At 37.5% G+C, this 1,153,433-nt stretch overlaps 33 protein-coding genes, 5 long non-coding RNA genes and 1 other non-coding gene across 55 annotated transcripts; 18 read left to right on the top strand and 21 right to left on the bottom strand.

The window, feature by feature from the left end:
• The first annotated feature begins 30,085 nt into the window (after positions 1 to 30,085).
• Positions 30,086 to 282,559, top strand: LOC134668317 (Kv channel-interacting protein 1-like). Its single transcript, XM_063525798.1, has 6 exons — positions 30,086 to 30,093; positions 30,675 to 30,850; positions 254,378 to 254,572; positions 281,288 to 281,361; positions 281,790 to 282,002; positions 282,358 to 282,559. The coding sequence occupies exons 1-6, from the start codon at positions 30,086 to 30,088 to the stop codon at positions 282,466 to 282,468; spliced, it is 777 nt and encodes a 258-aa protein (XP_063381868.1). The 3' UTR covers positions 282,469 to 282,559.
• LOC134668436 (uncharacterized) lies at positions 67,298 to 70,753 on the top strand. Its single transcript, XM_063525918.1, has 2 exons — positions 67,298 to 67,783; positions 68,280 to 70,753. The coding sequence occupies exons 1-2, from the start codon at positions 67,322 to 67,324 to the stop codon at positions 68,409 to 68,411; spliced, it is 594 nt and encodes a 197-aa protein (XP_063381988.1). The 5' UTR covers positions 67,298 to 67,321; the 3' UTR covers positions 68,412 to 70,753.
• On the bottom strand, positions 227,849 to 229,222 carry LOC134668435 (uncharacterized). Its single transcript, XR_010098774.1, has 2 exons — positions 228,984 to 229,222; positions 227,849 to 228,674 (listed from the first exon to the last, which is right to left on the bottom strand). It is a non-coding gene; the product is annotated as an uncharacterized LOC134668435 (long non-coding RNA).
• Positions 276,855 to 279,158, top strand: LOC134668150 (small ubiquitin-related modifier 3). The gene is made up of 3 exons (XM_063525668.1): positions 276,855 to 277,022; positions 277,185 to 277,301; positions 278,637 to 279,158. The coding sequence occupies exons 1-3, from the start codon at positions 277,005 to 277,007 to the stop codon at positions 278,772 to 278,774; spliced, it is 273 nt and encodes a 90-aa protein (XP_063381738.1). The 5' UTR covers positions 276,855 to 277,004; the 3' UTR covers positions 278,775 to 279,158.
• Positions 282,560 to 287,946: 5,387 nt separating the features above from the next.
• Positions 287,947 to 292,345, bottom strand: LOC134668077 (delta(14)-sterol reductase TM7SF2). Its single transcript, XM_063525553.1, has 3 exons — positions 290,659 to 292,345; positions 290,057 to 290,483; positions 287,947 to 289,654 (listed from the first exon to the last, which is right to left on the bottom strand). Exons 1-3 carry the CDS (start codon positions 291,919 to 291,921, stop codon positions 289,368 to 289,370), a joined length of 1,977 nt encoding a protein of 658 aa, XP_063381623.1. The 5' UTR covers positions 291,922 to 292,345; the 3' UTR covers positions 287,947 to 289,367.
• Positions 292,346 to 295,926: 3,581 nt separating this feature from the next.
• Positions 295,927 to 296,815, bottom strand: LOC134668168 (uncharacterized). Its single transcript, XR_010098719.1, has 2 exons — positions 296,494 to 296,815; positions 295,927 to 296,246 (listed from the first exon to the last, which is right to left on the bottom strand). It is a non-coding gene; the product is annotated as an uncharacterized LOC134668168 (long non-coding RNA).
• Positions 296,816 to 299,959: 3,144 nt separating this feature from the next.
• On the bottom strand, positions 299,960 to 310,079 carry LOC134668134 (uncharacterized). Its single transcript, XM_063525645.1, has 4 exons — positions 309,944 to 310,079; positions 309,531 to 309,736; positions 307,848 to 308,011; positions 299,960 to 301,161 (listed from the first exon to the last, which is right to left on the bottom strand). The coding sequence occupies exons 1-4, from the start codon at positions 310,030 to 310,032 to the stop codon at positions 301,018 to 301,020; spliced, it is 603 nt and encodes a 200-aa protein (XP_063381715.1). The 5' UTR covers positions 310,033 to 310,079; the 3' UTR covers positions 299,960 to 301,017.
• Positions 310,080 to 310,616: 537 nt separating this feature from the next.
• LOC134668142 (iron-sulfur cluster assembly scaffold protein IscU) lies at positions 310,617 to 311,591 on the top strand. Its single transcript, XM_063525657.1, has 3 exons — positions 310,617 to 310,811; positions 310,894 to 311,197; positions 311,301 to 311,591. Exons 1-3 carry the CDS (start codon positions 310,710 to 310,712, stop codon positions 311,366 to 311,368), a joined length of 474 nt encoding a protein of 157 aa, XP_063381727.1. The 5' UTR covers positions 310,617 to 310,709; the 3' UTR covers positions 311,369 to 311,591.
• A 1,036-nt stretch (positions 311,592 to 312,627) lies between these two features.
• Positions 312,628 to 336,637, bottom strand: LOC134668071 (protein Son). Of its 5 annotated transcripts, none has more exons than XM_063525540.1 (14): positions 335,744 to 336,637; positions 335,257 to 335,352; positions 334,205 to 334,390; positions 333,654 to 333,817; positions 332,952 to 333,127; positions 332,281 to 332,427; positions 331,678 to 331,754; positions 330,974 to 331,062; positions 330,559 to 330,641; positions 329,877 to 329,957; positions 329,111 to 329,227; positions 323,905 to 324,096; positions 319,182 to 319,355; positions 312,628 to 313,611 (listed from the first exon to the last, which is right to left on the bottom strand). In XM_063525540.1, the coding sequence occupies exons 1-14, from the start codon at positions 336,580 to 336,582 to the stop codon at positions 313,498 to 313,500; spliced, it is 2,535 nt and encodes an 844-aa protein (XP_063381610.1). In that variant the 5' UTR covers positions 336,583 to 336,637; the 3' UTR covers positions 312,628 to 313,497. The 5 variants fall into 5 exon arrangements, with proteins under 5 accessions (XP_063381610.1, XP_063381612.1, XP_063381611.1 ...); XM_063525542.1 differs by having other exon boundaries at positions 323,929 to 324,096; XM_063525541.1 differs by having other exon boundaries at positions 329,111 to 329,212.
• A 1,210-nt stretch (positions 336,638 to 337,847) lies between these two features.
• Positions 337,848 to 344,798, top strand: LOC134668170 (uncharacterized). 2 transcript variants are annotated; one of them, XR_010098722.1, is made up of 3 exons: positions 337,848 to 338,337; positions 340,652 to 340,840; positions 343,066 to 343,306. It is a non-coding gene; the product is annotated as an uncharacterized LOC134668170 (long non-coding RNA). The 2 variants fall into 2 exon arrangements; XR_010098721.1 differs by lacking the exon at positions 343,066 to 343,306 and adding an exon at positions 343,691 to 344,798 and having other exon boundaries at positions 337,849 to 338,337.
• Positions 344,799 to 360,394: 15,596 nt separating this feature from the next.
• LOC134668138 (prefoldin subunit 3) lies at positions 360,395 to 364,111 on the top strand. The gene is made up of 4 exons (XM_063525648.1): positions 360,395 to 360,634; positions 360,918 to 361,160; positions 361,522 to 361,676; positions 363,408 to 364,111. Exons 1-4 carry the CDS (start codon positions 360,566 to 360,568, stop codon positions 363,493 to 363,495), a joined length of 555 nt encoding a protein of 184 aa, XP_063381718.1. The 5' UTR covers positions 360,395 to 360,565; the 3' UTR covers positions 363,496 to 364,111.
• Positions 364,112 to 364,345: 234 nt separating this feature from the next.
• LOC134668073 (E3 UFM1-protein ligase 1 homolog) lies at positions 364,346 to 368,026 on the bottom strand. 2 transcript variants are annotated; one of them, XM_063525547.1, is made up of 7 exons: positions 367,902 to 368,026; positions 367,699 to 367,797; positions 366,595 to 367,580; positions 366,029 to 366,470; positions 365,428 to 365,886; positions 365,138 to 365,349; positions 364,346 to 364,520 (listed from the first exon to the last, which is right to left on the bottom strand). In XM_063525547.1, exons 2-7 carry the CDS (start codon positions 367,779 to 367,781, stop codon positions 364,402 to 364,404), a joined length of 2,301 nt encoding a protein of 766 aa, XP_063381617.1. In that variant the 5' UTR covers positions 367,782 to 367,797; positions 367,902 to 368,026; the 3' UTR covers positions 364,346 to 364,401. The 2 variants fall into 2 exon arrangements, with proteins under 2 accessions (XP_063381617.1, XP_063381616.1); XM_063525546.1 differs by having other exon boundaries at positions 367,699 to 367,935.
• A 251-nt stretch (positions 368,027 to 368,277) lies between these two features.
• LOC134668095 (monocarboxylate transporter 10) lies at positions 368,278 to 380,082 on the top strand. The gene is made up of 5 exons (XM_063525579.1): positions 368,278 to 368,879; positions 372,536 to 373,660; positions 373,742 to 374,188; positions 374,448 to 377,020; positions 377,771 to 380,082. Exons 1-3 carry the CDS (start codon positions 368,591 to 368,593, stop codon positions 373,813 to 373,815), a joined length of 1,488 nt encoding a protein of 495 aa, XP_063381649.1. The 5' UTR covers positions 368,278 to 368,590; the 3' UTR covers positions 373,816 to 374,188; positions 374,448 to 377,020; positions 377,771 to 380,082.
• A 4,031-nt stretch (positions 380,083 to 384,113) lies between these two features.
• Positions 384,114 to 388,791, bottom strand: LOC134668210 (solute carrier family 22 member 4-like). Of its 2 annotated transcripts, none has more exons than XM_063525714.1 (8): positions 388,386 to 388,791; positions 388,142 to 388,245; positions 387,843 to 387,997; positions 387,046 to 387,214; positions 386,593 to 386,728; positions 386,188 to 386,496; positions 385,077 to 385,390; positions 384,114 to 384,321 (listed from the first exon to the last, which is right to left on the bottom strand). In XM_063525714.1, exons 1-8 carry the CDS (start codon positions 388,584 to 388,586, stop codon positions 384,120 to 384,122), a joined length of 1,590 nt encoding a protein of 529 aa, XP_063381784.1. In that variant the 5' UTR covers positions 388,587 to 388,791; the 3' UTR covers positions 384,114 to 384,119. The 2 variants fall into 2 exon arrangements, with proteins under 2 accessions (XP_063381784.1, XP_063381785.1); XM_063525715.1 differs by having other exon boundaries at positions 386,194 to 386,496; positions 388,386 to 388,790.
• Positions 388,792 to 400,381: 11,590 nt separating this feature from the next.
• Positions 400,382 to 402,478, bottom strand: LOC134668316 (uncharacterized). Its single transcript, XM_063525797.1, has one exon. The coding sequence runs from the start codon at positions 402,476 to 402,478 to the stop codon at positions 400,382 to 400,384; it is 2,097 nt and encodes a 698-aa protein (XP_063381867.1).
• A 10,294-nt stretch (positions 402,479 to 412,772) lies between these two features.
• LOC134668434 (organic cation transporter protein) lies at positions 412,773 to 435,467 on the top strand. 2 transcript variants are annotated; one of them, XM_063525917.1, is made up of 3 exons: positions 412,773 to 413,231; positions 423,402 to 423,513; positions 426,502 to 430,063. In XM_063525917.1, exons 1-3 carry the CDS (start codon positions 413,189 to 413,191, stop codon positions 427,976 to 427,978), a joined length of 1,632 nt encoding a protein of 543 aa, XP_063381987.1. In that variant the 5' UTR covers positions 412,773 to 413,188; the 3' UTR covers positions 427,979 to 430,063. The 2 variants fall into 2 exon arrangements, with proteins under 2 accessions (XP_063381987.1, XP_063381986.1); XM_063525916.1 differs by lacking the exon at positions 426,502 to 430,063 and adding an exon at positions 432,763 to 435,467 and having other exon boundaries at positions 412,950 to 413,231.
• A 618-nt stretch (positions 435,468 to 436,085) lies between these two features.
• Positions 436,086 to 437,770, bottom strand: LOC134668173 (uncharacterized). The gene is made up of 2 exons (XR_010098725.1): positions 436,709 to 437,770; positions 436,086 to 436,594 (listed from the first exon to the last, which is right to left on the bottom strand). It is a non-coding gene; the product is annotated as an uncharacterized LOC134668173 (long non-coding RNA).
• A 34-nt stretch (positions 437,771 to 437,804) lies between these two features.
• LOC134668130 (protein sarah) lies at positions 437,805 to 440,288 on the bottom strand. The gene has a single exon (XM_063525638.1). The coding sequence runs from the start codon at positions 440,119 to 440,121 to the stop codon at positions 439,453 to 439,455; it is 669 nt and encodes a 222-aa protein (XP_063381708.1). The 5' UTR covers positions 440,122 to 440,288; the 3' UTR covers positions 437,805 to 439,452.
• A 522-nt stretch (positions 440,289 to 440,810) lies between these two features.
• Positions 440,811 to 441,603, top strand: LOC134668433 (histone deacetylase complex subunit SAP18). The gene is made up of 2 exons (XM_063525915.1): positions 440,811 to 440,998; positions 441,092 to 441,603. Exons 1-2 carry the CDS (start codon positions 440,936 to 440,938, stop codon positions 441,494 to 441,496), a joined length of 468 nt encoding a protein of 155 aa, XP_063381985.1. The 5' UTR covers positions 440,811 to 440,935; the 3' UTR covers positions 441,497 to 441,603.
• A 1,912-nt stretch (positions 441,604 to 443,515) lies between these two features.
• On the bottom strand, positions 443,516 to 454,935 carry LOC134668432 (uncharacterized). Its single transcript, XM_063525914.1, has 2 exons — positions 454,814 to 454,935; positions 443,516 to 444,781 (listed from the first exon to the last, which is right to left on the bottom strand). Exons 1-2 carry the CDS (start codon positions 454,826 to 454,828, stop codon positions 443,720 to 443,722), a joined length of 1,077 nt encoding a protein of 358 aa, XP_063381984.1. The 5' UTR covers positions 454,829 to 454,935; the 3' UTR covers positions 443,516 to 443,719.
• A 14,098-nt stretch (positions 454,936 to 469,033) lies between these two features.
• On the bottom strand, positions 469,034 to 538,776 carry LOC134668086 (organic cation transporter protein-like). 2 transcript variants are annotated; one of them, XM_063525565.1, is made up of 7 exons: positions 538,298 to 538,776; positions 478,013 to 478,173; positions 476,625 to 476,962; positions 474,411 to 474,731; positions 472,811 to 473,441; positions 470,460 to 470,581; positions 469,034 to 470,004 (listed from the first exon to the last, which is right to left on the bottom strand). In XM_063525565.1, exons 1-7 carry the CDS (start codon positions 538,398 to 538,400, stop codon positions 469,938 to 469,940), a joined length of 1,743 nt encoding a protein of 580 aa, XP_063381635.1. In that variant the 5' UTR covers positions 538,401 to 538,776; the 3' UTR covers positions 469,034 to 469,937. The 2 variants fall into 2 exon arrangements, with proteins under 2 accessions (XP_063381635.1, XP_063381637.1); XM_063525567.1 differs by lacking the exon at positions 538,298 to 538,776 and adding an exon at positions 500,784 to 501,212.
• Positions 538,777 to 549,445: 10,669 nt separating this feature from the next.
• LOC134668209 (uncharacterized) lies at positions 549,446 to 552,216 on the top strand. Its single transcript, XR_010098736.1, has 2 exons — positions 549,446 to 549,839; positions 550,458 to 552,216. It is a non-coding gene; the product is annotated as an uncharacterized LOC134668209 (long non-coding RNA).
• A 4,872-nt stretch (positions 552,217 to 557,088) lies between these two features.
• LOC134668431 (ribosome production factor 2 homolog) lies at positions 557,089 to 561,238 on the bottom strand. The gene is made up of 5 exons (XM_063525913.1): positions 561,145 to 561,238; positions 560,844 to 561,059; positions 559,703 to 559,976; positions 558,054 to 558,195; positions 557,089 to 557,405 (listed from the first exon to the last, which is right to left on the bottom strand). Exons 1-5 carry the CDS (start codon positions 561,165 to 561,167, stop codon positions 557,116 to 557,118), a joined length of 945 nt encoding a protein of 314 aa, XP_063381983.1. The 5' UTR covers positions 561,168 to 561,238; the 3' UTR covers positions 557,089 to 557,115.
• An 8,892-nt stretch (positions 561,239 to 570,130) lies between these two features.
• LOC134668314 (uncharacterized) lies at positions 570,131 to 576,079 on the bottom strand. The gene has a single exon (XM_063525796.1). The coding sequence runs from the start codon at positions 576,077 to 576,079 to the stop codon at positions 570,131 to 570,133; it is 5,949 nt and encodes a 1,982-aa protein (XP_063381866.1).
• Positions 576,080 to 583,781: 7,702 nt separating this feature from the next.
• Positions 583,782 to 609,352, top strand: LOC134668091 (organic cation transporter protein-like). 2 transcript variants are annotated; one of them, XM_063525573.1, is made up of 5 exons: positions 583,782 to 583,882; positions 600,657 to 601,041; positions 603,288 to 603,695; positions 604,056 to 604,293; positions 608,560 to 609,352. In XM_063525573.1, coding segments are annotated over exons 1-5 (1,461 nt in total). In that variant the 5' UTR covers positions 583,782 to 583,881; the 3' UTR covers positions 608,989 to 609,352. The 2 variants fall into 2 exon arrangements, with proteins under 2 accessions (XP_063381643.1, XP_063381642.1); XM_063525572.1 differs by lacking the exon at positions 583,782 to 583,882 and adding an exon at positions 599,045 to 599,199.
• A 10,613-nt stretch (positions 609,353 to 619,965) lies between these two features.
• Positions 619,966 to 623,722, top strand: LOC134668093 (organic cation transporter protein-like). 3 transcript variants are annotated; one of them, XM_063525575.1, is made up of 4 exons: positions 619,966 to 620,093; positions 620,635 to 620,991; positions 622,018 to 622,425; positions 622,508 to 623,722. In XM_063525575.1, the coding sequence occupies exons 2-4, from the start codon at positions 620,642 to 620,644 to the stop codon at positions 623,247 to 623,249; spliced, it is 1,500 nt and encodes a 499-aa protein (XP_063381645.1). In that variant the 5' UTR covers positions 619,966 to 620,093; positions 620,635 to 620,641; the 3' UTR covers positions 623,250 to 623,722. The 3 variants fall into 3 exon arrangements, with proteins under 3 accessions (XP_063381645.1, XP_063381644.1, XP_063381646.1); XM_063525574.1 differs by lacking the exon at positions 619,966 to 620,093 and adding an exon at positions 620,141 to 620,367; XM_063525576.1 differs by lacking the exon at positions 619,966 to 620,093 and adding an exon at positions 620,450 to 620,558.
• Positions 623,723 to 623,748: 26 nt separating this feature from the next.
• Positions 623,749 to 658,942, bottom strand: LOC134668104 (lysocardiolipin acyltransferase 1-like). 3 transcript variants are annotated; one of them, XM_063525598.1, is made up of 7 exons: positions 658,236 to 658,942; positions 657,513 to 657,619; positions 657,158 to 657,431; positions 656,325 to 656,521; positions 655,644 to 655,822; positions 629,930 to 630,033; positions 623,749 to 624,006 (listed from the first exon to the last, which is right to left on the bottom strand). In XM_063525598.1, exons 1-7 carry the CDS (start codon positions 658,333 to 658,335, stop codon positions 623,762 to 623,764), a joined length of 1,206 nt encoding a protein of 401 aa, XP_063381668.1. In that variant the 5' UTR covers positions 658,336 to 658,942; the 3' UTR covers positions 623,749 to 623,761. The 3 variants fall into 3 exon arrangements, with proteins under 3 accessions (XP_063381668.1, XP_063381669.1, XP_063381670.1); XM_063525599.1 differs by having other exon boundaries at positions 657,508 to 657,619; positions 658,236 to 658,337; XM_063525600.1 differs by lacking the exon at positions 657,513 to 657,619 and having other exon boundaries at positions 658,236 to 658,340.
• On the top strand, positions 640,729 to 703,016 carry LOC134668121 (aminoacyl tRNA synthase complex-interacting multifunctional protein 1). 2 transcript variants are annotated; one of them, XM_063525622.1, is made up of 4 exons: positions 640,729 to 640,734; positions 701,867 to 701,973; positions 702,095 to 702,583; positions 702,666 to 703,016. In XM_063525622.1, the coding sequence occupies exons 2-4, from the start codon at positions 701,869 to 701,871 to the stop codon at positions 702,951 to 702,953; spliced, it is 882 nt and encodes a 293-aa protein (XP_063381692.1). In that variant the 5' UTR covers positions 640,729 to 640,734; positions 701,867 to 701,868; the 3' UTR covers positions 702,954 to 703,016. The 2 variants fall into 2 exon arrangements, with proteins under 2 accessions (XP_063381692.1, XP_063381691.1); XM_063525621.1 differs by lacking the exon at positions 640,729 to 640,734 and having other exon boundaries at positions 701,800 to 701,973.
• On the bottom strand, positions 659,043 to 683,661 carry LOC134668155 (organic cation transporter protein-like). Its single transcript, XM_063525674.1, has 7 exons — positions 683,421 to 683,661; positions 678,225 to 678,582; positions 677,334 to 677,741; positions 677,064 to 677,199; positions 661,128 to 661,456; positions 660,456 to 660,863; positions 659,043 to 659,791 (listed from the first exon to the last, which is right to left on the bottom strand). The coding sequence occupies exons 1-7, from the start codon at positions 683,449 to 683,451 to the stop codon at positions 659,083 to 659,085; spliced, it is 2,379 nt and encodes a 792-aa protein (XP_063381744.1). The 5' UTR covers positions 683,452 to 683,661; the 3' UTR covers positions 659,043 to 659,082.
• LOC134668430 (polycomb protein Scm) lies at positions 688,240 to 695,826 on the bottom strand. 2 transcript variants are annotated; one of them, XR_010098773.1, is made up of 6 exons: positions 694,582 to 695,826; positions 693,999 to 694,293; positions 691,884 to 692,096; positions 691,097 to 691,312; positions 689,110 to 690,317; positions 688,240 to 688,968 (listed from the first exon to the last, which is right to left on the bottom strand). XR_010098773.1 is itself a non-coding variant. In XM_063525911.1 (5 exons), the coding sequence occupies exons 1-5, from the start codon at positions 695,631 to 695,633 to the stop codon at positions 690,183 to 690,185; spliced, it is 1,911 nt and encodes a 636-aa protein (XP_063381981.1). In that variant the 5' UTR covers positions 695,634 to 695,826; the 3' UTR covers positions 688,240 to 690,182. The 2 variants fall into 2 exon arrangements, 1 of the variants encoding a protein (XP_063381981.1); XM_063525911.1 differs by having other exon boundaries at positions 688,240 to 690,317.
• A 458-nt stretch (positions 703,017 to 703,474) lies between the features above and the next one.
• LOC134668153 (ribosomal protein S6 kinase 2 beta) lies at positions 703,475 to 724,967 on the bottom strand. Its single transcript, XM_063525671.1, has 14 exons — positions 724,770 to 724,967; positions 724,226 to 724,498; positions 723,553 to 723,738; positions 722,685 to 722,969; positions 721,905 to 722,059; positions 720,349 to 720,436; positions 719,549 to 719,679; positions 716,839 to 716,994; positions 714,850 to 714,987; positions 714,254 to 714,460; positions 712,110 to 712,309; positions 711,016 to 711,113; positions 709,227 to 709,451; positions 703,475 to 707,536 (listed from the first exon to the last, which is right to left on the bottom strand). Exons 1-14 carry the CDS (start codon positions 724,821 to 724,823, stop codon positions 707,426 to 707,428), a joined length of 2,307 nt encoding a protein of 768 aa, XP_063381741.1. The 5' UTR covers positions 724,824 to 724,967; the 3' UTR covers positions 703,475 to 707,425.
• Positions 724,968 to 738,388: 13,421 nt separating this feature from the next.
• On the top strand, positions 738,389 to 740,345 carry LOC134668208 (solute carrier family 22 member 13-like). Its single transcript, XM_063525713.1, has 3 exons — positions 738,389 to 738,607; positions 739,258 to 739,477; positions 740,142 to 740,345. Exons 1-3 carry the CDS (start codon positions 738,467 to 738,469, stop codon positions 740,312 to 740,314), a joined length of 534 nt encoding a protein of 177 aa, XP_063381783.1. The 5' UTR covers positions 738,389 to 738,466; the 3' UTR covers positions 740,315 to 740,345.
• Positions 740,346 to 740,940: 595 nt separating this feature from the next.
• LOC134668313 (solute carrier family 22 member 6-like) lies at positions 740,941 to 742,905 on the top strand. The gene is made up of 3 exons (XM_063525795.1): positions 740,941 to 740,947; positions 741,833 to 742,206; positions 742,552 to 742,905. Exons 1-3 carry the CDS (start codon positions 740,941 to 740,943, stop codon positions 742,903 to 742,905), a joined length of 735 nt encoding a protein of 244 aa, XP_063381865.1.
• Positions 742,906 to 756,446: 13,541 nt separating this feature from the next.
• On the bottom strand, positions 756,447 to 759,896 carry LOC134668429 (CAAX prenyl protease 1 homolog). Its single transcript, XM_063525910.1, has 2 exons — positions 759,702 to 759,896; positions 756,447 to 759,581 (listed from the first exon to the last, which is right to left on the bottom strand). Exons 1-2 carry the CDS (start codon positions 759,789 to 759,791, stop codon positions 758,340 to 758,342), a joined length of 1,332 nt encoding a protein of 443 aa, XP_063381980.1. The 5' UTR covers positions 759,792 to 759,896; the 3' UTR covers positions 756,447 to 758,339.
• Positions 759,897 to 761,017: 1,121 nt separating this feature from the next.
• On the bottom strand, positions 761,018 to 763,524 carry LOC134668207 (partner of bursicon). The gene is made up of 3 exons (XM_063525711.1): positions 763,310 to 763,524; positions 761,755 to 761,879; positions 761,018 to 761,340 (listed from the first exon to the last, which is right to left on the bottom strand). Exons 1-3 carry the CDS (start codon positions 763,431 to 763,433, stop codon positions 761,170 to 761,172), a joined length of 420 nt encoding a protein of 139 aa, XP_063381781.1. The 5' UTR covers positions 763,434 to 763,524; the 3' UTR covers positions 761,018 to 761,169.
• A 977-nt stretch (positions 763,525 to 764,501) lies between these two features.
• LOC134668141 (bursicon) lies at positions 764,502 to 767,514 on the top strand. The gene is made up of 4 exons (XM_063525656.1): positions 764,502 to 764,821; positions 765,224 to 765,333; positions 766,862 to 766,987; positions 767,290 to 767,514. The coding sequence occupies exons 1-4, from the start codon at positions 764,716 to 764,718 to the stop codon at positions 767,422 to 767,424; spliced, it is 477 nt and encodes a 158-aa protein (XP_063381726.1). The 5' UTR covers positions 764,502 to 764,715; the 3' UTR covers positions 767,425 to 767,514.
• A 2,658-nt stretch (positions 767,515 to 770,172) lies between these two features.
• On the top strand, positions 770,173 to 1,139,497 carry LOC134668312 (lysine-specific histone demethylase 1A). The gene is made up of 18 exons (XM_063525794.1): positions 770,173 to 770,305; positions 770,390 to 770,625; positions 771,036 to 771,225; positions 771,711 to 771,864; positions 772,436 to 772,564; positions 773,141 to 773,283; positions 774,394 to 774,543; positions 775,763 to 775,821; positions 776,211 to 776,435; positions 776,888 to 777,056; positions 777,167 to 777,340; positions 777,385 to 777,472; positions 1,130,867 to 1,131,019; positions 1,133,575 to 1,133,687; positions 1,134,143 to 1,134,266; positions 1,136,012 to 1,136,195; positions 1,136,631 to 1,136,761; positions 1,137,136 to 1,139,497. The coding sequence occupies exons 1-18, from the start codon at positions 770,282 to 770,284 to the stop codon at positions 1,137,288 to 1,137,290; spliced, it is 2,601 nt and encodes an 866-aa protein (XP_063381864.1). The 5' UTR covers positions 770,173 to 770,281; the 3' UTR covers positions 1,137,291 to 1,139,497.
• LOC134668428 (toll-like receptor Tollo) lies at positions 955,933 to 960,954 on the bottom strand. Its single transcript, XM_063525909.1, has one exon. It carries the CDS (start codon positions 960,332 to 960,334, stop codon positions 956,495 to 956,497), a length of 3,840 nt encoding a protein of 1,279 aa, XP_063381979.1. The 5' UTR covers positions 960,335 to 960,954; the 3' UTR covers positions 955,933 to 956,494.
• Trnak-cuu (transfer RNA lysine (anticodon CUU)) lies at positions 1,026,994 to 1,027,066 on the top strand. The gene has a single exon. It is a non-coding gene; the product is annotated as a tRNA-Lys (tRNA).
• Positions 1,139,498 to 1,153,433: the final 13,936 nt, after the last annotated feature.

Below are 1,153,433 nucleotides of genomic sequence, written 5' to 3'. Positions count from 1 at the left end.
TCTACCAAATGCGGAATTTTATTTCAACTTGGAGACATGCATTATGGATAGCCAAATATGTGGCGCTTTAAGCTAATGCGAGACATTTATTAAAAGGAATATGTTGGCTCGATGTTTAGGTACTTTTATGTAAGGAAATGTTTTGCGAAATTCTTTGACTGTTCATCTACATTTATTAAAAGATTACTATATGATAGGAAATAATATAATTGCGTGAATTACAAAAGCCAGTTTAACCTGAGGCCATGCAAACGTAAAGTTTTGGTAATTATGTATCAGTATATTTCGCGTGTGTCAGTCATCATCACCTCAGCCATAAGACGTCCACTGCTGAACATAGGCCTCCCCCTTGGATCTCCATACGTGCCGGTTGGAAGCGACCCGCATCCAGCGTCTTCCGGCGACCTTAACAAGGTCGTCTGTCCATCTTGTGGGTGGACGTCCTACGCTGCGCTTGCTAGTCCGTGTCAGTGTCATGTGTCAGTAGGTCAATTATTTTATAACCAAATGTGGTTACAAATACAACTATTATACCTACAGGTATTACTTGCACATTACACAATAAGACACATTGCCCATCTTCCAAAGATATCGATTAAAACCTTTCAAATAATCGAAAACCAATATTCAATCTTCCTTATTCGAAACTTCCACAGAGTTTATAAAGTTAAATTGAAAGTGAACAACTACGCCTCCAGCCTCCATTCCAGGACTTGTGCAAACACGACATGTGAAAGCGTTAGTGTTGTCCCCCACTATCAGTGAAGAGATGTGAGGGACGGGTTGTATCTCGAGGCGAGATTCGACGGGTGTCGAGTGTAAATGGAGGGGTAGGACGTCGATTGATGACCGGGCCATTCGAGAGGTGGCATTCGAATTGCTCACAGGGAACGGGCAAGTCGAAGGGCCTGGTGTAACCAGTGTAAGTGCGCTCTCTGACTACGCATATTTCCTACGGATCTCGAAGTCACGATATACTGGTGCTAACCAAAAATGGACTCGCTCGCACTCGCGCAGCCTACAAAACTACATATACAGCCAGTTTGCACTTCAGTACCTACTCCGTTCACACGTGCCGGAGGCAGTTAGATAGAAGTTCGTTTATCGATAGATTGGAAACTACTGGAACTGGTCAAACAGCATTCATGCATACCTCGAATTTTGTGAAGGCAATTTAGAAACTATTTATTTACAGACGGCTAACAGAAACTAAACTTAACAAAATAACTTACTTTTCAAATACAATATTTAGCATTGATGTGAGTCCCGAACTTACATTAGAGACTTTTTACTGTTTTAGTTTTTACGTCTTAGAAGTATAATTTCATTAAACTCTCTCAATTTTCAGTATTATGAACAAGTATTTAATAATTTTATATAGAATTTTTCTAAATAAATTTACAATTTAGCAGGAAATAAATTCAAACTGATGGCTGGTAAGCTGCCTGCCATCAGCGTATTTATTTAATAGCGTCACTTTTGTAGGAAATAATAAAATTAAATGGCCCATAAATAGCCTTACAAACATAAAAATTCTGAGGTTTTTTATAAGAATTCGTGACAATAGGTTAATTTCATCAGCCATTTGTAGCATTTTATAATTAACTACTTTCGGTGGCGTTAAAAATAGTATCAAATTTCTTTTTTTTTGTACAACTGACGTTCTTCAATGAGAAAGCACTAAAGAGACACAAACAGCAGACTTGTGTTGTTTATAACCTTGAAATGTCTAAGAAGAAAAATAAGAAAGCAAAGTATAGAAAATAATAGTAGTGCTTTGTCAGTTGTCAGCAATATTTACGGCGTACAAAAATAGGTTTAAGGTGACATCAAATGTAACTATTAAGTTTGGACGCATAGTTTCATCCACTACCAGCGATGCTGACAATACATAGGTACTGTGGGATATTTCCGGGTTGATGAAGAAAACTGATACTTGTATCGATATTTTTAACTTTATTCATTTGGTACTTGAAATATTGCCTTTATTTAAAATGTCAGGAGAATAGACAATATCTAATGCAATTCAACTAACCTGACATTCAATAAGCAAGCACATCCATATTCCTGTGACATTACGACTGTTTATTTAACAAGCGCCTAAATTCAAGTCACATATGTTTCTGAAAAGGAAACTTAACCCCCAGCACTTAAAGTTTATATTTCAACCTTCAGCAAATGGAAGATATGATGTTTAGAAAGTAAACAATCGTTTATGTGTTTGAACTCGTATTCCTATTTACACAGACATCGCGGCTCGCTGGAAATACATTGAACAGCTGCACTCAAGTGCATTGGCTGTTGAAATAGCAATCGTACAAGCTTAAGAATGAAGTCGTTTGTTATTTGCACTTATATACGAAGAATTGTAAATAAGCTAGGTATGTGATATTTTTCTAGAAATAATTGTGTTAGGAAAAGTATGAATTCGCAGTACACAGAAAGCTACATTAAAATTAACCCTGTGTTCATCATCATCATCTTCATCTCAGCCATAAGACGTCCACTGCTGAACATAGGCCTCCCCCTTTTGGGGGGTGAATGCCATAATCGCCACGCTTGGCAGGCGGGTTGGCGATCGCAGTCGAGTACACCGAATTTGAGGGACGCTGCTGCCCGTCCACCGGTGGTCTAACCCTATGTTAAACAACGAAAATTGTAACTAGTTTCATTTCGTGTCAGACTAAACATGTTCGTATTTTAACACACGCTTACTACATAGGTATATATGCGTACATTCTAATAACCAAGTTAAGAAGGCCACCTCAGGCAAACTCCATCAAGCGGTGAGGGCTACGGGAGATCGTGACCGATGATCGCAATTCACAGGACCTGCAAAACCAAGTCACGATCCTCAGTAATGAGAGACCGACAAAGAAGGGCCATTCTAATAAACTCACACAACCTGTGATGTTTATTGCGATTTTTGTGACTGTTTCTGATGTATCTCCTTAATAAATAAACAATAATGTAAACCAGTTTTCACTTGTATGAAATTTATAAAACAACTGGTTATATCCGGTTTTTCCATTTTCGGTTATAATTAAAAACCACATTTATAATTAAAAACCATATTTACATTCCCTAATAAATAAATAGATAAAATTCTGAAGGAATACACGTGTGCATTAGCAGCTGCCATGAGAACAACATAACCCAATAAATATTTTTATAATTCTTTTATCATCTTTAATTGGTAATAAAACAGTCAAGATAATAAATAATAATATAGTAATATATAGTCTTTTATAAAGTCCTTTATCTAGGAAGCCATATTTCGATCTGCAGGTATTTTCTTAGATTAGTTTAAAAGTTTGATAGTGTCAAATTAAAATCTGCATCCTAACATTTTCGAAGGCATGTTTCTTCAATTATTTATAATTACTTACACGCCACGGTAATTTAGATTCCACTAATGCCTTGAGATCCCATCCATCTCCAGATCCTTGCAATATTCAAATACTAAACACAGACTTTGCCGCCACATAGCCTAGTCCTGAATAACAAAGCGGACTAATTTGAACCTTCGGAACCAATTAGCACTAATAAATGGGCAGTGTTACTCGGCTAAACAACCGCCTTAATTAGAACCAGTGTGTCTGAAGTTCCATACAATCTAGGGCTCAATATACGTTGGTCGGATTGACACAGGTTTGAGAATATTCTAAATCCAGACACTAGAAAATTAAAGGACCCCGTATCTCAGGCGGTTATAAAAGAAGTTTGCCGGTAATTTACTAGTAGACAATAGCTTAGTTTTAGCCAATACTAGTTTAATTACATTACCTAGTGATGATGATGATGCATTCCTGTTATCCCTCATTAGGGACATAGGGCTCGCAGAAGAATCCTCCATTTGTCACGATCTTGAGCGGCTACTTCCAGCTCTTTCCAGCCGAGTCCAGTTGAGCCAGCCTCTTTCTCAACTGATCGCCTCCATGTAGTACAAGGCCTCCCCGACCGTCTACTGCCGGCCGCATGCCAGCGGAAACCCTGCTTTTTACCTAGTTTATTTATTTATACCTATGAGCCTAGAGTGTCCCACTGCTGGGCAAACGCCTCCCTCTTCCCTTTCCACGTATCCCGGTTTTTACCCGTCTCCCACCAGTTCCTATCAAAGGCGTCAAGGTCATCTCGCCAAGTTTTTACCTAGTACTTAACATAAAACAAATCAACTTCATGTAGCATCATCATTGGCATATCATCTGTTGTAGATGCTTGATGCGGTACTTGTGGGTTTATGGGGTCCCGCATCGTCGTTGACGGCTATAAAGTCCTCTATATCAGCGCGGCATTTCTTGCCACATCGATGTCCGTAGGAGGTGGTAGAGCCAAGCCTTCGAATCCTTCTATCAGTCCGTAGCTGACTAAAAAAATTTTATAATCAGCCTCAGTTAAACGCTAAACCTATAATAGTTCTATCATACTAAGTTAAGTTTTTCTCAGCTGTTGTAGTTAACGCCAGTATTATATTGTTGTGTTGTATTTAGGAATAAAAGCGCAACATCAACTGGAAGCCCGCTATTATAAAGTTTTGTAGCCTTCTTTAAGCTCCACAATAAAATTGGAACACGTGACTCTGTTTGCAGATTAACAATCTTTAATATTGACTGGTCTCTGGTTAAGCTATGCCTTGGTCGGTAGTTAGGCGGTCGGTTGATTCTGAAGTGTTGGTTAATGCAAAACTTAGTGTGTCCTGATTATATTTAGTTAGTCAAGAGGTCCAAATTTGATATATTTGTTTATTTGATTAATATACGAAGATAAGGAGTGAGTTTTAAATGAAACAATTTATGTTACAATTGTGGTTACAATATACATTCAGCGCTATTCACAACACATTGTCGTTACGTCTCTACGAAACATTTTGTATACTGAGAACACTATACTAAGTCGCGCTACGAGCGTAGCTTGGCTGCGGATTATGTTAAGAGAGGGCTAACACAAAATTATAGTTTTCAAATCTTTACGAGTACATCTAACCACTTACCTACTTATTACTTTTTTTCTTGTTTTTTTCCACTTTTAAATTTATTCTAAGCTTAATAGGATCGTTCGCAGACGTTTCTAAAAAAATTCAAACTTAACACGTTTTAATCCCTCCCGCATTTAAAAACCAGCGCGGTGACCATATTCCATCGCAAGTTTATATCTTTTGTTTCCTTCTAATTTCCTGTTTTTACACCCCTCTTAACTTTAACCACCAAGGGACTGTAATATAAAAAGCAATGCGTTTATTTTCACAAGACTCGTAAATAATTAAAGAGCACATTTGAAATAATCATTATTTCAGGGCGAGTAATTAAATCCCTACCTTCATTAAGAACGGAACATATACTTTTATGTTTAGTGTACGATTATTCTGTACGCACCTACTATATCTCTAGTGTTTGTAAATTAATACTTAGTGGTTGCTTTGGTAGAAATTAGATTTAGTAATAAATCGGAACCTTAAACGCAACATTTCATGAAAATAAAATGTAATTCACTCATTTTCTGTGTATTCATTCAATATCTGTGTATTCATTCAATACCTACGGCTCGACACAATGCGGCCATTGAGTATGAGGCGTTTAAAGTCTTGAGGAAACACCACATTTTGACTTTTATTTCTGACTTCTTATCACTAGTAAAGTTGGTCCCACATAGATATTCAATCCAGACAGAAATTATGAATAATCACACTACGTACCCTTTGAAGACTTTCACTTTCATTTAAGACACTGAGCTATCTTATAAAATCCATTGTGTACGATCACAAGTCGAGTGTACCATATATCACCGCTGGGGTTTGATACCGAATAAATATCATCACAAGCATAGCAACTGATGGTACGCCATCGCGTTCCATTAAAATATTTATGGAAATATTTGCTGAAGATTTTCCTTGTTCGATTTATTGTAACGATATTTTGTAAACAGAAACCACGTACACAAATATTGATCTTGGAATACAACTTAAAGATAACATCTCACCCAATATTTGCACCGTTTTTAGGGTTCCGTACCCAAAGGGTAAAACGGGACCCTATTACTAAGACTTCGCTGTCCGTCCGTCCGTCCGTCCGTCCGTCCGTCCGTCCGTCTGTCACCAGGCTGTATCTCACGAACCGTGATAGCTAGAGAGTTGAAATTTTCACAGATGATGTATTTCTGTTGCCGCTATAACAACAAATACTAAAAACAGAATAAAATAAAGATTTAAATGAGGCTCCCATACAACAAACGTGATTTTTGACCAAAGTTAAGCAACGTCGGGAGAGGTCAGTACTTGGATGGGTGACCGTTTTTTTTTGCTCTTTTTTGTTTTTTTTTTGCATTATGGTACGGAACCCTTCGTGCGCGAGTCCGACTCGCACTTGCCCGGTTTTTGATTATTTCTTCTTGTGCTGATAACAAATAATTTTGTGTACGAAATAAAAACGTAAAATTATCTGATTGAGATACTAAATCTGACGACTTTAATAAAAAATGCTAAGAATAAAATTGTAGCATAGATAATAATAGAGGCAGATCTCCGTGAGCTCAGCGTTGGCGAAAGCTGGCGTGCTCTTGTGTTATGGCTCCTCTACACGATGGGCCAACGCCGGCCACTCCAAGGGACGCGTTTATGCGTTAGAGGGAGCAAGTGATATCATTCTACCGCATGGCTGCGTCCCTTGGAGTGGCCGGCGTTGGCCCATCGTGTAGATGAGCCATTAGAGGCCAAGACTCATTTTGGGTCATCGCGCCAACCAGGTAAGGAAGTAAGTATAGATAATTTAAGACTGGAAAGCATGAAGGTACCAGGAGAATAATTTGGCAACAGCCTAACAACTTCCAAAAGTTTATCAAGAAAGTTGAGAAGTTGAAACACGAGTTCCGTATAAATAAAAGGCAAATCACCTCTCAGAACCGCCTTCTGGCAGCCTTCAAGTATTATGTTTTAATTTAAGACTTTAAGGGGGTGAAATAAAGGTATTTATTGGGTTAGTAAAGTCATGTTAAAGAAATAGCAAACAGAGAGCGAACCTCGAGTAGACAGACCCAAATATCCACATTTTTGGTATAGTGAGATCGCTTCAACATTGCTTACTTATTACGAGCAACTTGCGCTCTTACCTTTTGTTTGAAAACAAACTGCTCTGGATTCCTGGTACGGGTTTTGGTATAGTCGCGGACAGTCTAGTAGAACGCAAAATGACTACTGTAATATTTTGCCTATATCCCTTTTAGTCTACATCACGAATGATCTAGAACGCAAAATGACCACTTTTTTATATCACTAGGGTAGGTTAGGTTCGTTAGTTATTTTCAAATGGCCGAAGACCAAACGGCACAGAATAGGAGCTCCGCGACAGCGGCGCTCCGTCGACATCGTTGACGTAAAGATAAAACGACGAAAATGCGTTTTGCGTTCTGGACCGTTCGCGATGTAGACTAAAAGTGATATAGGCAAAATATTACACTAGTCATTTTGCGTTCTAGACTGTCTGCGAATAACCCCGGGTTTTAAATAATATTTTGTAGGAACCCGGTACGGTGAGCGGTTGTTTCCGCAGGGTAATTGGCGCGGGCCTCGAGAGGCGAAGACGCTTGACACAAATCCGACTCTGCGCGAAATATGCCCAAAGCCGAGAAATTCAAACACTAAAGGCCAGGTTTCGAGCCTCTAGAGCATAGCACGCGTATTCGGGAAACGAGACAATCACAAGATCTAGAGACGATTTAGAGATCAACTAGATCTACATTAGATATCGACTAGATGTGACTTGGATATCTAAGTCATAACTTGTCGAAATCGTTCAAGAGGACCTCCAGAATCGCGGAAACGTCAAATTTGACATATCTATCTTACAAATATCTTTAAATTATCTATATCGTAACTTGTTGAAGTCTAGTAGAAATCTAATTCATTTTCCGAATCGAGCCGTAGGTTGTAAATTTGGGTACAGATTACTTAAAAAATATCAGATATTTTCACCTTGTAAATAAACATTTTTTTAATCGTTAGCGTCAAATTAACTTTTGAATGAAAAGAAGAGTCTTTTCATTCAAGAGTTAATTTGACGCTAACGATTAAACGCCGAGAGCGGCGCGATTCGGGAAATGACTTAGAGATTCACTAGATATGAAATAGTAAAGATATGTGACGTTCCACGGCAAAACCTACCATTGCCCCGGAAAAATATTGGATCGGCGTTAATAATAGCGTATAAATAAGCGCCAGCCACCATTAGGTACCTTTGCCGTGAAACGTCAAATATCTTTACTATTTTATATCTAGTGAATCATTTCCCGAATCGCGCCGATTGTTATTCATTCTTCATTTAAACCTTTCAGTTTTACAGAATAAGTTCTCTCAATTCAACCACATTCTAACTAAAAATTAAAACGAAAGAGGTATGTCACCCGAAAGAGGTTTGACGACCGGTCTGGCCTAGTGGGTAGTGACCCTGCCTGCGAAGCCGATGGTCCTGGGTTCGAATCCCAGTAAGGGCATTTATTTGTATGATGATACAGATATTTGTTCCTGAGTCATGGGTGTTTTCTATGTATTTAAGTATGTATTTGTATATTATATATATCGTTGTCTGAGTACCCACAACACAAGCCTTCTTGAGCTTACTGTGGGACTTAGTCAATCTGTGTAAGAATGTCCTAAAATATTTATTTATTTATTTATTTATTTATGTCAAGATCGTAGCAAGTGGAAATCCGTGGTCTCTGCCTACCCCTCCAGGAAATAGGCGTGATTATATGTATGTATATTAAACACAGTACACAGATACGATTCAAAAATTCTTCAGTAGGCCACCAAACAAAGGAAAAACAGGGGAAATAACATTTGTATTGTATAAGCGTATGTTGGCATAGTTACGAATAACCGCTGTGACTCTTACCGACAAATCAATCACAAATATATGTATATTTTATCAATATTGTGCCCTCGATATAAGTTATTGCTTGTTTGAATTGTGAAGACCGTAACGACCCATTTAGCTAAGTGGTTTCTATTTATAATACTATCCAAATACATAACCTGACACATTTATATTTCTTAGATTATTTTGTTTTTGCGTACATTTTACTTACACCTAGATTTAGCGCTGACCAAGTATTATCCCAGTTTTAGATTAATTTTGGCTGTTTTGCGCTCTTTACATAATAGAAAGCAAATCAAATACGAATAACTGTGGTTATTAAATAAATAGCCGATTGTGTACTCATTTGGCGTGTCATGATTCACTTTAAACATGCTGTATTTCCATGTATTTCCTACTCATCCATGGTTCCGTGACCGTTACTCAATTGTGTTGTTATTGCAAAGTGGCACGAGCCTTCTTGACAAGAAATACTGACTCCTTTTGATCTCTTGTTCCTTGGATTTTTCGCTCGATTCTTGGTGGAAACAATTAACTTCCTGACTCAGTATGTTTTTACGTTCAACTTCTTTTATTTTTTAAATATGCTTTTTTCCCGGCTATATATTAATTATTCTTTTTTGTTTCAGATCTTAAAAATAAGAATCTCAAATGAGCTTCAGGTATCTCGAGTGTAAGTATTAAAACTTATACCCATATTCATTTAGATTTTTAAAATATTACATAGATTCCTAGAAACTCATTTAAGTACCTACATGTAAAAGTTTTTAAACTAAATTATTTTTCAAGAAGATAATATATAATTTACAAAATAAAACCCTTGAAAAGAAAAACTTGTTTAGCAACGAAGAGTTAATTTGTCAACGCGAGCGAAAAACTCTCACTGGCGGCCATTTTTCTTTATTTGCAGAATTAAACTAATACCTACACGTTTCAATGTTCCCGTGCTGCTATATTAATACAGTAAAATTATACATTTTGCGTTTGCGTCAAATCCGGTAGTTCTGATTTTTTGCAGGCATGTTTATGATGTTGGCCCAATGAATAATCCAAGTTTGTGACCTCGAGCGCCGAACGCAACTTTGTCAAAAATCGAATAAACCGCATTTTTTTTAGATTTGGGCGATTATAACCCTAAAGTACTAGTTTTTGATACTAACTTCCTAGGGCGTTTTTAAAGTAGACTAAATTTGCTAAGGCTTCATCTCGGAAAACATTAAATGTACAGAGACAATTCTAGTGTCTTAATGTAGCAAATTTAGTCTACTTTAAAAACGCCCTAGGAAGTTACTATCAAAAACTAGTACTTTAGGGTTATAATCGGCCAAATCTAAAAAAAATTGCGGTTTACTCGATTTTTGACAAAGTTGCGTTCGGCGCTCGAGGTCACAAACTTGGATTATTCATTGGGCCAACATCATAAACATGCCTGCAAAAAATCAGAACTACCGGATTTGACGCTAAAGAGCCAGGTTACAAAATTCGACAAAGTTACTGGATTATATTATTTTTACAACAAAAACCTTTTTAATTTTTAGACCTGATTTTAGGTTTGTTACGAGTTATGTGTATTGATCTATTTAAGAGTTCCCAGCAAGCTCGGTTCTACATACAAACGTATGCTACAGAGTCTTCATGACTACATAATAATTTACTTTGACATCCCGCCTCGATACACCACACCCCTACACACACACCCTCTTTCCTACACTCTTTGATAGCAGCAATGCCAAACAAAACCTTAACATAGAACTTCAAAAACATTACATTACACATTAAATACCGGTCTATCGAAGTACGTTTGGAGCCCTGATATAGGATCCAATTGGGACACCATGCGACTTAGAGGGCGTGTATAGAATAAGTTAAATATAATACATTAGATTTGTGTCAGTTTCCTATCAATATTCATTTCTGAATAAATACGGGTCCATTAAATTGTCAGAGCTGGTTTACCTCAATGGCAATGCTTTCAGCTGGGATCTGACCAGATAAGTGATGGATGATCACGATCAGTGGATTCTTCTATACAGTCGCCATCAGATATATCGGAGCGGCCAAAGTGCTCACAAATATCTGAACACGCCTCTATTGTCAAGGCTTTAGAGTGCGTGTTCAGATATTGTGAACACCGTGGCCGCTCCGATATATCTGATGGCGACTGTACATATATGAATAGAAATTTTGGATTTGACAATATAAAACTTGTCTAAAATGTAATAAATATACGAATAAGAATAGTAGTAAACTTTTCGTACGTATGCGCAATAACAATCAGTCCAAATATACAGGTTGGCCAAAAAAAGTGCCACTTTTACTAAGGGACCAACCCCGAAATCGCAAAAAAATATATATATGGGCGGGTAATTGTTTTATTCGCGTTTTTGGGGTTGGTAAAAGTCCCATAGTAAAAGTTGCTCAGTATAATCCCAAAATCTCCCTGACAACGGGAATGCACTTATTATTAGGCCACCGTGTATAATTGAACTAACACCATCATGGCTCTAGATAAAATAATTAACTACAGCGTTGACATTTACAGTTCATTTAAGTCTTAGTAGGCATTTGGTCAAGAAATACTTGAACAGTGTTATCTTCCCTTAGATTTATGACACGCCACTTTTCATGGGCATCCGGTGTGGCAAGATAAATTGAGCATTACCTATCTGTGCGTACCCTCGCCATACCGCATACGAGTATATCACTCCTTTATTAATGTGACGATTACACAATAAACAGTACGACGCAACTACCCGCTAGCTTCACTCGGTGGAGAAGTGTCATGGCGAGCGGGTGGCTGGCGGAGTGCACGAGTGATAACAGTTGTTTCATTTAATCACCCAGTACACAACGGAGCCTGGACGTTACAGATGGCGACGAGGGTAAAATATTACAAAAATTACGGAAAGGAAAGGTAACGGTGGCGAAAAAAAAAAAGAAGAAACAAACCCAAGGTATGGAAATCCAAACCTAATAGCTACCGTATTTGTCCATTTCCTCCCGAGCTGCCGATTGTATTCAGGTAATACAAAATTTTGGGCGAGGTGATATTCAGTGTAATGAGTGACGTACGGTTGTACATAATACGAAAATATTAAAACTGCAACGATTTTGTTAGGCGGTACTTACGTAAGTAGGTTATGAAATTCCAAACTCACGTAAGAGGAGTATTAAAGGAACTAATGCAGAATTTAAATATTACTATAAAAACGTAGATCTAGTACCTATACCTAATTTTATAGCTTTGTTTACAATCAATGTTAATAAAAACAATTATGTATATGCACAGTTGATTTTGTCAACTGTTTTACATAAGAACAGTGGTTAACTTTACAACTATTATTGAGTAAATAATTGATGGTACGTAGCTCGGGAGGAATGTTTACTAAGCAAAGAAGAAATATACGCGTGCTTATTACACTCTTTGACAATGGGTACTGTGCGTGAGCCTGGTTACCAAATGTAAATCCAAAAGTGTAATCAATGCAAGATAGATCAATAATTGGGGTCACTAAAAAAATAAATAATGTAGGTACTCATTTTACATTATTCCTATGATGTGGCACCGATGTATTTATTAGCCATGAATTTTTCCATGAAATGACAGCTACGAATATGCTGATAGTTTGCCTGTTACAAATACAGATGGTACATTGTTTATTTTCTGACTCAAAATTGTATATTAGAATTCATATGATATAAAGCAGTGGTTCTTAACCTTTTCAGTCCGGTCACCCCTATGACTAACTAGGGAACCTGATTTTACCCCTCCTCCCAATGGTAATAAAAAATAAAACGTGTACGTTTGTTGTATTGTTATATTAGGTTTGCTTATTACCCCCGTAAAATACCAGTTTTACCCCCACGGGGGTAATTACCCCCAGGTTAAGAACCACTGATATAAAGGGTAAATAATCAAACTACATTCGCGGAAATCACGATTATTATGAGTTGTGTATTTACCGTTCATACTTAAAATATACCGACCTACTTAGTCGTTTAATTAAGTACTACGATATTTTTACATGAGGGAACGTATAGAGAAACCAGCATATTAAGTCGGTATAGTTGTATACTTTTTATGGACCTTATGTCCTAAAAGAAATAGTGTTCGGTTAAAATAACCAGTTATAATCAATTGAAATGCTATTTATAGCACGATATGGGTATGAATCGATGTTAACTTGGTGTCGACTTAACATGTATTTTTATATACATAGGTATGTGCTGATTATGATAATAAACAATGCTAGCAGGTAACGGACCAGTTAAATTTTCAAGGACCGTTACGATGTCAAGTAAGTCAAGAACTATAGATAGCGTACTTAGACTGATGAATGCCGAGGGCTTTGTCATTGTTTTACTGTAGGAGTAGACACGTAAACTCAGCATCAAATGAATTGAGTAGTAAGTCGGAGTCGGACTAACAAGGAAAATAAATTGCAAGAAGTAAACTGTACATTACATCTATGCTGCAGTTGGTATAAGTAATAATTAGTAGGTTGAAACGTTCAACCGGTACTAGCAAAACAAATAATTAGTAGGTTGGAAAGTTCAACCGGTACTAGCACAACAAATAATTAGTAGGTTGAAACTTTCAACTGGTACTAGCTAAACAAAAATTAGTAGGTTGAAATCTTCAACTGGTACTAGCAAAACAAATAATTAGTAGGTTGAAACTTTCAACTGGTACTAGCAAAACAAATAATTAGTAGGTTGAAACTTTCAACTGGTACTAGCAAAACAAATAATTAGTAGGTTGAAACTTTCAACTGGTACTAGCAAACCAAAATAATTAGTAGGTTGGAACTTTCAACTGGTACTAGCAAACCAAATCATTGGTAGGTTGAAATGTTCAACTGGTACTAGCAAAATAAAGAGTAGTAGGTTGAATGTTCAACTAGTACTAGAAGAACAAAAGAAATGATAAGCGAAATCATAACACTTATTTGCGATACAAACAGAGAATAATTAGTAAGTTGAATGTTCAACTGGTACTAACAAACCTAAGAGTCAAATGTACCTACCTAGTAACTAGTCTAGTAGACGCGATAGTGGTGGTTGGTACTAACAATAGGACCTTATGTTATAGTTCGTCCAAATTAGTACTTAATAGTAAACTGACGCGATATAGTGTTGGTTGGTACTAACGACAGGATCCTGGGTTAGGTCGATTAGACGGATTCTTTAGCCGCCAAAACTTAATAGGGAGGCAAAATAGTCATAAACTGACATTATGTCAGTATAGAGTGACCTCCTATTATGTAATGTATTCATTGAATTCGGAATTATATACTAAGCAGTAAAGTTTAGTGCCTCTGCCTACTGTCCCAGTTAACTTAAGGCGTAGGTATAGATGTATGGCCTCGGGAATAGGCATATCAGATCTACTAATGTAGATTCAGGGTAAATTTTCAATTAAAAAAAAATAATAATAATAATAACTACGCCAGTTGGAAAATATTTTCTGTACCTAAAGTATTACAATTTAACCTTCTTCTAACTTATACCCGTATCATAAATTTACTGCATTTTACAGATGTTCGTATGGGTAAGAACTTGATGTATCAGCTTAAATAAAAAACGAACAAAGTCAACAAAGTCGTATAATATATTACAATATATTATACGACGACTTAGAGGGTATTCCGGTAAAAGATTTTTGTAGCAATCCTGTTGGAACAGTTAGAAGACAGGTTAAAATAAATTATAGTTTATGAGAAACAAGCAGGTGACCAGGATAATAGTAATAATGCATGATGCGTAGGTAGCCGTGGAAATTGTGGAACACAGAGGCATGCCTAAACTGCCCAAATAAAACCTATAAATAGATGAGGATATACAATTCTTCAAAATCGTATATGACCCAGATTTCATATAATAAATCCCAATCCCAATCTATTTTAGACCCGGAATACATGATTCTATAGAATAATAATCAGGACAAAGCTCAATTACAAACCCAAGTACAACAGGTACGTAAATAGACGCTGGACCTGTCATAATACATCATGTCATGTAGTGCCTAAAGTCAATGCTGTAAAAACGAAGTGGCGATGCGGGGAGCCTTACACGGTGAGGAAGCACTGCTTACTTAACTAAACTACGAAACTATAGCTACCCAAGGCAACCATGACTTAGGTACTAACAGCAAAACTCTAGTGGTCAGCGGTTAACCTAATGTCTTGTAAATAGACATACGACTTTTGTCGGTGAACAGTATAGATGACGAAGTCAATTTTTAACTACCTAGGTAGTAGGTACACCTACTCAGATGAAGATGAGTAACGTGTGTGATGTGATGACTAATTATAGGTATAATTAAGTGTAATTTAAAAGGCACTTTACCGGAAAATATTATATTTCCTTATTTCTGTCACATGCATAAACTTACAATAACTAAGGATGCTAAAACGCTTAGGTATGCGGTTGAGACAATACATACATGGAAATCATACATAGTCTCAGAACCGATACATTAAAACAAAGCAGAAACAATCTAATAAGTAAATACTGTGTGTAGGTGTAACCTACACATTATAAAATAAAAACAATAAGTATTCGAACTAACCGTGATTTTGGTCGCTCTCAATGACAGTTTGCCTGATTGATGTTTAATTTGTTGAGGCTAACTAATTAAGTAAAACTAGTAGATTAAAGTTGTAGCTTGAACCACTTCATTAATCTACCCAAGAGTACACATTTATTGTACTAATTAAGCGCTAAGACTCAAAAGACAAAAAAAAAACCTAGGTCTTATCATTTAGAAACGTTAACCGTAACGATAAAATGGTAAAGTACCTGCCGGCCTAGCCAGGGTTATAATAATCACTATCGCTTCGACAACGAAAAGCTTTATGTCTCTCTATCACTCTTCCAAATTAGTGCGACAGTGACAGTTGCGTTTCGATCGCTACGGAGCGTGAGCGATTGGCATCTTGGCTACGCGGCCTGAACATTCGAAGTATACTCTGGTGTACTCATAGTATTTCATGGGATCATGGTTAGAATAATGCAATTCCATTGGTTCGTTGGAAGATGTTTATTAAAGTTAAATGACATACTTACCAATGGCAGGATATAGAAAGCAGACATACAAGGTGTATACCTATGTTTCAGGTTTATAAAATTTGTTGCAAGTTGTTGAAATAAACCGAAGAAAAAGTGTATAAGTACAAATAATAATATTTATGTGACAGTCTGACAGTAATTATTGTGGAAATAATAATACAATACTTACTGGTCACAATTCAATTGAAAAATCAGCTTTCAATTAGTAAGGTGTTACGTTATTTTCATAACATAAATTGTAATCATGATTCTTCTCATAAGTAAGTTGCTAGAATAATATTACATCCGATATTATATTTGCTGTGTTACTTTTTGAGCAATAAAATGAATAAAATAAATATTTGGATTAATTGATGTCAAGATTATATTATTCAAGTATTATAGTTAAAGAACGATAGTTAGATATGTAGGTATGCAATGCAATAAGTAATAATAATGGTCAAATAGGCAGGTGAATCTTAGTAGGTACCTAACAAATTAATAATATATAAATCTATTTATATAGATTATTGTTTGCTTAACCTATTCACAAGTAAAACTAATCATACTTGTCGTGGTACCTCTACAACGAATGTAACATTCCTACTTTATTTGACCTTGGATTATCTACAAGTATTTTAAATTGCATTATACATATTAACATCATACAAGACAAGTAAAACTGAGTCAATCAGTTATTGCCAATAAGTAACTAATGTAACGCTTGGCAAGTTTACAATGTTATTGTACCTAAATTATGAAATAGGTATTAATTAGTAAAATATTATATTGTATGCTAATGGAAATACCTGGAAATGTGTAAGCATCAAAAGGAAAATGCAGTAATTAAGGCGTTTAAAGTAAATCTTTGAGTTATAAGCAATTGAATAAAAAAACTCAAAACTGCAAATAGGAGAAGGAGAGGGACTGACACCTAAGAAGAAATTGTAAAAGTAAAATAATAGTTTTACAGATTTAAAGGCTTGCTAGTGTTGAAAAATATTTATTATTTAACTGTTGTAAAATGAATACATCCACACCTCGCCGAGTTTCTTACGCCGGTTCTTCTCGGGTCTGAGGTTAACCTTTCCGAACCGGTTGTAGTATACCTAGATTGGAAAAATAAATTAACCTAGCGAGTATAAAATAATAAGATAAACTGAACTACTGTTGCATGATAAATATATACAGTATAATAAATAAATCATTATAAAAAGGGAGAGATGTGACGATTACACAATAAACAGTACGACGCAACTACCCGCTAGCTTCACTCGGTGGAGAAGTGTCATGGCGAGCGGGTGGCTGGCGGAGTGCACGAGTGATAACAGTTGTTTCATTTAATCACCCAGTACACAACGGAGCCTGGACGTTACAATTAACAATCGGAAATTTTGTCTATTATTTATGTTATAATCTCACAATACGCATGATTTTTATAATAATTTGTGACAACATGGAAATAGTGACAAAAAAGACATTGCACACATCAAAACATAGATAAAAATTGTTAAGTACTAAGAGCGGTATTTGGATATTATAATTTGTTAAAAATTTGATATTGTTATGATATGACTTTGACACTACTCGCAGTGCATCAATATACGCAAGCAAACGTATAATGTCAATATCAAAACGTAATTATGTTAATAATCAAAATACCTCTAAATTGATTTGTGTCGCATGATAGAAGTTGAGCACATGTGCTAACCATGTGACGGCAATAATAAAGGCGTAAACCTCCAACATATGCGTTTACTATTCTCGACAAGATTTCCGCAGAATTTTTAATTTTGAAATACACTTTACTCGTGGAACTTGTCTCATGTTGTTTAATGATAGGAATATTTTAGCTATTATTTTTAAATTTCTGCGAGGAAAGTATTGCTCAGGGAATTGTTTGAAATAACTGAACATTGTCCTATGATATTACTTCAGAGGCACATTTGAACCAAGTAGCGATTTGCTTGGTAATGTTTATAATATTTTCTAAGAGATCCCGGTCTCGACGGTTTTCGTCTGTAACAATTTTATTTTTCGTGACACATAATAATTATGACATGTTTTATAACTTTTATTATTTCCAAGAGCGGAACTATTATACAGTTTGCCGATAACATCTCCAACTTGCTACCACAAAATGTGCTTTTCGGCAATTGGGTAGGTAAAGTTTTTTGAAGATAGACAAATTATATTTTTTTCCGATAGTATTTATTATAGCGATCACGGAAATGCAGCTCTTTTATTTTTATTTCATTTTATTGATTAAATATAATTTTTTAAATGATCGATATGACGTTTGTGAGATGGAATGGCAGATCTGAGTAATTCCTTTGCACGTAGTAAATGGGACGAGATAGAAAAAAAAACGATGTCAACTGTCAGTGTCACTTAGCTCTCATTCCCGAAAAATAACGGACAAGCCTCATGTTACCTTGCGAATTGCTATTAATGTTATCATTGAGATTTTCGACGACCTCAGCACGACCCACGGACTTCTGATTCCCCACGACATCTGCGCGTATTTGGACAAAGATTGAATTTACTTTCGATAACTTGGCACTGCATAATTATTGGACAACGTTTTCTTCCACACCCCTACACGACGGCCCCTGCGCTGACCCTTGGACAGAGTTTTGCAAGAAAAATAAGCGAGTTCATACGAGATTGCGAGCAGATTCTACAAATTTGAAATTATTATCATAACAGTGATAAGCACAATGCCGTTGAATTAGAGGAGCAATGGCCGTACAGGAGTATCCGTGAAATACATAGGTACATAAAACTTTCTTCACTTGTGTTTTGATTTTTATTATTAAATTGCCATGAGCTGTTAAGTTCGTAAACAAGAAATCGGTCTAATTTTTTCTAACAATTTCAACCATCTGTTAGTTTTGTGTGGTTATCCTCATTTTATGAATGTTGTTCTTATTTTCAGGTGGATGTAAACATTCATTGGCGGTATTATACTGATGGCTTATTAGAACCATTGAGCCATGACATACTTCCTTGCAGTGTTATTCGGCTAAGCCTCGAGCATCCTGTGAATCTGAAGAATATAATTATTTCCATAAAAAAGAGCAATCGAATTAGGACCAAGATATCCCGAGAATCTAAAGACATTTTATAAAAAATGCAATAAAATGAAAATGGGAGACTCTCTTATTTTAACAATGTTACAAGATCATGACAATGTTATGGTCTATACTTATTAAAATTTTAAAACCAACATGTCTTTATCTTTGACTTGAAAATGTACAAATGATTTGGGTTAAGTTTTATGAAATGCAACTTATGCTATAATAAAAATCTATTATTATTATATGTCAAATTATCGTGAACTCGATGCTGCTTAAGGCGTATCCAGATTAGTCAATTTTTCGCCAATCTGATTAAATTGCCCGATCGAATCGGGACGTACGGACGCAAACGCCAATTTGGCTCGCCGAATTCAACCGCCGATAATGACCGATAAAATGAGGTGCGGACACAAGAACACCAATTTGTGAGGCTAGTATTTTCGTTATGGGACATTTTTTCAATTTAAATGGCTCTAATATCACCATAAATCTAAAATTGGAGATTGACGCCAATTTCATTTCTGATCAAATCGACCGATTTGATCAGTCCCGTCTGGATACCGCTTTAGCACCGCGAAAGGGCGCTGCGCGGTGCGCGCGGATTGACGCATGCGCGTACCGTATGCTTAGTATCTATGGTAATATAATTTTAAAAAAATATGCAAATAAAAGGCGGCAAAGGTTATTCGTTGTGCAATACTCAATAAGTTACCGCTTGTTATTTTAATACTCGTAATAAACAAAATGAGTTCAAGTGACGAAAACGACCTGGAATAGACGGCACACCGCCTCATTTGAAAGCAGAAGCAAACTTAATAATGAATAACTAGCTTCCTGCTAAGTCCAGGGACGAATACAACAGGACTTACGACATGCTCATGCTGTGGAAGGACACAAGAAGGACAGCCAAAACGCAAGAAACACCTACTCTGAAAGTGGTTTTTAGCGTATTTCTGTGACCAAGTGAAAACTAAAAAGCCATCTACATTTAATATAAACTAAGAATATGCGTTGTTTTTTTAATTGTATTCGCGTCACTTTACCCCTATTAAATACGCTTTACTAAATTGGATTTGTTTTATTTCCTCACATAATTTGAGAATAGTGCTTACTATGTATACCTCAATGGAAGCAAAAATGTAGTATTTTTGCGAGTTGATACACTTGCTACTTGTGTATAGTGGCAAATGTATTAAACCCGCAATCAACACTAATCAATATGTAAACAGGCCCCAACGTGAAGCACATTTACCCTACAGACATACTTATCCATATTGACCAAATTTGAACCTCTCAACTCTCTTCAAGGGCACGCCACACAGCGTGATTCTATATACTGTGTTGTAATGTTAATGCTTAAGGATAATAATTTGTGGATTTATAAAATAAAACGAAACGAAATTTACTGGATTTATATTGTATTATTTTGGATTTATATTATAAGTTTTCTAAAGTACAGTCGCCATCAGATATATTGGTGCAGCGAGGGTGCTCATAAATATCTGAACACGCCTCTATTATCAGGGCGTGCGTGTTCAGATATTGTGAACACCTTGCCGAGCCCATAACGACCTAGTTATAAGACTATTACAATCTTAATCATTATGTATGTATAATACAACAATCACGTTTATATAGTCCTCACAAACGTATAAGTTACCATTTTGGCCAATATATCTTCAAAGCTTGGCACCGAATCGCTGTTAACACATTCATTACCACTAAGTGCTACGGGTTACGCTCGTAGCGCGTAGCCACGGGTTCGCCGTATGTAGCGCGTAGTCGCTACGAACAGTGTACCCGACAGTCGGGTTCTTGGTGTTGAATGTGTTAAAGACTTTGGTGTGCTCAAATACGCTGAATTTGGAAAGTAACGTCTGTACTTCCTACAAGACGGTACGACGCACTTTGAGTTCATCTCTGTAATATTCTATTTCCATTCGAACGTTTCCGGGATCGTCTCCATCTATTGTGTTGATACTGAGATCCAAAATGACTCGTGTAGCAGTCCAAGAGTCGTGGTGAAGGCGTTAATGAAAATGTTCTCCAAGAAGCAGTGCCAAGTACTCGAAAGCAATCGTTATCATTATCAAAATATCCGTGTTGATCGTGCTAGGGACGTTAAAAATACTTATTCTAGAAATCACACCGACATCCAATTACAAGAAAACACAAATGTTTCGTCCGACCATTATTTTCCAATTATTTGCAAGTTATTTTCCAAGAATGACACTGACAGTTGACATCGATTTTTTTTCTATCTCGTCCCATTTACTACGCACAAAGGAATTAATTACTCGAATCTGCCATTTCACCTCACAAACGTCATATCGATCATTTAAAAAATTATATTTAATCAATAAAATGATATAAAAATAAAAGAGCTGCATTTCCGTGATCGCTATAATGAATACTATCGGGAAAAAATATAATTTGCCTATCTTCAAAAAACTTTACCTACCCAATTATTTGTACAGACTTTGTATTTATTAGGTTTGTGTTGGTGTCATTTGTTAGTTACAGTCAACTAACTAATTTGCTAACTAGTATAATTTTACTATTCTAAAGCATTTTATGCAGACTACCTGCATGCTGTTTGTTTCTCAAATATATCAAGAAACTTCTCTAAATAGTGGCCAAATAATGAGTCTACCATCACAATTCGTCAAAAAACAAAATGGAAAACCACTCCAGCATGTAATACAGCAAGCGAAATTAAAATCCGAAGCTATCTCGCCGCTCATCGTACTGCGCTAGTTTTCCCGTGTTCTTTATTTACCAAGTCGGAATCGGTGTTCGTTTGCCTTGCTACCACCTCGATTACCATAGAGAACGGCCAAGTCTGCTTCTCGATTCTTGAGCTGTCTTGTACGATATCCTTTAGAATTGGAAATGCGCAGGAAATTCGACGTCGACTTTAAGAGTCCGCAGCAAACACGGCCGAATTTCACCTTCCTATAAAAACGGAGTTTCGTTCTCATTTTAAAACCACGTGTTGGATTGTAATGAAACTTTTCACATGCAATGACATGGGCTATATCTATGTCTGTAATTAGTTTATTAGCTCTAGCTTATAAAGCAAATGATATAGACCAAAACAAATTTTGTATGAAAAACTTAAATTCGCTGTCTTTTTTTAACTATGGTATCTGAAGCTCCATATACTAATTACTGGCATAGGCTAGGATATACCTTATCCTGTAATTCAGCGCGATCTAGCTAGTCGTTTTAAAATGAGCGTAACTCCGTTTGTATGGAGAATAGAGCTTGCTGCGGACTCTTAAAGCAACTCATTTTAATATTCGAACTGCTACCGCTGGGGCTAACATAGATTGTTATACTTTAGTCTTATGTTTGCTCGGTGATTTTTTTAAGTATAATATTCGCAGAAATAAATTGATTATCTTTACTTTAGAAGAGTCGTGGATTGTATTGGGCCCCATACATTCCACGACTCATCGCTTTCCGCACAGACTCTATTTGACAAATTTTACAGGTGTCTCACGTGCAAAAACGTCCCGTGTGTCACAAAATCTCAAATACTTTACTTATAATAAAACACATAATAGCGTTTTAACATTCAATCAGCACAAATCAAATTACTAATTTTATAACAAAAATATAAAATTATCGAGTACTTGAAACTCTATTATAGTAAATATTTTCCAATAAGTAGCCATATTGTTATCATACTATTATTTCACATTGTTAATAATTTATTTAGTTATCAAATAAAACACACTAGAACCCCAACACGCACGCATCGCTCCAGCTGCCTTTAAACTGCCATCTATTATCATACCTTAAACATTAACGTGCCAATGAATCGTTTTATTGCGACAAATTAAATTAAATTTATCTCATTTCGATGAATTTGCACCGGCAAGTCTACTCATGGAAGCTATCTTGGGCTCCGAACCATGACTTTACGAGCCTACTTTGAGAAATTGCCTGGAAAGGGAAATGCGTAGTACTTTTCACACTGAAAATTGAGACGTAAAGGGCTACGAAAGGGTTTACTTAGCATAGACGTAAAGTTGTCATACAATAACCATAATGTTATTTTGTTAACATAATATATGTGATATTTCATAAGATTTCAAGAATAAATTATAATTATTTTGCGTGAGTTATGTTAAACTTATGGCATTCAGTGGGTAGTGATTAAAAATGTGATTTGTGTTTACCCGAATATTTGTTAATTAATCTGTGGGTAGTCGCGAAAATGACCCTTCTCTCCTACCCGCCAATTCTAATGAGGGAAAAGTATAAAATGTAACTTACCATGGGATGGAGGGATCATTCTCGCTTGGCGCTTGAACCAGTAACATGTAGCACGAAGGTTACGGCTTGTTAACTAAATATTGTCAAAGAGTGTTGAAGTAAGAAGTTGGAGTAAAATAAAAGTAATTGATTGTACGAAGGACTTTGATTCATCATATATATATAGCATCAATATGATAAGCTAATATACAGAACCAGTGACTTCACACCTGACATACATAGATATCTAAGTAAGCTTAGAGTGTTCACCCCATACATCAGTTTGCTTACTTAATAATTATTATTTGTATGGGAGATATGGAAAAAGGTATTATGTATTGTTAAGATTGTAACTCGCTGAAAAGTTATTTTATTATTACGGCTCGATTCGGGAAACGAATTAGAGATTAACTAGATATGAAATAGTAAAGATAGGCGACGTTCACGGCAAAAGGTACCTTATGTCGGCTGGCAGTTACGTCGCATAGCGCCGCAACAATATTGGAGCGGCGTTAATAATAGCGTAAGCGCCAACCGCCATAAGATACCTTTACTCGTGGGACGTCACATATCTTTACTATATCGTATCTAGTTCCCTTCATTTCCCGAATCGCGCCGTAAGGTTTTAATCTCATTCGCCGTACCATCAAACATTTCACACATGATCGTTGTCAGTTCATTTTTCAGGTTATTGCGATGTCCTTTTCTTCTCGCTACGCTCTGACAGTGACGCATGGTCTAATTTACGAGACTGCAATGTTGTCGATGCATTGCGAAACGGCTTTATGACTTCAGCATAAGGTTCACTCACCAGCCATTAGGCTGTACGTGCTAAGTTTGTTGAAGCGCGTATGGCACTCTTGACGGGCACATTGTCGCCTTGGAAATAAAACTGTAACACACTCCAGAGTTTACCGGCGATTTATCTATTAAGCATAAGGATTTGGTTTTAAAAGGTTTCATAACTGTATTTCTGTTTTGTTGAGATTTCACTTGGTTTCAATTTTATACATTGTACGCCTGCGATATACTGCCGTATTCGAATTCAAGATATTCACAAGAAACGACACGTACTAGATACGTTGTAGTTTAGATATCAACTAGTTCTCTTTTGCAGCGCAATTCGGGCAACCAATGTCACTTTTACGTATAAGATAGAGTAAGATATCTATTAGATGTGAATTGGATCTCTAAGTCATATCCTGTGGAAATCGTTCAAGAGTATCTCCAGAATCGCGCAAATGTCAAATTAGACAGGCTAGATCTTAAACATATCGTTATCGTATCTTGGTGATATCTAAAAGATATCTAATATTTAGATGTCTATTTCCAAATCCGAATCGGGCCCAAGTACCTACAGCGTACATACTAATGCATAAATCTATCTCTTCAAACAAGAAGTTTAAAAGTTTAAGTCTTGACACCTGTTGTAGAACAAGACACAATTCAACGAGTAGGTATTAATAAATATTTTTTTTACTATAAAATGTATTGAAAATGTAACGCAGGAATGATTTTGAAAGTATATCGTATTTCAAAGAAATAAAAAATACACAGTATTTACGTCACTTGTTTGTAGGTGAGCAATAGGTACGGTGTCGCTTTCCATAAACCAAAGGTTACATTCAGATTGCGAGCAACGTTACTGAACTGATTCAGCGTTGCACCAGAAGGAAATGAGTGATGTCATTGTCAATTCCCTTGATAAATTATGTTGCTCTCGATGCCACTTTGCTATCGCCATTAGAACGTTCAATTCGTCACTCTTATCAAGAATATTGACAGTGACATCGCCCGTTTATCACTGTTCTAAAGCGAGATTGATAGCATAATACGCAGTGCAAGTGTTATTTAATACGTCATAATTTCATAGAAGTTTGACGTTTAAAATAACACTTGCACTACGTATGCTATCAAAATCGTTTCAGACTTTTCTTGGTCTAACTCTAGCAAGAGCTTCCATGCCATTTTCATTACATTACGGTATCTAATCAAACTTTTCAATGCAGTTTACCTTAGTAGTCGGCAATGTAACGTAAATTGCATGCAAATCTTGCTAGTCTAGGCCTTGCTTAACAATACATTAAAGGTCTCTGCCCACTACTACACCAAATCATATCATGGCCGTAGTATGAACGTGTCAGGCACGGAATGTAAAACGGCACGGACTACTTTGTCCACTAGAACGTATCCACATCGTTTCATATCCGTGCATAACGAGTTTAGTGATGACCAATGTATCCACGTAACTTCCCCGTAGCATTTGCGTTTCATGCTGCTACAGTCGCGTTCAGAAGTAACCTTAAGAGTACAAATAAGAATATGTGTATTAGGTACGTCGAGGCGCTCTCAGCGGTTTATGAGTTGCTCGATGGTTTACGACTGGCGAAGCGTGTTTGCATGCACTATAGCGCCCGTAAAACTTACATCACCGAGAATCGGAGAAAACAGGGCGAAAAAGGTTAAGGCTAGGAAATATCGATACCTCCTATACTGTGGCAAGTGACAATTTTACGATTTTGGGTCTTTAACATCATTAAAATTTTTCGTGATGTAATTCATATTTAATGATAAGAAAGTGACTTATATGGAACTAACATCATTTGAATGAAATCATTTATTTACATACAACATATACAGGGTGAAATCTGGGTCGTGTAGCAAGAAAGAAAAATAAGACTTGCCACTTAATTAGGAACACAACACTGTAGATTAGAGTGCATTAATTTGTATTTTTTTTGCACATACAAAAATAAAATACAAAATAATTTCTTATTTAGGGTCATGGTCACCCTACAACTTGACAAGACAAACATCTAGAATCTCGAAAAGAAAGTAGTGGTAACTTACGATAATTAACTGATAACACTTATCTTCGGTTTTACATTCAGTGTAAAAGCAATTTAAAAGTTTAAAAATAATTTAAAAACTTTATTCAAATTATTTACAAGCACTGGGACGGAGACTCCACAAGCTTTTAACAAATACGATCACAACTTAAACATACTTCAGGAGCTGCTCAAAGTGTGATCCGTTTTGCTGTCGACACAATTCGGCTCGTCCTCTTAGGTTATCTTTTAATCTGCCGAGAGCAAAGTGATCCATTTTCACACTTTCAAATGCTCCAATATCTCGCTGACAAACCTCTTCGATGGTACACCAATCTTTTGATTTCGCCCCAGAGAAAAAAATCCAAGGGCGTCAGGTCGGGACTATGAGGAGGCCTTGCCACGGGTCCGCCGCCGCCTCGGCCAATCCAACGTCCCGGGGAACTGTTCATCGAGGTAATTGCGTACTCGGTGTTCAAAATGAGCCGGAGCACCACCGTGTTGATAGTGTAGGTTATGCAAGTAATGTTCCGGCACTTCTCACAGTAATTCAGGCACCACTTTTCTCAACATATCAATCGATAACGTAGGTGAAATAAATCCCGAGCAGTGGTAGCACGACGTGCTTGGTAATAAAACATTACCATGTCAGACCGCTCAACATTTGAAAACGGATATGCCGCGGGCATCTTTCTGCTTAATTATCTTTAAAATTACCAGAATTAATGAACTCAATGTACAATCTTTGAATGATTTTATTTATTTTAAAGTTTTGACTTTGTCATAACAGTGACGGTTGACATTTCTTACTCATCTAATCAGTTGTTTATTAAATAGGTTTTAACAGTAATTGTAAGGTAACCATAATTTGTGTTTTTAACTGGGATACTTAAATTGTTGATTAATTAATGAATAGCTGCAATTATTTAAAAATTAACTTTATACCTAACATCGCGTTAATTTACCGAGTTAAGTACAATAGGTTTGAATCACGACCCAGATTTCGCCCTGTATACAGTGGTACAACTAAACGAAATTTTATAAACCGGAAATTTGTATTGTATACAGTGGCAAGTCACTTACACCAGTTACACCACAAGTAAGAGCCTGTCGACGCATGTTGATAGTTACAATAAAAAAGGGACTTTAATTGAAAGTGTTTTATTGCATGAAACACATTAATTAAACATAAAACATTAAATAAGCTTAAAAATAATAATATAAACTATCTAAAAAATCTTAATTAATGATTAGTGATTACACTGATAAACTCTATGTCTGGTTTAATTTATCGCCCATATTGGATTTAGTTGCTAGATTCGTTAGTCAAATAATAGCAAGCCAAATAACCAAACGGCAGGCAAATGGCGAATGTAATTCAAGACCAAACTACGAATTAAACTCCCCTAAGATTACATTGAGAAGTTTTCACTTCGCCCTTTGAATAGTATTAAACTAGAAACTTCAATCTTGCGAGTTAAACCTTTAATATGAAGGACACTGCTGTTGAATTTACAAACACGTTTCGGTTCTAGAGATTTCAAGCCCTAAGTGTATTTTTCATTCGATAACATGACGTGACGTACGCGTTTGCGTTACCTAAGTCTTAGTAGTAGTTAGTAGTAGTGTATGGGATTTTGACCAGCGACCCAAGCGGGACGTCCTGGTAACTCAAAATTGGTAACTATAAGGGCCACCCCACGTCTATGTAAGTTTGTAACGCTTATTTGATAGAGCGGGTGTATATGTAATTGTAATAGATTAAATGCTACGCAGTTACAGGAATCAATGCAATGCAAAGCATTATCCCTCAGCCAGAACGTTTAGGTATATATCGTTTTTTAGACCTTCAATGGTTCCTAAATCTACATATAGCGTCAAGTATCGAAATACACAACTGTCACGCATAACAATGGCGCTCGGGAACCTTTTCCATGATAACGTTACGAATAAATCACACCCCGCCCAAAGGGTCGTAGCTACCACCGATAACCCAATAATCTCGATTGTATAATATTGATCGTTTACTCAAGAATTATTCAACTCGATGCATTGCAAAAACCATGATAACATGAGACAATTTACGATAGCATTTATACGACTTAATTTTATGTAACTCGACAGTATTAAGACGAAAGTGGAGGACCCATACGAAATCGCCTATTCAAACAAACGTAGTCCTAATTTTCTTCTCTGGATATTGATATTATTGAAAATATTTTGAACTTTGTTGCAGGTAGGTATATCAACCACAGCTAAGCCTCTACTTTCGAATGTTTTGATTGTTGTAAATTTAGGAGCGAAAAACAGTTTTCATACAAATTATTAAAAAAAAATCCATAATGTCAATGTGGGGACTAGGTGTGTACGGAAAAGCTTTCCTCTTAAATATACCATACCATACCTTTACCAGGCCATTAAAAATTGTACACCATTTACAATAAATACATGATTATAACCGGAGATATTTACTTTGCCTCAAAACTTGTAATATTTCAAAAACCTTGAAGGTCAAGAATGCTAACGAAGGACACTTGATAGGTCGTCCTTTGAAAGTAAAACAACGTTCCTAGTGGTGAACAAGCGACTAGATTCTATACCCATCGGATCGGCAATAACTAACCTTTTATGTAGAATTATTTTTTCCTTCCCAAAGAAAGAACTCTATTGACAAATAATAAAACAAGACAGAGAACCTTAATTAAGTGGATTATTCTTGTAACTGGTTGTGTTAAGCGTAAGCTTTAGTGCTCTTAACAAGAAACTAACTGCCTGCCACTAACAGCGCTAACAGAGTGTCGTCTCTTTGTTCACAGATCTCGACGACAGCACGCCTGCGACTAACCAAGAAAACAGTGTACCTACTAACAAGAAACAGGACCTTTATCGATCCATTAAAACTTAGTAGAAGCCGTTAGTTTAGAAATGTCATAAATAATTCAAAATACGTCAAAGGCTGGAAGTTAATATTTGATTCGACAAAGTTTCTGTTTCCAAGTGCGGCCCTTGGACTAACTGAGTGAATATTAATATAGTGCTTTAACTTGTGATGCGTGGATCATGCGCGGGAGTGTATGTGTCGTGTTTGTGGTGAGTACCTCGAACCTCGATAGGTTGAAGTCCTCGTTAATAGGAAAAAAAAAACATTCCCTAATCGGCCTACCTACTTCATCGTTACATGTGTAGCGCATGATTATTTTCCATCGTATTTTCACGGAAACGTACGGTACGGTCTCGGTACTTACAAAAACTTCTGAGGTTGACTGCAGTAGCATGACAAATACGAACGCTTCCGAGAAAATAACATGGAAAATAATTAAATATGCACTATATCTGCAAGAAAAGTGTGCAAAAGTAGGTATGCGCATAAGCATTATGCAATGCTCATTTCACACCCATGAACATATATTTCCTGATAATCCTAACAAAATAGTACCTAGGCATACTTTACCTCTTGCATACTTTCTTTCGACGACCGGTCTGGCCTAGTGGGTAGTGACCCTGCCTACGAAGCCGATGGTCCCGGGTTCGAATCCTGGTAAGGGCATTTTATTTGTATGATGATACAGATATTTGTTCCTGAGTCATGGTTGTTTTCTATGTATTTAAGTATTTGTATATTATATATATCGTTGTCTAAGTACCCACAACACAAGCCTTCTTGAGCTTACCGTGTGGCTTGGTCAATTTGTGTAAAAATGTCCTATAATATTTATTTATTTATTTATTTATACTTACTTTTTAATTAGTTGCACGTTGCATATAATGTAACTACTTATAGTGGCCGTCTTAGGAGTTCTACTCAGTCTACACAAATATCAATTCCTTTTAATATTGTCTAGTAAGTTTGTGCCATGTGCACGCCTTTTTTCGTTTCTAACAAAAATAAGTTATCCACTATAACTTTGTTTCGTAACTTTTTTGATGATCAAAACGTGTTGATGGTTAGTTCCACAACGCTGCCTACAGAACGGTCGGCTAAAATAGACATTTAAAATCTATGAGCAGGTATCATTCAACATAAGTTGGGGATTGACATTTAACATTTTTTTTTAGGTTTCGCGTGTCGTCAAGTAAAAACTAGTTTACCCCGAAATAAATTTTTGAACAAATTGTCACTATTAGTTTGCCAAGGACTTTTCAAAAACTAGTTTGGACGGAAAACCCCTAGTTTAATCCTAGTAGTTTTCCAAGTGAAAAACCGTTTTCACTGATGCGATACGGAAAACTAGTTTTAACTAGAGAAAACGCTGAAGAAAACGCGTTTTTACTAAAAACGGGTTTTACGGCAACGTATGTGGTATCTTCATGGTATTAAGACCAAATTTATCCTTTAGCCGCCCATACGTTAAACCTTGCCAAGCAAAATGAAATTTTATTTTGACAACAGAAAGTTCAAATTAGAATGGAACGGGAGACCTTTTTATAGGTCTCTGGGCGGCTAGAGGTTATCAAACTACCACACTTCCCAGTTATTTAGACCAATCAAATACAACACCGATCAAAAGGCGGCCACACGTAACAACCAAACTAACACCTGTCGTTTCTAAGGGTGCGGTTTCGTTGAGCGAGCGAGCGGTCGAGTAAAGCTGGGTGCGCAACGCCACGGCGTCGTCGGTGGAGGGACGCGGGGCGGGGGAGGCGGAGCCCGCGCCCTCGCCCGCGCCCGACGCGGAGGCGCCGCGCCGCCGCCGCCACCGCCCGCTCTACCGCCGGCTCTTCCACTACGTCCGGACCGCTTGGACCGGCGTCAAGTTTGCTCTAGGTAATTTGCTTGCTTGTTTGTATAGTGTAAATAGTATCATCCAACATCAATAGAAACTAATCTCATGCATTATCTTAAGATCCCTTCATCCATGTAAATATTAATGGTCTAAACCATAAGGTACAACGTTTTGTCCCTAAGTGAAAAGGTATTTCTTTAAAATGCATAAGTATGTTAATGAAAATTTAAGGTACCTAAACGTTCGAGTGCTCGTCACTGTCCCGTTGCATCATCTTTGAACTTAACTCACTGTCAGTAGAGGTGAGGTATCAGAGAATAGCATACGTTTGACGCTGTTCGTACTGTACTTAAGTTATAAATAATCGATATCCACATACGTAGCAAACGGCGGTCCGCTGCCCGCTACGCGTATAACTGTAGCCGCACCACATAAGCCTGAGGCTAGTAGATTTAGGGCTGACTGATGTATTTCGTACTCGTATTTCAATCGCAACCATTTTATTGAACGTAATGGTAAAGCATTAAACGCAGTGTAAAAATATGTGTGATATTTCTCTTTTCAAATAAATAAATAAGCGCAATTTTATTACAGGTTACTTTAGTTATACATACGTATATTAGACCACGTATTTCTACTATTTAGGAAATTTAAAATTGTTTTTGGCCTCAAGCGTGTGCCACTTGCCGTCGCCTATAATCCCTGTGTTGCTGGTATCCATGGCCGGATTTCTTCGTGTAAGCTATTTATATTTATTATTACGAGCTGGTTTCAATTTTAACATAAAGTGACCAAGGCACACGCCTGAGGTAAAAAAACGATCTTAAATAAAAGCTTGTAATATCCTACATAAGTAGTAGAAATTTCAGCACAAGTCAGTAAACCAATTATTCGTCTACGCATCTAACCTACTCCCTGCTTTACCGCAAATAACAAAGCAATATTAACTTTAGATTACATCCCATTTGAATGTTTGTTTGATTCGCAAACACTGCCATAAGAAACGGGAGCTATTTGATCTTGGAAATGAGTAGACGGGCCCGGGGGCCGAAGGCTTCAGATTGAGCACACAGAGATTCTTTGAAGTTAAGATCTAACAACTGGAATTAGTCAGTGGTAACCGACTGACGTTAAGCGGATAATTTTCTGGCAGGTAATACAGGTACTACCTACCTGGGAGCCGATTTTTGAATTTCGACCGCTCGAGTTCGTCACACGAAATCGAACGATACGAATCCAAAAATCAGCCCACTCTCTGAAAATTAAATTAACGCTTAAAAGCTGAACTCAATGAGAATGAAAATAGGCGTCATTGTTGGCAAGTCCTTTTTATATTTATCTATGGTATTGTTCTATCCTTGAATTATATTACCATGGGAACGAGAATGATTAATACTTCACATGTACTACCTAAATATGTCTTGTGCTTTTATCTTTAATATAATGATTGTGACTATACAAGATGGCTTTACTTTTCTTCGCCTCAACTGAACCAGCAACTCCACCTCACTGCTCATGTAACAGTCATGAAATCGAAATCGGCGGGCACGACATAGTACGGAAATCATTTGAGTTTCGTCATAAATGTGTGAAGTTCCATAGGACCGTTAAATATATTTTGATGTAACGCAACGTGATAAGAGTCTGTGCGGAAAGAGAAGAGGTGTGGTGTTATTATTTGCTTGAAATTAATAAGGACTTATTACTTGGCACAGTACACCGGCATTTTGAACTTTGCGACATCGCGTTGCTAACCGAACTAAAATTCTGTCAAATTATAGACAATCTGTTGCCGCGCGTGAGGCAATCTTGTTCGGAGCAGGGTGGAGCGTGTCCGCTTTGTGTGAAATATTATTACTTATTCTGTGACCTAGCGCTCTTATAAGTACTATCTAGAAAAACAGCCAAGTCAAAAGTTTTACATTTATGCTACAGTATCCGCTGCACTGATCAATTGGATTTTTATTGCCACGACCTGGCAACACAACACAGTTCCGAAACACAATTTGAGTTACCTATGTTTAACCAATAAATTATAGAGTAGTTGCAGTTTAATTTCAATTTAGTAGGCCTTGTGACTGGCCATATGCCTATTACATAGTATTAAGCTTAATTATCAATATAAAACTTACATTTTAGCGGTGAAGAAAAGCTTTCGGGAGTTTTCTTGCCGGTCGTGTGTTTACGTTCGCGATTTTAATTGAACTTCTAAACAAAGGTAACTAAAAGCACTTGATTTCATAGTATAGTCCTTATCTCATATATCCACAATTAAATTAATTGCTAATTGACTTAGTAAAAACAAAATAACGACAAGGATTTGTTTACGAAAACATTTGACAGTAAGAGAGGTCCAATTGACATTGACGGGTGTTGGCGCGGTGACGTCTAGGTATCGTTTTAAACCGCAAAATTCAAAAAGCGTGAGGTAGATAACAAGTTACAATAATTAACTTCTATTATATGCTTAATACATTATTATAAAAATAAACATGAAATATTTCGGTACGGACGCATTATTTGGAATCGTAAAGGGAAAAATGTTAACTCAAACATACTTTTGGTTGTTTATTATTGAGAATGTGTGCGTAGGTATCGTTGAAAAATAACTTCATCAGCATTAATCGATTATGAGCGATAATATGTAGGACATACGGCTTAAGTAAACAAAATAGGAATTAAAATCTTTCTCGTATGGGTTCAGTCGCCATTTTTATGATCTTATTGTTCGGGAACGGTTCCGTTGGGTTTGGCAGATTATAAGCTTTAATGAGTAGGACATATAGCTTATTAAACAAACAAGGATTTAAGATCTTTACTTCCAAGAGGATCATGTCGCTACTTTTATGACTGCGTTATTAGCCTTAACCTTGCTAGCATTAAACGATTATGAGTATTAATATGCAGGGAATAAGCATTTTCGGATAGTAAACAAACGGGGATATATGACTTTTCTACTTGAATCTTTGAAACGTTTGTCGCCATTTGGATATTATATAAGGCCGAGCGGGCGTTGCTAGAGGACTTATTCATTCTCCGATCTTGGGCTAACAGTGTCTCTGGCTTTGGGTGTACTTAATACGGTTTTCTATACTGTGTTTCTGGGTTCAGCTTTGGGGGTAAAAGACCGTTACAAAGCATGGATTCAGAATGGCAGTTGTTTGAGGGAATTTCATATTTTGCGTGGGGTTCTTTTTGTAAAAGTAAACTTAGATATTCTCATACCTTTCTAAAAGAGTCTTTTTGCTATTTTTAAAGCCAGATCATTGCTTGGACTGACAGTTTGTCCGACTAATCGCTCTCCACCTTGCGGTGTTAAAGGGGAACGGTTAGGAGTCGTTTTGTTACCAAGATAAGGGTTAACTTGGCACTATCTTTTTAACAACATAGATAGTGAAAATATCTCTCCCTTCCTGGCCTCCAATGCCCAACTGCTAGACTAGAATGAGGGCGTCACGTGCGCGCCATTGAGGGTAACCTCTGCTCATTTGAAACCTACAGTATTTGGAGACCTTGTATATTAAATATATTTATTTATACCATTCATAGACACTATAGGGACCTGTGTTATCCATGTTGCCACCCTGCCTTTGTGCAAATCGCCATGGAGGGACACAATCACACCGGCCTGTAGGTTGCCTTCTCGGTTTCGCCTGCCGAATGATCACAGATTATCGTAGGGTCACACACTCGTGTATATTACAAAGCATTAGGTCAATGGTAAGTGCGATCTGTGCTTTGAATATACTAGATTAGGGTCAATGTGTAGGTATAGGGTAGAATCACACACTAAAATTTAGGGTTTCTTTTAGGTTGGTATATATTTCTCTTTTAAGGGCTTCAAATATGGTATCGATATTTTAAATCATGCGGTATAAGGTGGTTAATAATCTAAATCTCCTACTTATTTGGGTAAAAGGTATTATTTTAATTTTATCTATCACAATTCTGGTCTTCTGGAGTAGAAATGAAGTACTGGGCATTGTAATCAAGGTTCTAAGGTATATACAAATCAAATTCTTTAATATCAAGCAGGGTTTAGGAACACAGACTTTTCTGAGATAGAAAATCGAAGAATGGTTTGTTTTAGGGAACCTCTGGCAGGCAGAAGTAATCCAGAGAGTATTTCGAGCTAAATATACTTACTCGTCTTGATATTCTTAGTCTTATAAGCTTAATTTTTAACAAATAAACTTAGTACTTCGTTTATACCTCTAAAAATCAGATTTACTATTTATACTCTTAGCTCTGGGAAATGGGGTTATTAAAGGATTCGTATCCTTAGCTTTTGAATGTAAAAAAAATTAACTTTGATGACTGATGGATACTTTGACACTTCTTTTCATCATCATCTAGGTGCGCTTAGGTTGCGGAAGTGTTGGTCATAGCCCTTCCGGCTAAAATGGTAGGCTAGGTGATTCGATTGATTTTGTAATCGGACTAAGAGCTTTCCGACCTGCATCGGCCGATTGGAAGCAGCACGTGTGATTAATCACACATCGTTTAGAAGATGATAGTTAATTTTTATTAACCTTGAAATGCTAGGGTGTAAATGAGCTTAACTCAGGAGTGCTGCTCCGACGTTATCCCGAAAGCTTAATAGGCGTAGCAGGATTTTATCAACAATTATTTTTTATATTTATTTTATCATATATGCGGCATTCTTCAATATCGTTTTAGTTTTGGTTTTATTAATGACACTTACATTACGCTATAAAACTGGTAGAATTTTCTATTTTTATAATAAAATAAAATGGTTACAATTATTCCTTAGTTACGTAATAAATTATTTTAGTATTTTAGATATTCTTTCAATAAAATCTAGATAGGTCATTATAACGATTAAAACCAGTCTCCCAAAATTAGCATCATTCATTAAAGGATCTAGGTTTCCGCGGTCCACTTCGAGGGGTCCTAACTGTTAGCTAGACGATCACGAGGCCAAATTTTAGGGGTAGTTATTAAGGGGATTTATTTAGTTATTAAGGGGGATATATATAGGGGGAGGGTACAGCCTTCAATCAAAACGGTGGCTATTCTAGACATAGATAGCCGTACGTTTCTTTATAAAAAAACCTCCTTTAAGCAGTTATAAGTTATTGAAATAACTCGCCATATAGCCCGAGCTTGACTATCATTGTTCCATTAGGTCCTCATAACCGTAAAACGGTACGAAAATAGGGTGACCAACTTACGTGAAAAGAATACCTACAGTTAAGAAAGTTTCGCATTTTCACCATCACACTAAGGTTACCGGAACCTCACACAAATACAACATTAAAATAGATTGGAGGACGTTTAATAAATACCTATAGTTTCAATTTTTAGCTTACTAAATAGGTCTTATATTTTATGTTGACTTTTTAAACCATGTTTGGATATTTACTGTAAGTATTTAAGTATCTTAATTTATGAATATTCTTTATTGAAATAAATTTTATAAAATTTTATTGATCTTAGTCAGCACTAAGACATACTAAATTCAAGGTTTAAGACATTGATGCAACCACTTAATAAGAATAAATATTTTATTTAGCTATAATAATGTGCAGATCCCTGAAATAATTATTTCAGGGATCTGCTCAACTGTCAAGCGGTCCAACATATTTCCATAGAAGCAGAAAGTAACGACGAACCAGTCGCGCCTCCATCCTTTGATGAGGTCTGCAAGGCGATCATGAGGCTGAAAAACCACAAGGCCCCAGGTATCGACGGACTGCCTAGTGAAATATGGAAATATGGTGGTGTAGCGATTAAGAACAGGATCTTTGAGGTCATCCAACTGATCTGGGCGGAGGAGCGTCAACCTGATGAGTGGAACACTGGAGTCATATGCCCACTTCATAAGAAAGACAGAAAAAGGTGCGCAAACTACAGGGGCATTGCCTTACTTCCCACGGCATACAAAATTCTATCGTATGTCCTACTGTCGCGGCTTGAACCCTACGCCGAAGAAACCATAGGGGATTACCAGTGCGGGTTCCGTAGAAACAGGAGCACAGTAGACCAGATATTCCTTCTTAAACAGATAATGGAAAAGAGGTGGGAATATGCCCAGAGCTGTCATATTCTCTTCGTTGATTTCAAGAAGGCATATGACAGTATTGATCGTGAGTCGCTGTACTGCATTCTGCAATCGTTTAAAATACCCAATAAGCTGGTGAGGATGCTGAGAGTCGCTACTTCAACGAGCAAAATGACGGTGAAAACGGGAGTCGGCCTAACAGACCAGTTTGATGTCGGTACGGGTCTCAAGCAAGGGGATGCGCTCTCTCCCATACTTTTCAACTTGGTGCTCGAATATGTCACCAAGAAAGTTATAGCCTCTGGTGGCGGAGTAGAGTTGAACGGTAGACACCGAATTATTGGGTATGCAGACGACCTAGCCCTCCTGGGAGAAAACGAGGCGGATGTCCGTAGGGCTGCTCAGAGCCTAGAGGAAGAGGCAGTGAAGGTTGGCCTACGAATTAGTCAGGAGAAAACTGAGTACCTTCATATGAAGCGATACAGAAATAACACTATTCGTAGGAAAAATCTCACTATAGGATAAACCTCTTACAAAGGTGTAGAGAAATTTAAATATCTTGGGTGTATCGTCACAGACAGCAATCGGAGGGAAGAGGAGATCCAAACCCGAATTCAGAACGCTCTCCGGTGCACAGCTGCTCTTCACAAAGTGTTGGTGTCCAGGCTAATGACCAGAAAGACGAAACTCCGTATATACAAAACTATAATCAGACCGATCTTGATGTACGGATGCGAAGCCTGGACCCTAACACAAAAAGAGGAATACGCACTGCTGGTGGCTGAACGGAGGATCTACCGGAAGATACAGGGACCCACTCGCGGAGAAGATGGCTCGTGGAGGATACGCAGGAACCAGGAAATCGAAGATCTAGTGGCCGAGCCCAATATAGTAGGAGAAACGAAAGCCTCAAGACTCCGATGGCTCGGGCACGTGGTCCGTATGGGTGAAGATCGAGCGGTTTGGAGAGCGTACTCGGGCCGTCCGGATGGCCGACGACCGGTTGGGCGTCCTAGGTATCGCTGGTGCGATGAGGTCGTGAAAGATCTGAACGAGCTCGGTGCCATCGATTGGACAGAAACGGCGCTAGACAGAGAAGCATGGCGTTCCTTAGTGTCAGAGGCCAAGATCCACTTCGGGTCGCTGCGCCACGGCAGTATAATAATGTGCGATCGTGTTCAACAAATTTGACGCATGGATAACTTAACTACCTATATCGTATTGTATTTTTAGAGTATTATAGTTAATTTTATTGTTGCTGTGGCCTTTTGTATTGGGAAGTCCTATGTTTATTTACCAACCCTCTAGTCCAGTGCACGTATGATGGACGCGGTAATAACAGGATAAAACGTCCCCCACTGTCTATCGAGCATTGTCAAGGTGACTTTGTTCTATCGTACATCACGTCGACAACCGCGTCTATCATATGCCAGCTGCTACGTTTTACTCGTACTTTCGACAAAACACAGTGTCGCGCAACCGGTTTATACTTATGATTGCTATCTTGAACGCTATAATATATTATGAGATATATTATGAGACACGTGTAGAGGTACCTAATATCGCAAATCTTTGTCAAGTTGTCATTCAAGGTGAAAGTTAATTCCGAGATTAGCTCCTACCGTTTTAACAGTTACGTTTTATTAATGTTCAGTCGGGTCATATCCTAATAATCGTTTACTTTTGGTGTCCCTACTTCCAGGTGAAAATAGCAGTTAAGTCGGCTCAATCTCGCAGAATACGCTCATAACCTGCTGTTATGAATGTTATGATTATAACGTCTTATTATGCCATAGTTAAATTATGACCGCAACTATTTCAGGCTTGCAGAACTTTAGTTTATGGCGAGAGCTGTTTAGTAGTTTTAAAAGGAGTGACGTAGGTATATTTTGCATAAAATTATTTTTGTAACGAATTCTTTTATCATCTTCTTACTGTGGGTAATTTGTTAACCCAAGAAAAATAAATCATATTTCTATTCTATTCAGAGCCCAATGTGTCCCACTGCTGGGCAAAGGCCTCCCCCCTCTTCCTCCGCTCGTCTCTATTTAGTGCAATATCTGGCCAGCCTCTCAAGAAGGAGTCTAAGTTATCCCGCCATCGCCGACGAGGCCTAGCGACTCCCCGGTTAGACTCGTGGGGCTCCCACTCTGTGCTTAACTTGGCCCACAAGTCGTATTTCTGAGTAGCAAATATTTTAATTGTAGCTTATAAACGTATATTCGTATGGACAAAAGAGTTTCGGTACCTACGATAAATGCGAAAATGACTCTATCTGTCTGTTACATCTCAAAACATAAACCGCTGAACCCGTAGTTTGAGTCTCGGTAATGGACAATGGATAGTTTTATCGCAGATTAGAGGGATAACTTAAAGTTCCCCTTTATACTAAAGTATGCTTGCTGCTTTGTTATTTTCCCATTGCTTTCGTTTATTGTTTTAATTGCTTTAATTGTTATGGATCGAAAATATTTCTAATTTGTTTGTAGTGATATATATTTTTTATATATGCAGTTAATAAATAAACCTGACCTTGACTAGTTTATATAATAGCATAATAATAGTACTTATGTTAAAAGGTAATTTCGACATATTACAAGGCGTAGACACTATATTCCGATGTTACCTCATTAGCCCTCCAGGCTTCAATGCCAGTAAAAAGTAATTTTGCAACTTCTCAGTACAGTACTTTAACACCAATTTATCATAATATACAAGTATTACATGTAAACAAACATAACATAACAGCGGAAGTTGGTTTGCCGAACACAGTGCCTGTGACCGAGATAACAGAAAGTTTTGTTATTGTTGAGCTAAACATACCTGTAGATTCGATTGATAAAATTCTACATTTATGATATTGACGAACTTTCCAAGGAAAATGTACTTACATAACTTGAGCATTCTCTGAGTTCGGCCGGGAAATGATCGACAATAATACGAGTAGGAATTATGTTAACAGCGCAGCATTGTATTTTGAAAGATAATGGTTGAAAAAAAACGCATTCACACAAATTTCACACATTTTAAATTGTGTCTTTTCTTATGCTCCATTTCCTTAAGAAGGGTTCTCACTCTTAATGCTCTTAAGGACCCTTCTCTGATGAAAAGCCATAATTTATCATATACACTTTTTAAAAGTCATTAAGTAAACGAAAGACATACATTCATCCTTTAATAGCAATATTAATACTTAATAATCATTTTCTTCCAGGTATTGTGTCTCGATACCGATCATTATTATTATTCGTGGCAAACTAGCCAACTTAATTTACCAACTTCATTACGCTTCTGAAAAGTTTGGCAAAGTTGTGGTCAGTGATAAATTGCTAGTTGCGACGGCTAAGTGCCGCCTATTAAGGGGCCCACAGATTACCAGTTCGCCGGACGATATCAGCCTGTCAATTGTACGGGACTGTCGCCTTTTGCTTTTAACTCACAGGCTGATATCGTCCGGCGAAATGGTAAGTAATCTGTGGGCCCCTTTAATGATAATGGCAACAACACCGCGACAGCATTCTTCATCATTTAACGTGCAAATTTTTAGCAAAAACTTATGACACTTTAAACGATCGCCCTTTTGCTAGTTACAGGACTATTTTTTGTGGAATAATGTCCTATAATATTATTATTTCTTTATGATTATTATTTATTTATTTTGTATACAACAGCTTTCTCTCTGAATCACCAGATAGACCTTTTACAACAATCGTTATACACTTGCTAGTAATTTTCTAGTATTTGTTGCCTGTTACTTCGTTATCTACGTGCAGCCAAATTATTGTTTATTGACAAGGACATTGTCAAAAATATGTATCCACGAGCATCACATTCGGGATTAAATCATTAGTTTTCTTATTTTCATCTTAAATCCTTATCTGCGAATGTTTTCTTTCACGTCCAACCTATTCAACTACATAATACATACATTGATATTTTTTCTGAGAACTTTTGAAATAATCCGTCAGTTTCTAATAATATACATACTACTTATATTTATCTTCTTTTAATAGTACTATTTTGTTAATACAACTACCACAAAAATAGTAAAATAAAAAAGGTCCAAAAATTCTATATTTTTTTTTACTATTGTTGTTTTTACTCGCCAATTAATGCTTTTCGAATTCCCACGCTTCACCAGACGTCAAAGGCGGACTGAAATTAATACCACGCCATCAGACTTTCATCCAAATTTGTATGAAATGCAAATCCTTTACAAACAAAATGGCTGCTAGTTGACAATCAACACGGGATCTACGTTAATCTGGCTACTATAAACTCCAACGGAAAACAAGATAATGCCGTGTTCATTACTGGTTTTATACTTACAATTGTTTGAATAGTTGGTTTGTACCCAGCAACCTAATTTGAAAGATATATCGCGTCGCACTTTGTTGTGATTTGGGTTGATGCCACTGATTGAAAATTGTGTGTACATTCTGCAGCCATGGCATGTAATATCTCATATCACGTTCTATGCACGTTGCCAAATGATCTTCCTAATTATAGCCTTATATGCGTATTATTTTTGAGCTGATTTCTGTCATACTCCGGAAATGTTTTATGAAGATATGTGATGAGCATGGAAAGCATAATATTTTTCTTTACAATCGTGGGTAGAAAACTTTCAATTCATTTTCATTGACTCGTTATGATACGGTTTAGTTACATACCTATTGATGGAGTAGTAGCTCTTAATTTATTGTAGGTATTATTGTTTTAAGATTGTTGTAACACGTGACTGATATTTTAGAATAAAAAATAAAATTCTATAAGTAAAAAAAAAAATATTATACATACCTATATGTAACTGTGGTATTCTTTTTCAAATTTTCGTATGTCTAGGCTGTGTTACATATGTATTGAGTTGATCGTTGTCATTTAATTATATGACACGCAATGATTCTTACGTTTAGCATTGCTTGTCCGAAACTAGCGTTCTAATAAAATGTTGGCATGTAACCAAGTACATATCGTTACCTCGTTCGATAAAAAGGTACTTTAATTCAGTTCATAGCTATTGTGCATCATGTCTGGTTTATTTTTTGTACTTTTTTTGTAACAACGACTTCCATAAAGGCTTTGGTCGTAATACATGTTGTGACTAATCAAAGTTCTATAATTGAAACAAAGCCAAGTGTCGTCTAGACGTTTAGACGCGTTTAAAGTGACGGTAGTGCAACGAAAATACGTTTTATTATTGCTACAAACACATTTACATCTAGCAGTGTGACAGACCTTTGATTTAACATGGCAATAAATGGCAAAGAAGTGACGTATGTGCTCAAAATGAGTGTCTGAAAAATTGTGCGCGGCGATGAATGTGATTGTGAGAAAAACAACCGTTTCGGTTGAAAACGAGGTGAAAAGAAAGTCGAGTTTTAGAAGCAAGAGTTGTGAGAGGAGGAAAAAGAAGCGAGTGCGGTTCACAGACACCGCCGATTCCGACCCCGAGAGCACTCCTTTCTGGAGGCGGCTCGTTACTCTCCTCAGCGCTGTCTGGAAAAGCACGACTAGCTCCGTTAAAACTGTATTTAGTAAGTTTGAAAATATTTTTAACCGTAGGTTATTCCTGTTCTGACCTTTTAAGATTTAATTTTTACGCGAGAACGAATTACATTATTCACGCTTCATGGCTCAAAGTAAAATTTTCAATATTATGCTCCAACCTTTTTCTGCTGTTATTTTTGGGTGTTCGTGGTTTTAATTATTTTAATAGAACATAAAGCTTTTTTTACGTGAAAGGTACGCGTGGTCATTTCTTGCAGGTCGTTAGGGAAGTTTTAGTAGTATTGAAATAACTGTTGCACTGAAACTATACGAAATGATTATTTCCGGATCAATTTGGTAAACAATTTCGGACAACTTCGGCCCGCGAGCGACGCAACTTCGCCTGCAAACTTTACTCTTTGCGGAATTAATGAAATTTCCGAAGCGGGAACCTATACCGTCGCAGTTTGCCACAATTAATAGTTGTCAATCAATTTTCGTCAATCAATTAAGTATTTAAAGATTCATTGTTTAATTTGGTAGTTGTAAGTGGCAATGCAAAAACCCTTATGTCCCTAATAGTTGTCTTTGCTCAGAGCAAATAAAATAAATTAATTAAAAAATTAAAAACACGACTGCTGAATTTTAAAGCGAACTGAAAAGCTATTTTTCTTATTGAAAATTATTTTATTATCTTATTGAAAAGCTAAATTTCAATTACAGTCGGGGGACCTTCATTTACCTACTGCATTCTTTCATTCAAAAGGTCCCCCGACTGCAATCGAAACTAAATGCACACGTACCTACCTATAGTCACGGTCCTAAATGTGCATGAACCCTTATGTAACTAACATATTAACATTATTTTTAGCTTTTCAGTTCGCTTTAAAATTCAGCAGTCGTATTTTTAATTTTTTAATTAATTTATTTTATTTTACACATTTTAGTGACAAAACTAACTAAAAACTATTATTTATAAAGATTACCCGGGCATTTAGTTTATCCACAAAGTTCTCTTTATATGGATATTAGCTCCTGGGACTGGGACCTTATAATTAAACTCACCGTTCCGGAATCAGTGTTGCCAACTCAGATTTTGAAAAAATGCTAGATTAATGTCTAGATTATGCCAAAGTTTTTTGAAATACCTTTGTTAAAAAAATGCTAAAATATATCACTTGAAATTAGACACTTAAAACACATACATTTTTCAAATTTGTCGCCTTCTTCTACTGACAAGATCTGCTTGACCAACTTTATATAGTCCGTCGACGTCCTCGACGTCGTCGTCCATCCGTCCACTAAAGTCAAAATTCATATGAAAATATGAACCACATAAAGCGATGGCGCATATTGTTGCTGCCAAGTTGGTGCAAACTTGGCTTAGACTAAATTATACTAAAAAATATGCCAGATGCTGAATGGAAAATTTTGGTGCCAAAGCGAGTGAAAATATGCCAGATCTGGCATCATTTATGCCAAGTTGGCAACAATGTCCGGAATACCGGCGTCTTTTCTGTGGATAATATGTGGATTTGTTCACGATATTGGACATTTGACATTTTCCCATATAGCTTCTTAAAAAGAAGTAGAAGTTTGTAACATGTCCATGAGGGTTTGAAGGTCCACAGTAAAGACTCATAACTTTAACTCCCACTAAAAAGTTATTGACACAATTACCTTCGATGCGACTTTAGCAGGACGCACATGGCCCTAGGCTAAATAGCACGTTGTTAGCAACAAATCGAACAACAATCATATGCGTCAGATTGCCTTTCATTATTCAGTGTATGCGACGCTAACATCTTTATGTGGCAGTAATTACTACCTACTTGCAAATGTTGAATTCGCGAATATAGGTACGAGTAGGTAGCCCCGGCAGACTAGATGCTGAGGGTCGAGCTTTGCGTAGAGCCGAACGCCCAAAACGTTCAAGAGAAGCACGCTTCTATGCGAGGCTGAAAGCCATACTGCGGGACGTTAGCGGTGAAACACAGAACCATTGTACATGTGTCAAAATACGTAGACTGAAGACCGAGCTCTGCGTAATGCCCACGGGTGCAATTTCTTCAAATGTCTGACCGAGTTCCACGAGTACTAAACTCCCGCAGGTCGGTCTTCGGCGTCGCGTGGAATCGCGCCTTCCCAATTAAGATACTAGGGGAAATTAAGGATAGCGCATGTACCTGTCGGACGCTCCGGACCTTCGGCTGTACGCGGAGTTCGGTCTACGGGCTTCCCATTAGACACTTGTAAGATTGCATTGTTTTGTGTTTAAATACTAAAGGTACGCCTCTCTCGGACGCTTCGGGCATTCAGCCCTACGCGAGGTTCACGGCCTTCGGCCTTCGTATTTAGATACTTGTATTATTGTCTATATTATGGTATGTTGTTGTTGTTTGAATGCTAAAGACGCGCCTTTTTCGGACGATTCGGGCCATTGGTTTTTTTATTGCTATAAAAGGGGAGATTCCAGCTATACTAGGGGAAATTGCAATAAGTGAGTTCCACCTGTCAGACTATCCTGGCCTTCGACCCTACCTCAGCTCGGACTTTGGCCTGCGCATCTAGGCACTTGTTCTATTGGCCTGTGTTTGAACACAACACTCTTGCAGCTCGGCCTTTGGCCTTCACAATTAAGATATTAATTACTTAGGGGAAAGTTGCGAAAAGGGCGCGCTCTGGCCCACGGGCCCAAAGACCCTACGCGGAGCTCACATAAATTTCGGCTTTTAAATTTAGACAAATGTCTACTACTACTAGTTAGGTTAGGAAGAATAAAGGAAGGTTCGAAGCATTCGAGAAGGAAGGAAGAGACATAATATGTATAAACATTGTCACATAGATACTTCTTACAATAGGGAATATTACGCGAAACTCTGCGAAGGGGGCGCCACTACTACAATCCATCACAATCTCGGGCTCTACCGCGAAATAAGAAAATCGAAATTTCGCTATCACTCTTGCATATTCGGCTGAACATTGCAGTATCCCTATTATGAAAATTAGTTTAGTACCTACTAAAGTTAAGAAGAAATTATCGAAGTTGGTAGGTACCTACGCACGTGTTAAAACAAAACCATTTTTTTTTCGCAGGCGGGTTAAGTAGGTTTAGTAGGCAAGGATAATTTTATTCAGAAGAAATATATAAGAATCCAATAAGCCAGAAATTATTCGAAGCCCATCGCTTAAATACAAGTTCACCGTTTAGATTTCAATACCGCGATTTAGAACATGTTTGTGTTTAGTTCCTGTATTTACCTTAGGTATACCATATGATTTATATATATTTTTATGATCAGCGGTAAAAACCCTTTCATTTGATAGCTCACTAAATAAGATAGAAGGATTTATTTTTCTTAGCACATTTTGTGAATCCTTATTCTACCAAAATAAGACTTAAGATATTTTAAATCGTCTTTCAAAGCTCTTCATTTTGAGCTCCCATTCGATAGGTTTGCAAGATTTTTTTTTCTAAACATCACGCAATATCATGTATTATGTCCGCCATATTGATTTTATTATGACGTCACATAGCCTATGTTAGTCGGGATGACGTAAGGATTCTAATGATATATCATTTATCTAAATCGGTTAAGGAATTCAGAAGTTATGGTGGAATAAAGAAACTCACATACAAACATGAACCCTGAAAACAATACACTCTTTTTGTTTGGGCAGTCGTGTAAAAAAGGTCAACCACGGCGTTGCATGAACAAGAGATTTCCTTTAGCAGGATTGGTCCTTAGGACCCAAGGATGGATTTAAGAAGTGCAGCCACCCAGATTTTTCATGCAACGCCGTATATTAGCTCCAGCGCCATCCGCTATAATTCTTAATTCATGTGCCTAATTGTGTACTAGGTAACCCTAGCCATCTAGGGTAGTTGACTAGTTGTCGTAACAAACTGGAATCAATTTAAACCGGATATTTTTCTAACAAAATAAAGCCATTATTTACATTATATATAATTTTTGCTATTAATTTTAATGAATTAGTCATTAAAATGACGTGTGTCGTGAGTTACTTAGTCAAGTCTAGTCAATAAAAAGCATTTGCTATTAAGTTTAACCCGTGTCACGTTTGACCCGCACCAAACTCGTAAAGAAGGGCCAAGACGCTCTCAAGATTATTGCCATGATAGTTTCACTAACTTTTACTTTGACTATTGTTGGGAATTGGGACGATAAAAGATAAAGGAGCCAACTCATATAAATATCTACTTATCTGATTTGAAACTAAACAGTTTAACATTTTCGTTTCTTAATTAATTATTTTACTCTGTTTATTTAATCACGTTTTTACTTCATCAAATTGCTCCAAATATGGAACAGGATAAGTTTTCAAGTGAAAAAGAAAACCATTTAATACCCCGTTAGATCACACGTCACGCAGCGTGTTGTGGCGGCCGCATTCCGCCAGTGACAGTGGCGAGCGACAAATTTGTCAAATACCTATGTCAATGGCGATGTTGGTGAGACCGCTAGTTACGTTGATATAGAAAATGTTCAAGTCCAACGTGAATTATAAATAAGTTGTTAGAAAAAAAACATTTTTGGTAAGTACAAGCTTTTATCGCTGACTGTACTTTTCTTACGACAGACAACTAATATTCATCGAGACAGTTCTAAAACCCCTAACACAATTAGGTTGCGTTGTTTCATCACAGAGTTCCTATGGCCACCTCCTGTCTCCATCATCAGATCAGCTCGATGGTACCATAATATTGCATTGTCATCCGATTTATACATGCATGCAAAATTTCAGCTCAATCAGAAACCGGGAAGTGGATCAAATTTAACTTGCAAGATTTGATTACAGACAGACAGACAACAGTCAGGTGAAACTAAATAAAAGCTTTTAATAATTAACACAGATCTATAGAATAATTCGATATTAAGATTAAAATTAACTTTGTTAACTAAAATAATTATATCGATTGGACGCAATTAGCAAAGTAAAGGGTGGTTCGTTCCTTATGTCGATAAATTAAAGTTATTCTTTTTTTTACGTGATAACCATTTCATGTATTCTCTGCCACAAACCAACCGATGTGTTTTTTTTCAGGAAGATTGTTTATTTTCTAGTTACGCAACGAAGTCATGACTTTGCGATATTGTGATCCAAGTCAAGCGTTGTGACGTAAAAAAAATTAAGTAGGTAATAAGCAAATGTGAATGTTTCAAATCAAACGAATACATGATCCGTTCATGGGTCAGCTCTACGTCATTGCGTTGCGGACGGGTTCGGCCGGTGACAGCGGCGAATAACAAATTTGTCAATAGCGGATTAGACCGCTCAGGCCGCTGAATGATAAATGGTCACGGTAAAATTGGCCATCCGTGTGGTTTGGCTTGAATTAGATAATTGCAAAATGTGGTGACGAACGTCCATTTAGATTTTGTGCAATTATTATTACGAATAAAAAACTGACTGCTATTATAATTATACTACTGTTACTTGTAGATTACTTGGAGTTATAGATTTAAAAAAAATAGTTCTCGTCGTAAAGTCATTTAATCGTCAGGGACAGTTTGGTATTGGCATTGAATATGTGTTTGATGATTGCGGGTTTAGTTCGGTATCTCAATATGGGTATAATTAACTTGTAATTGGAGTATTAACCGATATTGATTAAATGATTATCATTGATTGCATCACGTTATGTAGGTAATATAAAATATTCAATCAGTGTCATTGATAATGACCATTGGCATTTAGTAATAATATTAGGAGCGAAGAACCTACCTTTAAACGAGCAATTCTTATCTTATTATTTTATATATGTACCTATATATTTCGGGGACCTCGGAAAGGGCTCTAACGATTTCGATGAAATTTTCTATATGGGGGTTTTCGGGGGGTGAAATCAATCAATTATTATTTATTTATTTATTATTTATAATTACATTGTGGGCTACTTTCCCACTTACACTTATACCTACACTTACACGTACACTTATACTTACACTACACTTAACTAATATTAATACTCTTATATAAAACGTGTATATTATTATTGTGTAAATGTAAATGGGCGATTTATGATTAGTTAAGTGTAGTGTAAGTATAAGTGTACGTGTAAGTGTAGGTATAAGTGTAAGTGGGAAAGTAGCCCACAACATTACACCTGGATGCGTATAGAAAAGTCATCAGACGTGCAAATTGCAATCGTAAAACAAATCAAATTGTACATACTGTGATGCGTTCATGACATTTGTTCTATCCTCTAACTAAAGAATAACAAATACACCATAGTAAACTATTTGTACCTACATAAAATTTAAATTAATTCAAGACTACCTATTAACTAGCATCTGTAGGTACTTACATTATTGGTATGTTAATATTTATTAACATTAAGAAGACGTAAGACTCACTAACTGGCAAAACATGTAGGATTTGATTACAGACTCATGTACAGCTAAAACTACATAAAAGTTAATAATAATCTAGTTTCCTCTTAAAATTTAAAACAGTCTTGCTGAAATTAAGCACGGCGCTTCGGTCTTGCTACCAGAGTCTAATTTGGCATGTAGGTCTGCTTTAGAGATAGTGTGACGGAATATTCATAGAAGCATTTGGACGGCACCGTACGGGCTACTCCAGCCGTGCATTTGATAAACAAAACGTGGATAAGATTGCTTTATGTGATCATAATTTAGTTTGGATCGTACCCAAGCTACATTGTTTTTTTAAATTGTCTTTAAAGATTCTAAGCTGACGTTCGCCGCCGCCATTATGACGTTCATTCCGTCAGCAGCAGCTGCTGCAGTTGAGATCCGGACGTCACCTTTAGGCAAGTCACGGGAGGCTTATTCTGATCCTAAGAACAGGTTATGAATTTGATCTGGATTTGTTTTTGATATGATCTGAGAGCTTCCAAAAGTGACATTTCTTGTCAAGGCCACGCGAAACGGCACGTCAAAATGCTGGCATGGCAACGCCAATTAACAGCATCCTTTCCGAGAATCGAGTGAAAAACAAACACATTCCACTGACGTGACGTTACTTCCGCACCATCACGAGTTTCATTCAAGAATAGACCAGCGGTGGAACAAAAATGGGTTTTGATAACATTAAAGTTTTTTCTTTTTTGATATGTTATTGTAAGCATGTTAAATAACGTTCATGTAAAAAGTTAGAAAATTTTAGGTGGAGCGTTCGGCCATATTTAAATATTTCAATTTTTGCTAAATAACTATGTAAATATAAAATTAAAGTTACAAAAAACTTTAACACATTCAATAACACTTTAATTTATTCACAATATTCGGTTTTTAGAAATCTGGAACAGCTGCTTTCTGGTGAACGTAAAAACACGAATTATTATGTAAATACAGAATTAGAGTAGCTGATATTGCAAAATTACGATATTACCTATCAACTTAGTATACATGTAAAAAGTTAGAAATGTAGACAATGTGCTTGTCTAGATATTGATTTCTGGTTAAGCAGTATAGCCAATATTGAATTAAAGTCTGTAGAGTTAATATTACACGGTCATAATAAAGATCTTACTTCTCACACAAAAGATTAGAAATATAAAATCACGGCGACACTAAATACTGATACGTAAGTATGCATTCCGAGCTTATATTTCAAACGCGCGGCGTTTTCGCGCGCCGCGCTGTGCGCCGGGGCAGGAGGCAGCGATCGACGGTCGCGGGCTAGCGGTTAGCGCGGTGACCTTAAAATACGCAAAGCGTTTATAAAATTATTATCAATGGTAAATAGTTATTTTACACAGTACACTAATGGAAACTTACCTTCCCTTATTTATTTCTATATGTACTAGGGATTGCCCGCGGTTTCGTTTACGTAGAATTCGTTATCGTGTTAAGTATAGAAATAATAGATACATTTGAAAATTATTTTAGGTGCATTGTCATACAGATAACTACCCTTGTTAAAGTATTCTTCAAATTCAATACACAGGTGTCATTTCAATATAATTTTGCGTAATTTGGCGCTTTTAGGTTATAAATGACTAGCGACATATATTTTTTTAAGATATCATAAAATCAATTTCAAACTAACGTTATTCAATATTTATAATTTTAAAGTCAATATTACCAACCAACTGATCCAATTTACCTACGGAAACAACTCAAAATTTGCATCAAATTAAATGCCACTTTTCTTATCCGTTTCGAAAAATCAAGAGGGCCTTTACGAGCTGATGTGATGAAAATTTTATTTAACCTTCGTCCCTCGAAACCTTCACTACGCTCAAGGTTCAATTTTACGAACCACTCGCTACGCTCGTGCTTCAATTTTAGAATGTTTGAATTTGTGAATGTACTTCCTGCCTCGCACAGCCAAACTGTGGAATGAACTGTCCGATACGACCTTCAAACCTTAAAAGACCCCCATCTTAAAGGTCGGCAACGCGCTTGCAACCCTTCTGGTGTTGCGGGTGTCCATGGGCGGCGGTAATCGCTAACCACCAGGTGATCCGTCTGCTCGTTTGCCTCCTATTTAATAAAAAAAATGTTTCGCTTGTTTGGGTATCAATATTAGCACGAGCGGTTAATCAACAACTTTTCCCCTTGTAAAACAAATAAGGTAGGTGAAGTGCAGGCATATCAGGCCCGGCGGGTAACAAGGCCCAGCATTCAAAAATAACAGTTGCTCCCTATTATTCCCAATTATTCTGAATTTGTACTTGTTGCTAAGAAGGCCCACTGTCAGTGCAGGTAAAAAGGTCCAGTCCCGGGCCTTATTGAACATATGAGATGAAATATTAGATTAAAATATTTTAAGATAATTTTGAATATTTTTAATCTCTTATTAATAAGGTCGATTTGAAGAAACTTCTATAAAATTATGACTTATAAATAACACTTGCACTGCGTGGGCTGTCAAAATTGCTGCAGACTTTTCTTGGTCTAACTCTAATCATTTATCACTTGCTTTATTGACCTAAAGACGTTTATAGATCAAAAAGTCTAATAACATTGCGGCACTTATACTTTTTAAAGGCAGTAACTATTTACAAGTGACTTTTTTTGTTAATACATAGGTAGGTATTTACGATAGAAGTGCGAAAAATAGATATTTTGCAACGAGTGACAAATTTTAACACACGGCCAAAGGGAGTGTTTTAATGTGCTTATTATAGCACCGGTGTCGTAATGTAGCACCAGATGTACTGTCAAAATTATGTTAATATAATACTTATTTGTTACGAATAAATATTAATACTGTAAAAAATTATCCCACCAAACACATTTTCATGTAAATTGTTGCTAAGACGAAACCATAAGACTCGCACTGTCAAAAAGTTGTCAGATCTCTTGTCGAGCCAAGCTTCAAACTCTACAAGCCCTAACTTCACTAACTCTACACCTTAGTCAAAATATGTGGCTTGGCTGTTTCGCTACCGCCACATGGGCATAAGGTGAAAAATTTATTAAATTCATTATTTTTAGGGTTCCGTACCTCAAAAGGAAAAATACTGAACCCTTATAGGATCACTCGTGTGTCTGGCTGTCTGTCTGTCACAGCCTATTTGCTCCGTAACTACTGCACCAATAAGTTGAAATTTGGTATACACATGTAAGTCTATAACCCAAGAACATACATGTAAAGTAAATAATAGAAATTCAAATGTGACGTTCCACGGGAAAAGGTACCTTATGAGGGTTTCTAGTTTCGGAGTTATGAAATGTTTTGTAAAGAGGTGAAAATATGCTCAATTTTTTTTTATTGTGTGATCTCAAACCTTAATGCGTAACGTTTGTTTACCTGTTTTTATTTTTGTTATAAGTTAGTTATAAGCCTAGTAACGTCGTCTCAGAGTTTAGTAAAAAGGTACCTTATGGAAAAAAGGTTGAAAATTTCCAAAAAAACTAGTCAATACGGGAAAAGAAGTTTGGTAGAGAACTGTATTAGCATTCTGCAAAACTAATTTGATAATTTCAGTTCTGGTTGGGGCGCCTAGCAAATATTATAACCGTACATCGACCGACATTATAAATCCAAGTAGCCTGCTATTATACTAAAGTTACTCTCGTCAAGTCTTTCTTAACTAGAATAATCTTCATTTGGTTTGGTCGCATGCAATAAATCAGCCATTGGTTTGCTGAAAAATGCCAATACCCGACGCATTACCTTATGGAATATCTAAGGTCATTGAACCTCAATGCCGCTTGTCTTCAATGGCAACCAAAATATATTATTGATAAGAAATAGACGATTTATAATATCTTTACCCCAAAATATTATTAGTTTATCCTAACTGTTCCATCATCATCATGCCTCATCATGTAACTTAACCACAAGGTACCTTTTCATTACATACAAATTATTGGTCTTTTTTAAGATTATTATGACGAAGAACCAATTAAATTTGTGGCAGTTTAATGTAAATTAATATTTTCTATTCATAAAAGATAAAAGCTTCAATGTGATTGATGTTTTGTAGTGATGTATTATTAGATTTATTTCCATAAGGTACCTTTTCGTAAATGTATGGAGCAAATACTGTTATTGTTATGTAAGTTTAAAGTGGCATAAGGGGTTAAATATAGTATTTAGTTGGGGTTTTAGGATTTATTTCATTTGAATGACAGAATTTCTTTCATATTATGTGCTCAGAAAAATTGATTGTGTGTTACATTAAAAGTAAAAATATTCAATTATCTGATTTTATATGAAAAAGTCAGAAAATACATTTTCACCTCTAAATCGGTATTGTTTTTTGCTTAAACTGTCTCTCAGTGTCGTTTTCTAATAGATAAAATTTAAATCTAGAGAGCTCATTGCAATAAATCGTGAAAATGTAATAAAACTTTATTTTCAAGAGACTGGTTAGTATACACATAAATCAGTCGATATCAAAGGTTTCTATTTGCATTACAGAACAAGTAGCAACATTTTTTAAATCTCAGATATATAAGGTATTATTATTTGTAGTCAACTATGTAACTTACTTCAAGAACATAGTTTTTTAGGCAGCTAAACTTAAAACTTCTGTATCGTAAAGTTGCTCATTTCACAACATTATTTTCAAAAAATCATATCTCTTTTGTATTATCGATAGCTTATTTATTGTAGATTACTGGGGTATGCATAACTCCATACCCACCATAAGGTACCTTTGACCGTGGGACGTCACAAATAAAGGGGTCACTTTTGAGATGAATGATAAATAGAAGAAAAAAACACTATATCTTGTTATATATCAAATTAAGGGGCTCATTGTGAGAACCTCAGATATATTTTTTCATAATTTTAAAATAAATACTTTAGAAGTTATTTAAGAAAATACGCAAAAAATGACCATTCCCCGCCCCCCCCTTATCTCCGAAACTACTGGGTCTACAATTATGAAAAAAATACACATATTAGCTCTTTTCCTATAGATGCCAGAAAAACCTATTAGAAATGTGCAGTCAAGCGTGAGTCGGACTTAAGTACCTAGTTTTCCGATCCCTACGGGTTTTTTAAAAACATTTTACTCACTTTTCTCTAAAAAAAATATATATTGTTAAAATTGTGTAATGTACGGAACCCTTGGAACGCGAGTCCGATTCGCATTTGGGCGGTTTTTGTATTATACTTACAGTAGTTCTTGTAGAAATGAAACGGCCAAGCCACATACTTTTGGTGTAGGGCTAGTAAAGTTAGAGGGCTTGTAGAGTTAGAAGCTTGGCAAGAGATCTGATAACTTTTTGACAGTGCGAGCCTTATGGTTTCGTTTGGGCAACATTTTACATCAAAATGTTTTTGGTGGGATTTCACTTCTTTTTGTAAGTTGCTTATGACAATCTTCCATGCCCTAATTTAAAGGGTTGGGGGTGATTTACTATTAAAAATCCTGAAATAAGTATCTGGGGGCATCTGTTACACAATGTACTTCTTACTGATTCCCCATATAAACCCTTCACCCCGTAAGGGTAAACTTTGGAGTTAAAATCTGCCTTCACCCCGTAAGGGTAAACTTTGAGGTTGAAATCTATTCTATATCCTTCCCCATAACAATACCTATCTACATACCAAATTTCAACTAAATCGGTTCAGCGATTATTGATTCCCCATACAAAATTAAACCCCATCTTCATCCCCTTAGGGATAAAATTTTTTTGAATTTATTTGTTGTTTGTGTACTAAAACTATCTTACATACCAAATTTCAGCTTCTTAGAGGACTTCAGGAAGTACCCGGTATTGATGATCATCAAGTGAGTGAGTCAGTGACGAAATCGAAGTTTTTAGATATGAATAAAATCTAAAGTATAAGAGCTATGCAATTGATATGCTTAATAAGTCCGAGAACTTTGTTTATCTGGTATAATCCAACCCCAAGTTATGAGGGTTCCAAAAAACGACGAAGCGCTTCGAGAAAAGGTAGATAGTGCCCTTGCGCTTTGCTCGTCTTGGCAGGGGCACTGCCGTGCCCCCAGATGTTAAAAGATGATACTACTATAACTAATAAAGATTTATGTTTAGTTACCTACTATTTTCGCGTAAACTAGACAATTTTTATATCTTTAGTTATTAAGGCCCAAAATAATTATTTTCACTTATTATAAATAAATCCTCCTGTTATGAAGTATCAAATATTGTTATTTGTATATGTATAACTCTTAAGTTAAAAACAATAAAATCTGTTATTACCTACTGTCAAAATGATTATTTTTTGCGGGATTAAGTAATACACTGCTAGTGTTCAATAAGGCCCATAATAGAACCGTTTTTCCCCCGAAGGGTAAAAAACGGATATTTAGGTTCCTGCCGAAGCTTGAACCACATTATGAGATAACACCCTTGTAACTCAGCCCTAATCAAGCGAATTCATCAACTAGTAGCGCCATCTATCGCGCCACTCAAGTACTAATGTCGCCCGGTTGCCAGCGCTCGGCTGCTTTCTCTTCAGTACCACATAAGCCGGCAAGGCCCTTAGGTGTGGTTCAAGCTTCGGCAGGAACCTAAATATCCGTTTTTTACCCTTCGGGGGAAAAACGGTTCTATTTAGGTGTCCGTGCCTTCGCTTGAACCACATTATGAGACGTGTTTAAACCTCTGCCGGCGCTGGTCCGGGCGTACTGTGACTGATAATATTTATTATTTATGCAAAAATCACATAATAAGAACGTGGTCTTGAAATTTATTCCATATAGATATACTAAAGGATTGTTTGCGTCAAACTAGATTTTCCTTATTTGAAATTACCGATAGATGAGACAATTGTTAGCACTGACTGGCAACATAAGTTATCCGTTGCGACTATAAAATTACTTAACTTTTTATATAAAACAAAACTGTGTAATTATTAGTTGAAAAACTGTCCCTAAAATCATAATTAAAGATATAAGAAGGTACTTGTAGGTCGTACAATTTTTAAGTGTAACCACTATCTGTAGTAGTAGCTCTGATGCATGTAACGTGAACCACATCGAGTGAGTTTTACATTAAACCCGTCCAAACTACCTCTGATGCTTTCCTTACAATAGCCCACTAGGTGATAAAAAGGTTTTGTTGTATGATGTAATGATATTACTACTAATTATCTACTGCTTACCACAAAAATAGCACTGTCGGCCCATCAACTGTTTAAAATTTGTAACTAATTGGAAAAGCTTGGGTCCTCTCTGATCTCTGATTTATCGTATTTTCCAACAATTTAATATAAATTGGTAAGTTGCATCATATGATAGGCCAGATGTAATGTTATATACGTCTATGTGGACAAATAACCAAATGTTCGTAAGTATAGGTACCCACTAGAATACGTCATTGTCATTATTTAGATATAAATAGTTATTGACTAGGTATACCAGGTTTATTTGTTAATGGGCTATCATTACATAAGGACAACATATTCCGTAAACAAATGAGTAAAACCAAAAAATTATAAACATTTATTTATTTATTTATTTATTTATTTATTAGTCAAATAAGTAACACAGCATTACAGTAAAACCAAGGCACTGCACAATGCTGCAACATGATGTACTTATTTGTGGAAGCCATTGAGATTTATTTCGAATCGAGTACTCCTCTGCCTGAAAGTAGCGTCAGAAAGTGAAGAAGAAAATACAACACTTCATGATTTAATGTATGCGTTACTAACTAGTAACAACTCTCAGCAGTAGTTTCAACTGAGCCGATAATACATCCTACCTTACTGATTAGTTTTAGGCGAGGGTTGCTTTAAAAACAACCATATTAATAGTAATTCATGAATAGATATTAATTCTTATATGAAAAGGCCTCCTAGTCCTCCTACCTATTTCAAGTGTCAATTATGAATCACAGATAACTGGAAACATGCCAATTAAGCTGGTGCCGGGTCAACCAAGCTTTTATATTATATGCTTGTCAGTCATGTATTTAACGAATGAACAAAATCACTGACACGCAGGTGACAATCGTATGAAGGCGATGATTATGAATTTAAAGTGATGCTGACAACTCCAGTTGTTGTGGATGACATCTCTCCATGATATTGTGCGTAGACTGAAGATCCGTCTACCAAGTAGAATATTTTAGAAGATTTTTTAATCTTTGAATAATTCCAATGCCTTCACCTATAATTTTTAGGCTAATTATAACATAGGCTTGTAATTGTAGGTTGTTTAAAGTTCACTCTTTCTGGTGGCAAGCTGATTCCCAAACTGAAGATTTTATGGTTCGCGCGCTGGTAATGGATTGTACGATGCTTTATTGTTAGACTTAGCACGATTTGTGAGTTTTTAATGCTTTTGTATACATACAATATTCTATAAGAGTGTAAAAACCCCTTGACTGATGATGGAAGACTCTTTGACTAAGAAAAGAGGAGGTGGACCTATCCACTTTAAATTGTAGTGCAACCTTTACAAACCAATTGCGAAACTTTCGTAACACCCAGACAAATTAAAACATTATTATTATTTGTATATGGTGAGAACCAATAAGTTCTTGGCATTATAGCATTGTAGTTGCACAAACCACGGGTGTCTCATGATATCATCTAATCTCAAGTGCAGCGCCAGCACCGGCGCGCGCGGGCGATGCTGTGGCACAATTCCTGTCAAACCTTAACATGTGTATACGCATTCATTACCAAATATTAATTTGATTACTTAATTTGTACTTTGAAGCCCCAATCCGCATTACGCCAGCATGGGGACCCTAGCCCAAGCCCTCTCGCGAGTGAAAAGAGGCCTGTGCCCCGTAGTGGGACGTATATAGGCTGAATTATTATTATTAATAATTTGTAGGTACTTTGGTTAGAAATTTAGCAATACAAGGACGTTGTATGTTGTTTATTGGCTTTCGTGCAATTAAGTTGTGTATCAATTGATTTTAGACTGTTTTTATTGTCGTGAGGGAACCCTAGGGTTAATTAGGCATCATGATGCCCACAAATAAACAATTATTTGATGATCTTGGCCTTTCTGCGACATATTATATTTATGTCACTACCTTGACGTAATCATAGAATAAATAATAGTATGTACTGTAGGTACAGAAGGTTCACTCTCTAACAAAACGCGTCTATTACGACAGATTATGACCGCAAGGTGGCGCAAACGCGAGCAGGTGTCCGTTACATAGCGGTGCGCGGCAACTACTAGTGCTAGACACCAAAATTGGTGTGGGCCGCATGTACTTGGAGCGACGCGACAAAATCGCGGAGTGAGCTACGCCTGACGTAACACTGATATATGTCTACAGATATCTTATATTCAATGATGTAAGCATATTATCATGAATATATGAATATATGAATTGTAGTTGTCTTCACAACTAATGCTGTAATTCTATTAGCAGCACATCTGCCCTATAACCAAGATACGATGATTTTGTAGGGTACTACACCTGGAACTCTAATTGATTGCATTGACGATGATGTTTCCAATTACATGCCCTACTAGACTTGTTACAACAGTATGCTGTAAACCCTGGAGTCCCTGGACTACTACCTTTCAGCTAAGCTTGTAGTACTTAGATCTGGCAATGCTGCAATGTCAGCAGAACTAGTGTTGATTTTTAGAGTAAATTGCAGGCTCTATTTAATCGGCGAACATATTTGTAGTCATGATTCACTACCAGGATCACATTTTGGTTAGATCTTGCATTTTGCCTGAACCACCGTATGTTGTTATTCTTTATAAAATCATGTGAGTACTTCCTTATCTGCCAAGGAAGCCTCTCATCTGGAAATCGAAAGAAGGATATTTCTGATCCGTGTTCTTTCAGAATCCGGTATCTGCTATCGGTGACTGCCTGCAAATATTTTCTACATATTACGGATAGTATGTACGTTTACGTACGTTGTACATTTGTATGTATATTGGCTTGCTCCTTTTTAATTTATCTATTTGGAAAAATTAAACAATCATAATTTAGATGAAGGTAAAGCCGTGGACCGTGGCTGTTGGTTCGACAGTTTAGTCCCTTAGTCGGCTTCACCTCTAATTCAATACGCGATTTTTCGAAACAGAATCAGTAACTCCACTCTAACTCAACTTACGAAAAATCTTTTCATAAATTCTTTATTTATTTACATAAGTAATTTGAAGGGGCGCTTCATCGTCTACATAGGCATAACAATTACCACTAAAGAAGCCGATGTTTCACCTCCTATTGAACAATCATGGGTAACTATGCGGATTGCCATACTAAATTAAAATTGTACTATATAGGGTCCTTTTAGACATTATGTAAAAGCACCTCCTACAAATGCCGTCTATTTCCGATAGTTATATCACCAGTAGTAGTTCATTTCCTTTGAAATTGAACTATGTAACGTTTACGGTCAACGTTTTATGATGCATGATTGTTATACCGACGGCGCAGGTTGATTCACAACCCGCTGCTTAGATACTCTTCCGAAGTGGAGCTTGTTGCTTACAGCATTAAAAATGCCTTTGTCAGTTCGGTCTCTTGGACGGAATGCGATCCTGCCCCTGTGTTTTCAAGATATTACTCTTAGTTCAGTGGTCTCAGTTTCACAGCTACATAGTAGACGATTTAACCTAAGTAAAATATTTATCTGTGACAGGTCGCAATTTTTTAGCTAATGGTCAATATTTAGAGATGCTTCAGTATTCCCAAAGACACTATTAAGTCTCATAGTCATTCATCATTTAAGAGAGGGATTTAGTGCGATGATTATACACTCATATATATCATTAACTCTTTATTTATTTTCAGGTTTAGAGCCGCAATAAAGAGATATCTTTTGTTAGCCTATGACAGAGCCGTTAATGAATTGGCATTATACGTGTATTGGTATTCCTATTTAGAAGAGAGAGTTTTAGTCTTCTTTCCTTCTTTAAAGCTAACGTCAATTTTTTCTTGCCTCCCCCTCTCTCTTTTTGGTATAGGATCTAGTTGGGCAAAGTATAACACACGGTTTTTCACTTTGTACTCTTCCCTTTTCACAGTTTCTTAACTGCTATTTTCCATGGCCAGTTAGTCATTCAGTTTAGGATCCTCAGAATGTATATTTTTGGTTTGTTTGGTATCTCACGGCAATTGAGATGGCAGTTATCGACCAAGACCAACATTTGTACACGACCAAGACGGAAACCGTCCTTTTTTTCCCGGCAGGTTGAAACAATTACTGTAACTACATTTCGTTATCAATTTCGCGCCAAACCCGCCAATAGAAATTCTGCTGCTCGTCGTTCTAAAAGGTGACACACCATTTGGTCGGCTACAATGATGATGACGTCTACTAACTGGGTCGCACATTGGTTCATGACCATGGAGATTTTAAATGCGAGTCCGGCCGTGCAGACATCGATCGATAAAGCGACCAATAAGTCGTCCACTACCGTGTTAGTGGTAGGCCATGAGACTGATGAGACAACGGTTTTTGTTTAACAAGATAACGTCATTTCAATGTCATTTCAGAGGACGATGCGATATCGTCTCATAGGACGACGCATTAATGTCTCACGATACGACAAAATGTAGTCTTATGGAACAACGCAATGTAGTCCCTTGGGACGCAATATCCTCTTACGGGACGATACCACAAGATGGCGCAATGTCTTCTCACATGATGACGTAATTCATCGCGATGCCTGTCGTATCACAGGATGACGCCTTATTGTTTACAGGACGACGCTTGATGTCCCACAGGGCGATGTCATGTCATCTCACGGGACTACGCTATGGCGTCTCACGCAACGACGCTTGTCGTCCAACGAGACGACGCCATGTGCCATTTATACCCGTATTCTGTTCAATGATGATGGCCATAGGAGCTCACTTAGTCTCATCGCTGGTCCACGGGCACTGAGCGAAATCTCACAAGGTCTTTTAACGAGTCGATGCTCGTTGTCTTACAAGACGCTGCCATGTCATCTGTCAGGACGATCACGGGACGACGCCATGTCGTCTCGCGGGACGACGCCTTGTAGTCTCGCGGGACGACGCCTTGTCGTCTCACGAGACGACGCCATGTTGTCTCACGGGACGACGCCATGTCGTCTCACGGGACGACGCCTTGTCGTCTCACGAGACACGAGACGACGCTTGTCGTCTCACGGGACGACGCCATGTCGTCTCACGGGACGACGCCCTGTCGTCTCACGGGACGACGCTTGTTGTCCCACAGGACAAGGCCATGAGGCGTAAGTACCCGTGTACTTTTTATGACGGTGCCTGTAGGAAGGTCACTGCGTCTCGTCGCTGGGCCATGGGCACCGAGCGGAATGTCACGAAGTCGGAGATTTACAAAATATTTTTTCGATTTAAATTTCTCGATCTTTTCAAACTTGCTTTGTAAACGTGTTGCTCGGCTGAGTTACAAAAGCGTACTGAAGAGAAAGCAGCCGAGCGCTGGCAACCGGGCGACATTAGTACTTGAGTGGCGCGATAGATGGCGCTACTAGTTGATGAATTCGCTTGATTAGGGCTGAGTTACAAGGGTGTTATCTCATAATGTGGTTCAAGCGAAGGCACGGACACCTAAATAGGACTTTTAAGGTATATTTTCCAAGAGTATCGTAATATTTTTATAACTATTTTGGTATAATGAAGAAACTTAAATAAATGAGAAACCTATTTGAGTGAGTTTTTCATACTTCATATCCTGTTTATTAAAAAAAACCATTTTAATTTAAGGTGGGCTGTATATAGGCATATACGGCCCACACGGAATATACAATAAGGTAAGTGGCCTCACTTACCTTATTGTATATTCAGGATGTATACCGTGTAATATTGAGCAGTTGGTTTATAATATACATATTATGATATTGACCTTGAATAGGACAGGACATGACAATAGGAACCAGAAATAGGTATAGTTGGTCAAACCATTTGTCAGTAAATAAAAACAAAAAACTATATTCATCCTTTTCTTTTGGGTGCTAGTACTAGTGTAAGTCAAAGATAGTATGATGATTCTCTCTGTCTATGTTTGAAATGAGACTTTGTTTTTACAAACTATGTATAGTAAAAAATAGTTGTGAATATCTTGTACATTTTTATTACAATATTAGTCAAGATAATGAAATATAGCTGGTCAAGCAAATCTTGTCACTAAAAAAAGGCGCGAAACACAAATTTTCTATGGGACGATATCCCTTCGCGCCTACATTTTTCAAATTTGCCGCCTCTTTCTACTGCCAAGATCTGATTGACCAGCTGTAGGTATTTTTACGTAATAAGATATTTTAATTTCACGTAATGTCCGCATCTAATTTATACATGTGCACGGTAAACAAACAAATGAATGATAAGAAAAGACAGACAGTGTTACTGAGCGGGAGGTGGGGCGAGGGGCGAAGTATAGGTAGGCTATGATAGGCTCTCGAGCGCCGCGCCGGCGACTGACGGACCAGCGCGGCGTATGTATGAATTTCGCGCCTTTTTAACTAGATTTTACTATTACAATGCAAGCTACACGCAGAAATTTCTTACTTTCCATAATATGGCTGCGTATATTATTTTATAGTAATAGACTTATTTTTACAGACTCTAATTCAATATTAGATCTTATAGGACAAAAAACGCATATTAATTCTAGAGCATATATCTTATTCTTCTAGCTTTTTAGCTTGCCTATTAACTTAAAAAATGCGATATGTTGTTGTGGATTTATTAAACTTTAATTCAATATCGACAAAATAATAAGCTAATTGTAGTTTGATAAAGAAGCACGTTAAAAAAATTTCTAATAATTTTACATTATAAAGCGTCATACATATTATAAACAATGGAACTTAAACATTGCACTTTAATTCAATATTAAAAAATCATTACTAAAAATATATAAATACCTAATTTATATCTAACGCTCGTTCTAACTTTTCATCATATATTGCAAATATGCTTAAAAATATGTCCCATATCAGATAAGTATCACTTTTTCAACTTTAGAATTATCAAAACTTATAGTGCAAAAATCCGGTCCCACTATTGAGCTAGAAGCCCCAGACGTGAGTTGTGTATTTGTTTAGAGCAAAGGCCGCCTTTGTTAATGAGCTCACCGGGAATAGCCGCATCAGAAGTGTTTACGTGAACTGCGCATCGCTACACCTTCATCCGTCAGATGATTGCCACGAGCTTGGAGTCGCTGTTCTAATCAAATATTTTTTACACGCCTTAACTAGATTGAAAATTTGGGAGGTAGTTAGTACAACTTTATCCCTCCCGTGGAAGTCCCCATGACGAGCCAAAAAATATCTGAATGAAGATAAAGGCCACACTAGTGTGATAGAGACGGGATATGTAATGTTACTTATAGCGTTAAAATCACACGCCGTTCAATACCAATATAATGTATATTTAATTTTAAAAGTTTGACGAAACCTGAGGTGGATGAGCTTTTTGTCTGATGACGAAGCCTGCGCTGTGGATCTGAAGGTGTTATTATTATGCTTTTTTATTCTTAAATAAATATATTATTTTAAAAGTCGATATACAATAAAACTTTTTTTGGTAATGGATAAATTACTTCTAAATATGTATGTTAAAAAATATTTTGCACATATGTATTTAGGAGTCATCCAGTATATCTAATATGCAAAATCCTAAAATTACGCAGAATCTCTAGTCGTGCGGCTATTCCTTATGATGTGTGAATAAGTTATCGTAATAACCAATTTCCACACCTGACCGGGAACGCGAATTTTACGCGCAGTGTATTCTGAGCTTTCCGAACAAATGGTTTCATGTTCTTGTATTTGTAGTTGAAATGTCAGTGAGCATCGATATGGAGAGGTTCCCGTCTCGTAAGAACTTTAGACGCCGGACTTTGAAAACCCTGAGATCGGCTGTAACGGCATTATCGCAGATCGCTAGTGAGTGTTTATCGAATTTTACATTATTTGTTTTTAAAAATGATGTATTGACTAAAGTGTCATTCTATGGAACTTGCTAACTATGTAAACAAACCGCAATATTGAAATTGTGTCTGAATGATTAATTTACTAGTGACTTTTGTTTACATAATTAGCGAGTTCCATAGAGTGAAATTTTAGAAAGAGTTATTAAGTGCATGAAAATAATGAAAATAAGCCCGTTATAGGTATATGCCCATTCTTAGGAAAGGCGTGATTTTACTAAATAAACTGTATATAGGCACTGCTATAATTTAAAGCTTGAGTCGTTTCTTTAAATATAGGAAACTTGTCAAAGTCGTTAGATGCCTCTTAACTTTTCTGAGAAGGATCGCAGTGCAGTTTTTTTAAAACTCGCCAAGGATAATTTCATGATGAAATGAAACTGTTTTTGATGAACCACGTCACATCATGCTTTTATGACGTGGAGACCGACAAATCTGTCTATATAGCCACTTTCAAGGCACACAACTAAACTTTATATTAACTACCTTTAATTAGCAAATACCGATAAAAGAAATAGCAACACACGATTGCTCTGGGGCGATTTATGATCTTGTGAGAACGTAAACAGTTTTATTATTTTCCGTTCATTCCAAAAAATAATACGTTGTAACCAGGAGTGGAGTGGTGTCGAGTGAAACGCAGACTAATTTTACTTTTTTATAATTGAAAGTAACTCAAATTACGGTACAGAATGTAACTAAGCCAACCACCAAACGATGGGTCGGGAGCCGATCGCATCGATTTAGGGGAAAGGCGGGAGTGTATAATAAGTGAGCCGGGTAACCGTCAGCACTTGTTATATTCGAAGAAACAAAGATAGCGTACAAAATTGGCAAGGGTTTCTTATGGATCCTACGTTGATCAAGCGTTCGCGAGATCTATTTCGACGCCAGCGCCATCTCTTGACATATGTTGGCCCTAATGACGTAGTTCCGCTATTCGTCACTGGATGTCGTTAGTAGTGGTGTTACATATTCTCCCCCTCTATCCACGAAGACGTCTCGGCGAGTAGGATGGACATTGATTCTTATATTCGTTAGTTGGTAGCTTTGGCGGTTGTCTTCCTAGGCCTTCCTCTCTTCCGTATAGGCTGTAGAGGTTCCGGTAAGGTTGGGCCATTCCCTCTAAATGGGGTTAGTGCTGAAGTATGGTAGGTTCCCACTTCCTTCTCGGGTTCGCTAGGGTTAACCAGTTTGTACGATGTCGCGCCTCGCTTAGATTGCACAACATAAGGTCCATCTCGGCGTGGCATCAACTTGTTACTCACTCCTTGGGCGGAACGGCTGGCCGCGTGGGTATCGGCAAGCACTAAGTCACCGGCTTTATATCCTGGGTCAGGCCGTCTTGCTTTGTCAGCTTGTTCCTTCCGAGTTTCTTCTTTGTCCTGTCGGAGTTGTCGGGCTCGCTTTAGCGTCTCAGCCAGTAATAAAAGTTTCGGAGTAATGACCGGCACAAAATTCTCAGATAACACAATTTGCTTTAGGTCGTGTGTGACATCGTCGGGGGATCGAAGTTCGCGGTCAAAAGTGAGATAGGCTGGTGTATGGCTTGTCGCTAGACTCACTGCTGTGTTCATAGCAAATCTTATGCACGCAAGCTTTTCAGACCACTCCCTGTGATTGTCTTGTTTTGGGTGTAGCCGCAGGTCCGCTTCCGGATTCCGCCAGCTTGGAGGTATTCGGCCGAACGTTGAGCGCCAGTTGTAACCAGGAGTGGAGTGGTGTCGAGTGAAACGCAGACTAATTTTACCTTTTTATAATTGAAAGTAACTCAAATTACGGTACAGAATGTAACTAAGCCAACCACCAAACGATGGGTCGGGAGCCGATCGCATCGATTTAGGGGAAAGGCGGGAGTGTATAATAAGTGAGCCGGGTAACCGTCAGCACTTGTTATATTCGAAGAAACAAAGATAGCGTACAAAATTGGCAAGGGTTTCTTATGGATCCTACGTTGATCAAGCGTTCGCGAGATCTATTTCGACGCCAGCGCCATCTCTTGACATATGTTGGCCCTAATGACGTAGTTCCGCTATTCGTCACTGGATGTCGTTAGTAGTGGTGTTACAACGTCTTAAATTACCTATAGGTATTTTAAAAACATGAACTGTATTTATGTGTAGAGAAAATTGATTTAACGATTTCTAAAAATGTTAACTCCACCATGGCTGCGTTAAAATGTCTTGTTTTTTCCTTAAGAGATCCTCCAAATGGCACAAACATTGTGCCATTGCTTCTCACATTTCGTTTCAAGTAAGTGTGTCTTAAATGGCTTCCATTAACTTTATTTTCGAGAATGTCATTGCTTTGTCTGCGGCGTTTTCGATTTGCAATAGCCATTTATTTTATTTTCCTTATTTCCTTTTACGGAAGTCTCTTCAATATATTGTTAATACATTTCAAATATATTCGCCCATATATGTTTTTATAATATTCAATTATTATTCACTCAATAAACAAATCACTCTGTATAGAATATATTCTCATTGGTCGTTTCTTTAATCATGTTTAAAAACAATATGCATATCCCAAGTTACCTTTACACACGCCCCGAGTACAAAAATGCTAAAAAGAGTATAAGTCTAGCACGCAAAAGTCCTTAAACAATTCAAATCCAATGATGCCGAAACCGTTGAGTGGGAACTCTTGAGTCCTACTCATAACACTCTCCGCGAACAATTCGTCGAGTATTTGCGAGACGTCAGCGGCGTAATGAAGGTGTCAACCAAGCTTTAGACATTGTGCTCCCACCGCCTTCAAGACATTAGAAGCGAGCCTTGTTTGTCAAACTCAGTGATCATTTGTTACTTAACTTGGAGTGAGTGAAGAGCTCTGAATTGACGCTCGAGTAAGCCTCCTTGAGAAATGTTGCGTTGTTTTTAATACAGTTTCAAGGTAAAGAAGGTCGAAACAATTTTCAACAAACTTAAAGGAGTTTTGGTATCCTGTAATTGTCAAGGTCCCATTGTTTTCGAGACAGAGATTTTGATGCTTAAAGTTTTAATGCTAGTCTTTTAATCACTGTAACATTTTATAGATAATATAACTTAACGGCGCAAATTGGAGCGAAACACATAATGTTCTGAAACCATTCTAAACAACAATGTCGGTGAATCGCGTCAGGTCGTTACAGCAGACACTTAACGGTAGATCGTCAAACCACTTTGTACATCCCATTTTGTTTGTTTCGAACTCCAAGCCAGTTAAACAAGAACGCATCAAATCTTGAAGTTAATTAATGAACGTGAACAAAACTCTATTGTGTCTCTCACGAACCATTGAATCCGTATTTTCATGGAAAGCGGGGCTGTTAGATAAAACTGCGAAATCAGGATGCGGTACAGATGAACAATTACACAGTACGATCGGAAATTCGGAACGTAACGATAGCTGGCGAATTTGGAAATTCGAAACGCTCATCGTTTCGGTTACAAAACAAATACTGTTAAGGGTGTATATGTAAATAGGTTTTGATACGTTTACACTATTATCTATGTCTAGTCTTAAGTTCTTTTTTAATTCCATATTTAAATTCTAATGTTATTTTGACTGTTTATATTTTTGTACGTCAGTTCGCTAATAAAATCCGTTGCATACAGTCGACTGCCTGGTTTATTGATTATTTTCCACTTTAGCTATCGAAATTCCCTCTTCTTTACTTGTCTGTCTTCTTTATTTTGGTCCTTCTTCCTCACTCATGATCTTGCGATCTAAAACCAAGCAGTCGGCTAAAAGCGCTAAAATGACGCGCTCGGAAACGGGTACCCCTGCCACGGGTAGGCTCGGCCAGTCCAAAAAGTTGGATCACGGTGCGGCCGACGCCACCGTACCACCCGCGGCTTCCGACCCGCAAATCCCCGGGACGTCTCGCGAGTGCCTCACAACCGGCACCAGCGCCGAACAAGTTAATGTTCCCCTCAGTTGCAGGTCTCGCGCTTCGGGCTCTACGCGATCATCGGCCACGATTAGGGCACGACGATTGACCGCGGAGGCCCACTTGGCCCGCAAAAGCATAGAAAGGGAACAAGAGCTCTTTCAACGCGAGCGCGAAAGCCTCGACAACCAACGGAAACTCCTTGAGCAGGTTAAACAGGTAGAACAGCTTGAACTTGAAGCGAAAATAGCCGCCTTAGAAGCCGAGGAGCGATCCAATCACACGGTTAGTAATGCATATTCTCGTACAGCATCTTGGGTTCGTGACGTAAATCAGGAAAGGCAACCCGTAGACACACGGGCCGAAGTGGGTGTAACTATTCCGCCCCATATAGCGGTAGTTACCTCCATGACTGCCGATCCCCCTATAAATTTACGGCCAGAACCTACTGTAGAGTGTAATGTAGTAAATAACCGTATTAATTCACCTTTATTGCGTGAAGACGTCAAACGTCAAAACGGCCACGATAATGCACTGATTGATTTTAACAATGATCATGTAAATGAAGAGTGCCGCCGTCAAGATCAAACCGAGCCAATAACCGGCTCTGCCACGCTTTTACAAGCTATTGCCGATACGGCTGCCGCAGCTAAAGCGCTCGCCGCACGAGACGTGCCAAGAAAAGCTAAAATTGAGCTTCCAACTTTCTATGGCAACTCGTCACAATGGCTTCAATTTAAGTACTTATTTGATAGTACTAAAACTTCTTATTCCCCCGCAGAAAATACGGCGCGTCTACATAACGCACTCCGCGGGCCCGCCCGGGAGGCCGTCGCCTCTTTACTCAACACCGCGGCAGCTTCCGAAGATATCATGGCAGCACTCGAACGTACATTTGCTTGTCCCGAAATGATTGTCTTCGGCGAAGTTCAGATTTTGAAAACGCTGCCTCGGCTCGGGCCTGACCTAAAAGAGATAGGTATTTTCGCTAATAAGGTACGCAATTCTTTGTCTACTATGAAATTACTCGGCCTACGAGAATATTTACAATCGCCGGAGCTGTTTCATAATATTCTAGGAAAATTTAACCCTTTAATGAAAATGAGATGGTCTGATTATGCGTCAGATTTGTCAGAAACGTCAAACCATCTCAAGTCAAAGTTAGAACTTTTATCTGACTTTCTAACACGCGAACACGAACGCTATATTAAATTCGCTTTATCGCCAGAAGTAGGGCTTTCTATGTCTATACCGCAACAATCACGAGTACATTTTCCAATGAATAAACCATTTAAACGTGAAAATATACATTCCGTCACTCATGACAAAAATAAAACGATTGGTAAGATAGAGTGTGTTTATTGTAAAAAATCCCACAATATTAAAAACTGTACTGAATTTATGTCGTTATCTGTTGACGATAGGTGGCGTTGGTTGCGTGAACACAAAGTTTGTTATAAATGTCTAAAAGACAACTCACACCTATGGAAATTATGCAAAAGCAACCCTTGCGGGGTCGATGGTTGTACTTTTCGACACAACCCTCTTTTGCACGGCAGGCAGGAAACGTTTACATCACCGCCTCCACCCGATACACGGATTAATAACATCATTTGCGTTCCTGCGGCTGAAAGTGGTACCCAGCATTCGTCGAGTTCCTCGCCAGCCGATAATAAGGTGTCAGACAATAATGTGACTGTGTCTAATATAGGTATATCGTGTAACCAACATAAAACGTCTAATGAAATATGTTCAAATATTACAATGTTGAAGGTTTTACCAGTGACACTGTCAGGGCCAAATGGCAGCTATGAAACCTTCGCGTTTCTCGATGATGGCAGTACTGCGACTATGATCGATTGTAAAGTGGCTGCTCGCATAGGTTTAATAGGGCCTGAAGAGATCATAACTGTCAATGGTATCATGGGTTTACAAACAACTACAAAGGTAAGGTACGTTGACTTTTACATAAGAGGTAAATATGAATCTGACATCCATTTGGTAAATCGTGCTAAGGCTGTACAATCGTTAGGCTTGAACGAACAAACTCTATCTAGAGAGACTATTGAATCTTATGCTCACTTAAAAGACCTAGCCGAATACTTGACATATGCTGACGCTACACCAACCGTACTTATTGGTGCTGAGCATTGGCATCTGTCAATATGTCGCGAGGTTTGTGAAGGCAGACGTAACGAGCCCGCCGCTTGTCGCACTTTGCTTGGGTGGACTTTGTATGGACCAACGAGTAGCAAAACCAAGCCAGTCGAGTTCGTCAACCATTGTCAGTTAGACCGCACTGAACCTTCTGAGAATGAACGCCTGGAGTCACTGATAAAGGAGCAATACAAACTCGACTCGCTCGGTATCTCTAAGCGCGAGACTCTATTTAGCAAGCTAGACTCCCGTGCCGTCGAGATTCTTGATGCTACCACCACACGCTTACCGACCGGTAGATATGAAGTAGGTCTTCCGTGGCGTGACAACATACAGTGTGTTCCCGATAGCTACCCGCAAGCTTTATCAAGATTTCTAAGCCTCGAAAGGCGAATGATTCGTGAGCCCGCCTTTGCTGACGCGTATAAAAAGTTTATTGATAACATGATTGCTAAAAATTATGCTGAGGAGTGCAATCCCGGCACTTATTATAATCATCTTATCACTAAAAGCGTCAACACCAGCATTGATCTCAAACGCGATACCAATTTAAGCGATTATTCAAATAAAATTCACACCTTATCTGATAACTTACAACCTAGTACAGTCAGTCCGAATAAAGCAGAAACAAATTTTGACATTGAGCTGTCAAGTGTGAATAACAATAAAAATAAATTAAAAACCGAATCTGAACCTAATAAAAGTGACATTAACGCAAGAATAAGGTGGTATTTGCCTCATTTTGGCGTGTACCATCCACAAAAACGTAAACTTCGTGTTGTCCACGACGCAGCCGCGACTAATCAGGGTGTTTCATTAAACTCGTTGCTGCTTCAAGGACCTGATCTTTTAGAAAATTTATTAGGTATTTTATTTCGGTTCAGAGAGGGCGCTGTTGCTATAACAGCTGATATTAAGGAAATGTTTCCTCAAATAAAAATCCGTGAACAAGATCGTGACGCACTACGTTTTTTATGGCGCGACGTTCAGTCAAGGAAAACAACGCCTCTAAAAGAATATCGGATGACAGCTGTCATTTTTGGAGCATCGTCCAGTCCTTTTACTGCGTTGTACATTAAACATAAAAACGCTATGTCTCACCAAGATTCCTATCCAGCGGCAGCCAACGCAAGTATCCATAGCTCCTACATGGACGATTTCCTGGATAGCCTGGACGATGTGGACGAAGCTGCACAGATGGCATCCGATGTTGTGACTATTCATCGTAACGCATGTTTCGAAATGTGTGGCTGGATTTCTAACGATCAAGGAGCATTGCGTCTTGTACCGACTGAACTGCGCGCCGCCCAGCCTAGTGAGATGTCACTTGGTAGTGAGTCAAGTAGCGTCAGAGCCTTAGGTGTTTCATGGGATCCTATATCAGACACTATCGGATTTAGGACCGGTTTAGAAGGTCTCATACTACAGGGCAGTTTTAATAAACGCAAAGTGTTGTCCCACCTCATGAAAGTATACGACCCACTAGGTTTGTTGGGCCCAATAGTGGTCAAAGGGCGTATACTACTTCAGGAGGCGTGGAGATCCAATATTGACTGGGACACACCATTTCCACCATCACAGATTTTAAAGTGGAACGAGTGGTTTAAGGAACTGTCTGACGTATCTACAATTAGGATTCCACGATGGTACGCCAAGCTGAATGGAGAACCTCTACACAGGGAGTTACACATTTTCGCGGACGCAAGCGAGCTTGCCTTTGCCACCGTCGCTTATTGGCGCTTATTGTATGCAGATGGTACAGTCAAGCTCGCACTCATCACCAGTAAGACGAGAGTCTCACCTTTGAAGCCCACTTCAATTCCTCGCCTAGAATTGCAGGGCGCTTTGATAGCTTCTCGCCTTGCTGTCACTATTAAGGAATTTCATAAGAAAAAACCTTTACGAACTTTCCTGTGGACAGATTCAAGAACTGTCCTCGGTTGGCTCAGAAGTGACGCACGAACGTACAAACCCTTTGTGGCCCATCGTGTAGGAGAAATTACAGAAAATACGCGCGTGCAAGATTGGAAATGGGTCCCAACTGATTTGAACGTTGCGGACGATGCCACTAGGATTAAGCCGCTTCATCTTAATCCAAACCACCGATGGTTTACAGGTCCCTCGTTCCTCCTCGATCCTCCGGAGAATTGGCCTGTTGAACCAGCTGGTCAGCCTATAGTCCAGGAAGAGCGGAAGCAGACTTCTGGACTTGTGGTTGGTCATCTGACAATTACCGCGGATTTCAGTCGTTTTAGTGACTGGCTACGATTACTTCGTGCTACTGCTCGCGTTTTGCAAGCTGCGTCTAAATTTCGCTCGGCTTTAGATCGCGTAGGTCGCGTTGCTCCTAGCACCGATGTTAGGCTTCGTCAACGTACGAATACACCTACGTCCACCACTCTAATCCCCCTGACAGCGGAACTTATGGAAGCCGCAGAAAGGCACGTCCTGAAGAAAGTACAGTCTGAATCATTTAGTGACGAAATCCCAATAATAGAACGTGGAGAATTGATACCAAAGAGTAGTCGCCTGGCCAAGCTTTCTCCCAGAATGGGGCCAGACAACTTGTTGCACCTAGCTGGCAGAATCGTTGCCGTACAAGACGTCGGTTCCGAGATCAAGTTTCCACTCATTCTAGATGGACGACACCCAGTAGTGCGCTTATTGGTCAATTTCTACCATCGCAAGGCTGGACATGCAAACAATGAAATGGTGGTCAATGAGGTTCGACAAAAATATTGGCTTCTTCATCTGCGCAGTACTGTTCGAAGCGTCACCAGCAAATGTTTGTTCTGTCGCATCAAAAGAGCAAAGCCAATGAATCCGATGACCGGTAACCTTCCTCCTCAGCGGCTTGCCCACCACCGCCGCCCATTCACGTACACTGGCTTGGATTATTTCGGCCCGTTAAATACCAAGATCGGTCGAAGACAAGAGAAACGTTATGTGGCCCTGTACACCTGCATGACATCCAGAGCCGTTCACCTGGAGCTTGTACATTCCCTTTCTGCTGACTCCGCAATAATGAGCCTGCGACGGTTTATTGCTAGAAGAGGCGCTCCCAATACTGTATATTCTGACAACGGTACATGTTTTGTTGGTGCAGACCGAATTCTACGCGAATTTTATCAGCACGAGGTCTACGATTTTGCTGCCAATAGAGGAATAAAGTGGAGCTTTATCCCTGCCGCTGCTCCTTTTTTCGGCGGATGCTGGGAGAGACTGATTCGCACCGTCAAAGTCGCGCTGAATGCCACATTACGAGAAAGAGAACCTAATCCCGAAGTCCTAGTAACTCTCCTTCTAGAAGCTGAGGCAATTGTAAATTCTCGACCTCTGACCCATGTCCCTGTTGGCCCTGAAGACCAGGAAACCCTAACGCCCTTCCACTTTCTAATTGGCTCATCTTCTAACCAGGTTCTGCCTGCAACCCTTGACGACCGAGACCTTTTAAGACGTGCTGACTGGAGGAAGGCGTTGAGATTGGCCGACCACTTTTGGAACCGATGGGTAAAAGAAATTCTGCCAACCATGCAACCTCGCCAGATAGCGGAGAACAGAGAGCTCGACTTGACTGTTGGCGACTTAGTCATCATTGTAGACCAGAACCTACCCCGAGGAACCTGGCCACGCGGCCGCGTCGTTGCTACATTCCCTGGCAGAGACGGAGTGGTCAGGGTGGTGGACGTAGCCACATCAGGTGGAATTCTTCGTCGACCTTCTAAAAAATTGGTCAGATTAGAGGCATAAAGTCTCAGTTTATATCTAGTCTGGCTAGTTTTGTGTGCTTTCGCACACAAGGGGGTGGGATGTTAAGGGTGTATATGTAAATAGGTTTTGATACGTTTACACTATTATCTATGTCTAGTCTTAAGTTCTTTTTTAATTCCATATTTAAATTCTAATGTTATTTTGACTGTTTATATTTTTGTACGTCAGTTCGCTAATAAAATCCGTTGCATACAGTCGACTGCCTGGTTTATTGATTATTTTCCACTTTAGCTATCGAAATTCCCTCTTCTTTACTTGTCTGTCTTCTTTAAATACAGTGCACAACGTTAGCAAATAAACAGTGTTATCAGCGTCCAATAATAGGACCACTCGGGAACGACTCGTTGGCTCATTGTTTATTACATTTCAAGCTCTGACAAAGGCCTCTTGGAGGCCATACAGACATTTTCATGCATTATGTAACTCAGCATTTCCCCAACTATGGGTCGCGATCCATTGGTAGGTCGCGAGCGAATATAGAGTGGGCCCTGAGCCTAGGGAATCTGAGTGTTACCAAGTATATTTTATGCCTCATTCTAATTAGACTCCTCTATTGTTCCGCAGGAAATCCTAACAAAGTTGTAACAATGAAGTAATACCTACATCAAACACAAACACAACGATGAATTGAGAATTTTGTTAAGCGTGTGTGAATCAAGTTTGTAACAACCGCAAGTGGTTAAACCATAGGCTACCTCCCAAAGACTCCGCATTTAGAACCGTTCTTACTGACTCGTGGTCACCACCATCTAGTATTACATACTAGGCAATACGGAACAAACGCGTTAAATCATAAAAATTCACCACATTGAGTGAGATGCGAACACGTGATATCCTGGTAAGGACATAACGACTCAACCACTCTTACCACTTAAACTATCGGAATATATCTAAAGTCGGCAAACGTTAAAATAATTTCCTTTATTGTTTAGTGTTTACGAGCAAGGCGATTAGCTTACCCATAAGGTAAAAGTAGAAGAAGGCGGCAAGCTTTCAACTGAGACCATACATTTTTCTCTAATGAAAAACAGTCTCGAATAGTCTTAAAGTGCTAAGTCGCAACGCAAGCCGCAAAACTAAGATAAACCCTGCACTATTTTATGTCACAATAGCTCAGTTTTACCACTGAAAATTCAATTTGAGTTCATAAACACAATAAACATGTTCGCAAACGAAACGGACAGTTGCGCTCTTATACTAAATTTATTGTTATTAGGATAGGACCATCAATGCAAGAAATAATGAAAAGTAATTTATTTACGGGCACAATTGTGTACATAAACATTAAAATGATGCAGTTGATTGTCAGCATGCTCCTTGTTGACAATTTAAATTAAATTAAATTAAATATCATGTATTATCAGGCAACTAAGGCCCATAGATACATACCTTACAAACTAACATACGTACATACTGTAGTAAAAATCTTACAAGCTAAAAAATATTTCTACGACACATTATTTGCTAACACGTGGTGACCGCAAGTCATCTTGTATGTTCCATCTGTAAATGATCTGTGAGGTAAACCTAGATGGCAGCTTGGCAGCGGGTGAGCCGCGTAAACTTTGCTCGGCAAATAAGTGGCGCCCAACGCGGGGCGCTTCTTGTAATGCAATTGCTAACACAAATTCCACGACCAAATTATAAGCAGAATCTAAATTATGAATTAATTTCCATATGTTTTCGCATTTGCAAAATCTTGGAATTCATAATCATGTTACTACGTTGTTTGATGACGAGTTTTGAAAGATTAATTTTGTTTGGCTTTAGTTTTTAAAGTACCTACATATATTTTTGCTACTAGTTGATGAATTCGCTTGATTAAGGCTGAGTTAAAAGGGTGTTATCTCATAATGTGGTTCAAGCGAAGGCACGGACACCTTATTTAGGTGCATTTTTAGAAAGCCTTAATTACAAAATTACTTGATTGTGATTTATATGAAAAACCTTGTTGAAGATTTACCGATATAAAGCTTAATTATTAATTATCGCCAGCTGATAATTAATAATCCTATCATAGATTCGCAATAGCAAAATGCCACAAGTGACTATAACGCCAGTAAAAATACGTCATTGTCTAACCGAGGCTCCATCATATTTCCGACCTTTAATTCATCCCTCGTACTACTCTTGGCCGAGTTTCCCCATTTCCTGGCAATACATTCACAGAGCCGGCCTTCCTTTATATTCGAGGGAAACGTTTTCTAACCGCGCTCCTTTCACCTTCGAGGTCAAACGATCTATCGTATAGAATCGTATTTAAACACCATTGTGTGGCCGACGCGAAATAATGAAATACGTAGACTTTTAGCACCGGCTTGACTTAGCTTAAAATGCCAAGATCTGTAAATATTGTCCAGCTTAACGAGACTCTGGTTACATAATACTGTCACTCGATAGCAAATGTCTATTACTTATTAGACTCGTGAGACCTTTAGTACATTATAATATACATTTTAATAATTCTTTGATCAATAGTAGGAGGGCCTTAATTGAAAAACGAAACTATAGCTTCTAAAATTCAGGAGGATAGTGTGAGAACCGCCCCGTCGAAATAACGTTTACAATTTAATTCTCAATAAGTAAAATTACGTTATATCTGAGAAGCTCATTGTTTGTAGTGGTCAATAAATTGAATGTCGTGCTCTTTTGAAGAAGCCTTATCAGACCCTTAATCATCTGTCACGAACACACCAGCCTAGCCGGAAGCAAGGAAAATAGTCAAGAAACTGTTTTGATCCATAAGTATGCGTATACGAGAAGGCACACAGTCCACACAGATGCCCGTCTTTGCAGCCTAGTGTTGGAAGTAATATCATATAAGTCATCGGAAGATCAGCACTGGAAGCCACCAGCAACATACTGAGATGGGGCCATTTCGTGGCACTTAACTAGCACTATATTATTTTGTGTTTTCTTTAATATAATGTATTGTACCGATTGTTTGTGCTTACGAATAAATCAATTCTATTCCATTCTATTCCATTCTATTCTATTCTATTCTATTTTTTAATATCCATTTTATGAAACAAATTTTGTTTCATAACACAGTACAAAAGCATTTTTTATTGCGACGTCTATCTATCTAGTCTAAACGTGTTTATTGACAGATATCAAAGTAATACCTATATAAGAGACTCACGAAAAAGGCTGTCTCAAAAAAGGCTGCCAGTTCATGATTAAAAAATCTTGTCCACAATTGAAAAAAAAAAATTGGTCCAGGTTACCTCATAAAGTGCGCAGATAAAATCTCTCCGATATGCGGGAACCACTGTAAAATGGCAACAATTCTCCAAAATTCATCAACAGTCCGCGTATAAATCGTAACGTTCTCGCCCCTGATGACCGTTACGGCCACAATTACCCAGACGTACTTTACACTTTTAATTTATACTCTAATGGGGGTTATTCTGAAACCTGACCCGTATAATTGCTGATCTGGAGGGCTATTATGTCGGACATGTAACATGAACAAGATTAAATCGATGCCGATTTGTTTGTTTCATGCTATCGCATTTCAACGTTGTGTTTTCTAAACAAATATAGAGGTTTCGGAATAGTCTATTAAATTTATTGTGAGTTATTCTTGTGTTATATTGATTTTATTAGCCATAATGGGCAGATATCTTTCGAAACATTGGCTCAATCGCAAATGAAATGGTATTTTTCTTACAACCGTTGATTCAAATCCAAACTCAAAATATATTTTGTGCTTGCTTTTCACAAGTTCAGAGAAGGTTTCGAGATTTTACCCTCTTCAATATTATTGTACTCTTATTTTAATCATTGAGCACATCGGTACCGAAAAATGTAGATATTAAAAGAAATGGTTCGGTTTCGTAACTTTTTTTAATGCATCGTTTTCTTTACAGTTATTAGAAAAATGGAGTAAAAAATACAAAAGATAAGCAATTTCTTGGATTCTAACCTCGGCTCGTAATCAACAAAATAACCTTTTGATTTGTACCAGTCGCTTTACGGTGAACAATAACAGCGGTAAGGGAAACCAATTGTAATCCTAATAAAGCAAAAAAAAACAGAAAAAACGAGTTAATTGATGATAATATAAATCTCATCTGGCTTCCCCCCTCCGGGATATTTTCAATTGTAACACGTATTCTAAAAAAGCGAAGTTATTCGTTAATTGTTGCGAGTTTTAGTTTGATCTGTGACCTAGAAGCTAGCTTCCAAAAGAGTTTCACATGCTATAATCTCATCTGGGTGGCTCAAAATCAATTAAAATCCGCCGACATCTTGCGCGTATTTTTCTTTTTAAACCGCCGCCTTTTCACATTCACACGGTTGTCGAACGTCAAGAATTTTAAGCTATTTTCGGATTGACCGGGCCGTCGCTTTAGACGCGATATATGCAACATTATAGTACCAGATTTATACACACTATTACGTTTACGTAAAATAAATAACGTCTTCTTCTTATAAATTATATTACCAGCGCTAGTCTCAATCTATAATTTGTGCGTTAAAATAACTTAAATTAAATTACTGTATAGTTATTGATAAACATAGTTATTCAACCCCGCCTTAACAGGGATTTGAATTTACACCGTCATTAATTAGGACTTCCAGTTGTGTGCGTAATATATGCGAGATTAACCTTTATAGCGTGTTGCGTTGTAACAAATCAAAGTTACTTTTACTCTAGACATCGTAAGGCAGCGAGCGAATGCCTCCATTAATTTCCATCCGCTTTGCCTAAATCTCAGCGAATGAAGGTTTATCTACGCGAGTCGAAAACCGGAGAGCCGGAAAAGCGTAAGAGGTGAGAAATGGTTATGCGCATACAGCTTTAAGTACGGTTACCATCAGTTTGTCACTGACATAAACGCCGTCGTGAACGTAATTTACTTTCTATACATCTCGCTCGCACTCGCATATTAGTGCAAACGGGATGTATAGAAAGTAAATTACGTTCTCGACGGCGTTTATGTCAGTGACAAACTGATGGTAACCGTACTGGGGAGGCTGCGCGTTTATTGTTTTAGATCGCGAACGTTAGCGTGACGCAAGCAATTGATACAGATTGTTTCATGAGACTTCGGTTCTGTGAATGAGATAACACATTGTTTTATTGGGTGCGGCTGCTCAGACACGCCAAAGCTCTAGCGTGGCTACGGTAGACGTTAATATTTCTCTATATATATTACTAAGATTTTATATAAGTAGGTAGTTAAATATAAAATACTAAACTTAGAGGTACGGGAGTTAATACTAATGCAGAATAACAGTTCCATGTAAGTAACTATTTACTGTACTAAGTAAGTTTACTGCATACTGTATTAAGTAAGTTTATATTTATTATATATATTCCCTAATTACAGAATACAGATATAGATTAAGCGACATAATTAGACTATTCAATCAGAGCTAATCTCGCAGGTTGCTAGTACCTATTATACATATATACACAGCACATATATTATAGTTTAGCATAGTTGTAATGCCAACAAGCGCACCATGAAACTGCATTACGGAGTTGCGAGAAATTCAATAACCGCCCTGTGGGACCAAAACTATGTCACCGGACTAGACTACGTCCCATAGACTCCGTGTTATGAACATACGTTATTTAAAGCCAATTGCCGCCTCTTTTATAGGTGCAATCCATGCCCTATTGTCTTTTATTTGAACTTACTCGCACGCCTATCTTAGTGTAAGGTTAGGTTAGGTTAGACTCGAGCGTGGTGAGTAAATACACGTTAGTAAAACGGTAAGATTATATAATGTGTCTATTTTTGCTGAACTATACTCAAAAACTTTTAATACATAAGCCAAATTTTCATTTTCTTAATAACCAGGCACTTTTTATTTACGTGTACACAGATTTTACGAGTAAGCGTAACGCAGCAACTGAACTTAACGTAAACGCAAATGAAAGAGCGGTAGCCGCTCTCATTCTAAGTTACACTTACGAGTACAAAACAGAAACTTTATTTTGGATTGTAGGATGCAAGCGCTAGTGCGTTATAGATTTAAGCCATTGTATAAACTACATCTGGTGAGTGTAATCTGTGCATTGAGCTGCTCATATCTCGACACGTGCCGGCCTGAGAGTCGTATCCGCGACTTCGCTCTACCAATAGTATTAATAATATCCGATATGGACTCGATGTTCGATCTAATATTACTAAAGTTCCTTGTGACAGATTTCTGATCAATATTTATTAGAAAAACGTAGGTATTGTAACAGTCTATTGCTTATTCGTCTTCATTATACGTACTTACGCATAGTAAATAAAGTTTACCCATTTAAAATCTACCCTTAAGTACCTACCTTCGAATAATTACTAACATAACTAAAATTATTATAATGTACATTATAAAAATAAATTAGGTTCACGATACTTTACTATATTTTCCTTTTGTAAACTTGTTAGAAGCTCTCTTAAGGTTCAAAAGTTGTTAGATAAAAAATACACGTTTAACCCCAGAAGAAGTAGTCCGGAAGTCGTTAAAGCGCGAAGAAAAGTTTGCAAGCTTAAGATCTTCGTTTTCTTTTGTTGTAAGAGCAAATCTAGTTGGAAACTTTTGCTTCGACGATAATCGATGACGGCAGATATATATAGCTTTTCTATATGTATAGGATTGTTTACCGGTAACACGGGAAAACCTTGTTCAGGCCTACGTTGTTGTTTTATCATACTCTTTTCGCGATGATTATTCAAGTAGGTGCTCATCTACTTATGTGGCTGGTCATCTGATGGTATATTTTGTAATGCATTATCATAAAAAGTTATTTAAAGTTTATCTTGTTGGTACGTAGGTTACTTACCATACCAACAAGATGCCATGCCTTTTTTTGTGTAAACCTTAGTGAATGTGTACCTTTTAAAACAAAATATATAAGTATCGAAATTGGTTGATTAACTTTCACATCAATCGACGGAAAAAGTAGCTGTTATTTAACGTATGTGTAATTTCATATACGGTGTATTCGGGTCATTTCGGAAATCGGGTAGTCCCGAAAGTCATTAAAAATCACTCGTATTCCGGTGTAATGAGAGTCACATTTTTAGTATTTTTTCCTTTCAGAATCACCCGAATACACCTTATGAGAATAATTATATATAATATACGTACGCATGCAACTCGGGTACCCCACACTAGAAAGCCATGAGCCATAAAACTTTATGCTACGTAACGCGTCAAAGATTTTTGTTGTTTACCGACACGAGACTGAGTGAGAGTTAAATTATGGTTTTTTTAGCTCGGGAACAAACTGGAAAATATTTCTGGCCTTGCGTATGTACAGAGTACTTTGACGTATACAACATTTTTACCGCCATTTTAATTTGGCGACAAATATGACTAATATGAAATTATTTTGTATAAATACGTTCAGCATCAGTAACATACTCGTACATTTTAATTAGTGTATCCAGCATTTTAAAATTACCCAGCAAAAGCTTAGAAGCCAAGAAAAGTTCAAGGAACGCATAACTTACTTTGACCGCTCGCTCAAGAGACTCCCCACATTCAAATGAGCCCGGAGAAGCCTTCAGCCTAACACGTCATCGCTTCTCGAGCCCCTCCCGATAGCGACTAAAGCACATTTACCAGTGTCGCTAAGAATTAGCTGACACAGCATTTAGCTGACGAAATTCATTAAGATGATCGAGTGCGAAAATGGCGAAGGGATTTCGCTTTAATTACGTTGAACACGCTTATTTTGGAATGTTACACTTTAGTACCTACAGCTAGGGGTGGTTTTAAATCTTCTTTTAAAACATCATTTGTAATATTAATGGTTTTAGGCATTACGTAATGTTTTATATATACAGCGACTGGTGATCTGTGCTCAGTAGTTAGAAGGAGTGCTGTCTTTTACAAAAGATAATATGTATATGAATGAAGCCGATGGTCCCGGGTTCGAATCCTGGTAAGGGCATTTATTTGTATGATGATATTTGTTCCTGAGTCATGGTTGTTTTCTATGTATTTAAGTATTTATATATTATATGTGTCGCTTAACTTCAAACTCGGGTAAATCCATTGGACCCCCCTCAGCAAATATCTACCCTATTACTCGGAGACCCTATTACGTTTTCTTAATACCAAAATCGCATAATCTGCTAGATGGATTTACCCGAGTTTGAAGTTAAGCGACTCATATGGACATGACTACCAGGGGGTCATAATGTATGTAAATAGTTACATGACTTTTAGTAGGTACCTAAATAGCATCTGCCTTTCAGCGTTTGTCGATGTGCGATTGTCATTTTGGCTAGGCCCCCAGGTTCTTACTATTACTTTACCTTTTTTTAGATTTTTTTTTTCAATATTCGCATTTGTTTGTATCACAACTTCAGGTGTCATGATTCATGGCACCATATTGCGAAGTGCGCACCGTAAAAGGGACACTAAAATGCGAACGGGTTTACTGCTACTGTTAAAGTTTACATTGTAACTGGCACTGGCATTAAACCTTTGTTCATGTTGATGGTAATAATAATAACGTTTGCTATTGTTGAGTTCAATAGTCAAAAGTTAAATCTAATGTAGGTACATTTCTAAGCTTCTATACCGCTACCACCCAGTTTAACGTATTCGCTAGCGTGAGCGTATGTTACTTTTTTAAATGCATCTCGCTAGTATGGGCTATTAGTGCGAGCGAGATCATCGTAATATATAGAAAGTAAAAGTTACGCAGACGTTAGTGAACATAGCAGTTTGACACTAATAAGCATACGAGTACATCGGGGTTTTTGGTGCGGTAATGTTGTATACTAGCCAAAAAATAAGTAAATACTGTAAAAACTGAGACTATTCAAACATTTCCACACATTTGGAGCTTATTTTACACACACACATACACACACACACACACACACATACACACACACACACACACACACACACACACACACACACACACACACACACAGTAATAAATACACGAAATCATTCCCGCACCAAAAAACCCCGGTGGATGCTGATAATATTCCATATAGGTAGTTTTCTCCTTATTCTTAGCGGTTGCTTACATTTTGTAAGTCACTTCGAAAAATACGTTTATTTTTATTCGAAATGTCAAAAAGAACAACCGTTGGTATATTTATACATAATTATTGCTAAGAAACACAAATTATACGAATTAATGTTAAAGAAATACAAATGATTCAGTAAATTTGTAATGCCAGTGACCCGCGCGGACCGGCCGTTTAATCACTTTCCCCATTAAAATAATTAACGTAGACTCAAATGGAAACTTTAATTACAATGAAGATTCTTACTTTATATAAAAGCTCTATTATACAATAACAATTTATTTTTCTTTTCGTTTCATCATTTATCAATCATAGTAATACCTCGTCCCTTATGTTAGTAGATATACCTAAATGCTAGGCGCGCATTAGGTGCAATAATAAGAAGTTTAGACGCCATATTGTATTGAAGCATGTGGTATAAATGTATTAAGACGTTTTCCCGTCTTCTCACCCGCAACGAACCCTTGAATGGAGCAAAAAGCCGCCTCCGAGCCTACGCAGCTCTTCAACTATACTCGGGTCGGGTTCATATTAGGCCCTATCGATTGGATCGTTTGTAAGGTTTTTAAAGGCCCCTTCAAAAAAGTAAAAGAGATATCATTCACGTAACAATGGGCCGGTCACGAACAGACTTTGGTGCAATTTAAAAGCTGAAACCTCATCAATTTTATCGAATACAAGTTTGAGCGATGATAGATCTGTTTTGAGTGACGAGTGACACGTCAGCGTCAGTGTGTTTATAGTATTATAGAAATAGAAATTTATTCAAATCAGAAAGTTTTTAATGTGTGTTGTGCGTTGTTAAACTATAAGCATGCTCATTGTCGATCGAATAGGTACATAATAATTATTATAATGATGAAGTTTTCATAAATATCGGTAAACTAGCCACCCGCCCCGGCTTCGTATTAAGGTCATAAAAAATTGAAATTCCTCACGCCGGTTTTCATGTCACCTGATGCGTGTTATTAAATACTTACTTGAAAATTGAGATAATACCCTCCATTAATCAGACACGCTTAAAAAAGATTTGAAAACTGGGTCAAATCGATTTCGGCGAAACAAAAACTGCTTTACCGCTCTAGAGCGTAGCCCAATATGCCAAAAACCTCCCTCTCGAATCTCTCAATGGTCCCTTTGAGCGAGGGTAACCAGATGTCAGGACTTTTTGCCATGTGATAAATTTTGAACATTTGTCAGTGATGATGAAATAGGAAACGAGGAACACAGAAATTATAGAATTTTGGTAGAAAACGTAATGCTTCAGATCTTCTAGGGATGGTACAAATCAACTTGTTTTAGCGACCGAACGTAAAATTAGGCAGATCATGAAATTCGTCGTGAATCGCAGAAATCATTGTCGCGTTCCTTGAGTCGAAGGAGGGTATTTCTGGTTAGGTTGCCTTTCGGGCATCTGAAGCAACCTAACGAACCTATTCTACCCATCTATTTGTTTACTGTGACTACCGTCAAAACATTACACAGGGACTTTACGATAGGCCTGATTTTACGATCGGTCGGCGACTTATCTACTATTTCCTGCCGAGTGGAGCATCTTTAACGAGCCGAAAGAAAAATGCCCGGTAAATGCTGCAATGTATAAAATGATTATTTCTTATCACTTTTTCTTTACTAAATACAAGTATGCTCCACTCGGCAGGCAATAGTAGATATGTGTAGTTTCGTTAAATTGAAAGTGGACACCTACTTTAAACGGCAAAGAATGTGGAAGGTCGTGAGTACAAGCCTCCTCGGAGCTCAATATTACTAGTGATTCTGTTTAAAAAAAAATGCAAAAAGACGAGCAAAGGTTATGTGACTCCTCTGTCCCGTTGCCAATTTAAGGGCTAGAACATAGATTTTCCCAGGAATTTACAAATTGTATGTGGTTGCCCTACTCGGCGCCGTGACTTATCACACCCGGCCTCCGCTAAACACATTTGCGTTTTCTTTGTTGGCCTGTGTCTTCTACAATATTTAAGGTAAATACGTTTCGATATTAGGAGAGCTTTTAGCTGTGATTTTGGATTTTTTCGCCGGAGATCTTTTGTGGATGTGACTTTCGGGGGCTGTATTTAATTAGACTTCGATATTACATAAGTTTAAAAAAAAACAACTACTAAGCACTATGTAACATAGGTACGAGTATAGTGCTAAAGTACAGTCTCAGTTTGAAATATTTATATTTAATTTCAATGTTCCAAGTTGCTTTACAAAGTTTTCATAAGAGTAAATCGTGTAAAAATACTTAATCAACGTAAGCTTGGAAAAAAATGCATATAAAGCGGTGATACTGGTTAGGGAATGCAAATCGGTTATTTTTTGTATGGAAATAATCGGTTATTAACCGAAACCGCGGTTATTTCCATACAAAAAATAACCGAAAATAACCGATTTGCATTCCCTAATACTGGTGCTCGACGCGGTCCCAGTACATGTCATCTTAAAACTTAAGTCATTGGCAATAGTGGTGGCAGCAGGGTGTCATCTATTGGGCATTAGCATGTCGAACACTAGTACCACCACCTTAGTATCCTTTATAATTTATGATTAATGTGCAGAAAACACATTTACATCATATATCATCATAATAATATATTGAAATCTAGAACAAAGATCACGTGGTATAAAATAACCGTACTAGTGCTCGACATGCTAATGCCCAATTGATGATGCCTTGCTGTCACCTCTATTGACAATGACTTAAGTTTCAAGAGTATTGTACTGGGACCGCGTCGAGCACCAGTACTTTTACCTTAATTGGGCGTTTTCTAAAATACCTAAATATTGAAAAGCTGATTCTTTCAAATCTGGACGTTCTTGGGCTCATTCTACTCAGAATCGACAACATTCTCCATGCCACCAATAAAAAAAGATGTCCCAAAATGTCCATTCCATTACGTCAAGTTTTAGTATGAAAAAAAAATTCACTTGTTATGTGCGATTGTGCGTGACGTAGTGGAACGTACAATTTTCATACAAATTTTTGGGACATTTTATTTTATCATCAGAATTGAATATGCTAGTGATTCTAAGTTGAAAGAACCCAAAAACACCAGGATCTGTGAGAATCAGGTTATCGATATTTATTTCAGAAAACGCTCAATTGTTTTTAGAAGTTTAGTACCACTTCCAGCCTTAATTGTAGGAAAATAAAGCCTATTCATCATGATGGAGCCCAAAATGTCGGCACACGCCACGGAGGCAAGTCAACAAGGCCCCTGCCCGCAGCACGTTTTCACGGGCCATGAAATTAGCGGGCCTTTTTTAATTAAGTTATCCTTTTTATTGCTGATGTGTATCTTTTAGATTGCGGAGACGTTGTGCAGATATAATTGTAGGTCTTGCATAATTATGTTGGCGGGATTACATTGATTATGTAAGGTTTAAGCTCTTATATCAGTATGTTCTTAGGTGATGAGAGGGGTAAAGGAGTATTTAAATGAAACACATGCGCTCTATCTAATTTCAACGATATTTTTCAGCTGTACTAAGCCATTTAGTTAGAATCGTAAATACGACTTTTTGGCTTTGGGGTGTAGTGTATAGTAGTTAAATAAAAATGTTTATTATCGCTACTAGTGGAAATACGATTACTTATGTGGGTAGTCTTTACTCGTGCCATTTTTGTTATATACTACATAAAACAATCAACACTGGAGGCCAATTCGATCTTACCTACATTCAGATAAAAATAAATAAGTAATTATGTCATCATTCTCGCGTGCATTTGTCTTGTACTTGTTCGTAATTTGCGCGAGAGAGTCGCACTAGCGTATGATAACAAATTGACATTGCTTCTTAATCCATTAATTTACATTCTATTTTGAAATATTATATACCTACGATTTATCCAGTTAGGTACCTATGTAAAATTCTTGATGTATTTACTCGTTGTAGGTACCTAAAACTGCGCCGTGGATGTCTTTGAATATTGTATTTTCTGATTTTTTTAATTGACACTTCTTATTGAAGGTATTTATACTGTATAATGCTTGCTCATGACATTTTTATGTGTTACGAGTCAAATCTGTCTTTCCCCTTACCTACGGTCTTTCCGAGTGTTTCCTATTTTCCTATTATTAATAATTGGTTGGTATATGCGCTAATTATTTACTACCTTCTAATATAGCTTATGAATTTATTCACAAGTAGATCAGTGACAACATTAACCGGTTAACTGCTCCAGCTTGCAGACGCCAGACTGTGGCGCCACGTGGTTTTATAATTACCACTACAAAGAGACAAGTGCGAAGTGAAGTGGTTGGCAAACACAATGATAAACGACTTGCTAAATATACATACAATGTCAGATTAACAAGGTTTTATGTACGAAGTAATATGCTTTTAGCGCATCATTTAATCTGGCCCATTTTTCGTAGGTATGTTGTTAGTTAGATACTCGTATTATTTCACTTAGGTATTTTTTCTAACATATAAGCAAATGTTATTAGTATTCGAGCCAGAGACGAAAAAAAAGCGTAGTGGATAGCCAACCGACTATATCACTACCTATTCTTATTTAAGGTGTCATCTAGTTTTAACATTTTAAAACCTCTTCTAAACGCTCTAAATGCTTTATATACACTTTAAATCTATTTATGTGATTATAACATTACTGCGGTCAGTAACTTTGCTTTGCTTTTACAAGCTTTGCAACAAAATTGGACTTTTTTGTTTCAAAGCTATCAATAGCAATAAATAGGGTCGTAGTTTACACAAATAAGTAGGTACCAAAAATGTTTTAAAATAATATTTAATGTCATCTGTCATCTACAACATTGAAGATTCCCGTGCGTTGTCTGTCTTTTTTGTTTACGAAACTCCGATGTTAAGGTAAAAATCGAGGTCTTTAAAACGTTTTCCCTAAAGTAACGAAAACCCAAAAAGACTTCTTTCAGCTACGCGTGTGTACGGAACAGGGTACGTTAATATTACGACCAAGGGCGTCAGTTGTGATTGATCACTTCGGTATTAGGTACATCAATATTTTTCTTATTCCATTGTTGCGTCCGCACTAGGCCGGTCATATATCACTGTTGTGCGGGTTGTGCCCACCGATACAGCGGTAATATTATTGCAGTATGATAGACTTTTATTTCTAATATACATACGTATTATGTAGTCGTTACTTTACACTGTAATTCGTTTTATTTTTTATCTTTGGACTGTCAAAATTTTACTGGCAGATAATTACAGTACAATTATCGGGTGCTTCAAAATATAAACGAATAAATAACAAAAGGTTAGGCCTAAAAGGCATTAAGTTAATTATGATTATGATTATACCCTCTTCACTTAATAAAGACTATGTGTTATTGCGGATACAATCAAACGGCAATGGGAAGAGATGCAAATAAGCATACCTGTAATGTCTTACTGGTTTGAAATATTGACTGTGCCTTAGCAAGCGTGTGATTTGAGTGATATTTAGAATCAATTTACGTTCTGTCATTTACTGCGATACAGGATTTTAGCGTAGAATAGAAAATTTATGTTTCCTGGGGGCCAATTCGAACGTACACTGTATACTTGACATGAAAACGATATCTGAATGATGTCAGTTAGTTATCATTCGCGCGTGCGTACCATTTGACGTATCTTTAAGTTCGAATCGGCCCGATATTTTAATGTAACCCATTTGAGGCGTAGCGCTACGATTCGTAGCACATACAAACACACTATTACCTACTGCGGCAGCATTTTTCCGCTCACAAATAAAATATAACACCGATTTATACTCGTAAAATGTATGATAACGAGGCCTTTTCATATTGTTATTTATTGTTATGAAACGTTCATAATCGTTGTCCATAACAAGATCACCAACATTGACTTTCACTAATATAGTAATCGTTCTGTATTTCCATGGTTCGTTTATTTGTTAATTAGTCTGTCAGCTTTCTTTATTTTATACGTTGTACAAAGTGTTCTCTACTTTTCAGAATGCTAACACTATTTATATCCTCATATTAATTGCATATAGAAGCCAGTGCAGGCAGTCAGCGATTTATCTAAGTAGAACATTAAACCGAAGTCTGTATTTTAGCGACAGCGTGTTGTTTGTCACAATCACTGGGGGTTTAGGCACGTTTAGTGTGTTCACGCGAGCGACGGACAAACATATCGCTCTCGGTGATACAGCAGCGTTTACAAACACAAATATATCGTCGGGTGACAAGCAATAGTCACTAACGAACATCATTGAAATTATTGGACAGTAAACCGTATCACAAGTGTAGTAAAGTGCATTGTTACTTTAATTTTTTGATAATACTTAGTAAGTTTTGCTTGTCACCCGGCGAAATATAGGTGGTATGTATTTAGGTTTCAACTGAGGCTCTTAATTTTAACAGGTTATTACACACTTACCAATCTAATGCCGCTTCAAACTTCTTCTTCGAATGCAAGCTGGCTATTGAGCTGATTTAGCTTCAGCGAGCTATTAAATTAATAACAATGGGGTAGTGTATCTTATAACACTTACTTTGTACTGTGTTACATACAATTGATATATGTAATTCATGTTCATAATTTGTACCATACATTCAACTGATGCCAATATACACAATATTAACCTACCTCCAACATTCTACATATCGAAAATCCCGCTGGAAACATCCTATAGATTTAAATCTTTATTAATCTGTTAATCCTTTTCATATAAGTATATTTTCCTTATTGCCAGACTGTAGTTTAAGAGTTTGAGATGTGAGTTTGAAGACTCGAATGTCGATCAACTCAAGCGCATTGGAAATATAAAGCAACTGACATTTCTTCAACTTTACCTTGCTTTAGGCGAAACAAAACTCACAAAGCTACGGTATGCGAGCTATGCCAAAGTTAACACATTATCATATCCGAGTAGCAGACACCACCTCCATTCCAACACCGTGTGCCCTATAGACTAACTTGATGCTATGTTCCCCAGGTCTCACAGAGCAGTCAGAGAGTAAGCTACTTACATACAAACTAAGCATGAAATTTGCACTAGCGTTTCAAAATACCCCTCACACCACGGAACCCTTGTGTTTATTACCCGCCAACATGCATGTAGTTTTTAATCAACTTGTAATATAAAAAAAAGTTGATTTTAAAAACCATATATAAGCCATTGCAATAACGTACCTACTCCCCGTTTCAAAATTGGGAATTTTATGTTCTTTCTACTCAGAGTCACCAGCTCATAATAGTACAATATACAGAATGTACACAAAAAAAGGAGTAAAAATCCATAAAATCTCAAAATATAGCTTTTGAGAAAATCCAACGTTAAATTTCCAATATTTCGAAAAATGGGGGAGGTATGTTTTATTTAGAACACTAATACCTTACGCCATTCCTATTAATTATTTTACTATTTAATTTGCTTAAAAATCATAACATGCATTATTAATTAGTTCACTAAATATTGAGTTTAAATTGTCAATAAACACAATTGGGTATCATTGGTGCGTAGCTCGTAGAGGGGGTCGTATTTACTTCATACCTACCTACATTAAACTTCACACATACTCATTTGCAAGTAAAAAAGTGTTATTATTCACCTATTCAGGCATAATTTAATTAATCTGTAGTTACCGCTCCTCAAATGCTTCGGGACGCAATACACTAAATTGATATTTTATAGTGTTCCTTTAGCATCGATAGATTAGATATCGATAGTTTTTAGGATGTTACCGCTACCTACCGTGAAAATGTACTGCATTTGAAATAGATATAAATATCTCGTATTAAATTACCTCGTAGATGAATTGCCGAGTAATAGCAGCCTTTTTTTAATTCCTTGGTTTTACTGTCATTACTTGCTTTTCTTTGTAGCAAAATACATAGCAATTTTTCGAAATTATTTATGTATTAGATTATTTTTGATTCTTGTTATTTGTGTCATATTTATTTATTTTCATAAAATAAAATTCGATAGGTATAAATAGATTGGTTATTTTTCCCCAAATTCTGGTGTCATAAACTTGCTAAATAATGAATAATGTTAACGAGAAAACATTCGACCTATTTAACTTTGATCAAGAACGATCGATAAACCTATCGATATTTTGGGAACACTAAAATCTAATACACTTAGTTGCAAATCGATTCAGCCGGATTATTTCTTTGCAACGCAAGCCGCTGAATGTGCGTCACTTCGTTTTATTAATGATGAAGACATTTTTTATTGTACTACACTGTAATAGTTTTAGACATTATCAAATTGATTGCAACTTAGTGTTAAAGCGAATTTTCAATTCACTTGACATTGATTAATGAAATTATATTACTAAGGGGTAGCTAACTAGTAAGATATTCATTGTCCTCTTGTTCTTTGGCATGACGTAGACTTTACACTTTCTAAATAGAAGTACATAGTATATATATGGCACAACAAGAAGGTGTAGTTCTACTTTATACCTACCATTTTAGAAATTCATACGTAGTTTACGAGTGACTGACACTCGTTTTATCTCATTTCTTATTCAAAACTTCATTGTAGTACGTTTCAGTAGACATTTAAAAAGCATAGTTACGTAAAACAAAATTACATACTACCTACTTACATATTTGTAAATAGTGCATTTTGAATAATAGATTTTTATAGTCTTTAGCAACTAGAACTCTGTTTACAGTCATACATACATCGTTGAGGCTGTGAATGGTAAGTCAATTTGATCTAATGTTTCACGAAAATCGTATATTCAACACAGATATTGATTTTATAATAGGACTGGCGCCCGATCTAATTTTTAATAAACGTCAAAAATTAGATCTGGATACGATATGAATCGGAAATGTCACTGTTAAAAGTGACTTTTTTGAAATAACATCACTTGTGACACAGATTCGATGCATATCGTATCAAGATCTAATTTTTCACTTTTATTAAAATTAGAACCAGGCCTTGGGTTTCTGCGACCCAAATTTAGAAATATTTCAGCACTGGCATTTCACATGCAGATTTTACATATAATACATTAGGATGAATAAGATATAATATTAGCTAGTGGGTAGTTATAGCAGCTGCCGGCTGCCGCGAACGCAAAAGACGCCGGTTCGGTCCCAGCCCCGGACCACCCTGGACTATGGAGCTGGGCTTTGGTCAATTTTTCTTTATTGTAATTTTAAATACAGAACAGGTTCAAAGACATTATATGTTTGGAATTGGAACCGGCCAATAAAAATAAGTTGTAGAAAAGTTTAAGAGTTTGAGATTCAAGTGGCGTTTCAGCTCGTTAGGTCAGCAATGCATCGGTGAGAGGTTGACCACTCTCCGCAAATGGACACTCGTCTTTGTTACAAAGAAATCTGAAACCTTTTGTTTAGTTTACGAGCTTGGTGAAATGTTATTGGAGTTTCGAAAGTTTAGCGTTCTTTTTAAAACATTAAAATAAATTATCTACTAAATTTCTAAAATAACACCAAGAAACTGGAGCAAGTTTTTAATGTATGCATTTTGTACGGCCTGGCCAGAAAAAACGTCGAGTTGATTATACACTATGTATACGAGTATATTATACAGGGTGGAAAGATGAGTCGGGCCCTGGAGGGAAACTACCTTAAATCCTTAAGCTGGCTCATTTTACTTAAAGGAAACATTCCTTTATTTTTAAAAAGAAACAAAACTGCATTCAAAGATTTTATCTTTTTTTCTTCAATTTCGCTTGTCTAAAAAAATCTTGAGTACTAAATATTAAATTTTATGGATATTTTGTACGACAGACGAGTGTAAGACCTAACGTTTCTTGGAGAAATGTTATCATTAACATTAACTGTATCGAATAGTACAATAAAATTGCGAGTTTTTATTTTTTGGAATTTTTAGTCGGTTCGAGTCCCGGGCGAGGCAAGCGAGTTTTAGAAAATCTTTGAATGCAGTTTTGTTTCTTTTTAAAAATAAAGGAATGTCTCCTTTAAGTAAAATGAGCCAGGTTAAGGATTTAAGGTAGTTTCCCTCCAGGGCCTGACTTATCTTTCCACACTGTATATTATGCTGTTATTTTGTACCTGGTCACAATATTTCACATATAACCTAGTATCTAGGGAGTATTTTCAATAAAAAAATTAAAAGACATTTACAAATTCCCAAATGTCATTGTCAAATACAATCTCAGCAAGAATTAAGACATAATTGAAACTTTTCAAAATCGCGCAACTTCCATAATACATCTATTCTCTTTCTTGTCGGTTTTTTCCGGTTTACATTCTTGCCAGGAACAGCGGAATAACCGCAAAAGTTCACCAAACAAATTTAACTTAAGAAAGTTTCATTGAATTAAGTCATTGTGTTTGAATCCCGGCTTTTCACTTTGATGACAGCATTAGGGAATTGCTTGGAGTTTAAAGAGCTAGCCTTCGGCAAACCTGGCCATTAATGTTGTGCGTTAGTGACAAGCTGTTATTTTAACGTATTTTCTAGAAAGATACATTTTTGAATACACAGTCAGTGAAAATCAAAGGAAGTTTTATTTATTTATGTGATATTTCATAAGATTTCAAGAACAAATTATAATTATTTTATGTGAGTTATGTTAAACTTATGGCATTCAGTGGGTAGTGATTAGAAATCTGATTTGTGTTTACCCGAATATTTGTTAATTAATCTGTCGGTAGTCGCGAAAATGACCCTTCTCTCCTACCCGCCAATTCAAATGATGAAAAAGTATAAATGTAACTTACCATGGGATGGAAGCTCGGAGTAATTAACAATGGAGCCGCCATTAACAGGCGTTCCCCTCTGTCGAAAATAGGCGGCCAATGGTCAACCTCCTGTCAACCATATGTATGGACTGACGTTTATCTGACATGACGTACCTATACATTTGATGTGCCCCTCCCCCGCAAAAAACGGCAGACTATTTTGTACCGAAAATTTTAGACATGGCGTCTCCGTTGGTTATATCCTCCAAGGATGGAAGGGGCATTCTCGCTCTGGCGCTTGAACCGGTAACATTGAGTAGGAAGGCTTACTGCTTGTTAAATTAAGAATGTCGAAAGTGTTTAAGTAAGAACTTAGAGTAAAATAAAGGTAATTTATTGTACGAAGGACTTTGATTCATCACATTTATCTATTTTATATCAGACATGCAATAATAGCATTATTGAATTAATATTTGGTAGTTGTATCAGTGCTGGACCATACCCAATGCCCGACATGTTTTTCTATTAACACATAAATGCAAAAAATATTATCATTATAAATATTATACCTACCTACATTTTTATTTTTTAGTTCATAAAGTCGTATTGCTTGCCGCTTGCGTGGGCTCATAGTGAAATTTTGTACAAATAATAGATAATTGTAATAGGGAAGTAGGAATTGGTTTACAAAAATGCTTTCAAAGAAGCCAAATGAAGCCACAAGAAACAAATAATACATAATCCGAGTTCTAATAATGAACTTTTAAAACCTTTTATCATAATAACATTAAGCGGGCGTTCTGAAACGGACCCGCCACTCGCAACTTTGTTATTAAGAAAAAAAAAACATTTTTTTGCATTTCTTTTCGAGTTTATTACGAGAATGTTGTATTGCTGGGATCCCGGGATACCAAGGCGCCGACGACGTCGAATTTTCATACTAACTGTTTATTAGGGAAATTCTTCCTGGATTGGCGCTGGACGAAAGTGGGGCAATTGCGTTGGAGAAAATAATAACTGAGGGTTTTTTATAGCCCTCTGGGTATAGATACGGACTGAGTATAGATGCTGATACGGGTGTAGATATCTGGCGAAGCAGTCCTTGGTTACAGACTTACTGAAGGACGAGGCGGAAAAATAAATAAGCAGAATTCTGAAAACTTGTGAAAATTAGTGCTTTCATATTTTATATCATATTTAACAATGTTTCTGCGATAGGGGGCGTGCATGAACTATAGGGGGCAGCATAGGAGCCGTCAGATTTTTGGCGCGCGGCGGAAATGATGGCAGAAGCTGTCTATTTTTTTTATTCGGTATACTAAAATGACATTTCATAATATGAACATAAAATAACATTCTATAATAAAAATTCCTTCTTTCATAACAGCAATATATTTCTTGATCACAATATTCCGTTACAGTTCAATCTCCAATCCTCTCACTTCACAATCGTCCTCCCTTCACCTCTGCCCGTAACCGAATGCCCCTTAACCGCCATGCCAGTCGTCTTTTATTCTTTCTTCCAACTACCTTCTATTTACAAAGGTCAACTATCAATCACGTTACTTTTAAATTTATTAAATTATAGATTACCAATGATTATTCAACTCTTTATTTCATTAAATCTGTTTCTAATAATTAGTAATTTTAATGAATCTTACACTCGCCCATCCTGACATTGTGCATGTCCTCATGCACAGTCATACTAATCGCGTCTGTCATCTAATCTTACACTCGGCATGTCAAATCATCGGGCATTCAGTAAGAAAATTATTAATGCTTTATTACCCATTTAATACAATTTCTTTGTCTGTCTATATACATTTTTCTTATTATTTATTGAATTAATCTATATCTTCGCATAATAATTTCAAATCCAATAAATCCATCTAAATATATAAGTTTCTATTCAATAATTATACAACAATATATCATATTTTTTTATGCATCAATACATATAAAGTACATTACTTAACATATTCGACTGCTATGTTTTTTTTTTTTTACTCATTATTTCTCGTGTTTTTTTTTTATTCCGTTTTTTTTCCACTCTCATGACACAAACGTGTCTCACAACATACCATTTTTTTAATCAAATTTTACGTGTAGCACATTATTTCTCTTGTTTTTTTTTTGATTCCATTTTTATTTTTTTAATGTGCTACTTACTGAATCACTCTCATGACACAAACGTGTCTCATCACAACATAACATCCTCTATTTCCGTCTTTTTTATCATTACCATATATCCGTGCCTCCATCCATAGCAAATAACTAATTCAATAATCTATTAATTCAAAAATTCAATAATCCAATAATTCTTTAATTCTTTAATTCAAAAATCCAATAATCCAATAATTTTTTAATTCTTTAATTCAATAATCCAATAATTCTTTAATTCTTTAATTCAATAATTCAATAATTCTTTAATTCTTTAATTCAATAATCAAATAATTCTTTAATTCTTTAATTAAATAATCAAATAATTCTTTAATTCTTTAATTCAATAATCAAATAATTCTTTAATTCTTTAATTCAATAATCCAATAATTATTTAATTCTTTAATTCAATAATCCAATAATTCTTTAATTCTTTAATTCAATAATCCAATAATTCTTTAATTCTTTAATTCAATAATCCAATAATTCTTTAATTCAATAATCCAATAATTCTTTAATTCAATAATCCATTAATTCTTTAATTCAATAAACCAATAATTCTTTAATTCAATAATCCAATAATTCTTTAATTCAATAATCCAATAATTCTTTAATTCAATAATCCAATAATTCTTTAATTCAATAATCCAATAATTCTTTAATTCAATAATCCAATAATTCTTTAATTCAAAAATCCAATAATCCAATAATTCTTTAATTCTTTAATTCAATAATCCAATAATTATTTAATTCAATAATCCAATAATTCTATAATTCAATAATCCAATAATTCTTTAATTCAATAATCCAATAATTCTTTAATTCAATAATCCAATAAATCTTTAATTCAATAATCCAATAATTCTTTAATTCAATAATCCAATAATTCTTTAATTCAATAATCCAATAATTCTTTAATTCAAAAATCCAATAATCCAATAATTCTTTAATTCAATAATCCAATAATTCTTTAATTCTCTAATTCAATAATCCAATAATTCTTTAATTCTTTAATTAAATAATCAAATAATTCTTTAATTCAATAATCCAATAATTCTTTAATTCTTTAATTCAATAATCCAATAATTCTTTAATTCTTTAATTCAATAATCCAATAATTCTTTAATTCTTTAATTCAATAATCCAATAATTCTTTAATTCAATAATCCAATAATTCTTTAACTCTTTAATTCAATAATCCAATAATTCTTTAACTCTTTAATTCAATAATCCAATAATTCTTTAACTCTTTAATTCAATAATCCAATAATTCTTTAACTCTTTAATTCAATAATCCAATAATTCTTTAACTCTTTAATTCAATAATCCAATAATTCTTTAACTCTTTAATTCAATAATCCAATAATTCTTTAATTCAATAATCCAATAATTCTTTAATTTAATAATCAAATAATTATTTAATTAAATAATCAAATAATTCTTTAATTAAATAATCCAATAATTCTTTAATTCTTTAATTCAATAATCCAATAATTCTTTAATTCTTTAATTCAATAATCCAATAATTCTTTAACTCTTTAATTCAATAATCCAATAATTCTTTAATTCAATAATCCAATAATTCTTTAATTCAATAATCTAATAATTCTTTAATTCAATAATCCAATAATTCTTTAATTCAATAATCCAATAATTCTTTAATTCAATAATCCAATAATTCTTTAATTCTTTAATTCTCTAATTCAATAATCCAATAATTCTTTAATTCTTTAATTAAATAATCAAATAATTCTTTAATTCAATAATCCAATAATTCTTTAATTCTTTAATTCTTTAATTCTTTAATTCTTTAATTCTTTAATTCTTTAATTCTTTAATTCTTTAATTCTTTAATTCTTTAATTCTTTAATTCTTTAATTCTTTAATTCTTTAATTCTTTAATTCTTTAATTCTTTAATTCTTTAATTCTTTAATTCTTTAATTCTTTAATTCTTTAATTCTTTAATTCTTTAATTCTTTAATTCTTTAATTCTTTAATTCTTTAATTCTTTAATTCTTTAATTCTTTAATTCTTTAATTCTTTAATTCTTTAATTCTTTAATTCTTTAATTCTTTAATTCTTTAATTCTTTAATTCTTTAATTCTTTAATTCTTTAATTCTTTAATTCTTTAATTCTTTAATTCTTTAATTCTTTAATTCTTTAATTATTTAATTCTTTAATTCAATAATTCAATAATTCAATAATTCAATAATTCAATAATTCAATAATTCAATAATTCAATAATTCAATAATTCAATAATTCAATAATTCAATAATTCAATAATTCAATATTTCAATATTTCAATAATTCAATAATTCAATAATTCAATAATTCAATAATTCAATAATTCAATAATTCAATAATTCAAGAATTCAATAATTCAATAATTCAATAATTCAATAATTCAATAATTCAATAATTCAATAATTCAATAATTCAATAATTCAATAATTCAATAATTCAATAATTCAATAATTCAATAATTCAATAATTCAATAATTCAATAATTCAATAATTCAATAATTCAATAATTCAATAATTCAATAATTCAATAATTCAATAATTCAATAATTCAATAATTCAATAATTCAATAATTCAATAATTCAATAATTCAATAATTCAATAATTCAATAATTCAATAATTCAATAATTAAATAATTCAATAATTCAATAATTCAATAATTCAATAATTCAATAATTCAATAATTCAATAATTCAATAATTCAATAATTCAATAATTCAATAATTCAATAATTCAATAATTCAATAATTCACTAATTCAATAATTCAATAATCCATTAATTCAATAATCCAATAATTCAATAATCCAAGAATTCAATAATCCAATAATCCAATGATCCAATGATCCAATGATCCAATGATCCAATGATCCAATGATCCAATGAACCAATGATCCAATGAACCAATGATCCAATGATCCAATGAACCAATAATCCAATGAACCAATGATCCAATGAACCAATAATCCAATAATCCAATAATCCAATAATCCAATAATCCAATAATCCAATAACCCAATAACTCAATAATCCAATAACTCAATAATCCAATAACTCAATAATCCAATAATTCAATAATCCAATAACTCAATAATCCAATAACTCAATAATCCAATAACTCAATAGTCCAATAACTCAATAATCCAATAACTCAATAATCACTAATTCAATAATTCAATAATTCAATAATTCAATAATTCAATAATTCAATAATTCAATAATTCAATAATTCAATAATTCAATAATTCAATAATTCAATAATTCAAAAATTCAATAATTCAATAATTCAATAATTCAATAATTCAATAATTCAATAATTCAATAATTCAATAATTCAATAATTCAATAATTCAATAATTCAATAATTCAATAATTCAATAATTCAATAATTCAATAATTCAATAATTCAATAATTCAATAATTCAATAATTCAATAATTCAATAATTCAATAATTCAATAATTCAATAATTCAATAATTCAATAATTCAATAATTCAATAATTCAATAATTCAATAATTCAATAATTCAATAATTCAATAATTCAATAATTCAATAATTCAATAATTCAATAATTCAATAATTCAATAATTCAATAATTCAATAATTCAATAATTCAATAATTCAATAATTCAATAATTCAATAATTCAATAATTAAATAATTCAATAATTCAATAATTCAATAATTCAATAATTCAATAATTCAATAATTCAATAATTCAATAATTCAATAATTCAATAATTCAATAATTCAATAATTCACTAATTCAATAATTCAATAATCCATTAATTCAATAATCCAATAATTCAATAATCCAAGAATTCAATAATCCAATAATCCAATGATCCAATGAACCAATAATCCAATAATCCAATAATCCAATAATCCAATAATCCAATAATCCAATAACCCAATAACTCAATAATCCAATAACTCAATAATCCAATAACTCAATAATCCAATAATTCAATAATCCAATAACTCAATAATCCAATAACTCAATAATCCAATAACTCAATAGTCCAATAACTCAATAATCCAATAACTCAATAATCACTAATTCAATAATTCAATAATTCAATAATTCAATAATTCAATAATTCAATAATTCAATAATTCAATAATTCAATAATTCAATAATTCAATAATTCAATAATTCAATAATTCAATAATTCAATAATTCAATAATTCAATAATTCAATAATTCAATAATTCAATAATTCAATAATTCAATAATTCAATAATTCAATAATGCAATAATGCAATGATCCAATGATCCAATGATCCAATGATCCAATGATCCAATGATCCAATGAACCAATGATCCAATGAACCAATAATCCAATAATCCAATAATCCAATAACCCAATAACCCAATAACTCAATAATCCAATAACTCAATAATCCAATAACTCAATAATCCAATAACTCAATAATCCAATAACTCAATAGTCCAATAATCCAATAACTCAACTAAATACTCCAATAACTCAACTAAATACTCTAATAACTCAACTAAATAATCCAATAGCTCAACTAAATAATCCTATACTCAAATCAATAATCAAATAACTCAACTAAATAATCCAATAACTCAACTAAATAATCCAATAACTCAACTGAATAATTCAATAACTCAACTGAATAAATCCAATAACTCAACTGAATAATCCAATAACTCAACTAGATAATCCAATAACTCAACTCAATAATCCAATAACTCAACTCAATAATCCAATAACTCAACTCAATAAAACTCAACTCAATAATCCAATAACTCAACTGAATAATCCAATAACTCGATAATCCAATAACTCTATAATCCATTAACTCTATAATCCATTAACTCTATAATCCATTAACTCTATAATCCATTAACTCTATAATCCATTAACTGCTTAATCCAGTAATCCAGTACCTGATTAATCCAGTAACTGATCAATCCAGTAACTGATCAATCCAGTAACTGATCAATCCAGTAACTGATCAATCCAGTAACTGATCAATCCAGTAACTCACTAATGCGTAACTCATTAGTCCGTAACTCATTAATCCGTAACTCATTAATCCGTAACTCACTAATCCGTAACTCATTAATCCGTAACTCATTACTCCGTAACTCATTAATCCGTAACTCATTAATCCGTAACTCATTAATCCGTAACTCATTAATCCGTAACTCATTAATCCGTAACTCATTAATCCGTAACTCATTAATTAAAATAATCCAGAAATTTTATAATTCGATAATATTATACTTATCATCATATGTAGGTATTTTCATCATATCGTTATTTACTTGCCACTTAAGCGTCAGTTGCACCAACCACAATTGACGAATTGATCAACAGCAATCAGCAGAGCTTTGCAACGAACTTCTTAAAACCAAGGATACTGTACCAAAATATTCGCAGTTTAAGCAATAAACGACATCTATTAAAATCTACAACTGAAGACGACAAAGATATACAAGCCATCCGTTCCTGTCCTGTGCGGCTTCCACGTGAAAGCGATCCTGGCCGTTGTCCTTCCGTGTTGATCTTCGAAGCCATCTCTCATTGCCTCGGCCGTGTCTGCCGCTGCTGCGGCTTCGCCGGTTGCGACTCCGCCTGTTGTTCCCTGCGACTTCGGCTTCGACGTTCTTGTCCATCATCAGATTTCGATTTTCGGTCACGCTCAGGAGTTTTCGTGCGCCGCCTGGATGTTTTTTTTTTTCCTCATGGTCCATAGTCTGGAACTCGAAAACAACACCAGCAATGGAAGAGTTCTAAATCTTTGGGTTGTTAATAGTAGACAAATATAAATTGTTCTTATTAAGCTAAATTCAACTGTTTTATTTATTTATTTACTGCTTCCGGGGTCTAAATGCGGGACGTTTAAAACAGATCCCTATCCCGGTACGGATCCGGAACACAGGCTTTTCGAAACGAGAAAATTCTAGAACTGGTACAGAAAAGGAATCTAGAACAAATTCGGGATCCGGCACTGATCCGATACCAATCCGGCACAGATCCGGTACCAATCCGGCACCAGTCCGGGACGGATCCGGTACGAATCCAGCATGGATCCGGAACTCATCCGGCACAAATCGGGTATGCATCCGGCACGGTTCCAGTATCCGGCACGGACCCAAATCCAGAAACGGGATCCGGAATACGAAACGGGCCGCGTAGCCAAGATGCCAATCGCTTACGCTCCGTAGCGAACGGAATGCAACTGTCACTGTCGCGCTAATATGGAAGAGTGATATAGAGACATAATGCTTTTCGTTGTCGAAGCGACAGCGATTGTAACCCCGGCCAGGTCGGCGGGTCGGTAACTACCAGTAAAAGTATCATTCCTACTTATTTACAGTCTGAGTAGTTTATAATTTCGAAAACACTTAACCCCGTTATATAATACTGACGTATTGATAAGTGATATATTGAAAATATGGTAAAAGTTGTAACCAAATAAGCGGTACATACATAGACTAAAAGAATTCGATCTACATCTGTAAATAATCATAAACGTATCCGAACTATTCAAAATAAAACGGTGTTCCAAAGGTTTCACGCTACCCGCGATGTAACGAATGCTTTAATTATATTATGGATAGGCATTACAGCAAACACTAAAAAAAACCTAACTGTTGGTCTTGAAGAGAAAACTTGCAGTATAATTGCTCTCGAGTGAACGAATATGCCGAAATGGGTTTACCCAATTATTTTGTTCTTGATAAAATTAACGGTGTCTTTGTTTCTAAGCGCCCGTTAAACATAAACTTCCTAACATAGGAAATATGAAATGATAATTAATTTCAACTAAACAACAACCAATATAAGTGTTACTAATATATGTATAGGTATATAATCATAATAATTTTACACCACTGTTACTATTGTAACAAATTAATTGGGTAATTAAGATTTAACTCAATCAGTTCTAATATTAATATCAGGAATACCATAGTGACTTGTAGGTACTTACCACTTCTGATGTATAATAAAAATTCCTTCTTTCATAACAGCAATATATTTCTTGATCACAATATTCCGTTACAGTTCAATCTCCAATCCTCTCACTTCACAATCGTCCTCCCTTCACCTCTGCCCGTAACCGAATGCCCCTTAACCGCCATGCCAGTCGTCTTTTATTCTTTCTTCCAACTACCTTCTATTTACAAAGGTCAACTATCAATCACGTTACTTTTAAATTTATTAAATTATAGATTACCAATGATTATTCAACTCTTTATTTCATTAAATCTGTTTCTAATAATTAGTAATTTTAATGAATCTTACAATTCCATAGTGTGGAATGTCATTTTAGTCTACGGAAAGAAAAAATAGATTTTACTATGCACAAGGAAACGTACCTACGAGAACGGTAGATGGTAGCACTTGTTTTGGCAATGTACATGTGTACAGCTTGGCAAAAAAGAGTAGAAATTAAAAACCGGGCAAGTGCGGGTCGGACTCGCGCACGAAGGGTTCCGTACCATAATGCAAAAAAAAAAACAAAAAAAAAGCAAAAAGAAAACGGTCACCCATCCAAGTACTGACCACTCCCGACGTTGCTTAACTTTGGTCAAAAATCACGTTTGTTGTATGGGAGCCCCATTTAAATCTTTATTTTATTCTGTTTTTAGTATTTGTTGTTATAGCGGCAACAGAAATACATCATCTGTGAAAATTTCAACTGTCTAGCTATCACGGTTCGTGAGATACAGCCTGGTGACAGACGGACGGACGGATGGACGGACGGACGGACGGACGGACGGACGGACAGCGAAGTCTTAGTAATAGGGTCCCGTTTTACCCTTTGGGTACGGAACCCTAAAAAGTAGCAACACTGTAGTGTCGTCCCTTTTCTTATATATATTGGTTTGAAAGGGACGATACTACAATGTTGCCACTTTTTAATTTCTACTCTTTTTTGCCAAGCTGTACATATGTTACCAATTCAGGCCAAAAGACGGCAGACCCTCTAACGCGCACGGTCCCTATAAGTATTTTTAAAATAGGTGATTCTATACAAGAAGAAAGAAAGTAAATTATGTCAGCGCTTTTTCAAAGTAATGCAATGTAAAAACTAAAACCAGACGATCCATTGGAACAATTTAAATTATAATAATATCTTTGATGCGGGTTCGTGGCCATCTTGAATCGAGTTAAGGCGGCTCAAAGGAGAGATGAATACTCCGTCCCCATGAAAAAGGACTTATTCGGTATTTAATTTGCAATGTACTTACGTCCTTTTTAACTTGAGACGTAGAATAGTTTTGCAGGGGAAAGGGAATTTGCTTCTTTGATCTAAGCTGTTATAGCTATTACTTACAGAGTTCACAGGTACGCTTTAACCAGTATGAAAGCGATCTCTAAGTATGCGTAATTCGTATAGATCTCAAAACCCTTAAAGTAGTTTGTCTAAAGTTATGTATTCAATAAAAAATAGCCATGTACTGTAGGAATGCTTAGCTTCAGCTAACTCCATACATATTTAGATACCTATGTATTAAATAGCTGAGCACCTAAATCTAAACCAAGACAGATAGTACATAGTTACTTTGGCCAATTCACTGAATCAGAAGTGACTCAGTTCAAAGGTCTTTATTTTTAGAGCTGGAGATCGTTTTACTCGTAATTTAGTAACATAAATTAATGTAATATCAGCTAGAATATAATCAGTTACAATCTTGAATGTTTACTTTTCAAATTTACTTTCTTTGATTCCCAATTGATTTACATAGGTACATACATACATACATACATACATACATACATAGGTACATACATACACACATACATACATACATACATCACTGGCTCAGGGACCCAAACAGGATCTTGGCCTCTGGCACAAGAGAGTGCCACTCTGCCCTATTCTGCGCCACTTCACGCCAATTTATTTATTTAGACAAAAGTTGAAATATAAAAATATGACTAACAAAGAATTTCTTTACAAAAAAAACAGACTGCGCAAGTTCGTTTTTATGGAAATGTTCAACAATAAGATCACAAAGTAATCTCAGTAGTAATAGAACTCCGCTAGGAACTCCGTTTTTCATCTATTTGAAGCAGAGCTAATAAAGTGTACTTGAAGTTCCCGTGCGCTGAGTCCTCTACTATTAACTAATTAAGCTCTCTAGAGCTGTAATTATTATTAGGCGCTACAAAGCAATCTCTCAATAGAAAATTCTTTATGCAACTTCCAGTTACAGCTTCAAGAGGTATAATATAATAAGTTCATTACGTACGTAAAATAATGTCGTAGGTTTTAATAAAAGCGATATCCATTCTAATTTGGTACATATACTTTTTACTTGACTTTCTGTGTATAAACTTAGACCGTTAGAAGTAGGTTACTCGTAAAGTTAAAATAAAACTTATAAGTAAACATAAGGTCACCCAAGGGAATAAACAAAAAGAAGACGACGGGGATCAAAGGGAGTTTTATTTATTTTTAGATAATAATATCATCCAGGTATTAACGCTTTTAGAACACTTTACACTGTAGTTAAATAATTGTATTATCAAGTAAATTAGATTAGGTTAATTATATATATGTACATAAACAAAACTATTGAATTATCTCATTTCAGGACAAACCGTAACGCTTTACCCATTAGGACCTACATACATATATGGATAACTCACTCTTATTTCTGTGGGATAACAGAACTCATGGGTCAATATACTCAATATAGACATATAGGTATTAACAAAGACATAGGTGTAAGTAATGGATTTCATGAACATATATACCTAATAGACGAATTAAATAATATCCCAACAATGGTACCTACTTAACAACGATGAAATCTTCCTTAAAGCCTCATGTAAATGCATATTCATTTTAATACTTATGAATTAATTAAAGTTTTAATGAGAACATTTTGCGACGCAAGGAAAATGCGAATAATTATGCGTCTTAACGTAAATAAAACTTAAATACGAGTATCTCCCGCGGACAGTTAAAAAGTAATTAAAATGTGATATCACTAGACGGGAATTTTGCCGCTGTATTTTTATATTCCACGCGGCTGTAATTAATCTAAGCTGGAACAAAGTTTATTCAGGTCAGATTTAAGCTGAAACTTTAACTATGGGGATGTAAATAACTGACAGTTTTTCAAATATTGATGAATTTATAATTTTGTATGTACATAAAACACTAAACAAAGTGAAATATATATATATTTATATATGCGAAGGCGAAATTATCCCTAAAAGGGATCTCATCTAACTAACCTTTGAGAAACTGCGAAAGGAACAAACACTACTTACTACTCCTTGACTCCTTGAGTTAAGCAACAAACCTTTTTTGTTTTGACTTATTTAGGGTCAGTTGCAACAAACTGTCTGGTTAAAACTGATTATATTTTATTGTATGGTAAATTTCATATTTCACTGCTGATTGAGGTTGATCAGTCCATCAAATTGACAGAGCACCAGGATATCAGAATATCACAGAAACTGGTGAACGGCAATCAGGCAAACAAAGCGTTTTTACACGACTGCCCAAACAAAAAGAGTGTATTGTTTTTTTCTTAACTGTTAACTACCTAACCACATCAGTGTTAAAAATGGCGGTGGCGATTGTCATTCCATAAAGAACTGCAAATTTTTGATACGAGCATTTTTTTACTAATGTAGACTTTGATAAACTTTGATTGTAATCATATGACTTCCTACTGAAACAAGTTTAATGCTGCTTCCTGTTTCTATAAAATAGCTGGGACCCCGTTGAAACCGATTACAGCGTCTCCTTGGCGATTATCGGGCGGTAGCTCTTACCGCTCTTAAATGGATTCCGACAAAGCAATTTGCTACAGAATCCCAATATATCCATGCAGCATTTATCACTCGAGTTGCTTTTGATTTTCTTTACAGCACATATCGTTGGATCGAGTGGACTATTTATTTGAAAATCGTTATTTTGATTTCAGCTAACGGCTCGATTCGGAAAATGAATTAGATATCTATTAGACATCAAGAAGTTACGATATGGATAATATAAAGATATTTGTAAGGTAAATATGTCAAATTTGACATTTCCGCGATTCTGGACGTCCTCTTGAACGATTTCCACAAGTTATGACATAGATATCCAAGTCACATCTAGTCGATATCTAATGTAGATCCCAAAAATCTCTAGTTCGTCTCTAATCTTGTAATTATCTCGTTACCCGAATACGCCTGTAAGTCACCATTATTACATCTTCAATTCAGTAAGCGAAAATTTACAGTATTTATTATTAAAGCTTAGCTTTTTCCTAAAATATGGGTTGAATTTACTACAGACTGGACCTGGAATATTTTATTAAATATTATGTATATAAGTCACATTCTATCCCCCTTATTCATAAACGCACGAGGTTTGTAACCTCAATTAATTAATAATCGTTTGTCTTTATCTGTCATTTTGACTTATGTATTTGTAAGAAAGGGATAAAACATAATTTAACTAAATCAGGCCCGTAAAGTTTTATGAATAAGGGGGTAATATGGTATGTACTTATCTCTATAGCTATCCATACAACCGGGGTATCATCACTTTTCAGCACAATTAAATAATTATTATAGGGCGGTAAACAAGCCCTTATAGCACAAAACTATTTTAATTTAAATTAATCCGTGCCATAATAATTTAGGGCGAGGATTTTAAGGGACCTTAATCCAGTAATTCCAGCTATTAAACCTCATACGTTTTAAACGTTTACTGATTGAAAATTAATTCATCCCATTTCTATGTACAAAAAACTAGGTTTTTAGAGGGACTAGAGTATTTTATGGTGTTCTTTAAAAATGGAGTACGTACACATATTTTTAATATATATAGGTATCAGACAATCAAAAATTGATTCACCTAAAATTTAAGTACCTATGCTCGATGTTCCTACTTTTAAATTACTTAAATAAATAAAATAAATAAATATTATAGGACATTTTTACACAAATAAGGATTACTTTATCTAAACATTCAATAACGGTCATTCAATGACCTAAGTTTATAGTAAAAAAAAGGATAAGTTTATAAACACCTGAGTTCTAGTATAACCTAATAGATGTCCTAGCTATTATACTATATTTTTCGCTCTTTCCTACTTGAGGTAGTCAAGATATATTTTGTTGCTCTACCGAATTAATTGCCCTATGAATGTCACAACAAGATGCTTATTATGATATAAGGACTGCAGTTTACATTGTGATTCAACATTGCAGTGTTTGTAGTTATCGTGCCCATTATATAGAAAGACAGGAAGTAAAGATACTTCTTTCTCTGCAAGATTGTTGTTTCTGAGAACCAGAAGTCCAATTAGAATTGTAAGGCCCTTGTAGCTCTTGTAGCTATTTACAATACATGTACTTACTTTGCACAAGAGTCTCATTTGATGGTAAGCTACGTTAGGTTACGGAAGTTGGATAAATATTTCGCATTCAATCCACGACGCAGAAAATAATTATGTAAAAAAACTCATATTCTGTCAAAAATAATGTTAAAGTTATATTAAGTATTTGTCTACACTAAATGACTTGACTCTTCCCAAATAATACAGATAAATTAAACAAATTATAATGTAGTTAAAAATAACTGTAAGTCACCCCTTGCCATTGTAAAAGAGTATTCACAAATAAAAACAATAACACACATGTCTTAAACAATAAACAAACCACACACTATCAACAAGTAGAGTTAATTTTTCAGTACTGCCAACCAGTTGAAATATTTGCGGCAACTTGGCTGCCGTCGGCAATAAATCTAATATGTTCCTGGCTCGCTATTCTGATATACGAGAAAAAGGTTAACAAGAACTGTTGCCTTTATACAGTGAATTGTATATTGCCTGTAATGTGTGGGACAAAATTAAATTAAATCTTGAAAGGTATAAATTATGTTTTAAAGATGTACATTACATTTTTTTAAGGTCTTATTATATACCTACCCCATTCATTCGTTAATTTAATTGTAGGTTAATTGTACAAAATAAATTAATAAAATGATTAATGGTTCATATCAGAATAAGGCTCCGTAACTTTTGAATTTCAGTGAAATTTGCTGGATAGTTGATGGAATTCACAAAGTTTAGCGCATTCATCTTACGAGTACGGCTCCAACTTTCCGTGTCGGTTAATGAAGCGAAGGAGAAGAATGATTCATATTCGGAAGAATTTTACCCTCTCGGCCAGTTTTAGATAAACTGCGTAAACAAACATGTTCTTGGCTATTTTTGGAATCGATGTAAACAGATACCTAGTAAATCATCCGGGGGATCTCAAGGTGAGACAACTCAAGGTGATTTGGTGTCTCTGATGTTCTCACGTGTATTACGGGTGATTGAAGTCCTAAACTTATTTTAGATCTTAAAAGAAAACATTAGTAGTGTGTTTGTACCGGTTTTGGACCAGAACTTTTCCGCCAGAGGGCGCCAGTATGTATGCGCAAGGTAGTGACAATTTAGTTCACCCTACTCCCCGCTAGATGGCGCCACTGTCTATGCGCAACGTTAGTTCCAAAGGTCGCCGCTAGATGGCGCCACTGGTTAGTTCACCCTACTCCCCGCTAGAGGCGCCACTGTCTATGCGCAACGTTAGTTCCGAAAATATCCGCCAGCCCCGCCGGAGGGCGACAGTATGTATGCGCCGCTGGTTAGTTCACTCTACTCCCCGCTAGAGGCGCCACTGTGTATGCGCAACGTTAGTTCCAAAAATCCCCACCAGCCCTGCCTGGGGGCGACAGTATGTATGCGTAAGGTTAGTTCTAAAAATCCCCACCAGCCCTGCCTGGGGGCGACAGTATGTATGCGCAAGGTTAGTTCCTAAAATCCCCACCAGCCCTGCCTGGGGGCGACAGTATGTATGCGTAACGTTAGTTCCAAAATTATCCGCCAGCCCTGCCTGGGGGCGACAGTATGTATGCGCAACGTTAGTTCTAAAATTCTCCCGCCAGAGGGCGACAGTATGTATGCGCAACGTTAGTTCCAAAAATCCTCACCAGCCCTGCCTGGGGGCGACAGTATGTATGCACAACGTTAGTTCCAAAAATCCCCGCCAGCCCTGCCTGAGGGCGACAGTATGTATGCGTAACGTTAGTTCCAAAATTATCCGCCAGCCCTGCCTGGGGGCGACAGTATGTATGCGCAACGTTAGTTCTAAAATTCTCCTGCCAGAGGGCGACAGTATGTATGCGCAACGTTAGTTCCAAAAATCCCCACCAGCCCTGCCTGGGGGCGACAGTATGTATGCGCAACGTTAGTTCCTAAAATTTCCGCCAGCCCCGCTGGAGGGCGACAGTATGTATGCGCAAGGTTAGTTCTAAAAAGCCCCCGCCAGAGGGCGACAGTATGTATGCGCAACGTTAGTTCCAAAAATCCCCACCAGCCCTGCCTGAGGGCGACAGTATGTATGCGCAACGTTAGTTCTAAAATTCTCCTGCCAGAGGGCGACAGTATGTATGCGCAACGTTAGTTTCAAAACCATCCGCTATGAAATGAATAGATGTCTCCACTTTGTATGTGAGTTGTTGAATCGCTTAAATGAATAGATATCCCTAGTGGCGCCTTCGTCGGTGGACACCGCTAGTTAGTTCCAAAAATCCCCGCCAGGCCCGCCAGAGGGCGACAGTATGTATGCGCAACGTTAGTTCCAAAAATCCCCGCTAGCCCCGCCTGAGGGCGACAGTATGTATGCGCAACGTTAGTTCTAAACTTTCCCCGCCAGAGGGCGACTGTATGTATGCGCAACGTTAGTTCTAAAACCATCCGCTATGATATGTATAGATGAGCAGCCGTCTGAGTATTTCTAAAAAAGTCCGCAGAGTCAGAGGGGGTTCATGGTAAGTTAATTAATCTTGGTCAAGCAAATCTAGTCAGTAGAAAAAGGCGGCAAATTTGAAAAATCGTGGGCTACCAACACTACGTTTGAATAGTTCGAAAATCGTGTGTCATTTATATCTTATCTGTGGAACTGTTTTGTTTACATTTCATCGCTGTTCGATGTACATTCCTGCCTTTTGTTCGTTTCCTAGGGTTACCATACTTTAGTTTGCTTTACATTGCTTCTGACATATCCGGCTTGACAGACTATCGATTCGCTTAACAATATAGATGTCGCTAGTGGCGCCTCGTCAGTGGACACCGCTAGTTAGTTCCAAAAACATCCGCTATGAAATTGCAAAAAGGCCCATCATGTTTGTTTTAAAATATGAGACATATATCGGCGTTTTTTGTTAATACCACGTCAGTGGCAAACAAGCAGACGACCCCGCCTGGCAGTAAGCAGTCACCGTAGCCTATGAACGCCTGCGAATTCTATAGTTTACACGGATGCACTTTTATTTGCGGTTGGTTTTGTCGCTTGTGCTTATCAAATGTATGGAGTTTGTAGTTTACCAATCGTAAAGGGGTTTTTCTTTTATTATACCACATTGGTGGCAAATAAGCATACAGTCCGTCTGATGGTAAGTTGTTACCGTAGCCTTTGGACGCCTGCAACTCCAGGGTGGATACAAGCGCGCTGCCGACTGCCCAAAGATTCAATAACTTTGTTTTAAAATATGAGGCTTATATCGGCGTTTTTTTTAATACCACGTCAGTGGCAAACAAGCAGACGACCCCGCCTGGCAGTAAGCAGTCACCGTAGCCTATGAACGCCTGCGAATTCTATAGTTTACACGGATGCACTTTTATTTGCGGTTGGTTTTGTCGCTTGTGCTTATCAAATGTATGGAGTTTGTAGTTTACCAACCGTAAAGGGGTTTTTCTTTTATTATACCACATTGGTGGCAAATAAGCATACAGTCCGTCTGATGGTAAGTTGTTACCGTAGCCTTTGGACGCCTGCAACTCCAGGGTGGATACAAGCGCGCTGCCGACTGCCCAAAGATTCAATAACTTTGTTTTAAAATATGAGGCTTATATCGGCGTTTTTTTTAATACCACGTCAGTGGCAAACAAGCAGACGACCCCACCTGACAGTAAGCAGTCACCGTAGCCCATGGACGCCTGCGAATTCTATTGTTACCACGGATGCATTTTTATTTGCGGTTGGTTTTGTCGCTTGTGCTTATCAAATGTATGGAGTTTGTAGTTTACCGACCGTAAAGGGGTTTTTCTTTTATTATACCACATTGGTGGCAAATAAGCATACAGTCCGTCTGATGGTAAGTTGTTACCGTAGCCTTTGGACGCCTGCAACTCCAGGGTGGATACAAGCGCGCTGCCGACTGCCCAAAGATTCAATAACTTTGTTTTAAAATATGAGGCTTATATCGGCGTTTTTTTTAATACCACGTCAGTGGCAAACAAGCAGACGACCCCACCTGACAGTAAGCAGTCACCGTAGCCCATGGACGCCTGCGAATTCTATTGTTACCACGGATGCATTTTTATTTGCGGTTGGTTTTGTCGCTTGTGCTTATCAAATGTATGGAGTTTGTAGTTTACCGACCGCAAAAAGATCCAGATTTTTTTTTTTTATATTCTACGTCGGTGGCAAACAAGCATCCGGCTCACCTGATGGTAAGCAGCCACCGTAGCCTTTGGACGCTTGCAAGTTCAGACTTTTGAAACCTATACATCATCATCATCATCATCATCATTATTATCATTAGACCCTCAGGAAAACCTCGACAGGGGACACCTCCGGCCCCCCTGCTCATGTAGTATTTAGGGTTTCTAGCACACTTATTTACGGTTGATTTTGTCTCTTTTGGTTATCAAATGTAGTTTGTAGTTTGCAGACTGCAAAAAGGCCCAGACTTTTTTTTTTTTTAATAATACGTTGGTGGCAAACAAGCATCCGGCTCACATGATGGTAAGCAGTCAACGTAGCCTATGGATGCCTGCAACTTTAGAGTTGTTACATGCGCGTTGCCGACTGCAAAAAGGTTCAATAAGTTTTTTCTTTTTTTATATACCACGTCGGTGGCAAACAAGCACACGGCCCGTCTGGTAGTGAGCAGTCACCGTAGCCTATGGACGCCTGCAATTTCGAGATGTTACATGCGCGTTGCCGATCGTTGAGATGTAGACCGTGACGTTCGAAAACAAAAAGTCGTATGTGACTGTAAACTTCCATTCACCGTAGAATTTGACAGATAGAGAGAGTTTGAATTAAGTATTGTAACCTTAGTCAGATAATGAAGCTTATTTGAAAGATTATTAACTCTAAGTACTAGAAATAAAGTAGATTTTACTAATGCTGTAATTCTGTAATGCGACATGGTCATGAAACTCATGCGATGTTGGGGGTATACTCTTCAATCTTTTCAATCGGAATGGTCAGAGGTCAGAGTTCAGAGGTCAGAAAGTCCGTGAGGGACAGAACATACGCAAAGTGACGAAATTGAAAACACGTTTTAATATACCTGACAACATATCAAGCATAACCTACGTAACTTGGTCGGGTTATTTGTTACCTAACATAAACCATACTAAATTCACTGTGGGGAATTAAAAAAAAATGTGAGAATGTGACAAGGACAAACAATAATAACGCTTTCTCTGCTACTCCTACTGAAAGATTACATAAGACTATCTCGTTTGGTCATTTCCCCCTCCCCCTCCCCCTCCCCCCACCAGTTCCAATTATAATATCATAAATGAGATCACAATACCTGCAACCTGTAACTGACGCATACGCTTTCTAAAATTAATTAAAAAATCAGAAAATAACAATGGAGTACGTCATTGAACTCGTTGCGAGGCTGTGGTTTAGTAACAAGGGGTTAGGGTACAATTATAAATGTGGAGATAGCGACGAAACAAATATTGCATTCATCTCATCAATCGAGGCGCTGGCACCTGACGTGGACATTTACAAGTGGGAGGCGGCCCGGATCGATCTCAAGAAGCTGATCAAAGAACTTCTGGAGGAGAGGAGCATCCTTCAGTTACACTCGGGATACCATGCGGAGGGGCTTTTGCTGGAGGTGCTAAGAAAACACAACATTAGATCATTCCTCTCCGTGCCTCTTAAACAGAAAACTTTAATCTGGAAAGACGCGGGGGTGTGGTTCGTAGAGGTGACCAACCCGAAAATCATCAAGAGAACTTATGTGTTTTTTGACTTCGAATAAGTGTACGTCTGTGTATGTCTGAAATAAAAAAATGTTTAAAAGTGAATGACTATTTATTTATTTACCAATCATTTAGGTATTTTATAATGTCCCAATGCGAGTACAAAAAAAAATGCAAAAGCTGGTTGTTCAAAATTCGTTGTTAATTTAATCCCTTAGTTTTCTAATGTTTTTGATGTGAGAACTTTTTTAGCGGCGCTGGGCACTTTCCGAGGTGGGGGAAAAAATGATAAACTCGAGACAGCGATCACGTGATCGTAACATTTAGATGGCCACTCAATTAGATGGCAATTAAATCAATAAAGAAAAACTCAATGACATTACATGAAAAAGGTTTTAATCTTGTACGTACTGAAATACGAGGATCTCACAGTTACATTCAAACTTTATGTCACTCAGATATAATTCAATAAAGCTACATTTTGATGAAATCGCTAATAAAAGTGAACTCTATGTACTGGTGAATAAAACTCAAAATATCATGATCAAATATATTTAGATGCGAGATCTGCAAGGTAACTTTACAATTGCTATTCGAATTTTAAAGAATTAACTGTACAAATTTGAATTTTAAACAAGCTCACTGACCAGCAATTTCGGACTAAAGTTTTTCAATAGAAAGGAGGATACATAGTGCTGCAGACATTTTGGCCTAGTCATTGAGTTTTCACTTCTGTCGGCACTCCCGGAGTGCAATCCGTTGTTTTTTTGTAGCTATAATAGCAACGACTTTTAGCAATATAGTATGCCATATTTACTTCAAAGTTCATTGTCTTCGAGATATTCGACATCAAGTTGAACAATTTTAGGCCAACAACCTGGTTTTCAGGCCATAGCTTTTGTGTTAATTATTTTAAAATTTACATCTCTGACCAGTTTTTAGAGACGTCAAAGACAAACCCAAATATGCAGATTTCGTACATGTAAGATCCTTCACAGCAATCCAGCTACGAAAAAAGTGTTATTTTTAGACAATGTTTAAAAAAATCATAAAAAAATAAGTATTCATTAGTTTCAAAATCCGGTAGACAAGAATGGAGATTAAAGATTGAAGAATCGGTAGCCATTTGTCTTATAATTCTATCTGAAGTGTAAATGTAGAAGTAACGGCTCAAACCTTGTCAAATATCGATGAAAACCGCGGGGAGCCCCTTAAGGTGAGGTTGTGTAGAGCAATGTTTCAGAGTTACTAAGCGTGTATCATCATCGTCGTTAAAAATATATCAAGTTCGATTTCAAACAAAAACAAGACCTAACCTAATCAAAGCAAGTGCTATACCATCTACATATTATGCATAGTAGGTTCTGCCATCTTGTGGGTCCCATTGGAAGTATAAACGTCACATTTACGTCTCGCGCCAAAAATCAGATGGCTCCTATGCTGTATAGTTCATGCATGCTCCCTATTGTCAGTTCAGTACGGTGGCGCTTAAGCAATGTCAATGTGAAAACAAATCCGTTTAAAATTACAAGGAGGGATTTCATATCATCGCTAAGTAGGCGAAAGTGTGTCTGTCTGTCTGTTTGTCTGTTACCTCTTCACGCTTAAGCCGCTGAACCGATTTAGTTGAAATTTAGTATAGAGATAGTTCGAGTCCTGGGGAAAATCAGGGATATCATTCCTGAAGAGAGTGCAAAGGCGGGTGGAATTGAAAGGGTTAATGGCATTGCCTAATAATTGAAGTAAGCAATGAGCATATTGAATGATTGCTATTAGCATTATCCAGGCGCTATACCTACTTTAGCTGCTGTCACTAATTCCACGCAGACGAAGTCGCGGGCAAAAGCTAGTATTTCAATATTTTCGCTAGGATTTTTTGATTGTTTAGTACAAAAATCAACTTTACTTAAATGTAATAAGGTTGACATCTGTTGCGGGGTAGCAGAACTTCTGTGATTGTAGCTCAACTATGCGACGCTAGATGGGCTACTCGTATCTTCAAAAATAAAAAATCGTAGATGCAATTTCGACATAATTTCCTTTACTGTAAAGTTCAAATTATTGTAATGGGCTAGGGCTCATAGGATAATCTCTTTCGAAATAAGAAAATATGGTCAATCATCCTTTAGATAGCGTTGCGTTTGTAGTAGTGTGCATGTTGACGACATAGGTTTCCAGACCGCAGGGAAGCATCATATATTTGTTAATGCCTGGAAGATTGAGGCCTGTCTGCCCATGCTAATGCTAGCTCTGAGCTTATTGAATTGCCTTTCTTGGAACTCTTCAACGTACTTTCGGTCATTGGTTCATTTGTCTTAGAGTTTGGTAAAATGACATTCGGTGTATATGTTCAGTGGGCATGCTAAGGGTTATATTTGCAAAAACCCAGGTGTTGAGTTTGGTTAATGCTTGAGAGCTCCATGTGCATTTGGCCTGTTTAGTGTCCATATTATGCAGACGCACTGCTTGCCACCATTTGAATATTGTCTTTAGAGCTCTTTGCATTAGGTTGGATATCGTGTGGAAGAAGAAGTTTTGGGTAGAAACGATGTTAGACTAATAATGGACTGACGGATATAGGCTGTCAGTAGTCCTTTTTCCCTGCTTTTGCTATGAAGTTTACCTTGACCCGAGTCCAATTATCTGGTACGATTCACCACGCGAAACTTGCTCTGAATATTATGGCCAGATGCAGATTGCTGTAAAAGCGCCGCTGATTTAAATCAAAAAGTTTGGTCTAAAGATGTTTCTTGCTATATTCCAGTCGATATTGCGTGCCACTGTGGATTCGAGGATTCCTATGGGCGCAAAGCTGTGTTTATTACTGGTTGAGTATGAACCGGGGAAGTGGGTGTCTCTGAGCAAGTTCCTCTTCCGTGTTCATAAATGTGCCATCTAGTGTTTAAGGAGACCGAGATAGTTGGTTGGTGTCTTGGAGAGTATTATGTAAGTTCATGCTCCTTTATGAGTTTGGGCAATATCAGGAGGCACCCCGTACGATTGCCCTGTCTAGACGGAACCACAGTATAAAAAGTAACAGTGAACCGACGCCTTTGATATATGCGTTAATGCAGACACCGCATAAGAACACAGTAGGGTTGTGACAGACTTTAACACAACTGCTCATAAGACAAAGAACATTTCAAATAAGACCCGCTAGCCCTGTAAGTGGTACCGAGCTACTAACAATGGCAATGTATGCAACTCGGGTGCGCGCGGCAACAGAACAAGTCACAACAGAACAGGTCACAACAGAACAGATCATAACAGATCAGGTTAGAACAGAACAGATCACAACAGAACAAATATGGGAGGCAAAAATAAGATAATGGAGAAGGTTCCGTCTAGACAGGGCAATCGTACGGGGTGCCTCCTGATATTGCCCAAACTCATAAAGGAGCATGAACTTACATAATACTCTCCAAGACACCAACCAACTATCTCGGTCTCCTTAAACACTAGATGGCACATTTATGAACACGGAAGAGGAACTTGCTCAGAGACACCCACTTCCCCGGTTCATACTCAACCAGTAATAAACACAGCTTTGCGCCCATAGGAATCCTCGAATCCACAGTGGCACGCAATATCGACTGGAATATAGCAAGAAACATCTTTAGACCAAACTTTTTGATTTAAATCAGCGGCGCTTTTACAGCAATCTGCATCTGGCCATAATATTCAGAGCAAGTTTCGCGTGGTGAATCGTACCAGATAATTGGACTCGGGTCAAGGTAAACTTCATAGCAAAAGCAGGGAAAAAGGACTACTGACAGCCTATATCCGTCAGTCCATTATTAGTCTAACATCGTTTCTACCCAAAACTTCTTCTTCCACACGATATCCAACCTAATGCAAAGAGCTCTAAAGACAATATTCAAATGGTGGCAAGCAGTGCGTCTGCATAATATGGACACTAAACAGGCCAAATGCACATGGAGCTCTCAAGCATTAACCAAACTCAACACCTGGGTTTTTGCAAATATAACCCTTAGCATGCCCACTGAACATATACACCGAATGTCATTTTACCAAACTCTAAGACAAATGAACCAATGACCGAAAGTACGTTGAAGAGTTCCAAGAAAGGCAATTCAATAAGCTCAGAGCTAGCATTAGCATGGGCAGACAGGCCTCAATCTTCCAGGCATTAACAAATATATGATGCTTCCCTGCGGTCTGGAAACCTATGTCGTCAACATGCACACTACTACAAACGCAACGCTATCTAAAGGATGATTGACCATATTTTCTTATTTCGAAAGAGATTATCCTATGAGCCCTAGCCCATTACAATAATTTGAACTTTACAGTAAAGGAAATTATGTCGAAATTGCATCTACGATTTTTTATTTTTGAAGATACGAGTAGCCCATCTAGCGTCGCATAGTTGAGCTACAATCACAGAAGTTCTGCTACCCCGCAACAGATGTCAACCTTATTACATTTAAGTAAAGTTGATTTTTGTACTAAACAATCAAAAAATCCTAGCGAAAATATTGAAATACTAGCTTTTGCCCGCGACTTCGTCTGCGTGGAATTAGTGACAGCAGCTAAAGTAGGTATAGCGCCTGGATAATGCTAATAGCAATCATTCAATATGCTCATTGCTTACTTCAATTATTAGGCAATGCCATTAACCCTTTCAATTCCACCCGCCTTTGCACTCTCTTCAGGAATGATATCCCTGATTTTCCCCAGGACTCGAACTATCTCTATACTAAATTTCAACTAAATCGGTTCAGCGGCTTAAGCGTGAAGAGGTAACAGACAAACAGACAGACAGACACACTTTCGCCTACTTAGCGATGATATGAAATCCCTCCTTGTAATTTTAAACGGATTTGTTTTCACATTGACATTGCTTAAGCGCCACCGTACTGAACTGACAATAGGGAGCATGCATGAACTATACAGCATAGGAGCCATCTGATTTTTGGCGCGAGACGTAAATGTGACGTTTATACTTCCAATGGGACCCACAAGATGGCAGAACCTACTATGCATAATATGTAGATGGTATAGCACTTGCTTTGATTAGGTTAGGTCTTGTTTTTGTTTGAAATCGAACTTGATATATTTTTAACGACGATGATGATACACGCTTAGTAACTCTGAAACATTGCTCTACACAACCTCACCTTAAGGGGCTCCCCGCGGTTTTCATCGATATTTGACAAGGTTTGAGCCGTTACTTCTACATTTACACTTCAGATAGAATTATAAGACAAATGGCTACCGATTCTTCAATCTTTAATCTCCATTCTTGTCTACCGGATTTTGAAACTAATGAATACTTATTTTTTTATGATTTTTTTAAACATTGTCTAAAAATAACACTTTTTTCGTAGCTGGATTGCTGTGAAGGATCTTACATGTACGAAATCTGCATATTTGGGTTTGTCTTTGACGTCTCTAAAAACTGGTCAGAGATGTAAATTTTAAAATAATTAACACAAAAGCTATGGCCTGAAAACCAGGTTGTTGGCCTAAAATTGTTCAACTTGATGTCGAATATCTCGAAGACAATGAACTTTGAAGTAAATATGGCATACTATATTGCTAAAAGTCGTTGCTATTATAGCTACAAAAAAACAACGGATTGCACTCCGGGAGTGCCGACAGAAGTGAAAACTCAATGACTAGGCCAAAATGTCTGCAGCACTATGTATCCTCCTTTCTATTGAAAAACTTTAGTCCGAAATTGCTGGTCAGTGAGCTTGTTTAAAATTCAAATTTGTACAGTTAATTCTTTAAAATTCGAATAGCAATTGTAAAGTTACCTTGCAGATCTCGCATCTAAATATATTTGATCATGATATTTTGAGTTTTATTCACCAGTACATAGAGTTCACTTTTATTAGCGATTTCATCAAAATGTAGCTTTATTGAATTATATCTGAGTGACATAAAGTTTGAATGTAACTGTGAGATCCTCGTATTTCAGTACGTACAAGATTAAAACCTTTTTCATGTAATGTCATTGAGTTTTTCTTTATTGATTTAATTGCCATCTAATTGAGTGGCCATCTAAATGTTACGATCACGTGATCGCTGTCTCGAGTTTATCATTTTTTCCCCCACCTCGGAAAGTGCCCAGCGCCGCTAAAAAAGTTCTCACATCAAAAACATTAGAAAACTAAGGGATTAAATTAACAACGAATTTTGAACAACCAGCTTTTGCATTTTTTTTTGTACTCGCATTGGGACATTATAAAATACCTAAATGATTGGTAAATAAATAAATAGTCATTCACTTTTAAACATTTTTTTATTTCAGACATACACAGACGTACACTTATTCGAAGTCAAAAAACACATAAGTTCTCTTGATGATTTTCGGGTTGGTCACCTCTACGAACCACACCCCCGCGTCTTTCCAGATTAAAGTTTTCTGTTTAAGAGGCACGGAGAGGAATGATCTAATGTTGTGTTTTCTTAGCACCTCCAGCAAAAGCCCCTCCGCATGGTATCCCGAGTGTAACTGAAGGATGCTCCTCTCCTCCAGAAGTTCTTTGATCAGCTTCTTGAGATCGATCCGGGCCGCCTCCCACTTGTAAATGTCCACGTCAGGTGCCAGCGCCTCGATTGATGAGATGAATGCAATATTTGTTTCGTCGCTATCTCCACATTTATAATTGTACCCTAACCCCTTGTTACTAAACCACAGCCTCGCAACGAGTTCAATGACGTACTCCATTGTTATTTTCTGATTTTTTAATTAATTTTAGAAAGCGTATGCGTCAGTTACAGGTTGCAGGTATTGTGATCTCATTTATGATATTATAATTGGAACTGGTGGGGGGAGGGGGAGGGGGAGGGGGAAATGACCAAACGAGATAGTCTTATGTAATCTTTCAGTAGGAGTAGCAGAGAAAGCGTTATTATTGTTTGTCCTTGTCACATTCTCACATTTTTTTTTAATTCCCCACAGTGAATTTAGTATGGTTTATGTTAGGTAACAAATAACCCGACCAAGTTACGTAGGTTATGCTTGATATGTTGTCAGGTATATTAAAACGTGTTTTCAATTTCGTCACTTTGCGTATGTTCTGTCCCTCACGGACTTTCTGACCTCTGAACTCTGACCTCTGACCATTCCGATTGAAAAGATTGAAGAGTATACCCCCAACATCGCATGAGTTTCATGACCATGTCGCATTACAGAATTACAGCATTAGTAAAATCTACTTTATTTCTAGTACTTAGAGTTAATAATCTTTCAAATAAGCTTCATTATCTGACTAAGGTTACAATACTTAATTCAAACTCTCTCTATCTGTCAAATTCTACGGTGAATGGAAGTTTACAGTCACATACGACTTTTTGTTTTCGAACGTCACGGTCTACATCTCAACGATCGGCAACGCGCATGTAACATCTCGAAATTGCAGGCGTCCATAGGCTACGGTGACTGCTCACTACCAGACGGGCCGTGTGCTTGTTTGCCACCGACGTGGTATATAAAAAAAGAAAAAACTTATTGAACCTTTTTGCAGTCGGCAACGCGCATGTAACAACTCTAAAGTTGCAGGCATCCATAGGCTACGTTGACTGCTTACCATCATGTGAGCCGGATGCTTGTTTGCCACCAACGTATTATTAAAAAAAAAAAAGTCTGGGCCTTTTTGCAGTCTGCAAACTACAAACTACATTTGATAACCAAAAGAGACAAAATCAACCGTAAATAAGTGTGCTAGAAACCCTAAATACTACATGAGCAGGGGGGCCGGAGGTGTCCCCTGTCGAGGTTTTCCTGAGGGTCTAATGATAATAATGATGATGATGATGATGATGATGTATAGGTTTCAAAAGTCTGAACTTGCAAGCGTCCAAAGGCTACGGTGGCTGCTTACCATCAGGTGAGCCGGATGCTTGTTTGCCACCGACGTAGAATATAAAAAAAAAAAATCTGGATCTTTTTGCGGTCGGTAAACTACAAACTCCATACATTTGATAAGCACAAGCGACAAAACCAACCGCAAATAAAAATGCATCCGTGGTAACAATAGAATTCGCAGGCGTCCATGGGCTACGGTGACTGCTTACTGTCAGCTGGGGTCGTCTGCTTGTTTGCCACTGACGTGGTATTAAAAAAAACGCCGATATAAGCCTCATATTTTAAAACAAAGTTATTGAATCTTTGGGCAGTCGGCAGCGCGCTTGTATCCACCCTGGAGTTGCAGGCGTCCAAAGGCTACGGTAACAACTTACCATCAGACGGACTGTATGCTTATTTGCCACCAATGTGGTATAATAAAAGAAAAACCCCTTTACGGTCGGTAAACTACAAACTCCATACATTTGATAAGCACAAGCGACAAAACCAACCGCAAATAAAAATGCATCCGTGGTAACAATAGAATTCGCAGGCGTCCATGGGCTACGGTGACTGCTTACTGTCAGGTGGGGTCGTCTGCTTGTTTGCCACTGACGTGGTATTAAAAAAAACGCCGATATAAGCCTCATATTTTAAAACAAAGTTATTGAATCTTTGGGCAGTCGGCAGCGCGCTTGTATCCACCCTGGAGTTGCAGGCGTCCAAAGGCTACGGTAACAACTTACCATCAGACGGACTGTATGCTTATTTACCACCAATGTGGTATAATAAAAGAAAAACCCCTTTACGGTTGGTAAACTACAAACTCCATACATTTGATAAGCACAAGCGACAAAACCAACCGCAAATAAAAGTGCATCCGTGTAAACTATAGAATTCGCAGGCGTTCATAGGCTACGGTGACTGCTTACTGCCAGGCGGGGTCGTCTGCTTGTTTGCCACTGACGTGGTATTAAAAAAAACGCCGATATAAGCCTCATATTTTAAAACAAAGTTATTGAATCTTTGGGCAGTCGGCAGCGCGCTTGTATCCACCCTGGAGTTGCAGGCGTCCAAAGGCTACGGTAACAACTTACCATCAGACGGACTGTATGCTTATTTGCCACCAATGTGGTATAATAAAAGAAAAACCCCTTTACGGTTGGTAAACTACAAACTCCATACATTTGATAAGCACAAGCGACAAAACCAACCGCAAATAAAAGTGCATCCGTGTAAACTATAGAATTCGCAGGCGTTCATAGGCTACGGTGACTGCTTACTGCCAGGCGGGGTCGTCTGCTTGTTTGCCACTGACGTGGTATTAACAAAAAACGCCGATATATGTCTCATATTTTAAAACAAACATGATGGGCCTTTTTGCAATTTCATAGCGGATGTTTTTGGAACTAACTAGCGGTGTCCACTGACGAGGCGCCACTAGCGACATCTATATTGTTAAGCGAATCGATAGTCTGTCAAGCCGGATATGTCAGAAGCAATGTAAAGCAAACTAAAGTATGGTAACCCTAGGAAACGAACAAAAGGCAGGAATGTACATCGAACAGCGATGAAATGTAAACAAAACAGTTCCACAGATAAGATATAAATGACACACGATTTTCGAACTATTCAAACGTAGTGTTGGTAGCCCACGATTTTTCAAATTTGCCGCCTTTTTCTACTGACTAGATTTGCTTGACCAAGATTAATTAACTTACCATGAACCCCCTCTGACTCTGCGGACTTTTTTAGAAATACTCAGACGGCTGCTCATCTATACATATCATAGCGGATGGTTTTAGAACTAACGTTGCGCATACATACAGTCGCCCTCTGGCGGGGAAAGTTTAGAACTAACGTTGCGCATACATACTGTCGCCCTCAGGCGGGGCTAGCGGGGATTTTTGGAACTAACGTTGCGCATACATACTGTCGCCCTCTGGCGGGCCTGGCGGGGATTTTTGGAACTAACTAGCGGTGTCCACCGACGAAGGCGCCACTAGGGATATCTATTCATTTAAGCGATTCAACAACTCACATACAAAGTGGAGACATCTATTCATTTCATAGCGGATGGTTTTGAAACTAACGTTGCGCATACATACTGTCGCCCTCTGGCAGGAGAATTTTAGAACTAACGTTGCGCATACATACTGTCGCCCTCAGGCAGGGCTGGTGGGGATTTTTGGAACTAACGTTGCGCATACATACTGTCGCCCTCTGGCGGGGGCTTTTTAGAACTAACCTTGCGCATACATACTGTCGCCCTCCAGCGGGGCTGGCGGAAATTTTAGGAACTAACGTTGCGCATACATACTGTCGCCCCCAGGCAGGGCTGGTGGGGATTTTTGGAACTAACGTTGCGCATACATACTGTCGCCCTCTGGCAGGAGAATTTTAGAACTAACGTTGCGCATACATACTGTCGCCCCCAGGCAGGGCTGGCGGATAATTTTGGAACTAACGTTACGCATACATACTGTCGCCCTCAGGCAGGGCTGGCGGGGATTTTTGGAACTAACGTTGTGCATACATACTGTCGCCCCCAGGCAGGGCTGGTGAGGATTTTTGGAACTAACGTTGCGCATACATACTGTCGCCCTCTGGCGGGAGAATTTTAGAACTAACGTTGCGCATACATACTGTCGCCCCCAGGCAGGGCTGGCGGATAATTTTGGAACTAACGTTACGCATACATACTGTCGCCCCCAGGCAGGGCTGGTGGGGATTTTAGGAACTAACCTTGCGCATACATACTGTCGCCCCCAGGCAGGGCTGGTGGGGATTTTTAGAACTAACCTTACGCATACATACTGTCGCCCCCAGGCAGGGCTGGTGGGGATTTTTGGAACTAACGTTGCGCATACACAGTGGCGCCTCTAGCGGGGAGTAGAGTGAACTAACCAGCGGCGCATACATACTGTCGCCCTCCGGCGGGGCTGGCGGATATTTTCGGAACTAACGTTGCGCATAGACAGTGGCGCCTCTAGCGGGGAGTAGGGTGAACTAACCAGTGGCGCCATCTAGCGGCGACCTTTGGAACTAACGTTGCGCATAGACAGTGGCGCCATCTAGCGGGGAGTAGGGTGAACTAAATTGTCACTACCTTGCGCATACATACTGGCGCCCTCTGGCGGAAAAGTTCTGGTCCAAAACCGGTACAAACACACTACTAACATTTTTTATTTATGATACTACATTTCATAATTAGTCTACAAACGTCTTGCTTGAAGAAATCTTAGTGCGCAAAATTACAACGTTTACAATCAAATTTCAAAACATTAGTAGCACGTGCAAAATAATACATCAGATGTGAGACTATAGCGAAGAATTTCTAAGCATCCACACTGGCCAGTTCGCTTTAGTAAACGCCTCTCAAGTCAATTCACTTAACCGATTTAGGTTCCACTTCTGCGGTGGAGCGCGTGAAGTGCGCTCCTAGAGTGCAGTCTTCAGTGGTCTGAGAGGCTGCTCTGTTGCCAGCTGACCTCGGTCTAAAGTCTAGCCTTAAAGGACTAGTGCTAGCACAGTACTAGTGACATATGTCCCGTGCAGAAACGGCTGCAATTCTCTTTCTAGTTGAAAAGTATAACGGTATGCACAGCTTAAGAAGTTAATATTGGTGCACTTTGAAACGTATTGTGGTCCTTTTAAGTCTTCGAGTATTCCGACAAGATTCACGATGGCGCGTATAGATAGGCATAACGTTCAAAGGGTTAAGGAGACTTTAATGTTTGCAATTTTATTCCAAAAATAACATTTGCATAAAAACGAATCTTTAACTTTGTTATCACTTCATATGAGCCGGTATCTGTCTGGTATCAGTTAACCACGAGAAGAACTATGGAACAAACGAAAATACGTCAGCAAGTGACATACTGTCTTCATTTCGGAATAAGTTTCAAGACTTCTTTCACAAGTTTGCGACGGACGGGTAAGCAAAACTATTTGAAGACGATTTGTGCTTACAAAACCAATAACTTTTCTACTAAATTCTGAACCTCTAACTTATTATGATACATCCAAATGTATTTGAGTGGCTAACTTTTAAAAGCATATGAATTTATAGTATTTTTTATTGCATATTTATTGATGAGTATCCTTACTAATACGTATTTTAAAAAATGGCACGTGATTCTATCTGTCAGTCTGGACATTTACACTGCAGAAAAAAAAAATTGTTTATTTTATCACGGAAATCTACCACATTCTACGCAGAGAGTACTGAATGAAAATTGTTAATTTTTATTTCAAAGGATTTCATTTATGGTAGCATACTACTCTGAACAAATCAGTTTTTTAAAGCTTTTTCTAAACAAAGCGTGACTCGTTAAAGGAAGCGTGTTAATCCTCTTATTCTTACCGTTGGCTGCAAGCAATTATGCTTTTTAAAGCGTTTCCACCTATTAGTTACCACTTAAGGCAAACTTTCTTCACTTAAGCGGAACTTAGTCCCTGAATACTCAACTTTAAGCAAACTAGCCAGCAATTAAGTAAATGGCTTTAGTGATTTAGTTGGACGTTAGCCACTTGAGCTGAGTTGGTTTAAAAAGTTGGCAGGTGGGTATATGTAGGATCTTCATTAGGGATAGTTATTGACTCGTTAGTAAAATCAGTGGAAAGTTAAATAGTTATAAGACGTAACAAAAAAGAGACTTCCACTTTATATTATAACGTTTTTTTTAATCAAAACAAATTCGGCATACCGTAAAACGGGGTGAGTAGGTTTCGCAGGGAGAGTTGGGTTATGAATGGGGAGAGAAGGTTTGAGAAGCGATTTTAAGGCTACTGCTACAAAAATAATGTATTCCAATTTAAAATGGGGCTATAGTAAATATAAAAAAATCGATCCAACAATCTTCCAAAATCACCTTTGTATAAAAAACCCTCTCACCCCAAATACGAGGCACTACGGGATGAGGTGGGTTTTCCTCTTTATCGTCAAAGCTATGAAATGGAACTACCCAAAATAAAATACAAACGTCCGAACCACTTATTATATACACCATTCAGTTTTCACATATAAAAATAAAATTTTATCGAGGTTTGAAAGTCAAATTTCACCCATCTCACCCCATTTTACGGTATATAATCAAAGTATACTATTCATTAAAGCAGACAGACAAATCGTATAAAAGATAACACACTAGTACAAATCCTAAAAGGATCCTTTTTTAATCAGACTAAAAATAAAAATAAAAACAGAGAAAGTATTACCATAACGCAATATTTATTGTTGGACATCTTTAACAGAAAGAAAACTGAGATGGAGAAAACTACATATGATCAAATTAAATAATGTTATTTTTTATGGGTCATTTATACACAGCAAATAGTATCGTGAAAAGTGAATAACTACATTAAATATGACTGCGCCGACATTTTAGTACAGCGCGTTCGTCCGGGGCGTTTCCGTTTCCGGTCCCCAAATTGGTCGCAATCTCTTTTCTCCCAACTCTCTGTAATTATTCATTTTCAGTGACAAATCACACTGAAAGTGTCGCCATTTATTCGCCACAATAAGGCATTTGCTTGGTACGACTGCAGGAAGGTTATGTTTTGTTTCGAGTTGCTCGTACCTAAGTAGGTAGGTATGACGCTTCCGGGTGAATAAATATCCATTGACAGCCTTTCAGAAAATCAAGGGCGCGGCAGATTGATAATTAGATTGCATTTACAATATTTATAGTACAATTGAGCTGAGAAAAGCGCTGTGTTGATGCCCTGGTATTATGAATATTGACTGTGTGGCATTCTTAGGACCATTTAATAGATAAGTTTAGCTACATTCTATGAAATAATTGAACCAAAAGCATTTCTTACCTAGCAACTTCAACTATAATTTCTCCTAAGAATAGGTCAGAAACAGAGCCAGCTAGCTAGTTATACTGCTACCACTAGTTTAATAGACACACTTAGTGCGAGCGAGATGTCTAGAAATAAGTTACGCAGAGGTTAGCGAATATGTCAGCTTCAGCTGCTAAGGCAGTCAAAGGCTCCTAGGGCCCGATTCGGATTTTGAAATAGAGATCTATTAGATATGTTTTAGACATCACCAAGATACGATAACGATATGTTTAAGTTCTAACCTGTCAAATTTAACATTTGCGCGATTCTGGAAAACTCTTGAACGATTTCCACAGGATATGACATAGAGATCCAATTCACATCTAATAGATATCTTACTCTATCTAACGTAAAAGTGACATTGGTTGCCCGAATTGCGCTGCAAAAGAGAACTAGTTGTTACCTAAACTATAACGTATCTAGAATGGATCTAGTACGTGTCGTCTCTTGTGAATATCTTGAAGTTCGAATACGGCAGCTAGTCCCTATTGCTATCCTTTTGTAAATACGCATTCTTGGAGAAAGAAAATAAACGCAGATCGCAGCTTAATTATTTCTCACAAATAATAATTAATATCCGCAGTGGGACAGGCGGACAGCTATGACCCTCTCATTAATAATGAGGAGGACTTTGCCAGTCCCAGGCATATTATGATTGTAATAACGTTATGAATTTGATCTGACTTTACTATGGATATGATCTTTCATTGTCAAAAGCGACATTTTGGTCACTTTTGACACAGAAAGATCATATTCAAAACAAATCCAAATCAAATTAAGTCCTAGATCATTTGTCTGGCAGAAGACGAAGCATGAGAAATAGTTATTTGTTTTACAAGGGGGCAAAGTTGTTGTTTAACCGCTCGTGCTAATATTGATACGCGAGCAAGCGAAAGATTCCAAAATTGAACCACGAGCGTAGCGAGTGGTTCGAAAATGGAATCTTGAGCGTTGCGAGGGTTTCAAAGCACGAGGGTTAAACAAAATTTGCCCCCGAGTGAAACACAAAATTTTTCACCACACCAACCCGAAGTAAATATTAAATGTAAAATATCAAACAAAATCAAACCAAATCAAATCCAAATTAATGTTATTAGATATTTATCATCCAAAATCATCATTTAAAAGTCAATTCTACCAGCAAACATAAGAAAACAACTCAAAATTTGCATTTGATTACTTTGCCTCACATGTGGATAAAATGCAACTTTGCTATTCGTTTTTGAAGTGCAAAGTAATTCTTTCCGAGCTGGTGTGGTGAAAAATATATTATTGATCCAGCTAGTGACGTCATTCTAGCGAGTTATTAAAGTTGCCCAACATAAGTTGACGTTGGCAACTTGCGACGTACTCGACTGCTGAGTCGGCCTCCGGGGAGCCGTGGCTAGGCGCAGAGTCATTACAAAATTGCTTCTTGCTGGTTTTACAACTTCCAGATATAAATATTGATCAAATATTACTACATATGATATATTAAGGAGGTTTCATGGAAGTGCGTCGTCGTCAGAACTGTTTAAATACGTCCTAACATTTCCATGGCACACTTGATGAAATGGAAGTGCCGCTAATCTATTAATGAACAGTAAAACTAATAAAAACAGAAATTATCCAACATGAAGGAATTAATACTTCTCAGAGCTAAACGCGACTTCTCAGAAACGTCTAATGGACTTTTACCGTATAGAGGACGCAGCTGCACAGAACATTAGCATTATAGATATATACGTTCCTGTCATATAGGTAAATGAAATAGGCAAGTAACGGCAAAGAGCTTAATGAAAAACCGAGATGGTCCAATTACTACAGGAATACAGAGCGTTAAAACAAAAATCCCTTTGTTCCCAAAACAATGAGGTCTCATTCATAGCGACGGTGGCGTAAGCCAATTACTTAAACAATAGCATTTTTATTTAATGTCTAGGTTTCGCTGAGCCCTAGTTAGTCTTATCTGGCGCATCCATATTTATCCAGATTTAGACGGCTTGCATTTTAACTAGATTCTGGGACATTTTTAAAGATTTAAACTGCTGGAGCAGTGTAAATGACGACGGTTTTTAAAGATTTACCCGGTTTTGTTAGTATTTTGTTTTGTATAATCCTATAATCGGATCTGCAGTAGACAAATTTAATACGACAGACATAACATCTTCGTTTCAACTTTCTTTTTTGTCATTCGTATCATACAAGCTACTAGCAGCACCCACGTACGTACGTACGTAGCAGCAAGCTACTAGTAGTAAACCAAACCAAACGCCAGGTGGTCAGATGAACTTCGTGACATAGATAAGGACTGGCCCAATACTGCACAAGACAGAAAAAGATGGCAAGAACTGGAGGAGGCCTTTACCCGTGAGGGGTCCTAACCTTCGAGCAACACCGGCTTCCGACACGTCGGAAGGGAGGGGCCCAAGCGATATCTCGCCGTACAAATCTTTCTGCCATTTTTCGCGGGGGGAAAGGTGCACACAGTCGCATTTCTCACACACTTACATACAAAATCCAATCTGTAATGACGACACAAATACATAGAAAATGACACACGTCAAAGACAAATCTTGCAAACCTCGATCTCTTTTTGTGTACGGACGAGTGACTAGTGTCACAACACGCACACTAACACATTTTCGTTGAAGTATGTCATTGTATTCTGAGAGATGAGAAGTCGGATTTGTCGCTCGACCGATCCGCAATTTGTACTGAGCGAGCAAAATCGATAAATCCAACAATTACTTGAGACTAAAATATACTAATTGTATTTAAATGTAATTTAACGTATGATATGTAAAAAAAATAGTACATGTGAAATGTAACACTTTCTTTTTGTAAATTTGATGTCCCCGACCTCTTTTTATAACAAAAAACCGAGCAAACAGGCATTTTTGTGCAGCAGTGTTCACGCGCGCGTCTGGACTCGGTCTAGTGAAAAATCCAAGTGCAACTAGTTTTATTACCCGCGCTAGATTAGATTGACGCGCTAATCTTGTACCTCGGCAGAGGGGAAATAGTGCGAATGCCGCCTCCCTTCCGTGTTGCTCGAAGGTCCTAACCAAATTATATAATTATAAAAATAAATAAATAAGTTTATGTGTACAAAAATATATAAAATATATATATATATATATAATAATAGATTTTAATTAATTAATTTTTGGTTATGGAATAAATGGGCTTTTTTTTTTTACTAGTAGCTGGGTTTTGTTTGCAGCATCAGCTACTGTTAGATTGTATTTCAATGATCCACTAATGGCATGTTTTTCTATATTTGTGTAAGTAGGTATAAAGGACGTAAATCTGTATTCCGTAGCTTTGATCCGGATGGCCCTGTACATGGAAACCGGCACATCACGAGGTTTGCACAGGACGGAACATTTCCGTGGCAGCCACTGACGCATGTTTTATTCACATGCAGAACACGGAGCTGACAAGTCGGGTCGAGCGCTCGTTGGAATAAGACTTACGTTTGGATTTTTTTACTGAGTTTCACTTAATACCACCACTAAGGCCGTGAGATTATTTCCGTAAATATTCCGTATAAGTCTTATAAACACCATACAAAATTATAAGCTTCAAAAGTTCGTTGTTACATAAATCGGGTTTAAATTTTGTGGACTTTTTCAACTGTGAGGAAACCAGTACCTAAATAAGAAATAGAAATAGAAATAGTTTATTCGTGGCATAAAAAATAGGTAACAGACAAAAGAGAAAAAAAAGAGACAAGGATAAAAGAAAAAAAAAGAAAGAAAGAGAAAAGGAAGAAAGAGATAAGGAGACTTAAACGTCAAAAAAACTCAAATCTTGTAATTATAATTTTTTTTAATAAATGCTCGGCCACAGGTTCGAGTTTGCTTAACTTCGATGGATCAAAAACTGAAGTGAGTCAACGTTTTAGAGACGCTCTCTATACAGTGCGCAATAGTTCAGATCCCAAACGATCTGCGGTCGTTAGTTTGCGGCGCTACACAGTATGCCGATCACGACAACGGCCCGGCCGTGGCACGCTACCAAATATCCAATTTCGGATTCCGTTAACAATTTCGACTGCAAATATTTCGGGTTCACGGCTGGTTTTGTTGTGTAAGATTTACGGAGCGGTGAAACGTATAACTCAGCTACCAATACCGACGAGTATGTTTCACGTATTAAGTAATTGCAAAACATGTTTCTAGAATTAATCTAACGAGCGTGCGGCAGTGCTGCTGCTGCATTCCTAAACCGAACTGCGCGAAATTGAAATAATTTTTGTAAGGCTTTGAAGAAGAAAACGGGCATTATTTATCTTTCTTAAGGTAGGGGTATGTTCAGGTTAGGTTAATATAGGTGAAGGACATTTTAACACTTTTTCGAATGTAGAAGAGCCTTTTTAGATATACGAACGTAAAACCGTCCGAAGGAAACTAACCACAGCCCAGTTTTCGTATTATGAAGCAAGCGAGCGAGCAAGCGCTAAACCGAGACAGGCGCTCAGCGATAAGCGACGCAATCCCGCCTAGATTAAGCCTCGTCGTGCGGCTGCCCCGTGGATAGCCGCCAAAAATAAATGCAAAATGCTTGCTGCGATTTTTGGGTCATTAAAGTTGAACTCGCTCCGATTTTTGATAATATGTTTGCTGAATTATTTCAATAGTCTACAGAAGCGCTTGATTGGTTTTGTACCTCTATTAAGCAGAAACGTCTACCAACGATACTACAATGCTTAGAAATAACCATGCCGAGACAGTGAGTATTGCCACTTGTAATTTATTTCTCAGTACAGAAGCGCTTGATTTTTTAAAAGTTAGCTACCAAAAGTGATAAATTACAGTTTGCATTTCCAGTCAATTAAAGAAATAAACAGAAAAGTTTAAATTTTTTCTGGTAATTAATATTCCTCCGAAACAGAATAAAAAAATCCGAATCAGTAATTTCCTTAGACCGAAATTGAGCCAAATGTCTACCGACCGCCTAAATTTCCTACGACCGAAAGCTTTGAATTGAATCCTTAAGACGACGCCCTGGTGCTCTATTCTCAGATCACGTTCAACCCGGGCCTAGGTTACCCATCCTTCCTTGATGTTATTCCTTGATGAAGCCGCTAAATTAAAAGGCACAAAATGAATAAACTCTTAAGTATTTTCATCTTTCAATACGGAATTCAAAGTTCAACTCATAAAAGGAATCAAACTTTCACAACGTTTGTTATATTTTGTTTAAATTTGAAAGATTTTATGAATCCTCCCTACCCACGAACCTTGCAATATTCATTAGCAAAATTAATATTGAAATTGTTGGAAAGATTTCTCGCGATTGATAAAAGTAACGGTAGGTAACTCCCGTTAAGTTTCAGTGTAAACGAGGATTGAAGCCGCAATCTTTATGGCATCGGAAACGCGACATTTAACCGTTATGGAAAATTAATTTTACTGCCTGTTATGTGCCCCATGATCCGATGAGTCCGAAGGAAATTTAAGTGTAATAGCACATAAAACTTCTAAATTATTCTAGCTAGCAGTATTAACTCGAAATATGTATCATGGCACGATTTATAGCTATACATAGAGAGCTTGAAGAAAAACCCTTTTCCTGCTTTATGATATTGTCCTCTTTTAAAATCCTATTAAGTCAATCACAATTAATAAGCGTACGTTTTTAGGCCATGTAACGTAATTTACTTTATTTTTTCCAAATTTAATTAGTATTGTGTTCAAACATTAAAGAGGTTCTCATAAGTCATAACTCATAAAGTGCTATCTATCGCAGTCAACAGTCTGTAATCTGGGAAAGCATTCCGCTTGAATCTGTTCCACTTAAGTCTAGTTCTTTCAATTCAATCTAATTCATTTAATTCTGATCATCAGTGTTTCGCACTCGCTTATATTCACTTATATGCGGGTGCGCAAGAACCAATGCGATTCAAATCTATTACCAATAGTTGCGACGAATTTTCATTTGGGAATGGATCCCCGATAATCCGCAATGGGGCGCAATCCTCTATTAATTACAAATGGCTCTCCGCGTCGATCGCGGAATTTTTGCGAATAACATGACCAACTGACCGACTTTGTCGTGCAGATATTTCAATTTATAGTACAAATAGTATTTAAAAATTTTCATTTGTTAAGAAAAACTATAATTGTTTTTCTAGTTTGTTTATTATGATTGATCAATGATCATGATTATTCGTTTCAGATACTTATTGCAGTTATTTCCATGAATTACATTCATAGACTTGTATTGAGGCATTAACATTTCTTTTAACTACTATAATCACACCAAAATTGTATAATGCGAAAAATTTCATATGATATTTATCTTATCAGTTACTCACGATGAAGGAAAACATGATATAAATTCGTATGTGAGTGAAATAAAGGTCCCGTTTGCATTGTGCCATTTGATGGTATTAGGTCCAATAGCACACACTGCTTAAATAATCGGAAGCATGTATAGTATTGTATTTTTGTATTATGCCTAGCGATGGAACGTTAACTCACAATATAGGGTAATCATAATGAACTCAATATACTCGTACATACGATCGTATGATCTGCTCACTTAAAATTTCGGTAATAGGGTATTTGACAATTTTTTATGAATGGTATCCATCGATTTGTTATTTTTTCCTATTTAGAATTTTTGAAATTTTGAGGTCTTGTATTTTTTTAATTTTTCCCATATAGTTTTTAAGTTTCCAATTTATTGTGATAAATTGCTCTATTTCTATCTATTTAATTAGATTATAACTAAATCTAATTAAATACATAGAAATAGAGCAATTCAACATGTGTCAACAAACATATTGTGTGCGAGAAAGCTGCGCTCATATTGGATATCAAATTATATGTTTTAAAGTTTGTAATAATTTATAAGGGTAGTCTATATACACATTGCCGTCTCCCTCACGCCCGGTAACTTTCCTCGAACTCCCTGATTCCGATAAACTACTTATTCTGTTACCCTGATTGTAGCTCTGCTAAATAAGTTTCCGAGGGTCTTAAAGAAACGCCTTTTCCGATTTACCTTTTTTATGGATGAATAACTTTTGCTCTTTAGTACTTTCTGACCGCTATGAGATGAATTCTTGAAAGGTGGAAGGGTCGACTGGGGTCGTTGAGTGTATATATTTTGATGTCTGTATTCTTTGACTCGTACAGTCTTCAGCAAAAATTTCTAAGCGGAAGAGGGGTTCAAAATGGTAAGATTAATAAAAATTTAAGATATATGATAGATATAGGTACCTATAAAGATGTAAAAATAAATATACCTATAAAAGCATAATTGCACAATCATTTTTGAAACATTTACTTTCTTACAATAGCATACTTATAGGTAAACAGATTGTATTTTACGCGCCTTCACCATCAAAATTATATGAAAGATTAGCAGAATCTCGTCTCATTTACTCTAAATTGGTATACCTCAAGTTGTTGATTCCGCTATGTCATTGATTTTGTTCGCCTGACTTGCGAAAAGGCACCACTGAGTTACTAAATGAAAGTGTTTATTTTCATGGTGCGTTGAATCTAAACCTTATTAATAAAGCTACAAAGTCGAAATCAGATGTTGAAGTTTTGAAGAAATTGGGCCTTCTGAAAGACATTCATTTATCTCAAGACTTGACTTTAAATGATTTATTACTCTTTACTAATGACGTCTTTAAGTTTATGCAGCATCTTAGAATGACGAAAACATCGTGTTTCGATAAGATACGTAGGCGATGCGTTACTAAGGGCGTACATTAAGTAAATGTATGTTTTGCTGACTTGCAAAAACTGAAGCCAAGTTGGAAATCGGCGAGTCAGCACGCAACATAACACAAGATACATAGACGGCGATGAAAAACAATTTCCTATTGAATTTTGGTCTGTTGGTTTTAAAATAGATGCTTATAATGGTAATATATTATGTAAGTAGATACAGAATATATTTTTTCCAATTAGTGTTTGTAAATCCTTTAACATATCATCTACCTACCATCATTGGCCTGTCACATCAATAAGATGATTGTTTAAACAGCGTCTATATTAAGAGTGCGGCACTTCCGCAAATGACTATTAAGCCCAATGCGAGAGCGGCAGCCGCGACCGCATAGCTGGCAGGTGAATGCCGTGCCCGGTGAGTCCGGTGACGAAGGTGGGAGAGCGGCGCGCTGGTGTCTCAGTTCTCGCCTAGTGTGAAGAAGGCTAAACCACGCTTTGTCGTGTACAACTACCCCTTCACCCAGGGTTTTCCTCTAGTGGTCGCGATCTTCAGCCTCCCTTTCCCAGTTGGTGGGAACGATCCGGAAGGACAACATGTCTCGCTTTGCGCTATCCTTAAAACGAAGCATTGGTCGCCCAACCGGTCGTTTAGCGTCACACACGACTACACGACTCTGAAAACGCTTTATGATGTTTACTAAATTGTATAAGATGTCTAGACAAATATTTCTTCTTAACCTAGTTCCCTTCGGTGTTAGACCATGATTCTAACCCAGATAGCGCACATGTTATATCTAAGAAATTGAAAGCTAAAGCACCTGGGGTAAATTAATATTTCACGACTCGACAGGCGAGAAAAACATTGTTCCGCTTTTCTGATTTTCCGTCCAATAAAACTGTTATGAGAATCATTATTGTTACATTTTGAAGTGCCGGGTTTACCGACTCGTAACTTTAGAGTCTTGGCGCTGGTCTCGGCGATTAATCAATATTTCAACAGTTGAGTTCCATGCATTATGGGCTTGGTTTACGAAAATTTAGATGCTCAGTGACTGAGGGCTGCGTACTATAAGATGTCATTTTATTTGTATTTTATAAAAATCATTACGAAAACCACTATTAGAAAAATCATTTTTGATACACTTTATCCTTGTTACCGTGTTAGTACTCAAAATACGAAACGCATATTAAATAGATGCCTAACCAGGTTATAATGTACTTCAACAGAACTAAAGGGTAAAGAAGATTAGGTAAATAACAAAAGATGTAAGTTCTAAAACTTTCTAGACATACCCGTAGCTTAAGGGGCATTAGGGAAATTTGGAGGCTTTAGGTGGGTTTCTATGCGGCCTTTGTTTTCTCTTGGCAAAGCTTGAAAAACAAAAATCCGTCGATGTCGCATACAACTAGGGATGTCAGATTTACATTGTAACATAATGCAGTGCTACACTACGCAGAGCTTATTTTTTACCCCCGATGTAAAATAGACGTCACACACATTTAGGTCGTGCATTTAAATAGGGTGAGAATCTGTTTGTTTGTGGGTGTGAATGTTCCCACTTATCACTGAAACGGCTTTGGTTATGATTTTTATTAAATAAATAAATATTAAAAGACTAATATTACACAAATTTACTAAGTCCCACAGTAAGCTCGTAAGGTCAAGGCTTGTATTGTGGGTACTTAGACAACGATATATATAATATATACATATATATCAATACTTAAATATATAGAAAACACCCATGACTCGGGAACAAATATCTGTGTTCAACACACAAATAAATGCCCTTACCGGGATTCGAACCCAGGACCATCGGCTTCACAGGCAGGGTCACTACCCACAAGGCCAGACAGGTCGTCAAGATACTGTCGTCGTCAAGTATTAATGACCTATATCTACTTATTAAATCATGCTCATGTCGTTCTCGACATAGATACCTACCTAAATCTCAGTAAACGCAAACCACCAGTTTTATTTTATCAAAGCTAGCTAGCTACTCTAGCTAGGCTAGCTGTATTCTTCATTTTATTTACAGCTTTCATAGATAGAAGATTTATTCTTACGGGGGTTGCGTGTAATGACAGGTTAGTATTTACACTATTTACCTATCTAATACAAAAGCTAGATTTTTCAGAGGTCATATGAAACTATCTATATCATACAGCATAGGCTGTACCTTTTGTTTACATATGTCTGTCTGCAGAATAAAAAACAACTTTTATTTTACCAACAATAATATGTAGTAGGTAAAAACAAAACAAAAACCAAACCAAATTTATAATCCATTCCATAAAAAAGCTACAGTATTTTATAATGAAATTAATCAACATTGATATAAAGCCCCCGAGGGTATTGTTTTTCTCAGCGGCGACAGCTGGCCGACCTACCTCACGTATCTACGTAAGGTTCAAAGAAACTCATAAACGGCATAAATAACAAGTGCGAGTCGGACTCGCGCACGAAGGGTTCCGTACCATAATGAAAAAAAACAAAAACAAAAAAAAGCAAAAAAAAAACGTACACCCATCAAAGTACTGACCCCTCCCGACGTTGCTTAACTTTGGTCAAAAATCACGTTTGTTGTATGGGAGCCCCATTTAAATCTTTATTTTATTCTGTTTTTAGTATTTGTTGTTATAGCGGCAACAGAAATACATCATCTGTGAAAATTTCAACTGTCTAGCTATCACGGTTCGTGAGATACAGCCTGGTGACAGACGGACGGACGGACGGACAGCGAAGTCTTAGTAATAGGGTCCCGTTTTACCCTTTGGGTACGGAACCCTAAAAACTGGATATTATACATATATATGTAGAGTTGAAACAAGATAAGTCTGCAACGATTTTGATATCCGCAATGAAAGTGTTATTTTAAACGTCAAACTTCTATGAAATTATGATCTATAAATAACACATCAACTGCGTGTGCTATCAAAATAGTTGCAGACTTATGTTGGTCTAACTCTATATTTTATTTTTGTGTACAGTAAAGTTCATTTACAAAGTAAACTTTCTATGGATGATAAATTTTTTTATCACTTTATATGTGATAAGGTAAACGGCCCCTGTTTCGGCAGGTTAAGGCTCTTGAGAGTGAGTTGAGAGTTTGTGTATTTTTTTAAATATTACTAAGCATATCAATACCTTGAAAGCTTTTGAATATGTTATATTAGTTCTTTGTTAATAATTTAATGTATAAACTGTAGGGTTTTAGTTGAAACTTTTTTTTATATGAATTTTTTCGTGAACCTCTTATTTGGCTCCCATTTCGTGATACAAATTTAGGTCAGCTCCTAAATTCGTGAATTCGTGTCCCCTGTTTCGGCATAAAGTTTTCTTAGAGTAATTGGTGATAAATTGATAATTTGCTGATAATCATTTTAAATATTTAACGGTCTTACCTACTTACGAATAATTGTAAGGTCAAATTAATAATAATAATTAAAAAAAAGTTAAATTGAGAGCTAGCTTAAAGTTTTTTGTACTCCTCGACTTTAATGGTTGAATTAAGACTTAGGTAAACCATATGGGTACTTTAATACTTGATTAAAAGTCAAACTATTTAATTTAAATAATTAAAAATAAAAAATTAAAAAAAATTAAAAATTATTAAAAATAAAAATTATTTACAAAAAATAATTTAAGTACTATCTTATACATTAAAAATAAACATACAAGAAAATAAATCAAATTTCAATAATAAATAAAATTGTGCTAGTAGTTAATATGAGAATATACGTGGAACATACCTTAAATTTTTTAACTCGGGTCACATTCAAACTGGTTTTATGAGAATTCTAGTGAAAAAAACATATACCGAATTTCGCTCATACGAAACTTCATGAAATACATTAATTGTTTTCTAATTATTTTTTTTAATTATCTTTGTTGTTATATTTAAAAACAAGCACTCAAAATGTATCTAGAAAATCCTTGATTCGTTAGTGGCACGAAATAGGAGACACACGAAAGATAAAATGACCGCTATTTCGTGAGTCGATTTATTGCAATTTTAACACGTTCGCGGACGCGGATTGCATAGCATCCGTTTTTGTACTCCTCCTGGTGACGCGCCTGCTATTGCATCCGTTATTCTTTTATTTAAATTTCTTCGTTGAAATGCTTATCAATCCGCTTAACCACAGTATAATATTATTCATCAACTTTTCCTCTACCAGTCACCAGAGTCAAATAATGCGTACTGCCATATTACATAGTTTTATCGAAGTTAAAAATTATCCTGTGACATCTCCAAATTGGCCCCCCTTTCTGTGACGCGGATGCTATAGCATTCGTCTTTGTATGGCAGCTCCCTTAGTAGCCCGGCAGGTGCGTCTGGGAGTGGACACATGTAATTTGGGTCAATTTCGTGCGCGATAGCGATTTTGACGTATTTTTATAAAATCGTAATTAATGTTTTTCTTACAATTTCTTTAAGTTTTTCATTGTGTTTTAATAAACAAACGTGTTTACTTGCTGTTAATTACACTACAGTAAAATTTTGATAACGATTAATGTGAAAAAGTGAGGCATGAATGTGTATACCTATTATTGAAATAATTACGTTACTAGTCATAGTTTTGGTCATATAATTGTGAATTATAGCCTGTTGGCGCTCGATGATCACCTCCCACAAGGTAAGCACCTTATGACACGCATTTTTGGTATCATTCTGTGTATATTTCATGCCTTGTATTTGGTGCAGATGCATCCGAAAAAGAATATAAAGTTGGGTGAATCATCGCTTGGCAGGAAAAGTGGTGGACGCTTTACGTCCAGAACTTAACGCGGCGGTGCGTTACAGGGAACTGAAAAAGTGTAATGCGGTACATATTGACACTTTTGAGAAGTAGTGTTGGCGTAAAATGCTGCGTATACCTTGGACAGCTAGAAGAACAAACCTCTCATTTTAAGAGAGCTCAACATTGCAACTCGGCTCTCTACAACATGCTATGAGACCCATGACTGGGCCTTTAGATTAGAGCCGGTCTCCAACGCATAATTTGTAGGTAGTATCACATAATTTGAGGTCGAATGAAGAGCGAACGTGCTTGGCATGGGGCATGTATGAGATGGACTCAATATTACAATGATAAGCAAAGAGGGAACAAAACAGAAGAAGAAAATTGTTTGAAAAGGTCAGCAAATGAGTCTTTAGAGCAAAAATCGCGCCCTTAGGAAGTCAGAAGTCTCAGCCATCAAGTCCATCGAGCACGATGTATGAATGCTATAACATGCGATGTCATATAAAATCCCATCTTGACTACGTCATGTGACAGACATGCTTATGCATCCGAATTGTATAGCATTTGTTGTCACATAGCGTATAAAAAATATACTTCATATTGACGCGGATTGCATAGCATTCGCCTTGCATAGCATTACGCGTCATATACAAACCTAAAAGATATATTTGTAGTGACAGGAATGCTATAACAGTCCCAATATTTCCATACAAAATTTAGGTGTCCAACTGGTGTGACTGAGCGTCCGCGAACGTGTTAAGTTATTTCTATGCATATATTCAATCTTTTTTCTTATCAAATCAATTACTAAGGAACCCACAGAAACACTCCCAAAAACTTTTATTCGAATGGGTTTAGCTTTTCCTTCCTATAAGCTTAACAAGTGAGAGCGCGCACCTTACGCCTAAAAAAAGTGCACGCATACAACACAGCTATTCGCGGCCGTCTAACAGTTTCGACCGTCGTATTACTCTTAGTTTAATCACTAAAATATTGGTTATCATTTTATTGAAGAGATTAAATAATACAGATTTGTTTCATATGTATAATTTGAATAAAAGATATTTGAATTCCTTATTATTTGCGCCAGAAAAAAAACTAACGAAATAACGTACTAACACGAACTTGGGGCCGTTTACCTTATGCGTAGGTATACTTGCCCAACCGCCTCTTACAAAATCGCTTCCATCCCGGATAGAACGAGGAAAATCATTTAGCTTATACAGCGAGTGCGCGACGAAAAAGTCCATCAAAAGAAACTCCAATATAAACGCTTGTCTCAATGGAAACGCAGTGTCGCACGACCCCGCTACTTCGCTAGTCGTCTTTAGTGAATACTTATCCTTACCACCAGTGCACACCAGATGCGTATGAAGCACAACTCCGTCTGAAGAAACACGCGCTTGTGGGTCTTGAGTTTGTAGGAGCTGCATGCGGACACGTGCTGCATATTCATCCAGTGTAGCCTGGCCTTAACTTCGCATCTGGCCAGTCAGAATCTAGAACAGAAATCACTCAGTGCATCTCCAATGCTAATTCACCAATTCGCACGAAGCGCTTTGCTTCTACTTTCCTTATGCGAACTGCCAAGGAATGGAATTCCCTGCCGGCGTCTATATTTCCGTGTTCTTATAACCCGGCAACCTTCAAATCAAGAGTGAACAGGCACCTTCTGGGCGAGCTCGCTCCATCGTAGGCCACGTCTACGCCTCGGCTAGTCTGTGGCCATGAGTAAGCCCATTCATAATAAAAAAAAAAAAAAAAAAAATTAAGGGGAGACCGTTGCTGATCTAATCTTCTTCATTATGCATGAGGCACTTGATCATTTGATAGGAGCCACTTTAACTGATCACTAGTATTACGCGTGATAAACTTACTAGCTTTTGCCCGCGACTTCCTCTGTGTGGAGTTAGTAATTTGGGTGGCTTATTTTTTATCCTATCTGCTTTTTATCAATTCCCCATACAAACTTCCACCCCCTTTTATACTGGAGTCAGTTATGTAACGCTGCCATACATGACCCAAAAATTTTTTATTAAGCTATGAGCTTCATCACATCTGATATTTGAGTAATTCTAAGCATTTCTAGCCTGGGAGGCAAAAAGAAGCGTGCGTCTAGTCGGGGAGGGTGGGGTCATCTTTAAAAAAAATCTATTCTGATCCTGGTGGCTGCTAGGGCAAGTTTGGTATCATTTTCGTATAAACCAAAGACGTAGAATTCATTGCTGATATTTTGTTTTTTTCAGTTTCATAGTAATTTTACAAGCAAAACGTAAAAAGGTGAAAATTTTGGTTGAAGATTTTTGCTACGCGGTGCCGAAACTACAAAAGATAGAAAGTTGAAATTTGCACACTAGATTACATTTATAAAGTGTATAAGAGATAAGAAGCGATTTTGAGAAATTCAACCCCTAAGGGGGTTAAAAAGGGGATGAAAGTTTGTATGGGGTTCAAGTTTTATTTTAAGCTAGGAATTTGAAACTTCGTAAAACGATATATTATTAAAATACAAGAAAACTAATTTCAGCGTTTTTGAAAATTCATCCCTTAAGGTGGTGAAAAAGGGGTTGAAAGTTTGTATGGATATCAAAAAAATTTTCGAACGCAGGACTTGAATCTTTGTATTTGAGGATATTAGTAAAAGACAGGAAAAGTAATTTCAGCGTTTTGTAAAATTCATCCCCTAACAGGGTTAAAAAGGGGTTGAAAATTTGAATCCATTACAAATCCGAGTAGACGCACATTTCTTATTGCTTCCCAGGCTTGAAATGCTTAGAATTACTCAAGGAATATATGTGATGAAGCTCATAGCTTAATAAAAAAATTTTGGGTCAACTTCATAACTGCTTCCGCTATTTAAGGGCGGGACTTAAAGGGTGATTTCTGTGATAAAAACTACTTTATGTCCTTCCTCGGGACTGAAACTATCTCCATACCAAATTTGAACTAAATCGGTTTAGCGGTTTAAGCGTGAAGAGGTAACAGACAGACAGACATAATTATAATATGGATTAACGACGACGCACTGTAAACTAGTTAAATACTTAGATGGCGTATATACAGTTTTAAATAAGCGATTGATCTATTTTATTTAGAAATTGTACTTATCCGTGAATGGTAAAATAGTTATTTGTACAACAAGAGATCAAAGTTTGATATTTCTTCGAGTGCTGATTGTGAGTCCCGTGCAAGCGAAAGATTCTATAATAATCTAATTTAGAATCTTGAGCGTAGTAAGGGATTCAAAAGCGCACGAGATGTAAATAACTTTGATCTCGTGTAGTACACAAAATTTTTCACCCTAAGCAGTGAGAACATACGTAGAGGGACAGAGATAATAGAACCCAAGTATATCGAACTTGTATTAGACCCCGCATGTTGAAATGACATTTGACTATAAAGGTCACTTGAATGACATTTTGTCTCACTCAGTGAGCAAAATGCGATTTTGTTCACTCATTTTGTCTCACTGAGGGAGCAAAATGCGATTTTGCTCACTGAGTGAGACAAAATGACTCAGTGAGCAAAATCGCATTTTGCTCACTGTTTTTAAGAAGCAAAGTACCCTTGTTCGAGCTGCTGAGGTGAAAAATAACAATGTCTCGTATTAATTTAGACGATTGCTCCGTCCCGCACCTGAGCCCTTGATGTAAGTATTGACTTTTCATTGCTTGTCCCTTGCCCTACTTCCGTTGTAAGTACGTCCGTTTTATATCGTTTCGTTTTCCCTAAGAGTATTTTCTTAATGAACATTTTAATACGAAACCTTTGGTTATATGTTTTGGCGAACTACATAATATACAATTGTACCTAAATGATACGAATAATGCGATTGATAAATCTAACCAAATTACTTGAGATGGCTTCTTTATTCGGAACGGATTTTTGACTAATGGCTCGATTCGGAAAATGAATTAGATTTCTACTAGACTTCAACAAGTTACGAAACGGATAATTTAAAGATATTTGTAAGATAGATATGTCAAATTTGATGTTTCCGCGATTCTGGAGGTCCTCTTGAACGATTTCGACAAGTTATGACTTAGGTATCCAAGTCACATCTAGTCGATATCTAATGTAGATCTAGTTGATCGCTAAATCTCTCAAGATCTTGTGATTATCTCGAAATCCGAATAGGCCTGTAAGTACGATTGTTGCGGCCCTTTCTTCTACTTTTAATCTCAAGATGCACCATGCTGTTTATATTAAGTACGTAAGTAAGATTTTTGCTCTAAGTAGAAGTTTTTCACTGAGTGGCTTGGTGAATCTGCCGGCCTAGCCAAGGTTACAATCGCTATCGCTTCGACAACGAAAAGCATTATGTCTCTCTATCACTCTTCCATATTAGTGCGACAGTGACAGTTGCGTTTCGATCGCTACGGAGCGTAAGCGATCGGCATCTTGGCTACGCAGCCTGGGCGGCTACCGCGAAAACCGAAATTCGCAAATTGCGGGGATCTTTCTCTTTTACTCCAATGAAGGCGTAATTAGAGTGACAGAGAAAAATCCCCGCAATTGACGATTTTCGGTATTGGCGGTAGCAGTGGCGTGCAGTGGAGATAAGACTTAAATCGGGCTCTAGAAGAGTCATTCTTGAAGGAATGTAACGCAAACTATAAAAATCGGCAACTTTTTTTTTGGTCATTTTGTATGGACTGCCTACCCTAGTGCCTACCTTTTTTTGTATGCACTGCACGCCACTGGGCGGTAGCCCTACTGCGCCATAGGACACGCAGTGGCACCCGTGCCGTGGCTTGTATTCATAGTTCGGTTCCGTGGACGAAGATCGGGATCGGGAACAATTATTTTTTATAACTCTAGTAGGTACCTACTTACCAGGTATCCGTTCAGTATATAAATATGTATACTACATATTTTTAGTGCTAAATTGTATTGATTATAAGAACCGATTAAGTTTTCATGCACCGCTAGTTAGCTGGTTCTACGTTCAAAATAAAATGGCAATCGTGCTAGCTAAGTGTCAATTACTGTCAATTTATTGGTCCGGGGTCCCAAAAAAAAAAACAAATTTATTTAGGAAGATTTTGAAAAGACTTCTGCCCTCGTGAAGGTCCTCAGCTCGCAGTCTTATTAAATGCGTTCTAACGCCTCTTTTTTTCTGCAAAACGTTAAGGAACCGTTTATCTACACGCATGGGTAACCGGGGCTATTATACCGCATTGCCGGGCATGTCACCTCAGCCATACCAACATAAGTGTAACCTCTGAATAGGCATAAATGTTACAATTTCAGAGGTCAAGCTATATTAGGAATCGCAGCCGATTCAAAATGTCTTGTGAATTAGGGACCAGAAGATATCGGCCCGTGAGCGCCCTCAGGGGAACACGGCGCACCTGAGTAAGCTCGTAATTTGATAATATCGACTCCAATATTATCACAGTGGGGAAAAATGGTTAAAGGTATTTCCGGCGAGAAGAGTTACCTACACATGAATGTGCGTAATCTTAAATTCGTAAAGAGGAAATGTAAGTACCTACATAAATTATATTTTAGTACCTATAGTCTGATTTCTTTAAATAAAAAGTAGAAGAAAATGTATATATGGCGTAGTACTTTATAGTAAAAAAAGCACTAGAAGAGTAAACTAGTTTTATCTTAAATATGTAAGTAGTCGCATAACATATTTGACTTTCATATTTGTACATTTTCTTCAATTTGCTAAAATGTATATACTTATTTTGCACCCTCTAGCATTTGTAGAAAACGATTTGTATTTTTTATAATAATTAACTTAAATAAGGAAGAAAAAATTTGGAATCACACATAACATATTGTGGATAAAAGCATATGCAATCAAAATTTGGCTCAATGTATAAAATCCGGTTAAAATTAAATTAAACTGAGGTGGCTTTTCACTATTATAATATTAAAATAAAATAATTTACTGAGCTTTATTAATTTGAGTGTAATTGTTTCTCACGCCACCTCTTTACCGCAAGCGAGCACTCAATAAAGGCACGTAGTTAATTAATAAAAACATGCCAATAAATGTATTAAGTTAACATGTCCCCTGGTATTTAAGGGTTAAACACTTTTTTAGTTTCAGTTAGTTAAGGTTATGCGTTTTCTTATGGGTGTCATAAAATGAATCGATATTAAAGCCTCACGAACACGTTCCCAAATAGTTAGCTGTCCACAGAAAAGACACGTTTTCCTAAACGTTTCAGACCCTTAAATATCACTTTTAATGTTCGAAGCCAGTCTGTTTAATACATTTATTTTCACCACACCAGCTCGGAAAGGCTTACTTTGCATTTCAAAAACCGATAGCAAAGTTGCATTTTATTCACATGTGAGGCAAAGTAATCAAATGCAAATTTTGAGTTGTTTTCTTATGTTTACTGGTAGAATTGACTTTTAAATGATGATTTTGGATGATAAATATTTAATAACATTCATTTGGATTTGATTTTGTTTGATATTTTACATTTAATATCTGCTTCGGGTTGGTGTGGTGAAAAATTTCGTGTTTCACTCGGGGGCAAATTTTGTTTAACCCTCTTGCTTTGAAACCCTCGCAACGCTCAAGATTCTATTTTTCGAACCACTCGCTGCGCTCGTGGTTCAATTTTGGAATCTTTCGCTTGCTCGGGTATCCATATTAGCACGAGCGGTTAAACAACAACTTTGCCCCCTTGTAAAACAAATAACTATTGTGGGCAGTAGCTAAATTCAAAGCTGGTTCATCGCAAAGGAAAAATAATTAGAAACCGTATGTCGAGTTTGAAAATTAAAAACAAAAACCAGCCGGCTACAACTGATGTCAAAGGGCTAGAAAAAAGTAAAAAGCCACATAGAGAGCAGCTTCGCAATTCCCAAACTTGGAACGTAATAAAAAACTGTGATCGTAATAGAAAAATGTTCGACATGCAAGCTTGTGCTCTTCGAAATAAAGTTCATAGTTCATATAGAATTGAACCTAGTCAAAAATATTTGGTACCTATTTCTAATGTCTGCTTAATCATTTTCCATTCAAAAAGAACGACATAAAAAATGCTCCTTGGCCACTTTTTAAGGAAAGAAGAATTACACTTTTTAATAAATTACACTTTTATTTTGTCTCAATTGATGAATTAAGTATCAATTAAATATCAATAGAGTTAGACCAAGAAGAGTCTGCAGAGATTTTGATAGCACACGCACTAGCACCAGTGTTACCTATTTATCACGTCATAATTTTATAGAAGTTTGACGTTTAAAATAACACCTGCACTGCGTATTCTGACAAAATCTCTGCAGATTTTTCTTGGTCTAACTCTAGTACTCATGTCATCAAGTCTATATAGGAAATTCTCTTAGTGTAGTCTTGAGAAATGCTCATTCGTAATATTTCGTAATCGATAGCAAATACGCGTCATACGCTCGAATCAACCGTCCATTTGGTTCATTAAAGTTCGTTAACGCCGCACTGGCTTGTAATCTCCGTCAATTGGGGTAATCTGCTTTAATACGATCAGATTCTGTTAATACGAGATCACTGTATCTTGGGACTAACATCAATAAATAAGGTAATTATGGGAACGGGCATGGCGAGTCATTGTATTACACAGAATGTTTGTTATTTGGGCTTGGATCCAAATAACATTCTTGAATTTGTTTTTGCTTAAGTATTAGTAGAATTAAATATGGGATTTGATGAGTGAGTTTTTGGTGTCATTGCATGCGAATTTTGTGTTCAAGGAAGATTGGAAAAGACTTTTAGAAGAGTTTAAACAACACTCTGGCAGTCTAGCATAAGTTGCGTTCTCGCGAGCGAGTCCATACTCCATACTTGAAGTCGCGCTTGATGTATGGAGTCGCGCGCCAGAACGTAAGTAACTCATGCTAGACCGTCTGACTAGACTTGTAAAAAACAGTAACCGCACGTATTTCGAGATTGCCGTGCGGACCCCAGTTTCCTTTGGCCGCTTTGTCAAAAAATTAAATGGCCCTTAAATTACACTGATCGTGCAAGTAAAACATTAATAAATTTAAAACTTCCTTAAGCCTCACGCCGCCCAAAATCCATTGCGCTAATATAAGTGAAAGTGATTGAATGCTGGGGTGATGGATGGAACACCCTTGTCACGCAGCGTATAATGACCTTTCAAGACATTTTTTGCTTACCAGACAGTTTAAAGCAAATCCTCAGGACGCCGTTAAGTGAGCACGGTACTTAAAGCTAAAGATCTTTGAAGCATCGGTATCAATTATTAGTCTGGCAAGCCAATTTTGTTAGTAAAAGAAACAAAAACTATACTAACTATTCCCTCTGTCTACTAGCATAAGGAAAATATAGTATGACTTCCTCTCTGCCTATGACAAGAAACTCTTACCAAACTATGTATATATATTTTCCAAGACTAAAGAGAATAAAATACGGAACCCTAAAAATACATACAAAACATCAATAAATATTTAGTATGTGGAGTATGTGAAATCCCCAATCCGCATTGGACTATAAGCCCAAGCCCTCTCGCGCTTAAGAGGAGGCCTGTGCCCAGCAGTGGGACGTAAATAGGCTGAAATATTATTATTATATTTTTATGTGGAAAAAGCCCATTTAATTAGATTCATAATTTCTTGAATATAATCAAGGTCATAATTAACCATCATTTTTAATTAAAAGTTATTGTAAACGCAATACGTAATTAGCTTTTAAGTATGTAATTTGTTTTTCTCCAATATGCTCGGAAATGTTCACCTTACTGTAGCAAAAATACTACGGGAAATTCTTCGTTAATGTCAAACTCTAATTAAAAAACATCAAACTATTGCTGTCCTGTTCTAGCGGACGGGAAGTAAAAAAACACTACAGTAATAACTTATTACTGTAGTGTTTTTTACTTTTTAATAATAAAAAACGCAAACGGCCAATTATTATTGCCGCGAGCCGCTTCTACACGACTCGATCAGCTATCATTTCACGTGTATGATCGTGCGAATACTGCTTAATAAAATCAAAGATTATTTTTATATTTTTTTTAAATCTCATCCGTGTTCATAAAGCTTATATAGTTTGTCAAAGGACTTTCTCATTTCAAACATAGACAAAGAGAATCATACTATCTTTGTCTTACACTAGTACTAGCACCCAAAAGAAAAGGATGGGTATAGTTTTCCTGGTTCTTACTGACTGAAAAGTTGGTTTGACCAACTATATTGCACAATTATATTGAATGAACGAATACTGAATGGCAGAATAAGTTTGTAACTTTAACTTTTAAAAATTAATTAAAGAGGGAAATTGTTTTTGACATTTTGGATGTGAAGGTTTGATTTGAGTGATGCTTGATGGTTAAATAATAATTATTTTAGCTTATTTCCTCGCATGTTTGGAGAAAAGCACTATATATGCCTCGGCAGGAATAGCAATTCGTGGATTCGTCTTCTTTGTCGGACTCCGCTTCGCGTCGTCCGACAAAATCGAAACTCATCCACGAATTGCCCTTTCCCGGCCTCTGCAATAATGTACTATTAGTCAGACATATTTAAGCGATATATTTTCAATTCATTAGAAATCACCCGCAGTTTCGTTTAGCAATAACCCTTATCATCCTATTCGCACATAAACCAAATAACGTAGTGATTAGGGTTTGCAATCCGGATCCGAAATGTATGAAATTATCCGGATCTGGATCCGGATCCACGGATCTTCCCATACATTTCGGATCCGTCGTGCAAACCCTAGTAGTGATAACTTTATGTAGCCTTTATTCACTGCCGTATTCGAACTTCAAGATATTCACAAGAGACACGTACTAGATCCATTCTAGATACGTTAATAGTTTAGAAATCAACTAGTTCTCTTTTGCAGCGCAATTCGGGCAACCAATGTCACTTTTACGTTAGATAGAGTAAGATATCTATTATAGATGTGAATTGGATCTCTAACAATAAGTCATATCCTGTGGAAATCGTTCAAGAGTATCTCCAGAATCGTGCAAATGTCAAATTTGACAGGTTAGATCTTAAACATATCGTGATCGTATCTTGGTGATGTCTAAAAGATATCTAATAAATGTCTATTTCCAAATCCGAATCGGGCCCTCAGTATTGATTAAACCCACATTCGACCAGCTGTGTAAAATTTGATCGCGATTGAGAATGCCCGTAAAAAACACATGAAAAAATATTCGGGTTGGGTCTAAGCACTCATTGTTTTATTCCACCCTAATCATAAAAAACGAGATCAAAATGACATAAATGAAAAGGGGTTTTGCGTCAATCATTCGAGTGAATGGCTCTAGAATAATAATTGAATAATCACATGTCCAACCGTCCTAACCTAACTAGCAACTGAGAGAGACCTAGAGAACACACACATTTTCAAATGATGTCACTGTCCAGTAGTTGTGTGATCTATGCCATTACCTACGTCTGGGTATGTAGGTATATCGTAAGAAGCAAAACCTATGCCGTGATGGGAAGAAAGCACCTTTAACTTGTGTTGTATGTTGACCATCTATGCAATATAATATTAAAACTCCTAAGGAAGTGGGAACTGACCCAAACCGTTATCCAAGCGGACAGAGCCGCGGGCACAAGTAGTACCTACCTACATAAAAGACGTAACTTTTGAACCAAATCTTAGATATTTAACCACAGCCTCCTTTTCCATACGTCATACGATGTTAATCCCTTTAGTTCGGGAGTCATGCGACTCACGTCGCATTTGGGCGAACGTGACCCGCCCAACACTTGAAAACAAACGAATGAAAACAGATAAAAGAACCCATCCGTACTAATATTACCAATACCTAATGCTAAATTAGCTCTCTTTTCTTGTTTTCGTGTATATCGTTTTAGTCCAATATAGTTCGTTTTTATTTAGCATTAGAAAGAACTCCACAGAAGCAAGCGTGCAGTTTTTATCAGGCTCTTTAATTGTTAATAATTATGGAATTATCTAATGTAAGATGGTCAATACATATAATATACTTCAAATTACTACCGGCACTACCGCTAAAAGTGATGGATTTGGAACCACACGCTTACTTCTGCGAAGTTCTTTCTAATGCTGAAAAAAACGGACTATAGTAGTTAAGGGATTTAGTTTTGCATTTTGTACGATATTAGTGTCTATTTTTTTGCTCATAAAAGCAATCCATTATGAGTGCGAAAGTATTTGAATATAAAATTAATAAACCCCTAAAAACTGCCTAAATCCTTAGCTCAATCATCAACCAACCACAATCAACCTTTGGGTTTTTCCATTTTTTTTCTGTTTAAAAACAAATATAACTTTTCTTTAAGTTAATTCTGCGCAACTTTAAATATAAAAGCGGAAAATGCATTAGTTTACTATCGGAATAATATATTTTATCTAGTTATGTTATGAATTAAATGTGCAGGCTTTACTCTGCACTATGCATTTAAGGATTAATTAAGTGACTGTATTTATTTATTTACTCATTTATTTAAACTTTATTGCACAATAAATGAAGAGTACAAATGGCGGACTTAATGCCAGAAGGCATCCTCTACCAGTCAACCATGGACTGTACCTCTACCTATTGATATACCGTCCCTATAAATATTAAAAGTGGCATAATACTTTATTCTGTAGTTTCAGAATATCCTTTGGCTGTACAAAATGTCATTATTATTGAATGGAATTCAACCGGAGAGTGCACTGTATTTGCTCAATGTACTACATGCATTAATCAACGATATGCATATTAGGTACTAGTTACAGTATACTGTCCACTGTATGTTTATTGTAAAGTGGACGACAAATAAATTAACAGTTTATGAACATATATAACTACTTCTATGGGTAACATTCGGGGATTTATAGTTTAAAGTACCAAAAAATGGACACTAATATCGTGATATGACAATGTAGCCAATGGTAAATCCGACATTTACCTATGGTATCTTATGATTGTATGAATATGTAGGAAACAAACCAAATTATTTTATGAAAATCAATCAATCAATCAAATTTAATTCAGGCATAAAATATACCCATTAATACAAAATATTAGAATTAAAATATTATCATATAAAAATAAAAATTAAAAATAAACTTAAAAATACATGTCAACAAAAAATACATTAAAATTAAATTAAAATCCACATATTATATTAAAATATTTTGATTTGATGTATTATTTAAACTATTACTTATATAAATAATAAACGGAAATAGATATCATATAGGTACGAAAGAAAAAGTGACCTAGTGTTCCAGTAGGTACCCAGGAATGGGATCGAATCGTCATCTGCACTCGACCACCTGAGTCAGGTATCTATTGCATTTTTTTTAATTTAAATATACATGAATAAAATCATACCCCCACAAGACTTTATACCGGGTGTGGCCTGTAATATGAGCAAAAAATTAAACTGTAGGCTGTACTCCTCATACTGACTAACATTTGTTCAGCGACTTTTAAAAATTAACTTGTGGTTTAATTTTTAATACACTTTAAAGTTTATTCTAAGACGCAATGTATTGCGAATTTTGTTTTGTTTAAGGCATGACAAGCAACGTCAATCACAATGATATGGCGTGGCGATGGCGTCCATTGAAGATAATATTTATTTTGTATGAAAAATAGGGAGTTTAAATAATTCATAATTTTTAAAAGTTGTAGAACAAAAGTGTCACCGTTTGTGGAGTGCAATCTATGTTTTAATTATTTGCTCATGTTACAGGCCACACCCGGTATACAATAATCTTTGTTCGCCCTCTCTGATGTGTAAATACTTGACATATGTATATCGATATAATTATTATTATTTCAATACCTGGGTTCATCATCATCATCATCATCTCAGCCATAAGACGTCCACTGCTGAACATAGGCCTCCCCCTTTTTTGGGGGGTGAATGCCATAATCGCCACGCTTGGCAGGCGGGTTGGCGATCGCAGTCGAGTACACCGAATTTGAGGGACGCTGCTGCCCGTCCACCGGTGGTCTTGGACGTGGTTTAAGGACATACCCGGGTCCAAACCTCTGATACCTGGGTTAAATACCATCTATAACCAAAACTATCTATAAATAAAGCAAACATTACCATCCATGGGTATTATTCGTAATAGGTTCCCAATAACGGGTCAATAATCTACAAATAGATACAGGGTAGTCCGCGCCGTGGAAAGGGTAAGAGGAATTCTGAAACAATAAACAAAATCGTGACCGTTATAAATAATGCTCGAGGGATTCGGCAGACCTTCGATACATCTACCTTTCCACACTCAAGGCGCTTCATACACAGAAAGAAATAATGTGAGGAAATTGTATCAATAACTGTTATGATTCTAAATAGTTTTGTATTATTGATAGACAACCGTGAGCGAAAATAAGTCAGCAATACGCGATTTATCGCATTCAGTTGAAATACTTTAAGAAACCGAACAAGTGAGAGTCGGACTCGCACACTGAGGGTTCCGTACCTTTTAGTATTTGTTATAGCGGCAACAGAAATACATCATCTGTAAAAATTTCAACAACATGAGATACCTACAGCCTGGTGACAGACAGACGAACAGATGGACAGTGGAGTCTTAGTAATAGGGTCTCGTTTCTTTGGGTACGGAAATAATTTAAACTTAATAAGAAGCTTGCCAAAAAATTTATTAAAACTTGTACTTAATTGCGAAGGCCAAATATAATATTGTCAAGGTACAAGTTGTACAACTACTGACAAAAACCTACCTAACTACGATCAAAGTTCAACGTACTCATCTTAAATACATCTAGACTTTGTCTGTAACACTACTTTGAAGCCTTTGCTTTGTCGAGGTTCAACTAATTTGAAAGTATCTCCGTGCACTTTGCTCCCGAATACCGGTTCAAAGCTGAACAAAGCCGGTCGACTTCTCAAGTTCTGTCTGCTTTTCACTTAGAATTTGTTGGTTTGAAGTTCATATTTGCTTCGGTGCTTCTGTAACTGATGTCGTTTAAGTTTTATTCTTCGAAACTATTCAAAATTCAAGAGGAATTTCGTAAAAACGATCGAATAACATGGAGTCTTAGCAAATGCCTTGGGATTTAATTTAAAAAAAGTGTCTACTAGGCCGATTTTAACTCTAAAATCTAGTTTTAATCAATCCTTTATCAGATTTTTTCCTATTATATTAAGGTTTTATTTACACTAACACTTGCGTTAGTCTGCCTTATGGAATAAAAATACAGATCCTGTGCTAAATTCAAATGATGGTTTTTGAGATATTGCCCACTGAGATACAGACTTGTCTTGGAATCCCCATATGCTGTATATGATCCGTTTTTATAGCTATTGACTGAAGTTGAAGGTACCTATTAATAGAAAGTTTAATTTGGTCAGGGGCCTCTACGTGTTGGATCTATATCCCCACGCAAGCCTATCAAAAGACCGGGATTTGTAGGCCCGTGAATTCCAAAATGGAGAAACATAATAATAATAGGCCTTTATCATCTGTGTCAGATGTTAAAGGCCTAGTTGGTCAGATTAAAGCACTGTAATTTATATTAGGGTGTTTCATTTTTCCGAATTTTCGATTTTCACCTGACTTTGCTCGAATTCTTGTTCTAACTGATAATAAAATATTATACGTTAAAAAAAATGAAAATCGGTCAACATTTAGAGGTTGCACAACATCAACAAAGATTTTTCAAATAACCAACGACTCTACATCGGAGGGTAGAAAATGGTCTAACCGGCTACCATCAAAGCGGAGAGTAGTGTGATACTGAACCTTCTACATATAAATAAATTATAAAATTAGTAGTAAACTTGGATTTTGGTTACTCCATACATGTTCTAATTAAGATTTTTCAGTTTTTCCACCTGTTTCCAAAGGAAAAGTGCTTTTATCGTGTTTTAGACGCAAAATTCAGTTTTCTCATTCGATTTCAGTATCAGATCAGTATATTTTGTGATTTTAGAACATAGTTCATTTTCACGTAATGTATGGGTTTCTCACTCTACCTTTTCAACATGTGCAACCTCTAAACGTTATTCGATTCTTTTGAAAATTGACATAGATAGTTTTTAGTCTGGGGAGACTCCATTGGTGAGCAAAGTCAGGAAAAATATCACAACTTTTTTTTCTCCATACAAAAGTGAATCACCCTAATTTATATGTTATAACTTATATACGTAATAACGTTTACATATTGTATTAAAATAGTAACGTCAATCATAGGTAGGTATCATAAGTAATTCTTCTTTCTGTTTCAGGTAAGTATGGACAGCAAATCTACAGTGTAAATTTGCCGATTATCAAATATACAAACGTAAGTAGGTACTTCTAAAAACTGCTTAGTAAAGTGAAATGTAATACATAACCTACATTTCCAAAAATGAAATATCAATATAATAACATTAATAACAGTACTTGTACCGTAGATTTTAATCAGTTATCGTAGTCAAGACCATAGCTAAGATCTATATGCGAAGATAAGAGGGATTTTAACATTTCATATTTGTATTAAAAGTTTTGTGTGTTATATGTGTCGTATATATGCGATATTTTGAAAAGAGGTGAAACAAGAACACAAATGTTTCTGAAAACAGGGCCATGTGTGTTGGCAGGATTAACATTAGCAAGTAACCTAAGGGTTAACAGGTTTTTTTTATACCTACCACTTAATTGTTTCGAAATTCCTGTACCAAAGCATATTAATCAATTCATACAAAGCTCTATTTGTTAGTCCCAAAAATATACAATTTGTTTGCCTTTAAAACTACGTAAAAATACCAGTAGGTACTAGGTGTATTGGATGTTTTTAATCAGGCAGCATTCCGGGTAGCATTTGTTACTGTGGTTACAATCGCATACCCAAATTATTATACAGAACTAGACGGGCCCGCAGCTCCGCTCGCGTAAATGAAATAAAGAGTTCGTCTTATGTTTAGTTAAATACCGACATTATTATGTATTAAACCCTGCCATGGTTTAAAACTGTGATAGGGATTTCTTATTTGTAGCCGTTATTTGGATAACTCAATTCGCAAATTTGTCAAAAAATGATGTGATTTGATAACAGGCAAGATTGTATTTTTTCATCTACACGTATTTATTTAAAACTTGTTTCAAGATAAAATTATTATTTGTTCTTATAAGCCTAGTTGCAAAAACCTTCAGATTAATTTTCGCCTTAAGACGAATATGGACGACCACCGCCCTTAAATCGCCTTTTCAAACAAACATAGGTAGTCTAGTCCTCTCGGTCTTGCGATAGCTCTCGCCAGTCGCCATGGCCGAGGTTGAGCAGGTCTTGCGCAACTACGTCGTTTCAGCGGTACCTAGGACGTCCACTTGGGCGTCTCCCATTTTGTTGTCCCAAGTACCTGCGCTCTCTTCATGGCACGATCCTCTCCCAGTCTCTCTAAGTGTCCGAGGCACCACTGAATTTAGCCGCTTTTGTCTCTCAATATTTCGCCACTATATCGGACCACATCCTTATTTCTATGACAACAAAATTATATTACGATATTTGGCTGACTGCTGACTGTATATTTGCTTATTTTTATCAGGTCGCTCAATAATATCTGAACATGCACTTTAATCTACCTACATAACTTACTATCAACTTTGTATTTTTGGCCCATCTCAGCATTCTTAGCCTGTTCCCCGGACGAATGGCAATGTTTGCCGAAGCCGTGAAAGTCAATCTGAATAATATAACTCAAAAATAAATTTAAAACAACAAAATACAAATTGATAACAATAATATAGTAACTATTTTGATTGATAAGAATGATATTAGTCATGTATGACATAAATCACTCGTATGGGCTCTATAGACTAAGGTTGAGGTTGACAGCACTTTTTATTTTACTTCGTGTAAAAAAACTCAGAAATATCTGTATACCAACATGACAAACATAATTTAGTTTACTTTAACTTACGGATTTTTTGGTCTAATCTGTAGCACCGCAGTAGAAAGTATTCGCCGTTTCTGGCCCCGCCTCTCAGTGGTCCCCGATCCTGACCCCAGGGCCGAGCCACCGCCCATGCTGAACCTAAAAAAAAAAAAAAAAAAAAAAAAAAAAAAAAAAAAAAAAAAAAAAAAACAAATAGCCCCCCATTTGAATTGATTGCGCTAGGTCCCAGCAGTGCCCGGCGCCTCCTTCAGGGACTTACGAAATACGCTAATTAAACAATACACCTTGTTCACCACGGTAACAATAGGCTCGTCGACCCTTTTCTATTGTTCGATCTCGACTCGGGCGCGCTATTGTGTTACCGAGCATACTACCTGCCTGGACCCTTTCCTTAACCCACCGACGTCTCCATTCATGCCTTCTTTATGTGTGTATACAGTAGGTGTTTGTGATAGGTATTAGAGATAGGTATTTTGCAATATGTATTAGCAATAGCTATTTGCAATAGGTATTAGCGATAGGTACTTATTTGTGATGCATAGGTACTCTAACTATCAACTCTAATAACCCGCATTGTCTTATTACCTCTTGGAGCTATTTCGATTTATAAGGAATACAGTTCTAACCTTCTTCTGACTAGAATTTACACTATTTAGACTTTGGCAGCCTAAACTAACCTTAACCTTTTACCAAACCTAACTTATTCTTCGAAAACCTTCTCATTTCAAACTAACCTGCTTTCACCTAGTCTTCCGATATAAAGTAAACTCGTAGTTACTTGTTTCTTTCTATTATTTAAAAAAATAACGAGGCGTGTGAGGCATTTCTTGTGCACTTGTTTTCATTGTTATAACAGCTTAATTGCTTTATTGATAGATGTCTATTATATTTTATGCTGACAATGGGTTTATTGTTTCCTATACCTATTTTTTTATAATTTTGGTTTGAGTAAAGAGAACGTCTGTTTAGATGAACTTGTTGAGACATGTTACTTTGAGTGATTTAAAAAAAAACGAGACGAGTCAACTGGTTTCAACATGATTTAGTCTAATACATCAACATTTCTTGTGCGTTGCTATTCATTGTTATAACAGCATAACTGCTTTATTGGTAGACATCTATTATATTTTATACTGACAATGGATTTATTGTTTCATATTATGCTTTTGAATTTGGATTTGAGTAACGAGAACGTCTGTTTAGATGAACTTGTTGAGTCATGTTACTTTGTGTGATTGAAAAAAAAGAACGAGACGTGTCAACTGGTTTCAACATGATTTAGTCTAATACGTCAACATTTTTGTACGTTGCTATTCATTGTTATAACAGCATAATTGCTTTATTGGTAGACATCTATTATATTTTATACTGACAATGGATTTATTGTTTCCTATTATGCTTTTGAATTTGGGTTTTAGTAAAGAGAGCGTGTATTAGATGAACTTGTTGAGACATGATTTTAACGGTACTGTACCTTGGTCATAGTGACACAGTATAAAAGCCGAAGAGAAATGAGTTTGAGTAAGTATTACCGTCGTGGCAGTCCTCTGTATCAGAGCTCCTTGTATCTATTGCAGTATATAGAAATATAGTGTTAATTCAACAGTGAAGTGTTTAAGTGTTTATAGAAAGACCCAACAATGGATGTAAGTATGTCTTTTATTACCGTAACTTACTTTGTTTTGTTTTCACTTGTGTTCTTTGTGTTTTAATTATCAAGATTGTAGACAGTGTGTAAATTATTGTTTTATATTGTTTCAGTTCACTGAAAATACTTTCAAGAACTATTACTACCCGGATAATAATAAAGACGAATCAAGCGATGAAGAGGGTACGCTTGGTTTCAAAGTTAAACAAGCCATCGCAAAGAAACGTTCAGGAAACAATATCGATAGTTTCTTTGAACGACCTAAAAAGCAACCCAAAATTGTGAAACGGTCTTCGAATGTGAGCAAAAGTTCACCAGACGGTGTTGCAAACTTATCATCCGGACAAGACGACGGGGCGTATGCATCACATTTGATTAAAATCGAGATATATGATATGCAAACAATTAAAAACGTCCCACCCATGGAACACTGGAAGCATGCGGACTTCAGATTGAAATATTTTGCGTTGGAAGACGATTTGGAGCTACAAAATACGCGAAATATTATTTATAACATAACAAAACAATTAGCTTCTAAGGACAGTAGTGTGAAATATTTTATAGATAATAAGAAACAGTGATAGTTATAATTATTAATGATAGTAGTAGCTTAATGATTGTGTTAACGTATTTCTCATTTTTTACCTCTTAAGTACATTTTCCATGTAACAGATTTTTTTGTGTCGTCTCGTTTTTAAGTAACAAGAATGTTAAGAAATATTTTGTAAATAATAAAATTTAAAAAAAAAAATGTATAGTTTAGAAAGGTATTTGTATTATATGAAAAAATAAAAAATCTTATTTAAGTACACGTATTATTTTATTTCACAAAAAAATGTTTTAAACATATTCCTTAATATAAGGTCATTACATACAGAATTATCAGAAAACAAACTTAGCATATCTTTCATAGTTTTTCCATGATATTTAAAATACAAATAAACTAAACAATATTCACCACAAACTGAAGTAAAATGGTTTTGAAGAGGTTTATTGTTATAAAACCACTGTCTGGTGTTTCTTTTTAAAAATAAGTTATGGTAACCTGAAGGCTTCCTTCCGAAGGAATCAAAATATTCTCCTATACCAGTAACATCAATGTGTATGGCAACCCAGTGGGAGCCTGGTTTCGTGTCAGGGTCCAAATTACTAACAATAAAGACAGGTAGATCGACCCAAATAGGTATTTTGTTGGCAGCAAAAACATTTGTTTCAAACAGTGGGTTTAATTTCTTCATACAAAATTGTATCTCATTAGTATCCATAATTACTTAATTAATAACAATTTATGTCTTGATGATGCTGCAAACAATGACTACAACAAAATAAAGTAAACGAAAGAAAACATTGTATTTATATAATTATGTTTATCAACTATTGTAATCTACAGATACATCACGGTTTTTGTTTATTTCAATAATGTTATCAAATTCTGCATAAACGATACAATTAATGGTGCTAGTTAGAGCCGAATCAAAGCGTACTTCTATCCGAACACTTCCATGTCTAACAAGATTCCAATGTGAAGTTGAACTAGCAGATAAATCTGGGGTTAAATCAAAACATAACAAACAATAACCTCCACCATAATCTGTTCTACTTATTCCATTACCTTCGTTGTGAAAATGAATACCAGTTCCGGAAAATAAGGTGTGATATGCCGCCGCTATTAAACCAGAACTAAATGACGGTTGTAATGTTTTAGAAGGAATTTCATGACCATCTACAAACAAACTAAATGAATTCATATTATAGTTTTGAAAATTAAATGGATTCAAAGCTAAATTTCCATTAAAACCTGAATTTGATACAAATCCAATAATACACCGTTTAGGAATTTGTCCGAGAAATATATTATCCAATGTTTTACCCTGGACCCCTGATGGTATTGTGAGAACCTTAACTTCTGCTCTCGTAATGGGGTACTTCGCAGTCGTTGTTGCCAATACTTTTTGATGGGCTAACAAAACGCTAGGATTTATTTTTGTTCTTCTAACAATGAGACTAGCATCTGTTATTTGTACTTTATATTTTTTATCTTGATGACAAATTAAATTAAACGATTCTTTTGATCGGACTAACTTAATACGCAATTCAACGCCATTTATCAAGAATTTCTCTTGGTTAAATATATCGCCATGCAAATGTCCAATCATTTCCACTTGCTTACTCTCTTTGATAAATTCTAGTCTTTTCTGAAATCCTTTGTTGTTGGCGTCAACGGTATCCATAAAATCTGGGGTATCCTCATACCATAAACCACAAGTAAGATGGGTTTTTTTGGCTGCCGGTCCATAGTTGAGAAGATTTTCCATATAAGCACGATAAGCATATGTATTGTTTGGGGGTGATATGAGTTTTTGATTTAAATATACATCAAGTTGGTTGAAAAGGGAATGTAGCCAGTTATTGGTGGGTCCAACTCCGGCATCTGCTTTTAATTTTGTCCCATCTTGATTCAACACTTTAGCAGTAATATGTAACATTGTGTGTGATAGATCAATGTAGTCATCTCCTGATCCAGGTACTTGAAATTCAATGGGACCATCATCACTTAAAGATGAAATTGGTTTGTAATGAATCCAATGTCCGCTTTCAATACTTGTTTGAGTTGATGGAAGGGCAAATATATCTAATTCTGATTTTGCACATTCACATGAATGACTGTGTAGAAATGACATTATTTAACTTGAAAATATATCGTTATTTTTATTATTATTTTTACTTCCTCTTCGTCGCGATGCTTTTCGAGTAATGAGCGGTTCTCTTCTTTTATTCGACATTTTATACCCAGATCCTGACATGAGAGAATCAATTTTTTCATCAGCCTTTCTTTTTAGGTTAGCGCTCGCTTCCTTAAATCGTGATCGAATGGAACTATCCATAGGACGAGAATTTACCATATCAGATAACAGACCAACCCCTGCCCCTAAGGTTTCTTTTCCAATGGTTTTTAAACCGCTAGATAACAAAGGGAGCACTGATCTAAATAGTCCACCCAAAAAACTGCCTATACCATGTCCTCGTTGGTATGGAACTCCCTTATAGACAATACCTATCCCAGAGCCGGCTTGGTGTGAATAATAATGTTCGTAAGGACAAGAGACTGACGATCTGTTGTAAATCATTTTACTCGTTGAAAGTGTAGCTTCACGCAAGAAGATCCAAATTGAAATGGTACTCTGACACCAGTCGTTGTTCTTATATCTATTTCAATTGTATCGAACTCTCTTCGTAAAACTGGTACATAATGAGCGGGTGAGAAGATGTGAGTTTTATAAGCTCCATAAATGAACTTAGTTGGATCTAAAGGTATTATTCTGAGTAATGAAGTAATAACATCTCCGACTACTTGTGGATGTATTATATCAGTATAAACAAATATTTGAGATGGTAAACCTAAATATAAATTTGCGGGGTTTTTTCCTAATGCATTTTGTTTTAAATTTGTTCTCGGTTTGAAACCCAATTGCAGACTTAGTATCGGAGTTGTTATGATAGATGTTATTTCTTTATTTGTTGTTGCTATTCCAACCAGTTTTGTTAATCCATCATATCGAAATTTTACGTTATTTTTTAACTGTGGGTTTTCATTAAACGCTTGAAGAAAATGATCTATATTATCATATGTAGTGGCTGGTATATGAGTTTTTATATCCACTATTTTTGTAGTTTTGTCGGTGGGTGATACCACCGTTTTCTTTAAATAAATGATGTTTTCGTGATCTTGAACATTATACATGGAACAAGGGTATTGAAATTCCACCAACCCAACTACCCATTCTCCATCCAATTTAATGGTCTTTGGTAATTTAGTTAAGAAATGTGCAGTCGTGTTATCCGTGTAGTAATCTGATGAACTATTACTTAACAAAGTTAGATAAAAACTATTTTCACTCATATTTTCTTTAAGTTTGATTCAGGTATCCAAGAATTAAATTTATTAGGATAACCTTGCCACTTAACTAGTATTTCCTTTCTGCCAGCAACTCGACGCGAGCGTATTATTTTATCAATTTTATACTCGTTGGAGGGGAGGTAAGTTACCTTTTGTAATTCTTTAGAATAAAATGTACCAATGATGGGTTCACCTTCTAAATCCTTTATTGTATAAACAACTCGTGGCGATCTGTTAATAATCGAATCAATAATAAATATTTCATCACTCCAATTACTTTCATAACCTTTTTGAAACACATGCTTATATTTAGTGATTCTAACATGATCACCTACATTTAGTTTTTTAGTTTCTGATGAAATTTGCCTATCTTTTTTGCGATCATATAAATTACACCAAACAGTCATAATATTATTAGAGCTAACATCAACTGGACGCATTTTAATGCTAGAATGATAGCTATGGTTGTAAGAATGTAAAAGATCTTGTAATATATTTGTGTAGTTATATGTATTCTTATGAGTGAAGTAACGCCACATTTTCATTTTAAGTGTTCTTTGAAACCTTTCTACTATACTTGCTTTAATGTCGGGGTTATTAGTGGTATAATAATTAATATTTTTGCTCTTAAAGTAATCTCTAACCGCCTTTGAAACAAATTCTGTACCTTTATCAGATTGGATGTGACGGGGAACAGAGTTGGCTTCAGTAAATATGCTTTCAAAACATTGTTTAACAGTTGCTGAATCCTTCTTCTTCATGGCTCTTGCAAAAGCATATTTACTGAATACATCAATAACACAAAGAATATATTTGTACCCATCATTATATTGACTATAAGTACTCATATCACTTAAATCGGCTTGCCAAAGTTCATTAAAGTTCGAGAGAATGTATTTATTTCTAGTAAATCGTCTATGAGTAGGTTTATGCAGCGTGTACGTATCTTGAGATTGTAACCATTTTTTCACTTCCTCTTTGTTCATTTGACCTTTCATTTCCTTTGATAAATTATTTAAACTGCTATAGCCAGCTGGATTAGAGACATCATAGTAGATTCTGTTAATGTCTAATAAGGAGTCCATCTTTCCCACTCTATTTTCTTTCCGGATCGCTTTTGCTCCCGTGTAGCAAGAGGTGTAGAAGTATTATTATCTTTATCTGTTGAGGCTCTCGTCTTCACAGATGTGGAGGGGGTAAAGGGTTCAATCAAAGGAGTACCATTAATAAATGCTAAATTTGTAGGATTACCTATGCATGACCTAGGCACTTCGATATCTTTTAAAAGTAAAGCAAACACTTCCCATCCAATTGGCTTAGGACGTTTAAGACATCTAACGGTGTCGCTTACCAAATCAGTAATATTACTATTTTGAATGGTTTGGTTATTTATAACAACTTCACCAGTCTGTTTCCACCAAATTTTCGGTTTACTTGAAACAATGTAATCTAACAACGTTCGAGCTTTTTTTTCATAAGATTTAGGTAATATGTTTATAATTTTTGATGGACTAATTGGCATTAGTTCTTGATTTATTTCACCAGGTGGTGTATTAAACGATGACGGTGTAGCTGCTTCAGTAACATTATCTGTAACTGACTCATTATTTTCGTTCTCCTCCTTTTTGTTCACTTTTGTTTTTATAATATCATTACTTTCGTTGATGACTTGATCTAGTCCCTCCATCACGATGGGTATTCTAAACGGTTTTCGATCTGTTTCAATAAAATGTAGAAATCTTTGTAATGCTTGAGAATATAACGTCCACTTTTCGCGATCATTCATTTTACTTTTAAGGATCTTTTGCATCTCTCCATCTAGCCGAGATGAGGAATTTTCGGGTGGACTCTCATTCCGTTTCAGTCTTTCAATAAAATCTGATTCTACTAATAACATTTTTTTTGTGTTTTCCATTTTGTTTATGATAAAGAGTTCACTAAAGCACTTAAAAGTGCACCTAAAATAATAGGTAGTAATGCACCTCCTTTTTGAACTATAACAGTTTTTCTTATTTTATGTTTCCCTTTCGAAACTAATTTTCTTAAAATATCTTTATATTTTTTTAGTTTCGTCTTTTCTTTTTTTTCCAATGGAATTTTCCCATTTAGGACGTTATAAATACACTCACAAATAATGTTGATCTCTTCATCGTCACAAGATTTAAGTAACGCAGTACGATATTTGGGTTTAAGCAACTGCAATGCTTCAAGTAAATGTTTATATGTGTTTACTCTTGCATGCATCATGTAGAACTGACTAAAATATGCTGATTTTTATCATATTTAAACCCCTTTTTAGGTACATACACTGTGCAATGCCCATCGAACGGAAATATTTTTGTTTTGAAACGGCATATGTCATTTGTATTTTGTTTCAGGTCAATCATGAGGTAACCATGAGCCTCCTTTGTAGCATCTTTGTAGGCTTCGTCCACAAACTTTGAGTTTTCTGGGTAAACTTGTCGTGACAGGTAGCGTATTTGAGTTTTATCCCTGGGATTTTTAAAAAATACAATGTAGCTTGTATTCAATGAAATATCACGTTGACCTCGACCTTGATGAAATATGTTTTGTGTAATATAAAAAACACTTAAGTTTCTATGATGACTACCTTTCGTAAAAATGTCAACGATTCGTCCATCTGATTCTCTCATCAAATCATCTATAATAAGAAGTTTAGGTTTCTTCCCATCAAAAATTGAAAAATCTGGTATTCCTTGACTATAATTTACATTTTCCAGATTGTAGAGAGGTTGCATTTCATCATAACACCAAATGATTTCATCAAATTCAACATTACATATCTCTTTGGAGTTATTCAAAAAGTTTGTGACAAATTGAGTTTTACCACAGCCACTAGGACCTGCGACAATGGTGGTGAAAGGATGATAAAAGTGAATCATTATTAAATATCGTAATCTATGTGTATGTGTGTGTGTGTGTGTGTTGGAGAGTGTTGATATGTTAACGGATGGACTTTAAATGGTAATATTCAGAAAGATGATTACTATTTAAACAACTCAGATATAGTAGAAAAAAACAAAAGGATTACGTAAAAAAAAATTTATTATATATGATCACACTTTTAACATCAATTTTTTTTGTTTCTTATTTACAAAACTACCTTAAAAGATACAATAAAATAAAATTCATACATTTTTTTTTTTTACATGTTATATATCTTAAAAATTACATTAATTTCATTACAAAAATTAATTACAAGTAATATCTTAAAAATATACAATGTACAAACAATAATTTGGAATTCGAATGTTCTGTGTGATTAAATTACAACTTTGAAACTTTTTAATTATTGCGGTATTTTATAATGACCCCACGCAAGAGTGTCAGAAGAGTTTTCTAATAAGAATCGTTTTGTATCTTCATGCGATAATGATATTTTATTTATTTTTTGAGTGAATATTATATGTTTTATAGACTTAAATCTTAACATTTGAGCGCGTTGCAAATTTTTATTAAATAAACACGTTTTGTAATTGTCAAGAGTAAATTTTTTTGTAACACATTTATTGACTCCTTTGGCTTTTGATAAAACACCGTATTTTTCAGTTTTCTCATCATTCTCGTCATATTTTTCAACATCTAAGGTATACATTTTAGACCTCAGACCTACGAATTCTTTTAAAATTCTACCATTATTTTCATCTTTGAAAAACCCTAATCGCTTTTTATTTATTAACGGAAAATCATATTTATTGTTAGGAGGATAGTCAGATGTATCAAAATATAAATTAAGGTCTGATTTTATATCTGCGTAATAATTTTCCGTGAAAATTTGATATACTAAGCTATCAGTATCTGTATAAAGAAGCTTAAGATTGTCTGGATATTTGGTTTTCATGTAGCTGTAGTGAAAGTCATACATCAAAGTTTTTGATATATCTAATATGCAAAATCCCAAATAAATCGGTTTATTATAAAATATTTTAGTTTTATTCAACTGAACGGCCACTAAATTCTCAGAGAATATGGATAAACTATGGAACTCGGGTTTCGCTATCAAAGATTGAACCCCCTGCGTTTTTCCTCGATTTTCCCAGTTATTTAATAATTTGACATTTACACGTTTTGCAACATTTTCCATGGTCTTACCGAACACTGAATTATTCATTAGTTTAAAGAAATCTTTTTCAAAATCAGATGATGCCTGTGATCGCATGTGGGTGTTCAAATCTATGTAACTTTTTAACCACATAGACTGTTGAAATTTAAGAATGCGATGGATTTTACTCAATTTCAAACCATTTTTTAAACACTGTTTTAGATTTCTATAGTGAATGACATAATTCGTTTTTTTATTTAAATTAGGAATTAATTTTTTTTCTTTGGAATTACCCAAACAAACGTTTTCAGGACAGAATGGCAAATCTGAATGAGAGTCATGCAACTCGTTAGGGTATTCGAGATCAACTTCTAAAATTAAACCATGATCAGCGTCATCAGATATATTAAAGTCAGTATCTGTATTTACCCATTCAAATTTACCGGTAGGAAGACATTGAGACATAGCCCACCCGTAAAGGTTATTTGCATCAAAGTACATAAGAAATGACGATTGGATATTATGATTATAATCTGACAAAAAAATATTATTAGCCTTCGCATATCTATTACTACATTGTGATATGCCACCTCGAATATTTTTCGCTATAAAAGCTATTTTATCGATATCAGTTAGGAGTTCTAGTTTTATTTTTGTAGTTCTTAACATTGCATCCCAACTTAATCCCGGAGCAGTATAATAATGAGCGGGGTCTAATCCATACGTCTTAAGACAAAGGTTTCTAAAATTTTCAAATATATCAGTTAGTAATAAAACATCAGTTTTTAAATATAAATCAGAATAATCACCCATATTTTTGCATTGAAAATGAGACCAAACATCTTTTGCGTGATCATAATCCTCCTCTGAGATTTGACTATCAGACAAGGAACTAAAGAAATCATCTTTAGAGGGAAGAGCTGTTAAGTTTAAAGAATCGTATGATGACATGTGTTCATAGGGATATACACCCTTTCGTAATAAGCGTTTAAAATCCTCCTCGCATGAAAAATTCAATTTTAATTCATTAAATTGTTCAGGCAACAAGTTTTTTGCCAATTTGTCAAGACTACTGGACATAAATTTAAGAGAATCAACAAATCTCAATTTAACTGTGCGATTATTTATTTGCAAGCTCTTAGAAAATGAAATGTATTTCTCTTTGTTCTCTGGAATCAGTTCAATGTCGCCTTCCACCAAACCAAGCCCATGCACTATAAAATGACTATCATAGTTACACAAATTATGGAAAAATACAGGTACAAAATTAGGTGCCCTGTATTTTTCGGAACAAAATTTATGTGCCACTCCTTCATAAAGACCGGTATGGTAATTATAGGAAATGAATGAATCCTCGTTTAAATTTTTATCACAAATATAACATGTACTACTCTGAGAAATATTCACATTATTTGCGTTAGATAAAGGCAATGGAGTTTTTACAAAAGTATTTCTCCTACAAATGGCCTTTAAGTCTTGTTCCATATACTTCATAAATTCCTGGGTGCAATTTTTGCCTTTATATGTTCTGTACACTGATAATTTATCATTATAAGAACATTTAATGTAGTATCCAAAACTATATACCTCATGTTTTTGTACATTTGTTGTTGAGGATGTAGTAGGATTAATTTTACCTGTTTGAATCGGGTTTAGAAAGGCCTCGAAATCAGCATAAATAACAAAAGGTACCCTTAATTTACGTTCATAATTATCGAAAGTAAGTATATTGCAGGAAACGTTTTCATTGAACCAGTTTTTCTTTTTATCCTGTTCTGAAGGTAAATGTGTACAAACATGGAAACAATCGTTTCTTTGATGATTCATTAAATTGTCGCGAGTTGTAAAGTTCGACAAACAACCATCACAAATATGTGCGGCATGCTGTGTATTTGATAATTGTTTAGATACTAACCTAGATAAATTTTTGATATAGCAATAATGCCCCTTACTGTCTTTGGATATGTACAATAAGTTCAAGTGGGTAGCTTTTTTGCACTTTGTTAAGTGTAATGGGCCTACTACGTCATGTATTTTACTTTTCGAATTGTATTCAAGACCAAAAACGTTTATACTTATATCATTCATTTTTTCAAATTTCTGAATATCTCCAACTTTAAGTGGGAAAGTTAAATTTCCAAAATTTAATTTATTTTTATGCGCTATATACGATTTCGTAGTGTTTGAACGATGACTTGTAGGTGGATACAAGCCTGACAATACAGCCCATTTAAAACATTCATGATCACTATTTTTTACATTAATAACTGCTTTTCTGTTCTGAATATCACGTGGTAATTCGATATAGGAAGAACCACGCATTGGATTAAATTTGTTTACATTAACATCTAGATAGTTAAATTTTACTAAACTCCATCCACTATCTTTTCTCTCAAAGTTAAATAATTTTGTTAATATATCTTTAACAACTGACTCGAAAATCTCATCTTTGTCGCTACTAACATCAACTACATTGTTACATAATTGGAAATCAAATGTATTATTTACTTGTTTGGTCTCTTGAGTAAAATCCGCATTTAAAATAAAGTTTACTTTTAAAGCATGGTGATCAGTGAGGGAACGATCCAATAATGCAAAGATTTTATCTTTATTTTCTAGTAATATAGATTCGGGAGTAAATGGTTGGTGAACATTTTCATTTAATAGTATTCTGTAAGTGGCCACCCTATTCTTAAAAGCATTTTCAATTAACTGAACATTAACCCATTCAATGTCAGCCCTTAAAACATTATTTTTGTGAAGATTACTATTTAAATGATTTTTAAAATATCTTTTAGAGACAAGCTTATTACACACAGAACATTCAATTTCATGATTATTATTTGTACTCACAATGACATCGGGAACTGGTTCGGATGATGTTGATGCGACAGGTTCAGCAGCTACTAGACGGTTTTTCTTCGACAAGAATTCTTCAGTCTCCAAAACTGCACCTGTTCTTTTTACTCCCCGTCCTATTTGAGAAGATCTATAACAATACAAAAAAAAAAAAACATAAATATCTTAATGTCAGATAAAATAAAAATAATTACTAAAATGGTCGGTTGTATATACTAACGTAAGTCTTTTCGACACTGCTGACAATAGGCCTGCATCATCAAAACTCCATCAATCACATCTGATGTCTCAGTATTCCCCTTGGAATTTTTGATGTGGCCATCACATGGTGTATAATAAGGTATAATATCAGAATCTTCCAGTAACGTGTGAGGTAATTTGTTTGAAATGTGCCACATCCTTATATTTCTATGAAAAACTTCTAAAATAAATTCTTTACTTAATTCCTCAATCTTATCACGAGGTAAAGTGAGACCAATATGATAGTAAGTAAACACCATTATGGAAAAGGATATCACAGTACAAGCACGGCACCAAAACACTGAATGATATGAACTCGAGATACCCCGCTTATATAACCAGTCCTCTCCCACCCCACGTTTATCCTAACAATAAGTGCAAGTCACAACAAGTTAGGAACCCATCCTTTGTTAAACAGGTACTGGTTAAGAGTTATAGACATGTATGAACAGGAATATTTTTACTTACGCCTCTCGATGAAGTTGGCTCACAAGACGGGCAGCCTCGCATAGATCTTCATTTTCTTCTATTTCTTCACAGAGTCTGATAAGTTCAAGATCGTAGACATCACAGCTCAAAGAGTCCATTATGAAATGAGAAATCATACAGTGCTTTCTTTCATTTAAATAGTTGACTACAGGTATAAGATTTCTAAGAGTGGGGACTGCAACCTTTACAAATGAGAATGTGATACAATAAAAATAATCTGTTACATGGAAAATGTACTTAAGAGGTAAAAAATGAGAAATACGTTAACACAATCATTAAGCTACTACTATCATTAATAATTATAACTATCACTGTTTCTTATTATCTATAAAATATTTCACACTACTGTCCTTAGAAGCTAATTGTTTTGTTATGTTATAAATAATATTTCGCGTATTTTGTAGCTCCAAATCGTCTTCCAACGCAAAATATTTCAATCTGAAGTCCGCATGCTTCCAGTGTTCCATGGGTGGGACGTTTTTAATTGTTTGCATATCATATATCTCGATTTTAATCAAATGTGATGCATACGCCCCGTCGTCTTGTCCGGATGATAAGTTTGCAACACCGTCTGGTGAACTTTTGCTCACATTCGAAGACCGTTTCACAATTTTGGGTTGCTTTTTAGGTCGTTCAAAGAAACTATCGATATTGTTTCCTGAACGTTTCTTTGCGATGGCTTGTTTAACTTTGAAACCAAGCGTACCCTCTTCATCGCTTGATTCGTCTTTATTATTATCCGGGTAGTAATAGTTCTTGAAAGTATTTTCAGTGAACTGAAACAATATAAAACAATAATTTACACACTGTCTACAATCTTGATAATTAAAACACAAAGAACACAAGTGAAAACAAAACAAAGTAAGTTACGGTAATAAAAGACATACTTACATCCATTGTTGGGTCTTTCTATAAACACTTAAACACTTCACTGTTGAATTAACACTATATTTCTATATACTGCAATAGATACAAGGAGCTCTGATACAGAGGACTGCCACGACGGTAATACTTACTCAAACTCATTTCTCTTCGGCTTTTATACTGTGTCACTATGACCAAGGTACAGTACCGTTAAAATCATGTCTCAACAAGTTCATCTAATACACGCTCTCTTTACTAAAACCCAAATTCAAAAGCATAATAGGAAACAATAAATCCATTGTCAGTATAAAATATAATAGATGTCTACCAATAAAGCAATTATGCTGTTATAACAATGAATAGCAACGTACAAAAATGTTGACGTATTAGACTAAATCATGTTGAAACCAGTTGACACGTCTCGTTCTTTTTTTTCAATCACACAAAGTAACATGACTCAACAAGTTCATCTAAACAGACGTTCTCGTTACTCAAATCCAAATTCAAAAGCATAATATGAAACAATAAATCCATTGTCAGTATAAAATATAATAGATGTCTACCAATAAAGCAGTTATGCTGTTATAACAATGAATAGCAACGCACAAGAAATGTTGATGTATTAGACTAAATCATGTTGAAACCAGTTGACTCGTCTCGTTTTTTTTTAAATCACTCAAAGTAACATGTCTCAACAAGTTCATCTAAACAGACGTTCTCTTTACTCAAACCAAAATTATAAAAAAATAGGTATAGGAAACAATAAACCCATTGTCAGCATAAAATATAATAGACATCTATCAATAAAGCAATTAAGCTGTTATAACAATGAAAACAAGTGCACAAGAAATGCCTCACACGCCTCGTTATTTTTTTAAATAATAGAAAGAAACAAGTAACTACGAGTTTACTTTATATCGGAAGACTAGGTGAAAGCAGGTTAGTTTGAAATGAGAAGGTTTTCGAAGAATAAGTTAGGTTTGGTAAAAGGTTAAGGTTAGTTTAGGCTGCCAAAGTCTAAATAGTGTAAATTCTAGTCAGAAGAAGGTTAGAACTGTATTCCTTATAAATCGAAATAGCTCCAAGAGGTAATAAGACAATGCGGGTTATTAGAGTTGATAGTTAGAGTACCTATGCATCACAAATAAGTACCTATCGCTAATACCTATTGCAAATAGCTATTGCTAATACATATTGCAAAATACCTATCTCTAATACCTATCACAAACACCTACTGTATACACACATAAAGAAGGCATGAATGGAGACGTCGGTGGGTTAAGGAAAGGGTCCAGGCAGGTAGTATGCTCGGTAACACAATAGCGCGCCCGAGTCGAGATCGAACAATAGAAAAGGGTCGACGAGCCTATTGTTACCGTGGTGAACAAGGTGTATTGTTTAATTAGCGTATTTCGTAAGTCCCTGAAGGAGGCGCCGGGCACTGCTGGGACCTAGCGCAATCAATTCAAATGGGGGGCTATTTGTTTTTTTTTTTTTTTTTTTTTTTTTTTTTTTTTTTTTTTTTTTTTTTTTTTAGGTTCAGCATGGGCGGTGGCTCGGCCCTGGGGTCAGGATCGGGGACCACTGAGAGGCGGGGCCAGAAACGGCGAATACTTTCTACTCACCGCCAAACGAAAGCAACCGAGAGTTGCCGAGAAATGGACGATGTCGTAAAATGAAGATTGTTATGAAAATTTCTTTTCCTTATTGTAAATTAAATACGCATCGGAAGCGATAGTTTTTATGCTCTAGTCCTATTCCCATGTGTAGATAATTGATTTGAACAGTTTTTTCTTATCATACGTGCGTCGTATTCGAGAAACGTGTCAAAAACTTTTTTAGAAATTTGTAAGGCGCCATCTCACTTCTTCCCTCGTTTTTTATCCCGTTCTGGTTTTTCAATTTTATATATATGATGGTTAAATTTAAATTTGAAAAGTTCAGATACTGCAACATTCACTCCAATAATCCTTTATTACGGTCCGCTCGGTCGGTCGTGTTTCAATGTTCATTCATTCGTTCTTTCGATCAGTTTGCAAGCTTCTTGATTTCGCTCCATTTCTCGTCATTATTTCATTATTCTTGCGGTGTCAGAATTTAAAGTTCATAAAATCCTTTCTATAACATTTGTATAAGATTTGGCATATCTTTTTACGATGGGCCGCCTGCCTTACATCTATCCTCCTTGGGAATTCTTTTCTTCGATAAGGAGAGATAGACAGGGGACGGGAAAAGGAAGGATAAGGTTGGGTTTGGGGTAGGTACTAGCACCACGGAGTCAGAGGGGTGTGTGACACTAGCACCTAGACCAGTCCGGGGCCGCGTACCCATTGGTAGTTTTGATAAATGAAAATCGCATTCCAATCCTAATCTTCTTTCCCCTGCCCTTATCCCACGTTATGTGGGGTCGGCACAACATGTTTTTCTCTTCCAGTCTCCTCTGTCTTTCGTGTCCTCAACACTCACTCCTTACACACCTAGTATGGTTACTCCTAATATGGTCTGGATTCATTTCTGCGTTGAAAGCTTAGATATGCGATTGCGACGATTCTTAGAATTAGTTTCCCTCTGGATTCTTTTAGCAGCTTACAAAGAGATGTCGTCTGCTCCTCTTAAGTCTACCAATTTTGCAAAAGCACCTCGCTTAGTAAAACTGTCTACCTATTTTGCAAAAGCTCTTACCATTCCTCAAAACACTAGAATAAATGTTATGCTAACTTGATTTTTATTACAAGTCCGTGCGTTTTAAGATTCTTCTAAAATTTCATTTTATTTAGAGCTTTTTCATAAATTCAAATATATCAGTTATTCACTTGTAATCCAGTCGTTTTACTTTTAGCGAATCGACCCCTAACGAGTATGTTTTGCATGCTTTTGATTCAAAAAATGTCCTCGCAATTTATAACTCGGAGAATGAATATTCATAGACAACGAATAAAGCTTTGCCTATGAATAAAGCCGAATTCCTTTTTGCCTATTTGCACGATCGACGCGAAACTGCTTTCGTCATTCTGGTGCAGTTTCTACTTTTGCTGTTACTAGAATATCTCACTGGAAATACGCTTACTGATTCGATGCTGTACACAGTCGATTTTTTTATCACGTTGGAGGCAAACAAATACATAGCCTACCATATGGTAGCCTACAATATATTTCATCATCATCATCTCAGCCATAAGACGTCCACTGCTGAACATAGGCCTCCCCCTTGGACCTCCATTCGTACCGGTTGGAAGCCACCCGCATCCAGCGTCTTCCGGCGGCTTTAACAAGGTCGTCCGTCCATCTTGTGGGTGGTCGTCCTACGCTGCGCTTGCTAGTCCGTGGTCTCCACTCGAGCACTTTTCGACCCCATCGGCCATCTTCTCTGCGTGCAATGTGGCCTGCCCATTGCCACTTCAGCTCGCTAATCCGGTGGGCTATGTCGGTGACTTTAGTTCGTCTACGGATCTCCTCATTTCTGATTCGATCACGCAGAGAAACTCCGAGCATAGCCCTCTCCATAGCTCGTTGAGCGACTTTGAATTTTGAGATGAGGCCGATAGTGAAAGACCACGTTTCGGAGCCGTAAGTCATCGCTGGTAACACACATTGATTAAAGACTTTCGTCTTGAGGCACTGAGGTATGTCGGACGAAAAGACATTACGTAGTTTCCCGAACGCTGCCCAACCGAGTTGGATTCGGCGGTTGACCTCCTTCTCGAAGTTGGACCTACCTAATTGGACTACTTGTCCTAGGTAGATGTACGAGTCAACAACTTCGAGTACCGAGTTCCCAACAGAGACTGGGATGGGCACAACATTGGCATTTGACATAAGTTTCGTCTTGTCCATGTTCATTTTCAAGCCCACCCGTTGTGAAACTCGGTTGAGGTCATCGAGCATCATGCTGAGTTCCTCCATCGACTTTGCCATGACTACGATATCGTCGGCAAACCGAAGGTGAGTGATGTATTCGCCGTTGATGTTGATGCCAAGTCCTTGCCATTCCAGGAGCTTGAAGGTGTCTTCCATTACGGCAGTAAACAGTTTCGGAGAGATAACGTCTCCCTGCCTTACGCCTCTTTGCAATGGAATCGCCTTCGTGCTCTGCTCCTGTACTCGGACCGACATGGTGGCGTTACTATACAAATACTTCAACACTTCGATGTACCGATAGTCAATATGGCATCGCTGAAGAGACTCAAGCACCGCCCATGTTTCCACCGAATCGAAGGCTTTCTCATAGTCCACAAACGCTAAGCATAATGGTAAGTTATACTCTTCGGTCTTCTGTATAACTTGCCGCAGCGTATGGATGTGGTCTATGGTACTATAGCCTTTTCGAAACCCGGCTTGTTCGGGAGGCTGGAAGTCATCAAGTCTGTGTTCGAGACGGTTCGTGATGACCCTTGAAAACAGCTTATAGACATGGCTCAGAAGCGTGATGGGTCTGTAGTTCTTCAATAGGCTGTTATCACCTTTTTTGAAAAACAGCACCACCTCGCCTCTATTCCATGTTTCAGGCGTTTTGCCCTCGCACAAGACGGAATTAAAGAGCTTCTGGAGGACTTTAAGTACCGGTGTTCCACCCGCTCTCAGAGGCTCTGAAGTGATTCCGTCTTTGCCCGGCGCCTTGTTGTTCTTAAGCTGCTTCAGGGCCATCCTAATCTCGTACAGACTGATGTCCGGGATATCTTCGGTATAATGTCGGGACAGCTTGGCTCTTGGATCTCCTACCAAGCTGTCGACGGGCTTTGCGATCGAAGTGTATAACTGTCCATAGAACCTCTCGATCTCGCCTAAAACCTCCGCTTTGCTCGACGCTATGCTGCCATCTTCCCGTTTCAGCTTCGTCAGCTGGCTTTGCCCAATAGACTTGTCCTTTGCGAACACTTTGGAGCCTTGGTTTCGCTCAATAGTCTCTTTAATACGGTTAGTATTAAAGAGACGCAGATCATGTCGCAAGGACTTAGATATACGTCTATTGTTGCCTATATGACTTCGCGTCATCGGGAGACTGCAACTTTAGCGAGCGTCGTTCAGCCATGAGGTTTAAGGTTTGCTCGGTCAATTTCTGAGGTCTATCTTTACGGCGGGGTCTAAAAAACTTAGACCCTACTGTGTGGACAGTTTCCACTAGCCCGTCGTTGATTTCGTCCACTGAAGCCAAGTTCTCTAGGCAAGCAAAGCGGTTAGAGAGCTCGAGTTGAAAGCTTTCGGGGTTTTGAACATGGGCTCGAGTAGGTCGGAGCGTAGACTTCATCAGGCTGGACCTTTCAAGTTTAATATTGATATTCAGTGAGCCTCTTACGATTCGGTGATCACTACCGGTCTTTACCCTGTTGATCACAGACACATCGCTGAATATCCATTTCCTGTGAGGCGGCTTCTGGAAGAAAGAGTTCATCACGAAGAGTTCCTCTCTCTCCAGAAAGTCGGCCAGCCTCTGACCCCTAGGGTTCCGTTGCCCATACCCAAATTGCCCCACTCTCAACTCATCACCGCTTCTCTTGCCCAACTTTGCGTTGAAGTCCCCCATAACAACAGTAAAGTAGGTTTTAGAAGTATGTATGGCCCTACTTACGTCCTCATACATAGCCTCTACTTCATCATCGGAGTGTGACGAGGTCGGTGCGTATACCTGAATGACCTTCAGCGAATATCTTTTGGATATTCTGAGTATTAGGTATACGACCCTGCTCGACACACTGTCGATGGTTATTATGTTGTTTATGAGGGACTTGTGAACGAGAAACCCGACACCACCTTGGGACTGTTGGTCGCCCTCCCGGTGGTAGAGCAAGTTACCAGACTTCAGGGTTGTCGTGTCCTCCCCCTCTCTACGGACTTCGCATAACCCTACAATATCCCAGTGTAACCTGCTCAGTTCCTCTTCCAGCTCGCAGATCTTTTCGTCAGTCCTCATAGTGCGTATGTTGTGTGTTACCAGGGCCAGTCTTCGTCGACAATATATTTACAGTAGCTTAATCAAAGACAATAGAGGTAACAACAGGCGGTCTTATCGCTTAAGAGCGATCTCTTCCAGACAACCTTTGGGTATAGTTTTGAAAACTTTAGGTGTTAAATAAATTTCTTGCCTGCAAGCAATTTCAACTTGGGCATGAGGTCGTTTGTGTAAACAGGTTTATTTAGCACGGCAGTAGCACAAAGTGTGCAGGGTTGATACTGTCGGTGCCCCAACTTAAGTATCCAAGTTGCGATTAGTTCCTGATTCACCGGATTCTTGTTTCGTCGGATTCCTGTTTCGCCGGATTTTCCTTAGGACTTCACAATTCATAATACGAGTATTATAGGAAAACAATAATCTGTTGCAGTTGTAGCGAACATTATTTAGGCTAAGATCATGACGGGAGCCTATTCGGCGAACATGATCTAGTGGACCATTCGAGGATAGACTTGAGCAGCTATTTATCGAACATAGGTGTTATTGTTTTAATAAATATTTAGCCAATTTACTTATTTGGCGAGTGAAATGTATTCCAAGTGTATTTATCTACTTAACAATAATTCTACCAAGTAGAACCTTTTCATAATGAAAACTTGCTAGTTGATTGCTAAAGTTAATCATCTGCGAAAAGTTGGTTGTCAAGCGAAATTCGGACAATAAAACTTCGACAACAGAACACCCATCAAAAACATTATTCTTAACTCGCATAGCGAATTCGTGGTGTGTATACTGAGGGCCTACCGCGAACCACGTTCGAAGTGTTGCCTCCCTGTCACACTTACGGACAAATTTACAAGTGCGATAGAGAGGCAACACGTCGAACGTGGTTCGCGGTAAGTCCTCTGCTCGCCGAGTCTTCGTTTCAATATTCATTTGCATTTTATATTCGAGCTCTTTCTACGCAAGACAATGCTCGCTCAACAATAGCCCAAAGCCAGCACAAGAACTACGCAAAAATTCAGAAAGAGCTACAAACAATTTCCTCCAATCCTTTATTCCACATCGGTAACAAACAAACTTTCAGCGAAACAGACCCTATAGATAGCCTTGCTGTATCCCTTGCCGACCCTAAAGCAAAAAGACTAGATAGTATAGAGGGGTCCTGTCATAGTAAATTTTGTAGTCACAGTAAATTTACTGCCATCTATCGACACACGAGTAAAACTCAAAATGAAAACGTATAAAATTATCAAAAAAATGTATATATATGGATAAATGATTTTATTATTTTTATATCATTTTCATCCATGTTCATTCACTGATATCTATGTGTTAAATTTGTTAAATATGAAACAGTGTCGTCACGCCATCTAGCCGAGAATAGGCTAAAGGTGTGTGCGGCATCTATTTGAGAATGACTTTTTCTTGATTTCCGAGGCACGTTTTTCCTTAGACTTTATTCGTTTTATACGAAGTTACATATGTCTTTGCCTAAAGATAACACAATACCGTAAAGGCTCCTCTTCACGTTGGGCCAACGCCAACGCCAACGAGGGACGCAGCCATGCGGTAGAATGAGATAGCAATATCACTTGCTCCTTCTAACGCATAAATGCGTCCCTCGTTGGTGTTGGCGTTGGCCCAACGTGAAGAGGAGCCTTAACACGTAACGATGGGATTATAAATCAAGTGCCATAACCATAATACATACCTAGGTGTCACTAATATTTAGTTGCTTACCTACCCGTTTAAGCAAACAATGTACTTACAACATTGAAAATATTAATTACCTAGGTTACCTAATCATGAAAGTACGATTATCTATAATGTGGTTTAATATTACAATTTTTTTTTTTTTGCTTTATTATGATTATACATAAATAGTTGGAGAACTAAAATCGATTCATGTTTTAGTCCCGACGTCAAAAGCACTCTGTATAAGTAATTTATAATTAAGATATTTTCGCTTCGCATTTTTAGGAGTTAATTATAAAAAGTTTAGAAAATGTTTATTATAACCGTGCATATTGTATAGCCGTTAAGAGGCAACTTTTAGAAGTTTGATTTATTAAGGGTTGTATAAACATGCAACTCTTAATTAATTACTATACTTTATTTATTAAATGTACCTCATTAAATGTATGTCATGTGATGTTTACCGTTGGTCAAGGAAAACATGGTGAGGAAATTTTCATTAGGGTGTATATGAACATTATTGATGTTGCAGACTGCATACGATGATAATATTTAATGTTGAAAATCTAATCCAACCCTCGCAAATATATACCTAATTTAAATCATCATTACCGAGCCTCACTTCAATGGTATGGTAACGAGTTGAATTCACCGCGATTCTCACTTGTTGAACGTGGGGCGTAATATGGCACATTTACATAGCTGATAGGCTGCGTAATAATCTAGTTTCACTCGGCAGTTTGTGCCAAATATTGTTGTGTCGCTTTAGTAGGTATGCGCCTTCCTGCAGTCATGACGGCCTTTTTTTCTTTATAATCATCTCAGCAAATATTACAGGTGTTTTGTATTTTTTTATGATTAGGCTGCTGTTTTCCACAATTGAAATTGCCCAAAACTTGGAAAAGGACGAGCTTTGATCGCCATTTTGATACCTGCCTTGACATTTTTCGACTTAATAAGAAACGACAAAGCGCGTTACTCCCTCAAACTACATACTCGTACCCTGTTCATGTAAGCCCATTGCTTGGAAGTCTTAGTATATTGAGTTCTCGTAGGACTAATGTATTAAAACCGTGATATCTGTTCGTAATCGGACAGCACTTGACTTGACAGCACGGTTCACCGTTGAATCGCCTTTACCCGATAATGGATTGTAATGACACCCCTGAGCCTCAGACTCAGTCATTAGATAATCAATAAGTTTCGTGCCCGGACGAGCCGATTTGCATTTCACTCGTCGGTACATTAGTTGATCTGCATAATGGCGCGCACATTTTGCGGGATTGCGGAATATTGTTATCACGGTTGTCCGCTCTCTATGAAAATTGCACAAATGAGAGCACTATCACTCTTATCATTTATCTCGTCCCATAATACATCCTTCGTGTTGTTATCATTTCCCAAACAGTCCGTCCTTCTTCTTGCAAGTACCTAGTCTACTTGTTTTGTTAAAGCCTTCAATATGAATACTTGAAAACCTTAGAGCAACAATAGGTATTATAGAATGAGATCTTATGGAACCTCCAGTAATAGTGGCAGAGAAGGCGCTATTATTACTTCATCCTTGTCATAATAAAATTTTTCTTTCTGCCTACGTCTAAAAAGGTCGAAGTATCACGTCTAAACAGAGACGTATTTTTGTTACCCACCAGTGCTTGGTGGGCAACAATGAACCCGACTGCTTTCAGTTTCGTCGCACTGTGTAAGCTCTGTCCCACACGGGTGCACTCATGCACCCCGCATGCATGTCAGATGTAGCCCACAAGATGGCAGAACCTACTATGCATAAGGAAACGTACCGACGAGAACGGTAGATGGTAGCACTTGCTTTGGCAATGTATATGTGCATATATATTTCCGATTCAGGCCACAAGATGGCAGACCCTCCAACGGTCCCTATAGTATACTTGCTTTGAGCTTAAATTAAAACCTTTCTTCGGAAAATAATATTAATGGCAATCTTGCAAATTATTCTATTCACAGTAGTTAATGCATAGACAATTTGAATGAGGTTACTATGGTTTATAAATTAAACATAGTACTTAACAGGCAGTTAACTGACTGAAACTTGTGCTAAGCACATTAGCTAAACACTCCAAGTAACTCGAGGCAAACCGAACTAACATTAGAATTGCGTTTGCAAACGCTTCGAGACGTGAACTCCGCGACAGAACGCGGGAAAAGTTATCTAGTTGGTTTATCTAATCTGTTACGTGAATTTTCGGGTGGAACTGATTCCATTAACTTTATTTTCATTAAAGAATGTAATTATTAATTAGACGCAAATTATGATGCCCCCGGGTCTTTGTATCAAATAGGGACATCTGTATTAAATTAAAAAAATATTTTAATATTAATTTACTTAAGTTACTTTGTTCCCTAGTCAGTTGATAAATGTTGCAGGTAGTGAGAATTGAGAAACAATAAAAAATAGTTCTTTCGAATTTGGAAACCTCTTCATTTGTGTGAACACAGTTAATTAAAACATGTTCATTTATATCCACAGTGGCATATGATATGCAAGTGACGAAAAACGTATTTAAATGTAATAAACCATTGGACGGATAAAACCGTCAGCGCCGCGTCCGCGGTAACACAATTAACCGCAGGCAGTAGACATGTGCCATATTCAGGCACAGTGGGATTTAGATTCAGAGGCATAACTAGCTACGTCCCTACACTTAGTTTTATGTGGGTATACAGGTTGACAAAAAAATAAGTACCTTTTTTTGTTTGCCATTATACTGAGCAACTTTTACACTGGGATCAACTTAGAAATCGCGAAAAAAAATTTGGCTGTTTCATACATTTTGGCTGGTCTATTTTTATGGGAGGGTAATTTTTTTCGCGATTTCGTAAAGTAAAATATAGTAAAAGTTGCTCAGTATAATCCCGAAACCTTCCTGACAATGGAAATGCACTTGTATTTTAGCCAACCTGTATATTTTAAATTGATTATAAATGCACTCATCGTCCTAACCCTAACGCTGCCCGGCCTTTTGCAATGGGCAAGCTTATTCTAAGAATTGGCTTGCCCATTGCATAAGCCTTTTAAAAAAGTCGCTGCCATCTGACTGGAAATAATTACTACAGTTAATCTGAAGACTGATTGTTTCTTGTTACCCAATATTTTTAAGGGAGATATCCTTCTGTTAACTTATTTACTATGTGACATGCTCCACTTCATCGCTCGCTTTCGACTCGTGATGTCATATGTCACCGCCGTGTGGCATAGCTTATAATAGGTACACCATTTCCTTTATAAATACCTTTTCAAGAATATTTGCTACTGTTTTTATATACTATGTGACAGCATTCCACTTGATCGGACGTTCTCGACTCATGACGTTACATCAGTTACATGTCACCGCTGTGCGACAAAGCTTATAATGCACCGGTCGGTTTATAAATACTTTGTAAGTGGCCCAGTTAAATTAAGGGTTTCACCTCGGAATGAGAGATAATAAGCTGGAAACTCGTATACACCTTAGTTATGACATTTTAAAGGTTCTCTTAAAAGTCGACGCATATATCGTGTGCGCGTCGGAAGTTATTCCAGGTCAAAGGTGGTTAAAACTGGTTATTCGCGGATATCAAGTTTCCTATAGCTCCAATTTTATTGACATGTAGGTAAGAATTGTAGGGCATACAATTTGCGACGAGTTAGGTATAAAACGTTTTTTCATGCCATTAGCCATTTTCAAGATATACGGCATAGAAGGCGCAGCGGCACGGGAAACGCACTATAACGCAAGGCGAGCTGGTAATCTGTGTGAATAATACGTTCTATAAAGTTTAGGAGCGCTGGTGGCCTAGCGGTAAGAGCGTGCGACTTGCAATCCGGAGGTCGCGGGTTCAAACCCCGGCTCGTACCAATGAGTTTTTCGGAACTTATGTACGAAATATCATTTGATATTTACCAGTCGCTTTTCGGTGAAGGAAAACATTGTGAGGAAACCTGCATACATCTGCGAAGAAATTCAAAGGTATATGTGAAGTCCCCAATCCGCATTGGGCTAGCGTGGGGACTATAGCCCAAGCCCTCTCGCGCTCGAGAGGAGGCCTGTGCCCAGCAGTGGGACGTATATAGGCTGAGATGATGATGATGATAAAGTTTATTAATCGTTAAAATGACACTTATGGATCACATATAGATTTTAAAACAAAAGTGGCCCCTCCTGTGGACAATAGCTAACAGCTTGTGTGTATGTATGTAATGCTTTTATGACATAGTTTACTACAAAAAGGGTACCCCTTCATTGAGGTTTAATCAGGAAATTAAGCTTTATAGCCTTTAACTTAAGGTATTTCTACAGGAAAGAGGTAGATTTTAAGTACTAATAATACATGAAAATGTTTTCACATGCTTTTGGTTTACTAACGAATGGGCCAAAATTGTTTCCCAAAGTATCACATCCCAAACTATGTTTCCCAAATTATCATTTCCCAAAAAAATGTTTGGCAAAACAACTTATCGCAAATTTTCAGTTAGCAATAGTCTTTTTTGGCAAGTTATTGTTTAGCAAATAATTACTTGGACAAGTTTCATTTTACCAAATATTATTTAGTCAAATGTATCATTAAGCATAACTTACATGTCCCAAAATATTGCATGGCATACAATTTACATACCAATAAAATGGAGGCTGCAGAATTTTATTTGTCTAGTATTTAACTGATCATTACATATACATAGTAAAATGTAACGTCAAAAAAAAACATTCTTACTGCCAAAAATATGTAGTAAATGATCACTAAAATTAAAACTCCATTTTAATGTAAAATGACAACCAAATTTGTTACATCTTGCTATACTATTAAAGCAAATAACACCACAGTAATCATTGTAACCCAAAAATAGTAAATAACCACCAATATTCAAACCACATTTTAGTTTAAAATGTTATGCAATTTTTTTACATCTCGTTATTCTATTAAATTAATTAATCCACTTCGATGACCTTTTTTTAGTGCATAGAATTTCGTTTCTGTAAGGACCGCAGTTCTAACCTAACCTAACCCACTTTTCTAATAGCATTTCGATTCTGTGAGGGTGACAGTTCTAACCTAACCTAACCCACTTTTCTGATAGCGGTTCCGTTTTGTGAGGATCGCAGTTCAAACCTAACCCAACCCACCCAAATTACGTAGACTTTAACGTACCTATTATAACATAACAAAAAGTACTTTAAATAGAGATGCCTATTTGTCAAATTTCGAAGTGACAATTTTGACCAAACATCTTTTTGGAATATAATATTAGACAATAAAAAACGTTTGCTAAATAAGTTTTTGTCCTAATAACATTTGACAAAGTAAAATCATGCCAAATGATAATTTGACCAAATAAATTATATGCGAAGTGTAACTTTGCTAAAGGTTCCTTTGGGAAATGAAACTATTGCGATAAGTTTGTTGGGAAGTGAAATTTGGCGAAATGTATTTGGCCGAAACGAAAGTACACCCATGCTTTTATTTAACTCCCGAAATCTCTATCTGTAGTTAAAATAGCGAGATGAAGTAGTTTTAAGTTCATTCTTATTCGTTTTCTTTGTTAGAAAGTACATTGTTTTAGTTCCAAAAATAGATTCCCCATCCATAATTTATCCGGAAATGATATATCACATGTCCTAATATGTATATATAGCTTTAGAGAAATGATGCTTCAATTGAAGCGCGGCAGCGTCGAACTTAACCCCCCTCCCCCCACTAAATGTGCCGTGGCTCCCGATGTCTACCGGTCAGAATCTACTCAGACCAGCTAAAAATCAACTGTGCCAAGTTTCAGCGCATAGTCACAAAATGTAAGGTCTCATTCACTATCAAACCAACTTATAGTACTTATGTCTGATCACTGCGCTTTCTGTGCCCTATATCTTGAAAACGGCTAATCTCATGAAAAAATGTTCGATGCTTAACGTGTCACAAATTTTATGCTCTACAATTCTTCCCTACATGTAAACAGCGGTGGAGTTATAGAAATCTTGATATTCGCAAAAAACCGATTTTCATGAACTTTGACCTTGATTAACTTGTGACGCGCACATGATATATGCGTCGACTTTTAAGAGAACCTTTAAAATGTCATAACGAAGGTGTATACGAGTTTCCAGCTTATTATCTCTCATTCCGAGGTTGACCCCCTTTTTAGGCTTAAGATGACTGGCCCAAAGGAATAATTCCTGATTTATATGTGACGTTCCACAGTAAAGATATCTATCTGCTCTTGCTGCTCCTACTGTAATCTTAAAATCCGGTCCGAACAAAGCGGTCCCACTTTGTTTAAATAAGTTGTTACGTTACCATTCAATACCGATCACTTTCTTTTTTTTTTATAACATGGAAATCTGAGTCGGCCGGAAAAATCCGGCCCTATCTCTCATTACCCTAAGATACCGATCACATATTTGACAGTTCTATATATACTTGGTCAAGCAGATCTTGTCAGTAGATAAAGGCGGCAAATTTGAAAAATGTAGGCGCGAAGGGATATCGTCCCATAGAAAATTTGAATTTCGCGCCTTTTTTTACTGACAAGATTTGCTTGACCAGCTATATATGTCACTGTAAAAGCCCGAAGTACGGCAAAACCTAGGATTTACCGGTAAAACCTAGGTTTTACCGATGCCGATCGGTAAAAGCCCGAAATGTAAAATCTTACTAGTTTACTTCGGGCTTTTACCAATACCGTTATGGTAAATCCTAGGTCTTACCACGGCAAACAGTAAAGTTTGAATCATGCACTGATTCTCAACCCCTCCCGCTCAAACCCCCGTACACCGCACAGCGTGCGCCGGTAAGTGGGTTAGGTTAGGTTTGAACTGCGATCCTCACAGAACCGAACAAAAGTAGGTTAGGTTAGAACTGCAAGCCTTACAGAAACGAAATGCTACTAGAAAAAAAAATAAAAAAAAACATACAACCGAATTGAGAACCTCCTTCTTTGAGATTTGGAAGTCGGTTAAAAAGTGGGTGGTTTTACCTCCTTTTCTACATAGTGCACCATCTACCATAATCTTTCATCGGGCCCCATAGAAGACAGTTTTTTTTCTTAAAAATTATCATCTAATAATCTCAAGAATCAGTGCATGGTTCAAACTTTACCGGTCGCCGTGGTAAGACCTAGGATTTACCATATCGGTGTTGGTAAAAGCCCGAAGTAAACTAGTAAGATTTAACATTTCGGGCTTTTACTGATCGGCATCGGTAAAAACTAGGATTTACCGGTAAAACCTAGGTTTTGCCGTACTTCGGGCTTTTCCAGTAACATATACATTCTATGATCATTTCAACTAGCGTTACCTATTTTGCGTTTGTAACAGCGCCATCTTTAATGAAGTTTGGACAACACACTAAATAACTCCATATCGGCTCGAACAGTACCTAGCGTAGCACCGCGTTATTATTGAAGCGACGTTAATAACGTAGATTTTTATTTTATTTATTATAACATCCTTGTACTTGATCACACGCTCTCGATTCGTGATGACATCTGACACCGCCACGTGACAAACAATTTAATTCATCGTTAAATTATTTTCATTGGCAAAACCGTACTAATTTACAGTATACCTACTCTTGCAATTAAATCTCACTTCAGCGGGCGCAGCACGGTTCCATTTTTATCGTTTATCACTATGCGCGTCCCTTTCGCACTAACATACTTGTTAGAACGTGACAGGCGTGGTGACAAGGGATAAAAACGCGACCGTGCTACGCCGCCTGGTTTACAGGTGTTGTCTATAAAATATAAATGAAATATAAACGGGTACTACAGGGGACATAATTTTAGTCACGTAAGAAAATACTATCTGAGAACAGAAAAAAAAGGTTTGAACATAAAATTTAATATTGTATTATAATATAATATATACATTTAAAGCCTAACAAGTTCCTTTTTAGCCCTCGCCACGTTGCGGATTTTCGATGGAACTAATTTATTTTAATGGCAATTATTTTGTTTGACATCCGACATTGAAAGTCATTGAATGTCACCGATGTAAACAAATCGAAAATGATTGTAAATATTTCAGGATAATAATAGATTTTGCAATCAAAATGCCCAAAAAAATTCACACCGATGCTAAACAAATAATTTTAAATACATTAAAATACTTGCGACAGAAAAAGGATACGGGATTCAGTAGCATTCCATTAAACAATGTTGTGAAATTATTTGTTGACATGACGGGTACTGATTTTCATAGTGAGTTTGTAATAAACTGGTTAGTTTTGTACTAAATATGAATATTAATTATTAAATTATTATTTTTCTCATTTAAGGCGTCTTTAGTGCTATAATCAAAAATATTTATTATAAGAATGAGCCATTACCACCACGAGTGACTGAATCTGGTAAATATATATACGGAGGTCGAATATTTAGAATCAAATTATGGCGGATAGGTAAATTATTCATACTTAATTATCAACTAAACATGCTCTTTCGATTGGGTTTCGATTGGGAAACATACTTCTACAACTCACATGTACATAATTGTATACCTCACTCGCTCTTGCACGATGCCAATACACACTGTCCCGACTATTCATGACGTACACGTATTGTTGCTATATGTAAGCTGTTTGTAGCGACATTATATCAGGGCTAAAAAAGAACTTGTCAGGCATAAAAATATATTGGTACTTAATATAATTTATACCTACATATTGTTATTATGTATGCTATCAATATCATGTTTCTATTAACACAGTTAAATATTTTATTAACACATACGAGTCCCATTCATCACCGGCTGTTTACAAACGCGGTCGGTATCGCCCTAAAAAAATAAAAAACCCCGCATCTCGACAAGTTTGACAAAATGACGAAAATATTCATGGCCACGCGCGGTGAATTTACATTCGCGCAAAATCCGCGCGCGTTCGCGTAAATTATCGTGTTTGCATTCAGATTTACAAGGTTGTGTATACTGTGTAATAAGGTAAGGTAGGCTATTTGGAATTCGTAGGACTATTTGGAATATTGAGAATGTATGGTATTGAATTGAGTCGAGTTACTCTTTGGTATCGGAATGGGCTATTTTGTATGTAATATTGACAAATGACAATGTCTGATAAAGTCATAAATATTAACAAAGTACGGCCCGCGACCACTTCGTTGACTGCTATGTGGCCCTTGGCTGCGACCGCTGTCCTAAGGCATTCTTCAATATTTACTGAAACGGTTAATAAATGAAAATAAGTTATTCGTAAAAATCTTGTTAGTTTATTTATACCAATCAATTCATTAACAGTTACTTTATTTTAAAGTCAAGCAAGACCTTTTTTCCATTCTTAATCAACCCCAATCCCGGCTCAAACTAATAATTGATCTACATTCGTTCACTCATTCAGCGAATGAATGGCGGTACTCAGCGAATGATTCCTGAGCTTGCAACTTTGCGGTCAAGTGGCGGCCGGATTCACAAGTTCCTTGTAATGCGAGACTTAAAAGAAGTTTAAAAAAAACAAGTGCCTATTCACAGCTCGATTAAATACAAAAGTTAACTTCGTAAAGTCGTGAGAGAAAATGTAGCCTCGCTCTGCATGTTCGCATGTTTAACGAGAAGTGCTCCGAGGAATTGTTTGGATTTGTCCCTGCCGCGTAATACTGGGATTTAGTTCATCTATTAGTTCGAGCGAGTGTGCCGTGTTGGCGGGATATGAAACCTTTTATTTACGAGTGCTAGATTCAGAATATTGTATTAAACTAATATTTTAAATGTTAAATTCCCTTTATTTACCTATTGTATAAAAATTGGTATACTGCCGTATTCGAACTTCAAGATATTCACAAGAGACGACACGTACTAGATCCATTCTAGATACGTTATAGTTTAGATATCAACTAGTTGTCTTTTGCAGCGCAATTCGGGCAACCAATGTCACTTTTAACGTTAGATAGAGTAAGACATCTATTAGATGTGAATTGGATCTCTAAGTCATATCCTGTGAAAATCGTTCAAGAGTATCTCCAGCATCGTGCAAATGTCAAATTTGACAGGTTAGATCTTAAACATATCGTTATCGTATCTTGGTGATGTCTAAAACATATCTAATAGATGTCTATTTCAAAATCCGAATCGGGTCCATAAGGTACTCTAAAAGAAGAATGAACATCTTTATCAAATAACATCAGACCAGCGAATCGTCAGTATTGCAATTTTATTTAAATTGAATTTGATTATCACTGTCTCTGTGCTATTTTACGTTTTATGGAAATGCTTCCCCGAAATTCTTTACTATTGAAAAGTTTCAGGGCTAACTGTTAACATCGAAAATGGAAATTTCTTTATCTGCTTCTCTATCGCCATTTGTATATTCGAGTGATTGAGAGGCAGATGGCAACATTTCGAAAACAAAAGCGGGAGGCGCATTCTCATTGTAATAACAGGTTATACATTGGATCTGGATTTGTTACGGATATGATGATCTGTCAAAGTAACGTTTCTGGTTAAATAACTTGTTATTACAATCAGAATATGCCTTTGGGTCTCTAGCGGTTTTTACTCGTACTATGCAATACTTCATGTGCTACGGCTACGGCGTAGTCATTTTTGCCCTAAGTTTTAGATATTATCTTTAGTTTGTGCTTGACAGTGGAGTTAGGTGGTTTTTATACAATTAATTTTCGACATTATTGTAAGTTCAATTACAATAAGCATCATACGACTGAACAATGAACAGTATGTTTAGAATATTGACTTTAAAGTTACCAATATCAATCGTTTGATTCTTGTATTTGACAGTTATATATGTATTTTCTACGATGAACTACCGTTACCTAGTTTGCGTTTGTCACAGCGCCATCTTTGGTGAAATTAGAACATCAAACTATATCGGCTCGAACACTTTACATTATTTACTCAAGTTAAGGTGTTAAGAAACACACCTGTACTACGAACGTTGTTCTTATTAGTCCCGCCCGCGGACACCGGACTCGCCAGGGGAGTCGGTAGCACTCAAAGTGCTAAACACATTACGTGCAGCGAAACTGAAACGTTCCATGAAAATGTATAACATTTTATAGTTCCAATTTCATTAAAAATGTACTGCACGGAAGGAAACAGTGCAACGTGAAATTGCTGTTTTTTTTTAACTTTATTGAAACATAAAAAATAAACTTACGATACTGGCAACCAATACACTGTAAAATTTTCAAACTGTACTCATTGTGGTTCATGAGATATAGCTCGCTGATAGACAGACAACGGGACAGCGAAAGCTTATTAATATGATACAGTTGACATCCTTCGGTCGGGTGAAGGAACGTTCTTAACTTTTAACCAACAAAATCTACCCTCAAATGGCTCCTTAAGCCAGTTTGTTTACTTTTATTTAAATACCTAAAGTACAGAGTATAATTTGGTGTGAGGCAATATACATATTATTATAAACAAGTCCAAATGGCAAGCGGAGCGAAGACAGCACGCACTATAGCCATGATAAAAACTTTCATAAATCTGAAACTTTCGTAATTAATGCTTGACGAATTTTAGCTGTAAACAACCAATGTAGGGTACCGCCGCCGCTGTCAGGTCCGTAAGGAATAGTTTGTCGGTCGTAAAGAGACTCCCAGCCGTATTCGAACAATGAGATACGTCAAATACTAGATATTGAACGATATGGATTGGATATGTCAGTGTCAAACAAGTGTCAAAAGTCACGTTTTTGTTTGAATAAACGTCAATTTTGACACTGACATATCTAGTCCATATCGTTTCGAGATCTATTAATTCACGTATCTTAAAGTTAGAATCGGGCCGTCCTTCTTAATGGTAAAAAGTTTTGGCCCTATAAATAACCTCGAAATTATTTTTATCTCCCGTTCCAACGTTGTCAAATCATACTGCCGTATTCGGACTTCAATACGGCATTCGAACAAGAGACGACACGTACTAGATACGTTATAGTTTAGACATCAACTAGTTCTCTTTTGCAGCGCAATTCGGGCAACCAATGTCACTTTTACGTTAGATAGAGTAAGATATCTATTAGATGTGACTGGATCTTTAAGTCATATCCTGTGCAAATCGTTCAAGAGTATCTCCAGAATCGCGCAAATGTCAAATTTGACAGGTTAGATCTTAAACATATCGTTATCGTATCTTGGTGATGTCTAAAAGATATATAATAGATGTCTATTTCAAACTCCGATTCGGGCCCATATTGGCACTTATGTATAAGGCAAATAGTTAAAAGCAACTCTACCATAAAACTAGTAGAGAATTCTTGCGTAGCGAGAAGTTCTACATTTTGTACCCGCGGCACGTCCTTGCTCCAATATCTGGCGTCGGTGAGCAAGTATCTGCTTGTTTATCATAGGATAGTGGTTGAATAAACGTCAAGATTGAATGCAACACACGTAGCGGGGGTACGCGACATCGCGAAGGTGTTTTCCAAAATAAATTAACAGACAGTTATACATAAGTAGGTACTTAGGTATATATAAACATAGGTATTTTAGTTCTTACTAGTTTTTGGGAGTTTGCTGCTCGAGTAGCGTTTTGGATTACTGAAAAAGGATAGGTATTTGAATCCACGTTGATTTTACTCTTGCGATAAAAGCTTGTACAAAAAATTACAAAACCTGTTTTATTATTTAAGTACCTACGTACCAAAGTTCAATAACATTATTTCGCGTCTGCCTGCTAAATACGATCGCAGTTCATGCCTTCTAATGTCAACTGTATTCTACGTATCTCATTTATATTAACCGCTAAGTGTTTATTAGAGTTCTCTTGTGTCTCTAATTTAGAAACACTGAGAGGTGTGCATTATAAATGTTTGGGTACGCATTTAAATATGCATATGGACGATTTAGTGTTACGAAAACATAGAGATATTGAAATAGATTTTTTTCAAATAAACGAACATTTAACTCTGTGTTTTATAAATTAACTTTATTGTTAAAGTACTCGTATTCGCAAAACATGCTTTGACGTTTAGACGACAACGGTTTCACTCACTTGAATTTTTAGTCGCTATTGGCGACATGTTTCGGGCCCTTCGGGGGTCCTTCCTCAGACTCGAGTGCTGTATGTCTCACGAAAGGTTAATATCGAATAATCATGATGACGATGAATGATGATTATTGTTAAAGTATTCACAAAACATGCTTTTATTTGTTAGTGGGATTTTTATTTCTTATCTTGGTAACATTATAATTTTTGAGTTTTGACAGTAACCAAGTCCATGTTTTAAGTCACCAGTTCTGTTACTGCTGCTACTTAGTCAACTACTTAGTCAAATATTATAATACAATATAGTAATTATGTATTGTACACCACCGAATACTATCCATGAACACTGCCATTCAGATCAGCAAGCAAAGTTACTATCGTTTAAAAAAATCGCCATCTATAGGTACATAACTAATTATGATCCCGATAGTTATGATTAGCATTATTATTTTAGGCATTTCGCTGGCCCAATATTACAGGCTTCTATGTTTCACTTTTATCGAACTGAAATTTGAACATTGTCACAGTGACATTAAGTCGAATTTCAACTATCTTGAAAATGTATTATTGTAATATTGGGCTAGCGATTTGTCGATAAACGATTATTCTCTTACCTCTCTCTCTCTCATGCAAGATACTTTGCGTAGTGTATCCATCTAGTCACTCCCTCTCCCTACTATGTTTCCATATGGAACACCATACGCTATAGGTACAGTCAAGGAATTTAAATTCCAACCCATTTCGTACTTTGTCACAGTGACAATCAATATGAAAGCCGCTAGAGACCTCATACGGTTGTCACTGTGACAAAGTACGAAATGGGTCGGAATTTAAATTCCTTGACTGTACTTCAAACTTCAAAATTTTTATTTGCCAAAAATGCACGTACATAATAGATGTTATCATACATATCATTCAGCCAGAAGGCATGCAAATCAGAAATATAAGGCATATTTACATAATCCAAACATATTTACAAAAAAAAATGCTTTCTGGTTTCCTATACCAAGTCCATCGACCGGACCACAACCTTCCAGAACTCCGGACTTTCCGCTCATAAATCCGGTTGTTACGAGCCGCAGATCGCCGCTTTAGAAGCGATGCCACTATAAAACCGATACCAATCACGCGTCTTCGCTTTAGTAGGCCTTAAAAACTCTTATGACGTCACGACTAAGCTCTTTCAGTTTATTTATAGACGTGGAATATTTGACACACTCAATGCCCACATTATCACAACACTAACACTGTAGATAGGACAAGTCTTAAGGGCATTTCATTATTTGGTAGCTCGTTTCGGAGATCCGGTCGCAAAGCGATGAGGTGTGTATGACTTTCAAACCTGAGGAGGTCGTTCGGTAGAACCGCGATACTCATAGGTACTTATGTCCCAAATACCTACTATTTTATATTTTCCGGAAGCTCTTCGATAAACGCTTATTTCAAAATTATTAATGGCATAAATTCTGTCGATCTTACATAGGAGCATTCCACGGGCTGTCCTGTACAAACGCATTGTATTTCCTGTGTTGCGACTTTTTTCTCGGCATTTAAAGCAGGCGATTATTTATCTGTGCATATTTTTGACCATTTGTCATAGAAAAGGAAACTCTTACACCTTTAAATCTTCAGAAACTTCGCGTTTGTACGGGACAACGGTAGACAATTTCATGGAATGCTCCCATATAACCGAGTAGATAATCATGTTACCAGGCTTTGTTACTAATTAAGAAACATTGACACAGCAAAGTTTATTCATTTTTATTTTACCCAGGAAATAAAGTTTAATTACAATTGCGATGAAAACAGTACTCAACACGACTCAAAAAACGAAACAAAATGCCAAAGAGTGTCACCGAGCGTGACAACAAATAAATAACAGCGATGAGACCCAAATATTTCCAGCCTAACTAAGTTAATCTGCCCACATTTTCCTACGCAAAACCATAAGGCCCTAACATCAAAAAAAGACTACCAGACATGTGTCCTTTCAAAAAGTTAGTATTAAAGAGCGTTTCATTTCAAGCGAGCAAACTTTACCCATACAACGGAGCCTCATATTGCGCCTAAACTATGCAATAAATATCTGCACCCTTTCACTTCAGCGACACTACTGACACTCCCCGGCAACATTTTATGACACTCGAAGCTTTGCTTCATGAGAGATGATGTCAATAGCCCGAGTCTTTATGCGGGGTTTAGTGTATTAAAATGGACTATGCCGGTTTTTCAGCTGAAGAGGTTGTTACGAAATATATTATTTTTTCGGATAGCAGCCCACTGGTTATTTTGAACTAAAAATAAACATGAACAAACTTATACCAGGGAAATAGATAGATACTGCCAATTTAGTCTAAAGTAACGAGTGAAGAGAACCTATTAGTATTGTACGTGAGAACTAACTATCTTCTAATTATTTGGTAACAACAGTTATAATTTATCGTTACCTTTTCTCCGCTCGCTGCTTCTTCTGCCACCCACTTGCACGCTCTGCTGCAAAAGTTCAAATAATCTTACACACCTTTAAACGAGCAATTCTTGTATATGTATTTATTTATATATATGTATCGGGGATCTCGGAAACGCCTCTAACGATTTCGACGAAATTTGCTAAATGGGGGTTTTCGAGGGCGAAAAATTGATCCAGCTAGGTCTTATCTCTGGGAAAACGCACATTTTTGAGTTTTTATAAATATGTTTTCCGAGCAAAGCTCGGTCTCCTAGATATTTATGATTAAAATAATAATAAAACACACAGTTCTAAGAAAATAAGTGCGAATATTTAACATTTCGTTCACTTAGTAAATTGTGCTACTTTCTAACAACCAAACCACAATACAATGAAACCCAGAAACTTCGCTGCCGCTGTCCGATTCATACATTACGCAATGTATGAACTATGAAGCCAATGGACGTATCCGTTCAGTAGGATTATCTCCAGAAGACAATCTCAAAACTAGTATCAAAATTATCTTTTACAACCAATCCACCCAAACGAGGCACAACCAATTTCCAATTCTATCCTCATAAGTACAATAAAGTAGAAGAATCGTGAAAATGCACATAATCTTGCACTAGAACATAGACCTTCTATCGATGATATAGAGACTCAAATTGTACACATATTATATGTTTTTATTTTATAGTCAAGGACCCACGCGATCGCGTGACCAGGATTAAACCGAGCGAAAACAAACAATCAGTCTCACCAAAGTAAATTGTGACTTTGAGATCCGTTAAAACTATTCAGAATAGGATGCACACTTATACTGGTTTTGCACTTGGTGAAAGATTACAATACAGGGTCAGGTGTGGCGTTGCGACACCAAAACGTCTAAAACTGTCTTCATGTTGTCACGTGTCACAGGTAGCGATATCTATGATAATGCTGTTTAGTGATTTCGCTCAAGGCTGTTAAAGGCACAGACCTGCAGACCAGTTAATCTTGCGTGGAGCAAGATATCACAGTAAGTTCCACACGAAACTTAAGTTTTTTTATTAAAATAAATAAATAAATAAATTATTTACCTTTTAATCCTAACTGATCCATTGTTGTATCTAAAGCGACAACGCCAGACATACCATTAACTGGTCTGCAGGTCAGTGCCTTTAACAGACAAATCTTCGCACTAATAGTTATTTGTTTTACAAGGGGGCAAAGTAGTTGTTTAACAGCTCGTGCTATTATTGATACCCGAGCAAGCGAAAGATTCCAAAATTGAACCATGAGCGTAGCGAGTGGTTCGAAAAATGGAATCTTGAGCATTGCGAGGGTTTCAAAGCACGAGGGTTAAACAAATTTGCCCCCGAGTGAAACACAAAATTTTTCACCACACCAACCCGAAGCAAATATTCAATGTAAAATATCAAACAAAATCAAACCAAATCAAATCCAAATGAATGTTATTAAATATTTATCATCCAAAATCATCATTTAAAAGTCAATTCTACCAGCAAACATAAGAAAACGACTCAAAATTTGCATTTAATTACTTTGCCTCACATGTGAATAAAATGCAATTTTGCTATCTGTTTTTGAAGTGCAAAGTAAGCCTTTCCAAGCTGGTGTGGTGAAAACATAATTGTTATGTATGTCATGTGGGTACAGTCATGTCTCCTGCAATAATATGCTACTTTTCGAAGGCCTGACACGAAAAATATCTGACACGATCTTATTTGTAGAGCCATAAGAGCGTGTCACATATTTTTGCGGCCTTTGAAGAGTAACGTATTATTGACTTGGACCATTGACGGTGTCAGCTAATATATTATGATAGCTGTCGTCGCGTCGATGTCGTGTCGCTTTCGCATGAAGGAAGACGGGTGTTGCCACTTGCAATTTTTCGGTTTTATTTATATTAATTGAGCACGGTTTTTATTAAGAGTTTTTTTTCATCGTGTAGCCAAATACTACTCTTTAAGCTATAAATATAAATTTACTCTTTTAAAAAAGGCAAGCCACCTTTTATATGCCGACTTCCCTGACGGATATTTATGAGTTTCATGACACGTATAAATGACATGATATGGCATTATAAATAAACGTAATAATCAGAAATGAGATGCAATTAATTTTACCTTTTCTGCTCCAAATTACCCAACCACACCCGTCTACCGGGCCCTTTGTTGGTATTGAAATAGGAGGCCATGCTGCGTTCGCATTTTGAATGAACACTCCTTATGCATATTCCTGAGGAGATTACATTAACATGCAAAGAAATTTGGTTTACTTTGAATATACTTCTCAGCGGCGGCGAGCGAATTCATTCCACGTCGTTGCTGTTACTCAACCAAAGTTATTTTGCTTGCTTCATAAAATGCATTATATGTAAATGCTGCCTTGGCGCAAGATTTTTATTGCACCTTTTGCACGTTTGGCCTTAAAGCTATTTATATTCTGATATTCTGAAACATCTAAACATTTTCTTTTTATTTTAAACGTGAAAGCAAAACATAAATACATACATAGCTATAGAAGTAGATGGGTCGTTTCAGTAATTACCTAATAAATAATGGTAATTTTATGGGCGTTTAAACTTGTACATATAAAATTAACCTCAAATTTTCCTAAAGCCGGTAATACCGCCGGTTAATACCGGTACACTTAAACACTTAGCATGCCTATAATATAACAGTTAAACGATCGAAAACAGTTAAATTCTACTTTCTGTTGTTGCCACTGATCCCATATTTGTTCCTAACATTGTATTGGATATTGGTAGCTTGAACATTTCACGTTTATATTATACCTATACAACTGTGAAAATGCTAATGTATCATTCTTATCGCCATCTTTGTGTGAAATTTATTATTTTATGAGTTTCTTTACTTTCATATATATTTATAGCATTGAACACATATTGAAATACTTGAAAATGCATGCCAGCACGCGAATATTGACATTCCTTGACAAATCATATAATTTTTGTTTTCAAACGCGTCGCAATGGCATTAGTTTATTGCCGACTCTAAGTAACTAATCAGTAAATATTTTACTAATCAGGCCAATATCTTATTCAACTACACGAAATATAGTCGTTATTTAACCATATCGACATTTTCTATGAAACTATTAATTTGAAAGGAACGTAGGGAGTCAAATCGTATATTAATGTCCTCTAATGAAGTCTAATGAAAACGAACGCATTTGTATGGTCTAACACAAACTTTGTCTAAACTAGTATTAATTGCCCACAGAGGCCTGCCACAAGCTTGGAAGGTTCAATAAATGGTATCCCACTCATAGTCGAGGGTGGAAGCCCTAAACAAAGGCGTTGCATGAACAAAAGATTTCCTTTAGCAGGATTGGTCCTTAGGACCCAAGGATTGATTTAAGAACTGGAGCCACCGAGATTTTTGATGTAAATTTTTAGGGGGGGGGCTCTCAACTTTGTCTTGATATCTGTATCATTTTAGTTACTAGGCCAAGTTTGGTATCGTTTTCGTATAAATCGGGGGTGCCGAATTAATTTGTGATATCATTCCGGCACCATTCCGAAGTAAAAACACATAAAATATGAAAAAAATACTTTTTTTCTTTATTCCTCTTCACGCTTAAACTGCTGAACCAATTTAGTTGAAATTTGGTATAGAGATAGTTTGAGTCCCAGGGAAGAATATAGGATACTTTTAATCTGAAAAATAATCCCTAAAGGGTGTAAAAAGGGAGGTGGAAATTTGTATGGGGATTCAATAACCGCTGAACCGATTTAGATAAAATTTGGTATGGAGATAGTTTGAGTCCCGGGGAAGAACATAGGATAGTTTTTATTCCAAAAAAAATCCCTTAAAAATGAAAGGTAAGGTGTATGGTATTGTATGGGAAATCAATAAACGATTTCGATGAAATCTATGTCTACATCTTTGATTTCGTTGAAAGTGATACTAAACTTGACTTAGAACCTAAACTTAAAGAATTATTAACCTCAGACGTCGCAGACGCTTAAGTTTGAGACGTTTAAGACGCTTGAAGTAACAAATTATGATCAGCATTTGAAATAAATATGGGCGACTTATTGTGCGACATGAAAGAGTAGTAATTAAATAAAATGGAACTAAAAGTTTTCCATACAAAATTATTGCCATGTTTAAGCATTTTACATCACAAGTGTGACAGTTACGAAGAAAGTGGCGCCCTCATTTAATTTCTACTATTTTACGTCGCACTGTATATAGTTTCACTTACTATACCTTTGTCAAAGGGCACAATTTATCTTATCGTAAAAGCTGACATTCCCGAGTGGCTTATCTACGCGGTAATAGAAAGATAACAGCGAGGTGCAAACTCGACCCGTTGGCAGCCTTTCAAGACACTAAGCAGTAAGCAAAACTTTGCACGCCACGAGAATTTCTAACGTGAAATCAAGTTTTTATTCATACCTGTACTTTTATGCATCTATGAATCGTTTAACGAGAAATATTTAAGTACGTGATTGAAGACCTAACCATTACTGTTGCAGCGTCGTTATTGCCGTCCGTCTGTCAATTTCATTGATAAAATGAGTGAAGGAATAAATGCCATAATCGCTGCAGTAATGCCGCGGTGAATATCACACATTTTAACTAGGAAATTGACAGACGCCGTGGCGGTAACAAGAACGCCGCAACAGTAAAGGATGACCACGCTAGACCGGACCGGGGCCAGTCCGGAGCTTCCGGCGCTTCGTTTTTTATGGAAAGTACCACGTGATCATCGATCAGATGTAATAGAAAATGACAAGTCAGACGCCTCGGCCCGGTCTAGCGGTTAACGAAATTCACCTTTACATATTTACACATTCGGTATGATCACGTCATGGGCATCACATGTTTATAACATTGCTCTTATGGCAACAATACATTTTGCATAACATGCGTTATATTTTATTCCTACCTAGAGTATCAATCATAACTTAGCACTCATAATAAACGTCAGTCGTATTATATTCGAAACGAAATGAAAATCTATTCTTTATCTCCTTGAAAGAAGAATAATAAAACATTTTCGTTCCTTTTAAAAATGTGTATTCGTACGTTTCCTATTCCCTGCATGTCCGGGACTCACAATTGTGCACATTATGTATTACCTTTATCTTTATTCCGACGATATATTTGCTTTCATAGAATATCTCTTCTGATATTTAAGAAGTATGAAAGTGAAAATTCTTTCCAAAGGAACGTTTATGCATAAGATTAGATATTTATCTTAGCTACCTTTCATGTTCACAAATTGATAAAATGATTCCTAGATATATTTTGAGGACAATATCGGTTGTAGCATACTTATTGCTACTTAACGTTTACAGTGCACTGCATGGCTACCGTTAGGTTAGGTTAGGTTTGTAGATTGGTAGGTTAAATCACCCTTAAAAGTCTCTGAGGATCAAGAAATTAGTTAGCCGTCGTGTAGACCCACCTTGAACTACTTATCACCAAGATACGATAACGATATGTTTAAGATCTAACCTGTCAAATTTGACATTTGCGCGATTCTGGAGATACTCTTGAACGATTTCCACAGGATATGACTTAGAGATCCAATTCACATCTAATGGATATCTTACACTATAAAAGTGACATTGGTTGCCCGAATTGCGCTGCAAAAGAGAACTAGTTGATATCTAAACTATAACGTATCTAGAATGGATCTAATACGTGTCGTCTCTTGTGAATATCTTGAAGTTCGAATACGGTAGTTCGGTATATAAAAAGATCATACAGGCATATAGGGTTAAGAAATATAACCGAAAAAAAAAGCCTGAAATATTTGTTTCGTGCATAATTGTCGAAGTGAAAGAAGTATAGCAGTACTTAATGATCTATATTTCCCTTAATAGGAACATACTTATAGGTACAAGTGTATAAATGCGAGAAGATATAATGCTTTTTACGTCGACTATATAAAAGTGATATACCTGCTATCTAGCTTCATTGGGAGAGCGTTAACTCAGCGTATATTATCCACCCAATTATAATATCGCAATCGAGTGAGCTGGAGAATCGATGGATATTAGTGCATAATACTTAGTTGCTCGCGTTCCTAGCTAGCTAATAGATTAATCTAAGATAGGTTATAGATAAGATTCCAGAGTTAGACAAATCTGACGTCATTGCATTTCGGCTATTTTAAAACCGTTAATTTAAACCAATGAACTTGATATGACCCAATTTTGCCAAAATAGATGGTCTAATAGCGGGATGCACCAACCGCCCTTGGCTCACCCGATAATGTCACGCTGCCATCGCATAAATTTACTAAGGTAAATTAAGGTAAGATTTTTTGATACCGTATAATAAAATACAAACTTGTAGGTTTTTATCCCAAAAAGTACAAAATCCGATCTTTCCGATAAAGCAGTCCAAATGTGTATAAAAATAACAAATAACCTCTTGAAAAATAAATTAATTAATAAAAAATAAGTAATTATTATATTTTTTCAAGCCCTATTTTACTTTGTAGGACTCCTCCATTTAACCTATTTATTTAACCTGAATGCTGGTACTGCTGGCTGATAGCTTTACGTAATCCTATAGTATCTTAAGCATTATGGCTACGCTACAGAACCCTAAGAAGTTAACTTTTATGTTACCACGCAAGAGCAGTTACAAGAGAAAATCTAATCAACGTAAAACTTCAATAAAACCTGCTTGTGTTTGTTTAACCTCTACAGGTAGAAAACTAAGAATGTAAGCCATAAGTATTATTTATTGGCAGTAACTACACTTGTAAAATGGAGAATCAACACTCCTACCAAATCAGAATTTCGCTTCACCAATGTGCCATATACTACAAGAGAGATACTCTACGAGTTAGATTTTTCAATTTCAAAATGCCGCTTCAATTTCAACTTTAAGGTAGTTAGTTTACTACATGTAAACAAGTCTAAACTACAGGACTCGGTTATTCAGGCAATGATACAATAAAATAAGATTTATTTCATGGTAATCGCGTCCCACGTTTTCACGCTGTGACTTCCAGTGCAAAGCGATATAAAACAATAACCACACTATTTTATTATGTCCTAATTTCAAGTCAACAGCCATAAGAAAAAAATAGGTACCTGCCTACTGCTACTTTCTGGATTTATTATTTATACCTACAAACATATGACATGTTTGTGGTAAATGAAAATTCTTACTTCTTACAGAGCAATACTAGTGTAGTTCGGGATTTCACTAGATATTATTTAGTCTGTATTTCTTGTTTAAGATAAGATAAGATAAGATACATTTATTGATAAAATTGTACAAATTTGTTAGAAATGAACAAAGTTAATGAAATCTTACGAGCCAAGGGTCAATTCTTTAAAGAGGATTTCACGCGAAAAGTGTTTTCGGATAAAACCAACGTCGGGTAGTTCCCAATTCCAATTCCCAAATAAAATGATACTTTTCGTAATATCGTAGTGATTATACAATTATACAGTTTGTATATAGAAGACATATTTTGTTATATTTCGTATTCATTCTGATCGCAGGAGACCCTTGGACGGCTTATTGTTTTGTGGCAGTTCATGATATCGCAAATTTGGTGACACAGCCGTTGTCATAACGGCAAAATCGGCTTTTTAGAGCTTAATCAACTTTCAGAGTTTGCCACCTCAACCAGACTAAATAGAAGTAAAATGAGCAAACAGAACAATTCTAATTAGTGTACCTGCTATTTTAGACGTGATCCCGAACCACGATTTGAAACGTGACGACGGCCCAAACTCGACGACGTCATGATTCCTAATTGAACAAATACAACGCTTTGTCTTTATTTCCCTCCCCTAAATACGAGACAAATCAACCACTTACCCAAAACCGTATCTTATTTGACGACGCAAACGAAAAAGCAGTTTTCCTACATGCATGATAAAGTTCATTTTCTCAAAAATCTCAAATTATGCTAATGAGAAGGACGAAGTTTATCAAAGAAAGCATTGGAAATTCACGGTACAATGCTACCATTATTCACTTGGCGTGCATTGGTTTGTTTTATATTACTCCGTCGAGTTGAGAATACGTGTGGCGAATGTTTTCTTACAGTGTACTTAGTTATAGTTTGCTAGTTAAAACACAAATACCGATCAGTTATTGAAGAATGTATGAATGAGCTACACAAAATGTTGCTATCTCATGTGGATTCTTCCACATGAGTCGGCAACTTTTTTTGACTTTTTCATCTTTTTTCGACTGTCGCACATCGAATGGCACTGAAACGTTTGTCATCTGCCGCCAAAAACACGCATGTTGCGGACGGGCGGGTAAAGAAAAAACCGTCCTAGTTATCCATACCCGAGTGAGGTATCCATTTCAAACATTCATAAAATGTTAGCAGAACAGTGAGCAGAGGCTGTCAAACGTTCGCGCGTTTATCTACCGGTCACGTCTAGGAAATAAAATAATCCTTTGTAGCCTACGGACTGAATTGGAAATTCACTTTGTGTTAGGTGGGAAAGGTAGGATGGTTGTTGGTTTGTTTCCCAAAGTCAGGATATTTGCCTGTGTTGACCCGGTGTGTAATCAGATTGTGTAATGTATATATGTATAGTTAGTATATACCTAGTATTTAGAATGCATGGTAAAACATCATTTATACTTAATTACGAAATAAATATGAACACCTTAACAAGTGTTAAGTGTGTGTGTTTAACTCAAAAAATAGTTTGCAAGGATAACTCCTTGTCAACCAAATAAAATATACATAAACATAATTCAATAATAAATATCAGTAGGTAGTTAATATATTTAGCTAGTACCTATTTACCTATGTGTGTATCACAGTAAACTATCCAATGTCACGCGTAATTTTTAAAGAGTTATTCACAAAGTAACAACGGATAAGGTTGACGAAATATAAAGTAAGCCGATCTCATGAACAAGTTTGAACAATATCGGCTTGCTTACTTCATATTTCGTCAACTTTACCTACTCGTCTCTATTTTAAGCCACTTCATTCTGCCTTCGCTTAAAAGGCTTACACATGCACATCGACTCAGTTCTTCACTTTTAACGGAGTCCTTAGTTAGGTACTTTGACTAAGCTTGTGGCGCAAACAGAATATTACCTTTGACATTTTTTGAAAATACTTGTTTCTGATTATTACCGTTGTTTAATATTGAGCAAAGTTTATTACATACTTTAAAATGTATCCCGAAACGTAAAGCGATTTAATTTTCGAAGCCCCGTCCGCAATCCCGTATGCATTGTGCATGTGCATCTCTATGCGGCGGAAATTATTTCCCGCCGTAAAGTCTGATTGCAGCCAGGAATATACCTACGAACAAATTAATAAGGTATTCCCATGCAAGATTAGTGCTTTCGGTTAAACACTGAGATTACTGGAGCATGGTAATACCTGAATTTATTAAAAAGTAAACAATAAAATACTATTTAATAAACACGTACAGTCAATAGACAGTCAACAACGTCTCATTAAATTATAAAGTTATGCTATTTATCTTATTCGAAAAACTGAGGTGAATCTAACGAAATCCGGCATTGAAAGTGCGGGTTAAAGTCCTAATTCATTAACATCGATTTGCAAGATTGATCTAATAAGGGCCACTTGCGGCACTTGCACCATTCACTTACCCGGAGTTAACCGGTTAAATCTGGAGTTACCATGGTCACCAGTACAATTTGAGACTGGGTTAACGGTCTAAATGCTTAACCCCGGGTTAGTGAAATGGTGCAAGTGGGCCTAAGCTATATAAATAGGTAGTTACAAAGTAAAAATACTAGTACGCAAAAGAGCTAGAAATAATTCAAAGAATATACATACTCGTAAGATTGTTCGACCTTAATTTGAATTATGAAAATATTAATTAGCTGAAATACAATCACACAAAAAATAAATTAATTATGTCTAAAAATAATTAAAAAACTACAAAGTTAAATAAAATATTTTAATCTAAAAGAAATATTTTTGACTGAAAAATGTATTTAATTACACAGCTCAAAACTCATCAAGCTTAATCTCAGCTGGAGTTAAAACCTAGACATGTACGTCGATAAAATAGAGCAGTTCGGGAAGTTAGCCCGCCGGATTGATCGCGAAAGACTGTGCCCAAATTCAATTCCGTCCAAATCTCATATCGGATAATCGGCTCAGGAATAGCACACAGATTATATTGACCTGTGCAGGTAATCACAATTTTCTAAATATTTTTGTATGTGGTCATGTCTCTTGTGTATTTCAACTGTATTAAAAGCTAATGGAATGGTATTGTGTACGTGTCAACACAATATTGTGTTAAAAATACGTGTATTCAAAATATGTGAACTAATAAAAAAATATGTGAACTAAAACGGCCCAAACAATAACTAAAAAACCGGCCAAGTGCGAGTCGGACTCGCACACGAAGGGTTCCGTACCATTATCTAAAAAAACGGTCACCCATCCAAGTACTGACCCCACCCGACGTTGCTTAACTTCGGTCAAAAATGACGTTTGTTGTATGGGAGCCCGACTTAAATCTTAATTTTATTATGTTTTTAGTATTTGTTGTTATAGCGGCAACAGAAATACGTCAACTGTGAAAATATCAGCTGTCTAGCTATCACGGTTCGTGAGATACAGCCTGGTGACGGACGGACGGACGGACGGACGGACAGCGGAGTCTTAGAGTAATAGGATCCCGTTTTACCCTTTGGGTACGGAACCCTAAAAACAAAATTTCCTAAAGAAACTCCTATGAAACAAACAAAATTTAAAAAGACATCAACGCGTGCCGATCCGACTGAACCTCATTCACTTTGATTACTATACAACACCTTATCTTAAGTACCTACTATTTAAGACTAATGCCTTGAGCATAATAACGAGGACCATCAGCATTCATCAAATCGCGCCGCACCGCGGTCACAACGAGATCGCTTACATAGGACACTTCTATGGGCATCAAAGGATTGATTGAGCCGCCTCGCGCCGCGTCCCGCCGTTTCGCTTCGGGATCGCGCGATGTTCGCCTACATAAGACGCTGCGTAAGCAAGATCCATATTTATTAAAAAACTTTCAACTTTCAAGATTCTTACAGATTCTGTCAAACAACATCCCATTTGACAGTATCTGTCAACAATAATACTTAAGTAATTTTATTTTGTACTTAACCATGACAAAATATGATCTTACACTAAATTTGACAAAAAAACTGTCAAATTTGACAGTTTGACAGATCATGTCAATATACACTGGGACACTATAACATGTCACTTTGTACCAAATATTCCCATACGAAACCCAAAAAGTCGCCCAAATATATATAAGCACAGCGATCACTGGGGCTGCAAGTGCGTTGCCGGCCCTTAAGATGAGAAATGCAGTCTACAAAAAATTACCCAACATTGACATTTAGTACTAAACTATGACAAAATATAATACTTTACACTAAATTTGACAAAAACGAACAAATTTGACAGTTTGACAGATTATGTCAATATACATTATGCCATGTCACTTTGTACTAAATATTACCATACACATAAATGCATGTATATAAGTAGCGTACACGAAGAGAGGCCTATAGGTCAGCAGTGGGCGACTGAAAGCGAAAATGATGATGATGATGATTACCATATAATTACCTATTCTATTCTATTCTATTCAATAATAATATTTAAATAATTTTATTTTGTACTTAACCATGACAAAATATGATCTTACACTAAATTTGACAAAAACTGTCAAATTTGACAGTTTGACAGATCATGTCAATATACACTGGGACACTGTAACATGTCCCTTTGTACCAAATATTCCCATACGAAACCCAAAAACTCGCCCAAAAATACATACGCACAGCGATCACTGGGGCTGCAAGTACGTTGCCGGCCCTTAAGATGAGAAATGCAGTCTACAAAAAATTACTCAACATTGACATTTAGTACTAAACTATGACAAAATATAATACTCTACACTAAATTTGACAAAAAAAAACAAATTTGACAGTTTGACAGATTATGTCAATATACATTATGCCATGTCACTTTGTACTAAATGGCTTCCCTTTATCTTGCATAATATCGATTGTCCGAAATACACTTCGCATAGCAGGTTTCGCAGAAACATTTTTAACCGAATGATACTTTTGCATAATTGTATTATTAGCATAACTGTCATGTCGCATAACATTCATTTGGCAGAATTTTGAATAGCAGAATACTACTATCGTCGATTTTACATACGCAGAATTGTATGTAGCATAAATTACATTCCACCGAATTTCTTATGGCATATTGCTCATATTGTAGACTTGAATTTCGCAGAATGTTATCCAGCAGAATAAAAGGGCTACAAATATAATGACCACCAAAAAATACTTTGGTACCCTAAATAAAAAAATCATGCTTACCAAAAAAAATTACTGAACACCAAAAAAATAAGGCCTAAAATTACAAATGTACCACCATTTTAATTACGACTGCACTTCAAATTGTATTCGAATACCAAATATATTGAATGATTACCAAAAATCATTAATGATCACCAAATCTTGAAGACCAAATAAATGCGATATTTTCACCTAAATAAACCACTATGATACCAAAAAATTTATACATATTACCAAATAAAGTAAAATGATGCCAAAATTACTAGCCCCTCCCGCTCAACCCCCGTACCCCGCACCGCATAACTTAGGTAGGCATACTAAAATGCTACTAGAAAAGTATGTTAGGTTAGGTTTGTACTGCTATCAGTTAAGTGGGCTAGGTTAACACTGCGACCCTTACAGAAACGAATTGCTACTAGAAAAGTGGGTTAGGTTAGGTTTGAACTGCGACCCTTACAGAAAAGAAATGCTACTAGAAAAGTGGGTTAGGTTAGGTTTGAACTGCGACCCTTACAGAAACGAAATGCTACTAGAAAAGTGGGTTAGGTTAGGTTTGAACTGTGACCCTTACAGAAACGAAATGCTACTAGAAAAGTGGGTTAGGTTAGGTTTGAACTGTGACCCTTACAGAAACGAAATGCTACTAGAAAAGTGGGTTAGGTTAGGTTTGAACTCCGACCCACACAGAAACGAAATTCTACTAGAAAAGTGGGTTAGGTTAGGTTTGAACTGCGACCCTTCCAGATAAGAAATGCTACTAGAAAACTGGGTTAGGTTAGGTTTGAACTGCGAACCTTACAGAAACGAGATGTTACTAGAAAAGTGGGTTAGGTTAGGTTTGAACTGCAACCCATACAGAAACAAAATGCTACTAGAAAATTTTGCTTTGCTTTAATAGGATAACAAGATTTAAAAATTTGGTTATAATTTTACATTAACCCTTTATAAGGCCCGTTGACAGGGACGTGCTATCGCAGAATTTGTTGCAGCTATCAGAAGCCTACATTTCAAAAATCTATTTTAAAAGCAAGTTGAATATTCAATTAATGCAAACGATTTTGAGCCCTATTATTAAAACAGTATGGTTGAATTTCTGATTGAGCGTATGTGGTCGATATATCGCCTCTGCCTTATAAAGGGTTAAAATGGAGTTATAATTTTGGTGGTCATTTACTATTTTTGGGTTTACAATGATTATTTTGGTGTCATTTTATTTAATAGGATAGCACGATGTAAAAATTTGGTTATCAATTGACATTAAATTGGGGTTTGAAATTTGGTAATTATTTACAATTTTTGGGTTAATAATGATTAATTTGGTGTCATTTCCTTTAATAGGATAATAAAATGTAATAAAATTGGTAATCATTTCACATTAAAATGGTGTTATAATTTTGGTGATCATTCATTATTTTAGGGTGGTAAAGTAGATTTTTTTGGTATTAAATTTTATTAAATCTGGTGATCAGTTAAATAGCAGCCGAATAAAAGTTCTGCCGAAATTGTTACCGCATAATACTCATGTCGCTGACTGAACCTACACAAAAGGAATTGCTGCCAGAACTACAGGTTAAGTTAGGTTAGAACTGCGACCCCTACATAAAAGGAATTGCTGCCAGAACTATAGGTTAGGTTAGGTTACAATTGCGACCCCTACACAAAAGAAATTGTTGCCAGAACTGTAGGTTAGGTTAGGTTAGAACTGCGACCCCTACTCAAAAGAGGGTGCGTAACGGTCCATATAACAACTTTTGATATATTTTTAGTCGATATAACGATTGAGGGACATAATGCACTTTTGCTATAACAATACATGGTATATTCTTAAAGAGTCTAACTATAGTCAAGTATAATGAACTTGTAATATAACAACTTCTAATCTAACATTAACAGCGTATATAATTAAGTTCGATATAACGCTCAGTTGGCATAATGTAGTACTGGTATAATTTGTAATATTTACTACTATTATAACAACCTACGTATTCGAACTTAAGGCAGGTCTCAGTTAGGTACGACGACGAGCGAAGCGAGGAGGAGTGTTAGGTAGAACTGCGACCCTACAGCGCGCGAGCCGAGCGAGCGAAGCGAGCGTGCCGCGGTAGCGGCCGGCGAAGCGCCAGAACCGACTTTTTTTATTATAACCTCAACTTATTATTATACATTTGAATACATTATACCATAAATACTTATAACAAATATCAAAATATTATTATATTATTATTATCAAAATATTATTCTCATCAACAGTATGCCAATGAATTATTCTGCCTAAAGAAATTGTGCGAAAAGACAGTATGCCAAGTACATATTATGCGACGCAATTTTCGGCAAAACAATTATTCGATTATAGTATTATTCTTCAAATTGAGATTATGCCATTGCATTATTCTGCTTTACAAAATTGTGCGAAACAACAGTATGCCATGAAACTTATGCAAAAAGTAATTCTGCGAAATGATGATTCTGCCAAGGGTTGCTATGCGAAAGTAAAATATGACAATAAATTTTATGCAACATATTAGTAATCCGTACTAAATATTACCATACACATAAATGCATGTATATAAGTAGCGTACACGAAGAGAGGCCTATAGGTCAGCAGTGGGCGACTGAAAGCGAAAATGATGATGATGATGATTACCATATAATTACCTATTCTATTCTATTCTATTCTATTCAATAATAATATTTAAGTAATTTTATTTTGTACTTAATCATGACAAAATATGATCTTACACTAAATTTGACAAAAACTGTCAAATTTGACAGTTTGACAGATCATGTCAATATACACTGGGACACTGTAACATGTCCCTTTGTACCAAATATTCCCATACGAAACCCAAAAACTCGCCCAAAAATACATAAGCACAGCGATCACTGGGGCTGCAAGTGCGTTGCCGGCCCTTAAGATGAGAAATGCAGTCTACAAAAAATTACCCAACATTGACATTTAGTACTAAACTATGACAAAATATAATACTTTACACTAAATTTGACAAAAAAAAACAAATTTGACAGTTTGACAGATTATGTCAATATACTGTAACACTTTAGGGTAGGCACCCAGTGTTATAAACGTCTGAATGTTATTGTAGATAGACACTTTATAGGTTAGAAAAGTAGATGTTTGTTTGGTAAGAATTTGGTGGTTAATATACGTTCTACACAGGTATTAGAGTAGATAGGTCAAGGTCGGAGACCAGTAATGTTGTTTTTAATCTTCATATATACGCTTTTGGCTATATTTAGAGGATAAAACTTACCGGAATGGTAGGTCATCAATCATCTATAAATCGTCGCATTTAGCGCATCCATTGTTCGTTCCCGCAGTGTGCTGGGACATAAATACCTTGTTTTCTTTGGAGTTTACACATTTCACAATTGAAATATATTGTAACATGGAAATAATACGTGGAAATAGCTTTAACTTGGTAAAACGGGTTGAATCCGTGTTGTTTATTACTGTCGCAGTAAACATTGACGTCTGTCAATGTCGGTCGGTTTGTTGTCTGTGGTTTGGCACAAACAATCAGTCATACATAAAGAGTATTTATGAATAAACATTTAGTATGTGTTCTTTTATATTTTGCAATTCGTAGTTATAAATAATGTCCTTATTTTTAGCTTTCGAAATTAGTAATTCTTTTTATTTTTGGTGACTTCGGTTTTCTGTAAATTGGATCCGGTCAGTTGCGATGTCATTGAATGGGAGGTTTTCCATTCACCACTTTGTCTGTGGCTTTTGCCATTTGATTTTTCGCTTGATCACTGGGATATTCCGTGACAAGATGTAAGACGTAATTTCGACATCAGGTCGGCAATTAATTCATGGGGTATGTATTTTATTTAAAGATTGTATTTCCTAAAACTCGGTTAAATTCGGTGTTCAATGTTTTAATCGTTGATATATTTTGTTCCAGCTTGGCCCAAAATATGATTAACCTAGCTTCCTATGCGCCGGTAATGGCGGCATAACCTTTTCACCTCTTTTAAACCAACTTGGTGAGTTGTCCACACTTTCTAAATATACGGAAGGAAAGGCGAAGTTGTTTATTGTCAATTGCAATTAGCTAATGTCGTGTTTTGGTGTGATTTTCCAGCAATCCCTTGACAAAGATGAGACATCATTTTGTTTCACCGCGTGCGCATACGTCGCCACGTCTGGTGTCTAATATAAGGGACTCGGCTTAGAAACCGGTAAGGATTTTTTTTAATCTCTTATTTCCGCAAGCTAAATCGCGCGTTGTCCCAATTAAATATAAATATAACTTTTTATAACATAACCTCTCTAAAACCTAGAACATTCTCTTTGTTTCTAGGGTCCTTTTGGCTAGGCCTGTCCTTTGGCTAGGCCTACTTCTTGGCTTGGCCTGTCCCTTGGCTTGCCTTCTTCATCTTCTTGGCCCTATGGCTTTTGGAAGATCTAGGGTGGTGTCGCACCATGCTAGTTGAGAAGCCGTCTTCTCCACTTAATTTTTGGACTCGAGGTGAAGTGTTTATACGATAAAACTGTGAGTTAAAAACTTATATTTACATTAATGACTGTGTTCCTTTGCTGGAAAGGATAAACAATATTTAAGTCTGAATTTCTTTTTAACGTGAACTTTCTACATGGTAAATTCTATTATTAATATGAAACCTGCAATTCCTATGTAGGATTTTGTGTGTATTACAGGCCCAAATATGCCTGAGATGTACTTAAGTTAAATTTAATTAGTAATAGTTACGGTACGTAATTTAAATGTTAAGTCTCGAGGCCGCAGCAGGTCTTATTATGATGTAAAGTGAATAAAAGTATTTAGTAAATAAATTTGTATTTTCATTTGGATATGTCATACGTTTGATGAGTATAGTATCCTGGCGTCCTACTTTAAATATTTGGATATCTATTCTCACTCCATAGTGGCAGAAACCACGACCCTATCTATGCTCGTAGTTAGCCGTAAGCATTTTTGAATTTTTAAGTAGGTAGATCTTGGGGGTTCTGGACCACTTACCCAGAGCTCACCCTCCCCTATTACAGTGGCGTGCCCAACGTATGGCCTATGGAGTATGACATTTCCAAGTGAAACATTTTAAAAATATTTTAGTATTAAGGTTTTTATATGTAAAGGGAATTGCAAATTGTTGTTTGAAAGTGTTGTTTGTGTTGGAGGTTAAACTTATAAATTTAACCAATTTATAAATAAAGCTATACTTTATACGCTAAATAATTAGCTATACTTAAAGAGATTTTCTCAATATTTTAAAATACTTTAAAAGGGTTAAAATCTAATAAAATTTTAACTTATCTTTAAAATATTATAACTCTATACTGACTTACTTCTGATATTACATATCAATCTTGAAAAATGGATTTCATAAAAGCGGGTTGTAAAATCACCCATTTACATAAAGACGAAATGTCACATGAATTAGCGATTCGCAGACTTCCGGTTAATCCCATCTCACGTAGATCCAGTCTGTGTCAAGCTTTGAAACAGACGGCAGATTTAGCCAAAAAGGGTAGTCTAAAGTTCCAGGACTTGGTAATAAGTAATGAAGCTTCCGAATTAGAACTCTGTCAGCATAAGGTAGAGGAGATAGAGTTAGAAGCAAAAGGAGAATTATCAGCAGCGGCGATCGACAGGCTATCCTCGCGTTGCAAATATCTATTGTGTCGTATTTCACGGTTGACTCAGGAGACCGAAGCGGTACTTCTGTTGAAAACGTTAATTACTTCTTTATTGGATCGGTTGAATGAGCAAGGCTCTTCTGCGTCGTCTGGTTCGGATGATGACTTTCAATCTCCTAACGAATCTCGTATTGTTAGGGAGATTATTTACAAAACGGATAAGACTTTTAATATAAATTCTTTAAATTTGAAATTTAAAGGTGACACTTGTGTTCGTACTTTCCTGTCTCGCCTCGAAGAGTTGCGAGATGCTAGAAGAATTTCCGAAAGCCGAATATATAGAGGTTTTCCTGAGATTCTCGAAGGTCCTGCGTTGTCGTGGTTCCGGTCGCAACGTACGAAACTTACTACTTATAAAGAAGTCACCGCGGCTTTACAAGATGAATTTGATATACCTGATTTGGATCATCAGTTGTTACAGGAAATACGGGCTAGGACTCAAGCCAAGTCTGAAACTATTGTTTATTTCGTATCGACCATTCTAGGAATGTATGAGCGTCTTGCAAAAGAGGTTCCTGAACAAGAAAAGCTGGATACTATGATGAGAAACATTCGTCCGGAGTATTCCAAAGATTTAGCTTTACGTGACATAGGATCGATTGAGCAGTTGAAGTCGTTGTGTAAACGCATAGAACTAGCTCAGGTTAAGGCTAAACAATTTCGTGAACCGGTTTTATCAAACCAGTCAAATAATTCTTCATCAGAACATCCACCAAAGAACGTTGAACCTAGGAATAAGTCCTTCCAGTCTCGTTTTCCTAATTCTTCCAGAAACTTTGTTGCTACGGTAGCACAAAGCTCTTCTCAACTAAAATGTTTTAGATGTGGTAGGTCCAACCATAACACTAAAGAGTGCAAGAGCTCTAGAGATATCGTTTGCTTTAAATGTGGAGAAAAAGGGGTGAAAACTCCCGAATGTGTTAAATGTAACTCCAAGACAAAAAACTAAATAAGGTCTTTTCTGCTAATAATAAATGTCGATCTTCTGCTCCCTATCGCGCAGAAAAGACGATTTTCTTTAATCCTCCAAAGGGAGACAATAGGGTATATGCGCTATTGAATATACTTAACTTGAATTTCAAGGCATTGTTAGATTGTGGTGCCAGTGTTAGTTTCCTGGGCCACAACAGCCATTTAGTATTCGCCACAGGTGGGATTCCTATTCAAAAACATACGAAACCTGTTATGGTGAACGTAGCTGACGATCATCGAATCGTATCTACTGAATATATGGTGTTACCAGTAAATTATAAAGGTCAAGTTAAACTTATACACTTTAATATTCAACCGGAGATTGCCACTCCAATGGTACTTGGTTTAAACTTTTGGAGAGCCTATGGATTAGCTCCAGGCCTCATTACTGATATAGAAAAAACTGATTCTCATTATATTGCTAGTCTTGACGCTTTACCGTCAGAGACAGGACTTACTACTTATGACTCTTTATCCTCTGAACAAAAGTCTCGACTAGAGACTACTAAATCTCTTTTTGATCAAATTGATACTGATAAGGTTGGTTTGGGAAAGACTCACTTAATGGAACATGTTATAAATACCGGAGATACTCCTCCGATAAAACAAAAATATTATCGACTTAGTCCTTTTAAACAAGCTGCACTAGCTAAAGAAGTAGATCGTATGCTGAAAGAAGGAATTGTCGAACCTTCTCATTCCCCATGGAATTCTCCTGTCGTTATGGTGGAAAAACCTAACGGAGACTTAAGACTTTGTTTAGATAGTAGAAAAGTAAACGCAGTTTCAAAATCTGATGCGTATCCCGTACCACATGTTCAATACATACTGGATAATTTACGCGATGCGAAATTTCTTACCTCTCTTGATTTGAGTGCGGCATATCATCAGATTCCTCTTAGTGAAGACTCCAAGGAGAAAACTAGTTTTACTGTACCAGGAAAAGGGTTATTCCACTATAATAGAATGTGTTTTGGTTTGGTAGGCGCTTCTGCGACTATGCAACGTCTCATGGATAACCTCTTTACTTCACATTTTGATCACAAAGTCTTCTGTTATATTGATGACATAATTATTTGTACTTCCGATTTCGATGAACACATAAGATTACTTAAAGCGGTTTTTGAAAAATTAAAATCAGCAAATTTAACTATTAATATGAAAAAGTCATCCTTCTGTAGGAGTGAACTGAAATATCTAGGATATTTAGTTGATAGATACGGTCTGCGAACCGATCCATCTAAAATTGATGTAATTTTAAATTTTCCTACGCCTAAAGATGCTAAGGATATTAAACGTTTTCTTGGAATGTGCGGTTGGTACCGTCGTTTCATTAATAATTTCGCAAAGATAGCTCGTCCCTTATCTCGCTTAACGAGTAAGAAAGTAAAATTTGAATGGACAAATGAAGTTAACGATTCTTTTAACATACTTAAATCTGCCTTAGTTTCTTCTCCTATTCTTAAATGCCCTAACTTTAATGAAAGCTTCTATATACATACGGATGCATCTTCTTACGCCGTAGGCGCGGTCTTGACTCAGTCTTATAATGGGATCGATCATCCGATCGCATACTGCAGCCGTACACTCAACCAACCAGAGACGAACTATTCGGCTACTGAGCGCGAACTCTTAGCTGTGATTTATGGTCTCGAGCAATTTCGTGCATATGTAGAAGGGAGAAAATGCTATATTATAACTGATCATGCATCTTTAAAATGGTTCCAAAACTTAAAAAACCCTACTGGACGATTAAATCGATGGGCGTGTAGATTAAGTCAATTTAACTTTGAAATTATTCATCGGAAGGGCAAAGAACATGTCATACCTGACTGTCTTTCTCGTATTCATGTCAGTTCTATAAATTCTGTTACTATTCAAGACCCTTGGTATCTTGATATATATAAAAAGGTATCTGAAAAACCTTCTCTCTTTCCAAACTTTAAAATTGAAAATGATAAACTTTTCCGTTACTCTAAGAATAAGTATCGTCTGACAGCTCAATTTGACTGGAAGCTGGTACTCCCTTATGAGCATCGAAATGAAATCTTAAATAAGTATCATGATGATCCTACTGCCGGTCATTTTGGCGTGGCTAAAACCCATTCCAAAATAGCGGACTTATATTATTGGCCTACGTTGTTTCAAGACGTGAAAGAATACGTCGATTCTTGTGAAATTTGTAAAACTTATAAACCTGTTAATTTAGCTCGTCCTGGCTTGATGGGTAATCCCCGACGTATATCGTCACCAGGCGAAGCCATATCTTGTGATATTCTTGGTCCCTTTCCTCCGTCTTATTTGAGAAATCAGTATCTTTTTGTATGTGCTGATTATTTCAGTAAGTATGTGACTTTGTTTCCACTACGCAACATAACTGCGAAAGCTATAGTTAAGTGTATGGAAAAAGGGATATTTCTTATACATGGGGTTCCTAAATATATATTCTGCGACAATGGTGTTCAATTTACTTCAAAAGACTTTCGAGACTTAATGTCCAAATATAATGTCCCTCATATTTTCTATAACCCTAGATATCATCCTCAGACGAATCAAACGGAACGAGTGAACCGTGAACTTGTAAGAACTATTGCTTCATACGTGCGTTCTGATCACCGTAACTGGGATAAGAACATATCGGAAATACAATGTGCATTAAATACAGCTCGTCACGAAGTAACTAAAGATACACCGTATTTTCTAACACATGGTCGTCAGATGATTCTAGATGGTTCTCTTTATAATAGTGAAGGTCCTATAGATCAAAACGCGCTCGAATTAGATACCAGCGGTGAGTTTTCTGAAAAACTTAAAGAGCTCAAAACTATATTTCAAAAAGTGCGTAACTCGTTGATCGCCTCCCATGAACGTAATGCTAGGTATTACAACATGAGGAAGCGTCACGTAGAACTAGAAGAAGGGCAAATCGTTTATAAAAGATGTTTCCCATTGTCAAATGCAGCAAAACATTTCTCCGCTAAATTAGCGCCCCGTTATGACAAGTGTGTCATTCATAAAAAATTAAGTCCTCTTGTATACTCTTTAAAATCCTTAGAAGGAAAACTTCTAGGTAACTTTCATATAAAAGATATTGTACGTCCTGGTGAAGCCGAGCCGTCTTCGTAGCGGTACTCGTCTTTTCACTTGTTGGCTCAATATTTAAATTTGAAATATCCTATATGATACTAAATACTGAACTTACCTACTGAACTGAATGCAGCCTGGCGCAAGCTTGTTTTCATCAGACCGGGTAATCGTTCCATGTATATGATTCTATATATATTGGTACCGGATGCATACGGACCAATCTTAATCTTGATATGTCCTTATAAAGACATAAAACAATAAATAATCTGAATAAACTACAGAAACTTACTTTACTTATAAACCCTTAAGTGGGACTACTCTATAAAACGTTATTAAATCGTGAAACGAGACTACGTTCTCAATAAACTGTGACTAAACTTTTGTTTGTCGATATAGGAATTGTGTATTGGCTAGATGATGCAGCTCTTTACTTAGTTCCACCTTTGTCGGTGATAGGCAATTTCTTTAATAAAGGGAAAGTTATTTTTCGGGTTGCCGTCTTTGACATCTTCTTCTAGATTTAGGTAAGTGTTCACTAGGAATAAGTAGATCCGGATCAAAATTAGTTGTTAGTTTTCCTTGGTTGAATTGGCCATTCACCAAGTCATAGGTATAATTTTTGTCATAAGGTTTGTTTTCTTTACAGATTATCTGTGTTCTCGTGGTTAAGTTTGGTTGGTTAAGGTGTAACTTCATATTAGACATATAAATTAAAAAAAAAAAAAAATTTTTTTTTTCAAAAAAAAAAAATTTTTTTTTAACCCAACTAAAGATGAACTGTAACACTTTAGGGTAGGCACCCAGTGTTATAAACGTCTGAATGTTATTGTAGATAGACACTTTATAGGTTAGAAAAGTAGATGTTTGTTTGGTAAGAATTTGGTGGTTAATATACGTTCTACACAGGTATTAGAGTAGATAGGTCAAGGTCGGAGACCAGTAATGTTGTTTTTAATCTTCATATATACGCTTTTGGCTATATTTAGAGGATAAAACTTACCGGAATGGTAGGTCATCAATCATCTATAAATCGTCGCATTTAGCGCATCCATTGTTCGTTCCCGCAGTGTGCTGGGACATAAATACCTTGTTTTCTTTGGAGTTTACACATTTCACAATTGAAATATATTGTAACATGGAAATAATACGTGGAAATAGCTTTAACTTGGTAAAACGGGTTGAATCCGTGTTGTTTATTACTGTCGCAGTAAACATTGACGTCTGTCAATGTCGGTCGGTTTGTTGTCTGTGGTTTGGCACAAACAATCAGTCATACATAAAGAGTATTTATGAATAAACATTTAGTATGTGTTCTTTTATATTTTGCAATTCGTAGTTATAAATAATGTCCTTATTTTTAGCTTTCGAAATTAGTAATTCTTTTTATTTTTGGTGACTTCGGTTTTCTGTAAATTGGATCCGGTCAGTTGCGATGTCATTGAATGGGAGGTTTTCCATTCACCACTTTGTCTGTGGCTTTTGCCATTTGATTTTTCGCTTGATCACTGGGATATTCCGTGACAAGATGTAAGACGTAATTTCGACATCAGGTCGGCAATTAATTCATGGGGTATGTATTTTATTTAAAGATTGTATTTCCTAAAACTCGGTTAAATTCGGTGTTCAATGTTTTAATCGTTGATATATTTTGTTCCAGCTTGGCCCAAAATATGATTAACCTAGCTTCCTATGCGCCGGTAATGGCGGCATAACCTTTTCACCTCTTTTAAACCAACTTGGTGAGTTGTCCACACTTTCTAAATATACGGAAGGAAAGGCGAAGTTGTTTATTGTCAATTGCAATTAGCTAATGTCGTGTTTTGGTGTGATTTTCCAGCAATCCCTTGACAAAGATGAGACATCATTTTGTTTCACCGCGTGCGCATACGTCGCCACGTCTGGTGTCTAATATAAGGGACTCGGCTTAGAAACCGGTAAGGATTTTTTTTAATCTCTTATTTCCGCAAGCTAAATCGCGCGTTGTCCCAATTAAATATAAATATAACTTTTTATAACATAACCTCTCTAAAACCTAGAACATTCTCTTTGTTTCTAGGGTCCTTTTGGCTAGGCCTGTCCTTTGGCTAGGCCTACTTCTTGGCTTGGCCTGTCCCTTGGCTTGCCTTCTTCATCTTCTTGGCCCTATGGCTTTTGGAAGATCTAGGGTGGTGTCGCACCATGCTAGTTGAGAAGCCGTCTTCTCCACTTAATTTTTGGACTCGAGGTGAAGTGTTTATACGATAAAACTGTGAGTTAAAAACTTATATTTACATTAATGACTGTGTTCCTTTGCTGGAAAGGATAAACAATATTTAAGTCTGAATTTCTTTTTAACGTGAACTTTCTACATGGTAAATTCTATTATTAATATGAAACCTGCAATTCCTATGTAGGATTTTGTGTGTATTACAGGCCCAAATATGCCTGAGATGTACTTAAGTTAAATTTAATTAGTAATAGTTACGGTACGTAATTTAAATGTTAAGTCTCGAGGCCGCAGCAGGTCTTATTATGATGTAAAGTGAATAAAAGTATTTAGTAAATAAATTTGTATTTTCATTTGGATATGTCATACGTTTGATGAGTATAGTATCCTGGCGTCCTACTTTAAATATTTGGATATCTATTCTCACTCCATAGTGGCAGAAACCACGACCCTATCTATGCTCGTAGTTAGCCGTAAGCATTTTTGAATTTTTAAGTAGGTAGATCTTGGGGGTTCTGGACCACTTACCCAGAGCTCACCCTCCCCTATTACAATACATTATGCCATGTCACTTACTAAATATTACCATACACATAAATGCATGTATATAAGTGGCGTACACGAAGAGAGGCCTATACTCAGCAGTGGGCGACTGAAAGCGAAAATGATGATGATGATGATGATGATGATGATGATGATGATGATGATGATGATGATTACCATATAAATCATGACCCGAACTTACTAACCCGAAATTACAAAAAAAAAATTAATCTATGTAAAACGGTCAAGTGCGAGTCGGATTTCAATATATCCATACAAAAAGTCATCAGCGCCTGATGGAGTTAATAGCAAAGTTTTTTCGTAAATTCGTACCTTCAGAACGATATATCTCGAAAACGGTAAGAGATAAAGCAAAATGGACTTCAGTTTTGAGCTGACGTTAGTACAAAGTACTAAACGATTAATGCATTTCCGTATACATAGACCTTTTTTGGGACCGATTTGGACAAAAAAAAATCAAAAAATGAAAAAAAAAAATTTGACCCGGGTCTAAAATCTTTATTTTTAGAGCTAGAGAGATGAAAAAAAAAACCGTTTCTGTAAAATTTTAATATCTTTTGTTCAACCCCAAATCCAACCATATAGCCTTGTAACTTTAATTAAAAAAAATAACTTTGGTCAAAAATCACGTTTGTTGTATGGGAGCCCCATTTAAATCTTTATTTTATTCTGTTTTTAGTATTTGTTGTTATAGCGGCAACAGAAATACATAATCTGTGAAAATTTCAACTGTCTAGCTATCACGGTTCGTGAGATACAGCCTGGTGACAGACGGACGGACGGACGGACGGACGGACCGACGGACGGACGGACGGACAGCGAAGTCTTAGTAATAGGGTCCCGTTTTACCCTTTGGGTACGGAACCCTAAAAAGCCCAAACATAAAAATATCAGACAACATATAAAACTTCCATTAAACTAACCGGTACCTACTTATTAAGGAAACGTGAAACTTAAGCAGCTCTATGATAATGATAATGTTTATACTTACATAGACCATTTGTGGTTTACGTTTCATTATTGGTGCTACGTCCATTATAGGGGTGTTTACCATACACTATCTTTTGTGGTCTTTTTTAAAGTTAAAATGATTATATCCGATTGGGATCTTCACCGCACCGTAGGTTACGAACTATACTGTAGCTATATAGCTCTTGATTTTTACGAATACTTACTTACTATGTATCAATGGTGGTGGCATTACCCATATTCTGTGTGCTGTGGACGTGTCGTCGTGAATGCAATCTCGGCTGCCGACTCGCTCGTGTGTCAATATTTCGCACATTCACGGCAGGAGCCTTTAGCTATTTGCTCTAAACTTCACTCCTTTAGGTACTTCAATTTACATGCACTACACACACACACACAATTCACACGTTTTAAAGTCGATAATCATCATTGTAAACGGTGTGCTCACATGCCTGCAATTATCGCGAACTTTTACTAACAAGATCGGCTACATCAGCCACTTGCGAGCACACCAGCGACAGCAACGGAGTTGACAGCAGTCGCCGTGGCCGAAGTCGGCCGTGGAGTTATTAATCACCATTGATTAAATTAATTGAAGTATTGCTTGGTTACTTTTTAAGAAAAAGTCATCGTAATACGAATGTGGAATACTTTCTTAAACTGTATCTTCATGTAGAGTTCGCGTTCAAAAGTATGTCAATGTCACAGTTTAATTTTTCTACATATAGAAACATATTCCTTTTTGTGAAGTTATTGGAGAATAGTCGATACTTGTCACGCGTATACCGATCCGCTAATTTTGATGCTAACTATACTTATTCGTCATACCACTAATCGACCAAAACTTACGCCCACTTCAACTTTCTATGATGCATTTCGAATAGTAGGAATTTTAGTAATTATACCGAGAGTTGGTGAAATGTTACATTTTCGACAGTACTTAATGCTACAATTAATGTGTTAAATGGCCTCCATATAGCTTATATTTTTCTAAAAACTTTTCTAACTTTTTCGTACCTATATCTCTTAATCATCGGCTAGCACTCGCAACATTTAACGCGGCTATTGCAAGTGACTAGCCATTCGGATAGAATTTATGATATAACGGCGGTTTTATCGGTCGAACGGAACAATTTATTGAGATATTCCACATCAATTCGAACCAAACGCTTTGTAATTATCAGTATTATTGACCTAAATAATAAAATTTGAAATTCGCATTGACAACTTGCGTCAGCGACAGAATAATTTGCTCTAATCAGTTAATCCGCCGTTATTGTCCGAAGCCACGAACCCACATCGTATTTATTAAGTTAAACCTTTACAGTTTTTGCTAAACCTCCGGTATGATTTTATAAGAAAGTACCAGCAAAATTCAAACGCTTCTTTATTTTACATATACTATCATAATTATTCTCAAACGAACTAGAAAAGCGAAGCTATGCAAAGCGAAGTTCTCACATTCAAAATTCCGCTGACTAGGAGGGGCACATCCCGCAATTTAAAGTTTTTTATTTTAATAATTAGTTCCACGATAACTTCAGTACCTACATTCATTTTAATTTAGATTAAATTAACTAGTGTCATCGACGCGATTATATTTTTTAAGTTATAACATGAGTAAGATCGATTATAGGGTTATGGAGATAGAAGGCTCAAAAGCGATTGCCCTTGTTTGGCGAATCGCGAGTTCTGAGTTCGGGGTAAGCTCCTAGTGATTTCTTTTTCTTTGTTAGCTTTAATTACCTATTCTAAAATAGGTAGGTACCTTTCTAAAAATAAACTAGAGGTATAATGCAATACATATTATTGTGAAATGGCAACCAATACTCTACTTGAAATACGATGCACGGCTTCGGTTACGAGGTTACAAATTCAATGCCATACGTCGTCCATATTTACCCACCGAAACCGCGATAGCCCGTATCGTATTGTGGGAATAATCAATGGATCATGAAACCCGGGATTTTCATTGTAGTTCCAATTCTGATTTGGAATAAATCTCACTAACCTTCCATAAATCTCGTGGAATCGGGACCCGCGTCAGATCTCGACAGCTCTGCACACTGCAAGTGCAGGTTCGACTCCCAAGCCGGTCATAACTCACGTTACTAACCCTGTCACATTTATTACCCAACCTGAAGGACTTTTAGTGGAATTTGGTTAAATTCACCTGTATCTTGAAGATAAATGGCGTATTAGGAAGTTGAAAAGCATTCGTGAAGAAAAATGTTTTTGCGGTGAAATAGGTACTGAGTAAGTGAGTACCTACATTAGGCATGTAAATAATATCTACAACATACTAAATTATCGTATCTCGAATAGTAATTGGGTGTCTAGACGTAACATCCGATATCCGATAGATAGCCCCTATTAGATCTAGATTGTATTATGGTGCACAATGGGTTCACTCGAGATATGCCTAGGGGAAAGCAGCTGAGGTGAAAGGGTGTGACTACAATAGATTTTAGTAAGTATAGATAGATGTATATTCTTATTTTTAAACAAGCAAATAAGACTGAAGCAGAGATATGCATACTTACATAAAAGTATTAAAAGAAAGCGATAGGTACATAATGCGTTTAGTAATTCCACCTTTCCACCGTACAGAGAAGAAAGCTCTTGAAATTCCTAAATAATCCCTAGGTACTTGAAATAAATAGAGTAAAAAAATAATTCTTAGCAAATTGACCTGTCTAGTTGCCATTATACTTAGTATCTACGATTTCAAAATTAAGGGTTAAATAATTTAGAGTAAGTAGATATCATTAGATGACAGATATTATGTTGATGGCCTTACGCCCACAAGAGGAATGATAATTTTCACATAACACATAATTTGACGCTCACCTTACCAGGGAAAACTGTTACGCGGTAATATCGTATGTATTTTATACCAATAGTATACAGGGTGGAAAGGCACGACGATCCTTCCCGGAAGTATTAGGTCGTTTAAGTGATACAGAGCAGATTGGTAATGGTAAGAATCGTTAATTGAGTAAAAAATAAAAATATCAAATTTTCTACTTTTTAACTGTGGTGATAACCCTATTATAGCATGTGCACATGACGGCTAGGTTAAGGATCTCCGCCGGGAAAGCTCGGGACTTTACGCTTTTTTCCGATCGTTGACAGAATCGCAATGATGTATGAATGACGCATAAATGACAAATAAATCAAATGAATGCAAAAATATTACAAACAATTTTATTACTTCCTTAGATAATTACTTTTTGCCAATATTTAACACTATCTTCTCTTCACATACGGTTTTCAAATGTACCTCCGTGTCTTATAATGTACGCCGCAGCCCGCACCCGAGCCCGCGCACATTGCCCACATGTCATTTCATTGAAGAAGAAAGAGAAGAGTTTTGTAGTAGATATTTGATAATGTTCCTCATTTTTCCTCCGTAGATTGTCAAAAGCAGCAATTAGCCTTTAATGTCTCATTTCGTCCGCCGTTTCACATTCCGTTTGGTACACCATATCTTTTACACAGTCCCACAAATTTAAATAACCACGAGCATCTAACAACGGTATTTTTATTTGAAGAATATGACATTAGATAAGTAAAGTTCAATGACAATTTAATTTCAAACATCAGACGTCTTGTCTATTTCCTACCACGCAAGAAGGTTTGTTAGTTAGGTATTTAAGAAGTATCTATTTATTCTTGATGTATTCTTAGTAGATATTTCATTTTTGCAAATTCATTTGGTGTATCAAACACAACCTACTTGTATTTTTTTATTATTTTAGATAGTTTCCAATTATTCGAAAATAATTTTGTGAAACGTGTTAAGAAACTAAAACCTTTTTATCAGTCAAGGAAACCAGAGATATTTATAAGACGATTGCGTACTTTTGAGTGGTTGTCAACGTCACAATTTAAACTGTCGTTGTAAACAATGTTGTGGTTAGTATTATTAATATTAAGGAATAACATAACTAGTTCATTCAAGTATTGAACAAGTGGAACCACTAAGAAAGCGAAAATCCTGCAACGATTCTTACCGTGTTGTAAGCAGACCTAAGAATAGTTGGATGGCAACAAATTAGTACAATTTCCTGTCGTATACAGATTGTTTACTAGTAAGTTCATTGACCTTGTCACCTGTTAGGGTTAGAACAAAGTAGTTTTTTGCATGGATGTTTAAAAGGCCATAATTTAGAAACGGTTGCCCATATTAACATAGTTTCTATGGAGAAAATGTAGAGCTTAGGCTAAACAATCCGCCTTTTGCGGGAAGGATCGTCGTGCCTTTCCACCCTGTATATATCCAATTACTAACCATAATATAGTCGAATAGCCTTAAAGATGGGAGAACTTGTATACAGTTGAGAAGAAGAACACGGAACGTAAGTAAATAAAGCAATTTTGAGTAGATCTGGCCGAATGAGGATAACTGAAGCGCTCTCGCACATTTTTCGCACTTGTAGTTCCTTAATAGCAAATCTCAGAAGCTATTATTTATTAAAACGACCTGTCCGACAAAGATGCCGACGACTTATCGACCTAATTGAAGGGTCGGCTTATATTTCACCCACCACAGACAATTTGGCTTGGCTTTTGATCGAATATTCCAATAATTTACAGCATAATAGAATGTTTTTGCCTGTAATGGCCCTCGTCATTGTATTCAGGACTAGTCTACTCGTACGAATAACAATACAATCAATTTATAATACAAAGGGCTTAAATTTCAATATTTAGATAGGTTACTTAATTACAAACATGAAGTTTCAAGTCCTTCTTGTAACCCTATAGTTTCTTGTAAACATCATTCATTATTAAAGCTAAGTTGTTATTGTTAGTGACCTCTGCTGACGAAGCTTAGGTCAAGAGCTTGAATCCCAGTAAAACCATTTTTTCATAAAATGAACACAAAGAAATCTAAAACGGGGTTCCCGAAGTTCCGCCAGCTTTGTTTAAATATGTTTTATTATGTATGTATAGTTCGTTTTTTTTAGCTTTAGAAAGAACTTGAAAGAAGGTAGAAGCGATCTTGGCATGTCTTTTAATTGAAAAATGCTTATTAAAAATCAATAACTATTACTTATGAAAGCAGAAGAATATATATGATCGTATTAGATTCATAATTGTTACATATTTACCGTAACTTATTGTTAAAACGTGTTTTTTAATTAAAAGACACATCAAGATTGTTTACCTAATTTCTAATACTAAAAAAACGAAGTATAGTGAGTAGGTGATATCCCTATTTTTAACCGACTTCCAAATCCCAAAGGAGGAGGTTATCAATTCGGTTGTATGTTTTTTTTTTATTTTTTTTTTTTATTTTTTTTTTTTATGTTTGTTACTCCATATCTCCGTCATTACTGGACCGATTTTGAAAATTCTTTTTTTGATTGTATGTATATGCATACAGATTGGTCCCGTTTTTATCAAAATCCAGTTCTGATGATGGGATCCATGAGGAATCGACGGAACTCCTCAAATCTTAAAGGCATACATATAGTTATTTTTGTGTTTTTATCAACAAATCAAGCATATACATTCAAAAACGTGACATTTGATGAAGTGGAACTGCTGATGATGATCAGAACGGAACTCTTCAACGACGCATAGTTCACCTTTGGCGATTTGTCCTCTTCGTTATGTTTGTTAAGCAAGTTAAGTTTTTAAGCCACATTTTTGTCAAGCTTGAGTTCTGATGATGGGATCCATGAGAAATCGAGGGAACTCCTCAAATTTTAAAGGCATGCGTATAGAGATTTTTGTATTTTCATCAGAAAATCAAGCATTTTCATTAAAAACTGTCGCATTTGATGAAGTGGAACTGCTGATGATGATCAGAACGGAACTCTTCAACGACGAATAGTACACGTTTGGCGATTTGTCCTCTTCGTTATGTTTTTTAAGCAAGTTAAGTTTTTAAGCCACATTTTTGTCAAGCTCGAGTTCTGATGATGGGATCCATGAGGAATTGAGGGAACTCCTCAGATCTAAAAGGCATGCGTATAGAGATTTTTGTATTTACATCAGAAAATCAAGCATTTTCATTAAAAACTGTCGCATTTGATGAAGTGGAACTGCTGATGATGATCAGAACAGAACTCTTCAACGACGTATAGTTCACGTTTGGCGATTTTTCCTCTTCGTTATGTTTGTTAAGCAAGTTAAGTTTATAAGTCACATTTTTGTCAAGCTCGAGTTCTGATGATGGGACCCATAAGGAATCGAGGGAACTCTTCAAATATTAAAGGCATACGTATAGATTTTTTTGTATTTTCATCATAAAATCAAGCATTTAAATTAAAAACTGTCGCATTTGATGAAGTGGAACTGCTGATGATGACCAGAACAGAACTCTTTAACGACGTATAGTGACACGTTTGGTGATTACGAATTTCGATTTTGACTTGCCGTTAAGGCTCACTTGCACCATCCCACTAACCCGGGGTTAAGCGGTTAAACCGTTTACTCAGTGTTAAATTGTACTGGTAACCATGATAACTTCAGGTTTAACCGGTTAACCCCGGGTTAGTGAATGGTGTAAGTGGCCCTAAGTGGGTTAGTTTAGAACTGCGAGCCTTTGCAGAAATGAAATGCTACTCGAAAAGTGGGTTTGATTAGGTTCGAATTGCGATCCTCACAGAACCGAACTAATCAGAGAAGTGGGTTAGGTTAGGCTAGAACTACGACCCTTACAGTAGCGAAATGCTAGTGGAAAAGTGGATGGTTTTACCTCCTTTTCTACTTAGTGTACCATCTACAATAATTCACCGGCCAAGATAGAAGTCGGTTTTTTTTTTCTTAAAAATTATGATACTCTTAAGTTCATAGTTAGTATTTAGTAAGGATATGTATGTAGGTACTTAATGTAAACTCGTGGCTCTCCATTTAAATTTACTTGACGTAATGCACCACCACTTTCCAAATTTCATCCGTAAAATTTTAGCAAACTTTACACCCCACAAAACCCATTTGGAAAATAACCTCAAAACTTTCACTGTTCCGGGCTATTGCCCGCCACTCTGATATGGCACCTCAGCTTATACCGGGTGTGGCCTGTAATATGAGCAAAAAATCAAACTGTAGGCTGTACTCCTCATACTGATCAACATTTATTCAGCGACTTTTAAAAATAACTTGTAGTTTGATTTTTGATACACTTTAAAGTTTATTCTAAGACGCAATGTATTGCGAATTTTGTTATGTTTAAGGCATGACAAGCAACGTCAATCACAATATGGCGTGGCGATGGGGTCCATTGAAGATAATATTTATTTTGTATGAAAAATAGGGAGTCTAAATACTTCATAATTTTTAAAAGTTGTTGAACAAAAGTGTCACCGTTTGAGGAGTACAATCTATGTTTTAATTATTTGCTCGTGTTACAGGCCACACCCGGTATCATCATCATCATCATCATCTCAGCCATAAGACGTCCACTGCTGAACATAGGCCTCCCCCTTACACCCGGTATACTAAGACTTAATCCCGACTGTGAGCATCTCAAGTGTAACTGGATCCCCAGATCTGAAAACGACGCATGTACAGAGGTCGGACGTATACTGGATGGTGACGAAGTAGTCGGTAAGCTTTTGTGAATTATACACAAAACGGCCGTACCGCACACCTGGCGGCTGAATCGTGGCCCAAAACTGTATTTTTCTATTCAAATCGAGTTATCAGTAATGAGACGCAGTGCGGCAGACGTGACGAAACCCTTGTGACCAATTGAAAGATATTTTACTACCTACATAGTTCGTTCCTTAGAAACACCAAATTTATTTTATACCACATCGGTGGCAAACAAGCATACCTACGGCCTGCCTGATGGTAAGTAGTCACCGTAGTATTTTTTATTTTGTACACTTTCATACTTTCATACAAACATGTTTACCAAATATCACGCAAGATGGCGGTGTACCAAGAGCGACGATTCCTACATCGCGCTATTGAAATGTTTATAGGGATTGTATATAAGGGTTTGGAATATATTTTCAATATATTGGCTAAATTGGCTTTAAATGTTTGTGACTTCGGCTTTTTTAAGATACTAGGAGTGCATACCTCATACCTACATATTTTGAGTCAGTTGGATCTACTATGACGTAACTGACATATATTATTTCTCTCAATTTTCCATTATTCTGCGATGTTCAATATTTTTGCAAGGTACAATAAAAAGTTAAATTCGTTTTCTTACGTGACCCATTACATATTCTGCTAAATGACTTCAGGGCTCAATAGAGAGGGCCGTATGGGAACAGGAAACTCGCGAAGAGTAATGTTAAAGTTGCCGTCTTTTATAACTTCAGAAAGACGGTTTTAAATATTATGGGGAATGGGACCAGTGGGTAATCTTGGCAAATCCGAGTTGGGAAATATGTGATGGGTGTTGTTTTAAAATTAAGACGCAGTATATCGTATGCCTTAGAAGCACATCAATAAATACATCGAAGGCATTTTGACATAATGTAACGTAGTACATTTTTCTAAATTTAAAATAAGTATTTTGGGTCGATTTATTATTAAAAGAAAAATACCTCTTCTAATTTCAACGTTTTTAACGGTGTCCAAAACATAACAACATTGATTGCATTTCTTTGCATAATCTGTTGCATTCAGATGCACCTCTCGATGCTTATCTGTTGTCGGGGTTGTCATATGACTAAAAATAATTAAAACTTGAGATATTTATGTTGTCACTCCAGGAAAACTTTGTATGAAGTAGGTATGATTTATTAGATAAAAAACAATTTTGATGTAAAACAAAACATAGAAATTACAGACTTACAAAGTGGCTCTGAAATGAAACAATATTAGATTAAATGGTAAAAATATATTTCTTAGGCTCAGGAGTGATATTGTCTAAATAATTCAGACAGAATTTTCGTGGGATTTGTGTCTTCAAGGGACTGCCACCCTATTACCTTTTGTTAGGGCTCTCAGGGACTCCATATTGGAGATCATTCGAGAATGATATGCACATTTGATTCGGGACCCCCTCTGGGGACACTCGCTCGCAAGAGCCCAATTTGTGGGAAGGCCACACTTTCGGCATGGTGGTCTGAAAGATGGAAACGGCTTGAGTCCTTCGGAAGCTCCACTGAGTGAGTAGAAATTAAATTTCGTGGTGATCAACTCCACAATGGCGCGAGACGTTGTGGGTTTGTTCTTAACCAAATTTTGGTTCTTTGCAGAGAGACTCCTGCTCGAGGGAAGGGAGCGCTCCGCCAGAAGGCTTAGCAGCTACCAGTGCGGTGAGCCAAATTTCCAATGGTTTCATCTCTTTTCTAGAGGCCATAAAGGGCGAAGGCTAATACAACCTTTTCTCGGTTTTCAGGAGCCGGGATTTATTTACTGATTTATTCATTCATTTATTTCATTCGTTGAGTAATTTATCTCAAAAGCTTCAAAAATCCTAGAAGTCAATTTAGTTTTGGAGACCTCCTGGAGCGAAGAATTTAAACACGCCATCTACCTCTGCCACGTCATTTTGGTACCACGTGCGCGGCCCCTGAGCTCTACGTCTCCGCTCAGCATCTAGCTTCACCGGGGAAAGCAGCCTGTCACCCCGCTGCATCTGAGGAACGTTTAAATTCTGAGGTCGGTCCTTTCCATGATTTAATTTAGTAGGGCATCAGCGCCAGCTGCAAAGTTTAGAGTAAATTTAGAATTTTGAGCAACCACTAAAGTAAGATAAAGACATTTGAAAATCCTGGTACATAGTATTTAGTATAAAATAAATTAGTTCTTAAATAAGTAGAATTCTGTGTGAAGCTTTATCCTGGACCTGTTAAGCGGCCCAGCTTTCCACTGAGCTAAGTTCTGAAATTAGGTGTCGTCAAATCAAGTTAAAGATTCACATAGAAGTCAACAAGTTTAGATTTATCAACTAACATTCCATAGGCAAGATATTTAGGCTTAAATAAAGTTTCTATAATATAATTTGTGTTCACCTTTTTCATCTCCCAAAATAGGTTCCTATAGCAAGCAATTTAGACACCACATTTTTTATTAAGATTTAATTTCATTTTTTTGTGCTAACGTGCTATAGCTTTCTTTGAACAAGCCGGAGCTTTGCAATATTATTTAACCCCTATAAAATAGCACGTTTCACTGGCGCCCTGGGTATAAACTTGCTAAAGGAATCTTGTGAAATTTCATGTACCAGGAAAGTTGTGAAATATTTACTGTGTTAATCACCTTTTTGTTTAGTCTTGGTTGCTCTCTATTCATTAAATAGTCTTTAGATATAGTAATTTGAGGATTTGATTGCAATTTTGCTGGTTTGATGCAATTTATTTGATGTTTTTTAGAAGAGAAAGTGACAAGCAATTTTTTGATTTTTGAGGTTATTGCCAACCGTAAAAATAACGTGGTTTTGTACTTTGCACCAAGTACATGCTAGGAAATTTCACTCATTTTAGATACTAAGATTTAATTTCAACATTTGTTTTAGATTTGTGTTGCTTTTATGCGTAAAATTGAAATTTAAAAAGGTTTTTGTGCATTCTTTTGTAGTACGGACTTATTACAAAGATATTCGAATTTGAGAAATAACAATTAATTTCGAGTACTTGCTTACATTTCCCTTAAATTTCTTTAGTGTCAGCTCATTGTTACATATTTAAAGTAAAAAGTATTGAATTTCGTTGGAAGTATTACCTTCTTGGAAGTTTGTGGTATTGTTTGGAACCAATTTCATAGTAGCTTTCACTTTGCAAATTTAAAAAGAAAGTTGACGTTTGAAAGTGTACACCTGTCAGTTAGAAATTATTTTCGGTAGGAAAAATACTTTACTCATTAAGGATTACAGTTACATTATTTGTAGATTAAGATTGGTTTAAAGAAAATAGTACACTATTTAATATTATTTAATCTTGTTAGAAAACAACATAGTGATACAGTCATACATACAATACATATTGTTAATACCAGAATTTTCAATACAGTAGTTTATACACTAGTTAAAAATGGAGCGCAGCATTCAATTTCACAGTCTTTTGAAGGATGAGTTGATTTATGAGGTTCAAATTCGGTCGGAAACGCCTGCAACCACGGTTGACGCTTTGAGAAAGCAACTTAGGTCTCTTATTTTAGAAGCGCCTAGCGAGGACATAGTGGAGACTGAACTGTCAGCGGAGTCGGAGCTAGGCATTGTCTCGGAGAAAGTGATCGATTTGGCTTCTATTGTTGACAAATATTGTGAGACAAAGGAGAGGTATTCTTTAAGTCGCGCTAAAGCCCTCGGCTACCATATTTATCACCGTCTGGCTAGGGTTCAGCCGGAACGCAACCAGACATTGCTAGAACTGAAGACTAGTTTGCAATCCAAGCTTGAGAGTTTATTGGCAAAGATTGAGGGTCCAGGTTCAAGTCCAGCAGCACCCAGCGGCAGCGCAGAGGTTTCAAATCCAAATCCTTTGGTCTCCGGCAATAATTCTGAAATGTTAACAAGCGGTATTAGGGAAATGCAGGTTCAGTGCTCTAGTGATTTGAATATTTCAAAATGGCAGGTTAAATTTAATGGTTTGACAGACCCGCGCTCATTTTTGGAGCGTGTGGAGGAACTAAAAGAAGCAAATGGGGTTTCAGATGCCAAACTATTTAGGGCGGCACCACATTTATTTGTAGACTCGGCGTTGTTGTGGTTTAGAGGTGTCAAGGGTTCGGTTTCAAGTTGGCAGGATTTAAAGTCACTTTTGTTGGATGAGTTTGTCCCCGGTGACTATGATTTTAGGCTGAGACAGGAAATTCAAGCTAGAACGCAGGGGGAAAACGAACCCATCCACTTATATTTTGCGGTAATGTCAGGAATGTTTGCTAGATTAAAATCAGACTTACCGGAGGAGGCGAAACTGGACATCTTGTTGCACAACATTCGCCCACATTTTACGCAGCAGTTGGCATTGGTAGATATTAAGTCGGTCGCCGAACTGAAGGCTTATTGTCGCAAGGTTGAGTTTTCACAGCAAAGGGCGAAATTATTTGTAGAACCGCCCAAGGTCAGCGAGCATACACTTTGTCGTGATCATGTTTATAAAGGCTCCAGTGCCAAGCAACCTCAGGTGAATGCCATCGCTGCTAAACAAAGCTCAAGCTTCGCGACCAAGTCGGATAGTTCCTTTTCACAGCGAAAACAGCAACCAAGGTTTTCGGACGCGAAGTTTTCGAAACCACATCGTGGAGTTTGTTACAAATGTGGTAAACCGGATCATAATTTTAAATTGTGTAAAGAAAAGCCTAAATTAAATTCGTATAGCTGTTTTGGTTGTGGGAAAGCAAATACAATACGATCGGAATGTGAGATCTGTCAAAAGGGTAACGTTACAAAACCAATGCAACAACAGTCAAAAAACGCCTAAGGTTGAATCGTAGCAAGTGTCAATCGAATCGATTAAAGTTTAAATCGATTGAACAAAATAAAAATGCTAGTTCGATTGCTACGATTCTGTTTGCTCCAAATAAAGATGATATTAGACCATATTTGAAATTTAAAGCGAATGATTTTGAGATTTATGGATTGGCCGATAGCGGTTCAGCATTGTCAGTTTTAGGGAACAATGCACATTTAGATTTTGTCAAATTTGGTTTTACATTTCAGGAAGCGTACTCTAGTTCGTGTAGGGTCGCAAATGGAGTAAATTGCGAGTCGATTGGGTACATTTTTGTCCCGGTTACGTTTGAAAATACTACGAAAGTAATAAAGTTTGTAGTAATACCCTCGATCGTGAATTACGTTATTTTAGGGTATGATTTTTGGAAAGCTTTTGATTTATTGCCTGAATGTTTAAAAAATGCGGAACACATGACTCCACCTGAAAATTATTTTAGTTGTAACGGTTTAAGTGCAGAACAAGTACACACGATTCGGTCTTACGAGCATTTAACTGCGGCCGAGAGGGAACTCGCGGACACCGTCGTAGGGAAATTTAGAAACATTTCGTTCGAGGAGAAGGGGCTTGGCAGAACCAGCTTGACGGAGCATGTTATCGATACTGGTGATGCCACGCCCATCAAAACGAAACAGTACCCGTTATCGCCGGAAAAACGCGCTGCTTTAGCCTCCGAGTTAGACCGCATGTTAAAATTGGACGTAGTTACACCCTGTGAGAGTCCGTGGAATAACCCGGCTCTTTTAGTTAGAAAACCTAACGGTGATTGGCGATTTTGTTTAGATTGCAGGAAATTAAATGCGGTCACAAAGGGAGATTCGTATTCCATTCCGTATATACCCCAGATTTTGGATAGTTTGAAGGAAGCGAAATACCTGACCTCGATCGATTTAAGTTCCTCATTCTGGCAGATCCCGTTAGCTGAAACCTCACAGGAGAAGACAAGTTTTTGCGTGCCCGGTCGTGGAATGTTTAAGTTCAAGGTCATGCCTTTTGGTCTCTGCGGCGCATCGGCGCGTCAGCAGAGGCTGATGGACAGCCTTATTGATCACAATTTGACAGGTGACATCGAAACCGGTTTAGCTTTTTGTTACATCGATGACATCGTTATTTGCTCATCAGATTTTCAGACGCACTTGCTTTTGCTAAATCGTGTGTTGGCGAAGTTGGAAAAGGCGAATTTAACTATTAATTTCGAGAAATCTAAGTTTTTCAGGCAGTCCATAAAATACCTCGGTTACGTCGTGGACGAGTTCGGGTTGCGTACTGATCCTGACAAGGTTTCTGCCGTTCTAAACTTCCCCACACCCACGAATGCGCGTGACGTAAGGGCATTCTTAGGAACGTGTTCCTGGTATCGACGGTTTATCCGAAATTTCGCATCGATAGCCGCTCCTTTGAATAAACTTACGTCACAGGGCAAGAAGGCGCCACCTTTCGAATGGTCTGCGGAAGCAGAGGAAGCATTTAAGATTTTGAAGAACGCTCTAGTGACGGCACCCATTTTGGCGGTACCGGATTTTAAAAAGGAATTTTCAGTACATTGTGATGCGTCTTCATACGGAATCGGTGGAATGCTTTCCCAGACCATCCAGGGGGTTGAGCATCCGATCGCATACGTTAGCCGCGCCCTAAACAAAAGTGAGCGAAATTACAGCGCCACTGAAAGGGAGGCTCTTGCGGTCATATTTTCAGTGGAGAAATTTCAGGCATATTTAGGCTCACGTAAGTTTAAAGTGATCACGGATCACGCGTCACTCAAATGGTTCATGAATCTTGAAAACCCGTCAGGGAGGTTAGCTCGTTGGGGTTGCAGACTGTCTCAATTCGACTTTGAGATTGAGCACAGAAAGGGATCGCTTAACGTTGTGCCTGACGCACTATCAAGACTCATGCAAGTAGATGCAATTAACGTGACAAATGATGACGTTGAGCCAGATGAATGGTATGATAAGATCTTCAATGGTTGTAGATCTTTTCCCGCAAATTTTCCAAATTTTTGTTTAAAAGACGGGAAACTTTTTAGACTTTCAAAGTCAAAGTATAATTTGTTGCGAGAGTTCGATTGGAAGGAAGTGGTGAAGAAGTGTGATCGTAAGAGAGTTCTGCAGCAAAATCATTGCGAAGCAACTGCTGCACATTTAGGTGTTTTTAAAACTCATCGCCGGTTGGCGTTGACCTACTTTTGGCCCGGTATGTATAAGGATGTAGTCGAGTTCGTAAAAGCGTGCGATGTCTGTGCAGCGTACAAGCATTCGCAGAAACCGACTGCAGGCCTCATGGGACAGCCAAAGGTATGTCGACGACCATGGTTGGTAGTTAGTATAGATCTTGTCGGTCCACTGCCGCGCTCTCGCGCAGGTTATACATTTTTATTTGTTGTTACATGTTGCTTTTCGAAACACACACTGCTATTTCCACTTCGCCGCGCTACTAGCGCTTTGGTGGCGAAGCATTTTGAAAACCATGTCATTTTGGAACATGGCGTGCCTGAAACCGTGATTGCAGACAATGGAACGCAATTCACGGGATCAGACTTTAAGCAGTTATTGAAACGCTACAACGTACCTAACATTTTTTATGGCCCGCGCTATACTCCGCAGGTAAATTTAGTCGAGCGTTATAATAAGGTAGTGATGACCGCCGTAGCGTCTTACGTAAAGGACAATCACCGTACATGGGACGAAAAGCTGCACCAAATCAGGTTTGCGATAAACAGTGCAGTAAGTGAGACCACCGGGTATTCTCCTTTCTTTTTAGTGCACGCTAGGGAACCCGTCATTAACGGCTCGTTTTATAAAGATACTGATAAACAGTACGATGTGGGTATGCCTAGAGAGGAGTATGCAGGCGAATTTGGTTGTATGAGAGACATTTTTGAGCAGGTTAGGGTACGTATGCTGCAAGCACATGAAACAAATGCCAAATATTATAATTTGAGACGCCGAGAGGCGAAGTTTTCAGTAGGGGATATTGTTCACAAGCGTACTTATACGCAAAGTGACGCCTCTAAGTTTGTTATGTCAAAACTCGCACCTAAGTATGAACCGTGCAGAGTTAAAAAGGTTTTATCTCCTTTAGTTTATGAGCTTGAAAGGCTGGATGGTCACCCAATTGGGTCGTGGCATATTAAAGATTTTAAGTAGGAAATGGAAGTTAGGTTTTGAGGTGGAAGTTATCTCTGGACGCAGGACCCCGAGTCTCTTTAGGCTTGTCGTCTTGCCGCCAGAGTTGACAACCACTATCACCTACCTCTCATAACATAACAAAAAAACGGTTGAGATCGTTAGTAGTGTTAAATATTCGGTAAATATTTAATTCACGAATTTTGTTCGGAACGTGGCGAACAGTAAAACTGTTACGTTATTATATTTGCATGGGCGATGAATGTTTGAATCTGTTAGTGCGTGATGTATGTGCGGTGCGATCGAAGCTGTGCTCAGTCTCAGAGCGATTTGGACTATAGGACTTAGTATGGTTTTAGAGTTTGGAAGAGTTATCCTTGGACGCACGATCCCTCGTCTTGTACCAGTCGTCGTGCCGCCAAGGACGACAAACCACTCACCTGCTAAGTACCTCTCAACCCCAACATCGGAGCTATCTTTAATATGACCAAATGGTAACGCATTGTTACGCTTTGTCCGGTACTTACCATACCCGACAAATATCGAAATAGTACTTTATTTTGTTTTTTTAACTTAGCGTATTTTTGTAATTCACGTGTCGTTAGGCGTAAGTCCTAATGATTTTTTTTATAGTACTATTTCGCATGTTGCCGTACCTCGTTTTTTTTATTTTAGGTATACCGTGTTTTTTGGGGGTGTTGTGCAACATGATTTGGGACGTTTCGTTTCCTCCGACAAGTCAGTCGGGGACAAATTTTTTAGGTAGAGATTAGAACTCAATTTAGCAACTTTGATGGTTTGAAACTTAGATTTTGTTGGATTGTTTTCCGGTTTGGATTTATGGTTGTTGGAGTCGGGTGATGGTTTATTGCTCAGACTTCATCATTTTGCCCGGACAAGGAGAGATTATATTGATGAATGCTGAACATCGGTCCTGGCGGTTGGAATTGGCTTTCTCAGTACAACAAGCTTTTTCCGCGTTGTGCTGAGAAGGCCAACGGTTTGTTCACTGGTTTGTAAGGTATAACGGAGGTTTTTTTCTATGTGTTGCGCAGATGGCCGCATAGTTTTTTTTCACCTTCCGTATGTTAACGTGGGTTCGAGATTTTTTTGGTCGTTGGTTTTTTAGATTCGGTTGATCCATGTTTGTGGAAAGGAGATTTTTTTTCAAGATATATAGAGTAGAGTCCTTAGACTCCTATGAGACGAAATCTCGAAGCCGCGTTAGATTTTTGTTCAATTTGAATAGCTTGCTTATTAGGTTAGTTTTCTTGCCTTTGGTGTGTTGTTGGTCTGGTCCAATAAACGTATTTGTAGGATCCGAGTCGCTGAGGACAGCGAGCGGTTCACCTACGTCGAACCTTAAAATCGGGGAGGGGGGTATTGTAACGTAGTACATTTTTCTAAATTTAAAATAAGTATTTTGGGTCGATTTATTATTAAAAGAAAAATACCTCTTCTAATTTCAACGTTTTTAACGGTGTCCAAAACATAACAACATTGATTGCATTTCTTTGCATAATCTGTTGCATTCAGATGCACCTCTCGATGCTTATCTGTTGTCGGGGTTGTCATATGACTAAAAATAATTAAAACTTGAGATATTTATGTTGTCACTCCAGGAAAACTTTGTATGAAGTAGGTATGATTTATTAGATAAAAAACAATTTTGATGTAAAACAAAACATAGAAATTACAGACTTACAAAGTGGCTCTGAAATGAAACAATATTAGATTAAATGGTAAAAATATATTTCTTAGGCTCAGGAGTGATATTGTCTAAATAATTCAGACAGAATTTTCGTGGGATTTGTGTCTTCAAGGGACTGCCACCCTATTACCTTTTGTTAGGGCTCTCAGGGACTCCATATTGGAGATCATTCGAGAATGATATGCACATTTGATTCGGGACCCCCTCTGGGGACACTCGCTCGCAAGAGCCCAATTTGTGGGAAGGCCACACTTTCGGCATGGTGGTCTGAAAGATGGAAACGGCTTGAGTCCTTCGGAAGCTCCACTGAGTGAGTAGAAATTAAATTTCGTGGTGATCAACTCCACAATGGCGCGAGACGTTGTGGGTTTGTTCTTAACCAAATTTTGGTTCTTTGCAGAGAGACTCCTGCTCGAGGGAAGGGAGCGCTCCGCCAGAAGGCTTAGCAGCTACCAGTGCGGTGAGCCAAATTTCCAATGGTTTCATCTCTTTTCTAGAGGCCATAAAGGGCGAAGGCTAATACAACCTTTTCTCGGTTTTCAGGAGCCGGGATTTATTTACTGATTTATTCATTCATTTATTTCATTCGTTGAGTAATTTATCTCAAAAGCTTCAAAAATCCTAGAAGTCAATTTAGTTTTGGAGACCTCCTGGAGCGAAGAATTTAAACACGCCATCTACCTCTGCCACGTCATTTTGGTACCACGTGCGCGGCCCCTGAGCTCTACGTCTCCGCTCAGCATCTAGCTTCACCGGGGAAAGCAGCCTGTCACCCCGCTGCATCTGAGGAACGTTTAAATTCTGAGGTCGGTCCTTTCCATGATTTAATTTAGTAGGGCATCAGCGCCAGCTGCAAAGTTTAGAGTAAATTTAGAATTTTGAGCAACCACTAAAGTAAGATAAAGACATTTGAAAATCCTGGTACATAGTATTTAGTATAAAATAAATTAGTTCTTAAATAAGTAGAATTCTGTGTGAAGCTTTATCCTGGACCTGTTAAGCGGCCCAGCTTTCCACTGAGCTAAGTTCTGAAATTAGGTGTCGTCAAATCAAGTTAAAGATTCACATAGAAGTCAACAAGTTTAGATTTATCAACTAACATTCCATAGGCAAGATATTTAGGCTTAAATAAAGTTTCTATAATATAATTTGTGTTCACCTTTTTCATCTCCCAAAATAGGTTCCTATAGCAAGCAATTTAGACACCACATTTTTTATTAAGATTTAATTTCATTTTTTTGTGCTAACGTGCTATAGCTTTCTTTGAACAAGCCGGAGCTTTGCAATATTATTTAACCCCTATAAAATAGCACGTTTCAATAATAACAGTGTCTATCTACTTAACTTACTTGTCTCCATATACATATGTATACCGGGTGTAGCCTGTAACACGAGCAAATAATTAAAACATAGATTGTACTCCTCAAACGGTGACACTTTTTTTCAACAACTTTTAAAAAACCGGGCAAGTGCGAGTCGGACTCGCGCACGAAGGGTTCCGTACCATGATGCAAAAAAAAACGGAAAAAATGCAAAAAGAAAACGGTCACCCATCCAAGTACTGACCCCTCCCGACGTTGCTTAACTTTGGTCAAAAATCACGTTTGTTGTATGGGAGCCCCATTTAAATCTTTATTTTATTCTGTTTTTAGTATTTGTTGTTATAGCGGCAACAGAAATACATCATCTGTGAAAATTTCAACTGTCTAGCTATCACGGTTCGTAAGATACAGCCTGGTGACAGACAGACGGACGGACGGACGGACGGACGGACGAATGGACGGACGGACGGACGGACGGACGGACAGCGAAGTCTGAGTAATAGGGTTCCGTTTTACCCTTTGGGTACGGAACCCTAAAAATTATGAAGTATTTAGACTCCCTATTTTTCATACAAAATAAATATTATCTTCAATGGACGCCATCGCCACGCCATATCATTGTGATTGACGTTGCTTGTCATGCCTTAAAGATAACAAAATTCGCAATACATTGCGTCTTAGAATAAACTTTAAAGTGTTTTAAAAATCAAACCACAAGTTTTTTTTAAAGTCGCTGAACAAATGTTGGTCAGTATGAGGAGTACAGCCTACAGTTACATTTTTTGCTCATGTTATAGGCCACACCCGGTATAGGACTATGGCTAAAAAATGTAGGGAAGTACCTAATTATTTTTTATATGCAATCTGTAAGTCTAATTACTTAACTTTAGAGATGCTCGAAAATATTCTACAAGTGTAAATACTTAATAGAAAATGTTGAAGAAATTCAGCACCAACCCAAGCTCTATTGTGTACTATATTTATACGTGTTAACTATAAGTCTGTGAATAATATCTATCGTGATTATTCGACAGGAGCTAAGCCAAGAGAAACTAAACAAAGCCGCCGTAAAAGCGCCTGTATTTTTCCACCTTTTGAAATACGGCCCGAAACGATAGACACAGTTAGAGATGGGTAGGGGTGAGTAAATACTGAGTATTTACTCGGTATTTACTCAAAGCACCCGATAAATACCCGTATTTACTCATTTAGGTGGGTAAAAACGATTGCTTATAAATTATTCAAAAAGTGAGATTTAAGAACAAAATTGTCTTTTATTGAAGAGTGCTAACGTGTATTAACAATATCTATAAAATAAAAAGCATAGAGGACGCTTAATTTAGGAAAAAAATGTAATTATTAGTGAGAGGCAAATTTTGTTAACAATTTTGTTTTAAATAAGAAGGTATTTACTTTAAAAATATGAGAACTTAAATTCTACCGATGTTCTAGATAAGTGCATGTCGCGCAAAAGTGCGTGTTTACGCGGCACTTACGACCTTTTATTAAGGGTTTTTTAAAGAAAACTCAAAAATGGCTCAGCCGAGGATGTTCAAAATATTGTTTTTTGTACTCTATTATACGGCTAATCTCCCAATATGTTTTCATATTTTTTCTGAACTTTGGTTCTAAAGTTATAGAGAGATAAACATTATTTTGGCCTTTCGAAATGATTTTTTTCCAAAAATATTCAACTTATCCAAAAATGTTCTTAGAAACATTCCAGTTATTTTTAAAGACCCATTTAATGATGTGCAACATGTTGGTGGTTTTTGAGATTTTTTTTTGTGACAATTAGTTACATGTATGGAGTGCCCCTCTTAAAAATACATTTCTTACAATTTTGAGTACTCAATCCAGTAGCGGCTTACAAAATACACCTATATTTCAAATTTATATGCCCCTTTCAGCACTCTAAATAGTTTATACCCACCAATTTGGGTATAAACGAGTAAATACGGGTATATTGAGTAAATACTGAGTATTTACTCGGTATTTACCCGTGAGTATTTACTCACTACCCATCTCTAGACACAGTTTTGTTATTTGACTCGAAACTTTGATTTTATTCCATTTCTAAAAAGCTTTACTTTTTAACTGCTGACACCAGCCTGTATCTGAACATCAGTGAAAATATGATCTATAGTTCATCATAAATAGAGTAAAAAGCGGTAGCGAACCGAGCTATTTATGTATGCCCGAAATATGTCTTATATCCTTCTCCGAATTTTAATTACTGTTTTAAGGCACCAATAAACAAAATGGCTACTTTAACTCACATAAAAAAACGTCAAAACGCTTAATTTCAACGTTAAGCGTTTAAATATGCCGCCAGGCGCCGCCAGTCCAGTTAATTCCTACGTTAATTTCTACCCCTACCCTTTAAATAATAAATTAAATACCCTTGAAATCATTTAAAAATACCAAGTGGGTTACAGGGGATCCTGGAATCGCTTAAATTAAGGGTCAAGTCATCGTTACCGCGAAAATTAATGAAACGTCCGGGATTATGTGTTACCACAGGGCGGACACGCCATACATCGAAAATCATTTGCGTTTATATGTGTGCACGGCACGTCTGTACACTCGTCATTGTGTGAGTAAGTGGCTTAGGGCTGACTCGTGCGGCGCGCGGCGCGGGGAAGGCGAAGCCGAGGCTTGCCGAGGCCGGCCGAAGGACTCGACGAGCGGCCCGCTGCGTTGCATAATTCGACCGAAATACGTAAAAAACAAAATATAGGTTTATGTTTTATTTCGCTCCAATTGTTGAATTGGCTTTGTCAGTTTATAGTCCTGCACGTACTTTGACTTTCAACACGCCATTATTAAATGTACCTTATTGTTGATGCCTATTGATTATTTTATATAAAATACATAATTAATTCTTAAATTCTTAAAATTAAATTAAAAATCAAACGCGAATGTCCCGCGACCAACAAGTTCTTTTTTGTGAAAAGAGTGTTAAACTAAAAATAAAACATTTACGAGGAACATCTATGTAGAAGGTCTAGCTACCTTAGGTACTTTAAATATTAAATGTTGGCTTAACATTCACAAATTCAACGAACGGGTTTTAATTCATATGATATTATTATTTTTACGCAAAAGTATAGCCTTATTTACTGATACATATTTCGTCTCTTTGAAAACTATTATTCATTTCTACAATAAGTCGGTGCCCGTACATCGCACAATACACCGGCATTTTGAACGTTGCGTCATCGCGTCGCGGCGTCGCTAGCCGAACTGAGCGTATGTCAGGAGTCCGTCAGAACTCAGTCGCGGGGCGAGGTAATCCGAGTCGGGGCGGGGCGGTGCGTGTCCGTTCTGTATGATAATACTATTACTTATTCTGTGGTGTTACGTTAACCTGTTAACGCTTCCTATATTGGGTCATAACTAATTTTGAATGTAAAATAAATTTAAGCGCAGTGCATTAATTTAAGGTAAGTGCAATACAACAACTTAATGTGGCTTATTTTTCTCTACCACAGAATTAGTAATTACTTTATTTTCATCATCATCATCATCATCTCAGCCATAAGACGTCCACTGCTGAACATAGGCCTCCCCCTTTTTTGGGGGGTGAATGCCATAATCGCCACGCTTGGCAGGCGGGTTGGCGATCGCAGTCGAGTACACCGAATTTGAGGGACGCTTTATTTTAGCTACCACAAAAATTTGGCTTAAAGTAAAGATACAGGTTAATTTGCCTTAGATTAGGCCTTAGCTAGTTAGGTATGTAAATTAGTAGGGTAGGATGTAGAGTGAGCTACCCCTGAACGAAAGGTTTTGAACGGTGCATTCAGCAGCAAAGCGGCTACCGCGAAAACCGAAATTCGCAAATTGCGGGAATCTTTCTCTTTTACTCTAACGAAGGCGTAATTAGAGTGACAGAGAAAAATCCCCGCAATTTACGAATTTCGGTTTTCGCGGTAGCCGGTCAGAAGTAACCAATACGATCGAAACACAACTTCAATGTTCAGACAGCAACAGCGTGTGTAGATCATTTAATATATGCAATACCTCAATGCAATAGCTCATGCGTATAGTTAGTTATGCTAACTGTAAATTAAGCCGTGCCTTTAGATATAATGACACTTAAGAACAGTCATAAAGGGAAATGGGATTAGAATTTAAGCCACCGCTATCACTATAAAATAAAATGAAGCGTGTGAACCCATATACGGCCCCGACACTATCATGGATACTGACATTACTTTGACGGAATGACGTTTTTAGTGATAGTGTAGGGAGTGTAATGAAGGAATGACGGCAAGTAATGAAGTTTATTTTAATAATTTCCGTCAGTATTGGAGTTATGTCAAAGTAATGATACTAGAAATGACATTATACTGACAGTGAATTGGTTAGAATGATGGAATCAGAAATGACAGAAAGAATGATGGACGATAATGAAGTTATTAAACATTTTTAATATTTTTGAAGAAATGTCAAAATAATGACATACTGATAGTGAGTGGAGCGCATCACTCTAATCCCTCATTCCGTCATTTAAAGTACTTTAGAATAAGGTTTTATACTAACAAGAGTCATTACTGGCATTTAAATCAATAAGTGAAGTATACCTACTCTATTATCATTGCTCTAAAGTTTATTTTCACTTGACTCTTAAGAAAAAAGGAAATCATGCAGAATACGATGCACAAAGAAAATCTCTGTCCCTTTCTAAAGGTTTCCATACATGTAATAAAAATTAAAGACCTTTTATTTTATGTTGTTTACAACAATTTAATTATATTTTTACCGGGAAACGCGAAAATCTAAATTTAGTTATCTGCCTCTTTATCGTTCGAATATGCAAAAGTGAGGATGATGATGATGAAAAGTGATAGAGAGGTTAGATAACGAAATTTCGTGTTTCGCGGTAGACCCCAGATCGTGATGGATTGTGGTAGCGGCGCCTCCTACGCAGAGTTTCGAGTAATATTCCCTATTCAGGGAAATAGAATAATATTACGCAATACTCTGCGTAGGGGGCGCCTCTAGCACATACTAAGGGCTTACCGCGAAATTTCATTTTCTGCCTCTTTATCACTCTTGCGTATTCGAGTGTTAGAGACTGATAACGAAATTTCGATTTTCGCATTTCGAAGTAGACCCTCTGAATTTGCTAGTGGACCCTACGCCGACTTTTGCGTAATATTCCCTTTTGCGTTTTATTTCGTGCATGGAGTTCAATATATTTTTTAAAATATGGTCAACATCTCTATTTTGTATATTCTGTATGGCCTTATATAATAACATGTTGTAAGTATGCATCTATCCTATAAGTAAACTCTCTGGTTTATGGCATTATGTATTTTTATACGCGTTACTGGCCTAAATTAGCTATGAATAGTTTTGATCTTCTCGTTTTGGTCTTTATCTCTCATTTTGACTTATGTATTATGTATTATGTGTAAGAAGGATAAAACATATTAACTAAATCAGGCCTGTAAAGCTTAAAAAGTTTTATGACAAATTGAGAATGAATAGTTAGTGTTTATGGTTGAATGTTCCATATAAGACTATCCCGTTCGAACTTGCTTTATGACGGACTCTTTTTAGGGTTCCGTACCCAAAGGGTAAAACGGGACCCTATTACTAAGACTTCGCTGTCCGTCCGTCCGTCCGTCCGTCTGTCACCAGGCTGTATCTCACGAACCGTGATAGCTAGACAGTTGAAATTTTCACAGATGATGTATTTCTGTTGCCGCTATAACAACAAATACTAAAAACAGAATAAAATAAAAATTTAAATGGGGCTCCCATACAACAAACGTGATTTTTGACCAAAGTTAAGCAACGTCGGGAGTGGTCAGTGCTTGGATGGGTGACCGTTTTTTTTTTGCTTTTTTTTGTTTTTTTTTTGCATTATGGTACGGAACCCTTCGTGCGCGAGTCCGACTCGTTTTATACCTCCTTACTTCGAACCTCCACAGATATTGTTTTTACTAAACGTCAAGTCAACCGCAGAAACCCCGACTAGTTTTAATCAGCAAAATCCTAACCACTTTTTTAATAATTAATATAATTATGTACAAGTATTAGTATTTCGGATACCCCAAAAACCTGTGCCTTAAAGTGGGCTATAATGGTTTGTACAAAATAAAACGAAAGAACAATGTACATTAAATTACAATGAAACAACACAATAAATTGAATATAAACCAATCCAGTACTTACGGTGCACGGAAATCTCAACGCTACGACTACACATATTTCGTCGGCTAGAAGACTGGCGTCAACTAACAAACAAGTTGTTCTGTTGCTGTTTGCGAGCGAAGAATTCGAATATTGGCGAGAACTTTTAAATTTTAACAGTGTTTTAAGCTGTTATTTTATATTTTAGCGCTTTGATTCACTTTACCGGATCCGAGACCGGATCCGGTGAATTTTGCCGGATCCGGTATCTTGAAAAATGTGCCGGATCCGGCCGGATTACCGGATCCGCCGGACCGGATTGCAATCCCTACATATCAGGTACCCTTTTTCTTAACCAAATACGTATACATTCTTACATAACAGAAGAATCCAGTAGGTACAGTCAGCGTCGTATAGTAGGTGGCATCCAAAGTATTCAAATAGTTCGATACACCATATAATAGGTATGTATGGCGTACCGAACTATTTGAATAGGTACTTTGGATGCTACCTACTATATGATGCTGATTGTACTTTAAGAATAGTTTGATTCCCGGTTCGTGGTAAGAATTAAAAAAAAAATTTGGATACATTTTTTAACTACCAATCTTTCACACAGTCATGGCGCACGCACGCACGAAAAGGTTGAAACAAATAAATATTCTTTTTAATTAACTATTTCTTTTTCTGCATTTTTCTGGCTCATCGGGCATAGAGTTACCACAGTACATAGTATAATTACGACAGGTTAGAAATATTTGAATCGATGATTGAATAATGTCTTGGTTTTGTGTTCTTCAAAACGTACACTACAACATAACTAAGAACGGTTAGGAAAATAATAACTTAAAATTCCCCGTGAAAGGTAATGATGAAAATACTGATAGAAATACTGATAAGTGTGTGGGGAGATTTAGGAATGTCATGACCTGAATGGACCAAACGCTGGAGCGTCATGAAATTTCATGTCATTGCTAATGATAGTGTCGGGGCCGTAATAGACAATGCGACTAAGAAATAATAAAGATTGGGGATTAGGCAGTATCAAAAAACGGGATCTGTGGAAGTGGTTTAGTAAATATGAAGGCAATTTCTTTTTTAAAGTGGCTTATACGCATTAAAATATTCACAACGACGATAGGTAGACGCTCGCTCAGAGAGGATTACGCTCTTACCTAAAATTGGTATTTTAAGGCGAAAGATAACTACATGTTCTCTACATGATAATGTAGAGAACATATTAGTTCGCCTAGTGAGTCGTTAGTGTATTAGAAAACAAATTATTTTAATGAAAAAAATTCAATTTTTGTTATTTCAAGTAGAAACACTATCGGGTTACTGGATCCCTCTTCCAAGGATCTGGGCTATAACCGCGAAAATCGAAGTTCGCAAATTGCGGGCATTTTTCTCTGTCACTCTAATTACGCCTTCATTGGAGTAAAAGAGAAAGATCCCCGCAATTTGCGAATTTCGGTTTTGGCGGTAGCCCCTCTGCACAGCGTACGGTCGTGGATAACTCTTATCCAAGGTTACATTACTATGCGACCATGAGCAGATCCGCCGGTCCACTTTGTGAAGAGTTAGAGCGTCTTCCTGTAGGTACGTGGCACCAAAACTCTTTTTGTCCAGCGGACATCAGCTCTTCCAATTATGTGAATCCACCATATTTTGTGGATGGAAGAAAATTTTCAATAGAACACAATACATTTGACTGCAGAAACTAAAACCAATCGCTGTGTGCTGCTTTGTCGATGAATATAAAAAAAACAATCGTGTATTATTGTTTAAAAAAAGCGCAGAATTTTCCGCCGACGGATTTTGCCGGATTGACCTTCTCAAGGTTTATTTACAGATAAGATACGCAGACAAAAAAATATTTCCACGAGATCGGTGAAGAATAGTAAGCAAGAAGTTCGGTCGTTAAACACCACCTACTTCCCCTGTTTGTTGTTTATCTTGTACTTTCTTTTGATGAGTCGTTTTGTCGTTATATTTTTATCGCCAAAACGACATAAAATGGATAAGGTTACGTATCTTAACGCAGAAAAAATGCTTTTCTTTATGTTGATGAATATAGGTACTTACTTACTACTTACCGTATACTTAAGTAAACTCGTAAAATATGCTATGAATATAACAGATTTAGGGGACTTATTAAGATAGGGTAAGTTTTATATATTTTATTTTATAAGTTTTGTTATTGTATTTATTTCTTATTCCTTGAACTGAATGTTAATGTTAAACATTAGATTAGTTATTTCAGATTCTTCGATAAATTATCTCGACTCAACTCCAAACATTATTTGTTCTTGCGAATGGATACTCGTCTCGTATCACAAAATAGGAGTTCATTTTTCAAGCCGTATTTTCTCTTGTAAACTGTAAGGGAATTCGACAAACCGTTCATATTTCTTTGCGGTTCGTTACGTGGTCCCAATTGCGTTTACTTTAAAGCCTCCTCCACACTCGCACTCGTGCGCGAATCGCGGCGCGAAGCCGCGAACGTGAGTGTGGCGTCGATTTTCGCAGACAGCGAAATCGACTCCACACTCGCGTGCGCGGCTTCGCCCGCGATTCACGCGCATAGTCTGGAGGGGGCTTTACACTTATGGAAAGGGTTGCCACCCTATGGTGTTAAATCTAACTCGACATTTAAATAAAGCAAACTTCGCAAAAGACCAGCAACGGATACCTATATAACAAGTAAGTTTTCTTAAACTCCTTGTTTTGTCTCACGTCAATTTAAAATAATGACATATTTACAATTGCTTTCATCTATTAAAGCTTTTATTACATCCGTTTTATTATGAACTGCCCACCATTTTATTTGCGACTAGAGTCACATTAGATACTTGTAGGATAATTACTGCAAATTTCACTCATATTTATATACCGGGTGTGGCCTGTAATATGAGCAAAAAATTTAACTGTAGGCTGTAGTCCTCATACTGACCAACATTTGTTCAGCGACTTTTAAAAATAACTTGTAGTTTGATTTTTAATACACTTTAAAGTTTATTCTAAGACGCAATGTATTGCGAATTTTGTTATGTTTAAAGGCGTAACAAGCAACGTCAATCACAATGATATGGCGTGGCGATGGCGTCCATTGAAGATAATATTTATTTTGTATGAAAAATAGGGACTTCATAATTTTTAAAAGTTGTTGAACAAAAGTGTAACCGTTTGAGGAGTACAATCTATGTTTTAATTATTTGCTCGTGTTACAGGCCACACCCGGTATGTACCTTCAGTTTTATAATAAAATGGGAGAAACGGATGTGACGTGTTGAAAACTATGATAACAATAACATAAACACTGCGCACAACCATGCACCGTCACGACACTATAACGGACTTAATTTTTGTCTCTATGGCCACAGGTGGCAACCCTTAGGCATACGAGCAAGTGAAACCATTTATACCCCCGAGGATATGACCAAAGATAAATTTGTACTGGGTACAGTCCCTGCAATATTATAACAAGTTGTTTCAACTTATAGATGAAACTGTTGATAAAATATGTTAATAAAATGTGGTAACAAAATGCTAGAATAAATAGGTACGTAGGATTTAAGATAATCCACAAAGCATAGTACATATTTATAATACCAGTGTACATAAAGCCCTAGCTCTGTTATTAAATCAGGCTCCACACGCTGTGTGGAGGGTAATTAGCGCTCGTGTTAATATTGTTATAATGGAAGCCTGCGTTGCGGCGTCTATGCTGGATCATTAGGCGTAAACATCATATGTTTACTGTGCTCTAGTCTGCAGCGACAGCAACAAAAACAACCTCGTGTCCATTCATTAATTACAAGCAGGGGTGCGAAACTCCTGAGATCGGCCAAACTCGGCCCCGCTCGGCTCAGCATTGCTCCGAGCAATTATTAGGGTTGGCACCACTAGACTTCCTTTTGCGTGCACGACCACAGATAAGATAATCTGTTGAATTTTGACAACCCTAAATAGCCCAAAAGGATAGTACGATTCCACTCTATACTCTTGACCACTCACCTACACACATCTAAACTGGCTGTTTATTGTGACTCATTTAACACAAGTTAACTTTCATACCAACTGTACCGTAGCTTCGGGACCGCGATAAATTACTCCTTATCAGCCGTAATTGCGCGGGAAATGGAACGGGAATTCTGATGAATTCGGCAAGCGCCAATTAGTCGCAAGACACGCCGATTGCCGTCGATTTGTACCATGTTTAATGACGCGACTATAGAAATAGAAAGGACCATGGGCAAGTTTGTATGGAGCCTTGACCCAAAACCAACAGAGTTGAGAGTTAGGCCATTAGAAAGGTATTTCTCTGTACTTCATTTCGTTCTATGGGCACCAAGCGGAATTCCATTGCAGAATGGAGATATTGGTATTGCTGCAGGGTAGATGTTTGCGCACCGCCGGGCGAGCACACTTAGTGATTAGCCGGGTTCGCCCGGCGGTGGACTCTGCCTAGGTAATAAGAGTGACGACATTTTGACTAAAATACCTATCTAATGAACTAACTCTCAACTCTGTTGGTTTTGGGGCAATTTGACGCATAGTCCTTTATTACGGACACAAACACCGAGTAGACACACCATAGATGGAGAAATAGTAGTGTTACGCCTCAATGTGTATGTAAGTTCCTTAAAGAAGAAAGAAAAAAAGAAAACACATTATTTAACATCACAATTTTGTAGTCAGATTCTGTCAAACGGTGTATTCCCATTTGTCCCCGCCTCACGTGAGCGTGACAGCCGCTAATGTGTCGCGGGGTGAGATAATTCCATTCAGGACATGGTCGAGCGTGGCCATTTTGTTTATGAAATATTATTAGGTACTAAAGGATATTATGTCATACATAATAAACCCTCCTGGTTTACATGTTCGCTGCGTTACGGGAAGCATTGCCCAAATTTCCAAATAGTGCCAACGTTACTCAATATTTTTAGCGTTTTTCTTATAAAGATTAAACCTCCGCCGCAACATAATAACTTCTTTCATATTAATCAACCAAGATACCTACTTAATACGTTAATTAAAAGTTCCTCTCCTCAAAGATCCGTCTTAAAAGAAAGCTAATTAGTACCGTCTGAAAGAAACTTCCAATGCTATTTCATGTCGGCAACACGCTGCGTCCGTGAAAAATCGTAGTCATAACTGTATTCGAGTCCAACTCTTTGTCCTTTTCACTCTGTTCTTTTTCACTATTAGCACGACAGAGATAGAAGATGTACTTATAGAGCGTTTAGAAAAACCCTTACACTATGTAACAAATTACAATTGGTAGGGTAAAGAGAAGTTAATGGTGTGAAAGATATAATTGTTAAGAAGGTTGATATTTTCTATCACCTAAATACGAAGATAAAACGCGAAGGGAAGGTTAAAACCTCCGCAGATAAAAAGGTCATATTCACCTTATTTAAATATATAAATTCATTTGAAAATAAAGTTGCAACAATATTGCAAAACCTCATATAGTTAATTCACACGTGACACGGGAAATTAAATACATTCCATTATTACACATTACACAGGCTTTGCCTAAGCTTCTGCGGTTAGCGTGTGCTGGAGTAGCATTCCAATCGCTTAGAAATTCAACGCTTGGGCCGCTAAAACCGAAGTTCGCGAATTGCGGACATCTTTTTCTGTCACTCTAATCTGTCAATATGTCATATCCTCCAGCCATTAAGTGCGCTCACCCACTACACTACACACAGGTAGCTATTTGTAACAATAGTATAGAGATTTATAGTTTATACATAGTATTCGTGGTTCAGATGAGCAGTCGACTCTGCGATCGACGAGCATTGTGTACATACTGTCCTCAATGCTATAAATGTTAATTATACACGTTATTTTTACCCATAAAAGAATTGGTTGCATCTGATAACTATAAGTATCGTTTTGACTTAATTATTATTTATAGCCTCATATGAATCTAATCTTCTATTTATTTGTCATCTATTGTTAGGGTTTGAGTCGCATTCAGTGTAGTAAAACTAAAGACATTTTACTCGTAATTAAGTTAATTTTAAGTATATTTTGTAGCTCCCATAGTTGTTAGGTAGCATGTTTACCGTATTGTCTTTCGACAGTTTCAAGCGATGTATAATTTATTTGACTGACAAGAGGCCAGACATACATATAAATAAGTATTCAAATGTATTTTTAAAATAATTAGTCACAGCTATATCACTATGTGTTAACATGGAAAATTAACCTTAGTTACACCAGAGATATATATAACTCCGTATAAGATAAATAAATTCTAAGAAAAAACACGTGCCTCGGAAATCAAGAAAAAGTCATTCTCGAATGGATGGCGCACACACCTTTGGCCTATTCTCGGCTAGATGGCGTTGACGACACGTGAAAGAACATGGGTCAGTATGGAACAATAAAAATTAAAAATCATTTATCCGTAAACATATTTTTCTCAAACATGCAATGAAATATTGATGTTATGTTCCTTATAATAGGCTGCGAAGTATGACGTTTCAGGTGCGGCTAGGACAAAAGGTCGTTAATGGAATTTCATACACATCTTGCAGGCCTAGGCCGGCAAAGTCCTCTTTTTTAATTTTCATTTCACAGATATTTGTGACACAGCATCGTGGCATTCATCCATTAAAAAAAACTAGAGGCAGTATTTGCTTTATGGTTCGTAATGACACTCTGCCACTACGCCTATAAAAAAAAAACAAAAAAGAATGTTTGCTATAATTTGCAGTTTTATTTGTATAAAAACAACATGAACTTAATAAATAATACATTCTATAATTTTATAATTTTAAATTATAAATTTAGCTACACAAATAAAAACATTTAATATATTTCATCTAAACGTTAGCGGTAAAACGGTCTACTCAAACACGCGTAGTTATATTTTTTAAATTGTTATGGAGGTAAAGTTGAAAAATATTAATTCTGTTTTATTGGATTTATGGTGCGTTGTTGATTTTTTGACTTTAATATGAGTTCCGACGAAATAATTAAATTAATATTAATTGTAATCGTAGGTGTTGGAATTGGCAACGTAAGCAGAATTGATTTTAAATAACTTGCTGCCTCTGGCGCCAAGTCAAAGACGAAGTATGTATATGGTTGCTTATGGCAATTTTATTATTTGAAAAACTAAGAAAAATGGCTTACAGTTTATTAGAAACAGTTTTGTGGCATATTTTAAATTAATGTAATTACAAATTCGTCAACACTGTGGAAATTATACTTATTTACTCCATGCATAAAGCAACGATGTATGTGAAACATGATATCAACATGAAAGACTATGTAAACTTATGTGACGAAAACGACAGTCAGACGGATACAAGGCGAAAAAATCAAAGATACATGAAAATATACGGGTAGTCAAAATACACGACTCGTGTAAAACATACGCGTGATAATGATATAGGTATGTGTTGGTTATATTTTGGGTGTAGTTTACTTTTAGTTTTTTCTATAAATAAAACTTGGGTTTCGTGGATTTTTTATTTTATTTATTTCATTGCATGTTTGAGAAAAGCACTATACATACCTCGGCGGGAAATGGGGTTGCCCGCGCTCAGACCTATCCGGCCTCGCTTCGCTCGGCCGTCTATATGTCATCGGCCGGCAACCCCTTTCGTCCCGGCCTCTGTAGTAATGTACTATTGATTAATTTATACATTTTCCATTCTATTTTAAGTTTTAATCGTGTGTCGATAGATGGCAGTAAATGTACCGTGACTACAAAATTTACTTTGGCAATAGCACTCTATACTATCTATTCTCTTTGGTTACACAAATGCTATTTTAACAATCGATTTCATTCTCCATTAAACAGCATTCAATTCTCAAAACAAATAACAAAACTTAATTAAATGTTTTTGAGAAACAAGCTACAAAACTAAATTAATTCAATCCAATTAGACTTTAATCTTAGCCGCTCTAGGTTAATTTCAAACAAACTTATTTCTTTACCAAAACTACTGTAAACGGATGGCTCATAGGGTTGTCACGACGAATGAACTATTAATTTTATTAAGAACTTGTTATCGGTATAATAAAAGACCAATTATTTCAAAATCCCGCTGTCATTACATGACAATGTTGTTGTGTGCGTGACTTCAACTCTGGTGAAACTATCTATACATCAGTAAAACTTTTTGGACGTTCAAGTTTTCTAATAAACGAATGAATTTTAGAAGGATAAACCTTCTTCCTTATATTAAACTGGATAAAAAATTAAAATATAAATATATCTATAATGCTTCTATAGCTTCTAACTAATCAAGCATACGTAGCCTACTTTATGTTTGACTAAGTGCCACATGTAATACAACACAAACCTATGTATGTTTTGGCTAATCATCAGAGGATTTATCTAACAACCGTTTTATAATATGCAACTTCAATAAGGCAAAAGCAAATCTGAGTCCATAGGTATATGTAGGTACATGCAATCAAAGGCCTGCGAATTTCCCGGTACTGGTCTCCCAGCGAATTTCTCCGAACTGCCAACCCTAGTAAATCCGTGCACCAAGTTGGGATGAATCTGGAAGTTTGACAGAAGCTGCATTCATTAAATAAACAATAAACTCTCTTGTTCGCAGCTGCCATTCCCCCGGCTGCCGTCTTGCCTACATCTATTCCTGATTTTCTTTGAATACCTTAAATTAACAAGATATGCAAATGCCTCTGTGAAACTTTCAGGCCTAGGTAGAAATGTTCACTATAGATAGACTTATCTAAAATGTAGTTCGACTATAATTCAGCTTTCCCCGTTTTTTGTACAGTATATGAGATGTCTACATTTAAAAGTTATACCGGGAGTCGAATTTTTATATAATTTCAGTTACGAAAAAAGCCTATATCAAATAGATTAAAAAAACTCTTTTAAAGCCAAAATCGTAATGTTTGTTGCGCCATCTATGTACATTTTATTAGACATTTGACTGATAGCACTGTACGAACTGGGTCGGCGTTTCAAAATCCACTTCGACAAAATAAAAGCATCTTCAGCCCCGTTTAGCCGTGAAAGCCGGGATTTCTCTCACGTCGATACGTGCAACACTTCTCAAGTAAACTGAATTTAAACATACACTAGGAAACATTCGCTATAAATCTTGCAAAATCCGCAAAATGTAACATACTCGTATATTCTGCAATAACTATGTTTGCAATGCGGATATGGTCGTTCTTGTCTACGTGACGGCGTGATAAAACGATGTCCGTCACTCTTTATCCCGCGATGATAAAAAGTGTCAGTTATTTTATCACGTGGATAAATCCATAATACACCGGCAGGATTTATATTCTTATAATCCTAAACCACTGACATGGCTCGAAGCTCTTCACGGATTCGAACGGTTCAATATGAGTACACCTTTGCGATTTGAGAGATTGAATGAAAAACATTTAATAATAAAAATTATATATTCCCCTTTTTTTTACTAGCCTATTTGAGTGGATGCCGGTAGAGGGACGTGGCCGCGCGGGAGGCCCAAACGGAGATAGCGAGATGACCTGGACAGCTTCTTGAACAACTGGCCAGAGGAAGCACCAAATCGGGAGTCGTGGAAATTAAGGGGAGAGGCCTTTGCCCAGCAGTGGGACACTCAAATAGGCTAGTAAAAAAAAATATTTCCCTTGCACAAAAATATTGCAAGGTTACATTAGTTTTTAATTACTTTTTTAGTAGTAGATCAAACGCAAACGCATGTTAAACGCATTCTAAGAGACTATGAATGTTCAAAACATCGACTAAAGATACGAGTATACTTTTGAAAATATTTGGGATCTTAGCATATATCGGTGGTATTCTGTCTCATCACCGAAAATAGAACTTTTATAGCTACAGACGTTTTATTGTCCGGCTTTCCAATTTAACACAATTCTTAGGAGTAAGTAGAATCCTTTCATTTCCGTGAGAGCTCGGTACAAGAAACTCCAGCATACGTCGGACATCCATTGTAAGTGAAAGAATAAGGCTTGTAGTGTATTCACGACCCTTAAACCTTTTTAATGGGGCATCATCTGGCACTGGGTTACGTACGATATGGGCCTTACAACTCTTGAAAGCGTTGACGTAAGTTACACGTTACAATAGCTTTTTATGCCTCTATTTTTAGGCACTGAAACGCGGTCTTTACTCGTTTTCAATTTAGTCTGATTTTGTAACATACCTTTGAATCCAAGAAATAAAAAAATAATTTAAAGTAATATTGCTAATTGCGTTAGATACCTAATACCTATACCATAAACATTATAATTATAACATACTTAACTCGATGCATGTATCAGACTGAAAACTTTAAAGATAACTTTGCGCAACTTTTTTCTAATGATTGAATTCCTAACGTTACCGGGAACTAATTTTCAACTTTAGCAAGTTAGGAACTTTCTCAGAGCCGACATGTGTATTACCTGTAAGTGTAACCACAGAATAAATAATAGTACTAGGTACAGAAGACTGACTCTCTAACAAAACGCGTCTGTTACGATCAGGACAGATATGGCCGCTAGGTGGCGACAGCGCCGCGCGCGGCTTATGGCTAGCCACCAAAATTGGTGTGGAACGGATGTACTTGTAGCTACTTGCTGCAAAGCGACGAAATCTCAGAGTGAGCCACGCCTGGTGTAACTTAATATCGTTTTCTCTCTTTCCAGACTCCGAGCTCGAGGAGTTGGGTGAGCAACTCCCGCGCTATCGACCGGACTCCATAGCGGCCCTGCGGCGCGTCACACGCTTCACGGAGCCCGAGCTGAAGCGCCTGTACCGCGGCTTCAAGGCCGAGTGTCCCACTGGCGTGGTCAAGGAGGACACCTTCAAACTTATCTATTCACAGTTCTTCCCACAAGGAGGTAAATACCTAAAAACTTTTCTGCTCATTTGAGTCTTCATGGCCGGGTCACACGGGTGTGATCAAGCGAATGAGGAACGGGTAGGTTGCTGATCTACTTGCAGTTCTTCCTGTAAACCGGTAAGGCTCTTTCTCTCGCATTTTAAAAATAATTCAAGAGAAAGAAATAGAGTCACTCAAAGAAATAGATGGATCATAATGTGTGACTCTACACACTAAAAGGAGAATAGTCACAAGTTGCAATTTAGAGACAAACTAAGTCTTGTAACTTGCGTACATTACTGACCTAGTGGCCGAGTCTGTTATCTGGTTTAAGGATGACTCACGCTAACCCGGGCCGTGCCCGGGCCGAGGCGTCCGACATGTCATTTTCATGTGGTAAGTGGTACTTTCCATAGAAAACGAAGCGCCGGAAGCTCCGGCCCGACTTCGGTCCGGTCTAGCGTGAGTCATCCTTTAAACTGCTACATCTCGAATTGATACTTATTTAGTGAGACTTTCTAGCTGATCTACTTACTCACTCTGTAGGTATCTACTATGAAGGTTCTGTAGACAAGAATAACCCGCAAAATTATTTGTAAACACTCTAGTACCTATCATATAGTAGCACTACGTTTTCAGAATTGAACACGTCAATCGATTGACTTATTTTATTTAATACCGCTTTCCAAATAAAGGCTTCGACCGTGTATTTTTTCTCACCTTTCCCGATCCCGAACCAAAATGGACATCCCAGAATTCACCCATGAATAATGCAGAAGATCAATCAACTTTGGATGAAGACAATATCAAAGGTAGGTGTTAGTCTAATTTGGCCCTTTTATTACGATGCTTCCCAAGATATTTTTTAACTTGAGTTGCTTTTTTACAAAAGTCGCCTAAAGCTACGGAGATAAAGAAAATAAGGTAGATAATAATCTGGAGACTTGGAGAGGGAATTCGTTGCAAAGGTCAAGCGGTGTTTGCAATTTGGTAAAGCTCGAGGAGCGTAATTTGATAGCTAGGAAATTGGAAGCGCTTAAGCAATAAGCAGGTGAATGTGATACGTTTTTAGTGCAATTTCAAATCCTAATAATGTTAATTTTACAAGAATGGCCACAACCTTAGCAGCTCTATTTTGCTACAGCTACTAAAAGCCCATTTTGTATATGTCTACTTACATATTATATTATTATGCACATATATGTAATCTTTTTATTGGAGGGATGAAAGTCATGTGACGAGAAAGGTTCTACGAATGAATGTGGAGGGAAGTACGAGGAGAGGAAAACCGAGGAAAAGGTGGATGGACTGTGTGAGAGATGATATGAAACGAGCGCAAGTGAATGATGAGATGACGGGTGACAGAAAGGTGTGGAAGAGAAAGACATGCTGCGCCGACCAAGTGAATGGGACAAGGGCAAGAGAATGAAGATGATGATGTAATCTTTTTATTACCTGGAAAAATGTTGCGAGGCACTAATGTACTATTTGGCCTATAATAAATATCACTTATGATATTCACCCTTTCACCCGATTATGGTAAGAGCGGCAAAAATGAAAACAGTTGTAGGTATTAATATTACATTTATTTTATGTACTTATTAACACAACGGCGTCATTAGTCACTGAACTGGGTTTTGTAAGCTTTACTATTCTTAGCCAAATATATACTATGATAACAGGCATGTTTGGGTAAACTAGGTAAACCGCATATAATATGGCTTGTTTTTACTGCGTTCTAAAACAAAAGACTATAAGAAAACCCCACTTACATTATTCGGGATGGATACACGAAAAATGTTTAATAAAATACACGGACCGTACTAAAAAGAATAGAATGGGAACATGAAAAAAGCATCTCATAATCATATAATCCCATCAAGTGGAGCTCCCGTGTGCGTCTGCTTTACATTCTGTGGGTAGCGCGGGTTATGGGCGTTATGGCTAGGTTGCCGTTTGGGTACATTTACTTAAGTGTTCCTAGAATATTATTGCTTCGTGTAACGTTCTTAGGTACAGGTAGGTATATTATGTTACTTAACTCATGAGCATGAGATTTAGACCACAGTCTAGTTTTATTTTATATTTGTCTTTCTACTAAAGTATATTCAAAGTATAAATTGGTCACGAAATTTAAACATTGATGCACACATTACTTATGCGGTGATTGGGGCATTTGTAAGAAGGTAGTGAAGCCTCTGGCATGTCATTTCATAGCTTAGCCAACCAAACGCAACGTTTAAGCAGTTTGCTTATAGAATAAATAGTTAGAATCAAAATTAGTACGAAAACTTTTAAGTAAATACCTTTCATGGTTTTCATGTATACATATGTATAACGCTAAATATTCTAAAGTCGACAGCATTTTAGCTCTTTTAATTTGGCACCTATTTTATAAGTTGCTGAACTCTCAACTGGGGTAATGGAGTATACGGTTGAAACTAAAAGCACTGAGATCAATATCAATAGCTATTGATACTCACGGGTAGGGTACAAGTTATTTTAGCTCTGCGCTTGCATTCTGCTATAAGATGATTCTATACTTTAATATCAAATACTTATAGAAGCTTCATAAATGTTGGTTTGCAGGAGGTCAACTATCTATGTAGCTGACTGTCCCTATTTTGAATTAAAAAAACATATCTAACTGGTTTCATACAAAAATATGTGCCCGCTTAGTTCACGAGAAACCAAAAAATGATGAGTGATGTGCCGATTTTTTTTACTGTACCTACCTAACGTTCTTCGAATAATAAAACGTTGTATGTACATATATTATTATTTATATATCCATGACACTTTGCAATCGAATCAGCAGTGAGCCTGAATGTCATGTCTAGTTTTATGGTCCTTCGGAATTTTCCTAAAAATCATAGGATATTTCTTGGAAATGAAACTTGGAAATGTACCTACCCGTCGTGGGAATATTCCCAGTAAACCCGACAGAACACTGAATTCACAGCCCGCTTAAAGGAATGGGCTGTTTGCAGTCGAAGTAGTTTAAATAATAGCGCAGCGATTCCGAAGTGCCGCGGAACGATCATAACATTAAACTTTACCGATATGGAAAATATACAAGTGGAGTTTCTCATTTAAATCGGTACTTTTAAAGCTAGGTATGGAACGAACAGTGTTTGTACAGAGTGTGTAGGTACTGTCTCTTCCGAAAATCGTTTTTTCCAGATTGATATTTTTGCCATTCACAATTTTTACCATTTCATTTTTTCTCGATAGCTTACTTTCCCGAAAGCATTTCTAACCATTCGCATATTTTCCCATTAACAGACAGTACACACACTTTGTACATTGCATATAGGTATATATAGATATGTCATTAACTATCACAAAAAAATAACCTGCTAAGGCAGGCACAGTAGGAATTAGTAGGTAGGTAACCCTTAACGCATGTGCAATTATATGTATTTGTATATATCCTTGTGTGTATATATATATATATATATATACCATAAGACTAAGAGTACACTAAATACATAGATAGATAGATATATATATATATATATATATATATATATATATATATATATCTATCTATGTATTTAGTGTACTCTTAGTCTTATGGTATAACATAATTATATGTATAAATATAGTAGGTATTTAGAATGTTGATATTTTACTTCGCTCAAAAGTTACGTTTTTTTTCTGTTTATTTCTCACTGCACCCACATGGACGCTTTTCTGTTTCGCCCTATGGTTGACTGGTAGAGAATGCCTATACCGGCATTAAGTCCGCCTGTTGTACTTTTTGTATGTGCAATAAAGTTTAAAAAAAATAAAATAAATAAACAATTAGGTAAGTTGAGTTCGTCTAAGCCACGTCTAAGCTAACTAAGCACCGACTTGAATAGAACTAAGTGAGGCCGTGCCATTATAATCGTCATATTTTCATATAAATTTGAAATTAATCATGACATCGCCACACTCATTTGTAACGTCCCACGAGAAAGGTACCTTATGGCGGTTGGCGCTTGCGCTATTATTAACGCCGCTCCAATATTATTGCGGTGCTATGCGACGTAAGCGCCAGCCGCCATAAGGTACCTTTTGCCGTGGAACGTCACATTTTATTTTTAACTTGGTCCAATTTATTAGCGTTAGGGTTCATATTCATTTGTGAATAATTTTACAACGCATGACATTGTCTGTTACGATCTACGAAGTTTCAAGCCCCTGACTAAAAAAAATTACACGATATAATACTTCCTCCTGGGGTTGAAAGTTATTATAAACGTTCGCTATGCTGAGATTTTATTTCAGAATATTTCGCTTCCCCCTGGATTTGACTTCTGCTCCCTCGACGAAATACCGCTATATTAGGTACATATACTATGTATTAGATATGAGCGCCGCGCCGGCGCGCCGCCGCCGCCGACAAAATATTCGCGCCGCCGCCGCCGACGCTGCGCTATCGGCGTGGCATCGGCGTGACCTTGTTAGATACTACTACTTTCAGAATCAGATTTTATCTAGTTTAGATCTTTAACGGCGCCACTCTGAATAGCTTATAGACATTCAAAAGGTAGTTTAGGTCCATATAATTCAAAAATATCGAAGGTAAATTCAAACTTTTCTGTCTGGTAACCGCGCTACTAGTCTTAGGACAACGAAATTACAAATTTTGCCAGATGGTTAGGTAATCCGTCATTCACCGCGAAATTAACCATTGCAAGCATGGCTGAATGTTTTTAAAATGTGTAAAAAGGGGTTAATTTCAGATATTAAGCGTTTTCACGTCCAAAGGAAGGGCGTCGGAAACGGAAAAGGCTCTCATTTAAACTTGGCCGTTGTTCAAATTTCAAACTTTGCTCTCTCGAAGCTCAATCTTTGAATCTTTGGCCTCGCATCGCTCGCATGGATGTATGCCGCTATCTGAACCACCAAGTTTTCGGCTCTGTTTGGAGCTCAACTTTCGGCCTCGCATTTAAAATGTTTGGATCTCCAAGTTTTTAACATTAAGGCCTCTGTCTTTATCGGCCTTCGGACTTGCTTACACTGGACCACTAGTTCACTTCTAAGCTCTGCTCTCTTGCAGCTTGGTCTTCGGCCTTGCACAGAACCGCACCGCAATCGGCGCTCCAGGCATTCGGCCGTCAGCCAAGCTCACAATTGGCTTTCGATTCTAAGCTGTATGCTTAATACCAGCAGCTCAGTCTCTGGCCTCGCATGCTCACATGGGAAGGCGTCGGAATGAGGTCTTCGGTGTTAGGTGGAGCTCGGCCTCGAGCCTCACCTTTAGACATAAATCGGTTTTGTTGGGTTGATTTTGGTTAAGGACAAAGCTTGATTTTCCTCACTTCGGCTCTTTAGAATATCGACAAGACATTTTCCTGATGATACAGTCAATCCGCTACTGTTTAGTTAGCACAAAAGATAAGGGCCTCGCAAAGATCTTCCGGCCAGGGCCTCACCAAGATTAAGACCGGCTCTGATGCAGCACGATACCGTTTATGCGAGTGTTTATACTATATAAAACTATTTTCGTACGTTTACGCAATAAATTATCCTTGAAGTTGAATAATGCACTTATTTTATAACTTTCTTACAGCAAAAACATGTTATTTTGGTAAAATTTCGGTTTTAATTATTTCTTCATTAATCAAAGGTGTTTCAAGGCCACGCCGCCGATTCGCCGCCGCCGCCGACCGATTTTGACCGGCGCGCCGCCGCCGGCTAAATGCCAATCGGCGCTCATATCTACTATGTATACGTAGGTAGGTACATGATTTTCGGATAGATTTTAAAGTTCTGCAGTCTACAGGTAGTTTGAAGTTTCTAAAGATTGGATCTGAGTAGGCAATATTATATAAATAGGGACGCACCTACTCCTAATTTACGTATTTTCTTATTCATGCCAATTTACGAGTTTTTCGGATCTCAGAAAAATATTTGAATTTACATTTTCCGATGAATAAGCTAAATGACAAGTACCGACGGGATGAATTCGAAGAATTATAATGGAGTCTGCGCCATTAGCATTATAATAAATACCAATATTGGATTTTTACAATGGGTTGCATAATTATAGGAACTGCCGTTTTGTATGTAGTTAAGTTGTACGTGTACGGTTATGTTGTTTCCTAAATTCAAAATGTACGATACCTTATTAACACATTCACTACCCCCGACCCGACGCACATTTGTGCGTTTACCGTCATACAAGTTTGTCCCTACTCCCTATAGTCCGTTTTTTTAGCATTAGAAAGAACTTCGCAGAAGTTCGCTTGTGGTTCTAAATCTGGCACTTTTAGCGGTAACAATTTGAAGTAAATTATATGTATTGACCATGCTACATTAGATAATTCAATAACAACAATTAACATTAACAATTAACAAGCCTGATAAATACTGCACGCTTGCTTCTGCGGAGTTCTACTGCGGCCCCGCCGGCTAGGGGCAGTGAATGCGTTAAACCTATCGTTAAACTCTATAATATTCTTCGTAATCTTGGGAGAGTACGAATATGAGTTTAGTATTCGTCTACTATTTTTTTAGTTGAAATCTAGTTGAAACTGTGTTGTAATTGACAAGTGCTTTCTGACTAGGGATTGCAATCCGGACTGGTTTTGAATCCGGCCGGATCCGGCCGGATTTTGGCCTCAATCCGGCGGATCCGGCCGGATCCGGCCGGATTGGTATTGCAGATAAAAAATTCATCAAGTCACGTATTTTATCATGTTTTTAGCGTTATATGCGAAGTAGGGATTGCAATCCGGACTGGTTTTGAATCCGGCCGGATCCGGCCGGATTTTGGCCTCAATCCGGCGGATCCGGCCGGATCCAGCCGGATTGGTATTGCGGATAAAAAATTCATCAAGTCACGTATTTTATCATGTTTTTAGCGTTATATGCGAAGTTAAGGATATTTTTTAATGGATTAATAAAACGGGTGTCTTAACAGGAGACATAGGCTCTCCGAAACATGTCGCGCGAGCGGCGCGAGTGACTAAAAACAAGTGAGTCTAAACCGTAAATTATTCAATGGTAGTATGTCTCACAACGGTTTAATTCGATGATGGCTGTTTTAAGTTTCAAAAATCAACGTTTTCATTACTTAACCACAAATAAAATCTTCTTTTTCTCTTAAAATATCTATAGCCCAACCCACATTTCCAACAAAAAGGTGCTCTCAATTCAACCATTTTAGTTTTAGCAAACAAAATCAATAAACGTGTATACCTATACAAGTACATTTATAGTAGCATAATAATAACAAAATAAGGGCAGCTTGTGGCGAGCTGTTGGGGAGTAACGACCCCACGGACCCGAGTGCTCCCGAGAGTCGGTCAGGGTCTCCGTCTCCGGCGTGTCTTACTCGGTCGGAGTGGACCCCAAGGAGAACCGCAGGACTCTCAGCTCTGGCTTGCCTTCATTGGCCGTCCAGAGAGGAGTCGCTAGAGCTATATGCTCCGGGGGTGGAAGTGAAAGATGCATAAGACGCGAGTTGGCACAGTGGCTGGTAACAGCCACTGGGTAGAAAGCGGCGCACACCTCTCGACACCCCTGAGCCGTTCACACCGATGTTGCCCCTGGTCGTCTTCGCGACGGCAGTTTCAGGGGCCCATCTAGTTAGCGGCAAGTCACCGCCTGCCTCGATAACTTGTGAAAACATTGTTATGGCAGGTGTCCGTACGTTTTTTGTAATAACCCAGTCTCATAGCCCACCCAAACTTCAATCCATAGACCGGTATACTGTTCTCTTTTTCTACAATAGTCCCAATGCCTGCTGAGACCGGTTCATGGGTGTTTATTGTTGCGCCTGTGAACGGGTTTCAGCAGGCGTTCTACATGACATAAAAGCTCTCCAAGGGGCATCTACGTGTTGGATCCGTGTCCCCACGCAAGCCTATCAAAAAACCGGGATCATAGGCCCGTGATATCCAAGGAGATACAAAATAACATATAAATAATAATAATAAATAAATATTATAGGACATTTTTACACAAATTGACTAAGCCCCACGGTAAGCTCAAGAAAGCTTGTGTTGTTGGTACTCAGACAACGATATATAATATACAAATACTTAAAATTAAATACATAGAAAGCAACCATGACTCAGGAACAAATATCTGTGCTCATCACACAAATAATTGTCCTTACCGGGATTCAAAACCCAGGATCGCGGCTCCACAGGCAGGATCACTACCCACTGGCTAGGTCAGACCGGTCGTCAAAAGTCAACATATATTTCTCTATTTAATTTTATAAATATTTATTCATTATATTTTAAATGCAGGTAACACTTATTATAAGTGGGCTAAAATGGTTTGTACAAAATAAAACGAAAGAACATGTACATTAAATTACAATGTAACAACACAATAAATCGAATATAAACCAATCCAGTACTTACGGTGCACGGAAATCTCACGACACATATTTCGTCGGCTAGAAGACTGGCGTCAACTAACAAACAAGTTGTTGTGTTGTTGTTTGCGAGCGAGAAAATTCGAATACTGGCGAGAACTTTTAAATTTTAGCAGTGTTTTAAGCTGTTATTTTATATTTTAGCGCTTTATTTCACTTTACCGGATCCGGGACCGGATCCGGTGAATTTTGCCGGATCCGGTATCATGAAAAATGTGCCGGATCCGGCCGGATTACCGGATCCGCCGGACCGGATTGCAATCCCTATTTCTGACCCAGAGATTTCAAAGTGCTATGCTACATACCTACATTGTAACTACTTATTTATTCTTCTTGGTCCGGTTATCGTTAATTCAATTTAATAATACTATTATTCGTATTCAGATACTCGGCACAATTAATTCAGTGTCTAATTTAACGACAGCCTGTCCAACTAAAATATTAGATTGAATTGTCAGACGGGATTGTTTAATTCGATTATCCAGTTTAGCGGCGATTGTCGGTTCGAGCTCGTTAGGGGCTTTCGTTCAGATTTAAATCTGTCAAAGGCAGTTACTGGTGTATCTTTCTGGATACAGAAGTCGTAGCACAACATTTACGAAAGAAAAATAAAACATTTAAAATACTAAGGTACTGCGCCAAAGAAGGCCCTTAAAATTCTTAAAGTTCTTAAAATTGGCCTACTTTCAACATTTCGTATTTTTATAACTTCGAATGGGTTTAAATTTGGATATGGGGTTCATGTTCGCTAGTACCTAACATAGACAAAATTGCAAGATCATAAAGATATTATGTGTGATATTATAATAACTTATGTATTTCAAAAAATATTATCAATCGTTCGATGCCAAAAAGCAAAACAAGTAGAGTTGAACCAAATTATAATACCTACTTACTATTATAATTATTAGACGCTACAATACACGCACAAGTAACCTTCCGTGGCATTCATCAGTCGTTACAATGTAACATTAGCTACCCAATAAAGTAATAGCTTCGAGTAAGGCAGTTTCGTGTAGATAGTAGATATGGTATCAGTTTGAGATATTGCTGTGGCCTATTTTATAAAGCTACAAGTTACAATTTACAAGCGGAAGTCTCTTTCTAACCCTATATATGTGTTAGAACGAGACTTCCGCTTGTAAATTGTAATTTGTAGCTTTATAAAATAGGCCACTGGAGTCTCCTAATTTCCGCACGTTGATAGTTCAGCCAACGGTCGTTTATCTATTGTGTTGTAACGTCTTCAAACAACAAAGTCTACCCTCGGGATATTACGTAACCGATGGGCATGTTGGCTTGGCCCCCAGAACTCTAGATTTTCGAATTTCCTAGTTCGCAAGACAATTCCTCTGCAGCGTTGCCAACCGCTAGTGACGTCATAATGAGATGCATCCCTCGAGAACGTTAGCGGGACCCAGGGCCGTATTCAGAAACTGCCAATGGTATAAATATATAGTATCATGCTGCGCCCCTTAGCTCCGAATGTTTCTAAACTCTAAACCAATCATTCGTATCAGCCGGATAACGTATTCACATCTGGGCAAAGACCTCCCCCAAGAATTCCCAACGACCGATCGTGCAGTACCGTCCTCCTATGGTTTCCATCTTGAAACCATCAGTCTAGCCTAATGCATGATCGCCACTTGCGTCCCGCTTACTTAAACGCTTAAGGTTTGACAATTTGACCATCAAAATTAACAAATAAAAGATGAGGCATATTCCAACTGAATTTAAATCTCACCATGATTTTATTTTGACATCACTTAGTAGTGTCTCTCGCGTACTTATGGAAGGATGGCAAAATGATACAGGCTGTTTTTTAGTAAGCAAAGTCACAAGCGTGGCTTTGTAGCATTATATTTTTCGACATGTACATGTTCGAGAATAAGGCCGCCGGCTGAAACTGCCAGGAATCTTTTTAAGGTTTATGTGCTGTGTAATGTAATGCTAAGTAGGGTTATTTGGGCGCTAGACGTATTTTTAGTAGGTACTTACTTATTTATTTTTGCTTCACACAAAAACTTACCTAACTAGTTTGAGAACTATAATTAATTACAGTACATTTTAAAAGTGTATAATCAGGCAACCTTGCCTTATTCGTACTTATCTTCTAAAGGAAATTCCTAATTATGTGGAAATATAATAAACAATTATATATTGATAATCAATCATATTGAAGCTCAATTTTCATGTAAAATTAACCTGAGCGAGCTGCATACATATATTGGCAGAATGAAATGCATATTATGTACAGCCCACCCGACTTGATGATTTTATATGGAAAAGCTGCCAGACCAAACATGTCAGCTTAATTTTTAAAAACTGCCATCATTTCTGCTATTTTGCGGGCCTACCGCGAACCACGTTCGACGTGTTGCCTCTCTGTGTCGCACTTGTAGATTCGTACCTACGTATGCCCACTGGTTACGTAAATATAATGGCCTGAATTGCTTCGAGAAAAGGATGGTACGGCCGTGCCTCTTTGTTTGGCTCGACTTGGCGGGGGCACTACCGTGCTCCCAGATAGGGTACAGAAAAGAAACAAGTATGAAGGTACATTAGTTTAGCCTATGCATCAAGAGCCGGATATCATACCAAAGCCAGTACCGCTGAACATGGTGGCACGTACTATCGTCAGCTTAAGCCAAAACCACCCTATTGCCGTTGGGCCCGTTGGCAATTTGAGAGCCTACTTGTTAAGGTAACCACCTTTATAAGCATGTTATAAAAAAATCCAATCCTCTTAGGAAAAGACAAAGTTACTCAACCTTCCTACTTAAAACTTCAAACTTTGAATTGGAATCACGTTGCAAATTACAAAAGTTTAAAAAGAAAAGCAGCTTTCGCTATATTACCTCAAAGTTCTGAAATACTTATATTTATATCAGCATATAATCATTTTGAGAAACATAGCATTGAACATAATACTAATATATATGTCAACGAAACGAAAATACCTATCTAAATGTATAGTAGGTACAGTTAGACCAAAAAAGTCTGCAGCGATTTTGATAGCCCAGGCAGTGCAAGCGTTATTTTAAACGTCAAACTTCTATGAAATTATGACGTAACTATAAATAACACTTGCACTGCTATCAATATCGCTGCAGACTTCTTGGTGTAACTCTATACTATGAAGCCCGTTTGCGGGTTCGCGCGATGATCACATTCTCCTATCTACGGGATGCAGCATTTACGTTACAGGGAGCAAGTCAGCAAGTGTCAATGCAATCAGCTTCACCGCAACCGCACTGCATGCCGTAGATTTACAAGGCTTTATGACATAAGTACCTAAAGGTCAATCCACAGGGCCAATCAAATTGCCAATTTGATCAGAAATAAAATTGGTTTCAGTCTCCTCTAGCATCCACACGCATATAAAATATCATAGTCCACACGTACAATAAATAAGTCGCCATATTTATAGGAGAGAGGTTCAGAGGTGCCAAGTTGCCAACGGACTTATCTAGACGACCTAGGCTGCGGTTGCGAAAATTGGTAGGAATATTTGCGAATTGATTTGATCGGTCACGATCAATTTATTCCAATCAGTAGGTACTCTGTCTATTTTAATGTCATTACTAAAAGTATCATTATTATGATAGTGTCAGAGTCAGAACTTCAGAATCGGAATAGGTAAACGAGACTCTACTCTAAATTATCACTTGTTGCTCTGTAAAATTGGCAGGCGCGTCTAGTCTGAGCAACCACACAGTAGTAACTGGGCGGGCCAAAGTTAAGCTAGCGGAATAATTGGCTCGGAAGTCAACAAATTTGCGACTAAATTAAAGGAAACGTTCCTATTTCAACGTCTAGATAAAATAAATAGCTATCATCATGCTAAAATGAATTTAGCTGTGTAGAAATAAAGTGTGTTAATAGAATTCCGAAAAATAATGGAACTGAGAGCTTGCTAATGAGACGCCATCAGTTTGTATAACCATATTCTCTTTGGTATAACCTGTAAGCGATGTTTACCTCGCTCTAACAACCTTTAGGTAGAACTCTACTCGCGTATTACTCGCACAAGATTAAGAATGCCGCAAAGCTATTGGTATCTAATATTAGTTCTGCAAGTAGGTACATAACATAAACGATAATGTCAATAATCAATTAATCAGACATCGTACATTTTCCAGCATTTTTGATGAAGCGGAGTGGTGTTAACGGAATACGGTATAAATAATTTCAACCCTAATGATTAATTAGCGTTAATTACGTTACTATTAACCTTAATTTACCATTTCAGTTGAAATTAATACCAATCGTTAACACCACTCTGCTGCACCAAAAATGCTGGAAAATGTACGATCGTTGACGATAATTAAATAAAAACGCCAGATAAAAGCTTAGCTAGTCATTATTAATAAACAAAAAGCTATCGCCTGCCCGAATTATATACAACGGTGATCGGTTGAATTGAACTTTATCAGCGCGGTGCACTGCACACTCTCTCCTGACTGGCCACAAATCCCGGATTTGTTTGTACAACACTAACCTTAATGGAATGAACGGCCGCGCAAAACCGGAACAAAAGTCGTTACCTCCATGCGCGCGAAAATTTTAATTTACGACTTTGTGAGTCAGGTTTTACGTATTTTCTTTTTCGGAAATAGATTATCGAGTAACCGATGTGTTTGACGAGTTTTTATTACAAAAACATTTAACGGCAACCTCCCCAATCGTACAACGTTAATATAGTTTGTGCAGAAAAAGAAAAGTCGTGGAATATATAGGGCCCAATACATTCCACGACTCTTCTCTTTCCGAACAGACTCTACGTTTTCGACATTATGTATGTGCTCATTATCGCACTAGTGGGGTAAAGTAGCACCCAGGGCTCGGAACCGGTTTTTTTCTAAAACCCGAAATAGCCCAATATTTTAAATTATTTAATGCTCTTAACGTAGGACTGAATCATGTATTTAGTTAACAACTTCGTATTATTAGATTAAAAATTAAATAATAAACCAAAGAACGAAAAAGAACGTAATGTGATATTTCATAAGATTTCAAGAATAAATTATGATTATTTTATGTGAGTTATGTTAAACTTATGGCATTCAGTGGGTGGGTAGTGATTAGAAATCTGATTATTGTTTACCCGAATATTTGTTAATTAATCTGTCGGTAGTCGCGAAAATGACCCTTCTCTCCTACCCGCCAATTCAAATGATGAAAAAGTATAAATGTAACTTACCATGGGATGGAAGGGGCATTCTCGCTCTGGCGCTTGAACCGGTAACATTGAGTAAGAAGGCTTACTGCTTGTTAAATTAAGAATGTCGAAAGTGTTTAAGTAAGAACTTAGAGTAAAATAAAGGTAATTGATTGTACGAAGGACTTTGATTCATCACAAGCCAGAAGTGGTAATAAACTGCGCCCATAAAAGGACCAGAACGTGTGAGTACCTAGTATATCTACATATACATATTTTATATGCTCTGACGTCATGGTAGTAAGTTTTAAGTTGTGTAATGCTTATAATCTTAAAACCTGATTAAATAATATGCAGATACGCGATCATGGTCAAGTTGAAGTAAATTAAAAGAGTCATGTTACGATTAGTGTATACAGTGCAGTAGTATGCTATTTTTATTTTTGGGTAATATTAATGTCAAGCAAAGATGAATACAATGAATACGACTTGGATAAATATTTAATGAATCCGTTAACAATTAAAATACAAACATGTACTGTATGTGTACCATTAAAGGCAAGTACGTTTATTGTCATTAATAGGCCACCAAATGAAGACCAAAAACAGCCACACAGGGGAAATAATTCGTGTATGAGCGAATTTTGGCATAGTTGTAGGTCAAGGTGCCTTACACAACATACTCAAAGTACTGGTGGGTGGGGGGTGTGCTAACGGGTGGAGGGGGGTTTAAAGGTCCCTTTTTTTAGTTTTTCGTAAATAACTCGTAAACGGTGGCTCATACCAAAAAATGTTCTTATACATAAGTGATCTACATAAAATTGCCTACAAGAAAGATTCCGTACACTTTTTCGCTAGGATCAATAGTAAAAAAGATATTAAAGCCGGTAAGTTAGTTATAATCAATTTTATGCTCCCTCTCGTAAACGGTGGCCCATAACAAAAAAATATTCATGAACATAAATAATCTACATAAAATTTCATACAAAAAAGATTATATACACTCTGGAACCAACCCATTGTTCTGCCAAGCCAACTGAGCTACCGAGACTTACCCGAAGACAGCGAAAATTTCTACTACTACATCTTTCATATCAGCCTTAAGGTACCGTTTGGATTCAGACTACGCCAGCATTACTGCTACAGTATTCCACCGGGACATTACTGCCAACCGCATTACTGTCGCAAATGACGAAAATCGCGCAGCAACATTGATTTTGACATTTGCGCTGTAATAGTGTTACAGTCGACTGCACTAGTTCAGGAAAAGTCGAAAAGGTAATTTTTCGGGCAGTAATGCAGTAGTATTGCAGTGCGACATTACTGTCGACTGCATTACTGTCGCAAATAGCAAATATCTACTAAGCAACATTGATTTTGACAATTGCGGCAGTAATGCAGTCGGCATTAATGTCGCGTTGCAATAATGCTACTGTCGACTTCACTACTGCAGGAAACGTCAAAAGGGTCACAACCAACGACCCAGTGGCACCTGACTCCATTCTCAACATCATATTTTGCCGATGCACGACCGGGTGTGGGGCGCAATGCAGCTGCCGGAAAGCAGGAATTTCGTGCTCCAGTGTCTGCGGTGTATGCTCTGGCTCATGCACTAACGGGGCCCCCATCGAAATCACCGTCAGCAATGATGATGATGATGATTTTGTAGTTTTAGAAGATAATTAGACATTTTATTTATAGAACTATACGTCCCAATCTTAAAAATAAAGTTACTATTATGTGTAGATTGATTATAATTAAATTTCTCTCTTTAGTATCTTTTTAAATATTGATCCTAGCGAAAAAGTGTACTAGATCTTTCTTGTAGGCAATTTTATGTTAATTATTTATGTATAAGAACAATTTTTGCTATACAAGTTATTTACGAAAAACTAAAAAAAAACCGGCAAATTGATTAAAATTAAATTTCCCCCTTTAATATCTCATGAAATATTGATCCTAGCGAAAAAGTATAAATAATATTTTTTGTAGAGAATTTTATCACAATTATTTAAGTATAACGTTTTTTTTGCAATGGGCAACCGTTTACTAGTTATTTATGAAAAAGCAAAAAAAGGGACCTGCGAAGTGATTGTAATTAACATTCCCCCTTTTATATTTTTTAAAATATTAGTCCCAGAGAAAAATATTTCATATATTTTTTATAGGAAATTTTATGTAGATTATTTATGTAAAAGAACATTTTTTGATATGGGCTACCGTTTACCAGTTGTTTATGAAAAACTAAAAAGATACTTTAAAATTGATTATAATTAACTTTCTCGCTTAGTAACTTTTTGAATATTGAGCCTAGTGAAAAGTATTCAATATATTTTTTGTAGCAAATTGTATGTAGATTATTTGTGTTGTAGAACATTTTCTGCTATGAGCTACCGTTTACGAGTTATTTACGAACAACTAAAAATAAATGAACCTTAGAACTGATTATAAATAATATTCCTTCTTTAGTAACTTTTTAAATATTGATCTTTGCGAAATGTGTACTATATTTTTTTTGTAGGAAATTTTGTGTAGATTATTTACGTTTCAGAACATTTTTTGCTATTGGCCACTCTTTACGAGTTCTATACGAAAATATAAAAAACAGACCACAAAATTGATTTTAATTAACGTTCCCGTGTTGATATCTTCTTGAATATTGATCCTAGCAAAAAAGTGTACGGAATCTTTCTTGTAGGCAATTTTATATAGATTACTTATGTATAAGAAAATTTTTTGCTATGAGCCACCGTTTACGAGTTATGTACGAAAACCTAAAAAAAGGGACCTTTAAACCCCCCTCCACCCGTTAGCACACCCCCCCTCAACCAGTACTTTCAGTATGTTGTGTAAGGCACCTTGACCTACAACTATGCCAAAATTCGCTCATACACGAATTATTTCCCCTGTTTTTCCTTCGTTTGGTGGCCTATAAAAAGGAGCAATGTTATTTAACTGAGAGAGGTTTTAAATTTTAGTATGCCCATATTGTGAAGACATGCAGAAGTTCTCGGTTGATATGCAGATTTATTTGAAATACGTATTGTCGTTAAATGAAAGTGTTTACATATATTTACATCCTATGTTTGAGTTTCGAATACTGAACCTAATCCATTAAATAGTATGTTTAGTATGAGCTAAATTATCCAATATCAAGTCATGCTTGATAAACTGCTCTGATTAGTTTTGAAATGAATATATATATATATATTTTAACCAGATCATGTTGCAGTTGCATATGTAGATAGGTAGAGGCGTAGCTATAGTCACCATGTAGATGGTGTACTATAGTCGGACCCCTAATGTTTCTGGTTATCTATGTATGTATGCGGACTATGTTATTAGGTAAGATATCATGTAGGTGGTATCATGCTTATAACCAGGTCTAATGTTTAGTTACCTAAGTATGTGGGTAAAAGTGTAGTTAGCAAGTAGTTAGTCACCATGTAGGTGGTGTACTATAGTCAGACTCTAATGGTTGCAGTTGTCTATGATACCATGTAGGTGGTATCATATAACCGGGTCTAATGTTTAGTTACCTATGTATGTGGGTAAAAGTGTAGTTAGTAAGTAGTTAGTCACCATGTAGGTGGTGTACTATAGTCAGACTCTAATGGTTCTAGTTGTCTATGATATCATGTAGGTGGTATCATATAACCGGGTCTAATGTTTACAGCCATGTACCTAGGTGTGCTGTTTATGAGTGCGGCCATGTAGGTGAGCTGCTAGAGTATACAGCCATATAGGTGTGCAGTTTGCGTGCGGCCATGTAGGTGTGCTGCTAGAGTATACAGCCATGTAGGTGTGCTGTTTATGAGTGCGGCCATGTAGGTGTGCTGCTAGAGTATACAGCCATGTAGGTGTGCTGTTTATGAGTGCGGCCATGTAGGTGTGCTGCTAGAGTATATGAGTGCGGCCATGTAGGTGTGCTGCTAGAGTATACAGCCATGTAGGTGTGTTGTTTATGAGTGCGGCCGTGTAGGTGTGCTGCTAGAGTATACAGCCATGTAGGTGTGCTGTTTATGAGTGCGGCCATGTAGGTGTGCTGCTAGAGTATACAGCCATATAGGTGTGCTGTTTATGAGTGCGGCCATGTAGGTGTGCTGCTAGAGTATACAGCCATGTAGGTGTGCAGTTTATGAGTGCGGCCATGTAGGTGTGCTGCTAGAGTATACAGCCATGTAGGTGTGCTGTTTATGAGTGCGGCCATGTAGGTGTGCTGCTAGAGTATACAGTCATGTAGGTGTGTTGTTTATGAGTGCGGCCATGTAGGTGTGCTGCTAGAGTATACAGCCATGTAGGTGTGCTGTTTATGAGTGCGGCCATGTAGGTGTGCTGCTAGAGTATACAGCCATGTAGGTGTGCTGTTTATGAGTGCGGCCATGTAGGTGTGCTGCTAGAGTATATGAGTGCGGCCATGTAGGTGTGCTGCTATTAGAGTATACAGCCATGTAGGTGTGCTGTTTATGAGTGCGGCCATGTAGGTGTGCTGCTAGAGTATACAGCCATGTAGGTGTGCTGTTTATGAGTGCGGCCATGTAGGTGTGCTGCTAGAGTATACAGCCATGTAGGCGTGCTGTTTATGAGTGCGGCCATGTAGGTGTGCTGCTAGAGTATACAGCCATGTAGGTGTGCTGTTTATGAGTGCGGCCATGTAGGTGTGCTGCTAGAGTACACAGCCATGTAGGTGTGCTGTTTATGAGTGCGGCCATGTAGGTGTGCTGCTAGAGTATACAGCCATGTAGGTGTGCTGTTTATGAGTGCGGCCATGTAGGTGTGCTGCTAGAGTACACAGCCATGTAGGTTAGCTGTTTATGAGTGCGGCCATGTAGGTGTGCTGCTAGAGTCTACGCCATGTAGTGGGCTGCTAGAGTCTACAGCCATGTAGGTGTGCTATTGACTCGTATGAGTGTGGCCATGTAGTGTGCTACCAGAGAGTCCATAGATGTGTTATTTAGTACGAGTTTGCCGTTACAGTCGAGTGTAAGAGTCAGGATCTGAGGAGTTTAATACGAGTTTGAGATTAATACGAGTTTGAGATTAATACGAGTTTGAGATTAATACGAGTTTGAGATTAATACGAGTTTGAGATTAATACGAGTTTGAGATTAATACGAGTTTGAGATTAATACGAGTTTGAGATTAATACGAGTTTGAGATTAATACGAATTTGAGATTAATACGAGTTTGAGTTTAATACGAGTTTGAGTTTTGAGTTTAATACGAGTTTAATACGAGTTTGAGTTTAATACGAGTTTGAGTTTAATACGAGTTTGAGTTTAATACGAGTTTTAGTTTAATACGAGTTTGAGTTTAATACGAGTTTGAGTTTAATACGAGTTTGAGTTTAATACGAGTTTGAGTTTAATACGAGTTTGAGTTTAATACGAGTTTGAGTTTAATACGAGCTTGAGTTTAAAGAGTTTATCTTGAGTTTAAAGAGTTTATCTTGAGTTTAAAGAGTTTATCTTGAGTTTAAAGAGTTCAAACAGGAAAAAGCATTGGTATGCTGGTGTAGGGTGAAAGAAAGTTTAACGACCAATCATGCAGCGCACTGAAAATTAATTACAGGGTAAAATGGATTCCGATATTGACACCCCGAGATCACCTAGACTGCCGTCACGTGCAAGACTGATGCAGAGTCGCGGTAGACGCTGGAGGTCAGCGACGGTCTACCACAGAGGACGCTGTGGACTGCGACAGCCGAGCGTGAGGGGCCTGAAGACAGACGGATGTCGTCACCACAGCAGGCGCTGACGACGAGGGCCTAGCTCAGATGACCCGTACGAAGAAGGACCGCGGGAGTCAAGGCGACGCTCAAGAAGGACCTACAGTGGAGGACGTCATCAAGCATGTAACTAGTATTGTAATTAAAAAAAAAAGTTTGATTTCAGAGAGAAAACATTAGATAATTGTAACTGTTAATTACAAACCTGATTAAGCCATTAATGTAATTACGTAGCTTCCCATTAACAGCTCCTACATTTACCATAAAAGGTCAAAAATTTTGATTATTGATGTCAGTTATTATTGCCTATGCTGCGGTAGTTGTCTTTCTTCTTATTCTGATATATCAGGCTAAATTGTATTGCTCGTACCATGTTTGTTATAAGTAGAACTTAATTGAAAAGAAGTATGTTACAGTGCTAAAATCAATGCAATAAAATGTGGGCTTATTCTATAAGTACGAGCCGATAATAATGTCTGCAATCCTGCGTGTAATTAGCTAAATTAACAAATCGTATGGGGTTGACAGTGTGGACGATGTATTTCGTGAACATTAACATGATCATTAGGTATTTAAATAGGCATCCCTTTTTTATGTAACAGCAATACTAGTTTGAAGAATGAATACAGTTTCCATCTGCAATACCTGATACCATGAGTAAATTAAATAACTTGAAGTTTACCTCTACTAGAGTTGCTGTAATTCTTTGTATTATTTTATTGTATTTTGGTGTACAATGAAGAGTACTGGTATTGTATAAACAGACTAACTATAATAGGATTGAAAAGGCATTGTGCAACACGGCCGAGTGTGATATTATTGTTGATCGTGCACCGGAGGTCGCACGCAGTCGGATGGCCGAGTGTGATATTTCATAAGATTTCAAGAATAAATTATGATTATTTTATGTGAGTTATGTTAAACTTATGGCATTCAGTGGGTAGTGATTAGAAATCTGATTATTGTTTACCCGAATATTTGTTAATTAATCTGTCGGTAGTCGCGAAAATGACCCTTCTCTCCTACCCGCCAATTCAAATGATGAAAAAGTATAAATGTAACTTACCATGGGATGGAAGGGGCATTCTCGCTCTGGCGCTTGAACCGGTAACATTGAGTAAGAAGGCTTACTGCTTGTTAAATTAAGAATGTCGAAAGTGTTTAAGTAAGAACTTAGAGTAAAATAAAGGTAATTGATTGTACGAAGGACTTTGATTCATCACAGTAATAATACCGGTATTTTTTGTATGAAGAAAAAACCGGTTCTGAGCCTTGGTAGCACCATAGTTTTGTAAAAATACTTTGTCTAAAAAACTGTCAAAAATGTTCAATGTTTGATATTTTTGCATTTGAACTATTTTTTACATTTCAAATATTGTTAACGATGTGCTGATATTTGGTGAAACAGAAACCCGCTTACTCGGGCCCGACCCGACATGGGCCCGATCGCAAGTGTGGATCTTTGGGGCTAACTAAATTATAACACAGTGTACGTTCGAATCCTGTTAAGCCCGTGCTACACGGCCTGCAACCAAGCTTCCGTCCTGACCTTTAGTCGGGGTGCGAAACAATGTAACGCCATGTTCGAAAACTATTAGAGTCAGACCAATATAACCCTGCAGCGATTTTGATAGCATAGACTGTGCAAGTGTTATTTTCAACGGCATAATTTCATAGAAGAGTGACGTCTAAATTAACACTTGCAAAAGTCAATATAATTTGGTTGCCGACCACCTTCATCGAATTTTTATAATAAAATAGGTTCTTGATAGCATAGAAAATCTGACTATGGTTTAGTTAATAAAAAACTACCTCCATCCATCCATGCCTCCTTCTCATTAAACGTCGCTTAAAGTGGTAACACATTATCGCACCGCACCGCGACCTTGATGCGACACCCATAAGTGAAAGCGAGAAACAGATACTTATCTCTATCTCGCTCTCACTTATGGGTGGGACGCAAGGTCAAGGTAGGTACTGTATTACGTCCTTTAAAAATGTAGCCTATAGACGTATCCAGATTAGTCCACTTTTCGCCAATCTGATTGAATTGCCCGATCGAATCAGTAGGTGCGAACGCAAATACCAATTTGGCTCGCCGATAATGACCGACATTACCGATAAAATTAGGTGCGCACGCAAGAATACCAATTGATGAGGCCAGTATTTTCGTTCTGGCGCATTTTTTTCATTTTAGTGGGCTCTAATATCACCGTAAATCTAAAATTGGAGATTGACGCCAATTTCATTTCTGATCAATTCAACCAATTTGATCAGTCCCGTCTGGATACCACTTATTACTAGTACATATATATATATATATTATAATTATATAGATTGTATCCCTATAAGTAAAATCATAACCCTTTCCGTGGTTGGATAATAATATCTTGAAGTTTACATTTTATTACATTGATATTAAATTTTTATATGCGTAACCGTAACATTTGTGAAACGGAACGCAAAGCTGATATCGACTTTTCGCATCCCTATCAACTTCCGGGCTAGGTGTGTATCGATGGAGCACATCACTAAGCAGACGCGGATATCGATTTTCTGCTTACGGTTGGCCATGCTGTAAAAAAAGGATATGGTGAAATCATTTCTATTTATAGAATTTATTGATTAAATTTGTGTAAAAATTTCAGGATTTTATATTAATCTATTCTTGGCATGAAATCTATATTGATTTAGTTTTATATTATGTATAATTTATAAAAAAAAATCCTTAAATTTATTATTGCATATTAACATGCAATTAATTGCATATGAGTTTAAATTGTTTACAAGGAAAAAAATAATTATGTGTAAGTCAAGTATAGAAAAAATACACATGACTTTCAGTTTATCAGACCACTATATAAATAGATACATATTATAACGTTTAAAAAATGTGATAATGTACCTAATTTTATTTTATTTAAATGTAACGCAACATCGACATTCGACATTTTTTTACGCTGGGCCGGGTCGCGACTATTTTGCCCGCCATTTGCGCCGTTATTACTGCGCATGTGTTGGTAGCACTGTGTCCTTTCCAAGCCACTCCGCCGCCATTGCCACCACGCCACCGGATCGGAAAATCTGTCAGTAGTGCGTCTATTGTGCTATAATCTTTGAAGTTGCTTTGCATTCTTCAGTTTAGTGTTAATAGTTCTGAATTATACTTGGATCCTAAAATGGCTGACGAGAAAAAGGTATGTAACCAGTTGTATTATCAGATATTATTCACTTGCTATAACTTAATTTCACCGACATGGCGTTCTTTGTAAAATGTGGTTATCTCAACATTTCCCATGATCTTGTTATCTAGAAAAACCATTTCAACTATTAAATGCGTCTCATTTTATCATTTTCAGGGAGAAAGCGAACACATCAACTTGAAAGTGCTAGGTCAGGATAATGCTATTGTCCAGTTCAAAATCAAAAAACACACTCCCCTGAGGAAGTTGATGAATGCGTACTGTGATAGAGCAGTAAGTACAATAATTACTATTTTTTTATACTCGTAAGCGTCGAAGTTAAAACTGCAAACATTAGTTTCATGATTCCTAGAAAGGAGGTTTAAGGTCTCACAGCCAGCTTACAGTGAACTTTAACCTTACTTTACCTTGATTGAGCTTTTCAATATTAATCTACTATACTTTTACTTAACATAATATCCTGATAGTCTTTTTACTTTTATTGTGATCACCAAAATATTGACAGAATTTACCTAGAATTCCATTGAAAACGTCTTTATTTCGTTTGATTATCCTCTTAATAATATTCTTGGTATAATAAATAATATTATAGGACAAAAGTACACAGATTTTAAAATATTAGATAAATATATTTAATAATAATGGCAAAGCTACATAAACAATGTGCCTTAGCTGTAAAAGCTTATGCGAGTCATAGGTTATGCTTCCACTGAATAAATGCTCTTTCTGTGGTATCATCGGAAGAGAGTATGTATATACTCGAGCGGTAATCTTGATACACCTATTAGCCAAAGAATAGTTTCTTTTTAGACCCCAAATGGTAGTTGTTATTGTAATGCAAAAATGCCCAAGCCAATTTGTGGGTATGGTTTAATTCCTAAGTAGTGAAAAATTAAATTGTTTTTATAAAATGAACCTTTAAGTTCAGTTCGTAGTAAGTGGAATAACACAAATTGATGTGAGTTTCCGATCTTAAATGTTGTAAATATTATTGAATTCATCTAAGACTATAGCGATGCACCACAGATATTTATTTTGGTTCTGCATTGGGGCATAAATCCATTTTTATTTCTTTTTTTTTGTGCGAGTTCACATTGTAATTAGTAAACCCTACATTTGATTTCCAATGTGTTCAGAAACTGTTGGTGTACTTTTTTGAGGTTGTGAAAATAGTGGAATACTTATTTAACTTTCACTTTTCCCATTTCTAATAATGGAAAATTGCTGAGAGAGCTACATGATAGTAGAAAAGTAAAGTCATATCATGGTCACCTCACAGGGCTGTAATGTGGCTGGAAATATATAACCTGTGATGGAAATAGTTACAGCAAAAGGTCAAGTTTTGATCTGCACCAATTAACCTCGGTGTTGGAGACCCCTGTTATAGAAAATAAGAGGCTGTAAACATAAATATGGTATCAAAATCTAGCATTGAGGCTTGTCTGAGCTTCTGTGGAGTCTCCAACATTAAACATTATTCCTATTCTGTCAGGGCCTCCGATATTCTAAGGCTGGGTCTTGGCTCAGTGTCCCACTGAATCTGGCTTAGCAATAGGTTATGTTGTAAAATTGAATTCCATCATTTCTAAAATCAAATGTTTTTTACAGGGATTATCAATGCAAGTGGTGCGGTTCAGATTTGACGGGCAGCCAATCAACGAGAACGACACACCAACGTCACTGGAGATGGAGGAGGGCGACACAATAGAGGTTTATCAGCAGCAGACTGGCGGGAGCCTAGTGTAATTAGCTACTTAAGGACTTTCCATCTCCGTCGGAAGAACGTCACGGTGTACCCTTCTCAAACCTAACATTAAGTTTATTTTTAATAACATCATTTGTATCTGTATGACGAAAATTTGGTATTACACAATTCTTTTACCGAACTTTTTGTGCGGGATTCTCTGTGAAGTTATCGCTTTAATTAAGATGGATAAGGTAAACCAACGGTAGGTAACTTCGATATTCCATGTGATAAGTTTTAGTTCGTCTCTACATAATAGGCCAATATTTTTTGATTGCAAGGCACTAAAGCGTCAAGGAGTTCTGTATGTGTAATTTATTGGATTTGTGTCCATAACAAGTATCAGGTCTATAACCTATTTGAAATAAAGTAAATGTAAGAATTTGTTTTAGTGTTTTATTCAGTACCAACTGTTTACCTATGTACCTACTAAATGCGGTCTATATGTATTCTTAACATTGCGCTCAACATATTGTGAGTGACTAGGGAATGCAATACCGGGATACCAGGATCCCGAAATACCGGGATCCCGCATGCAATTTGCGGGATTAATCCCGCTCGTAAATTAAGCGGGATCCCGCGGGATTTGCGGGATCGAAGAGCGACGTGGTTCTTACGTGTTACTACAAGGAACACAGGCTCGGGCACGTGCCTACTGGCGAAATTTCTTCACGGAGCCTAAATGCCTTTATGGAGGAAAGGGGTAATGACACGGAAGAGCATTTTGCCCGAATTTGTCTATTTATTTCATCACACTTGCTCGTAAAAGGTGTTATTTTACGTAGGCGACGCGGTCCGTAAATCTTAAATTTGTACCCAGGGAATTTTGTTATGTAGGTACGTCCGAAATTAGGCAGATTTTTTATTGTTTTCCCTCTTTTTTCCTCACAGGTGTGATGAAAAACATTGTGTGTGCCACGATTGGTACAGGACTTAAAAAATCGCGTTAATTAAGCCTTTACACACGTTCTTAAATTCTTGATTACTGTCATTATACCGTATTATTTTAATACAAAATGTACTATTTCTAATTTTAGTTTACTTTTTGTTTTCAACCTTCAAATTTAGTACTAATTCGTAAAATTGTATACTAACTTGCGGGATCCCGCAAATACCGGGATCCCGCGGGACTTAAAATGGCAATCCCGCGGAATACCGGGATTGAGTTCCTCATGCGGGATTGCATTCCCTATGAGTGACAGAGAGACGCAATCTATTCTATTGTAAATATAGATATAGATGGTCAAGCAAATCTTGTCAGTAGAAAAGGGCGCGAAATTCAAATTTTCTATGAGACGCTATCCCTTCGCGCCTACATTTTTCAAATTTGCCGCCTTTTTCTACTGACAAGATCTGCTTGACCAAGTTATATATACATATTTCCAGTTTCCAACATTCGACATGGACTAATTTTCAAAACTTCTAATAATTTTGTATGAGGAACGAAAGTTTTCAAAATAATGATTTCATTTCTTTTGATATTTCCGAATACAATATTTTTGTATTTTCTGCAACTTGCACGTCCGTCGGTTGTGACAAATTGATAAATAAAAGTAGTTTTAGGCTTCTACAGACGTTACTGCAAATCGCATTCGTTTATCGGTCACGTTTGGAGAGGTCATAAGTAATGACGTGACGCACTAGATGAGTCATCAGAACAAGTACCAACTAGCCGTCATTAGGGCGTGGTCATCGGCAATGAATTGCATAATAAAATGAAATTTTACCATGTGGTTGGCAACTGTCAAAGGTATAGATGGCGCCAGCATAGGTTTCACCTGTATCTAGTTTTGTTCCATGAGATTTGGCTAGTGGGCTTGCATCCAAGCCATAAAATTAAAAAATATATTGCGTACTTTGCAAGATTGACAGGTAAAAACCTATGCTGGCGCCACCTGTAAAATACTAGGTACCACCGGCCAACTCCACAGCTTCAAGAACAATTTTAGTTGTCAGGCAGTAAATACAACCGAGGTTTCTCGTGCTTATAAAAATGCCACACACGCTAACATTGAAACAAGCTACAACACAACGTTTTAAGTGAGAAGGACAACTTCAAGTGGTAAATAATGCCGGTAATAGATCAGACCACCTGGTGATGTCATTATTGGTGAAATATGGGTGAATTGCAGACAAACAATTAGGGACATAAAATGTGTGCGAAATGTACAAATAAATTAAAATTCACCCATAGTCCCTGCTTAATTACGTATCCCAAAAGTAAAGCTTCATAACGAATTAAGTCATCTCGTATGTACCTATTTACAACGACAGAGTAGGTACCCTATTACCTGCTACATATTACGCACTAGGATAGTAAAATTAATAAACTAACAAATATTAATTTGTATTTTTTATTAGGTACCGATTGATTATTTATTATAAAGTACCTACCTACCTAATCGATATAATAAAATAAACATCTTACTACGATTTACAGAATCACAAAATAAAAATTAATCAGTCTTAACAGCCTATTTTGTGATTTAGATTTATTGTATTTTTTTCTTTTCAGCCAACACTGCACAGTACGCCCACTACGTTTTCAACACACTGGACCAAGACAGAAGTGGCTTGTTAAGTTTTGAGGTAAGTTCGGTCAGAAAAATAACTTGTTTTGTTAGTTCTGTGAACTTAACTGCTGCAGTTAAATTGGCGCCACTGTCTATGTGACAATCGCCACATCTATGAATTAACGTTAGTTCCAAATGTAGCCACATCTTAAGGGTGTAACATGACGAAACCGAATAATTTCAACAGCGTATTCCTGATCATATTTAGAGACAAAAATGTCCTATAAACTTTTTTGAAATTCGCTTAGTTTCAGAGTTAATACCAATTATGGCCCCGACGGAACACCAGTGTTAGCCCATCCAAGCTAACACCATGCTGAGTCGGGACCATTCCGTGGCTAATATTATGTGTCATGTAATGTTATGTATTAGTTTGTTTTTTTGTTTCTCTTTTCATCTGTATATTTTTGCCACGAATAAACTATTTCTATTTCTTACTTACAGGAGTTCGTGACGGGCCTATCCGTGCTCTCAAGAGGTAGTTTAGAAGAGAAGTTGCGATGGACGTTCTCCCTATACGATATTAACGGGGACGGCTGCATCACTAAAGAGGAGATGACCGACATAGTGACGGCCATCTACGATCTGATGGGCCGAGTGGTGGAACCCTCGGTCGAGGATGACATAGTACAGCAGAAGGTGGAGAGACTGTTTCAGGTGGGTTCCAATTATAGACGCCATTTGACTTTGATCCTTATTTAGGTACAATGTCAAAGAGTACTCGTAAAAGTATCGCTCGACAAGATGGCATGACCTTTGGCCCACCGTCGAGTAGATGGCGATACTTTTTGACATTGTGGAAAAATAAGGATCAAAGTCAAATGGCGTTCTAAAATCATTTGTGTCGAAAGATGGCAGTACCTAAATGTAATACTTTGACTACATAATTTGCTTTGACAATATTCCATTAGTCTAAATTCTCTTTGCTAATACTAGGTACCTAAAGGCTTTACTAACCGATCACAGATGTGAGAAAATAGTCTTATAACCCCATCGTGATAACATTTTACAGAAAATGGATCTAAACCGCGACGGTGTTGTGACATTGGACGAATTCCTGGACTGCTGCGTGCGCGACGAGGACATCTCGCGCTCCATGGGCGTGTTCGACAGCACCTTCTGACATCCATCTGACGGCGCGGGCGCCTCCAACGCCGCGCGCCGCCGGGCCGCCCCGTGACAAAGGCCTTTGAGTGCCCCATTTCTACTCGGGGCTTAGGCTTTGAAAATAATCCTTCAATCTCTAATGGCTCCTCTACACGATGGGTCAACGCCGGCCACTCCAAGGGACGCATGTATGCGTTAGAGGAAGCAAATGATATCGCTATCTCATTCTACCGCATGGCTGCGTCCCTTAGAGTAGCCGGCGCTGGCCCATCGTGTAGAGGAGCCATAAGGGCGACGAGGCTTTTAAGGATATATACCGAAGCTGATGCGTTGCCATCAACAAACTGTATTTAAGCTCCGGTACGCGAAATCCTTAAGGTACTTGCGTAACAGTTCTTGGATCCGCTTTTCGTCTTAAATTACTCGTCTGACTGTGATCTAGTATTCAGTCATGTTATGTGTAAGGCGCGCGGAAAGCCTTCAATAAACCTTGTCCCTCAATGTTTTAATTAAGGTACCTAGTTAGATCTATCTGTATGTGATGTTTAAGAATTGAGGCTAGGTGCTTTAATTTCCCGCCGTTTTTTTATTTTCAATATTGAAACTATAACCTCCGTGAAATTAAAGAACCAGTGATTGATGCCACTTGTGAATTGCCTTAGAAAGCTGGCCATTGTTTGTCTTGCATGGTTCAGACATAAGATTATAACATTTATAACTCTTAATACTAACATGTTCTTCTGTAGAAAACTATTTTTCTGGAAAACTAATATTACTTACATGCTATTTAACGAATCATTAGCAACTTGGCTTTTATCCTTGCCTTCTTTTTACAATACTGGCAATATCAATGTCCCTTACAAAGTTAGAGCGATCTGGTTGCCAATTACGAGCATAGTAGGTATATACCTATATATGTTTCTAGATACAATTGCCAATTTCATAAAAATGGACCTTATCGTGCGTACTTTTCCACAAGAATTGCAATTTAAGCGTGCTTCAAGATTCGCAGCTTATCTTATAATGTAGATTTCAATAATAATATACCTAGTCTGTCAATACCTAAAGTTTTAATGTTGGGCACACTTTAGATATAGCGCGCCCTCGGTAAAAATATTGACCAACTTAAATTAAGTAAAGTCTTTCATAGGACTTGTAGGGTGCCACCGGTTCAGACGACGAAAACTCAGGCGATTTATAGGTATATTATATAGGACCTTTATTAGGTATCGAAACCCTATGTAATTGTGTCTTACGTGAAAATTATTAGTACGATGGGCCTGAAAGGTGGCAACCTGTAATTTCCTTTATATATATTAGCTACCTAGTCTACCTACTTTAAAGCTTCTGTATTCGAAACTGTAGATTGCCTTTAAAAAGTCAGCGAATAAAGTGATCACATAGCGGTTGAGATTTTTCTCCCCGAGAGGAATTCCCAATTTCGTGACTGCAATTACCTAAGTCCAAACATTATTTCAACTATCAATCTCAATTCTTAACTAAATTTCTCTAATACTATTGTAATATATTTCATTAGATTTATGTATTGTAAACATTGCAACATTTCGTCTATAGTTGGCTTTAGTCTGTCATATCTAAAACGCTCGTTACTTCCCCTCTTATTTAAATTGTTCCGGCCATTTTTAATAGTGTTTAGCGTTAAATACCTGTTTAAGATGTTTCATAGTCTATCTACCCATCATTCAAATATTTATCACATCGACTGTTATTTAAAACAAATGTTACAATCCTTAATTAATATGTGTGTCTGTGTTGTTTGTAGACTATTGATTAAATATTAATTTACACCTTACTCACTAGATGGCCTAAACAGTATATTGTCGCTGAATGTCGAATTAAAATTCTGATGAAAAAGTACTGTAAAAAAAATAATTTCTAACTATAAAACAGGTCACAAACACTGCCATAAAATAGAAAAAAACCATTGGTACTTTATTTATTTGCCTTTTCTTGTGGCGACAATAATTTGAGATGTATTTGATTATTTTTGTGACATTTTTAGCCTTCAATTCCAAAGCTAAAATATTTTAAATCTCGGTTACCTACCTACAGAGGGCAAGAAATATTTTCAGAACCATCACCTGTTTAAAAACGAAAGGGAAATATTTTCTATGAAATTATCAAACATGTAAATATTAATGTATATAAATTATTGTACTTATAGAATTAATGTGTATATTTTCATAGTGAATGTTAAATGGAACCAAATAACTAGAATGCATATTTAAAAACTTGTATCAGAATAACTGAGTGTGCATGTTATGCAGTTAAAATACTTAAAATAAAAAATTACGATATAATGTGATTAACAAGTGATGAAAAAGTACTGTAAAAATAATTGTATTTTGATTTAAAATGAGAGATATAACAGAATGGCCGTCATTTTAAAATAGATCTGTGAACACGGTGTATATTTTCGAACATAAAAAAAGTAAAACATTGGTCGAGCTTACATACATAGATAAGTGGTTTATGTACGTCTTCCTTAATAAAATAGCTACGAAGTTATGTTTCCAAAATAGGGCAGACGACTTTTAAAACATGGTACCTACGTAATGCCAACATTTTGTTTTTGTACCATTCATTTGCCTAATGACATTAGAATTAGGTACCTACAAAAAAATACGAGGCATTCTGTTAAGGAATATTTTATTATATTATATTATAAGTTGGTGTTGTGTCCAACATTGGGACACGGCAATTTGATGATAGACAATTTGAAAAAGCCTTAAGTATTTTTTATTTATACCTATTTCTTTCTTTTATTATGTTTAATACCACAAGCCGTCATGAAATTCAACTCCTGTTAAGTTTAAACAGAAATAATAGTTAAGAATTCAAATAAAGTCTTATGATATTTAAAAATTAGATATTTATTAGATAGAGTTTACCTAATTATTCCAAGTAATCAATTGTAAACGTTTTCATTCTAGTCAAGTACCTAATGACAGGCCAGTTAATGTTATTTTTTGTTTTCTGAAGTCTCATAACTACTCTTAAAAAGTATCCCTATGACCTGGGCACCCCTTATAATTATGTATAATCATCTATGCTTATATCACACAATGCCAGATTTTTTTATATAATATCATCACAGATATCATTCTCCAAACTGCATAAAATGCGAAAAGAACTCGAATGGCGGACGACACGGTTTACCGAGAAAATCGAAATTTCGTATTTGCCTCTATATAATCAGATACAAGAATGATAGATATATAACGTCGGCCTAAATCGCAAACCTCGTAACTCCTCCGGGGGAGTTACGAGGTTTGCGACTACCTATAAGTATTGTTGTCCAAGGTAGCAGTTACCGATTTCCTTGAAATGGAGTTACGAGGTTTGCGATTTAGGCCGAATTAAGCAGATACCTAACGAAATTTCGATTTGCTCGGTAGGCCCCATAGACCTAGAATCCGCTCGCGCCGTAGGCCCTCTGAGCTCTATTTGTGGAATCTCAACTCGAGACGCATACCTATTAGGAACTAGATAATACAGAAAGTACCATAAATACCATAATCATTGGATTTATACACATGCCGGATTTAGTTTATTTAGAATTTAAGCTCAACCTCAATTTAGTTTTATGGCTAATAAGAAGCTCTTAATCTAGGTGACAGCTTAATTACCACCCTTACCATCACCTTTTAGGAACAATTATTTTCACCCCACGTAATAAAATGAAATCCTTGTGCAGAATGCAGCAATGGAAAGAAATCTGCTTGTAAAGGGGCCCACTGATTAACAGTCCGCCGGACGGTAACGGCCTGTCAGTTAGAACAAAATTTTGACAGTTCCGAACAACTGACAGGCCGATACCGTCCGGCGGACTGTTAATCAGTAGACCCCTTAACCCAAATTTTGAGTAGTTTCTACTCACAATTTTTTTTTTCGTGATAGTGAGGTGGAGTGGAGGTGAATATTAATGTTGTTAAAATTCGGCAGCAAAGTGACTTTGACTCTCGTGTCTTTGAAATCGCGAGCGTAGCGAGTAGTTTAATTTTGGTATATTTCGCTTGCTCAGGACTCGAGCTTTGCTCTCTTTTGCAACAAATACTTTGATTGCTACGACAAAACAAAACTTTTGCTTGCACATGCCACTTGTTATTAGATTCCTTTAGTATGCATATTTTATAATATAGTATTGTTATCACTGATCCCTTCAGAGTTGAAGTGCCAAAGCCAAGAAAAAGAAAAAATGTTACGATTATGATGTGTTGATGTGTAATAAGTCTATGTTAAAGCTAGCATATTTTAAATTTTATTGCTAACAAAATCGTTGTCAACTTGTCACTGAGGAATTGAGACTATTCAGAAAAAATCATAGCAACAGTATTCAGAACATAGGCCTACTAAGAAAATGTAACAAGTTTGCCTTAGTTTTCAATCTAGAACCAGCGATTGGTGTTAGTTACTTTAGCGTAGTTATTGCTATCGTATCGTCCTATAACGTAGGACACTTGTATTTAAAGTCATATCTGTATGTCACCTAATAATGTTCTGAATAATTTTGTTTTACAGTCTACAGTAGAAGCCCGGTGTATATTCGTCTCTCTACATGTTGCTCTTAATATTCGGGAGTCATTATTTAGAGTTATTATTTCACGGTCATACCTATTTCGTTGTGTGTCAGAAACGCCGAAAAATACTACATATCAATAATATGTTATAGACCTAATAGTCTTCATATATGTTGAACAGAGGTTTTTAATAGTTAAAATCTATATTTTCATTAACATATGGTTTGATCTTGTAATCCTATCCTATTTACATTGCATTTTTTTCAGCATCATTGAACCGTTGAATTGATTCGTATAAGTAAGGCAGTGTGAGATACATTTTAGAAATGAAATCTGTAATGTTAGATATTTGAATATTGAATTGTTTATTTACAAATTTTATGTGTATTTTATAGAAAAATAAATGAATGTGAATTAATCTGTTTTTTAATATTTACCCTCATCCGTAAAAACAAATTCCAAATTACTTTGTACAATCGTTTATTAACACAAAAATAGTTCACACTACAGGGAAATATAAAAGTAAATTACCTAGAGAAACAGAATCCTGTTTGTTTATTCTAGTAGAGTTACAACACATACCTATAAGATAAAAACTTAATTGTCCGATTTTTTTTAAAGGTATGCAGATGGTTGAAACATATAATGTAAATGGTAAAATTAAGCTATGCTATGCATTCTGGCATTTGTATAAACAATGTCTACCTATATGTATTTATTTCATGTACGAAAACAAATAATTGATATGTATTTTACGTAATAATTATTATTATATTAGTTGGGTCACTGAGAACGCAATTGACATATAAATAATGATTGTTACACATAGTGAGACATTACAACATTTTATGCGATCCAAGTGAGCCAATACAGGTTTATGATAACTGTTTCCACTACAACATTAATGTGTGATAACAGAAATCATACTAGTCTAAAAAATGTAACAACCCAACAGTGTTATTAACTAAATTACTTTCTTAGTAAAAATGTATACACAATTTAAGTATAATTTGATCCGTGGGTGTTCAAGGCGGAACGGTTACTTTAAATCAAATTTTGAGCATTAAAATATTTTTAAAATGTCTTCACTCTTAAAATAGTTTACAACACTTTAGAGTATTTTACTTAGTTAAAATGTTAAACCAACCAAAATGCTTATCAATCGTTTCTTAAGTTGACATTAAAAATGCATTTATAGCGTCCCAATTACGGTTATATGTTTATGCTTTTGAAGCAGTCTCGAGGCACAATGGCTGGTATCGTATTTATACAATATCCACGTAATAATAGGTACTTATATCTAATGCAACTACCAAAACTATGTTAGTTGGTAAACATAGAAAACAAGATTACTGAACATAAAATGCGTTTTAATTAGTACAACAACAAAGAATAATAAATGCAGTAAGTAAAGATTTGAGCAGTAATGCCGGCAATGACAACTGCCACTGCAACCGCTAATTTCGTCAGCTGATAAGTGAAGGAAGACATTAGATTGAGTATAGAAGTGTTTAACATCCAAGAAAACAGGTAGAAGTATACAGGAGCAAACACCTAGGGACTCCCGAGCACACTAAAAGAGGCAGTCAGCAACCTGAAAGCATTGGTAGGCTTCATGGAGGAGCTGGGATGGTTAGAGTAGCGCTACCTCGTTTCACGCAAAATAGGCACAATGGTTGTCGATTTGCGGAAAATGCCCAGAAGCACTAATTAACGTCCAAGAAAGTAATTGTAAATAACACATAGTATATTCCAGCATTTCGTAGTAAAAATAAGATTCTTAAACATGAGATGTAATCCCTCTACAAATATAAAAAATATATTAATAAAGGCATTAACATGATTACAAAAAGTTTACATACAATTATTATTACAAAAAGAACTTATTATATTTGATCTTATTGCTTTGGATATACTATCAAACTAATTAAATCTATAAGTCCATTTATTAATTTATTTATTACAAAAAATTTATTCAATACTGAAAATGAGATTGTCAATTAAAAATAAAGTTTAATATTTAAGAGAGCTAAGTCGCATTCGAAAAAACGGTGGTCTAAAATGGCAAAAAATTGTTTTTTAATAATTGAGCATGCATTAAAGTATCTTTAATAAAACTTATTTTATTACTCCTAATCCAGCTTATAAATAGACTAATACTACAAAAATATTAAGTTAAATAAAATACATCATAATCAATTGCTTGTGATGGATGTACCAACATTAATTGATTTACAAATTTCATTAACTACGTCCAATTCATACTAAAATAAAAGTAAAAAAATCTATTAAGGTACCTTTTTACAATAAGTAAAAGGTTATTTCGATTTTTAAATAAAAAAAAGCTTATTGGTAACTATTGTACTTTTATGAATTATAGAATCTTAGGCAAAATGGCAGAAGGTACTTTATTGCAATATCTTTGCCAGGCTGTGCCATAGCGCCTACGGCATCTGCTGTGGTCCCTCCAAGCTCTGTGCAGGAGCATTAATATCGTCAGGAGAGCTGGTGCAGCGGCCACGTAATGTTGGGATACAATACCAGGGATTGCTAGCGCTATGTGGATAAGGATGTCACCTAAATAGTTAGGATGGCGAAGGATGCCCCATGTACTGGAGATGAGTAGCTTCTTCCCATGGAAAGTAGGCATGGAGTCCAGATCTGAAATTATATGTAAAAAATATATAAAAAAATTGACACATTTCCTTTGAATAAAGTGATTTGATAACATAACCCATGATGAACTTTTATTAATCACTGTCAACCTCCCACATTGTTGTTTCATCAGAGTTAATTTATCCAGGAACAAAAATAATGTAACCTAAATCACTAATACAGCAAATAGCAATTTGCAAAAGTTTTTGTGAAATTAAAATATGCCCTTTTTATGAATTTGGTTGAATATAATATTACAACCATAAATTATAATATTTATTTATATGTTGAAATGACAGGAATTGCCTTATGACGGTAGAACCACAAAATAAGGACTACATATATAGTTTAGTATGAATAACATGAAAAAATAACGTAATAAAAAATTCATAATTATATTAAACTTACGTGTCACGCTCGGTTGCAGAGGGTTTTTCCTGAATTCATACTTTATGTTGTTGCTTATCATCATCAAAAGGAAACCAGTTATGTAAATGACTGCAGCCCCAATCAGGATATTGTTTGACAGAGTTATGTTCGCATCGGCCACAAATTTGGAGATGGTTGTGAAGTAGAATGGGTAAAGGGCACTGGAAACTATTTGGTAGTAGCCCAAGCCTTCGGAATGCCAGAAGAAAGTGGTTGTTACTCGGTATTCTCTCATTATGAAGTTTAACAAGTAGTTGATTTGCATCATTGAATACAGAATGATAGTCGGCTGTAGTTGTAACTTGGTCCAAATTTCAGTGTAATTTTGTGGAGTTAAAATTAATTCTTCATTTTCTTTAGTCTGTAGATGAAAGCCTTGCTTGAAAATCAGGACTGAGAGAATTAGCTGAAAGTGAAAAATACATAAATCAATACAAAGTGATTTAAAAACTTGGATATGAAAAGTAGAACAAGCCTATTTAATAGGCTTTCAAGTTAATGCATATAAACATTGGAGCAACATTCCTGCATATAAATGCTCCATAATTTATTCATTTGGATATATTCAATCTGATACTTACTGCACTTATATTGGAGATCCGCAAAACCCAAATCTTGACATCCAGTTTCTTAATAAATGGGTGTATCTCTCTTCCCATCCAAAAATCATAAAGAACATATCCTGTGTTTCCATACGGGTTTAAGTTTGCACTTTTACGGCTTTTCAAAAACAGTACCACAGATAGAATCACGGCAAATATGTATGCAATAACAGCCAGTTTCAAGTAATCCTTCAATATTGTGTCACTGTTGATAATTTGAAAGAAATCAAATGTGAAAAGTGTTATAATGGTAAATATGCTTGAGAAGAAGGCATTGAAACAGTAGGTGTCATTGGAATCATCCATTCTGTCAGCTTTTGGGCCTAAAATTGGCAGCAGAGCCAAAAGTGCTTGTACAACCACCTGGTCTACGTAGACAAGTGCGGATTTCAAACTGAACCATAGTGAGAGATTCTTCAACGCCGGCCAGTTTTTCAGGGGCTGGATTGTGCATACTTTTGTGCAAGATACCAAAATAGACAACACAGTCAATGGCAACAGTAGAATGAGTAAGGCTGATCCAATTCTTCCTCCAAACTCCCATTTACTTCCTTGCACAAGTCTGCTAACGCTTTCTCTCATAGGAGTTGCTAATCTCCTAGACACCGATTTGGATTTCTCTCTCTTGTAATCTTCGTCTGAATTTTCACCTTCAGAAAATGTGTCAATCGACTGACTGACGGATTTGCTGAGTGATTTGCTGACAGACTTACTAAGGCTGCGTCTGATGTCTGCTCCATTGATACTCGATTCCCGCAGCCTACTAGATCGACGCGGCGCAACTTCCTCAACCGGTTTCCGGTTTCTAAGACCGTAAACATCTTTCGACAGCTCACTTTCCAATCCGTTTAATGTTAAGTCAACAGTAAATGCCGGAGTGTAATCTTTGATGGAATATTCCGAGCGCCGCGTACGGACGCTACGATAAATCTCTTTGGTTGCACTAACATCTTGCAGTTTTATTTCCACGTCTGATATGGTAGGTCGCTTCACTGGTGATTTTGGAGCAGTTTCGGTCGTTTCTTTTGTTGACCTCGATGGAGATTTTCGCGCGGGAAACTTCGGCGCTGGTTTGCGACTCGGAGATTTGCGCGCGGGCGATTTGCGGGAGGGCGACCTAGCGGGAGGCGAGCTTTTACGTCCTCTTGCAGGCGATCGAGGTGGCGAAATACCTTTCCGACCTCGCGGTGGACTCGAATCCACCATAGACGGCCTAACTCGGCCGCTTCTCGTAGACATCATAGTAGCATTCAATTAGAAAATTACACAATGGTGTTTTCTTTTTGTTGCATCTAAAATTATCCTGGCACTGTCACCACACACGGTGCCATTAGTGGTTAGGTACACTTTAAAGTCATCGAATCTTATGCAATTCGACAGTTTTCAAAATAATGTTTGCAGGTCAACGCACAACAAAGTCACAACACAACAATTTTTCATTCACGCACACGCTTCTACTTTTCACGCCACACGCCACACATTCAACGTCAACGTCAACGACGCTAGAATGAATTCAAAATGCGGTCCGTGATTGGCTAAAAATAGTTGCCGCCGCTATAAACCGGAAATCGTAGTAATCCATTTCTGTCTGGCAATGTAGAAAGAAAGAGACAAAATATAATTGACACAATGTACCAACACAACGTACAAACAGTATATTGCCATAACAAAAGTTATTATAGGTGATTATTTTTTCAACTGACAGCATTAAAGGCGTGTCCAGATTAGTAAATTTTTCGCTAATCTGATTAAATTGTCCGATCGAATCAGGGGGCCGATTTTTGAATTTCGACCACTCGATTTCGTGTTTTTCGTTCAATAATATCTCCACTACTAGGCATTTAAATTCTACTAATAGAATTGAAATAGCAGGTCAGTACATACTACTAGATTCCAAATTTTGATCGCTCGTTTTTCAAAAATTAGCATTTCTCCGTTTTCCACCGATTTTCGACTGACGAAATAGACCGATCGAAATTCAAAAATCGGGCCCCAGACTGTGCGGATGCAAACGCCGATTATGACCGATATTACCGATAAAATGGGGCGCGGACGCAATATCAATTTGTGACGCCAGTATTTTCGTTTTGGGGCATTTTTTTTTCAATTTAGAGTGTTCTAATATCACCATAAATCTAAAATTTGTGATTAAATTGGAAATTGACGCCAATTACATTTTTGATTAAATCGGTCGATTTGATCACCCCGTCTGGATTCCACTTACATATAGTCTGTCAAGCCATTTCCGTCAGTAGAAAGCCTAGGGGACTAGGCTACGGAAGCCATTAAAATAAAATAATACATCTTAGGTCTTTATTAACAGTCTCCTAATGCTATGTTTATTGTAGGTATAACTTACCCATGCGTTTAGAATCAGACCATACTATTCTAACTCGGCCGCGATTATGATAGCACAAACTGTGCAGTGTTATTTTAAACGTCATAAATTCCACATGTTTGTCGTTTAAAATAACACTTGCGCAGTTCTGTGCCATCAAAATCGCTGCCGAGTTATGTTGGTCGCAAAGGGCTCTTAAAGGACTGATTAAGACGATACGAGAACTCGCATGCGAGTTTCGTACCATTACGGGTTTTGATTGGTCGGTTGAATTGTACGTAATCCACAGTCCGCAATGTAACTAAAATCGCATGCGAGTTCGCGCACCGTCTATATCAGCCCTAACACAATGCCTCAGGGCTATAACCGCGAAAATCTAATTTCGCAAATTGCGGGCATTTTTCTGTCACTCTGATTACGCCTTCATTGGAGTAAAAGAGAAAGATCCCCACAATTTGCGAATTTCTGTTTTCGCGGTAGCCTCTCAGATGCCTGTTGTGATTTGCAGCTGCATTGCATAGACGAGATTAGCCCATTATCGTATTTTTTATCTCGGTTCAATGTTTTTGTTTATAAATGGGTACCGTGATAACACGAAGGTATACTTACTTATAATAGAGATGACCATTTAAATGTTATTAGCTCTGTATAAAATTGGCTAAGCCCCTTAGCTCAATTTCACGTTCGCACCTACATGAAGTCCTCATAGGGTTTCTGGTTTCTCGACCTTTTTAATTTCTCGAGGCACGGGAATTCTCGACCAAGATTTCTCGAGTTTCTCGAGTATCTCGAGAAATTTTGAATGTTTCAAAAAACACCATGTTATTTTCATTTATTTGCTTTATTACAAATCAGACTCATAGGAATCGTAGGTGAGGTCAATAATCAAACATAGGGTAAATTTTTAGTTACCATAAATTGTACTTAATAATCAAAAATTCAACAACAAACAAAAAAAACTATAGGTGCAGGCATGCGCGCCGGCGATGTGATATGGTATAATTGACCGAAGCGAAGCGAAGGTCTACGTTTTGACTCGGGCATTTTGCTTTCGTATGTCCGGATGTTCTCCTCTACAGGTCGCAATTCTTAACCGATTCTCGTGAAATTTTGTGACCGAATTTTATGACTAAATAAAATTTTTTTGTCAATCCGGTTTTTGGAATTTTTTAAAAATGGCGGAGTCGTGATACCTGGCGCCTAAACAAATAGTCGTATCGATATCATAAGCCTATTTTCTTTTTGAAACATGTTTACAGAGTTAATAGCAAAAAATGCAGAAAAAAATTATCGCTGGTTTAGGCGGTATTTAGATATTTAATTTTAACTAATTTTAATTTGAGAAGGAGTAGCTAAATTTCGTCAACCCATCTAAGAACTATTTGGCTCAGTTTGTAAACGTTCGCTTTTTCTGTTTGCACAGAGGGTCTGGGTTCGATCCCCAGTAATTGTATGCTGGGATATTATAACTTTTTGTATTTTTTTACACATAAATTTCGTATTGTTTTTCTTTAATTTACTATACACCGTGTTTTTATTGAATTCCGTTAACTTCGGGGTATAGTTAAGTACGTTTATAAGAACTAAATGGCATAGTTAATTTTCAAAAAAAAAATTTTTTTTGTTTTCTTTTTTGTTTTTTTTTTTTGTTTAAAAAGTAATTAAATGTAGCATATAGCGTTGTTGTAACACGGGCATTACATTTAACTCAACCAAACAATTGAAATCTGTAACATATCAATGTCATTTCGTACATCAATCGACCGAGATTGTACTTAAGTTTAGTAGCAAATGTATGAACTCATTCTAAACACTAATCAATATGTAAGCCGGCCCTAAGGCAAGTGTACACGCTTGTAGAGGCCTTATAGTAAAAAAATAAATTATGGATTATCTCCGAAATGGACTTAATTAGAACATCGGTGTCTTTGAGAAAGTTACTTGATTTAAGCTCAGGAATGCACCCTTGAAATTAACGGAAATCAAAAAAAACACGGTGTATTTAAAGCTCTTAGCACCATGTTATTTCAAGCTCTGCTCGCGAGGTCTACAGCTCAGATTAAATGTCCAAAAATTCAGAAAATTTGTATCGCTGGTTTTGGCGGTATTTAGATATTTCGTTTTTACTTGAGAATGAGTAGCTAAATTTCGTCAGCTTTAGTAAGAACTATCATGGCGCATTTTGCAAACGTTCGCTTTTTTTGTTTGCATCGGGAGGTCCCTGGTTCCATCCCCAGTAATCGTATGCTGCTACACAACTTTTTGTATTTTTTTATACTTAAATTTCGTATCAATTGTTGTTTTTTATTTTATTATTTTATTTTGAAAAGCGCGGGCTAAGCGTATTCGTTTAATTTTTGCAAGAGATGATGGCTTTTTACGCTTTAAAGAAAATTTGATTCTTGAATATACGGCGCCCATACCTTTGGCCTCCATGCTCGTCTAGATGGCGACACCATTTTATATTTAACAATTTTTACTCATATCAGTAAAAGAACATGGGTCAAAATCATATGGCGTTCTAAAAATAAAAAAAATCATTTATCCATACATATATACATTTATTGATATTTTTTATTCATTTTCATTTTAATCCTGTATCGAAAGATGGCAGTAAATTTACAGCACTGATTTACAGTGACTACAAAATTTAGTATGACAATAACCCTCTACTATAGGGACCGTGCGCGTTGGAGGGTCTGCCATCTTGTGGCCTAAATCGGAAACATGTACATTGCCAAAGCAAGTTCTACCATCTACCGTTCTTGTAGGTACGTTTCCTAATGCATAGGTGCATAGTATAGGTTCTGTCATCTTGTGGGCTACATCGGAAGCATAAACGTCACATTTACGCCTCACGCCAAAAATCTGACGGCTCCTATGCCGCCCCCTATAGTTCACGCACGCCCCTTATAGGGACCGTGCGCGTTGGAGGGCCTGCCATCTTGTGGCCTGAATCGGAAACATATGTGCACATGTACATTGCCAAAGCAAGTGCTACCTTCAACCGTTCTCGTAGGTACGTTTTCTTGTGCATAGTAGGTTCTGCCATCTTGTGGGCTACATCGGAATCATAAACTAGACATCTACGCTTCGCGCCAAAGATCTGACGGCTCCTGTGCTGCCCCCTATAGTTCATGCACGTCCCCTATACAATCTATTCTCTTTAGAATTTAGATTAGTTAGATATTTAAATTCTTACTCGAAATAAGTAAGCAAATTTCGTCAGCTCAACTAAATGCTATCATAGCGCAGTTGGAACTCTGCCGCTTATAAGCAGGGATATGGGATAGGTACCCAGTTCGATCCCCAGTAAATGCAACTTTTTTTATTTAGTTTTGCACCTGAACATCGTATTGCTGATTGATCAAGCGAGCGCGAGGTAAGCGTATTCGTTTGAGTTTTTTTTTGTTGAACTAACATTATCCTAGAGCCTTTTAATTTGGATCGTCTCGCTAAAATTAAAAGCATGAAACTCCTTCTATTGCGACTCGAGGAGGAACAAAGACTGAAAAGACTGGCAAACCAAACGCGCACGAAGCTTCTCAGTTGCAGTTTACAGGCTAATTAAAAGGTAATGTTGGTTCCCTAACATAAGTAGAGTTAGACCAAGAAAAGTCTGCAGAGATTTTGACACTGGCACAAATAACATTGGCACTGCGTGTGCTGTCAAAATCTCTGCAGACTTTTCTTGGTCTAACTCTATCCACTTTTCTATACAATTAGTATGGCGACGTGGATACTTAAGTTGGGGCACCGACCGTACACTGACATCGGAATGATATTTTTATCATGTTATTTAGTAATAGTCATCGTGCGTCTCGCTTGCGCCAATACATGTACGGACAAGAACCAGCGAAATGCACGATAACTAAATGACATCAGTTAGACGTCATTCTGATATCAGTGTACGTTTGAATTGGCCTGTTAGCCAAAAATTGTTTCGTATGTCCATCTGTTCTACTCTACTGGTCGCATTTCTAAACCAATTCCCGAATTTTGTAAGCAGGTTCGATAGTTAAGGTTTTAATTGTCAAATTAGATTCTCTAAATTCTTCTAAACAACGAAGCCATACATTTACTCAGTTTTAAGCTCAGCTCGCGAGGTCTACAGCTCACAGAGCCACTAGTGTATTTATTTAGGTATTTAACAAAATGAAATCAAACCACAATACCTATGGTATTTTATTAGGCAGGAATATTCAAGTCAATAAATTTAACTAGATGTGACAAACTTACAGACATTTTACTACGAAATAGTCAACGTAACAATGAAGCTGCTAAAATTGTAATATTTTGCTAATAGGAATATATCGGGATGATTTGATTTATCAATAGTAATTTATTATATTTGTTATTACATGGCCCTATAATTCGTTTTTAGCATTAGAAAGAAGATAAGCGATTTAGACGAGTCTTTTTATCGAAAACCACTTGAAAAGTAAATCACCGCAAATAAATTATGTAACAATTACAAATCATATACGATAGTTTACATTAAGTATTTTGCTTTCATAAGTAGTAGTTATTTTTTTATTTGGTTGGTTAAATAAATGTTTTAAGTACCTGAAGATGTAAAAAAAATTTTTTTATCATTTATTTAACTACCTAAAGAATAACACTTTAGACATATCACGTTTTATACGCGTGTTTTCTTTTTACTTATCACATGAGATTTATTGGTTACATATCAGAATACCGAAAATCGATTTACCTAATGTTGAATCACCTATGCTCGTTTCACCTATTTTTTTAAATACCTAATGATCAATTAACCTAAGCTCATAACACCTAATGAACGAATTACCTATTGCACGTTTCACCTACAATTGGTTTACCTAAGCTCAGAATACCTATGCTCGATTCACCTAAAGTTGAAACACCTAATACTCGAAATACCTAAAGCTAATATACCTAATACACGAAACACCTAATGTTGATATACCTAATGCACGAAATACCTAAACTCGGTATACCTAATGATCGAATTGCCTAAAGTTAACATACCTACTGCACGAATTACCTAAAGTCGGTATACCTAATGATCGAATTACCTAAAGTTAACATACCTAATGAACGAAATACCTAAATTCGATACACCTAATGCACGAAATACCTGAAGTCGATGCACTTAATGAACGAAATATGTACCTAAAATAAAAAATATAATTATTGTTTAGTAGAATATTACTAGGACATACAACATTTAGTATACATTTTTTAGCCAAATCATTCAATTGGCTAACTATTTTTTATTATAATATAAGGTCTAGTCATTTGCCAGAGTCAAGATAGGTGCGACGACGAGTAAAGCGAGGAGGAGCGTGTCAGGTTAACTGCGACCAAACAGTGCCAAAATCAACTTTTATTTCATCGTCATGATGTTAACTTACAAAAATTAAGTTTTTGATAAGATAGGATAAGATAACTAATTTTGTATCAGACTTACAAAATCATTCTACTACCTAAAAAGTAGCGTTTCAAAAAGTGTATTTTTAAGTTGTTATACGAACAAACTGTTTCTACTGTAAGATTGGGAAATCATACGAATTATTGGGTGGAATTGCCACTTGATCATTCGGCAAAATGATATGAATTTTGTTCTAGGTATATAGACTTTAGGTATTCCGTGCATTAGGCATATCGACATTAGGTAATTCGTGCAGGAAGTATATCAACTTTAGGTATTTCGTGCGATAGGTTTAACAGTTTTAGGTATTTCGTCCATTAGGTAAATCAAGTTTAGGTACATCGTTCATTAGGTATATCAGCTTTAGGTGTATCGTCCATTAGGTATATCAGCTATAGGTGATTCGTGCATTAGGTATAATAGCTTTAGGTGAAACGTGCAATAGGTAAAACGTGCATTAGGTAGATCGTGCATTAGGTGTTTCGTCCATTAGGTTATTTGAGCTTAGGTATTATAAACTTAGGTCAGTCATTGTTTAGGTAAAATGATCTATAGGTAATTTAAAAATAGGTGAATCAAGCATAGGTGATTCAACGTTAGGTAAATCAGTTTTCGGTATTCTGATATGTAACCGATTTATTTCTCGAGTTCTCGAGGCATTGAGTGTTTTTTTCCCGTCTCGACTTAGGACAAATTTCTCGAGATTTCTCGCCTCGAGAATTCTCGAGCAGAAACCCTAAGTCCTCAAGATTAGATCGAGATAACTACGAGTATAATAGTAATAGATTATCGTAAAGATACCCATGCTTCGTCGCATAGATACAAATCAAACCCTAAACAAACAGTACAGTAGTAATAATAAGCAAACTGTGATATTGTGAACTATGTACCTATTTTGCCCTTTCCAGGGTCCATGTATGTAACATCTGTACTGGTATCACAGAATAAATAATAGTATGTACTAGGTACAGAAGACTCACTTTCTAACAAAACGCGTCTGTTATGATGCACAGATATGGCCGCTAGGTGGCGACAGCGACGCGCGCGGCTTATGGCTTACCCCAAAATTGGTGTGGAATGGATGTACTTCTAGCTACCTGTAGCAAAGCGACGAAATCGCGGAGTGAGCCACGCCTGCTGGTATGCAAATAAAGATCTCTATCTATCTCTAACACGCGTTGCGTTATCGTACTTTGTAATAACTTTGCAAAACTAAACCCCGACCTATAAGCTTGAACGCCAATTTCGCATATGATTACTAATTACCTATACCTATCCGAGGTCAAATAACACTAGTAATAGTTTGTAGGATATGAGAGGCGGTAAAAGATTTGTAACTCACAATACATGGTTTCGATCATAATAGCTAAATTAGATTGCTGAATACACACTTGATTTGTAATGTAACCATCCTAATCCTAAAAATGTAATCATAAATCCTACTCCCAATTTTTTTTCATAAACCATCCCAGTTAGGTACAGTGTGTCTGTTTAATTGGTTGCTGAAGGAATGTTACACAGAAACAAATGTCTTAACAAAAAATATATATATTGAAAACAAATTTTTATTTCACAGCACTAAAAAACGATTATTATAAACAGTGACTCATGGTCATGACACTGGTGTTTTAAATTAATCAGCCAATCACAGACGTTCATAAATGCAAGTCATTTAAGTGTAGCCAACTAGCCACTGTGATGCTTTAGATATAATCATAGGGCGCGGTCACACTGGCGATGTGCGAGCGAGTTGAAAGCGAGGCGAGCGCGCAGCGAGTTCGCCACGAGCGCGCAACGATCTCGCCGCGAGCACGCAACGACTTCGCTCCCATTCCAGTATGACAGTACCCAGCGAAATCGTGTGACTAAAAAGCTAGTGTCAAAAAGATATACAAATGCTAAGCCCCTTAACTCTAATTTATAAGTGATAACATTAATCTTGTGTTTAAATATTTTAATCACATTAAAAACAAAGCATGTTTACGAGAAATTCTTTGTACCTATGTGTTACATAGGCACTTCAATGATTACATTTTAAAGGTGGTCTTAATTAACTGATAACATTGAAGGGTGACCATCTGTTACACATCAAACTCAAATCAAAAGTATAAAAGTGAATATGCAACTTTAATCAACATATTGTAAAGCATAAGTATAGGATATAGGTAGATATAGTTAAGAGAATATAAACTGTTCTATAATAATTTAAAAAGGTATCATCTGGGTTAATAATTAGGTATATTGTTCATTTTAACCCATTTAAAAAAATATTTGTTTTGTTGTTGATTTCGGGTTATGAACTGATTGCTGTAAGGTCCAAATAATCCAACATAGACTAATCCAAAACATGTCATAAAAACAACAACCATTGACTTGTAGCAGCGAGAAGTCCATAGAACTCGATTGTAACTAGGTTGCCTAATTTCAGGCAATGCATATTACCAGACCAGACCATGTACCAAAGAAAATGTAGGTAAAAGTTTCAGCTTGTCCAAGGTGTATGTTTGATACCCCTCCACCGCTATATAGTAATTTTTATATGCTTTTATTATGAATCATTATTCCCTAAGCTACATTACAATGGTTGAAGTTACCAGTACTTTTCCAAGGACTTGACAAGGTCAAGTGGATCAGTGTTTGGCCCATGGCGCTCAACTGGGACGCCATTTTTGTCAACAATGAACTTGGTGAAGTTCCATTTGATGAAGTTGCCGAGGGTGCCTCCTTGCTTATGCTGAAAAGAAAAGTCTCTTTTAAATTATATTTTTAGTTTAACTTAGTTTTATCCTGTTTTGGCAGAGCAAATTGTAACATTTAAATGAATCAATAATTATAACAATATTCATTTTGCATTACATACAATATTTATTAATATGGCAGTAACACTTTGTCAACCAACTATGTTACCCTTATTTTGACGGAATGAAAGCAATAGACAATCATTACTAACTACTCTCAAGGTAAATAGATTAAATATAGGTGCTTTACAGAGCATCTTAACTGTACCGATCTCAGAAGAGGCTAAAAAGATATTTTTATATGTTATAGATTTTTTTTAACGGTACAATACTATTCCATAAGTAGACATGTAAGGATACTAGTATAAGGTACAATGGGGCTGACATAATCATGTAACTGATTTAAGTCCCTAAATATAATAAAATAGAATAAAAAGCAAAAAAAAAAACAATTCATTTGTTGTTGGTTCTTAAAACCATAAACCATAACAGGATCCACTTTTTATAGTATCGAAGTTAATAAATCAATACCACTGCTACATTTCCTACCAGTGAACCTTTAATTAGAACAAGGTCATAGGAAGCAATTTGATATTGATTTTTCTTCAACAACTATGCTATGACTCGTGCCCATTAATGGAAAAATAGTTTGGCTGAGAAATGTCAAGATAATTTCGTCGGGTGACAAGCAAAAGTCACTAACTAACACCATTGAAATTATTCGACAATAAACTGTGTTACAAGTGTAATAAAGTGCATTGTTACTTTAATTTTTTGATAGTACTTAGTGACTTTTGCTTGTCAGCTGACGATTTATACCATTATCTTGTGGCGTGTTAACACCTAGCTTAAACAGCTTACCTAAGCCTGGCAACACCACCCCCTACACGCCATCTTGTCGAATCTAGCTAGCACCGGCGTACACGCCGCTCTGTAATCTTTAGTTACATTAAATACTATAACGTAATTTTATTATGTAAATTGTGCAAAGCCATCTATTACACAACGTATACAAAGTGACTGCATCTCATTTCAAATCCCTCGTCATCCCTGCCCGGTGACGGGAAATTGGTGACTCCGAAGAAAGAACGCCGACTTCTTCAAACGTCCGCGTCCATACGTGAATCAAAGTTCGTATCGTAGACGTCGATCGATCAACAAAGAAGATCTACAAAGCGCAGCCTGGATGGAAAAGAAAAAAAAGTGCATCGAAAACCAAAGGCGTGGTCATAACCTTGCATAACCTTTGCACCTGTTGAAGCTCGTCCATAAAGGTTCCCGCAGACGGACGGATTGCGTTACAAGCACTCACTGTCAACTTGCCGTCAATCGCCGAGATCGCATCATTCTCATCGGCCAGTGCGGATCGCCCTACGAAACGTCATACGTCAAACTTGACATACGTCATCCAGCGACTTCCCGCCCGCCAGTGTCAGCGATTTCACGCAAGTAAAACCTAAACTTTTACTGTTTTCACGGAACTTTTCAGTGTTTCTCGTCCGATAATTTATTCTAAAGAACAAAAGTGTGTGTGCTACGCTATATACAGTGCCTAAATAATAACAAACTAACCAATAGCTACATATACAAATTTAAATACGTCCCGGTTTTGGAAACTTACTAACTGTTTGGTGTGTGCGGTGCTGATTAATTAACAATACTAACTGGACATTTATTGCTCCTGTTGCTACCTGTCAATATACAATTTGCTAGATTTAACCCTGATTTTGCCACTGATTTTCTTACTGTTTTGGAAACATTTCATCTTAATTTCTGAATTTATGTGCATTTTAATTGTCTTGTTTTGCCTGTGTGTTTCGTTCTGATGGTGTGTGTGTAACATTTGGTTGTGGTATCAAACTTTAAAAATGTCTCTTGAGGAGTTGCGGACTGAGTTGGAGGCCCTAAAGGTGCAAAATGCGGCTCTACAAGCCCAGCAGAACCAGCCTTCAACATCTGACACACTTACATCCGACACCACGGCACCAACAAAAGGCATATGCGGTGTTACAGTCAAACTGCCTCCGTTCTGGGCCGACCGACCAGCGGTATGGTTTGCCCAGGCAGAGGCACAATTTCATTTGGCAGGAATTAAGGCAGACATGACTAAATTCAGTCATGTCATCAGCATAATTGACCAACGACTAATCGGAGAGATTGAAGACATTATCATGAGCCCGCCGGAACATGATAAGTATAAAATATTAAAAGAAGAACTGATCCGGCGGCTCTCTGTTTCGGAGCAGCAGCGGGTCGAGCGACTGTTAAGCAGCGAGGAGCTCGGAACCCGCAAGCCGTCCGCTTTCCTCCGCCACCTACAGTCTCTTGCAGGCTCATCTAAAGATGACAGCATCTTAAGGCAGTTATGGATGAGACGGCTACCAGGGCAAGTTCAAGCGATTTTGACTGCTCAGTCCGACATCAGCTTAGACAAACTTGCAGAGCTGGCTGACAAAATAATGGAAGTCACTCCTGGTCCACAACAAGCATGTCAGGTAACTAATAATTCGGGACAGCCTGATCTCAACGCTGTAATGGCCCGCCTCGAGCAGCTCACACAGCAGGTTGCTGCCATGACTACAAGAGGGCAGCGTGGCAGATCCCGGAACAGGTCATCATCGCGCAGCAGAAGCCGAACCAACTCCCCGGCCAGCGGCGCGACTCGGCTGTGCTGGTACCATAAAAAGTTTAATACAAGAGCTACCAAATGCAACCCGCCTTGCAACTGGAACAACTCGGAAAACTCGAACAGCAGTCAGTAATGGCGGGGTCTGACTGCTCCACGGAATCACACAGCCGCCGCCTTTTCGTCACCGATAAGGTAACGAAACACCAGTTCCTGATTGACACAGGGTCAGATTTGTGCTGCTATCCATACCGCTGGCTCAGAGAGCAGCGGAGACCTACAGAGTGGGATCTTAGAGCAGCGAATGGCAGTACAATTTTGACCTACGGAACAGTCCACCTTAGACTTGATTTTGGACTGCGGCGCGACTTCACCTGGCAGTTTGTGGTGGCAGAAGTTAATTCAGCCATCATCGGTTCAGATTTTTTGGCCCATTACCATCTTCTACCAGATTGCTACACTCAACGCCTTGTGGATGGTAAGACTGGACTTAAGGCCATTTGCTCAACTGCTACTGTCACGCAGCCTAGCATCAAATCTATCAGTCTACGGGACTCTCCTTTTGCACAAGTGCTCACGGAGTTCCCTGACATCACTAAGCCTCCTGGATTCCAGCGGTTAGTCAAACACAACACTGTGCACCATATTAGGACCACCGAAGGCCCACCCATCTCCTGCCGTCCCCGACGCTTGGCACCTCAGAAGCTATCTGCTGCCAAGACCGAACTAGAGGACATGGTGCGGACTGGGGTGGCTCGGCCATCCGAGAGTGCTTGGTCCTCTCCCTTGCACATGACAACTAAGAAAGACCAGTCTTGGCGCCCCTGCGGGGACTATCGCGCCCTGAACGCCAGGACCATTCCCGACCGCTATCCAGTGCGCCACATCAACGACTACGCGAATAACCTCGCTGGTGCTACCATCTTTAGCACCCTTGATCTGGTGAAGGCCTATCACCAGATCCCAGTAGCTGAGGACGACATACCCAAGACCGCCATCGTTACCCCGTTTGGCCTCTTCGAATTCCCTTTCATGACATTTGGGTTACGAAATGCCGGTCAAACCTTTCAAAGGTTTATCGATGAGGTCACACGGGGTCTCGATTTCGTTTTTCCATATATAGATGACATCCTCGTCTACTCAGCTGACGAGACTCTACACAAGGAACATCTGCGTATCCTGTTCAAGCGTTTGCAGGAGTATGGGCTCGTTCTTAACCCTTCCAAGTGTGTCTTAGGCGCAAAGGAAGTAGTGTTCCTGGGATACCACGTGAGTGCTGAAGGCACTCGCCCTCCTCAGGACCGCATTCAAGCTCTCATTGACTTTCCTCCTCCAAAGGACGTTCAAGGCGTGCGTCGTTTCCTCGGCATGATGAATTACTATCGCCGTTTCATCCCCCACGCCGCGAAATGTCAAGCGCCTCTCGTAGATGCAGTAGTCGCCATCAATGGTAAGGGTGCCAAACCATTTTCATGGACACCCGAGCTTCTGGCGCACTTTGAGGCGTGCAAGTCAAGCTTGTCCAATGCTACCCTACTCCAACACCCGGTCAACGACGCACCTCTGGGACTTTTCACGGATGCCTCCAGCGTCCACGTCGGATCCTGCATCCAGCAGTTCGTGAACAACCAATGGTGCCCTCTTGCCTTTTTCAGCAAAAAGTTGACCCCCCAACAAGCTGAGTGGCCAGCATATTACCGAGAACTCTTCGCGGTGTACGAAAGCGTACAACACTTCCGCCATATTCTCGAGGTCCAACATGTGACCATCTATACTGACCACAAACCGCTGTTGTACGCTTTCGTACAACGCAGAGAAAAACTCCCGCCATCGCAACTGAACCAGCTATCGTTTATTGGCCAGTTTACAACGGACATCCGCTACATAAAAGGAGAGGACAACGTTGTAGCCGATGCGATGTCGCGGATCGAGGCCGTCTCGTTAGAAGAAGATTACGAGGCCCTCGCTAAAGCACAACTAGAGGACCAAGAGCTTGCCGACCTACGTCAAGGTAACTCCAGCCTTCAGCTCTCACGCATCGCCGTGCCTGGCACAGACGTCTACATCTTTTGCGACGTCTCCACTGGTAAGCCTCGCCCTTATCTGACCCCTTCTTTCCGTCGTGCGGTGTTTGACAAGTTGCACAACTTGAGTCACCCCGGCGTCAGAGCCACCACTCGACTTTTGGTAAGTCGCTATGTATGGCCTTCAATGCGGAAGGATTGTCGTAGATGGGGCCAGTCTTGCCTTGCGTGTCAGCGCAGTAAGGTTTCAAGGCATACCTCGTCACCTCTAGGTACGTTCGAGCAACCATCTGGACGTTTTATGCATGTCCACATCGATATCGTTGGTCCCCTTCCTGTTTGTGACGACTATCGTTATTGTCTCACAGCTATCGACAGGGTTTCCAGGTGGCCAGAGGTGTGGCCGATGCGTTCCATCACTGCCGATGAGGTGGCCGATACTTTCGTCCAGGGATGGATATCTCGCTTTGGTGTCCCTACTACAATAACTACTGACCAGGGCACCCAGTTTGAGTCTGATCTTTTCAGACGTTTAATGCAGACTTGCGCCACCAAGCGCATTCGTACAACCGCGTACCATCCCTGCGCAAACGGAATGATCGAGCGCGTGCACCGCCAGCTCAAGGCCGCACTTATGTGCCACTCTGGCTCCTGGACGCGCGCTCTACCACTCGTCCTACTCGGCATGCGTACCGCCTACAAGGAAGACTTGAAGGCCACAGCTGCTGAGATGGTATATGGCGAATCTCTCCGCCTACCCGGTGAGATGTTAGTCTCCGCGCCGGACGAAAGCAAACTCGACGATCCCGCTGATTTCGTCGTCCAGCTGCGACGCAAAATGTCGTCTTTTCGCCCAGCTCCAGTTTCTCGCCACTCGACTCGTCCCATCTTTATCTCTAAAAATTTGCCTACAGCAACACACGTGTTCCTACGTGACGACACCGTACGACGCCCATTGCAACCTCCTTATACAGGTCCTTTTGCCGTAGTGAGGCGTTCCACGGACCGGAAAACCCTGACCCTGGACATTAAGAACAAAGAGGTTGTAGTGAGCGTCGATCGTGTCAAACCGGCTTTCGTGGACTCAGATGAGACTCATAGTTCTGGTACACCTGCTCCAGCGGCTCTGCAGCCTCAGGACGTACCTCGGGCGCAGCCGGCTGAGCCCGCTCCTCCTATTACTATACCTGCGGATACCACAAGCAATTCACGACCTTACACCACACGGTCAGGTCGTAACGTTAGGTTTAAGGACAGCGACGAATACTGTTATTTTTAAATTGTAATTTTACTAATGTCATTGTTTGTTATCTTTCTCCGTGGGGGGGTGGTGTGGCGTGTTAACACCTAGCTTAAACAGCTTACCTAAGCCTGGCAACACCACCCCCTACACGCCATCTTGTCGAATCTAGCTAGCACCGGCGTACACGCCGCTCTGTAATCTTTAGTTACATTAAATACTATAACGTAATTTTATTATGTAAATTGTGCAAAGCCATCTATTACACAACGTATACAAAGTGACTGCATCTCATTTCAAATCCCTCGTCATCCCTGCCCGGTGACGGGAAAATCTATTAAATATTTAATTGAAATGATGATAAGCAAGTATTTTCTAGGTCAATTGCTTTAACAACTAATATCATCATCATGTTCCTAGTGAAAATTAAGTTTTTTTTACTGTAGACTACTAGAAAGCCTGGGAACTGGTTAAAAATAGTTATTTACGATACAAGTGCGGAAAAGAGGAAATTCGAAACGAGTGGTGATAAATTAAAACACGACCGAAGGGAGTGTTTTAAATTGACACGAGTTGCGAATTACCTATTTGCACGTGTATCGTACAACGTTTTACAGTACATATGGCCCTTTAAACTATTGACATACACACGAAAAGTGCTATTTTACGCACTAGTGCAGGAAAACAGGACCATATGTACTGTAAAGATTTATTTTGTAACAAACAGCTGTTAACATATATATTACATAGAGGTAGCACTTGCAATCCACTTCAATTAACATTAAGACTTACCTTTAGGAACTTCCATAGAGGATCAGCATTGTCACCATTGACGTCGATTTTTTCGAACAAATCAAATTTGACTTTGCGGTCTTTAGCAAAGCACACAATCGCCTCAGGGTCTCCTGGCTCTTGACCGGCGAACTGGTTGCAAGGGAACGCCAAGATACGCAGACCTTAGGAAAAAAACAAGTAAAATTATCTATTATAAACTGACCGTTTAAATGGGTCCTCGCCTGCGCGGTACGGGGGCGACGGGGTGGGACGACTAAGGGCGACGGGGAAGGTGCGGGCGCCGTACGCCTGCCGCCCGTACGTTCCCTTAGTCGTCCCTCCCCGTCGCCCCCGTACCGCGCATAGTACAGTCATTATATCCAAAAATCCGACCCTATCCGTGAATAATTAGTTCTTGGATTTTTTTTTCGTAGATCCCTCGGGGGCGTCACTGGGAGTGTAAATTCAAAAAGTAGGCTGAATCAGGCTCCCGCGTATATTCGAAAAATGGTTTTTTCCAAAAAAACGGTTTTTCTTCAATAACTCGGCCATTTATTATTTTACAGTAAAACCGTAAAGACGAAAATTGTAGGAAAATTGATTCTCTACAAGTTAGTCCAGTCATTATATCCAAAAAACCGTCCCTTAACGTGAATAATCATTTCTTGGATTTTTTTTTCGTACGTCCCTCGGGGGAATCACTGGGAGTGTAAATTCAAAAAGTAGACTGAATCAGGGTCCTGTGTATATTCGAAAAACGGTTTTTCTTGAATAACTCGGTCATTTTTGATTTTACAGTAAAACCGTGAGGACAAAAATTTTAGAAAATTTGATTCTTTACAAGTTTGGTCCTCACAATTTTTCTTCTAGGATCGATAGTTTGGAAATAAAATTTGAAAAAAGCGACAAATTCAAAATATTTTCAACATCTCGTTTATTTTCAACTTTACGACATAAATGAAGAGGACTAAACTTGTAGAGAATCAAATTCTGAACAATTTTGGTTCCCAACTTTTTTCCCCCAAAATCGATATTTTAGAAATTAAACCTGAAAAACGCGACAAATTCAAAATATTATCATTATCTCTTATGTTCCACGCTTTACGGCATAAATGAAGGGAAACAAACTTGTAGAGAATCAAATTTTCTAAAATTTTTGTCCTCACGGTTTTACTGTAAAATCAAAAATGACCGAGTTATTCAAGAAAAACCGTTTTTCGAATATACACAGGACCCTGATTCAGTCTACTTTTTGAATTTACACTCCCAGTGATTCCCCCGAGGAACGTACGAAAAAAAAATCCAAGAACTGATTATTCACGGGAAGGGACGGTTTTTTTGGATATAATGACTGGACTAACTTGTAGAAAATCAAATTTCCTACAATTTTCGTCCTTACGGTTTTACTGTAAAATCAAAAATGGCCGAGTTATTGAAGAAAAACCGTTTTTTTGGAAAAAAAACCATTTTTCGAATATACGCAGGAGCCTGATTCAGCCTACTTTTTGAATTTACACTCCCAGTGACCCCCCCCGAGGGACCTACGAAAAAAAAAATCCAAGAACTAATTATTCACGGGTCAAAATCTATAATGACTGTACTAGCAGGCAAGGACTCATTTAAGCGGTCGGACCAGACTATAGATATGTTGATGTTAGTGATATGATAGTCTTTCTAGTTTCTAGATTCGATAGAACTCACCTTTGCTCTCCGCGTATTGTTCGTAAAGTTCGTTGAGTTGTTTGTAATTGTTAGCGGTCAAACCGCACTGCGATGCAACATTTACTACGATGCAAACATGGCCCTTGTATACATCCAGTTTCACATCTTCACCCTTTATGTTTTTCACCGTAAACTCATGAATAGAAGTTGCGCTCTTGTAATCCGGATTATTCGCAGCCATTTTACTAGAAATAAGATGATATCGTATAATATCAACCAAACAGTTAACAAAGTATTGACAGTGTCGTCACAGAATGTACCGGTGTCGTCAGGCAGAATTTGACACTTGACAATTAGTGTAAAAAGTTTATTCTAGGAATCGGCGAAGGCGTAATAACACTTGTTGCGTAACATTAAGTAATAATATTCACTATTGTATTTTAATTACTTACACACTGCTTAATTGGGCCCTTGATAAACAAACAACGTTGCCAACAATAGGCACGACAAGCTTAGAAAACGCTCTAATTCCGAATGTCATGGTATTTCATATGTTTGAAACCTATTTATATAGATAGCGTAGTGATGTTCCGGTTGACAGATCAAATGTTTCAAAGCGTGGTAATAACTATCACTATCAAACTACCTCTAGTAATGTAAAATAAAGTACATAATTATTCATAACTCACATCACAAAAATCAACATACTTAAACGTACTGCAACAGTACTAAATTTGCTGTGATTTGCTTCATATTTCTCCATCGCCACGTCTATTGAGTTCCTATGTCTGCGCCAAGTTTCTTTTTAGTTATATCATACCAATCCTTATACACACTTACATAATGTCATTTTGACAAAAACGGCGTCCGTTCTAAAATGCTATAAATTTCGATGATCTTATTTAATGCGACGATTTTACTAATAAATATTCGTTAAAAGAACAGTAAAGTAATTTATATATATCCAGTATATCCTTCAAATTTATGCTTTATTTTTATACGTATTGACAGTTTCACTGCTAAGCGCCCCATTTCTAATACAAAATTTACCACATAGCATGTTCTTGCAGTGAATGTGTTAACTACGCAGGTCCTTTGTTGACAACGAAACATGACATAATTTTTGAAGGTTAGTTTTCGAACTTCTCTTGCTAATATAAATCGGATCGCACGTCGCAGTGCATAAAAAACATAAAACATTCAATAATTTGTGCTAAAATGGCTCACCTCGTCTCGTGTTTACGCAGGTGCGTTAGCCTTACTAATCTGAATCTGTTTACTGGTGTACAGGCTATCCAGACGGCATCTTATCACGAGCGGGTAAGTTTGTTACTTGCGCACCAATGTCAAGGTTCATCGATTTTCACCTACGTAATGTTTACCAATTTCCTTTTTTTTTCAGGTTATCGATCACTATGAGAACCCGCGTAACGTGGGGTCGCTCGATAAGAAGGATAAGAATGTCGGGACGGGTTTGGTGGGGGCACCTGCATGTGGCGACGTAATGAAATTGCAGATTAAAGTTGATGATGATGGGAAAATAATAGATGCTAAGTTCAAGACCTTCGGCTGCGGCTCGGCTATTGCCTCCAGCTCTCTGGCTACCGAGTGGGTGAAAGGCAAAACGGTAGATGAGGCATTGAAACTGAAGAATACTGATATTGCTAAGGAGCTCTCTTTGCCGCCTGTCAAGCTACATTGCTCTAGTAAGTATGCATAAAAAGTGTATCTTAGTGCACTGGTTGACCTCAGTGGACTAAAATTTGGTATGAAACAGTATGAAATGTTTAAAACAAATTTTCTTTACAGTGCTTGCTGAAGATGCCATCAAAGCAGCTCTTTCAGACTACAGGATCAAGCAACAGGACAAAAAGTAAAAAAAATATGTAAGGCTCAGGACAGATCTGTGATTGTAAAAATTAGGCAAGAAGGCGGGAGGGGGGAGGGGGACCTGTCTATGATAAATTATTCTTAGTCTTGGAACATAGTCATTATGACATGATAGTGTTGTATAAAACAGTAAATCTTCATGTATAGATATTATATTTAAAGTAGACTGAAGCAAGCTGTTTGTCTTTAAATAAAGTTTATGATGAATTATTTTGTCTATTTTTTTTTATTCTAATTTTATTAGGTAATTAAAACACAACTAGGGAACAAGATGTTAGCCATGTAAGCTGACAATGCTGGACGCTGGATGCTGGTTGGATGTAGCCTCGGTAACTGGTAGACATGGTCACTTTTTTTTTGTATATGACATCTACTTTAGTTTATAATTAAAAACCTTACCTCATTATTACAAATTACTTTATACCATTTGACATTCCTTTCTAGACATTCGAATTCGAACTGTAATTCTTATAACAGAGATGCGTTTTTGTTTTAAGTATGTTAGCAAATAGCAAGTAAGTTGCCACCACTACGGACTAAAGGGTTAACCTTTTGAACGCCAAACGGCGCATCCATTTGCCGTACCACTGACGACACGGGGGTAAAATTTAGTTTTGTGAATAAATAATGCCAACCTAAAAGTGGGGTGTTTTTCAGTAGATTTTCATCAAAAAACGATCGACGTCAAATGCCGTCTTTGGTGTCGTTGTCACGATTTTGCGTTGACGTCAATAGGGAATATTAAGCAAAGCTCTGCGTAGGTGGCACCATTAGCACATACAGTAAACAAACCACATTGACATCATCATGCGTCACTACGTCAATCACATGGCCTACCGTGAAACACGACAATCGAAAGTTCGGGGTCTGCCACTCTATCGCTCTTGCTTATTCGATTGATAGAAAGGCAGATAAAGAAATTTCGCGTTTCGCGGTAGGCCACCTGTAAACAAACTGCCTATGGTACATCAAAGTCATAGTGAAAGTGAAAACTTGTCAAAAAACAGGCCTAGTAATACTCCCTATTGCCGTCTGTGGCGTTCAAAAGGTTAATAATTGTAGTGGGGGAACTACTTAAAACTGATCCAACTATTTTACATGACTGAAAAACTGGCCCAAATCATTCCACATATGGTGCAACCAATAATAATCATATCCTGTTTATTATGGGTTAGGCTCAAATGCAGTAGAGGGTATCTGTCTACGTCAGTCAAGAAAATCTATAGGATTTAAAATAAAATAGCTGTTATATAAATCATAACTTTATTTCCGATTATTTCAGTAAATAACATGTGTAAACATTCATCTCATGTGGATGTTAATCAGTAATGTTATTTAAATCAATGAAACAAAACTTGAAAAGTATACCGTCTAACTTTTAACTAAAACTATAAATAAGTTTTAAATTTATTTACATGAAGAAATCAAGATTCATAGAAATAAGTTGATAAGGCCTAAAAAAAAAGTTTTAATATGCCAGCCTTATTGTGAAATGCTTATTGCTTTATAAAATCATGGTGAGCAACACGTAAGCACCAAACTAGTCCTATATGTGCTTAAAATCAAACCTTGAACATCATCTTTCTATTTATTATAAAATACATTCCAATCCGGATTTTTAGGTACCTATATTTAGTTACATAAATCCGTAATGTGTTGGTTTACTAATCCTTCACTCTGTGAACCTTCCATTAGCTCCACTCTCACTTTCATCTAAAGATAATTTTTGGGACATTAGGTACCTATGCATTTATACAGACTATAAAACTTGTGTACCTATGCCATGCCCATTTTACTTACTGTGCGAAATCCATGCATCAATCCTGTCAAACTTGCATTTATTAGAGCATAAACTAATTAAACTATCTAAAGATTTAAAATGGAAAAGTAGTCATTCACATCTATTTTTAAAGGACACTAGAGTGTAAGTATCGTAGACCTAAAGGCAGCAATAGATTGCTGCCTTTAGGTCTACAATACTTTCCTATTATATCTTCTGTTGACTATGTAACAATCAAAACTCCTTTGAACATAAATTTATCCAATTATCAGGGTTCGTTATACTCTTATGCTGTCTGTGAAATTAACTTTTTAATTATAGTCTATGGTTTCATAGTTAAGGGGTGACGATGCCCAGTTTCTGTAGCGCCAGTTGCGCGGCATCAGCTTTGGCCTGTTTCTTGTTGGCGCTCGCCACCGCCGGCTGGTATTCCACGCCCGCTACTCTTACCTGGAGACAGAATACAACATTGCAGACAGAAGTATAAGTACAAATTTGAATATAGATAGAACTACATTTTTAACCAATCACTCTGGTTTGGAGCATACGGCATTGATTAAAAAGGTTCTGCAATCATGATGAAGTTAACAACATGGCTAAAAAGTCTAACAGAAAGAGATAGCGAGGCACGGTCGATTAGTGCTTTGGAGATTAGTGTCAGGTCCTTTTAGGTCAGTTTTGTAATTTGCCACACAGGGCGGACACGCTGTAGTTCGAAAATCGTACGCACGACATGTCTGTATATGCTGGTTCCTAAAGGCTCAGTTTCATTGTCGATAGGGATGCATGCTACAGGGCTCGCATTTAGGGAACCGTATGCATTGGTCGATAGGCCCCGCAAGCGGGGTGCGGGAGATTTTTATAACGCATGCCATTATGAGTTTCACTAGTTATTATACCATCTGTGGAAAGTCACCGCACACTGTATATCGACCGCGCCCAAGTAGCATGGAAGTGTCGGCAACATCAATATACCAGCCAATTTAGAACTTAGAGTGATTTAAGAGACGTATAAGAGTGTCAGAAAAGATTTAAGCTGTATAAAAGGTATTTTACCGACATTATACAGCTCAAGCTGTATAAAAGCATTATAAAGGATTCTGCGGAATCATGGGGTGCTTTATCAGAATATAGAAAATCTATCTATACATATAATAAAGCTGAAGACGGTCGAAAGTCTGTACATGGAAGATATTTGAAAAAAAGTTGGCTGGGGATACTTAGAATCGATAACAGAACACGTTCCAAAAGTTTTTAGAATTTTTGTCTGTTTGTCTGTTTATCTGTTTGTCTGTTTATTTGAACGCGCATCACGTGAAAACGGCTGAACGGATTTTGATGAAAACTTTACTAATCTGTCGAGAAAATCCCCGGTCAGGTTTTAGGCTATAAAAATTCAACCCCTAAAAGGGGGGGTAGCCACAACACCCGATTGACTTAAGTTTGCCCCTGAATCTTATGGCGCTACTTAGGAAGGAGGGGCAAACTTTTTTCAAATATGTGCTACCACTATAGAGTACCCTGGTAAACTAACAGATGGCGCTGAATTTTATACGTATTGACATGAATAAGCCACTGAGGAAGGATTTTGCCAAATTAACTCTAAGTTTAGAAGAGAGGGTACGGATAACTATCAACAAATTTAATACGCACATAGAAGATGGGTTCCAAAAACAACTTAAATCCACTGCGGTTTTCATCGACCTTACAGCCGCTTACGACACAGTGTGGAGACATGGACTCATCTTCAAATTCCTGTCAGTCGTGCCAAGTAAAGAGATAGCAGCCCTTGTAGCGAACATGCTGAGTGAGCGACAATTTGAGGTTTATCTGGGAGATGCCAAAAGCAAGCGAAGGAAACTCAACAACGGCCTGCCACAGGGATCAGTACTCGCACCTCTTCTTTTTAACCTGTATATTCACGACCTGCCCGATACTACAGCTAGAAAGTTTATATACGCTGATGATATCGCGCTGGTAACTCGAAGTCGGAGATTTGAGGAAGCGGAGGAAGTCCTGACGTCGGACCTGAAAACCATGTCGAGTTTCTTCACCTCTTGGAGGCTCATACCAAGTTCCAGTAAAACAGAGGTTGCGTGCTTCCATCTTCATAATAAACATGCCAACTACCAACCCACTGTTAAACTTCAAGGCTCAAATCTCAAATATAACTCCCACCCAAAATACCTCGGTGTCACTTTGGACAGATCTCTGACTTACAAGGAGCACATTACAAAAACGTCCCTCAAACTAGCTACACGCAATAATATCTTGCACAAACTCAGTGGCACTTCATGGGGTGCATCTGCCGATGTGCTCCGAACCACAGCGCTCAGCCTCGTATACTCTGCAGCAGAATACTGCGCGCCTGTATGGTGTGAAAGCACGTACGTAGCCAAAGTGGACACGAGACTGAACGACGCAATGAGGTGTGTTTCCGGTACGATAAAATCTACGCCGACTCACTGGTTACCAGTGCTTAGCCACATCGCCCCGCCTCACTTACGCAGGAAACACGCGCTTTTGAGAGAAGCTGAAAAAATATATGCCCGGTCCGATCTACCCGTCTACAAAGAGTTCACTAACCCACCGCCGCAGCGACTTAAATCGCGCCGACCTACAAGCGAAGCAGGTAGAAAACTGAGTACTGGCGGATTTCAGTTGGAGCAGGCGTGGAAAGAAGAATGAGCGGAGGCGGCTGGCCACCACACAAGTACCCAAAACCCTACTCAGAAGCCGAAGGGCTTCTCACTGCAGAGAAAATACTGGTGCCGCCTCAACAGAATCCGCACAGGTCATGGCAGGTGCAATCATATGCGACACAAATGGGGATGGAAAGAGAGCCCGTTGTGTGACTGCGGCCTTGAAGATCAAACCACCCAGCACATTGTAGAACGGTGCCCAAAGAGACGTTTCCAGGGCAGCCCGGAGGACCTCTACACCAATCTGACACCTGATGCGATCGATTGGCTGCGTAGCCTGGATGTCGACTTATAATTAGCTATGCTAGTAGCATAATTATACTGCCTACAATATTAATACGCCATACGCTTAAATAAATAAATAAATTGAATTATTATGTTTATTTAATAATACAACAAAATTAAACGACAGTAAATTAATTGCCCCTCATTGCACAGTGCCATCTTTTGGGGAACTGAGTAAACATTAAGTAATCAAGAAAACTAAAAATGAGTTTACATAGTTACGTAGTGGTAAAATAAACACACATATCAACACGCGTATAATTGCATAATTATTTAAAATTATTAATTTTCTCCGTCATGAATTATCCCTAATCGTAATTATATCGCATCCATATCAAATCCATATTCATACGTATACCTACAGCACTTAATAATGGCCACGAAGGTGGGTACTTTGAAAAAAAAACATTGACCTCTGTCATTTGCAGTGCCGGATTAACCTTTTAAGCAAAATAAGCACTTGCTTGGGGCACCACGTCTAGGGGGCACCAAAACCGTAGGCAAAAAAACGCGCAGGCTCCATCAGCATTGCAGTCGTCGTGGAGTAGGTACCTACATGAAACTTTTATACGTGTACAAGTACCTACCCATCTAATAACGAAGGGTCGTAGGGATCAAGTAAGAGAGTGAGGGTACGTAAGAACATCTCCAACGTAGGCTTTCGATTTGACCTTACGCGGAGGCCCTTAAAGTCATGGAAAAAAATCTTGCTTTCGGGCTTGCGGCCAGCCGATTTTTTCGACATAGGTTACCGATTTTATAGCGAATTTTGCTCTCTTGCACGCCAGATTTGTCGGCCAAGCCGAGTTGCTCGTTAGCCGCGATCCTGAGACCTAAGTGTCAAAGTGTTATAAGGGACCCCGTGAAAGCCGAAAACTAAAAGCATCCTATCAAGTAGCGCTTTCGAGTGAAGCCAAAGAGCGAGCAGTAGAAGAGACGTGATTACATGCATAGATTCGATTTCAAGCCACTCTTTTGCAGTTCGGCGTTAGGTATTTTGCGAGGCCTTCTACCTTACGGCAAAGTTGATCTTCTGCTTTAATTACACTTGGGCGTGGATCCAAATCCAAGCTTTCCTCTTTCGCAGCTGGGCCTTCTGCCTTGCTCACACTTCGCCAATTCAATTCACTTGGTCAATTCCAAGCTCTGCTTTCTTGCATCTTTTCACCTCTCTTACATCAAACAACCTCGCTGAGACCCTTAAATATCGAGCCCTATGTCCTACACAGACCGAATTCCACGCGGGCGGAGCCGCGGGCACAGCTAGTCTACTATAAAACTAAAAGTGTTGTGAAACACTACAAGCTAATTCTATCGTAAAAGCTGTATACAGGCTGTATTGTAGTAACACTTGGCACTTTTAGCTGTATAAAAGTATCTGTCAACTCCGTTTTAAAACTTTAAGTGTTGTGAAACACTACAAGCTAATTTTATGGTAAGAGCTGTATACAGGCTGTATTGTAGTATCACTTGGCACTTGTAGCTGTACAAATGTATCTGTCAACCCCGTTTTAAAGCTATTTCTTATGGCGTAATTTTACTCTCCTATAAGAATAGTAGTTGTATAACTTCTGTCTGTAAGGGTATTATAAAACTAAACGAATAAATGGCAGCTATAGTACAGCTTTTTTCTGTATTACTGACAGAGTCGCTTATTTCGGCGTAATTTTATACTCGTATAAGTATATTTTTCGACCACGAAAATAAAAAATTGTAATGAACAAGATTAATAATTTAGAAAATTATGAAATGGAACGAAGAATAGACCAAATACAGGACCTAAGGGTTTTTTTATTTGTTATGCGGATCTCTAAAGAGATTTATAACTTATGTACGGAGAACCGAAATACAGCCAAATGAATACAAATCTTCTATTCTAAAGCTGTTTTAATTACAAAAGCTGTAAATGACACTCCATTTATTACACAGCACAGCTACTAAGATTATAATGCTCTCCAACTATCCTGTAAGCTGTTTAAAAATTGTCGCCATTTTACAATGAAACAAAAAAGTATTTGTAAATATAATTAAGGAAATACTTGCAAATATTAAGCAGACTAACATCGTGTTATGATTACCAGCTAAAATAAATTAACTTTAGCCTTAGAATTAATATTTATAACTTTTTGATATTCTAACCTTAAAAACAAACACTAACTTTCCCGATTTTTGATATTTTCCTTATGGTTTCTCTTTGTTATTTTGCAGGCGCGTGAATATTTTGCCAGAAAAGATACATAGGTTCACAATAAATAATAATCGGCACTTACAAATAGTATAATATTCCACTTAAGTCCTCTATAATATTTACTTTTACTTTTACCATCCACTATAACACTTTATTGTCGCCATTACTATATTACGAATGAACAAGATTAAGACATTTTAGTTTCCTAAATGATTATTATTCTCTTGTAATCATTTTTAAAAACTCATTTAAAACTCATATTCTTATATCGTACTTATAAGGATTATCTGTAGTGTTAAGGTTTCCTGTTACACCGAAATATAGCTGTAATGCAGCTATTATGCAGCTTATGTATTGCTTATACAGCTACTCTACAGCTCTAATAACGCGAAAGGCTGTATAATTTGGGCCCTTTTTTAACTTATAAGGGCTGTATAAGCGCTTATACAGCCTTTGTACAGCCTAACTGTACAGCTTATAGTATACAAATAAACTTCAATACAGCTTATATACAGCTTGCAATGCTACTTGGGCGTTAAGGCTTAGTTTCATTCGTCTTCATTTTTTATTTCACCTACTTCAGTTGCAATGTCTTTGGCTTAGTATTCCTATTTAGTCTATGCTCTATCCTCCTAAGGCCCAAGGTCCTACCTAAAGTACTTATTCAGATCGATGAAATTTAAATCATATTCAATTGGAACAGAGTCGCATTTGTTTTGTTTCGTCCAATTTTCAAACAACAAAATCAACTCTATTCCCTGCCCTAAAGGTTCATTGTGGCAAATTATGGGTTTTTCATTTGTATGGCTGGTCCGTGGGAGGCTATAAATCTACATGAACTTTACCTTAAACAAGAAATTCTTCTTATGATCAGGGCCGCACTCGAAGCACAGGTTATATTCGGGCGGTCCGAGTTTCTGTTTAGAGCAGTACTCTCCAAGTAAAGACACGGGATGTTTTCCGCCCGCTACTAACGCGGGCGCTGCGCCGCCCCGCCGCGGCTGACGTTGAACTTTCATCTGAAAATTTAAATACATTTATAGCCAACTGTATAAGAGTAAGATTATAATACCTTCTGGTGGTATTCTTTATTTGAAAAGCAGGCAAGCTAACACAGCAAGCAGGTGACGGCTAAATACTTACGATGAATTTTAATAACAAAACATCTGGGTTAGTTATAAAATTAAAATAAAATAAAATAAAAATAGCCTTTATTTCCCTGAAAAGTACAGGTACATATTAACTTATTTAACGTATAAAACTAAAAACCAAATTAAAATTTAAAACTTAAATTAGGTGGTAAAACTGGGTTAGTTACAGATACAAAATATAATTATTAAAACGTGAGTGGCCCGATTTAATGGATTATTCCCACTAACCACCAAGTTGTTACCAGTGGAAACAGCTAATAATATTAACAATACCTATAAATAAATATATTGTCAAACTTGTCATATTGCCAACTACTTTGGAGTTGGTACTGTCTCCCACAATTTCATCATTCATCGACGCAATATGTGACGTGCCACGGCTAAAGGTGCCTTATAGCGGTCGGCGCTTATTACGCTGTTTTACACATAGTGAGGATGTTAAGTGCAAGAACCTTTTTTTGTTTGATTAAAGCATGAAACTTGGCACAGCAGTTCCTTATATCAAAATAAGCCGATTTAGATCGGTAGCCCGAAGGACCCCCCCCTCTGGGGCCAGGGAGGGGGGGGTCAAAGAACCGCTCCGCCCGGCTTCATTCTAAAAAATCTAATAGGCCCCGTTTAGCTAATAGGTCATATTTGGTATCAATTTCGGATAAATCAATAACGTAGAATGCATTTCTGTTATTAAAAAATTGCAATTTGTCGAACAAAATTAAAAAAAATTAAAAATAATCAAATTTTTCAAGTGTAATTTTTATGTTTTATTTGGTGTCAAAATTAAACTGCCTGGTTTTTCTACATACAAAAAATATGACAATAAAGCCTATTTAATGCAGATTTTAAAAACATAACTTTTATTTACCTTTTTTAAAAGAAAATTGCGTAAAAAAACTTATACCGTCTCGCGCCGGTGAATATCTTTTTACCGACATCGGCATCGTTATAGACAACATCCGAAGTACACACTCTGGAGACCAATTAAATGTATTGTTTATTGTTGTAGATCCTATTATAAAGATAGAAAAGCGTACATATATTATTATTTATGTGTCGTTTAGTGAAAAAAGGGACCTAGGAAAAAATTATCACAGAGCCTCGCGTTTGTATAGAAGCATACTCGTATTTAATTAGTGCCAACCACTCCAAGGACTCCATGATCGCTGTTCTCAATGAATAAGAAGTAAACTGTAAGTATATATTTATGTCAGTTTCAATCATATTCTGGCCACAGTAGGGTTGTCAGAACAGTTTGGAAAGAGTCATTTGCTTTTTGCTTCCATTCCCAAGAAGACAGACTGAGCGTTGAGGGGGCTTTTGACACAGCAACCTTCGAGGCCGTAGAGGAAAGTCTGAAGAGTGAGGGCATCTGACCGGCAATAGCGCAATGGATAGGGAAAATGCTAAAAGGTAGATCCATTACGGCGGAGCTGGGAGGAGTAACAAAGACGATTAGTCCAAGAAGAGGGTTCCCACAAGGGGGATGCCTGTCCCCGTCCCCCCTGATGTGGTGCCCACTTCTAAACTCAATGGTAAAAGAGCTCAACAGAGGAGGCATGTACATGCAGGCTTACTCTGATGATGGAGTGCTGTTAGAGAGAGGAATGGTTGTCACTGCGATAAGAGATATAATGATAAGAGGTCTCAGACAGGTACTGAGATGGTGTAGAGAGAGAGGGTTGGATCTCAATCCATCGAAAACAAAGCTGGTGCTATTCACTAATAGAAGAATAAAGGAGATGAAACCCATAAAGATACAAGGTATAGAACTAGACATGGTGGAGGAGTTGAAATATCTGGGCGTTACTTTAGACAGTAAACTCAGGTACAAAACTCACATCAAGGAGCAGACGGCTAAAGCTATAAGAACACTGTTCCAATGCAAAAGGGCAGTAGGAAAGAACTGGGGACTGAAGCCAGGAATGATCCACTGGATCTACAAGGCGATAATACTACCCAGGGTGCTATATGGAGCCGTGACATGGTGGTATAGAGCACATATTAAAGAAAACCAAAGAGACCTAAGACCTAACCAAAGTCCAGAGATTAGCGTGCCTCATGATGACGGGGGCTATGAGAATGACCCCGACACACGCAATGGAGGTAATGCTAGGCTTGAAGCCACTCTGGATTGAGGTAGAGAAAAGAGCCTCCGAACAGTGGTACAGAATGAAAGCATGCAACGAATGGAGAGGAAGCTGCGTAGACAAGAGACACGCGCTGATACAAAGAGAGGCACTATCAAAACTTGAAATGTTGATGGCCAATAATGACCTTATAAAGAGGCAGGAGATATTTGACAAGAAATATAGAATACACATAGGAGACAGAAATAACTGGAAGGTGGAAGTCGGACACCCGACGACCATCTGCTTCACGGATGGCTCAAGAAGAAGCTCGATGAAAGTAGCAGGAGCGGGCATAGTGATCCTCAAACTGGGAGAGTATCAGTACCACTGGGTAGATATGCTAGCGTTTCCAAGCCGAGGTATGTGCTATAACGCGCTGCGCAAGCATAATCAAGAAGAGCGTAAAACAAGAGGGCGCTGTCGTAATATACACAGACAGCCAGGCAGCACTAAAGGCACTAAAGAAAATATCAGTTACCTCCTCTCTCGTGAGAGAATGTCGAGAGGAGCTCAACTTGATAGGCAAGCAAAGAAGTGTCACGGTGGCATGGGTTCCAGGACACCAGGGAGTAACGGGAAACGAGAAAGCTGACGAGCTGGCGAGGATAAGGGCGGAGACGGAATACATAGGTCCGGAACCGGCTCTGCCTATGTCAGCGGATGTCACGAAGGGAGTCATAGAGAAGGTAAAAGAGATGGAAGCACAGAGAGAATGGGAAGAAGAGACTGGATGCAGACAGTCGAAGATGATGATCAAAGGTATAGACCACAGGAGAACCAGGTATCTTCTGAAACTAGGTAAGAGCAGTCTGAGACTATTGACAGGTATCATTACAGGTCACAATACTCTCAACAGACACCTCAAGATAATGGAAATTAGTAGAGACGCCTCCTATCCACATTGTGGTAAGGAGGAGACTAGCTTACACTTACTAGCAGAATGTACTATGTACGCGGCACCGCGATATAATACATTCGGTAGAGACACACTAAAAGAAAACGAACTAAAGGACGTCGAACTCAAAGATGTCCTTTTATTCTGCAGGAAAACAAGAAGATTTGAGGAGAATAGTGTGGGAATGCCGCCGGGACAGTAACCTGAAGCTCCAACTCCAGGGAACTGGGCTGAATGAACGCGACAAGCGATCGACCGCCCGCCTGCTTCTGACCGGGCGTCCCTACACTACATCTACATCTACATGTATAAGTTAGTCTATGAATTTACTAGAGTCGGTAGTGCTGCACTCTGGCGGCAGAACATTGCAGTAATATCCCATATTGAGAACAGCGACCATGGAGTCCATGGAGTGGTTGGCACTATCTAAATACGAGTATGCTTCTATACAAACGCGAGGCTCTGTGATAATTTGTTCCAAGGTCCCTTTTTTCACTGAACGACACATAAAAAAATATTTGTACGCTTTTCTATCTTTATAATAGGATCTACAACAATAAACAATACTTTTAATCGGTCTCCAGAGTGTGTACTTCGGATGTTGTCTATAACGATGCCGATGTCAGTAAAAAGATATTCACCGGCGGGAGACGATATAAGTTTTTTTTATGCGATTTCCTCTAAATAAAGGTATGTAAAAGTTATGTTTTTAAAGTCTGCATTGAATAGGCTTTATCATCATATTTTTTTAATGTAGAAAAACCAGGCAGTTTAATTTTGACAATAAATAAGAAACAAAAAATACACTTGAAAAATTAGATACTATGAGTTTTTTTTTATTTTTTCTACAAATCGCTAAATTTTTATACCAGAAATGAATTCTACGTTATTGATTTATCCGAAATTGATACCAAATATGACCTATTAGCTAAACGGGGCCTGTTAGAATTTTAAGAATGAAGCCGGGCGGAGCGGTACTTTGACCCCCCCCTCTCGGGCCCCAGAGGGGAGGCTCCTTTGGGCTACCGATCGAAATCGGCTTGTTTTGATATAAGGAACAACTGTGCCAAGTTTCATGCTTTAATCAAGAAAAAAAAGGTTCGACCTTTTTTTGTCACTTAGAACCCTAGCTAACAACGGTAAAATACTAATAAGGTGCTACACGTAAGAGTCAGCCCCATAAGGTACCTTTAGCCGTGGAACGTCGTATCTTCATACTACTAGACGAAGGAAGTTCAGCTCATTCTGCCATCAGAATGTCACTCAAATAATTTATTTACACATCACAAACCCACAATCGAACAACCCACTTAAACCAAGCTTGGAGGTAAAGATACTCACCCACATGCATAGAGGCTTACACATAAAACATGCTTAAAGGTAAAACGTTACTCACTCCTTTGTTGTTCCTCGTACTGACCTCTTCTTTAGCCTGCAGACCTCTCGTGTCCAGTTTGACCTCTAACAGTAACGGTTGCAGGGTCCCCGTGCCCTCTTTTCCGAGCCCTTGGCCCGGGGTCCATCCCATTTTCTGGAGGAGGTGCATGCCCATCCCCCCTCCTACTGGTGCTGCCCTCATGAGTTGATCCTAAATGTTATGAGTATGTTAGCTTTATGATACTTTTGAAAGGCTTCTAGTAATCAGAAGGGCTCGCACAATATCTTTTATCGCTAAGTTTTAGGGCTTGGTTACATGAGGTCGACTGCCGAAATTAATAGTCGCCTCAATGTAAACTAACCCCTAGGTAAGTATCAGAAGGCAATTTTTTTTAATGTTATCGATAAATTATATTGCACCATTAATACATTAGTTTGATAGTTGCGTCCGAGAAGCTTAAAAAATACACATTTTTACATGGATATAGAAAATATTTTTTCTATTCAGAATTGACAATGCTATCGACTGTAGAAAAAAAAATCGTAGAAGTAATTGAACAACAAAAAAATCTCTTCAAGTTATAATTTGAGAGGAGTCCAGTTTAAAAAAAAAATTAAACGAGAGAACCAAAATATTTTATTGAGAAGTCATTCTTAGAATTATTACCACCAAAAAATATCTTTGTAATAAATAAGTAACTAAACCTACCTGGAAATACTTTTTCCTGGTAGGTGTAAAAAAATTATAAGTGTTTCTGATTCTTGGTGAAAAAGATCAAACCCCCAATAACGGTTAAAAATGTATTTTTTTTTAACTCCTCATTGTGATAGTATTTGTCACTCTTACGCTACGTCTTACGTAGGCGAACAACGCGCGAACGCGGCGCGGCGCGGCGCGGCGAAATCAATCCTTTGATGCCCATAGAAGTGTCCTACGTAAGCGATCTCGTTGCGAACGCGGTGCGGCGCGATTTGCACGCGAATGTCAGGCGGCGCGGCGCGGCGGCGGCCGCTTTCGCCGCGCCGCGCCGCGCCGCGTTCGCGCGTTGTTCGCCTACGTAAGACGTAGCGTTACACTTGCGTAGGTGTCAAAGAGTGGCAAATAATATATTTTTAAACGCAACTCTCGTACCTATCAACACACAGACCAATTAATAACAAATTTAAATAAATTATAATCGACACAGCCGTCCATCATATAATACAAGGTTAAATGACAGTTGCATAAAAAGTGAATTTGATTTAAATACGGAGCCACAATAATTTTCCAGTTTCCCCGTTTGTAGGAAACTTACCTGGTGTGTCGCACCTAGTGCCCGCTCGCTCGCTAACGCAGTGCGCGGTTCTCCTTATCACTTAAAAGCTGCAACAAATATTCGCGGATTCCCCATTTTAGCCACATTTTTCCAATGAGCCAAATATGCCAAACTTCAATAGAACTAATATCTGCATGGTCAGCGCCCCGTTTCACGAAAGATTGTTATTTTATAAGTCCCGTTCTAATAAAAAGTCGACTTGCGCATCTGTACCATTACGCAAAAAAAACCACGTTTGTTGTATAGGAGCCCCACTTAAATATGTATTAGGTATATTCTGTTTTTAGTATATGTTGTTATAGCGGCAAAAGAAATACATCATCTGTGTAAATTTCAACTGCCTAGCTCATTCGGTTCATGAGATACAGTCTGGTGACAGACAGACGGACAGCGGAGTCTTAGTAATAATAATCTTTGGGTACGGAACCCTAAAAAGAGACCTTCGCTTGTATTACATGTCACAAACTTTTCGTAAAACGGGTTCGTGCTTGCGATATTGATCAAATAACTTTAGATGTACAATGTACAGTGGCTATCAGATATATCGGAGAGGCCAAGGTGCTCGCAAATATCTGAACACGCCTGTATTGCCAAGGGCTTAGAGTGCGTGTTTAGATATTTTTGAGCACCTCGCCCGCTCCGATATATCTGATGGTGACTGTACCAAAACATAAAATTGACTAGATCTTCATAGCTCATTGAAAAATCGGCTTAAATCTTTAAAGACTGACTTCTAACGTATGATTCATTGATAAACTATTTAACTTACAATAAATATATTAAATTTATACCTACGTAAGAAATTATATGCTTAAGAGTATGATTGAATTGTAATATGTATAAAATTACAAATCACAAATGCATTTTATAAATATTTAAGTACAAGTATGTAATAATTTTACAGATGTATACTGTAATAAGTACTGATTTCTAATCATGAGCGGCCTTGTAAAATTACAAATTGTAACTTTATAAAATCGATCCCTGGTCATAATACACTAGAGTTAGACCAAGAAAAGCCTGCAGCGATTTTGATAGCCCACGCAGTGCAGCTGTTATTTATACGTCATCATTTCATAGACGTTTGACGTTTAAAATAACACTTGCACTGCGTGGGCTGTCAAAATCGCTGCAGACTTTTCTTGGTCTAACTCTATGAGCATTGTAATGCCCCCGAAACAAATTAAAATCAGAGCCTTGTCATTGTCATCCAGCAAGCGTTGAATATCTAAATTAATACTACAAAACAGAATAATCATATTAAAACTCTATAGTTATATAATTACTGTAACAGTTTAAAATAAAGTAAGTAAGTAAAATATACTAAAAATAATATAAGATAACGCTAGTGTCAGTCTTTATACAGGGGGAAAACTGAATATTTGTTTGCAAATATTGGCAATGATAGTAAGCATGCCATTGGTAATGGCATAAGAACTATCATTGCTTTGGACCCAGGATTATAGTGTAATGAGCGAACTAATCAGTTCTCTCTTTACACTTAACGAAATAATGCAATTCAAAGGTGATGGTTGCAACAACATATCATTTGAAGATTTTGAAGTAACCTTGGTCTATAGTTGATCAAGCGAACTGGGGCGGAATTGAAAAGGATATGGTTGTTCTACTATATCCTGAGTATTTTGTATATATCTATATACAGTATTCATGATATTTGACAGAAAAGTAGTTCAAATATGGGAAGGATCGGCCTGAAGATTTTGAAGTAGCGTAGGTTTATAGTTGACCAAGCGAACTGGGGCAGAGTCGAATAGGATATGGTTTGTTCGACTATATCCTGAGTATTATATACACAGTACATCTTTGACAGAAACGTAGGCCAAATATGGGAAGGATTGGCTTGAAGATTTTGAAGTAACCTTGGTTTATAGTCGACCGAGCGAACTGGGGTGGAATCGAATATGATATGGTTTATTCTACTAAATCCCGAGTATTACACAGTATTCATGATATTTGACAGAAACGTATTTAGGTATTGGGGTACCCTATGGGGAGATGAAGTAAACTAAGGTTAACTTTACAACACCGATGTATTCTGACTCCAATTAATTATCTCAGAAGGTTACTAAATAGATTTTACACAAGGTCGGGACAAGGACCAGGCGGCGCCGCGATATCGAACTAGTTAATTAAGTATGTGCGCACTGTACGCCTTGCGCTGAGCGACTAACTGGGCTAAATACTCCTTCGAACTGTATACCGAAAATGCTGACTCTAAATTGCGTCACCGCCATGTCCCTACACGTAGTTCACATAAATACGATTATTAAGTTCAAATATGAGAAGGATCGGCCTGAAGGACAATGAGTTGTAGGGATCAAGGCAAAGGTTTATGTTAAGAGCGAACTATGTACTTACTCGTATATCTGACTATATCACTTAGTTTTCAATACTAAAAGAGTATAAGTACCTGAACATACTGAAACATATCATAAAAGGAAATTGATTAAACTTTGATGCCCTTGTAGTTGTCAAAAATCGGTTGTGTTGTATAGAGCAGCAATAATCGTTCTCGAAAAAAAAAAAAGGAAAAATATGACTGAAAATTCGGCGATGATCCATATTATAGGTACATAGACAAGAGTTAAAGCCAAATTCCATTTGATATTCTAAAGAATCTAAAGAATGATGGGATTTAAATTAGGTACATGGCTATCATAAGAAAAAGACATCGTCTACAGCTTATCTCCCTAATATAAAGATCGTCAAAACAAAATGGTAAAAGTGTACCCATAAAAAAAACGCAAGAGCATGTTATTGCAACCATCATGTAAATAATTTGGTCGGAAAGAATAATACACTTGTATTATAAGTTCTGACCACAGCAGCGGGCGGCGACGGCGGCGGAACTGAAAGAAGATTAGTCCTCAGGCTTAAAGTATCAAACAAAACCGTTATACACTTATACATATTCTTATACACATTTTACAAGTCTTATGACTATATCAAGTTAATTTTAAGTTGTTAGATAAAAAAATAAAGTTCAATATTTGGGATATGTATATGAAATATAGCTCTTTTAGCCAGGTTTTGTTTGACACTTTAAAAACAAAATATTCACTGATGTAAAGTGTTTAATCGCCACAAATGTTCTTAGTACAATTGGGGAACCTTAGAAATATATGTATTTTAAAATATTGTATAAAAAATATAAATTTTAGAAACGACGCTACTTATGATATATATTAAACTTCATGTATAAATCCTATTTAAATAAAAAAATCAGATTTTACTTGTATATATGTTATTAATTTGATTTCATACCTATTACATCTACCAATATTAAGAACCAGTTACGTAAAAATATTCAATAATATGATATGATCTGAAGTGTTTATTTGGAGAGACTAAGCAGGAAAGTTTAACCCGTAGACTTAGCGCCGGAGCACCGCGACAGTATCTCGCGCGCGAAATAGACGACCCGTTTTTTTCAAACTGTATTAATTACAGAGGGAGAGAAACTCGCGGGCGAGATACTGTTGCGGCGCTCCTGTGCAAAGCCTACAGGCGACGACTAATAATAAATGACTATTTACAGTACATATGGTGCTACTTTCCCACACTAGTGCTGGAATAAGCACTTTCCGTGCCTATGTCGAAAATGTAAATGGCTATATGTACTGTAATAAAACGTTATACATATGGCCCTATTTTCGAAACGAGAGGCGGTAAATTAAAACACGACCGAAGGGAAATCACATCGCAAGTAGATAGGTCTTAACCATAGGTACAGAATTTGAATAAAAATACTATAAAGTGATAATAAATTCAAGTTAACATTAAACTATGTATAAATACAAATATACGGACAAAAAGGTTCCTCCATTGTCGTTGAACATTTGTGAAGGTTAAACACGGAGAGTGCGGTGGGGTAAGATGGGACGGTACCTTCTTGGCCCAGGCCTGCGTGCCGCTCGCGAGCTCCTTGGGGGTGAGGATCTGGGCGCCCGTGGAGCCGGTGAACTGGCCCGCCTTGGTCGACCAGCCGAACTGGTGAGCAGACGACTGTTCAAGTCGCATTGTAATATTGCATTATTAAACAAAAAATGGAAATGAAAATATTAAGAAACTAATAAAAATAACTAAAAGTTTAGAAGGACTACGTAGAATGTTGAACGTTTTTGACTTTTCTAAGAAAGCCAGGAAGCAGAGTTATGGTATGAAATGTAAAAAAAAATAAGCCAAACCATGGAATAGCATCAGATCAAAACTCGTTTTAGAACTATAGTCTGTATTTTTAGGTATTTGAATAAAAGTAAACAAAATCTACCCCCAAATGGCTAGGCCAGTTGAGGGTAGATGAAAACATTAGATGATCAAATAATGTAGGTTAAAGTCAGGTCGTTCAGTGACAGATTCAGGCGGTTTTGTATTTGGTTGATTAACCAATAATGTACAAAGAATAATGTACCCGAAAATGTACAATTTTAAATGCCTAAAGATACAGAGTATAGGAGTGACTGTTGAGCCCCCAAATAAGATATTCTCACCGGTTAAACTCTGAAATCTAGGTAGGGTATTAGTTCGTGTCATTCACGATGACGCGCAGATTTGTTGAGAATAACATGACAATACGAGTCAAGGCCCGCGTCTTCGTGAATGACACAATCTATAACTGCATTAATATACAAAATGTAATGAAAGCTGTACTCACGCCACGAGTGGTAGACAACTCGTTCTGTTCCTGCTCCTTTCTTATCATTAGCAGCTTCTGTGAGACGATCGACGCGACGTCCTAAAATAATACAATAATTACTACGGCTCGATTCGGAAAATGAAATAGATATCTAATAGACTTCAACAAGTTACGATATGGATAATTTAAAGATATTTGTAAGATAGATATGTCAAATTTGGCGTTTCCGCGATTCTGGAGGTCGTCTTGAACGATTTCGACAAGTTATGACTTAGTTAGATATCCAAGTCACATCTAGTCGATATCTAATGTAGATCTAGTTGATCTCTAAATCGTCTCTAGATCTTGTGATTGTCTTGAAATCCGAATAGGCCTGTTTATCACTTTTCTTTTATTCAACTTTTAAGTCCCAAGAACTCGCCGTTAAAACAAAACGCTGCTCCCAAAATTACGCTCTCAGTATACCAGACAGATGAGACAGATAAATATCGGTTTCAGAATGTGGTTATAAAATGAGAGTTAGACGGTAATAGTTATGGCGGCGGTTAGAATCGTGTGATTCTTACAAGTTTGACAAGTGTTAGAATTCTAAGTTTTTAAGTATTTTTTTTCTTTAAGTTAAAGTTTGTTTGTCCCTATCTGTAATATTTTGTTATTTGGGTTTGTTATAATCGGTGGTTCGTTGGTAACTGGTACTCACAATAACTTTCGGAGGTTCAATTCCTGGTGGATAAGCTTGGGGTCCGGGGGCAGGCAATGCCGGTGTCGGAACTGAAGCTAGTTCTGAAAATAAATAAAGTATGTACCTTGAATATTATACCATACATATATACTCAACAAAATTTATGGGCTTCATATGTTGTTTGGGTTATAAATAAAGCATAGCTTATTCAAAATGGGGCGCTCTTTACATATTACATACATAAATAAAAAAAGTCATACTCATAAATAATCGAAAAGACACAAATAAATAAACAATAAGTAAAGAAATCCCTGACACTTACGAACGTACTTAATAAAAAAATAGTTAGCGCGATGTAGAAATCATTGCGATCAATGCGGCGATATCTACCAGCTTATTGAGTAAACTTTCGTACAAAAGAGGCAGTACTCACGCGTGCCGGTGGTGAACCCCTTCATGTAGGGCGGCGGCGCCGGCGCCGGCGCGGCCGCGGGCGGCGCGGGCAGCGCCAGCGGCGCCGCTCTGTACACAACACACGTTGGTTACTAATGCTTCAATCACTTCATTTTTAGTGTTCCGTACAAAACTTTGCGCACGGAACCGGTCGGTATAGATCGGTTTTCCTAGGATAGCGGTGCCGTCATATAGCGGCCGTCTCCATACTAAATAATACGGCTAAATATGGATGTCGTAGTACTTGTATGGAGACGGCCACTATATGACGGCACCGCTATCCTAGGAAACTAGAGCATAACCGATCTGAGTAACATTTTATAATTCACATTCAAAATGTATGTCGGTACAATTATGTTTGCTTGTCTTGTAACAATAACCCGCCCGCCTCTTAAGTTTTACTTTGTAAATGAATGCACTCTGATTTTGTAAATCGGCAGCATTTTGGGAATGTGACGGCAAGTCAGGCACTATTAACGCCCTAACTGATTCTATAAAGCGGCTGACGACTGAAGAAAACCATTACCCTGATATAATTGGCTTGTCTAAAGTGGATAGGGTAGGGTAAAGTGGGCCTGAATGCCTAATCCTAAAATCAGAAGTATCTTTGGGATCAAATTGTCTGAATTAGGACGATAAATTAGATAAATCAATTGCAATATAGTATAAATGTAATTGACTTACTTAGTCACAGCAGTTTCCGCAGGAGCGATAGCAGCGGGTTTGGCGGCTGTTGTTTTCGAGTTCAGTTTCGCAACTTGCTGTGACAACAAAATTAGTAAACATTAAAAATTACTCATAATAGCCATTGTTAGTACTAATATCAGACTCAAGATATTTTTTGAGAAATAAAAGCAACATCTTTAATTCAATGCAAACTATATATGTACAATTTTTTTCAGAGAAGGGTCCTTATGCTTCATGTGCAATAAAGACCTTCTTCATCAGAATTTCTGTTGGAATTTCGGATAAAAATGTCCATATTCAAGCATAAGAACCACATGGAAAGCCACATATAATCATTAACCGCGTTGGCAGGAATCATGCTAACTTTAAACTCACGTTTTGTACACAAATTTAATTACACAAATGGGTCTAACGCGATATACTTTCATTATTTTTTCCATCATCGTCACCACAGTTGGTCCAAGTCAGCTGAAACGTCGGAATTTAAGGTAAAAATAATGAAACTATATCGCGGTAGACCCGTTTGTGTAATTAAATATAGGAATCATGCTGACACGTTTAGTGTAAATTTCAAGGAGTTCCATGATATAAAAATCTCACCATATCTTTTTTCGGCGGTGAAACGGGTACCCATTCAGAGGCCTTTTCCCTGTGTTGCGACCCTGAAGACACGGGGAATTGTAGTCGCAGCTCTTCCTTGTTGGCTATGGGCAGTGGATTGGTCTTGATCGGGAGTGGCGCTCCGCCCTATATGAAAATGTAACAGACTAGTATTATGAAAAATATTAACGAATTTTTAGTTATATACTGACACAGGGCGGACATCAAAAATTATTTGTGTTTTTATGTGTGCGCGGCACGTCTGTACACGCGTCATGTGTATGTGTGGCAGTCGCTTTACGGAGAGAACGCCAGAAGTCCGCCAGATTCATGTCGCGGCCAGTCGCGGGGCGAGGTAATGCGAGTCGGGGCGGGGCGGTGCGTGGCCGTTCTGTATGATAATACTATTACTTATTCTGTGATACTGATGAAGATTTCTAGAATGACAAATAATTATTCAAGACACATAAGGTGCATATCTTCGTATCCAACGGTCAGATTATGATGCGATTTTGATTTAAGGAAAGGTAATAGGGTAGATATTTGCTGAGAGGGTCGGATGGATATATCAGAGTTTGAAGTTAAATGACACAATTTAGAGAGAAATAAATAAATGTCGAAAAATTTGCAGTATCATTTAGCAGTGAGGTATTAGTTTATGTGAACCTCACCCTTATATTCATAACAATAGGAGCCTTCTCTTTGACAAGGAATGGATGATGGAAAGCGAGCGTATCTTCGTTCTCGCTCATGTCTTCGTCGTGAGATGAGACGGAAGACAGTTCTCCGAGGGCTTCTTTCTTTGACAAGTGCTTGCAGAAATCTGTTAGCTCGTCGACGGATTTACCTGTAGACAGAAAATAATAACATTAATAACTGTTTTTTTTTTTTGTGTTGCTGATTACTATTATTCATTTATTGAAAGATATCCCAGGCATCAAAAATCGAACACCGCATGTTGTCAACATCAGAACTGTACAGTCAAGTCAAGAGCAATAATATGTTACACAGTGAAGGCCTCAAAAATATGTAATGGGTTCTTATTGTGCTACAAATAAGATCGAGTCAGATATTTTTGCGGCCTTCGTTGCGTAACATATTATTGCTGGTGACTGTACAGAAAGTGCTGGTACTAAAACAATTGGGCAGGACAGGCTGTAATGTAATTTAATCTTTATTAAAACTCTTAAGTATCTAGCCTTAGACCAGACCATCACATGTCTTGGATGGATTACACTGGATGGAAAAAGTTGACATTCTGTACTCTGTAGTTACCTATATTTGTCCTTTTTTGCTACTTCTCGAAGACACTTCAGATGACTGGTAGTCACCCCGGTCTGTGACCTTTGAATAAGTTGGTATTCTGTACTTACCTCCTGATTGTATGGCAGCCATGACCTGGTTCCTAGTGTGCGGCGGTAACGCGGCAGCGCCGGCGGGCACGGCGCCGTTCTTCAGCATGTTGATGGCGTTCCTTCTCGCTACTTCTAGAAGACGCTTCTTCTCGCTGTCTGCTAGCTTCACCCCGGTTGGCGACCTGAGAAAATCATGACATTCGTCAAACTATGCGTCCAAAGTTAAAACGGCCGTTTTTGTCTCGAGTTCCTAGATCGACGAAACCAGCAACATTAAAACTAGTTTAATGTATTCAAAAGGTACTTAAATACACAATACAGTACGTAGCGGCCCCTGTTTTTCAATATCTTTCGTTAAATTTAAATAATCACGATATTTAGCTGTGGCGCTAGTGTGCACGTTGATGGGCTCTTAACGTCCTACTGATCCAAGAAGCTCTAGTAGAACAAGGTGGTTTTTATTACTGATTCTTTAATACCATCTACGCTGAATTGTCACATCATGAGCGTCAAGAATTGCGCGTAAATTCAGGACCTTGGAGGAGAGTTACGTAACGATTCTTATTTACCTGGACCTCCTCCCCCTGTGTCTCGGCGACACATGCCTCGGCCGGTGCCTGTCCCGCTCGTGTCGGTCCCGCTCACGCGACCGCGACCGCGAGCGGCGCCGCGACCGCTCGTGGCCGCGCGAGCGAGAGCGACGGTGGCGGCGCGAAGCGGACCGGGAGCGGGAGCGGCGGGACTTGCTGATTGACCTTGGGACATAATTGAATGAATTAGCAGGTTCCATAAGTGCACTGCAATCACTGCATGCCTAAATCGCAGAGTAAAGATTTTTATTCACTAACAATGCAATGTTTCCCACACTATTTCATAGAAAAAGTATGGAAAATCTAAAACGGCTGAACATAAGAGGATTTTGATATTTCACAGTGCTGGTTCCAGTTGAGTGTCCCCTGGCCCCAATTTCACATCGGTGACAGGTGCGACAATTGTAAAACATGACTGTTGCTGACGTCACAGGCATCTATGGGCTACGGTTACCGCTTACCATCGGGCGGGCCGTATTCCTGTTTGCCACCATCATTGTATTATTTAAAAAAACTTTATTATATCGGAAAAAAACAGATATTTCTCCTGCGAAGTTTCTGACAATTGTCAATGATTTAGAAGAATTGTAGGTAATTCTTGACAGGAAATGAGTTATATGTCGGAATCTCGTGACAATTGTAGTGTTTCTTGTGACAATTGTCATAAACTTAGCAAGAGAAATATCTGTTTTTTTCCAATATCATAGTTTTTTTTAATAATACAATGATGGTGGCAAACAGGAATACGGCCCGCCCGATGGTAAGCGGTAACCGTAGCCCATGGATGCCTGTGACGTCAGCAACAGTCATGTTTTACAATTGTCGCACCTGTCATGTTGGTGAAACAGGGGCCTGCTTCTCACCAATGTAATATTGTGTCAGCAAAGAAAATCAAAAATCTGTTCTAAATCTAAATTTTCTATGTTGTTTTATGGCTGACAAGGTATTGATCACAGGAGTTGAAGGTTTAATACAGTTAGAAAATGTCATAATATGCAATAACTTAATTTAGGAAAACCTATAGAGTGTACCTTCTTCTGGATCTGCTTCTGTCCCTTCTTGAAGATTTGTGGGTGCTTTCTTTGGATTTCTTAGAGTGGCTCCTATCAGTCCTATCTTCATCTGACCTATTAGAAAAAAAAACAATAGTATTTTGATGAGTCATTTATTACTGCCATACAAAAATAAAATTATATGTTGCCAATTTTCACCCAGAAAATTAACTTGGGCTGTTTTTGAAAGACAGAATTTTGTTAAATATCATATTAAGCCTGTGTCACTGTTAGTCTCAAAAAATTAAAATTCATACATATACTCTGGCCAAAAAGGTAGTAATTTCAAAATATATATTTTTTAATAGCTTTTTTTGAAGTCAATTTATTGCCACATAAAGAATGAAATAATATAATGCAATAGATTTTATGTGATTTTTATCTAGATTTATTTTGTACTTAGTAATACTGCACAAAATAAATTCATGTATGAACTGATTGTAATGAATAATATTGAAAAACTTACACTTTAGACTCTTCTGCGGCTTGCTTCTTAAGTATACCTCCAGGATCCGAGGATTTGGGGAACTCTGCATTGGGAACTTCTGGCTTCTCACTACTGCTGGACGAGTCTGTGTATTCACCTTCCTCAAACTTCTCAGCTTTCTTCCTGGCTTCTTCCTCTGCTTTCTTAACAGTCTCCTCAAACACTGCACTAAACTTCAAATTCTTAATTTGAATTTTACTCTTAGACTTGTCTTCAGCTTCTTGTTTTTTACTGTCTAACTTTTGACGTAAGTCCTCGTGTTTAGGAGAATCTGGCATAGGAATGAGACTAGCATCGAAGTTAGAAACGTCGACGCTGTAGTTTTGCGGCTCTTCTATTTTAATAGAGACTCTCCGGTGTTGTACTTCTTTAGGTTCTGTTTTAAGCTTTATTTCGTGGCGCAAATCATCAGAGCTAATGCGACCGGACTCATTTTTGATTCTTATCGCCTCTAAATCGGCTTTAATTTTAGGCGGTATGTTGCTTTTGCTAGGTGTGCTTGACCGCGACCTATCGCGCTTTTTCTTAGACTTGCTCTTTTTCCGTTTCTTGTGCTTGGGAGAGTAGTCGCTATCATCAGAATTGCTGCTGCTACTGCTCCGACTCCGTTTCTTCTTCTCCTTCTTATGTTTCTTTTTGTTTTTCTTTGATTTCTTCAGAGAAGCTTCATCGATTTTGGGAGGATCGGCGTTGAAGGCACTGAATAGCTCTGAAAGAATTTCACTGGAGGATTTTGAAGCGTCTTCTTTTTTCTTTCGCTCCGGAGTGGTTTTTTCTCTCTTGATTAGCAACTCTATTTTGTCAATTAAGCTCGTCATTTTTTGTATTTCAATCAAATTCACATGAAAACAACCACCATTTTGTCGAGTTCTGACGTTTGGTTAGGTTTGTTTGACACTTTTTTTTATCATATTGGCGACTTGAAGTCAATGTAGGCAACCTGAAGAATGTTACTTGTGGCCTCTACAAACTACACGACGGTTTCAGGTGCTCATCCGATCTGACTTCCACATTGGTGTATAGCTGACCTTAAAAAAAACATTATTTCTTTGTGGTTAAAAACCATTAAAAAAAAACAACTGTCAAATTCGCTCCGTTGTCTTGTCCAAAGAGCATATAATCACTACGTTTTAAGAGTCGGCACTCTCGAACAATCCTTGAACCGAATTATGAACGTACATATGCCAACACACCAAATACAGGCTTAAAAATCTCGCATCCAGGCCATAATTGTTAAAAAAAAACCACACACAATACTACCAACACAAAAAAAACAACGCTAGGGCTCGACACTTCCAGTACCTACTGTTTATCGATATCGATAAATGTGCGATACGTGCTGCTGTATTTACCTACTGTACAACTGTAACAGTACATTTTGAGAATCACGTGGATTAATAAAATAAAAGAACATTATAAAAACAATTTTATTTTACATGATAAAAATAACATAGTTTATTATTCAAGTAGGCATATTACAATATGCTGAATTCGCGCGCATTCTTTTGTAATCTGGTCCCTTTTTATTGAAGGCACTGGATGGAGAATGATTTCCACAAATGAACTTGCTTCCATTCAGCTTTTGAATAGGTAAATAAATACGCCAAATCCTCATTTCCTTTTCCTTTGCTTAGCTTTGCCCATAATCGACATCTGAAATAAAGAGATTATCGATATATTGGTCGTACCCTATTCGTGTCATAGGTTACTTATTTTTTTACTTAAAAATACTTTATTCACAAAATATTTTCGTTTTAATCATGGATTGTACACGACTAAAACTAATTCAAACTAATTAAATAAGTAACTGTTAACGACTCAAAGGAAAAAATGAAAATATTGCACACAAACATCAGTTTACCGACCTGTTCGGATCAAGTGGAAATCTGGCCAAAAATACGTCAGTAGTTAGGCTTCTTACACACCCACTACAAACTTCACATTTCCTTAAAGATTTGGCCCCCATTTAAAATAACAGCTAAAGGTATTTTACCAAAATTACAATAAAAATTAACCACGTATTTCGGGAGCCACTAATGTACGACCAAATAATGCTCAACCCAAGAATGTACAGCCCAATAATAGGCGTCCATGGTGGACGCGTATTATTGGGCTGTACATTCCTGGGTTGAGCATTCTCGGGCCGCGCAATATTGGTCCGGGGCGATAATACGAAGCCACTCTTTTCACAGGGCAATAATGTACGACCCCATAATTCGCGTCCAATAATTTGAGTCCCTTGGCTTTCAATTATTGGGCTGCGCATTATTGGTACAGGTCGAGAAAGCCCGACCCAATAATGTACGACCCAATAATAGGAAGCCAAAAACCAGAGAGATTCTTTTTTTTAAGGGAGCTGTCAAAATTAGTAGGGACGTTCTGACATTAGCTCTTGACAATTTAAAAATAATCGGTTTTTTCTAGTGCCATCTTTCAGTGACATTGACAGTATTGTATTGACACTTGTTGGTTTACAAATACAATAAAATGAATTCTAATAAAAGAAACAGTAGACTCAGTAGAGGTACGAGGTACTGAAAAAATATTAATTAATGGAGAAGCCGAAGTTGGAGGTAAGTGCCGCAATTCAACAACTTAAGCTAAAAAAATCTTCGTGTCCGCATGGTATTCCCTCGTGCGTATGGACTGTACAGCATGGTGCTGGCGGAGCCGCTATGGCACATATTTAACCTCTGTCTCGAGCTAGAAGTATTCCCAGAAATTTGGAAAATTACTTGAGTGATGACCAGTATTGAAAGGTGGATCAGGAGATAAGGCAAGAGGGTTTCGACTTTCGACCGACACAAAGTTTGTACCCCACACTTAATTTTTTTAGACTGCATGAGAGACAGACAGCAGTAAGTATGTAGATTATGAAGGGCACAGATTGAAACCAGCAGTGACATGGCAGTTTGTTCAAAAGAATATCTTGGTTATATTTGACAACCAGTCTGGCCTAGTGGGTGCCTAGCCTAGTGACCCTGCCGGTGAAGCTGATGGTTCTGGGTTCAAATCCTGGTTAGGGAATTTATTTGTTTGATGAGACAGATATTTGTATATTGAATAATTATATTGTTGTCTGGGTGCCCACAACACAAGCCTTCTTGAGCTTACCGTGGGACTTGGTCAATTTGTGTAAAAATGTCCCAATATATTTATTTATATTGAGATTGACTGAGAAAACAAGGTGTATGCTACAAGGTGGAGGTTTCTGCAAAATTGGTGAGTCCATTAAGACAGCTGTTTATCAGAAAAACTGAGACTGGGTCACTGATCAATGGGTCAAACACCATCAAAAACTACTACTTAAGAGCAAAAAAATTGTGTTTATGGGGTGGCCCCAGCTCCTCCATGTCACCTAGCAGTGTCTTCAGGTCGCTAACTGCCTCCTTCAATGTGCACGGAGTCCCTAGGTATTGGTTCCTGTATACTTCTACCTTCTACCTACAGTGTAGGAGAATATGCTTTACTGTTTCTTCTTCTTCCATGCACACTCTGCACATGGGGCTGTCTGTTTTACCCATATTATGTAGGTGTTTGATTAGTGCAGCGGTCGGCAACAAGCGGCCCGCGAACCTCTCACTTGCACCCCGCGTGCCTCCTAGGCTATTTTGTATGTAATATTGACAAACAACAATGTCTGATAAAGTCATAAATATTAACAAAGTGCGGCCCGCATCAACTTCGGTAACTACTATTTGGTCCTTGGCTGCTAAAAGGTTGCCGACCGCTGGATTAGTCTGTTATGACCTGTGATTAATCCTAATATTTTGCGTAGTTGGTGTGAAATGAAATGAAATGAAATGAAAAATTTATTGATAACAATTTGTTACATGTCTTTTTTTCCATATAAGTACTAGTATTGGTCTAGTATTCTATGTGCATATACCTGTAAACATAATCCAAATTATATAAATAAAATTAATCGTTAAAATTTGCAATATATCGAAATTATTATTAACAATGAGAATGTAATTTATATCGGTACTATACAAATGTCACGCCTGTATTAATTATTAAATTACTAGTGGAATATTAAAAAACTCACTGTAATCGTAAAACGTGTCTGGGTGTTTTTAGTAATATTTTGGTGTAAGCTTGTAGTTTTGTTCTTTGGTCTGCCTACAGGTGTTCATTTTAGTCCAGTACTTATTGTGACACTCTTGGCAGCAGTCCGTCACAAATGAACTACGAGCGGTCGGGTTGAGCTGGAGCGAGGCCAGAGTGGTCGCTGAAGATAGGAAGGCGTGGCGCGAGCTTGTGAAGGCCCTTTGCACCTCTGGGGTGCCTTAGGACAACAACAACAACTTATTGTGAAGCTGGTTTCTGAACCTTTCCTGGCCAGTTCATCCGCTGCATCGTTTCCTCTTGATCCACTATGCCCCTTTATCCATTATACTGTTACTTTGTTGCCTTCTTTGCTCACTTCAGTGAGGCCTCGATGTCATTCAAGTATGAGTTCCGATGTAAGTTTGTAGCTACCTAGTGCTTGCAGTACTGATTTACTGTCTGACAGTATTAGTATATTTTCTTGTTTTACTTCTCGTCTTTTTATCGCTTTGCAAGCTTCCATTATTCCTACACATTCAGCTTGGAATCCCGTATTGTGTTCCCAGTGTAACCCAGGGGTTTTGAGATGTATATGTTCAGGTCCTCCGAGAAGACACCACATCCGGTCCCTTCATTTGTTTTTGAGCCATCTGTGGATATTCTTAAATTTGTTTGGTATAGTCCTTGTACAAAAAGAAACAAAACATGAAAGAACACACATCATTAGTACAAAGGCGAACTTATCATGTAATTCATGTATGCGGCACCGCGATATAATACATTCGGTAAAGACAAACTGAAAGAAAACGAACTTAAAGATGTTCTTCTGTTCTGCAGGAAAACAAGAAGATTCGATGAGAATGGTGTGGCACTTAATGCCGCCGGGACAGTAACCTAGCTGCAGCTCCAACTCTAGGGAATTGGGCTGAATGAACGCAACACGTGATCGACAGCCCACCTGCTTCCTGCCGAGCGTCCCTACACTACATCTACATGGATTCGCTTATTCTGCTCTACAAAACTTCTGTAAGTAGAGAATGCACAAGTGCAAGAGTTGAAGGATTGAAAGAGCTTGTCGTCTTACCTGACAGTCTTCCACACATTTACCTTAATTAATTTAAATGATTTTAATAATTATAGTCCTTTTTAGGGTTCCGTACCTCAAAAGGAAAAAACGGAACCCTTATAGGATCACTCGTGCGTCTGTCTGTCAGTCTGTCTGTCTGTCTGTCTGTCCATCTGTCACAGCCGATTTTCTCCGGAACTACTGGACCAATCAAGTTGAAATTTGGTACACATATGTAAGTTTGTGACCCAAATATGGACATGTAACGTAAACAGATTAATTTTAAACATGGGGGCCACTTTTGGGGGGTAAATGAAAAAATTAAAAAAAAAAATTCAAATTATATCATGTTACATATCAAATTAAAGAGCTTATTGTAAGGATCTCAAATATATTTTTTTTATAATTTTCGAATAAACAGTTTAGAAGTTATTCAAGAAAATAGGCAAAAAATGACCATTCCGCCCCCCCCCCCTTTATCTCCGAAACTACTAAGTCTAAAATTTTGAAAAAAATACATAAAATAGGTCTATACCTATAGATGACAGGAAAACCTATTATAAATGTACAGTCAAGCGTGAGTCGGACTTAATTACAGTTTTAGATCCGACCCCTACGGATTTTTTAAAGAGATTTCAATCACATATTTAATTACACAAACGGGTCTACCGCGATATAATTTCATTGTTTTTACCTTTAATTCCGACGTTTCAGCTGAGTTGCACTAGCTGTGGTCACGGAAAGACTGACGTCCCAACAAACCCACAAACGCCAACCAAACGCGCGTCCAAACGCGGTAGACCCGTTTGTGTAATTAAATATATGTACAAAACGCGAGAGTTTAAAGTGTTAGATTTCACTCACGTTTCACATAAAAAATACATTGTTAACAGTGCCGGATTAACCAATAAGCAAAACAAGCACGTGCTTAGGGCACCACGTTCAGGGGGGAGCACCAAAATGCCAGGATTCGGGCCTGGTTCGGCCTAAAAGTAAAATTGCGTTTTTTATATCGAAACATTTTCGCGCTCGCTTCGCTCGCCTTTTCAATAACTTTCTAAGGTATGACAAAGGTGACATTCGGGTGACGACTGCAGCAACATTACTCTGTTGCAAAGTACTGTCAACTTAGTTAAGTTAAATATAGACCTGTTTAAAACAGCCAACGAAGTATTCCTAAGAAATACTAGGAACACTAACAGGCTGGTCATAAATAAAATGCAAAGAACTGCCACTTTTAAGAAAAATTGTTATGCTATGTGTGTCAATATATTTAATAAGTTACCCAACAACATAAGAGAATTGCCCAATAGTAAATTTAAAAGAGCACTTTTTCAATGGCTGCTGTCTTCGACATTTTATTCTATTAATGAATACCTTGTAAATCAACAATCTAGTTTTTAAATTATGTTAATTGAAGTGGTTTTGTTTGAGATAGATACATGATATATTATTATTTCATAATTGACAGTGTATTTTTATTTCTATCGTTGTTGATAATTAATTTGTATTAAACTAGTTTAAGTAGGTTAAGTTAGGTATATATTACACTAAAATTTGCATGCTGCATAGTCAGTTAAGAAAGATGGGACTTAAAAATGTATAATTTTACAGAAACAACTTGTATATAGCCTTTTTTATCGCAAATAAAATGATAAAAAATGATTAAAACTTCCGTGATAAAATGATGTGACTGATTTCCATACTAAAAGTAAAAATGTACAACTGTCTATCATATTGCGTTTTTATATCGAAAAATTTTCGCGCTCGCTTCGCTCGCGTTTCAATCACTTTCTTAGATATGATAAAGGTGACATTCGGGTGGCGACTGCAGCAGTATTAGGTACTCTGTTGCAACATTACTGCAACGGCACTGTCAATTTTCGTGATAAAATGATGTGACTGATTTCCATTTTCAGCTGTAATGCGGCATTGAACTTCTCTCAATTTACCAAAAAAAATCAATGTAATCTTGATGACCCTAGGGAGAGGAGGCACCATGGTCTAGAAATGCTTAAAGCATCAAAATATCTTAATCCGGCACTGATTGTTAAAAATTGTGTAATATACGGAACCCTTGGAACGCGAGCCCGACTCGCACTTGGCCGGTTTTTTTTTCAGATTACCTCAATTACAGTATACTACAATACAATTCAAATACTCTTTATTGCACACCTCATTACAGAAAACAATACAAATAATACAGGAAGAAGAGATTAAACAACAGGCGGTCTTATCGCTAAAAAGCGATCTCTTCCAGACAACCTTACTACTTTTGAGGTTAGAACAACCCACGAAAACATTTAATGTAAAGTGTTGCCAAGACTAGTTGCATAAAGCTTTTACACTAAAAAAGTTATCAGATCCCGTAGTAGGTACCAAGACTTTTACTCTGTCATTCCTAACTTTATAAGCTCTAACAGTATAAAGCCAAAATCTTGGTCAAACAGTACGGCTTGGCCGTTTCGTTGGTGTCATACTCATATGGACAATCCCGTAATGACACTTTCAGAATTTGAAAGACCTTTGTTGCTACTTTGTACAACAAGTCCACTGAGGGAGTGTTTGTAAAAACGACATATCAGTTTATATAAACTACGATAATACAAGGTCATATAAGCAGGCATAATTTTAAAACATTTAACATTTAGGTTTTCAGAAAAGTTACGTACCTATTTCTAGCGACATCTATGTATGTAGGGCCTATATAAAATAAGCCAGGAAAGTTATGAAAGTGAATTAAAGTTCATGTTGCACTGATAAAATCATTTTAAACAAATATTCTAAATATAATTATTCTCAAATTTCAGGAGCTGATACAAGCAGCCAGAATGAGTCTCTGCTGAGTCGCCGGCGCCGGACGTGCGTCGCGCGCCTCGGGCGACTGACGTCTTCGTGTGAGTCGCCAATTGCAGGGGAAGATACGAATAGTTAGGTATAAAAGCTACTTTTTCACGCCACTGTTCGGAAATGTGGCAATAGATGGTCTAAAACCAAGCTGGAAAGTAGGCAATAGCTGTAGCACCTGAAGCACCACTACTACAATGTTTCATTGTTGTCATCATCTGTCATTGGTGACAGTTCGCTACAGCAATGAGTATCATTTAAAACATAAAAATCAATAAAAGGTCTTTTTTTGCGCAACTTTTTCCTTCAAAAATAAAATTAGGTTATTTATAGCACCAATTTCTTGTTTAAAAAAAAAAGAAATATCAAAACCATTCACTTCATTTTTTTTTTAACAATTATCCATTCAGTTCACGCTTAAGGCGTTTTTTACTTTTGTAGCTGTTTGTGGTTTTATTAGCAAAAACGCTTCTAATTTACAGTCGGTTTGAAGCAAATAACAGAAAAACGCCTCTTAAAAGTGGTAAAAAAAGTAAAAAAAGGCGGGATCTGAAAATACCTACTGAATTGGATAGTGTAAATTATGTTTGACTAAAAAATATAAGAAACGCGTATCTACGCTCGCTATAAAAATGAGTTCTTCTAGTGAAGAAAATTATATTCTTACGCCTACCGAAATTCAAGAGACAGTACAGGCAGTGGCTAGTAATTTGCTACCAGAGAAATCGCGGGCTAGTACTTATAGTTATGCAAATGTTTTCTTATTTCCTCGCAGTAGTCGTGAAAAGAACTATGTAATGCCTCGGCCGGAAACGCTAAAGATGGACTCGTATTATTCGAGGACCTCCACTAACGTGTCGGCCCTCGAACTCACTCGTCCATCTTTTAGCGATTTTCCGTCCTCTCCTACAATGTACTATAGTCAACCTCGCCTCAGTACTGTTTGTATTGACTGAAATACAAGTAGCATATATGAGACGTTCGGACGTATCCGTGAAAATACGAAGGTAAAGGAAATTGCACTACATTTTTAGAACCTATTCACCTGTCAGTAAAATATTGAAAAGGAAAGTTCATGAGTTTTATTATTTTCTTTCCTCCAACAGCTTCACATGGAGCAAATGTAAAACTTTTATGTTAATAATATCAGTAATGTCAAGGTACAACGCTCTTTAGAGCATATTGCCATTCCTTTTACTCGAGTGGCCTGTGGGTTAACTATACGAAGCGAGCCTACGATGCATTAAAAGTGCAGTATAACAATGCATTCAGAATGCTGTTGGGCTTACCTCGTAGATGTAGTGCATCTGGCATGTTTTGCGAAGCTAGAAGTTTTCTGGCAATCATGCGCAAGAAAATAGTATCTCTGCTAGGTCGAGTTAGAAGCAGTCCCAAACATACATGTTCGAAAAGTAGAACTCCCTTAGTAGGCCAAGCAATAAGAAGTTATGGAGGGAAATGCTAGGAACACAATTTTTGACTACGTAACTTTGTTTGGACTAGTTAGGAGGTGAACATATCAAAAGTCCCCGGCTGTAGCCCCGGTGCTGGGGGGTAGACTAGTTATAGTCCAAACAAAGTTACGGAGTCAAAAACTGTGTTCCTAGCATTTCCCTCTACAACGTTTTTTGAGCATTCATTTCCTGACCTATAGATCGTGTTTCAATTTATCGCCTCTCGTTGGCAATTAAGGTGGTTCGCTTTCCATACAAAAAAAACAATTACATAAGTACCTAATAGTGTGTAATTACTTAATATAACGCAATTGTTTTTTGTATGGAAAGCGAACCACCTTAACTATTCGCACAACGTTTTGTAGTTGCAGTAAGTACTTACATATGGCCGGTTAAATTTTCGAAATAGGTATGTATTTACGTACAGTGCTAATTGCCGCACATAGAATAATTAAAGTTTGATCAATCGGAATATGTTCCTAAGTCACTTATTACATTTCGAATTATAAGTCTGTATTTTACAGCTTTAGATGTGCATGACTGCATATGCACATCTAAAGCTGAAAAATGCTTTCATGAAATTATGGCTAAATTATGTTAATAGGGACAAATGTATCATTTTCAACCAAATGGGTTCTTATTATCTGTTGTCAATAAGGCGCTATTTCCATAAAGCTTCAATTTGAAATCAGCCTCGTCGACAACCGACAATGTTAACCTTTTGGTTGAAAACGTCACAAATTATGGCGATAGAGAATACAATGTTCTGTTGTCAGAGTGCAGCACTAGTAAAACCCGTAAACGAGTGAATTGCAAAAAAGTGTAGGTAACACAATGGAATATTCACAAAAATATGAAAGAATGTAACACAAAATGAAGAAAATGTATGTGTTTTTTTTTGTGTTACGTCACACAAAGGACGCCAAAATCGACGCCGCAATATTTTTCACGACGTGTAGAATAAAAGTGGCGTCGAATTCAGGAATCCGCAAATACTATGGTAGCCGATAGCCAAGTAATTTATCAATAGAACAATGTTAAAACAGTAGTAGAAACGGTGAGCTTTGCAAACTTTTAGTAGATTGGTTTGGTTTTGGTAGATTTCTCGGTTGGCATGCTTGATGCTCTTCACATCACCACAGACGGAGGTCGACAGTTCGAATCTGTCTTGTTCAACCAATTGATGGAGGCACATGCACGCATACGAAGTATACGAACCACATATTACACTACCATCCTGGAGCTAATTGGATTATTTGCATCTACTATTATAGTATATACCTATGCCTTATTTTTACGCCTAAGACCCTAAGCTTTTAACAAAAACCATTATTTCTTTTATACCTACGGGCGGTTTAGCTCCCGTACCTACCTCTATTATACCTAGCCACGTGCTAAAGCAACAATGTCCTTTAAATCCGTATCCCGTATCGTGATAGTATTAAGATTCAACTCGTCTACATCGAGGTGGTCGATCGTCCTAAATACATTACCAAAACATGTTAACTCGCATGAGCCGTTACATAGATCTGAACCTTAATACTATCATGATAATTATTGATTAATATTTTTAAATAATTTGTTAAGCATATTTACACTTGCAAATATACACTTGCAGCATTCTAATATTATGGTATGGTAAACATATAACATGTTATATATTCGCGATTCATGTCAGCAGCCCTATTGTCAGGCCCCCGCCGACCGCGGGAGCAGCGGCCCCCCGCCCCCGCCCCCCGCGCCCGCCCCCGCCCCGCAGTAACAGTTATCTGTTTCCCTCGGGGGCAAAGTTGTTGTTCAATCGCTCGTGCTAATATTGATACCCGAGCAAGCGAAAGATTCCAAAATTGAACCGATAGCGTAGCGAGTGGTTAAAAAAATGGAATCTTGAGCGTTGCGAGGGTTTCAAAGCGCGAGGGTTAAACAAAATTTGCTCCCGAGTGAAACACAAAATGTTTCACCACACCGACCCGAAGCAAATATTAAATGTAAAATATCAAACAAAATCAAATCCAAATTAATGTTACCTATTAAATATTTATCATCCAAAATCATCATAAAAGTCAGTTCTACCGGCAAACATAAGAAAACAACTCAAAATTTGCATTTGATTACTTTGCCTCACATGTGAATAAAATGCAACTTTGCTATCAGTTTTTGAAGTGCTAAGAGAGCCTTTCCGAGTAGGTGTGGTGAAAAATATAATGTTCTAATGCTGAAACGTATCACTATCACTGTTTAGTTAGAACAACATGAACCTCATAGAACCCTCTTTCAAGTGCTATTGAAAGAGGCGGCTATACAGGGCCTGGGGCCTAGGGCGGCGAATAGTTATTTACGATACAAGTGCGGAAAAGAGGAAATTCGAACGAGTGGCGATAAATTAAAACACGACCGAAGGGAGTGTTTTAAATCCACACGATTTGCAAATTACCTATTCGCACGTGTATCGTACAACGTTTTACAGTACATGGCCCTTTAAGCTTTTGACATACGCACGAAAAGTGCTATTTTACGCACTAGTGCGGGAAAATAGGACCATAATTATATACTTTAAATGATATTTTTATTATTAATTTGTATAAATGAATGTCATTAGTCATTGCCTACATTAAATGTACTTAATCTATGCTTCCATAAATATATTTACTATCATTATCAATATATTACAAGACGTTGCACATATGTCGTTGTTTCACTTATATGCACACCAATATAGCCTAATATAACTGGAAAGCCTGGCAGGCTAATCTTTTAACACGTTGGCTGCCATGAACATTGAACATCACCGTTGGGATCACGTAATCTTCTCTGTGTGCCCATGAGCATCACCAGTGGAATCGAAAGCTCGTTACCTCTTTATTGACCTCAGTAATAAATGTATAGTCAGATGCTGGGATCACTAAATTTGTAAGGGGCGTGGGAGATACACTTTAGGTGAAGGATGGTGGGCAGCCAATGTGTTTAATACTTCGTTTATTTTTGGTAGGCTTAATTTTGCTGCCCTTTTTAGGGTACTTACCGTAGGGAACTACTACGTTAAAAAAAACCTATGCTAAAATAAAAGGTAAAAAAACCTATTTCTATCTAAAGAGTTTGTGTAGGTGTAACTGGGTCACAGCTGAATTCTTATAATGCAAACCGAAGGGCTATATGCAAGAGTACTCGTATGGAATATCAAACACCTTACGACAAAGACCATAATAACTGTCTACCAAACTTGTGTCTTTAGAGAATACTCTTGTAGGGGGCCGAAACCTGGACGTCGTAAGCTAATCAGGAACGAAGACTTAATTAACACCTTCCACGTGCGCTGCCTTCGGAGTAGGTAGGTATGGTATACTAAACATAACATGGAAAGACAGGGTTACTGGTTACCAACGAAAGTGCGCTGGAGTTTGCTAAGCTTCCTAGTATCACCGCGCTTATAATCTGAGACCGCGCTACTCAAACAGAGACGTTTGCGGCGGCTAGGGCATGTTTAACGAATGGACAGTGCTATTAGGCAAGTGCAACGTAAGACGTCATTACTCCGCTTTAAAGACTGCGTAAAGCGTAATATGATTGCGTTTAACAATAAAGCACTGCAACTCATGGAAAGACCTAGCAACACACCGCGTTGAGTGGAAGAACACCTTTTAAGAGGTCGCGTAACCAATGTTAGGTCCTGATGGTTTCAAGACTTGGCCCGAAAACGAGCAATAAGACATATATGTGCGATGAAGGTTGCCTTAATGCGAACCAGGTATGTTGCGGATGCAGATTTTTTATGACATCCGCGGATGCGGATATTTAAAGCCTCACATCCGCGGATGCGGATGCGGATGTCAAGATTTGGTACTCAAAAAACGTCAAATGTTACATATTTAGTATTTTTTATTAAAAAAAAAACGAACCGTTTAGTATTTGAACAAGAATATAGGTGACGTTCCACGGCAAAAGGTACCTTATGGCGGCTGGCGCTTACGTCGCATGGCGCCGCAATAATATTGGAGCGGCGTTAATAATAGCGTAAGCGCCAACCGCCATAAGGTACCTTTACCTGTGGGACGTCACATAGGTGTGTTTTATTTAATAAACAATAACTTGGCCGGTTTTTCGGGATCTAGACGATTTCGTTACGCTACGTCTTACGTAGGCGAACAACGCGCGAACGCGGCGCGGCGCGGCGCGGCGAAAGCGGCCGCCGCCGCGCCGCGCCGCGCCGCCTGACATTCGCGTGCAAATCGCGCCGCACCGCGTTCGCAACGAGATCGCTAACGCTACGTCTTACGTAGGCGAACAACGCGCGAACGCGGCGCGGCGCGGCGAAATCAATCCTTTGATGCCCATAGAAGTGTCCTACGTAAGCGATCTCGTTGCGAACGCGGTGCGGCGCGATTTGCACGCGAATGTCAGGCGGCGCGGCGCGGCGGCGGCCGCTTTCGCCGCGCCGCGCCGCGCCGCGTTCGCGCGTTGTTCGCCTACGTAAGACGTAGCGTTACGTAGGACACTTCTATGGGCATCAAAGGATTGATTTCGCCGCGCCGCGCCGCGCCGCGTTCGCGCGTTGTTCGCCTACGTAAGACGTAGCGTAATATATAATGACGAAATTACCTAAAGGCCCCAGTACACAGTGAAGGATGGGCCATGCCACACCCTGGCCATGGTGTACAGGGGGCTATGCTATGGTATGCAATGGCGGACGACTGCCGTCAGTTGTATCAGCCGTGGTGAGCAATCGGGGAGTTGTCGGTTTTTTGGCACACTTCAAAGGAATCGTGGCGTACCGTGGCCTGTGGTGTTCACACAGTCGCCATTGTTTGTTTAGTTTCTTGAATTTTTGACCGCTTGATTCAATGTTAATAGCACAAAATGTCATCATTGTGGAGCAATGAAGAGACTTATCAGTTTATTATAGATTTATATGAATCAGAGCCTGCAATTTTTTTTTTTTTTTTTGATGCACCATTGTGTGAACACCTACGTGATATAGGCCTACTGTTGCGCATTGCAAAGCATGGCTTGGCATGGACCATCCTTGACCACTGTGTACTGGAGCCTTTACACTTACGCCAGCGGTGCCGTCTCTAATACGTTCCTATTACCTACTTGGTCGACATCCGCATCATGCAGATGCTCCGCATCGATTTTATGCGAATGCGGATGTTGAAAATAATGCGGATGTTCCGCGGATGCGGATGCGAATATTCGCAACATCCCTGGTGCGGACCCTCGTATTACTTGACAGAAATGTGGACGATTATGCCGTTCAAAAATTGTGTCATATATATATATAGCCACGAGCGGTCCTGTCGCTAGATCACAGATGCTGCTTAATTATTTTAATCATCTGTAAATATATAAAAGGCCTGATGATGATGCTTTACGCGGCCATTGCCAAGATGAGGGGGGCAAGTGTTAATGCGTCGTTTAATTGTACATAAGCCCGAAGTACGGTAAAACCTAGGATTTACCGGAAAACCCCAAGTTTTACCGATGCTGATCGGTAAAAGCCCGAAATGTCAATCAATAATACCGGTAAATCAAAGAAAAATCCGGTAAATTGAGGGCCGCAAGAACCGTTACGGGTTTGTATTTGTAACGTCATAGAAGCGTCGGTTCCGCCAGCATCGTTGTTTAATCTCTCTCCTCACACAAAACTAGTGTCCGACCGAAGGTTGGAGTCTGTGCTCAACTACTTATCCTGAAGCCTGAAGCACGGCTTTGACTCCACATGAAAGTTCCCCTCACGGGGGCACTTCAGACTTTTAGGCCCAGGTGAAGATCGATACCCAGCCTTGCGATATTGTCAACAAAAAATTTGGGGCTCGCTGCGCTCGCGTTTTTGGCTGTTTTGGTTGACCCTGTATCTACATGTTAGCTTGACTGGTGAATGAATAGAGTTAGACCAAGAAAATTCTGCAATGATTTTGATAGCATTATAAGCAGTGCAGTGCAACTAGTGCAAATGTTATTTATACGTCATAATTTCATAGAAGTTTTGACGTTTAATAAAAGTCCGGTGGCCGGCTGCATGAAACAAACCTCATCAAAAAATAGAATATACCTACCCTGTAGAGGTACCTGACATTTAGTAGCTTCCAACGCACTTGGTCGGCCTAGGCTTAACCTGGCAGATTTTGTACAAATGGCAAAAACGTTGGACAAAAATTCATCAAAAAAAACCTCATCGAAAAATAGAATGAAACTTTTATGGTAGGATACCTGACCTTGAGGACAGTAAAAAAAAAGTGGTCGGCCTCACCTTAGCCTGGCAGTTTTTGCAGTCCGACCAGATTTATTGGGTCACGTGAGAGCTACAATTTACCTCATCGAAAAATAGAATGAAACAAACGGATTATAATAGCTAAAATAAGCCTGTTGACGTATGTCTTGGTCGGCCTCACCTTAACCTGGCAGTTTTTGCAGTCCGACCAAATTTATTAAAAAATCATCAAAAAATTTTTATCGAAAAATCGTATGAAACTTGTATGGTACGATAGCTGCCTCAAAAGGACAGTAAAAAAAAAGTGGTCGGCCAAATCCTGTGTTGGCAGGTTCCTGTGTCCGACCAATTTTGTGGTACCACGTGAGAGCTACAATTTACCTCATCGAAAAATAGAATGAAACGAACGGATTATAATAGCTAAAATAAGCCTGTTAACGTATGTCTTGGTCGGCCTCACCTTAACCTGGCAGTTTTTGCAGTCCGACCAAAATTATAAAAAAATCATCAAAAATTTTTTATCGAAAAATCGTATGAAACTTGTATGGTACTATAGCTGCCTTTGAGGACAGTAAAAAAAAAGTGGTCGGCCAAATCCTGTGTTGTGTTGGCAGGTTCCTGTGTCCGACCAATTTTGTGGTACCACGTGAGAGCTACAATTTACCTCATCGAAAAATAGAATGAAACAAACGGATTATAATAGCTAAAATAAACCTGTTGACGTATGGCTTGTTACGGATGGCTTTCACAAATTCAATGTGGCGGTGTGCGGCAGAATCCACTTGCATCAAATTTGATGCCACACATTGTGACTGGACATTAAGAGATGAAATGTATAAGATAAAATGGTTTGAAGGGCACATAACGCCTTTGCGAGTCGAAGAAATAACAAGATGATTATGATTAACAGTAATTATTAACAATAAAAGGGTTATTTCCACTAGTTCCCACCTTTTACCAGTGGTAACTACTGAGAAAAAAAAATCCTAGTAGTTACCACCAACTCGGTTTGGTGGTACCTACTGGGAATTTTTATTCCCAGTAGTTACCACTGGTAAAAGGTGGGAATTTTTTTTCTACTAACCGAGCTTCGAAGGAGAAATGCTACAGTTGATGGAAAAAAGGCTGATTTGATACAAAGATAATCACTTAATATATGTGAGGTTATCTTGTGTATTTTACCATTTATTAAAATTTTGGAAGGCTCACGTGCAGTTTTTCCTGTTATATTACAAGTGTTCGATTGAAAACTAAGCTTTGGTGTATACCTAGATCACCTGCATGTACAAGAAGGCGTTTCATATACGCCCGCCCATCAGATAGGTACACAAAGTCATGATGCGTATGGAATACAGCATGTGTAGCCAAGCCATTATGCCCTAAATTATGTACTACTTCGTTAAAACTTAGCTTACCTGTGTATTTACTCTTTCCAAAATATTTATCTTCCTTAAATTGCAGCCTACACAAACGGTCTTTGTCATTTGCCTTAGTTTTTGGTACTCAAAGCTTTTTCTCACCGATTTATGCATATCGGGTCCTTGGGAAAAAAGGGAGATCCTATAGGTATATTTCCACAATTTGTCGCACACTATTGCAGTATTGTGGAGAAAAAAAAACATACAACCGCATTGATAACCTCTTCCTTTGGGATTTGGAAGTCGGTTAAAAAAGGAGAATGTTTACAATTTATTGGAAACAATGTATGTGATTTGACAGTGACAGCAACTCCACTATGGAGGCGCCACCTGGCGTGATAAAATGTCAGTTATGCCTCCTCATTCTATCTGTAGTGGAAAAGTAGGATATACGATTCAAAACTTGTCAAAAATCGATGAAAACCTTTTTATTTTTGACATCTGTGAGACATCATCTCAACGTAAGTGTTACTCTGAAACCACGTCGGTAGTTAGAAAACGTTATTTAGATATTAAGTAGATAGATTTATGAATAAAATTTGAACTGAATGTTTTCTTTTTTTTTAAAGCCCTCTAAGACCTCCATGGACTCATTTACTTATGACTTTTTTCAGTTAGCATTATTAAGTTAAGTTCAAGCTGCGAAGAAACCATATTTTCAATAAAGAAATTATTATTCTTTATAAATGTGGTCGGACTGCAAAAACTGCCCGGCTAAGGTGAGGCCGACTAAGCCATAAGTCAACAGGCTTATTTTAGCTATTATAATCCGTTTGTTTCATTCTATTTTTCGATGAGGTAAATTGTAGCTCTTACGTGGTACCACAAAATTGGTCGGGCACATTAACCTGCCAACACAGGATTTGGCCGACCACTTTTTTTTTTACTGTCCTAAAAGGCAGCTATCGTACTATACAAGTCTGCAGCGGATTTGATAGCCCACGCAGTGAAAGTGTTATTTTAAACGTCAAACTTCTATGAAATTATGACGTTTAAATGACACTTGCACTGCGTGGGCTATCAAATCCGCTGCAGACTTTTTTTGGTCCGACTCTATGAATTTTACACGCTTTGGAATGAAAATTGTCGAGTTACGAATTTTTTTCAAAAAAATGTATGGTGCAGAAACAAGAAACCATTATTAAGTACCTACTCAAGAACCGCAAAACAAACCGTAATATTCTCGCAGATGGTTATACTACGAATTATTTGTGATTTTTTGGCATATTACATATATCCGTCACGGGTGCAGCTTTTTAAAAAAAAACATTAATTGTTTCTTTGGAAAAAGCACGAAAACCAAAGTCAACTGTTGTGAGATATTTTGATTTTTTGTACCGGCTAAATACATTTTGTTTGAAAAAAAATCATAACTAGTATTTTCGACTCAAATCGTCTGAAACTTACAACTTAGCATAAACATACTGGGCAAGACCCATTTCAGTCAAAAAAAATCTTAATATATATTATGTTGACTTTGGTTTTTGTGCTTTTCCCATAGAAACAATTAATGATTTTAAAAAAAGCCGCACCCGTGACGGATATAATAATATGTAGTATGCCAAAAAATCACAAATAATTCGTAGTATAACCACCTGCGAAGATATTACGGTTTGTTTTGTTTCTTGACTAAGTAATAATGATTTTTTGTTCCTGCTCCATACATTTTTTTGAAGTGAAAACTTCTTTACCGGCGCTGAGCACTTTTTGAGGTGGGGAAAAAATGATAAACTCGATACAGCGTAACACATAACGCGTAACGACGACGACGACGGCTGACGTCATGTGTCACGCACAATGTTATTCACCAAAGAACTTTAGTCATAACCAGGTCATAACGTATCATAATCAGGTGAATTATTTAAAACTGGAACTTTTATATTATTTAAGCAATAAAGCTCAATGTTCTAATCTTGTACGGGCTGAAATACGAGAATCTCAGTTACATTCTAACTTTATTCAAATATAATTCAATAAAGCTGCATCTTGATAAAATCGCTAATAAAAGTGAAAACTCAGAATATCATGACCAAATATATTTAGATGCGAGGTCTGCAAGGTAACTTTACAATTTCTATTCGAATTTTAAACAATTAACGCTACAAATTTAAGCTCACTAGCCAGCAATTTCGGAACTAAAGTTTTTCAATAGTAAGGAGGATGGGTCAATTATACATAGGTAGTGCTGCAGACATTTTGGACTAGTCATTGAGTTTTCACTTCTGTCGGCACTCCAGGGGGCCGATTTTTGAAATTCGATCGTTCGATCGTTCGGAAATCGGTGGAAAACGGCGAAATGCTAATTTTTGAAATACTAGCGATAGAAATTGGGAATCGAGTGGTATTGACCACTCGTTTTCAATTCTATTAGTAGAATTTAAATGCCTAGTAGTAGAGATATTATTGAACGAAATTTAATACACGAAATCGAGTAGTCGAATTTAAAAAATCGGCCCCCAGGAGTGCACCCCGATTTTTTTTTTAATTCGTAACTCTCATTCCACAACTTTCATACCTAATCGTCTAAAATTCATAATAGGTTACTAGAATATAACAATGCCTAGCAAAACCGATTTCAATCAAGAAAACATAAAAATAACTTCGGTTTCTATGTCAATGACAGCCTAATTTCAGCCCACAGTGTGGCGTCAGTCCTCACAAATTGGTATTCAACCGTCCGCACCTCATTTTATCGGTAATATCGGTCAATATCGGCGGTTGAATTCGGCGAACCAAGTTGGTGTTTGCATCCGCACCTCCTGATTCGATTGGGCAATTTAATCAGATTGGCGAAAAATTTACTAGTCAGGATCTGGTCAGGATACGCCTATAGCCCCCATTCCCACGGGCGCTTTTACAACGCGCGTTAAAAAAGCGTTTGAATGACACCAATAGATACATGTGTATTTATTCACACGACAGCGGTGGCGCTAAATTGACCGTAGTTATGCAGAAAACGACCAACTCAATTTTTTTATCAATGCAGAAAGAGACCAAAGCTACTGAGTTACGGTGTAAGTCACTTTGACAAATATAAAAAGTTGGTCACTTTCTACAGAACTACGGTATTTTATCACGCGTTGTTAGATTTTCGACTTACCTAAGCCTTGGTCATTAAATCGAATTTAGAGTGCGGACAGATTCAAGCGCTTTTTAACGCGCGTTGAAAAAGCTCTCGTGCGAATGGGGGCTTAGAGTCCGTCGTTGCGACCGGCTGTAACGACCGATTTGTAAAAATGCATCGTTAAGCCCGCTCCACACTCGTGCGCGAATCGCGGCGCGAAGCCGAGTCTGGAGTCGATTTCGCATATCAGCGAACTAGACTCCACACTCGCGTTCGCGGCTTCGCCCGCGATTCACGCGCATAGTCTGGAGGGCGCTTTACATTAGGTCCGTGTTCTATGTATAAGCCCCTTTAGCAATCACCGCTACCTGATTGGCTACTAGGCTAATCAAATTCAAATTTTTCAGTTATGACATTTATAATGGGACCAACTTCGTAATCACTTAAGCTTTTTTGGCCGTTTCATACATTTTGATCGAGTGGATGTCGACGTTTTCTATGGGAAGGCCAATATTTTTTTTGGGATTTCGGGGTTGGTCCGATAGAAAAAGTTGTTCAGTATGACCCAGTATGACGGGCGTAAGCCATAATGCTATGTTGGGGGCTGCAATAGTGTCCTGGCTGCTCCTTCGTCGGATGCTATTGCAGCTTGTACGAAAGGCTTTAGTATATAGAATAAGTTAGTTGTAAGAATGTATAAATTTGTAGTTTTTTATGGAGCGACATGTTCACCTCAGTGACAAGCTCTAAAAATAAATAGAAAAAAAAAGTATGACGGGCGGCTATACTAATCTGTAGACACATATTATTAATCTGTGAGCTAGTTCAGCTAATATTTCACGTGCATCTGTTATTTGTGCACGCTTTTTGGAAATAATTATATCTCTGGCGTCAACAATCGGAATCTTTTTTTTGAGTTGAGGGATTGCGATGTTGAGGCTTGATTTTTGATCTGAAAGAAATTCAATCAAGATTAATTTTATCATGAGCAATCCAAGCTATAGTCCGTTTTTTTTAGCATTAGAAAGAACTTCGCAGAAGTAAGCTTCTGGTTCCAAATCCGGCACTTTCAGCGGTAATAATTTGAAGTAAATTATATGTATTGACCATGCTACATTAGATAATTCAATAATTATTAACAATTAAAGAGCCCGATAAAGACTGCACGCTTGCTTCTGTGGAGTTCTTTCTAATGCTAAAAAAAACGAACTATATTCAATAGCAATACACAACAGTATAAGCAAGTTACCTTTTATTTTAATTCCGTCGTATTTGTATGATATCCTTTAAACTCTTGTCAATTAAAGGCATATCCAGATTAGTCAATTTTTCGTCAATCTGATTCAATTGCCCGATCGAATCAGGAGGTGCGGACGCAAATACCAATTTGGCTCACCGAATTCAACCACCGATAATGACCGATAATGACCGATATTACCGATAAAATGAGGTGCGGACGCAAGAATACCAATTTGTGAGGTTAGTATTTTCTTTTTTTTTTTTTTATTATGAATGGGCTTACTCATGGCCACAGACTAGCCGAGAGCTCGCCCAGAAGGTGCCTGTTCACTCTTGATTTTCGTTTTTTGTATTTTCGTTCTGGGGCATTTATTCAATTTCATCATCATCATCGTCATCTCAGCCATAAGACGTCCACTGCTGAACATAGGCCTCCCCCTTTTTTGGGGGGTGAATGCCATAATCGCCACGCTTGGCAGGCGGGTTGGCGATCGCAGTCGAGTACACCGAATTTGAGGGACGCTGCTGCCTGTCCACCGGTGGTCTTGGACGTGGTTTAAGGACATACCCGTTTATTCAATTAAGAGGGCTCTAATATCACCATAAATCTAAAATTGGAGATTGACGCCAATTTCATTACTGATCAAATCGACCGATTCGATCAGTCCCGAAGGAATAAGGAAGTCTTCGTTAAATAATACAAAAAGAGAGTGTGTAACTCAGAAACTTAGGTCAGATCCAACGGTCTACTTCTGTTAAAAACTATTAATAAGAATTCTCTGTAAAGGCTTCGTCACACAGGCGCGTTTTCCGGGCGGCGCGTGAGCGGGGCGCGCCGCGTAACTAAAGCCCCTCATTCACACTCCTACCTTGTCGTCCGCCTCGCAGGATTACGGTGTAAGATATAGCTCACACACCATCCTACTTTGTAGTCCGCCTCACAGGACTACGGAGCAAGAAATAGCTTACACACGGTACTAAGGGCCTACCGCGAACCACGTTGGACGTGCTAGGCAGCACCCCTGCCCTGTCACACTTACGTACGAATTTACACGCGCGACGGAGGGGCAACACGTCGAACGTGGTTCGCGGTAGGCCCTCTGTTTTGCCGTCCATCACCAGTACTATGGCATCCTACTTGAGTTTGTAGGACGGCTCGTAGTCCGCAACCCCCATACACGATCCTACCCAAGTGTGAATGGGGGGCTTAACAGACTATCGCACCGCACCGTGACCTTGGAGTGTCGCACCCATAAGTGAGAGCGAGAAACGTATATCTCTTTTCTTTGTTAGTAGAAAAAGGCGGCAAATTGGAAAAATGTAGGCGCGAAGGGATATCGTCCCATAGAAAATTTTATTTTCACGCCTTTTTTTACTGACAAGATTTGCTTGACCACCTATAGCTACTTTACATATAAAACGCTCACGCCCCGCTCGCGCGCCACCCGTAAAACGCGCCTGTGTGACGAAGACTTAATTATAGTTCGTCAAACATATGTATCTCTGGTCAAACCAATTTGACAGTCAGTAAGCCCCCATTCGCACGACAGCTTTTTCAACGCGCGTTAAAAAAGCGCTTGAATCTGGTCGCACTCTAAATTCGACTTAACGACCAAAGCTTAAAGTCTAAAATCCAACAACACTGAATAAAAGCGTCACCGTTGTCGTGTGAATACATAAATGGTTATCCATTTGTGTCATTCAAACGCTTTTTTTAACGCGCGTTGAAAAAGCTGTCGTGCGAACGGGGCCTAAGAACCAGGAAAACTATACTCATTTAAAGTAGCTAACACACTATCGCACCGCACCGCGACCCTGGTGCGTCGCACTCATGAATGAGAGCGAGAAACAGATATCTTTTTCTCGCCCTCACTTACCGGTGCGAAGGGTCGCGGTGCGTGCAAATTGCAGGCACCTTTCTCTGTCATTCTATTCTAATTATAGCTGGTTTTGCAAATCTTATCAATAAAAAAAGGCGCGAAATTCAAATTTTCTATGGGAAGAGATCCCTACGCGCCTAAATTTTTCAAATTTGCCGCCTTTTTCTACTGACCAGATCTGCTTGACCAAGTATACATTTCATGGATCGAACAATTGTTTCCGTCTGGAAAGCCCCCTCCACACTCGTGCGCGAATTGCGGCGCGAAGCCGCGAACGCAAGTGTGGCGTCGATGTTCGCAGACAGCGAAATCGACTCCACACTCGCGTTCGCGGCTTCGCCCGCGATTCACGCGCATAGTCTGGAGCGGGCTGAAGAAAAATATATCTCTTTCTCGCTCTTACTTATGGGCGCGACGCACCAAGATCGCGGTGCGGTGCGATAAAGCGCCCTCCAGACTATGCGCGTGAATCGCGGGCGAAGCCGCGAACACGAGTGTGGAGTCTAGTTCGCTGATATGCGAAATCGACTCCAGACTCGCGTTCGCGGCTTCGCGCCGCGATTCGCGCACGAGTGTGGAGCGGGCTTAATATGTTAGCTACTTAACCTTACCATTATCTGCTTATTTTTTGCGCATGGCAACATTACTGAATCGTAAACTTAAAAATCGTCGCCCCATCCCTAGAATATCACTCTATGTGTCAAATATTTATAGTCTGTGGTGTGGAGCGAAAAGTGGACGCCAATTATTGGGCTGTACATTCTTGGGTTGAGCAATCCCGGGTCGAACATTAAGTAGCTAACACACTATCGCACCGCACCAAGGTCATTGTGGGACGCACCCATAAGTAAAAGGGAGAAAGCGATATCTCTTTCTCCCTCTTACTTATGGGTGCATCCCACAATGACCTTGGTGCGGTGCGGTAGTGTGTTACGGCTCTTATCGGTACGGGCCAATAATATGCGACCAATATTCGGCGTCCACTAAATGGATTCGTATTATTGGGTCGTGTATTATTGGGTTGAGCGTTATCAGGGTGTACAAGCTCGGTCCGTGCCAATAATACGAAGCCACTCTTTGAACAGGGCAGTAGTGTACAACCCAATAATACGCATCCAAAAAAGTGGACGCCTATTATTGGGCTGTACATTATTTGGTCGTGTATTAACCGGACTCCGTATTTCCACGTTCACGACAATTCAAATGACGTTTGACGTTTTACTACCAATCATACCAACCTAAAGAAAAGTAAGTATAATACGTCTATGTTAAAAGCAAGTATGGTATGTGCCAACAAAATGCAACAGCAGTCATTTTAATTCGATAAGATTATTTCTATGCCTCAATGTTGGTAACAAGTACGTTCTTAAATTATCAAAGTATGGGGTGTCGATGGGCTGGTCTTGTCTCACTTGTCTCCTCTCCTTGCTTGTTCCGTAGAAATAAAAATTTTCTCGGCGAATAAAAAAATGATTGCGGCATCTTATAATAAAAAGTGTTATACGTCGTGATATAAATCGTCGGTGCTGCTTTGAATCGAATAATTATTACAAAAGATCAATATATTAATAAAAAATGGAAGGTGATGCAGCGGAGTCCGCAAATGCAAAATCTTATTCGGGAATTCCTGAAGCTGTATTTGTAGTAAGTGTTTACTTTATCGCTATTATTGCATATCGTTACTACAGACAATTAATTGAATCAAGGTCTTTTAATAAAATAATAGTTTAAAACATTTACAATCGTGAAATTTTTATAGGTTAGTCTTATGAATCCACCAGCACCTGTTACTTAAATTATGATTTTTTGGTCCTTCCTGCCTTTGTATTGAAAATAAAAGCTATATATATATATTTATTTCATTAAAATAAATATTTCTTTGTTGGTATTGAGCATTAAAATCTAATATATATTCATTGTTTTCCAGGATAATGTTGATGAATTTATGAGTTTACCAGAAAACTCTGAAGGTGTAGATAAAGTATTACGAAAACTCGACGAACAGCATGGCAAGTACAAGTTTATGGAATACACCCTAGCAACCAAAAGGAGGCGCTTGAGGCAACAAATTCCTGACTTAGCTAGATCACTTGAAATGATAGAGAAATTGAAAGCGCAGAAGGAAGAAATGGATACTCAATTTTTATTAAGTGACCAAGTTTTTGTTAAGGTAACATATCTGTTTTTTCTTAATACATGTATTTCTTGAGCTGAACTAATCCATCACAGAAAGAATGATGGAAGTGGTTGAAAAAGTGTTTTTAATTTTGCTTAGGGTGGTATTCCATCTGTCCAATATCTTTGTCCAATATGTATTTGCTTCTCACATTTTGCTTAGTGTGAGTGAGACTTAATGCACATTGGACAATGATTGGATAAGTGGAATACCACCCTTACTTACCTATTTTGAACATTTTTGTAAATGATACATATTGTTACAAGATAATATATATTTTATTTATATTATATTGTAAGTAAGTTTCTGATTTACCTAGTTACATAATAAAGTATTGAAATATTTCTATATTCAGGCTAATGTACCACCAACTGAGAAGGTATACCTGTGGCTGGGAGCTAATGTGATGTTGGAGTACTCTTTAGAAGACGCTGAGAAGTTACTCTCTACCAATATGGCAACTGCTAAGAAAAACTTGGCCTGTGTAGAACATGACTTGGATTTCTTACGGTAACTGTCTATTATTTATATAAATACAAATAAATTTTATCTGAATGCCAAAGTTTTACATGTCAGGTATAGAGAGTATTACTCCAATGTTCTGCCACTAAGTGCAGCACTAGTGCACACAGTAAACCATAGAGTAACTTATACATACTAGGCTTTAAACAGTTTTTTGACAAGTTTTCACTATGACATTGATGCTCAAGGCAGTTTGTTTACAGATAGCCTACTGTGAAACGCGAAATTTCGTTATCTGGGTCATTCTAAGTTAAGAGGTATTAACGGTGTCCATGATACATATCCATACTTTTCTTAAGCAATTTAAATAAATTATGGTAATTTCTCTTAAAAGATTGCATTTCCTCTATATACAGTGAATTTCAATTTATTTATTAATTCAGTTTTGTCCCAATTGCACCTCAAACATGCAAAATGTCCCTCCCCTGGCCTGTCCCTTTGCAGGTTTTTCAACTAATCATTAATTTTATCCAGATGTAATTCCCATAAATCCGTTAAATTTGGTATACTTCATAAATTAAAACAAATATTGATTGTAATGTTATTAATAAAATCCTTTAAACTTTTCTTTTTCATAAAAAATATTTATGTTAAATTTTGTCCCCCAAATTCTACGTCTCCTACCCTGGCCGTTATGTAAATGTAAAAATATTAGGTTTATAATTGTAATTATTGCCATTTTAATCGCAATAGCAATGCATTTCATTCAATACTGACGACCAACCTTGCGACAGTCATCTTTTGGTTCCGACGTCAGTCATTTTGATCATTGACCGCCTTTACTTGACAATGTTGTTTTATGAAAGTACTATCTCCCCTGGTCAGTTTTATTTCAAAATTATTGATACACATACTTAATTGTATTTGTATATTTACTATAGTTTATGCATAGATTATATAAATACTTTATTTTAATTATTTACAGTAAATACTTTCACAATTATATCTGATTTGACGTGAAAAAGTCACTCCCCTGGCACATAATTTTCCAAAATGTACAGTGGAGGTATGAATTCTTGTTTAAATGAATCATTACACTTTAATTTGCTCGAATTTGTAAGACGGCTGGTCAAAATTTCAATTTTGTTTATGTTTTTAAAGAGATCAGGGGAGAGACCCTTCTCTCTTTTTTACATAGAAAAAGTACGGTCTCTCCCCTGGTGTCTTCTAAAATGGTCAAAAAATTAAAAAAATGACTGATTAGCTTACAAATATACATAAAAGAGTTGTTTCAATAAAAATATTGTATAATTAGATCAAAATTTTAACATCTATGTTGTGCCACTTTTTCATATAAGCGATTACCTCTTAACTTAGAATGACCCATCTGCCTCTCTATCAATTGAATAAGCAAGAGTGATAGAGAGGCAGAAACCAAACTTTCGATTTTCGTGTTTCGCGGTAGGCCCTGTGATTGTGCTAGTGACGCTCTCTATGCAGAGTTTTGATTAATATTCCCTATTCATACTAAATACATTACAGTCAAGGAATTTGATTCCTGTGCAACAACTTGTCGCACAATTATAGCCACCAGGGAACTTATATTGTAGTCACTGTGATATTGATATGGTACCAAATTCCTTGACTGTCCATGTCACAAGTAAAATCTATTTTTACTTTTATATTAACTGTTAAGTACTTCTTACCTCTCATCATCTTTACAGTCTACTCCCAACTCTTGCATAAGTAGTGTTTTACATTATTTTTTATTTATTTCAGTGATCAATGGACAACCACTGAAGTAAATATGGCAAGAGTGTACAACTGGGATGTGAAAAAACGTCAAGCCGCTAAAGCTAACTCATAAACTATGCTAACCATAAACTATAGCACCTATCAGAAAAAAGATAGATTTAGTCATAGGTACTATTTTATATGAACTAATGGAACAAAGTGTCTTTGGCAAGTTATTATATTATGATTATTTAATATTAACAGGTGTTTTAATGTCACAAGTTGCCAGAGATTGCATTTTAAGGGTATTATTCCGCACTAAGTGCATTTACAGATTGAAACTTGCTTCATAATAGGAGTTTTAGCAGAATATGTATTTCTTTAGTTTAAAACACTAAAGAAATAAAGTCGGATGCTTTTAAATGTTCCAGTGTGTTACTTTTGATGTTTTCTAAACTAACATATTTTGTTTTTCCATAATGAACTATGATACCCTGGTGCTTTTATTAACTTACTGAATTTAGTTGTACTATTCATTGCTAAATGTTTGTACTATGTACAATTGTACACTATGTCTTAGGCATGTCCATATTTTAATTTGTGAAGCCATAATTATTCTCAAGTTGGCCAGTTCAGATTACTAAATGTTACGGATTTGCAAAATGCTTAATACTATTTATTTACAATTGAATTGTTGTGTTCTCTGGATTTGTTGTTCACAGGATTTTGTAATAAATGCTTGCTTTTAATTTTGAGCATTATTAATCCCCTTTTGTGAAACCTTCACCTACATTAAGGAAACTAGGAGATAATTAATTCCTGGAAAAAAGAATTGATGAATAATGGTGAGTTATATTTTTACGATATTTACTGTGTAGCATTGATGTATCAAAAAATGAATACATTGAATGCCTTATTGTAATGAAGAAAGGTGCATGAATGAAATATTTTTGACTTGACATAAAAATTAAAATGATTAGACATTTCAGTTGATAAAACAATATTATTCATTTACTTTGAAACTGAAAACAAAAACAATTCATTTGTTTTTCTTAACATCATAAACAATATTCTTAATTGTAGCCATTTCCTCCTTTAACTTGTCTTCAACCCCTGTTTTCTCTTCGTCATTTGCAGTCAGGTACTTTGTAACTAACTCTGCAATAAAAATAGCATTCGGCATTAATTCAATGACGTAATAGTACCATCGAAATTAATTGTTTGAAATAAAGGAAAAAATCTAGTTTTTGCATCATTAAGGTCGCGGACTGAACCCACGCGCCACGCTGTACAAAAGAGTTGGACGACAGCGGCCCCTTATGGCTCCTCCACACGATGGCCCAGCGCCGGCCACTCCAAGGGACGCAGCCATGCGGTAGAATGAGATATCAATATCACTTGCTCCCTCTAAGGCATAAATGCGTCCTTTGGAGTGGCCGGCGCTGGGCCATCGTGTAGAGGAGCTATTAAGTCCATAGCGGCAACATACTTGCCATCATACTTAAAACAAAAACGCATCTCTACAGTAAGAATTACGGTTCGAAATCGAATGACTAGAAAGGAATGTCAAATAGTTTAACGGTTAACACGTTCTATTACGTAAAAGTAGTTAAAACATTTTTATAATTAAAAGCGGTATGGATCCTGTAGTCGCGTATTCGAGTCTCTGCCGAGGTAGTGGACTTTTCCATTTATTTCCAAGATTGTGACTGAATAGGTCTTGTATAACTTGTATAAGTAGGTAGATTTTTTATTTTTCAAACAATAATTATTACCATGGTACTGTTGCAGTTCTACAAACTGCTCCTCTTTAAGCTGAGTTTTCAAAAATTCGATAATAACAGGCACCAGCCTCCCAGATGCATGCAGCATATTCTGCGTAAGGATTGTAAATATCGCCAACACAGCCAGATGCAGTGACAAGGCTGGGTCATCACAATTTTCCAACTCTGATATCAACTTTTCTCTGTGATTGGTTATCACAAGCCTGAAAAAAAACTAAATGAGCATCCAACACTGCTACAAATGTAAAATGCTGGTCAATTCATGAATAAGAAAACCATACTTGTCCTTCTTCTTGTCTATCTTCTTCAAAATCATACCACATTCTGCTAGACACAAGTCAACAGCTTGATAAAACAGTTCCAAATTCTGATCAGAGAGTGTGGCATTCAGAGCCTTAAATGGTTTCGTGTATTCCTCTGTCAAGTCGTTAATAATTTTGTTTCTCTGTTCAGGAGTTAACACATCTATTTGAACAGAAATATTGCATTGGTTTGCTGCATATTTGCAGAATTCGGATAAGACATCACCTCCTAAAGACTTGAGAAGGTATTTGATGAACTGGGGCTGTTTATCAGCTGGCAAGGACTTAAGACCCTTCTCATAAAGCTTGATATCATTTATCAAAATGTTGATCTTGTCTTGTGTAGAAGAGTGAGTCTGTTTCCTGCTCTGAGTGGCATCTTGCATCAGCTTTTCGGCTGTTTCTTTTGCTAGTACCAATGCAGTTTGGTTCAATCCCCTGGAAAACAAAAACTTATTATTATTACCTATATCTATGAATCCCTAAACTGTTTTAAGTATATGGCTCAGCTATATTTGTATAAAGGTTGGCATGTGAGTCATCTTTTGAATACATTGACAAAAGTGAAAGGATTGCATACCCATGTAGATATTCAGCTATTTGAGTCAATAGATCTTCAAGTCCCTCATTTTCAAGAGCATCTTTGATGATTTTCTTTACATCTTCAATGTCTACAATTTCTAATTGGGACGGGTTTTTCTTACTGACAGTGGAGGCATCATCTGAGTCAGAATCGTGAGCAACCTGTTTACCCCTTGGATGTTTTTTTACAGCCTTCGTTTTTGTTTCGCGGCCTTGGGTGCCTCCACCCCCTTTACCTGAAGCTGCCTTCCTTCTTCTCTCATCTCGCCTTTCAGCTTTGTGGTCAGTATGGCCCTGTTGTGTTAGGTCATTAGCCTTGGACAACTGTTTCTCTAAATAAAACTGCTGATATTTTCCTGATTTGACAACTGCATCTACTTTGCTTTGCATCATTGGTGTGCAAGCTTGTTTTAAAGTGTCAATATAGTGGTTGCTGAAAACTGAAAATACAAATTCAATATTAATAATGAATCCACTCGCAGGTCTAGAATAAAGAATATCAATGGTAACTACAGTAATTTAGGATTTGTGAGTGGCAACAATCAATATAGAAGATGTGATTACCAGTGTTTTCAAAGACAATTGTTGCCTTTGAGTTGTTCTTCAGTAACTCATCTAGAACATTTTCAATATCCGTATCTGATAATACAGAGGGCAGCAAGGCAACAACATCTAAGTAACTTTTAGATGCTATACACTCCTCTAGAGCTGTCTCAAGCTGTTGTTTGATCTGTGACCCTAGTGCACAGCTGCTGAGAAATGTAAGGTCCTCATTTGGTAGAGTCCTCTTCACATAGCCTTTAGGGTCTGAGATGCCCAAGCGAGATAATGCATCATACTCCAGATAGTTATTTTGTTTGTAAAAGCTCATCACCCAGTCATTTTGTGACTTAGTATAACAAGACGGTACATAGAGAGCTCCTGTTTGTCTGCCAGTCAGCATTCCAGGGGCATTCACCTGGTCAAACAGGGACAGGAAAAGCCGCTCAGCAACATTACAGTGATTGACTATAACAGTTATAGGAGTCGGTTTCAAAAGGCCCATCAGTGCTCCCTTAATTTTTGCTTTTGTCCTCATAATATACTCTTCCGTATAAAAAGTTCTGGGTTCAGAAGCATCTTGTTTACCAAAAATGAGTTTACCCAGATATTTTTCAAGTACACTGTGTTGTAATAATTCAGCTGGCAAGTCATACTGCAGGGTCAGCTCTCCAACAGATAATTGTCCTTGAAGCTGAAGTTTTTCATTGATTTCTTTTGCTATTTTCTCCAAATAATATGATGCTATCAAATAGCCAGACACCAGTTGAACCTCTTTTCCTTTGACAATCTCAGTGATGCTGGTATTGATCTGGCTGAGGTCGACATTGAGCTCCTTAGCCAACTCAACTGTGTTAATCCTGCCCCCATGTACATAAAGTTCATCCTTTATTTCCCTCACTAGTTGTTGAGTAGTTAAATACTCCTTGCCGTCAGTAGTGAAAATCACATCAATCAATTTCAGTTCTATTAGTTTTGTGACAATTTCAATGCAATTTCTTTCTGAAAGCCTGTAAACAAATATATATACACATTTTGTTTGTAATTTATGTTATAGACTTGGTGTTTGTTGTCAGGGCATAGGGCACATCGTGTACCAGGGTCGACAGATGAAAAGTTGTAACTTACCTTTGAGCAGTAGAACTAAGCTGAGCTTTTTGGAAATCTGCAGCTAGGCGCTTTATTTCATCCCAATCTGATGATGGTGCCATGTTTAGGAAACAAGTTCTGAAAGGGCAATGAACTTAATTATCCGCTGTAGTTCGTGAAACAAAATTGTATTGTTTCGCAAATTTATTTTAAACAAAATGTAAAAAATAATATTTACGCACCACGTATTTGTTCGCGAAAATAGACTAGACTTGAGATGATGACAGTAGACAGCTGTGTTGTAATTTTTTGACACGTAGAACGCGTTCAGATACACATCCCACGGTTCGAGATCTCCTGGGTGACTTTTGTTTTCTACACTTCTGTTAATAATATTCTTATTCATCAATACTAACAATGACCAGAATTTGATAATAGGACTTATCATCATCGTCATAAATATCGAAAATGCATAATTATTGTTTTAAAATTGATTTTAAACAACGGTATCGAATAACACTATCGAATCATGTCATACCTAAAGTTTCTTTTACTGGCAATATTCCTCTCAACTGTCAAGTGCCATCCTGTGAACTGTCACTGTCATTCGATTCAGTCACAGTCAGTCAGTAGTTCACTATCAGCGAGGATGCAGAAATTAATTTATCAAAGAGAAGTCGACCGCGTGCCTGATTTATTCGTGTCGTAGATTATGCTCATAAATCGAAAAATGAACTATAAGTTTGACCGGGGTTATGAAGTTATGATCATAGTATACTCCCTCTGAATAAGTGATAAAAGTTTGCTTTGTGTAACAATTTTATTTTATACGTAGATAGTCGAGATCAAATTACAGTTTTAATAGAATTGATGTTCAAAAGCCTTTCATCGGATTGGTGTCGTATGAAAGAATCAAATAATATTTTGGAAAATGGATTTGGAACCAAAGGAAAACTCAGAACTACTGACTAAAGTACGTAATGTGGAGGTGAGAAGTGCCGAGATACCGAAACCCGAAACAAATGGAAATGTGCGTGGAAATATTGATGAGTTCGCAAGAGGTCCCCCTGATGGGGGGTTCAGAGCATATTCTGTGCTGGTGGGCTCATTCCTCACAAATGGCCTTCTCTTTGGTGTGATAAATTCATATAGTGTGATATATACAGTGATGTCAAAACAACTGAAGGAACAAAATGTACCAAACTTTGAGAGCAAAGCATGTAAGTATATGTTAGGTTAGCTCACCTACTTTGCAAAATGAGATGATGCAATTGTATTTATTTTCCCTTACCACTGTCTAATGGTACCTATTTATCAAATAGGTAAACAATAACTTGTTGTACCTGTTCTTTTATTCAATACCATTTTAAGAACTTTATATAATAAAAATAATAATTTATATAAAACTGCATAGGGACTGTTTTAAGTTATACCAGTTTCTCTTAATTCTTTTTAAAAATTATTTGGAATGTGGTTACAACTTAAGATTAAGTTAAATTAAGTTAAAAGGGTATTACACAGGTAAGGAAACCTGTTTATTTATAATTATAATTTTACACTGTAGAATCTAGTAGTCCCTTTGCTCTTGTGTTTTCTTTTTTCAACTGATCTTAATCACAAAATTTGGGCATCTTAGAGTATTTATTTTCGTTGGTATTTCAGTAATTGAAGGGATAATTTTTGAAATAAAATAAAATCTAAACTTGGTGCAAAAAAAAATAATTAGAAAGAGTAATTTTGTTTTTTTTTAACTTAATATAAGACTATTGTACACTTTAACCATAAATTAAAATTCACCATTGACATTAGGGTCGCATCATTCAAGGCCATCAAACAAAATGTTAATTTATTAGTCCACTATAACTCTTTTAAAAACATTTTCCTAAAACAAAACTAAGGAATAATTAATATTAATAATGCCTGTTCCAAAGATTCGAGATTAATAATAAATATTTGCAATAAAAATTAAATGTGATTTTCCACGGGAAAAGGTGCCGTCACAAATAGTCTCAAATTCACTATAACCATGTAAAAACGAGATTTACAAGTAATCAATATAATATATACCACATAACGATGTTTCGAGATTTACGACTGCTATACAATAGGCATAGTTTTATTGGTAAGTAGTTTTATCAGAATTGGCGCCGATGGCACTCGATACGGCGCGCGTGCCGGCGGCGTGGCGCCCTCGTTGAAGGCCACAATCGGATTCAATTTCAAACCATTGAGCTGATGAAAACAACTTTCGTTAGGTACTCATGTTTCTCTACCTAACGCGTTTTAAATTAAAATTTCGTAGGTACTAGGTATTATGGAAATGCAACGCATCGCTGTGCTGCAGTTAAATTGCATAAAGCACGGTTAATTTATGACGCTACACGACATTACTAGTTTTTAAGTTCCACTTCGTTCTTTCGTTCGTTTATTTACCTCTATCGCTCGAACATGTCAGAGAGATAGAGAGGTAAATAGACGAATTTAGATTTTCGGCAAGCTTTAACTCGTAAACCACAAGCGACAGTTTTCTACTTTTTCAAAAAAGAGATGGCTCTCAATGGTAGTGGTTTTTTGTGGATTGGATCCTTTTCCCTAAACGACGTTCGTTTGATCTTCTTTTATCCGCTGAGAAGAATAGAATTCCTCATCTAGAACAATAAATACTGTTCCAAACAAAACAAATAGCTTGTGCTGTACCGTTATTATCGTACCTGTCTTTTTTTATATTTTATCTAAATTAACTACGCAGTTAAAAATAATTAAGTACCGAAGTTCTTGGCAAAATAACGGTAAACAAGGAAATGTTGAATATATTAAGAACACACGTATTTTAAGTCGAAAAACACTCGACATGTTCTTAATATATTTAATATGTCTGTGTCTCACGGAAGTTTTGTTATTAAAACAGGGAAATGATTAGGTGCTGTGTAGGTATTTGATTCTAAATAATGTCCGACCAGGGTCTTATTGTTTCCCATAAAGTTTTAGGTCATAATGTATTGTTTGTCCGCATTTTCGTTAGACATAAGTTAGTTTTTCTCAGAAACGTGTAACTTTTCAGGATAGCCATAAAACAAACCTATCCTATCTATAAGATAACCTTACGAAACCTTATGACTAATTATAACCTTACAATCTTACCCAAATACAACTTATACACTTCTGCCCATCAATTATTATTGCACATTATTCCTTAAAACTTAGTTTACCATTCGTTCAAATTGTATAATTATCCCATACCTACAACTTCTCAAAAAGAGGGGTGTTATACGTTTGACGCCAAAGTCTGTCTGTCTCTGGCATCGTAGGTCTCAAACGGCTGGACCGACTTTGATGCGGTTTTTTTTACGTGAAAGCGAGCTTCCTTGCAGTAGTTCTTAGCTATGTTTGATAAAAATCGATCTAGCAGTTTGGAGAGTATCAGCTCTTTTCTACATAAAATGATGTAAGTAAGGCATTTTTGCGTAGCGGGCTTTTAACGTTAGTAATTTAATTAATCGGACACTGGTTTTAAATATTATTTTTCAATCAATTTATCTTTAACAGCGTTCTTAAATTTCCAATCGGGTAAATCTAATATGTGATTATGATTAAGTACTTGATTAGAAATTTTGTTGTAGAAATGGTACTGTTTACCCAATAAATGATTTTCGAGCCTTGCCAAGTCGCAAGCACAGCAAGTTTGCATTTGTTTCTGGTATTAAATGTACGCATGTCATTAGGTATTTTTCGGAAAATTCTCGTAGTTAATTTGAGCAATATGTATTGACCACCAATAATTTTACATTAGACGTTGTTACATGCGTTGAGTGTTCATACTAATAAATCGTTTTCTCATTTCGAAATTCAAACTAATTTATATTAATTTGCCAGACAGTCGCCGTTCCGCAAACGCCAGTGTGTAGCCTCATTACCTATCTTCGAACGGTCGTGCCTCACACTCAATTGACATACGTAGAAAACATGCATATATCTTCTTGATGGTTTTAGTTAGATAGGTATCTCGTGTCTGGTGACCCGATTAGATTACGAGACATTGTGTGGCACTTGGCAACTTAACTGAGTGCATAGGCGACAAATTCAATACTTACTCCAGCCTCCGAGATAGTTTTATTTGGCAAATATATTCACCGATAATTTATTTTAAAATAATCTCAAAACCCATGAACTTACATTGTATAATTATGTGAAATCATTCTGACATGGACAATAATAAATATATATATTGCGCTTTGTTTTCATTTCTTTGGTGAAGTACGTACCTATTTTTTATCTGGCCGCAATATGTCATGATAACATAATTAACACGCAGAAGATCAATCGGAGTTCGCAAAAATAATATTGTTTATTTATTGTGTAGTTAACTTCAGATAATATCTGATACTGTCTCAATGTTGTTTTGTTTTTTTTACGAGAAACAGTTTCATTTTAATTCTATCTCTCGATTTAACCAATTTCGCTTATTCGTCATGAACAGAACGACCTAGCCCCAAACTAAGCGAAGCTTGTACAATGGGTAATATACATACTTGTATAGACAAATACATACGAGTACGTATATACATGGATAACATCCATAACTCAGGGACAAATATTCCTGATAAACACACAAATAAATACCCTTACCGGGATTTAACCCGGGCTCGCCTGCTTCGTAGGCAGGGTTACTAACGACCGACTAGCTAGACAAGGAAGCCGTTCAGTGTATGAGCCGAAAGGTGGCAATGCCACCATGGCATAGGTTTGATTATATTCTCCAATATCCAGACCTCTGAGGTTTAACATAAGCTAACGTAGTAAAGGGAAGATAAAGTTTGAACATTTGTATGCATATTTAATAAGTCGCAACAGTTTCCAATTTAAATGTTTGTTTCAGCTCTGGTGGGCAGCCTGGCGATGGGAACGACGTTTCTGCTGTCGCCGCTGTCGGGCGTGCTGACCGCGCTGATGGGGCTGCGCCGCACCGCCGTACTCGGAGGCACCATCGCCGCCTCTGGCCTGCTTCTATCCTCGTTCGCCACCGATCACGTCGACATTCTATGCTTCACTTACGGGGTCCTATATGGACTAGGCGCATCTCTCGCCTACACGCCCTCCCTCGCCATTCTTGGCCACTACTTCAAAAAATATCTTGGCCGCGTCAATGGCATCGTCACCATAGGCAGTTCTATTTTCACAGTCATGATGCCTCCTCTTATGAAACATCTTATTGAAGATTACGGCCTCGACTGGATGTTCAGAGTCCTAGCTATATTTACATTTGGAATTGCGCTTTGTGGTCTTTTATTTAAACCTATTCCTTTATTGGTCATAGAAAAACCATTGAAGGAAGACAACTGTACCTCACTTATTAAAACTATAGTGAGTGTCGAAATTTGGAAAAATAAGAAATATAGGATGTGGGCGCTGTCCATGCCCGTGGCACTATTCGGATACTTTGTGCCTTACGTGCACATAGGAAAATTCGTTGAAACTTTCGATAAAGTATACAACAATGTACCCATACAATGCATAGCAGCCACTTCTGGGGTAGGGAGACTAGTTTTCGGATTCCTCGCGGATAAGCCTGGTATCGACCGCATTCTGTTACAGCAGATTTCGTTTTACGTCATAGGAATTCTTACAATTATTTTGCCATTTGTTAATTCCTTTGCCTTTATAATTGTTATTTCTTTAGGAATGGGCGTGTTCGACGGTGCATTTATTGCCCTAATTGGGCCGATAGCGTTTGAGTTAGTTGGCGGTGCCCACGCGGCGCAGGCTATCGGTTGCATGTTGGGTCTTGCGGCGGCTCCGCTGTCCATCGGTCCGCCGTTCGCAGCCTATCTGCATGGTTTATATGATTCCTATACCTTGCCATTCGTTCTCGCCGGCATTTCTCCGCTGGTTGGCGCCACTCTCATGTTTACCATACGTCTTTATCGCAAGCCAGGAATTCAAAAACGCCAGAATCTAGACAAGGGTAATAGCATAAATGGGAAATTATCTTCAAATGATATTGGTAAGTGTTTTTTAACGCAGGTTACCTAAAATACGATACATTTTGTACGCCAGTGCTTCTAATCCAATTTTCTTTTTTCAGAAAAACTTTCGGGATCTGGCCCTCTACAAAATGGCGATAATCACCATGATCGGATGGTTAATACTTCTTTATAACCAGATAAATTTTGGCTTTAAGTAGCCGTAACAACGCAACTGCCGAACACATTTCAGAAAACGTAAAATGTCAGGTATATAGATTATAGATGTAACTTATATTTACATAGATGGGTATGCAATACCATATTTGTACAAACTCAAGTTTTGTGCCAGTAGTTGTAAATTATTTCAGTGATAAAAAATGTGAAAAAAACAATCGTAGATAGGTTTTAAAAAATGCTTGCTCCTAATGGATCAGCCGTTTGTTAAAAAAATCGTTATGTTCATTGAACTTAAGTACTTATGTTATGTCCGTATGATACCGGCGCAGGCGCCGGCGTGCTGCAACTTCGCGGCCGGAGGCAGGATATTTCTACCTCGCTTACCATACGTATACGTCGTTTTTTTTAGCATTAGAAATTAGGTAAACAATCTTGATGTGTCTTTTAATCGACAAACAAATTTTAAAAATAAGTTATGGCGAATATGTAACAATACTAACAATTATGAATCTAATACGATCATTTATATTCTTCGGCTTTCATAAGTAAGAGTTTTTGATTTTTAAAAAGCGTTTTTCAATTAAAAGACATGTCAAGATCGCTTACCTTCTTGCAAGTTCTTTCTAATGCTAAAAAAACGAACTATAGTGCATAATGCATAGACCACGTTTGATATTATACACTTTGTTGTATGATAAAAAGGCATAAAATTAAATGAGTTTTCAAATGTAGTTTTTGCAAATATGTTATGCGGAGGCAGATTTAGCTAACACCTCACGTACTTCAATATTTTCCACTTTGTATATTAGCATTTTAAACTATTCTTTCAACTCCTAATATTATGCAAAAATACTTTGTTTATTGATAAAATTAATATTGGTACGGTCGAGCTCATAAAGTTATATACTTAACCACATTTTTTAAATAGTATCTTTATACGATTATGTGCATTTATGCAATTAAGTAAATATTTATGATGTCGACTGTATCTTTTTTTATGCATTTTTAATTTTACTCTGATTGTAAAACATTTACCATTTAAACGTTCCTAGATAGATTAGTTATATTATGTTGTCATATTTTATGTAATGTTTAGTTAAGAATAAGATTAAATCATAGATATTAAAGTTAATATTGACAATAATATATAATTATTTGAAACGTTTAGGTACATTAAATTATTTACGACAGTTAAATAGTGCAACAAAATAGGTGATATAATTATGTATTTAAAAATGGTACAGTTTACAGTACATTTGAAAAATTTCAATAAATTTTTTTCATTATTAGTAAGTATATGATGTACAGAAAAGTATACGTTAAGATTTTATCAAAGTTTTATTATTATTTACTTACATAGAATCTCTAAAGTCAGTGTTTTGTAATTATGTTGTATTTTTAATATTACTTGTAACTGGGCCTTTTTTTAAAAGTTGTACTCTACATTGCGATCTTTATGTTGTTTCTACTCAGAATCACGATCCATTTCGATCCTTATAGGAGAAAAAAAGTGTTCCTAGATTTTTATTTCCATTCCGTTACCATTTTTCACGGACTTTGTATTACGGTAACGGAACGGAAAACGGAAAATTTTGGTACACCTACTGGGATCGAAAAAAGACGTGATTATGAGTAGGAATAACATTAAAATTCCGATATTTGAAAAAAGTGTACCTTACAATAATTAGTTAAATAAAAATGGCTTAACTATGTAGTTGTAGTGAACAGCGGGCGCAGCATGGTTCCGTTTTTATCGCATGTCACTATGCCCGTCACTTTCGCACTTACAGACCTATTAAAATGTGACAGGTATAGTGACAAGCGATAAAAATGCGACCGTGCTACCGCCGCAGCTAATGAATATTACAGTAAAATGATGAGGCAAATTCTATAATTTGCCTCACGAATTTAGTGTAAATGTCTATACATTTACACTAAATTCGTTGTGGCACCGTCGTCTGTGCGAGAAAAAAGTGTTGTTTCTCGATATGTTCGTCAGTAGGTAGTCTTTCAAAACTTAGGCCAGTAACCTATGAAGCAAAACTTGTGAGTACAATTTCCTGTGCTAAATACAAATGATTAAATGTTTCCTCATTTGCGGGTTCTGTGCATTCTAATTTGATTTTCGTGTTCTTGTGAATTAATGTTCAGTTCTTGGAATGTCGGTCAACATATAAAGCACTTATTCTCGTACAGCCTATGGTTCTAGGACATATTAAGTACCTAAATGTCATAGCAAGTCGTCCAAGTACTTTTTACTTACATATATATGGATGAATTTATTAAAAATACCCGAATTATAGGTAGATGCTTACCATATAATTTCATAAAGTGCAAATACTACGTCCACTTTTTATATAATTTTTTATTTCGAGGTATTTCGAATAAATATAAAACTTATTTCGAAAACCCTGAGTCTGTGTATTACGAGATATCTACACATGAATTACCGTGCACAGTTTGATCTTATTACCTACATAAAACCGGCCACTTCGACATCAACAACAATGACCGTGACTAAAACCATGCACTAACATAATTCAGAAAGTGACCATAGCAACAGGATGCTTCCATGCTAATATTAGAATCTTGTATAATAGGATGATTGGTCTAGTTTGACTCGAAATTGTAACAACGAATGTCAATTTTCGTCACTCAGTGAGAATAACAACCTAAACTTCTAGCTTAAAATTTTAGGGCACTAATTGTAAAGTTTTACTTATAAATCGGGCAGAAGTATGTTGTAAGTAGTCTGTGATATTGAATCATAATCAAATACATATTAGGTACATATAGAGTACAGAGTAATGACATAACATTACAGAGTAATGTTGCATAAATATTGCCCATTATATATAGGTATTTATTTTATGTGACGTTGATTCGAATACAAAATTACCTTTACGCTGACTTTTTGGTTATGCGTTTGCGTTGCCAGATTTAAGTTATTATTTTGTTTGAATATAATAACATAAAACGTTAAGTATATTTTGACTTTAAATATCTAAGATATATTAATATTATGCCTTCCTTCAGTTCGGTCAAAATCAAATTACTTAGATCAAATAGGACTTTCTTTGTAGTCTTAAAGAGAGGCAATCTTCGGCAGGTCCGTTATGAAATAGCGCTCCCTTTGTGTACAATATATAGGTAGGTACAGTGTTATTTTTATGAAAATAAGGTGCACAATCAATTTATGATTGTGAATTTTTTAAATGCTGGTAATAATAAATAATAATAATAATAAATAATAACCATCCCTCATGATGAGAATCTCGTGAAGGCTGAGAAGGACAAGTCCAGCAAGTACCTAGACTTAGCTCATGAGATTACCGCCATGTGGGATGTTGACTCGACGATCATTGTTCCGATAGTCGTGTCAGCGAACGGTCTCATAGCGAAGAGTCTCGACCAACACCTAGAGAGTCTCTCGCTGGGTGGCTGGATCAAGGGTCAGATGCAGAAGGCGGTAATTTTGGACACGGCGCGTATAGTACGTCGGTTCCTCACTCTGCGGCCCTGACCACCGGCAGCTTGGGCCCTGCCCCGCTGCCGGCGGCACCCTAGGTTAGGTTTTTTATAATGTGTTTATATGTATTTTTTATTGTTTTGTAAGTGTTTTTATATTTTACTTTTATATACATATTATAAAAACCTAGCCTAAGAAAAATGATGAATAAAGGAATAAATAATAAATATTATAGGACATTCTTACACAGATTGACTAAGTCCACAGTAAGCTCAAGAAGGCTTGTGTTGTGGGGTACTCAGACAACGATATATATAATATACAAATACTTAAATACATAGAAAACACCCATGACTCAGGAACAAATATCTGTATCATCATACAAATAAATGCCCTTACTGGGATTCGAACCCAGGACCATCGGCTTCGCAGGCAGGGTCACTATCCACTAGGCCAGACCGGTCGTCAACATTCACGGACGGACGGTTGTCACATTACATAGGTAATGAATGTGACAACCTAAAATTTTATTTAACTATGTATACTCGCGCGAGATGTAAAAGCTCTAAAGTCTCAATCGAAATAAGGGTCCCATCGGCTGGACGCATGTAATAAATTGTTTTGTACCTATACTTATTTTACAAAATCTGTAATTATTTTAATAACTATGAATGATCAGATTGAATGATCTATAGTTTTCTTCACGTAATATGAAAAAATCAAAGTTTAAAAACTATGTATATGTATACACGAAAAGGTTCTCTATATAGACGAAAACCATCAGTAATCATTTTCTAGTTAAGACGGGTAACGCAAATTTGTACCTAGTTTTTATATGGAATTAATACAGGTTTTAATCAAGGGCAATTGACGTGTTCCGTTTTATCAAATACTCTGGTGAATCGCCAAAAAAAAAAAATATACTGTGTTCGCCAATGTAGGTACCTATATAGCCTTTCTTTGGGAATATTACTCCAGTATGAAACAAAAAACAAGACAACACAGCGATTTAGCAATTTATCAATTTAAAATGAAATAGTAATCGTTATTTGTTTTACAAGGGGACAAAGTTGTTGTTTAACCGCTCGTGCTAATATTGATACCCGAGCAAGCGAAAGATTCCAAAATTGAACCACGAGCGTAGCGAGGGGTTCGAAAAATGGAAACTTGAGCGTGGCGTGGGTTTCAAAGCACGAGGGTTAAACAAAATTTGCCCCCGAGTGAAACACTAAATTTTTCACCACACCAAACCGAAGCAAATATTAAATGTAATATATCAAACCAAATCAAATCCAAATGAATGCTATTAAATATTAATCATCCAAAATCATCATTTAAAACCCAATTCTACCAGCAAGCATAAGAAAACAACTCAAAATTTGCATTTGATTACTTTGCCTCACATGTGAATAAAATTCAACTTTGCTATTAGTTTTTGAAGTGCAAAGTAAGCCTTTCCGAGCTGGTGTGGTGAAAATAAATAAACAAAGTCCCTCGAAGAATGCAATATACAAAGTTATCGGAAAAACAATTAAATGTAAACTTGATACGGCTTTTGAAACAAATCTAATAAAACTTGTAGGTACTTACTTCATCTGTCGTAAGGATACAAAGCACTATCGAATGTCATTGGACTCATAGGTATGTGTCCAGTTATTATGTAGTATGAGTAATGTAAATTATGATAAGTTCCTATATTACTGTAATCAAGATACTGCATTCATCTGTTGTCCCAGTCCACCTAACCAGCATACAATAATTAAGTTAATCATATGCCTATAAATAATACGCGCAATATTAGTAAAAATTAAATTAAGGTTCCTACCTCATGATATTATATTTTATATTCTGTTTTACTTAATTAATTAAGAATAATGCTAAGTAGCCTGCGCAAACGATTATTTGCATCAAATGTATAGGTATATCATCTCTCATCGTCGATGAATGATATAACGGTATACAAAGGTTATCGTGCTCTAGCAAAACTGGGACATGTCCTGGGACATGCGAACGTGCAGTTGATGTACTAAAATTATATTGAAAATACATTGGTAGAGGTAGACCAAGGTAAGTTGGCAGCGATCGGAGTCATTCTTCTATTAAATTATTACGTTTAAATAACACTTGCACAGGGCTATCAAAATCGCTTGGTTTAACTCTGTTCTAGTGTATGTTCGCTCTTAAGCTCAGCTAAAATACGAGTAAGCTGCATTAAGCGTGGCGAACTAATGAATGTACTCATTGAATTGTTATTCAATTTTAGTTTCCGAATATGGCCCCTGGAATGCTATTTATCTTAATGTTTGACTCACCCTAAATTGTACATCGCTTATTAAATTTATTCTATTTGTTACTTCTGTAATGCTGATGTTGGATGTTTATACGTTTGTAAACATTGGGTATAGTTTTACGGATATTTTGTATACGTTTTATTTGATTAAATAATGAAATAGCCTAACTACTAAGAGAATACTATAATTAATGTTACTAACGGGTCTTACGCGATACACACACTTACGCACACGCGATATATCTAGTAACATTAATTATGTGTACAAAACGCGAGAGTTTGAAGTGTTATACTAAGAGAATACAATGTTATATTTTAGGTATGCAGAGTAAATCAGACAAATACATAATATTTTGAATAGCAGCCGAGTGATAAAACATATTTTATTATTGTCACATTTATCACTACATTATCTAAGTTAAGTAGGTAGCGAAATAAATGTGTAGAGAATTATATCGAATTGTCAATTAAACCTTATATTTTTAGAACTACCAAATGCAATAAAATATTTTCATTAATACAAATATTTTTTATTAAGTATATCAGTCACCAGAATGCAAATCTAATGGTACTTACGTTTAAGGCTATCGTAGATAAATAAATCTAAAATAAATATGTAGAGTCGGATCACGCTAAGGTTTCATTTCATGCAAAGTGCTACATCAAGTATGGAACTTATAGGGATTATTTTTGGCCTTACTGCCAAGTTTGTGCAAAATTAGCGTGGTCCAGTCAACGTGTAAATCTACTATAGTAACAGCACCAGTCATGGGACATTTAAGAGGGAATTTGGAGTATTTGTGATATTTCCCTAATACATGTAAATGGTCTACCGCTTAGCGTATTAAAAGATGAAAGTCCTATCCGTCTTTCATGTTTCAGGCGTGTTGTATCAAAGATACTGCGATGAGTTTCCACATACTTAACAAATTAAAACTATGCTTTTTTTCTCCAGTCATGGACACCAAAGCTCCAGTAATGGGCCCCCCAGTAATGGACACTGCTCTATCAGTATAAAATATTGAAATAGGTCATCAGATCTGGTCCATGTTATCATAATATTGCATTATTATCCGATTTGCATATTTAATTACGAATACAAAATTTCAACTCAACCGGAAAGTGGCTCAAACTCGGCTACCAAGATTTGACCCACACTAACTAACAGGGCAAGTTAAATGAAAGTTTGGAAAAACGATATTAATTTATCCGAAGTCCGAGCATACCTCCTGGTTGACATATTTCGTAACTACATTTTACTTCTGTATTGTTTAAACATGAAATGATGGCATGGCAAGCATCATTATGTAAATTGTCCCATTATAGGAGGTATGCAGTTTTACAGCTCCTATAATGGGATTGGGCCAAATACCACTATTTTTTTACATCTGTGGAGTCACAACATAGTATGTTGTATACCTTATCTCATGGTAAATGCAAGTAACAAAACACATTCTAGTTTTCATCAAGTATTAATTAATTAAAATTTTATAAACTAACTCACCTCTCTTAGCGAAGTTGTTAAGAATTCGTAGTGGTATGTTTTTTCAGTGACACGACAACTTTTGGGTTGGCGCCAATTTCTTAAAAAACAACCAAATTTAATAAAAATTCAAACTGAAACAGCTCTAGGACTCTTATTTATGATAATATACAGGCAGTGTTTATAAACTACTTTTAGACACTTATTTTAGAGGATTTGTGGTTTTTTGTCCCATTACTGGTTCCGCGCCCATTATAGGGTACACTACTATATAATGTTATAATTATATCCCATGTTTGACTTGTGCCAGTAATTATTATTTTTCGATATGCAAGATATTTTACGTAATATTTAATAACAGCACCTTTAGGTAGACGTTTAGTTGTAACGGATCCATTTTTTTCACTTAAGATTGACTCACGCTTGTCCCTTTTCATTCCTGTAATCAATGAATATTGAACTATTTTATGCATTTTTTCCAAAATTTCAGGCTTAGTGGTTTCGTAGAAGTAAACCTTCGAAATCTTAAAATTAAGTAAATAAAAATATTTAAACTCATCACAATGGGCGGGACAGCAATATAATTATCTCTTGTGCGATAGAAATAGGTGCATGCAGATTGCGGGTCAATGTACGAAATTCCTCGTGCTAGTAAAGCGTCCTTTTTTTATACTTTAGTTTTATTCAACCAGTACGATATTTCTCAAATTCTATAGTACCTAAATTAATTTCTAATGCGGTCTTTTACTTCTGGGTCATTCATTACATTACATATATATAGCTATCTAAGGTATCTTGCAGACGGCGCCAGGATGACTCCAGTATGATAGCTATCTTCCACTTTAATATCGCCAATCGAGACAGTCAAGTACTAAATTTGCGTTAAGATTTGATCTTTATTACTAAATAAATAGATTCCTAGTCGAGGGTTTCAAATACCTACCCCATTCGATAATACGTATATTCTTTACTCCAATAAACCTAATATTTTAACTAGGTACTATTTTCAGTAGATATCTACACAGGTTATAGACCGCGAGCCACGAACAGATTTCCATGACCAATCGCCTCCCGGGCGATAACTCGTATAGTGGTTAACGGCTATGTATGATGAACCCTCGTGGACGTCAGCTGCCGCTCCGTTGGTGGATTGAGGAATGGTAGCCACCGAAATACGAAAGAAAAATAATTTAGTCATCGCCTCCCGTTTGATACTTTGTCAGATGATAGTTTAGATGCTATTGTGAATTAAAAAAATCGTCTGCCGGTTGCATCGTGGTGGAAAAAACGTCAGCTGGTCGCATGAACACTTCAGCTACGATAGTCGATACCTACGCGTCTCCTACGCGGAGATATTCAATTTAGAACGGGCTCCATAAATTCGCGAAAGCTAATAACAATAGACAGGCAGCGGACAGTTAGAAAAAGAGGACAGATACACCTACGGTCGAAGAAACAGTTGTTTACTTAAGTAGGTCGGCTAATCTACCGTTTGTTAACTGTGCTATTTTCAATTCTTCCCTAACCCATGGCGGAAGTCACAAGCATTGCGGAAAGATAGGGAACTAAGTGCTCTATTTCACACGTGCTAAGTTACATATTGACTTATATTCAAGAGATTGAAACAAAAGGGCATATAGCGTAAACTACCCAATGTTTGGCGCATTAAATTATAGTGATTGGTCCCTACTTATTTTTGTTAAAAAAGTCAACAATATTGCCTACGATGAATCTTTAAAAAGTAAGAGATCTCATCGCAAAAGAGGACGTAGTTATGGTATTTAATAAGTAATTAGACCTTTTGGACTTTATTATTTAATACCTATGTAGATACTTGTACTTTAGTACGACTTTACCTACTCTTAGCTTTAGTTTTAGTATTGATATACAAGTAGTAGTTCTAATCGTGTGTCGATAGATGGCAGTAAAATTACTGTGACTACAAAATTTTGTAAGACAATAACCCTCTATACTATATTCTCTTTTGTAGTAGGCAGGTACTCATGTTACATAAATGTGAATACAATGTACTATAACTAAAATATATGTAGTAGTCACACTAGTAGTACTTACATTGAAACTGATATGTAGAGAGTACCTAATGGAGAGTGACTGCATGACCTGTAGGTACGTATATAAACTCGTGTCATATTATCTACACATACATGTGTAAGTACAGATAAGGTGGGTCAAATAACTTTGACACCAGTGTAGGTACTGGTTTGATTGTTGAAAATTAAATACCTATTCGTACTTATTACATACATTACATTGTATTGTTACGGGTGTGTGACTTATGGTCATGAAAATTAGTTAAGTAGGTACCTATATCACGAAACATTATTTTCAGGTTAGTCCATAGCCACCCAGCGATTGTCAAACAACTATAACTTAAGTACTTAACATAAACTTTTTACGTTTGCCTTAATTTATGACGATTTCGCTGAAATTTGCTATGGGGGTTTCGGGGGCGATAAATCGATCTAGCTAGGTTTTATCTCTGGGAAAACGCGCAATTTGAGTTTTTATCTGTTTTCCGAGCAAAGCTCGGTCTCCCGGATATTCACTATAATAACTAAAAAAGTTTTCACTCAAGGCACGACTAAAATACATAATATAATTTCAATATTCATAGTTTTCAATAAGTACTTCATCCTGATTTTTCCTGTTTTATTTTTACCGCACGTTTGTACCTCTGTTGGATATTATGTATTTTTATTAAAAAATACTCCATAATATCCAAAATTCCGATATACAGTGTCACTATTTGCTTTATGGTAAACGTTATTTAAACAACTGAGTTAACACGGATACAATATAAGACAACAAAATAATAATGCTGTAATAAAATGTTCGTTAGTTCGATACAGACGTCTTACTCTTTCAAGTATACCGTTTGTCTGTATGTAAGTACTTGTATACATTATTCACCTGCTCACATCATGTATTATGTACAATTCGAGATTTAATTGATAAATATACTTATCGTTTTGACATTGATCGCAGAGGTTACATTTGTAGGTATAAATACATAGGTACCTAAATTACGACTCAGAAAAAACATCGTGAAACCTTTCTCTATTGTTTATTTCTACAAAACAAGCGGTAGACCGCACGCCAAAGCGTCACGCAGCCGATGGGCCGCGCCGGTGCGTGCTCCGATGGTGTGCTTGACACCGCGCGGGCGCGGGCGCTGCCGAACGACAAGTTCCTGAGCTCGATCTCTTCACGGGACGGCGAGTGCGTCTTCTGCGTCGCCCAGCGCAGGGGCTTCGATAATCTGATGAAGAAGCGAGATAGTTATAATGAAGTTGTAAGTTTTAAGCTAAGTAGCTCTAGTGTCACTAACGCAAGAGCGACAAAGTTACATACATATATTGAAAAAAAAAAAAATTGAAGAACGTTTCGAGTGAACCAACAGTCGTCGCGTCAATGACGTTGCGATTACTCTTCCTCTTAATGCGTACCTACACACTAAAAATTGCACAGTCATATTACACACCAATTTAAAAAGAGTGCCTATTTTAGATTTAGGTTAGTAATAGTTAGTAATAGTTAGTTAGTAGTAGTTTCATATCGTTTAGTAGTACCACCGTATTTATTCTTGTGTGTAAATAAATGATTAAAAAAAAGAATGCGTGCATAATAACATTCTGCCATTCGATCTGACAAGCATAACATGCAATTGATTTCTTATTAGTTGCTAGGTACTGATTATACGCAGGTAGTTAGGCACCAATAATGACTAACTGTCATGATACTGATGATCACCTTGTTAGACAATATTTCCTGCTCTGTAATGATAGGCAATTTATAACAACTAATATCTCTGAAAAATAATCGACGCCTTAATCTTCTTAGATAGGTATTCTGCTCATTAATGTCATCTAGGAGCTAAAAAAAATATACATACTACTACTACTTCTACTACCTACTGTGGCGCAACGACCCTAAGTGGATCTTGGCCTCCGACAGCAAAGACCGCCATGCTACTCTGTCCAAAGCCAAAAAAAATATGATGAATAATGTTCATACTCAGAAAAATAATCCATGTCCTCAAGCACATCTGGCATCTCTCTGCGGTCAACATCAGGCAACACCAAGCACAGGACCAGCATAGACACGGTAGCAGCTGCCTCTAGCAGCGCCAGAGACACCTCGTCTACCAGCTTGAGGATCGTGATAAGATAGCCAATGATGGCGCCAAGCTGCCCGGCGGCGTGGCAGCAGCCGAGCAAGGTCGCGCGGATCTTTATGGCGAAGAGACGGGGTGTGATGGTCAGGGTCATGGCATGCCCGTTTAGGCTGGTGGCCAGGGCGAATGAATATAATATGCTGCATATGGGGTCCTGAAAATAAATTTTAAGGATCGTTTGAATTGGCAATGGGTTGTATAAATTAGCAAAATTCTAAGCACTTGGCTTAGTTATATTTTTGTCCATGGTTGCGGTGAGTGAGGCTCTTTGAGCTTATATTTTGTGTCCTTCGAGGCATAGGTCCTCTCCACGAATATATTACACATAAATAACTAGAATTTTACTAATTTTCATTAACCGCCGTGGCTCCAGTCATGTTATTGTATAGGGCCTACATTCGAAGAAAAAATTAGGCCGAAATTTATTATTTTATCTGTTGTCTGATCCACAGTCAAGCAAGCGAAATCTAAAGTAAAATGATATAGTGTGTACAATTAACCGGTATTATTTATTTATTTATTTAATCTTTATTGCATAAAAGAAAAATATTATAGTACAAAAGGCGGACTTAATGCCATAAGGCATTCTCTAACAGTCAACCTTAACCTATTCGATTAGGGTATGTACCTATTCGATTTTAATGGTACGTAACTTCTGCAATGAATGACCATCAGTGGCCTATTTTATAAAGCTACAAGTTACAATTTACAAGCGGAAGTCTCTTTCTAACCCTATGTGTTAGAACGAGACTTCCGCTTGTAAATTGTAACTTGTAGCTTTATAAAATAGGCCACTGGTAATATTATGGAACTATGGAGAAATTCGTAATTTCACGGCCTTTCTAGTCGATATTTGAAATGTCACCAACTGTCAGCTGACAAAGTCGAGTCGTACTCGTACCGCGGTTCTAGTGAAAGGTAATTAAAATAATCGTATAACTATAAACTTACACTGACTTCCTTAGAAATAAGAGCGGCCACGGCGCTCACGCCTGCCAAGAATATATGCGTCATGAGCAAATGTCGCAACTTGCACTTCAACGATAAAAATACCGTCAGGCACCCGATTATCCCAACCAAACATAATATTTTAAGCAAATAATACTTGGTCTGTACTCTACTATACATGGTTGAGTAAATAATACTCCACGAGAAACAGTTCAGAGTCCAAAATATTAAGGACACGAAGGTTAAAACTCTGGTGTTATGCGTGCTTAGTATGGGGATACAAGTTTCATCCTCGTCTAGACAAAAATAAGCCTGCAAATTTTAAAAATATTGTATTGTTTAAATTGAAACACCTAATAATTAATATTTATGCAGAAATTATTGTGCCAAATAGACTTACAGACGTACTCTTTGATTGACGGGCCTTATTTTGAAGTCACTGCAAAGTGTAACGTGGTTTTGTTTCGCAGCTTTGTAGATAGTTTTCTCGGCTTTTCTAATTTTGTTATTAAATAGTAGCCACTGCGGAGATTCTGGAGTCCATCTAAAATTGATTGAATAGTAAGCTTTATAAGAAAAGAGGGATATTAAAATTGTATGATATAAATATACCTAAAATTTCAATTAGGACCTCGTTACCAAAGCAAGTTTAGAATGTAGGTAAATATGTAGATTCAGAGTTCTAGATGGCCATTGAGAGTTTTGAGACCATAATGCACATTGGCCCGTTTATGTCTTACGACCCCTCGTCGTTGTCCCCTAAAATAAGTTGGTAAGTATCCACTTTTCTATACTACATATTAGCATGGCAACCTGGGTACTTAAGTTGGGGTACCGACCGTATACATATACCTCACCTACCTCAAAATCGCGATTAGTAGTAGATCATAGAAGCAGGCGATGAAGGTGAAAGACTCGGAGTTGCCGATGGCTCGTGCCAACGGGACCATGCACACGGCCGCGAGCAGCCGCGGCGATGCCACTATCATACTCAACCACGAACGCCATCTGTTACTTGCGATCTCGCAAACTACCGAAAAAAGATTTTCCATAATTTATACCAAATGCCATCGCGGATCTTTTAATCGAGAATCCAGATGCCTGTGGGCTCTAAATGGCCACCAAAATGGTGCAATCTAATTGGGTCGTTCGGTATGTGAAAACAATGTAGTTAGCATGACAATCCCATTCTTTGATTCGGCAACCGTTTTAGCAAAAAATAGAGAGCATAATAATATACATTTATGATCCTATATACATTCAGATTCTTAATTTAAGATCCGTGTGGAATGGTACTACTTAATGGGCCTTATTATTAGGTACAGGAAATCCTACTTAGATTGGCTGTAGTTTGATAGACATTGTGGAGCCCAACTTAAGAGATTTCTCTTTTTCATATTAATTTTCTATACGTTAGTTTGAAATTAATACATTTTATTATACATAATATACATTTTTATGTTACAACTACTTACACCAGATTTTTAATTAGGATATCCACAACGCAGGCTTCGTCAGGTGGCTACAAATGCAAATCCGCAACATGCTTCGTCCAAAACAAACCAATGATGATATCCGCAACAGGCTTCGTCATTTTTTTTTCTATGCCTATTTTAAATGTTTTCGTTATCGTCAAATTATAATGAATATTTACTTACTTAAAATTAGTCCCATGAAATTATTAGCACTGCCGAGTAGAGATCTTATGAAAATTAACAATCTGAACCAACTTTCAGAGTCGCAAACCATGATTGATATTCTCAATACTAAGTTAGTGTATACATCTAATATCATTGCCTTTTTTCGCCCTAAGCTGAAAAGAACAATCAAGAAATTATCGTTAGTTAACTGTACTTAGTATGTACCTAAGGTAAGTCAAATTATTTCTTTCTAACATAAGTAACATAACCATTCGAAAAACTACCCGTTTCAAAAGTATTTATTTTATCAGATTTACCTGTCTGAAATAAGACCGAAGACAATATATCCAAACATTACTCCCAAACGACATATCATCGCTGCTGATAGGAACTTCCAGTCTTGATCGCAAGCCATTATCCACTGAATAAGAACATACAATATAGAGTGCATACATCTACCATAGACTCTTAAAATGCAACCCCTTTTGTTAAAAATCTGAAAATTGGGAAGCTAGGTATCTTCTAAACTGTATATAAGTATAACAATTGATAATCACTTACGTTTTTCTTCAGCCAAAATAATCCCAATACTTTTACATGCCAGAACTGGCAGCGAATTTCTTCACTACTATTTTTAGAAATTACATGACACTGGCTGGAGTCGTTAGTCGCATAAGCGCCGTGAGGTGGCGTGCAGATTATGTTGGTCGACTGCTTCAGAAAAAACATGTCTTCATACTGGTTGAACATGTTAGAAGCCATGAGGGCAGTGGACACGATGGTCACCACCCACTGCCATGCCCCGATTTGGCCCAGAACGTCGGTCGTCACATCCTCGTATATGGTCCCGATTCTAAAATTATAATAGAAAAGTAGAGTTCGATCACAGTATTAATAGGCTACTTAAATATTTTCAAGATTTTACATAGACATTTGTCAGTGATGTCTCGTCCTTTCTGTGCCTACTAGATAAAAATGTAAACAGTTTCAATTTGAATGTAGGATTAAATTTATTATTAAATAACTCGATAATCATTTTGTATAAGTGATCATTGATTAGAATAAGGATAATTAACAATATTATTTCGTGGTTACTGAGTTTTTATTTTAGTGTTACAATAAACCTTTTCCATATACATCGTTTTAGATTTATACAAATGAAGTTTCGTCTCTTGTGACAGAAAACGTATAAGTAGGTACTTACCTCCAGGCAATTTAAGATCACAGTTAAGGTAAGCACTTTCATAATATACTATAAGTCTACCACCTTACTGAGGCAGTTGGTAATAAGAAGTTAATATTGCTAACTGGACTGGACAACTGGTTGAAGGCTTGCCTGTATTTGTAACGTGTGCCTGATTGGTTTTTGTTAAGTGAGTAAAACTTGGATCCTTAAATGAGATTTAGTTCCAAAACTAAGTGAACTTCTAGTATAAAACTACCGCGCAATTGCTTTATCTACCGCCTGAATTAAGTGGTAGAACCAGAGCTGTAATAGTGTAGAATGATATGAATTTTTTATTACGAATCTATATAATTTTCTTATATAATATTGCCCCAGTTTGTTATTGGTATGTGTAATTACTTTGCGATAACTATTTGGCAATTATTAGCATGTATGACAAAATATACTATAGTTGTGCCTACATCAAGTTGCTAAGCAACTTTGCTAACACCTAGTTAAGTATAGAATATTTACTATTTTACGCATTTGTTGTGTCTTATATAAATACATACATATACGGTGAATTACAACAAAAAATACGTACCTAAGCGCAGTTATGGATCTAGCTGTAATTAATGAGTCTTAAGTGAATTGATTCCATTGAGGTTACGATACGAAAATATACCATGTTAATTTTATATTGTATTTCATTGATATTGTATTAAAGCGTTGATAGCGTTCGCTAATACACTTTCATGTATGTAAATTAAATAGAAACTGCTTAACTGTCGTAACACAATGGAATCAATTAACTTAAAGACTAATAATTACGGGTAATTAACTACGTATTTTTTTTTTGCAGTCTACCCATGATCACTTTTGTTGCAAAATGACGCGGTTTTGGAAAGAGATGCAATGTCAATTCACAACATTCAGGATCGAGCATAAATATCTATACTCGCCGGTAATAAACGGTACAACACGATAAAATAACCAAAAGATATCACGCACTGGACTGGCCTGATACTGCAGCAATGGCGGAATCCTCTGGATACGACTGGTTCTTCTTTTTTTTTTTTTACGTTCAGCACCTTTTCTTCTATCACACACCGGCCGGCGGTACGTTAAACAGTCTTAGGTCTTTTGTCACGCACGATATAACACTAAAACACTTAGTTTTGGAGGCTTAATACATATAATATGATTTTAAATCGATAGCGGTCGATCCGCATGGCCCGGCGTCTCGGTAGTTCTCGTTTTCGCCAACAGAGGCGCTGCTGAGGCTCGTCCTAAGCGTGCCGCCCGAGAGTTTCGGACGATCCTATTGGCTAAAATGTCAATATTGTATCGTTATGAAGTGCGTATTGGCTTTGCATCGATAAACGGTAGAAGCGCGCGGAAATTTGATTGATTACTTAAAAACTAAACGTTAAGAACGGAACATTCCGCCCACCAAAATACCAATGGGATTTTCCCGAATGAAAAAGAAAATGTTACTTAATTATTAGTAAACTACGATTTACGAAACTAATCTTAAAACTAAGGAACGCTGATAATGGGAGCGATTATTCGGATGGAAGGGGACATAGTTTGACCAGGGGCCTTTTAACTAAATTATCCTTCGCGGTTCGCACGGTAGCCACCCGAACTACTCCGTCAGGTCCGTTATGGAGAGAGACAACTCGTCCTAACGGCCAATGAAGAGGAGGTCGGTTCTCATCTTTGATAAGTACGATTGAGTTTACGGTTAACGGTGTAGAGTCTTTGGTCCATCTTGCCCGCAGAGTTAATGCGTGTAGGTACTCATTTTGCCAGCGTTTCCAGAACTGCTGTTGGAACGCTTGGATGAGTTGCCACCGGTTTAGTCGATTAAGTTTAACGTCCGTATAGTCAGAGTCTGGGACTGCTGTCAGGGGTTCTAATGTCAGAAAGTGACCGGGTGTGAGGACGTTCAGGTCGTTAGGGTCAGAACTTAATGGACACAAAGGCCTCGAGTTCATAATCGATTCTATTTGGGTGAAACATGTCGATAATTGTTCGAAAGTTAAGACCTGGTTGCCAACGATGCGATATAAATGTGTCTTGGCGGCCTTAATCTGGATCTCCCATATCCCTCCAAAGTGTGGAGCGGACGGGGGGTTGCGTTTGAAAGTGATATGTTCTGCGTGCGAGGCTCGTTCCATACATTCTGCTAGTTGTGAGCTCGCGCCGACAAAATTTGTACCACAATCCGAGTGTATGACGTTACAACGGCCACGACGGGAAACGAAACGACGTAAGGCTGCGATGAAGCCATCGGTTGATAGCGTTGACACTACCTCCAAGTGGACGGCCTTTGTGCTTAGGCACACAAACAGGCATAAGTAAGCCTTATCGATTTTCGCACCGCGATGGGATCCGAGTTTGATGCGAAATGGACCACCGAAATCAACGCCGACCTCAGAAAACGGTTTAGCCTGATTGACTCGAAAGGCAGGAAGGTCGCTCATGAACGGTTGCAGAGGCTGCGGATGAAGACGATAGCAACGGATGCATTTCGAAAGCTGGTGTCGTATCGCTCGCCTAGCCGCGAGGATCCAGAATTGTTGCAGGACTAAATAATGAGTCGTATTTAGGCCAGGGTGAAAGGTTTTCCGATGGACGGATTCGATTACGCGTGTCGTAAGTACACACTTTCTAGGCAACAAGGCAGGGTGCTTATGTTCGAATTCTAAGCCGGAGCGCGCGAGTCGCCCGCCCACCCTGAGAATGCCTTGGTCGTCTAGGAACGGATTTAGTTTGCGAAGACTACGAGGTAGTTGTTTTCGCAACCTAAGTTCCGATATGACATCGGAAAAATGCCGATCTTGGAAATGCTTGACGATTTCTAGTAGCGCGCGATGGCGCTCGATGTCCGTTATGAGCAGGCTTTCAGATCGTGAAGCGCTGCCACGCGCATTGGTACAAAACCTACGAACGTAAGCTAGAATGCGACAGACCTTGTCCAACGACGAATATCTCTCTAACAGCTGATCGATTATTGACGTTTGTGTGATTGGTTCGGTTTGGCTTGTTACGAGAGTTACACGACGCTGTTCGGAAAGTACGACGTTATCGGTGTTGCGATCTTTCGATAGATCTCTTGGCCATTCGGACGGCGATTGAGAGAGCCACGCTGGGCCCGCCCACCATAGCGTATTGGTTAAAAGTTCCCGAGGAAACTGCCCTCGTGAACAGATATCCGCGGGATTCGTTCCAGAGGGAACGTGTCTCCAGCAAGCGGTAGGAACGATGTCCTGCACGTGGCTAACACGATTTGCGACGAATGTCACCCAACGAGAGGACGGAGCGCGCAACCAAGCCAGTGTAACGGTTGAGTCGCACCAAAGGTAAGTTTCGTCGACAGGCAGCCGTAGCGTGTCCTTGACGAACTTGATGAGGTCAGCAAGCAGCACTGCTGCGCACAATTCCAATCTGGGCAAAGATTGTTTCCGAAGTGGACAAACTCTCGCCTTTGCGCAAACGAGGTGGACGCGAACGGAGCCATCAGACTCGGTGACACGTAGATATACGACGGCGCCATACGCTACCTCAGAACTGTCACAAAACCCGTGCAACTGATACGATTGAGCACCTTCGATGGTGAATTTGCGAGGGATTTTCAGATCTCTAACTTGAGGAAGTTGCTGAGAGAAATTGCTCCATTGGGACACAATTTCCGGGGGAGGAGTTTCATCCCACGAAGAGCCGAGAATCCAAAGTTTTTGGATCAAGGCTTTGGCTTGGATTGTCAATGGAGACAAAAAACCCAAAGGGTCGAAGATTCTGGCGACCTCACTTAGAATCGTTCGTTTGGTACACGGTTGATTGGACGGTTGGACGTTAAAAACGAACGAATCGGAAGCGGGTTCCCATTTAATAGCTCAATAGTGGGACCGGATTTTTGCACTAAAAGTTTTGATAATTCTAAAGTTGAAAAAGTGATACTTATCTGATATAGGACATATTTTTAAGCATATATGCTATATATGATGAAAAGTTAGAACGAGCGTTAGATATAAATTAGGTATTTATATATTTTTAGTAATGATTTTTTAATATTGAATTAAAGTGCAATGTTTAAGTTCCATTGTTTATAATATGTATGACGCTTTATAATGTAAAATTATTAGAAATTTTTTTAACGTGCTTCTTTGTCAAACTACAATTAGCTTATTATTTTGTCGATATTGAATTAAAGTTTAATAAATCCACAACAACATATCTAAATTTATAAGTTAATAGGCAAGCTAAAAAGCTAGAAGAATAAGATATATGCTTTAGAATTAATATACGTTTTTTGTCCTATAAGATCTAATATTGAATTAGAGTCTGTAAAAATAAGTCTATTACTATAAAATAATATACGCAGCCATATTATGGAAAGTAAGAAATTTCTGTGTGTAGCTTGCATTGTAATAGTAAAATCTAGTTAAAAAGGCGCGAAATTCATACATACGCCGCGCTGGTCCGTCAGTCGCCGGCGCGGCGCTCGAGAGCCTATCATAGCCTACCTATACCTCGCCCCTCGCCCCACCTCCCGCTCAGTAACACTGTCTGTCTTTTCTTATCATTCATTTGTTTGTTTACCGTGCACATATATAAATTAGATGCGGACATTACGTGAAATTAAAATATCTTATTAAGTAAAAATACCTACAGCTGGTCAATCAGATCTTGTCAGTAGAAAGAGGCGGCAAATTTGAAAAATGTAGGTGCGAAGGGATATCGTTCCATAGAAAATTTGAATTTCGCGCCTTTTTTTAGTGACAAGATTTGCTTGACCAGCTATATTTCATTATCTTGACTAATATTGTAATAAAAATGTACAAGATATTCACAACTATTTTTTACTATACATAGTTTGTCAAAGGACTGTCTCATTTCAAACATAGACAGGGAGAATCATCATACTATCTTTGACTTACACTAGTACTAGCACCCAAAAGAAAAGGATGAATATAGTTTTTTGTTTTTATTTACTGACAAATTGGTTTGACCAACTATACCTATTTCTGGTTCCTATTGTCATGTCCTGTCCTATTCAACGTCAATATCATAATATGTATATTATAAACCAATTGATCAATATTACACGGTATACATCCTGAATATACAATAAGGTAAGTGGCCTCACTTACCTTATTGTATATTCCGTGTGGGCCGTATATGCCTATATACAGCCCACCTTAAATTAAAATGGTTTTTTTTTAATAAACAGGATATGAAGTCTGAAAAACTCACTCAAATAGGTTTCTCATTTATTTAAGTTTCTTCATTATACCAAAATAGTTATAAAAATATTACGATACTCTTGGAAAATATACCTTTTATAAAAGTCCTATTATGGGCCTTATTGAACACTACCAGTGTATTACTTAATCCCGCAAAAAATAATCATTTTGACAGTAGGTAATAACAGATTTTATTGTTTTTAACTTAAGACTTATACATATACAAATAACAATATTTGATACTTCATAACAGGAGGATTTATTTATAATAAGTGAAAATAATTATTTTGGGTCTTAATAACTAAAGATATAAAAATTGTCTAGTTTACGCGAAAATAGTAGGTAACTAAACATAAATCTTTATTAGTTACAGTAGTCTCATCTTTTAACATCTGGGGGCACGGCAGTGCCCCCGCCAAGACGAGAAAAGCGCAAGGGCACTATCTACCTTTTCTCGAAGCGCTTCGTCGTTTTTTGGAACCCTCATAACTTGGGGTTGGATTATACCAGATAAACAAAGTTCTCGGACTTATTAAGCATATCAATTGCATAGCTCTTATACTTTAGATTTTATTCATATCTAAAAACTTCGATTTCGTCACTGACTCACTCACTTGATGATCATCAATACCGGGTACTTCCTGAAGTCCTCTAAGAAGCTGAAATTTGGTATGTAAGATAGTTTTAGTACACAAACAACAAATAAATTCAAAAAAAAAATATCCCTAAGGGGATGAAGATGGGGTTTAATTTTGTATGGGAAATCAATAATCGCTGAACCGATTTAGTTGAAATTTGGTATGTAGATAGGTATTGTCATGGGGAAGGATATAGAATAGATTTCAACCTCAAAGTTTACCCTTACGGGGTGAAGGCAGATTTCAACCCCAAAGTTTACCCTTACGGGGTGAAGGGTTATATGGGGAATCAGTAAGAAGTACATTGTGTAACAGATGCCCCCAGATACTTATTTCAGGATTTTTAATAGTAAATCACCCCCAACCCTTTAAATTAGGGGATGGAAGATTGTCATAAACAACTTACAAAAAGAAGTGAAATCCCATCAAAAACATTTTGATGTACAATGTTGCCCAAACGAAACCATAAGGCTCGCACTGTCAAAAAGTTATCAGATCTCTTGCCAAGCTTCTAACTCTACAAGCCCTCTAACTTTACTAGCTCTACACCAAAAGTGTGTGGCTTGGCCGTTTCGTTTCTACAAGAACTATTGTATGTAAGTATAATACAAAAACCGCCCAAATGCGAGTCGCACTCGCGTTCCAAGGGTTCTGTACATTACACAATTTTTAACAATATATTTTTTTAAGAGAAAAGTGAGTAGTCTTTAAAAAACCCGTAGGTATCGGAAAACTAGGTACTTAAGTCCGACTCACGCTTGACTGCACATTTCTAATAGGTTTTCCTGTCATCTATAGGAAGAGAGCTAATATGTGTACTTTTTTCATAATTTTAGACCCAGTAGTTTCGGAGATAAGGGGGGAGGGGGGAATGGTCATTTTTTGCGTATTTTCTTAAATAACTTCTAAACTATTTATTTTAAAATTATGAAAAAATATATCTGAGATTCTTACAATGAGCCCCTTCGTTTGATATATATATATATATATATATATATATATTTTTTTTTATTTTTTTTAATTTATTGAACAATAAGCTAAATAAAGTACATTATTATTACAAGACCCATCGTGGGCAAAACCTTGAGGAGGTTTGTATGCCGATGGGGAGTTCGAGAAAATAACATGACAATATACATATCTATCTTATACTAATTAAAATTCTAACAAAATTCTCTTATATTAATTCATATTCTAATTCTCTTATATTAATTATAACAAGATATAGTTTTTTTTTCTTCTATTTATCATTCATCTCAAAAGTGACCCCTTTATTTGAATTTCTATTATTTACTTTACGTGTATGTCCTTGGGCTAGAGACTTACATGTGTATACCAAATTTCAACTTATTGGTGCAGTAGTTGCGGAGCAAATAGGCTGTGACAGACGGACAGCCAGACACACGAGTGATCCTATAAGGGTTCAGTATTTTTCCTTTTGAGGTACGGAACCCTAAAAATAATGAATTTAATAAATTTTTCACCTTATGCCCATGTGGCGGTAGCGAAACAGCCAAGCCACATATTTTGACTAAGGTGTAGAGTTAGTGAAGTTAGGGCTTGTAGAGTTTGAAGCTTGGCTCGACAAGAGATCTGACAACTTTTTGACAGTGCGAGTCTTATGGTTTCGTCTTAGCAACAAAATTTACATGAAAATGTGTTTGGTGGGATATTTTTTTACAGTAAAAATATTTATTCGTAACAGTAAGTATTATCTTTTAACATAATTTTTACAGTACATCTGGTGCTACATTACGACCGGTGCTATAATAAGCACGTTAAAACACTCCCTTTGACCGTGTTTTAAAATTCGTCACTCGTTGCAAAATATCTATTTTTCGCAATTCTATCGTAAAAGAAAAGAAAACTAACGAAGAGGTTTTACGCATACGAGGGCCGCACTGAAAGTTTTGCGTAACTTTTGAATAAAATCATTTATAACCATAATAATACATTTATTGCTTCTCAAAATGTTTCCCTTTACATTCTATGCACATATTCACTCGCTCAGACCATTTTTGGAAGCATGAGGCCCAATCACTTGACTGCATGTTTTCAACGTGGTGATGAAACGTAGTAACTGCCTTATCCGGGGTCTTAAATGTCAAACCCCAAATTAAATCCTTAATTTTGGGAAATAGATAGAAGTCACAGGGTGCAATGTCTGGATTATAATCCGTATAAGAGACATTTTCCACGTTTTCGTAATTAAAAAATGTTTTTGCCTTTATTGCGGTATCGGTGGACGCATTATTATGACGCAGGAGGATGCGGCTTCTCGGTCGTCTCTCGCGGTCTTTTTCAATGACTGCGGGCACACAAATGGTAGTGTACTACTCAGTATTTAACGTTCTTTTATTATTTAAAAGTACGGTACAAAAAAGTCGCGTTTAAAAAAAACAGACGATCAAAATGTTTGGCAACGCTTTTGGCTTGTTGAACTTCTATGGGCCTCCTGTCACCTTCGAAAGACCCATTGACTGGACTAATGCCTTTTTTCCGGATCGTAGCAGTAAATCCAGATTTCATCTCCTCTAACGATGTTATATACAGCATTTGAACTTTCTTGCTTGTACTTACGCAGCATTTCTCGGCACCAGTCAAAAAGTACCTGTTTTTGGACTGAAGTTAATTCGTGAGGAATCCAAAGACAACAAGGCTTCCCGACTTTTAAATATTCTTGTAAAATCTTTTGTATTTGTCTCATACCTATCCCTAATTGTCCTCAAATTTCGTCATAGGTGATTCGTGGGTTTTCTTCAATGAGTCGTCTCACAGTAGCCACGTTTCCTTGAATGATCGCCGTGGACGGTCGACCTTCACGAAAATAATTATCTAGAATAATACTGTCTCTACTAAATTCACCATACCAACGCCTCACGATGCTCAGATGTGGTGCTTCAATCCCAAAAGCATTTTGAAGGCAAGCACTACACTCTTGCGGAGTAAGCGAACTTTTAAAATCATAACAAAATCATAGCTCTAAAAATATTTTCGCGTTAAAGCCACGTTCAACGCACTGACTTACTTTGACAAGCCATTAAAAACAAAAGACGATCGATTTGTCGCCAACATTTGTCACATTCCATAATCAAAAGCCTGTATTTTTTTTAAATATACAATTCATAATTTAAATGTTTACCAGTGGCCAGTAGTGCAAAACATTCAGTGTGGCCTATGTAGTAGGAGAGAGGAGGAGTTTGTTAAGAACTATCTATAGTTCAACAATACTCTACAATAGAAGAGGAAGGATGCTTGGGCACCTGATACGACACGACGAATTTATCAAAAATATCATAGAAGGGAAAGTTGAAGCAAACAGGAAGAGGGGAAGACCAAGGAGAGCGTACATGGATCAAATAAAGGAAAAGATCAAAGTCGTGTCGTATCGGGCTGTCAAAGAGAAGGCGGAGGACCGCCAAACATGGAATTTGCTCCACCGACAAGAGTCATACTCTTAAATATATGATGATGATCGTAAATACCTACCTATGTATTAACAAAAAAAAGTCACTTGTAATTAGTTACTGCCTTTAAAAAGTATAAGTGCCTCAATGTTATTAGACTTTTTGATTCTTTAAAACGTCTTAAGGTCAATAAAGCACGTGAAAAATTATTAGAGTTAGACCAAGAAAAGTCTGCAGCAATTTTGACAGCCCACGCAGTGCAAGTGTTATTTATAAGTCATAATTTCATAGAAGTTTCTTCAAATCGACCTTATTAATAAGAGATTAAAATATTGAAAATTATCTTAAAATATTTTAATCTAATATTTCATCTCATACGTTCAATAAGGCCCGGGACTAGACCTTTTTACCTGCACTGACAGTGGGCCTTCTTAGCAACAAGTACAAATTCAGAATAATTGGGAATAATAGGGAGCAACTGCTATTTTTGAATGCTGGGCCTTGTTACCCGCCGGGCCTCATATGCCTGCACCTCATCTACCTTATTTATTTGTTTTACAAGGGGAAAAGTTGTTGATTAACCGCTCGTGCTAATATTGATACCCAAACAAGCGAAACATTTTTTTTTATTAAATAGGAGGCAAACGAGCAGACGGATCATCTGGTGGTTAGCGATTACCGCCGCCCATGGACACCCGCAACACCAGAAGGGTTGCAAGCGCGTTGCCGACCTTTAAGATGGGGGTCTTTGAAGGTTTGAAGGTCGTATCGGACAGTTCATTCCACAGTTTGGCTGTTCGAGGCATTCACAAATTCAAACATTCTAAAATTGAACCACGAGCGTAGTTAGTGGTTCGTAAAGTTGAACCTTGAGCGTAGTGAAGGTTTCAAGGGACGAAGGTTAAATAAAATTTTCACCACATCAGCTCGTAAAGGCCCTCTTGATTGTTCGTAACGGATAAGAAAAGTGGCATTTAATTTGATGCAAATTTTGAGTTGTTACCGTAGGTAAATTGGATCAGTTGGTTGGTAATATTGACTTTAAAATGATAAATATTGAATAACGTCAGTTTGAAATTGATTTTATGATAAAGTAAATATTATCGGAGATGATTGCTCTTAAAAAATATATGTCGCTAGTCATTTATAACCTAAAAGCGCCAAATTACGCAAAATTATATTGAAATGACACCTGTGTATTGAATTTGAAGAATACTTTAACAAGGGTAGTTATCTGTATGACAATGCACCTAAAATAATTTTCAAATGTATCTATTATTTCTGTACTTAACACGATAACGAATTCTACGTAAACGAAACCGCGGGCAATCCCTAGTACATATAGAAATAAATAAGGGAAGGTAAGTTTCCATTAGTGTACTGTGTAAAATAACTATTTACCATTGATAATAATTTTATAAACGCTTTGCGTATTTTTAAGGGCACCGCGCTAACCGCTAGCCCGCGACCGTCGATCGCTGCCTCCTGCCACGGCGCACAGCGCGGCGCGCGCAAACGCCGCGCGTTTGAAATGTAACTTAATATAAGCTCGGAATGCATACTTACGTATCAGTATTTAGTGTCGCCGTGATTTTATATTTCTAATCTTTTGTGTGAGAAGTAAGATCTTTATTATGACCGTGTAATATTAACTCTACAAACTTTAATTCAATATTGGCTATACTGCTTAACGAGAAATCAATATCTAGACAAGCACATTGTCTACATTTCTAACTTTTTACATGTATACTAAGTTGATAGATAATATCGTAATTTTGCAATATCAGCTACTCTAATTCTGTATTTTCATAATAATTCCTGTTTTTACGTTCACCAGAAAGCAGCTGTTCCAGATTTCTAAAAACCGAATAGTGTGAATAAATTAAAGTGTTATTGAATATGTTAAAGTTTTTTGTAACTTTAATTTTATATTTACATAGTTATTTAGCAAAAATTAAAAATTTAAATATGGCCGAACGCTCCACCTAAAATTTTCTAACTTTTTACATGAATGTTATTTAACATGCTTACAATAACATATCAAAAAAGAAAAAACTTTAATGTTATCAAAACCCATTTTTGTTCCACCGCTGGTCTAAAGGCCAAGGACCTTAACGGTGGTGTCTTCGGCCTCGGTAAATGCGATGGCGTCCGAAAGACACATTTCTGAGGGCAAATCCCTAAGAAGTTCGGGTCGGTTGCTTACCCATTTTCTTAGCTCGAAAGCGCCGAGCTTGAAAAGTGCGATAACCTGTGACTTGATGTCACAAGCGTCATCCAGCGAAGAACTTCCGGTAACGACGTCATCGACGTAAATATCGGAAGTTAGAACGGTTTTGGCCTTCGGGTACTTATGACCTTCATCGTTGGCCAATTGCTGGATCGTTCGGCAAGCAAGAAACGGAGCCGAGGAGACCCCGTACGTTACGGTGTTCAATACGTATTCCTGAAGAGGCTCATCTGGGTGAGCTCGCCAGAGAATACGCTGGTAATCCCGGTGATGCGGAGCAACGTTAATTTGACGGTACATTTGGCGCACGTCGGCCATAAAGACCACTTCGTGCTCCCGGTAGTGAAGAAGAATCTCCGCAATGTTGGATTGTAACTTTGGGCCTGTTAATAGCGAGTCGTTAAGCGATTTGGAATGCGCATCTCTAGCTGACGCATCAAAGACAACGCGAAGCTTCGTTGTGGCGCTGTCAGGGCGCAAAATGCAGTGATGCGGCACATAAAACTTGCCTTGACCCATGTGCTTAGCAGGCACCAAAGTCATGTGACCACTTTCGATGTAGTCGGTCATGAAATCAACATATTGTTGTTTCAAGTCTGGATCACGAGAAAGGCGCTTTTCGATAGCATGGAAGCGTCGTAACGCTATCTCCCGAGAGCCTTCAAACACAGGCTCAGCGTTATCTTTGAAGGGGAGACAGACGACGTACCTACCAGTCTCGTCACGGTAATGCTCGTTTGTGAAACTATTTTCACAGAGCTGTTCATCTGGGGTTAATCGGGAAGAATGTGGAACGGTATCGATTTCCCAGAAGCGTTGAACGATATTGTTTAAGCTTTCATCTTTATTAGGTGAAGGTACACTTAATAAAGACGACGATGCTAGTCGGATTCTACCGACAATCAGCCATCCGAAGACAGAGTTGAGAGCACGCGGTTTATTGACGCAGCGTTTCAAACGTTGGTCGAGAAGTGACTCAGCAAAGACATCGGCAGCGAGCAAGACATCAATTGGACCAGGAATATCAAAACCAGGATCAGCTAACGGTAATGTTTTGAGTTCATCCCATCCACTCGTATTGAGTCTTCCGATTGGTTGTTCATCACAAATGTGTGGTGAAACGAACATTTCCAGGCGGAAATGTACGGTGTCCTTGGCACCTATATCGCATGTGACCTTGCCAGTCACTGTTGCGGGTGCACCTCCTAGGCCGCATGGCCCTTCACTAGTCGGTGTAGGCTCCAACTTGAGCCGTTGAGCCGCTTGTGTAGTGAGAAGATTGTTTTGACTTCCGGCGTCCAATAACGCCCGGAATGTCTGAAACTCGCCTGAAGCATCACGAATTTGGACGAGCGCAGTTGCCAGTAGCACGGTCGTATTCGAAGGTGAATTGGACGGAGTCAACGGTTCTTTAGCCAGTAAGACGACTGAGCTTGATTTTTCACCAGAAGGTTCAGGATTGCTGGCAGCTTGCTCTCGGTGTAACAGAGTGTGGTGCTTCCGCTTGCATTTCTGACAAGAAAATATCGATGTGCATTGTCGCACTGAATGAGACGCGTTAAGACAGTTATAGCACCATTTCCTCTCCGTGGTAATAGCCATTCGTTCATCCACCGATTTAGCTATAAAGTCCTTGCAGGCTGATATGTTGTGCTCTTCACCACAGAAGGAACATTTTCGGACAACTTTCGGAGTTCCCGAAACTGTCGGAGTTCCCGAAACTTTTGGAGTTCCCGAAACTTTCGGTTTCACCTCTTGTTTGTCACCACCCTTTGGAAGGGGGTTCACGGTAGGAGAGAGTAGTGTATGAGTGACGTTATGTCGCTTCGGTTTCTGTATGGTTCCCGTTGCCTCTTTAGAAGTGTTCGCGTTTTTAGAAGTAACGCCGGTAAAGTGCGTATCGCGCAACAAAGCTTCGCTTTTCGCATGTAAAAATGCCCTAATCTGCTTGTACTGAGGCATCTCCACGTTGGTATGTTTCTCTTCAAACTCGCGTCGTAGCTTTGTATCTAACTTGGCTAGAATATTATAACACAGGACAAAGTCCCAATGTTCGGTCGGTAACTTCAACTGTTTTAAAATAGTTAGATTTTCATCGATTGTATCGAGCGCGTGTCGAAAATCTTGAGCGCTAGCCGTTTTAAAACTGACATCCAAAATGTCACGCCAACACGTAAAAGCTAAGTCGCGTTTGTCCTCGTAACGGGACTTGAGAGCATCGTATGCACTTAGATAATGTTCACTTGCAACAGGAAACGTTCTTATTAACGACAAAGGGTCACCGCGTAAAACGGACACTAAATAATGAAATTTCTCAATTTCACTCAAAAGGGTCGATTCGTGAATAAGCGCATTATAAGTCGCGATGAACTCGGGCCACTCCTTGATAGTACCCGAAAAAGTCGGTAGCGTAATTTTTGGAAGCCGCATATTACTACTATGCGAACCCGGTGTTGTGTCCTGTCTCGAAATACCCGGTTGTTGAGACGAACACGGTAAAAATTTACGCTGTAGGGCAACTACGTTAAAATACGCTTCGTCGAATCGTTCCTGAATCTCGTTCTCACTGTCGTCGACATCATCCCCTAATAGATCCGAAATGATAAGATGCGACTCTTGAAAACTATCAGCGATATTTTTTATCTCCTGACAATATGAAAGAAACAACTCAACTTGTGAATCATCGGTATTGGCTAAGGTCCCTATTTCCAAAGCCTTCGCTATACGGTTATACGCTATAGTACGTTTACGTCGTAAACTCGGTAAGTTGCTGACAGTGTAAGCTGTATCGGTACCTTTTTTACCTACACTGGATTTAGATTTACGCCTTGTTAGGTAAGACATTGTGTCAGGTTAGAAAACAATGTTTACTAATACGCAAATAATATGCACTAAAACAACAAGCTCGTATTTAAAAACACTATACGATATCAGTGATAGCACAAATAAAAACAGCTTCGATGTTTGTATAACGCGGCAACTATTAAGAGTGCTATTACATTTCGGGGTTGAGCGAGTTTAGGTATTTTACGCGCTGCGGCAGGCCGTGCGAGCTCAGTATTCCGATCCCTTCTACCACACTCGCACTACAATGATGGATTAAACATTCTTGATCCTTCGCGAAGCATATTGAAATCAACCATAACAAAACTAACTGTACTTAACTTATAAAGTCCTAAAACTGTTATTTGGTAAGTACGAAAATACTAAATGCAGTGCAAATGTACATAGGGGCTGTTCATAAATTACGTCATCTATTTTTGACCCCCCCCCCCCCCATCCCTCAAATCATCCAAAAATCATGCTTCGGATGACTCTGTTTCCTCCTACGTCATGCTACCATCATCCGATGTCCAGACCCCCCCCCCCCCTCCTCCCATTTGAAACGACGTAATTTATGAATAGCCCCATACTCGTACTTATGAACGTATATTACTCGAAAGAAATTATAGGTACTCGCTTATTTACAAGAAACAAGTTACAAGAAACTGAAGATACACAGGGTCTGATGATGGAGCTGGAAGGTGGCCACGGGTACCAGTCTATCATGTAACTAAACCACTTCGTGTTTGGGCTCGTTTGATTCGTCTCAACAAGATCTTTGACACCGAAGATACACAGGGTCTGATGATGGAGCTGGAAGGTGGCCACGGGTACCAGTCTCTCATGTAACTAAACAATTTCGTGTTTGGGCTCGTTTGATTCGTCTCAACAAGATCTTTGACACAAGACAGTACTCAGGGTCTGATGATGGAGCCGGAAGGTGGTCACCATTACCAATCAACCATACAACTAAACCACATCGTGTTTAGGCTCGTTTTATTCATCTCAACAAGATCTTTAGATATAGGTGATACTCAGAGTCTGATGATGGAGCTGGAAGTTGGTTACCGGTACCAATCAACCATGCAACTAAACCACTTCATGTTTAGGCTCGTTTGACTAGTCTCAACAAGATCTTTGACACTACCCAGCAAACATTTTTGGTCGATATTCCGAAAAAGGCACCTATTTTAGGTCGCACAATTCAGGAGACCAAAATGAGGCACGTCGAATCGACGTCGTGGGCACGTCGAGTCGACATAAATGGGGAAAAAACGCACGTGCCGGCGACGTATTTATTGACGGTAAATTAGTGATTACAACCATTAGGTCAACACTAGGTCATGTTTCCGACGTGGATTCGACGTCGCCACGACGTGCCGCGTAGTGAAAATGTACTAATTTGGTATTCTTTACCACCTTTAGACGTGATGGCGACATATTTTTATCCATATAATTACTCTGCGAGGCAATATTTAGATGAGACGCGATGAAGAGAAAAAGAGACACAAACATTACGCTTATATATTATTTTCACTCAGAAACAAAATGTCTAACAAGAAAACAACTTTAAGTTGTGCAATGATAATGGCGGCCACTAATTCATGTAAAATAATTTAGGCCGATTACGCTGATGAAGAACGATGAAATCTAATGCACAGAAAATTTTTTCGTGCAGTATATTAGGTTTACATACAAAACTATCGATGGGCTTTTGAAATATTTAAGTTTTCAACATTTTATAAAATCAAAATGCATATATTTGCTTGTAATTGAGTGTTGTAATTGAATATTTGTGTGTGTGAGTGTATTGACTTGATCAAAAATATTGTTTTATTTTGAATATTAGCACAATGAAGTACCGTGCGATGGCACCATTCAAGATATAACAACTTAAATTATGCAATGAAAGAAAATGGCGGCACAACCTTATGGTATTGATAGTACTTTACAAGTGATTTTAACTATATGGTCGCATTTTGGTATCTATTTTAAGTAACATTTACCTAAAACTAGTAGCTAAATCGACATAAAATCGACGACCTAAAGGTCTCCGTATAAGAAATAATTACGTCACAAATACACCTAAAATGTCTTATTAGTACATTTGACCTATTGGTCAGCCTTTGCAGTTAATTTTACTTAATATTTCGACTTATTTTCAACCATTAAGTCCCTGACTTCATGGTCCCCGTATAAGAAATAATTACGTCTCATATACACCTAAAATGCCTTATTAGTACATTTGACCTATTGGTCAGGGTTCGAAGTTAATATTACCTAATATTTCGACAGATTTTCAACCATTAAGTCCCTGACTTCATGGTCTCCGTATAAGTAATAATTACGTCGTAAATACACCTAAAATACCTTATTAGTAGATTTGACCTATTGGTCAGGGTTTAAGGTTAATTTTACCTAATATTTTGCCTTATTTTCAACCCCTAAGTCCCTGACTTCATGGTGTATTTATGAAGTGAAATTTACGTTTTATTATCCCTATATTTTGACTTGGAAGTAAAAGTGTACAATACGTAAAATAATTGGTGACTTAGGACGTCATTTTCACTTAAATTGGTAAAATCTTCTTCTAGCCCAGGAAAAAATACTTAAAATGTTTGCTGGGTAGGTGATACTCAGAGTCTGATGATGGAGCCGAAAGGTGGTCACCGGTACCAATCAACCATGCAACTAAACCACTTCATGCTTAGGCTCGTTTTATTAGTCTCAACAAGATCTTTGACACTAGGTGATACTCAGAGTCTGATGATGGAGCTGGAAGGTGGTCACCGGTACCAATCAACCATGCAACTAAACCACTTCGTGTTTAGGCTCGTTTGATTCGTCTCAACAAGATCTTTGACACTAGGTGATAAACCAAAGACTGGTACCCGTCGCCACCTTCGAGCTCCATCATCAGACCCTGAGTACTATCTTGTGTCAAAGATCTTGTTGAGACGAATAAAACGAGCCTAATCACGAAGTGGTTTCGTTGCACGGTTGATTGGTACCGGTGACCACCTTCCGGCTCCATCATCAGACCCTGAGTACTATCTTGTGTCAAAGATCTTGTTGAGACGAATAAAACGAGCCTAAACACGAAGTGGTTTAGTTGCATGGTTGATTGGTACCGGTGACCACCTTCCGGCTCCATCATCAGACCCTGAGTACTATCTTGTGTCAAAGATCTTGTTGAGACGAATAAAACGAGCCTAAACACGAAGTGGTTTAGTTGCATGGTTGATTGGTACCGGTGACCACCTTCCGGCTCCATCATCAGACCCTGAGTACTATCTTGTGTCAAAGATCTTGTTGAGACGAATCAAACGAGCCCAAACACGAAATGGTTTAGTTGCATGGTTGATTAGTACCGGTGACCACATTCCGGCTCCATCATCAGACCCTGAGTACTATCTTGTGTCAAAGATCTTGTTGAGACGAATAAAACGAGCCTAAACACGAAGTGGTTCAGTTACATGATTGACTGGTACCGGTGACCACCTTCCGGCTCCATCATCAGACCCTGAGTACTATCTTGTGTCAAAGATCTTGTTGAGACGAATAAAACGAGCCTAAACACGAAGTGGTTTAGTTGCATGGTTGATTGGTACCGGTGACCACCTTCCAGCTCCATCATCAGACCCTGAGTACTATCTTAAGTCAAAGATCCTGTTGAGCCGAATCAAACGTGCCCAAACACGAAGTGGTTTAGTTGCATGGTTGATTGGTACCGGTGACCACCTTCCGGCTCCATCATCAGACCCTGAGTACTATCTTGTGTCAAAGATCTTGTTGAGATGAATAAAACGAGCCTAAAAACTAAGTGGTTTAGTTGCATGGTTGATTGGTACCGGTGACCACCTTCCGGCTCCATCATCAGACCCTGAGTACTATCTTGTGTCAAAGATCTTGTTGAGATGAATAAAACGAGCCTAAACACAAAGTGGTTTAGTTGCATGGTTCATTGGTACCGGTGACCACCTTCCGGCTCCATCATCAGACCCTGAGTACTATCTTGAGTCAAATAAATACATATAGAATGTCAGGTCGTTTCAAATATTTTTAATCCTGTCCGGTAGTTTATTAAACTGTACCATTATAAATTATAATAATATAAAAACAGTGCTAGGATCAAAGTCTCTCGTTGCGGTTTACACGCACACAGTATAGCGTTTAACACGGCGGCCGCCGCACACAATGATAAAAAACCTCGTCGTCGCCGTTGAAAATGTGCGGAGCCGACCGACACACGTCCTGCCTGTACAAGCTCTGCCGCGGCACTGAGCTGGCGAGCGCGCGTCATCGGTAATATAGAGTAGTTTTCAAAAAATTGCCAAAAAATTATAGTAGAATTTCATAAACACTAATGTATACCAACAGTATAAGCAAACGTTGCAGATTGCTTGAGTATGAAAATGACTTCGATATTAAGTAGATTTTCGTAGAAATTGACACTTGTTTCGGAGAGAAAATTGAGTTCGTTTTACTCTGATTTTCTCTTTCTCAAAGGTATGTAAGAAAAATATCGTTTGATATGCCTAAAGTACAGGGTATTAGTAATACAAAATAGCCAGGTTTAGCAGAGTAAACTTCTCAACATTTCCAAATAAGAGCTTGCCGTTCAGTGCTTCACGCGGTTTTTCGGAAACGACCATCAGAAAAAAATTCATTACTAATTTAATAAGTCCTTTTTCTAATATTTACAACGATATTTAAAAAGATAAGAAGACGCTTTTACTTGAACAAGTACTCATTGTTTCTAATAATGCGCACAAAGTCCTGAATTTCGTCGACTAGTATCATCAATTTTGCATTATTTCGACTTTTCTTGTAAGAGCGCTCTTAAAACCGGCACCCCGAGTTCGCGGAATTAATGTAGTAAAATTTATCAATTTAGTAAATTTATACGAAAATGAACTTAAATGGCACTCGGTACGGTTATCGATAATCGGTAAAGTCGATAGAAAATAAAAATGAAAGAAAGTCCAGTATTAAAATTTTTAACACGAAATAAATTCGAGAAATCCGGAACTAACAAAATGAATCTAATTAAAACGTTTACAATACCTATCTCCCTTTAATACGATAAGTTGGATTTCAAAATTTAAAATATAATGACAATTTTTAATACGATAAGTCGAGCGGTCAAAATAAAGAAATGAGTTATACGAATTTCGAACACCTGTGTACAAAACACGCTCAAGACCCGAGTCGCCATATGCTACGCCTCGGACGAGGGGTCAAGTTATGTGGTTCTTTGAACAAAGGGAGAAGGCCAACGAAACGCGTGATCAAACTACGTACAAACTCCGTAAGACGGAGGTCTCGTTACACTGGGAACTTAATTCTCAGAATACCCGTAGGTATGAAATATTGTAGGTTGTAGTTTTCGTTACAAAATTATAGGATTACTTAATAATTAGGTTATTTATGATAAAACGCTAAATGATTTTGTTAACTAGACAACAATGATTAGGTTTATTTCGATAGTTTTAGTGAAATGATTAAGCAATTTTTAAATTCGGTAGGCGGTGGAGTAAGCGAGACAACATGAACCAAAGACTTTGATTTTAACTTCGTAATTACGCGATAGATTGACGTTGCAATTCGTTTACACGGTAGGTAAGGATATTAAACGAGTATTAACGACAATGTTATAAAGGTTACGAAGTGAAATTGGTACTTGGTAGGCCGAGTGTGAATAGAGGTCAAAAGGTCGTTCCCGGTGTTTCGGCACCAAAAAGATGTTGCAAAATGACGCGGTTTTGGAAAGAGATGCAATGTCAATTCACAACATTCAGGATCGAGCATAAATATCTATACTCGCCGGTAATAAACGGTACAACACGATAAAATAACCAAAAGATATCACGCACTGGACTGACCTGATACTGCAGCAATGGCGGAATCCTCTGGATACGACTGGTTCTTCTTTTTTTTTTTTTACGTTCAGCACCTTTTCTTCTATCACACACCGGCCGGCGGTACGTTAAACAGTCTTAGGTCTTTTGTCACGCACGATATAACACTAAAACACTTAGTTTTGGAGGCTTAATACATATAATATGATTTTAAATCGATAGCGGTCGATCCGCATGACCCGGCGTCTCGGTAGTTCTCGTTTTCGCCAACAGAGGCGCTGCTGAGGCTCGTCCTAAGCGTGCCGCCCGAGAGTTTCGGACGATCCTATTGGCTAAAATGTCAATATTGTATCGTTATGAAGTGCGTATTGGCTTTGCATCGATAAACGGTAGAAGCGCGCGGAAATTTGATTGATTACTTAAAAACTAAACGTTAAGAACGGAACAACTTTGTTACTATAATAGTCAGAGTGCCTACCGCGAACCACGTTCGACGTGTTGCCTCTCTGTCACACTTGTAAATTAGTACGTTAGTGTGACAGGGAGGCAACACGTCGAACGTGGTTCGCGGTAGGCGCTCTGATACATAAAACCGACCAGTCCAATCGAATGTTCGAATCTACAGCTTGCAAAAAAGAGCAGAAATTAAAAAGTGGCAACATTGCAGTGTCGTCCCATTTTTTTATATAAATTGGTTTGAAAGGGACGACACTACAGTGTTGCCACTTTTTAATTTCTACTCTTTTTTGCCAAGCTGTAGGTGCAAGTGCTCAAATAAAAAAAAAGTTGCGGCCCTCTCTCTTTCCATGTGGCGATTCGTTCAGTAGGTAATCTACTCGTACTTACCGCTAGGCTAGCTACCAACGCTTAAATTTAGGCGCATCGCGCACCACACTTACGTTACATTACGAAATATTCTATACCTACTTCTTCTTTCTTCTTCTTCTTCTTTGACCATATATACCTAGACATTCCGCCCATTCCGGTGCCTAATTTCAACGGTACGACTCTGTGAGAATCTGCCGAATTCTAATATACTGAACAGACGACGGAGCAGATGCAGATGAGAGCAGACCAGTAGATGGTCAGACGTGGTCCAAAATATTACCCAGACTTCGCTCCAGGCAACGATTATGGCCGAAGATCGAGAGGCCTGGAGAGCAGTGGTAGGAAGAATAACCCATAGGTGTCACGTCCCTCAGACATGAGGTCACGACCACGAAGAAGAAGAGTACGTACCGTCTGTAAGGGTTGTGATAGGCCTTATTTGTATAAAAGTAAATTCATTTTTTTTCCATTTCAATTCATGTACATATGGTGTGCCTTATTTGAGCAGTTGGCGTTGTGAATGGTCGCTAATGACGTGAATCTTTTTGTTTTATGATATGACGCTACACAACAAAGTATGAGACAATATATTACTCTGCAGCGCCAAAATTCTACGGTTTAATTCCTATCGGCTCATCTATCTTTTTAATGTTTCGCGTCCGGTTTATACGAGTATATATATCTTTTATTGACCTCTATATTAAATTGGCTTAAGAAATGATTAGCGTTTCGTCGTATTAAAGTTTCAATTACACATTTATGTTTATTAACGTACCTACATATAAACCTAAGCGGTGCTTTAAGATCATTCGATAATTTAATAAGGTCATATAGTTATCAATTAGGCTTTAATTACTTAAATGCTATTGAAAATACGTAAACAGTTCCCTTTCGTTGGCGCTTCTGCCCTTGGAATTACGTACCAAATTATAATTATGAAATGAGCAGTAAACAATCATTTACGCAACGAAAAGGCAAAAAATGTCATAACTGTGTTATTGGGGTTATTAAATATGGCATTAACGTAAATAGTTGAATGAATATTTCATTTCTAACCAATTGACTATTGATCTTAAAAAAAACAGAGTAGGTATGTACGTATGTACATTTACACGGACGACATACAGTCCATGCAATCTATGTAACTACATACAATCCATTTTTTAGGATCCAATCATTTTTCTAATATTCTAATATGAAAATAGATTTAAAATAAATAAAAATGTAACCTAGACTCTTAACATAATGTATTACTGAAACTTGTGCTATGTATGTATTCATTTGCTCCAAAATGAATACATACATGCATAGGATTACGTACCAAGGACTTGGAGTTTGCGTTTTGTCATTCAGCATTGGTAACCATTTTAGATGCATCTTGTATGGTGCTGAATGAATGCGTGACAAACTTATACATACTTAGGTACTTATATCAGCCGTGACTTCAATTCAACCATTATTACAATACCCTCATGCCATATAAATATACATAAATAGTAGATATTATTATTTATGGTAATTGTAATCATATAAACACGTTACTAATAAAATAATGTTTATATACAATATTGGTCCAAAACGTACAGATAAAAAACTCAATGAGTATTTGTCTACTTACATTATTAATATTCGACCAAAATTTTTAGGTAAGTACATTTTTTACAAGTTAAACAAGCCAGGAATGTATTTTAGGTATATGATAAATACTACCTAATTTAAAACCATTGTTGACTACCACAGCTTTCGTTGATTTGTGAATTAGAGAAAATTTTATTTGAGTTGGTGTTTTTTTTCTAATTAGAGTCATATAAGAATTGTACCAATACATTACGCAATAGTGCGACAAGTCCTTCTTTGATCACACTGTCATGACTGTCATAATTCTACATATGGTCTTGTTATATCATTCATAAACAAACAATATATTGAGAACACACGTAGTCGTTGTTTAGCACGTTTGTTAAGTTAATAAAAGCGACCTAACTATAATAGAAACACCTTCAGAGGTAAAAACGCTAACATATCATACTTATACCGAGATTAGGCGCTAATTGTACTGTTCCGTAAAGTCTGCATATTCCGATGCGTTCCAAATTATGCTGGTATATAAACGTAAACGTCACTTTTGACAATAACAGTTCCGATCCATTTCGTATCGAGATCTAATTTTTGACGATTATTAAAACTAGAATCAAGCCGAATAGATTCGCTAGCTGGTTCACAAGTTGTACTCGCATGACACACATTTTTTAGCTAAGCAAACAGATAACGTGGATTCGTTAACGAATCTGTAACAGTGTACTGTGTACTCTGAAAAATTGATCGATTACTAAGTGTAGTAGGTTCACAAAAGCATATATAGTGTAGTGTACTTTCGGGCGGTATTATAGGTACGTATCTGCCGTATCTACCTACTTCTTGTTTGGAATGTTTCATAAACTGTCGCGGTTATATATAAATAAACTAATTACCAAATACCACTAAAATAACATTAAAAAGAACATTATTTGATTCACCTAAAATGACTATTAAGGATGCCGAAGAGACGACGTTTAATTACACATTAAACACGTATATATACGTATATAGCTTAAATAATTGTACTTACACACAATTAGCATTTTTGTTGTGTAAGATTTACATACACGCATTTATTTACGCTCACCTTGGAGAAACGAGCCTTGCAAACACGCCGTTGGAACTATCAGCCCCATCGAGTATTACGGCATTCTTATCAACATGCAACAAAATCAAAGGCGTTGTGCTCAGTACAAAGTCTTGTGAAAGATTAGATACGGATGATTAGATACTGATATGCAATATGCACGTGGTGAGAGCCGCCGTCGACTCGCCGCTGGCCGCGTGGTGCAGTGCTGCGCGGACGCCGGTTCGCGAGGTGACCACTCAACCGGCAGGTATTGGGTTAACGGAGATAAGAGGTTGTCCATGTTTTTTTTTCGCGCGAGTGCGGCAACCGAACGGCGTGAGCGCCACGACGTAGCCATCCATTCGCTCCTCGCCGGCTCGCGCGCCTGGCGGTCGCCTCACGTCGCCACGCGATATTATAATTACCAATGTTTCTATGTAAAAATCGTTGCAGGGCTCCAACTATACGTACAAAATAAATAACTGACGGAAGAAGCGACAAGGATATATCAAAATGGACAAGGATCACGCTTTAGAGGAGATGATGGGGAAACTGGGTAAGTACATTAAACATATGGAAACGAATTTTCTTTTACCTTTAAAAACATTGGTGCGGGAAAAGTTTTATCAACTTTATAAATGATTTTGGTGATCAATATATTTATGCATGTACTTATGTAATTTATCGTGGACCGCTGTGGTTATGTGTGAAACTGGTCATCTGTCGTCTGTGATCATGCGTGTACGCGTGTCGTAAACGATTCATGTAAATGTATAGCTTTAGCGCTAAAGCGTATCTTCGACAAGCGCTATTACTGCTTAACGTTGAACAATTTTTATCGAAAGCTTACTTACATTACATGACCCCTTTACAATTACGCGGAATAGGATGTCCGTTATCATCACGTTACGAGAAAATTATACAAAATGTTTGCGTCATTCGTATTTATATTATTATAACTAGATAACTATATTTATAAAACAACATAATCAATAATGTAATGATAAATTAGCATCTGTTTGACCTCTTTCCAAAACAAAGTTCACTAACGTTTGCTGAAAACTATTCTGAATTTATTACGGCGCGGTGATGAAATTGAATGAAACATTAGGAAAGATAATTTTGTAACAAGAACAAAAAATATCTGTTCATTGAACTGTAAGATTACTAATCACGTGCTACATAACGAGTTATCACCTCGGGAATTGAGTGATTACAATAAATTATTTATGCTGCGCTATAAATGGTTACTCTATAGAATAAATCCCAGAGGTAACACTGAATACTGATTTGTGACATCAGGGTTGCTTGTACCCACCCATAAATACTCACCTTCTTTGTTGCTTTAGCTTCCCTATAAGTATTAGGTATAAAAGTAAGTTTTGTTAAGAATGTTAATTGACTGATATGATATCATTTTAAAGCAATTAACACACTTTTTATCCGAGGGGAACTAACAATAGGTAAATTACAATTACATTTGTAATTCATAGATATAGAAAAATCGCCAGGTGAGTGTTATAGAAATAGTTAGGTAATAGGTATTTAGTTCAATGAAGTATTAACGTAAAGGTTATTATTATAATAATTACTTTAAATTTAGCGAAAAATAATTCAAATGTTCGTTGAAATTATTTGATTAAATCTTCCTATTGGGAAATAGAAGAATGTTGATATTGATATGAAGTACCTAAATAATAAATAGGACAAAAAAGTTTCAAATAAGTTATGATATCTACACAAGATATGAAATTCACTTTGAAAGATAAAAAGAAGGTATTATTATATTAATTAACATAAACACTGCCCAAAATGTAAAGTCACGTGCATTATTAGTATGACAAATTAAGTATGCCCCAAAGGGCTAGTTTTTTAGTCGCCTGTAGCCAATTAATTCTCGTTGTCATTGCTTTCACATATTTTATGTTGTGTTGTCTTGTCCATATATGTAGGTTTTATTTTCATGCCTAACCTAAATTCGCTACATTTACAACGACATTGGAACAACACAACTACACAATGGATCGCTAAGTGAAAATGTAGAGCCCCTTAGGCGATTTTTTCAAGAAAAATACGCTATAACTGTATCTTTTAGACCTTAATTAGGGTAATACGTTTATCTTATTACTACTAAACCTACCAGTATGATTTTATAGGTTCGGCGCTGAAGAAAATCTTGTTTAACAATAGTTATAATATTAAGTAATTTAAGTATAGTAATTTCAATATCGCTATAACCGCAATCATTTCATCTAACATAATACAGGAGGAATGTTAGACGAAGCGTAGATAGTGTAATTATTTAAAATCCTTCTGATATATTGGCATAAGTTAATCATATATAATAATTAATATGGTAGGACATGCAAAATATAAATTTAAATTACTGAAAGATTGGCATAAGTGGATTTGTATTAAAATAATAATTCCAAATTTAAGGTACCTACATCAAACGGTCTTTGAGAAAAACGCATTTAACCGATTTTCAAGACCGAAGTGATCCCATAAGAGCTCCGTGAACAAAGTTTTGTACGGAGCTCTAATAAGTATTTTAGAATTTTCCTAGATTTGTACAGTACTCGATCGTACTTTAAATATACAATATGCTAGGTTTCAGACAGGTGTGACATTGAAAAAAATAGAGCGTGGTTAAAATATGTAAGTAATTAGGTGCAAATTCTTCGAACTAATGACGAATTGTCATAGTGATGCGAAGAGAATGCTTTTCCGAAGGTATATTTAGATTCAACCTTGTTCGAGCTGCATATGAATTAGCGGTGTCGTGTTTTACCGGCTATCTATTCCGAAGATGAAACAAAATTATAAAAGCTTTTACTTGCTGCAGGCGTATTAAAGATGGCTGTATCTACGTGATAAAATTACCGTTGTGTCACGTTTTATCACGGTGTCACGTAGACAAGAACGACCATCATATCGGTACGGACTACTTAAGCTTAAAATTAGCTTATTTTAAAGAATTTGTAATAAACGAACTAAAACGGGACCTGATTAATGTAATTCAGTTTTGTTTCGCATCATTTCATGTGTAAATGTGTCATTTTCTGAAAAAATTTACTGTATATAAATTAGCTATTCCAAAATAGGTAACTTTAAGGGCCTTTTGCCAACTCGTATTAATTATTAGTTTTTTCTACACCTACTTAGTAATTACCAAGTTTATTCTTAACTTTATGGGACCCCGCGTAAAAATGTCGCAAAATCTTGGATCACGCGCCCGTTTGCTATAGGTATTTTATATATGTATATTAGCTTAAGTGGTTTTGGCAACTAACGCGTTGGTATAGATATTCTGGAGGTGTGGTTCGGAGATAAGCGGAGTAAACTGACATATTACGTAGACAATATTATTTTTAACGACAGCGTAATGATTTACGTCAGTTGTGTAGTTTCTGAATGTGACTAGATATTTTGAGTTGAATAGGTTCTATTTATATTTTCTTTGTGTGTAACTCAAATCCCTTCTGACAAAGAAAAATGACTCATAATAATTAGAATAACCTACTAAATAAAAATCTTAATTCATTGAACTTTTCAAAATACAAATAGGGTATCAGCGAGCTTAGAAGAAGGACTAGTCCCTATAAAGGTTGGAAAATCTCGTTATACGGCTTTACCTCAATATTCCAGCTAAAATTTATGGTTTTCAGTCCAGGGCGCGTAGCCTATGTGTCAATTAACGTTAACGCACCGTAGCGTATCGTAGTCATCTCTCTATTCACTGTTCCCACTAGTGTGACAGTGACAGTTGCGTTTCGTTCGCTACAGAGCGTTAACGAATGCACGGTGGCTGGGCACCCAGGTACACTGAATGTACAACAGTTATGTGTCTACGAGTACATAGGTAGCGATAATCGTTAAGTAGGTGCCGAAAAAAGTACATTATTAGGAATCTAATTAAGAACGCTTTACTTTAGCAAATGTATAATGTATTCCAGTGCCTATAATGTAACAAATAACCAATCTTGCGCAAGTTGTTACCCACTACCTGATTTTATATTCTTTTTGCTACTACGAAGAAGTTAGACAGAGCGGTAGTATAGTGGATTATGAAAGATTTGGGTGTGTGCCACCGGTCGCTGCTAGATAATAGTATTAACAACAAATATATTTTCTTCTATTAAGGTTAAAGATTAAAATAAACTTGATTTATGAATAATTGCAGTAGTTAACGTCTAATGACTTTGTTATTTCTACTTTATTCACCTTTACATCTGAAGAGTCACGCGCGAGTTTCTAGAATAGGATTTTAGTTTTAATCGAATTTAAACTGTTGTGAGACATACTAATATTGAACCGTAAAATACCGTAACCGTAAACCGTAAAATTATTCAAAGTTTAAGTTTTAGTTTTAAAGTTTTATTTTGTTTCGAAATAATTCGTGTTTAATTACATTATTTCGTATGTAAGGTAAACATTGTCGCAATCAGATATACCTACATATTTATTGTATTTACCTATACTTTGGCACAATATGCCATTTAATACAATATAGAAATTTAAATTTTTCTCGTCTGTTGCAGTAACACTTTACAATTTGCGGAAATAATTTATCATTTTACGTAACTGATGTATACTTTACAAACTGCACTTTTGTCCGGATATATAATGAGATGTGATTTTTTGTTTCTTCCAATCGTTCTACCTATTTACTTACTTATACCTATGTCTAACGATCTCATGGTAGTGTAACAACGTATTACCTACTGGACTTATTATTTCAAGTCCAAAACTGTAAATAAAATGAAATAATGAACGCTTCAGATATAATATACAGCGCTAAACTCTATAAATGTGGCGCTAAACTCGTGTTAATAATATGCTCATACACAGAAATTATACAGGAATTATGCATTTTGTCGAAAGCCGAATTAGGTATTGAGCTTACAAGTCTAACATTAAACTCTAGTAATTAATACTTTACAGCTTTACACCATAAAAATGTGTAATGCTTTTACAACACTTGTATTATGCTAGGACTAAATATTGAAACTAGGTACGTACTAAAAAGCCTCATTACTCATTGGGAACATCCACGGAACATCGTTCAAAAAATGCCGATGTCTTCGTCAAGAATGTTTGCAGTGTCATTTGTGGACTGTTTAAGGCTAAAGTTGATTAGGTAAACGACATGAGATCAACTACCCAGACCGGAGTCGCCGGACTTATCAACAATTGGCGTAAATGTTCTTCGCGTTGCACTTTGGCCGTATTCCTTGTAGATAGATAGGATTGTTAACAGTTTAGTAAATTAGTAGTTTCGAAACAGATGGACATGCTTGACAGATAGGTATAGCAACTTAATTGTAATATTTCTACGCCGATAGAGGCAGAATATGACGCACTTATTGTAATTTGACCATCATTGTACCACCATATTCTATTAAGAAAAAAACATTTGTATTTGTATTTTGTATTTGTACTTGTAGTTGGTACTGAATTGGTAATATTGGTATATGGTTTATCATCACTACTTACACCTTATAAAAAAAACAAAGTCTTCCGCCGCGTCTGTCTGTTTGTGTTTGTATGTTCGCGATAAACTCAAAAACTACTGAACAGATTTTCATGTCACCTATCAATAGAGTGGTTCTTGAGGAAGATTTAAATGTACATAATTTGTTAACCCGTGTGAAGCCGGGGCGAGTCGCTAATCAATTAGGTATATTATAACATTTATAACCTCATTATATACCTAGGAGTTATTTTAAATTATAATTTAAAATTTTATAACGCAATATAACGCAAAAACTTAACAGTTAAAATTAAACTCATTTTCCTTCAACTACCTAATAGGTGTATAATATTCGTCATTTGCTAATCTATCTAAGTAATACCTACCTACTTGTCCTACTTATTTTATTTCATATTTTTATTTAGCATGCAATAAATCAAGTTTTCTAGACTAGTAATTATATATAGGTAAGTAGTTAAATAAGTAATACGAGTTCGTAATAAACTTACACTGTCACATGTTAATCTAGATTTTCGACGTAACATAATCCCGATTAAGATTGATTTGATATGTTGACTAATTTCAATGATAAACAAATGAACAAACTCTCTTTTATTTCTGTATTCATAATACATTACAATTTTAATTAACTAATTATGTGATGTAATGTAGCTCCATTAAAATAAAGCACGCTTTACGTTACATGAACGCGTTTTAATTAACATTAAAAAAAACATATTACTGTATCATACAATCAGGTTACAAGTGTATTTTCGATTTTATAAAACTATCAAATTTTTGTAGTTTAAGAATAGGTATAGTGAAGCCAGTGCACTGTTATAAAGTTATGAATATTTATTTAGATCACATTTGTGTCAATACTACTTGTGTGATGTCCTCGTTTTATGTGCTATAATGTACTACCTTCAACATAGTTCAACGTTAACAATACCCACTAGTATTTAAAACATTGTGACATGGATCTTTAATAAGTAGGTAGGCGTACTTGTAAATAACTAACTTTGCCAAAGTTTCCGCTCGGCCTATATTAAGAGTGATAAAATGCCTGTTTACGCATGAGAGCAAATGTATTTATATTATTCGAAGCATATCATTCACCTCCTTTGTCTTAGAGCTCATTTAGACGATGCGAGAATAAGGGCTGTCTAAATCAGACAAAAGAACGTGTTGGACAACAGAAGATATAAAATATATGATGTATTTTCGAATAAAATAAAGGGTTAATTTGAAAAAAAAATAGTACCTAGTGACTTATTTAGTAGTAACACCAGCCGGCCTAGCCAAGGTTACAATCGCTATCGCTTCGACAACGAAAAGCATTATGTCTCTCTATCACTCTTCCATATTAGCGCGACAGTGACAGTTGCGTTTCGATCGCTACGGAGCGTAAGCGATTGACATCTTGGCTACGCGGCCAGGCGTGGCTCACTCCGCGATTTCGTCGCTTTGCTACAGGTAGCTAAAAGTATATCCGTTCGACCCCAATATTGGGGTTGGCCATAAGCCGCGTGTGGCGCTGTCGCCACCTAGCGGCCATATCTGTGCTGATCGTGATAGATGCGTTTTGTTAGAGAGTGAGTCTTCTGTACCTAGTACTATTATTTATTCTGTGGTAACACCCAAAAACAGTTGGTGGAAATTAAAATAGCGTTTTAGAGGTTGGTGTTAGTGAAAACGATATTTACTTTCCCTTAAAGCAGCGGTCGGCAACCCGCGGCCCGCGGGCGGCATGCGGCCCGCCGACCCGACCTCTCGCTTGCGGCCCGCGAGCCTCCCTGGCTATTTTTAACCGACTTCCAAATCTCAAAGAAGGAGGTTATCAATTCGGTTGTATGTTTTTTATTTATGTATGTAATACTGACGAACGACAATGTCTGCTAAAGTCAAAAATATTACCAAAGTGCGGCCCGCGTCATCTTCGTTAACTACTATGTGGCCCTTGGCTGCTAAAAGGTTGCCGACCGCTGCCTTAAAGTGTTTTAACATCGGTTGATGTAGCAAGTCTTTCTGCGTTATCGGTTAGGTTAGCCTTAAGATCATTAACCTATCTCAAGTAGTGCGAAGTGAGCGCAATGAAGTTATGATATACAACTGTCAATTTACATTGAGTGACTACTTATTTGTACATTGGGTTACTATTATTGTTTTATCGGACATATTGCCTGACAACAGAATCAGTTTGTGAAATTCTTAGTGTTAAATTTGATCTGTATAATAATAACATTTGTAACAATAGAAATTAATAAAAAAATACTATAAATTAACTTAGAATTAAAAATTAATAATAAATTAGTACCTAGAATCAGTAAATTAAATAATACGTAAGATGCCAGTTACTATCAAAGCTATATGAACACTTGTTAAAAATATCAAGTTAATTCCACAGAACATTCTCTTCCATCAACCTTCACTTTCATACCTATATCGCTAATTAAATGTTGTGTTAAGATGCAGCAGGTTCAGCCAACAGTGTTCGAGAATACAATGCGGTTGCCAAAAATGTTATTAGTAATATTGAGAGTTGAGGTGTATTTCAATAAATAGCATTCGAAACACGAACATAGGTCTAAAACGCATCTTAAAAAATTGTAACAAATTTGCACAGTCCGCACGCAAATGGCTATGTCCGCATGCAAATGGCGCATCCATTTTTTTGTTGTTTAGAACGAATTTATATTGTAGATACGGTTTTTTGACAAAGCATTGAACATTATGTACCAACCAAACCATTAAAATTTTTATACATATTATTTTATACATTTGGCGCCCTTATTAAATAATTTGTACCCATTAAGTACTAGGTATTTAAGATTTAATAATAACCATAGTATTTCGAATTGACACGCATTTCATTTTATAGCAAACATGCGTTCAAAAAAAACCGGGCAAGTGCGAGTCGGACTCGCGCACGAAGGGCTCCGTACCGTAATGCAAAAAAAGGCAAAAAAAAACGGTCACCCATCCAAGTACTGACCCCGCCCGACGTTGCTTAACTTCGGTCAAAAATCACGTTTGTTGTATGGGAGCCCCACTCTTCTTTTCAAATCTTCTTTTATTCTGTTTCTAGTATTTGTTGTTATAGCGGCAACAGAAATACATCATGTGTGAAAATTTCAACTGTCTATCTATCACGGTTCGTGAGATACAGCCTGGTGACAGACGGACGGACGGACAGACGGACGGACGGACAGCAGAGTCTTAGTAATAGGGTCCCGTTTTACCCTTTGGGTACGGAACCCTAAAAACAACCCAAGTTCGTTTGGATGACGACATGACTTAATGATAATGAAGAGAAAAGGCGCACGCGCAGGTCGCTAAGTTAAACGGCAATGCACTCTTGACCTTCATAAGCCATTCTCAGTTCGATTTCCACTATTCTCTAACGACTCTACCAAACCGGTCGTAGCTCATATAGAGTGGCATCCAAAGAAAATATCAGTAGTTTATGATACCAATTTGATTTCAATAGCATAATAATTTAACGTTTCCTGATTTTCCCATAACTAAAAACCACCCAACAAGTAAAAGAAAATGTAACCGTCATGTCGTATCAGGAAATCAAGGAGATAACACAGGATAGAATATATTATTATTATTGCGAGCCTATTGTGTCCCACTGCTGGGCAAAGGCCTCCCCCCTCTTCTTCCATTCCTCCCGATGACTTATGGGCCAAGATAACCACGGAGTGGGTGCCCCATGAGTCGAACCGGAGATCCAGCAGACCTCGTCGGCGATGGCGGGATAACTTAGACTTCTTTTTGAGAGACTGGCCAGATGCAGCTCAAAATCGGGAGGATAGAATAAATACAAATTAATCCCATCCCAAGCCCAGCTCGCGGCGATGATGCTGAATACCTCCTACGCCTCCTAATATAAGGGTAAAAAGCAGCTAACTACAAAGAAATTCTTCGCATTGTAATCATGTATATTGCTGGCGGAAAGAGGTCAATTTAGGTCAACCCTTCTTCCTATTGTTCTGTATACAATAAACTCAATACAAATAGTTTATCGTATTCATTGACACGATAAATAAGTATATTCGAATAAATGGGTTATTCATTATAGACTAAACATAACAAGAATGCGGCTATCTTAAATTCCGACAAGTATTTCGCGTTTGCGCAAGAAAAGAATAGTGAAACAATAATTTTGCGTTTTATTATGCACAAGTCCTTGATGAGAGCACGCGACACGACACGACCGGACAGACGATAATTGCCTATTTTCTGTTCCACTTATATTCACTGAGTCAAGAACTCAAGACACTCAAGACCATTTAGTCAGTACTGAAAGAATCATAAAAACAGTCACCTGAATATCTACATTTTAATTTTATTTTCTTTAATGATGGACATGGAAAGTTTAAATGTAGGCAATGTGTAAAACTACCCATATAGGCCATATACAAAGTAATCTTCTTTCTCGCGTTATCCTGGCATTTTGCCACGGCTCATGGGGTCCGCTTGACAACTAATCCCAAGAACTGACATAGGCACTAGTATTTACGAAAGCGATTGCCATCTGACCTTTCAACCCATAGGGGAAACTAGGTCTTATTGGGATTAGTCCGGTTTCCTCACGATGTTTTCCTTTACCGAAAAGCAACTGGTAAATATCAAATAATATTTCGTACATAAGTTCCGAAAAACTCATTGGTACGAGCAGGGGTTTGAACCCGCGACCACCGGATTGAAAGTCGCACGCTCTTACCGCTAGACCAACAGGGCTCCTTCCATATACAAAGTAATGAAACCAAAAACTACAAATTTTATGCTGCATGTGTAAATGCAAAATTGTAATTTTGGCACAACTTGTGCCGCACAAGTGGATATATCTTCTTCCTCAGTCTCCCGATGATCATCAGCGTTGTAAAGGGTTCGAAACGTCGGGATGTATTTTTCATTCAATTCGTTTTACGCGATCCGTTTACATAAATAAATAAATATTATAGGACATTTTTTACACAAATTGACTAAGCCCCACGGTAAGCTCAAGAAGGCTTGTGTTGTGGGTACTCAGACAACGATATATATAATATATAAATACTTAAATACCTAGAAAACAACCATGACTCAGGAACAAATATCTGTATCATCCCTTACCAGGATTCGAACCCGGGACCATCGGCTTCATAGGCAGGGTCACTACCCACTAGGCCAGGCCGGTCGATACATAGTTTTATGTCATTAGTGTTTGTTTCATTTTATAACTCGATTGCTTATAAATTTCAGGGGATTTCGGGCGGTACCAGTGCTTCCAGTTCATACTGCACATCCTGGCCGCCATGACTGCCGGTATGCACATGCTCTCCCTCGTCACTGTCGCAGCAGTGCCAGAACACAGGTATGTAAACGAACACCTACTACATTCCTGATAATCTTGACCCAGATGAGAGCAGGGGCCTTACCATGATGTCCTTATTGCGATTCTGTTTAGGACCTAAACTGAATTGCTAACGGACGGAGTTCGTCATCATCTTCCTCGCTCCCGGCATTTTGCCACGGCTCATGGGAGCCTGGGGTCCGCTTGGCAACTAATGCCAAGAATTGGCGTAGGCACTAGTCTTAGACTGTCATCTGACCTTCCAACCCAGAGGGTAAACTAGGCCTTATTGGGATTAGTCCGGTTTCCTCACGATGTTTCCTTTACCGAAAAGCAACTGGTATATCAAATGATATTTCGTACATACATAAGTTCCGAAAAACTCATTGGTACGAGCAGGGGTTTAAACCCGCGACCTCCAGATTGAAAGTCGCACGCTCGTACCGCTAGGCCACCAGCGCTCTACCACAGCTAACAGCAGTTCTAACGGACGGAGGTAGGTATGCGACTTATATAGCTCTGTCCTTTAGCAATTCAGTTTAGGTCCTAAACAGAATCGCAATAAGGACATCATCGTAAGGCCCCTGTTCATTTTATATCGTTTTATGGTGCCTGGTAGATGTAAGTTACGTACCGCAACTTGTATTCTTAATCGAAATTCAGTAATAAGCCGATTAGACGCATGACACGTGGGCTGAAATTTGTCATTACAGGATCGGAATTTCTGTGGCCTTGAGTTCCGATATAATCGGTTAGAGATTGCTGTGCTGAATAACTGAAAATTTCAGCTCATGTGTGTGCGTCTTACACGGAATGTAGGTACATTTTTATTTTAGACGACATTTATGATTGGGTAATAAATTTACTGTTTATAAAATAGTAATAATTGAAACTACACTTTTTTTCTTCATGTGTCAATATTTTATGAAAACAGAAATGCTTTGTAAAGAAAAACATATTAATATTATTTATTTTTATCAAATTTGATGATTACTTAACCGATTAGATATCGCGTATTTATGAATGAAATGGTTAAAATTGTGAGCCAATAAAAATAACTAATTTCAAACTCTTATTTTTACGCAACTACAAGGTTTAAGTGGGACCTACTTTAATAAGGCATGAGCATGAATAGATTAATTTAAATCACAAACATTACTTAAAACCTGAAAAGAATAGCCTTATGGGTAATTTAAGTTAGTTGTATTTTTTAAATCTACCGATAAGTTTAGTAACTAGATTTAATATATTTTTAGAGTAGGTATAATTCTTAATGTATTTGCAAGCATCGTTGCGCTATATCACAGGTTATGGTTGAGTAGGTAATTGTACAAAGTTGTCGTGATATGAATATTAAAATATGTAAATCTTGTAGACGTCGTTAGATTATGATGTTTATTGGTACGGGAATGGGCCTTTAACCATATGCTTAAAATTCAACAGTACCTATTTAATTAAGTTTTGCTTGATTTCGGTGCGAGGGTAGAGGATGGATTTGGGTATTTTTCTTTGAATCCCGGAGTGCTACTCGGTGCTGTATCTTTTTCAAACTATTCAAAGTAAGTACAGACTTTTGTATCATACATATTTTCTTGCATTTGCTCATATCTTTATCTTCATATACTAACACATTAGGTACGGATGTGCATGAATACTGGAGTCAGTTATGTAACGCTGCCATACATGACCCAAAAAATTTTTATTAAGCTATGAGCTTCATCACATCTGATATTTGAGTAATTCTAAGCATTTCTAGCGTGAAGTGGGGGGGAGGGTGGGGTACAAAGACGGCCGCCATCCGTCATCTTTAAAAAAAATCTACTCTGATCCTGGTGGGTACTAGGGCAAGTTTGGTATCATTTTCGTATAAACCAAAGACGTAGAATTCATTGCTGATATTTGTTTTTTCAATTTCATAGTAATTTTACAAGAAAAACGTAAAAAGTTGAAAAATTTGGTTGGAGATTTTTGCTACGCGGAGCCGAAACTACAAAAGATAGAAAGTTGAAATTTGCACACTAGATTACATTTATAAAGTGTACAAGAGATAAGAAGCGATTTTGAGAAATTCAACCCCTAAGGGGGTTAAAAAGGGGATGAAAGTTTGTATGGGGTTCAAGTTTTATTTTAAGCTAGGAATTTGAAACTTCGTAAAACGATATATTATTAAAATACAAGAATACTAATTTCAGCGTTTTTGAAAATTCATCCCCTAAGGTGGTGAAAAAGGAGTTGAAAGTTTGTATGGATATCAAAAAAATTTTCGAACGCGGGACTTGAATCTTTGTATTTGGGGATATTATTAAAAGACAGGAAAAGTAATTTCAGCGTTTTGTAAAATTCATCCCCTAACAGGGTTAAAAAGGGGTTGAAAGTTTGAATCCATTACAAATCCGAGTAGACACACATTTCTTATTGGCTCCCAGGCTTGAAATGCTTAGAATTACTCAAGGAACATATGTGATGAAGCTCATAGCTTAATAAAAAATTTTTGGGTCAACTTTATAACTGCTTCCGCTAGAATAACTATATTATTTAGTTTAAGAATATTTATGCAATGCTTTACATTTATGGTGTAGATTTAAAAATTGCTTTTCACTTTGACGCATGAAATCTAACAATGTTAGATACTCAAATATTAACCATTGTAAAGGAAGTAAATAACATTATCCTCGGTGCTGGTACGCGTATTAATCAAGGGCATGCTATTAATAAGGAAGATAATTTTAATAAAGATAACAACGAGTCAACAAGACAAACTCTTCTTTATAATTAAAATGCACCAAAATTACCGTTACGCGCTTGCCCAATAACAAGTGTTGATGTACCAGGATGGTAAAAACATGAAGTTTTATGACATTTACATACCTACTGAAAATTTCCAGCCGCCATCAATTTATGTAGCGTCAGCGCTAAGCACAGTTAACGTTTGCACAATTGTTATTAACTTATTAATGAACCGAACCGAATACATCGCACCTACTCATATTTATACTCTAACTATTTCAGGTGTGCCCTGCAAGACGGAGATACAAATTTCTTTACACCGCCGAATTCTACAATATTGCTGCTGAACAATCAAACGAATAAACCGGAATCATGCAGGATGTACGAAAACAACACCATACTGGAGTGCGATTCATGGGTATACAACACCAAGTATTACACCTCGTCCCGAGCCATCGAATGGGACTTCGTTTGCAGCCGGCGATGGATGGGAGCATCTGCGCAGACAGCTTATATGTTCGGAGTCGTCGCAGGCTCCCTGGTGCTAGGCAGGATGTGTGACAAATTCGGAAGAAAAACAATGTTCGTGGCTGCGGGAGTGTTGCAACTAGTCTTTGGGACCGCTGTAGCATTTACAACAGAGTTTTACACTTTCGTGGTTGTCAGATTCCTGTACGGTATCTTCGGGTCCGGGTCTTACATAGCCGGATTTGTGCTAACCATGGAGCTAGTTGGACCATCTAAACGCACAATCTGCGGCGTAACTTTCCAAATAATGTTTGCAGTGGGCATAATGCTTCTGGCAGCTTGGGGATATCTTATTGACAACAGATTTTATTTACAAATCGTTTACGCGCTACATGCTGTCATTTTACTCCCACATTGGTTCTTGATGGATGAATCTCCTAGGTGGCTTTGGGCCCAGGGCCGCGCTCGTGAGTCAGTGGCTATCGTAGAGAAGGCGCTTAAAATGAACAGGTCTATTGAAACTGTAGACACACCTCAGCTAGTCTCCCACTGCAAAGCGACGTGTGCTAAATACACTGACGAACACTCAGCTGGGACCTCCGACTTGTTCAAGACTCCAAACATGCTGAAAAAATCTTTAATCATTTGTGGTTGCTGGTTCGCTAATTCCGTTGTGTATTATGGTCTCTCTCTTAATACCGGTAAACTGGAAGGCAACCCATATTTTATCACGTTCTTGATGGGAGTAGTAGAGTTGCCTAGTTATGTCATTATAGTGTACTTTTTGGATAAAGTCGGACATAGAGCGCTTATTAGCACTATGATGTTACTAGGCGGAATTTCGTGTCTCATCGTAGCTGCGCTGCCTCACGGATCTAAGTCGACGACCGGTATCGTCATGGTGGGAAAATTGTTTATTTCTGGTTCATACTCCATAATTTATAAATACTCAGCTGAACTTTTTCCTACCGTGGTTCGGAGCTCCGGCGTAGGACTTGGCAGTATGTGTGCGAGTGTGTCAGGCGCCTTGACACCATTAATATCTTTACTCGACACTCTAAACCCGAAGATCCCAACTATCATATTTGGCTTTTTGGCCTTGTTTTCTGGAGCTTCTACGTTCTTCTTGCCCGAAACTGTCGGACGGAACCTGCCACAGTCTCTGGAGGACGGCGAAAAGTTCGGCGTCGGCGACACATGTTTCACAAATTGCAGCGGCAAGCGAATGAGCGAAGCTTCTATCGATTTACCAGAAACTATGGTTCCCCTCGAAACTATTGAGAAGAACTAATCATTGTATATACTTATAATCGATTACAATAACCTTGCCACAAAGCTGTCTAAAAACTAGGCTTAGTTTAGATTGTAATTTTTTTATTGTCTTGGTTTCTTAAAGTTAGTACCTTACCTACTAACTATTGTCTCTCCTTACGTATTTTTTTTAGGATATTTATAATTATAAGTACTCGTAAGTATATAGGTAACTGACAGACTTACGGTATCAAATACTACTTATGGGTGAAGTATTTCTTTACGTTTACTTCATTGTAGTCATTTTACATTAGAATTAGATATTATTATTATTAAATATCTAGTCAATGTTAAGATACATACATTCATTGCCGCTTATCTGACAGTAACAACGATTAAATCATGTTTGTGAAATCATGTGGCAATGATAATAAATACTATTGCAGTGCATTTATTTTAAACAAATGACTGGTTTAAAGAAAGTTTAACAGCCCAGTGTAGGTAGTTACTTTTAATGTGTTTCTACTATAACCTGGATCTCTGCAATTTATGTCTACAGTTTATACATAGGTATATTTTTACATTTTGCTTTATAATTTGAATTGTGTGTACAAACAATTTACAACTGTTAGCTCGTGTGTTCTAATATTTACCTACATATTGTTATATTTAATTACACAAACGGGTCTACCGCGATATAATTTCATTGTTCTTACCTTTAATTCCGATCCGACGTTATAAAATTTATAATTAATATGTGTACAAAACGCGAGAGTTTAAAGTGTTACATATTGTTATATTTGTGTGTAACTTATACATATAAGATTTTAATCTACCTGTTAGGGTACCTATCTTAACAAATTACAATTAAATTGTTATTATTAAATTACAAAATTGTGTGATATGATACCTATTATTGATTATTCTACACTACACATTTGTCCACAAAAGTATAGTGCCAACTCAGTACCTTTTTGATATAAGTAGTAAATATGTACCTACCAACCTATCGGTGACGGGGCGTCAAACATAACCCTTAGGCAAGCCGGAGCTCTTTCTTCAACGCTTATAGCAGGTGTAGGAGAAGATTGCTCAACAAGATCATTAGATCATACACCATTCTATGCAAGCCAGTAATGTCTGAGTTCTTATGAGCGCCCCGCTACTGCGACTTGATGTAAGTACAAGAACACACGCAAACGCAAAGAAGAAAATAAGTATATTAATTAAGATTAATCATACTTTTGAATATTACAAGACTGCGACTTGTCTTAAAACAAGTCGTTAAGTAGATATAATTGTAGAGTAATACAGGGGTCATGGAAGGTTCTTAAGATATACATACTTAATGGTCAAATATTGTAATACTTAATGATACTAGGTACTTACTTCAAAATTAACGTGAGAAGCCACTCTCTTCGAAGAAGCGATTTAACCATTTTGTTTAGTTAGTAGGCTAGTACACATAATATTATAAACTAAATATTTCTTTCCAAACCATAGATTAGTTGAATCTCTTGTTTGTTAAAAAATTAATGCCTATTAAATAGGTGCTTTCTAATAATGTTTCTGACGGTCGACTTGAATTGTTAAAGTATTACTGATTTTGTTTCTGGCAGATTTTTAACGTCATCGAGGCACAGTTATAGGAGCTTCGAAGTAAAACTAATATCTGGGCATACAATCTAATTGTATAACTTTGTAGATCATTTACATATCGAATATATCTAGTTAGGAACCTATTGTTTATCTATACTCTACAGCAGCGGTCGGCAACCTTTTACCAAGGGCCACATAGTAGTTTACACATACGTAGTAGCACATAGCACTTTGGTAATATTTGTGATTTAGCAGACATTGTCGTTTGTCAATATTACATAGGTACAAAATAGCCAGGGAGGCTCGCGGGCCGCTTGTTGCCGATCGCTGCTCTAGTCTCTACAGCTATTTTTCCCAGCGTGCTTTTCATGTGCTTAAGCATTTGAACGCCACGCCTATCGTGCACGGAAATTGATATTGAGCTGTAACCGCACGCGTCAGTTTACGTCTTTGACGGTAGAAGGGTTAAGATCATCGTATGCTTGCTATTAACAAGCAACATAACTAACTTGTTTGATTTCAGTGACGAGGCTATACACTTTATTTTGTCAAAAAGTAATGGTTTTTAATAAAGTTTTTTACCGTTTAGTTTTTGTTTTATTAATTGATTAGGACTTGTACACAAATCACGCGAGGTTCTATAGAGCGAGGGGGGGTAATGAAAAAATCATATAGATCACGTTGGGGGAGGGGGGGTATAAGGAAACCTCAGGTATATTTTTCTTCAGTGAACGAAACTAAGAAAAAAAAACCGGGCAAGTGCGAGTCGGACTCGCGCACGAAGGGTTCCGTACCATAAAGCAAAAAAAAAACGGTAAAAAATGCAAAAAGAAAACGGACACCCATCCAAGTACTGACCACGCCCGACGTTGCTTAACTTTGGTCAAAAATCACGTTTGCTGTATGGGAGCCCCACTTAAATTTTTATTTTATTTTGTTTTTAGTATTTGTTGTTATAGCGGCAACAGAAGTACATCATCTGTGAAAATTTCAACTGTCTAGCTATCACGGTTCGTGAGATACAGCCTGGTGACAGACAGACAGACGGACGGACAGCGAAGTCTTAGTAATAGGGTCCCGTTTTACCCTTTGGGTACGGAATCCTAAAAACCTACCACATGAGTAGATATTTTTTCTTGGTTTCGTTAAACATAAATCTTTACTCTGCACTTCAAAATAGAGAGTCTAATTAACGAAAATAGAAAAATAAACAAGATTTTCGATATACCTACAATACTAAAAATTAAAATTAGGTCGAATGAAAAAATTTCAAAAAAATACACGTGAGGTTGTATGGGGGGAGGGGTAACCAAAAACCTCACCAAATATCACCAAGGGGGGTCAAAAAGTAGCCGTAAACACCTCGCGTGATTTGTGCACAATCCCTTATTACGTGGACTAAGTGACTACGGGAGGCGTCACTTAGGGCTCGGTTACACGGCGCGAGTGCACGGAGCGGGCGCACGAACGCAGGAATCATTGTAATTTGTAGATAAAATCCGTCACACGCGTCGCGCTAACATACTATTTTTTATTTATTAACACGCTCAGTCGCTCATCCGCTCCGTGTAACCGCGCCAGCTAGCGGACGCCCTCACAATGCAATCCTAATTTGTTTTTATTCGGATTAATTAGTCCAACTTTCCCACGATGTTTTCCTATACCGAAACAAGAGCAATTGTTAAATATTAAATTAGATTTCCTCTCGGTAAGGGCTACCCCACATTAGCGTCTTTTGAGTGTCGACGACGTCGCTGCGTAGATGCGCCAGTGTTGCGTTGAGCAGCAGGCATTAGAGTTGACTAGACGCCGACGCTCGGGAGACGCTAGTGTAGTGTGGCTCTAAGTTGCAAGAAGTCAGCGGTAGGTAAGCTACCGCTAGCTCAGTAGTAGTAGTGGCTAGGTCAGTAGTAGTTGTATGAGTTGGAGTTTAATATTCACCTCCGGTTTGGCCGGTTTGGATGTTCTGCTTGACCAAATGCCGACTGCGGCGGGCGACTGCCAGCCACCTGCGAGCGACGACGTCGGAATGATATGTTCGCAAATGTATGTACGTGGTCTGGCTTACCCCTCACGTTAACGTCCTTTCCAATGCGGACGAAGAAGACATTCAAACATAGCAATACGGCGTCATCGTCACCTTCAATAATATTTTACCGAAGACCGCAAAATTATCTGACACGATTTTATTTATAGAGCCATTATTAGGGCATGTCACATATTTTTGCGGCTTTCGAACAGTAAAATATTATTGCAGGTGATGACTAAATAATAAAACAGCTCTGTTAGAGCTTACCTATTACTGAAGAAAAGATGGGATACTTATAAGATGCAGGTGCAATCTAAATACTGTTTTTACATCACCTATTCAGAAAAGGGCTTTTTCTTCCCCGCTACGAGGGATCAAAGTGGGATTTTTCTTCCCTGCTAGGAGGGATCAAAGTGGCACTATTCTGTTCTAGGAGATTTTATTGCCAGTATAAAATATTAACACAATTAAACATGAAAATAGTACCTATTATGCCCATAATCGATTACAATTTCTTTATACATATATTATTAGATTACGTCCTTACGTTTATTTAGCAAATAATATTCGTAGGTGATGTGAAAAGCAGTACCTATGTATCACAAGGTAGAGTTAGTTAGACAATAGCTGGCAGCGATTTGGTATTAATAAGAATAACAAGGAACAAATTAACAAATTAGGTACAATAATCTATGCTGGTAATATATGAAGGTACCTAATAATTAAATGAGTTTGTTATTATGAAAATATCGATTTATTTCTTACTGAATCTTCTTAACTATGTAAGATAAAGATCTTACTAAAATAAAATTCAGACTAAGTGTTGAATTACAAACGGTGGTTCCTAGTTTCATACCTATTAAAGGATCATTTAGGTATATTATAACGGAACGGTATCCAGCCGTTTTTGAATAACGCTTGAATTAGAAGCTGACTGGGCCTCGCTTAATAGGTAGGTTAACTCTTAATCTCACTCTAGATTAGAAGACCTGTATATGATATGGTTATAACGATTCTTTTTTACATATCTGAAGAATGTGTCAGTAAAAAAGAACTCTAGTCTGATGGCCATTGACGACTGGTGCGAGTCACGTGTAGTGTAGTCGTTGCCTGCCTAAGTTTGTTATCTTATCTACATAAAAATCAAATCAAGCAAGTGAATGGATATGTTATAAAACTATTTTTGTACATTTCAGGTGCTGGATTGACGGCGTAGACACAAATATCACAACGGCATTATGGAATTCTACAGAAGTTATGGGGGCTATTCCTTCAATTGAAAACAGGCTACATAACTGCCTTATGTTTACGGACGAACTAAATAACACCGGGATATGCAACAAATGGGTGTTTGACACAAAATATAGGTCCTCGTCGAGAGCGATTGAATGGGAACTGGTTTGTGACAAAAGATGGATGGGCGCACTAGCACAAACGGCTTACATGCTTGGAGTGTTCACTGGAGCAATCGTCTTAGGGGGCATGGCTGACAAATTTGGAAGAAAAACTATATTTTGCTGGTCATCGGTACTGCAATTAATTCTTGGAGTTTTAGTGGCGTTTATACCAGAATATTGGTCCTTTTTAGTAATCTCATTTCTGTATGGAATTTTTGGTTCTGCTGGAGCTTATATAACGGGGTTCGTATTATCTATGGAGATTGTAGGGCCTAGCAAACGAACAGCATGCGGAGTAGCTTTTCAAGCTGCTTTTGCCGTGGGTATAATGTTGGTAGCAATGTGGGGTGCAATCATCGATGACCGACAAATTTTACAAGTAGTTTATGGATTGCACGGCCTTTTGCTCATACCACACATTTGGATAATGGATGAATCTCCAAGATGGCTGTGGGCCCAAGGCAGAGCTAAGGAAGCGGTAGATATAGTAGAAAAAGCTTTAAAGTGTAATAAATCTACTGAGAGACTAGATAAAGCTCAACTCGTGTCCAGAGGTAAAGCCGAATCATCTAAGGGAACTGACGTACCTGCTGCTCGCACGATAGATCTCTTTAAGACTCCAAATTTAAGAAAGAAGACCCTAAATGTTTGTCTTTGTTGGTTCGCAAATTCTTTAGTTTACTATGGACTTTCATTGAGCTGCGGTAAACTAGAAGGCAACCCTTACCTGATTTTAGCTGTCTTGGGTTTCGTGGAATTCCCGAGTTATGGTGCAGTCATATATTTTCTTGATGTCTGGGGTCGAAGGCCGTTGATCAGTTCTATGATGCTGATAGGCGGTACTGCGTGTATCGTAGCTACATTTATACCGGCGGGCAGTATAATTTCTACAGTTATTGTTATTATAGGCAAACTGTTCATTGCGGGATCTTTTGCCATTGTGTACAATTATTCAGCAGAACTATTCCCCACTGTTGTCCGCAATTCAGCTATAGGACTGGGATCTATGTGTGCTAGGCTATCTGGGGCGTTGACACCTCTCATCACATTGCTCGATTCCTTCGACCCGAAAATTCCCGCTGTTATATTTGGAGTTATAGCTCTGGTATCAGGATTTCTGACTTTATTTTTACCCGAAACCATGAATCAACCCATGCCACAATCGTTATCGGATGGGGAAAAGTTTGGTTTGGGAGACACCTGTTTCACAAGTTGTTTAGGAAAGAAACGAAGAGTTACAGAGGAAAACGACAAAAGGGGTGAATCAATGGTACCTCTCCGAGATATGAGCAAAGCGTAAAATACTTGCAATCACAGGATCTAGTCTTTTTATCATCTCAATTAGCCACAGTTGTGGATGACTCCAATATTTGATAGATAAAGTCGGACCAAGATAACTCTGCATGGCATTAGCAAAGACAAAGTGACGTTTGTAAGTAAGTAAATATTCTTTATTGTGCCCCATATAGTTAAAAATACACAGAAAATGAAATACAGACAATGTCATTATTAATGACAAATTTCTGTAATGGAACTCCCTCACTTTGCTCTGTTAAATTTGGTGCAAAGTTAGTTTTTTGTTGGTTCCTAATAAATAAAATATTTTTTAACCTGGGTTTAACCTCATTGCGCAAATGACATAATATCAATGTGGCTAATTCCGTCATAGAGGTGGCTATTCCGTCCACTATAGCGGTTTTCTCGAACAACATTGATAATTTCATCGACAAAGCAGCGATTGCTTTTAGTTTCAGCAATCAAAAGCATATGGTTTTATTCGTACGATTGAAAATCAAAGAAATATACGCTGGTAGGGACCTTCGCTATGACGGAATTGGCTACATTGACCTTATGTCATTTGCGCAATGAGGTTAAAACCAGGTTAAAAATGGTTTCATTTGTCAGTAACCAAAAAAAAAGTAAGTACCTTATGTGGATGTTTCTCTGGATTTGGCATAGGTATATAAAGACTTTTTAAACGAGAGCAGCATCATCGGCGTTAGTTGGACGCAAACCTTATTAAAACGACGCCTAGCCCTTCAAGTGGCAGGCCGCCGGCTCTCGGTCGATTATGTTAATTAAATTTGAAATTTGATTAATTAACATAAAATTTAAATACCAACTACTGAAAAATGACGTATGCCACTTAAAGGGCTAGGTTAAACTTGAAAACTGAGGGATATAAAAGATATTAAAATTAATAAATCTAAGTGGTCTAACTTTGCTGAAACGAAATTTTCTCCACCTTTCGTTCCATCTTTTGAGCAATGAAATTTTCGAGTATTTTTTCCTAAACGAATGTACCTATTGCCATATGATGCTCATAAAAGGAAGAACTCTAAACTACCATAATTAAGGAATGAATGCGGTTATTTGTATTTAAATTTAAGAATGTATGAAAAATTCTGTAAATAGTAGGAAAACTGAAAATATGTAAATTGTATATTATTTAGAACAACATGTTGTACAAATTCGTTTATATAATAGATATATTTCAAAAAGTTTTTAGTAGTTTCATTGGGTTTACCCACTGATAGTTATTAAAATTAAAAATTAAAAAAATAGGAAGAAGTATTATATGTACTTGAGTTGGTACGTACCCCTATTTGGCACTGGGAATGAGCAAGGTGGAAGGCTTAACAATAGTTAGGCAGCTACTCAAAGTTCCTGACTTTATCGGTACGTCCGTAGCTCGATTTCTGAAAAATAAATAGGTAATAAGCTTAAGAATCGTACAATACCTATGATCACAAATATCTGTCGTATTATTTCAGCCAGGAATTTAGTATTATGGCGTGGTATCTCTCATCTCTGAATATCCACGTACCTGCCTACACAAGTTCACGATAGGTAAGTATGCCAGTGCTTGGTAAGCAAAAGTAGATCTAGGCACCTACTGTGCAACACAAAGTACCTAAACAAAATTCAGGAAAATAATATAAAAAGATAGAAACTAGGTACTTAGGATAGGTAAGATTCGGTTAGCGAAACGGTACTTAATAACGCCTTGGGTTATTTGGCATGTAACACTTAAGTAGGCAGGGTTTTCCGAATCTCATGACGTACCCAATTGTTTCAGAAAAATTATTTTTAAAAATACACATTAAAAAAAAACCAATGTCTAAACAATACCATTTAATATTTACAACAAACAATAATATTGAAATCACAGTGAGATAAAAACATCGATAGACGAAACATTGATCTGAATACAGTGAACACAGACATTTTTATAAAAAGAAGCAATAGGCTGAGACCAATAGATGGAAAAGTACTCGAGATTATATATACCTACCTCCTATTTTTAAAAGGTGAGACACACACGTAAGTATTGGGTATTGTTATACCTATAGGACATATTTAGGTAAGTACTAATATCCGACCGAAATCAGATTGTTTGCCGAAACCTTATGCTCTAGTCTCGGCTGAAACCGAACCATCGGCTGAAACATGATTTTTATGTCCAAACCGACACTTACCATTCTAACCAACTGAGACTCCACTTAGACCTTGCAAAACTGACAATACCATATGATTTAGAATAGGCTTTGTAACAATACATTTAAATCGTACATTGAATAAAGAGAGGTCAATCATCACAGCATGGGTCTGGGATTAACCCTTTACCAGGCTTAGGGATATATATTTACCACATATGGCACTTCAACGTGTGTTCTATTTTTGACATTAGATTGTCATTTTTGAAATGTCAGCTTGGTAAAGGGTTAACAGCATGTATCAAGACTATCGAGAAAAAATGGAAACTTTGTCTCAGCAAATGACTTCTCAAAAATGCCTCAATATTATAAGGAAAATGTTACAAAATGTATAAACCATGTCTTGAGTCCACTATTTTTGGCATATTACTGTCAATACAGTGTAATATTGACAGTAAAGTTACTGAAACACCTAAAATACTTAAATAACGCTGTTAATATTTTGTGAAAAAAAAAGTCAACGAACAGTATATGGTTACAGATAAAAAAAAAAACAGTACCCATCTCCTGTTGGTAATGAGTTAGTAGTAGTTTAGAGCTGCAAAAACACTAAAATTAATGCTAATTGACTACAAAATTCCTTAATATTGAGAATGAAACAAAATTGAGTATATTTAGATCAACCTTATATGTAAGAGCTCGTTCCCACTATGTCGGATGTCGTGGCGATTTTTAATCGTACGTTCCACTGGCAGAACATTTTATATGAAGCTGTTCACACTCGTCCGACAACGATTTCGTGTCGGATACGACATAAAATGTCGTGCGTTTTGCCAGCCCTCCCAGCCCGGAAAAAAATCGTGTCGTGTCTCGCTCGCGTACGAGTGAATATAGCGCTGTTCACATTTTGTCGGATGTCGGAACGATTTCGCCCGCGCCGCCCCGCGATCAATAAAAATATATCATATTTTTTGGTGGTTATAAGGTCTAACTCGTCGTCCTACTGCGAACTTTAGGTAAATTAGCATTACATTTTTCGGAGCTCTGTTAATAAACAAATAATATAATTAGGTTATCTTACCTTAAAAATATGGACAGCCTTTCTTCAGTGCAAATGCAGTCTCTAAATACTGTATTTTTGTAGTTTATGCATCCTGATATCCGAGATAGTAGATCGTTGAATGTATTTATAGACATTCTAAAATAATTGAAAAATTTCACTTCATCACTTCTTAATTCAGCTATCAAATTCTGAAATATTCCTAAGGTAAATCTTTCCCTGAGAATTGGGTGTACCCAATATCTCCTTTTTTTAACTGCCTCTAATCGTTTCTTTCGCAAATAATACAAAACCACAAACATTTCGTCGACGTTCATCTTGTACTAAGCCTCGCTACCCACTCGAAAAATACACGCCAGCTGCGATCGTGCACGACAGACGACTAGTGGGAACAGTACCGCCGACACCCGATTGAAATCCGGATCCGACATCCGACATAGTGAGAACAGCGGCAACGACACACGATTAAAAATCGCCACGACATCCGACATAGTGGGAACGAGCTCTAAGGTTTATTTTATGACATAGCAGTTGAGCGAAACATAAGAATTAGATATTATATAGACAAGACAGTTGTTTTTACAAATAAATAAGGACACCAGATGATGGTATTGAAGTACCTACCTACATCAAATAAAATAATAATTGATAAACATACTATAGATTTGATTTTTTTTAATAACTGTAAAAAAGCAATGTGTTGGTGTCACTTTGATTCCTTAGATAATTTTGCTTGTTGCAAAAATAATTTATTATTTACACATAATTTGTAATATGACATCACAAATTTAAAATTTACATTATATCACAACAATCTATGAGTCTACAAATGCAATAACAATCATTTAAATTCAGAATTCCTGATAATTAAAGTAATGAAATAGGAACATGTATCCATTAGTTCAATCACTTTAATTATATTGATTAAAACATAACAAATTGGTCTAGCTTGGCTGATATGTGTCCTATTGCCTACATGTAACAAAGCCATATACAAAATCTATGTTAGAAACATAATCAATTTTAGATACTCAAGAAGGTAATCTCAACCTTTCAAAAAATAAAAGACAAGTTTTCAGGTAACAAGTAATTATTAGATTTTTTCTTGCAAATACCAAAAGAGACTATGTTGTTTTTAAAAAACATCATAAATAGGGTTTAATATTTTAAAATCTATTGAAAGCACTATTATTTTATACAGTTAGTAAATAAAAAAGGGTAATTCGCCAGTAACTGGCCACCGGCCAATAACTGGCCACCCTAAACTAACAATTAATTCTATTCACCTATAAACAAAATTCATTTTAGTATAAGGTTACAATAACTGGCCAGCCTTCAATAACTAGCCACCATATACTAAAATGAATTTTGTTTATAGGTTATTAGAATTCATTTTTAGTTTAGGGTGATCAGTTACTAACAGGTGGCCAGTTACTGGCGAATTACCCTACTAGACATAAAAGCAGTTATGTTTAAAAATAAACCATAAATTAACTATTTTGTGCACACTGTTGTTGGTAATTCAATTAGATTAAATACCCCATACACTATGCAAAAAATCATTACAGTATAATAATACTGTAAGTAGTACCAAAAAATAATAATAATTTCTATTGACAAAACCTACCAAGATTACCCTCTTAAATATTGTTTCAAAAATAATAATTTATATTAAGCCATCATGTAGGTACGCTCCAATATAAAACAATTACATAAATAAACATTGTTAAATTCCTTTTTCAATAAGAATAGCACCAATTCAACTTTTACGTGTTAAATTAAATAATAAACTATATAAAGCAATTAGTATCATACTATTCAGCCTAACTTAACACAAGCCGAGATGGCATGTCAACAATTTAGAAAGTTATATGCTGTTTACTCATAATGCAATCTTTGGTGTTCCATGAGACCAGTGTTGCTTGTGAATGAATAAAAAGCACTCAAACTTCTACATGAACTAGAAAAGTATGCAATTGGATAAAAAATATATCAATAATTAGGACAGCGGGTGTGAGGGATAGAGCAGGAGCGCGGGGCGCCCTCGGGAGCTAGCGCGGTGTGCACGACGATGGCTGGCTGCGTGGGCGTGGGCGCGTGTAGCTCGTGGCTCTCGCCCGGCGCCAGGGTCGCCAGCGCCGCCAGCAAGTCGTGGTTCACCAGCGGCTCGCCTTCCTCTCGCGGTTCCCATCCCACCGGCGGACTCGACGGCGGAGAAATCAAAAATTGCTTCACGGGAGCGGGCGGCCTCAAATTCTTAAAAGAAATGGGCGTCACCGGCTGAGCGAAGTAACAGTTTATACACGAGTTATAAAACTGATACTGGTGTAGTTGCACACGGGCGTTAGCGGCCGCCAATGGGCTGTCATAGTTCACACGCAACCGTCTAAAACTGCGGAGCCACTGAAATGTAACGTTCTCCGAAAAGGTTCGGAAAAGATCTTCCAACTCGGCTTTTAGTTTTGCGTTTGCGAAAACGTCACTATGAATGTTTGTGACAATAACAGACTTCGGTATATCGTCCAAATCGTTGACTTCGTCCTGTGAGTCACTTTCATGTTCTAAATTAGCTATATTGGGGTGAACATTAGGCATACCATCTTCGGGGTTGATATAAACGTCTTCTTCTTGAAAAGGCTCATCCTCCTCCTTATGTGCCATATTGTACCTGTCTCGAAAGAACTAATGCACAAAAAATAGTCAGCCGATTTCACTAGTGCAGGCGATGCAGTAAGACCATATTCAAAGTTTGTTTCACGTATATAATATCTTCATAATAAAAAACAATTACGTGAAAATAATCGATTACGAACCGACAACTGACATGACACTTTGGAGTAAGTGTTGCCTAATGATATAAATAAAACAATTATTAGGCCGATTGTACACTATTGTTAATATAGTTTGGCAAGCCATTTCCGTCAGTAGAAATAGGCGGCAAAAAACAAGAAAAAATCGCTGCAGACTCATCTTGGTTTTACTTTATTTCTTTATGATACGATATCAAATTTAATAAATAAGACTACTGTGCTCTATAAACACAGCAAATTTTATTGAGATCTAGAAATATAGTCAGAATGAAATGAAACAAATGTCTCAAACGAGTTATCGCTGTTTCAGGACTCTCTGTAGAGAAGGATGTAGTAACAACCACTCTAAAATGAAATTGGATCAGACAATCAGACTTGCGATTTATAAACCCTGTAGAAAAGATTAGAAAGAGAGGTAAACAACGAAATCGTCCGTTACCGAGATCATCCAGTGTGTAACACGGTTTACCTTCGCTCCGCGGAGTCCGTGGCTCCACGTTCCGCATACCTTATCTGTGGATGTAAACCAAATCATAACCAATTTTATTGACAGCATTGTTTATTTGCTGGCGATTCGCGTTTATTTGTGAATTGAATTAATTCAGCAAAAAAGCTATTAAGTAATAATATTCAGATAGTTACTGGTGTGTTACTTTGTACATATTATGAAAATGGCTGGACTGGAGTCCATGATTGCTGAAGAGGTTAAGCCGGTTGATAGAGAAAAGGTAGGTTAAGTATATTTTCTACTTCGGTTATCCAAAAACCTATGCGTTGTTTTTGAAGTTTGTTTTATGTCAACAATATAAATTTTGTTTTAGACATGCCCCCTGCTTCTTCGAGTGTTTTGTTCGACTGGTCGTCACAATTCGCCGGGTGATTATGCGAGGGGCAACGTTCCCCAAAATGAATTACAAATTTACACCTGGATGGATGCAACACTGCGCGAGCTAACAGGTCTTGTCAAGGAAGTTAATCCCGAGACCCGACGCAAGGGAACATATTTCGATTTTGCCATTGTGTACCCAGATATGAGATCACCAACATATAGGATGAGAGAGATAGGAGTGACATGCTCCGGCCAACGCGGTGGGGATGATAACAAAACTTTGAGCAGTGTTAAATTCCAAATTGGCAGCTACTTGGACATATCAATAACACCACCAAACAGAATGCCACCTCCGATGAGGCGGCCGCAGCCATATATCAATAATCGACCATATTAAATACAAGTATTTTTATAATCAGTTATTGAACAGTTTATGGTAAAATATATCTGGATTTTCTAAATACCTATGTCAATTTTTGACATTAATAAATTACTAAACTTACATATTATAATCTATTATTTAGTCACTTTAAAGGAATGTGAACAAACAAAACCAAGTGGCTATTATCTGGCCAGAGTTACATTTTGTAGAGTCAGACCAGGCTAAGATGGCAGCAATTTTTATAGCCCAGATGGTGTAAGCACAGGGCGGACACGCCATACATCGAAAATCTTTTGCGTTTATATGTGTGCACGGCACATCTGTACACGCGTCATTGTGTGAGTAAGTGGTTTAGGGCTGACTCGTGCGGCGCGCGGGGAAGGCGAAGCCGAGGTTTGCCGAGGCCGGCCGAAGGACACGACGAGCGGCCCGCTGCGTTGCATAATTCGACCGAAATACGTAAAAAAACAAAATATAGGTTTATGTTTAACAAAATATAGGTTTATGTTTTATTTCGCTCCAATTGTTGAATTGGCTTTGTCAGTTTATAGTCCTGCACATACTTGGACTTTCAACGCGCCATTATTAAATGTACCTGATTGTTGATGCCTATTGACTATTTTATATAACATACATAATTATTTCTTAAATTCTTAAAATTAAATTAAAAATCAAACGCGAATGTCCCGCGACCAACAAGTTCTTTTTTGTGAAAAGAGTGTTAAACTAAAAATAAAACATTTGCGAGGAATATCTGTGTAGCAGGTCTAGTTACCTTAGGTACTTTAAATATTAAATGTTGGCTTAGCATTCACAAATTCAACGAACGTGTTTTAATTCATATGATATTATTATTTTTACGCAAAAGTATAGCCTTATTTACTGATACATATTTCGTCTCTTTGGAAAACTATATTATTATTCATTTCTACAATAAGTAGCTATCCGTACTACCCGTACATCGCACAATACACCGGCATTTTGAACGTTGCGTCATCGCGTCGCGGCGTCGCTAGCCGAACTGAGCGTACGTCAGGAGTCCGTCAGAACTCAGTCGCGGGGCGAGGTAATCCGAGTCGGGGCGGGGCGGTGCGTGTCCGTTCTGTATGATAATACTATTACTTATTCTGTGGTGTAAGTGTTATTTCAATGTCAAACTTCTATGAAATTATGATGTTTACTTAACACTTGCACAGGAAGGTTATTCGTCGACCGCCATATTGGTTACATCGCCTCGTGATTCATTTCTTTGTTTTTGCTCATTAATGTTGTTTAAAGTGTAATATTGATAGCGTATTATGCAGTAAATTAATGTGGAAGTGTGCAGATAATGAAAAATTAATCATGAAACGCGTTTAACCACCATTCTGGCGTCAACGCCGGGTAGCCCACGAGGGTCCTTGTAAAGTCCAGCTATAACCTTACAAGAGCTCATAACCCTAATACCGAACAACGTCGTGCTCTACGAGCATTTGGTATTTCTACCTCTAACCGTGGCTGGCTAGAGCCCTAGAGGCCATAATTTGATAGTTTTATACCGTACACTGGCTAAAGTTTATTTATTACAAATAATATTAATTCGATCCCACGTGGGATCCACTTTGACGTTGGCGAAATCATCGACAGTATCGATGGAGCCATATTACCCAAAGATTGATTGAACACTTGCACAGTCTGGGCTATTAATCGCTGCCAACATTGCTTGGTCTGAGTCTATCGATTTTATAATATCAGTGATCAAATGACCTTGTCATAAAGTTTTGTTTTTACCCTACAATGCAATGTAAAGGTTGGTAATGTGTTCATTTAATATTCCTTTATTTAGGAGGTGTGGCTGTGTTCCGCAGGTAAAAAAGTTTAGAGACTCCTGAAATAGACTGGAGTGGGCTTCATTAATGCCCCCAGGCTTTTGAGGTGATGCTTCTATAGTATTTCATAATTTCATTAATCACTTCAACATTTTTACCACTTGTGACTAGAATGCTAAGTTTGTGGGATTGTAAGATTTTACTATGCTTTATCAATTAAACAATGTAATTACAAAATGTTTTTAATTGCACATTCATGTTATTTTCACATTTCATTTCTCAACTTCCAACACACAAGCAATTAAAAACTAAACTTATGTCACCTCAATGTAATGTCCTCATGCTTGTTACACTTGCTATCACAAGGTAACAAATATTTAATGTCCTTACATCATTTACATTTCACTACTAATAAATAGATTCCTAAAACCTAGTGGTTACCGGGTGACCTGAACGGCCTTTTAGATTTTTTACCCATCTGATTGAGATCAATTGTGATACCATTAGGTAGGACTGCTTTGTTTTCTTGGTAGTCTATAAACCCTTTCTCTTCTTGCTGTTCCTTGCTCTTGTCGCAGGGGATGCCAGTCTCATAGTTGTATTCTCGTTTCAAACCATCAGGATCCACATAACCATACTTTCCACGCGTAACACAATCGATACCTATAGTTTCCTCCTTGAATGAACCGTCGTCATTCTCAAATCCCCACGTAATGCTTCCGTCCGGGTTCTCATCCCTGTATTTGCGAATGATTTGAGCAACTGGTTTCTTTTCCCTCGTGTTGGAGGGTTTGTAGTTCTGTTGAACGTACGTTTTAGCCGGCGCTCGGTTGATGGGCTCCTGTGGCTGCGGCTGAGGCCTGTGTCGGACCGGTTGGATAGGGGCCTCGTCTTCCTCTACCAAGGGTTTGGGCTCCGGCCTGAAGGACGGCCGCTGAGGTCTGCTCGACAGAGGTTGGAGGCGCACCGGCTGAGGCTTGAAGGGGGCTTCATTTCTGATGGGGGCGAAAGATTGCGGCTGCAATAATGGTCTGTACTGAGTGGGTCTGATCGGCTCGGGTCTTATGACAGACGGAGTCGAGGACGGCTGGAAGGGAGGCGGGTTGAACGCTATCGGCGGCTTCGGCTGAGAAGTGGTGGTGAAATCAAAGAAATCGTTTTGAGGTTCCGGTGTGGTGAAAATGCTAGGGACGAAGGCGGTGGGGGTGTTGATTTCGACCTCGTCTTCTGGTTCTTCGGTGACCGGTTTGGAGGGCTCCTCGATTGACTGCAGATTGGGTCTGGGAGATGCGTCCACGGACTTGAAGGAAGGCCTGCCGTGGCCGGGCCTCCTCAAGCGTGGGGCGCCGGCTGGGGGGCCGTTCTGCAGCCGTCCCTGGCGGAAGGCGCCGGGCGCGGGGCCTAGAGCTATGGCTCCGGGAATTTGTATCCTCCGAGGAGCAGGTGAGTCATTGTATTGACCATACGCCGTGGCAGCGCAAAGCGCTAATATCTGAAACGAGCAGAATTTTATCGTTAGTCATCAGTTCAATCTAACCAAGATTAAGAAACATTCTAAACAGAGTTTTCGTATTTCCACGCTTTCCGAGTTATGTTGAAAATACAAAAGATACCATAGATGAAGTTTTCATTAGTTTATTTAATATGATTAATTTGCCAAAGCACTAAGGGAGTTTAATTTTTCGAGCCCAGGGAGACAACAATATGGTACGACGTCGTGAATCTGCTTGGCGTCAAAAAAAAAAGGTTTGAATTGCACCGAACATATTAGTAAAAATTCGCGCATACTGTCACATCTCTGGTGTTGCAGGCGTCCATAGGCTACGGTGACTGCTAATCATCAGGCGGGTCGTATTTAAGTTGAGTAAAAATTTTTATTGGGTACTTTTTTTCTATTTGACTAGGTAAAGTCGTTAGATTCACTCACACACGTTAGACACGAGTGCTCACAAATCACACTACACAACTAGCGTGTGTGTGGGGTCTCAAGTCGCACCCCATCGCTCTGCCACCCCACCATATCTTACGTGTCTCCGTCATTTTGTGAAGAAGTCATTAATCTTCCGTCAGTACGTTCATAGTAAATCTCAACCAAGGGGGATAAAAATTACGATATCGAAATTCGTTCAGGTGTTTTTTGCGTGAAGGAGCAACAAGCACTACCTACTTAATTAGTTGCAGGTGCAGGTTAACACTTCCCGCATCTTATTTAGGTGTCGGATAGGTGCATCAAGGACATCAAGTTCTGAGAGCATAACAACCTTGCATATAGCTATATACTTAAATCATTTCATTAAATTACCTAAATGGTCCATGCTATAAGATTTATTTAATATCTTCCTAGCGACGTTTTGTATTTTATAATCCACTTTACATTGTTTGACACAAATTGCTGTCTACCTCAAACTAGATTTAAAATTATACCTAATGCATAAGTAAAGAACTTTATGCAGAGCACTGTTTAGTATTAGCACGTATTAGGTGCTATAAGATAAGTGGTGCTTAACAAGCATTTTCTCCCAGCGTTCATTGCATGCTCGTAGTTGGAATTTGCTATAGTAAAACTCAATTTCGTCGCTGGAATGCCGGCATGCAACCCGCCACTTTCAAGTGTTGTGGAAGTGGTGGACCTTGCCGAGTGACCTACCGCAGTACACAGTACTGGAGACTAGTAAGTAAAAAGACTGTCGACCTCCGTGTACCTATGTACTCACTGCTGCAATGGGGTTGGCAACTGTCGAAGGGCTTGCATAGATAGCGCCATCACAGCTTGCCCCTTTTTCTATTAGATTTGGTTTATAGGGCTGGCATCCAGGGAAAAAACAAAAGTTTGACAAAATTCTAGGGATTGACAGGGCAAGCTATGATGGCGCCAGGGGCGTATTTACCCTAGGGCCATACGGGTCATGGCCCGCGGCGCCAGTAGGTACGCCCCTAGCGGATTCCATTTTGTTTTTCTTCCTTGACTTTTGGGGCGCCAAATTTCGAAATAAATGCAACGGATGGTCTGTTTTTTCACCTAGAGAATTTGTCTTGTTTTTTTCATACTGAGCTAAATTTAGAGAAGTCTTTTTGTTAAGCATGTAACTATAGTCCAGCTAGCTTCACCTTGTTCCTAAAAAGTATGTGAGGTAGAAACGACTCGAAATTGCGGCATGGCCATCGCCATCGCCAGAAGACATACGAGTACAAAGTCGCGGTGCCTGATGAGGCGTATGTCTTCTGCAGATTGACAGTCTTATTAGGTACTTGTCTCTAACTAAGGCACTGTCCACGCCTTGCTCGGATTCTGTTATGCTCAATAAAAGTACCAATGATATCATACGTACTACGCAAGATTGCACCAAGACCGGTACGAAAGCTAGACTAATACCTACCTCGAAACTGGCCATAACTAGAAATCTTTATGTAAACTAACTAGTTCGACAATGTTCGAGTTATACTTGCTTTTCAGGATTATTTGTGTTTGCTTAAGTTACGTATAGTTGAACAATTAGATTAAAAAAATATGAGAAATGTTTAAATGTGTTATAAAACGTGCATTGTTATGATTTTCCAAGTGGAAAAGGAAAGCGTATCAACTTATCTAATTATAATATAGGAAAATCTGCATTATTTATGCTGATGTAACACTACTCATAATTTACCGATAACATTCGGAAATGACTGTCTAGTTTGTAAACAACTGTAATTATACAACGGAACTGTAAGAACAATTATATACTTAGAACTTCTTAATAGATGCAAATTAATGCATTTACGAGAGTGATTATTGGATACAAAAAAGGAATTACAACGTTATTAATATTATCATTTGAAACTAGCAATTAATTTTTAAAACTTCTAGTTATTCCTTAAATGTTATGAATGCGTGTGTAACTGATGATTTAACTATATAAGGTCAATTAAGTAAGAACAATTAATAATTGATTGGGTAACCTAAGCATTAGCTTTCTGGGCAGTGCCGGCTGTCGCAAGCCATGCAAATGGCTACACTTTCAGAAATCGATCTCAATGAGCCTGTGCCTATTTGTGCGTGATGCAATCAGCCGACCTTTATCACCTCAATCACCTGTTGTGTATTTACTAACAACGTTATTGACCGACTAAACGCATTATGACAATAGATTGAGTGTATGCGGAAGCGTACCTTAGTTACCTTACTGATATATGTATGTTCTGTTATGTTTCAATATTAAGTAACAGTTTAACCTTGAGTTGTATTTTAAGTGATGTTTATTTACACTTCGCGTCCACACATGCCGCATGAAACTAAATTGATGTAATAATAAATCATTTATTTACATACAATATATATACAGTGGTACAACTAAACGAAATTAATAACTAAAATAGGCCCCTGAGGCATTGTACCAAGGATGCTGGCATTTCCCCGCTGTATCGCAATACTGATACGTTGTGCGAGGTAGCCGCCAGCTCTTCGGTCACCAGTTACGTCAACTAGACGCTTCGCGATTTCTGCGAACAACTTATGCGCGCTGGGACCCCATGGACCTAGAGCTTCAACTCCAAATGGTACAAAATGGTACTCTCTACCGAGGCTCTTATATTTGTTGCGTTTTAGAATTTCGGCGCTGTAATTGATGTAATTAAGTAACTAACTTTAAATTTCAGTCTGATAAAGGTAGAAGCCTAGGACAGGTATATACTCGTACACAAGATGAAAACAAACCTCTAATTTAAGTCAGAGACACGCCTGCCAGGATAGGAAAATCTGTTGGAATAAAGTACTTACGAGTACCTAACGAACAGAAGTTAGATGACATCTAGATTCTGAGCAATGTGGCTACCACCAGTTTGGCACTGACATAAACGCTATCCAAAACGTAATTTACTTTATATGCATCTCGCTCGTATCATCTGTATCATCCGTCGTCGTAACATCCCGCAGACGTACGACGATTACGATTACGTAGACGTTATCTGTATGTCAGTTCAGTGACGCATGGTACGGGCTCAGTGCAGACAGAAGGCATGACATTATAGTCTTAATTTGTGTGTGAAATAGACAAGTCCTGAATGCTTCGCGGAATGTTCGGCGTGCCGAGCAAATTGCAAGAATTCGCCCGCCCGTAAGCCTCTGCGCTGCTTCCGCCACTCAAGGTGACCAACGATACTTGTTGCTTGTCGCCTGCTAAATATATCCGATAATGTATGGAATATTTGCAAAAAAAAAAGGAAGCAATTATCTCGAAATAAATGTATATTCAAGTACTATGAAATATTTATAAGGCTTTAATCCGAGGACAACCGGCAGTTTAAATATGACCAGCAATAATTTAAGATTTTTGGCTCAATTTTTTACATGCATACCAGCACTTGAATTATTTTAATAAAGTTGCAGACGGTCTGCAATTTTTTTATTATAAAATCTGCTTCAATGCTTGTGAAAATGTTTTTTAATTGTTTATTGAGCCAGGTGTGTTTAGAAATTTTGCAACAACATGTTATTACAGTGTTTTCTCAATGTGTTTATAATTGAATAGTGGGTTATTCTAATGAGCGTTGCTCATAATGAGGCATTGTTTAATTTATGGAAGATGTGTGGGGTGGGTGTGTAGCCCTCGTTGAAGTCTTTTGCAAGGTATTACTCACGCGGGGCATTCCTGGCTATAACGTTTTTCGATCAAGTTTGATAACTTTATTTTGGAGTAATATTAATTAATTAGATAATTAATTAATATTACTCCTAAAGAAAATTGTTAGATATACTGGGCCAAGCAAATCTTGTCAGTAGAAAAAGGCGGCAAATTTAAAAAATGTAGGCGCGAAGGGTTATCGTCCCATAGAAAATTACAAAATTCGCGCCTTTTTCTACTGACAAGATATGCTTGACCAAGTTTATCTTATATAATCAGATATTTATATTTTATATTCATCTTCAGATGGTGAGATTGGTAATGGCATAGGACAACCCAATATGTACTATTGGTATTAATTTGCACACTCGGAAATAATTTAAAACTAATGTAATAATTAATCCCCTGGCCAGTGGCGGATTTACCCTTAGGCCAAGTAAGCCCGGGCCTGGGACCTAGGGCGGCAGACACTGCAAATCCGCCACTGCTTCTAGCGGAATTGTCCCGCAAAACTTTATATTTTAATGAGCCAATTTGAGAACTCATCCAACTAGTACAGCTACCAACAATACCCGTAAGTTACGATACAATAGCGAACGCTTCCGCGTGGCGTTGCGCTGCGGTCATGGCTAATTAGACAAAAGTAACGATATTCATAATTAGCGCGTGCCGGCTTATCCCGAAACCGGGGAAACCGCTGTACCTAATACTGCTCAAGCCTGTCTAGAGAGGTCAAGTAATTAGCAGGTTGTATATTAACCAGGACCCCTATTCGACAAGCGACGTTTGACGTATCGTGTTGATCTCTCGTTGATGTGGGAAAAATCATAAGTTCTCGAATACGTACAATGTCAAAATTTGACATTAACAATCCACAGTTAGGGTGACAAGCAAACCAAACCGAACCACCCTTAGATTAGAGTTGAGTTTTGGTTGTACTAAATGATATTATCCACCGTTGATGGAATCAACACTCAGTATGCAATAAAATCAACTGTTGATTTGACGTGGATGCGAAATCTGACAGTTGTACATGTCGAATTTGGCCCCTGTTGATGGCTCTACATATACATGTATGTATATGCATTAGAATAATTATTCAGATTCGGACATACATTTTCAAACTAGTATTGCTTATACCTAGAATATACGATGAAAGAGATTGAGGTAGTCTTGCGGTAGGTCAGGATTATTGTAATGCTTTCGAGCCAGCAATACATCATTTTTGTAAACAAAATCATAATATTAATTTAAAGTATATTTATTGATGTAGTTAAATATTTCTGAGAATTGTAATTGTTTAAGTATAGGAAGTTATGTATAAGTATATAGTAGTATAAATATTAAGTAGAATATTATGTAATATTTAGATTCCATGGGCGAAGTGGATGTGGTATGTAGGCATTATGTAGGTATATGTAGTAGTGAAAATGTATAAGTAAAATATATGTCAATAGATTCCATGGGCAGGGTGGGAAAGACAAAACAATCCGGATTTTCTCTTTCAATTGTTAGAGTTTATCTTTGATTTATCGGAAACCGAGTCTTTCTAATGGAAAATTTACTAACGTACTTACCGATGCAAGTGCGGATGAAAGTACAGTGGATACAAGAAAATTATGATAGGTAATATAGAATATAGTTAGGAACGATACATATATGTATTATATGATTTAGATTAGATTAAATGCGTCATTAGGATTAACCAATAAATTGCTTGAGTAGTTAAGTACCTGTACGTAAATTATGTATGTTATATTATATTTAAGAGTCTTATGTTTACAATATAATTTAATTAATAAGTAAGTAGGTATATAATATTATTATAACTAGTTCAAGTGTACGCGTGCCACAATGTCGAATACTTTGTGACTCTTTCTAGAAAATCCATAACTCTTTCGCAGTTTTAGTTGCGGTTTATTCTGTTGGCAGCTAGTTTCTATGATTGAATTGAATGAAAATATGTACATATATGGTTCCCATTCAAAGAAAGAAATTTAGCTCACACGGTTTGTGTGACACTATAAGTCTGTTGAGAAAATTTTATAGCATTTTGCTAATTTGCAAAGAAAAGCAAAAGTGAGTCAAGAAATCAGAAACTAGTTAATCGGTTATCACCTAGGATCACGTTTCGTGCTATGCGATTATAGCGACGTTGCAGCTCGTCTGATTTATTAGGCAGAAAACGAACGTTTGAAATATTTATGCGATGTTTGTTTAACGTTTACAAAGTGCCGATAGCACGGTTCTGAATCTCACGCGATGTCAGTGATTTGGACATTCAAATGAAGCATAGAAAGAAAGTGAATGAGCATTATTTTACACTAAATAAGCAGGGCAAGACAACGGAGGCGATTATTGCCCTCTCCCCCTGAAGTAGACCTATGTCCGCGGTGTAGGTACTACCTAAGTGTTGGCCAATTACAAATATATTAAAAGGTGCTGAGGGTCCGCCACATATTGCTAGGAATATTGCCGTACCTTTCAAAACAATTACCCACTTTACATATCTGAAGTATATGAACCATATATAAAAAACAAGTACGTAAGAATTACGATTCCTGCAAGCGATGTCAGGGACAGTGCGCCTTATATGCAAGGCGAACCTCATTTCCACTTTCCAGTTCAGTGGTTTCCAAGACTTAGGGACAACTGTACAATGTACATAATCACATAAAGTGGTGCAATGAAAATTGTAACTCAATCCAAATAATATTGCGTTGTGAGACATAGCCGGTGAACGCATATATTTAGTATGGAAACCGCCTTTAGGAACATTACCGTTCAAATTCTCGGGCTAAATTAGCACACATACAAAATTACGCCTACATTTAAATAAGACGACGCGTTTACAGAGCCTGTAATCAAAGCTGGTAAACAAAATAATAGTCATCTTTTTTACACTAATGGTACATAGCTAAGTGTAGATGAAATGCATATAATGTCAATAACTACCAATCAGCGACATTAATCCGCTAATAACCTTCTTGCTGTACGTACTGGCCGCTGAGAGTTTGCGGTTCATATTTGATTAGAATATGACTTGGACAGGGATAGGTTTATGCCATACATTGAAGAACCAGTCAATTAATACACGTATAATAATTTAATGCAGATTAAAAGATAACTAGTTAAAATGTTGTTGTGAAATGACAGACTAACTCAACATAAGTAAATATATCATTGTTGTATAAATGTATTCCGCTATAATAAGTATTTTGTATAATAAGTATTTTATTATCAATTTGTATGGCAGTGCGAAGTCACATTCAGGTATGGTCTGTCCGTTTTTCTAAGATCAAGTACGCCATTGTAAATGTATGGTAAACTTGATCTTAGAATTCGGACTGGCTATACAGCCTGCAAAATTTACATGGGTAGGTACACGAATCGAGTCAAAAATATTTGAATAGGCGGAGTCACAATAAATCCCCACTTTCAGTTCCAATGGAAATATTTTATATGTATAGTATATAGCCGGTCAAGCAAGTTTGTCAGTAGAAAAAGGTGCAAAATTAAAATTTTGTATGGGACCAAACCCGTTCGCGCGCTTACATTTTTTAAATTTGCAGCTCTTTTCTACTGATGGAAATGGCTTGAGAGAGAACCTACATATATGTGACGGTAGAGGGTGGATTCGAATGATCAACATTTTCAGATAATGTGTGTATTTGTTAAATTAATTCAGTGGAAGTGTATTTACATATAGAAGACCGGGTATGATTATCTCACGAATTATATCTCATGAATAGAACATATTCTAGATATCTTTCCAGGCATCCACTTAATTTCATGTCTCTCTAATTGGACAGCTTTTTTCCATAGTTCTCTGCGAATAGCATCTTGTGGAAATCTGAATGGAAAGTAATTTGATTAATAATTTGAAATAATTAGGTAGTTTTTTACAGCTCCATTTCATGAAATAAAAAAGGAAAATACAAATCTGTAAGAAAGAATTCATTACTACATTTATAATTATATAGAAAATACCTAAACCAAGCACAAGTTAATGAAATAGTCTACTTCATTTGGCATAACACCATCCCTATTATCCTCGCAATTTAAAAAGTCGTATGTTTTATGAAAGTCGTATGCAGTTATTACGTTTTAGCTTAGCACGGTAGTATTGAAAACAAATCGTTATGTTTATTCCAAATTTTACTGAAGTTATCTGTTTACTACAAGTGAAAAGTGATTCCACTATCCTTGGTATGAACTAAAATAACTTCTGCACCACTTCACGACACAGGAAGACATTTTTAATTACAAAAAAACGTTGTTTTTATAAATCAATTTAGCCATCCGTCACTGACTGTCATCTCGGACGAACTGAAGTTGCGAATCGAATAGTTTGTAAGCACCGCCTACAATCGAATAGTTTACGTTGGGTCATAACTGAGCGGACAGAATACTTCCATGTATATCAGTTCGCTGGACATAGCCCGCTGAAGGCACCACATCGCGTAGCCGCTGTGGCTTATAAACTATCTTCTACGTACAGATCTGTACATACTGGTAGACTTTAATACCATACACTGCACTTTTTAATATTCAAGATCATACGGCCCAAAAGGTCTGCCGTCGACTTGCATTGTTATAAAAATAGGTCAAGGTGCATTCGTTTTGACTCTACAGTGATAGTGGAGCAAAAAGAGCTTTTATATGTCGCTCACTAAATCTTGATAGATACGGCTTTTTTGACACGACCTAGAAATGGAACAGTCTTTGCAGTGAGCGGGTTTTATATCAAATGTTGTAACATTGTAAGTGATATCAGTTCATTATCTACGCCCACCGGTCGAGCCTGGAATAGTAGAGTAGGTAATGGTGGGCCAGTGTAACGTAACAAGCTTTGCCCGCTTTACGTAATTGAGTAGTTAATATGACAACGCACTTGCCAAATAATACGTATGGAGCACGACAATTAGTTCCGCCTTGTTATTAAGGAGAGCAACATTTTTGTTTTGCCGAAAGGTTACTTGTGATTTGTTGCACGTTTATTAAAGTGACCTGTCAGTCGCCGCCTCAAGGTTGGCCGTGGATACTGTCACTCTGAATTCGTTTAAAGTGTTTAAACGCTCGATTGAAACGCAATCGAGTACTTATCTTGGGGTTCGTGTATTGATCAAGTAACATTATTGTAAAATATATCGCAGGCCTAGTTATTGGTGACATGACGCCATACTGCGGTGTTATTACACATTTGCCGGTGACTCAAGTCAGCTAGAAAGATTTATGATTTCTATTATATTTAAACTGTTTAGTTAACGGAACGTACCTATATGTATATTATAATAGTTAAGTACATGAACAAAAGGCTTAGTTTATAATTAAATTAAATACAAATGCAAATTATTATGGCTTATGGCAAACATTATTGCCAATAGATACGTTACCCGGTGTGTTTCTGTAAAGGCATATTTTCAAAAGACTAAATTTTTTTAAATCATTTTGCATGTAACATGATTTAAAATCATTACCTACAATTTAATTATTTATATAAATATCTCGTATTTAGACTACAAAACAGTTGCGTATCTACTAAACATATGTGTAGCGCTACTTTTACTTGTAGGCATATTTACCTACTACCTATAGGTGCATTGCTTTAAAAAAATCAATATTTCAACCGAACCTAAGTTTCAAAATTTACGAATGCTGGTAATTTTGCACTAAAAAAAATGTTTGTAACGCTGTGGATAAAACACTGTTGTTATTTAATTAATAAAAAAAAAATAGGTAAGTTTAAGTTATCATTATCACTGTAATTTATAAAATTATTGAATACTTAATTATTTAATTGAGTTATAAAAATAATAAAATAACATCAATTAATGCTAAATCAAATAATTATTATTAATCGATGAAAAGAAAGTATCCCAAGACGATCACAAAAGAAATGGTAATGGTAGGGGGTGGCTTACCAGTATCGTCCGCATAGTGTCCCGGCACGTCACTCGCACGCAACGCACAACCGACAAATAAAGGAGGCGACTCCCGCGCCGGCTATATGAGGTCGCCCACTCTCGCCCTGCGCCTGCGGCCACCATACTGACGACCTACCTCGATCCACGTTCCACGTGTTGCCTCCCTGTCATACTTACGTACGAATCTACAAGTGCGACAGAGAGGCAACACGTCGAACGCGGTTCGCGGCAGGCCCTCAGCACGATGGCAACTGCCGGGCACGGCCGGGCACGTGTCGAGCTGCCCTAATGCACCACCATGCAAATTGGCTGCACTGACAGTAACGATACCGCTAGATGATCTAATTGATTCGGGTGCGTTACCTGTTATTTACGTACAGTACCGTAAAATGGCTGCTGGCATCTCACGTCGGCTCCAAGTCTTCGTCAACCGCTGTCTTCGCCGTATTCTCGGTGTATACTGGCCCAAGAAAATCTCCAACGTAGATCTGTGGGAACGCTGTGGTGAGGCTCCGATCGACCAGCAGATCAAACGCCGCAAGTGGAACTGGATCGGCCACACGTTGCGAAGGGATTGCGATCACATCCCGAGGCAAGCCCTCGACTGGAATCCCCAAGGAAAGCGGAAACGTGGCCGCCCTAAGCAATCCTGGCGACGGACGATCATCGCAGAGGCGGCGACCATTGGCAAGACGTGGAGCGAAATGAAGCGCGTAGCTCAAGACCGAACGGGATGGCGTAGCACTGTGGATGCCCTCTGCCCCATCTAGGGGACATAGGATCAAGACCGTAAAATGGGGTGAGTAGGGACAAAACTGACATTCAAACCTCGATTACATTTTATGCAAACTCAATTTTATTAATAAATAAGTTCCGGCCGTTTGTATTTTAGTGTTTTTTATGATTTTAGGTAGTTCCAGCATTTCATAACTTTAACGATAAACACAAAATCCCTCCTTACTCCGTAGTCGTATACGTAACGTAAACATAGCCATGTCAGATAAATCAGTCCATCCATACATGTGGTTGATGACATGTCGTTGCCCATTGGCCGCCTATTTTCGACAGAGGGGAACGCCTGTTAATGACCACTCCGTTGGTTATATTCTCTAAGTACATTGTATTGATTTTACTTTAATGCACACCCTTATGAACCATTTTATTATGAATTGGACAATTTTTGTTTGGAACATAATTGGAACTGTGTTGACATAATGCGGCTGGGTGTGGGGTCCGATACATTTACATTCTTGAGCGAAGCGCATGGGACCACTAGATGGTTAGACCATTGTGTAGTAACTAGCTCGGCACTAGACTCTGTTAGCAGTGTGTATGTGAACCATGACATATTAGGATCAGACCATTTCCCACTCCTGTTACAATGTAACCTAAGTGTGATTAGACCTAAGGTCCATAGATTACGCGTTACAAATAATAATGTTGTATGGGGTGAGCGTAATCCTTGTGAAATTGATGTGTATTCTGTAGAGTGTGAAAAAAGGTTAAAACACATTGATATACCGAATGTATGCTGTGATAATAAATTGTGTAATAATGTATATCACAGGAATATAATTGATAATTTATTTGAGCAGGTGGTATCGGCTTTGAGGGCGGCAGCAGTGGCAGGTCGTGAGGGTGGGCGAAATGGTCGTGTAAAAAAACCGGTTCACGTGATGGGATGGAACAAGCATGTTGGCTTAGCACATAGGGAGGCTCGGGACAAGTTCAAGATTTGGCTGTGGTATGGAAAGCCCACTTCTGGTCGTACATACGATGAGATGTGCGGCTCAAGGCGCGTATTCAAGTCAAAATTAAAATGGTGTCAAAATCATAGTGACCAAATTAAAATGGACCGTCTTGCTGAACTGCACTCCAAACGCGACTTTCGAGGTTTCTGGAAGAATACAGCCAGGTTGAATGGTAAATCCGGCCTCCCTGTGAGCATTGACGGTATAAGTGACCACAAGTCTATAGCCAATATGTTTAAGTCTAACTTTGCCATGAAATCACCCCTCACGGGACTTGTTAGGGATAGTCGGGTGCCCGGTGCTGAGCTCGTCAATGAAGACCAGATAGTACAGTTCACTCCTGAAGACCTTGCTAAAACTATAAAGACAATGTCTAGAGGCAAGTCTCCAGGTCATGACGGGCTCAGCATTGAGCATTTGCAGTATGCGGGCACACATCTGCCTAGACTTTTGGCCGTGCTGTTTAATCTGTGTATTAAACACTCATACCTACCAACGGAGCTAATGAGAACGGTAGTTGTGCCGATTATTAAGGACAAGACGGGTGATATTGGAGATAAATCCAACTATCGGCCGATCTCATTGGCTACCGTTATCGCCAAAGTGTTTGACAGCATGCGTAATAGACATCTAAATATTCATGCTACGCTACATGATAACCAGTTCGGGTTTAGACCCAAACTCTCAACAGAAAGCGCCATTGTCTGTCTGAAGCATGCCGTCAAATACTATACCGATAGAAATACGCCCGTTTACGCCTGCTTTCTCGACTTGTCGAAGGCATTTGATCTGGTTTCCTATCATAAGCTGTGGGAAAAGCTCGACAAGATTAAATTACCTCTAGAGCTTATCCGGATATTTCAGTTTTGGTATGGAAGCCAGATCAATCATAGATGGGGGGAGAGTATTTCGGAGGGGTACAGGTTGGAGTGTGGCGTGAGACAAGGGGGGCTGAGCTCGCCCACACTCTTCAACCTGTACGTTAACGATCTGATTGAGGTGCTCAGCAGCCGTCATGTCGGTTGTCACATTGACGGGGTATGCTTCAACAATATTAGCTACGCAGACGACATGGCGTTGCTGAGTGCATCTGTTGGAGGTCTCCGCGAACTCATTAGTCTCTGCGAGCAGTTTGCCAGTAGTCACGGCCTTAAATATAACGCTAAGAAGAGCGAACTAATGATTTTTAGGGCGGGGACTAAATGTCCGTCCGAGGTACCTCCTGTACGTCTCAGCGGGGTCCCCTTGAAGCGTGTTCACCGGTTCAAATATCTAGGCCATGTATTAACTGACGACTTTAAAGATGACGAAGATATTGAACGGGAGCGGAGAGCGTTGTCAGTCCGAGCCAATATGATAGCCCGCAGGTTTGCTCGTTGTTCTTTTAACGTCAAAACTACACTGTTTCGTGCATATTGTACCACTTTTTACACGAGCAGCCTGTGGGTTAAATACACACAGAAGGCATACAACGCTCTCCGTGTTCAATACAACAATGCTTTAAGGGCGCTGCTGCATCTGCCGAGGTTTTGCAGCGCCTCGGGAATGTTCGCGGAGGCGCGTGTGGACTGCTTTTACGCCACCATGCGCAAGAGAGCAACATCAGCAGCGAGACGTGTGCGCACCAGCGGCAGCGCCCTGCTGGCAGTCGTCGCCGACAGGCTTGATGGTCCATTTATGGGACACTGGTTGTCATTGCATGCACCAGTGTCCCATAACTGGGCGAAATGATGTAACTAGTTAAGTAAGGTTCTAAAATTAATATTGTTTGACATTCCGTATTCCTTTTTATTGTATTGTATATAGTATGCCATTGTATTGTTTATGTGTATTTTTATTATGGGTTAAAAGCCTGAAATAAATGATATTTTATTTTATTTTATTTATTTTTATTTATTTTTATTGAAAGTACGAGTAGATTCATTCATTGTATTATTTGTATTGTAATGCATGAGAATTCGTTTATGAATAATCAATATACCTACTTCCTATATATCTCTATAGTCTAAACAAATTACTCAGGTTGGAAACTTCTTATGTCGCTATCGTAAAAACTAGTGCCTACGTGAATTCTTGGGATTAGTTGTCAAACGGACAGCGGACCCAAGGCTCCCATGAGCCGTGGCAAAATGCCGGGGCCGGGACAACGCTATAGTATAAACAACATTATTTGCGGTATTTGACACATTATGACTGACGTATATATAGAGATGTAACTAACGCAAATCGATTGTCACAGCAAGCGATTACGATTGGATGGCACGTAGACTGAGGTATCGAATTGTGACGTATAATGAATTTTTATTTGAGATTTAAATAAAGCTAGAATTATATGGTTTTCCCGCAAGCTAAATGCATTTAATACACCGACCGAGTAGGTCGCACCCATTGTCAAAATTGAAACTAACGGGGGATCTATTTTAAAGTTTATTTATGTTATTTCTGTGTCAAATTTGTTATCTGTTAAGTGACGATAAATATATCCATATTTACAGTTAATTATCCACCTTTTCCTTATTTTTATTAAAAGAAAAATGAAAAATTCATATCGATTTACTTAGACGACTATACCGATTCATGACGGTGGTGTCCGGCCAACCCTAAAATTAAAAAAAAAGACGTAGAACGTATAGTTCGTTTTTTTTAGCATTAGAAATTAGATAAACAATCTTGATGTGTCTTTTAATTGAAAACCACATTTTAAAAATAAGTTACGGCAAATATGTAACAATTATGAATCTAATACGATCATTTATATTCTTCTGCTTTCATAAGTAATAGTTTTTGAATTTTAAAAAGCGTTTTTCAATTAAAGGACATGTCAAGATCGCTTACCTTCTTGCAAGTTCTTTCTAATGCTAAAAAAAACGAACTATAAACGTTCGCAGTGCAGTTGTTTTCCTTTGTGATTTCGATGTGCAAGACATTTTACGTAGTATTGCTGTTGTGAGTGACAGACGTCAAATACCGCAAATAATGTTGTTTACACTATAGGAAGAAAAGGGTACTTTTTATGTACCAAAGCCTGACCAAAGCATTGTCGTAGCAAGGATCCTATCGATACGATTCGTCCAGAATAGATCCTATTACGATTACAAAGGGCGTGATGTAACACGGCCGATTCGTCAGGTGAAGTTGGGTATTGTTCTTTTTCAATTTGTAATTCAATCGAAATGCTCGCAGCATGCTATATGCCAGGTGAGGCAATACGAGTACCAGTACCAAAGCAGCTTAATAAATCTACATTTTCGGTGTTCAAACATTTATACCTACTTATGTTGTAAACATATTCTATTGTCCTTATTTACATTAGGTTCTTTATTATTTTATTAGGGTCCGACTGTAAACCAACGTTGCAGTTAATTTTACTGTAACATCATGTTGAGTCGAGCCCCTTTTTAACATCACGCTGTTTTGTTTGTATGTTAACATAAATTGAATTTATTTAAAAGTTTTTAAGATTTTATGTTCAAATGTACCATTAATGTGATGTTTGTGATGTTAAATAAAGTTTTTCTATGTCTATGTCTAAACAAAACAACAAAATGTAACTGAGGATTCAATTCAGTTAAGTATAAATATTCGTATTATGTAATAACAACGGTAAAACACATACCAGATTTGGGATGTTGCAAAGAAAATCAATTAAATGTGTAATTTACGGTAACCTGTTTAAAATATAATGTTTCATTTCAATGTAAGTATTTAATGTTAGCGGTAATAGGCGTTAAGTAATAATTAATACTTAATTACGTATAAGTAATAATTGGTTTTATGACTGCCTTTAATTAGGTACATGTTACACTTACACAGAAAAGCAAGTTGTTTATATCTGTTCCCAAAATAAGTATGTAGAAATATTAAATCCTAATTTAGTTGTGAAATATGCCTATTAGCATAAACCTCTTGCTTCGTAGCATTATTGGCTTGTGCTAAAATTACTTTTACCCTTATTTCGTTAATATTCTGGTTCAGGAAACACGAAGTTTTTTTGTGACATACAAAGTAGCATTAAATTTGTCTGTTAACACCATTTAACGTAGACATCGACGGAAGTTTCAAACGTTTATCGATAATAACGGATAACCTAATCATTCTGCTATATATGTAAGTATACACAGGATAATGCATTTGGGGTATTACATGATCGTTTCGGTGGATAGCAGTCCGAGCACGCACAGGAAAGTGTATCGGCAGCATCACAACGTCGAGTGAGAGTTTCTGCAGCCGTAATAGTTCATTCCCCGCGCGGCGATTCCGAGGCGTCGTTGCTATCCCGCAGTACTGACGTTATTGGTTTCAGTTTCCTCGGGGCGTGTTTATAGGGTTTTTCAATCATGACGGGTACGGTGGCATTTAACATTTTTGCAACCTCGAGTCATGACATGGCGTGATTCATATTTCTAAAAAAAATAGCTACAACCGATTTCACTAGCCATTATTACAAAAGTACATTATTCAAACTATTTTTACAATTTGTTAGCCTAACTTATGAGTCGGACGCAAACATCTGACAGATCCAACACTTCTGTAGTAATACAATAACTTTATACATATTAAGCGGCCACCACCACGAACCACCACCGCCACGTTACAAAAGTCGACAAAGTTACTGGATTATAGGGCCTATGGGGTAACATCTTTCACACATAAAAATACTTACCCAAAACGAACCATGTAGCGCAAAATTAAATGACATAAAAACTATTTTATCTTCACTTGTTCGTAGAAACCTTAAATTCCGTATCAGGTAGTTTATATTCAAACAATGCATGCAATTCCCCGCACTACTGACTGTGATACCCTTTAGGACTGCGCCGCCGTATCATTCCGTTACCCGCCCTGTTTCGCCTTTTTCAAATGCCTCGTTTCTGATTCGACACGAGACGTCCTCTATTACTGTCCACAATAGGACATGTTTCGGGGTCATACAGTGTCTAAATACTGCTGTTTAATGTATTTGTGTCAGGAGTTTTTAAGGTGAATGACCGACCAAACATTGCGTAGCGATAGTTTTCTATGAAAAAAGATAATAAGCCATTATAGGGAACCTTCAGATAAATATTGTTTCACTATTTGCCAATAAATGGAACGAATGGAATGATTTAGATCAGCGGTCGGCAACCTTTTAGCAGCAGCAGCTAAGGGCCACATAGTAATTAACGAAGTTGACGCGGGCCGCACTTTGTTAATACTATATATGTGACTTTATCAGACATTATCAAAAATAGCCAGGGGGGCTCGCAGGCCGCAAGTGAGAGGATCGCAGGCCGCCTGTTGCCGACTGCTGATTTAGACTATATTGTACAGTATATATTGCCGCTAGTAATCCTAAATCCCTGGTTTTTGAGTCGACTTGTCCACCAGACCACCACCACCACCACCAGACCACCACCACCATTGGTCTGGTTGTGACCAGAGGGGTCAGCTTAGTAAGTACATATGTAGTAAATCATCGGAAGTACACTGCCGGTGTACCTAATAGATGCCTATTTCTTAGCTTTACGCGTATGAAAAATAATACTTAACTGTAAGATGACAGTACAATTGCATGTAACTTCGAAACGTTAGGATTATGACCCATTCTTTGAATTTGAACCCGTATATAAGTGCTATATACGATGCATGATTTATTGTTAGTGCGTGCAATGATTTTGATTGCGCTTAAATGAACAGAAGTACCTATTCTGATTTAAATTCAAGTTTCTAAAACTTAAAGTACAAAAGTAGTAGTAAGTTCAAAGATGTGCATTTTTTTGAAGCAGAACTTTAAATACGACTTTTATTTTACATACATCGATAGCAACCAAACACAATTTTATTTGTGTATAGGTACTCGTAGATATTAGTTAGACCAATTGGTCTTTAAAAATATTTTTAATGGTGTATTCGAGTAATTCCGAAAAAGGACTTGAATAGGATGGCATTATGGGCAATTTTTGGAATAACCCGAAATTCTGAAGTATGCAGTATTACCCGAATATACCTAAATTTAAAAGTCTTTTGCTAAGTCATACTGTCTCCGAGTCATATTTCTAGTGGTATGATATGAATAAGTATGTGATATCCAACATCGATTAATTCCCTAGAATTCCAAACGCCTCTTTCACTAGCTCATTCAAGAACGATCGTCGGAATCAACGCCTGCGTGGTGCGTACGCAATAGTACGCATGCGCGTCACGTCTCATGACGCCGCCGGCGCAGCCGTCACCGTTACCGACATTTTGTAATGGCGACCAAGGGAATGCACCGCCCTAGACGAGTCAATGTCCCGCACTCCTCATTTGAATGTCACATGTTTAATTTTGTGACAGTTTAGGTACCTACATAGGAAAGTATGTACATTTTGATGAAAATATTTTATTATGTTGGTACTTATGTAAATTTATTTAGAAGAAATTTACAATTTTCCTGTTGTTTGTTCAAGGATTTTCGAAACCCCGACCCCTTAACTCGTAACCCTAACCCCCGATCAGTAGCCTTACCAGCTTACCAAGAGTTTGACATCGATTTATTCGCTAGCGTGTGTGTAACTTACTTTCTTTGCATCTCGCTCGTACTGGCATATTAGTGCGAGCGAGATGCATAAAAAGTAAGTTACGAAGACGTTAGCGTCGCTAACTTACCGAATATGTCAATGTCAAACTCGTGGTAGGGCTACACTTGCACTACATCAAATTGGCGGTTTTCGGAAGCAACTGCTCGAGTTACTTTAGAAAACACCGAAATCACTTTACACGTGCCTTTAAAAACTGAGGAGTTCCCTCAATTCCTCATGGATTCCATCATCAGACCAGAACCAAAAATAATACGGAAACACTTTGGAGGTAACTCCTTCCAAACAAAAAAAGAATTACTCAAATCGGATCACAGGTGCCGGAGTAATCGCTGAACAAACTACATTTCAAAAAATCATCATCATTATCATCAAAACAATCATCATCATCAGGTCTACTTCATCAAAGTGGTGGTTTTCGGGAGAAAATGCTCGAGTTGCTTAAGAAAACACCCAAATCACCATGCATGTGCCTTTAAAAATTGAGGAGTTCCCTCAATTCCTCATGGATTCCATCATAAGAACAGAACCAAATTAAAATGGGACCAACTCGGAGGTAGCTCCTTTCAAACAAAAAAAGAATTACTCAAATCGGACCACGGATGTCGGAGTAATCGGTGAACGTACATAGAAAAAATAATAATAATAGCCACAATCGAATACAGAACCTCCTCCTTCTATGAAATGGAAGTCGGTTATAAAAACTTTTTACAAAAAAAAGAAAACCGACTTCAAAAAGGATGAAATAAAATATTATCCTTTTTAAGTCTATGCGTTACCAACTGATGTTTGAAGTCGGTGCCAAGCCAACTTTTAAAGCATACCATGATTTTGGTGCGATTCGATAAGGATGTATGTTGGATTGCCTTACACGACGACAATGAACGTACTTTCTGTAGGTACAGTCGACGTTAAAAATATGTTTACACTTTTCGTCTTATTACAAAGGAGTAAGGTGCAAAAGTGTAAACATATCTTTGACGTCGAATGTACCTAAGAACATACCTCAAAACACACGATCAAATCTTCCTGGCACAGTATGTACCATGTTTGTCGGCACGCAAGCGTGGGATTGGGACTGAAGTTATTTCCCGTCCCTTATTCAGAGGACTACATTTCAAAATATAACACAATTCAAGGAATTTACTTTCTTGGCAAATTTCACCTAAAGCGGTTCAGTTGTTTAGCCATGAAAAGGCGACAAAGAGGCAGACATAATTACTTACACATTTATAATAGTTATTAGTACAGTTCTAATGGGATTTATAGTCATAAAGCTGATTATTTTTGACGGGTATTGGTACTACTTGGCTTGGCACCGACTTCAAACATATCAGTTGGTAACGCATAGACTTAAAAAGGATAATATTTTATTTCATCCTTTTTGAAGTCGGTTTTCTTTTTTTTGTAAAAAGTTTTTATTTTTCCATTTTTAGTTTTAACACATTGTTAAGAGCGCGACGCATAAATGAAAAACAACATCATGATTAAAATTCGTGTATCTACTTTAATAAATATGTAATCAGGAATTTTCTCGAGTCCGTCTGGGAAATTATAATTCCTGTCACTACACTAAATCCATCCTCCGCCCCGACACTGACCCAACCCTCAACCCTCCCGATCACTCTACCTCACAGCGTATCAACCCCTGATCCATGTACCCCTCGGCCCTGAACCAGCAGCCCCTTAACCACCATTACCCGACCCCTTAATCCTCGACCTCTTAACTCCTAACCCTAACCCCCGATCAGTAGCCTTACCAGCTTACCAAGAGTTTGACATTGATTTATTCGCGTGTGTGTAACTTACTTTCTTTGCATCTCGCTCGTAGTGGCATATTAGTGCGAGCGAGATGCATAAAAAGTAAGTTACGAAGACGTTAGCGTCACTAACTTAGCGAATATGTCAATGTCAAACTCGTGGTAAGGCTACACTTGCACTACATCAAATTGGCGGTGTTCGGAAGCAAATGCTCGAGTTACTTTAGAAAACACCGAAATCACTTTACACGTGCCTTTAAAAACTGAGGAGTTCCCTCAATTCCTCATGGATTCCATCATCAGAACAGAACCAAAAATAATACGGAAATACCTTGGAGGCAACTCCTTTCAAACAAAAAAAGAATTACTCAAATCGGATCACAGGTGCCGGAGTAATCGCTGAACATACTACATTTAAAAAATCATCATCATTATCATCAAAACAATCATCATCATCAGGTCTACTTCATCAAAGTGGTGGTTTTTGGGAGAAAATGCTCGAGTTGCTTAAGAAAACACCCAAATCACCATACATGTGCCTTTAAAAATTGAGGAGTTCCCTCAATTCCTCATGGATCCCATCATCAGAACAGAACCAAATTAAAATGGGACCAACTCGGAGGTAGCTCCTTTCAAACAAAAAAAGAATTTCTCAAATCGGACTACGGATGTCGGAGTAATCGGTGAACGTACATAGAAAAAAAAAAAAAATAGCCACAACCGAATACAGAACCTCCTCCTTCTATGAAATGGAAGTCGGTTAAAAAAATACCAAAAGCGGCACTGTTTTCTTCGATTCTTTATTTAAAGCATATTACTAACTTGCTTATGTGAATCAACCTGGTTTTCGAATGAGTGCCTAACATAAATAGAGCTGCACTGCAGCATTACATTGCATACCTTGAATATAACCGCGGCTGTTGCGGTCGTCGTGAACTAAATAACTGTGCCAAGATCAAATAAACATTGACATGATACCTACATGCTACATACATTTCAATAGTGGAAATGTTGATAGGTACCTACACTTACACGACTGTGCGTAACTATATCGACCCGGACGGAGTATGAGTACTAAATTATTGTATGCCTACGCGTGGATTTATATGATTTGATGTCCATTTGGTGGTTAATATGAAATCAACATGGAGGAGAACAGGGACAGGAGATTTTGTGGGAGCATAAATACGGTCTGCAATAAATTTGAAAATCTTCGTATGACAGAAAAAAATACTTGGCACACATTATATTGCCTAATTTACAGGTAGTTGGTACCATACCATATTGTACAATAAAAATAGTGGAAAGTTACCTACTCATCTTCATTAGAGGAAGTTCTAATATTGAAAGATTATGTCACTAATAGATGGACTCCATAATTTAACAACAATAGAAGGCTGTATTTCTCCTACTTAAATACCCTCTATTTATTTTCATGGTGCTTCCAATATCAAAACAAGTAATTATAAAATCATAAGCTTTATTAAAAATTGACATTTTACAAAATAACAATACTAGACAGCGCTCACTAGCCTAATAGGAGTCGCTCTTCGGTTTAGTCATAAAATAAATAAGCCTGGCAGACAGAGGCGCAGTTTGTTTTATAAGTACATGAGCCTGCCTCTCCAGCATGAGAGGGTTGACTTGACATAGCCTGCTAGTTAATATACGCCAGTTTCCTTACCCAGTGTTAAATAAAAACAAAGTTGGATTAGCCTTACGTTTGACATCACATCACGCGTAGTTTAAAATAGCAATCGCAAACGGTCACATCTCGGAAACAAACAAGAATATAGGTATGGAGTTGTAATTTGAACGAATTATAATTTGCACCGATTTCTCATGCAATTTCGGTGCAGATTATAATTTGTCAACTATAATCAAATAAATAAGCGGACTATCTACTATATGCCTTGAAATATTCAGGAAATGACAGTAATATAGTCACCAGTGCGTAGATAGCTAAATAGCACATAATTAAGAAAAGATAAACATGACTCCATTAAATATATTTAGAACGGGTCACTCACGTATTTTAAGTCTCTTAAAATCGTGAGTGACCCGTTCTTAATATATTTAACATGAATCCATTGTCCAAGATCCACAAATTTGTAAGTATACGGTCTTTGTTTGTATATATCTTATTACATATCATTACATATAATGTACCTACTACCAAAAAGAATAGATAGTATAGAGGGGTCCTGTCATTGTCAATTTCGTAGTCACGGTACTTTTACTGCCATCTATCGACACACGATTAAAACTTAAAATAAAATTGAAAATGTATAAATTAATCAAAATATGTTTACGGATAAATTATTCTTAATTTTTATTGTTCCATACTGACCCATGTTATTTCACTGATATGTGTTAAAATTGTTAAATACCAAACGGTGTCGTTAACGCCATCTAGCCGAGAATAGGCCAAAGGTAATGGTGCCATCTATTCGAGAATGACTTTTTTTTGGCCGCCCGAGGCACGTTTTTTTCTTAGACTTTATTTATCTTATACGGTTATATATCTCTGCTACTACCTATCTATTTACTGGTGATTATATGGGTAATTCATACATTGATTATCGGCGTTACCCACTAACATGCTAGAGGGGCTATGAAAATTCATAAGTTTGATAAGTATAGTTACAGTAACCAGTCAGCAGCGGAATAAGTAGCGGTGAGGGGGTCAAAATTATACACACGCTCTTACCACTACAAAGTTGTATAGTTTTGCCATCTGACCCATTTAGAGACATCTGCTGCTGACAGTATTTCACGAGATGTGATTCAATCTTAATCTATATCGTCCGGTAACTGGCTAATGGCATAGGTAGGTATTTTAATGTTACATGATATGCGATTTCTACATTCCCCGAAAAAGGAGTATTGCCCTTTTGCTATATTCTGTCATAATCTCATATATATAAAATTATATGATAATATTATACAACTAACACTTACATTGTATTGTAGGCAATCAGAGACATCAAAGCTGTATGTTTGTATTTACTATCTTAACTCCAATAAAATAATGTCATCCTATATACAAGCCACTACCTAAGATTTTTACTTATATTTTGCAATTTAATTTATGAGGTTCTTAAACTACTTATTTAAATTACAATTCTAGCAGAATAAATATAATTAACTACAGGGTAACAAATATAAACAGGTACATCGATTCGTCTAATCGGCGTTGTAGCATTAATACGAATTATTTATATTGTCATTAAATTGACAAACAATACCTAATTCAATACTCACAAAAATCTTAGCTAATAATGTCTTAAAGTAATTTACTTATTCTTAATCAGTTTCATCACAGAAATAAACACGCAATTTGGAATATCAATATACAACTGGTTTGTTGTAGGTAGGTACATTTTAAAACAAAAAGGCTAAATAGGGTCTTTGCGCTACTTTCCGTCCAGGGTGCGTAGCGTCGTTTACGCTCCGTAGCGAACGAAATACAACAGTCTCTATTGCACTAATATGGAAGAGTGAGGGAGAGAGATGACTACGATTGTCATGTTGGCTAAGCAGGCCATAGTTTTCGTCCACTTGACGGAGTAGCGAACAATTATTTCATTTTAAATCGCAACTTGCGAAATTTTATTGTTACGTAGATAGATCTATTGTTTACACATTAAGGATTGCAATACCTACGTCCAAATTTGTGCGGCAAGGTAGGTTTAAATTCAAATTTCGTCAAGGGGGCGAAAACTAGAGCTGGATGGAAGCTAGCGCAATGACCCTATCAGGTGGACGGACACGATAAATTAACTTTATATTTATGTGTGACTGCCGCCATTCTGATCGGTTTGACTCAAACTTAAAATCCCAATTAATATAAATATATAAGGAGGTAACTATCAATAGGTACGAGTCTTTTTATTCCCGTAACATTTTATCATAAACACCCAATGGATAGTATGTAATACCGAATAGAGAAAAAAACATTTCATTTATTGACTGAAAGTCGTTAACACAAGTACCTACATTTTAATCAAAATCACAAATTAATCACTCCAAAACGGGCCCACTGATTAACAGTCCGCCGGACGGTATCGGCCTGTCAGTTAGGAATTTTGACAGTTCCGAACAACTGACAGGCCGATACCGTCCGGTGGACTGTTAATCAGTGGGCCCCTTAAAACACGAACATTTTGTTTAACGTCTATTATTTACTGTTGTCACTTTGACAGGAATTTACAAATGACCTTTTATATGCAACTACTATGACTATTTACATTATATATAAGCAATCATCACGTTAGTACTGGGCAATTTATCATCATCATCATTGCCCTGTCACATCAATAAGATGATGGTTTAAATTAGCAGGATAATATTTTGGTAAGAGATTTTATCTTAGGTGTCAAATTTTGTGATCACTTCATAACAAAGCTTGAAAACTAGGTTATACAACGTGTCTAATCGTGTGCGTTCAATCGTAAATAATTTCTCCGTTAATATTGTGGCGTTTGGAATGAGACTTTGTACATAGGTTAGAAATAAGTAGGTGCCCCAATCGACACGTCCCATTCATCTATGTCCAGGTCCAGAGGGTAGATACACGTTGTATAACCTGCGCACACACTTAATCAGAGTACCAACACAAGTATGACACAAATAAGTACCTAACAATCAAAATCTAGCTATTAGCGCCATCTGTGGTAACAAATTAGTTAATATTATGTTTTATCATATATTGCTTTGTTAACTCTATCGGCAATGATATAAAGTTATGGTACTAAACTAATTTAACCTTATTGACACTTATAGTATCTAAATACATTAAAGAATACTTATTATTTGATACATTTTGCAATATTTTCGTTCACATTATTTGAAACATCAAATACTTGCTTTTCTTACCTTGTACTAAATTCGATTTAACTCTCACTATTCATTTTAGTTTTGTCTTCACTGTCAAAAGTTATATTTTTAAAACAAAACACATTTAACACTAGTTTGCTTACTTTTCAGATTTTTGCATTACTTATAAGAGTATTCATAACTGTTTTATGTAAGTAGTCACTGGTGCAGGTAACTAGTGCCCTCTATCGTCTGTGACTGTGAAAGTGCCGTTGCGCGGCGCAGCGTTGTCGAACGACGGTCTGTGAACAATAGAATATACAAATAGTTTCACACTTCGTGACTTACAGTGTAGATGGCGCGAAGATGTTAATTTGTAAAAAAATTTATATTTATTTTGTTTATTTAAATTTATATGACTTCACTTCTTGGCTTCTTTTGGGAAACTAACACAGAGCTCAGACGGAAAAGGAGGACTATTTATGAGCCCATCAACGTGCACACTAGCGCCACTGCTAAATAATCGTGATTATTAAAATTTAACAAAAGATATTTGAAAAAGGGGGCCGCTACGTACTGTATTTTGCATTTAAGTACCTTTTGAATACATCAAACTAGTTTTTTTTGTTGCTGGATTCGTCAATCTATGCGTTCAAAGTTAAAACGGCCGTTTTTGTTTTGAGTTCATTACATAGCAGTCACCCTTAGTAGGTAAATTCCAAGAACCTTAGCTCGTTGAATATGATTAGTTGATTACTTTTTGTCCTTGGGTCGCTTTTCTTCTGTGCTGGAGGTGTCCGGGAGCAGCAGCACTATGCCACCACCGAATGCACTCAGCGCTGCGATCGTCACCATCGGCAGGTGCACATTCAGCGCTTTCTGAAATTACATTACAAAATAATATATTAAATATTTTAAGAACGGGTAACGGGAAAATTTTAAGTCGAAAAACGCTCGACATGTTTCACTCCGTACCGAGGAGTGTCATCAGGAGCTTGCGTTGACGGTGACGCAGACTGCAGGCCGCAGCCCGCCGCGCCCGATGACTCGGGTTTTTCGACTTAAAATACGTGAGTGACCCGTTATTAATATAATTAATGTCTGTGTCTCACGGAAGTTGACAGAGACATTAAATATATTAATAACGGGTTAGGAAAATAACATAGTACAAAAATACTAAACAACTAATTTCATACTAGTTCTGTTATTCTATGGCGCTTTTACATCAAGATCAAGAGTATCAAGACGCATAATTCGGCACCTTATACATAGAAATTTACCAAAACGATTGACCTGTCTGTGTGGCGACTCAATCAAATGGACATACATATAAAAAAAACTATTACATTTAAAAAATACTTTGCTCTTTTTTTAATTTCTATACTGGAGTCAGTTATGTAACGCTGCCATACATGACCCAAAAATTTTTTATTAAGCTATGAGCTTCATCACATCTGATATTTGAGTAATTCTAAGCATTTCTAGCCTGAAGTGGGGGGGAGGGTGGGGTACAAAGACGGCCGCCATCCGTCATCTTTAAAAAAAATCTACTCTGATCCTGGTGGGTACTAGGGCAAGTTTGGTATCATTTTCGTATAAACCAAAGACGTAGAATTCATTGCTGATATTTGTTTTTTCAATTTCATAGTAATTTTACAAGAAAAACGTAAAAAGGTGAAAAATTTGGTTGGAGATTTTTGCTACGCGGAGCCGAAACTACAAAAGATAGAAAGTTGAAATTTGCACACTAGATTACATTTATAAAGTGTACAAGAGATAAGAAGCGATTTTGAGAAATTCAACCCCTAAGGGGGTTAAAAAGGGGATGAAAGTTTGTATGGGGTTCAAGTTTTATTTTAAGCTAGGAATTTGAAACTTCGTAAAACGATATATTATTAAAATACAAGAAAACTAATTTCAGCGTTTTTGAAAATTCATCCCCTAAGGTGGTGAAAAAGGAGTTGTAAGTTTGTATGGATATCAAAAAAATTTTCGAACGCGGGACTTGAATCTTTGTATTTGGGGATATTATTAAAAGACAGGAAAAGTAATTTCAGCGTTTTGTAAAATTCATCCCCTAACAGGGTTAAAAAGGGGTTGAAAGTTTGAGTCCATTACAAATCCGAGTAGACACACATTTCTTATTGGCTCCCAGGCTTGAAATGCTTAGAATTACTCAAGGAACATATGTGATGAAGCTCATAGCTTAATAAAAAATTTTTGGGTCAACTTTATAACTGCTTCCGCTACTAGGGGTTATTTTATTACCTATACCTACACTGTGTGACATTCATCAATTAGCAAAACCTCACTTGCTCAGTTTTGTAATAACTATCCGTATCTACCTCTTACTTTTGTTTTTATTCTATCGGCAGGTACATGTGATAGTTGTGACACACTGAAATGTAAACTAAAATGTTAAATGTATAAAGCAGTTGTTTTTGTGTAAGGTCTTTTAAAACCAGTGATACAAAATTACGAACCCACGGACGAACAGACAAACAGAAAGACAAACTTCAATAGATTCGCATCCGTACTTGCGGGAACGTAAAAGTAATAGTATAATTATGCTTCACATAATATATTATGTTATAATTTAAAACAATGACAATATCACTGACAGTGAAGTAATTTGAACGAAACGAAGAAATGACAATATTGTACACACAAAACGTTAAATTCTACATTTACCCAACCAACCCATTAACCTAAAATAATAAACTAAGCATTTACATAAAGTCTAATTGTCCAGCATACAATTAGACAGTAAGTAAATGTATATTTATTTGCATGCGCTTTACTTTGCAACCACTGTAATTAGGTTAGTTTATTGAGCGCTATTGCAGTAGGGTGAAAGGTCATTAAAATTCCCTAAGTGGTATGTATAAATGAATATAAATACATTTAGAGAACGAGGAGATCATATTCAGGGTTTAGCAATCCAACAATCAACGTACAATCTACACGTAAATGTAGGTATATAAGATTAGATTACACTCATACCAGCAGGTCAGTAATAGGTACCTCATTATTGTTTTTAAACACAAAATACCTCGACGTGTAAATAAGACGTAACTTTTAATACATGTTATTAATTACTAGGCTTACCAGTTTCCATAAATATGGAATGCAGATCAGCGCTACACCCGCAGCAATCTGGCTAACTCCCACCCCCAAGTTTCTTATCACAGTAGGATACAACTCGGCGGTGAATATCGGCATCATCATGTTGGTCGCGCCAATCGCAAACTTCCCTAGCATGAGGCAAAGTATGACGACCCATTTCTCATCCGAGGACATCAAGCACAACTCGCTAGCTACACACGCGAGGCCACACACGAGCATGGTAATGAATATAGGAGCTCGTCGTCCTGCCTTCAACAGAATAGGTATGCTCATAGCTATAGCAGGGATTTCTACGACAGCCAGTATAATAGACGTCATATGTAGATCACCCAACTGGAAGTTGCCAATATTCAGCAGCAGACCGTAATAGGCAATGGTCATTGAGAACCACGATAGGAACAGGCATATCGTTCTTTTTAGTAGGTACCCTTGAAACAGCATAAGCACACTTGGCTCTTCCTCGGGGTTCTCTGCTCTGTGTATAATCAATAATTTGTCTAGATCAGCTGGTAATTCTTTTTTATTGAATTTTGCTGCTTTCTGAAGAATTGCTTTGGCTTCCTGAGTGCGGCCCATGCTCAATAACCATCTTGGTGATTCTGGTAAGACAAACCTGTAATATTCAAACAAGTTAATTAACTTAGTCTACATTTCCATGCATAACGGTTATGGTAAGTAAATAATACATAAATAACGACAATAGCTACATAAATAAACTTGACATAGTTTAATGGCACAAAACGTATCTAGATATTTATTTTAATTAATTTGTGATTCAGACAAGAAGGCCCCATGTTACAAATATAGACTAACATACATTTATTATAAAGCAAAATCATAGACATTTTAATAGTCACACAAACCTGAACGGCCCCATAAAAACGAATTGAGAACTGCCTCCTGAAATATTGATGATTGAAACTAATTGCATGTGCTCCATTATGAATTAAGAATTCATTCATAAAAATCATAAAGTAGGTATTCAATTTTGCGGTACCTAATATTCATCACAGCCACGTAACCAGTAAATAAATTAGTCCACTTACCACAAAATCATCAACAAGCACCGCAGCAGAGATAACGAGTGCTGCAAGGTCCTCCAGTTCGGCAGTAAGTAGGAGAGCAGCGTCACGATAATATACGCCAAAAGCAGAGGGAAGAAGTTACAGACGCCCGCGATGGTCACCTATTTCCCGCCGACCAGCTCCACTGAGAGCACGAAGGCGGCGTACACGACTGACACGGATACCCGGGCCATGACGAGTCGGACTTATAAGTAAGCCACGTAACCAATAAGTAAATAAATTAATCCACTTACCACAAAATCATTAACAAGCATCCTGGCAGAGATAACGAGAGCTGCAAGGCCCTCCAGTTCGGCAGTATGTAGGAGAGCAGCGTCACGATAATATACGCCAACGGCAGAGGGAAGAAGTTACATCAGACGCCCGCGATGGTCACCCATTTCCCGCCGACCAGCTTCACTGAGAGAACAAAGGCGGCGTACACGACTGACACGGACACCAGGCCCATGATGAGTCGGACTAAGCCACGTAACCAGTAAATAAATTAGTCCACTTACCACAAAATCATCAACAAGCACCCCGGCAGAGATAATGAGAGCTGCAAGGTCCTCCAGTTCGGCAGTATGTAGGAGAGCAGCGTCACGATAATATACGCCAACGGCAGAGGGAAGAAGTTACAGACGCCCGCGATGGTCACCCACTTCCCGCCAACCAGCTCCACTGAGAGCACGAAGGCGGCGTACACGACTGACACGGACACCAGGCCCATGATGAGTCGGACTATCACGTATTGGAGGTACGAGCGGACAAGGAGGGACAGGATAGCGAGAATGCTTTGCGCCACCATCATGCCCATCAGGATACGCTTGCGCCCGAATCTGGAATAGGAAAACGTATAGGGTACTTTCCTACTAATCCTAGACCAAGAAACGTCTGTAGCAATTTTGATAGCCCACGCAGTGCAAGTGTTATTTATACGTCATAATTTCATAGAAGGTTGACGTTTAAAATGACACCTGTACTGTGTGGGCTATCAAATTCGCTGCAGACTTTTCTTTCTCTAACCTTAGTCAAGTCAGCCGGCCTAGCCAAGGTTACAATCGCTATCGCTTCGACAACGAAAACCATTATGTCTCTCTATCACTCTTCCGTATTAGCGCGACAGTGACAGTTGCGTTTCGATCGCTACGGAGCGTAAGCGATTGGCATCTTGGCTACGCGGCCTGTTTCTTTTTTATTAGAACTGTCGAAACGATTTGCCATTACGGAATTTATAAGAAAACTGCACAAGTGCCGTCACGGTCAAGTCACCTGATTTATTTACTTCTCTCCGATTTATTGTACCTATAGAAATTGTATCGAAAAATAACTGCTATCTATACTTTTCTAATAGGTAGGTACCTAATTATCTGGTGTTTTTTTATTTAGTGCATGGTGTGAAATAACTTTTATTTTAAATAGGTACAGGAAACATCTTTATTGAAATGTTTTGAACAGTAAAATGTGTACCAAAATCTCAAGTTATTTGTTGTTTGGATACCTTTTATGGTGGTCTTTACCTAAATAAACGGCTAACGTAGCTAACGTATTTTCCTCTACTCTGAGGGCTTACCGCGAACCACGGTCGACGTGTTGCCTCCCTGTCACACTTACGTACGAATTTACAAATGCGACAGAGAGGCAACACGTCGAACGTGGTTAGCGGTAGGCCCTCTGGAAATACGAGTATGTTACATAGGCTATCAACTTAAAAGGAGTTACTCTAATTTCTGTGTTTATCCAAACAATTTCAGCTTCAACTTTTGGACGTTTAACTAAATAACAGTTTGACTTTAAAAATTGCATTTCAATATTTATCATTTTAAATTTACTCGTACATATATATATATGTGACGTTCCATGGAAAAAGGTACCTTATGGCGGCTGGCGCTTACGTCGCATAGCGCCGCAACAATATTGGAGCGGTGTTAATAATAGCGTAAGCGCCAACCACCATAAGGTACCTTTACCCGTGGGACGTCACATATATGTACGAGTAAATTTAAAATGATAAATATTGAAATGCAATTTTTAAAGTCAAACTGTTATTTAGTTAAACGTCCAAAAGTATGACATAAGATATATACTCGTACATATATATATATATATATATTACACATAGACGATCAAGCAAATCTTGTGAGTAGAAAAAAATTCTATGAGACGATACCCCTTCGCGTTAACATTTTTAAAATTTGCCACCTTTTTCTACTGACAAGATCTGCTTGACCAACTTTATATTACAAATAGTTATTTGCACAAAAATTATTTCTAAACTGAAATATAGGGGTTAGTATGCCTAATATGTAATGTAAATGGGTACTGCTAGCAATGCACTTTCAGTTTCTTTGTTGCCTTGTAAACCCTAGGTAATACGGTTCATATTAAATATACTTATTAAGAACGGCGGGTCACTCACACTCCTCGGCACACATGAATCATGAACGGAATGGAGTGAAACATGTCGAGCGTTTTTCGACTTAAAAACGTGAGTGACCCGTTCTTATTATATCTCACGGAAGTTATGTTATTAAAATACGGTTCACATGCCTATAAATAGATTAAATGACATGAGCATGTGTGTATGTACAACAACATTACTAAAAAATCCATGAGAATTGTTTACGAACTTGAAACGAATATTACAATAAGCAGTTAAACAGTAATCAACCCATTAATTTAACAACAATAAGCCAATAAATAAATAAAAAAGCCAATCTAATATAACATACCTGTCAGAAATCCACCCGCCCACCACTCCTCCAATACCCACACCGACTAAAAACACAACTTCAGCCAAACTAGTCAATCCAGCTCTGTCGCAAACCAAGTTCCACTCCGATATGATGGTGTCTCCCACCTCCGACCGATCGAAGTCCCATTCCTGGCATTTTTGAAATGTATCCAGCAATGGTGCAGTGCCATTCAGTATGCTTTGTACAGTGACGTCCGCAGGAATGTCTCGAACTTGGCAATAGTTATTATTGGGCTGACTGTAGTTGATCCAGTTTTTTATCGGTAGTCCTGTAAAGTTGTCAGGCATCCGACACCAGTATTTCGTTTCTCTTGCCTGAAAAATAATACAAAATGTGAAATTACTAGGATGTCCCCTATGCACATGCTATTACGAGTCGTTACCGTAAAGTGATCAGTCAGAATATCATTAGAGTTAGACCAAGAAAAGTCTGCAGCGATTATGATAGCACACGCATTGCAAGTGTTATTTATACGTGCCAATTGCATACAAGTTTGTCGTTTAAAATTACACTTGCACTGCGTGGGCAATCAAAATCTCTGCAGACTTTTTTTACTCTAACTCTACGTTACAGGATTCATTACACAAATACTTTAGGCCCAATATGGGACCGGCAAAAAAACTCGGCGGGACACATCCTTTCAAAACATTATTCCATCTTATAATGGCTCATAATTAACATGCATTACGAGTAAATAAGAAAAATACAACAGAAAAAATAAACAGCAAGAGCTTAAGGCTTGGTATATAGGGCTTGTAATTATTGTGGATATTATATTCAAACGTCGTCAAAATATGCGTCTTGTTGTTTATCATGTCGGTAAAAAATAATAACAATAAACTTAAAACAAATCATAAGTAGGTATAAAAAATATATATTATTAATTTATTATATACATTCATCTTTCATAAACGTTACTTCGTGCAAAAAAACACTAAAGCATTTCAAAACAAAGCTTCTATTATGAAAACTTGTGAATAAGTATAACGCACGTGTTTTAGGGCATACATTGAGTGTTGTTATTATTACAATATTTCAATAAGTATACAAATGTTAATTTGTAGCCACTCAAAAGAATCTTGAACAATAAGCGACACGTGAGAAATCTTCATGATCAATTAGTTTAATAAAAAACCCTAGAATTTTCCATAATTATGCTTGAATACCCTAATTAAACTTTAACACTCATAATATTTAGGCACGGAAAAAATCTGCTATTTGAATAAACAGTTTATTTACGAATTACATTTTATAGACCGAACCGCTTAAATGAGTCCTCGCCTGCGCGGTACGGGGGCGACGGGGTAGGACGACTAAGGGTGGCGGGGCCGCCACTCTTAGTCGTGACAGAAGTAGGTAATTACCGTGAACGTCGGCAGGTATATGTGGAATGTGCAGGGGAATGAGAACAGCGAGAGCAGGAACGTCATCATCAGCTGCCAGCGGCCGTAGTTGCCGATGGCCTGGGAGACTACATCGGTCTCCTCCACGCTTTTCTCCTTGCTCGCTGTCCCGGTCGGGATTACTGGAATATAAAAAATAAATAAATATGAGCGCATAAAATACATCTATAGTCCGTTTTTTTTAGCATTAGAAAGAACTTGCAAGAAGATAAGCGATCTTGGCATGTCTTTTAATTGAAAAACGCTTTTTAAAAATCAATAACTATTACTTATGAAAGCAGAAGAATATAAATGATCGTATTAAATTCATAATTGTAACATATTTGCCGTAACTTATTTTTAAAATGTGTTTTTCAATTAAAAGACACATCAAGATTGTTTACCTTTTTTCTAATGCTAAAAAAAACGAGGTATAGGATCAAAAACAATATTAGTAACCTACTCGTCAATTTCATTATAATCACAGAAAGACCATGAAAATGAAGGGCAAAGAAAAAAATCGTGGTTTGTCTCCCGATTTATAATAATTGAACACTGAGTACTTTGAGAACATCCTTAGACTACGCAAACCGCTTAGCGTTGCTTGTTAGTCTCCATAGGCTACGGTGGGCAAAATCGAGAAAAAACTGTCCAAAAATTGAATTTAGCAAGGAGGAAGTACCAGGGCCTCATGAGTTACGAGAAGGTGTCGTTAACCAACCCCCCCGGGGCGCGTACGGTTCGAGTATTATAGTATCGCGGCTGCTCGCGTATCTTAGCTGTATAAGTATACATTTGGATAGTCCGAATCGTGTCCCAGCGAATAACAGGGCTAAAAGTTTCATGATAATCGATCCCGTGCTCTTGACTGGATCCTCTGACGACTAGTCAAGCTTTAAGGCAATTGTTGCTGAGGGCCTCTCTATTTTCGACATTCTTGAATTCTTTTCCACCATGTGTAACTCTTTAACAACATGACCAGCCGTTTTAATTTCAGCAAGACATTTGGGTGAAAGAGCAGCAAGAAAAGAAAACTGGCTACTTCGGATTTTTGTTTTAGGAATTATACTATTCTGAACTTTGTGAAATCATCTTTGAATACAACGACGTATCTTTTTCCGCCAAGTGATAGTTCTGACATAGGTCCACAAACGTCAGCGTTAATTTGATCGCCAGGTATTAGGCTTCGTCACTTCCGCAACAATAAATTGCTTAGCAAAGTCGCGGCGTAGGTTCTAGGTTCAATACTAAGGGAATGTAGCCGTTAGTAATTATTGGTGAGCAATTCGCTGCAGCTAACTCGTAGTTGGTAGGATGTCGCCAATATTTTAGTTGAGACCTAGGAAACACGGACGTCGCTATCAGTATCCACGAGAAACTGTATCTTCGTTGTATGGTCTGTAACAAATAAGCGACCGGGGCTAGGGCAAACGGCGGTCACCATTATCGAGTGCCCCTTTCGTTTCCCGCCTGGTAATCGCAAGGTTTTACGCATCTGGTTGCCTTCTCACCGAACTTCGCATGGTACCAGCACTCGGCAGAAATTGTGGTAATTTGACTGTGACCTCTGTGAGCTGGAGCGTTTGCGGGACTTGCTAGACGCACGAGCACGAGATCTTGATCGCGACGGCCTGTCACTATTGAGCTGACTTTAGTGCTTTCATGTCCTTAGTCAACTCACTCACTTGACGTATGAGGATAGCCATTTGAGGACCAGGCGCTGATGCTGCGGCTACTTGAGGAGTTGCTACGTCGTGAACACGGTCAGCCAACTCAGCTAGCTCTTCAAATGGGGTCATTGGGCTTCGATGCGACAAATTGCATGTTGCTTGGCAGGCGAGACGACCATATAGATAATATAGGAACTCATCGGGTATTTTCGGCCCTGCCAAATGACGTAGGTGGCAGAGTAAACTGGGAAGGTTTTCTATCACTCAACTTTTCCTGACTAAGTAGCTGCTTTACTTTCTTCTTCCGGGACACCGACTCTTTTAATGAGTTAATCTTTATTTTTTTTATATTTGTCAGTAGGTGGTGGCGAGACAATTATATCCTCCACCTCGGCAGCATATTGGGAATCGAGCTGCGCGACGATGTAATTGTATTTGGTTGCGTCCGCAGTAATATTGGAAACAGTAAATTGAGATTCCATTTGAGTGATCCATACTGCAGGTTTATCCGGCCAAAACACAGGCACTTTTACGTCGATACGGTAAATTTCCGTGGGATTGCGCCCTCTTGAGTACCTGTTCTTGGTTTGCTCGGCCCAGGCATCTCCGTGTCTACAAATTCATCATTCTCGTTCTCGTTATCGCTCATTGTAGTTACTAGTAAAGAATTGTAGCTGTGGGAGGTAAAGCTGTGCTAGGCGTGGTAGAGTTAGACCAAGAAAAGTCTGCGGCGATTTGGATAGCCCACGCAGTGCAAGTGTTATTTTAAACGTCAAACTTCTATGAAATTAACACTTTTAAATAACATTTGCACTGCGCGGGTTCTCAAGATCGCCGCAGACTTTTCTTGGTCTAACGACGGGTGCGGATGTAGGGGCAAAGAATAAGCACCAAGCGTTCGTTTATACACACACCAATTTATTGTCCAATAGAAGGAGCGACAGCGAAAGCCAAATAATTATTAAAGAATACAAATTTGACGGGAAAAAGCAACATGACAGCACGATAACAACGTTCATCTTCAGGTATATTTACGTTACTCTATGGTCTTAAGGGCTCACTGCGCCTGAAGGCGGGCGAAATACATCGCTGTCAGCGCTGTATGGTGGCGGCCCTACATTAAAGTAGGGATGATTTTTTTTCGCTTCCACCCTATAGTGTGGGGTGTCGTTGGATAGGTCTTTTAAAATGAATAGGGGTCTTAAGAAACCATTTTTTCATCAACTTAAAATTTTCGGAAATAATCGATCTGAAAGAAAAAAGTTGTTTTACCCTTTAGTTCCCCTAACTTTTGAACCATGGTTCCAAAAAATATGAAAAAAAAATCGTGAAAACATAGCTTAGTAAAGATTTTCAAGGAAAAATATAGCGAACCTAATCGGTAGAGCTGTTTTTGAGTTTTGGCAAATAGTCTATTTTGACAGACGGGTAAATACGGAACGCTACACTGAGCATGGCCCGATATGCTCATGGCCTGTTTTTTTATACATATTTTATCAGCAGGTCGCTTAGCTTGCTTACTCTAAACATTTTTTTTTTATTTATGATGAAAATTACAAAATAAACACGTTTTCTTAAATCGTCTATTTTTTATCTTTTATTTAACTTTAAGAGGCTGTAGCTCCTAAAGTATTGATTGTAGAGTAAAAATAAATACATATAACCAATTTTGGAGTAAATTTTATGTTAAGACTTTTGTCCGAAATAAACATAATGCTTTATTCGTACACATATTCGAGATATGACCAAAAATATGAAAAAGGTACCTTCACAGCAGTAAAAAAGGGATGTTTTTTTTGACATTTGTATTTATTATTGCTATTTTCTTCTTCTTTCCTTGATGTGGTTATGTGTTTTTAATTTAGTGTTAGTGTTTTGTAGTTGAGTGTTTATAGTGTTAGTTGTATATTTTGTAGTTCTATTGTGATTTTGTTTGACATGTGTTATTTTGACATTAAAGAAATTAAAGAAAATGATGGCCAGTTTCAACTTTCGAAAATAATAATAAACCAAACCAAACAAACCGTAAAGTAAATTAATACAAATATCAGGTACACCGTTTTGTCTCTTTAAAACATGATATCCTTGCGAAATGTGATCAAATTTTTAAGGAACTTTTTCGATCCAAGATCATTTCCGTAATCTAATGTTATAATGTACGAGTATATGGTATGATGTTTCGAACTGTAATATACCCATTTAACATGTCAGGAAATGTCAGTTGAATATGTAGGTATCATATGACCACGCATTTTGGATTAATTAAATAGGAAACCTTTTTCTAAATGTGCTTAGAGACAATAGAGACATCTACCTTCTACGTTTAGATATATATAATCCGTATGGATCTATTTATATCTGAATCCCTAAAGTCTTTTCTCCTATCTTTGCATTCCCTAGTCATAATGATCAGTTGTCCTAACACTAAAAACCCTAATTTAAAAATCCCTATTATTAATTACTTATCCTAATGTTATTAAGCATATTTTCTTTTTTGCGAGGCCGCAGTTCTAACCCTAACCTAACCTACTTTCGTGGCAGCAAGTTCTAAAACCTAACCATTTTTCAGAACCTGCTTACATTATGGAAAATAATCGTTATGACAATTGATCGTTAGGGCATGTGCCCATTAGGACAAACCAGTTAGGGCAAGTGACTTTAGGACAAACGTTATTAGGGATTCAGAATGACACCCTATTAGCTACTCTAATCATTTCGTTTTGTCAACCAAAGAAAAGACCTTTCCTCAAATTGTACGACAAAGTTTATCAACTTGATTTTATTTGATTTAATAACATTTTTTCTGTAACTTTACATATCGATAGTAGGTTGTTTTGTCAATAATTTAAATAAGTGTTTCACATGTTACAGATCTTTGTTAAAATTATAGAACTCTTAATCTGAGGAAAAAAAGAGGCGAAAAATCCATAATACGCATAGCAATAACGGATGGTTAACCCGTGGTATTCGACGTTCTTGTTTCAGTAAGAGAAAGCTGTACCTAAAATACCTGCAGGAACCTGGGAACAAACATCCAAACAAGCGTACATACGCTAATTACACTAAATTGCTCCGGAAGTGTATACATAAAGCACACCAATTGCACAATAGTAGATTGATTAATCATGCCAAAAGTAAAGCACAGGCTACTTGGCAAATTATCAATGGTCATACCTTCAAAGAACCTCAATTTATTAACTGTATTGAGAACGATCAAACGAAGTACACAGATCCTACAGATATTGCGGAGCTATTTAACAACTTTTTTATTAATGTTACTAACGTACCTGTTGCAAATAGCTTGTCACAGGATCAGTCGTATCTAGAATATCCTACAAATGCTAAAACTATCTTCCTTAAACCTTACGATACACGAGATATATACAAGATTATATTGTCCTTAAACAATAGTAATGCAGTAGGCATAGACAATATAGCAACCAAAATATTAAAGCACTGTGCAGAAGACATTGCTCTTCCACTCACACACATTATAAACTTGTCCTTTGAACAAGGTAAATTTCCCGCCAGTCTTAAGCGTTCAATAGTCAAGCCCATATTCAAAAAGAATAACAAAATGTCTATGGATAACTACAGGCCCATTACTATTATTCCAGTGATTTCTAAAATCCTTGAAAAAGCTATCCACGAACGTCTGTTGAACTTTCTCACTTCTTGCTCAATCTTAAGCAATCAGCAATATGGCTTCCGTAAAGGAAGCTCTACTACGCTGGCTTGCTTTAATCTTGTAAAATTAGTAACGGAATCAATAAATGATGATACTCCCGTAGCAGCTGTCTTTCTGGATCTTAGCAAGGCGTTCGATTTTGTAACCCATTCGATACTATTGAACAAGCTGGAAAGGTGTGGCATAAGAGGAAACGCGCTGAACTGGATAAAAAGTTACCTCACTGAAAGAGAGCAATGTACAGAAATACAGCAGATTATTAACAATGAGCTAGTGTCTGTAAGATCTCAATATAAATTTAATAGATGCGGAGTACCACAAGGGAGTATACTTGGCCCATTATTATTCCTTGTATACATCAACGATCTACCTAACCAAGTACAACATAAGTGCATAATGTTTGCAGATGACACCACCTTGGTAATAAAGTCTGACAATTTGATTAACTTCAATAAAACTATAAATGACACATTAGTTAATGTAATGCACTGGCTCAATATAAATAATTTAAAAATAAATATTAATAAAACATGTGTAATGCAATTTAGAACACATAGAGGCGTAGACATCGATTTGGATATTCAATATGATAACGAGAGTGTTAAAGAAGTAGAATTCACCAAATTTCTAGGGATACACATAGATAAATTTTGCAGCTGGAAAAGTCATGTAGCTAATGTATGTGAAAGGCTCGACAAGTTTGTATTTGCTCTAAGGCGACTTAGCAACATTTCCTCTAAAGCTGTGGCCTTAACAGCCTACCACGGACATGTCTCCTCCATCTTGAGCTATGGATTATTGATCTGGGGCAACTCTGTAGATGTCCATAAAGCATTCGTGGCTCAGAAAAAATGTGTACGGGCCGTTTGCAGTGTCCACTTTCTAGAACCATGCAGACCATTATTTAAATCTACAAAAGTTCTTCCATTGCCATGCATGTATATATTACAGGCATCTTTGTTTGTGAAAGAGCACCCTGAATATTTTGACACAAATATTACCTTTTTCCCTAGATCGACCAGACGTAAAAATCAAATATTCTTACCTAGAGCAAGGAAAAATGTGTTCAAAAACAATGTTTTCTCAATGATCATCCAAATTTATAATAAACTACCAAAGCGTATTTTAGAATCTGAACCGAGGCTATTTAAAAATGCCCTACGTGAATGGTTATTATTAAAGTGTTATTATTCAATTCAAGAATTCATGTCAGACGAAAACCAATAAGTTTATTAATGACATATGTTGTTTTAACATCATCACTTAATAATTCATCATATTGACATTAATAATTTTTAATTGTAATTTTTATCATCCGATAATTATGACTGTATATCTTAAATTGTAATGTTTGCATGATTGCTTGCCGCTTACCTTGTATTGCATGCCTATCATAGAGTAGAACATAAGGACTACTTTTATTTTAAGACCTACGATTGTAACAATCAAACTCTATGTTCTCGCAATAAACATATTTCATTTCATTTCATTTCATTTCATTTCATATTTCATTTCATTTCATTTCATTTCGAAAAGATCTGAGGACCTAGTCAAGATTGAAAACGCCCAGTAGATAGAACACGCCAGTCGAAATTTAAATAATGTATGCAGAGTCTGTGGAATGTATGGGGCTCAATACATTCCACAACTCTTCTCTTTCCGCACAGACTCTAAATACATAGTCTCGTGACATTTCGTAGCATCTGTAGGTAATCCTCATACATTTTTTTCTCATTTGACATTTATCGATGTCCGATTGACATGGTTGCATTTTTATCACCTGTCATGCCATGCGTCACTTTCGCACTTACATATTTGTTAGAACATGACAGGCATGGTGACAAATGATAAAGAGCCGACCATCTTAGCCCTAGAACCGGCGTATTATATCCATAATACGCCGGCTGTAGGGTTAAGATCTAAGGCTTTATCCACGTTTATCCACGTGATAAAATAACTGTCACTCATTAACACCGCGGGATAGAAAGTGACGGATACCGTTTTATCATGCTGTCACGTAGACAAGAACGACCATCATATATCCGTGCAGAACTTTATTAAATTTCGTCTCGCGTGCGGTTCCCACGGTGCGGGGGCGGCGGCGCGGGAGCATTTCGCGCGCGCTCCACAATTATCGAACCATGCGCCCGCGAGGCGGCGCCTTGGCAATGATCTTCAGCTTATCGAGGTTCGGTCCATAACGAATGCTCGCTAGTTACGACACATACTTGCGATGGCAATGTCATGGCTACTCCGTTTTTGGTTTCTTCTAATTAGAGATCTAATGAAAGATACACTTTTTTATTTATTTCGTCTGGCTAGGTAATCTTTTAAAATTAGAATCTGCGGTTTGTTAGTAGGTGAGAGATTTCTGAATAATACTCATATTTCTATAATAAACAATTAGATTCCTATAAAGAATACCTACAGTACCTTCACAAGTGCTCCATCTTTGTTTCTTTCTAATATCCTGGTTTTACACTCCCTCTTTAGGAATAATTTCAAATGTCGCTTGGATACTGTGTTCAAAAACGTTATCCTGGTCGTCCGGTAGGTATCCGGTATGATTAAGATGTGGTAAAACAAAATTTCAGTTGTCTTCTTACTAGACCTAAATATTGAAGATTAGCATAAGCTAATTAACACTTAACAACTACGCAAGAGGATACGGTGATTCCAGATAGGCTCAGCCTCAGCTATTTATGCGCGTCGCCGTCTTACAAACAAATGTACTAGAGAGCAGGCGTCATCCGTCGAGACATTATTCTTCATCTAGTAGACAACGTTCTGCATTTGGGGCCAAGGTTGAGGGGTGTATCGATTACAGGGATCGCGATTTGCATGGCTGACCTGGCACGATAAAACCGAGATAATTATTGTAATAAAATTACCTACGCATGTAAATTAGGTTGCATGTCGATTGTATGCTATGATCGATTTTAAAAATTCAACCGTCAAATGATGAAAATTAGGAGCAAATAAAATGCAAGGCAAATATTTTTTCGTAAAACGGTCATTAATTTCTAATATTAATGAAATATCAAAGTAAAGGCATTTCTTTCTATACATTTTTGTTTAGAAACCAGGTTTATAAACAATGTTCCGTTATGAGTACCAAACATTTTCTGAGTTTGTTTACCAACAGTAACACTGTTTATAAATAAAATTGTTTATATTAAATGCTTACGTGCCGTTAGATTGCATTTTCTAGAGGTAGGTAGAGTTGACGTTCGAAATATAGTTATATAAGGGTCAAACAGATCACTGGGTTACGTTCTTTCCTGTAGACATACACAAGAGTTAAGGGCTATAAAGGTTAATTTTCTTATTTAACCCTTACCCACGTAAAAAGGTCCTCCTTTTATTTACAGAACTATGATAAAATCATGACTTACATGCCCACAAGCTGTTAACTATTGGCCACAGGAGAGAAAATGTACAGTTCGCGCGAACACGATAGTTTTCTCTCCTGTGGGCAATAGTTAACAGCTTGTGGGCATGTAAGTAATGATTTTATCATAGTTCTGTAAATAAAAGGAGGACCTTTTTACGTGAATAAGGGTTAAATAAGAAAATTAATCTTTATAGCCCTTAACTCTTGTGTATGTCTGCAGGAAAGTACGTAACACAGTGATCTGTTTGACCCATAATCTGATTCTTCTAATATGAGTATTCTGACAACGTAATAGAGCAATGAACCCGCGTATGTTCATTTACGAAAATATCCGCTTCACCTGAGGACGTTGCACCATGGTGACGGTTTAGAGTAAATCAGTTTGCGCTCAATTAACAATATTGAGGAGATATCGCAGTAACACATTTGAAGTTTATCAGCAGTATTTTTTCCAGATTCTGACCGTGACCCACTTTCTAAATAACAACTCCGTAATTGTTGCAGTAATTTGAGTAATGTAGGCATAGTTGTCTGAGCTTCACGTAAAAACGATTGATCGGTGCTGCAATCTAACTACTTAATACCAAACTGTAACGGTCACGGTGACGGCCAGGCTGCTTCATGTCATCTGGTAAAAAAAACTAATCAATCGGCTGCAGAAGACCCTTGATGAATGCAGCAAAGTTAATGGTTTCCTGCCCAATATCCACACAGAAAAAGCCTCAATTAACCATGGAATGGAAGTATTTTTTAATTAGTTGTAATAAAGGTGTTTCCTATCAATCTTACAATACTCTAACAATACTCTTAGCGAGCCGTCTGAGTATTGTCCGTGTTCCTGAATATGTTGATTTGATAAATAACGTACATAAGCATAAAACAAAAATATGAAGGTAACAAACACAAGTAATTTGAAAAAATAATGTCGTCAAACTTATCAAAGTCGTGCTGAGAAGCGGGCGCTTAACGCCGAGCTATAAATTTCTGTCTCATAACGCTGAAGCGCTCCGAGACAGAAGAATTTTTATGGCTCGCCAGATTACTGAGAATTAGATTAGTAGCAATGTTTCTGTCTCTTATTTGGTGTGATAGAGCGATGTCGGGGAGCGATGCGGGCGACTCTCGTTGGGGGACGCGTCAGGAAGCAAACGTGCTCAATGAAACTGATTCGACATGATCCCGCCACTCCGCTCGGTCACTGTTCTGCGTACCTACGCGCCGACGTGCAAATGACTCGTATCGCGTATCCCCTGCAATTATATTCAATCTGTTAATATTACCCGGACCCTATTCTTAGAGATGCACGTGATATCATTGAATTTATGAGCATGTTTATTAAGACCATCTCAGTCCCAGTAGGTATACTTGCCGTGCACTTCTTTATCATCATTATTTGTCCGACCTGGTTATTTAATATGGTAAAAAGATCAGAAAAAACATATGTAAAACCTAAATACTATCGAACTTTTATTAGTATATACATATACACTCTAATATAGGTACCTACATATACTTATATTTTCCCTTGGTAAACAAACAAGCAGTTTTAAATATATTCATCGACTTGTTAAGTAATTGCACCTACTTTTAAAATGAGGTGAGCAATTAACCGGCGATAAGAAATCAATTAAAATTATGCGTTAATTACAGTCTATGAACCTATCCTTGATTAAACACTACCTCTTACGGATATCCACGCAAATAACGTGCAGTAGGTAACCACAATTGCCAGTAATAACAATTTGCAGTAGTCGAGGTTTACGATTTACTGCAACAGGGTTAGTAATTGAGCATTTTCTACAATGCAACAATCTTCATATTCAACAAAATTACACAAACGTTAAACATATCACAATATATGCAATTTATAATAAATCGTCGTTTAACCAGCAGGCGTAAACATACGGGCGGAAAGAGGTGAAGGCTAAGCATGTCTTTTAGCGTCAACTCGAGATAATGGAGGCTGGTTAATACAATAAAGTCGCATTAGCTTCCGTCCACCAATTTGATGGTGAGGGTCCGAGAGGAGGCTGGGATTACGCTGACACCGCGAGTGTAGAGCGCGAGCTGGCTCAGGTCGTAGACATTGGCTATTGTCCATAATAGCTCAATTTGAGATTTGACTTGTCTTGTCACTGCAGAGTGCAGGGTCCCTTTTGTATTGCATAAACGAATCATCTACCTATTTTAAGAGTTCCACGCTTGCAACTGAAACAACTGAGTTATATATTTATACCCGTATGGTATAAAAACATTGTAAAGTGATGCCTCTAGCGCCGCCGCCTCCGCGCCGTAGAACTGCATTTTAAAGTGCGCCACTGTATTTATCTTAACGTATCTTCGTCAGCTAGAAAACTTCAGGAAACTTATACGGAAGTTAGTTAATTCATAAGTCAAATTCTCTTATAAATTGAACTGTTCGACCTTTGAGCAAAACACTCATCTAAACCTAAGAAAATATGTTTAACATCTCGGATATTGATTTAAAATGCCATCCAAATTTTACTTTGAATAACTTAGAAATTGACAAATCAGAATTATATTCGACTTTGACTTGAATTTATCGATTTTCATTCGGACCCTCTTTATACTTAGAGGTAGGTAAGTAAGTACGAGTAAGTACTATATGTGCCTTAATAGTGTCAATTCGTAAATTAAGTAAATAAGGGTAATGAAGTCTATAAGTCAAGGGTCTATTGTTTATGAACGGTAACAAGTAAATAGTATGTACACTGTTTACTGTACAGCTACTAGGTATTACAATAAATATAATAAATCATAAAAGGACAACTAGTTCTCAAGTGCCAACCTAGAGACCGCAGCGAGCCTTCACCCAGAAATTTATCTGCCTTATAAGCAAATTTGATTAAAAAGTTCATTGTAATTTTGTTGACAATTAACTTAAATTATTCGGTATTTGTTCCGTGCCGCAGTATTACCATCTTTACGCTTAAAAACGCATTTAATTTGTAGGTCAATATAATTATATACCTACCAAATAACCGATTTTTAAGATCGAAGTGATCCAGAGCTCCGCGAACCAAACAGTTTGTGTGGAGCTCTAATAAAAATGTAAGAGCGTCAAACGTGGGTATATGCGGTTAGGTACAACCTAGACTTATATCGACCGGGATATGAACCGTGATTACTGATTAGTGATTACCCTTTATATTGTTTTCGAGCTCCCGATATTTCGACACAGTTACATGCCGTGAATCATTCAAAACTGTTATACTTATTAGGTACAACCTATCTTATTACATTCAATCTAAGCAAAACCATAAACGGCATACTTGTTCAGTTAGGTACCTATTGTTTTTATGGGTAACTATAAGTAGATGGGCAGTTTATTGCTTACAGTGACAATGCGAATGACTAATAAATATGTAATTGAAAGTCATTCATTGGCAAAGTAGGATATCCTTTTATTATTTAACTAATTTTAGCCTTGTGACAAACTGGCACTTAATTAGTAAATAACCCCTTATATATCAGATATATTGGCCCAAAAACTACGTGGACCTTGGGCTGCCTTGAAAGTGTTAAAATTGAATCGAATATTATGAAACTTGTTGTGTTTTAGGGTTCCGTACCCAAAGGATATAAACGGGACCCTATTACTAAGACTCCACTGTCCGTCTGTCTGTTCAGGCTGTATCTCATGAACCATGATAGCTAGACAGTTGAAATTTTCACAGAGTATGTATGTATGTATTTCTATTGCCGCTATAACAACAAATACTAAAAAGTACGGAGCCCTCGGTGGGCGAGTCCGACTCGCACCTGTCCGGTTTTTTTTTAATTCAGTTAACATGGTTCCATTTTTGTAAGTTGTATTAAGTGGTATATATATACGTATGAATTTAGACCCCTAGTTCGAAATATAATACAATTTATACGTAATGTAGGCTTATTTCTTCATCGGTGTACCTATTTCGTTATTATATTTATCATACAATTTAACTTTGTACATATTTTTTCTGCTATGATAACATTGATAACCGACATTTCTTAATTGGTAAATCATGTCGAATGCGATTCCTCACTCGTTAAACGAAGACTATATTTACTATCTACGAGTAGTTACAGTAGATAGTAATACATATAAAGAAATTAGGTTCAAATACAAGAAACATGGTATTCCCCTAAAGGGACCGAGGCGAAAGCGCAGAGCGCGGCCCAAAGCCCCTGCATACGAGAGCAGCCCTTGAAAGAGCCCGTCGAGCACGCCTGGTTATTTATTCAGGAAAGTCTCTCGGGCCCAGAGGGCTTACCGCGAACTACGTACGACGTGTTGCCTCCCTGTCACACTTATGTACGAATCTACAAGTGCGACAGAGAGGCAACGCGTCGAACGTGGTTCGCGGTAGGCCCTCAGACGACTGAAAACTGTTGCCACCCGAAGGTCGTTTTCACATGTCACGATATCGTTAGCGATAAGTTACAGTAATAAAGGTGCATTGATTTGATAATCTCAGATAAGTTTTGTAGCGTATAGGATGGGATCATTTATTTTTAATGTTATTTATTTTATAGTTCCATTGTGTTTTTTATTTTTTATTATGTTATAGAATATTTATATTATATATATTATAAAAATACCATAGGTAATGGCGGGTGAAAACGAATTTATTTCGTATAGGTACTTTTTTTTTTTTTAATACAAATGTTTTATTTCGGAAAAACGTATTTATTTCATGTAAACTAAATAGGTACTTAGGTAGGTATATACGCAAAATACCTCCATAAACATATGAGTAGTATTTAGTAGTGACAAGTTGAACATTACACGCAGAGCTGTCACTTGCAACTACCAATTAATCAGTTAATCACAATCAACTAATAACAATGTCCGATGCATTTTGTATTTAGTTTGTCTGCATGCTATGTTTAAACAAGCACCTCTAAAAGAGCGTCGCTATACGAAATTATATTTTTCATGTTGGTCACGGGTAGGTAATCTGTTCTTATGTGCACATTTAAAAGTATATTTAAAAACAAAGCCACATGAATTGTTCATTTTGGCAATGATACAAGTAATTTTATATCTTCAATAACATCATATCAGTTTCAAAGAATGCAAGCAACTAAAGTCAAATTCATCATCATATATGATGAGTTTGACTTTGTTTGCTTACATTCTTTGAAATTCGTATAAAACCTAAAAGCTACTAAGCTTACAAGTCAAATTCATCATCGTAAGTACCTATATGATGAGTTTGACTTGTTTGCTTACATTACCTATTTGAAATTCGTAAAAAAAAACTAAAAGCCACAAGGCTTACAAGTCAAATACCTACATCATCAATCATATATCTTTGTTTGCTTAGATTCTTTGAAATTCGTAAAAATACCTAAAAGGCTTACAAGTTCTTTTTATATACTTAGATATAAATATAAATTATGGTCTTGAATCTTAACATTATATCCATCAATACTCCTCAAATGTAAAGTTGATCTATTTAGATAAACCAAACGAAACTGCGACAGTGACTTCCTACTATTAAATCTTGGTCTAGATATAATTTAAATTTATGGTTATTAAGTAATATTTATTGTTCTCAATAAACATCATCGATCAACTGTTATAACATAGTCCCGCTTAACGAGTGTCAAATGTCAAGTAAGTTATACTTTCTTTGTAACAAGAGAGATAGTGATAGTTACTAAATATTTCTACACTTATGATTATGGCCAGGTTATTGCTTCATTAATTACCTATGTAAAAAATTATCTTTACTTATATCTTTTCTTTTCCATTTTTTTCTTTTTCTTATCTTTTATTATTTTTCTTTTCTTTTTTTTTCTTTTTCTTTTTTTCTTTTTATCTTTAGCTTATGCTTTTTAAGCTTTTTTCTTTCTTAATAAGTAGTAGTAGTAGTACCTAATATAAAGGTTAATAAAAATTAATTACAGTAATTGAAGTATAAGGGATCTCTTCCGGCTAACCTTTAAGCGTCACTTGCACCCACTAACCCAGGGTTAACCGGTTAAACATGGAGTTACCATGGTTACTAGTACAATTTGACACTGTTTTGTCGGTTTAACACGTTAATCCCAGGTTAATAGGATGGTGCAAGTGGGGCTAAGTAGATGAGTATTTGTGACATTGAGTAATGTGATACGTAAAGTTATTTTTGGTACATTTATATTAATAATGATTTATATAAAGAAAGGTTGACTGGTAGAGAATGCCGTGTAGCATTAAGTCCGCCTTTTGTCACTGTATATTTTTTACTGTGCAATAAAGTTTAAATAAATAAATAAAATAAATAAATAATTATATGGGTGAGTGAGTCCCTCAAGATGGCTAAGAGAGTTATTTGTATGCGTTATTAGTGGTTCATCAATGTTGGCGTGCCTTGGGTAGACAGTGAGATATTAAAATAGGCTAATCGATTGTATTTAATGGTAATAAAGCTCTATAAACTCTCGCGTTTTGTACACATATTTAATTACCCGTTGGGCCCGTTTGTGTAATTAAGTATGGGTAAATCTGTAGTAATAATAATAAAGTAGTATGCAAATACAAGCCATGCATTTTATGTGGTTATTGTAGGATTTAGCGCGGACGATGGTCGAGTGAAGGGCGCGCGAAAATTGCAGGTTGCCGGCACACGGCGGATCTTGCGACAGGCTTATGAAAACTCTATTCGGACACGCTCGCGTGACCAACCTTACATTTAATCTAAAAGCATTGTCACTATAATACTCTAAGTAATAATACCAACATAGAAATACGCGATAGATTTACCAATTACAAGAGCCGATACCTACTTAACCATTCTTATATTTTTGTAAATGCGATGTCTCGGTTTAGGTACTATTACGGCAATTAGCAGAACCTTAATACTCTTAATAGCCGCTATAAAAACTTGTACTGAAGCGGGGTCAAGTAGAAATTAATTAATTAAACCATTTAAGTTCTTTCAACCTCGACATTTAACCTCTCCCCGGAAATCGAGTTTTCGCACTTTACGTAACCTAACATTAGGTACCATTAGTGCTCAAACAGCCTCAAAGTTTCGATCAAGGACAGCCCGGGTCGCGACAGTTCGGTCAATCCATTAAACTCTGTCAAAATAACCCTGACATTACAAATTCTCCCCGGAAGCGAGGAAGTGATCCACTTCCGCTGTCCTGCGGCCGCGGCCCTGCTAACGCTAACCGGTTCTTCCTACATATACTTACCGGTCGCCATTGAATTGTCCACGAGAAATTGACCTACGTGCTCTGATAAACAAATGAACTTTGAGGAAATGGATTAAGCAAATAAATCTTGTCGCAGTTGGATGTAAGACAAACAAGTTCGTTTTTAGGGTTCCGTACCCAAAGGGTAAAACAGGACCCTATTACTAAGACTTCGCTGTCCGTCCGTCCGTCCGTCCGTCCGTCTGTCACCAGGCTGAAGGTAATAGCTAGACAGTTGAAATTTTCACAGATGATGTATTTCTGTTGCCGCTATAACAACAAATACTAAAAACAGAATAAAATAAAGATTTAAATGGGGCTCCCATACAACAAACGTGATTTTTAACCAAAGTTAAGCAACGTCGGGTGGTCAGTACTTGGATGGGTGACCGTTTTTGTTTTGCTTTTTTTTTTGTTTTTTTTTTCATTATGGTACGGAACCCTTCGTGCGCGACTCCGACTCGCACTTGCCCGGTTTTTTTATTACGAGTGAATTGAGAAGTTATCTTGCGATGCTATCAGTTTTACATGAACATGGATTAGCTGTGTAATTACCTAATTACGGCAATTGAAGAGTGATGTGCATGATTTTACGGCGAACTATAAATCAAATGAGGTTTTTTAGACAAAGGTTTTCTCATTTTAACAAAATAGGTACTTATGTGAGTAGTTAGGTAGGTATCTCCTTTCTCGTCTCCAAACAATTCCCAGTCGTATATCAAAAATACTACCTTTACCTACCCGTGCATTTAAGTGTCATAAGTGATGATTCATCACCGAAGGGTAAGGTAAAATATTTCAGTGATATTAAATTATGTAAGCAGGTTAATAATTACCTAATCTTAAAAATCGATTAAATAGATGTTTGTGTATAAAACCACGACTCCGGCTATTGGTACTGGAGAAATATTATTATAACTTACTAATAAATAATTTGGAATATTTATCCATTTGTGGCTTTACTTTAATGAGATCTATGAATCGATCAATAATAAAAGTGTCTCGTTAATTAATGACCTGCGGCTAATGCTAGGTGGGTAATCCCATATTAGTCTAGATCATGTCTAGATACATATTTGATATATGATAGAGCCTTGTATTGTAACCTCATTGACTGATAAAACCACTTCAACAACGATAAGTAAACTTTATTGTTCTCCACTGTCAGCGAGTGTTTTGTTTCGACTGTATAGATATAATTATACTAGAAGAGAACATTAAAACTATGTACGATAGGTTAGGTTAAATATAATTGAAATAAATTTTATCATTGAAAATACCCACCAAGTTTTATAAGGATTTGTTTTACAATACGAGTAACATTTGTTGTGTTGAACGACACGACGAATCCACGAAATTTCATAAACTGTCCGGAAACTACGTAATTGCAATCTAAATAGTTTGCGACACTGATGAAACCTTTATTCAAGTCAATTCAGTTTAACTTGGGGAAGTTTTTCCATTTGAATATAAATATAGGGTGTGGCCTGTAACACGAGCAAATAATTAAAACATAGATTGTACTCCTCAAACGGGGACACTTTTGTTCAACAAATTTTAAAAATTATGAAGTATTTAGTCTCGCTATTTTTTATACAAAATAAATATTATCTTCAATGGACGCCATTGCCACGCCATATCATTGTGATTGACGTTGCTTGTCACGCCTTAAACATAACAAAATACGCAATACATTGCTTCTTAGAATAAACTTTAAAATGTATTAAAAATCAAGCCACAAGTTATTTTTAAAAGTCGCTGAACAAATGTTGGTCAGTAGGAGGAATAGTTTCTAAAGGATCATGTCAAAAACAAACCAAAATGCTGCTCCCGGTGACCCATGTCATGATCGGATGGATTCCAGCACATATAAAATTTTAGGTCAGGGTAGACAACAAGAAGAAATGGCATTAAAATAAAAAATAATGAGTGTGTCAAAGGTTGACGGCACAAGGGTATTTTGTATCGGTAATTTTTAAACGTAGCGAGTTAAAAATAGGTATGTTAAAATTATTTGCCATCGCTTCCGTAAATACCGCTACTGCCTTTCCTGCGCCATTTTTTGGGATTATGCTGCCAAAGTCAACCTTGGGTTCCTTAAGGATGCGAGCGGGAAAACGCTGAGCGGCAGGGGGGAGGGGGGCGTGGTAGTGAGGAGGTGTATTAAAACTGTTAGCAGTAGAACTAAATAGCAACGCAGAAAACATACAATAGATTTATCGGCAGAAATTACTTTTTTTGAGCACTTCGCCTTAACGTTTTCGCGTAAATCTACTCCTATAGTAACTCAAATATTTAGGTTCCAATTGTACAGCAAATAAATCTATGGAACGCTAAAAAAAACGTCCTACATCAGTTACCCACTTCATAATTGAATATTAGTTTTATAAAGTGTCGCAAGAGGCCTTATTACAGGCAGACTTACAAAAAGCGTAACACGGGCCTACAAAAACCTAAGGCCTTATAATATGGAGTTATATTTAATAAGAAAATTGACAGTCCCTTGGGTTTCATGCTATCGAGGTCCCACTGTGATTTACTGCTTCAAAATGGTTGCGCAAACCAAACGAGTCAACTAAAAAAAAAAAATTGGGGACATCTTTACACAGATCAACCTAGCCCCAAACTAAGAAAAGCTTGTACTATGGGTGCTAAGCGACGATATCCATACTTATATAGATAAATACATACTTATATACATAGAAAACACCCATGACTCAGGAACAAATATTAGTACTCAAATAAATGCCCTTACTGGGATTCGAACTCAGGACCATCGGCTTCGCAGGCAGGGTCACTGCCCACTAGGCCAGACCGGTCGTCATGTAACGTCACGTCATAACTAAGTAGATATGCGCTAGTCGGGATAACCGCCGGCCGTGCCTTATCACTCGGAAGCGCCGGACACAAGCGCAGATTAGCTCAACCCTCAGCACCCGTGCCGGTGACCTGCCTGTGATTAACGTCGTCTTTTGTCATCGAGACGAGATGATAGTTTATTTGCTATAATATATTTCGACGATGCAACGAAGTTATATGAGATGCAAAATGTTTGCGGATAGTTTGAATTCGCGCAGCTAAAAGTAAAAAGATGTTCGTGTCAACAGACAGTCTTTCTCTGAGACTTCGAGGTCATTGTAGACTAATGCCTATTACACTATTCTTCAATAATTAGTAGGTATGTACTAGAAACGTCAGAGGAAATTTGTAAGCTTAATTGCATTTATTCCTCGTAAATGTAGCTATTAAGCGCGCAAATGTAGTTTTAAGAGAATGCCCTGTATATTGTAATATTCACAAGATCTATGGCCAAATCTCCTTTCTATGCAACCATTATTGCATATTGAGCAACCACTGGATTGCACACCGAAATGCATCGCCACGCCAGTAAGTACGTTCAGATATAATTTCCCACAAACGAAGGACGATGGCAATTACCATGTTGCAATGCATGTTCTATGACAGTGTTAAAATAAAGAACGAAATAGAGGTTTATTGTTTTAATCATTTAGTTGTGTAATCTGGGGTAATTAACACGTAGTCAAACGTGCTAGCGTGCTACATATTTAACTTATCGGTAACTTACGACAGGTATTCGAATATTTCTACTTAATACATACACGGAGTATTTTTTATACTGAAAAACAAAGGGTCGTCAAGTAAGTAGGTATACCTATATTTAGAAAGTACCTAATAGTAGAATAAGTTTTTTACAACATAGATATTACTAACCCTACTCTACTCTATCTAATTAACAGTCGATGTTTACGACTGTTACGATTTCGAGAATGATTGTTGATAGGTACTTATGTGTGAAAATAGTCGCATTACATTTTTTGAGTTCATATTTCATGTACAATTAAGGTTAACGTGGTGACGCCTACGTATCTAACATCCAATTAAGAAAACTTAGTTTGCAATGTTATTTTGCTAGGAACAGCAAATTTTAATTTTTAACAAGCAGAAACGTCTGCTAACGATGCTACTAAAGCTTAGAAAAACCTACCCAATACAGTAATAAGTCTAACCGAAGACAGTAATTTCTCCACTTTTAAATTTACAGCAAATTTTACTTAAATCCAAGGTTGTGAAAACTTAACTGCTCGCTAAAGCGTAATGTTTACAATGAAAAGGTTATTCCGAGCTGAAAACATAGGTACATGGAAATGAAAGGTACGAGGATCATTGTGGTGCTGCACCGATGCATGCGACGCGCAGATTGTGCCCCTCGCCCCTCGCGCGTCGCGGGGCCCGCTCGACCAGCGAATTGAAATTTCCAATTTGTTTGATTCGTTGTGCGAAAAATAAATATGTACGCAAAGATTGATAAAGAAGATATTGTATTAATTTATAAATAAGTTTATCTTTTTTCTATTTTTTTGAGTAAGCATAGACATAAATATTTGTTATACCGGGCAATGGCTGAATGAGTTGGATATTATATTAAATGTCATTTTAGTATCTGAGATTATAAAAGACACGGTTTCTGTGTAATATCAGAGTAGAGTAAAGTTTATTTCGCTTCAGCAAATCGTGCTTTCCGAGGGCAACTAGAGTCTGGCTACTGAAATTTTACCTAAATTTTTGGCGGGAAATTCAAAAAATCTTGGGCTGGTCACACTTTGTGTAGTAGGAATTATAGTTTTGATACTAGACAATATTTATGATATTCTGTGCACAAGTAAGGTACCTAAGGAAATAAGTTAAATAAACGTTTACGTGCACTCAAAGTCAGCTCACATAATTCTACCACTATTTAAAGTACAGTCAACGACAAACACATAATGTTTACGTTTCAATATTTAGATTTTATAGATATTTTTCAGAACTTTTAGTTTATCCGTTTCTTTGTACACTTGTCCTATTTATGAGATTCAGGCATTAATAAATTCACGTACTTAATCAAAGTAATAGGCAAATGTTAGAACTAGTACTTAAAGTATCAAAATATTTATAGAGTACCAACCTCCTAATTTGTTTACATTTGGTTAGGAGTTGTAAACATTACAGTTTTTCGTTATACAACGCTACCGTCGACTTCGCACATTGTCGTAATTATTTACGAGCTTAAATAATAGTTAGCGAACCTCACTCAGTATAGAAATTATTAATATTATTTAAAATAAACCCATTATAAACCGCAAACAATTTGAATGAATGACATAAATTGACAACTGACTTTTAGCTTTTTTTTGAAATCATAGACAATTGGTGATACAACAACGAAATATCTGTCAACAATTTTTGGCTAGCCAGACTCTATTTAAAAATATCCTAGTCACAATAAGTTTTCCGTTTATTTCTTTTTCCAGTATGATTAGCACGAGTGCGCCGCAAAAATACAGGATTAAATATATTCCGTATACGGGATTTTATCGAATACCGTAGTGGCAGAAAAATTTGTAACGCCGTGTGAGCCGTAGTCCATCTGAGCACGAGATACTGTCGCGTGATGAACTTACTCGTAATACTAAGCCTAGCACTATTATCAGATCCAGGCATAATAACAAAATATATGTATAGGGAACTACCGCTTTAAATATAAAATATTTCCCATACTGATATGGTACAGTCAGAATAAAAAGAAAGCATCCACCCAGGACATTTCAAAAATCTATCTCTACAGTTTGCGGTAAAATGTATCTAAAAGTCCAATTAGTTCTCAAGACATACCTATCACTTTTTGTTAAAATATTGAGAATTAAATATATTACTTTTGGCGCGTAGTTATATAGGTACCTACGCTACCTTTGATGCTAACTGTACAGTCATTGAGAAATCGGGAAAATAACAAACAAAGACTTATCCTTCGAAATCACAATTTAACCAGTGAGGTATGTGACGCCAGGTACGTATTTTTCTTGCAGAACATATTTTTCACGGGTGAAAAGACTTTACATTATAATATATTTAGCTACAGAAAACATTCTGCATCTTTGTAGCATCCATGCTTCAATGTTAATATTATGTAAAAATATGTTTATTATTCAAAACCATTGTCATATTTTTCGTCATTAGCTATTCGACCTTACTAGAAATAGTTTTCGCAAATAAGTATTTGTCGGCATCTTAACATAAATAGTAGGTAAACACCACGCTTTGAATAAACCGCACTTTTAGTTAAGTCATTAATAGAAAATCATTACGTTTAATGATTTTTTCCTAGTGACTGGGTAAACATACTTGTTTCCCGTCATTACACAGTATTAATGTTAAAAGTATCCGAGACAAACAGGAATAACACTAGATTAAATTATTATAGAAAATGGTGGGCATAGCGTGTATGACTTTAATAACTCTGTTAATCGCTCAGTTAATTATCGTGATAATCACAAACAAGATGTCTATATGACATCAAATCATTTTGCGTATATGGAGATAACCCCGGGATCGGCCGATCCACTTGCACATTGATGCATTGCAGAGGAAGAGGAAGTGCTATTTTATTGATTAAATAAGTACACAAGCCTACTTCCATGTGTTTAGAAAATATTTTACCGTACCTATCTAGGTATATCGAACGCAGGCAATACGCAATGTTTATGCCGTTTTTATTTTATCGTGGTTCCGATATGTCGTAAAAAGGACCGTGTTTTCAATTTACGTTTGATCGTAATTTTCAAATGGAGTAGAATAATATTACATCTTTGTACAAATACCGTTAATATTTTCAGTAATTCAATAGACAGAAATACTGAAATATTTACCTAATGTTTTTATTAATATCGATTACCATTCAAAGCCATGAAATCTGAAAAAAAATCATACGGAATGTTGAACTGAAGACATACAAAATATTTTTTTACTTACTTTTAAAAAGACCCATTTTGAAACACTTTCTCATTATGTCCGGAAAGCTGTTAACTTTTACTTCGCCCATAGGTAAGTTTCAGTTTTTCACGTTACTACTAAATTGAAAATATTTATTTTTAATATTTTATCCACATCAACAGTACACGTTTCAGTTGTTTTTTTTGTTTCTTAGTTTTCACTTTAGGAAAATTTTTATAATTAAAAAAAAATATTTTTTAATCCCGCGCGAAGTGTAATTTGTCTCGTATAGCACCAAACCGCTTCGAGCTGATAGATTAGACTGACACCGGGGCTGCGCGCGCGCCGGCAGCCGGCGCTCGCGCTCCGCTGGACCATTGCCACACTCCGTGGAAATCTCATACAAGGAGAACCGATTATCTCATTACACTCATTGTCACATATCTCCATATCTCGCATATCAGCAAGCTTAACGCATTGCGAGACGAGACGAGATAAAAAAACACAAACAAAATAAATTGCACTGAAATTCACTTTACTGAATCATTAAGGCTTTGAATATGTAAACATGTCTTAATGAGACAAAGAGATATAAACTTGATAGCTATAATACTTTTAGGAAACTGAACAAGGTCAAGAATATGATACAATCTATATAAAGGTGTTGAAAATTATGGTGAAGAAATACTGGAAAAAGAGAAAATAACACAACTAAACTAAGACAACCTAAACGTCTAAAACGCATAAGTGCTAAAATTTGAAACAACAGATAAAATTAAATTATACCTACTTACGTACTTATCCTAACCTGGCCTACCTATACATCCTTAAATTAGTAATATTTTGGTGGTAAATAGTCAGTCGAATTAAAGGAATCGTTACAGCCAATAATTGAAATGATTTATTAGAGTTAATAATAATTAATAACGATTAGATCGTCGTCATCGTTATAGATCTTAATTGACCGTCTCCTTTGAAATTGCATGAACCATTTTTTACTTGCGTCTGCCACTGCCACGACGCTAGGAGATTATGATTTATATTTGAAAGATATGTTTGCTTCCGTACTTATTAGATACGTACGTTTATACTAATTACAAAATGTCTATTAATGACTCTCTATTTAGTTATAAAATACTGAAGCTTTCATTAAATACCCAGTACACATTCGTTAATATAAGTTAAATTAATACGTAAATGGGTCATCAACTGATGAACAGTCAAAATTATTCATTAGTCATAAAATATAATGCATTTACATGATTCATACATATACCTAATTACGATAATGTGGAAAGCTTTATAATGTAGACTAAATTGTATAAAACACCACCATTCCGTTTTTGACCCACCAGTGTTATTTGTGCGCCAGAAGAGATATTTAATTTAATCAAATATCAAACAAATGTAAGTATTGTTTTATTTTTTCTTTCTTATTACATTGTAAACAATGATCTTGAAGTGTTGAATCAGATTAGTATACTTAAACCCATTCTTTACAATTTTATTTATCCTTATTATACCTACAGACATAAATATTTTATAGTTCATTAAGCCATGTCTTAGTCCTTAGCATACAAGAGACATTGTACATGTTGATGTATATGTATGTATTATCATTTTCAGATGTATCGGCTAATCCTTCTCACAGTCACTATAACAAGCGTAGTTCTCCAGAGCTACGCTGCGTCCACTTCAAAACCGGGCCCAGTCACCTCGGTTAGCAGTAGATTTCTGAGGATTCAGGACTCTGATGACTACAAAGACACCATCGGCGAGGCGGCAGAGGATCTCGACACAAAAGATTTAGATCAACTAGGATCACTTGCTTACGCTTTTAGATATCAGTTCAGAGAGGCGATAGAAGAACTCGCGTTGCAAGCGTTAACGTATTTAAAATCGATTTTTAATGAGCTTAAAGTTAAACTGTTAAAAAGTATAGGCAAGTATACTCTATCCGATTTGTTCCACGCTACGTTTGATGGAGTAACAGATTTTGTGAAAAATGCCTCTGTAGATAAAGATATTCCAGTTGATGTCGAGGAGGATCATGCTAGGCCTACCTATGAATACGGGCATTATCCATACTTTCATAATCCATACGTTATGCCATCAGGTTCAGGTTAAACAAAATAAGATGTATGAAAAACAATAGTAGTACGTAATTTAGAAATATGTAGTAGATAATATTTATTGTAAAATAAACAGAATAATAATCATGGATTCATCTAACTCCTTGTTTTATTTTATTACATTTCTACATTTAAAGAATACATTGGTACTGTGAGAGAGAAACTTAATTGCTCCTTGTGACTATTTCTTTCTTTTTTTTTAGACACCTGTATCTTTTTTTATGTACTAATACTACTAATGCACGGTAATAGGTGAAAAACAACACTTGAAAAATATACGACAAAAAATACTAAGATAGATTTTCTCTTTGCTTAAATGTACAAAAGCGTAGGTATTGTTTCAAACTGAAGTATTTCTCACTCAAATGTTTTTAGCAAACGAATAATTGTAATCAAACATAGGCACGGACATTTCTCCTGCCGCCATTTTTCTCTTGTTTTTTGTACGCCAAAAACTCAAAAATGCTAAAATGAAAGAATCTAAGGAAGAAATTCAATACGTTTAGAAATTTTATTTCATAGAAGGAAAAAATGCGACACAGGTTGCGTAAAGAAATTGTGACATTTATAAGTAGTCATAGTAAGACTTTTTTAAAAGGGTAATAGTTATTTGTTTTAAATGGGGGCAAAGTTGTTGTTTAACCGCTCGTCTATTGATACCTGAGCAAGCGAAAGATTCCAAAATTGAAGATTCGGAAAATGGAATCTTGAGCGTTGCGAGGGTTTTAAAGCACGAGGGTTAAACAAAATTTGCCCCCGAGCGAAACACAAAATTTTTCATCACACCAACCCGAAGTAAATATTAAATGTAAAATATCAAACAAAGTCAAACTAAATCAAATCCATATGAATATTATTAAATATTTATCATCCAAAATCATCATTTAAAAAGTCAATTCCACCAGCAAACATAAGAAAACAACTCAATATTTGCGTTTTATTACTTTGCCTCATATGTGAATAAAATGCAACTTTGCTATCAGTTTTTGAAGTGCAAAGTAAGCCTTTCCGAGATGGTGTGGTGAAAAAACTGCTGCCTATAAATAAGGTTGGAGGAGCCAAACATTGAAATATAATAGTGGCTCTGTGAGCTGTAGACCTCGCGAGCAGAGCTTAAAATTGAGTAAATTAAATAAAAAATAAAATAAAAACAACAATTGATATGAACTTTAAGTGTAAAAAAATACAAAAAGTTATATCCCAGCATATAATTACTGGGTATCGAACCCAGACCTTCCGTGCAAACAAAAAAGCGAACGTTTGCAAAATACACCATGATAGTTCTTACATGAGGTGACGAAATTTAGCTACTCATTCTCAAGTAAAAACTAAATATCTTAATACCTCCAAAACCAGCGAAATAAAATTTCTGAATTTTTGGCCATTTAATCTGTAAACATGTCTTAAAAAGAATACACTCTTATGATACCGATACGACTATTTGTTTAAGCGCGAGCTATCACAACTCTTCCATTTTGAAAAAATTCCAAAAACCGTCTCGGCAAAAATTTTTTATTGAGTCATAGAATTCGGTTACAAAATTTCACGAGAATCGGTTAAGAATTGCGACCTGTAGAGGAGAACATCCGGACATACAAAACTAAATATCTTAATACCTCCAAAACCAGCGAACTAATTTTCTGAATTTTTTGACATTTAATCTGTAAACATGTCTCAAAAAGAATACTTTCTTATGATACCGATACGACTATTTGTATAAGCGAGAGCTATCACAACTTTTCCATTTTGAAAAATTTTCAAAAAATGGCTCGACAAAAAAAATATCGGTTCATAGAATTCGGTTACAAAATTTCACGAGAATCGATTAAGAATTGCGACATGTAGAGGAGAACATCCGGACATACAAAAGCAAAACGCCCGAGTCAAAACGTAGACCTTCGCTTCGCTTCGGTCAATTAATTTGGTTTCAGGGCACATTAATATACCCTTTATCCCTTATGCTGTTCAGCATGCCATTATACAAGAAATCAACACAATACATACTTTTACAATTTGTATGTAATTTGCGTAAGATTAGTATGAATATTTGGTATTACATTTAAATAAATAAATTCACTGTCATAACTTTGCGAGAATAACGAGGAAAATAAGAACTTCAAAATCTCAACTTGATTGGAAATTTATTTTATTATAAGAACTGCACCCCTGAAGAAACTAATTGGTGACCAGGGCTATAATATAACCGCGAAAATCGAAGTTCGCAAATTGCGGGGATTTTTCTCTGTTACTCTAATTACGCCTTCGTTGGAGTAAAAGAGAAAGATCCCCGCAATTTGCGAATTTCGTTTTTCGCGGTAGCCGCTCTGTTCTAGGTTAATAAGCCCCAGTGCATCATGCTCGAAAGTATCTACATTGGTGCGCGCCAGTTGCAGTGTAAATATCAAATAAGATGAAATTTTTTTTAAAGTATGAATTCGGCGCAGTAAGGTATGTTCAGGCAGGTCCGACCATGACAAAAAAATCTCAAGTCATATAAATAAATTGAAGTTCACTTTTTACTTAACTGCTGCAAAAAAGGACAAAGTTTTTAAGACACTTACATATACAGGGTGTTTAAAACAAAATAAAGAAAACGTGTTTTATTGTGCATTGAATTTGTTTTGCAATTTTAAAACTTAATAGGTGCCACATAGAAAAATGCGATCAGAAAACTTTTCAAGCAGGTTGAGCAAAGATTTTCTGAAAAACCATTTTGAGGATAGTTCGTTTTTTTAGCCAATAGAAAAAGACTATGCGATCTTGAGGGGTCTGACGTCTGAGGGAATTGAAAAAAAACTTTTTAAAAATCAGTAACTTACATATTTGCCGCGACTTAATTTTTCAAAAGTGTTTTTCAATAACAAGACATCACTAGATTTTTTACGCTTACGCTACGCTAGTCTCCGAGATATGGAAAAGAGACATAATAATAATTCAGCCTATATACGTCCCACTGCTGGGCACAGGCCTCCTGTCATTAATAAGTCGGCTTGGGCTATAGCCATACAGTGTGTTTTCTGTTACAGGAGCAATAAATTAAACTGTAGGCTGTACTCCTCAAACTGACCAACATTTGTCCAGCAACTTTTGAAAATAACTCATGGTTTGATTTTTATTACACTTTAAAGTTTATTCTAAGACGCAATGTATTGCAAATTTTTTTATGTTAAAAGCGTGACAAGTAATGTCAAACACATTGATGTCAGAGTACATTGAAGGCAATATTTAATTTATTTTGTATGAAAAAGAAGATGTCTAAAGGATTCATAATTTTTAAAAGTTCCTGAACAAATGCTGGTCAGTTTGAGGAGTACAGCCTTTAGTTTAATTTATTGCTCCTGTTACAGGAAGCACTCTGTACATAGCATGGGCTTGATATATATGTATACCTACTTTGCAGCAAACAGTAACACTAACAACCGTAAACCGTATGTAAGCATGCCTATTAAGGAAGCACAAGCAAACTTGTATCATAGTAATTGCTATAATATTTATACAGGCAAATTGAATTCACCAGGTATTGAGTCAATTGATAAACCATTAGCGCCACTTGCGCCATCTCACTAACCCGGTTAAACCGTTAACCCGGTGTCAAATTGTACTGGTAACCATGGTAACTCCAGGTTTAACCGGTTAACCCCGGGTTAGTGGGATGGTGAAAGTGGCGCTAAGTGAGATATACATTGTTGGGTGGATTCTTGAAATATAATCATTTATTTTTCTTTCGGATCGATTTTTTGTTTTTAAGGATTTTTTTAAGACTCTATCTAACAACACCCGAAGGAGCGAAATAAAATATCATTCCCACTTTACCTGTAGGGGAAGAACCTAAAAAAATGTTTGTTTTTTTTTACTTTCTTGCCACGATTGATTCATATATCAGTGCCAAATTGCAGCTTTCTAGCACTAACCATCACACTAAGCCTCGGACGAACAGATGACTAAACAGACAGGCGGGCATGGGGAAACCACTGAAAATATAAGGGTACCTAGTTGACTACGGAGGCCTAAACCAATGTACAACGTACCTAAAGTAAATCGAAATAATTGTAGTTTGTCAAACTGCTGTTTTAATCTATCTAATTCTATTACTTACTTACTTAATTACTTTTTAAGGTTGATCGTAAATCTACCGATTACAGTGTAATTAACAGCACACTCGTTAATGTACTAAACTGGTTTACTATGAACAATTTACTTCTTAATGCTAAGAAAACTAAATGCATTCGATTTTCTTTGCCGAATGTTAAACCAGTCTATACTAAGATACTTTTGAATAATGAATGCTTAGAGATGGTAGATAAAGCACTGTTTCTTGGTTTAACATTGGACAAAAATCTACAATGGAGTCCTCATATAAGAACACTAGCAAACAAATTAAGTTCGGCCGCTTACGCTGTGAGGAGAATTAGACAATTGACTAATGTTGAGACAGCTCGCCTTGTTTATTATAGTTATTTTCATAGTGTAATGTCATATGGTATTCTGGTTTGGGGCAAAGCAGCTGACATAAAGACTATATTTGTCTTACAAATGAGAGCCATTCGTTCTATATATAATTTAAGGGTGCGTGAATCAAAAAGAGAACTTTTTAAAGAAATTAATATTTTAACTGTAGCTTCCCAATACATATATGATAGTATTATATATGTATGTCGTTAAGAATCTAGACTCCTTCACTAAGAATTCTGATGTCGATAACTATAATACTAGAAATAAAAATAAGCTTGCAATCTGAAAGTTTCGTGTTCGTAAAGTACAGAAGTCATTCGTAGGCATTCATTTTTATAACAAGTTACCTTGAGGATGCTTTAAGATTACCCTTTCCAGCTCTTAAGAATTACTTAAAAAAGTCATTGATGTTGAAGGCTTATTACAGAGTCGAGGACTACTTGACAGACAAACATGCATGGTCCAAACCAGAAACTGTAATAACGACAAGTAGCAATTAAAAACATTGTATTATGTGTAGAGTTAAAGGTGACTCAGCTCAGGTAAGAAAGCACATCAACTTGTATGAAAGCATCTCATAACAATCAGTCAGATTCATATAATATGTATTCTCATTTCTTTTATTGATTTTATTTTCTTTTCCTTTTGTAAGATTTGATATGTTTTCTGAAAGAGCTACGTATTTGTGATTTCATGTACATATATGTTTATTTTTTAAGTTATGTACACACCGAGTATAATTGCATGAATTCAATAGTAATTTAAATTATATTTTTCTTAATTACTCGTAATGCATGTTAATTATAAGATGTAATAATGTTTTGAAAAGATGTGTCCCGCCGAGTTTGTTGCCGGTCCCATATTGGGATACCCTCCTCCAATTGAGGGGGGATTTAAATCTTCTCGGAGCAGAGGTGTACGGTTGGAGCCGGTAAAGGTTTATTTGACGTTCATAAGTGCATTGTAATATGCCTACTTGAATAAACTATTTATCTTTTTTATCTTTTATTCTCTAATCTAGTTCTAGGTAGATAAGTACCTAACTGTAGGTACCTACCTATACCTACTCTGCCCTGCATTATGTAGTTAAATCAATCTAGTTTTTTTTTAGGTTGGGTACAAGGTTTTGCATTGCCGACGATATTACAATATGTACGTAGCAAAATTATGTATGCAAATGTGCCTTGTTGCCTACACAAAATATAAGTAAATAAATTGATAGAAAACATATTGCTATTACAGATCGCAAGGAGCCTACATAAACCTTCTAAACTCAAAATTTAATAAATAACAAATTTATGTTATCAGTGCTGCCGGTTTTTTTGTCAAGCAGTAGTGCATCCAAGTGCATACATATTATAAAACGTGGAGACGTTACAAATTCCAATAGGTACAGTCGAAGTCAAAGATATGTTTATACTTTTGCACCTTACTCAATTGTGATAAGGCGAACAATGTTAAGCATTTCCTTGATGTCGACTGTACCGGGCTAGTAACCCAGTGGTCGTGAGTTCAAGTCTTAGACAAGACAGTATAAAAATATTCTAAGTACCTAAATAATTTCATAAATACCTATAGGTATGCACCATGAAAAACAGTTTACCCCAGTCGCCATGACGGACACACTGTTATGCGTTCAATCATATGTTGAAAGACAGTAACAGTTAACATTAAAATAGTAATTTCAAACGGAGATTGTACCTACTTATTAATACATATATGGGCAGTATATTTTGTTTTCGTATGAGCTGTGGCAAAATGCCGGGACAACGCGAGGAAGAAGAAGATATCTTGTTTTCTCGAGACTGGGTTGGTAATACTTGGTAATGTATGATAACAATTACTGCGATAGGCTGACGTTGATGCCTCTTGACGTAGGTAAGTAATTGAACTGAAGGTTTATAATTTACTTATTAATCATTGTCAGTATACTATAATACTATTGATAATGCGTGGTTTCTAGTTTTTATTATGGGAGGTCATAAATAAGAACTAATAGACGTAAAGTTACAGATTGTCACTTCTACAGTAGCAAATGCAGCAATGCACTTAGTCCTTGGTCTCAGGTTCAAAACACCGTAAAGTCCGTCAAACTAACTACACCGATTTAGATACTAGTTAAGTGTGAGGTAGTCTTTATAGACGTCATATTTTCATAAAAAAATACATTTAAGCAGACATTCCCACACTGCAAAGTTAGCTTAATATGTCCGCGAATTTGTAAAATAAACAGAAAGAGGCGCCGATTCTGATGTAACAATTTATTATATTTTTCATTTAATTTTGATACGATCTATATATGAGCTTCACCATCATATCGGTGATTGGTGCGCTGTCACGCACACCTTTCATTGTATTTCGCATGCAATCTCTAAGATAGTATCAAAACTGTAACAAATGGTTAAATCAGAATTGACCTGGCATTGGCCTTCTTATATTATCTAGAATTAGACATTTATTTCTAAACCGTCGGTGCCGGTGGTACCTTATCATTTTATAGGTACCTACTAAATGTTATTTAGTATGTTATTTTTAAGACGAAACAGGAGCTGAGTTTTAAATATTTTAGTTAAATATACCCGTCTCGCTAACGGAAGCGGCTCCTAAAACTAGTGCGATAAGGACAAGGCGAAAAATCCTGCGTAAAAATCTCAAAAATCAAGGTTTCGTACTTGACTGTTTCCTCCTCCAAAACTTAACCAATCGTAACCAAATTCGGAAATCTACATTATTACGAAATTATCTGTGTCAGACCGTTTTGCTTTTTTGGCTAATTGATATCAGTTTTGAATACTACGCCTCTCATTGCGGCATAGTCAATGAGGCCATTTTGGCCATTTTTGAAGGGCTCTAGCTCCTTAAAAAACAAAATTATCAAAAAAAGCAAAACGGTCCGACTTGAAACGATTGCTCTAGCATCAAAACCCACGGAGGAAATAGTCGAGTACGTTTGTATGGAGAAATGACCACTCCTGTTGGCTCTTAACAGTTTTTCTTAAGCATCATGGACATGGCTCTAGGACTACGTTGGAATGCTTATTTACTGTATGTATTAATACTACCACTACTGGCAGTAGCATAGCAAGACAGTTGACGTAGTAACCTTTGACGTGCGTGCAATGAGAACAACATACGTACTCCTATCTGTGTTTAATTCGTGAAAATACATTAAGTAATAGGCCAAGGGGACAAATAGAATGAAAAATACGAGTATATCATGACTAATGCGAACTTGCGAACGAAAAGTCATGTAATAATTTCCATTCCGTACATAATTCAAACTGTGTTTTGTTTTCCACGCGTATTTAAAATACGATGAAAGTCTTTTCAAAAGGGCTTAGAGTTAGACCGAAAAGTCTGTAGCGAATTTGATACCCCACGCAGTGTGTTATTTTTTATATGTCATAAGTTCATAGAAGTTTGACGTTTAAAATGACAATTGCACTGCGTAGGCTATCAAAATCGCTGCAGACTTTTCTTGGTCTAACTCTACATAGTACTCTACGCAAACCATACAAAAATAAGCCCTGAAAAACATTCCTCAAAGGATTGTCAATTGGCTAGGCCCCCTGTTTACGTTTAAATATCTATTTTAATATTAGTCTTATCTGTAAATTTACATTTGCAGCAATCAACCGCCCACATGTTGTCTAATTACTCGGCAAATTAAGTTGTTGTGGCTTGTGGCTGTAGACTAAGCACAAAGTCTTTTTGATTTGCATACCTGTAATAATTACCTAAGTTAAATGTAGCATTACACAATATTTTGTATGTAATTTATAACTGTTTTTTTATAATCAGAGATACATAATTTATTTAAACGTATGTATTGCACAAAATATATACAAGTATGTACAAATGGCGGACTTAATGCCAAATGGCATTTTCTACCAGACAACCATAGGGCCAAGCAGAGTAACCTAGAATTTTATTTGTGCAAAGACAGAAATACTCGGCAGAAATATATTGATAGAATTAAAAAAAAAAGCAAACTTAATGTCAATTCGATAACCCGATCTGCTAAAAAATTCTGTATTTATACCGATAATTAAATTGGAGCAATCAGACGATCTCAGTTCTTATTGAAAATTATGGTGAAATCGGTAGACGGTGTAGTATTTGTAGTTGTAGTAGTACCTGCCGTGCATAAATAAAGTAGGTGTAAGGTAAGGTAAACTTAATAGATCACTTAAGGCTGAGCATGTTTTATCGCGGACCGTCGTCGTTAATATATTTAAAAGGTAAAATTATACCACTTTTATTCCCGGTAAAACAATTTATTCAAATCTTCCTTAAAGCCCGCTTGTAAGTCTAGGGAAAACCCCGTGGGATAGTAGGTACACGCAAACATTTCACCGTTAAGTTTATCGTTTAAGTTTATTTATACTTACTGGTAGTACCTACTGCTATAAACAATAAACATTGATGAATTTATTTTGTAATGTTGATGACTTTAGCCAAGTGTTGTTGATTTGTCCAAGTATTTTGTTGTTGATCTATATTAACGATTTAACCAGAAGGCGTGCTACATCTATCAAACATATAATAGGCGTAATAGGTAGCTACTGTAATAATACTGTTATTCTATAATTTTAAACGAGTAAGGGCCATTTGCACCAATTCACTAACACGGGGTTAACCGGTTAAGCCTGGAGTTACCATGGTTACCAGTACCTATTATTTGACACTGGGTTAACGGTTAACCGATATGGTGCAAGTGCCGCTAAGTGCCTAGCTGCCTACCTAATATTTAAAAATTTACGTAGTCAAAAACGTCTTAATACTAAGTTGTAATTTTATATTTACATAGTTCATTAAAATTTGAAATAGGTTTTCAGAGAAATAAAGTCTTTTTATGTTTCATTAAACGGGGAATAGTTGTTCGGAAGAAATTAAATTAAAACATGGCGAAACTAGTTAGAATTTAAAATAACTAATTACCTACTTACTTATTGCTTTTTTTTCAAAGTTGGGGAAATCTCGGATTTCGAGATTCCAAATAGATAACCCCACGGCAGCAGCCACGGGCGGCGTTCCAGTAAAGACAATAAAATAAATATGTAAATATTATCAGATAATTTTACACGGATCGGCCTATAGTGACACAAAAAGCTGAATAAGGATTGTGTTGTCGGTACTAGATGACCAGACAACACATATAATACAGACAAATACTAAACATACATAGATAACATCCACAACTCAGGAAAATATCCGGGTTTATCACACGAATGATAGGCCACTAGACCATTAAAATCAATACCCGCAATATAAACAAAATATAATTTATAGCTGGTGAAGCAAATCTTGTCAGTAATAAAAGGCGTGAAATTCAAAATTTCTATGGAACGATATCTCTTCGCGCCTACATTTTTCAAATTTACCGCCTTTTTCTACTAACAAGATCTGCTTGACCAAGTATAGTAAATTTTTATGAACTAAAAGTAGGTACATTACTTATATAAAAATATCACTAAAAAATCTTCAAATATTTAGTAGCAGATATACTCGTGCTCAGCCTTAATTTATAAATTGGTAGGTACTACATTTAATGGATCGCAAAGAACTTTAAACTGTTGGATAGGATCTAAGTACAAGCAGGTCCCTTATTTATTTGTTAGTAAATATTTCAAAATCTTCATAGGTAGATGTTATCGTTTTACAGTTTTCCGTTTTATAGTTGTCTCTGCGCACTACGAGTTTGTAGCCTTTGGCGTCGAGACACTTGGGGTACCTAGAGGGGGACGGGGGCTCCACAAGGCGCTCAGCAAACGCCTAAAGGAGGCCACAGGTAACCCTCGCGCAAGCGGCCTTTTCGCGCAGATTGGCCATAGCAATCCAGCGCGGAAACGCTGCCAGCGTGCCGCGTAGTAGGGTGCCCAACTGCCCACCCTACCAAGGTTTTGCAAAATTTTGATACTTAGGTATTTTGAATTTTTTAGCTTTAACCGGTTAAACCGTTAACCCAGTGTCAAATTGTACTGGTAACCATGGTAACTCCAGGTTTAACCGGTTAACCTCGGGTTAGTGGGATGTTGCAAGTGGCCCTAAGTATTTTAGCGGTTAACTGTAGGGAAGATAAAATAAAACAATTTTTAATGGAACTAAATAGGCTTTTTGTGAACTATATTCGCTTGATTTGCTAATCAAGGCAAGCTTCATGCAATTTAGACAACCTTCATAGAATTAAAAATTAAGTGCCCTCGATTTGAATGAGGTGACATCGATCAAAATAAGAACGATATCCGTGAATATTTAAATTGAGTAGAGTACCTACCTAATAAATTTATCGCAAAGCGGCATATAATCATCTGATCAAATAGAACCCTGTGCTTAATCAATTAATCATTATTTGCTATACTATGGGTAAAGCTCCAAATTGAGAGATTTAATGCGAATTACATAATACATTGCGTTAGATTACTATAAAAAACAAGTCGAAGTCACATCTTGAAATTTGAAAAACCAAGGAATATAAGAAAAAATATTATATCAACGTACCTACTTTATACTTTATAATATTTATACAATCAAATTTTTTGTGAAAAAGTTACTTTTCACGTTTTTTGTTTGTACGTAAAAGTTGTACACCCAAAACCACTTTATATGACATGTAAGACTGTTTTATAAAGGAATAAACGAAATGAAATATGCGCCTTTGGCAGGTAGTCAAAATGCGTATTTCTAAAGGGGTTAAGGGCGGCGCTTTCAGCTCGGTAACAATCATAGTTTTCGAGAAATCTTCATTGTCACAATTCCCCTCCGTCACAACCCACCTTAGTCTCCCCTGCTGTCCACATACGCCTGTTGTCCTAGAAATGTTTTGACCTGTATTTATTATCAAACATCAAATAAAATAAAAACAAAGTTTACTTAGTTAATTAGAAACACGGTCTAAAATCGTGGCGTTCAAAAGTGCATGGACATGTTTCAACCGTAATATTAAGGCATTATACGTTCGACATCTATCCATGCACTTTTGAAAGCCACTGTTCAGTCAATTTGATTCCTTGGCCACTATACAGCCATATCATAATGAATCAATCAATGAGTTTATCTTCTACGACAGTTCATCACAGTACGTACTGCGATGTACATAATTATGTCACTCATGTTTCTAGTAGATAGTTAAAGCGACAATTTTCTACAGTATAGCATTCAAATAAAATTCAAATTCAGCACAGGATTCAAATTGGTTGACGTACCTAATTGAAAATCAGATTAGAGAATATTTTGTTATTAATAGTAACTAAAGTACTTACATTTAATTGAGGCTGGGAAGTAAATTAACAATAGGTAGAGGCTAAGTAATTCATGTAACGTGCCAGCATTTTGGGCTTTGTTGAAACGGCCGGACCCGAGCAGCGCCTAACTAACCAGATTAATTTAGTCAACCCTTTGCCAAGCGTGCTTTGCATGAATACGCTAAATCATACGCCATTTGTTGGTTAAATAAGAATCGCGGTAATTTTATACCAGGGTACTTACAACTTCATGCTTTTATTCATTTATTTGGAAGATGTCCGACTTTAAGCCAATTTTTCACACTGCACTGCTGCCTAATAGGTAATTTTCTAGTATATCAAATGGGCACACCACCGTTCCTAGCAGCATTGCACAATTACGCGTTTAGCATTAGATACTACGCGCGTGTGACATTGGATTTACGCAGATTTACATGCCCGAGTGGTTCACATTATTGACCGCATCGAATTAGAATTTTATAAATATAACACGAGAATATGTTTGAAATTGCGTACCGATGATATTTAGCACGAGTTACTATTTTAATTTAGCTTTGCGTTTTATATTTTGTTAGTAGTAGTAGCAGTAGCAACGCCCACAATCTCTCTATTTTGCCTTAAGGTTGACCGTTAGAAAATGCTTTTGGCATTGAGTCCGCCTTGTGTACGATAAGTTTTTCTTTTGTGAAACAAATATTAATTAAATATTTATTGAGTTTTTGAAGGATAATCTTACCTAATGGATTACCATCGCACACAATTAAATCCCATCACGAGTCTGTATAAAACAATTGACCTCCAAGTATATAGACCACGTAGAATTTTCGTTGCTCTACAATTGTCTTGTGAAACATATATTACACACGGTTGCTGCGTCGCCAATTCCTTTTTCTTTGAACTTGGCTGGACACGCTACCGCGTGTCTAGATTAGAATTTGTTAGCTAATGTTAATAATCTCTTTTCTTGATTGGTTGTATTGTACCTACCTATAAAATATGCCCACAAATAAGGAGAGGTACGGTTTTTATCATTATTTATTACATATTTCCATGTGAACTACGGTAATTATGATTTCAAGTTGTAAATCAAGTTAAAATACTGATTAGGTAATTTTCATTAATTCATTTATTATTGGTTTTGAAATATGTATAAATTTATACAATTTTTTTTTATCGCCGCAGACTATTTGCCGAATAGGCGTTTAATTTGTATGTACAACTCGCGTCAAAAATGATCAATATGGCAAGCCATTGATCGTTATTTTTGCCATACTACTTAATTAACATTTATTTGAGCTGTTTGTTTAGACTGTTTAGAGCAATTCGTTTTTGCTTCAAGTGGTAATTAATAAAACCTTTTATTGAGTATATCTCATTTGTATCCCGAGCAAGCGAAATATTTTATGATACCCGCTACGCCCATTACCTAGCAATGAAAACATTAATATGTATTAGCATAACATCAACAAACATAAAGATGAATTATTGTTACATTTTTTTACGTTGAAATTGTTCACGTATCAATCATAATATCATACACATGGATGGTCTCGTACCGTCGATGTTTGTGTGTGTGTACTTGTTTTAAACACGATAGTACAGTCATTATATCCAAAAAACCGACCCTACCCGTGAATAATTAGTTCTTGGATTTTTTTTTCGTAGGTCCCTCGGGGGGGTCACTGGGAGTGTAAATTCAAAAAGTAGGCTTAATCAGGCTCCTGCGTATATTCGAAAAATGGATTTTTTCCAAAAAAAACGGTTTTTCTTCAATAACTCGGCCATTTTTGATTTTACAGTAAAACCGTAAGGACAATAATTGTAGGAAATTTGATTCTCTACAAGTTAGTCCAGTCATTATATCCAAAAAACCGACCCTTCCCGTGAATAATCAGTTCTTGGATTTTTTTTCGTACGTCCCTCGGGGGAATCACTGGGAGTGTAAATTCAAAAAGTAGACTGAATCAGGGTCCTGTGTATATTCGAAAAACGGTTTTTCTTGAATAACTCGGTCATTTTTGATTTTACAGTAAAACCGTGAGGACAAAAATTGTTCAGAATTTGATTCTCTACAACTTTGTTTCCCTTCATTTATGCCGTAAAGCGTGGAACATAGGAGATAATGATAATTTGTCGCGTTTTTCAGGTTTAATTTCTAAAATATCGATTTTGGGGGAAAGAAGGTGGGAACCAAAATTGTTCAGGATTTGATTCTCTACAAGTTTAGTCCTCTTCATTTATGTCGTAAAGTTGAAAATAAACGAGATGTTAAAAATATTTTGAATTTGTCGCTTTTTTCAAATTTTATTTCCAAACTATCGATCCTAGAAGAAAAATTGTGAGAACCAAACTTGTAGAGAATCAAATTTTCTAAAATTTTTGTCCTCACGGTTTTACTGTAAAATAAAAATGACCGAGTTATTCAAGAAAAACCGTTTTTGGAATATACACAGGACCCTGATTCAGTCTACTTTTTGAATTTACACTCCCAGTGATTCCCCCGAGGGATGTGCGAAAAAAAAATCCAAGAACTGATTATTCACGGGAAGGGTCGGTTTTTTTGGATATAATGACTGGACTAACTTGTAGAGAATCAAATTTCCTACAATTTTTGTCCTTACGGTTTTACTGTAAAATCAAAAATGGCCGAGTTATTGAAGAAAAACCGTTATTTTGGAAAAAAACCATTTTTTGAATATACGCAGGAGCCTGATTAAGCCTACTTTTTGAATTTACACTCCCAGTGACCCCCCCGAGGGACCTACGAAAAAAAAATCCAAGAACTAATTATTCACGGGTCAAAATCTATAATGACTGTACTACGAGTGAAACATTTATCATGGGTGACTGATTTACTGGGCAATGACTAATCCTGACGTAAGTACCTAATTTTTATAATCCAATACTAAACTACATTTTTTAAATCATCATGATCCTCCTCGCGTTGTTCCGGCATTTTACCACGCCTCATGGGAGCCTGGGGTCCGCTTGGCAGCTAATCCCAAGAATTGGAGTAGGCACTAGTTTTTACGAAAGCGACTGCCTTCTGACCTTCCTAACCAGAGACTAAACTTCAAACATAAAATGTTAAAATAAGTAATTTGGGTTTGTATTTTTTCTAGCATCTTTACAAAATATTATAGAAAATCGAATAAAAGCGAACATTTACTATTGTCGAAACTTGTAACTCATAGAATGAGCCAAAATATGTCTGCACCGATTTTGATACCTGGCACACGCAGTGCAAGTGTTACTTATACGTCATAATTGCATATAAGTTAGACGTTTAACGTGCTATCAAAATCGTTGCAGACTTGTCTTGGTCTGACTCTATTCTATTTACTTATATAATACCTATAGTTCGTTTTTTTTAGCATTAGAAAGAACTCCGCAGAAGCAAGCGTGCAGTTTCTATCAGGCTCGTTAATTGTTAATAATTATTGAATTATCTAATGTAGCATGGTCAATACATATAATTTACTTCAAATTGTTACCGCTAAAAGTGCCAGGTTTAGAACCACAAGCGAACTTCTGCGAAGTTCTTTCTAATGCTAAAAAAAACGGACTATATCATGCAGAAGGGGTATATCAACTATGTATAAACGTAGGTTGACCGGAAGTAAGTGTTTGTAATAAAGGTGCCTGATATATTTACTGACGTAAGACACGTGCTGTTAAAGTGTACTCAATGTATTTTTATTTAGAATTTATAAACGCTCGCTGCTGCAATAAATGTCCATGCATTTATTAAGCAAGTTTTTCTTAGTCTTTAAACTGTACTTCTGAAGCAGGTACCTTAACGCTGACGGCCATAACCTAGGTATGCACTTTGCACATATATTCAATTCATCAACATCTTATTAAAAGACCCTTGGCACTCGATGATCGTGTCCAACTGTCCAGTTAACTCATGTGACATGTTCTTTGATATAGTTATCTGATACTGTAATATTACGAATTTATCGAAAAAGATGGCACAACGTATCCCTAAGTATATCATGGCTATGCAATGGAAAGGCAACGAACGCTACCTACCTAATATAGTACCTATTACTGACCATGTCTGACATTAAGTTTAAATACTTTAAAATCGGTAGGTACTGGACTGGATGTACCTAAGTACGTAAATAAAGCCTGACCAGTAATATGATCATTGTCAAGAGGGCGCTGTTATTGTTATGTATAGGGTGACAGTACAGTTTAGTATGAAAAAAATAGTTCCAGTGAAATTCCGCAACATTACGCGTGATCATATAAAGTCCATTCCAATAGAACTTGCTAACTTTGTAAACAAAGGACGTAACTTTGTTTTGTCACTGTTTTTCCTTGAATTTTCACATCATCTCATCAAACACCATTGAAACACATACACTATACACTATTAAAGCGGTCGTTACCGTAAAATACAACAATATATAACTGTATCTTGGATATTTCATTAAAAGTTTAAAATGGTTTCATAAGTTAGGTTATTAGGCCCTGATGTAATGACATTTTTGTTTCTTTTACATTCTACAATTGTCTATGATGGGTAGTGTTGTGACACTTGTGACTAAAGTTGGTGATATACTCGTAAAGCCGCTACACACTACGCGACTCACGGTCTGTACCTGCCAACGCGGTTATATACACTACGCGGTAGTTTGACAATTTTAAATTTCAATAAATATGTAAACTCAGATTAATCGTTTTAATTCCTTTTTTTTAAATAACCTTTTCCATTCGGTCGCACCATTTTTAAACATTATTATTAAACTACGGAAAATTATAACTGGTAGTTTTGGACTGTTCATAAATAAAAATCTACCCTACATTTGACAAAATAATGACTGTTGAATGATTGACGGTTTCAATATTATTTTACTCGTTCACTATTTTTCTTGGCATGTACGCGTATCTTACTTCTTTGTTATTGAATTTAAGAGATATTATCTGTTTCTCGCTCTCACTTATGGATGCGACGCAAGTTCGTGATGCAGTGCGATAGTGTGTTACGGCCTTAAGTAAAGGACTAAGTAAGACTCTTGCCCATCACTAGCAAATTCATCATTCAGAGACAATTTCAATATGGCGGTTTGTTGACATAGTTTGCAAGTTCTATTGGAATGGACTTTATGTATTCCTTCCTGGTCAGGTTTTAAGTGCAAAAAGGTGCGTAGAGTAGATAATCATTATAATCAATAGTCTCACGCCGTGCCTGTGTTAGCCTTAAAGTAGGACCACACCTTATGAATAATATCTGAGATATGAATCCGTTTATCATAAAAAGGTAATATGTTATTATATGCTGGTCCATTCATCAAAAATATCCTAATACCTTTGCATATTAATGAAGGTACCATTGCTGGCACCCAGATAGCGGAGGCAGTTATAAAGTTGACCCAAAATTTTTTTATTAAGCTATGAGCTTAATCATATATGTTCCTTGAGTAATTCTAAGCATTTCAAGCCTGGGAGGCAATAAGAAATGTGTGTCTACTCGGATTTGTAATGGATTCAAACTTTCAACCCCTTTTTAACCCTGTTAGGGGATGAATTTTACAAAACGCTTAAATTACTTTTCCTGTCTTTTAATAATATCCCCAAATACAAAGATTCAAGTCCCGCGTTCGAAAAATTTTTTGATATCCATACAAACTTTCAACCCCTTTTTCACCACCTTAGGGGATGAATTTTCAAAAACGCTGAAATTAGTTTTCTTGTATGTTTATAATATATCGTTTTACGAAGTTTCAAATTCCTAGCTTAAAATAAAACTTGAACCCCATACAAACTTTCATCCCCTTTTTAACCCCCTTAGGGGTTGAATTTCCCAAAATCACTTCTTATCTCTTGTACACTTTATAAATGTAATCTAGTGTGCAAATTTCAACTTTCTATCTTTTGTAGTTTCGGCTCCGCGTAGCAAAAATCTCCAACCAAATTTTTCACCTTTTTACGTTTTTCTTGTAAAATTACTATGAAACTGAAAAAAACAAATATCAGCAATGAATTCTACGTCTTTGGTTTATACGAAAATGATACCAAACTTGCCCAAGTACCCACCAGGATCAGAATAGATTTTTTTTAAAGATGACGGGTGGCGGCCGTCTTTGTACCCCACCCTCCTCCCCACCCCAGGCTAGAAATGCTTAGAATTACTCAAATATCAGATGTGATGAAGCTCATAGCTTAATAAAAAATTTTTGGGTCATGTATGGCAGCGTTACATAACTGATTCCAGTAAGAGCTGGTGAACAAGTTATTCCATCGAGCTCGTGACTTATTTTTTACCAACCTTCATATGCATATCTTTAATTCGTGTGGCATTAAATATGTCAGTAAATGTAGGTATCCTGCCGGTTGTCTATCTTTCACGACATTGTGTTTCCGGGTGTTATTTTTGGTGACAAACAATTTCTTGTTCCGTATCTCATAGATGCTGTACGTACCTAAAGCGGCCTTGAGCAGTATTATCCGAATTCTACAATTTGATCTAATTTTGTCATCAAATTGAAAGAGCCACTGACACCATTTGTCATTATTCGTCATCTCACTCATGTGGTAGGTAAATTGGGTCTTCGATTATTGTTAGATAATTACCGTGTTTTGAAGAGAAAACGTAAACCGATTTATAAATATTTTTTATGTATATTATATATAATTTATCATCATGATAATTGTCATCATCTCATCATATTCATCAGTTCGTCACCTCGTTTTATCAACGCAATAGGCGATTCAATTAAATAAACAAGTTTATTATGTAGAATAATGCATATGCATACCTAATGCTGAGATATTTTTATAAAAGTGTATATATATAATTATAAGTGATCGTATTTAAAATATCAAAGTTTGTTATGTTTAATAGGACACATCCTTTATAACTCACAAAAAAAAATTAATAATCATTATTATCAGCAATAGTACCAACACCAATTGAGCATAAAATTATATTTAGATACTCAAGGCGGTACGTGTGTCACGAGCAATTCCTGTTTATATGTATATATTTCGGGGATCTCGGAAACGCCTCTAACGATTTCGATGAAATTTGCTATAAATATGGGGGTTTTCGGGGGCGATAAATAAATCTAGCTATTTTTATTATTTTCCGTGCATAGCTTAGTCTCCCAGATAATATTTAACTTAATTTTATAATACGTATAAACAAATATTTCAGACACGGCGCGTCATACAAACAGCAACACCCCTAACTGTACATAGGTGGACCTTATTACAAAAGGCATAAGGTCCACCGATGCACAGTTATCAGTGTGGGCGATATGTCAGCACTCGCAGTGCTTGAAAATGGATACATACCTACCTACCTTTAGCTCTCCAAAACATGTCGGGCGATGCTAGTGACTAATCATTTGTCAGTAAAACCCTAAAATTATTATAGTGTAGTTAGTCGAAAGTAGGTATTTTACTTAGACATTTTATGCACTAACCTCGATTACTAAGGTTAGGTTTTAAGTTTTATTCGAAAGTTGTGCCCAACCGTGAATGGCAGTATTAACAGTACAGTGACCTATGGCCCTGTCTATATCTTCAATACCGTGAGACAAAAGTACAAGGTCTATTAACTATTTTATTTATTTAGCTTAAGTATTTATAACAGCCAAATCAGCCAATGGTTATCATTATTAATAAAGTTTTATGTGCGTAACTGAAAAGTTATGTTGTTGAAAATAATTAAGCATTACCTAATAGGCTAATAAATGTGATGGTCATTAATAGCATAGGTGATTCTCTAGTTTTTAATTCATTAACTGGTTGCCCAAGATACAGGCTATGCCTAGTTTTGGGGACTAAAATACTGTTCACACTGTGTTATATAAAAGTATCGCTGTATACATGCAATGCAACCACGACTTCATAGGTATATGTTCCCACTGTTAAACCTATTTGTGTGTCACAAATAAAAAAATTCATGACAGAAGATTTGGAATGACGAGTCAAATCGCACTCCAGTATATAGGTATAATATAAATAATATAATATACATTTCTTAACAGGATAATGTATAAATTACATAAGCGGTTATTACTGCGGTTGATTCTTCACGCAAATTCCTTTGCAAGTAGGTAAGTCGGTATTTGTTGTTTAATAAGTCTAGCTAGTAGGATTTTTTTACAAAGTACCTATTGACCTATTAAACTAAATGCTGGCTATCGAGGATACCCAGCCTAATCAGTTTAACCATGGTTCTTAGTCTGGGAAAGGCACTGAAGTCACACTTGAATGCATTATTATGTGTGCGCGTGAAGCGATTGGTAACAAATGCTTCAAACTGCCTCTGACGCCTTGATGATTATCTTGAAGGGTATCGAGGTAAGGGGAACGACTTGCTTGGCACTTATGATTGCATAAACACAGTAACTTTTCCAACTCGCGTCACTACAGACACTGTGACCTCCATTGACTGTGGCATAGCGAACCGCGTCCGAGACTGTCTAAGTGTATCGCCAGTGGACACGTTTATCAGCGATCACAACGCTCAAAGGTATGAACTCGCTATAGAACAGATGCGCCGTAACAATAATAATTTTTAAGAAAAAAAAACCGACTTCCATGGGGGCCGATGAAAGATTACTGTAGATGGTACACTATGTAGAAAAGGAGGTAAAACCACCCACTATTCTACTAGCATTTCGCTTCTGTATAATGGCTCCTCTACAGGATGGGCCAACGCCGGCCACTCCAAGGGACGCAGCCATGCAGTAGAATGAGATAGCAATATCACTTGCTCCCTCTAACGCATAAATGCGTCCCTTGGAGTGGCCGGCGTTGGCCCATCATGAAGAGGAGCCATGAGGGTCGTAGTTCTAGCCTAACCCATATAACCATTCCAGTCGCAGAATCATCAAAGTGGTAACTAAATGTCAGATGTGTCGTAACAGAGTCCACACAATGTGTCTAGAATTGTTTCGAAACAAAGTGTCGTCGCCGTGTGTACACTTTTCCGTAACAAGGTGTCGACACATTTGTGTGCACTTTGCGTGCGGTTTGCGACTAAATCTGACAGAAAATTTGTGACAGCAAATGTCAATATAAAATACCTCTTGAAAACCAAGGTTTGTCAAACTACTATTAGTGTCTCGTGTGCTCGTAAGTAATTCTAGTAAGTCATCATGGGCGATGCAAATGAAAACCATATAAACACCCAACACCCGTCAACCTTTTACAGAAAAGTTTTTAAAGAAATGCAATAAGCTACTTAGGTCAGCCAACGAATGCTCCAAAACGTTGTAGAGGGAAATGCTCGGAACACAATTTTTGACTCTGTAACTTGGTTTGGACAAGTTAGGAGGTGAACATATCAAAAGTCCCCGGCCGTAGCCCTTGAGCAGGGGGAAGAGAGGGGGCTTTGATGGTCCCATTTTCCGGTTTTTCGATTATATCTCGGAAACTATGCATCTTAGCGACATGGCCACTTATACAAAATGAAAGTTAATTTAATTTGTTACAAGTTTATTCAGTCAATTTTTTCGATATGTTGAATAGTTTTTGAGATATCCGCTCTTGAAAGTTTATTTAGGGCTCTCAATATTATCTTGATATATCTACATCAGTGAAGGTGCTAGGCCGTGTATGGTATCGTTTTCGTATAAATCTGGGTTGCTGAATCCATTTAAGGTATCACATTGACACCATTCCACAAAATTAAAAAAAATCTTTTTAGGGTTCCGTACCTCAAAAGCAAAAAACGGAATCCTTATAGGATCACTCGTGCGTCTGTATGTCTGTCCGTCTGAATACACAAAATAGTTCTTTACCTATAGATGACAGGAAAACCTATTAGAAATGTGCAGTTAAGCGCGCGTCGGACTTAATGTACGGAACCCTTAATACGCTCGTCCGACTCGCACTTGGCCGGTTTTTTTTAAACTCCTCTTGACGCTTAACCGCTGAACCGATTTCGTTGAAATTTGGTATAGAAATAGTTTGCGTCCCGGAACAGGACATAGGATAGATCTTATAACCAAGCAACCTTTTGAAGGTGTGAAAAGTGGCGTGGAAATTTGTACGGGAAATCAATAACCGCTGAACCGATTTATATTAAATTTGGGATGGTCTACATCTTTGATTTAGTTAAAAATGATAAAAAAAACATGACTTCAAACCTAAACTTAAACAGTATTAACTTCAAGAAGTCAATTCTGAATTCCCCCCTACACCTCATTTCACACCTTTAAAGGATGATTTTTGAGATAACTTTTTATGTCCTGTCTCGGGACTCAAAATATATGTGTACTAAATTTAAATTAAAACTGTTCAGCAGTTTAAGCGTGAAGAGGAGTTTAAAAGAAAGTAAGTTTATATGTTTTAACTTTGGAATGGTGTCAATGTGATACCATAACTAAATTTGGTACTGCGCATTTATACGAAAACGATACCAAACATGGCCTCGTAGCTTTACTGTTGTAGAAGTCAAAATAAAATTGAGAGCCCTAAATTCTTATTACTTGACCAAACTTGTGTAGAAGGAAAAGGAAAAATAAAAGTCTTCGGCAGGAATATAAACACAAATATATTTTTTTTTTTTTGCGTTACTATTTCAATCATCAAATATAAACATACCTTGATTATATTATTCTAGTGAGATCCTCATAGATAAACAAAAACATTTACTTAAAAAATTACAAGGTCGAAATGTCACGGAACTTGTGAGAGTAATATGTGAAAAATAAAAACTTTTATGACAAAAAAATCTGGACACAATTTAAGAAGCATCCAATTGCGTCGAGGAATCATCTGTATTTTTGCTTGTTTCATTACCTCCTCGCTTCTTTTTTTGTCCTTTGTATTCTGTAGCAATTTGTTAGATCTGAAAATAAAGATAACTTGCGTCGTCACGGATGTCGATTTATAGGTTTTACGGAGTGCAGAATTCGAAAACTATGATCATTTTATATTCCAAGATGGCGGCTACGTATTTTGTCATAAAAGTCGTCATGGATATCGTTTTATAGGTTTTAGGGAGTGCAGAATTCGAAAATGATGACCATTTTGGATTCCAAGATGTCTGCCGTGCACTTTGTCATATAAGCCGTCATAGATGTTGATTTATAGGTGTTAGGAAAAGCAGATTTCGAAAATGATGACCATGACCAACAAAACGACATCCATATCGACTTTTAACATAGTGCATGGCCGCCATCTTGGATTCCAAAATAGTTATTATTTTCGAAATCTGCGCTCCCTAAAACCTCTAAAACGACATCCATGACGACTTTTATGACATAGTGCATGGCCGCCATCTTGGAATCCAAAATGGTCATCGTTTTCGAAATCTGCGCCCCCTAAAACCTATAAAACGACACCCATGACGACTTATATGACATAGTGCATGGCCACCATTTTGGAATCCAAAATGGTAATCATTTTCTAAATCTGCGCCCCCCAAAACCTATAAAACGACACCCATGACGACTTTTATGACATAGTGCATGGCCGCCATTTTGGATTCCAAAATGGCCATCATTTTCGAAATCTGCGTCCCCTAAAACCTATAAAACGACATCCATGACGACTTTTATGACATAGTGCATGGCCGCTATCTTGGAATCCAAAATGGTCATCGTTTTCGAAATCTGCGCCCCCTAAATCCTATAAAACGACACCCATGACGACTTATATGACATAGTGCATGGCCACCATTTTGGAATCCAAAATGGTCATCATTTTCTAAATCTGCGCCCCCCAAAACCTATAAAACGACACCCATGACGACTTTTATGGCATAGTGCATGGCCGCCATTTTGGATTCCAAAATGGTCATCATTTTCAAAATTGGAGCCCCCCAAAACCTATAAAACGACATCCATGACGACTTTTATGACATAGTGCATGGCCGCCATTTTGGATTCCAAAATGGACATCATTTTCGAAATCTGCGCCCCCCAAAACCTATAAAACGACACCCATGACGACTTTTATGACATAGTGCATGGCCGCCATTCTGGATTACAAAATGGTCATCATTTTCTAAATCTGCGCCCCCCAAAACCTATAAAACGACATCCATGACGACTTTTATGACATAGTGCATGGCCACCATTTTGGAATCCAAAATGGTCATCATTTTCTAAATCTGCGCCCCCCAAAACCTATAAAACGACACCCATGACGACTTTTATGACATAGTGCATGGCCGCCATTTTGGATTCCAAAATGGCCATCATTTTCGAAATCTGCGTCCCCTAAAACCTATAAAACGACATCCATGACGACTTTTATGACATAGTGCATGGCCGCCATCTTGGAATCCAAAATGGTCATCGTTTTCGAAATCTGCGCCCCCTAAATCCTATAAAACGACACCCATGACGACTTATATGACATAGTGCATTGCCACCATTTTGGAATCCAAAATGGTCATCATTTTCTAAATCTGCGCCCCCCAAAACCTATAAAACGACACCCATGACGACTTTTATGGCATAGTGCATGGCCGCCATTTTAGATTCCAAAATGGTCATCATTTTCAAAATTGGAGCCCCCCAAAACCTATAAAACGACATCCATGACGACTTTTATGACATAGTGCATGGCCGCAATTTTGGATTCCAAAATGGACATCATTTTCGAAATCTGCGCCCCCCAAAACCTATAAAACGACACCCATGACGACTTTTATGACATAGTGCATGGCCGCCATTCTGGATTACAAAATGGTCATCATTTTCTAAATCGGGACCCCTAAAACCCATAAAACGACATCCATGACGAATTTTATGACATAGTGCATGGCCGCCATTTTGGAATCGAAAATGGTTATCATTTTCGAAATCTGCGCCCCCCAAAACGTATAAAACGACACCCATGACGACTTTTATGACATAGTGCATGGCCGCCATTCTGGATTCCAAAATGGTCATCATTTTCTAAATCTGCGCCCCCCAAAACCTATAAAACGACACCCATGACGACTTTTATGACATAGTGCATGGCCGCCATTCTGGATTCCAAAATGGTCATCATTTTCTAAATCTGCGCCCCCCAAAACCTATAAAACGACATCCATGACGACTTTTATGACATAGTGCATGGCCGCCATCTTGGAATCCAAAATGGTCATCATTTTTGAAATCTGCGCCCCCCAAAACCTATAAAATGACACCCATGACGACTTTTATGACATAGTGCATGGCCGCCATATTGGATTTCAATATGGTCATCATTTTCTAAATCGGGGCCCCCTAAAACCTATAAAACGACATCCATGACGACTTTTATGACATAGTGCATGGCCGCCATCTTGGAATCCAAAATGGTCATCATTTTTGAAATCTGCGCCTCCTAAAACCTATAAAACGACACCCATGACGACTTTTATGGCATAGTGCATGGCCGCCATTTTGGACTCCAAAATGGTCATCATTTTCAAAATTGGGGCCCCCTAAAACGTATAAAACAACATCCATGACGACTTTTATGACACAGTGCATGGCGGCCATTTTGGATTCCAAAATGGTCATCATTTTCGAAATCGGCACTCCCTAAAAGCTATAAATCGACACCCATCTCGACTTTTATGACAAAGTGTTTGGCTACCATCTGCATGCAAGACATTTCTATTATTTTTACGTACATAAATGGCCCCCTGTCAACTTCCAACCGAGATTTAATCGATAATTTATTCGATTAATGTTCAGATTAATTCAATTTCAATCTATGTTAGGTCGACTAAACTAATCGTGATTAAAATTTGAGAATTAACTTTTTTTATTCCATTAATTAGTCGAATAAACAGTTAATCTATTAAGTCCCATCTCTGACCACGGCATTTTTACACTTTGAGAATATCTGAAAACAAATGAACACAAGGAGCCATTTTGCAAATCCAATAACTTTGTTATTACTTTTGACAGCGCGTGTCATGTGTCTACACAGAGTCGACACAAAGTCGAAACATTTGCGACTACTTTGTGACTGCAATATTTCTCAGCCTTAAACCATATTTATACATCATAATTAACAAGTTTCGTAGTATGTAAAGCGTTATTTCTGTTATTTAAGTATAGTATACGCATCGAAGTACTAAAAATGCATCAAATAATATATTTATGAACACAGGCACTGAGAAGTAAACAATTTCATTTCCGGCTAAACTAAAACAATTTGGTGGCGCGTTGATTATATTACACTTAGTTTATCAAATCACTCGAGCAGTTTAATTCCCCATAATAATTTAAGTCCTATTGTAATATAAATGCAAACAATATATAATTACGTCTTGTAATCCGTTTTAGAGATGGCGTATTAATGTCACTTATTTTTATTTAACTATTTTTCCATCTGACAGTTTCCATTTGACAGGAACAAAATGAACGAATGAACGAATGATTTTGGCATAAAGTAGTCGCAAACTAGTAACAATGTGTGCACACGGCGACCACACTTTATGTCACTTTGTGTCATGTGTCGACCCTTCCCCATTTCTGGTAACTGTGTCGACACGGCGACGACTCTGCGACTGGAATTGTGACCGAAACAGACGGTGTCGACACAAGATGTGTCTACACCGCGTCGTAACGGCGACTGGAAATGGTTGTATGGGAACCTAACCCACTCCTCAGATAGCAGTTCGGTTCTGTGCGGATCGCAGTTCGAACCTAATCAAATCCACTTTTCAAGTAGCATTTCGTTTCTGTAAGGCTCGCAGTTCTAACCTAACCTAATCCTTGTTCGGTTCTGTGAGGATCGCAGTTCAAACCTAACCTAACCCACTTAATGGCGCATGCCGTGCGGTGTACGGGGGTTTAAGCGGGAGGGGCTAGTAAGATTGGCATCATCGTACTTTATACCTACATTAATTTTATGGTAGGTAATCAAAGTTGTTTATTTAGTTAAGGTATCATAGTGGTTTTCTAGATCAAGGTCCGGGTCCGAGTCCGGGTCCGAGTCCGGGTCCGAGTCCGGGTCCGAGTCCGGGTCCGAGTCCGGGTCCGAGTCCGGGTCCGAGTCCGGGTCCGAGTCCGGGTCCGAGTCCGGGTCCGAGTCCGGGTCCGAGTCCGGGTCCGAGACCGGGTCCGAGTCCGGGTCCGAGTCCGGTTCCGAGTCCGGGTCCGAATCCGGGTCCGAGTCCAGGTCCGGGTCCAAACCGTATCCGGGTCCGAACCGGATCCGGGTATGAGTCCGAGTCCGGGTCCCAGTCCAAGTCAAAATCGAAATTCGTAATCACCAAACGTGTACCATGCGTCATTGAAGAGTTCTGTTCTGGTCATCATCAGCAGTTCCACTTCATCAAATGCGACAGTTTTTAATGTAAATGGTTGATTTTATGATGAAAATACAAAAAAATCTATACGTATGCCTTTAATATTTGAGGAGTTCCCTCGATTCCTTATGGATCCCATCATCAGAACTCGAGCTTGACAAAAATGTGGCTTAAAAACTTAACTTGCTTAACGAACATAACAAAAAGGAAAAATCGCCAAACGTGAACTATGCGTCGTTTAAGAGTTCTGTTCTGATCATCATCAGCAGTTCCACTTCATCAAATGCAACAGTTTTTAATGAAAATGCTTGATTTTCTAATGTAAATACAAAAATCTCTATACGCATGCCTTTAAGATTTGAGGAGTTCCCTTGATTCCTCATGGATCCCATCATCAGAACTCGAGCTTGACAAAAATGTGGCTTAAAAACTTAACTTGCTTAACAAACATAACGACGAGGACAAATCGCCAACCGTGAACTATGCGTCGTTGAAGAGTTCTGTTCTGATCATCATCAGCAGTTCCACTTCATCAAATGCAACAGTTTTTAATGAAAATGCTTGATTTTCTGATGTAAATACAAAAATCTCTATACGCATGCCTTTAAGTTTTGAGGAGTTCCCTTGATTCCTCATGGATCCCATCATCAGAACTCGAGCTTGACAAAAATATGGCTTAAAAACTTAACTTGCTTAACAAACATAACGAAGAGGATAAATCGCCAACCGTGAACTATGCGTCGTTAAAGAGTTCCGTTCTGATCATCATCAGCAGTTCCACTTCATCAAATGTCACTTTTTTGGGTGTATATGCTTGATTTGTTGATAAAAACCCAAAAATCACTATATGTATGCCTTTAAGATTTGAGGAGTTCCCTCGATTCCTTATGGATCCCATCATCAGAACTGGGTTTTGACAAAAACGGGACCAATCTGTATGCATATACATTCAATCAAAAAAATAATTTTCAAAATCGATCTAGTAATGACGGAGATATGGAGTAACAAACATAAAAAAAAATAAAAAAAAAAATAAAAAAAATAAAAAAAAACATACAACCGAATTGATAACCTCCTTCTTTGAGATTTGGAAGTCGGTTAAAAATGAAAAACACCGTACGGTTGAGCGTCGATTATTTGACCAAGAATCATTTCGCTTATTTTATTATGACATTTCAAATTATGATTTTAGTTTTATAAATTCTGATTATTTTGACATTAATTACAAATTCAATAAACTTTTCAATATACTTACATATTATATTAATTTGCGGTTTCCATTTAAGAATTTAAAAACAAATGTTAATGGGCGTAAGGTTCCTTGGATGAATGATGAGCTGTCCGAATACATTTGTAAATACAACGACTTCCTTGAAATACGCCGACAATACCCGGATAATGTATTAATCTCAGAATGTATTACACATTATGCGCAGCTCATTAAGTCTGCTACACTTCGTGCTCGGCAATCTCACATAGAAAATAGGCTAAAAGAATGTAAAAACCCTTCTAAAGAAATTTGGAAAGTCATCATTCATCAATGATGAAATAGGTACTAAAACTAATAGAACTCAAGTGTTTTCCTTAAATGACCCAATTTCTAGCGAAAAAATCTCGGACAGTGAGGTTCCCAATACCTTCAATTCACATTTTTTACAAATAGCGTCCAAGTCTGTAGTTCAAAGTGATTGAGTTCTTATCTGCACAGTACCTACATCAACACCTTAGTGGCACAGACATACCCACATTTCATCTCCCTATTGTCACACCCGAACTCTTACACAAGACAATACAATCAATGTTAAAGACACGCGACTGATGACTATCTGGCCGGTCGTCTCTGACATATTGGTTGTGTTGATCAACACGATGTTTCAAACTGGCGTCTACCCTGACGTGTTAAAGAGTACAAGGGTATGCCCAGTATACAAAGGGAAGGGAGAAAAAACAGACGTTAATAACTACAGGCCGATCACCATAGTACCGACCATTTCGAAAATTGTAGAGTCCATTTTGTCATCAGCCCTGATGACATACCTGGAATGTTATGACCTGCTTACTCCAAACCAATACGCTTACAGACGAAACATGTCAACTACCGCTGCAGCTCACAAAATTGTCGATATAATTATAACAGGTTTAGACAAACGACACAAAATGGCCGGTATTATGTGTGACTTGTCTAAAGCATTTGACGTAATAAGTCACACAATGCTCCTGGATAAGCTGAAGTGTTATGGCGTGACGGGTGAGGGGCATCGCTTAATCGCTTCATTTCTGTCGGACCGAAGACAACAGGTTAAACTGTCCTCAAATGGCAAGCGATTCCAGTCTGACATTGGCCTTGTCAAACTAGGCATTCCCCAAGGATCAGCCCTTGGAAACACCCTGTTTCTAGCCTACGTCAATGATCTCCCATCTGCCATCACCACCGGGCTGTCAGTACTATTTGCAGATGACACTACGGTCATAATCAGCGCGCAAACGTACGAGCAACTTGGTGAGAACATCAACGTGGCATGTAGACAGTTACAACGGTGGTTTACTGCAAATGGGTTACTTCTTAACGTCAGCAAGTCTAACGTAATGTTATTCTCAGGACGGACGACTACCACGACCCCATGTGTAGTAGTAGTAGACTGCCCTATGCCAATATGCTGTGAAACGAAGTTCCTTGGCTTTGTGTTGGATTCGAATCTTAACTGGAAGTGCCATATTGACCAGCTATGCAATAGACTGAGTAGTGCGGTCTTTGCGTTACGGAAGTTGAAACCCCTTATTTCGTACGTTTCATTAAAATCGGTCTACTATGCTCACTTCCACTCACTAATGACATATGGTGTGCTCATTTGGGGGAACTCTACGGATGCAAATCGAGTGTTTATTATGCAAAAACAGGCAATACGAACGCTAGCCGGTGTGAAGCGTAGACATTCATGCAGAGACCTTTTTGTAACGCATAAAATAATGACACACTACTCATTGTATTTATTCGAAATTATTATGTACGTTAGAAATAACTTATCTTTGTTTAAACGCGTTGAGGTATCTGGTATAAACATTAGAACTACAGGTCGATTACGAACAGTTCCACGTCGCATGGCACTAGCAGCAAAGAACCCGCGTGTTATCGGTCCGACTTATTATGAGCGATTACCTGCAGAAATAAGGACGGAAACATCTGATACAACATTCAAGCGTCGATTGAGAAACTTTTTACTGGACAACCCATTATATTCAATAAGTGAATTTTTTGACATAACTGTATAATTTATATTCGCATACCTATTCTTGACATTGTCTTTGTTTATTATTGTTATTATTTGACGATCCTTCTCAGGTGAAAGTTTTCATATTATGTATTATTAATGAAATTAATTAATTTGGACTATTTTGCTATTATTTAAATTTATTTCTGACGATCACAATATAGATTCTTATAAATTGACATTAATGTAATTTGTACTGTAATCATATGTTGTGAAATAAATAAATCTAATCTAATCTAATCTAATCTATCGGACTGTCTGAGCTTGGAGATTACTATAAAACTACAAGTGCTACATTCAATTGTTAAAGTACATTGCATTATTTTTATTACTAGGTAGGTATATATTATGTACTAGAATTAAGCCTAAATTTTGGATATGTACAAGGTGTAACAAAAATACTGTTTCCCTTAAACTACCTACTAGGTAGATTGTTGTAAAAAAAACATGTCAAAAAATATGTTACATGTTCAAGGTTTTACTGATCGCAACGACTCGCGAAGGCCTGAAAGTCTCAGTATTATCGGGCCAAAAATATATACCTAACAAAATTCCTAATGACATTAAATTTACAGATAGCGACTCAATATTCAATAAAAAACTCAAATGTTTACTTCTAGACCAAGCATGTTATTCTGTTGATGACTTTATGAAATAAATTATTATAATTTTACTATAGGTACTAACAATTATTGCACGATCATTATTATCATATTTAGAGATTTGTAAACTTTGACTGATGTAGTATTTTTTATCTAGAATTGTAATAATTATCTTATTTCAAATGTACCTGTGTGACCTGTAAAATATTTTTTACCAATAAAGTAACTGAAGTGAACTGAACTGATCCATATCCTGAGCTTAAGGGGATCCCATGCCCATATATTGACCTTCGATACTTCCCTTAATACTAATGTTTTTAGTAGCTTTTCTTAACAGCAATATACCTACATTGATTAATGTTTAAATAGTACGAGTTTATACATTTGCTACTAAATGCAAGTAGGTACTTAGTTTCATGGATGTACATATTTTGCCGCCAAAATATGCTACTTTTCCCATGCCTTACTATTACTGAATCGCAATTAAAAAGGGATTGAGATAGCTGTCAATCCATATTGATTTAGACGTAAGTGTATGGAAATCTGTCATTTCTAATCCCTTTCTGATCGCGGCATGATAATACCTATCTCGGACGATCGATATTCGAAATATCATTCATATGTCATAGTTTTCAATTGTTTGGTGGATTTAAATGTAGGTAATGTCCGTGTTACAACAATGGCATTAATACTTTTTACTAAAAAAAAATATGCCATTCATTCAGTTTTACTGAGCCATACCCCGAAATTAACGAAGTTTAAAAAAACACCGTGTACTTATCAAAAAAACAAGGGTAGGTACGATAAATATACTTATGTTTTATATTGTACTGCATTGCTATGTTTTGCATTCTCCTGTACGGCGTAGAAGCAGTCTCTTACTAAAACAATTTATAATAATCGGCCAAGAGCATGTCGGGCCATGCTCAGTGTAGGGTTTCGTAGTTACCATTTTGTCAAAATAGGCCAAACGGGCTATCAGTAAGTATCATGTACATTACAGTATCATGTACGTACAAGCATAAGGGAGTACCTTTGCAGCGCTTTGTACCTACCTACTTTTTACTAAGAAAAGAGTTTTTGCAATAACTCAAAAATGACTGGACCGTTCATGCATGTTCGCTATAGTTTCATTGAAAGCATTTATTAAGCTTTAGTTTTACGATTTTTTTTCATATTTTTGGACCTTTTGTTTCAAAGGACATATTATTATTCTTCCGGAGCGATTATTTCCAAAAATATTAACCAAGTATTTAAAAAAATGGTTTTTAGAGAACCCGTTTTGAAAGACCTATCCAACAATACCCTACACTAATTGAACCAAGCAAAAAAAAACATTTTGTATGGGAGGTACCCTACAAAAAAAAAATTATCGGTTATATGGTTGTACCGTTCTGTCGCAGTGCATGATTTATGTATCCATGCCATAACTACCAGCAAAAGGGCGTATCTTCCCGACAGTTAGATAGATACGCCCTTTTAATAAAAATACTAGTTTTTTGGAAAAAATAATAAATACAAATCAAAAATAGTTTACCACGAAAATTATTTTGGCCATGGTCCACCTATAGTTGGTCAAGCAAATCTTGTCCTACATTTAAAAATGTTCCTACATTTTTCACATTTGCCGCCTTTTTCTACTGACAAGATCTGCTTGACCATGGCCAAAATAATTTTCGTGGTAAACTATTTTTGAACTTTATTCTCTTGACTTTTTTTTCATAATTATGTTTTTGATTACTGCGTAAAACGATGTAATGTCATTAGATTATCTGATGTAAAATGAACGTGCGGCAAACGCATTTCGTTTAATCCTACGTTTAGCAAGGTATCTAATTTAGCTTTTAAGTATGTATCTAACATTATTTTTAAGAATTTACTTACTAACAATAATAACATCACTGTAGTTATCTTCATTGGGAACTGTTTAAAGTTTCTTGTCAACAAAACGCATTTTTGATATACATACAAGATTTTCTTGCTGACTGGATTTTTCTATCAACAGGGCTATAACCGCGAAAATCGAAGATCCCCGCAATTTGCGAATTTCGGTCTTCGCGGTTAGGCTCAGTTATCTGCGGTGTACCCTTATTTTACCGCCAAATTTTTTGCAGAATTTTGTTATACAGAAAATTATTCATAGAATAATCGAATCGCAGATTTTTATTACAATTAATTCTGTTTCTTCGATTATTCATTTCAAAGAAACATATTTTGTAACTTGATTAAACTTCAGAATATTTATTCAAAGATTTTTAAATAAAATAAAAGACTGACTGTAGAATTATTATTCATTGAATATTATTTGTGCGACACTACAGTTCACAGAATATTAATTTCAACAATTATTATTTTACAAAATTACCTTTCATATACTCTTAGTATTCATTGAAATTGCTAAAAAAGGAGTTTAGGTTACTTTAGAGCTGCAACCTCTAAGAAAACGAACCCTTGCTGGAAAAGTGGGTTAGGTTAGGTTAGAACTGCGACCCCCAAGAAAACGAACTGTTGCCAGAAAAGTGGGTTAGGTTAGGTTAGAACTGCGACCCCCAAGAAAACGAACTGTTGCCAGAAAAGTGGGTTAGGTTAGGTTAGAACTGCGACCCCCAAGAAAACGAACTGTTGCCAGAAAAGTGGGTTAGGTTAGGTTAGAACTGCGACCCCCAAGAAAACGAACTGTTGCCAGAAAAGTGGGTTAGGTTAGGTTAGAACTGCGACCCCCAAGGAAACGAACTGATGCCAGAAAAGTGGGTTAGGTTAGGTTAGAACTGCGACCCCCAAGAAAACGAACTGTTGCCAGAAAAGTGGGTTAGGTTAGGTTAGGACTGCGACCCCCAAGAAAACGAACTGTTGCCAGAAAAGTGGGTTAGGTTAGGTTAGAACTGCGACCCCCAAGAAAACGAACTGTTGCCAGAAAAGTGGGTTAGGTTACGAGTAGAACGGCAACCCCTAAAAACGAATTCCTTCCAGAGAAGCAGATTGCGTTAAATTAACGACTAAGTAAATAAAATTCGACTAAATGACTACTTATTCTGTATATTAAATTTTGGTGAACCGTATTTATAAGAAGTGACTTTTCTACAGATCGATGATTCTGTGAAATGAGATTACATGAACAAATTGTTCTTGAAACAAAACTAATGTTTTAAATTTTTGGTGAAACGTAACTAATCCGAACTAAAATTATTTAAAGTAAATATTCTATGTAAAGATTATTTTGCGATTTGAAATTACTTGAAACATTTTCTGTGAAACGAAAATCTGCAGAAAAATTGACGGCAAAATAAAGGTAAACCGTTATCTGCTACTATCTAGGATAACTAAAGTGAATGAGGATGCATTGTTTCACTGTAGAGTTTTTAACACCATCTCTAATAATTAGATCAGCTCACAACAATTAATCGACTACTTTTATAAACATAGTTGCATAATATTCCTAAGAACACTGCTGTTAGGATCCTAAGGAGCCCGCCGCGCCGCGTAATATGAAGTTGATTTCGATCTCACTGGGAATTATGAGATTTCTAAATTAACTATTTAAACTAAGTACATATGTACGTGTAGGTAACAGTTTCCAACAAGGTCTTACTATTTCCAGGCTCACCCCGCGATTTCGTCGCTTTGCTACAGGTAGCTAAAAGTACATCCGTTCTACCCCAATTTTGGGGTTTGCCATAAGCCGCGCGGTGCGCTGTCGCCACCTAGCGGCCATATCTGTGCTGATCGTGACAGACGCCTTTTGTTAGAGAGTGAGAGTCTTCTGTACCTAGTACTATTATTTATTCTGTGCTATTTCTAATTACGAAACTGTGCTAACGCTCAGCTAATGCTGAGGTACCTAATCCTACCCCAACAGTTGATATTCCACTAATTGAAATTTCTGCTACATTCTATATAGGATCGTCACGTTATAAAATATCTAATAAAAAGTGTAAAATACCTCATTGTTGCTTGTTGCCCATACATTAAGGTAGTGTATACATATTTTTGGCACTTTGTTCGTGTCTATATTTAATACCTTGACTGTACATAGCTCTATCACACCTAACAGAATTTATAGTGCTTATATAGATGCTTATTAAACAACTAAGCACGTGCTCTGTTACACCGACAAAGTAAGATTGAAAGTACTTTATGATTTGACTTTAGTTCATGTTTATTCTCAAAATACTGGTTCTACTGGTTTACTTCATTTAAAGTATAATAAATTTAGTACCCAGACGGGTCCCGCGCGTGGGTACCTACATTCCGCGATAAATATCGATATTTATAATTTTAAGTGCATTCTTGACATACACTTGAACCTAGTGGCGAACAGGTGTCCAAATGTAAATTAACTAGGTACATAGATGCCTATCTATATCTTCTACAATATTAAATAATTTCCAATGAAAAATACCAGTTCTAACAGGTGAGAAAAGTCACTGGACATTATCAAATCAAGGATTTTGAATAATTAACGTCTATTTTACTCGTACAGCCTGCTCAATAATAATTTTAACAAATGTTTTAGTTATGCACGCTTTACTTCTTACGTCCAAATCTAATCCAGCGTGACGGAGTTCTTTACATACTTTGCTCTTAGAATATTTACAAACATGGTCAACGGATTTAAGATAAGTTAAATGAAATATATGTCATACTTGTCGCGCGTTTCCGATCGGACAGTAGAGGCAGGCTGCCAGGCTTCTGAAGAAGCTCCTGCAGCTCGGGCTGGGGCGCAAAGTCCTCGCTCCGGCCCTTCATCTTGCAATCTTTCACTAGCACTAATAGTAATTTTTTCACTGATAGTCAATTATTCGAAGATGTGAGTGTAGAGTATAAAGCGCAAAATTGCGATCGGGATATGCGTAAAAGTCGCGTTTCGGCGAGCATCAGCGATCGCGTTTAGGGGGAGGCGCATGGCTCTGGACTGTGGTGTCCGCGGGGTGAACCGGCTTTATAGCTGGCAGTGGTGAGCCTAGACACGAGGATGCTGACCGAGAGTCGCGCGGCGACTGACGGCCGGTCAAGGGTATGCTCAGACACCTCTAACACGGACGCAGCCTCAACGGACGTCGCCTTCGCGTTACGCTGCAACTGTGTGTTACAAATAATAGCGGTATTGTTTACCAATCAAGGTCCATAATTAAATTAATTATTGAACGGTAGATAAGGTTTTAAAAGGTCTCATAATACGTAAACCGTTTAATAATCCGGAAAATTATTTTTCCTGCTCGGTGTTTATATTTATGAACATTGCACCAATTGAACCCACCCAACCCAAGACAGTGGTTTTTCCACTTTTATTCTAAACTTAATTAAAAAAGATTAATGCAGTTTGTGAATTTTATTTATTTACCTACCTGCGAATAGTTAATATGTACCTACTAGCAAAAGGAAAAGTACTGCAGTACATAACATGGAAAATGTTTCGTTTATCAAATATGTAGGTAATGGGTGTTGTTGCCCGCCCAGTTTAGACGTGTCAAAAACGTCCCGTAGCGCATGCAGCCTCTAACCACAGAAAATATTAAGAAGGTGATGTAAATATTAAGAGGATAGTGGACAACCACCGATATTTTTACACCGTTTGTACAATATTGTACCACTAATTGTGACGTTCCACGGGAAAAGGTACCTTATGAGCGTTTCTAGTTTCGGAGATATGAAATGTTTTGTAAAGAGGTGAAAAAATGCTCAATTTTTTTTTATTATGTGATCTGAAACCTTAATGCGTAACGTTTGTTTACCTGTTTTTATTTTTGTTATAAGTTAGTTATACGCCTAGCAATGTCGTCTCAGAGTTTAGTAGAAAAGGTACCTTATGGAAAAAATATTTAAAATTCCCAAAAAAACTAGTCAATACGGGAAAAGAAGTTTGGTAGAGAACTGTATTAGCATTCTGCAAAACTAATTTGATAATTTCAGCTCTGGTTGGGGCGCCTAGCAAATATTATAACCGCCCAACAAACAATTAGGCGACACTTAGCACTTATTTTATCACCTAAAGACATATAACGGCTGTAGAATAGCTATATACTCTAAGCTTACAGGCTCTGGTGACATCAAGGTCTTTAAGAGGTCCATGTATAGCTTTAAGATCCACAGTAGCCGTTTTGGCCGCTATAATGGATCTTAAGCAGCTAGTGTTATAGCTCAAAGTGAATTCTACCACCTTAACATCTATATGAGTAATAAGCAGCTGCAATTTTCACTTAAGGTTCTAAACAGGCGATAAAAACTCTTTTATAGCTCCGTTACTCGCAATCGCTTCTTAACTCTCTTGTCTCACTTACAGTCGAAAAGAGAAGTTATGAGTCACTTTTATAGATCATGTAGTCGCAGACGGGCGTTATTCAATACCTTAGTACATCTTATAGTGTTATTAGAGTCTTACTTACAACCTAAGCCTATAGCGCCATGTTAATATGACCGATGAATCAATAAGCAAAACAAAAACTGTTAATTAGAACGTAAATACTTAATAAAAATCGATACTTTTACTCAATATAGACATAATAAGCAGCTGCAATTTTCACTTAAGGTTCTAAACAGGCGATAAAAACTCTTTTATAACTCCGTTACTCGCAATCGCTTCTTAACTCTCTTGTCTCACTTACAGTCGAAAAGAGAAGTTATGAGTCACTTTTATAGATCATGTAGTCGCAGACGGGCGTTATTCAATACCTTAGTACATCTTATAGTGTTATTAGAGTCTTACTTACAACCTAAGCCTATAGCGCCATGTTAATATGACCGATGAATCAATAAGCAAAACAAAAACTGTTAATTAGAACGTAAATACTTAATAAAAATCGATACTTTTACTCAATATAGACATAATGTTAGTATTGTTGTATTTAAAACCGGACTTCACGTATATTGTGTAATTTTGCGAAAATTTAATACGGTGGACCACAATTTAAAAAATATTATATTCAGATAAATATGCAAAGGATCAGAGGCCCTTTAAAATTTTGTTAGTAATACATATAGTTATTGACAGTGTAATTAATTTCGCCATCATAAATCCGCAGATAACACCGGCATCAGTGAACTAAAATAATTATTTGCTTTTATTTATCCGCCATTACATTTAACTTCAAGCTGTCACAGTGCAAGCTTACAAATAATAATACAAAATGGAAACATCTGCAACCAAAGCAGGCAGGGCTAAGGAAAAAATGTGCAATTACCTTCTTGAGTGTTACAAATATTGACTTTAAATGCTAATATACCATCTAAAGCTGAAAGTATCACCTATATAGCTCTACACTACTACTCAAACAGTTAGTAGTCGCTTATTTGGCACCCTTTTAAATCCTAAGTTATTAATCAACGCTATTACAGCACTACTTTAGCGCTCTTCTACTACAACAGTTTGTAGTCACCTATATGCAACCCATATAGCTCCTAAAGAATTAATTAACACTATTGTAGCTCCGCTATACCGCTCTTATGTCTCTATTTTTATCCGCTAACCCTACTGTAGCACTGTTATAAATCTTATGGTGATAAAATTTGTGCCCAATCCGGGGTTAAAACGGGGTTATAGCCGGCTATAACTCCTATTTTTAGAGCACTAACAACACCTAAAGAGTAAATAGGCGCTTATATAAATCTCTTCTAACCCTTAAATTTAGCGCCTAGTGTTAGTTGGGCGTACATCGACCGACATTACAAATCCAAGTAGCCTGCTATTATTCCAAAGTTACTCTCGTCAAGTCTTTCTTAACTAGAATAGTCTTCATTTGGTTTGGTCGCATGCAATAAATCAGCCATTGGTTTGCTGAAAAATGCCAATACCCGACGCATTACCTTATGGAATATCTGAGGTCATTGAACCTCAATGCCGCTTGTCTTCAATGGCAACCAAAATATATTATTGATAAGAAATAGACGATTTATACCATCTTTACCCCAAAATATTATTAGTTTATCCTAACTGTTCCATCATCATCATGCCTCATCATGTAACTTAACCACAAGGTACCTTTTCATTACATACAAATTATTGGCCTTTTTTAAGATTATTATGACGAAGAACTAATTAAATTTGTGGCAGTTTAATGTAAATTAATATTTTCTATTCATACAAGATAAACTTCAATGTGATTGATGTTTTGTAGTGATGTATTATTAGAGTTATTTCCATAAGGTACCTTTTCGTAAATGTATGGAGCAAATAATGTTATTGTTTATTTATTTATTTTTATTTATTTAAACTTTATTGCACAAGCACAGGAAAAATGTACAAATGGCGGACTTAATGCCTAAAGGCATTCTCTACCAGTCAACCATTGGGTCAAACAGAGACAAATGTTGGTGCAGGAGATACATAATTTATAAAGAGAAATGTAACCGAGAAGTCAAATATTACATATAAACATAATAACATAAACCTACAAAATTATGATAAAATACTAATACTTATATGATGTACAAAGATAAACTAATAAATATAAATTATATATATATATATATATATTGTATAATATGAAGACGGAGAACATTATTTAAATTCTTCTGACAGAAGATGCTTGCGGAGTAGTCGTTTAAAGACAGGTTTGCTTGGGGCTTGTCGAATAGAGAGAGGGAGGGAGTTCCAGAGACGGATTGCCTCAACGGCGAAAGAGTTGGACATAAAACCAGTACGGTGAGAAGGAATCGAAAGTTTGAGAGAACGGGAGGAACGAAGTTCACATCCTGGACGGGGGGTGATGAAAGTGAATTTACATTTAAGATATCCAGGAGAGGCAGGCTCGAACAAGATGGAGAATAAAATACACAGGATTCTAAGGGACCTACGACGACGGATGGAGAGCCAATTAAGCTGACGGCGATAAAAAGAAACATGGTCGTATTTGCGCAGGCCGAAAATGAAACGTATGCCATTATTAATGAGACGGTCTAGCTTATTGAGGTACTCCTGAGAGATATTAGTCATGCACGCGTCCGCATAGTCAATAACTGGCAAAATAAGAGCCTGAACTAATAATTTCTTGGTACCTACTGGGAGAAAATTCTTAAATTTATAGAGATAACGCAATGTACCACAAACCTTCCGACTTATTTCAGAGACTTGGTCGTTCCAGGTAAGGCTAGAGTCTAATACAAGGCCGAGATCTTTCACTTGTTTTGTTACTGGAATGACGGTGCCATCAAACAAAATCGGCGCGAAAGAAACCGCACTAAGTTTTACTTGCTGATGATGGCTTCCTAGAATAATAGCCTGACATTTCATCGTTTTATTGTTATGTAAGTTTAAAGTGGCATAAGGGGTTAAATATAGTATTTAGTTGGAGTTTTAGGATTTATTTCATTTCAATGACAGAATTTCTTTCATATGTGCTCAGAAAAATTGATTGTGTGTCACATTAAAAGTAAAAATATTCAATTTTCTGATTTTATATGAAAAAGTCAGAAAATACATTTTCACCTCTAAATCGGTATTGTTTTTTTCTTAAACTGTCTCTCAGTGTCGTTTTCTAATAGATAAAATTTAAATCTTGAGAGATCATTGCAATCAATCGTGAAAATGAAATAAAACTGTATTTTCAAGAGATTGGTTAGTATACACATAAATCGTCGATATCAAAGGTTTCTATTTGCATTACAGAACAAGTCGCAACATTTTTTTAATCTCAGATATACAGGGCGTCCCACGGCGATGCCACGTGGAGGGAAAGTACCTTAAATATCATAGATAGCATATTTTGCTGAAAGAAGACTTCATTTTATTTTTAAAACTTAGTTAAATTGCATTCATACTTTTTTAATTTTTTTTGAAAAAAAATGTATGGATAAAAATGATCGCGTCATTGGAGGAAACGTACCTTAATTATTGTAAATGAACATCTGACTGGAAGAAGACATTATTTCGATTTAAAAAAACAAGTTGAATTGCATTTTAAATAATTTCATGGTTAAACCGGGAATCGAACCCGCTACACGAGAAAAAAAAATACCTTGTAGCTTTGTCATACCGATCGAAAGGCTTCAATGTTAGAATTATTTTTTTGCTACAAGGTATTTTTTTTCTCGTGTAGCGGGTTCGATTCCCGGTTTAACCATGAAATTATTTAAAATGCAATTCAACTTGTTTTTTTAAATCGAAATAATGTCTTCTTTCAGTAAGATGTTCATTTACAATAATTAACGTACTTTTCCTCCAATGACGCAATAATTTTTTTCCATACATTTAAAAAAAAAAATTAAAAAAGTATGAATGCAATTTAACTAAGTTTTAAAAATCTTTCATTCTTTCAGCAAAATATGCTATCTATGATATTTAAGGTACTTTCCCACCATGTGGCATCGCCGTGGGACGCCCTGTATAAGGTATTATTATTTGTAGTCAACTATGTAACTTACTTCAGGAACATAGTTTTTTAGGCGGCTAAACTTAAAACTTTACTATCGTAAAATTGCTCATTTCACAACATTATTTTCAAAAAATCATATCTCTGTAACTACGCAACTTAGGAGGTTGATCTTTTGTGTTATCGATAGCTTATTTATTGTAGATTACTGGGGTATGCATAACTCCATACCCGCCATAAGGTACCTTTGACCGTGGGACGTCACAATTATAGCCACTACGTTTGCCTTTTTTCGGTTTTTTTATTGTTAGGTAAGTATAAATAATTGTTCGTAGCGAAAAACAAACCGTATAAAATATTTTCAAAGTGCCTAACTCTTATAATATAATACAAGGAAGTAGAAGAGGCATTGATGTGATTAAAATACCTACCTACATCAAACTGCTTAGAAATATTTTAAATATCAAGAGAGCAAAATGGGGACTACGTTAGTTGGAGAAGCGGTTGCGTGACGTCGTCCCCGTTTGTCTTAAGGCCACCCCACACTTACCCGAAAGTCGGCGTCCAGTCAACTCTATGACTGCTGCTACCATTTTCCATAGCGCTGACTAGACGCCCTAAAACTTACCTATTAGTTATTGTATTCCGTTGTCCTAACTAAACACAAAGCCATCATTATTTTCAATTCTTCTACGACGTGGAGATTGTATATGACAACAACGAGAGTCGCCCTCGGCAGGACATTCCACTATTCATTAAATTACCTTGCAACGCACGCCCGCTCTTCGATCGTATCTCTTAACTGCTCATTTCGACATGCCTAGACTTTATCAGATATGCTAACTTGTTCTAAGTATGTGTTAACAGAGGCAGCAATAAGCATACACAATGGTATGTTCAGATCAGATGTTATATCCAGATTCTATTAAACAACTTAATCAACGTAGGTAAGTCAATAATAAAAAATAATAACAAAATGAAAACCTCTTGGATTAATCTTGTAATGTACAGTCAGCTAAGTCATTAGCTTAGCTTTTCTGTACAATAAGTATTAAAAAATGATGATTTACAAAAACACTCTAAATTTAAATTTAGAGTGTTTTTGTCTTAAACCGTTTTTTATTTGAAAACATAACACCGATTTTTTTTTTATCCCAGAATAAATTAATAGAATAGATCTGTTCACATTTTTGTAAATGATACCAATTTCATTTATTTGGGCGTTCGAGTTGCATTAATATATATTGGAGCGGGCGCCACGAAGAACTGAGGATAAAATCGAATTGATAAGTACGAGAAGGTACTATATTTCTGATATCCGAACACGTTTCCTTATTTAGTACGTCCTGAGTAAAACATGCGTCATGTCTGGGGCAAACCTGAAAATCTGCAATTACCGGCTTCCCTCACCTTGAAAATATCAGATCATGCCGGCTTTTGTTTGTTCATGACTATGAGTTATGACGCTCTATTGTGTTTAGGGCTAATAGACGTGCATTAAAGGCTATGGTCGGACTTTCATACATTTCATTTTCAGATAAATCTTGAAATTAAATTCGTTTAGGGTTCCGTGCCTATCTGAAACGTAAATAAAAACATATACATGTAAGTCGTAACAAAAATAGTAGTGATCAGTTTAGGGCCATCTCACACTAGCGTCTTTTGAGCGTCGGCGTTTTGTCAGCGCCATCGTTGCGTCGAGCAACACAGCAGTAGCCATAAAGTTGATTAGACGCTGACGCTCGAAAGACGCTAGTGTGGGGCGCTGGGGCGGCTCTTAAAGGCATACCTATTCAGTATCGTAGTACTTAATAGGTATTTAAGGGTATCGTGATCTGATTAGAAAACAATAGGCAAAAGTTATTTTTTGTCATATTTCAGTAATTAAGTAGGTACCTAATATAATAGTGAATTGAAAACCTTTAATAAACAGATAAATTAACAATTAAAAAAACAATAAAAATAGATAGGTACCTACCTAATACAAAGAAATAATAATATAATTATGTATAATTTTTTGTACAAATCGGTTGAGCCGTAAATGAGTTTTTCCCAAAAACTTCGGTTTTTATTAAAAGGACGTAAGAGCCGCGAAGGTACGCCCTTTTGCATGTATGACTTTTTCAGAATATCATATAAAAGTACAGAGCCCTCCATTATGCGTAGCCCGACACGCACTTGGCCGCTTTTTTAAACAATATACTTACCTAGTTGGTAACTACTCACCACAGTCACCACAACTATTGACATTTAAATAGGCAAATAAATACCTATATATCCGGTAGGTACATAAAACTATCCTCAAATCCAGCAGAACCGCAGGTCATTTGCATACATAAAAAAATTCCTTATAATTTTTTTCACAGGTGAATTACCGGGGCCCGCATGGCACGAGTAGAAGGAATACCTACACATACTTGACTACATAAGTAAGTACCATGAAAAGATTGAAAGTTACAATTATAGTTTAAGGGTCGGTTACACGCCTTTCACTGCTAAATTGTTCGCAAAATTATACAATAAAAAGTTCGTTTTTTTTAGCATTAGAAAGAACTTGAAAGAAGGTAAGCGATCTTGACATGAAAAACGCTTTTTAAAAATCAATAACTATTACTTATGAAAGCAGAAGAATATAAATGATTGTATTAGATTCATAATTAGATATTACATATTTGCCGTAACTTATTTTTAAAATGTGTTTTTCAATTAAAAGACACATCAAGATTGTTTACCTTATTTCTAATGCTAAAACAAACATAATATAGGTAAGTAGGTATAGGAAGTTTCAAATTTCACTCCTGATGCCGTTGATAAGTCTGTCAATTGTGGTTGGTACACCCTGGTCCTAAGAAGGTGCCTACTTACCAGATTACCTTGAACCTTAATTTAGTCTCTTAATTAAATCTTCCGTCGCAAGTTTCGCCCGGCGCGCCATATGTTTTGTTTCCTTCTAATTTCCTGGCGTTATGCCCCCACTTAACACCCTATTTCCAAAATATAAAAGGCGTAAAACGATGGTCAATCAAGTAGTGCTGAAACAGTAAGTGGTAGGCAGGCAATGGCATGCACATTGCACATTAGTCACACAACTAACTAATACCTACATTATGCAGCTATGGCTAACCGCAACCCCACCTGACAACCTTATTTACGAACCTAGAAAGATTTGTTAGTAAGTTACAAATTACTTACTTACTTGGCTGGCGCGATAACCCAAAATGAGTCTTGGGCCAAGACACTTGGCCTCCAACAGCGGCAAAAGATATTATATAGGGGCGGGGCGGCAGCAAGGTGGCTGTCTATAGATGGGTGCTGAGAAAGGGGCGGCTAGTAGTTACTACATGACCTGGGGCCTAGGGCGGCCAACACTGCAAATCCGCCACTGCCTCCAACACAAGACAAAAGCAGACACACAAGATAGAGCGGTATCACACCAGCCGACGCCGAGCTCACGGAGATCTGCCTCCAGGTTAAAAATTGTTAATACAGAACGTTAAACTTGTCGAGTAAATACCTGAGTCTATTTTAATAAGCAATAAAATAGTAAACCGTCTACATATACGTGCAAAGTAAACGCAGAAATATCTACATTTTTACGAGTTTGCGTACTAAACATGCGTACCTAGCTACTATGCGTAACTAGCTCGTGACACAGCACCAGTAGAGTAATACTATGCGTAACGTCCAGCTTCATAGGCACGGTTACTACCGATTAGGCTAGGGGGCCGTTACAAACAACCCTTGGCTGACTTTGGCTCCGTTGACTTAGCCTTCTTGGCTCGGTTGACTTAGCCGTTAGAATGCTCGAGGTCGATGCTGGGCTATAACCGCGAAAATCGAAGTTCGCAAATTGCGGGGATTTTTCTCTGTCACTCTAATTACGCCTTTGTTGGAGTAAAAGAGAAAGATCCCCGCAATTTGTGAATTTCGGTTTCCGCGGTAGCCGCTCTGTGGGCCGATTTTTGAAATTCGACCACTCGATTTCGTGTATTTTGTTTAATAATATCTCCACCACTAGGCATTTAAATTCTACTAATAGAATTGAAATCGAGTGGTCAATACCAATAGATTCCAAATTTCGATCGCTCGTATTTCAAAAATGAGCATTTCGTCGTTTTCCACCGATTTTCGAGTGACGAAATCGAGCGATCGAAATTCAAAAATCGGCCCCCTGGGTTCGAAGTTCGAATCTCGGTAAGGTGTGTTTACTACAACTTTTTTTCTGCATATGTAAGTACCAACCTATTTACATATATTATATGTCTATATTGTCTATCCATTACCTATAAAATGGAGTGGATAAATACATAATGTAAACAAAGCAATTTACCTTAATATCTTCGTAATCTCGCACTTTTTGTGGAAAACCACATGATTTTAACTATTTATATCAATTACCTACTAGTTAATTATTAACATTTTCTTATTGAATTTCCTGTGGGACTAGGTCGATTTGTGTGTGATTTCCCCATATATTTTTTTTTAATTAATCGGGGGTACACCCATACTGGATCACCTGAAACGATACACTTAGCAGCAGCATTGACAATAACAATTTGTCAACTATCGGCCGAGTATTCCATGATATGTAGTAGCAAATACTACCTATAGGTATGTTATGCACCTACCTATAGTGTGGTCATTGTGAACAAGTATTTGCTTGAGATCTGGTTAATAACTTTAATAACACAGTGCAAGTCGTAATTAATCGATCTAGCAACAGGTATGCAGTGTTTATACGTAGAAATAGTAGCTACACCTACTCCACGATACATTTGTGTGTACTTCATTCAGCGTGCAAGATGAATTATATTTTCAATGTTGTTTACTACCACACAGAGTCAGACAGATATTTATCAAGTGCCACTCCCAACAAATCATAAGAATTTTATATGAACATCGATTATTAAAACCCATAAAAAAACAATTGCCCGTTAAATTGATTAAACAGTTTTAAAAAATGGACGACACCGAGGTCAAATGCAGAGGTTAGAAGCTTTTAAAATTTAATCTATAAAGTTGTATAGGTACCTACCTTGATCCTTTGCCGTAGAAACGACAGATACAAATTTTGGCAAGGTCTACACGCTGCTAATTCCTAAGGGACCACATCATCAGGTATCTCATATAAGTTCACGAATAATAGGAACTACTTATCCAAAAAGTCGATAGAGAGATCCAAAGAGAGATAAAGATATGTATATCGATCCTGAGTACGGTCAGTAACCCTATCTCTGAGAGCGGTGAGCTTTGCAAGGGTAGTTATTATTACGCTGCACAAACTTCTTCATGATAATTATTTACTTGTAGTAGGCGTAATATCATTCAGCCTCTGGCCATGTTAAGTATTCAGAGTACCTAAAATTTTAAAATTTCTCAACGAGAATTCAAAATTTTGTATCAGATTTCTGAACGCATAGTCGCGCCCCCGCGCGCGCGCCGCTTCTGTCGCCCTCATTGACGTTTTTCATGCAGCCGCGGCCATTACGTCCTATTAAAATAATAAAGTATTTATATCAAATAAAGGACGAAATATGTAAAGAAGAAAATAAAATAGTATATCTTATTTACCAATATTGCGGAATAGAAGAAAAAATAAGAAGATTGGAGAAGATTCAAGAGCATACGCGTTCAAATCCAAATACGGCGTCCTTTCGTTGGAAAAGGCCCAGACGCGTTACATACCGATCGATGGATCATGGTCTTCAACCTATTCTAGGTCTGCAATTCTGCATCATCTAGATCCCTATCTCCGCCAGCGGCGTAGAGAAGTAGATATCGCTCGGTATCCAGATGTAAGCCTCGCTCTCCAATAGTGCCAGCATTCGGTTAATTATTTAATACACATAATATTCCGAAAAGGAACATTAATTATAATCAGGTAAAAAATATGATTTGTTTAAGTTATTTTTATCTGGTGTTAGTGCTGTGCGTTGGAGTGTTATAACTAGCCAACTGGTTGCTGACTGTACTTGGTTATGATGTGCATATGCATTCTGTAGCGCTATTCTCTGTTTCTAACTGCATAAAATGGCTGTGCTAATCATTTTGGAGTGTTAATCTAGACATCTCTGTTTGATATTCGCACTTGGCAACTTTGGCGTACTACACTAGGTGCGTTCACTGCCAATAGCCAGGGGATATTGTCACATATTCCTTGCCAACAACACTGAGACATTGCTCATTTCCTACCTGATAATAGGGTGCATTATAAGCCACCTACAAGTCTTGCTAGATAAACTTACCTACTGGGTTTTGTGGCGTGTTAGACTAGACACCGCTCTTAACCTAATGAGTTAATCATGTGGTATGCCAGATTAGGCCGTCTCTTGATATATACTCATCTTCAAGTAGGTGAAATTAAGAAGGTACTTACTTATTCTAATGTCAGCAAGCGAAGAATTAAGCGAGCAAACCTTGACATTGTCGGAGGGACGCACCAGAATTTTGGATATTATAGGAAAAATCCTTATAGGATAGTGTTGTTGTTTGATTACAGATAAATAATTAAGAACATTATAAAAGAAGTATGACCCGGACAAGATTACAAAAAACTACTCTGCGCTGTAAGAAATTATTGGTCCTCCAAAGATGAACCCACAGACTTAACCTACAGCTGGCGAGATTCTTGCCAGTGGGGAACGAGGCTAAGTATTGAAATGGTACAAAATAAAGTTTCCTGTTCTCTGACTGTGATGATTTAGCTCTCAAAAATTGTGTACTGTACCAGCTATAAGAAGGTATTGTCACTTCTAAGTGATTCTGTCCATTTTTTGAAATTAAATACTGAATCATAATAAATGGCATAAGAGGTTTATTAAATCTTTTAAACATGCTGTTGACAAGTGATGTTTTAAGAAAATCTAGCAGAAGAAGTTTAAACTCCGGCAGCCCAGCCCGTAAGCCTGGCACTTTAAACTTCAAAGGCTCAAATACCAATCATATTTTCTAACGTATGATTTGCTGTTGTATTTGTTTCATACAATAAAGTATTTATTAAACATAACAATATACAAAAACCCCTGGTCAAAAGCAAGGAAGAGGAAGCAGAGCAAGACTTTCCTCTCTGCAGTCACAATGTGGTCGCCACAGTGGTCGCACACAGCGACATCACAACAGCCTGTGTTCATTTAGAACAAATTCTTAAAAGCTGTGGTTTACTTAATTGTATGTACCTAACCTACCTTTTTTCACATATAAGGATTTTGTCCGGTCTATCTCATACAAAGTTCCTTTTTTATCTGTGCCAACACCTACAAGTATTCCGAAATATGATCACTTCTGTGAAATTGATAGTCGAATACTAGAAAAATATGTGACTGAGGTATATACTGTGTGTACAAATATATGCCTATGATGACCTTATAAAATCATGTTCACTTTATAGGTACCTATAGGCAAGATCCATATATTAATATATAAGCACATTTAGGTAGTGCAACTGAGCGGTTTTAAGTTAACAAGATATTAAAATTGCCAGAAACTAAGAACACAAAATTGTTAAATGAGCACTAGCTCCAAGATGTTTTACTTGATTTCTTGAATGTAGAAAACATATCTGTTTCATGTGGAAAGATGAGATTTCAGTTTTTAGTCTTAACATACCTAGACTATTAAACTAGATATCTCTCTAGCTAGATATATGTGCCAGACCTTTTATGAAGTGTTTAAGATCACATACACACACAGACTGTTTAGATGATAGATATATCTATTGTTGATACTCCTTATAACAAATGTTATACTATGTAGGTACTTATACAGGACACACTTAATTTTAGTCTTGGTACCATTACCTATGTGGAGTTATAATCAAATGGAACTAGCTTCTTAGTACCTCAGAAAGCTGGCTACTATATAGATTTATTTCTTTACCTACTAGGGAAAAAATTCAAAGTTAATCAAAAGATAAAGCCCTTTATAAATTGGTACATTGCTAATATAAATTGGTTGTTTGTATAGTTATAGGATAAGTTTGGCTATCTGTATGTTTACACAAACGCTTTAAGGGTTAAAGAGCTGAAAAGACAAAAATACATACTTAAGTATACTAAATTCAATATATTTTAAGGAAACCTAGTGTGACATTTTTTGGTGGCTCATTAAAATAAAGATTTATAAATATACTTTCTGCAGATATTTACTTACTTACAGTAATAGTTTATTGACACGCTGGGGCGGCAGATTAGAATGAGTTAGCTGTTGGATTATGGAAGGAGTCAAAAAGAATATATATTACATTAAATTTGTTCAGCTTATGGTGGTCTTTTATGTTTAAAGACTTTCTTTCCGGTTTAACAGATTGTGAGATGCTTCTGAGAGCACAGCTTGACAACACAGCTATCGCAATTATTTATAAACCGAATAGGTGAAATTAAATCCTGTATTTTTATGGCTAGGAACATTTTGCAGTGGTGCGAAAAAAGACATTACAATATTCTACTTAAATGATATATTTGTGCTATAAAGCTATTAAGTGATAACTGGGGATTTTAGAGTTAGTACAAAGTTTTAATACAAATTTGAAATGTCTTGCAACATTTTGCAACTTCATATACCTATCGAGTTATTGGTAGCCGTGCAGATGAAATATGTGAACGCTATACATATATCCTGGTGAAGTAACCCAGATGTTTTTTCTACATAAGTAGATGCTTTCACGTTTTCATGCATATAAAAATTATTTTATCTATGCTTTTCTTTAATTTGAAATGAAATCTAAGGTATTAAAGTTATAGGAAAACCAGAAGGCACGGTCACTGAAACTACTCAGTTTAACAAAATATTTATGAGTATATGTTACATATAATTGTAAAGAGTAGAGCCCCAGCTCTCAATTAAATAAACTTATTCTATTAACCGATTTCAAGTTTCAACATGGTTATCCCAGTGTTATCCGGGGAGTGTCATCAGCCATCTCTGAACGAGCAGGGAAGAGGAGGAGGAGACAGGAGGAACTTCTGATTGGTGAGGCCAACAGTATGGTGTAATCCCTTGCGCCCAACACCGTCAAGCAACATGATGCCTAAACACTTGAAATACTGGTGTATATTTTGTGAAAATAATTACATTATTTTATGGTATCTGTTCCAGAAGTGCTTGCCGTTTTAATAGCATTACTTATGCTAGGTATAGAAGTGTAATTTTCTGTAAATCTGTTCTTGGGTTTTTATTGGGGAATAGGCTCTCCTCAAATGATACAATTGAACATTTTAGGAAGAACGTTTTTTAGATTACACCCACCTCAACATTAAAGTGTGAGCTGATACCTTAATCAGTCTTAAATTACTTATCAACAATGTCACCAACTAATGAAAATATTTCATTAGGTACAGACAGAAAAAGTAAAAAATTACTTTATTTCTTTTATTAGCCATTGTGATTATACGCAACGTGCAAACCCTCAAATTGATAAAATATGAAACTTTATTCTGATTTTTGATAAAGACCTTTATGGGCTTTATAAATTACAGTAACCTTTGCTACCTTCTAAATTAATTTTTCAAGATAAAACTAAATTGAAATTGAGTAAGGTTGCTTAAGCTAAACATTGGTTAGCTATATATAAATGAATGATAATATTCGTGATGGTAGATTATAAAATTGTTAGTGATTATATATTATTGCCTTCAAAAACCTCATGCAAAATTGCATGTTAACTCCTAATTTCTATAAGTACCTACTACATCTCAAGCAATAAAATTCTATGTCTATTTCAAAGAAAAAATCTCTTCCTAAACGATTTGTAGATGGACTAAGTCCTACTCTTAAAAAATAGTGGTGTTGATATTTTTTAATCCCACCACTCATTTAACCCATTATGCGCAGCCTGACAAGGCTGCTCAGGCTGACAAGCAGAAAAATCGTTTAGGAGTTACAAAAACATTACACTTCTAATAATTTTGCTCAATTTCATAATCATAGTTCCATCTAATTCTAATAATTATATAAAGATATATCCTACTATCTAATTAATGAGAAAATAAGTGTTACCAAAGGTTGTAAGCAGCAACACACTATCAAGAGTTGCTTATAGTTGTTGAATTCGTTAAAAATTGCATCTCATGCTAACATTTGATTTCTTTGATAGTCCTATAATAATTGAGTTAAGTGGTACTTGGTGCTATTAATGAAATACCTATTAATAAGAAACAAATTAATTTTGTTTCAATTATCATATGACAGGCAGTTTGATGAAATAATGATCTCTATATCTATAATGATCACTAGATCTCTAAATAATGTTGTTAACTAAATATACATATATACTGAAAATAGTTGATGATAACTAAAAAGGTACCTACTTTAAAAATTAAATCATAAATCATTGATTTCATTATTGTAAGTAATACAAAGCCAAAACAAACTTTGAATACTTATCTCTAAACATCTACAAGTAAATAATTATCATGAAGAAGTTTGTGCAGCGTAATAATAATTGGAAATTAAACGAACTTACCTGTAAGTGAAGTTCTATTTCAATTATATTAGCTGCACAAACTTCGAAATGATAATCCCTCCCGCCCAGTACCCGCGTTGTCCTGAGACAACCAGGGATTTTAATAGTGAAAAATCCCTGTCAAAGTTTAAGATAATATTGGCTTTGCTGAGTTGCGGGCCAAGCTGTCATATCAGTTGGCATATTCACTGCCAGCGCGAGCTACGAGCGAAGCTGATAATATGCGTTTTCCGCTTTGTAGCGACAAGCGCCTAAGACTAGAGAACCTGCCTAGGTAGCGGGTCACTGGCAGTGAAAGTATTATGTCTTGGCTTGTTACTCTAAACTAAATGAGGGCGACAGAAGCGGCGCGCGCGCGGGGGCGCGACTATGCGTTCAGAAATCTGATACAAAATTTTGAATTCTCGTTGAGAAATTTTAAAATTTTAGGTACTCTGAATACTTAACATGGCCAGAGGCTGAATGATATTACGCCTACTACAAGTAAATAATTATCATTTCGAAGTTTGTGCAGCTAATATAATTGAAATAGAACTTCACTTACAGGTAAGTTCGTTTAATTTCCAAGTATTCCGGCCCGCGAGGTTAGACGCCTTATTATTAATAGCAAAGACCTTTTGTACACCGGTTTAATATTGACATGTAAGGAGTAGATGGGTAGGTTCAAACCCGGACTCGTACAGTCGCCATCAGATATATCGGAGCGGCCAAGGTGTTCACAATATCTGAACACGCACTCTAACGCCCTGACAATAGAGGCGTGTATAGATATTTGTGAGCGCCTTGACCGCTCAGATATATCTGATGGCGACTGTACCAATGAGTTTTCGAAACTTATGTACCTACGAAATATCATTTGATATTTATCAGTCGCTTTTCGGTGAAGGAAAACATCGTGAGGAAACCGGACTAAACCTAATAAAGCCTAGTTTACCCTCTGGGTTGGAAGGTGAGATGGCAGTCCCTTTCGTAAAAACTAATGAGAGAGAGAGAGAGATAATGCCTACGCTTAATCTTGGGATTAGTTGTCAAGCGGACCCCAGGCTTCCATGAGCCGTGGCAAAGACCCTTTTGGATTGCGTCTCCCAAAGGTAATAAAAATCTGGCTTTGCAAGGCCCCCCTAAGTGAAAGGCCGTGGGCGAAGGCCCCATTCGCCCACGCCTACTACGCCACTGGGGATTGCAGCTACTTATTACTTATCCACGGGAAACCCCTCGTATGACTTAGGCCCACTTGCACCATTCCACTAACCCGGGGTTAATCGGTTAAACCGTTAACCAAGTGTCAAATTGTACTGGTAACCATGGTAACTCCATGAATTAACCAGTTAACCCTGGGTTAGTGAATGGTGCAGGTGGCCCTTACAGAAACAGTGATGAATCTTTCCTGTTGAATTATGTTGATATCGCAGAATCAGCGACATGCCCTGCATATATTTATATCTATTTCTACTTTATGGTAATTATAAATGTGAACAACAATTACCAAAAATTATCCACCTAATACTAAGTAGATAAACGTGTTTACTATCCACTTGATTCATCAGTTCTACTCAAACTAAATGAATAATAAAACATGTTCGACATCTTAATACGCTTATGCAAATAGAATCACAGATAGGTATATTTACCTACATGGTTTTATGCAAATCGTAATCGTACCGGACGTATTGGAATCACTTATGGCTTTCCAGTAGGCAGTTGTCAACGGGGTTTTCCGAAATTCCCGCAGAGTGCTTCTGCGAAATATTCTAACGCCAAATGTGATGAAGCCTTGATTTGAACTGACTATACTACGTCAATGGTATTTTTGAGAAACGACATTTTTTGAAAACAACTCGTTTGTTGGGCTTGACATAGGTATTTAAGGAAATCTAGCTTTTAATTTATCACAATTAATATACGTATACCCACGTAACCTACGCTTTTAAGAGCCCTTCAACGTGCACACTAGCGCCACAGCTAAATAATCGTGATTATTTAAATTTGACGAAAGATATTGAAAAAAGGGGGCCGCTACGTACTGTATTGTGTATTTAAGTACCTTTTGAATACATCAGACTAGTTTTTATGTTGCTGGATTCGTCAATCTATGCGTCCAAAGTTAAAACGGCCGTTTTTGTTTTGAGTTCCTAGATCGACGAAACCAGCACCGTAAAAACTAGTTTGATGTATTCAAAAGGTACTTAAATAAACAATAGAGTACGTAGTGGCCCCCTTTTTTCAATATATTTCGTTAGATTTAAATAATCACGATTATTTAGCTGTGGCGCTAGTGTGCACGTTGAAGGGCTCTTAATATTTTTCTACGTCTACGTCGCCGTTAAGCGGCTCTGCATAGTCCGGTGTGAAAAAATACGAATATAAATTGGGTCCACTAATGTTCAAATTTGTATCATGATACACCGTCACCTAAAGTTAGACCAAGAGTTTGCAGTCATTTTGATAGCATATGCGAGTAATTTATACGTCATAATTTCATAAGAGTTATATACGTGATAATTTCATAGAAGTTTGACATTTTAAATAAGACTTGCACTCCGTTGGCTATCAAAAACTCTATTAATCCTGTTATATCCCCCACCATACCATAATAAGGTATTGAATACCATAATAAGTGTACTTTGCAAATATCCAGAACAATATTGAAGATGATGAAATCAAACAATCAAATATAAACAGTCAACTATTTTATTAATCATGCTTCCATAGGCTGGGCTTGGTTTGCCATTTTCTTGGCTTGCTTTTTCTTCATAAGCATTTGCTTCCGTTCCTCGGGAGTCTTTTTCAAGCCCTTCATCTTGCGAGTCTGCAGGCGGTTGATGTCTTGCTTGCCCATGTGGATACGGCCCAATTTGGAACCAAATGCATCTCTTGAAATATTTTTCTTTGTGAGAGTCTTGGCTTCTCTGGGAACTCTGCATGCTTCCTTGTATAAATCATCGGCCGCTAGCTTAGTTCTTCTTAGCTTGAAGTCTATTGAGGGCCCTGAAATGCAACAACATCGATTTTGTTTTATAGGGTTAAGATCTATTTTCGCATGTTACGACATAGTTACTAACAATAATATAAGAACTATTGTACCATGTTTAACGCAAATAATAAAACTAAAAATTTTAACAGACATAAAGAGGATATAAGGGGAACAGATATGGAAATAACGATTGAAATACATATCATTATAAATAATTTTACTACTCATGGACTGTAATTTTGGACATAGAATGATCACTTGCACTCTATTTTAGTACCAGATTACTGGATGTGCCGGATTATCGTAATTTCACTATATATATATATAGTAGTACTACTATTACCACTACTAAAGCCTATTTTTTTATTCGGTAGACTAAAATGACATTTCATACTATGAAATGACATTTTATGTCCATTATACTAGGAAATGTCATTTTATTAACTCGCTTTATAGACGGGTCTAACGCGAATTTTCATCAGTCAGCCGCGACCACGACCAGTGAAACCTGTGTCGAAACGTCGGTAAATCAAGGTAGTTGAATAAAATTCGAGTTAATATGTGTTAAAAACGCGAAAGTTTAAAAAAAAATGTCATTTTAGTCTACGGAATAAAAAAATAGGCTCTTCTCTCTACAAGAAAGATAAAGAATAAAGCCATACCGATCTCTTCCAGCTCAATCCTAGGTGTGCGCTGGCCACTCTTCTTGAGCAGTATCCTGTAGGAGCGCATGTAGATGTTGCCTTCATCTGTGGCCGTGAAACTGATGGTATGTTCCAATCCCTGGAGCCTTATGGATTCAACCTGTAAGAAACATATTCAAGTTGAGCATTAAATAATAAGTACACCCCGTTATCTAATGCTCAGTTTGGGGGCAAGTGATGGGGCAGTTGCGATAATCAATATCAATAAAAAATTAAGTTGATTTACTCACTTAATAACATATAAATAGATCTGATTCATACTTAACAGAGCTCTGCTATAGTGTTTTTTAAAAATTGTTATGAAATAAAAAAACATTTTTTTTTTTGTACTTTACAAAATTGAAGAAACTTACTGCTCTTTGTTACTAGGAAACGGGACTTAATCGTGTACTGTAAATTATTTTTAACTAATATTCCCCTGAAAAAAGAAGTGATCCCTGTGAAGTGGTGGAAGAGATCCCTTATAGGGATAAGCTCGCCTTAGTACATTGTTTCTGTATCAACTGTGTTGTAACTTGTTTTATGTACAATAAAGTGCTACTACTACACCTGTTACTAATATTTACCCCCGAACTTAAACGGTTTATACAACACTATAGGCACCTACTTAGTACCTAATAAGTCGTCTCGGTACGATTCTATAATTTGTCGCCGTCCTATCTGATGAAAAAGCTGGAATGAAGGTCTAGACTAGAGCATTCACAAAATAAGAATTTTATTTTGACAAACAACCCTTTATCGATAAATATGAATCGACTAATAATGTGAAGCAACATCACTATTTGACCCCAAACTGAGCATTAGATAACGGGGTGTAATAATAAGGCCTAATTCAATGTTATGAGCGTTTTGAATGTCTAATTTCTTCAGACTAATTTTTGACTAAGGATCTAAACATTTACCCCCTTATTCATAAACATTTACTAAAGTTAACAAGCCAATAATAATAGTTTGTCCCTTTCCAACGTATTGGTATGATGGAAAGGGACAAACGATTATTATCGGCTTTGCAACTTTAGTAAAAGTTTATGAATAAGGGGGTTCGTTGATATATCTGGGCATTTGATAGTTGTTGGGGACTCCCTACCAGACAATCAAAAATATGTCCTTTGTCCAAAGAAATGAGAAAGATCAAAAACACTTTGATATTGACCTGCCTAAATGTAAACTGCTCCAGTTCTAACAAACATAAAGTATTTGATAGTTATTGAATGTGGTTCTGTTTAAGTTTTACCCCCTTATTCATAAACGTTTACTAAGTTGACCAGCCGATAAAAATCGTTTGTCCCTTTCCATCATACCAATACATCAGAAAGGGACAAAAAATTATTATCGGCTTGTCAACTTTAGTAAATGTTTATGAATAAGGGGGTAAGTCATTAACAAAAGTCACATATCATTCTTGTACTTTTAAATTCCTCTTATAGTAATATGTCAAAATTTAAGAAAAGAATACCTCATGTATAATTTTCAGTGTTTGATTACAGTTTGTAAAAATGGAGCATGTGTAAAAATTTACAAAGTCAGAGACAATATGCAATGTTAGTGGAATGGTGCAAGTGGCACTTAAGGGTTAAGTAAATAAGTTTGATCTTTGGAATTCCCACCTTCTCTCTATGAAAAAAGTCTGTCAACAAAGACTTCAATCTTTTAAGCTCATTATTGAGTTCCCACGCTGGCCCGTTGAACAGCAGGCACGGCTTAAGCCCCGCCAGTACTTTCATGTTTTGGAATTCTGACATAGCCTTGAAGTTCTCGGCACCAAGTTCTATCATGTCCAATATTCCATAGTCAAATGTTCTGCCCAGGATGATGTTGTGAGGACGCTTTTTGTTGTGTGATCCCACACCAAACAGTGATGCCTCCTTCTTGTAGCACATTCTGAAAGGAGCATATAGAATTTGCTTAATAAATATAATTTTGTTTTGTAAGAATTTCCTACAAAAAGCTGCACATCACATTTTGTCTACAGATATAATGAAACGAGAATATAACACATTCAAACACTGTGATCATATTATATGACAACATGGAAACCTTGGGGCTAGGGACAGTGGCGTGGCTAGCATGGGTGGCACCCGGTGCGGAAATTGTGGGTGTCACCCCAAAAATCAATCAAAATTGTAAAATATATTTAAAAAGAGTAATTGTAATTTATATTAAATAGCTCAGGATTTACTCCATCGCTTTCATTTTACGAATTTTTATAGATGGCACTACTGTTGTTCACGGTCGGGTCATCATCATCATCATCTCAACCATAAGACGTCCACTGCTGAACATAGGCCTCCCCCTTTTTTGGGGGTGAATGCCATAATCGCCACGCTTGGCAGGCGGGTTGGCGATCGCAGTCAAGTACACCGAATTTGAGGGACGCTGCTGCCCGTCCACTGGTAGTCTTGGACGTGGTTTAAGGACATACCCGGGTCCTGGACGTAGTTTAAGGACATACCGGGTCCTGGACGTAGTTTAAGGACATACCGGGTCACGGACCGCCCCCCACCGCCCCCCCCCCTAGCTACGCCACTGGCTATGGAGGCCAAGTCTCGCATCGCATCGGCTATATAAAGATTTATCGACGCACTTACTAAAGGCCTGAGGCACCAGTATTTCACACAGTGCAATAGAATAGTAGGAAATACGACCAGCCTTCTGGCTGGGCACCCTGCCCGTTGACAGCGATTTAGCTTTATTACCTGTACGTTAAGTATTTATAACAATTAAATATATGAATTTCACTTAACTTACTTTTCAATGAGAGTAGCGTCTTCAAAAGGAACGAAATCATTCTTGCGTCGAAGATAAGCACCGTCGGGTTTTTTCAAATCGTATATATCTTTTAATAGCTGTTTAGTACGCTCCGATGGGTTCCTTCCCTGAAGGAATATACATTGTTTGGGCCCTTCGGTGGGCTTGGGTTCCTTTGATTGTAAAACCTTCTTGCCTTTCCTAGTAGTCGGCTTTCTGAAAAATTACAATAATACAACTGAACAAAAGTCACTGGTGTCATTAAAGATGTTATGTGCATGTTAAAAATAACCTTTCTTACTTAATTCTTTGCATAACAGCCATTGTAATACAAAATATGAATTTGATTTCGTCCACCACAAATAAACACGTGGGGAAGGGGAAACTGAGTGACATTGACAATTGAATTGATTGACAAACAAGACAGCGAGTGATACGTTCAGGAACCAGTAAAATATAACAACGAGATAGATAACTCGCAACATTTTAATTATATGATACAAAATTTTGTAAAAATTATTAAGGTAATCATAATCACCTTTTAATTTTATTTATGTCACATGTAAGTTTTGTAATAATACAAATGATTCTTAATAATTATAATTTCAAATATTGATCACTAGGCAATGTTTTTGAACGTACCCTTATTTAGCTTAGGCTAAGCGCGCACCACGACTTTTTAACGCGCGATAATTTAGTCGCAGAAATGTAACGTATGAGTTTATATGGCAGTGCGCGCATATGCGACAAAAAAATCGCAGCGATTTTAAAATTGTGATTTGTCGACTGCTCGCGACGCGATTGTCGCAAAGTGAATTGCAGCATACGGAGTTGTATGGCCCCGCGCGCACTGCGATAATAAAATCGCACCCGGACCTCACTCGGCATTTCGCTCTCCAAGCGTCAACATGTCGGAACCTGCTGCTGAAGACGCTAGATGTTGACCATTTAATTATGGAAATAGGAGATCACCTTTGTGGTATAAATACTCAAAGTCATACAGCGATCGCATATTAAAGACAACGTTTCATGACAAACGACTGGTACGAAATCCATGTTGAGAATGAACAAATCGTCGACTTTTTCATCGCAGTGCGCGCAGTGAATTTCCTGCGATATATTACAGCGCGATTCTAAAATCGTGTCGCAAAAACTAAGGCCAAGCGCGCACCACGACTTTTTGTCGCGCGATAATTTAGTCGCGGAAATGTAACGTATGTGTTTATATGGCAGTGCGCGCATATGCGACAAAAAAATCGCAGCGATTTTAAAATTGTGATTTGGCACATTTTTCCGCGACTGCTCGCGACGCGCTTGTCGCAAATTGAATTGCAGCATACGGAGCTGTATGGCCCCGCGCGCACTGCGATTATAAAATCGCACCCCGGACCTCAGTCGGCATTTGGCTCTCCAAGCGTCAACATGTCAACATATCGGAACCTGCTTCTCCAATGGAACCACAAGATGAGACGCTTGATGTTGACCGTTTAATTATGGAAATAGAAGGAGATCATCTTTGTGTCTATAAGAAGACACGTTTCACGACAAGCGACTGGTACGAAATCCATGTTGAGAATGAACAAATCATCGATTTTTTAATCGCAGTGCGGAAAAACCACTGCTTTTCTGCGATTCTAAAATCGTGTCGCAAAAATTAAAATCGTGGTGCGCGCTTGGCCTAAAATCGTGGTGCGCGCTTGGCCTTAAGCCCGCTCTGCCCGTTCCACACACTTGTGGTCGCGGCTTTGCGCCGCGATTCGCGCACGAGTGTGGAGCGGGCTTTAAAGCCTCTGCACCAAGGAATATAATACTCACTCTGCACACATTTGCAATAAATATATCTGCCCAACAGAATGAGCGCTAATTAATTTAGAATGGGATAAAGTATCGTAGCCAACGTGTCGGAGTATTATACTCTGTCAAGCCATTTCCGTCAGTATAAATGGCGGCAAATTTAAAAAATGTTACAGTGAAATGTTAAAACTTTCTTATAGAACATTTTGAATTTCGCGCCTTTTTCTACTGACAAAGTTGCATATATATATATTTTTCTACTCGTGTACTTTTATCTGTCATTTACATAGTCACGAACGAACATATAAGGGCATACATTATTAATACTCCTTAAAAGTCTATAGTCTATTGCCCAAAAAAGCACTTGTGTCGTTTTAGAGACACTACTATACGGTAAGCTAGTGCAGGGCATGGACTGCCACATGGGTGCCACATACCGGTACATTGCTACCAACGTGACAAACGATTGAATGCATACGGTTTTTATTAAAAAAGAAACAAATTTGTACAGAGTTCATTGCTACCAACATAATAAAAAGTACTTTTATACGCTACAGCACCACGACCCTGGTGCGGTGCGGTAGTGTGTAACGGCTTTAAAAAAAAACATAACCATAGACATTACTCGTTTGTTTCTCGTTTCCCGCCTTTCCCGGTAATTTCTTGTTCTTTGAGTACTTTGCGTTACTATTTGTTTTGCGTTCATAATAATTTTTAAGAAAAAAAAACCGACTTCTATGGGGCCCGGTGAAAGATTATGGTAGCCCTGATAAGGGCAGTTGCGTGCTCAGAAAAGAGCACTTTTATATTGTCCTGAGAAGGACAGGTGTAATATCCGGAGCCTGCAGCATCCTCGTCGATCTCGTCGTGTCTTCCAACACCTCCACCGTCCACGTCAGCTCTCGACACCCAGTACCTCATCGGCGAAATTAGAAGATTATCACTCGAAGTCGCCGAGCTCCGTTCGAGACCACGCGAAAGCTATAATCAACGCTACAGCCGCTCTCACCGCCGTTTCCCATCGCGATCGCGAAACCATTCGCAATCGCAAGACCGAAGCCCACGCAGCCGCAGAAGCTCGCCGATGCCGTATTGCCATTACCACCGTCGATTCGGAATGGACGCCCAGAAATGTGCACAGCCGTGCAGTTTCAAACCAATACCGGCAACTCCATCACCAGCGGAAAACTAGACGTAACGCTGGCTGCGGCGGAAACCGGCGTTACAACAAGATCTCACCGCCTCTTCGTACGTGACCGAACCAGCAAACTCGTTTTCTTGGTTGACACGGGAGCCAACATCTCCGTCCTGCCAAGAACACCCGGCACGAAGGCGCAACCCCTACCCTTTCAACTGTACGCCGCCAACAATACCGTCATTCCCACCTACGGCGAGAAGAAGACGCTGGAGCTCGATCTCAACCTACGCAGACCATTCCGGTGGAAGTTCATCATCGCTGCAGTGTCGAAGCCAATCATCGGTGCAGACTTCCTGGACTACCACCACATCATAGTCGACATCACCAAAAGGCGACTGATCGACGGCAAAACCCTACTATACACGAACGCACAACTCTGTACTGCAAACATACCTACCGTGCGCAGTATAGACGTGCAACAGTCGTACCACAACATACTTGCCGACTACCCTGGTACAACTCGCCTCACCTCCATGAAGCTCAGCCCGAAACACAACGTCGAACATTTCATCGAAACAACCGGACCACCACTTCACTGCAGACCACGTCCGATTGCACCGCACCGCTACGAACTCGTGAAGAAGGAATTCGCCAACATGATGGAACAGGGCCTATGCAGACCAAGCAAAAGCCCTTGGGCATCACCTCTTCACGTCGTACCGAAGAAGAATGGCGAATTACGTGTGTGTGGCGATTACCGACGGCTTAACGCAATCACTAAGCCCGACCGCTACCCAATCCCACGCATACGTGATTTTACCTACCAACTCGCCGGCAAACAAATATTCTCCACCTTGGACCTCAACCGCGCCTACCAACAACTACCAATAGCAGAGCAAGACGTCGAGAAGAGCGCCATCATAACTCCATTCGGCTTATTCGAGTTTCCAAGAATGTGCCCCGGCCTAAAAAACTGCGGGCAGACATTCCAACGCTTCATACACGAAGTACTGCGCGACCTCGACTTCGTGTTTCCATTCGTCGACGACCTACTTATCGCGTCAGCCGACAAAGCTACGCACGAGAAGCACCTACGCGCCGTACTAAGCAGACTCGAAGACTACGGTATCACTATCAACCCGTCGAAATGCGTATTCGGACAGCCATCGGTCAAGTTCCTGGGCTACGAAGTCAGCAAAGACGGCATTCGACCACCAACCGAGAAAGTTCAAGCAATCATCGACTACCCTAAGCCGAAAAACATCGATGAACTACGAAGATTCCTCGGCATGCTGAATTTTTACCGTGAAAATATAAAAAACGCCGCACAAATTCAAGCACCACTCTGCAAATACCTACACAATGCGAAGAAGCGCGACAAGACCGAAATCAGCTGGGACGGCGAAGCTGACGAAGCTTTCATCGCGTGCAAAGCGAGCATCCAAAACGCCGCTTTGCTCGCGCACCCCTCCCACCACGCCCCGCTAGCAATATTTAGCGATGCGAGCGACAGAGCCGCGGGAGCATCGCTAAACCAATTCGTGAACGAAGCTTGGCAACCACTTGGCTACTTTTCCAAGAAATTCTCCGACGCCCAGACCCGCTACAGTACCTTCGACCGTGAACTACTAGCGATATACCTGGCTACGAAGCACTTCCGCAAGATGTTCGAAGGACGCGAACTTATAATATTCACCGACCACAAGCCGCTCACCTACGCATTCACCAAAACAAGCAATAACAACGAATCACCGCGCCGCACCCGTCAGCTGTTGTATATCAGTGAATTCACTACCGATATACGACACATACCCGGAACCCAAAACGCCGCTGCAGACGCCCTATCTCGCATCGAAGCCATCGCATGTCCATCTCCTATCGACTACGAACAACTAGCAAGAGCGCAAGAGCGAGATAGCGACACCATCCGATCACTCGCACAGCAAGACAACCTATCGATGAAACAAGTGACAATTCCCGGAACTACAGTCAAACTCTACTGCGAAACATCGACGCCGCACTTACGACCTTACGTACCCGAAGAGCATCGCCGTGCCGCTTTCAACGCAGTACACAACATAAGTCATCCTGGAATCAGAACGTCACGCAAACTCGTCGCTCAACGCTACTTTTGGCCCGGACTAAATGCCGATGTAGGCAAATGGGCAAAAGTCTGCGTTCACTGCCAACGTGCGAAAATCCAGCGACACACTGCAAGCCCTATTTCAAGTTTCCCGCTAACTACAAGATTCGAGCATATCCACATCGACCTTGTAGGACCGCTACCTACTGCCGCCAGCGGACACCGATACCTACTTACTATGATTGACCGCGCAACCAGATGGCCCGAAGCAACACCATTATGCGAGATCACCGCCGAAGACGTCGCTAAAGCTCTATACGAAGGCTGGATCTCCCGCTTCGGCTGCCCCGCTACCATCACGACCGACCAAGGACGGCAATTCGATAGTCGAGTATTTGCGTCACTCACCCGCTTACTCGGCATCGAAAGAACCCGAACTACGCCGTATCATGCCCAAGCGAACGGTATGATTGAGAGGTTCCATAGAAGTCTCAAGGCCGCACTCAAGGCTAGGCTACAGAACGACAAGTCATGGATCGACACATTACCTAGCGTTCTACTTGGACTACGAGCCGCACTACGCACAGACACCGGTGTAAGCCCAGCCCTACTCACTTACGGCTGCAGTGTACGATTACCCGGCGAACTGCTACTACCTACGCGCGATGACGTCACCATGGACTCCGACTTCGTCGAAAAACTACGAGCGACCATAAACAGCCTAACACCGACAGCAATGATCCCGCATGGCAACAAGAAACCTATCTTCGTGCATCGTGACCTTCAAACCTGCGAACAAGTATTCGTACGAGTCGACGCCGTAAAGAAGCCGCTACAAGCACCTTACGACGGACCCTACCGAGTACTAAAACGCAACGATAAAATATTCACTCTGCAGCTACCTAATCGCCAGATGAATATTTCGATCGACCGCCTAAAACCCGCATTCATCATCGCCGACACCGAGCAAGATATACCTACAACTTCAACGACAGCAACAAATATACCTACAACTACAACGACTAGTACAACGATCGCAACGAAAATACCTACAGCTACAACTACGAGTCTACCTACAGCTACAACAGCGAACAAAACTACGCAACCGACTGTACCCACATCACAACAAAACAACAACCAACAACAGAAAAAAGGCATCCTGAAACGAAGAAATGAACCAGACACAACCACGCAAGTTCCTACAAGCGCGAGCACGACACGCCGAGGCCGCACTATTCGCCTGCCGGTACGCTTCGCTTGAGGGGGAACCCTGTGGGAACACTCGACTGACATCATGTGTTTTGGCAGAAACACGGAATTGTTCTGAAAAGAACAGTTTGCGATCGACTGACACTCTGCGATTAAACAGAGAAACATGACGTGCCCTGACAAGGGCAGTTTTATGTTGCTCTGAGAAGAGCATTTTACGTTGCCCTGATAAGGGCAGTTGCGTGCTCAGAAAAGAGCACTTTTATATTGTCCTGAGAAGGACAGGTGTAATATCCGGAGCCTGCAGCATCCTCGTCGATCTCGTCGTGTCTTCCAACCAGCGAGCACGTAGCAGCGGAGCGAGGCACGGCGATGCGACGACACGATGTCAACTCCACGGCGGCCGGCGAGCGAAAGGACACGCGCCGCCGGCGAACTCAGTTTTATTACAACGCGGCACGCGCCGCGCCTGCGCAGTGGCACGCGCGCGCCCTCTCGCTTGCGCCCGCGCCCGCGCACCGACTATCTCCATTTCACTCTTTTGTAATTACATCTCTTTCTTCCTTTCCTCAAATTTGTATATATATCGTGTGTTTTGTAAATAAATTATTCCATTCTTGTACATAACAACGAGCGTTTCTCTTCTACCTAAAACCTTCTGATCCACTCATAGCCCTACCTTGCTAAAGAGGTAAAACCAGTACCTACTTTCTAGTAGCATTTCGTTTCCGTAAGGGTCGTAGTTATCTAGCCTAACCTAACCCACTTCTCTGATAGCAGTTCGGTTCTGTGAGGATCGCAGTTAGAACCTAATCAAACCCACTTTTCTAGTAGCATTTCGTTTCTGTAAGACTCGCAGTTCTAACCAAACCTAACCCACTTTTGTTCGGTTCTGTGAGGATCGCAGTTCAAACCTAACCTAACCCACTTAACGGCGCATGCGGTGCGGTGTACGGGAGTTTGAGCGGGAGGGGTTTGGCATCATCATACCCATATTTTATGGTAGGTAATCATAGTGGTTTATTTAGTTTAGGTATCATAGTGGTTTTCCGGGTCCGAGTCCGGGTCCGAGTCCGAGTCCGAGTCCGGATCCGAACCGGATCCGGGTATGAGTGCGGGTCCCAGTCCAAGTCAAAATCGAAATTCGAAATCACCAAACATGTACTATAGACATGTACATGTACATATATGCGTCGTTGAAGAGTTCTGTTCTGATCATCATCAGCAGTTCCACTTCATCAAATGCGACAGTTTTTAATGTAAATGCTTGATTTTATGATGAAAATACAAAAAATTATATACGTATGCCTTTAAGATTTGAGGAGTTCCCTCGATTCCTTATGGATCCCATCATCAGAACTCGAGCTTGACAGAAATGTGGCTTAAAAACTAAACTTGCTTAACAAACATAACGAAGAGGACAAATCGCCAAACGTGAACTATGCGTCGTTGAAGAGTTCCGTTCTGATCATCATCAGCAGTTCCACTTCATCAAATGCGACAGTTTTTAATGAAAATGCTTGATTTTCTGATGAAAATACAAAAATCTCTATACGCATGCCTTTAAAATTTGAGGAGTTCCCTCGATTTCTCATGGATCCCATCATCAGAACTCAAGCTTGATAAAATTGTGGCTTAAAAACTTAACTTGCTTAACAAACATAACGAAGAGGACAAATCGCCAAAGGTGAACTATGCGTTGTTGAAGAGTTCCGTTCTGATCATCATCAGCAGTTCCACTTCATCAAATGTCACGTTTTTGAATGTATATGCTTGATTTGTTGATAAAAACACAAAAATCACCATATGTATGCCTTTAAGATTTGAGGAGTTCCGTCGATTCCTCATGGATCCCATCATCAGAACTGGTATTGAACTCTCAACGTCCAATATAGCCGACGATAGCAGTTGGAGAAGGTAGCTGGTCTACTGGCGCCTCGCTCGAAACCGCAGCCGGCCCAGACTCTGATGCACCGTAATGCGAAGCCCTCAACGAATTGTCCTCGATCGCCCCGACGATGAATAAAAGGATTCCGAGTATAAAAAACTGATTTTTATTGACGGCGTTCTTCATATAAAAATGCTCCTATAACGATTAGGCGGTACAGCTTCGGATCCTTCAGGCTTTCTTCGGTTTTCTTCCTTTTTCCTTTTTTCCTTTTCGGCTGCTGCTGGATTACTGTACGATCCGAAGCGGTGCCGTCTGGCTTTTATACTAAAAATCTAGAAAGAGAATCACCTTCGATAGGGAGATAAAATCAAATCTTAATTCGCGGTTTTTCTCGGCCTATGATTGGCTAGTCACTTAATACGGTCATTTTCGAGTGAATTTTCATTATCTCCATATCGCTTCGCGACTCATATTATAAATACCTAATTATCTATCGACTTAAAACTATTACAAATAGTTAAACACGTTACTTAGCTACAAAAATAAACAATAACGAGCTCAGTAATCCCTTCGACCTATCCATGAGCGATAACAAAAGGCCGACGGTGCACGAACAATAGGCGTTTTATTACCCCTTCGCCCGCTCGCAGGGCTTTGTTTGCTTGTTTTGCCTTACGATTCTTATCTTACTGGGTAACTAGGCTAATGATCTACAATATTTACAAACATTGTCATGATGTAACTCTGACGGATAATGACCTATTAAAGGAAACATGCTAGTTTCATAGTGAAAATTGCGCTATACTGTCGCGCTGAGCCCGGATTTGATCGACCAATGGGAGCGTATCGCGCCGTCCCTTTCATTTCGTGACTTCTCTGTCTTGACCCGCCCACTTTGGTTGACCAATGGCAGCGTCTACATTAATTTGCCTAGTTTATAGGGATTACTTGGGATTCCGAAAATAAGTTTAGTCATTTTTACCTATCGTACTAGGTGACCTAAAACTTAATACGAGCTTACGACTTAACTAACGAATATTACAAGTCCTTATATCTATTAACAATCTAATCGCGGTTTCCCTACCTATCTTTAAATCTTTATTTCGAATACAGCCTTAATCGAATTTATTTTAAATCTAGCTTAGACTAATCCGCGCCTTGTCGTAGCGTCGCTAACATTTTGTCCCCGCAGTCGAAGACTCCTGGTGCATGGGTTGCGACGCGATGACTGCCAACTTGCAGCTCGGCCTGCGCAGCGTTCCGTGCCTCGTCCTGACGTCTGCGGAGCGAACCCGTCCGTCGGGTCCATGGTAGACGGTCTCGACGACTCCTTTAGGCCACACGCTGCGTGGTCCACTGGGCTCGGAAATGATGACTACATCTCCCGGCCGGATCTGTCGTCCTCCGTCGTCGGATGATTTGCGCGGTGCCAGCAGTGGAAAGTACTCCTTGGTCCAGCGCCGCCAGAAGTGGTCTGCTAGCGCCTGGGCAGCCCTCCACTGTCGCTTGTCGTTCTCGTCGTAAGCGCCAATCATTGGTAGGTTCGCGTTGTGAAGTAGAAGAAAGTGCGCAGGTGTGAGACTTTCCTCGCTGTCCGGATCGACGTTCACGTGCGTTAACGGCCTTCTATTGACGATGTTTTCGATCTCTGCCAGTAGAGTCTCGAACACTTCGGTTTTTGGCGCTCTAGTGTTAAATGTATAGAGCATCGCTGTCTTCACGGTGCGTACCATCCGCTCCCAGGCTCCGCCTGCAGATGGGTTGCCGGGGGGGATGAACTTCCAGTCCATACGTTGTTGTACGCCGTACTGTTGCAACTGCGGAAGCCATTGCCTGTAGGCCTCGCGTAGTTCGTTCGATGCCGCCTTGAAGCACGTCGCGTTGTCGCTGTACATAACGCTCGGCCATCCTCTTCGTGCGGCGAAGCGCCTTAACGCCAGTAAAGCGCTATCGGTCGACAGGCTATGTACTGTTTCCAAATGAATAGCCCGTGTTACTAGGCATGTGTACAGACACACCCAGCGTTTCTCTCGTCGTCGTCCTATGGTCACGTACATAGGCCCGAGGTAGTCTTGCGCGGTGTAGGTGAATGGCCTCTGGTAAGCCTGTAGCCGCTCGGGTGGTAGATCGCCAAGGGGCTGCGCTCGCGGTGAAGCTCGACGTAGCTTACACAGCGCGCAGTCTCGCGCTACAGCTTTCACGGTAGGTCGTAGTTGTAGGATCCAGTAATCTTGACGTAGCTGATTTATTATCGCCTCGTTGTGAATGTGCGCCATTCGCCTGTGTGCGCGTTGGACCATTAATCTGGTAAATGAGTCCTTGCCGTCCAGTATTACGGGTCGTACCGATGTGTACAACACTGGAGCGTTTCCCAATCTTGTCTTCATGCGTAGCACGCCGTCGTCGCACAGCTCGGGTGCTAGAGTATATATTCGCGATTTCCTGTCCAAATCACGTCCTGCGCTTAGTGTACGTAGCTCGTCGGGAAAACTTCGTCGCTGGCTATTCTGAAGCCACATATGCTCGGCTCGCTTTATGTGCTTCACTTGCAGTTGTAGCGTCTTATTTCTGGTTTTCAGCTTCTCTATGAAAAGCAGTACGTAGGCTGTCGAATTTATCAGTCTATCGTAGTTACTGAAGCGTCGTATATCCGGTAGCACGCTCGACGGATCTAACTTTGACGTAGTAGTAGATAACGTAGTCTCTACTATGACTCCGCTCTTCTTTTCAGGAAGGTCTTCAGTCGGTCTGACTGTTTCTTGACTCGGCCACTCCGTTTCTGGTCGGTAAAGAAATGACGGTCCTTTGTACCACTCGTCGTGTGCGGTGATTTTTCTTGCCGGCTTTCCTCTCGTAGCGTGGTCTGCGGGGTTCACGTCGGTTGGCACGTACATCCACGCTCGCCGGTCCGATTTTTCAGCTATTTCAGCCAAACGGTGTGACACGAACGGCTTGTAGTTTCTCGCGTCGTCCTTAATCCATCCTAGCAATACTCGCGAGTCTGTCCAGTAGATAGTCCTCTTGACGTCGTATCGCTGCTCCTTTTTAATCGTCTCGGCCAGTCGAACTCCAATAACTGCGGCTGTCAGCTCTAATCGTGGTACTGACAGTACTTTCAGGGGGCAGACTCTGCTTTTGCCCGCTGCTAGGCTGACTCGTACATCTTCTAAATTTTCGATACGCCAATATGCCACGGCGCAATAAGCTTCAGTTGACGCGTCGGTGAATATGTGTAGCGTATATTTCGTAGCTCCGCCCGGTGACTCATACCGCCTAGGTATGCGTAGCGCCGCTACGTGTTTCAGTGCGTTCTGCCACTGAAAAAAGTCCTCGGCTTCTTTTTCTTCTAGCGGTGCGTCCCACGTCGTACCTTTCGTCCATACTCGTTGAAATATTATCTTCGCGCTGATAACGTATTGTGCGATAAGTCCCATAGGGTCATAAATGGACATTATCGCGCTGAGTAGCTCCCTTTTCGTCGGCGGCCGCTCCTGTAGCTTCACAGCCTCGGGAACTCGCAGCATTTTCGTGTTGTAGCCCAAAGTGTCAGTTCTAGGGTCCCACGTCATGCCTAGAACCGTAGGTTGACCTTCGCCCAGGTGCGTCGGTCCTTGCGCTGCGTGTAATTCAGGCTCGACGCTCGCTAACATTCGCGTACTGTTGCTCGCGTAGCCTCGTAGATAAAAGCTGCCCTCCGCGTGCGAGTCTCGCACTTGTTGCGATACCCGTAGCAGCTCATCTTCGGTCTCGTACGATGCCACGTAGTCGTCCATATAATGGTTGTGGTGAATATCGTAGACCGCGTCCGGATATTTGTCCCGATTGTCGATTGCGTTCCTATTGCGCACTGAATGCGCTAGGAAAGGCGATGACACGTTGCCAAAGCAAACTCTGTTCAGTTTGTAGACTTGAGGCTCCATATCTCTTCTAGTACCGCGCCATAAGAAGAGCTGGCTCTGTTGATCTTCTTCTCGCATCTGGATTTGTAGGAACATTTCTTGAATGTCCGCGACAACCGCGAAATTCCATTCGCGGAATCGTAGTAGGATTCCTAACAAGCTCCGTAGTAGGTCTGGCCCCGATAAAATATAGTCATTCAGACTATTTCCTTGACTTTTTGCCGCGCAGTCAAAAACGGCTCTTCTTTTGCCTTTATTTAAATTGAAAACGCTGAAGTGCGGCAAAAACCAAGTCCGGTCGGTTTGCGGCGGCTCCATGATACGTTCCGCGTATCCTTTCTGTAGCAGCTTCTGTATCTGGGCCTCGTAATCTTCAGCGAAATCCTTATCGCGCCGCATCTTCACCTCCAAATTGTGTAATCTGGATCGCGCCATGACGTAGCTCGGTGGTAGCTTTACGTTGTCCGTCGCCCACAGTTGACCGACCTCGTACCGGCCCGCTGCGGTCTTGCGTACTGTAGCGTTGAAAATGTCGATGGCTCGCTGATCGCTCGGACTGACGTTTTCTTTATTCGTTACTCCTAACGCTTCAATCGACCAATGCTTCTTCACTTGATCGATTAACTCGTCGTCATCTGTGCGGCAATGAAGTACGGTTTGCTCGACTGTACGAATGATGCGCGGCATGCGCCCGAAAAATACCCAACCTAAGGGTGTCTTCATCGCGCATGGCTCGTCTTCTCCGCCCTGCCTGATCTCGATGGGGGTCTTCAGGTGGCAGAAATCGCCTCCAATCAGCATTTGCGGTACTCCTGTACCCACGTAGCATTCGTCGCCCAGATCTTCTAAGTGCTTGTATTTCATCAACTCGGCCTTGTTGAGTGATTGCGATCGTATTCCAAGTCCTTCTACGGTTTTCATGACGATTTCGTGCACGGTGCCTCCTCGTAGTGGTCCCACTTGCGCCTTTACAGTTTGCGTGATGGACGTATGCTTCAGGTTTCTTATACCTCGTAGACATAGAGGTTCGTCTTCACCTACTGCTCCGATTTCGTCCGCGACGTCTTGATCGATCATTGAAAGCGTTGACCCATCGTCGAGGAATGCGAATATTTGAGCCGTACCCTTCGGCCCCGTGACGGTTACTGGCAGCACCTTCAGTAGCACGTTGAAATTTGGGGTTGACGACACGTAGACGCGCGGGTCGTTGTCCTCTCGTTCTGTAGGCCGTGGCTCCGATTCGGCCGCTGCCGCAAACGATGACGTCATTCTCGGTGAGGCGACCACTCGATGCGTCGATTGAGCTACCGCCATCGTAGCTCCGCTGTTATTATTGCTAGCCTGCATAGGCTCGGCGTGCAGCAAACGATGATGCGTGTGCGGGCAGCCTGTCACGCCACACCCTTTCGCGTTGCATTGCGACTTCAAATGTTTCGCGTCCATACATCTGAAGCATATACGGTTGAGTCTTGCCCACTCCCATCTAGCGCCTATACTCTGCGCGGCCAGCTTGCGACAATCTGTAGTAATGTGATTGCCACCGCAGTACAGACACGTGCTCTTCGCGGTGATTTGTCGAGCCGCGTACGTAGCCTTCTGCGCTCCGCTGCATCGATTTGCGGCCGGAGCTGGAGTAGGGATGAAGTTGCGCGGCGCGGGCGCGTTCAGTCTAGCGCCGGGCGCGCGCGCGAACGGTGCTGTCGTCGGTCCCTGCGCGCGCTTCACCGGCGCGCGAGCGTGACAGAACGACATCTCTAGCTCGCTCTCTTCCATTAGGAAATCAGCCAACTGCAGGATCTCGGGGTCATCAGTATCTCGATGTCTGTTGGCGTAGTCGCACCATCTGCTTCGTAGATGAGGCGATAAACGGTCGGTTACTTCTCGTATCAGCAACGGATTGTCGGCGTAGTGTCTTCTATCTATGTCCATGATAGTAGATACGACGTTCATAATCTTGATTGCAAACGTGTTGAGGTCGTTCGCACTCGGCCCCAACGGTGGCAGTCTTCGTAGGTCCTCGATTGCTTTATCCAAAAGCACCTCGCTTCGGCCAAACTGCTTCTTCAGTATACGTATAACCATGTCTGGACGAGTAGCTGTAGACAGGACATGTGACACGCACATCTTAGCGTCCCCGCGTAACGCCATACGCAGTCTTGCAACGTTCTCGTAGTCGGTAAACTTGTAGCGCTTCGTAGTCTCGACGTAGGTATTGTAAAAACTTCGCCATTCGCTCACGTCGCCGTAGAAGTGAGGTAGCTCGAAGATATCCTTAGGTGCCGGGCGAGCCGCCATCTGCATCTTCTCGAACAAGTGCAGCATAGACTCCGCAACTGTGCCTTCCGTATGTTGCGTACGCGCCGTGTGCGGCGTACGGGGCTCCTCCGGTGGCGATTCCGATCGCTGTTGACGCTCCTCGCGGCTCGGTGAGCGGCGTCGCATATGTCGCTCGTCCCGCGTAGGCCGTCTAGGAGTCTCGTAGTCCGGTGGTGGCTCGTTGGCTAACCTCTTCTCGATATGTTCGGTTAGCGGCTTATCGTCCTGAGAGTCGTCTATCCACTTCAGGATCCGCTTCCGTTGTGGCTCGACGTCCCCTACGACTGAGACTGCGCCTACACTTCCTTCCGCTCGAATCTGCGATTTTTGTGCTTCTAGCCTCTTCTTTATTAAGTCGGCTTCGATCTGCAACTCCTTTCGCTGTATCTCCGCTAGACGTTCGCTCGCTTCAAGCTCGACTTGAGAGAGCCTAGCCTCGATGACCGTACTAGCGCACGAATGTACGGATTGACTGGGTGCAGGGGCATACGGTGTGCTCGACTCCATAGTGACTCCCTGTTGCTGCGTAGATGCGACATCTTTGGGCTTCGCCTTCGCCCGTCGCACTGGTAACGGTGTGGGCCTCGCAAGTCGTCGTAACCGCTTGCGGAGCTCCCTGCTCCACAACAGTGTATTATCTTGCGAGGGGGTCCCTTGTGGCCTGAAGGTATTCTGTGATGCGGTCGCCGCGCCAAACGGTTCAGCGCTAGCGGCCCGCGGACGATCGCTAAGCGCGTCGGCCGACGATATAGGTGTCAGTAGCGGGCGCGCCGCCTCGGCGCCATCTGCCCTTTCCGCTTCGGCGCGGGCAGCCCTTTCCGCGGCCGCCGCGCCCTCAGCCAGATAACGTCGCCTATCCTCGTCGCTCTGCACCGACGCTGCCTTCCTCGAACGCGTAATGACCATTTTGTCAGTCATTTGTATAGTTGCTTCGCAGGTACTGTAGTCTTGAACACGACGTCCCGGTGCGCTGACAGTAGATCCGGCTCGAAGGACCAGAAAATATTGAACTCTCAACGTCCAATATAGCCGACGATAGCAGTTGGAGAAGGTAGCTGGTCTACTGGCGCCTCGCTCGAAACCGCAGCCGGCCCAGACTCTGATGCACCGTAATGCGAAGCCCTCAACGAATTGTCCTCGATCGCCCCGACGATGAATAAAAGGATTCCGAGTATAAAAAACTGATTTTTATTGACGGCGTTCTTCATATAAAAATGCTCCTATAACGATTAGGCGGTACAGCTTCGGATCCTTCAGGCTTTCTTCGGTTTTCTTCCTTTTTCCTTTTTTCCTTTTCGGCTGCTGCTGGATTACTGTACGATCCGAAGCGGTGCCGTCTGGCTTTTATACTAAAAATCTAGAAAGAGAATCACCTTCGATAGGGAGATAAAATCAAATCTTAATTCGCGGTTTTTCTCGGCCTATGATTGGCTAGTCACTTAATACGGTCATTTTCGAGTGAATTTTCATTATCTCCATATCGCTTCGCGACTCATATTATAAATACCTAATTATCTATCGACTTAAAACTATTACAAATAGTTAAACACGTTACTTAGCTACAAAAATAAACAATAACGAGCTCAGTAATCCCTTCGACCTATCCATGAGCGATAACAAAAGGCCGACGGTGCACGAACAATAGGCGTTTTATTACCCCTTCGCCCGCTCGCAGGGCTTTGTTTGCTTGTTTTGCCTTACGATTCTTATCTTACTGGGTAACTAGGCTAATGATCTACAATATTTACAAACATTGTCATGATGTAACTCTGACGGATAATGACCTATTAAAGGAAACATGCTAGTTTCATAGTGAAAATTGCGCTATACTGTCGCGCTGAGCCCGGATTTGATCGACCAATGGGAGCGTATCGCGCCGTCCCTTTCATTTCGTGACTTCTCTGTCTTGACCCGCCCACTTTGGTTGACCAATGGCAGCGTCTACATTAATTTGCCTAGTTTATAGGGATTACTTGGGATTCCGAAAATAAGTTTAGTCATTTTTACCTATCGTACTAGGTGACCTAAAACTTAATACGAGCTTACGACTTAACTAACGAATATTACAAGTCCTTATATCTATTAACAATCTAATCGCGGTTTCCCTACCTATCTTTAAATCTTTATTTCGAATACAGCCTTAATCGAATTTATTTTAAATCTAGCTTAGACTAATCCGCGCCTTGTCGTAGCGTCGCTAACAACTGGATTTTGACAAAAACGGGACCAATCTGTATGCATTTACATACAATAAAAAAAATATTTTTCAAAATCGGTCCAGTAATGACGGAGATATGGAGTAACAAACATAAAAAATAAAAATAAAATAAAAAAAATAAAAAACATACAACCGAATTGATAACCTCCTCCTTTGGGATTTGGAAGTCGGTTAAAAAGTGATGAAAATGGACAAAGAGGACAACATTGTTTTTTACCCTGAAGAAATATCCGCTGCAGCACAAGCAGCGACCGAAAATTTGTTGCCTAACGCTACGTCTTACGTAGGCGAACAACGCGCGAACGCGGCGCGGCGCGGCGCGGCGCGGCGCGGCGCGGCGCGGCGAAAGCGGCCGCCGCCGCGCCGCGCCGCGCCGCGCCGCGCCGCCTGACATTCGCGTGCAAATCGCGCCGCACCGCGTTCGCAACGAGATCGCTTACGTAGGACACTTCTATGGGCATCAAAGGATTGATTTCGCCGCGCCGCGCCGCGCCGCGTTCGCGCGTTGTTCGCCTACGTAAGACGTAGCGTAAGTACTAAATCGCAACACCTATACGACAAATCTTATGAGAAGTTCATGGCGTGGAGATTGAAGCACAAAACTTCGTCATTCTCTGAAAACGTCTTATTGGTGTATTTTCAAAGACTAATTGGAAGCACCGGATCAGATCTATCTTTTAAGAAAGGTTGGTATATGTTATAAAAATGTTTGATTTAGGGTAGACAGGACAACGAGCTATATTTATGTACATTTTATATTTTTGCATTGAAACTGAATATTATTTAATTCTCCTTTTTCTTGTTACAGGTTGCAGTAATATTTGGTATTATGGGTGCTTGTCGCAGACATACACGGTGTAACATGAGTAAACCGAATAATTTTAACCACGCATTTCTGAGGTCAAAAGAAGTAAAAAATGTAATATGAGTTTAGGTCAATTTCGCCAAAACAAAATTTTTTTTTGTTTTGTTTTTTTTCAGTTTTTTTAATGTATTTGTACATAAAAAATAAATTTTATTGGTAAACTTGTCACTTAAAATTGATTTTTATATATTTTTTTCGTATAACCTACTTTTTGCAAAGTGTTCATCATCATCATCATCATCTCAGCCATAAGACGTCCACTGCTGAACATAGGCCTCCCCCTTGGACCTCCATACGTGCCGGTTGGAAGCGACCCGCATCCAGCGTCTTCCGGCGACCTTAACAAGATCGTCTGTCCATCTTGTGGGTGGACGTCCTACGCTGCGCTTGCTAGTCCGTGGTCTCCACTCGAGCACTTTTCGACCCCATCGGCCATCTTCTCTGCGTGCAATGTGGCCTGCCCATTGCCACTTCAGCTTGCTAATCCGGTGGGCTATGTCGGTGACTTTAGTTCGTCTACGGATCTCCTCATTTCTGATTCGATCACGTAGAGAAACTCCGAGCATAGCCCTCTCCATAGCTCGTTGAGCGACTTTGAGTTTTGAGATGAGGCCGATAGTGAAAGACCACGTTTCGGAGCCGTAAGTCATCACTGGTAACACACATTGATTAAAGACTTTCGTCTTGAGGCACTGAGGTATGTCGGACGAAAAGACATTACGTAGTTTCCCGAACGCTGCCCAACCGAGTTGGATTCGGCGGTTGACCTCTTTCTCGAAGTTGGACCTACCTAATTGGACTACTTGTCCTAGGTAGATGTACGAGTCAACAACTTCGAGTACCGAGTTCCCAACAGAGACTGGGATGGGCACAACATTGGCATTTGACATAAGTTTCGTCTTGTCCATGTTCATTTTCAAGCCCACCCGTTGTGAAACTCGGTTGAGGTCATCGAGCATCATGCTGAGTTCCTCCATCGACTTTGCCATGACTACGATATCGTCGGCAAACCGAAGGTGAGTGATGTATTCGCCGTTGATGTTGATGCCAAGTCCTTCCCATTCCAGGAGCTTAAAGGCGTCTTCCATTACGGCAGTAAACAGTTTCGGAGAGATAACGTCTCCCTGCCTTACGCCTCTTCGCAATGGAATCGCCCTCGTGCTCTGCTCCTGTACTCGGACCGACATGGTGGCGTTACTATACAAACACTTCAACACTTCGATGTACCGATAGTCAATATGGCATCGCTGAAGAGACTCAAGCACCGCCCATGTTTCCACCGAATCGAAGGCTTTCTCATAGTCCACAAACGCGAAGCATAATGGCAAGTTATACTCTTCGGTCTTCTGTATAACTTGCCGCAGCGTATGGATGTGGTCTATGGTACTATAGCCTTTTCGGAAACCGGCTTGTTCGGGAGGCTGGAAGTCATCAAGTCTGTGTTCGAGACGGTTCGTGATGACCCTTGAAAACAGCTTATAGACATGGCTCAGAAGCGTGATGGGTCTGTAATTCTTCAATAGGTTGTTATCACCTTTTTTGAAGAACAGCACCACCTCGCCTCTATTCCATGTTTCAGGCGTTATGCCCTGCAAAGTGTTACTTGTCACTTTTTGACATCTATCAATAAGGATATTTAGACTACGTCCCATAGCAGCAACATCACCATCAAAAAGGCCTTTTACACTATGTAACAATAAAAACTTGTTTTTTTTTAAATTAATAATATCTCTGAAACTAGGCGAATTTCAAAAAAGTTTATAGGACATTTTTGTCTCTAAATATGATCAGGAATACGCTGTTAAAATTATTCGGTTTACTCATGTTACACCGTGTATAGTAATACCTACTATCCAAAATTTACATTGACATTTTCATAAATAAAAATTTTGTTTATATTTTTTTTGTATTTTATTTAATATTGCCTACTCATAGAAAAAGCATTGTATGCAACGTTGTATAAGTAGTCAAAAAATGCTCATGGCGTATTTATTAACAATGTTCGCCTTCGGCTCACATTGTTACCCACGCCACTCACATTTTTTGACCCCTCTTATAAAACTGTTGCATAAAATACTATTAAGCTTTGTGTTGGATAGGAAACAAAAAACAGTCAACGAATGGAATCGAGATGATTTTGATTATTCATTTTACCCAGTTCTCATATGATTAATAGGCCAAGCAATAAGAAGTTATAGAGGGAAATGCTAGGAACACAATTTTTGACTACGTAACTTTGTTTGGACTAGTTAGGAGGTGAACATATTAAAAGTCCCCGGCCGTAGCCCCGGTGCTGGGGGGTAGAGGGGGGAAAGAAGGTCTCATTTTTCGGTTTTTCACTTATATCTTGGAAATTTTACGTCTTAGCGACATGACTACTAAGACAAACCAAAAGCTGATAAAATTTGCTACAAGTTTTATTCAGTCAAGTTTTTCGATATCTTGAATAGTTTTTGAGATATCCGCTCTTGAAAGTTTATTTAGGGCTTTCAATTTTATCTTGATATCTACATTAGTGACGCTGCTAGACCGTGTTTGGTATCATTTTCGTATAAATCGGGGGTGCTGAATTCAGTTTTGGTATCACATTGACACCATTCCTAAGAAAAAACATATAAACTTTAAACAAATACCTTTTTTTTTAATTCCTCTTCACGCTTAAACCGCTTAACCGATTTAATTTAAATTTGGTATACAGATATTTCGAGTCCCAAGACAGGACATATGATACTTTTTATCTCAATAATCATCCTTTAAAGTTGTGAAATGGAGTATGGGGTATGAAATCAACTTCGTCGACGAAACTGAATTCCTGAGCTTAATACTGCTCAAGGTAAGGTTTGAAGTCATGTTTGGTATCACTTTCATCTAAATCACAGATGTATTCCGTCCTAAATTTCATCTAAACCGGTTCAGCGGTTATTGACTCCCCATACAAACTTCCACCCCACTTTTCACACCCTCAAAAGATGCTTTTGGTTATAAAAACTATCCTATGTCGTGTGTCGAGATTTAAACTATTTCTATACCAAATTTCAACGAAATTGGTTCAGCGGTTTAAGCGTGAAGAGGGATTTAAAAAAATATTTATTTTTATATTTTGGTTTTACTTCGGAATGGTGTCAATGTGATACCATAAATGAATTCAGCACCCCCGATTTATACGAAAATGATACCAAACATGGCCTAACAGCTTCACTGACGTAGATATCAAGATAAAATTAAAATTCCTAAATAAACTTTCAAGAGCGGGTATCTCAAAAACTATTCATGATATCGAAAAACTTGACAGGATAAAACTTGTAACTAATTTTATGAGCTTTCGGTTTGTCTTAGTAGATATGTCGCTAAGACGCCAAGTTTCCAAGATATCAGTGAAAAACCGAAAAATTCGACCTTCTTACCCCCCTCTACCCCCCAGCAGCGGGGCTACAGCCGGGGACTTTTGATATGTTCACCTCCTAACTAGTCCAAACAAAGTTACGGAGTCAAAAATTGTGTTCCTAGCATTTCCCTCTACAACGTTTTTTGAGCATTCATTTCTTGACCTATAACCTGTACTTAGTTTTTATTTTTGTTTGTAGAAAGTTTAAAAATAAAATAATATTTTAAGGGATTATTTTAGAATACAATTTTGTCGTGCCATAGAAAATTTAAAATTCGCTCCTTATTCCACTGACAAAATGGGTTTGCCAGAATATAAACATAAGCTTTTCTTAATTAGGTACCTAGTTTAGATACCTACTAATACAATCAGATGGTGGGATCCTATAGATCCTAGGATTAGGGATCCTATAGACGCGTGTGTCCGTGAGGGACATAACATTATGCAATGCGACACTGATTGGTCGAGTTTATTTGTTGCCCACCATAATCCATACTTTTAAGGTGGGGAATAAAAACGTGAGACTGTGACAAGAAGAAACAATAATAGAATAGCGCTTTCGCTGCTACTCCTACTCAAAGATGACTATAGTTCGTTTTTTTTAGCATTAGAAAGAACTCCACAGAAGCAAGCGTGCAGTTTTTATCAGGCTCTTTAATTGTTAAAAATTATTTAATTATGTAATGTAGCATGGTCAATACATATAATTTACTTCAAAATATTACCGCTAAAAGTGCCGGATTTTGAACCACAAGCTTACTTCTGCGAAGTTCTTTCTAATGCTAAAAAAAACGAACTATAAGTAAATATATGAATTATGACTAAGTATCCCATACACGGTAACACGGTGGCTAAAAAATGACTCGATTTCCGTTGCCAGGAAGGTTTTGAGTAACTTTTACTATGGGACCAACCCCGAAATAGAGAAAAAAAATGTAGAAATGTCCCTTCCATAGAAAACGGACCGGCCAAAATATGAAATACCTACCTATTAATTTTTTTTCACACCTAAAAATAATAAGTAGGTATAAATTTTTCAAATTTCAATGTACTTAAACCTAACCCCAGTTTTAAGGTGGCCGAATGTCATGGGCTAAAAAACTTCATAAGATTTATTGAGGTATTCGTATCAGTGTTAGTATGAGATTCATTGAGGAAAATGGTTAAAATAATGTTTAATGGATTCAAACGCTCAATCCACAAGATGATTGGTACCTACAGAACCGGTGCAAAGCGGGGCACGGACGATTGCAGAAACCCTACTCGTATGGGGAAAATCCCTACGCATTCAATATCGTCACTTAATAGTCCTATAATGTATACCAAACAACATGCATTAGTTATATAATAGGAGAAAGTTAGGTTTAGTGCTCATATGCGATTAAATTTGAGTGGTTACTATCTATGAGTATATCTACTCGTAAATACCTATCTCTACTATACCTACTACAAATTACTTAGGTGCTAATATTTCAAATAAGTACGAAACTAGTTAGGTATACCTATGTTTTATATTGTTTTCAACTTTTCACCACACTAATACGACTCTCTTGATTGAAGAAAGCATTTTATGCACATGTATGGCAAAGTACTTAATCTGATGCAAAGTTTGAGTTTTTTCCTTATGTTGACTGGTGGAATTGACTTTCAAAATCATGAAGGATAAATATGTAATAAACGTTCACTTGGATTTGATTTGGTTTGTTTTTGTTTGATATTTTACAGTTAGTATTTTTGTTGCGTTGGTGTGGTGACAATTTTTGTGTTTCTCTCAGAGGCAAAATTTGTTTCACCCTAGTGCCTTGAAACCCTCGCAACGCTCAAGATTCCACTTTTCGAACCACTCGCTACGCTCGTGGCTCAATTGTGGATTCTTTCCTTTGCTCGGGTATCAATATTAGCACGAGCGGTTATGCCCCCTTGTAAAACAAATAATTATTACCTGCGTAAAAAAGACGCTTACATCAAAGTGGATTTATAACGAATAACATATCATAACAGATAAATTCTAAATCCCCGAACGTCACGACAAATTACGTCTCCGTCGTTTATAAGTAATCTGCTATTTATATGCCGGTTTTTTAGCAAATTCTCTAGAGGATATATACGACGGCGCAGCCGCTGACTCTCCAATGCGTATAGACACGTCGAGCGGACGGCCTGCGTGACCACTTGCTGCCCAGCTGACGTGTATTTTCGCATTTTGTGAAGTTGTTGAAGTGTAGTGAAAATTAGTAAAAAGTAAGTGCTTTGAGTTTTCCTTTTATAGGTTTTAGTTTGCCTAATTATTAAAAAAAAGTTACACACTATTATCCATTCGTAAATACCTGCTTAGGTAGGTATACTTTATTTCTAATGAATGCATATCTAATTCTATTTAAGTACATATAACTATATATATAGATTCTAGTATCTGAGCATGGAAATTTTCTTTTCTAAGAGCGGACTAATTTTGCGGATAAAAGTGTCAATTTTGCTGACTTCGCTCACCAATCGAGTCTCCGTGAACTACTTAATATTAAAAAGTTCAAAGGAATCGAATAACATTTAGGGGTTGCACTAATTAATAAGAAATTAAGTTCTGAACGACATACATTTCGTGAAAATTAAATACTTATGTTGTCACAAAAAAAAATTACTAATTCAAACCGGATATCTACTCAAGTTTAGATACGTTTAAAACACGTTAACACCACGTTTCTTTTGGAAAAAGGTAGAACTAATGAAAACCTTTATTAGAATAAAATAGTATCAAGTAACCAGAATCCATGTTTAGTTAGGTACCTACTACTAATTTTAAAACTTAATTATATATAGAAGGTTAATTAACTCCAAATTAGGACATAGAATGATGATTTGTATCCCAATTTTAGTGCCGGATTACTGGGTACGAGTATACCGGACCACCGAAGTGCCGGATTATCGCGATTTCACTGTAGTCGTTTAGTTTTATTTATATGTTTCCTTTATGGTTTTATCATGGTTTTATTGATTAGTTAAGTAATTTTAAATTTTACTGTTAATCTTCTTCTTCTTCTTCTTCCTCGCGTTATCCCGGCATTTCGCCACGGCTCATGAGAGCCTGGGGTCCGCTTGACAACTAATCCCATGATTTGACGTAGGCACTAGTTTTTACGAAAGCGACTGCCATCTGACCTTCCAACCCAGAGGGTAAACTAGGCCTTATTGGGATTAGTCCGGTTTCCTCACGATGTTTTCCTTCACCGAAAAGCGACTGGTAAATATCAAATGATATTTCGTACATAAGTTCCGAAAAACTTCTTGGTACGAGCCGGGGTTTGAACCCGCGACCTCCAGATTGCAAGTCGCACGCTCTCACCGCTAGGCCACCAGCGCTTAAATTTTACTGTTAATATGGTCATTTTATGACCCAGAAATATGTATAACTAATAATTAACTCACTATACATGTGTAAGCTAACCCTAAAAATTAAAAAGGGTAGGTAGGTACCTATTTCAAACTAAATAAACACCATGACCATTATGACCTATCGTTAGGTATTTATTTGTTTTGAAATGATTAACGATGTTTCTAAATAGTCAGCAAACCTTATCAGATGTTACGTCCGAGGCTATCGCCTTGCACTCGTGGCCGCGGACTTCCGCACTCAACCAGCTATCCTATCAGTACATAATGTCACCCTCTCTCAGTTCCTTTTTGAGAAGCCACTCCTTGAAACATGCCGTTAATTGTGTTTAGACGGTGATTGATATATTTATGTGTTTGTGTTTAGTTTAGCTAACTTTGTTCATAAAACAGAAACAGCTCATAGATTCTGTCAACGGCTCAAAGGGGTAATGGCAGTGTCTTTGTACATATATATAAGCGCTGGATAAAAAGCCCTATATATATATATATATGCAGTCGCTTCCCAAAAAAATAATGTGTGCCAAATTTTTGGATTAGGTTGCCAAAAGTGGATTGATTCTCTAACTAATCGAAGTCCCAAGCTTTGTTATCTCATAAACTTTGTACCCGGTAGTTACCGTTACATAGATAAATTTAAATTATCCTTGTAATTTGTGTTTCAAATTTCATCATGCTGACCTTTCTTTCTTTATCTCATCCCAATAATCTACACTCCACTTTTGAGAAACAATCAAGTTTTTATGAGCTAAGATGTAAGATCATTTACCTACATTAGCCATAAGTATAAGTAGATACCTATATCATTAACTGGTATAGTAGTCTGTAGTTTGTATGGGGTCCACGAATAAATTCGGACAGACTAAATAAAAATTACAACTATATACATATAATATTGTAATACAGGTATTTTACATATTATATATCCCGCTAAAGATTTTCATGCCCCCACAGAGTAGATTTCTATCTGGGGCCGATTTTTTAATTTCGATCGCTCGATTTCTTCACTCGAAAATTGGTAGAAAACGGCGAAACGCTAATTTTTGAAATACGAGCGATCGAAATTTGGAATCTATTGGTATTGACCACTCGATTTCAATTCTATTAGTAGAATTTAAATGCCTGGTAATGGAGATATTATTTAACGAAACTGGTCCTAAGTATATTTTAGATTTCGGTAAACTTTGTATCTTTACTGAGTAGAAAACATTCGCTTATTGTAGCAGTATATCAACACAGATTAGAGTCACAGAATAAATAATAGTACCAGTGAGCTTATAATTGTATAAATATTAATTTAGTACCTATTGACCTATTTTAATTCTTATTTGTGAATCCATTTTGAACATTTTGATTCACGGCTGTCACGTTAATAGGTTAATAACGATTCTATATACCTATTTGCGGCTACTTAAGAGACAGTTGAGATACTTTCTTAGCCTAGAGGAGGGTAAATTTTCAGATTCTGTCAAATTACCCCATTTCACGCACAAACGCAGCTCACGCACACTACCTCAATGTACTGGGACAGGTCAGTGACCCCTAATGTTTTTTTAAAGGTGCTGTTTCGAGTTTAGTGTTAACTACTGACCTCCTTTGAGGAATTAAAACTGTGAAACTTTCCTTTGTGAGAAGACAGAGAAAAAACACTTTTTATATATAGCTTTCCTTGTTTGTTCATGTCATGTCATAGGTATGTGACGTATTAGGTAATTATTTATTTTCGTTGTTGACTTTTGTATTAAGATAGGTACAAACGGCGACGCTCTTAACTGTCCATCGGTAGACCTTATGCCTTTTGTAATAAGGTTTACGAACTGTCAGTTAACAGTGTGGTGGTGTGCGATGGTAGGTATGCGGTTTGTAGACATAGACCAAATTAAAACTAGGAGTTTTATTATTAAAGATATAAGAAATCGTCTATTTTACCTACTCGAAGTGAACTACTTATATCTAAAATTATCCCTTCATTAGAATCATTAGTTATATATAGGTCTTGCAACATATTTTTTACAACTAAACGCGCTTATTATATTTTACTTATAAATAACTTAATTTTTAAAGCTCTATTGATAATAAGGCTTTAAAAACATCTAATAGAATGCAGGTACTACGTTTATACTTTTGTAAGTCAGTAAGTGATGCTTACTTAAAACTTATCGGGAAATCAAAAAACTCATAATTACCTATATTAAAATATTTAAATTTACTATTCCATCTCATACGTTCAATAAGGCCCGGGACCGGGCCTTGTCACCTGCACTGACAGAGGGCCTTTTTAGCCCCACATAATATTAAAGAACTGTGTCCCGGATAGTATGGGTTCTGGGCCATGACCATGACGCGTCCCGAAGTAACTTATACAGGGCGTAATCGTTAAGTGTAGCCAGGCTATAATTTCGTAAATATAACAGATATCAGAAAACTTCAAATTGTTATCGAAAGTGCGTTACCCAATGAGTAAAATTACATTAAGGGGTCATCCATTAATTACGTCACACGTTTGGGGGGGGAGGGGGTCAAGAAAATGTGACATGTTGTGACATGGGGAGGGGGAGTCACAAACACTATGACGTCACTTTAACTTCATCACTATTCATCAGTAACCGAAAATTAATTTATATTTTTTTATTCGCAGTACATTTAAATAATGAGTTTTTGGAAGTATGTAGGTAATTTTCGTTCCTAATCGGTTTTGTGTTATAAAATTACATATATATATTTATTTTACCAAAAAAATTTTTTTTTAGGGTTCCGTACCCAAAGGGTAAAACGGGACCCTATTACTAAGACTTCGCTGTCCGTCCGTCCGTCCGTCCGTCCGTCCGTCCGTCCGTCCGTCCGTCCGTCCGTCCGTCTGTCACCAGGCTGTATCTCACGAACCGTGATAGCTAGACAGTTGAAATTTTCACAGATGATGTATTTCTGTTGCCGCTATAACAACAAATACTAAAAACAGAATAAAATAAAGATTTAAATGGGGCTCCCATACAACAAACGTGATTTTTGATCAAAGTTAAGCAACGTCGGGAGGGGTCAGTACTTGGATGGGTGACCGTTTTTTTTTTGCTTTTTGTTTGTTTTTTTTTGCATTATGGTACGGAACCCTTCGTGCGCGAGTCCGACTCGCACTTGCCCGGTTTTTTTAAATAATGCCGAGTTAGTACTGCCCATTTCGTTGAAAACAAAATTACCTAAAATGTGACGTCACACCAGGTGGGGAGGGAGTTGCAAAATGTGACCAAGTGTGACAAGGAGGGGGGGAGGGGTCAAAAAACCTAGAAATTAATGTGACGTAATTAATGGATGATTCCTAATAACTTTTTTAAATAAAAGCAGAAATATCCCAAACATTAACGTCAAACCCTCCCATACATTTAGTACGACGACTCACCCCTCACTGTAATAAAATAATAAAACTACCGTTTATGAAATAATAAATCTATTATTTCATAAACGGTAGTTTTATTATTTTATTACAGTTTATCGTCGCAAATAATGAATCTCAAGCAGTTTTATCTCTTACGGCACCAACGTTCTTTGAAGGGTGAGTCGTCGTACTAAATGTATGGGAGGGTTTGTGAGTTAATGTCTTAGAGTAGAGTTAATGTCTGGGATATTTCTGTTTTTATTTAAAAAAAGTTATTAATGTAATTTTACTCATTGGGTAACGCACTTTCGATATCAATTTGAAGTTTTCTGATATCTGTTATATTTACGGAATTATAGCCTGGCTACACTTAACGATTACACTCTGTATATCATTAGATAGTTCATAGCCTATATCTATCGAATATATCGTTCTTATGAGCGTATTTGGTGGGCATACCTTATAAGTTTCAGTACAGGAAAAAGTACATATGAGCTGTACTTTTAATTGTTAGTACAATCGGTATCAAATAGATAGTGACGGCCAAAGTGACCAAATATAGCTATAGGATCTAAATGTGAACGAATAGGGTTAGGTGAGGCATATAAGGCCCACCTTTATTTTAACTGAAATAGTTTTATAAATAATCAGGATATTATTACCAATTCAATATAGATTTCTCATTTGTTCATGTTTCTTCATATACCAAAATAGTTATAATAATATTCCGGCGCTTTTGAAAAATACACGTTTTATAAAAAAACCATACCATGTTGGTTCGGAACCGGGCCTTGTTACTTGCACTGTCAGTGTCAGTGTCTGAGTCATAGTACAAGTTCAAGAATAACAGAGAATATTACCGGGCCTTATTACCTTTTATCATGAATTAATTTCATCTTTAATTTAAATGGTCTAGTAAAATAAGGCCTACATGAGTCATGGAAAAACAAATTGTATTTTATTTAGAAAGTACCTATATGTTGTTCATAATCTTCAGTAAGCTGACCTATAAGAGTCTATCTATTATAATAATTAATGTAGATTGACAGTTTACTTAGCAAATTGTACTTTTACCTTTAGGTTTTATGTCGGAAATATCTCACCCAATTTGTAATTAATGATGTTTACTGATTGTTAATCTTAAATATACCTACTTAATATTATGAAGGGCACTTATATTATTTTAGCGGACCGAACGGATGTATATTATTGTGGACCACTTTTTTATTTAAATAATTAAATTGTAATTCATTTCAAAAAAGGTTATTACAATTAGGGATATAAGTAGATACCTCACCTATCTTATTACAAAGCATTACAAAAATGTCCAAAGGCCAAAGCCACGCTGATAAGACATAAGACCTTATAAACGACCTCATAAATATAAACGTTCACTGAAAAAAACCAAAGGCATTTCTCATAATTTTATTTCGTTACTGAGTTATCGTTTTTCACCGAATATCAATGAAATAAAAGCACGTTGTTGTTTGATAGATACATTTATATAAACATCGTCACATGAAACCAATATAGGTACTCGTAAAACAGACCACTGCTGGTATTGGCTTTAAATATCGTTCTTTCAACTGATAATATAGCCACAAAAACTCGCTGAGACTGCAGGTCGAGTCTTGATTTCAATTTCTTGATGATATATCATTGAATTAACTTTCAGAGCTCGTGATAGCTCTTAGAATAGCAACAGAACTAGTTGAAACTAAGAATTTTATTGCTGAAATTATGTGAACAACATTGCTCCGTCTTCATAAATAAAATTTTAATAATTTATATTGCTTAGGCTAAAATGTGAAGAATTTTGTTGATAAATTGTTTATCTAGTATATTGACATTATGTCATATCGACGCTTATCATGAATAGTGACACAAAACAAAATGAAATGCCATTCGACTTTAAATCTTACCAGTAAAAGATAGAATATTAAATGCAATAGCATTTCATTTTTAGTTGTACCACTGTTCATGATAAGCAACGATATATGTTTTTAAAATGACGTAACATGAATACCAGCACAATGAAAATTTATTCCAATAAGAAATAACAAATCTTCAAACTTTTTCAATTTAAGTGAATTAGGAAGAAGCTAATTACACCGATTTGGTTGTATTCATATATTTTATTAAATAATTTGTTATATTTTTTAAGTATTATGACTTGTGAATAAAAAGATGTCGAAATTTTAATGACTCTAGATCTCCGTGTGACGTTATTTATTTACCCTATTTATTTTGAACACAGTTTTTCACTGGTATCATCATTCGTATACGGATATGAATTTCAAACTGTCAAACTGGGAGATCCTGGTACGCGTCCGCTTTGAACCAAGCCCAGCGGGCATCTGATTGAAAGGAGAATTTGACAGATATGGCGGATGTATGGAAATTTTACGAAAGTTTACGTTTACGATTGAATTTCTCTGTAGCCTTTAAGAGGAAAAATAGGAAAAGCCTGATTCGTTGTAGTCCAGTTATCTGGCTTTCGAAATCACTCGATTTTATAGCATGAGCATCGATTTTTTTATACAAATTTTACTAAACGCTGACACTCGTTCATCTCGTTTTAGGTACAACTTTGCATAAGTGTATTTATTATATTGTAAAATATTTCAGATTTTCAAGGGTGATTCGTTGTAAACACACTCTTTGGGATAATAATGACATTTATTATAATTTTTTTTATCAAGAGATGTGAACGCTAGCGACTAAACGGTGACTGCCTTTTTCGCTGATTTTGCTCGATGCAGTCTTATATATTAAAACAAGCGTTGATTAATGTCATGCTCAACCGCACGAGCACGCCCCCCGTCCTCTTCTTGTTATGATCTTTAATTAGGTACAATGTCAATTAGTACCTACTTAGTAAGGGCAGGGTCTCATACATCTCATATTTACATGATATCCACGTGTTGAAATATTATTTTAAATATTTATATTTAGTCCGTTTGACTTTAACTTTGATTTACCAAGTTTCAATCTAGGGTCGAAAACGTTAGGGAAAACCAGCGTCTTTATTGTGGACGTGGACAGTATAAAAATAAACGATATGGTCACATTTTATACTAAGGTCGTAAAAAAAAGTAAAGACTATAATACAGGTTTGGCAAGAAAATTAAGCATCTAAGTCCATTTATTTTATTAAGCCCACAAAAAAGACATAGGTATATGTATAGGTAACCTTAGCTCACACTGAAACAGTTTTTGATGCAATACGATTTACATACATGAAATTTTACGTTCCCATATATTTCAAGATTCTTGGGTGAAAGAACTCTTAATGTAATTTTCCATCAGTCCTACTTCTTGCTTGTGAATTACGTCACCATGAAGATAGGCAATTACTTGTGCTTCCTATAAATAAAGCATTCAAGAAGCTGTTAATCTAAAGTTACGTCAAACCATGTCCAACTAAATAAAAAACTGGTCAAGTGCGAGTCGGACTCGCGTTTCAAGGGTTCCGTACATCATACAATTTTCAACATTTTTGAAACGTGACGTGAGTGAAACGTCTTGAAAAACCCGAATAGGTCAATCAATAACCAGATGTAACATGAAGTTTTCTGGCGTGGTGGCTTATATCTCTACAACTCTGAAGATTAAATGCTGAACAATAGTACAAGTGTCCAAATGCGAAGACTGAAGACCGAGCTCCGCATAGAGCTGAAAACTCGGAGCGTCCGACGGGTCGTGCTTCCTACAACTTCCAAAATTGTTATAAAAGCGAAGGCCGAAGAGAGATAATACCTACAGGTTGGCCAAAAAATAAGTGCATTCCCGTAGCCAAGGAGGTTTTGAGATTATACTAAGTAACTTTTAGTATGGGACCAACCCCGAAATCGCGAATAAAATGTATGCTCCCATAGAAAACGGACCAGCCAAAATGTATGAAACAGCCAAATTTTTCTTCGCGATTTCGGGGTTGCACGTTGGCAACGGGAATACACTTTTTTTTTGGCCAACCTGTATAAGGCTTTTTAAAACACGTAACAATAGTAACCTAATCAATCAGAACTACAAGTACCATTGCGGCTGTGTGCCAGATGGCCGTTTTCAGAAATAAATATTGAAAATCTGATTCTTTCACATCTGGACGTTCTTGGGCTCATTCTACTCAAAATCGACAGCATTCTCCATCCCACCATTAAAAAAAGATGTCCCAAAATGTCCATTACATTACGTCACGTTTTAGTATGAAAAATTTTTTCACTTGTATGTGCGTGACGTAGGGAAATGTACAATTTTCATACAAATTTTTGGGACATTTTATTTTATCATCAGAATTAAATAGGCGAGTGATTCTGAGTTGAAAGAACCCAAAAAGACCGGGATCTGTGAGAATCGGGTTTTCAATATTTATTTCTGAAAACGCCCAGATACAGCCTAGTCGCATTTTTTGTCTTCAGTCCAACTCACGCATGAAGCAAAAGGGCGCCTCTTCGGGACGCTTCGGGCCTTCGGCCTTATGCGGACATCGGCTTAGGACCTTCGCAATAGCTGTCTACATCACGTTTCACTTAAACAATTGCGGCTGTGTCCCTAAAAACACGTAACTGCATTTTTGTTCTTAAATCCGACTCACGCTTGACTCTAGATTTCTATTAGGTTTTCCTGTCATCTATAGGTAAAGGACTATTTTGTGTATTTTTTTCAGAATTTTAGACCCAGTAGTTTCGGAGATAAAGGGGGGGGGGGAATGGTCATTTTTTGTCTATTTTCTGGAATAACTTCTAAACTTTTTATTGTAAATTTATAAGAAAAAATATGTTTGAGATTCTCACAATGAGCTCTTTCGTTTGATATGTAACACGATACTGTTTTCAAAACTTTGTTTTTTAATTTTATAGTTTACCCCCCAAAAGTAGCCCCTGTGTTTAAAATTCATTTGTTGACGTTACATATCCGTCTTTGGGTCACAGACTTCCATATGTGTACCAAATTTCAACTTAATTGGTCCAGTAGTTTCGGAGCAAATTGGCTGTGACAGACGGACAGACAGACGCACGAGTGATCCTATAAGGGTTCCGTTTTTTCCTTTTGAGGTACGGAACCCTAAAAACAGTTTAACGACATTTGGCTAATGGCGAGTTTTTTTATTTTTGTTTATTTAACTTTGTTTTTGAACATGGAAACCTGCGATTGAGGATAAGCACTACGTCCAAAAAACATGTTCTCATCTCACGTCATATGTATAGGTACCTAATACCTACCCACCTTAACGTTAAGTTTATCGAAATTTGGCCAGATGCAGGCGAGTTTTTTGTTTATGTTTATTTTTTAACTTTGTTGATAATAAAAACCTGCAATTGAGGAAACTACGTCCAAAAAACATGTTCGCACTTCATATACCTAATCACCTAACGTTATCATGTCATATATACTTACTCTAAGTTTGTGCTTGTCACTAATTTTAATTTAGCTTCATAAGTTCACTTGTACATCATAATTGTGACTCGTCCTATACCAATATCCTAACCTAACCTAACTTGTATGAAACATCTGTACCTACTGTACAAAAAAATTCAAAACTATGTAAGCCTCCGTCAGTAGTCGATTGAAACTTACCATTTGTAGAAAAAGACGCATGCATTTGAATAGACTTGTATTTAATTAGTCTAAACCCACAGGACATTTTTTTACCAATAATTACATAATTATAAATACTAAGAACTTAAACAGGTATCTACACTGACATTACACCTAACAACCTTATTGACACAATTAAATATATTTGTTCTTCCCATTAAATTGCTGTGACACAGCGCCATCTTGATAGGTAGGTACCTACTGTTTTGGTCATAAAACCATTACCATCACATCACCGTCATCTTAATAAAACAACCGCCATAAATAGTACATTGTGTATTAAGGGCGGGAAATAAGAAATTACGAACGAGTGTCAATTTTAAGCCCGACGCGAAGCGAGGGCTTAAAATGTTCACGAGTTCGGAATTTCTTTACCGCCCGTGGCACACACAATGTTTTTCATCACACTTGTAAGGAAAAAGGAGAATTAATAAAAACAAACTTCTGTATAAAACACTTTTCCGCCCTAGGGCGAAAATTTCAATTTCCCGCCCGCAAGCCCTACGTGTAAATAAGTGTTTTTCATCACACTTGCTCGGAAAAGATTTTTTCCGCCCTAGGGCGAAAATTTCAATTTCCCGCCCGCAAGCCCTACGTGTAAATGTATCTTTTCCGAGCAAGTGTGATGAAAATATTATTTTATATCAATCAATAAGTGGAAATAACCTTCTTTAGTAAGGCGCGTTTATACCTTGGGTGGTTCCCGTACCTGCCTATAATGGATTAGTTGAACATACCTATTATACTATACCTATCAAAGTTACAATGAAAGCTGGCCTAGGTTCATTGTTGTTAGATGTATGTAGTAGGTACTATATATTGCTCTATCTAGCAAAGTTTACAAGACTATACACTCCGGTGTGATGTAGGTAGGTAGGTACCTAATATAGATATTAGCTTACCACATTTAGTAAACGGTAATTTAATGATTTAAGGAATTTTCCATTATGCAGAAAATTTCTACATAATATGGTTAAGATCGAAAGTTTGCGTATAAATTGCAAGCCTATAATCACGTGAAATCGATTTTCATGAAATCATGGCTTTTGACTATAATTTTCATATCGTTCAACAATTAACTGATATCATTAGAAAACAATAATAAACATAAATGATCTATTTTTATAGTACTTACTTAACTATTTGCCCATGCTGATCATTCTGTAAAGTTATATTTTATTTATTTATTTATTTTATAAATATTATAATGTTTGAATTGGTATAATTGGGTTGTTTTATCACTAAAGGTCATCAGTATATGTTCTTTCCAGACGGCATTATTACTGATAAACTATAGGAATCATTCCATACATACATTGTATTATCGCAAGTAGAAACCAAAATAGTAGGTACCTAAGTAATATGTACCTACTTATTGTCATAAAATTTTCCAATATTATTACAACCCACCACAAATTTCCTAAAAAGTATTTGTTACATACCTATAGGAGAATTAGTCGCGGCTATTTAATTACGAAATAAAAAAATATATAATTCATAAGGTTTTGTGGTCGAAGCGTTCTTAGTATCAATTACTTAGGTATCTCCAGTTTGATTTATTGCTCGTTTTATATACACGAAACTGACTATGTAGGTATTCGCATCGTATGGTAGGTGGCCTCGGTTATAAAAATATAATGGTACAATCATAATAGGTAAGTACCGTGTGATATAATAACTACGACCTGCTGAAATTAAACCTCTATACCGGGTGTGGCCTGTAATATGAGCAAAAAATTAAACTGTAGGCTGTACTCCTCATACTGACCAACATTTGTTCAGCGACTTTTAAAAATAACTTGTCGTTTGATTTTTAATACACTTTAAAGTTTATTCTAAGACGCAATGTATTGCGAATTTTTTTATGTTTTAGGCGTGACAATCAACGTCAATCACAATGATAATGGCGTGGCGATGGCGTCCATTGAAGATAATATTTATTTTGTATGAAAAATAGGGAGTCTAAATACATCATAATTTTTAAAAGTTGTTGAACAAAAGTGTCACCGTTTGAGGAGTACAATCTATGTTTTAATTATTTGCTCATGTTACAGGCCACACCCGGTATACATAGTTACAAAACTTCTATCCGCTCTATTTTATTTACTTATATTACAATTTTAGCAACAATATCTTCAGCAAATTCAAATGAATGTTATTAAATATTTATCATCCAAAATCATCATTTAAAAGTCAAATTCTACCAACAAACATAAGAAAACAACTCAAAATTTGCATTTGATCACTTTGAATAAAATGCAACTTTGCTATCAGTTTTTGAAGTGCAAAGTAAGCCTTTCCGAGCTGGTGTGGTGAAAAAAAATTGTTTGCTTGGAAAAGGCCCACATACGAACCCAGAAAAAACTAGTTGAATCTGGGATTCCATCTTTAATAAGGAGAAGAGATAACATACTCGCAGACACATGTTAGTCACACGCACCGACTCGTGTAACGGTTCATGAAACCCTGGCGTGATCTCTACTCGCCACTGATAAGCACAAATTTACGTATGAAATTAAAAGAGCAAAATTTAAGTACTTCTCGTAAACATAAGGAAACAGTTTGACCATTCCAATGCGCGTAACGATCACATGTTACATTACTATAGTAACAGCACCAGTCATGGGACATTTAAGAGGAAATTTGGAGTATTTATGATATTTCCCTTATACATGTAAATGGTCTACCGCTTAGCGTGTTAAAAGATGAAAGTCCTATCCGTCTTTCATGTTTTAGGCGTGTTGTACCAAAGATACTGCAATTAGTTTCCACACATTTAACAAATTAAAACTATGCTTTTTTTCTCCAGTCATGGACACCAAAGCTCCAGTAATGGGCCCCCGGTAATGGACGTGGATCCAGTAATGGGCCCCCTATAATGGACATTGCTCTATCAGTATAAAATATTGAAATGGGGAATAAGTTACGACAAAAAAATCAATTTTTGGTATAAGCTTATATCGCTGAATGTATTTTTCTTTCCACGCCAATTATTATTGTATTAGAGCCATCGAGACAATTCTAATATACCCGAACACAATTAGTTAGGGTTTATTGCGATAAAGTTCCCACGGCCACCTCCTGTCTCCATCATCAGATTAGGTCCATGTTATCATAATATTGCATTATCACCCGATTTGCATATTACGTACACATAATTACGTACTTACACAAAATTTCAACTGAATCGGAAATCGAAAAGTGGCTCAAATTCAGCTACCAAGATTGGACCCACACTAAATAACAGGGCAAGTTAAATAAAAGTTTGGAAAAACGATATTAATTTATCCGAAGTCCGAGAATACCTCCTGATTGACATATTTCGTAACTACATTTTACTTCTGTATTGTTTAAATATGAAATTATGGCATGGCAAGAATCATTCTGTCAATTGTCCCATCATAGGAGGTACGCAGTTTTACAGCTCCTATAATGGGATTGGGCCAAATACCACTATTTTTTACATCTGTGGAGTCACAACATAGGTGTGTTGTATACCTTATCTCATGGTAAATGCAATTAACAAAACACATTCTAGTTTTCATCAAGTATTAATTAATTAAAATTTAATAAATTAACTCACCTCTCTTAGCGAAGTTGTTAAGAATTCGTAGTGGTATTTTTTTTCAGTGACAAGACAACTTTTGGGTGGACGCCAATTTCTTAAAAAGCAACCAAATTTAATGAAACTTCAAACTGAAACAGCTCTAGGACTCTTATTTATGATAATATACAGCCAGTGTTTATAAACTACTTTTAGATACTTATTTTAGAGGAATTATGTGATTTTGTCCCATTACTGGTTCCACGTCCATTATAGGGTATACTACTAATATTTTATTTTTGCGTCATGTTTTTGTAGTGATCGGTAATCGGAAAACAGTTTCGGCCGCAGCAAGTCGGATGCAGTAGGGATATGTTTAAAACAATCGTAATTTTCCTGTAGGGATAGTTATTACCTTACATTAGTTATAGTTATGTACTCTGTACCTTGAATTACTTATGTTATCATAGAATATTGGTCTTGGAGGCTCGGCCCGCTATCTCGAGAGCCGAGCCGTGCTGGCTCGATGACGGACGACCTTATCAAAAGGTCACGACCCTTTCTTTAATACTTGCTTCACATCAATTATTTTAAGAGCAAAGTTCGGTCGATAATGCGCCCAATCACATGGCCATCGCCTAATTTTGATACCTTAATTAAAAGCCGTTGGTATTTTTTTTTATTCAAGAGATTTCAATTAATTTGATTTACGTTCGGTGAGGTAAGGGAAAATATTATATTAATGTCTCACAAATCGGGACACTACTAGGCCTCCTGTCGATAAACTGTGCTCTAACGAAACGTGACGAAGACCGAGTACCTACATGGCATAGGTAGAATGATATCACAAGATTCACAAGTGGATGCAAAAGACCGTGCGAAGTGAAAGAAAAAAGTCGGAAAGCGGACTTTTCTCTGTATCAGTAGCAGAGGAGGCAACTAGGATAATCGTAGGTAGGCTTGGTAGTACCTATTCGAACGACTGAGATGAGAGAGATAAACTATCACTTCAATTTCACGCTCCTTTTCAAATGTCAAAGGGTATCTCAGAGAAACGTTGAAGTACCTAAGTTTTAATGTAAGAACAAGGGTCACTTACATGTATGCACTCTGCGTCATTTTATTGACGTGTGTATAACAAATGGCATTGCACTGCCACCGAGTCTGTAAATATTCCGTGGAACATCTCCGTCGACCGAGTAAACGTGCAACTGCCCTACTGACCTATATAACTTCAACTGAATGATAGCAAACTAATTACTCTAATTGCGAGTAGTTTCTTACAATTATTATAAAACGTTACAAGGATTTTCCGCTATGAAATTCTAAAAAGCCGTCTTATAAAGTCAGTTAGTGTTTAATCTCAGGAAACTATCGCTCTTATCGGCTTTTGTCATTTTCTTTTGTTTCGTAGTATTAAATTTAACGCATGCTCATAGCACCAAGAGGTCATTATTCAATTTTTAGTCATACATTATCCAATATAGTGTGTTAGCGGTCACCCTTGCTAAGAAAATACCTCCGTACCATTCAGTTATTCCAAGACGCAACTCCGTCCCGAACAGTCGGGCTCGGGGACCTAAACTTCATACATACATAAATCCAGATATCAGTTCAACATGTCATCTAATTCTGAGCCCGAGAAGATAAATGAAATGAGTAAGTGAAATTAAAATCTAATTTATTCTCAGATGAAATATGTACCTCAATATTGAACGGTATTATTTTGAAATAAATTATATTTATACTTAAATGCGTGCGATGCGAGCCTACTTGATGCGTATCGTATACCTATACCTACGAGTACATTAGGATTACGTGTAGGAAGGTATACTTACATAACATAATATTAATATTAAATGTTAATATATTTTTCACCACACCAGCTCGGAAAGGCTTACTTTACACTTCAAAAACTGATAGCAAAGGTGCATTTTATTCACATGTGAGGCAAAGTAATCTAATGCAAATTTTGGGTTGTTTTCTCATGTTTACTGGTAGAATTGACTTTTAAATGATGATTTTGAATAATAAATATTTAATAACATTCATTTGGATTTGAATTGTTTAGATTTTGTTTGATATTTTACATTTAATATTTGCTTCAGGTTGGTGTGAAAAATTTTGTGTTTCACTCGGGGGCAAATTTTGTTTAACCCTCGTGCTTTGAAACCCTCGTAACGCTCAAGATTCCTTTTTTCGAACCACTCGCTACGCTCGTGGTTCAATTTTGGAATCTTTCGCTTGCTCGGGTATCAATATTAGCACGAGCGGATAAACAACAACTTTGCTCCCTTGTACAACAAATAACTATTCCTTTTTTACTGTGGGACGTTTGACATCTGTATTTACAATTTATAGATTGTACTCGTCTACTTTTTAAATTTATCATTTTCAGGTACTTGAACTTAAACTAATCCTAAATATTAAGCATGCAACTACCTATAGAGATATAAGAAAACCGCGGTCCTTCTTCTTTGTTTCTTCAAACGTCGGCTATTATTGAGGCTACTATGCTATGCCCCAATGATGCCTTAGTTAGAGTCTTATTAGGTGTTTATTATTGAAACCTACGCATAGATATATTTAATTACACAAACGGGTCTACCGTGATATAATTTCATTGTTTTTAACTTAATTCCGACGTTTCAGCTGAGTTGCACCAGCTGTGGTCACGGAAAGACTCTACGCATAGATGTCATTGCACTCGTTCGATTCGTTAGGGACAAAATAAACTGGACTTATTTTGGCTATAGAAATGAACTATAGCAGTACGGAAGCGATTTTCAGTCGCTACGCTAATATTGATACCCGCGAGCAAGCGAAAGATTCCAAAATTATACCATGAGCGTAGCGACTTTAACACATTTTTTAAAACGTGCTTAAAATGTTTTTTTTTGTTTTCACAGACTATATGCTATTCCAGATTACTAGCAAGTAAATACTATAGGTATACTTACCTAGATGTTACGAGTCTTATTAAAATATTTAACATAAATTAATGATGTACCATAAATCTGAAACTCACGGAAGATTTTGCTACGCCCTTTGTCAACCTACTCGCAAATCCTAAAAGTAATAGGTACCTAAATTAATAAGCCATATTTTAATTCCAGTGGTGGAGAATGAAACAAAAGACGCCGAGAGCCAGAAGACGGGCCAAGACCCGCTGGAACGAGCTATCGGCGCCATTGGCAAGTGGCAAATATGGGTCTGCTTCGTCGTGTTCCTCGTGAAGTTTCCTGTGGCCTGGCACCAAATGAGCATCATCTTCCTCGCACCCCCGATGAATTTCACCTGCGCAGAGGAATCCAGCACCTTCGACAGCGTCTGCCATGCGAACTGCACCAGCTACAAATACGACCACTCTGTCTTCAGAGAGACCATCGTGTCGCAGTGGGATCTAGTCTGCGGACGACAGTGGCTAAAAGATCTTACCCAAACCTTCTTCATGCTCGGCATACTTGTTGGCAACATGGTCTTCGGCCATCTATCCGATCGGTAAGTTTCACGTGGGTATTAAGTGATATCTTTACAAGAAGTTATGTTCGTCGTTTGCACAAATTGGCGCATCCTGCTTCGCGTTGGGCTCCGGAAAGCATTACTTGACAGTCTGCTGATTACCAGCCATTGACCTACTTGCAAATTTGTAGGTGCGAAATACAACGACCACCCGAGACCTCAGGCTGGGAGCTCTTAATTCATATAATACAGTATGTAGGTATGATTGGATGAACACATCATTCACTTACTTTTTTTTTGTCGGTTTATTAAAAGATATATTCAATTAATTATTATTAAAAAAAAAATATACAAAAGGTTAATTCACTTACTTAATTTTATACTCAACTTTATATATTAGGTATACCAAGATTTACCAAGACAGGTCTGAATGGCTCAATGAAGTGATAAGTTGAAGACATTAGATTAGTTAGATTTTAATATACTTATTCGCGTCAACTATACTTCAAACATAAAATAAGTTCTGAAAGTTATAAAGACATATTATAAGATGCATTGATAATTAAACGTCCGAACCAAATCAGGGTTTCACGTTTGCCGCTGCAATTAGTTACGACTTATTAACAATTAACAACAACTCTTTGTACCGTTCAAGCTGTAGTACAATGAATAAATTAAATAGGTATTACGATTGTAATAAAGTAAGATTATTTATGGCAATGATGTAAGGTTTTTAAATAAGAATCGCTTCACCTCAGAATACCTTAAAAAAATGTTACATTAGAATAAGGTAAAGGCACCTATTACCGTGGTAGTTAAGGAACTTTTCAAAAGAGATCTAAAAATTAAGGGTATCAATGCTGTCTAACAGCCAGGAATATTTTTTTTACATCAGAGCATTTAATGAAGTTTCCGTTTCACACGTTTTTGGATTCATTTTGGCTTATTAATCTTATTATATGTATTAAAATATTTTTTGAAGCCAAAATGACCCAATCTTCTATTACCGTGGCAAGGGACAGGCTGTGATTCTATTATCGCGAATTGAGCTTTCATTACCGAGGGTTCAATTGGCATGATTTTTCTGCACTCGTTAATAGAAACCAAACTCAAAATTCGAAACCTAATACCGAGGGTTAAAACAATAATAATGACGTGGGTTCTGTATATTATGTTTGTGCCATTAAGTTTAATAATGACACAAAATAAAAAATAAAACTATAGGAGTATGTTTAAAAATACCAAAAATACAATACCAAATAGTCACTCGGTAATAGATAACTCTTTAAGAGCCTATTACCGACCCATTCGATATTTGTCTGGGTCGGTAATAGATTTCTATACATTCTATCACCGAGGGTAATCTGATCATGGCTTGGCTTAATTTGGAGTTTGATTAAACCTAATTCCGACCCATTAAAAGAATAAAACACAGATGGTACTTCGAATAAAATCAAACACGTATATTACAAGCTTCTTGTAAAGAGAAAATCACATAACCGGCAAGTAAATTTTAAATTTTATCTCATAATAAGAAAAAGTTGACAGATTAAGGGTTCCCATAGAAACATGGAAATCGGTGCTGAAGTTTTTGTTAAAAATTAAGGGTTAGTTGAATACTTTCCATACCACGGAAATAGCTCTTTAATAGCGTGAATAGATCAAGATTGGAATAAATAAAAGAAATTATAAAACTGATAATTTGTACCAACACTAAAGAGTAAATAACAAAACTACCACTTTTTCTATTACCGTGGCATACCACGGAATTACTTACCACAGAAGTAATTGGCGCCTATCACCGCTGTATTTTATTTTCCATTTTAAACGTATTCCCGGTCAAAAACTAAGTTAAAAGTAATTCAAAATCGTGTAGAAAACAATACACAACCTCTTAAAAGGCATTGCACTAGTTTATTTGCCATAACTATAATGTAAAACACTAAGTAAGATTGGAGTGCACTTAACTGTGGCGTCACGCGTCTGTATGGAATAACCGGCTCTTGCGCCGCCGTCGCACAAACTGACGAATCGCGAGTTTTTTGTTACCCTCACACAAATGCACACTAATGGGCACGATAGACCAATGAATGAGCTTGTTTTGTGTATGCTTTATTTCTTAGGGAATAAATCTGTTTGCTTGCAAAATGCGTATTTGTAAACACCGCGGTGTTAGACGTCGATTTTGATACCCGCGTTAATAGCCGCCGTTACCTTATTAATCGTTATATGAGCCGAACTTGTGAAGCTTTCCCAATATTACTAAGTACCATTTTGTTTTCCAGGTTCGGTCGACGAATGCCGTTCCTAACAGCAGTGTTCCTGCAGCTGATATCAGGTGTGGCGACCGCGTACTCGGTGAACTGGTACATGTTCACTGCACTTCGATTCATGCTCGCCGTGGCCACTGGCGGCACCATGGTCACCAGCTTCGTCCTGACTATGGAACTCATCGGCGCCAGATACAGAGACACTGTGGGAATCATTTACCAGATACCCTTCAACCTCGGACACCTGTCCCTGGCGGCGTTCGGCTACTACCTTAGAGATTGGGACAAATTCCAGCTGGCTATCTCGCTGCCTTCGATCATATTCCTGAGCTATTATTATTTGTTGCCCGAGTCGCCGAGATGGCTTATCACTGCTGGGAGGACCGATGAAGCCGTCAAGATTATGACAGTCGCTGCTAAGAGGTAAACACTCTTGATATTATGTAATTGAGTTTTGAGCATTTTTCTATTCGTACTTAAATACCCTGTGAAAATTCAATAACACGAAAATAAACTTGAAAAGTGAAATCGTTAATGCATATATTTCCTATTCGAAAAATTCTGACATGATCGCCGCCCGTTTCGCCACATAGATCAGCAAAGAATTACACTTTATGGCCATTTATGGTGACGTCGGAGAAGCCCACTGCAAATTGAACAAAACTCGTTTTTCACAACAGCAGTAGCTAGGGTTATTCAATTAAATATTAAGCTAGAGACACCGGTTTTCTCCTCGATTTCATTCTAATATTACTTTTATTAATTAAATATCTCAATTTTCAGAAACGGTCGGCCAACAGAGAACATCTCTTCAACCACCCAGAAGCTGAGCGTGGACGTGAGCAAGCCCGAGCACGTGTCGTTCCTGGCGCTGTTCGCGCACCCGCGCCTGCGCGTGCGCACGCTGGCCATCTGCTTCAACTGGTTCGTGTGCGGGCTGTGCTTCTTCGGCGTGTCGCAGTACATCGGACATGTTGGAGGGAACATCTTCACTAATGTCGCTATTTCTGCTGCTATACAGGTGAGCGCTCAATAACTTTTATGCATGTACATATATGAGGTAAGTACATTACAGTTAGCTGTAGAGACAACTGACATGTTTTTATTCAAGTTTATTTGCCTATTATGTAAAAACGTGATTGTAAAAACATGAAACCATCACGCAAATATAAGTATAACATAAATTTATACGACAAACCGATAATTTCTACAACTCTCAGTTTACTCTTTCTAATCTGGATAGGTAGGTACAGGTACCTATAATAAACAAAGGTTTACTTCTCCTCTCACTGACTATATGAATGTACCTACTCAAAACCATCTACGGCATCTCGTAACCAAAGTATTTAAGTATACTTGGTCAAACAGATCTTGTCAGTAGAAAAAGGCGGCAAATTTGAAAAATGTAGGCGCGAAGGGATATCGTCCCATAGAAACTTTGAATTTCGCGCCTTTTTTTACTGACAAGATTTGCTTGACCAGCTTTATATACCTACGAGTATAAGGTAGAATAGAATAGAATAGAATTGATTTATTTGTAAGCACAAACAATCGGTACAATACATTATATACAAGAAAACACAAAATAAGATTAAAGTGCCACGAAATGGCCCCATCTCAGCATATTGCTGGTGGCTTCCAGCGCTGATCTTCCGATGGTAGCGTTTAATTAAACGTTTCTAAAGGAGATGGCGGGACGACATGGACGCATTCTACCCCTAATGGTGGGAAAATGTCGATGACAGGGTCGAGTGGAGAAAACGAGGGGAGGCCTTTACCCAGCAGTGGGTAGTGATCCAAAAGACTCGAGCCTTTTAACTCTTTTTTTAGGCCTCGCCTCATTTCTTGACGCCTAAAAGGCTAGAAGCCTATTTTACTAATTATAGAAATAGGCTTTTAGCCTTTTAGGCGTCAAGAGATGAGGTGAGCCCTAAAAAAAGAGCTAAAAGGCTCGAGTCTTTTGGATCACTAGCAGTGGGACACCAAAGTAGGCTAATAAAAAAAAGGCGATGCCAATACGTTCTATTCTATTATTTCTATTCTAAGACAGTTATGCCGAATGTTTCGGGCAGGCGTCCCCGGCGGCCGTTGCGTTGATGAGATCTTAACACAATGCATGCTACGTAACTTCAGGCGTTTGCATATTTATTACGTATCTGTTTAAGGGCGATTCTCAGAGATGACATTCGGTGCCTGACTTCGGTGCCAATTTTTTTTTTTAACTTATATAATATGCAAGTTTATTTCCTAAAATCTACCCTTAATATAAAAAATATTGGTAGTGGAGGCCTCCATTAGAACCTTATAGTTTTCAAGATATTTGAGATTTAAAAAACACCGAAATCATGTGCAGGCACTGAAATCAATTTGCGTCACCGAATTCAATAATGCTTACACCAAAATCACATTTAGGTTTTATATATCAATTATATAATTATTTTAATCATATTTTTCAATCCTATTTGTTGATAAGCGATGTAACAAGGCTAATGATCTCGAAAGCTTACATAAATTTAATAGATATAGACTCAAGATTTTAAAATAACCAAATTATGGCTTGTAAATCAACATCTCTAGAAGATATTCCACACTATATGACTGGCCTCATATAATAGGGTGATGTGTGGCCCTGAAACGAGTTTCAGACATGTCGACATTGTCGACCACAAATTCGCACATTAGGTATAATCATTTATTCATTGCATTATTATATCCATGAAGGAGAAGATGTTTGTTCCACGCAATCCGACCGCACACGCATCTAAAAAAAAACTTATGTTACATAAGACATTGAGGACTGTTAAAACATTTGCTGTGTTCAATTTGTGTCTATGGCTATCCTTTAGAAATATTGAGTAGTAGAGTAGCGTACTCAGTGCCTTTGAAGCGATCTCGACATTAGAATGCTATTTTATTTTTAATCCCTTGTTCTGTACATCCTGTCCCTTGGGTTCACCTTGCATAGTACTTTACATACACAAGTTATTTTAAAAGAAGTGGGATCTAATTGACTACATTTATTTAACATGGCTGACATGTTTAAAGGTATCGAGGTGTAGGACCTCCGGTGATACAGAGGACGACGAACATAATTGACTTAATTGGTTGGAAAAGAATATCAAGACAGAGAAAGAAACATTGGGTCTATACGTCTGGTTTAAAAAACTACTCATAGTGAACTAGTGATTTTGTGTACCTACTATGACATAATTTACTTACGAACATAATTTTACGTTTGTACAACGTATCTTTCACTTTTTAGACATGATAAATTAGTACAACAAACTAGTTTACAAAGCAGGATTTGAATTCAGTGATCACTTTTTTGATATCGGTGGTCAAAAAATCCACCGAAACCAGGGAAATCAACACCAGCGATATCAAAATTAATCGCTTTTTAGCGATTACAGAAATAGCATGAACGATACAGAGGAGATGTAATAATGGTGGATTTACGTACTTTCAATGACTTCTTAATCACTTACATAACGATAATTGCACTAAAACTTTCGGAGTAAATTGCACCACCGATCTCAAAAAAACATAGGACCAAACCCAGCGAAGGACGGAGAAACGTTTAAAAAATCACTTTATTGTACTGTGACTGTACCTCTACTTTATTCAACGGTTAAGGCACAACTAAAGCATACTATGTTTGAGACACTGAGTTCCTGGTCTACAACTTTGAAGGAGTACTGACATGTTTTGCAAATTACACCGATATCAGTCACTAGCCCGGGACACATCGTAAATTTGGTTTTATTCAATGTGTTGAACAAACACATTATTGTGATATAAAGAATATGATAAGCTAACTAATACCCTATGCGTGAATACCCATAATAACTCCGATCTAATGCCCCATCTTGAGTAATAATTTTTTGTTTCATAAAATCTGGGTGCGGGACACGCCCACCGAACATCATTTTTGGCATTTGGATTTCTTTTTCTTGTATTATATAAATAATAAATAAATAATTGGATAGTGTTCCAGACAGAATATAAGCTGAAGATCATGCCTAAATTAATTCAGATTTATTGAACAGTAAATTCAATCAATTACTGCCCCGGACACGTAAAAACGGCCCTCCTGAGAAATGCCCTTAACATCACCACAAAACACCTTAATTATTCATGATTATTATACATATAAGTAATCAGCTGTTCGTTCGTGTCGAATTTTATATTGGTTGTTGTAATTCTACATGAACTTTGTGTCTTTGTGCAGTCAATAAAAAAAAGATTCCCGATACAAACTGGCAATCTCCTCTCAATCCCCTTACAGGAAGAATTTTCCAAAACTCACTCAAAATCATTTTCTTTCTCGTAAAAAGCTTTAAACCCCCCTAGAAGATTAATTTTCAAAAACACTTATATTACTTCTCTTGTTTTCTAAAGGTTTCAAGTTCCTAAAAAAAAATGTTTATTCCCGATGCAAACTCTAATCCTATTAGGGGACGGATTTTCAAAAACACTGAAATTACTCTTCTTTACTTTCTAATATTGTGTCTACCTACGAATTTCAAGTTCCATCCTTGGACCTACTCAATTTGTTCCGGTTACAAACTTTCAACCCCCTTTTAACCCCCTTAGAGGAAGAATTTTTATAACGCTGAAATAACTTGTCTTATGTTGTAATGTTGTCTTTCTACGAAGTTTAAAGTCCCTCACTCACAAACAATTTCGTTCCTGATACAAAATTTCAAACCTTTTTCACCACCTTAGGGGATGAATTTCCATTTATAAACGCAGATCGTATGATTATTATAATCGGAGTTTTGAAATGCATCCACTAGTGAAATTACTGACCAGGCTACGCAACTTATCTCGCCTTCATTACTACACTAGTTTAGGTAAATAATCCCGCGAGTACTGGATTAGAATTACTTTGCTAGCAATAACAACCACAACACATCTGCTATCGTCGTCATATACAACTATTACACGTGTTTGTTATTATTTTAGCACAGTAGTTCACGAGCGTCTCGGTATTGTAGCAATTTGATCCTATAAATTCCTTGTTTAGACGTCGTATCTCAAACACCGTTGAACTGAACATTTTTGTAACATGAAGCCTATATTATGGTCACGTGACAAAAGCATGGGCAAACTAAGTTAAAAGCATAAAATATATATACTTTGATATTTAATATCAAGTGCAATCACAGAGAGTCAAATGTTTTACTCAACATTACATATGTACGTCATTAAATTGCAGCAAAAATAAGCTAAGTCTTTAGTAATAATAATAATAAATATTTAATTAATGTTGTTTATTTATTTCCAGGTCCCAGGCACTTTGATATCTATCTACGCGAACAGAGTTCTCGGGCGGAAGATAACGCTTATCAGTTCCAACTGCATCACAGGGCTAAGCTGCCTACTCATCACCGTAGTCCCACACTCAGGGGCGGCCCACCTCTCTCTCGGCTGCATCGGTCTCTGGGGCATGTCCATATCCTTCTCCACTGTATACTTGTACGCCGGAGAAATATTCCCCACAGTCGTCAGAAACTCCGGGGTGGGGTTGTCTTCGACTGTAGCCAGAGTAGGTTCCATGGTCGCTCCGTTTGTAGCGACCCTGTCTTCAACCAGCCCATGGTTGCCGCCTCTAGTTTTCGGCATCACGCCGCTCATTGGCGCTGGACTTTGCATACTTTTACCTGATACGAGGGGACGAAAATTGCCTGACACGATAGAAGAAGGTGAAGCGTGAGAACTATCATAATTTAGTATCGATGAGTATTCTATTCATTCGTGCCTTTTATTTATTATGATAATATAATATTTTGTTAATCGTTTAATGACGTTCTCATAAATAAGAGGCTTATATTGGATTTATACGAAAGTAATACGAGGTTGTATTCATAAAGAAGTTGTGAAATGGCGGGCTGATAAGTTGATAGCAGCTGACTTGCACGTGCAAATGGAAACATTTTTAGCATTTATATGTTTAAGTACAGACAGTAGTCTATTACAAGACTAAAGGTGTATCTTTCACAGGCTGTGATATTTTGTGAAAATATGTGTATTACGTAAAGGATTAATAGGAAATAAAGAAGAAAATGTTCATTTTATTATTCATGTTTTTTTTTACCCAATTGGCAAACAACATTTTCCCTTCTACAATAAGTAGGTACTTTATGCTAACAGTAGGTACCTATACCTAACCATTTTAAGGAAGAAAAAAAAGCCAAATAAGCTCCAGCTTACCCAACATATGTGTTCGACGCGCCACGAGTGGTACCTAATTATTAGAGATGCCCCGAATAGTGAATTTGGCCGAATACCGAATATTCGGCCCCTCGAATATTCGGCATGACATGCGAACATTATGAGTCACAACTATTATGAAAACTGTTCGTCAACAAAGCACAACGTTTGCTGAGATTTATATTTTTATGTTGAACAGAATTAATAAATGTAGTTAGAATCAATCAAATCAGACCCATGATAAAAATAAATATTTTGTAATCAACAAATGCTCTAAAATGTGCCTTCGTATTTAGCTACTTTCCAAGAATACATTTTAAATATGAAATATACCTAGTTTTTGGTAAGTTTTTTGTGTAATTTTTCTTTTTAGGTAGGTGCCACAGATATTCGGTATTCGGCCGAATAGTAGGCAACATTCGGCCGAATACCGAATATTCGGCAAAGTGGCCGAATAGGCCGAATACCGAATAGTTGCCGAATATTCGTGGCATCTCTAGTAATTATATTTCCGACAACACAACTTGCCAGAAATAAAATTTGGTAGGGTCGGACCAAAAAAGTCTGCAGCGGATTTGATAGCCCACGCAGTGCAAGTGTCAATTATACGTCATAATTTCATAGGAGTTTGGGTCGTTTCTCAAAAAGTTGGCACCGCCACCTGTAAATAGGTTTATGTTAGAACTTTTTTTTCGTTATGTACTATTTTTATATATAAAAAATTAATACATATTTAGAGAGACTTTTTACACAGAGGCCTAATACTTTGAAAATTTTTTAATAAATATTGATTACAAAAAAAAATATTGTAACTACGTTTATCCGTTAACCTGCCGTGTCCCAACGCGAGGTACTGATGTTCCGAGCTATGAAAACCACACAAAATATTAACTTAATTTAACGGCATTACCGTATTTTATTAACATATATCCTTAACTTTTAAAGTATTACTATCGCATAACAATATTATACTTATATTTTAAGTTATTCGGCTTCAAAGTTTGTCCAAGGCAATTCTTAACAGTCACCTGGCGCGTCACATTCACGACGATTGTATAACCCCCACCGCACCTTTCCCGTCTCACTCCGCACGAGCTGAAGCCGTCACTCATCAGCTATCACCTGGTAGGACGAAGACGTGGTTATTGTGCTTCGCAAATAAAACACAAACGACAAAGTATCGGAAATTGGAGTTTGTAATGGGTAAGTACTCTTTATCCTGGAGTCGATATCTTGCTAATTATGTAACCTATCGCATTACTATCAAGATATGTAACGTAAACAATAGTTTAGTTTTATATGCCTAAGTATGGAGTTCATCAAGCTAATACATTTTGTGTATTCGCGATATAACTGCCATTTTCCCCATCACCTGCATATCGTCCACCTGGCTAAAACTGCCAGGTGGATGAGATTTTGCGGCAGGTTAATGTCACTGATACCACAACTAATACTCGTAACTATATAATTATATAGCGGTTATATCGCTTTTGTGTGTTAATTTAGGAATAAAAACTATCCTGTCTGTTAAAACTGCATATTATTGAAATTTTTGTACTTTTGTCTTAAGTCTCGTTAACCTGTCCAAAAAAGTCAGGTGAATGATGCAATGGCAGGTGAACGAAGCGTCCTTCACCTGCCATATGACAGGTGATCGATAATTATTTAAAATCCACGTTACATATACTGAAACTAGATTTGTGACGTCCCACGGGAAAAGGTACCTTATGAGGGTTTTTAGTTTAAGACATATATTAAAATGTTTTGTAAAAAGTATAAGTATATGCAGATTAGTCCCGTTCTTGTCAAAACCCAGTTCTGATTATGGGATCTATGAAGAATCGAGGGAACTCCTCAAATCTTAAAGGCATACATATAGTGATTTTTGTGTTTTTATTTACAAATCAAGCATATACATTCACAAAAGTGACATTGGATGAAGTGGAACTGCTGATGAAGATCAGAACGAAACTCTTCAACGACGCATAGTTCACGTTTGGCGATTTGTCCTCTTCGTTATGTTTGTTAAGCAAGATAAGTTTATAAGCTGCATTTTACCAGCCATCACTTTGCCCACTAGAGATAGAGCATGTCTGGATCATATATTTATTAGATCTAAGAGCCAATGTGTAGGTTTGGTCTGTAAAACTGACATGACAGATCATGACATTACAATGGCCGGCATAAATCTTATGCAACAAAAACGATGCAACCGTCCTGAACGATTTACTTTAAAAAGGGACATCGAGGCCATCAATGCTGAATTGAAATCGACTACTTGGCCAGACATATCGCACAAACACGTTGACGAAGCAGCATCGGATTTTATGAAACACCTTGACAATGTTATTAGCAAACACACTCGAAATGTCAAACTGAGTCGTTCAAATTTTAACATAAAACCTTGGATAACCCCAGGACTTCTGCGCTGTATAAGACACCGTGACCGTCTACATTTGGCAGCTAGAGCTGAGCCACAAAACGAAGTCTTATATATAACATATAAAAGGTACAGAAATTTTTGCAACTCTTTATTGCGCAAAATAAAACAAGAAAATGACAGAAAAGAAATTCAGGAAAGCAAGGGCAACCCAAGGAGGTTGTGGAAAACAATAAAAAATGTTTGTCATATTTCTTCTCCCAATAATGAGCCATCTGAATTACTGTCCTTACATGGATCCAATGGTGAAAAAAAATCTCTTGAAATATGTAACCAGTATTTTTCTACCATTGGACAGTCTCTGGCAAATGATATTTTGACAAAAATTAACACTAGTGAAGAAAGCCTAACGTCCTCATACACAGCACCAGATATCGGCAATCAGAGTTCCTTTTTTATGCATCCCACCAATGCTCGTGAAGTTGAGTCCATAATTTTACAGCTCGATAATAAAAAAGCGCCAGGTCTTGACACAATTAACAACTCTCTTCTCAAGCAGATAAAGGACGCCATAACCGATCCACTGGCGAACATTTTTAACTTGAGTTTTTCTGCTGGCATTTTCCCAGACATTTGGAAACTTGCAGCTGTGTGTCCGATATTTAAAGGCGGTACCAAAGGTGATCCAGGAAATTATCGGCCTATCTCACTCCTTAGTACCTTTTCAAAAATACTAGAAAAGCTTGTGAATAACAGACTAGTTAACTACTTAGAAAGTCACAATCTACTGTCGCCCCGCCAACTAGGCTTCAGAAAGGGTAAGTGTACGGAGGAGGCTGTACAAATTTTAACTACATCTGTAGCCAACTGCTTGGAAAATAACGAAGCCTGCATTGGAGTATTCTTAGACTTGGCTAAGGCCTTTGACACGGTTTCCGCTTCGATACTTATCAAAAAACTAAACGCGTGTGGTGTTAGAGGTTTACCTTTGCAATGGTTCAAAAGCTATTTATCGGAGCGTAAACAAGTTGTGAAGATTGGTCAACGTAGGAGCAGTGCAATGGAAGTTCGGTTTGGAGTGCCACAAGGGAGTATACTTGGGCCAACCTTGTTTATTCTGTATATGAACGACCTCCACAGTGTACCTCTGAAGGATGCAGAAATCATCTGTTATGCTGATGACACTGCGATTATCTTTCGTGGACATAATTGGAGAGAGGCTTTTAAAAACGCAGAGCAAGGTATGTCTTTAGTCGCTAAATGGCTGCAAAGTAACTTGTTAACCTTAAACACTAAAAAGACGAATTTCCTTTGTTTTCATAAAACTCTAGCATCGTCACCTCCCCCTTCCGCGCTGGGCATAAAAATTCACAATTGCACAGGTGATGGAGCCGCATGTTCATGTAGTTCAATTTGTCGAGCTGAGGCTATTAAATACTTAGGCGTCATAGTGGACCATAATTTAAACTTTAAATCACACATAGCTGCACTTTCAAATCGAGTGAGACGAATAGTTTTTGTTATGAGGCACCTAAGAAACGTGGCTGACATCAAGACTCTCAAATCAGTATACTACGCATTGTGTGAATCTCTTCTGACATATTGTATAAGCTGCTGGGGCAGTGCTGGCAAAACTGTTATTATCGAGGCTGAAAGAGCACAGCGCGCAGTCCTTAAAACAATGTTCAATAAACCCTTCAGGTACTCAACATCTTTGTTATTCCAAAAGTCCCAGGTGCTAACAGTACGGCAACTATATATACTCAAAATCGTGGTGAACAAGCATAAGCAAATTCTTGGAACCGATGAATACAAAGATATGCTAAAAAGAAGAGTGTATCGAACACAAGTTCCGCCGTTTCGTACTGCCTTTGCGAAACGATTTGACCCTTATATATCTAGTTTTATATACAACATTGTCACTAGAAATGTAAATATTAAAGAAAAACCAGTATTTAAAGCAAAACAACTTATAAGGGAGTGGCTAGCCAACTTAAATTACGACGAGACAGAAAAAATAGTCCAAATTCGAAATAGTTGAAATTTTTCATATGCAAAATTAACTAATTTGTATTATTATTGATAGTTTAGTTTTATAATTTAAATGTATAAGTACATACTTAGTTGTAGACAAAACCAACCGATTAAATCTGTCAACCGACTGAAACATACTTTAGTTATAACATTATATGTTATTGGTCACCGCGATACAGGCGTGCCTAGTGCGGTTACCAATGTTTATCAACTTTGTAATTACTTTTTGCTGAATAAATATTTTTTCATTTTTCATTTTTCATTTTTGTCAATCTCCAGTTCTGATGATGGGATCCATGAGGAATCGAGGGAACTCCTCAAATCTTAAAGGCATACATATAGTGATTTTTGTGTTTTTATTTACAAATCAAGCATATACATTCACAAAAGTGACATTGGATGAAGTGGAACTGCTGATGAAGATCAGAACGGAACTCTTCAACGATGCATAGTTCACGTTTGGCGATTTGTCCTCTTCGTTATGTTTGTTAAGCAAGATAAGTTTATAAGCTGCATTTTTGTCAATCTCGAGTTCTGATGATGGGATCCATGAGGAATCGAGGGAACTCCTCAAACCTTAAAGGCATGCGTATAGTGACTTTTGGATTTACATCAGAAAATCAAGCATTTTCATTAAAAACTGTCGCATTTGATGAAGTGGAACTGCTGATGATGATTAGAACAGAACTCTTCAACGATGCATAGTACACGTTTGGCGATTTAGATTTTGACTTGGATTGGGAAGGGGCTGGGACCCAGACCCAGACTCGGGCCCGGACTCGGACCCGGACTGTGACTCGGACCCGGACCTAGACTCAAACCCGGAGTCGGACCTGGACCTGGATCCCGGCTCTTATCTGAACCTGAACCCGGACCTAACCTGACCTGACCTTGCACCAAACCTGAGTTCCACTAGGTACTGCGAGGGTTCAACATCAGCTCTATCTTGGGTACTGCGCTCCCAAGTGCTCATCAAGACGTGTCGAATGACCAAAACAGCATGTGTCTATGTTGCATCAAACCTGAGTTCCAGTAGGTACTTCGAGGGTTCAGCATCAATGACCAAAACAGCGTGTGTCTATGTTGCACCAAACCTGAGTTCCACTAGGTACTGCGAGGGTTCAGCATCAGCTCTATCTTGGGTACTGCCCTCCCAAGTCCTCATGAAGACGTGTCGAATGACCAAAACAGCGTGTGTCTATGTTGCATCAAACCTGAGTTCCACTAGGTACTGCGATGGTCCAGCATCAGCTCTATCTTGAGTTCTGCTCTCCCAAGTGCTCACCAAGACGAGTTGGATGACCAAAACTGCATGTGCCTATGTTGCACCAAACCTGAGTTCCACTAGGTACTGCCAGGGTGAATAGACAGTAAGATTGAATGTTTACTTATTCACAGAAACTTGTTGTTAAATTGGGAATCGAATCGAAGGTGAGGTGGGTCAGAATCCAAAATTTTAATCATCGTGGTGGACAATAAGGTCCCTTTTTACAGAAGATGACACATTTTTCGATTATTTTTAGAGGGCATTGAAAATGATGTGGTGGACAGGTGGATGACACTCATTACAGGTGAACGATGACAAGAAACCAGGTTAACGGCAACGGACACAGGTTAATGACGCCTCTCGATAACCTGTCAATATTTTCATTGGAATTTGTACTTATTTCTCGATAACCTGCTTCTACTATCGATAACCTGGAGACAAAATATCTTTCACCTGTCCTTGATATCATTAACCTGAATTTCAAACGCCTATATCTCCTAAACTAATTGAAGGAATTGCTTCCCTTCCACATTTTCTAATAGTTAAAGTTGCCTTTTAACGATCCCAATAAAAAAAAATGCGAAAATGCAAAATTTTTGAAAAACGTTAACGTTAACCTGGCGGTGCCAACTTTTTGAGAAACGACCTCTGACGTTTAAAATAACACTTGCACTGCGTGGGCTATCAAATCCTCTGCAAATTTATGGTGTTTATACCCAGTGTTACCAAACTCGTAGTTATGTATGTAAAGTGTCGTTACGCAAATCGTAGATTAAAAGGGAAACGCGTCAGTCACCCTAAAACGGCGCAGCGTCGGCAGTGACATTTACAAATGCAATTTATCGTCACTGTTATCAAGGATTATAACAATAAATATTATAATTAATACTCTTATATATATACATATATATATATATATATACTAGCTGTTGCCCGCGACTTCGTCCGCGTGGACTCTTGAACATTTTACATCTTGTGTACTTACCTATAATTTTCATCGATGCAAACTTTATAATACAAACTTTTAATATAATGTTAATGCCCTTGGTAAAAGCTTGAAAAAAAATGTTTGATATTCATACAAATTTTCAACTTCTTTTGCACCACGTTAGGGGATGAATTTTCAAAAACGCTGAAATGAGTTTTCTTGTAATTTAATTACCTTTTTGCAAAGTTTCAAGTTCCTAGCTTAAAATAAAATTTGCACCCCAAGACGAACTTTCATCCCTCTTTTAACCCCCTTAGGGGTAGAATTTCCAAAAACGTAGCAATTACTTTTTTTTTGTAATCATCTATTACGCCTTTCTAAGAAGTTTCAAAGCATTTGTAATGGATTCAAATATTCAACCCCTTTTTAACCCTGTTAGGGGATGAATTTTAGAAAACGCTGAAATTACTTTTCCTGTCTTTTAATAATATCTCCAAACACAAAGATTCAAGTCCTGCGTTCGAAAAAAATTGTGATATCCATACAAACTTTCAACCCCTTTTTCACCACCTTAGGGGATGAATTTCTCAAAATCGCTTCTTATCTCTTGTACACTTTATAAATGCAATCTGGTGTGAAAATTTCAACTTTCTGGCTTTTATAGTTTCGGCTCTGCGTTGATGAATCAGTCAGTTAGTCAGGACACTTGCATTTATATATATATATAGATATTCTTACGAGTAGGTAGATACAATGTAACACTCCTATCTAATAAATGAATATATATTGGTCTGAGTGATAATGTACACTCAACCCAGCAAACATTTTTGGTCGATATTCCGAAAAAGGCACCTATTTTAGGTCGCATTATTTAGGGGACCAAAATGAGGCACGTCGAATCGACGTCGTGGGCACGTCGAGTCGACATAAATGGGGAAAAAACGCACGTGCCGGCGACGTATTTATTGACGGTAAATTAGTGATTACAACCATTAGTTCAACACTAGGTCATATTTCCGACGTGGATTCGACGTCGCCACGACGTCGACGTAGTTAAAATGTACTAATTTGGTAATCTTTACCACCTTTAGACGTGATGGCGACATATTTTTATCCATATAATTACTCTGCGAGGCAATATTTAGATGAGACGCGATGAAGAGAAAAAGAGACACGAACATTACGCTTATATATTCTTTTCACTCAGATACAAAATGTCTAACAAGAAATAGTACATTTCGATGCTAGTGCGGAAGGTATGTCATTACTTCACGAGTACCGAGATATCTTGCCACGAGCCGCAGGCGAGTGGCAAGACTCGGGACGAGTGAAGAATGACATTTCCGCACGTGTATCGAACGACGTTTTTTAATACAGTTGCGAAAAAATAAGAAAAACATTGTTAATCGTACACTAAACAAAAGTGGTAACAGTGACAGCTCGGTTAGACGTCGTCTTTAAGTATATTATATCTATGGGCGTTTGGCAGCTATTCCGTTCCATTCAGTCAACTTATTAAGAACGGAATTTTCAATATTGAATATTAAAAAATAAACGTGTTATAATGATGAAGAGGTAAGTAATTAAATATGAAATATGTAATATTTTTCGTATTCTTACATTAACGGTAGGTTTTTATGCTGATTACGACGTTTAAAGGAAACTTATATTAACACTCATCAATAAGTAGTCGTGAATTGGAACAAGTATAAAATTAAAAAAATTGGAAAAGTAAAAAGCACTAGTTCGAGATAACCAACTTTCCGCACGCTAAACAGCCACGTAAAGTAGCACTTTTTGAGCAACTGTATTAAAAACACCTTTAAGTTGTGCAATGATAATGGCGGCCACTAAGTCATGTAAAATAATTTAGGCCGATTACGCTGATGAAGAACGATGAAATCTAGTGCACAGAAAATTTTTTCGTACAGTATATTAGGTTTACATACAAAACTATCGATGGGCTTTTGAAATATTTAAGTTTTCAACATTTTATAAAATCAATATGCATATATTTGCTTGTAATTGAGTGTTGTAATTGAATATTTGTGTGTGTGAGTGTATTGACTTGATCAAAAATATTGTTTTATTTTGAATATTAGCACAATGAAGTACCGTGCGATGGCACCATTCAAGATATAACAACTTAAATTATGCAATTTCATATTTAGCATCTCGTTATAATGAAAGAAAATGGCGGCACAACCTTATGGTATTGATAGTACTTTACAAGTGATTTTAACTATTTGGTCGCAATTTGGTATCTATTTTAAGTAACATTTACCTAAAATTAGTAGCTAAATCAACATAAATTCGACGACCTAAAGGTCTCCGTATAAGAAATAATTACGTCGCAAATACACCTAAAATGTCTTATTAGTACATTTGACCTATTGGTCAGACTTTGCAGTTAATTTTACCTAATATTTCGACTTATTTTCAACCATTAAGTCCCTGACTTCATGGTCCCCGTATAAGAAATAATTACGTCGCATATACACCTAAAATGCCTTATTAGTACATTTGACCTATCGGTCAGGGTCGAAGTTAATTTTACCTAATATTTCGACAGATTTTCAACCATTAAGTCCCTGACTTCATGGTCTCCGTATAAGAAATAATTACGTCGCATATACACCTAAAAGGCCTTATTAGTATATTTGACCTATTGGTCAGGGTACGAAGTTAATTTTACCTAGTAATTCGACTTATTTTCAACCATTAAGTGCGTGACTTCATAGTCCCCGTATAAGTAATAATTACGTCGCAAATACACCTAAAATACCTTATTAGTAGATTTGACCTATTGGTCAGGGTTTAAGGTTAATTTTACCTAATATTTCGCCTTATTTTCAACCCCTAAGTCCCTGACTTCATGGTGTATTTATGAAGTGAAATTTACGTTTTATTATCCCTATATTTTGACTTGGAAGTAAAAGTGTACAATACGTAAAATAATTGGTGACTTAGGACGTAATTTTCACTTAAATTGGTAAAACCTTCTTCGAGCCTAGGAAAAAATACTTAAAATGTTTGCTGGGAAGGGGTCTCGTGCAGTATTCTAAATGGGTCATACACATAATTTAAAACAAAAGATGTCACCCGTGTGGATTTAACAGCTTGTGTGCTTGTGTGTCAATTTAATCAGATTTAGCAAAAAAATATCCGAAATGGGTGTGGTTCGAAAAATGGAATCCTGGCTGTTGCGAGGAACGTAACAGCTTTAACTCACTCAACCTTAAGTCTGTCCGTGTCTGGACAGACTGACAGAGTGATATGGGTTCCGTTTATTTCCTAAGAAGGTACGTACGCCTAAAAATAAAAAATAAAATCTCTCTAAGAACTAAGCACCTCTTCCTTTGAAATCTTGAAATCGTTTAAAAATCTGCAAAAAACAAAAATCTTCAAATTAAAAATATTAAGATGTCTACATCACTCGATTAATGATTATCATTACCACTAACGAAGAAAACACGTGAGCTATTAATTACGCCATTCAATCCACTAACCACAAAATCACACTTAAGTCGTTTCAGAATATAACTAACTACTACTCTGAACAAATAGTTAGGTAAATGCATGTATGTAGCATACAATAAACACGACATTTTATATGGTTAGATTAGATTTAAGTACCTATGTAATATATTATGAAGCACTTAATGGATTTGGAGTGCACTCCGTACATTTGGCATTCAGTCATCAGCACTAGTATGCCGCAGTTGTAAAAAATAAAAATTACAGTACCAGTGAAAAACATTATTTACCATTGTTACTCTTTCTTAATAACACAATGTTGTCTACTTCTTAATAATTATGCACTTACCAAGACATACCTTACTCTCACCTGTACTCATATGTTTTTTTCTTAACGAAAGTTCCATTTTATAAACAATAGTACTAGATATATTTTGGCGCGCCAGGGCAGTCAGCAAAGGGTGCGTGATGCATCGAATTCTCCTTGGTTACTGGAGGGGCACTATCCCACAACATTACGTGGTAAGTGTACGTATACCTGAGCCGTCCCGTAGTACAATGAATGATACATTCCGGCCATTCTGTCTCGATGCTCGATAACAGTGGGTCGGGCGAAGACGTTTGTTCGCTTAGCTATTTATTACGATCGCGAGCCCATAATAAAAGTCGTACTTTTCTACACAGTTTATTTCACACGTGTTTTAGACCATCGAGGCATATGGAAAAACTGTGTTCAAAAATATTCAATTCTACTTTAGTACAAACATTAAAAATAAATCATACTTAGCCAGTTTCAGTAAGTAATTTACCATGTGTTTATTTAACGTGTATCACAGTGGTTATTGTGTTTTTGTGTGAACGATATTTTAATGGGGCCATATGAATGCCATATTTATAAAAAGTAACGTAGCTATATCCGCTATTTCAGTTCATATTCAAACCTCGTTCAATGACGAACTCTGTCGAATATACATATCAAAAGACCGTGTAATTACCTACCAAAAATACCCGTGTTGTTGCATTTAAATTGCTGTATTTATTTTAATGACTATTTAAATTTCAGGTGAAATATGTCGTTCACCGAAGACCGCATTGAGCAAATTATTGGCAGATTCGGGAGATATCAAGTGTGGATATTATTTCTGGTGACTCTAGGACGGTATCCCGCTGAATTCCAGCTGGTGAATGTGGTGTTTATAGTTCCTAGCGTCGAGTTTGTGTGTAAAGATGTAGACGCCTTCAATGTGACCAACCACTGCCCTTGCCAACAAGTGGAGTATGACCAGAGCACCATAGTCAGCTCGGTGACGACCGAATGGAACCTTATATGCAACAGGAGTCACCTAGCGAGTTTAGCACAGTCTATACTCCAGATCGGCATTCTAGCCGGAAGTTTAGCATTTGGACACATTTCAGACAGGTCAGTGGAATAATATTTTATATTTTCGTAATTTTTTATAGTTAACTTAATGCTTATTGCAAAAAACTCTTATTGATTGTTTTCTATACGGCCTTGTATGGACACACACACATTGTCATGGTCATGGTATAACCCTGCACTTTCTGTCAATCAATAATCACAACCTTATGCTATAAGATTAGACGCAGGTAGTTAGGTAGTAATAAATATATAATATATTACCATATAATATTTTATCTACCTAGGTAAATACTTGTAGAATATACTATTTATATAAGTATGTCGTTCAGAGCAACTAAGTAAGAACCTTTAGTATTTATACAAATGTAGTAATGAAGCTTCATAACTCATTTGTATAAAAACTAAAGGTTCTTACTTACAGCTGTAAGTAGGTACCTACCGTATATTCGCCAACGATATTCGCACAGTCGCGTCAAAATAAAGGTTGTCTTCGTCAGTATTCTCACTGCTATTATTTGATACCTATCTAGTAGAAAAAAATGCTTTGCTTTCATTGATCTTAGATACCCTAGCGTTAACACTGTGATCGCGTGAATCTATTGCAAAATTTAAACATGGCGGACTTAACGCATAATAAGTAGGTACCTACCTAGAATCTTATCATTTTAATATCCCCATTTTTCCTTGCTCTGGCCTTCCTTTTTCCGAGACGTTCATATTTAGAACGTAGAGTTCTAATGCCAATTCTCTTCAATTACGAATTGGCGGCTTTTACTTTTTAAAGTTAATAGCACCTACCTTTACTTGAATCTACAGTTTATTATGACAAAATACTGCTAGGTACTACATGAATTATTCAACATTTCCATTGACCATCCGTGACAAACCTAACTGTGACTCCAACTTGATATTGGAAAAATTATGCAAGAACGAGTATGTAGATATTATAATATAATTAATGTTTGTGATATGTTTATAATGAATGTAGAGAAAGTCATATATTAAATGTTCCATGGTTATTGATATCACCATGATGGCCATAATATGTAAACAAATATTTTTTAGATATGGACGTAAAATCGCTGTTGTGCTAGCGCTGTTTCTTGAAGCAGTATTTGTCACACTTTCAGCGTTTGTGACTGATTACTGGATGTTCATGGTCAGTCGGTTCTTGATCGGCACAGCGCTCGGCGGGACCATGCTTTGCTGTTTTGTTCTCTTGGTTGAGCTGAGTGGGCGCACGATGAGACCCTACATCATGGGGCTGTGCGAGGTCCCCTACGTGTCGGGCTACGTGGCGCTGCCGATAATAGCGTACTTCGTCAGGGAGTGGAGGCCCCTGCAGCTGGTGACGGGAGCGCCTTGGCTGCTTACGCTCGCGTTCTACTGGATGCTGCCGGAGTCTCCCCGGTGGCTCATTACCGTGGGAAGGAAGACGCAAGCCATCGAACTTCTTACGTATATAGCCAAAAAGTAAGCTGCGAAAAATAACTTAGATAATCATATTATTGTTTAATTTTATTATAATTAGAATTAATGAGTCGTTTTATTTCAGAAACAATCGCCCGACTGACAATATCGAAACTATTGTAAATGAAGTTGAGAAGGAATCAATGTCGACAAACGAGAACAAACATGGCAGTTACATCGATCTGTTCAAAACGCCAAAGATCAGAAAATACACTATTATTTCTGCGTTAGTCTGGATGTGCTGTTCCCACACCTTTTTCGGGATAAACCAGTACGTGGGTCATCTTCAGGGTAACCTGTATGTAAATGTGATAGTGACGGCCGCCAGCAACGCTCCTGGAGTGATCATTGTGGTGATTGCCACATTGCACTTCAAGAGGAGAGCGACTCTCATTGGAAGCTTTGCTATAGCCGGGGCATCGTTTGTAGTTTTCGTCTTAGTCCCTAGCCACTTGCAGTGGGTCACTCTAATGTTTGCTATCATCGGCCAAATGGGTGTTTATACTGCGTTCATGCAAATATACATGTATTCATCGGAAATGTTTCCTACAGTAGTGAGAAACTCTGCATTGGGTTTCTCATCAGTATTCGCTAGACTTGGTGGATTCATAGCGCCATATGTGGTCAATATCGGCATAGAATGGGCATCAATATTAATATTCAGCGCTGCGGCGTTCGGAGCAGCGATCTTGTGCTGTTTCTTCCCAGAAACTAAAGGAGTTGTTCTGTCGAACGCAATAGACCAGGTGGAAGACAAAGACAAAAGGTCATCTGAAAAAATGTACCTTTCATCACCATCACCAGTTTCAATAACTGATCACTCATAATTAGCATAGAACATTATCAAGTTATAACTTAACTTAATCTCATATCATTCTCTTGTGTGTCACCAAAATATAACCTTTGTAGGTAGGTACTTGGACACCCGCATATTTCTTCCAAGCTATTGAAATCAATTGTAAAGAATGAGGCGATTGTTATCACGGCAGTGATACCGAGAATTGGAATGATGCTTGAACTGGTTCTCTGTAGGCCGACGCGACGTTTTGCTTTTTGTCACCTAAAGTGCAATCTCAGAATTTCAGGATACAATCAGAATAAGGATTTCTTTGACGTTGTACAGAGGACACAAAGGAAGCACACAACCACGCGAATGTGATATCTAATGTTAGTGCATTTATAATATTAAAATATGTACGTATGTGATAATGGAATGGTTAATGTATTTTCCTAAATAAGAAGGTACAATCTTTGGCATATAATGAGAATTCACAGAATATAATTTACCTACACAACTTTTCTTAATTAATACACCTAATTATAGACTATTAAAGACTAGCTACACCTTTAGACTTTCGGATAGTTTATATTGAATGTTTTGAAACCCGCCGAAATACCATGTAACGAATATAAATAGGAGTGTGTGGTAGAGGACCCAGAAGCGGAACAGGACGTTGGTGAGCAGCGCGTAGGCGAAGACAGCGTCGACCAGCAGCCAGAAGATGAACCCGAGCAGCGCCACGTGGAGCGAACGCGGCGGCCGCTTCGAGGGAGGCCGCCTTGTCGTGCTGTCTAAGAACTGGCCTGAAAACAAGTCCAATTCCCAGAAACTATACCACCATAAGTAGGTATACCGGTATTCATGTTTGCGGCTATTTAAAAGTAGAGATAAAAAACAATTTTATAACATGAACGTCTTTACGGTAAGATCGGTGTCTTATCTGCTGAATGCTGAATTTAGTTTAGGCAGATAACCGACCAGCGGCGAGAAAGCAAGTAGCGAACGACTTTACCTTTCCCGAGACACAAGTATGCACGTGTATAATTAATGTAGATGCAATTTGAATAAACGATGATTTATGATTTATAATTAATGTAGATGCAATTTGAATAAACGAGGTCCATTTTATTTTTATTTTAACAGTAGGTATACAGCTTACAGTCATCAAAAGTAATTTGGTAAGTAGGTATTTAATTTTATCGTTGGCGTTTTAACAGTTTACTGAAGGCGAGGGTTTTTTATAGAAAAAAACTCTTCCGCTAAGCAGATGTTCGCTTATCGCTAGTTGCTTCTCTACTTACCCTATAGCTTCTATTCTACTACGTACTATTATTATTACTATAAGGGCCATTTTACATCAGAATACCACTTTATCAATTTCAAATTGTGCAATTATGCCTTGTTGACAAGCGATAAAGTTACATTTGCCTTACCTAAATAGAAATACCTACCTACTTATTACCTATTGGTACAAAATTTAACTTGCTCGCATACACATAGTTAAGCCCATCGTTTATTAAAATTACCTTTGGAACAGTGAGCAGAACCAGATTGCTGTAATAAGTGTAATAACACATGCTGAATAATAGATAATCGGTGTTCGCGTAGTGAACTTGCTGTAGATGATGATTTTATTGACCACTTTGTGTATATAGTACGATGACTATATTGACTATGACATGACGATGACCGAAAGCAGTTAGGTATCACCCACCAAAACTCAAATGCAAAAACAGCAATAATAAATAAGCAAAAGTTAGTATTGTAAAATAGTAAAATCAGTTTGGACCTAGGTGCACTTGGGTGCAGTAGGTTTGGCCAGTAGAGTTTTTGAAAAACTCCATTTTTACGAGTAACGCCCATTTTTACCCGACTACGGCAACGCAAAAGGAGGGTTATGATTTTGACCGGTATGTATGTGGGTATGTATGTATGTATGTTCATTTGTTCCCTCAGAACTCCTAAAGTACGCATTATAATTTGACAAACGATATGTCATTCGAATCGTTTTAAGCGTCCGCTGGTTATAGGCTATATGACGTCACAAAAAAAGGAACACGGCGCCCTCTAGAGGTCATAAAGGGACGAACCAAAAAAATAAAAATAAGTAATGATGGCGTGTTGTATATCATTTGAAAGAGCTTAATTAGCACATTTCAAATATAAAACATTAATGTATCGGGTAGGTAATACGAACTACAAATCTATAAGCGCTCTGAATTCTATCCGCGTATTACCCGATTAAGGCGATACAAGAAGGTTTTTGCAAAAGAAATTTGCTTGGCCACTATACACCGTGAAATTTTAGTGGTTGTTTTCCCGCGGCAGGGCGATTTGCTATCGGTAGTACTTTCGAATTATGATAGACAAACTTATAAATAAACTGTTTTCCAAAAAAAAATTACAAAAAAAATAACCTAAACTCGAACAAGCGAAAAACAATAGTAACACACTAAAACTGCAAGTCGACGACAGTTCCCGATATTGTAAACAGATAAACAAATAAACAAGCACATGTTACTTTTTTAAACTGTGTAACAGGCTAGAGTGCTTTACTGTTTGACAACTGAAATTAAAATTTACTTAGACTGTTCCTTCACGATTAACAGTTGAAATAAAACCTTTTTATTAGTTTGATGATTGCCATTACGTTGTGTCAACTTTGGTAAATCGAATAATTACATCCTCTTCGCTTATTAAACTAATGTGATAACAGATCCTGTCAATGTCATCACTGCTATTTCTAGTAAAATGGATCGACATTACGAATATTCTAATTTAGAGTACGTCGCGATGGTGCAGCTGTACGCTAGGGCTAACTACGACTCCCACGCCGCCCGGCGACTTTACGCGGAACTGGACCATTTACAGTCGCTGTGTCTTCGGGGCATTTTAAACCCCCAAGTTCCACACGTACGAACAATTGTCGCCGCAACACAGCGGCTGCTTAACCACGGGCAGTTTCAAACGCCAGCACATGCACAGGGCAGAGGTGATTGTGTATTGAACGTGGCGGATTGCAGTTCGAACAATTATTGCGGTATCGGGAAGTTTAAGTGTTTGTTTAAGTTTTTGATCATTAAAAGCTTGATCTTAACTTGTTATGTTTACTTTTAAGGATCTGCAAACTAACTGCACGTAAAATGTGTGAAGGAAAAATAAATGGAACTACTTTTTAGGTTATTTTGTTTCATTCACTCAAAAGAATTAGGTAGGTACTGACGTACTACTGCAATGCTACTACTGGTGTTAGGTCACTTTCGAGTTTCGTTCGACACATTTATAAATCTGGCATTTCTTAACATTATTTAAAAAAAAGATTACACATCGACTGTATATCGATAGCAGAATCATTTCGTTGCGGGAAAACAACCACTAAAATTTCACGGTGTATACATGGTGTTTTTTAATGATCTGCAATATTTTATAAAGTGAATAGGTATAGAAGTCCAGATCAGCCAAAATGTAGGAAACAGCCTTACATTCCCTGCAAGAGACGTACGAGGCACGCTGTACGTACGAGGCTCGCTGTACGCGGCAAAGCGGCGCCCTCATACTAAAAGAGTCGGGCACAGCCCGACGTACGAGGCTCGCTGTACGCGTTCCGAAGCCGGGCGACTTCGGCGCCCTCATACGAAAAGAGTCGGGCGTTAGCCCGACGTACGCGTTCCAAAGCCGGGCGCCTTCGGCGCCCTCATACAGAAAGAGTCGGGCGTAGCCCGACGTACGCGTTCCAAAGCCGGGCGCCCAAGGCGCCCTCATACTAAGAGTCGGGCTACGCCCGACGAACGGGTTCCAAAGTCGGGCGCCGTAGGCGCGCTCATACTAAATAACGACGTACGAGGCTCGCTGTACGCGTTCCAAAGCCTGGCGCCTTCGGCGCCCTCACACTAAAAGTGTCGGGCGTAGCCCAACGTACGCGTTCCAAAGCCGGGCGCCTTCGGCTCCCTCACACTAAAAGAGTCGGGCGCAGCCCGATGTACGCGTTCCAAAGCTGGGCGCCGAAGGCGCCCTCATACTAAAAGAGTCGGGCGCAGCCCGACGTACGAGGCTCGCTGTACGCGTTCCAAAGCCGGGCGCCGAAGGCGCCCTCATACTTAAAGAGTCGGGCGCAGCCCGACGTACGAGGCTCGCTGTACGCGTTCCAAAGCCGGGCGCCGAAGGCGCCCTCATACTTAAAGTGTCGGGCGCAGCCCGACGTACGAGGCTCGCTGTACGCGTTCCAAAGCCGGGCGCCTTCGGCGCCCCCATACTAAAAGAGTGCGGCGTAGCCCGACGTCCGCGTTCCAAAGCCGGGCGCCGAAGGCGCCCTCATACTAAAAATGTCGGGCGCAGCTCGACATACTAGGCTCGCTGTACTCGTTCCAAGGCAGGGCGCCTTCGGCGCCCTCATACTAAAAGAGTCGGGCGTAGCCCGACGTACTTACGCGTTCCAAAGACGGGAGCCTTCGGCGCCCTCATACCAAAGGAGTCGGGCGTAGCCCGATATATTATGCGGCTCTCTGCATGCATTTCTGTACTGCGGACGCCCTCGCAAAAGTAATATCAAGTGACTTCAAATAGTAACGAAATCATGACCCCAAAATTAATAAAATAAAAAATAAGTTTAAAAACTAAAACCCGACTACTGCAAATATGAAACAAGATAGAATTCTTATCTAAAAATTATCGAACAGGGAATATTATAAATGTTACCATATTTTCAATAAAAAAATACAACGTAGGTAATATAATTTACTATTTTTTTATATATTTACAGAGATTCAGAGGATCGCCGTGGTCGTATGCCACGATTATAAACTTTAAGGTAAAGTGGCATACGACCACGGCTATCCTCTGAACCTCTGTAAATACATAAAAAAAAAGTAAATTATATTACGTTGTATTTTTTTATTGAAAATATGGTAACATTTATAATATTCCCTGTTCGATAATTTTTAGATAAGAATTCTATCTTGTTTCATACTTTTTAGAGCGCGATTTGCAGTAGTCGGGTTTTAGTTTTTAAACTTATTTTTTTTAACCATTGCTAACCTAACCTAACCTTTATTGACCTGAATATTAGGTTGCCAAAAATTTTATTAGCAATCTTGAGGCCTTTTAACCTCATTGATTCTAAACCTGATTTTTGAAAATAGTTAAGTACTTCATGAAATAAAAACGTGATAGAATATTTAGGCCAAGCAATAAGAAGTTATAGAGGGAAATGCTAGGAACACAATTTTTGACTACGTAACTTTGTTTGGACTAGTTAGGAGGTGAACATATCAAAAGTCCCCGGCCGTAGCCCCGGTGTTGGGGGGGTAGAGGGGAAAGAAGGTCTAATTTTTCGGTTTTTCACTTATATCTTGGAAATTTTGCGTCTTAGCGACATGACTACTAAGACAAACCAAAAGCTGATAAAATTTGTTACAAGTTTTATTCAGTCAAGTTTTTCGATATCTTGAATAGTTTTTGAGATATCCGCTCTTAAAAGTTTATTTAGGGCTTTCAATTTTATCTTGATATCTACATTAGTGACGCTGCTAGACCGTGTTTGGTATCATTTTCGTATAAATCGGGGGTGCTGAATTCAGTTTTGGTATCACATTGACACCATTCCTAAGAAAAAACATATAAACTTTAAAAAAATACCTTTTTTTTTTAATTCCTCTTCACGCTTAAATCGCTCAACCGATTTAATTGAAATTTGGTATACAGATATTTCTAGTCCCAAGACAGGACATAAGATACTTTTTATCTCAATAATCATCCTTTAAAGTTGTGAAATGGAGTATGGGGGGAATTCAACTTCGTCGACGAAACTGAATTCCTGAGGTTAATACTGCTCAAGGTAAGGTTTGAAGTCATGTTTGGTATCACTTTCATCTAAATCACAGATGTATTCCGTCCTAAATTTCATCTAAACCGGTTCAGCGGTTATTGACTCCCCATACAAACTTCCACCCCACTTTTCACACCCTCAAAAGATGCTTTTGGTTATAAAAACTATCTTATGTCCTGTGTCGAGATTTAAACTATTTCTATACCAAATTTCAACGAAATTGCTTCAGCTGTTTAAGCGTGAAGAGGGATTTAAAAAAATATTTATTTTTAAATTTTGGTTTTACTTCGGAATGGTGTCAATGTGATACCATAAATGAATTCAGCACCCCCGATTTATACGAAAATGATACCAAACATGGCCTAACAGCTTCACTGACGTAGATATCAAGATAAAATTAAAATCCCTAAATAAACTTTCAAGAGCGGGTATCTCAAAAACTATTCATGATATCGAAAAACTTGACAGGATAAAACTTGTAACTAATTTTATCAGCTTTCGGTTTGTCTTAGTAGTCAAGTCGCTAAGACGCAAAGTTTCCAAGATATCAATGAAAAACCGAAAAATTCGACCTTCTTACCCCCCTCTACCCCCCAGCAGCGGGGCTACAGCCGGGGACTTTTGATATGTTCACCTCCTAACTAGTCCAAACAAAGTTACGGGGTCAAAAATTGTGTTCCTAGCATTTCCCTCTACAACGTTTTTTGAGCATTCATTTCTTGACCTAATTGCCGAGTAATTAACGCCATAGCCACTGATAAGTTATATTTATATTGCGATAGTAAATAAACCAGTCTCCTTCTTCAGGCCAATAAAGATTACTGTCATATCTTTACAAATGGTGTCTAGACTTAGCCAATTGATCCTTAAAATTATAAATCAAAGATTAAACTGGTTCCTACCGTTTTTATGGAATTTCCGTAAACTACTTTCTTTTTCGCGCCAACGGTCATTCAGCCATGACTTGAGCATATCGTCTTCGAGTGGAAGATCTTCAATGGGGTAGCTGGAAACAAATATTTGGAATGAATGGAATGAAAGTATTTTTCATGGATAATCTATGTTATGTAGGGACAATTATTTTCGATAGGTAATTGACGGTAGTAAGTAGGTACCTAAGCGTATTTTCTAGTTTCTAACTAGTTATGATATGATATAGGATGTAGAATATAAGAAGTACCTAAGATAACCTTAACTTTATATGGTACTACCAGGGATTGCTGCTCAATAACAATTATAGTCCGCTGGCCGGCTGCATGAAACAAACCTCATCAAAAAATAGAATATACCTACCCTCTGGAGGTACCTGACATTTAGTAGCTTCCAACGCACTTGGTCGGCCTAGTAGGCTAAACCTGGCAGATTTTGTACAAATGGCAAAAACGTTGGACAAAAATTCATCAAAAAAAACCTCATCGAAAAATAGAATGAAACTTGTATGGTAGGATACCTGACCTTGAGGACAGTAAAAAAAAAGTGGTCGGCCTCACCTTAGCCTGGCAGTTTTTGCAGTCCGACCAGATTTATTGGGTCACGTGAGAGCTACAATTTACCTCATCGAAAAATAGAATGAAACAAACGGATTATAATAGCTAAAATAAGCCTGTTGACGTATGTCTTGGTCGGCCTCACCTTAACCTGGCAGTTTTTGCAGTCCGACCAAATTTATAAAAAAATCATCAAAAATTTTTTATCGAAAAATCGTATGAAACTTGTATAGTATGATAGCTGCCTTTGAGGACAGTAAAAAAAAAGTGGTCGGCCAAATCCTGTGTTGGCAGGTTTCTGTGTCCGACCAATTTTGTGGTACCACGTAGTAAGAGCTACAATTTACCTCATCGAAAAATAGAATGAAACAAACGGATTATAATAGCTAAAATAAGCCTGTTGACGTATGTCTTGGTCGGCCTCACCTTAACCTGGCAGTTTTTGCAGTCCGACCAAATTTATAAAAAAATCATCAAAATTTTTTTATCGAAAAATCGTATGAAACTTGTATGGTACGATAGCTGCCTTTGAGGACAGTAAAAAAAAAGTGGTCGGCCAAATCCTGTGTTGGCAGGTTTCTGTGTCCGACCAATTTTGTGGTACCACGTGAGAGCTACAATTTACCTCATCGAAAAATAGAATGAAACAAACGGATTATAATAGCTAAAATAAGCCTGTGGATGTATGTCTTGGTCGGCCTCACCTTAACCTGGCAGTTTTTGCAGTCCGGCCAAATTTGTGGTACCATGTGACATCTACAATTTACCTCATCGAAAATAGGATGAAAAAAAACTGATTATAATAGCTAAAATAAACCTGTTGACGTATGGCTTGTTACGGACGGCTTTCATAAATTCAATGTGGCAGTGTGCGGCAGAATCCACTTGCATCAAATTTGATGCAACACATTGTGGCTGGATATTAAGAGATGAAATGTATAAGATCAAATTGTTTGAAGGAAACATAACGCCTTTGCGAGTCGAAGAAATAACAATATATAACCACCAAGTTCTTATCAGTGATAACTACTGGGAATTATTTTCCCACCTTTTACCACTGGTAACTACTGGGAAAAAAAATCCTAGTAGTTACCACCAACTCAGTTTGGTGGTACCTACTGGGAATTTTTATTCCCAGTAGTTACCACTGGTAAAAGGTGGGAATTTCTTTTCTACAAACCGAGCTTCGAAGGAGAAATGCTACAGTTGATGGAAAAAAGGCTGATTTGATACAAAGATAATCACTTAATATATGTGAGGTTATCTTGTTATTTTACCATTTATTAAAATTGTGGAAGGCTCACGTGCAGTTTTTCCTCTTATATTACAAGTGTTCGATTGAAAACTAAACTTTGGTGTATACCTGGATCACCTGCATGTACAAGAAGGCGTTTCATATACGCCCGGCCAAGCCATTATGCCCTAAATTATGTACTACTTCGTTAAAACTTAGCTTACCTGTGTATTTACTCTTGCCAAAATATTTATCTTCTTTAAAATGCAGCCTACACAAACGGTATTTGTCATTTGCCTTAGTTTTTGGTACTCAAAGCTTTTTCTCACCGATTTATGCATATCGGGTCCTTGGGAAAAAAGGGAGATCCTATAGATATATTTCCACAATTTGTGGCACACTATTGCAGTATTGTGGAGAAAAAAAAACATACAACCGCATTGATAACCTCCTCCTTTGGGATTTGGAAGTCGGTTAAAAAAGGAGAATGTTTACAATTTATTGGAAACAATGTATGTGATTTGACAGTGACATCAACTCCACTATGAAGGCGCCACCTGGCGTGATAAAATGTCAGTTATGCCTCCTCATTCTATATGTAGTGGAAAAGTAGGATAAACGATTCAAAACTTGTCAAAAATCGATGAAAACCTTTTTATTTTTGACATCTGTGAAACATCATCTCAACGTAAGTGTTACTCTGAAACCACGTCGGTAGTTAGAAAACGTCATTTAGAATTTAGATATTAGATAGATTTATGAATAAAATTTGAACTGAATGTTTTCTTTTTTTTTTAATGCCCTCTAAGACCTCCATGGACTCATTTACTTCTGACTTTTTTCAGTTAGCATTATTAAGTTAAGTTCAAGCTGCGAAGAAACCATATTTTCAATATAGAAATTATTATTCTTTATAGATGTGGTCGGACTGCAAAAACTGCCCGGCTAAGGTGAGGCCGACCAAGCCATACGTCAACAGGTTTATTTTGCTATTATAATCCGATTTTTATTCATCCTATTTTTCGATGAGGCAAATTGTAGCTGTCACGTGGTACCACAAATTTGGTCGGACTGCAAAAACCGACAGGTTAAGGTGAGTGATGGCACGTGGGCGTAGGTCGGAGGATATTGAGGGAGTCGGAGACAAACCAGCGTGTGCTTCTTATGGTGTATATTCGGAAAGTGATATGAGTACATCGCAGATTAACTAGCCTAAAATAATAAAATCTAATTACAGCGCCACCTATGCACTTTGTAGGGAACTAAGTAGGTACGTTATATAGATCATTAAGCCATCTAGTGATTCTAGACTTCGATAAAGTACGTAAGAGGTGAGATAGATGGCGCTGTTAAATATAGAATTTAACATGCTCCCGGGCAAGGGAGTTGCTTAAATATAAGAAACCTGTCGTGCCATTCAGAAAGGTTGTTGTCTCTGTCTGGCATGACAGATTTGCTATTATACTTCTTTCAACACATGACTATCTCTGAATAAAAGGAATGTAGATAAACGTTACTCCATCAAGATTATCCAAGTATACGCCCCCACCTCAAGTCATCCAGATGAGGAAGTAGAAAACTTTTATGACGATATAGAAAAAGCTATTGAGGATTGTCCGTGCCAATATTTCACTATAATAGGTGATTTTAATGCCAAGATTGGTCAACAACTAGATAGTGAAAAATCTGTTGGAATGTTTGGTGTTGGGCTCCGTAACAACTGTGGACAAACCCTAGTCAACTTTCTTGAGCGAAGACACATTTACGCAATGAACACTTTTTTCCAAAAGCGTGCTTCAAGGAAGTGGACGTGGGCGAGTCCCGACGGCAAAACTAAGAACGAAGTTGACTACATCTTAAGTTCTCGCAAGGATGTAGTCACCGATGTAACCGTTCTGAAAAACTTCAGAGCCGGGAGTGACCACAGGTTGGTTAGGGCAACGTTGAGGTTTAACCTGAAGAGAGAGCGAGCAAAGATGATTATCACTCCTCCAAGATATTACAAGAAGGATATCGCTTTTCTTCAGGAATCTTTTCGGTTAGACCTCCAAAACCAATTTGAGGGACTGGAAGAACAGAACCTTGACGTTGACCATGTTAATAGTTTATTAAGTAAGTCATTACTCGAAACAGCAAGCAAACACCTTGGCAAACAAAAGAAAAAGGAGAGAAAGCTATCACCCGAGACGCTAGCCTTGTTGGAAAAGAGAAGGCGAATGAGGCATGATACGGTAGTAGATCAAAAACAAATAGAACGAATGAGTAAAATAATTAGCAAAAGTATTAGGAAAGATTTAAGAAAATATAAAACTAAAATCATACTCGACACGATAGAAGATTGCAGAGGGCCAAAGGTGTTTAGAAGAAAATTAAGAACAGGAGTGAATCAAATAGTAAAATTGAAAGACAACGATAACAATTTGGTAACGGACCGTGACCAAATTGTTAAAATTGTTGAGGAGTTTTATGGCACACTTTATGCATCACAATCAGACGCACCACATATATCTACATTTGACTCTACAGCTCCCCCATCCTCCCGCAATGATAACGAAAACATACCACCAATAAGAGCCAGTGAAATCAAAAAAGCATTGTATCAGATGAAAACGGATAAATCTCCTGGAGAAGATGGCATTACATCCGATCTTCTTCGCGCAGGTGGTGACCCTGTTATCAGTATCCTAGTAAAACTGTTTAATCAGGTTTTACGAGGTGCTCGCACCCCAGAATCCTGGAAAACCGCCATAGTCACCATCTTACATAAAAAAGGAGACATTTCAAAATTAAGTAATTATCGCCCCATAAGCCTCCTTTCCCACACGTACAAACTATTTGCAAAAGTGCTGTGCAATCGTCTAACTCGTATTCTCGACGAATGCCAACCTCCCGAGCAGGCTGGTTTCCGGAGTGGATTTTCTACTACCGACCATATCCATGCAGTCAAGCAGCTGATGGAGAAAAGTTCTGAATACAACCGGCCCCTGTGCATGGCCTTCGTAGATTACGAAAAGGCCTTCGACAGTGTCGAACATTGGGCCGTGTTTGACTCTCTCCATCGCTGCTCGGTTGACACTCGCTATGTGGATGTGCTCCGGAAGCTATATAGCTCGGCAACAATGCAAGTTCGGCTTCACAAACTCAGTAACCCAATATCCATCCAAAGGGGAGTGCGTCAAGGGGATACCATTTCACCCAAGCTTTTTACGGCGGTACTGGAAGACGTCATAAAAACGTTTGCATGGGACAAAACTGGTATCAATATCCATGGTGTCTTCTTGTCGCACCTGAGATTTGCCGACGACATTGTTTTGTTTGCCGAGACCCTGGAAGATCTCCAAAGCATGATTGAAAGCCTATACCATGCTTCTTTGAAAATAGGTCTTAAGATGAATATGTCCAAGACTAAGGTTATGACGAACATCTCTAGTAAATCGATTCCAACCATTATGGTTGGGAACGAAAGACTGGAGGTGGTCGAGCAATACTTGTATCTTGGACATATTCTATCATTTGACAAAACACACCAGCAGAAGGAGATCTCCAGGAGAATCCAGCTCGGTTGGGCGGCATTCAATAAATTAGCGGACATCCTGAAACCTGCTAACATTCCACAATGCCTGAAGACTCGCCTCTTTAACCAATGTGTCCTGCCCACCATGACCTATGGTGCCGAGACATGGACGCTCACTAAGGGGGCTGTGCATAAAATCCGCGTAGCACAGAGAGCCATGGAGCGCGCCATGCTCGGTATCAAGCTTCAAGATCGAGTAAGGAATGTCGAGATCCGTCGCCGCACCAAGGTGCATGACGTGGGTTTCGTCATTACCAAACTAAAATGGAATTGGGCAGGACATGTTGCTAGGCAGAGTGATGGCAGGTGGACTAAAATGTTAACAGAATGGTGGCCGCTTTCAAATGAAAGAAGCGCCTGGCGTCCGTTGGCTCGTTGGGTGGACGACATCCGGAAAATTGCGGGTCACTGCTGGATGAGATTAGCTCAGGACCGGGACAAGTGGCGTACTAGAAGAGAGGCCTATGCTCAGCAGTGGGCGATAAAGGGCTGATATGATGATGATGATGATGAGATAACTATGATCGATTAAGATGATCATGTTTTTGTTGGAAGAAGCATAACACAAACTGTTTGGTACTATAGACAGATAAAATAGGTGTATTATCACAAGAACTAGTTATATATTTATTTAAGAGTAAAGTTTAAGCAATTGTTAGTAAGTACCAAGCATTTTGTTTTACTATTTAGGTTAAGGTCAATGAAAAGAACCAGGAAACAAATTTTAATAAACAATAGGAACTTATGTAACATTAGGTATGTGCTAAACTTAAAACTACTTATATAGCTAGGTATACGTATAGAATAATCTACTTATATGTCTATCGCGTCGATCGGTAGCGGGCAAATATTATTAAAAGATCGCTTAATAATTCCTCTTGCTGTTTGGATTTCGGCCACCCTTGCGATGCCGTCACGACCTTGGCAGCAGCTGATGATGCGCCCCATCCTCCACAGGCAGGGCGGCAGACGTTCCTCTCGCACCAGTACCACGGCTCCCGCACGAAGAGCTGGACCTTTGGAACTTCTCCATTTTGTACGTTCCTGCAACAGTCCTATGTAGTCTCTTGACCAAGAGGTCCAGAAGTTCTGTTGCAGCTGCTGTAATTGTTGATACAGGGTGAGTCGGTTTATAGGTACATCTTTGTAGTCATAATCGGGCATTGAGCTAGGTGTCCTACCAATCAAGAAGTGGGCTGGCGTGAGACATGTAATTTCATCAGTATTTGAATTTGGAATGGGGCATAAGGGACGACTGTTTAAAATTCCTTCAACTTGTACAAGTATCGATAAAAAGTCCTCATAGGTTAAAAGAGCTTGACCTAGAACCCTCTTTAAGGGAAATTTACATCGCTTTATAGCGGACTCATGGAGCCCTCCCATATGGGGAGTATAGGGTGGAAGGAATTTCCATTGAATTCTTTCTTTCGCACAAAAGGTCATCAAGTCATTAGAATGCTCATTCAAAAAATCATAAAGCTCTGTTAACTCGTTACAAGCACCATGAAAGGTTGTAGCGTTATCTGACAGGAGTTCCTTGGGGACCCCTCGTCGAGCAATAAATCGTCTAAAAGCCGAGAGAAATGTGAACTGCCTTCGTTGTCATACATGTAAAAATAGCTATGTAACATTTATAGGTTTTGTACCCACGTCCCCTCCTGTCCCTGACCGTGTACGGACCACCGTAATCCAACGTCGTGAACATAAAGGGAAGCGCGGGTGTGACCCGCGTCGGCGGCAAGTTACCCATAATGGGAATCTGTGACCTTGGTTTGGCTCTGAAGCAGGTTACGCATTTATCTACAATTTTATTTGCCAAACTCTTACCGTTTATCGGCCAAAATCGTTCGCGAACCGATGACAGCAACAGTTGAGGTCCGGCGTGCAGCAGTCTCACGTGGTAGTCGCTCATGATGAGCTTGGTTAATATGTGTTTGTGTGAAAGAATGATTGGGTGTTTTTTATTATGGTCGTAAGCAGACAGACCCAAACGGCCACCTACTCTAATTAGCTTGTTTTCCATAAATGGATTTAAAGACAATAAGTTTGATGATTTTAGTAACGGTTTATTATTTTGGAGTAAATTATATTCGGTTGAAAACATTTCAACTTGTGAAATTTCGATTAATTTATTTAATGCGAATTCTAATTCGCTCACAGAGAATGGACCGGTAAGTTTTTTGTTTCGGTTTATGCAATTATTCGCGAATCTAAATATGAATGAAACACAATTGATTAGCTTGTTTACATCTGACCATCTTTGAAATAAATTATCCATAAATGAGTTTGACTGTACACTCGTAGTGACATTGCAATTAGTCTCTGCCAGCTCGGTATCTGGCAATAGCGTAGTAGGGGTACGGTTGGAAGGCCATTCGTCGCTATGTTTACTTAACCACGAAGGTCCTTCCCACCACAGGGCGCAGTCAACTAATTTGTCTGCCTGTATGCCCCTCGTCAAAAGATCCGCGGGATTGTCATTCGACGAAATCCAATGCCAATCGTTAATGTCGGTTAAGCCTTGAATTTCGATTACTCGATTTTTTACAAAACAATTAAGATTATTCGGTTGTTGCGATTTTGCCCAAGCCAGAGCTACATTTGAATCAGACCATAGGTATACTTTGGTAAAATTACACTTTAAGGCGTTGTTTACTTTTTTAAATAACTGTGCGAGTAGCAGCATCGCTCTAAGTTCGAGTTTAGGTATAGTTTCCTTACGCGCCACCCTTGTTTTTGAGCATAGTAATCGTGTTAAAACATGTCCGTACATATCTATAGTGCGTAGGTAGATAGCGCAACCATATGCAGTTAATGAACTGTCCGAGAATCCGTGCAATTCTAACGTTATGTAATCGCTGATAAGCGCGTACCTAGGTATATGCAGTGAATTGAGCGTAAACAACTTTTTATAGAAGGTTTCCCATTCACTTATAACATCTGTAGGTAAACTTTGGTCCCATTGATATTCATTGTCCCACAACTTTTTAATAATGAATTTAGCAATAATTAGGGTAGGGTTTAGAAGCCCTAGGGGATCAAATATAGCTGAGGCTAGGGATAAAATCTTTCGTTTGGTTAATGGCTTTGATACTGGTTCGTCTTTAAATTGGTACATTAAATCGTCACTTGTACTACACCACGCGAGCCCTAGCACCTTATGCGTATCGTGTGCGAGTGAGATGGGTGTTGTTGTGTTAGTGTGTGTGGGATCGGTATTACTTACAGTTTTCAATATGTTGGCAGAATTCGATTTCCATTTTCGCAGGTGAAAATTCGCTCCTTGCAGGATCTGCTTGAGATGAACAGCTGTTTCTTCGACCTGACGTTCGTCGTCGCCTCCGTGGAGCAGGTCATCCATGTAGAAGCTGTCACGTATCGCGGCCGCTGCCTCTGGATACTTCTCCTGGCACTCCTGCGCGAGCTGCTGTAGGCACCGAGTAGCTATATGGGGTGCGCTTTTTAAACCGAAACTTAGAGTTGTAAGTGTGTATGTACGTAAAGGTTCTGTAGGATTTTCGCGCCATAGTATACACTGTAAATGTCGTTGGTCGGGGTTGATATAAATCATTCGGTACATACGTTCGATGTCTGCACTTATTACATATTTATTTTTTCGGAACCTTAGCAATATGTTAGCTAAGTCGTCCTGGTTTATTGTACCCTTGTATTGAATACTATTAAGTGATTTTCCATTGTTAGTTTGAAATGAACAGTCCATCACGACTCTAAGAGGTGTCGTGGGCTTATGGGGGGTTAACACGGCATGATGGGGTAGTTAATTGCAGTGTTCAGTATTTTTTGTCTGAACCATATGTCCTGCATTTTCAAAATCTTTCATGAATTGAACATATTTTTCCTTATATTCGGGATTTCGAGAGAACTTGGATTCTAATGTTTTAAATCGTTTGTAAACTACAGATCGCGATTGACCTAGATCGGTAGGCGGCTCCTTAAAGGGAATAGATACCACGAAGTTACCATCAGACGTTCTGGAGTGCTCATTGAATACCTTCTCACACTGAACGTATTCATCATTTGGTATTGCCGTTGTAGAATGTTCGCTGTCGGAATTCCAAAAGGTCTGAAGCGCCTGAGTTTGAGTGAAGTTACATCTCACCCTCTGTGGCACGTTGGTTGAGTTGCACGAGTACGGGCCGGATACTATGTAACCTAATTGGGTATTTTGAAGGATTGGTCGGCCGTTACCTAATAGTAGAAGAGCCGGTCGCAAATTTTCTAACCGACTTGATACCACGATGAAATGCACAATGGTTTCCCATAAAAGTGATGCTAAGTCCGAATTCGATAGTCTGCCACGGCGGAACTTGCCGAAAGTATGAAAAAGAAGGCCACTTCCGGTGCGAAAAAAGGGGGCTGATTTAACCCATCTGATACCGAAATAATAGTTATGGCAGCAGTTAGAAATTTACATGTAGACACATAAAAGCGAAGTCTGCCAGTATTTTTTTTGCCGGAAGTGCTTGGCAGACGCTCTCAAAGGTGGCCACCGGGACCCCTAATTTAACCCATCTGATACCACCATGAAACCAATTCCAGTCGGTAGGTATGAACCCTCATGTCAGGAATATATAAGTCTGCCAAGGCTTTTCCTGCCGAAACACCTTGGCAGACGCGATTATGTAAGTAAGGTCGGCATCGGTTACCCTACACTAACCCATCTGATACCACCATGAAACCAATTCCAGTCGGTAGGTACGAACCCCCATTTTAGGAATATATAAGTCTGCCAAGGTTTTTCCTGCCGAAACACCTTGGCAGACGAGATTATAAACAAGATGACCATCGGTTACCGTACACTAACCCATCTGATACCGCCATGAAACCAATTCCAGTCGGTAGGTATGAACCCTCATTTCAGGAATATATAACTCTGCCAAGGCTTTTCCTGCCGTAACACCACGGCAGACGAGATTATGTAAGCAAGGTCGGCATCGGTTACCCTACACTAACCCATCTGATACCACCATGAAACCAATTCCAGTCGGTAGGTATGAACCCCCATTTTAGAAATATATAAGTCTGCCAAGGTTTTTCCTGCCGAAACACCTTGGCAGACGAGATTATAAGCAAGATGACCATCGGTTACCGTACACTAACCCATCTGATACCACCATGAAACCAATTCTAGTCGGTAGGTATGAACCCTCATTTCAGGAATTTATAAGTCTGCCAAGGCCTTTCCTGCCGAAACACCTTGACAGACGAGATTATGTAAACAGCATCCACATACGAGGGATCCGTATTTTGGGATTATACAGATTACGGACATTATTAATAGCTGTAGGCTTATTTATTACTTTATGCTTATACATATTTGTATATTATTATGTTATTAATAAAATATATTTATAATTTATTAAACCTAAACTTAATACATTGAGAATTCATTACCTGCTTACGGCAGTAGTAGGGATAAGTGGGTGAGTTCTGGCTCACTGAGCCAGGCCAACAGTCCCTCCCCCTTTTTTCCCTTGTTGAGGCCCTGCAACCTTGCCTTGAACCCAAACTAATGTCATTGTAGCTCGAATCTAACTTAATTTATTTTTATTGCTTTTAGAATATTTCAATTATCTACTTTTGCAAAGTTAAATGTTGAAATCTCTATTTCGAAAAATGGAATTTTAATGTGACTTTAACACGTTCACTGCGTTACGGGGGCTTTAAGCCCCGTACGATGTCATCATTCAGTGCGAAGTTAAATTTATTTTAGAAGTTAAAGGGGGAGGGGAGGGTGCACACATTTTACCACTTTGGAAGTGTCTCTCGCGCAAACTATTCAGTTTAGAAATAAATGATATTAGAAACCTCAATATCATAAGCGATAAGACCGCCTGTTGTTACCTCTATTGTCTTTGTTTATGTTATTGTCCATTTATTGTAAACTAAGTGTATGTGAGGCGTGCAATAAAGAGTATTGTATTGTATTGTATAATTTTTGAAGACCTATCCATAGATACCCCACACGTATGGGTTTAATGAAAAAGACATTTTAAGTTTCAGTTCTAAGTATGGGGGTAATGGGGGACCCCCAAAATTTATTGGTTTTTTTTCTATTTTTGTGTTGAAATCTTAATGCGGTTCACAGAATACATCTACTTACCAAGTTTCAACAGTTCTTATAGTTTCGGAAAAAAGTGGCTGTGACATACGGACGGACAGACAGACAGACATGACAAATCTATAAGTGTTCCGTTTTGTGCCATTTGGCTACGGAACCCTAAAAAGGAGGTATTAATTCGGTTTTTTAATATTTGATATCTCCGTCATTTCGGGATCGATTTTGAAAATTATTTTTTTAGTTGAGTTGTAACTTGTAAGTATATACATACAGATTGGTACCGTCTTTGTCAAAACCCAGTTCTGATGGTGAGATTTATGAGGAATCGAGGGCACTCTTCAAATCTTGTAAGGGTGGTTCACGTTTGTATGGGAAAAATTCAAACTCTAGCTAGAAGAAGCGGCACCCCCTCATTTTGTTACACTTATTATGTTGACAAAATACGCCAAGTTTGTAATCTTACAATCTTAACTACAAGGGGGTGCTCAAAACACTTTGAAATTTTTCAAATTGTATGAAATCAAAAAAAATAAGTAACTATTTTTTTTATTTTTATGTAAGTAGTAGTTTTCACATTATTTGAAAGTGTGATTTAAAAGATATTATTTTGAAAGAAAATGTTTTTCTACTTCAAAACTTATACATCACATGTGCAAATAGTGTGAAACCAGATATTTAAATAAAATTCTGAATCATAAATACTCTTTTTGTTGGGTTTCAAACAACATACAAAATTTCAACGTGGTTAAGCACCCCCTTGTATAGTTCGTTTTTTTAGCATTAGAAAGAACTTGCAAGAAAGTAAGCGATCTTAGCATGCCTTTTAATTGAAAAACGCTTTTCAAAATTCAAAAACTATTACTTATGAAAGCAGACGAATATAAATGATCGTACTAGATTAATAATTGTTACATACACTCGCGTGCAAAAGTATTGCATCACTTTGTATTTTTTCAACTGCACCCAATAATTTTGTAAACCGGTTATTTTCCATTAATTATTTTAATGGGATCATGTCCCTTGAAGTTTTAGATTTACGAAAAGTTAAAAAACATGTAAAACGGCCCAGTATTTTTCAAATTATCGGCATTTTCCCGATTTGTGAGCGGGAGCGTTGACCCCTATAAAACGGGGGGTAGGGGAGGGGTTGTTATCAGTCATTTATCAAAAGTTGACCGGTACACATCTCCGCATATTTTCCCGTGAAGAAGACCTGTGAAAAATGGAAACCACTGAAGCTGAAGTCCGCCAAGTCGTCCAGCTTCTGCAAGAGGGGCGTAGCCAACGTTCAGTAGCTGCCACGCTGAATTTAAGTCAATCAACAGTTTGCAGAGTTTACCAGAGGTTCCAACGGACTGGATCCTTTACTTCAAGACCAAGAAGCGGCCGCAAAAAGTGTACATCAGAGAGGGACGACCGCTTCATTGTCACAACATCTCTCCGAGATCGACACCTGACAAGCGTTGCCATCCAGCAGCGTCTGCGTGAGATACGAGGAGTGGCTGCCAGTGAGTGGACAATAAGAAGAAGACTCAAGAAAGCGAACTTGACACCCAGGAGGCCTGCAACAGGGCCCAGATTGCTGGCGCGACACCGTACAGCCCGAAGATAGTTTGCAGAAAATCATATGGACTGGACCATTGAGCAATGGACCCCAGTTCTCTTCTCGGACGAGTGCAGAATATGTTTGAATGGATGTGACCGAAGAGGAAGAGTCTACAGAAGGCCAGAAGAACGGTTCGCCCAATGTTGCTTCTCCGAAGGGGTCGCCTATGGCGGTGGATCCGTGATGTTCTGGGGCGGCGTTTCCTACGACGCGCGAACAGAGCTGGTTTTCGTGCCTGGCGGGGGCCGTGGCGGTGGATTGACCACTGCAAAATACATTACTGACATCCTGGAGGAACATGTTGTTCCTTATACCGGTATTTTTGATAAGGGGTTCATCCTAATGCAGGATAATGCCCGTGTCATACCGCTAGGGCCACCGCAGCCTACCTTCTCGAAGTGGGCATCGACACCATGGACTGGCCAGCGATGAGCCCGGACCTTAACCCCATTGAACACGTGTGGGACTACCTGAAAAGGAGGATTCGGAAGCGGAATCCTGCCCCGGCCAATGTTGAGGAGCTGAAGGGAGCCTTGCTGGAGGAGTGGGACGCTATTCCACAAGATTTCATTTGAAAATTAATTAGGTCTATGAAAAACCGCTTGATTTGTGTGAGGAGGGCTAGGGGTGGCAACACCAGGTATTAATTTAATAATAATAATTTATTTTGTATTAAATAAATGACTTTTATTCTTAACTTTCCTAAATTTATTTCTCGACCATTATGTCGCTACTTTCAGTTTCTGATTTTTTTTAGTCTTCAGATTTGAAATTTCATTAAATTTCCCAATTTTCTAATGCGTTAGATTATAAGCTTTCAGTTGATACCAAAATTTTCAGAATCGGCTCTAGAATTACAAAGATATTGGGTGCGGACGAAAAAATGCAAAGTGATGCAATACTTTTGCACGCGAGTGTATTTGCCGTAACTTATTTTTAAAATGTGTTTTTCAATTAAAAGACACATCAAGATTGTTTACCTAATTTCTAATGCTAAAAAAAACGAAGTATAGTTGAGATAAATTAAGAAACTTGGTGTATTTTATCAACATAATAAGTGTAACAAAATAAGGGGGTGCCCCTTAGGAAAAAAAATGTTTTTTGAACCACCCTAACATATAGTGATACTGGTGTATTTTAAACAAACCAAGCATTTACATTCAGAATTGTGACATTTGATGAAGTGAAACTGCTGATAATGATCAGAATGGAACTCTTCAACGACGCATAGCTCATGTTTGGGGATTTGTCCTCTTCGTTATGTTTGTTAAGCACGTTAGATTTTTAAGTCATATTATCGTGAAGCTCAAGTTCTGATGATGGGATCCATAAGGAATCGAGGGAACTCTACAAATCTTAATGGCATTGTATAGTGACTCTTGTATTTTCATCAGGCAAACAAGGATTTACATTAAGAACAGTGGCATTTGATGAAGTGGTATTGCTGATGATGATCAGAACGGAACTCCTCGACGACTTGTCTTTTTCTAATTGATTGTTAAGCAAGTTACCCCACTGGCCAAACAAGCAAGATTTTGAATTCGACTTCTACCTGAACCTGTACCCGGACGCGGACCCGGACTCGAGATCGCGAATTCGGACACGGACCCGTTTTCTATTTGGTTGGTGTAAATGGAGTTGGTGAATTTTTTGATTAATTCGGGCGAAAACTGGAAGGTTAGGTATCATAAAAAGTTCATGAAGAGAAATTGTAAGAGATGGTATCATTACCAACAACTGTGGAAAATACTGTTAAGTTACTCTTTATTTAAAAATAGCAAAATCAAATTGCATGATTTCATTCGTTTTCTCCACTGTACACAGAATAAGTAATGATATTTAGACTAGACAAAAAAATCAAAATCGCTCTCCTTCTTGATGCGACTGGCAAATCGTACTACTTTTTGGCAACCGGGTTTTTTAACCTAATTAGACCCCGCTGAATCCGAATTTGCCGGTTGCTCGATCGAAATCTTGACCGGAAGTGAGATATTTGACATTAAAGGTCCGTTTTTTTCGTTTTTCGTAAATAGCTCTTAAACGGTGGTGCATAGCAAAAAATGTTCTATTACATAAGTAATATGCATAAAATTGCCTACAAGAAAGATTCAGTACAATTTTTCGCTAGGATCAATATTAAAAGAGATTTTAACGCGGGAAATTTAATTATAATCACTTCTAAGGTCCCGTTTTTTAGGTTTTCGTAAATAACTCATAAACGGTGGCCAATATCAAAAAATGTTATTAGACGTTAATAATTTACACAAAATTTTGAACAAAAAAGATTCAATACACTTTTTGCAGGGATCAATATTTAAAAAGATAATAAAGAGGGAAAGTTAATTATACTAAATTCTAAGGTTCCTTGTTTTTATTTTTTCGTTAATAATTTGAAAAGTATGACTCATAGCAAAAAAATCTTATACATAAATAATAAACGTAAAATTTCCTACAAGAAACATGCAGAACACTTTTCGCTAGGATCAATATTTAAAAAGACAAAGCAGCGGGTAAGTTAATTATAATCAATTTTAAAGTCCCTTTTTAGTTTTTTGTAAATAACTCGTAAACGGTGTCCCATAGCGAAATAGGTTTTTAAGAATAAATTATCTACATAAAATTTCCTCCAAAAAAACATCTAGAACACTTTTCTCTAGGATCAATATTTCAAGCGATATTAAAGGAAGAAAGTTAATTACAATCAGTTCCCAGGTCACTTTTTTTTAGTTTTTCGTAAATAACTCGTAAACGGTGGCCCGTTGCAAAACAATATTCTACATAAATATTAAACATAAAATTGTCCACAAAAAGGTTCTGTACACTTTTTCGCTACGATCAATATTTAAAGAGGTATTCGCCATTCCGCCCTCAATGACATCCTGAGAAGGGCGCTCGTCAGTGCCGGCGTTCCCGCCGCTCTGGAGCCCCAAATAGTGCGGAACGACGGTAAGCGCCCTGACGGGATGTCACTGATTCCCTGGAAGATGGGTCGTGCGTTGGTATGGGACGCCACTTGCGCTGACACGCTAGCGGCGTCCTACGTCCCATCGACCAGCAGGCGTGCTGGCGCGGCGGCGGACACCCGGGAGCGTCTAAAGGTAGCCAAGTACAGCTGTCTCGGCGCCCAATACGAATTCGTTGCATTTGGCGTCGAGACACTTGGTTCGTGGGGCAGAGGCGCACATATGCTCCTTAAGGAGCTTGGGAAAAGGTTGAGGGAGGCAACGGGTGACCCTCGCGCGGGCAGCTTTCTCGCACAGCGAATTGCCATCGCAATCCAGCGCGGGAACGCTGCCTGCGTGTTGGGCACCCTCCCGAGGGCACCAAATTTTGATAGATATTTTTAATTTTTAGTTTTAATTATTTTAATTGTAGTTAGTTTTAGTTTTATATTCCTATTTATGTCTTTTAGTAATTTATGTAATTTAATATTTCTTATAATGTTGTACATACATGGATACAATAAAAAATTATTCTCGTAAAGGGGGTAAGTTAATTATAATCAATTTCCAGGTCCCTATTTTTAGGTTTACGTCTATACAGGTAAAGAACTATTTTATTTTATTTTATTTTCAAAATTTAGACCCAGTAGTTTCGGAGATAAAGGGGGGGGGGTGGTATTTTTTTTGTATTTTAATGTTTTATTTTGGGGAAGGGGGCTTTATCTCCGAAACTACTGGGTCTAAAATTTTGAAAAGATACACAGAATAGAATCTATAGATGACAGGAAAACCTATTAGAATTATGCAGTCAAGCGCGAGTCGGACATTACTTATAGTTTTTGAACTGATCCCTACAGGTTTTTTAAAGGCAATTCACTCGCGTTTCACATATATAAAATACACTGTTAAAAATTGGGTAATGTACGGAACCCTTGCAACGCGAGTCCGACTCGCGCTTGGCCGGTTTTTATTCATTTTGAGGTACGGAACCCTAAAAAGAGAAAAGTGTTCCATATGTCTTTCGTAGAAAATTTTATATCGATTATTTATTTACAAGAACATTAAGAACTTATTTTGCTATGAGCCTTATTTTACGAGTCATTTGCGAAATCCTAAAAATAGGGACCTGGAAATTGATTATAATTAACTTACCCCCTTTAATATCTCTTTAAATATTGATCGTAGCGAAAAAGTGTACAGAACCTTTTTTGTGGACAATTTTATGTAGAATATTGTTTTGCAACGGGCCACCGTTTACGAGTTATTTACGAAAAACTAAAAACAAGTGACCTGTGAACTGATTGTAATTAACTTTCTTCCTTTAATATCGCTTGAAATATTGATCCTAGAGAAAAGTGTTTTAGATGTTTTTTGGAGGAAATTTTATGTAGATAATTTATTCTTAAAAACCTATTTCGCTATGGGACACCGTTTAAGAGTTATTTACAAAAAACTAAAAAGGGACTTTAAAATTGATTATAATTAACTTACCCGCTGCTTTGTCTTTTTAAATATTGATCCTAGCGAAAAGTGTTCTGCATGTTTCTTGTAGGAAATTTTACGTTTATTATTTATGTATAAGATTTTTTTGCTATGAGTCATACTTTTCAAATTATGAACGAAAAAATAAAAACAAGGAACCTTAGAATTTATTATAATTAACTTTCCCTCTTTATTATCTTTTTAAATATTGATCCCTGCAAAAAGTGTACTGAATCTTTTTTGTTCAAAATTTTGTGTAGATTATTAACGTCTAACAACATTTTTTGATATTGGCCACCGTTTATGAGTTATTTACGAAAGCCTAAAATACGGGTCCTTAGAAGTGATCATAATTAAATTTCCTGCGTTAAAATCTCTTTGAATATTGATCCTAGCGAAAAATTGTATAAATCTTTCTTGTAGGCAATTTTATTCAGAATACTTATGTAATAGAACATTTTTTGCTGTGTGCCACCGTTTAAGAGTTATTTACGAAAAACGAAAAAAGGGACCTTTAATGTCAAATATCTCACTTCCGGTCAAGATTTCGATCGAGCAACCGGCAAATTCGGATTCAGCGGGGTCTAATTAGGTTAAAAAAACCCGGTTGCCAAAAAGTAATATGCTTTGCCAGTCGAAATCGATTTTATGAAAAATATGACCAGTCTAATTACTATATATGTTCAGAATATTATTTGAATAAACTTAGGATAGGATACTTAGGATAGGAAATAAAATGTGTGTTTTTATATCTTTAAACCCAATTACTAAGTAGACTGCACATACATTAAAGTCACATTAAAATTCCATTTTGCGAAATAGAGATTTCAACCTTTAACTTTGCAAAAGTAGATAATTGAAATATTCTAAAAGCAATAAAAATAGATTAGGTTAGATTCGAGCTACAATGACATTAGTTTGGGTTCAAGGCAAGGTTGCAGGGCCTCAACAAGGGAAAAAAGGGGGAGGGACTGTTGGCCTGGCTCAGTGAGCCAGAACTCACCCACTTATCCCTACTACTGCCGTAAGCAGGTAATGAATTCCCAATGTATTAAGTTTAGGTTTAATAAATTATAAATATAATTTATTAGTAACATAATTATATACAAATATGTATAAGCATAAAGTAATAAATAAGCCTACAGCTATTAATAATGTCCGTAATCTGTATAATCCCAAAATACGGATCCCTCGTATGTGGATGCTGTTAACATAATCTCGTCTGTCAAGGTGTTTCGGCAGGAAAGGCCTTGGCAGACTTATAAATTCCTGAAATGAGGGTTCATACCTACCGACTAGAATTGGTTTCATGGTGGTATCAGATGGGTTAGTGTACGGTAACCGATGGTCATCTTGCTTATAATCTCGTCTGCCAAGGTGTTTCGGCAGGAAAAACCTTGGCAGACTTATATATTTCTAAAATGGGGGTTCATACCTACCGACTGGAATTGGTTTCATGGTGGTATCAGATGGGTTAGTGTAGGGTAACCGATGCCGACCTTGCTTACATAATCTCGTCTGCCATGGTGTTACGGCAGGAAAAGCCTTGGCAGACTTATATATTCCTGAAATGAGGGTTCATACCTACCGACTGGAATTGGTTTCATGGCGGTATCAGATGGGTTAGTGTACGGTAACCGATGGTCATCTTGTTTATAATCTCGTCTGCCAAGGTGTTTCGGCAGGAAAAACCTTGGCAGACTTATATATTCCTAAAATGGGGGTTCGTACCTACCGACTGGAATTGGTTTCATGGTGGTATCAGATGGGTTAGTGTAGGGTAACCGATGCCGACCTTGCTTACATAATCTCGTCTGCCAAGGTGTTTCGGCAGGAAAAGCCTTGGCAGACTTATATATTCCTGACATGAGAATTTATACCTACCGACTGGAATTGGTTTCATGGTGGTATCAGATAGGTTAAATTAGGGGTCCCGTTGGCCACCTTTGAGAGCGTCTGCCAAGCACTTCCGGCAAAAAAAATACTGGCAGACTTCGCTTTTATGTGTCTACATGTAAATTTCTAACTGCTGCCATAACTATTATTTCGGTATCAGATGGGTTAAATCAGCCCCCTTTTTTCGCACCGGAAGTGGCCTTCTTTTTCGTACTTTCGGCAAGTTCCGCCGTGGCAGACTATCGAATTCGGACTTAGCATCACTTTTATGGGAAACCAATGTGCATTTCATCGTGGTATCAAGTCGGTTAGAAAATTTGCGGCCGGCTCTTCTACTATAAATAATGTCGCTCGGTACAAAGTAACTGATAAAAATGCTCAGCTCCTATTAGCAGATCGACTTCCCCGCCTTCGTAAAAGAATTCGTCTGCCAAACGGAATCGCCTATGTATGTTGAGTTGTCGAGCGCTAACCGCGTGTTTGGGTAAATTACTTATTGTGGATACAATAAAACAGGACAAATTCTTTGAGTATGAGTCATCGGTTGACCGCATGATTAAGTTGCATGATTGATCTACTTTCGTTATTTTTTCGTTAAATCCTATAATCTCTAAGTTTAATTGTTGTGTTGGTAAGTTTAATTTATTGTATGCACTTTTGGTTAAAAAGTTCGACTGCGAACCATTGTCTAGTAACGCGCGCAATATAATTGGTTGGTTATCTTTATTAAGTACCTTTACTCGGGCGGTGGACAAAATTACACCTTTGTTTTGTGGATTGCGATCGCGCGGAACCCCGCCAGAGTTCAATTGTCGTTGGTTAGTAATTAAATTGATTGACTGCGTATCTACAGAAGTCGGCGTGTCTGCAGGAGTATGAAGTGTCGATTGTCGTGGATTAGACTCGGTTGTGTCGGTATGTGTAATGTGTAAGAGCGTATGGTGCTTACCTTTACATGTTCTGCAGTTACTCGCGCGGCAGTTTGGTACGATATGATTCGATCCTAAGCAATTGGAGCAGAGACCTAATCTTTTTACCACACGAATGCGTGTGGCTGCATTCAGAGCCAAAAACTTCGGGCATTGGTTTATGAAATGCGCCTCTTTACAGTTCGGACATTGGTTACGATAGGTACTATTTTTAGGGGTTACCTTACTGTTGGTATGGGACGGAGGGTGCGTGGTTACCATCGCCTTCCGCGACGGGGCCTCGTGGGCCGCGGTCTTCGAGGCCTCGGCTTGACTCACGGCCTCCCTGAGGTCGGCTTGAGTTCGCAAGAACGACTTGAAGTCCTGTAACGTAGGCAATTCACGGGAATTAATTTTTTCCTCCCATTTGGTTTGCAATTTTTTATCGAGTTTGGAACTGAGGAAGAAAACAATTAGCAAATCCCAATCGTTGGTAGGGACCTTTACTGATCTAAGTATGCGCAAATGCTTTGAAATGTTATAATTTAAGGATCTAAGGGCAGTGGCTGTATTAGGTAAAGTGTCAATATTAAACAGAGCTCTCAGATGGCTATAAACGAGTGTCTTAGGGCTATTATATCTCTCGCACAGTAATTGCCACGCTATGGCGTGGCTTTCCTCGGCAAATTCCAATGAGCTAATAACCTCCAGTGCGCTGTCAGTTAAGCAACCCTTTAGGTATTTAAATTTTTGGATAGGTTTTAGACTGGTTTGATTGACGAGTGCGTCGAAAGTGTCTCGAAATTCAATCCAGTCCGTAACCTGTCCATTATAAGACGGTAATTTAATATCTGGGTATTTAATAGAATCGTGCTCACGTGGCTCGCTGACCTCGCGAACGTTGCCTTCGAGGGATGTGGAGGCTCCTGGTCTAGATGCCTGCGCTAAATAACCTTTGCTTAAAGACACACATTCGAAATAAGTGTTCTCAAAGGTCTCTCTTTCCTGTAAATGCTCATCTAGAGTTTCACTTAAAGTCTCAATTCTATCTTGAATAATTTCGAACTCTTTGAAAACACTTGTTATTCTAGTTGTACGTAACTCTAAATCGATTATATGATCAGCAGTTAATGAGGCAGGTGTAAGTTTCGACAGATATTTTTTAAATAAGGTTAACTTCCCCTTAATTACTCCTCGTTTTTTAATTAAAGTTTTTAATTTTACATCCCCAACAACTGTGGATTCCGTGGAATCACTGTCCGATGAAGGCATATTTAAATGCAAGATATGATTGTAGAATTGAATAGGTATAACACGTGTACAGTTAGGCTATAAAAACGCGAAAGTTGAAGGATTTTCAAATAATTTAGCCCGTTAATTAATTGCCAGCCACTTACTTGATAATAGAAACCTGCTTTTAGCCTTCTTCTTCTCTTCTCAACCCTTCTCTGAAGCTTGACCTCTGCAGGTGACCTCGTGGCGTCGTCGCTCGCCACGACTCGCTCGTTGCTTGATGAATCGGTGACTTTCCAATTGATTTTGGTTGCTCTCTGCGCATATGCGAAGATCGTGTCGATTGTAGCACCCAGGTTTCCTTCTCCGCTGACAAAACGCTTCGATCCCCCACGTGGCGATGCGGGAACACAAAGGCGGTATGGATGCTTACCGCTCGATTTTCCCGTCTCGTTGTTGCTAGGCTCGCATCGCCCAGCTTCTACTCCGTGCGTATTCAATAGAAGTATCTTCTTTAGGATCGGGGTCACCAAAATGATGGCACGTGGGCGTAGGTCGGAGGATATTGAGGGAGTCGGAGACAAACCAGCGTGTGCTTCTTATGGTGTATATTCGGAAAGTGATATGAGTACATCGCAGATTAACTAGCCTAAAATAATAAAATCTAATTACAGCGCCACCTATGCACTTTGTAGGGAACTAAGTAGGTACGTTATATAGATCATTAAGCCATCTAGTGATTCTAGACTTCGATAAAGTACGTAAGAGGTGAGATAGATGGCGCTGTTAAATATAGAATTTAACAGTGAGGCCGCTCAAGACATACGTCAACAGGTTTATTTTAGCTATTATAATCCGTTTTTATTCGTCCTATTTTTCGATGAGGTAAATTGTAGCTGTCACGTGGTACCACAAATTTGGTCGGACTGCAAAAACTGCCAGGCTACGGTGAAGCCGACCAAGCCATACGTCAACAGGTTTATCTCAGCTATTATAATCCGTTTTTTTCATCCTATTATTCGATGAGGTAAATTGTAGCTGTCACGTGGTACCACAAATTTGGTCGGACTACAGAAACTGCCAGGCTAAGGTGAGGCCGACCAAGCCATACGTCAACAGGTTTATCTCAGCTATTATAATCCGTTTTTTTCATCCTATTTTTCGATGAGGTAAATTGTAGCTGTCACGTGGTACCATAAATTTGGTCAGACTGCAAAAACTGCCAGGCTACGGTGAGCCCGACTAAGCCATACGTCAACAGGGTTATTTTAGCTATTATAATCCGTTTGTTTCATTCTATTTTTCGATGAGGTAAATTGTAGCTCTCACGTGGTACCACAAAATTGGTCGGACACAGGAACCTGCCAACACAGGATTTGGCCGACCACTTTTTTTTTACTGTCCTCAAAGGCAGCTATCGTACCATACAAGTATCATACGATTTTTCGATATTTTTTTTTTTTATTTTTTTATAAATTTGGTCGGACTGCAAAAACTGCCAGGTTAAGGTGAGGCCGACCAAGACATACGTCAACAAGCTTATTTTAGCTATTATAATCCGTTTGTTTCATCCTATTTTTCGATGAGATAAATTGTAGCTCTCACGTGGTACCACACATTTGGTCGGACTGCAAAAACTGCCAGGCTACGGTGAGCCCGACTAAGCCATACGTCAACAGGGTTATTTTAGCTATTATAATCCGTTTGTTTCATTCTATTTTTCGATGAGGTAAATGGTAGCTCTCACGTGGTACCACAAAATTGATCGGACACAGGAACCTGCCAACACAGGATTTGGCCGACCACTTTTTTTTTACTGTCCTCAAAGGCAGCTATCGTACCATACAAGTATCATACGATTTTTCGATAAAAAAATTTTTTGATTTTTTTATAAATTTGGTCAGACTGCAAAAACTGCCAGGTTAAGGTGAGGCCGACCAAGACATACGTCAACAAGCTTATTTTAGCTATTATAATCCGTTTGTTTCATCCTATTTTTCGATGAGATAAATTGTTAAAAGGATCGATCGCATCCGGAACACCACGCTGCGCTCCAAAACTCGCATTGCTGACGTCGGCAAAAAAACCGCCAGGCTCAAATGGGACTGGGCTGGCCACGTCTATCGTATGCATCCAGATAGGTGGGCTAATATAGCCACCAAGTGGTTGCCGACGAAGAAGCGTGGGCGGGGCAGGCCCAGGCGGAGATGGCGGGACGACTTTGACGCCTTCCTTAACAACTGGCCGGAGGAAACGCTAAATCGGGAGTCATGGAGAATCAGGGGAGAGGCCTTTGCCCAGCAGTGGGACACACATAGGCTAAGAAAAAAAAAATTGTAGCTCTCACGTGGTACCACAAAATTGGTCGGACACAGGAACCTGCCAACACAGGATTTGGCCGACCACTTTTTTTTTTACTGTCCTCAAAGGCAGCTATCGTACCATACAAGTTTCATACGATTATTCGATAAAAAAATTTTGATGATTTTTTTATAAATTTGGTCGGACTGCAAAAACTGCCAGGTTAAGGTGAGGCCGACCAAGCCATACGTCAACAGGTTTATTTTAGCTATTATAATCCGTTTGTTTCATTATATTTTTCGATGAGGTAAATTGTAGCTCTCACGTGGTACCACAAAATTGGTCGGACACAGGAACCTGCCAGCACAGGATTTGGCCGACCACTTTCTTTTTTACTGTCCTCAAAGGCAGCTATCGTACCATACAAGTTTCATACGATTTTACGATAAAAAATTTTTGATGATTTTTTTATAAATTTGGTCGGACTGCAAAAACTGCCAGGTTAAGGTGAGGCCGACCAAGACATACGTCAACAGGCTTATTTTAGCTATTATAATCCGTTTGTTTCATTCTATTTTTCGATGAGGTAAATTGTAGTTCTTACGTGGTACCACAAAATTGGTCGGACACAGAAACCTGCCAACACAGGATTTGGCCGACCACTTTTTTTTTACTGTCCTCAAAGGCAGCTATCGTACTATACAAGTTTCATACGATTTTTCGATAAAAAAATTTTGATGATTTTTTTATAAATTTGGTCGGACTGCAAAAACTGCCAGGTTAAGGTGAGGCCGACCAAGACATACGTCAACAGGCTTATTTTAGCTATTATAATCCGTTTGTTTCATTCTATTTTTCGATGAGGTAAATTGTAGCTCTCACGTGACCCAATAAATCTGGTCGGACTGCAAAAACTGCCAGGCTAAGGTGAGGCCGACCACTTTTTTTTTACTGTCCTCAAGGTCAGGTATCCTACCATACAAGTTTCATTCTATTTTCCGATGAGGTTTTTTTTGCTGAATTTTTGTCCAACGTTTGTGCCATTTGTACAAAATCTGCCATGTTAAGCCTAGGCCTACCAAGTGCGTTGGAAGCTACTAAATGTCAGGTACCTCTACAGTGTAGGTATATTCTATTTTTTGATGAGGTTTGTTTCATGCAGCCGGCCACCGGACTATTAACTTAGCATTACGAATTGAAAAAAACAACGGGTTGCACTCCGGGAGTGCCGACAGAAGTGAAAACTCAATAACTAGTCCAAAATGTCTGTGCACTATGTATAATTGACCCATCCTCCTTTCTATTGAAAAAACTTTAGTTCCGAAATTGCCACCCGGGGAGCTTAAATTAGTAGCATTAATTGTTTAAAATTCGAATAGAAATTGTAAAGTCACCTTGCAGACCTTGCATCTAAATATATTTGGTCATGATATTTGGAGTTTTATTCACCAGTACTAGAGTTCACTTTTACTAGCGATTTCATCAAGATGTAGCTTTATTGAATTATATTTGAGTGATATAAAGTTAGAATGTAACTGTGAGATCCTCGTATTTCAGCCCGTACAAGATTAGAACATTGAGCTTTATTGCTTAATATAAAAGTCCAGTTTTAAATAATTTTAAATAATTGACCTGATTATGATACGTTATGACTAAAGTTCTTTGGTGAATAACATTTTCAGTGACACATGACGTCAGCGTTACGTTACGCGTTACGCTGAATCGAGTTTATCATTTTTTCCCCACCTCAAAAAGTGCTCAGCGCCGCTAAAGAAGTTTTCACTTCAAAACCTTCCTACCGAATATAAATTTCAAAGCTCCTCAATACATACAACATCCCTAAGCACAAGCAGATAGGTATCCTAACATACCGCTTGAAGTGGAAGTAGATATGTTTGGGCATATGCCCTCTCAGCAGGTCGGCCTCGGTCTGCGCAGGGACGTCGTACGCCACGGTGGCGTCATATACAGACGAGAGCCCGGCGCCGCGGAGCCGTGAGCACAGCGCTGCGAACCCTGTGGTGCGAGGGTGGAGCACGTACTCGTACAACTGCAAATTGATATAACAAACAATAAATATCATCCCATTGAAAAAGTTCTGCAGATAACTGAGATGCACAATACAATTTTTAAAATTTATTGATTTATTTAATTGCGAAGTGTGCAGTAAAACGTCGAGAATCGTGATATCAATATAAGTTACCACAGGTAAGGCTGATTTAGACAACGTGCGAACTCGCATGCGATTTTAGTTTTGCGGACTGCCGGTTACGTCCAATTCAACCGACTGACCAAAACCCGCTATGTAATGAAACTCGCATATGCGATTTCTCGCCCTCAAATCAGCCCTTATTTTATTAAGATCACAGGCAGATTTTAGTTCTGTTAAGCGAACAAACTTAAACATTAAGCAACGGCCCAATTCGAACGACGCTTATAACATGTCACAACGATGCGATACCGATCTGTCAGTCAGTGTCAAAAGTGACGTATCGCTGTGACATCTCATAAGTATTGTTCGAATTGGGCCGCAGTAATCAAACATGACTCACTAGTAAGTTATGTGTCGTGGCAAATCTCTCGCTGTGTCGTTTATTTTCTTCGCTCAAGTCCGTTCCTTCCGGGAACAGCACGATTCGACAGGGGCAGCTCAGTCTCTTGTAGTAGTCCACGAACTGAGCCAGGCTTAACTGGTCCTCGCGCCAATTCCTCTTCACGTATAGGAAAAAGTTCAGCTGCATTATCCAGCCTGCAACACAAACACTCTTACTCGTAAGCTCGTAACGCATTATATGTATTAGTTTTATTTTTCAAAATGTCCGGGTTCGATTCCCGAGCTGCGTACACATTTTTTTTAAATGTATGAATTCAGTTTTTCTTGTTACTAAAATCGATCTTCCAACCGGTACGAATGGAGGTCCAAGGGGGAGGCCTATGTTCAGCAGTGGACGTCTTATGGCTGAAATGATGATGATGATGATGATGATGATGATGAAAATCGATGACATGGTTCTTAAGAAGAGATCGTCCTATGTCTTATAGTTTCAGATTTTCCCATACTGACCGATCTAAATGGGCCATCCTGTATAAGTTTCATAATTTGTTTGCGCCTTGAAGAAAACATAAGGCAATGAGCTACAATGTGCATACAAAAATATATTACATACTTAGGAATCTTATGATCTACGAAACTGTTGTAATAATAACATTGAGTGGTAGCTCCAATATAATCAAATCACAAATATAATGAATGGTTCTGATTTTGAAGTATAAGCGTAGGTATCTAGCAGTAACAAGCGTCTAGAACTTAAAGACACACGAGTTACAAATAACTCAAGTAGACTTTTCAATGAAATAAAGTCAATTTTACATTTTTAAAACCTACCCATTCCCGGAACGGCCTTTAACTCGTCCTTTAAAACGAACTTGATCTTAGATCGTCCACCGACATCCAGTACATGGCTCTCTGTAGTCTCTGCATTAGGTTTCTTTTTACATGCACATTCGATACCGCTTTGAGTAGCGTGGTACAATGCTATCCAAACATAATTCCAGTCCACTCGTGTGCGATGGTTCATAACAATGATGGTCCTTTCATCAGGATTTACGTAATCACCGTAGTGATGCATTTCCGCGTTAGAACACCATTGGAAAAGCGCCTGAAAAGTAAAGTTATCAGTAAATAAATTATCTAACGACAAAAAAAGAATCTCAAAAATCCAAAAGAACCACTACCTTACCACTGGATACAATTCCCATAACGCAAAAAGAACATCAACAATCTTCCTATATAGTTTGTGATGGAAGAACATTAGATACATGACCGGACAGTACAAGAGATAGAACCCTGAAACAAAGGGTTGCTGGTCACCAACGACGAGCTAAGTAGCAAAAAAAGTTCTTCGAGCAAATCAAAAAATTATGTTGTCATTTTTAGGGTTTCGTACCTCAAAAGGAAAAAACTGAACCCTTATAGGATCACTCGTGCGTCTGTCTGTTTGTCCGATCAGCCCCCCCCCCCTTTATCTCTGAAACTACTGGGCCTACAATTTTGAAAAAAAAAATACACAAAATAGTATTTTACCTATAGACGATAGGAAAATCTATTAGAAATGTGCAGTCAGGCAAGAGTCGGACTTATGTACGGAACCCTTCGAACGCGAGTCCGACTCGCACTTGACCAGTTTTTTCACATTTTAACTAGCTTTTTGTCAATTGATGATTTCTTGTATAAGTTAAACTAATTTTTAACTTACTATGTCTTTGACTGGCCTTTATACACGCTTATGGGTCGTTTACTACCTAGACCCACTAGGCCACTTTTGGAAGATTTTCCCGTGATATTTAATAACTTATGACCTGCTTAAGGGTGCATGTTGTAACCTAAGATATAAAAATAAGACCTACCTACTGTAATCACATGTATGCAATAAATGATATGAATAGGTATGAATATGACTTACCAGCTAATATGGTGTAATACCATGCAGCACAGAGGAGCAGCCCGGGCGCCATGGCGCCGTTCACTGGCAGCACCGAACAGCCTACCCATTCACAGCTCATCTTCTCCCACCTGCGACTTGCATTCCAGTATAACAAGATTTCGATATTCGCAATCACTAGACTTATTCAGGGATCCGATTATTTCTGCCAAGCTTGTGAATATGTGGTGTGTAAGCGTTGTCAATAACAGGCCAGAAGCCCTGCCGGTGCATGTATTAGAACCCCTACGTGACCCACTAAACCGTATTAGACAACACCTCTTAAAACTTTATTCACTTACGCCACGTATCATCCTGAAGTTTGATTTGACCTGAGGCAATAGTACCTCACGTGAAGCACGGACGTAGAATGTATTAGATTCTATCTATCCTATAACATAACGTTAATTGCTGAGCCCTGTTAATGGATGAAGGAAAGTCATCACATCACTGTTGCCTTTGAAAAAGCTTGAAGCGGGCCATTCGTCTTTATAATTAAACTTGTATGTGCAAGTTTAGCTTTTCTTCTCGTGAGTTCATTTCATGGTAATACTAGTACTACCCGTACTAGCTAAGAAGGATGTAGGTATCTACATACTCGTATATAGTGTGTACCTACCCTACCTAATTGCTTTTGGTTCACGATATACGAGTAGTTAAGTAATACATATCATGGATTGAAGATTGAAGATTCCACAAAGGCCAATTTGGGAATATGTATCACTTTTTCAATTCGTTTCAAAAAATGTATTATAATAAATAAATAAAACTGTGTTTAATACAGTGATACTTAATGATCATCAAAAACAAATTTATACAATCGTTATTATTATATGCCATCTGCAGGCCTAGGCCGCGGTGGCGTGCCCAGTGCTTCACCTTCTTCTATCGTTGTGAGTAACTCGCAGTTTTTAGTTTCTGGCAGCAAAAGGCAGAGCCCCGCAGCTATCAGTGGCAGCACCCCGAACGCTACGGGGGCAGCCCACTTCTGGTGCGTTCTAAGGGTAACCACAAACGGCGCAATCATTGATCCGACCCGAGCCATCATCGACGAAATACCGAGCGCAGCGTTACGCACAACAGTTGGAAACATTTCTGTGCAGTACAAATAGACCACGATAAATACAACGAAGCTAAAGAGAACTCCGATACACGCAAGCATCACGCTAAATATGCCATACGGTATACCGGCCAGCAGTAGTAAACTAATACCGCATATGGCGTTACTTATCACTACAACTGTCCTCCGCTTCATATATCGCATCATTGGAATCGAAATGAAGCAGCTGAGGAGACAGAAAAATCCACTAAGGGTCACGTTCAAAAAAATGTCTTTAGTAAGCTGGCTGATGTACTGTGCGATGCCGTAAAAGCAGTAACTGCAGGTGAACCAGACGAACGACATCACCAGTATATTTCTTCGCAGATTTGGCGTACGAAACAGGTCAATTGTAGTCCCCTTCTTCGGCACGTTTGTTCTGTGTTCCAATTGGTACATTTCCACCTTACGTTGAATGTCTTCTGTTGGCATATTATTGCTGAAAACAAATTTTGGAAACTAAAAGGAATTTCGCTGCTGACATAAAGTAGAAGTTGCATATTGCCATGGGTCTTAAAAGTTATTTTGCATTTTACAGATCAGCTATGGCTTTAGTAGCATTCTCCAGTTAGTAATTTGCAGCACAGTCGAAACATCTTATATTACCTGCGATTATCGCATACCTAGCTGGGGGCCTATTCCACTCGACAAAGTGACAACAGTTGGTCAAGATTCGTCTGAATTTTCCCGACTTTTTGATTGATTTCCAATCAGTTATAATAATCGCCCGAAAAGATACGTGTTTAATGTTTACAATATCTGGGAAACCGAGCTTTGCTCAGAAAACATATAAAAACTCAAAAAAAAATGGCTGACATATAATGATGTACCTAGTACCTATATTTTTAGAATCGCCTCAATAATCCCTTTAATATGATAAAAAAATATGACTCAGCACTTTAGGAGGGGTTTATGGGATTTTTTTTAAGAACTGCTGGTCAAAAATTTTTTAGTATACGTGTGCCAAACGGCGAAACTGTATTTGTGTGTGTTTTGTACTGTATCGATTTGCGGTTTATTTTTGGGTACACCTTGCACTCGTCATGGCCAAACCTTAAAATTGCAAAATATATATAATAATAATAATTTCAAAGTGGACTTACATCTTAGCAACGTATATCAGTAATTTAACGGCTTCATCCGTCTTATTCTTGGCCAGTAACCATCTAGGTGTTTCAGGTAGAAGGCATATATAAAGTAATAGATATACATTTGCTAATGATATTGCCAGCTGAAAATGCTTGTAGTCACGCAAGAAATAACCAAAAGCTGCTAAAAGCATATGGCCAAGCGTAAATGGAACTTGGTAAAGCGCTGATACAACGGCTCGATTCTCATTTCCAACGAATTCCATTATTATGACGAATCCAACTACCATCACTCCTCCTAAAGAGAACCCGACGATCATCCGAACTATAGTGAAACTCCAGTATTCAGGAACAAATGATGCTATCACCCCCGAGAACACTTCCAGTACCACAGAGCCAATCATGGCTTTTTTTCGTCCATACCTGTGACAAAACAAAAAATCTAATTGATTCTCAAAGTTTATTGTATCTTAATCATAAACTATATCTGCGCCGGCACTAGGTACCTATTTGTATTTAGAATAGAATAGAATAGAATTGATTTATTCGTAAGCACAAACCAACGAGACAATACACAAATAAGATAAAGTGCCACGAAATGGCCATATCTCAGCATGTTGCTGGTGGCTTCCAGCGCTAATGTTCCCATGAGACCAATTAATTTATGAATTTAAATGAACCACTAACCTATCAGACGCCATACCGAACAGTAAACTTCCCACTAGAACACCAAATTGAAATAGAGTTTGAGTGAAGTCCTTCATCCAAGATTCTTCACATATAAGATTCCATTCCATTACAATTGTGTTCTTAAAGGTCGAGGTGTCGTAGACAGGGTCTTTACAACAGGTGGCATTTTCCGGACACCAATATGCCACTGGAGGAGCTAAGAATATGATTGCCATCTGATGCCACGCAATACCAAACTTGTTAACATATATTATAAAACATATCCACCAGTGGTACTTCCTGAACGACCCAATAATTTCATTTATTAGCACCATTATGTCTGATTTCTACAAAAATATTTAATAGTGTGAGATAAATAAATCATTTGTAAAAGTAGAATACATATATACAACGCCAAATTAAAAATCAGGTGGGCTTTGATTTCTGTAAACGAATATAGGTCAGCATAGTGATTATAAGTTCACTTTGATAAGTCATGTCTGGTCACTTAGAGGATATCTCTAAGTCTGGTCATGATAAGATTGATAAGCAATTGATCAGTCATCAGTCATCACAGGTTAATCACAGTACTTACCAAAGAGAATACATATGTATGTATGTTAGGTACTTACCAGCGTAAAATCTTATGATGATTCAGGAAAATTAACACTGTAATTTCTAAAATCTGGGAGACGGAGCTTTGCTCGGAAAACATATAAAAACACAAATATGCGCGTTTTCCTAGAGATAACACCTAGCTAGATAGATTTTTCGCCCCTGGAAATCCCCATACTTACTTATAGTATAGCAAATTTCATCGAAATCGTTAGGGCAGTTACCGAGATCCCTGAAATATATTATGGAATGAATAAATAAATATATATATATATACAAGAATTGCTCGTCTAAGCCCCCATTCGCACGGGAGCTTTTTCAACGCGCATTAAAAAAGCGTTTAATTGACACAAATGGATAACCATTCACACGACAGCGGTGGCGCTTTTTATCAAGCGTTGTTGGATTTTCTACTTTAAGCCTTGGTCGTAAAGTTGAATTTAGAGTGTGGACAGATACAAGATTATTTAACGCGCGTTGAAAAAGCTGTCGTGCGATTGGGGGCTAAAGGTATAATGGTCGGACCAAAAAAAGTGTGCAGCGGATTTGATAGCCCACGCAGTGCAAGTGTTATTTATACGTCATAATTTCATAGAAGTTTGACGTTTAAAATAACACGTTCGACGTACTGCCTCCCTGTCACACTTCCGCACGAATTTACAAGAGCGACGGAGAGGCAACACGTCGAACATGGTTCGCGATGGCCCTCTGATTCGAACTTTAAGATACGTCAAAAAATTGGTTATGATACTGGGGCCAAATTCGACACGGACAACTGTCAGATTTCGAATCCACGTCAAATCAACAGTTGATTTTATTGCATACTGAGTGTTGATTCCATCATTTGGTACAACCAAAACCATCCAAAACTCAACTCTAAACTAAGGGTGGTTCGGTTTGGTTTGCTTGTCACCCTAACTGTGGATTGTTAGTGTCAAATTTTGACATTGTACGTATTCGAGAACTTATGTTTTTTCCCACATCAACGGGAGATCAACACGATACGTCAAACGTCGCTTGTCGAATAGGGGTCCTGGAATAAGTAGTCGTTTATTTGAATCCCGAAATCAATAATTTCAAAATACCTGCGCTAAATTTGTATAAGTCCAGAAACATATGCGGGCTATGAGTATATTATATAGCATCCAACTCTATAGTTCATTGTTTTTAGCATTAGAAAGAACTTGCAAGAAGGTAAGCGATCTTGACATATCTTTTAATTAAAAAACGCTTTTTAAAAATCAAAAACTATTACTTATGAAAGCAGAAGAATATAAATGATCGTATTAGATTCATAATTGTTACATATTTGCCGTAATTTATTTTTAAAATGTGTTTTTCAATTAAAAGACACATCAAGATTGTTTACCTTATTTCTAATGCTAAAAAAAACGAACTATAACCATAACTTGGCTGAATCAGGGTAATAGCAAAATGCCGGGACAACGCGAGGAAGATGACCATGATGATGTGATTCCTATTTAAGTCTTGTCCACCGGCGAATTCTAATTAGGTTACAAAGTGAAAGAGGTTACACAATTCATCCGTCGCTAAACGATTTGTTTACCTACAATACGAACTGGCATAACTCAGTGGCATAATGTCAATAATTACAACATTTACAACGTGAATAGGAACAATAGCAAGTTGCGTATGAATGGGAAGTCATTCGCAATCTATATTATTACGAAAACTGTGCTTATCTACTTAGCCGGTGGTTGGTCAGAGTAATGCGCCCGCAGGGCACTTATAGTCTATTGTTACTTGATTGTTACTTAGATCATTGTAGTGATTTCAAAGACGGCAAATTAATTTAGTTCATAACAGTTCCTGCTTATAAATAAGCACCTTTTATGCGTACTTATTGTACTTTTTTATAATATAATTCAAACCTTTTCATTTCAAACCTTCAAGAAAAGGGCGTACTCCCAACTTAAGAGCCAACAGGAGTGGTCATTTCTCCATACAAACGTAGTCCTCGTTTTCCTCCGTGGTTTTTGAAGCTAGAGCAATGATTTTTTCAACACAGATTAATATTGTCAATATCTGTGTCGGACCGTTTTGCTTTTTTTTATATTTTTGTTTTTTAAGGCGCTAGAGCCCTTCAAAAATGGCCAAAATGGCCTAATTGACTATGCCGCAATGAGAGGCGTGGTATTCAAAACTGATATCAATTAGCCAAAAAAGCAAAACGGTCCGACACAGATAATTTCATAATCATTTAGATTTCCAAATTTGGTTACGATTGGTTAAGTTTTGGAGGAGGAAAAAGAGGACTACGAAACCTCGATTTTTGTCATTTTTACGCAGGATTTTTCGCCTCAGCTGCAGTTGTCCCTATCGCACTAATTTTAGGGGCGAAGTCAAGTTTCTAAATACGTACACAGCCAGAAAAGTGATGGGCAATAGTCGACATTTAATGTCGATAATCTAGTGATGTAAGAAATTATCGATAAACCGTCTTGTGTGAAAATATCTAGATCCTCCTAAGACACAAGGGGTTTTGCGTTGAGAGGGAACACATTTTTGTAGTTACATAGGTACAATCTATTTTGAACTTTTTGATTCTAATATTTCAAATTAGAAATCAAAATCAAAAATATTTTATTGCATGGTTATGGGTTTACAAAATTTTTAGGTACAGTCACGCTCCGTAATTGTCGAGCAATTTAAGGTCCTAGCTAGGGAATGCAATCTCGCACCAAGATTGGCGATTCGAGATCTCGCACGAAAAATCCGAATCGAGATTGGGTGTTTCGAGATCTCGACAGTCAGATTTTTGGGATCGAGATTAATATCTCGACGAGATCGAATTTGACAAAGTAACTAAAAACGTGTTATTTTAATCAATAATCTCTAAGAATTCCATAGATATAGACATCGTAAAATCGGGCGTATCGAGATATTCCTAGGTATATAATGAAACGCCGACATTTCATGATCTGCCTAGCGAACACCAGCCATTTTGCGCAAACCTCAAGGTGTGATATTCTGATATTCCTATAGTCTATATAGGCAAATTAAACAAAAGTCGTCTCCTTCACGATTTTCGTCGACATCTCTTCTAAATACCTAAAACTGGTATGGACGTGTTCCTCGTGGTCTCCAGAATATGAATAAACCGGTTTTTATTTTATGGAGGGGGGGGGGGGGACGTGTCGAAAAAAAGGAAGGAAAAAGTGGGCGGCCGACCAGCACGTCTTTAGTCCTATGGGACCGATCGGTTCGTGTGAGATGTCGTTTGAAAGAGTATTAAACGTGCAATTATTGTTTTATAATTACCGTAGTCATGACTGTAGTCATTTACAAAATACTGAAAATATATGATTTTTTACCGTGCATGGATGGCATAACTACTGACAAAACATGCGTCTAACTCAATAAATTATAACTTTATCACAATTAATGTTATTATAAAATATACGAAAAATTTCATTAGCTTTCCAAAAACATAAGTTTTATTGATGTATGATATTATACATATAACAAAGTAATGATGAATTTTGTTCCGTCATGTAAATGGCGGGCGACCGACATCAACTGATCATTATTTCTCGGGTTCTATTTTACTGATCAATTGGTGATGCATACCATTAGAAAGAATATTAAACATACTATAATTGGTTTCTAATAACCGTAGTCATAACTGTAGTCATTTACAAAATCATTGAAAATATGTATATGATTTCTCGATCAATTATTTTACAATGCGCCCGCTATGAAGCTAGGAATATCAAAGAATGCATTGCTCTGATGGATCTGCCGTCTCTTTCATAAGGAAGATCGTGATATGCCTGGGTTAATATTAGATCAGGAAATGGTGGCGTCTCATGATACGCCTAGGATTACGATTTTACGATATGCCGCCGACATACTACTTATTTAAGGTACCTCATGTTATATTTTGAAAATAACAACAACAAATTAAATTGACATTTAACATAAAATCAATTTTAATTTTTACTTTACTTACTTACTTACTTTGTTGGCGCGGTGACCCAAAATGAGTCTTGGCCTCCAACACAAGAGCACGCCACTTTGATCGGTCCAGAGCGGTATCCCGCCAGCTTTCGCCGACGCCGAGCTCACGGAGATCTGCCTCCACTCTATCTGCCCAACGGTATTTAGGACGACCAACAGGACGGCGCCCTGTTGGTCGACCCAGATAGGCCCTTTTGGCTGCCCGATCTTCACCCATCCTTTCGAGATGGCCAAGCCAGCGGAGACGATGCGCTTTGGTCTCACCTATTATGTTCGGCTCGGCTATCAGGTGTTCTATTTCGGCATTCTTTTGGATCCTCCAACTGCCATCGTCTCTTTTGACGGGTCCCAGAATCTTCCTCAACACCTTACGTTCTGTGACTAAAAGGCTGTTCTCCTCCTTGAGTGTTAGTGTCCAAGCCTCACACCCATACATCACCCACCCATACATTTTTACTTTTTACTTTACTTCTATGAAATGCTATCGATGTTAAACCACTACTTAGAAACTGCGTAACAATAATAGAGCTAAAGCCGGACACATAATAGCACTGCCTGAACAACATGAATCTAAGGTCATATATTACTTAAAACAAAGTATTTCACTTTCGGTCTTGTTCGAGATCTCGAAAATATTAATCGAGATCTCGACCGAGATTGCATATATCGAGATTTCCTGTCAACTAGGTTAAATTTCGAAAATACGTGCGAGATCTAGCGAGATCTCGAAATTGCGAGATCTAGATTGCATTCCCTAGTCCTAGCTGAATTGGTTGTTTCATACCCTTACTCTCAGTGCCGGATTTACCACTAGGCTGAGTAGGCTGAAGCCTAGGGCGGCAGATTTTAGGGGGCGGCAAATTTGGGTCAAAAAAATATTGTACGTGCCGTTCAGATAGGGACCAGAATTTATTTGTAAAATTTAAATTTACACACAAGCATTATTTGTCGATTTTGCCGCCCTCTGTCATGTCAAGACCCTTTATATTGAGACAGACAGATGGCCAGTCGCACAACAAAGTGATCCTATATGGGTTCCGCTTTTTGAAGTACGGAACCCTAAAAATGTAGGTACCTACTATTTTCTCGAAAAAATTTCGCGCTCGCTACACTCGCGTTTTCATTTAAGTACCTACATATTATTTGTGACCCATCTGACCACATTGTAACTTTGGGATGGTCGTCGATTCTTATGTCCTGATAGTACCTATAATGCTGGGTTCCATATTTTCCTTTTGAAGTACGGAACGCTAAAAATGTACCTACCTACTATATTCTCGAAAAAAAATCGCGCTCGCTACGCTCGCGTTTTCATTTCAGTACCTACATATTATATTATTTGTGACCCATCTGACCATATTGTAACTTTGGGATGGTCGTCGATTCTTGTGTCCTGGTAGTATAATGCTGGGTTCCATATTTTCCTTTTGAAGTACGGAACCCTAAAAATGTACCTACCTACTATATTCTCGAAAATAATTCGCGCTCGCTACGCTCGCGTTTTCATTTAACTAACTACATTTTTTGTGACCTATCTGACCACCATCTGACTACATTGTGAGTTTGGGATCATCGTCGATTCTTGTGTATTCGTGGTATTGAATCTCACTAAATTGTTCCGATCCCATGCCGAAACTCAGGATGGATAGAGAGCTTTCGATATCAGATACAAGCTTTTCATGACTTTCCAGCACCACAGAATGAGGGATATTAGCACGGCCTGTGTAATACGTATCCCTACTACAGTCATCTGCAATCTGCATAGCAATGATTATCATTGATATGCAGCATTAATAGCACAGAACCTAGTGAAACGCCAGCGGTAATGTTCACACTATCGCAGCAGCTTCCGTCTACTATACGGCTCATATGCGTCTACCGGACAAAAAGCTAGCGATCCATTTGTATAGCATAGTCCCTCGAGCAGACTCGATGCCACCCGACCGAACTCCTTAGCTATATCCAGCCAGACTGCCAATGTTTAGGCATTGGTAATGCCTCACCTTGTTTTTCAGTGGCAAAAAACCCAGCCGTACCCACCATAACACCAGATCAGGCAAATATAACGAGGTCGCATCGTCATTGAGTGACAAAAACGGCACATATATATCCGTATCTAAAATGTGACATTAGTGACGTCACCTTATATGCATTTTAATATGGCTGTGGTGTGTTGTACTAAAAAATTAAATGCCTCTGATAGGAAAGTAATTTAAAAAACCTATAAGCGAGGCGGATAGGGGCGGCGAAATCGGCATAGCCTACGGGCGGCAAATGTCTAAATCCGGCACTGCTTACTCTTACTCTATAGAATGTCCAATCCTGCCTTACAAAGACGTTAATATTTATATTTGTCATGTCTATACTTCGTTTCTGAACATTATTGAAAAAATAATACTTACTTGATACTAGTATTAACCACTAAGTACATAAATAGGGTAATTCGCCAGTAACAGGCCACTATTAGTAACTGGCCACGCCAAACCAAAAATGAATTCTATTCACCTATAAATAGGATTCATTTTAGTATAAGGTGGCCAGTTATTGAAACCTTATACCTACTAAAATGAATTCTGTATAGAGGTGAATAGAATTCATTTTTAGTTTAGGGCGGCCAGCTACTGGCGAATTACCCTATTCGATATCGAGTTCCGTAAACGTAAGCCGGGTAAGTAAAAAAGTTCAATCGCAATAGGTAATTCGTCAGTGGCCACCCCAAACCAAAAATGAATTATATTCCTACCTCAGACCTATAAATAGAATTAATTTTAGTATAAGGTGGCCAGTTATTGAAGTTATTGAAACCTTATACTAAAATGAATTCTGTTTATAGGTGAATAGGATTCATTTTTAGTTTAGGGCGGCCAGTTATTAAAAGTGGCCAGTTACTGGCGAATTACCCTACTCAGTAGTAGCAGTAACAAAAAGTGACAATGCAAATTGCAATCAGTGAGGTGCGCGCCAGCGCGAGTACGGGCGCACCCCACGCGTCTGTGTGCGTGCATTACACATACAAATACAGTCTCTCACGCCGCGGTTACGCCCCGTCAGAGCGACGGGTATATTCAGCTTGAAATCTCAAAATTGACTTTTAGCTCAGCTCCCGTTACGTCTTAAATGCCAGCAACGCACTTACAACCCCTCTGGTCTTGCGAGTGTCCATGGGCGGCGTTCATCGCATTCCATCAAGTGATCCGTCTGCTCGTTTGCCTTCTATACCATAAAAAAATTACTTATAAACAACACCTATTTGCATTGCTGTATTATTATAATATTTTATCCTTTATTCATCATTTTTCTTAGGCTAGGTTTTTATAATATGTATATAGTAAAAGTAAAATATAAAAACACTTACGCTACGTCTTACGTAGGCGAACAACGCGCGAACGCCGCGCCGCCTGACATTCGCGTGCAAATCGCGCCGCACCGCGTTCGCAACGAGATCGCTTACGTAGGACACTTCTATGGGCATCAAAGGATTGATTTCGCCGCGCCGCGCCGCGCCGCGTTCGCGCGTTGTTCGCGTTCGCGGCGCGGCGCGGCGAAATCAATCCTTTGATGCCCATAGAAGTGTCCTACGTAAGCGATCTCGTTGCGAACGCGGTGCGGCGCGATTTGCACGCGAATGTCAGGCGGCGCGGCGCGGCGCGGCGCGGCGGCGGCCGCTTTCGCCGCGCCGCGCCGCGCCGCGTTCGCGCGTTGTTCGCCTACGTAAGACGTAGCGTTACAAAACAATAAAAAATACATATAAACACATTATAAAAAACCTAACCTAGGGTGCCGCCAGCAGCGGGGCAAGGCCCAAGCTACCGGTTATATTAATTAATATTTATTATTAGTTAATTAATACACATATATACAATACAGTAAGTAAATCTAGGTATTGTAGGTATATATAGGTATTATTATAATACTCAGTATTAATTAATTAATTACTGTATATTACAGTAAGTAAATGTAAAGTAAATATCTCCCATGAGTTAGTTAAATGAATCGTCTTATCAATATCGCGACGAGAATAATAAGTCTTAGCTTATATCTACTTACTATTTTTTTTTTGTCGGGTGGAAAATTCATGCTTATAATTTCTATTTTTTGTCAGGTGTAAAATTCATGAAAAGCGATTCAAATACCTGGTCTGCTTCGATAAACATGAATCGCCATATTGTTGGAACTACGTTGTAGTTAGGTATTGGAACAAAGCAACCGTAGTTAATCATAATGTCTCGGCTTTTCATACGCAAGGTTAGCCTGGGGATAAAGGGGCCCACTGATTACCAGTCCGCCGGACGATATCGGCCTGTCGATTAAAATCAAAATTTGACAGCTACGAACAATTGACAGAGGCTGATATCGTCCGGCGGACTGGTAATCAGTGGGCCCCTTAAGAGTCCACAGTGTCCACAGCAGGCTAGGCCGAATTTCACCTTCCCATACAATAGTTATTTACGGCACAAGTGCGAAAAAGAGGAAATTCGAAACGAGTGGCGATAAATTAAAACACGAACGAAGGGGGTGTTTTAAATCGATACGTGTTGCGAATTACTTATTCGCACGTGTATCGTACGTTTTACAGTACATATGGCCCTTTAAATTTTTGACATACGAAAAGTGCTGTTTCAGGCACTGGTGCGGGAAAGTAGGACCATATATATACTGTAAAGCAAGTTATGTTCTCATTTTAATTAGCTTATTTATATGTATAGCTCTAGCTTATAAAGCAAACGAAACAGAGTAAAAACAAGGACCCCTATTCGACAAGCGACGTTTGACGTATCGTGTTGATCTCCCGTTGATGTGGGAAAAATCATAAGTTCTCCAATACGTACAATGTCAAAATTTGACATTAACAATCCACAGTTAGGGTGACAAGCAAACCAAACCGAACCACTCTTAGCTTAGAGTTGAGTTTTGGTTGTACCAAATGATATTATCCACCGTTGATGGAATCAACACTCAGTATGCAATAAAATCAACTGTTGATTTGACGTGGATGCGAAATCTGACAGTTGTAAATATCGAATTTGGCCCAAGTTTTGTATGAAAAACTTAAATTCGCTGTATTTTTTTCTATGGTATCTGAAGCTACGTAAACTAATTACAGGTATAGATACTCGTACTCGTATACCTTATCCTATTGTAAGAACAAAGTTTTAGACTATTTAAAAAAGCAATCTAGCTAGCTAGCCGTTTAAAAATGAGAGCGTAACTACGTTTGTAAGGGCTGCTATTTAACTGATCACCAGATTTAATAAAATTTAATACCAAAAAAATCTACTTTACCACCCTAAAATAATAAATGATCACCAAAATTGTAACTCCATTTTAATGTGAACTGATTACCAATTTTATTACATTTTACTATCCTATTAAAGGAAATGACGCCAAACTAATCATTATTAACCCAAAAATTGTAAATGATTACCAAATTTCAAACACCATTTTAATGTCAATTGATAACCAAATTTTTTCATTTTGCTATCCTATTAAATAAAATGACACCAAAATAATCATTGTTAACCCAAAAATAGTAAATGACCACCAAAATTAGAACTCCATTTTAATGTAAAATTATAACCAAATTTTTAAATCTTGCAATCCTATTAAAGCAAATGACTCCAAAATAATCATTGTAAACCCAAAAATAGTAAATCACCACCAAAATTGTAACCACAATTGTTTCTGTATGGGTCACAGTTCAAACCTAACCTAACCCACTTTTCTAGTAGCATTTCGTTTGTGTAAGGGTCACAGTTCAAACCTAACCTAACCCACTTTTCTAGTAGCATTTTGTTTCTGTAAGGGTCGCAGTACAAATCTAACCTAACCCACTTTTCTAGTAGCATTTCGTTTCTGTAAGGGTCGCAGTTCAAATCTAACCTAACCCACTTTTCTAGTAGCATTTCGTTTCTGTAAGGGTCGCAGTTCAAACCTAACCTAACCCACTTTTCTAGTAGCATTTCTTTTCTGTAAGGGTCGCAGTTCAAACCTAACCTAACCCACTTTTCTAGTAGCATTTCTTTTCTGTAAGGGTCGCAGTTCAAACCTAACCTAACCCACTTTTCTAGTAGCATTTCGTTTCTGTAAGGGTCGCAGTTCAAACCTAACCTAACCCACTTTTCTAGTAGCATTTCTTTTCTGTAAGGGTCGCAGTTCAAACCTAACCTAACCCACTTTTCTAGTAGCATTTCGTTTGTGTAAGGGTCACAGTTCAAACCTAACCTAACCCACTTTTCTAGTAGCATTTCGTTTCTGTAAGGGTCGCAGTTCAAACCTAACCTAACCCACTTTTCTAGTAGCATTTCGTTTCTGTAAGGGTCGCAGTTCAAACCTAACCTAACCCACTTTTCTAGTAGCATTTCTTTTCTGTAAGGATCGCAGTTCAAACCTAACCTAACCCACTTTTCTAGTAGCATTTCTTTTCTGTAAGGGTCGCAGTTCAAACCTAACCTAACCCACTTTTCTAGTAGCATTTTTCGTTTCTGTAAGGGTCGCAGTGCTAACCTAGCCCACTTAACTGATAGCAGTTCAAACCTAACCTAACCTACTTTGCTACTAGAAAAATAGGTTAGGTTAGGTAGGTATGCAGTGCGGGGTACGGGGGGTTGTACGGGAGGGGCTAGTAATTTTGGCATCATTTTACTTTATTTGGTAATATGTATGCATTTTTTGGTAATCATAGTGGTTTATTAGGTGAAAATATCGTATTAATTTGGTCTTCAAGATTTGGTGATCATTAATGATTTTTGGTAATCATTCAATATATTTGGTATTCGAATACAATTTGAAGTGCAGTCGTAATTAAAGCGGTGGTACTTTTGTAAGTTTAGGCCTTATTTTTTTGGTGTTCAGTAATTTTTTTTGGTAAGCATGATTCTTTTTATTTAGGGTACCAAAATTTTTTTTGGTAGTCATTATATTTGTAGCCGTTTGTAAGGAGAACCGAACTTGCTGCGGACTCTTAAAGAGGCTTTTCTTACCTTTGTTTGACGTTCATAAGCGCATTGCCTACTTGAATAATAAACTTATCTTTCTTTTTTTACCCAAACCGGAGCGTAAACTAGTAGGCACCAGTTAATTATAGTTAATGCAATGAAGAAAATTCGGTTCTTGCCATTCCATTATTGTCACACAAACTCTGCGAAAAATGGTTATGAATTCTTGAGACACTTTTTTAGGGTTCCGTAGTTCCTAGTTGAGTAACTAATAGGAATCCTTATAGAACGCCATATGACTATGACCCATGTTCTTAAAATCCCACCAAAAACATAAATGTAAAAAAGGAGAGCCAAGTTCAATACAAAAATTATGCTTGGCTGTGGGGCTCGCCGCAAAAAGAATGGAGATCTAAATGAGTGCCACTGCCAAGTTCTATGCAAAATCCAAATATGTATTTATATGAACAAAATAACATTATAAACAAGTATTAAACTCTATTTCTTTGCTTTATTGGATACCTATAACAATTGCTGTTATTTAAAAAAATGTGAGATCTTAAAGCAGGTTAGATTTGACTTGGCCAGTTTTCATTATATCAATCATTTTATATATATTGTAATTCTGATAAAACCTGGCCAAGCCAAATCTAACCTACTTTAAGATCTCACATTTTTTTAAATGACAGCAATTGTTATAGGTATCCAATAAAGCAAAGAAATAGAGTTTAATACTTGTTTATAATGTTATTTTGTTCCTATAAATACATATTTGGATTTTGCATAGAACTTGGCAGTGGCACTCATTTAGATCTCCATTCTTTTTGCGGCGAGCCCCACAGCCAAGCATAATTTTTGTATTGAACTTGGCTCTCCTTTTTTACATTTATGTTTTTGGTGGGATATCAATACTTTTTGTAAAGAAAACTAGGCAGGTATTGAGATTTAATGTTTTTTCTTGTGTTTCCGCTGTATGGTTTTTACTTCTGTTCTTTGTATAATTATGTGGTGCCGCGCGCCGCCGACGACACACCGTTGGCCGGTTGTTTAGAGCGTATTACAAGTTTTTTGTATGGGGACACCACTTATTTTTTGACTAAACTTTATTTTAATATAGCAAATATAATAATACATATATTGGGGTAGTTTCAAATATCTGCTTGTAACGGTTCCAACGCTACAATAAAAAAATATTTTTTTGTATGGGGACCCCCCCTATTTTTTAACTTTTTTTTATTTTTAGATTTTTTCCTACGCTTACACACAATAACCGAGCTGGATTCCAAATTTCATCCTTCTAGGTCATCTGGAAGTAGGTTAGGTTTAGGTACTTATATGTCAGTCCCAATAAAAAATGGTTTATTTGTATGGGGACCCCCCCTATTTTTAAACTTTATTTTATTTTTAGATTTTTTCCTACGGTTGCACACAATAACCAAGCTGGATTCCAAATTTCATCCTTCTAGGTCATCTGGAAGTAGGTTAGGTTTAGGTACTATAAGTCATAAGTCAGTCTTAAAATTTACGACTTTTTGACCTTCATACCTTTATAACCGTTTGAGCTAGCTTCATGAAATTTGGGCTTCTAGATATCCTTATGGATATAATTAAACACACGTAGTTTTATGTGTTTACGTCAAAGATGTTTTGAGTTATAGAAGGGTCAAAAGTGGCACCAAGTGGTTCGTGTAATATTACACTCGGCGCTGGCTAGCCAGTTCCTTTGCTTGAACTTGGCTTGACACGCTGCCGCGTGTCTAGATTGTTAAATATCAAACGGTTTCGCCAACGCCATCTAGACGAGTATAGGCCAAAGATGTGGCGCCATCTATTCTAGTATAACTTTTTCTTAATTTCTGAGGCACGTTTTTCCGTGGACTTACTCGTATCTTATTTGGAGTTACATCTTTGATAGCAGACATGATCGGTTAAGCCCTTTTTTTCAGTTATCGTATCGCATAGTAAAAGACAGGTATATACTAAGCGCTGCGATAATACTCTCTTTTGCTTGTAATATACTGTAAATTATTTGATTCCTAGGCCACTAAATAACCTTGTCGCTTTATCTACTAGATACATGGCATGTCACTCAATAGGCAGTGTAGTATGAGATAAACAAATTGATTCACATGGTTGACATGGTGGATGATTGGCATGGCTATATAGTGCCTTACGAATCAAATTGGTTGACTTTATGGCTCCTCTACACGATTGGCCAACGCCGGCCACTCCAAGGGACGCATTTATGCGTTAGAGGGAGCAAATGATATTGCTATCTCATTCTACCGCATGGCTGCGTCCCTTGGAGTGGCCGGCGTTGGCCCATCGTGTAGAGGAGAAATTAAATATGATACCTACAAATAGCCCCTGTTCCACGCAATCTATTGTGGCAGAAGGGTAACTACTAGGGATGTACCGACTAGTCGCCGACTAGTCGGGAAAGCCGACTATCCGGCCTCATTTGTAGTCGGCGATTAGTTGGCGACTAGTCGGCAAAAATGGCCGATTAGTCGGCACTTTACAAGCGACCGACGATCAAGGCAAAAAGAAATTTTAATTTACCATAAACTTTTCACATATTTTACCCAAATTCCTATTTAGGGTGTTTACGAAAAATTTTGTTCGAATTATTGACCGTGTGATCGCTTTCTTATGTCCGATTGTCCGGTTGTCGTATGAATAGCCTTAGGATTTTTTATTTTATTTTTTAGCGTTACTATAATATGATGAATAGCTGCATGACGAAGGGGGAAAAACGATTGTTTTTTAAGTGATCTGAACCGAACTTAGACGAAACTAATGATCAGGCCGACTAGCCGACTAGTCGGCCGACTAATCGGCCATCCGAGCGCCGATTAGTCGGCTAGTCGGCCAAATCAATAGTCGGTACATCACTAGTAACTACGGAACACTTCACTGAGCAAGGGCCGACGTGCTCTTGGCCAGTTTTTTTCCTATTAGGACCGAAAGACCTCGTGAATCTGCGTAGACATAAAAATAAACATGCCCATATAAAAAAGTGTTGTTTACAAGTTTAAATAAAATGAAACAGCTGTATGACACATCAATTTAACCTACATAGGTAATTGTTATTGAAATTGAAGAACACAGAATTGCGAGAGCGTTAGCCGAAGACAATAGTAAGGTGGTACAGAACGGCCACGGAAATAACATTTAGGACGCATTTGTGGCTTATGTCGCATTTGTGACGCCCCGTAACGTGTCGAATATATATCTCGCTTCGTGTAAATAGTCACACGTCAAGTGTATTAACCTAAATAACCTAGTCTAACACTAGGTACACTAAGTTACATAATGAACTTGCACTAATATGACAGTACGAGCGAGATGAATAGAAAGTAAGTTACTTACATTCACACTAGCGCTTAATTAAGTCAGTGCCAAACTGGTGGTTAGAGGTTGGAAACGTTGATTTTAAACACATAAATACATACATACATATAATCACGCCTATTTCCAGGAGGGGTAGACCACGGATTTCCACTTGCTACGATCCTGACATACATCCTGATTTTAAACACAAATGTCAATATGGCCTTGTTTTAGATTTAGATGTAGGTAAATATTTTTATTCATCCTTAATAAGTTATTCTTTCGCTTCTTTCGTAGTTATCAGGGTCGGTAAATAGTTTTATTAGTTATCAGTGTAATCATATTTGTACGGAGATATCTAAGATAAATACAAGATCTCTTCTTCCGCCAAAATCGTTTTACTGTATATTAATTATATAATATTTACAACTAGGTAACATAATAATATGTTTACATTTACCTATGTAACTTAAAACTACAAAAGTTAATCTAATGAATAACAGTAGATACATCTAATGAGAAAACACATCTACTTTTTGCAATCCATTTTTTTTCCAAATTGTTCACCTTCTTCTATAGTCACCATTAATTCACAGCCTTTAGTTTCAGGAAGTAAGAAAGCGACAAAGCCCGCCACGAGGGGCAAGATAGCAAATAACACGGGGGGCACCCATGGCCCCATGCTGCTCGACGCGATCACGAATGGAGCGATCATAGATCCCACGCGCGCCATCATGGATGAAAACCCCAGCGCAGCATTCCGCACCACCGTCGGAAACAGTTCCGTGCAGTACAAGTACACGACAACGAAAACTATAAAGCTAGAAACTACTCCTATACTTGCGCAGACTACCCTACCCGGCCCTTCTGGTAGCACGGCCAGAACTAGTAGGCAAAACGCGCAAATAAAATTAAAGATTATCACTATGGTTTTTCTTCCCATAACTTTCATAAGCGGTATGGAACAGAGAGAACCCAGGAGAGTTACACTGGCACTGGCTGCGACGTTGATGAAAGCATTTCCACTGAGCTGCCCCACGTACTGCGACACACCGTAGAAGCAATAGCTGCATGTCAGCCAATTAAACGCCATTGCTAATATGTTTTTTCGGATGTTCGGAGTTCGAAAGAGGTCTACAATATTCCCCTTTTTGAGTTGCGTTTTTTGGAGTGCAGCTTGGTAATTTTCAATGTCAGCTCGTATGGCTTCTGTTGGGCGCTTATTTCTGAAAGGAATAACATGCGTTAAATCATGATGACGCCGATTGTTATCTTAAGTAGTATTTTGTAACAAATGTCGTGAACGTTTGCGTTATCCAGTTTTCATAAATATTGATATCTTACTTATCTTAATACTCACACTTTTGCTACACATTCTAAAATCTTGACGGCTTCTTCAGTTCTCTTAACCGCTATCAACCAACGTGGAGTTTCAGGTACTAGGAAAAAGTACGACAATAGTACTACTCCTGGTATCGAGATGGCCAGTTGAAAGTTGGAGTAATCCCTGCAGAAATACCCGAACACCGGTAACAGCATGTGACCCATATTGAAGGGTACTTGATACAATGCCGATATAACGTCACGGTACTGAGTCCCCACGAATTCCATGACTATGACGAATCCAGTGACCATGGTGCCTCCAACGGACATGCCCACTAAGAATCGGAGGAATGTGAATTCCCAGTAGCCGGGGACGAAAGCTGCTGTTATTCCCATGGTCACTTGTATCACGACTGCTAGCAGCAAAGGATACTTTCTCCCGAACCTGAAAACGTAAAAAAGTAAATAGGTACCTATAAGGTGCAGTGCAGACACTAACCTCTAGCCGCCCATACGTCAAACCTTGCCAAGCAAAATGAAATTTTGAGTTTGTCAACACAAATATCAAATTAGAATGGAACAAGAGACCTTTTTATAGGTCTCTGGGCGGCTAGAAGCTAAAGCCACAAGTCACGTGCAGTCTTTAGTGTCTGTGACCGCAACGCAAGTGTCTCAATGGAGCAAAATCTAATTTGATAAATATTTAGAAATCATTTTTTAACGATGATTAATTGCATTGGCACAGTTATTTATATTGTTACCTATTTACAAAACAAACTTATCAAGAATATAGAGGTCAGCAATGTTTATATACATTCGCATCATTTTAGCACTTATTTATATAAGTACTTATTTGTATAAGTAGTACTTGTACTACTTGTAGAAACATTGAATGTAAATATATTACAATTAACAAGTTCAAGGTCACCTGTCGGATGCCATTCCAAACAGTACACTGCCCAGTAGCGTGCCCAATTGAAACAGCGTCTGTGTAAAACTAGTCAACCATTTCCTTTCACATATCAAATCCCACTCCATTATTATGCTCCGGCTGAAAATTGACGTGTCGTATTCTGGATTAGGGCAAGGACAAGTTTCCTCTCCGGTGTCTGGGCATGTGTAGCTGAGTTTCGGTGCAAGAAACAAAATGGCCATTTGGTGGAAGGCGACGGGGAACTTTGTCAAGAATATGAGGAGGCATAGCAACAGTTGATATCTTCCGAATGAGCCTGTTATTCGTTGAATTAAATCGGTCTGAGGAGGAGGTTTTTCTTGCAGCTTGGCCCCTGGACAAAGAAATATAGAGTAATAGACTAATGACAAAAATAAATGTAAGTAGGTACATAAGCTACTATTTACGTACAGAAATGAGAAAATTCGTCTGTTTAGGTTTAGATGATTTGATGTTTGAATACTTATATCGGTTTATTTTTTAAAATTTTGATTTGATTATATGTAAGTATTTAATATTTGAAAATGTCGGTCTCAGGCGTACGCACGGTGGGGCAAGTGGGGCAACTTGCCCCACCCTGGTCTGTGGTCTGACGAGAAGCTAAAAATTTTTTAGGAACAATTAAGGCACCTAACCATACTTCTGCCCCACCCTTCAAAAAATGCCACGTACGCCTATGTGGTCGGTCTAATCGATTTAAATGTATTTGATTACGTACCTACATGATTACCTACATGTTTTCAATAGGGAGATATTATTATATATATTACCCTCTAAGTACCTACATATATTTCTAATGAGAGTAATTTTCAATTTTTCCTTGTGTGACATCTGTTTTTTTTCCGTAGGCAGGCATAAGTACTCGTACATACATGGTACATACCTACATATACATGCCGTGTCGATAATCGATCACATACACATGGGTTGGGCATCTACCCATAACAATACTGTTTGTTCAATGTATTTGGAATTATAGCCTTGGGATGGGACAGCAAAAAATGCTCATTTGAAAATTAACCCTATATACTTCGTTTTTGAATCACCTACTGGCATCTTTTGGCAATCTTCCAAGAAGGAAAAAGGTATTTTTTTTGTTAAGCCTGATGCAGAAAACATTTAGGGGGATAATTCGGCTTGCTTACTTACCAATTGTGGCACCGATGAACTTGGAAATATATACATGTATACTCTGAAAATATATTATCTATCGAGCACACATTAAAATGATTTCATTAAGATTAACTGCTATTACAATATCAACTAATGTACGTCTACTTGGTTCGATAGGCTCATATGGAACTGTTTTTAAAGCATTAAACGTTAATGCAATTTCAATAGTTTTTAACGATTTTTTTCTCAGTGTAAAACTGTAAATAGCACCAAAATAAGAGTCATGCCAAAATTTTCGCGCTCATAAAATTAGTTGTGCAGAATAAGGTCTAAATATTTGGTCTAAATAGGTAAATATGCCTGCTCCCGTTTAGCTGAAACAGCGACATACCCTGTCGCTTTGTAAACATATAACAACCAGTGACAGCCACTTTAGTAGCTACTTATTACCGGTCACGCGACCAATTTTGCTACTTAAGTAATGACGTCGATAGGCAATCTAGGTGGATTTAAAATTTACGCAGTAACTGCTCAGATCAGTTATTTTTCATAAATTAAATCTCAGCTAATATAATAAGGTCCAACAATAAAAAGTATAAGTGTATAATAAATGTAAGTAAATAGATTGTTTGAAATAACCTTGAATAGATAAGTTTTGTAACAAGAATGAGCTGGTTAAAACTAATTCCTTACATACTTTCGAACATAACGTAACATTTACCATTTTTACATGTTAACCCCGTTTCTTGTGCCCATTTTAATGAGAAATGCGTCTATCGAACCAACTTCATTGATTGGTTTTGAACACAATGCGACACAAGTGTTATTAGGTACTTATTAAGTTATTATTAGATCAAAATAAAAATAAAACGTAGGTACATACAAATAAATTTAGTTACAAATCAAAACAAATAAATAGATACAGCCTTAGTGTAGGTACGTACCTCCATGGTTATTTGTAATCGAGATATTTTCATTATTTTCTCATTTATTCTTATTTTTTTCAGAGAAAATCTGTTGGCTACTTTAGTTGGATCCAAAATACAAAATAATACGACTAAATTTAACAAAAATAAGATGAAAATTAATTTGAATACAGTTCAAATAAAATAAGTAAGTTATTATAATTAACTAGGTAATCGGTGTCAGACGGAGATGGCGGGACGACTGGGACGCCTTCAACAGTAACTGGCCGGAAAAAGCACTACAAAGCGAGTTGTGGAAATCAAGGGGACAGGTGGGACACTACACACACGGGCTAAAAATAAATAAATATATCGGTGTCAAACCCGAAGCAACGTCATTTAAGATGTGCTCATAAACTACGACCATCATCAATATCATCATAATCGATATTAAACTTTCGTGTATTTTTAAATGTTTAAGGCCCCAGTACACAATGGGCCATCGCGGGCCACTCCAAGGGACGCATTTATGCGTTAGAGGGAGCAAGTGATATTGATATCTCATTCTACCGCAAGGCTGCGTCCCTTGGAGTGGCCGGCGATGGCCCATTGTGTACGGCCTTTAGACGACAACGATTTCACTCACTTTAATTTTTTAGTCGCTATTGGCGACATGTTTCGGGCCCTTCGGGGGTCCTTCCTCAGGCTCGAGTGCTCGCATCGACTGCAACTCGTGCCCCCTCGACCCCCTGAAGGGCCCGCAACAAGCCGCCAATAGCCAAAAATTCAAGTGAGTGAAACCGTTGTCGTCTAAACAGTTTAATATGATCATATTTAAAAAAAAAAACCTGAATGTGCCCCTGCTATATAGCGGAATATATGTATGCAGAAGATATGAAGCTGATGAGGTGATTGTCCCCTCTTCCTTGACACCGTCATATAACATTTTATCAGTAGGTATGCTCTATTGCTATAGAAAGTTCTAGCTAAGTGAAGGAAGAATTATTGACAACAAATTGATAAAATGGACCCGATAATTTCGTAGGGCAACTCAGAGTGCGGCCATTTCATATATCAATAGATAAAGTCATATAGGTAGGAAACTATACCTATATTAAAAGTTCCAGTAGATAATTAGATACCTACTTTACCTACTTACCTAATTCGAATTGCGCTTCGGCAAGTGTATCAAAAAAGGTCAATAGCCGTGATCTGTATGTTATTTATAAGTGAGTACCTAGGTACTTAAGAATAGATGCTTTATTGGTCGTCGCGCTTAATTTCTCGTATGAAATTATAGGAATAAAACTATTTTTTTAATACAGTTGCTTAAAAAGTGCTACTTTACGTAGCTGTTTAGCGTGCGGAAAGTTGGTTATCTCGAACTAGTGCTTTTTACTTTTCCAATTTTTTTAAATTTATACTTGTTCCAATTCACGACTACTTATTGATGAGTGTTAATATTAGTTTCTTTTAAACGTCGTAATCAGCATAAAAACCTACCGTTAATGTAAGAATACGAAAAATATTACATATTTCATATTTAATTACTTACCTCTTCATCATTATAACACGTTTATTTTTTAATATTCAATATTGAAAATTCCGTTCTTAATAAGTTGACTGAATGGAACGGAATAGCTGCCAAACGCCCATAGATGTAATATACTTAAAGACGACGTCTAACCGAGCTGTCACTGTTACCACTTTTGTTTAGTGTACGATTAACAATGTTTTTCTTATTTTTTCGCAACTGTATTAAAAAACGTCGTTCGATACACGTGCGGAAATGTCATTCTTCACTCGTCCCGAGTCTTGCCACTCGCCTGCGGCTCGTGGCAAGATATCTCGGTACTCGTGAAGTGATGACATACCTTCCGCACTAGCATCGAAATGTACTATAATGTACCCAAGTATACCTACAAGTGTTGAAATATTATAGTTATTTACAGTACGAGTACATATGGCCCTACTTTTTCGCACTAGTGCGTGAAATAGCACTTTTCGTGCGTATGTCAAAAGTTTAAAGGGCCATATGTACTGTAAAACGTTGTACGATACACGTGCGAATAGGTAACTCGCAACTCGTGTCGATTTAAAACACTCCCTTCGATCGTGTTGTAATTTATCGCCACTTGTATCGTAAATAACTATTGTTTTACAAGGGGGCGTGGCAAGGGGGGGCGTTATTTTACCCCTCTTGCTAAAGGGCAATGTTGTACCTGTAGTACGGTAGGTACAACCTTTGGATACGCTGAAAATGAAATCTTGAATTGAACGTTGCGAGGCGTGCAAGGCACGAGGAATAAACAAACTTTACCACCGAGAGAAACACAATATTTTTATACACAAATGTGGGACAGTTTTTGATTGATATACTCGTAATCCCGGCACAATAAGAAGTAAACAAAGTAGTATATAGGAGGCCTTTAACCATGACACCCGTGATTCGTCACGAGATTTAGCTAGATTTAGGGGCATTTACTGAGACTGTGGCTACGAATTCCAACGTGCACCGCAAAACCGCAAGCAAACGTTCATTAGTTAATTATTTTGATTAGGTTTTATAACACTAATTTTATACAATTTTTATCAAAAATATTATAAAGGGAAAGGAAAAGGCTAAAATATTACTATTTTACTTACAAATAGGTGCAAAATATTTTAAGTATTAGATTCGAATAATAAATAAAGTTTAGACACTTTCAAATAAGAAACATAGAAACAATCTATAATAGATACTGGTATTCCAAAAATTCATGTAGGTAAGTAAGTATAAACTTTGAAACAAAAACAATTTATTAAATTATTTAAAAAATACCACCAACTAATTATTCAATTGCCTATTATTGAGGTACTATTACTAAGGTTTGTTGAAATTAAATTAATTGAATCATTTACCATACAATACTAATAATAAACATTTAAGTAATGCATGAACGAACGTGATTTTGACTAACTATAATAATATAAAATACCACGCCTAATGAATGAAAGAAGCACGTACTTAAATTTTATCAAAAGACAAAAGCCTACATACAGCTGGGACCTTCACTAATGTTAATGCGAACTTTCCAAGGTTTATCTATAAGATTGCAATTTGCAATATCGGGGTCATTACCTCGCGCGCAACTTTCTCCTTCACCTTACGTACCGTTTTCTGTGATGGGCTCCTGTTTATCCATTGTGAATCGGTTATTTAAGTCAACATGCACAATATAAACACTGGATTGTACGTTTAACGTGTCATACAGGCGAGCCGCCGGAGGTTGCAGTAGAACTGGCTTTGAGCGGCGCCCGCGCCGAGTCGACGGCGTATTCGCATAGCACACGGCACACAACTGCAGGCTCGCAAGAGATGCTGGTTATCAGTCTGTCACTACCACTGTCACGACACTGTGGCACGACACGAGTAGGTACACGAATGCCACTCGTACACCATCTTGCTACGAGTATGCTTTGTAAAAGAACTTAAGGCTTTAATATTTTTTGCACAAATCAAGTATGCAGCGTAGCGACAGATACGGTCAAATTGATTTATGGGTCATATCGTACCTTGTTGCTTACCTAACTATGGTGATAATTTTATTGTGCTGTGTTACCGTAACAGTTGATCATTTTGGTAAATGGGAGAGTTCAAAGAGATAAAAAGAAAACCTTTGTTCCGACGTATCTCTTTGGTCATTTCCACATGATGACCAAGGATCATAAGGTCATCACTGATAGTCTAGGTACTTTAAGAATGTATGTTTTGTCTTCATCGGCCTTTGTCCAGTCAGCAGCAGAAGTTGCGAAGCGGGCCAGGTGTTCAAAATGATCTTGACGCGACTTAATTGATAAATGAATAAGAGCGTGTCTAGGTAATTTTGAACACCTCACCCGCTTAGCAACTTCTGCTGCTGACTGTCCATCGTACCTTATTCTGACATTTCCAACTGCAATTCTGCTCACTGTTTTATTGCAGCAAAGTATTACATTTATTATTCTTATTAGATTTCAGAACAATCAAACTTAGTTTACTTCTTGAATTGATTTAGTCTGCATGTTAAATACAAAGCAAAAACTGCAAAAAGGCTCCTTCCTAGTCCTTCGAGCCGGATGTTTCCTGGTTTGACCATTGAGAAAGCGCCCGCGTAATTTAAAGCTAATTAACTAAACAAGGAAGACTTGAACAAGGTCGCATTAATAAAACGTGTACATACTAAGTAGGTATTTAAACGATCTGTAGTTATCAAAACCGATCTATTAAGTGAGAATCAACATGGCTTCTCAGAGAAAACATGCGATGTATGTAAATAATGAAATTAACCTTTTGAACGCCTTACGTCAATACATGAGCAAGTGCAAGGCAAACTCTTTTGTTGTAAGGCCGGAGAGATTAAACCTCATATACTTAGCTCATTAGCTACATCAAAGCACGTACGTTGCTCTGACATGATTACACGCCAGAGTAACAAATTAAGTGTATTACTTTCATAAATATTTTAACAATAGATACCTTAGGTATGTACATGTACATTCAAGAGTTTAGAGTGCATCGAATCCGCATGTTATAGAAGTGTCCATAAGCAACAGAAGACAAGAAAAAAATATAGATCACATTCACACTTATACTGGTTTGTATGAGGCGCTCAACAAGCTATGGAAACATCTACTATCAAAAAGGTTACTGTACTCAATCATATCTAATAAAATTATATGCAATATGTATGTATGTGCAACGACCATAATTAAAAGCATTGCAAGATAATGTAAATATATGCCGGGAGATAACATATCATCCCGTGACGCAATGCCAATTAAAAACAGTAACTAGATTCTTCGAAAATAAAAGATAGTTATTAGGTACTTCGTCTGAACAAAGTTCAGGCTGCCTTTTACGATACCATACATAAATATTTGTCAACAATAATTATCAACTATTTATAAGTACCTACCTAGTCTGTTTTTTGTTGACTTTAAAGTATTAAGTACCTACGCCATACATTTTCTAGAAACATGGACGTTCCATAGGTACTATTTTCTAGTATAGTAGCAGTACAGTAACATCATAATAGTAAAAAAATATATTCATTATAATTTCCGTCTTTCAATGTAAAGGTAAAAATTTAATCTGTTTGCAATCGAGTGTAATACTAGGTATAGTATAGGTATTGTGTTGTGCAATATGCGACACTTAATTGTTTCGAAAACAATTAAGTATACACTGTATACTTAATCGTTTTCGAAACCACATACAGTATAATTTTTAAGAAAAAAAAACCGACTTCCATGGGGGCCTATGAAAGATTATTGTAGATGGTACACTATGTAGAAAAGGAGGTAAAACCACCCACTTTTCTACTAGCATTTCGCTTCTGTATAATGGCTCCTCTACAGGATGGGCCAACGCCGGCCACTCCAAGGCACGCAGCCATGCGGTAGAATGAGATAGCAATATCACTTGCTCCCTCTAACGCATAAATGCGTCCCTTGGAGTGGCCGGCGTTGGCCCATCGTGAAGAGGAGCCATGAGGGTCGTAGTTCTAGCCTAACCTAACCCACTCCTCGTGCGGATCGCAGTTCGAACCTAATCAAACCCACTTTTCAAGTAGCATTTCGTTTCTGTAAGGCTCGCAGTTCTAACCTAACCTAATCCTTGTTCGGTTCTGTGAGGATCGCAGTTCAAACCTAACCTAACCCACTTAATGGCGCATACCGTGCGGTGTACGGGGGTTTAAGCGGGAGGGGCTAGTAAGATTGGCATCATCGTACTTTATACCTACATTAATTTTATGATAGGTAATCATAGTTGTTTATTTAGTTAAGGTATCATAGTGGTTTTCTGGGTCAAGGTTCGGGTCCGAGTCCGGGTCCGAGTCCGGGTCCGAGTCCGGGTCCGAGTCCGGATCCGAGTCCGGGTCCGTGTCCGGGTCCGAGACCGGGTCCAAGTCCGGATCCGAGTCCGGGTCCGAGTCCGGTTCCGAGTCCGGGTCCGAATCCGGATCCGAGTCCGGGTCCGAACCGGATCCGGGTATAAGTCCGAGTCCGGGTCCCAGTCCAAGTCAAAATCGAAATTCGTAATCACCAAACGTGTACCATGCGTCATTGAAGAGTTCTGTTCTGGTCATCATCAGCAGTTCCAGTTCCACTTCATCAAATGCGACAGTTTTTAATGTAAATGCTTGATTTTATGATGAAAATACAAAAAAATCTATACGTATGCCTTTAATATTTGAGGAGTTCCCTCGATTCCTTATGGATCCCATCATCAGAACTCGAGCTTGACAAAAATGTGGCTTAAAAACTTAACTTGCTTAACGAACATAACGAAAAGGAAAAATCGCCAAACGTGAACTATGCGTCGTTTAAGAGTTCTGTTCTGATCATCATCAGCAGTTCCACTTCATCAAATGCAACAGTTTTTAATGAAAATGCTTGATTTTTTTATGTAAATACAAATTTGATTTGAGGAGTTCCCTTGATTCCTCATGGATCCCATCATCAGAACTCGAGCTTGACAAAAATGTGGCTTAAAAACTTAACTTGCTTAACAAACATAACGACGAGGACAAATCGCCAACCGTGAACTATGCGTCGTTGAAGAGTTCTGTTCTGATCATCATCAGCAGTTCCACTTCATCAAATGTCACTTTTTTGGGTGTATAGGTATGCTTGATTTGTTGATAAAAACCCAAACATCACTATATGTATGCCTTTAAGATTTGAGGAGTTCCCTCGATTCCTCATGGATCCCATCATCAGAACTGGGTTTTGACAAAAACGGGACCAATCTGTATGCATGTACATTCAATCAAAAAAAGAATTTTCAAAATCGATCTAGTAATGACGGAGATATGGAGTAACAAACATAAAAAAAAATAAAAAAAATAAAAAAAAACATACAACCGAATTGATAACCTCCTTCTTTGAGATTTGGAAGTCGGTTAAAAAGTAAATACAGTAATTATAATCACGGATTGGTCTATTCTAGTTCTACTTGTCAATTGTACATTGTATTCATGTTCATAAATGCGTGGAGGATGATGCGATGTGGTTTGATGGTGGAGATAGGGGTAGAAAGGCAGAGAAACCCTATGTTATTAAAACAGCGCAAAACTTTCTATAACTGACTTTAAAAAAAATTTAAAACCGGCCAAGTGCGAGTAGGACTCGCGCACGAAGGGTTCCGTTACGCAAAAAAATCACGTTTGTTGTATGGGAGACCCACTTAAATTTTTATTACATTATGTTTTCAGTATTTGTTGTTATAATGGCAACATATATATCTGTTGCCATTACAATAACATCTGTGAAAATTTCAACTGTCTAGACAGTTTATCACGGTTCATGAGTTACAGACAACCTGGTGACAGACAGACGGACGGATGGACAGCGAAGTCTTAGTACTATTACTATCCGTACCCAAATTTGGGCTTTGGGTACGGAACCCTAAAAACGTTCATTCAATTCAACCACAATTCAGGCGTGTTTTTTGCCAGTTTAATTGGACCAAATTAAAACTGATGACCATCAGTTAGGCCATCGACTTGTCACTGGAACTTCCGTATCACGTATCTATTATTATCAGACATCGTACATTTTCCAGCATTTTTGGTGCAGCGTCGTGGTGTTAACAAAATTGGTGTAGATAATTTCAACTGAAATGGTAAATTAAGGTTAATATTAACGTAATTAAAGCTAATTTGATCATTAGGGTTGAAATTATTTATACCAATTCCGTTAACACCACTCCGCTGCACCAAAAATGCTGGAAAATGTGAGATCATTGATTATTATTATATGAACCTATAAATTTTAATAAACTATTCTGCAGTATTCTAATGTAAATAGTAAGAAGACAGCAAAAGTGATAATTTTATGTCACTTGTAATATTAGAAGTTAACTATTCATAGTGTTCCAATAAAATTAAACATTCATAATTTGTTTCATGCAGGTTGTTGTGATGGGTGAAGAGTAAATAGAAAAAGTATTCGCACTTTAGATTTATTTATTTATACAATGTTGTTTTTAATTCGCTTATGTACATAAAATAAATTTAGTTTCTACTGTAATAAAATATGTAAAAGAATTTGCCTCGAGATTTCATCAATTTCTATGGTTTTACATGGTGTCCTAATATATACACACAATCGTAGGCAAACACCCAATACCTTGAATTATACATATATGGATAATTTTATTGCTTTTCTATTTACCTACATTATGTTATGATGAGCTTTATAAACCAAATAGGACGTTTACTCAGTCGACACATCACGCGGATATCACAAACATATACTTTAAGTTGCCCATTAAAAAGTATAAAGGAAATACCTAGGTATCTTAAAATAAATCGGACTTCTCATACACATACGACACGCCGGGAAAATAACATTGTAATACCAAATATATATATACAACAACAGTACAGGCTTTATATATAAATTTTCGCGCTTAGTAGTTATCATGTCATGACAAAACTTAAAATGTATACATCACGTAATGGATAAATCAACATTATTCTAATATTATTAATCATTTATCACGATAACAGATAACATGGAAATATCACATGGTGAAATATTTAAATATTCATGTTAATTACAACTTCAAAATGGCAAATTATAATTAAATATCATAGATATACAAAGCATAGCTTTAGGTATTAACTTTTACTATTTTACTACAACAGTGTCAAATTTCGAACTTTAAGAGCGACCTTTGCCCTGTTTATCAAAAGCTTGTAACTTGTAATACAAGTGGAAGTCCCTTTTTGACAGCTTTTGTTGTTGAAAGGGACTTCCACGTGTATTATAAGTTACAAAGTTTTGATAAACAGGGCACTTTTCGTGACCGCGACGCGCAACTTTATAGACTGTAGTAGTTAAATAGTGTCAGTGTGACTTACGACAGTTTAAAATGTTTAAATTTAAAATACTATTATGTCATTTATATTCTAGTTATGATATCGGGAAGGAACATAAAAGTAATACAGTACAACTGGGCGCTAGGTCAACATTGGAAGCGATATTATTTGACACAATAAGAATATTGAAAAATTCTGCATTTGTATTATTAAATCACAGCTACATTTATTGGTGTCCTTGAGCGCTTACATGTCTTTAATTTCCATGGTTAACACTGTGGATATCTTTAAACACACCTAAATGGTGAAAGGCACTAAGACCCTAATCTACAATAAAAAATAAAATTTCTGTACACTGTATTTACTGAAATTGAAAATCTGCATGAACTACGATTCTGGCAAATAGCATACGCTCGACTAGCCAATAACATAACAGTTAGTATATACATACAATTTCAAGTACCTAATAGTCAGAAATATTAAACATTGCAATACATCTTTTGATTATGCAAGATGAGTACTAACTACATTAAATGCATTTAATATAACTCATTTATATACATGACTAAGTAGATAAATTCACAAAATAAATGTAAATTATCCAATAATAATTAAACTTTTAAAGTAATTCATTACATTACAAATGTTTTCATCCATAAAATAATTATCTATGGGTAAAGACCTGTAGGTAGGTACACAGTTTTTGCCTGGAGAATCTACAGCAAAGAAACTGAGAATAACCTATAATTTTTTTATGTGATAAGGTCTTTACAGTTCATCACATTTTCCTTTATGTGTAACATAATTTTCGGCTGGATATGTGAAACAGTAACTCAATTAAATTAGTGTAATATCAGTTATCAATGAAAAACCCTTATATTTCTGTCACTATAATCTCGTAGCAGCAATGTCTTTTACATCTACACAAGATAATTTAAAATGCTGAGATTCAGGTGAAACTGAAACTTTAGGCGAAGCATTTATAGCTGAAATGCATGTAAGTACTTAATACTAGTAAAACTTAGGAAACTCATAGTTTCAAACTCTAAGAGTGGCTAATTGTAAGTCTAGGTGCTATAATGCCGGCGATTTTTTATTTTTGATACTAAATTACATATTTTTAGCGCTGGGCCAAGCTTTAAACCCATATACTTCATCATCATGTCTGAATTGAGAAGTAGTAACGCCTTTCCATCGATTTCCTGAAACAATTGAAATTATTACCTTTACACACTCCAAATACTCACATCATTCACATCAAAAACCTAAGTCTGTTTGCTAGTAGTATACAGAGACATATATTATAATAAAAAACCGGGCAAGTGCGAGTCGGACTCGCAGGGTTCCGTACCAAAATGCAAAGTATTTGTTGTTATAGCGGCAACAGAAATACATCATCTGTGAAAATTTCAACTGTCTAGCTATCACGGTTCGTGAGATACAGCCTGGTGACGGACGGACGGACGGACGGACAGCGAAGTCTTAGTAATAGGGTCCCGTTTTACCCTTTGGGTACGGAACCCTAATTAAAAATCTTTCAGTAGTCTGTCAACCTAGCGGTAATTATGGAGAATCCAACAGAGTCCCTTAATTTACTTTTTTTATAAATCTGAAAATGCTAGGAAGCCAATAACAACTACTTGCTAGGAAGCAAATTGGCATTGTAATATTTGTAATGTCTTATAATATCTTTATTCATTTTTGAACTCCAAATTTTATTTAACAAAACTTACCATGTGAATGTGAAGTAATGTAACGCATATTTGTAATGCGTAATAAATCCTCCCTAATATTTTAAGATAGTACACTGCACGATGAAAACTTTATATCGGCCCGAGACGCAAGAGAACGCCACTCTGCCCTATTATGCCTCACGTCACGCCATACTCCGAGAGCGGACACCTGTTTTAGGATTCTGTACCGGAGCGATAGTGTAAGGGTAAGGGCACAGGGCACAGGGCACAGGGCACAGGGCACTCACATGTTTCCGGAAGAGGTCGGCGTGCGCGGCGAGCGCGGGGTCGGCGGCGGCGATGAAGCCGATGACGTCCTCCACCGACCAGTCGGCCGGCGCCGCGCCCGCGCCCGGCGGCGGCGGCGCGCCCGTCGTGGACACCGCCGCGCCCGCCGCCTCCCCGCGCTCCCCGCTACAGCGCGCCAGCTTGCCGCCGCTGCTGCCGGCCGCCGAGCTCCCGTCCTGCAACCCACGATATTATATAGATGGTCGAGCAAATCTTGTCACTAAAAAAAGGCGAGAAAGAAGACAGTAACAATTCGCGCCAAGTTTTTTTAAATTGGCACTTTTTCCAACTGACGAAAAAGGCTTAACAGACTATATGCATAATCGACGATGAATGGTGTAGGGCAAAACAGTGCTAGTTTGGTAATAATATTAAAAATACTCTTATTTTATGTTTTTACTTCGGAATGGTGTCAATGTGATACCATAAATGAATTGGGCACCGTTTTTTACGAAAACAATACAAATGTTGGCCTAGTACCTTTACTGATGTCGATATGTAATAAGATGTAATTGACAACCCCTTCTTTCAAAATGTACACCAAAAATCTTGGCAACTCCACTTCTTAAATCAAGCCTTGAATCATACTATTAGTTATTCTGTGCTTAGGTCCTAAGGACCAATCCTACCTAAGAAAGTCTTCAGTTCAACAAACGCCATATTTCATTAGCTGCAAAAGCCACTAGTAGGCATTCCAACCCCAAAATACCAAACACAACTTTGTATTAGAACTTCAAATAGACTTACACTTGTAGTCCTCTTGACGGCCGTAGAAACACTCTCTGAAGGGGACTCCCCACACAACTGGCAGGACCGGCCTGCAGCGTCTCCTGAATCTATCTCTATCATCCCCAAACAGCAGTTCAGTCCCTCACACACAGCTCTCAGCCAATTCTTCAACTCATCAGTTGATAGTTCTGACGGTACTTTTACTGTGTAATTCTTACTCCCTGTTGAAACCTGAAATGGATGAAGCAGAATTTAATTTTAAATGTTCCCGTATAAATCAAATGGTACTAATTCCCTATACACATCAATAACATGGTACCTTTTATTTCAAAATGTCATATAAGTTGAATCATAACTTTTATAGACCGGGAGATAGTGACATATTTTACTGGGTAATTTGTACCAGTATGGCGGTTCGTCAGGGGTCTAAGTACGTAATGAACGAAATAAAAATGATGGTCATAGCGCTGGTACCGGCGGCCCAATCGCGTGGGCGTTAGTCGAACGTGTCGGATAAAATACGAGTGTCGAACGATTTGTTCCACAAAAATCCTCGTATTTTTCGATAGTCCATAAAAAAGAAGTAGACGGTAGCGTAATGCCATACTTCTCCGGTGTGACTTACAGCCCGCCATACTGAGGCGAACACATTAATTAAAAAAAAACAATTCAATCATTTGTGCCAAGCTAATTTTTGCACAGGTGATCATCGTCGAGCAGCCATTCATGGACATCACCATGCCATACTTTTCGGATGGTTCCAAATGGCCGCCATACCGCCGCAAAGGAGTTAATTTTTTTTTTATTGCTAAACGATTTGTACCATCTTGTAATTTTTTTTCAAGACTTTCTGTGTGATCATAAATGGAAATCTCATAATGCCATACCTGTAGGAGGTGGCAAATGAGTACAATATTTTTATTTTTATTTCAAGTATGGTGCCCCTTTTTCCCCCTATTAGAAGTATGGCAAATATAATAATGGTCACATTGCATCATATAATTTCCAAAAATCCAAAAGCCATACTGGTACAAATCGTCAAAAAATTGTTTTTTGTTTTAAGTCTTGGCTTAAGTCTCACAGTCGAGTCGTCCGCGCGTAGTTATAATCTGAAATATTTTTTTTAGGTATAATTGTATCCAAACAAACAGAATATGATGATGCCATGCTGTAAAAAAATATTTTACGTATACATAGTCATATTTTTGAAACGTGTCGATTAAATAAGGTTTTCAAGTATGGCAGCACTTTTTCCCCCTACTATAAGTATGGCAATTATAATAACGGTCACATTTTATCAAATACTTTCCAAAAATTTAAATGCAATACTGGTACAAATCGTTTAGCAAAAAAAAAAAAATTAACTCCCTTGCGGCGGTATGGCGGCCATTTGGAACCGTCCGAAGAGTATGGCATGGTGATGTCCATGAATGGCTGCTCGACGATGATCACCTGTGCAAAAATTAGCTTGGCACAAATGGTTGAATTGTTTTTTTTTAAATTAATGTGTTCGCCTCAGTATGGCGGGCTGCCAGTCACACCGGAGAAGTATGGCATTACGCTACCGCCTACTTCTTTTTTATGGACTATCGGAAAATACGAGGATTTTTGTGGAACAAATCGTTCGACACTCGTATTTTATCCGACACGTTCGACTAACGCCCACGCGATTGGGCCGCCGGTACCAGCGCTATGACCATCATTTTTCTTTCCTTCATTACGTGCTTAGACCCCTGATGAACAGCCATACTGGTACAAATGACCCAGTAAAATGTGTCACTATCTCCCGGTCTATTAGGCTTGTTGTGACTTTGGCAATTTTTTTAAGAGAAGTTTAATATGAATTTTGGGTTCTAATTTTTATTTTAATGTACATTTTAATGTTAATTATAGATTCCTTTATGATATGAGGCTGGACGACCAGATAGTCGGGATTTTTGTACTTCAGCTTTATCTGAGTACATTTTTGTGGCCTGGCGTGGATGTCTTGTTTATCTAATAAATACATTTTGGTGGCAATGAATGTGTAATTATAATAATTTATAATTAATGGTCCCTCAAGTTTTATTAATCTTTTCTGTGTAAACAAACTCTGTCTCATGTATATTTTATTTTAGTAAGAAAAATAATTACCTGTACATTATTTATATTAGAATAGCTACTAGATGCTGTTAGTATAGCCCGCGTCAACCTCTGAGGGTCAGGATGAACACTGAGCAAGTCTTTAGCTAAAGCCTCTGCAGCCCCGGACGGCCCGGAGCCTGAGATCACACTGGGCAAGGAACTGCTGCCTCCGGAGCAGCCACTGCGGATATGCAACCTCACAGTTGCCGCAGGTGTTGATGTGATAGTAGTAGAATTACCAGCCCCAGTGGAGCCACCTTCTGGTAGGGCTGGATTTGGTATTCCACTGGTTCGGAACTTGAACCTGAAAAATGAGTAAGCCAGTTTGATTATGATCATCTTACAATGCTATTTCTACTATTGTAAACAGACTCCCTACTTCTCATGATGGAAAAGTTAATGATTACATATAAGAAAGAAATGGAAGTAAGACTAAGAATTAAAAGTCTCCAATAAGTCTTTATTTGAATATACTTTTTAGGGATTTTTATCTTATTTGAAAATGTTAAAGGCATTGGCTCAACACTATTCAGTCAGTTATGTTCTTATTTATTTATTTATAGCTTTAGTTGTTCTAATAAATTTTAAATACCTGGATGGTGTAGTAGCACTTTTCTGCCCTGGTGGCTGTAATGGATGGCCAGCCCTGGCACACCAGCCAACAGGGAATATATCTCTTGAATCATATTTACACCAGTAATCAAATGCTCCCCTCCAGCCATCAAAGTTAACATGGATCTGGTCATTTCTTACTGCCCCAATTGTTGCACAGCAAATGAGCTGGGGATTTTTTTTATCTACTGCTTCTAGCTTCTGTCCAACTACAAACAGATTTGATTTGGGAGTTGGAGGCTCAGGTTGGAACACCTTTGCCGGGGCCATCTCTGCCCCATTCAGTGTTTTGAGCAAAAACATTGGCCAGCTGCTTGCGTTCATTCGAAAACCTAGGGGAGGTTGTAGCATGCCTTCATTTTTCTCACAATGTCCAATTGGGTGTATGTCGCCTGCGTCCACGAGCCGCCAGAAGTCGTTCTTGTTGTCGCTGCCGTCGAGCCGCAGCCGCAGCCGCGGCCCGAGCACGCCGACTACGCTCGCGATACACGTCGATGTCAAGTTGCGCGGATCCAGAGCCTCCAGTTTCATATTGATTTTGAAATCATTATCAGGTGGCACTGGTGCTTGTTTGAAACATTCCTGCGGCGCGGCCGTACTATTGGTCTCTTTCATATATTCCGCCCAGTCAAAAGTCTGGTAAATATCATAGAAAGTTCCAGTTGTGTTGTTATTAGAATGATTTTCGGAGCCGTTGGCTCCGTTGCCGGAGTGAGGAGAGGTCGTCCGTTTTTCATTTTTCTTTTGATATTTATTTAAACAGTACGTAGAACAAAAGTTCTTACTGTTCGAGGGAGCATTACCTCGAATAACCGTATCGCAATGAAGGCAGGCGCCTTTGCTATACGCTTGCCTGAATTCTGATAGGCACGTTTCCGAACAAAACTCTTTTTTACTGTTTTCTGTCGGCCAAACGTACTTGAGAGGCGTCTTACTTTCAGCGCACCAAGTGCAGGTACGTTTCGGTGGTCTTCCAGGTCCACGTATTTTGCCGGGAGCTGGCCCCGATGAGCCAACTGTATTGTTTGACATCGTTACGCGATATGATTCTCAATACATTATCGCACATTCGCAGCTTTACAATATATCACCAATCACATGATATCAATGCTTGCCACTGAAAATCACTATAATAAGGAGAAATCACTATTTCGCACAAATAAACAGATAGTATTTATGACGCCGTTCTACAAACGGCCATGATAGATCTTTTTTAAACGTTGCCAGAAAAAAAAAACAATCGCACATAGAAAGAAGTTTTTATAATTTTTCATTCCATGTTATTGATATTTGTGCAAGGATAACTTGACTTCATTCTCTTTGATTATTGCAATTAATTATGTAACACTATTTTTTAATTTATTCGTTTATCATTGGCTCGTATATTTAGCGGAACTTCTGCGTTAATTAATCCTTAGCTCACATTACGACAAGAAAATATAATTCTTCTATTATAGAAGAACCCAGCAGGAGATAAAAAAAATCTTATTGTATTTTTATGCATTTCTGAGCCTTTTCAAACTAAATTTATATTTTTTTTCATCAATGTGCGCTGGCACTACTGTTGTGTAAATGTAGGGCTACTGTCATTAGTGTTGCCAGCCACACTAAATCGGCAAACATCTACAATTAAACAACTGTACCGCTATTCGGAACCTAATAATAATATTGAGAGTGGCAACACCGTTGTCGGTCGTATTGTCCTTTTCTAGCATATACGTCCCTCTCTCTCCCACACTCCCACCACACAGCAGTTTGCTTTTTGGCGGTTGTCGCAAAAACAAATTTCCAACTCATTGGCTTGCTGTTTTTCCATCTGGAAGGTCGTGAAGCTAAACTGCTGGTGAGTTTTTGAATTTGTACCCCAGTTTAGCTGACTATATTGAAAAACAGTTTCTAACGGCTTTTGCCGTTCGAAATAAACATTTAAATTTAGTGTCCGTTAAACTATCTAGCAAATAAAAACGATCCGGAATAGTAATGTGTAAGTTTTCAAAGGCTGCCTGCGCGCACCGTGGCTATGCTAATGAAAATACTAAAACACATAATGTTAGAAAACACATCGCGCTGGTAAAGCGTGCACTTGTCACCATTAGAATTTAATTAATATTATACCTACATTAAGTCTCTTCTGAGTCTTATTACTTATTACTTTAAATCTTTGTGTGTCTATAATAACGGTTGAAATTAGGTATAACACTTAAATGGTGATGTGTAGAGGCATACCCTTCAGTTTTCAAGTAATTTGTGTTTTCGAATACGAAAGGATCGGATAGTTAATACGTGTTACGTAGAACCTACGTATTAAGGTAGAAGCTTATAGACGTGTAGGGTTTATCTGTCCAAGTATCTATCAGCAACTTGTCGGTTTATCCCGTTCCGGGTTAAATATAATATTTCAAAATTGTTTGGTAATAAACTTGCTGATAAATAACGTGTACCCGCTTAGGAGTCGACGAAGCCCCGCTTCGCGGGGCTTCTATTTCCGCTCTGAGGGACACAAGGTAACGAACAAACCTACATCGCAAGCATTGCATTTATTTTTGTGGAAAGTGAGTACTTCGGCAGTACGTAAACTTAAGTCTGACTAGATAAAGAGAGAGATTAGCATGGCTCTGCGCAAGAATGACATGGAAATCCTTAAGTATTTCACTCCTTATCTACCAATTTATATCTCTCCAACTTGATCTTTGATTAAAAAAAAAAAAAAAAAATGGTTAAAATGTAGGTAGATAGGTATCTCTTTAAATAAATAACAGGTACTAACAGCTTAAAAGAACTCTTGCATGTAGTTGCTATATGTGCTTGTATTATTTTGGATTTGAATAACTTGATTATTCATTCTATATGTAAATAACTATAGGTACATACAAGACGGTCAATCTTTAAGCCTACCTACCTACCTACATAAATAGTACCTACACTTGTAAACGTTTTAAATAAAATCGGAAGCCTGTGACTTGAAAGGGCATTAATGATATGGGAATGTTTAGATTGGTTCATTGACGAAGACGGCGGTTTGCTTCATAATTTCAAATTATATTCGCTAACTGTAGAGTTAAAGTTTAGTTATGGCAAATCTCGTCACCGTGAATGACACTTTCTAAAAGTGCCTATTAAAGTAAATCCTTTCCTCTTGTCGAGCGAAGAACTCGCAACTAAGGGAATATTACCCATAAACTTCATTTGAATGATATTCTTAAGCTATGTCTGTTATGGTTCCACCTGCGTAAGGTGTGCCTAAGAGAATCTTTTATTCAGTCACAAACTAACGTCAAGTTATTTGTGATGAAACCAATATGTTGTGTACCTATTTAAGCCTGCGCAAGGCTGCCATGTTTCCACCTGCGTAAGGTGTGCCAAAGAATCTTTGATTCATTCACAAACTGATATCAAGTTATTGATGATGATATTACAACCTATATAAGCCTGCGCAAGGCATGTCAGAAATTAAATGATATGGTCATAACACAGGCGAGCGAGTAGGCCACAATCATAAAAATATAACAAAGATGAATATGTAAATACCTCCTTTTGGACAAAGGACAAGTGAAAAGGGTTCTAACAAAATAATGTTCTGGGTAAAAATCAGTCGAAATAGGCTTCGTTATTCGAAGTTTCATTTTTGTTTACCAATCTATTTTAAGGGTCCCGGACACCCTATTGGCTAAACCCAAAATTGGACTAATTAACATTTCTAAAATTATAATATAATAGGTATAAAATAACCTAAGATTCCAGGCCTATCTCGACTCATTTTTATTTTAAAGATGAAAAAATCTTTGCACCCTAATACGAGTATAAAATTGTGGTCTGGAGACGCTAAGCCTCATAACGTGGGTGGCATGAATAACACTAAGAGATTTAGTCACCTAAATTCGACCATAAGCCCAGGCAGAATATTGATATTTAGAATAAGGTGTGGTCAATCCTCCAAGGTCCAGATAATCTGTGGACTCTAATTAAATCAGGCTCACTTAAGCTCACGACACAACATAGCTTACGGTTCAATTCTGAAATAAGCTATGTTTAATATCACTCATGGTGTGAAAATAAAATTACAAGAGCACAAACAGCCTGCTCAAGGTGTACAAAGGGTTCCGTTTAGCGGCCCTATGAATATCTAAAAACCTTTGAAGTTTATGCCTGCTATGACAGACTAGAAATTAATATAAATTATATTTGCCTCGAGAGCACTAGTCTTTCAGTTAACATTTTTACGAGTACCTACCTATGTAGATACACGACATAACCAAGGTTACCTATTTAATTATTATATCCCTGACTGGCATGGTATAGGAAAATTGTCATGTGCTGCACAAGCATGTTGGAAATAAAAATATACAAAACTGACCTAACGGGGCGTTTATGAATGCTTTATTTTACACCCTTATGTCTGCCTTGTGAACCTTGAGGATTCGAATCGCCTTGATCGTAAGTGCTCCTATGCACAGATTAAGTTTATTTTAAACTACCCATGCACTAATCTCATGGGCACGTGCTTCTATGCACGGACCAAATATTGTTATCACTTAATTCACTTATCATTATTCGTCATAGTTTGATACTATACGTTTAACAAATGTACCCACCGTGGAATGTAATGTACCCAGTCATAAGGTTTTTAATAAACAGTGACTTAATGGTTTGCAAGAACGATTCTAGTATAACTTCTGGGCGGTCACGTCTAGGGCATGACCCTCTAGTTCTCAATTTATACAAAATTATAGCATTGTGATACTGTTTGCTTTGCACAATGTGAAACAGCAGCAAGCCTTGCGAAAAGGCGAAGCTATTTTGAAAGGCGAGTACTTTTCAAAAATACATTGTAATATATATAAATATGTTTTTGTCGTGGAACAAGTACACCCAAACAAATGCAGTCATTTATTATAATATGTTGGCAAAACTCTGCAAAAGAGTTATATAGTCTGTCTGTACAGTGTAACTTGAAGGCATCAAGGCATCAATGCACATGAATCTCTTGAAATATGGTGGATCAATTAATTTACACCCCGTCTGTGTCTTGCTCCTATTACCAAATCCACAAGTTAAGGACCTCAACCTATATATAGGTACCCTTCTTGCTCGAGACCTGTAAAAAATGTACACAATAATTTCATGCAGTCAAGTGTCGGAAAACTAGGTCCACACACTTAGCGATATCGTGAATATATATCCAAGAACTCTGTATATTGCCTCCCAGGAGGCGGGATGTTATTAGACTAACCTATAGTAGGTAGTAGGCCAGAGATATAGTATACAAAAGTACACTGGCCCAAATTAAGTAATATTATATTTCAGAATATAAAATAATTTACAATCTTGCTATTATTGAAATATAAACAAGTAACAATTATCCTTAGTTCATAAGGAGGATAAGTATACCTAAATATCTAATAGATTCGACAAAGTGTTGATTCTAGCATTGGATAAAATAGCTCCCTCTTAAAGGGCCTCTGCGCTGTTGGCTTTGGGGCCACAGGCGCCCGGCAAATGGTAGGGAACCCCCTGGTTTCCCACAGCAAATAATGTAAAATCACTAAATAAGTACATAAATTTGTATTTCGGTTAAAAGCACCTATGCGATGAGCTAGGGTTTCGAATTAAGTATCCGATTCCTTATAATTTACACACTGAATAGAGAAAACTGAATATTCAGAATTAAGCAATGTCTATGAATAGTTTACAGAAATTAAGCCACTTTAGCGGTCAGAACCAATAAAGTTTTAAGGCTTATGTCTACCAGTAGGCACCAGATAAAGTAAACCACTAAGAAACTACTCTTACTACATATATACAAATTTTTGAGTAAAATTAAGGTTATGGTAGCTAAACATGAATTTAATTAGAATGACTCTGCAAATATTATTGATAAAGTTCTGTAGCAATTCTACACAAGAACACCACAAAGCGTCATAACTAGTGCCACAGCGCAGTGAACACATGAGTGTTGTGGCTTAGGCTCTCATAGTAACCTTCACACTTTTAAGCAAGGTTTATTTATGTACACTGACTTGCGTTCTCGTTAGTAAAGCGTTTAAAAGGGTTAAATGCATTTTATAGCTATAACTATAACCTATAACCAAGTATATGGCTTACAGTCATTAAATAAATTTAGTGATTCCCTATGACATTTCAATAAGTACCTAATTTTATTAACTCTGTTTGTGGTGATAGTGATATAACGAATAATTAAAATATTCGTCTACTTAATCCCGAGGGATTCTGGAAATAAGAAATGTCCTGTCCTTGTTATATTCCTGCAACTGCTTACTTTACTATTATAGATAATTATTATCAAATTTGATAATAATTACGACTTATAAATAAAAACTACTCTAGTACTTTATTATTTTTATCTTTTCATACTTGAATTACATTACTCCTTATAACAGATGTGTATGCCCCTTGAAGAGTAGACTGACTTATCACATCTTCTTTTACCTAGTTTTCACATACATTTAAGTAATTAAGTATAGCACCCTTGTGGTGACTCACGTATTCTTTTTGAACATTTATAAGTACATTAAGTACGTATATAAAATGTTAAGTTAGTATCATAATATAATGGAATATCAAATTGTATGCTTTACTAAATACCTCTCTCCTCACAGGTGTTAAAATAAAGGGTGTACTGCATAATTAATTAAACACTCATAATTTAATAATATTACATATACATAATAAGTACATGTATAATCACATTGGCTTGGCGTCTTCCCACCACCAGGCGATAACAAACACGTCTCAATATTATTATTAGGTTCCGAATAGCGGTACAGTTGTTTAATGACAGCGTTTTACACAAAAATAAAACGCTAATTAAATAACTTACCCTATTCGGAACCTAAAGTTTTAATCCTGCCTGGTGTAAATATGTATAATTTTGAGACAATGAGTTGGAAATTTGTTTTTGCGACAACCGCCAAAAAGCAAACTGCTGTGTGGTGGGAGTGTGGGAGAGAGAGGGACGTATATGCTAGAAAAGGACAATACGACCGACAACGGTGTTGCCACTCTCAATATTATTATTAGGTTCCGAATAGGGTAAGTTATTTAATTAGCGTTTTATTTTTGTGTAAAACGCTGTCATTTAAAAAGTGTGACTGCAGAAAAAGCTTTACTATTTGAGACATCGCTAAACACGCTATCGTATGCTAGTTACAAATGTCAAACTGCGAACTTAATGACGTGCTGAAGTGGTTATTTTCTAGGTTAGGAAAATAAATCGGAAACCTCAATTTGGGAATTTATACAAATATACATGATAAACTTATTTTTCAGGCGTAACATGTCGCAAAACATAGTCTCTAAAATATTAAATAATGCTGAAACAGCAGAAAAGCGCCTTGCTGAGCTAAAGTCAAAGGTATTGTAAGATCTATCAATACTGATTCTATTTCCAGCTTACTATTGTTAACAGATTTAGAATTCAGTTAATTAATATCTAGTAACTATATCAAATATTGACCAAGTACATATCGTTTTAGCTTGAAGAAATAAGGAAGATCAAAGTTGAAGAAAGAATTAGGGAACTTACTCAAGAAAATGGTATTCTATCCGCAAAGGTAGAAAAAACCAAACGTGAACTTATTAGACTTGAAACATTGAATGGTAAAAAGCAAATCCCATTACCAAATCGAGCAACTTCGACAGTAAAAGTTGATAACTTACCAGTGCAACCTGAAAGTGAGCCAGCACCAAAAAAAGAGAAAAAAGAAAAGGAAACTTCTAAAAAAGCTAAACCTAGTGCGCCTCCAGCTGCTAATAGTCCAGTTACTGTTAGCAAGCTTGACTTTCGAATTGGCAAAATCATTGAAATCAACAAGCATCCTGATGCAGATTCATTGTATGTTGAACAAATTGACTGCGGAGAAGAGAAGCCTCGAACTGTTGTGTCCGGACTAGTAAACCATGTTCATGTTAATAAAATGCAGGACAGGATTGTTATGGTATTATGCAATTTAAAACCAGTCAAGGTAAGACAAGTTTTATAAAGCAAAAACATGACAATGTATGTTTGTAAAGTTTTTTGAAATATTTTTTATTATATATTTTTAGATGAGAGGTGTAACTTCAGAAGCAATGGTAATGTGCGCTTCATCGCCTGAGAAGGTGGAAGTACTTATCCCACCCAGTGGAGCTGTGCCCGGGGATCTGGTGTCATGTGAGGGCTATCCAAGAGAGCCTGAAGCTCAGTTGAACCCCAAGAAGAAAATCTTTGAAACCTGTGCCCCAGACCTTAAAACGAATGCAGATAAAGTTGCCTGTTATAAAGGAACACCCCTTGTAGTCCCTGGGAAAGGACCAGTTACTGCTGCCACTCTGAAAGATGTACATGTCAAATAGTTGTTTATTTATTGTGTGTAATATAAGCAAGTTTACTTTCAAATAAAACATTATGAATAATCATGTATGGTTATCTAATTATTTGCAAAAGGAACTGTAACCAACTGAACACAAAATAAATAAAAGATGTTTATTCAAAAAGACAATAACACTAAAACCGTCCCTCTGAAATAGGCTAGCTCTATTTCACCCTGAAAGTTGTGTCATACATGAGATATACTTACACACCTCTTCCTAATTGGTACTATTCAGAGAGAACACAAACATAACAGGACAGAAGAATTTATCTCATGCTTATTGTTATTAAGTATAAGAGACGAAACAACTATTCAAACTTAAATCTGACTATAAGGTGGTTCAAATTAAAATCTTAATAAAGATTATGACATTTTTATCTTTCACATTGAGATGAGAGTGCCTGCTATCTCGCATCAGCAAAGTAGCCTAGAATGCTAGTTTTGTATGTGATGTGAGGTATGAGTGGTATATGACTGAAAGAATAAAATAAATAAAACAAAATGTAAGCAATGTCAACAATAATATATTACATCTCTAATTGAATATGAGTTGTCCTATAAGTAACAATTTACGGTCATTTTATTTTTATCTAGACGTCAAAAAATAGACAATTGAGGTGTCGTAACATTAACACGATCTCATAATTACTTCATTTTTGCTTACAGATTTAATCCCTATCTGTAGTTATCAGGTAAAAAATTAACCCATAGTCATTAGGTAAAAAACTAACCCATTTCTAGATTTAAATTGGCGTGTTTTCAATTAGAATACATAAAGAAATATCAGCATTAAATGCAGTTTAACTTTAGCCCAGTCAATGAAGATTTCTTTATATAGTGACGAGTAGAGTTTTCTCCAAGTTGAGGATCTTATAAAACATGCTTACAAGAAGACATTTTTATTGAATAATTAAGTAGGGAAACATACAACATATCATTCATTGACTGGACTGCATATTGTCATTCTAACACCAGCAACTTATCAAATAAGCTCCTTCTGAAATGTTCGTCTGTTACATTAACAGCCTATTTAGTGTTTATGCACTAGTTACAATTTATAAAGCTTAAATAGACTGACTTTCATTTTTATCTAATTATTATTAAGAAACGTGTGCATAATAGCTTTCTACTGTAAATAGCGAACGTTTACGTGGTTGTATATGATTGAAATATTGTAAGTACCATAGAAATAGCTAATTTTGTATTTAGACCATGTCCGGTAAGAAAATATTTATTTAGAATTACTCAACAAGTGTGCATCCCAGTTAGGTTTAGATAAATAACAGTTTCTGGAACATTGTGTTCATATTTTATAGTAAGTATATTGATCATTAGCTACTTACTCTATTCAACAATTATTTACACAGGTCACAGAATTCACAGATTGTAATAAAAACATGTCGCACCCGTGGCGTAGCGTGAACTATTCTAGCCGAGGGCGAAATCACACCTGCGAGGCCCTTTTCTTTCACTGTGCCTGAACTGAAAGGGCCTCGCGCGAGGCCCCCCTTGGGGCGCCCGGCCTACCTACGCCACTGTGTCGCACGGCGTACTAGATAGCATTTAAAAATAGGGAAAAGAACGTAGGCGTTCCTAAGATTAATCTGCGCTACCAATCAAATATTTAAAAATAATGGGTTGGATTTGGAAAACCGATGAAAAGTGATTGTTATTAATAATTTGTGTTTAAAATGTTATCTAATCACAAGGAATAGAAAAATGTGCTTGAGATATGTTAGAAATGACTTATTATAGTTTGTGACACTGTAGCATCTCTATAGTGCTTTTCTTTTTAAATTTTCTTAATATTAAAAATACCTACAATTTGCCTATTAATATTTTGTATCAATTCCTTGAGTTGATAAATGATGTCTCGTTATTTAGCATATCTAAATTGGTGTACATACCGACACATGACATTTTAATTCTTTTAAGTTTCATACGTACTCGTACATTTATAGTTTTTATATTGGCCAAAACAATTTTATAGCATTGTTTTATATACTTAGTTACTATATTTTTTTTTCAGTGGGCCCTTGTAGCATAACAACCCTTCGTAGCATTTCATACATACTTGGGAGGTCCGATAATTGTTAAACCCATTGACTATGACATATCTTTGGTAAAATATCCAATACAATTAGAAAACCTAAAACATCGACAATAAACATAGACAGTAGAACATTTAATTTATAAAATTAACACCTTTCATGACTGATGTTTATGTATAGGTACCAATGGCGGCGCGTCAAACATATCCATAGGCAAGCCGGGGCTAATTTGGCTTACATATTTCCTTTACAACTCTGCTCAAACGTCCAAAAACAGGCAAGCCGGTGGGAATCGGCTTTAATGGACGCGCCGCCACTGATAGGTACCTACATTGATTTTTTCTTAAAACGTAACCATCACCAGTAGCTATAAAATATAATCCATCAAGTATATAATTCTTAATCCTACAATTAAAAAAATAATTCATGACAATATATCTACTAAAGATATTATTACTTATTATATTCATAAATGTTTTGCTCTTACTAAGACAAAACATGGCCAAGCAAGTTACAAATGACATCAACTTATTATGTCTTTATACCGAATCATCAACGTAGGGCGATTGCTATAGTTAATAGCCTTTACATAGTAATTGGCCACTCTTAACAATCTCTCTGCTTTGGTAGGAGTGCCCAATAACTATTATAGTCCCCCTGCTAAGCCGAGTGGCGCTATCTCAAACGAAAATGCATTGCTAATTTATACTTTAGTTTCTATAACGGAGAATTCCATTTTCAAAATCATTTGTTTTTGAGATAGCGCTGTTCGGCTTAGGAGGGCAATAGCAGTCAACCTACACCGATAAAGTTAGTTACATGAAAAATATATCTCAATACAAAAATATGGTTATCTTATGATCTAATCTAAAATGATACTCAAAATATGTAACATAAAATATCTGAGATTTAAAGAATTTGGAAGAGTTTCGCATTAATTATGCGTTTGTGAGCAAGTTAGGCCTTGATATGAGTGAATTGATGATAACAAAGAGATGATATGAGATGAATAAGATTGACGCATGTGATGTGTTGTACAAACTAACGCTATACTAAAGTTAAACTATGTTAATAAAAGCCCTTTTTAAGTATTTCGATATACTTAATCCTAATTATCTAAATATCTTAAAGCTACTGAATACTCAAATTCTTACAAAAATATAAACAACATCTCATTAGAGTAAAGGTAAAATAAAAGGAAGGGACGAAGCACCGCGAATGCGTCGAGAAGAGTAATACTTTACAAAAATAAAGCTATTCCAGTAATAAACTTTGTATGTACTTTAGGTACTTTGTAGAACATAAAAATATATGATAGGTCTATACTAAATTTGTATTTAATTTATCAATCGTTCGTAGCATATAGATATAATGGCACAAAGGGACAAGTTATGTCGTTGGGTGGGCAAGTAAAATGACTAAAATAATATAGTTAAAATAGTTACATACTAATTCCAAACATTTTGAAGGAAGACTACTTTCACATTTACTAAATAACACTGGCTAAGGACTAAAACGGAAACGGATGGAATGCTGCAATGTGTCTTACAAGAAAATGCAATCTACCTTTCACTAAATATTAAATCACAAAATTTCTTCCACCAAATAAAAATTACGCCTCATATTATGCAGGAATCTTTAGGCGATTAATATTGACATAATTTAATCTTTATATTACGATTATTTCTTCCCTTTGAAATAAAGCTAACTTACACACGTTCACATTCACATGACTCATATCCAGGAACATCGAAATTACAACATATAACATTCGAAACGGGGAAACAATCGCGCTCGCTTGTTCTCTCTTGACTTGGTGATAGGGACGAAAATAGATCTAATACGTATTTCGGTATATTATGCAGTTTAGCGAACGCCTCGATATCTCAAGCTTAGAATACATTTAAAAGTGGAAAAAAATACTGTCTTGGGTGAGACTTGAACTCACCCAATACAGTAAGTCTCCTAAATAGTTTGATTAATATTATAATTTCTCCACTACCTAAAGGTTGTCTGCGATAAGACCGCCTTTTGTTGCCTCTGTCATGTATTATGTACGTCTCTCTGTAAAATTTATTTAATGTTTTGTTGAGGTTGTGCAATAAAGAGGATTACTATTGTATTTATATTTAATTAAGTCAGGGTGCCTCCCTAAAGATCCATATGGTGCAAATATTTGCTGTCCATGGAAGAGGTCTTGATACCTCAGATGGCAAAGCACTGGGCTAGTGATCCAGTGGTCGGGAGTTCAAGTCTCACCCAAGACAGTAAACTTTTCCACTTTTAATTGTATTCTAAGCTAATAGCATCGTTCGCAGTCGTTTGCTGCTTGTTACAAAATTAATTTATCCTCGAGATCTTTTTTGTGGTAAAGAGTTGTTTAAAATAAGTTCGTATACCGTATTTAAAGCTGAGTAGGCGGGAAGCGTCTCTGCGGCTTGCTGCGGCGCTGCGCGAGGGTGGACTGCGACACCGGGCCGAGCACCTGCGGCGTCATCGGCGACGAGGTCATCGCCTGGAACGTGCAACATGATTACCAAAAGCAGAGACAATAGTACATTGTAGGAGAGGACGGAAAACCGCCAAAAGATGGACGAGTGAGTTCGAGGGCCGACACGTTAGTGGAGGCCCTCGAATAATACGAGTCCATCTTTAGCGTTTCCGGCCGAGGCATTACATAGTGCTTTTCACGACTACTGCGAGGAAATAAGAAAATATTTGCATAACTATAAGTACTAGCCCGCGATTTCTCTGGTAGCAAATTACTAGCCACTGCCTGTACTGTCTCTTGAATTTCAGTAGGCGTCAGCGTAAGAATATCATTTTCTTCACTAGAAGAACTCATTTTTATAGCGAGCGCGTTTCTTATATTTTTTAGTCAAACACAATTTACACTATCCCATTCAGTAAGTATTTTCAGATCCCGCCTTTTTTACTTTTTTTACCACTTTTAGGAGGCGTTTTTCTGTTATTTGCTTCAAACCGACTCTAAAATTAGAAGCGTTTTTGCTAAAAAAAAACCACAAACAGCTATAAAAGTAAAAAAACGCCTTAAGCGTGAACTGAATGGATAATTGTTAAAAAAAATGAAGTGAATGGTTTTGACATTTATTTTTTTTTAAACAAGAAATTGGTTCTATAAATAACCTAATTTTATTTTTGAAGGAAAAAGTTGCGCAATAAAAGACCTTTTATTGTTTTTTATGTTTTAAATTATACTCATTGCTGTAGCGAACTGTCACCAATGACAGATGATGATAACAATGAAACATTGTAGTAGTGGTAGTTCAGGTGCTACAGCTATTGCCTACTTTCCAGCTTGGTTTTAGACCATCTATTGCCACATTTCCGAACAGTGGCGTGAAAATATTTATAGATTGATAATTTAATTACAACGCCGCGCGTGTAGCCACAGCATAGGAAAGGCAGGGTCCTCTGCCCAATTCCAAATATATAGCTAACTTCTATAGTTCGTTTTTTTTAGCATTAGAAAGAACTTTAAAGAAGGTAAGCGATCTTGACATGTCTTTTAATTGAAAAACGCTTTTTAAAAATCAGTAACTATTACTTATGAAAGCAAAAAAATATAAATGATCGTATTCGATTCATAATTGTTACATATTTGCCGTAACTTATTTTTAAAATGTGTTTTTCAATTAAAAGACAGATCAAGATTGTTTACCTTATTTCTAATGCAAAAAAAACGAACTATAGTGACTAGTTGAGGTTCTTAATAAATATCTCTTTCTCGTTCTCTGCGCGGTGCGGTAGTCTGTTACGGCTTTTACATTCGCCAAGTCTTCAGCAATCCTAACAAAGGACCAAAAATCCAGAGATTTCAGGGGAAATCTTGACGTAACTATGGCAACCTTTTAAGAGGTACAAGGTGTAGTTCCTCAGTAGGGGCGTGTGAACTACAAAGCCAGGACACTCGCCATTCATGTAGTTACAGCCATATAACTAAGTAGTACCTAACAGTCATGGTTTTAAATATTGACACGGACAAAGTGCTAAAGATATGTATACACGACCTTATTCTCATACATTACCGTAGTGTGTCGTACATATTTGTGGCACTTTGTACACGGGTACAACTCCTAACAGTAGATTTTCTCTTCTTGCTTTTGTGTCTATTGTAATAAGGTCCACCGATGAACAGTTGACAGGGTGGGCCGATGGTATCTGTAATGTGGTATGTAGTATACCTGGAAGGTGAGGTCAACAGCCCGGCGCAGGTCTTCAGGAGGCACGGGGTCCTCCAGGTCGGGCTGCGGCGGCACCTCAGGGGGTGCTCGGGCGCTGCTGAGCCAGGCCTCGCGCAGCAGCTCGTGCGCGCGCGGCCGGTGCGCCGGCTCCAGCTGCAGCATGCGCCGCACGCACGCCTTCGCCTCGCTCGACACGGAGCGCCACACGCCGGATGACAGCTCCACCTGAGGTGAGACCATAGAGGTACAATAATATAGAGATGACACGGGGGAGGGGCCAAACGACCATACGAGATGCACTTATGGAAATTTCAGTAGGAGTAGCAGAGAAAGCGGTATTATTGCTTGTCCTTGTCACAGTCTCACTTTTTGTTTGTTCCCCACCAAAAATTTAGTATGGTTTATGGTGGGCAACAAATAACCCGACCGAATTACGTAGATTGTTTTTGGTATGTTGTCAGGAATGTTAAAACGTGTTTTTAATATTGTCGCTTTGCGTATGTTTTGTCCCTCACGGAGGCACGCGTGTAGCTCATCTATGTAATACTAGGCCTATGGGTGAGACAGAGTGTTGATTAGAACATCGAATCATCATCATCATCATATCAGCCAGAGGACGACCACTACTGGACATAGGCGTCCCCCAAAGAGTGCCACAATGATCGGTCTTGCGCCACCCGCATCCAGCAAACTCCCGCAACCTTTACCAGATCCACCTTGTGGGGGGAACATCGAATAACAAACTATAAATACGGATAATTTCTAATATTGAATGATTCACGGTTAGTTTCACTAGACTTATATCGGGTTGGGTAGACTGAGCCCGGTCTACACAACTTTAACCCTTTAACCGCCAGTTTGATATATAAGACATTACATATCCAGATCATTTCGCCACAGTCAGATAAATAAGACAAAGATCTGATTTGGTTTTTACAGCACATTTATAACTCCCGTAACTATGCCAACCTTACTCTGCGTGGTACAGTTACTGTCGATGGCGACACGAGCTCGCTCGATCAAAAATTGCTGGCGGTTAAAAGGTTAACACCAACCCGCTATCATCAGTTACCCGTGAACAAGATGCATGTAACTACGTCGAAATATCGGGAGCTCGAAAACATTAAAAAAGGTAATCACGGTTTATATCCCGGTGGTGATCTCTATCAAAAAATCCACCTAATCATGAGCTATGTCATTAATGATATTTTTCTCAAAAATGGACGGCAAAGTCGACTTTGCCGTCTAAAAAATGGGTCGCGAAGCGCGTAGTTTATGGTCAATTGGTCAGTCAAAAATTAAAAAGTTAAAAACATTGCAGTCTCGATTTTGGGACTGCAATGTTGCATACAAATTCCATTATTTGTCGAGTTCCAAACTTTTTAAAAGTTGAAATGGCCATATCAAATTAAGGCACAGGCCCATTAAACAGCCAAACAGATGATTAGTATCGCGACTATTTAACTGTCTCAAATAGGTTGGCGTATTTTCGGCAGAAAAATACACTTCTATTTTTTTTATTAAAAAAATAAATATGCGGCAAGGGCCTTTTTTCTGCGAAAATATATACGTAAGAACGTTACTTTTGTAAAATATTTCTATGATATTTATATTTCTTGCACCATTTTTGAGAAAAGCACTATATATGACTCGGCTGGAAGGCTACTTGCTGGCTTCGGATTCAATTAAACGGACTCCCAAGGTCGTCCGTTTAAAACGAATCCTCAGCATCCTTCCGAGCCTCGACAATAATGTACTATTACTTAATAATAAAACTACATTCACTTACCTTTCCCGACTCAATTCTCGTAAGAATAGCTTCAGGGCTGTCATCTCCGGTCGAAGCAAACGGCGTCCTGCCAGATAACATGATGTACGCCAGCACACCTGTTCAAAGCAAGTAATTATGTAATACAACTAGAGATGCCCCGAATAGTGAATTTGGCCGAATGCCGAATACCGAATATTCGGCATCTCTCTCGGCCGAATACCGAATATTCGGCGACCGAATATTCGGCATGACATGCGAACATTTTGAGTACATAATAATTGTTATTATGAAAAGTGTCCGCCAACAAAGCACAACATATGCTAAGTTATATTTTTATGTTGAACAGAATTAATGTATGTAGTTAGTCAATCAAATCAGACCCATCATAAAAATAAAATATTTTGTAATCATACAAATTCTCAAAAACATGCCTGTGTATTTAACTACTTTCCAAGAATACATTTTATATATTAAATATACCTAGTTTTTGGTAATATTAGGTGCAACAGATATTCGGTATTCGGCCGAATACCGAATATTTGGCAAAGTGGCCGAATAGGCCGAATACCGAATATTCGGCAAAGTGGCCGAATAGGCCGAATACCGAATAGTTGCCGAATATTCGTGGCATCTCTAAATATAACCTTAAATGATTCTTTGTTTGCTACAGAAAGGATAACAGTAATAAATAGGAGTATAGAGCAAATACTCCACAACTTATTGGTCAAATATTTTTATGATATCCGCATAATTGTGAATCCGTCCTTGATCTGCTCGAATTGAGCCGGTTTAGCAAAGAAGTGCCGTGATGTATCTCGCCCGCAAGATAGACTATTCGCTCTCTCTATACTCCGTTTTTTTAGATTAGAAAATTTAGAACATTTCGGAAGAAAAGTTGGTAATCAACTTTTCAGGTTAGAAAAATTTATAATCTGTAAAAAAAACGGAGTAAAAAGACGCGTAGGTACCTATACCTATATCATGGGCTAGATACTGTCGCGGCGCTCCTGTGGTAATGGTAAGCCAACGAAATTGGCCGTATTACACGAAATTATAACAAGTTTTCAGCGCGTAACTACTATTGGCCTTTTAAAGGTACATTAAATAATTACCTAAACTCCAGATATCGCAGGCAGCATCGTAACCAGCTCGTTTCAAGACCTCAGGGGCAACGAAATTGGCCGTATAGCAGGGGGTCATGAGTAGTCCGTTCTCTGCGCGCAACTGCTTCGCTAGCCCGAAATCGACTAGGCGGATGTCTTCGGGCCTTCTTTCAGCCGTCGCGAATAGGATGTTAGATGGCTTTATGTCTCTGTAAGAAAGAAAAACAAAATTTGATATTAGATGTATGAAGTTAATAGGATAATAAATTAAATCAATCCTGATGATTTTTGAGCTGGTCACTTGCTGGCTGAATGCTCACTCTCGGGTTTTGATGATGTATTCTCTATTTTTCTAGGAAGCAGATATTTCTGCATTTCAATTTCTTAGATGCTTGTGACATTGGATTCATATCATTCTAGATATTTATTGCTTATTACGTTAGAATGTGTCATGTAAAAACCCATTTATGTAAAGAAAAAATATATTTGATTTTCTAGACCTTATAACGACTCTGACAACCAGAGGTAGCACCAGTCCGAATTCGAATTCCCCTGACATAAGTAGTTATGTGTCGTGACCGACCTGTGCACCACGGTGTGCCTGTGCAGGTAGTGCACCGCGTGCAGCACGTTGCGCAGGATGGGCGCGCACTCGTGCTCGGGCAGGTAGCGCCGCTGTGTGATGTGCTCGAGCAGTTCTCCGCCCCGGCATAGTTCGGTGTTGTAGTAATGTGACCGACCTGTGCACCACGGTGTGCCTGTGCAGGTAGTGCATCGCATGCAGCACGTTGCGCAGGATGGGCGCGCACTCGTGCTCGGGCAGGTAGCGCCGCGGTGTGATGTGCTCGAGCAGTTCTCCGCCCCGGCATAGTTCGGTGTTGTAGTAATGTGACCGACCTGTGCACCACGGTGTGCCTGTGCAGGTAGTGCACCGCGTGCAGCACGTTGCGCAGGATGGGCGCGCACTCGTGATCGGGCAGGTAGCGCCGCTGTGTGATGTGCTCGAGCAGTTCTCCGCCCCGGCATAGTTCGGTGTTGTAGTAATGTGACCGACCTGTGCACCACGGTGTGCCTGTGCAGGTAGTGCACCGCATGCAGCACGTTGCGCAGGATGGGCGCGCACTCGTGCTCGGGCAGGTAGCGCCGCTGTGTGATGTGCTCGAGCAGTTCTCCGCCCCGGCATAGTTCGGTGTTGTAGTAATGTGACCGACCTGTGCACCACGGTGTGCCTGTGCAGGTAGTGCACCGCATGCAGCACGTTGCGCAGGATGGGCGCGCACTCGTGCTCGGGCAGGTAGCGCCGCGGTGTGATGTGCTCGAGCAGTTCTCCGCCCCGGCATAGTTCGGTGTTGTAGTAATGTGACCGACCTGTGCACCACGGTGTGCCTGTGCAGGTTGTGCACCGCGTGCAGCACGTTGCGCAGGATGGGCGCGCACTCGTGCTCGGGCAGGTAGCGCCGCTGTGTGATGTGCTCGAGCAGTTCTCCGCCCCGGCATAGTTCGGTGTTGTAGTAATGTGACCGACCTGTGCACCACGGTGTGCCTGTGCAGGTAGTGCACCGCATGCAGCACGTTGCGCAGAATGGGCGCGCACTCGTGCTCGGGCAGGTAGCGCCGCGGTGTGATGTGCTCGAGCAGTTCTCCGCCCCGGCATAGTTCGGTGTTGTAGTAATGTGACCGACCTGTGCACCACGGTGTGCCTGTGCAGGTAGTGCACCGCGTGCAGCACGTTGCGCAGGATGGGCGCGCACTCGTGATCGGGCAGGTAGCGCCGCTGTGTGATGTGCTCGAGCAGTTCTCCGCCCCGGCATAGTTCGGTGTTGTAGTAATGTGACCGACCTGTGCACCACGGTGTGCCTGTGCAGGTTGTGCACCGCGTGCAGCACGTTGCGCAGGATGGGCGCGCACTCGTGCTCGGGCAGGTAGCGCCGCTGTGTGATGTGCTCGAGCAGTTCTCCGCCCCGGCATAGTTCGGTGTTGTAGTAATGTGACCGACCTGTGCACCACGGTGTGCCTGTGCAGGTAGTGCACCGCATGCAGCACGTTGCGCAGAATGGGCGCGCACTCGTGCTCGGGCAGGTAGCGCCGCGGTGTGATGTGCTCGAGCAGTTCTCCGCCCCGGCATAGTTCGGTGTTGTAGTAATGTGACCGACCTGTGCACCACGGTGTGCCTGTGCAGGTAGTGCACCGCGTGCAGCACGTTGCGCAGGATGGGCGCGCACTCGTGCTCGGGCAGGTAGCGCCGCTGTGTGATGTGCTCGAGCAGTTCTCCGCCCCGGCATAGTTCGGTAACGGCGAGGATTCGGGCGCCTTCTTCGTAGACGCCGCGGAGGGTTATAATGTGCGGGTGTTGGCTGTATCTGTTGATAATAAAAAAATAAATAGATATTTTACGAAGCATCTATACAGGGAAGGTCTTCTAAGCGCATTTTCGCGTAGCATCACGGGATCTGGTAGGTGCTCTCATATGACCCAAAAAGAAAATCCACTCTGTATGTTTTGAACCACCATTAACCCCAAAAAAATTACCTTTAATTTCTCTGCTTACCCTATATCGCTTCGGTGGGAAGCTTAGAATAAACACGATAAACACGATAAGGGAGTTAGCTGTGATATTCGATCAAAAATTTGATCAATCTGAGGAACGAAGCTATCAAAACGCATTGCTGCTTAGATTCTGACTATCAACTTAAGATAAGTTAAGCATTAATCTTAGGATATTTTAGATAAAAAATTCAGATATACAAACCTTAATAAAATTTCAATTTCTTCGCGCGGGTCATACTGCATCTTGTCCATAATCTTAACGGCATATTGCACTCTTGACGCCTTGTGTTCACAAAGGCGGACTACTGAAAACGATCCAGTGCCTAATTCACCCATTAACCTGAAAACATCAAATTACATACATACATATATACATCACTGGCTCAGTGACCCAAAAAGGATCTTGGCCTCTGACACAAGAGAGCGCCATTCTGCCCTATTCTGCGCCACTTCACGCCAGTTGGGTATTCCGAGGGTGGACAGGTCTTTTTGGGAAAAATAGGGAGCTAGAGGAGCTGGTTGTGATGCCTAATATAATTGGCGAGATCAAAGCCACACGACTCCGCTGGCTTGGTCACCTGGAGAGGATGGGGGAGGATCGTGCTGTGAGAAGAGCGTATGTGGGGCACCCGGGCGGAAAACGTCCGTCTGGGCGTCCCAAATACCGCTGGAGTGACGAAGCCCAAATTACATTAAGTTTACAGGAATTTACTCCACACAAAAGAATGTTCCCAATTATCTTAAAACCAGATCGACCGGATCTAAAGGATTTATAATACACAATTGATAATTCTTAGAAGATTTCAATCCAACAGATGTCACGTTGAGTTTGATAGAGCTATTAAATGATTTTTCTCAAACATGCAATGAAATATTGATGTTATGTTCCTTATAATAGGCTGCGAAGTATGACGTTTCAGGTGCGGCTAGGACAAAAGGTCGTTAATGGAATTTCATACACATCTTGCAGGCCTAGGCCGGCAAAGTCCTCTTTTTTAATTTTCATTTCACAGATATTTGTGACACAGCATCGTGGTCGTGGCATTCATCCATTAAAAAAAACTAGAGGCAGTATTTGCTTTATGGTTAGTAATGACACTCTGCCACTACGCCTATAAAAAAAAACAAAAAACAATGTTTGCTATAATTTGCAGTTTTATTTGTATAAAATCAACATGAACTTAATAAATAATACATTCTATAATTTTAAATTATAAATTTAACTACACAAATAAAAACATTTAAAATATTTCATCTAAACGTTAGCGGTAAAAAGGTCTACTCAAACACGCGTAGTTATATTTTTTAAATTGTTATGGAGGTAAAGTTGAAAAATATTCATTCTGTTTTATTGGATTTATGGTGCGTTGTTGATTTTTTGACTTTAATATGAGTTCCGACGAAATAATGAAATTTATATTATTTGTAATCGTAGGTGTTGGAATTGGCAGCGTAAGCAGATTTGATTTTAAATAACGAAGTATGTGTATATTATGGCAATTTTATTATTTGAGAAACTAAGAAAAATGGCTTACAGTTTATTGGAAACAGTTTTGTGGCATATTTTAAATGAATGTAACTACAAATTCGTCAACACTGTGGAAATTATACTTATTTACTCCATGCATAAAGCAACGATGTATGTGAAACATGATATCAACATGAAAGACTATGTAAACTTATGTGACGAAAACGACAGTCAGACGGATACAAGGCGAAAATATCAAAGATACATGAAAATATACGGGTAGTAAAAATACACGACTCGTGTAAAACATACGCGTGATAATGATATAGGTACGTGTTGGTTATATTTTGGGTGTAGTTTACTTTTAGTTTTTCCTATAAATAAAACTTGGGTTTCGTGGATTTTTTATTTTATTTATTTCATTGCATGTTTGAGAAAAGCACTATACAAGTTTAAAGGGCCATATGTACTGTAAAACGTTGTACGACACACGTGCGAATAGGTAATTCGCAACTCGTGTCGATTTAAAACACTCCCTTCGGTCGTGTTTTAATTTATCGCCACTCGTTTCGAATATCCTATTTTTCTCACTTGTATCGTAAATAACTATTGAGATAGATTTTGTTTTGTAAAAGAATACGATAACCCGGAAAACACCTTTGATTGTAATAGGTAAATATTATAATTGCTATGTTAAACTATGTTTTCAATTTTAATACTTACCGGTATTCATCAAAGAAATTATTCCTATTAACGAAGCCGGCCAAAAACTCCTCAGCGGACGATTTGTTGTTTTGCACGACATTGTTCTGGGTTGTATTTGTAACGGTTTTATTATTGTCATCGTCGAGTAGGCACGGGGCTACGAAGCTGAAACCCCTGAAATTAAAACACACTTGTTACAGGTTACAAGGTACCTTTTTTTGATGGAGTGGGAATGCATTTAGGCCCCCCCCCCCCCACATCTAGCGTCTTTCGAGCGTCGGCGTCTGTCGGCGACGGGTCAGCGCTATGGAAAATGACGTCGCTGCGCAGTTGCGTCGACGTTGCGTCGAGCAGCGGCCATAGAGTTGTGGACGCCGACGCTCGAAAGACGCTAGATGTGCCCCCTCCCCGCCCCCCACGGTGTGCACTTACACACGGTGTGAGGGACTCGCCGGTCCCTATCCCTCTCTTGACGAGAGGGGGGGAGACCACAGAATAAATATCCACTCACATGATTGATATTTTTCTGTGACCTCTATTATTATGTGAAAATAAGGGTGACAGCTGGCAACTACAGTTGCATAAAGCATGTGAGTCGATATATATATACAGTCCTCCACATCGATTTCGATGACGGCGACCTCAAGGGTTTTTCCTCTTATGAGCTCTTATGTGGCTGGCCAGGCCAGACTTGTTCTTAAAAACTCTGTCACATTCACGGCAGAAGAGTTGACCGGCTGTGTTGTACGTATACACGTAGGAGGGCTTAGGCCTTTCCTTGCGTAATTGGCGTTTTACGTCTAGGTGGTTTTCCTCAAACGACTTGATGGATTCAAAGATGGTAGACCGCCAAGATGACCGTTTTGCAGCGGTCAGCGTACAGAATAAATAATAGTACTACCGTACAGAAAGGAAACATTTAATAATTATGGAATTTTCCAGATTGTTTTTTTTTAACTCCTTGGAAACGTGCCTGATTTTGCACATCAGGCCGCATAGTGCCATTCGTTTACGCTCCGTAGCGAACGAAACGCAACTATCTCTGTCGCACTAATATGGAAGCGTGATAGAGAGAGATGACTACGCTACGCCACGGATCGATTGACACGTTGGCTAGGCATCCTGTAGTAGACTACACAATTTCATGATAATAAATTAAAACATAATTTATGCTGCGCTAAACTGTATTAATTAATCTTATGCTTTAGAAAATACACAATTATAAACACATTCGAATCTATTACGCAGATTAGGATTTTGTTTACTCATTATCCTGATAGCTATTATTGCTCCCTGTAGAGCCGGTACACACGCGAACATTTGTTAGGAATGTTTATGTTTATGTTGTTTCGAAGGATTTATGTTTAATTTAAAAGAAATGCGGGTGGCGAGTATTGTACGAGTACGTGGTCCTTGAAAACCGGGTTGCCTTCCAAGAACAGTCGCTGCCGAAGGAAAAACTTGCTATAGGAAAATATATTTTTTGTTGGTGACGAACTTTTTTTTTTAATTAGCCCGTTATAGTGTCCCAAAGGCCTCTCCTTGGACTTAAATTATAAATGATATATGTATTTCATTTTCTTTGTCGTCACCTCGTCACATTCAGCAGGCGTGGCTCACTCCGCGATTTCGTCGCTTTGCTACAGGCAGCTAAAAGTACATCCGTTCCGCCCCAATTTTGGGGAAAGCCATAAGCCGCGCGTGGCGCTGTCGCCACCTAGCGGCCATATCTGTGCTGATCGTAACAGACGCGTTTTGTTAGAGAGTGAGTCTTCTGTACCGAGTACTATTATTTATTCTGTGACTCTATAGTCAGAGTGGTCGTGGTCGTCATACCAGGGCCGGTGGCAAGCTTCACAATCCGTCGCCATTCTTCCCGTACTGTATAGCCCATCTTGTACATTCATGGAATAATAAAATATTTATCCACCCAGAATACCGGATGAACTTTGTAAAATATAAACAGTCGCAGCAACCTAACCTAATATTACGTCACGATACAGTTATCGTTGAACCAATAGACTTTGTGATAACTGATAAGATTGCACTGATAATATTTTCTTGACGGAAACGTTATGTTTGAGAGATGACGGACTTCCCAGATGAAAATAATTTTACGTTGCGTAGTGCCGCTAATAATGGCGTAAGCGCCGGCCGCCATAAGGTCCCTTTTGATATGGACTGTCACCAGGCGTGTCTCACTCCGCGATTTCGTCGCTTTGCTACAAATAGCTAAAAGTACATCCGTTCGGCCCCAATTTTGGGGTTTGCCATAAGCCGCGCGTGGCGCTGTCGCCACCTAGCGGCCATATCTGTGCTGATCGTAACAGACGCGTTTTGTTAGAGAGTGAGTCTTTTGTACTTAGTACTATTATTTATTCTGTGCTGTCACAGATAAACCTAATATTCACGATCGACGCGCCTTATTTGGAACAGCTACACAATGGGCCTTTAAATAATAGTCATTGGACCCTATTTTGTAAACAAGTCACAGTCAGTCGCAAATATATCGTACAGTAATACACCTTTTTAAAATAGAAACAAAGATGTCTTGCGATATAATTGTTAAACGACAGCAACGTCAAACAATAATGTACGGTGCGGTGCAGCGACATTGACCTCTTCTCTTCTACTATGTAATAACTCTTTGGTTCCCATCAAAAAGTGTGCGAAATGCACCCATGTTGCTAAAATTGGCATTTAATTAGTGTTTAAATAGATTATTTACCTGAACAGTTCGTGAGCGTTGGCGGAGGCCGGCACCCCGGGGGAGTCCCTCGGCGTGCGACATGTGAACTCCGAGTCGAAGTAGAAGGCGTCGTCGGCCCGCGACACGGCCGGTCTGAACGGTGGGATTACCTGGAAGGTAATGTTAGATTTCAGAACTTTCATCATCATTTTATTCTGTATCTTTTTACTGAGGGGTGGCCTACTCAGAGGTGCAGGAGATTTGAACACACCTTAACAACTGTTAATCACTTTTACTTCTTTTAACATACATACATACATACATATAATCACGCCTATTTCCCAGAGGGGTAGGCAGAGAAGAGAAGTTCTTTTAACATCATTAATTATAATAATTATTTATAGACCGAGCGTTAGCAAAGGTCTCCGTTTCAGCTTGGGCAAAAATGCTTTCGTATGTCCGGATCTTCTCTAGAGATTGTTTTTGTCGATTCAGTTATAGGATTTTATTTCAAAATGGTGGTGCCCACCACTACTGCTCACAGAGGCACTAATAATACCTAAGTTCCTTCAAGTGCCAACCATTTACACGGTGACTTAAAAATAACTGCATTCCCGTTGCTAGGAAGGTTTTGAGATTATACTGAGCAACTTTTAGTACGGGACCAACCCCGAAATCGCGAAACAATAATTTAAGAAAATGGACCAGTCAAAATGTATGAAACGGCCAAATTTTTTTTGCAATTTCGGGGTTGATCCCATAGTAAACGTTACTCAGTATAATCCCAAAACCTCCCTAGCAACGGGAATGCCTGTATAATATACCTATTTTAGACTAACCTCTTTCTTTAACAGAGCATCCCAGTCTATACTTGCAAAGAACTCGTGGTTCTTCACATCCTCTATACCATTTGGGCCTGCTCCCAGCCTGTAGAAAGAATAATAGTTATTATAAAATAATTCTAGATTCTGGACCCGGGTATGTCCTTAAACTACGTCCAAGACCACTGGTGGACGGGCAGCAGCGTCCCTCAAATTCGGTGTACTCGACTGCCATCGCCAACCCGCCTGCCAAGTGTGGCGATTATGGCATTCACCCCCCATCATGCAGATGGAGGTCCAAGGGGGAGGCCTATGTTCAGCAGTGGACGTCTCATGGCTGAGATGATGATGCTGATGATTTTTTTTTTTTGCTAGCCTATTAAGGTGTCCCACTGCTGGGCAAAGGCCTCTCCCCTTGTCTTCCACGACTCCCGACATAGCGCCTGCTCTGGCCAGTTACTGAGAAAGGTGTCTAGGTCATCCCGCCATCTCCGTCTGGCTGATGAATTCTAGATCAATATAATAAGTACCTACCTCAGTATTCAGTAAGAACACATTTAGGTATGTGGCCCTTGATATTAAACCTAGTAGAATCGATATAAGATCTATTATATACTATACAATCAAAGTATCTGCACATCTTTGAAATGTTACGCTGCTCCCACTTCTCCGTTATGCCGGATTTTATCAGAATGATCTGATTTTAGCAATAAAGTTGTGGTTAGATCATTTTGAACACAACTTTATCTGCGGTATTTACTTGTAATAGAAGCACAAGTGTAATAAACAGTTTGTTTATTATAGAATATATTTAAAATATAAGATAACGCGTGCAACGATTATCATACATACATTATAATAATAAGACAACGCATACAATAGGCCCATCTAACTACAACCTACAAGTAATTGCGGTCCAATAGGACTACAATTTAATATAAGTACCATAATTTTGCATTGTGCCGAGACAATAGTAATTGAATAGTTTACTTGACCATGGAGGTGGTCAATAACAAGTACTTAAACAACAACCTACGGTCATATCTTAGTGCCTAATTGATGATGAACATAGTTTTGAATAACTGACATGATCATGACCAATAAAGAGTACCTAATACCTATTGTATTCCAATTAGAATCTTCTTGCATAAACAATAAGGTTGATATTTGAAATATATACCTAGGCATTAAATTGTACAACCGGACTTAATCGCGTACCTATTTAAGTTTTAAGATTTACCTCCAACGAAATATCCCCCCGTCCCGTCCGTGTTAAGTCCCGATGTATAATTTAATAATTTGTAAAAATCGTGAAGGTTTAAATTAAATCTTAAAGTTCCTACAAGATGGCCTTAATCAATTTGATGGAGTGCGCATATGTGAATCAACTTATCTCTACAACGTATGACTCATCTATTTTTGTTATATCAACCGGTATCGAAGTACAACATTACACTTTCAATTGATTATGTGCCTTATATCTTTACAATAAGATTCACGAATTGTCAGTTAAATTTACAGACGATTGTAAATTGCCGATCTATTACCATCTATGAATATACTGCAATTCTCACCTATTTTGTGGTGTCCTTTTGAACAAGGCTCGAAGTAAAGATTGTGCTTCCTCACTCAAGTTGGATGGCATACCAAGCTTCGCTTTTAATATTTGCGTCATTGTTTCATGCCTCGTAGAACCATGGAATGGTAAATTTCCAGTTAACATTTCAAACTGCGGGTAAATGAATAAATTAGGAAATTATATTCATACAATATTCAAATCAAACAATAAGGAAAAAGACATTTAAAGGGAATTCTTATCTGCATACATTATTTTCCTAGATTTGAAAACATGGAGGAATGGAATACATTAACGTCGGTAGTACGTATGTTACGGCTCGGCCACGACATTACGCGACTGGCGACGGCAGCAGCAACAACCGAAGGCGGGAACGAAAGGTCCGATCGCTGTGTCTCGCTCTAACCTATGGTTATCGCTGCCGCCGTCGCGAGTCGCTCAATGTCGTGGCCGAGAAGTTATAGTATTATGTAAAATGGATTTATAATTTACTCTGTATTGAATATGAAAAACACGTTTGATTTGCAATTAAGATTATTAGATTTTCCATCCTAATAGCAATAACATTAAGGTTTTTTTTCTATATTGCCAGCCGATTCATAAACTGTTCATTAAAAGAAGTACTTATTAACACCGTAAATTATAAAATTATAATATCGTAATCTTAAATACCATGTGTGTTAATATTAAAACTACATATATTTCCAAAGTCCCCACACAAACTACTAAAAAAACTCAATTACCTACTTTAATATGATCTATAATCTAGATTACTTACCATAAGTACTCCGAAAGACCACCAATCCGCAGCAAATGTATGACCTCTTCTATTAACAACTTCCGGAGCCATGTACTCAACTGTACCACAGAAGCTGTAAGCTTTATCACTACTTGGTGGAAGTTTAGATAAGCCAAAGTCAGTAAGTGCAATGTGACCGTCTGCATCTAACAAAATATTCTCCGGCTTAAGATCCCTGTATATAATGCCCAATTTGTGCACATGTTCTAACGCTAAAGCTAACTCCGCTAAGTAAAATTTAACATCCTCCTCTGTGAACATTACCTGAAATTGCAGTTTATTAGCACAAAGCAAGGTGAATACAAAATACGTACTGTAGAACCCGCTTAGTATGATTTTGAAGGGACCAGGCACACAACTGATTTAAAGAAAAAAAGTACCAAGGTAATTCGCCAGTAACTGACCACTTTTAGTACCTGGCCACCCTAAACTAAAAATAAATTCTATTCCCCTATAAACAGAATTCATTTCCGAGGTTTCATTAACTGGCCACTTTATACTAAAATGAATTTAATTTATAGGTGAATAGAATTCATTTTTGGTTTGGGGTGGCCAGTTACTGGCGAATTACTATGTATATAATAGAAGATGGCACTCAGGAAAGTAAATAAAACTCTTCAAGGACCACTTTATGCAAAAAAATTTAGAAAATGTTAGGTATCATATTAAACGGGTTTAACTAAAGGTGCATTTCATTTGGCATAGTATTAGTTATTTCATACTTCATACAGCAATCAATATAATTATATATTTTTTTAAATTACCTAAGCACATAAACAATACATAATATACATATAACTAATAAGTACTTACATGTAAAAATAATTAATAATGTATTACATCTTACCTCTTTACTAAGTCTTGAGAACAAGTCGCCGCCACGTAAAAAATCTAATATTAAATAAAGTTTTCCAGCAGTTTGAAATGCGTAGTGTAATTTTACAATAAATGGATGGCCCATGTCTACTAAAATATTTCTCTCCATTTTTGTACGCTCTCTATCTCTCACTTTTAGGGTAGCTTTTTTAAGTACCTATAAAAAATATAAAAGTAGGTTTTTATTAAGTGAACACATAAGTTCACACAGAGGGAAGAGGATGACCGGTTCTCCATGCAAACTTAGTCCGCATTCTCCTCTCTCTTGATATTGACATTATTGACATTCCGGAGTAAGAGTTAGCAGCGTAAAACAAATTTCATAAAAAATTTTAAAAGCTTTTGTTATAGTAATTAAAAAATAATAAAACGAGGATTTGGCAGACCACGTCGGCGATGGCAAGACGAGTTAGACTATACTAGTGTTGGATCTATATCGCCATGCACGCCTTATAAATGACCGGGCATAAAAGCCCGAGACTTTGTAATGGAGATACAAATAATAATAAAACAAAGGGGCCAAAAATAGTGCATACCCCCGGGATGAAATTGGGAACTGAGTATGTATGGAGAAGCGGTTGTCCACTTCGTCTTAAAACATGCCCCCTAGTTGCTATTAGTTCTCACTTCTAATAACAGCTTACCTTCATTGCATATAGCGTGCCTGCATCAGCACCAGTTACTTTCCGGACTAGGAAAACTTTTCCAAAGGAACCTTCTCCGAGAACTTTGAGCAATTCAAATTGAGACGGGTCTGCTTTCTCGTGCCCCTCTTTGACAACATCCTGTAGTTCAACCTCCCTCTCGCAGCTGATCTCGGCGGCGGAATCCAGGCTTTCTGCTGTAGACGCCTGCCGCGACTCTGCAGAGTTCTCCACCACCATTGGAAGACTGTTGGCTGCCTGAGATATACCCCTCTACAAATTACAAACTCAACTATTTAACCAAATCCAAGTCATAAAACAAATAATATTTTAAGATGAATTTTTAATGTAATAATTACTAACGAATGGGTGGGCGTATATGCATTGTGAACCCCCTAAGCAAGCAATTCGTGATAACCATTTGGCGCCAGACGTCATTGTATTTATATAGGTATGTCTGCGGTTTTAAAACGGTGAGTAATCACGATTATTAAACCAAGTATTTATTGAACTCTAATACAAGGAAAACAGTTCGATCACTTACGTTGTCTCCAACATTCTGCATTCGCCATGGATCTGAGGAGTTTGCTAGTGGCATAATTACTATCGATCACAAATAAACCTTCAAAGGAAAATCTAATAATGTTTTTGCAAATTTGATTAAAAACTAGACCACCATGTTTTTTCATTCATAAACAGACTGAGACAGGCGAATCAAAGCATTGCGGGTTGTGCCAGACAGAAACGTTTCGTTCATTTACAAATTCTACGACACCCAGCAGCTTTCATTTGACAAGCGGAGCACATCTGTTAAGCGCCCTCCAGACTATGCGCGTGAATCGCGGGCGAAGCCGCGAACGCGAGTGTGGAGTCTAGTTCGCTGATATGCGAAATCGACTCCAGTGGCATATTTTATAAAGCTACAAGTTACAATTTACAAGCGGAAGTCTCGTTCTAACACATAGCGTTAAAAAGAGACTTCCGCTTGTAAATTGTAACTTGTAGCTTTATAAAATAGGCCACAGACTCGCGTTCGCGGCTTCGCGCCGCGATTCGCGCACGAGTGTGGAGCGGGCTTTTGATTCAATTGCGCCATTGGATACGATTCAAGGCCAAGATGTGCTCGTCGTCTATTATTGGTGAAAATAATACAGGGCGAACAATTTAGCCAATAAGGTGAGATTTTGTCTATAATGAAATTAATTACATTTTTTATTTTTCTATGATTTTTCGCATATATATAATTGGCCTATTTTTCGTGAGGATTTCGTAATGGCACAGAATAATAAATAATAGTACAGTCAACGGTAAAAATATGGGTGTAGACAACTTACTCAAAAATATGTCCCATAGTTCTTAATTCACTGACATAAGAGTTATGGGACATATTTTTGAAATGATTTGTACACCCATATTTTTACCGTTGACTGTACTAGGCAAGGCAAGGGCCCAACGTTTTCTGTCCTCTTTGACGGCGCAGCAACTAGTATCATTTCTCTCTCCTCACTCTTTTAAAAATGCCGTTTGTCAATAAAGGACAACCATACTGTTGACAAGATGTACTTCAAATCAAAGTGTTGCCTTTTTTGGTAGGCCCAGGTTGTGTATGTGTGCGTAAAAGCGTATATGTGTGCTCTTTTAGGAATGTGAAAAGTCGATTTTAATCATGTTATAATATATCGATAAACGCTACACAGCGGAACGAAATAGCGATTAATTGAAGCTTCAATATCTTCGTTAAACATAAACATAATTGAAATGCTAATGGATAATGAATATACTATAATGTAATAAAATAATTCAATTATTGCGGAACACCTATTTTAGTAGGTATTTATGTATTTTAATTAAATATCTGAACTTTCCCTTGGTTCCCTCCTGGGGCGTGACTATAAAATTGTGATCTGATAACCACAATAAATAATAAAAGCGTTTTTGTTCATCTTAGGTATCGTTAAACCTTTGAAGTAAAATTAAAATTGCAAGAAATGTCGATAGTTTATCGATATGACTTTATCGACATGGCTACAGCAAGGTGGGCCTCATTGTTAATCGTACACTAAACAAAAGTGGCAACAGTGACAGATCGCTGAGAAGGTATCTCTATATATTATAAATCTATGATGATGAGGACAGACATGGCCGCCATGGCGACAGCGCCACACGCGGCTTAAGTTGCTAACACACTATCGCACCGCACCAAGGTCATTGTGGGACGCACCCATAAGTAAGAGGGAGAAAGAGATATCGCTTTCTCCCTTTTACTTATGGGTGCGTCCCACAATGACCTTGGTGCGGTGCGATAGTGTGTTAGCAACTTTATGGCTAACCACCAAAATTGGTGTGGAACGGATGTACTTTTAGCTACCTGTAGCAAAGCGACGAAATCGCGGAGTGAGCCACGCCTGGTAATGGTTTCGTACATGGAAGAAAGACCGCGAATTTAGTGCGCACAGCGATTAAAAAGTGTGGGTTCTCTGTCTCCGACCCGAGGTCTTCACCTTCAGCAGATTAAGAAAATTTTATTAAATTTATCAATAGACCCTTTATACTCTAGCAAGCCAGCTTTACCATAAAAAGGGCGGCAAATTTGAAAATATTACTTTTAGGCCTTAGGCGTAAATAATCGATTCGATCTCCCATACTATTAATTAGAAAAAAAAGTTAGACCAAGAAAAGCAAGTATCAAGTAAGTATATAGGTTTCAAGTAAGTATATAGGTTTGCAGAGATTTTGACAGCACACGCAGTGCAAGTGTTATTTATACTTACGTCATAATTTCATAGAAGATTGACGTTTAAAATAACACTCGCACATAACTCGCACTGCGTGTGCTGTCAAAATCTTTGCAAACTTTTCTTGGTTGAACTCTGAATTTCTGTAGGGTGAAAATATTTTCCATGTTTTACAAAATATGGAGTGTAGAATTAAGTAGGTAGAGTGTAGGTAGTATAGGGATGTTTCCTGTACTTAAAATAAATTATTTCCAACCGTGCACGAAATAAAGCACCAGATAATTATTAAAAAAACATAGATAAGTAGCAGCTATTTTTAAACACAATTTGTATTTAATAAATCGGATTGAAATATAAAAAGCTACAAGATCAGGCCAATACAAGACAAAGTCACAGAATCGCGCTTACGCTGGTACGGCCATGTCATGAGAAGACCAGATGATCACATGACAAAAAGTGCGTTAAGCCTCATATCGGGACCATATCCTCGTGGCAGTGGCAGACCCCTTACTACATGGATGTCAGTTATTAAAAAGGATCTCTCCAGTAACAATTTAGATCCAGCAACGACCCAGAAACGATATCTCTGGAGAAGGAGGATTAGGAGAGCCGACCCCAATTAGAAATGGGACAAGGCCGGAAGAAGAAGAAGAAGAAGAAGGATTGAAATATATAAAGTAGGTGAGTTTACCGTGACGTCACTATATTCGTTTTCATATAAATTCCATATTCCTCATATCCTTCTCAGGTGAAAGTTTTCATATTATGTATTATTAATGAAATTAATTAATTTGGACTATTTTGCTATTATTTAAATTTATTTCTGACGATCACAATATAGATTCTTATAAATTGACATTAATGTAATTTGTACTGTAATCATATGTTGTGAAATAAATAAATCTAATCTAATCTAATCTATTAGAAAATCGTTTTGACAGTTCTAAAAAAGAAGCTGATTTGACTAGTAGGAATGTAGCCTATTATATTCTTTGGTAGAGTGCCTCTACCTTCCATATTACAAAATTTAAAAAGAGTAACTTATGAATTGTCTGACATCTGACATTGACATTGATTGTGTAATGTCAAATCAATTCAGAGTTCTGTTATCCTAAAACCTAAAAGCGAGGAGCTATAGATATTGAATATCTAAGTATATTTTAGGTATGTTTTTTTGGGGATTATGTGAATTACTGTAAAAAGATAGTAGCGGAAATAAAATAAAACTTGTAGCACCCCGTTTAAAAATGAAGGAGGTAAAATCGCAAAACAAGTAAAATGACCAATGAACACCAAATATAAGCATTATAGCCATATTATAGCTGGTCAAGCAAATCTTGTCAGTAGAAAAACTCGCGAAATTCTAATTTTCTATGGGGCGATAACCCTTCGCGCCTAAATTTTTAAATTTGCCGCCTTTTTCTAATGACAAGATTTGCTTGACCAACTTTAATTGTGATATTTATAGTTATAACCAAGATGCTGAGAAACTTTGCTGGTGAAGAAATCAATAACGGTAATTTAATTTACATCTGATTAATCGGTTCATCATCATCATCATCATCATCTCAGCCATAAGACGTCCACTGCTGAACATAGGCCTCCCCCTTGGACCTCCATTCGTACTGGTTGGAAGCGACCCGCATCCAGCGTCTTCCGGCGGCCTTAACAAGGTCGTCCGTCCATCTTGTGGGTGGACGTCCTACGCTGCGCTTGCTACTTAGTCCGTGGTCTCCACTCGAGCACTTTTCGACCCCATCGGCCATCTTCTCTGCGCGCAATGTGGCCTGCCCATTGCCACTTCAGCTTGCTAATCCGGTGGGCTATGTCGGTGACTTTAGTTCGTCTACGGATCTCCTCATTTCAGCTCATTTCTGATTCGATCACGCAGAGAAATTCCGAGCATAGCCCTCTCCGTAGCTCGTTGAGCGACTTTGAGTTTTGAGATTAATCGGTTGTCATAACGATATTGTCGTTCACTAGAGTCTGTGCGGAAAGAGAACAGTCGTAGAATGTATTGCATCCCATCCCATATATTTCATTTCACGACTCTTCCCTTTCCGCAGACTCTATCTCTAGCGCACCCATATAATGTAAGAGCGAGAAAGAGACATTTCTTTCTCGCTCTCACTTATGGGTGCGGCGCACGGCGCACCAAGTTCGCGGTGCGGTAGTCGGTTACGGCTTTTATCAGTACATGTATAATGGAAAAACAGTCCCATTTTCTCCGATTTGATCAGAAATGAAGTACCCTTCCTGTTTGAAAAATACTATAGCCGTCCGAAGGCAGTGTAAGTGTAATAGCTCCTCTACACGATGGGCCAACGCCGGCCATTCCAAGGGACGCAATTATGCGTTAGAGGGAGCAAGTGATATTGCTCTCTCATTCTACCGCATGGCTGCGTCCCTTGGAGTGGCCGGCATTGGCCCATTGTGTAGAGGAGCTATTACACTTACACTGCCTTCGGACGGCTATAGTATTTTTCAAACAGGAAGGGTACTTCATTTCTGATCAAATCGGAGAAAATGGGACTGTTTTTCCATTATACATGTACTAATGTAAGTGCGACAGAAAGGCAACACGTCGAATGTGGTTCGCGGTAGGCCCTCTGTTAACGTTATCCGCACTTCCGCAGCCGAATCAAGAGAAGCTGCCGTTTTAATTGTTAAATTAAAACGGCCGCTAACATTAAACTTGCTAAAAAGGCAATAATATTTATTTGTTTTACAAGGGGGCAAAGTTGGTGTTTAACCGCTCGTGCTAATATTGATACCCGAGCAAGCGAAAGATTCCAAAATTGAAACACGAGCGTAGCGAGTGGTTCGAAAAATGGAATCTTGAGCGTTGCGAGGGTTTCAAAGCAAGAGGGTTAAACAAAATTTGCCCCCGAGTGAAACACAAAATTTTTCACCACACCAACCCGAGGCAAATATTAAATGTAAAATATCAAACATAATCAAATCCAAATGAATGTTATTAAATATTTATCATTCATAATCATCATTTAAAAGTTAATTCTACCAGCCAACATAAGAAAACAACTCCAAATTTGCATTTGATTACTTTGCCCCACATGTGAATAAAATGCAACTTTGCTATCAGTTCTTGAAGTGCAAAGTAAGCCTTTCTGAGCTGGTGTGGTGTAAAGATTGTTTATTGGAAATTTCACTAACAGAAAATGGAGAACCGGGTCCGTCTAAAAATGAAGATGCGGTGTTAACAACTATAGGTGATTTCGGTAAATGGCAGAAGAGATTAGCTATAATGATGGCGTTACTTAGGTTCCCAATTAGTTGGTATCAACTGGATATAATATTCCTTGCCCCTACAACAGAATTTTGGTGCAAAAAGCCAAAAGCGTTTTCCGAGTATTCGGACGATGCGTGGCGACAGATGTCTGTTCCGGTTAGTGATAATGATATTGATAATATAAAGTGTCATTCTATGGAACTTGCTAACTATGTATAACAAACCGCCATATTGAAATTGTCTCTACATAGTTAGCAAGTTCCATTGAATGATACTTTAATTAATACCTACATATTTTAATCATACTTGCTCGAAAAAGATCTCTGTTCATGCAGATGTGTTGCAGGACAAAGACCTATATTGTTCCTGAGGGAGTTATGAACTGTGAAAAAAAAGTCATTACTCCCTAGGGAGTAATAACTTTTATTTCCTTTTTTTATCTATCATATTTTTTTTATTGTGTCACTAATTCATACGAATTAAGTATAAGTCTAAATGAACTTGATTGTTAAGATACCTGATGACTTTTATTATAATTTAATATTTTTGCTTGTGATTAAAAATATTTAATTTGACTTATTTAAATAAATAAATAAATAAATAAATAAATAAATATTATAGGACATTTCCGTTTGAAATACGCGGCTACGGCTGTCGGCCTATCGTAAATTAACACCCTCGTTTTCAATATTTCATTTATCCCCCTCGTTGCACAATAAAATTGTATAAAGCCCCATTTAGACTATTCAAGAACTTGCAAGCAATATTCAATACATTGCTAACTACAGAGTATAATGAATTTCAGTCGAACGACCAAATACCGCAACGTATCGAAAATCGCATGCAAGTTCTTGACACGTCTAAATGGGGCTTTAATTTTTTAGTAAGGTCCTGGATCCTAACACTAAAATAGAGCCGTTTAAATAACACACACACAAACATTTTGTGGTTACATATCAGAATACCGAAAACTGATTTACCTAATGTTGAATCACCTATGCTTGATTCACCTATTTTTAAATTACCTATCGAACATTTTACCTAAACATTGACTGACCTAAGTTTATAATACCTAAGCTCAAATAACCTAATGGACGAAACACCTAATGCACGATATACCTAATGCACGTTTTACCTATTGCACGTTTCACCTAAACCTATTATACCTAATGCACGAATCACCTAAAGCTATTATACCTAATGCACGAATCACCTATAGCTGATATACCTAATGGACGATACACCTAAAGCTGATATACCTAATGAAAGATGTACCTAAACTTGATTTACCTAATGGACGAAATACCTAAAACTGTTAAACCTATCGCACGAAATACCTAAAGTTGATATACTTCCTGCACGAATTACCTAATGCACGGTATGCACGGAATACCTAAAGTCTATATACCTAGAACAAAATTCATATCATTTTGCCGAATGATCAAGTGGCAATTCCACCCAATAATTCGTATGATTTCCCAATCTTAAGTTGCTAACACACTATCGCACCGCACCAAGGTCATTGTGGGACGCACCCATAAGTAAGAGGGAGAAAGAGATATCGCTTTCTCCCTTTTACTTATGGGTGCGTCCCACAATGACCTTGGTGCGGTGCGATAGTGTGTTAGCAACTTTACAGTAGAAACTGTTTGTTCGGATAACAACTTAAAAATACACTTTTTGAAACGCTACTTTTTAGGTAGTAGAATGATTTTGTAAGTCTGATACAAAATTCGTTATCTTATCCTATCTTATTAAAAACTTAATTTTTGTAAGTTAACATCATGACGATGAAATAAAAGTCGGTTTTGGCACTGTTTGGTCGCAGTTAACCTAACACGCTCCTCCTCGCTTTACTCGTCGTCGCACCTATCTCGACTCTAATAAATGACTAGACCTTATATTATAATAAAAAATAGCCAATTGAATGATTTGGCTAAAAAATGTATACTAAATGTTGTAGGGTACATCGCCAATTAGTAAGCCACCCCCCAATTACTGGCCACTTAATTTGATTTCTATTTATAGGTGAACAAAGTTCATTTTAGTATATAAGGTACGAAAATCCAATTATTAGCCAGTTTTCAATTACTGGCCACCTATTCCAAAAATGAATTCTATTTACAGATAAATAAAACTCATTTTCAGTATAAGGAAAATGGCCAGTAACTGAAATTTATCCACAACCCACTCGTTCAATAACTGGCCGCCTCTTACAAAAATGAGTTCTATTCACCTATACACAGAATTCATTTTAGTATAGGTGGCCAGTAATTGAAAACTGGCTAATAATTGGCGATGTACCCTATGTCCTAGTAATATTCTACTAAACAATAATTATATTTTTTATTTTAGGTACATATTTCGTTCATTAAGTGCATCGACTTCAGGTATTTCGTTCATTAGGTATGTTAACTTTAGGTAATTCGATCATTAGGTATACCGACTTTAGGTAATTCGTGCAGTAGGTATGTTAACTTTAGGCAATTCGATCATTAGGTATACCGAGTTTAGGTATTTCGTGCATTAGGTATATCAACATTAGGTGTTTCGTGTATTAGGTATATTAGCTTTAGGTATTTCGAGTATTAGGTGTTTCAACTTTAGGTGAATTGAGCATAGGTATTCTGAGATTAGGTAAACCAATTGTAGGTGAAACGTGCAATAGGTAATTCGTTCATTAGGTGTTATGAGCTTAGGTTAATTGATCATTAGGTATTTAAAAAAATAGGTGAAACGAGCATAGGTGATTCAACATTAGGTAAATCGATTTTCGGTATTCTGATATGTAACCCATTTTGTAGATATGCCTCTCATTAAGCCCGCTCCACACTCGTGCGCGAATTGCGGCGCGAATCTGCGAACGCGAGGAGTGTGGAGGGGTCTGTGTATTAATCTATCTACGTGGCACATTTAAGAACTTTCGTTATTACTGTCAGCGTATAGTTTAAAAATACCATTGTAAATTATTGCGAGCCTATGGTGTCCCACTTCTCACACTTCTGGGCGAAGGCCTCTCCACTCCATTCTACTTCCATTCGTTCCAGTTTTGAGCTACATCTGACCGCGAACCACGTTCGACGTGTTACCTCCGTGTTGCACTTGTAAATTAGTACGTAAGAGTAACAGGGACGCAACACGTCAAAGTAAAGTACTTAAATTTCATTTGTAGAACACAGGTGATACAGGTCTTAAGTAAAAATAGGTGATTACAGAGCTCTGTGTTTTGCCTATTGGCGTAATAATGTTATAAAACTCGTCGAATGGGGTTTGCAGTAGGCCCTCAGTCCTCAAAAAGGAGTCCAAATTATTTATATCCCGCCAACGCCGACGAGGTTCTCGGTTTGACTCACAGTTTATAAAAGGTTATGAAAAAAATCCTCTTTCGAGATATGGAACGATACCAACCGGTTTTTAAAAACTATTTATTATTAGTATTACGCCTTCCGTTACAACTGGCCGGAGGAAGCACAAAATCGAGAGTTATGGAGATCCAGGGGAGAGGCCTTTGCCCAGAAGTGGGCCACTCAAATAGGCTTAGAAAAAAAATATTTCTTCGATTCTAGCTCGTAGAAGAGAATCCATGTTTGATTTTCGACCCAGAGATCTTACGACTCTATCCAACCCTTAGCAGAAGTCTGATACCATTAGTAAAGTGCGAATGCTTTGAATATAACTTATCTGTGTTCACTAAAACTATGGTCACAGAGTGGGATTTGGTTTGTGATCGACAGTGGATGGTCAACGTAAGTCTATCAAGCTTTACATCAATCTGTTACCCATGTCTCATCCATCCATCCATGTCGAAGCGTCTCATTTCAGGTTGAGCCATGAGCCCGCTCCACTCCACACTCGTGCGTGTATCGCGGCGCGCAGATTTGCGAAATCGAGTTCACACTCGCGTTCGCGGCTTCGCGCCGCGATTCGTGCACAAGTGTGGAGGGGCTATGAACAGGCTATGAATCTTAGTATTTAATTGTATCAAGTCGATCAACCATGAGGGGTAGAGGGAAATGACCGAACGGGCATAGTCTTAAGCCCCCTCCAGACTATGCGCGTGAATCGCGGGCGAAGCCGCGAACGCAAGTGTGGCGTCGATTTCGCAGATTGTTCACGCCTTCCCGCCTTGTTCTCCGTTTTTTGTCGGTATTTCGGCCCGCGTCAAAGGAGACGCGAAGTGCCATAGATAACCAACAGTTAAACTGGATCAGCTGATGCTTTTCCGCCATATTGCCGCAAACCAAACTGCGAAATCGCCGTGAAGTGTGCGAGTGTGGAGTCTTACGTCAACTTCGCGATATGTTCGCTCCGCGACGTCGCGCCGCGATTCACGCACATAGTCTGGAGGGGGCTTTATGTATCATTCAGTAGGAGTAGCAGCGAAAGCGCTATTATTGTTTGCCTTTGTCACAGTCTCTCATTTTTAGGGTTCCGTACCTCAAAACGAAAAACTCTCGTCTATTAGGTTCCTACCATCTATGGGTTGAGCAATGCTTTCATATGTTCGGATGTTCTCCCCTACACAATATAGTGTTTTATTTGTCGATTCGGTTTTGAGAAATTGTAGAAATGGCGATGCCATGAGATTTCGCGTGGTCCACCTACCCATTGCTTACACAGCAACTAGTTAGCGTAGTATATTATATCTTTCGGCCCCGCCTGTACAATACTGGGCCAGCGTGGGCCAGTCTGGGGGACGCATTTATGCGTTAGAGAGAGCAAATGATATAGCTATCTCATTCTACCGCATGACTGCGTCCCTTGGACTGGCCGACGCTAGCTCTGTGTGTACAGGGGGCATTTTGGTAGTTAGTAATACAGGGCTAATCATAGACATAATATATATATAGACGGTGTCTCAGCGAGCTGTCACTGTTGCCACTTTTGTTTAGTGTACGATTAACAATGAGGCCCACGTTGCTGTAGCCATGTCGATAAAGTCATATCGATAAACTATCGACATTTCTTGCAATTTTAATTTTACTTCAAAGGCTTAACGATACCTAAAATGACCAAAAACGCTTTTATTCTTTATTGTGGTTATCAGATCACAATTTTATAGTTACGCCCCAGCAGGGAACCAAGGGAAAGTTCAGATATTTAATTAAAATACATAAATACCTCCTAAAATAGGTGTTCCGCAGTAATTGAATTATATTATTATATTATAATATATTCATTATCCATTAGCATTTCAATTATGTTTATGTTTAACGAAGATATTGAAGCTTCAATTAATCGCTATTTCGTTCCGCTGTGTAGCGTTTATCGATATATAACATGATTAAAATCGACTTTTCACATCCCTAAAAGAGCACACATATACGCTTTTACGCCTATGATATTTTATATGTAGATGTGTTATACACGTTCCAAAATTGAAGCACTCACCTCGTGTCATGTGTACGAGTTTGTCTCAGTCTGCCTGACGCAAGCGCGAAGGTGTACACCGGTTAATACTTTTCCACAAATAACGTGTTTAAGCAACAAAATGCCGACCTGCGTTATGTTGAAATGCTCAAATTATCCGCGGAAGCGCAAAAAAATTGACGGCGTTACATATCATTGGTAAGTAAAAGCTGAAATAACCCGTTTTTCTTCGGTTTAATCTTGAATTAAATAAACCCAGCCGCCATTTTCGCCGGCTGACAGAACGAGATAAGTTTATGTTCTCATCAGCGAGAATGACAAGGACGCACCAACTGCGTACATAGATTATCATAGCAGACGCGTCATGGTAAGTTGCATTCATTGTTTGGTGCTTGTCGTACAAATAAAAGAAATATACTTAAATTTCAACTTTAATATTGAAGTTTTTTACTTGAACGCATTTTTTCTTGTATTTAAGTACAACAATTGGCAAATTAAAGATTATTATTGGCCATATTATTGTCCGGGTCGCGTCAATTAAGTAAATAGGTATATTGCTGTTTATACAAAGATTACTACAAAATTAGTATTTATTGTCAGGCATTTCATTTTCTCACACAGTAACAATTATTAATAACATAAAATTGTTAGTAAAATAAAGGATTTTGTTGTTATTGAGTTTGCTTTTTGTCAAAATGTTTCAATAGTATAAGAAAAATGATGAATAAAGAGTATAATATAATATCTTTTTCTCAAACATGCAATGAAATATTGATGTTATGTTCCTTATAATAGGCTGCGAAGTATGACGTTTCAGGTTCGGCTAGGACAAGAGGTATTTAATGGAATTTCATACAAATCTTGCAGGCCTAGGCCGGCAAAGTCCTCTTTTTTAATTTCCATTTCACAGATATTTGTGACACAGCATCGTGGCATTCAGCCATTAAAAAAAACTAGAGGCAGTATTTGCTTTATGGTTCGTAATGACACTCTGCCACTACGCCTATAAAAAAAAAACAAAAACAATGTTTGCTACAATTTGCAGTTTTATTTGTATAAAATCAACATGAACTTAATAAATAATACATTATTAACCAAATTCTGTAATTTTAAATTATATATTTAACTACACAAATAAATACATTTAAAATATTTCATCTAAACGTTAGCGGTAAAAAGGTCTACTCAAACACGCGTAGTTATTTTTTTTAATTGTTATGGAGGCAAAGTTGAAAAATTTTCATTCTGTATTTCTGTTTTATTGGATTTATGGTGCGTTGTTGATTTTTTTACTTTAATATGAGTCCCGACAAAATAATGAAATTAAATTTAATTGTAATCGTAGGAGTTGGAATTGGCAGCGTAACCAGAATTGATTTTAAATAACTTGCTGCCTCTGCCGTCAAGTCAAAGACGAAGTATCTATATGGTTGCTTATGGCAATTTTATTATTTTAGAATCTAAGAAAAATGGCTTACAGTTTATTAGAAACAGTTTTGTGGCATATTTTAAAGAAATGAAAGTAACTACAAAATCGTGAACACTGTGGAAATTATACTTATTTTCTCCATGCATAAAGCAACGATTTATGTGAAACATGATATCAACATGAAAGACTATGTAAACTTATGTGACGAAAACGACAGTCAGACGGATACAAGGCGAAAAAATCAAAGATAGGTACATGAAAATATACGGGTAGTAAAAATACACGACTCGTGTAAAACATACGCGTGATAAAGATATAGGTACGTGTTAGTTATATTTTGGGTGTAGTTTACTTTTAGTTTTTTCTATAAATAAAACTTGGGTTTCGTGGATTTTTTATTTTATTTATTTCATTGCATGTTTGAGAAAAGCACTATACATACCTCGGCGGGAAATGGGGTTGCCCGCGCTCAGACCTATCCGGCCTCGCTTCGCTCGGCCGTCTATATGTCTTCGGCCGGCAACCCCTTTTGTCCCGGCCTCTGTAGTAATGTACTATTATTTACATAACTAAATATGAAAACTTTTTACTTCGGTAGCGAGTATATTACTACATAAAACTGCATTAAAATGATTTGCACCTTCTGTCAAACATCTTAGTCTTTGATATTTATTTTTCGTAATAAGTTTTACGCTTCGCGCCATATTCACTGTTTGCCGTCATGTTATGGTGGTATCACTGATTTACCAAATTCACGCGCAAGTGACAAACACTAGCCGTCTCTTTTTTACTTAGGTATTATTTTAATTGTGCCGTCTCTTTTACGCATTTGCGTATGAAGTTATAAACAAATTGTAACTAATGCTGCCGTGTCGTTGGCAGCATTGGTTGGCATCATTTTTTTCGCTTGATATGTTAGTGTATGGCTTATCTACATATAAAATATCATAGTTTTACGCACACATACACAACCTGGGCGCATCAAGAAAGGCAACACTTGATTTGAAGTCCACCTTGTCAACAGTATGGTTGTCCTTTTTTGACAAACGGCATTTTAAAAGAGCGAGGGGAGAGAAATTATACTAGTTGCTGCGTCGTGAAAGAGAACAGAAAAGGTTGGGCCCTTGGGGCTAATATAACCGCGAAAATCGAAGTTCGCAAATTACGGGCATTTTTCTCTGTCAGTCTAATTACGCCTTAATTGGAGTAAGAACAGAAAGATCCCCGCAATTTGCGATTTTCGGTTTTCGCGGTAACCCCTCACCCCCTCAGTAGCCAGGTAGCCACAGTAGGTTATTATTAGGCTCGTGTGCGCTGAAAGTGATAATGATAATAAATATAATAATACAGTTTCTCTCTTGTTTCAGTTTACACAGGTTGTTATACAGTGTGGATTTCTTCTTGGTGGTATTTTATTCGGAATTATAGCCGATAAACATGGTAGAAAAACTCCACTCATGGTTACTATAGTAATACAAGCATTGATGAGCTACGCTGCAAGTTTTGTGCCTTCTTACTGGATGTTCCTCGTTTGCAAATTTATTGTGGCACTAGCTTCTGGGGGTGTAGGGATTATAGCGTTTGTCTTAGTAATCGAAGTAAGTCTGATAAAAACACCGCGTCGCTTTCAGTATGGATTAGACGATACGATATATATGTAGCTTAGATAGTCAATAATCCCCATTAATCATAAAACTCTGCAAGCCTTAATTAGCCTTTACCGCCGCATACAATTCCTTTATGGCGAATATGATATTCAACTCTATTGACAGCTATTAATCTGTCCGATCCCACGACCCATATACACCTTATAATTACATTAATTAAGCCACATATTTGTGCCCTTGGGATCGGACAGTAACGCGTTAATCTATGTTTTATCCTATTCTTGTATTTAGGTACAACAACCTTAATAATACCACGATACAGCCGCTTTATAAACGACATTTTTGCTTTGGCACGCGCTATAAATGGGAGCTGACCTCGCACAAAAGAAACAAATGGCTTTTGTTGAACGGATTAGAGTCTTAGGCGTAAAAATATTTGTCAAAATTCTTACTATACAAGTGTGTTGCAAACTTGTATTACTTTTTTCGAACAACTGTGCTCCAAAAATATAATGTGTTGAAAGTTCCGTTATGGTGGCCGGTGCTCGCCTTCTCTGTTTTCCCAATGAATATCCAATGTGTTCAACCCAAGCCACATGCATTATTTCATTTGAGTGGCGTCAGATACATTTTGTCACCAGGTTGTAGGTGGTAAATGGCGCACAATAATTCCCGTCATCTATCAGTTGCCGTTCGGACTGGGTAATCCCGTGATGACAGTACTGGCATATTGGCTCAGAGAATGGAGAAAGCTACAGATTGCATTGTCGACATTATCTGCATTATTCATATTGTATTGGTTTTGGATATCTGAATCGCCGAGGTGGTTACTGGCGACAGGAAATACAGAGGAAGCTTACGGTAGTCACTAATTAACAAAATGATTATATAACTTATCAACTTGACAGTTAATTAGACTAGACTCAATTACTACACCCAAATTACAAAACTACAAAACCTATAAATAACAACACATAATTACAAACTACAAATTACATAACATAAAAAAAAACACACACACAAGTCAAAAACAAAACAGTCACCCGTCAGTCAAATATCCCACCCCGCGTCATCCCTGGCGCAAAGGTGCCCAAAACGCTTGCCGCATTACCGCGCTGAATCGCGATGGACAACCACTGCACCAGGAATGACCCGGAGCGGGGATTCAGGCCTCTAACCCATCTTCCAACAGCCATGGTAAGTATAATAATATACTCCGCCTGGTACTCTCTTCCCGTATTTTCTAGGTCCCCTGACTGACTCTCTCGTCATAGCGGCGAGCCCTCAAATGTAATTGAATTGTTACCTATATTATGGCTCCTCTACACGGTGGCCCAGCGTCGGCCACCGCATGGCTGCGACCCTTGGAGTGGCCGGCGCTGGGCCATCGTGTGGAGGAGCCCTTATAATTATGACACCTAGTGTAGGTATTCAATTATTGTGATGATAATATTAGGAATGGGGTATGGGAAACTGCTAAGGCAAAGAGTCTAAAATCAAACGTATTATTTTACTGACATTTCAGACGTACTGGAAAAAGCAGCCCGTATAAATGGAAGACCGTTCAACAAGAGCAAAGTCAAGACAATGTTAGACAATGTTAAGGGACGTCCAGATGGCGTTCCAGGTTTCATAGATTTCCTTAAACTGAAGAACATGAGAATGAGAACTATGATCCTGTCAATTCTTTGGTATTGAATTTTGTTTGATTACTTGTTTTACTGAAGCGTTAACGAAGGTCTCCGCTTTGACTCGGGCACACTGCTGTCGTATAATGTTCTTCTACAGCTCGCAATTCTCTGTATCATAGTATGTAGGTACTCTTGACTTCTTCCCGCTGTATCATAGTAGGTATGTACTCTCGACTTATGTAGGTATATTAATATATATATAGTTACTGATCGTATTCTCATAATCCACTATTCACAATCTTGCACCAAACTGTCTCTGATTAGCCCAATGGTTGACTGGTAAAGAATGCCTCAAGGCGTTAAGTCCGCCATTTGTACTCATTTTGTGTAAATTTGTGCAATAAAGTTTGAATAAATAAATAATTGTCAACCGATTCTCGTGAAATTTTGTGAGCAGGTTCAGTAAATCCTCCTAAGACCCAGAACCATTTTTGCATCTTGAATTTGTTTATTTTTAGGGTTCCGTACCTCAAACGGAAAAAACTGGACTCTTATAGGATCACTCGTGCGTCTGTCTGTCTGTCACAGCCTTTTTACACGCAATCTACTGGACCAATTAAGTTGAAATTTGGTGTATATATGTAATTTAGTGACCCAAAGACGGACATGTAACGTAAACAAATTAATTTAATCATGGGGGGCACTGAATGAAAAATGACATCCCCCCCTCCTTTATCTCCGACAATACAGGATCTAAAATTTTGAAAAAAAATACACAATATAGTTCTTTACCCATAGACGACAGGAAAATCTATTAGAAATGTGCAGTCAAGCGCGAGTCGGACTTAATGTACGGAACCTTTGGAACGCGAGTCCGACTCGCACTTAGCCGGTTTTTCATATTATAAATTACAAGAAGATCAGTACTACTATAGGTATGTAGGGGAGACCGAGGTGAATTGTGACAGAGGAGAGTTGTAACATTGTCGATTTTTTGGAATCTATTAACTAAAAACTAGGTCGCAATAGCGCGCGTTGTTCAAGTTGCGAGCTAACAAACACACACTGTTGCGAGCTCACTAACAGTTATTAGATTCCAAATAAATAAGTTTTTGGCAAAAATTTCTTTTTTGGTACAAGCTTTTATCGCTGACTGTACTTTTCTTACGACAGACAACTAATACTCATTGAGACAATTCTGAAAACCCCTAACACAATTAGGTTGCGTTGTTTCATCACAGAGTTCCTATGGCCACCTCCTGTCTCCATCATCAGATCAGTTCGACAGTACCATATTATTGTATTGTCATCAGAACTACATACAGCTGCCAATTTTCATGACGCTACAATCCTTGGAAGATGGTTAAATTAGTTACCTTAGATTCCATTACATAGTTAGTTACATACAAGTCGACGTTTCTATGGCCACCTTCTGTCTCCATCATCAGATCAGTTCGACAGTACCATATTATTGTACTGTCATCAGAACTACATACAGCTGCCAATTTTTATAACGCTACGATCCTTGGAAGATGGCTAAATTAGTTACCTTAGATTCCATTACATAGTTAGTTACATACAAGTCGACCTAATAAAAGCTTGTTAAAAATCGACAATGTTACAACTCTCCTCTGTCACAACTCACCTCGGTCTCACCTAAACCTTATACCCTTTTATTTCAGGTTCTGCACTGGCTTAAGTTTTTATGTATTAGCCCAATACCTTGGCTGGATTGGAGATAATATTTTCTTATCTGTAATGCTAACCGGGTTAATTTCTTCTATCGGCCCGATCATCTGTGTTTTCGTAATTATGAAGATGGGCCGAAAGCTAACATTGGCGATTTTTGAATTGTTAACGGCTCTCTGCTTTGTATTCATAATTTTGATACCACGAGATGTGTTTCCGAATGACTGGCCAAGACTTATTTTTGCTGGAATTGGATTTGGAGGCTTGGCAGTATGTTATTGTATTCTTATATATTATTGATTATGATTGATTTCAGCTTTTATTCCCTGGGCCTAGGTCGGATAAAGCAAATTGAAATCAATAGAGTCCGAGCAAGCTAACTCGGCAGCGATTTTGAAAATGATAGCTAAAACATGGCTAAAACCACAAACACATCTACAACATTCTGATTTTAATAAACGTCAAAAATTAGATCCGATCCATATCGTATCGAGGTCTAATTTTTGACGTTTATTAAAATTAAAATCGGGCTAGCGCAGTCAATGAATCTTTTGGTATTCTTCAATTTACCCCAGAATTTTTAGGCTGTACAGTCTAAAATAATTTTACTTTCAGGGAACGGTTCCGGTTCTGTATCTCTTTTCTGGTGAACTGTATCCAACATTAGGGCGAAACGTAGGAGTAAGTGGCGTTTCAACCTTCGCCCGGATAGGCTCTATGGTGGCACCAATGGTGGTCAGCCTTAACGAATTGCTTCCAGATTTACCGTTGTATTTAATGGCTATCGGATTATTTTCCCAAATACTGGTGATAATGCCGTTGCCTGAAACCAAGGACCGTCCGTTGCCTGACACATTGGAACAGGCTGAACAGCTTGGTCAGACGCAACATCATGATCATGACATTTCGACAAGTGTGCCGCCGAAACAAACGAACAGTTGCGATTGCCAAAAATATTTATTTCCCTGAAAATTTATAAATAAATATCTAAATATGTTGTAGGTACCTATATTATTCTTATCTTTTTTGAGCTATGCCCTACCAATATAAATTAATACACCTTATTTCCGAAACGTATTTTTTTTCAAATGTACCCGAGTTCTATGTATATCAGCTCTCAAATTCAAATCACGAACTTTTCCTAGACTTACTCCCTCAATGTCTTCAATGAGAAATAGAGAGTACCTATACCTAAAGCATTGAAGGGTTCCGTACCATTACGCAAAAAATGGCAGAACAAAAGGAAAAAAAATTACGTTTGTTGTATTGGGCCCTTCGAGCAACACGGAAGGGAGGCGGCATTCGCACTATTTCCCCTCTGCCGAGGTACAAGATTAGCGCGTCAATATAATCTAGCGCGGGTAATAAAACTAGTTGCACTTGGATTTTTCACTAGACCTAGTCCAGACGCGCGCGTGAACACTGCTTCACAAAAATGCCTGTTTGCTCGGTTTTTTGTTATAAAAAGAGGTCGGGGACATCAAATTTACAAAAAGAAAGTGTTACATTTCACATGTAATTTTTTTTTTACATATCATACGTTTAATTACATTTAAATACAATTATTATATTTTAGTCTCAAGTAATTGTTGGATTTATCGATTTTGCTCGCTCAGTACAAATTGCGGATCGGTCGAGCGACAAATCCGACTTCTCATCTCTCAGAATACAATGACATACTTCAACGAAAATGTGTTAGTGTGCGTGTTGTGACACTAGTCACTCGTCCGTACACAAAAAGAGATCGAGGTTTGCAAGATTTGTCTTTGACGTGTGTCATTTTCTATGTATTTGTGTCGTCATTACAGAGGGCCTACCGTAAACCACGTTCGACGTGTTGCCTCCCTGTCACACTTACGTATGAATTTACAAGTGCCATAGAGAGGCAACACGTCGAACGTGGTTCGCGGTAGGGCCTTTGATTGGATTTTGTATGTAAGTGTGTGAGAAGTGCGACTGTGTGCACCTTCCCCCCGCGAAAAATGGCAGAATGATTTGTACGGTGAGATATCGCTTGGGCCCCTCCCTTCCGACGTGTCGGAAGCCGGTGTTGCTCGAAGATTGGGCCCCACTTAAATATTTATTATGTACCTATGTATGCTTATAAACTATTGTACAAAACACAAATATATGGTGTGATCCTCCACAGCCGGACCACCTCGTCCGATTGCGCTCAGTTTTTAATGGCGAAATGTACCTCTAAGTACTTCATGTACCTCGTCGGAAATTGAACGTACCTCTGTAGTTTGGCAGATATATGCGTTTAAAAGGGGTCCGGCTGGGGAGTAAAATCTGCAGCCGGACCACGCCTGGATCCGATCATATCTGTTATTTTGAGATATAATTTAAATATCAGATGAATGTACCTGTTACGTACCTCCGAAGAAATCGTTTTTTTATTTAAAAAATGGTCTCATAAATGAATTTTCATACATTTCATTTTTTGAGTATACGCGTAAGCGCCTGTCAAAAAATAATAGCAACATAGTAGAAAACAAATGTATTCAATTCGGGCAAGTCGTCTAACGCGTCAACTAGATACAAATGTGGGTGGTTATAGGGAGTGTTTTAAACCGACACGAGTTGCGAATTACCTTTTCGCACGTGTATTGTACAACGTTTTACAGTACACAGTTGAAATTCGCAGAGATGTTGCCGCTATAACAACAAATACTAAAAAATAATAAAATAAATATTAACGTGGGGCTCCCATGCAACAAACGTGATTTACTTTGCCTCTTTGTGCGTAATTTATAAATAAATATTAAGTATACGGACATTCTTATAGTAGACCGGCCAGCGAAAGAAAAGTGTTCTGGAAATCGATTTCCGCTCATGTCGTCCGGGATATGGGTGAATATGGTATCAATGCATTCAGTGTAACGCCTTGAACCCAAATATATGAGATGACAAGCGCGAAAGTGGTGGGGATAATTGCTGTGACGTCATAAAGTCGGCAGTACAAATATATAACGTACTGTAACATTTTCAATATTTGGTCTAACAAATTATTAGAAAACGTTCAAAAATTTCACAAACCACAGTTGACTTCGAACTGCTATAAATTGAAAATGGCTGAATGGATTAGTCCAAAATACATACCAAATGACTGTGAATATCCCAAGGGCCCAACCTTTTCTGTTCTCTTTCACGACGCAGCAACTAGTATCATTTCTCTCTCCTCGCTCTTTTAAAATGCCGTTTGTCAAAAAAGGACAACCATACTGTTGACAAGGTGGACTTCAAATCAAGTGTTGCCTTTCTTGATGCGCCCAGGCTGTGTATGTGTGCGTAAAAGCGTATATGTGTGCTCTTTTAGGGATGTGAAAAGTCGATTTTAATCATGTTATATATCGATAAACGCTACACAGCGGAACGAGATAGCGATTAAGTGAAGCTTCAATATCTTCGTTAAATATAAACATAATTGAAATGCTAATGGATAATGAATATATTATAATATAATAATATAATTCAATTATTGCGGAACACCTATTTTAGGAGGTATTTATGTATTTTAATTAAATATCTGAACTTTCCCTTGGTTCCCTGCTGGGGCGTGACTATAAAATTGTGATCTGATAACCACAATAAAGAATAAAAGCGTTTTTGGTCATTTTAGGTATCGTTAAGCCTTTGAAGTAAAATTAAAATTGCAGAAATGTCGATAGTTTATCGATATGACTTTATCGACATGGCTACAGCAACGTGGGCCTCATTGTTAATCGTACACTAAACAAAAGTGGCAACAGTGACAGCTCGCTGAGACACCGTCTCTATATATTATTAAGTCTATGGAATATCCTTTACATAATGTTAAAAAATGATTAACCAGATATATCAAAAAATAAGAAAAGTATATCAAGTTGGAAAAAAAGTGTAGGTCTCACAGTGTTTTATAGAAGCCAAAAAAGTGACATCCTCATTTTATTGCAAATTACTGAAGTTTAGATCATTACAAATGCGAGACTAAAATTCCCGCGTGTCCAATTTGCGTAGTTTTTGTGTAATAATTTTTTGAAAATCGTGTTTTAGGCACCCGGATATAACGGAAAACTTAAAAAAAATTGCAAATCGTTTTATGAACTTTCCGTTGTTTAGTATTATTGGATAAACCGTTTGAAGACGCAAATTTAGAGGCAATTGTGACATCTCTAGGTATATTGGTTACAAAGATATTAATGAATTTATTGTTTTTGGTTTTTATTTTTTTTCTTCCATGTTCCGCCGTAGTAGGAGCCCATATTTGTATGACAGCTTCATTTATACGTCTTCTATCTACACTATTTTTTACAAGACCTAATTCCGTGGAAGATTGAATTTAAAGCCAATTAAAATTTTCGGTCAGGGCTGCCACTACCAATATCCGGGTTCAGCCGGATATAATATTAACGCTGTATACACAGTATAGCACTTTTATGGGTGGTAAAAACAAACTTTAATATGTTATTAAAAACCTACACATATGAAATAATAAGTTTTTTTAAGATTTAGTAATTTATTAGCTATAGATAACTTACAAATTCTTACTCTTTATAATTAGGGTAGATAATATTTACATTTTGGTCGTTAGCTGTATGACAGTCAACTACAAAGAGACGTATACACTTTTGGACCTCATTACCATGCAGTAAGGTGAAACACTGCTGTATATATCTGTTTTTAGTCGGGTCATCATTTTCTACTTCGAGGCTCTCTGCCCCATCTTGCACCTCGTAATAACTGTCGTCTGGACAGAACTCGGATGTTGGTGTTGGGGTTTCCTCCTGAGATTCCTGTGCCTGTGGTGATTGCGGTGCTTTCAATAAAGCTACTGCGGCAGATGGTAGGGGACGTTTTTTAATATATTTTATTCTCTGTGACATCTGTTGTTCGGAAATTACTGTATCTGATGAGACTAGTGCTCTGTGAAACAAATCAGACATTGTTTTTATCCTATCCGATTTCCGAGTATGGTGTTCTCGATCGTGACGCCAATATTTGTTCCGTGACTCTGCTGCTTGCTCGGAAAGCATACCAACTGGAACAGACGAGTTTCGAATGATTGCAGCGCCATGGGCCAAAATTTTATGTATGGTGACTGTCATAGGACACCATTTGTAAGTATTGACATATTTTTGGACTAGTTCTTTACAAAAATTTCCAAACTTCTCTGCGTCTATTGGAAGACCACTCGACAATACAACTAGAACTGTGTGGGGATCGTCCAGAAGCCACTTCTCTAAGCCAAGGATGTTTGCAAATGCTTCACGATGTTTGTCAGACAAAACTGTTCTCGCGGTATTGCCGTCATTAGTAATGCCACTATTGAAACGTACTGCCCTAAATTTAAATTCCAATTATTAAATGTTTAAAAATTAAATTAAATAAAGTTAGGGTCAAGTACGCGTTGGAGTTGCACATTGAGGACCCGTGTCATCGTACACTGTATGACATGGTAAAAAATTTTTAGACCCTTCGTGTGCGAACCCGACTCTCACTTGCCTGATAGGTACTTACTAAATCAGTTCTCGACGCAGTACGATCACATTTTCTTCCATATGAAGTCGAAACCAGACATCCCCAAGAAAATGGCGTATAAATAAAAATACCGAAGTGCCAACCCTAGCGGCCGGATAACCCGGATATAGTGTTTCGATGATTACTTGAATGTTTCACGGAATTAGGTCTTGTAAAAAATAGGGTGGATAGAAGACATATAAATGAAGCTGTCATACAAATATGGGCTCCTACTACGGCGGAATATGGAAGAAAAAAAATGAAAACCAAAAACATTAAATTCATTAATATCTTTATAACCAATATACCTAGAGAAGTCACAATTGCCACTAAATTTGCGTCTTTGAATGGTTTATCCAATAGCACTAAACAACGGAAAGTTTACAAAATAATTTGCAAATTATTAACGTTTTTCGTAAAATCCGGGGGCCTAAAACACGATCTTCAAAAATTTATTACACAAAAACTATGCAAATGACTAAAATGAAATGAAAAAGACTACTAACTAAACTCGTGTCGGTTTAAAACACTCCCTATAACCACCCACATTTGTATCTAGTTGACACGTTAGACGACTTGCCCGAATTGAATACATTTGTTTTCTACTATGTTGCTATTATTTTTTGACAGGCGCTTACGCGTATATTCAAAAAATGAAATGTATGAAATTACATTTATGAGACCATTTTTTAAATAAAAAAACGATTTCTTCGGAGGTACGTAACAGGTACATTCATCTGATATTTAAATTATATCTCAAAATAACAGATATGATCGGATCCAGGCGTGGTCCGGCTGCAGATTTTACTCCCCAGCCGGACCCCTTTTAAACGCATATATCTGCCAAACTACAGAGGTACGTTCAATTTCCGACGAGGTACATGAAGTACATTAGAGGTACATTTCGCCATTAAAAACTGAGCGCAATCGGACGAGGTGGTCCGGCTGTGGAGGATCACACAAATATATGGCCATATATGGCACAGGATAGGCAGTACAAAGGCGAACTATATATATTCTATTTTGATCTTCTGTTTCTAGTATTTGTTGTTAGCGGCAACAGAAATACATCACTGTGAAAATTTTAGCTGCGCAGCTATCACGGTTCATGAGAGCATGGTGACAGACAGACAGACGGACAGCGGAATCTTAGTAATAGCCGTATTAGCGTCCCGTTTTTCTTTTTACCCTTTGGGTATGGAACCCTAATAGATATCAGTAGGTACCTAATTGTAATACTCGCAAAAGTAAACTTAATTTTCTTTGGATTGAAACATTTATTTTATTTAAAATATATGTACATTTACGCCAATGACTGAAAATGATGAATCTAACGAGACAAAAATAGTAAGTAGTCGATAACCTCTTTCATATAATACCTCAGTGCTTTCATAGTAGGTATCTACCATAGAGAAATAAAAGTTAAGAAAGAGTGGTAACTGGTAACTCGATACATCAGTTTCCTTACTAAAACAAGTTATTCCGTAATCGACACCTAATGTCAAGCAGTGGAATTATCAGTACCGCTACTGGTTAGGGAGGCGAATAGGGGAATTTTCGGCAATACTCGAGCGTGGCAGTTTAAGATATGAGAGATACCTTAGACCTAATAGAACAACCTTGTAAAGTATTTAGCTCTATATGTAGTGACGCGCGCCTAGGATAGACGATCAGATTAGTAAAAAAAAATGGATAGTCTGAAATACTCGAGCGCGTCAGATTAAGATTTTGGTGGTTGATTTTAGTGTTTAAAGACTAAATTTAACTAATCTGACGATAAGTCCTTGACGCCGCCGAGTTATAGGGTCGCGAACTTGTAAAAAAAAAACGTTAATCCGGCATTCTCGAGCGCGATTTTTTTATTTTTTATTTTGAAGAATATAATCTAAAACTTACTAAAAATACAAAATCTGCCGGTTTCCGCATGACCGGAAGTGTGGAGGAGCCATTTCGTCTTCCTAAGAACGCGTTGCGGCATATAAGTCGCGAACGATACATTTTACAAAAAAAAAAGTTTAAATAAACAAAAAAGGTAATTTTATTTTACACAAAAGAGGTCTGTTTACATTTTTGTCCAAAGTTAAAACTTTTTGACTTGAAGTATCATAAAATCGGTCAGATTAAGAGAACCCACCAACATTTTTGTCAGATTAAAAAAATATGCTTTCAGGATACCGAGATAAACCTCCCCTATGAAAATCTGACGCGCTCGAGTATTTCAAAAAAACTTTTCTTTTTTGCATTTTCAAAAATTCATCGTAACTTATCGTCACGCCGAAATCGTCAGTTTTTTTAAAGGAAGCTTCCTTGGGGCCTACTTAACACCCCTTCCGAAAATCTGACGCGCTCGAGTAAATTTTTTTTTTTTGCATTTTTGACTACTTTATATGCCTACCCCCACCACGCAAACCGGCAGATTAGTATACCGTTGTTATCAGAGGCACTCGGGGCATATGTAGTATGAATATCTGACGCGCTCGAGAATGCCCAAGTAACTGTTTTTTTTAACATTTTTGAAAAACCGTACACGCCAAACCCACCGCTAAAATGGTTTTTGCCATACGAGCTTTTCTTTTCGAAATTATTTTATCTTTCGATTTTGATAGGTCTCGACGGCGCCGTTGAATTACGCCATTTAGCTACCTCGCCTCCCTAACTATACTTGACACGCCCCAATTTCACCACGGCTACAATTGTCAGTGACATATGTCGAGCTACAATTGTCAAGCGACAGGTGACATATTACAATTTTATGAAATATTTTCTATAGAAATGCTTACATACGTGACAGGCATTTTGCTACAATTGTATGTATTACAATTATGTTGTGAAACAAGAATTATTATTTTTAGTCGACATATTTGTAGAATTGTCAGAGAATCTTGACATGTGATTGAAGGTGTGTCGGATTTGCGTGACAATTGTAGTATTTCGTGGTTGATTCACGCGTAGTTCAAAATGGCTCTCCATGCGAGTAGTAGTGACGCTAGTGATAGTAACAGTGATCTTGATGAATTCGCACATATTAGAAGATTTAAAGAAAGAATTAATTTTTCTTTTGATATTACGGATTTTTCATTTAAGGAAAAATTCCGTCTTAGTAAAGTCAGTGTAGAATATTTAATAAATAGAATTGGTGCACGTATTGAACATCCAACGCCAAGAAACAAAGCTTTGACGCCTTGCCAACAAATTCTTTGTACACTGCATTGGATGGGATCGGGCTCTCAATATCACGTAAGCGGAGATAATCATGGAGTATCTAAGGCTACCATTCATCGGTGTATCAAACGAGTTACGACTGCAATTGTCAACGAAATGTTTGGGATTGAAGTACGCTGGCCGGAGAATTCCGACGCTATCCCGCATTTATTTAGGGAATTAGCAAATATTCCAAGAATTGGTGGAGTCGTTGATGGATCATTAATACCCATTGATTCACCTCAGCAACATGAGTACATGTACGTTGACCGCAAAGGTGGGCATTCGATTAATACAATGGTTGTTTGTGGGCCAAATTTAGAGTTTTTTTACGCCAGTGCGAGATGGCCGGGATCCGTTCATGATGCAAGAGTGCTACGTAATTCAACTTTGGCTCAGCAGTGGGAGAATGGTTGGAGGCCGTTCCCAAATGCAATTTTGTTAGGAGACAGTGCATATGCCATGAAAAAATGGCTCATTACGCTAAACATCCCAGTTGAAATACCAATAACAGAAGCAGTAATGCGATTTCTACGAGCTTTTAAAAGTACACGAAGATTAGTTGAAAACGCTTTAGGAGTATTAAAAGAAAAATTCCCCTGTCTCAATCATCTCCGTGTTCAACCTCTGAAAGCATGCCATATATTTTTAGCGTGTGTCACCCTTCACAACTTAGAAAAACGCCTTGGAGTGCAGTATTATATTCCGTATTACAAATATTACAATCCGGTTGATAACGGTGACAATGAGAGAGATAATGAAGATAACGGTTACGACGGAAATCATGCAATTGACCCTGAGGCGATTGAAGTGTTAAGGGAATTAATACAAATCTATACTTAAGGAAATATTTAATGGACATATTATAAAAATAAATACAAAATACAAACTCGTTTATTTCATTACCTTTAGACTACCTACATTAGTATGTTACAATTTATTTAAGTACATGTTATGAAAAAGGTACGGATAGGTACAGCTTGCTGAATTTAAACCCGCTATTTAATATTATAATCAATATATATTATTATCAGTGTAATTGTGTACTTTGTGATTAAAACATAGTAAGAAATAAGTATGCTACTAAAAGGGCTCGCCACCATACATAGCCAATAACTAGGTACAAAATAAGTTTGGAAAAAAAAAAGAAGTGATTACTTTATAAGAAATTATATAATTTTAAGTTGTATTTGATCTAGTAAGTTGAACGTTTTCTTCTTCTATGTCGACTAATTGAACAATATCTTATTGTACACAATTTTGATCGTGGTAAGGTGCTGTATAAGAAGAATGCGTTATGTTCAATTCTTTTTCTAATTTAAATAATTCTAAATCTAATTTATACTTTTCTCTCTTATAAAGTTCAGTTTTCTCTTTAAGAAACAATATTTCAGCCTCTAATTTTTCCTTTTTTAAACGTATAACGGATTTATACTGCACATTAGTTGAATTCGTTTTATTTTGGGAATTTTGAGGAATAGGTTGACTTGTTTCTTGTACTTGAATAGTCTCAGCCGCCTGAGTTCCTGAGGATTCTGGAACTGTCAAACCCTCTACGACTGGAGTGTTCTTCCCTATTATATTCAGAATAATGTCATCAGTTTCATCAAATTGCCATTTTTTGCCTCCCGCAGATCCTGTTTGGTCACGATTATCCCTTTTTTCCTAAAAAAAACAAATAATTATTACGATTATTGAAAGCTAAAATTTCCTTATGTTGAGTGTTTTTAAATGAACGACCTACAGTCAATCAATTGTAACCCTAGACCACTGTAGAAACTTTTTATAGTAAACGTCAAAGTTACTTCTATGGCTAATACATAGTTAAATAACAGGGTGTCAATAAGACAAGAGTTCTAAAGTGGCCTTGGGTTCCAATTGGTTGACTGTACTTACGTTTTTACATTGAATTCCAAATTAAAATAATGTAAATAAAATAATAAAATTCATTTATTTCAGACAAATTGATCCATATTATCGTAACTAATTAATAATTCAAACTTGTTAAATACTTACTATAGTCCTCTTTCTCCAATTTTGCCAAGTTGTATCTCTTAGATATTTCCAATCTTTGTCGTACACACCCATTTCATTCAAACGTTGAGCTATTTCCTTCCATTTATTAACTTTCATTTCGAATGTTAATTTGTTATCAAATTTACCAAATAACACGGATTTACTGTCGGAAATCAATTTTAAGATAGTCATCTTTCTTGCAGTATCCATATTGCACCAATATTTATGAAATAAAAATACTAACATACGCACACAAGAAATGCTAGTTTCACGAAGAAAATTACTTAATGGCGGGAATGGACTTAATAGTTTTAAATTGGTTTTATGAAAAAGAGAGCAAAGGCATTTATTTACATTCAGCCAATAAAAAGTATCCCTTCTATACGGAAGCCGCGGTTTGGACGCGGTTTACGTGGTGTGTTACCTACTGAAATATTTGTGAATGAAATATTTTTTACAATGCATGTTCTCGAAAACAGCGTTTTCTATGGACTCAAATCGTGCGGAAAGAAGCACTTTTCTGCACGATTGTGCACCTGTGCATTTTACTTTTCAGTTTTTTTTTTATGTTTAACCCCAATATCAGCCCAACACAAAGAGTATTTACTACGTGAGAATAGTTTAACTTAAAAGTAAAAAAGAGAATTTTCACTCATATTTAAGATATTTCAAAATTAATATAATTCCTTGTGTTATTACTGTTATTCGTTAAATTTTATAAATATGTAATATTATTTTAAAAACAATTTTTAATATGCTTGGGAGAACGTAAATATTGCCTTAGCCTGCACAGTGCGAAAAAAAAAACATGGCCGAGTATTACACATGCGCAGTACGTATCTACACGTAATGAGGCTTCTTAGACGGGCCATATTTTCACTGCATTATGTCAATTATGTGGTCGGCAACTGTTTGAGTCCCTTTCTTACTCAAATGTTAGAGAAAGATGCAAATAGTTGCCGGCCACATATTGCAGTGAAAATATTGCCCGTCTAGAAGCATCATTAAGCGTGGCGCGTGCATGTGTTTAAGAAAAAAATACCCGCCATTAAGAAATTTTTAATCAGTGTTTTATTTGTAATAAAATTAAGTATCGAGTTCAAGTTTAGTGATGTTAGCCCTCTACTCGCGTGAAAGCTGGATCGATTTCGAAAAATGTCATTCTTGCGTATATTAACAAACTACTCGTAATCATAATAAAGTGTAAATGACATCATTTTAAAAACTATTCAAGGTTAATCCTGTTTCTATAATGACAAAATGATGTTTTTGACCAAACAAGTCATAAGTTCTAATAGCGAACTATATTATATGGAAGTTTGCAAATGAGGCGCCAGATTATAAGTACGGTAACGAAGGTAACGTAAATTACCCTTAATTTTATCTACATGGCGGGCAATTGTTAGTGGTCATACGATATGAGTTACGAGTTTTGTGTTTTTGTTTTTAGGTTGTATTGATTTTCGAAAAAACGAGAGCTTTATGAAGAGAAGAACTTGCAAGCATAAGTATAACTGTAAATATCAGAGTGAAAATGACGGAGAGATTAAGATAATTGTAATTTAATTTTAAAAATTAAAGTATTTTGTCGTAGTACCTATTTTTTTTTATTTACTCGAACGATGCATAGTAAAATCTTGTATGTTACACGCGCGGAAAGATGATTTCCGCCTCGTGTCGTATTATACACTCGCTCACTTCGTTCGCTCGTGAATAACATGCCACTCATCGGAAATCACCTACTTTCCGCACTTGTTACATAAATAGCTATTATATAGGACACAATATAGGTATGAAAAAAAAACTTATTCATGTTTGAGTTAAACAATTCAATAGATAAATTAGCGAGAGCGTGGAATGGCAAATATATGTAGTGGCGTTACCGTTAGCATGAAAATAAATAAGGTATTTGAAATAAAAACAAGCACTCAATATTCAGAATTTGACACTGACATTGTTTTCTCATATTTACACCAATGAAAAACAAACCTCTTTTTATGCTTATAGTACGAGAAAACGGAAAATTAAAATTTAGAACGCCTATACAGTTAGATTACCACTACATATGCCAGTCCAAGCTCTCGCTAATTTATTTATAGTATTTGATACGTTTTTCCCTATATGTTTTGACGTGACAATTGTATTCTACAATTGTCGCACCTGTCATCGTGGTGAAACCGATAACTCTACATATGTCATATTTTGATACAATTGTCGCACCTGTCACGGTGGTGAAATTGGGGCATGTCACAAGTGTCGCTACCGACGTTGACGAAAAATGTACCTACTACTAAAATGATTTACAATTAATATTAGAAGTAGAAGGAGTTGAAAATAGAGTTCCGGTTAATCGGGTTATAATATTAGCTGAACATTGTTGAGCATTAGAGCTTTCGTTCGTCGCGACATCTATTATCGACTAGCATTACTGATAAATTCCGTTACTTGACGCTAAATGTCGAATACGAAACAGTGAACGGAAATAAAAGTTCACTGCTACGAAATAACTCGCGTTTTGGCAGGCGTGGCTCACTACGCGATTTCATCGCTTTGCTACAGGTAGCTAAAAGCTCATCCGTTCGACCCCAATTTTGGGGTTTGCCATAAGCCGCGCGTGGCGCTGTCGCCACCTAGCGGCCATATCTGTGCTGATCGTGACAGACGAGTTTTGTTAGAGTGAGTCTTCTGTACCTAGTACTATTTTTAACCGACTTCCATTTCATAGAAGGAGGAGGTTCTGTATTCGGTTGTGGCTATTTTTTTTATTTTTTTTCTGTGGTTTTGGTAAGAAAACTGATGTATGGAGTTTTACCACTCTTTCTTTACTTAGGTACTTTTCTCTATGGTTAGGGGTCATCCATTAATTACATCACACGTTTAGGGGGTGGGAGGGGGTCAAGAAAATGTGACATATTGTGACATGGGGGAGGGGGGAGACATGAACTTTATGACGTCACTTTAACTTCATCAGTAACCGAAAATTTATTTAAATTATTTTATTCACTGTACATTTAAATAACACGTTTTTAAAACGATAATCGTTTTTATTCGTTTCATTTTCTTTCCTAAGCAGTTTTGGGTTATAAAATTACTAATATTTATATCGTCAAAATATTTTGATAAAATATTAATAATACTTAGGTACGATTTCGTAAAAAAAATGTGACGTCACACTAGGGGGGAGGGGTTTGCCAAATGTGACCAAGTGTGACAAGGATGGGGGAGGGGTCAAAAAACCTAGAAATTCGTGTGACGTAATTAATGGATAACCCCTTAGGTACTAATTACTTAGTTTTATTAAGCTGCTAAAGTCGAGCCGAGCACGAGCAGAGCACAAAATGGTGTAGTGTGGACCGACTACAAGCCTTGAACTTATAGGTTCCTACGAATTTGTGCTCGGCTAGTCCAGCGTAGACCGTAGACTCAAGCCTTGTTCGGACTAGGCTAGTATTTTAGTCTAGTGGCGAGTAATTTAGTAGCTAAACTATTCGCTACTGCCTAATGAACTCGACTAAATCGACAGGTTCGGACTTGTTTAGCCGGCGGCCGAGTGACGCTACGTCTTACGTAGGCGAACAACGCGCGAACGCGGCGCGGCGCGGCGCGGCGAAATCAATCCTTTGATGCCCATAGAAGTGTCCTACGTAAGCGATCTCGTTGCGAACGCGGTGCGGCGCGATTTGCACGCGAATGTCAGGCGGCGCGGCGCGGCGCGGCGCGGCGGCGGCCGCTTTCGCCGCGCCGCGCCGCGCCGCGTTCGCGCGTTGTTCGCCTACGTAAGACGTAGCGTGAGCACGGACGCGTGGTGGGTGGTGCTACTCGCTACTAAACTACTAAAAAAAATAGAATAAAATGGATTGACTCGACTAAATTACTTACTAATCCACTCGACTAATTTTTTGGTGTTCAGACACGTTTAGCTACTAAATTACTCGCCACTAGACTAAAATACTAGCCTAGTCCGAACAAGGCTTCAGGGCTATAACCGCGAAAATCGAAGTTCGCAAATTGCGGGGATTTTTCCCTGTCACTCTAATTACGCCTTCATTGGAATAAAAGAGAAAGATCCTCGCAATTTGCGAATTTCGGTTTTCGCGGTAGCCACTCAGCTTTACTGTGTACGGCATGGGCAGAGGCGGCCGCCTAGCGGTGGCGGCTACGGAGTTTTTGTGTGTTAACTTTCGCTACTAAAGAAAATGCGATGAAAATTTGAAACCTAACCGAACTTTCGGCCGAAACATATATTTTATGCCGAAACCGAAACTTCGGTCGAACACAATAGATATCTATAGAAAATTAAATTCTTTTCTTTCCGGCAAACTCTAGTGATTATTTACAGTTAGACCATAGTGTTACATTACTTATTCCTATTACAATTGTCATCTTTCTGTAGCCTCAAGTAGCTACTGGACTTTACTCAACTTGCAGTGGCCTATTTTATAAAGCTACAAGTTACAATTTACAAGCGGAAGTCTCGTTCTAACACATAGGGTTGGAAAGAGACTTCCGCTTGTAAATTGTAACTTGTAAATTTATAAAATAGGCCACAGGTTTTCACCTACATTGAAAATTAAAATACAGTAATGGTTAATGTACATGCAAAATAGTACTTACTGGTTTTATAGAAAGTTATTTTCATTACAACATTAAAACCTTATTCTAAACGACAAAATTCTTAAGTAATGTTTGCGAAAACATGTCCAAGTGTGAACCTGAGGCTATTTTACAAACATTTGTAACCTATACCACAAGCAGAAAGGTCATTCTAGCAAATTTATAGTCTGACAAAAAAGTCCGTACCATAATGCAAAAAACGGCAAAAAAAACGGTTATCCATCCAAGTACTGACCCCGCCCGCCGTTGCTTAACTTTGGTCAAAAATCACGTTTGTTGTATGGGAGCCCCACTTAAATCTTTATTTTATTCTATTTTTAATATTTGTTGTTATAGTGGCAACAGAAATACATCATCTGTGAAAATTTCAACTGTCTAGCTATCACGGTTCGTGAGATGCAGCCTGGTGACAGACGGACGGACGGACAGCGAAGTCTTAGTAATAGGGTCCCGTTTTACCCTTTGGGTACGGAACCCTAAAAAGTGGCAATTCTGTAGGTGGTCCCGTTTTCTTATATAGATTGATTTGAAAGGGACGACACTACACCACAGTATTGCCACTTTGTTATATATTAGTATATTTGCTACTCTTTTTTTGTCAGACTATAGAGTTGAAAACAGTTAGAATACAAATATTAAATTTATAAAACAGCCTCCTGGGGTTTGGCAACAAGATAAGTCATAGGATTTTCGTGCAGGTAAAATTTTTTACAGTAAAAATAGGTCTACATTACATAATTAAGGTAAAAGCTAGTCCATCCGAGAAGTTTACACGAAAATGCAGTAGCCTAATGCATGTGTTGTTTTCTATAAAAAGAAACTTAATATGAAAAGACACTTGATAAAGTAGGTTAGTTTTATGTATAAGGAAAAACATAATATATATTGTAAATATGGCATTTCATTTGGCCCATATACATTAGCCATGTTATGTATTAGAATACTATGATTATAAAATAAATGCAGTGTGTGTTTGGCCAAATATGACCAATAGTTTTACCATTATTAAATAACAGGTATACAAAAATGTACTTATTCAAAATGTGGTTGTTGTAAATGCATATTGGAATTACTTAGTTCTGTTTCTTATCATCAACTAATTGGTTATTAATATTATCTATTCTTTGTAACAAAGTAGGATGAGAATGGTACCATGCTGAGTATAGCTTATCATAGATTGGGTAGTCCAGATTGTCTTTACCAAGCTTTATGAGTGCGGACCTGAGTTCTCTGGGGTAATTCAAAGACACAGCAAAGTTGTCAGCCTCAAATTCGTGTTTTCTAGACAATGCTGTTAAGAAGAAGGATAAAATTGAATTGTATGGGGCAAGTATCATTTGTAAAACCACAATTAAACCAATAATGATAGGCTTTTGACCTGCTGGAAACCCAAGAGCAGTATACAACAACGAATACTTAAAAAGTGCACCAAAAGCAGAGAATAACAGCAACAAATTAAGTTCAGTCAAAGCTATGTTCTTTGTCAAATGGTTGCAACTCCAGTGTCCCAATTCATGAGCTAGAATTCCTAGAATTTCATTGTCTTTACATCCAGTCAAAGTTTTTTTCTCTTCATCATACTTTTCTAGCAATGTATCAAAGAGTACAATTCTTTTTGAACCAAAAAGGCCACCGAAATATGCATTGCTGTGTGCAGACCTTTTAGATCCCTCTACTATGTAAACTTGTGAGAGTGGGAACTTAAGCTTTGATGCTAGTTCCTCAATGCCTTTCCTAAGAGAACCCTCGGGCAGAGGCACAAACTTGTCAAACAGAGGAGCAATAACAGTGGGGTACAGCATCAAAAGTAATAAAGAAACCACAGTAGTAAACAACCAAAGATAAACAACAAACATATCTCCTCCTACCATGATAATATAAATCGCAATAGATACTAATGGAATGGTAATGATGAGACTCAGAACCAAAGATTTAAATTGGTCCTTAATAAAGAATCCTACTGTCTGCTTATTAAAACCATGCTTCTGCTCAAGTACAAATGTGCCATAAATCTTAAAGGGCAAATTTATAACATAGTTAAACAGTGTCACAATGGTCATAAAGACACAAGTCACAAATATTTCTCTGTCCGGTGATACATAGAGGGATTTTGAAATATTCTCCGATTCAAACCATGCTACAGCAATCCACCGTCGATAAAGTATTACGGATGTTAATACTATACTATAAAATTCCTTTACGATCTTGAACTGCGACTTGTCAATACCATACAGACGAGCTTTCTTGAACGATTCTTCATTTAACATCTCCTTCAAGTCCTCAGGAATAGTGTTGTTGGTTTTGTAGATTTTTAACTGCAAAATGGATTTAATAATTATTTTACGTAAACTGCAGTCATGATAATGTAAATGCAAAGAGAACAAATAGGTAATAGGTAATAGACTATTATTTACAAAATATAACCTAATACGTACCTGCCGCAATGACAAATACAACTCCCACAAATATTCTGCCCATGAAAATAGCAGTATTAAGTAAACAATACATTCCTCGTTGAGTCCCATGGTTGTGGGCTAATTATTGCAATATCAGCGTAATTTTAAGTGAATTATTGTAAATAATTATTTTGGATTTCCATGGGCTGGTTAGCAAAGTCTTTGACATCAATGACATCGCCTCAATGCCAAAATTGCCAAATGTCACAATCTGACAATCAACGTAGTGATTTTATCGTTTGTAGTAGTGATGCCGCAGTGCTATTAAAAACCGATAATGACTCCGAAAATATATCTATCTGAGTTCCGTAGTTCAAAATCAGATTGTAAAGCATGATAAGATCAAAGTGATTAAAGAATATAATACTCACTACTTCACAAGGGGAAGAATGATAATACAAAAAAATTGTCCCTTAAAAAAGTTCGTTTATACTATAACCAGCGACCTTGTAGTAAAGCAACGGAACTAACTTTGAATTTATATGGTCTTTGACATGGCCGTCTAGCATGAGTCGCTATCTTGAAGTCGCGTTAGATGTATGGAATCACCCACGAGAACGCAAGGTCCATTGATAAATGTCAATCAACGTAGTGGTTACCTATGTCATTTTTAGCGTTTCGTAGTCAACTAGAAACCGTTATAGTTTCGCCAGGTCTGTCTGTCTGTCCGAGGCTTTGCTTCGTGATCGTTAGTGCTAGAAAGCTGCAATTTGGCATGAATACATAAATCATGCATTGCGACAAAACGGTAAAATAAAATACACCAAAAAAATTTTTTAGGGTACTAAAAGTTTTTTTCGATATTTTTTTTATTTTGTCTCGAGAGTGTGGGGTATCGTTGGATAGGTATTTTAAAATAAATAAGGGACTCTTATAATATGCGCTCCGAAAGAACAAAAAATATGTGTCCCGCCCCCTCTAACTTTTGAACCACGGGTCCAAAAATTATGAAAAAATTGCGAAACAAGAGCTTAATAAATTATTTCAATGAAAACTATAGCAAACATGATCGGTCTTCTTAGTAAAAAGACGTAATATACAAAGCGCTGCAAAGGTACTCCTTTTGATACTAATAGCCCCCGTTTGGCCTATTTTGACAAAATGATAACTACACTGAGCATGGCCCGACATATTCTTGGCCTATTATTTATTTGGTATAGTGATGGGTTGTAGTTTGACACTAGTGCTTTTAAAATCCCGAGTGTTTTTATGGAGTTTCGTGGTAATAAAATATTAGATTATACAAACAAATGTATGGAGTCTGTTAAAAGAAAAAGAGAGAAATAATATAGAAATTTACTCATAATTCATATTTATTTTAAAACCTTGACCAAATCTAGAGCATAACACTATATATATTTTATTTTATCGTGTCGTATTCATCGTCAATTTTATTTTGCAGGTAAAAAAATCAATCCCATACATTTTAATCACAATTAACAAATTTTCATCGGCTATAGTCTCCGCATTTAAAACATTGGCATTCGTCTGGCTCTTGAAGCCTTACTTCCATGACAGCGTGTTTAGGATCTTCCAGTCTTACCCCATCGGCATTGTAACAATGTGAAAGTGTAACGATACGTTCTCTGAGGTAATTTTCTCTACAGCAGTGACATTCCTGTAATTAAAAATAATGAATATTTACCATAAAATTCAAATCATACTTGCATAGATTTTGTATTGGTTGTGCGAAGTTGGCGATGGGGGAAACACAATCGACGCCAACGCACGTCATTGTGAAAATATGAAATTTTATAGGACGACATACCCATACTAGTCGAATTTAAAGTGTCGTGAAACGTACTTAATGTTATAAATTACTTATTGCTAATTTTACGGTTTAATTCACGCGTTTTTAGTCACTTGTGTCACATGTTTCGGAGAGCCTAGGTCTCCATTTTCAAGCACTAACAGTGCGTGAGTAGACTGAGTAGGTATGTAGCGTTCACGTTGTAGTTAAACCGGAAAATTTGCTTACTCTTCAATAATCTTCATACTGATTGACAGGCTGCCAAGTGTACGGACCGAATACCTTTAAAAATCCTGTAATAGTTGCAATAGAAGGGTGCACTTGGCTACTGCACATTCCTTCACATTTGTTCACAGTGACCTCTCCATTACATGTTCTGACCAGTCTTCCCATTTCGTCATACTCTTCTGTAAGTGAAAAAAAGCTTAAATATTACAAAGTTAATATTGGTTAGAATTTTATATAAAAGTATATATAAATAATTTTACAGTACATATGGTCCTATTTTCCCGCACTAGTGCGTAAAATAGCACTTTTCGTGCGATGTCAAAAGTTTAAAGGGCCATATGTACTGTAAAACGTTGTACGATACACGTGCGAATAGGTAATTCGCAACTCGTGTCGATTTAAAACACTCCCTTCGGTCGTGTTTTAATTTATCGCCACTCGTTTCGAATTTCCTATTTTTCGCACTTGTATCGTAAATAACTATTATATACTTATAAGTCTTCACAACTGAGTAAGAATGTCTAATTATGATTTTTATGAATATTTTCTAAACGCTAATACAGTAGAAGTTAGACCAAGATAAGTGTGCAACAATTTTGATAGCCCAAACTGTACAAGTGTTAAGCTTAGAATAAATTTAAAATTTATTTAATTTCTATGAAATTATGACTTATAAATAACACTTGCACAGTCTATGCCTTTAAAATCGTTACAGAGTTATCTTGATCTAACTCTATGGTAGTTAGTTACGTTTTTAGGGTTCCGTAGCCAAATGGAAAAAAACGGAACCCTTATGGATTCGTCATGTCTGTCTGTTTGTCTGTCTGTCGGCCCGTCCGTCGTCCGTATGTCACACAGCCACTTTTTTCCGAAACTATAAGAACTATACTCTTAAAACTTGGTAAGTAGATATATTTTGTGAACCGCATTAAGATTTTCGCACAAAAATAGAAAAAAACAATACATTTTTGGGGCTCCCCATGCTTAATTTTTTTTCATCGAACCCATACGTGTGGTGTATCTATGGATAGGTCTTCAAAAATGATATTGAGGTTTCTAATATCATTTTTTTTTCTAAACTAAATAGTTTGCGCCAGAGACACTTCCAAATTGGTAAAATGTAACTTCTAAAATAAGAGAATGATAAAACAAAAAAAAATATATGATGTACATTTCCACCAAAAATTGATTTGAACGAGATCTAGTAAGCAGTTTTTTAATGGCTCCTCTACACGATGGGCCAACGCCGGCCACTCCAAAAGACGCAGCCATGCGGTAGAATGAGATAGCAATATCACTTGCTCCCTCTAACGCATAAATGCGTCCGCTATTTTATTATGTTACTTGGTGCTACGGAACCCTTCATGGCCGAGTCCGACTCGCACTTGGCTGCTTTTTACTATTAGGGTTTTTGCTTGACTTTGGATTTTATTTTCGTATAGGTCTTATGAGTCTATTGTTAATAAACAGAAAATTTTAATTCAAGTATAAAATTTGAATCACGGTCTAATAAGTTAGTAAACCAATAATTATAGATTTATAAATAATAGAGTAAGTACATATGAAAGTGAATTCATATATTGTAATATTATAATACATAAGTAGTTACCTTTCGTTACCAATATCTCACTCAGAGATGTTTCACAATTTTCATCAGCTGAACAAGTAACTAAAGTAACAAGAAAAAATTCTAAAACAAGTATAACTAAACGTTTAGATTTATGTAAAGCCATTTTAAGGAAACTCTTATGACACAGATTGATGTCTATCTAATCTTTATTTTACTATCATGCCCTATGGGTGCCTACAAATCCACTACTGTTGTAAAGCTAAGATTTTCGCCTTATATAGCAGCTCATTTTCATTGTTATAGGACGTTACAAGGGATCGCGTCATGACAATCAGCGGGGGTTTGAGCACATAAGTTAAATGTCTTGTAAGTTGAGCGATCAAGCTATGAGTATTTTTATTCTTTCTAGGTTAGCATAACTATTGTGTAGATACTTATTTTCTTGCCGTTTGTCGATATGACGATATAATTATGTATTTAATTATAAGGTAGAGTTTATCATATTTTCTTGTAAATATGTAACATTATACACAATATCTTAAGTGGCTGTATGCGGAGCATATTTCGGGAAATGACAATGACAACATAAAGAAAAGATTATAAGCATTCTATTAAATAATCAATTTTATGTTTCAAGCAAAAAATAAAACTACCGATAGGTAGACAGACAAAACATGCAAGACCCGAAAGGTTCGTTTAAATATTACTAAATAAGTATCACAAAATAATATTCTGTGACAGTGTTTATGCTTAACCAGTGACGATTTCCATACCCTTTAAATTAAGAGAAAGTTTTTGGTAAAAATTTTTATTGCCATTTATTGCCATTGCTAACTATATTTTTCTTTAATCAATTACCTACATCATTACCATTACCTACATCTGCTTACCTTCTTACCAATGCCATATTGGGACAAATTGAATTTGCACTGTTGTCTTTGATTGATTACAGACAGACATACAACGAAACAGGTGTCAGTGAATAAATATCGTAAAATAAATACCTATTACGTTTAATTTACATCCATATAGGCTAAGGATTTATGTAAGTACCTATCACCCGAACATAGTTTAAAGTTATTATTCATTTTTATTTGTTGGCACCTTTACCATATATTTCAGGATCGTTTTAATTTAACTAAGTATCTACTTATGTAAATATTAGTAACACATGGTTAATATATGATAAGAATAGAAAATCTATGAATTTAATGGATAAAATACTTGTTCGGTAAGAGGCTAACTGCGTATGCCCAACAGGAAGCCCGTGTGAACGCTGCTGGGGACATGTTTTCTTAAATGATTTTAATAGTTCAGTAGCTACATAAATAATGCGTATAGATCAGGAACCCTTTAAATACGACTTTTTCGTCTCCGTGGTTCACAATGTCTTCATCAAACAACGAATGTGCACAACTTTGCTTGCGTATTGAAAATAATTAATCATGATACACAGTCACGTTATTTTGTTCAGTGTATTATTTTTGTCAACATGCCAGATAAAACAAAGCAAGTCCAGTCTTATTACCCAAGAAGTTGAGCTACCACCAGGTAAGCAAAATATGTAGGTAATGCAAATCATTTATTAAGTTATTGTATACCGAACAAGACGCAAAAATATGATATCAAGCTAAATTGTTTTCTTTCGTTCGAATAGCTCGTAAGTATTTTATTTCGAGTTTTCGTCAATAACGCATACCAGCACGTTCAAAGTTTTTATTAAAAAATAAAGAATAGGTTTAGCTTAAATTAATAAAAAAATTATCATCATCCTTGTAGTATTCCGTAGGAAACCTCTCTCCTCAAAACCTTTTATGCCTTTTATGGTCCGCGTGGAGTTTAAGGGTAGGTATTTTATGTGAGCTGAACATTTGTGTCATACTTCTCTTATCTTACCCAAACTCAGAACTTAATTTTTTATAACTTTTTTTACATATTTACAACTCTTTACAGGACAGGAATGTGTCATGACTCCAGTAGTGCATGTTTTAAAACATCCAGGGTGCCAGCCACAGCTGATTCCATCGTATGCTTGCGTTGGAAAATGCACCAGCTATTTACAGGTAAATGTACTGCAAATTTTGCTTGCAAAACATTTTTAGTGTTCCGTACAAAACTTTGTTTTTCTACTCGGGTACTTTTATCTGTCATTTACATAGTCACGAACGAACATATAAGGGCATACATTATTAATACTCCTTAAAAGTCTATAGTCTATTGCCCAAAAAAGCACTTGTATCGTTTTAGAGACATTACGATACGGTAAGCTAGTGCAGAGTAGCAGGTGGCACATACCGGTACATTGCTACCAACGTGACAAACGATTGAATGCATACGGTTTTTATTAAAAAAGAAACAAATTTGTACTGAGTTCATTGCTACCAACATAATAAAAAATACTTTTATACCCTACAGCACCACGACCCTGGTGCGGTGCGGTAGTGTGTAACGGCTTTAAAAAAAACATAACCATAGACATTACTCGTTTGTTCCTCGTTTCCCGCCTGTCCCGGTAATTTCTTGTTCTTTGAGTACTTTGCGTTACTATTTGTTTTGCGTTCATAAAAAGTGTTGAAAATGGACAAAGAGGACTACGTATTGTTTCTACACCTGAAGAAATATCCGCTGCAGCACAAGCAGCGACCGAAAATTTGTTGCCTAAGTACTAAATCTCAGCACCTATACGACAAATCTTATGAGAAGTGCATGGCGTGGAGATTGGAGCAGAAAACTTCATCATTCTCTGAAAACGTCTTTGGTGTATTTTCAAAGACTAATTGGAAGCACCGGATCAGATCTATCTTTTAAGCAAGGTTGGTATAATGTTATAAAAAATTTTGATTCACATTTTTAGGGTACACAGTACAACGAGCTATATTTATGTACATTTTATATTTTTGCATTGAAACTTAATATTATTTAATTCTCCTTTTTCTTGTTACAGGTTGCAGTAATATTTGGTATTATGGGTGCTTGTCGCAGACAAGAGCTACATACATATAGTAATACCTACTATCCAAAATTTACATTGACATTTTCATAAATAAAATTTTGTTTATATTTTTTTGTATTTTATTTAATATTGCCTACTCATAGAAAAAGCATTGTATGCAACGTTGTATAAGTAGTCAAAAAATGCTCATGGCGTATTTATTAACAATGTTCGCCTTCGGCTCACATTGTTACCCACGCCACTCACATTTTTTGACCCCTCTTATAAAACTGTTGCATAAAATACTATTACGGAACACTTATGGGATCACTTCGGTCTTGTTTTATAATAGTATGATGTTACTGCAGTTCCAACTATTACAGTTTTCGGAATATGTGTATGGATTAGGGTGTAGAGAGGGCCAATAGAGACTACTCTCTCGGTATAGGCGGAAGTTGCCTGGGACCCAAGGTCAATGAGAGTTTGTTAGGAATAATAATAGCAACTGACATTTGGAACTCCATAAGCGCTATGTAAGGAGATGTGTGGGAATTTCACACTAGGTTGCTCTGTTTCTATAGGAAGTATAAGCAGTAGAATTACTTACTACTGCTACGCTTGCTACTACTAAACTTAAAATATGTTATTCTTTTGTTCAGGTATCGGGAAGCAAAATTTGGCAAATGGAACGTTCATGTAATTGTTGCCAGGAGTCTGGTGAACGGGAAGCTACGGTTGATTTGTATTGTCCAGAAGCAAAAAAGGAAGAGAATAGATACAGGAAGGTGTGTAGGTTTGTTGTATTTACATGTTTTGTAACATAAAGTTGTAACACAACGTTACCGTATAATCTAAATTAGACAACTAGAGTTAGATCAAGATAAGTTTGCAACGATTTTATTAGCATGCTCAGCGCAAGTGTTATTTAAACGTCATAATTTCATAAAAGTTTGATTTTTTAATTAACACTTGCACTGCGTGTGCTATCAAAATCTTTGCAGTATGCTTTGCAGACTTATATTGGTCTAACTCTACCGCAATATTGACCCTGTTGGTAAAAAAACTGTTATAATTGTTTTTATTTCAGGTGGTTACAAAAGCACCACTTGAATGCATGTGTCGTCCTTGTGGTACTATTGATTCAAATGCTATTATTCCACAAGAAACAGTTGGATACGCTGAAGAAGGACCGCTCCATAATCATTTCAGGAAAAGCTTTTAGACGAAAATTGCGTAAATCAAACTTTGTATAGACTCGTGCAGGTCTAATAATTGTTATGTTATTTAAAGACTATTAAAAGCCTTGACCAATTTTTGTTATTTATTTCACGTCGACTTGTCCAGTGAATCCTGAAAAAGAAATGTTTTCCAGAAACGCGTCAGTTTTCATATAAATGCTTCTGATAACAAACTACACTAAAACATTTTAAAATAAAGTTGGTCAAGCAGATCTTGTCAGTAGAAAAAGGCGGCAAATTTAAAAAATGTAGGCGCAAAGGGATATCGTCTCATAGAAAATTTGAATTTCGCGCCTTTTTCTACTGACAAGATTTGCTTGACCAGCTATAGTTACTCAATTTATCCTTAAAGGGCATCGTCTGTCTAGTGGCGCCCTCTTTAGGATGATTGTATTTTATAATAAACCAATCCGTTTCTGTATAATCCAGTACAAATATTTATGTTGTAGTCTACTACTTTGGTAAGAGTATTCGTATGACAGGTACCATAGGTTAAATGAAATACAAGTTTAGTATGCCATACCCTAGCAGCTAATACCACACAAAAAAAACCAGCCAAGTGCGAGTCGGATTCGCGTTTCAAGGGTTCCGTACATTAAGTCCGACTCACGCTTGACTGCACATTTCTAATAGGTTTTCCTGTCATGAACTTATAGGTAAAGAACTATTTTGTGTATTTTTTTTTCAAAATGTGGGGTGTGGGGAAGGGGGGTCGTTACTTTTCGGATATTTTCTTAAATAACTTCTAACCTATATATTTTAAAATTATAAAAAAATATATATTTGAAGTCCTCAAAATGAGCTCTTTTATTTGACATACAACACGATATAGTCCGATCCGTCGATCGAAACCTGGGCCGTACTACAATCTCTCCAGAGGTGCCAAGTGGTTTACCGCTAGCGCTATATCGAAGTGCTGAAGTGTTTGTACGAGAACGCCACTATGTCAGTCCGACTCCAGGACCAGAACTCGAAACCTATTCCGTTGCAGCGGGGAGTCAGGCAAGGGGATGTTATTTCTCCTAAACTGTTTACCGCTGCATTAGAGGATGTTTTCAAGACTCTGGACTGGAGAAGGCTTGGCATCAACATAAACGGCGAGTACATCACTCACCTTCGGTTTGCGGACGATATTGTAATCTTGGCTGAGACTACGGAGGATTTGAGTATGATGTTCGACGACCTCAGTAAAGCTTCCGAGCGAGTTGGTCTGAGGATGAACATGGATAAGACGAAGACCATGTCAAATGCCCGTGTAGAACCAACTCCTGTGAAGCCCCCTCCAGACTATGCGCGTGAATTGCGGGCGAAGCCGCGAATGCGAGTGTGGAGTCGATTTTCGCAGACAGCGAAATCGACTCCACACTAGCGTTCGCGGCTTCGCCCGCGATTCACGCGCATAGTCTGGAGGGGGCTTTACAATCGGAAACTTACATTTGAAGTTGTAGACGATTATATATACCTAGGACAGACTGTCCAGTTAGGTAGGTCCAACTTCGAGAAAGAGGTTAATCGACGAATCCGACTCGTTTGGGCAGCGTTTGGGAAGCTACGGCACATCTTTTTGTCCAATATTCCGCAGTGTCTCAAGACGAAAGTCTTCGACAAATGTGTGTTGCCAGTGATGACGTATGGTACTGAAACGTTGCCGCTTATTGTGTGCCTCATAAGAAGGCTCAAAGTCACCCAAAGGGCAATGGAGAGGGCTATGCTTGGAGTCTCTCTGCGTGATCGCATCAGAAATGAGGCCATCCGCAGCAGAACCAAAGTAACCGATGTAGCCCTCCGAATCGCTAAACTTAAGTGGCAGTGGGCGGGGCACATTGCCCGTAGAACCGATGGCCGTTGGTTCTCTTGAAGGTTCTCGAGTGGCGACCACGTACCGGAAGGCGCAGCGTGGGTAGACCCCCCACAAGGCGGACTGATGACCTGGTGAAGGTCGCGGGAGTCCGCTGCATGCGGGTGGTGCAAGACGTCATTGTGGCACTCTTTGGGGGAGGCCTATGTCCAGCAATGCTCCGAGGAATTGTTCGGATTAATCCCTGCCGCTTCTTTTCGCCATCGCCCTACGCGACAACATTACCATCTTCATCACTTGGATGGTTGGCAGTCCTCAACTGTGCGTTTCTCCAGAAACTTCCTGCCTCGCACAGCCAAACTGTGGAATGAACTGTCGCCTGCGGCATTTCCGGACCGATAGGACCTTCAAACCTTCAAGAAAAGAGCGTACTCCCATCTTAAAGGCCAGCAACGCGCTTGCAACCCTTTTGGTGTTGCGGGTGTCCATGGGCGGCGGTAATCGCTTACCACCAGGTGATCTGTCTGCTCATTTGCCTCCTATTTCATAAAAAAAAAGCAGTGGACGTCCTCTGGCTGACATGATGATGATGATAACGATATAGTTTGAAAAACTTTATTTTTTAAGTTTCTCATTTACCCCCCAGAAGTGGCCCCCATGTTTAAAATTCATTTATTTACGTTACATGTCCGTCTTTGGATCACTAATTTACATAAGTGTCCCAAATTTCAACTTAATCGGTCCATTAGTTTCCGAGAAAATAGGTTGTGACAGACGGACAGACAGACATACAGACAGAAACATGAGTGATCATATAAGGGTTCCGTTTTTTCCTTTTGAGGTACGGAACCCTAAAAACGATAATATATTAACCGGTACCAAACATGACTGGTACATCACTAACTCATTTGACACTGAACTGACGTTTGATTCAATTTCTGAACGTTAGTTTGTTTTGTTTCCCGATTTGTGATTCTTGCGCTCCTGATTCTAGTTGCTTTTAACTGTTTCTAACGTCTATTTCTTCATCACTAATTTCCAAAATGAGTCGCCGCAAACGTGTGAAGGTTTGTTTCGTTAAATTGTATTAAATTCTGTGTATTTAAAGCTAAGATGTTAGTAATCAGTTAGGTTATGTTTATTGATCCTAGGTCGACAACCGGGATTTGGATGAGAAATTAAAACAAGATGATTCTGAGTCTGATCAATCTGAAAAGAGTAAAATCACGTCTATTAGTCCAACTACTGTCAGCAGTCGAAGAGAGTCTACCTCAAGCCGCAATACAGACGGGAAAGAATCCAAGAAAGATGAGAAACCGACGATTATATTGGACGAAACCAAAAGTGAAGATATTGAGGAGGTCAATTACAAGGAAATGCTTAATAGGTATGTACGAACAAAACAGTTATCTAACTCATTATGGTACTACTCTCATTGCTGTCAGTTTTCGTTGATTACGACAATTGATGGCCTAAGATTGGACAGATCCAATAGCTTGGTCCAATGTGTATTTGCGTCTCACATTTTGCTTAATGAGAGAGTGAGACGCAATGCACATTGGACAAAGAAATTGGACAAGTAGAATACCACCCTAAGACAGAAAAAATATCTGCAGGACATTGCTTTACAGCTTTTAATAAAAATAGTTATTTAGTCTTGCTTCAGTACTTTATCAGGTCTTATGATAACCAAGACAAATTATCAATAGACAAGGTGAAAATAAATCATTAGTTCTCTTTATGCTACAACTCATACTCATACTCATATATTTTATTACTGCGTTGTATCTATTTCAGTTTGGAAGGAGCAGCCTTCCAATCAAGGCTGCCGTTTGACAAAATGTCTTCACTGGAAGCTGAGTGCTTCTCAGATCTGCAGGGTGCCTGCAGCCATGCATTTGTTCAAATCCGGAACAGAATCCTGAAGATGTGGTTTGAAGACCCCAAGAAACAACTTATTCAGGAACATGCAGTTTCGAAAATGGAGGTTAGTTTTAATTATTTCAGTCTCATTTCTGTATTAATAAAAGATCAATTTGAAACATTTAAATTATGCTAGGCAGGGGTGTTCAAACTTTTTGATTCAAGGGCCCCATGGCCTGCTATTGCTTCCTTTTTCCAGGGCTAAACTACGGTTGGATACTACCTGGGGCTGCAGGTCGTAGTTTGAATAAGCTTACTATAAATCAGCGGTCGGCAACCTTTTAGCAGCCAAGGAAGCATATAGTAGTTAAGGAAGTTAACACGGGCTGCACTTTTGTTAATATGTGTGACTCTATCAGACATTGTTGTTTGACAATATTGCATACAGAATAGCCAAGGAGGCTCGCAAGCCGCGAGTGAGAGGCCGTTTGTTGCCAACTACTGCTATAGACGCCCAGGCTATATTTATTTATTATTTGTAAAGGAGTTGCAACATGTGATTCTGGAATTTAAATTCATTAATTTTCAAGAATATTTATCTTATTTTAGCCCCCATATAATGGCGATCCAGCTTTAATTATCAGGACACATGCATTTCTGGAGAGACACGGTTTCATAAACTATGGAATCTATGAGCGGCTTACAGCAATACCATCGCCTCCCAAAGGAAAGCAGAGGCCTAAAGTCATCATTATTGGAGCAGGTAATCTAAAAATTGTGATTTTATTATTAGTTTATATATTTATTCACAGTTGTGCCCAACGTTTCTCTGTTCAAAATTATAAATACGTGTTTTAGGGTTATGTACCTAAAGGGTAAAATCGGGACCCTGTTACTAAGACTGCCTGACTGTGTGTTGTATGTTCAAACTTTTTGAATAAACATCTTTTATTATTATTAAGACTCCACTGTCCATCTGTCCGTCCGTCTGTCACCAGGCTGTATCTCATGAACCGTGATAGCTAGACAGTTGAAATTTCCACAGATGATGTATTTCTGTTGCCGCTATAATAACAAATACTAAAAAGTACAGAACCCAGTGGGCGAGTCCGAATCGAATTGGGGGCTATTCATAAATTACGTCATTTCAAATACGAGGGGTGGTCTGGACATGAGATGATGGTAGCATGATGTAGTAGGAAACGGGGTCATTCGAAGCATGATTTTAGGAAGGTGGGGATCATAAATCTTCAAAAACAGATGACTTAATTTATGAACACATGAACAGCCCCTTGTTGGGATTTTGAATAATTGCTTATTAAAATATTTTTAAGGTGTCTCCGGTTTGGCGGCCGCTCGTCAGCTTCAGTCGTTTGGCTGTGAGGTGGTCATCCTGGAGGGCAGAGATCGGGTCGGCGGTCGCGTGGTCACGTACAGGAAGGGACCTTATGTTGCCGACTTGGGTAAGTGTTATACTTTTTCATCACACTTGCTCGTAAAAGGTGTTATTACACGTAGGCGATGCGGTCCTTAACACATTTTCTTACAGTAGTTATGAAAAGCATTTAGAATAGAGATGGGCAGAATATGGAATTTGACCATATCAAACAGAATACTCGGTTGGGCTAAAACTGCCTAAAACGCTGAAATCGAGTTCATTCAGGTCCGCGCTTTGCATTCATAACGTGTTTTTAACCCTTCTCCTTCCGACCGACTGGGAATGTTTATGAAATGAAACGCAGAAGGCCCCAAACGTGATCGCGAAGTGCATCCACGTTAACCAGACGCCCTTTAAAAACATTTGTTGATTCGGTTAATAATCGGCCGAATATGAACATTGAAAAATATGCCGAATACCCATCCATCTCTAATTTCGTATGACTGCCGAACGTGCAATTAATTAACTCTTGTCTTCGAGAGCCTGCGCTGACGGGTTGGACTTCGAACTTACCTGTCCATCTGTTGGACACTTTCTAGAATTTCTATCTTCTTGAACAATATACTATTTTGCTTATCCTTTAAATTTTCTTAATTTGCAGGTGCCATGGTTGTGACTGGATTGGGCGGTAACCCAGTGACAACACTGTCTGTGCAGATGAACATGGAGCTACATAAGATCAAGCAAAAGTGTCCACTCTACGAAGCTACTGGCAATCAAGTTCCTAAACATAAAGATGAAATGGTAATAATATATTTTGAATTCTTATAGTACACTATTCAATCTTCTGTTGCATTGTAAAACGAGTGCGAGTCGGACTCGCCCACCGAGGGTTCCGTACTTTTTAGTTGTTATAGCGGAAACAGAAACACAATTTCTTCCTCGCGTTATCCCGGCATTTTGCCACGGCTCATGGGCCGCTTGATAACTAATCCCATGATTTGACGTAGGCACTATTTTTTACGAAAACGACTGCCCTTTCAACCCAGAGGGAAAACTAGGCCTTATTGGGATTACTCCGGTTTCCTCACGATGTTTTCCTTCACCGAAAAGCAACTGGTAAATATCAAATGATATTTCGTACATTAGTTCATAAAAACTCATTGGTACGAGCTGGGGTTTGAACTCGCGACCTCCGGATTGAAAGTCGCACGCTCTTACCGCTAGGCAACCAGCGCTTATACACAGAAATACAATATCTGTGAAAATTTCAACTGTCACGGTTCATGAGATATAGCCTGGTGACAGACAGACGGATAGGCAGACAGACGGACAGTGGAGTCTTAGTAATAGGGCCCTGTTTTTACCCTTTGGGTACGGAACGCTAAAAAGTGGTGCATTACACAGTAACAATGTATCAGTTTATTTGCCTAATACCTAAATAACTAAACCACAGAGAAAATAATACTACTATAGTCCGTTTTTTTTTAGCATTAGAAAGAACTTCGCAGAAGTAAGCTTGTGGTTCCAAATCCGGCACTTATAGCGGTAATAATTTGAAGTAAATTATATGTATTGACCATGCTACATTAGATAATTCAATAATTATTAATAATTAAAGAGCCTGATAAAAACTGCACGCTTGCTTCTGTGGAGTTCTTTCTAATGCTAAAAAAAAAACGAACTATAGGTACAGAATACTCACTCTCTAACAAAACGCGTCTATTACGACAGATATGGCCGCTAGGTGGCGTCAGCGCCACGTGCGGCTTATGGCAAGCCACCAAAATTGGTGTGGAATGGATGTACTTTTAGCTACCTGTAGCAAAGCGACGAAATCGCGGAGTGAGCCACGCCTGCCTACACTAAAAGAACGGGTTGTACTAATTATGTATTTGTATTTGTAATTTGCAGGTGGAGCGCGAGTTCAACCGACTTCTTGACGCTACGTCCTACCTCTCCCATCAAGTAGACTTCAACTACTACAATGACACCCCCGTCTCGCTAGGACAAGCTCTTGAGTGGGTCATCAAACTGCAACAAAAGAATGTGAAACATAAGCAGGTAAATAGTATACTAAGGGCCACTTGCACCATCCCACTAACCCGGGGTTAATCCGTTAAAACGCTAATCCAGTGTCAAATTGTACTGGTAACCATGGTAACATCAGATCAGCGGCGCTTTTATCGCTGACTGTGCTTTTCTTTCGATAGGCAAACTAATAGTCATCGAGATAGTTTTAGAATTCCCATGGCCACATCCTATCTCCATTATCAAATCAGCTAGATAGGTAACAAAATATGGCATTGTCATTCGATTTACGTATGCAAATTTTTTTACGGTTGTAAAATTTAATGCCATCTAATCTTCTAATTTAAGTCTTTATACGGCGGGGGAATATATTTCCCAAAATGATTTTGAACTCTATTCCGAACAGGTAGTGTTCAATTTTGCGCAATTTCTGACACCTTTATGCTCGTCTGAGGGTTAGAAAGGCGAAAAAAAGCTTAGTTAGGGTTTGCACTTTTTTCACCGAAGAGTGGTATTTGTCGATAATGTTCTCATCTACAAGTCATTTATATAAGGCGGAGTACATGTATTCTAAACATATATGACTTCCGGTTTGAAAATCGCATGTCTTAGTTATTATTCGCCTACCGGTGCTATTGAAAGATACGAATATGAATATGTAGGTACCTACTTAATAATATATTATACATGCCATCGCGCAAACAAAGGAATATTAAATTTACAGTAAACTTAGAAATGGTCACAAAAATTCTTCGTTTCATGGCAAAACGTTATGACATTCTTAGCCTTTAATGTTACATTGTCTAGTCTCTATAAATTTCATTAATATAGTCAGCACAAAAAAATGCTTAGCAGGTATTGTGTTCAAAAGGTAACCTAATCACGGTTTTATTTACTTAACAATAAAGGTGTGTTTAGTTTATTTTGAAAACCACTCCTGCTAAGCTGCATATGCTGCGTACTGTACTTATATACCATCGTCAACACAGGTAAGAGACCATTCGTCGACCTTATTACAATCGCATAAGGCCTATATATGGCTATGTTAAGTATTGATGTCGTTACATGAACAGTCAGCAGCAGAAGTTGCTAAGCGGGCGAGGTGTTCAAAATTACCTTGACGCGCTCTTATTCTCTTAACAATAAAGTCGTGTCAAGATCATTTTGAACACCTGGCCCGCTTAGCTACTTCTGCTGTTGACTGGACAATTTAACAATAAACTAATTATTTTTGTTTAAACACTTTGAACAGATTCAACAACTGAAAGCGGTCATCACTCTACAAGAAAAGCTTAAGGGTAACATAAATAAGTAAGTATTGATTGTATTTAAGTTCCGTGTTTAAGAAGGTATGCTGTTAAGGCAATATGTAATTACAATCTGCGTGCCTTTCATTCATAGCTTTAAACTTATTAAAGCCTTTTGTCTATTTCAAATTAAAGTTATTGTGATCGTTATCAATAACAATTGAATAAAAATTTCTAGTCAGCAGGAAACCTATTGTTTAAATTTATTTTATGTCAAGCGATGCCCTTTTTTGAAAAATAAAATCCCTTTGCGAGCGGGGTGGCCTTTTGTAAACGCCTATAAACTGTAATACACGCTGAAGTCCAACATAACATAATAGAAAAAAACTATAAAATGACCCACAATGGTCCCAACCACACCACAATAACACGTATGAAATTCTCTTTGTACAGGATGTCTGACATTCAAGAGCTACTCAAGTCAATGAAGATCGAAAAGGAAACTTTGCTTGTAGAAAAAACGAAACTGTCCGCGGGGGACGCTAGCATCTTGCAGGAGTTCAACCTCCGCCGCCTCAACCGAGAGATGAAGCAATTGTGTAATGAATACGACTCGCTGGTCAATCAGAATCAGAGTATTGAAGATAAGTTGACACAGCTCGAGACCAATCCACCAAGGTAATTATAATTTCATCTTGCAACCACGGCTTAAGCGCTTTACACGCCTTACATACTTAGGTTGGTGGCCTAGCGGTAAGAGCGTGCGACTTGCAATTGCATTGCAAAGGTCGCGGGTTAAACTCCGGCTCGTACCAATGAGTTTTTCGGAACTTATGTACGAAATATTATTTGATATTTACTAGTCGCTTTTCGGTGAAGGAAAACATCGTGAGGAAACCGGACTAATCCCAATAAGGCCTAGTTTCCCCTTTGGGTTGGAAGGTCAGATGCCAGTCGCTTTCGTAAAAACTAGTGCCTACGCCAAATCATGGGATTAGTTGTCAAGCGGACTCCAGGCTCCTATGTGAGCCGTGGCAAAATGCCGGGATAACGCGAGGAAGAAGACATACTTAGGTTGGTATTCCACCATTGATATTATACCTCCGTTCCACAGTTCCAATTTGTTCCAGCTCCGTGTACCTGTCGGTGCGAGACCGCCAGATCCTGGACTGGCATTTCGCGAACCTCGAGTTCGCGAACGCCACGCCGCTGGGTAACCTGTCGCTGAAGCACTGGGACCAGGACGACGACTTCGAGTTCACCGGCAACCATCTAACAGGTATGTTGGGACTTGTTACAGTTCGCGAACGCCACGCCGCTGGGCAACCTGGCGCTGAAACACTGGGACCAGGACGACGACTTCGAGTTCACCGGCAACCATCTAACAGGTATGTTGGGATTTATTATAGTTCGCGAACGCCACGCCGCTGGGTAACCTGTCGCTGAAGCACTGGGACCAGGACGACGACTTCGAGTTCACCGGCAACCATCTAACAGGTATGTTGGAATTTATTATAGTTCGCGAACGCCACGCCGCTGGGCAACCTGTCGCTGAAGCACTGGGACCAGGACAACGACTTCGAGTTCACCGGCAACCATCTAACAGGTATGTTGGAATTTATTATAGTTCGTGAACGCCACGCCGCTGGGCAACCTGTCGCTGAAGCACTGGGACAAGGACGACGACTTCGAGTTCACCGGCAACCATCTAACAGGTATGTTGGGACTACCGCGATATAGTTTCATTGTTTTTACCTTTAATTACGACGTTTCCGCTGAGTTGTACCAGATGAGGTCACGAAAAGACTGACGTCCCAACACTCACGTCTAACACGTCTCACGTGTCAACACGCTGGGACGTCAGTCTTTCCGTGACCACAGCTGGTACAACTCAGCCGAAAAGTCAGAATTAAAGGTAAAAACAAGGAAACTATATCGCGGTAGACCCGTTTGTGTAATTAAATATGTGCACAAAACGCGAGAGTTTAAAGTGCTATATAGGTATGTTGGGATTCATAGTTGGTAAAACCTATTTGTCCGTCAGTAAGAACCAGGAAAACTATACTCATCCTTTTCTTTTGGGTGCTAGTACTAGAGTAAGACTAGCCTTTTAAAATGTCCGAAAAAATGAAATGATTTTTTCGAGAATTTATGAAAAAACAGTCTCCGGCTTTTGGGGGTCCCACATTTGTGACATTTTCAGCTAAAAGGTACCACGTTGTCGATTGTCAATAAGGTTGATTTCAAATTGAAGCTTTACGGAAATAGCGTTCTTATTGACAACCGACAATAAGTGCAATTTTGGTTGAAAACGGCACATTTGTTGACTCTGTGAAAATTTAACCTGGACCAACTGTCACATTATAAACTTTTTAAAAATCAGTAGGGGTCCAAAATAATTTACTTAAGCGTTCTTCTTAGAAGAGTACATAATTACTTATAATTATAAACGAAGTAAAAGTTTATAATTTACATATTCACTACTCACTGCTATCTACTTTCTTTCTACCTACTAAAAATAACCCAATATAAATATTCATAAAATAATGTGTTCCCTATTTACATGATTATAACTGCTTCAGCCTATTTACATCAAGTTCGGTAACTAGCTATCCAGCGGCTGTAACGTTTCAGATAGTTATGCATAAATTATGCATATCTGGGGGTTTATTAGTGTAGCCCTGACACAAGGCAGCTGTGACGGACCAACGGGCCGCTTAAGTGATGCAAACTTGAAAGGCGAGGTTGATATTAATGTTGTATTAAGTATAAGAATAAGAAGTTGTATTAAGTATATGATGTGGAAGCTCTTAAGAAAAAATCATGTCGTAAGTAGGAATCGTTTGACAGAACTAGATCGCTATACAGATCATAATGTTGCATGGTAATAGAATTGGCGCGCGCGACTTCATATGTCGAACGCGACTTCAAGCATGGGGTCACCAGCTACAACTAAAGTTATTTATTTTATACTACAAATACCTTACAGACTATCATCACAAAACAGATAGGTACAGAAATCAATCTACATACAAAGTGCGCTCGATCAACGTACACTTAGACACTGCTCACGGACACGATATCTGGGACCGGTTGGGACCACTGCGAGCGCGAGTGCCATCCGCTTGAGACACGCGTCTGTGAACTTTTTTGTGCAATAATGGAGAAACAAAAATAACTGTTCAGTAGATGGTTGATGATGATGATGATGAAACTACCAGTTTAACAATGACATTAAAATAAAAATATTTTAGTTATTATTAATTTATATTTCCATTCTTCCCGTTCCATCCTCAACAATAAATCAAACAACTAGATACGAGCTGATACAAGTGCCACTACCACGATAGTTTTTTGTGCACGAGCTATAGTTCGTAGGCACGCCGCGCCGAGCGTAGGTATGAAAAGTGAAGTACATACATGTGATTGACTTCTGTACCTATCTGTTTTGTGCTATCATGCATATGTATATTATAAACTTTAAACTAAACACTATTTAGGCGACAAAACGGCCGGGCTCCGTTGAATCGGCTGCTCTCGTGTCGGGGATTCGGCAGTTTGCCCCGGAACCTCCGAAACACGACACCTTTCGGCCAAAAGTCGGCGCACTCGATAATGGTATGGTAAGCGGTCAGAACTAACTACCATAATGTAAGATAAAACGATGCCTCAGAGCAGTAGTCGGAATATTTTTATATTAGACTGCTCCAAAATCAGCCTGCTTAGGTAAATCAAATTTTACCTTTAACACCCTGTATAGGTATAGCCATTCCAAATATGTCGAAATGCATTGCATGCGTGCATTTTGTTTCGAGATTAGTGTTTCATTAACCTTTGGCTAACATTATTGATAGACCGGGAGATAGTGACACATTTTACTGGGTCATTTGTACCAGTATGGCGGTTCGTCAGGGGTCTAAGCATGTAATGAAGGAAAGAAAAATGATGGTCATAGCGCTGGTACTGGCGGCCCAATCGCGTGGGCGTTAGTCGAACGTGTCGGATAAAATACGAGTGTCGAACGATTTGTTCCACAAAAATCCTCGTATTTTCCGATAGTCCATAAAAAAGAAGTAGGCGGTAGCGTAATGCCATACTTCTCCGGTGTGACTTACAGCCCGCCATACTGAGGCGAACACATTAATTAAAAAAAAACAATTCAACCATTTGTGCCAAGCTAATTTTTGCACAGGTGGTCATCGTCGAGCAGCCATTCATGGACATCACCATGCCATACTCTTCGGACGGTTCCAAATGGCCGCCATACCGCCGCAAGGGAGTTAATTTTTTTTTTTGTAAACTATTTGTACCAGACAAATGACCCAGTAAAATGTGTCACTATCTCCCGGTCTATGACCCCCACTGTTAGTCTATGGGAAATCTACATAAACCAACACAATTTGCAAATTATAATCCTAATGAGGCTTTTTGTATCTGAGCTCATTTATATCTAATAATCGAATCGGTCATCAATCACTTTGGAATTACAGTATGGCATTTTCATCGGTGGGTTACTGTTACAAAAACATAGCTTACATAATCTAGGATGTATTTGTATTTGCTAATAATAAAAGGTCAGAGACTTGTAGATTCACCTTTAGACGGCAATAACTTCAATTAGCTGGGGTCTGAGCACTCGTTAGTGTTTGCTGAGCATTTCCGTGTATTCTGGCGCGATCGATGCGCCATTGTATCACACACAAAAGATGCCACCGAATAGAAATACTCGGCCCTAAAAGGATTGCTTTGCGAACACTGTTATTTGTTCCCACTCTAACCGGCGTTTAAGAAAATCCGCCGCTCCTTGTAGCTATGCTCGGTATCCGTACGTTTATATTATATTATATCCCCTGAGGGTTTGAATTTACAGCTACCGATATTATGAATGGGTGGGATTTTTCATAAGTTTAAAAGCAACAATTTGTATGAGATTTGGATTATTTATGTCCAAGTTCATCGAATCGTACGTACAATTATAAAAAATGGCAAATAACGTGAATTGGCGATGTGCGATCGCCTTGTCCGTGCCCAAGGGCCCGCGCCGTTATGAATGTGGAATTTTCGAGTTAGTGGCCGGTTGTGATCCTTCTCAGTGGACTTTAGCCCGGGGCGCTGGTTCGTGTCAATAATTACTATCATTTCGAGCCGCGTTTCCATCTTCCACAGCCGATAAATTACCCACTGACTCCTGTGAATTGTCATAATGAGCGTTGCAGAAATTCCAAACCTTACACTTAGCTACTTGGCACTCGTGTAGCTAACAACTGCAAACGAAAAGCAAAAATTTGCTGCTTAGTGCACGAAGCATGAGTTTTAATAGAAAATAAAGAGAGAGAAAGAAAGAAAGGAGTGTACAGGTTTTTAAAAGGTCGGCAACGCGCATGTAACACCTCTGGAGTTGCAGGCGTCCATATGCTACGGTGACTGCTTCCCATCAGGCGGGCCGTATGCTTGTTTGCCACCGATGTGGTATAAAAAAAAGACAAGGTTTTCAGCAAACATATATTTTTTTTAATTAATCGGAAAATTTTTACAAGGATATCAGTTATTTTTATTGTATCATCAAAAAGAAACACGTGGTAGTAAAATAAATTACCTATTTAACTTCTTTATATGTATTATGTATACAATTATTGTAATCCCATAAGTAGCCTTTTTTTGTAATAGTTTTTTTTATATTGAAATAAAGGCTTCGTCACACAAGCGCATTTTCCGGGCGGGGCGTGAGTGGGGCGCACCGCTTTTACATATCAACGCTCATGCCCCGCTCACATCCCGCCCGGAAAACGCGCCTGTGTGACGGAACCTTAACGCCTCAATGCTAAAGTTATCGAGGCTGTAAATAAATTATTCCTTTGTGAAGACTAATCATAATTTTCTCATTCGCTTATCGGTATTGTCAGAATTATTATCGAGTGCTTTATTGTCGTGTGCGATAATTAATAAGCCACTTGCCTGTAACTGTCACTAATAAGTCCCATGTGCATTAATCCTGACTTTACGTCCGTCGATTACGCATAAAGCATAAAAAGGTACGAGGTGAATCTGTCGCGTCCGTTGTTCGGCGGAGATATGTATCACTACAGCCAGCCTCTTTTGTACGGTGCGTGCGTTGTCGGCCATATTTCTCGCTGTTCTCTCGGTGTTCGCGGCGTGGGTAGTTGAAAAATGACATCTTGATTGTTGTGCGTTATTCTACTCATGAGAATGTCGAGACTCGGTCGCGTGTACGGCCATTGTTGAGCCTCGCCGCTGGCCCTACAAATTGAACGATTGTTAACCGTTCCATGGAACCGCTGCTATCGTGACTTGTCACGAAATCATTATATTTACCGAGATAACGTATTTTGTTAGATAACGGCGTTTTATGCAAGCGCTGGTTTGGCAGATATTATTACGGCGCTTTCTTGTTCGGAATGCTTTACTGCCCCCATTTACATCTTTGAGCTTCTAAATACAGTAGAACCCGCTTAAGACGATTCTGAGGGGACCTAACAAAATACGCGTCTTAAACGGGAAATCGTATTAAACGTGAAATAAAAACTAGTATTATTTCATGTACAAACACCGCAGCGGTGATAATGAGCGAATGATATCTAAGTGTGGGTAGGTTCACACGCGGTTAAATAATCTAGATTAGGTACACTAACAATAGGCTCAACTATAAAGTCGTGGAGTAACTAACTGCAAATAAAAATCTGGGAGCGATAGCTTGCACTCCGTGGTCCATAACCGTCAAGCAGAAGGCATAGCATTCTCACGCCGACAAGGACCCGACAAAAGATATTAAAGACAAAACAAAAAACAGGTAATAAACACATTAAAAAATGTTGACTAACGGCGTATTGCATAACAATACGACCGTACGATGGTTATGGCAATAACACAAACGTGCAGATGGTTCGTAACGGGAATTTTAGATGGCTTATTAAGCGGGACGCGAGTCGTATTAACCGTGAAAAAATGTATGAAAACAGGCCTAAAATTGCAGGGACCGGCGTAAAATGGCGTATTATGCGGGAAATCGTTTTAAACGTGATCGTATTAACCGGGTTCTACTGTATCTGAATGAGGTTGGGTTTATGGTTTGTTTTTGTGGTTATTCTGCCTGTATTGCCCTTTTCATCAATAAAAAATAAAAATGAGGTAACCGTCGCACTGTTGGACACTTAATCATGATAGTTGATACCACATCAGACTTTTGCTGCTTATGATTGAAGTGGATGAAGTAGCCATATACCTATTGGGCTCATAGTTAAAATACTTGATAGAGTAAGCGTTTGAGTACTGAAATCGAAACCGGTTCCTCTAACTCCCATGAATATGTTCTACTTTTTCGATTTATGTATAAGTATATTGCTCGTTTCTACTTTTATAGTTGAATAACTGTTGATAATCTTTATACCAATATCACTCCAATCTCTTGCTTACCCATTAACTTCGGAACATAAGCAGTTAAACAACCTCTGACTTCACATTCCGGCGATTCCGGTAATAATTACCAACAGCCCGTATAATTTATCGTCATCGGACCTACGACGAAGGTATTCGTATATCATAAATACAAGTAACAAAGCCGCGGTAAAGATTTATATGCTGCTTTGCTGTTTATTGACGACAAATGGCACCTGAAACGAGTCGCAGAGGTTCCGAGGCCAAGCGATCTGCTCAAGCGGCAACGAGTTTTTGATAAGGGCATGCGTGAGGCAATAATGAATGTGATACAGCTCCGACGTTAATCATTTATCACTCTCTCTATGAATAAAATATCTCGACGCGCCTTTAGGATAGTGTCTAGTCGTGCTGGGGCGCTTAGAGCTCACAGCAGCGATCACAATCTGGCTGTGTGTTCCTATTGGTCGCGTGAAACATGTACCCGGGTAGACCAGTGTAACGGCACATGGAAATCCGAAGCAAGTATGCCCAATCGGGGAGCGAGCTCATACTGGTGTTACTGGTTCTTCGAGACGCTTGTGCTTGTTGAGTGATAAGAATAGCATCAGGGCTCAGTAATAGTACGCGCTCTCTGGAGAAATTCACACTCGGCCGTTGTTGTTTTACCTTGTACGCAGCTAAACTTGCCACTAGGGGGTATAGTACTTGTAAAAGGAAACCTACCGCTTTGTATCCACGTTTTAACAAAGTCGTGCTGTTAGCAAGTGTATAACACTTGGAAGGGTCTTTTCATTGTTTCTGCTTTGTGAAAATAATGCCTCTTAAATATTTAAGCAAGTTAGGTCGATGGATATGTCTGCAATGTTAAATTATCGTCCCAAACATTTTTTGTTATTTTTTACCGTCTTGGTTCTGTAAATGTTTAACACTAACTATCAACAAAAACTAAAGGCAATACAGTTACTTTAACCTTCGGAAAGAGAAGATACAACTTTACCTATGGCGACAGGGCAATATAAATGCTATAAGTGGCTACGTATGTACGTAGCTAGGTCTATCAAGTTAGTTATTACTTTATTAGTGCATTTTTGAAACAATCTGACCAGACATTCTGGTCACACCTGATAGGGAGTGTCGTGAAGACAGACGTAGTTTAATGCAACATTAGCCATTCACTCTTTGCTCGATGAGACCTAGAATGCGTGTGTGGTACTCTATTAATAATCGCATGCCCTTAGCATATGCCGCATGTGACAAGCTGGATGTGTGTTGGCTCACGAGGACATCAATTGCGACTTGGCGTCGCCCGCGGAGGCGTCTGGGGCGTGGATGAATAAGCGATGAGCCGACGAATGGCTCTATTAAACCGCCATTGTTCTGTTGGTAAGGGTTACTACATGTGTAAATTAAGTCCTAAGATACTTAATCGAATCTCAGGGTTGATAAGCATTGTCGACGAGTGATTTATTCGATATCAGCTCGCTAACTTAGTGTGGATTCTGCAACGAAAGTGTCATGCAGCGCTCTTACGTTGTTTTCGACAGCAACTTTAACACTATGGCTGCTATGTAAAATCGTAGGGTTGAGCTTAGTCCTACTGGAGAAGTTTCTTCAGCTTCAGCCAAATTAACAGCAGGCACTGTTTAAGTTCTTCGTGGTTTTACTGGTTGTCATTGTTGATAGCTAGAAACCTGCATTTATTTGTTATGCTGTTAACGCAGCGACTCCTTATATGTAATATAAATGTAATTCGCACTTGATAGACTCCGACCCCGCTAAGTCCTCGTGCCAAGTGCTACGTCTTGACGTGTCTTATGATGGGATATGCATGTATTGTCACTGCCAAGTGAGTGTAAACTTAGCGCATTTGGAAAATATAAACCATCGCACCGTTACATTTGACCTTTTGTTTAGTGATGATTACTCTCAGTATCAATACCATCGGTGCCATTATTTCTTACTGTCAACTGTACCTTGAACATTATAAAGCTAATAATAGACGATTTAAGGTCAGCTTCGACGTTATCGATTAATCTGGTAACCCTGTCCCTAATGTCGTTGCGCAACCACGTATTGTTCACATCGTGGTGGCTTTCACTAGAACAATATGACGTCACCACGCTAGAACACTAAGTGCTTTTCGTGTAACAGAATTTGCATTTACCGAGTCTTGAATACCGTGTAATTTACGCAACCCATCGGTATTTTGTTAAACGTATTACGGGATAAAGCAACATAGGACATTAACGGCTTTGAATTTACTTTGCAGATTTACGAGTCCATTGTATGTATTAATTTGCACGTTACGATGTTTATTTTATTGGGTTTACCAATTGCAGTGACACGCAAAATGCATTAGTGTAAACAATTTATTCATGTCCCTACAACATGTTAAACATATGAATGAAATTTTAGCGAGCACTCCAAAAAACACTCTTATTTTTGGCGCATTTATATAACCAAAAGACACGAGACGACAATGACAAAGAGCATGTAATATTGCGTGTAAAATGTGAATGCAAAATTGCTCGCACGTAACACGTTGCAACCGCTGTTTTCTATTGCATTTCGCTTGTGGTTTCAAACTAAAGATAATTTTCGAAAATGGAATAAAGAACAATAGCGGAAGAAAATTGTTCGAGTGGTCCATCGTGATAGTCGTTTCGGTGCGACTATTTCGCGGGCGAATGTCAGCTCGAGGATTTATATGGTGCGATCTGGTGCGGCGGCACTTTGTCCATCTAATTGACAAGTCTCCGGAAGCGATCGTCACACCTGGGCACCCGCCTAACGAGTTCGCGGCGCACAGGAATACCACTCCAGTTTACTCGGGCTTAAGGACGCAGCGAAACTGAGGTTTTAAAAATACACGTCGCGATGGAACGATTATTAAATTGGATAGAATCGTTTTCTATATTGTATGTAGATAAAACCACACAATTAGATGGAAATGGTGATGCGTCATCCGGAAAACGTTGCATTGGCTTGTCTAATTTCAGCTTTTGTGTTTTGTAATAAAGGTTAATATTACTAGTAGGACACTCTAGAAAAACCACATTCATCATTCATCGTTCATTATCACATTACTCACGAATGGCTCATCCTGGTGATCCTGGTTTGATTGCAATGTTCTAACAAAAGTATCTAAAGCTCTATATAAAAACATTAAAAGTGTTTATTCCATGATATAAATATCCAGTAAATTCTCACGGTGTTCCATTGATATTCTTGTAGTTACCTATTGCATAAGGAACGTTGCACTTTACATTACGCTTTGTTGGCTTGCATTTATATGAAAATGAGTAGACACGTTATTTTAAGTTAAGTTAATTCTTGTATTATATGGAATTCGTAGTAAGAAGTAAATATTGCGAAGTACCTAATTATTCCCGGAATTTGTAATATGAATATTGCGTGACCGGAAATGTGAAGTATTATGTGCGAATGTGAAAGTTTGATCATATCTAAGGAGATTTAAAGCATGCTATTTTTTGTACAGAAATAAGGTAATTTGACGGCAAATTCGATTTTTAAATTGCATGCTGGAACTACAGAGATTTCCGCATTGGAAGTAACGAAACATCCATTACGCAAGATAAGAACTTTCATTTTGCATATGTATTCATGTAACAGATCCTGTACTTTATGTGACAGGGGATATAATAAACCACCTCACTTAATGACTAATGGCTACTGCAGCCACTAGATAAATATTTCTCACGACTACATTTTTCAAATTTGCTACTTTTTTGTACTGACAGAACTGGCTTGCGAGAGTAGGTAAGCACCGTATCTACAAATCTTACTGGCGCCGAACTAAGATAGCTGCTGTTGATAATTTTGTTAATCCGCCTCAGTCGAATAGCATTGGGCCCGCTGGGCACCAAGTGCAATAATATAATTTGCATCGTGTACAGCGGTAGTTTTATTGCCAACAATTGACCATTACTGGGGCGCATTTGCACGCTTAGCCGTCAGATTGTTTAATATATTGCTTCTCGGAGTTTACCCGATGACTAATTTTCGCAATGCGCTTATCACGTTTGCTGGCTGCGCAAACACAGATCTGCCGGAACGTTTGGCTACGGTGATTTACACCTTTCATACTCATAGGTCGCCGCGCGTCCGGTTTCTGCGCCTTCGATTTTTTCGAAATAATCCGGGATAGTGTTGTAAGTTACGGCTTGGCCTAGCTTTACAGGCTAACGTAACGTGAAAAATGCTAGTTAGCCTTCTATCTACTACAAAAGTCTTATTCAGGACTACCTTTGATGGCTTGAAATCATATCGTTCGAAAGACATTCTTTCTTAACAACCTTAATATTTTTTTTCATCTTTCTTAACATATCTGTCCCCCAAAGATCTGCACAACGACCGGTGCGTGGCCCTCATTTAACATTAAGTAACTAGATTATCGGTCCACCTCACCGCCGCTTCAATTGTAATCTAAACTAGAAAGCATGTGCCAAACTAAACTCCTTTGATTACACGCTACACTCATAGCATCTAGCAGTGTTCAAAATCAGTTTAAAATTCAACACAAGTAGGTATGTCATTTGCGAAAGTTCGTATTTACTATAATATGTTGTGTGTTATAACACTCAAAACGCCGCTGAGGCACACAGACCCCCGAAAGGATCGCTGGTTAAATATGAATTAATCTCATCTCAATAATCGCACCCATTTAAAGTTTGATTATTCCATGTTAGTTGGATTCGGGCCTCCGCCTTTACTTTCTGTTCATTGTAAAAGTTATAATCCTCTTTGTGAACCCTAATTGAATTCACTGTTATGCTAATACTCTGATTTCCCATCTTATTTCGTTAATAGAGGTCTGTGGTAAACCAATTAAAGGGAACGTTTGTGGATTACTCAACTTTCGGTACACGGATAGTTTGTGGGCTTTGCCTACACGGGAAATTAAACGTTTGTCTAATCCTTTATGGAAATATTCCGCTTCTGGCTGACTCAGTTAATATTAAACTGGAATTATTTGGGACATATTGTGTGAAGTACAATCACGTCGGATGTTGCTACGCAGTCAAGATAATTTGTTCATGAAGGCCGTTATCGTTTTTAAAATAGAAGTATGCAGATGATTATGATTATTAGCCTAAGTAGGTAATCACTTAGGCTTTGTACTCGTGTCTAGGTTTCTTGACTTACGTTTCGATTTCACACACTTATATTACCGATTTCGTGTCGACACTTGTACGAGTATATTGTATCTATTTGTTTTACGGATCTACGTATTTGGTTACGAATATGTTATCGACGTCCTATCCTACTTCGCGCAGCTTTTCTTGCAATGGTCGATGCAAATCTCTAGGGTATGGAGATTGTTTTCCGATTTTTTTTCATTTGCATGTAACTGGCTGCTTGACTTCTTGTTTGTTAAAGTTAAACTTGATGGAGTGATATTGATATTACACAAAGTAATTTTATATTGCTCTATATGAGATATGGTTTGCAATATTATGAGAGATTCCTAGTGTCGTTACAGTTGCTACAAATGTTTGCTTGTGGTGCGTACGTCGCTTTATTGCGCATTTCAGAAGGCTTAGCATTCCGACTGTGGACTCAGTCCTCTAATGGTAGCATTGCGGTTTTATTAACGTTTGTTGCGACCTGTATTACATTCCGCAACGTCTTGGGTTGCATCTCTTCGGTATTAAGTCAAAACTCGACTCGTGCTCTAATGTTTAAGTCTCTGAAACATAGGCTTGATATTTAGTTGATACACTTACACGGAACTTCTAAGCAAAAACCATTATTTTCAGTCCCTTTTCTGGATTTTTGATTTATGTCTCAGAAGCACATATTGTGTTGTGAGTGTAGGTGTCTACAGAGATGATTTTAGAATTGTAGGTACATATCCAATGCCGGATAGGATACACGGTATACGATAATAACTTGATATTAGTCGTAACACATCTCGCTCCCATATGTATATTCAGAGAGGGATGCATTCAGATTAATTGCAAAATAATATCACATTTTAAGAATCTGATTACACTTCCGGGCAACCCGCTGCAGCGTGAATCGCGGACGCTCGTTCCACTCCCGCACGCTGGGATTAATTTGCCTTTATGCAAAAATGAAATTCAGTTTTAGTAAATGCAGATACTCACTGCGACGTATTTAGGATTTAATGTGTTCGGTCGTAATTAATTTAATTTAGTAAAATGAATAAGTGGTTGGTGTGAAATATTTTGCACAGTCTTAGTAAATGGTATTAAAACACGCATTATGGATAAAGTTAGTATTCATATCCGTATGGTTCTTCATAAATAAAACCCGCCGATGTGAGAATTTTCTCTTTTCTTATCTTATGTTTTATGTTGGTGTTACAGCAAAAAATATTTCTTTACCAAAAATCCTGTTTCATAAAAGATGCCTATTCCAACACGTACCGGAGAAAGAAACCAATTTCTCGACAATCTTTCGGCCGCTAAGGGTGCTTTATTAAAAACTGCTTCCACTTCGGTCTGTCTTTATTAACTTGTCTTTGTTTTTCTCTTTTCCGTAAGACATCGCTTTGATAGTTTCAGTTTTATTATACTGAACAGAATAAGTGAGCACTTTTTTCAGTAAAAGCTCTCTTTGAGTCACAGCAATGACTTGTAGATTCTTGCTTTTATATATGAGCGGAGACTGGCAACATAAATTGTCTATTAGCTTTTAATAAAGCGTATATTGTTTTATGTGAACAGTCGTGCCCAAAACAAAAGGCGGGCTGAAAATTTTATTGTTGATTTTAGCATCGTTAAAAACCAACGCTCTAGGTCCCATATGCGAGGTTCACAGTTCGCTCGTGCTGAAAACGGCCCAGATGTCGGCGGTAAACGCGAAATGAAACACGTTAGCGCTTCGGCTGACGTCAGTTCCCTTTTTTGTCAAGCCGCCTGTGGAAGGCCATTTATCAACTTTTTATGGGAACGCTTGTTTTAATTTATGCTTACACTAACTTCCCAGCTCGTTGCTATCTCTGACCTCATTTGCAACCACAGCTTTGTTACTGTTTACGCGAAGTATACAGGGAGAGCAAGCTTTCAGTGCATTTTAAAACAAACTTTTCTCCATTGCGGCACTTTAAATGACTGTGCACGTTATTGTGGTGCTTCATTTATGGTTTCGTTGTGCTGGGGCCTTTTGCATTACATTACTAATCGGTTCCTCGCGGATGCAATTAATGCGCTTTGTCGATAAAGTGTTTAATTTGTATCAGTACAATTTTCAATTTGATTATTTACTTCCTTTATGTTCAGATAAGCGCTGGTGGCATAGCGATAAGAGCGTGCGACTTTCAATCCGGAGGTCGCAGGTTCAAACCCCAGCTCGTACCAATGAGTTTATTGGAACTGAACAATTGATATTTACCAGTTGCTTTTCGGTGAGGAAAAACATCGTGGTCAGATGGCAGTCGCTTTCGTAAAAACTAGTGCCTACGTAGTACGCATTAGCGTCTCGAGATTAGTTGCCAAGCGGACCCCAGGCTCCCATGAGTTGTGGCAAAATGCCGATGCCGGAACAACGCGAGGAACATGATGATGATATTCAGATAGGTATACGTAATATGATTCTTTTTTCATTTTAAATGCACAAGTGCGCATCCGTTAAGCGGCACATAAAAGCTCAGCTAAGGTTCATGCAATTACATCGGATGCTTGTCTCACCGAGTCAGCGCGCATCTGATAAGAAAAAAAAAGACGAAAAAATATACTGGGAAGATATTCAAATGAAACTTACTATCACAACATCGAGATAAAACGCGCCGCAAAAAGGCAAATAAATCTTGTACTCAAACTCTAATTAGAAGTAATTTAAATATGTCGAAAAAGCTGGTCATAGATAACGGCCGGTATAATGTATGTGTTTTGAGTTTTATCTTCGCTGACCGCAATTTCAGGGCAAGTAGCTGAAGTGGGAATTAATGTAGAAAGGAGCACAGGTGGCCGCGTGAAAGACCGAGTTAGTTCGCGTTCCGGGGAAGGTTCCATCCAACTTACGGTGGACAGACGTCCCGCAAACCGCCCGCCGCAGGACAAATTTCGCTCATATTAACTTTTGCTCCGAGTAAATTTCACTTCAGCTGTGCGGCCACTGCACTTTCAAGTGGGAAAGTTTTAATCTCGTTCCAGGATAACGGGCAAACCTGTGTCTCTAGCTAAAAACGATGATGCTTCTAACTTTTCTGGCAGTAATTTTTCCTATGGTTTCTGTTACCTAAAGTTTGCTAACTATTATCTAAAAGTTTACCTTTTACACATAATTGAATTTGAAATTTTAATATTTATTCTGCAAATTGGTCTCAGGAGTTCTTTTATAGGTCTTGACGTTGCATATGCTGTAAAAAAAAGCGTAAGCGCTGTGAAAAAAAAAACTACAGAACAATTAGCTAATTTTAGGATTAACTTTTCATTCTCTCGTTAATTTTTTATAAATATAGTAATGTCTGTATGAGCAGCTGAACAAAGGATAGAAGCATAGAAGGCAGCAAAGTGTCTTCAACATTCCTTACGAAAAAGGAAACGACTGCATTTGTAGGCGCGTTTCTCCCGGCCCACACATAAGCGGTAAATGTTGCCAATTTAGTATGTGGATCTATAAAATAAAAGAAGGAGTCGAAACATCAGGCTCAACGTATGCATCGTCATTGCCGTGGTCCCCTAAAAGCGAGCACTTAGTCGAGGCGTAATTCCGGTAAAAGGTTCGGCCGTACCGTCCATTCTCTTCATCTCGTCTTAATGTTTATTTAAGCGAAAAACTTTGGCGCTCATTAACCGTATTGGCAGTTAATGAAACGCGGGCAACTTACTAAAGCATATGTTACAGCTAATACTCATTCATTAGGCGGTTGGAGTAGTGGCCCGTTTAACAGACGCTGGACCTTTTTCGGAATATCCAATGAAGTGTACACGTCTTTAGTAAAGAGATGGATGTATTCCTATGTTCCTCGCTTATCGTTGAATGTTCTTTATATCTGACCTTTATTAATTTTACGTGCTGTATCCCAAAAACTAGTTGACCAGAAAAATTTATAATATACGGCAATGCAGTAAATATAATAAATAATAATAGTGATATTTAGATGCAAAAATAGCAGCAGCAATTGTTTTAATTCTGATACTATATTTACAATTTAATGTGCTTTAATGAATAAAACGTGTTATAGCAATTTATATCATATTGTATTATGTAGTAGTAGTAGTAGTAGTAGTAAACACTTTATTGCACAAAACAAGTACATAACACAGAGAGAGAGTACAGTAAATGTGTACAAAGGCGAACTTATTCCGTTAAGGGATCTCTTCCAGCTAACCTTTAAGTAACTGAGAGATACATATGAAATGGTAGTCAAACTAAGATAAAATGTACATGACGGCGAGACTACATATATTATGTATATGTATTACAGAGAATACAGAGAAAACACCTCGTAGCATCCCATATAAAGGAAACCTAAGTAAGACAAATAACCTATTACCAAGTGTTGTTAAGGCTGAATTACATCTACGGGGTAGACGACGAGTAGACAGTGCATTGTACTGAAATTGCGCCTAAGAAATAAGCTAGAAGAACTTTCATTTATACGTACGAGTATGTACTGTTAATACACCAATATCATTTTGTGGGCATAAAATTCATGTGTATCATAACAAGTGCATAAAGTGCCCTATTTGCTGTCTTCAATAAAGTTTTTATTCACATAATGCTAATAAACCACAAATATGCATTTAGCGTCCAAGTAGTTGGAAGTAAGGACCTCTTACGCGCTAGAACTCATAAACTTAGTTCTTCTATTACCGTACACGGCCAGTTCGAGATAACATCCACATTATTTTCACAACTTATTGAACCGTGTCTTATTAACCAGTTTTTCGAGTCGAGGTGTTAACGTCTCGATGCTCAAGTCAATAAACTCCAAGTTTTAATGGCTCGTGAAAATGAACGTTAAACTTTTGCAGATGACTCCTACGGTGTCACCGCTTCGATTATCGAGTGTATGAGTAATGGTTACATGTATCATGGAGTTTATATCGGAGTTATTAATGTAATAAAAGTAGGCCAGGCGTAGATGTTAACGAGCCGTATAGCTAAAATTTACGGGTTGATTTTTGGGGAATTTTGAAATACATAACTGAAAAGTAAGCATGAAAACCTATTGTGTAGGTACTAGACATTATTAAACGTAGTAGAAATAGGTAATATGTGACCAAATAAAATTGCACCTCGCTTTCATCTGCCGATCAAGAATAGGTATAATATAGAGTTAGACCAAGATAAGTCTGCAACGATTTTGATAGCACATGCAGTGCAAGTGTTACTTTAAACGTCAAACTTCTATGAAATTATGCATGACGTATAAAATAACACGTGCACTGCGTATGCTATCAAAATAGTTGCTGACTTTTCTTGGCCTAAACTCTATACATATCTTTGTAATCCCAAGTATAGATATATAGAGGTATTGTATAATCGGCGGCGTATAATTTGGCTACATACCGGGAAACCCATGTTATCGGCTACGACGTAGCACGTGACTGGCTGTAATCATTTGCCACATACATATTAGGGTGGGTCACTCGTCACTCGTGTATGGAGAAAAAAAAAGTATTAGTTATTCTTCGGGCACAGTTACAAAAAGTTGCGTGATAATGCCAATAAACAGTATTTCAAATTATTCTGTAATCAGAATCCCACCAAAAACATAAATGTAAAAAAGGAGAGCCAAGTTCAATACAAAAATTATGCTTGGCTGTGGGGCTCGCCGCAAAAAGAATGGAGATCTAAATGAGTGCCACTGCCAAGTTCTATGCAAAATCCAAATATGTATTTATAGGAACAAAATAACATTATAAACAAGTATTAAACTCTATTTCTTTGCTTTATTGGATACCTACAACAATTGCTGTTATTTAAAAAAATGTGAGATCTTATAGTAGGTTAGATTTGACTTGGCCAGTTTTCATTATATCAATCATTTTATATATATTGTCATTCTGATAAAACCTGGCTTCTGATAAAGCATAATTTTTGTATTGAACTTGGCTCTCCTTTTTTACATTTATGTTTTTGGTGGGATATCAATACTTTTTGTAAAGAAAACTAGGCAGGTATTGAGATTTAATGTTTTTTCTTGTGTTTCCGCTGTATGGTTTTTACTTCTGTTCTTTGTATAATTATGTGGTGCCGCGCGCCGCCGACGACACACCGTGTGGGCCGGTTGTTTAGAGCGTATTACAAGTTTTTTGTATGGGGACACCACTTATTTTTTGACTAAACTTTATTTTAATATAGCAAATATAATAATACATATATTGGGGTAGTTTCAAATATCTGCTTGTAACGGTTCCAACGCTACAATAAAAAAAATATTTTTTTGTATGGGGACCCCCCCTATTTTTTAACTTTTTTTTATTTTTAGATTTTTTCCTACGCTTACACACAATAAACGAGCTGGATTCCAAATTTCATCCTTCTAGGTCATCTGGAAGTAGGTTAGGTTTAGGTACTTATATGTCAGTCCCAATAAAAAATGGTTTTTTTGTATGGGGACCCCCCCTATTTTTAAACTTTATTTTATTTTTAGATTTTTTCCTACGGTTACACACAATAACCGAGCTGGATTCCAAATTTCATCCTTCTAGGTCATCTGGAAGTAGGTTAGGTTTAGGTACTTATATGTCAGTCCCAATAAAAAGTGTTTTTTTTTGTATGGGGACCCCCCCTATTTTTTAACTTTATTTTATTTTTAGATTTTTTCCTACGGTTACACACAATAACCAAGCTGGATTCCAAATTTCACCCTTCTAGGTCATCTGGAAGTAGGTTAGGTTTAGGTACTATAAGTCATAAGTCAGTCTTAAAATTTACGACTTTTTGACCTTCATACCTTTATAACCGTTTGAGCTAGCTTCATGAAATTTGGGCTTCTAGATATCCTTATGGATATAATTAAACACACGTAGTTTTATGTGTTTACGTCAAAGATGTTTTGAGTTATAGAAGGGTCAAAAGTGGCACCAAGTGGTTCGTGTAATATTACACTCGGCGCTGGCTAGCCAGTTCCTTTGCTTGAACTTGGCTTGACACGCTGCCGCGTGTCTAGATTCATTTTCTGCTTCCGGATCGATTTCAAAGTTTTCATATAAATATTGTTATATTTTGTATGGTCCGCGGAGTATATTTATGTATCGTCTCTTTATTCAAACTTTAGCTAATAAGTTATACCATTTTTAGCTCGAAATAGCATGGTAAAGGTTCAGAGCCAATAAATACATAAAAAAGTACTCAAAAAGAAACATGTTTTTTCATAATGTCCATACATTTAACAAAAACTTTGACTAAAATCCGGAGGCAGTAAAATTAAAGCTAAAAATAAAATAAAAATACCTGTAATAATTAGATACCAAATGGCACCTTTTTTTAACTGTGCCCCCTATAAAATAAAATAAAAGTAAAAATGACCCACCCTAATACATATATAATATCACGCGTATTCGGGAAACGAGATAATCACAAGATCTAGAAACGATATAGAGATCAACTAGATTTACATTAGATATCGACTAGATGTGACTTGGATATCTAAGTCATAACTTGTCGAAATCGTTCAAGAGGGCCTCCAGAATCGCGGAAACGTCAAATTTGACATATCTATCTTACAAATATCTTTAAATTATCCATATCGTAACTTGTTGAGGTCTAGTAGAGATCTAATACATTTTCAGAATCGAGCCGTATGTCTTATGTATTCTGGCTAAGTACAAACAAAATTGTATTTTAAAGTGAGTACTTTTGAAAATAGTAAATTGAAGTACCAACGGTATCATTTAATACGAGTTAGAAATAAATGAAAATATCGCAGCTTCAAACCACTGCGACCATGTCAAAAATGTTTAAAAATAAAATATTGCAGTAAATCTAATGAGGGCTCTCATTAAGGGCGTTTTTCATTTCGCACCGCCGTTCGGTGCGGTTTTCCTGCTCTATTGAATAGTGCCCCAGACTTCCGCAGCGGACTTCTCCACCCAGGGGCATTGGCGTTTTTACATTTAGCACCTCACATAATGAGGCGCTGTTGTGAATATCAATAAGCGTGCAACTCTATACGTGCAAGTATTTTTTCCTCTTTTTGAATCAAGATTTGGTAAACATAAATTTAGCTTCTATCCTAATGAGTAGGTAAATAAAATAAAACCCGGTCAAGTGCGAGTTGGACTCGCGTTCCAAGGGATCCGTACATTACCCAATTTTTAACAATGTATTTCTTATGTGGAACGTGAATGAAATGACTTTAAAAAACCCGTAGGGGTTGGATCAAAAAATAAGTAATTCAGTCCGACTCACGCCTGACTGCACGTTTCTAATAGGTAAAGAACTATTTTGTGTATTTTTTCCAAATTTTAGACCCAGTAGTTTCGGAGATAAAGAGGGGAGGGGAATCCGTTTTTCCTTTTGAGGTACAGAACCCTAAAAATGTGAAATGAAAACTTTAAAGCGGTTGCTTCAGTTACTACTAGATAATATAAATCTGATTCGAAAAAAAAACCGGTTTATTCATTCTGCATATTAAGTAAGCGTCAAAAATTAGCTAATAAACAACTATATAAAGTTTGACTTCTAATAGGACGTCATAAATTGATATGTTACATGTTTATGCAAAATAAACAAATTTATACACAATGTATCATTAAATAACCCAATCCAATAGGTAGTTTATTGATTCAAAGACTAGGAAAAAAAATCAAATGCTATATCCACGTATCGTAAATGTGCCATCGGATGGAGGCGTTTTCACGCGTCTCTCTAAAATATGTAGCAATAAAAGCACTACGGACAATATCCGGACATGTCGAGGTCCGTTTATAGGCCAGGGCTGTTATTTTCACCGTAAACCAATCTAACCAGTATACATATGAACTTTTATTCCGTAACAAGTATATGCACGTATAGATCAAACTTATTTAGTTCGCTCGAGGCAATGTGCTCGGTAGAATGGTAATAAAACTGAGCCGGCATGTTGTGGCTGCTCTGTTATACGAAATCTCCGTCGCGGACCTTCATAAACATCCACGGAATTTGTTCTTCGCGGGCTTCAGGCAATTAAGTGTAGTAAAATGTTATGCCCCTTCTATTTCTCTATGACTCTTTGGGAGCCTTTGGCCACTACACCGTGATCTTGGGTACTCGACAAATTTTCGTAGGTTTCGACACACATTCGACACAACTTCTCGACACATTCTTCAGGTGACATTGAATCTTAATGAATGACTTTCATAGTATTTACTCGATCGTGATTAAAATTACAGTATTTTTATACATTAAGATAAGTCTCTTTGGGGAGAAAAAGAGAAAACTTCACCCCAGTAGGGTATTAATTATCTCTAGAAACTCATCGGATTTTAGGCTACTTTATACACCTTCAAATAAGATTAGGAAATAGGTACATTGTATGAATTTACCTAGTGTAGCACGGTGTATTAAGTCCGTTATCATTTCCAAACAACTTCGCAAACTCTCTAACCGCAAACGTGTTTCGATTTCAGTGGTAACACATTTAGTTAATGAAGATTGGGCGGTAATTCTTTGTCTGGCTGATAAAAGTTGTACGGACTTACTTAAGACATTAAAGGAGAAATAGGGGTTGGAAGCGTGTACCCATTTGTACTTGTTTATCAAGGAGATAAGAGTGTATGCGGCACCGTCTGCTCTTTGGCTTCTCTCATTAGTTGGTGGATAGATAGGTCCGTTCGGATTCTTTCCTTAATTGCTAACTATCCACACTATCCGTTCTCAAAGTGATTTATTGTCGCGCTTTATTTTTAGAGAACCCTTTCCGCCTTATCATTAAAAGTAACATCTTATTTAAGAAGTTAGGCGGCGCTTATTATATCAATTCTCGCTACAACTCCAAAGGCGCTTTGTTACTTTTAGAGAACAAGAAAACGTTATTTTATCTCTAGATTTTATTAAGAAGCGAAAAATGTTGCCGCCTTAACCTATTGTTATAAGTCTGTCAGCGGTAACACGGGTTTCGACTTAGGGTCCAACTCGCATTGTGCGAAGAATGGAATTATAAGGGTAACCAGAGAGTGCGGTAAGCGCATTATTGCAGAAAGCGGTGGCGGGACGCGTCGCGGCGAGGGAACGACGCCTCCCGAATGTACAATGTCGACTGTTTATTTCCGCAACCTACTATAACTTTCAAACATATAAAAGCAAATGCGACCATGAGATATTTTACATAAAGTTTATATTTGAAAATATCGCGAAAGAGATACGAGTTTGCGAATGTAGACAATTCAATGTGCTCTAAGCTCGCAGGCGGACGTATTCACGAATAAGTGCTTTACTATTCGAAATGAACACCGCTTTTTGGTCCTTATTTGGAAAAAGCGGCCCACTTTCCTGTATGGGAATTACCATTAGAGGGAGCTTGGCTTGCGCACTCTCGGCTCGGTTTACACGTTACGTATATGTATGATGATAGCACATATGTGATATACCTACAAGATGATCTAGAAAAGTTATCTTATTTCCTACTCCTGCTTGGTTATGCGGATAGATAACAAAAGTATAAGAGCTGTCTATTGATGTTGCCAGCTATTACTTACGAGCACACGAGCGCGAATGGAAAGATTGATTTTTTGGAATACGATATTTATATCACAATTGCTTTGTGTTGAAGGGATACACGTGTTACTGACAAACTGAAACGATGTCTTCATAACCTTTGTAATGAATATATTAGGCAAATCCTTCTTGAATAATGAAAGTGGGTATTTCGCATACATTAGTTCCCTTTAGATTAGTTAATGTGAATGCCCTGGTTGACAGTTAGGAACGCCCAGCTATGCAAATCTCATTGTCTCTAATACGTGTCCCGACCGCGCCTCGGGCACAGTAGAGTCCACACAATCAGTACTTTGACTTCATAGAAGGAGGCCATTTCGATTGTACATTTTGATATCTAAATGATGTCGTTGGATTAAAGTCGCAGTATTCAATAAAATAATGTAAACTGCGTTTTTAGGGCCGCGTACCCAAGGGGTAAAAACGGGACCCTATTACTAAGACTCCACTGTCCATCTGTCTGTCTGTCCATCCGTCTGTCTGTCACCAGGCTGTATCTCATGAACCGTGATAGCTAGAGTTGAAATTTTCACAGATTAAGTATTTCTCTTGTATTTAAGTGGGGCTACCATACAACACACGTGATTTTTGCCGTTTTCTGCGTAATGGTACGGAACCCTTCGCGCGCGAGTCCGACTCGCACTTGGCCGGTTTTTTTCATTTTGCTACATTATCATCGCATAGGTAAGAATTTGACAGTATGGGAGCTTGATGAATTTGGAAAATACATTTTTAGAGTCTAAGTTGTCTCAAAATGCGCTTTGCACTGTATGTAAAGGGTACGCGGGTCGGTGTTTCGTGTAGTTCACTTCACACAGTTGGCAATGGTCAACTATATTAGCGGTACTGATCATGTTATCTTTACTGTGCCCTAGAGGACGGGACTGCCTACGCGGTCTGTGCAGACGAACGACAATCTCAACCAATGAATATTTACACCACGATATTACGATGCCTACTGAGGCCCTGCTATCTGATGCTTATCACTTTGAATTACCTTTTAGTAGGGCTGGTATCTTGTTATTGGTGAAACCGGGACTGTGTAAAATTATTATTTCGATATTATGATACGGCTGTTTCAAGCATCTGTGTTTATCTTAATTAAACAGTAAACAAGTTATCGGAGTATTCTTGGCTTGTCTATTTTTAGACGCTCTTGAGGCAGTTGCTAGGTGGGATGGAAAGGCTAATTTAAAGTACATTAGCTAGTTGAGCAAAAAACTGCCAGAAGTAAAGACGAGCTTGGACGTGAAGAGGGTTTTGTTTTCGGTAACAAAAACTTAAGTTAAAATAGTAAATGTACAAGCTAAGCGATGCTGAATTAAACTATATAAAAATCGAAACAAACGAATGCTTAATATAAGGCGATATAGATGTAGTGCATAATTGTTTTCCATCGTATTTTCTCGGAACCGTTCGTATTTGTCATGCTACTTCAGTCATGTCAGTTTTTTGTGCCGAGACTGACTGAAATAGCAAGACACGTTAGTACATTTCCGTAAACGTAATATGTAATTTGTAATGTAAGTAATTGAAAATTAAATTACGTGGAAATATTTAATCAAGTTGGTTGCTGCATGTAAAAATATCGTACCCTAATGCGTTATATTCTTTAAACTGGATATCTGGCTCATTCATGCTGCTATACTCATACTTTGCTGGTAACGAACCAACCGTTTTGAACCAGATCGTGGGCTTGCTATTGAAGCGATCACCTAATTCCTCCGATCTATTGTCATAACCATAACGTCACAGCCGCGACATTTCGCGCGAGCACGCGCGACTTTCTCTCGAAGCGTTGCGCGATGTTGCACAACCAATGATTGACGCGCTGCGCTCGCACAATAATGCAACACTGAGCATCATTGACGTGTCTACATTCAAAAAATTGTTCAACATTCTACCTTATTGTAATATGACAAAGTATATAATTGAATGAGTTTTTAAATGCAGATACGGCGACTTGCTTAGCGTGGCACAATAATGCTCTATCGGCTGATTCAATGGAGCTTTTCCGTATGAAAAGATCGCGAGATTGAGTCGTTCACAGCACGATTGATGCTTATGTCACATTTGAGTGTTGCAACATTGCATTGAATGTTTAATGCGGCTTCAATTTAAACCAACTTTGCTTTGTATTTTTAAAATCGATGTTGTTCTTTGTTCGTCTATTTTATTTGAAAAGAAGTTGTACATTTTAGAACTTATTGAACAGGAAACTGCTAGTTAAATTTATAGATACACAAAATGTCACCTATTGATCCTTCGAATTACATTTTAAAAGCCTGGCGTCGTTTTATCGGTGCGGGAAATTACAGTCTGCTCGATAAAATCACAATAAAAACTGACCTGCTTTAAATTAAGTTGTAAAGTGTCGTACCCTTGTCCTTAGGGGCTACGATCATAAATCGAGACACTAGTGGGGTCGTAAGCGAGCCTCGAGTAGAGGGCCGGCCTAGGGCTGCTATACGAGTATGTAAACATTTAAAATTCTCAAAATAATCCGGACAGCAAACGAAAACTACAAATATTTTCTGTCACCTATTCAGATAGTAATTTCTTGTTTTCCATTTTTTACAGATACCTAATGATCTGTCAGCATTTCATTACCATAAATGACACTGTTGACAACTATCAGATCATATCTTTAACAAATAAATTGATAACAAGAAACTGCTATCTGAATAGGCCTCCTGATAGTGTAGGAGTATAGGGACGCCAATTTGTTGAGTTAATTTTGCAGATTGTAACCATATTTAGACTCTAAAAATAAATAGTCCATGGTTTTCTTGTGACTTCAGTGGTGCAAATGTTACTTTCTTTGCAATTAATCTTTTTCCATATCGTATATCTCAACATGTTCTCATATTTCCGCTCTAATTGCGCACATAAAACCACTTATTCGTACATGTTCAGAGTTCAGAGAAATTCTACTAATGACAACCCTAAACTGGCCGGACGCTCATCTTGGCTTGTTTATGGTTTTATTATTGGGCGTGTTTGTAAATTTCTGTCTAAACTAAAATGTATCTAAGATCGATATCTCAGCCTCATCAGGACACGCCTAGTCGACGTCTGTTACGCATTTGTCTCCACAATAGTCCATAATTGTCATCTAACTAATTTTTTACGTATGTTTTGCCATTTACGAGTGATTTATAGTGAGTTGTTTACATAAAACAAGGCTTGCCACTTTGATTGGATTGCTTTATTCGCGCGGACATTGAATGTTAATAGATATTCACAGCATAAATGTGACGGTTACCAAGATCATAGATTAATAATATCGCCACGGCGTATTTGTACTTTGTAATATTTGTGTTATATATTTAGTTATGTCGTACTGAAATTGAATTGAAAAGTATTAGTTCCCACGCGCTCGTTCGCTTCATAGTAATATAACGAAGCTTGTAAGACTGACCATTTTTAGTAAGATAGAATTTTGAGTAAATTTTATTACATTTTGCTGTCTTGTCGTTGAATGCGTATTCTGATCCGGTATTCAGTAGTTTACAACTGCCAATGGACTATTGTAGAGCTCATCTTTTGGAATTATCCGAACATAACATTACGTAAATGATTGTTTATTTTACTGGTTTTCGTGCAATTCATTCCAAAAAGTTGTTTACAATTATGTCTATTTATGGTTAGCAAATCGGCGGTTAGTGGCAATAACAGAAAATGTAATCTCATTACTAGGTTGGGAAATCTATCTTTACTATCCCAAGCAGGTAGTAATGAGAATTTATCTGGCCTCTATTTCATAAAGCACGCTAAGCTGCTCAAGATCATGACTCTTGTATTTAGTTCAGTCGCGTTGTGGACTCGTAAAGGATTTGCGATTTTAGAACACAACATAATGTTGTGAAATGTCGAATTTAGTTTAGTTACCGTCAGTCAAGTACCTAAACTTTTGGTCCAGTTGCTGAATATGGCTAACGATTGTTTAATTGACGCAAATTATCGTATAATATCACCTAAGTGACATTAATGTCGACAGTGTAGTGATTGGAATACAAGGAAATGACTGGTCCAATATTACAAGGTTCTATGTTTCACTTTTATCGAACTGAAATTTTAACATTGTCATAGTGACATTAAGTCGAATTTCAACTACTTATCTTGAAAATGTAATATGGAGCCAGCGGAATGTTATGAAAATCCAAATGAATCGAATAATTGACATTATATAAATGTCGTTTTTTCTGATTGTATCAGGTCCTCGATACTAATTTGAACGTCACAGTAAAATAAGCATTCTGTCGACCTCAACCTTCAACTCATAGGTATTATTCTCAATAAAACAACAGTTTTAAACATGCTATTAATCGTATTTATTGTCAGCGGTACCTTTTGCTTGAAAACATTCCGTACATATATACATATTGAGCTCTACGTATAAGCTCTTCGGAAACAAAAACAAACATTATCACGGCGCACAATATCGTATTCGTCAGGCAATCCATTAATAAGTGATCTGCGTATCCGGTGTGTATTTTGCATAATTATGGCAAGCACGCATGTGCCGTGCGCCCCGGGACCGCTCGCGGCGTTTGGGAACCTGCAGTATATTCCTCTTGATTATATGTCTTAGACGATTCGAAATGTTCAGGTCAGCCAGTGTAATTGGGATCACGAGATTTGTAAGGTTAATACCGGTTACCTATTGGTTACCGGTTGATATTTACCGGTCGTGCGTGGCGTTACAGCGCCAGTGGGCAGCGCGGGTGTTAATAGGTACCGAAAGACTCAGTGACAAAAGTTGGTGGATGACTTCCTTGAGGTATAAAGGCACTATCTGCCGTTGCAGAGGTTTTTTGAGTCGAAAATTTCCAGGGCTGAGTTTTTCGACTGGGGTGATGATAATTTGTAATCTGAGAGCTCACTTAATACTGGTTCGTCTCATTGCTCGGCTCGCATCCGATCTGCCTTTGATCGAAATTGCACCCCTGTTGGCGTTACAACTCCTACTAGAGATACCTATCCACTCCCGTTGTTTCCACAAACCCGTATCAAATATTAACGTTTAATTTGAAGTTTATCCTTGTGGTCTACGAAATAAAGTTGATAATACGAATACACGCATGTGAGTAATATGAGATTTATATAGCGTGGAAACAGTTGAGTATTCGTGAAACAACCACCTGATTACGCTGCACGCTACTAATTATAGTTGGCAGTATCAATTATCCCTTTTTCGTTTTGTTATACAAAATTATAAGAATTAAGTAGGTATAACGTTACAGAATATCCTATTTATTTAAATGAGAAAACTATCGAAAAAACCCTGACGAGGTTTTGTTGGTATCGTTTTCTAATTATTTTGCCTTCAGCGTGAATACATTCCACATTTCCGTTCCCACGCTTTATTTTTTTGCGAATATGATAACATAAATAACGTTAAATATTCAAAGTAGTGTTTTTATTTGCTATTGATGACTCAAATTGACACGCAAATTAAAACCACCGCTATCATTTTTCTCCTGCCATTGAATAAATCAACACTCGACTTCCACAAGTCTTGTCCCACCAAACATCAAAGTTTAGCCTGCGGGCTATGTATCAGTGCTCATGTGAGATACTAAGCAATGCATTACGTCACCTGACCCCAACCAGGGCAATATTCTCATCATCTAACGAGTGTAACAGAGTGCTCAGCTCACGTTAGCCAGTTTATCTATATGGCCGACGAGGTGGTGTATAGTACGTCCGCCAGAAGACTTGCTACACGAGAAAGGTGCACCAGCTACATTCGCATCACTATGTGCACTTCAGTTCATTTGTGGTGCGCGTGCTGCGGGCTCTGCAGGACACCATTGCAAGCGCGGACTTCTGGCCGTGTTTCGGCGGTTCCTACATAAAGTTCATATGTAATGGCCGGAAACTCGAATTTTTTTTTAACTAGGTACGTTCTGTGGCTAAATAATAGGATCAAAAGTACGTTGGTTTCCGTCGAACGATTGCTTGCCTGTGGTCGCTACACCATGGCAATAACAGTCCAGCTATCTCGCGTGTGCAACCACCGAATATTAATAGCGTTAATATTTCTCTCGGTGCAGCGGAGACAGGCCGTGACGCTTTAACTATGACTTTAGCGCTCACTAAATGTCAAATGTTTGTATAGGGTATACTTATGTCCCATCCATGTAGTCTACCTTTAAATTGATCATAACTTTCTGGTGCTCCTTTCACTACTTGACAACAGGGATGATGATACATTCTAAACATCGAAATAAGTAGAAGAAATATTTAAATATTAAAAAAAATATCAAAAGATACGATACTGATGCTTGCTTAACGGAAAGCTAATTTGTATTGAGTTGTATGGTTTTAATGACTCAATTGGACTATATCTATGATTTAGACTGGCATTAAATAATAATACTCAATTTGTTTATGTCCAAATGGTGAAAAGATTCCTGTTCCGGTATAAGAAAGTTGGTATTACAATTGCGTACCTACCTACTCCATTTAAAATCGCTCGCGGAGGTCTGCTACAGATTTTGTCCCAGTTAATGCCTAATTTACGAACTAGTTTATTTTATTGCATTTCGCTTTCTGTCACTCTACCTATTTGTTAGAGAAACGTTTTCGAATTCGAATACGTTGAGATATTGGATGCATTAGTGGATTTAGTGGTAACCTGGCTTGGTTAGTGTGTTTCCTGATTGCTGTTTGTTCTTTATCTTGTTACTTTTTGATTTGTTTTATCATTTACGTATGTTAGTAACTTACCTACTGAGTTTTCAAGCCCTAATCCATTATGGTGCACGGCGCACGGATACGATGTCTGCGCTACACAATGTTTATTCGCAGACGATCAGCCCGATTCGAACGTCAAATGTTACGTCTAGATATGACATGGATTAGATATGTCAGCGTTAAAAGTGACGTTTTTGTTTGTTTGAATAAGATTTCTTCCTATATACAGCTAAAATTAATATGTATTGCTTTTTCCATATGAATAATGTCAGAGCTTTAAGTTTGCAATTGGCTACTGGAATTTGTATATATAATATTCCTCAAGTCGATGGTGGTCTCTCTTGCTTCCGCGTACTAGGTTACTGCCACCTGCGGCGGCTAGGTCCCGGTGCCTCCCGATAATGAATACGAGTTAATTAAACGACATTAGTCCATACACCGCCGCCACACGACGAGAGATCTCCGATACCCGGGAACATACACTCTCATTTACAGTGATCTGGTAGGGTGTGCACCTATGGAAGTTTCGCTTAAGTTGGATATACTTATTGTCAAGTGGTAAAGGGTCTGGATGGCTTGGCTACTTAGTTACGTAATCACACATTAGGGATATTTTTGACTCTCAATGTTTCTACGCATGGATATGCGTCTTGACACAACGGGGTACATTTACATGACAGTAAAGTTTTAATACAAACGGCATCTAGCCCGTTATTTTAACTCCTATTAGAAAATATAAATATAAAAATGTATTTAATACAAATTACCTTTCATGAAACGGGCGGCCGGGTAGACATGCTTCCATTAATAGTTAAAAAGGAATATTATTATTTTTTGGAACTTATCGTGTCCGACTGCTGAATTTCTCTCCTGATCAGGAATAATCTTTTGTTTTCGTTAAGACGGGTTAAGTGGACATTGTGGTTCTTTCGGAAGCGGTATTTCTTGCCATTCAACATATTAAGTGTATTTTTGCTTTCTGTCATTATATCCGTATTATCCGTGCTACGTCAAGTGTATCTAATACCGTTAAGGCGCTCTTATATTGGAGTTTTACGTTTCCGAGGGGGTGAAGCAGACGAGTGGTAGAACAGGCGGGCGGGCGCCCCGCGCGCCCCGCCGCACCATTCTCGCGCAGCACGTCTACGTCCTTATTCTGGCGCCATCGGTATTCTGAATATTCTGATTTGTCAGTTCCGGGATTTTTTCCGGCAATTAATATCGAATAAGGTTTATTAGCAAATTCGTATTTTAATGAGTATTTAATGAAATTATATACAATATGAGAGTATACCCCGACAAACTAAGAAACTAATCAAATTATACCCAATTATTATGAGGCAGAAATTAGTACTTACTTACCTTAAAAATATAATAGAGTTAGACCAAGAAAATTCTGCAACGATTTTGATTGCACACGCAGTGCAAGTGTTATTTTGAACGACAAACCTTTATGAAATTATGATTAACACTTGCACTGCGTGTGCAATCAAAATCGTCGTAGACTTGGTCTAATTCCAGAAGTCAATTTCGGGCAAGTAGGTATTGAAAATAAGGAAGAATACTGTAGTTCGTTTTTTTAGCATTAGAAAGTACTTGAAAGAAGGTAAGCGATCTTGACATGTCTTTTAATTGAATAGCGCTTTTTAAAAATCAGTAACTATTACTTATGAAAGCTTATTTTATATATTAGGACTTTTATTTTATATAAAATCAATCAACATTTGCATGATGTGTCGCATCCCCGTAGCTGCAGGCGTCAATCATCATAGGCCTTTTCGTCTATATCAGACGATTTATGGTGTAACACCGTTTTTGGTGGCTAAATAGACCGATGCGAGATCGACATGGTCTACCACAGGTCTGACAAGAGAAGTTTGCGGAAACCGGTACTGAGACACCTTGTCGTCGTCTTTGCCTCTTGTCAGCGAGTGCGGCGTACCAGGTCTCATCACAAAACTTGCGACCCTCCACAACACGTTTGCGCCATTCCGTCCGCTGCTCTGCGAGCTTCTCCCAGTCTTGGTGGTCTATATGGAAGGCAATCATGTCCCTCTTTGCGCAATCTTTAAAGCGAAGCAATGGCCTCCCAACGTTACGTTTTGCATTCGCAACCGCACCAAGAAGAACACGACGAGGTAGTCGAGAGGGTTCCATCCTGTGCACATGCCCTAGCCAACGCAAACGTCTCTGCTTGAGAAACGCTGTTAGGCTAGGCAGCTGTGCAATTTCTAGAACCCTTTCGTTTGTCACCCTGTCCTGCCATGATATTCCTAGGATCTTACGAAGGCAACGCATGTAGAAAGAGTTAAAACGACGTTCTATTTTTGCATACGTCGTCCAGGTTTCAGCTCCGTACAAGAGTATGCTTAATATAGAAGCCTGAAAGACCAACATTTTGGTCTTTGTTGTGAGATGCTTGTTTTGCCATACTCGAGTACTAAGCCTCCCGAACGTGGTCGCCGCTTTGCCGATACGTATGTCGACCTCCGCATCAAGCGAGAGGTTGTTCGTTACGGTCGACCCTAGGTAGCAAAATCTGTCAACTACCTCTAACAGCGTGCCATTCAGTGAAATAGCTGGTGCCACAGAAGTACCTTGTGCTAGCACAACGGTCTTCCTCGTGTTAACGGACATGGCAAACAGGGAACACGCCTGTGAGAATCGACTCACCATTGACTGGAGCTCGCGTTCAGAGTTAGCAACGAAGGCTGCGTCGTCGGCATATAGGAGGCTGTCAACGAAAAGATCCTCGCGGTTTCTTTTGGACTTGAGGAGAGAGATGTTAAATATCTTTCCGTCGGCCCTCGTATGCAGATGGATACCCTGTTGGTTATCGCCGAAAGCGGCACGTAAAATAAGCGAGAAGTATATACCAAACAGGGTAGGAGCCAAGACGCAGCCCTGCCGCACTCCTCTGGAAACAGCAAACGGCTCTGATGACTTGCCATTAAAGACTACTGTGCCTTTCATATTATCGTGGAAGGATGCCACTAGCCTCAGAAGCTTAGGTGGACACCCAATGCTCTCGAGTGCTGTGTATAAGCCCTCCCGGCTGACCGTATCGAAGGCCTTGTTAAGGTCAACGAAAGCTATAACCAAGGGGGTCTTTTGTTCACGACACTTCTCCTGTATCTGGCGAAGTGTGAAAATCATGTCCACTGTGGAACGCTCGGAGCGGAAGCCACACTGTGACTCAGGGTAAACGCGTTCTGCAAGCCTTTGGAGTCTTGATAGGATGACTTGACCAAATAGCTTGCCAACAATGCTTAAAAGGGAGATGCCACGGTAGTTGTTGCATTCGCCGCGGTCACCCTTCCCCTTGTATAATGTGACGATGTTGGCATCACGCATATCCTGAGGCACATCTCCCGCTTCCCAGCATTTACACAGTAGATTGTACACGATTGGTCGCACGCATTCGAGTTTTAGTATTTCGGCTTGGGTGCCATCACCACCGGGACTCTTACCACGCTTAAGCTTATTGACAGCCTTGGAAAATTCCTCTACAGACGGTAGATCATCTAACTCAGTCTTAACATCCAGTTTGGGCATGCTTCGTACAGCCTCCGGATGTATGTCTACTGGACTCGAGTAGAGATCTGTATAGTGTTCGACCCAGCGGTCGAGTTGCTTTTGACTATCTAAGATGATAGCACCATTCGCGTCCTTGAGAGGGGCTGTTTTCTTGGCGACAGGTCCGAGTATCCGTTTTATTCCTTCATAAACACCACTTATGAATCCGTGATCGGCGCACCATTGCATGGTGTGACCAAGATCTGACCAGTACAAGTTGGCAAAGTACCGTGTACTTCGTTGAAGTGTAGCTTTAGCACGACGAAGTATTTCCATAGTGTCCGAACAGGGATTCAGGCGGTGCTTTAGGGCGGCGTCACGCTTAGCATCCAACAGAGGTTGCAAATGCTCTATATTAGCCGAGAACCAGTCCTGGGACTTGGACTCAGCAAATCCGAAAATCTCAGTGGCGCTTGAAGTCAGTAGCTTTTTGACACTCTCCCACTCAACGCCTATGGGCGTATTGGCATCCCAAGCAGTCAACTCGTTATTTGCCAAACACCCAAACTGACGGCATTTTTCGTCATTCCTAGTATTAGAAAGATTCAACTTTCTCCTACCTGGCGTTTTGGACGAATGTATCCTTTTTTGAGTGATGGCTACATTTGCTGCTACTAAAGAGTGGTCGGTGTCACAGTCAGCGCTATGGTATGTGCGTGTGTGAAGGAAGTCGCGGAGATCCTTACTTCTGGAAAGAACCACGTCCAACTGATGCCAGCGACAGGATCGCGGGTGTTTCCAGGAGACTTTTCGAGACTCTTCCGGCGTCGCGGAGGCGTCAATAGGCTATGGTGAATGCGGGTCGTATGCTTGCTTGCCACCAGTGTGGTATATAAAAACAGCATTTTTTGGAATAAATTTCCATATAGCACGGTACGGACTTGGCGGAAATAAGGTAGAAGTACCAGTGCTCAACGCTGCACTAGTATTCGACACGGGCACTTTATGTCAAAGTGACAAGAATTAAATTTGAATACAGAAAGATCGTCGCCGTTCAAATTTAACCTATATTACTTTGACATAAAGTATAGTGTGTAGCTTTCAATTAGAGCTCAACGGCTAATCCTATTGTCTATTGTTAAGTAAAACCGCACGTGCTACTTACCTGCAAAAAAGGGTCTTAATTATTTTATTCGGCACCTGAGCGTGGGCTAAGCCAACGCTAAAAAAACCAGTGTAGGTGCGCTCTCCGATAACGCGCCTTTGTTACGCATCTCGATGACACATTTTAGACTGGTTCTGTAGCATTCGACTCGCCGGCATTCAGTAACTGAAGTACGTATTTTTTATGCAGGTGGTGGGATAAGGGCAGGGGAAAGAAGATGGTTGTAGCACGTGGCATTAGCGGTTTTACTTAACAAAAGGATTAGCCGTCGAGTTCTATTTGGAAGCTACACACTATACCCATGTCGAATACTAGTGCAGCGTCGAGCACTAGTACTTCTACCTTACCCAATCATCATTCATCATTCTCTTGCCCTTGTCCCATTCACTTGGGGTCGGCGCAGCATGTCTTTCACTTCCACACCTCTCTGTCGCCCGTCATTTCATCATTCACTTGCATTCGTTTCATATCATCTCTCACACAGTCCATCCATCTTTTCCTCGGTTTTCCTTTCCTCGTACTTCCCTCCACATTCATTCGTAATACCTTTCGCGTCACATGACTTTCATCCCTCCGCATCACATGGCCGTACCACGCTAGGCGATTTGCCCTTACTTTTTCTGTTATGGGTGCAACTTTCAGGCTTCCTCTTATATATTCATTCCTAATCCTATCCATTCTCGTCACGCCACACATCCATCTCATCATTCTCATCTCCGCTACATGCAATCTACCTTACCCAATATTAAACAGAAAACCATTTTAGGCATTTTTCGACCACTTCCCTTAAAACGCATGTAGGTAACTCGGAAACTAAAAGCGGTGAAATGATGGTGGTAACCATACACTAAACACTCCCACATATGTATTTGAAATCCGTACACATATGTTTAAAAATGATTAAATTTGATTAATTTAATAGCCTTTAATAAAATATGTTTACACAATTTATCAATCGTGACTGAATTCCGGATTGGTTAGATGGGTGTGTGCCTTTGCTTCCCAACTTGTTATAAAATGACAATATGATGGGCGAATGTCTGAAATGTCACAGTAATTAAGAATCATTTTGCTTTTCTTCGTAAGCATGTTGAAAAACATTGTGTGTATAACATTATTTGCATATTTATACAGTGATTACCCATTTTATGAAACGTCCACTAAACTAGCATAGGTCCGACGCTGGCAGTGGCCACGGGCGTACTGGCGCGGGGAATGGGCGCAAGGTATTGCCGCGTAGGGTGTAATTTAGTAGGCAAAAGTTGAATTCATAAAATTATGAATGAAAAGATTAACGTATCGATAAAAGGACCAGCAATAACGAAGATTTACTTAAAAGCTATCGAATGAGGTAAGTTTCATATCCATTTTCGTCGTAGTACTTCTAAAATATGGATCAAAAGACAGCTTTAAGCATGTTTTCAACTTAAGATTCTATCGAGAAAATAATGAGCCGTTGTGTTTCTGACAAGCAATAACGTAGTTCAAGGACTAAAGTTATACATACTAGAAAATAAAGCATGAAATCCTTGTAAAAGTCTGTAAATATGTTTACAAAAAAGCGCATTTTACTACACACCGCGCCTTAAACGAGCAATTCTTGTTTATTTATTTATATGTATATATATATATATATTTCGGGGATCTCGGAAACGGCTCTAACGAGTTTGATGAAATTTGCTATATGGGGGTTTTCGGGGGTGATAAATCGATCTAGTTAGGTCTTATCTCTGCAGAAATGCGCATTTTTGAGTTTTTATACTATTTCCGAGCAAAGCTCGGTCTCCCAGATATTAATATTAATGACAGATGAATTGCACATCCATTTCTAATACTACTCCTTCACCTCAGTGGTCTAAATTGGCAAACTGTATTCAGCAATAGTAAATGTTTAAAGACGGAAACGTTTGCGGATGCTTCTCAGGTTTATAGTGCTCGTTATTGTTGTAGTTTATGGCCACTTACCTTAATATATCGAATATAGTTTTATAGTATAATGAGGTACCTATATAAAGTTAAAGCGATAGTTTGCTAGCAGGTGGCAATCTGACAATATTGAAGTAGGTAAAATTGTACTGTAATTTAGCTTTGTATTTTTAGTTAGTAAGAATACTGGTTAATTAGTAGATAAGTGGAGTTGCAAATGCTAAAAACAAACATGCAAAATAAATGAAGAGGTTCGTGTTGTGGTAACTTACGACAATAGGTACAATCTTTACATTAATGCATAAAATTTGGTGGTCAAATTTGATTTAAATCTAATTAAAACCAGACCAAACTAAATATATTGAATATTGTTGCCCAGGAATCCCGTTATTTAACTTAATTTTACGAGCAGTTGTAATAACATGAACAAAAAGCTATTATTAATTTACATGCATAGAGCTTCCACCAAAAAATAAATAATAACGCTTACGCAATATTTCCAAAATCTGCTTTTGATTTGGTATAAAGCGGATTTTGAAAATTCCTATACACCAAACACCTAAGCCTTGAGCTCTAAGCCACTCAATAACTTTTAGGATTCACGGGTCAAATGAAAATTTACGATCACGCGTTCTGTGACACTGTCATAGGTCATGTAGATACATCATGTTCCGTTACTGCTAACTTGAAGCTATGCGAAGGATCATATTCCATCGACGAATCAATTAAAAATACCGGTATTCTGAGGCTAGTTACAGCAAGAGTAGATATATTACATATCACAGTACTCGTATTGTTGAACGTTGTTTTCAGTAGAAAATAAATGCGTTGAGTCGATTGTTGTCGTGAAAAAGCTTCATCACAACCTAATCGTGGGCGGCCGGCTTCATACCTATATACGAAAACATAGGATAACATTACAATATATAATACTAGCTTTTGCCCGCGACTTTGTCTGCGTGGAATTAGTAACAGCAGCTAAAGTAAGTAAAGCGCCTGGATAATGCTAATAGCAGTCATTCAATTCGCGCATTGCTTACTTCAATTATTCGGCAATTAATTAACTCTTTCAATTCCACCCCCCTTTGCACTCTCTTCAGGGATGATTTCCGACATAAAAACTATCCTATGTCCTTTCCCGGGACTCACAACTATCTCTATACCAAATTAACTCTAAGTATACTAAATCGGTTCAGCGGCTTAAGCGTGAAGAGGTAACAGACCGACAGACAGACACACTTTCGCCTTTATAATATTAGTATGGATATAGTGTGGAGTAGAATATATGTGCTGTGTTTTTTACACTTGAATTTGTAGAAGTAAAAATAAAACAAAGTGAAAAAAAGATTCCGAGGCTTGATAAACGATTGGTTATATATTAATATGCCCGTAAATATATTTTTATCATAGCTCCGTGCACGATATCTCTGTTTGCGGCGTCTCATATCGCTTGTGCTGGAATTGTGGTCATTTTGAGTGGCTTCCAGGCATATTATTATATATTACCTACCTTACCTACGTAGTATTCCGTTTTATTTTTGGGCTTATACCAGTGGGAATGTTTTACGAATAAAAGGAGTTTATTTTAAATTAAAATGCATTTGTGCTTTAACTTAGTTTTGTTTGTAAACTGTTTGCAAGAACTGTACGTTCACTAAAACATAAGATAAGAAACACCCATGACAACACAAATGTTTAATTACATGATTTGTCTAATTTGATAAGGCACTTACCTACCTAATGGTGACTGAAGCACAGAAACTAGGACGACACCGTATTTAGCTAGAGGAAAGTAATTAAGTTCATTGCTGTTGGTAATCGCTGGATAAACTGAAACGCAATGTCGTCTAGTGTTGTTAGTTGTTTTAATGGGATCTGGATGTTTAAACTGAGTAAAAGCTTAAAGAATATTGTTATGATATCAAATAAGCACTCGTGTCGGTAGTGAATTATGTATTACATGTATCCTTTTTCGTGTACTCACGTACCGTGTACGTGTTGATGCTGTCTGAATTAATTATTGATGTTTAACTTTACTTACTATTAATATGAGATTTGAGTTTTTTTAGTGATTATTCCATAGACATAGACATACAAAATGTTATTTTTTTCTGTTACTGTTCCTTTGAATAATATCAAAATTATCGGCAATTGCATAACGACTGTGCGTAGCTACGGCAATAGAAATTAAAACAAAAAGGTTTATCTCTGAGAGCCCAGATGCATTTTTAAAATTTAACTACTAGTTAATTCTTTCTTCTAGTCTAATGAGTACTATGTAGATGAAGGCGAAAAGAACACATGTGTGGATCGTGCATCACTTGACATTACCAGATGTAGTAGGTGTCGAACTTTACAATGTGCGCGTTTGGTCTCAGTTAGTGATATTGTAATGATGTATTGTTTCAGGTAAGTAGGCGGGCCGCTTGAGCAACCGAGCGATGAGAAGTTCGATACACATATGAAACGCGATGAAGCAATGCCCGTGAGTTATGCGATTATTAACATTCAACGATCAGTCATGGCTTCTCTCGTGACTATTTAAATTTACCCTTTGGAAAGTCTCCAATTATTTTCTGTATTCCCATCGCAGCAATGCGTCCTACTGATTCATAATTTCCAGTTATCTTATATTTTAACAGGCGAAAAGTTTACATCGGCAATAAAGGATAAATTGCGCGAAAATCGGCCGCAGTTGAATTATGTAAGCTCGTGCTCTGATATGATAAGGGTGGGGAGCGATCGGCAGTGCTTTTATTGTGTGGGTATAATCTGGAATATCGCGAAGGACTTGCGTCGGAATGCGACTTTATTTTAATATTTAATAACTCCCGGTCGGGCGCAGATACCGTCTGCTCGGAGGCGATTCGCTGCTCGTTTTTCTCGGTTATCGTACAGCTCTTGTGTCACGCTTCCGTTCTTATTCGTTTTTCTTAATCATGCCAATGGTCAGTGCAGAGTGGCTTATTCTGCTTAAGATCAATTCCAACCTACATATATTGGCATTGATTCTTATAACTAAATTATAATAGTTTTTATGATGTAATGCGTTACATTTTTGAAACAAATTGAAAGAGAATTGATTAATTTTAATGCCCTAAGGGAATGAGTACCGTATGAGTAATGTACGTATAAAGGTACTCGTTGCGTCGTCATAAAGCAGCAACGCGAATCTACTCCATTGTTCAGCTGCAAATAAATTGTAAACATAATTACGGGGCATCACGAGGCGCGCCGAAGCTTAGGAGAGCGCCATCAGTTTCTTCGAGCTGTTAAATTTGACGCCTCCCTACATAAATTGTTAGAAAGCGCGGCCCGCGCACGTGACGTGCAAATAAAAATACTAATTCAAGTGGGAATTTATCGTCTAATTGTTTAGAATTTATGAGTTCGCCGGCACATTGTTGTGAGACTATAGCCGCACCACTGCATAAAGCAGGGTAACGAGCGCTCGAACTACTTCGGTAAACATCGTGACCGACCATATTTACTCTATATTTTTTTCTGCTTCTCGGGTTACGGTTTACAGCATCCCATAACCACTATTTAGTATGAAGGTATCAGTGCATCAGATTTCATGCCTTTTAAAGTCCTGCATGAAGTTTACATTTTGATGCAGTAAAATTGAGGATCGTAAGTCGTAACATTGTATTAGGTTGATAAATCCTATGTCGTTGCCTATAAATTACATTGCAATTTACTCTTTATAGCATCCATATTATGAATCAATCTTATTATCAAAGTTTCTATACATTTCACGTTTTGATTAGGATTTCGTAAGTAAACGTTGTCAAATATAGCTAACACCACAATAGGCTTATCTTTAGAAGGACTATTTTTAAGACAGTTCTTTCCTCAATTCTTAATGAGTAAATACGGCTTACTCGCACTTCGTAATAATACCAGGGCTAAATACGTATTAAGTGGGATAGTAGTAATTCCTCAAGTAGGTCAGGGACGTGACCCGCGGTCTGGTGTTTGTATTCGTTCCTGTTTCTTCACCGCTATTATTTATTCCGGACTATTTTTTGCCCTTATTTACGTGCGGGCGGCGAACGTGAAGGCTCCTGATAGACGTAACAGATAAAAGGCGTGTCCGCGAAGCTACCCTGGCAATTTTCGTGCTTTTTGAAACGACGCCAACAATTTATTTGCTGTCTGCTCTACTCTGGGCGCCGTCGATACGGAAGGAAACACTTCACTTTGATATTTTTTACTACCGTCCCGGAATTGATTAAACGTGAAGAATTTAATGTGGCGGAACGCGGATCCACGCTCCCGGAGTCGATTGCGAAACGGGCGTGGGAAAAGAGGCTTTATTGAGTATTTATGGAAGTGAAATATTTCGGGAATCCCGTTTATTGGCTCGCCGTCCGTCCGCTTGTCAATTTCATCGCCTTTTAATCTTTGTAATCAAAGTGTAACGAGTCACGAGATGTGATTATTTGGTGACAGTGCATGCGATCTTCCTTTCTTTAATGATTATGCTCTCAGATTTCCCGCCAGTTATTTCTTTTTATACTTCACATGATATTTTCACTAACAATTTCTCAATTCAAAATGTAACTACTAGATTTTAAACATAATGACATTATTTTTGCCACTGCGTTTTCCCACGCAATTGAATGCAAATTACTTTAAGTGTCGTATCGTAACCGGGTGAAGTACAGCGTGTGAGAAGTTAAAATGTCTGTGACAACGGCGCCACCTGAAGTTAGCCGTAAGATTGGATGCAATATTTTTTTCCATTTTAAACCATGGAAAATTCTCACATTCAGTTAAAAAAGGGCACGCTTATTAACCACGTCAGTTGTGATAACTTCACCAGTGACATTTGAGTGACGAACAAATTGTCTGTCCCTCAGGCTGAATACCCCTGGGTCGTTGCATCCGGGCGTAAACCACTTCTGACCCTACCTCTTTAGGAAATTGCTTGTTTCATACTTATGTTATACCAATACATTGTCATATTTTTAATGTACATTTTTGTTTATACCTAACCAACGATATTGAATTTCGCCTCTAAGGGGAACAGATATTATATGTCGTCTTTGCGCATACCTACATACGTAGGTAATAAAAGTTATTAAATACATTAGGCGAATATATGCATAAATATTTGACTTAGACCTGTCCTTTACATCCAAATAGTTCTAGAAACAACACTTCCTTTATATAGCTTGCCTTACCTTGCCTTGCTTACCTTTTAAAAATTAGGAATAAGTGGATCCCCCTGATTGACGCCTTCTTTGATAATGTCGAATTCATTATCAGTGACAAATCATTTTACTTCATTAGATATGTATACTAATCAAAGTTACTGCAAAAGAAACGGATAAAGAAATAGTTAACTTTATTACTAAACGCGACGTAGAAACATTTTAGATAACCTCGGGTACGAGCGAGGTGCCAAAATGAGCGTTTGCACGGTCGGAAACCGGAACAGGAAATGCAAGTAAATGATCTTTCTCTCAAGGACAATACTATTAGAGGAAACGTTTTCCCTTTCAATTTCCTCACGCACCGGCCGTCAGCCGTCCGTGATCTTGGATTCGTTCGATCATGAAAATATATAGCTTCATTCGAGCGATCGCTATCGGAAAAGCTCCTTAATCGGTTTTCTTTTATATGAAAATGGACTTTTAGATTTATTGCACCATTTTGGTTGCGTTCTAATAGCCAAAAAACGTGATATACGTCTGGGCTGCCTCAAAATTGCACACTAAACAAAAATTTAACAACGTGCCGCTCCATATTTTAGGCGGCACCGCCTACGAAGCGACGCTCAAGCATTTTCTATGAAAGAAAATTGCTTAGGGAAAGTGCGGTTACGTAGATTTCTTATTCCGTATGCAATGTGCGTCGAAATGGATCACATGGCCCGCGGTGTCGGTGTTAACGCGTGATGTAGGTATCTAATGAGAAGATTTTCTGAAGGGCCAATAATGCCATTACGTTGATTCTAATCAAATTGTTTAAACACGTCTACAAAATGTGCACCTTTGCTACGCATGCCTATTTCAAATGTAGTTCAAAACATATATAGGTCAGAAAACATGTACATATATAGTAATGTACAGTCACCTGCAATAATATGTTACTCTTCGAAGGCCGCAAAATTTTGTGACACGCTCTTATGGCTCTACGAATAAGATCGTGTCAGATATTTTTGCAGCCTTCGTTGTGTAACATATTATTGCAGGTGACTGTACAAAAGCTCTACTGTTTAAGCGGACTTGCAAATTATGCTTTGCTTCTTTGTATAACGCGTGATTGACTAGCTTTGGGGTTCTAAAGTTTGTGCGTAGTCTATGTAGATCTCTAATAGGCAACAGCATATTAGCTGGTCGAAACATCCGAAAACACAATGATATAACTAATGAACGAAGTGGCACCCGGTGGTTGGAAGTGAAGTACAGTTTAGTTTACTAATGAAAAACTGGTCTTACTATAGCGATGTTACTTAGAAATATGTCGCCCATGCACTTGTGAGAGCGTAATTAACTAAGGCTTCAGCCGTTTAAATGTCGCCGGTTGGCAGCGCATGTAGCATGCCGTATGTCTTCATAAGGGTTAATTTGGCGAGCGGCGATAACGGCGCACGCACTCGCTCGCGTGTCGGGTGTGCGCGCACGCGCGTCGTAAATCTTGCCGCTGTTGCATTGACAGGACTTCGTTTTTTAGGATTGGCCCGAAAAAAATCTTCGTCGACAGGTTATGACCTTTTTGACTTGTTTAGATTTGTGATTATTTGGTTAATAAGTTGCGAATACGAAGACGCGATCACACGAATTATAGGAGCGTCATCAATAAAACTACAAAGACAGGATCGCTACTCGCTAACCGCTATAACATACATTTGAGAAAGTAATAAGTTTTTGGCAAAAATTTCATTTTTGGTACAAGCTTTTATCGTTGACTGTACATTTCTTACGACAGACAACTAATACTCATCGAGACAATTCTAAAAACCCCTAACACAATTTGGTTGCGTTGTTTCATCACAGAGTTCCTATGGCCACCTCCTGTCTCCATCATCAAATCAGCTGGATGGTACCATAATATTGCATTGTCATCCGATTTATACATGCATGCAAAATTTCAGCTCAATCGGAAACCGGGAAGTAGATCAAATTTAACTTGCAAGGTTTGATTACAAACAGACAGACAGACAGACAACGGTCAGGTGAAACTAAATAAAAACTTGTAAAATAAAATTATTACTCTTTTGACTTCTTTAAATTAAAACTAAATGTAATGGGGGACGGAATCTGAAAACAGCTACGACATGACATAGGATGGAAAATTGTTGAAACCTTCCAAAACAAGTAAGATTAATAATTCTACTAAATATGTATTTGATTGCGTTATGTTCAACCTAGCTGTACATGTATAAAACCATATCCTTACCCCAACAGCTAGTGTGCAGGTGCATTGAATTCATTGGTATGAGCTCACCGAGACCTAATGAAGTCGCTAACCAATTAATGTCTAATCAACGGCTCACGTGATTGCAAACATCGCGATCTATAAACGTTAACGCGATCGACGTTTCACTGTACAAACAGTTCAGGAGTGCAAGGTTGTTCTCTTTAGTTTACCGAGCGCTGGCGAATCTAGTTTTTAACTCAACCAGCGTCCATGATCTCTAATTTCGTGTTAACTATATGTAATTCGAGCGCACTATTACTGGATTTCCTAAGCTTTGAACTCGCTAAGCGAGTGCTCGTTAAGCTATCGAAATGACATCCCTGCTTCGATGCCGTTGACTTTACCAATCACGACGAGACGGCTCTTCAATCAGAGCTCATCTCGTTACTCCAGAGGCATAAATCAGATAATCATTGATTAACTTCTTTTTGCCATCGAACTTTATCAGGCGATAATTCATTTTTTCTGCTGTAGAAGGTATATAATTTTTTAAATATTGTCATAGAACGTATTTAAATATCTGTTTTAAAATAGCAGAATTTCTCATAAGAAACGTAGGTTATTTTACTTATTGTTTATTCTTTCTGAAACAACAGAGTAATCTATTCTGGAACACTATTTTTTTATATTCGTACATACTTTCACAGAAGCTAATTGAAAGTGATTTTCAAAAACTGTAACATGTTATAATGTTTATTTAGGCATAAACGGAACATGTCTTATACCTAGTGTCTATAAATAATTCATAAACCATTACAGTTGCCACCACATAATCACTTGCTCATTAAAGAAAAACAGAATACAGAATATCGTCGTCGTCGCACTAACGAAGTTATCGTTAGTAAGACGTATTGTGATGAGCTTTTTACTGTGAATCTGATATTTCTTAATGTAATCCTATCCTTTCTAATTTCTTCTTAATTAAAAAAAAATCCTATCATATATAATACTAGTGCATGCAGTACATGTAACTGTTTTATGCATGAAACAGTCAAGTATGGATACGGTATTCGTGAATTATGTTTGTGTGAAACGTGGCGCTCGGGTGAATAAGCCGCATATGCCGCAATTCGTAAGGAGTGCAGGCTGTTGCAGGGGTCCTTTGGCACCGTAATATAAGTTGCGGGTTTTATGCGACGAATATGCATGATATGTCAGACGTGTTCATCCATTTTCATATATAGGTAATATGTTGCTGTAACGGCTGAGCAGTCGTCCATCTCAAAGCTATTTACAGAAGCAAACGATTCGTCATAAAAAAAGGTTTTATCTTTTATGAATTAATAAAGACTCAAAAGTATAGGTAGGTACTTACCATTCAGAACGAAAATGCCAAAAAAAGAAATACACAAACGTATTTAGAACTTGCGAATGCCACTTTATTTTACATTTTTAAGATTAATAAAAATGACTGGATATATGTAATAATTTTGTTGCGGAAAAAAATTTTGTTTAAGTTGTTGTTGTATAAGCATTTGTAGTCTTGTGGTAAATTTGTAATTCAAATCTGCTTATGTGGAAAATTAACAGTTGTACCTAAATACGACTCTTCTTTTTGTTGGCATACTTATTATATTGTATCAGTGCAAACTACACTATTAGGTAAACCTTGTTTAAACTTATCTTATTTTAAATACGGTGTACAGAGAAAATTCGTGTCGTATTTCAATGTTACCTATTTTTTGCATATTCATTTAGAACCGATTTTAAGGCCATGTTTTCATGAATATTTTGCATGCTACCTAACATTACCATTGTTCTCGGCCTGAATGCTGCACCTATTTAGGTACCTAGCTAATTAATAGTCAATTATTCAATGACTCATTATCTTGGCGCCTCGTTTACAATTGAATGATTCAATTAGAAATACTTTTATCACAATATGTAAATCACGATAATATATACAATCTGAAGTCGCTATCAATTTAATACCATTGTAAGTTATTTATAGAATGACTAATTCAATTGTGTTACATTTGCCACAGCGAGGCGGGTATAGGGAAGGCGCATCAATATTCGTACTCGCCCACGATTCCGTGTTGCGTAGGCCGAAACTGCGTACGATACTCAAAATTTCATTCGCCACCTTGCACCACATTGTAATACTATACTTGAAGTTATGAACATGTAGGTAACCTCCGTCTATCAACGGTTATATTTAGCTATCTCCTTTATTCAATTAGGTCTTAGGTTAGGATTTTACAAGGTGAGTATAAAAGTAAAATATAAAAACACTTACAAAATATTACAAAAATATATAAACACATTATAAAAAACGTAACCTAGGGTGCCGCCGGCAGCGGGGCAGGGTCCAATACTTAGATATTATTATTAATATCTTGCAATTATCCGTGTATAAATATATAATCACTTGGAAACTAATTACACTCTCTGTAACATCACGGAAATGTTTGCAATATAAAGCCTGACATAAAAGAAAAACGTAAATTGAAGCTTTTTAATTTGCTACATATGGATATAGCATAGCAGGGTCAAAGGATATTAGTCCGTCCCAATTTATTCCGGTTAATTATTGCTACGGGTTAGCGCTATATTTTTCCTTTAATTTCAAAATTAACGTCGCCATGTGTTTCGCATTTTAACCCTTTTGCCCGGGATCTCATTTAAGTAGGAAATAAAACAGAGTTGAAAAATTTTCACCGTATGCAGTATGTAAAACACCCCAAACAGTTAACTACACTCTGTATGTTTTTTAAACGTTTGTGAAATTTACATGGAAATGAATATAGGTACGAGTCCATTCATAATGTGCGGGTGTTAGGACCGTGTTGATATTTTATAACGCTCGTCGGGCTGAGCCGTGTGTTCATAATGAAGCCGGACTCTTTCCGAGATTTGTCGGGTCAGTAATTAAACACATCTGTTACATGTGAAATGATTTTACTTTTTGCAAAACTATGTATATTTTTTTAACATCGCGTGAACGTTGCCTGTTTTATAAAATTTAACTTAAGGACGGTTTGCTATTGCGAATGAAATTTATTTGAAGTTAGCTATGAAGTGACATTGGTAGCTGCCAGCATCATATTTAACACTTTGACTACCGAGAACCCGCCTGGTAGGCACTCGTAATGTTTGGTCAGATGCCCAGCGGGTTGTTTTGTACGCAGATATAGATGACCGGTTTCTGGGGTAGTGCGCCGTTGTTTGCCCGGTTGCGAAAGTGTTAACACTATTGCCAAGGTTCGATACAACGGAACTTTATTCCAAAACGCACAATGAAAGAAAATAATATTGAAGAAGTTCATTCTCAGCAGACATGCAATCTCCTCATGAAATGACATCTCGCATTCCCTTTCATATTCAAATTCTATAGTTGACATGGTTATTTACTGGCGTTTGACGTTAGAATGAAAATGTATCTTGATTTTAGTAATAAAATAAATCCTTTTAAAGCGCTTGCTGCTTGTATGTGATGAATTTGATATGCTTCCTTTCATTGGTGTTTTAAATGCAACGATTGATGCAAGTACCAAGCTTAAGCATGCATACGATTCAAGTGAATTCGTTTTTTAATCTGCGACGTTTCTGTTGCTTTATTTCATAATCATAGTTAGGTATATGAACAAAAACTTGTAGGGTAAAATCAATGTTATAGTTAAACGGTTTATACAATACAGGTTCATGTCATCAACTCGTATACGTATCCCATACATCGGGTTTTACTTGGTTCAGAACCAGTTCATTTTACTATTCGCCTATACAAATTCTTGCTACTCAAACTTAATCAACAAGTTGCAATTTATTAAAATCGATCTCATAAATAAAAATACGTCCACGGCTATTTGAGGCCTCATTTTTCTTTACAAGTTGGAGTGCGAGTCACGCACGCAATCGTCTGCCAACAAAGATGAGCCTGGATACGGGATCAGTATGTTCATAATTGTTAAATTTGCATCCATAATGGTGGCTAACAAGCGGAGATAGCAATCAGCTAGTTCGCGCGGCAACGACAAGTTGATTCTACGCAATCGACGCAACCGCCACGCTTCTTAGTGATGCCATGGGGTGTCTAAATAGTATATGTCGGCGTTTAAAACTAGCGATTTTTTTTTACAAAAAGTTAATGACTTTTATGCACTTTATCCATACTCTCAGAGAGTTGCTACCTTCTTGCACTTAAACCACTGACCGCTTATTTAATGGACAGGTATTATAGAAATAGTTATGTTCTGCTTGCTTTATCTGGCTATCATACCTACCTATAACTCTATAGATATTTTTTCTTTTGGATCCGTTTTATTGTTTCGCGTTAAAAATGTAAAATTGTAGCTATGTATTTAATTGCCTATTTTGTAAAATCAAATACAATATCATATATCATGATATATAATTCATATACCTAAGGTTATGGCATTTCTTAAAATGATAGGCGGACATACGTAAAAAAAAGATATAAAGCGTAATGAGATAGTTTTTTTACAATCGATATAATTGTCAGATAAGCACGCGCATCCCTAGTCGTAGAGATCGTAGGGATGGGTGCGTAGCTAATTACAGTGATTAAAGAAGTTGCTGTGCAGCCCACGGGTCCTTGGTCACCGATCCGAGGACCACCACAAAACCTGTGCATACGTTATTTATTCGCAGCACTTTATCTAACTCGCGCAGACAAGACGTTATAAATATTCCTGATGATTATCGAGTCGAACGCTCAAGCTAACCAGTGTAACTGTCGCTTCCAGATCCGTAAAGTAGTAACATAATCCAAAAGCACTCTGAAGTGGTGTGTTCGATAGTTCGTCTCGTCTTCGCCACCGTAAACGATTGTAATAAAACCCAAGTACCGTCTGAATGCACATGAATAACGACACTGGCAATTAAACGCAGAAATTTATTTATAAGCCCTAACGTTTAATTCAAGTTCAAACTAAATTTATAAACGTGTATCTGTCACAATTTAGCACGGAAGTTTAAGAATTTAAGCTCCGGGTGAAACGTGTTCAACATACTTCGAGATAATTATACCTTCTATAGGTAGTATTCTGTTCGTCGATAATGCCTTGACGTTTGTGATAAGTAGGTCGTTAATACCGTAATTATAGGGTTTCATTTGTATAATTAAATAGCGATTGGATGAAAGTATTTTACTATACAGTGATATACATATTGTATACAGGGTGTTTGGTACATCGTTTGCCAAATTAAGAAGATAGCAAAATAACCTATCTGTCGTTTTAATTTGGCAAACGATGTAACAAACAACCTGTATATTTCGCAGTTAGGTACAGTCAGCATCACTATTAGCGGATTAATCACGCCATAGTATATCTGCCACTCTGAAATTCTTTTTCAAACAATTATACGTCTCTACAGGTTCACGCTCAAAAGTATCTGCTACAGTTTAATTTGTTCTACATCTTATAGTCATACATACTTGTTTTTACTTTTGATGCTGACTGTACTGTATCTATTGCATTGTTTGATTAAATGCTTTCCACCTAAGGTCAGTACAGTCGCCATCAGATATATCGCAGCGGCCAAGGCGCTCACAAATATCTGAACACGCCTCTATTGTCAAGGCGTCAGGGTGCATGTTCAGATATTGTGAGCACCTTGGCCGCTCCGATATATCTGATGGCGACTGTACATGTTAAGTTTCACTATGAGCGTAATGTCAAAGAGCTCCTTAATTTACTCGCCGCCGATTTGCTAGCGTGACGTTGCGGTCCGCTTCGCTTCGGTTATGGAATGTTGCGGGCACCAACTTCTCTCCTTATAGAGCTTAATCAACTTGCCGCCTTTCAGCCAGTCTCGTTAGCGTGCTAAATTGACTTTCTTACAATTACGCGCGACTTCATCCGCATATGCTACGCGATTTAGGTTTATAAACTCCTTAAGTCTCACGTCGCAGTCGCTCGCTAAAAGCCTCAACAACTGCATCTGCCTCTAAACAAACGCGCTTCCTAAGTGTATTACGAAGCACTAAACATTGGAATGAGTTCAACTACTTAGCGAGTAGGCAGCCTTAGTTAAAGTGGTTTAGTGCGGAGATGGCTCTCCGATGGCTTCCTCCAAGCTAGTTTGTCTTGTATCCTTCATTAAGTGGATAACAGCATGCGCTTAATTGACGACTAAGCCTAAGTCCTTTATTGTCCGTAGTAAATTGCTGAGCTTTTGAATTAATTACAATATACGCCTAGTAACTATGTAACTAAAACGATCAATAGCATTTTACCTACATACACGTTTATAATATGTTATTTATTTCCATTGTGTTTTTATAAGTAATAACTATACAAGCATTATTATTAGATGCGTTAAGTAGGACTTAGTACATTTCACAAAAAATATAACGTTAAATAGATTTAAGTATGTATTGTTCATATATGCTCACGGCCTCACGTGTTTACATTTATTTGGTATAATTTAAAACAATATATTTTTTTAAGAATATTTGTTTTGAAAACGGCAATCAGTGATCAAATTTCTCCATTCGTTTAATAATCACATATTTCAAAAAGTTTGAATCATAAGTACTAATTTACCAAATAGCATTTGTTGGCACGTTTGTCTAATTAACATAGCGTAGTTAGCTGAACATACAAATAAAGAAAATACTTTCTCGTCACGTGGCATTAAATTTGTTCATAAACCTATTTGGTAGTTATTGACTTTATCCAGTCCAAAAGAAACCGTTGTCAAGCGAGGCTTAACAATGTTATCTTCCATTGCATACGTTGTGACTGTTGTGAGCTCGAACGCTAACAGCTAGTGTCAACCGTACCGTACGCCGTAGGTGGTCGGTGCCACCGTGTGTAGCATTAATTTACACTATCTGTGGAGGGATGAAATGAAGTGACGTTATGATGCAATGCTCAAGTAAAACAATGTATGCTTTAGATGTGATATGAGGACTCAGTTTTATTCGTAACAAAATAAAACTTTTTGTTGATACATACTACAATGTAAGTATCATAAGTTTTTTTTTTTTTTTTTTTTTTATTTTTTTTTTATTCAGAACACATACAGTCATATAAGATACATATGTTAGAGGTGCGTAATACGCACATAAATCTTAATACTAAAAAGACCTGGAGGTTCATAAAATATACATGTAACTGAAAATTGGTATACAATAGGTACAAGCATAAGCCCAAGGTAGGATACAGACAACAAGAAGCAAGAATAACTCATTAATACTTACAGTAAAAAGTCGGAATAATAATAATAATTACAGCGAGGGTCAAGAAAAAAAAAAATAGAATTCTGAAATTGCGTAGTACAGAAAAATAGATAAAAATCAAGGAACAATAGCTATCAAAATAAAATCTCAGAGAGTAGGTAGTTACAGCAATAATATTTTTTAAGTTTTGTAGTTAAGTCATAATTCTAAGTGAAGTTTACTACTTTCAAATCATTTTCACTCTCTATATTTGTCTGGATGGACTGTTTGAATAAAATTTTTGTCACTTAGGTAAGTTTAATCGACTGCTCGTTTGATACTTAGCCAGCTCTCGATACGACATTGATGATGATAATATACATATTAATACAAGATACAGATACCAAAAAAGTATATACTTTTTATGCGACAGTTAGTCTTAGGGTTAAGTATTCCCTGAACCCTTTATTTTTGCTTTAGGATGATAGGAACCTTATACACTGTCGCATTTATATCACTCTCAGGACTTTTATTTATTTTTTTAGCTGATGCTGCTATTGAATTTCATGGTTTCATTGTTTTTCACTAAAATTGATATCTGATTGTCTGGTATTGAATTTCGTGTAATATTTCTGTCATTAAAAATGTTGAATACGTATTTTAAATTCTTATAATACCTATCATTCTGAAGTAAACACGGCTGTTCCGCGGAAGACGCGTCCTTGGATTAGGCTCAGTTCGCTTGACCGCAGATCTTTCCAGAAGATTATTGCCTTCTCATTATATTACCCAACATTCATTTTAACACGTAAATCTTATCTTCAATTTATATTTAACACTGGCTCGCAAAATATGTAGGCGCAAGTTATGATAAAGGATTTGCATTCTAACGTTATTTCGTGGGCGTTATCCTATTCACAGTTCTCTTGGAACTTCCTAACAAGGAACGTGACCGCAAATTGAAACCTACCACAAAGTCATTTAATTCATCGTCACGCAATGTCTCGGGATGCTCATTATTGTTACATTAACTCTAGGTCAGGAAATGAATGCTCAAAAAACGTTGTAGAGGGAAATGCTAGGAACACAATTTTTGACTCCGTAACTTTGTTTGGACTAGTTAGGAGGTGAACATATCAAAAGTCCCCGGCTGTAGCCCCGCTGCTGGGGGGTAGAGGGGGGTAAGAAGGTCGAATTTTTCGGTTTTTCATTGATATCTTGGAAACTTTGCGTCTTAGCGACATGACTACTAAGACAAACCGAAAGCTGATAAAATTAGTTACAAGTTTTATCCAGTCAAGTTTTTCGATATCATGAATAGTTTTTGAGATACCCGCTCTTGAAAGTTTATTTAGGGATTTAAATTTTATCTTGATATCTACGTCAGTGAAGCTGTTAGGCCATGTTTGGTATCATTTTCGTATAAATCGGGGGTGCTGAATTCATTTATGGTACCACATTGATACTATTCCGAAGTAAAACCAAAATTTAAAAAAAATATTTTTTTTAAATCTCTCTTCACGCTTAAACTGCAGAACCAATTTCGTTAAAATTTGGTATAGAAATAGTTTCAGTCTCGACACAGAATATAGGATAGTTTTAATAACCAAAAGCATCTTTTGAGGGTGTGAAAAGTGGGGTGGAAGTTTGTATGGGGAGTCAATAACCGCTGAACCGGTTTAGATGAAATTTAGGACGGAATACATCTGTGGTTTAGATGAAAATGATACCAAACATGACTTCAAACCTTATCTTGAGCAGTATTAACCTCAGGAATTCAGTTTCATCGACGAAGTTGAATTCCCCCCATACTCCATTTCACAACTTTAAAGGATGATTATTGAGATAAAAAAGTATCTTATGTCCTGTCTTGGGACTCGAAATATCTGTATACCAAATTTCAATTAAATCGGTTGAGCGGTTTAAGCGTGAAGAGGAATTAAAAAAAAAAGGTATTTGTTTAAAGTTTATATGTTTTTTCTTAGGAATGGTGTCAATGTGATACCAAAACTGAATTCAGCACCCCCGATTTATACGAAAATGATACCAAACACGGTCTAGCAGCGTCACTAATGTAGATATCAAGATAAAATTGAAAGCCCTAAATAAACTTTCAAGAGCGGGTATCTCAAAAACTATTCATGATATCGAAAAACTTGACTGGATAAAACTTGTAACTAATTTTATCAGCTTTCGGTTTGTCTTAGTAGTCATGTCGCTAAGACGCAAAGTTTCCAAGATATCAATGAAAAACCGAAAAATTCGACCTTCTTACCCCCCTCTACCCCCCAGCAGCGGGGCTACAGCCGGGGACTTTTGATATGTTCACCTCCTAACTAGTCCAAACAAAGTTACGGAGTCAAAAATTGTGTTCCTAGCATTTCCCTCTATAACTTCTTATTGCTTGGCCTACTCATAGTCGTAGCGAATAGGTAATTTGAGTTAGATGGTGTCGCGGACTGTTTTAGCGGCGGCGGCAGGATCATTGGAGTTGAAATTTGCTGGCATTACCTGCTGTTAAGATTTTATTGTAAAAAATATTTGCGTTTGCCAACACAAAATCATTTGTCTCTTGTTAAGTTGCATGAAAGTTTAGGTCAGAAAAGGCAGACGCCGAAGCTACATTAAATTGGGTACTGGTTACCTTGGACGTTTGGTAAGTGCAAGAGCTGGTCTCCTAGGCCCTTAATGTGTCTTTTATACCTCTATTTTTTGTACATTTGAGATGAATTCGCAAAATAAACTCTTACCGTTTGATTGCTTATCGCGTCAGATGAAAACAGACACACCACGGCTTCGGAGTCGGAGGGTGTATTTCATTTACCATCATGTTTAAGTAACGATTGGACATAACCGTACATTCAATACAGACATATGAACACGCGAACAGCAAGCAAGTTCCCAGATAACGCAGGCAAGCACTGTTTTAATACTTCCTCCAGGCATTAGCAGATGTCGCGTCGGATAAGCGGTACCACTTAACATTCGCGCGAATCACTGAATTATAGGCATTGTAAAGCAAAACTGCCGGACGCCCGCTGCGACCGCCCGGACTGGGAACGTTGCGCGGGTGTGACTGCTCAAGTTATAATATGACGGGATTTACACGTACGGGACTTTGACATACCTACTGTATAATAATCCCGTATGGATTATAGTCAGTTGTCAAACTAACATATGTAATCCCGTCATGGATTTTTTTATGCAGGGACACTTTACTCTGTTGGGTCATTCTCCCTGCCGACCAGGTTGTAAGTATATATGATATTATTTTGGTTACAGTTGATGATTGCTTAGAGCATGCCAAACGTTTTTACCGCGCTTAAAAAAGTTACTAAATCATTTCATACATATTCATCGCAGACATAGTAATGTCTATACAGACATTACAGACCCCTGCAATACTCTGGCACTGTCGAGGTAGAGTTAGTGATTGCATAAGCGCATCGCTGATCAGGATTAAGTACAATTACCTCACATCAGTTAAAAGGTGTCATTCCAATCTTTAACCGGGTTTGCGAGGCATAGTTGAAGTTTCAGAAGAACCAATTTAGTATGCGCTGGCTGGTTACACATCGTTGTTAGCGTCATTATTTTTTGTTTTCAAAAATGTAAGCAGCGCCGAGGGTGACTTAAGCCATGTCCTCCTTGCATTTTAGGCAACTGCTTCTCTTTAACAATTGGTCATCAGCTCTTGCAATCTGTCGCAGAGTGCCGTAGTGCGTAGGTAACTGAGCGGCTGCGAATAGTAGCACTAGCGTTTCGGTCTCTTGTGTGAACCTCCTTATTTTGAGATTATTTTACACTAGTTCGCGTATCAAATGGTCTCCACCGTGGCCTCGCAATAAATAGAATACATTGTAAGGGCTAATCTCGTATGATCCACGGCGGGCGTTGTGATGCGCAGTAAACACAGCTCAGCAGATACGTCACGTAATGTTGACTTAATCTCGTTAATGTGGATCTGCGCTTCAGCTTGTATCGGTACATTATAAACCCCTTTACCATTATGCAAATTGATATTTGATACGCTTTCCGCGCTTACAGCTTAAGAGTTACGGTTATCAGTTAGATTAACTATACGGATTTATTGATAAAAAAGTAGTTTTCCTTCGCAAACCCAAATTTGAAAGTGTCAACATCATCACGTGAATGCTAAATTAATTGAAAGTTTTGATGAAAATAAAAGCGTGACGATGTTAGCAAAGTCTTACTACTGTAAGCAATAGCAATTGGGTTGTGTTTACGATGACACACAGTTTGATTAACTATGCATCGTTACAGTAGCTCTCTAATACACCTCTTAGCAAATCGCAATCAAGGACCAAGAATGCAAACGATTTGTCATCTAGTGCGCAAAACAGGTGCGTTCTCTCGTATTTATTACGTCAATGTGAAAAATGCCCGGCGCACGCGGCGACAGGACAAACGAGCGGCAACAGACGCTACGCACGCCGCCGCTGACAGATTCGTACCTAATGAGTCGCCGATACGGTAATGAGAAAGAATATCCAACCATTCGCCTGTCGCTGTAATTAACTAGGATTCCTTGCCGGAGGTCTGCTTGTTACCGAGATAAGATTCACTGTGATGCGCAGCACATTCGCTTTCGGGATTGATTATTTCACTTTTTAATAAATTCAGTTTTGATTTTTATGTAGATTTGTTAGTCATGAACTCTTATTTTTGTCCTTTGTCGGGGATGCGAAATGAACAGTTATCGTCGCGTGCCCGTTGCATAAAACTTAAAAGCAAGGAGTATGGCCTACGTTTCATGGGTAGATACATTTTATATTATATTTAATTCAATATTTGGCTTACGTTAAAACCTTTAAAACCGTTATAATTAGTATTTCTCTTGTTTGCCTATCATTTCCTTTTCATACACCTGTTGCATGTGTATCGTTTCTAACGCTTGATTGAAAGTGTGACTAAAGTACTTAATAACAGTAGAGTTATTATTTTTTTCTATTCATATGTACAAAAAAGTCAGGGGTCTGCCAAGGCGCCGTTAAATAAACAGTAAATGTAAAAACTATCAAACCTTCAAGTTACCTTGAGTCAGCGTGGTAAAAAAATGGATAAAGTTAACGTCTTTTGTAGACACACCCAGATAATTGAATTTTCTTTACAAAAACGAAAGTTCCATTCAAAATCCCGTAATGACCCAGGCATATGGCGTGTTTTCAATAGACTCGAGGATCTTTTTTTAAAGAATTATTTATTAATGTTCCTCGATCCGTATAACATGTGCTTAAATTTATACCGTGGTGTCGAAATAAAATTCTCGATTCCTCACGACTAGAATGCGGTCGTAAAAGTTTAGTTTCATGAAACACTCGCCCTCCGGTTGAGTCAGGATAGCAACTAACCATGCAACAAAATATCTTGTTGAAGTTTTGGGTCGTAAAGGGGCATTATAAAGAGGTCCTATAAAATAGTGAAGTACTAAACCATATATTCGACTTGACAAGCCACGTGCGAGTTGAAGGAATATAAGTCTTTTCGTAAATATTGAGACGCGTGTAGCTATAGGTATTTATTTTGATCGATTATTTTAACCTTAATATTACTTCCTGTGATCATTGGATTTGAAAGTTTTAATCCAATCTAATTCTAATCAAAGTAATGAAAAAATATTTCTTATAAAATCTCCAGTTTCTACTGGAAAAAATGGGATACAGAATCTAATCTAATTGCATTACCAAGTGCATTCTGTGACAAGCTAAGTAAAATGAATAAAAAAAACCTTACGAAACATCTAGTTGGAAAAGCTGGACATTTCTGCTGAAATCCCACTGTCCAACTACGTTAACTATGCATGACCGCGGTATTCCTAGCTAACTCCCTGTACTACGTTTATTAGGGCTTTGTCGCTCGCGGCGAGACTACGCTGGACCGTTAACAAGTTAAATATTTTGCAGACATACTTGAAATTGGCTTTGTAAAACCTTGAAGTTTAATCCAGATCATTTCCAACATTATCAAACTAAAACAAACTGCAATCATCGTCACATAAATAGCTTGGTGACAATTCTTGTAACTAAAGTGCTACTTATTAGTAATAACTAGAAGATAAGTTTTCTTGCTCAATTATTAATAACAATTTATCCACGTAATGGATTATCACTATCATTACATCTATGAAAAAAAGTCTTCCGCCACGTCTGTCTGTTTGTATGTTAGTAATAAACTCAAAAACTACTGAACGGATTTTTCACCTATTTATTTATTTATTCACCTATCAGTACAGTGATTCTTAAGGAAGATTTAGGTGTATAATTTGTTTAGATTTACCCGTCCAAAGCCGGGTCGCTAGTATTTTAATAAGTTTCGTTAAATCTGTTGTTTTAATTTTTTACATATTTAAGAAAGCTTAAATATGGTTATGCAGTACCTACCTAGTTTGAAGTAATACTTACCAAAATTTTCATAAGTATCGTTGTTTTATTAGGCCGTTGTGATTGTAAATCGCCGCGGCATAGCTCGTTAGCGTTTTTGATAGATGACGCCCGGTCGTTTGTTGAATTTGTTGTAACACCCGATGCCCATGTAAAACACTCGGTTCGACAACGTGATACAAATGGCCACTCCCCTCGGCGATCTAAGTTAACGAGCCAACACATAAATAAGCAGACTTTAATATTTTACAACTTTGGCGCACCTCATCAGCGGCCCGCGATCGGGATTGTGCCGTATACATTTTATGTAATACCTGGTCAGAATATAAAAAGCTAAATATTCAATTGTATGAATTGAATTAAAGATCATATACTTCTAATTAGTGTGAGTGCATTGAATTAAATTATTGCTTCTTAAAATTATATTTACCTACTTTTATTTTTAGCGGAAAAAAGTTACTCGTAGATATATAGGTAAGTAGTTATAATTATTCAATATTTTACCTATATAAACAATCACTCTGCAGACTACTTACAATCGTCTTTTCATTGGTTTATTTATCAGTCTCGGTTGTGTTTTTTTTCTTTGGAACATTATCTGTTGAATAAAATACCTCCTATTTGTATCAAGTGCTGTGTAAATTCTTTCAGCCTGTTCTGGATATTTGCCTTCCAATTTGCCAGTCATTTGTAGCCGAATAAACAGTTTTAAAATATTATATAATAATCGATTGAATCAATCAACACATCAGTAAACGTTGCCTGCCATCTCAGTTTTTGCCAAGAGCATGTGGACAGTGATAATTTGTGAAGTCATTATTCAATAATCGTGACGTGAAGCTTATAAATTTCACTGCAGCGCCTTACACTTTAGCACCTCGATGTAAAACGCCGCCCAATAAGACAACAGCCGACTATTTTGACGAAGGTCGGTCACGTTTTGTCGATACTCGCCATGAGAATATTTGTTTTTTGTTGCGCGCCCGCCGTCGAGTAAAAATTGAAGTGTAATTTTACGTTTTAACTTGTGCCTGCCCCCTTTCGTTCCGCTCTCCGTGAGTGATAGTTATCATAATTGGAGTGAGGGTAGGTGAACAGTGCAAGCCGTCTGGAAGATGGCGGTGGGCGTGGACGCGCGACGAAAGCTGCTCACTTGTGAATGCTGGGCCGTCCTGCCCGCACTTTGCCCTTGTTGCTTTCCATTGAAATAACTGGGTCATATCAACGCGTGTGTAAAAGTTAGTTTAAACTTCATCAGGCTTTACGAGTACGTAATTACGTTCGAGTTTTATAAAGTATATATCTCCTGGGCCCGTCTTCGAATATATAACTTTATATTGTACTTTGCATCAAAAATAAATATATTTGGCTTTTATAATTTCATAATTACTTCCGAAAATTATTTGAAGTTTAAGGTTTCTGTGAACGAACTTTATAACACTGCATACAAGTTATGTATTTGGAGTTGTCTATTTTTAGATTATTCGATTGAATCGACACAGTGAACGTATACAACGGATTTGTTTGACATGTCATGTCCGATAGCAGGTATCCGATAATTGTATATATAATTGAAGTTATTGATTGCATCGAGAGAGGTATATCATTAGCCTTATCAGCGTGTGTACATGTTATGACATGTTTGTTTACAGTACTGTATGCTCATATCGCCGACGGGACCGTTACTCGGGACAAGAGTGATCATGGATCATCTGAGGCCATAGTAAACTGTTATGAACAGTAGACAACAAACTTTAGACATTGGCATAAATACGTTTACAACGATTCGTTTGTTGCCATTGCAATTAGCCCACGTATTTAATTGGCAGTAAACGCTATCCCTGTCGTGAGTGTATTTTTACTTTCTTTAAAATAAGTGTTCTATATTCTAAGATAAATATTCTTAGTACCACGATATGTAACCGTAAATTTTAAACAAGTATAACATATTACTAACCTGTATATTAATTAAAAATCATTTACCAAATTATCACAACTTTAGACTTAACTTTTATCAGTATAGCTGACGAAAAGTACATCTTTCTCAAAACGTCTTCCTCCTTCTTAGTTTTCTTTTTTTGTATAACCTAACTAAATAAACTTAATGAAATAGTACATTTCGATGCTAGTGCGGAAGGTATGTCATTACTTCACGAGTACCGAGATATCTTGCCACGAGCCGCAGGCGAGTGGCAAGACTCGGGACGAGTGAAGAATGACATTTCCGCACGTGTATCGAACGACGTTTTTTAATACAGTTGCGAAAAAATAAGAAAAACATTATTAATCGTACACTAAACAAAAGTGGTAACAGTGACAGCTCGGTTAGACGTCGTCTTTAAGTATATTATATCTATGGGCGTTTGGCAGCTATTCCGTTCCATTCAGTCAACTTATTAAGAACGGAATTATCAATATTGAATATTAATAAATAAACGTGTTATAATGATGAAGAGGTAAGTAATTAAATATGAAATATGTAATATTTTTCGTATTCTTACATTAACGGTAGGTTTTTATGCTGATTACGACGTTTAAAGGAAACTAATATTAACACTCATCAATAAGTAGTCGTGAATTGGAACAAGTATAAATTTAAAAAAATTGGAAAAGTAAAAAGCACTAGTTCGAGATAACCAACTTTCCGCACGCTAAACAGCTACGTAAAGTAGCACTTTTTGAGCAACTGTATTAAAAATTATGTTCCTTTATACCTTGTGCCAGGCGTGGCTCACTCCGCGATTTCGTCGCTTTGCTACAGGTAGCTAAAAGTACATCCGTTCGACCCCAATTTTGGGGTTTGCCATAAGCCGCGCGTGGCGCTGTCGCCACCTAGCGGCCATATCTGTGCTGATCGTGTCAGACGCGTTTTGTTAGAGAGTGAGTCGTCTGTACCTAGTACTATTATTTATTCTGTGCTTGTGCCCGAAGAACCATTTTAAGTCTAAATTCTTAGCAATAGAGTATCCATAGAGGTGACAGACAACGGCAACCCCTGTAAGTAATTAGAACATTTCATCTCACTTTGTTTTAACGTAGCATTTGCCATCACTTCATGGCTATCCTACTGAAATCAATCGCGCCACAGAGCAACAGCGGAAGAGACGTACCAGATAATAAAGCATCAGCTCGCCGCATCGTAACTCCTGCAGCGACGACGCAGAAATTGTTGGTTGCTCCGCCCCGCACTAAACCCCTGTACAATATGGATGGTAATTGTCCGGCCGGTCTAATCGGTACATTTAAATAATAACACGGCCCCACGTGCACAGGTTTATGGTGACAGCGAGCCTTGTAAGAATCGGATTTATTGTGATTTGGATCTAATTTTGGCAGTTATTGTTAGAATTGATTAGTCAATTGTAAGCTAGTAGTTTCAAGGAGATAAGAAAGCAAAGCGGCCCACTCATGCGGCTCAATTCATGACTCACAATCTTTGTTCTTTCTGCCTTGTTTATTACTAGTTCAGTTTTCAAAATGATAGCATTGGTATTTCCCGAGATATTTACCAGACAGACAGACAGAGGGAGTTGCACCATAGCGGTTCCTTTTTTTGATACCCTAATATGTATATCTGCTTATTTTGGCCACCAAAAAAAAAAAACATTTATTCTGGCGAAATAAACCCTATATTCGTACAGTTTTTTTCTTCTCCCAACTACAGGAGAATTGTTACCCAAGAGTACAATGCATGGTTATCAGTGGCGGCGCGTCCATAAAAGCCGATTCCCACCGGCTTGCCTGTTTTTGGACGTTTGAGCAGAGTTGTAAAGGAAATTTGTAAGCCAAATTAGCCCCGGCTTGCCTATGGATATGTATGACGCGCCGCCACTGATGGTTATATAAAGTTAGTTAAAAGTGATACAAGTTGGGCACACTTTTCTTATATGTACTTAGACGTAAGTAAGTGTATGTAAGTATAATATCTTCTGACGTGCTTTAAATGACCGTTAAAATGCTCTCGTTAAATTTGTAAATCACGTCAAGAGAGTAAGGGATGTGAAGCCACACAATGCGGTAATTGATGGCTGCGCTGTCTACTAATTTGATAATCACGCCCAGACGGCAAGAAAAGTAATGGATGCACAGACGATCGGACAAACCACACGCTGACTAAACGGCATTGTAACAAATTTGTATGCAAGCTGCTTACATCCTGCTTAAGTTTTAAATTTGATCGCGTGCATTTCATGATTTTTTAAGCGTTTTATGAAATCGGCCCCTTGTATCGAAGCCGTGACCGGACGAACGACTATTGCTGGTTAAATTGTCATATCGTGCACTGATAGAAATTAATGAGGTTCGATGCTCCCTACTCATTGACACTTGTCATGGCAATCACCTAATTATCATGTCAATGTATACTCACACTTATGGTGACAAGTTTTGATGTCACGGTTTAGTTTGGGCGTTTAGGTAATTTATGTTGAGAAATTCATTCAGCGATCTAGTAAATATTTTTTGTGGCATAGTCCATTTCCACTAGTAACTGTTTTTATTTTTACTATGCAAGTAAATGTTACAAAAGAATACTCATTATTTTTATTCCCTATACTTACGGTATTTCCCGATAAAAAAAAACTTTAAAGTATAACTGCGAGCATTGCATAGAAAATAAATGTTAATTAAGTGTCAATTACACCAACCAAAGTTTAATTAAGGATACAATTGGTTAATCAAGTAATACCAGAAGATGTTCTTTTGATAAGGGAGAAGTGGAAGTTGGAGTTGGAAGGGGTAGACCTGCCGGACTTTCTCTGATCAGATTGGAGAAATCCTGAAGAAAGGCCAGGTCAAGAGCACCCTAAACCGGCGAGAGTGTAAGAGGAATGTTGTGAAAGTGAAGGAAGCGAAAGAGGTATGTCAGGATCGTAGCAAGTGGAAATGCGTGGTCTCTGCCTACCCCTCCGGGAAATAGGCGTGATTACATGTATGTATGTATGTTCTTTTGACACTTTGTTCCTGGCTATAAGTCAGTAAGTTGGACTTTTCGCTCATAAATACTCACTTTCTCTCGCTGAAGACTTATGTAGTGATATATGTTCCCGTCGGCACGTTATGTTTGGCTCTATATATGTAGTATACTTGTATACGTACGATCTATATGGCACTAATTTGTGCTAAGGATGAGCAGTAACTTCCTCGTCCATTGTTTCATGAAAGGTGTTAGTGAGCCCGCCGATTGGCGTACAGACAATAGCAATTTGCCTTTAGATGCTAGATCGCATGTCTCCGTTAAATATGTACAGTGTGAGCAAACGCTATGGGCTATCGAAGTGCCTATCAACTAATTACTGAAGTTGTATCGACCATGACCTATACTGGCCTTTGCCCGCAACTTGTCTGTGCACCTTAGTTGTACACCCAATGTCATTCTGAAGGTATAATTTCAGTACCAAGTAACATTCTCAATATAATGTTTGGCGGTGTGAATATAAAGAGCAATAATTATTTTCAGCTTAGGTACTATCGCACTACGTATAGTTAGTGTTGACGCTCCGGATCCAAACTTATTTCAAAGTATTCAGAAGTGCTTTTTAGTCTTTCGACTATCATTTCGCTGCCTCAATATTATAGGGCCAACATTGCTGGCTCATTATTATTATTTAATGTTTTACTTTTATCGAACTGAAATTTCAACATTGTCATAGTGACATTAAGTCGAATTTTAAGTATCTTGAAAATGTAACATAGAACCCTGTAAAATTGGGCCAGCGATTTAATATTACTTATAAATTTGTGATATGCAACAGAATTAACATAATTATATGTAACTGTCATTATTATCTCAACAACACAAAACCCCTTTACAATCCTAACCATTTTGGTAAATGAATGCCTAGTTTTGGAATAATTATAGACTTCGAATCACTCCTATTTATGGTTTCCATAAAATATGTTTGTGTACACTAAATCAATTAGTCGCGTCACCTTCCTAGGATTTAACGCTCACGATTGCTCATATCCTTTTGCGTAAGTCACGCTCGAAAGTTAACTCGCATTTAATCCCGCGTAGGTGGAAAGCTACCTTTACAAGGTAACCTCAATATCAATAGCATCAGGAAGATCAAAACAGTATAAATAATTATTGAATGCTGTTATTGTGGGTTAGGAATAACTGTTGAATGCATAGAGGAGGCGCGGCAATTAGCGGTGCAGGTGGTGAATGCGACCCTCTGGCCTTTTGCAGGAAGGAACAGGTATGTTTCGCGATACACTCGCAAATTATGAGCTTGGTGGAGTAATGTTGTATGCGACTATGAGCGCGATAGTTAAGGCAGGGATACACATAAGGTTTACTAACGAATGGGCCAAAATCGTTTCCCAAAGTATCACATCCCAAACTATGTTTCCCAAATTATCATTTCCCAAAAAAATGTTTGGCAAAACAACTTATCGCAAATTTTCAGTTAGCAATAGTCTTTTTTGGCAAGTTATTGTTTAGCAAATAATTACTTGGACAAGTTTCATTTTACCAAATATTATTTAGTCAAATGTATCATTAAGCATAACTTACATGTCCCAAAATATTGCATGGCATACAATTTACATACCAATAAAGTGGAGGCTGCAGAATTTTATTTGTCTAGTATTTAACTGATCATTACATATACATAGTAAAATGTAACGTCAAAAAAAAACATTCTTACTGCCAAAAATATGTAGTAAATGATCACTAAAATTAAAACTCCATTTTAATGTAAAATGACAACCAAATTTGTTACATCTTGCTATTCTATTAAAGCAAATAACACCAAAGTAATCATTGTAACCCAAAAATAGTAAATAACCACCAATATTCAAACCACATTTTAGTTTAAAATGTCATGCAATTTTTTTACATCTCGTTATTCTATTAAATTAATTAATCCACTTCGATGACCTTTTTTTAGTACATAGAATTTCGTTTCTGTAAGGACCGCAGTTCTAACTTAACCTAACCCACTTTTCTAATAGCATTTCGATTCTGTGAGGGTGACAGTTCTAACCTAACCTAACCCACTTTTCTGATAGCGGTTCCGTTTTGTGAGGATCGCAGTTCAAACCTAACCCAACCCACCCAAATTACGTAGAATTTAACGTACCTATTATAACATAACAAAAAGTACTTTAAATAGAGATGCCTATTTGTCAAATTTGCGAAGTGACAATTTTGACCAAACATCTTTTTGGAATATAATATTAGACAATAAAAAACGTTTGCTAAATAAGTTTTTGTCCTAATAACATTTGACAAAGTAAAATCATGCCAAATGATAATTTGACCAAATAAATTATATGCGAAGTGTAACTTTGCTAAAGGTTCCTTTGGGAAATGAAACTATTGCGATAAGTTTGTTGGGAAGTGAAATTTGGCGAAATGTATTTGGCCGAAACGAAAGTACACCTACACATAACTGTATAGATGACATAGTTGCATAATACTTAGCTTGTGGCATATGCCATCTATTGTCATGTGTATACGCTAACTTGCATACCTATATCTGGAATGCAAGTAGGTTGCAAGACATTTGATTTACTTGCATGCAGCATGAGGGAGACGAGGGCGCTGCTAAACCGGCATGTGTCGACCTTTACAGGAATGCATTTTCCTTTATATTAATCCTGTCGTTCACGAAAATCCGTCTTCTTCTTTGTTCTTTTTTCCATCAATAATGTAACTACACAATCTATTACTAGTAGCAATAATATACCATTAAATTCACTTAAACAGAACGTTTTTCATTGCAGATAAGCGTGAAACTGACGTAAAGCTGCAAGTACACCAGCTATAGTCTACGGCTTTTAAATACAAAAAGACGCAAAAGCAAATGGATTTACTATATGCCAATCACTTTCACATGCCGTTAAATAGCATGCAAACTACTCTTCTATTTTACATGCATCACATGCATGTGTATTCCGGCTTACATGCGACATTGCTCCTTGTGTAAAATGATCATAATCTTTTTTTTTGCTGTTGCTGTTCTTCATACATACCGTATTAACTTTTTTACTTGCCACATGTTAACATATTTGACATCTTGGCAACGTCAAACTTATCACGTATCAACTTTCCAGATTTTATGAAAACAATTTTTTATTTCGGTATACTGAACACGTGCGGTGGCAATGTGGCGAATGGTAAAGCATGACATGCGCGATCTATAAAGTGGATTAATTGGTATCACCTGCCGCCTTAGGTTTCACGAGTGGCAAGCATGTTAGTTACCCTTAAAAGGATTGCATCTGTCGTACCTGCCTGACCTGAATAAAGATTTTATTTGTCAATTAGAAAGCGATAATGAACATTTCGAGTAAAAAGTGTTCCAGTAATCGGCATTACCGTTAAGCCGTTTAAATTCTTCCAAATAAACGGCGAAGTGTTTTTTGCACTTACTTAAAGTGTAAGTGAAAGTATGTCATAAGAAAAATAACACATATTTACGGATAATCAAAGTTGTAAGCTATTGATACAATCGTGATTGATAGAAGGCTATTAGTGCTCCTGATTTATCATCTCCGGGGAAAGAATACTCATGAGAACCGACACCTGTTTACACAATGACAACCCAGAATACGCTTTAGTTATAAGTAGGTTCACAGTAAGATTGAGTTACGTTTCATTTGGGAAAGTGCCAGATAGGGAAATGTTTTGTCAAACAATTATTTACAAAATTGTTTGTGCAAACTGAAAATGACGGAGGACGCCATTGTATCACTGTCTATTAAAATTCTGATAAAGCTGAATAAACACAAAGTTTAAAACGATACTAAAAAGTTTTGCACTTCCCACTTCGGTGCTCATTTCTTATACAAATATATACAAACAATTCTCAGTCGCCGTCTGTTTGGCAAAGTTCTCACATAGCTTCCTAGGAATCCTGAAACTGCGAGTGAGTAGAATGGATGCTGTTGCTGCTTGAATTTTTACATAGGTTACTGCACTCCGTTTGCTGCCTGCGATAATGTTCTCCGGATAGATGTCCATTTTGTGTACTCGTAGATCTACGGAGATAGTTCCAACTCTGTCATTGTTCTTTATTTTGTTGAATTATACGAATTGCAAGTGGATATTTCAACCTGTAACAAACAGGTTTACCATACTATGTACAATATTCACTTACATATCGGCATTAGTATGATGTCATACATATATGTATAAGAAACATGTGAATGTCTCAGATGTATGGTGTGTAGTATGTGCGACATGTGTGTGGCATATTATCATCGAAGTTTTAGTTGAGTGCATGAAGTTTATATGGCGTATTGTGAATATGAATAGGTACATAAATTAAAATAATACTTAAAAAGTCGACCTAGCTTACAATCCTTAGAAAACAAAAACGAATATGAATGTTCTTCCATCCGTCTTAATATCGCCTTTCATAATTAATTCAAACTGGAATGAGAACGTAATCAGTGACTACCTACGTCATAATTGTATGGTTTAATCTTGGGATAACCGTTTTCTGGTGGTCGAATTGACACTTAAGCGTTCACGCACATTAGTTACTGCTAAGTGCGTCACTAAGATTCTGTAACGGCTCGGCCACGACATCGAGCGACTTGCGACGGCGGGAGCGATAACCATAGGTTGGAGCGAAAGGTCCGATCGCTGTGTCACGCTCCAACCTATGGTTATCGCTCCCGCCGTCGCAAGTCGCTCGATGTCGTGGCCGAGCCGTAACACGGAGCGTGCGGCGCGGCGCGGCGGCGGTGGTGTGGCGATATTTCAATAGTTTTATTGGAACGCTCCACAGAGCCGACACGGGCTATAACATTATTTCAGGACACGTATCGCGTACAGATAATCTAATGCAGAAGCGTTATGACGCATTTATTGTTTGGGATGTGTTTAATGTGTGGGGTCACGTTTGCAATACCAGTAAACGGAATTACTTTTTTATTAAGCCGTCTTAAGAGTGAATCTCCAAAAGATTGTATGATTTCCGTCATGATGTCTTTCATGAAAACAAAGTTCCTATACTTAGATAGTAATAATATAAGTTAATGTTAAGTAAGACTATTTTTCTATACTAAATATTATATTTAGTTAATGTATTTAGTTATAAGGATAATTGCCATACCCTACCAGGGTGCCATGCGACCCATTTCCATTGTAACATCTATTGTATTATACCATGGTTTGCAATAAACGATACTATACTATACTATACTAAAAAATTTAGTTTCCCAACTAATTTGATATTTTCCTCATAATGTGATTGGTACTTGCTTGTTAGGCTTTGTAGTACCTACTCTACAGTTACCACCATCTCCCTATTCATATTGTACTGCTCAACTTCATGAATCATGAGGGTTTTTTTTATTAAACGAAATAAAAGTTTAAATGTTCTACTAAGTTGTTTCTTTATCATTGGGAAGGATGTAAGTAATCGAAAAAAAATGAATCTATAATTACAATTAGCTAATTCTTCAATACCCATTAAAACGGATTACGAATGTGAAACCAGTAAGCCTAATCGTAACTACGAATCACAGTCAGTTTAAATTGCCACATTCAGGCTACAGCTTCTTCGTACTATTACTCCCATGGAGTTTACAGCCTACTTACTTTCTTACTTGTTGCTTACGACTTACGACCCTCATAAAACGGGAAACAAATTAGTTTCTTCTATCCAGGTAACGTAATCCTGGCTGTACCTTATAATTCCGTTGTGCACAGACTGTAAAATCCAACGGCTATTGGATATATTTTGAAACAATCGCTGGTGTATCTGTAGTTCGCTTTATGGAGCATTTATAATTAAGAAGTAAGTTCCCTTAAGAAGAAAGGGGACGAAGCCATTACAAATGCGCGTACTACGTACGTACGTCATAGTGGTGCGTAGATGTGTTTTACGTAAAGTGTCTATTGTATAATATAATTATTTAAGTACTGCGGAATAAAGTATCGAGATCGAGACAAACCATTCTGGTTTAACGATGCTTTTGGATCAAAATATTAGGTGAGGTATTGTGATTTATATCTAATAAATAATAATTACCTCTTCTCCCTACAACGGTAGTCTCCATTTTCCTTTTTGGATATTTACATTAAAAATATATTTTTGCCGTTTCGTATGATTTTATATTTAGACTTCTTTTTATTATATACCTACCTAAGAGTTAAGAGCTTTTAATTTTGTTTAATAGAATTTGTTCGTAAGTCTTATATTAACCAAAAATTGACATAGAGCTATGGTTAATATGTATACAGTAAATTGTGTAGAAATATGTCAATACCCATGGAGCAAAAAGGCGACTACCTTTGTATGGAGAAGCGGCCATCCACTATCCTCATAAGTAATGTAAATTCCATAGGAAAAGCAAATATTATGTCATCAAGTATTATTTTTCAAACTTCCCCCCCACAAGAAGTCCCCCATTGTCGACTGACGGTTTTGTTTCGTTTTTCTTGACCCAGTTATTAGTTAAATACTCCATAGTACTGTCAATATAATCTGATCGATACAGTTGATGTGTAGTTAGTAAATTCCCTTGTGAATGGGCCAGTAGTTCGGCGCTATAGGAACAATGTCGGCACTCGTCGGCGTCGGGTGCCGGTACACGGGACGGCCCTATTCAAATGTCAGCGCGAAATCGGCTGCAGCGAGTTCTATTCCCATACTGGATCATAAATTGCAGTTCATTTACTAGGTGTTAAAATACAGTTAATCACCAGCTGAAATAGGTTTATTGTTAAAATATTGCTTCATATAGTCAGCAGCAGAAGTTACTAAGCGGCCGAGGTGTTCAAAATTACCTTGACACGATCTTATTCTCTTAACAATGAAGACGCGTCAAAATCATTTTAACACCTGGCCCGCTTAGCAACTTCTGCTGCTGACTATACTAGAGGCTACAGGTTGGAGGCTTTTGAGATGTGGTGCTGGCGCCGAATGGCAAAGATCAGTTGGACCGAAAAGAAAACCAACGAAGAGGTTTTAGACATAGTAGAGAGGAGGAGTTTATTAAAACACATAGATATTAGAATAGGAAAAATGCTTGGGCACTTGATACGACACGACGAGTTTATCACAAACATCATAGAAGGGAGAGTTGAAGCAAATAGGAAAGCATATATAAATCAAATAAAAGAAAAGCTCAACGTCGGGTCGTATCAGGCTGTCAAAGAGAAGGCAGAGGACCAACACATATGGAAATTGCTCCACCGACAAGAGTCTTAACTCTTAAATATGCCTATGTATGATGATGGTGATGACATACTAGACCAACTTTTTATTATCTTTTTAATTACTTTCCAATATCATCTTAAACAGCTCGCTGTAGGAGTACTCAACTAAGAAACAGACAACAACAACAATACAATTAGATTAGTCATAAGTTAAATGATTGTAACTTGAGAACGAATGAAGTCTACTAACTCTATTAATTTCAATTAATATATACTACTGCCACATTTAACTAGTAGATGCTGGGACACTTGACTTTAAAAACCGGGCAAGTGCGAGTCGGACTCGCGCACGAAGGGTTCCGTACCATAATGCAAAAAAAAAACAAAAAAAAAGCAAAAAAAAACGGTCACCCATCCAAGTACTGACCCCTCCCGACGTTGCTTAACTTTGGTCAAAAATCACGTTTGTTGTATGGGAGCCCCATTTAAATCTTTATTTTATTCTGTTTTTAGTATTTGTTGTTATAGCGGCAACAGAAATACATCATCTGTGAAAATTTCAACTGTCTAGCTATCACGGTTCGTGAGATACAGCCTGGTGACAGACGGACGGAGGGACGGACGGACGGACGGACGGACGGACAGCGAAGTCTTAGTAATAGGGTCCCGTTTTACCCTTTGGGTACGGAACCCTAAAAATGGTACTTTAAACATTAATATTTCCAGTTCTTCAAATTTGAGAGTCTGCAGCGGATGAGACTCTTGCCCCGCCATACCAGCACTGAAATGTCACTAGCCACACGACGCAATCAATTTCTTATTTGTGTTGTGCTTCGATAGTGCAGTCAATAGATTGCGTCAAAGGGTTGGAATGAATCTTACTCAATAACACAAGTTTTACATCAAACATTGAAAGTTTATTCCTAGATTTTTCTTGGAAGAAGCAACTACTAAAGCTTGTACATTTAATGAGAAATATTGCGATTGTATTTCTGCGTATTACTCACAGCTAACCAAATACTAGATATCTTTAGTCAAAACAAATTTTATCAAAGCGTCACTTGTGTTTCTTTGAGTCAGTAGGTTTTAATAAAATATTCTAGATTCAAGGAATAAAGGCAGGAATGGGATTTGTTATTAGGTATGTATTTTTTTACTCTTGAGTACAAGTATTCAACGAGAATACAAAATGTTAAACAGTTTAGACTACATTTTAATGACATTAACATAGTGATCTGCTTATCACTTTGTTATAATTTGCAACACAGTAGCATACATTCCTAATCCTATTCAGAGTTGGAAAGCAATTAATCAACGCCTAACAACATTCTTAATCCCCCGCAAGATTACGAGAAATATAGCCTTTAAATGTCTGAAAGATAGCTCTACAGTTGCAGGCAACCAATTGTCCCTTTTAACTGGTCGGTCTCATTAGCATGGCCCTCGATCTCCCGTTCCTATCTACCTTGTAGGATTGATACATTGACGGTAAAGGTCTCTTTAGTAGTTCCAAGCGGGCTGTAATTAGGGCTGGCCGACTGACATGACCATTCAAGTTTGATAGATTGAGCAGTTTATATTCGGTTAGAAGAATTTTCGACTTGCGTAATCGTTTGTTTTGTAAGTGGTATTGTAGTCGGCTCGATATTTAAATTAGTTACTTTAGACTGTTGAAACACCTAAGTAGTGTTACGACTAGTCCAAGCTAAGTAGGCAACGATTTTGATAGCGCAAAATGTACAAGTCTTATTTACACGTCATAATTTCATAGAAGCTTGACGTTAAAAATAACACTTGCAAAGTCTGGGGTATCAAAATCGCTGCCAACTTAACTTGGTCTGACTCCATAGCCGTTTCATATATAGGCGTTTTTGTGAAAAATATTGATCCGTTAATTTGACAAGCTTTCAAAACAATGCGATGCAAAGTTACCATTTTCAATTCTAATAAAGTTACAATGGGGCAAATATTAACGACCAAAGTTGTATGTCACCATATCACATGATTTTCAATATCAGGCGCTAATAAAACCGCTGGAGTGTACCAATCCTAACCGTTTACTTGGAAGTTTTTCGCTGAAAAGCTATAAATTTTGGATTATTATCTACACAACAAGATTCTCACAATCACGGTCTTGCTATCTCAACTTAACGAGGCACGATTGTTTTTCTCAGCTCTGAATAATATTGAGCATGAACGTAGTTAATCTGATGGCGATACTTTCGCCGGGCGGTCGGTACTGTTACTGTTAGCTGGACTTACAAATGAACGGTGTGATTATGGGCGCGGATCTAAGTCCGCGATAATTTAAATGTTCTCGCACACTACGGCCGCGCTGCGATGACTGCGATTGCACCCGCGACTTCCTCTTATGGCGACGTTATATCTAAGGATTTTGAATAGAATTATGGACGGTGTTTACATGTGAAATATCACCGTTGTTGCTTGCTTCCCTAAATATATATCTTTGTTTGATAGGATACCTAGTTTATTGTGTTTATGATTTTCTAATAAATTTTGCTATTTGTTTTGCTCAACGTTCGCTTGCGTGAGATATGTTAATCTTTCTATGAGAATTTTGCTTAAGCTGCTTACTTAACTGATTGGCTTACCTTTGATAAGAATACCTGCTAATATACCATGCTGTTTAAAGATAAGGCTACATTTACTATTCATTAAATCGTACAGGCTTTATGCGAACTTGCTTGAAACTCGTAATCTTTACATGTTCCTTGACACATTTGCGTTTTCCCAGATTATCCTATACCTAGTTATCATAATTTCATCGAAACTTGCAACTAAGCTAATACATAAGCAAGCACTTCATCGCAGTTTATGTATGTAGGTGTGTTTCAAACGGAATTCTTAGTCTAATCTGAATCTTCGGGGCCTCGAGCTTCTAAGAGAATGCATAATGTGGCGTGACGAGAGCTATTGTCCTGTTAAACCTTGTCTGCGCTTTACCTAAGCTGAATCTAATTTGAAATTTGCTACCTTATCGATATAAATATCGATGTCCTTACCGATAATTTTTAATAATTACCACATCAAATCTACTAGAGCAAAAGTGCCAATTGATTTTGGTTAAATGTTGTGGTTAAAATATCTCCAATTATAATCTTAATGAGGACGAACGAATTTAAGCATAAACCAGTAAACAACAATGTTTAATTAAATCCAGCAACGACAGCAACTCCTCTAACATGATTATAAACAAGATGAAATTACAGCGAACTAAAGTAAATTCTGTTAGTGGGTGCAAGAAAGTGGCCCGCCCGCCGCGATTTCGATGCGCGGCCCGACTCCGACTGCACTCCGCGATATGGATCTCACGTTTACCAACTAAATAGTGGATAAATTAGCTTACAGAGTTAAATTAGCGCAGCTTGTTATCCCCGGTTGACTAGGCATTATTGTAATTTTATATTTCCTAAACCCTCAATACGAGAATGTGTGTATTTCCTATGCATATTAAAGGTAAAAAGTAGTTCTCTACATGAAGTCATCGAGTTACCTTTATAGGTATTTAATTGACAACTAAATCGATATATAATAGCACTGGGGTAAATAAGTTTTTTTTCACCAGACCAGCTCGGAAAGGCTTACTTTGCACTTCAAAAACGGATAGCAAAGTTGCATTTTATTCACATGCGAGGCAAAGTAATCAAATGCAAATTTTGAGTTGTTTTCTTATGTTCGCTGATAGAATTAACTTTTAAATGATGATTTTGGATGATAAATATTTAATAACATTAATTTGGATTTCATTTGGTTTGATTTTGTTTGATATTTTACATTTAATATTTGCGTCGGGTTGGTGTGGTGAAAAATTTTGTGTTTCACTCGGGGGCAAATTTTGTTTAACCCTCGTGCTTTGAAACCCTCGCAACGCTCAAGATTCCATTTTTCGAACCACTCGCTACGCTCGTGGTTCAATTTTGGAATCTTTCGCTTGCTCGGGTATCAATATTAGCACGAGCGGTTAAACAACAACTTTGCCCCCATGTAAAACAAATAACTATAATTCTTTAAACATTTTAATACTTGAAATAACTCAAATGTTTATTGGAAATAAATTTCACAATGGAAGAAAGATAAAAATAAAAGAAAAGTAAAAGCGTGATATCGAAACCCAGACAAAAGATTTGCTCACCTTCTCAGAGCTGCTTTGCAATGCCACGTTCCAACGCCCTTTGTGCACCTGTCGTGCGTTTGTCTGCTTCAGAATAGCTGCCTCTCTTCGCGGAAGCGAGATCCACTGAACCTGATTGCCGAAGACACGGGCAAGGTTCAATCTATTGCGAGATCACCTATTGTCACTATTACAGAAGCCAATTATTTAAGATTTTCCATTAAACTCTTCCAAAGACTCTTTGCTATGTTGAGCGCTATCGTTCTTAGGCACGCTAAACGGGCAAGTAATCGATTTCTAATGTAATCAAAATATAAGACAATTTTACTAACAGCTTCTCTACCGTAATAGGTATGAGAAAGTTGAAAAACACATCTCAATCATCTTAAGTACGCACATAAGAGTCCCTTCGCGCCTACATATTGAATTATTATAACACGATTTTTTTATTGAAAACTCGTGATGGATCGTCGTAAAAATCTATGATTGATTTGTGCTGTATTACTCGAAGCTTTCATACATAACAGTCTTTTTCGCCGGTTTTGGCGTTCGCGGCTTTCCGCGCCCCTTCAATCGCTATGATTGATTGCCTGTTGGCAAACTTCATATGTTTGGAAGATAATTTTGTATTTCAGCCGTAAACAGATTACGCTTGAAAAGAATCATCGCTTTCCTCGAGTTCCCCTGGTACACTTTAGTCCGGAACACTCACCGTGACAACGCATTTTCGTCGCTTGATTACACATGAGTGTACCCTAACGTTCCCGTTTGCACTCACATTTTGCAAACAAGAATGAAACGTAACACTGAATGCTTACCCGATACCGCTACGGCATAAAATAGCTGCCATGATTTATAGTATCTATTCAATTAATATTAGCAAATCAAATTGAATAAACAATTCATAACGATTATTCCACAAATCCGGGCTGGACTATTCACGCGAGAAATGAAAGTGGTTTAGTGTTTGCTCGCAAATTGTATCAACGCTATTTTATTATATTCTAGTGTCTGTTTATGGCATATTCCTGCATGTTAACTCTTAATGCGAGCTTTATAAAACGTGCCTGAGCTCGGTCAGTCGGTAGCACGTTAGAGATTGACTATCACACGCTATCGAGATAGCGAGCAAATTGATTTGCGCACGCGCACCTCAACGTATCGCCCGACAACGCCGACGCTGATTGAATATAGGCTGAGCGGCTGATTGGCCGCGGAATGCTTTGAATTATTGAGAACTTTAGCTAGATTAATGTCGCCAAAGAGAGGAATGTTACCGACCCCACATTAATCATGCTTATAAAGTTGTGATTTAGTACTCATATCTTACAACAATAGCTTTCACAATCAAAAGCGAGTTGACTCAATACCTTTGTACTACCACGTAATACGCAGTGATTACCGACAGTTTCTCGGTTGCGTCACAAACTGTCGCATTGTTTAGGCACGAACTTAATTCAGAATATTCGATGTCATAGACCGCAATTACGGCCCGTAACGACTTCCCACGGCTGGGATGGCGTGTCCGCGAAACTGGAGCGTACGGTGACACACTGAGTGCTCTCGGAGAGCATAATGTCGGCAATTTAACATCACACGCCACCAGTCTCTGTGGCTTCTCGGGGCTCCCGGCTAGAGAGCCAACTGCTCGAGCCACGCCGAGACTCAAGTGTCTATGAGGCCTGGTTGTTGATGTTTCTAAGGCTGTTGTGGTTTCACAACGCTGACATTTATAGCCAACGTCATCGTGTACGGTAAGGTATACTACTAGAGACTGTTTACGACAAAAAAGTTCCGTATTGTCTTTTCGTGTTAATAATCGTAGTTTGGTGAAGCTAATTTTCTGCGATACAAGACCTACATACATGAAATTAGCCATTTATGGAGGCCCTGCAATTCTACTAATTTTATAAAGTTTTCATCATTCATGCTTTGCGATATTGATTGAAATATATGTTGGGATTTAATACATTATAATCTAATGATAATGACCGAAATAGAGACACGTATCTAAGTAATTGTTAGATAATATACTAAAATTAACTATTTCACAAAACCTATTTTGCTTGATCACGGTCGTGGCAAATTGCATATTGCCCGACATACATAACCGTAAGATTGTGTTATTTCTCATTCTTAAATCTCTTTATAATAGTACTGTTTTTCTAAAACTCTTGATTTGGCAGTGATTGCGACATAATAACTCCGTCCATTTTGAGATGGATGTAGCAGTACCATGGAGACTAGTGACTCTGTGCCAACGAGTCAATCACAACTAGAAGTAGCTGAGCACTAATTTAGGTCGAACCGTGACTTGATTTGCATGTAAGCGGCCCGGCTATAGGCTTTCAAACGGCTTGTTTTATGTGTCTATTCACTGATTTTACTTAAACCCTCCTGTCGTATGAAGTACGTAGGTACCAGATTTTCCAGTCATTAAACATCAAGAATGTTGCTTACTTAAAATTGTATGTTAATTATCCAAAGAACGATATTTACCGTAATTTTTATGACTTTGTCGTGGAATATAACTTCAAAGAACTAGTTTACTTCATAAAACGTAGTAACAACAAGTAAAATGGGTTAGCAAATCTTTGATGGTCCATTACGACAATTAAAATACATTTTTACAGTACATATGGTCCTATTTTCCCGCACTAGTGCGTAAAATAGCACTTTTCGTGCGTATGTCAAAAGTGTAAAACGTTGTACGATACTCGTGTCGATTTAAAACACTCCCTTCGGTCGTGTTTTTATTTACCGCCACTCGTTTCGAATTTCCTCTTTTCCGCACTTGTATCGTAAATAACTATTACACAACAAGGTGTACACAAGCCACAGCACAGTGTTGTTCAGATTTGTGTTGGTTTACGTATACTATTATAATGATGTTTAATAAGAGGTTCTCTATTTAGGATTAATAGACAACGCCAACTACAAGTATCAATGATAAACATCACATGCAAAGCTTTTAGAATTCCTCGCAATATATGATATTGCTCACCAGCTATTAAAATTGCAACAGCGATGGCAGAATGACGCTTCTATTACTTGTGGTGACTAAGCGAACATTCTACGTGAGCCTGCGCGAGCACGCAGATAGTGATTCTGCACGTCAAAACATGGTATTGACAGCAATACATCAGGAACTATCGAGCGATCGCGCCTCGACCTGGGCGTTGTAATTTTTCACTGTCAGAGCAGAGACCAAACGTCCTCGTCATCGCGCCGACTGGTGACTGTCGAAAAATTTTAATCCCATTTTGCTTACACGAGGGTTACATGAAACGTTGTGGCAGGCATGTTTACACGTTTCGGGGACCTTATTATTCAATCTTGTTTTCTGTTGTTCAACGCTGTCTTACATATCAATCACAATTTCATTACCGTTGTTTAATCTGTAACTTTATAGTGTCTTGTTGTACAAGAGTTATGATTTTAGCAGTGTCCCTTACCGGTTTCCAGTAACTTCGAATTAGAAAATCTTTCGCAACTGGTTGTAAAACCCTGAATAGGCGTAGTGAGTCGTGCAGTTTGTTGATCTGGTTTGTTCTGGGTGTCTGTCATGGCATAGGAATCCGTTCCCTAGTATTGTTGGTGAAACAGCCGCGCAGCGATGTTGCGATAAAGCTGGATATAATCGGGTTAGGCACGCTGTCGCTCACCGGACTAAGTACTAATTGCCATGGTTATGTGTTATGCGGACCGGCTAATGGCCGCTAAAATATCGCCTACATTTGCGCAACACTTAGGTAATAACGTGATCTATAGATTGACACAACGATAACATTGTCTGGCTTGTCATATACCCTTTGAACAGTTGTGATACAATGCGATAATTATTATATGTCGAACGATGATCATTAGGCTTACTTAGGCCGATTTATGTAACGAGAAAACGAAAGTGAGAGATTATATCGCTTTGCTTTTGATTTAACAGGGCCGTTAAGTGTTGCGTCACTGGTATACTTTAAAATGTTACGGGAGATATCATGTTATGTTGTTAGAATCATGAGAAGACAGGAAATGGGAAAATTAAAACGACTTGTTCTCGAATTGTACTTACGTTCATTTTCCGGATAAAATCTATAGCCAGTGTCAAAGCCTACTTGATGCCCTTAGTCCGAGCACTAAAATTTACATATCCATTACGTTTGCTCCAGATTCTGCATTTGAGTTGCGACACAAGTCCAGCTAGCTTATGCGTTTCGGTGCAATTCACGTCTATGTGCGGATTTAACGCTAGTCGTACTTTATTCTGAACTATTATTGGCATAGCGCGTAGTTTCACGCCAAATTACATCGTTATCCGACTGCCACTAATAGAATATTGATAAGATTTATTCTTATTGCGGTCGTTTAACGTATGACTGAATTTGCTGTTGGATTTCCACTAACGCAATTTCTGTCTAAATATATAAACACTGTAGCGTTGTAAACATGACGACAGATAAGGTTTGAAAACTGAATCACATATTCTTCATAATGTAGAACTCCACTAGGAAAGTATTATTGGAAATTAAACACCTAAGAGATGAAAATGGGGTTGAAAGTTTGTAACGAGGCGGACAAAGTTGCCTATTATGTCTTTAATATCTTAGGAAACTATGATTTTAGTAAGGTACAAATTATGATTTTAGTACTGTATACAAACATTAATAATAATACTTCAGTGTTGACACAGATTATTCGAATATTACATGACACTGTAAATTATATTTACCAGTCGCTTTTCGGTGAAGGAAAATATCGTGAGGAAACCGGACTAATCCCAATAAGGCCTAGTTTCCCCTCTGGGTTGGAAGGTCAGATGGCAGTCGCTTTCGTAAAAACTAGTGCCTACGTCAATTCTTGGGATTAGTTGTCAAGCGGACCCCAGGGTCCCATGAGCCGTGTCAAAATGCCGGGATAATGCGAGGAAGAAGAAAAAGACTGTAAATGATATAATTACATACCTACCCTAATGTATTTAATATATTTATATACAATGCATGTATCTTTTAATCATAATAAATGTCCTAATGTCTGATTGGTGATAGTATGGAGAATTCGATAATATCCAACATCTTAGCGCCACAAGTAGCAAACCATACACGAGCACGTGACCCTATGTTGAAAACGAAATTGTGTTTGGTTCTGCATGACATTTACTCGTGCGCTTAGACTATCACGTTCGATTCGGTTTCCTTTCGATAGTACCCAGAATAACTCGCTATAAAGAGACGCTATGGTATTTGCTCGTTTGTTTTCAATTCCCTCTTGCAGTATGTAAATCTGACCTTTTATTTTGTAATGCAGTTGAACGTTGTAATGAAATTAGGAGGTTATATTTGTACTATAAGGCACGTGCTCAATATCGATAATCGTAAACGCTGTTGTGCCTCGATATCGATTATCGTAACGACTTTGATTATTAAGTTAACCGGGGCGGTAACTAGTACATGCGAGCTTTGGTTTCTGGTTTATGTTTGCGTTTTTAAATGTGTAGCTTCCGCTACTTCGATAAAGGACTTAGATGCACAATAAATACGAGTTTACACTGTTATTGAACTTCGAACACTATTATTACTCCTTTTTTGAGGTTTCTGCTATGCAAAAAAAAATTGTATAACTTAAGTGTTGTGTAAATACGTAGGTCACTCGATAAGTTTTGAGATGCTCGAAATTAAAAAATGGAACGCACCTGAATTATATGTTTTTAAAAAGCAAATTTATTTAAAAATAGAACACAAGTTGCCGATTCGCTCCAATTTAAAAAATGAATATGTTACAGTCATTTTTCCAAAACGGTTCCCGCGTTTTTTCTTTGAAACGATGGAGCTTAACCGCGAACATTTGCGTGCAAAATATGATATTTTATGATTTTAAATTTGGTTTATCTGAACAATTATGTTTGCAACGTTAGGAGATTCAACTCTTTTATGGGCAACAATTTTTAGATGGTTCAATTAATTTAAAAGGGGTAAAACCAGCCTCGAAGATGACCACCGAAGTGGTCGCCCGCAAACATAGTGTAGTAAACGAAGCAAGTTGTTGTATGGAGACCCATGCATTAATTTCTCAGTCGATGAAATTTTGCTTGGTTATTGTATAGTATGAGCCGAAACTAACATATAAATATCCAAAAAAAAAAAACCACTCCTAAGTTAGGTATTTATACGTAAAAATACAAATCTGTTTATATATTGAACCGAGTAATTCCTCCGTCCAAAATTATTTTACCAAATAAGTTATTTGTATCAGTATATGATACTAGAAAAAAATCTAAAACTTTTGTCAAACATGAGAATATTTTTTTTACTATAATTCCTTTTTTGGCGCTCATTTTCATCGGAAAATTGCTCTGCCATTTTTTTCTTCTTATATGATCTTAGAATATAATTTGGCGTAGTGGGTAAGAAAATCCAAAAAAAAATGCATACCCAAGTTTATGTATTTTAGAACTATAAAAAACTGAGAGTGGAAAATTTCTCAGCCTGATTTCTTTTTAAATATATACTAAGTAGTCACGTATATACTTAAATCCAAAATATCCAAAAGAACTGTCATCCCTTGTACACCCCGCTCCCTATACACTGCTCCCGATATGTTTAGTTTTGAATACGCTCGTTATTTTTTTGGATGTTGTTATAGTTGAATGGAAAGAAAACTGTGAACTTAATTCAATAAATAAAATGGATAGAGAAATTTTCCACAGCGAGTAAAAAGGCAATTTCTGAAAAAAAGTATAGTTACATGGTAATTTTATAGATTTTCAATTTGTATGTATAAATCGGCAATAAAATGGCATTCCACTGAAAAAATTTGACTGAGCAATTTTCCGGTCCAAGCCACGCCAAAAAATTATATTTTGGTAATATTGGTATTTCTGCGGGGACTTTTTTTTTGATATTTCATATATTGTTGCAATACGTTACATGAACATATCCGGAGAAGAAAGTTTAAACGGAGCAATTTTCCGTAAAAAGACATTAACGATTTAAGACTTTAGGTATTTACTTAAATACTATTATTATTATTCTTTGGAAATTTATACAATACTTTTTATTTATTGATACTTTATCATACTGTAAAGCTTTTTCTGGCTGAGGAATTACTGCGGGGTCCACTACCTTTATTTACTACACTAACAGCAGTAACTGCAGAAAACGTGTGGACTACTGAAATGTTGGTGCGAGAAGATCCACGAATAACATACAAGGACATAGAGAAGATCCTAGCGGTCAATTCGGGGTGCGTTAATATAATCCTACATCAATATCTTGGAGTGAGGAAGCTCTGTTGTCGTTAGATCCCGCGTTTGCTCTAACAAACTGATGAAGTTGCGATTTCTGCCCTATCGGATCAAGACTGGCAAAAATGTTTTCAAAGTTGGTTTAGATGAATGGAACTTTGAATATAGAATGATAGAGAGCATTTTGAAAAAATGTAATATAAATAGTGCTAATATCTTGAATAGTTTTTCTGTATCTCAAAACTTATCGAGTGACCTACGTACCTAAGACGAGATGGCGGGACGACTTGGACACGTTTCTCAGCAACTGGACAGATGCTGCACTTAATCGGGAGGATCGGAAGTCTAGGGGGGAGGTAGTATGTATTATTAGTAGGTAAGTAAGTAGGTTTTGACACTGTAACGATTCAGTTGATGGTAATAGGCGAGGCATACGAATTTAGTTATTATTATTACGGAGGCGAATGATATCAGTTTTCAACGATATCAGGCTTTTCTGTTCCCAGTGCCTTAAATCTCCATACCAAATTTCACCAAATTAAATCGGTTCAGCGGTTTAAGCGTGCAGAGGTAACAGATAGACAAACAGAGTTACAAATTTGTAATATTGGTAGGGATTTGCAGTATAAAAAGTTTGCCGAGTGATAACTTTATCTTAAGTGTTTTTGTGAATAGTTTTGTTTGAAATAATAGTCAACATGAATACAGTTCATTGACTTCTTGAATGCAGGGCAATTTCTGCAAAGCACATCTTAAACATTTATGCAATATTCCTTTCCGTTCTCGTACCACCATACTGGCTTACTGCGTGCTAGTTATCTCGAGAAATAAATCAAAACCAACCTGTGCCTAACGAGGAATGCGTTAGTTTTATTACTCTCCTTATTAATCATATTTTTATATGCAGCCGATGCAAAACGAGCACGTTATCTGAGCGCGGCGAGTTAGAGTGAGTCCGTGTGGCGAGCGCCAGTGGGAGTGCAGTCCATATGGCGGTTATCACATGCGATTCGCACGTCGCTCCGATGTGCGAGCGGGATGTCGCTTTAATACGCGCATAACGTTGTCTCGCTCAAACAACGAAGTGACGTGCGAATCGCATCCCGTATGATAACCGCCTATGACGGCGACGGCGACTAACTCTGCCGAGTGGCCCGAGTAAGCATCCAACTGATTAAGGCACACAATCAGGTCTGTAGTTCAGCCGAGCCTGCCCTTTGAATTTACGATGTGCCCGACCGACGCTTATCGCATGCGAATGATCTGCCCACGGCGTACGGACCGCTCCGCACACATATTTTATTTTATTCTCGCTACCGTGATGTAATGAGCTGATAAATGGGAGAAAACCACCAATTAGTGTCGATGAATTTATTGTTTCTACTTAAAACGTAGGAGGGCCACATACTTACTGATAAATCGTAAATTGCGTTTTTAAATTTGTTACCCTTTGGGATTTAAATCAACAATTAGATTATTGTAATTACACGGATTGTCAATTAAGGATATCTGTATGGAGATTAATGTTCCACCGGGGTTTATAATTTATTCGATTCTTGCCCCGAATCTCAGAATGTGGCTTGCATAATAAAATTTAATTTTAATCGGACTGGAAAACTTTACTCTTCACAAATTTTAATGTTACGGGACGTATACCGGGTGTGGCCTGTAACACGAGCAAATAATTAAAACATAGATTGTACTCCTTAAACGGTGACACTTTTGTTTAACAACTTTTAAAAATGATGAAGTATTTAGAGTCCCTATTTTTCATACAAAATAAATATTATCTTCAATGGACGCCATCGCCACGCCATATCATTGTGATTGACGTTGCTTGTCACGTCTTAAACATAATAAAATTCGCAATACATTGCGTCTTAGAATAAACTTTAAAGTGTTTTAAAAATCAAACCACAAGCTATTTTTAAAAGTCGCTGAACAAATGTTGGTCTGTATCAGGAGTACAGCCTACAGTTCAATTTTTTGCTCGTATTACAGGCCACGACCGGTATAACAAAGCACAAAGTTGAGATTACCTTTGTGATCTAATTAATACCTGAAACATACGGAATAGTTAAGTAACAGGCTGTTTATGCATAGGCAAGTTCGGGGCTCGTTTGTGTTGTGATGCATGCAAATCCGCTCCACTTGAGTCACTCGAATGTGCCTAGACAATAGTGTATGAGCGCTCCGGTGCAACGCCTAACCGTTCGTACCCGACTCGCTGTGAGACCGACTACACAGATGCGTTGATGCCTTAGAGCATCTAGTAACTGGAGACGTCATGGCTGTTATTTTCTGTACAAAACAGTCTGCCGATTTTTGCGGAGAGTGGACGTCTAATGTATTGCTATTTCTACATGATCTGCACATATCGTACAAATAGCCATGTCAGTCCATACAAAAGTTTGCACAATTGTGCAAGTTTTTCGACAGAGAGGTAAGCTCTTAAAGGCGACTCCAGTTATTAAATGCTCTAAGGTTGATGCCTTGTGAATTCCTAGGCTGTTTTCTGAGGAACAATCGATTCCTTTGTTTGAATGACGACATTTAATACGACGTCGGGGTGCCCAATTTGACTTGAAAAAGTAACAAAAGGTGACTGAATTAAGTGATTTAATTTTTTTTATGAAACGGACAGATACCAATATTTTTCATGTATTTTTTACTAATTCAATAAAATATGACTCGCATAACGCTAAATAATTACTAACAATTTTTTTTGTTTCAGGTAATAATTTATTGTTCAAACCGGGCTTTAAAATTGTGTAAGCATTCTATACTTATCTATTCTACTGTTAGAAACAAATTTAACATATATTCGTCGTCAGATTTATTTGGAGCATTCTGCATTGAAACAGCGGTGTCTATGCGATCGTAGGTATACAATACCCGCTGACAATTCACTAGCGTTGGTACTGAATTAAATTAGGGCCACATCGAGCAAGTTGCTTGGAAACAGAGAGCCCACACACTTATACTGCAATAACATCTTTACTAGACCATGTTGATAAAGGCAATAGGGCACGCACATAGACCAAATATTTTGATTGTTGAAACTGCAAATGTCAAACTAACAATAACATTCGTCGGCTTACAATTAAATTTGACATGATGATACAGATGTATACCGGGTGTGGCCTGTAACATGAGCAAATAATTAAAACCTAGATTGTACTCCTCAAACGGTGACACTTTTGTTCAACAACTTTTAAAAATTATGAAGTATTTAGACTCCCTATTTTTCATACAAAATAAATATTATATTCAATGGACGTCATCGCCACGCCATATCATTGTGATTGACGTTGCTTGTCAAGCCTTAAACATAAAAAATTTCGCAATACATTGCGTCTTTGAATAACCTTTAAAGTGTGTTAAAAATCAAACTACAAGTTATTTTCAAAAGTCGCTGAACAAATGTTGATCAGTATGAGGAGTACAGCCTACAGTAACATTTTTTGCTCATATTACAGGCCACACCCGGTATACAGTAGAGTCCGGTTAGTACGATTTCGGATATAACAACCAACCGCTTCAAGCGACGTAATGTATTATAAATATTAGATCTAGCTCTAGACCATATTTATGGCTATACCTGAAGATCTTGTTGCCGAATTAACATAAAACATTTATAATACAGGATGAAATTTTAACTACCAGCCATATAATCAGCGTAGTGACTTTACCCATAGGTTATACTGAACAACTTTTATTGTGGGACCAATGCCGAAATCATTAAAAGAATTGACCTTTTCATACATACCGGCTGATGTGATGCCGCTGATTTCTATGGCACAGTCAAATTTTACTTAGTCACTTTATAACTAAGTCCGACGACCATACTGCTTTACGAATGTTAATATTTATATTAATAATATTGTAAAAAAATATTTATAATCAATAAACTTATTGACTCTATCAAACAATGACTAATCTAACCGCTAATATATAAAAAAAAGAAAATTGTTAATAATATAGTGTTGTTCTTCGATGTTCTTCGAAGATCGTTGTCCAGACTGTATCTGTGTGTGATATTTACCGGGTTCTATAGTAAAAGTGTATTTACTACAGTCGTCTCCAGTAATTAATGAATGATATATTTATTTCGAACTTGAAGTCCATAGCACAGAAGAAATAATAGTACTACCGTACAGAAAGGACACTTCCTACAGACCCGAAGTTTGATAGCGGTTCAGGGTCGAATAATGCTGTCTCTTTCTAATACATGGCATTATCCCTTTCGGCTATTTAGGGTTGTCAAAAATCAAGTGATTATCTTATTTGTGGTCGTGCATGCAAAAGCAATTCACGTGGTGCCAACCCTAAAAATTGCTCGGAGCAATGCTGAGCCGAGCGGAGCCGAGTTCGACCGAAGTCAGGAGTGTCTCCCCACTGTCCATAGTCAGGTTAGGTAGTACAATAACTTATATATAACATAGAGTTAGTATAACAAAATTAGACAAAACAAATAAAACAATACATACAATCGTCTTAAAACGTTAGTGTCAATAAATCTTATTAAAGTTTTATAATTTTATTACTTTCTTACGTTGAAATTACTTGCAGGTACGCAAATTATACAACGTTCATTAAAACACACGGAAATTAGTAAGCTGTTCGATACCTATTGGTTTTGTCTCGTAAAGAAGTAATCACCTATTCATAATTGCTGCTAATTTCATAAACGTGGTTTAAATATCTTCAGTTGCTTAGAAAATATAATAAAACATAGTTTACGACTCAATAATTTATGTCCATGATGGGATGTACGTTAGCTATAATTTTGCATTCTATAATGATTTAGGGCAGTTTTGTAAAAGTAACTAAATGGTTCCACTAATTAGCATAAGTTATGCAAAGACGTATTATTATTATCATTTAATTATTATGTTAAAAGCATACTCGTATTTTTTTTTTCATGGCTTTACGAGATGTTATGCAGACATCCAATTAGCATCATATCTAGTATACATCCAACATTTTATAGCGTTAAAATTTAATTTCTAAGGACTGAAATCATAATTAAAAATAGGCTTAGTTTTTATTACTGAACCGACAGTTCCTGGGTATAGTTCTGCCAATATTATATGTTAAGTCAACATCAACATCAACATCAACATTTATTCAGCAAATAGGCCACAAGGGCACTTTTACACGTCAACATTGAATTTACATAAAAGCAAAAATAATAACATCAACAATTTTATAAAATAAAACTAACAATTCAATCTAACGTATTACAATTACTAAGAGATGTATATGGTCTCTTAATGTCGAATTACATACAAAATACAGATAAAAAAAAACACACAAAAAAAATCTATAATATTTAGAGGTGTAAATGTCTCTAGGTGTCAGAACTATAAGATTATATAGTTTATCAAGTTATCCTTAGAGATGTATAGGGTCTCCAAGAGTCAATATCCTGTATAATTAATACATTCATTAAAAGAAAAGAAACATACGAGAACAGAATGAGGCTTCTCACTGTAATTAATTAATAAAAGTTACTAAGTATAATAGCTCGTGTTAGCTTAACAGACCAGTCTCCACAAACAGCACCCGTTCACGAGTATGACGCGTATCTCAGCCATCGCCTCCCTCAACCTTCATTCGGGAAAGTGGCGACCCGATCAACAACGCCACCGTAAGCAAAGACTTTTAAGCGAGCATGACATGTTCAAGCTACCGGCCTATATTAATATTAAAATAGTAATAACATGTAGCTGTAAGACACGGCATTTTGTGCTCATATGTTACATAAAAAGACAGTAATATGTGACGTCCCACGGTCAAAGGTACCTTATGGCGGGTATGGAGTTATGCATACCCCAGTAATCTACAATAAATAAGCTATTGATAACACAAAAGATCAACCTCCTAAGTTGCGTAGTTACAGAGATATGATTTTTTGAAAATAATGTGAATTGAGCAACTTTACGATAGAGAAGTTTTAAGTTTAGCCGCCTAAAAAACTATGTTCCTGAAGTAAGTTACATAGTTGACTACAAATAATAATACCTTATATATCTGAGATTAAAAAAACGTTGCGACTTGTTCTGTAATGCAAATAGAAACCTTTGATACCGACTGATTTATATGTATACTAACCAATCTCTTGAAAATAAAGTTTTATTTCATTTTCACGATTGATTGCAATGAGCTCTCAAGATTTAAATTTTATCTATTAGAAAACGACACTGAGAGACAGTTTAAGCAAAAAACAATACCGATTTAGAGGTAAAAATTTATTTATTAACTTTTTCATATAAAATCAGAAAATTGAATATTTTTACTTTTAATGTAACACACAATCAATTTTTCTGAGCACATATGAAAGAAATTCTGTCATTCAAATGAAATAAATCCTAAAACCCCAACTAAATACTATATTTAACCCATTATGCCACTTTAAACTTACATAACAATAACAGTATTTGCTCCATACATTTACGAAAAGGTACCTTATGGAAATAAATCTCATAATACATCACTACAAAACATCAATCACGTTGAAGTTTATCTTTTATGAATAGAAAATATTAATTTACATTAAACTGCCACAAATTTAATTAGTTCTTCGTCATAATAATCTTAAAAAAGACCAATAATTTGTATGTAATGAAAAGGTACCTTGTGGTTAAGTTACATGATGAGGCATGATGATGATGGAACAGTTAGGATAAACTAATAATATTTTGGGGTAAAGATGGTATAAATCGTCTATTTCTTATCAATAATATATTTTGGTTGCCATTGAAGACAAGCGGCATTGAGGTTCAATGACCTCAGATATTCCATAAGGTAATGCGTCGGGTATTGGCATTTTTCAGCAAACCAATGGCTGATTTATTGCATGCGACCAAACCAAATGAAGATTATTCTAGTTAAGAAAGACTTGACGAGAGTAACTTTGGTATAATAGCAGGCTACTTGGATTTGTAATGTCGGTCGATGTACGGTTATAATATTTGCTAGGCGCCCCAACCAGAACTGAAATTATCAAATTAGTTTTGCGGAATGCTAATACAGTTCTCTACCAAACTTCTTTTCCCGTATTGACTAGTTTTTTTGGGAATTTTCAACCTTTTTTCCATAAGGTACCTTTTGTACTAAACTCTGAGACGACATTACTAGGCTTATAACTAACTTATAACAAAAATAAAAACAGGTAAACAAACGTTACGCATTAAGGTTTCAGATCACACAATAAAAAAAAATTGAGCATTTTTTCACCTCTTTACAAAACATTTCATATCTCCGAAACTAGAAACCCTCATAAGGTACCTTTTCCCGTGGAACGTCACATATAGCTTCACATAATTACTAGCCTAAGTTGACTTAGAGATGTAAAGGTCTCTAAGTGTCCTTCTGGGCGAGCTCGCTCCATCGTAGGCCACGTCTACGCCTCGGCTAGTCTGTGGCCATGAGTAAACCCATGCATAATAAAAAAAAAAAAAAGAAACATTAAAAATATAGGTAAGTATGTACAATCAAAAATAAAAATCAAATAAATAAATATGTACTTAGAGATGTATAAGGTCTCCAAGTGTCCAAAACTAAAATTAAATTAAACAATATAATCAAGCGAGAACATCATTGTCTCATGTGTCAATTCTACTGGACACTAGCATATTTAATTCACAATGTAAAAAAAAAAACAATATTTATTTAATTCTTATTATACTAATGAAATCAAGCTACCGGCTTAAAAGCATCTCTATCGTTTATAAAATCATTTACAGTGTAGTACGCCTTACGTAACAAGGAGTGCTTAATGTGCGACTTAAATTTGTGAAGTGGTAAATTCACTACATCAGTGGGGACTTTGTTATAAAAACGTGTACAGTTCCCGACGAAAGACGTACTAACCTTACGGAGGCGGTGGGCGGGCACAGCAAGTTTATGTTTGTTTCTAGTGTTATATGTAGTTATGGATATCACTGTTAACCTTGAATTCGTGGATGTTTTTCCGAACATACATAATATTCTCTAGTACAGTGTTTTTCAAACTGTGGGTCGCGACCCCCAGGGGGGTCGCGGCACTTGTCCAGGGGGGTCGCGAAGCTCAGCTTTGAAAGCAGACTTCATTTTATTTAACTTAGAAATAATCCAATCCTTTGAACTTTAATGGTCGTTAACATACATATCAATAAAACAAATCATTATTAGGTAGATAGGTAAACTGTATTTATTAAACAGTTAAATAAGTTAAGATGTGTTAGGCCAGTCAAATTAGATTTTTTCCAGGAGTTAATTCCCAGCGGGCTGGGGGTCGTCTTGGTACCTTCATTTGGTTCTAATAAATTAGTAATTAGTGTAATCCGAGTTTGCTCCATTCCAGGAGTACCTAGTAGAAACATTTTTGCTCTTTTTCAGTTTTTTGCTTGTAGTTCAAAAACGGTACATCCGACGGATCATTTGCACTAATCGTGATAAAAATTGTTATCTGAAGATTCGAAAAGTACGAGTACCTTAATATGAATTAGTAGTCAGACATTGTAAAAAATGGCCGCCACTTGAATGTTTTTTTTGGTAAAATCGTGTTAAAATCCGATTTTTTTCCCAGTGTCTGATCTGCTACAACCTTGCTGGTACTGTGACATTAAATTTGACGGTGGGTTCCTTCTACATCGAGTGGTTATGTCAATCCAAGGCAAAACGTATCTCCCAAGGCTTCCAAAATTTATCCACACCTCCTGGGAGAGAGCAAACTCGGATTGTTCGCATTTGGGATCAAGTGAGGGTATTGAGATGGTTTCCAGCTTGCTGGGCATTAATTCCTCAAAACGCTTTTTTGGACCTCACCGTGACAGTTGAAATTTTCCAGATGATGAATTTTCAAAACGTTTTCCATCACCAACCAGTGTTTCATTTGAGAAATAATTTAAAAGTTTTTTTTTTAACTTTGCTAGCTCTCCACTATAGCAGGAATATGAATTTCCACGTTCACGGAGTTATCTGATGATAACTCCGTGAACTTATGACATAACTATACCTTGAATTATTTTAACCATACAAAGGACAGAATCAAACTGCATAGGTACTGTGTAAAGCTGATGTTGGCCATAACTCAATTTTTGCTAAGAATCCATTAATTTTATTTATTTAATAATATGTAAGTAAATATAGAGTGCGTTCCAAAATGCTTATGTAACTGAGTGAATGATAGAAAGGTGCGTTCCAAACACTGATCTGCGGTTCCAAATTTGTTAAGAGTGTGCGGAAAGAGAGGAGCCGTAGAATGTATGGGATCCCATACATTTCGCGACTCTTCTCTTTCGGCACAGACTCTATATACATAGATAGAAAAGCGTAGAGACGGGGTAGGGGGGTCGCGAAAAAAATTTAGTGGTCATAAAGGGCCGTGACCCCATAAAGTTTGAAAAACACTGCTCTAGTATGTATTGAGATGCAACGGTAAGAACGTTAACTTCTTTGAATTTCTCTCTTAGGGATACTCGAGCGCCCAGTCCATAGATGGAACGTACAGCTCGTTTTTGCAGCACAAATATTGTCTGAATATCTGCCGCTTTCCCCCACAACAGAATTCCATAAGACATAACACTATGGAAGTAACTAAAGTATACCAGCCTGGCCGTCTCTACGTTTGTCAGCTGTTTGATTCTCCTCACTGCATAGGCTGCTGAACTAAGTTTTCCGGCTAGAGTGCCTATATGTGCATGCCATTGCAGTTTGGAGTCTAGAGTGACTCCCAGGAAAACAGTTCGTTCCTCAAATTCCAGCGTATCACCTTTTATTTTAATCTTGCTGTTATTTACCTGCTTAACGTTAGGTAGCGTAAACTTGATGCATTTGGTTTTCTTGGCGTTCAAAAGCAAATTGTTTGCCGTAAACCAGTTTACAATGGTAGATAGCGCGTCATTAATGCTCTCGAAGCTATTTTCCTTTCTGTCCACTTTAAATATAAGGGAAGTGTCATCTGCAAATAACACTATATCATGTCTATCTTGCACAACTTTTGGTAAGTCATTAATGTATACCAAAAACAGGAAGGGACCAAGAATTGAACCTTGAGGCACTCCGAGGGCTACCGGGGACCCCGCCGATTGAGTTCCATTAATAACTACTCGCTGAGTTCTATCCGAAAGGTACGATGAGACCAGGTCAAGGGCACTAGCTTTTATACCATAGCGGCTTAATTTTCTCTTTAAATTTTCGTGATCAACGCAATCAAATGCCTTTGACAGATCACAGAAAATTCCAACAGCATCTTGAGCTTTTTCCCGAGCATCAAAGATGTGTTTTAGAAGTACCGCACCGGCGTCAGTAGTCGATCGACCTTTGGTGAAACCAAATTGATTGATTAGAAGTTAGTAAGTGATCAGGCAGTATATTACAGTAAAAAAAAAACTGACAACGCGAATAATGCATACGCGGTTTCGGAGGAACAACATTTGGAATAAATTATTCTTTCAAACAAATGACATTCCGGAATGATGTAGTACGCGCCTTCCTTAAGAATTTTTGATTAAGTACACCGTTGAAATAAAAGCTACCTGTAATTAAACAAAGTTCCATGTAAAGCTCCTGTACATTCAGTTGCAGAGATAAATGACCCATTGCATAGTTATTTTTGCAGAAATAAACAGCAAGTAATTGAAATGGGGAAATTAGAAACCGATTCTTTTTATTATCCGCGGTCTTGATTGGTGAATACCCGTAATAATTACTGGCCATAACAGAACTCCATATTTTATAATAATACGTACTTATGCTAGTTTTAATGAATGAAATGAATGAAAATCTTTATTTCAGGCAACTAGTGGCCCATCCATAAATAGTTAAATACTCGTATAAACTATTATACTACAAATCACATTATGGTTGCGATGCATTCCCCCTCAGTGTCAGGGAGCCGGCGGCCGCGGAATCGTCGAAACTTGACACCCTTGGGCCAAAAGTCCTCAACATAAAAATAAAATACGTGAGCGTCAAATATATAAATTAAAATTAGTTTAAAAATGGGACCTGTAATACCTTATTAGCAATCAATTTTGTCTATGTCTATGTTTAAGTCTATGTCTATATGACAGTGGCGTAGTTCTGTCTTACAAAGCACAACAATTATGAAGTATCTTCGTACAGTAACTGCCAGTATTCATTATACCGGGTGTGGCCTGTAATATGAGCAAAAAATTTAACTGTAGGCTGTACTCCTCATAGGTACTGATCAACATTTGTTCAGCGACTTTTGAAAATAACTTGTAGTTTGATTTTTAATACACTTTAAAGGTTATTCAAAGACGCAATGTATTGCGAATTTTGTTATGTTTAAGGCTTGACAAGCAACGTCAATCACAATGATATGGCGTGGCGATGACGTCCATTGAAGATAATATTTATTTTGTATGAAAAATAGGGAGTCTAAATACTTCATAATTTTTAAAAGTTGTTGAACAAAAGTGTCACCGTTTGAGGAGTACAATCTATGTTTTAATTATTTGCTCGTGTTACAGGCCACACCCGGTATACTACTATCTAAGTTTCCAATTAATAGATGCTCTAAGGCATCAACGCATCTGTGTAGTCGGTCTCACAGCGAGTCGGGTACGAACGGTTAGGCGTTGCACCGGAGCGCTCATACGCTATTGTCTAGGCACATTCGAGTGACTCAAGTGGAGCGGATTTGCATGCATCACAACACAAACGAGCCCCGAACTTGCCTATGCATAAACAGCCTGTTACTTCACTATTCCGTATGTTTCAGGTATTAATTAGATCACAAAGGTAATCTCAACTTTGTGCTTTGTTATACCGGGTGTGGCCTGTAATACGAGCAAAAAATTGAACTGTAGGCTGTACTCATACAGACCAACATTTGTTTAGCGACTTTTAAAAATAGCTTGTGGTTTGATTTTTAAAACACTTTAAAGTTTATTCTAAGACGCAATGTATTGCGAATTTTGTTATGTTTCAGACGTGACAAGCAACGTCAATCACAATGATATGGCGTGGCAATGGCGTCTATTGAAGATAATATTTATTTTGTATGAAAAATAGGGAGTCTAAATACTTCATAATTTTTAAAAGTTGTTGAACAAAAGTGGCACCGTTTGAGGAGTACAATCTATGTTTTAATTTGCTCATGTTACAGGCCACACCCGGTATGTGCTTCCGATTAAATAAAAATCAAAATCGCGCCCAGTAACTTTCGTGCAAGGCTTGTACGCTAAAGTGAAAAATGTTTTATAAAAGGTCTTTAAACCGTGTCACGCAACAGGCTACCACTCAGATCGAAATCTACCATAATTAAATATCTTATACACCCTTTAATACCCCTATTTATTTACTCGTCGTCTTGCTCTCGTGAATTAATTAAGATTGATACGTAATGCACTTTTAGGTCGGTTTTAAAATAAGACTTGTTCAATGTTCGCATGCCATAAAACCTTTTTTAAACGCTGCGAAGTACGCACTAAATTAATTTTGTTTTAAGGTATTTTAAATGTGACAAATATTATTTCAATTTATTTATTCATTTGAACTATTTCACAAATATATTCATCAATGTATAAATGGCGCTTAATGTCAAATGTCATCTCAATTAATAACGTTTCCTGACTCATAGTAACATTGCTTTTACATGTAGTACCTAATTGATAAATTAAATAAATTGTAAATAGTTTTAGACTTCTGATATTCTTTGATTAAATATGGATTGAAGGCAATTTTTCAAAAACTATCAAAACTCTTATGCATCCTTTTAGTACATGCAATTATTTATCTTAGTAAAACGTGTCCTTTTTACTCGTAGGTTTGAAATGATTTTGTCGAATATTAATTTCATAATAAGGATATATTATATCCCCCTGTTTCAGCTGATTTGAGCCATTCTGTAGTTTTATAGAAAATATTCGGATTTTTAAATTAACTATTGGGTTAATTTATTTTACTTTACTTCTTTCAAAATTAGTCGATATTGTTTTATTTCTTTCAGTTCTAACAGTTGCAGTTTCTCTTTTGTCCATACAAAAGACTTCAACGCGTGTGTATTACATATTGAGAAATGTGCATTACATATTGTCACTATTTTAGTACATGTAATTATGTAATCAAACTTACAGTGAAATAAAATATTATATGCAATGTTGTACTTAAATCTGTTCCAAACGTCAGTTTCTCCAAAATATTTGTTGACCCTTAGTTGTATCATACACGCATATATTATTCATTTTATAATCTATGCCACTTGGAATGTGAAGAGGAGAACGTGTTCAAATTGGAGAATTTAATGAAAATATGAAACCTGTTATAAAAACCTAGTATTTTGAACTATACTTCTAACTTGCTTTTTGAATATCTTATCATTTTATTATTAAACTGTAAAGTACTAGGGTAAAACTAACTCAAATCAGTAACTGAATAAAATCGTACTTTAAAAGTAACCTAAAATTTAAGCGACTGTTTGAGGCATTTTTAGCCAAAAAAGATAGGATAATCAGGTACATTTCATAATCTGAAAATATTGTGACCGAATTTAACAGAGCTGTCAGCATTTGTATTTTGATTCTTCCTTATATAATATATATATTTTTATTTATTTTATATAATTGTGTATTGCTTGACATTTGTATACATAATTATAATTAATTGTTATTTTCCTACTTGACGGTCATAATATAAATTCGTATTCGTATAGTGTAAATTAATTTATATTGTAATTTCATATTATGGAATACTAAATCTAAATCTAAAGGGTATCGACACATTGCTGTTTATCCAAAAAGCTTATCCAGTATTTGTGAAATCAGCACAATAATTATAATATTTTGGCAAAAGCAGGTGCCCTTCGCGTGTTAAAAATTGCCCGTCAATCCAATCAGCACACCTGCTTGAAACTAACGAGCCTGAATTACTACTAGTCTCATAGCAATAACAAATAAACGGACCGTGTGTAAGGCGCAAGTCGTATAATTACAGTGAGATTTTGTTTTATTTGCGAGCTGCTTAAACGGAGATGTTGGACCAGTGATGTGCCGTTCCAAGGATTTTTTACCGCTCAAGTGTCACTTTCACAAATAAGTTCATCTACGTGTTAACCGAAATATTTCAATATAATATTGCGATAGCCTTAAGTCGTCTCTAATTTTTTAATATCACAGGAGATATTCCTAATATATCTTGGAAAAATCCTGTTTTATCGAAATTGTATCTATAGACATTCACTATGTTACGCATAAATTAAAAAGTAAAGCACATTTTTATTAAATTTTACACTATTAATATATCTTATTTATTTATTTAAACTTTATTACACAAAATACAAATAAAATGTAGAAATGGCGGCCTAAAGGCATTCTCTACCAGTCAACCATAGGGCTAAACAGAGATGTAATAAGAATGGTGCGAGAAGAAAAGTAAGAGAATTTAATTAACTAGGAACTATTGCAAACAACTGAAAAACATAATAAACTTCATCTAGACACGCGGCAGCGTGTCAAGCCAAGTTCAAGCAAAGGAACTGGCTAGCCAGCGCCGAGTGTAATATTACACGAACCACTAGGTGCCACTTTTGACCCTTCTATAACTCAAAACATCTTTGACGTAAACACATAAAACTACGTGTGTTTAATTATATCCATAAGGATATCTAGAAGCCCAAATTTCATGAAGCTAGCTCAAACGGTTATAAAGATATGAAGGTCAAAAAGTCGTAAATTTTAAGACTGACTTATGACTTATAGTACCTAAACCTAACCTACTTCCAGATGACCTAGAAGGATGAAATTTGGAATCCAGCTTGGTTATTGTGTGTAACCGTAGGAAAAAATCTAAAAATAAAATAAAGTTAAAAAATAGGGGGGGTCCCCATACAAAAAAAACATTTTTTATTGGGACTGACATATAAGTACCTAAACCTAACCTACTTCCAGATGACCTAGAAGGATGAAATTTGAAATCCAGCTCGGTTATTGTGTGTGACCGTAGGAAAAAATCTAAAAATAAAATAAAGTTTAAAAATAGGGGGGGTCCCCATACAAAAAAAATATTTTTTTATTGTAGCGTTGGAACCGTTACAAGCAGATATTTGAAACTACCCCAATATATGTATTATTATATTTGCTATATTAAAATAAAGTTTAGTCAAAAAATAAGTGGTGTCCCCATACAAAAAACTTGTAATACGCTCTAAACAACCGGCCAACGGTGTGTCGTCGGCGGCGCGCGGCACCACATAATTATACAAAGAACAGAAGTAAAAACCATACAGCGGAAACACAAGAAAAAACATTAAATCTCAATACCTGCCTAGTTTTCTTTACAAAAAGTATTGATATCCCACCAAAAACATAAATGTAAAAAAAGGAGAGCCAAGTTCAATACAAAAATTATGCTTGGCTGTGGGGCTCGCCGCAAAAAGAATGGAGATCTAAATGAGTGCCACTGCCAAGTTCTATGCAAAATCCAAATATGTATTTATAGGAACAAAATAACATTATAAACAAGTATTAAACTCTATTTCTTTGCTTTATTGGATACCTATAACAATTGCTGTTATTTAAAAAAATGTGAGATCTTAAAGTAGGTTAGATTTGGCTTGGCCAGATTTTATCAGAATTACAATAACTATATATAAAATGATTGATGTAGTGAAAACTGGCCAAGTCAAATCTAACCTACTTTAAGATCTCACATTTTTTTAAATAACAGCAATTGTTATAGGTATCCAATAAAGCAAAGAAATAGAGTTTAATACTTGTTTATAATGTTATTTTGTTCCTATAAATACATATTTGGATTTTGCATAGAACTTGGCAGTGGCACTCATTTAGATCTCCATTCTTTTTGCGGCGAGCCCCACAGCCAAGCATAATTTTTGTATTGAACTTGGCTCTCCTTTTTTTACATTTATGTTTTTGGTGGGATATACAATACGCAGATAAAAGTCACAACAACACACACAAAAATACACACACAAATACACAGATAAAGATATCTTCTACGGGGGTTGTGGAGATCAAGGGGAGAGACCTTTGTCCAGCAGTATGACAATGTAACGGGCTAAGAAAAAAATATCTTGCTTAAAAGCGTATCGTAAGCGTATCTCTAATAATATTTGTACAGTTAAATACATAAAAATAGATATTCTACAAATTTAATTCAGGATATTTTGGAGAATTTTTACATCACTGACGGATGGTCAAACATGCCTGTCAGACAACACGGAGTCCATTTTGCCGAATTTTTCTTTGACATTTGCTTAATAAGATGCTCAGTTACTTAGGCAAGCACTGGCTTGGGTATCGAGTTCTATGACACTGTGTCATTGACGTGCATATTCCCGAGAACAGAATTATTTCTCACAGACTATGGCCCACCACTAGTGGAGGCGCGTTTGCGGCGGCAGCAATTATTCACGCCAACTTACTTAAGATTAGTCATCTTTTTACACGGACAATACGAAGCGGGAGCAGTAAGAAAAACTATTTTTTACGGTTCATGCAGATTTTTGTCATGTTACTGATTCATGTTTCCAATTAATTCTATAATATACCATTTTTATGACGGTCTCGGTGTCACGTTTCGCAAAATATTCACCTGAAATCACGTGCTGAAAACGTTATTCCAACAGGTCGTGCGCGCACTGATTTTGATCCAATAGAACTTTTTTTAAGTTTAATTTAATTACAATGATCATCATCAGCACGTAAACTGATCTATTTAAGTATATGAAAAGCTTACAAAAGTCGTGCGGTTTTTATGCAATCTTGGTCAAAATGCCGCACCATCTTGTCGGATTTTTTTGCACGAAATAACTTACCTATTGTATAGTACATAAGCTACTACTTTGTAGCAGTCATAAATACTATAACAGTTTGATTTCAATACTGGTCCGCCATTATTATGCAGCGGGCATCAAGTCCGCGTGAACAGGCAGGCAGCGCGAGATCGGAGCTGAAGTTTTAATAAGAGCACGTCAGGTTGCCAGCGAGCCTGTGAATAACTGCGCAGCGAGAGGATAAACCAAAATTCATACTTATTTATAAACAGTCTTACCCGTAAATATCTCCAGCGTTATATGCGTTGTGTTCTTGCATGAAGAGTAACTGTGTATGTCACATACTAGACTAGAGGTATTTGTCTACAGAAATAAAAGAATAAGGGGTTAATGAAGGGCTCAAAGACTTTCGTTTCATACTCCCGTTTTCGATTGATTTCATATCCAAAATGGGAATGGGATACCTGTTTTATATACTTAATAAACATAAAAATTAAAGGAAGTGCTTGCTAAAAAATTGTTAACATGGATATCTCCTGATGCCTACTACGATCTCTCTTAAGACGAAACAGGAGCTGAGTTTTAAATATTTTAGGTAAATATACCCGTCTCGCTAACGAAAGCGGCACCTAAAAGTAGTGCGATAAGGACAAGGCGAAAAATCCTGCGTAAAAATCTCAAAAATCGAGGTTTCGTACTCCTCTGTTTCCTCCTCCAAAACTTAACCAATCGTAACCAAATTTGGAAATCTAAATGATTATGAAATTATCTGTGTCGGACCGTTTTGCTTTTTTGGCTAATTGATATCAGTTTTGAATGCCACGCCTCTCATTGCGGCATAGTCAATTAGGCCATTTTGGCCATTTTTGAAGGGCTCTAGCGCCTTAAAAAACAAAAATATCAAAAAAAGCAAAACGGTCCGACACAGATATTGACAATATTAATCTGTGTTGAAAAAATCATTGCTCTAGCTTCAAAAACCACGGAGGAAAACGAGGAGTACGTTTGTATGGAGAAATTACCACTCCTGTTGGCTCTTAAACTTTACCTCTTTAAATCAGAGTATTATCTTACTTACCAACGTCCAATGATTTGCCACTAGTTCACTTATTTATGCGATATAAATTTAATCGCAATGAAAAGGGTTTAATATTACTAAATGAGCGTGTATAAATGCCATGCATTTCTTGGTTATTAATCCAATTGAGCCGGTTGCTCTATTTGCTTGGCATGCGTGCTGCCGCTTGAAAAAAAACTGTGGAATTCGTTGGAATTACTCGCAGTGTTATGATGATATACCATGATTAATGTGGCATTTTAAAAATGTAAAGAAAACTGCTTGTATAATTACAGACACTTTTTCTTAATAATCTTTTTATGTGTCGAACCTCTGTATTAAATGAGTTTTTAAATCTTATCTACAAATATAGCGGGTGAAGTAAAGTTAGCCTCGGCTTATGAAAATGTTATTTCAGTGGTTTTTTTGCTTTGTTAGAGCAAAAGCCAATTACACGCGGCGGTATGTCTCATCCCATTTAATTTGCAAAGTTTCATTTGGTTGGCGTCTCTTTAGAATATTAAAATGAAGTACCTGTACAGTTGTACACCTGTAGTCTGTAAGGGGTTTTCTTTTAACGTGAACATGCTTACATAATATTACATGGTGTCATAGGTAGTAAGGTATAGCTTGTGAAAGTAGTATATAATTAATATATAACTTTTGTTACCACAGTCACTTCTTATCGCCTCACAATAAAAAGTAGGTAATATAAGTAAGTCATATTTTAGGTTTTTTTTTATTAGTAGGTAGCAAAGAGAATATATAGTATAGAGGGCTATTGCCAAAGTAAATTTTGTAGTCACGGTACATTTACTGCCATCAATCGACACACGATTAAAACTTGAAATAAAATTGAAAATGTATAAATTAATCAAAATATGTTTACGGATAAATGATTTTTAATTTTTTGTTCCGTACTGACCCATATTCTTTCACTGATATGTGTTAAAATTGTTAAATATCAGACGGTGTCGTCAACGCCATCTAGCCGCGAATAGGCCAAAGGTAATGGCGCCATCTATTCGAGAATGTCTTTTTCTTGATTTCCGAGGCACGTTTTTTTCTTAGACTTTATTTATCTTATACGGAGTTATATATATCTCCGGTAGGTAGTAACTAGTAACAACCATCAAGTAGCTTAGCTTCTTAATGAGTAATGAGCCACCTATTCAGCTAGCTATCGTGCTACCTCTTATTACCTAATAGGTTCTTACTTCAATATTACCCAGTGTGAGGCTATAGGTACTGACCGACTTTACTATTATGAGAGCAAACCCAAATCGCGAGAAAAACCCTCGATGAGTTTGGCCAGACGTATATGTGATGCGTTACATAATAAATAAGAGTTTCTATTCTCACCTGTTATTTCATTCACATCCCATGTAAGTATTTAAGGTGAGGTATGCCCGGGGAAAATTTTCAGATTCTGTCAAATTACCCCATTTCACACACAAGCACACGTCACGCACACTACCTCACTTTACCGGGACAGGTCAGTGACCCATCCTATTTTTTTAAAGATGCAAATGAGAGTATTTTGAGTTTCGTCTTAACAACTAGCCTCCTTTGAGGAAGAGAAACTTTAAAAAAGTTCCATTGAAAGAAGGAAGACAAAACAATATATTTTATGTTGCTCTCCTTGTCTGTTCATGTCACATGTGACGTACTTAAATGTAAATTAACTAAATAATCGAATTCATTAGATACTCGAACTAAATAAACCGAATAAATAGAGAAGTCGTCAAATGAAAAAAGTTATTTAGGTACTACTCTAATTAATAGGGCTTTCGATAAGGCACAAATCAATTCAATGACAATTTCATTAAAATCATATGTGTATTCCGATGATATTATTATTATATAACTTACCTTAGCTTAGCTTCAATTTGTATATATTTAGTTATACTACCTAGCTACTAAGCAAAATTTGCATGCTTCTTCAAGTGAAATATAGGGGAGAGCGGGGACAAAGGTAACTGCGGGTGGAAAGTAACTATTGCTCTGTAGGTTTATCTAATAGACAAAATACCACTCCGCTGCTATTAAGCGATAGACAGTGGTGCCCCCTTCACTCAGTCAGCGCATTCAGTCGAAACGAGCGCCACGTGCTATTAGGTTGTGTGAGAGGACGCAACGTGACGCAAAATTTTTCGAATCAAAAGTACGTTTTTTGACTTTTAGTTCTTTGATGTTTATGTTGTATTAAAATTCATACATTTTCTGAATATTTGCATATCCCCTAGAGTGGCATTGTCTGGCTAGGTCTCTATGGTGGCGGGGAGCCGGGAGATGGACAGATATAACAAGCCGTTGAATGGCGGCGCCTCAGATTTAACGGTGGCTTGAGGTTGAGTGGTGCGGCAAATTTAGAAAAATATACGTCAAGTGGCGGCGCCTCCATGGGTGGTCATCGCGAATTTGACGTGTGCTAGAAATTTGACCAATTCTCAAAAATATGTATGATTGAATTGAATTCAGCATAAAATAGCTTTTTTGATTGTATAGGTACCAATGAATTTCATTATATTTATTTGAATTATGCTGGACTTGATCAAATCTCATATTACCAATTATTTTTTCTTTCATGTATAAAAATATGTATAATTAGGAAATAAAACAATTGATTGAAAAAAAGCAGTCTTTATGACAAAACATTACATTTAACACGATTCACACAGTTTATTTCACTTTTTATCACTGCGTATTCCATTTGTGTACCTTTGTAAGGACAATGTTGTTAGCAAATAAATTTCTGGTTTCTGAATGTTCGCAGCTCGACGGTCGGTGCGTACGAGGTCTGGTGGGGCGTGAACATCACGCCATTTCTAAAAAACATTATTTTACGCGGGAATTCAACCTTTAAGGAATACCATCCTTGTTTAATGAAGAATGCATCTTGCAAAAGTGAGCAAGCAAGGCATAGTTTTAATGGTTTTATTTTAGGCGCAAAATACGGCGTCGCACAGAGGCCGGGAGACGGTCTCTGCCACACACGGGCTTGTTGTGACGGAACCGTCTCCCGGTTCACCGCTAATTGGGGAGTGTCTGGCTCCCGGCCTCTGCCACGCAGGGGCATGTTTTAAAAATGGCCGCGCCATTTTTCCTACCGTTCAACCGGAGGCCCTGCCACCCGAAGGGATATTGATTAGATTGATTGCAATTTATTTTTCTCGCACACGTTGCGTTTCAAATTCAAAGATATCTTTCATGTTTTCAGAAAAATGCGGTCGGGTACAAAAGTAACAAAGCCATACAAAAGTAACATTTACATCCCATACAATATACCTATTGGATCTATGCCATATTAGTAAACGATGTATGCCATATTTGTAAGTGAAAAAACTCTGACCCCTGAATTATCTGATTAGATAACATGTTTATAAGACAATAATTGATCTCATCACTTGAAATAAAAACAATTTCTAACGAGGAATTAATATTGATTTGTTTTCTTAAAATACTAATGTTTATGTAGTTGAAATGCAAATATTAAAGTGTGTTATCAATAATAATTTACATGATTAGTAGGTACTTTTAGGGTTCCGTAACTCAAAAAGAAAAAACGGAACCCTTATAGGATCACTCGTGCGTAGGGGTCACAAAACCGTGCGTATTTTATAAAACCGGTGTTTCGGTTTTTGTGAGATTGCAAAACCGGGTTTTCGGTTTTTTCGGTGATTTCGATCTTACGTATAATTTGTAAAATAAGCAATTATTTTTAGGTTCAATGTTTTGATATTACGTCTTCCACGACATTTCTATTTACTTTACCAAGACCATATCAATAAATTAATCCAAATCCATCAATAAAGTTTTTAACTAAGCAGTAATTCTAAACCGGTTTGCCTAAGCAACCTATTATATGACAACGGTGTTGACATAGTCCTCCTTCTGGAAATACACCGCTGATGATTGGGCCCAACCGCTGATGCCCAACTCGCTAAACGAGATAAAATACCGGGATTTGATTTGGTAGCGGCATTATAATACCATAAACAATTAATATAGAACTTCGACATGCGGCCGGTCTTCTCTTACTCCCCTGGTCAACGTGATTTCAAATAACATCGATGGCAACAATATCGCCACCACGATTATTCAAATCGGCGGAATGCGGATATGCAGCATATATAATCCTCCACGTAGCTGCTGGCATACTCCACGCCTTCCTTACTTGGAACACCCATCCCTTTACATTTGAGACTTGAATAGCCACCATACCGGCTGGGGATAAAGGAAATCTGACGCCAACGAGAAGGCGATCATGGACTGGGCAGATAGAAACAAAACAACACTGTTTTAGTCGTTTCTCACAAAGGCAAAGGAACTTTCAAATCAGCTCGATGGAGAAGTGAACCCGGACCTAGTCTTCACAACAAGAGCAATAGACGGTACCCCAGTGGCCGCCGAGCTGTACGCGCTAGCGGATTTTCCACACTCTCAACACAGCCTAGTATTAGTTGTCATAGGTCTGAAAAGGTCTGAGTCGTATCCTGCCTAACACCACATCGCGGAAGTTTGCTTATGCTAATGATGCCCTTGTGACACAAAAAGCAGCTTGAAAATTGAACTAAATATCCTGGAAAAGGACCTGGATCTATTAGATGACTATTTCTCTCAGTGGCGTTTGTGCCCCTGCCCTTCCAAGACCGAGGTGTTCTGCGTTCACCAGTGCAACAAACTAGCCAACACGGAGCTGATATTAAAATTCAGAGGCAATCTTCTCCGACACAACTTTCTTCCTAAATATCTCCGAAGCATCCTGGATTGAAGCCTTAACTTCAAGGACCATCAAAGCAGTCTATCTGCAAAACTGGGCAAATAGATATAACGTTGGAGACTAAAAAGCTGTTCATTTATACAATTAGTGCGTATAATGTATTGTTTTTTTAATTTGCTCTTCAAAATAATGAAACTATGTTTACAAAAGTATAAAATCGAAAAACTCGAAAAAGCCCGTTTTATTAAAGTAAAAACCCGGTTTTGACAATTGGCTGTAAACCCGGTTTTTCCGGTTTTTTCGATTTCGGTGAAACCGGGTTTGTGACGCCTACTCGTGCGTCTGTCTATACGTCTGTCACAGCCAATTTGCTCCAAAACTATTGGACAAATTAAGTTGAAATTTGGTACACATATGGAAGTCTGCTACCCGAAGACGGACATGTAATATAAACAAATGAATTTTAAGTATAGGGGGCTATTTTAAGGGGAATATGAGAAAATTAGAAAACCAAGTTTTGCAAACCATGTCGTGTTACATATTAAAAGGGCTTATTTTGAGGATCTCAAATATATTTTTTTTTATAATTTTATATAAAACAGTTTAGAAATTATTTAAGAAAATAGGCAAAAAATGACCGCCCCCCCCCCTTATCTCCGATAATATAGGGTCTAAAATTTTGAAAAAAAATACACAACCTTCTACCTCTAGATGACAGGAAAACCTATTAGAAATCTAGAGTCAAGCGTGAGCCGGACTTAAGAAAGAAAACGCGGTTGGGCTGTTTTAAGGACACAGCCGTAATGGTTTACGTGAAACTAGCTGTGGACAGCTTTTTCGAAAGCCGATGGCCGAGCTACGCGTAGGGCCGTAGGCCCAAGCATCCCTCAGAGGCTTTTTAAAACGCACGGCCGAAGGCCGAGTTGCGGGAGGTTAGTGCTCAAACACAGAACAATTATAGTTCAATTGTCTGAATGCGAAGGTCGAAAGCCCTGAAGGCCCGGAGCCTCCGACAAGTGCATGCTCCCCTGAAAGGAGATTGTCGATTTTGTTCTATCTTTTGCTAAGGGGTCATCCATTAATTACATTACACGTTTAGGGGGAGGGAGGGGTCAAGAAAATGTGACATATTGTGACATGGGGGAGGGGGGAGACACAAACTTTGTGACGTCACTTTAACTTCATCAGTAACCGAAAATTTATTTAAATTATTTTATTCGCTGTACATTTAAATAACAAGTTTTTAAAACGATAATCGTTTTTATTCGTTTAATTTTCTTTCCTTAGCAGTTGGGTTATAAAATTACTAATATTTCATCATCTCAGCCATAAGACGTCCACTGCTGAACATAGGCCTCCCCCTTGGACCTCCATACGTGCCGGTTGGAAGCGACCCGCATCCAGCGTCTTCCGGCGACCTTAACAAGATCGTCTGTCCATCTTGTGGGTGGACGTCCTACGCTGCGCTTGCTAGTCCGTGGTCTCCACTCGAGCACTTTTCGACCCCATCGGCCATCTTCTCTGCGTGCAATGTGGCCTGCCCATTGCCACTTCAGCTTGCTAATCCGGTGGGCTATGTCGGTGACTTTAGTTCGTCTACGGATCTCCTCATTTCTGATTCGATCACGTAGAGAAACTCCGAGCATAGCCCTCTCCATAGCTCGTTGAGCGACTTTGAGTTTTGAGATGAGGCCGATAGTGAAAGACCACGTTTCGGAGCCGTAAGTCATCATTTCTAATATTTATATCGTCAAAAATATTTTGATAAAATATTTATAATACTTAGGTGCTTACTTAATTCGATTTGGCGATCTCGTAGAAAAAATGTGACGTCACACTAGGGGGAGGGGTTTGCCAAATATGACCAAGTTTTTTTATTTTTTTTATTATGAATGGCCTTACTCATGGCCACAGACTAGCCGAGGCGTAGACGTGGCCTACGATGGAGCGAGCTCGCCCAGAAGGTGCCTGTTCACTCTTGATTTGAAGGTTGCCGGGTTATAAGAACACGGAAATATAGACGCCGGCAAGGAATTCCATTCCTTGGCAGTGCGCATAAGGAAAGTAGAAGCAAAGCGCTTCGTGCGAATTGGTGGAATATCTACCAAGTAAGGATGGAAACCGGCCGTGCGTCTGAAATGTGACAAGGAGGGGGGGAGGGGTCAAAAAACCTAGAAATTCGTGTGACGTAATTAATGGATGACCCCTAAGCGATTGGGCCCAATACCTACATTACTGGAAAAACGCGTAAGAAGTCTGCAACTAAGCGCGAGCAAGTCTTGATAATAAGAATTGTGGATAAGCTCTGACAGGGCCACAACCGCAATTGTTTACGTGAAACGTGGTGCGGACAGCTAGTGCGAAGGTTGATGGCCAAGCTCTGCGTTGGGCCGAAGGCCTGACGCATCCGAGAGAGGTGCACCTCCACGCAAGGTCGAAGCATGACCTTTAGGAGGTTAGTGCTCAAACAGAACAAATAATTGGTTTAAGTACGAGTAGCTAAGTGAGAAGGCTGAACTGCCGTATATCGCGACCATCGAATTTCGCAAATTGCGGGGATTTTTCTATTACACCAATGAAACCGTAGGTAATTAGAGTGACAGAGAGAAATGCCAGCAATTTGCGAACTTCGAGCTTCGATTTCCGCGGTTATAGCCCTGTTATCTTGAATTAACAGAGATACACCTAACAATGAAAAAAAAATGTAGGCACTATGCTTAACATAATACTTGAACAAAAAAAATGGGTAACTAACTATCCTAAGATAGCCAGCTGTGTGTGGACAAATTGAATAAACAGTTGAATGTACTTAAGAACTTCGCTTTGCTCGCTCGTTCAAAAATGTGTGCAGTACGGAACCCTTGGGACGTGAGTTCGACTCGCACTTGACCGGTTTTTATTTTGATTTGATATGTCATATTATATTAAATTACAGCCCACTGTGTCTTGTTACTTTTGACCCACAACGTGTTACTTTCTGCACGCCCGCCAACGGGGTGATTAGTAACAAAAAAGGATTTTTTAAAAACAAAATACACAATTATAATGTTAGTCAAGACGTTAATGTACAGATCATGCACTGACGTTATATATGATACATTAAACTCATCAAAATAATAAGGGTTAACCAGAAACTAAGGTCAAAGTACAAAGTGTTACGTTTCTCCCCGCTCTACCCTACGCATCCAAAATTACTGTCCACCTATGTTCATCACTATATGTATTTTTTGCAAATAAATATATGGTTATCTTTATCAATAAATTAAGTCCTGGCAGGGTGGAACTTTCATTTTGGCGGATTCTTTCTCTCTGCATCTGACTGTACCTATAGCTGTTACGGCAATTTTTTGGTAAACTTACGGTTATATGTTCAGACTCTGAATCTCTATAGTAATTTAAGACGAAAATATTTAAAATATATGGACATACCTCTGGTCCTTGAACTACGTCCAAAGAGAGGTATGGGAATGGGAACTGAGAATGACATCTCGCTTCGTGTGGTAGGGCACAGCACAGCGGATGTCATTCCAGATCTAGAGCAGAGCTCAACCTTACAGAAATCTGCAGCCAAATAACACTAGCACTAGACTCTACTCATAGTGTCCTTCCTGCCGGTGAGTATGGTTGCCAGTTATCAACGAGGGGTGCGGAGTGTTAGACTCGGCAACGCGCATGGAGTTGCAGGCGTCCAAAGGCTACGAAGATTGCTTATCATCAGACGGGCCGGGCCGTATGCTTGTTTGTTAGCGACGAGGTATAAAAAATAAAATTAAATATGCACAGAATATCATTGAATTAAAAACTTTGTTTTATTTTATAGTAAATTAGTATAACACTCGATACACAGGCAATCACAATCCAGGCCGCAGCGATTTTGGGCTGTAAGCCTCGTAGGCCAGTAGGTCGGTAGGTAGGACTGAGTCTAGACCGTAGCCGTTTATTTATTCTTGATTTCATGAAGGTTTGCAGAACAGTACGTAACCGCATTATACATCTATCTTAGACGGACCTCACAGCAACAAAACAGGTTTACCACTGCACGATTTTCAAGTAGTACTTACACGAAATATTTACATAATGTTCCGTATTAATAGGTAATATTTGAAGATCAAAAGTTCTGTAACATAAATACAAGATCACAACATTGTCTTCACAGTTCATTGACGTTGACGTACAAAAGTACGTCAAATAGGTATGCAATATTAATACCAGCATAATGAAAATTAATTCCAATCAGTAAGTATGAGTCTTCAAACTTTTTTCATTCTAAGCCGGGTTTCAAGGAGCAAATTACTTAAATGATATTGGAATCGTATTGTTTTAAGATAGTTTACTGCCTTTTTCAACCATTATGCCCCTACAAATCAAATCTAAGATGAGACTCGAGCTCCATCTGATGATAATTATTTACCCTGTTTTTTTAAATAGTATTTGTCTACTGGTATACTTTTTCGTATATGTATATGATTTAATGTCGAAATAAATGCCAAAATCAACTGTCATTTTAATTAAATTTGCGATACGTGTGCTTTGATCCGAGCCCAGCGGGCATCTGATCAAAGAAGTTGCGTGCACGGAACCGCTGATATCATATTTTGGAACTTATTTATTGAATGTGAAATTTAAAAAAAAAGTAATCCTGGTAGTCGCTCAAGCATACAATTGCGCGTTATTAGAAGCAGTTTTCATATATTTATCTTTTGTGCACAAATTGTTACGAATCTTGAAAGTCCGTTTTAGACCTATGTTCGTGATCGTTTTCTATCGAGCAAAAGTCAAAAACTTAGGATTCTAATCACTCTAATCAGTAGAAAAAGCCCTCAAGTTTGCTAATTGAATGTATGGCAGCTGTATCGTGATCCAAAAAAGAGCTACGGCTTTTAAAAAACTCCGTTTTCTGAACTCACTGCACCTTAAGATAAACCATAAAATGTATTGAAAATTTGCACATTTTTTGCTTTGCTATACGAGTATTAGGAACTAATACTAAGTAATTAATAGCGAGTAAATATAGTCTTAGATGTCTAACAATCAGGAGTCAACAGTTCTTATTTTCGCTAATGCTGGGTACCTACATATGAACGTTTATTTAATATGTTGTTCGCCGCATTAGCTTATTCCCTTTGCCTTTGTGTTTCAGTACCAAGCGTTTACAAACATACCCGCCTATCGAATGTAATACTGGTATGTATGTATGTAACCATAACAAAAGTACATTGTGATGTTATTACACTTTTTACCTTGGACCACTTAAAATAAATCTTTGTAGCCTACAACATGTTTTTTACAGACTACAGAAATAATTATATTTTTAAAAGATTTTTCAACGGGTAATTGAATGAATTGTATTGACCTTATACGTGTTACAAAAGATCAAGCAGTTGCAACATGTTCCGCATCCATTCATAACGACAATGTTGCGGCTACATAAAAGATTATGTATAACTTCAGCATGTCTGCCAAATTCGATTCTGGAGTGAGCAGAGACTTCCGCAGGTTGATAAAAGCGTGTAATTGTAACGTCGGCAGCCATTTTGTTTGCGGGTGGGGTCGACCCGATCCCGCCTTGCGTTTCCGCTGCGGGATAATTAAATACTACCCCACCACAAGGCTCCCCTTCCAGATGCATTTTGCTATACAACGGCGTTCTGTGGTCAGTAGGGAATTTTGAAACGTCGCCTTTTCACGTATTTTTCTAAGCGTTATAATTTGCCGTGAGACCAAGCATGCGCTGCATTGCAAATATTAGTAATAATGCAAATCATGGTGGTTATGCTTGGTTGTGCATACTGGACTGTACATTATAATTTTCGCTATCAGGTACTACTTATATCAGAAACAAATATAGGTACAATAATAAACATTATAAGACGTGCCAGACATCGACATTTGCGCTATATAGTTTGAAATGAAACAACAATCAACATAATGACATACTTATTTGGGGCATTATATCATCCACCAATTTGAAAAACAGGTAGTTTTAATAATTAAGGACAAAAAGTCGGTTGGACAATAGAAAAAAAAATGATACCAGGAAATTACCCATTTTGCTTCGGAAGTGTGGGCGGTCACTAAAGTAAGTACTTAACTAACGTAACTTAATTCCTAATACTACTTCTCGCATAACTATTATACGTATAGTAACGGTTTTATGGCTTATTGTCTGTGGATAGCATTATGCTGTCCGTTTATTCGTACCTCCTTCGCTTTCCGATTGTTATTCCACAATCCGTTCGACTAGCCCATCCAACGCCTTTTGAATTTATCTTAATGGTGGTGCTAAGTACATTGAAGAAGCGCTTCTCGCAAATCAGCTCATGAATTAACGGTACGTGAAGTTTCTACGATGCTAACATATTCTACTATGAAATACTTATAGAGTCAGACCAAGAATAGTCTGCAGCGGATTTGATAGCCCACGCAGTGAAGGTGTTATTTTAAACGTCAAACTTCTATGAAATTATGACACTTGCACTGCGTGGGCTATCAAATCCGCTGCAGACTTTTTTTGGTCCGACTCTAGATAGCTTTTCTTTATCCTTTATTTTAGTCTATGTTTTGATAAGACTCAATGGCAGCCTGTTCATAATTAGCTGTGTAAGCAATAGCTTACTAATTCAAGTATAGTTCAATAGGAACGCTCGAATTACTATTGGGTATTCAATTTCAATTCGATTTTTATACAACTTCTTTGTGCGTTTACCCACACTTAATTATGGTCTTGAATTAAAATTTACAAAGCTTATTAAAGAGGAGCTTATCCACAGAAGGAAGTATTGTTTTTTTTAATAGACATATGTATATATACGTTGCTTACTAACGTAAATGATACCCCATAACTCCGTACGGTATACGCAACGTACTTGCAGTTATTTAATTGCAATGCACCCCGGCCATCGGGTGCGCGCGTGCCTCTGATTTAGAGCAAATTGAACTGGGAGATTGGCTCGCGGGAGATCTCATTTGACGCTGGGACGCGTCCAATTGTCTAAGTCCCCGACTCAATCCATTGTCTCAAGTTATCACTGCTCCGTTATTAACACCAGGCGGCGATTCTATCCGTTCCGATGCTGGAACGTATTGCTTCGAGTACATATTGTGTTATTTATGGCTAGAAGTAAACTCCTGCTTTATTTGGTACAGCTGAACTTGATTTGATTTTACTTCCTGTGAATATTCAGGTCACGGTGTCAAGAATACTGTATGCAGAATATGGTACGTTATTAGTATAATCTATGTAGAAAAGCAAGAAATGCTGCAATGGCAGAGTGAGTCGAAATAGAAATCTTGACTATTGTTCAAGATTTCTATTTCATGGTATTGTACCGAAATCGCGAATGAAGTTCTTTTTTGACCGACTTTTTGGTTCGTATCACTTAGTGACATTAGTGAGTAAAATTGAGTGTTGGTTAAGAAACGCAGGTTATTTTCACCTTGTTAGAGACCCGAGTATATTGTAGAGAGTTGTCCTTTTACAAAAAAAATCGTAACTCATTTTCTTCGAATAAAATGCATGGCTTAGGTACGAGTACACCATACAATAACGCCTATTAATTTATTTACTGCTACTAGTATTTAGATTAACATTTATAATTGTTGAAGGAGTCATTCTTCGGGAGCTTTTGAGTTGCGCTTAAAAAGATATGTTTAGTAAAAAAATCGATTTGAGACTTACAAAACTCGATTTTACGCGCAGTATCGTGAAAACAAGTCGAGTTCTTCAAATTTCAACTCAATAAACAATTAGACAACCAATGATTGTACCAACACTACTAAAATCTTCCGCTAAACCTGTGTGACCTACATACCAAGCTTTATGAGTACATGCGGTAAAAATAATGTATGTATGATTCTTATTCAAGAATAATATAGAGAACTTATAAAATTAGTGAACGTTAGTTGAAGTCAATGCTGAGACACCACATATATTCACTCTATCCACATTCAAACAAAACTTCACTAAACTTTCAGAAATTGCATCCAAAGCGCACTTTAACATTTCATCACATCTCGGCGATGGTATTTGGAAATTGGATGAATATTGGCGGAGTGTTGACGTAGATTATATCCCGCAGCGCATTCGGCTCGTTTTAATTGCGGCTCGGACGTGCGCTGATTTAAGGCAAATTGAATGCTTGGAGCCCGCGTCGGCCGACGTCTCATTCATCCACTCTCGCACCTATCAATTAACTAGAATGCACTTTAAAATTGCTCAGGCTCATTACTAAACAGCGCGTAGTTTTAACGAGAAAGAACTTTTGATACAGCGTCCCTTATTCAATCGCGTGTTCGTAAACACAAAGGTATTTCGCCAGGATTGATATAGCACATATCTATGTTATTGAATGCAACATTTATAAAAATAAGGGTCATGTTAGGTTATGTACAAAAAATACTTGATTTAATTTGAAAATGATGGCACCATGGCAGAATACGGGCATATACGTATATTTAATACTCCTCTGAATAAATAAAAAAAATATATCAGTGGCTCAATATTGTATTGTTAAACTGTTAGCCATTAAATAATTAATGCTATAATACTGCTGCCTGTCATTCAATTGACAGATTGTTGTGTTGAAGTATACTAAGATAGATATTATTCTTCTAATTATCCATTATTAAAAGTCTTATGATCCTGTGCAAAAAACGTTGGTACTTATCAATTTTTTATTGTATCAATTGCGACTCGGACATGTATACCTACTGAGCGCCATGTTTTTATTCGAATGTTCTCACTTTTTCTACATTAATTAACTGATTGAGAACTTTTTTATACCAATGTGAAAGTAAAATAAGTGACAATACAGGATAGTGCTAGCCCGGATTAACCTGGATTAGCTAGTGAGAAAGAACAGTCTTGTGTGTGATCATCAAATTTTTTACATCGAACATGAATTGCTAAATGATACGAGATGTAAATATTAATGTTTTTGTAGTCCCTACACTGTGCTGAGCAATAAAGTATTCCTAATGAATCTACTAAATTTATTTATCCATCTGAATCATATGTATAATGAACAATTTTTAAATTGCTAAAATATATGGTGGTATCAAAAATGGCGGTTAATGAATCCTTAATGAGACAACGGCCTTTTCTGGAAATTGAAACAACATCTTATTTGCATGTTTTTCCTTATCATAATCATAAATAAAAAACCGGGCAAGTGCGAGTCGGACTCGCGCAAGAAGGGTTCCGTACCATAATGCAAAAAAAAAACAAAAAAAAAGCAAAAAAAAAACGGTCACCCATCCAAGTACTGACCACTCCCGACGTTGCTTAACTTTGGTCAAAAATCACGTTTGTTGTATGGGAGCCCCATTTAAATCTTTATTTTATTCTGTTTTTAGTATTTGTTGTTATAGCGGCAACAGAAATACATCATCTGTGAAAATTTCAACTGTCTAGCTATCACGGTTCGTGAGATACAGCCTGGTGACAGACGGACGGACGGACGGACGGACGGACGGACAGCGAAGTCTTAGTAATAGGGTCCCGTTTTACCCTTTGGGTACGGAACCCTAAAACTATTAAGCGCCAAGGAGGTTTAAACTTACAATCTCCCTGTTTTGTGTCGAATTAAAGAAGTCACACATTTATACTTTATCACAGAATAAATAATAGTACTAACTCACTCTCTAACAAAACGCGTCTGTTACGATCAGCACAGATATGGCCGCTAGGTGGCGACGGCGCCACGCGCGGTTTATGGCAAACCCCAAAATTGGGGCCGAACGGATGCACTTTTAGCTACCTGTAGCAAAGCGACGAAATCGCGGAGTGAGACACGCCTGACTTTATGCATTTGTCATTTATGTTAAATATCTCGAATAGGTTCTTCGGAATAACGTAAATCGTAATTTTATTACTTGACATTAATAACCGACTAACTGTTCACTTAAACAGATAAGACGGCGAATTAAATGATAGTACCCACTGACAGTATGTAACATGACAGCAGTATCATCCAGGCAGCGTTCCGCGAGTAATTGTGTGGACGAATATTTAATGAATAGCGGATTACGTCCGCACTGTCAGTCCGTACTATGACAGCACAATAAGGAATATTCGGCGCACTGTGGTCTGACATTAACGTTGTAAATTCAGGCCCTCAGAGGAGTACTGCTATGAACTTCGATAGAGTTCGCTATAGATACGACGTTATTGTCCCGCGGCAGCCAAGTTCTGCCATTGCAATTCTAGGTCATTGGAGAATTAGGTTCTCGATTCGAGACACATTTAAATTTATTAACGAGCTGAGCTAAAAAAGGAAGAGATTACCTACTTACCAATATGATTTTTTTTTGCTTGTCTTGGTGGGAATTGTTTCATATTAGTATTAAAAATAAAATCTGTTTTATACGTGATACGGGTCCATTAGTTATTCCAAGTCCATTGAGTCCAATAGAGTGTGGACAATGAAAAATACATTCGATCGTCTTAATAGTAATTATGTTTCTTTTTAAACGTTATTTCAGATCTGATATCAGGTACCGTTTTTTTCTATATATCAATTAATCTCACATGACAAGAAACTATAAATGGCGGAGTGAATGCCTCAAGGCATTCCCTACCAATCGGCCGTCGGGCTATGGAGATATATGTATTTAGCTGTGACGGTAAATTCAAATGGTTATCTGAAACTAGTTTTATACATCCTTTTCGTATATTTAAATTGGTCCAAATGGTGATTAGACAAATACTGAAAACCTGAAAGAAATTTTTTACAAAACAATTATCCGTAGGCAACCTGTTATACCTAATAAATAAATAAATAAATATTATAAGACAATTTTACACAGATCAACCTAGTCCCACAATAAGCTGAATAAGGCTATCATAGTCCTATCTAATATAGGCCTAATATAGTCATGTTTTTCTTGTCATAAAAACGAATGAAGTGGTCGTGCAATTTCACGTATTTCAAACTTTCCACGAATTGTGAATAACCAGCCCCAGGTATTTAATAAAGTAGGCAGCTTCATTGTTGTGTATTTTTTTATAAGATCGATTATCTAGAAACACGGTAACTGTAACTAATAGGTACGCATTCAGCCAGCCGAGCCACAAAGTGGTATCTGTTTAATTGAATTCTCTAAAACGGCGTAACGAATGTGTGATTCATTTTTTATTTCCAATCCAATAGTCATTGACGGCATTGACTGCGCACAACAACTTAAACGTTTAAAACGCAATATTGACGATGTGTTGGTTATACGTTAATTTTTATAAATGAGTTTTATTGCTAGTCGACCGTTTAGATATAAATATTGTTTTAATTTAGGTACTGAACTATATATAATATATCTAGGTTTCAGTATCTTTACGAAGGTTGTAAAACAAATACGACATATTATCCAAATCCCAAAATTGTTTTATACGCAATTAGGTCTAGTCTAATGTCCCAGTCCATTTAGATGTGGACATAATCAAAGGGAGTTTGAAATTGTAATATTTTTGCCCGAGTGTAAAGACGAACTTGAGGAGGTATATTATTTATGCACATCAATATCGCAATAAAATTTCCCGTCAAACCACAATCGTACTAACAAGGACACGTTATCGACATCTCGACACGGTTTCGTCTGTTCCTACAAATTGCTCTCGGCTCGTTAATTGATCAAAATTGGTTTCGGAATGACTGGTGTTTTTGGTTCTGCGAAGTGCGCGCGACCTAATGATAAGTTGCGCGGTAATGGCGTCCGACTCCAGTGCGCCGGAGTGCCGCTGCTGAGTCAGGCTATTTGAACACCGTCTGATGCCTTCAGGTAGCCGTTGACGATGCTGTCTTGTTCTTTATGTCTTGATTAGTGCGTTATTATCTTTGGAAATGAATGGTTGTTTGAAATTGAAGTGCGATTATGATTATGAGTACGAATTGAACATTTATTCAAGTGTAAATTTTTGTCTTCAACAATGATCGCCTTTTGAACTTTGATCGATATGTTAATTTTCTCAGCGTAACTATCCTACATGCGCTAATATATACTATAATACATACTAGCGATTTTCCATTAAAAATCGTTTCAACTTGTTATGAAAAGGAAAGGGGACAACGTCACGTGACCGCTGCTCCATACAAACGTAGTCTCTATTTTGTTCTCTGGATACTAACATATAAATACGGAACTGGATCAATACTTACTAGCCACAGCTATGCCCCTTCGTTTTTCTTTTTTGTTTTTTTCTTTTTTATTATAAGAGTTAGGAGCTTTTATTTTTTTATGGTATTTGTTTTTACGTTTCTATGTAACTCTTATAATAATCAAAATATAAAAAAAAACGAAGGGGCATAGCTAAGGTTAATCTGTGTGTAATATTCTTGTATTCTTCATAAAATCTCGCAGTTTTTAGTACAAAGGTTGTTAGGCTATCGAGGCAAAAGCAATGTTATCTGCATTATGATTTAATGTCAGGAAGCTGTACCATAAAGAAAAACCGCGTGTGCCGCCGCAGGGAGGCATGCTAGTTTATTTTGAATTCCCGGCACGCTCGCACCTCCTTGTTTGATTGTATTTCACTTAATCCGTCCGTTCCGCTCATTTTCTATGGTAATTCATCGGTTGCATTGTTTTATCAGGGTTCCATTTATTTAAAAAAATAACGGACCATGCTTTTACATTATTTTTCAACTGGCAGTATGGGTAAATTTGTTTAAACCGTCTTCGTTACAAAGTTAATGGAAATTGTAAATGCGCTTGACATAATGTAATGGAAGGAAGTCCAAAATAGTCCGCAGACTATTTTATTGTACAGAACCAATGTGGAGACATTCCTGACTTCCGTGGAACTCGACTCCGCTGGGCACAGCATTGCTCCGAGCAATTATTAGGGTTGGCACCACTTGACTTCCTTTTGCGTGCACGACCACAGATAAGATAATCACTTGAATTTTGACAACCCTAAAGGGATAGTGCCATATATTACAAAGGGATAGCATGATTCGACCTTGAACCGCTGTCAAACTTCGGGTTTGTAGGAAGTGTCCTTTCTGTACGGTAGTACTATTATTTCTTCTGTTACAGAACCATCGTAGAGGATGGCTTGGTCGAACTTTTTTCTCTTGTATCCGGTCAAGCCACTCTCGTTTGCACCTTGTCAGCACCGCCGATTCTATCTCAGACCCTAATTGCTGATATTCCATTAAAGTAATAAATACGCTGCGCCCTAACACCTTCTTATTAAAGGGCTTATTACTGCACTTTGCTATATCTATTATGTCATGGTTTGTTAATGCGTGACGAGTGTTTTAACGCCTTCTATGATGTGTATCTTTTAAGTTCGTTATAAGTGCTCCTGAGATTGAGAAACGGTATCTTTTATTTCAAGAAATTATCTCAAATATATTTTTTTTCAACAGGGTTGAACGAAAAATTATCAATGATAGTTATTTTGATTTAATACTCTAATTCTCAACTTGATAATAACCTAAAAGTTGTAGCTTCCTAATATGTATGTAGGTATTAGTTGTCTTCACATATGTGAACAATGGTCTGTCCGTACCAGGAATAATCATCCTTTAGTTACCTATCGTAATATTGTGGGATAATTTTCGCGATAGTTATAAAAGACATAGTTCTCTGGATTATTTCGAATCCTGATTTGATATAGGTATGTAGTTTTTAATGAACTCTCAGTTTTCAGTTATACGCTTAGCAATTATATTCTTCTACTAAAGTAGAAAGAATTCAAATGTCAGGTCTATTAAAATAAAACAATTAAATGTTCAACTTGTATGTAAAAATACGTTTTAGTTAAGTCCGTTTATTTTAAGTATGTTTTAGTGAGAGCGTTTAAGGAAGCAAGTGTTCATCTCAATAATATATGTACCTATCAATGTAACCCATTATCCTGTCGCATACTTCTGTTGTTTCTCCAATAAATAAATAAATAACTAGACTCGATCCATTCAAAATACGTAAGTGCGCAAGTGCCTTAATGGAGACGGCAGGTCTTAATTAATTTTGCCTTTTATTTCTACGAGTAATTGCCTCCTGCTCGTAATTGTCGTCTCATTGAAACAACGGTTAGCTGCAACAATAAAACCAAAAATGACGCGTTCACACCATATTGAGTCATACGCATTTTTTCTCGACTCAAACCGTAGTTCTCACGCGCGCATCTGATTGCTACGAGACCGATAAGGTTCTATCTAGCTGGTACAAGGTTTGAAAGTCAAACATAAGTCTGGAGTTTGTTTTTAAATACCCATGCATTTGTGTAGTTTCGATAGATGAAAAGTTACCATAAACTTGTCTGCAAGAACGTAGCTTTAATCGACGACATTCAATTACGTTTTACGTGGTGTTTTATTTTCTAGCAAAGATGACTTTTGTCTTGAAAATAAGGTAATTTCCTTAAAATGTGTATGATTAATAATTATCTTAGTCTTTTATATAGGTACTTTTTTACAATCGGGAGACTGGTGGACTTGGCAATCTCTTAACACTGACGAGTTAAATTTCATATTAACAATGTTTATTGCCTATTGCCCAAAGTACAGCTTGGCAAAAAAGAGTAAAAATTAAAAAGTGGCAACACTGTAGTGTCGTCCCGTTTTCTTAAATAAGTCGGTTTGAAAGGGACGACACTACAGTGTTGCCACTTTTTAATTTCTACTCTTTTTTGCCAAGCTGTACTACTGCAGCATGTGAATGATAGCAGCATCAACTGTATTTAGTACACAAATTTAATCGCGGTAGACCCGTTAATATCGTTAATTATGTGACCTAATACAAGTGACACACGTTCCATATAAAGTATTTCAGTCGGTCAAAGAAAAAACAGCTTGCCATAGTAAATTATCGATACTTACTTGTCAGTGAGCTGTCATATAAGGCAAAACGTGCTACTACTGCAGCGAAAATTAAAGCTCACAAAGGCAACAATCATAGCCTTTTATGTCTATCCGGAGTGGTAAGCTAATGAAAGCGTTTGTTTATATTCTCAGTTGGTATTATTACTACGTCACAATCTCGTAAAAACCCTGGCATATTGAGGTTATCCACAATATGCCAGGGTTTTTACGAGATTTAGTTTAGTTGCTCATTTGGAAGATATTTGTCGTTGATTTCAGCCTGACGCTTGTGGCTCAAGACTTGCGCTAACGCCGGTATGCCATTGACAGTGATCTCCGACGTCAAACGCGTGGCTGTGGGCAGACTACGTGTGTGATGACACGATCTTTTGATACTGTGCACAATAGATAAGCATTTGAGACTTGACTCGAATAAATTTGTGGCTGATCTTTACATAGCCGCACAAGAGGGAAACTGTAATACCAAATTTCTACATTCTTTATGAAAAGCTTTGTTTTTTTTAAGATGCGGGTTCTCAATAATAAGTAAGTATATTATTTATTTTATTAGGGCCTTTTCTAATTCAAAACAACGTTAGTTAGATTTTTTTTAAACAAGTATTTTTTATTCAAAAAAATCGTTCAGATTATCATGAATGTACCGGGATATTTTTCCGAATATTTCAGATTCTTAGTCATCTTGAAGAGTATCCAACAATCCAAGTCACGTTGATATAACTGCTTTTTAGTAGGTACCTAAGTAATTATGGATAAATCGGCTACTTGTTATAGTCATCAGGAGGTGGTGATCAGATTGAAGTCCTGATTAGATAAGTTGTATGATATAAAAATGTACTGCCACTAAGGCGTATTACTATCATATAAACGGAAATGACTTGGATATTGCGTGGGTGTTATAAATTCAACAGCTGAATCAAACTCCATTAAATACGACAAAGAATTCATCTTGCCCGCTGCCGGCTTAAAATGTGTTTAAGTCTGTACATCCGATGAGAATCAGAGTCAGAATCCAGACAACATTATTGTATTTGAATAGAAAATTTCTCCAGTGTCCGTTTTTAGCCTATAATAGACCGGATTTTCGTACCGTGCTTGCTGTTCCTACTCGTACCTAATCAGTCTAATATCGCATTGATGTTGGTGCACTTCCGAATTGGCCTGTACTTAGGTTTATTAATTTCTTCATAAATCAGTCATATTCGGAGTAAACATCGAAAGTTACAGGAAAAAATCCACTTTGTACATTGATATCATAAATCCGTAAAAGTTCTGGATATTATGTGCCGTAAAGTGTCTACATACTTCATTGCCCGTTACTAGTACTTGTCTTGTTACCTACTTCATTCTTGACGTAAACATCCTTTTATGAACAGGCAGCTTGGAACCAGTTCTGCCATAGGTCTTTATCCCTGCAGTTTTTAATTCAACTACTGCAGCGATCTGTAGACGGTAAATAGATTGATTTTATTCATACTGACATATTTATTACTAAGAATCTGAAATATTCGGAAAAATATCCCGGTACATTCATGATAATCTGAACGATTTTTTTGAATAAAAAATACTTGTTTAAAAAAAATCTAACTAACGTTGTTTTGAATTAGAAAAGGCCCTAATAAAATAAATAATATACTTACTTATTATTGAGAACCCGCATCTTAAAAAAAACAAAGCTTTTCATAAAGAATGTAGAAATTTGGTATTACAGTTTCCCTCTTGCGCGGCTATGTAAAGATCAGCCACAAATTTATTCGAGTCAAGTCTCAAATGCTTATCTATTGTGCACAGTATCAACAGTGTGTCGAGCAGGGTCATATACCTAATACTCAGAATATCCAAAAGATATTCGCTGAAGGTCATTCAGGTATACGCACCGACCTCGTCACACTCCGATGATGAAGTAGAGGCTATGTATGAGGACGTAAGTAGGGCCATACATACTTCTAAAACCTACTTTACTGTTGTTATGGGGGACTTCAACGCAAAGTTGGGCAAGAGAAGCGGTGATGAGTTGAGAGTGGGGCAATTTGGGTATGGGCAACGGAACCCTAGGGGTCAGAGGCTGGCCGACTTTCTGGAGAGAGAGGAACTCTTCGTGATGAACTCTTTCTTCCAGAAGCCGCCTCACAGGAAATGGACCTGGATGAGTCCTGACGGTTCCACGAGAAACGAGATAGACTTCATCATGACCGACAAGAAACGGATATTCAGCGATGTCTCTGTGATCAACAGGGTAAAGACCGGTAGTGATCACCGAATCGTAAGAGGCTCACTGAATATCAATATTAAACTTGAAAGGTCCAGCCTGATGAAGTCTACGCTCCGACCTACTCGAGCCCATGTTCAAAACCCCGAAAGCTTTCAACTCGAGCTCTCTAACCGCTTTGCTTGCCTAGAGAACTTGGCTTCAGTGGACGAAATCAACGACGGGCTAGTGGAAACTGTCCACACAGTAGGGTCTAAGTTTTTTAGACCCCGCCGTAAAGATAGACCTCAGAAATTGACCGAGCAAACCTTAAACCTCATGGCTGAACGACGCTCGCTACAGTTGCAGTCTCCCGATGACGCGAAGTCATATAGGCAACTCAATAGACGTATATCTAAGTCCTTGCGACATGATCTGCGTCTCTTTAATACTAACCGTATTAAAGAGACTATTGAGCGAAACCAAGGCTCCAAAGTGTTCGCAAAGGACAAGTCTATTGGGCAAAGCCAGCTGACGAAGCTGAAACGGGAAGATGGCAGCATAGCGTCGAGCAAAGCGGAGGTTTTAGGCGAGATCGAGAGGTTCTATGGACAGTTATACACTTCGATCGCAAAGCCCGTCGACAGCTTGGTAGGAGATCCAAGAGCCAAGCTGTCCCGACATTATACCGAAGATATCCCGGACATCAGTCTGTACGAGATTAGGATGGCCCTGAAGCAGCTTAAGAACAACAAGGCGCCGGGCAAAGACGGAATCACTTCAGAGCTTCTGAGAGCGGGTGGAACACCGGTACTTAAAGTCCTCCAGAAGCTCTTTAATTCCGTCTTGTACGAGGGCAAAACGCCTGAAACATGGAATAGAGGCGAGGTGGTGCTGTTTTTCAAAAAAGGTGATAACAGCCTATTGAAGAACTACAGACCCATCACGCTTCTGAGCCATGTCTATAAGCTGTTTTCAAGGGTCATCACGAACCGTCTCGAACACAGACTTGATGACTTCCAGCCTCCCGAACAAGCCGGGTTTCGAAAAGGCTATAGTACCATAGACCACATCCATACGCTGCGGCAAGTTATACAGAAGACCGAAGAGTATAACTTACCATTATGCTTAGCGTTTGTGGACTATGAGAATACCTACTTCATTCGGTGGAAACATGGGCGGTACTTGAGTCTCTTCAGCGATGCCATATTGACTATCGGTACATCGAAGTGTTGAAGTATTTGTATAGTAACGCCACCATGTCGGTCCGAGTACAGGAGCAGAGCACGAAGGCGATTCCATTGCAAAGAGGCGTAAGGCAGGGAGACGTTATCTCTCCGAAACTGTTTACTGCCGTAATGGAAGACACCTTCAAGCTCCTGGAATGGCAAGGACTTGGCATCAACATCAACGGCGAATACATCACTCACCTTCGGTTTGCCGACGATATCGTAGTCATGGCAAAGTCGATGGAGGAACTCAGCATGATGCTCGATGACCTCAACCGAGTTTCACAACGGGTGGGCTTGAAAATGAACATGGACAAGACGAAACTTATGTCAAATGCCAATGTTGTGCCCATCCCAGTCTCTGTTGGGAACTCGGTACTCGAAGTTGTTGACTCGTACATCTACCTAGGACAAGTAGTCCAATTAGGTAGGTCCAACTTCGAGAAGGAGGTCAACCGCCGAATCCAACTCGGTTGGGCAGCGTTCGGGAAACTACGTAATGTCTTTTCGTCCGACATACCTCAGTGCCTCAAGACGAAAGTCTTTAATCAATGTGTGTTACCAGCGATGACTTACGGCTCCGAAACGTGGTCTTTCACTATCGGCCTCATCTCAAAATTCAAAGTCGCTCAACGAGCTATGGAGAGGGCTATGCTCGGAGTTTCTCTGCGTGATCGAATCAGAAATGAGGAGATCCGTAGACGAACTAAAGTCACCGATATAGCTCACCGGATTAGCAAGCTGAAGTGGCAATGGGCAGGCCACATTGCGCGCAGAGAAGATGGCCGATGGGGTCGAAAAGTGCTCGAGTGGAGACCACGGACTAGCAAACGCAGCGTAGGACGTCCACCCACAAGATGGACGGACGACCTTGTTAAAGCCGCCGGAAGACGCTGGATGCGGGTGGCTTCCAACCGGTACGAATGGAGGTCCAAGGGGGAGGCCTATGTTCAGCAGTGGACGTCTTATGGCTGAGATGATGATGATGATTTATTTTCAGTCAACTAATAATTGCATGTATTTAAAAAATAAATTTTACCTCCAGTGATCCTTGGTTATTTGATATTCATTGTAGGAATGTGATAAAATATACACACCTATTTACCTATAATAGGTAAATAATAATACTTTCTGGTAGATTGTATTTTGTTCTAAAATATTTGTAACTACATATGTGTTCTGTAAACCGAAATTTCCATTCTCAGTGCGCAGCCGATAGTCCGGAGGCACTTAACGTAGGTCTCGTTTAAGTAAACAAGGTACACGTCCAACCGTAGGCTCCATCTTGTTTTTATCCGTCTCAGTCGGCCGCTCTACGCTTGTTATCTTGTTATCCTATCTACTCAAGATTGTACGTTTTTGCACAGATGCACTCAATGTACGCATACCTATTTGAATACCCATAATGATTTCCACTTGTAAACTATGGAGCCGATACTTCATTTATACTGGTTGGCTGGCAAAAAAGTAGCTATTTGTAACTCAGCATTAAAGGTTCTTGAAAGGTTACCTACTTGCTAACAATATGGCCACATGCTCGGGACTGCTACTTTATACGATAACTAGAGATAATTGGACAAAGAAAGTCACGTTTTTCCTGATATACCATTCGCGGATACAATGCTGTCATCCTTTATGGTGTTAACGAAGTCAAAGGTCTCCACACTGGCGGCCTCACAATGAAACGCCTATTAGGTTTGTCTAAATTAATTTAACGCTTCCTTATCTGTTAAATTACTATATAGTTTTCACGTTTACGTTCCACATAATCAGGTTTTGGCTAAAGTTGTAAATGTTGGCCTATTTTAATAAGTTACGAGGTAACTTTTCAAAGAACATACCCTCAAAGGCTTACAGAAACATTTTTTCGCTCCCGTGCCCATTTCAATTTGTTGGTGATTACGGAAGTAAACGCGTACCATAATTTTCTTTGAATCTTTGACCCTTACAGGCACAAAGTTTCGTTAAGCTCATTGCCATTCCGCATCAAAGTCTAAATAAGGCGCTGCCACAAGGACTATCACGGCGCCGGGCGAATTACGCAAAAAATATTTTTCTCTCTTATACTGCTTTCACGAGAGAGTATAACCTCGCCAACCGTTTTCCGCTAAGTTAAATTCTCATTTACTTCGCTTTGAAAAAGTTAGCTTTTATAACCAAGCGGCGACCAACGAAGACAACTCTATTACAATGATGACTTTTGGCGTGGCGAACCTCGGACCCGGCGGTGTACCTTTTCATACGCCCATCATTTATTCACAAACAATTACAGCGCATTAAGAGACATTATAAAATCGGAGCGCGGGCAAAGTATCGTGAACATTTAATGATAACTCGGTCGGCGGCGGTGGCTTTAGCTCGCAAATCTCTTTTTAAGTCGACGTGCAAGCTATGGCTTCGATAATAAAATTAATTATGAAATTTATGACGCCGTTCACTAGTGGCGGCCGTTTTGTGAGCTTTTGTGCACTCGGAGTGTATCGTCTTAATCAACGATTTACGTATGTCGTTTAGCACGGATTCAGAGCTCTACCATGATCTCGTACATTGAAGCGTATTACCGGGGTATTTATACGCATAAGTACATTCTGAGTAACTCAATTTTATTTTGCAGTAGCAGAGGAAGTATATGTGATGGTTTTATGGTATGTATGATAAAAACAAAAGAAAGAAGTGACGTTCCGAGGTTTCCGCGGTCTGGGAATGAAAATACAAAAAGCGAACCCATTCGTGTTTTTCGTTGGAACTTCAAGTTTTCGCCTTTTGAGAGAGCGGTTGACAGGGGCGTTTTAGACAACATTTAAGTCTTTGTAGTTGTGAGTGCAGACGTGCCGTATGTAAGTATGTAACGGCGACGTGGGGTCGCGGCGTGTTTGCCAGCGGCGCGGGCGGCGGGCGGCGGGCCCGCTCACGTCCAACGCATAATGAGCGCATGTTTGTATTGACCCCTGTCCGTCGATGTCGCCCTTGCCAATACCCGCCGCGGAGGCACTGCGTCTTGAATGGGTAATGCCCGTCATACTGAACAAGTTAACCCAGCAATATTCCATTGGTTTTGGATGGTCAAAACCAATCGAATGTTGTTACGCTAGGTTAACTTAACTGCGACACATGTTTCCGATATCCTAATTAAATACCCCACTTTTCAGCCCGCACTCACTTTATATTTAATTCTAAGCTGTATCCAGGTAGGTATCTAATAATATCTATGCACGATTTTATTGAAAACTATTACGGGCATATGGGTCTACAACTATACACGTAGAAGAGAATCGAAACACGTCCCAAACATATATTAGTGTTGCACTGATAAAAAAGCTTATAGTAGAAGAGCGGGCCGCAAATTTTCTAACCGACTTGATACCACGATGAAATGCACAATGGTTTCCCATAAAAGTGATGCTAAGTCCGAATTCGATAGTCTGCCACGGCGGAACTTGCCGAAAGTACGAAAAAGAAGGCCACTTCCGGTGCCAAAAAAGGGGGTTGATTTAACCCATCTGATACCGAAATAGTAGTTATGGCAGCAGTTAGAAATTTACATGTAGACACATAAAAGTGAAGTCTGCCAGTATTTTTTTTGCCGGAAGTGCTTGGCAGACGCTCTCAAAGGTGGCCACCGGGACCCCTAATTTAACCCATCTGATACCACCATGAAACCAATTCCAGTCGGTAGGTATGAACCCTCATGTCAGGAATATCTAAGTCTGCCAAGGCTTTTCCTGCCGAAACACCTTGGCAGACGAGATTATGTGAGCAAGGTAACCATCGGTTACCGTACACTAACCCATCTGATACCACCATGAAACCAATTCCAGTCGGTAGGTATGAACCCCCATTTTAGGAATATATAAGTCTGCCAAGGTTTTTCCTGCCGAAACACCTTGGCAGACGAGATTATAAGCTTGATGATCATCGGTTACCGTACACTAACCCATCTGATACCACCATGAAACCAATTCCAGTCGGTAGGTATGCACCCTCATTTCAGGAATATATAAGTCTGCCAGGGTTTTTCCTGCCGAAACACCTTGGCAGACGAGATTATGTTAGCAAGGTGTACATCAGTTACCCTACATCAACCCATCTGATACCACCATGAAACCAATTCCAGTCGGTAGGTATGAACCCCCATTTCAGGAATATATAAGTCTGCCAAGGCTTTTCCTGCCGAAACACCTTGGCAGACGAGATTATGTTAGCAAGATGGACATCATCGGATTGGCACCGGAAGTGGCCTTCTTTTTCGTACTTTTGGCAAGTTCCGCCGTGGCAGACTATCGAATTCGGACTTAGCATCATTTTTATGGGAAACCATTATGCATTTCATCGTGGTATCAAGTCGGTTAGAAAATTTGCGGCCGGCTCTTCTACTATTAGTAAATTGATTTCGATTGTCCATATAAAAAGCAATCATCAAATTAACATGACTAGTTGTTCTGAATTGACTGATTGCTGTTTCAATATACCCGGTCTATTTAATCACTCAATTTGAGCCAATTAATTGCTACCAAATGAGAGTTGAATATTACTATACGGAGTTACCCTACTTTGTTTGTATCGAATCAGTGAGCAAACCAATTCAATGTTTAAGTAATTAATTATTGTGAACTAGCAACTGAGCAACATCAAATTACAAATTCAAACAAATAAAGCGCAGTAAATTCAAACGAATAAATAACAATACGAGTATGATATGAAATATAATTCGATTTTTTGACACGTCTGTTGACTATATTTTACAGAAAGGGAAAGCGTTTCAATAGTAATGTATGCTTCTATTCGTTTATTACGTATTTATTGCTTATCACTTTCCAGTTTGAATATAAATTATTATGTTATGAGATGTATACCTGTGAAGGACTGACATTTACTATTTTCCTATTTTTTTTATGGATCGTTGGTTAAATTAAAATGTTCATGTAACTCACATACTTAATTTTCGTAGGTACGCCTAAAAAAAACTACTACTTATCGGGATCTCCATAAGTATTTAGTCATCATATGTAATCAAAAGTTCCAAACTTGTGAATGTGGATTATGGTGGGTCAAGCACTTATAGAATATAGACAGGAATGCGGCTTGTCCTTGCACTGATACCGCTGCCCTCCTACGTACTATCTATCTGTCTTTATAACTTGTCTAGTTTTATGACCTGCGCCATAACCTGTCCAAGCTTTGGCTAGTAAAAGACACCTTAATTAGGTACTGGTTGTCGTAAAAACGGACATTGCTTAAGAATTTTTTCATTTGTGGTTTTGTTATTTGTGAAAGTGTTTAATAAAAGGTACCATTTCACGACTTTTAGTTTCCGAGTTGCGTGCGTTTTTATGCAAGTGTTATAATTGGATTATTTACATGCTAAGGAACTCTTTCCTCTGGTTAGCGGGTGTCCATAGACAACGGTAATCGGCTTCATCACTATGTAACTTCGAATGAGAAATGTTATTTGCCATTATAAACTTTAAATGCAATGGAAAATTTGTAATAAAATGGTTATCACATCTAGAGTCATGATTCTTTTTTGTGAAGATAGCAATTTTATCTACTTTGGCATTTGCACAACTCAATACATGCACAATGGAACCTTTCCTTGTTCACTCCCACATATTCCGTATGAATCTTAAATTCCTAGTTAGGCAATAGATTATCTTCATAAGTAATCCTTTCAACCTTTTCTTTAAGAAAAGGTTAATAATTTTCTCCATTGAAGTTGCAATAAACGCGGTAACCGTTGTAAGCGTTCCGAGCGCGTGAAATATGAGAACGGCGATACCTCTCGATCTCAAAGACGGCTTCGGTACGACCGATGCAGATTTTGTACTTGCTCTTTGTTGGGGGCATTTGCATAGCGCATTCGCTAACAAGACACGTTCGAGTACAATTGCGTTCGCGAAAGAACCCTACTCAAACAACCCATTTCTATTTTAGCTCGCAACCGCTTGTTTAATGTTCGGCCCGTACAACCGCGTCGGCTAACACTTAGTAACGCTTTTTGCATACGAAAGCGTCCAGCGTTTACCTTCCAATGTCTCTTGTTATTATACTATTTTGTATTCAGGTCGTGTGAAGTTGAAGGTCGAGTTCTGGTCGAGATAACGAACTAGTTTTCCGACGCTGCCGAACACCAACAATACTGCTGTCAGTGATTTGGACTTTCATCTGGAAGTTTATTTAGACAGTCCTGCAGAAATAGCATCCTTTTGATTTGACTGGCTGGATGAATTATAAATTTACTGACGCCGAGTTTATCTAAGCATCATCACTTGGGAAGATTGGAGCTTACGGCGCATAAACTGACCGTAGTGGCCTAAATAAAACGTTTATCTTGCCCCGCCGCCCGCCGCAACAAATCAGGCCAAAGAGCAACTTCGTGAAGAAGGAAATGTGAATATAAACTACTGCACTTTAGTAAGGATGGTTTTTATTTTCAAAAACTCAGTTTATCGGAGTGTATCGGGGTGTATCGGTGTATAGTTGCCTCGTCTATATATGTATTTGATTAATATTTATTCGATACATAAGCCGATTTAAATCAATTTAAAGTTAGACAAGATTTTCGGGCTAAGTTGATATTAAGAAATCAATATACAAGGAAATTGAATCTAATACGATCATCGGTTTTGTTTTTCATTCTACCAATCAAATTAAAAGATTTATAATCGACATTTAAAAATATCTTATATTTACGTAAATAAAAAGAATGTTCGTAAATACAAACTCATGCACTGTTTGTTTTATAAGGGACACGTCATATCTGTGGAACGTGAGCTTATCTGAGATGTTTTACAATTGATGACAAATTGTCTCTGTTAGGAGGAAATAATTAGTAAGTTTGGTTGCGTGAGTAGCGCCGCGTGATGGATAGCGTGCCTGAGATAGGATCGCCGGCTGCCGCCGAATTTCATGAGAATCTGATTAACAAGCCCAAGGCACCCGCGCCGGGCCCAGCTCTTGTAAATTATCGAATTATACCAAACTCGACAGGGCGCACCTATGCGTGTTGATTAAATTTTTAAACCATTTTGTTACCATTACAGCAGTTTTTTTATCGTCTAGTGAATTGTGGGAAACTGTTCTGTTATTTGTTAACACAAACAATCATGAAGTTAATTCGAAATTATTCGTGGTCACGAATTAAATTTCAACGTTTAGAATGTTCAATGGGTCTGATTTACTATTTAGATTATGTAAAACTAATTCGTTGTCTAAATCTGAAATTGGACTAGTGCTTTGAAGCGTGCGTATGAAATGCGTTTGTATAAGTAGGTATATTTATTGTGAAAAGCGATAAGCTGGGGCGGCAAGTAAAGTCACGCGGCTAGTGTGCGTCGGGTATCGCGGCCATAAATAACTTATAGAAGTCGAACACGGTAGCGGCGAATCCAACAATCTATAACGTCAGTAACAAATTAATGAAGTGAGAATTCGCACCTATGCTATGCCCCTGATATAATATATTGTTCACTGTGCACAATTATCTAAGGATTTGTGGATACCTTATCGTAAAAAAACTAAGTAGGTACCGTCAACTGGGATGAATAGGGATGGCTGGTGTGAATAGGGAAAAAACATAAAATGTGTTTTATCTGACAATTTCGTCAAAAATACCCACACAAATTGTATCGTTCGATTGAAAATAATGGTAAATTTTGTTTGATACAGTTTTATGGGTATTTTTGACGAAATTGTTAGATAAATCACATTTTATGTTTTGTCCCTATTCACCCCAGCCATCCCTATTCACCTCGGTTGACGGTACCGTAAAATTGAGTTACAACTTATTTAGTTTTGTGAATTATGACCGTTGTAGTTTTGCGCAACAGCCATCAACGTTAATTATAAATAATGGCGTGTCCCAATAGAGGTAAATACTAAACGAGTAAATCGTGTCCCGGTGAGCAAATATCTTCCCTTTGGTAGGAGAGCGCCGCTAGCATCGAACTGTTACTCAATAGCCGCACGTATTTGTGCCGTTTTGCCGAGTCCAAAGTGTATCAAGATTGTGGGTTGGGAAACGAATTATGTGTTGTTATAAACTAGATCAACCTCTGCTATGAAGTGCAGTTTGATCGATTGTGTCAATTAAATATGTCTCGTCGATATTCTTATTTTAATATGCGCGTAGCAAGCGTGCTGGCAGAACATGCGACAGCGGGGTCGCGGCTGTGACCTCCCCAGAAGTAGCTCGTCGATTATGATCTACTACTTGTTGGTTCGTTATTAATCTCTATGAATCGATTCAAAGAGTATCGATATTTCTATTACACAATTACAAGTAGCTAGTGTGAATTATTTATGGTTAGATGTTACCTTTAAAGTACATGTTATTTAATAATCTTTAAAGGTTAAGACAATAAATCTTGGCAAGGCTTTTAGAATGCCAAAACTGCTACCGAAATGCTAGTGACCTCATACGGGTCACGAATGAACCTTATCAGATATTTGGATTAATATTAGTTATTAGGTATAGGTATGACTAGTTGACCTCGTCTCATACCTCGATATCATCATAAAATAAAAGATACCTAAATAAAGACTATTTACACTCGCGCTACAATGCTATTAACCTTTACCAAAACACATTATTGTGTTCTAAAATAGCGGCGAAGGAAACCATAAAACCGATGATCATTCGAACTTTGCTATATTAGTAATACAAAAATTGTAGGTCAGTACTGTGCTCGTAAAATAAGAAATGATAAAAGCTTGTTTAAGTATTATCTTGGTAAGTAATCGGCGCGGACAGGCCACAAAGTATTTCGCCGCGTGGACCGCCGCATCACCGCGCCATAAAGCTCTAGCGACGCTCGATGAGCTCGGAAAGAATTATAGCAAGTCGCTTGGTGCATCTCCCGTTTCGCACGCCCATTTCACATTGTTATTAAGTTCAGAGGTCGCTTTGTTTATGATTCGACGCTTTCGAAAGGTAACACGCTGCGCGCGAGTGAAAACATCGCTCCGACTCCAGCGACGCCGATGACATACAATTGATAATGTAAATATTGCGCTTAACCTGTGCCCGAACACTTTTCACTAAGATTTAGGTCTCGGGCCGAATAATGCGATCATGATTCGATATTTATGTCTGATACCTACAATTCCATTCGGAGAGATTTATTAACCACCTAGTACCATTACATGCCACGCCTGTCCGGTGCGATATGATTAGTTTTATTGGAATTTTATCTGGTTGGCCTTGTTTTGACATTAAATAGATTTTGCAATTTCTCACCTGAATTGACATGACAGTATAATTGTATAAGTATCAACTGCACAATCGAGCGATCTGTTTCGCACATTTGTCTTGATTTTACGTACCTTTATTCGACTGAGATAAAAGATTCTTGTTACAGTTTAGTATTTACTACTTGCTTCTCACATAGTTATGTTACCAACAACAACATCTACCGATTTCTAATCAAGTAGCTTCAAATGTCAGATCGTTCTATTGAAAATGCCTAAGATATGTCTTTAATGTTCGATTGCGCGAAAGTCTAGTCACGCGAGCATAAGCCAGTAGTATGTCGGGCGACATATTTGCAGCACGACAATTCACTTTCGATAGGTCTCGTGGTCCGGCCGTGCATGCTCGGTTGCTTGCCTTAGTTGGTGCGCTATCTGGGATATGATCGACGGTCACCATTATGAGGCGGGTTACTTACCGGGCCAGATGTTTGCGCATTGTCTTGCGTAACACGCTAACTCGGATCAGATTATAATTTGCGCGATCGCCTGTGAATCGAGTTAAGCTTTCGCTTATTGTGGTTGTCATGTCGTGCGTGGTTAATGCAGTTTTCATGATGAATCAGACCTATGGTTACGTTGACAAGGTTGTATTGCAGTAAGACCCGGTGCCTTATTTCACTACACTAATCTTGGGGCTGTTTTTGCTCTAAATTAGTCTAAATGATAATGAAGTATTTATACGTTTGTTGCTTTTGAAAACAATAACATGTTATAATTAAAAACCTCTTAAGACGTTTACCTACGGCGTGTTCTGATAACCAGAGTTGAACCGACATCAGACTTATTATATCAGACAGATGACAGATACACCAAGACGATATCAAGTAAAATAATTAAATGATAATTGCCGCGATATTTACATCCAATTACTTCTGTTAATAAGTGGTCGAAGGTAAGGTTGAATAGTCGGATAGCTGTGAAAGTGAATGATAAACAATAGCAGCGCGGTGTTGTGTGATCCGCGGACTCTGCGAGAACTCTAATAGAACTCGGCCGCCACTCCGAGGAATGCCCCGGTGAAGAGAAGATATGTATGCAATGAATACAATTTAGCACGCTTTGTTTATTTTCCTGATTGTTTTTGGAAGTTTTTTTGACATTGTAGGCTTATAATAATTAATAAACATATAAGTAATAAACTGCTATATTCTTATTTACCTATAATGATTGCTGTAGAGCAGAGCATACTCATAGCCCCCTTATGATTTGTTATAAAAATATTATTTATAATTCGCAAATACTGTAATGTGGCAATAAGACGTTTCAGTGATTTTCGCTTTGTATTAATAATTATAGACTATATGTATTAATAAATCAATTACTCCGTTCAGTCTATAAATATATCTGCTAAATTGACGCCTTAGACGGAAATCTGTGAAGGTGATTGATAAACAATGGCTAAGGATAGTCGTGAGGTGTGATCCTAGGACTCGTTGAGTGGTCTAATAAAACTGTTCCGTGACTCCGCGCAACGCTTTGGTAACCTGATCTGCTGGGGTTATTTCAACAATGATGGTCTTTTTGCGCAGATCTTATGTGCATATAATATATGGGTGCTTTCTCACACTCAGTTTAGTATTTCTTCCGTTGTATTTTATTTACAGTACGCCTGAAATAGCTTGATCATAAAATTTGAAAATTGACGCATTGCTAATCGATTGTCACACAGATTTCCGATCCGAAATAGAAATTTAGCTATCCCCGAAATTTTGTTATTGCAAACAATAGCAATAGTGAAGGGAATAGCTAAATTTCTATTTCGGATCGCAAATCTGTGTGACAAGATTAGCAATGCGTCAATTTTCAAAAAGATAGAGAGGCAGATAACGAGCTTCGGGAGAAAAAAAATTAGGCTGGATTAGGTTTTCTTGAGAAAACCAACATGGCATCTACCTCGGCTAGGTTTGGTTAAGTAGGTAGCGTTCATGTTTAAATACGTTCATACTATTCGTCATTTTATTTAATTCTTTAAGTGTCAGTCAGTGACAGCTATCATATTCGTATCTTCTTCGTCAGGTTTGTCATGAATTAGTATAAATAGGGTTACGTACTGGAAATAGTGGGAGTAAATTGCACAGGCGGTTCCGTTTATAAAAGAGAGTTGCTCTAAATGACCTAGGAGGAGCTCAGTTCGTGGTCACGCGAACTACCTTACACCGACACCCTTTTGTTACACGCCTGGCGCAGTGCGATCGTGACCTCATAGGATTCCTGATTTATACCATGGTAATTTATATAAACGGACTAAGTTTGTTTGTCCGAGTAAATCGACATCACGGAGGAATAAAAATATTTTATTTTAAACTTTATCGCACATAGGCGAATGGATAGACGATTTTTCTGCTAGCTGGTATCGGTATTTTTATACCAAATCAAAAGGAAATGTCTGTCGATAAGAGTAGTTACCAGTGGCGGCGCGTCAAACATATTCATAGGCAAGCCGGGGCTAATTTGGCTTACATATTTCCTTTACAACTCTGCTCAAACGTCCAAAAACAGGCAAGCCGGTGGGAATCGGCTTTTATGGTCGCGCCGCCACTGGTAGTTACACATTTAAAGTATTTTAAATACAAGTAGTGGACTTCGATTCTTTAAAAAGCGAGCGGGGAACTTAAATGTTACTAAACATAGATCAGATATCATAAAGTTGCAAAAAACAACTCTGTGTTAGACATCAACGTATAACATGATTGCACGACAATACGAAGAAAAGACTAATTGAACACCGCTTCCACTAAACTCTAGACACAGCCCTGTCTCAACTCAATGGCATCATTAAAACGCACACTAAAACTTCACATTCACATATGGCTCTGAAATGCAATTCTATTAACAGCTACATGACAGAGAGACTCATGCGTATATTGAAACTATTGAATACATTCGGAACTTTTCCCCGGGGCGCGATTAGCTTTAGGGATAGAGGTGAGTAATCACAGCGAGCGACAGTTTTATTGGTTAGCCATCCGTCTTAGTCTGGATTTGTGATATAAAATTCCTTCCTTCCTTCCTTTATTAATTCCTTTGTTCTCTTTGCTTCCTTTGCTTTTTACATGTCTCTGTTTCACCCGATGGTTGGCTGGTTTGGTGGTGATTGGGCATTAAGTCCGCCATTTGTTCACTTATTTTTACTGCTTACTGTGGGACTTAGTCAATCTGTGTAAGAATGTCCTATAATATTTATTTATTTCTTTATTTGTCTTTCTTCTTAGGCTAGGTCATTTATAATATGAATATAAAAGTAAAATATAAAAACACTTACAAAACAATAAAAAATACATATAAACACATTATAAAAAACCTAACCTAGGGTGCCGCCGGCAGCGGGGCAGGGCCCAAGCTGCCGGTGGTCAGGGCCGCAGAGTGAGGAACCGACGTACTATACGCGCCGTGTCCAAAATTACCGCCTTCTGCATTTGACCCTTGATCCAGCCACCCATTATTTATTTATTTTTATGTTTTGTGCAATAAATAGTAATACAAAAAATTAAAAAAAAAATTGTATTGTTTTCTGTAATGAGGTGTGCAGTAAAGAGTATTTGTATTTATATTGTATTGTAAAATCATTCCTACGATGCACAGTTCGAAAGTAGACTCATGATTAAGGATTCGTATTTTCTTAAGTGGCATACGCATACGCAAACGCCATCTGTAAGGCGCAAGCGATACTACTTTAACTTGGCATTGACAACAATTGAACTGTCTTTTATTTGCTACTTAGTTTTGCATTTTCGCAAATAATCCAACGAAACGAACGCTATCTCTTTTTACTGCACTTAAAAATAAAATGTTATTAATTTAAGAACAGTTGGTAATTAAGCTTTCCCTAGCTAGATAATTCATCCAATATCTGTGATGTGATGTAATGACACAGATCCCGCTTCAAAACTATCCATCATTGTAACGCCTTGCCTCACGTGGCGTAGTCACGCGTCGCACTTGTCACGAGACTGATGGTTTTGCCTCCGTCCGTCCCCTGAACCTTATCACACCGTAATGTAGGTTATTTTAGGATGGTGTAAAAGCAAGACGTCGAGCTGGTGCACTTGACGACGTGAGAACATGACCTCCGCATTATAAAGCGTGCCCCGAACACGTTTCTGGCTACTGCTCTTGCAAGAGATACGTGGTGGATTTTTGTATCCCACAATTTTATAGAGAAAAATGTAGTAACTGTTAAATGCTCAAGAATCTATGAGAAGATGCAATTAATTTCAAATTATTTGTAGTTTTAACGCTGATGGGAAACAGACTGAGATCTTGTAAAAACACAACAGATAAGAGATAAAAATGGAGCTTATATTTATATACAGAAAACTGATGTATAGGTACAGCAGAAAGAGATATGGCATTAGTTCTCAGTACCATATTATATAATTGAGCTGATACGTAAATTTTTTAATTTTATTTAAGTACTAATTAAAAAATCCCGGTCTAAACATTTTAGACGGATATACATTTGTACAGAGCTATATCGTTCAGAATGAGATATGTTAATAAAACTATAACCGAAAGCCGACTAAAGGCGGCAGGGAGTTGGTCCCACGACAATTGCTGTACTGAGTGAAGGACCGTTAGATCGGGTAATTGCCGCTTTTGTCTTTGCTGCCGAAAATGAGATGCGCTTTGTGCGCTCTACCGACGACGCCCGCCTTCATATGATAATTTATTTCATTATACTGACTACTTTAATATAGGTCACATAAAACGATTGTGAATAATTCAGGCTCACGAATAAACCAAAATCGCACGTCGGATGTCTACCTTTAAGGCATATTCTGGTACCGCGAAACTTTTAAATTTCAAGCATTAGTCAGGACTGATTCAAATACTCAAACAATGATAACATCGATAAAAGTGAAACATTGCAAAACTTTGAAAAAGAACAGGTTCAAGTAAATGGCAGGTAAGACTCGTCGAGTTATTTATCTTAAACTTATCCGAACACCTTGTGTTCGTTTTTCTTCTCGTCCGTATATAGGTACCTACTTTGGTCTGGGTGTCGTTTTATTCTCGTTTCAAAAACAATGATTACCGTGTTGTCTGGAAAGCAGTGCGCGGTGCAAGCGGGATGCGATGATCGTTTTGCATGGAACGAGATGAAACCATCAATTTGCGCCGAGCCGCGCAAGTGTTACGTCGATCTCGGTTGTAAGAGGCAAAGTGAAGTGGAGACGGCGGCGAAACCTCACTCGTGTGGCTGCATTACACTTTGTGCTGGTTTGTACTGCGGCGGCGAGCTGCCTTGTAAACTCGTGTTGTACTAGAAACAAGCGCTCTCTACCCGGCTCGCGACTATCTATTTAACTCGTATACAACTAAACTATGCATAATAAATTAGCGTTTCTACTGCCCTCGTAAACGCACTTAATTAGCTATTGCACTATCACATCGGTTTAAAAATATAATTGCACCATTTGGCGTAGAGACTCTGAGATGAGACTCTGGGGGCCTAGCGCAAAAGCCTTATTTAAGGAAATGTCCCAGCGTCTCGACACCACAGGTGACCAGAAGGCTGCGGCCAGAGAATAAGCCTGGCCATCCAAAAAGGAAACGCTACCAGCCTCCTGGGCACTATAACAAACGAAGGACCTGGGGAGCATTTTTTACCTATAAGTTAATTTAAGACTGCATCGAGCAAAATCAGCGAAAAAGGCAGTCACCGTTTAGTCGCTAGCGTTCACATCTCTTGATAAAAAAAATTATAATAAATGTCATTATTATCCCAAAGAGTGTGTTTACAACGAATCACCCTTGAAAATCTGAAATATTTTACAATATAATAAATACACCTATGCAAAGTTGTACCTAAAACGAGATGAACGAGTGTCAGCGTTTAGTAAAATTTGTATAAAAAAATCGATGCTCATGCTATAAAATCGAGTGATTTCGAAAGCCAGATAACTGGACTACAACGAATCAGGCTTTTCCTATTTTTCCTCTTAAAGGCTACAGAGAAATTCAATCGTAAACGTAAACTTTCGTAAAATTTCCATACATCCGCCATATCTGTCAAATTCTCCTTTCAATCAGATGCCCGCTGGGCTTGGTTCAAAGCGGACGCGTACCAGGATCTCCCAGTTTGACAGTTTGAAATTCATATCCGTATACGAATGATGATACCAGTGAAAAACTGTGTTCAAAATAAATAGGGTAAATAAATAACGTCACACGGAGATCTAGAGTCATAAAAATTTCGACATCTTTTTATTCACAAGTCATAATACTTAAAAAATATAACAAATTATTTAATAAAATATATGAATACAACCAAATCAGTGTAATTAGCTTCTTCCTAATTCTCTTAAAATGAAAAAAGTTTGAAGATTTGTTATTTCTTATTGGAATAAATTTTCATTGTGCTGGTATTCATGTTACGTCATTTTAAAAACATATATGACATAATGTCAATATACTAGATAAACAATTTATCAACAAAATTCTTCACATTTTAGCCTAAGCAATATAAATTATTAAAATTTTATTTATGAAGACGGAGCAATGTTGTTCACATAATTTCAGCAATAAAATTCTTAGTTTTTAACTAGTTCTGTTGCTATTCTAAGAGCTATCACGAGCTCTGAAAGTTAATTCAATGATATATCATCAAGAAATTGAAATCAAGACTCGACCTGCAGTCTCAGCGAGTTTTTGTGGCTATATTATCAGTTGAAAGAACGATATTTAAAGCCAATACCAGCAGTGGTCTGTTTTACGAGTACCTATATTGGTTTCATGTGACGATGTTTATATAAATGTATCTATCAAACAACAACTGTGCTTTTATTTCATTGATATTCGGTGCAAAACGATAACTCAGTAACGAAATAAAATTATGAGAAATGCCTTTGGTTTTTTTCAGTGAACGTTTATGTTTATGAGGTCGTTTATAGGTTTTAAGGTCTTATGGCTTATCAGCGTGGCTTTGGCCTTTGGACATTTTTGTAATGCTTTGTAATAAGATAGGTGAGGTATCTACTTATATCCCTAATTGTAATAACCTTTTTTGAAATGAATTACAATTTAATTATTTAAATAAAAAAGTGGTCCACAATAATATACATCCGTTCGGTCCGCTAAAATAATATAAGTGCCCTTCATAATATTAAGTAGGTATATTTAAGATTAACAATCAGTAAACATCATTAATTACAAATTGGGTGAGATATTTCCGACATAAAACCTAAAGGTAAAAGTACAATTTGCCAAGTAAACTGTCAATCTACATTAATTATTATAATAGATAGACTCTTAGAGGTCAGCTTACTGAAGATTATGAACAACATATAGGTACTTTCTAAATAAAATACAATTTGTTTTTCCATGACTCATGTAGGCCTTATTTTACTAGACCATTTAAATTAAAGATGAAATTAATTCATGATAAAAGGTAATAAGGCCCGGTAATATTCTCTGTTATTCTTGAACTTGTACTATGACTCAGACACTGACACTGACAGTGCAAGTAACAAGGCCCGGCTCCGAACCAACATGGTATGGTTTTTTTATAAAACGTGTATTTTTCAAAAGCGCCGGAATATTATTATAACTATTTTGGTATATGAAGAAACATGAACAAATGAGAAATCTATATTGAATTGAATTGGTAATAATATCCTGATTATTTATAAAACTATTTCAGTTAAAATAAAGGTGGGCCTTATATGCCTCACCTAACCCTATTCGTTCACATTTAGATCCTATAGCTATATTTGGTCACTTTGGCCGTCACTATCTATTTGATACCGATTGTACTAACAATTAAAAGTACACCTCATATGTACTTTTTCCTGTACTGAAACTTATAAGGTATGCCCACCAAATACGCTCATAAGAACGATATATTCGATAGATATAGGCTATGAACTATCTAATGATATACAGGGTGTAATCGTTAAGTGTAGCCAGGCTATAATTCCGTAAATATAACAGATATCAGAAAACTTCAAATTGTTATCGAAAGTGCGTTACCCAATGAGTAAAATTACATTAAGGGGTCATCCATTAATTACGTCACACGTTTGGGGGGGGAGGGGGTCAAGAAAATGTGACATGTTGTGACATGGGGAGGGGGAGTCACAAACACTGTGACGTCACTTTAACTTCATCACTATTCATCAGTAACCGAAAATTAATTTATATTTTTTTATTCGCAGTACATTTAAATAATGAGGTTTTGGAAGTATGTAGGTAATTTTCGTTCCTAATTGGTTTTGTGTTATAAAATTATATATATTTATTTTACCAAAAATATATATTTTTTTAAATAATGCCGAGTTAGTACTGCCCATTTCGTTGAAAACAAAATTACCTAAAATGTGACGTCACACCAGGTGGGGAGGGAGTTGCAAAATGTGACCAAGTGTGACAAGGAGGGGGGGAGGGGTCAAAAAACCTAGAAATTAATGTGACGTAATTAATGGATGATTCCTAATAACTTTTTAAAATAAAAGCAGAAATATCCCAAACATTAACGTCAAACCCTCCCATACATTTAGTACGACGACTCACCCCTCACTGTAATAAAATAATAAAACTACCGTTTATGAAATAATAGTTTTATTATTTTATTACAGTGAGGGGTGAGTCGTCGTACTAAATGTATGGGAGGGTTTGACGTTAATGTTTGGGATATTTCTGCTTTTATTTAAAAAAGTTATTAGGAATCATCCATTAATTACGTCACATTAATTTCTAGGTTTTTTGACCCCTCCCCCCCTCCTTGTCACACTTGGTCACATTTTGCAACTCCCTCCCCACCTGGTGTGACGTCACATTTTAGGTAATTTTGTTTTCAACGAAATGGGCAGTACTAACTCGGCATTATTAAAAAAAAATATATTTTTGGTAAAATAAATATATATAATTTTATAACACAAAACCAATTAGGAACGAAAATTACCTACATACTTCCAAAACCTCATTATTTAAATGTACTGCGAATAAAAAAATATAAATTAATTTTCGATTACTGATGAATAGTGATGAAGTTAAAGTGACGTCACAGTGTTTGTGACTCCCCCTCCCCATGTCACAACATGTCACATTTTCTTGACCCCCTCCCCCCCCAAACGTGTGACGTAATTAATGGATGACCCCTTAATGTAATTTTACTCATTGGGTAACGCACTTTCGATAACAATTTGAAGTTTTCTGATATCTGTTATATTTACGAAATTATAGCCTGGCTACACTTAACGATTACGCCCTGTATAAGTTACTTCGGGACGCGTCATGGTCATGGCCCAGAACCCATACTATCCGGGACACAGTTCTTTAATATTATGTGGGGCTAAAAAGGCCCTCTGTCAGTGCAGGTGACAAGGCCCGGTCCCGGGCCTTATTGAACGTATGAGATGGAATAGTAAATTTAAATATTTTAATATAGGTAATTATGAGTTTTTTGATTTCCCGATAAGTTTTAAGTAAGCATCACTTACTGGCTTACAAAAGTATAAGCGTAGTACCTGCATTCATAATTTTAGATATAAGTAGTTCACTTCGAGTAGGTAAAATAGACGATTTCTTATATCTTTAATAATAAAACTCCTAGTTTTAATTTGGTCTATGTCTACAAACCGCATACTTACCATCGCACACCACCACACTGTTAACTGACAGTTCGTAAACCTTATTACAAAAGGCATAAGGTCTACCGATGGACAGTTAAGAGCGTCGCCGTTTGTACCTATCTTAATACAAAAGTCAACAACGAAAATAAATAATTACCTAATACGTCACATACCTATGACATGACATGAACAAACAAGGAAAGCTATATATAAAAAGTGTTTTTTCTCTGTCTTCTCACAAAGGAAAGTTTGACAGTTTTAATTCCTCAAAGGAGGTCAGTAGTTAACACTAAACTCGAAACAGCACCTTTAAAAAAACATTAGGGGTCACTGACCTGTCCCAGTAAATTGAGGTAGTGTGCGTGAGCTGCGTTTGTGCGTGAAATGGGGTAATTTGACAGAATCTGAAAATTTACCCTCCTCTACGCCCTCTTAAGATCTGTTAAATTTTAGTTTTAATTTTAATGTTGTTTTTATTATCATTTTGTTTATTATTTACTTGTTTAAATTGCACAAATAAATCATGAAATAAAATACGTGCATATTGAAATAAAGCCCAAGGAATTGTTCATTCACCGTACGTCAAAACTGTCGCTAATTGTAGTTATCAAAGACATGCATTGCGCACTGTTGCATGCCGCCAGTGCGGCCGGCGCGGAGGCGCGACGTACGCGGCGGGCGGTAACTGCGAGGTTTCATCGCATTTTTTCTCGCCCGACCGCGTTTTTGCATGAGAAGTGAGCAAGCGGGCAGGCTTCGAATAAGGAGGTACACCAGCAAGAAAATTGCTATTTTTACAAACAAGCTCTCTTTACCCTGCAAAAAATGTGTAGCTCGGCGCCGCAACGTGGTAATCAATTCAAACGTGCTTCATTGTTTCTCGAAGGAGGAAGGGCTCGAGTATGTCGATATCGGCCGTAACTGCGAGCCGCTCGGGCCCCCGATGTGAGCTTTTATCGGATCAAACGACTGTTGCTACGAGTTTATGACCGCCTGCTATGGGCATTCCGACTTCTTCTAATATCCGTTTTGCGTTCATTTTCCCAGGTCGTGTATATGATCCGCAGAAAAAGTGTAATTAAAATAATTCACTGGCACCCCACCGACAAATAATACATTGTGTTCATTATTAAATTGGTCCTTAAAGGATGCCTTTGCCAGCGTCGATAAATGCTTAGTCGGGCGCGGCGACAATTCATAATAATTTGTTGGAGCTAACAGGTTTTGTAGTCGGGCCACGGTCCCGACGGTGGCGTTGGTTCGTCGCTCATAATGAACAGCATCTGCGGATCAATGAGGTCGGTGCGCGTTTTATTAAGCGTCGCGATAAATTTGCATCGTCAAACAGGGGCCGCGGCGGCGAAGCACGTTCGGCAAATAGAATAAATACGAAGCTCCTCGCTCGCTAGCCCGCCTACCACCGTGCCCCTACTACAAACACAATTTGCCCCTATTTATGTGCTACCATTCGCAAGCCGCGCTGTCGTCGTGTTGCTTCAACAGAGGATTACTGCCTTCGCGCCGTAATGATTAGTTGCCTCTGCACGCCGTAGCAGTAGCATACCGGCTAACTCTCGCCTCACTCTTCTATATGGACGCGGCTTTTAGATAATCCTTTTGAAATAAATATAGGTTTACGATGTGGAGCTGTGACCCCTTTGTTTACGTGACATCGCAATTTCACTGCACGAATGTTGTGTCCGGCCGTTCACCAGTGGCAGCGCGTCCGATTTGTCAGTATTCAAGCCGCCTTCCTTTTTTATCAAGACCCAAGAAAGTTAAGCCGGTGGGAGTTTTTCATGGATGCCCCGCCACTGGTGCGTAGCAAATTTTTTTCTATGAATTATTGATTTGGGTTATCGCCGTTAGCTGTTTTTCACAAAAATATTTGTATTCAGTAATTTTAATTGATATGTAATTTACACCTACATTGTTATATACATAGCTACATAGGTACTGCGATCCAATTATAGTATGAGGCAGTTAAATAATTATTCAACGAAATTCACCTAAGTTTTAGATAATAAACTTTTTCTTTCGTCCCAAATCCGTCTTCTGGCGTGGTGCCTCATTTTAAGCTTCCCATAAAAGGTTGACAGCGTGGTTAGCCGGCGGCGGGGTGCTCTCAGAGGCTGACTCGATTATGTGCGTCGATTTTACTATAATTGCGGACATCTACTACGGCCAGTGTTACGCGGGTCAGTAGCTGTCGTAAAATTTCACGACCACTTGTTTCCAGAGATCGCCTGGAGGGACTCTGACTCGAGGGTTTGGAGAACGTGCAATTGATCGAAACACCCACTTTGATGTGGATGACGCAACGCCGATGGGATCCTAGTGTTTTCGTTATAGGGACATGTCGCTCGTTGTAAAGTGTGATTGGAAATGTTGAAGATTCTTCCTAAAACCCTTACTAACCTTTTTAGTGACTGGCTTCTGTAGGTATTTAACACTAGCTGTGTCCGCAGCTCCAACTGCGTGGGATTAGTTTTGTGTTATATACCTCCTTGTACTGGAGGAGGTGGCTACCCAGAACTATAGTACGATTGACTTGTGATAATTGCGCTTAAGGTTTGTTAGCTTACTCAATATTTACAATAAGGAATTCCCGAAAAATGCTTATTTGAACCCATGGATTTAGAAAAGGCGCAATTGGTCGAAAGCATCGATATTTCAGCTTTCATGCTGATGACCCTATAGAATGTTTTCCTTCATGTCAGTAAAATTAATCGCTCTCGTTAATCACGTTTGGAATGATTAGCAAAGCTTTGTGACGCGAGCTATGGACACGAAACGAGTCCGATCAGGGTCCGATGAAGAGTTCAATAAGCTGGGCTTAACATCGATCTTCGATCCGGCGATTACAGACGGCGGCGTTGACGGATGTCGGCTTAACGTGTCCGTCACCCGGCTCCGGCTTGCATCGCCCGCAGAACAACTCGAATAATCAGTACCTCGACTTCCTATAACATACAACTAAGACCGGAGTAAAACGATTTAACTGGGTAACTCCGCGAGGAAGAGTGAAATAAGTCATTTTTCTGATAACTTTTTCGTTAGTGTAAATATCTATTTCAGTTTTCTGATAAGATTTAACAAAATATGAATCAGTCTCCTGAACTAGTTATCAAGTCAATTTTACGTCGTAGGTAGGAAGCTAATTATTTAGCGTTCCCAGACTTCGTTTTTGCGAAATCGTGTTTTTCCTTTACCAAATAAGAATGACACGGTACATCTTTCATCATACCTAGGTTAAGTAGGTAGGGTCTTTCGTGGTCCATATGGGTAAGATTGGTTACAGCTATTTCAAAGAATATTAAAAGTCTTTCTGTACACCTATTCTCGTTACTGTTGACTGTAATTGTATAGGTTCACAATTGAAAATATAACTAGAAAATGTCAGGGATAAACTATAGTTTTATGAAGTCAAGTTTCTGTTCATGATACTTCTGTGCCAACACCTACCACATTAATCTCTATTCTCGCCGAGCAACACGTGGGTTTACGCATGGAAGAAAGTAATTTATATGCAAATCATTTTAACTTTGACGAATCCCTGACTCTAATACGCTTGACATGCTCTAAACTTTCAAAGCCTCGAATTTAAGATAGTAACTGTACCGGCCATGATTAGATTGTGAAACGGGACTTGATTACATCAAATAGGTACTGAAAAATTTACTTTAAAATTACATGCAACGTAATAGTGTAAGTAGTTTTGAATTCGCCATTTTTTGCATGAAGTGTTATTTTTTTTTTCGAAAACGAAAACCATAAGATAAACGAACGAACTTGGTCACATGGGGTAGACTGGGGTAAATTGAATCACATTTAAAATAACTGCTTATAATTTAAAATGTAACGTTATCATTATTTAAGAAAAGTATGAGCCGAGACATTAAGGCATACATATTTTGGACTAATTAAAATGTGTTTTTTTTTGTTATTTTTACTTGATTCCTACTATCGATCTCGAGCCAGGGTCATGGCATATGTAATCGTACATAAATAAATGTATATTTCGATAAAAGTACCTAGTTATCAAAATATGGACAATATGAATGAATTCAGTGGCCCGGTAGTTCAATAGACGCCGTTCTACCCTAAAAGATTGTTTAAAGTGTGACAAATTCACAAAGGTGTGAAAAGGTAAATTCAATACAAAAATGACGGTTCAATCGAAATATAACTCGTATTTCAACATGCGTGCAATATGTTTCAATATTGCACATTTTTACTGCTCTATACATAAGTTTATATTAAAATTTGATAAATTTTGTAATATTTACGTACCTATTTATACACTACAAAATTACACTATATCTCAGCTTCACGCATATCTTAGTTATGTCAAAACTTGTCATATCACCTAATAAATGCAGCTCCTTTTGGAGATTTTATAATAACCATCGTACGACCTCCTAAACTAATGTACTTACTTCATGAAACCCTGATTATCTTAAATTAATATTTCACTAATAGCAGTGTCGCTTGTCAAAGCACAAAAGCGTCGTCATTGTTCCCGGCTCCGCGTCCGAGAGCGAGCTCTTTGTGAGCGCCAGAACAATATTACTCGCGTCTTGATAAATAGGAACAACTGTGAGCAACAATGCGGCCTGTAAGGCGATATGCGCGCGATCGACCGCTGGATTAATGACCGCCTCGCCTAAAAGAATGGACTATAATATTTATTATCAGATAAGCGAGTGCTACTGGATAATTCGTGTCTCCGGCCATAATACTGCTCTTTTAATTCAAAAAGTCGTATATCCCTTGGAGTTTTTAAAGCACATGTGATTTTTACGAGCTATATGAAGCAATACCGGTGCATCGCCTATGCATTACTCACATGCTGTCGTGTGCTATCAATTTATGGATGTACGCATTCGCTTAATTTATTTTTTCCGATCGTGTCTGTTTTGTTTCTGGGAATTTCCGATATGACTTTAGTGGTTGTGTGTGGTGGGTTTATGATTTATTTATTTAAACTTTAATGCACAATATAACAAATAAAGTACAAATGGCGGACTTAATGCCTAAAGGCATATGATTTTTTACGATTTGTGTGAAATTGGTTTACAAATATTTACGTTAAACACATCATTCGGAACTCTCTTGTTGCTTCTTTTCATAAACAAATAAGTAAGGTAAAAGCACAAAATGTGCAAGTGAAACTGATAATAGGGGCATTCCATGAGAATGTCGCTTACGAAATGCTTTTTTCCTTGAAATGGCGCTACCTCAATCAAATGCGTAAAGCTTGTGTATTGCCGACCAAATATCGCTATTCAACAACGACATTCTCGTGGAATGCCTTAACAACAACATGTATTTTCATACGAGGATGCGTTCTTCACTATTGTAATAGTTATTGTAATCGAGAGTCAAGTTTAGATTATTTATTACTCATGGCGTTTTGATGAAACTTCTTATTGAGGTCCAAGTCTAACCATTCTTGGAAAAGATCCGACAGATTTCATCTGCAACCATTGTTTAAATTGAAAATACGCAACTTTGTATTAGATGTTGGTCTTTATTATTTTCGTCTTCGTTTTTCATAATTTATTTATCCAATGCTATTCATTTCTATACCAATTTTAATAATCAACGATGTATAAAAATTGTTAGACGTCAGCTTAATCAGTTTTGACCGCTTCTATAGTACAATAGTTAATGAAATGGTCCGCCCACGATCCGAAAGCCCATTGATCTTACGCGTTAACGGGCGCGTCGAAAGATGCGTGCAGGCGCACCTATGCACGCACGTAATGAGCACCGTTTTCTTTGATATTTTGTTGGGAAAAAATGGGATGGTACAGACACCTGCGATAATATGTGACACAATGAAGACCGCAAAAATATCTGACACGATCTTATTTGTAGCGCTGCATGGAAGCTAATATCTTATACAGCTTTTCTGTACAAACAATATCGTTACCTAGTCGAATCTAAAAAATATTTCCTCTGTAGTTTTAACTTATATTTCCTTTATTCATTTTATTCTTAGTTTAGGTTTTTTACAATATGCATATAAAAATAAAATATAAAATCACATAAAGAAACAATAAAAAATACCTACATATAAACACATAAAAAAACCTAACCTAGGATGTCGGCCACTTATGTTACTCGTATTGTTAACAGTTGGTTGGTTTAATATTAACACAAAAGTGGCGTTGCTTTCTGTGCAATGAATAAAATAAATTATTTACGAAAGCGGTACCGACTTCCATAACGGAACTAAGAACCGAGAGTTGTAAAATAATACAGTGAACCAGGCATCTTGTATGAAACATAATCATAATCGGAGAGCGCTTCACCGAGTCTCGGTTACAGGCGAGATCTCACCTCTCATCTGGGATTTATAATACAGTGTTGAGATATATGAGATAAACGGCACCCTACCTACAGTAAATTAGTCAGGATGAATAGGTAACGCACATAAATAAATAACATTTTGAGACATCACCGTCCGAATATTCAAATAAGTACTCGTTATAAAGACATTGATCAAGGTGGAACGAGTTACGCGACACGCCGGTTCGCTCTCCGATACATTCCTGATAAAGTAGTATTTCCTTTTTTTTTAGGTTTCACATAATTACGATTTATATCTACCGTTTGCTTTGTTTCGCAGACCGCGCAAAGAGGGCTCAAATAATATTGATTTATTGAAATCTGTTCCAGTAAGCATGATTTACAGCAAAGATAATAACTAAGTGGGGGATTACCTTATGTAGTTTAGGAAGTGGAACGGCCTGCTTCCAGATAGCTACGTATGTTCGTTCGATGGCTTTATATGGTTGTGATAGGTCTGGCGTGGACTGATATCCTATCGAAATGAACTCACTGATGAAAAATTATATGTGTATAACCTAGGTCCTAACTAACACGTTTAGCCAGAATCAAGTCTTGCTTTTAATGAGGTATCTTGGATAAGCGTTAAGGATAAGGTCTCAGTTAATAATAGCTCAACTATTAACTTAAGCGAATATCTTCTACTAACGTATATTGATTGGGAAAATTTCTGAACTACCAATTTGCATGAGCAAATTGTCTATAAAAATTTGATCGCATGGGGCTTATACAAATTAAAATACCTGGGTAATTTTATGAGCTGCATTTCAAGCAAAGATAAATGTGTATTGCAATCGGATATTGCTTGCTACCTACTAAACGGTATTTTAGTTGTGAGATTTAATATACGATGTTTACGTGCGAGAAATAAACAGAAACGTAGGTATAATATATATGCTAAATGGGCTCAAATATTTAAACTTGCCGGTTCCAGTTTATAAAAATGGTTTCTAATATCCAATAGCTTAATCGCTTCTATTCGCAAACCAGCGATAGGAAATATTGAGATGTATAAATATACAAAAAATGCGCTAACGGTACATAACTATTTACTAATAAGATAGAAGACAGTTATGTTGTTATCCTTAAAAGTCCTAAAAGCTTCAAATATATAAATTAGGCATTGGTTTGCATAATAAAATTATCTTTCAATTGACACTTATTTTATGCTCGCCAAAAAGGGAATCCAGAGGATAAATTTACAAAGAAGGCTATTTGATCATAGGACATAAAAAGTCGTCTTCTGCTTTATTCTCAAAAGTTACTGAATCCTAATTTCTGATTATGATTTTGGCTATACGGAATTATGAATTCGCGGGATCGGGAAAGATATATTTTAACCTACATCTCAGAGATGTCATCTCTGTTTAACCAAATATGTAACATCTAAATTTGATTCCTCTGTGACAAACAGACAGCACATGTACAATTGTACATCTCGAATATCATCTTAAACGAAGTTAAGATTGGTATCGCATGCAAACAAATGTAAATCCGCTCAATACGGTAAAGCCTGTATACGTAATCCGTCTTGCTCTAGACGCTATATTCCCAGGAGTGAATTAGGTATGCGGTGCACAGAGACGATTGATGGCCCGAGCGAGATGCGCCCAATTCCAGGCCCGATGAGATAAACAACGACTTATGGTTGTTTATTTATCACTAGTCACCACTCTCATGTGGATATACAGCCTATTGTTTGCGGCTGCTGCCGGTGCGGTCGAGTTATTGATTTGCTTTAACGTTATGGATGTTACCGAATAGAGAGACGTTGAATTAAATTGGGATATTGTTATGATTAGGAATTTTATGATTGCGTGAAGCTATATTTTTGGCTCATATAGCGTATTTACTTGAAATTCCTAAAGAAACAAATAAAAAAACCTTTTCGTGATAGAAATAAAATGAGCCTTTATCACTACAATCGAAAAAATCTTGTCTACTTTACACATTAAAACTAAATAAGCTGTTTGGGCTGTATGAAAATAATATACCAAATTTACTTACATATTTACTATATCTAAAATCAAACTTAAAACGTTGCTTGCTTTTATTCAGGTAAAAGGTCAGGTTAGGTTAGGTTAGTTTCTAAGCAGAAAGTGACAAACTGTGAGTATATATTTTTTACCTATCACGATATTGTCATTTTTGTTCACCCGGTACGCAAAATTGCCGTTAGTCCTAAGCTTTTGCTGCTAATAAAAACTGTCCAGTTAGCTAGTTTGAGTAAATGTGCTTATTGGCGCTAGTTTCAATAGTTACCGTTTACCTATGAGAATATCCTGTTTCTAGCGGCTGTTTTGCAGATCACTTGTCTACTAAATCTAGATGGAATGGATGTCTTATGTAAGACAACTCGCAGGCATCACAGATTTGCGATTCTTACGAATCCATTAGGTTTTTATAAGAAAGATTAAAATTAATTCGTGTTCACGTTTACAACCTCCGCACATGTAAATCAATTCAAATATCAATAAACATTTGGATATTGGTGCAAGACAAAATGGTGAGGATTACAAGTGGTGAGGCTGGTGGCGTAGTATTTTACAAGTAGAAGCAAGAGTTGCCAACTCTTTGTAAATGCTTAACAATGCGTTGTCTTAATTGGTTTACGTCAGTTGCGTTCGTATGCTTAACCGATGCAATTTCATCGCGCGATACAAAAATACTACTGCGTTCGCGCGATGACTGGCGTGCTTCAATTACCTAAGTATCCAACTTTAGAGTGACTAGCGTAGATACAGATGTAGTACATAATTATTTTCAATCGTATTTTCACAGAAACGTACGAACGTATCTTGCTATTTCAGTCAGTCTCGGTACAAAAGTACTGAGGTTGACTGAAGCTGCATGACAATTACGATGAAAAATAGTAGATTGTTAACCAAGGGTTGAAAGGCACCCATTTCTGTCGAGGTAGTTTGGCGCTCGAACGCAGTGAGAGTGCCAATAGTCCGAGACAGAAATGGTGCCTTTCACCCGAGTTAAACACCACGTCTTTCGTAGGCCACGTCTACGCCTCGGCTAGTCTGTGGCCATGAGTAAGCCCATTCATAATAAAAAAAAAAAAACACTCTACTTTTCATATCGAATGCGAGGAAACCAAACAAGACAAGACAATTTCGCAAAATCAGTAACGGAAGTACCTAATAGATCTACGGCCATGATTTATTTTCCTTAGGACTTACTTGCAATCGGAGACTTCACATGTGTGAAGATTAATAACCCCTAGCGAAAATCATCTAGATTGCAATATTTACGAAAACACACATTTTTTAACAAACTGCAGTAATTTTCAAAATGATTTGTTCATTATAGTATGAAAATCAGCGGGATTGCCTTTTACTTTTTAATTTTATACTTTTTCGTTCTAAAAGCCGCAACAGACTACCGGACCGCACCGCGGCCTTGGTGCGCTGCACCACGTAATAAGATAATAAAAGTATTTTAAATATTAAATAACAATTTAATTAATAATATAAGTAATTTTTATCTTGTATTCTATTTTATTTTCATGAATATAGTGCTAAATAACTTTAAAAATCATTTTAATATCGTACAAACGTTTAACTGTGGCTGTATAAGATTTTTCCTTTGCTCATTTATGCAAGTGTAAGGTTTAAAAAAATATTTTTGGTGTATTCCTTTGGTTGGTTTGGTTTGGTTCATATAGGCATATGAAATCGAGTAAATAGAATTTAACGAAAGAAATCAAGAATAATCTGTTTTTAATAATTCACTTACATCATTTTTTATAAAAAAAAGGATCAACGTGGGATGAGTAAAATTAAATAATAACTAATTGTTCCAGGCAAAGGAATATAGACACTATTTTTCCATTTTGTTTCCACCCAGTTGTTAGTGGGAAGGGGACGCAGAGGAGTACACCACTTTTCTGCACTATAGCATAAACGTATCACTTTCTGCGCATCTTTTAGAACAACAACGACCCACTTTCAGAGCATGTGATATGAAAACAATTATACAGTACATGTGTACTTGTGTACTTAATACAGCCGTGTGACTAACGATCATGATTGGCTCATGCCATAACCGATTAGGACGACGTCGTAACTAACCCAGGTGATTTGAGCTGGGTGAACAGAGTCAACTACAGGGTCTGATATGGAGTCTATGGGAGGTAGTCAATATGCAATGGTCAAGGCGGTGTCGATGCTCGCGCCGCCGTGCTCACAATTAGACCCGATTGGTCGCGGTGCCGGTCGGTCGCGCACGGCCGATCTTCCCATAGCCACCTGCGGATCTCCACTTCACACTGTCACCGGCAACAAGCCTTAATTAACTTTTTGTCTCGCTAGAAAACAATCCGTCTGGCATTCCACTCGATTGCGTTTGGACACTTCGAGTTTGTAGACAGAAACTGTTGCTGCTTACACTTCCAAATCAAAATATAAATTTTCATTTTTCAAGCTGACTTTACTCGGAACCCAGTCACAAACAAACACATAACCGAATAGTTCTCTAATTATTTTACTTACGTTTAATTTGTCCTCTGCATCAGATATTAAAACTTAAATATCCGTTTAGTGACGTGTGTCTATTTATATAAGCTACTTAATTGTTTAGACGTCTCTGGAAGTACTCTAGCTAACATTTTGTAAATCTTTTTATTCCTTTAAATATTGGGAAATATAAAAAATACATATAATGCATAAATATGATCCACGAATATTATTCCGTCGATTGCAAATCGTGTTTCTAATGTTTTATGTATGTATTTTCTTGTTATAGGTACTTGCAGTTCAGTTCATCTTGCAGTTTACAACCGAAGAAGGCGGTTTAGGTCATCAGTGGCTTAAAAGTTTACCAGTTAGTATCGAATTTGACAGTTCTGTATGGGCTAGAGTGCGAAGTGCATGGTAAGCGAAATGAAAGCAGTAAAAGGTACTTTCTTTTGCTTGTTATGTCCGTAGTATCTACAAAGACCCATTTAAGCATGCCTATTTTGACAGACACGAAACCACGGAACACGGAACTCCACATGGAGCATAATCCGACATGCTCTTGGTCGGTTTTTGTTTGATTTTGGTGAATGTTCGCTGATTTCTCGAACATTTCACCAGTGTCATGTTTCATACCTTTTTTATACTTATGTAGAAATTTTGGCATTAATTCAAAAATAATATATTTAAATAAATATACACGTAATAAATAAGTAAATGGGATACTCTTAAACAAATCATACATATTTAATGTATTGGTTTGCTATAAAAATTGCGATTTAGATATCATTTATGGACCTATCAGATAACATTGATGTGCTAAAATAGCATAGGAATGTTTAATCGAAAAGTAAATGTCAGCTATGATAGAGCGTTTAAATTTAAATAATCACTTAATATGATCTTTGTATAAATAATACGAGTAAAATGGATCGTGTTACATTGTAGTCAAAAGTATTGCTTATTTATGAAATTGGATTTTTAAGTTTGTATTTAGTACTATAATTCTATGTTGAATATTGTATTTACATAATTGGGATAGTTACGTTCATTCAACAAGCTAAAGAATAGAAAGTTAAATTACCCAAAAAAACGGCTAGACTCAATCTCTTAAAAGCGATATACCGGAATAGCTTAAATATTTCACACTCAACATAGTTATAATCGATCTAAATAGCTGTCATGCCGTTTTATGATTCGTTTAGTTTGTTACGACACTACTATGTGATTGAAGCCCAACATTCATTAATCTTGCATCGTTAATTATTAGTGGTGTAATGTTACCTAATTCCCATCACTACACTGAACTCGAAAACATTGCACTTGACCGGCTGTAGAAGTTCAAGTCCGAGATCGCGCGGACGAAGCCTGCGACCGCAGACTATGTTGCGCAACCGCTGTGTTCATTCACAACACTTATCACTCGCCACACACAGGCTGAGCTCTCTCAGCTCCGAGTATGCTTAGTTGTTACGAATCTAAAGTTCAAGTTATACTAGAAGCAAGACAAAAATGCTTGAGATGCTGGTCATTCCCGCGCCGGCGATTCGATCGCGCAACATCGTCATGACTCATCACCGGTGTCAACACGTCAATGCCTCGTTTGTATAAATACGTTACATTCTCCGCTATGTTTATTTATACTTATTCACTTACACGGCTGTGATTTTAATTGATAATTCCCATGAATAATTGGCAGATTATTAAATGATTTATATGAAAGATATAGGGCAATTTGGAACACGGTGACGAAATGTAAATTGGATCATAATATTTGCTATGTTGAATTAATGCGGCCTCATAAGCCAGACGCCAAAAAAGTTTAACTATACACAAACCTGTCTGACCAATACGTTCTCAACACTAACATTCTTATGCAAATGTAAGAGATTGGAGCCAAACAAAAAGAACGATTAATAAAAGTCAAAAGTAAATGCGAGCGTACGCGGCGGCTCTCGGTTCGCGCGATGCTTCTTTAATTGCTCTTTGATAACCGGTAATAGTTGTATAAATGCATCCATTATAGTTCCTTCCACTTATACTTATTGATCGCATTAATGCTGATCGCTTTTGAAATTTAAACGGTCTTTATGTAAGCAACTCGCAAACTATCAGCTAGCTCAGTGTTGCCATGTAGATTTATACATTATTTTGATATTTTTTTACTTCAGCTTGTGGCATCACTCTAGCTATCGTAATAAAGTCCACTGTGAATGGACTCATACACTTTCCTACTTGTAATGTACGTCGTGCGCTGAGGCGTGGGCTTAATTTGAATCTCAGACTCATGTCGCGTCTTCTTTGATAGCTTTACGATATGAGAAATTCTGTGAACTTCGTTTCATAGTACCGTTTCCAGAGTATCGTTATATTAATTGGATTGCTGTTTTGGTTCTTAATACCTAGTAAAATATATACTTTTCATAAGAAATGAATCAAATTTAAATATGTAATAATGTTCATACAACAACATTACTGATTGACAAATGCTTTTATACAATTAGGTAAAGTCTGTTCGGTAAGCGAAGAATAGTGGAATGTACTGGGGCCCATACATTCCATGACTCTTCTCTTTCCGCACATACTCTATACGAATACGGACTAAGGATTGGCTCTCTTTCAATCTGCAATACACACGGGAAATCTTTTGAAATCGCAAGCGTTCACAGCCTACAAACCGACACCTACTAAGCCTACCGGCTACAGTGCTTGCTTACCATTAGGCAAGTCGTAATCTTTGTCTGTATACATAAAATATACCGCCAGCTATTTCGGCAAGCAAAAGACAGTTCCAAAAATGTTCACTTTTTTATTATACAGATAGTAAGTTTGTTGCGGACGTGGTATTTGTCTGGTTTAATCTCGTTTGACATAGGCCGAAGCGTTTACGAGGGCCGCTCGAGGGTTACTACGTTTTATGGACCACTGTTAAATAATGCGGGGACTTTTTGCATCATACGAGTCTTACAGCCATGTCGTTTTTTAAACGTGAGCGCTTGTTTACGTTTTGGCATCCAGTTATTATTAAGAGCTTTCGCAAATAGTATAAGTATAACATATTAAGGGGAGAAGAGAATGCTTTCATTTATTTGACTTGAATTTATTTAAAAGTTTTTAAAAACTCGTGCACAATTTTTTTCATAAATGTGTTAGTAGTAAATTATATTCAGCGTATGCATGTAAGATATTATTTCTATTCTTAGACAGGGGCAAAATGCACTTATGAATTTACTCACTCTTTCTATGGAAATTAGAATATTGAGTTAGGTGCAATGTTGGCACAAAAAGCCAATATGACAAAGTTTTTCTATGCTAGTGTAGATATATGTAGGATTTTATTGCAGTTAATGTTGACGTATTAGATGAAAGAAATAAGTACATAGTTATACAAAGCGAAAATGTCGAGATTACATAAAAATGAAAATATAAATGTAGCTTAACCGATGCACCTTGCGCCAGTAGGTATTGACATGTGGGGTGTCATTCGATCGGGATGCAAGCGGGTGATGCCAAGATTTTCCATCCAATTTACTTCAAACTGCGCCAAAGCAGACACCTGCTTTTGCTTTTTTAGATACAAATTGGCTTCAAGTACGCACGTCGTGAAGTGTGCGATCTTTATAGGTTTTTTCGGTAGCATCTGGTGCAGAGATAACTTGCTTTTAGAGCCAGCAGTTCTATTTTTGTAAAAGCTCAAGGCACTCGGAAAATGCGACGGGCATTTTAATATTGCGGCTTGTGTGGAATTGTTCGCCCCTGTTATGTCAGACATGAGGATACATCCTACCACATCTCTGTAGCATTTCCCCGAGTCGTGTGCTAGCCAAGTTTTGAACTCGGTTAAGCTCGTCGGAATAGCTATTCTGAAATTTCAGCAGCGCATATGCAAATGTCAGCTCTCGACACTGATTGTACGAGTGGCACGGGGAAAATTCATGCATTTACATTAAATTTCACCGAAATTGGATCCCAACTCGTATGTTTATATACGAGCGCACTGTGTCACGTGCCCGCTCTCGATATTTACGATTTTCAATCGCATCTGTCGCGAGTATGAATTTTTTCTCCTCTTTTGTGCTGTTTTTAATCAGAGCCCGGCGTTATTGGCAGTGTTATTGAAACGTAGCAGCGCCGCTTAGCGGATTAACTAATCGAATGATTGTTTACCACGTTTATTCATTCGTATCGAGCGCCAACAGCTTTGCGTTTAATGAATGTTGGCTACATTAATTACTGTTTGAGTGCCAGGTTTATGGCTTCGACTTTATCGGGTCATGTGAGATTACGTGTGTTCGCATTGTTATGTTCGTTCGCTTTATCAGTGTGACTTGTTCATAAGTGCGTCAAACATTACCTATCCTGACGTCATCTCTCAAATTAACGTTTGATATTTAGTACTCGTGAACAGGTGTTATCATAGATCTCAGGAAGCGTCACACACCTCGAGCTAATTGTATCAACAGCAGTAAGTGGGCCGACCGTTCTCTCTCATTTGTAGGAAATGCCGCTCGCGATCTAAAGCCACGTCTAGTAATATACGGGGCGTTAAAAACGTATTGTAAGCATTTTAGATTATTTTTAAAAAGGTTTTTTCTTTAATTAGTTTTCATGTATGCATCCTAATAGCCGGAGAATTAATGGAATTAATTTACGATCAAGATGTTCCCAATGGTCTAAACACAACACAACAAAATCAACTCTATTACCTGCACTACAGGTTCCAAAAAATGTATTAAAGGCATTAATGCGTTTATTGATCTGGCACAACAATACAATTCAGCACACATTCCATATCGCTCGATCATAGTATTATTGCGGCGTCATTACGATGTTAAATTCTAAACAACATTCCTATTAACTTAGCATAAGTTCATTCATAGATTACGAACCGACACACGCCCCGTACCATCGCAAGCGGAACCTAGGAAAGGTAATAAATAGGCACTCGGCGATCGATCTCTGCTCTCGCGCACAAATCAAACGGCACGTCAAAACAATGGCGGCCACAGCTGCGGGGGCGATCGTGCAGCCACCCGCCGGTTATCGTCAAACCGACTTATTTATACCGACGGACCTACATACACTTTCCGTGAAAATCATTTGTCTAATAGCTAGGTGCCGATTTCATCTCTAAGTTCGCATTCCCCTTGCCGAGCAAGAAATTGTGTTATACCATATATACTTATCTACCCGTCTCTTAATCACTGATCGGTCTTGCTTTATTATTATAATTCTCTAATACCATCAGGCAAATATTGCATATGTGCTGCTCCTCTGAATATTGTCTTAGATTTTCGCAGTTTCTAGAGATATGTAGTTGTGGATTGTTCTCTTGTCCTGCGCAAATATGATAGACACAGTTGCATAAACTTTATAGCAACACTAAATATCGGTGGCTTTCATTATTCAACATGCAGATTCAAATAAAATATACAATGATATAACGCTAGAACCTTGTTGCGAAGCAGATCTGTAACTAGGCTTAGCTCTAAAGATATAGTTTAATGACAGTTACTCGATTTCGTTCACAGCTTTTTCCCAATGCAACGGTTCTAACTGGCCTTGCTGTGCCGGCAGAGTTATCAATCCGAACCAATGAACCATTAGATATCAAGAACCTGTTACAATGAGTGTTGTAAAAAACATGAATGAATGTAAGTTTTTGTTAACTTGTCGCTGCGTTTCCGGCGGGCTCGGTCGCACGGCGCCGTGGAGAATCGGCGTACGCGTCGGACTCTGGCACCTGACCGCTGGACGCTGACGCTGCGTTCACGCTCACGGAGACGAGTCATGGTGCCGAGCATTCGGTCTCCGTTCAAGTATTTCTATTGCACCGCGGACATTCCGTCGATAAATAAATAAATAAATATAAAATATTCGGTAATTAAACTTTAATTATATATTCGTTCTCAGAGGACAGGCCGATTCGCACGGGCTTTCTTGTGCTGACGTTGACTAAAGTGACAGAGATAGAAACTGTTGCGATTCCATTTCCACACGATGGAATATATTGCAACGTACCTTTTGCTCCCTTATGCTGTTAACAAAAACTGCCCATTTTATAAAGAAATTAATATGGTTATCTTCCACAGTATGTATCTATTTGTCTTAAAGTGTATACTGCTGTAACTTTTAAATTAACGGCTCCAACTTCATTCATTTACTCAATAAATAAAACGGTATTGAAAAACTGTCTTTATTTCACTTCAACAATGTATTAAGTAGGTTAGCACGTACATTTGTTGGCAATAAAGAAATGAAACAAAAAGCGTAAAAGTCGTCAAGAAGCATTAGTAGACGTTTACGAAACGTTTCACGTAGAGGGTTCATCTCCGAGTGTCTCGGAGGCTGGAAAAAAATAGTAAGGAGAAGCAACAGGTAGCCATCCAATTAGCGGGAGCCGCACTCGAGTGGAGGCGCGTCGCGCGACACCGAGCTTTGACGGCTACGGCTCCGACAAAAACTGCCCTCCGCTTCGCTTGCCGCGGCTACACTAGCGCTTTTTGTCCCGCACATATGTCGCTCGCGTCTGTTTGACTTTTTCGACCTCCGTGTAGCAGCCTCAATCACGAATATAAAACGAAATCGACAGTCGTTGTAAAATTATACTCGTAAATATGACATTTATGAGCCAGCATACTGTACGATGATTACACACGTGGAATCGAGAAATGATCTCGATAGTCTTAAACTGTACAATTTAAAATGCCAAAATTGCATTTCTTATCAACATCAACGTTAAAACTCTTGCAAATATTTTCAATTTCTCTGGAATGATTATTCGGTTGCAATAAATCAGAAGTGTCCTCCGGCTTTGGCTTCCCGCGACACTTTCGGGAAGAGCAACTTTAATTCTTAATTATGGCCTTGCTCACTGTGTCGTATTTATTTTACTTTGTGAAATTATCGTTCACGTTTCCTTGCAATAAATTTGATCACGCGATCAATAATAAAGATGGTCATTTGTATGAGCGATTAAACACAACTTTTAGGCTGTCGATTCGTATTCTTTATTTTTTTCGTAATTTTATGTTCCGATCACCATAAACGTTTGGGCTAATTTAAAGTACCTTACCCTTATGCGTAATAAAGTATGGGTTTGAAACAATATCTGTTCTTAATAATCTCCGTTGCCAATTTTCAATAAATGACTGTATATTAAACTTCGGTGCCTCGGTTAATACAAAGTAAAGGTGGCATACCATTGGTGGAATTTTAATTTATAATTTGTCTCCCGATTTTTGGGTTTCGCTCGGAACGCGAGCGGTAATGGGAAGGCATGCCGCGCCTCAGTCGCACGCTGTCCTCGTCTCAACTATAAAATAATCCGGATAATCGTACAAAGCGCTCAATTTGCTAGGAACTTAATTAACAAAGTATACAGTAGGATACTATGTGCTTAGAAGTCCAGTTACTCCCTGGACGAGCGTGTGATGAAGTTTTAATGACATAATTCAGATACCGCTGACTCGATTAACCTGGCTACCGGCTAAAGACCTATCTTCACGCGGCCGTCCTGTTATTGGTCTATTGCTTTAATAGTTATTATCGTACGTATCAGGACAGCGGTTGTGTTAAATAGAGTTGGCTTGGATAGTTTGATTTACTGCCTTCAATACACTGAGGAAATGATGAAATGCTTTTAGCTAAGTAGCTAAGCAGCTAAGTTTTCATACAATACCCCGTGTTGTTACACAATATAAGGTTTTGACATCGTCATGCACCAGTAGTACGTCAAATACTGAAGAAATTCAGTAATGTTGTAAAGTAAGGTGTGAAACAATCGCTTATAGTTGTACTAAATGAAAGCCTTGTACCTACACACGGCGGCTCGGTAGAAGCTCATCTGATAAGCGCGCGTGACTTCACACGCCGGAGATATCGGGCGGCTCTCTATTTGTGCTACAGTTTTTATTGCCACATACTAGTACCGACGTGACCCGCACTGCTTTCCTAATACGGGGAAGTATTAAGAAAGCAGCCTCTTAGTTCCTGTCTAGTAATTCTAATGAGTCGTTACTACTGCAATGAACGATACACAGTCACAACATTTCGGAATATTTACCACGTGGGCCGCCTCCTGCTTGATCTATAGTGGCCGTAAAATTTGTGCCGTATTTTACTTCTTCAGTAGCCGCATAAAAGAAATAGGAACGCCATCAAATATATAAGACATGTTTTATATCTGTAATAATATTTAAGTTTTATTTTATCGTTGCAAGATTTACTATCTTCTTCGGTCATTTTATAAGAGACGCTTCATACCCAATTTGCATATTATTTGGGTTGATTTTATTCCGCTTCGTCTCTTTAACACGTTTAATGAAGAGGTCATTATTGGCCTTATATATTGCGCGATAACTCAATTGATGGGAACATAATGCTTCGATTAAGGTGTCAAGTTTATAAGAGATCGAAAATGTCACCTTAACTTTGATATTAATGTCAGGTTCTTCTCCTACCTTTTATTTTTACTCAGTATTCGGTTAACACTCATTCCAGTGGTGGACGTCGTTCTTTTTAGGTAATGATGATAATTAATCACGCACTACTTACTGAGTGCCGCCGGTAAATTTAATAGTGTTGTTAACTTTGTGTTGGGAATGAATACAATGTGTCCTATTTTCATCGCTCTAGTTAGAGATGAACAGGCAGTATTAAGTTATTAACCGATTAATAGACTATCGACATTGTAATCTCATTTCACTGTAAGTGCCATTGAAATGTGTGTTAATAACCCATTACAGGGCAAGCACATGACCCCAGGTCGAGCGCGTGCCTTGCCTCATTCGCATGACTGATACTTGTGGACGACATTGCGTTCCGGAATCAGTTCAGACGTTTCGGAGATAAAAGAATGTGAAGAAATTTATTTAAACAAAAAAATAACACATAATATATAAAACTAATTAAAAACTAAACTTAAATATAAATATAAACTAAATAATAATGACAAACAAAAATAAATTCAGCTAATAAAAGAATTAAAATAAAATGAAGGAACACATTACACTTACTTAACAAAATGACCACATTCGGACGTGTGACGATCGTTCTCCTAAATCGTTTCAATACAATTAGTAAAAAAATGTTTACTTGCTTAGATTGACTACTTGTTGTAAGTTTCTGACCTATTGCTCATTTGAATGGTGTCCATTATTTATAAGCTAAACATAAATACTCTTGTTATATCTTAAGATTCTTTGTTATATTATCAGTCATAGCCTGATGGATCGTCGATGGAGGTGGATGTCTTGCTTTCTCTGATTTCATCAAAAACCCCTTATGTAAGTACGACAGACAGCTTTTTATGTCAAATTTGTTTCGTATAACTGTTTTCGTACTTTAAAATATCTTATTACCATATCGTTTCTTTTGACGTTTTCATTATTTAGATTTACCGCCGTAATAAAAATCTAGGTTAGTCTTTTAATATGCGCTAATTCTCATGACAAGTACATTAAATTAACTACAGAAGTTGAACATAAATAAAATCTAATCGTGGTTACCTTAGGCTAAGTCGTCAACGCATGTTGAATTGTTAACTATTAATGGTTTCCGAGATTTCACGGTAAGCATAACAGTCGTTTGAAATTGCTTTATCTTTACCTACTGAAGTACTGACCGTCGTCGTAATTGCCTTCTCGAACGAATCCTTTATCATATTAGTGGATTTTAACTCTAAGCCGCCTATGTTTATTGCATTGAAATGTGCGATTTGTTGCAAAACTTTGTACAGTTTGTTTCGTCAATTGTATAAATATATTTACATTTAACAACCAATTTACAAATTAAATTTCAATGTTTTATCTACACGAGAATTGCCTATTGTGGTCATTTAATTTTAATTGGTTAAATCGCTATTACCTGATAATGGTGTCAAATGAACTGTGGAGTGTGATTCACAATAATGCCACACAACAAATGTTCATTAGTAAATGCATTGATTTGTTTACTTTTGCATTTCAATTGCAAACTTGGCGCACTTTGTCCTCTACACAATGCTATGGCCGCAAATAGAGTTTGTACAGCAATTATCTTAGTTAATGTCTCACTAGACTTTCTCATGTAGGTAGAAGACAAATGTGAAGAATTTCTTTTCATTAACTATACATTAACTACATGTGTTTCTCGTAGACGTCTGTAAGGAAGGGCGATGAAACCCAAGGCAGTGCACAATAAATCAGTGGGCTACGACTGTATTTCTTTCGTAATCAGCTCATATCGGTGCTTCGTTGTGGCCGCCTAATTATTGTCGACTTTTACGATCGACATAACGAGTTTTCACTTGGAGCCAATCACGATTTTACGGCATACACACACACCTGAGTCTTTAATTAATCTATATATACTTTCAAAATTGCCGTTTTAAATTTGTCCCGTGTGTTTATTGCTTATAATAACAGATTTGATCAAAACATTATGTTTATTAAAGTCGAGCGAAAATATCGAGGGACTGATTTAATTAAGTGGGCCATTTTATTTAAAGTTGTACACTACACTTTATTTTAGATTTTGGAATTTTTATGTTATTTCTACTCAGAAACACGAGCTCTTTCAATCCTAATAGGAGGAAAAAAGTGTCCAAAAATTTCCATACGTTTTTAGTGTCTTCCATTCCGTTACCGCCATACAAAGCCAATGCAAAATGGTTTTTCTTCTATTAAGATTGAAAGAGCTCGCGATTCTGAGTAGAAATAACATAACAATTACCACATCAAAAAAAGTGTAGTGTACAATTAAAAGAATGGCCCAAGTAGTCCACTTGATTATAATGCTATCTTTTGTTTTTTTTTCTCCAAAATTGACACAATCCACAGAGAGTAAATTCTATTTGTTAATAGGATTATTAGGTAATTAGGTTACAGTGCAAAATTTATCAGATTTGTTTAAACATCAGCGACTTCAATATGCACTAGTACGTATCAAGCTTTCGGATCTCAGATATTAACATATTGATTGTGGTTGCTATATAAATAGATGTGCGACGTGAGACAGACTCGGCAGTTTCACTTCGTGCGGCACATAACGTGAACTAGTTTACACCGAATAGGGCTGCGCCTTGGTATGTCCAATAAAAATAAATTACAACAGCGTAAATATGCTTTTATGATACTCTTACCATTAGACACTGGCTGTATATGGTAACAAACATGGTTGCTGGACATTAAAGCAAATTATTAGATAGTAGATTTACTGGACCATATTATGTTTGGTATGTTAAAGGTGAGTAACGACACAATATTTTCAATTAAATGGTTGCGTTCCAGAAAAAAATACCATTGGTACATCACTATTCGTTGTAAGGCGAGCGTTCACCGTTTCTCACATCCAGTTGATCAAGTTATCTCTAAATCTAAACACAGCGAGATGGAGGCGGAGATACGACTATCTGGTCGGATGCCGAGGTGTCTGGATATTAGGAGCGTAAGCAATTTGTCAAGTTCGATGTCCATCGTGTCAGTGGCGGCCGGTGAGTCGGTGACGACGTTACTTCGATAGATACTGGGCTACTAATTTTAAGCTTGATTTTCTAGTCGAATGCCCCAATCACACATGTGTTTTCGACGTCCGTTTTGTGAGGTCCTTTTGAAAAAGGATTTTTTGTACCTAATTAATTAAGTTTACCTTTATATTTACGATATCTGGCTAATAAATTAGGTAACCGATATGTTTTAATATTTGTTTGGGCCTGAAAGTAAATCCATTGTGAGGTGTAGCAACCTTAAAAATCTGTATAATAAACTAAAGTGTATTAATCAACCCGAGACCGTGTTGTTCAAATAATACCCTCTGCTTATTTAGTAACCAATTTGCCTGACATCATTGAATATTTTATCCGCCTTCGACTGGCAAAATTCATTGTTACATGGCTACATTTTGACAATTTATGAAGCAATCAGTGTTTCTTTCTCGGTTTATTTGAAGAAAATTATTTATTTTATCTCGAAGACGGTGCTGGAAATTATTTCGGAGGTTGCTTAATATTCATTGATCTCGACTCACGATTTGTTTACGTCCATGCGCGTAGGCGCTCGGCCAAGGGTTTTGGAAGCGCCCTAATATAAGAAGGCAGCGTTGAAGACTTCAAACAGAGGGACTTTTAAGGAGTTGCTGTCGAACAATGAGATTGTTTGATAATGTTACCTGTGCTAGTTCCGAATTTTAGCGTCCTCAATAGCGCGCTTTATAATACATAATAATTATTGCTTCCGCTTGCTGTTCTGATTGGGACGAGGCGTAAAAGGCACGTAACGAGTCGCGGCGGACGGTCGACCGGTTTCACGCCGCTGCATGCAGCTTCATGAGGTGTGAATGCGCCGTCCAGTGGGATGCACTTCCATAATTATTCCAACCATTTTTGAACCATTTGAAGTTAATTAGTTTTAAATAAGGCATTTTCACCAACTCAAATAAGAACACCCGTCGTTCTTTACAAGTATGAATGTGCTGTAATAGAAATCAAATCAAAAATATTTATTTGCATAAATAAGGGTACAATGGGTGGTATACAAAGTTTTCAGTCTCATTCCTTATTTTACCTTAATATGGCGTACAAATATTCAATACGTTACCCATAGAGCTATATTCTGGCTATATGTACATACATGCATCCTTATAATCTAAGTATATGGCACAATTTTACACAAAGTCAAACGAAATAATAATTTAAAATTAAATTGATAATTAATGTCTTACTTGGTAACATGTCTAATAAATATTAAATAAATAATTTCATAGTCAATAAATACTTTATCATGCTTACAAATTACAATTTAGAATTACAAATTAGAATGAATCTTTGTGCATAGCTTCAATTTTGAGTCTATGTACTTCCGATTTTTTATTAGTTTACCTGTTTATCCGCGTATAATTCCACTAATTATTAATATGAAAAAGAAAATCACGTCATCGCTGGAAATCTTCAATGAGATTTATTTTATTATACCCATTGTAGACAAATAAACAGAGAAGATAACTTAATACTGTAGTTAAGTATGTAATTATTGTTTCAACATTTTTTGCAAACCTACCTATCCTTACAAATCTTATTCGTGAAAGTGAGTATGTGTGAAGTAGGTAACAGGTATGGACGTCTGATGCTTAATAGAATAACGCAAAAAAGATGGCTGACTGGGGTTAGATGAAATTAGGCACACAGATAGTTTCCTACCTTAAACAATACATAGAGTACATTTAACTCCACCATTCATCCCCTGAGCGATGGTAACGGGGTTGAACATTTAGTACCAGAATACTAAGGGAGGAGTTTTTCCGCTACTAGTAGAGCAGCGAGCAGTTAGCCCGTATCATTATTTTTTTACTTGTAAGTATCGGAATTGTGGTGTTTGGTATGTGGGTTGTTTTTGAATGCTACGCCGACGCATTGAGGAATCCGCGATTCGAAACGGAGTCAGATCACGTCGATTGTCATATATATATTCGTGTGACCGGCACTCGCGCTACCACCGTGAAATTAGTAATCCAACCAATTATCGCCATTATGCATGAATGCGGACCAGAACTTATATAATCGATTACCTCTACTGTGGATAATGCGTTGATTGTATCAATCTCTGTGATTCGATATCGGCTACCCGTATTTTACAATAAACACCCACTTAAATTTATGAATGTTTCCGTTGCACTTATACACTTTTTTTATTGATTTGATTATTATTTTTTGTATTATATCGTAAACAGAATAATGTAGTCCGTTCACACTAGGAGCGATTTTATATGAACTGCTCTAAAGAAATACTTTATTCTTGTGAAAGAATTCAAATTAATTCAAATTACTTCGAACAAGTAAATGCACAAAAGTATCGCTCGAAGGAGGCGAACTAATTAAAAGTTTGCTTTCGTACTAATAATTCGTTTGACTGTCAGAGTTTTGCGTCGTTAATTTTAATTAAAGAAACGCGGAACCGAGTTTCGTAACAATATTAAAGCATTGAAATTGGTGATCCGCTAAACTTCGTCATTCTGTACGCGGATGACCGTCCATTTTTTTTAATTAACCCTTCAGTCGGTCTCATCTGCTTCGCCATTAGAGAAGTTTTTGGTTTCCGCAGGACTACGGCGACTGGATAAATCAATTATAAGTAAGAGTTATACAGCGCGCCCAGTTGAGACTTTAAGACCTCGCCCGCCACTTCTCACTTCGGGAGACAAAAATTAAGAAAAGTTCCCTTTTAAGTAAGAACTCCTGCTCCACTTTTAAAATACTGTCACGGGGGGTGATATTTTGCGGCAGTTAAGTGTACTTTATACGTTATGGCATTCGCAATATTGTCTGCTGTGCTTTTACTTATACTCTGAATTCACATTCTTTAACGTGCACGTTCCGCGCTTGCTTTTAACGTAATTCGTTATTATCGTCGCAACTACTTACGTAACCATGTGTTCACACACATATTCTCAGTATTCTCACCATTAGGAGGATAAGGTCTCCGATTGCCGATTTCATTATTTGCAAAGTCGGGTTCCGCATCTTCCCAATACCGCGCTCCCTTTGTCCATGTATTAATCTCGGCGGGTTTCTTTGCGTCTTTGATTAAGGCCAGCTGTGATGTATTTCTTGCGCGCTGACCTAATGGAAAGGCATACATCAAGTGTCCACCTTATTGGCTAGCGGATTGGCTTAGTGGCGCCGATGCCTGTCGGGTACGTACTAAATTTCGTCACCTACTCCCTTACGATTTTTGTGTTGCTTTTTCCCAACTCTTTACAAAACCATAGTACATACTATGTACATATTTATTATGTGCTTAAAACTGGTTCGATTAATCGGATCCATGTTACAGTAGTAGACGTATAGAGCAATAACCTTTCCCATTTGAATGAGTTCTCAAAGTTTACCATGTTAACGTTAATTTATCGAGTCTCGTGTGTTATCTTGATAATGTCCGGCTATTTATATGCAAATATAACGTGGCAGCGTATAGTTATCGCGTTTGCAGCTTCTTTATTCAACCGAAGGTCAAAAAGCTTCGTGCGTTATCTAACCAGTATTATAGTAGTCTGAACATTTTGTTTAAAACACATATACCGTAACATCGGGGTACTTTGTCCCAAAATCAAGATACTTTTTACTTTTCGTTTGAGCACTTCAATTTTAATCGCATTATGTCACTTTTATAGTCATAGGTATTTAATTGTGGGTATAATCAACTCATGCACATACGTAAAACTTAATAAATCAACCTCTAAATATTTTTTAATTTTTCGCAAAGTTTGAGCCAAAGTTGCGCTTTCAAGCGGGTTTCTTTGGCCATCGATTTTTCATTGAGTACAACGTAACGGTTTGCAATAAAAGCACAAAGAAAGCTGTTTAAATTTATTACACAATACACATGTATATCAAATAAGGACATAGTAGTAAGATTCATTTGTTTTTATTACACTAAAAAGCAAACTAATCAACACAAAGTAATAAATCTATTAAACATGGTTTTTTTAATAAAAACTTTGCCAAAACAATCAGAATAACCTTCTAAACTTATCGATCATAATCATTAGAAATAGTTAACGTGTATAACTATAATTATCATATGAAAAATTAGTTTTCCTATAGAATTATTTTACTAGGTAGGCACCTAGTTAACAGTCGACTGTAACTAATCAGTCTTAAAAATTGATAATCATTTTATAAGATATTAAACTTATGCGGCAGATGTTCTTTATCTTTGTTTTCATTAATTCCATTACAATCTAGAGAATCTGTCTTTGAAACCTGAGCCTGTGGTTCATCCAGTGCCCCAGCACAGGACGAACCACTGGCTGCTGTTCCTGGGATCGCGATTTATAACCTGCCTCAATAGTAAATTGTCTTCTTAGTTAGCAGATTGATCTCGTGCCGTTATGAGAGCTTCAGTAGATGAAGCGAGACTATATCTGCGTCGCTGTTCTCTCTGAAGGAAATGTTTTCCCATGGGTCAAAGAAACCCGAAAACGATAGCCAAAGAATACTTTGATTTTCAATAACATATACTTCTCACAATAATGTCTTAAATTCTATGATTTATATCACATCAGGATCCTAGATACATATCTGTTACGATTAATAACAATCAAACACTTAAACTTATTTGCTTTCTTTGTTTCAAGAAAAAGTTTGCACATTATAGAATCGCGTAGTTTATAGGTAACAACTTGTGACCGAAATTATGGACTGACCAATCAGCGTTGTTACCGTGAAATTGTTTCTACCCACCGCCCCATACGGTCATCTATCGATGAATAGCGCGAAATACATCGATTGGTCCTGACGTGCAGCGTGACGGGAAGTTCAATCTTTTTTTCGTTTTGGGACAAAGTAACCCCCATGGGCTAAAGTACCCCGATGTTACGGTACCTATATATAATTAAGATAGCCATCGTAGCATGATGAATAGTGGTATTTCGTTTTGTTAACTAGCTAACGGTCTAGGAGCCTTCTTTTTAACCAATACATCAATGAGACGTCAGTTTTTGTCGAGAAAGTCGGCGGGACGAGACTCGGGCTGGCATGTTGTGCGTACACGTGTCGGCCTCCTCCCAACGTGTGTCATAGTTCACTATTTTAACAACAATTAATCACATCTTTTCACCGTCGACTAATTTTTTAAATGTGATTTGATTTACAGTTACTGACCGTTACCATAACTAATGTTATAAATTCATAGAAAGTACCAGTAAGTTCAATGGTTTTAAAATATGTAATTACGAATAATACTTACGGTAAACCATGAGCCTAAATCATGGTTCTATTTTTTCGGACTGCGGCCCAAATCAAAAATAAAGTTTAAATGATGTTAGCAGTGTATGTATGTAAGCAGGGTTAATTACCAGCGTGAGTACCACTTCAGCGTCATAATCATTAAGAATCAGCCGATTTTTTAGAATTAGGTTATTCGATTCGCATTGAAGTCCATGTACATCTATGTTTTCTGTTGATTTACATTTATATACATGTGTGAAAAGGAATTGTATCCCGGGTCCATTTTTAAAACATTTTGCAATATAAATTAAAAAATATATATTTAAAGACAGCCATTTTCACACCGGCGGGTCCTGCTATCAATGCACGTAATGTCTCGTACAAGTCTTTCGAACTTAGATCTAACTCTGTGTGCGTGTATTAAAATTTCTATCTAACACGTTTACAGCGACGCAGTATCACGGCGTGCAACGATCGTAAATGTCATCTGAAAATTTATATTCATTACGATTAGATAGCAGAGCACAATGGTCAGGCTATTGTTGTGACCGTGTGCCACCTGATCGACGTCCGATATTGCGTTTTTATGGTCGAAGCGGACCTCCTCTTCCCTATATAGATTTACGAGACGCCCTTCAAAAACAGTAGGATATGTGTTTTACATTACTGGCCACACATTAGATTATTACGAGTTAATTTATACACCGCCCACTTGGAGCTTCTACTAGAAGTATTACATTACAATGCGTGTCTCGGATAAAATAATACGCAGACAATCTACTAATGGCAGGCCGTTTGAATAGAATAACTTAATTATAAATTATAAAACAATAACGTTTCTAGCGATAAAACGAAATTCAAAAATTTAATGTGTATGTGTTTCTCATTAATTTTCTTACGAGTACCTATTAAGTTTATTGTACTTTAGTCCATGATTCTGTGTGTGTGAGAGATAGGTACTCAATATATGTATCATTTTTGCTCCGTTAACACAGGGTTGAATTGTACTGGTAACTCTGGGTTAAGTCGGTTATCCCCGAGTTAGTGGCTAATCCTGGATGGCGCAAGTGGCCCTTGTAAATTATAAAGTTAATTAACAAAAAGCGTCTTTTGTGTTACGTGTATCGTGTAGTCAAAACAAGTTTTTACTGAAATAATATTTTGAACTATTAGACTATTAGGTAGTCAAAACTAGTTTTCACCGAGGTACTTTCCGAAAACTAGTGTTAACTAGTCTAAACGCGTTTTCACGAAAATCGCGTTTTACGATAACAATTTACATTCAAATAAAATATATAAAATAACCAAGGATCCGTCTCAATATGATCTACAAATGTCATCAACGCTACACATATGTGGTATGAGTATTTGACGCGGTAACAATGCTGGTCAAGCTATATATCATAGCTTGCGCAGCAGTATCCCTGTTTATACCTGTTCGCCGCTACAGCTAGGTGAAGTTCTGACGTCCAGTTAAATTTACATTAAGTATGAACAGACCGGAGCCTCGGGGCTGCCGAACGCCGACGCAACTTACGCACAACTGTGCTCTTAAATTAAATCCCGTTTCTAGAAAATAACTAAGGCGTATTCCATGGCAAAATTTTAGTATTCACGACTGGTATACAAATTAACAAAATGTTCTTAGCATTGCAATTTTACGCAATACTGTTATGGCATACGAAATAACACCTTTATTTTTGTTGCAGCAAAGTAATGGCTGTAAAAGACCGGGTTGTAAATTAAACACGATGTCATTGATGTAAAGTATATACTGACATAAATAACATATTTACTGACATAAAGACAGAAAAAAAAAATAGTAATAAGAAATCATTCATATGAATATATTTTATTAATTTAGAAATCCTGTTTATTAATTTTATCTCCCGTTGTCGTAATAATTAATTTTGTTTTGGTAATTTTTATCAATTATCATAGTTATTTGATTGAACATAACATTTATAAGTTATATTCAAATAGTTTAAAAATTAAAATATTTGAAAATTTGCTTGTGTCTCAGAATAACAAGATTTTTAAATGATTGCTTTAATTTAAGCAAAGTTTTTTGTAGGACGACCATTTCTAAATTGTTATTTGTGAAATAAATAGTTAACCATACCTGTCCCGTTGAGGTGACTGCGATGCAACGATAAATGTTACAAAATTTTACCATGTCTGGAAAAGTAACAAATGTAGAAGAAAATAATAGATAAACCGACAAACAAAGGGTTTTAAAGAAAGATACGTCCTGCTAAATAGCAAAGGAGAATTATTGTAGTTTTTTATTAGGATAATTTTAGTTTGCGCTCGTAAAACATAGCCGCTTACGACTGAATATTACACGTTCGTTATATTGTTATTATTTTAGTATTCTGCTGAACTAGTCTTTACCGCTTTATGTTAATGAATGTAGAGAAACATTTGCACTTTACCTAACATGTGTAGATCGTTTCGCGGAAAGCTAGCTGTACTGTGGTTTACGTTGAATAATCTCTTACAAAACCGACGCACAATAGCCAATGCGAGTGTTTAAATGCCCTATTAAATCTTACAGCCTGCGTAGGATTCTGTGGGATTCAATTACGCTTTGTGCTCGATGAAAAGCGCTGGAGTTGAGCCACGTAAACCGAGCCGCGAGCCGGGAACACATCCCAACACCTCGCGCTCAATGAGCCCTGTCACAAAAGGTGCAAACGAAATGAGAACACCGACGCAGGCGCGTATCACGCCGGGGGTAGATTGAATAAATGCTAAATTAAATAAGAGCAAATAAAATACTCCCTTAACAAGTAAAATACCCGTTTGTGAGCCTCTCGCATTATTCAGCCAGTGACGTTTGCGACAAAGACTTCCATTGCCCGCCACGTCTCGCTTGCAGACGGGTCGTGGCCAAAAAACAAAAAAGAAATATTTTTATTACAAAATAAAATGATCAATACCAATCACACGAGTTGATGATTTCTTATTTCGAACAAACGTAACCAATATTGTAGTAACAATAAATTATGTATAATTTCGGCATTTTATATTCATCGAAATATTGACACAATCTTATCGCTTGATTACTCTGATCGAACGTGGACCGTATTAAAATTATCGGCACTCGCTCGCCCTCTGATCGTTCACGGCAACATAAACAGAACGTTTTCTATTCGGAAACCAATTATCATTAACATATCATAGACGAGGCACCGACGCTCGCTGGCACGCAGTCGGGGTCAATACATTTACCGCAGCACCACAATAGATAGAACCCTTCTGCCTCCCGCATTCTTTATATCCCGTCACCAACCTCAGTAGAAACCTCAACGGGCTACGTAGCTCAGTTTGTACTGGATGTGTGCCTGCTAGATTGTTATACATATATATAGATGCACACGTGATGTCCGTAAGTATCAAAACGAGACGGCTAACCAAATCGCCTTTGTTAAGATTTTATCTCGCCGTTAAATACTTCTAACCATGAGCTATAGTAGATTATCGGCCATCTCCCTCGCGCCTGCAGCGGCTATCAACTCTCGTTAACATTTTGAATGTGATGATATTTACAACTATTTTCCGGTTTTATTTGCTATAAAAACCTTTTTGGTAACGCATTTGTTTTTATTGGTTTATTGCATTAATAAGGACCATACTCGTCATATTATTGACCAGTTGTGTGTGGTCTTTTTGCGTATTTATTATATGCATTTAAATAACATATTGCTTATACTTACTCGTTAAGAAGATATTTACTTAAAACATAAAAACAGCCACGTTGAAACCATTTTATTGGTTTCAACCTATTAAGTATTAACCACGTCACAGAATAAATAATAGTACTAGGTACAGAAGACTCACTCTCTAACAAAACGCGGCTGTTACGATCAGCACAGATATGGCCGCTAGGTGGCGACAGCGCCACGCGCGGCTTATGGCAAACCCCAAAATTGGGGCCGAACGGATGTACTTTCAGCTACCTGTAGCAAAGCGACGAAATCGCGGAGTGAACCACGCCTGACCACGTCCAGTTATTTGTACGTGGCGCTAATTAATTTGATAAAACTGTAATCCGGGAATCTTTAATATTTGAAATAAATATGTTTTCTCCAATATGCTCGGAAATGTTCACCTTACTGTAGCAAAAATAGTACGGGAAGTTCTTCGTTAATGTCAAACTCTAACTAAAAAACATCAAACTATCGCTGTCCTGTTCTAGCGGACGGGAAGTAAAAAAACACTACAGTAATAACTTATTACTGTAGTGTTTTTTACTTTTTAATAATAAAAAACGCAAACAGCCAATTATTATTGCCGCGAGCCGCTTCTACACGACCCGATCAGCTATCATTTCACGTGTATGATCGTGCGAATACTGCTTAATAAAATCAAAGATTATTTTTATATTTTTTTTAAATCTCATCCGTGTTCATAAAGCTTACATAGTTTGTCAAAGGACTTTCTCATTTCAAACATAGACAAAGAGAATCATACTATCTTTGTCTTACACTAGTACTAGCACCCAAAAGAAAAGGAGGGGTGTAGTTTTCCTGGTTCTTACTGACTGAAAAGTTGGTTTGACAAACTATATTGCGCAATTATATTGAATGAACGAATATTGAATGGTACTGAATGGCAGAATAAGTTTGTGCCTTTAACTTTTAAAAATTAATTAAAGAGGGAAATTGTTTTTGACATTTTGGATGTGAAGGTTTGATTTGAGTGATGCTTGATGCTTAAATAATAATTATTTTAGCTTATTTCCTCGCATGTTTGGAGAAAAGCACTATATATGCCTCGGCAGGAATAGCAATTCGTGGATTCGTCTTCTTTGTCGGACTCCGCTTCGCGTCGTCCGACAAAATCGAAACTCATCCACGAATTGCCCTTTCCCGGCCTCTGCAATAATGTACTAATAAGGTTTTCCATTGGCACTTACTAGATATAAAGATCATCATATTAAATGCTAATAGTTCGTCGGGTTATCGGGTAACAAGCAAAAGTCACTAAGTACCTACTATCAAAAAATTAAAGTAATAATGCACTTTATTACACTTGTAACACGGTTTATTGTCCAATAATTTCAATGGTGTTAGTGACTTTTGCTTGTCAGAGTTATAATGAGCTTTTTGTATTTTGCTATGCACATGCAATTCATATGCGTTTACTGTGCCGCGCTAGGTAAAGGTGATTTTATGTCTAAATATGCCCAAATTAAGATTTACAGTACGTCTTGAAAACCCGATATTTAAATTTTCACCACACCAGCTCGGAAAGTAAGCCTTTGCACTTCAAAAGCTGATAGCAAAGTTGCATTTTATTCACATGTGAGGCAAAGTAATCAAATGCATATTTTGAGTGGTTTTCTTATGTTTGCTGGTAGAATTGCCTTTTAAATGATGGTTTTGGATGATAAATATTTAATAACATTCATTTGTATTTGATTTGGTTTGATTTTGCTTTATATCTTACAGTTAATATTTTCTTCGGGTTGGTGTGGTGAAAAATTTTGTGTTTCACTCGGGGGCAAATTTTGTTTAACCCTCGTGCTTTGAAACCGTCGCAACGCTCAAGATTCCATTTTTCGAACCAGTCGCTACGCTCGTGGTTCAATTTTGGAATCTTTCGCTTGCTCGGGTATTATTATTAGCACGAGCGGTTAAACAACAACTTTGCCCCCTTGTAAAACTAATAACTATTGTAACGTTGGGAATCTTTTTTTTTATTTTTACATACATATGTAATATATGTTTTGTAATATCATTTATATTTATTCATCTGATCACGATTACGATTTCCACGGCAAATTCACAAAATGACAGTACCTGCTGAAAAAAATTGTGCTGGTTTAAATACTGAAAATAAAACTAGGTGTACCAACGCAATAGCGTGATTAAATCTATGTACTGCTACATTTTACTACTAAGATTATGAAAGCAAATAGCCCAATTGAATTAACAACAGCCTTGTTAATGTTATTGAAATAAAAAATGTATTATAATTTTAATCTCCCGTCTGCAACTTAATTAACGTCGTGCTTTATAACAGCGTATAATTTGCGTCAAAATTGTTTTGCGTTCAATGAAGATCGTTAGTACAGTGAGTCACCACCGCCGTATGGACGGACTACATAAATACCATCGGCGCGATTCGGGAAACGAATTAGAGATTAACTAAATACGATATAGTAAAGATATGTGACGTCCCACGCGTAAGGGTGCCTTATTTCGGTTGGCGCTTACGCTATTATTAACGCCTCTCCAATATTATTGCGGCGCTATGCAAAGTAAGCGCCAGCCGCCATAAGGTACCTTTTGCCGTGGAACGTCACATATCTTTACTATTTCATATCTAGTGAATCTCTAATTCATTTTCCGAATCGCGGCGCCAGCCGCCATAAGGTACCTTTTGCCGTGGAATGTCACATATCTTTATTATTTAATATCTAGTGAATCTCTAATTAATTTCCCGAATCGAGCCGCACAACGTGATTTTGTTTGGTTTCGTAATAGCAGCACAAATAACAGGTTACGTCTCGTTCGCCGTTAACGAGAGAGATTAACTTTGCTCGTTGAACTCTTTTGTACCGCGCGGGCCCCTTTACCCGTTTTTTAGGGTTCCGTACCCAAAAACGGGACCCTATTACAAAGACTCCGCTGTCCGTCCGTCTGTGTGTCACCAGGCTGTATCTCATGAACCGTGATAGCTAGGCAGTTGATTTTCACAGATGATGTATTTCTGTTGCCGCTATAACAACAAAAATAACTAAAAACGGAATACTCCCATACAACAAACGTGATTTCCTTGCCGTTTTAAGCGTAATTGTACGGAACCCTTCGTGCGCGAGTCCGACTCGCACTTCTCCGCTTTTTTTCCTAATGATATCACAAGTCCAAACATCGGACGGTTATGGCAGAACATTACACGCTCTAGGATATTAAAATGAGACAAATTTATTGCCGCTCTCCGATTATGAGTTCGATAAACGCGCAGACCGGTGATTATGATATCTCGCGGTCTAATCATACAATCGATACCACAGTTGCGTCCTGCTCTAAACCAGTACTAATAAAAAAGAAACTTGTTATGGACAGTAAGCGGCGGACAGTTTACTTTTGAAAATCAACAAAGCGCCGCGCCGGATTGGGTTCACGCCACAAATCACACTATCTGTTAGCTATGGAAGTACATACTTCATCATCATCATCATCAGCCTACTCTCGTCCACTGCTGGACATAGGCCTCTCCTATTGCACGCCATTGAGCACGATTTGCGGCAACTCTGATCCAGCTCTTGCCAGCCGCCTTGCGAAGGTCATCGCTCCATCTAGTCTGAGGGCGTCCTACGCTACGCTTTCCGATGCGCGGTCTCCACTCGAGAACTCGTCTACCCCAACGGTTATCGGTTCTACGGCTAATATGACCGGCCCACTGCCACTTCAGCTTGCTAATCCGGTGGGCTATGTCGACGACTTTAGTTCTCTGACGGATGACTTCATTTCGAATACGATCCCTCAGAGAGACTCCGAGCATAGCCCTTTCCATAGCTCGCTGAGCGACTTTGAATTTATGAACCAGTCCTACCGTGAGTGTCCACGTTTCGGCTCCGTATGTCATCACGGGCAGGACGCACTGATTGAAGACTTTTGTCTTCAGACTCTGTGGGATTGACGACGTGAAGACTCGACGCAGCTTCCCATATGCTGCCCAGCCCAGCTGTATCCTTCTATTCGACTCTTTCTCGAAGTTGTTCCGTCCTAACTGCAGTATTTGCCCGAGGTAGACGTATTCCTGAACAACCTCGAGAACAGCCCCTTGTACTGCAATAGGTCCCGGAGCAACACGTTCGTTGAACATAACTTTCGTTTTGTCCAAATTCATCCGGAGACCTATGCGTTGAGAAGAATCAGCTAGACCGGTCAGCATATGCTCTAAATCCTGCAACGTCTCAGCCATTATAACGATGTCGTCGGCAAATCGCAAGTGTACATACTTAATGCTATAGTAAGTTCATCTAAAACAAATGAACAAGTTTTACTCAGGAGACCGATTAACACTTACATTTTGACATCGGGCTCGATTCGGGTTTGGAAATAGATATCTATTAGATATCTTTTAGACATCACCAAGATACGATAACAATATGTTTAAGATCTAACCTGTCAAATTTGACATTTGCGCGATTCTGGAGATACTCTTGAACGATTTCCACAGGATATGACATAGAGATCCAATTCACATCTAATAGATATCTTACTCTATCTAACTTAAAAGTGACATTGGTTGTCCGAATTGCGCTGCAAAAGAGAACTAGTTGATATCTAAACTATAACGTATACTGGTTTAACTTGACAGACATTCAGACGTACTCTATGAGAGTAACTACTGATGAAACTCACCGTACACAATGTCAATGTCAATGTATCTAGAATGGATCTAGTACGTGTCGTCTCTTGTGAATATCTTGAAGTTCGAATACGGCAGATCATCATATCATTTTATTTTCATTCGCCCGTGCATCTCGCTTGCGCTACTACTTACATGTACGGAAAAGTGCGAGCGAAATGCACCCTCGAATTGTAACTAAATGACATCATTTAGATATTAGTTTGTATGTCAAAATGTTCGTTCGAATGGGCCTCCATAGCAAAAGAAATAGTGTTTATGTTTCTTTGTAAATATTGGCCTGCCTAAGCCTTAAAAATCATAGTAAAATGAAAAATTGAATTACTACTTGACGATGATCGATACATTGCCCAATTTTTTCATGTATTGTTGTGATGACATACCGATATTACTGATGAAATAAGTACTGGTATTTCTATATTGTACTACACACTTGTTCGACATAATTATTGAAAAATGTAATGGGCATTAAAATTAAATATGTGATCATGCACTTACGAAAAATATTTTTAAAATTGCGAATCAAATATATAAAATGTTCCGTTATATATGGTTATAAAATGTTCCGTTACTTTTCTATTTACTTAGATACTGACACACAACGCAAATAAGAAAATTGCACCCTTTCTTAGCTGATCCAAAGACCTCGCTTTGCTGATAAATATGCTGGATAAATGGAAAACCACAAGGTGGCAAGGGTTTACAACTGGTCACTGCACCTCCTGGTTCGTTATGAAGAATTGATCCGATTGGACCTGAGAATAAAAATATCCTAAACCTGATTATATGAGGAACTTGTATGGAAAACGTAGAATGAATTATTCCCGTAATTAAGCTCCTTCAACCAACCCCAAATGGTCAAAGACGTTATTGTTAAATAAATATAACGGAAAGTATTTTCCAGTCTGATTCGAATGTCAAATTTTGTCGAGCAGACCATGTTCACCATGCAGTTTATGGTTGGATGATAGCATCAGTATGATATGAGCATGAACACAGTACTGATCCTCAGTGCGCGTCGGAACCACGGTGCGCTATCGGTCGGATCGGGTTGAACAATGCGTCGAATGTTTCAATATACCTCCGACAGCATTTTTAACGTTTCATCGGTGCTGTAACAATCGTTAAATAAATTCTCTACGCCTTCCCGCGCCTCTGATTAATGTTCTACACAGGCCGACGTCGCGTTTATTTTTTCACCTTCGTGTTATTCTCTAGTTTAATTTATGGGGCACGGGAACTGAGACGTAGGTACCTTCTAAAAGGCGTGATTTCTTTGTTTGGACAGGCTATTTGAAAGAAAAACGCAAACGAACGGGTTACCATTAGTTATTGTCGAATTTTATTGAGCGGAATCATTTGGTATTATTATACTTTAAACTATTTTTTAGTTTTGTCAAATTTAATTTAAATTTATCTTTATAAGTATATTCGAATATGGTTTTATAATGAAAAATTCAATTACAAGTATATTCAAGTAAGTATAATTAAGTGTAAAAATGTCCTATAATATTTATTTATATTTATTTATTTATTTATTCGAATATGGTTTTAAGTAAGGTCAATGTGGCTAATTCCGTCATAGGGACTATTCCATCCACGAGTGTATATTTCTTTGATTTTCAATCGTAGGAAAAAAAACCGTTTGCTTTTTATTGCTGAAACTAAAAGCAAATGCTGCTTTGTCGACGAAGTTATCAATGTTGTTCGTTGTTCGAGAAAAATGCTAGGGGAACCGGAATAGCTCCTATGACGGAATTAGCCAATTTGATCTTACATATATTAACGTCACAGACGTCATACTCATTTGAATACAACAAGTATGTGAAGTAAATAAACCGTTAGTACTAATAAAATTTCAATAGTATCTAATAGATACAATTTAAAGAAAGTGCATAGATAATGCATTTTAGTATGTGTGTTCAACAGGTATTATTGGATTTATTCTACAGTATACCGGCGTGCTGTGTTCGACTGTTCGTGATAAGCTTTTAAGCTTTATTTATTGCTTGACCTGTATTCGATTCGGTGACAACATTTCAATTCTAATTAATTTAAAGTATAATCTTATTAGCAGTACGTTCTGCTCGCACTTTTATTTGACGGAACGACTTTTAGAGTGTCATGTGATAACCTATTTAACATTAATTTATTTATTTTATTTGTCTGAGTACCCACAACACAAGCCTTCTTGAGCTTACTGCGGGGCTTAGTTAAGATTTTTCTAAGTACATTTTAAGATTTTATAACTATAAATTTATTAGTAAGTAGGTACATACTTAATTTTTTTTGAGAATGACTGATACGTCTTGTTGGATAAATATTTTACGAATATTTATAAGCTAAAACTGCCCTTGTTTTGATACAAAAAATATGAGACTTACTTCATTATTGCATGTGATGCCGAGGGGTTACATTTTAATCTAATAGCGCATTTTAGGATTTGGCAAAATAGCTAAACAGAAAGGTTTCTAATGCATAATTTGAACACTGCAAGTAGGAACTGGTTGGCGTTGGCGACCGCAGCTGAGTGCTTGCGGCTGGTATGTGTTAGCTCCGAAGATGGAACTGGGAATACTTAGATGTGCTTTAGGGTTCTTTAACTTTTCTTGGGAAAATAAGATTTGGTCGCGATTGGGGTCGGTACAATTTTTTAAATTTTAAATTAAGCATTCATTGCTTATTATTTTTAAAAGAAATCTTTCCAATCTTGTTTATTTCGTTAAATTACAAGCATTAAAATGTATTAATATTGTGGCATTTTATGAAAAAGGTTTTGTTACAATTAGCTGCTATTAATAAGTAATAGAGTAAATTTACTATATTAAAAGATCAAATCGCAATACAAGTCAAATAAAACTTCGTAACGAAAACTTCTTCGTTCCTCTTACAAAGCTGAAAAGATTTTCCGAACCAATTCGACTTTCTCCGAACAATAAGACTACAGAATCTAACTGCAACCTAAAGGACATCAGAGTCACGATCCCGCTTTATATATAGCCGTGATAGTGAAAAGGTGAGATCTTTGTGAACTTTTTCATCAATATCTCAACGGGCCGGTCGAGTATCGGTCTATATCTGTAAAAGCAATCTCGATAGGCAGGAATGAGGCTGGATACCCTTTTTGTTCGCGGCTCCATTTGTTTCACACCTACTTAGGGCTGTGGGGAGTGCGCTCGTTACCACAGATTGAAGGGCCTCGGTCGATGACCGAAGCTCTGCGCTGATCTCGCCTGAGAATATTTTCCGAGTTTAAATTGCAGTTTTGTCTATTCCTTTTTAGAAATATGCCTGAATTCTCGAATAATTAGCAAAAAAAATTATGCCACACTAAATGAACTAATGCTTAACTGATGCCTATAAAGATTATCGTTTGTTTAAGTGGAACTTAATACACTGCGTGCCGCACGGTTCCCGCTATATAATTGTATTTATATTCAAAAGCATGATATTTGTATCAATTAAGGTTAATGATTAATTCTTTCATTAGCAGCACTGAACTTTCATTAATTTAATTAAATGTGAGATAAAACACTAATATGTAATACAACCGCTTGTATTTTACATTGCTATATTTTTAGGCACTGACTTAAATTACAGTCATATAATAATCTCGTAGTATTATTAACCCTACCCTATATTTTTATGTAACCCTAATTTGAAGTACAAAAATATTTTTTTTTACTGTTATGATAAAACGACCTTCCTTTTAAATAAGGCCGTGTGAAGTAGTAATGACCAAAGAAAATAAGTATGAAAAGGTTTTTGATAAAATCATTTTATCGTGTATGTCTTCATTAAATGAACACTAAATATTTCCATAAAAATATCTTGTTCTTTTCTGTAATCATTATAGATTCAGGTTGAAGTGTAAGTCAAAGATAATTAAAAAAGTTATTAAATTTGTATTTTTCATTTATTTGTCTTTTATTACTGCCTGATACAGTTGAATTTTCATTTTTACAATAAATATTTTCTTTTGGGTATGACTAATTTACATAATATGTATTCGTGAAATACTACCTTACCACTTATTACTATATCTAATGTTATCACAGATTGTGGCAGAGATGCCATGTAAGTCACTTTTATAGTATTCGGCAAGATTTGCCTAACAAACACAGCCCGAATATAGGCCTTACAAATTTACATATCGCTAATATGTACAAAATTGTTTTAAAAATCTTTTTACATCCTACAAGTCTAATAGCTTTACTATTGTAAAAAATAATGGCATTTCTAAAATGGTAAAATACATTGTAAGAGACAGCACTACGATCATTATAACAGCAAATCTAACCGTCCATACTTAAAATCTACTATTTACACTGATTTAAACCGTACATATTTACACTAACCGACTAGCCATCACAATATTTGCGTAAAACAGTCACTTGCACTATAAAATTTGTAGTTTCGAGTCACTAGCACATAGTTCAGTCTCATTTTTCACTACACATGGACGGATATGGTGCGGGGAGAGGCACGCGGCGGGGCTTGGTGAGGGTTGTGGGCTGGGTGCGGCGGCAGCACCGGGTGCGCGCCGTGCACCGGCGGCGGCGGCAGCGCACCCAGGTGGCTCCTGGCGTGGTGATGTCTGTGCATCGCCACACCCCCACCAGCTCCCGGACTGGGCCCCCCGCGGCGCCGCTGGTTATTAGGCACATCCGGCAACGCGAATTTTAACTTCTCCCAAAACAACCTATCACCCCAATGAAGGTAAGTGTTCGTTTTCAAATATAATCTTATATCAGGGTCCAGATCTTTCTGAGGCACTTCACCTAATAACACTACTATTAGTCTTCTCCGTCTGTCTCTTAAAACTTGATGATGAGCCGATTTAAACTCGAAACGACACCACTCTGATTTTATAAAGTTTTCACTGAGCACCATGATTGTACGACGCGAAGACTCGACGGCTTGTATTATGTTGTCGGCAACGTAGCCGCCCACAGGAAAGTCACGGTAATGTAGGCAAAGTTTATAGGACGGGTCACCGCGCTCGAGCATGGGCGCGAGCTCCTCTGCGACCCAAGCTTCGTCCTTCGAACTATAACTTACAAACGCATCGAACATTTTCTCCCGATCGTCACGGTCAATATCACTTGCTCTGTAGAAAAGACGCACTCCGAATCTTGAATGGAACCAAACTCTCATTTCTTGTCTGAATATAAATACAATCATGCTTACAAATGACACCAATAGGAAAGCACCCAATGTCGCCACAAGGAGCGGAATATAATCTTGCACATCTTCATTAGTTATGATAGTTTTGGTTGCGGTTAAATTTCCATTGATACTGTTGTTAATACTTGGTAAACCAGTGCAAATTGTTCCGTTTTCGTTTGCAATAACAAATCCTGATTCAGGTTCACTGAACGCGTTTTCACTGTACACAGCCATTTCAGTATTATTCCCTTGAGAATATATGCACTTAACGTTTGATATATCCGTTACTGAATTCACGCGTTTCATCCATTCTCGGAACATTTCAGTATATTCACAGTCGCATGACCACGGATTATAAGAAAGTGTTATCTCCGTCACAATAGTATTAATTTGCCACACTGATAACATAGTCAACCTGTTGTTGTGTAGATGGAGTATTTTCAAACGGGACATATGGTTAAACATTTCTTTTCCAATATGGCGAATCTGGTTATTGTTAATGTACAACTCCCGTAAATTATCTAATCCATCCAATTCTTGACCTTCGATAGCTTTAAGATTGTTGTGGTCTAAATGTAGAATTTCAAGTTCTTTTAATCCGTTGAACGTTCTGTTTTGAATAGATTCTATATTTGACGAGTTTAAGAACAGTATTTTAAGCCGTTTTCTGCCAATGAATGCGTGACTGGGAAGCATTTTAATGTCGTTACCGTCGAGATACAGTTGTGTGGCCTCCATTGGTATTCTCTCAGGTAGAGTATTTACGTATCCTGCATTCGAACATTCCACAACATTTGCTGACCACGACTGATCATGATAGCAGGTGCAATTATTTGGGCAAGTCATTTCGCAATCACAAGCATCGAAATCACAACAATGACACAGTGCAAAACAATGGAAGTCATATTTGCACAAGAATTGGTGGGATGCAGCTTCCACTAACGCAACATACGCATTTCCACGATTGTAAAGTAATTTACAATATATGCTGTCCAAATCCATTAACTTCGGTTGAGTTCGCGCTCTGTTCCCAGTGTTTATTTTTTGCAACCACTCCATTGTACAATCACATTCTAATGGGTTTCCGCCTATGAAGAACTCGGGAACCGATTTATCTTGCGGTACTGCCGATATTCTCAGTGAATTCGGATCTAAATTTGTTATTTTGTTGCCATATAAATCAACTCTTGTTAGATTCGGTTTTTTGAAAAATGTGTACGATTGTACTTTCGAAATCAAATTGTCATTGAGATACAACATTTCCACAGAGTTTGGAATAGCGCTGCCAGTTATTTCTGTTAATCTGTTAGAACTGGCGTCGAATGTACTCAGTGATAACTGGGATTCAATTTCGAAGTAATTTCCAAGTTCAGCAATCCTGTTAGCATGAATATCAAGCCACTGCAATCCTGTTGGAATCATGGCATAGTCGAACCATTCCAATCGGTTATCAGATATGTTTAACCACACTAAGTTCGGTAACTTGGCAAAAAGCCCTCCAATGTCAGTCAGGTAATTACCATCCAATCGAATAGCTTGTAGGTTAATATTGCCATCAAATGCGCCAGCTTCGATCTTATGAATTTTATTTCTTGACAAGTTTAATATTTTGAGTGATGTCATTTTATCGAACACACCCTTGCTAATATTCCCGATATTATTTTCAGTCAATCTCAATCCGTACATTTGTTGCATGGTCATGAATGAGGCGTTTTCAATGCTCACAATCAAATTTTCTCCCAGATCAAGCGTTTTCAACTGTGGAATTTCCTTGAGGGCTATGGGTACCTCGTCTAGTCTATTTCCATTAATGTGTAGGTCTTGTAATGTGGTACAGTTGCGAAGAGAGTGTGGATGTATTTTTGAAATGCGATTGCTATCGATAGATAGAACAGATAACCCGTGCAAACCAGAAAACGCGTAACTTTCAATTGCAGTGAGTCTATTGTTTGATAAAATCAATGTATGTAAGTTGTTCAATGGGCTAAAAACATTTTCTGGTATGTGTTCTATGAAATTGTCTTGTAATTTCAAAATTTGCAGGTTGTGCAGATCTCTAAATAGGGCCACTTCCATTTTCGATACTCTGTTGTGAGAAAAATCCAAAAATACTAGTCGTTTTAGCCCAGTGAAGGTTGAAGTATTTATCCAATCTGATGTCAACTCGTTGTGTGATAAATCTAATACTAAGAGTTGCAATAAGTCACTGAAAAGTCCTGGTGCGAGAACTGTTATAGTGTTGTTGTTTAAGTATATCTCTTTGAGTTCTTTCGTATCACTGAAAAGTTCAGGAGGCAAACTTGTAAGTTGGTTATCTGAAAATCTTATAGTTGTGAGTGAAATAAGACCTTCCAACGCTCTGTCTGCCACAGAATTTAATGCATTTCCTTGAAAATATAATTTTTGTAGTCTTTTTAATCCAGATAGAAGATTCGGAGGTAAAGTATCGATAACATTCCTCGAAAGATCTAATACCAATATGTTATCGCCGCATTTCTCTGTTGGGTGACGATGTGCTGAAGAGAACTGAAAATGACTGATATCCCTCATTCGATTTCCGGTCATGTTCAAATATTCAAGGTTCCTTAATGTACAGAGTGCGCCTTCGGGGAAAACTAACATATTGTTTTCGCTGAGATCTAAACGTTCCAAATTTTGTACATCTCGAGAGAAAGCGGTGGGCGTTATTTCAAGTGACATTGATGACCAGTCTGTGTTATGCGTTCTAATTGTTAGGTTCCTTAACTCTCGAAGACCCGTAAATGCGCCGTCGGAGAGATTCCCAATTTTGCAGTACTCGATAGTCAGTTCCCGCAATTCAACCAACTGTCGGAAACTTCCGGGAGACAGTGAACTTTGAAAGAAAAGTGCATCACTGCATTCTAAGCGCAATCTCACAGTGAGATGCGGTTGAATGGCGCTGAAGTTGGTGTTTTCTAATTCGCTATTTATTGTCCGCAATCTGCATTGTAGCGCTACTCCTGAGCCGTCGTCGTCGGTCGTCCACCGGCACTCATCGGGAGCTTGGTACCGCGCTCCCGTGGTAGCCGACAGAGACACACTCCACGTCGTTAAAACGGCGCTTAGCACCAACAAGGCGCTCGTGAACCACGTACAACACATAGTTTCGCTTTCACTAAACTTCACTTATTACATAGTTTTGTGTTATAATTTTGCACTAAGGCCGCACAAACATCTCGCATCTGCAGCGCACATTAGTTCATTTCGCTAAACGTAAGTACATCACTAGTTAAACCGGCCACTTAACTCGTTTCTCGCGAGAACACTAATTGGACAGGATCGTGCGCCCGGCACTACAGAGCTGAGTGCATTGGACGCGCGCACCCGCGCAGAGGTCTGGGGTGGAACTGACTGTGAGTCAAACCTGTGCTGCGCTCGCGCACAAGGCCGCGCCGGTTCACGCGTTCCAACAGGTAAATGCTAGTCACAATTAAAAAAGTCTTAACCGCCCGTAGCTTTAGTACTCGCACGGCTTGTTTAGTTGTGCGACGCAGCCTGTCAGAAAAATACACTTTACGCACACATGGATAGATAACTTACAACACTACACAGCAAAACCGCTTTTTGTAGCGCATGGACGAGCTTTCGTTGTGAAGTGCGAACGAGATGGCTGTATGGTAGTCCGCGGGGTGAGGCGCGCAGTTCTTGGTGGGGGCTCGAGGCAGCTGGCCAGGTAGTGCGCCAGCATATTGGTATATTCCCTGCTTGTTAACACTCTCGCTGATAGAATTATTATTTTTTCAGCTTTACTGTTTCATTGATTGGACAATATATTATGTAGTGAGTAGAGTATCTTAATACAGAAAAACGAGATTTGCTGTTGGTAATCGCTGAAACAAAAATTTCTGAAGTCGATAGAAATTACAAATATGTACCTAACGATTGATCAATTTTTTTATTAGCAGTGATCGTACATTTTCCAGCATTTTTGGTGCAGCGGAGTGGTGTTAACGGAATTGGTATAAATAATTTCAACCCTAACCCTGATTAATTAGCGTTAATTACGTTAATACTCGTATTAACCTTAATTTACCATTTCAGTTGAAATTATCTATAACAATTACGTTAACACCCCTCTGCTGCACCAAAAATGCTGGAAAATGTACGATCATTGTTTATTAGCGGTAGCTAAATAAGTAGGTATACCAACCTAAATATGTATATATGAAACCTAATTGTCAAATAGTTTAAGCTAGGGATATTTTTTAGTTTTAATTTAGCTTTATTTTATAGATAAGTTAGTTTATTTTTATTTTTAATATTTGTATCTAATTCTTTGTATTAAATCAACTATAAGGAATAATTAAGTTTATATTTATCATTATAAATGCAATGGCCTCGCAACGGCCACACATCTGCCAAATACTAGTTTTTAGTCATTAGTTTTAATTTTTATATTATATGTATTTTTAATTTTAGTTCTTTTATTTTTAGTAATTAACATACACTGAGAGAAAAGTACAACAAAAATACACTTAGAATTACAAAAATAAACTTAATCCGGGGACAAGGAGAGTTAACTAATAGGAACAAATAGACTTTTGCAATTTCTATTAGTTCTTGCAATTTCTATTATCTGTTTGTTGAAATTATATTTGGGATTACTGAGCTGTTTATAGAAATAAATAAACTTTACAGAAATAGTGAAACGTCCATAATTATTACTAAAACTTCATTTTTTCCCCCAGTACAGAACTGTTTTTTGATTCCTGGTGATGATTTTTCTCTCAGTGTACTTTTTAAGTTTATTCCTACTAACAACACTATGGATCAATGATCTGAAATAAATGATTTTTATTTTATTTATTATTTAGATTGAACATTGAAATAATTTATTTATTTATAATACTATTATAAATAAATAAATTACAAAATTATGTTATTTAGATTACTTGGGCTTAGTCGATTTGTGTCATAATCTCCTATAGTATTTTTGTTTATTTTATCATTCTAATGAGGCGGCGTCGGTTGACGACGTATTCAAATTGCTAATAGTATGTATATTGGTAAGCAAATATACAATACCAATGAAAATGGAGGCTACTTGCAAATATTATTATGATGGTATAACCTTCATTATAACCGGTATTCATAGTAATTAAGGAAGCCTTTTAAAAACATATTATTACCGTTGTTAAAACTAGTTATATTACCTGAGATGACTTTCATTGCGCCAAAGCCATAAACAGGGATTTTATGTTCAAAGAGTCTATTCACGTAATTTATTATATAATTTGTACAATAACAACTTTTACAATTCATTCTACCAATACTAATAAACAACCTTCTTATACATAAATAAACACATACATATACCTATAAAAATAAATATGCTCTGACTTCATTGTATCAAACATTATTATACTTACTTTTCGAACGATAATAGAAATTATACCAAGACGCACTCATATAAGTATCATATACAGACACTTGGCTGAGAATGCATGATGAAAGGTCGTCGAAAATCTGGGCCGGCGGTTTTCGGTTTCCAGGATTTTTTAGTTAATAGCCCTCTATTTTGTTAAACGATTTTGATATAATTTCCCACCATTCGGCCTCATCAAATTAAACATCCGCACATTATGCATTTTGCACGACCACCAATTTTCTGAATGCCGTTTGATTTAACAAATTGTGGACTTACTAAATCGTAGATTGCAGTTCTCTTGATTTATTCTAAAAACCCAAAAGTCGTTACCTACATGGTTATGATGCGTGAAGCTCATTTATAAAAACGTTCAGGTTTAGTATTCATACCATAACTGTTTATCTTAATGGTACACCATTTTATTTTATTTTCTTATATGTATATAGTAATATTATGCGAACCGGTTATAATAACCAACAAATTGGTTAAACACAACCAACTTCTTATGAATATTTGCAGAATTGCATACTTATTCTTATTATGATTCAGATGTGTTTGTTTGACCTTCTGTGGCGTTAGGTAGGTATTTGTTAGGTTCTCGGGAATGATAACAAAACCACATGCTTCTATTGAATTACCTATGTACTTACATCAATTTATTTACTGCGGTTTTTTTCTTTAACAACTTTTTGATGATAATATTGTTTACAAGTTAAAAAAGCAATTATTAAACATTGAGCTTAAATAAGATTATATTGGTGAACATCTCTAATTCAAGTTTTATGACAACAACTCTCGACCCGACTCCAAGCCCGGTTGTGCTATTTGAGAAACATTACGCGAGCCACGAAGAGTTTCTATGGGCTCGTTAAAGATGAATACCCTATTTAATCTAGTGTAATAAATAGCCTGGCTCATAATTTTATTTGGTGTCGGGATGATAGGGACGGTTGGCGCGTCCGTCGCGCGCGCGGCGCTATTTATGCGAGGTGTTGCTGGCTGATCCCGAGGCGCCTTCTATATCTCAATTGCAATAAATAATCTCCTTTGACACGCGAGAAGCGGAAAATTTGCAATCGCACCGCACTCGATAAAACGGCATTTGCGGCCCTCCTCCTTTATGTAAACAGCGCAAATGGCTTTGTAATGGGAATCGCGTCCGTCCCACTATGACACCGCATCAATATTTCACCACGGGTCCCACGGCTCGTTTGTCCAGGGTTACCCAGAAAGTCCCGAACAAAGGACTCGAGATCTTGCACTTTTTGTCGTAAGTGGCGAGGCGTTTCTCGCTCTGCGTGAATAATAGAATAGATTGCCGGCAAATCTGAGGTTATTGTGACGCTATTTAATGTTCATTCGAGGGCCTGCGCTGCACGCCTGCCGTTGTCCGTTTTAACAATGCAGAATTCAATTTACGGTGTTTCATGGTATCATGCAACTGTCTTCTGTGTTATTCGCGTGGGTACATGTGGTTGATGTGGGTCAGTATCTTACGATAGCCACAAATGATACAAAAAAAAACCTTTTTTTGGGATGGTTTTGTTCAGCGACGAGTGTGCGTGCCGCAATAAAATAAGGACGATTAAACTGAAGCTTTAGCTACCTATTTACAAGAATGTGGAATAAACATAAAGAATTAGTTTATCATTACTTACATTACCTTTATACACACAACTGCAAAAGTGCGCAGGTACCCACTTAATGAATGGAATTCGCTGTACTTGTATTATGTCTTCACTTTAAACGGAAGATCTTACTAGGCATAATTTTGTTTCATCGACACAGCTTCGCATTACTGAAAACGGCGTAATCTATCCCGGAAAACAAATTTCGGAAGTATTCGGACCATTCAAAGTGAGTTGTCAAATACTGGAGATAACTTATTCAACATCCATTTTAATTTATCGCTCATGTTCATCGAGGTGTAAAATCATTCTCTCGATTTCCATTATGTTATTAATTTTTGTAATTTCGGTGCCTAATCTCCTCGGACGGGCCCGATACCGGCGCGACACTTATCTTGGTGTCGGCGGACACATATAATCCATTAAGTCGTCATTTCCACGCCGATGATCATTCCTCAACCACGCGTCAAACCCGCCCCCGGACGATCGCACGCCGTATTGTTTGCTACTGCCTTATCTTACCTACTCCGCCACCAAGTCCTTTTCAATTATTCTCAACGCATTCAATATCGACCTTACAACAAAGGCCCCAAAAGCGATAACCCCTCGGTTCCGGCTTCCTCCGGCCGTGTCCTGCCCGGCTAATGGACTAGTTTGTTATCTAATCGGGTACACGGCGGACCTATTAATAATTTCCCACATAATTTTCTAATTAACGTCCTGTCTAGCGGGCGGGGCCAGCCCTGTATCTATCAAAACGGAAATGACGTAGAATTAGGACTATTAGTATAATATATGAATGTAATTTTTCTTAAATGCTTAAATTAAATATTTATTTGCTAACTAAATTTATCTTTTTTTTCAGGTAGTACTCCTCATCATACTCAATTAAAATGCACCGTGAGGTAAGATAAGATCCCTATTTTTATTATTAATCAAAGTATCAAGATTCAACATTATATAAACTTACATCACAATTCTATAATAACAATAGGTGCTAAATGTGCAACAACGCGGAAGTAAAACTTAATCCTGTTTGCGAATAAGATAGAAAATAAAACGTAATGCGCATTTTAAATATTAGTGTTATGTTACCGGTTTGTTAACCCTTCGGCGGGTTAAAGTGTAGCGTGTAAATTGAAGAGATTTTACACGTGAACAGAGCCCTTAGTAGTGCTTTGGATCGCGGCACGGGCAATTTGGTGCGCGAGAGCCAATGCGGCTTTATTCCTGCACAACCACGATATTCAAACCACATAAGTCAAGCGATAATATACTATATTTTTAACGTCTTAAGCCTCTTTATTAATGTAGTATTGACATGGTTTTGCGGCACAGGGCACCTGGTGGGCCAGGGTGCTGCCTATAAACGGCAAGGAGTAGATGAACTGTGATTTATGAGGTCCCGTGTTTACTAGCTTTTGTAATAAACGTAACAAAGAGATACTCTACTTTTGCTTAACGATGTCTTTGCCCAGAGACGTCCAGCAGTGCTGAAACATCTGCCAGCAGATGTGCACTTGCAACGCTATTATCGTGGAACTTTGAAAATATTTTTTGTGAATCCTATTCAACATGTGTTTACTAGAGCTAAACTACGCTTTTATTAGAATTAGAAAGAACCCCGTAAAACATGACATTTATGTAACTTGAAGACCCAGGACCAGAGATCGGCGGGGGTGATCTATTTGCCTTAGGTAAAATATGACGTAAGACATGTCAAATTATAAGGTAAATAGCTCACCCCCGCCGACCTCTGCCCAGAACAGAACATGATGTAAGTTAAAACATATCGAAATGATAAATGAAATATATTATACTCACGTATTTAAAGTCGGGTCGGCGCCAGTCCATCAATGCAAGCTTTGGATGATGCTCCTCGGTACGGAGTGAAACATGTCGAGCGATTTTTGACTTGAATTGCTGACATTTCGCATTGACTCCGCCAATATGCAATATACCTCTAAAAAGCTATAAAATATAATTTAAAATATACATGAGTAACTCCATTCATTCTCTGTTCCTCACTAGGGACGCTACGTGCTGCCGAAAGCGACCAGTCAGATTACGCATTGTCGTGGCACAATTAGAAACCCCAAAATTTTTAACAGAACAACGTCGTATAAACCTTGTCTTGCTTGTCGTATGTAACATTATTATTCTATGGGCTCGAAACTGTCGCGGACCCAGCTACGTTTCTACAAGCGAAGCTTCGGTGGTAAAATGTTGCATGAGTCATTTGATGTCATAGTTACATTTGCCATTGTAGTTTCAAAGCTGCATGCATCGCGCTCACTTTGTTATGTGCAAGCAATCGCCAGTGACGGTGACATCTGCGCTTCTGCGCCCCTTTTCGTCTGTGACACCGCTTGGCTCTAAAACGGACCCGGCCGCTAATTGCGTTTGGGTTCGTTTGTAACTATATATGTATTTTATGAATTGAAATCACTGACATAGTGGCTATAAACTATGCGAGCTAAGAACTCGCATCAGGGCTAGATAGGGCAGGGCATAAGGGCTAGATATTATTTATGAATAACACCAAAATTACATAAAACAAATTTCCTACTGTTTTCACATTTTGATATCTTGAATTAAAAAACCGGCCAAGTGCGAGTCGGACTCGCGTTCCAAGGGTACCGTACATTGCTCAATTTTTAACACTGTATTTTTTATAGGTCACACATTACATTTTCAATTATAAAGACATATCAACTATTACTAGAATTAAAAATTAAAAAAAATAAATAAATTAGTACTAATTTAAACTACCTATAAATACAGTAAGTATAAAAAACCTATAATAACCTATAAATATATTACCTTTTTTATATGTGAAACGCGAGTGAATTGCCTTTAATAAACCCGTAGGGGTCGGATAAAAAACTAAGTAATTAGTCCGACTCACGCTTGACTGCATATTTCTAATAGGTTTTCCTGTCATCTATGGGTCCTGTCATTTTCAAAATTTTAGACCCAGTAGTTTCGGAGATAAAGGGGGGGGGGGGAAGAATGGTCATTTTTTGCCTATTTTCTTGAATTACTTCTAAACTGTTTATTTTAAAATTATAAAAAAAATATATTTGAGATTCTTATAATAAGCTCTTTCATTTGATATGTAACACGATATAGTTTAAAAACCTTTATTTTTTAATTTTCTCATTTACCCCCCAAAAGTGGCCCCTATGTTTAAAATTCATTTGTTTACGTTACATGTCCGTCTTTGGGTCAGAATCTTACATATGTGTACTAAATTTCAACTTAATTGGTCTATTAGTTTCGGAGAAAATAGGCTGTGACAGACGGACAGACAGACAGACAGACGCACGAGTGATCCTATAAGGGTTCCGTTTTTTTCCTTTTGAGGTACGGAACCCTAAAAAGGGAGAAATGACTTATTTTATATTAAGAAAAGCTAAAAATATTTTAATAAGCATTATAGACCGGGAGATAGTGACACATTTTACTGGGTCATTTGTACCAGTATGGCGGTTCGTCAGGGGTCTAAGTACGTAATGAAGGAAAGAAAAATGATGGTCATAGCGCTGGTACCGGCGGCCCAATCGCGTGGGCGTTAGTCGAACGTGTCGGATAAAATGCGAGTGTCGAACGATTTGTTCCACAAAACTCCTCGTATTTTCCCGTAGTCCATAAAAAAGAAGTAGGCGGTAGCCTAATGCCATACTTCTCCGGTGTGACTTACAGCCCGCCATACTGAGGCGAACACATTAATTAAAAAAAACAATTCAACCATTTGTGCCAAGCTAATTTTTGCACAGGTGATCATCGTCGAGCAGCCATTCATGGACATCACCATGCCATACTCTTCGGACGGTTCCAAATGGCCGCCATACCGCCGCAAGGGAGTTATTTTTTTTTTTGCTAAACGATTTGTACCAGTATTGCATTTAAATTTTTGGAAAGTATTTGAGAAAATGTGACCGTTATTATAATTGCCATACTTATAGTAGGGGGAAAAAGTTCTGCCATACTTGAAAAACTTATTTAATCGACACGTTTCAAAAATACGACTATGTATACGTAAAATATTTTTTTACAGCATGGCATCATCATATTGTTTGTTTGGATACAATTATACCTAAAAAAATTTATTCCAGATTATAACTACGGGGCGGACGACTGTGAGATTTAAGCCAAGACTTAAAACAAAAAAAAAATTTTTGACGATTTGTACCAGTATGGCATTTGGATTTTTGGAAATTATATGATGCAATGTGACCATTATTATATTTGCCATACTTCTAATAGGGGGAAAAAGGGGCACCATACTTGAAATTAAAAAAAATATTTTGTACACATTTGCCACCTCCTACAGGGATTTGTTAGATGTATTTTCCGATATTTTTTTTTTCTTGTATAATAAATTCCGATCGTCTTTTTTCCCTGTATAAAAAATTCCGCACGCCTTTTTTCCCTATAGATATATTTCCTGGTATATTTTTTTTCTTGTATATATAAATCTGAACGCCTTCTTTCCGTATAGACATATTTTCCGATAGATTTATTTTCTTATACACAAATATCTGAACGCCTTTTTTCCCTGTATTTTTGTTGTTTAACGAAAAATTTCATGGTCATTCATTTTACTAGGGGCAAAACTTCTTATTTGCTTGGACCCTGTTTGCAATCTTGTGTGGAATATTTTGTGTATCATGGTTAGTTATCTTTAAAGGAATTTTACCAATCAGTAATCAAATCAAACGAGTGAAACGTTGTACTTAGTTAGGCACTTGACAGAAGTACGCCTATTAATCCTCTATACAGTTTATACGTGTAGATAACTTTCTGTCTATTTAGTTTATTACATGTTTGTCTTTGACTTTGTAATTGTCATTTATTGTTACTTCATTATCTTCGCCTTGAATTTAATTTTGTAAGTACGAACAAATTGTGAAAATGGAGCCTGCTGGCCCCAGTGAAGTAAATGTTCAGTTGAAGTTTATTGAGAGTAGTCACGGCGGCGAAATTTTGATTCGTGGTGGCTATAGATACCATCATAAAAGGTGTAACAAAAGTGGTACATCGGTCTGGACGTGTGCTAGAAGTATTTGTAAAGGTTCGGTGGTATTGGACGGCAATCATTCAAAAATAATAAGAGAAACCTACCATAGTTGTGTTCCCGACTTCGAAAGTATCGACATTGAACAAAGTCTCATAGATTTAAAAAAAAAAGTTTCCACTGATTACCGACCAATACCACAAATTTGGAAAGAAGAAATGGCAAAGTATATGTCCGAGCCCTACGCTGACAAATTACCATCTTTTTATCAAAATAGAGACTGTCTTTACAAACACCGGCGTGCCCAATGGGCCAAAGTTAATGTACAATCTTGTGACGACGTACAGCTACCAGAAGAGTTAGCCAAAGACTTTTTATGCACAAATAAAGGCGGCATACTGATTTTTATAACACCTGACTCCCAAAACAATTTAAAAAATATAGAAAATTTCTTCATGGATGGGACGTTCAAAATTACCCCGAAACCCTATGTTCAATTATACACAGTTCACGGAGACATCGGGAGCGACTTGGAGTTCACAAAAATGGTACCATTTTTTTTCGTATTACTGCCTAACAAAAAGCAGCGAACCTATGAAATGATGTTTCAATCAATTAAAGAACTTGTGCCTAACTTCAATCCAAAAAATGTTAAAGTGGACTTCGAATTAGCTGCCAAGAATGCCCTGCAAATTGTATTTCCTTCAACGAAAATAACTGGTTGCTATTTTCATTTCTCCAAGGCAGTATGGACAAATGCAGGCGAATTCGGTATTTGCAACAGTCGGGACGGCTGCATTTACGTCAGAAAATGTGTTCAGTTAGCTCACCTACCTAATTCGAAAATTATGGAAGGTTGGTTCGGTTTACAGGCGAAAGCACCGGCCATCAACAATATTGGAACTTTTAATGAATATTTAGAGGGTCAGTGGTTCACGTTTAAAAATATAGATTTACTGTCATGCTACAACCACCGCCACCGCACGACTAATGTCGTCGAAGGGTGGCATAGTAAACTAAACAAAACGATAAGAAATGATTTAAATTTATTACATTTCATATGGACACTTAAAGAAGAAGCAATTTCGCAAGACTTTAAATTTAGTCAACACGAATTAAACCATGACGTGTATCGCAAGAGGGCTCGAAAATATATCGAAATTGACAAGAAAATTCAAAGAATTGTTAATGCTATGTTAGTTGGTGACATAACCTTAGATAGGTGCATAGATAAGTTGTCATACTTAAAATACTGACTTTCCTTAAGTTTAAACATTAATTACAAGCAGCTTATTTTTCAAACTTGTCCGGTCACATTGCCGCGGTGCCGTGTGTCTAGATTAAGCTTTTTTTGTTGACAATAAGTATCATTTAAGTTAAGTTTAATAATATTGTGTGAGATATGCGTGAAATGCTTCTCTCTATTGTTTATCTATTTTATACACTGTGCCCGTTAATAACCCGAAAGATTCTAACCACTTATTATCGTTAGACTAGGCGCCACAGTGGTAAAATCGTCTTTGTACGGGCATATTTCATTGAGTTACAATAATTTTTATGTTTTTTTTTAATTGGCATTAACTCCGGAACTCAGGCGAATTTGACCTAAAGTCATATAATGTTTTTTCCTTTCTTTTGACCTCAGGAATGCTTGTTATGAATCTTTCGGGTTATTGACGGGCACGGTGTATATGATGTTTAATTCAAAATTGGATTTAGAATAAATGCTTAAAAAATATCGCCGTCGATTTTTACTAACTTTTTACAGGATTATCATGTATGTATTACAAAGTTCAGAGAACTTCAAACAATGTATTACCGAAGTGTAAGCATTTTTTTTTGATGTAGGTACAAAAAAACCTAACCTAGTAGATTAATAAAATAACCTAATCAGGGGCCTTATTCTACTTTGGTTTTACACCTATTGTACAGACGACCACAGAGCTGAGTGACCATTGAAGACAAACTGTCAAAAACTGTCTCTGTCCCGCACGTGACATTAATATGTAAAATCTATATTCATCTCTTTTTACAGTTTCTCAGTTCCGTCTTTAATGGTCATATAGGAGTGTGGCCGTGTGTACAGTCGAGTTTAATAGACAATAAAGACGTTAAAATAGACAAGGCACTAAAGTGTACTGTAGAGTGGGGGGGATCGTCCTACCGTCAACCTACTAACTTAGCTCCACTTTCACATCTGACATTCATGTTTTTAATATATGGGGGATATTCTATTATTTAAACATTTAACGTGCCAGCACACGATTAAAACCTAAAAAGTACACATTTATGAACTTGACTGTACCTAATCTTATTCTTTATACCTAACTCTAATGCCTGTGCCTTTACTATAAAGTCAATAAAATCCGTCACAACATCGGTAAAACTCTGATTTGATTTCAATCGGAATACGACGGCACCCGAAGTGTCAATCAATTATTGTTTTAAATGAGTGACATTTTCATATCCATTAATATGGAATTTTATTATTCAGTGTCAAATGTCAAACCGTTTCGTTTCGTTCGTTTGTCGGGTACTAGGGCCGTTTCTCGAAAAGTTGTAACTAGTACCTTGTGAAAGTCCCTTTCAAACAATATGAATAGAAAAGAGACTACCGCAAGTAATATTAGGTACCTACTTACTAACAAGCTTTCTAGAAACAGGGCCTTTGGACGCTGACTGAAACAGCACGCTAAATACGAACTTTTTCGATAAAACACGATGGAAAGTAATTATGCACTACATCTGTATCAACTTTTATGTTGTAGTGTAAGTAGGTAGTAACGTAAACGGGCAAAATTGCGAACATGCGAATACATATTATATAATTTTCTATCAAGAATCATATCTATTTTAAAATTTCTGATCAGGAAAAAAGACAGCCGGGAATTTGTCCCCTAGTAAAATTAAGGACTATAAAATATTGCATTATGTTAAAAAAATACAGGGAAAGAAGGCGTTCAGATATTTGTGTATAAGAAAATAAATCTATCGGAAAATATGTCTATACGGAAAGAAGGCGTTCAGATTTATATATACAAGAAAAAAAATATACCAGGAAATATATCTATAGGGAAAAAAGGCGTGCGGAAATTTTTATACAGGGAAAAAAGACGATCGGAATTTATTATACAAGAAAAAAAAAATATCGGAAAATACATCTAACAAATCAAATCGTTTACCAATAAAAAAAAATTAACTCCCTTGCGGCGGTATGGCGGCCATTTGGAACCATCCGAAAAGTATGGCACGGTGATGTCCATGAATGCCTGCTCGACGATGATCACCTGTGCAAAAATTAGCTTGGCACAAATGATTGAATTGTTTTTTTTTAATTAATGTGTTCGCCTCAGTATGGCGGGCTGTAAGTCACACCGGAGAAGTATGGCATTACGCTACCGCCTACTTCTTTTTTATGGACTATCGGAAAATACGAGGATTTTTGTGGAACAAATCGTTCTACACTCGTATTTTATCCGACACGTTCGACTAACGCCCACGCGATTGGGCCGCCGGTACCAGCGCTATGACCATCATTTTTATTTCGTTCATTACGTACTTAGACCCCTGACGAACCGCCATACTGGTACAAATGACCCAGTAAAATGTGTCACTATCTCCCGGTCTATTACAAGTTAGTAACTAGCTTAACAAACGGCATTAGTGAGAGCCGTTCTTAGACATTGTTACAAATCAGTGCGCGTTATTTCGTTAACAAGTTGTCTGCATTGTCTACTCCGAGCGTCGGCCGTAGGCGCTGACTAATGATTGATGAGTGATTGAGTGACTCATTCACAAATTCACATACAATACTTATCACAATACCCATATTGACTTCTATTGTTTAACGACCATACTGATAGGCCAGTCCGAATTTTTAATCTTACTGTTTCTGGGTTTGCGTGACAAAGCGCAAAAGAATTTCTATGTAAAATAATATAAAGTCATTACCATCACGTCAGCCTATTAGACTCGTCGCTAGAGATAGTGGCTAGTTTCTCTACCATTTGTCCACAGTTCTTGTAAATGTAAATAATTGTGCAGCCAGCATCAAAACAAAAGTCGCGGACCAGACTACGCGTCAAAGGTTTAAGTATGAAAGGAATAAGTATGTATCAACTTTTATGATGAATATAAGTTTTTTGAGCTGATGCGCGTCACGTAAATGTGGATTTTTTTGGCTATTGTAATCCAAATTGTATAACAATATTTTTTGCATCGTATTCGTTTAAACACAAGGCTTGTGTGGCGTCTCCCGCCGCGCTGTACGTGCTCCCGCCAACAAAAATGTAACAGGCATCTCGAAAATTTCAATTGTAACCTTTTGTTGCTTTCGCACACTCCACCTTTCCAATTTGTACGGCTCGTTGCTCGCCAATGAGCGTCCCTAGATATCATCGGCATACCACACTCAGGACTCTTGTGATTAAATTCTTCGCCTGTGATGTATAGTGAGACGAAACAGTTATTTGTCGACGTAGCTTCAATTGCCATTTTATTTTTACTACAGGACATTCTAGTAATTATAAGGGTGCTGTTTGCTGTCGGTATCGTGCTCTCATGAGAGAATTAAACCGGATTGTGGGGAATTAAGTTAATGCGCAGTTATATTTCGTTCGCAGTTTATTAAAACGACGGTAATAATGTTAGTCTTTCTTACAACGTGTTTCTCTTCTTATTGTTAACTTGACTCATACAAAACACTAGTATAAAATATAACTTGGACAAAATTTGATTTTTAATTAAGTTGGATACTGAACATGTTCCTTTTACGGTTATGGTTAAAATTAAATATATTAGATTTGCATAATTTATATTCTTTATTGTTAACCGGAATATAATGTTAAAGCACATGACAATGACTCAGAGTCTAAAGTGCCTACCGACTCTGTCCTCCGCGCAATAAATACCGGACTCTATAAAGAACACAATAATGTAAAGCTCGTAATTTTACAGATTAATATAATATTTTTGCGCCGGCACACTAGCGGCCGTTTCGGCCCATTGAAATATGGCAACGTGTTCCTTCTTTGCTGATAAAATTTCACATGTTGGAGTTTTATTACTGCGCGATGCCGATAATTTAAGGCTGGAACCCTCTAAAATAATTTACTTGGTGGTCTCTGTGCGTTGGATTAAGCAACCGCTTCTTTGACAAATTTGAAAAAGGCTTAAACATTATTATTATTTTTAGTTAGATAAGTATTAGGTAATACATACAAAATCTGGTAAAAATAAGTACAAGTCATTTTTAAACTGGCAATGAAAGCTGGTAACTGTTTTTTTACTAAAATTAAAAAATGAACAACCCCTTGCGTAACAATATCTCTATTAAATATGTTCTGCTTTGTTGCGGATTAATATTAACCCCATAAAGGCCTATTAAAACGTCTGCCTAAAAAATAATTGAACGCGATTCATAATTCACTGTGCTCTTGGATCTCGTGTCAATCAAGATTTTTTTAAAGGTTAGTTTGTTCTGTTTGGAACTTTTATTATAATGAATCACTCGTCATGCAGTGTAGGCAAGCAGCGCTAAGCCGTATTCAGTGGCAAAATGTTTCCTTCTTTCGATATATTCATGCTTTTTTAGAGAAACACGTCCATCATTCCATGCGTAGTTATCACAGAAATATTCTAATATATATTATTTCTTTTATTATATATTTTACATAGGAAATAAAAGTCAATAGTTTCAAAGAGTACGTCTCTTTTTTTGACGACAAACGGCAGCCTGGACAAACGATAACATGGAGCCAATGTTATATATTAATATCCTCTCTACCGTTTGGCCTCTAGAACGTGCTACAAAAATAGACATACCTACATACGCACACTTAAAAAATCTTTCCTCTTCTCCGCCAGCTGTATAAAAAAATAAAACACCATTAATCCTATTTACTTACGGAAATAATCAGTCGTACTCATACACGAGAACTACCAGGTTTGTAAATTGACCATGAAACTAAAAAATAAAACACCATTAATCCTATTTACTTACGGAAATAATCAGTCGTACTCATACACGAGAATTACCAGGTTTGTAAATTGACCATGAAACTATTATTTTATTATTATTATGAATGGGCTTACTCATGGCCACAGACTAGCCGAGGCGTAGACGTGGCCTACGATGGAGCGAGCTCGCCCAGAAGGTGCCTGAAAAATAAAACACCATTAATCCTATTTACTTACGGAAATAATCAGTCGTACTCATACACGAGAACTACCAGGTTTGTAAATTGACCATGAAACTATTATTTTATTATTATTATGAATGGGCTTACTCATGGCCACAGACTAGCCGAGGCGTAGACGTGGCCTACGATGGAGCGAGCTCGCCCAGAAGGTGCCTGAAAAATAAAACACCATTAATCCTATTTACTTACGGAAATAATCAGTCGTACTCATACACGAGAACTACCAGGTTTGTAAATTGACCATGAAACGATCGAATCAATCGAGTAAATTGAACATGCACCGTCCCAGTACCACGTAGAATAAACCAATTGGGCCTGAACCGTGTTATTCTATTCAAAGCCATTTTATTCATTGGCCATATCGTTGCACCCCGATTTGGGGTGATCCACAAAAGCGTTTCACGTATTGTGCTCCGCGCCTTTGCTACTGCTCCGATCTGGTTACGAGTGTGCCGACTTTTTTTTATAGAACCACCCATTTTATGGTAGGTACTGAACAAACTGTTCTAGGACGGGAAAATATTGTATATCTTGGAGCATTTCAACCGTGTTTCAACCGTGGTGCGATGGGACGTTCATTCATTACATCAAAGTGATATCGCGAAAGATCATATTTTTTTGTACAATATTTTATGTGGGTATGTATGTAAACACTTTATTGTACATAAGACAGGTTAAATTACAATGGAACAAAAAATATATATATATTATGTACAAAGGCGAACTTATCCCTATAAGGGATCTCTTCCAGTCAACCTTTGAGCAATTGAGAGTAAATTAAAACAAACATGATAGACAACCGAACACTATGTACAAAAAGTAATATCATATATATATATATATATACAGTGTAATCTCGATAACTAGCACCTTGATAAGACGAAGCGAAATCCTCGCAAACACCAAAAACCTCCATCAATCCAAATATGCTACTGTAGCTAATAGATAAAAACTCAGGAACCCTTGCTTCCGTATCTAGGAATCTCTAGCTTCTTATAGGCAGGGTCACTAGACTCACCCAGAGGCTAGTAAGTTCACATATTTACGACTTTAATACTTTATCTTTTTTTAAAGTATTTGTCTCACATCAAAGCACACGAACGCGCCTATTTGTGGTCCATGATATAATAATTAATATTCAATTTAAAACATATTGTTACAGCGTTAACTTAACCGGAGCGGACTTCAATTGTTATAAATTATAATTTATATGTTATACCCTTAGCTAGATTGAATGTGGCATTGCAAGTCTGTTGTTCAAATATAAGTTCTATTACAAGGTGGTAGGGATTGTGCGGATTGGTACAGTGCTGTCACGTTGAATACGCATTGTTGTGTTCGCTAACTCCCGGCCCATGCTGCGTAGGGTGCATATTGTGTTACCGCTGCTACACACATTCTTTGAAACCTGAACCACCGCATGGGATTCCTTTGTTGTGTCTCGATTTGAATATTACTTCAGTATGATGGGGTTATTTTTTATAGTATTAGATAAGAGTTCGTCTATGATCGAATGTGCGCTTTGTCCTCTATGTTCTATGTGTACCTACGCACGGACTCCATTTTTTAATCGTGCATACCCTCGAGGCTCGCGACGCGTCTGCGTTTCGAATATATTAATGCAAAAAAGGATTGTAATACAGCGATTATAAAGGGGCTCGGGAGAGAAATTCACGACTGCAAGGCGTGATACGAAATTGTTTGCCGAATTTATTTCGGATAACAAAGGAGTCGAAAAACCGTTTAAGGTGCACGCGGATGCGTCCACATTACATTATGTGATATGCTAATGTGATTGTTCGCGATAAATTAAACGGGGCCCGGAGAGCGCCGCGCAGCGGGGCCCCGCCGACGCACTCTGCCCTGCGCCCGCGCAAACACCCTTTGCCACCTTCAAAGGTGAAACACCTCACAAATTCGACAGTTAACGTGAATGAAGCAGCACGTTTATGTTAATAATGTAATTTTTAAAAGAATTATTGTGTCGTGTTACTCATATAAACTACAAATTTGTACGGGAAGAATGTCGTCGTTAAGGGTCAGAAGCATTTGAATGAGAATCTAGCGACATTTCAACATTCAATAACATGCAAAATGCGATGCTTTTGCCAAGGTTTGTGTTTTGAATGTCGTTTGACGCTCGTTAAATTGCAAATTGCATCATAGCGAAACCCATGTTTACAAACTATCGTTTTAAATTATAGCTTTCGCGAAGTAAACTGTCACCGCTTGCGAGTGTTGCTGACAAGAACTTCGTGTTCCTTAAGTAACGTTTCTGTAATTGACAACATGTTCCTTTGCCTCTTTAAGCGATCAACGTACACTTAATCAATTCGTAGAAATAACAGCTTAATTCCAGTTTAATATGATTATCATTGCGCCGCGCTCGTAAGTACATATACTAGAGACTAAACGATTAAGTGTTCTTTGGTAAATTAGGAGGTAAGACTTTAAACTTCGCTGTTGGGATTTGTCGGCCTTATAACATTAAGGCCTATTAGTCATGTACTTTCTGTCGTATGAGCCCAATATGCTCTTTCTCGTAATCTATTTATACTGGTACTCACGAGCTCCGAGAGATCGCCTATCGCAGATAATTTGTTGTCCAAATTGCGACGGAGCCCATTTATATAAATTACGGTTAATTAACTGCTTTATTGTGGGTCGAGCGCGTGAATTCGTTGAAACGGCACAGTTTGAGGGCAAATAAAGCCTGATACTAACAATAAAATGTAACGTTCTTAGTTTTATGGTCAGAGTTTAATGGTTATGACTTAAGTATAAATATGTATTCCTTCGGCTCTGACATTACGAATTTAGCTAAAACGAGTTAAACATACTTCTGCCGATGACTAAGTTAAGTAATGCAGTTAATACATACTTGTGTTGGTAGTGGTATCAGGTCTCCCCGTTTCGTTGGCGTCTGCGAAGCCATAGTAAGGGTACTTCATTCTATTGTTTTATGGCGCGATAGTATTGGCGTGGCGCAACTCGAGCAACTCCAAGCCTCGTCTTTGCGATTGTCTGCTGTTAGTGTTCGAGTTATTGTTATATTGAAGACTGCAACTGAGCGCTAGGCAGCGGCAATGCCAAATTGCTGTCACACATATTTCACAATAAATTATTTCACGCTTTACCTATCAATCATCAGCGAATCGCATTCAAATCGATTTTAGGTTTTCTGATATGTAACCGTAACCACAACTCAAAAGCTATAATAATGTCAAGCCTGTTTCATTAAAACTGTGAACGCATCAACAAAAATAAACAACAGTTAGTAAATGAAATCACGAAGGAAAAGAAAAGAGAAACCTCGCTTGGCTTTGATTATCGCCAATTTGTGTCAGCTGAAGCGTTCGTTTAATATTAATAAAACTGCTAGCCCTCAACCCTCTGCGTGGTTTTACGGTCGGGTTGATGGCGTCTTATTTGAATAAATATTTCTGGGCTCGACCGAGCCTTAAAATTTATTTATTTTGTAATTTTTTCTTTCGGCTATTGGAACACATAATAAATGACGCGGTACGTTTCACGCTCCCAAGGATACGCTCGCCGGGAGGTGCATTACTAATGTGGATGACGCGACACTATTACTACCCATCCTTTATCTAACACAATGTGTCCTTTATTATTACAAAACAAGAATCAAATAGTCGACCTCTTTCAAAGTTATTTGAACGCCGCGGGAGTCCGCCACGCTCGGTACAGCGCAAAAAAGCTAAGTGTTTATTAGCTTATAGATTCTCCGTGGTGGTGCTCCTGTCTGATTTAATTGTGATTTGATAGACATGGTAATTCGAGAATAACTATACCTGTCAATGAGCTAAATTTAAAATTGATGCGTAGGGGCGTCAGCGTTGAACGGAGTTAATGTTCATTGAAGCTCGATTTATAATTACGTGCGATCACGTGGTCGACTGACACCCGTGTCATGGCGCGGCGGCTAACCGTGCCCGACACCCGGCAAATGATGCGTACTCTTTTGCTGCCTGCCAGCTTACTTATGTCTGCCACGATTAATGCAGCCCTGCATATTGACTGATCATTTAAAATTAAGGAGCGCGCTCGCTCCACAATTTAAAATCAGAATACAATGCAACAACGTTGTTACAAACTCGTGCACACGTAAGAAAGACATATCCTTGTTTGCAAAGATGTATGTAATTTCGTGTAATACACAAACGAATCAATATTCCACGTGAACAGAAAGAGTTGTCATACGTTAAAGCGTTATGTTAATAGAGTCTGGATGTACACGTATTTCGATCATGAGATTCGGTCGTGAGGTTCGGTTCGTGCGCCGCGGAGAGACGCGAAACTCCCGCGGACATGAGTTACTTCTGTGATGAGATGTTATCGCACCGTATCGGTGCATCCCTTCCCTGCCGGCTGCTTGCACCGGGAGACAAAATACGACTCGTACAGATAAAACCTAGTCGGCGTTTTTGTGAAGCTAAATGAAGCTCTGCATTTACTCGGACATTGTGTTTTTATCGCGAAATCGGAGACGTAAAGTTGGCCGGAGAAACTGTATAAGAGAACCGCGTTATTACATTAAATTCAGAACATAATATATGCATGTTTTAACAATGACTTTAATTTGAAAAATAATAAGTATACAATTTCATCCATTTGTTTAATAAAATAAAATAACCTGTAGGTGCTCTGCAAGTTATATTTTTACATAGGAATCAAACACAATTTTTCATTAATTATTGGACTCGAAATGAAAATTAATACTATTCTATTATAATGGATTGTAAAGGGTTAACAATGGCTTCTACAAAACTATCACGCGGCCATCTTCTTTTTGACAAATAGGTTTTTTCTAAAAATGTAAAATATAAATAGATGTTTGTCGGTTCCATTGTCAAAAGAAAAGGTTTGTATTTATTTATGAAACACGTCAGATAATGCATGAAGGCTACCGATTATGATGTCTTTGTTGGAGGAAGAATGTTGTTTGGTTCCGTTGAATAGAATGCACCCCGTTATTGTGCGGCCGTGTTTTGGTTATGAAAAATGTTATAGTGACAAATTGTTTAGCTGGGCTTAAGCCTTTGGCTTCTATAACATCTGCCAGGCTTATATCGGAGCAGACGTCAACGGAGTTCTTAGAATGGCTTCTGTTATGCCATTATATTTATTATAATAATGTTAATAAAGACGTTTTTCTGTATTTGCAATAACTATAAGTATGTAATAACGCTGGGTTCGGTACATTACATAATTATGCATGATATAATGCACTAAAAAGCTAAAAGTCAATTGAAACTTACATTTTGACATCAAAATGATGTTATTTTGTTATAATTCGCCCGTGTGCAAGTAGGATAGGTATGATATAATATGGATAGGATGATATGATGTAGGATTGTAGATATGAAAATTCGTTTTGAATCGGCCTACGCGTCATAGTTATGATTTAGTTGTAACAAGAAAGTATTAAATCACTGCATTACTACTACTACTTAGTTATATTGATTGGTTCAATTTACATACTATTTTTATTTATTTGTCCTTAAATATAAAATGTGTAGCACCACATTTGCCCATTTCTATTACAAGATTGCAATTCCTAAAGTAGTTATGAAACTTTTATTGACCTGAAATATGTTCTGCTGGAAATGCACTTGAAATTTGCAATAGAATGTCAGTCTCAGGGGACTGTCGGCCAAGTAAAGAGCATTTTATAAATGTGTTTTGAGAATAGCAACCGAGACGTAGTCGGCTGCGGGAAAACGCACGACGATGCACCAAGTTTAATGGACAAGAATTGAAAAGTAGCGCGTCTATATGGTAATAGAAATTGCCCGGAAGAAAGGAACACAGACGACGAAGTGCAGTGCTTTGAGTTATGGTTGTTTTCTCGAAAATTGAGCGTTATTGCGTACGTTTCCCCTGGAGTATCGGGCTGGGTCTGTGCTCGCTGCTGCCTCGGAGCTCTGCACTTTTATTGTTACCGGAAAATCTAGCAATGTAAACGGAAATCATTGATGTTGCACGCCCGTGGCTGTAGTCTAACAATTTGACTTTATTTGTTTTCGTGTTATAGCCTTAATAGCTAAGCGAGGAGTGCTATTGCTTTTACTGTGTAAAAGATTGACACTAAAATGTTAGTGTATGTGTATGCAGTTGAAAATAGCACTTCGTGCGCAATTTCTAGATAAGGAAAATAAAAGTTAAATGTACAAATCAGTTGCAGAGAAACTTAGCTTCATCCACTTAGAAACTTCTACGCAGGGTTGCATACTTCATCCTTTTGATAACTCTATGTGGTCTGATCAGATGCATCTGACCCTGTACTTCATCAATGTTCCCTGAGGTGCTCTGTCCCAATCTGTTGTCTCTAAGCCCTGCGGCCTGTTCCCACTGATTATGTGTAAATAAAGCGGTGTATGCACGCTATTTGTGTAAATATTTGGGATGTGAGCATAAGAGGGCACTTAAGAAAATTTGTCATTGTTATGTTCGAGCAGTGTTATGAAAGTCAATGATATACAACACTGAGAATTTCTTACACAAAGTTAGTTGTAGAATCACAAAAATCACAGTTTCACTATTGAAATAATTGTTTAAATTATTAAAGACACTATGAATTATAAAGATATACGGAAATGTATAGGAATTGTCTTATTAATATGATGATTTAGTTTTTTTTATGTAATTCGTCATTAAGGGATATACATCTCTAAGTAATTGTAATACGTTAAATAGTTTGAATTGGTAGTTGCAGTAGTTAGTTGTATTTTATAAATTTATTAATGTATCGTTATTATTTTTGCTTGTATGTAAATTCAATGTTGCCGTGTAAAAGTGGCCTATTTGCTGAATAAATGTTGAAGTTGAAGTTGATTTAAAATTATATAAATACATTTTAGAATCTTTAAGTACATATCAACATATTTTAAACATTATACAGTTAAGGTAATCGTTCAATACAGTGATGGATTTTTGGTTCACCGTTATTGCCACACCGTGACTGTAGCGTAATTGTAAGCTGTTTATAAATGTCTCTTTTCTACTCAATATTCATGTCGAGATTATGCCCGTCTAATTGCCACTTATAAATCTAAATGCGTCGATGACATCTTAATTGCCAACATAACAAATCACCTTACCATTCCAAACTGTTTAGCGGAATTCACTTTACTAATTTATTTTGTTAATAGATGTGGTTAAGTTTTTTTGGTATTTTTAGGTCACAGATAATGAGTATTTGGTTATAACTATAAAAGTTAATATTCTACCGTTTGTTGATCTGTTTCATGCCCAAAATAAGTACTTCATCTTATTTATTTGTTATTGTTGCTTGTATTGTGTTTTGGGTTATTTGCTTGCTTACGACGCGTATAATTTCTGTGTCTACATATTATGATCCAACCGAATTCGTTATAACCGGACATAAATTCTAAACTGTTTGTCGTAGCCTGTCGTAATTACGTAGAACTATGTTATTTTACGGTGGCCGACTACCGCGTCGCGTCTCAAAATTAAACATTATGAAAGTAGGTGTAAACGTTGTGGATATCATAAGAAAATTTATGAGTTTACCCACCCGAGCGTTGTGTGGGGTTTGTTAAGGTAGCTTGCCTATCTGTTTATGACTCATTATGTCGCTGGACATTTAGAGGGACGGTAACGTGTTCCTGACGTTAATTTAACACCTGATCTTATCGGTATTCTGCTTGTCTCCGACAAAAGCTAAACACCTAGTTAAATTATAATATAAATCTCGATATTGTTATTCGCAATAATGCTGTTAAGATATATTGTAACATCTTCATAAAATCGAATAATACCAACGTTTAATTCCTGTAGGTAATTAATGTTAGGTACACTCAGATTAAAAAAATTGACTGATCTGAATACAATTCTATGAGTGCTGGTAATTTTATATGTGAATACCTAAGTAGTTCTTTAGCCTGTTAGTTAACTACGGTAAGTATTCATATTTTCCCCGAGTTGACCGAGTTTAACGCAATGATTCATTACCGGCGTAGAACAAACTAAGGGTATAATGTTGTTAAAATATTCTCACGCGTGGCTGAGAACGCGTGTCAATTGCTCGGCACAAGTTTTGACACCTCGCCTGAGAGGTCAACAGCGTTCGTTTCGCCAACGTTTGTTTGTCCAATAATAACTCTGTCTCTTCTTTAAGGCATGATTATTTTCACTACAGATATCCCGTTAAACTTGCCTTAGTTTTCTGAAATTTAGCCTTAGGCACATCACAATCAGACGGAGATTTTACAGAACAATTTTTGGTTTTTATCAAAGGGTACGTCTGAGGCCTTATAGTTTTGTTTTTCTACATAAATTGAACATCATCCAATTATCATTAATTATTAAGTAAGTATATAAAGTAAAAAGGTCGCTTTTGGAAATAACCAACAAAATCCCGCAGAAACTTAGGTACATTTCGCTATATCAGATATATTTCGTGGTGTAAACATAAGGTTACTAAACTTAGGCTCCCACTAACCCGTTCGTTGCCTTATCTCAAGTGAAAATTAATTCAGACAAGGAAGTCGCAAGTCGTTAGCGCGATGGTTTTGCTACAGCCTGTTAAAACACCTCCGCGGGCCTCGTCTGACGTGCGAATCGATTAAGTTTGACAGTACTCCCTCCGATTGTGGAGCGAAAGGTTCACGGACGGTAATTACTGCGCGACGGATATCGACTCGAGTCGAGCACGGCACAGGGACAATGAAAGTAACCTATCTCCAAAAGTGTTTGTATATTAAGTGTAATATAGATTGGGGCTCGGCTTAAAAAGTCCTTGTCAAAAAAAAAAAAACATTCAATTTTGCCACGTCCATTTATGAAGAATTACGGTCTGAACTAAACTGTTTTTATATTAACAGTTTTGAATGATTCGCGCTTGGTTTTACTAGACTTATATCGACCGGGATATGGACCGTAAACACTGACTTAATATTAGAAATAGACACACAGAGCGGAACAAAAACGTCAACAAATGTGGAGCAGAATGACATTTCGCACCAATTGCATTGATGATAAAAACGCTTACGTAAATTTTGAGTCAAGATAAATGTTTCGTACGGAAAAGAACTTACTGCCGTAAGCATTAAGTGTCAAATTTGCAAACATAAGTACCAACAATGTTAAAACTTTTAATGCGATGGCATGAAACGTCACGTGACCATTGTATTTACGTCAAACTAAAATAATGAACGAATGGAGTCGCTTTGGTATACTTTAATATAATTTTACAGAAAAATCAAAATGAGAAATAAAACTTTATATTCTTCCTTAAACTATCGCGGTTATTATATACTTATAATGTGTAATAAGTTATTACACATTATAACTAACGTACACGGGTTCTTGGCATGGTTTAATTTTATCGGGAGCTCAAATAAGCTATGCCGAGAACCTGTGTACGTTAGTTATAATAAAACATTTTTAGGGTTCCGTGTGTCAGTCAAGCGTGAGTCGGACTTAATCAAAGAATTATATGACAAAGAACAACTCTCAATCTTCAAAAGTGTGACCAAAAATGAAATGCAAGTGTGTGCGTAAATTGTCTATGTGAGATCAAAAATAGTGATGTCATGTTGCAACATATTAATAATCTGTCGATGTTTGATTGCTTTATCGACTACTTTTTCAAATGTGTTATTTTAAACACTAAAATTCTATGACATTATGACGTATAAATAACACTTGCACTGCGTTTGCCATAAAAATCGTTGCAGACTTATCTTAATGTAAGTCTTACTGTATTGGAAAGTGAAGTTATCATGACACGCTAAACATGAACACCTTCAAAAAAGTATAACAATCATCATTATTTGAAGTCGGTTATAAAAGATAATATCTTAATAATGTCTTGTGAAGAAATAATTACATAGCTATTAATATACCGACAAGTTATCGATACTGTCATATGAACATTTTGTCAAGCCCTAGCGTAAACTAACAGTTTATGTTTTTACACAAAATATTCTAAATTATTGACTAATATGATAAAATATTAGCACGGAACGGAAGAAAAACTTATAATGAACTGTATAAACCGGCTTCTTACACTTTTTACGCTGTTAATATGACAAAATATCGCTATGAAAATTTCGCTCGGAATATCATAAATCCTCTGAAATGAGTATTTGCTTGGATTATTTGGCCCTGTGACACTGCAATCCGGCAAACTACAAGACACCATCTTCACTGAATTACTTTATTTAATACTTTTCGTCCTAATCCATGTATATTTTTCAATTTGAAAATTACCGTGATACGCTCCTGGCCGTCCGCGGCCGTCGTCAAACTCAAAAGTGGTTACGTTTTCTCATTGGTAGTCTGACTCTTTCGCACTTATGGGATGTTCATATACGTGATGGCTTCCCTTTCGCACACTTAAGCTGTCTGTCAAGCGCAAGCGAATCCTATGTCTATGGACTTAATGTACGGAACCCTTGGAACGCGAGTCCGACTCGCACATGGCCGGTTTTTTTTAAAGTATTTAACTAAACTACATACCTACATCTTAAAATTTTAATTGCCTTGAAATAAATTCAACTTATTAAATAACTGTCTTTTAGATCTACATTTACCCTTCGCACTTTCTTTCTTTGCAATATAGTGCAAGCGGACGTTTAGATAGTAATTGGTGATGGCCTTTATCAAAACAATCCTGTGGTTGTTATTGTGTTCTTTCTCGGGAAAAATGTTTACCTGCATAAATGTTTTTAGGACATTGAATGCTATAATAGAGCTGTTATTCTCTACTCCAGCTCGCATGTTACGCCTCAGAATAGCTTCAGTTGTTCTGCATACCGTGAACACATCTTTAGATGTGTAGAAGAGTCCGCCCAAGTTTTTTATGTCGATCAATGTATGGAAATCGGATCTTTCCTTCGCCAGAAGAGCTTTTGCGCATATGTCGCATCGAATGGTTTTCAACAACTTTCGTACAACGAATCCAGCTATATATCCTATGACTTGTTTTATATATTCTGAGCAGCTTCCAGATTCATCTAAATCTCCAGACAAAATGTCACAGTTGGCTTGCATGAAAGTATCTATGGCGGTCTCTTTGGGCGCTTCCGTATTTGTTTCCCGCTCAATGTCCTCCCGGTACCCAACAGATGTATTATTTAAATGGGTTATTGTATTCTGACCACTTAATATTGGAATATTTTCTAATGGAATCGCGTTTCCTGTGAATTTTGATCCTAGTTCCAAATGCATTAAAAGCTTTTTATATGCTGATTTAAATTGCACGGTGTTTGGGTTGTTATTGTATCCTCCCTGACTACGGATGTTGCCAAAAAACAGCTCGATGTGGTCTTGGCTGAATTTGTACGACAACAGATAGGACATAGCTTGAGAATCGGCTATTAGTGTACCGTACAGGTACTCAAGGCTCTCCAAGCATACCAAGAGGCCGATTATGCCTGTACCAGCCTGAGCCTTCCAGAGGGGTGTTTCTTCCGTAGAAAGAACAGTCCTAGTTTCTTTTTTTGTTTTAATCGTTTTTTTATGGTGGACTTTAATAGTCAAGGAAGCCAAGTAATTTTTGGCTTTCGAGATGTAAGCGAGAATTTCGGTCGCATTGGTTTTGTTCAGGGGTTTCTTAAATCCGTGGTCTTTGAGATTTTTTGTGTTCAGCAAATCGAATACGTTGTTTATGAACACGATAAAGTTGACTGTTGCGCCAGTATTCGCAAAATCCGGTAAACACAGGTGCTTTTCGCAGAATTCTAAGGCATTGGCTACGCTAAGACTCAGTACCTGAGTTGCCAACTTTACCTTCATGATTTCATTCCTAAACTCAATGTGCCGATGGGTCAACTTATTGGCCAGGTGCAATTTGTTGTCTTCCTGTAAGTTGTGAAGAGCAGGAATGAAAGTCCATTTAATAGGTTTTTTGTCACCATCATAAAATATTTTTTTGCTCTCTAGTGTGTTTCGAACTAATTTGATCATATGACATGCGTCAAGCAAAACCGCAACATCATAATCAGCCGAAGGGTGTTTGAAGTGAGTTTTCATATTTGCTGGATCATCGAATCGACAGCCCAATAGTTTCATTGTCAAAGTGTTTGTTTTGCATCCATCAAAAGTAACCGAAACTACTTTGACACCTATGGAGTGACACTTTTCTAAGGCAATGTTGATAAGGTGTGCTTTCATTTCTGCCTTGAGACTTGTGATCAGAAAGTACGCAAACGGGATTTTAAATGAGTCATTTACTCCTACTAACATCATGACGTATGCCTGAGTTGCGATTTCATTCGAACAGTCGGTTCCAAGACCCATGTCAACTAGGCCTTCATAAAGATTGCCGGATTTATGGATTTTTTGTGGTCTAATATGTATTTCGTCAGCGACCAATGCACAAATTATTTCCTTTTCGCTGTATTTAACTTTATCTCTCAGTCTGTCAAGGGCTTCGCCTGTGAAACCGGGTTTTGCGTCTACACTGCTATACCAATTGTATAATGTGTTCGGATGTGGTAAGCATGTGTCAAACATTTTACGAACATACTTGTATGCTGCTGGGGAGTAGAAATGAAGTGTCAACGCAAACTTGCGGGCACCTGGTGGATATTTGGCAAAGGGTCTCTTTTTATGTTTCATGTTTTTTAAATACATTGCGTTAAAAGTATCTGTCACTTCTACATGTTTTGATAAATCTTGAAGCACAGAATGGTCAATGCTTTCGCGTTTGCTTAAAATGGAGATAACATTCTTTAAACTCGAATTCTTTTTCTTCAGTCTATTGTTTTGTTTTTTTAAATTCTTGATTACTTTATTTTTGTTATTTATTTTCTTTTGACACAAGCGTATTTCCTCTTTCATTATTTTTTTTCTGGGACTGTCGAATATGGAACCAACACTTAGATACGTTGATGTTGACGGAGTAGGACTCTTTATAGACAACTGATTGCAATTGTCTGATCCAGTGGCACCAGCAGAGGTCTATAAAAGGAAGACACATATTGAATAAAAATTAAAAAAGTTCCGTATCTAAGTATATTACATGTTTATCAATTTTATTATATAGAATATATAATTATTTCATACTAACTTCCGCCATTTGAGCATCATTCATAGTTTTACAACTTGGGCTTTGAATGTCATGGGCATTTATCTCCGACATCTGGAATAATACGAAGACCCAAAATGAAACTACTAGATAAACAAGCTTGCGACGAATTCTCTTACATGTTATACCTAGTTATAAATGGTGTTTTTTTAACTCCGTTAACTTCGCAGTATGGCTAAGTACATTTAAGGAATCTGAAGGACTATTTTTTTAAATAATTAATAACGTTGTTGTAACACGGACATTATATTTAAATCCACCAAACAATTGAAAACTATGAAATATCAATGACATTTCGAAAATCGATCGTCCGAGATAGTACTTGTGTTTAGTAGCAAATGTATAAACTCATACTAAATACTAATCAATATATAAATAGGCCCTTGGCCTTATCCGATTAAAATAAATCACTGATGATCTCCAAAATGGAGTTAGTCAGGAAACCGCGCGGTTTCTTTGAGAAAATTACTTTATTTAATCTCAGTAAATTAACGGACTTTAAAAAAACACCGTGTATATTAATAGGCACTTTTTGGGAATCATGGTGTAGCAAAATGTTCAAGAGGGTCACATGCTGATAATGAAAATATATTTTTAGTATAAACGAATAGTTTAATCACGTTTTACTCTGCGTGAACTCCCACTCAATACACATACTTATGTATGACCTATACATTAAAATAAATTTAAGAATGCAGTTCAAAATCAACTGACTTACCTTTAAGACAGGTTTAGCATTTGCAGTTAGACGATGTAGGCCCTTATTGGTCGTGTATATCTCGGAAACAGGGAAATGGGCCGAACACACAAGTGCCGTTTTGTATGGCTTAAAAAGTGCATCACCCCTATCTCTTGCTATAATAGCAGTCCACTCTGCACGTCGCATAGGTTTTCTTGGAAATCTTGAATTTAAACATAATAATATTCCTTACGAATTCTATATAAAAATAAAAAAATATATAGACCTCACATCGACTCATTAGATTTTTGTTCCTTGACAGGGATTCTTTGGTACTAACAAAATAATTTATTCAAAACCATGAAATTACTACCAGATTACATAAATTCTGTGATGCTATCAAAAGAACTAACCGAAAGAAATATATTCCATCCTTTTTCCTTTTTTTATCGTTGTTATTTTTGCATATTTTTACTGCACATTTCGTCATTGTTGACAACTTCACAAGTGACTTCACATATGAGCGTTCCAAACAAGACTAAATGAAAAAGTAACGCGTGATCTGTTTTAACGTTACTTTTGCGGGGCCATTTTTTGCGGCTGATTGGGTATCCAGTTCTTATTCTATATCAATGACCGTAAATAACCTTTTGTAATATCGGCAGCTTGAAAACAATACAAAAGGTAATCACGGTCCATATCCCGGTCGATATAAGTCTATTTTTATTTTATTTGACATTTCAAACGCAACGGTTGCTTTTAATCCAGGTGAAGCCAGACTGTCTGATGGCATGAACACCAGAGTTGTGCAATATAAATGTTACACTTTTGGTTTTTCTGTGAATGCTAGCTTGGCAGATTTTGTTTGACACGGTAAAATTTCGAAGCTTGAGAAACTCTTAGAGCAAAATCAGCTTCCTTTATTTTTCAGAAGTATTCCAACAGTAACTTTAGTAAACGAAGGAATGCTCCTGATGTGCCTCAGCAGTGATGTATCATTTTCGTCACATGCTTGTTTTGCGTCTCCCGCGCAAAAGAAATTTGTTTGAAGATAAGCTACTTTATGTCAATCTACTCTGTTCGAAGTATCTCCGCGTGACACACCAATAATGAATTCTGTCCAAGTTGACACGACACTAACGCCGTGAGAATAATTAGTGTTATTCCGTTTTAATAACCGATAACGTCCTCCTACTTAACTCAAAACCACACACAATTATTTATGCTCTTATAAACCGTCGAACGTACGATGATTTTTTTTATTACATGCGGTGCGAGCATAAATTTTGCGATGAAGTCAATTTCCATTCGCGTCTTGCGCACACATAAACCTCCAAACTAATTTTATTGAGATAATATCAGAGTATGAAACTGGAGAATGAATTAAAATAAAGCGGCACTTAATATGTGCCCAAATGAGGTAGAATCGACATCGTTTAAGTGTGTTTACGTGTCAGCCGTCAAAGAAATCTGAATATAGTAAGGAAGAAGCTAATTATTGTGAATTTATTGTTACGGGTTAACATTGAGTATATTATAGTAATAGACATAACTAACAGTCATTTAAATATTATACGTATGTATATTACGAAAACATCTATAGAAAATCATTGGTATTTATTGTCGTGTTATTTTCTCGAACTCCCCATCGGCATACAAACCTCCTCAAGGTTTTGCCCACGATGGGTCTTGTAATAATAATGTACGTTATTTAGCTTATTGTTCAATAAATTAAAAAAAAAGTATGCTGTTTTACATACTTATTTACCAATAGGCTGTGCTGTGAGTATTTGTTTAACAATTCTGTAAAATAGCGCTTCATAATTCGAATTTATATTTACGTGCTAAGTTGAATAATAAAAATATTGACATCGCGGAGAATTTGGTTTAAATGAGTAAATATTAGAATAAACACTAATCGATTTTTTATTCTATCATTAACGCTCGTTATTACCGTAATTGGTTGAATCCTAAGGAGTTTAGTGACTTAATCAAGCAAACGCCTGTCCCATTCTAGGTCTCCGGCCGCGTTATCGATTGTCTCGCAGCGGGGCGCGAGCCAAAAGAAATTTAATTTTAAATAAATCGCGCGAGACTGCATCGCACCGAAAAATTAGGCTCGGAATCCCCCGCCGCGAAAACTCGTCGTAAATAAATGTAACGGCCGGCTCCGAGCAACACGCCGCTGCGCGCGCGCTTAAAAACAGATTCTTGTTATACACTCGTTTAAGAGTTTAATTACTTGCATCGCTGATGACCTTCCAGCTCCGTCTCCCGCGTCTTTGTCCCTTCCTCTCGCGTGATCGTAAATCCTCACTTCGTTAATGATCCAAACGTTGTTTCGCGATGAATTACTGCTTAGTCTTGTTGACTTTTTACGCGATGTATTTTTTCGGATTTTGTACGGCGTGGGCTTTGCATAATGGACGGCTCTCTTTATAAGTGGTTTTCCAAGTTATTTCGATTTATAATCAATGACTTTACTTGAGTTTATGGGATACATATTTAACAATATGAATCAATAGGTACCAAAATTATTAAACAGACAGCCTGACAGGTCTTTTAATTTCACACTATTTCTGGAAATAACGTAGGTAGATGTATCAGAGGCGCTGACAAGCTTGCCTAGTTTGAGTACCTTCTATCATCGTGCTTCTATCATAATTAAGTTAAACTTTAGGAGTTTTATGCTTTTCTATTAAGTTGCATTGACGATCAAAAGCTTCATAACGCCCCCTATTTGAATTAGGTGTTGCATTTCCTCTACGCATCTGTCAGTTATGCTGCTCATTCCTGTTACTCATTTTTTGAGAGCCATGTGTACAATTTCGTGGCTTACAGGTCGTGTTTCCGTCCTCAGAAACTCGCATGACACCATTGTCATAGCAGCTGATACCATTATCAGCTACTATTCTATTTAATGCAGTTACGTCCTCAAAAGCAAGTTGCTGATCTTATGATTCCTTTTTAAGCTATTGAGTATCGGGTTTCGATTGCCGTCTACTAGGAGTCTTCAGCGATGGCTTCTGGCACACAATGCAGTCGGTGCGCCGTTTGTGTACGCGATACTTCCGCTGGCGCAAAGCTTCTCGCATGTGATTGCGGCCCCTTTACTTTAATCAAATGCCTGCGACAAAGGATTGAAAAGAAACCTTCGCGATTTGTACAATCGATCGGCATTGGCTGCGAAATACCTTTTGAGAGATTCGCCGACGTTTTTTATTGGTAAGTACCATTTGAATTTTGGATTCTTTCCCTCACGGTCATCAAAATAGTTCGTTTTAATACTAGCTCAAGTATGGGTTTGAATAACAATAGTGCTTCCCACCGGGTCATAGAAAACTTATGTTAATACTTAAGTATAATTTTAAGTAAGTAGTTGAGTGTTTGTAGTGATAATCGACCGAGTTCTCACATGCGCGACAAGAGGCTGCGTGTAGAGCGCTTACGCCAAGTACCGTCTACTTTTCCAGAGTTACAATTAATTGAATTTAGACTACAGCGCTTGTCATTAAGCTATCCGTTGTTTCCGCCCGTAATTGCTTTGTATTCTTCGATTTTAATCACTCTTCTCGTGTTTACCCTTCAGGCAAATTATGATGTTTAAAATGTTGTTTGTATTTCTATCGTGACGTCTGAGTGATTAATATCAAAGCAGTTTTTGATTACATAATAACGAGCTCCAAGCAGATTGATATCGTTTTATTAAATTGCTCCGTTTAAGTTTACATACCTTCAAGTTTTTAGATAATGTCAATAATTTAAAGTTATATTGTTTAATCATAGTCGGCATTAATTTTAAGCAGGCACCATTTATTTTAAATTGATGTTTATTTACGTGGGATTGTTTTATTTTCGTTGTTTACGCTTAATCGCTCAGAGTTTCAGTCAATTTCAATATAACAAAGGGTCATGTAATACAACTCGTCCCTTTAAATGGTTCGGTTATTGAATAATAACAGAATGTCGATACGTTCGCCCCTGCTGGTTATGGGGCTTTTTATGGTCCGTGAAATGCAAAAATGAAAATTACAATATTGTAATTTTTTACATAATATGTTCTAGTTAGCTAGCTACCCTTTCCTACTTTAAGCTGGATTTGATTATTTATTTATACGCTATTCCATTTTATTTTTCATATCGAGCCAGTAAGCTCGTCATAAATATAACCACATACAACTCCTTAAAGGATGCAAGTGGCAGCCGCCGGTTTCAGTCCCAGCATAGACAATTTCACGCCCACTTGGCAAATGTTTACCGAACGATTTGCTGGCGGCATGCATCGCATACCCCTTTGCCGACCTCCGCTCCTCAAGGTACCGCCACCTCTGAGGGCCTACCGCGAACCGCGTTCGACGTGTTGCCTCTCTGTCGCACTTGTAAATTCGTAAGTATTTAAGTGTGACAGGGAGGCAACACGTCGAAGGTGGTTCGCGGTAGACCCTCTGGCCGTCGCCGTCGCCTGACCGAATGCTCATCTGATACAGACGGACACCGAGACACTTGGACGAACTGTAATCTCCGTCGCCCGCCCTAATTAGATTCGCTCGATTAATTGCACAAGTTTCACATCAACTATTACTCGTAAAGTAGCCAGAGGTTATTACGGTTTTATTTTTGTCTTAGAATCACTTAGATGTTCTCTATAATTAATTAGGTACATTGAAAAGTGATATATTTGTTTTGTTATTTAGATGTAGAATTAAATTAATACATATAAAGTAACTTTCTCTCTCGACAATAAAATATGTAACAATAGCCCATCCTGTGTTTTACAACGGTGTCCTCTTTTTAGTTTGGGCATTTAAAATTAAACTAGTTTGTATTTCTCTAGCATTCAGATCTTATCGGCCGATCGATCTCACAACCCTTTAATGTATGCGTCACCGTCCCAACTGTAACGAATGTTTCGATCTAACAAGCCATGTGTAGCATTCGGTCGCAGTAGGCCGCAGTATGCTGGGTAGACCAATCATCGAGTCGCATTACCTGAGGATTTTATTATCCGATTATCAAAATTTAATTGAGACTGAAATTGCTTATATCCTCATCAACATTGTCAGCCTACAAGTACCGTGTTTCTCTACCAAGAAATATAACGTTTAACGCCATACTATCCAATACACACATCACAGGAAAATACTACAGACATTGAAACTTTTTTTAAAGTTTCCTCCTTATAAAATATAAATAATCCTTGTTGACTGAAGTATTCGTCGGTCGCTTCGCCCGGCCAACTACTACGAACTTCGTTTTTCCACAGCGAGTATTGAGGCAATAAAATAAGCAGTTTTACAAGTGAGTGGTCCCAGAACGAATGCACGGGTTAGCGTATGCCCGATATTCTTAACTTACAATTACGGAAAAAGCAACGAAGAATATTTTTCATAGTTTACAATCCATGTCACAGTTTTATAACTACTGTTTTTGGCGTCACAATGGAATAAGGGGCATGATTATGTTTTCACTTAGATCCTAAGGGCCACTCTGGCCTTAAACCTGTAGTTACCATGGCTACCAGTACAATTTGATACTGGGTTGACGGTTTAACGGGTTAACCCCGGATTAGTGGGATAGTGCAAGTGGCGCTATCTCTACTTAGTAAATAAAATATTGTTTTTGTTGGTGATAGGTAAGTTTAATATTGTGAAAGGAATGGATAAATGTATATAAATGTGTCCAGTGTGCTTAAAGAAATTGTTTAGTGCCCAATATACAGACATCACATTGATTATGTCAGAATGGATTGTCAAAAGTTCCCATCGTCATTAGTTTGGTTGATTCGTCGTATTCAGCCTTGGAGAAGAATGCACGAAGCAACAATGCCTCCACATTATGTTGTCGCACGGCGCGGCGCGTTCCAATTAGGAGAGATTTATTCATCCCCTCACTGCCGTAGAAACTGCTCCAAAGACAACAATTATTTTATCAGAGATTTAACTCGGTGAGGCAATTGTTCCCCAATTTTCTAAGCACCTCGACAATGCTTTAGTAATTTGTTCTATCCTCTTGGCTGTTTGATTGTTTGCTCTGGGAAAACACGACGGCATCACGCGAAGCCTCCGCGGCCGCATTGTACTGGAAGCTGTTCGCATTCGATATTCATTTACTTGAATGCTTTGTAATCATTCCGAGTTTCAATACGGAGGGGGAATATAAATTGTGTTGACATTTATGTTTACGTAAATTTAAAGTGTTTAGTTTACAAAGACCGATGAGACGGTGTTGTCGGTGCCTGGATTGCGTTTAATTTCTAAAGGAATGTTTCTGGAACCGTTATAGCAATAGAGGCCTAATTTAAAGACATTCTAATTCTCCTTTTCATTAATAACTGGTTAGTTAATTGGGCTACCGAGCCCCGCTTCTTTTGTGATACACAACCACACCCCGCATTTATCTAAGCAGTAGCTTATTTAAAATGATAAACGAGCTCTCAATCGATTTGAATAACAACCAAGCAGATGCTCTTAATCCTTTTGATTTCATTAAACGCATGCACCCCTGTCGGAAATATCACTCGAGTGCTGGCCGCCGTTCCACTATAAATTTGATCATAATAGGACTCGTCAGTGTGGAATCTTTATTTAATATCTGATAGTTTTTTACTCAAGTCCATTAATTGTACTCATTATTTGGAAGTTTCCTGCATATATTAATCAGAGCAGGATGTAGTTATGATACGGGCTATTCCCTAAATCTAATGGCCATAATAAGTTCATAGGCGTGGTTAGTGTCATTTAATACAAAAGCATAGTTGTAATAATGTGGCCAAATTGTTATATACTTATGGTTTTATATACTTACCTACTGTTCCTGTACCGTAGGCACTTTATTAGTTCCTCTATTATAATAATTATGAATATTAAAGTGAAATATAAAAACACATATAAAGAAAAATTAAGAACGTGCTTATCGTATTCGTAAAAGTTCATACATACATATTTCTGCAGATTTTTTAAATAACGGTAGGAAGATTGCCCTAATGTTACTCTCTCTAGATTGGAAAATCATGGCGTTATCCGCTTCCGAAAAAAGATTGTTCCGTACCTAATGAATTCCCTGTAGACGCACAGCCGACTGAGTACCGATCGCATCGTTTGTTTGATCGTTTCGTTAGGGAGAGGCCAAGTGAAAAATCTGACAACATTAATCACATCGATGCTGAAATACAATTTCGAGCGGTCGAAAAAATTTACATAAATAATTTATACCCAGAGGAGCTTGAAGTCTAATCCGCCTGGAACGCTGTCGACGACGCCATATTGGAAACAATGTTGTTTTAGATTTTTGAATAAAGCTAGTGCGTTGTATTATGTTACGCTGTTATCGTTATCGTACATCGATACATTGCTGCCGGGGATATTACTTTACTACAATATTGTACGCAATATTTTCCTTATCACTGGCTTGCGGAGGTAGTTTATGCTCGTGAGTGGATTCCACATTTGATTGTTTATCGCCAGATATAGCAGCCTCGACGGGGTGCCGCGAGGGTGTTGGCTGGCTGCGCTCATCTCCATACGCGTCTGCCCGACGGGCCCGACGGCCTCTCCACTTGATGGAGCATTATTTTAGGCATGTGACTGTGATCGATTCGATCGAATCTTTCTTCAGACAGCGCGAGTTTTTACCAATGAACTGTTGCGCGATATGCTAAGAATCGAGGTAAAGGAATACCGCGATGAAGATGATGTAGTAGGTATTCGCAGTTTAAAACGAGCGTTAATGATAATTCGAGGATGACATGACCCTTGCTTTATTTTTTTTAAATAAGAACATCCTTGAAGCATTGATGATTTTAAATAATCTTTTATTTCAGATTGACATTATTTTTCAGTAGTTAGAAGATAGTCCATTCGCTCATATAAAATATTACCCGCCTTTTCAGTGATTTATAGGCCATAGAGGATATTCCTTCGAAACGTTAAATAACTTCGTAAGCAGGTAACATTAAATTAAAATCACTGTGCTGGGTGTAGATCCATTGAAAATTTCACTAAAATTGATACTGTTTACATAAGTTTATATCTTACTTACACACACCTAACAAATTATGTCATAGCCAGCTATATCCTCTAATTAAAGCGTGTCTGAGGCTTGAGTTTATAACACAATGCATTTCGTTTCCTTTAAAAAATAACGCCTAAAAATATATTAAGTCTCACACCGCCGCAGCAGACTATTAGCCTTCGTTAGCGGCCAATAAATAGTGCACTTGCTAAACGGCTTTACGACTAGACCATGTATTCCGATTGATTAGCCATCTCAAGTTAGTCGAACGGTCAGTCCGACGAGTGCAACTGTGAATTAGATTCCCGTCCGTAACAATAACAAATTTATAAGCCCGAATTTCCTAGAAGGGCAAAAGAGTGAGTTATTATGCTCGGAATTACGAGTTACATAGTAGTATATTAGAAATTTTGAGTTCAGCAGAAAAACTAATACTTAAACGCAATCAAATCAATCAAGCATTTTATTCGCATCTTATATAAGCATTTTATTGATTATAAAATCACACAACATCAGCACATTTCTCGTAGCACTGATGGTCGGTTGGGCAGAAATATTCGTGAGTGGCGACCACTTACCAGAAGGCGTCTAAAATGACGCATCAGTCTGGTTAACAGAACAAAAAACCGTGAAATGATGCTTTGTAGCTTGTGTTTCGGCTAATTTGCCATCGAAAAGCCCTTTTATACTGATTTACCAATACCTAGGTCTCGCCTGCGTTTAGTTAGCGTTTGCAATAGCACTAGATATAATTAACTCGGGCGTGCGCGGGCGCGGCTACCGACTGGCAAGTGCTGCGCTTAAATCATCGAGATTTCTTCTGAAATAATCCTTTAGCCATAACCTTAGTCTTGATACGTAGTAGGCTTATTCGGAGTGCATGCAATCTTCTACTTTTTTTTGCATATTTTATTTTTGTACACGTAATTCGTATTTGAAATTGTGTCATAATATACGTTAATAAATTAATTATTTAATTTTATGCAATCAATAGAGAAAAGTCATGGAGTAGGTACAGTCAAGTGTAAAATATGGATGCACTCATCATACTCTTATGTCAGCGAATTAAGAATTATTGGACATATTTTTGCTTATGCACCCGTATTTTTACACTTGACTTAACCTACTGTTTTATTATCTATTATATATATTGTCGCCTAGTGTCCACGACTTAAGCCTTATTAAGCGTACTGTGAGACTAGATCGATTTGCGCATGATTGACCCATATTATTAATATACTTATACAATCATTATTTTTGAATAATTTTACGGTTTAGAGTCACTTGTTTTTAGTCACTCGCACGACATGTTTCGGAGAGCCTGGGTCTCCTTTCATCATCATTCAGGTCATTTCAGGTCATTATTCAATGTTAGTATGTCTCACAACAGTTTAAATTCGGATACAATGATTACTTATTAATGTATCATATCGTTAATGTTTTCAATACAAATAATGCAAATTATCCTTGATTTATGCGCCTCGAATGGGACCTGCAATTTTTTGACAGCTTCACGCATACGTGAAGTACACATAGTGTACTGTAATGTAAAGTTATCCTGCAGTATTAAATACGTAGTTAAACTTAATTTTTTCTGTTCACTCAATAGAACATTCAATTTTAAATAATATTAATTGGCCTGGGACTAGGATTTAGGATAGGTAAACATAATTTTATCAACGTATAAATTTAATCGCCTTTGTCTGCTTAAATTTTTATCATTATGGGTCCAGATTTTACGATATCTACGCTTGTTTGGTTTGGAAACAGAAACGCTTGTAAGATTTTATCCAAACTTTCGGTTTATCTTTGCTCGTAATATTTTAAAATCCCGAACTGATTTTGTCTGCAGTTTATGTGATGTAAAATTCTTTATCAGTCGTTATTTAAATTTCTATCCTACATAAACTGGAGAATGTTGAAGATAATGATGCGTGATAATGTTGACAAAGATCAGCTAGCCGAACTACGAGTATTTTCTAGGTACCTGACCCTGCTGACCTTAAAGTCAGAGGTTGTTTTTTGGTTGCTCTGTTAGATAGCCAGCAGTCTAGATAATTTTGATTCATGTATTTGTTGAAGATCCATAACGCATTACGTGTTTTTTGGGTTCCATACCCAAAGGGTAAAAATGGCACCCTAATATTAAGTAGGTACTAAGACTCCACTGTCCGTCTGTCCGTCCGTCAGTCACCAGACTGTATCTCATGAACCGTGATAGCTTAGACAGTTGAAATTTTCACAGATGACGTATTTCTGTTGCCGTTATAACAACAAATACTTAAAAGTACGAAACCCTCGGTGGGCGAGTCCGACTCGCACTTGTCCGGTTTTTTTATGTCTTATGACGGTGGAAAACAAGTGTAGAACCCATCTGAGAGGTGGTAAACGGACTCCTGTTTGCAATTCCGGAGGCGTCAAATGCATGTTAACCCGATGTAAAAGAATTAATAGTGTCTACAACTTAGGTGCCTAATGCGGTCTAACAATTGCGAATAGTTCACAAGCTAATCGGATTTGTAGGACCGTTGACCGTAGTTTAGTTTTTATAATTGTAGTTATACGAATTAATAAGTTTTGGCCACGCCCCGTAGGCGTCAACTGCATGATTAATAGCGCGAGTGCCAGCGACTACCGGGTCGCGTTGGAGCGCGGCCCACTACTACACGCCTCACGCCATAACCGATCTAGCAAAATTCACACGTCCATATTTATATCGATTACGTCTGCCATCGATACCTCGTAAATCAACCAACGTGTTAATATTTAAATAATAACGTCAGATTATAAATTGTTTCATTTCTTTATGCACTATTTAGACACTTTTATGCCCATTTATAAACATATGGTGCTAGTAACGATGGAATTATTATCCGATCACTTCTAGAAACGGGTCGATGAACTGTATCTTAATCTGATTCGATATATTGGCTTTATTCCGGTACTGGGTTTATTCAGGGGTTATCGTGAGAACTGTGACATTGAATTAATTTTGATAAAACATTTACTTCACAATTTCTTATTTATATATCGTGTGCTCTTTAAAGCTCATTTGTAGACTTCTGTTTAACAGTCTCTTTACAAAATTATACATACATATATTTCTTCATTGTATGGAATATTTCATTCAACATTGAACAACATTCTTTCCATGCATTATTTCTATTTTACATTTTGTATTGTGGTTCGTAAAGTTTTGTAACGGTGTAGATCATCACTATTCAATTGCACAAATACTGTCGTATATTCGTAAATATAATACACATTACACGAGAACTGTAAAATACCCATTGCCAATATACAGTTTCTGCAGGATGCCGCTAGTTATTGCTTTGTGATAAAGTGCTTTGATGTTTAGCATATTCACACCATCATTAGAAAGATGCTGGCAATAGGCAGATTTTTTCTACCTTATACAATTACCTATATGTTTCGACAAATCATTTTATTCCTAGCGTTACCTTCTTCTTCTTTATTATATGTTCCTAGCGTTACCCTGGCATTTTTGCCACGCTTCGCTTGGGGTGCCTGGACTTCGCTTATCCCAAGAATTAGCACAGCTAGTTTAAAGAAAGTTAATGCCAATTGACCTTCCCACCCAGAGGGGACACTACTAGGCCTCATTGTGATGTTCGGGTAAGTACGCCTACATAAATCAAAGATCAAGGTTATTTAATAGGGTCTATACTAATTACCCTTAGCACCACTTGCACCATCCAACTAACCCGGGGTTAACCGGTTAACCCTGGAGTTACCATGGTTACCTCTACCATTTGACACTCGGTTAACGGTTTAACCGGTTAACCCCGGGTTAGTGGGATGGTGCTTAGAATATGTGGTCGTATCCAAAGTACACGCTGTATAGTTATATTATATCCCGTCTTCCATTTTGTATCACATTGTGTTTCACTACTGATGCGAACGCCATTTCTCCACCGGGTCCAGTTACCGGTAATTAGCAAGTTTGCATTTGCTCCAAGCGCCACCGACCCCCGGCTCCATAACCGCTCGTCCAAACGATTATGGACTATTGTCTCCTTTGTTTGTCTTGGCTATTATTTTCCAGTAAGCCGATTACGACTGCGCATTAGGGGATCTCAATAAGTTTTAAATAATACGTAATCATTTGCTAATGCGTTGTCAAAGTTTTTAACGATAACCCTTTTTAGTAGTTTTGCGAATTTTAAAAGCCCTACTTAGTAGGCTGCATATTTAAAACTAAAAGCGATGAACCTAAATCAGTTTTAACGGAGTTTTAAGTAGTCTAGCAGTACACTTTTGTTAAAGGATTAACAGGGTTTTAGTGGAATTTAATGTTTATCAATGTAAATAAAACAACAGCTGGATGACCTGCATATCATTCTCACGAATTGAATTTATACTACCAGTTATCCATGTTACTTTACTATTTTTATCTCATATCATAAACCCTATTTGATGTGTGCAAAAACCGCAAATTTCGGCCAGCATAAATCTAAACTGTTTTGTTACAGCAAATTTCTTACATATGTGAATGTTATTATTGGAGCATTCCACGAAATTGTCTACCGTTGTCCCGTACAAACGCGAAGTTTCTGAAGATTTAAAGGTATAAGAGTTTCCTTTTCTATGACAAATGGTCAAAAATATGCACAGAAAAATAATCGCCAGATTTAAATGCCGAGAAAAAAGTCGCAACACAGCAAATAAAATGCGTTTGTACGGGACAGCCCGTGGAATGCTCCATTGCGTAATAATAACATGAAATCCGATTTTATAATGACATTTAAATTTAGAACAACTGAACAACTAAGGAATTTGATTTGACCTCATTTCTAATGCCAGTCGAGGTGACGTTTTATTCGAAATAAAATGCAATGGCGATTGCAAACCGTGTGATTAATGCCGCATTAGGAGTCCTAATATACGGTTCCGGAACACATCAGAGAGCTTATACGAGGGTTGCCTTTTATATTTCGGGATTTGAAATTATTAACAACATTATACTAACAGAAATGGCTTTATTGTTTTTCAAAATATTATCCTTTGAGGTCTACGCATTTTTTCATTCGGGTAAACCAGTTTTTATAACAGTTCAACCACTCCGATGGGGACACCTCTAAAACGTGCGTTTTGAACGCATCGACCGATGCTTCAGAGGTTAAAAAACGCTGACCGCGCAGTTTGTCCTTAATGTGCGGGAACAAAAAGAAATCATTGGGGGCCAAATCAGGACTATACGGCGGGTGACCCATTAAATCGATATTTTGAGCTTTTAAAAAGGCGGATGTTTGTGCCGACTGGTGGGGGCTCGCATTATCGTGGTGCAGTATAATCCGTCTGCGGTGATTGGTTTCCCTGACCTTTTCAATCACCTCTGGCAAACAAATGGTTATATACCATTCAGAATTAACTGTTCTACATTTTTCTAAGGGAACGGTTGCAATATGCCCAGTTTTTCCAAAAAAACAGGCAACCATTTGTTTTGCAGTACTACGTGCACGAACAACTTTTGTTGGATTTGGTTCACCTTGAAAGACCCACACCGTCGACTGCCGTTTATTTTCCGGTTCATACGAGTAGATCCACGATTCGTCACCTGTGACAATATCATACACATGTTTCGAAGCCCCGCCGCTGTATTTTTTTTAGCATTTCTTTGCACCAATCCACGCGAGCCTGTTTTTGAGCACCGGTCAAATTATGTGGTATCCATCACGAACAAACTTTCTTGACTGCTAAATGTTCATGCAATATTGTTTGTATGCTGGTCCCACTAATGCCCAAGGACGCCTCAATCTCTCGATAAGTCACGTGACGGTCTTGCAATATTAATTCACGCACAGAGTCAATGTTTTCCGGAACAACCACTGATTTTGGACGACCTTCGCGAAACTCGTCCACAAGCGAACTACGGCCACGAACAAACTCTGCAAACCAACGATAAACACTCGTCCTTGACGGTGCTTCATCTCCGAAAGTCGAAAAAAGTTCATCCATGCATTGTTGTTGACTGAGGCCGCGTCGAAAATTGTAAAAAATAATCGCTCGAAAATGTTCGCGAGTCAATTCCTTGGTAGCCGTTGCGATATTTTTTCAAATGACAATTAAAAACAAAACACGGTCGAGTCATAACTTTTTTTTTCTACATATTGCCGCCAAAATGTTAAACTACATGTTTATAACCTCAAATGGCAGATGGCAGCACTAGTTTATTCAAATCCCGAAATATAAAAGGCAGCCTATGTATATATGTGTAGATAAAGCGTATGTAACTGTACATAAGTAGGCATTAAAACATTAGTTTGATCTTATTGTGAAACTCTGCTCATTTCATAAAGTCGTACTCATAATGATGCTTTTCATTATGTAGCAGTGACGTAAACTACTATTAATTGATTACTGACTATGCTAACTAAACTTAAGTACCATGATTGATCACAATACTAAGATTTTTTGCCGTAGTTACAACCATTTTGTCGCCGCATCAGAACCGTTCTGTCATTCAACCACGGCCCGACGTGACTGAAAGCACCTGCCGGCGGGTCGGTCGTGCCGACATGCTTCGATACGCGTAAGAACTCTATCACCAAAGCACTCGCTATCCTACTAAAAGCGGGGCACATTCCCGCGAGATTCTTGTAAGAATGCCGTGAAACTGCCGCGTGTATTACACTTAACGAGGTAAAGAGTGTCGCTCATTAACTAGATACGTTTACGAGACATCGCTACGCCGTCTGGACGGCACTACTGCTCGTGAGGTGGGTATTTTCACTTAACTGTGTGCCATTAACGGCTGGTTAGCAATCCTCATAAAAATGACGGTCAAATCTGATAGGTACATTTTATCAGGAAAGTGATAGTTAGATGTGACGTAAACACAATTTAAGTCGCGCTTTAAAGTAGGGTAAAATGAATATGCCCAGGTAAAATATGATAAACACGGTCAACATAAATATTTTTATAATCCTGTCTAATATATTTCGTTCATTTACATTATGTGCTACTATCCAATTTGTAAATTTCGCAAAATGTCACGAGAAAATGTAAAAAAGTATCGCGTATTTGAAAATATCTAGTAGAGTTTGGTTAGCTAGGTACTTATTGACTCAGAAATTCTCTTGTCACAAAAAAAATAGGTACACTTATTTCAAAATGTTCGATACTTAAAAGGGGAACTAGACTAATAGGAGCACATTACACCGTTATTCGTAAATTAATGAAATTAAATAAGTATACAAAAAATAAGAAGTTTTACGTTCAGCCATGAGTATTGAATACCTAATGTTGTAAAGTCACCATTACACATGAATTATGATGGTATATTTGTATGTTTTATTTCCAACAACAATATAGTGGTAATAACTGCAACATACTAATACTTACTCCACAAAATTTTCTTACGCTACGCTTTTTCAATCGTCACGTCCTTAGGTATACCTACGCGATTAAATTATTATTAAATTTAAAGTAACCTAACCGAAAGAGGTCCAGGACATGTTTCACTGACATGAAGATATGTAAAACAAGTATTGAATCGTGGACTATTTCCACTTGTACCACGTCGTGCCGTGGGCATTCGACATGCAGTGGGCCGGACACGGTGGAATTTTTGAATGTTAAATTTGACGATCCTGTGAGTGATGGACGCTTTGACACTGCTTGTATAAACTTAACGAGGAGATCTATAAAATGTCTTTACTGTTTAGAAGTGCACTTAAGACATATCACCGTAGAAGCAAGGACTCGGAAAAGTGACCATACAGTGTTCAACAGATGATTACTTTTAAATTTTTGCTCCTCACTCAAGAGAAAATGAAATGGGTCACGTTTATCAGAATTCTACTCAGAGTGAACAATTTTTGTTGAGTGTTTTACTGTTTTTGTTTTGTTACGAACGTGTCTTGGTATTTCAGTCAGTCTCGGTATAAAAAGTACTGAGGTTGAAGTAGCATGACAAATACAACCGTTTCCGAGAAAATACGATGGAAAACAATTATGCACTACATCTGTGCTAAAATTTATACTCAATAAAAAAATATAGTACTTACCTAAATATCAAAACCGTTTGTAATATCGATAGTTTATTTAGACAAACAGTCCTATGTAAACATCGTGTTGCATAATGCCTTATTCGCTAAGAAATTTGATCTATGACATACATCTTTCTTGCAATTGTTGACTTTGTGATGATAGCTAATGGAATTTTTGCACCTGAGCCAACAACGTATTTTTCATAAGTATAACTATGGTATAGACAGTTGCTCATCCTGCGGAATAGTCCGGAATATTTCCACTTATCCGTAACATCCGTAACATAACATCGTAACATCCGAATATTTTCAAGCGTAAGTTTAACGTTTTAGGAGTAAATTACCCAGTGGTTTACATTCGTCCCTACATTTAATTGTGGGGTGAGTTTGTGGGTAACGGCTACCTCAACGTTAACAGTGATAAAACATTAAACATTAAAACCCGCCACACAAGTTACTAGTGCTGCAGTGATAAACATTTAACGGTCTCCTAGCTTAGGCGGCAGTGACCCTGCCTACGAAGCAGTGTTCAATTGGTCATCACTGATATTTGTTTCTGAGTTATATAGTGTTTTCTATGTTTTTACTTATTTATCTTATTATATATATCGTCATTTAGTACATGCAACACAAGCCTTATTGAACGTACATACTGTGGAGCTAGGTCGATTTGTGTAAGATTATCCCATAATATTTATATTTACGCAATACCAGTTTGTTTATTGACAACTAGTGATTACGCAAATCTTGTGACATATTAACAATTTCAATAACTTTCTATGACTTTTATTATTTGGCAACTACCCGGCATGTATCAAATTCGTCACATTTCATTTAGGTAGGCATAAGCCGTACTTTTCAAAGTTAGTTTCTAGCCCTATTGATTCTATGCTGGGAATTTAACCATTAATATTATCACATTCCATACCAAACATCTTACTGTCGCACAACCGGCTCAATCGACCCATAGGAGTGTTTTCATAGGTCATCATTCCTATTCCTCGTAACTCACGGTGCGGGCAATGTTTATCTTTGTAAAACTTACCATTGTGCTTCCAGGGTCCATAATTGTAGAACATCTTTTTTTTGCTTCGAGCTTGATGATTTTTTGAATGTTTGTGTTTCTGCTCAATATGACGGGCATTGACGTGTAGGGCCGGCTGCTATTGTGCCGCGCCTCGTTCAGTTCATGGTCCGCAAGGGCTGTTTGCTCTGATGCCTCCTCCGTCGGTCTTTGTGTACTTTATAATATACGCATTGTAATATTACTACATGTGTTAGTCGAACGTTTCGTCTTGATACTTACGCTGTAGGTAAAGCTAAACCCGTTGAAGTTAATAATTTTATTGCAGCAGGTTATGTCTGCTGACCCTGGCCACTAATATTATTTAGCAAGCATGACGATATTAATTTTGTACGTACGTAAATTACATATGCACGGTTAAATGTTGTTTGTTCTTTATGAAGATGTTTTATATGTCTGCACCAAAACCTTGTGCAAAGCGCTAGGAGCCAAAGTAGGCTAGGCAAAATGGCATCCGCATGCCGCTCCGGTGTGCGAGCGGAAACGCTATATATTTACGTGCATATAGCGCTGTCTCGCTTACACACCGGAGCGGTGTACGGATGATAAACGCATTAGTATGATAAACGCGTAAAAAATTTACGCGAACCAATACTCAGACTGGCTAGGATTAATATTTTTATGGTATGTTCAAGTATCAAATCTCACTTTTTATGCGTAGCATTTACACTCAACTACGTATTCGTGGACATTATCGACTCAACGCTTATTTCTGAGGAAAGTAAACATACCGAATCCATTTTTTCATTGCCAAGCCAACAATTAGGTGTTCCTATTCTATAAAATCAAGGCGCGCATATTATATCTTTCGAAAAGAATTTCCGAGACCTCACAAATCTACATCGTATTGTAAGTTGTCGGCATCCTATTATGACGTGTTTGCTGTAGTAGGAAGTATGGGCATTATTCTGATTGTGTCTACCGTTGAATAAAACGTTGGGAGTCTTTCAAAAGACTAAGATATTGCGTTGTCAACTTTTCAAAGGAGGCGGTCTGCTTACAATTGAATAAGTTGAGGTTAGGAAGATTTCCGTCTGTAAGCATTCGTTGAAGCGAATAATGTTGACCGTTTTATTTGTCCATTTAAATAGTACGTAATTAAATTGATGGCATCATTTACATCAATGTCCAACACGATCACATCTCGTTAACGTTTTAATATTTCATGAAACCACGCCGTTCAGACGCTTTTATACTGATTGCGGGCATGCGTAATTCCACTATAAATTCTTTATTTATTTGACTTAAAAGGAAATACTAAAACGCTTTTAGAATTAAATATATGCCTTGCATCATAAAATAAAGAATTTATAGGCGTCCTTTGAAATTATTGTGGCTCAGTTTTATGACTTCACGGGGCGTTTATTTAGCGTTGCGTGGTCGTATCACACGAATTCCAGATAACGCTACGCTCCCGTTGTCTTTGTAACTGTAATTTACGGCGTTTGTATAACTCGGGACTGTTTTACCTAGTAACCGTGATTAACAATGAGCTTTCTCCATCATACACCTGCATTCGATTTCTCTTATTGACGATGACGATATAGTGATATTATGTTTTTCAAAGACTGACTAAATTATTCAGCGAAATACATATAAAGTAGGCGGCAAACTCAAAACACACAACCATATTTACATGGAAAACTTCGAGATCTTAGGTATGCTTAGAGCGACATAAACTAATATGAATATTTCATAATATTTTTCTAAGATATCTCTCAATTGTTGCCAATAATTCGCAATTATTGTTTTAATACCCCCACGAACACCTACAGACCCACCCCTAATAGCATTATTATTTATGCGACTGCTTCAAATAATTACAACTTATTACACCTTTGCAAGAGCTGATCTGTATGTATAGATAATGACAGAACTCTTAGAAGACGATCATAACCGCAGCAAATAAATGAGCAACGCCAACGCACGATAGGCGATAGCCGATGATTGTTGAATGCGTTAGTAATTTTCTAGAGACGGCCGAGTTGGAAATTGTTTCAAATCACGTCTGTCTACATATCGTATAATACGTTCTTGCATGTATGTGAAGGCGTGTGTGTGTGACTGCGCCTGAGGTAGTATAAGAGCCGACCTGATACTACCTGATATTATATATTTCTTAAACTTATTTTAAAGTGGTTGCTGGTCAACATGATCATGATAAGCCTTAAGGGCTTAACCGATAAGTCACATCATACCTAACTATAGAAGGACTCATCTGTCTCTTAGGACTTTTCACTCGTATCCTCGACTTAGATTATAGTAGGTATAAATTTTCGTAATAACCAGAATAAAACGATGTCAGCCAAGTGTTCATTCGGCATTAAGGAGCGTACAGTAAAACCTCGATTATCCGAACCCTCAATTATCCGAACGCTGAGTTAAGTAGTTTAGTTAAGTCTGGGTGTTGGATACGAAGTAGGCCACTTGATAAGCTACTTGTACCACCAGTGTAGGCACCTAACGGCTAAAGTGAAATCAAATTGTTTCGGGAGCACCGTATACGTCCAAACCGCCGTGTGCGCAGACGCCGACCGTTGGGTATCATTGTGGTCGATTCGCCACGGCTTTTTGTACGCTCGCACGGTCGATAGACACGTAACTTAGGGTTAGCTTAGGTCATGTGTAGCTTTTTAACAGCTCAATCATGCCAAGTTATTTTATTTTAATAATATACATTATAGCTTTTGTTCCTCTAGGTAACGGATAAAGGTAAACAAAAGGGCGAAAAATGTGGGAGCACTGACTTTATTGGCAAATGTGTGGTTATACATATATTATATCGAAGATAACAAAGTATGTTTAATCATATAGTATGTACTAAATTTATGAATGTACATCATTCTTTTGTAAATATCCTCATTATAGTTTTGCCTTGTAAGTACACAATACAACTTTTAAACGAAATCATTATTTTTTTCTTACTTTTGCCTATTATTAGAGGATTTAATGCCCTTTAACCATCTTGTGTGTCAATCTACATAACAGCACGAGAAAGCTTACCCTTGGATCAGAATGTCTACAGTGGAATCCTTTGAAGCTGAAGGATGACTACGGCTGACAAACAGTCTAGTCTCTATCGTACTTATTTCAAATATTGTGATAATACGTGAAATAACGCGACCTAAATAAAATCGGCCTTAAAAAAAGTTCTCACAATTTACCCATGGAATGCACTTGAAAACAAACTAGGTGAAAGCATGGACTCGTTTCACCTAACAACCTAATTGTAATGGCCCGGTACAATACGTGTGGCATCCGTTCCGTGCATTACGCTGATCTTGGAACGCTAATAGTGCAATATTCACGCCATCATTCTCGGCGCTCCGTTATAGGGCTCGCCATTCAAAACTAGCACTTTGGTTCTTGTTCCGGATTGGAACTGTATCGACACGACTTTGTGCTACATACAGCGTTTAATATAGGTCTTCTGCGTTTTCTGATCTTTCAGTTGTATTATATACCCTCAAGTCTAAAACAAACTAGTCGATAATTTTATTGTGTCTTATAGGGTTTTTGATATTGAATCTTTTGATATAGTATTTGTTTAAAAGTTTAGAGTCGTTGAGAAAATGGTAAGAGGGTAGCCTGTTAATAAAGAAATGACCTGCGCCGACGCAAAATCGTAGATTGGGAATTTGGGAGTCGTGATTTTGAGCGTTAGGTAGTCCATATTGTTGTTACTGTGCTCAAGTGAACATTATGATAAATAAGAAGTTAAAATTTAAAAAAAGAATATAAATGGGCAAGTGTATTCTTCAATACTAGTCGTTTTTAGGATTCCGTACCCAAAGGGTAAAACGGGACCCTACTACTAAGACTCCGCTGTCCGTCCGTCCGTCCGTTCGTCCGTCTGTCACCAGGCTGTATCTCACGAACCGTGATAGCTAACACAGCTGAAACGTCGGAATTAAAGGTAAAAACAATGAAATTATATCGCGGTAGACCCGTTTGTGTAATTGAATCCGTGATAGCTAGTTGAAATTTTCACAGATGATGTATTTCTGTTGCCGCTATAACAACAAATACTAAAAAGTTCGCAACCCTCGGTGGGCGACACCGACTCGCACTTGTCTTGGTTTTTTATTATTGTCTGAAATACTTATTTGATAGAAATGATGATGATGATGATGATGACAGAAATAATAACAAGTAAATGATGTAATGAGAAAAGCAGTGGATGAATGTGGAATGCGTATAGCGGCCAGGTTGTACTTACATAACCTTTCCTTTCGCGTTAGAAAACTTATCAAACGATGTGTTTGCTGCGGTTCTTATGGCTCATCTAAAGCGTCGTCCGTCGAACGTGACTCGTGAGCCTTATTATAATTACAGATCAGCGATTGTTGTGCCCATAAAATGTATAATTTATAAAAGCAGAACGGAGAATATACCCGGAGATGTTCGTTTGCCTCTTTCCGTTTTTTTTGCTTTGTTCTGGAGTGGTTCAGGCATGTTACACATTAGTTTTTGCAAAATCGGACAGATTCAATGTAACGGGTGATAAGTGTTTTTGTTCTATACAAATGTCGTTCGTCAAATGACAAATGGTAACTGATCGACGCGAAATGCATTGCAGAATAATATTATTCGTTATTTAATAACTACATCTGGGATTTTGTAATTGTGATAGAAAGAATAGTTTTTAAAATGAAGGGACCTGATTGGACCACAATCAAGGGAATAATTTGGAATGTGTCTCTTAAGCAAGTATCCTAATTAATTTGGATATAAATCTCTAAGTAAGTACTTAAATATATTAAGGCTAAAACATTTAATTCTTAAATTATACATAAAAATAAAAAACCCTAAAAATAATTCAAATAAAACTTAACCTACACTAAGCTTAAAATAATCCACCCTGCATCGTACCTGGCTCGAAGGTCCCCATGATGCCTGCAGCATTCACTTAAATTAAATTAAATACAAATATGCTTAAATTAATAATTATTTTCCTTTAATTCATTATAAATCAAAATACATATTCAAATATACGTTTGACCACCATTGTTCGCGTATGTTTTAGGTAACTATTTTTTGTCATTAGGTGGACAATAATGACCACATTATTCTGAATGTTATCGCACATTGCAATAGCAATGCAAGCAGCAAGTTTAAATAAATAAAATGTTAATCAGATCAATTAAAATCAAAGTTTAATTAAATTACATGATTGCAGGATTATACATTTACAACAAAATGCGAGTACCTACCTATCTTGTGAATTTGCGAAGTGTGGCTTGTCATTAAAATCCTGTTTTATATCGATACGATACAGATGCAGGTGGATCTGAGGTGTGACATAGGTCGTATTCGTTTTATAGCCTATTAAAACGCGCATTGGTATGCATACTATTTTCTTCCTAAGAATCTATTAATTACAGTAGTTGTTGGACTGGATCGTAAAACAATTTATAAATCTTTAATTTATAAACTTACGGAATAAACTTTTAAGCATTATTGGTTGACTGGAATTAGCTAAGTAGGTATTTTTCTAATTGTTAATATTGTTGAATAATAAAATGCATTAATTGCCTTACAATTTAAATTAATGGTCTATAAAATCCTGCCCAGACTATGCATCCAAGAGCACCATGAGATCTTTTATTCAAAATTGTCTTAATCGACAACCTAGAGGATAAAAGACATTAATTTACCGTGAAAAAATTGATCATAAGTTCATAACTTTTCTGTTTATGAGCGCTTTCATACAAAAAAAATGTTTACCTGCATGCGTTATCTATTCTCCGATAAACAAGAAATTCGAGTTGCAATTTGGAGGCTATTGTGTCGGAACAAAGGTGTGCGATGCGTTTATAATACAGGTGCATGGGCCGGGAAGTTTGAGACGTCCCGCGGGACGGAACACTACGTGACTGCTTTTATTTCACGCTATTCTCGACTTTGATAGCGTTCATTCCGTGTAATTGCCGTTAACTCTAGAACTATTTTACCACGTTTTTGAAGTCCTTTTTGTGTAGCTGTTCACTGTCGGCCGGTTGTTAGATTAGTCGTTCGTCCGCCCATGTTTCATTAATGCGAAATTAATTTATATTACGTGGCTGCTCAGGCCTTTGTCGGGTCTTTTGTTGCCGATCCGTTAAAATGATTTGCCAATGTATTATGAGGCAGATGTACAATAACTTAAAGAGATATTTTTTCGATGCAAGCGGTTTATTTTTCTCTACATTATCAAGGACCTATTTATTTAGATAAAACTGATGACTTTTACTTTAGTTTCAAGAAAAGTCTGTTATTAATAATTAAAATGGAGAAACCTCGACGGTTATGGTGGTGGGTGTTCGTTTAAAATTAACGTCACATTTTTGAACAAAAATGTCGCAACGGGAGATTTTAAAAGCTTTTTATTGTTTCGAATGGAGACATAGATAAAGTCGTATCTGTAGTCCAGATGACTCAAGTAAGATTGTCGCAAAGATATCATAAAAAAAGGAGCAAATGGATGTATACCACAGACTGTCTCCAAAGATAAACTATAATGCATTGTTTCCAAAATTGCTTCGAATCTATTCATGCATTCCTTAAATGGTCCTATTTTATATTATTTATGGCTCGGTGACTAAGTTTACATCTGTTTGAGTTGTTCGTGTCTTGCAATTAATTGTTGAAGAATGCTAAGCCGTTTAAAAAAGATATCGTAATGATTTATATAATGCACAGAACAGTTACAAGGGAACTTTTTTACTGGCATAATAGCTCAAGATCAATTAAACAATAAACGATTATAATGAATGGTCTGTTAATTGTGGCTATTTAAACGCTTGTTGAAGAAATTACTCTAGTTTTTGTACATATACGTTCATTAAAGCGGCAATTTGGCATTCAGACGGTAGTCAGTGCCGGCTACGTGTAGCGCAAACAAAAGTAGCACGAAACTGAAGGTAATAAAGGAGCTAGGGAAAATCATCCCCGGGCACGTACGGCAATACGTTCTAATAGTCACAGCTGACAATACCGGTGCCCGGCGTTGTTTTGTTAGGACACGGCGACGCGTCGGCCAAAGCAAAACTCACTCCGTTATCTGACCCCTTCAACGTTCGAACGATACAATTGATTTTCAAATCTACATGTTCGAAGCTTATCGCACGGTATCGGTGTTGTATCTGTTTTTTTTGCATTGCTTGTTATTCAATCTTCCCTTTGTGACGAAAAATAACTGAAAATAACTCAATGTTTTTTAAGATTTCACCTTTATTTGAATATTGCTGTTACGTAATCATTCCGGGACAATTTCGGCGCCACATTTTACTCCCATGCGAAATTCCTAGAAACGTACTATCGGCCAAAGCTAGAGTCGACCACCTTAAAGGCGCATTTTGTTTGAAGCGGGAACATCTGCCCGAGGCTCTTCAGCTTTCGTCCACCAATGAAATTTGGGGGCGGACCACTAGAATTTCTCTTGAAGTTTTTTGTAAAAAAAATGTGTATGGGTATCGGTCATCTGTTTGAAATGCAACGTCTGGTCATGTCCTTTAGGACCCCAGCAGGTAAACGCAGTTATTCGATGCTTGACTGTCCAACGAAAAACCCCCACGCTATAGTGAACGTCTCTAATATTTTGGAGCCCTGGACTAGTACCAACTGTTGGAACAGGAAGCTCAAAATATGTTAGTCCCCGTATGGTGTTGATAGCTTTGTAGACTAGGAAATAAGTATAACTTATAACGCCACTCCAAAGATGCGCAAAAGGACACTTGTAAACTACTTTTAATATTACCGACCATATTCCAATACAATCGAGCATCAGTTTAGGCGACAATAGTTGAACGCTCTTACTGATTTAACTATAAAGTCGAGTTCATTTAGGGTCCATATTGGGTAGCATAATAATTGATTGTCCTAATGTAATGTTACGCATAAAACTCATTTTGCATAGTTGTTATTGTGCTGGAAATATTAACATTTCTGAAAAATTATAACACAAACCTAACCTAACCTACCCTATTCTATACAACATATGCAAAATATTTTGGAAAATACTTCCTGTTTCAGCTGGAGAAAAAATATGCGAAAAGAGATTTATGCGTGGCATTGCATTATGACAATCAATTATTATGCGATGAGATAGGATCCCGTTCATTTATATTTAACCAGTTTGTCCGCGTAGATATTTTTCGACCGCATTCAATTACTACTCGAACGTAAATTTTAACTGATATTGTTTTACATTCTCAAAGCTAAATAGCCGACAAGTCAATAAAACATTTGTTGTGCATCGGGTGCAGCGACGGTTGAGCATGCTACATCGTTTTCAAATGCAGTCCAAGATATTTGACCAGTAACTCTAAATTTTTAATATAAACGTAACGTGCCTAACAATACGGTACAATTTACAATGGATAGGAAATCGAAAGGAGTAGCTTTTTTATACTATAAGTAAACCACCAAGAAACATCTGGCTACACTCACTTAAAATTGAATGCATTCTAATGACCCAACTCAAATTCCTAACCTCGCAATTTCGGTTCTAAAATTAAATCTTTTGACGACTGGCATTTTTTCTGATTGTGAACAATGACAGTTACTTAACAAAAAAAGGATCTTTGTTTCTCATTGGTCAACAAATTAGGGGCGGGTCAACTCCAAAATCAACGTTTGCAAGCGACACTGTTTTGAAACTGGTCGACTCTGGCTTTGGCTGATAGTACATATGATCACATCAGTTGCAATTTTGTTGGAACTGTTCCCAAGCGCCGATTTTTTACAATTTACACGCGGGGGGCCCACTGAAGTGGCTCGAGTAATTAATGACGGATAGACGTGGGTGGCTGTTTCACGTCGCAGTGTTTTGGTAACAAATTGTAACATATCGCTCCACGGGACCTCACACTCAAAACGTCAACATGATGACGTCATCTATTGAAGTTGATGGTTTTTGTACCTACTGTTTTTCATCTTGTCGTCTACTTAAGAAAGGTATCTTCGTATCCATTGAAATGTACATATTATTTTTAATCTCATGTCGACGTAAACATGTTTTCTGATATAAATATATTTCACTCAACACAGATTTTACACACATTAAAATCTTATATGTTGGAATGTTGACAAACGTCGGTTTTAAGATGAATCAGCATAAGCAACCCTGTAATTTCCTGTAAAAAATATTCTGGTTTTACCTCAATCAGTTTTGCTATCACTGACCCGCAGAAACCGATTTGTAACTATCACTTTTAATGGAGCTAGCAAAGTATTTTGCGGTTTCGATACGATCATATTTTGGTTCTGTTCGCAGCGTGACTAGATCTCGGTTAAATAATAACTTGTGGTCAGTTTGTTTACGCGGCCCATTCGAACTTACGTTTGAGAAATCGTGTTGCATGCTTCACCAATCTCGCCAAAATCTGTCATTGTCTAAGTAGGTACCGAACTTCCAACTAAAATGACTCACTCGTATTTCGACTAAACAAGCCTTGCGCTAAAAAAACTAGAGCAATATTTTACTTTTACGTTATTTGGAGACGGTATTCAAGAATTTGTACAACCGTAAAGTATCATTTTTCTATTGTCTTTACAAAAACTGGTGTCCTTTCACTTTCCGCCGCCTATAATTGTGTTTGTTTTTCTCATCTCTCGCCCATCCAATGTTGCGTTAAAACAACAAAGATAAGTACTTCAAAGAAATCTGTTTTAGTTAGCCTAATTGTTATGTAGACTAGATAACGGTTCACTAAATCTGAGTTTGTTGTTTCCTAGTATTAACAGAGTTTGTATTTTAAAAAGACGGAATATTGATAATTCATTATTTTCGTCATTCAAGTATATTTTTTCCCAGTTCTGTCGTGTCTGCACATATTGTTAAATGTATGATTTAAAAAAAATTTTATTCAAAAAATATTCTATTAGTTCGCCTATTCTACCTACACCTAATCGCTAGTTCTACCGGGTGTTGCCTGTAACATGAGCAAATAATTAAAACATAGATTGTACTCCTCAAACGGTGACACTTTTGTTCCACAACTTTTAAAAATTATGAAGTATTTAGACTCCCTATTTTTCATTCAAAATAAATATTATTTTCAATGGACGCCATCGCCACGCCATATCATTGTGATTGACGTTGCTTGTCACGCCTTAAACATAACAGAATTCGCAATACATTGCGTCTTAGAATAAACTTTAAAATGTATTAAAAATCAAACCACAAGTTATTTTTAAAAGTTGCTGAACAAATGTTGGTCAGAATGAGGAGTACAGCCTACAGTTTAATTTTTTGCTCATATTACAGGCCACACCCGGTATAAGAACGAACTTTACCCTAACTAAAACATAAACGAAGCATTAGTGTCATGTTCCCTTGGTCACGCGTGGCATTTTTTGTTCCAATGAGGCGGCTTCATCTCTCTTAATTGCATAACAGCTTTCTTATTGTTGACAAAGATGAAGAAATGGATTAGTTTTTTTTCCCAAATTGTACTATATGTCCAGAATAGTTATTTTGATGCTACCCAAAATGCGACAAAACCTGATTACTTTTTGATTATGAAAACTGGTCGTCCACAAAGGAATCAAATCACCAGTAATTTTTGTAATTACATGTAGAGTAAAGAATTTTTATTCAGTATAGTTAAATTTCGGTTTTAGATTTCAGCCGGTCGGTGTTTTGAAAAGTGGCCAAATAGGCCTTATATCGAATAGTGTGTACCTACCTCTAAAAATTTCCCAGTCAAAGGCAGACAAACATATTTCGTAAGGTATGGTAGATGATACACTCTTTAAGTCTACCGACTAAAACATTCAAAACAACAGTATTCAATGCAATTGCCCAAACAGTTTTTGGGTGTTTCATAAACCCTTTTGTCCTACCGTAAGTATTAAAGGAACGGTTAAAGATTATGGTTTCCAGTAGTAGGTAGGATAATAATACTGACAAAGAAGAAAGAAAGTGAAGCCATTATTATTTCACTTAGGTACTCATGCGGCGTAAGCCAAAGAGCAATGTGGGGGGTTATTCGGAATCTTTCATTTATTTTTTCATGAAATGGGTTACGTCCATTGTTTTGTTGTGTTTTAAATATTTTTACCACCCGCCACCCCTTTCTAAACCCCTTTTCGCGTTGGGTGTTCGCTTATTTATTGTTGCTTTATTGCAGGCGTTTAGCCGACAATGAAGTTTGTGTAACAGTAATACAACCTACCATTTGTAAAGAACACAGTAACAGATTTACATTTTTAAGTATAGAGCGTAATTTTTGTGTGGAAGATTGCATCTGATATGATATATTTAATCCGCGTTGTAGTACAGGTGTAAAACTTTTTGCAGATACGGGGCATACGCTAACCCCGATTTGCATTGCAATCCTTTAATAGAGGGGCTACCGCGAAAACCGAAATTCGCAAATTACGGGTATCTTCCTCTTTTACTCCAATGAATAAGTAATTAGAGTGACAGAGAAAAATGCCCGCAATTTGCGAACTTCGATTTTCGCGGTTATAGCCCAGGATTTGCAATCTTTAACCTGATCAATATTTTATTTAATTATCTAAACCTTTATTTGTTTCTAGGGCAGGGTCTACAAACGATGGACGAGTTTGGTCTAATAACAGGTTTCCAAAAACAATTAGTCGGAGCTCTTTGTAAAGTAAAGAATTTTATCGGCTAGATTTATTATATTTGAAGAGGATGTTATCGCCGGTTCGATTGCTACAGGCTACAGGCCTTCGCCCGCGGACCGTGAATACGGAACCAGGTAGACACAAACATTTATCGGCCGTTTTAGTTTTTTGTTGTTACTTTTGTTATTTGAATCCCTCGGATATATTAATCTCGCGTGGGTCCGTCAGAACCGGTCATTATCTGAAACTTTGGGGCGTATTGCGTCCGGGTGCCTAGTTATTACCGGCATTCTATTAAAATAACCCCGTATCATTTACGAAATTAGGTACATCGCTAAATATTTTATAATGACGGGAGTCGAAATGAGTTGGCCTGCTAGCGTTTAGGTCGGTATTAGTGGAGTGAGCCGCATGCGACGGAGCATACTCTAATGACACCATTCGTAATCGTAAACGATTTTGCCATATTATGAGGAGCTTGGTGGAATAAATCGTTATCCCATCTGCTCAGTGTCACGCCCGGTTATTATCAGGTTAGCAGGCTTTAAACGGAGTTTTGCCCACCGATTATTCATATGCGTTTCGTCCTAGATTTTGACTTTTTGCTATAACACGATATAAATTATAAGTGCATAGTTTGAACATTACTCCAATAGGACACCTCAATAACAATAAAAGTAAAATAACCGATAGCAGACGGGTTAAATAATACTTGAAAATAATAGCTGAACTAAGTACATATTATAAATAACAATACTGTTTTTGTGTTTTTTATGCAACGTGAAATGTTTTTTTTTTTTTGTATGTCTGTTTATATGCAGGTATGTTTTGTATTTTTGTCTGATTATGTTGTTGACAAGTTATATGACAATCAATTTACTTTTAGGAGTGGTCGTGACATGCATTGTCGCGCAAGGTTTCTCGTAGAAGCGGAAATGAGAAGAATTTCGCAAAGTGTCCCCTTTGGCGGTATGAGAATTTTATTTGTCCGGGGTACTGCGTAGTCCACAACATGACAAAAGGCCGGCCTGTCCCGCCCCGGAAAGAATCAATTATACAAGCCTCTAACCAACAACATGTCGCCGATTGGGCGAATTGTTTGTTTAATAACATTTCGCTGCTACTATTAACGTCACAGTAAAATATTTTTTGCCATTGTCCACTGGACCTTTGTAAGTAAATGAAGCGATAGACATTTTTCATCATTATGGGTGCTGACAGCTCTGTTATAACACTTTTTGGAACGGATGCGTAGATTTTTTATGAGAATGCTTCCTGCCTCCGTCTTATATCATGTTTTTTTAACCTTTTGTTCCCTATCTTTTATCAGGAGTGAAAAATTAGGATTATAAAGTCATACATACGTCATTCTTTACAAAAAAGAGCAATAAAATACACACGTTGGCGTTTTTCAGTTGTAGCATTCTGATCAAAGAAGCGATATCCATTTTCCGTAAACGTAGTGAGCAAAAAGTGTTATAAATTTAAGTCAGTCTAGTTCCGTTTTTGTTACAATATTGTGTTTTTACGTTTATCCTTATCCGATATCTGATTCAGGCGTTAGAGAATTTAAAGTGTGGTTTTCCTACCCCCCAGTGGTATCCGTGAGAGTATTACAGAAGCTCTTCCCGTACAGTAGCACTCTATACTGATGATCACCCATTTCTATTCTGATGCTGTTGCACTAAGTGTGCTTTGAATAACTCGACGCCACCTAAATCGTTTTAAAGAGAATTTAATAAGGTTTACGTAAATAAAATATTGTAATATCTGTATGCACCGCGTTCGTGTTGCTGTTGGCAAGTGCTTAAAGGTTTTTTTATGACAAAGTTTGCTTTGAGACGTCTATGACACATTTATTGACCAAGCGTTGGCGAAGGTCTCAGTGTTCTCGTCTACATTTCCATTCGGTCGCATTTCTCAACGGATTGTCGTGAATTTTTTATTTATATTTTTTGTCGAAATTTTTTTAAATGTCGGAGCCATGGGGGTTTGCAAGGTCTACAGCTTACATAGCCACTAGCATACTAAATTGTTCTACCAGCGACGTTTTTTTAAAGGTGAAATGCAACAATTATAACTGTATATCATCGATCATATTTATAATTTAATAGATAAGTAAAAATGCTTCATTCGTTTTACTTTGCGTAAACAATTTTATTGGTTTTTTTCAATCGCTCTAAGTAGGTAAGTAATTCAAGAAATTAGCATAAGCCAGTGAGCTTACAACTATGTATGTATTATAAATTTAGAACTGCAGACTGCAGATGAGTCTTTAGAAGTATTATTTAACTTTAATCCTGCATTTACGTTAGACTACAGCTATAAAAGTGATGCATCTAATTACTATGCGTAAAACGTAATAACAAAAGCATCCTTGTCGTTACGGCAATGAATGGACCCCCAATAAAACCAATTTTATTGCCGTTTCCTCTCCCGGTTCGTTGGCATTCATCCCAAGAACTACCAAATCATTAAAGCTTATATTTGTTGATTTTTTGTACGTCTCTTTGTTTGTTTTATGATAATAGGTGTTCGTTTCATCGCCTCTCAAGCGCCGAACGCGACGCCGCGCGGTGTGAAACTTGACGCCTTCATTCACGCTTATTTTTATAGACACATTTGATTTAGCGAGTTAATGTTGTTTTTAATAGATCGAGTCAGATTTCGCCTTCCATTGTGTATACTGGAATTGCAGTCATTGTTGCTATTTTTGTTTATTTATACAATCCGTGTGGCTACTTTTAGTTACAAATACTCACTAAATATGTGTTTGTTAATTCCAGATCCAATACTGTACATAACGTATTCACTGTTGAAGTAACTACGGTGCTTATTATGTGTATATCGATTTTATTTGCTTTAGTAGTTACAGTAGTAAATGCTATCTAGTGGTAGCCAATAGGAAATACCATCATATCATCTGTTCTGTGATGCCTAAGTTAGACCAAGAAAAGTTTGCAGAGATTTTGACAGCACACGCAGTGCCAGTGTTATTTATCCGTCATAATTTCATAGAAGCGACGTTTAAAATAACACCCGTCTGGCAAAATCTCTGCAGACTTTTCTTGGTCTAACTCTAGTTTCCTTTGACTTAAATACCCTTCTTCATTTAATCAAATTTATAAAATACTCTGTCTGTATATACTAGAACTAACGGTGACGTTTTTGTTTGTAGAAACATCACTTTTGACACGACATATCTAATCCATATCGTATCGATGTATCTTAAAGTTCGAATCGGCATTAAGAGAATAAAAAAATAAGTTTTAAAGTTTTGGAATTTATTTTAGTTAAATATCACCTACATCCCTGATCACCTTTCAATGACTATCACAGTATTCACATTCCGCCAACTATTAGAGGTTCTTTGTAACCCGACTACCTACATGTCTCGTTAAAAGTTCAGTGCGACCACGAAAACCCTCGAAACTCCGGTCCGGCCCTGGAATTCGGGTGCGCGGAAACTATTCCGAACATTATATCCCATTGTGCCTGACAATATAAGATTAAACTTGGGTAAATCTAAGAGAGGTGAAATACTACAAATAATGACCTAAATTACTGGTAATATGAGACTAGGTCTGGGTTACATTTAAAGTACCTAATCTTGTTAAAAATATATGGAAATGAGGTATTGAATAATATATTAAATGTCCTCTGGCTCTTACCTAGTCAAGCAAATCTTGAGGTACCTACAACGCGGCAACGCCGCTATTAATTTAGGCACAACTCAAAATTGACGTACCTATACCAATAAGAGGAAGTACTTAGTTTTATTTTATTAATGTTACTCAGTAAGTCAGTTTTTATTTATTTTATATTCTGTGTATTATGTTTATGTCTAATTAGTTGTTTATTATGTAAATTTAACCTACCACGATTTTCACTCATAATTTTAAAACAAATACGGGACTTAATTGCGTAAACTTACGTTTATTGTATGGCCTGATGTTTCGAAAGTGACGTTACGTTTGTGGTCATAGTAGCAGTAGTAGCAGTGGCGATTAAGTCCCATCTTAGTTTCAAAATTGTAGATGTTTATTTTAGTAAATAATGTTTTTGTTACAATTAAGCTCTTGAAAGTCGACATATGGTTGTTGATTGTATTGTTCACTCAACATTGAAATTACCCATTTTTTCAATTTATATAGTGTGTATTTTGATCGAGCCAAGTATTATGTCTTCGAACTGATCCTGATATATATTATTTTTCTCAAAAATGGACTAAAAAATAGATCGCGAAGCGCGTAGTTTATGGTCAGTCAAAAATTAAAAAGTTAAAAACATTGCAGTCTCGATTTTGGGACTGCAATGTTGCATACAAATTCCATTATTTGTCGAGTTCCAAACTTTTTAAAAGTTGAAATGACCATATCAAATGAAGGCACAGGCCCATTAAACAGCCAAACAGATGATTAGTACCGCGACTATTTAGATGTCTCAAATAGGTTGGCGTCGTATTTTTGGCAGAAAAATACACTTCTATTTTTTTATTAAAAAAAAATAAAAAGGCGGCAAGGGCTTTTTTCTGTCAAAATATATATGTAAGAACGTTGTTTTTGTAAAATATTTCTATGATATTTATATTTCTTGCACCATTTTTGAGAAAAGCACTATATATGACTCGGCTGGAAGGCTATACTTGCTGGCTTCGGATTCAATTAAACGGACTCCCAAGGTCGTCCGTTTAAAACGAATCCTCAGCCTGCAAGTAGCTACTTCCGAGCCTCGACAATAATGTACTATTAATTTCCTTTCAGCCTTAATAAAGGTTATCTTCTCAAGAATCGTAATACAACTCCGGAGTTAAATGAACGATAATTTTCCGCAAGAACAGTTTCTCCCGAAGTAAGTTTAGTTATTGTATCACCGATGTCCACTCCTCACATGCGTCCGTGGGATATTAAAAAGATTCTGGCAGCGGGCCACTAAGATATCGATCTTTATGCTCGGCCAGACGGCTCTAAGAGTTGCTCTAAGTGCCGTGCCGTTTGGTTTAATGACTTCCTACGTTTGCTAGTTTCTATGCGACATTTTATATGCGTGCCGATAAAAACTAATCGGTCTTATTGTAATTAGCCATTTTGTTTCTCGGTGTCTGGCTTATCAGATATTGCCGAACTTTCAGCAATTACAGTTTTATCTTGGTTTTCCTGAGCATTTATACTTTCCTACGGTTGTTTTCATTACGATAAATGCATAGCTTGACAGTTTGCTATTTGTATAACTACATTTAATACGTTTCTTAGTTCAAAACAACATGATTACCATACAAATTTTACAAGTATATTACCTAAAGCAAACATACTGTTTCAATAAAATATCGCTATCACAAATCACAATTGTAGGTATAGGATTGTATAGGTAGGTACATACTATGTATTCGCGTAAACAAATAACTTCAAGTGGATATAATAAAACGGAATTCCGTTTTACTTAAAATATGTACTACCTGCATATTTGCGTTTTATCGCTATATAGTTGGATCTTCCGGGAAATGACGGTGGCCTCATGATAAAGAATCAACAAACTTTTGGGGCTAATTGTCGCAGCTGCACCCTTATAACGTAAGCGCGAATTGGAATGTATTGTTAAAATTGTATAATTAAGTTGGAAGGCGTGAAAGCTAACACCTGCATACGTATCAGAGAGATCAGACGTTACGCTTTATGGGGATCCTACCAAAAACAATGGCAAAAAGTCGAATGCGGGCAATGACGCAGTGGTAGAAACGCAGGTATTCGTATACCAGGGGTGCGAAGGGTAGCCGTGCGGGTCGCGGCGGGGTTCCACAATTTATGATTACTCCGTGTCAGAGAGCTAATGAACGCACTCTGTTGCTCTTTATTGAGATAACGCTAGCAATCGATGGCTGCGCCGGTATCTGGCCATTACTTATGGCGACGCCCGACCTTATTGCATGTCCCTTTGTAAACTCTTTTTTGCTCCTCACATTCGTGCAAAGCAACTATTATTAACTTCCCTCTCCGCGATAAGCTAATTCATAAAGCTGTATGCTCTTGTCGTGTAATAAGAATAATTTCAAAGTAGCATGTATATATCTACATTAATATTACCAGAGCATGAATAAGAAGATGCTGATTACACCATGCTTATTGCATATTATTAAAGTTTGTCACTTCGCTTTGAAATTTATTGAAATAATTTTCAACTCGTTCTCTTAACTTCTTAAGCATCTTTGCAACTCAGATTTCACTTTGAATATCATATTCAGTACCTATATTAGTCATTAGTTAACTATGTATCAGATTATAGAACAATCTTATTTGACATTGACAAAAGAAAGAGCGAAAAGTCGTTGACCGCTTTGACGGACTATAGGTTACACGTTTAAATATGCACGTCTATCTTAGTTATCACATCGACTTATCTACGTAACGTATATATATATAAGACACGTATAGGTGAAGCATTTTTATATGAGTCGTACATTAAGATCGCGTGTCCACATCTCGACGACGAACGGCGGCGATATCGACGATCGGATCGCACGATACGGCCGGGAATGATATCATCATCTGTGCGTTCTGTTTGCGACGCCACTGTGTAACTACTATCGATGGGTTACTTCGTACTTCGTACCTACATACATAATTATGATTTATTTCTCTTTATTAAGAATTTTGTTAAAGGATAATTCTTAGGTGACGGAGACTCGGGATAACAATTTTTATGGCCTGTTTATTGTGTTATAAAAAGGATCCGAGGACTATCCAAGTGGCACGAGGTGGTGCCATCTGCTATCATGGCAAGAAACGCAAATTTTTAGGGAGCTTGAGAGCTTGTATTTATATTATGGACTTGTCTCTATTTCTAATATGATTTTTTTTATATATACCTACTGTACAAATGTTTATTGTGTTATATTAGGTAGAGTATGCATTTACTTCTTGTAAAAAAAACCAACGCAATAACGTGAAGACATCGACTTGTACTGTACACTCCGAATTTGATCTGGTTCTTACGTTTAATTGCATATTTCCACTTAAAACCTTTTTCTGGACGCGTCCGCACCAGTGCGTCTCGAGTCTTTTTCATCGGCCGCCACGTTTTAATATCGCATCGCAAACCGCATTCCCCGTATGAGCTGAGACAGGGCCTCCATTAACGTAGAGTAAAGTTTGTAGTCTCTAGATGTGCCATATAAAAAAAAATAGGAATTATTCTTAGGCCCGGGATGGAAGTTGCCTTCATGAATCTTGTAACCAGTGTAATCATAATCATAATATGATTATTGTGACTATAGGTATAAAAAAGGTGTTACATTTCATAGGTTCTAAAACCATCTTAATGGTGTACAATATTTGCACGGTAATACCCGTAATACTTGTTATGAGATAGAAACATGGCCGATAGGTTTCAATTACAGCAAAAATAAATATTTTATGTCCTAACAAGTAAATTTTCTAATTGGTAAATAAAACTAAAAGTCAAATTTCCGGTAAGATTTTACTTACTTACCAATAGTAAATTAACCCGCAATATTTTGATCATTGATTCAGGTTTAAGCTTAGTTTGTCCTGAAATATCAGTTTAAGTTTTAAATAGGCATAAGCAATTATTGCCTATGCTCAGTCGTTTGGTGTTAAAATTTAAGATGGCCTAATTAATATAACGTAGTCGTTTCGTGTAATTCTATAGCTGTACAGTCCGCGCACAGGAGCTTGGACACGAAATTCGATTCATCGGTCGAATCTCCGCCTTATCAGCAACATAATCGATCGACGCCCATCGGAGCCATCATTGTAGTCCTCATCTGAGAACAGTTGACTGCTGTGCTCGTTGACAACTTGATGCTTGACACAGTTGAAAGATTATCTTACTGGATTTTTTTCTAACAAGAGTTTGTTCTCTGCGATGTAGGTTTTATTTAACTTTATTCGTCTTATTGGTTGTTTTTCCGTTTCCCAAATGGTCCCAAAGTTTATTCGCTTTTTATCGTTCAAACCCTAGCTTTATGTTCGGTATTTATTTTTTACATGTTATTTATTTTCTGGTGTACCAATAACGACGTTTCTAAATAACTTTCTTTCGTAAGGTTAGATAGGGTAAGATAAACTTTGGGGCAAGAGGCAAGGGGCAACACTTGTAGGAAAAGTAAACAGAGATACTAAAAACGAAATGAAATGAGAATACTATATATAAAGCTCTTATTTAACGAGCATTTGGCGAGATATAATCCAGCAATAATTATATATACCTAGACAGCTCTAAATAAAAGCCTCCCAGTCAGCATTGTAACGGGCAAGCATTACGATCTCATAAATCCAGAGGAGACAGCGCCAAACGAGACGTTCCTATGTGTCTTAGTGCCGACAAACATTGGTTCATTGGACGAATGCTCTTAATCAACTTGTAGACAGTACTCACTTTAGATAAATGGGTGATGAGACTGCTTCGACTCCACCCAGGTTTATTTATATGTTTTATGATTGAAGGACTTTCCTTAGTCCTGGCTGCATTATTGCGTATCCAACGAAAAGGCGCAGTTCGAAGTTTATATCTATTAATAGTTAGGTTAGATTATTCACGTATAAGTATAATACACTCTGGATTATTCTGTTTCATGTTTCCAGCAAAGCTAGATGGGAATATAGCTACCTGATATACAATATCACTAGCACTAGACACAAGTCACAACTCTAGTTACATAAACTCAGAGTAATTTGATCTAATGTTATTTTGTACATTAAATATAGGTAGGCAAATGCAAGTATTCACTTTTATAACATGAAGTAGTGTTTATTATTGGTATTCTAAATAAGTACCTACATACTAGGAGTAATATCACTAATAGTAGTAGTAGTAGTAATCACTTTATTGCACACAACACAGGTTTACATAATATTTTCAGAAATAAAGGTGCAAAGGCGAACTTATCCCTGTACTAATAAGTACTAAGTGGTTTAAATTTATATTTATTTTCAATTTGATGTTGATGTTTTCTTATATCTTTGACCATGATATATCTTGGAGATTTATCTGCAGGTCGATTTATTTTTAACTAAAGATAACTATAGATATGCCATTGATTGAAGTAACGCGGACTAACTGAAATAAATATTCACGTCTTCTCATCAAGCCCGGCTAGCTCAGTCGGTAGAGCATGAGACTCTTAATCTCAGGGTCGTGGGTTCGAGCCCCACGTTGGGCGCTTTATTTTTGCTCCTTGGGTGGCTTAACATTTATTTGTTATTGCAATGATTAGATACGATTAGATACATTGGGCAGTCTTTAAAACCTTGGTTTTGTATTTAAATTTACAAATACATAATTATGCATTTGTTATACATAGTAGTTATAAGCCCATTGTAACATGGCCCAATTGTATTAGAATTCTGGATCCGGAAGTCATAGAAAAAAGAATTATGAGAGTCCTAGCATGAGTGCTACAGTTTATATTATAGCAACTCATTAAAAATACAGTATCGCATCCATATAACTCAATGACATACATTTTGAGTAAAGTAGTTGTTTAGTATTTTGTGTTCCACTCTTGAAAACCGGTTTGTCTATGTACTGTATGTATACCTATAGCCAATCGAAGGCGCAATCGGTCGGTCGCTTAGTACCGTTAAAGGGTCAATGGGTGGACGGACAGCTCTATGTAAAATGTTTCCCACGATGCATAGTCACATATATGCACACTTGAACTTGTCGATGGGAGGTATAATGTGTTATCGAATTTGTTGTAGTTGCATTACCGGCCAATAAGATATTCATTTTTATAAACTTTTTCAAGCGTGACGAGTAGACATGGATATTTTTCTAGCACGGACAACGCAATGCTGGTGACTTCCTTCCGATATTTAGTTTATTCTTGTTCATTTAAGCCGACCACTGACTAACAGGCCGCCGGACGGTATCGGCCTGTCAGTTGGAACAAAAATTTGACAGTTCCAAACCACTGACCGGCCGATATCGTCCGGCGCCCTGTTAGTCAGTGGTCGGCTTTATTTCTAAATATGGCCTTTGTATATGTAACTTATAAGATAAGTATCGATAAACTAAATATCGGAAGGAAGTCACTAGCGTTGCCTTGTTCATGCTAGAAAAATATCTATGTCTAGTTACCTACGAGTAAACAAATAGTACTCGTATCTATAATTTTCTGAAACGAATACTCCTTAAAAATACAGTACACAAGTCTACTACTTAACGCAATATTTTTATTGTTAGGTATATGTTGATGCCTAGGTATTCATTTATAATGAAAATCAGGTCATTGCCTTCCCACCTCTGAATACCCAGTGACACCTACGCGAGGTAACTTTGCCAATAAACTGGTACGAAAGTAACCTATTTCTGACAACTACTTCCATTGTAACGTCTGTTTATTTTCAGGTAAGAAATGCTGAAGCAAGAATTGTCCGGTGGCGTGTGGTGAGCTATTTATGATCTGTCTTGACTGTAACACAATTGTCATGTTTAAATGTAGGTCAGACAAGATCTTGAATGCTTGAAAGGTATTGAAAGGTTTACAGTACCTTTTCTAAAATAGTCAACAGCAGAATTTACTCTGGATCGTGACAAATGGCGTGTACTCGTGTCGGAGGCCAAGACTCATTTTGGGTCGCTGCGCCATTAAGTAAGTAAGAATTTACTCTGAGTAGCTTAAAATTAAGTGTTAGCGTTATGGTCTATTATGAAAAAATATTGTTGCTGATAGATTCCAATAAAAGTTTTCTTAAGCAGCAGAACTTTGCCTTTTGTTTACTTTTAGCTGAGACGTATTAAAATAAATACCGAACAACAAGTATCGCGTGTCCTGCCTCTATTGCAATTGCGCTACTCCTTACAGACTCGTGATTTTCTACTCTCGGATAATGAGCTAGCTGTATTTAACTGCCATGTACTAGAAATGATTTTAATTCACTCTTGCTTTAAAGTCATGCCATGAGTCTTGAACGCGACAATTTGAAACTGCGGGATCATTGTTCGGGGTTTTTTGTACGTTATTATTTTTATTGATTGATCGTCTTTTAGCGGAGGTCATTAAAATAATTTTATATCTCTTGAAAGTAAAACTGAAATTAAAATTCGTAACGCTACAAATTATAGGACAAATATGTACAGTGCTTGGTGTCATATACGTGTAGTTATCAAAAGTAATGTAAGCTATAACTATAAAGAGTCTCTACCTATATATTAATTGATATTCAAAAATTCTAAAGGTAAGTTAAAATAAAAATCACCGGTGTGAAAAGTAACGTGTATATGGATTTAAAAATGCAACTACTTATCATTATCCCAGTTGAATGCAAAATTGTGAACGCTTAAGTTGGATAGCGGACACTGCCGCGGGTCGGAGTGTTATTTTCATCATAAAATTACATTTCAATCTGTGCGGGGCTGCGGCCGCACTGATTGCCGCGTTAACCGTTAAGACGGTAGTTCGCGGAAACGTCTACTCCGCTCAACTCGCTGAATATTGTTCAAATTTAACGTGATTACATTAAAACGATTCTCACTAGGCTCGTTTTGCGCGAATACTGTTATTACGAGCAGTTAAAGTTTTCCGCGTTTAATACTATATTTAATTTTCTAACTTGTTATTGGCTAATGAACGCACCAGTAGGCGTTCGTTCCCTGACGATAACTATCAAGGGTAGACCTACGAATATAAATAATAAATAATCAGCGCTTTTCAATTACAAGTGGCGCAGTTAAATCAGATTTTCATAGCGGGGGAACTTGTTAACGGTGAGATTACGAAAGAGCATTATTAACAAGCCGAGAGCCAAACGTCCAACGTGTAAATGGTAATCGTAATGCCTATTTAAATGAATGTTTTTCATAATTAAGGACAATACAATAAAAAATATACTATTCTTAGCATTCTTCGCATGCGATTTAGTCTACATTGAAGAAGGTTTACCCTTGAATCTTTCTAAGATTAATGTGCTACCTATAGATATTTGGGTAGAAACCCCTAATTTGTCTTCCTTAACACGTTCACTGCGTAACAGGTCATTTTGACCCTGTACTGGACTTTCGCCTGGTGCGGCGTCCGAAATACGTAATATCCCCTTGGTGCGAAGGCGATAATGTTGTGATATTTTAATTGTTTTTTAAAGTCAAGTATACATTTATGTTTGTCATTTAACATTCTATCTAACAGGATATAAATTAATTAACAGGTCACGTAAGACCTGTGCGCACCAGATTAAAACTTTTGCTATTCAGTGCGGAACAGGGCCTATATGACCTGTTGTGTACGGCCTTGTATAGCACTGCAGGTAAGGGCAATGCGCATTAGTGTTGTTACCCTGTTATCAATACACATGTTTGTTAATTATGATTATACTGGCAAAATGACTGCATATTATTCAGCCTTAAAAAGAGGATTAAAATGGTAGACAAAATTAATGATGAGCATTTTATTTGGGACTTGTATTGTAAACGCCTGGATTGTATATGCCTCTTAGTTAAAAAGGGAATTTGCTTTAATGAGTTGTTAGTGCAGTTATTGACAAAAGTTTCATTCAAAGACGAAAACAATTTAATATGCAGACATGCATACACATTCAGTAAGAATTGCCTTAAAAATATACCTACAGTTAAAAAATTGAATCGATATATTTGTTTGTTCATCTTTCCCATCACTACTAAATCATCGACACTTTTACCCCTGCCCGCCCTGGCTGTGCGTTACAAGTCAATTTTGACCTGTTAATTAATTCGTCTATAAAAGCTCAACCAATGGTCATCAACTTCGGCGAAAGCAATATAAGGTAGATTAGTTATCAAACTAAACATTGTCATGATTAAATTGAATAAGTATATACTTAGTAAAGATATTTTAGGTAAAACATAAACGCCTTCATACAGGCTGCAATTGACTTGTACCGCACAGCGAAAAAGTTCAATACAGGACTATCATGGGTTGTAACGCACTGGGAGCGAGTTCACAAAATGCAGCTTCGCATTGAACGTGTTAAGAAATTATTTCCAGGACAAAAAAATGGCTAGTAATTCAATCCATTTGTTTTTTTATATGGTTTACTTAGTGAAAAACATGAAATACAAAAGAGCTTAAGATTAACTTATACTGAACAAATAATGGCAGATAACTAAATATTTCCAGACACTTTTGATATGAACAACTAAAAAAATACGCAGTTTTTTATTTCTTGAATAAGAAATGCATTTGGTAACTTAAAACATCAAGGTTAATCACTCACACAAAACCTAAAGCATACCTGCAGCAAGCGAGTCATAACACGCGAAAGATTGAAATGAGATGATAAGAGGCGAATCAGAAATCTTGCCGAAAATACGTATTATGAGGCGGCGGTAATTTTATAAGGGATTCCGAGGTTCGATATGCGGCCAATCATTACCGTGCCTCGGCTTGCTCTCGGTACGGAGCGGCTTTTTGCGAGATCTAGGGAGATAGGCGTGAGCTTAAATATGCGGGGAGGTTTGTGAGACGATCAATGCTCGCGCAGGTATCACGAAATAACACCCTCGCGCTTTATTTTACACGTGATTGCGAATTTAACGCGGCCCGACCGTATTATCAACATGTTCCCCTTTTAAAAGATAAAACTCGGCCTGTCCGAATGATGTAGAAGACCTTCGCTGATTGCCAAATTGGATTTTATATGCTTTCGCATGTATGCGTGTTTAGTTGAAGTCGTACTTTATTGTTCCGTGCGTCTCGCGTCGGCTCGTTAACGCGACCTCTTGGATATTTATTGTATCCTCTTCAGAAAATACAATTTCCATCTCGAATGCCAATAAATTGTACGTTGTGCATACATTCCCATCTTCTTTAAAATAATTCTGAAATTAGCTTGTTGCTTATTATAGTGAAAAGATGGACTCTGATGAATGATACGCGCATTCACGAGGTTAAATTTGTCGAATATATCACTTTCGCGCACTTATTTATGTGAGAGTAATAACTGTTTATTGCGCCCGTTCCTTTGGATAATTATTTATTTTTATCCGACTGACAAAAAAGGAACGGTAATGTTTTTTCGGTTTCTATGTTTCTCCCACATTTTAAGATTTTAACTTATCAGATTTCTCACATCCCAGTCTAGTTCAATGAGTAAGTAAACGCTCTATTAGTGTATTTTTACACTTAGATTCGCTTTCATAGTTTTCAATGTTTCCATCTTTTAAATTCGGTGGTGGCATATTGCCTAGCACGCTGAACGTTATATTTGTCCCCGTGTACGCTGTCAACATTCATAATGTTATTCCTTTTAGGGCACAACATCACACATAATTCACTCGAGAGCCGAGTGTAAACACGCCGTTCCGCGATTGTCACGAAAAGAACAATTCAGCAAGATACAAGATAAAAGGAGGGGCGCAAAATAAATTTCTTTATAACTTGCAACCAAGTGGTATTTAATTGACGTGTCAGTGGAGTGCTGGGACGGGCTCGCCGTGTGGTCGGGTATCGAGATCGCGCGGGGACTATCGGCCTGCGTTGATGCTATCATAGAATCCTGGAACGGAACAATCAGAAGCTTTGATATAACTGATAGACGATTTTCATTATGATATATCCGTGACGTATCCGTTTTCCTATACTACATTTTACGAATCAAAATAACAGTGAATATTTAATACTGAACCGCTCAGCTACATCTCTCACTCTGTCGTGTCGTCACTTACTTTGTAGGTACTTATTGTCTCGGGCGAGATTAAAGTCAATTGCCAATCAGTAGGTAAAATGAATTCACTACATATTTGGAAACTGATAAAACAGAAGTAACAGTACGTACAGTAACAAATTCATATCTCTTATAATCTTTCAATATCGATTTGTATTTGATGAGTCGATAGCTAGGCGCAAGAATCGCGTGTGGCGTCTCGCTAACACTTGATATATGGGCTTCGTAATCACGGCCTTCGCCTGCGCGAGATTTATTCCTCACCTGTTGAGCCAATTATTTACATTCGGAAGTCATTTCTCTCGGACCCGATTCGTTTCGTTAATGATTTTGATTGGAAGAAGGGTGATGACTTGTTCGAGTAGTAGCTAGGTAAATACCTATATTCACTATATTGTTTGTAGTTTAAGTAAGTGTCGATATCGACATAACTAAAAAAGAATTTATGAGCGTTATGCTATTAAATAGATCGGCGTAGGCTAGACGGTGTCTGTATAAGGCGGTTGTCACACTGCCGCCGCGTCTCGTTGCGAGACGCGGAGCGACGGACTCGCATGCGGGGACAACGTACCAACGTCCGAGTTTTCTCCGCATCTCCGTCCGGAGCTGCGATGCGTGACGTCCCGCGCTACTTCCGTCTCGCATTCATTTCACATTCGAACGTTAAGGTGAAAACAGTTCCTATTTGTCGATAAAATGGAAACGGAACTTATTCAGGGCGCTGAGGTGATACTTTCAGTTTGTTTTTTGTACAATCAAGTCATAAAACGCAGAAGACAGTGCATGGGTACATCCCTATTTACAAACCAGACCTATAAATGGGTTTTTTGCTAGAGATTACCAAGATTTAAGGCAACAGAAAGAAAAAAAATTTAATTGCACACGTATGTCAACCTCGTGATTTGATTATTTGCTAATCAAAATATTCGTCGCATTTAATATTCCAAATTGCTGGGCGACTTACAATTTCAAAAATAAAGTTATCGACGTCGATATACTCGATATCCATTGCGCCTACGTCCTTCTTGCACTAAAATCCGTACGGCACTGCGGAGCTCGGTGTGACATACCCTGCGGCCAGAGATGTGAAAAATACTTTATAAAAAGTATTTAAATACAAAATACAAATACTTCCTTGATAATACTATTTCAAATGCAAAATACAAAATAGTTTTTGAATTTGTATTTAAATACAAAATACGAAATAGGTATTTTCAAATAACTTTTTAAAAATACAAATACTTTGCGATAAAAGGTACTCTGAGTAGTGAATACCTAGTCTGAATTAAAAAGTATTACTCGGAATTTCCAAGTTAAAAAGACTCTCTTTATTCTTTGAAATTAATCCTCTATCTAAAGTGCAAATTTCTAGTTGTTTGCTCATATTAACCGGTGGGATGTAGGTATGGATGATGGTTTTTAACGGCCAATTTTTAAAGCATTAATTTGTAATGTTTTTCAGCTAGTATAATGCCTCTCGTTAGTGTGATGAAAACGTCTCGTTTGTGTTTCACCAGGGCAGAAAAGTTTGTTCTCCTCTCGTGCCTTGAAACCCTCGCAACACTCAAGATTCCACTTTTTTAACCACTCGCTACGCTTGTGGTCATGTGCGAGGTTACTAAACAGATTCAACAGTTCCATGTTAAAAGAATGAGAGAGTTGCCAGGATTGTAACATCAGAAGAGATTGTAACTCCTACCTACATTACCTACCTACTATAAGTATTTTGTATTTTGAAAATAGAAAATAGGTCCCAAAAACTATTTCAAATAAAATACAAAATAGTTTTCTTCAAAAGGCATTTAAATACAAAATACAAAATAGGTATTTTGCATTTTTTATTTGCATTTTAAATACAAGTATTTCAAATAACTCACATCTCTGCATCATCGGCACGCACCGCGTCTCCGTCCGCGCGCGCGAGTCGTCGTGCGTCTCGCTCCTCCGCGCGTCGACGCGGAGCCAGTGTGTCGTACCATGCGTTTTTTCTGGGTGTCATTCTGAATCCCTAACAACGTTTGTCCTAAAGTCACTTGCTCTAACTGGTTTGTCCTAATGGGCACATGCCCTAACGATCAATTGTCATAACGATTATTTTCCATAATGTAATGGTTAGCCTAAGAATCATTTGACCTAAGCATTTATACCATAACTATCAAGATCCCTAAAGTATTTTACCATATTTTCGAAATCCCTAACAATGTTTGGCATAAAATAACATGCTCTAACTGTTTTGACCTAATGGCTATTGCCCTAATGATCTATTATCATAACAGTTACTTTTCCTATTGATCAATTATCATAACAATTACTTTCCATAATTAATAATCAAACGAACTTACCTGTGAAGTTTGATTACAATTATACGAGTATCCAAATCCAAGACAACAAATATAATTTACAAGCAGCAGTACATGGAATCATGCCGTCCTTGTCACAGATTTTAGAGATATAATATTTAAAAAACAAGTTCGCGCTGTTCCTCTCCCTCACTACGCCATCATACCCCGCCATCACACTCTAACCCCGCTCCTCGGATACCCGTCATTATTTCAGAGTGGATCTTTTTTGTGTTATGAACAGAGACTATTTTATTTTAATTTTCGGGGTTGGAGGGCGGGAATTTGTTGTCTTGGATTTGGATACTCGTATAATTGTAATCAAACTTCACAGGTAAGTTCGTTTGATTATTAATTATACTTCCTATCCAAATCCAAGACAACAAATATAATTTACAAGCAGATGTTCAGAGCCTTGTATCTAAATACAGGTGCGAAAATAAAATGAAATATCGATATCAAATCAGTAAGTTACTTATACCGTTACTGATATTACTGATTTCAGCTCACAATTTAGTAGGATATATCTACCTGCAAATGTAATTTTATATAAGTATAGCATTGTCTATTATAATGATAAGCGTCATTAATTAACGGGTAAAGTTAGGTACCTTTTATATTCCTTTTTGGTGAAAGTAAAAAATAATAAAGTATTAAACTTTCTTTGAAGTTATTGTAATACCTATTGATACACTTTAAAAAACAACTTCATAAAATTATGGTTATAACTGTTGTTTATGTAATTTTGCCTTTGCTTATGTAGACCATTGAAAGGTGTGTTCAATCTTTAGCTCTGAACCAATTTTTATAGCACTTTATTCCCATTATATTATTGGAATTTCAATTTAAATTTTACTAAGATATACATTGTTTTAATTTTCAAGATTATAATTACTACAACGGTTTAGGTTGTTTTCTATCAGACACTTATACATACAAATAAGCCATTTTGTATCATTTATATTTTACCAACCACTCACTGGATATAATTATTTTATGCGTTATGATTAATCTATGAATGCATGTCTTTTTGAGTATTGACAAGTAGAATAAAATATAACTTTATGACACTTTGCAATGAATATCCAATACAACAATAAATACCCTCGTCTTACACAGCCTTTAAATGTGGGTAAAGAAGATTTTTCTTCATTGCAAGGTTGTCATAGAAATCAAGTTTCTATACTTTTAGACTAAGTCCAGACAATTACTAGTAGATAAGCACCTACTTGTGCTGTTTTGAAACTTATAATTTTCCAAATTTTCATTTATAATTCAGCTTCAAATTATAGATTAATAGTTGGTCAAATCAATTTGTCAGTCAGTAACAGGAAAACTATACTCATCCTCTTCTTTTGGGTGCTAGTACTAGTGTAAGACAAAGATAGTATGATTTTCTCTTTCTTTGATTGAAATCAGACAGTCACATACTCAAACGATATGTAAATAGCTAAATAATGTATAATATAATAGACTACCTTTATTAATAAATAACTCGTCCTTCTTAACGTATCTGACCGATGACGACTACACGTGATGCAAGTGGCAAGCAAACTTTGGTCGCTTGTAGTGTAGGTATATAGTTAGGTCTTAAGATATGATATATTTGTGGACGATATACTTATAAGGCATTTACTAGAAATTTATCATTCAAGGAGTAACTTACAGTAACCTTTTTTAAAAGTAACAATTGTACTGTGCAGTGTGCACAGTATTCTTGTGATACACAACCATTATCAATCATTATTTAAGCTTTCTCGTGTTACGTAGCTTTCAATAGGGTATTATATGTATACTGTAAGTATTTAAAATAAATTATTTTGCACCATGCATGAAATACACAAATATGAGTTATTTTTTGAAACACAAGTTCTATTTAATAAATTGGATAGAAATATAAAAAGTAGGTGAGTTGACCGTGACGTCACGATCTAATGTTTCATATAAATTCCATATTAGCAAATCGTTTTGACAGTTCTAAAAAGGTAACTGATTTGTAGTAGTAGTAGTAGTAGTAGTAGGAAAATACCCTATTATAATTGTAAAGTAAGACAATATGACGACCTAGTGCATTTAAATTAATGACAATATTTAATTTTATTATTGTTTAAGGATGATCAATCCTTTATTGCGATTGTCAATCTAGCTATTTAGCGATGGCGACTCATGTAACAGGGTACAGCATTTAACTCTGGTTGCATGATTGTACAATTGTGCATATTGGTTTTCAACTGAGGATTCTAGCGTTGATTTCGCGTCGTGGGATATATGCATCAACCACGGCGCAGCCCCTGTTAGTTGCGGCGACGGTCCCCTGAAGTTTAGAGCTGAGATAACCAAATCGTAATAAGCAAATCGTACTGGATTTGTTACGAGTAGGTAAATCGGGCTCGTTGAGATGGTATATATTTGACTGCAGGTCAAAGATGCTGTTTGAAGCTATTTGGAACACAACGTCGTGATGTGTATAATAATTTGAATGTAAAATTGGTTAAAGGGTGTATCTCTTTCCATATATTGTTCACTCGTCATACAGCACTGAATAGGATTTTAGGCTGCATTAACAGCAATTAAATTGCTTCAACATAACTAAAGTCTCCTCTGTATTTCACATACGTAAGCCAGTATACGTAGCCACATCATCACTATTAAAGTGGAGTCAACTTAAAGGTCTGGATACAGACTATGACAAGTACATTACATTAGCATCAACACTGTTACAGTGGAGCAACGTTATATATCTTTGACTCATTTTATAACGATCAAAGCGTCTGCAGAACAAACATACCGAAGAGCGTAAAGACCGAAGAACGAAGTGATCGAAGGACGAAGCGACTGAAGAGCGTATCATCCGAAGAGCGAGGCGACTGAAGAGCGAAACGACTGAAGAGCGTATCATTCGAAGAGCGAAGCGACTGAAGAGCGTATCATCCGAAGGGCGAAGCGACCGAAGAGCGTAGCATCCGAAGAGCGAAGCGACCGATGAACCAAATGACCGAAGCAATCGAAGAGCGAGTTAGCCATTATTATGTAGTTTTTGATATTACGCAATAATCATCATAAATTTTCAACACAGTAAATGTGGAGTAAGGATAGCCTCGTCACTATTAATGCGGGGCGAATTTAACCTCGACGCTGTGAAAGCGGAGCTCTCTACACAATGGCTGTGGAGTAAAAATAGCCTCGTCACTATTAAAGTGGGGCAAATTTAGCCTCAACGCTGTTAAAGCGGAGCTCTCGACACAATTAATGTGGAGTAAAGATGGCCTCTTCACTATTAAAGTGGGGCAAATTTACCTTCAACGCTGTTAAAGCGGAGTTCTCGACACAATTCATGTGGAGTAAAGATAGCCTCTTCACTATTAAAGTGGGGCAAATATAACCTCAACGCTGTAAAGGCGGAGCTCTCAACACAATGAATGTGGAAAATTTTGCCTCGACTTCTCGTTTGTAACTAAATATTTATTCGATATAAATTGTAATTTATACGTGTTAATTAATGTGCAATATCATAAACTCTCCTTTTGTCACTGACTTTTATTTGATAACACGGTTTATAGGTACCGAGTACTTACCTACCTGTTTGATGATCATCTTGTTGCATAGTATACCTAAGCTTCTAAGTACTCACTCTACTTAAACTACCAAATTCTGAATCTCAGTTGTCATTTGGAGGTTTAACTTATATTTCCGATACGATTTACTCATGGGTTTACGATCCTCGACGCTATTGTACTAGCGGAGTATTATTATTGGACGTAGTCCATAATATTACACAAATCAAGTACCTATACTTTGTCCATGATTTATTTCATTCTAATAATGTTAGCACATTCACGAGGTTTACACGTACAAAGATAAACTCTTCACACTTGGTACGCCTCCATTATAGAGTACTATTGTAGAAAGTAACTCGCTATGTGATGTTTAATATATAGCATTGGTACTTAATAATGTCAATCAGTAATGTCTTATTTATCACAAAGCAGGAAATCTGATGAGCAAAAGGAGGCGACCAGACCGACTGGACCCAAGACCCGACGATGCCACAATGTGCGATTAAAGCCAGTACCTAATCCGTTTTAATCCTTACGGTACATTCACTATGTCGGTATCGGAGCACGCATAGCGCGTGCTGGTTGTATACATCGGTTACTGGCATTAAACACTTTAAACAGTAGGTCAAACTATTCTTTAAGTATCTTGTAGATTGTGTATTTAATGAAATTTTTCATGTACCTACATATAAAGGTACCTGCATACCTACCGGTATGAGGATACCTCCCCATAAGATGGTAATTAAACTTATTGGTTACAGAATATGTCTATTTGCACAAAGACACATTTGCTACCGTGCATAGGCACTTAAATATTACCAATCGGCAAGGATTAATATATCCTATCTTTTTTATTACACGGTAGGGTAGGTCGGACATGGTAAGAACCGTTTTTGTGAAACGATTACCTAGTACATATAAATACCTATATAAATTTTATTCAATGCGGATATACTTTGTATACAGTACATAAAATCTGTAGGCGAAAGCATGTCAATATATAACATAATAATATGGTGTTCGCATTAGTAAATAATTTACTGAGCGAACATTGCATACCTAGTATGAATGTAACATATTTTATTCAAAACATGAAATGTAAGTAATATCGTACATATTACTATAATCTTTCATTTGTGATTTATCTATTTATAGATCCGTACTTATTTTTATTTCATCTGTAAGTATTTTATTTTAAAAAGAAGGTAGTTGTAACAAGTGATTTCGTACGAAAGCAAAGATTACTTACTTAGTTGATTTATTAGGTAATGAGTTTATAACGCTAAATAAAATTACGATTTCAAATTAAAGTTTACCAGCAATGTAAAGGATTGCAAACGAGACTAGACTTGCCGTGCCGAAAAACCATTAATTTTTCGCTCGCCCACGGCGGCCGGCGGTAGGTACAAGTAATGTTTTGATTCTATAATTATCTTATCATTCAGCGCTCAATAGACATATTAAAATTACTCACCCTAACTTCATCAATCGACACACACACAGAGATATTTAAAGGAACACTATTTTGGCGAAAATACGTGTGACTCGGACTAACACAAAAACATGTAATGACGGGTATCCGAGGAGCGGGGTTAGAGTGTGATGGCGGGGTATGATGGCGTAGTGAGGGAGAGGAACAGCGCGAACTTGTTTTTTAAATATTATATCTCTAAAATCTGTGACAAGGACGGCATGATTCCATGTACTGCTGCTTGTAAATTATATTTGTTGTCTTGGATTTGGATAGGAAGTATAATGAATGGTAACGAACTGTTGCCACAAAAGTGGGTTAGGTTAGGTTAGAACTGTGACCCTCGAAAAAACGAACTGCTGCCACAAAAGTGGGTTAGGTTAGGTTAGAACTGTGACCCTCAAAAAAACGAACTGCTGCCACAAAAGTGCGTTAGGTTAGGTTAGAACTGTGACCTTCGAAAAAACGAACCCCTGCCACAAAAGTGGGTTAGGTTAGGTTAGAACTGTGACCCTCAAAAAAACGAACTGCTGCCACAAAAGTGGGTTAGGTTAGGTTAGAACTGTGACCCTCGAAAAAACGAACTGCTGCCACAAAAGTGGGTTAGGTTAGGTTAGAACTGTGACCCTCAAAAAAACGAACTGCTGCCACAAAAGTGGGTTAGGTTAGGTTAGAACTGTGACCCTCGAAAAAACGAACTGCTGTCACAAAAGTGGGTTAGGTTAGGTTAGAACTGCGATCCTCGCAAAAATTAAATGCTGCCATTGGTTACATTGGTTAGGTTAGGAGGGAAATTTAAATTAGGACATACGCGTATTAGGTCAAGAAACGATAGGCTAAGTAAAATTAGGTAACATGATGGTTAGGATATATAATTTTTAGGCCTAACAATAATTAGGCAAAAAAAGAATTATGCTACATAACATTAGGATAAATACCCAATATGGAAAGTGCCAGTAGGGAAAAACATATTAGGACAAAAAAAAATCGGCCAGTCGATAAAAGGGAAACCAAAATTAGGGTATACGAGTGTTAGGACAACTGATCATTATGACAAACAATATTAGGGAATGCAAAGATAGGAGAAAAAACTTTAGGGATTCAGATATAGATCCGTTTTTTCTATATAAAAATCAAGATTCTACATACTAAGTTAAAAAACGCATCAACGGACGCCGCTGCGAGATGCGGAGTAGTGTGACGACCGCCTTAGGTTATCTTAGTCTTACACAATTAGCATGAGTAATTAATGAGTATCAACGTTTTGTACAAATGCCTTTTGCAAATGTAGAAATTTTTAAGCACAATATAACAACAGTGATAAATTGTGCTATCAACACTTTCACTACTTATTTTAGACTTTTATAATATATTTGGTTATATGGATTAAATGTAAGCAGTTCATCCGTTTGAAAACAAAAATCAGTTTATTTATCTGGTTGAAAAAAAAAATTACTAAAACTGCATTTTTCGGTACCTACTGATAAAGCAAGATTTTCTTGTACTATTAAAACAAGAGACGCTTTAATAACTATCCTATATAATTTACGTGACTGGTACTAAATTATTTGCCAGACTTGGATGATTAATACTGGTTTCAGCACATAGTATTTACACTATTGGCTTGTAAAACGGCGTCGATATTTTTTCAAGTCGGCGTAAAACTTGCAACCTATCATTTACTTAAGTGCCGGTTGCCAGTGACGATAATTTGATAATAATTGTAACTGTCATAGCAGCACGTCGGCACCTGCAGCAGACCTTTAGCAATGAAAATGTGTCTTTCACTTTTGTAATGTGAATTAAGGAACAACTTTAGGTATATGTGTGAGTGTATTGATGACCTACATTGTTGCATTTTTATGCTAAATATAGTATGTTCTTTTATTTATTACAACGATAGATACGAATGCGTTGACATTCAGGTAGACTTTCGGAGTTGGTGTAATTAACATTAATTCTAGAAAATTACACTCAAAAGCAACGGAACCTCAACTATTGATATTTCTTAATTCTATGAGCACTGAAATTATTAATTACGACATCTCTGACCAAAATTTGCAACACCTGCACAAAAGCCATACGTATTATAGGGCGAATAAAAAAATCTAACAGCAAAAATCAAGATGTTAATATAACTGCGGTGTTTGTTAATTGTGTTTGCTTATGTTTTATCGCAGCCATTCATATTTAAAGAGCAGCGATTAGCCCGATAACGATTATTTACAATGCCTCAAACAACCAGTTAAAACCTGCAGTTTATGTTCGGAAGTAACCGCTGTGCAGATATCGGCCCACTGCTAATTGGTACGTGTCGAAACCACTATGCCGACTTAACACCTTTTTTCTCGAGTGTTTACCTACGAGATTTGCTGTCTTATTTACAATAACGCTGTTTCGTTTAGGCGCAAATATTGACCATAAAGTTTATATGTATGTACAAAAATCGACTAAAAAACTGAATCTATAAACACATATTTTATTTTGTCATATAATTTATTCTGAAACTGAAAGTAGATCAGTGTAGATTTCTATAAATTAGGCCTAATTAGCAATAATAGCAATATCCAGTTCGCATTTTTAATGAGGACGTTAAATTAAGTTTTAATTATAATGGACAAAAATCATAAGGAAATTTATCGGTATACTTGACTATAGATCATCACATATCTCATCCGTAACACTCAATACACTAGTTAATTTCTCAGCAGATTCACTTGGGATTGATTTCAAAGGAATTTAGGTTTTATTCCCAAGATTAAAGAGTCTTATCCTTTGACCATTGAATGTTATGGCGCGGCAGATTCACCGGACGCTGGTATCAAAGGACAATGAACTTTATTTCCATGACATAAAGTGGTAGGAATTGCGATGAAATCTTTGGCTTGGTTGATTTGACCGCAGTCCAGTGATTTATCTGCACGCAGCTTCGACCTGTGAACGGATCGTTTATTGCTCGCTTGTTATTTTATAATTTCTTTTTAACGGTCCATCGATACGCAAAGAGTGGGCCTGTAACCTCTGAAATTTGACCACCCGTGTTATTAAAAAAAAAAAATTAATTGTCTAAAATGTACTTGAAATATTATTTACAAAATAATTTAAGTACTTAGTGTTTGTATTTACGCAAGTCGCACTTTAATTGTTACTTCATAAAGTCGAATGACTTTTTATTCTTTAGATATCTAATTAAAATTAGATAGATCTTTTTATAGCATGAATGGAATTTTGTTGCCGATTGTAAATCTCGTCTTCAATATTACTTACTAAGTAATACCTAAGTAGGTAAGTCCTTAACGAATGTTTGAGAAAAAAGTGACATTTTATTAATTAACATAAGGTAAATTGTAACTATAGATTATACAAGTTACCAAAACTCTTTATTATTTTATATTTATTCAAGATTTAGTTGGGATTTTATTTAAATCGTTTTTAGTGTTCCTGTCGAATTTTTGGGTTACCGTGTACAGTTTCAAATTTCCGTACTTACTTAAAAAGAAAATCTTTTAAAGAATATTGCCTTATCACAAATATATACGGGAAAGATATGTATATGGGATACTGCAATGGAACTTGTGCCGAAAACCGTGGTTTTGATCAATGCACGTGAATGGCCGTATTTTACGGCAATTAACGTGTCGGGGACAACAACTGTAGGTACTTACTATTCGGTGTTTTGTTAAAACTACTTAGTTTTTTTTAGTGGATTAAGTATCTAAGACAAAAATCAAATGTCACTAAGCTTAGAGATGAAATGTGTGACAGAGCCCTCAGCTTAGGTTAGTGCAGATTGTGACACATTGTGTTAATAGTGTTATTATTAAATAAAAACGTTCTTTTTTGTCAAGCTATAATTTCAGGATAATTATAGCTTAGTTGGGGTGGCATAATTTAGAACACGAGGTTCGACTGACCGCCCGTAACGTCTGGTCCCGTTTGCTAGATATGATACGAGTGATATAATTTCGCTACATGATTTGACCATCGATACACGCGGCAGATTTACAATGCGACCAGTAATTTATAGCGATGTTCGATCTAGATGTAATTTAATGTTGTTGGCGCACATAAATCAAGCTCATCCACCGCTCACACTGATATCTACGGGGCTCTGAGACTTGTTAACCCGATAATGTTGCGGGAATTTATCGGGTGGACCGTTTGTTCAAATTAATGGCTACGTAATGGGTACCTATATTTTTTAACTAATTAGCGAGGATTATAGTCCAAGTCGTGGGTAGTATTTGTGGCATTAAAATTCTCCCCTGCGAAGAATTCTATTACTTAAACAGCGAGGCAATTATTTTTCAAGTCCCGAATGCATTCAAGTCCTCCGCTGGGCTGGACATCGGGAGGGAATAGCGTCGGGAGCTGGCTAATCGGGCGAGCGGCGTGTCGAGTAGCTAAGAATAGCCGATCGGACACTTTTTGTCGTCTCATTCCAATGCGCATCGTTCGTTAGCCGGGAAACCAGCGCCGTAAACTTGACGGGAATGTTACCCATATTCGCAAGAAGCCAGCTCTAGCGTAATTTGTAGTTACTATGTAGTAACGTATTTGCGTATATTTTCATTTGCTCTTCGAGACGCTACAGCTTTTATCGGCATTTATCTGGTATGATATATGTACCTAATTTCATAAAGGTACGTATTTAACCGGTCAACTAATTAATCGAATATGTGTAGTTTTAAATAATAAAAATGGGTACTAAAATTATAAGATTGGCAATAAAAAGAGAGTCTTAAAACATATCAATATGAGAAACATTTTAATGCCGTTACAGCTATTGTTTATTTTAAGGCAGATACCAAATATTTATTTGGCAACTGAAATATTATATTGGAGACAATTTACGAAGCACATTTTAAAAAGAAAACGGCTATCTATTATTTAAAAAAAAGTTCTTTTAAAATGTTTTGTTTGGTCACTACACGGTCATTCGGTCAACCAAACACGCTCCTCCTCGCTTCGCTCGTCGTCGCACCTGTCTTTTGACTCTTGCAGAACACCGTGATGACATAATGGTATAATGGTCATTAGTTGTTTCATGATTACGAATTTCGACTATAAGTATAGGTACTGACCATTGGTAAATAAATTAGAGGTGTGTTGTGGATTAGGAAATTAGTCCGTTTTGCTGCCAGTTTTTTAATAATATGATGCTTCAATTTGGGGCTAATATAAATTTATTGGCGCTAAAATATTAATGCACAGCCAAATTATATTATTATATGCCCAGTGAAAGTTCCTGCTTAATATTTTAGTTGCCCGGTTAATAATAAGACTTTCATAAATAAAACCGATTACTTATAAGATTGAGACGATTAACATATTTATAGGATATTTACTTTTTATCCCACATCGGAAGTAGGTACATAATAATTAAAATTATTGCTTTGCTTATCTGCGAAAATATGGCCGACGACGACGTCAAAGCGTCAACATCTCTAGCATCTTTTGATGCCTCGTACAGAAACGAAACATGTGTCAAATTTTGTGCTTTTGGGTGGTTTATAAATAGGTATAAAAATATATTTTGCGGTAGGAGGGCGGGAACAGTAATTGTATGCAAAAAATACACAAGTTAATAAGTACAACAACGGTTTAGCTCTGATGGACTATATTTCGTTATGATTTCGCGGAAAAGAGCAATCTTATACGTATTCTGCAGGCGCGCAAGGATGGAATGGTGTATGCAAATAGAGACAATCAAAGAGATTGCATGAAATTCCACGTGTTATAAATGTTATAATTTATCATTCTTTTACCAATTCAATTGATATCTCCAAATTCGTAATACATGTGGTTCACAAAAATACTATTTCAAAGTGATATTCAAACAATAAGGGAATGAAAGACAACTATTAATAAGAACGGCCATTTATAACGAGTGTCTATAACACTGTTATTAATGAATACATCGGACGCAAAAAAGAAACTAGTCTTTCATACTTGAAGGGACGATGATAGCTCCCTGAGACTTGTTCTGTACCTTACAAGGAAACTTATTAATTTGTTTGCACATTACCCACTTCCTTCAAGGGCGCAACGCAACCAAGTGAGTCGATTTAAACCAAGATAGGCGGGCCTGCCTCGGCGAGCAGATTAAGCGTTTACGCACAAAAGAAATTATTATCAAGTGCCCCACAGTGTATATTATTTTTCTCGGAAAAAGATAGATCACTAAAGCGATTTTACGAGAAATTAATTTTGGCAGAGAGCGACGGGGCCAGTGACCGAGGGCCAGGAATGAATTTGTGTGAACGTGCGCTCGTTACAGTTACCGATAATCACGCATACCATTTACTCAAAGGGCAAGTGGGGGTTGTAATTCATGCGCCTTATCGATATTATCTGTAACCGGCGGTTTTTAACAAAATTTAAGCGAAAAACCTATAAGCACGTTCCTCTGTAATCGTGTTGGAAGTTTAAAACTTGGAATACGTTTAATTTGAACGCGTTAACGTGGTATGCGCGGGCGCCGACTCCGCCCCAGTCGCAGATCACTTACCTACTAGATGAATCAACCATAATAGGCAGGTATATAGGTTTAAGACGACTAGCGATATCTGACTGTATTAATGTAGGTATTTTACAAATAAGCAAAAATTGTATCGTATTAGGTATAGATAAAGTTAACTAATAAGGGCTTGCAGCTTGATGATAACAAGCCTTCGTAAACGCTTCATATCATACTGCAAAGTCTACGCGAGGTATTCGATGGCCCCAGTTGTCGCGGCGGCTGCGCCTGAGCAACAATTAATCCACTGTAATGCGATACGAACCTCCTGTCGTCGGCGACGTAATGCATCGTGATTTACTCGCGCCGAACAAGCCGTTAATCTTATTACCACTTTCAATAACTTTATTATCGAATACACGCTACTATAATGCTACATTTAAATATACACCTTCAACAGACTGCCCAAGGATCATTTGATATTATCAGATGATCATTTAGGTTAGGAAGCTTCCCACGAAATTTATATTTGTCGTCTTAACGTTATTTGTCTGCTTTACCGAAAACGGAAAGTTAATGCGACTGTAACTGACTAACTACGATTAAATGGCTACGACTAAACAATTTAATTCATACGATTTCCAATTTATTTCGTATCATAAACATTGCTTAATACTAGCAATATATATTACAAGTATTGTTACCAGTAGCACGACTTTAAAATTTATAGAACTCGATTTTAGTCAGTTTGCCTAATTTAATAAGTTTGAATAACGATCTCATCTAAACTTAATAGAGTTATATCACGAATATTAAAAGGCAGGCCATAACAGCCTTTTCACATTGTCCGATCCGTTATCGACTGTCGGTTACGACCGTAAAGAAGTAAAATAAAGTAAAAGTGAGTTTTTATATTTATTTATTCATTTAATAATTATTTGTTGTTCAAAAGGACTTTATACTATAGCGCACCTCAGTCATTCGACATAACAATATCGGATTGGACAATGTAAAATCCTCTAACGCTCAAGGCTAGGTAAGAACGCAGCAGGTCCCGATCCCATTTTATTATTCGTTATCTTCTTTCTATGTGAAGAATTTCGTAATGAGTAAATTCCAAAACATGTCTATTAATCTATTTCGATTAGCTTTATACGTTTAGAATTATAAGTAGGAGATAGGTCTGCATAGCATACTACGTGTATCTTAGCGTGTGAATTAACTTTTTATTCACCTCGCAAGCCTCGGGGCTATGCTAAACTTCATTTGAATTCGACGTGTTAACCCCCGAAACGTTCGAATATTAAGATGCAAATGACGAGTCCGGCGGCAAGGAGGAAAAATGCTACACTACTGTTAAGGGATATTACCACTGAGCGGGCGATTTGCATACATTTTCGTAATAACAACTTCCGTTTGTGTGCCGGCGGACGTGTCACGAGCTTGAAGGCTCTACGGTAGCTTGAACTCACATCCGATCACTCTCATTATCATAATATATCTGGAAGAAGGTGCACGTAGAATTGAAGTAAAATGTAAAATATCTGGCATTTTTATCCGACTTCCGGCTGGAAGCTGTGGCTGTGGCTGACTAGCCAGACGGTATGTTGTTTTTGAAATGAAATGTTAAATAACTTACAAGTCAGGACATAGGAATGAGTTCCATGCACATACTTGTAAAATACATATATCTGGGGATTCAGGAAGCACAACGTTAGAGATAAGTCCGCCATTGGTAACATTGTTATATATATTTTATAATGAAAACCAATAAAGATGTATATTTAGGCTTAACGAGACAATTAACTACGAAAATTATGTTTATTTTTTTCGCATTTACCCATTTGCCTTTAATTATCGTGTGGCGCACGCGAGATGCGTGGACGCCTCCGATATTCGGAGGTAATGGATGTTGGCGGCTCGATTTCATAACGCCTTGTAATGAGCCGACGCGTTTAACGCTTCATCTATAATTCATGACCGATTGTTATTGGCTTCCAAATACCTTTTTTTGTATTTTAATATTAGTAAAGTTAATGGTATTCTGACGATGCCACTATTCTTGTTATAACCGTTTCAATAGAATAACAAAGATATAACATACTACAACCCATAAAGTATTAAATACAGACAATATTGGAGGAAGAATTTACTTGTTATTCATTATTCCTTGTTTATAAATGTTTAATATTGTAGGTATTCATATGTATGTACCTATACTGTATTTGCTGTTCTCATAGTTTGTTTAAATTTGTAATCTCAGTTAAAATCTTTGAAATTCAATTTATTTTGAACTAGTCAACAATATGCGCGTCTCTCGAACAATTGTATTTTTATAGAATATCTAGAATTGCATGTCATTGTTTTTATTGAATCATTACAAACTATCTTAAAATCTAATAAGATTTATTGTACTGTACTTGCAAGTAATATAAATGAGTTCGCTTTGAAATTTGCGTCTGAGTTGCAACTCACGTACCTTTAACTTGGAGAATCTCGCGAGAACTCTCTGATAGCACAAAGAAGTGGACGAATACGGCAAGGCATGCGCACATGTTTGTAGCTCGATGCATTGTTTCTCGCGTATTTCTCCCAGAATTCTCGCGATAAATGTAGAGCGTTCTTTAGAATTGTTATATCGAACTGTTGCGGCGCCATGCGGTCCCAGAACTCTGCGCTGCAGAGTCACGTGTTCCGTCCACATTTGTATGCAGTCGCGGTGCCTGCCAGTGTTCTTCATATTGAATAAAAATAATGTACCCCTGTGGACTACGAGTAACGAGTATGCATTATTTATTGCGTTTTATTGTTAATTGGAACCGTATCGCTGACGTGTTAGCTGTCGCTTGGCACGTGTCCGACATGTTTTATTTTGGTCGTAACGATTTTAATAGCGTTTTGATGTAGTAATATGTGTGTGTAACGTGGTGATTCATACATTATATCAAACGCAATGTGTGAATGGCTCTGCGCGCTAGCATGGCACGTGTGACATAAGGATAGCCTCCTCCTTTTTTTTAAAGTTTGGAACCTCATCTCCGAGACGTGTGCCGATCTTACCCTAAAACTCTTAAAAGTAATAAATGCCCATAACCCATAAACATTGTAATTGCAACGTTATTTCCCTCTATTCTTGATATACAAGTTTGCAGCCACACATATAACCCATAAAATTACCCGTCAATGGGCATCGCACGTCTGGTCGCCGAGTATTATAGGTTAGATTAACTTATTTTGCTAATTCATTATAACGTATTTAATTGTGATCCTAAAAGGTCATGCTGTTCAAGTGTTCATCCTAAACTTATATAATAACCTAGTTAATATATAGTCCAATCAAACTTTATTTTAATAAAGTATGCCTCGCACTGACCTTATTTAGTTACTGACGTTAAGATACTATTCAGATTTAGTCTGCTCCTGCGTTATCTAGTGCTGCTGTATTGGGGCGCAAAATTACTACCTACTGCATTGCTACTGCAAATTTTAGTCTGTAATGATGCCCTTATTTTCACCACTTGCCGCAGCAAAAATACTGCATCCGTATGTTTAATGTTTTAATTTTAGCGGATCAATAACAGTCAGACTAATAGAAAAAGAAGAATATGTTACAAAAATTTAGAATTACGAGTAGAATGCTATGATTAAAGGATCAAACAGGCTCATAAACTTTATACACATTGCTAAAAATAGCCCCAGAAAGCTCTTTGTTTTACTTGCTCCTACAGTTTCGCACAAAGTCAAAACAAATTAAACGTGTTGGTAGTTTTCGCGATTCACACTCTGATGAAGTTTTAACACAATTACCTGGTGCTCGACCATTTCCCGACGCCCTCGACTGGACAGGAAAAAACTTGGCAAAGAACAAACTAGCCAAGCCCAATTTACCAACATTCGTATAAAGTTTAATGTACCAAATCTGAAATGTAACCGTACTTTCCCATTTTAGCTAAAAGTTCTCTAAAAAACTTTACGCTACTGAGTTTGCATGTATATTTCTATTCTCTATTTTAGTATTCAATGTTTGAAATAATGTAGGTTTACATTGAAAATGTATTAATTAAGTGTTGCCTTTTTAAGAAAATGTGTCGTCGTAGTAAGACTTGGCCTAATATTATTCGTATATACTCGTATTAAGTAAGTAAATATGTACACGTATTGAATTTCGTTTCTGAATTTGGTTTCTGCTTAATTTGAGTAAGTTGGGACTTCTCCTCATCTACGGCAGTGAAATTGAGTCCTCTGAGAGGCGGTGCTCTGATAAATATTGATAGGTAGATTTGGTTTAGACACAGTTTGAAACTGGCGAATGTCCGAATTAACACTAACTTGCTCCTTTGACGGACACAGCCAGTTTAGATTTGCAGGTTCAGGTTTGCAATTGCTCTGTGTTTTCTCTCAAATTGCGTTTGCAATCAAATGTATAGTGCGTATGTAATATGAAATTATTATTTTTTAATTTCGTACTAAGCAACCTGTTGAAAATTTTACTGGTTAGCTTCGAGTTTGGCAGGTCGCAAACATGCATAGTGCATAATGTCCGCTTGCGAATAAAAGATTATCGCATCAATAATTATCAATGATCGTACATTTTCCAGCATTTTTGGTGCAGCAGAGTGGTGTTAACGGAATTGGTATTATTAACGTAATTAACGCTAATTTTATGAATCATTAGGGTTGAAATTATTTATACCAATTCCGTTAACACCTCCGCTGCACCAAAATTGCTGGAAAATAAATGTACGATGTCTGATAATTATACACATACCTCTGCAATTTTTTTTAGTTTATGTTTCAGTGGTAGTTATGATTTATTCGTTCGTTTAACATCATCGTATAAACATGGCCGTGGGATACTAGAAGCAGACAGGGTGATATCGGATACGTTTCAGTAATTTTATTAATATACTACAAGCTTATAGCCCACCCCCTATCACGCAAAATAGGCGCAGGACGTCGAGTTGCGGAAAATCGCCCGTACTACATTACAAATTACAATACAATACTACAAGCTTACAATTAATTATCTCTAGTTTGTAAAATACATTAAGTTTGTGTACTACGGTACTGTAGTGCTTGCTAATTTTGATATTTAAACTTTTTTCTAAATTAATTAATGCAAAATGATTAATTCATGGTCTAATTTCCTTAACTATCCGCGTCATCCCCCCTTCCTCCTACTATGTCGTGTTTCCTGTGATGTCGTGATATTTGTGATATATTCGTCACACGTAAACCGTGCATGCCACGCGACAACAACGCTTTTGATGTCTTCATAATATGCGAGGTCGCACTAATAAAATAACATTTTGTATGAGACACGTTTGGTGAGTATACGAAATTTGATTTTAGGCGAGCATGTTTAAATATTAAGTAGAATGAATCCCTTAGTGTGTTCGATGTTAATGTATGTTATATTCTTATTCATAAGGTGCTACCTACTGCAGAAATTAAGATGTAAATCGAGTTTGTAGAAAAGTTAACATCGTGCTACTTTTTATTTACATATTCTACCCTTCATTCCTGCGACGTGGAAACCCAGCAACCATCAAGCTTGGTTAATCTTCGGTTGGTTTAGATCGCAGGAAACTTAGGCTAGGGTTGTGTATGGCTCAGTGACGTAGAAATCATTTTTAGATGCCTATGATCTGTAGTAACGTTTGGCTGTATGTAACCTATAGTTTTTCAGCAACTTTCACGCCAGTATCGGTAACTGAGCCAGTTACCATGCTTAAAATATGACAAGTACACATTGAAGATTCCATTTGATTGATATGCAGCAGTTGCTTGTCCACTTTTATTGGATGATTAGAGCTTAAACGGAGTATATCTGCCTTCTTTGTTAAGTTTAGCCAAGATAGACGTGGACAAGATGCCGCTATCGGTATAAATTAGCTGCGGTGTTGTATCGCGTTGGAACAATACCGCTGTCACGGTGGCCGCCGTATCGGTTGTCCCTGGCCGTCCACTTGGCACCCGACTCCAGCATTGACAAACCATTTTAAGCCCTGTACACAGTACGATAGAGATTAAATCTTGCTGTGCTTAATTTCATGGTTCACGGAGCGGCTAGTGTTGCGGCTGGCAGGTGACACGAGGCTCTATAAATCTGCTTTGTACAGTCTCTGCCGTAAACACGGCCGAGGCACAATCCTTTGATCTAAATGGCGATTGTGTCGATAATTTGTATTGTTTTAATTGAATCGCTGGCTTGGAATTTGCTTAAGGTGCGTTTCAATTATTCTTCTCGTAGACATGATAAATAGCTCGACGATTATACCGTCTATTTTAGCCAAAATGTCTAGAATATTATAATTTTCTGGTATTATCTTTTAAATTAGACCTCAGATATACTTTGAATGAATTTTAAAATAAATGTTGACAATCTATACCACATTTGAACACTTGTTCCTGTAATAAGTTTCACTGTGGGATATTTATTGGGTACTGTCTCTAGTCGCTAAGTAGCTCCGCACCACGAAGCACACGGAGGCCGGTCCGAGCCTCCGGCTCGTCAGATTTACGAGGTGGCGCGCTCGTGCTTGGCCCCTCCCTGGCTGAGCGTTCCCTCTGCCTACTGAAGGCATGTGAGTCTAACGTTTTAGTAAACTTGTATTACTATATGGAGATTTATGACAACAGAGCGCGGCGAGAAGACGCACTTACACTGGTTTGCGCGAGCTTTAAAGTAGCATACAAAGGTGACCAACTGAAATAACACATGTTGAGCCTTCTTCAACGACCACTTCCTCCTCTGGACGCCCGAGCTTAACAAGTCTGAAATCTCGATGTTTCGACGCATCGGTCTGAAAATATGGTCTCGAAAATACGAGTAGGTATCTTTTCCTTGCCATGTCTAATATTCTACTGCATTGAGTTTTTGTGTCTCTCATTTTTTCTTCTTGTATTAAGTATTTAGTAAATTGATTTAAGATTTAATGATGATTAAGCTCCTGAGTGGCAGGTATATAGATAAGAATATTAGTAAATGGAATAATAACATAACTAAATATAAAACTATTTTCATTAAAATTTACCACTACTCGCTACGGACAATAATCCTTTGGTTGTAAAACTGGAATTCCTAAAGCTAGCTTATTAAATCCAGGTGCGAACTTGGCTCCTAGAGAATGCAGCTCTTCCCGGTCCGTCTTTGTAACGGCCCTCCGTTAGTTATGAACTCCGAGTGGTCTCTCGATAACTGTTCCAGTTTCAATTGTAGAAACTTTCTGAAGATCCTGGATAAAACCATTGTTGGTAATTGTTTGCTTTCAAAATTATTTTATGAGCCAGATAACGGATACAATACTTTGATCGTTTATTTCTTGTATTGTTTTGGTGCAGGTTTTGTTATTTTCTGAGAAATTACAAACAGATTTATATCTATCTGTTTTTACAGTAAGTACTACTGTGTACCTACCTCTACAGTAAATGGACGCCGGTGACGTACAAAACATAATAAAACAGTATCAAACTTTTTTTTTGTATTATTAACTAATAGCCTATATTCCCTAACATATTCGTCTAAAAATGTATACCTACTTATCGTATCTATTTGTTTTTTTTTAAATATACATTTACTGATAGGTACTTACGTATTTAATTGCTTCACTGAGCAGCAATCAATCGCTTAAATGTTTAACCGCTTATTTCACATGACTTGTTAATTAAAATTGACCTTAATGCATAAATAATATAAAGTACACTTTCAAAAGAACGTTAAGCACAGACTCCGGAAATAAACAGTCGCACGTAATTTAATTTGAATGAACGCAGGTGTTTTATTACATTCGTTTTCGTCTTTAAATACGTTCGCCAAATAGAGACGGCAATAATTAAGAATTAAATGTCAATTGAAAACAAAGGGCCAGTCGTAATTAGTGCTGGTCACGACACGGGACTCGATTGAGCAATTTCAAGCTAAGTAATACAAACGTATAGGTACTTATACAGTTTTTGAGTAGAATTTATAAATTTATGCAGTGTTAGTATGAGAAATATCTCCACATGGTTTTTTATGAGGTAATTATGAAAACCTTAAATAGTTTTTTTCATTTCCATTGTTGTATTATGAGAAAATGTATACCTACCTATCCGCGTTACCTATTCAGTTATGTAAAAAACTCTCCCATGATACGGACTGTTGCTTATTAAATCGTAAGTTTGCTTAAAACGGTGATAAAAAACAAATTGTGAATCTGGACATACAAAAATGTACATGTAATTTGCATTTTTTAATTAAACATTCATTCATTAACTTATTCGCCGTAGGTATGTACGAGTATCACTCCTCTCTCTGCCCGCGCTTGTTCTAACTACCCACAAGGATTTTAACGAGATCACCCCACTGAATTTTATAGGTCATCTCATAAGATTTATTTACCCGTGATTTGTAAGGCATTTTTCATCCGGGCCAGATTAAAAGTAATTCAGTCATAAAACATAATGGAACTCGGTTTACACCCCTCGAAATTTATGCCTGAATTGCATGAGGTTTTAACTTTAGGACTCGGCCGTAAAGTTGAAGATTTGTGAATAATTAAAATGCTTTTGTTTTAAGAAAAAGCTTATTAGAAGGTATTTCTGGTGGAGCATACCAGAAGAATCACAAAAATTCTTGAGGACTTCAATTTTTGAATGTATCTGCTTTACAACTTGTATAGTAGTTAACCGGAATAATATTTTTTTCAGCAGAGTCAGAATACATTGGATATCTACCGTTATTATTAAGAGTTAATTTTTGTGATCGGAGGGTGGTTTAGATTCTATTTTATCTTTTCTATTTCCGTAAGTTAATGATTAGTGCGAGTTTTTTCATGCATACAGTTAAGCTAAATTTTGGCTGTTATGCTTCACTGCCAGAAATAAGGGTCCGGGATTCTTAACTTTAGTTTTTTCTCTATACTGTGGGTAAAGCTGTTAATTTTTTTACCTTGTTAATAAGTTTATAGTTCTACGTTCCTGTTGATCACTTAGCACGTATGAACGCAGCGTAGCCCGTTAACTTTACGTTACGACCGCGAGCACTTCCCTCAATGTTGTTATTGCTCGCCCTTTGGGAGCCACTACATGCTAAGAGCGCGAAACCGAACATCAAAGCCCGTATAAAACGCACTTCATTCCATAAACTTCTATAACAGGGGCGGCAATAACTGTCCAATCTAAAAAGAACTCTACGTATTTCCTCATTCCAAATACTAACCACTCGAAGTGTTAGCTGAAGAGAGAGGTCTCAAAACGCTGGTGGTAAGGATGACGGCCACAGCCGTACGTGGTATCTACGCGCTACCCATCTAAATGGGGAGCGGATCACGAAATACCCGAAGCTATTGTAAACAAGCGGCGTACTCTATTCAAACTATCGTAACGCCCTCTATTCGCCGTTCCGTGCCGTATTGACGAGCGCGAGGGAAAGGTCTCGCCGTTTGACCGCCTCGGTGAGAAAATCGCCGAGCACCTTGTAGCCAGAGATTTTTATGAGAGGTTTGGATTTTACGGCTTCATCGGTTTGGCTTACTTCCATCTTATTTATGCTAGAATAAACAGAAATTCAATTCTCTTCGGTAAATGGTTTTCGAAAGAGTGGTCTTTCAATTGGTACCTACAGAAATGAATCTGTATTATGTAAAAACCAAACTAGCTTTAGTTTTAATGAATACATATTATCTTACGTTATAGTTGTTATGACTGGCAATATTATTGCGTAAATTTACATGACATTGACAATCATTTATTTTTAATTACCTTTTTTTTTGCTTTTTTTACGATCGGCAATAAAAATCGGTTCTAAATGGATTTATTGTACTTACTATTTTCATTCTGATATTTAACTTCCGATTCCATAAATAACAACCCTTACCTAAATTGTTAATCGAAAGTGCCCTAAATAAATACTCTACAAGTATATATTTAGTCAGTAAAATATACATTACGTTCCTCGTAATAGAAATTAAAATTAAGTGTTGAAAATAGAAACTCGGGTGAAAGGCACCCATTCTGACTCGAAATATTATTATATAAATATCTCAACAGAAACGGTAGTCTTCTATCCCTTGGTTAACAAACTCCTACATATTTATTTTCAACGTGATTTGGTGGCTACCTACTGTTTTTCAATCCACCGATGATTTCAATCCACGGCAGCGTAAGTTTATGAGGCTTTATGATACACCTTGCTTAACTCATTGACGTATATATCTCAGGACTGGCCTTACGGGCTATAAGAATGGGGCATGAATGGGGCCAGTACAGCGGTGTGACATCGCTATAACGCAATTGGTTGATGAGTTCGCATTACGCACGCGATTGGTTGATGAGTTTGCATCACGCGCGCGATTGGTCGCAACTACTTGCGTTAGGCTGCACGATTGGTTCGAATTCGTGAGTAACACCGCTGAACTAGTACCATTTTTAGTGCCCGTAAGGCCAGTCCTTAGATATAATACGTCAATGGCTTAACCACTTTAGGGACCGGTTACACCAACCACATTTAGCGGACTGATCAAAGTCAGTCAGCAGTCAACTATAAGTTTCCATACAATAATATTTAGCGAACGCTTTACGGTTTGGTGCAACTGACCTTAAGAGTCATCTACTGAAAGGAACTTTTGTTTTTAAAATCTGTTGCTGGCCTGCCGGTTCGGAAGATGTTTTTTGTTGTCTAAGAACTGCATATTTTGTGAATATGTATATGTTTCAGTATATTATTATTTTTACTGTGTACTCTGAAATGGTTAATTATCCTAAGTAGACTCACATGTAGGTAGAGTTAGACCGTAAAAAGTCTGCAGCGATTTTAATAGCCCACGCAGTGCAAGTGTTATTTTAAACGTAAAACTTCTATGAAATTATGACGTATAAATAACACTTACACTGCGTGGGCTATCAAATCCGCTGCAGACTTATTGGTGCGACTATACGTAACATATTTATGTATGTGATATAATATAATAATGTAGGTAAGTCCTGGTTTCATTACTTAACTCGAATTTTAATAAGTGTGTGTAGGTGTATGTACAAATGATCATTTAATTTTAAGAGGTGTTAGTTCGGATTACCTTGCACTTGTAGAATTCTAAAACTAATTATTATCCATAATTCCGCTTACCCGTCGTATGATCGCGGAGGCGATCTCCGGGTTTGTTGTTCCCACTGCGACTACAGATGTCAATCTAACTAATGGCAAACCAGTATATTGAAACTTACCTACATGATATTTGCACATTATTCTTAACTTTAAGGGATTAAGAATAAGACCTCCTTTAGTAAATACAAGATGTTTTTGCACTTAAGACTGCGCAAGTAATAGTTGTTTGTAGAGATTTGTAGGAAAATTTCAGCTTTTGTTTGGCCCCATATAACCTTCGCATGAACTCGAATCGATTGACAACGTAGAAAATAAAATGTCATCATGCGAATAGGGAATATTACGCGAAACTCTGCGTAGGGGGCGCTACTACCACAGTCCATCACAATCTGGGGCTCAACCGCGAAACAAGAAAATCTAAATTTCGTTATCTAACCTGTCTATCACTCTTGCATATTCGAGCGATAAAGAGGCAGATAACTAAATTTCGATTTCCCGGTAGGACCAACCGCGTTGATGCATCAATGTCATATTTTATTGTCTGTGAAAACTTGTCAAAAAACAGTTTAAGGCACTATGTATAAGTTAATCTATGGTTTACTAGCTAGCTTAGTGCTGCACTCTGGCGGGAGAACATTGCAGTAATACCCCTATTGAGTGCGAATTCTGGTTTGTCTATGACGAGCCGTGTGCGATGCACGCTGCGATGGGAACATTGTGGCAGCAGTAAATTCACAAGTCTCGATGACGGCCCGGCCGCGGGCGCATCGTGACCCGGCTCGGTGCCTCACTTCTTATTATTTACGATTTTTATTATGCCGTAAAAATGCGCGAATTCTTACAGCCCCGGCAAGCCGTGGTCGCGCGTATAGCGTACCGTTCCCAACTCGACCTATTTAATCTTCAGAGATTTTTAAAGGATGTCTAATGAGCATGTTTTAAAGGTAAATTTTCATATCCTTTCATATCTAACGATATTTACTGCCGAGCTTACCTTAAGGCGCCCACTGATTAACAGTCCGCCGGACGGTATGGGCCGGTCAGTTATTCGGAACTGTCAAAAGTTTGTTCTAACTGGCACAGGCCGATACCGTCCGGCGGACTGTTAATCAGTAGGCCCCTAAAATCCTTAGTTGTTTTAGTACTTTGGAAATTGGAATACATTAACTTTATTATCAGTCGTAATAGAAAGAGTAGAACCCAATTACACAGCACAATTCAGGCCGAGTCATACAACGTACTAGGTACCTGTCATCAACTTCAAACCTTCAACGTGAACAACAAAGCAATAGCACTTGCGAACAGTCTTAAGTAGGTATGTTTACATATAGATTTAAGTTTTGTGTACCCGAGTATCCCTTTTAGTGTGAAGCGGTTCCGAAAATGACTTATAGTATGATGGAATTATGGACGTTTTTCGGAGTTACCCGAATATACCCAGGAAACCAAAAAGGCCAGATCACAGACCTCCAACAAGATGGGAGGATGACATTAAAAAGATCGCCCACTCTGGAGGAAAGAAGCAGCAAATAGGGCTGCTTGGAGGAGATTTGGAGAGGCGTATGCCCAACAGTGGGCGCATACTCGCTGAGGAAGAAGAAGAAGACCCAGGAAACCGTTTTTTTTTACACCGATAGATTTGCAGACCAACAATGCCGTTATGCTAGCATTTTCGGACATCATTTTTTCCAGTCAATTTGAATATTATTATAGATTGAATAGTCGTAATAGGAAGAGGTCAATTGAGGCACATGGCGGCTCGGGCCGAGTTAGTGAGACGAGCCGGGGACTCGCCGCGGATGCACGCGTCGATAGCCGCTTCGTGAGCTGCCACATACTGCATAAATCTGCACTCTTAACGTTATTTAAATAATACTTTCACTACGTAGGTACCTATTTAAATAACTACGTATTTTTACATTTAGAAGGTAGAGGGGTTGAGGGAGGGGAACCAGTGCCGCTTACCTGTTTTTTAATAATCCTACACATTTAAAATTTAAAGGCAATTCATGAAAAATGTCCGTTTATGAATAAAAAAAGCTTCAGCACAATTTGGTGTTAATATTTCTGTAGTATTTTTTCTTTAATATTTATGAAATGAATTATTTCGTACCTATTTCTATCGTTCTTATAAATTTTATCAAAATTAATTATGCGGTTGAAGACGCTTGCCTGTCAAGTGACTAGTAGTAATGACCTTCTAGTGTTTTTCTATATTAGTACAGTACAAGTACAGTACAATCTTTGCATGAACATGTCCTTTCACTATATTTCTATTTGTCCCTTTTAGATATTTCGACCGTTGCACGTTGAGCTAGTTCATAATTAAATTTTGCGAGTGTAGAAAGCTTTTATACTGCAACTGTCACAAATTTCGTATCTAGTATGGAATCATCTGTATTCTATTTCAATTCCTGCTTTGTTCGGATTAATTTTCAATGCACCGTTAATCTGTAACCTCTATGCCTAATATGAACCAAACAATAAAGAAGATAATTCTAAATTACATTGTTTTGTAGCTAGTGAAGTAATTACAAAGCTTTTTAAGCACTACATTTACATGTGCAAATTCTTGTAAAATATGTACATAATTGCAAAAATTCTCAGAAAAAGCTTATGAGTTATCCTCACAAACGATAGTAAACACAGCATTTAAAACATAATTACAGGAAACTGGTATCTTTTCATTCATCTTTATGTTATTTAAGACTATGCTTTCAACAAATCACATTTTTATGACACTGCTAGTAAGACATATCTATGTACTTATATATTTATTTTCGCTTGTAAATTGCTCGCGCACATTTACTTATTGGGTAATGGGTACAATATACCATAGCATTATTTTATAAGATAGTTTTCGAATTTTGCACACATACACATAGCCGTAACGACCATGACAAAACTCATTCAATTGTTCTCCGTATTCTTGTGCAATAAATTCCAAATCTATAGTGGTTTTTTAATTTATGTTACGGCTGTTACGTTTAGCCGTATTGACATTTTCTGTATTTCTGATTGCTAAAATGCTAAATTCCATTTGTATCATTCGCTATTACTACAATGTAGAAAATGGCACTAGGTTCTATCGATGTGTGCATCTAAGTGAAGCGTCGCTAGTGCCGATGCTCCGCATAATAACCGAAGTCCAGAGATCTGGTTTAATGCAGAGGCAATAGAGCGAGTCAACTTAATTTTCAGGCTCGCCGCAGTTTCCTTTGTATGTTGCGTCCGTCGGATTAACGAACTTCTGGTTCAGTTGGGACTGCAAGGTAGGCTTGATGCACGATAGGTGTTAGAGCGAGCAATTTGTAATAGAGCAGAGTTAACTAAAATATTAAGAAGTATATCACTTGGTTGCTGAAGACGTTAATTTATTGCAATATGTTTTGGGTTGGGCACATAACCAGATTAAAAATGAAGTAAAAAAAACCACTTAAATAAAAACTTGGCCCTATCGGTATGGTGCCGGGGAATCACGGTATTTTGAAATTACCATTTTTAAAATTACCTCTATAGGTTTAGACTTACTCAGTATGTAGTAATCTAAGTGAGTTACATCAAAAGTATTTTGAGTACCTATCTTCTTCTTCTTCTTCTTCCTCGCGTTATCCCGGCATTTCGCTACGGCTCATGAGAGCCTGGGGTCCGCTTGACAACTAATCCCATGATTTGACGTAGGCACTAGTTTTTACGAAAGCGACTGCCGTCTGACCTTCCAACCCAGAGGGTAAACTAGGCCTTATTGGGATTAGTCCGGTTTCCTCACGATAATATATATATAATATTTGAGTACCTATATAATAATATATAGTCTCCAATTTTTCAAAGCGAAAATAAATGTGTATTATTTCTTCAGCAATAACAAAACATGGCAGGACGGCTGGAGCCCGCCTGATAAGCGCCGTCCGAACGTCTCGACGTCACGGTATTATACGAAAACCCTTGTAACCTCTTTAATCCTGATTAATGGGAAAAGGTTTTGCTGGTAAAATCTATATTTTTCTCTAAAACGACTGCCCCGGTTTTTAAATTTTGAAAACACGATAGGCCACTTAGCGTCCCGTGTCGTCGACGATCGTAACTTAGCACCGTTCGATACGGCTGCCATATCGGCTCGTTCTTTTTCGGTGCGATTTAGTGCGCGGCGCCCGCCGGGGGCCTACCGCTCGCCCGGAAAGATGCTCACCGATTTATTTACTGTCCATTGCATTCGGGAGCGTGCCCACTGTGGCCAGTATTTATGTTACTACGCACTGCCCGCGCGAATTCAACAATGCGCAGATACATTTTAAGCGACGCCTCCCATGCCACGCATGTCTCGTATATATTTCAAATCTCCATTTTTATCTCATCGTATCCCCTGTATTCAGTATGTCAGATTTATTTGCCGTTTATTCGGCACTTACTGAGCAGCTTTCCTTCGTCTGGTGTCCTGGATATTGCTGTCTCGAGTTCAGTTTGCGTGGAAAACGTTCCACTATTTATAACTAAACTCCATGTTTGTGTTTGGATTAAGTAAAATATAGACATTGGTTTTAAATTCTCATAAAAATCATATAAAAAGACTCACGGTTAAAGCGTCCGCTAAATTTATTTGTATGGTAAATTTCATACTTCACTGCTGTTTGAGGTTAATCAGTCTGTTAAATGTGGTTGGTGCAACTGGCCTAAGTCTTTCAGCCTTGGTTAGTACTCATTATTATTTATGTGTTATATTCTTATACTGTTTTGATTATGATAATTGACCGTAATATCAATTAAGTTGAAGTGCTCCCTTAAGCCGGTTTTAGTATTCTTCGGTGAAGTGTTACAATGTTGCCGAGATGACCGTTCGTTTCGTTTACGATAACCAGTGTATCGGCAAAAGATACACACGATTTATTGTTACATAAATCGTACATTTAGAAACGATAAGTTTAAATTTTCTGTAACGGTAAAATTAATGTAAAAAGCTTGTTATTAAAGTCGAAGCAGAGAAACAGCTGGTTCTATATGGATGCTCTCTTTGTTATTTTACATTACACAGACTAAGTTTGAGCCTTTAGGAGTGTTCAGATTTCGAGATTAGTTCACTTTGTAGTCTGGGTGTAGTGCAGAAAGTTTTTTCTTCTCGATAATCGAATTCCCTTACTGGGAAATGCGGCACAAAGGCCGCTTCCAGTCCACATCGGACGGCGCAAACCCGGTTTTAAGATTCTATCGTCATACAAAAAATGTTTAATTTTTAATTTAGCCATGTTCGTTTGGCTATTTATCTGTCTTTTGCCGATATTCTTTTGTGGCTTATCTTTCATTTTTGATACCGTATTTAAGCTTTGGTTACGTATATACCTACAAAAGCGTTGGTTTTTCGTGTCCTTCTACCCTCTTTCTCGTTGTCATTCTCAAGACCTTTAAGTTCGTTTTATTTCCTTAAAACTATTTAGATAGTGCTTCCGCTCAGTACACTTTCAGCAGTTTGTTTTTAGTTAAACATTGTTTTCTTATCCGTTCGAGGATGGCAAACAACTGATTTGGGATGCTTCTTAAGTTTTTACTTTGTGTAGGAGTCGCTATGAAAAGACAAGAAAAAGAGCATACCTACTTACCTACATTATTGTTTTCACTGGAAGTATCTAACTTAGTATTTTTAGGTTGATGTAACAATGTTTAGGAACCGTTATCTATAATATAACGCGCGTAACAGTATGTTTTCTACCTTTCCTTCACTTTGTGTCATGTACCAAAGCACAGAACGGTTTAGCTTCAGTTCCAATTACTCGTTGGAATCGTTGTCCACTGTAATTGGATTGGGCTGGCAACCGGACTTGTTGGCATTTTAATTGTGCTATTGTGACGCCGGACACCATCGCCGCTCGCGTCGTCGCCGCGCCGGCCCGATAGACAAACCGCTTTTTATTTCGCACATTCAGTCACACTCAATGAACCATTAACTAATCAGAAGAAACTTAATTATATACTTGACTGATTAAATTTACTACTCTATTTTTATTTTATCCAAATCTATCAGCAGGACGGTAGGCTCCCACGGTTTAATTATAAAACAAACAAATCCACGTGAGAAACAAGCTCGGATGCTGAAGCGTCAAAAATTTCGTCGAGGAGCCAAGATGCGGCGTTTTAGGAAATCGAGACATTAATGGAATGACTGACACGTATTGTCGGGGAATCTTGATGTGTCTCGAAATGTTAGGAATCTGGGCTACGGTGGTATTTATCAAACAACTTCTCGGTAATCGGCAGTTCATTTCACAAGTTTTCTTATTAAATATGTAACTAGATCAAACGATTACTTCAAGTAATGTAAAGTATTTGAGAGGCCGCGTCAAACCGGAGATAAATAACTAATAAGTGAACTCCCTGTATTTGATTAAAGTGTAATATTATGTGTCGTGTCGTAACTTTTTTGTTTTATTTTGAGTTTGTTTTATTTTTGCAACAGAGTAGTAGCCGCGTCGCGACTGCTTTGGAATATTTTATACAAATTTTAGAAACAAGAACAAGGACCGAGTGACAGGTACACTTGTTCGTGTTGCTTATTTTTGCTTAGCCAAGTTTTATCGAATAGTAATCGTGAGGCGCGGCATGTATTATAAAGATGAATAAATACAAATATTCTTGGTGTGGCGCGACTGCTCGCTCCCAAATAGGAACTTTGGATGCCGCTTTAATGGAGTTCTAAAGTTTGCTATTCGTTTCTATTATTGGCTGCGGAATTTTTTGTTTTCGCTAACTTAAATTTTACGCTCCAGTTATTATGCGTCATATTATTTGAAGCAATTTATCCTGTATTATTTATACAGTACTGGAGATCTCTTAAAAATTAGGATTGGGTAACATTTATTTATAACAAATAAAGTTATTTATCAATTATCTTTCGTTGCAAACAAAAGTGACAACTCAGGCTCCCGAAATGTTCACATGATCAAACAGCGAACCTGTCGGTGTACCTTTGTCTTATGTTCTATTTTATTTTCTTGAATTTTTCGCGGCCCACAGTCACTTTTAAAAATGAATTCTTTCCTCGTATTCTACGAAAAGGTATCGCATGCTTCGCCTTTGTATCACTTTTTATCACTGAACCCGTACTTTGTTTCGATTCTGGCATTATTTATTACCATTGAATTAGCTTTCGTTAAAATAAAATACCTTGAATGGGCTCAATGTTGTTTGCTTTGTTCTATGTTGATTCGAATTGCTATGATAATTCTCAAGTTTCAAGGGATCTTTCTAATACGACCTATAAGTATACCTAGGATATCAGACAGTTATGTTTTACTGATTTTCGCAGACCGGAGGTATCCCTCTCTTATTATAATAATAAAATAATTCAGCCTATATACGTCCCACTGCTGGGCACAGGCCTCCTCTCATGCGCGAGAGGGCTTGGGCTATATCCCTCTCTTATTACTTATATTATTTAATATCACGTAAATTAATCAGAAAGTAAAGTTTATTTCTATATTGATTTCATAACCATGCCTTATAATATCTTCCATAATATGCATGGAACCTAGTAGATATAAATCCTGTTAGTTAGTTAAAAGTTGAGCAAAATAGAGAAATTTCGACACCGGCCTATTATTTCAATTTTCGTAGCGTACAGTATGACGGATACCCGAGAACATGTACCCGGGGTATGTATTTAATTTATGCTACTCTATATCACTACTAAATTCTAGTTCGATTACTCATTGTGTTATCGTGACCCGTTAGTGTGGTGTTAAGATCCGCTGATTGCAAAATAATAGGGCTCGTAGCAGACATAAATCAGCCAGTGCCTCCGGTCTTTGACTCTGTGTCCGCTGTTATGATCAAAACTGCAAATATTGTACACGGTAAAATATAAAGTGGTAATAATTATAAAGTAACAAAATGTGTGTTATATTTGGTTACTTTGGACGTCACTATCTATTTTAAGCTGACTGTATGTACCTAGAGGTATAACGATTCGAATAAGCAGGTACTTTTTAGTACTACGCTATTCGTTTATGTTTCGCCACAGAGAGGAAGTTTTACTACACATTCATATTATATTACGATAGTCACCTAAAGTGACTGATCCTTAACTTACCAGATACCTTTATAGTTATTTTATACCCTGAAATAACGTTATATTTTGTACCATTGGGAATATGAGCTTGTAGTGATGTTATGTTAGTTTGCAGAAACAAAGATAGAAATGTATTTTTAAGAACTAAGCTTCTGATAGTCAGCACATGATAGTCAGTGTAAGTTCATTTTTATTGAAATCCTTTCGCAAGCCACTCACGGCCTCTTTGTGGCTATGTCTAGTGATATCATTATGCGAATTACTACACAATGACAAAAAAAAATAACTTCTGTTGTAACTACATCTGCGACCTACGTATGAACAATCGATACACTTCATTTATATACAGATAGAGCATATATGTAAGATAAAAGACGCTCGCACTCACCAGGAATTGTCAATTTTTATAGTAATTAATATAACATCGACTGATATTTAGAGTACAGTCACCATCAAAACTCAGCCAAAAACGGATCAGACTATACGCGCCAAATGTATAAGTTATTAAAAATATATAAGTTCATGTATGTATAACAATTAGAGTGTAAGAGATACTTTAGAACGCAAATTGTAGAGATATATGTACATATTAGAAAACGTATTCCAGGGTGGCAGATACTTTTGGAAATTGTTTCATTCGCTACTATGTTTGCTGACTGTACGTTGAGTCTACGTTCAATTTTTTTGTACGTGGTAAAATAAAAATATAAACCTTTTTTTATCTAATTAGTGTTTTTGTAGGTAGTACATAGTTACTTATAAAATAATGCGCATGGTATTTTAATTGCGCGCATCGCAGCATAGTATAAAACGCGTAGGTATTAGAAAGCGCCTTCTTATAATTTCTATCCAAATCGAAGATGACACAGTTAATTTAAAAGCAGCAGTACACGGATCGTCCTTATCACACATTTAGACATAGTTAAAAGATCGCGCTGTCTCTCTCACTATCCTAAATATATCCTTAATATGCGGTCTCTATGAGACGTAATCTATGGAACACACAGATATCATTACGAGTAATGCGAGTGACACTAATCGCTCATTCTCTATGATGTATGTTTATTGTTTACATTGAATTTTTTGTTCACCGAAATGAGTACCGTTATACGTGTAATTTGGACTATAATTATTTTAACTATGCCTTATGATCATGCAATCATGTAAATTTTTAGTATTGCATGTGAGTGGCGCATTACAGAAGTAATTTGCGCAACACAAATTTGTCGTACCGTTTCGCTCTGAATCTAGAACGCCAGTGATGAGTTCTGTATCGGACTCGATCGGTGCGGTGCTCTGAAAAAGGCCAAGAAGCTCACCGCCAAAGTAACGATGCTCCATAAAAGTGCATCGGTTGCGAACGTTCAATTAATTTAATCAAGAGTATTGATTAAATGTCAGGTACCCAATTAAATTATCGGCGGCGCATCGCGGGAGCGGTGGCAGCGCATTCTGAAGTCGCATCTACCTGCCGCCCTCGGGCTTCGCGCTTCAATTCAATTGCTATTCCAACACTTGACGCGTTATACAGAATGTTAAATCCAAAAGGCGCAGTAAAGATAAATCAGAAACTATAACAAAGTTTTTTTATAAACTGCTCTTTGGATAAGGAGATTTTTTAGAAAATGTTTCTACAGTTCCGCAGTGTATGTATATCAATGATGAAATTTAGCAATTTCGATTGGTTGCCGCCATTTTTCGAATCCCTTCCGGATATCATAATTACAGTTTGTTTTATAAGTACGCTTCTTTGTTTTTAAGGACAAATTTGAATGTGTCGCGTATTATTTATCATTCATTGTCCCATTTCAATTTAACATTCTGTATATGGGAGTAAATGCAAATGTTTTTGTTAGTGTACTGTAGATAATACTCTCGCCATTGTATATACCGTTCACCGTCTGCTTTTATTTTTCCATTCATTCTGATATAGTTTACAGAGTTTAAATTGTAGTGTATCTCTTATAACATTGTACTGTGACCTTCAACGAAATCATTCGTATGGTAAAAGCTTTTTTAAATAACGCCCCTTGTACTAACTACTTACAAAATAAAACCTCACTCGCAGCGACACGGGGGGAGGATTTCATTCCACAACGTGTAATTTTCTCATCCAGACTTTTCTACAATACGCCAAGATATTTATACATATATGTATAAATTGTACCATCTATTCATAGCAAATAACAAAGTATAAACTGCAGCAATCAGTCGAATAAGGGTATTTTATACTTACTTGGCAGGAAGGATCACGAACGCCACATACAATGTTTGTATAAGATTGACAGCAAAATTGCACCTTTCAGACTCGGTCACATCTGCGTAGGTACTTACATAGGTTCTAGAAATGACCTCACCGATAGTCATTTGCAGTCATCATAATATGTGTGCATTTTGTGCACTTTAATTCCTTAATGATACGGTTGTAAATTGAAAACAGTTGCCATTTTTAATAATGAAATGAAATTAAAGAAGCAATCTTTGGATGAAAGAAGCGCCTGGCGTCCGTTAGCTCGTTGGGTGGATGACATTCGGAAAACTGCGGGGCACTTTTGGATGAGACTAGCCCAGGACCGGGATAAGTGTCGTACACGAAGAGAGGCCTATGCTCAGCAGTGGGCGACTGAAGGCTAGAATGATGATGATGATGATTTTTAATAATCCATAATGGGCCTATAGTTATGTTTTTAAATTTAACCTCTTCAAATCATTGCATGCGGAGTCTAAATGACTAGTACCTGACCACGAAGTAGTTCAAAAATCGCGATAAACTTGTCATAGTTTTAATTTATCTCAGCTAATTATAGTAATAAGTACATATATAGTTATTTCTCACAGAAGACAAAGTTTAGTCATGACACTAAATTTTTGTCTCCACCTCTGTATCTTTTAAAAAAATAACTGAAGCACATTTAAATTTACACAACTCCATCACGCCCGCAGATTCGTTTGAAACTTAATTCTGAGTGCTTTCTCAAAGCCCGATCTCGTTATGTGCCCGTGATTCAACTGTCTTGACACTTACAAATTTTATTCCACCTCTTGTGTTGCAGCTTTTATGTGCAAATTTGATTTTCACCAAATTAGTCCGGGAGGGTTTTTGTGTAAGCGTATTGGTTTATGTCTGATCGCTTTAAGGTTTAGAGAATTAGGAATGAAATTTAGTTTTATATTCTCGCTGTGTTGCTGTAGGACCGATTCTTTCCCTCAGTACGTACGGTACGTTTTGGAATTTAACAGTAAGATATACGTAAAATATACATGGTTCGGGTGTCTCTTCTTCCTCGCACTATCCCGGCATATTGCCACGGCTCATGGGAGCCTAGGGTCCGCTTGACAACTAAACCCAAGAATTGACGACGGTTCGGGTATATAATACCTTTGTAATTAATTTGAGGCGCACAAATGATACTTACTGAAAGGAACGTATTGTCGGTGATAACATACGACTTTCGACCCGATTCGAAAAACATAGGTCAAATATTACGACTAGATATGATATGGATTAGATATGTCAGTGTCAAAAGTGACGTTTCTTCAAACGTAATCCATATTGACGTAATATTTGACGTATCTATAAGTTCGAATCGGGCCGTTTGTTCATTGCCGGCTGCACACAACGTCACATTAATCATGTGTCAGAAACATATTTAGTTCTAGAGCTACGATGACGGACTGTTAATAATCTTATAATGGTCAATAATGATTAGCACAGCGAATTAGCCGCCAGTTATCTGGTAGCGTGGGCGACGCGTCGCGCATACGATTACGTGTGCCTGGCGAGGTGATGAGTAGGGCGCTCCGCTTGGTACCAGATACTATGCCCCTTAGCGCTATAGAAGTGATTTACCTACTATGGTTTTGGCCGACTAGCCGACTAATCGGCGATTGAAATGATACCACTAAACCATTCAGTTTTACCACAGTCAATTACAGGTACCTACATGTTTTTCAGTAGGAAAATTTACTCTCCAGGGTTAAATTGGTCAGTACTGCGATATGTTTCAGGTTATTAAATAATTGCGAATTAATCTATAAAACACAACCGTATCAATGTTCTTCACCAGAATTATATAAAAATAAACTCGCGCACGAAGGGTTTCGTACCATTACGCACAAAACGGCAAAAAATTACTTTTGTTGTATAGGAGCCTCACTAAAATATCTAGTCTGTTTTTAGTATTTGTTGTTATAGCGGCAACAGAAATACATCATCTGTGAAAATTTCAACTGCCTAGCTATCACGGTTCATGAGATATAGCCTGGTGACAGATAGAGAGACGGATGGACAGACAGACAGACGGACGGACAAACAGACGGACGGACAGCGGAGTCTTAGTAATAGGTTCCCGTTTTTAGCCTTTGGGTACGGAATTCTAAAAAAAAATATCTCTATTTATTCAATAAAGCTAAGAGGAACGGAACCTCCTCATGAGTGGTGCACTTGGCTGGTCTTAAACTCGTTCCGTTGGCAGATAAGGTTGTTAAGGACGTGTCATTACGTATTATGATATAGGTATTTAAAATAAGGACCCTACAGTTTCTTTTTACATTTGTGACGGTTTTTGTACAAGCTTAATTTGATTTGCTAAGTACATTATGGGGAGAAAAATATAAGTGTCCAAAATATTTATTTTTGTAAATATAATATAAAAAAGCTTAATTCTCGGTATTGTTTTATCTCACGACTAATTAACTATGTACAGTCGCCATCAGATATATCGCCAAGAGGTGTTCACAATATCTGAACACGCACTCTAACGCCTTGACAATAGAGGCGTGTTCAGATCTTTGTGAGTGCCTTGATCGCTCCGATATTTCTGATGACGACTGTACTTTGATTAATAGTTGCATCAATGGTTTATGTTAATACCTACTATTTTTGCACTGTAAAATTTGCTCCATCCATCGAATCGCATACACAAAACATGTCCTAACATTGTTAACAGAATTTTCTAGTTAAAAAGGTTATTCACACGTAACTTCCCTGATTTGAGGTTTTCTATTTGACTTGCCGTTAACTTTAATGCGACTTAATTGCGTGTTTGCGTGCTGCCGTGTAAATAATACGGAAAAAATGGACGCTCGAATCTGGCTAAAGTTCTATTGACAGCCAAATTGTGAATATGACATGTGTCCAGTTTGAAAGTTACAGAAGTTAAAAAAATCTGTGCAAGTACCTAACCTGTTAAACTTCTTCCCCTATACTTTATTTTCTGTGTTTAACTAGCCGTATCGCAAAATTGTAAAGCAGTTACCAAATTACCACAAAAATAAAAATATTAACAATTCCTCGCGTCTATAAAAACCGGGCAAGTGCGAGTCGGACTCGCGCACGAAGGGTTCCGTACCATAATGCAAAAAAAAAAAACGGAAAAAAATGCAAAAAGAAAACGGTCACCCATCCAAGTACTGACCACTCCCGACGTTGCTTAACTTTGGTCAAAAATATCACGTTTGCTGTATGGGAGCCCCACTTAAATCTTTATTTTATTCTGTTTTTAGTATTTGTGTTATAGCGGCAACAGAAATACATCATCTGTGAAAATTTCAACTGTCTAGCTATCACGGTTCGTGAGATACAACCTGGTGATAGACGGACGGACGGACGGACGGACGGACAGCGAAGTCTTAGTAATAGGGTCCCGTTTTACCCTTTGGGTACGGAACCCTAAAAACAATATAAAATTGCTTTGTTTACTTGGGCACGACGATGGCGCGCGAAATTAACATCTGTGGTGATCGTACATTCTCTATAACTTCCATTTGAAATTGGGACAAGTAATCACTGTCTACTTATACCGCCACGGTTTTAATATCGACAAGCGATACATCAAAACGGTACATGCCATTAGAGGAATTTTGTTATCGGCATAAAGATTAAAGTTGCGTGAGTGAAATTGACAATTGGTGCGAAATAAGGGCCTATGTAAAGCAAGGTATTTGTGGTGAACGTCAAAATGTCGTAGTCATTACACAAATACGGATTTTGCGAAATTATACATCTTGATTTTATTCAATTCCTAATGGATATTTCAAAATCATGTAGTGAAATAAATAGACAGAAAAAAAAACATACAACCGAATTGATAACCTCCTCCTTTTATAGATTTGGAAGTCGATTAAAAAGCCCTAAAATTGTATCTATTTATAAAGCACACTTAATTATTTTTGAAACAGGTAATTTGAAAACCTACACATCATTCAAGCGGAACAACGGTAGTCCTTCGTAAGTAAATATGTTTCATATCTACTAATAGTAATCTGTGTAATATAAAACTGATTTTTAATAGACTATCTGATAGGAGCCAACATACAAGTAAACTATGATAAAAATAATCTCGACTTTAAAAAAAAACCTGTAGCTAAGTCTGACTAGTCGGTTCATCAAAATACTGATTTGGCCATATGCCGGCTGCAAGGTATAAGTACACTTAAGCAGCGCGTAGAGCAATTTTCACGTCACTGTGCAGTTTGTCATTATGCATCAGGATCGTGACGCCTCGAGACAACTTGCAATTATTATGTATGTAAAAGAAATTCTTTCTGGCAGCGGACAAGGAATGACGTGCAGTAGTGGGTCAGGTGTGAAACAGACACAATTGTAGGCTGTGATGTACCTATTTATTTATTTGAACATGAAACCCCATATCGGACACGTGTAACATAATTTTGCTACCTAAGCTAGCGTTTTTCGTATCTTTGCCTGCGCTACCTATTTTCGCCTAGTTTGACATAAGTTGCCATTAACAAAATGTTTCTAATGTAAGCCTTACATAAAACTCCTAAATACATAGTATGTTTTACGGGTGTCAATATTCTTCGAACATTCTGCGGCTAACTTCACACAGTTGACCTTTAGTGAGGTTTTTTCGCGACGCCGACCACACGTTTTTTTAAACCAGTGTTTTAACTTCAGTTTTAAACGGTGATACGGACCCGGTAATGTTAAACTTTTTACATGATTATATCCTATAACTATCTCTTTTTCATATGAGACTATTATTTAATGGCTAGCTCACGTTTAGAAGTCACAATTGGATAAAACGTTGGTGAGGGTACTTTCCGTCCATCTTGTTGCCAAATTTCGCCTACCCCTAGGGTTGACAAATTTTTTGTACCATATTCATTGGTGGATGACATTATTTGTTTCCAAATTTAAATATTTTCTTATGTTTGGTTATTTTAGTTTACGCTATATGCAAATGTTTATTTCTACTCTTACCGATATTGAGTAGGTACCAAATAGGTATTATTATGTCTCACTTTGTGTAAATAACGTTGATTTGATGTCAATTACGATAATAACAACAATTTTGCAACAATAAACAATTTTGTTAAAAATAATTATTTTTTTAACTTATAAACCATTACTCCCCTTTATTTGACATGTTGGTTAATTTTTGGCAGCCCTAGCTTCATTATATAAAATGTATGAAAACAACTCCGGACTGTTACCAAACTTCGCCTACTACCCCGTTTTTTTAAATATATGCCTAGTTTGGTTTAGTTAAGGTTCATAGTATATTTGCACATTCCAAGGAGATGCGACATAACAGGTGTAAGTCACAGAAAAGTAAGTATTAGCGGCAAGGCATGCCATAGGCGAAGATTGGGAAAAATACCCAAACATCGCCTATTGCCTTTGGGGCCATTTATTACCAACTTAACCAATGAAATTCAAAGTTTTAGTGGTGTATACTGATAGTTAGGAATACAAAAAAACGTTTTTTCGCCTTAGCGGATTAAAATGCTTTCAAATTTGAGAGATTTTTTGAGAAAAGTGTCAAAACCCAGGCGAAGCTACGAAACTCTACGTACGATTTTCGAGCCACCGGCATATATTTATATGCGCCATATTCGAGCCGACCGACAATAATATGTATTTATATTTAAGTATGTAGGTTTAGTAATGAAACAGCGCCGACGAGCCCCCGGGTGATAGTTGTCAGGTTATCTTGAAAATTGGGAAATAAATATATTTTGTTTTATTTTCATTATTATTGTTATGGACAATCATAATAATATATACTCATTTAAGAGTCCTTAATAGTTTCTTATCTTTTTTACGTTTGAAGTCTCAATCTCATTTGAAGTTTTATCTGGACCGCAACCACACAGTAGGCATTTAAAACCATTAGATACACTTAAACGGCTCATAAAGTTTAATTGCTAAATCCAATCTCTTTCTTATCGACGCGCCCCACAAAAATGTCAAGTATTTAAACATTGATTCAGGCAAACGACTCTCCTCAGACGTCGCAATTCCCGAAGTTCACATTATTATAACAAGCTGGCGGCGCACGGCTCGTTGCAAAGCAAACTGTGCCCACGGCCTCTCGAATACCCGATACTTTGCTGTAATGGCCACGATCGAGGCATGCGATAACAAGCCGTCGATAGGTAAACCCGTATTTTATTTATATATCAGCTCGCTTTTTCAATAACGCTTTTTCCTTCTCGCAGCGGAAATTTTGCTCTTTTATGGCATGGGGGCTATGCTCGTTATTTACTAAGGTAATTATCCGGCTATAATGCTGAATGTTCAAGCGACAAATTGTCGCGCCAAGTGACAGTTCCCACCGATAAACGCCTCGAACTTCGCCGTTTGATAAACGCTTTGTCATTGTCACATGTGAAAACTTCTTTGTTGCGACTTTGTTTGTGTTAGGTGCCGCTTAATAATATGAATGTGTTGGACCAATGGACCCAATGGTTACATCACTGGCTATTTTATGTCAGTAATTTGTACAGTTAATGTTAAAAAATATCCATAAAATCGAAAAAAAAAACAAAATCAAAATTTATTTATTGGTAAACATAGGTTAAACAAAGATCTATTACAATAATTTATGTTTTGCCATTTAGCATAGTTTATTTTTTGTCGGTTCGATTCCCGGCTGATACAAGTGACTTAAAAATATTTGAATGTAGTTATGTTTCATTTTAAAAATAAAATAATGTTTCCTTTAAGTAAAATGAGCTATCTTAAGGTTTTAAGGCACTTTCTCTCCAGGGCCCATATTTTTTTTCCACCATGTATATAGTATTTTCCGCTGTAACACAATCATATAGGTAGAGGTATAATATATTGGGCAATAGGCTATCGTCAACATTGCCATAGAATAAAACAATTGCATTTCTGATGTAGGTCCATACATTTCTCTAAAAATTGGCAGTGCGACTAAACAATTTTTCAGTAACCTTTGTTTGTGACGTTCCTTGCAGTTCGCCTTAACCCCGCGTGCCCGCGCAAGTTCATTAAGGCGCGGCTCGCGGCATTGTTAACGTTTTAATTCACATGTCCGGCGCACGCGGCGCCATCTCCGTCGCCCCGAGACCCCGAGACTGCTGGGAAATCTCACTGGAAAATTAACGCCACAATTTTTATACTCCCTTTTTTTCGTTTGCGAGGCGCTTCCATTTTATTTATTTCACGCTTCGATCGCCACGCGGCGTTTAGTTAGCGCTCTTATTTTTATTTGGTTAGAAAGTTTTATGCTATTTTTTCACCAGTTATTTTGCAGGCAAAACTCTTTGTTGTGTTTTTTCAGGAAGCTTTGAAATTTCTATTGCAATAGTGTGAAAGAATACCTTTTGGAAAATAAATCGTTATTTTGATTTCAGTTGCTGTATTGCTATTTTTAGATTACGGCCGTTTAATTGTCATTTATAAAAAGCCACTCCCTCAATAAAGTTGACTCCCTCTGCAATAAATACATAAATAAATACACAAGCTTAAATAAACTCCAAAACATGACCTACTTCAACAATAGTATAAAAAAAATAAAGTGTGATTGTCTGATTGGACATTCTAATATGTATGTTCATTAGAATTAAGATAAACGTAAGAATTAAATTGAACATGTAGCTAACGCCGAAAATCCCATGGGAAGGTCAGCGACCTCGTAAAATATGAGTTATAGCCGTTTGTCTAGTTAGATTGTGAACACAGCAAAAAGTTAATTGTTTTGATTGCCAATACACAAACACGCCCGTCGCTCCGTGGCAAGTTATCGCCATAGAAAAGCGTCCGATCTTAATTAGTTTTCACCTCTTTGAAGACGCCTAGCGCGATATGATCTCTCCCTTGTTACAATTTGTTTTCCGTTGGCACTGTTCAAAGCTGTTACCTTTTTGTTTCACCTGTTTTTATTTGGACGTTAGCCGGTGATGTATGGTGATTGGCTCCCTTGTCCCGGCTGTGTATCTTGTTTATCATCGTGATAATCCTCTCGTCGTTTGCTCGAGAAATATTTGAATGCCACGAATGTTCCACGCTCTGACGTTTGATTTGTTTATTGATAATTTTTATTGAATCATTTAATTGAAACAATATAGTAGTTTCTAGTACAGTGACCTGCATCGCCTAAGCGGGATATCTCCTTGTATCTAGTAACTTAGCTGATGAGAAATGTTCTTTTGTTAAACGGTAAGTAAGATAAGGGTTCCTGGCTTGTAAATTTAACTGAGCGGTGATGATTCACCGTTCTCAACTGCGGTTTTATTCGGTCGTGATTACAAGGCGGCGCTGGCTCCGTCGGTCCTGTTTCCCAATTTAATATTTACTGCCTTGTAAATTGTATTCTGCCCATATTGAGTGCAGTGTTTATTTTGAGTTATTTATTTAAGTGTATGTTTGCTGAACCACCATGTCGTTTTACGGTTTCCTTAAAAAAACAATTGAAAGCATACGTTTTGATTATATGTATTAAATTTATCATCGTATCACAAAACTAGATACGATTTTTAGAGCCTTAATTAATAATTAAAATAAGTATGTACCTATATATTGTTCATTGTGCATCAATTGCATCATGTATAAATAATTAGTTTGTCTGTAATATCTTTTTTATTTCTCTCCGTTGTCTAAGCATCTACTAATATATAGTACAGTCCGCCTTTCTTTCCGTCCGTCCGTAAATACGAGTATCATATTGTGTTAAGTAGCTACTTGTTTTATGCAATGAAGTATTTTACTGCTACTACTATTATATTTCATAGTAATTAGCTTTAAGATTGCAACGCCACACATAATTCCAACAATTAATGACCCATTATTATCTTAGGAGATATTATTAGGTAATTTATAAACAAATGATACAACACAATTGCAGTACGCAGAGTGTATACATACAACACAGAAAGCAGAGTGCATGTACCTACTAGAACTTATTTTACCCATGACTAAATTTTATTAACAGCTACTGTCTTAGGGTAAAACTGAACTAAATTTTATTAGCAGTTACTGCCTGTGTCTTAGGGTAAAACTGAACTACATTTTTGTCCAACAGCATTTTTTTAATTCTCCTCAAGCGTAAGTCGACAACAGGGAGGAGTCCGCGGCCCTCGATAAACAGGCGCAGCGGCCGCGGCAAATTGAAACCCGACCGAGTGTGAAATCACTCCGGACTGGCTTCCTGTCACTACAGCGACGACATATCTAATACTTCGCCTCTCTGAATTTTAACGGTCTCATAAATTTGAACTCTAATCGACCGGCTATTATGCGTCGATTGTACTTTCACAATTATGTCACGGGATTGTTTATTTTACTCTATGTAATGAATTCTTTTTATGAGCGTTTTACTATTGTGATTGATGTGTACAAGTTAGTTTTACTATTTTAAATGTAGGTACAAAGGCACAAAGGTACAAAGGGTAGAGAATTAAAAGAAGGTTGTTAAGTTTATTATACATTGTTAAATACAATTCAATTTCGTATACGATGTCTTGTTTTATTACTCAAAATTAATTAAGGTTTTCAACATTTTCTTTGTTTTACTGTATGCCTAGAATTTCAAGTCATTCTATTGTACTCGGTCTTGAAACCAATGAAATAAAGTTACATTTACCTTGGGTCTCCATTGTTTTCCAAAAAGTTTTAAGTCATAATGTATTGTTTGTCCTCATTTTCGTTACTCATAATTTGTTTGGTTCAGAAACGCATAACTTTTCAGGATTACTAGAAAGCAAACCTAACCTAACCTAACCTATCTATAGGATAACCTTACGAAAATCCTGAAACATTCGTTTTATGACTAACCGTAATAGGTAATATGACAGACAATACATTATGACTTAAAACTTTATGTGAAACAAAGGGACCCCATTTTACCTTTCAGCACTTACTTTACGCTATGGGCTTACATACGTGAAAGGTAATAACGTCATCAAAATTGAATGAACTGTGAAATCGCGGCGAACTTTTCCAAATGTCGTAATGAGCGTGGCAATTTGTTTTTCCTTACAAATGGGAGTCGTTCTCACCTGGCGGGCGCAACAGTTGGGGTTTGGCCTAAGTTACGAACATAATGTTGAAATATCAGTTCCGTGGAACTACCATTGTTATGTTATGTAACTTATCATACTATTTAGTTGTGGATAGTTACAATGGCCATACTGTAAGACTATGGAGTTACGCATTAGCTTGTCGCTCATCTCGAGACACTTTTTGACAGTGATTAAATATTCTATGACTTAAAACAGGCAAATATTATATCATGTAAAGTAAAACCATGTCATGCGTCGAATCGATGGACTGTCGCCGTTCGACAAAGTTGCGCAACTTTGATACCCGTTCCGTCATCCTACCTACCAAATTCGACTATAAGAATCGGAGCTAAAAAACTGAAGCTTGGCTTGAAGTTACAACCACCCTACTTTTTTTTAAATACTATATATTTACACGTTCGCTGTCGGTGCCCTGTATATGGGTCACGGCAAGCCTCTATTAAGTATAAAGACGTAAGTTTAACAATTCAGATGTCCCACAGTGTTAACGTACGTGTTATCTTTAGCTTGTCTAATTGAAATTACGTTACAACTTAAAAAAAAAAATTACGTTATAACTTGATATTTATTAACCGATTTTATAAAGGAGGAGGTTCTCAATTCATCCGTTAGTGATAACACTTAGAAAAATAGAACGCAAAGTATTGCACGCCACTCTGCGTACTTTAGAATGCTTTCGTATATCAAGCGTTCAGTCATCAGATCGCTATCTGTGTGCGCGGGCTCTTAGTTGACATTATATTGACATTATTTATAAAACCATCTTTACGCAATCGCTTGTAACTCGCGGCGCACCCGCGCTGTAGGGCCCTCGACTCGACGACCATTGTTGCGGCACCTCGAGCCGCGACACCGCGCCGCGCCGCTTCATTATCCTCAGTCGCTTGTCACAGCTCGCACTTCATTGGGAAGTTTGCCTTTTGTCATTTGTTGCTCGCGTCGGTAATACGAATTAGAGATCACATTTTCCGTTAAGTTGAAACAATGGAGCATTCCACGGGCTGTCCCGTACAAACGCATTTGATTTCCTGTGTTGCGACTTTTTTTTCGGCATTTAAAGCAAGCGATTATTTTTCTATGCATATTTTTGACCATTTGTCATAGAAAAGGAAACTCTTATACCTGCAAATCTTCAGAAAATCGCGTTTGTACGGGACAAACGGTAGACAATTTCATGGAATACTTATAAGTGTGACACGATTTCGGGCTTCACACATGTTCTCGGGCTGACTCATGGAATTTTGCAACGGAGGAAGTACTTTTCTCTTGCCTGTAATATATTTCAGAAGCACATGATTCAACATAGTAATCTAAAAGTTACATTAAATAATGTTACAGCCAAGATGTAATTTAGTAAATAGATAAAATGCTTAACATAAAATGCCGGTGTTAACTATAACTAATTTAAGTCGAACGAAACATTTGTCACTTAGCTGACACTGTAATCTACCTAATAATAAAGGTACCATCTTAATTTTGGGTCGTTTGATGGATATCGTATTCCATTAAGGCGGCGCGGGTGTCTTAATATACTCGTAGTTGATTGTAAGTGGTCTACAGGTTGGTTCTATCAATCAAGAGCAGTCGGCGACGGGCGACAAGACACTATCGCTTCTAGTGGCATCGATTGATCGTGTTGGTCGACACCTTTTATCATATTAATTATTGGATTGCTTAAGATTATAATTTGTGATGGCGCCAACCCTAATTTTAGACGCGTTCTGTCCCTAACAAAATTTTATGAAATCGTTAAACTTAAACGTTAATGTCATATAGTAAAAACAAACATGCCCTTTCAAGTACGGAATAAGGGAGACCGTAAAATATGTAACGACTTAGCGGTTATTTTACTTATTTCAATTTAAATGACAAGAACGTTATATATGATCTTATCCTGTTATACTTTCCGCCTCTCTGAGGCATAATTCCACTCTCGGAACCCCCGCCAAGAACCCAGCTTTAATCACTCATATTTATGTAGTTTTTATGATACGCGTTAATGAACGTCGCCCTTTAAATTTTTATTGACCTCCATATGCACGTCTCATAAAAATTATGTTAAAAGTGCAGTAAAGTTTTCAAAATGTTCAAATTTTAATTGCGAAAATATTAAGTTTGTTGATTTATGTCCTCGAAATCTCTCCAAGCATCTAAGTACTTTTTCGTACATCGGTTAACGACTTTGATATTATGAAATAACTGATGAGAATTATTCAGAATTGAGTAACGTTTACTCCAGTTCCAGTTTCGGTATTTCTAATTATACCTCTTTAAGATGGAATACTGAGGCGTAAAATTGTAGGGCAGACAGGATGATTTTCGCGTCATCCAAACATAAAGGCCGTAATCGTTGCGCATCGAGTGGAACTAATACGGGAGAAATGGAACGAGATAGGAGCTAAGAAGGATCGTAGAAAATAATTTATCCGCGACGGTAGAACAAAAGGCGGGCCACAATGGAACAAAAGAAGGCCGGAACATGCCGGTTTGCTTTCTGACGGTAGTAGCCCAATACAAGAAATCGATTGGATGTAATGCCAATGAAGGGTTGCTTCCGTAGCCGAACGTGAGCCCATTAAACAATCTTTTTTTATAACTTTTTCACTATGCATTTTGGGGTTACTGTTTCCATGATTGTTAACTTGATATTGGGTTCAATCAAATTTTTGAAGTGGTTATTCGTTGTCAAACTGTAAAGATTAATTGCTTTTATTGCTTTGTTTTTAAGAATTTACTCTTTAAGTTTATAAAACGTAGTCATTTTGTATTAACCCAAGGTAACCTATAGGTACTTCGAATCTTGCTCGTATAGAAAGTTTTATAAAACTGAACAGTATGAAGTAAAACTTAAATGAACATGGATTTTCACTTATTTTGTATTTGTTTTTCAATGTTTTTTTTATTACAGATCACTTTGCGAAAAAGGAAGTTATGAAAACAATATATTTGAAACTCCGTAATAAAATATCTGATACAGTTTAAAACATACGTATTCCTCAATGTACGCATTAAAACAATTAACAGATCTGTCTTCGAGAAGCTCTGTAGTTAAAAGCAACTGAATAAGTATAATTTTGCATCAAAAAATATTATTGTTAAAAGCTATGCGCCGCAATTCGAGTTGGAGAAAAATTGCTTATTAATTGTGCCGTAAAGAAACCGAGCAAAGGCTTCGTTTATTTGATAGTCTGACTTAATTTTCATAAAAATAAATATAGCGAGTCGTTGCATTTTTTTAATTAAATGAAAATTATAACCTTTGTGTTTAGTTAATCGAGGTTCTGTTTTTTTATTTTCTGGAATTATTAGTTAAGTGTAGTCATTTCTCTATTATTTTATATAAGCCGTATAACCGTTGCCGTCTTTCTGTCGCATACGCTTAAGTAATTATAAGCCTTCACTGGGTAGAAATTCCTATGTGATAATATTAATGACATACTCGTAGTTACATAAGAAAAGGGTACAAAATTAGACGCCTTTATTTTGGATCGTTTTTTGTTGTTATAATTTTTTCAACTGGCTACATGTAAATAAATTAAGTCGGTGTTATTTATCAAATACATAATTATTGATCGGTCAGAAATTTAGCCGCATCAAAATCGAACGGTGTCTGTTTCGAAGGGTTTTTCATCATGAAAAGACAATAGTTATCAATAGTCAAATTTATTGAAATCAAAGTATTGGTTTTCTATATTTTGTCGCAATATAAAAAATAGTATTTTTAGCTTGTTTAAAATTGCAGGATACGTACAAACTCCTCCTACATTTTTCATTTCATCGTTATAACTTGTAAATAAATACATATTCCTAGCAAAGTATAAAGCGAAATGAAAATTGTTTTCCTGCTGCTTTAAATTACTTCTGCATCGTGCTACGAATTGCGATTCCCTTGGAAAATCTAGTAGCGATAGTGTCTAGGGCTGCGCGTGATACTCGCCGAATTATGTCCCGCGATAGGGCCCTCCGTGCATCCCGTCCAGCCCAACTGTGCCACAACCTTCTTACTATTTTCTATTCATTATTATCGGAATACTGGTAAAAAGACAGAGGTATAAAAGAACAGACATGTCATTTCTATGCTTTACTTTTAGTAGATCGGCAGTTTGTCCAAAAGTCTCCTGGAAATAGATTTTGACACAAGTCATCTCGGATATGGGTATATTTGGTATCAGTATTTCAAAAACAACATAACATTGTTACGTGTTATTGAAGTATGTTAGTGTACAAAGTCTTATTCTGTTGTGATTTAGGCACTTCACTAAATCTGCTTTGTTTTGTTTCAGGTACATCCAGTACATTAACAAACCTACAAAAAGACTTAGTACCTAGTACTTTTCAGCCTTAAAGTTTAAAATCCTATTGTAAAGATGTTAACATGTTGTTTCTTACTTCTTCGTCATCTTATCATCCGAAAATGTCTCTTGCTGGATAAAGATCGCCCCCAGAAGGCGACCGCTTGTGCTATGTCCTCATACAAAAGCTTGTCCACTTCGGTCCACTCTGTAGAATACAATTATTAATCTAAGGTTACCGGCAACAGATACGCCCGCCCTCGCTGGGTTCGCACGAACTGTTCGCGATATGCGAGCATTCTTACCCGGTACGATTTATCTCGCGTTCAGATTACCCTGCCCCTACATAGAACTAGATACTGACCCGTGTTTGTTTATTCTGAAGATTTATTTAATATTAAGAGCATAAAGCAAGCTTTGGCGATAGATAGCGGTCTGTTTCTCTGCACGAAAAACTGTTTACATTTGTTAACTAACGACAATTGAATTTAAATTAACGGCAAGGTAAAGTAACCTCTAGAAGTAACACCATCATGCAACGTATACAATAAAATGCATTTAATATTGCAAGCAACCCCTAGGATTAGGTTACTGTCTACAATCAGTCGGATCTTATGGCGACAACGGTGGTAAAAGAGTTAACTTTTCGCCTTGTGGTATGCGTAGCCTCTTTATATGTAGTTATGTACTTAATAGGTTATTACAAAGTGTTTTTATACTTGTCATTAAAAAGCCATTTCATTTTTGTGAATAAAATCGAGGATAAATGTAGTAAATTCGACTAAGGATCGAGTGAGATATAAAATGTAAAAGTGTCTTCCTGAGTATCCCCCGGAGAAATTAGCAGTGTTTTTTGAAAACGTTATCATCAGTCGCCCAAGTAAGGCACGGGCCAGGGCGTCGTGGCTCTATCTGGCCAATCTGGCCGTCGTAAATAACGCATCGGGGCACACGACGTCGCCGGAACGTCTCTCTTTGGAACATAAATCTCGTTAATGAGCGACGCTGATCGTGCACGGGATTAGATCGCGGGGCTACCGCGCCGATACCGCGCGGAGCGATCGGAACATCGAAGCGTACTTAAAGTTGCAAATTACCGAAAGTGAACTTAATGCCTTCATTATACTCATGTCGTGGCTCACGCTGCCCAAGTTTAAGTATGTAGTATCGTCGTGTGACTTGACTGGAAAACCTCGGACTATTAGGAGCGATGAGACCTTAGAGTCTTAATATTTATACGCAATAGTTGGAACACAATATGTTCTTAAAACTCTGCGATTATATTAAGTAAATCGAATATATTTCAAATTCTAATGTTTCATTAATAATTATGTGAGATTTTGTCACACATGTGAAGCGTAACAAAATCTCTATTTAGCACTCTATTTCAATACACTTATTGGACTAACTTTAAATTTCGATAAATGCGAACTTTACATTCCAGATTCCTGCGTCGTCGATGTCAATAGCTTGATACAACGATTCAATCAGCTGGCCCCCAATATTAAAATTCTCGATAGACGTACACTTTGCCTCCTAGGATCCCCAGTATTCGAGGAAAGTTATCCCGATTACATTGAAAATTCTATATCAAAATTCCAGGATAATTCTCATCGTTTACTCGAAATTAGTCCCCACTATGCACTCTCTATTATCAAATTTTGTCTCTTCATTCCAAAGTTAACATATGTGCTCCGTTGCTGTCCTTTGTGGAAGAATCAAGATCTTTTATCGCGAGTAGATGATTTAATTAAAAATAATTTAGAGAAAGTCCTCAACATTAAGTTCAGTGATCGGTCATGGTGTCAAGGGTCCCTTCCTATCAGGCACGGTGGCTTAGGCATCCGTAGGATGTCGGGTGTAGCTTTGCCAGCTTTTTTGTCGTCGGTCCACAGTTCGTTGGGTCTCATAGGTAAAATCCTTCGCACAAACTATGAGATCCCGGGCTTGGAAGACGCAAAGAATGCGTGGCTGCGTGCGTGTCCCGGTCAAGACCTCCCTGAACATCCAAATTCGCAAAGAAATTGGGACGACCCAGTGTGCAAATTGGCTTCAGCTACCCTTCTTGACCAGTGCGGCGGCGCTGCGGAAAGAACTAGACTCTTGGCAGTAGGTACTAGAGAGGCTGGGCACTGGCTCCGCGCGCTTCCTTCTCCTAAAATTGGAACTTTTTTAGAGCCCAACACACTCCGGCTCTCGATTTGCCTCCGTTTGGGTATCCCGGTGTGTGCCCCTCATCGTTGCCCCTGCGGTGCGGACGTAGACGAGTTAGGCCACCACGGTCTCTCCTGCCAGCGGAGCGCGGGCCGCTTCTCCAGGCATGCCGCCCTTAACGACATCATCCGTCGGTCTCTTGCGTCGGTCAATGTGCCTGCTCTATTGGAGCCGACCGGCATATTGAGAAGTGACGGCAAGAGACCTGACGGGATGTCCTTGATTCCGTGGAGTATGGGGCGGGTGCTAGTGTGGGACGCAACCTGCGTAGACACGCTGGCCCCGTCACATCTCCACGGAACCTCTGCGAGGGCGGCAGCTGCTGCGGAGGCGGCCGAAAACGCAAAGGTTGGGAAGTATCGCGGTCTCGGCGCCGAATACATTTTCGTTCCTTTCGGCGTCGAGACCCTGGGTCCGTGGGGTCCTGGCGCCTTGAGTCTCTTTGGAAACCTTTCAAAGAGACTCAGGGACGCAACTGGGGACCCGAGAGCTGGCAGTTACCTCGCTCAACGCTTTAGTCTGGCAGTTCAGCGGGGTAACGCAGCCAGCATCTTGGGGACCTTGCCACAGGGGCCTTTTTTAGATTTAGTTTAGATTAGTTTTATTTTATTTTAGAATAGTTTGTATTTTAGTTTAAGTTTAATTTTAAGTTATTTTTATTTATTGTTTTTTGACTTGTTTTTGTACCATATATATGATTAAAAACTATTACATACACTTATTGAAACCTATTTAGGAAAAAGGGCGCCGATGTAACTAATTATATTTAAACAATTGACTGGTTATTATAATGTTTTTAAATAGTAGTAAAGCTTCATTTTAATAGTTAAATCACTAAACACTGCTTAAATATTTTTCAACGTGGCTTTTGTTATTTTACCTCATTTGCTTTAATTCAACAAATTAACGAACTGTAGGCCAATGGCGCCGACAATATATTATGCGAAAATAATAAAGCTAATTAATTTTATGTATTGTAATTATACTAATTATATTAACAACCCCGCAGCAGGATGATACTTAACAAACACGTTCGATAAATAAATAATTATCCAGGTAGATTATTACAGCATCAGAATTTATACATTTTATACACATACACGCAATAAATTCAGAGCTTCTCAAAAAGCAGTCTAATTGAAGTGATCATTTCGCCGCGCGTACAGTCGACGTCAAAGATATGTTTACACTTTTCGCCTTATTACAAAGGAGTAAGGTACAAAAGTGTTAACATATCTTTGACGTCAAATTCGAGTTAAAAATGTATCGGTTTATGAAATAACGAACTGTTGGAGCACATGTGAAGCGCAGCGGGAACTAAATTAACGCATCGCTATTATGAAGTCGTTACATACTTTAATTTAAGTCAACGTATCGCGGACTGTATGTATGTATGAGGTCCTAAGCGGTTTTTTTTTACATTAAGAGCGCTCTTACAAGAAAAGTCGAAATAATGCAAAATTGATGATACTAGTCGACGAAATTCAGGACTTTGTGCTCCTTATTAGAAACAATGAGTACTTGTTCCAGTAAAAGCGTCTTCTTATCTTTTTAAATATCGTTGTAAATATTAGAAAAAGGACTTATTAAATAAGTAATGAATTTTTTTCTGATGGTCGTTTCCGAAAAACCGCTTGAAGCACTGAACGGCAAGCTTTTATTTGGAAATGTTGAGAAGTTTTCTCTGCTAAACCTGGCTATTTTGTATTACTAATACCCTGTACTTTAAGCATATCAAACGATATTTTTCCTACATACCTTTGAGAAAGAGAAAATCAAAGTAAAACGAACTCAATTTTCTCTCCGAAACAAGTGTCAATTTCTACGAAAATCTACTTAATATCGAAGTCATTTTCATACTCAAGCAATCTGCAACGTTTGCTTATACTGTTGGTATACATTAGTGTTTATGAAATTCTACTATAATTTTTTGGCAATTTTTTGAAAACTACTCTATATTACCGATGACGCGCGCTCACCAGCTCAGTGCCGCGGCAGAGCTTGTACAGGCAGGACGTGTGTCGGTCGGCTCCGCACATTTTCAACGGCGACGACGAGGTTTTTTATCATTGTGTGCGGCGGGCGCCGTGTAAAACGCTATACTGTGTGCGTGTAAACCGCAACGAGAGACTTTGATCCTAGCACTGTTTTTATAGTATTATAATTTATAATGGTACAGTTTAATAAACTACCGGACAGGATTAAAAATATTTGAAACGACCTGACATTCTATATGTATTTATTTGACTCAAGATAGTACTCAGGGTCTGATGATGGAGCCGGAAGGTGGTCACCGGTACCAATCAACCATGCAACTAAACCACTTCGTGTTTGGGCACGTTTGATTCGGCTCAACAAGATCTTTGACTCAGGGTCTGATGATGGAGCCGGAAGGTGGTCACCAGTACCAGTCAACCATGCAACTAAACCACTTCGTGTTTGGGCTCGTTTGATTCGTCACAACAAGATCTTTGACACAAGATAGTACTCAGGGTCTGATGATGGAGCCGAAAGGTGGTCACCGGTGCCAATCAACCATGCAACTAAACCACTTCGTGTTTGGGCTCGTTTGATTCGGCTCAACAAGATCTTTGACTTAAGATAGTACTCAGGGTCTGATGATGGAGCCGGAAGGTGGTCACCAGTACCAATCAACCATGCAATTAAACCACTTCGTGTTTAGGCTCGTTTTATTCGTCTCAACAAGATCTTTGACACAAGATAGTACTCAGGGTCTGATGATGGAGCCGGAAGGTGGTCACCGGTACCAATCAACCATGCAACTAAACCACTTCGTGTTTGGGCACGTTTGATTCGGCTCAACAAGATCTTTGACTCAGGGTCTGATGATGGAGCCGGAAGGTGGTCACCAGTACCAGTCAACCATGCAACTAAACCACTTCGTGTTTGGGCTCGTTTGATTCGTCACAACAAGATCTTTGACACAAGATAGTACTCAGGGTCTGATGATGGAGCCGAAAGGTGGTCACCGGTGCCAATCAACCATGCAACTAAACCACTTCGTGTTTGGGCTCGTTTGATTCGGCTCAACAAGATCTTTGACTTAAGATAGTACTCAGGGTCTGATGATGGAGCCGGAAGGTGGTCACCAGTACCAATCAACCATGCAACTAAACCACTTCGTGTTTAGGCTCGTTTTATTCGTCTCAACAAGATCTTTGACACAAGATAGTACTCAGGGTCTGATGATGGAGCCGGAAGGTGGTCACCGGTACCAATCAACCATGCAACTAAACCACTTCGTGTTTAGGCTCGTTTTATTCGTCTTAACAAGATCTTTGACAAAAGATAGTACTCAGGGTCTGATGATGGAGCCGGAATTTGGTCACCGGTACTAATCAACCATGCAACTAAACCATTTCGTGTTTGGGCTCGTTTGATTCGTCTCAACAAGATCTTTGACACAAGATAGTACTCAGGGTCTGATGATGGAGCCGGAATGTGGTCACCGGTACTAATCAACCATGCAACTAAACCAATTCGTGTTTGGGCTCGTTTGATTCGTCTCAACAAGATCTTTGACACAAGATAGTACTCAGGGTCTGATGATGGAGCTGAAAGGTGGTCACCGGTACCAATCAACCATGCAACTAAACCACTTCGTGTTTAGGCTCGTTTTATTCGGCTCAACAAGATCTTTGACTTAAGATAGTACTCAGGGTCTGATGATGGAGCCGGAAGGTGGTCACCAGTACCAATCAACCATGCAACTAAACCACTTCGTGTTTAGGCTCGTTTTATTCGTCTCAACAAGATCTTTGACACAAGATAGTACTCAGGGTCTGATGATGGAGCCGGAATGTGGTCACCGGTACTAATCAACCATGCAACTAAACCAATTCGTGTTTGGGCTCGTTTGATTCGTCTCAACAAGATCTTTGACACAAGATAGTACTCAGGGTCTGATGTGGAGCCGGAATGTGGTCACCGGTACTAATCAACCATGCAACTAAACCAATTCGTGTTTGGGCTCGTTTGATTCGTCTCAACAAGATCTTTGACACAAGATAGTACTCAGGGTCTGATGATGGAGCCGGAAGGTGGTCACCGGTACCAATCAACCATGCAACTAAACCACTTCGTGTTTAGGCTCGTTTTATTCGTCTTAACAAGATCTTTGACACAAGATAGTAATCAGGGTCTGATGATGGAGCCGGAATTTGGTCACCGGTACTAATCAACCATGCAACTAAACCATTTCGTGTTTGGGCTCGTTTGATTCGTCTCAACAAGATCTTTGACACAAGATAGTACTCAGGGTCTGATGATGGAGCCGGAAGGTGGTCACCGGTACCAATCAACCATGCAACAAAACCACTTCGTGTTTGGGCTCGATTGATTCGTCTCAACAAGATCTTTGACACAAGATAGTACTCAGGGTCTGATGTGGAGCCGGAATGTGGTCACCGGTACTAATCAACCATGCAACTAAACCAATTCGTGTTTGGGCTCGTTTGATTCGTCTCAACAAGATCTTTGACACAAGATAGTACTCAGGGCGTGATGATGGAGCTGGAAGGTGGTCACCGGTACCAATCAACCATGCAACTAAACCACTTCGTGTTTAGGCTCGTTTTATTCGTCTCAACAAGATCTTTGACACAAGATAGTACTCAGGGTCTGATGATGGAGCCGGAAGGTGGTCACCGGTACCAATCAACCATGCAACTAAACCACTTCGTGTTTAGGCTCGTTTTATTCGTCTTAACAAGATCTTTGACACAAGATAGTACTCAGGGTCTGATGATGGAGCCGGAATTTGGTCACCGGTACTAATCAACCATGCAACTAAACCATTTCGTGTTTGGACTCGTTTGATTCGTCTCAACAAGATCTTTGACACAAGATAATACTCAGGGTCTGATGATGGAGCCGGAAGGTGGTCACCGGTACCAATCAACCATGCAACAAAACCACTTCGTGTTTGGGCTCGTTTGATTCGTCTCAACAAGATCTTTGACACAACATAGTACTCAGGGTCTTATGATGGAGCCGGAAGGTGGTCACCGGTACCAATCAACCGTGCAATGAAACCACTTCGTGGTTAGGCTCGTTTTATTCGTCTCAACAAGATCTTTGACACAAGATAGTACTCAGGGTCTGATGATGGAGCCGGAAGGTGGTCACCGGTACCAATCAACCATACAACTAAACCACTTCGTGTTTGGGCTCGTTTGATTAGTCTCAACAAGATCTTTGACACTGAAGATACACAAGGTTTGATTATGGAACTGAAAGGTGGCCATGGGTACCAGTCTATCATGTAACTGAACTACTTCGTGTTTAGGCACGTTTTATTCATCTCAACAAGATCTTTGACACAAGAAAGTACTCAGGATCTGATGATAGAGCTCGAAGGTGGCGACGGGTACCTGTCTATCACATAACTGAACCACTTCGTGTTTGGGCTCCGTGTTTGGGCTTCGTGTTTGGTTTATCACCTAGTGTCAAAGATCTTGTTGAGACGAATCAAACGAGCCTAAACACGAAGTGGTTTAGTTGCATGGTTGATTGGTACCGGTGACCACCTTCCAGCTCCATCATCAGACTCTGAGTATCACCTAGTGTCAAAGATCTTGTTGAGACTAATCAAACGAGCCTAAACATGAAGTGGTTTAGTTGCATGGTTGATTGGTACCGGTGACCACCTTCCGGCTCCATCATCAGACTCTGAGTATCACCTAGTGTCAAAGATCTTGTTGAGACTAGTCAAACGAGCCTAAACATGAAGTGGTTTAGTTGCATGGTTGATTGGTACCGGTAACCAACTTCCAGCTCCATCATCAGACTCTGAGTATCACCTATATAGTGTCAAAGATCTTGTTGAGATGAATAAAACGAGCCTAAACACGATGTGGTTTAGTTGTATGGTTGATTGGTAATGGTGACCACCTTCCAGCTCCATCATCAGACCCTGAGTACTGTCTTGTGTCAAAGATCTTGTTGAGACGAATCAAACGAGCCCAAACACGAAATTGTTTAGTTACATGAGAGACTGGTACCCGTGAACACCTTCCAGCTCCATCATCAGACCCTGTGTATCTTCAGTGTCAAAGATCTTGTTTAGACGAATCAAACGAGCCCAAACACGAAGTGGTTTAGTTACATGATAGACTGGTACCCGTGGCCACCTTCCAGCTCCATCATCAGACCCTGTGTATCTTCAGTTTCTTGTAACTTGTTTCTTGTAAATAAGCGAAGTACCTATAATTTCTTTCGAGTAATATACGTTCATAAGTACGAGTATGGGGCTATTCATAAATTACGTCGTTTCAAATGGGAGGAGGGGGGGAGGGGGTCATGGACATCGGATGATGGTAGCATGACGTAGGAGGAAACAGAGTCATCCGAAGCATGATTTTTGGATGATTTGAGGGATGGGGGGGTCAAAAATAGACGACGTAATTTATGAACAGCCCCTATGTACATTTGCACTGCATTTAGTATTTTCGTACTTACCAAATAACAGTTTTAGGACTTTATAAGTTAAGTACAGTTAGTGTTGTTATTGTTGATTTCAATATGCTTCGCGAAGGATCAAGAATGTTTAATCCATCATTGTAGTGCGAGTGTGGTAGAAGGGATCGGAATACTGAGCTCGCACGGCCTGCCGCAGCGCGTAAAATACCTAAACTCGCTCAACCCCGAAATGTAATAGCACTCTTAATAATTATATAGATATCTTAAAAAGCGCTGGTGGCTTATCGGTAAGAGCATACGACTTTCAATCCGGAGGTCGCGGGTTCAATCCCCGGCTCGTATCAATGAGTTTTTCGGAACTTATGTACGAAATATCATTTGATATTTACCAGTCGCTTTTCGGTGAAGGAAAACATCGTGAGGGTTACGTACAAATCATGTAGAAATAGCAATACATTTGACGTCCCCACCCCCGCAAAAATCGGCAGACTGTTTCGTACGGAAAATGACAGCCATGACGTCTCCAGTTACTAAATGCTCTAAGTTATCTGAGTACCAATATTACTTTAGAAGTTTGTAAATGTGTATCAGAATACAGTACGACATCAGGTAAACTAAAGGGTTTTGCAGAGAGCAAAGCCAGTAATCCAGCTTAGAGGAAAGGATTACACGTGAATGTCTAATGCTTCGTTTGCCGCTAATACCACCGTTATTTGATCCTTTCGCGTCTTAGTGGGAAAACACGTTGCAAGAGGGCGCGGGCGAGTCAAAGCTCAACATTCTGAGGGGGAAAGTACATAAATACGAATTATGTATTTGTTTTTCGATCTACGGAATGCTAAGCAGTGGTCTAAAATGAGTAACGACTGAATACAAATGAACGGAAAAGTAATTGGTGCTCACCCGGAGTATTTTTTTGTAGACAGGCTTAGATAGCTCCTAACTCTTTACCATATAACTTTTTCTTTATATGATATTGATGCAAAAACGAATGAAAAATCTACTGTTTATTTATATACCACGACTAGGTAGTCAGGTGTCTATATTATTATTCCTACTGCTAACGGAGATATAACGACGCATGACACTTAAAAATCCATTTAGCCGTTTGGGATGCGAAACGTGCTAAATAAAATTATAGGCATTGCATTATATAGGAATTAGTCAGTCGGGTACCTAATTAAAACTGCAAACGCTCTCGCCGCCTCTTTGAACCTGCGCTCAAGGTGGGTTCGGTTGCAAATTATTGTTCACGCCACAATAGGAGACGTTGTACAGAATTCAACAATGCCTCTATGCCTTAAACGACGAGGTGGCATTAATAATGGGGAAGGTAAGAACATCGGCATGCGACTCCGGTACCGAACATAGATTGTTTGTTTACCAGAATCAATATCTTGCACCATCTGATGGTTACTTAAGTTATCTGCTTGTTTGTCTTGCTCAAGTCAAGTGTTACATTCTTACTTTACAATCTTGTGATTACCTACTTATGCAGGTCCGTGAATTCATGATTGTGATTGAGACTTAAACGACATGGTGTTGCTGGCAGGAAGATGATTGACTAACTAACTAGTTTCTCCTATACGATGTACCCCTTTTCTGTCCTTTCTCTGATAAGGATTACTGACCAGTGCTTTGCGTTAACATCTAACTTCGCTGTTTTAGTAACCTGCAGAGGACCTTGGCTTTCTTCCAAACAAGGCAGCAATTAAACTATTTCCCAGTTTGAACCACTTCAAGTTGGATATCTAAATGGCGTTTATATCAGTTTGTATAAACTACTTCGCAAAACAGTATTGACGCAAGGAACTAGGTATAATCCTATGTAGTATTTATTTTGCTGAAATACAAAACCGGTATCTAGATATAACTTACTGACATTTTCATAAGTGTCCAGTTTTTGGCTAAAACACATTCCTATTATATATAATTCCTATAAGAGTTCAGATGTCAACTAATGCAGCATTACAATTGCGACATCAACGCCGCCGGAGCATCTGTCAATTTCCTTGATAAAATTAGTGAAGTATCGAATGTTGTATTGTGGTAGTAATGTCGCCACAGTAATGCAGCTGCTGTTGCCATCCGATTGTCACCTTAACACAGTTCATTCCACTTTGCAGGCCGCTTATATAACTTATAAAGGGGCTATATCAATACCATTATAATTATGCTGGTTTTATTAACAAATTAATGGTAGGAGATAAGAACAGTGTTTAATTTGACGCCGTATCTTCGGCGCGTAAGATGTGAAGGGACAGCAACAAGGCGGCCAACAAGCCATTGTTTGCAAATCGCAACAAGGAGCGTGCACTTATCCCGTCCCGAACCACCAGTCGAGACATAAAAAGCAAATTACACAAGTGTGAAAAGGAAGGAGGAGGTGACTCGATGCTGCAAGAACCCCCCTTATTTTCGGTACGCACCGCATCGATAGATGGCAAATTTTATAGCCCAATTTAATGATATACCTCCCTCTTGGAACTGAACGAAGCGCCGTGCTTGCTACAGTTTTTCCGTCGTTCCGGCGACATTTATTGCAAAGTATGAAAAAGTGGACTTTAGCTGAATATAAAGAGAGCGTGTTTGAGATTCGGCGTCGTGAGAGGCGGCGGTTTTTGCCCGGCCGCCTACGGGCTGACTCGCCGATGTGTTTTGCGCTCGTTTGGGCGAAACTGTAATACCCACAGATCCCGTCACCAAACGATATTAAGTGGGCTGTTTCTTATATCCCTAAACAGATGACAATGTTATGATGGAAGATATAATAATACTACCTTACCTAGTCTGCTTTTGAGTCACTGCTGTACTGGTACTTGTCATCATCATTAAATTAAGAGATTCTCTGGCCGGCGGATTCTTCAAGCACTTCCAGCTTCCTCTTACTAGCGCCAGCTGTTTGATATATCATGACTTCTACTTTTGTCATTTAGTAAATGCGTCTTTGTATACATAATATACTATAGGTGTGGACTGTTATTGTTTTCTGAATGATTATTCAATAAAAGACATGAAAAAATACATATAAGTACAAACGCATAATATGATTTTAATATTATGTATTTTTTTAAAATCTCAAATGACTTGAGCTCTGGTCATAGCGACTAAGCTAAAATAGGCAAATTAAGATTTTTTTATAACTAAATAATAAAATATGTAGCCTTTTTAAGCAATGGATATAAATATATTTTCTACTACGTACATAACTTGACTTACCATTAAAAATAAATAGCACATCGCTTCCACTACCAAAGCTCGGAGAACGTCCGACTCGAAATAAAGCTCTAGCTAACAAACGTTACATTTCCCCGATGGCAAAAACAAACAATGAGGGAAAAACAGTGTCCGTGTAACCGTGTTGATAATCCTGGCAGACGTTCAGGACATCCGGCGGACGGCGGGACGGGATTCGATCCGGTGCGCCGGGCAAGATAGGCAAGATTGTCGCCGCTGATTCTCCGGATAAAGAATCTTTGCGCTTTTCCGTGCAACTATTTCACGCAATTGTTAATATGTTAGTATGTCACGTTTCCTTTTACAAGTGTTTTTCTTTCTTTCAATATTTACGTGTTAGTTTCTTATAGTTGTGAAACAATTAATTGTAATTGTGGAATGGAATTCTGTACGTAAGTAATAACTTGTGTGAAAGTCGTTAAAATAATAGACTCGGCTCAAAGCAAGGTGATAGTTTCATTCATCAATTGTACCATACTGACGAAATAATCAAAGTTCAATTGGAACAAACATCGAAAGCTATGTGTGGCACAGATACGAGTAGACTATCTGTTCACGCTAATTGATTTAACATGTCCCTGCACGGTGAGCGCTAACAAAAACAATGCTTCGGCCGTGTTGTCTTATCATTGCTACCGAGCATTATTTGCTTAGTTGAGTACGCGTACCTACGTAACGTTCCGTACATATACGTATCCGTGTCCGTTGGCGGTCTCTTTGCCACTTAGTGGAGCGTTTTAAAGCCAATCGCTGTGTGCTTTGACTGTCTAAAACTAGTATTAGAGTCTGTGCGGAAAGAGAAGAGTCGTGGCAGAAACGGGAACTAACATTTTAAATTTTATATGGCAATCAAACCTTTGACACCTGACACCTGTCTTGTAAAAAGTAAACAAACTTCTGTCAATGTATTTTTTTATTAACAAAAAGCGCAAGTTTTATGTACAAAATATTTTCAAAACACGATAAAACCGTACATAAAACCACAAGGAAAATTATATTTAACATTGTTCGGTTTTGTCAGCGGGAAGAAAACGGCTAAATGCCGACTATCGACTTACAAAAAGTCGCGGAACGTGTTTCCGCTATTCGCGGGTATTGATGTTGTATTTAATATTAAATAATTACCTATTTATTAAGTCCCCTAAGTAACTTGTCTCCGGTACATAATCGGTAAGTATATTCATTCGAAATATATTAATTTTCATAAATATGCAGGTCATTCATGATCTTTAAAATAACTTAGAAATAGTCTTGATACTTGCCATTTTATGCATATTTATAATGTAATTTCTTTTTCATGATTGTGCAAAAGTACCTACCGTATCTCGAATAAAAGACCGCTAAGTAGGTGATATGCAAGAATTCGTAATCTACGTGCCGGATTCAAGCACATCCAGTTCAAATGAAGATAGTTCTATGAGTGTCCCTGGTTGTTTTGAAGCTAGCTCAAACATAAGTGACATTGAATATTTTAATTCAGACTTCGATTACAAAGAATGAAACTTTTTCTAATAAAATATTTCTTTATTTGTAAGTTCGTTTACAAGGTTCTGAATAAAACTTTTTCTAATAAAATATTTCTTTATTTGTAAGTTCGTTTACAAGGTTCTGAATAAAACTTTTTCTAATAAAATATTTCTTTATTTGTAGGTTCTGTTAGTTACGAAATTATTATTTCATATTTAGCAGTGACTTTTTGGCGAAGTAAAATATCGTGAGATGAAAGAACCGGACATATCCCAATAAGGCCTACCTATTTATGCACTATTTTTATTCATATTCATATTTATTATTAATAATGTACACATACATTACAAGTCAAGTTTACAATGGGTGAAATATATCCCAGATAAAATTACAGTTCTATTGCCCAATTTCTACCCGATCTACCCGGTTTTAATAATTGTTGGACTGCACAGATTAGGCAGTACATAAATGAGACTCTATCTTGTTTGGTACTAAAATTACAGTTGTATTGGGCAGATTCTTAACTAGTTTTAGCAGTTTTGTCAATCGCAGTCACTTTTTAGTTCTGAAATATAAAAACAAGTGTGTTTTAAAAAGAAAACTAGTGCCTGCGCTAAATCAGAGGATTGAGTTGACGAACCGACACCACCACCAGGCTCCGTTTAGTAAGCCGTGGTAAAAAACCGGAACAAAAGGGATTCAAGTATCATGACCTTTAGTGTCGTACTATAATCACGTGACCAGTGTTGTCAGCATAGCAAAAACCATAAAATAGCACTGGCGCGCCCTCAAATCCCACGACTCTTCTCTTTCCGCACAGACTCTAACTCGAAAATTGTATTGTTTGTTAGAAAACAAGGGATACGAGAATGTTCATTAGCGTGGAATATAGATGTAGAGGATTAGAAGAAACGTAAATATAACGCATGCACGTCATAACGTCTTCAACAGTACAAAGTTCATCATCATCATCATCATCTCAGCCATAAGACGTCCACTGCTGAACATAGGCCTCCCCCTTGGACCTCCATTCGTACCGGTTGGAAGCCACCCGCATCCAGCGTCTTCCGGCGGCTTTAACAAGGTCGTCCGTCCATCTTGTGGGTGCGTTTGCTAGTCCGTGGTCTCCACTCGAGCACTTTTCGACCCCATCGGCCATCTTCTCTGCGCGCAATGTGGCCTGCCCATTGCCACTTCAGCTTGCTAATCCGGTGAGCTATGTCGGTGACTTTAGTTCGTCTACGGATCTCCTCATTTCTGATTCGATCACGCAGAGAAACTCCGAGCATAGCCCTCTCCATAGCTCGTTGAGCGACTTTGAATTTTGAGATGAGGCCGATAGTGAAAGACCACGTTTCGGAGCCGTAAGTCATCGCTGGTAACACACATTGATTAAAGACTTTCGTCTTGAGGCACTGAGGTATGTCGGACGAAAAGACATTACGTAGTTTCCCGAACGCTGCCCAACCGAGTTGGATTCGGCGGTTGACCTCCTTCTCGAAGTTGGACCTACCTAATTGGACTACTTGTCCTAGGTAGATGTACGAGTCAACAACTTCGAGTACCGAGTTCCCAACAGAGACTGGGATGGGCACAACATTGGCATTTGACATAAGTTTCGTCTTGTCCATGTTCATTTTCAAGCCCACCCGTTGTGAAACTCGGTTGAGGTCATCGAGCATCATGCTGAGTTCCTCCATCGACTTTGCCATGACTACGATATCGTCGGCAAACCGAAGGTGAGTGATGTATTCGCCGTTGATGTTGATGCCAAGTCCTTGCCATTCCAGGAGCTTGAAGGTGTCTTCCATTACAGATATACAAATACAGTACAGAGTACAAAGTTACTTAGTAAAAATCAACCCATCAAAAACATAAATGTAAAAAAGGAGAGCCAAGTTCAATACAAAAATTATGCTTGGCTGTGGGGTTCGCCGCAAAAAGAATGGAGATTTAAATGAGTGCCAAGTTCTATGCAAAATCCAAATATGTATTTATAGGAACAAAATAACATTATAAACAAGTATTAAACTCTATTTCTTTGCATTATTGGATACCTATAACAACTGCTGTTATTTAAAAAAAATGCGAGATCTTAAAGCAGGTTAGATTTGACTTGGCCAGTTTTCATTACATCAGTCATTTTATAAAGTTATTCAACATATATATTTTGTAATTCTGATAAAAACTGGCCAAGCCAAATTTAACCTACTTTAAGATCTCACATTTTTTTTAAATAACAGCAATTGTTATAGGTATCCAATAAAGCAAAGAAATAGAGTTTAATACTTGTTTATAATGTTATTTTGTTCCTATAAATACATATTTGGATTTTGCATAGAACTTGGCACTCATTTAAATCTCCATTCTTTTTGCGGCGGACCCCACAGCCAAGCATAATTTTTGTATTGAACTTGGCTCTCCTTTTTTACATTTATGTTTTTGATGGGATATCAATACTTTTTGTAAAGAAAACTAGGCAGGTATTGAGATTTAATGTTTTTTCTTGTGTTTCCGCTGCATGTTTTTTACTTCTGTTCTTTGTATTAATTATGTGGTGCCGCGCGCCGCCAACGACACACCGTTGGCCGGTTGTTTAGCGCGTATTACAGGTTTTTTGTATGGGGACCCCCCCTATTTTTTAACTTTTTTTATTTTTAGATTTTTTCCTACGCTTACACACAATTACCGAGCTGGATTCCAAATTTCATCCTTCTAGGTCATCTGGAAGTAGGTTAGGTTTAGGTACTATATGCCAGTCACAATAAAAAAGAAATTTGTATGGGAACCCCCCCTATTTATTAACTTTTTTTTGTTTTTAGATTTTTTCCTACGCTTACACACAATAACCGAGCTGGATTCCAAATTTCATCCTTCTAGGTCATCTGGAAGTAGGTTAGGTTTAGGTACTTATATGTCAGTCACAATAAAAAATGGTTTTTTTGTATGGGGACCCCCCCTATTTTATAACTTTTTTTAATTTTTAGATTGTTTCCTACGCTTTCACACCATAACTGAGCTGGATTCCAAATTTCATCCTTCTAGGTCATCTGGAAGTAGGTTAGGTTTAGGTACTTATATGTCAGTCACAATAAAAAATGGTTTTTTTGTATGGGGACCCCCCCTATTTTATAACTTTTTTAATTTTTAGATTTTTTCCTACGCTTTCACACAATAACTGAGCTGGATTCCAAATTTCATCCTTCTAGGTCATCTGGAAGTAGGTTAGGTTTAGGTACTATAGGTATGTCAGTCAGTCTTAAAATTTACGACTTTTGGACCTTCATATCTTTATAACCGTTTTAGCTAGCTTCATGAAATTTGGGCTTCTAGATGTCCTTATGGATATAATTAAACACACGTAGTTTTATGTGTTTACGTTAAAGATGTTTTGAGTTATAGAAGGGTCAAAAGTGGCACCAAGTGGTTCGTGTAATATTACACTTGGCGCTGGCTAGCCAGTTCCTTTGCTTGAACTTGGCTTGACACGCTGCCGCGTGTCTAGATCAAAAATAAATTATTCATAAATTTTAACAATTAGTTACATTTTGCCATTTCTAACAAACGCAAATGTCAAAACGACAAGGACAACGAAAATCAACGCATTATAGATTTCACAGACGAGTCCCTAATGAATAACGCCATAGGCTATGTTAAGTACAAGTTTCATTTTGCCAGTAATGCTATTTTCACAACCGCTTTATTTATCGTGTTTCCAACTAAAACGGATCCCATAATACAGCTAGTTTAACAAAACAAATTAATTAACCCACCCAAAGTTCCCCACACTTTTCTCCCGCACATAAGCTCCTATATTCCACTTAGCTACCTCATATGTAGTTCACGGACGCAACATTAATCCTTCGTGAAACTCTAAAACTTCGGAAGCCGGGTCGTCAATGCGTTATCATGCATGTACAATTAAACAAACAGCAGTTTGCGGCGGCATAGCTTTTGTTTATCGTTTAACTCTACGCACAGCCGAATCTCTTAATCCTAAACAAATATCGCTCGGTTCCCCTATAAATTTTCTATCTCGCTTCTGTTGAAAACGGTATAGCAACATACAATGCGAAACGGTAAAGTACCGATTATATCGGTCGGTCGCGGGCAATAATATAAACAACTGATTAAAACCGGACCCACAGTTACAAAAGGAGACATTAGTTAGGGGCCAGTCTTTGCTGCGTTGCCAACCGATAATAGTAGGAAGTGATAGCGAAGAAACGTTACGGGAAAACTGGCACGATAGGCTCAAACTACTTTAACGAAGGTTTCTTGATTATTACTAAGCAAAGTTGCTTGTTACTAGTAATACCTATTGTTTCGCTTTTGTCTTTATATTCATATTTAACTTGAAATTCAAGTGTACTATTTCTTTGCATTTAGAAGAGTATAATCGTCGTTGCACGATTTGTATAAACCACTCAAAGATGCTACCCTGAATATAAATGAGCGAAGAAAAGGGGTGAAAGGGCAATTATACAGCTATCTGGGGCAGGTTAGCGTTGCAGCGATAATTTCCCGTGGAGTGAAAGGGAGAAGGGATAATTTTTCCGGTGCTTCTCGCTCTTTGGGCAGAATGAGTACCTGCACTCTAAAAAATTAAGACCAACTAAGAGCAGTTTTCTCTTAGTTGGCGTTAAGTTAATTACAACAATAACGATCTTATATAAATCAAAGAAAGCTGATTACTTAAAACAATAAGTGTATCTGTGATTGAACTAATAAAGTAGGTATGTTATTAATCCTAACAATTGTATACTTTGCATCTACTATTAACTTGTTGGCATAATTATGTAACGTAGGTTAATTCAATCCTTAACAATTTAATTAAAACAGATAAATATGTTAATAGTTATGAACATTTTAATAGTTTATTTGATTTTTTTGTCTTTGTTGATTTACATAAGATTTGGTAGTTGAATCAACTAAACATATAATATTTAGAACAACGAAGATAAAACACTCAATCCCATTATGATCAAGTTATTGTATTGATTACGAAACTAATATTCCATTCTACGAAGAAATATTTGTTAAATCGATTTTCTTAATAATTAAATTAAATAATCGGTTAATCCGATCAATCAAGAGATAAGTAGGGGGATCGCCTGTACACCCGCTCTCCGCCCCGCCCGCGCCCCTCTCGTGGCGCGTGCGACCGAGCAGTCAGTCTCTGTAGCACACAGTTGCGTTAAGCTCATTCAATTACTTATTCCTCTGGAAAAACCTGGTGTGTACAAAGTTGATTGCAGTTGTGGTAATTCGTACAGTGGGCATACCAAACGCACTATTGCCTGCAGAATTAAAGACCACATCGCTGCGGTCAAGAACAACGACGCTCGCAAGTCAGCTATTGCTCAGTGTCACCTTGAGTCGGGTATAAGTCACTGGATCGAGCTGCATAGTCCCAAGGTCATTTCGAAAGCACGCCACTATATACCAAGATTGGTAAGAGAAGCCTTAATTCACAAATAGAACAATTTTAATCGTGAAGATGGGTTTTTAAACTGTCAAATGTGTGGAATCTTGTGATTTGTTTGACTAAAAAACAACCAGTGACATCCGAATCAAACTCGCGTAGTGACACTGTGAGTGTAGTGTGCTTGGATAGACCAACAAGTGTGAACGTGATTGGACCAACGAGTGTTAACCCCTCGTATGCTTAGACATGGATCCGTGCGTGTGAATTTAAATGCAAAACGTTTACTTTCAAAATGATTAAATGAATAAATAACATCTTATTATAATATTTTTTTGTTTTATTCTTTTACCCCCTTTTTATAAAACTCTACGGGCTTGATTTAGTTTAATTATGTTTTATCCCTTTCTTTGTTGTTATATTTTATTCACTACTTATTCGTTTAAATTTTATAAATTTCCTTTGTGCTAGTTTTTATACGCGCTGTGCTGAATAATTGCTGGTCCTCGTACTCGCATTATACTCAAGGCATTAGTCTTAAATACTAAGTAAATATATAGTCTTAAATAATGTATATTTTAGTATTTAAGACTAATTCCTTGAGAATAATAACGAGGACCACCAGCATTATTCAGCACGGCGCGTATAAAAACTAGAGATCTGAAAGAAATGTGTTTTAGTAAATGCGACAAAGTAAGTCATAGTACAATTGAACAAGAATGGTATTGTACTAAACAAGCTTCATAGTTGAAATGATTAAACAATTAAGATTCAAATTGAACTATATTTTAGTTCAGGCTAATAAGATGCATAAGTCGATGTAATCATGTTCTTAGTTTAACTTATTTAGGTCAAATAGTTAATACAGTAATTTTTCATGTTAACATTGATTTACATCTTAGTTGAAATGATTAAACAATTAAGATTCAAATTGACCAATATCTTAGTTCAGGCTAATACGCCATAAGTCGGTGTAATCATGTTCTTAGTTGAACTTATTTGGGTCAAATAGTTAATACAGTAATTCTTCATGTTAACATTGATTTACATCTTAGTTGAACTAACTTGTTTGTTTTCATTATCAAGCCCTTAATTGATCTTACTAAGATCAATTAGTTAGCATAATTATTTTTCGTGTAAATATTGAACAAGATCTTAATTGGTTCAGTTACCTAACAATAGTAATAGCAATCAGAATTACCTTGTTTGATGTGTTTAAGTTCTTGTTAGGCTCGTATGGAATCAAGATGCTTGATTATGGCCATCAAGATATTGATAGGGCCAACCAAATTTTTTTTAGAGTGTGGAGGAGTTTATGGTAGGTTTTCAAGCTCCATGGGGCGGGTGCTCGTAATTAGAACAAGAGATGCGCAGCCACGCGGCGCGGGTGGCTCAATTTACAAGAGAAAAATCCCCCTATTCATAAACGCGCTACAAACCTCTTAGCTAATAATCGTTTGTCCTCATCTGTCATTTTAACTTATATTAAAGGTCATCTGCTTCCAGAAATATATACAGCCTTTGATTTGTAAATCAATGTATTCTGCTTTTCCAATTAATTAAACTTATATTATTTTAACAAAGAACCAGCCGTTACATCTCGATCATCTTCCCTCTCTAGAATACCCGCCTGTTATTTTTTTATTAAAAATCAATTCTTACCTACATTTTATTTGTTTTATTTTTAAAGATCGCCAGTGTTGCTAACAGACGGCCATTCTGTTGTAGGAATGTCCCCATTCCGGTTAATGCTCGGCCATTCTACACAAGGCGTATGGCCTCATACAATTATTTTATATCTCTTAACAATCAAGAATTTATTTACAATAAACACATTAACAAAACTACTATTCCAAAATGTAACTTTAATCTTATACAATACATCATTAATAAGCATATAAAAAACTAAAATGAAATAAAACGTTCTATGGCAATGTATCACTTTGATATAACATAACGTTGATTATGCAAGCAATTATTTCAGAAATTGCACTCATCATCGTCGATTTAATCACACAATTCTTCAGCGTAGACGTCGCTTCTTTGCGAGTGTGCACGTCACCGTCGACGAGATCACGCACTCCTTCTTATGTGTACACGTCACCGTAGACGAGATCACACACTCCTTATGTGTACACGTCACCGTAGACGAGATCACACACTCCTTCTTATGTGTACACGTCACCGTAGACGAGATCACACACTCCTTATCTCATGTGTATCCGTCACCGTAGACAAGATCACACATACCTTCTTTGTTTTTAATGTGTATCCGTCACCGTAGACAAGATTACACATACCTTCTTTTTTTTTAATGTGTGTCCGTCACCGTAGACAAGATCACACATTCCTTCTTACTCACGTCACCGTAGACGAGATCACACATTCCGTCTTATGTGTACACGTCGCCGTAGACGTGAGGACACACTCCAAACACTGAAAATAAACTCATGTCAGTTACAACTGGTAATACAATTAGTAGCAGACTACTAACAATTTTTTTTTCGTCACTTCTCCACTCAAAAGTAAATAATTATTTCATACCGAACAATAAAATGAGGATAAGGTTATGATTCCACATTTAGCGTCAAACTTCTACTTTAATTTGCCTCACTAAACCTTTTTCATTTTCATTTTTAAATGTTGCGGCATTGATACAACTAGCATTTACTGCATAACAATTACAATTTATAGAATACCATAAAAACTCAGTCCCATTACTGTGTTTTTCCTCACAAGCTTGATAATAATTTACTTCAATTTTTAACACTCAAATAGAGAAATATTGTTGTTTATGGTGATCGGAATATAGACACTCTAAAAGATAATTCATCTACAAAGGAGCTATCAAGTATAATGAGAAGTTTTAACATGGCAATGCACATAAAAGCACCAACTAGGATTTATGTATTAATGTGTGCGTAATGCTAACTGACACCCACCAACTTGAATTATCAGATTATGACCTGTCACCTTAAACATTAATGAAATCAAGACTGGTACGACCTGGATTGAACTGAAAAGGATTTATTGTTAATTTAACATTCTAAAGTTTCATGATAGTATAAAGGCTCTGAGGCTCTCTTCTTTTGTGAAGTTATTAGCTCGAACAACGCTCAGGTCGCTCGTTTAACTATCCTGTGTCTTATTCAGACTTTTTTCGATCTGTGTTTTCCCATCATTATCATCATCATCATCATCGACAAAAGGGAATTAAGAGGTTATCTGCCAAACAATAAACTCTTCAAAAATATGGTAAGATATGTAAAAAATGTATACACAAATTGCAATAGCAAATATATATGTATCTTCTAATAATAATATATAAATGTAAAGCAACCTGGAATGTCATAAACCCACGCAGGTACCAAATTTAGATCAGACAACAGATATAATTACTTTAAAAATGAATTATAAGATCTACCAATAATAATTAGTAAGATATAGGTAATGTACTATCCTACATTAATCATTTTATCGATTAAGTAATTTTAATAAGTTAACAACCAAACTAAATGTTGAGAATAGTCCATAATACGATGTTCTTAATGCCAACAGTAGTTGAGTAATAGTAAAACTTTTGGTATTGACGATATTTCAACCGAACTAGTGAAGTTAAGTAGGTTATTTTTAAGCAGACCTCTTGCTCATGTACATTTATCCTTCAGTCAAGGCTTTTTCCCAGAACAGCTTAAAGCTTCGTTTGACGATCTTAAAGTAACGATCCCAATAATTACAGATCGTAGTTTTACAGTGTAATTACAGCACAATAGTGATTGTCCCAATAATATCAAAATTAATAGAAAAAGCTTTTTATTAACAAAAGACAATAATAACTTCCTTACTAAACATGATATTTTACACCCTGACCAATTTGGGTTCCGTAAAGGACTAAATCCAGAATTGGCTTGTTTTGAATGTGTCAAATTTGTGACTCAAAACTTTAATAAGTCACCGATTATGGAAATTTTCCTCGACATGACAAAAGTATTTGACTTAATTGATCATGCCGAGCATGTCAATAAATTATATGCTAATGAAATTTAGAGGCCAGGCAAATGATTGACTTAAATCTTACTTAGCCAACAGAATGCAGTGTACGCAAATCAGTAAATTTGTTAAAACTAACAACCAAATTAATTACTAAAGTAGGTGCTACACTTATTTATTACTTAAGGGGGGAAGGGGATTTTTTTTCATTAATGATATTCAGATGGCGATACAACTATAATTTCAGTTAGTGGTCAAGATCAAAATATGTATAAAACAGATATTTATAATGCCTTATCTGACACTAAATATTGGATAGGAAATTAATAAGCTTCTTGTTAAGCTCAGAAAACACAATTTATGCAATTCACTCATATGGAACAATACCTCGACAGCTCAACATTCATATAAATGACTATGCATTTCATAAAACAGGTAACATAAATTAAGTTCTTTGGTTTAAATTTCGATTCATTTTTAAATTGGAAGGACCATAACCACTCTGTCATAATGTTCAAGACTTGACCATTTCGTCTTGGCCTGCAAAAATTACGACTATCTGTTTCCTACGAAGCAGTCCTTATGGCTTATCACGGCTACGTCTCATAATACTTTAGCAAATGCTCTTATGGGGATCAGTTGTAAACCACTATTTAAATATTACTGTAAATCTGGCTTGTATGTATGTATAAACTCAAAATCTGTAATTTTCAAAAATCATATCCAAAATATTTCCAAGACCTTATGATATGTGTTCCGTCAACCCAAGAGCACAATATCTTACACCATCCACGCTGTATGACAGACATGCAGAAAAAATGCTTATATAAAGATATACAATAACTATACCTGTTCACATAATCACTTGGGGCCATAAGTTTAACAAACTTCTATTGGACTGGCTTCTAGATCACTGCTTTTATAATACTCGTAACATTACCTACTGATTATGTTGCTCATAAGGAGCGAACCAATTTTTTTTTTTTACTATTTGTAGGTACTCGCTGTGTGATAACTAAATGTTACTTTGTTTTAATTACTGTTGTCTATGATATACCTTGGTGGTATAGTTATTAAGTATACCTATTCTTTAATGTTCATTTATGTTTGCCATTTTGGCTCATGTACCTCGTAGTTTTATAAATGTAACTATGTTAATTTCTTATTAACGGTGTACTGCATGCTGCTTATAAACAGCTGAAGAAGGTGAAACGATTACACACTTAACCCAAGACACTTATTGTACCCTTTTTCTGCTAATAAATCATTTCTATTTGTACTCTCTTTTACGTTCGAACGTCTCATTTAACCTGTCAGCGTCATTTCGATAGTATGATGGGAAGATCATGAGTATTTTATTTTCCATTTTTGTATTATCGTTCGTAAGGCTACCCTGTGACAGCTTGAAGCGAAATATAATGGAGAAATAAAAAGAAACATTATATTGCTCATCAGCGTCATCAGCAGACTTATGATATCGGAACCAATCATACCGTCAATAACTAGATACATACATGTACCATTAACAAAACTTTACAGGACCTGATACTGGACCATACTGGGCATATCTATCCAAAAAAATAACAGTCTTCTAATTGTGGTCCACCGCATGTAATTTCCGAAAATCAAATTACATTGGTGAAGTTCGGTTTTAAGTACTTATGGTGCTAACATTCGTTCAAAATTGAGTAAAGCTATGCATTTTTATTCAGTATTTACGTCCTAATTTACATGGCGCTATAGGTTCAGCTTGTAAGTTAGTCTCTAATAACATATAAGGTGTACTAAGGTACTGGACTGGACAGCGCTCGTCCGCGACTACGTGACCCACAACCGCGACTAACAACTTCTCTATTCAACTGCAAGTGACACAAAGGAGCCAAGCAACGATTGCAATACAAGGAGCTACAAAAGACTTTTTATCGCCCGCTCAGAAGCCAAAGTGCAAATTGCAGCTGCCTACAACTCACATAGAGCCACAACACCAGCTGCCCAACACGCATTATACGAGTAGCAGCAAAAACAGCTACTGTAAGTTAAAGCTATAGCTGAACCTCTTAACCAGTTTTATGTCACCTCAGCCTGGCTAAGCTAAGACTATGCAACCATTTTACAGCCATTCTATGTCTTAAGGTTATAAAGTAGGTGCTGAGTGTCGCCTAATTGTCTGCTGGGTTTGTATTTACACATTTGATCCTCAAAACAAACCTGATCGACTGATACATTAATTAAAAATTGTCATCCCCTTTACTAAATTATTCATTGAAATATCAGCTTTATTGTGCAGACAAACGATGCAAGTTGTAATGACCTTACTGTATAAGATGTAACGTTAGTCTACCATACATTTCTATATTGATCAAGCTCACCGATCGCTGCATCACGGAAAACCCAAATAATGCTGATCCTCATTCACGTGTAATGGCCGTATATCACATGGGGTCAATTAACATTGGACCGGGCGTGAAGGCGAAAACAAGCGTTTCGTAAATTGCTAATATCTTGTAGTCTGCACTTGATATTTAGTGGGTAGTTTTCTTTTTAGCTTACTCGTAAATAATCTTACTAAAATCACTGAATGATATAAACAATCTATAATAGTCTATATACCTATCTTAAAACTTAGTCGTGTTTGTTATATTACAACACATAACTCGAGAACAGCATTTTCATGGTTTTACTGTTTGATTTGTCTCCATCGGAATATCAGATAAACTATTTAAACAGTTAGAAATATTAGAACAAATTAAGTTATTTTTCTGAAAATATTTTAATTTGTTTTTATTTTGGGCCTTGGTAACTTTCTCAGTATATGACATTTATTTCAGTTAATACCTATTAAAATAGACGTAAACAAAATTATAAAAGTAATTCATTGCCATAAAATTGCTCCTAGGTTATAGCAGGGGTGCGAAGCTCCTGACTTCGGCCAAACTCGGCTCCGCTCGGCTCAGCATTGCTCCGAGCAATTATTAGGGTTGGCACCACTTGACTTCCTTTTGCGTGCACGACCACAGATAAGATAATCACTTGAATTTTGACAACCCTAATTAGCCGAAAGGGATAGTGCCATGTATTAGAAAGGGATAGCATGATTCGACCCTGAACCGCTGTCAAACTTCGGTTTTGTAGGAAGCTTCCTTTCTGTACGGTAGTACTATTATTTATTCTGTGGTTATAGTTCGACACGAAATTGTAGAAAATGATTGAGGGCGCCACTGCGCTTTAACAGACAACACATGATGCAACACGGGTCCATCCATCTCCTTTTGTCGCATAAGTTCGTCCTTCTTGTTGTTTGACGTTGACATATATAACTTTACATCGTAATTCAAACATGTACAATAGATAAATTTGATCATAAAATCACGTATTTCATTAATAATTGTACATCATCTCTGCGTGATTTATCAATATAAAATTATTTATTAAGAAATACTTTTCCAAAAACATCTTGAATTCAGATCACAATCCATCAACATGCAATTTCGGGCCAATCGCCTTTAAAACATGTTTAATGTTATCTTCCGAGTTTAATTACATTTTGTTTTATTGAATTTGATGCTTACTATTTCTTTTCTTCATTTAATTAACTAAGTTGACACAGAAATATTTTAAAATAAAAATAATTATTTACACTGTTAGTCGGTGCGAAGTTTGCCGGGTCAGCTATAAAAGCACAAATTAAGTTCACAGGTAGCACGAACAGTCGAACACGACATTCACTGGCAACGACATACGAAGTCGCCGGGTCAGCTAGTTAAATCATATTGTGGTACTTTATGCTGATAAAAGAAACACTTACCCATAACACCATCATCATTATAAAATGAATACTTACTTTTAATAAAATCAGGATAGCCAAGGGGAAGCCTTAAATGATTTTATAATAACATAATTATGTACCTACCTACACCTATTGCGTAATGTACCAGTTATCTGTTTAAGTGAAGAAATCCCAAATCATTTGAGACCATTTTACAGAAGTATTTACTGGAAGAGTTACCGTTCACTGCAAGAGTTTTTTTTTTGGTGATCCTCCCGGAATAAACAGTACTTGAAACTGCATAATTATTAACTCTTTTTTTTTAATACATAGTTTATTAAAATGTCTGTACAGTATAGTTTATAAGGATAATACTTAATACTTATGTATAATTATGTAAAAGACAAATTGCTGTGCCCTTACAGGGTACTTAAGTCATATAACTATTGGCAATAAAATTGTTTGAAGTTGAAGTTAATCGCTTATCAAAAACGTCAATTCGTAAAATAGGTAACAAATATTAATCAGAAACACCTTTATTCCTTTATTTTTGTAATCTCAATACTTGTACCCTGTACAATGATTGTATATTTTTTTTTATAATTTACTGGCACTACTTACATATGCCACTAATATTGTATTAGTGTATAGTTATTTTACACTACTCCAATATTATTTAATAGTTACAAGTGATATTCCAAATTGTAGGCGTGTAGTTGTTAAAATTTGTATGTAATCAAAATTAACACATACCTGAGGTTGTCTAAACGTTCTTACCACTTCGGATATATTAAAGGTCATCTGCTTCCAGAAATATATACAGCCTTTGATTTGTAAATCAATGTATTCTGCTTTTCCAATTAATTAAACTTATATTATTTTAACAAAGAACCAGCCGTTACATCTCGATCATCTTCCCTCTCTAGAATACCCGCCTGTTATTTTTTTATTAAAAATCAATTCTTACCTACATTTTATTTGTTTTATTTTTAAAGATCGCCAGTGTTGCTAACACTTATGTATTTGTAAGAAAGGGATAAAACATAATTTAACTAAATCAGGCCCGTAAAGTTTTATGAATAAGGGGGTTGGTCTACATCCGTTTTTGACTTTTTAGAACATCGTAGAAATTGCCATTGTATGTAGGCAATATCATGATTAGTCGGTATGAATATTTAAAAGAAAAGTAGCAATGGTCGTCTTTTGGCTAACAAGATGATGTTTCATTGCATCTTTCTGTCGTTGTTTCGTAATAAAATCCAATCGCTATACCATTAAATGAGTGGGTGGGTACCAAAGTGAATTATATTTTTTTTCTACTTACATGTATAAGTATAATTATTACATTAAACTACCTAACATTTACTTGTTTTCACTGCATTCCATTTAGAATATGTGAAAGCTATACAATAAAAATATTACATATTTTAATAAAATATTCAATATTACATATTTCTATTTCACACCAAATTCAGAAACAGAAACTGATCAGCATCACAAGCTAGGTGCTTAACGGGCCAATTCGAACGTGCACTGACATCAAACCGATATTAGAATGATATTGCAATCATATCAGTTAGCTGACATTAGCGCGGGCGTCGTCTCGCTCGCACTAATACCTGTGCGGTGAAGTCTGAGCGAAATGAATGCACGTGCACGTTCGAATGGGCCTGAACAAAAAATCGAACGGACACGAACAAAAAAAATCCTGGAAAGCAAATCATCAGAAACTACCGCAATTATCACACTTATGGTACGCCTCTCCAATATGTGAACAAGACATCGCAATGCACGTATAAAGCGACTTGCACATCCTGGTGTAGTGTGCACATCTGCATCCAATGTGAAAACCGCCTAACGCTAAAAGTTCATACCTTACGCCACATCTGTTTATACAAACAGCGCTATCGCGGCGCGCACTCGCTAATTTGCGTCGACTACCCGCCGTCCGTCCGACTTCTGGACGCGATTACGTGACGCAGACACCGAACGATTTATTATAATTAATTATAAACTAGGCCCACAGCTATCTTCACTTATCAACTCGGTATATCAACCGCGGCCTTGGCGATTGCAGCAAATTGAACTAAATGCATTTCCAATGACCGTTGCAAGAGTGATAGCGTTTCACTAACGTATACTAGTTGTTGGTTATTGGAATTTGACACGAATATAGTGCTGCCACACCAGTGTGCCACACCCGGTATATCAATTTGGTTAGGTATTTATTTTTATTTTATTTGACAACATGTAATTAGGGGATGAATGTTCTAAAATGCTTTTTATCTCTGTACACATTATAAATGTAACCTCTTGTGGACGAGTAAGCTCGTCTGCTCTCGTACGTTATACCGTGCCTGAGGGCCTACCGCGAACTACGTTCGACGTGTTGCCTCTCTGTTCCACTTGTAAATTCGTTCGTAAGTGTTACAGGGAGGCAACACGTCGAACGTGGTTCAAGATAGGCCCTCTGTATTACAAAGTCGGCCCAGCGACACCCGGGTCGCACCAGCCGGCCGCAGCGACGCATCTACATTAAGATAATCAAATGTCCGTGCGTTCGTTAGTTAATTAAACACGATACGCCCATCGTCGCGATCGCTCCGATTAATGATGTCAATTAAGCTAATCAACTCCTCGCGGATTTACGTCCGTCCGCGACACGACAACCGTTTTAGGAGCTACATGATTTGATTGGAAAAATGTTGATTAGATTTTAGATAATTCAGTGGCATTGCTAAAAAAGCGAATAAATGTATATTAAATAGATGGAGGCTCTTCTCCTATATCAATAAATCAATCAGCAGCTAAAGTCGGTCCAGTGCTGAACGTCAGCTTCATTAATGCTTGCGGCTTAGCACTAATACGTTTTTAAAGTATAACTACGTATATAGGTATTTATAACTAAGAGTCGTCTAAGACAAACTGCCGTATTCGAACTTCAAGATATTCACAAGAGACGACACGTACTAGATCTATTCTAGATACGTTATAGTTTAGATATCAACTAATTCTCTTTTGCAGCGCAATTCGGGCAACCAATGTCACTTTTACGTTTATCTAACGTAAAAGCGACATTGGTTGCACTCTATCGAGTAAGATATCTATTAGATGTGAATTGGATTTCTAAATCATATCCTGTGGAAATCGTTCAAGAGTATCTCCAGAATCGCGCAAATGTCAAATTTGACAGGTTAGATCTTAAACATATCGTTATCGTATCTTGGTGATGTCTAATAGATGTCTATTGCAAAATCCGAATCGGGCCCAAATAACATATTGGGCCAAAGTCTCACCAGGAATATATTCTGTGACTTTTCTTCGAACAAAAACGTCACTTTTGACACTGACACATCTCATCTATCGTATCTAGCCGTAATATTTGAGGTACCTATCTTAAAGTTCGAATCGGGCCGTTTAAATCTCTTTTTGGGCTTCATCGCAGTTGAGTTATCAAAATATACGGTTTCGTGCTTGATCCCATACCTACTATGGTAATTTGCCTTCACTTTTATTTTATGATTGACCTTGTACCTAATATAAAATTGTGCCTACCTAATTTGGATTAATGTTATATAATGCGGGTCGGTATTGGTCGGTACTACCTCAGTTGGTCAGCTAGGCTAGGCAAGGGTGGCTAGGTGTCGCGCATCGCGCACACGTTCTCTAATTCCGTCCATTGAATTCAAATTGCAGAGTAAAATGTTCGGTGCTGTGTCCGGCCGTGTATCGGGACAAAGCGCTTAGCTAATAACTTAATGCCTCTGGGAACTGGCAACTGCGTCGGCATCCGCTGCGAGCTGTCCGCCGCCCGTTTAAAATATCATACCATTTTGCATTTCAACTTATTGGCTCGTACATATTTCGCGATTGAATGTCCGCTTACCGATTTCTTTATAGCCTTTTCCCGGCGCGTTAGTTGCGTGTTATTGAATTGGCTCCGCTACTCCATTTACCGGCGAGCCATGAATATTCCGCATGTGCAACATATACGTGGAGACCTGCTCGCTCCGTTCGCTCGTAGGTTTCGTTTTACGCTATTCAACTGTTTAGAGCGGAGCAATTCTGAGCGAATTGAAACGTGGTAATGACCATTGTAGGCGCCTCGCATAAATGCTCGTATTTGCATCGAAACGTGCTGGAGTGTATTACGCACGTCCTCCGGATTGACTCTGAAAGCACCAAAGCTACTTATACATTATTGATATTGCTGCGACTCATGCATAGTAGTCATTTTTAGATTTTTAAAATACTTATACTACAAAGTCGAACTACCATGAAGTGTACCTACTTAATCTAAGTGTACCTAACTTAATAAATTAAAATATACTTAATCTTTATTTTATTCCAATAGTACAGCCCTTTTCGAACCTGTTTTCTCGTTTGTTGTTGCACCCTTATTCTTTTATATACGAGTTATTATACTCGTAGGTATATAGATCGTGTTATCCACGATGACGCGCGGATTTATCAAATCTAACCTTTAATAACACGACAGTACAAGTCAAGCCCGCGTGGCTTCGTGAATGACACGATCTATATATTATGCTGCAATAATATCTACCCAAAAGGGCTGCAAGTCTGTACCAGATTTTCCTTGAACAGATAGAATCCGTATTAATCGACCAACGCCTTTGAAGACAGTATTAACTCTCACGGCATCCGGAAAATTGCTTGATTTTCTCACTACCCTCGTTTTTGCTGCGACTACATATTGGCAGTACAGCAGGGGTGATATACTGAAAGAAAGGGGAAATACGCGTTTTATTTGGAGTTATAATCAATACAGTCTTGCCTGTTGGATATATTTTGTTGACATTAAAAATCAAAAATAGTATGTCTGGTTTTTGGTTTTCAATGATGAAAATACATATGGGTCAACATTTCTTTATCTTGTAGACACTTTGTGTGACCGAACGTGACGGTCGATAAAGTATTAGTTTTATATATGTATGTTTGATGATCTTTCAGTTACATCAGGTAATTTATTGTATTTATCGTTTCACACCAATTCGTGTAGCAAAATATATTTCTTAAAAAAAAAACAATTTAAACACAATCATCTGTTTTAATATATACTTATATCAAAACTATAAAATGGGTTAAAATCGACTAGTAAGATTTGGTTGCATGTTTACAAGTTAATATATTATTCGGTGTTAATAATTACTCAAAATTAATGAAATTTTAGGACACTATTACGATAGTGTACTTAAAATAAATCTTTACTTACAGATAATGCCGCAGCTAATGTACCCACATTTCAAGGAATAAAAGTATCAACATAAAGAAATGTTTCCCAGCCCCATAGAAAGGCTTTTAGCGAACGCTACTTCAAAGCGGCCGTCTCGCGTACCAGATCATTTCACTTGCACTGAAGCCTTATTATTCTCTAAGCGTTTCTTTTGTCCCGCGAGATATCAATCTGCGGAGACGCCTACGGCTCCGGTCTTCGCCTAGGTGTAATTGCTATACCGTATACGGAGAGACTGGTCTCAATACTACACACGTCTAATGCCCATCCAGAGAACGTGTCGCACCAAGACGGTCTAACTGCCAATTAATTGCTGTTACCGACTCTAGTTAAAGCTGTGGTATTGAAACTATAAATTTTGTTCAAGATTTGACGAGGCAACCATATATCATTGGCACCACATAAATTTTTTTCTTAGTTAAAATCTTCCAATGAGTTATATGGTTCTAATTTCTTAATTGCTCTTTGTTGAGTTTCGTGATTTATACCTTATTAAATTTGCTAGTTCTACCCTAACACTGAAAATTGGGATCTACGAGAATTCTAGAAAATTAAACAACACGACGTGATATTTTGTGTTTCTTTGTGTCGCCGTTGCGTGAATAAATAAAATGTTTTTTAATGAGTTATAGATTTTTGTTTAGTCTTAGCACTTTTAGCAACATTGCTTGTAATTTATTTTGATTTGTAAACAAAAAACAGTTTACATCAAGAATATAAAAAAAAACTGAACTAGTAAATATGTAAGTACTTTGCGGAGAAAGGGAAATACTATAGAAAAGGACAGTCATTTATTCTGTCCCTGTTTCAGTTTTTGAGGCGTCAGTTGCATGCAAAAACCGTCTGGCATGGGACGGCCGCGTGACGTATGCATTTACATACAAAACCTCGGGATGACCGACCCGCAGATAGCGTGGCATATCTAATCGGGTTCGGACGTCTGTCAATCTCGTACGAATGCGTAATACCGGCTACTTTGTTGTTTTTTTTTTAGATTATCGCTTTGCAATGGTTATCTCTTTGCTCGTAGATACAATTTGTCTTAGACCTGTATTTTTATTTCAAAAGTAATCTTTGAAAAATTGTTTTTAATAACATACAAATACGAGTAGTTATGTAGTTACAATTAAGTACATTACAAAAAGTATTCTAACTCAAAATTTGACCGTGCTACTTTTTAAACATCCTTTCACTCACAAATTTTTACGTAGGTAATGTTACCACATAATATATTAATTAATTTTAGTATACTAAATATACAAATCAATCATCAGATCATCACCCTTAGATTTAAAAGTACTACTAATTGCGTGTTAAAATTCATTTACATTTTCTTGAAAAGTACTAAGTATTCACTTTAAATTTAGTTTCTATAGACTAATTCAATACCCTTTACCCTCTCATTCATGCATAAAACAAAGATTCGTCTTTTTGAACACGGTCAGTAATTGAACGTTCGAGACTCGACCAGATATTTTCAGTGCAATAGATTTTACGCGCAGCTGAATGTCCAATACGCCACTATCCAACGTCCACAGTCGACACTTTTTATGTGAAAACCAAATTGTACGATTAGAGGGTGGTATCGCTCTCACTCTTTTGTTAGGAATAAGGTAAGGACAGACTAGTTACGCGTACGCGTTCCGATTCCGACACGTATTTTTTATTTGTGAGCTACATTGCGGTGGCACACGGATGTCGCTCAGATATTGTTTGACTAATGGTCAATCGTAAATACGACACCCACTTTCCATATTGTAGTTTTGACGTTCTATTGTTTGATTTGCGCTGTGTGGAGGGAAATATAGTATTGGGCAAGCTTTATGACAGGACGGAATATGATCGGATATGCAGAATGTAGGTAATTTTGTTCGAAACAATTTGAAATCTTTTTTATTTAAAATGTTGGCTGGAAATAAATGTAATTTGTCAGTTGCGCGAAAAACGCTTTAATTTTAGGCTTGCAATTTAATACAGTCAATATTAATATACAGTCAATATCCTTCAAGGATTTCATTAGTTGATTTTATAGAGCTCGGGCTATTTTCCGCATAGAAACGACGAGATCCGGGCCACAAATCTGCATGATAAAACGGAATCCTGAAATTGCACTGAGCACACATATTCACAATGGCCGGACAATTTGTCGTACTGCCCTCGCCAGAACATTACTCTTTTGGGACTTTTTCAAACGTTATTATGTTTTTTGCTTCCTACAAAAGTTTCAATGCGTATTTATTTGGATATTTTTTTTAACTGTTGTGAGACACACTAATATTGTATAATTTTACGGTTTAGACTCACTTGCTTGTTTTTAGTCACCCCCACGACATGATTCGGAGAGCCTAGGTCCCCTTTCTCAAGCACTAGCAGTGCGAGCAGCGTTCACGACGGCCGTGTCGGTTGTTTGGAACTGTCAAAATTTTGTTCTAACTGACAGGCCGATACCGTCCGGCGGACTGTTAATCAGTGGGCCCCTTTAACCACCCACCAAGAGAGTCTAAATCGTAAAATTATTATTATTTCTTTAAAATGTTTTCTTATACCTATTTATTTTCCTCCTTCAGCTAGATTATTTATTCAAATTATTACATGGAAATTGGAAACAGTGGAAAACGAAGTTGTATGTATGTCCTGAAATCGTAGTTGTATGTTCGAACTCACCTTTTATTAATAAAAAATTATTAATTGATATCGACATCTTGCCTTCATGAAAAGTGTATCCGACCTAGATTCTAACAGCGCTCCTAACGCTCTGTAATATTCGCGTCCACGTTGCATATTTCGCGGGCGGTGTCCGGCGACCGGCCCGATAAGCCTCCTGATTTACGAGTTATAAACCGCGACACTTCCGCGGGCTTAGTTGGCAGATTTACACAATACGGACTGTTCCCCAATGCGACGGCACTGGCTAACGGGCTACTGACACGGGTGGACCAACTTCATAGTTTTATATTTATTTTTGTATGATCAGAAAAAAGTCCGCAGAAAGAAGCATGAGATTCTAAATCAGGCTCTTGGTGGTAAAATATTGAAGTAAAGAAGTAGTATTAATCATGCTTGTTGAGGTTATGAATAGTAGTAAAGTAATATTTAATTACTAGTAGTAGCAAGAGAAACAGTAGTGAGAATTCCCTACGCCTCTGTTTCTTTTCATGCTGTCGCTGGATCATATACGAGTATGTTGCTTGTAAAGATGTACAAGGCCTGATGATGATGATGTTTCTCTTAACCAACATGATTTTATATTCATATCTGCTGTGTAATTGCCTGAGATTCTTGGTCAATACAACTTTTACTAAAATTCCAAAAATTCAGGAGGTCGCTTGATATTACAATCTTTATTAAAATTGCCTAAACCAACATCTAAATTACAATTTCTTAATTTAAATTGCGATTCGCTAAATAAGTGTTATAACATTACGAAGTAGCTACCTAGAGAGCTTGTAATCAAATTCACAAACGGCCCGCACTTCTTCAATGCTCTTTGCTAATATTTGCTTACATCGGAGGAACATCGCACAAACGTAAAAACGAGCGAGATTAGCGACTTACCTAATGTAATGGAAAATACTTCAAAAGGCGCTCGTTTATAAGCCCGCCTTGAGTTGTAAGGAGCGGAGATATAGCGCCGTGTTTTGTGTTCACATATATAATGTTTTTGTGTTGCGCTCTGAAAAGGTCGAAGTAGATTTATTTATACTTTTTTCGTTGATATTCATGTCATATTATAGACTTTGTACGATAACACGTCCTACTTCTACTGTGATATTTTGTAATATCATGTTCGTTCAATAAATATAGCATACATGCATGCATGGCATTATATTCTTCTCTTACCTAGCGTTATCCCGGCCTTTGCCAGGGTCCGCTTTCCTACTTGCCTTTCTCCTGGAGAAAAATGGTCCTCTCGTGTAAGCCCGTTTACGCTCATATCTGCTTTCATGACACCGAGCCGTCGCTTTTTTGGTCTGCCTTGGGGTCGGGAGTCGTCAAAGTCTAGGTTATATTCCGAAAATATAACTACGAATGTAAAAATGGGCTCAAATAATATTTAAAATGCAGGGATCTATCACAATTCTAGTCCTCTTTTATCCGTCGTTCATACTTCCGATTGGAAAAACCTGACGGATAAGAAGATCAGCAGAGTATGCTGAGTCAAATTCATATTTGATTTTAAATCAATCTCAGCTGTATGTATTTGTGCGAGTATGACACATTTATTTTGAAATCCACTCGGTATCATATTTTAGTAGCAAACCTGAACATGGCTCTATAATATGCAAACTTATATAGTTGTTTCAACAATCACCGGATATTACTCTTCGTTGAGACATCGGTAAACTTTGATGGTCCCGTCACTCAAACATGTCTCATTGTCTTAAATACCATGTATATAGTTACAATATTTGCTATATTGTTGTAAAGGATAACAGTATGTTAAAGGACTATGTACAAACAAGAACAACTTTTGAAAACGGCTACCTACCTTAAATCAACGAAACTGTTCCAATGTTTATGACACTCAATCCAAAACAAACATTAACCACTCTTCAGACACAAAGATTACACACTATATATAGAATGTAGATTTTGTTCGCCTTAAGCACTGTGTGGGTATGTGTAATATATATTCCGGTACATGGAGAATGTTTATGAAACAAAGGTAATAAACGCCCTTAGTTTGCTTTAGTACGCAAGTTCCCTTCTTTGACGCTGCAAATATTTGCCAAGATTCTACATAATATCGAAGTGCGTCTTCTCTAGAATTTAATAACTTGCGAGTAGCAGAAATGTTCGATATTAATTTACGATATAACAACGATCTTTGATGGGATCAGGCGTTTGATATTCCTTTTTACGTAAGTACCTACTATACCTCACTAAATTTTATATTAAAGGAAAAATGAAAAAAGATACGCTTCCGGCAAGACTTCAACCCGCAACCTCCGCAATCCGCGCGTTTGCTCTAACCAATTGACCAAACCAACCAACCAGTTGCATCTAGTATAACCAGTTGCGGGTTCAAGTCCTACCGGAAGCGTAATTTTTTCCATTTTTTTCCTTTAATATAAAATTTGGAATATCGCACGCAGACGTATCTGCATGTTTGAAAAATTGTTTTATGCCTTACTAAATATTTTTGGATCATAATTTCAGTTCAAAATTTAACGATGATAATGTCATCAAGTAAGTAACGATAGTACATCATATCGTTACTAGTAAGTAACAAGTATGTTATCGATCATAAATTCATAACCGAACTCTACTTGCTGGCTTAAAAAAGTTTGTAAGCAGATATGGTGTTAGCTAAATATTGTCAAATTATTATTAACCCGTTTATTATTAGTTGATTGCCATTACATGAATATACTACAGTAGCCACCCATTCGAACCCTCCTCGATTGTCACAGCCTTGATGCTGTGCGAGATCTCCGATCTGCCTGCGCGCCCGCCGCCGGCCCGTCGGCGGCCGTCGCTCGCCTGACGTGCTGATTTACAAGGCAAAACCTTTTTGTCCGTGACATCGCCGACTTTGCACACGATGGAGACGTCCACCACCAGCCCGATCTGATTTCGGCATCTTTTTAAACCGGTTAAACCCTATCGGACATTCAGGAGACACAATAAAACTCCGCCAATAGTGAATACCTACATATGTGTGATGATATTTTTTCTTTAGATTAAAACTGTTGAAATTTTTAACTAATTTCAATGTCAGTATTATAGGTACGTAGATCTGAAGAAGGTACTAACGGCATGTTTACACTTCTAATGTGTGCTTCAGTCTTAGTAACTATGTGTAGCATAATATAGGAGATTCCTCGCCGTATTTGAGTTAATAACATAATTAGTTGAACGTCAAGTGGAGTATAAACTGATTAAGTAAACAATGTCGACGATGCAGCGTTAATTTGTGTAGCGATGAGATTCTGCTTCCGATAGTATGCATGTTAACTACAAGTGCTTTCCTTCATGGATACTTAACTATGAATTTAATTAGTAAGTCACTCAGTCTTGATTAGCTTTAAAAACTCTAAAAGTTAATACCTGCGTCAGCGGAATTCTACGAAGAGTAATCATGAGTTTTATTTATCGCTAAGCTAGCCAATTAAGTTCATGCGCCGGTACGTACCATTATACGATAAATGGCACCGAGATACGTGTCTGCGATACGTTTATTCAGATATCTTAAGTGTCAAGTCGGATAAAATCGACGATGTGTAGTGGCCAGCCGCGCATGAGTGATCTACTTTTAAACGACCATTTACGGAGCGACCGGGTACAAATTACCTAAAAGAACAACATGGCTTGGCTTTGCTTCACTGCCGCTCACTAACTAGGGACGGGCTCTATGTTAAAATACTTTATTTTATTTTATCGTTTCGGAAAGTAAATAAATCTAAATTAGACACGCATTTTCCTCTGCATGTTTTTTTATTGTTGAATTTAGTAGAAGCACTTGACAGCACTTTTATAAAATCTGCGTGATTATATTGGTGTACGTTACACATACGTGTATCTATTAAAATTTTGTTTATATTAATTGCATCCGATATTTAATAGCTGCTTTACTAACGACCGCAATAAACCTGTCAAACGGTACCCACGATATGACAGATACGCTATCTCCGTCGGTTGGCGAAGCGCAAATAAAAAAAAAATTGAAAAAAAAAAATGCACGCAAATCACTTTCATCGGCAACCGGCAGCTTCGTATCGAAATGTCAGTGATCCGTCGGGCGTAGGTGCTCATAAATTAAAAGCCATCATATTTGTTTTTCGTACGAGCGAGTAAATAAAATTCCAATCGGCGGAGCGTAACTTTGCGCGGTACGTAATCAACAGTTTTATTCGGCGATTCCGCTGCCTTGATTCCAAGCTTCGTCCCTGTCGTGAATCGAGCTCGTTCTTCATTTGAATATCTTTCGCCGCGAATTCTTTGTTGATGCTGATTAAATCCAATGTGTCTGAATTTTTATTGTTTGTTTTATTGGAAACGAAGTTTGTTGCTCATTCGGTTTGATATCTTGTTAGAGATTGTCAAGTGTAACTAGACAGGCTGCTAGTTAAAGTGGAGGGCAGTAATTAACAGGCGAGATCAACAAGCCGCTTAATGCTAATGGGGCCTTTCCACGTCAAAGGGCTAAAAGGCGTCGGAGCGCGTCTGTCCGAATAATGGGCCAAGTTGTAGTGCCCTTCCCGTGCTCCGAGCTCACGCGACCTCATACCCTCATCAAACATAAGTCGATTAGCCTAAATTGTACGTAACAAAACCATGCCTTGTTTTAAAGAGGACTTTTAAAGAATGTTATAATGCAACCAGCTGGCAAATAAAACTAATTACGCATTGTTTGGAATAGACGCATGTAGAGTATTTTAAATTTAAATGTACGTAGACCGGGCGAAAATTTAGTAATATGTAGTAACATTTGATGATAAATATCTATTTTATTGGTGATTTGGGTTGTAATATTTTTTTGCCCATTGTCGGCCTGCCATCGCTTCAACCCTAATCATTGGCACGGGCCCAACTCAACGTAAAATGACAGTGTAGCATGGCATTTGGTTTTGTGATCATTATAAAGCACTAATTAACACATTACATTTTAAAATGAAGTGTATCAAGATATTAATTGACAGCTTAATAAATTTGTCTTAAGCTTCCCAAAAAACCAGATGGGTCATAATTATTTAATTGATTATATCCAATAGAATATTAATTGATGTAAGTTGAATGTGGACAAAATTTTAATTTGTAACTGTTTTTGTGAAGTTACGGTTGAGAATGTTACGGTTTGTGAATCAAACAAAATATAGCAGCAATTTTTTTTTAGTGTAATGGCAATACGTTACTTCTGACTATGAATAACTTAAACTTGTTTTGATGATCAAACGATTAAATGCTAGGCTGTAAGATCTGAGAGATTTTTGTGAAATGTGAATTACCAGCGTCGTAAACTAGGCCGCCAGTTATTAAGTGACAAATCGTTGTCCTATGTATAATATCGACCTATTAAGTGTAACATTACTAAGATCGTATGTCAACTCATTAAGTACTAAAGTCCGGTGGCTAGCGAGAGCTACATTAGCGTTTAAATATTATAGCCACTATCAAACTCATAAACTCACAATAATGTTAGAATTATACAATAAAAGAACTGTTTGTTTAGCATAATCAATATTTACTATGAAAAGTCTATAATGGTTTGATCTCGATAAGAGTAATATATTACCAAGAAAATTAATTAAAATACTACTTTACTTTTAAATTATGTGTTAAACTGAAATCGCATAAATGATTATAGCAGTTAATTAAATGACGTTATTAAATAGTAACTGTTGAAAGGCTGGAAAAATTAATAATTAAATTTTAAAATACGCCGTAGTTTTTCATTGGCTGTTTGAGTAATTAGCAATCGAATGGAGGCTCGAATCCAATTGTTATGTTTGTCAATTCAATTGTTAATTTCTCATCGTGAAGGCGCGCCTGAATGTATTGTTTCAGCTCATCCATTTAAAATTATTTTATTCACGGCTTTTGTTTCATAATTCTCAGTTTAAAATTTCACTCAGACTATAAACATTTTTTTAGGGTTACGTACGCAAAGGGTAAAAACGGGACCATATTACTAAGACTCCGCTGTCCGTCAGTCTTTTGCCCTGTTTATCAAAAGCTTGTAACTTGTAATACAAGTGGAAGTCCCTTTCTAACAAAAGCTGTCAAAAAGGGACTTCCACTTGTATTACAAGTTACAAGCTTTTGATAAACAGGGCACAGAACAACAGATACCTAATACATATAGTTTTAATAACAACTAAAACCCGGCCATCATTACGCAAAAAACGGCAAAAACTCACGTTTGTTGTATAGGAGCCCCACTAAAATATTTATTTTATTTTGTTTTTAGTATTTGTTGTTATAGCGGCAACAGAAATATATCATCTGTGTCACTAGCTATCACGGTTCATGAGTTACAGCCTGGTAACAGACAGTGAGACAAATGCCCTGTTTATCAAAAGCTTGTAACTTGTAATACAAGTGGAAGTCCCTTTTTGACAGCTTTTGTTAGAAAGGGACTTCCACTTGTATTACAAGTTACAAGCTTTTGATAAACAGGGCACTGGCCGTACAATTAAGTACTAAATTACCGAACATAGGCCCGCAAGATTTTATTTTGGAATTTCGGGTCATGAAACTTTGAACCGTTTTATGTTAATTCTAGTAATAGGTACCTATAAGTAGGACAATTTACTAGTGGAACGCTGAGACAAGAACTCTTTAGTCATGCAATACGTATCGCTCCGACGTTTTTTCGCTACATTAATCTTGTCCACTAAGCGTGGCCCCTGCGTAATTTATTATTAGTACATTCGCAAAATATACCTTTAATTACAGCTGTTTGTGCTCACCGCCACGTAAAATTATTTAAATTACGCTTAAGTTAATGTTCTTTGGGGAACGAATTGCCGAATATTTCCCCCCCGTGTTGTGTTAATGGCCGATTCCTGAATTAAATTCGACGGTCGTTAATTTGAGCACACTGCCTCAGCATAAACAGGCTTATCTACAAAAGTAATGACCTAAGTTTAACTTTATTCCCAATTCGCATCACACAGGGTTATGCAAATCGCGAGCTTGGCATTGTGCGCAGGAATCTTAAATGCTTCAACCCGCTGCTGCCCTTACGGTAATGGCGACAATTTCACTTTTTGGTAAAAGTAAGTAGATTATTGAAAAAAATAATAGTAAATTTGATTTGCACGCCTTGCAGGTTTGACTTATTTCAAGGTGTACAATTTATAATGTGTACCGCCACATTATTGATCATCTGAAACAATTTTTCATTGAAGTGACACAGGAAATGGCGAAAAAAATAAATATTATTTTTTACTCCTTGTATCTGCACGCCGCCGACGTTCCCATACATTCGGGTTGCAGTCCGTCGGTACCGGCCCTTAGGCAACATATATAAATAGAAGCAGGATTTCGAATTTCCACATGTTGAAATCGCCCCATTGACTTGAAAGCCCAACATTTGCGGCAGTTCTAAACGGTACATTGTTACGTTACGGCACGGTGCAGGTGGACGGTAAATTGGCAGGTCTTTCGGTAAACCAGACGTCTTGTTAATGCGACTTGTATGTTGATTGGCCCGGCTGTGCATTCTCATTGGATTTGCGAACGCTTGTGAATTATTTCTGGGGTGAACCAGTCTAACTTGACCGCGGGAATCTTAACCACACTATACACAGATTGCAGTCTCGAAACGCTCTTTTACTGGTTTTCACGAGCGATCAAATCTTATTATCTCGGCAACCGATTTGAATGATACGTTCTCGAAATCTGGTACACTTTGGCAAAGCTTGTTCCCAAGGAAAGACGTAACTCTTCTAGTGCTTTATATTTGAGATTGTGTCCGTTTCTGATTTTCAGGATGAATGCGTACGCGGTAATAGCTATCCCACCAAAAACATTCTGTAAAAAACTAGCCAAGTCTCGATGGAGCTGCTTGTTTATCTCTAAAAAGTAATGAAATCTAGACAAAGTCGTGCCAAGTCTAAGGTTCCTTACTGCGATTTCTTTATTATTATAGTTAATGTTGTGTGACTTGGCCGTTGAAGGGTACACAAGGGTACAAAACCAGGTGCTCCATGACACCATTGCACCAATCTGTCGCCAGAACCGCTACCCATTGACGATGGAAAATTGCCACTTGGAAAACGTTGATTCAATAACCAGTCAATTGTAGGCTTGATAAAGCTGCGTATTTCAATAATACTTATGTATGGGCGAGCCTGAAACAAACACTTCTTTTTGGTGCAATGGCAGATTGATGCAATGGTGTCATGGAGCACCTGGTTTTGTACCCTTGTGTACCCTTCAACGGCCAAGTCACACAACATTAACTATAATAATAAAGAAATCGCAGTAAGGAACCTTAGACTTGGCACGACTTTGTCTAGATTTCATTACTTTTTAGAGATAAACAAGCAGCTCCATCGAGACTTGGCTAGTTTTTTACAGAATGTTTTTGGTGGGATTTCACTTCTTTTTGTAGAAACGTGGGCATATTGATTTATTTTATTAGATTTTCTTATTTAACACATTTTTTTTCTTTTTAGGAGTAGTTTTTTTATTATTACAAATCTTTCTTTTCTTTTTTTCCCGTTCTGATTCTTGTACAGTAGCAACAGTTTTTCGTATTGCCCATTCATTAAAACTAATAATTAAATAATAATCAGTAATCCGTCACTAATCATCATATAATGACTTGGCAATCGCACATAATGCTTTACTCGTACCGTACCGTAAATATGTGTAATGCTCAAACTGCAATTAGCGCTAGCGTTATGTTCAATTAGAATTATTTTTAATAGGTGACGATGATCCTTTTGTCATTATGCAGCTGTGCGATGGCCAAGTCATTATACGTATTACAAATTAAAGATATCTTATTGATACGGTTTTAACACCCCCTGGCACTGATTAAAATAACCGACTTGGTTTCACATTACATCTCAAAACTTTTTTGTAGTAAAAGCGTTGCGAGACTTGCACCTTTTTACATGTAATGTTTTTGATGGGATCTCATCTCTTTTTGTAGGCAGTCCTTCTTTTCGGGTACTCATACCCATACTATGTATACACATATCATAACTAAACATATCTTCATTCATACTCACATCGTACATCGTAGTGTACCTTTACTTTACCTACTATTTGTAGGAACTGCAACAGTAACTTTGTAATATCATATATTTATATGGGATTACAAACTTACTTATGCAGTTTTTAGATCTTTAAAACGTGACTGATATTGCAATATTTTTAGGTTTTCCCTTTATGTGGCCATTAAACCCTAACTCTGTACCAAATTTCAGCTCTCTGAGTTTATGGGAAGTACTAGTTCTATTCTGATGATCATGAGTGAGTTTCATAAATGCGAAACTTTGCTTTCGCTTAACTTCGGAACTAAATGACCTACAGACTTGAAATTTTGGATTTTAAGTATGTGATTATAGCTTACTGGATGACCAAAATTTCTGCGTTCTGGTCTTATCCAGAGGTTCTCAAATAGGGGCCTGAAAATGCGGCGAAATGGTTCCAGTAAAGGATGGTACGGCAGTGTTTGCTTCGCGCTCGACTTGGCGGGGGCACTGCCGTGCCCCCCGATTATTTGTGTTTTAAGTTTTTTACTGAGTGGGAATCAGGAAGTCATATTGTTTTAATGATCGAGTTTATGCAGAGGTTTATACTTTTTGGGTAGTTAGCGGTAAGTCAATAAAAATGCCAATTGAATTAACGGTATAAATTGACGGAGCTCATAATTGCCGAGTTTAGACTTTTGTTCGCCAAACACAATCATATTATTCTGCATTTCATTCGCTCCTGTTATTTACAACCTTAGTTAACGATTAGACGATAGTAATGGAATGGTAGTTATTTAGGTATTTGTAATTACACCCAGGCTGTAACTCAGAAGAACTATACTCATAATTAAATGTACCTTATTCCTTTTTTTATATAAATAATATATCTATATTATGATCTTTTGCATGATTGTGTTTCTTTAAATTTCTTTAAATTATAGTCTTTTAAATAACAATTTCAGTTTGAAGTTAATGTTGAATAAATACATAAGCTAATTTGCTTTGCATGTATATTTTTTTCCTGGTTAAAAAATTTGTTGGCCAGTACATTCCCCAAACATGAATTTGGTCTAAATAACGCAATTATTGTTTTCCCGGATAATTTACACAAAAGAAAAAAAATCTTGTAGCACCGAACTTACTTGCTATTTTCGTTATTGGAGATCAAAGTTAACTGGTCTATCAGTAGCGAAGTTAAGTAGTTGCCATGATCACAGTAGACAGGAGTATATGCCTTAATTAACCAAACGGATTGGACCGAATCGAATGCTACTAACGACCGTGAACGAGCTTAATTCCTGCTGTCTAAATAGTCGGACAGTGGATGGAGTTCTTTGATTGAGGCATTAGTTAGAGGGCTATTAAGTCCTACGTTTGATCAACTGCTCCATAATAAATCCACAAGTTGGTAAATCCACGGCAAATATAGTACTAAACTCTTGATTGCCCTGCATTATCTCGTCGGGTGACAAGCAAAAGTCACTAAGTTCTACCAAAAAAATAAAGTAACAATGCACTTTATTACACTTGTAACACGGTTTATTGTCCAATAATTTCAATGGTGTTAGTTAGTGACTTTTGCTTGTCAACCGACGATCTACATTACATACATCTGATCCACTGTCCTATAATAAACCCATAAGTTTTAATTATGTGTCAAAAAGGCACGAAGTTGGTATTTAGTTTCAAACTTCTTAAAAGAATAGTCCTGATTTGCCTAAGCGTAAAAATAATGTCATGTCTTAAGTTACAGCGAAGGTTGGACATTATTTTGATAGGTACAAGGGTACATTAAAATAATTTAGAAGTTCTATGAAAATAGTCTCATTTGTTTCAAAGCTTTTGTCGGTATAAATTGATTTCGTTTCAGTTTTGTTCAATCTCTGTAGACGTTAAAATGAGAATGTAGCGTTCATTTTTATCAAGTATTGGTATATTTACACATAAAAGTAAACCCCTGTCCCTCAGCCGCCAACCCAAATCCCTTACGAATTGGCTTCCAAAGCCCAAGGTCCCGTCTCGACTGCAATTGGCACAAAGTCGTATATTTGTCCCAGGGCAGACTTAATTTGCATGCTTCATTTTGGCCACATACTCCGCGGCTGACCCAGCGTACTTGACACTGAGATGCAAGTAGGACGGTCCAAATGAACTGACATACGTTGCAGCCCACGAGGTGCATCGACCTTAGAACATCAGGCTTCTTGCTATCTGTGCGGCTCAACCTTGGAGGTTCTTAAACGTACGAATAAGGAATTTTTACCAAGGGCCCAGCGGATGACATCATTGATGGCATGATACCTTGAAAAACGCCCCAAGTACTTTAAGTAGGTAAGGTGACGTCTTCTTCATATATGACCCCACAATTGCACATATACCCAACGCTTCGCACACCTTACTCCCCAAACAAAATGTACCTGGCAGGACGGTTAGGTGACAATATATAATTACTCATACTTCTAGCATGTAATTTTACAGCTAGTAAGTAAATGTTTATATTTTATATTTTAAAGATTTTACTGATATGTCTGCAAACGCGCAGCCGTCAGAGAGGAGTGGAGGCGAGCCGTCAAACGTGTCACAAAGGGAGACTTCCAATGATGACCACGACCGCTCTGTCAAGAGTGACCCGATCAAGACGAAGACTAATGTCTAAAAGAATAAACCTACAAATCATAATAGAATAAAGTCTATGTTTTGAATGCCTTTGGGACTAATTAATTTGTAGCTTTAGGACTAATTAATTTGTAGCTTTTAGTGTATTATTTATTGTTTTATTTATTCTAATTTTAATAGTTCAAATTCAATTTTAATTATTGTTTATTAGTATTAATTAATGGGAATTGATAAATGATAACGTTAAACAACTGTACAGTATTTTTAGGAATGACATATTTATTTATATAACTGTTAACAACAAATTATGAGCCTTGTAGCTTGAAATAAATGAATTTTTTTTTTTTTTATTTGGCTCATACATGCATCACAAAATGTAGCTAATGTGTGCTATGTAGTCCACAAAAGCTTTCCCCAGCACATTTCTATTGTCTGTCCCCAGCGGACGCGCCCCAACAATGTACCATTTAACGATGGCGACTTGTCGCCGCAACTGGCTGCAAGCGCAAACAGCCCGAAACTGAGCCGCGATAAAACACCCGTATACAGCTCTGAGGTGCGGTACTAGCTCTTAGACAGTATAGTAACTTGGTAACTTACACATGCAAAAGTATTTGTAAATGTCGAACTACACAGATCCAGGTGTAACGTCGTAAAGCCCACCATACAGTTCCCTTATTTTTAATTTGAACCTTGTTCTATAGTAGATATTAGGGTGACTTTGACTTTGTTTTAGAAAACAGTGAAACAAACGCAATGCTACTTTATCCAGTTTTTAAATAAAAGCTTCGAATTAGATTGAAACAGAGTGTTAATTGTAATGCACAATTACGAGGGTAATCAATAGACTGCATAGGGCACGCAACTAAGTGTAATACCACGCAGCAATTCGGAGCCGAGCCGATGTGTCCCTTCATTTTAGATTTAGGTTCCTAGTGTATTTTCTGCATATTTTTACCTAAGTACAATGATGATGATAAAAACGAATCTGTGTAAACATTTAAAAAGTACTCTGCTATCCAAAAATAAAGAACAGTTCCGTTATATATGTATAAATATGTACTTCTACTAACTGTCGGACAACGTACAGCCACCGTTGAAGGATTCAAATTTGAAACATATGTATTTATGTTTTTCGAATACCCATTGTAAAGCTCTGCTTAGAAATGACTTTGAAAGTCTATTTATAAGTGAAAAAAGTTGCAGGCCGAGGCTATAAGGGTAACAGTGATTTTGACCAAATTCAAAATACTGTTTTTATTTATATTGTGTATGTAGACTAACTAAGCAACCTAAATATTGTAACAATATAACGGGATTAGCTCTAGATATAGTTAAATTAAGAGGGTCTGAGTTCGTTACGGCTGTGACACTAACGTTACATTACAGCGTTACTTTGTTTCGTTACTTAATGCCGTTCTCGTATCGCGGTCGAATTGGGTTACTTGGCTGGAGATTTAAGGCTACTGATCTAATTTACAAAGCTTAAGACGGGTTCGATCGTTATGGTTTTGTGATTTTTAGATAACTTCGTTTAGTATTTTGTTTATAGATGGCAATTAGGAAGTTTATTCCAGTCAAATATTAAGTGTGTAGGTAGAATTGAAAAAAAAAAAAAACAAAATTTCCATAAACTTTCGTTTCCGTCGTCCTTACGTTATCCGCATAAAATAATAAATATGGTATCAAAAATACTTTCTTCTTTTATTAGAATTATCGAAATTGTGAGTAGAAAGTTCCTATTTTTTTTTAATTAAAAAACAGTGTCTTAAATCTTTCTTTATATGGCCCAGAAAAGCGCTTGTTTATCTTGTCATTAAATGACATTATAATAATTTATCCTAGTCTGTCATTTTCGACATTTGTGTTCGTAAAAGTAAGAAAGAGAACAAACCTAATTAACTACAAGAGGCAGATTCGTAAGCTTTATTTCAGTAAGGTCGAGAGTCAAATCGAATCTGATAATTGAGTTTATTTGATTTCTAGATAACTACATAAGTTTCAAACACAAATACAATTTATCAGAGAGTAAATGTATCCAAAAAATATATATAAATGTCATAAACCTGAAAGCTCTTTATTTGTGAAAGACTCCCAAAATATTACATTTCTTCTTTCATCTCCGTCCGCGCCAATTTAATTGGAGTAAGAAATCCACTTAACGTTATTAAAGCACAATAGAAGTAGGTACGTCCCCGCTATCAACTTAATTGAAAGTAAAGTTGCGTTGCGGTCCCAGTTTGTATGCACTTTATCAATTGCTTTACCTAGAACCGTTTAAGTACTAAGTCTGGGGATTAGGGAAAGAATAGGGCTTACTTAAACGTTACTTAGATTCAAGATCTAAGTTTTTTAAAATGTAGACATAAAAATATAGGCGTATTACGATGTTTGTCACACAAATGCATATAAGTAATGTAACCTGTCAATCTTATTAAGGGGCCCACTGATTAACAGTCCGCCGGACAGTATCGGCCTGTCAGTTGTTCGGAACTGTCAAAATTTTGTTCTGACAGGCCGATACCGTCCGGGGGATTGTTAATCAGTGGGCCCCTTAAGGTAGTTAACTGTTTTATTGCCTGTAAGGAGCGCATCTATCTATCTGTACACATTTTTGTACTCGTCTCCTTATACCTAAACACTGTGAAAGTAATATTATTTATTGAAAAGTCGCATCACTTTTTGATTTTGTTTTGTTTCAGTGCGCAACGGTTACTCCTGTGTCCCGGTGGCTCTCTCCGAAGGTCTGGACATCAGGCTGGGCACCGCAGTCACCGACATTCAGTACGGTGGCCCCGGGGTCACCGTCAAGGCGGTCAACCCCCGCAACCAGAGCCAACCGCAAGTGTTCAAGGGTAAAGCTAGTTGCAAAACTCGTTAAAAACTTTCTGCGGTCAAATACGAGATCCAATCCAACTCTAACAGTATTGAAAGTGCCTATATAAATCCCAATAATAAATCTGTTTATGAACTCCAAATCTCATAAAGCGCAAGCTTGAAATACTAATTAATAATAATTATTGAATTCGACTTTTTGGCGTGGGGACTGTTTTTCATTACGGTGACGCTTCGGAGTTGCGGTGTTTATAATTTAGTTCTCGTGTATCCAAAATTGGGTCGGTGGAAGTGAACAGTTAATGAAAAGCAACCCGATACCGACTTTACCTTCCGGCGCCGCTGTGTTATAATCTTTACATTTGCGGGCGAAAAAACCGAACTCCGTCGCCCTCAATATTGAAGCGAAAAACAAAGCAAGAGTACGTTGTCGCGATAATGCGCGTTATGAGAAAAATCCACAGCGCCTTCGGCTCCTTGTCATTTCTTTGTCGCGGAATGATTTGCAATTCTAACGCGTTAATTTCACTTTGACGACGCGCAAAAATACGGTCGGGCCGTGTTGACCCGGCGGGCCCGATCGACCCCACTCCCTCGCCGGAGGCTCTTCCGCCATCACTGATCACCTACCTATTAGATAAAGCATATAAGAGGACTCTGGTCACCACTCATTGGTCTGAAAGCTTAACCGCTCAGTTTCATTTACATTTACTGCATGTATGTATGTAAATCACTTCTAGTTTTTATTTTTCATTGTTGAAGATAGTTTCCGTTTAAGAGGTTTTAGACTTTCAATTTACTGTTAGTAATTAACTTCTGAACTCTGTACGTAGAGCCGGGACGGATAGGCCCGTGAGAGCTCGAATTTAATCAGCCCAAGGGGCGGTCGATATGTCATTACGGTTTGCCTTACATTGACGATCGAAACAGAAATGCAAATACAAATCAGTATTATCATACATTTCACAGCAGGAAAATAGGGTAAGTTATCCCTGTGTTTGCACTACTCGCAACGTAAAAACTTAAAAGTTGAAAAAACGCCATGTTTTGTGATCACGATTCCTAGTTAACGCTTTGGATTGCGGAGTCTTTATGAGGCAGTCTACGCCGCCACATTTGCATACGGGCGGAGTCTATTGTGAAAGCCAGTTAGACGTTTAGGAGGCGGTGCTATTTTTGTCTAGCACGTGTGGTTGAAGAGAATGAAGTGAGCGGTTTCATGGAGTTCAAAGGAGACGATATGAATTATCTGATGCATGAGGAATATTTTAATAATTACAAGTTCTTACCTACTCTGTAAGGCTTTGTTTGCTTTATTACTCAATGTTTTGGACTTGTTAACTTTCTTAGTACATCGCTAGTGTCGATAAATGGTACATTTAAGAGATAATTTGTTAGCAAAAGTCGAAATTACATAATGTATCTGCAACGGCCCCGTACTTACATTATGCGGTAACTTAGGTTGTCAAGCGCTAACTTTTGAGAATACGGGTATCTCAAAGCATATGGCGCCGTACAACGCCATCTACTTCAGCTGTTGATTGCAGGTGCAACATCTTATACTTCTCGCGTGGTACGTCTGTCCATGTTCTAAGATATACATTTTATTAGAATGTCCCATTTCTTACCAACGGTATGAAATGTTGACACAATGCTCCATCATACATTTTGACAGTGTAATAAAATCACATGAACCTTTGAACAAGCGCCGCTGCAGGCCGCAGAGTAATCAGCGTGAAAGCCCCGATCTGGCCTGCAAACACGCCCTCCCCACATACTCAATTAAGTGCTCTTTGTTTGGGGAAACCTTAGTTTTCTCGAACTATTTATCCTTAAGAGAGATGAACTTTATCGAAAACGGGAGTTATAATAATAGAATGATTAATTTTTATTTGCCTATTATTTTTTTGCCTTTTGTGGAAATCAGGGGGAGAGGCCTTTGCCCAGCAGTGGAACGCTACAATAAAATTTAATACTTGCAATTAATATAAAAAAAGTTATCTTACAGTAAATCACGTGTCTTTCGTGATTCTCCTCCTGCTATATTGTACTAAAATACCCAAGAAACATATTTTAAAACAAAAGCTATCACGCCTGTGGACATTAACTAAACAGCTTTTTTCACGATTTTATCACGCAAGCTAATAGAAAATCTATACCTACGCAGTTTAATCAGAAAATTAGGCTTTATATCCTTTGACGTTGGGTACCTGCTGGATGAATTACTAAAAACCGGACAAGTGCGAGTCGGACTCGCCCACCGAGGGTTCCGTACTTTTTAGTATTTGTTGTTATAGCGGCAACATCTGAAAATTTCAACTGCCGTACGGACGGACGGACAGCGGAGTCTTAGTAATAGGGTCCGGTTTTACCCTTTGGGTACGGAACCCTAAAAAATAGTGGACTCCACCCGTATTACGTTTTCCAACATTCTTTATAAATCTCCATACCTATAGATCGAAAGCGTTTGAAATTGAGACAGACGCCTCTAGTTACAATCGAGAAACCTTCTTTTATGAGGAAAATCGTGGAATCGATAATGGAAAAGAAAATTCACTCGTGTTTTTTTTTTCAGGTGATGTGGTTCTTTGCACTTTGCCTCTCGGCGTCTTGAAAGTAGCTGTGGCGAACAGCGGGCAAAACCAACAAAACTTCGTTAATTTTGACCCTCCATTACCGGATTGGAAGGTGAGACTCTTTGTTTTTTTTACCTATTCCTTAAATGCCTCAATGTGGTTTTGATTGAGTAATGGCTGCTATCTTTTCTATTACATATATTTTAGACACCGGGCAAGGAGTATAATGTTCCTCCAAATTTCTACAAAACTGGCTTACTTACTTACCTTTTATCATGTCTTATTTGGACGTCGATATTTTTTTACAATACGTATCTGAAAGCAACATTGAAAATATTTCAATATCTTATATATATTGGGAACGAAGAGCATCAGAGCATCGTAATCTCAAAAACTGTTTTACTAACTCGTGTTTACATAAAATACCTGGTAATAGTAATACAGGATGGGATCTGGTAGCTGCCCTCAGTGCCGCGTTTTTTAAAAATCCAACCTGTACCAGTCAGGCCTTTAAATTTTTGATACTTTTTTTGATTTTGGTATCTCATTGGAACTTTTTAACTCTAGGTGGCTGCTATCAAGCGTCTGGGCTATGGAAACCTGAACAAAGTAGTGCTATGCTTCGAAAGAACATTTTGGGACCCCAGCGCCAATCTCTTCGGCCATGTTGGCACTACGACAGCGAGCAGAGGTAGGAGGACTTTAGCTTTTTTGAAATTCACAAACTGATTCATCATCATCATCATCATCAGGCTATATTAGTCAACTGCTGGACATAGCCCTCCCCTAAAGAGCGCCATAGCGCCCTGTCTTCAGCTTGCCGCAAACTGATTGTGACGTCATAATTATATAGTGAATAGATTGTGAACTCTGAACATATTTATCTTAGTTACAATAGTAACCCGTACCATCTACTTAGTGTCACATATTTGCATTGGACCTTGTATTCATTTCGTACACTGAGTTCGACCTGGCCAACGATTTCAGTATATTCATTTACGCATTTTATTATCAATGAAACATGGGTAAAATATATTGAAACGCAGCTAGGTGGAGATTATTGCAGCAGATAAACGAGATGCACATTCATCGGCATTTATTCAACGCGCACTCACCATGATCCTCCGAACCGCGGCAGCTCTCCGAAGTGCATGTTCGCGACAAACAACCGACTCATCAATATTAATGCAGCGCCTGAGGAATCTCCGCAAATTAACCCTTCTTACACCCTACTAGTACACGCTCACTCTCTCGTAAATCATTATACCGTGTAAATAGTGTAAAACTTTGATACAGAAGGGGCCGTGATAAAGAATTAAAAGCTGAATAATTAACGCTACCTGCGGGAACCCGGAGGGCGACTGACGATAAATCACTTCCAGAGTCAAGACAAGCTTTTTTACGTTCTGGTTTAGTTCACCTCCTTACCGTCTTTGTTGTGTGCTCTGCTAACTTCATTAAACCCCCCTGCGCCTTGGCTGGGAATGCCCGAACAATGTAAACGGGCCTTTTTTTAAATAGTAGCCAATTTAACATTTTCGGGCTAAAGGAGGTTGGATATCTGATAAATTGTTATCGCTCGTGTCGTCTCAAGAATTATGTGAGAAAATAGCGTCCGCAACGATCCTTTTAACTTCAGCTCCAGCCACAATTGTTCAACTGTGCTGTTTTGCATAATTGTTTTATCCCATCGACCTTGCTCGCATTCGTCTACGGTAGCTCGTTAAGAACATTTTGTCTTAACGGTAAAAGTAACGTAACACGTAATAAAGTTAATGTAAAGTAATTATTAACATGTATTTAATGTGTCGGACAAGTTGAGGTAGCCCAGACATGGTACACTGCTCTGTTTGTTTATTGGATGGTTGACTAAGTACAGTTAATTAATAAAATGGATACATGTAAATTTTGAAACTCGGAGGAGGCCTCAAGAACTAATTGGTACCGACCGTACAAAATGAATCTTATATCCCCCTCACGTTATCAATTATTATTTCCCAGGAATTGGGCAATAATGTTTGTCAATATTTGTTCATATTCCAGGAAACCATTATGTAGATCATTGAACCGAAAAAGACAGCTTTAAATAAAATATTATAAATGTTTACTGAGAACCAGAAATTGTGTATCTGTCCGCTTTTCTAAGTGTTTAAAACCGTTTTCATAATAGCTGCTTATAACTTTACTGTTAGTTTTAGGACTCGTAACGTGTAATTCAGAGTACTGACTCCGCAATGCCGGGTAGTTCTGAAATTACCCATAAATTATTTTAGAAGTTACACGGCATTCTACCTATACCCGAATACAGCGACTCAGCGCGTGCTCCAACCTATACTAAGATATCGACACGCGTTGATTACATTTTGCTGACCGACATAACATCTATCGGTACTTCTAATGATTTCAAGCCTTGTTTATTTTACTGTTCGGTTGCAGGCGAGCTGTTCCTCTTCTGGAACCTGTACAGCGCGCCGGTGCTGCTGGCGCTGGTGGCGGGGGAGGCGGCGGCCGTGATGGAGAACGTGACGGATGACGTCATCGTCGGCCGCTGCATCGCCGTGCTCAAGAGCATCTTCGGCCACGCGGCCGTGCCGCAGCCCAAGGAATGTGTCGTCACCAGGTAGCTATAGTCCAAGTAGCCGTTCGTGTAGAAATCGTCAAAAACTTAGAATGAACAGTATCTAATATAAAGCGAATATTTTGTAAACAATTTGTATTTTATTATAATACGTAATTAAATTAAATGTCTGTCTATGATTGATTAAATGAGATAATCCTTTGACAAACTATGTATATAACTGCAGTCCATGTTGTATTTTCAGGGGTATTATGTGTTCTGCTTTTTAATGACTCAATTGAGATTCTAAATGGTGCATTCCTTATTCATTACAAAATGTGTTAATTTTCCTTTGACAATTACCTGTTCAACGCAGTTAATGGTTCGGCCACTAAACTCGAGCTAGAATCGGACGCTCGTTTGAACGGGTGTTAATTAAAGTCAAAAAGCACTGGCCTTGTTTTGGTTGAATCCGCTCAAAGCCCGCGTGTGTTTCAGATGGCGGGCGGACCCGTACGCGCGCGGCTCGTACAGCTTTGTGGCGGTCGGTTCGTCGGGCACTGACTATGATTTGCTCGCTGCTCCGGTGCCCGGGGCCTCTCCGGGGGAGAATAGGCTCTTCTTTGCTGGTACGTTTTGCAATTTATGAAACTCTGTGAAAATGTTATGGCTAGTTATCGTCTGTCTCCCAGGTATGACAATTATTTATTGTATGTCATAAACATAGCGTGGAAATAATGAAAGTCAGTTGCGATCGATAAACGATATTATTAATGAACTTATTCATTTTTTAGTATACCTTTTTATAGAGCAAAATAAAAGGCGAATTTATCTTGTTTCGGATACAGGAAATCTTAACAGTTTACCGTAAGGTACCGGCATTAATTAAATTAACCTAGTTTAATATCCTTATACAATCTCGTTGATGCACTGCACATGGTGACAAACGGTAACATGGTAGCCTTTCTGATACGTATATTCAGAAATTTCTCTCATTAACCAGGTGAACACACAATGCGCAACTATCCGGCTACGGTGCACGGCGCGTTTCTGTCCGGGCTGCGCGAGGCGGGCCGCCTAGCCGACCTGCTGTTACCGCAACCCCCCATAACCAACGCGAGCGTAGCTGCTGCCACTGCCGCCGCCAACCACTCCTGATGCGTCTGAACTGAAGCTTTGGCGTGCGTAGCTGATCTCCTACAGCCATCGGTCACCAACGCGAACGTGGCTAGTGCTACCGCCGCAAATAATTTCTGAAAAAAAAACAATACCGTGAGTTTCATCTTATAAAATAACAACTGGTGCGGGGAAAAAGATATTTGTTTGCAGATGAAAGACGATATTTCACTACGAACTAATTAATGACAACATTTCGAACTAGTTGTCATCATTAGAAAATTCAAGACTACAACATTGTTTAGAAAGTAAATTTATTTAGTTTAATTTTGTTTTGACTGTAACGCTAACAAAAGTACGTTTTGCTCTGTTAAGAACCATCTTATTTATTTGCATTGTCTAAACTTACTTTAGGTTAGGTAATTTTGGTAGTATAATATTGAAACTGGAAGGGTGCGATGATAGATGTCATCTCCATACAGTTTGTAACCTAAAAATGCCAAATGTCGCAAAATTTTATATTTATTTAAATTTATGATTATAATGATGAATTTGCACGCTTGCATGCAAGCTAGGTACAAGATCTGTAACACCATATATTGTAACATCCCCATACTGTATCAATGCAAATAAATAATTTCTGATTCTGATTACATTGAATTGTCTATCATCGTACCCTGGAAAAAATATAAAAACAATATTTGATAAGTAGGTATAAGTTTCAGTAGTATTAGGTATGACTTATTCCTTAACACGTTCCCTGTCCGGGTGCCCCCAATGTGAGGGCATGAGCTTTTTTCAGGAGTCCGTGCTTCCACTATGGGTTCACAACTTCAAAGTGAAAGCACAATTGGACGTGTGACGTTGTCATATCCAGGGACCGTTACCGGTATAACTAAAATTCAAAATATCTCATAGCATTCACAATATTTCTTTGATATTATAGAATAGTATTTAGGTAAGGATAATGATTGAGCAGATTAGCTAAATTAAGTGCAAGAAATATACATAAGCAATCATGATACCAAAAATTAATACTCGTACCGATTAATTTGTATTAAAATTATTACCGGTATTCGGTCCTTGGTCATACCTTTTTGGATGGGGATTAACGTGTTAAAATGACATCTTGGGCCATCATGGCCTGGTTTAGAATTAGATTATAATTATTATTCTCATGAATTGTGTAGTAATGTAAGTATTTTTGGTGTATTTGGTTCTGTGCTGCCGTATATTAAAATGTTCAGTTGTAGTTTAATCTCTAGATAGTAATTAAAAATAGATTTAATTAGTACAGTGATGACAAAATGCAGCCTTTATCAGAGTCATTAGACTCTCTAATGCAACTTTTCTGAAATAGATCATTTTTAATACAATAACAAAATAATAAGATTTGCACCTAAATGATGAATTTTAATAATTGTCTGCCCAGTATGCCTTAATAAAACAGCAATAGCTAATTAATAGTACAACCATTTATTCCATGTTTTCTACACGTTGGAGCAATAATAAGTAGTTGTTATGTAATTAAGTACCGATTTTTTGAACCTCCTTAATTGGCACGACCTGCCTAAATGAAAAACCTGGTTAATTGACACATAATTGCCGGTCCCTTGAGATTTCATTTATCCAGGTTTCAATGTACATAGTTTAAACGCCAACGGCTGATCAAAGGAATGTAATTCATAACGGTTTTCGGAATTATAACACAGAACACATTGACCATATTCAACTAAATGCTATTATAATTATAATACTTACCTAATCACGAAGTACCTAATGCCAAATCTAATTACATATTTGTCTTTTAATTTGCTAATGTTTCCGCTGATATCAGACCAATTTATTTCGATAATAATAATCCCATTAGTGTTGTGCTGATTTATCATTTTTATGCTAGAACAATAATGATATTTGTAAAATGGTTAAAATTATCTTTAAAATATTTAATTTTATTCCTTTGACGTATGCATATCCGCGACCATAATGCCGATGCTTAAAACTGGCGTTAATACATTATGACAACCGCACTGCCTGTCGAATTAACTAAATATTAAGTAGTTTTAATTATTAAATAAGTGCTTTTCATTTTACATATGCCGTATCATTAACAGTGTACGTATTTTTCATAATTTTCAACAATAAAAAACCTTTAAAATAATTGCAGTTTCAATATCAAAAATTCTCACTTTCAAATCGTCCCAGGGATCGGAGACGGCTCAGTCAATGTTAATTGGACAATTTAGATGATCTTAAACAAACACACCTGCCCTTTAGAGATGCACCTGTAACGTTTATACGGACTCGATAAAAACAAAGAAATGTGGGCGACTCCGTGATACAGGTAGGGTATACTTAGGGAGAGTGTAATCTTACGAAATATTGGGAAAATGATTTGTTAAACCCAACTCACCTTTTGTTATTCTTTACTGCATGTTATTTCCAAATGTGTATTTATCTATACACATTTGAAATATTACTACAAGAACTATTGTATAAAAGGAAAGCAATGATCAGTGAATACATTTTTGACCTTACACCCGTGTGACGGTAGCGAAACGGCCAAGCCTCATATTTCGAGTAAGGTGTAGAGCATGTGAAGACAGGGCTTGTAAAGTTAGGGCATGTAGAGTTATAGAAGCTTGGCTCTACATGAGATCTAATAACTTTTTGACAATGCGAGCCAATATGGTCTCTCGTCTTAGCAACATTTTAGATGAAAAAGTTTTTGGTGGGATAATATAATAATATATATATTACAGGTTTTAATTGCCTTACTTTGCACACAATCATATCAGCCAGAGGACGTCCACTGCTGGAATTAGGCCTATACACACAAGCATTACTTTAAATGTAGAACTTAATTAAGGGGCACTTCGTTATTTAAACCTACTACTTTACGCATTCATAATCTTTTTTTTTTCGGTAATAAAAGTCTTAGGAATTTATTAACCCTTATGTGTCAATTGATGACTTGTCCTATTTGTGCTACGAAATATAAATAAAGCGATCCGCTGTTTTATATCAATTACTTAGAAGGCTATAAGCTATTAATTACTACCTACTCCGGTTGGCGTCGTAAATACTTTGCCGACTCTACAGTGTAAATAGCGTTATGAGGCTTCGTCACAACAAAACCATTAAAACCGGGAGCGCCAATATACGATTACACTAAAACAATATAACGTTTTATTTATTTATAGTTGGGCATTAATTTGAGTTTGTTTACGCGCTAGGCGGGGCGACTGACGGATTTATGGTGGTTTTTAATTGCATTTTTAATTATTTTTCAACAACTACGCTGCCGGCAAATTGAAAACGGCTCACGCGATCCGGACCGATCTTATCTCGGACCTAGTTATGCTTTGAAAACTGCTTTTTGTACAAATATTTATCGCCCATTACCAGAGATCATTGCCTAAATAACAAATTGTTCTATTAAACCAAACAATGTGTCATAATTTAGCGCAGTAATTAAAAAACCGGGCAAGTGCGAGTCGGACTCGCGCACGAAGGGTTCCGTACCATAAAGCAAAAAAAAATGAAAAAAATGCAAAAAGAAAACGGTCACCCATCCAAGTACTGACCACGCCCGACGTTGCTTAACTTTGGTCAAAAATCACGTTTGCTGTAAGGGAGCCCCACTTAAATCTTTATTTTATTCTGTTTTTAGTATTTGTTGTTATAGCGGCAACAGAAATACATCATATATGAAAATTTCAACTGTCTAGCTATCACGGTTCGTGAGATACAGCCTGGTGACAGACAGACGGACGGACGGACGGACGGACAGCGAAGTCTTAGTAATAGGGTCCCGTTTTACCCTTTGAGTACGGAACCCTAAAAACGGACGTTAAACGTAATCCCTCCATATTTTCTTTACTTCGTTGGATTCATTTTTTTCATTAAACAAAGTGGATATTAAAATGAAACTCCAAGAACGGCGAGGGCACTCAGTATTCCAACATCTTAATTCTAAATTAATTGCGTTAGGATGTACCAATAAATCTACTGTCGGTATTATAAAACTCTAGTTTGCTTAGAACGTAGTTCCATGATGCAGCAAAAGGAGACCCAGTAGTTTTTCATCGTTTTAGTTAAAACTTTATTTTGTAATGAATAAGACTTGTTTTACAGTGCCAAGACGCTAACATACTACATTGTAGAATGTTACAATCAGATTTTACTAGCCAACGCCCATTGATTAACACGGCAGATAAAACTTAGTATAATGAAGTATTTTTATACTTAGCATTTTTTCACATTGTTAGTGGACGAGCGGAGACATGGGCTCAATGGAGTCGCAGAGTTTAGAAACAAGTAAATACATATAAGTACTTTGGAAAAATCGGGGGGTTTTTTTTAGGTTTACAGGTTTAAATTCATAATTTACTATGTATTTAAGTACTGTCTATTGTTTGCTACTATTCATGGTTAACATTTTTTATGAACCCGTCACGTGATTTTAATTTTGCTTTTTTATTTTTAGAACCACATAAAAATTAAAAATTAATAGGCATAATATACTTGACAACAGTAAAAAAAGTACGCTGAAGTGAGAACTTGCCCGCCTCGAAATAATTTCTTTTTCGTTTATTTTCGCAAAACTGCCATCACGACTATCGTAACAACACTCGGCGCGATTCGGGAAATGAATTAGATATTCACTAGATATGAAATAGTAAAGATATGTGACGTTCCACGACAAAAGGTACCTTAGGCGGCCGCAATAATATTGCAGCGGCGCTAATAATAGCGTAAGCGCCAACCGCCATAAGGTACCTTTTCCCGTGGAACGTCACATATCTTTACTATTTCATATCTAGTGAATCTCCAATTCATTTCCCGAATCGGGCCGACTGTTCTGTCGTTATTTTATGATCTACTTATAGTGAACTAGCCTATACTGCTGCTTAACGATAGTATAATCAAACAAGAACGGACATCAAATATCTATATAATAACTTGCAGAGATGTAACCTGGTTTTCACAATAAACGTCCAATTTCTTTTAGACCGTGCTTAAGAGGACCACTTTCATCAACAGGCCCATTAATTAGCGACTTGATATTTCATCACATTGTTAACCGGCCTAGATCTGATTCAATACTTGCTTCTACCTATACCGGGTGTGGCCCGTAACATGAGCAAGTAATTAAAACATAGATTGTACTCCTCAAACGGTGACACTTTTGTTCAGCAACTTTTAAAAATTATGAAGTATTTAGACTCCCTATTTTTCATACAAAATAAATATTATCTTCAATGGACGCCATCGGCACGCCATATCATTATGATTGAGGTTGCTTGTCAAGCCTTAAACATAACAAAATTCGCAATACATTGCATCTTTGAATAACCTTTATAGTGTATTAAAAATCAAACTACAAGTTATTTTCAAAAGTCGCTGAACAAATGTTGATCAGTATGAGTTAAATTTTTTGCTCATATTATTATACAGGCCACACCCGTTATACGATTCAATACCATAAATAAACGTTACTACATTTTTGTTACATGTAGAATGTATTCCAACATAAACTTAGTAAGGCTACTCCACGCATTTCCCGTCCAATCGCCGCTCAGTTACAATTAACCCTACGGTGCTACCTTCAGAAAAAATACGTGTACGGAGCGAGTCCGACAAACGAGGAATTAATATAAGATCCACCGCCATTTATAAATTCTACTTCCACTTTGTTCTACCGGCCCTTCCAGTTTATTTGTCAGTGAGTAAATTATGCGGGATTTTTTGTTTGAGTTTGATTGTGAGTAATGAGTTCTTATGATAAGGTAATGTTGAGGTGAGAACGATTTTTAACGAAATGCTGTTTGATTACTTATTCAAATTTTATGCTTATTGTATTTCAATACTGCTTATCATCACAATAGGTAAAGCGGAAGTAACCGCAAGGTTAATAATGAAATGATATTTATATTTTGTAAAGACATGAAACCATGCTAATCGTTACATACAATTAATATATATTTGTTGCATATTTATGTGCTTAGAAACATTTTTAAGATTTTAAACTTACTTATTAGTAGGTAATAAATTAATAAAAACAGCAGAGTGGTGGGTAAACTGTACAGCCACAGGGTAGAAAATATCGATACGATAAAACTTATTCATCATCATCATTTCAGCCTATATACGTCCCACTGCTGAGCCCAGGCCTCCTCTCATGCGCGAGAGGGCTTGGGCTATATAGTCCCCACGCTAGCCCAATGCGGATTGGGGACTTCACATACACCTTTGAATTTCTTCGCAGATGTCTGCAGGTTTCCTCACGATGTTTTCCTTCACCGAAAAGCTAGTGGTAAATATCAAATGATATTTCGTACATAAGTTCCGACAAACTCATTGGTACGAGCCAGGATTTGAACCCGCGACCTCCGGATTGAAAGTCAGACGTCATATTCACTCGGCCACCACTGCTTTTTTAAAACTTATTAGTAGGTAACTAAATTAGTAAAAACAGCAGAGTGGTGGGTAAACTGTACAGCCACAGGGTAGAAAATATCGATACGATAAATTTTACAAACCCTACACAATAATAAAACAATATGATTGTTTGCCAAAAATATGTAAAAATAGGTACCTACACATTTTTTATGACTAAACAAAACTGCTGTAAAATTAATGTCTTCCCCCTTAGAACTGTCATACTTTTTTTCCAAATATTGTAATAATAAGCGCCATCTATAATATAATGCTTGTACTTGCGCAGGCGCTGCTGGGTATGTGGCGCCACCTGTTTAGAGCTTTATAAAGCTTTATACAATGCAACACGCAACAACAGACTGAGCTTTGGAAAGCTTGACTTGACACGCGGTTGACGTAAAAGTGCCTGAGGACGGAGTAGTTTCGGCCCGTAGTTGCAGATGGCGCTGTATAGAAAAACGCAATGCGCCATAAAATACAATTTTAATTTAACTACCATTTACAATTACTTAGTTTTTTACAGAGATGAATTTAGATTTGTCTACAGAGGTGGCGTTTTTGGTTAATGTATACAATGAGTTTATTAAAGGTTTTGGATATTAAGTTTTATACGGTTCGTTTGTGTTTGTTTATATTAATTAAGTTACATTCCTTTCATCTTCGTAATGTTTAAGTGTGCTACTGCGCAAGACCTTTTAATAAAGTAGCGCCATCTTTTAAAGCTTTACGAAACTACGCGTCCCCTGACTAAACTTTTGAAAGCTCGGCGCACGGTCGGTTGTCAAGGGGAAGCCACGATGCCCTAGCCCTAGTCGTACCCCTAATTCGTAGATGGCGCTTTATTGAGTGAGTGCGTGTGCGTAGGGATTTGACTTTCGTTGACACGCAATAGGTCAGTTTTATTCTGGTAGATGGCGTTATTAAGGGCCACTTGCACCATTCCACTAACCCGGGGTTAACCGGTTAAACCCCGAGTTACCATGGTTACCAGTACAATTTGACAGTGGGTTCACGATTAAACCGCTTAACCCCGGGTTATTGGGATGGTGCAAGTGGGCCTAAGTCAAATTTATAAAATCTAACCACTTAAGTTAGCATCTTTAATATTTGAAGTAAATTAAGCCTAATTGTGACTTAAACTAACTGAGAATACACTTAATATTACATATACAGGGTGGCCAAAAAATAAGTGCATTCCCGTTGCCAGAGAGGTTTTTGGATTATAGGAGCTGAGCTACTGAGCAACTTTTACTATGGGACCAACCCCGAACTAATTACCCCTAATAGAAAGCCATAATTATTAACTAGGAATTAAAACAATCATGTGATCCTGTTTATAAGGGCACACTCGAAATTTGATGTCATTCATTATGTACTAAGTCACATAAATATACCTACTTACCTACGAGTACGTGCACATGATGTGACCGGCGAATAAAACACATTATTACTAATGGGGTTGGCAACTGTCAAAGGTTTGCATAGATAGCGCCATCATAGCTTGCAGAGCATAAAATTCCATTAAACAACCAAATTTTAGGGATTGATAGGGCAAGCTAAGTATGCTGGCGCCACGCCATCTGCTAAATTCTTTGACCGGCAACCTCATTACTTTCTTTTGATATGAAGCCACTAACAAACTGCAAGTCAAGCATTTCTAGAGGTAAATTTATGCGATAAATAGGGAAATTAATGCGATTATGCTTTCTCTTCCGGTTGTAGACAACAAATAAACTTTCTTTATTGTTAAACTTACTTAATAGCTACCATGAATCGAAAAGAAATGCTCCACAATGCTCGGCGAGATGCCTTATGATCAGCTAGGTCAAGTGTCAAGGCGCAATCCTACAGGCACCGACACAGTGACATGCCATTACGGCGCGCACTAGACCTCACTATACATACAATATAAAGTTGGAATGCAAAAATTCTCTCCCATTTCCAATTCAGTTGCCCAGTGAACTTGAATGTCTTTGAACATTATTTTCAACAAAACAGTGTTGGCGGCAATGTCGCTTTTATCCATCATAGTGTTCCTGATAATTTTACTCGTCACTACCGTGAAGACTGATGCGCAAACTCAACAAAATAAACAAGATTCAAACGTGCAAAACTTCAAAGAATTTGTGACGAACGCGATAAAAGAGCAAAGTTCGAAGATTCAGACACTTTTCAAGAAAATACAGACAAATGTGCAAAGAATGTTGCAAACTATACAAAGTATTAAACAGCATTCTAAAACCGTTGATTTAAAAAATATCGCAAGTAAAAATGTGAACCAAGTGGAGTCAACTATTGAAAAATCCCTGCCATTGAAGAGTTTTAAAAAAGAAGCTACTGAAGCGACTGCGAGGAGTTTTAACACTCATTACACGACGACGGGATATGGTCACACTGGGACCGGTGGTGGCCACGGTCACACGGGGAACGCCAACTATGCGGCACCGACATATCACCATCACTCAATTGGATTCGATCCTATAAATATAGTGGTATCAATGTCTCTGTTATCATTCCTTCTTCAAGCCATACAAGGGTTGCTATCCAGAACTCGGACCCCCACGCCCGTGGTTGAAGCCAGGAGTTTGGATTTGGTGCAAGAATGGTTGACGTCTTATCGCGAGAAGAATTTGAAACCAGATGTGAAATATGCTAAATATCCCAAGAAGAAATATTTCAAGAAATATATGCGTTAGTTTCTTGCGATTACGATGGCGGTTTGTGCGAGTAGCTTAGGAACTAGGTTATTTATTTATTTGTAGTATTATTGCTTTATTAAGTATTTATTATTTAGTTACTATTTAGGTAATGTTTCAGTGAATATTTAATAAATACAAGTCGAATTACATTCATAATTATTAGGCGACTGTATTATTGTATTTGCGACGACACAATACAATCATTATTGAAATTGCTGTGAGACTACGTTGATTTTCGACCGTAAGATTATTTATTATTTATTTTATTTTATTAAACTTTCTTGCACAATATAAAATGGTAGAAATGGCGGACTTAATGTTTTAAGATGTTCGCTAACAGTCTATCAGTCGGTCTAATAAAAACCTGTGGAGTGCAGGATTGTAGACGTAGAGATGAAGTATGAAGTCTCATTAATATTTATTTTATTTTTAAGTCTTAATTTTTCATTGCTTGATTAAGTTACTTGAAGCATTGGGACATTCTTTCCAAGTAAAGTTTGGTTCTACTTTAACCATGGTTATTAGGTATAAAACTGAATTGTGCCCATAGGAAAATATTTTAAAAGATACTGTTTGAATCAACCACTTACGCTGTTCTCTGAAAGACTGTATTTAATTTTTCTCCCTTTATTTTAATCCCTTCTGAAGCGCTGTAGACTGTCTCTTTATACCTAAAGCGACTCAGTCGGCACAAGTAAAACGATCCCCAGAGATCAATGCTCGAGAAAATTAAACAAAGACATCCAGTTGTATCGTTGGTGCGGTTAATTAAAGCCAACCGGGTTGGATTTCCGAACGGATTGAGGCCTTGATCGCATGTGGGCAGGAGTTGATCGTCCTTAATAGTAGACAGACAATACACAAGGTCCATACACGCAAATAGTGCCATTCAGGGACAACAACGGCGATATATGGACAGATTGTTCTCTTCCTACAGCCAGGAGACAACAATAACACAGTTTGTCAGGAGAAATATGACACCTATGTAAGGTCAATGTGGGTAAGTGTGGCATGTGGAAGAGTGTGATTGGCCTTCACATTGGGGCAGGATTACACATTGATTAGTATTTATTGCGAGTTTATAGATTTGCCACTAAACGCAATCCAGCCAGGCAAGCATCATGCTGAGTCGGAAACATTTCGTAGCTTATATGTTATGATATATTACGTGTTGTTTTATTGTTTTATTTTGCCTCGAATAAACGCTCTCTATTCTGTTCTCAACTAATAAGTTCTAAATTCTGACTGAATGGAAATTGATTGCTTAAAATTCGTAAGTACCTAACTAGTTGTGTTTGCTCAGAGCAAAAAAAGGTCAACCACGGCGTTGCATGAACAAGAGATTTCCTTTAGCAGGATTGGTCCTTAGGACCCATCTCGGTGGCTCCACTTCTTGAATCCATCCCTGGGTCCTAAGGACCAATCCTGCCAAAGGAAATCTCTTGTTCATGCAACGCCGTATATTAGCTCCAGCGCCATCCGCTAAACAAAAAAGAGCAGTAAAATACATTGATGGGTACATAGATAAATCTATGGGTACGTTATTTCTACTTGCATTATTGTCAAAACAAGTTTATGTCTTGGGAGAATCTTCTCCAACAAGTAATGATTTTTCAGTACCTATGTTTCTAAAGCTTTGAAGAATTTTGCACACCGTCCTAATGTCTAATGAGCTAATGACAGATTGTTCCACAATACTAATGGTCGGTAGAGTACATGGGAATAAACTGCCTCGGGGTCTATTCGACACATTTAAGGGACAGATGACATTTTCGTATTTTACTTTGAAGTACTCGTTTTGTAGGTTCAACGCATCTGCCACTTTGACAACTCGAATAGGCCCCTTGAATTATAAATTATAATTGAAAGAGCTAAAGCTTCTAAATACTGTGGAATTTACATAGAGTGCAATAAAACAAAACAGATGCTGCTCGCTGTATATAAAGTACGCTCTCATTAGTAATTCCATCAAGTTTTACAACAAAGAACGTTCATAACAAAAATCCCGGCTCAGAGCTATGCTTAAAATAGTTCACCATACATTCTAATCCCATCTCTTGTGAATTTAATTTGAATTTTGAGCATTTTAGTGTTGGCTTAGAGCGGTTTTAGTAAAAATCCCTGTATTATCCTCCGTCGGGTCGGAGAAGCGCCAGTTGAGATGTATTGTGACCAAAATGTGGAGTTTGTAAGGATAAGCTTCTAAAATTGACTTTTCTTCGACTTTATTATAATGAATTTTATATTAAGTTGAGGTTACAAAAAAGGTTCAGCAATCACATTTATATTATTACTAGCCTCTGTACGCGACTTCGTCAGCGTTGAATGATACATATATGCATACATACATACATTATAATCACGCATCGTATAATGTAAAATATAAATTCCGATAGTGTTAGTTACACTCTTGACAGAGTGGTCGTGGCCATTATGTAGACTTTTGAGCGACTTGTTTAACGACACGTCGCCATTCGTTCCGTAGAGCTGCTTTCCGTGAGCTTACTGTGGCCGACACACTGGCTTTAATTTGGTCGGTCCATCTCATTGGCGATCTTCCTCTAGCCGTGTCTGATAGTGTTTAGTAGGAGCCAGAAATCGAATCGAACTATTTATAATAATAATATGTAACTTGTGACCTGTAATTTATCATTCATTACCAGTAAGGAATATCTGTCTATGTCTAAATCTGGTTTGAAAATTTCATGCTACCTGTATTAGTTGACCTCGTGAGATAGCTTTCACATCTGGTGCCTGCCTAACTATACCGTAATGCAATTACCGACAAGCAAGTAGGCAGTAGGTTGCCAAATTTTGGATAGAATTTGAGTATTCAACTGTAAATTCCTCTTCCGTAAACGTGGTGGCACGACGCGTGCTCGCCCTAAGCCCCGTGACGCAGGTTAATGCTGCTCCCGCGCGGATTTTAGAACCGGCATTAACTATTCACAGCCGCATGGTGTGCGAATATTGCGTCCTATGAATAACGTAAACAGATTGCGAGAATCTATGACGTGTGTTTCCCTCGATTCGGTTACGGGCCGATTTCAATCCTTACTTGGATCCGCATTGAATGTCTATTTCAGTCATACTTAAATACATATTTTATACGATGACGAGAAACGTTGCGCTATTTTACTTTAAAGTATTTTAAGTAAAATTTAGCGATTATAACTATAAAGAAATTATAAAATTAAGGATAAAAATATAATTTGATTAGAAAGTATCAGCAGCGACACAGGGAAACGATAACAAAAACGCCTACAGTTCAATAGGTAGCAATACCCAAGCGCAAAGATTAACCGATGAAATTTTAATAGGCGGTACTTTTTATAAGTATCGCGGCAAATAAAAATAATATATTTGTTTATTTCTATGTAGGGCAGACATGGCAGAATGAAATATAAGTCGACGTGAGAGTGTTTTCATATTTCATACCCTAATGCTTCGTATTTTGATTGATTAAAAATCACTATCTACTTAGATAAAAGTAGGTAGTAGACACTTTTATAATATCTTTAGTGGGATAAAGATAATTCTTAAAAAATATATTATATTGAACAATTTATTTAATATACCTACTAAATGATGAAAAGTAACAGGAGATCTTTGGTTAGGTAAAAGAATCAACGTATTTTGATTGGTTGGTTAAATGTGGAGTTCTATAAAAGAAGGTAGTTACCTATTTTCTTACGATAGTTGTGTTATTCATATAAAATCTCTACTAATTTGTGGTTTGCAAAATATTATTAAATGGATATATTTTCGGCATGATAAATATAATAATACCGCACAAAACGAACCATGTAAAAACTTTTGTCAACCCTTCCGTTTCAGATTTAGAATGTTACAATAACTGACAGCTCCGCTTTGTATTTGTGACTTAACCATTCCGCACAAAATCTGATAGCTTTAACATTTCAAATACGGTTCAAGTTATTTTAACAATGGCACAGTTAAAAAAATATACCGTCACAAAATGAAACCCTTTATCGCAATTTCTTTCTTCGTATGTCATCTTAATTTAAGAATTCAGCTGCTCTATATCCAGACAAATCGGTTTTGTTAATGTGACAGTTAGTTGACTGATGCAAAAAATTGTTTAGCGGTATTGTTGTACATTGTTAAAGTAATCTCAGCTCAATATAGTGTGTCGGAGAATTGGATTAAAGGATTGTCAGACAGGTAAAGAGTGCCTACGACGTTTTTGGGAAACATGACTCGCGGCGTGTTTGTCTCATGTTAGAAAGTCATTTCGCATTCTGATTCTTATTAGTTATAAGTATTACAATCAAATACGTTATGAATGAAGAATTAAATATAGGTATAACGATCAATTTTATCTGTTCTCTAAAATATAATCAATTTAATATGTTACAATACGTCGGTGCGAATAAAAAAATCGCCATGTATTTTTAAGCTACTTTTCAGGAGACAAAAATAACCGTTCATTTTCCTGTCTGTAATATATTTGTTGCACCTGTATTTTTTCTGATAGATCAATGATTTTTACATGATACTCATGAAATATAAACAGTTTTTTTTGTAATTTTTTAAAATATTATTATTTTAACCAAATTTTGCTACATAGCGACTTAAATTTGGTTCATTAAAATCGTCATGTGTGAAGTTTGTACACATAGCGATTTGTTGCCAAAGTAACATAGACCCTAAAATCCGCTATGTATCATAGATATATGATACATAGCGGATTTTAGGGTCTATGTCGGGTAATCCATTCTACAATAAAACGCCATGTGCAACGTTATCGCCATCACCCTCGACGGAAAACAAGGTATTTAAAATCGTTATGTGCTAAAAAGTCACATGGCTATTTTTTTGTTTCAGTTCTGTTATTTTTTTGTACAAATGTTGTTCTTGTTCACATAGCGGAATTTTTATTTTCTAAACTAATAAAGATATAACAAAAATTTTGATGTGGGTCGACGGGAAATTTAAAAAGGAATTCAAATATGCCAAAATAAAAAAATCGTAAAAAAACACAGCGATTTTTTTATTCGCACCGACGAATAGTATTGAAGTTAATTTTTGAATAGGTACCTAATATATTTCCTCCTCCTCCTTGAGTCGTATTCCTCATAGCTGAGGGTCGGATTATATTTACTGGTATGCTTAGTTTAGTATATTATACGGATTAAAAATAAACCATAAAATCTTCAAACTTAAAAAGTGGACGGCTTTCAAGCGCGTAAAAATTATCTTAACAAGGTTGGTTAAATTACATAACGACTTTAGTATTAAATGTACCTCTAAACCAAGGACCATATCTGTTAACTGTACTGTATGTACTGAGATAGGAGAAAGCCTTAAAGCAAGTAAGTAAGAATAATAATTGGCTTTTCATTACCAACCCCTATCATACCGCAGTCAATGCCATTATTTGGACACATGTCAGAACGTAGAGCATCAAAGAGGTATTTCCAATCTAAATTCAAATATACGAAATTCGTTCAAACTAAACATTCAATAGGTAATTTAAAAATTCTATTCAAATAGTCCCCTTGTTAAACCGCTTAAGATAATTATACTAAACATTGCCGTACGAGGGCACAGAGCTTGCAGAGTTACCTTGGTGCCAGTAAATAAAAAATCAGCAGTACGAGTAGAAGCCCAATTCCGATTTTAATTACTTGTAATGGTCTAGAAATACCACAGCTGACAGATCACATCCATAACCGTTTTAGAACAAGAAATTAATGTCAGAATCGGAATCCATGTTAATGCGTCTATTGTTTTAAACAGAAATAAATTAGATTCCTAGACAGAAACAGAAAAAGGTAACCTTATATTATGCTGTGTTTCATATCAATTCAATAATAAAAGCTAAGTAGACAGGACATGTTTAAAATTAAATTACATACATTTCGTATGCATACACTTAACGTGAGTAGATAAAAAAATCTGTAAGTATAGATATTCCGTTACCACTACAAACATAACTTACTTAAGTAATGACTCTTATTTAATTAATTTTTAAGATAAGTACCTACTACATTTGCCTAGGTTTTTACGTATTCCAGAATTATGTTATTACAGTTATAGAAAACAATAAATTCACAAGTAGACGTGTTTAATTTTATAGGCGATTATATGCAAAGAGAACCGTTCTTGTCAGACAAATGATTCAATAATGTGCTTATTAATCGTAATATTATTGAAATTCTATAGGTACTCACTGTTTTATAGAGAATACTGTTCTCTACCCCTTATTATATGCACATAGTGAGACCTCGTTTCGTGCCCCACCCTTTGCATATAATATTTGTTTGATCTTCAACCAAGCGCCATCACAGTACAAGCGGTTATTTATTGATGTTGGTTTAATATGCTTTATATGAAGGTATTTCTTATCATAAGAAGATCATTATATGTATTTTTAAATCGGATGCTTTGATCGGTTAAAAGATGAATACGATTAAAGGAAAAATATATGTATTGTACTAGTTGTTTGAATTTCAGTAGAAAATTATTAAAATGCTAAGAAAATTTTCCAAATATTTGAACACATCAGGATCAGCGCTCCAATTAAAATTTATTAGGTACTTTAAAAGAGACGGGGGTGAACTCAAAGAAACTAATAAATCCATCAAAATAAAAAGGACAACTAATCCAATCTTCGAAAAAGCAAATTGAAATCAAACGAAAGGCTAATTGCGACGACTCTTGTCGTCTATTATCTCCACTTATCTTCCTAAAATTGCCCAGTTGATTTAAATATTTGGAAAGATAGGCTTTATTAGTTACACAACAAGGTCGTATTTGCCGATACACAATAGAATCTGCTACGAGGTTGCGACAGTAAGCAGGCGTTATTGCACCTCGCTTGGCCCCAACCCTCGAGCAGAGGGTCCTAATATTCCCTTAAACCGTAAAGACGTCAAAGGCGATGCTCGAGACGCACTTGTCTATTTGTAATTGAATATGAAAATCTTTCGTGCTATGCAAGGGCTGCAAATCCCCCTGGCGAGAGCTAGATGCACTGGAATAGATTCATAAATTATGATGGTTTAAAGTATTTGTT

Source organism: Cydia fagiglandana, chromosome 10, assembly GCF_963556715.1.
Source record: "Cydia fagiglandana chromosome 10, ilCydFagi1.1, whole genome shotgun sequence".
Taxonomy (NCBI): domain Eukaryota; kingdom Metazoa; phylum Arthropoda; class Insecta; order Lepidoptera; family Tortricidae; genus Cydia; species Cydia fagiglandana.
This window is presented reverse-complemented; position numbering and strand designations above follow the sequence as displayed.

Bases quoted from the DNA above. Each gene is read 5' to 3' on its own strand.
- LOC134668077 (XM_063525553.1), bottom strand. From the start codon at position 291,921: ATGATGTCTACGAGAAGCGGCCGAGTTAGGCCGTCTATGGTGGATTCG. The intron at 290,484-290,658 runs GTAAGTATCAGA...TTTCACTTTCAG, and splicing joins GGATCTCCAATATAAGTGCA to CTAATTCTCTCAGTCCTGAT. The intron at 289,655-290,056 runs GTAAGTTTAATA...ATATAATTTCAG, and splicing joins TCTGCAACCGAGCGTGACAC to ATCTGGACTCCATGCCTACT.
- LOC134668071 (XM_063525540.1), bottom strand. From the start codon at position 336,582: ATGACGAGCTTAATTGACAAAATAGAGTTGCTAATCAAGAGAGAAAAA. The intron at 335,353-335,743 runs GTAAGTTTTTCA...TTTTTCTAATAG, and splicing joins GCCGCAGAAGAGTCTAAAGT to GTCAGATGAAGATAGGACTG. The intron at 324,097-329,110 runs GTACCGTCCCAT...CATAACATTTAG, and splicing joins CGCAGGCCTGGGCCAAGAAG to GATCAACTCATGAGGGCAGC.
- LOC134668317 (XM_063525798.1), top strand. The intron at 30,851-254,377 runs GTAATTTGCTTG...CTCTCTTTCCAG, and splicing joins CGGCGTCAAGTTTGCTCTAG to ACTCCGAGCTCGAGGAGTTG. The intron at 254,573-281,287 runs GTAAATACCTAA...TTTTCTTTTCAG, and splicing joins ACAGTTCTTCCCACAAGGAG to CCAACACTGCACAGTACGCC.
- LOC134668141 (XM_063525656.1), top strand. From the start codon at position 764,716: ATGATACACAGTCACGTTATTTTGTTCAGTGTATTATTTTTGTCAACA. The intron at 764,822-765,223 runs GTAAGCAAAATA...AACTCTTTACAG, and splicing joins AGAAGTTGAGCTACCACCAG to GACAGGAATGTGTCATGACT. The intron at 765,334-766,861 runs GTAAATGTACTG...TCTTTTGTTCAG, and splicing joins AATGCACCAGCTATTTACAG to GTATCGGGAAGCAAAATTTG.
- LOC134668121 (XM_063525622.1), top strand. From the start codon at position 701,869: ATGATAAACTTATTTTTCAGGCGTAACATGTCGCAAAACATAGTCTCT. The intron at 701,974-702,094 runs GTATTGTAAGAT...ATATCGTTTTAG, and splicing joins TTGCTGAGCTAAAGTCAAAG to CTTGAAGAAATAAGGAAGAT. The intron at 702,584-702,665 runs GTAAGACAAGTT...ATATATTTTTAG, and splicing joins GCAATTTAAAACCAGTCAAG to ATGAGAGGTGTAACTTCAGA.
- LOC134668073 (XM_063525547.1), bottom strand. From the start codon at position 367,781: ATGGCACCATCATCAGATTGGGATGAAATAAAGCGCCTAGCTGCAGAT. The intron at 366,471-366,594 runs GTAATCACATCT...TTGTATTTTCAG, and splicing joins AATTGTCTTTGAAAACACTG to TTTTCAGCAACCACTATATT. The intron at 365,350-365,427 runs GTATGGTTTTCT...GTTTTTTTTCAG, and splicing joins ATAGACAAGAAGAAGGACAA to GCTTGTGATAACCAATCACA.
- LOC134668150 (XM_063525668.1), top strand. The intron at 277,302-278,636 runs GTAAGTACAATA...TGTTTTTTACAG, and splicing joins ATGCGTACTGTGATAGAGCA to GGATTATCAATGCAAGTGGT.
- LOC134668313 (XM_063525795.1), top strand. The intron at 742,207-742,551 runs GTATGTTATTGT...TTTTACTTTCAG, and splicing joins TTGGATTTGGAGGCTTGGCA to GGAACGGTTCCGGTTCTGTA.
- LOC134668431 (XM_063525913.1), bottom strand. From the start codon at position 561,167: ATGGCTGTTATGCAAAGAATTAA. The intron at 561,060-561,144 runs GTAAGAAAGGTT...GTAATTTTTCAG, and splicing joins GCTGTTATGCAAAGAATTAA to AAAGCCGACTACTAGGAAAG. The intron at 559,977-560,843 runs GTAAGTTAAGTG...TGCTCCTTTCAG, and splicing joins GACGCTACTCTCATTGAAAA to AATGTGCTACAAGAAGGAGG.
- LOC134668428 (XM_063525909.1), bottom strand. From the start codon at position 960,334: ATGTGTTGTACGTGGTTCACGAGCGCCTTGTTGGTGCTAAGCGCCGTT.
- LOC134668130 (XM_063525638.1), bottom strand. From the start codon at position 440,121: ATGGCACATAAGGAGGAGGATGAGCCTTTTCAAGAAGAAGACGTTTAT.
- LOC134668433 (XM_063525915.1), top strand. From the start codon at position 440,936: ATGAAAATGGCTGGACTGGAGTCCATGATTGCTGAAGAGGTTAAGCCG. The intron at 440,999-441,091 runs GTAGGTTAAGTA...ATTTTGTTTTAG, and splicing joins AGCCGGTTGATAGAGAAAAG to ACATGCCCCCTGCTTCTTCG.
- LOC134668436 (XM_063525918.1), top strand. From the start codon at position 67,322: ATGATCTTGCGATCTAAAACCAAGCAGTCGGCTAAAAGCGCTAAAATG. The intron at 67,784-68,279 runs GTTAGTAATGCA...ATTCCCCCGCAG, and splicing joins AGGAGCGATCCAATCACACG to AAAATACGGCGCGTCTACAT.
- LOC134668138 (XM_063525648.1), top strand. From the start codon at position 360,566: ATGGAAGGTGATGCAGCGGAGTCCGCAAATGCAAAATCTTATTCGGGA. The intron at 360,635-360,917 runs GTAAGTGTTTAC...ATTGTTTTCCAG, and splicing joins TTCCTGAAGCTGTATTTGTA to GATAATGTTGATGAATTTAT. The intron at 361,677-363,407 runs GTAACTGTCTAT...TATTTATTTCAG, and splicing joins CATGACTTGGATTTCTTACG to TGATCAATGGACAACCACTG.
- LOC134668314 (XM_063525796.1), bottom strand. From the start codon at position 576,079: ATGGTCATTACGCGTTCGAGGAAGGCAGCGTCGGTGCAGAGCGACGAG.
- LOC134668095 (XM_063525579.1), top strand. From the start codon at position 368,591: ATGGATTTGGAACCAAAGGAAAACTCAGAACTACTGACTAAAGTACGT. The intron at 368,880-372,535 runs GTAAGTATATGT...TGTTTGTTTCAG, and splicing joins AAACTTTGAGAGCAAAGCAT to CTCTGGTGGGCAGCCTGGCG. The intron at 373,661-373,741 runs GTAAGTGTTTTT...TTCTTTTTTCAG, and splicing joins ATTATCTTCAAATGATATTG to AAAAACTTTCGGGATCTGGC.
- LOC134668429 (XM_063525910.1), bottom strand. From the start codon at position 759,791: ATGGGACTCAACGAGGAATGTATTGTTTACTTAATACTGCTATTTTCA. The intron at 759,582-759,701 runs GTACGTATTAGG...TCCATTTTGCAG, and splicing joins TGTATTTGTCATTGCGGCAG to TTAAAAATCTACAAAACCAA.
- LOC134668207 (XM_063525711.1), bottom strand. From the start codon at position 763,433: ATGGCTTTACATAAATCTAAACGTTTAGTTATACTTGTTTTAGAATTT. The intron at 761,880-763,309 runs GTAACTACTTAT...TTTCACTTACAG, and splicing joins TGAGATATTGGTAACGAAAG to AAGAGTATGACGAAATGGGA. The intron at 761,341-761,754 runs GTATTCGGTCCG...TTTTAATTACAG, and splicing joins CTATTACAGGATTTTTAAAG to GAATGTCACTGCTGTAGAGA.
- LOC134668208 (XM_063525713.1), top strand. From the start codon at position 738,467: ATGGTTACTATAGTAATACAAGCATTGATGAGCTACGCTGCAAGTTTT. The intron at 738,608-739,257 runs GTAAGTCTGATA...TTTTGTCACCAG, and splicing joins CGTTTGTCTTAGTAATCGAA to GTTGTAGGTGGTAAATGGCG. The intron at 739,478-740,141 runs GTAGTCACTAAT...CTGACATTTCAG, and splicing joins AAATACAGAGGAAGCTTACG to ACGTACTGGAAAAAGCAGCC.
- LOC134668430 (XM_063525911.1), bottom strand. From the start codon at position 695,633: ATGTCAAACAATACAGTTGGCTCATCGGGGCCAGCTCCCGGCAAAATA. The intron at 694,294-694,581 runs GTATTTAAAATT...CTCATTTTTCAG, and splicing joins AGTGCTACTACACCATCCAG to GTTCAAGTTCCGAACCAGTG. The intron at 692,097-693,998 runs GTAATTATTTTT...CATCCATTTCAG, and splicing joins CTAATATAAATAATGTACAG to GTTTCAACAGGGAGTAAGAA.
- LOC134668091 (XM_063525572.1), top strand. From the start codon at position 599,160: ATGTCATCTAATTCTGAGCCCGAGAAGATAAATGAAATGA. The intron at 601,042-603,287 runs GTAAGTTTCACG...TTTGTTTTCCAG, and splicing joins TTCGGCCATCTATCCGATCG to GTTCGGTCGACGAATGCCGT. The intron at 604,294-608,559 runs GTGAGCGCTCAA...ATTTATTTCCAG, and splicing joins CTATTTCTGCTGCTATACAG to GTCCCAGGCACTTTGATATC.
- LOC134668142 (XM_063525657.1), top strand. From the start codon at position 310,710: ATGGCTCACCTCGTCTCGTGTTTACGCAGGTGCGTTAGCCTTACTAAT. The intron at 310,812-310,893 runs GTAAGTTTGTTA...TTTTTTTTTCAG, and splicing joins CGGCATCTTATCACGAGCGG to GTTATCGATCACTATGAGAA. The intron at 311,198-311,300 runs GTAAGTATGCAT...TTTTCTTTACAG, and splicing joins TGTCAAGCTACATTGCTCTA to TGCTTGCTGAAGATGCCATC.
- LOC134668134 (XM_063525645.1), bottom strand. From the start codon at position 310,032: ATGACATTCGGAATTAGAGCGTTTTCTAAGCTTGTCGTGCCTATTGTT. The intron at 309,737-309,943 runs GTAAGTAATTAA...TCTTATTTCTAG, and splicing joins AGGGCCCAATTAAGCAGTGT to TAAAATGGCTGCGAATAATC. The intron at 301,162-307,847 runs GTAAGTCTTAAT...TTTTCTTTTCAG, and splicing joins CTCTATGGAAGTTCCTAAAG to CATAAGCAAGGAGGCACCCT.
- LOC134668153 (XM_063525671.1), bottom strand. From the start codon at position 724,823: ATGCCACTAGCAAACTCCTCAGATCCATGGCGAATGCAGAATGTTGGA. The intron at 723,739-724,225 runs GTAAGCTGTTAT...TATTTTTTATAG, and splicing joins GCACGCTATATGCAATGAAG to GTACTTAAAAAAGCTACCCT. The intron at 716,995-719,548 runs GTAAATAATCTA...TTTTAATTTCAG, and splicing joins AACGCTCACGAACTGTTCAG to GGGTTTCAGCTTCGTAGCCC.
- LOC134668104 (XM_063525598.1), bottom strand. From the start codon at position 658,335: ATGAGCTGTGAATGGGTAGGCTGTTCGGTGCTGCCAGTGAACGGCGCC. The intron at 656,522-657,157 runs GTAGGTTTTAAA...TTTGTGTTGCAG, and splicing joins AAAGGCCGTTCCGGGAATGG to GCTGGATAATGCAGCTGAAC. The intron at 630,034-655,643 runs GTATGTTAGGAT...ATTTGTTTCCAG, and splicing joins ATCTACTTCCACTTCAAGCG to CTACCCCATTGAAGATCTTC.
- LOC134668316 (XM_063525797.1), bottom strand. From the start codon at position 402,478: ATGCCTCAGTACAAGCAGATTAGGGCATTTTTACATGCGAAAAGCGAA.
- LOC134668312 (XM_063525794.1), top strand. From the start codon at position 770,282: ATGAGTCGCCGCAAACGTGTGAAG. The intron at 774,544-775,762 runs GTAAATAGTATA...CACTTTGAACAG, and splicing joins AGAATGTGAAACATAAGCAG to ATTCAACAACTGAAAGCGGT. The intron at 1,134,267-1,136,011 runs GTAGGAGGACTT...GTTCGGTTGCAG, and splicing joins CACTACGACAGCGAGCAGAG to GCGAGCTGTTCCTCTTCTGG.
- LOC134668434 (XM_063525916.1), top strand. From the start codon at position 413,189: ATGGACAAGGATCACGCTTTAGAGGAGATGATGGGGAAACTGG. The intron at 413,232-423,401 runs GTAAGTACATTA...TATAAATTTCAG, and splicing joins GGAGATGATGGGGAAACTGG to GGGATTTCGGGCGGTACCAG. The intron at 423,514-432,762 runs GTATGTAAACGA...TGTACATTTCAG, and splicing joins GCAGCAGTGCCAGAACACAG to GTGCTGGATTGACGGCGTAG.
- LOC134668093 (XM_063525575.1), top strand. From the start codon at position 620,642: ATGTCGTTCACCGAAGACCGCATTGAGCAAATTATTGGCAGATTCGGG. The intron at 620,992-622,017 runs GTCAGTGGAATA...AATATTTTTTAG, and splicing joins TTTGGACACATTTCAGACAG to ATATGGACGTAAAATCGCTG. The intron at 622,426-622,507 runs GTAAGCTGCGAA...GTTTTATTTCAG, and splicing joins CTTACGTATATAGCCAAAAA to AAACAATCGCCCGACTGACA.
- LOC134668155 (XM_063525674.1), bottom strand. From the start codon at position 683,451: ATGGATAAACAGGAGCCCATCACAGAAAACG. The intron at 661,457-677,063 runs GCGTTTAATTGG...ATATTTTTGTAG, and splicing joins GAAAAAACATATTAGCAATG to AAATCAGACATAATGGTGCT. The intron at 660,864-661,127 runs GTTAGTGGTTCA...GTTTTGTCACAG, and splicing joins TTCGGTATGGCGTCTGATAG to GTATGGACGAAAAAAAGCCA.
- LOC134668210 (XM_063525714.1), bottom strand. From the start codon at position 388,586: ATGGCTTCTAACATGTTCAACCAGTATGAAGACATGTTTTTTCTGAAG. The intron at 387,215-387,842 runs GTAAGTAAATAT...TTTTTTCGGTAG, and splicing joins TTTCATGGGACTAATTTTAA to TTTGCGAGATCGCAAGTAAC. The intron at 386,497-386,592 runs GTACGTCTGTAA...TAAAATTTGCAG, and splicing joins TAAGGCCCGTCAATCAAAGA to GCTTATTTTTGTCTAGACGA.
- LOC134668086 (XM_063525565.1), bottom strand. From the start codon at position 538,400: ATGAAGGGCCGGAGCGAGGACTTTGCGCCCCAGCCCGAGCTGCAGGAG. The intron at 476,963-478,012 runs GTAATTACCTAC...ATTATTTTTCAG, and splicing joins TATACCTGCCGACGTTCACG to GCAAGAGAAACGAAATACTG. The intron at 470,582-472,810 runs GTAAGCCTAGTA...ATGTAATTTCAG, and splicing joins TTCCATATTTATGGAAACTG to AAAGCGCTGAATGTGCACCT.